At 43.1% G+C, this 1,071,145-nt stretch overlaps 6 protein-coding genes and 5 long non-coding RNA genes across 28 annotated transcripts; 4 read left to right on the top strand and 7 right to left on the bottom strand.

The window, feature by feature from the left end:
* Nucleotides 1-10,789: 10,789 nt before the first annotated feature.
* On the top strand, nt 10,790-56,128 carry RALA (RAS like proto-oncogene A). 2 transcript variants are annotated; one of them, XM_053264096.1, is made up of 6 exons: nt 10,790-10,962; nt 11,830-11,929; nt 25,882-26,028; nt 27,320-27,528; nt 52,150-52,324; nt 54,271-56,128. In XM_053264096.1, exons 3-6 carry the CDS (start codon nt 25,915-25,917, stop codon nt 54,391-54,393), a joined length of 621 nt encoding a protein of 206 aa, XP_053120071.1. In that variant the 5' UTR covers nt 10,790-10,962; nt 11,830-11,929; nt 25,882-25,914; the 3' UTR covers nt 54,394-56,128. The 2 variants fall into 2 exon arrangements, with proteins under 2 accessions (XP_053120071.1, XP_053120070.1); XM_053264095.1 differs by lacking the exon at nt 11,830-11,929 and having other exon boundaries at nt 10,794-10,962.
* A 16,823-nt stretch (nt 56,129-72,951) lies between these two features.
* Nucleotides 72,952-82,872, bottom strand: LOC128330755 (uncharacterized). The gene is made up of 2 exons (XR_008310241.1): nt 82,733-82,872; nt 72,952-73,091 (listed from the first exon to the last, which is right to left on the bottom strand). It is a non-coding gene; the product is annotated as an uncharacterized LOC128330755 (long non-coding RNA).
* Nucleotides 82,873-83,301: 429 nt separating this feature from the next.
* CDK13 (cyclin dependent kinase 13) lies at nt 83,302-135,309 on the top strand. Its single transcript, XM_053264037.1, has 14 exons — nt 83,302-84,578; nt 94,761-95,396; nt 96,906-97,076; nt 100,409-100,548; nt 104,808-104,978; nt 111,376-111,565; nt 114,597-114,653; nt 118,691-118,792; nt 118,885-118,962; nt 121,273-121,389; nt 123,063-123,194; nt 124,554-124,753; nt 131,818-132,393; nt 133,481-135,309. Exons 1-14 carry the CDS (start codon nt 83,302-83,304, stop codon nt 134,314-134,316), a joined length of 4,683 nt encoding a protein of 1,560 aa, XP_053120012.1. The 3' UTR covers nt 134,317-135,309.
* Nucleotides 135,310-141,827: 6,518 nt separating this feature from the next.
* On the bottom strand, nt 141,828-149,563 carry MPLKIP (M-phase specific PLK1 interacting protein). Its single transcript, XM_053264054.1, has 2 exons — nt 148,765-149,563; nt 141,828-142,716 (listed from the first exon to the last, which is right to left on the bottom strand). Exons 1-2 carry the CDS (start codon nt 149,140-149,142, stop codon nt 142,507-142,509), a joined length of 588 nt encoding a protein of 195 aa, XP_053120029.1. The 5' UTR covers nt 149,143-149,563; the 3' UTR covers nt 141,828-142,506.
* A 996-nt stretch (nt 149,564-150,559) lies between these two features.
* Nucleotides 150,560-626,553, top strand: SUGCT (succinyl-CoA:glutarate-CoA transferase). 7 transcript variants are annotated; one of them, XM_053264039.1, is made up of 14 exons: nt 150,560-150,782; nt 154,294-154,345; nt 154,449-154,522; nt 162,221-162,306; nt 163,503-163,553; nt 170,127-170,247; nt 202,334-202,425; nt 207,546-207,689; nt 242,820-242,915; nt 357,454-357,525; nt 373,776-373,873; nt 384,901-385,003; nt 563,663-563,726; nt 625,551-626,553. In XM_053264039.1, exons 1-14 carry the CDS (start codon nt 150,731-150,733, stop codon nt 625,712-625,714), a joined length of 1,269 nt encoding a protein of 422 aa, XP_053120014.1. In that variant the 5' UTR covers nt 150,560-150,730; the 3' UTR covers nt 625,715-626,553. The 7 variants fall into 7 exon arrangements, with proteins under 7 accessions (XP_053120014.1, XP_053120013.1, XP_053120019.1 ...); XM_053264038.1 differs by having other exon boundaries at nt 150,560-150,917; XM_053264045.1 differs by lacking the exon at nt 150,560-150,782 and adding an exon at nt 150,925-151,189.
* LOC128330756 (uncharacterized) lies at nt 183,842-189,911 on the bottom strand. Its single transcript, XR_008310242.1, has 3 exons — nt 189,708-189,911; nt 184,174-184,315; nt 183,842-183,898 (listed from the first exon to the last, which is right to left on the bottom strand). It is a non-coding gene; the product is annotated as an uncharacterized LOC128330756 (long non-coding RNA).
* LOC128330751 (protein TsetseEP-like) lies at nt 215,357-239,036 on the bottom strand. Of its 10 annotated transcripts, XM_053264051.1 has the most exons (7): nt 238,229-238,295; nt 237,248-237,288; nt 234,950-235,041; nt 220,191-220,214; nt 219,335-219,363; nt 217,477-218,151; nt 215,357-217,296 (listed from the first exon to the last, which is right to left on the bottom strand). In XM_053264051.1, exons 6-7 carry the CDS (start codon nt 218,051-218,053, stop codon nt 217,148-217,150), a joined length of 726 nt encoding a protein of 241 aa, XP_053120026.1. In that variant the 5' UTR covers nt 218,054-218,151; nt 219,335-219,363; nt 220,191-220,214; nt 234,950-235,041; nt 237,248-237,288; nt 238,229-238,295; the 3' UTR covers nt 215,357-217,147. The 10 variants fall into 10 exon arrangements, 8 of the variants coding, with proteins under 8 accessions (XP_053120026.1, XP_053120023.1, XP_053120027.1 ...); XM_053264048.1 differs by lacking the exons at nt 237,248-237,288; nt 238,229-238,295 and adding an exon at nt 238,774-239,036; XM_053264052.1 differs by lacking the exon at nt 237,248-237,288 and having other exon boundaries at nt 238,229-238,686.
* On the bottom strand, nt 592,131-598,696 carry LOC128330754 (uncharacterized). Its single transcript, XR_008310240.1, has 2 exons — nt 598,602-598,696; nt 592,131-592,789 (listed from the first exon to the last, which is right to left on the bottom strand). It is a non-coding gene; the product is annotated as an uncharacterized LOC128330754 (long non-coding RNA).
* Nucleotides 626,554-643,497: 16,944 nt separating the features above from the next.
* On the bottom strand, nt 643,498-650,380 carry LOC128330585 (uncharacterized). Of its 2 annotated transcripts, XR_008310166.1 has the most exons (7): nt 649,988-650,380; nt 649,519-649,542; nt 648,832-648,860; nt 647,135-647,665; nt 646,353-646,687; nt 646,038-646,268; nt 643,498-643,829 (listed from the first exon to the last, which is right to left on the bottom strand). XR_008310166.1 is itself a non-coding variant. In XM_053263670.1 (5 exons), exons 1-5 carry the CDS (start codon nt 650,017-650,019, stop codon nt 646,539-646,541), a joined length of 765 nt encoding a protein of 254 aa, XP_053119645.1. In that variant the 5' UTR covers nt 650,020-650,380; the 3' UTR covers nt 646,278-646,538. The 2 variants fall into 2 exon arrangements, 1 of the variants encoding a protein (XP_053119645.1); XM_053263670.1 differs by lacking the exons at nt 643,498-643,829; nt 646,038-646,268 and having other exon boundaries at nt 646,278-646,687.
* Nucleotides 650,381-818,830: 168,450 nt separating this feature from the next.
* LOC128331482 (uncharacterized) lies at nt 818,831-824,263 on the bottom strand. The gene is made up of 3 exons (XR_008310321.1): nt 824,185-824,263; nt 820,198-820,271; nt 818,831-819,330 (listed from the first exon to the last, which is right to left on the bottom strand). It is a non-coding gene; the product is annotated as an uncharacterized LOC128331482 (long non-coding RNA).
* A 31,591-nt stretch (nt 824,264-855,854) lies between these two features.
* Nucleotides 855,855-890,965, top strand: LOC128331603 (uncharacterized). The gene is made up of 3 exons (XR_008310365.1): nt 855,855-855,953; nt 884,956-885,058; nt 889,945-890,965. It is a non-coding gene; the product is annotated as an uncharacterized LOC128331603 (long non-coding RNA).
* Nucleotides 890,966-1,071,145: the final 180,180 nt, after the last annotated feature.

The following is a 1,071,145-nucleotide window of genomic DNA, read 5'->3' as shown; positions in this document are numbered from 1 at the left end:
ACCATGCTCAGCCATGCCTCCCTTAACCAAAATACTTGGGGAAACATTGCTTTGTATGTTTCTCCCTGTGATGGATCCTGTATCTGCTGCCACCATTTACCATCAATAGTCCTCTCCTATCATACTTTATTATTTATTTATTTCTATACCGCCCAAAACGCAAGTCCTCAATATCTTTTGCACTTGATAGCAGGGAAATGTTATAGGCATGGAGTGTTACTCCAATAGACAAAGTCCCTCTCCCCCTGCCAGCCTTATGTCAATAATTGTCCCTTCCCCTTTCGTGGCGGCCATACAGGATGGTCTGGGTCATAAGGAAGGCTGGTGGGGGGGGGAATCTCTGAAGACCCCCCCGGTGGCCTTGGAGAAGCCCCCCAGAGGAGGGTAAATACCCCCCCTGGCAGCCTCGCGAACCCCCCCAACAGCCAGGGGGTGGGTGGGTTGGTCTGGGCTTGAGCAGAACTAGAGGTGGTTTGGCTCGACCCCAAACCATCCAACCGGTTTGCATATCCCTACCAGCGGGCAGCTCCGAATAATATCCTAGTTTCCACATTTTGCACTAGCTGCAGTTTCCAAATATTTTTCAAGGGCAGTTCCACGTAGAACGTGTTACAGTAATCCAGCCATGACGTGACTAAGGTGTGGGTAACAGTGGCCAGATCTGCCTTCTCAAGAAAGGGATGCACCTGGCGCATGAGCTGAAGCCGTGCAAAGGCACCCCTGGCCACCGTCTCTACCTGAGCTTCCAAACGTAGAATTGGGTCCAGCAGTACCCCCAAGCTGCGCACTTGCTCTTTTAAGGGGAGTGCAACCCTATCCAAAACCAATAGAATCTCCTCATTCTGATTGGCTCTCCTACTGACCAACAGTACCTCCGTCTTGCCCGGATTCAAGCTCAGTTTGTTAGCCCACATCCAACCCATCACAGACTCCAGCCCCCGATTCAGGACATCCACTGCCTGCCTAGGATCAGATGATAAGGAGAGATAGAGCTGAGTGTCATCTGCATATTGCTAACAACTCAGTCCAAGTCCCTGTATGACCTCTCCCAGCGGTTTCATGTAGATGTTAAACAGCATGGGGGACAAAACCAAACCTTGCAGGACCCCACAGGCAAATGGCCATGGAACCGAGCAGTAATCTCCCAGCACTACCTTCTAGGCTTTTCTCCCAAGAAAGGGCCGATGCCACTCCAAAGCAGTGCCTTCAATTCCTATACCTGAGTGGTGATCCAGAAGGATACCATTGTTAATGGTATCGATTTCCAGAACAGCCCTTGGGAAGTTTCCAGTGTTCAGAACTGGTGACTCTGTTGAGGCCCTGGTTAAACTCTGGACTGTGGAGACAGCCCAGGTTATTGACATGGTCATTCCTAAACGACCTTCCCAGCTTATTCCGTTCCCCTTCTTGATTCTCCTTGAAGCTTAAAGAGTCTGACTGAACATGGGCTAGAGCCCATTTCTGGGACTGCTCCATGGTGGTGCGGGCGGCTAAGAAATGTTTTTTCTCTGCCTCCATTGCATCTGCACAGTGTAGGCCAGTGTAGCTGTTTCGTGTGGCAAAGTCACTGCTTCACACAAGCCCCCTGTGACCATCAGCAGCCTGCTGTGACCAGTTTGCTTCATGGATAAAGTCACTTGCATTTATGCCGATCTGCAAGGGTTCCAAGATTCCAGGATTTTGGCAGTTCCAGGAGACGTGCCTGGGCAACCATCTGGTCCAATTGTGATGGATTATTTCAGTTAGTACAGCATGAGGAAGTGGACAAGATCCTAGGAAGTGTATGGGCAACATCATGCGCTCTGCACCGTTGCCCATAATGCCTAGTAAAATCAATAATTTTAAGAGAAGGAACAGGTAGGTGTCTGGAGCCAATTATTAATGAAGGCCATGGTAAGAACACTATTTAAAAGGCCCTCCCTTTATTCCACCAACCTCGATAACTATCAGTCTATTTCAAATCTTCCATTTTTAAGCAAGGTGATAGAACGTGTAGTCTCTGTGCAGCTGCAAAAGGTCTTGGATTATATGGACTATCTAGACCCTTTGCAATCTGGCTTTCGCCCTGGGTATGGGACTGAAACTGCCTTGGTCGCTCTGGTGGATGACCTACACCAAGAACTAGACAGGGAGAGTGCATCCCTGTTGGTTCTGCTGGACCTCTCAACAGAATTCAGTACCATCAACTGTGATACCCTTCTGGATTGCCTACCTGTTATAGGGATTGGGGCAGGGGGTACATTTGAGTGGTTTAGATCCTTTCTTGGGGGGGATATTCCAGAAAGTGATGCTGGGGGACTTCTGCTCAACATCTTGGCCTCTGGGATCCCGCAAGGCTCAGTATTGTTCCCTATGATGTTTTAAATCTACATGAAACCGCTAGGAGAGGCCATCAGGAGGTTTGAACTGAAGTGTCTTCAATATGCAGATGACACTCAGCTCTACCTTTCTCTGACATCAGATCATAGGGAAGCAGTGGATGTGCTGAACCGGGGGCTAGAGGTGGTGATGGGCTGGATGTGGGCTAGCAAACGGAGGTTAAATCCAGACAAGATGGAGGTGCTATTGGTCAGCAGAAAGGCCAATCGGGATAGAAGGATAGCTGGTCTTGTGATAACAAGTGTGACTTGTCCCCTTAACTAAGCAGGGTCCACCTTGTTTGCATATGAAAGGGAGACTTAATAGCACAGTAAGGGAGCACGGTAAGATATTCTCCTTAAGAGATGGAACTGTTCTGGGAAGAGCTGAAGGTTCCAAGTTCCCTCCCTGGCTTCTCCAAGATAGGGCTGTGAGAGATTCCTGCCTGCAACCTTGGAGAAGCCACTGCCAGTCTGTGAAGACAATACTGAGCTAGATAGACCAATGGTCTGACTCAGTATATGGCAGTTTCCTATGTTCCTACGACAGATTGGGAAGAAAAAGTAATGCTTAAAATCACCATGTGGAAAAAACTGAGCCTTGCCATGTACCAGAAAGCGGTTTACATCCGGACTTACCTGGTACTCCTGGTGCACAACCTGGCAGTAGTCTACCCTCCTCTGCTCGATCTCCTTTGGAGAGTTTAAAACCAGGTCTTTCGTCTAGTATGTCACACGGTGTGCTTTCCTTTGGCCCGTGTGGTAGCATTTAAGGAGGTTGAGGGGGGAGGCCTAGCTCTACCAGCCCTGCACCCCTATTTTGTGACTGAATTCGTGTCCTAAATTTTTGGAAACTGGATTTTCATGAATGTCCATAACATGTCCAACCTCCTGCAAAAAACCTGGGTTTCACTTTTCACTCTACATTGGCAAAAGTCAACATGGGGCATAGTGTGGTGGGAGAAGGTTCTTTCAATGGTAATATTACACAAGTATTGAAAAGGGACCACCTGGACTACTTGAGAGATTTGTTATTCACACTAAAAAAATAGAAGGTTGAACTGGATCTATTTAAAGGATTCTCCTCAGTTATGCAGCTAAGGATAACAATTTATGGAGAGATTCTAGAAGTGGTCTTTTTTAGACCCGATTTAGAACATAAACACTACAAACACCACACTTCACAGTACTTGTTGTAACCCAATCACCATATCGCTCTGTTTAAGGAGAAAAAAGTCCCTTGTCATTTATGGGAAACAAGGTGGCGCTTATACCACGGCTCCCAGAGGACCAGCAAGAGCATCTCAAAATCACCTGCCAACAGAAGGCTAGTGAGCTAGGCACGACATTCAAGGAAACCCATTCACATTTCTTAAAAGAGTGTGTGGTAGCCAAAAGAGTGTGGCAGGGAGTAAGCAAGCTGTTGGAGTGGCCCGATTTTGAAAAACAGACTTGGGAAGAGCTAAACTTGGGTTTGAGCAATATAACCTCTTTTCAGGGTCCCAGAAAGAAGCCCTCAAGGAAACGGGATGGAACAGGTGCCCTCATACTAGGGAACTGGAACGTTCCCCTTCTTGTAATCAGGTTAGTAAACCTGTATGTCATTTATGCAATGCTCCTGCACAAGAACAGGGAGGGAAGACGTGACCAAGAGGTTCACGTGGATAGGTCTGTATGGTTATGTGCAGAAAGACAAGTGTATCTCTTCTAAACAGCAATGGGACAAATTGTGGAAATGGACATCACCACCACCACACCCAATTACCTGATGTGCCTTGAAATTCCCCCGCTCCGAGTTACAGAACTGCTGGCACATACTTTATAATCCTGTTGGTTACCAAATCCTTGTGTGTAAATCTTTGTATATATGATGTACACACAACCACTTTGTATTTAATTGTGCTTTGGTAACATACTATATGCTTTGGTAGTTTGTTGGTTCAATAAAAAATCTTGTTGTCCTATCTTGGAGATGCCAGGGAAGGAACTTGCAGCCTAGATGCTCTTCCCAGAACAGCTCCATCCCCTAAAGGGAATATTTTACAGTGCTCACACTTCCAGTCTCCCTTTCGTATGCAACCAGGGCAGACCCTGCTTAGCTTAAGGGGACAAGTCATGCTTGCTACCACAGGACCAGCTCTCTTCCCCAAAGGGTTCATACTTTACTTTACTGCAAACAAAATAATATTTATGAGCTGGATGACATCAGTAAAGCAATATAATTTTGTAGTAATTAGTATACCTACATGGTACACTTTTAATGCTGCTTTTACAGTTTGGATTATCATTATGATCATCCCTAGTTTGTTCATCTTTCTACTGACACTGTTTATGCTACTTATCTCCATATGGTGCTCTTACTCTGATTTGCTTGGCTTTGGACTTTTCTAAGATGACTGATACTCATTTCTGCAACTTGAAACAAATGTAGATGGCATTAAGTGAATTGTTATTGTTGCTATTTTCAGTGGCTAACATGATGAGGAAAATTATTTAAAGAAGTCCCATTGAAATTAAAAAGGCATTTGGCTGGGAATGAGGGGGATGTTACAGAACAGCTTTTGTCAGCTATTGGAGAATTTTTGGCAGTTAGTACAACCAACTCTGTTGGTTGTTCATTTAGGGGGAAATGATTGGGCCCAGAAAATTGGTTTGCTAATTCAGCAAACCAATGAAGATTTTCTACCATCAGAAGTTGGAATCCTAGTGTCATTATATTGTGAGCAGATATGTTGCAGTGGAGAGTCTGTATGGGTGCCCACAAGCTGGAAGGGATAGAAAAGACCAAGCGTAAAATTATCAGGGATATGGGCAGGGTGGCTGAGGACAGAGGTGCACCGAGGTAATTTTGGAGCCTGGATCTAAAGATCTTTGGAGAGCACGCCCACCTCAAGTTAAGCATCAACCCCCTACAAACACACTGTGACACATGCAATGTTTTAAACACATATTGAGGGCACAAACAGCAACTGAACTCACAAGAATGTAAGAATATTAAGCAGCTAGATTTATGCAAATATGCATTAGTAGAAACATTTCAACACACAACTTAACATATTCCTATCCCACATATTTATTTCCCCCCTTCCCCCTCTGTATCTAAAGCAGAGGTCATGCTCGGCCACCTGGCACAGGTGATCGTCATGCTGGGCCACCCGGCACAATATGGGCCCACAGCGCAGCAACCACACACCCCAGGACTGACTAAAGAGGATTTGAGGGCCCACAGGGGGTGGAGGCCTTTGATGTTGCCCCCTAAGTCCAGATATCACCTCTGGCTACAGATGGAGTCTTTTTGTTCCACCAATGAGGGATCACTCATTCCTCCCCTGAATTGTTTAGGGCCAATTTGTCCTCTGCGGGTTGTGACTTGTATTTAGCTCACCTGCAGCAGGGGCTTGCTGAATTTTCAGAAGGTGGAGACCAAGCAACAGCCTTCCCCTGTGGCAGGTTCAGTGCAAGCTGGGTATAGGATTAGTGAGGCTTTCCTTTGTGAGCATCCTTGGGCTAGTTTAAAATGGGGGAGTTGTTAATCAGTCCTTGGAGGCTGTGCAGCTCAGGGAGATGATTTGCACTCCTATCTGCTTCGGGAGCTTCACAAGCCATATAGCTTGTGGGCAGGGGGAGCCCATGAAAGAGCCCTGATCTTCCAGGGTTGGCAAAGAGGAGAGGAGTTGGAATCCGCATTGCCGATTCAAAGCTCTGAGCCAGGGCATGTCACCCAAAAGGATTGTGGGGAAGGACACATTTTGTCTGACTTCCAGCCGAAGTTAGATCCACAATGCATGAGGGCTAGCGATGTATATGAATCTGTTCGGCGTTCCATTCAAGGAATGCCAAACAGGTTTGGAATCCCCGCATTTGAACCGTTTCGAATGCAGGGGTGACTTTAAGGCTCAGGGAGGGTGCTTTTACCTCCCCCGCCACATTTCCCCCTCCGGCACTGCTTTAAAAAATGCTGGAGCAGGGCGGCTGTATACCCTCCTGCCACCCTGGTCAGCATAAAACTGGAAGTGGCGAGCATGTGGCCGCCCACCACTTCTGGTTTTCACGCTGACCGGGGCAGCAGGAGGGTATACAGTCGCCCCATGCCAGCATTTTTTAAAGCAGCACCAGAAGGGGAAATGTGGCAGGGGAGGTAAGAGCACCCTCCCTGAGCCTTAAAGTCACCCCTGCATTCAAACCGGTAAGAGCACCCTCCTCGTGCCTTAAAGTGTCCCCCCCCCAGCCTCCCAGGTGTGCACGGAACCAGTTCTGTGCACACCCCTAATCAGGACTGAGTTAAATGTTTAGTCCTTAAAATTATTACTAAAGTTGTGGCCCTTTACTCAATGCAGTTGTTTATTATTTATTTATTTATAACATTTATATACTACTCTCCAAATGACTCTGGGTGGTGCATAGCAGCAAAAATAAAACCTGTGAATCAGTCATTTAAAAACAAGCATTATAAAACAATTTAAAAACAGTATAAGACCATTAACAATTAAAACATTTAAAACAGTTTAAAAAAAAACAACACCCTGGAAAACCAGGCCAAACAGGTTTTAAGGGCTCTCCTGAAGGCCAACAATGAACTCAAGCTACAGATTTCTGCTTGGAGTGCTTTCCACAACCCAGGAGCAGCTACTGAGAAGGCCCGCCACCAGATGTACCAGTAGTAACTAGAGACAGACCTCCTCAGATGACCTTAACATCCGGTGGGGATCATGCAGAAGATGATTTAGTGTTTTAGTGCATCATTACTTCAGGTGTAGGGGCAATGGTAATTTGTGGACAGGCTTTGTCAGCTAAGTGGAAGACATTTGCTTCAAATAAAAGTTGTGTTCTATGCCAGACCTCATTTCTCAGTTTTTATGTATGAACTCAAGATAATTACATAAACCTAGGTGCCTGGATATGTAGGGTAGCAGGAAGAAAGTGAGGTGCCCACCACATTCCCATTATGTGAGAGAGCCTGGCTTTGTGGGCTGGGCAGAAAGAAAGGGAGGTGACCATCAGACTTCCCATGTTACTCAGAGCTTGGGTAGGGCCAACTACCACAGGACACATTCAAAGAAGTTCCACACACATTTACAAAAACAGAAACAAGAATTCTTCTCACAAAATCAGTCTACATGTATGAAGAGAGGAAGAAGAAACCTGATTTTCTGAACCTGCTCTGAAACGAAGAGTGCGAGTTTCTTTCCCGTTGCCGACCTTTGCTTCTGTTCTTTCCATGCACTCATTGCCATAATGTGGACTTTGGATGAACAAATTTGGCTTTTCGTATAGCTGGGGAGAGGTGATTGAGAGGGGTGCTATGTATTTTGGATGATTGCCATTTGTTGCAGCTGATAAAAAAAATATTATAAAACTGCACAATAATTCATGTATCAGAGTTTGGGGCAGCAGATTTGGACAATTTACTAAGGAAATTTGGAATTATAGAGGGGTAAGACAAGATTTATACTAGCTCCATTGTTGTTCAATCTGTATATAAATTCCCTTTTGACCAAATTGGAACATTACCCTCCTAAACTAGCTGATAAACATTTCACAGCCCTTCTATATGCTGATGATGCAGTTATTATTCCACAAACCCAAGTAGGTCTAAGACAAGTGCTGCGTTTCTTAGATGATCACTGTAAGATGAACTCTCTGGAAATTAATTGTGACAAAACAAAGATCATGGTGTTTGTGAAACACCCAGAAACGTTTTAAGTGGTCACTAAACGGATCCAGATTGGAGTAGGTTAGCCAATTCAAATATCTTGGAATAATCTTTCAGGCTTCGGGTGCCCGAATAGTGCATTGAGATTATATTGTTCAGACTGCGAAAAAGAGTGCCTACTCGATTCAATCCTTCTATTGATCCAGAGATGCCCAATTCATCCCTGCAGCTATTAAATTGTTCGATGCCAAGGTTTGTTCACAGTTATTATATGGTATACAGTTGGATATATATACTCCCTTTAATAAAGTGGAAGCTATTCAATCCAACTTTCTTAAAAATATATTTCAGGTCCCCAGTTGTGTTCCTAGAGCGGTCCTTTGCCTTGAAGCAGGGATGATTAAATTAGAGGCTAGGGCCTGGATTTCTATTTTTGATTACTGGCTCAAGTTTATATTTAACCCTACAGGTCTAACTCCATTAATACTAAAAGATTCATACCACTCAGGTTGGGAAAAAAGAGTGGAGGAAAGGCTTTTCTATTATGGTTTCTCCTCAGCTGCCATATTAACTTTTAAGTATGATACTGCTAGATCGATGAGAAAAGAAAGAATTTCTGACATGGAACGTCAATCTGATCGGGGAGCTATTTCAGCTAATGTATTTCTGGGTAGTCAGATTATGAGACAATCCCCTGCTAAATATCTGTCCCAACTAACAGTGCCTAAACTTCGTAGAGCCATGACTCTAGCTCTTTGCAATGCTTTGTGAACAGCAATGCTAGAAGGCAGATATTACGGTATCTTTCAGGAAGATCGTGTATGTCCCTGTGGATCGTGGGAGATTGAAGATAAGGCTCATGATCTCTTGTATTGTCAGCTTTACAGAGATAGCAGATTTAAGCTTATTTTTCTTCAGAACTTGCTTCATATCCAGACCTTGATGATAATTCTCATTTAACCCTTCTTTTAGCTGATCAGATTGAAGCCAGATTATATTAGGTTGCCAAGTTTTGTTATATTGCTGGCAGAATTTGACTGGAAGTTACCAACAACACCTAGTTTGCAGAAGAGTATGCATAATAATGAGAATGATAATTGTGCTATTTCTGATGTGATTGTAACATTGTTTTGTGGCTAATAGACTCAGTAGTTGTGCTATAATTAGCTGCTTTTATTAATGTTAATTGCTGTCTTATTACAAGTATGTGTTTATAAATTTTGTCTTACTACTTATTTCTAAATTTGTTTTATTTGTCTTTTTTCTGGTCAATGACTGTAATAAAGATTGATTGATTGATTGTATTAAGGAATTATTTTCCCATGAATCTGGTGATCCCATATCCCAGAACCATCATTCGACTGTGCAGTAGAACAGGGATTTTCTTGCTGAGAACCAAGCTTTATTAAAAACGTTTCTTTGCAAAGGAAGTAATTGCAAGCAGAAATTGCAAGCCTTCAAGAGAGCACTAAAGACTTACTTGCTTGGCCTGGCCTTCCAAAGTTTGTAAATTGTTCTTAAATATTTTTAATTAGTTTTAAATGGCTCTGAACTGTTTTAAATTTGTTTTTACATTGTTTTAAGTAGTTTGTTTTAAATGGTGCTTGTTTTTGATTTTACTTATTGTGCACTGACCAGAGCTCTTGGATGGGGTGGTATAGAAATGGAATAAATAAATAAATAATGCAAAATGTATGTGTGTGTGTGCGCGCTTGCTACTTAAATAACTGCTCAGCAAGTTGGCCCCTTCAAAGTATATGGAAGCAAAAAAATACAGAATGTGTGTGCTAGTCGAAGATGCTTTGTGTGGTGCTTCAGGGAGGAGAGCTGGTCTGGTGGTAGCAAGCATGAATCGTCCCTTGCTAAACAGGATCTGCCCTGGTTGTATCTGAATGGGAGATCACAACTGTGAGCACTCTAAGAACTTCCCCTTAGGGGATGGAGCCTCTCTGGGAAGAGTATTTGCATGATTGTGTGCAAAATGTTCCACGTTCCCTCCCTGGCATCTCCAAGACAGGGCTGAGAGAGACCCCTGCCTGCATCCTTGGAGAAGCTGCTGCCAGTCTGTGTAGATAATGCTGAGCTAGATGGACCAATGGTCTGACTCAGTATATGGCAGCTTCCTATGTTCCTATCTATGCGCCCAGTAGATTGGCCCCCTTTCTGCTTGTATTTCTGCTTATATATACAAACAGGAAGGCAGAATGAGCATGTGCCACTCGACATTTGCTCAGCAAGGTGGCCCTTTCCGAGGAAATGTAAACAGAAATACAGAAAGAGTACATGCTGCTCACAGATATATGCCCAGTAAATTGGCCCCTTCAAAGTAAATACAAGCAGAAATTTCGAACGAATGTCTGCAACTTAAAGAAAGTTGGCCAGTAAACTGGCCCCTTCAGACGAAATGCAAGCACAGAACAAAATACAGACTGACTATATGTCCCTCAAAAAAAAAAAATTCTCTAATGTAAATTGGCCTCGCCCCCTTAAATAAAGAAAAACACAAAATTGGTGTTCAAATCACTTTCCCGCTCTTTGTCTTTGCTATATAGTGCTCTCTGACGATCAACCATCAACCCCTCTGTCTGACAAGGTCCTTTGATCCCTCCCTAGCCCCACCCCTCCCACTGGAGTCCCCGCCTCCTCTGCTTGTCATTGGTCGAAGGGTGTGCAGGCTGAGGCTGACTGACAGGCTCCTTTCCAGGCATTTTCCTCGGCTGGGTTGTCAGTCAGCCTCAGCCTGTACACCCCTCAACCAATGACAAGCAGAGGAGGTGGGATGGCTTGCCTCTCTTCTTGTCTTCGACTTCCTTCCTCCCTCCCTCTCCTCCGTCAGGTAGCAGGCGCGGTGGGGACTTTTCCACTTCCTTTCTCTGTTCCTCGCTCGCTCCCTCTTCTTCTCCGTCAGACAGCGGGCGCGGTGGGGACGAGGACGTTCGCGACGCTCAGCTAGTAAGTGGCCGCCGCCCAGTCTCTGGCCGGGGGTGCTATAACGGGGCCAGCAAGTCGTTTCCTGGGGCCGGGCCCCCGTTTGCCCTACTGGAGACATGGGCCTGTAAACTGGCGGTGGGTGGGTGGGTGGGCGAGCGGGTGGATTAGCGGGCTGCTGCGCTCGTATTAAATCGAGGCTCAGTATTGTCAGAGGGGGGACTGGAGAAAAATTCGGAGTTTCGACAGCGCTCTGTTTTGGAAGCCTCTGTCTCTCTCTCTCCTTTAAGCCTTTTTTTTTATCCGCAATGCTGAACTTCTTCGGCAAAGGAGAGCTGCTGGGCCTATCAGGAAGCCTTTCGCTTGCTAGAGCTCAGATTTGTGGGTTTGCCTGTTGCCCCTCTTGGTGAGGGGCGACCATCCTCTGTATTGTGTGGCACAACAAAGAGACCTGCTGAATCAGGCTGGAGTTCCAGCATCTTTCCAGGAGCGGCTAGCCAGATGCTTCTGGGAAGCTCACAACCAAGGCATGAAGGGAACAGCCCTCCTCTTTTGTCTGTCCCCTGCTGTGTCGGATGGCTTCTGAATATGGAGGTTCAACTTGGCTATAGTTGTCTATTGATAGACCTGTTCTCTATGTAATCCCTTTTTAAAAGCCATCTATGCCATTTATAGTTGCCTGATACTGAATCCCTGTAATATGAAGACAGATTCTGGGTTTGTAGTTAAGATTAAGCCGTGCTTATACCAAGAAGCTATGAGAATCCTTTTTCACTGAGCTGTGGTGTTGCTCAAAGTTAGGCCAGCAGTCTTCTCTGTGTATTAAGGGGAGGATGGCAGTGATAGCTAAAATTTGCTTTCTCTGTGAATTTTCTACTTCTGTGTGCATAGGAATTGGGGTGTATTGAAGTGTCCTGATTGTGCCATTCTGTTCAAGCCAAACTTGTCGAAAGGACAGGATGACTAGGATCTAAATACAAGCATTTGAAAGGTTAAGCATTTTTTATATTGCATTTATTGACGTTTTAGGGCTTTGAATTAGAAACACTAGAAATGAACCAGCTTAAGTGCAGGAAAACGGTTTTGAATGGCTTGTGGATCTTGCCATCCGAGACAAAGGTATTATCTGTATACTTGACTTTGGTAACTATGTCAGGCTGCAAAGGCTTTCAGCATTTATCACAAGGAACCATGTGGGCAGATTGCCAAGAGCTTAATACAGTTGAATTACCTTGAACACACCTGCTTTCTCATACTGCAAAGGGGCTTGTCCAGCCTTCTCAGGACTTTACCTGCTGAGCAGAAAAACTATGATAAGCAGCCCACTTATTGGATCACTTAATTGCTAAAGTAATGTTAGGATACTTGTTTTAATCATGTTGGGTCATCCTTTCCCTAATTGTGTTTCATGTTTTAAAACAAAAGATAATTAGTTTATTAAGACTTCTAATTCTCTGGCTAAACAAAAAAACTTCCACAGTTGGGTCAATGGAAAACTGGTTACTTCTGCATTTAAGTTTTCACTTGCTTTAGAAATATGTATATAATCCTATTCCAGACTTCATGAAATATGTGCTTGTATTGCAGTTAAAAGTTTTAAAACTCCTGTTTAATTCTGTGGGATTAGTAGAGAGGAATCTCCAGTAGCAGATGTCCATGTGGCTAAAAACCCTATTACTTTTATTCAAAATATTCCAGATCATATATCAGTGGAGTTAGAAAGCATGCCATTTCTTTAAACGTGGAGCGAATTCTTGGTTTAGTTTCTGAAACTTGCAGAGGGCAAGTGTATAACTTCTAACTCTGCCAGCACTTTATAGCTAGTCCAATTCTTCCACCAGCCCTGCAGGTCTCATTGAGATGTTATGGACACCTGAGAGATGAAAGCTTCTCCTGAACATGTTTGCTTCCATACCTTCTATGTACCTTGGTTGTAGGTCTTGCTGTGCCGGTGTATATCTTGCTATGCCTGGGGGAAACAAAGCAGTGCTCAGGAGTTCAGTTCAGCCAGAAATGTAGAGTTTAGAATAAGCAACATTGAACAAGGAGCATAAGAAGCTACTGTCTTCTTGGGAGTAGGGCAGGTTTGAAGATGCTTCTCCTAAAATTTGAAGTGTCTAATAATTCATAGCCCTGCTTATTCTCCTTGCTATTTCTGTTGCTTTATAGAAAGAGCTGATAACTAGAAGGATCTGAGACCAAACTCATAGTTAAGTTATGATTTGAAATAGGTCTAAAATAGTCAAGGTACTATCAACAAGATTCTGTTTTGAGTTCTGTTTCTGTAGTGCATCTCTAGCCTGATTATAAAACTGCAAATGCAATGGGAACTATTGCCATATGAACAGGGTTCTCTTTGCATTTATTTGTAGTTAGGGTGAATTTGAATACATTCAGTCTGGTGAAGGACAGTGTGGCCTTAAGACTAACGTGTATTATAATGCAGGGATTCTCAACATTGGATCCCCAGATATTAGTGGACTTCAACTTCTATAGTCCCCAACCAAATGCCACTGGGGCTGGGGATTATAGGAGTTGAAGTCCAATAACATCTGGGGACCCAACATTGAGAATCCTTGTTATAATAGTTCTCAGATGTATCTCTCTAGCATAAATTACCTTTGGTATCAGAAAGTTAATTTATATTGGGTAACATACCCTTTAATTATATTGGGTAACATGCTAGCTAGTGTTTCATGCGTAGACTAATGTGTTAATGTGCAATGGGAGAGGAGTGATTTTGGTTAGTCCCCCCCGCCCCCCACCCTCTGAAAACGTCTTTGAGGGTTGGACCTTCAGGGGGCAGCTGAGAAGGATGATTTTTGCCTGTTTCACTCCCCATTGCACATGCAAACCATTTGTCTGCATGTGTGACATTAGTATATTGGCCACGATAACTGGATGTAATGAATTTTAACATTATTTTTGTGTCAACCTAAGAAATGTAACTGGTAGTCAGGTTTTACACAGTGATTTTTAAACATACATTAAAAAATAATGCTCATGCTTTTGGCAACTTGGTTTCCTCAGTTTCATTTAATGTATTGACTTGCATATTTATATAGCCCAAACAAAAAACCCTTCATGAAACTTATCTCTAAGTTTAAGATTTTTTAAACCTGTCAGTTTGTATTTGCTAGCAGCAGGTGAGGAAGTTGTTCTAAGCTTAACTTCTCAATGTGCATGTTGCAAACCTAGGTTTCTTGTGACAGTGTGCAGGCAGTCACCAAGAAGTCATATGTAGTACTATGGTTCAGCCACTGAATATTTGTCCAAAAACAACAACAAAACCACCTTGTGCTTTAAATTGTACAGATTAGCACAAGGCAGAGATGTGAAAAATTTTCTGGGGTGGGGGGGATTCTCATGTAACTTTTCCTCATTTGCATAAAAATTTGCTATGTAAATTTTCCTGATGTCCTGAATATATTGTGATTGACCTATTCATTTAGTAAAGAAACAAAAAAATCCAATGCATTCAAAGTTTTTCAAGTAGCTGAATTGAAATATGGGGGGTGGGTGGAGAATCTGTGATGCATGGTGGACTTTAGAGGGAAAGGGAGACTGGTGAAAATTGTTCCTTCCCACTCTCAAGTGACTATGCAGCAGTTGTCTGAATCTTGCTTTGCTGCACATGAATGGTGCTAGTTTGGATGTTGGCTAGTATTCTCATAAATTGAGAAATTTCCACCTCACATGTATGATACAGAGTTTTTTCTTCTTCTTGAACTCAAACACAGGAATTTGGGGGCAAACCTAGGGACAGGTACCTGATCGTAAGATTTCTTGCTAAAAATGGTTGCCATAGTTGCTGTTAAACTTTACATTGCAAGTGTATTTTCTATAATATGGTATAGTACAAGCTAACCTGATACTGAGAAACCTAGAGATGATTACCTTAGAGCAGGGCTGCTCAGTGTTCTCTCTAATCTATTTCATCTGGGTGCAGATTGAGTTTTATTCTGGGCATCAGTATCAAGGCAGTGTGTGCGTACGTGCATTCAGAGTGGGGCTTTCCTGATTCAACCTGAGTGGGATCTAAAATTAACTGAGCGGACTTCAAAAAACTTGTGAGCGTGCACACGCCTTAGAGGGAACACTGGGGCTGCTCAACTTCAGCCCTTCTCCAGATGTTGGCCTACAACTTCTATAATCCCTGGATATTGGCTGCTGTGGCTGGGGGTTATGGGAGTTGTAGTCCAAAAACAACTGGGGGGGGGCATAGTTGAGCAGGTCTGCTTAGAGCTAAAGTAAGTGTGTGTGACATTAGCAGAGATGTTTCCTTTACCCAAAGTGCTGCATTAAAGGGATTGGATTTGCCACTTTGGTGGCTTGCTTAGGAGGAGCTGTCAACTTGTCCCTGGCAAACAAGCCAGTGATAAATTGCTCCTTGACACCTTTTCATAATGAAGTGTGAACTTGTATGGTGGCTTTCAGCAAATCACATCTGCAAGGTTTTCCATTTTCCATCTGCAAGGTTTTGCATTTGTAATTGTCACCTGTGCCGTGGGATCACTTTCTGGCAAGGGTGATGGGAGGAGTCCGAGTGTGTGAACACGAAGAACTAGGGTATGTTAGGGATCATCTTCATATAGCTATGAAGGTGGAGAGGAAGCTAGAGCAGTCTGTTAAATCTGACCTGAAATATTCAACTAACTTTGGGGTGCTGAGTTGAAAACAGTGAGAAATGTTGGGGGTGACACTTTCAAATTGCTAGGTGTTGAAGGGGTAGGTTACTAGTGATGTGTTCGCACCTCTACAGTCAGTGGGAGTGCTTAAAGCACTGCTCTGGCAGCTAGCTTCTTCTGTCTGACACTTCCCCCAGAATGCACTGGGGATGATACAAGTGTTGCAATGTAACATCATTCTGTGATGAATTTTGGGGTGGGGGAAAGGAAGGCATCAGGAGCTGCATGCCAGGAAAGAACAGCTTTAAGCACTGCTACTTAAAGAGGCATAACACTACTTGGAAAAACACATTGCCACTGGCAAGCTGACTCAACCACCTACGTATCTTGAAATGATTGTTCCTCCTGAAGCTGAGAAGAGCCCCCTCCCCATTTTGCTAAAGGGGTAGGGAAAATGGGGGGAGAGTTTGGATCAGTGCTAGTTTAGGTGGAAGCAGCAGCACCACCACTGCCAAAATAGACCCCAGCTTTTCCCACGGGTTCTGAGAAGGAGTTTGGGGCTGGTCATTTTGGTAGTGGGCAGCAGTGAAAGTGCCTCTGCTGCCAAACAAGTCCAAGTCCAGATCCAAGTTTGGTCTGCGGTCTGGAATGGTAGTGATTGCCCCAATATCTTAATTAGGCTAGGGAGGACACAGCACAGTCGCAAGGACAATCTCCCATCTTTCTCTTGCCCTGCCCCCAAGAAGCAGAAATTAATCCTTGATTAAGGCTGCAGTCCTGTGCAGGTTTACCTGGGAATAAGCCCATGGAACACAATAGGACTTACGAAGTCAGCAGACATTGGAGGGCACTGAAAGGGAGAGGCTGTATCTGACCACACACTTTGGCTTGCCTGTTAAGTGGCGCAGCGGGGAAATGCTCGACTAACAAGCAGAAGGTTGCCATTTTGAATCCCTGCTGGTACTATATCAGGCAGCAGTGATATAGGAAGATGCTGAAAGGCATCATCTCAGACTGCACGGGAGGAGGCAATGGTAAACCCCTCCTGTATTCTACCAAAGACAACCACAGGGCTCTGTGGACACCAGGAGTTGAAATCGACTCTACGGCACACTTTACCTTTGATAAGGCAGCCAGTGTTCTGGCAGTATATCACTTAGCAATATGGGGATGGTGACTTGCCTCACAGGGTGGTCAGAAGAATTGTAACAAGATAATATTCAAGGTTTGGGGCATATCCTTGAACTATATAAGTACTAAGTATTGGCTCTGGATTCTTCTCAGAACCTTACTTCTAGTGTAGTGGATGTGGCCCACAGTTGAGTACTGCCCTAAATAGATCGCAGGTGTCTATAATATGCTGAGTTAACGTTCCTTATTTCAATTTTAACCTAGCCAAGCAGGAGTAACTTGATAGCTGTGTGGCAGCAGTTCACTATTGTATTTATTATATTGTATTAAATCTGTACCCAGCTTTCCTCTGTGGAGTGCAAGGATACGCTGTACTTGGCGTTCTCTCTAAGGAATGTGTATGTGCACGTGCTCACAAGTTTTTTGATGTCCAGTTAATTTTAGATCCCGCTCAGGTTGAGTCAGGAAGGCCCCACTCTGATTGCATGTGCTCACACAGTGCCTTGATACTGCCACCCAGAGCAAAACTCATTTCCCACACAGATGAAAAAAATTAGAGAAAACACTGATTGTACTATCTCATTTTGTCCTTGCAATAGCCCAGTGGGGTAGGGTAGTGAAAGATAGTGAGGACCTTTTTACTATATACGGATATGAGCTTTAAGCTATCTGTATGATGTGACAAATGCACACTTCATGTTTCTGTGTCCCAAGGAGCTGGAATTGGCTACAGCTCCCTGCTGCATGTATCACACCATGTTGTGTGAAGAATCCTGGGCTAGGGATATGGACCTGGTTTTCCCATGCTGAATATTTCCGTCACTGCCCCACAATGACTCATGTTATGCATGTCATATCTTACCACCTCCAGCACTAAACCTGATGAGGTTCACATACCATATTTCCTGACATGGGAGATTGTGTAAGAAGTAAGAACATAAGAACAGCCCTGCTGGATCAGGCCCAAGGCTTATCTAGTCCAGCATCCAATTTCTCACAGTGGCCCACCAGATGCCTCTGAGAAGCCCATAGGTGAGGGCATGCACTCTCTCCTGCTTTTGCTCCCCTGCAACTGGTATTTGGAGGAATCTTGCCTCTGAGGCTGGAGGTGGCCTATAGCCATCAGACTAGCAGCCATTGATAGACCTCCATGAATTTGTCTAAGCCCCTTTTAAAGCCTTCCAAGCTAGTGGCCACCACCACATCCCATGGCAAAAAATACTGTATTTTTTGGCAGAAATACCACAGCGCGTACATTCTTAAAAGTTATTTTCAGGTGTCTGAGTCATTTATGCTGGTGCTGCATTTATGCTAGAGTTGAGGGGTTATGGAAGGAGGTGCGGTGGCGGCACAACAGGGAGCTCTGACCAACAATAAGCTCTGCGCGGCTGAGAGGGCCTGGAAGCAACGGAGGCAGTGGAGGAGGAGTGGTGACAGCACAGCTGGGCCTTCCTGGCCCTGGGTTTGCATGCTCTCCCCACCTTCTATTTTCCATGGCTGTGTTGGCCATTTGTGCTCTGCCTGGGGGCATTTTGGCCCCTTGCTCTCTCTCCCCCAAAGGATTTTGCTCGGGTGGGGGTGGCCTGGCTCAGCTGGCCTGGCTCAGCTCACAGCAAGGCTGTGACCATATTTAGTGGATGGTGTGGGCGCCATTCGGGGGGGTGGCACCAGGAGGCACCTTTTAAGTGTAAATTAGAAAGTGCTTACCTCCCATACTGCTGGCCCTGAAAGCTTTTCCCAGCAATGGCGTCCCACAACAGCGGAAGATTGGCTCCACGTGGCCATTTTGGCTCTCGCACCTCAATGCGAGAGCAGTTTTCTACTGTGCCAATTGCTGTACAGTACTTTTTCCAGTAACAGGGGGCCTTTTAAGAAACACGGAGCCCTGGTGAGTCCCAGTGGCACCTTTAAGGGTGTATACAGACCACTGGGAAGTGTAGTCTTTCCCAGCACCTTGCAGTGTGTGATGGTTCTGTATGTAATGTGCCAGTGGCTATGTAGGGGGCAGAAGCAGAAACGCAGACTTCTTTGTTCTGCCTGGAGGAATTAAAAAGAACAATCAATTACAACATCTTCTTTGCTTTCATGTCCGACTGATAAGACTAGGAGAACCTAAATATTGGGTTCATTAGCTTTCATCACCTGAAGAAGATAGGCTGCAGCTAAAGGCTTTAAAAGGTGCTATCTTGTATCGAATCTTGCTATGACTCCCATAGGTGATCCTTCTACTATCCTCTTTTGTGATCTTTCAAGTCCCCTTTCCATAGGAATTGTTGCCAAAAGATGCAGTATAGCTGGGGCTTGTTAAAAGTACACTCAGGCATGACAACAGGTAGTTTTAGTGAACTGATCGAAAAGCAGCGTCATGTTACATGACTCATAGCAATGATCTCCTGTCAGAATACTTTATTTTGTATAATACTTGCACAGTATTACCACAAGTCTCCAGATGCTTCAGACTGCAGAGCAAGCAGCCAGCTGAGAATACAGCATAAGCTTTAATTACTATGTTGTTGATTGTGATTCTTTTTGCCTGGAATGGTAACGGCTAGCACTCTGAAATATTCCTGTAGTGTGTTTTTTACACCTTGCTATTCACTTATAGACAGCAGTTCTGTATGTTCTGACAGAAATTAAGCAGTGTTCCCTCACTTTTTTTCATCTGTGTGCAGAATGAGTTTTGTTCTGGGTGGCAGCATCAAGGCAGTGTGTGTGCACGTGTATTCAGAGTGGGGCCTTCCTGATTCAGCCTGAGCGGGATCTAAAATTGAGTAGACATGAAAAAACCTGTCGGTGTGCTCACGTGCCCCAAGGCTTCCACTGAGTGATCACTTTTCTGGAGTCATATGCAAGTTCTTAAACTTCTTACAAAAAGGTATAATGTACCTCAATATGGCAGTTTGCTAATCCCTAGGTATTTGTAAGGGTAGGGTTGGTAGGGCCTAGTTAATACTCTAAATGGCAAGCTTATCCCTTGTGGTCATGGCACATCAGGTAAGTTGGCAACTAAGGCATGTAGAAGCAGCATCCCTTTAATATTTGCTCATATAAATGGCTTGTTCATGGAATTACTCATAACAGTAGATTGCTTTTTTACAATCCTCGCTACAGTAGGAAGAGTGTAAACACTAGGTTTGAGCATCAGAGCTTTGGCTGCCAACCCAGTGAGGGAATAGATAAAGTTTGTGGGGTAGGGTGAGGATCATGTAGGCTAGCACCTAATTCTAGGCATGTGGAATTTTTATAGATGTGAATCTAGTTTGTATTTAATTATAAAATTCACCGTGAGTATAGTGGGGGACAAGTCTCTGTGCTTGACAGTAAAGAAGAAAAAACCAGCTCTGTGCCAAGGAAAGCTGAACTGAAATTGGTATTATTGGGCTAAGCAAATAAGCACATTTACTTGTATTGTATACTTTTGTTCTCTGTTCATCTTGAAACTATTTAGGGCAGACGGTTCTGCTTCCCAACCCTTAAATTTCTTCTAGGCTCCCCTTGTCTTGTGAGATCTTGCCGATATTGCACCATCATTTGAGTCATTTTCTAGCAAAAGTGTTAGAAACATGTTCAAGAATGAAAGCTGAGATCTTCAAGATTCAAAATTGTGTGACCAGTATGAAAAACATCACTTCATAATAGCTCTCTTCATCTTTAGTGTACATAGGAACATAGAAAGCTGCCATATACTGCGTCAGACCATTGGTCTTTCTAGCTCAGTATTGTCTTAACAGACTGGCAGTGGCTTCTCCAAGGTTGCAGGAAGGAATCTCTCTCAGCCCTATCTTGGAGAAGCCAGGGAGGGAACTTGAAACCTTCTGCTCTTCCCAGAGCGGCTCCATCCCTGGAGAGGAATATCTTACAGTGCTCACACTTCTAGTCTCCCTTTCATATGCAACCAGGGCAGACCCTGCTTAGCTAAGGGGACAAGTCATGCTTGCTGGCATACTTGTTTTTTCTAATGCATACTCTCATTTTTTCTACTGCATTCTCTTGTGAAAATGGAAGAGTTTCAGATGTCTTAAAGAGTTTAAATGCTCCCTGTACTTAGGTGCCTGTGTTTTACTGTGCACAGGAATACTTCCGTTTTGTCATTAAAGTCTGTTATCAGTAACTTGACAACCATATGTGTGCAAACTCAAAGGTCTCTTACAAGCCTAGCACTCAAAACAATGAGCAAGAAGCACACATAAACAGCCAAGCATTTGAAAACATGGTTTTGTATGCCTTCTGGGCAGTAAGCAGTGAAAGCTGACCTTGAAGATGTATGCTTGCTCCCTTCCTTGCCCTTTGATTGGTGTGCTGCAGAGTATTTTTAAAGAGATTTTAACTTACCTGTTCTTACACTGTGTGCAGTAGATACCTGTGTAAGTGTGCCTAAGCCCTTAAAAGTGCCTACTTTGGTCTAGATGGTGACAACTATTCAGGGTGGATTTGATTTAAATCAAACTGATTTAATTCACGATTTAAATCACAATTTAAATCACTAGTCAGTAAGGCTTGATTTAAATCATAGTTTTCTACATAAAGACTAATTCTTGCTGGTATAACTTTAATATGCAAGTAGATGAAGATTTTTAGAATAACAACTTTTCATATTAGTTTTTTTATCCCCAGTTTAATAGGTTAATCATTCATATTTGGACAACTTTTCTGTTGTACTTAGGAAGGAGAAAAATAATCATTACCTTAATAATAACAATTTAAATAGATTTATTCAACTGAAACAATAACATTACAGCATATGTTATTTGCTTAAACAAACATCCATGTTTGTTAACTAATTTGGCTAAACAAAAAATATATATTTTAAGAAACTTAGACTGTCAGCCCAGCCTACACATGAAAAACTTAAATACTGTCCTGCGAGTGAGTACTGCTCACTCGTCATCTTCATCTTCTTCTTTGTTCATAATCTGGAAAAGAAAAACAAGCTTTCCTGCTTTATCGGGTCCCAAACGATTTCTCAATTTAGAATGAATGAGTCCAAAGGAAGAGAATATTCTTTCAACGCCTGCAGAAGAAGCTACTGCTGTTAAAAGTGAAATCATTACTTGAACAATCTCTAAATCCAAGTGCTTAAGTGACTTCCACCAGTTCACTGGTGTGACTTTCTTTAAAATATCTTCAGCAAACATATATTTCTTGAATGGTTCCCCCTTAGCTTTGAAGTTTATTATAGTTGGCATTACAGATGGATGATTGCTGGATACCCATGTCATAGCTAACTCCTCTTCCTCAGCACTTAAGTTTTGACCTTGGTACTGGATATTGACAATATTTGCCAAAAAATGAGCTGGAGACAGTACTTGTCCCATTTGTTTTTTTTAATGCTTGTAATTTAATTCTGTCCATGTGTAGTTCTGTTTTTAAGTGTTCACTCAGTTCCTTCCAAATTTCAACAGCATCAGCAATAAAACAGCTATTTTTCTGTATTTTGTTTAAAAATTCAGAGATGGGTTTCAGGATGCTCAGCATATGTTCAACATTTCTCTTAAGCCCAATGTTGAGGATTTTGGCCGTGACAGTGCCATCTATTTTATCTCGATTTTGTTCACAAACTGTCATCAGAATAGGCCAGTTCTTGATATACTGCTCAAAACAGTCCACCACAGAGTTCCATCTAACATCTTGTGGGAGCGTTAGCTTGGTTCCACCCATCCTTTTCAGAGCTGCTGCAGCAAAGTGATTGTTACGGAAGTATTTAGCAATTTCAACAACATTAGTCTTTATTTCTGGAACACTTAAGTCTTTGGCTAAGAGGTGCAGCAAATGAGCACTGCAACCATATGTTATTAGCTTTGTATTCCCTTCCTGCTCTTCTAAATTTCTTCTCATCTTGGATACATTTGCAGCATTGTTTGTGACCAAACTGCGTACTAGACATTTGAATTTTTGTTCACATGTTATTATAGCTTTTACTGCCACTTCTTGTAAGTATTCTGCTGTGTGTGCATTTCCTGACGTATCAGTTGTTTGTGCAAGGAAGACTTTCCCTTCTTCTGTTGTTATACAAGCACATACAATAGGATCATTTTGGACATTACTCCACCCATCAATACTTAGGTTAACAATTCTACCCTCCAGAGCTGTTGCACATTGCTCCATTTCTCTGTCATACACTTTATCCAGCAGTTTCCCCTGCAACATCTGCTCTGCTGGGTGGACTGTATCCTGGTCTCAGTGACTGAACCATATTAATGAAATGTGGGTTCTCAGTCAGACGGAAAGAAGAGTTCGTTGCGTAAACAAAGTGGGCAATTTTTTCATCAATTAACTCTTTTTCTAATCTGCTAGTTTTTATCACAAACTTATCTATGGTGGTTCCAGGAGGGAAGGATTTTTTCTTTCTTTTAGGTGATAGTGATATGTGGCTGTGGGTGTCTGATGATGATGCTAATGAAGCACTATCCTGGATGGATAACTCTGAAACTGTAGAACAGGAGGATGGTGATCTTGAAGGTGGATAGTTTCCAGAATCCATGAATTCCCCTAAACAAAAAAGTCAATGCTGTTATTTTATTGTTTATACAATTTCTGCTTATTGTACACAGCACTGCCCCAAAAGGAATATTTGCTTTTCTTCATAACTGTACCAAATGACAGTAACATGCAGTAATAACAAGAAATATAATTTTGCTCAAACATGACAGTTCAAGGCAGTCTTTAGAAATATTATATGATTCAATACAAATGTTTACCAACCTGAAGATCCTGCCTGTTCAAATGTGTTTCTTTGGTCATCTTCATCACAGCACTTCTCATGATGTTGCCTCATTCGGGCCACCAGGCCTTGCATTTCTTTGTTGCAGTGTTTGCATTTTGCACGCATGCCTGCCTTACCGATAGGTAAAGGAACTTCATTAAAATATTGCCAAACTGGGTCTCTTTTACAGCCTGCTGCCATTATAGGTTTTTTCCTCCAAGGAAAGAATGTGATAAACCTCAGGTCATACACACAAAAAGATCCAAAGACTTGTCTGTCTGTGGCTATGCAGTATTGTGCTCAGAAAGTTTCACTTTCATTTTGTACTGCTTGTCTGCTTGCCCCTCCCTCCTCACACTTAGTTTCACTTTCTTCTTGTGCAGATCTATTCCACTCCAAACAATCAGAAAAATATTGTTTCTATTCTATTTCACTGAACTTCTTGAAACTTAGCACTGAAGGGGTTGATTCTGTATTCATAGGTTTGTAGAACAATAGGATTAAGGTCTTTTTCTCAACTCTGTTCATGTCATAACATTTTTGCTGTGAAGAAGAGGCATGTGATCTCTGCTGAGTCAAATTCAGTTTTGAGAACTGCAAAAGTAAACCAAGCATCTGTGATAATATCTTGTAGGCAGAGAAACTGCCCAATAATCTTACAAAAACCTCTGGAAGAGCATGACATTGTGAATGGATTAATGGAATTTATTTACCAAAAAAATTAAACATATACAGCCTTATTCTACATAATTAAAAAACTAATCTTTATTTCATGATGGAATAACCTTTGGATGGTAATATATTTTCCTCAAAAAGCATTTTATTTTAAAAAATCCGATTTAAATCAAAAAAATCAATTTTTTGATTTTTTTTTAAAAATCATTGATTTTTATCCACCCTGCAACTATTTATTCAGTGGTTTCTTTTGAGTAGATATTCATAAATAAAGCCAACTCTCAACTTCTGTGCTTAAAGCACATGGGTGAGGTGGAGGTAGTTGGTAGTAAGTAATACTTTTTGTCTGCTGTAGATAAGACTTGTGTTTAGATTGTCCTTATTGCTTTTAAAGACACAATGGCTCTATTCAGACAAACTTGCAAGCAGTGGAAGCTCAAGCACTCATACCGTTGTTTGACATCCAGTGATCTGTTTGTCTATGGGCTTGACATGGCGTATCAGTGTGTTTGTGTGAATGCTTTAAACTTGTGGTTGCCCTGTTGGAAGAAGAGGTCTGTGCTTCCTGCCCCACTGATGTGGGAACACTGAAGTGTGTGCTTATTGTTGGCATTTCTGCTTCTAGTTCCATCTCCCTTCTCTTCTTGTAACTGACTTCTGCAAAGCTCTGAATGGTCCAACTGAAACATCCTAACATGGGTTCGTCCATTAGTGTAAAACTTTCTGCCTCAATCCAATATTGGTTCATGGTGTTATACTAATAGAGAAGTGCAAATCGATTTGTGATTTGCTCAAAACGGCTGTTTCAAGCTCGGAACAAAACACCCTTAATATAAAGAGCCTGTTTCGAGCTTGGAACAAAACAGCCCTGTTTTGACTTGAAACATTTTGAATATTTTGAGTACCATTTTGAGGCCTGTTTATCTGGGAAGTGCTGGTCTATTGATTGGGGTTGGTGAGTAGACCAGCCCTCCACTCCAGAATAAGCATGCTGACCCAGCTGAGAGGACTGGTCTACCTTGTCTACCCTGTAGACCAGTCCTCTGAGATGGGCCGGCACACTTCCACTGGAGTGGAGGGCTGATGTACCCACTGACCCCAATCAGTAGACCAGCTCTTCCCGGAAAAACAGGCCTCAAAATGGCTCTCGACACTTAAAATGTTTCGAGGTTGATTGTCGAAACAGCCAGCTTGGCTGCTGATTTGATGAATCGATTCGAGGATTTTGCTATTCGCCCTGAGCCATTTTGGAAGGGCAGTATACAAATCAAATCAAATCAATCAATAATATTCATTTCGAGCTTAAGATGAATAACAAAACCTGTTTCATGCACATCTCTATACACTAATGCAGAGCCCCTCCACCTGATCCTGTACTGTCTTGCACAGCATGTTGTAGGAATTGGACTATAAACTACCCAGTTCAGGATTTGCCTTATCTGGGAGAATTTGTGTTCTACCTGAGCACCCCAAGAATCCAGAAATATAAATACTAATCGGTCCATATACTTTATGCATTTGGATTTAATATTATGGAGTCTTAAGCGTCTAGGATCCCTGATGCCTTATGCAACTTTGTTTAAAAAGTGCAATGAAATAATTGCTGTAAATGTGTGTGGGGTTTTTTTCTTGGTTCCAAGGAGTTAAAAGCCATTCTTTTTCTCACATTTAATTACCTTTGAAGATTATAAGCAGTGGGATGTGCCATGTTTCTTCTTGGCTGCTAGCTTTAGTAATGGCCAAATGAACCTGCCCATGTATCTTTTAAGAAATCCTTACTAATGCAAGAAATCTCTCCTTACCCAGGTTTTCCTTTGTGTGAAATATCAGCAACCAAAAATGGCAGCAAATAAGCCCAAAAGCCAAAATTCTCTGGCTCTGCACAAAGTCATCATGGTAGGCAGTGGTGGGGTAGGAAAATCTGCACTAACACTGCAGTTCATGTATGATGAGGTAAGAATTTAACTTTCATAAAAGTCTCTCTCTTTTTTTTTTAAAGGAGTTGTGTGTTTGTGTTCAAGTTGTGTATCAGTTGGGGAATCAACTTCTAAATTCTACTTGAGTCCTGGTTTATGCTGTGATCAGTTATAGTAGTGATAGAAGTTCTGATTTGGGCCAATAACAATTTGATAACTGGTTTGGCACACCTGAGCAGACAGTTTAGTTTTTGTATCAGGTGGGAATTTTGTTTTTGATACTGCATTAAAAAAATTGAGGACTTTTTTCTCTTTTTAAGCCCTTTATATCTGGATGAATCTGAAAAAACTGTTTTGGCAGTAGCCAGAGTAAATCTTGCATTCTTTTTAGCAACAGTTTTTATTTATCTGTATTTACTTATAGCAATTTAGCTTCAAGTTCTTCATTCAGTTGTTCTGTACATGACTGATTTTATTTATATATTTAGTGCATTTGTATACCACCCTATACAAAAAGTCCCTGGGCGGTTCACATATAAAACCATTAAATCATTAACATAATTAAAACAACTTAAAATACAATAAAAACTCTAAAAACCAGAACTATACACTAAAAGCCTGACTAAAAAGACATGTTTTTTAGTTCATAAAAACATTCAGAGAAGGGGAAACTCCAATTTTGTTAGGAAGCAAGTTCCAAAGTCCTGGGGCAACTCTAGAAAAGGCCCAGTTTCGAGTTGCCACCAACCAAGCTGGTGGCAAACTCAACTGGACCTCCCCAGATGATCTTGATTGGCAGTGGGATTGACGAAGAAGAAGGCATTCTCTTAAATACCTCGGACCCAAGCTGTTTAGAATGTTAAAGGGTGATGTATCTTAATTATATAACTAGACAGAATGTATATGGGAAACTAGAATGTAGGGTGAAGATACAATGACAAGAATAAGTTCATTGTAGATTACTTAATACTGATGGTGATTGTTAATTCTTACGCTATCCATCCCCATGATGTAGTCCATTTCAGTTTCCAAAATATTTCTGTCATGACACATCCATAGTGTCGCACACATTTTCTACTGTTCAACTGGTAAATATTCAGGGCTGCCAAGCTTGTAAAGAGTAAAACCAGTCTTCATTAATAACACCAGTCCTTTTTGACACACCTCAAGATCAGAAAAATAATGAAGGACCTCTGATACCAAAAACTTGAAGTTTTGTGAGCAAACGTGTGTTTATCAGAAGCCACATAAATCTGAATATATTAGTATTTTTGCAAGAAGTGTATTGTGCTGCATTTTGAAATCTCTGATGGCATGTGTATTACTAGTTTGTAGAAGACTATGAACCTACCAAAGCAGACAGCTACAGAAAAAAAGTAGTCCTGGATGGGGAAGAAGTTCAGATAGATATATTGGATACAGCAGGACAAGAAGATTATGCTGCAATTAGAGACAACTATTTCCGAAGTGGAGAGGGTTTTCTCTGTGTGTTCTCCATTACAGAGCTTGAATCTTTTGCAGCTACAGCAGACTTTAGGTAAGTGTGTGAACAAGTAAGAGTGTTTCATTTTACAAACTAAGATCTTAATTAACACATGTGTGTTAATTATAGTCCCCAGTTTCACAAATTTTGCCTGCCCCCTCATTCTCCCTCTAATTATGTACAGTTAATCACCTCATCACTTTTGCAAGCCACATGTGCATTACCGTCATTTCTTCTGTTAAAGTATCTTCTTTGACATAGTGTCCTTGGCTGTCACAAAGCAAAGCAGAAATGCTGCTGTGTCCGAGAATGACATGGCAAGAATCTTGCTTATAGAGAACAGAGGTTTCTTGGCACTTCTGCTGTGAGGAAAGGACCAACTGCACTATAGGCAGGCCTATTGACATATTAAGTCATTGTCATGAATGTAATGAGATGCTCATCAAATCAGTGTATGTTGTTGATATGTTGCTTCAGTGAGCTCTGCTCTTCCTCAGCAAGAGAGTAGCTGACTGCAATGTGATCACAATGATTTCATGGTTCAGCAAGCGTTTAAATCTGGCTCTTTCTAATACAGGTGGAACTCGGGAAATTAGAATATCGTGCAAAAGTCCATTAATTTCAGTAATGCAAATTAAAAGGTGAAACTGATATATGAGACAGACGCATTACATGCAAAGCGAGATAACTCAAGCCTTAATTTGTTATAATTGTGATGATCATGGCGTACAGCTCATGAAAACCCCAAATCCACAATCTCAGAAAATTAGAATATTACATGGAACCAAGAAGACAAGGATTGTAGAATAGAACAATATCGGACCTCTGAAAAGTATAAGCATGCATATGTATTGAGTACTTGGTTTGGGCCCCTTTTGCAGCAATTACTGTAGTGATGTGCACGGTCCGGAGCAGTCCGGACCGGCACCGAAGGGGGGCCTTCCTTTAAGGGCGGGGAGGGCTTGCTTATCCCTCCCGCCTCTTTGCCCCCTCCAGCGCCCGTATTTAACAGAATAACGGGGCGCTGGAAACCAGCTGCCCCCGCCGCGAGCAGATTTTGCACAAAAGCTACCAATACCCCTGCTGCCGCCGCCGTCGCCCGCCAGCCCTCCCTCCCTCCCTCCCTCCCTCCCAGCTGCCCGCCCGCCCGAGTCCTCACAAAAAACGAGAGGAGCTCCCGGACAGAGCTCCTCTCGCTAGCACGGCCTCCATCATACTGAAGCTTTGCGCGTGCCGCAAAGGACGCCGATTGCCAGAGGCCCGGTCTACCCGCCGGGAAAAGGCCGGGTAGACCTGGCCTCCGATCGCCGGAGGCCCGGTCTACCCGGCCTTTTCCTGGTGGGTAGACCGGGCCTCTGGCAATCGGTGTCCTTTGCGGCACGCGCAAAGCTTCAGTATGATGGAGGCCGTGCTAGCGAGAGGAGCTCTGTCCGGGAGCTCCTCTCGTTTTTTACGAAAACATCGGGTGAGGACTCGGGCGGGCGGGCAGCTGGGAGGGAGGGAGGGAGGGAGGGCTGGTGGGCGACGGCGGCGGCAGCAGGGGTATTGGTAGCTTTTGTGCAAAATCTGCTTGCAGCGGGGGGGGCGGGGGCGGCTGGTTTCCAGCGCCCCGTTATTCTGTTAAATACGGGCGCTGGAGGGGGCAAAGAGGCGGGAGGGATAAGCAAGCCCTCCCCGCCCTTAAAGGAAGGCCCCTCTTCGGTGCCGGTCCGGACCGCTCCGGACCGTGCACATCACTACAGTAATTGCTGCAAAAGGGGCCCAAACCAAGTACTCAATACATATGCATGCTTATACTTTTCAGAGGTCCGATATTGTTCTATTCTACAATCCTTGTCTTCTTGGTTCCATGTAATATTCTAATTTTCTGGGATTGTGGATCTGGGGTTTTCATGAGCTGTACGCCATGATCATCACAATTATAACAAATTAAGGCTTGAGTTATCTCGCTTTGCATGTAATGCGTCTGTCTCATATATCAGTTTCACCTTTTAATTTGCATTACTGAAATTAATGGACTTTTGCACGATATTCTAATTTTCCGAGTTTCACCTGTATAAGTCCTGCAACTTATCCACAAGACTGTCCTAGCCTACACCTACCATGCATTGGGAACCTTGAGATGTATTTGTTTGACAATGAAGGCTGTTGATGCCGTTCTTTCTTACATAACCAGTGTAGCTGACCTACCTATACACTTCTAGGGAGACAGGGCATATGTTGAGAGAAGCAGGACTCTCCCAGGTCGAATGTCATATTTTCCAAACACTGCCTGCTATCATTCTCGCTCTCTCGGGTTTCAGGTGTTTCTGTTCCTCCTCAAGCTGGAAAATTGGCTTAAGAGGAGAAGACAAACATACAGATACATGAATATCCATCATACTGTTCCAGATACTTGTGGATGAGTTTGCCCACCTTACTCCTCTTAAACCATTTCACTGGCCTGGGTGGGATGGGTCAGCGTGATGTCCCTTAACCATGATGGATACCTAGCCTGTGTTGTTAACTGTTGTTATACAACTAATGGTATGCTGAGCAGCATTAGCAAGAGTTTGCTTCTCCCCCCCCCCCACCCAGGTTCTGTATAATGAATTGGATGCACCCACAGCAAATCAAAAGATCTGAAAATGTATTTTCAGGAAGAGATTAGTGGCAGCAATCAGCCCCTTCTGAATCGGAGCTTCAAAGATGGCTGCTGAACCTGTCAAATGAATGGATATGTCTCAATATGAAAGATGAATACAAATGGTTAGTGCCTGAGCAAGTTTTCAGGCAGAATATAAAAAGGAATTGCAAATTCCCATGGTTAATCTGGCCAGATTGGAGAAACTGCTGCCACTGCAAATGCAACCCATGAAACGGGTATAATGGTAAAGTTGTGCTGTCGAGTCAGTGCTGACTCCTGGCGACCACAGAGCCATGTGGTTTTCTTTGGTAGAATACAGGAGGGGTGTATTGTACACTTAATGACAGAAGTGAAACTTGCAGAAGAAGCGGCTTATTAATATAAGGTTGGAAAGTCTGGATAACCGCTTCAGATATAACAACCTGAAATGGAAAGGCTTTTGACAGGATTGTGATCATGAGTGTGCTGCAAGATCTCCTTGCTAATCGCTCTGTCAAAAATGCCCAAGATGTGATGGGACAATCACAATTTTTAGGATACCTTACCACAGAAATACTGAGCAAGGATCAGAGCCTCGAGTTCATCCTAAAGCTCTGATGAAGGCCAGTGCCCCTTATTAGTGGAAGTTACCTGATATACTGGAAATGAATGGAGACAGCATTAGGCTTGCTGAATAAGCTTGGCTTTGCAGAATCTTCTTCCTGGTTCTGTCTTGGTTTCACTGCATGTTCCCATATCCCACATGGGGTGTGAACCATTGCAAAAAAAAGGTGGGGGGACTTTTTTCCTGGATGTGCAAAAATATGAAAATAGTTAAAGACTGGTGACAAGGAATTGAGCTTTTTGGTAGTGTGCTGTTTTGAAGGTACTCTTACAGTGATAGGGCTGAGGCTATCACAAAAGAAAAATCTGATATCTTTGTTTCCAGGGAAGTCATCAAAACACCAGAGTAAACCTGCTTTTACACTGATGGTTACATAATTTTCTGTACTAGGTACTGTCTGTGTTAGAGGTGAGGCAGACAGTTCTTTTGGTGGCTTGAATTTTTCAGACTGAATATACCCTTGCTTATCTATAGAGTAGGGGTGTGTTATTATTAAAAGATCCTTTCAGGACTAACCTGAACTTGCAATTCAATATATGCTCCTAACATGATTTGCTGAGCTTTTGTCCTGCTGAATGTTGCATAACTAGGAATGGAATTTATATTTTGAATAGACTATGGCATAAATCTAGTTGACCTATTCTGGGCTCATTACCCTGAAGGCAAAGATTTGTCTTGCTATTTGGAGCCTTTGCAACATGTAGATATTTGGAGATTGATGCATGGCTTAGAAATTCCCAACAGTCCTGCTCAAGGCTCTGTCTTCTACTGTTGTCCAATAAATAAGAGTTGGCAGAACAGATCAGTCCTGTAGCTGGGTCATGCATGAGTCACTTGAACTTGGTAGTGATGTGGTCTTTTAAACTCACTATTTGATCAAAGAACAAGCTGTTCCTTAGTTTTCGAATAGCTGAGCAATTAATCTAATTCACTTAACATGAACCCTCTTATCAGTGACTAGGATTTTGAAGCCTTTGGCGTAGGCCTTTGAAAAAAGAAGCTCAGGATCAAAAAAATGGTAGCTGTCAGTTTAAGGAGCTGGAAGCTCTAGTCAAAAACACAAAGCCACTGATTCTAACAAAATATATGGATTGCCACCTTTTTAAAAAAGTACATTATTGTAGGTGTAACATAGAAGGCTTAAAGTGGAGGGCTAAGTGGCCAAATTACTGTCATATAAACCTTTAAGTGTTAATCTTTCTGTACTGTTTCCCTCTGAAGGGGAACAAGCTGCTATTTGGACCAAAACTGTATTATTTGATGTGTTCATATGTTAACAGCTATACTGTAAGGAGTTCTCATGGAAATTGTAGATGGAGATCAGGTCTGTGAAAATATTGCTCAATTAACAGAACATGGAATCTTCTGTAGGCTAATATTCCAGAAGCTGAGACTGATCAAGTAATTTATATGCTTTATAAGATCCTCTGTGGTTAATTTTTTTTTTACAACTTAGATTAGTTGGCATTTATTTAGTTGACATTTTTTTTAATTGCTTCTTGGAAAATAAAGCTAAAATCCTCGTCATTACCAAAATTCCAGAAGTGTCATATCTATCCGTGTCCTTATATGGTTCAATTAGCTTTTTCTAAATACTGTAGTTCTTTGATTATAGAAGGCCGTCTTTATTCACAGGGGTTCCATTCTCGCCTGAAACCATGAGTATGGAAACTGTGAGTAAAGAAATTTTAACCCTTGGATTCCCATAGGGGTAGGTTCCTTAAGCTTAAAAAAAGCCTCAAAAAACAGACATAAGAGGAATAATGCACAATACCTTGCTCTACAGGTCTCAAGCAAGCCCCCACAACCCTCAAATCCTTTTAATTTTTGCAAATGCTTGCAAAGAAATCTTTTTCTTAAAAAAGAGCAACAAAATGGCCAGAAATGACACTGGAAGTCATTTCTGGCCATTCAGAAACCACGGATAGGCAAATCTTGCCTATTTTTTTCCTGTGGATAAAGAAACAAGCTATCTAAGACCCAACCATGGATACGTGAGCCTACAATCTGTGCGTCCACAGATGAGGCCTCTTGTAGTTTTTTCATCTCTGATTGGTCTTGTGTGTTGAGATTTATTTGGCTAGTTTGTATCTGCTGTGATTTTTTAAAATAACTACTTTACCATTAGCTTTTTATATTATATTTTCCTTTTTTAATATTTGTTTCTAATCTTTATAGTCCCCAGAAGAAGTGGTTAGTCCTTAAAACACATTGGGACCTTGTTTGAATAAATTGCTATACTGTTCTTTTTTCTTCTTCAGCCATACTCATATAGACAACATAGCTTTGTGGCCAAGAAGGAAGTCTGATATCGGATGCACTCTGTGTTCTATGTCATAGCAATAGCTACAAGAATCCCTGGTTGCAACTTATCATTTTATCTCAGGGTTCCTTATGATGGTAACTTAGATGATCACGTGTAATACATCTCATGAAATTTCAATTTTTTTTTTACTTAAAGCATTTGTATTGGTTAAGGCTTGGATTTGAGTTCTTTTTGTTAAAGTGGGGGGTGGAAACACATCAGGGCTTTCTGCCGTGTCCTCCCCTTCCAGCTTGTTCCACTAGAACCCTTTGAGAATACAGTAGTCTTCTTCTAATATCCAGATAAGAGATTATAACTCCAGGGTGGTCATAAAATCTGTAAATTTTCTGATGCTCTCCCATTTTGTAGATATCTTCGAGACTAACGTTTTGATAAATTGGAGGTTGTAGGTTATTAAATCTTGTTTCAAACAGATAACATGACATCCTTCAATGTTACCTTCAAACAGATAACATCACCATCTTCCCTCAGATGGCAGTCAGCTACTTGGAGTTACCTAGTTAATTATTCTCCTAATTTTAGAATGTGTTTTAGATGAATTAAAGAAAAATAATTTATTGGAGGATATCAACACTTTGGATAATATAACTTTTTGTGGTTTTGTTGCATCACAACTGTCAAGTTCAATATCTTGCCAAAGATCCATTTTCTTTTCCATGTCAAATTCAGTTTATTATGGTCTGACACCAGAAAACAAACATACAGAAATGGAGGGGAAATGCAGCGCTACAGAAAAACATATAACTTATATCACATCCACTTACAATATTACGGATACACTAAATCAATACTGAGACCAACTCTTCCCCCAGAATCAAATTACAGATGTAAGCATCTTGACTTCTGATGGTGCAGGCCCTGGAGCAAAATTTTGCAAAATTAAGATTTAATGTTTCTGTTGAAATCTGAAAGAAGAAAGATATAAAACTTATCTGGCCTGCCTGGTAGTGATGTGCCCGGACTCGTCTGGAGGCCATTCTATAGGCCTCCGGACATGGGCGGTTCGGATTTGGGTGGTTTGGGGTGGGGGGGTCCCCTTAAGGGTGGGGAGGGTTTACTTACTCCTCCTGCCGCTTTCCCCCCTCTGGCGCCCGTATTTCTTTGAGTAATTGGGGCAGCAGGATATCTCCCTGCCGCCCCTTCTCCGGCACTTTGGAAATTCTTTTAGTAATGGGGTGGCAGGATACCTCCCTTCCGCCCCTTCCCCTGCTTGGTGTGCAGTACTGTGCAAAAGGCTTTAAGAAGCCTTTTGTGCACACGTGCATGCGCATGTATTTCCTTGAGTAAACGGAGCAGCCGGATATCTCCCTGCCACCCCTTCTCCCGCTTTGCTGCATTTTGCAGCAAAGCGGGAGAAGGGGTGGCAGGGAGATATCTGGCTACTTTGCTTACTCAAGGAAATACGTGCATGCGTGCGCACAAAAGGCTTCTTAAAGCTTTTTGTACAGTACTGCACACCAAGCAGGGGAAGGGGCGGAAGGGAGGTATCCTGCCACCCCATTACTAAAAGAATTTCCAAAGTGCCGGAGAAGGGGCGGCAGGGAGATATCCTGCTGCCCCAATTACTCAAAGAAATACGGGCGCCAGAGGGGGGAAAGCGGCAGGAGGAGTAAGTAAACCCTCCCCACCCTTAAGGGGACCCCCCACCCCAGTGCCGGACCGCAGCTCTGTGGTTCTGTGCACACCCCTACTGCCTGGAAAATTCTTTAAAATTGGGGTTCTAAAAAGAAAATAACTGTCTCTTTAAAAAAAGGCAATATATCACATGGTCCGTAGTTTCAGTGTCTCCCCTCTGGCAGGGACAAATCCGATCTGCATCAGGAATTTGGAGGTACTTCTCCTCCACTATAGCTGATGGCAGTACATTAAGCTGGGCTAAGGTCCAAGCTCTCCAGTACTTCGCTTTTACAAGATAGTAAAGATATTATGCTGGGGAGAAATCTTTACTAAAGTTTCCAACCTCCAAACAACGGGAGGCTAGACTCCTGTCCCTTTGCAAATCCATGTCCCAAATGTTTTGGTTTCCTTTGCCGTAGAATAGCCCAGAGACAGTAGGGCTTGGGGAGAGAGTCCGCAGCTCTGGAATTTCTGTGCTGAAGCTCTCGTTCAACCTGAATGGAAGTTCTCATCCAGGGTTAAAAGGGGCAGTCCCATAAAGCAAAACATTAGTTTGAGCTAGAAATTGTTCTTATTTAATCAGGCTCGTGCCTCTAATGAGACTGACCCCCAACTCCATATGGAGAGCAGCACTGTGGACAAAGCGTGATACTCCAAAGATAGCTTGCAATAACTTTAACTGGATCATCTCCAGGGGGCGAAAATCTCTAACACAGGACTGTGATCCATACAACAGTTGAGCAGCTACCTTACCCTGGAATACTCTAACCACAGAAGGAATAAATGACCCTTTATTAGGAAAATAGAATCTGAGGATTGCTGCTACACTTCTTTGGGCAGTCTCTGTGCCATGGGCAGTCTGGCCCTCTAGGAGGCAAAGGCCTGGAAGACAACTCCCAGATGTTTATACAGCTTATGTTTTGTTAGGCTTTTAGTAAAGACCAAGACTTTCATTTTAGAATAATTTATGGCCAATTTTTCCTCTGAGCAATAGATGGCAAAAGCCCAGAGGGCTCTCCTCAGCCCTACTGCTGCCAAAAAAGAGAGAATAGTAGTATTGTCTGCATATAACAGGGCAGGAATTGGCCTGTTCGCCAGACTTGGAGATTGAAAGCTAGGGTCAGTAAGAGCCTGGACCATTGAATTCTTATAATAATATAATTAAACAGGAAGAGAGCCAGTATGCAGACCTGCTTCTCTCTCTCTCTCTCTCTCTCTCTCTCTCTCTCTCTCTCTCTCTCTCTCTCTCTCTCTCTCTCACTCACACACAGACACACACACACACACACACACTCAAAGGAACTGGGGCTATTCTGACGATCAGCAAAAATCGGGCTAGCCTCCGCTAGCCCGATTTTTGCTGATCGTCAGAACCACCGGGTTCACAGCCGAGCCTGGTGGTTCTGGAGCAGTTAACCCGCTCTGGAATCCCTGGTAAAAAGCAGGTTTGTGGGGCAAGCGCTTCGCAAACCTGCTTTTTACAATCGTGAGTAGCCGCGGCGCGCCTTCGCACCACGCCTACTCATGGGTAGACCCCTGGCTGGGAGGCAAAAAGCCACGTCCCGGCTCGGGGGTCTCCCCAGTATGCCCTGCGCGCTCGCGTAGGGCATACTGGGGCTTGCGGGGGCCGCATGGCCCCCAAGCTCCCCAGCCCCTGCTGGCTCCGCCTTGGAGCTGGCAATCGTGTGGGCGGCCTATCCAGCCACCCAGGGCTCCCTTTCCGCTCGTGAGCGGGGAGAGTGGGCTTAGCCCGCTCTCCCTGCTCACCTGAAGAAACCGGGTCTCACGGATCGTGAGACCCGGCTCATTAACTGTGACAGATGGCCCTGTGGATCACAACATACCCTTAGATGGTTGTTCTCATGTAATCTGTGAATGAGTGCAAGTAACCTACAGTATATTGTAGAGGCTTCCAACTTTTCTCACAGTCTGTCCCTGGTTACAGAATCAAACACAGATTTGAAGTTGTCGAATGCAGAATATGAAGTTCGATGTGGTCTCTGTCTTCTACACCAGGTGTTCTCAACCTTGGGTCCCCAGATGTTGCTGGACTTCAACTCTCATAATCCCCAACCAAAGGCCACTGGGGCTGGGGATTATGGGAGATGAAGTCGAACAACATCTGGGGACCCAAGATTGAGAACCCCTGTTCTACACAAATGAGCTATGTGCCTGCTCAGAGATCTCATCAGAAGCTAACAAGCTCAGTCCTCCTGCTTTGGGTGGGAACCCCGCCCCCAGCCACTATATGCGGCTGCACTACTCCTGTGGGATCTCGCTCTCTGTTCCTCAGAAGCCTTGTCGCTGAAACGGTCAGTGAAGATGGCTTTGCCAGTGCAATTAGAGCATGCAGTGTCTGCTCCTGCAGAGTCTGAAAACCCGGCCTTGATACTGGTTTCGACACCCTCGGCCGCTCAACCACCAGCAACTTCGAGTGAGCCTGCGCACTCGGAGGATCTTCCTCAGCGCCTGGCGCCTACGGTACCGAAGTCCTCCCCGGATCCCTCGGGAGCAGTACCAAAGTTGAAAAAGAAGCTTGCCAGCAGGTCATCACCTCCCTCCTATACTTAAGAAGAAGAAGAAAGCTGAGGAAGTTTCTACATCAGAGGCCCCAGTGGCCAAGAAGACTAAAGTGACCTTGGATCGTACCATGCACAGATCGTCTGTATCCCCGCAGCCTAGCTTGCCTGTGGTGCTGGAATCACTCGATGTGACCCACGATCGAACTCGGTCGAGTAGAGAACTTTTGGTGGCGAAGGAGGAACCAGGGTATGCTTCACCGGAGGAGGCATATTCTCCAACCAGGCCTGCAGAAGATGCCTGCTGACTGCCTAGGAGACGGTCACCCCCTCAGGCCCAACAAGAGCACATTCCCCTTAGAGACCATGGTACCCGTTGGGAACTAGAAGATCGCCCCTCAACTTACAGAGAGGACCGGTGTGACCAGCCTTATCAAGATCTATACCAGGCACTGGAGTATTGCTCCCCATTGAGCACAGTTGAACCGTCTTACAGTGATTGTTGCAGGGACTCCAACTCGTGCAATCGATACCAAATGGACTATTCCGATTATGCTCGCTGCCACTATAGGTCACGCTATTCGGAGAACCCTGCATTTGGAAAACCTTTAGCAAGCAGGGGTTGGCATGGACCCCCACACACACACATTTGGAAGGGAGGCCGCCTTCCCGCTCACCACAACACTCCCTGAAGGACTGTGCAGTGTGTCGTGAACCACCCCCTTCAGTTCCAGTGATTCCTCAGGCCACATTGTCTTCCCAGTTGCCACTGGCAGCACTTACCGCGTTGGTACCAGACAGTCAGGGTAGCAAGCTGAGCTCCCCTTGGGGTGCAATGCCCATGGCGCAAGAACCACCAGCCCCATTGGAGCCAGAATATGAGAGTGATGGTAGCTCGCAAGACTGAGATTGTTTCTCTGGAATCGTCCCTGCTTGATGTCCAGTTGGACTCAAAACCAGTCTCCCCGTCGGAGGACCTCAAACTATACATGGCGTACGTGTTGCGAATGGCTTCAGCCCTGGGCATTAACCTGGGGAACCAACAGAAAGAGAGGCTTGACCCATTGTTCAGCCTTATTGATTCCAAGGCCAAGGTTCCGGCCACTTTGCCCCTGAACCCGGCATTGCTGAAAGTAATTCGGGGTCACTGGAAAAACCCAATGACACTTTCCCAGCCTAACAGGTGTCTAGAAAATTTCTATAGGGTGCAGTTGGACAATTATATATCCTTTCTGAAGAACCACCCCACCCCGAATTCAATCATCGTGGAGGCATCCTTGCAACGAACAAGGGGACACAACCAGTCGGCACCCAGTGACAAAGAAAGCAGAAAGTTGGACTCTTTGGGGAGGTCACTTTACTCCTCCTCAGCCCTACATTTGACAGGTGGCCAATTATCAGGCTTATAACACCCGATATAATCATTTTTTTGTGGGAGAAGGTGAGTCCCTTTCTGGTTCTCCTCCCACAAGACAAGAGGGATCCGGCTAAATCTTTTGCCCATGAGGCTATTCAAGTGGCTTTATTCAAGAACTTTATTCGGTCTAACATTCAGTGGAATGCATGGCTAAAGTGATGACTATGTAAGCGGAGCTCAGATGATACTCTTGGTTGCAGTCATCGGGACTGCACCATGAGGCTTGGGCTAGGGTCGAGGACCTACCCTTTGAGGGCTCTAGCCTCTTTTCGGAGCAGACAGATGATATGCTCCAGAAGGTACAGAAATTAAGGAGCATGACGCACTCCATGTCATATACTTCACCGACTAGCAAGACACAGAGGACTGCTAAGTGGTCGCCTTATCAACTGAGGAAGACACTGTCCCAGCAACAGTCACCTTCGGAATGGTCCTTTTGTGGCAACAAGCTCCAACCATGATACAAGTCAAGCGGCCAGTCCAGTAAACCGGCTTTTCAAAAACAGCGCCCTAATATTCCCCAGAAGAAACAATGACTCAAGGTGCTTTAGGACCCACCTGGCCCCATTCTTTGCGAGCTGGGACAAAGTGACTACAGACCAGTGGGTCTTCACGGTTATACGCCTGGGATATGCCCTAGAGTTTTGTGTGCTATGACTAGTGTCCGGGGTTGTGGAGACTCCTTGCACCCTGGAGTTGGATCAATAGGTCGCTGCTCTTCTGAAAAAAGACGCGATCGAGAAAGTTGCCAACCCTGGCAGACCTTGGTTCTATTCTTGGTACTTTCTGGTGCCAAAACCAGATGGTGGTCAGCGTCCTATACTAGACCTAAGGGTCCTGAACAAATATTTGGTCTACAAACTATTCCGAATGCTCTTAGTACCGACCATTCTGGACAAAAATATGTGGATGGTCTCCCTGGACTTAAAGGATGTGTACTATCACATGTCCCTACACTCTCAGCATCGGCGCTTCCTGCGATTTCAGATGGGGGGGATCCCCTATCAATTCAAGGCCTTGCCATTCGGCCTTACAACCACACCGAGGGTCTTTACGAAATATCTGGCCTGTTGGTGGCATTCCTGCAGGAACAGGGCTTACAGGTGCTGCTGTATCTTGACGATTGGCTCATCGTGGCAAGTACCAGGCGTGCAGTGCTGGAAGCTCTCAAGATTGTGGTGGATACCCTGCAGGAGTTGGGGGTTCCAGATAAACTTCAAAAAATCTCAGCTGGAGCCCACCCGTCGAATTCAGTTCATTGGGCTGATATTCAACATGACCTTGGAACAGGTCTTCCTTCCAGTGGGCTGCATAATTACTCTTTGGAGATTCACAAACATTTTTCTAGCCGGTGGCTCACAGCCCATGCATTCTAAACAGCGCCTGTTGGGTCACATGGCATCAAGTACATATGTTCTACTGCAGCGCATCTACGAATGTGTGAAATTCAGAGATGGTTTTTGGATGTGTTTTATTCCCTTCAGGATCTGGGCCATCTAGCATGCACATCCCCTCCTTGGGTTCGAGCGCTGGCAGAGTGGTGGACAGAGTTTCGGCACCTTAGTGTTGGTACTCCCTTTCAAGCCCCTTGAGCCCGCTGGGTGGTCACGATGGACGTATCGGAGCTCGGTTGGGGAGCACACCTGGAAGGGCTTCGTCTGACTGGACACTGGTCCCCCGAGGAGAGGACATAAATTATCTGGAGCTCTTGACCATTTTCAATGCTCTCAAAGGCTTCTTGCCACTAATTAGGGGTCATTCAGTGCTAATACAGACAGACAATACAAAAGCCTATGTCAATCGACAGGGCAGCACATCCTCACGGAGCCTGCGGTTTTTGGCACTGGACTTATGGCATTGGTGTGAGGCACATGTGGTGTCACTTCAAGCAGTCCATATTCAGGGTGCATTGAATGTCCAGGTGGACACTCTGAGCAGAATGACAGTGTTCTCCCACGTGGGCATTGCATCAAGGTGTTCTGAGGGACATATTTTTACATTGCGGGTCCCAACTCTGGACAAACTTGCTTCCCAGGCCAACACACAGTGTGCCCTTGACTGTTCCAGGGGAGGGCGAGGGCTCTCTGGACGATTCCTTCGTCCTGTCTTGGATGGGCCCTTTTCTCTGTGTTTCCCCCATTTCCCCTCATTCCAAGGGTTCTACACAAACTGAAGATGGATCGAGCCAGGGCAATCCTGATAGCCCCGTGGTGGCCCAGAAGGAGGCCTTGGTTTCCGACCCTGATGCGCTTAGTGAGGAACTGGCAACACCTACCTGTCCTTTCGGATCTGCTGTCTCAGGAACAGGGACGGGTGATCCACCTGGATGTTCGTTCCCTCCATCTGACTGCATGGCAGATCCAGCCGACTTCCCTTTGAGACTTAAGGAAGTTTTGGTTGCTGCTAGAAAGCAGTCCACACGGAAGTAATATGGTCACAAGTGGACTCGTTTAGCTTCTTTCACTTCCCTGCCTGGGTTTGATGCTTTTAATCCATCTGTACAGGATATTTGTAATTATCTATGGTCGCTTAAGGAATCTGGTTTAAAACTTTCCTCCCTTAAGGTGTATTTGGCTGCCATTGTGGCACGTTCCCCCTCTGACAGGACTTTGTGGTTTAAGGATCCAGTGGAAAAGTTTTCTAAAAGGTTTAACAGACGTTCCCTGACGATCTGGTTATGTCACTGGCTTGGGACTGTCACTGGTCTTGGCTGGCTTACTGCGATCGCCATTTGAGTCTTTGGTTTCAATTGATCCATGTCTCCTGACCTGGAAGGCCGCCTTTTTGGTGTCCATTACCTCGGCCAGGCGGGTGAGTGAGTTAAGGGCCCTGAGGGCTGACCAGCTGTACCTTCAGTTCCATAAGGACAAGGTCGTACTCAGGACAGATGTCAAGTTTATTTATTTATTTATTTATTATTTTCCCTGCCCAAAGTGGTGTCTATGTTTCACCGTTTGTCCCCGCTCACTTTACCCGTGTTTTTTTCCAAATCCTTCCTTGGATGTGGAAAGGAGGCTACACCGTTTAGATGTTCGAAGGGCACTGCCCTTTTACATTCAGAGGTCTGCTGAGTGGAGAAAATCTCCTTATTTGTAATATATGATGGGCCCCGTAAAGGTCTCCAATCCATGTCTCGGTGGATAGTTTCCACAATTGAACTTGGTTATCCATTTGCTCCTAAACAGTTGCTGACAATAGTTAAGGCACACTCTGTTAGATCTGTGGCGGCCTCTGTGGCCTTTGATCGTGCGGTCCTGTTGGACGCTATATGTCAGGCAGCTACTTGGACTTCACCTCATTCATTTATTCATCATTATGCAATTGATACCAGGGCACGGAATGATGCTGTATTTGGCAGGAGTGTCCTGCAATCTATTTTCAGTTGATGTACTTGTTTCTACAATAAAGAATTCTGGCAGATTATATTTGCTTCTGTGCTTTCATCCTCCTTGGGTGCTTGCTTGTTATGTGCCCATTTGTGTAGAAGACAGAGACCACGTCAAAGAACTACAGGTTACTCACCTGTAATGTTGGTTCTTCTAGTGGTCATCTGTGCTTCTATATGCCCTCCCGTCCTCCCCGTGGGGTTCACTGAAGCTGGACTCTGTGACTGAGGGGGTGAGGAGTGGCACAGCCACATATTGTGGCTGGGGGTGGGGTTCCTGCCCGAAGCAGGAGAATTGAGCTTGTTAAATTCCGACGAGATCTCTGCGCAGGCGCATAATCCATTTGTGTAGAAGTACAGATGACCACTGGAAGAACCAACATTACAAGTGAGTAACCTGTAGTTCCCAGGGCTCAGAACTATATTTCTCTGCCAAGTGCTGTTATATTAGACATTGGTCTGCAGTGGACCTAGCCTGCACTAAAAACCTGCCTGCTCTTTGACCAAGATGTTCTCATGGTCCAGCCAATCACACAACTTCCAACCAAGGTGCTTTGCATAAAACTTGCCAACTATACTTAGCAAGCTAATTGGCAAGATCTGATTTTATTCCCTCTATATATGGGGATAATAATTTTGAGGCCCCAATCTTTGGGAATCTGCATAGACTGGTCAATGTAGTTAAAAAGCATGGCAAACACTGGGGCCCACCATTCAATGTTCTTAATAAATTCTGGGGGGAATATAACCATCTCCGGGAACTTTTCCAGGCTTCATCTGGACCACCAGCTTTTAAATTTCTGCAGTAGTGACGGGGCCATACAGGGAGGTCTGACAAATGAGTCCAGGAGAGAGCACTGGGGGGATTCTTCTGTATACAGTGATCAAAAGTATGACTCCAGATGTCAGCCGGAACACAACAATCTGACGTAGCAGTATCCTGCTGAATCACTCACACTATGATCTGCCAAAACATGGCCAAACCTGATTTAGTTACCTATATTAACTAGGACCGTCTTTCCCTTGGGGCATCCCCCTCTTTTTCTTCAACAAAGCCTTGTATTGTCTTTTCTGAGAATACAATTCCTTGGGAAATGTCTGACATTTTTGTACTTTGTACAATTTTAACTGAGCTGTAAGTGGAGTCCTAACCTTAACACAGTCCTTGTCAAACCAGGATTTTGATTTGTGCCCCAAAGGGGCCGAGACGGTAGGTCTAGCATCCCAAGACAAAGATTATTGTAGATTTGAAGATCTTCTGAAACAATTCAATGGCTCATTTTGATGTTTCTGCTACCATGATATCAGAATGGAGACAGAGGGTGCTCTCTGTACCAAGGAAACCTGCAGTTTTTCTCCAGCCTTTCTGACCCTCTTACATTAAGGATCAGCCTTAATGTGCACCTCTTGTTTATTTAACGTCAGTGACAGGACCATCAGTAGCTGGTCACTGTCCACACAAGGCTCTCCTGATAACTGAACCACCACAGTCACAAAATTGCAGGAGACCATTACAGAATCAATAGCACTTGATCCTAATGCAGACCAATATGCAGGTTCTCCTGGGGGTAGTTACCATTAACTGCCCCATTTAAAACAAAGAAATCTAGTCTTGCAAATTGGACCAAACAAAAGCCAGCAAAATTGGATCTTGAATCTTTAGATTGGTAGGTCAATAGGAGGTTTTAGTCCTCCAGTTCTGGGAGAACAAATCTAAAACATGAATATAAAACCTCATCATATGGGCCCAACCTTGTGTTGAACTCTCCTGCTATTACAATCCTGGCAGCTGGGTAGATTTTAATCAAATTGGAAATGTATACTTCCAGTCTTGACCTGGAATCCTGAATTCGGGCCTGCTCTCTTTGGGGAGGCCAATAAACATTTACAGTCAAAAGACTATGTTCCCCAAACTTAACTCTGCCAGCCATGCTAGCTCACCACAAAAGCCTAGTTTGCTGAAAAGTCCAGTTTGCTCACCACAAAAGTCCAGTTTGCAGATGGATATCTTGGCGGAGTAAAAACACTGTGTCTTGAGGGCTACTGTGGGCTTGCAGCTTGTAGAAACAAATTGCCACCAACCCCCTCTCACCTTAGATCTAACACACATATACACACACACAGAGGCCTGGAGCACTCAAGAGGCAAATCCATTGATTATCACCAGTTCACAGGCCAAGTTTCTTGAGCCAGAATGAAGTCGAAAGAAGTTATATAATCATTGAAGGAGGCATCAAGTCTCTCGGTCTCTTGCTCTGAGTCATGGATTGTCAGCTCGTATTGTGCCAGGCCCTGTAGAGGCTGAGACCTCCTCTGCCTCTACTGCCAGATTGGTTGGTGAAGGTGTAACATCTGAAACAAGGTGCTCCTTATCTGAAACTCAAACTATCAGAACAAAGCAGGTAAATATCTTGGCGGGATGATGCTAGGAACAATAGTGTCAGGCTCAGTGGGCCTCAAAGAGTCACTCCATGTCAGGGCCAAGGCATTCCCATTGGTTGCATTATGGGAAGGTTGATCAAATTCCATTAGATTGATGGAAGGATCAAGCTTATATTGACAGAGCTTGGCAATCCTCTCTGTTCTTGGAGCACACCCAGAGCTGAAAGTTGAATAATTTGGGCTAAAGCATTTTGGGGGGAAGTGGTGTCAGGCCCCAGTATATAGTCTTGCAACTGTGACGTAGGCATCTCAGGAACACCCTTCTTGCTCAGACGTTTATTTGGGAGAAAAACATGGAGTGATTTAGCCATGGGTTGAATATTAGATAACATGGTCTTAAGTCCATCCAGCCTGGATAGAATAATTTTCTGTTCCCTTGTTGGTGAGACTCCAAGGGAGTTTTTCAGCTCAGCATTTGATTTAGCTTGTTTGGAATATAAGGCTGAAGCTTTTGGTACACGGCCAACTGCATCTGTAAGCCCAAGGTCAGGATGGGCAGCTGCTCTGTTAACTTTCTTTGGTAGCAACTGGCAAACATTCACATCTTGATAAACACATGCCGGAATAATTTTGAAAGGAAGACAGAAAATCTCATTTTTAGCAGCATTAGAGGAATTGTTGACTGACTAAAAGTCAACAGTATTCTCTTTCCTGATGCAAAGTTTGGAAGCTTTCCCACACCAACAAGGTCTATAAGTTGGGGTTGGCACCTCAAAAGTTGTCTTAAGGAGCAGTTGATATCTGATTTAGAAATCCAGTGGCCCCTGTTTATCTCATTAAAAGCAATGTGCAACGTAACCAGATTAGTCTATAACTGCTGCCCGGCACATACGTTATCTCTCCTGAGGCTGGGATTTTCTGTCAGCTGCCCTGATGGGCTGACATCTGCCAGCAACCTAGCCAACTTGGTGGTGCTTGGTTTGATATCTTTATTCCTGGCCACTAAGGAGTGGGAGTCCCAAGTATTTTTGAATAAAGGTATCAAAAGCAGATCTAAGAAGGTCAAGTTTAGTGGTGACACAGGTCAGCTGCTGAAATATTGAGACTACAGTTGTTGCTGTTAAGCACTGATCCTCTGTTATATCTAATGTACACCTCCTCAAAGGTGCTTGGCTCTGTTCTTCAGTCTGGGGAAGGGGGCAGTTCACGGAGTGGTGCTCATCTGGACCAGCTACATACACCCCATCATACTGTGCCTGCTCATCTTCCAGAGGGAGTGGGGAATCTAGGGCAGAAGGGTCTTGCATTTCCAGCACATCATATTTATTTGGGGAAACAAAGGCAGACAAATCACTTAGTTTCTCAGAGAGAGAGAGAGAGAGATCATTGATCTGTAGCTGTCTTGGTAATTTTGGTGGCATCTGCAATCCTGGGCTTGTTCTGACCTGCCCCCCTCCCCCCAAATCAGCATCAAAACAGGGCTGGGCAGCCTACAACAATAAGCTGCCTCTGGCTCTCCTTAGTCTCAACACTCCTGCAGCACAGCTGGCTCAGTCCTCCCAACACATAGATTGAAGGACAAATAAAATTCTCACTACTAGCAAATCCATCCAAAGTAGTTAAAATAATAAAAATAAAGGATAAGAAGTAAAATCAACTCCAGGCAGGAAAAACAGTCTTAATGGAGAAATGGAAAGAGTCTGCTATCTTGGCCACTCCCCCGCCTTCCATGGCATTTGTTTCATATGAAAGAATTGGAATGTTGCAGAATCGGTTCTTGTATTTGGGCATGTATTAAGAACAAGGATACCAGATTTGGCTTTTTCTAATCTTGTTACCCATGTCCGCTTGCAATTTATTTTTCAGCTGCAAAAGTAAATGGGAGCTGTGAGTCTCACATGACCCAGCAGGTCTGATCTGTGTTGCCAGTTTTTTTCTGCCAATTTATCCCTTGTGTGTTACATTGGAGAGAGCAGAGGAAGAAATATCGGAGAAATAGACCTGTTGATGGCATTCTGCAGATAGTTCACTAACCTAGCCATAGGAATGGGATGTAGTTAAATAGAACTGAAGAGTTGCTCCTGCTTAATTGGGCAAAAAGGCTCTGTTTGAAGTGGTGGCACTTTTAGATTTAGCAAGGGAAGAGCATTTGTCACTGCTAGCCCAGTTTAGTGTCCCTCCCAGTGGTGGTTGCTGATGTCTCTTGTGTTAGACTGTGAGCCTTTTTGGGATGAAAACTCTCCCCCCCCCTTTCAAAAGCAATATCAATATTCTAAATAATAAAAATAGGAAGGGAAAGAGGCACATACCTGAAGCAATGGACAGAAGCAACAGTCCAAAGAGATAAGAACAAATTAGACAGGTTCCATAACCTGTTCCAAATTGCTCATAGTCATTCTTGTGTATATCTGAAATCATGGTCCTTCTGTAGAGCTTCAAATTTAAGCAGCATAACGTTGCAATACTATTAATCTTAACTACAGAACAGCTGTTGCCTGCTGAATACTGCAATTGTAATGTGGAGTGGTTTTTGAGGGCAAATATGGTAAGCTATGGTCAGAAATTTGAATCCGAACTTGGGTAACTGACCAGAGTTACTGAGTCATCAACACTTATACAAAAAATGTTGTAGTGGTGACTTGCCTTTTTTTTTTTTAACAAGGTAGCTTCCTTGCGATAGGAATAGAGATCTGCACCTTAAAATGCATGCTTGTAATACAAATATTCCATATTTCTGGAAGCAGGCCCGTTCTTTGGGCAGGGTGACCAGGGCAATTGCCCCCAGCCCCATGTTCCCCCAAGCTCTGCGGCTGGGCTCATTCACCCCCACTCCCTCCTTTTCACCAATCCTCACCCCCCACCTTCAACAACAAATATTTATATACCACTTTTCAACAATTTTCCAAAGTGGCTTACATAGAGAAACAGTAAATACATACATACATAAATAAGAAAGATGGCTCTTTCCAGTATCCAGCTTGCACAGTGCTAAGGAGGTCCATCGCCTCTGTCCTTGTTCGAGTGACTTCTCAGCACTTCAAGAGCTGGATACTAAATGAGAGGCACGTGTGCACCCTGATTAGGCATCAGGGCACATGCTCGCCTCTCATTTAGTATCCAGGTCCTGTGGTGCTGGGAAGTTCACTGTCCTTGCTTGTTGCTTGAATGAAGAGGGAGGCGAACTTCCCTGTGCCTCATGAGCTAGATTCTAAATGAGAGGTGTTCATGCGCCCTGATCAAGGTGCACATGTGCCAGCCATTTAGTATCCATCTCCTTAGCACTGCATGAGTTGGATGGGTGGATGAGGAGTGGATGATGGGGAGTGCCACTTGCTTCCAGCCTCACACCCTCCGAGGGCCAACTCTGGCTGGAAGCACTTCATGGTTATTTTAAAAAGAAATGTAGCTTTCCATGAGAAAACGAAGAGTGGACACCTGATATTGGAGCAGATGTTTTCTATACACTGTCTTAGAATGGACCAAAGTATCTTGCAGCTTTTACCAAGTTCAGATGCCCATCTTTTCTATAATAAGTGCAGAATAGATGGTGTTATATATGCAATGCCCTTGGTTCCTGGTACTAGCTGCCAGTATGGTAGAGTGTCTCTTCCTAGGCACCACTGCCCTAGGGTCATGTGTTGCCTTTGGTGAATGGGAAGAGGAGTGCATAGGCTACAAAAGTGATGGCTATGTCTCTAGTGGTAGTATAGTTGTGGCAGATGGGGGAAGGCCAGTGAATCAAGTAGGTAGCTCCTGAAGCTTTTTAGCAATGAATTGCTGCTGTGGTTCTCCAGTTTTTGAAGAGGAATTCTCTGACCACATTGCCTTTGAAATTTTTAGGTCTCCAGATTTTCTTAAAGCAGAATTTGCTAGTCACCCACAATGCTCCTTCTAACAGCGATTCCCAGATGTTGTTGACTACAACTCCCAACATCCCCAGCCAAAGGTCACTGCAACTGGGGATGCTGGAAGTTATAATCAACATCATCTGGGAATCCTTTTTAGAGGGAACAGTGATCACCTAGAAGCAATGATATCTGTGGCAGTTTAACGATACATTGTATAATCATTAAGGCACTGGTTCCCTAGTAGCAGATTGGAGGAGCCTTGTAGTATAATGTAGTATAAAATGGACAGCAAATCAAAGACTAAAGAGGAGGGATCACAGGGAATGACTGACATTGCAAGTTCCAAACAAAAAGTTCCCTGGCTGGATGATACTGCTGAAATGTTCTGGAAACACTGTTCAAAGAATATACTCAACAGAGTTCTAGAGAAAAAAGATAAACTGCTTTGTTTTGCCCAACCCTTGTGCTTTGTAAGTACAAAAGGTCCTCCAGCCATTACTCCCTCCAGTTACTTGCCACAGGCCCTGTGAAACATGCGTGGTGTGATATACATTAGAGCTTATTCTGACAGTGTATGTGTAGAACTTTTATCAGCAGCCTTGTGGCATGTTAAATGAAATGTAAGGTATTGATGAAGGAATAATGGCTAACCACCAGAATAATCTTTCACATGATTTTACCAAAAAAAACCATTCCTCCTTTATCTCCCATGACCTTCGGGGACATTTTTTTAGGTCCTTGGGGACCTATTTTTGGGAGGCACAGACAGTTGCAGAGGGGTGGGGAATATGTGAAAAGCACCCCTCCAATGGTGCATGTGCAAATGTCAGTCTGGATATTGGCCACTTCTTTAAAAACAACAACAAAAAACACCATACTTTTAAAACCCCTTACCCGTTGGTGCATATTACATTCTTCTGCACATGAGATATTAGTTTCTAGTCTTATTAAATGTGATTTGAAATGTGCAACTCTTCTCTTGGTTCTTAGCATATTACCTCCTGTATATTTCTTTTAAAATTGGGTTTGAATCAATCAGTGTGGTACATACACTTAAGCAGCTACCAAGCTAATATCTGTTCACTCAGCTGATGTACTGCAATAGGTGACGAATCCTGACAATTTCATCTTCCTGCTTTTGTATCAAGGTAATAGTGTGAGTCAGTTCACTTTGCATGGAGTATGATGTCTTACCTCTGCTTCAAACAGTTGGTGTGGCTAATTCAATCCTAAACATGCTTATTCAGAAACATCTATGGTTTGCTGATGATAAAGGACCTGCTTTGTATACAGACGGTCACAAGCTTAATCCCTGGCATTTGGGAAAGCCTTACATGGAGAGGCTGTACCAGTCAGTCTCTCCTGGTTACCCAGAAGAGTATCTGCCAGTCAGTGAAGACAATACTGAGCTAGATGGACCAATGGTCTGGTTCAGTAAAAGTCAGCTTCCCATATTGTGACAAATTGCTTATGAGGTGTTCTGAGACAGATGAATAATCTGTGGTACTTCGCCACAGCTTTATTGTGGAAGAACCATAGTAGGTAGAGCGACCTACTTTGCATGCAGAAGGTTCCAGGTTCAATCCTTGTCATCTCCAGGTAAGACTGGGAAGAACTCCTGTCTTGAAACCTTGGAAGCTGCTGCCAAAGTAGACAGTCCTGAGCTTGATGGTAGGCCTGTGCATATTCGGAGTTGAAAATTTGGATTTTATCCGAAATTGCCCAAAATCAGAAAACTTCAAATCCGATTTTTTTTTTAATTGGATCAGTAAAGTTGGAATTCTGAAATACAGAAATTAATTTTGGAAATACTGCAGAATTACCAAAATGGAATAGGATTTTTCCCCACAGAGGTGAATTGGGAAATCAAAACAAATTCACTAAAAGTCACTAGTTGGTCCTAGAGCCTTGAAACGTGTCACACATGTGGGGAAGGGAGTTTGGGGGGGGGTGCTGCTGTAGTGAATTTGAAGAGAACTGGTCAATCCCCTGCTATTTGGTGAAATTTTTGTTTGAAAAGTCTAAAAATTGTGAAACCTGGCTTGAAACAAGCCAGAACTTTACAAAGATGTCAAGCTGCAGACATTCCTTGGGCCATCATTCCACCCCCATGTTGAGGAATCTGCCCTTTGCCTTCATGAAAAGGGGTAACATTTGCTCCCCCTTTTTATATCTCCTGAATGGATTTATTTATTCATTCGATTTCTCTACCACTCTTCCAAAAATGGCTCAGGGTGGTTTATACAGAGAAATAACAAATAAATAAGATGGATCCCTGTCCACAAAGGGCTCACAGTCTAAAAGGAAGCATAAGATAGACACCAACAGTCACTGGAGGTACTGTGCTGGCGGTGGAGAGGGCAGTTACTCTCTCCCTGCTAAATAAATAGAATCACCACATTAAAAGGTCACTCTTTGCCAAGTTAGCAGTGGCTATGGATGGGCATACAGTTATGAAATCTAGCACATGTGAATTCCACATTGGAAGTATTCTGTAATTTTTACAAAGCTATGGGTAGGTCTCCTCTGAAATTTTTTTGTGGGGGGAGTGTTAAATAGAAAAAAGGCTAAAACTGGCTTCTTTCAAGCCAGAACTCTACAAAAGGTTTTGGATCTGAATCTCCCCCTAGGGTCATTATTCCACTCCCATGTGATTTTATACTCATTGTTGTCTTGCCCATTGCAGAAGCACACAGTCAGTAAAAGTAAAAGTACTTGAATGTTTTTGTTTTTGTGGTTAGAAGGAATTTCTCACTTTCCTTTCTAGCCATTAAGGGTTTAAAAGATGTGAATTTCTTTTTAACCCCTTTTAAGAGGTTTCTTCCCCTACAATGGGGAAGAAAAAAAATCAATATAAAATAAAAGGAATCTCCTTTTTCCTCCATATGGGAGTGTGATGATGGTCCAAGGACAGTCTTCAGTTTCAGAAGTTTTTGTAGGTTTCTGTCTTAAAACAAACCAGATTTCCACAGTTTTGGCCATTTTCTTACAAAAATTCAGGGGATTGACCAGGTCTCTTCATTTTGACTACAGGGAGCCCTGACCCACTTTCCCACATGTGTGGCAAGTTTCAAGGCTCAAGGACCAACCAGTGTGTTTTACTTAAAAAAAAAAAAAAATTCCTTTGACCACTATGGAAGAAATCCAAATTTATGTCAGAATTTGGATTTGGATACCAAATCTGCTCCAATATTGCTAGAGCCCATAGAATCCGAATCTATATTTTTAGATTCAGATAATCCAAATCCAAATTTTCTGAATGTGCACAGGCCTACTAGATTGACGAGTGATCTGACTTGGTATATGGCAGCTTCCTATGTCCCTAGAAGCAAGTTGTCTGATTTCAGAGGGACTTACTCCCATACAGGTGTGCATAGAATTGCAGCCTTTGTGTGCGCAGTGGATACTCTATATCCAAACTGTCGGTAGTTCTCCTTACCAAACCAGAATAAAGTATATTGCACTGGATTGAAAATCTTCATTAGACAGCTTCTGTGAGTTTTCCCAGTCCCATGTTTTTTGTTTTGGCCTTCTGGCATATCACAACCTGTGCTGCTACACTTCTATCAGGTGAGCTAACTTCCTTGCCCCCCCCCCCCTTGAACTTCTCAGAGCATTTTCTGGACCATTGTATTTTTACCTATTCTATATGTTTTGCTACCAGTTAATGGCCCCATATCTTCATCGTTAGAACTCCTTTACCAGCTTCTGTCCTCTGCTGCTATTTTGTATTGTATTAGAATTACTCTGGCCAAGGAGCATGTGACCTACATGTTCTGTAAACCTTCTGAGTTGATGCTAAACACATGGTAAACAATAGCAAAAACATACATTTAATTCAGCAAGGTTGTACTGCTGCAGATATAGTATTCCAATCGTATATATCTTAACTGATCAAAAGAGGCTACGTTTGTATAGGTCTGAAACATGTGTGTCTTTTTATCTCTTTAGAGAACAGATTTTAAGAGTAAAAGAAGATGAGAACGTTCCCTTCTTGCTAGTTGGTAACAAATCAGATTTGGAAGATAAAAGACAGGTTTCTGTAGAAGAAGCGAAAAACAGAGCTGATCAGTGGAATGTTAACTATGTGGAAACATCGGCTAAAACACGAGCCAATGTTGACAAGGTATAAGCTGGGTTTTTTATACATCTTTACAAATGTTGGTCCTTCTTTTTTTTTTTTTTTTTGTATCAAGTACTTAATGTTTGAAAGTAACTGGTTTGATATCCTGATTGATTCTAACTATAGTTAACTCAGTTACTTGAGTTCATATTTAATGTAGAGCCTCAACTTATTAGCCTTATGTCTGAAATAGACCATGGATTGATCAGTCTCCAAAATGAATGCCCCAACAGGCAGAAGAGCAAGGAAATCTTGAATGGCTCATTAGTGTGTTTCTCCTGGACTTTATATTGGGTATGAATGGTATTGATCCCAGTCTGAGTTTCCAGAGCTCTATTTTTGTTAGAAGGCCATAGGATGGACTCCGATTTTCTTCAGACATGGGAGATGGGACCTAAAACACTACAGGTGAACTGGGCCAGAGCTAAGCATGAGGAATCAGTAACTTGCAACAATTATTACTTCAGATTCTTCAGTTAAATAATTTTGCATGTGCCAGCCTGGTTGAAGAATGTTTGCATAATTGTCTGGAACACTGAGACTGAAGTGAGATGGAAGACAACAGTTGAAACTTATCTGTTCCTGTTTGATTGGGTACAAAGGTCAAAGGCTTTTGTTAGACGTTCTAAAACTGCAGACCTTCCAAATCTCCAGTTTTGTGGTTCCAAGTACTAGCTTGATGGTAGAAAATCTGTCTGAATGGCAGAAGCTTTAAGGGGCTTAGTGGTTTAATATACAAACATCTTTTTTCTGACCTACATACAAACTTGACTGCATAACAACGTCCTTCTTAAAAACTTGGGTGTTAGAAATTGGGTCACCAAATATAACTTGGCTTTTTCGCACTGAACAATCCTTGCTGAATTCTTACTAACTGGATTATGATGGCCATCTGTTTCCTAGAAGTTGTCTTCTTGATTCCTAACTTGAACAACTAGTTCTGTAGCCTCAAACTGTAATTAAGGCTTGATGTGTTAGTAGTGACTGGTCAGTTGGCATTTTAAGTAAAGAACCAACCTTCCTTCTGCAGCTGAGTCATATGCAAGAGTGATTTGCCAGTGTTTGGAGTGTAGGACTGCTGTCTCTTCTGCTTCTGTTATTTCCTTTACAATTTTGCCATGTTATGTTTAGCTTACTTGTATGTACTTTTTTAATGCTGTCTTGGAAAAGGGACACTATACAAACTAGGATGCAGATCTATCTATCTATCTATCTATCTATCTATCTATCTATCTATCTATCTATCTATCTATCTATCTATCTATAATTCTCCTGGGTGTGCCTTGGAATGTCTGTCCCAGTGCCCAGCTGATTGGCTGGGCAGCAGACAGTCCTGATTGGCTGAGGCGCACCCAGGAGGATTGGTCACTGCGGCAGCGGCAGGCCTGGCCGCAGAGGCCAGAGGCAGCAGCGGGCCCAGCCCAGCCACGGTGGCAAGGCCCAGGAGTGGGGGGGGGGAGTGGGGGGGGAAGAAGTGGCGGTGGGGAGGAGAGGCGGCTGGGCCTGGAAGTGGAGACTGCGGCAGAAGGTGGGGGGAAGAGGTAACCACTGGCCCCAAAGAGCACACAGATGCTCTGTGCGGGGTTGGCTAGTTTGTAGAAATAGGTTAAGGATTCTAACACAGGTAGGTACTCTATGAAGCTTTTTAAGATTCAGCAAGCGAGAAAATGTGTGTGTGATGTCCTTTGTAATAGCAGTGTAGTGGTGGGGGAGAGGACTTCTAGACACCCATTTCTGCTTTTCTCATGGTTCTCATGAAACTGTTAACAAGATGGAAATAGTTTCAAATTTCTGCAATTGCCACCGTGTGTGTGTGTGTGCGCCTCGACTTCCTGATTTCTACTTGGCTTACATAGTTACTAAAGGAAAGCTAGGCAGCAGGCTTGATTTTATATAATGTTCATTAAATGTTTGTGCACTTGTACTGATGCTTGGCTTGTTCTTTTTAGGTATTTTTTGACTTAATGCGAGAAATTAGAGCAAGAAAGATGGAAGACAGCAAAGAAAAGAATGGGAAAAAGAAAAGGAAAAGTCTAGCCAAAAGGATCAGAGAAAGATGTTGCATTTTATAATCAAAGCTCCAAACTATTTCCCTACCTTGCCCATACTAATAAAATCCATAACTTATAGCATGCCATTTGAAGGCTCCTATGACCGAAATTACTCTTAACAGTTTGGAAATTGTAATGTACCACATAAAGCATGAATTGGGACAACACTGAAAGTTTCACAGAAAAAGTTTAATGTGGCTTCAAGAGAAGCAGAATTCAACTCATTTCATAATCTGCCTCCTTTCACCACAGTTCTTCTGAATGTAGAGTGTGTCTTTTCTTGGACAGTCTGTCTTGAACTGTAAACAAAAGCATTACTTTCTATGGTTTCTTCTAAATCATATACTTTTATATCACCAAATCTTCACTTTGTCTCCTCCTACTGCCTTGAAAACTACAGCGGTGGTCAAAATTAAGCAAAGGTAGTATATAAGCTTTTTTGCTGTTATAAGATTATGCAAATTAGAGAAGAGAAACTAGCTCTGTTCTCTGATGCTTCTATTGGGAGTCATTTATACATGGAATTAGCATAGACAAATGGTATAAACTCGTATGAGAATATTTGAATATGCCTTAATTTAAAAACCTAAAAAAAGTTAATGTAGTTGAGGGTATATCTCCATTGTGGTGCATTGAAATGTCCGCATCACTATGCGAAAGTATATCCTTTAGTGTGGAGTGCAGTTCTTGTGAGCAGTTTTTGCTAACTGTGTGCTAGCAGTATCACTGATCAGAAAAGTGTGCCATACTCTGGGACTTGAATAGTCCAGAGCGTACTGTTACGTGTGATTTAGTTAAAGAATAGCTTAAAGGGCCGACATGCACATGTACAGCTGAGATTGAAGTGAAAAGGGGTACAGCACATTTCAGTCTGAAGTGGCCACTTATTCCTTAATATGCAGATACTGACCACTGGCAATTAATGTCTGTATGTTTGGGGAGATAGTTGTGGCACAATGTGGGTCTTCAGTAGCACGAATGTGGTCTTGCTCTTGGGAATGTCTGGGGAAAGCTGAAACTGTCAATCTTTCTTTTTTCTACATCTTTGGGAATATTATGTGGCTATGCTAAACTGTTATGTTCATTACTTAATAGGAAAGCATTGCAGCTACTCTGGTTCATATCAATTGGCCGTATTCTGCCGTACAGAAAGGTTGATAGTGTGCTTCCAAAATCCCTCATCAGTACATTGAAAATGTATTGTAGAACTCTTCTGCATTTGAAGAAATACTAGCACAATGTTAGTACATGGCATTTAACTAAAGATAAACCAGTATCTGAGGTCTTTAAGCCTCTTGGGCATGGGTGTAAGGGTTAGATCAGTTCCAAAAACTATTACTTTTTTATATACATGTGTAAACTTATAAACTGACAGTTCAAGATGTGTCTGAGCAAACTAAACGTGTATTTAACATGCTAACAAGTAGACATTAGGATTGTGGCTCTTTAGAAACACACTACTTGATATTTATCAAGAAATTTTGTATGTACATTCTCCAGTAGATGCTACCATGTGCAGAATTAGTTCTTGATGTGCCTGACCAGCAGGTTGGTCCTCATTTATTGTGTATTTGTTTCCAGTCTATTTAACCAGGGAGTTTAACCACTAACATTGTGATGTTGTTTGTGTAATGGGAACCAAGGTGTTATGAAGCCAATGGACACACAGAAACAATTGTCATAGGCTGATGCCTTATCAGATACTTTTTATTTGCTATTTGAGCCATTGAATATGAATAAACTTTCATTTTTTAAATATTTGTGGAATGTTAATTATGAAAAAAACAGTTTTCATTTCAGCAGAGCAACTTCAGCACCAGTTGGGTAAGCTTGTCTAGTGCATAAGTAGTATTGAATTTGCTAACTGCTATAGTATGATGAAAAGCAGCAAGAATCTGCATGCTTTTAGTCATACCACTTCAGAAATGGGAACCAACAGTCTGTTCAAGTGTGACTCTTGGACAAACAAGTAGTGTCAGAGCACTGTTGAAGAGACCTATGTTAATAAGGCACGGGTAATGCAGAAAGCTGTGTCTGTACCTTGTATCTCTTTACTTGCAGATGCATTCCCCCATGCCCCTCCAACTCACTTGCTTCCTATTTCTGTCTTTGCCAAGAAACCAAGTCCATCCAAATATCAAGCAGCAAATTAATGCAAATGTGTGCTGACTTCAGATTTCTTTTTCCTATCTTAGATTTGCAGTAAAGAATCTTCCAGTCTTGGTTAAAAGGGTATGCAGTAGATGGTTACCTTGTTGCAACCATCTACTGTTGGGGTGTGTAACTAGTTGTTTCGTCTTGAATACATGTGTACCAGATGTGAAATTTTTGTGTTCTTGAATTAAGATTTTCTTTATAGATGTCCTGAAGGGCGTAGCTGCATTCACGCTGGCCAGGGTAAAGGCTTCTGTCCACATGTTTCCTTCAACAGTATATTTAGCATACCATGCAATCACTTGTGAAGCTGCCCGCCCAGTTGGTTGTGTGAACTTAAGTGCAGTGTTGTTGGAATATATGCTCAGAGTTTTTGACACTGTCGTGGGCACAGCCATGGGGGTGCCTGCAACTACACTGATTACAGAATGCATAAAGTGTGTTGAACATAGTTGTTAGGGTTGTTAGCAGTTGGTACCGATTCTATAGCTGCCTCTGGGGTGGGGAAACTGCCCCAATGGAAAGAGACTGGGTGATGGGGGAATGAGTCTGTGCACATCTGAAATTGTGTGGATGTAGCCCTCAGCAGGGTCTCATTAAATCATCCTTAAATGCTCTACTTTTTGCTGAACAAGCTTATCTATAGCTGTACCTGCTTAAACCTTTTTAAAAAACCGACTTGCACATACTAGCTATTGCACACGGATGTAGTAGCTAGTGACAAAGCCTATACAAATAAAGATGTTTGAACAGCTTGCTTATGGGAAATAGTTCTGACATTCTGTTCTTCATCAGTAAGAATTTGGACACTCCCATCTGTTTGTTTATTTACATTTTATATCCCGCTCTTCCTCCAAGGAACCCAGAAAAGAATAGTGCTGGGGTAAGAACAAAACCAAGAACAGTGTGTTGTAAGGCTCTACCAGTGCAGTTAATTGCATTCACTCACACACACACACACCCCGCACCCCTTGGTTCAGTCCTACAACTTCTCAGGAAAGATTATGCAAGTTTGTAGGGAAAATATTTTAAACTTGTGTGTGAATTTAGGAAGAAATGTTAGTGGGTTAGAACAGAAACTGACTGCCTTAAAATTAAGATCATGTTGCTGGAAGAGTCAAATTTCACATACACCTCAAATTATGTCAGCAGCTGCAAACAGTGCACTTGCAGGCATGATATTTCACCAAAACATGGCTGGCGCACATTGGCCTCCATCCAAAGAACTGGGTGATTCATTCCGTGCACACAGGGAGGTTTGGAGTTGCTCTTCTCACAGCCGCTGCATAGTATGCTTTTTTTTGAAACTGAGCAATTGAATATGCTGTTCAAAGTGGAAAAAAGCACACACTGTGGAATTGGAGTAGAGTGGCTCTCTGGATCCCAGCCAAGGTTTGAGCCTATCAAACGATAAAAGGCAGCAATGGACTGACAATTAGAAGTAAATGGAGGCATTTACAATCCAGCAGTGCCTTCTTAAAGTCCAGCAAAAAGGGAAATGATTTTCTCAACTATAGCAATAACCATTTATTTCTTCAGTGGAATAAAATTGTGACTTAATTACATTTGGGAAACTTGTTTGGCTTCTGTATGCGTAGTAGGACACTGCAAAGTCTAGTTTTCAGCCTACTTTCTTTCTGAAGGGTAGAAGGTTTATAACATCACTGTGCCCATGTTTTGGCCTGCTGCCACTAATAACTTGTGTTTATGGTTAGATACAAACCAAATGTACAGTAGATAGGAGGGGCCTTAGGAGAAGGTGATGGAGTGTGGTGGTAATATTTCCTTTGGAACAAGAGAAAGGCAGGCTCCATTAGTTCTCGTTTACTATAGAAACCCAGTCTACCATGCAGTTTTCAATATATACTAGAATAATTGGAATTGGAAGCTGAATACCAACTATAACATCTTCCTGATCCAGTGCTTGCAGATACTGAGCTAAAAGAGAACTTGGTCTGAACCTCTGGAATTTTGACAGATGTCAAGAAAGGTCATTGGTAACGTTTAAATCACATTTATTGGACTCTTTTCCAGACATCTGCTTTGTAATTCTAGAGCCTGATGTGCTCTGCCATGCACCAATGCATTCAAAAGAATCTAATCCATCTGGAAGCCTCCCCTTGGCCTGAACTAGTTAAATCACTGGTGTGTGTGGGGGGGGGGGGTTGGGGGCGGTCTATTAAATGCTAGTTCTAGATGGTTGACCAGTTTTGAAGGACCATCTCAGGTGCTCTCCTGCTAAGATCTCAGGCTCCACTACTCCTCCCTCTTTCAACTTTCAAAACTAAGTGCATGTTACTGGTGCACCATTTCATTGCTTCTTCTCCCAAGTCAACTTGAGGAGGTGGTGTGGTGTGGGAGGATATGCTCATTGGCTGGGTGGGGAAAGGCAGAAACAGTGGCCCCTGTTTGGGACCAAGTGGCGGCAGAGGGGTGGAGACAGCAGCTCAAGCACATCTGTGGCTGGGCAGAGTTGCTGGGACACAAATGAGACTGACAATGCTAAAGGATAAATTGCATGGAACAAAACTACTCTTGCTTTAAAAAAAAATGACAGCCACATTCCAAGTTATGCACACACCTATTGAAACAGAATGCCTTCTCAAATGTGACAAGAGGATGCAATTTTTAATTATCAAGTATTTGAAGTACTGTGCTCCTCGCTTCCTTGGACAATGAAGTTCCAGGTTCCTTGAGGAGAGAGTGCTGATTTATTTGCGAATACATAGGTAAAGCATTAGCTTATGCATTTATAAAATGCAGCAAGTCTGCTACCTTGTATTGGTTCCTTAGAGAGAGGCCCTCCAGCAGCCCACAGGCACTCCTAGCTCCCAGCCCATCCTAAAACCATAAACTGATGCTTTTGTTTGTTCCCATACATCCCTCGCTCATGGTAGTCCCTTCATCTAGTTTAATGGAGGTCCAACGGGGAAATGCTTGACTAACAAGCTGAAGGTTGCCGGTTCGAATCCCCACTGGTACTGTATCAGGCAACAGCGATATAAGAAGATGCTGAAAGGCATCATCTCATACTGCACGGGAGGAGACAATAGTAAACCCTTTCTGTATTCTACCAAAGAAAACCACAGGGCTCTGTGGGTGCCAGGAGTCGAAATTGACTTGATGGCACACTTTACCTCTACTACAAGGTTCTACAGTAATCATTAAGGAAGACAAGTGTGGACCTGTAACAAAATATTGCAGTATAGCCCTGGTGTGCATGTGTTACTTGAGCCTGTTGCTGAGTAGGGTGGAAAAACAAAAGTTAGCAACAAAGACAGGAGTCCCTATTCTATCTTGGGGTCTGTCTTTATATGCCTTTTTCCTGCTCTCTGGGCTTTATTTGTAGGAGGGTAGGGTGCTGATGCTCAGTCCCAGCTCTTCTTCATCCAGCCCTAAAGTTTCAAGAGTTAATGTCTGGTGAGGGGTCAGTTTAATGTTTTCGTCCGTATTGGCTGAGGTTGCAAGAAGGGAAAGGGATCATTGAACACGTTCTATCTAATGTGGAATGTAATTTTATTGTATGTGCACATACAGTGATCGGATACTACATCATATTTATATACTGCTTTTCAACCAAAAAAAAGTTAGCAAGGTGGTTTATACAGAAAGAAATAAGATGATTCCCTGTCCCAAAAAGGCTCACAATCTGAGAGTTGATATAAGGGGATTTTACTTTATTGTTTGATACATGTACCCATTATGTATTCATTATTACAAGTCAGAACATGTAGGATGTGTAGTTTCTATATAAAGACAGCAATATTGTCACAGACAGTCAGTTTTTAAGAGTGGCCCTTCTGTCAGATTACACTGCAGTAGAACAGTGAAGTGTGATTCAGTTTTTCCTGGCAGGAGTAGTTAAACCAAGTGAAATTTACCAATATGTGCAATTTTAACAAACAATTTCTCTGATGGAATCAAAAAGCTTGTCAGTCACTGGAATAAACATGGTGGAGGTGGTTACACGGGAAAACAGTGTAAGGGGACAAGAGGCTGTGTTGAACACAGGCCTTGCTACCATGTTGCAGAAGCAATACACTTGGCAGACTTCTAGTTTGGATGAAAGATGCTCTGTACTCCCTAGCTTTTGAAAGTCGTTTCCCAGCATCAAGTCCTAAGAATGTTGCTTGATATGTTCCAACTGTTGCTGGTTTTTTGGTACCAGTTCTCTAGTTAACCGTTGTCATATAATCATTTACCCTTGGGTGGGGTGCGTGTGTCTTGTTAAAATGGTGTTAGTGTGATTTGCTCCAGAAGTTGTCAGTCTTGGGGTTTTAGCTTCCTCCTCGGGTTCTCTAGAAATTAAATGTTTAAGAGGGACAGGGTGTCTGTTGCATGCGTGTGTAAATACATGCACATGAACACTAACACACCCTGCTCTGACAGCCTGCCATTTCACATACAGTACTGTCAAGATTCATATCAAACTATTACTGTTTTATAGGAGAGGATTTTTTAAGGATATCAAACATGAGCTTTCAATTTGTGACAACCAACCTATTATAAACATAAGTAGATGGGAAAGAGCCTTCAGTAATGTGTAACTGTTTATTGGTGGAGAGGTGGGGGAAAGCTTGGGGCTATAGTCCTGGAATTGGGATGTTACAAGCATGTCCATTGCTTCACCATGAAATGTCAGAAAGTATGACTTAGTAATTCAGACAAATGCAGCAGCTATGCTATCATAATCTATTATTACTGTCTTTGAATGTTTGATCTAGGAGTTTTGCAAAAGTGCAATTGGCTATATTAACTTATTTTAACACCCTGAGAAAGTGCAATGTAAGCCGCTTTGGGAACTTTTGTTCCCCAAAAAGAGAAATGTTTGTTCCCAACAAAGTGGTAAATTCATTGTATTTGTATTCTTTCCTTTTTCTGCCCCAATACCAGATGTGTTGTCATTCAATAGTAGGCAATTATGTGACATCACAAAGCCTCAGCTCCTGAATCTCAGATTTGGAGCTACCTCCAGCTTGGCAACCCTATAGTTAAAAGACACCGGCCATTCTTGGAAAAGGGTTTAGGAAGCTTTCTCTTAAAACGATTAGTGAAAAGATTATATAGTAAACGCCCTGCCATCTACTGGCCACCACCATTTACAACAGTTTTGAGACACAATTTAAAGGAATATGAGTTATAAAAAGCCAACCGGCAAAGGACTTTACATAGACATTTATTGTTTGTATAAAGCAAACTTGTAAATAGCCATTCAGCTGTTCCCTTGTGTCAAGTAACAACTACCCCAAGCAACCAGGCAGGGAAGCTTTTGCAAAGAGAGGAAGGTGTGTGTGTGTGTGTGTGTGTGTGTGTGTGTGTGTGTGTGTGTGTGTGTGTGACCATGTGCCTTTTAGTTAACAAAGCCCTGTTAATGAGACCTGTCCTTTGTGTCTGTTCACTTCAACTGAAACTTTTAGAGAAACCTCCTTGGACCTTTCCTTACTGAAGTAGCTCCATTGCAAAATTCCCCAAGTTGGCTGAAAGAGGACATGGCAGTTCTAGAACTGCAAGATCCCCCATCTACATCCCAAGGTCCATTCAGTCATTGCGATTCTGTGTGCAGTGTACCCAAGTAGAAGAAGGGCATAGGAGTGCACTAGCTAGCCATGTCCTTCTGTGCCTATGTGCTTAATGGCTATGCACCCTGTTCACCCCACGTTCAGTACTTGTCTACAAAGGCAAGCAGAGAAGGTGTGGACACAGAGCATGTGGATGTGGCTAGCCAGCACCCTTCGCATTCAGTGTTCCCTGTAAGGCATGCACACACTCACAATTTTTTTATTTCGGCTCAATTCATTTTAGATCCCGCTCAGGTTGAATTGGGAAGGCCCTATTCTGAAGGCATGTGTGCACACCTCATTGATACTGCTGCCCAGAAGAAAACTCATTCTGCACACAGGTGGAAAAAAAAATTGGAACACTGTTCCCATTCCCCCTCTGCCTACAAATGTATTGCCTAAATAGGGCTGTGGGTTATCTTGAATATTGGTGTTTTCATATTGAGAATCCTAGGTATGGAGTTTATGGTGCCTTACCACAGCCCAAATAAGAGTCAACTGTAGTATCAGATAACTTATGATGCATCATGGGCACCAATATGCACAATGGGAAACGAGACCAAGAAGTCACACTGACTATATGCATGCTTTTGGGTATTCCTATGTAGTTATCAGGATTGTAGTCATTTGGGTGCAATTAAAAAACAAACAAACAAACAAATCACCCGAAAACATTTTTTTAATGTTCAGAATCAGAAACATTTTATTTACAGCCATAAGCCAAATAAAACATTTTTTAATATTGAACATCAAAACAAATGGGCAAGTGCCTGTGCAAAATTACCCTATGAATATTTTACAGAGAAGTGATCCCACTGAATTAAATAAGGACTTCTTCCCATGTAAGCATGCATAAGATTGCAGTCTTAACATTTTGTGGATTGGGCCCATGCCCTTAGGATGAACACGTGTCTGTTCACAGCAACACCATTTCAATTTAATAGAATACAGCTCTAATGAAAAGTCAACTTTTTAGCATTTTAATCTGTAAATAATGAATTATTTGAATCTTCCCTTTAGTAGATGTAACCAGACTTGAATCAGTCAAGGCTGAACACGCACACACTGAAAATTAGTAGTACCACATCAGTTCACTGCCAGCACAATTAAACCTTAAGATAACTAGGCCCAAAGTGAGACCGCACAAAGCACCAGATCTCACCTCCTGGAGGGTAGCTTCACTACAATTATTCCATCAGAAATGGCTTCAGACTTCTTGCAAAACAGATAGTATGCAAATTTCTATGACTGAGAGGAAAGCAGAGTTGAATTCTTCTTTTAAAAGAAAAAAGAGTCAGCCTTTTCAGTCAGTCAGTCTTTATTATGGTCTAGCCTTTTCAACAGGAACCTGGATTCTGAAAGACAGAGTGAGAGCCAAAACCGCGATCAGATTAAAGCAAGCTGTCTTCCTAAAAATATAACTAGACTAGGATAGGATTTGATTTAGTAACTGTAGTAGCTAAATACAGTAGTAACAACTAAACACAGAAGCATGCCATTCCTAATCGTTAGTTGTTTCTAGAGGTGGTTGGCAATATTTTATGTAGATTTTAAAATCTTGACTTCCTTCTTCAGAAAAAGCCAACACCTATCTCCTTTATGCACATACTTGAATGACTCAACACCTGGCTACCTCTTTAAGCTGTAATTAACCTAGATTCTACAGCATCCAAGTGTTACCAACAAGACTGGGCAAGAAGCAAGTTCCTACTACTCTTGGGCATTCTTAGCTTCTAGCAACACTTAAAATTGTCTAACTGGCAAAAAATTGGGAATTTGTGCTTTTGTTTTTCAATTAGGCTGCCAAGAAATCTAACTCCTTACAGATGTTAAACAAGCTTGAAATATAGTCAGATCTTAGATGCAGAGCTTAAAATAAAATGGATAATTGCCCCTGTCGCTGCCTATTTGACAGGTGTGATTGTGTTGGGCATATTTGACTTCTTAGGACCTAAGACAGAAGGAATGGATTGTAATGAACTGCATGGATGATCGAAGCAAAGGGTGTGACTCCGTACAAACATCTCTTCCTGTTTCTGGCCCAGATGTCCCGTCTCTTGAAAGAGGCAACACTGCTCACAATTCAACTCGGCGATTTAAAAATAATCTACTGGTTATTTATTATTCTATGTAAACTTTTTGAGAAAGTTGGTTGAAAAGTGGTATATAAACATTTGTAGCCGTGGTAGCCTTACACCCTTTGTTGAAATGTATTCAATTAAATGGCAGGAGGAAAGGTATAAGAGATCAGTGAACTGGCAGTTTCCATGGGCTGGAACAATTATAACTTTAACTTGAAATGGAGACAGCAAATTTAATCAGATTTATGTTATGGTTTCATGTTGAGCTAAGAATGGCGTAACAACTGTATACTTGCTTATTTAGTGTATTCTAGAGTAGTCATTTCAGATGCTTTTTTAAAAATGAGTTTGGATGTTAATACCTCTGCTAACACACAGAAACACAAGCTTGTTTGAAGGTATTTCCTCTGATGCATGTTAGAAATAGAGGTGATATGCAATTGAAGTTATAGGAAATAAAGGTAAAGTGTGCTGTCGGGTCGTTGTCTGCTCCTGGCAACCACCGAGCCCTATCATTGTCCTTGGTAAAATACAGGAGGGGTTTATTTTTGTTGTATTTATTTATTATTTATTTATCAGATTTGTACACCGCCCCAAACTTTAATCTCTGGGCGGTTACCATTGCTTCCTTCCGCGCAGTATGAGATGATGCCTTTCAGCATCTTCACTGCTGCCCGATATAGGTGTTTCCCATAGTTTGGGAAACATACCAGTGGGAATTTGAACTGGCAGCCTCTGGCTTACTAGTCAAGTCATTTCCCCGCTGCACCATTAGGTGGCTCTTTATAAGAAATACATAACTGGTTTTATTAACGCTGGCTGACATTCAGCATAGCATTACTGACAAGTAATGGTGCAATGAAGGGCTGCTGTGCCCCTCAAAGGAAGCATCATGACTGCACAAAAGGGATGGCTATGCAAGCAGTGCTTCCACAAGTTTCCCCATTGTCTTGAAGGGGCAAACCTGTGGAAGCACTGCTGGCCGAACCACCCATCTTATGCAACAACTCCACAGCACAGTGTTGTGTGTCCATAATGCTGTGCTGGATGTCAATGTGATATCACATGGCCTGTTGGGATAATGCCATATCAAATGGACTTGGGGGACCTTTGGGGAGCATGGGGATACAACTTGGTAAGAGAAGTCAGACCCGTGGGACAGCCTATGTTGTTTCAACACACTGCCTTTTCATTTTTCTGGCCACACAAAGGGTGGGTTAACTTCATCTCCCTCTCTGGGGTTTCTAAAACCAGTTGTCCCCTCTTTCCTACAGATGGGGCCATTTGCTTCTCAGGCCAAGGCTCCAGAATGGCATGCCATCATACAAGGCGAGGCTAGCCTTTTGGTCATCTGGAGGCTCTCCTTCCATGCCCAAGGACTCCAGTTGGGTTAGAGGCCCTGACTCACACTGCCTCCAACGCAAAGTGCTGCCACCACCACCTCTTTCTTTCATTTCTCCTCTGCATGTAGGGAATCTTCTTTATCCATCGGGGTGGCGTCTTCCAGAGCAGGTGTTCCAACTGTGGTTAATTGAACCCTGCTGTTACCTTTTGTCTCAGGCTGTTCAGGGTCCTGATCCTGCCAGGAAGATCAGTGCAGTGGCTTCGCCATTGTTCGTGCTTCCTGAGCCACCCCTCTCCTGGCTCAGGTAGAAGATTAGGCTCACAGTCAGCCATTGCATTTTATTATGTAAAGTGTTTTACAACTTTAATTGATTACAAATAACATGAAGTTTATGCTTGACAGGTGAAACATCAAATCATCTCATCAAGACGGAAGCCTGTGGGCAGCAGATTCTGGGGATTATCTGGGTAACTAGCATCAAGCTCTAGCTTAAGAAGGGAAGTCTACAACGACCGGCTAGAATCCTCTTGAACAAAAGGCCTGATTAGGTCATGTGACCTGCCATAAAAAACTACTGGGCCATGTTTGTTCTTTGCACTGAGCAACATGAGGACACAACTTGCTGTTTGTCCTCTGCTTCTGGACTTCAGACACATCTACCTAACAGTCTCTGCATACAGTTTTGTTTAAAAAATAATAAAATTGGACTACTCATGCACTCTTGTAAATTTTCAAATGTTCTCCACCATTCTGAGCTCTAGAAGGTGATTCCCCACCCCACCCCCATTGGAGCAAAGCTATGCATATACTTTGAAAATATTTGTTTCCCTGTACCTGGAATTCAGTTCTCAAAATGGATACATCAAAGGACAAAAATCATTTGGGGTGAAAACTAGAAAACTTAAAATGACCCTCAGCCACAACATCATTTGTATGCCCTGCCAACCTAACATATTAACTCAATACAACAAAATAATTATAATTCATAAGTTAGGAAAATGGAAAGGGTGCACATTAGTACGGTCTCATGTCTTCAAATCACATGAGTCTAGAATAACCTGAATTGACTTGCATCCACCCACCATTTCTCAGAGCAAAACCTATTTCTAATTGAACTTGCACAGCCTTCTAATTCTGTCATTAATAAACTTTAACTGAATTAACTTTAGCATCCTGCTCCTTTGCTCTACAAAGCCCTGGTCTTACAGGGTTTTGCCATCAATTTAAGCACAAAACAGCAGCATTTTAAAACTTAATTTTGCTAAGAACATCTATGCTCAATGAACAATGTGTAAAACTTGTTTACATGATTAAAGTTCAAGGTTTTTCTTGATATAGTGGTTAGTCTTTCATAGCATCACAAAGTTCTAGGGTTCTATGTTGGTACCTTTCCTGGTATATTGTAGGGCAGTACCAGGAAAAGGAAGGTGGGGATTTGAGATGCTGTAGCTACAGCAGAGGCGTATCTAGGGAAAATAGCGCCTAGGGCAAGCATTGAAATTGCGCCCCCTGTCCAGACAACTGACACCCATCTTTCAGATAAATTTACCATAATATCAGCGGAAAAATAAAAGTCTGAAGGTCACATACAAGTCACATATCTGAATATGTGTACAGTGACTTATATTATATTAATTTTAAAAAAAATTACCTGTAGCCCCTTTGGGGGGCTTCTAAAGGCTGGGGGGGGGTCTGCAAAGGTTCCCCCTCCCCCCTGCTGGGCTCTAGGGCCTCTCAGGGACCATTTAAGCATGTGCGATGGCCATTTTTTAAAACAATTTTTTTTAAAAAAAATGGCAGCTGAAAACAAAATGGCCACCACGCATGCTCAAATGGCCTCTGTGAGGCCTGGTATGGCCCAGGGCCTCAGAGAGGCCATTTGAGCATGCACAGTGGCCATTTTGTTTTTGGCAGCCTTAAAAAAAAAAAAATTAAGAAATGGTGCCCCCTTCAAGTGGCGCCCGGGGCACGTGCCCTGCCTGCCCCACCGTAGATATGCCCCTGAGCTACAGCTGCCTGGAAGGCAGCCAATTTCTTCAGAGAAGTTGCCTCTTCATGAAAAGATAAGCCCTACCCTATTATCCAATAATATTTGATACAATACCAATATGCTTTGGTATTGTGTCAAATCAATATTGTTTGCCAGTATTGGAGATATTTTTCATTGGAATAGTTTCTGATGAAAAATGTCCCAGTAGGGCTTGCATCACCTTGGCTAAACTACCTAAATTATTGGGCTAATGTGATGCACAGTATATTGCAGTTTTGCTAATATGCAACATTAAATTTATTGTATCAATTAGTCAAAAGGCAAAAAATTATCCGTTAGACACTCCTTAATTGACTGACAGCCATACTAGAGAACAATGAGGGGGATACTGTGCCTGAGTCAGCAATATATATTGGCTACAATTGAATGCTTGTACAACATAAATAGGGCTAGTGACTAAAGGGAGAAGTAGCCTCACCCTGGACACCCAGAAGTGTGTTAATGAACACCAGGTTCAAATAAAGCAAGCTGTAAGTGTCCAAGGAGACTTACAGCTTGCTTTATTTGAACCTGGTGTTCATTAACACACTTCTGGGTGTCCAGGGTGAGGCTACTTCTCCCTTTAGTCACTAGCCCTATTTATGTTGTACAAGCATTCAATTGCCTATACACACATATATGGTTTTGTATGAATGACTTAATTCATTTAAAAAGTGAACCTAGGTACAGGTCCCTGAAATGCATGGTATAAATAGGAAGTATACTGCTGTACCCACATTTAACATGGACAGATTGTATGAATGTTGAATAAACTGGACCTGGTGGGGCAGTAGCAAGGGAGCTAAAGAGAAAACTTTATGCTCCATATCACTATCTTCAACACTCACTGTTGCTAAGGGTTTCCAAGGTGTAGGTGACTGATCAGGTTTAGGTGAATTTCCAAGGTGTAGGTGACTGACCAGGAGAGGGATCTTGGGGTCTTGGTGGACAGCTAGTTGAAAGTGTCGACTCAATGTGCGGCAGCTGTGAAAAAGGCCAATTCCATGCTAGGGATAATTAGGAAATGGATTGAAAACAAAACAGCTAATATTATAATGCCCTTATACAAAACTATGGTCCAGCCACACCTGGAGTACTGCATATAATTCCATTAATCACATCTAAAAAAGGACATTGTAGAACTGGAAAATGTGCAGAAAAGGGCATCCAAAATGATCAGGGGCCTAGAGCACCTTTCTTATGAGGCAAGGCTACAACACCTGGGGCTACAACACCTGGAGCCAGCATGGTGTAGTGGTTAGAGGGCTGGACTAGGACCAGGGAGACCCGAGTTCAAGTCCCCATTCAGCCATGAGACTAGCTGGGTGACTCTGGGCCAGTCACTTCTCTCTCAGCCTAACCTACTTCACAGGGTTGTTCTGAGGAGAAACTCAAGTATGTAGTGCACCGCTCTGGGCTCCTTGGAGGAAGAGTGGGATATAAATGTAAATAATAATAATAATAATAATATTTAGTTTAGAAAATAGATGACTGTGGGGAGACATAATAGAAATCATAAAATCATGCATGGTGTGGAGAAAGTAGATAGGGAGAAATTCTTCTCCCTATCACATAACACTAGAACCAGGGGTCATCCCATGAAACTGATTGTCAGGAAATCTATGACCAACAAATGCAAGTACTTTTTCACACAATGCATAATCAACTTGTGGAATTCTCTGCCACAAGATGTGGTGACAGCCAACAACCTAGATGGCTTTAAGAGGGGTTTGGATTGCTTCATGGAGGAGAGGTATATCATCAGCTACTAGTTGGAGGGCTATAGGCTACCTCCAGCCTCAGAGGCAGGATGCCTCTGAGTACCAGTTGCAGAGGAGTAACAGCAGTAGCAAGGGCATGCCCTCAATTCCTGCCTGTAGGCTTCCAGCAGCATCTGGTGGGCCAATGTATGAAACAGGATGCTGGACTAGATGGGCCTTGGGCCTGATCCAGCACGGCTGTTCTTATGTTCTAACTGTTGACATTGTATATCTAGTAAAGATATTCTATCTATCTATCTATCTATCTATCTATCTATCTATCTATCTATCTCCACTTCTGAACTAGTATTGGCTCACATCTGATACAAAATGGTCAGTGGCATGTAGGGATGTGCATGGAACGGTTCAGAGGACCTTTATGGGCCTCTGAACCAGTTCAAAGAACCGGCGGTTCCGCTGGTTCAAAGGCAGCGGGGGTCTCCCTTTAAGAGCGGATGGAAGGTGCACTTATCCCTCCCACTGCTTTCCCCCTGCCAGCGTCAGTTTTTTAAAAAGCCCATTGGGACAGCAGCATACCTTCCTGCCTCCCCATTGCCCTTGTCTTCCGGATATGACTGGAAATTACTGACATGCCTGCCCGTGCCAGCGACTTCCAGTCATATCCGGAAGATGAGGGCAACGGGGCGGCAGGGAGGTATATTGGTAACACCCTGCATCAAACTTCCTGATGATCTCTCCCAACGCTTTTACCCTGTTTCCCCGAAAGTAAGACCTAACCCGAAAGTAAGACCTAGCAGCAATTTCTGATGTACCGCTAATTGCCCTAGTGCATTTTGGGGGGCTAAAATTAATACAAGACACTGTCTTATTTTCGGGGAAACACGGTATGTAGATGTTAAAGAGTATTGGAGACAGTATGGAGCCTTGTGGAACTCCACACTTCAGTTCAAACAACCTTTATTACAGTGAGAGACCAGCATAAAATTACACGTTAAATGAGGGTGATACTAAAAGGACTAATAAAGAGTACAAGTTAAAAGTTAAAAGTTACATGTTAAAGGCCCGTCTGTGGCTACCTTCAAGTCGTTTGGTGGCCACTCAGGGACGGGCCTTCTCAGTTGTCACTCCGAGACTTTGGAATGCGCTTCCCACTGACATAAGACTCTCCCCATCTCTAGCAGTTTTTAAAATATCACCATCTGGGATCTATCAGGGAGAAACGAGTGGAACCACTGTAAAACAGTGCCACTCAATCCCACCTCCCTCAGGCGATCCAGAATGAGACCATAGATGATGGTATCAAAAACTGCAGAGAGATCCAAAAGTATCAGTAGAGTCACACTGCCAATAGCTAATTGTATATCATCCTTCAGGCCAACCAAAGCAGTCTAAACTCCATAGCCCATACGAAAGCCAGTTTGAAATGGGTCTAGATAATCTGAATCATCCAAAACTGTCTGGAGCTGAGAGACCACCACCCTCTCAATCACCTTGCCCAACCATGGAATATTAGAAACAGGTCTGTAATAGCTAACTCTGAGGGATCCAATGGAGGTGTCTTCAAAAGTAGTTTAATAACAATCTCTTTAAGACAAGGAGGCATCCTGCTGTCCCTCAGAGAAGCATTTATAATATTTACCGGACCCTCTGATAATATTATTACCAGATCAGATAAGCAAAGTTGGGCAAGGGTCAAGAAAACAGGTTCTAAGATGCATAGTCTGAAGCAGTTTGCCCACTTCCTCAGGAGCCACAAACTGAAAGTGATCCAATCCAATTTCATAAGAGGAGTTGCTGGACTATGCAAATGTGTTCCTCTTTGGTCCTCTTTTGCAATGTGTTTCCTTGTGAGGGTGGCGGGGTGGTTGTGATTTGAACCTGGCCATGTCCAGTGAGGCCTATAAGAGTGAAGGAATTTCTTGTGCAAGGAAGAGAACAGAAGATAAATTGTAATTAAGATTTAAAAATTAAGAAGCATTTGGATGTTTTAGTTGTTGTCCAACAAGGACAATAGTGATTGTGGTCCAGCAAGAGCCTTGATATGGTTGCAAGGGTTTCTACATATCCAGTGAGGCCATCTTCTCAGAAGGGCAACCCCTCTCCACTGTACTACAAAGTGGTTTTGAGAGTCTGTTTAATTTCCAAAACAATTTGTACTACATTGAATGTCCATGGTTGTCTGAAAGTAAGAGCCTGTTTTCTGCATATCACCAAGTGCTGTAAATAATGGGCACCAGGGTTCAGATCCATTTTAGGGCCAGTTATGTCTAAATAATCAAGACTGATTTAAAAATAAGTGATTCTAAAGTGTGTGATGGAAATATAAGTGTCTATTCTGTGAAGCTATGGAAAGCTGGGACATCTGTGCTGATTGTCATTGGCAAGAGAGACATACAATAGTTGATTCAAGAGAGCAGAGCAGGAATTGTATTACAGTCACTTATCAGATTGCTGAATGGACAATTTTTCTCAACCTGCTGACACCTAATCCACTCCTATACCTCCCTACAAAATGTCTGTTCATAATAATCCTGAAAACAATAGGTTATGCATGAGGGGAATGGAGAAGAACATGCTCAAGGGTAATGTATAAGTTATACATCAAACAGGCCAGACTGTGCATTATCTTTTGAGTAAGTTCCAAAATATGCAGGTTATAAACTGGCACCAGAGTGAAGGTGTTTCACAAATAGCAAACTCAGAAGGCCGAGCACCTGTCCGTTCAGAATATTTCTACAGGTATGCACAAATATAAAGGTAAAGTGTGCTGTCAAGTCGATTTTGACTCCTGGTGCCCACAGAGCCCTGTAGTTTTCTTTGGTAGAATAGAGGAGGGGTTTACCATTGCCTCCTCCTGCGCAGTATGAGATGATGCCTTTCAGCATCTTCCTATATTGCTGCTGCCCGATATAGTACTAGTGGGGATTCGAACTGGCAACCTTCTGCTTGTTAGTCAAGCATTTCCCCACTGTGCCACTTAAGGTGACTATATGCACAAGCATACCTGTTTGTAAATTAATGGGGAGAGGGGATGCAAAAACAGTCTGAGGACTAATTAGTCCTCATTAATGCTCAGTGATCTCCAGGAATCACATAATTAAGGGGTCAGTTGGCAAAATAACCCAAGCACTGGACTTGGATTAAGAGAGGGAGAGCACAGGAGGCTAGCTGGGAGGATTTCACTTTCAGAAGTACTGTAATCCCCTGAAGAATGTTACCTTGTTTGTTATCAGCAGGGGATCTCTATCAGGCAGTTGAGAGGATAGCTTGCTTTTGATGTGAATCACTACCTGCCTACCAGACTATGTATTGTAATGTTTATGGACTTTACATTCAATGAATGTATACTTAGCACCTTTGGTTTCAATTCAATCTTCTCTCAAATAAGTGTGTACAAAATTGTAGCCTTGATTAAAAAGCTGTGCTCTTTTTTTTGTTTTGTTCTATTGCTGCTGTTAATGTGTCAAGGAAAATGGTCGAGCAAAGATATCTTCCCCAACTATTCTTGGTAGATATCCAGAGCAAATACAAATCAACTGGAAATTGCAGCTGCTAATTTGCATATGCAAATTATTTGCAAGCCAATTTACATAATGTGAAAATTAGGCACCTGGATTTGGAGACGCAGAATATGGCAACCCTGCCTGCAACATTTTTAAATAGCTGCTTCCCTTGTAAACACAAAGCAATCTTATGTTCGTTAACTAAGCTTTATTCAGAAACAACTCCATTTTCTTCTTTCTTTCTTTCTTTCTTTCTTTCTTTCTTTCTTTCTTTCTTTCTTTCTTTCTTCATTCAATTTTTATACCGCCCTTCCAAAGTGGCTCCGGGCTGTTTACAATTAAAACAAAACCATTAAAACCAATAACAGTTAAAATAGAAATATATAAATATATATATTTCTCCTAGGTGTGCCTTCCAAAATGCGTCCCGGCAGCTCAGCTGATTGGCTGGGCTGCGGAGGTGCCTGATTGGCTGGCGCACCCAGCAGAGAGGACAATTGGCCGGCAGCGCGGGCCAGGGCTGCTGGCGGGCCTGGCCTGGCGACGACGGGTGGTGCGAGGGGCGAGGCAAGGAGGAGGACAGGCCGAGGGCCGAGGAGGCGGCAGTGTGGCGGGGCCCGATACTGGGGTGGGGTGGGGTGGGGGAGAGGTGGCCGGCCCCCAAAGAGGCCGGCCGCAAAGACTGGCAAGCGGCTCTCGGCGGGCCTGCTGGCGGTGGAGGCGGCTCTCGGCGGGCCCACTGGAGACTGGGGGGGAGAGGTAGCCTGCCCAAAGACCACACAGATGCTTTGTGCGGGTCAGCTTGTAAACAATATAAAACATCAATTAACAATTAAAACATCATAAAAACAAGTAAACAACCAGAACAATTTTTAAAAAACCCTGGAAACCAGGTCATAGCATTAAAACAATTAAAACTAATTAAAAACCCTGGAAGGCCAGGCCAAACAGATAGGTTTTAAGGGCTCTTCTGAAGGGCCCTCCCTTTTCTTTCTGAATCCACACCCCTCACTCTCTACAGGATCCCCACTAGGACAAATTCTAATTAACAAAATATAAAAGATTTCTAGATAGAATAAAACACATCCCTCCCCTTTATAATAACCAGAATTGAATTGATCTTAAATTTGGTGACAAAGTTTTGAAGTCTTTTAGGTGGTCTTATTATGCACACTTCTCCAAATTATTGGGGTGTCTGGCAAAGAAGATGTTAACGTTTGTTTTCTGGTACAGAGGAGTGTCCATCCCTTTCATCAGGTCAAAACTGGAGGCAAGATCAAATTCCTTTCCAGTTCCTCTCTTGAGATCATATTCCCTTCCCTCTTTTCTCATAATATGCATGTTTGAAAGTCTCGAACTGTTCCATTTCTTTCCATCATCCAATGACAGAATCTCCTCCGATTGTGATTCTTTTGGTTCAGAATACTCACTTTATAAGGCAACTGTACTTGAAAAAAGTCCCCCACCTGAAACATTTGCTATTTCATACCCCATTTCTGATCCACATACAATTTATATTTTTGTTGCTTCTCCCTTACCTGATCATAAATCTCTGTATCCTCAAGGTCAGATGGCATGGAAAGCCCTATCAGTTGTTGCCATTGGATAGGGAAGTGCATGGCTCCGAACTGGTCCGGTTTGGCACGGGGGGGGTGTACCTTTAAGGGTGGGGGGGTAGTACTTACCCCCCGCCGCTCTTCCCCCTCCGGCGCTGTGGTTTTTGGTAAAGTTTCTGGGGCGGCAGCGTGTGACGTATGCGGAGCGCGCGCACGGTGGTGGCAGGTATGCACGCACGCACGCTGGAACGGGCGCAAATGCGTGTTACTTACTTAGGCTCTGGCAGGCTAACGACGGGGGCAGAGGCAGCAGGGAGGAACGCTGCCGCCCCAGAAACTTTACCAAAAACCACAGCGCCGGAGGGGGAAGAGTGGCGGGGGGGGGGTAAGTACTACCCCCCCGCCTTTAAAGGTACAACCCCCCTCCGTGCTGAGCCGCCGGACCGGCTCAGATCCGAACCGGTTCAGAGGCCTCCAGCATGGCCTCCGAACCGGTTCGGGCACATCCCTACCATTGGATAAGTTTGGTGGTAGCTTTGTGTCCTCTCGGCAGCTTAAAAGGTGATTTTCCTGTAGTAGAATGAGTAGTTTGATAAGCAAATAGTTTTATGGATTGCCTCCTTCCAAGGGTGTTGTTGCATTGTAGCCAGTTGTAAACCTTCTTTCACTAAGCTGTTCATTCTTTCCACTAAGCCAGGGTTTCTTAACCTTGGGCCCCCAGATGTTGTTGGACTACAACTCCCATCATCCTCAGCCACAAAGGCCATGTCTGGGGATGATGGGGGTTGTAGTCCAACAACATCTGGGGGCCCAAGGTTAAGAAACTCTGCACTAAGCCATTCCTTCGACAATGGTACAAGGAAATAGCATTGTGTGTTAGCCCATTGTTATGCAAGTATTGCTCCATTTCTAATGAGGTAAGTCACTTGTCAGTCACTTGTTCTTTAGGAAGACCTTCGCTCACAAAAACTGCAGCCATGAAGGGACAGCTCACTCGTTACATGCATGTATGGTTGAAGATATTCAGGTATCTAATTTTTGCATGTCTATCCATTTGTCATGTAAGGTTTAAGTTCAGTAAGCAGTTGATCAGCACTGAGGGCCACTTTCTGCTCAGAAGACGTGATCACTCCATGAGGGGATGAAGCTATTTGTGAAATTACTACTCCTTCATCTTCTTCTTCTGTAATCGCCTCTTGGCCTGGAAGTCGAGATAACCAATCTGCAGTTGTGTCTGCAGACCTGGCAGATATTCCAGCTGGAATTCAAAGTCCATAAGTCTGGTGATCCATTTGGCTATTCTTGGGCCCCCGAGTAGTAAATAAAGCATATAGGGGTTTATGGACTGACCATAAAGTGAATTTTCTGCCACACAAGTAAGTCCTGAAGTGCCTCACCACTCAGAAATATGCCACCCAGAAACATGCTAGAGCTCCTTTTTCAATGACAGAACACATCTTTTCTCATGTAGCAAGCATTCTGGAAGCAAAGGCTTCTGTAACTTCCCTGTCCCCTTTTTTCTGGATCAAGATAGCACCCAAACAATATTCAGAAGCATCAGTGGTTACAATAGTGTGTCTGTTGATGTCCAAAGAAATGAGAGAAGGGCTTTCAGCAATGGCTGATTTGATAGTCTGAACGTCTGATTTGATAGCCTTGCAGGATGCATCCCATTTAAATGGTGCATTATTTTTAAAAAGAAGACACAATGGAGCAACTTTGGAGGTAAATTGTCTAACAAATTTAGAGTAATAGAGTCCTAAAAATGAGCGAAGTGCATCCTTGTTATGTGGCTCTGGTGCTCCCCGAATAGCTTTCACCAAGCCTGTTTTGGGATGTACGCCACTCTGAGATATTGTCTTTGTTTGGACATAATGCCAAACCAGAGGCAAATGTGCCTGAGGTTGGAATTCGTGATCGTCCAAAAGCGTGAAGCTGCAGTTCCATCACCCAACCATGGCTCCATTTTTGCTCCCAAACCTGAATTTGAACCCATGGTTTGTAGTGAGTTTCACTGCTGAAACCTGAAGTCTGAAGGCAACAGTGTGTCCTCTGAATTCTGCTGCTGCTATAACCTGGATTTCATGCACAAGCTCCTCCCACTACCATAGAGAATTCGGCTCACAGCAGCCCATAAATGCATCAGTTCTAGGGAGGTCGTGTTTCTTGGTTGCCACCTCTCAGAGCTGATGCCTTGCCCTCTGGCCTCTCTTTGCTCCTCCTGTCACTGATTGACACCAAGGATGTTGTGTCCCTGCAGTTGCTGCATGTAAAGGGATGGAACGGCACTGGGGAAAGCATGCTTTAAATAAAAGGAGAACAGACACATGTGTAAGGAGCCCTTTCATTGACCTAACAGCTGATCTAGCCCCATTCCCGGGGCTCTCAGACGTTGTCAATGGAGTGTAGTTTCTTTGGTCTTAATGTACACAAAGGTGCAGTGGGGGGATGTGGAACCAGACTGAGAAACATGCCCGAGAATCCCGAGGGAAGGCGCTGCTTGCCGGGCCATGGGGGGGGGGGGCTGGTTGTCTGGTACTCCAGGAACAGCTCTTATTGTCTTCCTAGGAAGGAATATATATATTAAGGCAGGCAAAGGATCCTACGGTTTGGTTTGCTGTAACCTGTTACAGTTTAACCATGGTAACTTGCTGCAACTAGGCCAGCAGACCTGGGTAAAGCAGTGTGGAAGACCCAACTCGTCCTTGTGCCGGCTTGCAAACTGGGGGTTGGTAGAGGGGTGAGCCTTCTCATGAGAGGGCCAGTCTACTGGAGAAAACAGAAACACCAATGCATTTCAGCTCTCCATTTGACTGCACTCTCCTGAGGTAAATAGGAGGCCACACTGTTGTGGGTCTCCTGGCACTACTGATTAACAATAGAACTCATACTCTGTACCTTCTCCCTTGCACCCAACCCTTCCAGACTCCAAAAGGAGTCCAGGTCGCTTTGGGTGTTCTAGCGGTTGGGCAGACAAGGAGAGATTGGGGATGAATCCTACGTCTCAGGCTAATTAGTAACGGCTGAGCCCAATGCTGTGGTGGATGCAAACCAGCCACCATGGGAAACCAGCACTCTGAGATGGGACACTATGCATTAGGATGGTCCCTGGCTAGCCAGGTGACCATGAGAAGCTAACCCAAATATGGAGATGTGTTATGTGGAGACCAGACTCTTTTAAGGGGCACTTATATTCTTGCATGTAACAAACTCATTCTGCGAACATATGAGAAAAAGTAGAGGGAACGCTCATGCAGTCTATCTTTAACTAGTACACATGGGAAGAAAGGGGTCCAATCTTCTCTTCCCAGGGGAGGGAACAGGGGGGCCATGAGATTCTTTCTCCCCAACTGTGGAAGTCAGTAGTGCAAGCAGTGTGAGGAAATGGTTAAAATGTCTTTGCCCTGCCAATGGTAGGAGAACATTGTTGAAAAGGCATGGATCATGTTGAGCACGCCCCCTCTAACATTGCAGCCAATGGTTGCAGCTTCACTAGCATGCTGACACCCAGTGGTGCACCTAGGTGATTTTGGTGCCTGGATCTGAAGGCTTTGGAGCCCCTGCCCCCGCCATGAGCCCCCCTCCCCACCGCCAGGGGTAAGAGTGCTTCTGACCCCCCCCCACAAGAATTTAACCCTTCCCGCATTGTCATGCTTGCAACATGTGCAATCTTTCTGGGCACTTTACTCTGAGTCACAAATAAGCCCGCGTGGACCCACTTTGGGCGTGGCTCTGTCTTGGATCCAGCCTGGCTGTAAGTGCCCGTAAGTGCTCTTCTCGCTCTCCACCTCACCTACAACTCTGCATCAGTGGCCGTGTCAGCCAGATGCCAGGGAGCCCAGCGTGCGGTGGCAGCAATGGAGTGAGGTGGAGGGGAGGGGAGGGGAGGACAGCTCCGGCTCAGGTGTGGGGACCCGGGGAGGAGGAGGAGGAGGAGATGGGCCACCGCGATGGGAGACTACAGCCTGGCAGAAGAGTGCCCAGGGAGTGAGAAGGGGCCCAGGAAAGCCAGCTGTGGTCCTCCTCCAGGACATGGGGGCTGGTGAATGCCAGGGGCCCCAGCGGCAAGAGCCAGAAAGACAAAATGCTAGATAAGGGAAGGAGCCAGGGAGTACTTGGGCTGGGAGGGAGGACGGAACAGCGCCAGCCAGATGCAAGAAGAGGAGGAGGAGGAGGAGGTCTGGGCAGGAAAGCGAGGCAGCGAAGAGACAGGAGGAGGTAGAGTTGCCATGTCCTCCGATTCTAGGTTTCACCCAGATTTTAAGCATCTCACCCAGTTTGCTTAGACCACCCAGAGTCTCCCAGATTTCAGATTTCATTTTAAAAAACAAACTAAGCTATAGCACTTGTAGAAGCGGAGTTATGGAGCAAAACATGTAGTCACTATTCTGCTCAAAAATTATTTTCCAGCCAATTTACATAATATGCAAATTAGGCACTTGGATTTGGAAAGCCAGAATATGGCAACCTGAGGAGGAGGAAAGAAAGAGGCAACAGGAATAGCTGAGGAAATGCAAGAAGGAGTGTCCAGAGGGCTTTTGCAATGCAATTTGGTTTAATTGCACTTTACCTAGCAGGGTAGCAGCAGGGCGGGCATGTAGCAGTGGGGCAGGTGCGGGGTGCAGCAGGAGGCCCCCAGGACATCTGGAAGGCTCCCCCCCGGACTCAGGTGGTCATAGACTGGTGTCCCAAGGTCCGGGGGTAAGAGTGCCTCTGCTGACACCTTGCCCACTGTCTGGCAACGTGAGCAGAATGGAGCTTGCTGGGATATAGTCTGGGTGGACTAGGAAGAGGGAGGGAGACCTCTACCCAGAAACCAGAGGTTGCTAAACTGCAGTTAGTCAATCATCTGCACCATGATTCTTGGCCTCACAGATTAACCACAGCTTCGTCTACCCAAGGTTTCACACTATGTCCATTGTGTAGGGTTGCCATATTCTGGTGTTCCAAATCCGGGTGCCTAATTTGCATATTATGTAAACTGGCTTTAAAATAATTTTCGAGCAGAATAGTGACTGCGTGTTTTGATCCATAACTCTGCTTCCACAGGAGCTAGAGTTTAGCTTTTGTAAAAGAAAAGAAATGAAAGCTGAAATCCAAGTGAATCTGGTTGGGATAAACAATCTGGGTGAGATGCTTATAATCCGCGTGAAACCCAGAATTCTGGGAGGCCTGGCAACTCTACCATTGTGTGTCCCAGGTACGTCACTGAGTGTGTGCAAAAATGACATTCCTCTGCGGAGATCAGGGCCGGACTGGGGGCACTGAGAGGGCGGTGGAATGTATGTGGGGAGGGCGCTGAGTTTTGAGCAGAATGGGTACTTAAGGGTGGGAGTATTCATTGCTGCAGAGTGTGGCGGGGCGCAGGGGCACCCCGTGGGTGGGGTGCACCGGGAATATGCCCTGTTGCCCTGTGGGCCAGTCCGAGCCTGGCCGAGATAGTAAGTCTTGTTCTCTGGGCTTGTTCTCTGGGTGGTTAGCCTCACCTCATAAGAGCAGCCTTAATGGATCAGGCCCAAGCATCCTGTTTCCCACACTGGTCCACCAGATTCTTTTGGAAAGTCTGTGGCTCTTAAAATATAGTACGACCACCCTCCTCTGTGAGGCAAGATGAGCTAAGTCCCTAAGCAGCTAGTTGGGAAAGCATATGGCTATGCAAGCGTACCTTACTCTGAGATCTCTTTAGTTAAACCCAGAACATCTCAGTACAAATACACAAAGTAGAGTTTCAAATTCTGCACATAAAATTTACCTTGCAGAAATCTCCACCTTTCCTAGCTACCTTGAAAACAGGTGTGGCCACTGGCCATCAAGCTGGGTATCTTTCTTGGAATGCAGAAGGTTGCCCTGAATGTACATACCCATTTTCATTCCAATGTCTCAGGGATAAATCACATTGTGTTGTCTTTTACATCTTTTTTGACTCCCTTGAGAAAGGGTGCAAATGTCAAGCTGGGGCTCATTCTTAAAAGACAGAATGTTCTCTTGAATATGCACACCCAACATTCCCTCTGATGTCTCAGTGGGGAATTTCCTCAAGCACTACCTTTGGTTAGAAACAGGAATTATTTTAAGCTGGTATTCAAATGGAAAATGTAGATTTATGCCTTGGATCTGTAGAAAATTTCATTGCGATATTCCAAAGCTGGAATTTTGCATTACAAACAGAATTACAAACTGAGTGCCAATGGCTGAGTTAAAACAAAGGCCTAATTCTGTTTGGTCAATAATTTGTGAGGGATTGTAACTGTCATGAGAAGGAATAGCAAGAGGGTAAGTATGTATGGTGCCAAAAATTGAAAAGAAAACTGTTGAACAGGTCTTTAAGAAACACCAGACCACTTTTACAAAAAACATTCCATAGGAATGTGGTTAGCCTCACATGCACATTCATGCACATTCCATAGGAATGTGCATGGACCGGTTCAGAAGCCCTTTTACGGACCTCCAAACTGGTTTGAATGTCTGGCAGTTTGGCCGGTTCGAAGGTGGGCGGGGGGATAGATTTAAGGACCAGGGAGGGTGCTCTTACACCCCCATTGCATTTTCCCTGCTGGTGCTATCATTGAAATTGGTCCCACAGGGCAGCAGCGTACCTCCTTGCTGCCCTGTTGTACATCAGACCAGAAGTACCCGGAAGTGCTCGGTGTGCATGCGCACACTGCAACATGCACGTGTGTGTGCGGTGTCGTGTGCAATGTAACCCCCCCTTCAAGCACAACGTGCATACATGCACCAAGCACTTCCACACCGATGTACACCGGGATGGCAAGGAAGTACACTGCCGTCCCGCGGGACAGATTTCAATGACAGCACCGATGAGAGAAACACAGTGGGGTGTTGTAAGAGCACCCTCCCCAGTCTTTAAAGCTACCCCCGCACCTTTGTACGGGCAGGTGCCGGTTCTGTGAATGCCACTAACATCCCAGGCAGGTTTTACAGGAGAGGAGAGCTGGTCTTGTGGTAGCAAGCATGACTTGTCCCCATAGCTAAGCAGGGCCTGCCCTGGTTGCATCTGAATGGGAGACTTGATGTGTGAGCACTGCAAGATATTCCCCTCAGGGGATGGAGCCGCTCTGGGAAGAACAGAAGGTTTCCAGTTCCCTCCCTGGCTTCTCCAAGATAGGGTTGAGAGAGATTCCTGCCTGCAACTTTGGAGAAGCCGCTGCCAGTCTGTGAAGACAATACTGAGCTAGATAGACCAAAGGTCTGACTCAGTATATGGCAGTTTCCTATGTTCCTATCAAGGGTCTGAGAGTTTACTGAAATATATTCTGATTTTGAGCCCATTCACACGACTGGGTGGGCAGGGGGAAGGCTGTGCTCCACGTACCTTCTGCCCCAGATGATGACTTTTAGGAGTCAGCGTGCCACCACACTCCCTGGCTATCAATGCTGCTCTGTTGCAGCACAGAGGATCGGAGGCCATTATGATGTGTCCTGGCCTCTGGGTTTCCCACAATGTACCAAGAGCAGTGCATTGGGGGATTCCCACAGGAGACTAACACTCTAGGCGCTCATCTTTGAGTCTCCTCGGGCTAAATGTAGCCTAACAATACACACAGTCCCAGAGCCAAGGTTAACAGGGTGCTGGCCAACATTAACCCAGGCTAAAAAGCAGGGCTAGGTGCTGCTGCACTGCAGGGATTGGGCCCGATCCTGGCAGTTTTGATGCGCAGCCTAACCCAACCTGGGGTTCCCTAGCCTAAGTTAGGCTGTGTGTAAGAACAGCCTCAGTGTTGGTCCAAAATGGCATATTAGGCAAACATTCAACAGGTGCAACCTTTTCCACTGCTGTCACTGAGATTCTGCCCGTTGAATACCAGCCACTACTTATGTAGTCTTTTAAATGCACATGAGCATTGACATCCCAAATACGTTCAGCCCTATGCAGTTTGTTTCCTACAACTGCAGTTTTGAGGAAAGAGCATATTAGTCCAAAGTACTGTAACTTTAAATCACACGCCTGGCTTTTTAAAACTCTGTTGAATTTCTGCTTATCACAAGGGAGGCATTTAAAAGTACTGAAGCTCTGTCAGAAAAGCAAAAGGTGTGAAGTGTGTTAGAAAAATAATTATTTCAAATTCTGCAACAGAAAGACGCCTCTAAGCCTTTATTCTTTACACGAACGAATACATTAGTCTTTGTGCGTTTTCCCCGCTCGTACCTCGCCCATGGAGCACGCTACCAAATGCCATCGAGAGCCGGAAGTTTTGTGAGGGAAGGGAACTGTTCTGCTAAGACTAAGACCCATGAGCGCTGGAAGCAAGCATTACGATCGGAAGTTGCTTGTCGCAACTTCCGGCCCTGAGGGGAGGGAGAAGGGCGAGTGTAAGAAAATCTCGCGAGCCGTGGCCTGGTCGGAGGAATGAACCGAAGTCTCCTGCGTGGAGATAGGCTTCTGCCTTCTTACCTCACACGGGTGCGCGTGCGCAGTTATGCCGGGTGCGCCGGCCGTCTCCCTTCTGTCTGTGTGAGAGAGAAGTGCACAGCGCGGACGTCGGGGACCGTTTGGCGGTCGCTCTTCTTCTCACCGCGCCCCCCCCCCCCGGTACTGGACTGAGCCGAGTGACTGGTGGGCGAAAACCGAGGAGGAGCAGGAGATCCCGGCGTCGGGACTGGAAGCCAAAGGTTGCGGAACAGGCTGACGTTCGCGGCCGAAGCTTCAAGAGGAGAGGCGCGCAGGCCGCGCTCGGGGCCCTGCCGGGAAATGGGGCGAGCTGATGTCAGGCGCGGAGGAGGCCGCCGGCGCTGCCCTTAGGAGCCTGTGGACGCGAAGGCGGAGAGGCACCGATTGGCCTGGCCAGCCTTTCTGGCGGATCTTTCCGTTCCATGCGAGGAGGCGGCGGCGGCGGCCAGCGGTCGGGTTTTGTCCTGCGTAGCGGAGCCGGCTGGTGAAGGGGCCTCCCCCCCAAATGGCGGCGGCTGCTTTTCCCTCCTTGTGGGCGCCTTGACGGGTTCTTGTTCGCCGGAGCGATCCCGATGCCGAGCACCTCGGAGGCGGCGGCGGCGGCGTCCGGAGGCGGGAGCGGCGTCCGGGGCTGGGGTGGTGGCTCCGAATCGCCGGTGGCGGAGAAGAAGCAGAAGCGTCTGTATCCGCAGCGGCGGCGGAAGCGCTACTCCTCGAAGCAGAAGCAGCAGCAGCTGCCGCCCCCGCTGCCTCCTTCTCCCGTGGCGGGCCCGCCAGCCCCTTCGCTGCTGTGCCCGCTGCTGCAGCCCTCGGTCCTGCAGCCGCCGCTGCCGCCGCAGTCCGTGCTGTTCTTCGAGGCTACCGGCGGCGACGCCTCCTCCTGCTGCGGGGAAGTGGGGGATCGGAAGCGGCCGCGGGCCAAGTGGCGCTCGGGCTCTTGGCACAAGCGGTGGCGCGGCAGGTTAGGGGTTGGTGGGGGCGGCAGCTCTGGGGCGGGACTCACGGTCTCGGAGCGGCGCGGGAGCGGGGCGGGCCTGGGGCCACTGGTGGAGGCGTCGGCCGAGGAGTACGACGACGTAAGCTCTCAGTCTGAGGGGCCGCTTGGCGGCGGAACGGCCGGGGCGGGGAGCGGCGGGGGGAGCCCGGCTTCCTCCGGTGGTGGCGGCGGCGGGAGCCTGCAACGCCCGGGCTGCGCCGAGTCGGATCGGAGCAACCGGCGACCGCGCAGGGAGCACCGCAGCAGCAGGGGTCGACGCTCCCGGGAGCGACACCGGGAGCACCGCAGGCGGGGGGAGGAAAAGGACAAGGCACCGCAGCAGGAGGGGGCGGCGGCCGCGGTCGTCCGGGGGGGAGCCGAGGCTTCCTCTTCCTCCTCCAAGTCCCGCAGCCGCCACAACCACAGCGGCGGCCAGGACCGAGAGGCTACCCGGAGTGGCGGCGGCGGCAGCGACGGCCGCAGGAAGGGTTCAGCTGCCAAGCCCAGCAGCGGCAGGAAAGAGAGGGAGAGTAAGACTAAGGCCCGCCGGAGCCGCACCAAAGCGGCCAAAGAGCCCCCCTCGGTGTACAAGGACCCACCCAAGGCCTACCGAGAGGACAAGACCGAGCCCAGAGCCTACAGGAGGCAGCGATCGTCCCCCAGTCCCTGCCGGGATGACAGCCCTCTTGGCCACAGGGCCTCGCAAGGTCAGCGGAGCCGCAAGTCGCCCAGTCCCCGCTCTTCTCTCAGCCCTTATCGGCGTCGGTCGCCCAGCTACAGCCGGCACAGCTCCTACGAGCGCGGCGGGGATGTGTCGCCCAGTCCCTACAGTAGTTGGCGCCGCTCCCGCAGCCCCTACAGTCCAGCCATCAGGTGAGTCCAGAGGTGGGGGCGGGGGGGGTGGGGGTGAAGAGAGAGTGTATTGACTTGTATTCCTGTGGGAATGGGCTGGAAGGGAATGCTTTTCTCGAGAACCGTCTCTTCAGGCTCCTTGTCCAAAAATCAGAACAAATTGGCAAGACTTACTGCGAGGTAATTCCTACTTGAGGTCAAGGAGTCTATTTTGAAGTCATACAGGCCAAGTGAATCCTGCTCTCCCCCTTTTGTTCCCTGAGCCGATAGTAACAGGAACAAAGAAAGTTGTGATATTCAACTAAAACTCTTACCAGATTTGAGATTGCAGCGTTTCTTGATACATTTGGCTTCCCTTTACTTTAGAAGTCTTCCTATACCAGTGTCCCTAACTGCCATCTTGAGTTTCGTGAAATGGACCTCATTCTGAATCATTAGCGTATGCACTGCATAAGTAGTATGCTCTAAAGCTGGATTTTCAAAGATTCATGTCTTGGATTAGTGTAGATGGCATGTATTTATTCCTTTTAATCAATATTGTAACCTACGTTGTGAACTCGGGTTCAAAAACAGGATACACATCTAAATAATGTACTGAAAGTATTGTGAAATCCCCTTTGAGAAATGTGAAACTTTCAAGTTGGCATTTTGGAGAAGTACAATATAGTTAAACTACTTAGATTTAGAAAGTACTGTCTTCTGGATAGTTAAGGTTTAAATAACTTTATAGTCAACAAGATGCATATTGCTGGACTTTAAGAAGCAGTACAGTAAGTACTTCAAGACCAGTTACCCTGAAAACCAGTGTGGTCAGAAGTTACTAGAAAGTCTATTCTAGACATCAAAGAATATGCAAGGAAACTGGCCTTTTTCAAACTATTTTTGTCATATAAGTCTGTTTCTTATGGGTGGCTTTTCATTCAAGTATTTCTTATTGGTCTACATGCACATATACTAGTGGTGTGTTGGGCTGAAATCCTAAATATACATAGGTGAAAATAATTCTCACTGGAATCAGAGAGACGTTTGATTAAGCACATTCTGAATTGGGGTTTACAATTATTTACCAGGCTTTTATCAAGGAAGTTTGACAGCTAATGATTTGATTGCATGTGGGAGTTGCATGCTAAGATGGGAGTTGATGCTAATTGCCAAATCTTTCTCTGATTACTGATCATATATGACCATGTACTTCTTGACCTGGTTTATATATAAATACATTAAGATGGCATTATCTTTACCATTGCTTCTTTAAGTATTTATATTAAGGGGCTGGTAACATGCCGAGAGACTTGCTGGAAATGCGTGTAGTCTGTATATCGGAAGTAGGCAACACTTAATTTCCCAAGTATGCATGAGAATTGTAGCTTTGGCCCAGCAGGTTCAAAACTAATGATTTCCTTGCCTCCCATTCCATAAAGTGGTTTTGAGATAGCCACACCCACTTTTTGTTGATAGGGAATCCTTGCTCTTGATGTACAACAGTAGCTGCTTTGGTTATCAAATGCTTTCTCCACCACGACTCTGGCCTAATGTTAAGTATTGTGATTCTTCCTGAAGAAGATCTTTTAATGGCCCTTCTCTTCACTGAAATAAGTCGTCATCTTGTTGGCAGTACTTGTGCACTCTCTCATCTGGCCTTGACAGGCATCTATTTTGTGTGCTCAAAATCTTAGCAGAGAGCTTTGCTGCGAATGCCAATCGCTCTTTCTCCTTATATGTTTTAGCAACTACCTTTTCCATGGATGTGAAATTTTGTGTGTCTGAATAGTTTTCTGCTGCTACTTCATGTGGATATGCAGTTAAGCTTTTCCAAGAGAGAAGTCATTGTGTTTGGTCTTATTAATGACCCAAGGTCCTGTAAACCAGTTGATATTTTTTCAAGTTGGTTTTGAAAACTGTTCTGTGTTATCAAAAGATTACTTTTTTACAGTGATCACAATTTTCCAGTTAATTGTTGTATTTGCATGTTTTGGACTATGAATTTGTAAATGGCTTTTAATCCTCAAATAACCAAAATCAAGGAGATAAAGTGTAAATAACTTTCTGTCAGTTATTAAGCTGCTAATGCGTATCAATGCATCTATTTAGCAGCATGCATTCTTTCTCCATCTATGTTCTCTAAGTCCACTGAATGATAGCTATAACCATCTTCCAAACAACTGGGTGGGTGGGAGGAACCTTCCTAGAACTGTATGAAACAAGGTCTTTTTGCCTGGTGATGTGGGTGGGAGAAATACAGTAAGAGCTAGGCTGCCTCCGTATGCTGTTCTATCAGTGTGGATCAGGCATCATGCCATAAATAGGTAAGGCCTGTCACAAGGCAACTGCTTTGGGATGAAAACTTTCAATCATAGTTGCAGATTTTTCCTTGCTTTTTACCCCCCACCACACACACACACACAACACCCTCACATCTGTGTTAAAGTATAGTTGTGCCGTCAAGTTGATGTTGACTCCTGGCACCCACAGAACTCTGTGGTTATCTTTTGTAGAATACAGGAGGGGTTTACCATTGCCATCTCCCGCATAGTATGAGATGATGCCTTTCAGGATCTTCCTATAGTCCTGCTGCCCAATACAGGTGTTTCCCATAGTCGGGGAAACATACCAGTGGGGATTTGAACCAGCAACCTCTTGCTTCCTAGGCAAGTTACTTCCCCACTGTGGCATTAGGAGAGGACTATCTCGCTTCAGAAGCTGGTAACATTCCTCTCTCTCTGCCCTGGTGAGTTATTTCTCCTTTTCAATAACCTCTTAACAGTCTGAGGAGAGCTAACTCAGCTTGTATGGTCCACTGGTGGTCTGCAACCTTCCTGGTGCCAGGTTATTCTCCCTTTAGATAAGATATAATTTGAATGGTTGTGGATAGGGATGTGCATGGAACCAGCGGGGGCTGGTTTGACGGTTGGGGGGCAGTGATCCCTCTATTTTTTTCCATCTCTGTGCGGAATGAGTTTTGTTCTGAGTGGCAGTATCCAAGGCAGTGTGTGCGTACCTGCATTCAGAATGGGGCCTTCCTGATTCAACCTGAGCGGGATCTAAAAATAACTGAGCGGACATCCAAAAACTTGTGAGCGTATGTACATGCTCACACCTTAGAGGGAACACTGCTGTGGGGGGGGGGGGCATCTTTAAGGATGGGGGAGGATGCACTTACCCCCTGCTCCGCATTTCCCCTGATGGCTCTCTCTCAAAAACTGGTCCGGTGGGGCAGCAGCAAACCTCCCTTCCTCCCCGTTCCCTCCTTGGTCCAGAAGTAACCAGAAGTACCCCGTGCATATGTGCATGTCCCCATGCGGGGTACTTCTGGACTGAGGAGGGAATGGGGTGGCAGGGAGGTACGCTGCTTCCCCGTCGGACTGGTTTTTAAGAGAGCTCCGGTGGGGGGAATGTGGTGTGTGTGTTTGGGGGGGGTAAGTGCACCCCCCCGCCCTTAAAGATGTCCCCCTTGCCTTCAAACCGGCCGAACTACTGGCTATTCAAACCTGTTCGGAAGCCTGTAAAAGGGCCTCTGAACAGGTCCGTGCACATCCCTAGTAATGGATTTATTCATATGCAGAACAGTGTGAAATATAGATAGCTGTGAAGTGCTCATACAAAAGCTGAATTTCAGGTGGTTGACTTGGAGTGCATTTTTATTCTTATTGGATATGTTCAGTCTTAGTTAGGGAAAGTTTTCCTAACTGTTTTATTGAAAGGGTGCCATTTCTAGGAGTCCTAATTTTGTCTCCTGAATTGGTGAGGGAAGGCTATATTTTTATTTTTCCTGATTCTTCCAGGATAATGCTTGATGGTAGGTATATTCTGTAGGAAAGAGTCCTAATGTATTATCACAATAGCCTTAAATTGTCTACTTGGAATGTACTGCAATATTGTAAACCATGCCTGCACAACCTAAGGCCCTGGGGCCAGATCTGGCCTGCTGGGACTCTTTTGCTGGCCCCCAGATAGCAACAGCACAAGCCATGAAGAGCTCTTGGATTGTCCACTGATGAGCAGCAGTGGCTCAGTGCAGTTGGGTGCCTGAGACCAGATGAGATGCATGTAGCAGTGATGAACTGATGAGCAACTTGAGCAGGAGCAGCAGCAGTAATGGATGGAGTGAGCTGAAATGCCAGCAGTGGTGGCACCATCACCATCAGACAGGCACTTATGCACCGCAGAATTTCACTCTTTCAGGTAGTTCCCTCTACTTTGGGGTGGCATCTCTGAAAACTGCCTTAAAATGCATACTTCCACCTGTGTGGAATGAGTTTTGTTCTGGGCAGGAGTATCAAGACAGTGTGTGCACACGTGCATTCAGAATGGGGCCTTCCTATTCAACCTGAGTGGACAGCAAAAAACTTGTGAGTGCACGCACGTGCTCACGCCTTAGAGGTAACACTGGGGAGGAGATAACGTGGCATTTGTTTGGGGTGCATGAACTCAAGGTGCCCCACTGACTGAGAAGGAATAGGCCCTATTTACTGGCAACTATCCTTAGTTCAAATGGTAGGTTTCTTGATAGGGGAAGGAGATCCACAAGTAGCAAACAATTGCTTTCATTAATATTGTGTTATTTTTTCAATTACACACTGAAAATTGGCCTTGGCCCCCACACATCAAGTCATGGTTGGTTCTGTGGCCCACTGGGGCATTTGAATTGTGTAGCCCTGTAAAACCATTGTTTTTTGTTACAGTTCTATGTAACTTAAATGTGTAGGTTAGCTTTTTACAAAGTTGCCTTCCAGTAGTGGGAGGAGAGCTGGTCCTGTGGTAGGAAGCATGACTTGTCCCATTAGCTAAGCAGGGTCCGCCCTGGTTGCATATGAATGGGAGACTAGACGCGTGAGCACTGGAAGATATTCCCCTCAGGGGATGGAGCTGCTCTGGGAAGAGCAGAAGATTTCAGGTTCTCTCTCTGGCTTCTCCAAGACAGGGCTGAGAGAGATTCCTGCCTGCAACCTTGGAGAAGCCGCTGCCAGTCTGTGAAGACAATACTGAGTTAGATAGACCAATGGTCTGACTCAATATGTAGTGGCTTCCTAGGTTCCTAGTTTTAATTCAGTTTCCCAGCACATAGAAAAATCAGTGTGTGAGCTATGTAGATTCTTAATTTGGGTAACTGAGTAGCATTTCAGATTTCAAGACCTAGATTGCTTTAAGAAATACTGCTTCTGTAAGTGCCTGACGTTTCCCCCTCCATGTTGAATGGTTTTGATGGTCACACTTCACCTTGTTTCAGTAAGATGCAAAATATGTGAGTAGTCAAGACCTAAAATGCAAGAATGTAAAATAATGTAACTGTCTGCAGTATTGCCCTATGAAAATAATTAAGTCATGTTAAGTAAATATTGTGATGCCATAACACTATTTGCATCTTAATTATGTCAATCAATCAATCTTTATTACAGTCATAGACCAGCACAGGTTAATTAATTATGTCTAAATCAAGTACAAACTTCTGAGGTCAGTCTGCCTTTTATCTTCTTGATCCCACTTATGAATCTAGGTTTTCCTGAAAATCCTTGGCACCTTTGCTTTTCTTAATAGGAGCATTCCATTCTAAAGCATAAAGTCATGTAAACATAAATTGAAAGTTTCTTAAGTCTTTGTGGCTGGGACCCAATGCATGCATGGAAAGTGCTTCTGCTCATGTGGGGAAGGGGTTGTGAATTTCTTAGTCAGCCAGTCAAACTGTATTGCAGTCTTGTAACAATCCTGAGAAAAACCAACATTAATATGATATATATAGTCGTCAACTACAGTCCTTTGTATCCCCTTGAATTCACTATATGGAATCTTACTCCAAAGCAGAGATGTGGGTTTTCTGAAAAAATTGAATTGGACGTTTCCCACCTCATTTGCATGAAATTTGCAGGAAAATACAAATATTCCTGATGCTCTAAATAGATTGTCATCTGATTTTGATTTAATATTTATTTAGTAATCTCCATCATGTTAATTTCCCCATATTGTATCTCAAGTTTTTTATGTAGCCATGGAAAACTTTTAGAATTGAACATTTCAACAGAGAAAAAGTATGGGAAATTGTGTGTGTGTGTGGGGGGGAGGGGGTTCCATCCCAGATGTCCTGATCCATGGGAGTAGCTCTTGAGGGAAGGGGGGCTGGCCAAGTTTTGTGCCCAGTTTTTTGAATTCTGGTTACTTGTATTTAAAAGTATGTGTATTGAAATGTGCTACTTAGCTTCTAATAAAGGCACTTAGCATATTTTAGTATAATTATTTTAAACACTGGACAGAAGCCAAAGTTCAGACAGTTTAATTGATCCTGATTTCTGGTATTATGAAACAGGGAGAAACAGTTTACACTTTTTTCAGACGTAGGGTGGTCATTCTCAACACTGGGTTATCGTCCATCACATGCTCTGAGACACAGGAACCAATCAAATCTTTCAGTAGGCTGGCTTCTTATTAAGTAGTGGCTGTCAATCCATCCCCAGTTCCACTGGGAGACAGTGTTGGTTAGGAGCTCCAGTTGGACAGGCTAGTCATTGTTTTACTACTTCGTTCAGACCTCATTTCTGTTATAACCTCCTGATCATTTTGAATTGTTCTCATCTTAATCTTTCCCAGCTTTTTGAGATGGGATGAAAGACATTCTCATAAAAGTGATTAAATATCTGGTTCAGTTCTGTTTCATTTTTACAAAACATACCTATGCTTCATTAAAATGCATATGATGAAAACTGTAATAAATTTGCCTTTGTATGTTGAAACCCCACTACCTAACTGAAATGCCTGCAAACTTTATCTCTAAGAAGAGAGTAGCTTTTAAAATTGTACTTATTACCTTTTGTCTTTGCTTTTGGGTCTTGAACAATGTAGCTCTTTTTATAGAAGGGTTTTGTTTTTGTTTATTTGCAGGATGGAGGCTGTGCTGCCCTACTAAGTATAACTTTACACTCTCAATGCTGTGTTTATTTTTTTGCTTAATGTTGGTGTTCAGGTAGAGTCTTAGGCCTAAAAGCTCTGTTTTCTGCATCATTCGCCTCAGTGTCATAGACTGTTTTGGGGAGTGGAGATCTGTGCTTATATCTCCGTTCAGTCCTCTTTCTCCATATGAAACTTTGTATACAGTGTGGCATAAAATATATATCCCTTTCCCCTTTCCCTTTTTAATCCCTGAAGATTTGTAAAAGCTTTTACTGGCACAATGGTGTTCAGTTCTTGATCCGATCATTGTCTTTACCTAATCTGTAACTCTACAAATTCAGTGTAAAATTACTTTGTGCTGTGGCATGTCAGGATGTTCAGTGTGTGGTATTGCAAATAGAGACTTCCATTATTGTACCTGAGGCAGCATCCATAGAATATTTCTTTCTGGAAATGAGAAGTTACATTAACTATATTTTGCAATGGAAACTCTCAGTATTTCCTGGGTGAAATAGTAGGTTCTCTTTCCAATTCCTGTTTCATATAGTATTACTATAATAACTTTAAGAAATATTTGAAACTATTAATATAATCAGATATCTCAAAAACTTGGAGTGCAGATCAGTGTTCCCTCTAAGGCGTGCACACATGTGTGCACTCACAAGTTTTTAAATGTTCACTCAGTTAATTTTAGATCCTGCTCAGAGTGGGGCCTTCCTGATTCAACCCGAATGCACACACACACACACACACATACACACACTGCCTTGATACTGCCACCCAGAACAAAACTCATTCTGCACACAGATGAGAAAAATTAGAGAGAACACTGGTGCAGATATGTTTGAGCTCTTCACTCAACTGCCTCTCTATTCTTGTAGCACACTAAAATTGGTTATATGAGGATGAATGAATCTGTGGGCAGTTGTACCTTTAGAACACCTGTATAGATCAGATTGTTTCAGATTTCTTATGGCCCACTGATTCTCTGAATTGATATAAAGTAGCATCTGCCTGAGACACCTGTAGCATTTGCTCATAGTGTCTTTCATAAGTCCTAATGAAATCCTCATGTTGTAAGTTTGTTTCAGTAATTAAACATTGCATTTGATTGAGACATTAAGCACTGGAGGGAACCTCTATGAAATGTAGTTAAATGTTGTTTTACATGACTGACAAGATTAATTTAAACCATGTGTCCTATTTGTATTTCAAGTATTTCCTAAATAAAACTGCATAAATAGTTGATGGAACAATGAGAAAGTGTCAGCTTACAACTAAGAAAAGCTTTGATACTGAATAAGAGGGCATATGTTTTGCATACACTTTTATATAGAGTATGGTACTTAGAATATGTTTTTGTGACTGGCCATTTAATGATATGGAGACATAAGAACAGCCCTTCCAGGTCAGGCTCAAGGTCCATCTAGCCCAGCATCCTGTTTTCCACAGTGGCCCACTGGATTGCCTCTGGGAAGCCACAGGCAAGGGATGAAGGCATGCCTTCTCTCCTGCTATTGCTCCCTTGCAACTGGTATATAGAGGCATCTTGCCTCAAGTATCAACATAGGAACATAGGAAACTGCCTTATACTGAGTCAGACCATTGCTCTATCTAGCTCAGTATTGTCTTCACAGACTGGCAGGGGCTTCTCCAAGGTTGCAGGCAGGAATCTCTCTCAGCCCTATCTTGGAGAAGCCAAGGAGGGAACTTGAAACCTTCTGCTCTTCCCAGAGCGGCTCCATCCCCTGAGGGGAATATCTTCCAGTGCCCACACATCAAGTCTCCCATTCATATGCAACCAGGGCAGACCCTGCTTAGCTATGGGGACAAGTCATGCTTGCTACCACAAGACCAGCTCTCCTCTCCCGTATCATGTCCATAATATAGTACATGATTTATTGTTTGACCTCAAAAGGTAGATATCTTTCCCATGGTTTCTTCTCTGCGTAGAAAAGCAACCTTTAACTCAATGTGTTTGATACTGGACATTTGGGGTCATTAATTTTTTCAGTCGATTACAATTATAGATTTTGCTCAAATTTGTTGGTATCAAATTCAGATTTCATTTAAATCCTGGCTATTTTAAAAAATATAAGCCTATTACATACTAAATAATAGTATATAATACTATTCTGAAGCTTTGGAATGCGCTCCCTGCTGAAATAAGAGCCTCCCCATCTTTTGACAATTTTTAAAAAATCTTTAGACACATCTGTTCACGCAGGCTTTCAATTAAATAGTTTTAAACTATTAAATTAAATAGTTTTAACATTGTTTTAAAATATTGTTGTAATTTTTTAAAATTGCTGTAATGCTTTAACTGTTTGCTGTCATTTATTGTAACCAATGTTTTAATTTATATGTTGGTTTTTGTTGGTTTTTAACTATTTTAACTTTTCTGTTGTCATTTTTTGTTGTAAACCGCCCAGAGATGCAAGTTTTGGGTAGTATAGAAATATGTTAAATAAATAAAATAAATAAAAAAGCAATTTAAAATCTGACTTAAATATCTATTTTTTAAAATTCAAGCTTTTCCCACCTGTATCTCTTAGCAGTGGTTTGCAATTACTGTTATTTAAAGAGGCTTTGCATGTTCTAATGATTGTTGAAAGGTTTGAGGGCCTTGTATCCTTTGTGCCTAAACAATAAATTTGCATAAGTACCCTTCCGTATCTGTTTACTGAAAGTCAATAGACAGATATGTAAGAGGCAGACTTGAGTTCCTTGGCTGACATTCTGCACAGAACAGTGTGTGTGGTTCTCATCCGCCCATGCTGTGCATGTTGTGTGCTGCTGCTTGGTGTTATGCAAGCGTGTTCTTACGCTAACACACAGTTGTAGTTCTGTAGTGCTACAGCCATTGGAAACAATGGTTGTACTGTCACGGAAGTATGATTGTGCAGTTTTACACTTTAGCTCAAGAACACTCTTGTGCAACACTAAGTGTGGTTCTAGATGCCCGCATTAGTTTGAGTGGCTGAGAACTGCTGGCTTTACTTTGAATGGAATGTCAGCCAGTGACCTCAAAATGAGAATGAGCTTGACTTAATCTTCAGTCCAGCTTACAAAATTCTAATGCCTTTATATTGTAAACTAGTGCACAGTTCTAAAAAGGAGGGGATTTCACAATTGAAAATAATAAGTCTTTTAGGTAACTCATACTGAACTTTGTGGCAGAAAAGCCACTTCTTCTCCAAACATGCTAATAGAATGATTATAGAAACTGTTCAGTAAAGACAAAACAGTTAAGCTGTTGGGAGTTTTTTAAAAAACAAAAACAAAAACATGAAGAGCTGATTCAATCTTTACTCTTTTAATCAGGAGATCGGCAAAGTCCCGAAGCAGAAGCCCTTACTCAAGGCATTCAAGATCTCGCAGTAGGCACAGATTATCAAGATCCAGAAGCCGGCAGTCAAGTATTTCTCCTAGCACTCTGACTCTAAAAAGTAGCCTGGCTGCGGAGTTGAACAAGAACAAAAAAGCTAGAGCTGCAGAGGCAGCCAAAGCCAATGCAAAAGCTTCAAACACCTCTACACCTACTAAGGGAAGCACAGACACTGGGGTGACTGTACCGCAAGTGAACAGTGTGAAGGAACTGAAAAAGACAAAAACAGAGCATGTACGTTCACCATTGGGTGTTTCAGCCCTGAAAAATGATAAGACAAAGGCAAAAATCCCCGTTCCGGAGACAAAGGCTGAAAACAACGTGATTGTAGAGAAAGCTGCTAAACAAAAAGTTTCAGTGGTGAAGGAGAGTAAATCAACACCTGTGAAACAGCCACAGCTACCGCTGCCACCGCCACCACCACCACAGCCTGTTGCAGTGAAAGAGAAAAATAAGCCGCATCCCCCAAGTGCAGCACCCAAGGAAAAAGAGCGCAGTACTGCACTAATAACTTCCACGCTGCCACCCCTGCCTCTTCCTCCTATGCTGCCTGAAGAGAAAGATACAGATTAGTGAGTCGTGATATACTTGTTCTTTTTAAGGCACAATTTCCAGTTGTGGGTTTTATTTTTTTGAATATGAGGCAAACCGTGCAGTGTCACATCCCTAAACTGGCACATGCTAAAATTTATTTTTTTTAAAAGCTACGAAAGGGTCAGCAAAACAGTCAGATGGGGAGACAGGGTTGAACATTAAGTAGACAATTATGGACCTGCGACAAAATGTTGCAGTATATGCCTGATGTGCATGTTACTGTTGTAAGGGAGTATTCTTCGAGCTGAGAGATTTTGCACTCTTCTTGTTCAAGTCCCTTCTCCCAGACTCTCCACTGAGTTCCATTAGCTCTGCCCACTTGCTTGTCAAGTGCCGTCTAGTCTCTGAATATTCCGCTCCATTGAGTTATATTGGGTTAGTTTTCAGGGGTTTGCCCCCCTTAGGTTTTTAAAGGGTTTTTAAAAGTAAAACGCCTGCATACAGGAGAACCTCGCTATTTGCTGATCCGGCACCCATGGTTTTAGCTATCTGCGGTTGGTAAACGTGAGGAAAAGCCTGACCTTGGTAAACGTGAGGAAAAGCCCAGGCAAAAAAGGGGTCACACTCGCGTATCTGTGGGTTGAGGATGGCCAGAAATGACCTCAGAGGTAATTTCCGCTGCCATTTTGAGTGCAGGAGCCATTTTATGGCTCATTTAAAAAACAAATAAACATGACTAAAAACAACTTTCTGCTGAAATTTGGCAAATTTTCAGCTTGGGGGCATTCTTGGACTCCTGAAGGTCAGTGGAACATGGTAGGGCACTTTTGTCCTACCTGTTGTCTCATTTGGGAGGCAATTTTAGGTGATGTTTTTCAAGTCTAGGAACCTAACCCTCCCATATTACATAGACTTTAATGCCTTGTTATCCACGGTTTCACTATCAATCTCGCGGAACGGAACCCCCACGGATAATGAGGTTCTCTTGTATCTGCAGGTCACCCTGAGTCTGCTGGTAGTTTTCATTCCCCCTCAGACACTCCAGTTACTCATCCATAAAGATCATAATGTTTCCAGCTCTTTTGGAGATAGATTTAGATGATGATGCTAAACAACATTTTCTGTTAAGATTTATGAAACATTACATATTATGGTAGTCTCTAACAGTAACTCTTCATATTTCTCACAGAGCTATGGCAAGTGTTGTGAAACAAACAAACAATGAGAACACATGGGAATTAACTATGGGGTCAGTTGACACATGGTGTCTGTCTTATGTGGAGATTAATTATGAATTACTTTCAGTGTTTAATTTTCCGTCAGTAGCTGGTCAGGAAGATGCCGCAGCCTCGAAAATTCTAGGTCTATAGCAGGCTTGTGAAGTTATAACCCAATTACTATCTTCACGTTATCCACATTTGGTATTCTGCAAAATGTAAATCCTGGCAAAACTGCTACAGAAAAGCGGGGTGAGGGATGCATAAGCTTTGGTTTCTAATCTGTCGTACTTTCAAATATGAAGCTACCAAGTTTGTTTGTTTCTCTAGTTTGCAAGGGAACATTTCTGTGAAAGCAGTTAAAAAAGAAGTGGAGAAGAAGTTACGCCACTTGCTTGCAGACCTACCACTGCCCCCTGAGTTGCCTGGAGGAGATGAGGCATCCAGAAGCCCCGAAGAGAAGAAGATACCAGTGCAGCCACATCCTAAAAAGAGGCCGAAGTATGCGTTCATCCCTTTCTATCTTTGATTTAGAATGTTGATAATAGTGCTTTTCAACAAAGTTCTCAAAATAGCTTACATAGTTAAAAATGGGCAATAATCAAGACAACTTTTGTTCTTTTACTCTAAAGTTTTCACTACAATCTCTCCTCCACTCTTATTCTTTTAACAAGCTGTTCTTGTAGATCTCTCTGGGCAGATGGTATTAACTGCTGGCCCTTGTAATCTTGGTGGAACAAGCTGTTGATGGTGGTAGAGGAATAGTTCTCCCCGATCCTCCAGTTGGTGCAGTTGTTTCACCAGGTCTGTAGTGGCTACAGGAGAATAGCCCTCCTACTCTGGTTTTTGAAAACACTCAGTTTCAAAATGACTTGCCATGCAACCAGAAATTTGGAGCTAGTGATTGAAAAATACAAGCTTCCAGTCCCAACAGGCACACAGAACTGGTTGTGTGGTTAGAGTGTTGGACTAGGACTGGGAGGACCGAAGTTCAAATCCCCTTTCAGCCATAAAACTGACTGGGTGACTCTGGGCCAGTCACTTATCTCTTAGCCAAACCTACCTCACAGGGTTGTTATGAGGATAAACATAATCATATACACCACTCTGGGCTCCTTGGTGGAAGAGCAGTTTATAAATTTAATAAATCAGTAAAAAACAAAAAACCCTGCCAGTTTAAGACCAGAGTTAGAGCTATCTCATTTTGGCTCAAGCGAAGGCTGATGCCTCAACAGACATGCCAGTAATGATGTTGGGCATTACTGCAAATTGTGCCTGCTTACAACTGGTGCCCCATGGCACCCACACTTTTCCTTGGTCTTTGAGGCCCAGCTCAAGATGGCATGCCTGGTATCAACAAAGATGGCCCCACATTGCCTATTGAAGGCCAGTTATAAGTGAGCACAATTTATGACATTGTACAACATCGTTACTCCCGTGGCACATTTGTTAAGAAATCAGTCTTTGGTTCCAGTTTCCTGGCTTTGTGGCGATAACCCTAACTCTGGTCATTAACTGTCAGGCTTTTTTGACTTTTCTGATTTCTGTGGTTTGTGAAAAGGCAATTTATCATTACAGTGTTGACAATCCAATACCCTCCCCAGTGTTACATTTTGTGTTGGTGATAAAGAGAGTGAATTGTGTTATGTTTTATATATTTCTGAAACCATTGTATATTCTGTGTTATAATAGTCTGCCATTGTGATATACAACAGTATGTACAACAGTGTCTTTGAAGATGTACATGGAGTTCCAGGAAGTATAATCCTTTAGCACTTTCCTCATAGAACTCTTGAGGATATGTGTGGGAAAGGACTACATTTCCCAATACATTTCCCATTAAAGCCATAGGCTTTAATGGGGTTGGAAAATCTTAATATCTTTTGAACTACTGCTCAAAACTTCACCAAACCACTAAAAGGCATCCTTCCTCAAATAATTACATATGGTAGTAGACTATATCAGTCATTTTCACCAAATTTGAAAGAAATATATGATACAGTTGTCTAAAGATTGCTTTGCAGTGGTTCTGCTCCTATGTTTTGGGCAGATTCCAGATGATGTCTCTTGGAGACGGTTGCTCTTCAAAATGTGAACCTTTTATATGGCATCCCTCAGGGCTCCATACTGTCTCCAATGCTTTTTAACATCTAGCTAGGAGGGATCATCAAGAGATTTGGTGCAGGGTTTTATCAGTATGCTGATGAAAACCAAATCTATTTCTCCATGTCAACATCATCAGGAGAAGGCATACTCTCCCTAAAGGCTGGCCTGAAGGCAGTAATGGGCTGGATGATGGATCACAGAGACTGAATCCAGAGAATACTTATTGTGTGGGGTTGGAACTCAGGAGGCAGTTTTGATCTGCCAGTTCTGGATAGGTCACACTTGCCCAGAAGAAACAGGTACAGTCTGGGAGTGCTTCTGGATCCAAACCTCTCCCTGGTGTCACTGATTGATGTCAAGGTCAGAGATGCTTTCTATCGACTTTGGCTGATACACCAGCTGCATCCATTTCTTGAGATAACCACATAACAAATAGAAATCGAACAATAAGAACAACAGTGGTACATATGCTGCTAACCTCCAGATCTGACAACTGCAACATGTTCTTTGTGGGGCTGTCTGTATGCCATTTGGAAACTGAAGTTGGTACAGAATGCAGCAGCCAGGTTGGTCTATGGTTGGTCATCTCAGAGAGACCATATTACTCCTAAAAGAACTATATTACTAAAACCATATTACTAAAAGACCATATTACTAAAAGAACTATACTGGTTGCCAATAAGTTTCCATGCAAAATACAAGGTGCTGGTAATAACCCATAAAGCCCTAAACAGCTTAGGCCCTGGGTATTTAACATAATTTTTTCTCTGCCATGAGCCCTATCACCCATTGAGATCATCCAGAGAGTCTGCAGTTGCTACCAGCTCATCTGGTGGCTACTTAGGGACGGGACTTTTTTGTTGCTGCCCCAAAGCTCTGGAATGAGCTCCCTTCTGAAATAAGAGCCTCTCTGTCTCTGACAACTTCTTAAAAGTTCTTAGACACTTATTTTTTTCACCCAACCTTTTAAACTTGATTATGGTTTTAAATTTTTTTGTCTTAATATGTTTTGTAAACCACCCAGAGACGGAAGTCTGGGGTGGTCTACAAATTTGACTAAATAAATTATAGATTGGACAAAAAAGGACCAATTAGTTAATTTTCATTGCTTTTAAACTTGCTGTATTTGTAGCAATTTTTATCACATTGCTTTGAAATTAGGCACATTAGTTGACCTCATCCAGTAGATCATGTATGCAAAGTTTCAAGTTGTTATATCAACAAATGCCATATTTATAAGCAATGTAATAATGAGGCTTATAATGGCAGAACATTTTTTGTTACTTGCCTTAACTAACAGAAGTGACCCTTTAACAGTTAATTACACTGGAATTTTGTAGCAAGATTTTCAGTGTAGCATTTGGAAGGAGGAAGAAATAAGCATGATAGTCTGTATGTCAACTCAGTGTTAAAATTGAGAGAGTAAACAGACACTTGTGATACCACATACACTAATTGCTCCCTCTCTACTTGCTTAATGCTCTTTGTTATAGACAGAAGTCCTGATATGCACCCTAAATTTTGCTATTACATGAGAACTGCAAAGTCATATTGGTTGGAAAGAAATCTCAAATGAAAGTAATGGTTAACAACATTTGTCTAGACTGAAAATAAATGTTGAAGTCATTTAACAGATGGTAGAATATTAGTAGACAAGCTTGTGTTTCCTTGGGACAAAATATGAAAATGTATCCATAACATGCATTTTACTGTTTTGTTTTTGTTAGGATATGTGGACCACGCCACGGTGAAACAAAGCAAAAAGAAATTGACTGGGGGAAGCGTTGTGTGGATAAATTTGATATCATTGGCATTATTGGAGAAGGCACTTATGGGCAAGTTTACAAAGCAAGGGATAAGGATACAGGTAAGCCTTCAAAAATGAGATTATGTACACAGTCAAGTAGGTATGGCCATTGGCTTCTCTGTAGAACTACTCGACACAGAAAGGATTAACTGTGGGACGTCACATCAATTCATTAGTGAGTCATGTAGGAGGAGTAGAAAGCTAAGTAAATTATTTAAGACCTTATAAATGTCTGGAACACATACCTAGAAGGCATAGAGAGATACCAGGGCTATACCAGAAATCTCTCTGACAGTGAAATAAATCCAGTGCTGCTTGGCTGTGGTTATTGACAGGATATTGAATGTGATATTGGATCTGGATAGTGATCTCACAACAGTCATAAATAATGGGTTCTGCGCCTGCGCAGACCAACTTTGGGTAAAATTTGTTAGCTCCTCGAGATGCCTCCAACCACCTACTGCACGTGCCTTGCAGTCTCTTATAGCAGTGGTTAGGTGTTCTTCTCTCAGTTTCTTTCTGACTGCCTTAGCGATCACATCTTCAGATTACTAGAGCTCCTCAGAAATAAACTAAATTAAAAAATCCATTCAATGGCTAGAAAATGGAATGGAATCAACTATTCTAAGGATTATCCATTAAATTTGGAAAATTTTGAGCGATTACACGGACTTTGACAACAGAACGCTAAATGATACAGAGATGCGTAATGATTTTAACTTGTTTATGGTGGATTTATTGGCTGGACCCTGGATTGGAACTGATTACCCTCTTGTGTAGATCCCCTATTGTGCCTCTCATGAATACAAAAGCTCCTAGGGAGAAGACCACCAAGGTGTGAAAATTGAAAGGGGAAACTTCCTTCAACTGACAGCCACCAACTCCGTTTGCTGTGCTTGGGGGAGGGCCATAGTGCCGCGGCCTGCTCAATCTGATCATCATTCTCTAAGCAGACTTAAAAACCAGGCGGCCCAACTTAAGGTGGCATTAATGGAAGACGCACTCTGGCCCAGAAAATCCATGCCTCTGACTCCTGCAACTTCAAGTGCGATCTCGAAATCGGCACCGAGAACTGCAACATATACGCAGTCTAAACTCTTGGAAGCAGCAGTCTCTACTTCGAGGGATGAAACACCCTTCAAGAGACCGACTGCCATATATGCCAGCCCAAAGAGAAAAAGCAAGCCATTGCCTTATGCACCACCACCAAAGAAACATAAAGACAAAATGCACAAGAAAAAACTTCGCAGCAAGACATCTGAGATAGCCCTCTCCAACAGGGTTGCAAAAAACAAGAAGCCCATCTGCATCAACATCAGATCAGCACTGATTGGAGTCACAGCATCAGGCGGTATCGCTCTCACCGGCACCAACCAACTCCACTACAGTCTCCTTCGACACCGAGGCAGCCACACTCGATATTGACATCTTCAATATCGAAACCAAGTGAGCAGACTCCAGAATCACAACATGGAGTGGCATCTCTCTGATCGGCAACAACAATACTACAGTTGCCATCATTGTTGATACCACAGCATTTGAAGCCAGCTTCCTCGACATCAAAACCAAGCAAACAGACACCTGTCACCTTCGACACCGTACACGACATCGGAACCGAGGTGAATATGGGGTTAGATCCTTTATCGGTGCCAGACATCGTGAAACTGATGGAGTCTCAAGAGATCACTCCATCAACTTCTACGTTTAGAGGTTTCCTTAGTCACGGACTGGGTGTTGAGGTGGAAGAATTGGGCCAAATGGAAGAGGTTTTGCAATTATGCAGAATAAAAACACTTTGCACCCAAAGAAGCAACACTAAGGGAGGTGTTACTATACCTTATATCCTTGAAAACAAAAGGACTCTTGAATGTCTCTAAGGTACATATGGCAGCAATTTCAGCATGTCACAGTGGATGGGATAGGAAAACAGTGTCCTCCCACCCTAGGTGCAAAGAATTCATGAAGGGCATAAATAATTTTTACCCACCAGTAAGACAGTCCATGGACAAGTGGAGTCTGTCTCTTGTACTTTCCACATTAATGGAAAAACCTTTTGAGCCAATGGCAACGGCTGCTATGAAATTGGTGGCATTGAAAACAGTATTCCTAGTGGCACTAAAAAGCGCAAAATGCGTAAGTGAGCTTCTAGCACTGCGTATAGACAAACCATATACAAAATTTTATCCAGACAAGGTAGTGATGCACATGGATCCAGACTTCAGACCAAGGTTCAGACTTTCATTTGAACCATGATATAGTTCTACCAACCTTTTTCAGGAATCCATCCTTTCCTTTGGAGCACACATTTTATTCTCTTGATTGTGCGTAGAGCGGTTGTGTTCTATTTAAAGAGAACACAGAGGATGAGGAAAACAAGATATTTGTTTGTCTGTGTGAGTGGCCAGAAAAAGGGCCAAACACCATCACGCCAATGGATATCACATTGGCTAGTGGAAGTCATAATGATGGCTTACGAACTGCAAAAAGTGGCCCCACCAAGATTGGTGAAGGCCTATTCAACGAAAATGTATGCAACATCACATTTGTCTGGCGTTAGGTTCAAGGACACTTGCATGGCTGCTTCCTGGGCTTCCGATCAAACATTTATCGAGCATTATGCTTTAGACCTTCGCTCTGCAGCGGCGGCTCAGAAGATCAGTGCTGAAAAGGGTGTTGCAATAGCTTGCAGCTCCCACCAACTCAAGGGAAGCTTGTAATTCACCCATTGTTTGACTGTTGTGAGATCACTATCCAGATAAATAGGTTGCTTACCTGTAACAGATGATCTGGTAGTGATCCCACGACATTTATAAAACTCTCCCAGCCATCCCCACTGCAGAGCACAAGCAATACATACATGCAGAGATGCATATAGCACCAGTTGGCCAACAAGAAACTGAGAGGACGCCTAACCGCCGCTGTAAGATCCTGCAGGGCACGTGCAGGAGGCGGTTGGAGGCGTCTTGAGGAGCTAACGAATTTTACCTGAAGTTGGTCTGAGCAGGCTCAGAACCCATTGTTCATGAATGTTGTGGGATCACTACCATGTTACAGGTAAGCAACCTGTTTTTATTGACCGGATATTGGATGTGATGGACCATGTGATCCAGTGGTGAACCATATGTTTCATTCTAAATTATTTAATGGGTCTTGTGCTCCATGGCTAAAAAGGAGTTTTGTCATCTCCTGAGTAAAAGAGAAGTATATGAGAGAGAGAGAGAGAGAGAGAGAGAGAGAAATTGACTGGGGGAATTTGATATGATTGGAGAAGGCACTTACGGGCATTTTACCAAGCTAAGGATACAGGTAAGCCTTCAAAAATGAGATTGTCTGAACTGCCAAGCCCATTAGGGATGTGCACAAACTGGTTTGTTGGTCCTTTTACAGACTGCTGGACTGGTTTGGAGGCGGGTTTTTAAAAACCTTTTTTAAGGAGCAGGGAGGGTACCCTTTCCCCCCCGCCAGCTCTGTCTCCAAAAATGCTGGCGTGGGGCTGCTGTGTACCTTCACGCACGTGCACCGGCCACTTCTGCTACGATGCTGACCAGGGCTGCAAGAAGGTATGCAGCAGCCCTGCACCAGCATTTTTGGAGACAGCGCCGGCGGGGGGAAAGCGAGGGGGTGGAGGATGGGCACCCTCCTTAAAGGTAACCCCCTTTATTTCATTTATTTATTTGATTGATTGATTGATTGATTGATTTCTATACTGCCCTTCCAAAAATGGCTCAGGGTGGTTTACACAGAGCAATAATAAATAAGATGGATCCCTGTCCCCAAAGGGCTCACCATCTAAAAAGAAACATAAGATAGACACCAGCAGCAGTCACTGGAGGTACTGTGCTGGGGGTGGAGAGCGCCAGTAAAGTAAAGCGTCTTAAAGTTACCCCACCGCCCGCCTCCTGGGAGTGCATGAACCCATTTGTGCACATCCCTAAAGCCCATGTCACATGGCTTTGGGCAATAGGAAATGGTTCTTGAGGGGCTTGTGATTTTTGAGATTGTGTTTATGTGGAAAATTATATGTGAAACAACTTTGCTAGATTATGTCCTGCATAGTGTTTTGCTGTGCATGAAAGCGTTGCACTTGCTTTCATGCCTGCTGAAAGGACATGACTTTGTGGCAATAGGAAAGTTTTTAACATCACTTATTTTATTTGCATAGTTGTAATGTTGAAACTGAGTACACGAAGTATGCCTTAATTTCATGGTCTGTGGAGCAATCTTTAAGCTTTAGAGATGACTTGTTTTTACGGCATTGTCAAAAGCTGCATTAAATTCTGAAGAACATAATTGAAATGATTTTTATGGTTTCCTTCTAGGAGAAATGGTGGCCCTAAAGAAGGTACGGTTGGATAATGAGAAGGAAGGATTTCCAATTACAGCTATTCGAGAAATTAAGATTCTTCGACAACTTACTCACCAAAGTATAATCAACATGAAGGAAATTGTGACAGATAAGGAGGATGCTCTAGACTTCAAGAAGGACAAAGGTATTTACCAAAGGGACAGTTCATGGAACTGACACTTTCTTCCACTTACTGTTGTTTGGATCCCAGTTGCTGTTTTGCAAAATACATCATAATTGTAAAACAAGCATTTATGGAGCTACAATACAACTGTACACATTCCTTATTCATAAACATAAAGGTAAAGTTGTGCCGCCGAGTTGGAGTCGACTCCTGGCGCCCACAGAGACTTGTGGTTTTCTTTGGTAGAATACAGGAGGGGTTTCCATTGCCTCCTCCCGCGCAGTATGAGACGCTGCTTTTCCACATCTTCCTATATCACTGCTGCTTGATACAGGTGTTTCTCATAGTCTGGGAAACATACCAGCGGGGATTCGAACTGGCGACCTCTTGCTCACTAGGCAAGCTATTTCCCTGCTGTGCTATTAGGTGGCTTTATTCATAAACATAGTTCATCTAAAAAAGAAACTAAGCCTTTGTTTTAATTCTGTTCTGATTCTCAGTCTACAGATGAACACAAGTTAACAGAAGGGTAATGTCCAATTTACAATCCAGTTAAGCTTCTGTTTAGAGTATTCTCCCTTTCTAAATATCAGTTATTTGTTACAATACTTGTTTATCCTGCCTTTCTGACCTGAAAGGGATTTCTGAGGCAGTGAATAATCACAAATCTAATAACAGGATACAGTTAATAGTAGATTACCTTGTATCACAATAAAAACTAAAATAAAATGGGAGCAAAACAAATAGAGTATCAGGAACGGTACTCAATAACAAGCAGCTCCAGAGAAGAACTTGCAGGTGATGATGGGACAAGCAGCAGCATTTCTCACTTGACAAGTTCAGTTCAAGTAGAGATCTACTGTTGGGTCAACTTGTTGTTAGAAAGCAAAAGCCTCCATCTCCAAGCCAAAATCAGAGAGCCTTTTATTCATTCATTCATTCATTCATGCATTCATGCATTCCATTTTTATACTGCCCTTCCAGAAAGGCTCAGGGTGGTTTTATGTGAACTTTTTTCCTTTGAAGTTCACGTAACTTGTTCTTACGTGAGATGGTATTTGTCAGAGCAGATATACAATGTTACACAAAATAAACAAGTTGGATTGTTTAGGCTAGGGGTTCCCAATCTATGGTACTCTAGATGTTGCTGAACTATAGCTCCCATCATTCCCAGCTACAATTGTTCTTGGCTGGGGGTGATGGGTGTTTTAATTAAGCAACATCTGGAGTACCACAGGTTGGGAATCCCCGGTTTAGGTCATAGGAGCTCAATTATACCCCAAAGGTGAAAAATGTACCCAATACTTGTATATAGGAAGATGGTCTGATAATTATTTGCATTTCCAGCCAGTGTTGGTAACAGCTTTTTCATTTGAGGTAGTTCAGAAGATGAGTGCAGGCAATGGCACACTATCAGGCAGCAATCGAAAAGCTTGCCTTTAATATCAGATTTTAGGTGAATATTTAATGTTGGAGTTATGCAGCAATAAAGTTGAACGATGCAGCTTTACTTCTTGTATATGTGACTAAGACGTCTGCTGTTCTTGAGCTACTTAGAGCTTGCTTTGGCATCTGATCTAACCACTTGAGCTGCCATTGTGCAGGCTGTTTCATGCACGTGTGCGTCATTTGCCTTTAAAAACCCTTAACCTTTTCTTACAAAAGAAAAGCTACAAGGCTGTGCCATCAACAGGTTGTGGGATTGCACAGATGACAAGGTTATGGCCCTGCCCACATCCTCACCTTCTTTGGGTACATAGCACAGTTGTGCACAATGGTTCATGGCCCTGGGGTGTAGTCATACAATAGCAGTGTGAGGGTTCCAGTAATGGGCTTGACCTGGTGCATGATCTTATTGGAGTTGGCCATTTCATGTGTGAAGGTGTGTTGCTTTGGCTATACTGATGAAGTCTTAGTTTCTTTGGAGTTTAGATGTTGTGATTTCATTGCTTCATATAGGGATATCCCTATGTAAACTGTTTTGAGAACTCTTTTGTTGAAAAGTGGTGTATAAATAATAGTAATATTAAGCACTGAAGAAATGCACATTCAGACCATGACTTGAAATCATAGTTTGGCGAATAGGATGGGGAGAAATCAGTGACTTACAGCAGAAGATAGTGATGGTGGTCAACATTGTGATTAGAACTCTCCAGGTGGTGGAATGGAACAGAATAGAATAAATTTTATTACGATCATAGATCAGACAAACCAGGTGGTGGATTAACCCTTTGGGTTATCTCATTTGTTTTGAGATTTGAGTAGTGCAGAATAATGTTAAATCAGAGTAAGTTACGAAGGGTGGGGGCTGAAGTTACCAGTGGAATATATCAGTTGAATCTTTCAGCATATAGCCACTGTTATATGCAAAGTTTGTGTTTTAGTATGATTTGGGGGAGGGGTAATAACTTTGAGATTGAGTGCCATTTAGGGAGTCAGAAAGCAATTTATATACCATGAGAGAAACTGAGGTTTTTCCCCTTAATTATGACATGCTATCACTTTTTAAAGTGATCAGAATTGTTTGTTCTGCAATGTACCTAGTCTTAATCTCTAATTCCCTAAATCGGTTTGGGCTGTGTGTGTAAGTAAAACATAAAAACTTTTATTTTTAATAATAATTTATAACCTTTTTGGAAAGTTTTGGTTCTGATAATGTGAATTTTAAAATCCATGTTTTTTAAAAAAGCAAAGCATAAAGCTTGTGGTGGTGGTAAAGTAACTGTCTGCTGCAGTTTTGGAAAGGTCAGCTGTGACTTTACTCCTGAAAGGGTTTTCAGTCTAGCCTTTGTCTTCTAAATCAAATCAGAAGCTAGTCCCCGTAAACTTTGTTGTTTGAGTGGTGAGCTGCTTTCTTCTGCCATCAAGCAGATGTTCTGTGGTGTTGCTGCAAGCCTGTGGCTTGGAAGGTTTCTCTGACAGCAGTCTTGCAACCATCAGAGGACGCTTCACTGCAGAGTTCCGTCTCTGTTCTCATTGTACTTGAGTGACTTTGAATCTGTCAGACCTAATGGGAAGTCGGTTAGGTTCTGGAGAACTGAGTGTAACTGACGATTGGATAGTCATTAAAAGAGGTATTTCTTTCAGCAGTTTATTCACTAGTACTGTGAACGTGTGGAGGGACTTAAAAAGGAAGTACAGCAGTAATGAAACTAAACCCCCCCCCATTTTTCAGTTAGATAGTCTTAAGCTTGTGAGTGCAAGAGACTGTGTGCATGCTGATAAAGTAATTGTGGACATTTGTTAGCTTTATACAGATTCTTTCAGCTGTTCATTGGAGACCAGTTTCTCAGACTCGTGCCTATTAATAAAGATGTGGTCGTAGCTAACAGTTCCATTGAATCATTTGGAGGGTTACATGCTGTCTGCTCATCTCCTAATGTGAACCCTGGAGTATAACTCAAGTGTTACAGGTTCCCAGGCTATACCTGTGTGACTCTGATTCTGCATTTATTCATTGTTTTTTAAACACATTTTTATACCACCCCATACACAAATCTCTGGGTGATGCACAATCTGAAAACACAACCAGAATTTAAAAAATAGCGTAATTAAAATACAGATTAAAAAAGTGAACATAAAACTATAAACCTGACTAAACTGGTGTGTTTTCAGGCCCTTAAAAAACAAAACAAAAACATGCAGAGAAAAAACCATGCGGGAGATTCTAATTTCATTAGAAAGGTCATTCCAGAGTCCTGAGACAACCCAAGAAAAGGCCTGGTTTTGGGTTGCCACTGATCGCATCAGTGGCAGCTGCAACCAGACCTCCACAGGTTATCTTAATAGGCAGCAGGGGTTCATGAAGAAGGCATTCTCTTAAATACTTTGAATGCAAGCTATTCAGGTTTTATAGGTAATAACCAGCACTCTGTATCTTGCTCAGAAGCTTATTGGTAGCCAATATCTGTCTTCTATATTATTAATTCCTGTAGACGGACTATCTATCTATATTATTAATTCCTGTAGATGGACTGTGGGGATGAGGCAAGCCACGCCCCCACTAAAGCACTTGATTGGGCAGTGGGGATTCCATATGTAGATAGGGAGGAGGAGCCTGTGGCACCGTGGTGATTGGGCATTGGGGATTCCATATGCAGATAAGGAGGAGGCGGCGGCTGTGATGGTTAAGGTCAGTTGGAATGCAACTGTTGCTGGTCGGAAGATGTTCTGTCAGCAGCCTGAGGGGAATGAGCAGCCATGGCAGTACTGGCAGCAAGGAAGGGCCCAGTCAGCCACTGCCACTGTTTGGGGCTACTGAGGCCATTGTCGGAGGGAGGCAGGCAGGCAGGCAGGCAGGGGACGGGCCTGGGCCCGGGCCTGTCAGCAGCCTCAGGGGAACAAGCGGTTGTGGTGGTGGCGGCAGCAGTGAGGAATGGCCTGGTCAACTGCTGCTGCTCCTGTGGGGAGGAGCAGGAGCAGGGCTCAAGTGAAGATGGGGAGATCTCTCGGGCTGTAGCTTGGCCAATAGGTGGCAGCAATGCTGCAGCAATGACCATGAGGGGTGAGGGGGATGGAAGCAACAGAATGGAGAAGCAGGAGCAGGAATGCAGCTCAGGTGAGGGTGGCGAGATCTCTGAGGTGAGGAGGCCTGTGGCAGGGAGTGAGGGGAGCAATCATGTACTAGCGCACAGATGCTCTAGAGTGAACAAGAGTTCCAGCATTGAAGTGGAGAGAAATAATGGCGGCAGTCAGGAGGCGGAGGGCCGGCAGGCAAAGCCCCGCCGGCCAGGAGGAGCAGGCGGTGGCGGAACAGCCTGGCCCGCCTGCCAGGGTGAGATGGCAGTGGGCCCTGGCCTGGCCGTATGGAGGAAACGGCAGCAAGCCAGCCTAGCTTGGCTGACAGTGGCTGGGGAGAGCAGCTGGTCGGCTAGCCAGAAAGTCAGGCATACTGGCGTGGCGGGAACGGCTGGGCCCAACTAGAGGCGCAGATGCTCTGCACCCGGGCCCACTAGTAGTTTGTTTAAAATGGGTATAATATGATCTCTTTGGAGACTAACCTGGCTGCTGCATTCTGTACAATCTGCAGTTTCCAGACTACGTACAAAGGCAGCCCAACGTAGAGCACATTGCAGTAGTCAGGTCTGGAGGTGACCAGCATATGCACCACTGTTTTAAGATTATTTCTCTCCAGAAATGGATGTAGCTGGTGTATCAGCCAAAGCTGATAGAAAGCCCTCCTGGCCTCAACCTGAGAAACCAGAGAGAGGTGTTATAATCTTCTGGCATATTTTTGTTGGTTCAGGAGTACTTTCTCCAGTGAGTGAGGCTAAGAAGCATGTGTAAGGCTATCATAGAACACATGGGTAACACATGAAATGGTAAGACAGACATGTAGCTCCGTCTGTTGTAGTGGAAGGCATTGCCCACTTAACACACATTTATAAACTTGTAAAGCACAGTGTTTGAGAGCTCTCCCTTCACATATTGTAATGCAATGTATTTTTGTTGCTTGTCTTGCTTGCCTTTCCTCCCTTCTCTCTCTCTCCACCCATAAAACAGAGTGAGGGACAAATGGATGTTGGAAGTTCAAATGCAGATTTATGCTATTATCCTAAACACTGTCTCCATTCAGATGTAATGACACACCATGGTTTTTGATGAGCCACGGAGAGCCTTGGCCTTGTGTGCAAGGTCAGGGAATTGGAAGCTTCCATAGTTGGCATTTGGGCAAAATCAGAAATTATTATTTGATGCAAACTGGAAGCAGCAGCAGCAGCAGCTGGAAACACCCACTTCTGGTTTACTGCAAATCATAATTTATCATTTAATCATCTCCTCCCCTTGCATGCAAATAAAGGGGGAGGTAGGAGAAGGGAGAGTGTAAGCCCAAGGCTTTCTGCTGTTGCTGCTTCTCATCATGGCAAGCCACTTCTGTCATATCTAAACTGAATTTCAAAGTCTACTGTGACCTCTCAATATTCAAGAAAAATCCATTTATTCCAGGTCCCATGGAAATTAGTATAGGAACTGAGATAGGGTTCAAAATGTGATATGTAAAATGGTATCCTGAATGTCATTCCAACTTTCATTCTGATTATCTTCAAGCCAGATGCTACATCACAATATATTTTGCTTTGAATATAAGTGCAGAGGTTAAGGTAGTAATTTGAACTACAAACATAGAATTATGTACTTAACATGAGTACCAATCCCCCCCCCCGCCCTTTACATTGAATGTTCAAGGGAGACATCCTGTAACTTTCTGTGTGTGCCAGAGTGTAACAAATTGGTCACTCATTCCCCTATAATAAAACATGGTTTATTGTGTATGTTAACAGAGCAAAATTCATTTTTGTATGAATTCTCTTAGGTGCTACCCAGATATTGCAAAAACATATATTAACTGTTGGTGCATAGAGTATGACAATAATTGTTGGTCTCTAATCACATATTAATTATTTCAATCTACCACTAGGTGCTTTTTATCTTGTATTTGAATATATGGATCATGATTTGATGGGGCTCCTGGAATCTGGTTTGGTTCATTTTGATGAAAACCATATAAAATCCTTCATGAGACAGCTGATGGAAGGTTTGGATTACTGTCATAAGAAGAATTTCTTGCACAGAGATATAAAGTGTTCCAACATCTTATTGAACAACAGGTATACATGTAATTTTGTTAACTTTATATAATCAAAAGTTAGAAATGCAGAAATAAATGGATAAGTTTCTAATATCTCTGTGATGATGGGGTTTTATTTGTTCAAGTCGGATCCTGCTCTTTAAGCCAAGCCTCAGTTCTCTGTGGGGCTTAACTGTCTTTAGGGAAAAGTGTGCTTTAAAGTGTGGCTCAAGTGGTCTGTTTGCTGCTCTGGTAGCTGATATCGCATTTTTTTTAAAGAAGAGCAACATGGAGCTTCCTTTAAATCTGTAGCCCTGAATATAGACAACCTGTTTCTAATATTCCCTTTAGGGATTTGCCGAAATGTGATTCAGACGTCTGAATCATGGGCACATCCCTTGAAAAATGAGTACTTACACAGCAACTTTAAAGTGTGGGAGAACAGGTCCATACCTCCTGCTCCTCCACCCATGGCCACCATTGCTGTAAACTGGGTGCTCCCCCCTCCAGCTATACCTGCACGTGCCGGTGGGGCGTCCTTCGGCTACTCCTGCACGACACCAGCAGGCACGTGTGTGGGGGAAGGATCCAGAAGGTGTTGCCGGGGGACTACTGTTCAGCTCCTTTGCCTTTGGCCAGTGAGGTCCCACAGGGTTCTGTTTTGACCCTCATGCTGGTTAACATCTATATGAAACCACTGGGAGAGGTCATCCGGGACTTGGACAGCAATATGCAGATGACACTCAGTGCTGTCTCTCGTTATCATCTGATCCTAAGGAGGCAGTGGATGACCCGAATTGGGGGCTAAAGACAGTGATGATGGTTTGGATGTGGGCTAATAAACTTGAATCTGGGCAAGACGGAGGTGCTGTTGGTCAGTAGGAGAGCCAGTCGGGATGAGGGAATCTGACTGGTACTGGATGGGGTTGCACTCCCCTTGAAAGAGCACGTGTGCAGCTTGGGGGTATTTGGGAAGCTCAGGTGGAGGCAGTGGCCAGGGGTGCCTTTGCACAGCTTCAGCTAGTGCACCAGCTGTGTCCCTTTCTTAAGAAGGCTAATTTGGACACAGTTACCCATGCCTTAGGTCACGGCTGGAATACTGTAACACACTCTACATGGGGCTGCCCTTGAAGAAAATTCAGAAACTGCAGCTAGTGCAAAATGCAGCAGCTAGGTTTTCATCTGGAGCTGTCTGCTAGGATCATATTACACCCATGTTGTAAGAGCTACATTGGCGGTGAATTTGTTTCTGGGTCCAATTCAAGGTGCTGTTTTTGTCCTTTAAAGCCCTTAAAGGTTTGGGCCCTGTATACCTGAGGGATCGCCTGCTCCCAAGGGTTTCTGCCTGCTCGATGAGGCCATGTGGGTGGGGGGTGGCTGCTTCATATGCTGACAATGAGGGAGGGTCCGCCTGTCGTGCACACGGGACAGAGCCTTCGCAGTTATTGCCCCCAGACTTTGGAATGCTCTCTTGGTGGGCATCTGCTCCTCAGTTTTCATCACAGTTTTTAGGAAGCCATCTTGGCTCTTTAACCATGCTTTATATAGGAGTGGTGTTTTTTGTTGCTGCTGCTCTATACATTATGATCTTGTTTTGTATAGTTTTTAAACTTTTAATTAGATTTGTATTTTATATTCCAGTTAAATATTTTTATTGTGTAACTGTTTTATAGTGGTGTTGAATGTTTTGTAAACCACCTCGAGATTGCTTTAATGAAAGGCAGTATATAGGAATTTAACGATGAATAAATATAACCTGGTAAAGTTATTGTGATTTTGATTGAAGAAGGTTCTACAAAGCTACAGTGTATGATATGTATGAAGTTGTATTAACAGTTGTAGTGCTGTTAGAGAAATACCAAACAGCTGCAAAAACAAGTGCCATGGCTATTTTAGCTTTCTTACTTCATAATACAGTACATAATCTGACTCTACATAAGTAGTGCATGTGAATGGTTTGTACAGGAATTGCCCACAGGTGGTAACTACTTTCCTTTGTGTTCAGAAGCAGATGTATACCTGCTGCTTGGGAGTGGAAAACACTAGCCTGCCTGAGGGTCAGTTTATTAGTAGTGATAGCTCAGTGGACCTTTCCTCTTCAGGGCAGTATTCATCGGAATACCAGATATTAGGGGCAAAGAATGGCTTTCATGTCCTGTTTCCTGGGTTTTCCAGGGGTATCTCAAAGGAAACCAGATTCTGGACCAGTTTGGACCCTTGTTTTGGTCCAGCAAGATCACTCTTTTGTTCAACTCACGTACAGTTCAGATATAAAAGTTACATTATACTATATGTATACACTTGATGAAAATTGTGGCATACAAGGGGGCCTGCTTCCACATGTGCACAGTGTTGGGGAGCTCTAGAACTGTTATCTTCACAGAAGTGTGCTGGGTTTTTGCATAGTTTGGGGTGCGCACATGAGGTTGAATAGTGCATTTGTGCTCAGTGAGATCCTGTATGAATTTTCATATACAGAGCAGCTATCTTGCTCTACAGTGATCTTACAATAAGAGGGGTGTGTGTGTATGTGAGTGTTGTGAGGGAGAGAATATATATTTACCATCACTATTGTGTAAGCAAATAAAGGCAGTTTCATTTTATCATGCTTTTGAGAATTAACCTTCTTCCTTTTTTCACTATTCTTAGTGGTTTGAATTATTTAATTATTGTTTTATCAGTCACTTTAGTTGTGTTCCCAAAGCAGTGTACAATACTAATTGAAAGGTGGGATACAGATTTCAAGCAATAACCCCATCAAATTTAGAAGCCCCACTTTAGTTCCTAGTGTCGAAAATATTAACAAATGAAGTAACAACCAACTTAGTTCAGAAATAACTGTTCTTTCCAGCCCTTGTTGTGTATAGTACGTTGTTAAAATAATTATAGTTCACAAATATTAAGATAACTAGCAAGGTTTTTTTCATCTGGTGTTTATATTTTCTGACTGCACCTGTGCATATATAGCTAATATGTTGTGAAGAATAAAAGATTAACTTAGATAATGCAAGTTGTCTTTTTTTGTTCGAAATCCTAAAAGCTGTTTTAAAAATCTTTATTCTTTTCACTAGAGGGCAGATCAAACTTGCAGATTTTGGGCTTGCTCGGTTGTATAGCTCTGAGGAGAGGTAAGATTGGTATTATTCCAAAGCTATATGTATGTATTTTTGAAGAGTTCTCTGGGGAGTATTTCATAAAGAACTTTAAAAACCAGGTGAAACTTAGCAAGATGAACTTAATAAAAGAAGCAAGAACTACTTTTCAGAGGTTTTCTTTAATTTTGCTTGACTGCATGAATTTAGAGTTTTAGATCTAATCTTGTTATATGACGAGGAAGGATTTTGTATTTGGATCTGGTTCTGTATGTAGGCCAAAATATCATTTGGGGCCAGAAGGAAGGGGCGGGGGGAAGCCTGATTCATTTTGTAGGCAACTGTTTGAGCATGTTAGCCTAAAAGTCAACATCTGTTTTTCTTACTTGTAATGATATTTAGAGTACATTGACCAATCCCATGTGTGCTGTCATAGTTAAATGTTAAATGTGCAGATATCAACAAATATTATGAGAGTCAAAATATCTCTTCAGGAGAGAAATAAAATGCAAATCACACAACTGGAGACATTCTCTGGATTTAAAAAGTTGCTAAAGTTTTTCTTTCAATATAATACAAACGGAGGGTATCTTAATTTGCCCCCTTCCCAAAACCTCCAATTCACCAGTTCTCAAGCCTGTACTTATACTACCTCAGTATCCTAATTTGCACATATAAGGTAGTATGCCTGGTTTACATTACTGGGGCAGGATTAGTAGTAATTGAATACTCCATTTTTTTTAAAAAAAAAGTTCCTCCACATAGAAAATTACATGTCAGGGAGAAGGATTCCAGCCTAATCACCTTCGTAATCTCCTTCCTGACAGCTATTTTCAGCATATAGGGTTGTTTGTGTTTTGGTAGGGGATCTGGTGGATGGGCAGTGTGAAGGAGCATCCTGTCATTCTGTGAGCCTCCACCTACAGTCTGAAGTCATATTTATCAGACACAGATTTACCATGTCACTAAGAACTAGGCCGGCATTTCCTAAGCTGCTGATAACTGAGGTGCACCCCCACCCCGAATTATCGTTAGAAGCCTGATCATGCTGCTTACAGATTAAACTTCACTCTGACACCAGAAAGTTCTATTTTTAGAGCAGGCCTGCCCAACATAAAGCCCAGGGGCCAGATCTGGCCCATGGGGACTTTTTTGCTGTCCTGTAGGTAGGAATATCCTGCAGCAACAGCACCCTAGGAAGATAGTTGGTAACTCTTTGGGTCAGTTCCAAAGTTTAGTTCTGGCCACTACCTCTACTAAAAACTGTAGGTCCCTTGACAAATGTAAAAGATCCATAAGTAACAAATAATTGCTTTCATTAATCTTTTTAATAATTAATTTTAATGTGCTGAAAATTGTATTTGGCCCCCCAAATACCACATCATGGTTGGTTCCGGCCCACCCAGGCATTTTAGTTGTGCACCTCTGTTTTGGAGTAAGAAAAGGTACCAAACGCTTACCCCCATGTCTTCATGAATTGCAGTTTTGCGCATGCCTCCTGATACGGAAGGATGCAAACCCGGAGCCATGGCGTGCAGAGATTTCTAGGTGTTCTCTGAGGGCTGACAATTCGACTGCATCAGGCGCAATTGATCCAGTTAAATAATTGATCCACCTGATGCAGAGATTTGACAGAATGACCTGCTCCGTTCCTCTGCTCCAGCAGGGGACTAATTGGAAGGAAGCAAGGCCAGCAAATCGGGCAGCCTCCTCTGTGGATGAGAAGTGCAAAAGCTTTTCACTTACTTGTGTGCCACATTAGTGGGCAGAGTTCAGATGATCACTTAAGCCAGTCTTTCCCAACCTTTTTCATGAGGCACACTAACATTTAAAACATTAATACTTAGCATTTTTTTAAAGGAGCATATTGCCCCCACAACACAATTTTTTGTTTTTGTGGTGACAAAGCTGCTGCTTCATTTTTTGAAATTCCTCCAACCTCATGGTGCCAAAAGGAGCTCGTAAGCATCCCTCCTGGGACATAAGGGAGCAAATAAGCATCCTGTCCCTCCTAGTGCATTGTGGGGTAAATCAGCCACCCAAGTGGAAAGTTTGAACTCACCACTTCTGGAGCTGACTGAGAGCAAGTCAGTGCTACTCTAAACTGTGCTTTTAGGTTCTCATAGATGAACCAGGGCAGACCTCAAGGTCTTCTGCTCCCCTTCCCCTTCTATGCACAAGGGTAGAAGATTGAAAGCTTCGGCTTCTTGCTTTTGAATGCACCAGTTTCCTGTTACGCCTGGACTTCAGGAACTGCTTTATTCTAAGTGTGGTTAATAGTAACAGACCAGGGGCAAATTGGGCTTATTACCTGGTTTGCTATTACTTGGGACCATTACTAGATATGGTGGAAAACTTCAGTATCTTTGAAAGTGGAACCTCAATCTCCTTCCCTTGTGTGCAGAGGAGGGGAGCAAATTACACTGAGGCTTGTACACAGTCATCTAAATGATGGCTTAGATAATAGTCTGAATTGGGCCTATATCTTCCCCCGACACTCTTGTGCACTGAAGAAATAACTCTGGTGCAGTAGTCATTGAGCAGCATCTAGACTAGTTTTACTTACAGAGGAGGAGAGACGAGGCAACGTTTTTGCTGATTTCCCCCTTCAATCTGCTCTGACAGCATGTCCCTGAGGGTTGGGGAATATGGGGCTACAGAGGCGAGGTGGAATTGGCAAATCACTCCTCCCCCTTGTACGAGTGAATATTCTCCTGTTCACGCATGTATTAGTCTGGATGCTGCCTTAAAAAATATATATATATATATTTATTATATATCTTGTCTTTTTTTCATCGTGGAACTCAGGGTGGCATACACAGGATTCCCAGGTGGTCTCTCATCCAGGCAGAGTCTGAATTCAGTGGGCTTAGCTTAAGCTAGGTTGCTATTTCATGTGTTTGCAGACCATGCCCTAATACTTATTTTTTCTATTTTTGCAACCGCTAGCAAGTTTCAGACCAATTTTAGAAATAAATCTTAATGCCATTGTTTAAATAACCCAATTATGTTTTCATGAGACGTTAAGAATCTGTTTCCTCCTCCCAGATGAGTTATCATGCAATCTTCTTATAGCTCCATGACAAACATGCAAAAAATCCATTCTAGAAACTTTCTATCGGTCAGTTAGAATGTGGCACATTTGTTCTAGGTTACTTGCTGTTTGTGTATTCCTGAAAGTGGATTTTAGAATACAGGAGGACCCCGTTACTTGTGGATTCAGCACTTGCAGTTTCACATATCGGCGGTTGAGTAATTGACAACTGGCCTAGATATACATGGGGAAAATGGCCGGGGGGTGGGGGATGTTAAATGCATATTCACGGATTTGGGGGTAGCTGGAAATGACCTCGGAGGTCATTTCTGGCCACCATTTTGTGCTCATGAGCCATTTTGTAGTTCATTTTAAAAGGGGGAAACATCCCACGGTTTTTGGCCAAAAAATTGGCAGAATTGTCTCTTGTGGGGCATTGCTGGACCACTGCGGACCCACAGAGCATTGTAGGGCACTACACTCCCCCCGCCCTTTGGCCTCATAGGAACTTAGCCCCTAGATTTCCATTGCCCCAATGTCTCGGTATTCGTAGTTTCAGCATCCACGGTACTTGCCGAGAACAGAACCCCCGCGAACACCGAGGTCCTCCTGTAATTGTTATTTCAATAGCAATAGACTGTAAAGGCTCTTATTAAGAAATCTGTGCTCATCGTCGTCTTTTGGCACGTAGCTTATACAAATGCAAAATACAGCTCCTACCAGGCAGCGATTGCTTCAACATCCTAGTCGGAAGCAGAAGAAGTGGATTACAAGATGTTTTGGACCAAAGCCATTTCAGAATAGATTTGTATCCTGTTTTGAATTGCTTGGGGATTAATATAATTGTAATTGCACAGGCAATTCAGACAGACAAATCAAAAGGAGCCTATTTTAGTGACACACACTGCTCTTATTTCTCTTACTGCTTTATCTCTCTTTTGAATGGGAGCCCAAGGGATGCTTTGTTCTTTTTTGCAATGTTGTGGAACTGTACAGTAATGCAGTTTTTGAGAACATTCAGTATTATTTTCTTTTCCAGTCGGCCATATACCAACAAAGTTATCACTCTGTGGTATCGTCCCCCCGAACTTTTGCTAGGCGAGGAACGATACACACCTGCCATTGATGTCTGGAGCTGTGGGTAAGGCTCTTGATACCAAAAGAACTCTTATGAAGCAGCAACATAATCCAAGAACTGGCATTGATGAAATGTTGTTGCATGTTCTGTTCCAGATGCATACTGGGTGAACTTTTTACTAAGAAGCCAATATTCCAAGCAAACCAGGAACTTGCTCAGCTGGAATTGATAAGGTCAGTTTGCTTACATAACATTGGGTCTGAGCGTCCTTGAGAGCTACATCTTAAGCATTTTTTTTGTTGCTCATCGCCAGTGAAATTTGGCATTATTTAGAGCTGGAGGTGAACTTTACTTTCTGGATCCACCATTTAAGTGGATTTGCTCACTGTGAGGTGCTCTCCTTTGAGGGACTGCTGACATACCAGGTGCCCCACCCCACTCATTGTCATCTTAGGAAACCAGTAATAAACACAGGTAGCATTTGGAATAGGGGAAATGGCTTGTACTCGGAGGCTGCTTCTCATTGAATTGAACTGGGGCCTCATTGCTCTCTTGGGCATTATATTTTCATTCCTACAGAGGAGGAACCATTTTTGTGCTTCACAGGGCCAACACATCCTGTTGGAGGGACATTATTTTTTGCTTTCCCTCCAATTTTATAAGTTTGTATATTCTGTGCTAATGAGCTATTTGTTAGAGCAGCAGTTGGTGCTGCATTTTAGTCATCATATTTCTATACGGCCTATATCGACATCTCTAGGCGGTGTACAAAGTTAAAACCTAGCAAATGTGAAACAATATGAAAGTTAAAATTCACAAAACAAACACAATCTCAGAACATTAAATATATTTTTAAATTTTCAGTTAAAAGTCTGGGAAAACAGGTAGGTCTTGAGATTCTTCCTAAATAGCAAGCAAAGAAGGAGCTTCTCTTATTTAAAGAGGAAGCGTATTCCAGAGCCCTGGGACAGCCATAGAGAAGGCCTGGTCACAAGTTGCCACCAAATGAGCCGGCGTCAGTCATAACCAGACCGTTAGGGAATTGTAGATTTTAACAGTGGCATGAACAAAGGACAATTTGCATTAGGTCTTCCCTTGAGCCACAAGTTCACATGAGTCATCTAGCCGTTTCAGTGCAATCTTGTATTATGAAATATGGAAGAATAATGGCCTCTGCCTGAGGCAATTTTCCTTTTGCGGTTTTATTTATGTATTTAGTGCATTGATATACCAGCAAACACAAGCATCTTGTGGTGATTTACAGTTGGTAAATTGTTTAAATAAAAGAAATTGGATTCATATTAACCACTAGATGGCAGTAGAGCCTTTTCAAAAAGTGAGAGTTGAAATAGCTGAGTCTTGTCTAGTTCAGAACAGCTTCTCCCCCTGTGAATATAGGAAATATTATCAGGGTGGATTTAATTAGTTTTATTAGCATGTCGTTGGGTACCTAAACCATGATGAGTGTAATAGTTTGTTATACTGAATCATATCCTAAGTAAGTCGTGACTAAACTCTATTGAAATCAATGCGGCAAGTTAGTTGGGACTAACTTAAAGTAAAAGGTAAAGTGTGCCATCGAGTCAGTGGTGACCACAGAGCCCTGTGGTTGTCTTTGGTAGAATACAGGAGGAGTTTACCATTGCCATCTCCTGCGCAGTATGAGATGATGCCTTTCAGCATCTTCCCATATCGCTGCTGCCCGATATAGGTGTTTCCCATAGTCTGGGAAACATATCAGAGGGGATTCGAACCGGCAACCTCTGGCGTGCTAGTCAAGCCATTTCCCCATTGCATCCCATTAATTTCAGTGAGACTTAGTTTCTAACTTTAGTAGGATAAAATCCAATATGTTTAACACCATAGACGTATTTACACATTATGTTGTACAAAAGTACATATGTTGGTATATTTATACATGTTTTTGTGTGAATGACTGCACCTGGGTTCACTTTAGAAGTGAACCTGGATAGAGGCCCTTCCAATGCATGGTGCCGATAGGAAGTACTGCTGTACCTGCATTCAGCATAAGGAGTGATTAACTGTATCTGGGGACACTAGATCAGGGATTCTCAACGTTGGGTCGCCAGATGTTATTGGACTTCAACTCCCATAATCGCCAACTACAGGCCGCTGGGGCTGGGGATTATGGGTGTTGAAGTCCAATAACATCTGGAGACCCAAAATTGAGAATCCCTGCACTAGATGAATCATAAAAGGGAAAGAATTGAGAGTATTGTCAGAGTTTTGGGACACTGGGTTTTCCCCACCGTGCTGTAGAATCAGCCCATTGATTTGGTTTTCCCTTACCTCCAAAGATGTCAACATTGGCACAGATCAGTTTGCGTTGGGCATAGTTCTTTTTGTACTCTGCTTCTGAACATACACCCTTGTTAAAAAAGCCTCACTGATATGCTGTTTGTCACAACCTTAGATGCAGGATAGGAGAACAGTGTACACTGCTTTGAATACACTAGCATGAATTAAAAGCACCAGTTGACGGTACAGCTACTGCATTCATCTCTTGATGCTTTTTCATATAGCCGCATATGTGGGAGCCCTTGTCCTGCAGTATGGCCTGATGTGATAAAATTGGCATATTTCAACACCATGAAACCAAAGAAGCAGTATCGGCGAAGACTGAGAGAAGAATTTGCTTTGTAAGGAATATGCTATTCATTCTGTGGTGGTTATTCTATTCATGGCTTTCTTTGTTCCAAAACTTAATTTCTGGATTCTGTCAAATTTGTCAACATTTTATTCTTAATATTGCTTTTGAGGCATCTGGAAATGGTAGTGTTTATGACTTGACCAATACTAGTAATTCTCCTTAGTGATGCCTTTGCGGTTCTCTGTATGAGCTCTATGGCTGAGAACATCCTAGAATTCTTTGCCGAGGAACTAAAGCTCTTGCCCCTTCTTTCCTCTTCAGGGAATTTTTTTTTTAACATTTTGCACATGTTTTGAAAACCTCTGAAATAAGTTAATTATCAGGCATATCTGATGTCTGATCTAGACATTAATGATGTCTAAAGTATCACTAGTTGATTATTTTGAGTACCTGGATTTTTTTACACAGTTAGCTTCATGCTTGAACCACATGTAGGTGTTAGCAAGCTGCTGCTCAGTCTATAGATCCTTGGTGGACACACAGGTGAGATGAACTGGGCATATGGAAAGCTGCATAGCTGAGGAGTTCTTGCTTAACTGGTTTGGTCTTTCAATTGGGTCCGGCCTATCAGGGAAGCGGGGCTACCTTTTCCCCGGCACCTGGAGTTTTTAATGTGTGAAAGCATTCAGTTGTGTGAACCCTCATCTGCAGTCTTTGATATGCAGTACAGGTTGAGGATCCCAAATCCGGAATGCATGGCTTTTTTTTTAGTAAGTACAAAACATTATTTTCACGTGAATTCTGTATTTCATCTCCAGCTAAAATGCCATGTTTGAGTCCAACATGACCAGCAACATTATCGCATTGAAAGTTTTCTCGCAATTCGTTTTCATTACATTTACAGCTACCTGTAGTTGTCAATTCAATGCTTATTTGTTTTTATACTTTAAATTAAACCTTTTTAAAAAATACAGTGTATAGCAACCTTTCGTGTTTAGACTTGGATCCCATGCCCAAGGTATCTCATTACAGTATGCAAATATTCCAAAATCCAGAAAAGTCCAAAATCTGGAATACTTCTGGTCCCAAGCAGTTTGGATAAGGGATACTCAACCTGTACAGGCTTATTACTCCCAAGCAGTATTTTTGAACACTAGGGCTAAATAACTTTCAGTACGAAGTTTTATTTTGAACTTACTCTTCCTAATCAGTTTAACTATAACTTTAACGTTTGCTATAATGGTACCCTCTAATTATTTCAGTCTCATAATATTTGACTTTGAGAATATATTGTTGAAAAATACATAGTTTCATTGGCATATCAATGGAAACAAATAGCTGCTAAAGCAATAGACTGTCAGATGAGGGTCTCTGCCCTGAATTCTGATGTATATAGCATGGAACCCTGTATTATGAAGGGGTATTGTATAAATAAAATTAAGAACATGGCAAGCTGCCTTATACCAAGTCAGACTGAGGGTCCATCTAGCTTGGTATTGTCTTCTCTGACTGACAGTGGCTCTCCCAGGTTTCAGGCAGGAGTCTTTCCCAGCCATACTTGGAGAATGTCAGGGATTGAATTTGGGGCCTTCTGCATGCAAGGCAGGTACTCGGTCACTGAATTACAGCCTGATCCCAGTTAAACCTATCCAACTTAGAAACAGGTTAGTTTCGTGCAAAACTGAGAATGGTGAGTAGAACTCCTTCTTGTCTTCCTGCCAGCATTCCCTCAGCTGCACTAGACCTCTTTGATTATATGCTTGCTCTGGATCCCAGCAAGCGCTGCACAGCTGAACAGGCTCTTCAGTGTGAATTTCTGCGAGACGTGGACCCTTCAAAGATGCCTCCGCCAGAGTAAGTGCCTCTCCTGAGCTCCGTCTGCTTCAAGAAAATGTGTTAAAATGATTGGTGAATGTTTGAGGCGCAAGAGGGCTGACATCTGGACTGCCTAACTGATTTGGACCAAATTTGGTACAGTTGTAGTGAGTGGCTCACAGGGGCACCTCGGCTGCATGGTTTGTGATGATTTCATCCACCCCGATTCAAGATGGCGGATACATAAACATTTGAGGCATAAGAGGGCTAACTTGTGAACCAATTTGGGCCAAATTTAGTCCAGTTTTGTCAAGTACATCTGACATACAAAATGGCTTGTTGGTACCACGTGTAATGTGACTTCAGTCCCACAAACGTTTCTTCTGGGTGTACTTCTTGTCACCGATTGCTTTAGAAACCAAATGAAGTGCTTATACTGAATTGTGACATGGAAATAGTGCCTTTTTGAAACATATTGCTCCTCTGTGGGATAGAGAAGTGGGAAAAGTTAATGTGCATCTTTATTTAATCAAGGTTATCTGATGGAGTCTGTAACAGAGGACAGCACAACTTTGGCCCTCCTGTAGATGTTGGACTACCATCATCCCTGACCTGACTATTGGCCACTGTGACTGGTTGTAGTTGTAGTCCAAAAACAGTTGGAGGGCTGAAGCTGTGTAGCCCTGCTCTAATGTATTTACCAGAAGATTTGGTGACATCATGGAATGGGGATTAGCAGAACCTTTGAACTCTTTAATGAGTACATAAAGATCACAGGGCAGCTGGATTTGCCCCCAGTATACCATAATGGTAGCCCTTTAGAAAGGTGGAGTTACTACATTAGTTGCTCCGAGTTCCTTAGTGGCAGCAGTGTCCCAAGCTATACAGGCGTCGTCCTATCGTGGGTTTCCTAATCACAGATTTGAGTATCCGCAATTGGGGAAACTGCCACCACCCTTGCTAACCATGACTTGAGTATCCGTGGTTTGGTGCCCCCTTTCCCCCAAAATTTGGGTGGTTTGGGTGGTCATTTCTAGGGTCAGGGAGTCACTTCCAGAGGTCAGGGTGATTTGAGAGATCATTTCAGGGGGTCGGGATCATTTGGGGGGAGCAGGGGTGGTTTTTCTGTTTTTTCCTTCATTTGAAGGTACATTCGCGATCACGATTCCCCTAACGCCTGGTTTCCCATTACTCTCAATGTCTCCCCTACCATGAATTCGCCAGCCATGAGGGTTTCCAGGAATAGAACCCTTGCGGTTGGCGAGGGACGACTGTATTTGTTACCTTTCATAGAAGGGGAGGTCATTGGAAGCCCATGCTGTAGGCTCAAGAACACTCTGATGCTTTAGTTCTGTCTTAAGGTCTTGCAACTTGAAGTGATCAATGCTTTCTTTCTAGCCTTCCGTTATGGCAAGATTGCCATGAGTTATGGAGTAAGAAGCGCAGAAGGCAGAAGCAGATGGGCATGACTGACGATGCAGCTAAAATTCCCAGGAAGGATCTGTCCTTGGGCATGGATGACAGCAGAGCCAACACCCCTCAGGGCCTGCAGACCTCTTCGCAGATGAAAATGCAAGGCAATTCTAACATAGCACTTGGTCAGTAACATTTCATTTTTCTCTTGATTGTGTACAGGTTTGCCAAATATATCTCTAGGAGGACAGAACTTCATTTATTTGGAGTTCTGTAATTTGTTTTTCTGAGGTGATCAAATACTGTCTGTTTAGTCGCATTGCATCATGTGGAAATGTCCCATTGACTAGGAGTGTGCATGGAACTGGTCTGGGGCCCTGTAAGAGGCCTCTGAACTGGTTCGGAATTGGGCCAGTTCAGCAGGTATGTGTGTGTGTCTAGCTTTAAAGGCAGGGGGTAGGACTTACCCCTCCCGCCACTTTCCCCCCTCCGGTGCTCCACTTTGGTGCAAAATTTTTGGGGCGGCAGAGTTCCTCCCTGCCGCCCCTGCCCCCATCGTTGTCCGGAAAAAGGGGAGGTTGCCGCCACACATGCGCTCGTCGTGGCGCGCATGTGCCTGTCGCCACGCGCGCCACACACGTCACATGTTGTGTGTGTGATGTCTCACACAGTGTGATGTGTGCGGCACGTGCAGCGCTGGCGACAAGCATGCGTGCGCCGTGACGGGCGCATGCGTGGCGGCAACTTCCCCTTTTTCCAGACAACGATGGGGGCAGGGGCGGCAGGGAGGAACTCTGCTGCCCCAAAAACTTTCCACCAAAGTGGAGCGCCGGAGGGGGGAAAGCGGCGGGAGGGGTAAGTGCTACCCCCCGCCCTTAAAGCCAGACACCCCCCAGTGCCGGACTGCGCCTCTGTGCACATCCCTACCATTGACTTCAGGTGGACTTTTGCTTTTGGCTTTCTCAAACCAAGTGCAGTGTTGATAACCATGCAGATCGTGCTCTTAATTTATTTTTAATTCCTGCTCCACTATATATGAGCCTCTGCAAAGTTTGCTTTACAGTTCCCTCCCCACTGATCTGAATTGGAGTGTAAATTATAGTCAGCAAAGAGCTACCTGGACCATCCTTGTCCTGAGGGGAGGACGGACACACACACACACACACGTCTGAAGAGCTGCCAGAGACCAGCTGAGGTGGCCCCCCTTGCCCAGTGGCCATCCTAGGGCTACCTAAGGGCCATCTTGCTCTGAGGGGAGCAGAGGCCGAGACTGTCAGATGACCCCATTTAAGAATGCAACATGTAAAGATCCAAGTCTTTTTCCTGCTTGTTGTATAGGTGTTTATAGATGTGTACTGGTTTAATTAAACCACTTTGGGGAGTTCACTTGAAAAGGTAGGTATACAGGTAGACCTCGCCATACGTGGTTCAGTTAATCGCGGTCTACAAAAAGGCACAATACCTCATTATTGGTGGATATAAAAGGGCTAAAAACCCCATACCTGTAGTTCCTAGAAGTGTGCAGGAATGTTGTCTGCAGGAACTATTTTGTGGCTCATTTCTTCAGAAAAAGGGGGGTGGGATCTGTGATCCCCCCCATTTGGGACTTTTTCAGGGCATTGTTGGATGCCAGGAGTCCTGTGGAGCATGGTAGGGCACTTAATTTAGCCCATTTTTGCATTCTTAAGGTGATATTCCAGCAATTATTTGAAGTCTGGGAACCTAATCCCTGCAATCCCATAGACCTGAATGACTCATTATCCGCAGTTTCATTACCCGCGGCAATTTGCAGGAACAGAACCCCCATGGATAATAAGGCCCCCCTATTTAAATACCACTGATAGTTTAGAATGGTTCTAAGCTACTGCTAGCAGTTAACCCTTTGTATTTTGGCCATTCTTTCTTCTCCTGGCTATGAATCTGAACAACGAGAAGCTACAGTGTGTGCCCTTTTTCTTAACTATATTGTGACAAGGACTTGCAAAACCAAAAGCCTTTTTGAGAATTTTATTGTATTGCATTTCTGTATTACCCAATAAATGTTTCTCTAGGCAGTTTACAAAATAAATACCCACACTACAGCAACCAGTTAAAACAGCTGAAACAATTAAAAAGCATTACAAGAGCCATCAGATTCAAAATGCCTGGCTAAAGAGATGCTTCCTTGGATCTCTCAAAGGCCTGCAGAGAGGTTGAGCCTTGTGTGTTGGCTGGGAATGCATTCTGGAAGATGGCTCTGGCTCTGGAAGATGCTACCCCTAGTTGTTGCCAGTTGAGCTGTACACAGCTGCAGGCAGACCTCCAGATGACCTGAGCAGCCAGTGAGGATCATGTCGAAAGTGCTCTCTTAAGTAGCCGGAACCCAAGTCATTTAGGGCATTAGAAGTAATCACCAGCACTTTGTATTTTGCCTGGAAGCGTACTGGAAGCCAGGGCAGTGCTTTCAGCACAAGGATAACACGATCTCTCTTAGTTACCCCAGAGACAAATCATGGCTGCTGCATTTTGCAATGGATAAAGAAAAACGAGAAGCACCAAATATAGCTGAAAATGAAGAGGTAAAAGTCCTATGGTGCTGTAAACAGGTTTATTTTAGTCCAACGCATGTCAGCCGAAGCGTCCTTTAGAGTAGCCAACACTAATGAAGCACATTTGCCGATATCTTCCTCAGCAAATGTGCTTCATTAGCTTGGGCAACTCTTAAGATTTGTATTGTTTTGAAGAAGTGTTTTTGTAACAGGATTACATTGGATGATATTTTGCCCCTGAAGAAGGCTTTGGCTGACACGTGTTGGGCTCAGATAAATCTGTTTACAGTTTATCCCTGCTAACTTGGCAAAGAGGCACCTTTTAACGTGGTGATTCTCTTTATTTAGCAGGGGGAGAGTGACTGGTCCTATTCAAACCCAGCACAGCATCCCTTCAGTGACTGTTGCTGGTGTCTATCTTATGTTTCTTTTTAGATTGTGAGCCCTTTGCGGGACAGGGATCCATCTTATTTATTTACTATCTCTATGTAAACTGCCCTGAGCCATGGAAAGGCGGTATAGAAATTGAATGAATGAATAAATAAGTTTTCACCTGCTGCATTTTGCACCAGCTGGAGCTTCCACACAACATGCAAAGACAGCCCCACGCAGAGCACACGGCAGTAGTCAAGCCTGGAGGTTGCCAGTATGTGCACCATTGTTTCGAAGCCATTCTTTTCCAGGACTGGGCGCAGTTGGTGCCTCAGCAGAAGCTGATCTTTGGGTAGTCATGCTACTGTACTTGGATACTGTAAGCCAATCTGTGAAACCAGGAAGAGGCTTGGATCCAAGAGTATTCCCAAATGGTGTACCTTCTTCCTTCTGACAGTAGTGGCGCATCCTAACAAGTTAGCGGGGGGGGGGGGGGGCACCATACCAGCTCGAGCTGCCTCTGGTTCCTAGCAGCCCTGGTTGTGCCTGCTTCTCCCATCCTGCCCCGGCACTAATGAGAGTTGTGCTGCCTGCCTGTAGGCTGGCCGTGTGTCAGGTAGAGGAGTGTTAGGAGAGGAGAGCTGGTCTTGTGGTAGCAAGCATGACTTGTCCCCTTAGCTAAGCAGGGTCTGCCCTGGTTGCATCTGAATGGGAGACTAGGAGTGTGAACACTGCAAGATATTCCCCTCAGGAGATGGAGCCACTCTGGGAAGAGCAGAAGCTTTCAAGTTCCCTCCCTGGCTTCTCCAAGATAGGGCTGAGAGAGATTCCTGCCTGCAACCTTGGAGAAGCTGCTGCCAGTCTGTGAAGACAATACTGAGCTAGATGGACCAATGGTCTGACTCAGTATATAGCAATAGCACTTACATTTCTATACCGCTCTATAGCCGGAGCTCTCTAAGCGGTTTACAATGATTTAGCATATTGCCCCCAACATTCTGGGTACTCATTTTACCGACCTCGGAAGGATGGAAGGATGAGTCAACCTTGAGCCCCTGGTCAGGATTGAACTTGTAACCTTCTGGTTACAGGGCGGCAGTTTTACCACTGCGCCACCAGGGGCTCTTCAGTTTCCTATGTTTCCTATATGGCAGTTTCCTATGTTCCTAGAGCTGCACTGGCTGGTTAATAGTGGATTGACTGCACCGGTTGCGCAGCTTTCGTTAACATCAAGCTGGGATGCGGGAGAGAGGTGCTGCCAGGAACTTGAGGCAGCTGCACCTCGTTGGGCTCCCCGGGCTTGTTAGGACAAGCTGCTGCTGCCTTCTGGGCAAGTGTAACCCCATCCAGGATAGGCAGCTCTTTCCCATCTCTGCAGCTAGGACTCCCACGATGAGCACCTCTGTCTCGTTCAGGTTTAGTTTCAAGTTGTTTAGGCTGAAGCCCCTGCCCAACTGTAGGCAGGCTCTTCGGGGAGCTCTGGCACTGCAACTCCCAGCTCCAACCAAGTCTTCTGTCACGATCCACACCTTGTGATGGATGGATGGAAGGATTCAGTTTTTATACCGCCTTTCATAAAACACCCCAGGGCGGTTTACAAAAGTTAAAATACAATGAAGCTCTATAAAAAGGACATTTAAAACCTTAAAATCATCGGTGAAAACCAAAAAACCCAACCATAAAAAAGACAAGCAGAACCTGGAAAGCTGAGAGTCCCTGGCAGGCCCTAAGTGCCTGAACAAATAAAAATGTATTTAGTTTTTTAAAAGAAGCCACAGTTGTCACAGAGCGGGCATTTACTGGGAGAGCATTCCAGAGCCTGGGGCCAACAACAGAGAAGACCCTGTCCTGTGTGCACAGCAATTTAGCCTCTCTCAATACCGGCACATGGAGCAAAGGCCTCTCTGACAATCTTCTTGGGTGTGATGATGTCTTCTAGCATTTTTGTGTCAATATTAAAAAGCATTGGAGACACAATGGAACCCTGAGGGGACTCCATACAGTAGCTTCCATTTTGAGGAGCAACAGTTTCCAAATGATACCACCTGGCAGATAGGAATGGAACCCGCAAAGAAGTGCCTTCCACTCCTAATCCCTTCAGGTGATGCAGAAGGACATCATGGTCGATGGTACTGAAAGCTGCTGAGAGATCCAGAAGGACCTACAGAGTCAGTCTCTCTCTCTCTCTCTCTCTCTCGCCCCCCCCAAATGTCACTCAATGAGACCCTTCACGTGACCCTGCGGTGGGGGGGGGATGGGATTTCCCCTGCCTTCCCCCCAGATGATCCTTTGCCGAGTCTTTGATGCACTGCCATGTGCCCAGCCAATCCACGCTGCTCCGTGCAACACGGATTGTTCAAGGATGGTACTTGTTGTTCCAGCCTCCGGGTATCCCTCAGTGCACCGCGTGACGTGGCGTGCATTGGGGGATACCCCGTGAGATGGGTGGTCTAGGCAAGCAGCCTGAGCACAAACAAAATCCTGGCGCTGGGTTGAGGGCAGGCTTGCACCCGTCACCTCAGCTAAAGGCCGGGCTTTGAAGTGGGGTTAGGCGGGCGGGCAGTGCCAGGCTCCGTGTGGATCCTGGTGCTTCACACGAGCAACCTAATCCAGCCTGGGCTGCCGTAGCTTGAGTTAGGTTGCTTGTGAGAACAGCCTTAGTCATTGCCACACACCATTCTTTGCTAAAGTGAATAATTGCTGTTCTGCTCCCTCCCCCAATCCAGTCTTGCCGGTCATGTTGCTACAGCACCACTAAAGAGAGATTGGCATAACTCGCCTCCAGATTTGCACAACCCATCTTCCCGCCTTGAGTGCAAAGTCCCCCCAGCTTTCACCTTGATTCTAGATTTGAAATAGTTCGTTATCTATTCATGATTCTTGACACTGAGCATTTCCAAATAGCTTGAAAGTATCCCATGTTTAAACAGCTTTATTGTGAAACGGTGCCAGTAATTCCAAGTACTCTTTCCTGCTTTTCTTCTAGCCAGGGAAGCATTGCAGAACTCGTCCTTTTCAGTGGCAGAAAGTTGTATCTTTTTAACCCGATTCAGATGTTTTTCAAAAAGGGCTGTACATGGTCGCTGCACCGGTATTCCTGTGCTTGGCAGCCTGAGGAGATCCATGCTGCCAATCGCAGAAGCACCCACCATTTGGGATGTGTCCTTAGGGAAGTGCCGAACCAGCTCGGGCGTCTGCATCCGAACCAGCTCGGTGGGTTCAATGTAATCAGTGCATTTAAAAAGCTGGTCCTTACCTGCTCCTCCGCTGCCCCACTGCTTTTCCGGGCGCAGCGCTCACTTTCCCAAAAGGCCGTGTATGGCTGCAGTGCTGCTTCTAGCAGCCAGCACGCATATGGTTGTCATGCATGCGCAGTGGCCATGTGTTTGGTCAGCAGGTGCGCATGTGTGGCAACCATGTTTGTGGCAACACCGTGTGCAGGTTGCTCAAAGCGGTGCTGCATCCATGTACGGCGTTTTGGAAAGTGAGAGCCACGCCCAGAAAAGGGGCAGGGTGGCGGAGGAGCAGGTAAGGACCTGCTTGCCTGGTTTTTAAAGGAATGGCTCACTGCCCCACCCACTGTTGACGGAGCCCGTTTGGGTACATCTCGACCCACCAACACAGCTAGGGTGTTTGCCTCTTCAGAGGAATGCCAGTGTAACCACGAGTGGCGTGGCGGGCGGGGTGTGTGATGTGCCCGGGCGGGACCTCTGACCTGCTTTCAGTGCTGTCATCCTGTTTTGTTTTGTTGAAGATCTAAGTAGGGCTCTTCAGTTTTCCTTAAAAGGAATGCTAAATAGGAATGTGTGCTTTTGCAGGCAGTTATCCCAGCCAATATTTCTAAATAGTGTGGAAAGCGATATGGAAATAGAATTATTCAAACATGATGCTTCTTTTCAATCTGTGTACTACTACGATGGATATTTATATACTACTCTTCAACCAAAGTTCTCCAAGCAGTTTCCATAGAAAAACAAACACCACATCAATAAGATAATAGATTGTGAGCCCTGTCCCCAAAGGGCTCACAATCTAAAAAGAAACATAAAGTAAACACCAGCGACAGCCACTGGAGGAGTGCTGTGCTGGGGTTGGTTGGAGCCAGTTGCTCTCCCTGAGCTAAATATAAGGGAATCACCACTTTAACAGGTGTCTCTTTGCTCAGTTAGCAGGGGTATGCATGCACCTTTCTACAAATACTCATTTCCTAGTGTAATTTTCAAAAGTATGCTGTTCCTCTGTTATTGCCAGAAGCCTACATGTATTGGTCAAGGCAAACGTGGTCAGATTTGCTTTGGATCTTAAATGAGAGTATACTAAACACTTTTCTCCCCTTTTTAAATCTACAGTGAAAGGAGGCAGTGGACATCCGCTGAATCAAAATGAAGTAGCCATTCTCCTAAATCTGTTGCAGTCTAAAACCTGTGTTAACATGGCACAGTTTGCTCAAGTGCTGAACATTAAGGTGAATCCTGAGACTGAACAACAGCTGAATAAAATAAGCCTTCCTGCTGGCATTTTGGAAGCTGGGGAAAAACAGTCTGAGCAGCAGCAGCAGCAGCTACCGCCACCCCAACCAGCACCGCTGCCTCCTTCACCAGACCAAGAGCCCTTAAAACAAACTGCAGCCCCTCAGCCTCCTGCACAGCCCACACAGTTGACCCAAACAAAAGTTGACACGGAGGTTACCCAAGCAGCTGTGCAGAGTACGTTTGCTGTTCTCCTATCTCAGTTATTAAAGACTCAGCAAGTGAAGCAAAAAGAAAGTGTATTAGAAGAGAAGGAGAATGGATCAGGAAACGAAATGCCATCACATCCAAGGCAGCCTCCAGAGCCAAGTACGCCTGCATCTGGCAACTGGGAAGATGCAGAATCTCCAGCATCTATTTACCCCCATCTTATCAAATCATTGTACACATGTGCAGGTATGGTCGCCTCTGGCACTGGGAAAGCTTTATTTGGGAACAGGAGGAATATGGATGGCTTGCAAATGTTTTCCCGCTCTTCTTTCTTTATTTGCAGGGGTTCCACTTCTGCCTATTTCGGCAGATAATGAAGCCACAAGTAAAGAGGCTGTAATGCTATGGGGATTGGGTGGTTAGGTTCCTAAGCACACTGAAGTGTGCTCAAAATTACAAGAAAAAGCAGCGGGGAGCAGAAATAAGCATAGTACCTTGCTCTCCAGCAATGCCCCCTAAACTTGCAAATCCTCTGATTTTTGTTCTTTTTTGAGCAATTCTTTTGCAGAAAATGTTCATAAAATGGCTCAGCACTACAAAATGGCAGCAGGAAATGACATCAGATGTCATTTCCGGCCACTCAGAAATCATGGATAGGTGCAAATGGCCCTATTTTCCTCCCACAAATAAAGAAACTGGGTCCCTATGACCCAGCTGTGGATACGTGAAAGCCCAGGTGACGAGGGCCACCTGTAGTGCCAAATCCCACAATAGAGATTGGCTGGCAGTTTAAATTGTTAGTATAGCAGCACAAAATTGGGACTCAGTTGTGTGACCTTTACAAAGTTTAGCTGGGATCCAGAGAGCTACTTTAGAACTTCTCTGCCATTGGAGTGTTTGACTTTAAATTGCAGACAACCCACCACCACCCCCGCCCCATCTCAAATGGCTTTCGAGACTCCTCTCACTCTGAAAAATACCTTGTCCTACAGCAGGAGTCACTGCTCTTTAAAAAGTTCAAAGTACCCTTTGGCTTGCAGTTAAGCAGACCTTTTGTGTGCTGTATGAATAGCAAGGTGTGCATATGCTAGCTTAAGAGTACAGTAAAGTAGAGTGAGTACTTGTGAGAGTATGCCCTATTTTCACTCACTGAATGTATTTTTGGGGTATAACCTTTGTTTCTACAACAGCTTGAGGCGGTTCATGTGGCACATTTTTCAAACAGTATATCTGATCAAATTTTGGCATTTGCAACTACTATTCTCAGTTTGGTATTTCGATTACTAGTGCTTGCTTACAGATCTCATTCCAAGACACTTTTAAATTCATTTAGGACAAGATGACTTGACCAGACAGCCTGAGCTGAGGCCTCAAACTCCAGAAGAACGACCTCGCATCTTGCCCCCAGATCAACGGCCCCCTGAGCCACCAGAACCACCGCCTGTCACTGAAGAAGACCTTGATTATCGGACAGTGAACCAACACTTGTCTTCAGGGATGGATCCTCATGCTGGAGTGAAAGCAGCTCTTCTACAGCTGCTTGCTCATCATCAGGCCCAAACAACAACTGAGCAACCAGCAACATCCAGTGTAGATTTCCAGTCCAGAGACTCCTTTGTAACAGGCCCGGACTACGACGATGGTTTTGGATCTTCTGCATTTTCTTCTGCCCACTACAGCAGCAGTGATGGAATAGGAAGTGGATCCTCTGGGACACTCGAAAGGGGCAACTTCATTGGGAACTCAGAGGTTCAACCCTTGGAGAACTACAATACTGCTTCATCTCACTCTAGTGGTGCCCCTCCACCTCCTGCCTTTTCAGAACCATTTCATAGCTCAGTAACTGGTTATGGAGACATTTACCTCAACACTGGTCCCCTGCTATTTAGTGGTGACAAGGACCATAGATTTGAATATAGCCATGGTCCTATCACTGTTCTGGGCAACAGTGGTGACACTTCCACAGGATCTGAAAGTACTCACACTCTGTCCACAAAAATGCAGAACTATAGCTATGGAAGTAATTTACCAGACCCCCCTGGTAGTGTTGGTCATATGCACGGGCAAACTTGGACTTCTCCTGCCCAAGGACCTGGATACTCACAAGGATACCGGGGACATATTAGCACATCAACAGTCAGAGGACGAGGCAGAGGATTGCCATATTGAGCATCTATTTCATGTTTTCCCTCAGGCACATCATTTTTACCTGGAAAGACTTTGTAGCTGTGATTTCAAAGCAGCAATCCAACAGACTTGAATAATGTTAATTCGACAGCTTTATTTTTATGTGGAAAAGGGTCTTGCATACAATAGGAAACTGCTTACAATTCATGCTGTTCTGAAAAACCAGATTAATCAATTGTACATCTTTGCAAATTCTAGCTATAAATTTTATATTTTGGCAGTTTTAAGTCAATGCTAAATTTAGGGACATCAGCTTTTTATGGCACTCTGTCAGATCTGAACTATGCACACATGTGCTTTTTTGTAAGTTTGGACCAACTTTTATGTAAAAAATTTTACAACAATCAAAGCAGGGCACTGATTTATTTGGTATTTCTTTTTACAAAACTACCTTTAGTCAAAAAGTCACTGTCAGTCTTTGCACTGCTTTCAGTGTTATCTGTGGAAGGTGTTTTGTGCTCATTGACAATAAAACACAGTCTCTCTTGATACAACAGTTTTATATATATTTGGACATTGATTTGATTTACGTTCAAAGCCATTCATCTAGTTAAAGAATCCTGTCCATCTTCCCAGTGTTTGTATAAAAACTGTTTTACTTGAATGGTAAGTGCCTTAACAATGTAAGCTTAAGGTCTGAAGAACATTTCATTAAATTTAAGAAAGTTGTTTGAAGGTACTTTGTAGTTTGATACAAAGATTTAATATTTACACTACATTGATAGTAATTTATGGACAAATGGGATAGATGGCATGTTTATGAATTCTTGTGTGCCGTTATAGATTAGTCAAATTAAGAAACACTTGAATTTCTCTTTCCTTGAGTTACAACTGTTCGCCCTGGTGAACTGGAGTGAGGTAAAATAAGAATGTATGGACAGTAATGAAGAAAGGTAGGTTTCCTTCAATTTTCTGTAAGAGCTCTTACTCGAATTCCTTTACCAAATAAAACTTAGTGTCCTGTTTTATTCAAAATAGTTGTTTTATTAAACAAAGTAGCATTTTAAGACACCAGCTAGTTTTGTGTTAGAGAATTGGTTACATTCTGCAGCAATTATGTGGAAAGCAGCGTATCAAAGTTACAAAACCAACATTTAATTAAACAGAAGCATAACAAGCAGTTTAAATTTCTGGAAACTGGGACTGTGCCAACCAACTGTGTATTAAACTGTTCCACTAACTTGCTACTTAATTTGAATATTGGAATAATTCCATTTCATGTTCATTCTAAAAGCAAAAATGTCTCCCAGAAAATATCACTCTGGCTCCAGATGTGCTTTTCAGCAGAGCAAGTTTGTTCTGTAAGAATAAGTCTCTTCTTTAGAGCCAGGGCATTGGCTTTATTTTCCATGTACTGAAATGTTTTTAGATGCCCACACTGGAAAAACAGTTCCCAGCTGATTATCCAGTTGACAAGCTAGTGTATATGTAGCTATTTTCTAAACATGTAATGTTTCCATTAACTAAATGACAACTGTAGTCTTGTTGGAGGTGACTTGAATCTTTTGGAAGTGAACCCAACATTGTCTGCTTCAAATCTTTGATTTTAGTGAATATTGCATTGTAGGGTGTCAAACTTGTTGGAACTCCCCTGTAAATATGACACAAGTCATCAATATCATTTAGAGGATCCTGACTGAAAATAAAAGCAGCTAAACTGGAAGAAATTTGTAATCTGAACAACTTGTGTTGACATTTGATAGAGAAGATGCTGAGTTAGAACAGGTCTTCCTGAATAAAATCTAGATTAATAAAGGCCCACTTGAGTGCTAAGCATCAGCTGTAGATCACTGCTAAAATGCAGTTTCCAACTAGCATTTTTTAAAAAAGTAATCAAAGACAATACTCCAGAATCTAGAGTACATACAGCTAAGTGCTTTTGCACTGGGGCTCTCCTGATCACAACTCCTTGTGCTGCATTGGAGGTCAATTCAGATAGTTCCTTGATTTTCTTGTGGGGTTTTTCTATTGTGGTTGTGGTAGAAAGGAGCCTTGGAAGTTTGTGTGCAAGTGACCTTTTCCCTGAATCAAAAAGTTACTTGTAAAAACAAGCAAAACCCAACCAGATTGGACTAGACAGAGATATCGGCAGTAATGTTCTTTTGAATGCCTGGTCGCAGATTTTGAGGAATCTCAACAAGGCCTGTGCTCTTATAAGGGAAAGAAAACAGTTCTGCAGGGAGAGAAGTATTTTCAAGATTTCACACATCTGGGATTTAAAGTCCTACCAATAATACAGGATAGTTTTAGGAGAAACTTAGCCAAGCACCTCAGCAGGGATGATTCAGCATTTCTTTCCCCCACGCGAGTTTGCTCTGATAGAAAGGCTTTAATCTGCTACAATACCTTTTTAGGGCAGAGAAGTCAACTTTCACGAGAACTTCTCATGCTGGGAAGTTAAAAGACCTCTAGTTTTAAAATCACTGGTCAAATGTGTTTTAATACCCTTTTAAATATTGAGCAGGTAAGTGAAATGGCAAGTATGTAGACAACACGCCCCCCCTCCCCATGCTAGATGCCGCCTTTTTCTGTGCTGAAGGTAAGTGTTGAAAATTTCCACATGCACCTGGAGTCTGATAGTTACTAGGGAGTATGTGTCTGACACTGTTGTGGCAAGCTTGCATTCTGAAAAGAAATACACATTTCATCGTGGGTTTCTGAGAATTCAATCTACTGATAAGACAAAGTAACTCCACCCTGAGATTCCACAGACCATTTCCAAAAATTGGCCCTGGACTATTATGCAGCATTTTAGCTGCATTTGCTGTTCAAACACTAATGCTTCTCAGGCCCCAAAGCAAACATTTCAGAACATAAGAAGCTGCCTTGTGAGTCAGCCTATTGGTCTATCTAGCTCAGTCTTGTCTACACAGACTGGCAGCGGCTTCTCAAAGGTTTCAGGCAGGAGTCTCTCTCAGCCCTATCTTGGAGATGCCAGGGAGGGAACTTGGAACCTTCACTTATGTCATTATCAAGTTCATTACTCTGTACTAGAATAAGATCAATTAAAAGTTTGCAGTAATAGGATGCTATTTAGCTTCCTAGGGAGAGAGAAAATTCAAGTTAAATAGGAAAAACCTGTGTAATAAATGTCAGGACTTTGGTTTCTAATGCTTGCATTGGTGCACACATCTCTTTTAAAGAGCAGGCTTTATATTACTGTGGATATTTAACATGTATCCTGAAATTCTAGCCTCCTTCACTGAATTCTAGCCTCCTTCATTGAAAGGTTGAATTCCTTTAAACGTTAGCACAATTTGGTGGCAGTTGTGAAGTGACTGACAAAGTGCTTAGTGAGATTTTTCCTTTCGCAAAACTAAAGAGAAGTAGGGATTTGTTAGACCAATTCGCAGTACTATCAAACACTGTCCAGACTTGGGGAATCATGTGAATGGAGCATGTTTGGTTAGTTTTCATTAATAAAGTGAAGGCAACAAAAATATTAAGATACAAATAAGACAAATACAGATAATTCTAGTCCCCAAAAATATTGACTGACATCCAGGCTGTTACTCATGACTGAAATTGATCTCCATGAGACTCCTCTTGAGTAATTTAGCCTGGATGTCAGCCTTTGTTTAAGTGTTAGATATTTCTCCCTAAGTTATAATACAGTTTAGAATGCAAACACTATTACTTTCCTGCAGTTTTGTTTTAATGTGTATACATGTACTGAGTAGACTTGTAAATAAAAGCATTTAACACCTTAGCTTTGTTTTCCCTTAATAATGGGGAACATTCTACACAAGGGCTTCTGATGGCTTTCTGTACATGTACGTGTTCATGTCTCTAATGTAAATTATCTCCATCAATCAGGAATTGTTGTGTGATAACTAAAAGTAATACCATAGGAATCTGACCAACTTTTAAACAGAGACTGATAAAGAATTTAGAGCTTATCTGTATATACAAGTCCCAAAGCTTTTAAAGGGAGACTGGAAGCCCTGTGCCAAATCACACACCTTCTGGTGACAGAAGGGTGGGTCTGGACTAGTGAGCTGGGGGTGCCAGACTGACACCCCTTCAGTTGCCTCTGAAGATTTGGCACATCACTTCTGAAAGATTGCCAAGCTCTGCTGTAAGGTATGGTTTCCCCTTTTCCAATGATCAGTTTGTTTTAGGCCAGGCGCTGTTGCTAGGGAAAAACTATATGTGAATAAATATCTGAATTACAGAAGCATATTGTTGCAAAGTTTGAATACCCTAGCTGAAAGCATGTACATACTTTCTCGGCAATGTGGATATTCTCTTGTTATATGGGTAAGTTGTTTACCTCCTGCATAAAAAGAAGAAAAACCAAACCATTTTATTCATGAACCTGCCTCTTGCATTGATCAGGTGCTGCTTTGTCTGCTTCTTCCATATTGATCCATCCAATTCAAGCATTTTTGACAGTTCACTCGTCCATTTTGAAGTGGTATTAAGATGTACTACTGTACTCAATTTCTAACATTCTTATCACCAAAATTGAAAGGGTAAATAATCCCTTCCCTTGAGATGCATCAAGGATACTGTCTCTTCCAGCTATACTTTACAGGAACAGTTTGACCTGAGTTCTGTAGTGCAGCTTATTGCAAATCTGATTTTCTTGGCAGCCCCAGCAAAGACCTAGAACAGATGGCCTCCACTCTACTTTTAGTGTTTAATTTTACCTTTTGTGTGTTTAACACAGATAGAAACTCAATTACAAGACTCCTTGTGTGAGCATAACTCTTCTTGTGCTTATAAGAGAAGCTGTTGTTAATTATGCTCCAAACAGCTGGATGTCACTCATGGGGTCTGATTTGCTTTGTCATGACTGAAAAGCAATGAAGTACCCACCTTATGTGAATGTCAAGTATCTAGGTCATCCCTCCCCTGCCCCCCCGCACAAAAAAGTCTGTCTTATACTGCCATTCACATGGTTTCTTTTAATGTTAAAAATAGTAGAGAATTGCATAGCTTCCCATAGGCATCTTGATGTAAGGTTGCTGTTCTAAAAAGCTCTCCTTCCTTGTTTTAATGCAGCAAGTAATAGGCCATGCCCATGAACACAGCTACATTTTTAAGTCTCCGGTTACTATGGAGCCATAGCCTGTGTTTAAGGTTGCAAACATTCCATTGGCTGAATAAGGGACAGGAGTTTGGGGATGGAGGAGGGTAATCAAAACATCAGGATGTTCTTTAGATGGGTATGCAACAGACTTGGACTTAACCTGCAAATCTCTGACTCTAGGACTACTTTGTCTAGAACTATTTAAAAGGGGGGCGGTGTCTCTGAGAGCCAGCCAGTGCACTCACAGCAAGCAAAGTCAGATCATTACTCCAGCTAGCTCAGTACTGTCTACACAGACTGGTAGCAGCTTCTTCAAGGTTACAGGCAGGAGCCTCCCTCAGCTCTATCTGGAGAAGCCAGGAAGGAAACTTAGAACCTTCTGCATGCAAGCACCCTTCCTACTACATCTCTAGCAGCCACTACATGTATAGCAGTTTGATTCAGGCAGTTGGTTGGAAATATACTGTAATGAGTGTAGGAGTATGTAGGTCTTTTCCATCAGAAATATTGGCAGGCCTAACCGTCACTCCCCCTGCCCCCGACCCATGGATGCAGTGCAGCTGCACCAGGCAGTACAGTGGTTGGGGGTTCTTTAATTCCCAACCCACCCTTGGCTTAGGGAAAGCTGAGCAGATGCAGAGAATCTCAGGCTAGTCTATGGGGAGTTACACTGTGAATGAGTGCAGGATGTCTGGAGACTGTAGTTCCCATGGGAACAACCTACACATCCCCAGCACCCCTCCAGGCATTAACTCCACTTTCTCATCCCCCTGCCCACTGGTGCTGGGTTGGGAAATAAAGAATCCCCACCCTCTCTCAATCTACTATGGGTGGGGGCGGGGGCAATTCTGCATGGTGGGAGGAGGGAATGTCCTTATTGGGATTCTGACTGAGTAGTATGCAAAGATTTTCATGTCCCTGTAAAAATAATTAGAAGAGTGAGAAATTCTTCCCCAAATACAAGGAACCATTGTAAAACCAAGTTTCCTGAGTAATTATCCCATATTTTTTATGGTTAGGAATTCTATTAATCTAGGTTTTTTTTTCATAATTACTATATTCTATCAAATGTTCTCTCTGCCATTTCCCTGATGTTTCACTCTTAGAATACTGCTTGTTAATTATGAGAAATATGAAAAATGGCAACCATCTGGAAAAAAATCCTTCCAATTGTTTTACGTAACTGGGTGACCTAGCATACTGATTTTTCCATCTGCAAAGAACATCATAAATTTCATTTGAAATACATTTGTGAAGAAACAGTGCAATTTGATACTGACGTTTTGAATAGTTTGCCTGTGAGCAGTTTGTACTCCACACACACAAGTGATAGCTTAAAAGGTAACATTCATACACAGGCTTCTAGGTGACAGTGTGTCCTTAATTTTACTGGAGGCAGGTCAATCCAGTGACTGTAAGACACAGGCACCTACTGTTAAATTTAACGACAATTTCAAATAGTATATTGCCACACAAACTGCTGCTAAAAATGAACAAGTGAAGTTCAATTCTAGCACCATCTTTAAACTTTTCTTTTAAATCAGCCTACAGTGATTTACCCCTAATTGGTTTCAAAGCAATATCAAATAAGAACTGCACTCAACACTTTTCTGTAGCCCTCTTCAAATGTTTATTAAAAGGGGGCGCGGGGACGGGGGACACTATACCTGCATACAGTATACCAGTGGTGCATCTGCAAGACCTGTCGTCCACACTTACAGTGTTTGTAGATTAATCCACTTCTGAGCAATTTTTAAAACTAATACTTTAACAGGAACCTAGAACAGTAGTTCCCAACCTTTGGTTTGTGAGGATACTGCAAGTGTTCTGTGGGGGGAAATAATGTAATAATGCAGTATTATAATAGAAAAGTATCATATTTCCCCCAATACTACTACAGGTAAACTACTGTGACAACTGTGTCTACTGCAGGTATACTACTGTGACAAGCAGTGTTCCCTCTAAGGTGTGCACATGCTCACAAGTTTTAAAATCTCTGCTCAGTTAATTTTAGTTCCTGCTCAGGTTGAATCAGGAAGGTCCCACTTTGAATGCACGTGCGCACACACTGACTTGATATTGCTGCCCAGAACAAAACTCATTCTGCACACAGATGAAAAAAAATTAGAGAACACTGGTGATGAGTGCAATATGTTTGAGTGACCATAATAAGTTAATGGACATAACTATATAATAACCTTTGATATATATGTTTGACTCCTGTCAGCCAGAGGCTATGTTAAATGTTTTAAACAGCTTGCTCATGTGGTGGTCCACAAAAGCTTACAATGACCATGTAGTGGTCTGTATAAGGGTAAAGGTTGGGAATCTAGAGTACTCGCAGCCATCCTATACACTTAAGTTCACAAAAGTCCTAATGAAAGCTGCCGTTTAACCAACATATAGCCCTAGAGAATTATCAAACATGCCACCACAAATAAACAATTGCAGAACCCAATGTCTGTACTGAACAATTTTTATATGCAGGTTAAACATGCCTGTACAAGGTGATTTCTTGCTACTAACTAAAGAGTTCCTTCATAAGTAAAATTTAAAATACAAAAATAGACAGCTGAATATAGTTTGCTGAAGAAAACATTTGCCACAACTGCTAAAATTGTTTCACACTAGATCTGCAAGGCTGTATAAAAGCTTACCATAATGTGCAAGTATTTACAGAAAACATTTATTTCCATACCGTTACCTGAAGTATGGTCTAACAAAAAATAGTAAAATATTTGCATGTACTATAAAACATCAACTTTTATTTCAAAGCTCTTTGTTCTAAAAATGTTCAAACATAAAAGGATATCACTTCTTGAGGAAGTTAACAATAAACATATTGTGCAATCTGATATGGAAGAGGAAAATATTAGAAACAGTCACAATCCAATTGCTGGTGCCTAAAGAATATTTTGTTCTTCATAGCTGGATGGCCCCTTCCACAGTCAGGAGTGTCAAGGTATCCCATTACTCCTTTCTTCCCACATATAAAAATATGTGATGTAGTAAAAATGGCAGAATAAAAGTACAGGTAGTTTAAATAAAAGCATGATCTACATCCTTGAATACTTGTCACCTCAAGTAGGAAGATTTTGTCCCAGTTTTTCACTGCTGGTGTTATTTCACTTCCACTATTAACTGAAGTACCTCCCCTTTTTACCAGTGTATGTTGTTTGGCCACTGCTGAATTGTTGGTTAACATCTGTTACAGATACTGGCTCAAGGCCAGCCCACGGGTCCTCAAGCATGGAAGGTTTGTAATATTTTTCCACATCATCATCATTAGACCCTCTTTTCTCTCTGCCATGCGGTGTACCAAATGGAGTAGATGTCCTGGGTGATCCCTTTGGGGGGGAAAAGCCATGAGGCAAAAGAAAAAATCTAATTAACATGCAAGCTTTCACTCTGTTATTGAGGATCAGCTAGATTCTGTACACATTTTTCTCTCTTAAGGCTAGGCTAATCACAAGCTATCCATATTAAAAGTTATTTCCTAAGCTGTAGAAGTACTGTGTGTGTTCTATTTATTCTAGTACATAACGTAAAGAGTACTGTGATTACATAGGCTCACAAAAGGCCTATATTTAAGTACAAAAGGTTATAAATAGCTGCCCCTTTCAGTCTTCCAAAACAAAATGGCTGGTTTCCAAAAGTTGTCAAGTGCCTTGGTATGCATATCTCCAATTTCCATTTCCAGGTGCTCCCAAAAGTACCCCGACTGATTGAGAGGCACAACAGGGCGGCAGAGGCCTGGAAACCTCGGTGCACACACAGGACCGTGCATATGGCAGTGCTGGAGACAGTCTTTGGAATTCCAACCACTGAGAGGTAGGCCTTAAAGAATATTCAGATAATACAGGCTTGCAAACAGTCACTTGTCTGGGCACCTGAGGGGTAAGAATTACCCCTCCGGTGGCCAGATAATTCTTTCTTCTTGCCTTAAAGAGCTGCTAGCGCTCTTTCCCTTTCTGGAAGGGAAAAAGAACAAGCCCTGGGTCCCAGCCCTGCATTAAACCAAGATTACATTCTGAAGACAGTTCCCTGGGCCTAGAATCCCCTGGGCACTTGATAGTCTCTCTCCTGCTGCCACAGAGGAAGGCTGCAGAAGCTAGCAGCCTTCCATCTGCCCCACTGCAGCTGTCCTTTCTCTCTTCAGTGTAAGGCTAGGAGTCACAGAGAGATCCAGGCAGGGATTAGATCTTTCTGTGCCTCAACCATTACCTGAATTTGACGTACTGCCATCTTCAACCACTTACAACCACCTGCCCACCCAATCCACAGTCAGTAGCCCTTTTCTCCTCTGCTGCAGAATGCACCAAGTGGGGAAAGCTGAGATAACTGCTAGCCCCAAGGCAGTAGGGCTGGGCTAGCACAGTGCTTCATGCTGATACCCACAGTTCAGCTTTGCCTTCTGGCCTCATAAGGCATACAGAAAGTTGAGTAGCAGTGGCAGCCTAGATTATGTCATAAGGGATCTGGGCTGGGTTGTCAATACTCTAGGAGAGGTACCCGGGCCTGCCTAGATTGCTTGGGATTTTATTAGTGGGAAAAGATTATGTTTATAGCTACCAGTTACATATAAATTCATAAATTATAGCTACCAATGCAGGACCTGCAAACCGGTAGTTACAAGGATGAAATGTATCAATAAGAAACGATTTCTGTTATAAATATTGAAGCACTAATATTCATGTTGGTGAGGTAGGCTTTATTACCATAAAAGCCTTTTTACAAGGAGAAAGATTCTTTTTATACTGCCACTGAAGGATCAGTCGAAATGCATTTGGTTAGGCAGAGACTCTTCTGGAATCTGATAACTACAGCACAAATTTAATACCCTTCTTGGAGAATGGATTTATTCCTTGGCAAATGTGAGACTGAGTGCTTCAGAATCACAAAAGGTTTCAACTCTGTATTTACATTCCTTTTTACAAGCGATTTTATGATCCTTTTACAGTGATTTTATGGCAAATTTCAGGAAGTGTTCTGTGGTTATCCATTTTTAATATGATGGGCATTTATTATTTATTTAACACATTTTTATACCGCCCAAAATGCAAGTTTGCTGGGTGGTTTACAACAGAACAATAAAAACAACTAATAAAAAGATTAAAACATTTCAACAATTAAAATTCAAAACGTTATCTATTAAAACCCAATTAAAACACTTATTACTTATGCAATGTTTAAATTTAAACATATTGGTAATTTAAATATCTTTATTTTATTGTTGGATTCTTTCTGGGTGATTATTAAGTGGGGATCCAGTATGCATCTACCTGTTGGTTGACTGCTGTTTGTTTACCTTAGCTCTGCCTGGATCTCATAACAACTTACTTATGAGCGAGTTGCATCTTATGGTAAACTCGCCTATGCAATACACAACTGCATTTTAAAAAACCAGTTAATAGCAGCTGTGTCTTCACAGCAGCCATAATAACAAAGGAGATTAAATTCCACAAATGTCAGTGGATAATAAGAATAAAGGTCTATCTATCCAGTGCAGGTTATAGGATGTGGATCTAAATTTAAATTAATATTCAATTTTCAGACAATGCAGCTTCATTTCACTAACCCAACCATTTCCCTACCATATTTGCTAATTTACAAGATCTAGCTGTTTTGGGGAAGAGGGCAAAATTGATTTGCCTTAGAGAATTGCAATAATCTAAATATGAATTCTCATGTAATATTTCAAATGTAAGCAGTTTAAGTCAGATTACAAGTGTGGTTCTTTGAATGCAAAGAGATATATCTGACAATGCTTTGCAAGGCAGCTGGGTGAATGTAATAATAATAAAAACAGGTGGGCACAAGTGACACATGCAGCTAGTTTTTACAGCACTTCTGATTCTGACTATGGCATAGAGTGAACCCTATAGTGCCTAGTCCTCCTCCTAGTCTGTTGAAACAGTACTATTTATGCCTTACATTAGTGTAGCGTGAGAGCACACTACTGTCATGCATGTAACTGGGCCATCTATACCTTGATAGTAATTTGCATTCTTTAACAAAAGGAATTTGCTGGCTATCCTCTTAAGACACAGAGAACTACTGGGGCCTCGTTGATAATAGAAGGTCTTTTTACATGAACTGAAGTTATTTAGTGTATGATACAATGCAACTTAAATGTCACTGTGTCATAAAAATATAGTCCAACCTGACTTGGCCACCGCTGGACTAAAATGCAACCCTCTGACAACAGTCAAACACTTCTTAAGGTATATTTGTAAGAGTTACATCTAAAAGCAGGAGGGAGTGTCCAAAGTCCCAGCCAGTATAGGCCCCAAATATTTATTCTCTTATGTTTGACAAATCAGTGGATTGAAGTGCCAGGCTGTCTTCATTCAAAGATCTAGCAAGTAGTAGAAGAAGAACCTTCAACATTTTCATTTCAACTTTGAAAAGAGGGGCAGACCATACCTGAAGAAATTCATTTCTAAGCCAGAATAAGGTAGGGAGGTGCACAAAAACGTTTTTGCCAGTTTGGCTTGAATCCAAACTAGATTCAATCTGACCTGACTGTTTTGTGCACCGCTGAGCTGGACTAGGAGTGTGCACGGACCGGTCCGGGGCCATACAAAAGGCTTCCGGACCGGTCCAGAAGGGGGGGGAGTGTGTCTATAAGGTGGGGATAGCACTCCCCCCCCACCACCGTTCTTCCCCCTCCGGCGCTGGACTTTCTTAAAATGTTCTTGGGGCGGCAGAGTTCCTCCCTGCTGCCCCTACCCCGTCGTTGTCTTTAAAGTTAGCAAGCCGAAAAAGCTGCAGCCACGCATGCGCCCTTCTCGGCGCGTGCTCATTGCCGCCGCTGGCGTGCCGCATATGTCATTGTGATGTATGTGGCACGTGCGGCGGTGGCAACAAGCGCTCCGTGAAAGGCGCATGCATGGCTCCAGCTTTTTCGGCTTGCTAACTTTAAAGATGACGGGAGGAACTCTGCCGCCCCAAGAACGTTTTAAGAAAGTCCAGCGCCGGATGAACAAGAGCGGCAGGGGGGAGGGAGTGTTATGCCCCCCCCTAAAGACACACTCCCCCCAGTGCCGGACCATGCCTCCGTGGTTCCGTGCACATCCGCTTCAAACCGAGCCAACTCGAAAGAGCTTGGAGCTCTACTGGTAAAGGGGAATCCAGTGAGGATTACCTTTTACCAGTAAAGGGCAAGAGGAGCCATGGGAGCTTTCCTAAAGACAAAAGTGGGTGAGAAGGGAGGAAGAAAGTTCCACCAGTGCCAGCCCACCCCAGGGTAGGCAGGGCTGGCTTGGGCCTCTACGCAGGAGTGGAGGTAACTAAAATGGCTATGCAGGAGGAGACCAGCGAGGCTGGCGAGAGCTGCCAGTACTCCTAAGTACTTTCTTACTCACCTCCCGCTCACCCTATCTTTAGGGAAGCCCGGCTGCCTCCCTTTACTAGTAAAGGGGAATCCTCACTGGATTCTCTTTTTACCAGTAGAGTTCCAAGCCGACTCAGTTTGAACCAGGCTCTGCTCGACCCCAAACCCGTTGAGCCAAGCCGACTCAACATCGAACTGAGCTCAAACCAAGCCAGAACGTACACCCCAAGAACAGTGCCAGTGATTATGCTACATATAGAATGCATTTAAGATTTACACAGAATTGTCACAGAATGTACCTTGTATTGCTCTTTCCAAATGTGTACACACACCTGCCAACTTGAGGATAACACTTCATGCATCTGATGAAGTGAACATGGTCTTTTCACACCATTTGAAGCACCATGCACATGGATAGTGTCATATTAATTAAAACTATAACTCCACAAACACGTTATGATAAACTAAGTTCTTCGGTTGAGTGAAACTAATTTTTGGGTTGCCACAGTAGTTCAATTAAACTTTCCTTTAATATGCATGGCATTATTAATATACCATTCTTTAAAGTGGTTTCAAGTGGGTGAATCAGTAAATGTAAGTCATGAATAGTAATCTAGGAGTCAGGTGAGCAATTCCAGCTCCTTTTACTGTAGATAAATTGAGGGAATGTGGTAATAAGAAAGGATGCTCACTCCATAATTTCACTCTTTCCTCCTCTTTAAAAATCAGTCATGCAGCAGAACACTTGTGTCCTTTGATCTGTAGAACTGGTGGATCCTTTCACCCTCTGTTGGCAATATGTTGTACAGATACACATTTACAAAATAAACTAAACTGTAATTTCAAAGTTGCATTGCTCACAGATGCTGTAGCACAGCAACCTTTCAGAAATGATGTGCCAAACATTCACTTATTTACTGATTTAAGTTTCTGCATGCAAATGTTTAGATTCTAACCTGCCCATGGCAAGGGGTTGCCCTTCTTCCCCTTACCCCCAATTTCCAGCATGCAGCCTCTGAAAACTACTCTCAGAGCAAAGTCAAAGAGAAATTTTGACTCAGCAGTGGGGCTGGTTCAGAGGGAGTGTATAATGGAAATCAGGGGCAGGGGGGAGTGGGGCATGCCCCTGCAAGGTCAAAGAGTCCCCTTGGGGGTAGCTATTCCCCCCCCCCTTGTCTCAGGTTTTCAACATGTAGCTCCTGAAAATCACCCCCAGAGCCAAATGCTGTTAACTGGACTAGAAGTGTGGATGCTACTTTTTGGTATGTGTGCCAGAGTTTGCTGACCCTCTGCTGTACTATGCAACCCTAGTTCCATGATCTCAACTGAAAAGGGTTTTTTTGGTACCCTGAAACACGAATTCTGGCTCTTCAATCCAGACTCTCCGCTTCAAAACAGGTAGAGTGCCTGTGGTGGTCTGTTGACAATTTGCAGTGAAATTTTACTGAATTATCTTCATTTTTCTATTTCTTACTAGGAAAACAGAAGGCCATTTTTTTCACTTTTTAGTCTGCATTGTCTGGATTGCACTGTTGGTCATTCTACACATATGTACAAGCAATCCTTTTTATACCAGTTTACCGAGTGCAACAGGAATTTCCCTCCCCTATGAAGACAAACACTGGCATCTTTGCTTTCCCAACAGATATTGAGCTGCCCTGCAGAAGCTTCCAGAGTAATTAGATTATTCAAGAAAGGGTTCAGTGTGATAATAAGGCTTGCTCTACGTTCTATATACGTGGTGGTTGTATCTTGTCGTATTAACTTGTTTCTTCTTGAGCTCGGGCGTAATACGGGGCAGTCCACTTATACTCCAGCTGAGAATTTAAGTGAACTGATTCCTACGTGTACTTGCAACTGCAGCCACGCAGGCCAATCCTATGCACGTTTAATCAAAAGTAAGTTCCACTGAATTCAGTGCTACTGCCTCGCATCTGTCTGGGGCAAGTCCTACGGGAAGCCGTGGGACTACTTGAGAGTAAACGCGCACAAGCTCAGTGGGCGGCTGCTGCTGCTAACGGCACCCTCACTTTCCTCCCTCTTTGCTCCCCTCCCATACCTGGCCGTATCTCTGGTAGCCCCCCGACGGCGGCTGCTTGAAGGGCTGCTGCTGGTAGAACGTTCCGCTGGGGGACCTGCCGCCACTGTAGGGAGCCGAATATCTGGGGCTGGCACTGTGGGGCCTGCGCGGCGTGTGCGCTGCCCCTGGAGATGGGCCCCCGAAGCGGCCCCCGCCATCCCCGCACGGCTGGAAGCGGGGAGAGCGGGCGGGGACTTCGTAGGGCCGCGCGCGATTACCGTAAGGTGGCGTGTGATGGGGGCTCCGGTAGGCCTGCGGGGAGACCGGAATGAAGCCGCCGCCACCAGAGGGGGGACTCCGGAACCCCCCGCCACCTGAGTACGGAGGTGTAAGAGAGCGAAGGTTTTGCCGATACATGATGTAATGGCGGCGGCAACAACAAAAACAGCCAAGGCTCGGCTCCGAACGGAAGTCGCCGAAGAGGAAGGAGCTTCAGCCGCCCTGGGCGGGCGCCCGGCTCGCTATCGCAAAAACCCCTCCCCCTCGCGCCCTACGTTATGTCACGTCACAATCAACGACTGCATGTAGTTCGTTCCGCGTGAAAAGCGTTCCGCGGAGACCGAGGGGACGGAATAGACGCGAGCACTTCCTTGTCTCTTCCACCACGAGAGGAGCTTTCTTGAGGTGTACGCGTCTCCAACAGCTGGCGCACCTTCATCCGGGGAAAAGCCGTGGAGTCACGTGGAAGTATTCTTATTAGTTATTACTAGAGTCTCAGGATTTAACTTGGCTGGATTAACGGTGTTTGGATCTGGAATCCTTCAAACACTTTGTTACGGCTTTTTCCACTTAGCAGTTCGCTCCTAAACCTGCTTATTTGGAAGTCCCAGTGAATTAACGGAAAGTGCTACGTATGCTTATGACTAATGTACACAGGTATCCACCTGCAACACATAAATAAAACGATTTGTAATCCAGAGGTTGTCTTATTTTATTTATTCATTTATTTTATTGTTAAATTTATATACCGCCTTTCATTATAGCAACCCCAAGGCGGTTTACAGCAAAAAAAAAAATTTCTTAACACAAGATGTTAAAAAAGACACAATTAAAATATTAAGTGGGGAAAATATTAAACAAATCTGATTTAAAAAATTAAAACATATTTATTCATATACTTACACAGTTATTTATGTACTTGTGAATACGACCCCACTTTAGTTCAATCTTTTGCATGTTCTTTCGGAAGAAATTTCTACTGAATTCAGGAGGGTTTACTCTGAAGTAAGTGCGCACAGAATGGCAGCGTTAATTAACTTGTGCATTGTATTTGAGGGTTTCTCTCCGACCCGCACAACTGTTTTGGAGAAAATCCCATTGAACAGAGTAGGATTAAGTTCCAAGAAGACTATAGAGAAATATATGAAAAACGTTTTGTAGATTGGCTTTGCTTTTAGGCATAGTGGCAAAAGGGTTGAACTTTCTGTTTTCCCCTATCGTCCTTTGTTTTTGGTAGCCCCCCTCTGCTTTTATCACTCTCATCATGGCAAGAGATGAGGTTTGTGATAGGGGAAAGCCTCACCTGTCGATTTCTGATAGTAATGCAATTGCTAAACACACGGAGTCTCTGTCCAAAATATGACAACCTTTGAAAAACTTCGGCTAACAGCCAATTTAAAAAACGGGAAGGAGAGCAATGGTCACGACTGTCCAAAGAGCAACGAAGCCACAGCAAGAAAGGAGGCGGGGCCAACCCAAGAGAGCTCCAAGCCGCGCTGCAGAAGCTTGCGCCTGCGTAGTCTTTCCAAGACATTTCCCCCCCACCCTCAGCCAAGCGGGTGTTTGTTAAGCGCACGGCGCCTGCGCAGCTGGCGGCCCAGTGGGAATTTGGTCCAAGAGTCCAGACTCCAAAAGTTCTAGTAGGCGCTGGTTACTGCTGGCGGTTCCATAGCATACTTGCCCTTCTGGCATCGGTTTCTGTGGTGGGCTGTTGCAAGCTACAGGGATGTCGAGCGCTGTGCTGGGAAGGAAGAGCTGCAACATGTGCCGTCTCAGAAGTGTGTACTACTCGGCTTTGTCCAACAGCATCGGCTCCCCCCTCGTTCCCCTTTGCCGCCCCCAGCGCTTGCGTCTTCCCAACTGCCCTGGCAGCTTCAGGGGACTGCGGCAACAGGGAAGCGGTCCCCGGCAAGGTAGCCGCTTTACACATTTCTACACAGGCGCCGAATGGTGTGACGAAAGGTGCCACGCTCCTTCCGAGGAGTAAGTGGGGACACCTGTGTCAAGTTGAGGAGAAGCTTCACTCACAGGGTTTAGCGCCATAGACAGTAGTAAGTGGCCGTGGCGACATAGTTGCCGCTGGCTGGAAAGAGGCCACATTTTCTGGTCTCCCTTTTTTTTTACACGTTTGATCAAGGTGGATGAAATCCGAAATGCCCGCTCTGTCATGATAGAAGCTCACAAGGTGAGTGACCTTTGGCCAGTCAGTCACCTTCTCACTTTGTTAGTAAACATCTGTATCAACTGCTCTTCAACAAGAACATTTTCAAAGTGCTTCATGTGGCAAAAGAGAGGAGAAAATAAACCCTGTCCCCAAAGGGGCCCCCACAGCCTAAAACAAAACCCTTAGTCCATCTTGCAGCGTTATTGCATGAGAATAAAAGGGAGAAGGCATAACCATTTATGCTGTTTTGCTGCTTTGTAGGAAGGGTGGGATAAACATGTAGTAAAGGTAAAGTGTGTCGACTCCTGGCAACCACAGAGCCCTGTGGTTATCTGGTAATGTAGTAGTAGTAGTAGTAGTAATACAGTGTGATAATCATAAGTGTGTTTATTCTAAGGTAAACAGAGGCATATCTACGGAAAATAGCACCTAGGGCAAGGACTGAAATTGTGCTCCTGTCCAACCATCTGACACCCATCTTTCAGATAACTTTACCATAACAGTTCAAAAATACAAGTCAAGCTCGTTAATCTTTTAATTAAATTATGGCACTATACAGGTTACGTAGGCTGAGAGGGAAGATTCAAACTCAACTTTCCCCAGTCCTAGTCCAACACTCAAACTGCTATACTATGCTCATGAAAGGTGGGAGGGGTGTTATTTGTTTTGCAGGACCTTAAGTGAATTATGACAAGAACTGATTGTTGCAGTCATTCATTCTTGGGCATCTACAGTAATACAGTTCTTTTATTTCCTGCTTCTTTTTTTGTCCACATGGGAGCAGATTTTGCAAGCTCCCTCCCTTTACAGGCCTTCCCTCGATCACGATCCCTAAGGTGCTTTCTGTATGCATGTGTAGAAAGCTAGGGCATTCTTTTTTCCCCTTGTTGCACAATAATGCTTTTCCAGTACACTGGACTTCCTGAGATCCAGCACCCCACACCTGTTTCTGCAGTGGACACCACTTAATATATCTTTAATATATCTTTAATATATTTTTATGCTCATAAATAATACATGTCTTCCAAGCTCTGAAAGCCACACCTTGTAGCAGTGAGTTCCACAAGTTATTGAAGGCTTGCATGGGAAAAGCCCTTGGTAGTTCTGAACCAGTTTTATTCCATACTATGCTCATTAAAGGGCGGGGGTGTTTTGCAGGACCTTCAGTGAATTATGACAAGCACTGATAGTTGCAACCATTTATTCTTGGGCATCTACAGCTAAACAGGTCTTTTATTTCCTGTCTTGCATGGGGAAAGCCCTTTTTTTGCTATTTCTGAATCTGTTTTATTCCAAGTTCTAATATGATGGGAGGAGAAAAAGACTCCTCCCTTTCTCTCTCTCCATTATGCATCATTCTATAAACTTCCTAACACAGAGGGTTCGCTCTTGCCTTTGTTTTCTAAACAAACGTGTTATTTTCATTGTACATTTTGTAAATTGATGGTGGTTTGTTTGTTTTTTAGTTGTATGCCGCTCAGGGAGAAGAACTTTCTAAAAGGCGGCTTAGAAATGTTTGAATTACTTATATTACAACTGCAGGGTGGGGGGGAACCCCAAACGATTCAGGCTTTCCTCCCAGGGAAAGTGTCCTCTGGTGCTCGCCAGTGAAGGGGAGGTGCAGGGGGTTCAGTTAGTCCTGGTCAGTCTTTCGCTGCTTTACCGAAAATTGGAGAGCATGCCCACGCTGGGAAAAATCAAATCAGCGGGCCTCGTGCATTATTAGCCAATCAGCTTGGAGGGTGCTCCATCACCGACCAATGGGAGCAGAGCGTTTGCAACTAAGTGTAGTAGTGAGTCGGGGCTGCTGAAGTCTAGTCATGGCTCTGCAGCATGGGGCACCTGGAGGCAGTGGTGAGCAGTGCCCGCTGCCCATGGAACCGGCCAGTAGTACCAGTGTCGGCACCAAGCGGGATTGCCCACTGGGTTCCAGTGCTGGATTGGAAGCAGTGGGACTGGCGTCCCCCTTCAAGTGGCGCCCAGAGCACGTGCCATGCCTGCCTTACCCTAGATACGCCTCTGAAGGTAAAGTCTAATATAATGTTGAACTTAATGGTAAGTGTACTCAGGGTGCAGATCCCCCATATTCAGGGTGGGTGCAGATTAACATTTGAGGAGTTCTCCTCATTTTACTGATGCCTTAATGGGGTACATGTTGATAGCCTATCGGTCATTAGAGCATGTTACTTATCAAGACGCCCACTCGTTTGGGGAACAGGTGCTTTTGAAATTCTAAGGATGCAGTTACATCTAGGGCAGCTATATGGGTACCCTCACAACCTTTACAAGACATCATGAAATATTCGTAGTCGTTGTCAAAAATCCTCTTCTCCTCGGCTGTAGCAGAACTCTGGCAAGTTCGAAAGCTTCCACTCCAGAGATGTTCTTCGATTATGTCATCAATATTTCCTCCTTCTTTCCGGAAATATGTTGTACTGGATAAGTTTAGGACACTTGGGTCTTAACTTGCTGTTCTCAGTCTGGGAAGCTGGATAACTCCTCCTGTCTGATCCTGGCAACTTGACCCTGCCTGTAGCCAAGAGGTCGTGGGTGTGGCAATTGCTTCCTACTGATAACTCTGAGAACAGAAATTTACTGGCAAGCAAAATTTCCCTCTCTGATTCCACACTGGCCACAATGTTGCCATCTTTCCCATGAAATATTCAAAAAAATTATCACGTGTTCATTACCCACATCTTCAGCGGGGTTTTTTGACAGAGAAGCTGCACAATGCCAGTCCTAGTAGTTTGGATTAAAAAAAGTTTTGCTTTTCCTAAACAATTTTTGTGTAATTTTTGTTCCTAAACAATTTTTATGTGTAACAAAAACATTCTTCCAAAGGGTGGCAGAAGTCAAAAACAAAACACTCATCCCAAAAGAGGAATTCAAGATTAGTAGTGTAAGGCACACTTATGCTATACTGTCTAGGCTTCTCAATATTGCTCTTTCATATAACTTCCCTATCCCTATTTGTTCTTACAGCTGTTGAGGATAATTCTCTCTTCCATGTTCTGCATATTCGGATGTTGAAACAAACAACAAGATGTAAAGACTTCCATAATGAAACTTCAGTCTTATAATGGGTTGATAAATATAATGGTATTTTTTTATCTGTTTATAACAAGGTGCTGAGATTGTGAAGCCACTGGATGGTGTGAGGATTCTTGATCTAACAAGGTTTGTAATATATTTCTGTCTGTAGTTCAGAACAAAGTTTAAAGTTTCTTAGTATAGTGATAAAAATATTGGACCAAAAAATGATCACTATTTAACATTGCAGAGTACTTGCTGGGCCTTTTGCCACCATGAATCTGGGAGACCTTGGAGCTGAAGTTATTAAAGTGGAAAAGCCAGGTAAAGTTAATTTTGTCCTTTTGTGTCAAATGCCTGTCTTTTAGAATTTCCATGTTTGCTTTAGATATAACACCCATAACGACCACAGTCCAACAGAGAGTTAAGCAAGCTTGACAATTTACATCGGTGGATTTCAGCATGCTTAACCCTGGATTGTGACCAATATCTTTTATTTCACAACAGTTCTTGGGGGTTTTGTTTTTGATGTAGCAGTGTGTAAGTTTTTGAGATATGTACTGTAAACCCTTTATTAGGCAATATGGAAAGCCTAATCACAGTTAAATAAAAGATGAATAAAGTTATAAATGCAAGTGTGTTTTGTTTTTGTTTGTTTGTTAAGATGGGCTTGTGCCAGGATTCCCTGTGGCTAGGACTCTGCTCCATACTACCCCTTGTGGTAACTTGCTGCACTGCAGGAACTTTTGAGCTTCCGAGCCTTTTGCTGGCCATACCCAGTGAGGCCTATTATTGGCTCCCGTGCAGAGAGGGAAAGATATAAGAAGCTTCCTGTCTGAAGCTACACTTGCCTCAGTATGGTTCCCTTGTTCTGGTACAGTTGTCCCAGTATCTCTGCTGTCTGATCAGTTTGACCCTTGGCTTGTCTTGGACTCCTGATTACCTGCTGGACATCTGGCTCCAGCTTGACGCTTGCATGTTCGTGATCTCTGGGCTCCTGCCTAGACCCTCTGACTCCTGATTGTCTACCTGGCTCTATTCCTGGCATGTCTGTGGCTCCCCCAGTTCTGGCTTTGGATTTCTGCCCTCAGTGACTGCTGCCCATGGCTCAGCTTGCCAACACCGTATCAGAAGCATTTTATTTTGTTATGCTCTAAAACTTAATTATCTTGCTTATGTTAGATGCAAGGGTAAGACAACTTAATATTGCTTCAGACATATACTACTTTTCTAGCAAGAAGTTGAAAACTCTGGTAGTATTCCTGCCATCAACATGAACTGAATGGTAGAAAGCTAGTGAGGTGCTGAGGGATGAACTGGACTCACATCTGTGCTTTAAACAAAGTTTAGAGGGTGATATTGGTTCAGTTACTATCTCTCAGTCTAGCCTACCTTACAGGATTGTAGTGAGAATTATTTTTTTTAAAAAGGAGAATAAGTATGTACACTGCTCTGGAACATAGGAAACTGCCATATACTGAGTCAGACCATTGGTCTATCTAGCTCAGTATTGTCTTCACAGACTGGCAGCGGCTTCTCCAAGGTTACAGGCAGGAATCTCTCTCAGCCCTATCTTGAAGATGCCAGGGAGGGAACTTGGAACCTTCTGATGCTCTTCCCAGAGCGGCTTTATCCCCTGAGGGGAATATCTTGCAGTGCTCACACATCAGGTCTCCCATTCAGATGCAACCAGGGTAGACCCTGCTTAGCTATGGGGACAAGTCATGCTTGCTACCACAAGACCAGCTCTCCTCTCCTGAGCTCCTCTGAGCTCTTTGGAGTAAAGACAGGATAAAAAATTAAAAGATGCAAGGTAATAAATAGAATATTCTTATTTAGAAATACAAAAACAACATTGCTGATTATATAATAAAACTTCCTCTCTGTTCTTCTGTTGAAAAACTATGGCACAAGACAAAAAGTTGCAAGTTCTTATCTGTCAAAAGATGGCTGAATAAAAGTATGATATGATCAGTTCTGTATCTGTCTTAAAAGAGATTATCAATGATTAATCTTGATCTTTGTACTATAAGTTATGTCTTGGAGTGCATACCAAAGAGTAGACTTTGCCTACTGTGGAGTCAAATTAACCCAGACAAATAGAAAAAATTTGATAAAACAACTGAAGTCTTCTTCTACATACCGCTTGTATTCCTCAACCTTAATAAGGTCAATTGCCCTCTGGTGTTTCATTATTATTATTTATTCGATTTATATACCACCCTAACAAAATAGCCCTAGGGCAGTTTACAACAGAATAAAAACAATTAAAACCCAACAATTAAAAATCAAAACTATACAAACAGAATAAAACCAATTAAACATTCAAACAGTTAAAAACCCTGGAAAACCAGGGCAAACATTTAAAACAGTTTACAACAGTTTAAAAACCCTGGAAGGTCAGACCAAACAGATAGATTTTAAGGGCTCTCCTGAAAGACAGTAATGAACTCAAATTATGGATTTCTGCCGGGAGTGCATTCCATAGCCCAGGAACAGCTACAGAGAAGGCCCGCCTCTGAGTCTCCACCAGACAAACCATTGGTAACTGGAGACGGATCTCCTAAGATGTCCTTAATGTGCAATGGGGATCATGCAGAAGAAGGTGCTCTCTAAGGTAACTCGGACCTAAGCCATTCAGGGCTTTAAAGGTATAACCAGCACTTTACATTTTGCACAGAAACATATTGGCAGCCAGTGTAACTGTTTCAAGACAGACATAATATGGTCTCTCCTAGTTGTCTCAGAGACCAATCTGGCTGTCGCATGTTGAACTAACTGAAGTTTCTGAACTATGTACAAAGGCAGCCCCATGTAGAGTGCATTGCAGTAGTCAAGCCTAGAGGTTACCAGCTGATGTACCACAGTTTTGTGGTAATCCTCTTCAAGGAATGGGCGCAGCTGTTGAATCAGCCCAAGCTGATAGAAGGCACTTCTTGCCATGGCCTCCACCTGAGATACCAGGGTGAGGCCTGTGTTCAGGAGTACTCCCAAGCTGCACACCTGCTCCTTCTGGGGGAGTGTAACCCCATTCAGCACAGGAAGATCTAGCTCATCCCTCTGATTCTGAGCCACTACAATGAGCACCTCTGTCCTGCTTGGATTCAATTTCAATTTGTTATCCCTCGTCTAGCCCATTACTACCTGTAGCAGGCAGTTAGAGAATGAGTGCCATTTCCTGAAGGTGAAAAGGAGAAGTAGATTTAGGTGTCATCAGCATACTGATAACACCCAGCACCAAACCTCCAGATGGCCTCACCCAGCGGTTTCATGTAGATATTGAAAAGTATTGGTGACAGAATGCAGCCCTGAGGGACTCCATATAACATCCCCCCTCTTTTAGCTTTTAAAAAAAATTGCATTGTATACTCAGATGATATTGGGGCCGTTCTTATCCCAACTTGCTCTGAATGTGAAATTGACCAACACTTGTTCAGTTATTTGTATGTATACAAAAATATTAGTATTTAGACCCCATTACCTTTGCTTTTTTGTTCCTGTACTGCCAAAGGGAAATATACCTGGCCAGTAGCATCAGTGCAATGAGAGTAGCACCAGCACTTCTGAAGAGTTCTAAACTAACATTGTACTGGTGCTTGTGTGTTCGGAGGAAATTTCAATGACCCCCTCTTCCCAGGATGTGCTTTGTGACACCCAAAAATATGTCCCTGAGGGTTGTGCAGCTGATGCTTCATTAGTCAGGATGTCAGCCAGTTTTAATTTGGGTGAGGACTAGCAATGTCAGAGGTATGATTTAGGTAGTTGCTGCTAACCTGACTGAACCCAGCCACAAACAAAGCTGAATGATACACAAATATGATCATTTTTATGAAACTGATGTCAGTGATAACGGATGTTGCTATTGTTATCTAGTTAAATCTTACAAGCTCTACCAGAAACATTTCATTGTGCTTTTTGTTGGTTATGCTTCCCAGGCAAGAGAGCACTGCAGAAACACTCTTGTGACCTTTGGAATTAAAATATACCACCTGTTTTTACATCTGTCTTTAGTGAAGCCTCTTGCTCTGACATATTAATTGCACATATGTAACTTATTGGAGTTCCAGATGTCTTAACTGGTCACTGTGGGCATTATCTCATATCATGTGTATCCACATGTAACTCCACTTACTGAATAATTCTTATGCAGCGTATTCATATCTAAATTGTTACTTATTTATCATGTATACAGGCTAGTGTATGCCACAGGTGAGGCTTGAACCCATGTCTTGTAGTGACAGATCTAAAAACTGACCTACATTGTTCAGAGGAAAGTTATGTACTGTAGTTTGTGCCTCCTGAGACTGCCACTTCAGAATAAAGAAGCATTCTTATGTTTGAATGCTTCCCTACATCAAAAGCCCCTAATCCCCAGAAAACTCGCACATCAGAGAGCAGGTCTCTATCCTGGCTTTCAATTTGTCATGCTAATTTTCTTTGAGTAGAGAGGTTTTTATGTGTGCAGGGATCTTGAGGCATGCAAACATGCAATTACCTACTTGCCTTTGTAATATTCCATTATTCACTGAACTAGCCTGGATTTAATCTTGGTCCCTGATATGTCGGCAAATAGTGTACACCTGTGGGCCCTGTATCCATAATCTTCATCATGAATGAACAGAGTATAGGTGGTCCTAGCTCCATCTAGTTTTATCAGCAAGCCCCTTTCACATTAATACAATGGCATTGCAGTGTAGTGTGAGTGGAGCAACAGCTAGGTGGCCATGACACAGACTTTAGTAATAGTTGCATGGCTTTTTTTCAAGGATGTGTGTGTGTATGTATGTGTATGTAGTAGGTGGATTGCTGAGCTACAGCTACATTCTGATGTTAACTACAGACAGTAGGAACTACAGATGACCCATACTTTCCCTGTTTATCAAGATGATGACTTTCTATCAGATGCTGGATAGAAAAAACACAACAAACCCTGTCGCTTCTGCAAAATAGCATGCCCCTCATTACTACTTTTTTCTGACTTATCATAACTTTGTTTGCTAAAGAGTATACATTGGGACATATATACAGGCACCCCCCAACTTACAAACTCCCAGCTTACAAATGATCCATAATTACAAAGCTCCATAACATATTAAATGAATGAAGTCCCCAATTTACAAATGCGAACCCACACATACAAATAAGTTGTTCCTCATAGGAACAATGTGTGTTCTGCGTTATAAACATCCTATTTGTAAAGAACTTTTGGAACGCAACCTGTTTTTAAGTTGGGGACTCCCTGTATTGGATTTGATAAAATATGTGCCCATAGACTAGTACATATTACATATAATTTAGGGGGAAAGCAGGTGTTTTCCCTGGATGGTACTTTGTTTCAGTAAGAAATACACCCTATAAGCAAAAGTCCTCATGTATAAAGTTTAGTAGAGATGTTTCTCCCTGTAGTAGAACAGACTTCATTGCACACAATTTGTCATGTGTTTTGTTGCACTTAAGCAATCAGAGATGCAATAGAAGAGACAAATGTATGTAACATTGTAGAAGGATATAAGGCCCGTGACACTTGACCTTTTTAAATGCTCTGGTTACAGATTTTCTTATTATAGATTAGTTGCTGGTACTCGTTATTAGTTATTAGTTGCTGGTACTCGTGTTCCTTTTGGTTGGGGGCTGCTTTTTGAGGGGTGGGTAGAAAAATGATTTCAAATATTTTAAAATATTATGCTGCATTGAGGATTGTATAGTATTGATATGACTGTTGATATGAGCAAACCTCCTAAAAATAACAAATAGCCTGTTATTAGTCTTGATTAAGCCTCTGTGTATAATCTTGAATGGAACTTAATTCTGTTATTTGAATAAGACCACATTCTCCTGATGAGCCTGATTTCAGTTGATCAGTTAACCGCGATCAATAAGGCTCATGCGCTCCCATGGAGCTTGTCATCAGAACCCGAATTTCTAGGCAATCCCAGCTAAAGCGCTGAAGTTAACCAGCTCTGTGTGCATGTGTCAGCTCTGAAATCAGAGCTTAGTTTAATTGGGTGTTGGCACTGGTTAAATAACATAGCAGAGTGGGCTTTGAAAACAAATGTAAGATTTGCTAAATGATTGAAAATAAAGAGGCAAGGAACAAGAAGGTTAAATTCGGAACTTCTAGACAATACATAATAATTGTAAAGTCTTGCTCTATTTTCACATTTCTTGATAAAGAATTCAACATTAAATCATGTCAGTCTTTAAAAAAAAAATAGCAAGGCCACCTGAATTATTTAATTTATTTTCAAAAGATTCTATCCTGCATTACCTTTTGAACAACTCAGTGTGGCTAGCAAATAATTAAGACAATAACATGAAGTGGAAATTAAAAAAAAAAGACACGGCAGCAACAGCAATTATCAAATAGTTAGAAACATCCCCAGCACAAACAACGCCCACCCACCCCCAAAGTAACAAGTAAACAAGGGAAACAACCCATATTATAACAGTAAGAAAAGCAGTAAACACAAAATAAATTTATCATAAAGACTCTCTTGAAAAATCAGGTTTCTGTCTGGCATCTGAAGGGACTTAGTATAGGATCCAGGTGGACAGAGTGTAGCAAGGTTTGAATGAGCACTGGGACAAAATGTTAAGAAGGCCCCTGCCTCCCTGGGGCCCCTACCTTTTCTCCCTCGCTTCTTTTTAATGAGGGCAGGATTAAAAAAAGGCCCCTAAGCATCTTTAGTTGATCTTTTCAGTTCTGTCTCAGCTTCAGGAGGGAAGGGCAATGAGGAGGAATCACAGACAGCACCCCTCCCTCTTCCTCTCCTTGTTATTGGCTGAATGATGCTCAGCAACATTTCTCTTCAGTCCTTCTTTCAGTCCATTCAGTAATATTTCTCCTCACTCCCCAGAAATTCCATCAGGCTGAACCTGAGCACAAGCCAGCCAATCAGGAGAAGAGGAGGAGAAAGGGACTCTGCCTGACACTTCTCTCCCTATCCTGAATAGGACTTGTCTTGCTTGAAGTTGAGTCAAGTTTTTTTTTTTAATCAGAAGCCAGCAGCGTGTCAGGGAGAGGGAGTAGGAACTGTCTCCTAGCCAGTGGGAGGCCCTCCCTCAGAGCCACAGGGACATATATCCCCCCTTGTTCAGTTATAGCCACACCCCTGCAGGTGGGTCTTCCTAGGAAGGACATTCTATAATGCTAACACAACTTCTGAGAAGAATCCAAAGTAGATACTCCCTGAACTGTTGGGGATGGGCAACTGGAACAGATGTTGAGCAGAGTACATGGAGAGGTATGTGCAGAAGGAGTTAGGATTTGAGTTACCCAGGTCCCAGACCTTTTAGAACTTTAAAGCCATATAGCACCTTCAACTGAACCCAGAAATAAGCAGGCATCCTGCATAACCTGAGCAATATTGGAGTAATGTCCACCAATATGTCTGAAAACTGGTGATGGCATCTTGCATCACTTAAAGTTTCTGGACATGTTTAAAATAGCCCTACATACAGTGTGTTATAGTCATTCCATTGGGAGGTTATGAAAGCATGAATGACAATCACCAGATCTGAATGACTGTAGCACAATACTTCCAATTGTAATCCTGTGCTGTACCACATTAAGTCAGACTAGAGTCTTGCTAAAGGTAACCTGAGTCCTTTGCTGGGTAGGTGAAGGGACCAGTGGGCAGAAGGCACAGCAGCTGTATCCTTCCTTACTACCTGTGAGCACTGTAAGGTACAGATGCAGTCTTCTAGCAACCTGGCTGTGAAGGTACATAGGAAGCTGCCTTATACCAAATTAGAGTCCCATTGGTCCATCTAGATCAGTATTGTCTACACTGACTGACAGCTGCTCTCCAGAGCCTACCACCTCCAAGTTCCTATGTTCCTGTGTAGGAGTGAGGAACATTCTTGTTTTGCTTAATAATATCTGTTCAATTTTTATCAGCTTTCAGCGGTTGTTTCATGGGAAATTTTGATAGATGATCAAGAAGTTTGAAGGCAAACATTGAATATGAAGATGTGTTTCTTGTGAATTTGCACCCTAACATTGGTTGTTAAAATTTCTAGGAGCTGGGGATGATACAAGATCATGGGGACCACCCTTTGTTGGAACGGAAAGTTCTTATTTTCTCAGTGTAAACAGAAATAAAAAGGTAAAAAGGATATTTTGTTGCTGCTGTTAAATGTTTTAAAAGCACAAAATCATTTTTCTTGGGTATAAGAAAAGTGCATCTAACAATTTAATTTATGTTGTTAATAAAATATGTACATGTGCTAGGGATTAATATCAGTACATGTCTGTAATCTCATCTGTTATATATTTTGAAGAATATATATGTATGTATGCATGTATGTTTGCGCGAAATAAAGTCATACTTCCCAATGACGTATAGATAACCAACATTTGCAATTTAGTTATCAGGCGTGTGTGTGGGGGGAGGGGTAGTGCTTTCTACCCCCTTAACTAAATTTTAAATAGCCGCTCTCCTTGCTTATCATCTCCATCCACTCTCATCTCTTGCACCACTTCTTTAAACCACATAGGAACATAGGAAGCTGCCTTATACTGAGTCAGATCATTGGTCCATCTAGCTCAGTATTGTCTACGCTGACTGGTAGAAGCTTCTCCAAGATTGCAGGCAGGAGTCTCTCTCAGCCCTATCTTGGAGATGCCAGGGAGGGAACTTGGAACCTTCTGCATGCAAGCATGCATGCAGATGCTCTTCCCAGGGCGGCCCCATCCCCCGAGGAGGAGAATCTCTTACAGTGCTCACACATGTAGTCTCCCATTCAAAGGCAAACCAAGGTGGACCCTGCTTAGCAAAGAGGGCAATTCATGCTTGCTACTACAAGACCAGCTCTCCTCCTTACCCCATTTCGGCCAAGAAGTGGGGAGAGAGGCTATTTAAACTTTATACCTACCTGTACTTCTGAACTGATGCATGGGGAGGTTTAAAGTTTAAATAATTACTGTGTAAATGCTGGCTGCTTCATCCGCTCTCATCACAGGAGTGAATTGTTTCGCTAAGGAACCTAACCCCATTTTTGTGGTTAAACCAAGCACTCCAATATTGCACTTACCGCAAACGTTATCCCCGCTATATTAGAGGGCCTCCTAGATTTCATTTCTTGAACTTTCCTAGCAGTGTAATCTTATGAAAAATGATTTGCCCAGTCAACAACAGGCCTCACCTACTAGTGTATATATAATTTTGTTAACAACAGAAAATAATTGTTAGATGCACTGATTAGTTCATTAAACAAGAACCAGAATAGAGGATTTTAAAGCAATAACTAATACAGAGGCTTATTTTAACAATAATATTTCTGCATTTCCCCCCATTACTAGAGTATTGCTGTAAATATGAAGAACCCTAAAGGAGCAAATATACTTAAAGAGGTATGGAGATAAAGATAAATTAATCAGTTGTTTGTAGTTTAAGAGCCTTTTCAGAGAAAATTGCTTGATCTGGATGGTGCAATGGTTACTCAACTTGTTCTTAGAATCCTAATCTAAATCTGGCGGTCCGAAAATGGTTAATATATAAATTCTGGATCTTTTCTTACTAGCTAGTATTCTGCTGTCCTGTTTTTAAATCAGAATAAAGAACTTAGCTCACTATAGTTTGCTGCTGCCTTCTGCATCAGGAAATAGGTTTTTACTTGCTGGTGTTATGGTTTCTACCCTATGTTTCTTTTTAGATGGTAGCCATTTTGGGACAGGGACCCATCTTATTGACTCATGTATTATTTATTTATCCATTCTATGTATATTGCTTTGAGAACTTTTGTTGAAAAGTGGTATATATGTAGTCATTGTTAATATTCTTTAGTAACCTGAATTAATTACGGTTTTGTTTTCTTCTGATTTCTGACATGGCCTGGTTCAGATTTCACATGGCTGAATTCTGGTTTTACGCAGTGATCCCTACTCTTACTTCCTGGTGCAGAAGGCAGCAGCCAACTATAGTGAGCTAAGTCCAGGCTCTTAAATTACCTAGGTGCCTGGACTTAAAGGTCTTTGGAGGCCCTCCCTCCCCTGCAAATGAAACATCATCATGCTCGGCCAGGTGAGCACACCACCTGGGACAGACTAAAGAGAATTTGGGTGTCCCTAGGGGCTGTGGAGGCCGGACTTCAGGGTAGTCCAGGGGTAAGAACGCCTCTGCCCCTAGCCATGGCCTTATGCACCACCACCACCACCCCACCCCACCTTCATGTGCAAGGAGGGGGAGGGTTCTACTTCCAATCTTGTCTTAGAACAGGCCATTTTACTGAGACATCTTCTACAACTGTATGGTTAATATCTTGTGAAATTTAGTTATTTTTTTGTAGGCCTGAAGGCATGCATTGGTTTAATTAAGAGGCTTGCCCTTCAGAAAAGGAATCTTTGCAAATGGAAAGACCTTTGGAAGGCAGGAATTTCTGTTTTGTTTTGTTTCACTAAACTGAAAGCAGTGCAACTGCTAAAAGTAAAGCTAATGGGCTGCATCCCTTTATAAATGGACTATATTGACCAATCAATTATGTACTAAAGAATTAAGATTAAGAGGGTGCCCTCAGTCTCTTGAAAAGCCCTATCTTTTTACTACTGGTTAACTTACTCATAGTAATATAGATATAATTAAGCAGTCTAGGTTGTCGCTGTATCCATCAGTATATGACAGCTGATCTGCATATGCAAAAGAATGGCATGTTGCAGTTTTTTCATCAGCGTATCTGGTTAATGTCAGAACTAATATAATGTTAGGTTTACAGACAAATCCAACATTGCTTTGTTTGCTAAATAAGAATGATTATTTTAAAGTGTCTATCCTAAATTGAAAAGTTGGTAAGCTAGAAACAAACGAAGCAGAGTTGATAGTTTCATTTTCCTTTGCTTTGGCAAGGTTTACAAAATACCTATGGCATGTATTATGGTGGCCCTATCCACCCCAATGACAGTACTTCCAGTGACTGTTGCTGGTGTCTATCTTATGTTTCATTTTAGATTGTGAGCCCTTTGGGGACAGGGAGCCATCTTATTTATTTATTATTTCTCTGTGTAAACCACCCTGAGCCATTTTTGGAAGGACGGTATAGAAATCAAATTAATAATAAATAATTAAATTAAATTAAATTAAATTAAGCAGCCACATCCTTAGGCGAATCTGCTCTGTCAGCTCTATAATTGTGGTTTGATAATTGGCATGAAACCATGGTTATGGCTGTGTCCAGAGTCATACGTAATGCCTCGGCGGCCAGACCTCAGGTCTTGGCAGCGGAACTTTGTGCTAACTGAAGGTTCAATTTCAAGTTTGGGGAGGCAAACTAGAGGTTGCTTTTGGCGCAGAACTGTGGTTTAGCACATTCAGACGTACTGCAGTTTCAGCTTCTTCCCCATTTGACTCTGGTTTGGCATTACATATGAATCATGGTATAAATCAGAATGTTTGCATCACAGTACTGCACCAGAGATAACGGGTAAAAGAAAGGAAAAGAGCGAACATGTGGGCTCAGCATGCTTTGGGTTATGTTTCCTATAGTTTGTTGGGTCATCTGAATTAGCCCACTGTCGTCTTAAGCATAACAGACCTAACTGAAATAGTATCTGGCTATGTGAAGAAAATGTGAATGTTATCTCCCCTGACTCCCCCTGTAAACTATTCATAAGTTTATGCCTTTTTGTTATATAAGTTTTTCATCTGTCCTTCTGAATATATGTTGGTCTGTTTTTGTTTGTTTGTTTGTTTGTTTGTTTATTTATTTATTTATTTATTTATTATTTTTTAGTCTTTAGCAAAATGATCCACAAACTTTAGCAATAATGTTTGTGATTGCTGAAATCATGACACCAGTTTACAGAAACGGGTTCCAGTATATTCATACTAATCAGCCTGATATATGATATTTTCAGAAAAAACGATTCCTTGGCCAATTTTAAATAATCTAAAACAGGTTGCTTCTCACCACAATCTGACCTTAAGATTTAAACATATGTATGAATTTTGGAAATCAGGGAGCAGGAAGAATGGCCCTACTGTGGTAGAGTGGCAAGAGTTCTCTTTGGGGAATGGCAGTGAAGGTCTTCCAAGGGTAATGAGGAATGAAGCCCTGCTCATGTAAGCCATACATGGCTGGTGCAGCTATTTCAGATGCTAAAGGAGTCACAGCCAGACAGAAATCCTGGCAGAGTGAGAGCTGTGGAGAAAAGGGAGCCTAGTGGGTGGAGAAGAAACTGGGTCCCATTCTTGCCCCTCCCTTCTGCTGCAACTCCTTGACCCATATGGTCCTCATCTAATCTTTCCTCAAGATTTCTAATTTTGAGGAACATGGCCTTAGAATTGGCCTTGGCAGAAGGTTCTCCTAAAATCAATGGAATTGGTACCTCTATTTTCTTTTGATATCTGAATTATTGGGTGAACAGTATGATTATATAAGCAGGTTACCCTCTCTCTAGTTAAAAAAAACACCCTCTGATGTTTAGCAGAATGTCAACCAACCAACCAACCAACCAACCAACAAAAATGCCTCCTAACTACTGTGGCAGAACTGATACTGGGTAAATTAAAGGAGGAGGAAATGCTTACTCTGGCAGAGTTAAAGTTCAAAAGTCACCCTAAGGGTGCATGGAACAAGTTGGAGATCAAGTCACTCCACATAATGGGAAGAAAGGTAAAAGTGCTTATAGAGAAAATAAAAGTAGAAATATAAAAGCCCCTGTCTTCACTAATATAATCTCCGATGAACTTTAACAAACTATTTCACATTTTAGAAAGAAGGGCCAGAGAAGAAAGCCCATAAGAGCCACAAGAAAGGAGAAGCTACAGATATCGAAGGAAAAGAAGCCCTAGATCCATTAAATGGTTCCTCAAACCTTAATGAGGAAAGTCCAGGATTAACTGGGGTGCTGGTGTTAATTCCTCTCTCTCTCTCTGTGCTATTGCTTTGTGATAACCTGCCGCAGTATGATACTCATCCCTCTAATATTCTGCACCATTATCAACAAATAATTAAGGAATTTAAGCCATGCTTGGATAGAAATAATAAGATTTTACATAAGGAAAAGAAGGCCTATTTTCAACAACATCTCTGGTATAGTGCAGTGTGGGCCAGAAACACAAGGGACATGGTTGCCATTTATCTATCTGTCTATCTATTCGATTTTTATACCACCTTTCCGAAATGGCTCAGGGCGGTTTACAATTAAAACAGAAACCATTAAAACCAATAACAATTAAAACAGAAATATAAATATAAACACCTAACAATTAAAACATCTTAAAAAACAATTAATCAGAACAATTAAAACCCTGAAAACCAGGTTAGAGCATTAAAACAATTAAAACTAATTAAAAACCCTGGAAGGCCAGGCCAAACAGATAGGTTTCGGAAGCTATGAAATGATGAGATATATAGCGACAAGTCTCTAGATGTACAGAGATCTAAATCTACCTGGGAAAGGCACTTTGCCAATCTGTTTAATTTGACATCTCAATATTATTTGCCATTTGATATTGATCTTGGAGCTACAGATACTTGGCCCCTTGTTTCTCATGAAGGTTTATATATTAAGACTTTGCCCACCAGTAAAGCTTCAGGAGAAGACTATGTTTCAGGGGAGGTATTTAAATGCAGTGTTGAATGGTGGGAACAAATCTTAGTCAATTTGCTTAATTATACTAGCTTAGGGGTGAACACAGAACACACTTTGCATTCTGTTCTGACCCCTGAATGGACTTGTAATGGAATGCAAAATGCTCAGGATATTCCATTGGAGTGACCAGCCCCCCGGCTGCTCCAAAGGAATGATCGTTGTCCACCATTTTGGATTTTAAAATGGCAACCACGCATGTGTCGCAACCACTTTGGAATCCAAAATGGCATCCAAAATGGATCAGGATGTTCTGGATGTTCCAGATGAAACGGGGTCATTCCATTCTGAGCTTGGAACAAACAGGACCCTTAAAAAAGGGAGGGGAGGTTCTGTTCTGAGCTTGGAATGCTCAGAATGGCCTGAATTGGGAAGTTCTGCACACCTGTCTTATCTTAGCATTACTCATCAGGACTTTTTTCACTTGTCAGGCATCATTTTTCACTCATCACAGACTAGTAGATTTCCTGAGCCTTGCTTCAAACTATAGACCAAATAGCCTTGGCTGACATCCAGATGAATGCTAGGGATGTGCAGAATGTTCTACCCGGAGAACTTCCACCCCAAAACGGGCCATTATAAGCATTCCAAGGTGGGGGAGATAGAAAAGGGTGCCTGTGAGTGTGGAACGGAACGACTCGCTCTGAGGCGGTATGTTCCATCCTGTTCCAAGCACCATTTTGGATCCCAAAATGGCTGTCTTCTGGCCGCCAAGTCATTTGTGTGGTCTGTACCACACACAAATGGTGGAGCAGCGTGCCATTTTAAAATCTAAAATGGCACTTGGAATGTTCCGTTTCAAATGCGATCGTTCCATCGGAACGACCGGCTCACCTGGTTTTTTACAATAGAACGAGCAGTAGATTTTGCATTCCATTCCAAGCTTAGAACAGAATGCAAATTTATTTTGTGCACACCCTTAACTAATGTTGTGCTAGCACTATGAAGAAAGGGCAGTTTTCACCCATCTGTCCTTCCCTCGAAGGTCCACTGTGCCTCCCGAAAAAATGTCCCGCAAGGGTCATTTTTTAAAATGCCAAATCTATTTGTTTGCATTGTTTGTTTGAATAATTTTTCTGTACTTTTGCTTTGTAATTATCTGTGAATAAAACAAAAAAACTATTTGTCAGTTTGTGTGCTGTGAGCGCATGCAACTTTTACTGAAACAAAGCTATCTTCACATTGAAAGTTGCCATTTTTATTTTGGTACAAATAAACAGAATTAGTAATGCTGTGGCGTAATTATATTCCTATGTTAATTATTGGAGTTAATCCTTTCTGAGTTATCTGAATACAGGTTTTTGTTCTAGAATTTGTGAATGTGTTTGCATGATGGTTCTATTCTAGCCTGGCAATGAGTTAAATGACCTTGAAAATATATTCATTTTTCTAGCATTAGTTTGACAAAAAAGTTTGTATCTATACCTACAGTGTATATGGACATGGAAGTGGTTCAGAACAAAAAATACTAACAGTGCTGAAAGTTTGTCTCTTCCACCCACAGTTTCCTTCTCTCTGTATCCCATCTAAACCGTGGTATCTGAAGAACATTAACCCCTAGAGTCCTGTTTAAAAGGTTCATTCAACTGATGATTTAATTCAAGGGTTCATTCAATAGATCACTTCCTATGTTTGAGTTTCATATTTAAAGAGTCTCTATCTAACTGGGCAAAAAGACACATTTTAAAGTGGTGGCTCTCTCTTATATTTAGCAGGGGGAGAGCTATGGGCCTATTTATCCCTACCTGACATCCCTTCCACTGGACATGGTTGTTGTCTCCCTTGATTTCTGTTTAGATTTTGAGCTTTTTTGGAGGAAAGTACCTTGTTTCTTTTGCTATACTGCAAACCACTTTGGGAATTCGTTTTGTTGGCAATGGATATATAATTTTTAAAATAATAATATTACAAAGCTAGGCCTTATATTAAAAACACTGTTGCCAATAGTATCAGCATGAGTTAGCAAATCACAGTAATGGATGAATTCGTTTTTTCACCTGCTTCTGAAACAATGACTGATAGCTGCAAGGCAGACAGCCCTATGGCAAGTTTGAACAGCTGTTCAATTGTGACAACACATATATGACAAAATCAAGATTCTACTAGAGAATCCCCCTCTAAGGCAGACTTTGTGTCTGCTGCATAATTGTCCAGGGTGTTAAACATTTGTGCAGGATTATAAATTTTAATTAAGTGAGGCACATTTAGTTTATGAGTTGTGTGCCTCAGCAATGCCAGAACTATATTGTTTATAGACAATTTAAACTAAGTTATGTGGGAAAGTTGTTGAACTTTTGGAAGTTTATTAAGAGTCTGACTCATCTTCACCTTTTATTTCAGCTTGCAGCTGTCTGTGATGTTTTTGTGGAAAACTATGTCCCTGGAAAACTGGCTGAAATGGGCTTGGGGTATGAAGACATTATCAAGATTGCTCCCCATATTGTTTACTGTTCAATAACAGGTATTTTAACTTGCATTATGGCTCAGTTGTAATGTATCTAGTAATTATATTTGCTTTCTCTGGTATTTTGAAATGAAAATGAGCCTTTTAATAAAAAGTTTGATTTTATTTTTCATTCTTTTGAGTGGTTTGTGAAAATTGAGCTAATATATTTTACCCAGAAACATAGGTACAAGGATGGCCACTAAAACTTTGAAACTTTTGATACATTCTCTCCCCTTGGTTCTATCTAGGCCTGTGCCAGAATCTGTTAATCTCTGTGAAGTTTCTTTTGTTACCAGCACCTTGCCTGCTGCAAGCCTTAAGACATCATTGGAATATTCTTCTTCCATGATCATGTCTTAACTTTTAGAAACAATTGAAACATTAGAAACCCCCAAGGCTCCTATACAAGTGACTCATGGGTGTGTCAAGTTTGCTACCAGACTTGCAACCTAACTGCATTGGCACAGAGGAACCATCAACTGCTGCCTCCATGTGAGGGTGTTTGCAGCACTGCCATGATTTGTATGATCATGGCAGCCTGCAGGGAGGTCCCACAACCACACAAATGATGTAGGGAGGCTGTCCACACCTCTGTGGTTCAAGGTGTCAGGTGGTGCCTTCACCCAAGTAATGTTCAAGCTGCAAGCTCAAGGTTAGGAATTGCTACAGTGCTCTCGAGATGCTTGTGTGAAGGCCCCAGTTTGTATGAAATCTTGGAGTCTGGAGGGGTTAGATTATTTATCTGCCCCACCTGCAGCAGAAGTGCACAAGTAAGAAGAGCACTACTAATTAAGAGTTCAAAGTCAAGTAGTTTATTGAGGAAATAGATCTGATAGATAGATAGCCTACATGAGGAGCAGGGGATGTGGGGGTAGGTGGGTGGAGGAAGAAGATGGAAGTCTGTCTCTCAGGTGAGAGCATGAAACCAGAGACTATCAGTCTAACAAAGGGGAATCAGGACAGAGACAGTGAGTGGTCAGAGGGGATTCCCTTACTCACTATCTCTACCTGAATTCCCCTAGTAGTCAATAGGGTTGCTGGTGCTAGGAGTCATTGCCTTCAGGGAGCTGCATCTCCAACATCAAATAGGCTGTTGCCCTCCCCAAAACATTTTAATGTGAATAAGTAGTTTTATTTTCTCAGGGAGACTGTCAGGGCCACTGGAAATCGACAGAGGGAATGTGACTATCTTGGTTCTTCTGGATCTCTCTGTGGCTTTTGATACCATCAACCATGGTATCTTTCTGGATTGTTTAAGGGATTTGGGAATAAGTGGGACTGCCTTGCAGTGGTTCCATTCCTATCCTCTGGTTTTAAATTGTTTAATTTTTAATTGTTTTTAATGTGCTATGTATTTTGCTTTTATCTGTTTTTATTTATGTGAACTACCTAGAGCCATCTGGATTAGGCAGTATAAACATTTAATTGAAAAAGTAAAACTCAAAGAAGTGAGGGGAGATAGTTTGGAGGAATTAATGGCTTTTAACACTTGGAAGAAAGGCTTCTTTCTCACAAGACATGGAAAGAACTATTTTAGTCTAAGCTTCTATGGACATAAAGAATGATTACAGTATTACAAAAGCGTGCGTGTGTGTGCGCGTGCGTGTGCATGTGCGTGCCATAAGTGCATAATCCTTTCATTTTCCCAGACAATGCAGTTGGGTTTGTACATACTCTAATATCCATATTAGCAAAAAGTGCACTTATAAATAATGCTATGAGGTAGTGGTGGATAAAACACCACAAGGCCCTTAACCTCATTGAGGCTTATCCTGACCTGGAACATGAAGTTGTAGAACACTGAACACAGCATTTTATGTTGTTGTTTTTCCTTCTCAAATGGAATATGATCCACCCTGATTTCCACTGAGGGTTATAGTAGAAGAAATAATCTTACCAAAAATAGTAGTTCCTGAAGAAAGCATACTCTTGGTAACTAGATTGTCATCTTTGGCCCAGATGTTAAAGCACCTGTTTAACTTTAGACACATAGATGTATGTGCTGAGCTATGGGAAATTCCAGGCAACTAATGCTAAGCACATGTATAAATGTGTTCTGCTTTCTCCTCCTGTAGCACGGTTGGGCTTAGTAGCTTTTTAATGGGTCTGGACCTTGTTTATCTCCATTAAGCATAATGACAGTAGAGCACTATGGTGAACAAAGCCAGGGTAATGCTCATTGTTTTCATCTGTCCCACTAATTTTGGCTCCTATGTAACATTTTTTTTCACTCTATGCTGTTTCTGACTTTTCACTTTCAACTTCTGTTCTGGATTGCTGGTTGCTTCACAAAACTTGTGCCTGGCCAGAGGGACTCATCTGTGCGTGAAAAAAATATTTTTTCCCCCTTTGCAATAATATATCTTCTTTGACACATATCTTCTGGTCTGGATATTTTCCCATTAATATATGCAGTTGTTGTTGCATGTCTGTTGCTCATTGCTTTAGCTTTGAAGATTTCTTAGTTTGGGCAGTCAGTGTGACTCTGGGATGTGTATGCAGGGAGAATAGTTGGTGCCGAAAAGTCTAGTCCAGCTGCTCCTTCAGTGCCTCAAAGGTTGTGGTTATCCCAAGAGTCTATGCCAGCCCAATGGATTCTTTCTATTAGGAGGACAGGATTCCTCATGTAATACTGAGAGAACTTGAGTAACTTTAGCATGCAAATAATTACAAAACAAACATAAATAAGCAATCCAACTTTCAGCTGTCTATAGCTTGACTTGTTTGAAGAAACTCCTGGATTAAATAAGATAGTGTGATATTATTTGCATAGGAGTGAGAGAAATGCTGAGCATGCTTTGTTTTTCACTATATCCTCAGTGCTGCTCTATGCAGATGACACAGCAATTTCCTCCTTTACAGAGATAGGCTTACGAAGAGCCCTTCAGAAAGTTGCTATCTACTGCCGAGAGGAAGAACTAGAAATTAACTATTTTAAGACCAAGATCATGGTGTTTCAGAAGAAATTTGTGCACCATAATTGGCAAATTGATGGTCAAGACATAGAACGTCAAGCTCTATAAGTATTTGGGTGTGGTTTTCCAATTTAATGCTTATTGGAGAGCACAACTGCAGGGGCAGATTAAGCCTTTTGCCACCCATAGGCAGCAAAGTATTTGCCACCCCCGCCACTGCAGCAAGCACTGCACCCCCTTTTCTTCTTAAAAGCCGCCGCTGTGTGTGAAGCGAAGGCTGCACAGCGGCGGCTGTGGGGAGGCAGGTGAGGGGAAAGTCCCCCCTTTTACCTTTAAAATGCCGCACCGACATTGAAGCACATGTTTGGGTTGCAAATATCTCTTATTATTTGAAACTGAATCTCGGTCGAACAGGCCTCGCACCTCTGGTACTGAAGGACAACTTTGCATGAAATTAGAAAGTTATGGGCTAAGTATCCCCATGTTGGTCTCCTTAGGGATCTTAAAAGCCAAGGAGATAATTAGGCAGCGGATTTGGGATATAGTGATTCAGGAAGACAGGGCTGAGTCAGACATTTGCCTTTCTTAGGTAATGCAACTCACCCTCACAGACCAGCTAAATATTTACACGAGCTTGTTCTTGCCAAATCGAGAAGAGCATTTGCCTTAGCACACTTGAATGCGCTGCCCTCAGCTCTCTTAGAGGGTCACTATCTCGGTATTCCTTTTTCTCAACGGTTATGCCTGTATCAGTCAGGCATAACCACAGATTGATTATATGTTGCTTCACTGTTTGTTTTATAGAGATATTTGGCAGGCACTTATGTCACCTATTTTGTCTAGATTCCCAGGTAGGCCATTGACCTTTTATGTGTCTCTCCTTTTGTCTGACTGTGATATTAATGTTTCCACCAAGGTGGCACAATTTTGTTACATTGCAAGCTGTGTAAGGAAGCAATTGGTAAAATCATGAGTGTTGATTGTACTATATACTGTTATATTGTAAATGGTGTTTTTTAAGAAACTATTGGCAGAATCATGGTTGCTGGAGGTTATTACTTATCTATTGTGTTGTATTTTTGTCTGGTCAATGACTGAAATGAAGATTCCATTCCATTTCACCATATCCTTTCAGTTCTTCTGCAGCAAAGATATGGTGTAAAGAAGGTGGGCAGGTGTACTTCTCTCTCTCTTTCCCTCTCTCTCATATCAGGACCCATTCCAACCTTGCTACACCCCTACTGCCGTGCATTTTTTGGTTCCCCAGCCACCATTACCTGTCCTGAACCCAGACAGGTGGGTTTTTCCGGGGGAAAAACCTGTACGAATTTTCTGCTGGTTTCCATAAGATTTGCATATCCCCCCCCCAATTTACTATACAGTTTTTCCTCATGATTTGGCATGTTATTTTACCTATTTATATAGTAAAAAATACAACCCACTATACTAATTTCCTACAATATATCTCAAAAAAATGTCAAGTAGCCAAGTAACTGAACTGAAATATTTGATTGTGAGTGTGGGTGTGGTTTCAGTAAAGACACTTCAGGTACTTTAATTGGTATACTGCAAGTTCAAAGCTTTGTGCAGATATATATATATATATATATATATATATATATATATATATATTCATTCAGAGTACTCAAATCAATACAACATATATATAGTCTCACACCTCCCCTACGTATAATCACCTGAAAAAGATTAATTGCAACTTTGAAGTTGTTGAACTTGCCTAATATTGGTATCTATTCACTTTTACTAATTATTTTTATGAAACAATGCTGGACATCCAGACTAGCATTGCACACATGCGGCTAGTCACATTGCACACATGCAGCACACTACCGCTGCACTGTGGCTTGGGCTGGGAAAGGGGTGACTTTCAGCAGTCTTCTCTTCCCTCTCAAGCTTGCTGTGCATCACCAAAATATGTCACTGTGGATTGCATGATTGGAAGGTTTCCACCAATCTGGTGGACTTCAGATTGGTGGGAAGACAAACGACAGTGCAGTGGTAGTCTGGAACTTGCACTGCTGCATGTGTTCAATGCTTGTTTGAATGTCAGCCAATGAAATTTTAGAAATAGAAAATTTCCACTGGAAAACTAAAATATGGGGAAATTTTCTACCTCACATCTTTGCCTGCACTCATGGAGCCCTTACAAAGGGTTAAAATTCTGCATTAGTTGTTCAGGAGAATGAAAAATGGGTTCATTATCCTACATTTGGATGATCTAAGGTGGTGATTTTTGACAACCTACAAGATAAGTAGCATTTCAGAATGCAGCATGCATATGTGAGAAGAAAATTCATGTATAAGTAACCCCAAAATGAACTTCTTTTGGAATGTTGATTAGTAAACTTTTAAATTTGATATCTAAACAAGTCTGATTGAACCTACATGGGCCCTTGCACTGGTGATTGCTTTGGTGATAGAACTGCTGTGATCCTTCCAAGCATTCTTGTTGCTCTCAAGGCTCTGTCTGCCTGTTCTTGCTCACAGGTTGGCACGGTTAGTGATGAGTGTAATCTTAGAGGCAGTGTTACTTTAATGTATTCTGACAGCTGAATGGTTGAGGTTTGTGCAGGTTTATTTCATTGTCCAATTAAAGGAAAACACAGATGGCCATGGAGGAATGGACTTTTGCTGATCATTGGTATAGTCTGGTTTAATCAGAGACTGATGAACTGGGACAAGTAGATCCATTTACCAAAAACAGGTAAGTTGTCCCCTTTATGGGGCAAAGTCCCCCCTTTATGGGGACAACTTCACATAATGATGCTCCTAACAAAAATGGTGGAATGTATATGCTAGTGTAAACAAACAATGGTTGCAGCTGGCCACATGCTGAGTACAAGAGCAAAGTTATCACAAAACTAGGCATGCTAAGAGTGTGAAGCCAGGAACAGTCACTTCAGCCACAAACCCACTAAGCACACTTAGGTGAGATACACCTCCTCAGTCAAAATTCTGCCATCTCCTCCTTTCCCACTTCACAATTTGGATATCGTAATATTTGCCTACTCAACAATGCTGCTGTAAGAATTACTAAGTTAATGTATATGAAGCATGTTCAAATATTATAAAAATACTAAAGGGCGGTATAGAAATTGAATTATTATTATTATTATTATTATTATTATTATTATTATTATTAAGAATATTATTTAATAAAATCACAGAGGGATGGGAGATATCTAAGGCCATTGGAATCCATTCCTGGCTTTTACTTTCCACACATTGGAAAACCCCTAGGCTGGTCCTAGGGGTTTTGGCATGTCTTTGGTGTCCCCTGCTTCAATTAAAATTCTGTAACACCGAATATTTGAGAATATTTGAGTAAAGTTTTTTACCGAACCATGACCCCTCAAATGGTTGCTGTGCATCAGCTGGGTGAACAGTGAGGGCAGATGTAGTGCGGAACTGATAGTAAAGCAATAGGCAGCAGTAGTCTTACAGATAGATAAACTTTATTACGGTCGTAGATCAGACTGAACAACAAAAAACATTACATAAGACTAGAGCGTATAATACAAGCAATGTAGCAGATTGTATAGAAATAATCTGCTTTTCTCTCCACCCATGTTGCCACCACAGCATTGCAGAGGGCGGTGGGAGACACTAACTGCTCTGCCCCCACCCCCAATAACTGGGGTCCTAGGCAACTGCCTAGGTTTGCCTAGTGGACGGGCCAGCCCTGCATTGTTCTACAGCCACACTTGATATTAATTCTCCAGTTTTATATGCATCATTGCTATGTGTGTGATTTGGGCTTGCACAGATAGAAGTATCTTATTTAGATTATAATAGTATCACTCAGTAATTTAGGCGCTATTGTGGAATAGTCTGTCTAGGTTTGGTTACCACCTGTTAAACAAGCATACTGGGTCAGAAATGTAGATGATAAAAGATTTGAATCTACACAGACTCTAAATGAAACACAAAGAAATATTTAAAACTATGGGCCTAACATGTTATGTTAAGGACATCATTAGAGCTGACATGCTTAATATTTATTTACTAAACAGAAGGATTGGGACGATGGGGATATCCCCCATCACAGTTGCAATGTAGATTTGGCTTCTGTGGCTGCTATTTATTCTAAGAGTAAAGCTTTCATTCGCACCAATGGGAATTTTTCTCCTGGAGCACAGGGGGAGGCTCCAATTTGGATCAGGACCGAAGAGCCCTCCTTTCTCCACACCACAGTGCTGATCACCTCCCCCATCGAATAAAGAAGAGTTAATCACATCTTGTCTAATGACCTGCATAATATAACAGGTCATTTCATATACTGGGGTGGGCGGAAATCAAAACAAGATCAGTAACATAACATTCTTGGGACCAGTTAAAAATGGCAAAACATTAAACTGGCATTTGAGTTTCACACAACTGTTTCTTGGGCTCAGTGTTATACAAAAAAAGTCAGGTGTATGTGTGTGGAGGGAAGGGAGACAGACCAAGATGCTGATAGTAAAGGACGTGGTGGAAGCCTTTTCTGAAATACATTACGATTTTAAGAAGATGAATCAAGAAGCACTTTGCATATTAATTAAGTTAGATTGTCCTTGAAGAAGTTGAGCATGTTTAAGTTAGAGGCTGCCAGAAGCAAGATTATCTAGTTTCCCACTGGAAAAGTCAGTGGTCTTGCTGGGTATACCTTTTACAAAGTTTGTCAAGCTGGAGCCTAGGCTGTGACACTATATGGTTCCAGTGCCATTCCTTTATCTCTTGTCTCAAAATTCTGAGCAGTACCATTGGTATCCATTCCACCCTCTTTCATGGTCTGCTTCTCCTTCCATGTCTTCAAACTCAGCCAGGACAGTAGGCCATGAAAGAAAGAGAGGCAGCTACTCCAGAGCAGACTTATCACCCAAAAGAGCTCCTACCAGTAAAGATGGAATTATTTTCCTCTGACAAAATTGGAAAGTCTCTTTCCCCAGAGGCGTTACAAAAAAAGAATGGAAATGCATTCATCTGTGGTATTGATCTAGGAAAGCCAAGAGGGCCCGGGAGAGAAAGGGCTTTATATTTCAAGGGACTGATCCTTACGCTTACCTCCAGTTAGACTATATGCAATTTATTTGTGACTTGAGAACATTTTAAGCTACAACTTGTTGCTTTTAGTTTAATTGTTTACGCTGTCTATAAAATCCAAAATGTTATAAATGAGGGGAACATAATTCTAGGCTGCTTAGAAATCTTGTCTTACCTGCTAAACTCCATCCCTTGTAATGTAATCTGTTCAGGGGCGTAGCTAGGGGAAAGGGGGCCCATGTTTGCCTCTCTCCCCGGTGGCCCCTCAGAGTGAGGGTGATAATGAAGAAAATAGGGAGGGATGGAGCTGGGGATGGCCCTCAGGAGCTGGGGCCCCCAAGTTCTTTGAATCCATCTGCTCAATTATAGCTACACCCCTGGATCTGTTGTAAACTCCCTCCCTTGTAAAATTATCCGGGTAGCATATAAACTAGTACTTCTGTGAGCCTTTGTTTCACACTAGAGTGGAAGGGGTGACTTTTGTAGCCCCCTGTGGCTCCTGAAAATATGTCCCTGAGGGCACAGAGGGCTACAGAAGGAAGGGGGATGAGTGAAAATCACCCTTGCCCTTCGAGAATAAGTAGAAAAGTTCCGCTTATGGAAATACTAGTCTGGATGCTACCCTTTTGTCTTTCAGTGTGTGTGTGGTGGTTGTGGGGGAATTGCTCCGGAGTGCTAGAGCAATTTTTCCTTCTGTAAAAAATACCAAACTTGAGAATCCTTTACTATGTTGTTTAAGAACTCTTTCAAGGACAAAAATGTAATGGGTAAAGTAAGATGACAATGCTAGAGAAATAAGCAATTCATATATTGTGTCCTTTCTACCATATTGTATCCATCCACTCCTGCTAAGGTTGCTCTTGGCACAAAGCTGAGTTGAAAACTGAAAGCAGCAGTAGATATTCTTGTCCCTTTCATGGATGGGCCATACATGTTAAATTCACTCCTTTAACCTGCATAGCTGAAGACTGAAAAGTAGCAGCAACAGGAAAATCAAAGAGGCAATAGGAGGATTTGACTGGTATGTTTCCCAGACTATAGGAAAGACCTATATTGGGCAGCAGAGATATAGGAAGATGCTGAAAAGCATCATCGTGGGAGATGGCCATGGTAAACTCCTTCTGTATTCTACCAAAGACAACCATAGAGCTCTGTGGTCGCCAGGAGTTAACACCGACTTAACAGCACACTTTACCTTTAATCTGAATAGCCCTGAACACCTCTGTTACCAAGACTCCATAATGCTTTAGGTATCTTTTCCAGCAACTGTGTTGCACCAGAACACAAGGGCTGAAAACACTCTTCTTCTAAGATGGTGCATTAGCTATGTTGTTGTCAGTGCTAGCTATGCAACATACCCAGCTGAAGATTTGAATCGGCTCTTAAGGTTAGGCAATCTAGAAGCCCTAACCAAACTGTCAAGCTTAGTTTCAGGAAATGTAAAGACAGTGTCAGAATTTCATTTTTTCCCCACTAGATGGAGCGTTCCCGCAGAATCAATACTGGAAAAGCTCACATCAACAATCTCTATTTATCATTGCTCTGATCATCCAGTAAAAAACTCAGCCTTCTCTTCAGACCTCATTCAAACAAAAAGCTGATTCCCCCCCCCCCAGAGATTGAGTATGAAATTGAATAGCCCACTAGCATATACTTATCAAATGAAACATAACATTGAAATAAAAACTCCCAATAAAAACTACAGTAAATAAAAATTGTGAGAATATATTGGCAAAAAGCAAAAGCGCAGTCTATTCCTGAATGTGTTTAAGTGGTAAAGTGTGCTGTCAAGTTGATTTTGACTCATGGCGCCCACAGAGCCCTGTGGTTTTCCTTGGTAGAATACAGGATGGGTTTACCATTGCCTCCTCTTGCGCAGTATGAGATGATGCCTTTCACCATCTTCCTATATTGCTGCTGCCCAATATAGTACCAGCGGGGATTTGAACCACCAACCTTCTGCTTGTTAGTCAAACATTTCCCCACTGTGCCACTTAAGGTTTTTACTTTGAAGTAAATCCCTACAACCTTGCTGTGGTTCTTCTAAAATAACAACTGTTGCTGGTTCATTTAGCTCCTAATTTTATTTGAAAGGAAATGGAATAGGATGATAGACTTGGTAGGTGGTCTTTTGCAAAGACATAGTTCAAAGCCCACCTACTTATGGGCGCTAGGAGATATGATAGTGTGACACCTCTCTTGCGGTCGCTGCACTGGTTACCAATTTGCTCCCAGGTCCAATTCAAAGTGCTGGTTCTCACCTTTAAAACCCTTCAGGACTTAATGCCTGTTTACCTTCAGGACTGCCTCTCTCAGCCAGTCCCATCCCGTCCTGTGAGATCTTCTCAGGTTGCCCTTCTTCCGGTCCTTGGTTTCAGGGAGGTCCATAGTACTAGAGCCCATGGAAGGGCTTTCTCTGTTGTTGCCCCTTCTCTTTGGAACTCTCTTCCCCCTCCCTGATTTGGTCTGCCTCCCCACTTTATGCCTTTAAATCTTTATTGAAGACATTTCTTTTCCATCAGGTGTTTGCCCTTTAAATCTTTTTTTTTTAACTCCCAGATGCTCTTGTTTTGTACACCTCCCTGAGTCTGTGGATTGAGCAGTATATTAAATCTGTTAATAAATAAAATAAAATAAAATAAAATAAACTATATTGGTAGAATAGGGGATGTATCAAGAATATGTTCAAATGTTAATTCCCCTCTCCTGTGGTCTCAGATATGGAGGAAGGGGGTTACATGTCACCAAGTTCTTTGTCATCTCCCTGGGTTCCTATGTCAAGCACAGCTGGAGTCAGTTCCAAGATCAGTGAAAGCACAGAAAAACTCTTGATTTTCATATACTATAGCAAATAGCCCCTTTTTTAAACCACAGAGAGCACCTGCTGAATTACATCCTGTAAATGTGTGGAATCCAGTCAGAGAGGTGCATACCTTGTGACCTAGAGCTACAGTGATAGTAATTGAACATAGATAGATAGATAGATAGATATCCAGGATTGCCCCCCTCCTGCTTGCCCTGGTGGTGCCCTAGACCGTTCTGCATCAGTTTGCACTGAAAGGAAGAGAAGATGTATTGCCCTGCCCCAGGCCTCCGCTTGGATGAACAGTGACCCAGTTGCAAGGACCCAGATGTCTCATGGGAGGATAGAGGGCACTCCTGATTCTATACAGAATATTGCACTGTATATGGCTGGGTACAGGAGGACACCAATGGGAAGAGAGAACCTGTCCATCCAGGAACTGGAAGTATAGACAATTCCTTACTTCAGCTTTAATAAAATTGTATGTTAGTTCAGTGTGCATACCAGGTGCATTCTATATGCTTTGGTCATATAGCATGATGATGTGGCTCAGATTTTGAGGACCTTGTTTTTTGTCTTGGCAATACTTCTCTAACCCTCCTAAAGGAAGTTCTTCCAAAGAATGAACCTTTAAAGCAGGCATCCCCAAACTGCAGCCATCCAGATGTTGCTGAACTACAACTCCCAGCATCCCTAGACACAATTTTTTGTGGCTGGGTATGCTGGAAGTTGTAGTTCAGCAACATCTGGAGGGCCGCAGTTTGGGGATGCCTGCTTTAAAGCAATGGTTTTCGGGACTTTGTTGGAGCTTATTCAGTAGCACAACTGTGCAGCCTTATTACATTTCTGTGATGGGTGCTGTCCCTTCCAGATAGTGGGAATGATCTAGACCAAGTAAAATTAAGCACCATTGAAACGAATGAGACAAGGCTAACCTAAATCCTATTAATTTAAATGGGACTTTGTCACTACCTACTTAGTCTCATCCTTGCCCCAGTCTTGTTTAATTTTTACATAAACTCAGTAGTTTCACATTTTAATGATTTGGATTTGCACCTCCCCAAACTTGTTGGCAGACATGTTTCATTATTGCTCTATACGGATGATATTGCCCTTTTATCTCAAACCAGGATAGGTCTCAGTCGTGTTTTGACCTCCTTAGGTAAGTATACTGAGAAGGAGGCTTTAGAGATCAATTATTCTAAGAGCAAGATAATGGTGTTTTCAAAGCACCCCAAAATTTTTAAATGGACAATAAATGGGCATAGTATTGAACAGGTTAAGGTTTTTAAGTATTTGGGGGTAGTATTCCACCAAACTGGAACACGTAAAGCCCATCTTGATTATATTTCCCAAGGTGCTCAACAGACGGCAAATGTGATTAAGTCCTTCTATTACTCTAGGAGTGCCTTTTTCGTACCAGCGGCTATAAAATTGTTGAAGGCCAAGATATATCCGCAAATTTTTTATGGGGCACAGATCGGTCCTCTGGAAAATTTCTCGCAGCTTGAAACAGTACAAACCAAATTCCTGAGGGCTATTTTTCAGGTACCCAGGGGTACAGCAAATGCCATCCTTGATATAGGGAAGCAGGGGTCACCACTCTGAAAGCAAAAGTATGATTTTGCATAATTAAATTTTGGTTAAGCCTGGTCTTCTTTCTGGCTGGTCTTGCCCCTTTAGTGTTATCAGACAGTTTCGTTTCCAAATGGAAATCAGATCTGAAATTAAAATTGCATCACTTGGTCATGTCTCAAGAAGATCTTTTGGGGTGAGGATTAGAGCAGGCACTTTGCTTTGTGAAGCAACGGCTCCGAGATATAGATTTGCAGGAGGAGTCCGCACGGCTACCCAAGGGAATATACTTAGGTTCTCAAACTTTTAACTATAAAATGGCTGAATATTTAGACTAGATCTTGGTACCAAAATTTCGGAGATTTCTGACCCTTGCGCGATTGAACGTTCCCCCTTCCGGCAGTACTTGATGGTAATTTCCTTATGATCAGCGCTGTTGTCCCTGCAGCTCGAGATATAGAGTCTATCACCCATATTATTCTTTATTGCCAGTTTTATAAGGACTCTTGCACCAAATTTATTGCTCCTATTTTAGCCATTTATCCTGGTCACACAGACCAATTTTATTTGGAAATTATGCTGGCCAATTTTAAACCTGTAATTTCAGATAATGCGGCAAAGTTCTGTTTTGTGGCGTTGAAGTTCTGTAAATACTATATTAGTAATTTGAACATTTTGTGACTTTGTAAACTTTTGAAATTCTTGAATTTTCTTATTAATGCTATTAATTGTTATTGCTTGTTAATCTGGTCTGTGACCGCAATAAACATACTACTACTACTACTACCAACTTAGTCTGGATCTTGCCCAGTGTTTCTTCACAAGCAAGAAAAATAATTTGTATTTTTACATCCTTGATCCAGTGACATCAATACTCTTCGAAAATTGTGAAGTGTTGTTGCCACATGGTATATGAACAATCACTTTTCTTACCATGTTTCTATCCATGAGGTCTTTCTGTATATGAAATTAAATTTTTCTTTGCTGAAGTTGATGATTATCCTGTTAAGCAGATCAACATGTTACTTTTGTTTTCATTAGCTGCATGTTTAACCATTTTTTTCAAATCTGTCAAATAAAGAAAATAAGATTATTTTCCTGTGAAAAAACATGCGGTTGCTTTTATTGTTAAATACTTTATTATGAAAAGTCAATTCATTGACTCTCCAACTACTTTATATGAAATGAAAATGGAGCACTGAAAAACAAGATTTAATCCATGCATGTTATATACATTTTGCATGTCTTTTCTGCATCTTTACCTTGATGCTTCCACAACTCATTTCAATATATTCTAAATCTCTTCCAGTCATGCTGAACCCTTTGAAGCCTAAATTGAGCAAAAAATGTGAAACTTAGAGCCCCAAAATTGGAGAGTGTCTAGGTACAAGATTAGAGTTTTGAGCTGTTCCTTTAAATGCATTGTAGCAAAAACCAAAACTGTAGGAAAATTAGCAGAAAACATTTAATCCAAGGACTGGAGGGTTATTGCCTATTACACATGCAAGATTACATAGTCTCTGAGGTTCCCACAAAATTAATTTTCTAAGCACTTCTTTGCAGTTTGCCTAACAGCCGATAATATGGTTTTGAGAAACATCTGACCTGATTTTGCATAGAGAAAAGCAATTTGCTTTCTCAGATTCAGTCTAATGCCCTCTGCTGTTCTTGATGGGAGATACTGGAACATCCCGTACAACTTAAGGTTTCATATCTGTGGCGTGTCCACAAAGATATTCTCCACCAGCTGTTAAAATATTAGTTTTGGGGAAATTTGTCAAAAAATTTAAAACAAAAAAACACCTGTAGATGAAAATAAAATATTTACTCAAACAATTATTACTTCTGTCCTGCCTTTGGTCAAAATGTGCCTGAATTTTATGTTGCTTAATTGTTTTATAGATGGATTTCTAATCAAGAATACACAAATATAAAGTTTGAGCACTGGATGAGTTGGAAATAACAGAATATTCCTTAAAATGAGCAACAGGATGATTCCCAGAAAGCAGAAGCCTTGTACTCTGAACTGTTTCAATGTTTTTGCTAGCTCATGCATCTTCTAGTTCTTAAAATCTTTTCCAAGCCTCTGTCTGATAGAAACTAACTGCCTGCAGTTTCTTTCACTCACTCACATATACTTCCACAAGAGAGGGCAAACTTACATCTTCACATGAGCCTTTGCAGTGAGGTGGGAGTAACATGACATTTGCAAGACTTCTAATGGCAGTTACCTTCGAAGGTAGTAGCAGCCATTAACACAGCCATTTTGAAAATATCTTGTGCCATTAGTTGGTGATTAACTTAGAAAAGAATTTCCAGCCAGCTAACTACCCCAAACTTACATAGACAAGTAACCTTTCACATTGCACTAAAGTTATGAGTAACTGCTCTTAAACATATCAGTTCTGATGGATGCATGGAATGGGAAATAGATAAGCAGCTCTTTAAAAAAAATGAACTATCAACCAATGATTAAGGATCTGCCTGAAACGTTTCAGAGGCCATTATAGAAGCCTCCAAAATGTTTTCGTCACCGGGGCCATTTTGGATTTTGGAGGTGGTGGGAGTGCTCCCTTAAGGGTGGGGGAGGGTGCACTTACCCCTCCCACCTCATTTCCCCTGCCGGCGCTCCATTGTATCAACCCCCTCCGAGGCAACAGCGTACCACTCTGCCGGCCCATTGCCGTCCTTGGCCGGAAGTTTCCAGAAGTACTAGGTGCGCATGCACCCACTGTGCACATACTCATGAAGACGGGCACGCGACGGGCTCACACGCACTCGGTACTTCCAGCCAAGAACGGCGACAGGGTGGCAGGGAGGTACCCTGCCACCCCGAGGGGCTTTGATACAACGGAGTGTCAGCGGGGGGAATGCAGCGGGAGGGGTAAGTGCACCCTCCCCCACCCTTAAGGGAGCATCCCCGCCACCTCCAAAATGCGGAGGAGTGGTTCCAGGCACATCCCTACCAATGACTCAATAGGGATTACAGTTTGCTTTCCCACTACAAAGGTTCCATTTAGTGTATATTACTGTCCCTTTAAGAATTTTAGAATGTGTTTAAGCAACCTTCTACTGTACTTCAACCAGTTCCTGCTTTGCATCTGATGAAGGGGGCTGATGCCCGTTAAAGCTCATGCTCAAATATTTCATTAAAACATTTTGATAGTTAATCTACATTCGTGTTCTTCATTGTGCAGCCTGTGGGTCGCTGATGGACCCTATGTGCCTCTTCCCCATGCTCTCCCCCGCGTGCACTGACAGCACGTGTGCCCTCCCCTGCACTTTCTGCTTTTCCTTTGGTGTGGTGGGGGAATAGTCCTATTGGAATTATATAGTCTTATAGAGGAATAACTCTTGAGTGCTTCTGAGTACCATAGTCTGGATGCTGCTCATTGTTTTTCTAAAAGATGAACATGGTTATCTTGAGATTTTGTCCCCTCTTCCTCTGTTTTTAAAAAATATTGAAGTCATAGGGTATTGCGTTTCTATAGCTTAAGTAAACACTGTGCAGTTTCGTTTCACTGCAAATAAGTAAGGATGGCATAGGAATTAAAGCTGAATGAACTTTAATCATACCCTCTGCTTTTGTTCCTTGTATTGATTTGTTCCTTTTCAGTTTTAAATGAAACTATACATCTGGTAACGTATATTGGCAGAGAGAGATAACCAGTGTTCCTGTTCTGCTAAGGAGCTAACTTGTTTGGCATGCAGCAGTGGATTTTAATATAGATGATATTTCTTAGGGTTACTGGAAACCAAATGTGCATTGATATTTTTGATGATAAGCAGAATTAGTTTCTGATGCATGAGTATCAGAGGTGACCTGAAAAGCAGCTAAGATACTTTCTTTTAGCCTTTATTATTCATTTCAGGAGTTCCACAGATAAAACTTTAATTTACTGATCAAACTGATCAAATGCTGAGGACAGTTCTGATAAAGAACTTAGACAAAATAACAAATGGTCATGTTATAAAGTAGAGCTAAATTAAGTGTCCTTTATGCCAGGGAACAGGGCAGTTGCCAAAGCCTTTTATATCAACAGCTATGCATCTGACCCTCCTATAAACTTGGGATCATAATCTACCCCTAAGAGGCAGGGGTGGGGAAGTAAAACTTTTACCCTAATTTGTGCTATTCCATGCACCGTATTTACCTGAATCAAAGATGACTCTGAATTTTAAGGCGACTCCCTTTAAAAGTAGAGGTTAAACACAGATTATATGTGCATGTACTTGAAAGGAACAGGACTCTGAATTTAAGACAACCTCCTGATTTCTTATATGAAAAAACCTGGAGGAAAAGTAGTCCTGGATTTAGGCAAATACAATATTCTATAATAATGGGTAGAGGGGAATTGTTCTGTAGTGCTTCAAGCCCCATCCCTATCACTTTTTAAAATTAATGTGATGGTTTCACTAAAAGTGCATAGGGTAAAAAGCACTGCATGTCCAAGACTCCTTTGCTAACTTGGCAAAGAGGCACCTCTTTAACATGGTGATTCTCTTTATTTAGCAGGGGGAGGGTAACTGGCCCTATCCACCCCCAGCGCAGTACCTCCAGTGACTGTTGCTAGTATCTATCATGTTTCTTTTGAGATTGTGAGCCCTTTGGGGTCAAGGATCCATCTTATTTATTTATTATTTCTCTGTGTAAACTGCATTGGAAACTCTTGTTGAAAAGCAACATATAAATATAAATATTTAGTAATTTTTTAAAAAATACTGGGGGCACATATGATCCAAGACACATTCTGAAGAAAAATGGTGGAAAACTACACAGCACAAGTAGTGGCATTTTATGGGTGCTATGGTTAAGTTAAGATGATAATGTAGCGGATTATAATCTTTGTCTCAGAGCAAGCTCACGTGAGGGAAAGAAATGCTGAATCATCCCTGCTGAGCCACCTGGCTAGGCTTCTCCTAAAACTATTCTGTATGATTGGTAGGTTCAAAATGCTGCCACCACCACCCCTCTTATCAACTGAGCTTGAACCTCCCTGGGCTTGGGGTGGAATCCCAGGGAAAACTCTCTTTATTTTGCTATTGGATAAGTACAAAAATCTTCCACGTGCAAGCCTACACATGGTGAGGAAATTGATAGCTGTTGAACGTTTGAGGATGTGTTTGCACAAGAGGACTCCCCCTTTGCTATCCCACTTTTCCTGAGTTAAAAACCAACTCAGAGAGGCTTGTTAAAAGAAAAGAACGGAAAAAAACACTTTTATTCAATTACTACAGACTGCTTCTGTCTGAGGATTTCTCAGCTTTAGTTACAGTTAAGAATACTTAGTAGGATTACAAAAATAGGTTGTCTTAATGCACGCTCAAATATTTATAGGGTCTTTTGCAACTCTCTAGGTAGGATGGGCATAGGTTAGTGTTTCTTATTTTTATTACGTTGTAGGTAAACAATATTAAACAGTGTAAGGAATATGCAAAAGCACACACACACCAAAGAAATATAGTATTTCTAATTCAAAGACTGACTAAACAAACTATTCCGTTTGCTAAACTTCCCAAAGCCATTGCCCTGGCTCCTTCCCTTGAACTCACCAAATGCCTGATGAGAATTCAAGCTTCCTGCCCTCCTGTCTTTAAGGAACTGCAGAGTTATTCTCCTGCAGCCAACCTCCATGGCCACATGCCCTTCTCAGCACCTCCAGCCTAGCTTCTTCTCTAACAAAGAGCTTGTTCCTGGCAACAGCTCTCTGGGTCCCACCCACCTGGTGTGCCGATTGGCTGAGCCGTGGAGTTCACTGGTCTGTCAGTCAAGACAAGGGTTCTCTTCCAGTTAACTCTTTAGAGAGAGGGGAGCTTGGTCACTACAGATAATCTTCTATATTCCCCCCCAATTTTGCTCCTTTGTCAAGGTTGTGATTTTGACAAAATGCATTCTAAGGCATTGGAGTACTGTGAGATCCAGGAGTTATATAAAGTAGCTATTGGGGTGCTGTTTTGTTACAGCAACTAAGATAAAGGTTTGTGTGAATCTTCCAGTACTGATTTTCTGTTAGCATATTTTTGAATTGAAAACATACACAGGTAAGATAATGGGGTTTAGGAGACCATTCACAGAAACTGAGGAGCTAAACCACTTTGGGAACTTGTGTTGAAAAGCGGTATACAAATATTTGTCGTCAAAGTACTAGTAGGAGATGAAAATAAGGTATGGAGTTAAAAGACAGGAATGAAGAGTTGCTTATAAGGCTGTTAGAAAGCAATTCATTGTAAAATAAAGGTCTGGGGAAGTGACAGTGAAAGGTGAAGAGCAGAAGGAAGAGATGGTTCAAGTGGTCTGCAAGGTTAAGAGAAGGAAGGAAAAAGAATGGGCTTGGTTACTTTTTGCAGGGGATGGGAAAGACATGTAGTCTTTGTATTGTTCATTGGATGGAATTAGGCAATTCATACTGCAAAGAATTAGGGGTGTGCGCAGACCGAGGTTCGTAGTCCAGTTCAAATTTGATCAGCATGATGTTGATGACTATGCAAATGGCCTCCGCGCATGCATGCAGGCCAGGTGAGTGCCGCTACCGTACCTCTGCTGCATGCAGGCTGCTGAGGGAAGCACTGCTGCAGCAGGAAGCTGCTTGGAGTGGTGGTGATGCCAATAAGGACCTGCTTATTTATTTTTAAAGGTGGTGCTCGCTGCCCCCCTGGCACCGCCCTCACTGGCCCTTGAACCACTGGATCAGGTCATGGTTGGGCTGAACCAGTTTGCAAAACCAAGGTTTGGTCCAAATTTGGAACAGACAATGAACCTCAGTCCACGCCCACCCATACAAAGAATACTGTGTTTGTAAGGGTAGCTCTGATGAAACATTTTTCAAGGCTTAGGCCTGGTACTCAAAATCCATCTAGCATTGAGCCCAGGTTCAGACTAAATCCAAGTTGTAAGCAAACTTTGTCACAGGTCAGCTCTAAAATTTAGATGATTTGCTTGAGTCTGTTCTATATGCATGCCTGCCTATCTGGGACATACGACTTTTCTTTGTATAGATCAACATGTGACAGGGGCTTTATAGCAGCAGTTTTTCATGCTAACCTATTTGGTAGCTCTGTAATTAGAAAGAGTCATATAAAGCTTTACATAAAGCTTGGTTTTTCACATCATAGGCTATTGCTTGTTTTCTTGTACTTACTTCATTCAGGCGCGTAACAACGATAGGGCAAGGGGAGACAGTTGTCTGGGGGCCCCACTGCCTGGAGGGGCCCCCCAGAGGCACCTCACGTGACTCCCCATTGCCCCCTGCCCAGCCCCAAGGCTCCTCAGCCACTTGCCCTCTTCGCCATCTCTCCAGCTTGTTCTCCTGGCCGGCAATCCAGGCAGCAGGCAAGCTGCAAAGAGCTCCTTTTCTCCCGCCTCTCAGCTGATCGGCGGGTGGGCGGGGCTTCCACGGAGGCCTCGTGTAGGCCTCTGTGAAGCCTGAACTCCAGTAGGGCCCAAGCCAGCCAGGAAGGAGGAGGCAGCCAGAGAGGCCTCCACTGTTCTCTGCAGCAGAAGACCCCCTGCTGCCAGGTAGTTTGAACTCCTTTTTGTGGTTACCTTCCCCGCCCACCCCACCCAGATATATAGGGATCTGCTTGCCATAGGGCTTTGATATGGGGGGGGGAGGGACTGAAAAGTCTCTGAATATTTATTTTTAAACAGCTTGGAAAATTTGCTGGCTTAAAAAAAACTATCTAAAAAGTCCTATAAGTGGCTTGTTTCATGGCAGAAAATTACAAAAACTTCTGGAAGAAACAGTATTATATTTATTTTATTCATTCATTTATAAATGCACTTATGTTCAAGTTGTTTTGCAACCCAGAAGTTCTGAGTGAGAACTGTGAAGCATGTCTTCTGCTTTTATTTTATTTTATTTTTCTTGTGTGTGAACTGCTCCCCAATAACTTGCAGGGACTTCAGGGTAAATCTGGCCAACATGTGAATGCAGCACCTCTATTCCAGAGGAGATGTGTGTTAAAGGGCTTTAAAAGCCTCCTGTGAAAAACCTCCTGGAATCAAACTTGACTGAATTTGTTCAGAATTCTGAGAAAACAAACATAGGCTCACCCTGCATGGTTGAAAGTCGCCTTGGCTAATCTGCAGCGAGGGGCCCATTTTAATCATTCATCTTTCTAGTGTGTTCTAGGCATTAAAAGTAAAACAAATGTATAGTACTCAATGTATATCACTATATATTGTGACGTGTGCGTGTGTGTATTCAGTGAAATGTATTTCCAGGCAGCATACTTATTTTGGAATATCAGACTTAAATCCTTGGGGGCCTGGGGTGTGCGGAGGCCCTGGACTTTGAGTGGGGGGGGCCCCATTTTAAAATCTTGTCTCTGGGCCCACTCCAACCTTGCTACGCCCCTGACTTCATTCATCTTTATATAAAAAAGATGTAGCCTGTTCATAACATACAAGTTTGATATTTGGCAGAACAGGTCTAAAGGTGTTTCTTATTAATTTGGCATTAAGCAGGGGATATCCAACTTTCTGAATTATAACTGTGGTGATACCCAGGTCTATTTGTAGATTATCTGCATCAGAAATTCTTTGTTTTCCTACAGTAATATAGCAACTAAAGACAGCTACTTGTGCAACAACTTTTACTTGGGTAGAGATACCAGTATATATAATACACAAACACTGCATCATTTTGTGATGGGCACGTGCATTTATTATTTGCAGATCGATCATATAAAATACAAAAGTGGCAACTGGAAAAAGATCATATCCCTAATTCTAAGTATGTTTCATCAAGCAAATAACAAATACATGCACCTTTTACCAGAACTGGTTCAGGTACGATGCTTGAGACAATGTACCAAATGCTGCCTGCCCTCCACTCCTGGTGAGCGCCAGCCCCTTTTCAAAACTGACCTTTTTAAGCTTTGAAAGTGGCACAGGGGCAAGGTGGAGGGAAAGTTGGCAGCAGCCTCCTCTTCTGTACTCTTGCTTCTTACAAGTATGCAAGGAGTGTGAGGAGAGGTACTCCTTGGAAGCAGAGGCGTATCTAAGGAAAATAGCGCCTAGGGCAAACACTGAAATTGCGCCCCCTGTCCAAGCATCTGACACCCATCTTTCAGATAACTTTACCATAATATCAGCTGAAAAATACAAGTCAGGCTCGTTAATATTTTAATATTTCAAAAACTATTTAGCAGTGGACTTAGCCAGAACAAAAAATGCTGGAAAACTACAAATTTCAGTATGCTGGGGCTCATGAAATACCCAAATACTATGTGGAGTTATACTTGGAAAACTAAACAGAAGTGTCTGTCTAATTCTCTGCTATGCATTGTAGCATCACCATTACATAAGTTTTAAAAATAAATAGAGAATTTGACTTTTCCCAGATACTCTGTAAATAATTAAAGGATACGCAGAGTAAACTGTGTCACTGCTTGGAATATATTCTAGTATTTTAGAAAGACAGTTAAAATGAGAGAAAGAGAGCAAGAAACTCCCAGTGGGCCTTAATATTAAGGATTTCACACTGAGTCAAAGACAAACTCAGCATTAATAGCCATATTAGCAAGACATCACATTTAACTCACTTATCACAAGAAGCAAAGTAAAAGCAAATGAATACAATCCTAGGTCATAAGCGTCAGCTCAGTATTCACAAGCCCTGATTCTCTGTACATAGTGCCGATGTGAATATGTGTACAGTGTCTTATATTATATATTTTTAAATTTTTTTACCTGAAGCCCCTTTGGGGGGCTTCCTAAAGGCTGTGGGGCGGGATTCGCAAAGGTTCCCACTCACCCTGCTGGCCTCTAGGGCCTCACAGGTACCATTTGAGCATGTGCAGTGGCCATTTTAAAAAATAATCTTTTTTAAAAATGGCCACTGAAAACAAAATGGCCACCGCGCATGCTCAAATGGCCTCTGCAAGGCCTGGCATGACCTAGGGCCTCACAGAGGCTATTTGAGCATGAACGGTGGCCATTTTGTTTTTGGCAGCCATTTTAATTATTTTTTTAATTTTACAAAATGGCGCCGCCTTCAAGTGGAGCCCGAGGCACGTGCCCTGCCTGCCCTACCCTAGATATGCCCCTGCTTGGAAGGAGTACCGATTGGTCCAAAGAGCTGCTCCAGTTGCAGCAATGGGGGGGTGCATCTTGCTGCCCTACTGGTGGCCCAATAAGCTGCTGCCTCACCTTTCCTCATGGCTTCTACCATTCACAGTTGATGCAGTGCACATTGGTTTGCATTGTTATCTCTGTCCAAGTAGATGCCAATAAGGACCTGCTTATTGTCCAAGTAGACAAATACAACAACTAAGGCAAGATGTGCACAGAACGCAATGAGGTGGTAATTTCTAGAGTGAAAAAAAAATCATATGAAATGCACAGAACATGATTTTGGAATATTCTCCTACTTTGTATAAAGGCTGTTTCTTCTGGGTGGTCTCTGACCATCACACAGATGGGCTTCAGCTGGAGAGTGAAGGCCTAATCGGGAGTTTGCAAGCTTCCTCTTTCTCACTCCTGATTGGTAGACCTTACAGGTGAAACTCGGAAAATTAGAATATCGTGCAAAAGTCTATTAATTTCAGTAATGCAAATTAAAAGGTGAAACTGATATATGAGACAGATGCATTACATGCAAAGCGAGATAAGTCAAGCCTTAATTTGTTATAATTGTGATGATCATGGCGTACAGCTCATGAAAACCCCAAATCCACAATCTCAGAAAATTAGAATATTACATGGAACCAATAAGACAAGGATTGAAGAATAGAACAATATCGGACCTCTGAAAAGTATAAGCATGCATATGTATTCAGTACTTGGTTTGGGCCTCTTTTGCAGCAATTACTGCCTCAGTGCGGCGTGGCATGGATGCTATCAGCCTGTGGCACTGATGAGGTATTATGGAAGACCAGGATGCTTCATTAGCGGCCTCCAGCAATTCTGCATTGTTTGGTCTCATGTCTCTCATCCTTCTCTTGGCAATGGCCCATAGATTCTCTATGGGGTCAGGTCAGGCGAGTTTGCTGGCCAATCAAGCACAGTACACTGTATACTTTTCAGAGGTCCGATATTGTTCTATTCTTCAATCCTTGTCTTCTTGGTTCCATGTAATATTCTAATTTTCTGAGATTGTGGATTTGGGGTTTTCATGAGCTGTACGCCATGATCATCACAATTATAACAAATTAAGGCTTGACTTATCTCACTTTGCATGTAATGCGTCTGTCTCATACATCAGTTTCACCTTTTAATTTGCATTACTGAAATTAATGGACTTTTGCACGATATTCTAATTTTCTGAGTTTCACCTGTACATGCAATCCCTATGAGGTCACATGATAAGCCCTTACCTCTTCATTTTTTCGTCCTTCACCGAGAGTGTAACATCTCAGGCTAGTTGTCATAACTTGTTCTTGTGTTCTGTTCTCTGGAACCAAAGAAAACAGATATTTTCTTCCTCTGCCATATATTCTTTCAACTTTCCTTCTACTATTGTATTCTGTCTTTCACCTTTTGCATTTTTGCTGCCCCTGTCCAAAAACGTCCCCTTCCCCTCAGCGAAGCCCTGATAATTATTTACTGGTTTATCGCCACGAAAACTACATTCAAGCGCTGCTCCTACTGTCAGGCAAAATTCCCTTCCTCTGATGACCACCTATTTTGTTTACTTTGCCTCAGGCAAGTCCACGCTGTTGATGTTTGTGTGCACTGTCAGAAATTTACTAAACAGGCACATCATTACAAAGTGGCCAGACTGCAAGCAATTTTGTGGGAAAGAGCCTTGTTGGATCCCAGCACTATGGACGCATCAGACCACTCACAGGGCTTGCTCCCCACTATGGAGCCTATAGCTGCTGACTCTCCATTATTGTCAGTTGAGTGTGCCTCAGCAGCTCCCAAAGCCAAAGCAGCTACACAGTCTGCTCCACCTACAGAGCTTGTTAGCCCGGCTCCTTCAAGATCAGCTGTATCAGCTGCTACATGGATGGCTTTGACCCCCACTGCTCCTGAGGCCATGAAGGCCCCATGCTCCAAGTCCTCAACTAAGGGTCTGTGCTCTGGTCCAGCAGAAAAATGGAGGAAAAAGAAAAGGAAGGTACCAGCCCCTTCCACTCCGCTGAGCAGTGTGTTGCCAAGCGCCGTCCTCCAAATGCCTCAGGCCCTGTGCATGATCCTCAGAAATGCTCGTGAAAGTTGAAGCATGTCCTGCCTACGCCTGCTATCATGTTCAGTACTGCAGTCCTCATTTTCAGGGTCTTCTACAGCCAGTCTGCGTGCCTTCAATAGCCAGTCTTCTGCCAGGGCTCTTTCCCCCTTCTCAGGAGCAGCATTGGTAGCCTCCCCTTCCTCCATGCAGAGGGACTCTGCAATCTCCCGTGATGAGGGCTTGCCCTCCCCCGGTCAGAGGGAGTTCAAATGCCCTACCTCTCGGCACCAGTGCTGTTCCCTCTCTCCTTGGGCTTGACATGCTTATGAGCCCTATGATGTTGGATATTCACACTGCACCTCCTCTCCTGATCACTATGCCTTTTGCCTTGAATTATATGGGTGATACTACAATGATTTCTAAACCTCAGACGACCATCACCACCACCATCATTACTTGGACCGCATTGTGTCTCGTGGTAGAACCTGCCTCTCGAAAACCTGCTCCAGATTTCACTCCCCAAAATGTCACCATGTGCCCGCTCGCCCTCCAGATGCTGTTCACCATATGGCAGGTGTCACTCTCCCACCCATCCAACCTGCAGAGACAGGCAGAGAGCTTCACCCATTTTGTCTGCTGTGGCTACTACATTGTTCCCAGCTGCACTGCTGCCAGCACAAGCTGTAGCACCCTCATGCTCCATCTCCGTAGTCAGATTGTCCAGGGGCTAACACCTGCCTATCTTCTTGGACGTGGTGGACCCCTTCCTGCCTGATCAAATTATCCAGTCTTCCACTTCAGAATCTGACATGGAGGATAACTCTGGATGCACTGGAGCTTCAGGTTCCACACCTCCTGATTGGGTTGAGGACACAAAACTTCTGTCACTCTCAGAGGATCTGTGCTCCTTCATGGAACAAGTTTCAAGGGTAGCTACAGCCCTGAGCCTCCAGGTGCAAGACCAAGTCAAACTTTCCTCAAACCTGATTTTTGATCTCATTGATGCTGATGCTCAGTTGGCAGTGACCTTCCGCATGAACGCTGCATTACTGGACATTACCCAGTCTTGCTGCGAGAAATCTTCCATGGTTATTCCAACAGAGGAGGAATTGAGGATCTGTTCACCGATGGACCCCAAATGGATGACACATTAGAGAGGGTTCAGAAACTTCGCATAACCTCATGGTCAATGAGTTGGAAGTTTTCTTCTTCTGCACCCTCCATGTTTTAATAGACCCTTCAGAACACAATGCCTGGCCTCCATGAGATCCTCAGTCTCAGATGGATAATTCCTTTCATCAGCACGAATTCAATCAGTTTTGGAAGAAGCCCTTTCCATTGGCCAAGCCTTTTCAATCCAAACCCAGATCAACCTCCTACCATAGGCAGGCATGAATATCTCCAGCCTGGGACATATCCTTTTATGGATATGTGGGAGAGCATAACTTCTGACAACTGGGTTCTTACTGTTGTAAGGCTACACCATGAGATGGAGTCCTTAGAACATCCCCCAGATTCTGGATGCAATATCACCTTTCTGACCTCAGTGCTCTGGGACAAAATCCACACCTTATTGGCAAAAGGAGCCTATAGAGGAACAGCTCTCTATTCCTCCTAACCTTTTGCCACTGTCACCAAGTAGGTCTTTTGTATGGCTGAGTCCACAGTAACAGCCCTTCAAAAATTACCAAAAAAACCCACCCCAAAACAAAAAACTCCAGTAGTATGGAAAGGCTTATAGGCGTGGGGTGGAGACAAATCAACAAGCCTCTACTTTTTATATACCAAGAAAGTTTACTTTTAGAAAAATCAGTTCAGTTCAAACATTACTTTTGCAGCAAAAACAAAAAAAACAAACTCAAAACAGTTACTTACAGAGCATGTCAGGGAAAATAAAAAGCTGGAAAAATGCATTTACTACCTGGCTCTATACTGGTCCCTACACAGAATCCTCTTTCTTTCTTCTCCACTTCTGGCTTGCTGGGCAGTCCTTGTCCTGGTTACAAAACAGGTCTGGGAATCAATCCAGCCTGTTATCCGTGTGGGTTCCATTCCTGCCGATTTCCATTGCGAATGAAACCGCAAATAAGAAGGCATCAGGGCAATGAAAATCGGGGGATTAGGCGCCTGAGGTGATGAAAAATGGGTCAAAAAGGGCTAAAAACAGCACATATCGGGGCGGGTGCATTACTGTGGGGTCCCCAGCAATCCCCCCAAAAGACCAATTTTTGCCCATTATCCTGCAAAAAAAATAGCATCCCCCTCTTTTAAAAAAGGGGGACTCCTTTCTTCAAAAAATGGCTCTTCAGAAACTACAACTAGTCCATAATGCAGCTGCATGGGTCTGTAATAATACGAGACTTTCTGAGCATCTGACACCTTTTCTGCTTCAATGGACTGGTTACCAATTTGTTTCGGGATGCTGCTCAAGGTACTGGCTTTTAGGGATGTGCACAAATCAAATTTTTGGATTCAATTTGTACCCTAAAGCTCCCTAAAGCATTTTTTGATTTAGCAGAACACATGGATCTTTATGATTGGTGGAGAATTAAAAATTCAAATGCAAAAGAATATACCTACTTCTCTGAAAGATATCAGTCTCATTCAAGGATAGATATGGTTTGGACATCTAAATCTATTACGTCATGTATGAAAAGAATGGATATTTTACCCAGGACTTTTTCAGATCATAATCCAATTTGTTTTACATGGAAGAAGAAAGGAATGGTTTCATTTCATTGGAGACTGAATGAGTACCTGTTGAAAAAACCAGATGTTGTGGAGAAAGCTAAAAAGAAGTTAAAGGAATATTTTGAATTGAATTTAAATCAAGGAATGGACAATAAAATAATCTGGGATGCAGGTAAAGCGGTTATGAGAGGTTTCTTTATACAGCAAAATGCATATTTTAAAAAGCAAAGAGGATTGGAAAAAGAAACATTACTGATGCAGATCTCCAAAAAGGAAAGAGAATTATTATGGGCTAAAGATAAGAAGATGATTACTCAAGCTATCAAAACATTACAACAACAACTTTCTATGTTAGTAGCAAATGAAGTTGAACAGAACTTAAAATATACTAAGCAAAGGTCATTTGAGTTCGCAAATAAACCAGGCAAGTTGTTGGCTTGGAAAATTAGATCTGAGGGGGGGGGGGAAACTACATGATGGTAAGGAAATAAGAGGAGAATTTTTAAAATACTATTCAGAATTATATAAAGGCAAAATAGTAGAAGATATAAAAATTGAGCAATTTCTTAAGACCAAAAATATTCCAAAACTCTCTAAGGAACACATAGAAATTATGAATGCTCCGATAACAATAATGGAAGTAACAGAAGCAATAAATCAAAGCAAGGCCAATAAGGCCCCAGGACCTGATGGATTGTCAGCTTTGTATTACAAATCATTTAAAGATCAAATTTTACAGCCTTTGCAATGGACTATGAATGACATCTTGCAAAAAGGGATTATGCCGGACTCTTGGAAGTATGCAAATATTGCGGTAATCCCAAAACCGGATCAAGATTTAACGCAAGTTAAAAATTACAGGCCAATCTCACTTTTAAATAATGATTATAAACTTTTTGCCGCCATTTTGGCAAGAAGAATGAAGGTTATATTAAGACTCTTTATCCATGAGGATCAAGCTGGCTTCTTGCCAAAGAGACAATTAAGAGATAATGTGAGAACAGTTCTGAATGTACTGGAGTATTATGAAAAACATAACGACAAACAGATGGCGATGATTTTTTTGGATGCAGAGAAAGCTTTTGATAATGTTTCCTGGCAATTTATGTGGAGATTATTGGATGCAATGGGCGTTGGCAACAATTTTATTAGGGCAATTAAGACCATTTATTCGGAGCAATATGCTAAGATTATTGTAAATGGGGAATTATCTGATAATTGTACAATACAAAAAGGGACTAGACAAGGATGTCCACTTTCCCCATTGCTTTTTATATTAGTCTTAGAAGTGCTTTGTAGAAATATTAGAGAAGATGATCAACTACAAGGCCCTAAAATTGGGAAACAAGATTATAAACTAAGAGCCTTTGCGGATGATGATGTGTTCTTTTTAGAAAATCCATTGGACAAGATTGGAAGACTCTTGGAAAAAATACAACAATTTGGCCAATTGGCTGGGTTTTACATAAATAAGGCTAAAATGAAGGTTTTGACTAAAAATATGGATCAGAAATCTAAGGATCGATTCTTTGAAATAAGTGAGCTGAAAGTGGAGAAGAAAATTAAATATCTGGGGGTTTGGCTGACAAATAATAATTATTTGCTGTTCTCAAATAATTATATTAAAATATGGAATACAGTGAAAACTGATCTACAAAGATGGTCCAATATGAATTTATCTTTAATGGGAAGAATTTCAGTGGTGAAAATGAATGTCTTGCCTAAAATGTTATTTCTTTTTCAGACTATTCCTATAATCAACACTTTAACTTGTTTTAAGCAATGGCAGAAGGACATAACTAAGTTTGTTTGGCAAGGGAAAAGACCAAGAATTATTTTAAGAATTTAACAGATGCAAAGGAAAGAGGTGGTCTTACCCTACCAGACTTAAGGTTGTATTTTGATGCTGTTTGTTTGACGTGGTTAAAAGAATGGATAACATTAAGAAATCCTAGAATACTTGATTTGGAAGGATTTGATAGAAGATTTGGATGGCATTCATATTTGTGGTATGAAAAAAGTAAAATGCATAAAGATTTTTTGAATCACTATGTAAGAAGGAGCTTAATGAGGGTGTGGCTAAAGTATAAAAATTGGCTGGAACCTAAAACTCCGTTATGGGTATCTCCGATCAAAGCTCTAACATGTAAAGAAGTAAATATGCAATTGCAATGGGGTACTTATAGGGATCTGTTATATTTTCAAGAAAAGGACTGCAAGCTAAAAAGTTTAACTGAAGTACAAAATTTAGTTAGAGATTGGTTTCAGTACCATCAGTTAAATGAAGTATATAAGAAGGATCTTAAAGTTGGATTTGAGGATCAGATGTCGAGATTTGAGAAGGAGCTATGTGAAAATGATGAAAAATTAGTTTCTAAAATGTATAAGCTCTTGCTTTTGGAAGAGACAAGAGACAAAGTGGTTAAAACGACTATGGTAAAGTGGGCTCAAGATGTGGGGTGCAATATAGAAATGACACCAAAAAAACTGGCACTAATGTATAAAAATGTTTCAAACAAATGTTGGAAATGTGGATACTCTGAAGGAACCTTTTTTCATATGTGGTGGACCTGTAGGAAGGCTAAGTCCTATTGGGACATGATATATAATGAGTTAAAGAAATATTCAAAATGACATTTCCTAAGAAGCCAGAATCCTTCCTGCTGGGGATAACACAAGGAGTATTTTCTACAACTAATTTAACATTTTTTATGTACGCTTCCACGGCGGCCAGAATAATATATGCACAGAAACGGAAGAGCAATGAACTGCCTTCAAAAGAAGATTGGCTGATAAAAATTTTGGAATATGCGGAGATGGCAAAACTTACAATATTGATAAGAGACCAAAATCTAGAATGCTTTAAAGAAGTTTGGAAACCATTCTTGCTGTATCTAAAGAACTATTTTCCTACTATTGATTTTACAACAGGGTTTGAAATTTAGTAATAAATGCAGGTTGGGTAGATTAAAATCATGTTTGTAAGGTTTAAATTTATGTTTTGAATTATTATTATAGCAAGGGTTAACTCTATAACTGATGATTCACGAGGAGGTGTGAGCGGGAAGTCCATTTCTGTTTATTTGTTGTGAATGTTAATGTTAAGATTATTGTTAAAATTAATAAAAATTTAATTGGGAACAAAAAACAATTTGTACCTGAATCGAACCACCCCTGATTTGTTTTGGGTTCGAATCTGCCCCCTAAATCAACCCAGATTCTATTTGTACCCAAATTTTCTGAATCCAAATCTATCTGGGGCAAAAAAGGGGTTTGGGGGCAAAACTGTGGGGTGGGTGGTAGTGCTTCCCATTGGTGGAAACCACCAACCAAATTTCAAAGAAATTGGGCAATGGGGTGATTTTTAATTGTGCATCTTTAAGCTTTCCCCTGTATGGAATAATGGGGATTTCAGAAGCCTTATAACTCCATGTTGGGGGACACCAGGGTGGCCCAGAGTGGGTTGTGGTGGGTGGTAGTGCCCAATGGGTTCAAGGAAGCTACAACCCAGATTTCAAAGAAATTGGGCAAAGGGGTGATTTTAAAAACATTTTTAAAGTTAACACATCTTTAAGCTTTCCCCCATAGGGAATAATGTTGATTTCAGCAGCCTTAGTTATAATATCTCATGGGGGGGGGCACCAGCGGGGCCCAGAGCAGGTTGTGGTGGGTGGTAGTGCCCAATGGGTGCAAGGAAGCTACCACCCAGATTTCAAAGAAATTGGGCAAAGGGGTGTTTAATTTTTTTTTCAAAGTTGACATGTCTTTGTGGCAGATTCAGGGAAGAAAGGGGGTTTTGGGGTCAGAAGAGTGTGTCAGGTTGTAGTGCCCCAATGGGTGCCTGCTACCACCTAGATTTCAAATAAATTGGTGAAAGGAGTGATTTTTAATTTCCCCCACTGAAGTTTGCATGTCTTTAAGCTTTTCCTCCATAGGGAATAATGGGGAATTTCAATAGCCCCATAACTCCACTGGGGGAGTACCTTGCGTGGCCATGAGTGGGTGGTGATGTAGTCCACATAGGGTGCCATCCACCCCCCAAACCATGGGGCACTGGATTTTGTTGTTTTCAATTTCTGAGGTGTTCTGAGAGTAGAGAGGAGAGCTGGTCTTGTGGTAGCAAGCATGACTTGTCCCCTTAGCTAAGCAGGGTCTGCCCTGGTTGCATATGAACGGAAGACCTGATGTGTGAGCACTGCAAGATATTCCCCTCAGGGGATAAAGCTGCTCTGGGAAGAGCATCAGAAGGTTCCAAGTTCCCTCCCTGGCATCTCCAAGATAGGGCTGAGAGAGATTCCTGCCTGCAACCTTGGAGAAGCTGCTGCCAGTCTGTGAAGACAATACTGAGCTAGATAGACCAATGGTCTGACTCAGTATATGGCAGCTTCCTATGTTCCTATGTTCCTAGATTATCTGGTAGGAAGAGAGGGCCTTCTTGATCACAGCCCCTGCCCTAATGAATTCCTCCCCAGGCGGATCTGGCTGACTCCTTCCTTGTGGGTTGTGTTGGTTTTTTTGTTGACTTGTAAAGATTTTTTATATCATCAGCCCTTTCCCCTCCCCCTTAGTTGTGTCTGATGTGCTCTGTAGTGATGTTGATCTGGGTTTCTTCTTTTAATGGTTTTTGGCTTGTTGAAATTTTAATCATTTTTTGGTAAGCTGCCTTAGATTTGTTAAGAAAGGTGGGCTATAAAATTTATAAATAAATAAATAAATCCACCCTGAATAAATGATTGATTACCAGTGTTGTATATATTTTCTTTTCAAGATTTGGTAGCAACTAACAGCTGGTTCAACCAATATATCTAATAGCCATGATAAGGTGTTGTGAAGTCTTCTTTTTGTGGTAGTTAAACGTAATATAGTATTCTTCTTTTGAAACAATATATGTATCTGATTTTGATTGTAATAAATGACTTGACATATTTTCTTTTAAATAGCTTTCTCTCTGTTTTTAGGCTATGGTCAAACAGGTCCAAAGTTTCAGAGAGCAGGCTATGACTCTGTTGCAGCCGCTGTTTCTGGCCTCTTGCATATCACAGGGCCTGAGGTATGTTGTTACAAATTAAGCAAAATACTTCTGCTGTAATTTAAAACTTAGCTGCTATATACTATGACATGGAACATAACAAATGTATGGCATTAATGAAGTTTAAGAGATGAGAAACTGAAATTAAATAACTCTGTGTCTAAAAATTATACTGACATGCTGATACTGAAAGCCTATAATGTTGCTTTGATGCCAGATTTGTTTCAATAAAGAATAAAATTACATACTTGATAGTACACGGTATGTCAAGCATGTAATGGGGCCTTGCATGTTTGCCCCCCTTAAATACAAGCCATGCGGAGAGTCATCTGGATTGAGACTGCAGCATGTGGGGAGGGGAACTTTAACCCTTTCCCCCCTGCCACAGTCCCGATCCAGATCTCCCCTCTGCAGTTACTGCCTAGGAAAACCATCCCCAAACATACAAAGATCAATGATGTGCTTGCTGTAGCATATTTGGCCCTTGATTGCAGTGGTCAGAAATGTAACCTGCATAGAAGAAAGACCCTTTAACAACTGCTTTATTGTTCATCTGGGCATGTGAAAGGAAGAGGGTCCTCTGTTAACTATTGCTTGTTAGTGCAATAAGATCATGTGCATAGAGACCATTGTAATACTGGCCTAGTAGATTTTGAGCTGTAGTAGTGTGGGGTGGGGTGCTTTTCCAGCTGTACCTCTGTGTACAGTGGCATATCGGGGGGAAACGGCGCCCAGGGCAAGCTCTGGCCCTGAAATGGCGCCCCCCTGCCCCCCACCCCCGGCCCCCACATACCTGTGCTGCCGGCGCAGCAGCGCCCCAGGTGGCAGATCGCTGGTGGTGGTGGCGATTCGGTGGTGGCGAGCGGTGGCGGGTCGCCCGCTGAGTGTGGCGGCAGTGGCGGCGATTCGGCCATGGCGGGCGGCGGCGGGTCACCCGCCGAGTGCGGCGGTGACTGGTGGCTCGGCGGGCGACCCGCTGCCGCCGCAGCCGCAGGCCTGCCGCCACACTCGGCGGGCAATCCGGGGGGGCGGGGGGATGCCACTTCCCCCCCACGTGACCCACCGGGGTGGCGCCCAGAGCACGTGCCCTGCCTGCCCCCCTATCGTTACGCCCCATCTGTGTAGGATGAGTGTAGCCATGAGCTTCTGGCCCTTGGTGGAATTATGAGTACACAAGAGCCTTTAAATTTTGTTCTCTGCATTCTATTGCAAGGGGCAGGATCATGTGCAATTTTGAGGGATGAGAAGCATCCTATCCCCTATTCCTTCAGTTGAGATTAGCTAGTAACTTTGGGTGTATTTGCCTCCTCCTGCAGCATAGTGCAAATAGTCCTGACTGCCCTGGGTATACATTTGCATTCAAAATGTAATGTGTGAACTGCAGGATCACAGATATATTTGATAGTTGTCTGCAAGACTGGAGAAGCTGGGGAAAGTGCTGCCACCACAATCATTATTACTGCCAGCTTGTATTTTGATGCTTTGAATACTTTTTACAGACAGATGTAATAAAAATGCTAGAAATAAGAAGTGCTGATTATAACTCACAAATCCTGTTTCAAAGACTTTCCTTCCTTTCTTGCAGAGAGAGCTGTTGTAAGAGGTTGCCTTTGTGTGTTCTGACTAGCCATTCTGATGTGGCTGCATTGCACTTGTTTAAGAATGTACTTCATGCATGTATAGAGCTGATTACTGATGGAGATTTAAGTTTAACAACAAGAAGTGAAATTCTGTACAATGTTTGTAAAAGAATGGAAATGCATTATGTAGACAGGAAAATGTCCAGAAACCCATTAATACATTTTAATTTGAAGGTAATATTATTGTTGTTTACACAGTTAGACAGGTGTTATTGACTGGTTTGTTTTATCCAGACATCAAGTCCTTCCCAAGGACCTGAGATGGCTGAATTTTATTGTCGTTGTTGTTGCTGTGATAGATATCGTCGCAGAATATAGGCTGTTCCCAGTAAAGTTGCTTTTTGTAATTGGCTGATGGTGATTTCTGTGGCCCCTATGGTGTTGAGGTGCTCTTCAAGTTGTTTTGGAATTGCACCTAGGGCGCCAATTACTACTGGGATTATTTTGGTCTTTTTCTGCCACAGCCTTTCAATTTCAATTTGTAGATCTTTGTATTTTGTTGTTTTTTTTCTATTTCTTTAACTTCTATTCTGCTATCCCCTGGTATTGCTATGTTGATTATTTTAACTTTTTTAAAAAAAAATTATTATTATTATTATTATTATTATTATTATTATTATTAATAGTAGTAGTAGTAGTAGTAGTAGTAATATTTTTAAAAAGTGATAAAACAAAGAGAAGACTCATGGAAAAACTCATATGAAAAACAACAATAAATAAAGCAGAACATCTACATCTACTTATATAAGCTATGCATTTAAATTGTAATCTTGCCAGGGCAGGGAAAGTTCCTAAACGGTTAAATTAATGGGCCACTATGAATGTGTGGCAACTTGACTTGACCCCTATTGAGGTGGATCAGACTCTTAGGTAAAATACAGATGATGCTGCATCTGGTATTATCATTTGGTTATCAAACTTTCCTGTGAAGCTTTGATCTCTGGCCAATGCATTTGGAAAAAGATTAAAGCCAAAGCAGTAGGGTCTAAAATGCCTGAATAAGAAAAATGGTGGCACAGTCAGAGAAAACAATAAATTCAGAAGAGAAAATTACTAACAGTTTCCAAGTCTGCTTGTTTTGAAGGTACCCTTCTAGTGCTCTTGGTATTTTAATTTCATCTTTTATAAACTGGGAGGCTATTATTACATGAACTCATTAACCTATAGTGGGGTACCTAACTGGTTTGAAATGTTTACACAGGTTCATCTCTTTTTAAGACCATTGATCTTGCTTAATTATGATTTTGACCACATAACTGATACAGATGCCTTTCTTTGGCAGCTGGCCACCTTAGGAATATACAACCTGACTGTTCCTGCATGCTGGAAGCAAATGTAAACACTGCAGTCCAAAACTATCATGACTTCCCATGTCGCATTGGACTTTGTTTCCATATGTGGTGCTGGTTACTAAAGAGGAGCTGAAACTGACAAGAAATTGGCTTCTGAATGCAATTTATTAGATTGGGTGTCAGATGATGAAACTAAACACAGATATACTTTTCCGCAAAGTATTTGGCTTAACCTCATGGTTCTTTCATTAATTTCTTGTTACTCTTGCTTCCCCCTTTCCTTCCTTCTGTTACATCCTCCCACTGTTGAAATGTAGATTGTAGGGGCGGGAAGATATCTTTTCCTTTTTTCTTTTTTTTTTCTTTTTTTTGAGGGGCAGGGTTATGTTCCTGTGTAAAATAGGTGTGTGCATTGGTGCTATATAAATAAATTATTATAAATTTTATCATTTCCTTCCCTGCAAACATCCAGCCTGTGAGAGAACTCTATGTGGCTTGAAGCTTGCGTCTATCATTTTAAATACCTTTTGATGTAAATGAAAATTCAGCCTTATTTGCTTTATGTATTCTATTACCTAAAGTGGCTTACTGTGTCTTGCTTCTTAATCAAGATCAGCAAATCTTGATTATGGGGCTGCCCCTTGGTACATAGTTTGGAAACTTCAGTTAGTCCAAAATGCAGCAGTCAGACTGGTCTCTGGGGTAACCCTGAGAGACCATATTATACCTGTTCTCGAACGGCTTCGGTCCGGGTTACATTAGAGCTTCTTCTGAATGATCACCATTGCATGTTGATGTCATCCAGAGAGGCCTGTCTCCAGTTACAACTGGCACGTCTGGTGGCGACTCGGAACCAGGCCTTCTTTGTAGCTGCTTCTGGCCTGTGGAATGCACTACCGGCAGAGATCCGTAGTTTGGGCTCATTGTTGATCTTCAAGCGAGCCCTAAAAACTTTCTTGTTTGGCCTGGCCTTCCAAGGTTTTTAAATTGTTCTTAAGTAACTAATTGGTTTTAAATGACTCTGAACTGTTTTAAATTTGTGTTTATATTGTTGTAAGCAGTTTGTTTTAAATGGGGTGTGTGTGTGGTTTTTTTTGTGTTTTTTTTTTACTTATTGTGCACTGCCCAGAGCCTTTGGATGGGGTGGTATAGAAATGTAATAAATAAATAAAATCCTCAAGGGTGTTTAGAATTGGAGAGTTAGAAGTAAGAGGCTGAGAAACTGAAGCCCAAGGCATGACCTGAAGATTACTCAGTTCAGGTCAATGCCCTTCCGTACACATGATCCTTTAATATATTAGCTTATGTAATCCATATGACAGTGTGTCACATGCAAGGTGCACTGTGCTTGATTAGTTTGTATGTGAAGAAAAACATTGGGAGTAGTTTGGGAAGTGACATGAATGCAGAGGCAGCAGGAGGTGCTAGTGGCTTGTACCTCCTGTGCTCCATATCGTGCCACAAACAGAAATTGTTGTATCTCTTTTGCCTAGGAGATGTGCAGACAGTGCCCCTGCATTAGAACTGTGCATATGTTCTGGATGTGGGAGATGCACATATTATATTTTAGATGTGATAGAGATGTAGAGGGACAGACAGGCATGAGGTACTTCCTGTTCCCCCATCTTTTATGCAGTGTTGGACTTGGAAGCTATTAGCTTACATGAAACACAATGAAATGCTGGCATATGGGATCTACAAGGGTTGCTGAGCATGTGGAAGGTAGCTCAGGCAGTGTTGTGAAAGAGTGCACTTGCACAGCCATTTAAAACAGTGTGCAGGCAGTTGCTCAGCACTACTCCCTTGTACTCTTTTAAGCTATTTCTCAAGTGTGTTCTTGTGTAACACAATTGGGGCTGCCTTCCATATGTGCAGCAGGCCTGGCAGGTCCCAAACACCAGCGTTTCACTCCGTGTCATGTTGGTTTAGCCAGTGAACCGAGATGGCTCAAGAAAGCAGATAGTCACTTTCAATTGTTCATGCAATGGCTGCTTCTGATGATGGAGTATTCAATATTTTTACATTCAACAGGTGACTCACTTGAGCTTCTTTGTGATAATCTTAAATTTTAATGAGAACCTGATAAAATTCAAACCCAAGGGGTAGTTCATGTAGTTCAAGAAACAACAACACAACAACCTGCTGATGGTGCACAGTGTATAATATTGAAATGTCAACCCTTCTTTCCTCTTTTGCGTTTTCCTTCTAGGAAGGCGAACCAGTTAGACCAGGAGTAGCTATGACTGATCTTGCTACAGGACTATATGCATATGGAGCAATTATGGCTGCACTTCTTCAGAGATATAAAACAGGGAAGGGAATGCATATTGATTGCAATCTGTTATCATCTCAGGTAAGAACTTACTTAGTTGTTCAGATTATAATGTCCAGTCAAATAATCAGATTTATTTTCTGATTAATTTATGTAGAAAGGCACATTTGATGAATTAACCGAAGAGAATTATTTTTATTTTTAGGCATTATAATTAGTGAAGACAAATGAAAACAGTAGCCTCTACTATAAATTACATCACAGGATATTTAAAAAGTATAAAACTTAGTGCATTAGGAGAGAGAGCTTGTACAGGAAACTCTAAGAATTGTCGTTTGAGAGGAGGAGAGAAGTGTGCCACTTATGTGACATGCTCTCTTAAGAACAGGTAATTCACAACTCATCATTATTTTACCGTTATGTTATAAGCGAGTTAGTGGCATAATGTGGTGTTTTATTATTAAAAACTTGGGTTTATTTGATTTTCACATCATTCTTGTATGTGTGATGCATTTTTCAGTGTGGTGTATTATTGGCCCTAATGACTTCTTTTCAATTATAATATTTTTAAATGAAAAACGAAAGTTCTCCAAAGTTTACTTTTTTTATAACTTGCAAACAGTGTCATGCTTAATACATGGAGGGGTGAGGAGGTGGCACATACTAGCCCCTCCACAACCCTAGACAACCCTACTGGACGTGAATTTGTGGAAGCAATGTGGTGGTGGTGTTTTAAAAATGGTTTTCTTGAAGTACATTTTACTCCAGAACTGGTTTGTTACAGTAAATCTTGCTATCGACTAAGTGTTAAAAATAATAGGTTGATTTTATGATAGGGTTTCTCTGTCTCATTTAAATGCATGTGACTCTAGCACTATGGACTTAAGCCTCATTCATTTCAATGAAATTTCAGGCAGCAGCTTGATCATTCCAAACTGAACTAGCAAAAGCTGTTGACCCTCAAATAGGGCAATATAAAAGAGGTAAAGCTCTTTGGGGACACAGTATAAGTAGTCACCACCTTGAGGTATGCTTTTAGCAGCCACTGATATAATTTGGATAGGGACATTTTAATGAAAAGGAAAGAAAGGAATGATTGGGAGCGATGATTATCCTCAGTGAGAGGAAGAGGAGTGGGAGGAAAGCAACAATCAGGGCCATGCCACTTGTGAGTGCCTGGGCTGAGCTGCCTCATCCACTCCAGAGGCGTATCTAGGGAAAATAGCGCCTAGGGCAAGCACTGAAATTGCGCCCTTGTCCAAACAGGAATGATGGGACTTGTAGTCAACAGTATCTGGAAATCCCTGTTAAAAGGAACACTGTACCATCTAGGCATGGTTGTTGATCAAAACCTGAAAACATGAGCCATCTCTGTAAAAGACTTAGAACAACAGTCAGGAGTTATGTGAGGATTCCAAGTGTCATTTTCTCTGTCTCATATCATGCTTTAAAAAAAAACATGACTTTGTCCTAGACTAGAGGATCACCTGCCCAAATAGCCACTAGCAAAATAGGGGAAGAAGAAGGTGGTGGTGGTGGTGGTGGTGGTGGTGGTGTGTGTGTGTGTGTGTCTAGAAACCAGTGAATGATTCCTGCCAGCCTTTGTCTTATGATGACTGTTGGCTCATGATGGGGTATATGTGCATTCACCACACCAGTGCTTACTTTGACACCAGGAGGGAGGAGGATACATTAGTTTGGCACACTAGATAGAGGAATTTTCAACAGGAGCAGACAGCCAAGTTCTGCCAGGGCCAAAACAAGCCCCTGCCCAACTAAGAAATCGTTGTAATTTGCCCCTTCCCATCACAAGCAGTGTGCTGTTCTTTTATTATTGATTCTAAATCTCAGATATCCCAGTCATGGATGGAAAATTCAAGGTCAATTTACAAGAGACACATTTTCTACATGGAAGTTTCTTCTGTGCAGGTGTTGTGCAGAAACCCATGTGTAGTGACTGCCAGGGGCATAGCAAGGTTGGAATGGGCCAAGATGAGATTTTAAAATGGGCCACCAGCCCCTCAATGTCCAGGGCCTCCACGCACCCCAGGCCCCCAAGTGTAGCAGAAATTCCCCCCGGGTTCTTGAGACAGAGATTGTCATCAGCAGTTTGAGAGAAAGCAGAATTTATTGCTAGCAATTTAAGACTCAGCAGAATAAATTCCAAAGGCTGAGCCCTGTTTACATCGTGACTTCGCCTTTTGTATACATAGCAATTTACATATTGTAGATACAATCCTCATTAATAAGCAGCATCATTTTACAGTTATACCAATCAAACATTTTCTCTGCTAACTATAATTAAGCATTTCTCCTCCTTCTTTTCTCTGCACACAGTTAAAACTATTTCACTCCCCTTTCCAGATGTGTCCTTGAAGGTGTTGTTAGCTAGCGCCCTGTTATCTAGAGATATCAAAGGGGCACCCGCCTGCATTCCACAGTGAACAAGAGTTATTGTGCTGTTTGCAAGTTTGCAATTAGAGCAGCTTGCAGACCCTATTAACCATTTCTTGACCACAACAAACCTGAGTCTGCCTCACAAGGATTTAAGTCTGATATTTCAAAATAAGTATGCTGCCTGGAAATACATTTCACACACGGACACTTCACAATATATAGTGATATACATTGAGTACTATATGTTTGTGCTACTTTTAATGCCTAGAGCACACCAGAAACACTAATTATTAAAATGGCCTCCTTGCTGCAGATTAGCAAAGGAGACTTTCAGCCATGCAGGGTGAGCCTATGTTTGTTTTCTCAGAATTCTTGAACAAATTCAGTAAAGTTTGATTCCAGGAGGTTTTTCACATGAGGGTTTTAAAGTAGGGGTGTGCACAGAACCGGTCCGGCACTGGGGTGGGGGGTTCCAAAAAGGATAGGGGGGGCTTTAGTTAACCCTCCCAAAACCGCACCATATTTCATTGAGTAATCGGGCGTCAGGATAGCTCCCTGCCGCCCCCTTCCAAGTCCCGCTCGGCTGGCGGCCGCCCCCAACTTAGAAGACCCGCGCCGTTCCAATAAGACCCACCCGTGCCACTCCGTGAAGTGAAGTGAAGATCCGCGCCAAGATCCTTGAAGTGAAGACCCCTGCCCTGCCGTGAATACCCCTTCTTTCAAAATCCCTCCCATTGCTAAGGGGCAGCGGGAGAACTCCCCTGCCGTGCCCTTCCCCTTTGCCGGTCTGGCTGCAAATGGCTTCTAAGAAGCCTTTCGCGCGCATGCCTTATAGAAAAGTAAGGCTCCTTTTAGAAAACGGGCGGCGGAGAACTCCTGCCGTCCCCTTTGCCGGTCTGGCTGCAAATGGCTTCTAAGCCATTTGCAGCCAGACCGGCAATGGGGAAGGGCACAGCAGGTGAGTTCTCCCGCTGCCCCTTAGCAATGGGAGGGATTTTGAAAGAAGGGGTCTTCACGGCAGGGCAGGGGTCTTCACTTCAAGGATCTTGGCGTGGATCTTCACTTCACTTCACGGAGCGGCACGGGTGGGTCTTATTGGAACGGCGCGGGTCTTCTAAGTTGGGGGCGGCCGAGCGGGACTTGGAAGGGGGCGGCAGGGAGCTATCCTGCCACCCGATTACTCAAAGAAATACGGCACAGTTGTTGGGACGGTTAACTAAAGCCCCCCCCTATTCCTTATTGGAACCCCCCACCCCATCCTCCCGAACCAAAACCACCCGGTGTCCAGACCGGTCTGGAGGCCTTTAGAATGGCCTCCGAACCGGTCCATGCACATGACTATTTTAAAGCCCTTTAACACACATCTCCTCTGGAATGGAGGTTCTGCATTCACATGTTGGCCAGATGTACCCTGAAGTCCTGTGAGTTATTGGAGAGCAGTTCACACACAAGAAAAATAAAATAAAATAAAATAAAAGCACAACACATGCTTCACAGTTCTCACTCAGACCTTCTGGGTTGTAAAACAACTTGAACATAAGTGCATTTATATATAAATGAATGAATATAATATTGTTTGTTCCAGAAGTTTTTGTAATTTTCTGCCATGAAACAAGCAACAGGCCTTTTTAGATAGTAAAAAGCCAGAAATTTAAAGCCAGAAATTTTTCAATCTGTTTTAAATTAAATATTCAGAGACTTCTCAGTCTCCCCCCCTGCCCCATATCAAAGCCCTATGGCAAGCAGATCCCTATATACCTGGGGTGGAGGGAGGGTAACCACAAAAAGGAATTCACAGTCTACCTTGCAAAAGCTGTGTTGGATGGTCTGGGCAGAGAGTCTGCTGCAGAGAACTCTTCCATCCTGCCTCCTTCCTGGCTTGCGGGGGAATGCCAAGTTCAGGCTTTAGGGAGGCCTACATGGAAGCCTCTCTGGAAGCCCCGCCCACCTGCCAATCAGCTGAGAGGCGGGGAGAGAAGAAGAGCTCTCTGCAGTTTGCAGGCCGCTCGGATCCTAGGCCAGAGCGGGAGGGCAAGGCAAGCAGGATGGCAAGTGGCTGAGGGGCCCTGGGGCCGGGCCAGTGGGCAATGGGGTGGGGGTGGCAGGAACTGGTGTGGTGCCCCCTCCTCAGTGGCGCCTAGGGCACGTGCCCTGGCTGCCCCCCCAAGTTCCACCCTTGAATGCAGGTGGTGTGCCTTTCTCTTGACAAGATGCATCCTTTCGTGCCTCGTTGCAGGCACTGTCATGGTTAGGTGTGCAGTGGCTTGTGATATCCATGTTGAGATCTGATTTGGCAATTTTGCTGAGCCAAGGCAAAGGGATGTGTATTAGTTGCTAGGCAACAGCAAGGGACTTTCAGCTGCTGTTTTGTTGGCTCCCCGGCCCCTGGGCCAAATATCCCATTTACTTTTGGAGTTGGCCCTGGGCTGGCATATATTGATACAGACATGAACTATTCTCTGTCAGAAGAAAAGAGAGAGAGAGAGAGAGAGAGAGAGAGAGAGAGAGAGAAACTATTTGCTAAATGTGCTTTCAAAATTCAGCCATCTGGTCTTGGCAAAATAAGGAAATTCTATAAAAGTAGTTCCATTTTTATTAAGGGGCATCCAAAACAGTCATATCTCCTGGAGCTGTTTATTTCTCTTAAGTTAAAACAATTAGTAGACTAAATGTTGGTCACTCTGGCCAGGAAATTGAATCCTTTTAAGAAAATCAGTGTATGACCATCCAGTTAGCATAATGTTAATAAAATGTAATAATGGTGTCAGGATTACAGAAACTCTCTCTTCACTTTTAAAAGGAAACTGACATTGAAGATTGGATGATATTCCTGAATCATTGCCAGAGTATCAAGCTTGTTGCCTAGAGCTGTCTGAATCAGGCGCACCATTTGTCTGAAACATCACCTCTTTGCATTACTGCATTCATGGGCACAGCACTCCCATGGTGATGTGTTTTCTAGGTGCAAACACTCAGCCCAATGTATCCCATTAAGAAGGCATCTTCTGTTGAATCTAATGATTCTTCTCAGTGCATGCACAATGAGCCTCAAGAGCAAACATATTCTTGTCCTTACACTTGACCATCTTTAAGGGCTGTTAGAGATGGTCAAGGACAGGCATTCGACCACTGAGTTGTGTAGCTAATGCATTGGTCCCTGCATTGCTGTCTTATTTCATTGTCATATCAAATCCAACATCTGCAGTGACAAGTGCTGTCTTTCAGGCTTTTCTTCTTCTCTGTTCTCCGGCAGAAAAACAGCCTGGAAGCTAAAGGTCTAATCTCATTGCTGATCCTGCATTTGGGAGGAGGCCTGCTATGTAGGGGGCCTCTTCATTCTCTTTCCCTGAAGTATCAGCAGGGATGGATTGCCCTGGGTGGAAGTCTGATACAGAGCTCTCATCAGGGGCGTAGCAAGGTTGGAGTGGGCCCAGAGACAAGATTTTAAAATGGGCCCCCAGCGCCTCAAAGTCCAGGGCCTCCGCACACCCCAGGCCCCCAAGGATTTAAGTCTGATATTCCAAAATAAGTATGCTGCCTGCAAATACATTTCACTGAATACACACACGCACACGTCACAATATATAGTGATATACATTGAGTACTATACATTTGTATTACTTTTAATGCCTAGAACACACTAGAAAGATGAATTATTAAAATGGGCCCCTCGCTGCAGATTAGCAAAGGAGACTTTCAACCATGCAGGGTGAGCCTATGTTTGTTTTCCCAGAATTCTGAACAAATTCAGTCAAGTTTGATTGCAGGAGGTTTTTCACAGGAGGCTTTTAAAGCCCTTTAAGACACATCTCCTCTGGAATGGAGGTGCTGCATTCACATGTTGGCCAGATTTACCCTGAAGTCCCTGCAAGTTATTGGGGAGCAGTTCACACACAAGAAAAATAAAATAAAAGCACCACACATGCTTCACAGTTCTCACTCAGACCTTCTGGGTTGCAAAACAACTTGAACATAAGTGCATTTATAAATGAATGAATGAATAAATAAAATTAATAAAATACTGTTCCAGAAGTTTTTGCAATTTTCTGCCATGAAACAAGGCACTTATAGGACTTTTTAGATAGTTTTTTTTAAGTCAGCAAATTTTCCAAGCTGTTTCAAAATAAATATTCAGAGACTTCTCGGTCCCTCCCCCCCCCATATCCAAGCCCTATGGCAAGCAGATCCCTATATATGGGGGGGGGGCGGGAAAGGTAACCACAAAAAGGAGTTCACACTCTACCTGGCAAATGCTGGTCTGGGTTGAGCAGGGCAGCAAGGGGTCTTCTGCTGCAGAGAACACTCTGGCTGCCTCCTCCTTCCTGGCTGGCTTGGGCCCTACTCGAGTTCAGGCTTCACTGCGGCCCACACGGAGGCCTCCGTGGAAGCCCCGCCCACCCGCCGATCAGCTGAGAGGCGGGAGAAAAGGAGCTCTTTGCAGCTTGTCTGCTTCCTGGATTGCGGGCCAGCAGAACAAGCAGGAGAGACGGCGAACAGGGCAAGTGGCTGAGGGGCCTTGGGGCTGGGCAGGGGGCAATGGGGAGTCACGTGAGGTGCCTCAGGGGTGCCCCTCCAGGCAGTGGGGCCCCCAGACAACTGTCTCCCCTTGCCCTATCATTGTTACGCGCCTGGCTCTCATGATATAAAGGTGGTCTCCTTGGGTTCTTCTGCCAGAGTACAAGCAAGGCTGGAAGGTCCTGGGAGGTGGCCTGATATGGAGGCTGCCTTTTTTGGTTCTTTCCTGTCATGCTCTACAGAGAGCCACCCCCACGGCTTTTCTTCCTGCAAAGGAAATGGAGGTGCCACCTCCTAGCTGTTTCCCCAGGGCCAAATCAGTCACTCAGTTTGACTCCGCCTGGATCTAAGCCTCCAGCTGCTGCTTTGGCTCTTGGTGGAAAATAAGAGGGCTGGAGAATAACATTTGGCCTCGAACTTGGGCCTTCCAGCTGTTGTTTGATTACAGCTCCCATAGTCCCCAGTAGTCACAGTAGCCAATAGTCAGGGTTGATGGGAACTGTAGCCAAACAGCAGCTGGAGGGCTGGAGTTGTGCAGCCCTGCCCTAAATCAAGCTTCCTCTTCCGCATCACCATTCCATCCTCTTCCACACGGGGCAGAGCCCTCTTCAGGGCCAAAATCCAGCCTCCTAGCCATACATGTTGGGGCAGACAAGCTCTGTATGAGCCTCCTGGCAAGGAACTGTCTATCTTGAGCTACATCTTGAACCTCTCAAACATCTCTTGGCCCTGAGTGGACTGGCCAAGAGAGTCTTTTCTGTAGCTGAGTTTGACCCAAAGACCTTTTTACCCAACTCTATCCAAAGAATATTCAAAGCAAGACAAATGTATTTTCTTTAAAATAAAACATTTTATTTTTAAAAACAATAAATATGCTAGTTTTATTGCTGTTCTATCTCTATATCCTATTAAAACAAATATTTAATTTTTAAAATATATATACACAGCATTTTATTGCTACTTATGTAAATAGTAGCACAGTTGTCTCTTATGATTTGCCTTCCCCTTCTTCCTCAGCAACGTCCAGCTCCCTTGGAGGAACCACAATCCCCATAATGGCTTCCACCCTGGCCAGTCTGCTCCTTAGCCGCCTCAATTGTCCCCTCAGTGCCTTGAAGCTTTGTAAGCATTCCTGGCAGCTGCGGAGGTCTCTTTGGCCTTGAAGGAGAGAAAACAAACAGGGTGAAGGGGCCTGTCCTCCACCATGTCAGTTCCTGCACGGACTTCTAGTCCCCTTCCATGCCCAGCACAGACTCCTCCTCTCTGTCTTGAAAACCCTCCATGGCTATGTACCCCCCCCACCCCCGCCGGTGAACGTGCACCTCGTCAGGTTGATTTTTGCTCTTCCAGCTTCTCTGTCTTCAGGAGCCACCTGAAGGTCTCCTGCTCTCTAAAACAACTCTTTCTCTTCCCTCTCGCTGACCCTTGGGTCTGGAACAGCCACTCAGATGTGGCCCCTCATCTCTCTCCTATCCCTCCAATGATACCTGAAAACCCACCTCCACTGCGCAGCCTTTGGCGTTATGCCTCAGTAGAGGCAGCTCCATCGGCTTGAATTGAATGCCCCTTATGCTTTCCTCTCCCATTCCTCCTCTTCCTCACTTCTCTCTCCCAAGCCAAACTTTAGACTGTATGCTCCTGGTGGCAGGGAACTTTTGCCCATGTACATTGATGACACTATAAGGAGGATTTGCAATATGCACAATTGTATATCATCCGCCTTGGTTTCCGGTTTCATCTCAGCTTAAACTCAAAAGGGCTGATATTTGTTTTCCTTTTAGCATTCATATTCTGCTCTTCCTCAAACACCTCAGGGAGGTTTATACATGGTTATTTTTTCCTCACAATAACCCTAAGAGGTAAGTTAGGCTGTGGGACAAGTGACTGGCCCAAAGTCACCCAGAGAGTTTCATGACTGGATGAGAATTCAAACCTGGGTCTCCCTGGTCCTAAGGAGGTGCAGCTGAAATACACATCTTTCCCCCACTTGCCCTCACCTCAGCTTCCCTCTCCTTCTTCTATTGTATCCCTGCCTCTGTTTTTAGACTATAAGTTTTTTAGATTGTAAAATCACAACGAGGATGGAAAAGGCAGAGGTTATGGAGTGCTGCCTCTGTGAGACTTACGGTCACGCAGCTAATGGACCTGCATCTCTACCAAACTCTGCAGAGTTTCTTTAACATTGCTGAGGTCCAGCTCCAGAGGAGGTGGGGAAGGAGGAGGAGGTGGAGAGGGATGCAGGAGGAGGGAAGAGGTGGATGTGGAGGGTGGGATGGAGGCAACCTCAAGGGAGGCAGAGGACAATGATGAATCAGACCCAGAGGGCTGGAGAAGTGCAGCAGGGCCTGCAGGAACATCTGCAAGAGAGAAGAAGAAGCAGGAGGTCAGCTGCAAAGGCTGATATCCTACCACACCCACCATCACTTGCCCTCACTGCTCACTCTGAGAAGCTGCTTGGATTACAGGCACTGGAGCTTGGACACATGAAAGACAGAAAATGAAGGAACACTTCAGCAAGCACTGACAAACCACTCACAGGCTTCCCCCCTGAAACCTTAGATGCAGACTCAAATCAAGCATTTCAACATGAAATAAACAAAAGAGCCGTTCTTAGCCCAGCAGCAATTTCAGGGGCATGCTGTGAACATACCTTTCCTTTCCCACCGCTGCAGCCGAACTTCACTGAGGATGAGCCTTGTCCGCGTGTGTCCGATCTGCAGGTTGATGGCCTGGAGAGAATGAGGGAACTGTTGGGAAATGCGGCGAACCCTCAGTTCTGCAACAAAGAGAACAAAAAGGAACAAATGTTGTATGTGCTGACCAGGCTGAGTACTGGTGACTTGCAAAAAGGGCAGTGTTAGGGCTTAGTCCATCATCTGGGCTGGGTATCAAAACTGCAGCTGATCTTTGTGCTGGGTGTATATGCAAAAGGTTTCTGAGGTGTCGCAATACTTACGCTTCTGGACATAGTCATGCTGTAACCCTTTGAGGAGTTCTACTTCTTGCTGAAGATAATTATCAGCAATGGAAGGCTCTAGTAAGGGCTCTGACACAGAAGCTGCTTCCTTTGGAGTGTCTGTGAGGATGGAAGGACCTGGTACTGAGGTATCCTCAATGAGCACTTTCCCCAGTAGGTCATTGGTGATGCAAGGTGTTGGAAGGGGTTCTGGCATTGAGGTTTCCTCAATGAGCTCTTCCTCCAGGATGTCGTTGGTGATGCGAGGTGCTGGAAGAGGTTCTGGCACGGAGGGTTGCTCAATGAGCTTTTCCTCCAGGATGTCATTGGTCATGCCAGGTCCTGGAAGAGGTTCTGGCACGGAGGGTTCCTCAGTGAGCTCTTCCTCCAGGATGTCATTGGTCATGCCAGGTGCTGGAAGAGGTTCTGGCATGGAGGGTTCCTCAGTGAGCTCTTCCTCCAGGATGTCGTTGGTGATGTGAGGTGCTGGAAGGGGTTCTGGCATGGAGGGTTCCTCGATGAGCACTTCACCCAGGATGTTGTTGGTGATGCGAGGTGCTGGAAGGGGTTCTGGCATGGAGGGTTCCTCAGTGAGCTCTTTCCCCAGAGTGTCCCCCCAAACATTGGGGAGTCCCCCAGAAAATGGTGCAACATGGGTTGGGTTTCTGGGGTGACCTGAAAGAGAGGAAATAAAGCAGGAATCAGGAAATGATCGTGGCTTGTAGGCCTGATAGAAATGGCCTCCCTTTTCTGCCTAGGTTAGCCAGCTGGGAAGTAGCCTGGGATTGTGGGTGAGGTGGGCCACCCAAGGAAACAAGCAAGGAATGAAGAGGAGTACATTGCATAGCACTGACTGGCAAGACAGCCCTCAGCAAGTACACTTCAGAAGGGAGTGCAATGGCCAGGCTCTGTCTGCTGTACATACAAGTGCAGCTGCCTTCTACCAAGTCATACTCTTGGCTCTCTTTGCCCTACTGTGGCTGGTAGCCACTCTTGGGCAGAGACCTTTTCCTAGCTAGCTAAGATCCTTTAACAGAAGATGATGAAGTCTCAACAGGAGACCTTGTGCATGCAAAGCAATTGTTCCACTACTGGGCTATGGGCTCTCCCTTCTGTGTGAGGAAAGAATCTTCTCCTTTGAGCAGAATGGGTGCTGATGGTTGACATGGACTATCTCTGGTTCACGAACCAACCCCCAGTTACAGCCTCTTGGCCTAGTGGGGTGGGGGGTCTTGAAAATCTGCCTGGATGCCATAAGCAGGAAGCATAGCTGTGATCTCAGGAATGCGGGCCTGGCTCCTAGAGGTAGAAAACTGTGGTCGGAGAAAGAAAGAGTCTCTTTGGACCAAGCTCAGAGCACATTGGCCAGGAAATGTTGCCCTTGTTTTCAGGTGATCCTCCAATTCCATCTTGACCCATGTAATTGTCAAAAAATGAGATACTTTGGAAATAATTAGCTTTCTCTTCTTGAAGGCAGGGAGAAAAAGACCCAGAGGATGTTTTGGGGCTGGGTGTGGGCAAAGGGTTCTCGCAGGACTTTTTCAAAAGTGCACAACCTCTAAAGGAGAATGACCAAACCTACCTGCGTGCTGCCACAGCCCTTTCCCCATCTCCTCCTCAAATGGAGGATAGTTAGATGTGACTCACAGACCCCCCCACCCCCAGTCTCCTCTAACACTTTCGGCTGCATCAACAGCAAAGGATAGATGTGGCTGAACCTGCCCTCCTGCTCTCCATCCATCAGATGGATGTCTGCCCATCTCTCTCCATTGTCTAAGATAAATAGTTCTCCAAGGAGGCTTTCCCTGGGGGGCTGGGGAGCCCTGAGGAGAAGCAGGCACTCTCATCATCCACTTACCTGTCAGTGCCCCCTCTTCATCTTCATCCCTGCAGAGATAAGGAGAAATATTCTTAGTAGCAAATCACAGGAAAGAAAGGGTCTCCTCCCCCAGTAATACTAGGGGTATTACTAGTATGTGCCCTCCCTCTAATTTTATGTCACATGCAGCCAAGTATGTCCTCTCCCCTAATCCTTCTAGCTGGCCCTGCTAATTTTGGATGATTCCATAGCTGGGAGCAGTGAATGTAATTGCTGTTGAATGTCACTCACTGCATTTTGCTCAGAGTATTTTTCATTGAGGATTGACTGGTTGTGGCGGGGCGGGGGGTGGGCCTGCTCTCGTAGTTCACAGTCATGAGGCCAGCATTCCCACCCCTCTCCAGTGTAGTTTCCCCACTTTTTAAAAAGTCCCCCCCCCAAAGGGACACATACATGCTGTTTTGTGTTTTAAATAGGAGGGAGGCAGCCTGCCAAAGGTATCAAGGGGACAGTTGATGAAATTGGCATTTGATTCAGCAGCCAATTACCGTATTTTACGGACTATAAGACGCTACGGACTATAAGATGCACCTTAATTTTAATCCAGTTTTTCAGAGTTTTAACATATTAAACTGTTAAAACATATAAGACACACCTGAATTTTGGCAGATATTTTTCGAGGAAAAAAGTGAGTCTTATAGTCCATAAAATACGGTACTGGCATTCTGAACATGGAAAGGAGATGGGCTCACCTTGATGAGGCAATATATGCCACACCTGGGTTTGGGCTATGTCTGAACACCTCCCCCTCATCACTCCCCCCCATCCCTTCAGCTGGCCACACCAGAGCCAAAAGCATTAAGAGGAGTCAAGGGTAGAGAAGAGAGCAACTCACTTTGGTTCTGCCTCTGGGTGAGACCTATGGGAACATGAAAGAAGAAACGGTTAGGCATGTTCTTGGAAATAACATGGGGGTGCTGGGGGGCAGCTTTTGAAGTCAGCTTCAACTGGTGGGCAGGATTTCCCCACAACCCCCCAAGTGGGCCCACAGGAGCCAGCCAGTAGCTCCTGAGTGATACAGCTTCACCGGTCTAGGACCTCCAAGCTTAAGAAACACAGTGGAAATCAGCCAAGCAGGTGACCTTCGAGGGCCGCCTGCATTTCAGGGAGAAGCTGTGTGGTGTGAATAGTGGTGGTGAACTTGTGACCACTGAAGTTCCCACAAGGAGCACAAACACATGTGAACACAGCAGGCTGGGCTTCAGTTCTCTGCCCAGACAGGCTAAAACAACGGAAGGGCATCTTTAAAAACCAAGTCCACACCGCCATTAGATTTTGCTTCACCCACCATGCCAGAGACTTACCTGCAGGCCACACATGACCAACAGCCACCCTTCTTGACAACTAAGCTGATAAGCTGCTAATAAACTGACAGCCGAAGACAGCCAATTTATCGAAGATGCTTCAGCTAATCTAAAACGCTGCCAAGTGAGCCTGCTGCAGAATCTTCGCAGGTTTCCAAGGGGAACCATGATGGCAGAATTCTGTGGCTGACTGTGAAGTCACAAGTTACTGTTACTGGTCATGCTGGCTCTGGTTTGAATCCAAACACTGTCTTGGGGGTGCAGCTCAAAGTGTCAGAGCACCAGGGGCAAGTCATCCCAGTCCTGCCCTCTCTGCTCCCCACATGACACTTTCTATTCATTTGACTTTCCCCTTCTGTTAACAAATTCTGAAGGAAGGGGATGCTTGTGGATAGGGGTGGGCTGCAGCTGCTGCTTGTACAGTTGGACACAAAGTTTATAATAAGCCTTGCATGAGTCCTCTGTAACATGTAAGAGGGCAAAGGCAACAGCCACATCCATTGCATGTCCCCAGCTAATTTCCCACCTAATCACTGAGATTAGATTTCCACCTAATCACTTGCTGAAGTCCTTTAGCTAGGAAATTCCTCTAAATCACATTCAGCACTGAGGCCCGTCTCTGTTCAGAATACACAAAAAGAAAGCCAATTAACATGTGGAACTCACCACCTCTAGATGCGGTGATGACCACTGGCTTAGATGGGCTTGAAAGGGGGTTAGAAACATTCACGGAGGAGGAGAGATCCCTCTGTGGCTATTAGTCATGATGGCTATAGAGAACCTCCAGGTGCACAGGCAGAATCCCAGATGCTGGGGACATGCAGTGGGTGCGGCTGTTGCATTTGCATTCTTACATGTTACAGAGGAAGCATGCAGGTTTATTATAAACGTTGTGTCCAACTGCACAAGCAGCGGCTGCAGCCCACCCCTACCCACAAGCATCCCCTTCCTTCAGAATTTGCTTACAGAAAGAAAAAGGCAAATGAATCGAAAGTGACCGAGAGGGAGGGAGGGGAAATAAGAAGGACAAAGAAAGAGGGGAAGCACAAAAAATGAAGATGGCCCACAAAGAATGAGAGGGCACAACAGAAGGCTGTAATGTACTTTTAGTATAAGGTTATGACAATGGAAAGCAAACAATTATCCCCGCCCCCTCTGTTTCTTCTTAGGAAACAACCCACATCCTTATTAAACTCAATAGGCCCAACTGTACAAAATCTTAGTTTCTGCTGCATATAGTTTGATGTACTGCACATTAAAATGAACATTGGACAAAGGGACCTCCTCTCTGTCCTCTCAAAAGACCCACCATGGTAGCTCATGGCCCCACAGGGGATGGATGAATCCCGCTAAAGATGCTACTCGTACATCTTTAGGCATTCTAGCGATTGCCTCCTTACAGCTATTATTTCTGCCACTATAGTTAAACCATATGTTGTTGTTGGAAGTGCTTTTGCTTAATGTTTTGTTGACATTCTGTCAGCTGGTATGTATCCCTCACTTCCTGCCCCTCTGGCTGCTGCCGCCACCAACAGCACTGCAATTACTCTCCAGTATATTATTTTATCAGGAAACAAAAAGGTGTCACATTGAAATACGGAAGCACTCAGTTGCTGTTGAAAGTCACTTTTCTCAGAGTGTTTTTTGCTCAGAATGTTTTTCCTTGAGGATTGACTGGTTGTGGGGGGGGGGGTCAGAGGTGCTCTTACCCCTGGACATTGGGGTCCTGGTCCATGGCCTCCAGGGGCAGACTCCAAATGGTCAGGGGGGCTCCCTTCTGCAACCACCTGTGCCCGCCTCGCCACACCGTACGTCCGGTGTTTTTGTTTTGTATAATTTAAGCGAGAAGTGGCAGCTGGGGAGTGAGCTTAGCAAGACTTGCCTACCTGCTCCCCGGTGTTGTCCGAAGTGACCGCTGGGCTTGTCTATTCAGCCCAGTGGCTCTTGATAACTGCGAGGTGCTCCAGCGCGTGGCATCATGGGCTTGTGGCAATCTATTTTAACTGCACTGGTGCGCTGTAGTACCTCACAGTAAACAAGAGCCTCTGGGCCGAATGGACAGGCCGAGTGGTCACTCCGGTCACCACCACCGGGGGGTGGGAGGCAAGTCCTGCTCAGCTCACCCCCCGGCCCACCCCTCAGCCACACACATGCCATGGTGGCTTGAATTATGCAAAAACAAAAAACAGAGGCATGGCGTGGTGGGCGCAGGGTGGCTGTTGGAGGCACCCCAATTGCCTAGGTGCATCCCTGGCACAGGGAAGGGCGGACCTGCTCTCATAGTTTACAGTCATGAGGCCAACTTTCCCACCCCTCTCCACAGAAGTTTTTCAACTTTTTAAAGAGTCCCCCCCACAAAAAATAAATAAAAATAAAGGACATGTTTCAGGTGAAAGAATGGCAACAAAAAGAAGAAGGACCTAGGTGAGTCCAACAGAAACTCTATATTTCATCACAAGAACCCACCCACACAAAACCTTTGCTGTATGCAATATTAAAAAGACATTAAGGGGACACATTCAACTGCAACCTAATATTGTAGGGATTTTTCTCAAAACATACCAAAGGATGAAAGTTGCTGGATATTTAATATTTATGTTTTAAATTACCCACATATATACTCAAATCAATACATAAATCCTTAAAATCATCAAAATTCACATATACATACACATTAAAATAACCAATAATACCCATTATGTTAATATTTCATATGGGCTAATACATAAAATCTAAAAGCACCCAACTATTCTTTCAATAATCCCTTCGTTTTATAGCTTCATGAGTTCCAAACTTCCAAAAGATGCACAAATGCAAAGAAGGGGTCACAAAACTCTGTATGGACTTCTTGTACCACATGTGCTGATGTTTTAAAATCCACATCCATAAGTAGCTTCTTCTGTCTCAAAAAGGTGATAAAACCAGCTCCACATTCAACAATGCATGTGTAAGCACTCCTTTCTGTACTGAGCTGAAAATGCCATCAGAGAAATTCTGATTTTGTTTATATCTATAGCCCTATTCAGATGTTAGATTATGTTCAGATGTTACAAATGCTACACATGTACACATTTTTCTGTGAATGCTTGTACATGGATTCATTTAAAAGCTGGACCTGGGTACAGGCCCCTCAAACACAGGCTACAGATATGAAGTGTACCATTGTTTGTGCATTGAATGTAACTTGTGAATAGGGCTTATTTGTACACATAATATGCTTTCAAGGACACTGATTCCAAGTATGCTTACATGGCAGTCCAAGGAGCACACTTCAATTTCCTTAAAAGGAAACAGCACTAGCATTTTTTGTTGTTTTTGTAATATCTTGACCGACCAATCAATCAAACTATATCAGGGGCTATCAATTGCCAGTTATGGAGAAGATGGCATGATTCTGTCATGAATACAATGTAGCAACACATGTATTTTGCCATAGGAATGTTTACAAAATATATAATGCATAAAGGTGGCATAAAGACACTGGTTGATACCAATGCTAACAAGGCACATGTGAATCCATGTCAGCATCCAGACTGCTGCTGCTCCATTGTCCTCCTGTCCAAACATCTGACACCCATCTTTCAGATAACTTTACCATAATATCAGCTGAAAAATACAAGTCAAGCTTGTTAATCTTTTAATATTTCAAAAACTATATGGCAGTGGACATAGCCAGACCAAAAAATGCTGGAAAACTACAAATTTCAGTATGCTGGAGCTCATGAAATACCCAAATACTATGTGGAGGTATACTTGGAAAACTAAACAGAAGTGCCTACCTAATTCTCTACTATGCACTGTAGCATCACTATTACATAAGTTTTAAAAATAAATGGAGAATTTGACTTTTCCCAGATACTCTGAAAATAATTAAAGGATATGCAGAGTAAACTGCGTCACTGCTTGAAATATATTCTAGTATTTCAGACAGTTAAAATGAGAGAAAGAGAGCAAGAAACTCCCAGTGGGCCTTAAAACTAAGGATTTCACACTGATTCAAAGACAAACTCACCATTAATAGCCATATTGTTAAGACATCATATTTAACTCACTTATCACAAGAAGCAAAGTAAGAGCAAATGAATACAATCCTAGCTCATAAGCTTCAGCTCAGTATTCACAAGCCCTGATTCTCTGTACATAGTGCCAATCTGAATATGTGTACAGTGACTTATATTATCTAATTTTTTAAAAAACAATTCACCTGTAGCCCCTTCGAGGGGCTTCCTAAAGGCCATGAGGGGGTCTGCAAAGGTTCCCCTCCCCCCCTGGCCTCTAGGGCCTCACAGGGACCATTTGAGCATGTGCGGTGGCCTTTTTTAAAAATTTTTTTTTTAAATGGCTGAAAACAAAATGGCCACCACACATGCTCAAATGGCCTCTGCGAGGCCTGGCATGGCCTAGGGACTCACAGAGGCCATTTAAGCATGCACAGTGGCCATTTTGTTTTTGGTGACCATTTTTAATTTTTTTAAATTAAAAAAAATGGCACCCCCTTCAAGCGGCGTCCGGGGCACGTGCCCTGCCTGCCCCACCCTAGATACGCCCCTGATCCACTCTTACATGCCATCACTGGAGGAAATTAGTAAGTTGCAGAAAGTGAAGCTGTTATCATGAGCAGCCAAGACCAATCTGGGGCAGCTAAGCCTGGGCTCCCAGTCACACTTTGGCGGCAAACTGGGCTTAGAAGTCAGGCTGTTAAATGAGGTTAAGGGAGTGAGTGCTCCCTTAATCCTCTTTAACTGACCTTGTGTTAGTGCTGCGTCCCTGGGGACCAGGAGAGCACATCTGTTAGTTGACTGTGAGTCAGACCGTGTGTCACCCCACTTAATTGACCATGTGTCAGCCTTCCTGGCTGCGTCCTGCATCAGCCTTCCTGTGATGTGTCCTGGCCCCCGCACCTCCACACTGCCTGGGGCAGCAGTGGAATGTCTGGATACATGATCTGCACACCCAGACCTGGCAGCAGGATCATCTGCGGGGAAGGCGAGCTTCTGCAGCCTTCTCTACCGACAAGCCTGCTCATGCGATTGTGAGAAAGGGCTCACAGTGTGTATGTGTGTGTGTGTGTGTGTGTGTGCGCACAAGCAATTTATATTATATTTGGAAACAGAATGTATGACATGGGGAACTAAGATAATTTAAACTGTGGGGTTAAATAGGCTGTGTTTGTCTTGCTATCCCATTCTCCCTTGTCTCTGATTACTTGGCAGCTCAAGGCAGTAGTGCTCCTATTCTATGACTGTTGGTCTGTGAAACTTAGTTTCAGTCATCTAAAGGAGAAGAGAGAAGTGAAACATGAAAAGTATTACTTAAAACATAATAACAGCTCTGCTGGATCAGGCCCAAGGCCTGTCTAGTCCAACATCCTATTTTCCACAGTGGCCCACCAGAAGCCTCTGGGAAGCCCACAGGCAAGAGCTGAGGGTATGCCCTCTCTCTTGCTGTTGATTCCCTGTAATTGCTATTCAGATGCGTTGTACCTCTGAGCCTGGAGGTAGCCTATAGCCATCAGGACTAGCAGTTATTGATAGACCTGTCCTCCATGAATTTTTCTAAAACCCTTTTAAAGCCATCCAAGATGGTGGCCATCACCATATTCCGTGGCAGAGAATTCCATAGGTTAATTATGTACTGTGTGTTAAACTATTGTAAGCTATTTATTAAACCCCGTGTCTACAAATACTAGATGGAGTGAGAAAACCTCAACCAACTCACTAACTAGTCTTATTTTCTATTGAATTTTGTTCTGGATTTTTCAGCTGAAATGTGAATAATATTATGAACATTTTATATGCCTATAACAATTTGAAAGTACTTAAAAGCAATATTTGACCAAAACATCTGTGTGAAAGTTCTAACATTTTAAATTTCACTGCAGCATTTTCTGAGATACTTGCAGGCAGTCATTCCATTCCATGATTTCTTCATGCCTCCTAAATATTAAAGGTTAACCATAAAAAGCATAATTGAATTTGAACCAAGTTACTGGGGTTGGGTTGGATTGGGCTCCTGTAAATTGATATTATAGAATAAGGAATAATGTGTCTGCTAATTTTGACTCTACTTTGGGAAGCTGATAGTAAAACCTAGTGTCCAAAAACTGAAAGCTATGACTCTATAAGAACTTTTTAATTCTGTAGATTTAGCAAATTAGATGATGGCTGAATAATAAGCAGCTGATTACAAACCAGGGGCACTGTCTTATCCACATGAAAATGAAATTAAGATACTTCTTTAAGAAGGTTGATCGGAAATTAATGGGTATGGGTTTCTGTGGGGACCAACATTCCATTGTCCCTTGACTATAAACTTTTAACCTTTGACATAAACTTCCTTTGAAACCTCTTCCCACTTACATGATTTATAATTGTCAGCTCCAGACCTTTTAGTGTCGGCATCTAAATAATATTCTTTAGATGATAGTAAATAAGGAGGAAGTGGTTTCTGGACTTGTTTCCAATTATGAAACTGATCTGTGTCTTCTGTTGTGGCCTGAAAATATCCCTTGGAAGTTTTTAATATCATTCCTGCATTTAATTACAACCAGTTGAGGAACAACAAAAAAAGAAAGGAAAAAAAGTCCCCAGCCAGTCCAGATTCCTGCAGTGTTAGTAGTTTTCTTCAGTCTGACATCAAGCAAGAAGCTTTATCCTTCCATAAAATTCAACCATTTTTATTATGCATTGTCTTAAATGCCATAAACTTTGGCCTAGATTAAGAGAGGCAACATAATTACCTTTATGTGCTGCCAGTGAAATGCTTTTATTATCCTTTTCCAACAACTTATTGTCCCCTTACCGGCATGCTGCAAAGGGAGGCAGTTGCAATGCAATATGGGAAGCCGCTGTTCAAGGAAAAAAGTCAAAAGTCCTACTGGTTTTGCACCTGCCCTTGGCATGCCTAAAGGAATTCTGAGATTGTAGCCTGTGGTCAGCATTGTTTGTATAATATGATATAATGTATAATGTATAATATTATACATTGTTTGTATAATATTGTTAAGCCAATTCTCTGCTTCTATTGACTGAATATTAAGATTATATTATAAAAAAATATACATATTACTATTTTAATTATACAATAATGCTGGACAATTATAACATTTACAGTACTTTCGTAATATTTACTGAGGGCTTTACTAGCAAAAGTTAGAGCTGTCCACTAGTTTTAGCAGTTTGCCCTGCAAGCAGTTAACCAGTTGTTTCACTGTAAATGTTTATGTATTACAGAATCCCCATTTGTGGCATTTTTCTCTGTAATGGGTATCGAAGTCTTGACACTTCAACAAACACCACATAAACACAATTATTTACAAATTTACCACACAGTTTAAAACACATTTCTCCTTCAGTGACAGGCTTTCTTTGTTCTGATTTATTAACTAACTAACTAACTAACTATTCTACCCTCTCATACACCTCTCCTCTAGTTTCCAGGCCACCCTGTTTTTTTCTTCCCCATCTCCTCACTGCTTCTCTCTACTTGTATGGGTTGCAGCCGTCTGTCATTGGTTATTTAGCTAACCAGGTTTGGGGTATTCCTCCTTGACAGGGTGACCAGATGCAATGGAACAGTTGTGTAGAAGAGAGAATTTTGACAAGTGCAGCTTACCGTGTAGGGGTGAGAAAAAGAAGAGACCTAATCTCTCCTTTTCTACACAGCAGTTGAAAGAAGTGCCATTTTCACCAACAGTTCCATTTTGTAGATGCCATTTGAAGAAAGGCAGACAGTAAATTGTCAAGAGAAAAACTTCAATAACAAATCAAAGCCAAAGGGGCAAAGATGGAACAATAATGTAGTTGAGAAACTGAGTGATAATTACTGATGCTGCTGTCAAAACCTGTAATTGGCTGTTTTGTCTATAAATAGACACTTTGTTTTGTGTGTCAACACATGGTGTAGTGGGGACATGACTTGACTAGCAAGCCAGAGGTTGCCGGTTCGAAGCCAGAGGTTGCCAGGTCCCCGCTGACACCTATATCTGGCAGCAGCAATATAGGAAGATGTTGAAAGGCATCATCTCATACTGTGTGGGAGGAGGCAATGGTAAACCCCTCCTGTATTCTACCAAAGAAAACCACATGGCTCTGTGGTCGCCAGGAGTCGACACCAACTCGACAGCACACTTTACCTTTTACACAAGAGACTAGGATACTGCAGGGTTAACAGACATTAACCTTACATTAACCTTGCATTAAACATTAATGAACAAGCATTTATTAATAAAATCCTTGAAAAAAATCATGCAGGATAGCTGAACTTCTCTGAGCAGGCTCCTGAAGTATACACCAACGTGATAGTATAGCAGCAGAGTAGCTGGCTGCCTAGCAACAAAGCTTAACCCCTCCTAACCGCTACCTACTACTAAGCAGGCTGAGGCCCTGTCTTAAAGCAATATGTATTGCTTTTAACACTTTCCACAATACGTAACCCTCCTCCCTGCTAGACTGAATAATCAACCATCCCTTTTGCAGAACTTCATTTCCGCTTAGATCTCAGAGAGGCATTCATCCCCAACATAGGCTCAGGAAATGAAGGTGCTAACAGACCATTGTTGGGAGTTTCCTCTGTACTGTCATCTTCTGCACTGAATGCACAGGGCTGTGCTGATGGTGCAGGGCTGCTTGAGTTAGCTGGGGCAAGTCGGCATTGCTCAGGAAAATCTGCATCTGTTTGGGACAGAATGGTCTTGCCAGCAGTTTCAGATGAAAAGTGCTGTGCTGGTACATGCTCAGATGTTGCTGCTTTGAACCATTTAAGTTGCATGGTTAGTTGGAATTTATACTCCAGATTGCTGAATATAAAATATTTTAACATCTTTGAAACAAAGCAACCCCTTCTGAAATAAAATGCTCCAGTCGTGTAACATTTTAAAAAATATAGTCACTTATTCCCTCCAAATAACCAACCACTGGCCTGTGGGACTGGGAACCTATGTCTTCAAAACTTTGCCAAACTAACCATTCAGTTAAAATAGTTTGGATTCAAATTGAGATAACTAATCAGTAAGATATGTTCATTTGAATCCAGTGTGGTGTTTGTTGGTATGGCTGGACAACCAATTCTGTTCTTCCTTGCACTTGGACTGTGTGGTGACAACAGTTAACAAGGCAAGAGCAGCAGATTTGAAGTTTTTGGTAGGTAACAGTGTGGCTTGGCCATGGAGTGAACTGGGAAGGAAAGGGAAAAGGCATTGTATTCTGATGTATGTTTGCATGCTTTCTTTGGGCTGAACTGGAGATTGAAGTTGTAAGCAATGCAGTTTGGGCGTGAGGTGGGTGGCATTCTGTGCTGATTTACATTGTTCACTTTCCTGCTGCTTGTGTGCATGCGTGCGTGTATGCACACACTAATTATTTAGCCAGGTTGGGAGGAACTAACAATTTTATCTTTTGCTGTTTAATATGTTGTGTGCATGTTCCTTTGACTTTCATTAATCATCATCATGCAGGTGGGCAGAGTAGGAGGTAGGGTAATCAGATGGATTGAACTCACGTTTATTTATTTATTTGTTGGATTTTTATCCTACCTTTCCTCCAAGAGCTGGTATCCGTGATTCTATCACTACCTCCTGCTTTATTCTTACAACAGCCCTGTGCAGTGGATGGTTAGGAAGGCTGACAATATGGTGAGTGGCCCTAGGTCACCCATCAAGTTTTATAACTGAGTGGGGTGTTGAACCCAAGTCTCCCCAGTCTATTACTCTTAAGCGCTATGCCACACTACTTCCCGCTATATTCTGCCAGTCATTGGGTGTGTATGTGCGGAATGGAGTATGTTGTTTGCTTACTTTGGTGATTAGGTTTGGGCTACAAGGGCTTGCTTACTCAGATTAACAAAATGGCCTTAACATAGGCTCTCACCTGCAACTCCTGCTCTCAGTTACAAGAATCATACTCTTGCTGCACTTGGGAAGGGACTTTCTCCCACTTGGCAGCTGCTTCTGCTTCTTATTCCCTTGCAGCTGCCTCCACTTGCAGCTTCAGAGTAGGGGTGTGTACACAGTTCAGGATCGAACCGGCTCGACGACAAAAATGCCCAGTTTGAGGGCTCAACATCAAGCTGGCCTTGAACCAAACCTGCCCCTGTTTGGCTTGATCTCAACCTGAACAACCCACAGTTCAGGTTCGGGGGTTTGTTTTAAGAACAGTGGCAGAGGATTATTGAGCATGCGCAATGGCCTCCAAAATGCCTGCCGCAACAGGGGACAGGCCTGGAATGGGCCGAAAACCGACCGAACTGGGTTTATTTGTAACAAACTAGAGGCTGGCAGGGGAGGAGGAATCTCCAGAGGCACCACCCCACACCCATAGAGGAGCCCTCAGAGCAGGAGGCGATGAGTTTTCCAATCTTTAAAAATAAAGTTTGTTGTTTTTTTTTAAATTAAATGAATTCCTGAACCAAACTGGGGGGTGTTTGGGGGTGCACAAAACTGAACCTGCCTGGTCCGGTTAGAGTCCAGTCTGGACTCGAACTGAACCGGACAACTGGTTTTGTGCACATCCCTAAACTAAAGAGCTGTAAACAAACAAACAAATGAACAAACAAAGTGATTGTGGCTAATCAGAGGTTGGTGTGTCATGATGGATGACACTGTTGTAAGATTTTGGGGAGGAAAAGTAACATTGTGCCATGGCAGTGGCTCCAACTTGCACATTCATAAGGTGCACTTAAGGAACACATGTGCTAAACCAGAATGAATCAAAAGCCTGGAAAATAGGACAGACTTCATCTGTGTTTTCTTTTATTAAAGCTACAAAATCTTACTTGTGTTTTAATCCTCTCCAGGTAAGTTTATCCATCGCTGCTGGTAATATTGCAATCATTCTTAAACATGTATGAAGTTTTTTTAAAATGAACAAAGCACTGTGCAAGCTTGCTTGTCTTCATTATTATTCGTGTTCCACTGATTGGAAAAAGGCAAAGAAATTTTGGCTATCTGAGTCCCAATCTCAGATTGATTTAAACCTAAGTTCAAGTAAATACAGTCATTCCTCGCCAACCGTTAGGGTTCCATTCTGGCAAAACCTCTCCTTTGGCAAATTCGTGGTTGGCGAGGCATTAAAGTCTATGGGAAACAGGGTAGGGGAACCATGACTGCAAAAAGACCTAAAAATAAAGGGGAAAAAATACAAGAAATGCTTTAAAAATCCTGTAATATTGCCAAGAGTCACCAAGAAGAATGAGCAAATCGAATCTCTGAACCCCCCAAATTGCTGGAACCCCCCCCCCCTCTGCAGTCACTAAAAAAACTTCACCAACTGCAGATACTCGAGTCGTGGTTGGCAAGACCACCATTTCCTATTCGCAAGCACTCAAAACCGTGGTTGGCAAGAGATGACTGTATTTTGTCCACGAGAGTTCATTGACTTGTAGAAAATGGACAGTTTTGCATTTGAATTGTGGAACATTGCCATGATGCAGTTTTTATCTGTTTAATCAGTAAAGTTATTTTGGTCCAGTCAGGTAAGATGCAAAGATGAATTCACATTTTTTAAAGTTCTGTGGGACATTCAACTAAAAGAGCTCTTGGAAATACCAAAAGTTTTTACTCAATAATATCCATTCAGCTAAAGAATATTTAGGCAGCACACAACTGAAAATACAGAATGAAAAATAGTTTGAAACATCTTTTAATGTGGCACCTTTTAATGTGGTGATTCTCTTTATTTAGCAGGGGGAGAGTAACTGGCCCTATCCACCCCCAGCACAGTACCTCCAGTGACTATTGCTGGTGTCTATCTTATATTTCTTTTTAGATTGTGAGTCCTTTGGGGACAGGGATCCATCTTATTTATTTATTTATTATTCCTCTGTATAAACCGCCCTGAGCCATTTTTTGAAGGGCAGTATAGAAATCAATCAATCAATCAACATAATTTTTCTCTTTTGTTGCTGAAGATCTTGAGTTTTGAAGAAGTTGATTTCACTGGAAAAAACCATGCATGCAGTTTTTGATTGCATGCAGACAAGATTACTATTAATTCAATTATTTCCCAAATCAAACGGAATTTAAGATGATCCTTTTCTTTGAGATGTGCTGTCTTTTGACACTTAAATGTTGAACCTATATTTTTACTGAAGACAACACAAAGTGTTCAAAGAAATGCAAAATACATGGGTGAACAGTAGGTGTTCATCACTGCTGTAAAGATGATGTAAAACCGAACCTTTTGCTTTTAAAAACACACTCTTCTTTCCAACACTCTACCTCCAGAGATTTGTTTTGTGTAACCCCGCATAGTTCAATAGCACAAAAAGACTTAATAACAGGCAACTTTCAAGTGCCTTTTTAGTCTTGAAGTCACATTTTTGTTCATTCAGCTAACACAATACAGGACTGCCTCAGTGTCTTGTACTTCCTTGATCTCTCTCCATCTGTCTCTGTAGTATGAAGCAACAGTTTGTAGCCCTGCAGACTGTCGTGCAGACAGTTGAAAGTGAGTCTATCTTTAGAAGTTCTTTTGAAATATTTCCATTGAAAAGGCATTCTAAGCAAAGGAGCATTGCTATTTAGTGATGCTTCATTTTCTCTGCTACTAGAAGACATTCCCTGATGTATGGAAATAAGCAAATTTATTGCACTGAGGAAGCCACATGCTGTAGAAATGCTGATCACATAAAAACAAAACAAAAACACTGAGTTGTAATATGGTAAGGACATACTGTAAGAACAGCCCTGCTGAATGAGGCCCAAGGCCTATCTAGAAGGGATGTGCAACGAATTGCTTCGGCACCATTCCAAGGGTGGCGAGGGCTTCCCTTAAGAGGAGGTGGGTAGGTCCTACCTGCCCTTCTCCCAAGCCTCTGCTGCCCCACACTGCCCCATCACGGCGTTGTTCCTATCCAGGATTCTCTGTGAAAACAGCAGCCTGTGCTGCTTGCCCCTTTAAAGTGCCGCGGCAATGGGATGCTTCCCCCAGCATCCCTCACATGGCATTGGCACACAAATTGTGTCGTTGGCGCGGCCATTTGCAGGCCCACGCCGCACGAAGGATGCTAGGGGAAGCATTCCGTTGCTGTGGCACGGAGCTTTAAAGGGTCAGGTGGCACAGGCTGCCAATTTCATGAAGAAGCTTGGATGGGAACAGCGCTGTTATGGGGGGGACGGGTTGGTAGGACATGCCCAACTTCTCTTAAGGGAACCCCTCGTCCTGCGCTGAAATGTTTTGGCAGCAGGGAGCCTGAATCATTTCGGCACCTCTTCAAAGAGGCGCTGAAACGATTCGGGCACATCCCTACTATCTAGTCCAGCATCCTGTTTCACACAGTGGCCCAGATCTGAGGGCAGGCCCTCTCTCCTGCTGATGCTCCCTGCAACTGGTATTTAGAGGCATCTTGCCCCTTAGACTGGAGGTGGCATATAGTCCTCAGACTAGTATCCATTGATGGACTTGTCTTCCATGCATTTATTTGAGCCCTCCTTAAAACCATCCAAACGGGTGGCTGTCACCACATCTTGTGGCAGAGAATTCCATAGGTCAATTATGTAGTTTGTGTGAAAAGTACTTCCTTTTGTCTGTCCTAAATTTCTTGGCTATCAGTTTTATGGTATGACCCCTGATTCTAGTTTTATGTGAGAGGGAGGGGAAAAATTCTCTTGCACCACTTTCTCCACCCCATCATTTTATAGACTTCTATCATGTTTCTCCTCAGTCATCTTTTTTCTAAACTAAAAAGCCCCAGATGTTGTAGCCTTACCTTGTAAGGAAGGTGCTCTAGGCCCCTGATCATCTTGGTTGCCCTCTTCTGCACCTTCTCCAGTTCTATAATGTCCTTTTTGTCCAATATCTGAGATTAGTACGAATTTGTAATTCTTCTAGACCTTTCTTGCATTTAAAGCAAAACTCTAGAACAGCAGTTAGCTTTAGGGGAGAACCACTTTCAAGAAGAGATGTCAGCCAAGCCTTCATCCAACCATATAGCACAAAGAATATAGCCAGGAATTCCGTAGACATAGTCATTACTCCCTCCCATACGTCTCTGATTGGCAATTTGGTGTGGTGTGCAGGCAGTTGATATTCCTGATGGGTCCAGATTTGGCTCTGGAGGCCCCCTAGTTTATGTTCTAGATATCCCTCCTGAATTTGCCAAGTATAAAAATTCATCAGGCAGGAATTAAATGTTTTATGAATAATTTCTTTTTTTACATAGATTTAAAAAAAAGATTAATTCTTGTCACTTTACAACAAATTGATATACTTAGATAAACTTATACAACAAATTGAAACAATTATGAATTCTCATTGTCATACCAATATATAAAGAAATTTGATTTTCCTGATACCTTCTGAACGTGGAAAAATCTGCAGGGGAGTGATGCTTTAAGAAGACTTTAAGTGTGCTCCTGTCTTTGAGCTGTCAAATGTGATTGTCAGACTAGTAGGAAATAAATATTCAGTGTTAACTGAAGTTTGTAAAGCACATGTGAAGATATTGTAGGCATTCTCCCCTGCCCCTAAGAAATTGTCTAATTTAAAATTATTTTCCATGGTTTTACTTAACTCATATCACATGCTTATTGGAGGGTGTTACATGTATATTACTTTGATGGAGTCAGTTGGGTTACAGTAATTAAGTCTGTAATTTTTAAAAGCCTTCTGAAATGCTATCCTTCTTTGCTGTCTGGTTTTCCCTTCTGGCACTTAATATCTTTCCCCCCGATTTTTGGTTTCAGAGAAGTGAAAGTTTCCATAGTGGGATGCTAATTTAACTTTGTCTTGGTATTACCAGGTATGCAGAACTGAGCATGTGTTGTGGCCATGCTTTATGATTGCACACAAAAGAATTCAGATGTATTGTATGTGTTCTCCTTAATAAACTGAGAAAGTGTTAGGTAAATGCAGACAGACATGATGATATATATTTACAGCAGGTAAATTTGTCTGTGCAAGTGAATGAATGCTGAGATTGTATCTTTGTGGAACATCTGCTTTAATGTCTAAAGGCCACCCTTGTGGGTTTGTTTCTTAAATTGGAAATAAAACATGACTTGCAGGCTTTAACAAAAACAGTATAGCCTACAGACTAAATAATGTTTGTTAATGAGATGTTTTATTTTGTCTTCCCTCCTGAAAGATTGCAAAGCATTTAGAAGCATTGATGTGTTTCAGCCTTCTTTCTACTGTATTTTATTTCCATGAAAGTGGAAAGCAGCTGCTATAGCACTGGATTGTGTGATCCAGTTATGTGAAAAACATTGGTGAAAGAGTCGGAAATGTCATTTCTACAAATATAATTTGTAAAGAAAATACAAATAAAAGGTTCAGGCATGTTAAGAATTAGTGAAATGATCACTAAGAGCAGAGGCGTCTAAACTTCCTATCTCTACTCTCAAGGAACCATTTCTACATCATTTCATTTACCATTTAATTCCTGCATGTTTGCCAAAGAAACAGTGTGCATTTAAAAAGATTGTGGTGCAACTAGGATGTATTCTTGGTTTGTATGGTGTGTGTGTGTACGTGCACACGCATGTGTGGGTAACCCAACTCGTGTTTAGCTGTTGGCTTGTTTGAGAGGAGAGTGCATCCTATAATGCTTCTAGCCCTTTGTTGCAGCTCTGTATTGCACCAGTAAATTTAGGCATGCTGTCTTTGGCGAGCTTATTTGTCATTGTTGTTGGGGACACCCTGACATTAAACCCAGAGTTACCAACCCAGAATTATATGGAATCCAGGTCTGTGTCTGATTCCATTTTATTAAGGAATCAATTAATGCCTGAATTTAGATGAACTGACCCAGTTCTCATGAATAACCTCTGGACAAATGATAATTGCTCTGTGAAGGAAGAGGCAATCCAGCATTGTTTCTCAGTGCTTGTGAAATGGATAATAGAGAGACAGTGGCAAGGCTTGGTTTCCAGTCTCACACATCTCCAAATGCTATCACTATGGAATGCCTTTACAGAGGCATGGCAGGAAGATTTACACACACTAGCAATTTGGATAGTTTGGTGCCCAGCTCATTCGTGTTGAATCAGAGCTCATAGCCCAGCAGGCCAGGTTGGGCTCTGATCTTTGCCAGTACTACTGAACTCCTTGCATCAGGAATTCAAATTGAGTAAAGTGATTAAACTCCTAAAAGTTGCCTGAGCTTGCTTTCAGGTAATATTTTCGGGGGAAGCTAAGAGTTGAGCTTGCATTCCCTCTTACAAAAGGTCTGTGTTAATCATTGGTGATTGCTCTGCTTTGCCCAAAGGGGATAATCCTGTCTCTCTCTGAGAGGTATTTGCTATGTAGAAGCATTTTTATACCCGATTGCTGTTTTTAGAATTCCACCCTGGGTGAATGTACACAAAATAAAATGATTTTATTGCTGTCTCACACCTATAGCTTTGATTCTTCTTTGCTAACACCTTTTAACACTCTCGGGGGACCAGGCACCAGAAAAATCCGGGGACAAAAAAAGAGGCCCATTTGCAAGCTCAAAGATGCAGATTTGCTTTGGGAATGTCAATAGAACAATACTCTGCCCAATGACAGCTAACAGAAGATGGGATCCAGATCACCCTGGACTGAGCTAATATCCTGAACTAATATTAATAATTAAAATACAATATCCAGAGAGTAACAGCAATTAGCACCTTTTGTGATCCAGGAAAGAGGATGATATTTTGAATAGACTCTATGGAGATCAAAAGGAAGAAACAACTATAAAGAATTGAGCTCACCGAACAGAGAGCTATGCTTTGCCTAACGAACAGATCTTTGCTCATGTGTGGATCCCAAATGCCTGCTGCGTAGTGAAGCAGAGGCCTGAAACCTGCAGTCAAGAGGCTGCTCAGTGATTCTTGCTGCGGGGTGAAGAATCAAGGGCTGACTCTGTCTGTGAAATCCAGCACCAGCCTTTTTCCATCTGAAGCCTGTATCACTCTCAAGCCCCAGCAATTAACAAGCCCTTTGAAGCATTCTTCGTGAACCTGGTGAGATGCCTATTCAGGGGTGTAGCAAGGTTGGAGTGGGCCCAGAGACAAGATTTTAAAATGCCCCCCCCCTGAAGCTCAGCTCATGAAGTAAAGAAATCTTAAATGAGGCTGAATAGTGGGAACAAAAAGCATAGTAAAATTTATATATATACTAGCCGACCCCTCACAGAGTATCTGTGCGCTTTGGGGCAAGCTGTATCTCCCTCCCTCTCCCTCCTGCCCTGGCCTCTCCTCTCTCGCTTCAGCCCCGTGCTTTCTAGCCCTCCCCCCATTCCGTTCCTCCCCCCACACAGAGCCTCACCGGGCGGCCAAAAAGGGCCCCGCCGCCGCCATTACCGCCCGTTCCCCACTCACCCCTTCCGGCACTGCCAGGGCCAGTCTGTCCCGCTGCTTCCTGCTTCCTCCCAGCCCAGGCCGCGGCCGTGATGGTCGCAACTGTGGCCGGGCTAGGCCTGTGGCCACTGCCACCTCCTCACAGCAGCCGGGCCAGTATGCAGCCGGCTTGGCTGGGTGGCAGGAGTATACAAATCAGGCAACATTGTTAACCTTCCTGCTATAGAAATTTAATAACCTTCCATGGGAAACAGTTTTACAACCACTGCACTTAAGTAATATAAACATGTATTTTGTTATGCTTACATGGTGGCAATGGCTTGGTTCACATGTACCGTATTAGCCAAACCATGGTTTGACTATTGGGACTGTGTCTTGAGCTTTTATGCTCCAATCCCATCTCTCACTTCCTGGCTTGCCTGAACCAGGAAGTAAGACAGGGAATTGAGGGCCACAAAGATCATCAAACAGAATCCTCAGCAGCCTGCTGTGATCAATTTGTTTTATATTTTGTGGATAAAAACGCTTGTATCTGTTCTGACTTGGATCCTAAGGTTTTCGTGGCACCAGAACTGGATGTTACCAATGCACCACAGTCTTGTTATTTTGGATGGTTTTCAGACTGTGGTGCCTGTGGTGGTGGACAGACTGCCTGGAAGACTGAGGCCTACCACGTGTGTGTTCGACCCTTGCCCTTCATGGTTGGTGAAAGCAGCTAGGGAGAGACTGTGTCCATAGGTGGCAGGGAGGTGAATACCTCTATGAAGCAATGGGTAGTGCCCCCACAGGAAGGAGGCAGTCATTAGGCCCCTCCTAAAAAAGCCCTCATAGGACCCAGGTGATTTAAATACCTTAGTTTCTAACCTCCCCTTCCTGGGCAAGGTATTGGAGAACATGGCAGCGTTTCAGCTCCAGTCAGACCAGGATGAATCTGATTACTTAGATCCTTTCCAGTCTGGCTTCCAGCCTCGGAAACTGCCTTGGTCACCCTGGTGGATGACCTACTCTGGGAGATAGGCAGAGAGAGTGTGACTGTTTGTCCTGGACCTCTCAGCAGCTTTTGATACCATCAACCTTGTATCCTTATGTTGCCTCTCTGGGTTGGGACTTGGGGGCACGGTTCTACAGTGGCTCTGCTCCTACTTGGAGGGTTGTACTCAGAAGGTGGTGCTGGGGGATTCCTGCTCCACCCCTTGAACTTTGGCCTATGGGGTGTCACATGGAAAGAGAACTGGTCTTGTGTTAGCAAGCATGACTTGTCCCCTTAGCTAAGCAGGGTCTGCCTTGGTTGAATATGAATGGGAGACTATATATGTGAGCACTGTAAGATACTCCCCTTAAGGGATGAAGCCACTCTGGGAAGAGCATCTAGGTTCCAAGTTTCTTCTCTGGCATCTCCAAGATAGGGCTGAGAGAGACTCCTGCCTGCAACCTTGGAGAAGCTGCTGCCAGTCTGTGTAGACAATACGGAGCTAGATGGACCAATGGTCTGACTCAGTATATGGCAGCTTCATGTGTTCCTATGATCTATTCTATCCCCTATGCTGTTTAACATCTACATGAAACCTCTAGAAGAGGTCATCCATGGGTGTGGGCTGTGGTGCCATCCATATGCTGATAATACTCCTCTCTACCTATCTTTAAAGTCAGCAGATACCAGGGAGGCAGTGGATGCTCTAAATAGGGGTTTGGAAGCTGTTCTGGATTGGATGGGGACAAACAAGCTGAAACTTAATCCAGATAAGATGGAAGTGCTCTGGGTTGGTAAAACTGATCATCTGAGTAGTGAGGTAAATCTGGTCTTAGTCAGGGCCACACTCCCTCTGAAAGACACAGTTGGCAGTGTGGGGGTGTTTCTGGACTCAATGCTGTCCTTGGAGGTAGGGGTGTGCACGGAACCACAGAGCTGCGGTTCGGCACTGGGGTGGGGGTTCCATTGGGGGGGGGCTTTACTTACCCCTCCCGTCCTTTCCAGCTTTGGCGCCGTAAATATAAAAAAAAAATCCGGGCGGCAGGATCCCTCGCCGCCCGCTTCTATCCCCATGGCTCCTTCCTGTTTAAAAAATTGGACGGCAGGATATTTCCCTGCCGCCCCCTGCTGCCACTGAAGCCCCCTCGAAGCAATCTCGCCCCCTTAAATCTCGCCCAGACCGAGTCCGACCACGCTCGGGCGGGCGGCAGCGAGATGTCCTTCCGCCCTCCCACCCCCTTCCCTGCTGTCTGCGAAGTTCAGGAAGCCTTCTTCACGCGTGCGCAGAAGGCTTCCTGCACTTCGCAGAGTCAGACGGCAGGGAAGGGAGCGGGCGGGCGGGCGGAAGGACATCTCGCTGCCGCCCGCCCGAGTGCGGTCGGACTCGGTCCGGGCGAGATTTAAGGGGGTGAGATTGCTTCGAGGGGGCTTCAGCGGCAGCAGGGGGCAGCACGGAAGTATCCTGCCATCCGATTTTTTAAACAGGAAGGAGCCATGGGGATAGAAGCGGGCGGCGAGGAATCCTGCTGCTCGGATTTTTTTTATATTTACGGCGCCAAAGCTGGAAAGGGCGGGAGGGGTAAGTAAAGCCCCCCCCCCTTAATGGAACCCCTCACCCTAACCCTCCCGAACCAAAACCATCCCACGTCCGGACCGGTTCAGAGGCCAGTAGAATGGCCTCCGAACCGGTCCGTGCGCACTACTACTTGGAGGCACAGGTTGCAGCGGTGTGCAGAACTGCTTTTTACCAGCAGTGGCTGGTAAACCAGCTGCAACTTGGAGAAGTAGGACCTGACCTCTGTTACTCATGCTTTAGTAACATCCAAATTGGAATACTGCAGTGCGCCCATGGTGCTGCCCTTGAAGGTGGTTCAGAAGTTTCAGCTGGTCCAGAATGCTGCTGTAAGGATGTTTGTGGGTGCAAGTCACTTCATGAGTGTCACACCTATCCTGCGGCAGCTCCATTGGTTACCAATTTGCTTCTGGGCTAGATTCAAGGTGCTGGTCTTGTCTTTTAAATCTCTACACAGCTTGGGGCCGGCGGTACCTGTTGGATTTCATTTGCCCATATGAATCTGCCAATGCCCTCGCTCAGCATCTTAGACCCTGCTCATGGCCCTGCCATTAACAGAGGTCTGGTTGGCGGGGACTAGAGACAGGGCCCTTTTGGCTGTGGCCCTTCAGCTTTGGACTGCCCTTCCTGAAGAGCTTTGCTATGCAACTTCCCTCAGTTTTTTTCTTAAAGTAAAATGCATATTTCTAAAGAGGCCTTTACATGTTTTTTTTTTTAAATCTGCTGCTTATATCTGGTAGGTTCTTTTGTTTTTATAGTTGCCAATTTTTTAGCTTTTTATTAATAACTTGAATTTGAAACTTTTTTAAAAAAATGTAAATTTAAATGTGGTTTTAGCCTGGTCTTTTAACTTGTTTTACTTTATTAATCGTTTGTTTTACATTGTATCTATTAATAAATAAATAAATAAATAGGAGTATGTGAGCAGTGGAGAGAAGGAAGTACACAAGCCTGAGGCATGTCCCCAATGGCCAAACCACAGTTTGGCTGTGGCTTAGTGGTTTGGTTCACACATAAGAGCTAATGGCTTTTAACCTTGCTAGAAATGTTTATCCCAGCAGTTCCTCTTGTCTTATCCATGTTCCCAGATGCTAAGCTATAGCTTAGTGGGTGCACGTGCTTGCATATATTGTTGCATACATATCGGTGCAGTCCAAATAACTCAGTTTTTTAGGTAGCAAACAAACAATTTTGTGGCAGAGAGTATAGACTTGGCATTTGTTGCTGTCCCCTATGAGCGTCACAGAGCTGGTGGAAAATGGTTCTTGGTAGTTCTCAACCTTATCACTTAAGAAATGGGCAACAGGATATAAGGTAGCAAGATTGGTGCTACTGTCTGGAAAAGCTAGAAGAGCAACAAATATTGGCAAAACATTATTACTCGAATCCTGTGGAATTATGCCCTCAAACTTCATATTCTAGATATGTCTAGAAATTGTTCCTCAAAGATAAGCTGTTGAAATGTAAAATGTAGATTTCAAAGGTTCTATCTATCATGTTCCATTTTTGGATTTAAAATGTGAGTTTCAGGCAGAAAAAAGTAGTTTTGCTATTCAAGTACAAATTTTCCACACTCTTAAAAACCACATATAGTTTTGCTTCTGATTATGGTTTAAGTTTTCCATATTTTTGTCTTTAGCATTCTGATTGGATACCATTGTTTGAGGATTGCCATTTAATTGACTTGGATTTTATTTACAACATTTTGTCAAAAACAGCATACTTGTCTATAAAAAATAAGCATTCCGTCAGTACTGGGCACAGAGCACATGGAGGGTTGAAAGTGCCAAATTAGGTAGGATTGGGACAGGTGTTAGGAGGGGAGCCATGTTCCACAGGAGAGTAGATTTAAAGACAGAATCAATTTGTAGGCCAGGGCCCAAGTCAAGGAGTCGAGCTGGAGAGGGCAAGGATACAGTTAAGTAGACGAGGCCAGGTCAGGAGCAACCACTAGGCTACTGATGGGATGGAGGTATGCTGAGGCCTGGAAGAGCAATATGGCTCCTGTTTTCTCTGTTCTGTACCTTGAAGTGGCTTGGCTTGTGGAAAGGGGTTTTTGTCCTAAGCTGATCCTGACAAATACAGTTAGCAACTCTTTCATTTATGAGAGATTTTTGAAGTGATCCTACTTTCTCTGATGTGATACTCTATTTTTGCATAAACTAAATTCCAGATCACCACATAAAAGTGTTTCTCTTCTGTTCCCTCACAGAGTAATTAATGCTCTGTTAGCATGGTTTTTGATTGAAATTCTAAGTAATATGATTAGCATTTAATTATGAGTAATTATGTATGAGAATACTATTAGATCTTGACATCTGCCATCATAATTCTATATTTTCATATCTTTGTAGGTTGCTTGTCTTACCTATATAGCAAGCAATTTCCTAAATTGCAAAACGGAATCCAAACGATGGGGCACTGCTCATGCAAGTATTGTTCCTTATCAGGTAAGCAGATGAGAAAGTGCATAGTTGTTTTTAATTCTCTGGAGATAACTTTGAAATTGAGAAATGCCTTACCTTCTATGACCATCCAGCATTCTAAAACCCTTCTTTGTTTAGAATGAACTTCTGTTTGCTTTCTGCATGTTGAATTGTGCATGTATATTTATCAGTAGAAGATTACTAACAGGATATTATACTTGCATGGATCAGAGATGTTCACTGAAGTGGGATGATTTTAATGTATTACAAATTTATGTACAATTTCTGAACGTGCTGAAATTTACTACTCTTATGGATGGAGATTGGAACTGCCTGCAGGTGAGTGGGAGGTATCAGCAGACTTGGGATATGTTGGTGTTCACAAAATATGAAGGGGGGAAAACCCCTAGTGGAGCCCGAAAACTCCAAAACTGTCCCATATTAGTCAATGGGACATAATGTACATGAGTTCAGACAGTTCAGATGAGCAGGTGGGCAGAGGTAATGGAACTCTGTGGCGAGGGTGAGGGGAAGGCTTGAAATAAAAGAGTAGGAAATTTATAAGCTTGAAGAACAGTCACAAGCCCTTCTCAGGTGGAAAGGTGTGTAAAATGCTTTGGTTTAACACCAGGTATTTCACAGCTCTGTGTTTCTGAAAGGGAAGTGGTTTGAAAAGGAGCTAGGATTGAGCACCAATGCCCTGTCCCCGCAAACAGCCAGAAAATAGAACAAGGAAGTTGCATATAAAGTGAGACCCAAGATAGAGCAGGCACTCCTATCTTTGTTGCCAACTTCCCCTCCTGCCCCCCATCATGCTCAGCCACAGAATCAGGTAACAATTGCAAACCAGGGATATAATGCAACATTCTGTTGTGGGTGCATTCTTGTATATATGAATAATGGAACAGACTATGTCTTATTTAGGTCATGTTTTGTATTCCATAGCATACAAGAAGTTGCTCTGCTAGTAAAAACTAATCTGCCTACTTTCCTTTCACTAGAACCTTAATTGATAATTTCCATCCTCACAAGTTAGCCCATTTCAGCCTTTAAACATTCACACATCTGCCATCTTGAATTGGGCTGGGTGACATCATCACAAACTACGTTGTTGAGCCATCCCTATGTGCCACTCACTACAGCTGTACCAAATTTGCTTCAAATCGGTTAGGTGGTCGACAAGTTAGCCCACTTGCACCTCAAACATTCACGTGTCCACCATCTTGAATTGGGGTGGATGACATCATTAAAAACTACGCTGTTGAGGCATCCCTATGTGTTCCTACAGCGGTAGCAAGTTTGTTTCAAATCAGTTAGGTGGTTCACAAGTTAGCCCTTCTGCACCTCAAAAGTTTATGCAAGTTCTAGAGTTGTGAAATTGGGGAAGGGGCCCAGTTGGACACCATAAAGTAGCTGTGCTAGTGGTTTGGCTATGAACAGTTCGAGAGCCACAGGTATATAATGGCCTCTCGTCCGCAAGTATGCGTCCTTGCTTGATGCCCTTCTGAGTTGTGACAGCTCTTGTGAGGTGGCCTTTGCGGGGCTATGCCTCACCTTAAGTGATGTATCTATACGCAAGATGTGAAGAAGATATAGCAGGTGCCGATCAATGGAGGAGACTTCCAACTTCTCCCATAGTTTCACATGTGAGATGGAATCAAAAGCTGCCTTAAGATCAATAAAGGCAGCATAGAGAGAGATCGCACTGCAGGAGAAGTATTTCCCAATAAGATGCTGAAGAACGAAGCAGTGATCAGTGGTGGAGCGACCTTCCCTGAAGCCTGCTTATTCCACAGCAAGAAGATTTTCCTTTTCCATCCAATCCCTAAGTTTCCCATGTAGGTGTCTCGCATAGAGTTTACTAAGAGTATTGAGCAAACTAATGGGTCTGTAATTTGCCGGATCATTCTTCCTGCCCTTTTTGAATAAGGGGATGATGATTGCTACCCCCCAGTCCTTGGGGATTTGGCCATTCATGTCAATATAGATGAAGAGTGATGCCAGAATAGGGGCCTACCAGTTAAGATTATTTTTGACAGCCTCTGGCGGAATAAGGTCCTTTCCTGGAGCCATCCCCTTCCTTAGTTGGGTATTTATACAAATGATTTGCAGCTCTGTTCCTATGGCAGTCTTACTCATTAGTCTTTGTATTGTGTTGATTCTGAGAGAGTCACAACAGCTATCATATTTCACCTAATTAGGAAGCCATTGTTTCCCCTCTCTTTTCCTTTTTCTGCACGGAGAAAATGTAATAGAAGAAAACAAAATAAAACTGTCCTGCCTGAGCTCCATGTCTATAAAATAAGCTGTTTAAAAGCTACCACTTGTGTAAGGTTGGGAGCTTTTGATTGTAAAAATACTGGCCCCAGAATATGACTACTAGGGATGTGCCAACCAGTTCGATTCAAACTGGCCCAGTTTGGCCAGCCCGGGGTCGAACCAGACCGGCTCCCCAAAGGGGATGCCGATCCTAGTTGAAACCAGATCGGCCCTGGTTCCAAAAGGGATGGAACCGGTTTGGGGATTCCCTATACTAAGACAGGAACAGGTGGGCGAAATAAAGGGTACTTAGTACCTTCTCTTTGTAGGAGACAGCGACAGCGGCGGTGGAGACATTGCGACTGAAGTGGAAGGGGCGGCGGCTCCTCGGGCTCATAGGCTTTGGTTACTCCTCTGCTTGCCCAGGCTGTTCTTCAGGAGGCTGGCGGGGGGCTTGGAGGAGCCCCCTCTGCCACTGATGTCACTGTTTCCACCATCCCCACCACCTGCAAAAATGCGCGTTGGCCATTTACATGGCAATGCTGAACGGGGCTGGAAGGAGGAACGTTGCAACACCGTCTCCTTGCTTTTTGGGAGTGTGCTGGTGGGGGGAAAGTGGCAGGGCAGGGATGGGCAGGTAAGAGGCACCCTCCCTGCCTCTTAAAGTGACCCCCCGCCTCCAAACTGGCTCAAACACTGGCATTTCAATTCAGTTCGGCGCCCCAGAAAAGGAGTGGACTGCTTCCATGCACATCTCTACTCAGGGTGATAGTCTTCTCATCCATAGTTACATTGAAAAGCAGTGTTCCCTCTAACTGGGATTCCCAGATGTTGTTGGTTACAACTCCTTTAATCTCCAAGCAAAAGCCATTGCAGCTGGGGATTTTGGGAGTTGTAGTTAGCAACATCTGGGATTCCCTGTTAGAGGGAATACTGTTGAGGAGAATGACTTAAAGTTATTTCAGTTTGTAAATTAATTTTGATAGATAACTTAGCACTATATAGTACTGTGCCTTTGATACAACATGAGGAAGGCAGTATGCTCTCTTTGGAACTATAGATCACAATGTCAAGGACATTGACCTTGGGGAGTGTCAAGAACAATGGGGAAGGGTCTGTACCAGAGCACATGTTTTTCTCTGGCATTCAGGTAGGGCTGGGAAGAACGCTTCTTTGAAACCCCGGAGAGCTGCTGCCAGTTGGTGTGTTGACTAGGGATTCTCAATGTTGGGTTATGTTATTGGACTTCAACTCCCATTATCCCCAACCAAAGGCCACTGGGGCTGGGGATTATGGGAGTAGGAGTAGGAGTAGGAGTCCAATAACATTTGGGGACCCAACATTGAGAATCCCTGGTATAGACAATACTGATCCAGATGGACAAATGGTCTGACTTTATATATGGCAGCTTCCTATGTTCCTGCATGGGGAATGTGTCAGCTCCAAAGACAGATGTAAAAACTGCAGTGGAAGGCAAACTGCTAGAGAGAATAAAATTCTAGTTATCCATACTGGTAAAGAAATGTAAGACAATCAGTAACCCAAAGACATCATCATGGTCATGTATCAAAAAGATGATCATTCTGTGAAGTGTGTCTATATGATCCACCATTGCATGGCGTGGTCATCTGTGGTGGAAACATCTATTGGTTTTACATCTGCTGTGTGCTTAAAATTTCACTGCATTCTTTTAACAGATGGTTAAACTGAGGCTCTATGAGTCTGTGCCCAAATCACGAGTTAAATCTAGTGCCTTTTGGAACAGAACCCAACAGTGTTTAAGTTATAATCCTAAAAAATATGATACTCTATCTTTTGCTTCCTGGAATATGATCTAAGAGACTAAAGATCTAGGAAGACATTGGTTTTTAAATATTTTGAAATGGTTAAATAGTACTTAAAATAAACTAATTCAATTATGTTAATCACATGTCAGCAAAATACTTTTTGAATCTAAGAAATTCAGAAGAAAATAGAGCTGTGAGGGGGTTGTTTGGAAACTTTAAAAATTGATGTGTGTGTATGTATTCAGACAAGCTTTAGATAACAATTATGAAAAGATGTAGACTTTGCTGCGGTACTTTAAGAATGTCAAAATGTCATTAAATCATGTAGGATTAGATAATCTTTGGGAATCTCTTTTTAACAGATGTTGAGAGTTTTTCAACATCTCTGTCTAACAGTGTCATACAAGAAAAGTGACAAATACAAGCAGTATTTGTTTAGTCTTTGTCATAACAAGTGTGTCTATCTATCTATCTATCTATCTATCTATCTATCTATCTATCTATCTATCTATCTATCTATCACATTTATAAACTGCCTAACACCTGAATCTCCAGGCGGTCTTCACTACTTAAATTTCACAAAATTGTACATGGTAAATAAAGATAAAATAAAGATGGTTTGCTACAGAATAAGGTGAAATAAGACAGCAACTAAGATGAAATAAGACAGTATTTTAATGACATAAGAGATAGAATTGAGCCTTGCATTGTGATAAAAGGTTATAGGGATTGGAGGAACTGCTTTGGAGTGACTTTGGTCCTTCCTTGGGGGGGAGGGTCCAGAAAATGGTGTTGGGGAACTACAGCTCAGCTCCTTGGTCATTGCTCTATGGGGTTCTGCAGGGTTCAGTTTTGTCCCTCATGCTGTTTAACATCTACATGAAACTGCTGGGAAAGGTCATCTGGGGACATGGACTGAGTTGTCAACAGTATGCAGATGACACTCAGCTCTGTCTCTTCTTATCACCAGATCCTAGGCAGGCAATGGCTGTCCCGAATCGGGAGCTGGAGGCAGTGATGGGTTGGATGTGGGCTAATAAACTGAGTTTGAATCTGGGCAATACGAAGGTGCTGTTGGTCAGTAGGAGAGCCAGTCAGGATGAGGAAATTCAACCAGCTCTGGATAAGGTTGTTCTCTCTTTGAAAGAGCAGGTGTGCCACTTGTGGTATTATTGGACCTGGCTCTGCTTTTGGAAGCTCAGGTAGAGACGGTGGCCAGTGGTGCCTTTGCACAGCTTTGGCTAGTGCACCAGCTGCATCCCTTTCTCAAGAAGGGAGATCTGGCCACAGTTACCCACACCTTAGTCACGTCATGGCTGCCCTTGAAGAATATTTGGAAAATGGAGCTTGTGCAAAATGCAGCAGTTAGGATATTGTCCAGAACTGCCCGCTGGGATCACATTACATCCCTTTTGAAAGAGCTGCATTGGCTGCCAGTTTGTTTCTGTGTCCAATTCAAGGTGCTGGTTTTCATCTTTAAAGCCCTTAGCAGTTTGGCCCCGTATACCTGAGGTACTGCCTCCCAAGGGTTTCTGCCCACTTGATCAGGTCATTGGAGGGGGCTCTGCTCTGCGTACCGACAATGAGGGAGGCTCGGTTGACATGCACACGGGACTGGGCCTTCTTAGTCATTGCCCCCAGACTTTGGAATGCTCTCTTGGTGGATGTCTGCTCCTCAGTCTCCATCACAGTTTTTAGAATGCAAGTTGAATCTTGGCTTTTTACCCAGGCTTTTTATATGAGTGTTGTTTTTGCTGCTCTGCTGCTCTGTATGTTATGGTCCTATTGTGTGTATTTTTTAAACTTTTAATTAAATTTGCATTTTTATATTCCTATTTAATATTTTATGTGTAACTGTTTTATAGTCTTATATTGTTTTAAATGTTTTGTAAACCGCCTTGAGATTATTTTAATGAAAGATGATATACAAATTTAAAGATACATAAATAATTAAAACAATAAATAAAACTCAATTAAATTTTTTTTAAAATCATGAAATTAAAAAAAATAGTTTTAACAAAAGCATTTTAAAAAAATAGTTTAGTAAAAGGCCTGAGAAAACAGGTGTGTCTTAAGTGATTTTTTTGACGGCAGCTAGGAATGGAGAAGCTCTTATATTGACAGGGAGCACATTCCAATGCCCTGGGACCGCCACAGAGAAGGCCCAGTCCTGTGTCACCAGCAAATGAGCTGGTGACAGCTGTAACCAAACTTCCCCATGAGTTTTCAGTAAGCAGCAGGGTTCATGACCCTGAACTCAAGCTGTCAAGTGAATAGGAAATAATATAGGTAATAACCAGCACTTCGTATTTTGCTTCGAAACACATCGGCAGCCATTGTAGTTATTTTTAAATTGGTGTTATATGATCTCTTGAGGACATTCCAGAGACCAATCTGGATGCTGCATTGTGCACCAGTTGCAGTTTTCAAACTACGTACAAAGGCAGTTCCACATATAGCACATTATAGAAGTGTAGCCTGGAAGTTACCAGCATATGTTGTTTACCTCCAGAAATGGATGTAATTGGCATATCAACCAAAGCTGATAGAAAGCTCTCCTGGCCACTGCCTCAGTCTGAGGAAGCAGAGAGAACTTTGGGTCCGGGAGTACTCCCAAACTACATACCTGTTATTTCTGGGGGAGTGTAACCCCATCCAGAACAGCCAGATCTAAACCATCTCCTGAGTCCTGAGTCCTCATGATCAGTACCTCCATCTTATCTGGATTCAACCTCAGCTTGTTATCCTTCATCCAATAATTATTACTTTTTCTGTCCCACCAGCCTCATTTAGTTCTTCACTGAGAACTCTATTGCTTCTTTAATCCCAGGGTCAAAGCAGATGTCATGTTAAGCCCATCATTAACACTGACAAGCTTAACCTTGCTTTGAAAAATAGCAGCCATCCAGACTGGGACTGTGGTGGTGGGGCTTAACCTTTTGCACTTGCCATGATCTTGAACTGAACATAAGTTAACACAGGAAACTAGTGATGTGCCTGGACTGTTCCGGAGGCCATTCTACAGGCCTCCGGACCGGTCCGGACATGGGCGGTTCAGATTTGGGTGGTTCGGGGTGGTTCCCCCACCCCAGTGCCGGACAGCAGCTCCGTGGTTCCGTGCACACCCCTACAGGAAACTGCCTTATAAAAGTTGACTATCCCTTATCCGGACTGCTTGGGACCAGAAATGTTCCAGATTTTGGACTTTTCCAGGTTTTGGAATATTTTCATAATTTCTCTCTCTAAGTCTCTCTTAGAGAGAGTGGGCCCATGTTTGTCGGCGCCCTTTTTTCCATGGCTGGAGGGAGGCCTCTAGAGCACGTGGACGCCGCCAGTCAGCTGTTTGGCGGTGTCTGGGAGCAGCAAAGGCTGCAGGCCTATAGTGGAGAAGGCGGGGAAGCGTGCCACTGCTTCCACTTTCCCCAGCTACCTTTCGCCGGCCACCAGCAACAGAGAGACTGGCATACCCGCAACCCCCGCTCGCCTGGATGTTTTGACTGCATGTTTAAAAGCAAAATTGAGGTTAAATTGAAAATTGAATCTGCGAGCGAGTGAGCTGAGGCGTTTTGTTTTTTGTTTTTGTTATGGCGTGGTGTCTGGATTTTGGAGCATTCCAGATTTCGGATGTCCAGATAAGGGATACTCAACCTGTACTGAGTTAGACTATTGGTCCATCTAGTTCAGTACATCATAAGCTGACTGACAGTTTCTCTCTGGGGTTTCAGATAAGGGTCTTTTGGGAACCTGGGGTTGCTTGGGGTTCTACAACCTTCTACATGCAAAGCATGCAGTCTTCCACTGAGCTACAGTCCCATCCCCCAACAAACCTACACTGTTGGTATCAATGGCAGCTATTTTTTCTTCTCAAATACCAGCTCTGTGTGTGTGCACCAGGATTGTGGTGGGGGCAAAGGAATGTGTCCCCCTACCCTCTGCCACAGTCCCTATACATATCAGCTGCTGTTTTGGAAAGTTAAGTTAAGCTGATCAGTGTTGATGATAGCCTTAAAGCAGGCCTGCTCAGCTTTGGCCCACCAGCTGTATTTGGACTACAACTCGCATAATCCCCAGCCACAGCAGTCAATAGCCAGGGATTGTGGGAATTGTAGACAAACATCTGTATGGGAGCTAAAGTTGAGCAGCCCTGTCTTAAGGTAAAGTGTAATTTGGACCAATTTGGTTTAATTGGAAACTTAGCTAAGTGTACATGCTCCAATTGAATAGGTTTATCAGTGCATAATATAACTTGCTGAAGCTCTTTGATTAGTTCTTCAAATATCACTCAGATAATGAATTAAAATACATACAGTGTTCCAGGCTGTTTCCATCCCAGGCCTGCAATAATGCATGAGCCTCTGATATTCAAGGAATAAGAAACCAGGAAGAAGAATGTCTTAGGATGGTTTGAAATGAAAGTGAGTCAGTTATAGATCAGAGTTGTCGGATACAGTACGACATGCAGCTGTTTGCAATCTTTCTGACAATCACAATCCTCCTGAGCCATTGTTCCACAGTCACCCCAACTTCACTTTTTATTTTAACCCACAGGAACATTAGCATTGCTGTACATTTCACAAGCAAGGTTTTCTCCAGTTTCTTTTTATTGCCATATGATTTGTCTCACCTGTGGGAAAAAATGATAGTTGTAATCTCATATTCCCTCATCACACAGGCAGTGAGATTATTCTCCATGCAGAACAATTTACAAGGTGTTTTCAATCCCATTCATAGCTTCAAAGCATCATGAGTGGACCAAGTCATCTTGGAATGGAAATGTTGCTTTCCCACACAACAATACCGAAGATACATTTTGGCTTGGTTTACTATTTTAGGTTTTTTTAATTTAAAAAAATATAATTGCCAGAATAAAAACTCTATGGATTTAACCTGCATTAGTGTATTTTTGCCATGATCAAGCAATTACATGAAAAGTGACTAGGACAGTGAACACAACGAAACAATTTAGATGGGCTATGAAGACAACTCTTTTGAGGAGCTGTTTGAAAAAATAAGTTAGTCTGGATAGTGTTATTGCTGCGGTTCTGACTGGTTTTAAATTCCACTGTTTTAGTTTATATAGTAGTAAATTATATGCTGATTTTTGATACGGTTTTGGTTTTATGGATTAAATTATGATACTGTTTTAAATCCTAGTTGTAAACCACTTAGCGTTCTTTCATAGAAAGCCAGGGTATACATGAAATCAATAATTTAATCATGTATTGGTAAATCATTAGTAAATTTCATAATTAACTCTTGGAGTTAGAAGGCTGATGCTTCAGTTTCAGTTTCATTTATTCACTAAATGTGAATAGCTGTGTTGGAACGGACCAGAAGTCCATTTAGTCCAGCGTTCTGATTTCCAGTAATGGCCTACCAGATGCCCCTGGGATATTTACCAGCAGGGCACAAGGGCAATAGTCATTTGCTTTGTTTGAACAGGAAAATAATACTATTTTACAGACTACAAGGTTGTGGTTTGATTTGCAAGGTTGTGGATGATTGAGACCAGTGGCAAATATAAGAGTTATTTAGTTTGCAGAATGCAAAAGTGTATGTTAACAGGTGTCTATGTTTTAGTCTTTACCTGGATATTAGGTGTCATCCTGCCAATGCTCTATAGGGTAGGGATGTGCATGAATCAAGATCCGTGCACTGATTCGAAGCTTACCTTAGGCACCTATAAAATTTAGGAGAGCAGGTCCGTACCTGATACTCCACCACTCGGTGCAGCTTCCCGTGCTGAGGGGTGCGCCCCTGTAGCAAGAAGCTACATCAAGTGGCAGAGACACAGGTACAGACCTGCTCTCCTCACTTTTAAGGGTGCCCAAGGTGAACTTGATTGATTGATTGATTGATTGATTAAGTGCTAAGTCGGTGTTGACTCTTAGTGACCACACAGATAGATTCTCTCCAGGATGATCTGACTTCAACTTGGCTTTTAAGGTCTCTCAGTGGTGCATTCATTGCTGTCATGATCGAGTCCAACCACCTTGCTGCTGGCCATCCTCTTCTTCTCTTTCCTTCAACTTTCCCCAGCATTTTGGACTTCTCAAGGGAGCTGGGTCTTCGTATAATGTGTCCAAAGTATGATAGTTTGAGCCTGGTCATTTGTGCCTTGAGTGAAAATTCTGGATTGATTTGTTCTATGATCCATTTGTTTGTTTTTCTGGCTGTCCATGGTATCCTCAAAAGGCTTCTCCAGCACCAGCTTATCAGTGCATAAATCTCGATTCACGCACATCCCTACCCTATAGAGTATTGGCAGGCTGAAACCTAATGTACAGGTAAGGACTAAAACATAGATGCCTGTTAACACATGTTTTTACACTCTGCAAACTAAATACTCTCAATTTGTGCACATCCCCACTACAGGATAAAACCAAGGAAAAGCATACATGAGAACCAGTTACAAAATAAATGAGAATCTAAGCATCTTTGCTACTGTATTTTATTATTATTAATTATTATTATTATTATTATTATTATTTTACATTTTATATCCTGCTCTTCCTCAAAGGAGCCCAGAGAGGTGTACTACATACTTAGGTTTCTCTCCTCACAACAACCCTGTGAAGTAGGTTAGGCTGAGAGAGAAGAGACTGGCCCAGAGTCACCCAGCAAGTATCATGGCTGAATGGGGATTTGAACTCAGGTCTCCCCAGTCCTAGTCCAGCACTCTAGCCACTATATCACACTGGCTACTCTAGCTTATGCTTGGAATATATATTCAAACTAAAAAATGTAAGTCGTTTTTAATCTCAAAAAAATCAAAAGTAAATACAAAAAGTAAAATACATTTGTTGTGAAGGAACAGATTATGGAAATGTTTCATAGGCTGCTTGAAAAATGCAAATTGAGAATGTGAAAAGCTACTTTTCCTCCCACATAATTAACAGCTGCAAATAGTTATTAAAAACAGAATTCCATCCATTGTATGGCAGCATCTTAGATTTTCCTGTAACCAATCAACTCTTTGATGGAGGTGCAACATCACTGACATGCAACAGCACCTATTAAAAGTTAGGTAAGAGTAATATACAACTATAGCTTATAAACAGTAGTATTATTTGAATTAGAGTTAAGATTAGAGGCCAAAAATTGAGATTCTTACTCTTTTGTGTCAAATGTTGCACACAAAAGAAAAAAGTATTCAAGTATTTCCCAAGGAGATGATAAGCACTCATCTCTATAGTACAATTATGTCCAATGATGTTAGAAGCCATCACAGAACGCTGACTAAGTAGTTTGTCTCATTTTTCATAGCTGTGCTAATGGAAAGTGTTGCAGTACTTATGACAAACATATCTGCTTCCGTATTTCAGGAAGCAATATCTTGCACTGGACACTGAACATGGTAGCTCTTTTGACAACAGAGAAACATCTGTGTTCCAAGTTCTAGATTCACTTCAGACCCTTCTCCAGGGTTTTGTTTGTTCTGGGGACAACCTTTTGTTCTAGGGGGGGCTTTTCTGCCCATACAAAAAAATAGTTAGAATAATCTCAGCTATTTAAACTTCATAGTGTTGCAGTTGTGTGGCTGTTTGTATTCTTCTTTGAGATGGACCCCAGGGGATTGCTGTTACCCTGTGACCCACTGATTGTTTTTCAAGCTAGCTTCACTGAAGAACAGAAGAAAAATCGAGTGATAACTCTTCTCACTCGATAAGAACGTTGCTGTTCTGCTAAACATAAAGTCTGTTTCAGGATATCTTTCAGTTTCCAAACTGCAGAGTTATGCTCCTAAGAATAAGAATGGACTTAGCTTTGGGAAATGGGGTGGATTCAAAATAACTACTTGAGGCATCCCAAATCTCTGAGGACTTGAGCACTGGACATGGCCAATGGGATTTTTGTTCAGCTTTTCCCCATTTGAACAACTGACCCTCATGCTATTCCGTTACCACCCTAAAACGAAGGTGTTTCTTTCATCCTCAGTTTATCTCAGTCATTATTTGTAATTTTTAAGTGTTAAGAGGCACCTGTGCATTTGTTGTACATACTGTATAGCAGCTGCTGCTATTCAATTTCCCATTGTCACAGCACTTCTTCTGTGTCTTAAATGGGGGGAAAACATGTAAGACAAAAATTAAATCCCATTAAACTTAGTTGTGAAGATGTGCAGATCTTCACAACTAAGTTTAATGGGATTTAATTTTTGTTTTACATGTTTCCCCCCCATTTAAGACGCAGAACATTAAGAAACTTGATTGTCATGATGTGTTGTGCCCACTAGATGTCATTCTTGTAATCTATTAATGTTACTCCATGCATTTTGGGGCTGAGCATTTTAATAAGGGCAATGTCAGTTTTATAGAATTTTTAAATAGCATATATACATGTTTAGATTTTGAAATGATATAGCATCATTAAATAAAGGTGGTAATTTGGCTGATTCTTTTATCTCAGCACTAGAATTTTACACAATATGACTTCTTGTATAATTGAACTGAGGTGCTACTATTATGTCTAACTTTCTCCCACAGATATATCATGTTAGGCATTTAAGCTTGAAATATAGGACAAGAGTTCACTTTTGATATTTTCAAACATACTGAACAGCTAAGCTGGGGGAAGGCGGATGCGGAGTTGACTTAAAATGAATGTTTAAATGGTTTAACTGATTGTCTTAAAGGGAATTTGGCGAAGTGCAAGTGTCGCACCATTGACAGAAACTTCAGTAAAAGCAGAAAGAAGGCTCACTATGTGCTTAGTTCAACCCTCACTGCAGTCAGCTGAAAACCAAATTCAGTCAAATTTAACATCAATATAAGAGTATATTTTTGAACAGTGGCACATCTAGGTAGTTTGGGCTCCCGGACTGCCCCTGCCACAAGCCCTCTGCCATGAGCTTGTTGCGCCGCTGCCACAAGGCCGAACCACCGATCTTGCCAGTGATTCTAGCCACCTTGTGCAGTGGGTGGGTGGGGGTGAGTCGAGCAGGTATCCCCCAGTGGCAGGTGGAGCAGGAGTGGCTGCTGGGCCTGGCCATTTGGCCCAGTGGCCCTTGAGAACTGCGAGGGGCTCCAGCACTCCTGCGCAGTTTGAATAGAGGCAGTTCTCAAGGGCTGCTGGGCCAAATGGTCAGGCCCAGCGGACGCTCCCGCTCCACCCGCCACTGCCATGGGGGGGATGCCTGCTTGACTCACCCCCCCTAGCCGCGCACATGGCGGCTAGAATTACTGGCAAGATCAGTGACTCACAGCGGCGGTGGGGGCCCCTCCGGGTCTTCGTAGCCCCCTCGGACCTTGGAGGCCACAGTCTGGGGCCTAAAGGTCTGGAGGTAAGAATGCCTCTCTTTTTGAATTCCAGCAATGTGGGTGACAGCTGAACTGGTGTCATTACAGTGGAACATTTTAGGCTAAAATACCACAAAGACAAATTCTGGTTTTTTTTTTGAAATCCTTATTGCTGCCTCTTTAAATGGTTGGCACTGGCAGCTATCAATACCTTGGTGATATGAACTTTATCATTTTAATGTTTACATTTGGTGTTTGAAAACCTCCAGGGAAGAGAAGTTCTAGCGTTAAGTTTCTTCCAGCTTTGTTGGTGCGTTGAAGCTATTCAGATTCTGCTCTGACTTCCATGCACCTCTGCAGTAGTGGCTGAGACAGGTGTGGCTCCCCACTCTGGCTGTCTCACTCTTTTCCTCACCCACTGCCACATCAACCCTAGGCACACAGACTGGTTATTCACCCGGTTGGGGAACCTGGGAAATAACCAGGCTGCATTCCTAGGGTTAACATGATGATGGGTGAGATGAGACAGCTGAGGCAGGAACAAGCTGCAACTGCAGCTCATTTACTACCCTCCCCACACCATCCGTCCTGGCTACTACTGCCAAGATGCATGGAAGATGGAGCAGAATCTGAATAGCTTCAGTGCACTAACAAAGCTGGAAGAAACCTACCCCTAGAACTTCTCTCTGTCCTTTCCACTACTGCACCTTCATTTGCTTGGTGTAACCTCATTCTCTTTTTTTTATTTGGCATCAAGTGCCTATTTTTTAAATGTACAGAATTATTTTAAAATGCAGAATTATAATTTATTCAGATCAATTAATTTTATGTTCCCGGAAGTGAAAAAACCTCGATAGCATTGCATGTGGGGTGTAAAAAGGTTCTATCCTCGATTTGCCAGTCATGATTTCTTAAGTTATGTCTCCTGCAAAACCTCTGAACTGTTTAAAAAGAAAGAAAAGTCTGGGGATCCAATGCAGTGGTGGGTCTTCTTTCTCATCCTTCCTAGGCTTCCTCCTTGTCTATTTAGCTCCTGAAACTAGTGTAAAATTTTACACTAGCTCTATAAGAGCAGAACTAGATGTGACATGGATAGAACTAGATGTGACATGAAGTTCCATGTGATATGGAACTTATGCCATTTCACATCTGTTTCTCGTCTCTTCCTTTTCCTCTGTGGTGTGATTTGTGATTGGTTGGTGGAAAAACCTGGAGCAAGTATGTGGGAACGAACAGGAAAAAGATCTGCCAGGGTGTGTGGGGAGGAGCCGACAGCTATGTGTACTGTCAATTTAATCCTCTGAATTAAGCACCTTGTGAATCTGCTGTGAAGCAGATTTGGACTTTTGTGAATAACTCCCAGGTTGTCCCAGACTCTACATCCTCATCTTCAGGCAGCTTCTGGCAAAAATGCCCATTCGCTCTTTCTATATGTACATTTTTTTACATTCTAATGGGGACATTAGTATAATTTATATTTGTGATAGTACATAGTTAAAATCAACCAGTAAACTCTCCTTACAGCTGTGCTGGATCACAACACCGGTTGGCCCCAGCACTGCGGAGAGTCAAGGATTGGGGTATGTTGTCCCAGCCCCCGGAAATCCCACAATGCACTGTGCATGGTGCATTGTTGCGAATCTCCAGTGATGAGCTGGTGCCTGTGAGACAGCGCCAGCTAAGAGCAGCCAGTGCTGCACACGATCAGAAAAGTGGGGCTAAGGGAGCGCTTGCCCCCTCAACCTCATTTAGGAGACTGGCTCCACAGGCAGGTTTGCTGCTGCTGTGCTGCCAGGATTGGTTGCGATCCCAGCGGTTCTTATGCGCAAGCAAGCCTGGTCTTGGCTGAGCATGAGAACAGCCTCAGTATATTCCAAATGAGTTTGATTGCATCCAAGGCAATGTAATACTTAACACAAAATAGTGTGTTTAATTATACTTGATCAGAGCATAACCTTTCATTTCCCCCTTAATCCAAAAGAATGCATCGGATCATTAGGATCAGTAGGATCAATTAAATATCCTCAGGTCTCCCCAGTTAAGCCATTGTTGCTCATTCCGTATCATCTAGAATTCTGTAACAGTTTATATACCTCTTCTTGAAAGCAGTGTAATAAGCTGGTGGCATCCTCAGTAAATTGTGTAGGTTTACTGAGTTGCCACATCTGGCTTAATGCCATGCTGATTTTCAGAATCACTCTTAAGGGGCTTATCACAGTTTACAAAATATTTTGAAGTTGAAAGCTAGGACACCATATCAAACTGTATTACAGGCAGCTGCTTTCCCAACCAGCAAGTTCAGACTCCACCATTTCTGGGAAGCTTCTGAGTAAACATTATAGCATCACTGATATATGACCTAATTTTAACATGGTAAGTGATGCATGTTAAAATACAAAAAACTGATGTGTTTTGGAACAGGATCATAGATTTGGAGGGGATCTTGTAGGCTATCTAGTCCAATCCTCACTTGATGCAGGGAGTTAAGAGCTAGAGCAGGGATTCTCAAACTTGGGTCCTCAGGTGTTATTGGACTTCAACTCCCATAATCCCCAGCCTCAGTGGCCTTTGGTTGGGGATTATGGGAGTTGAAGTCCAATAACACCTGAGGACCCAAGTTTGAGAATCACTGAGCTAGAGCATCACCAACTGATGGCTGTCCACCTCTGACTGAAGACCTCCCGCAAGGGAGAGAAACACTCCCCCCTCGCCATTCAGAAGTTTGTTCCATTGTCAAACTGTTTTTCCTATAACCCAGATCTATTAGATCTGGTTTGTTGTTTGCTGAAGTTTGAGAAGAGTTTCCAGAATTGTTGAAATGTGTATTGCTGTCTTTCTATATAGTGCTCTGTGCATTCTTTTTGCCCAATAATATAGAAAGTTTTTGAGGAAATATATTGTTGAAGTTCAGTTTTAAACATTTGTATCATTTATTCTTCCCCTAAAAACCCACAGTGATTTTAATTTAATTTAATTTAATTTATTATTACACTTTTATACCGCCCCAACACATGTCTGTGTGATGCACAAACACTTGAGAAAATATGAAAGAAGTAATGCATTTTTCTGTCCCTATGCTCCAGAACATGTTGGCTGCTAACATCTTTGTGAGAAAGAATTTAAAGTAATGGTCCTGCTGTTCAGAATGGTACATGCTGTACACTTCAGCAGCAACATCTTTTAAAGGCTAAACTTTTAATTTCTTATAAAATTGGCTTACAATACCCTAATAGTTGTACTTCAATTTAGTAATGTCAAATTTTACGACAACATAGTATTTTCATTGGAATCGTTGAGTAGTTGGATAATCATAAAAACCACATTGTAGCCTGGGTCCATAGTTGTCAATATGAGAAGTGGATCTTCCAAGTATATACAAGCCATTGCTCAGAGTGGTGAGTATTGCACCTAAAAGCATAAGAAACGTGCTGCTGGATCAGGCCAAAGCTCCATCTAGTCCAGCATCCTGCTTCATGTAGTGGACAACTGGGTGTATCTAGGATGCCCACAAGCAGAGAAAAGAGGGCAACCGCCCCCTCCCGTTGGTGTTCCCTAGCACCTGGTGTTCAGGGACATGCCACCTCTGATCCTGATTGAAATAAAAAGCCACCCAGGCTAGCAGCTATTGATAGCCCTATCCTGAATTTTTCTAGCAAGGAAGTATTTTTTTAAACCAAAGATTGGTGGCCATCACCACATCTGGTGGCAGCGAAATCCATAGTTTAAGTACACACTTTGTAAAGAAGTACTTCCTTTTGCCTGTCCTGAATCTCCCAGCATTTAGCTTCAACAGAGTGAGAAAAATGTATCTCTCTCCACTTTTTCCACACTGTGCATAATTTTATACACCTCTATCACCACTCCCACCCGCTTAGCCACCTTTTTTCTAAACTAAAAACCCCCGAAATGTAGTCTTTCTTCATAGGGGAGTTTCTCCAACCCCCTGATCATTTTGGTTGCCCTTTTCAGCACATTTTAAAGCCGTGGTGACTAGAATTTGACACAGCATTCCAGGTCTAGTCACATCATAGATTTCTATAAGGGCATTACTATACTAGCAGTTTTATTTTCAGTCTCTTTCCTAATGATCCATAGCATGGAATTAGCCTTCTTTACAGTTGCTGTACATTGGGTCAAAAATTGCAGTCAGCTATCCACCATGGACCCAAGATTCTGTTCCTGGTTAGTCACTGCCGGCTCAGAACCCATCAACATATATGTGAAGCTGGGGTTTTAAGGCCCAATGTGCATCCCTTTACACTTACTTACATTGAATTACATTTGGCATTCACTTAGGAGAAATTCTTTTGGAGCTCTTCACAATCCTTTTTTGTTTTTACCACCCTCATCAATTTGGTGTCATCAGCAAACTTGGCCATTTGTTGCTCACTCTTTACTCCAGATCATTTATGTACAACTTAAAAAGCACCAGTCTCAATACATATCCTTGGGGGACCCCACTTTATACATTCCTCCACTGAGAAAATAGTCAATTTATTCCTGCTCTCTGCTTTAGATTCTTTAACCAGTTAACTAATCCATAAGAGGACCTGTCAGATCTGAACAGATGTTAAATTAACTGGCCTATCATTACCCATATCCCCTCTGGATCTCTTAAAAAAGAATTGAGTTACATTGGCTCTTTCTAGTCCTCAGGTGCAGAGGTTGATCTTAGGCACAAGTTACAAATTTTTGGTAAGAGGTCAGCAGTTTCAGATTTGAGTTCCTAAAGAATTCTCAGGTGGATATCATCTGGACTTGGCAATGTGTTTATTTTAAATTTTTCAATAAGACCTAGAACTTCATATCTTTGTTGGAGATGGACTTCCAGTGCATCAACCTTCTGCACCAACTATCCTAGTGACCACTAGGGGCACTGGGAGTAGAGATTGTGCGTAAGGGTCTCACTAACTGTTCTGCCTGTCTCTACTCAATGACCCCTGATACCTCTACAGGTATTTCCTGTGCTGATTCCGAATCCCTTCCTTCCCTCTTAGAGAGCAGATGGAAACACCTCTCTCTCTCTATCCTTATTCATTATGAAGTTCTATAGATGAGGGTTAGGTCTTTGCTATCCAAAGTGTACTTCACCAATAAATACTTAGTATTTAGTTCTACAAGAATCTCCATGTGTCTTCTATAAATAGCTGCAACAACTAAACTCTGCAACTACTCTGTAACTGGAGTGGGTAGCTTTTTTAGAGCTTTGCTAATTAACTGTGGGGCATAAAGATTACAACCCCCCTCCCAAATCTTGTCACCTCTATTTGCCTCAATTCTTCAGATTCCCATCTGAAAAGGCTATTTCAGACACAGGTATCTGCCCTACATCTTCAATAGTGAAGACAGGTGCAAAAAATTCATGCAGCTTCTCTGCATTCCCCTTATGCTCCTTTAGCATACCTTTTACTCACTTGTCAACCAGTGGTCCCACTGCCTCTCTGGCATGTTTCTTGCTTCTATATATTGAAATAAACTTTTTATTATTGGTCCTAATGTTTTTAGCCATATGCTCCTCAAAGCTGTTTTTTGCATCTCTTATTGTCTGTTTGCATTTCTGTTGTCAAAGTTACATGCATGCTGTATTTGTGTTCTTTTTTTAATCTAATTTTGACAAGATTTCAGTTTTCTGAAATCTTCTTGCAGCTAATAGATTATTTGACCTTGCTAGATAATCATGCTGGCATTGGACTTGGACTTCATGGTATCTTTCCTAATTTCAGGTATACATTTTTTTTGAGCTTCCATTATTGTGGTATTGAATAGCTTCCAAGCACTCGAGAGAGACTTGGCCCGCTTGTCTTTTCCTTTCAACTTCTTTTTTATCAATTCCCTCATTTTTGAATGAATGAATAAATCTTTATTTCAATAACAGATCAGAGAGAGGAAGAAAAACTAAATAATACTAAGATAATGCTAATCTAATACTAATCAAACAGCTTAAGTATAAAAACACAGTTAAAATGGCTCAGTTCTATATGCCATTAAATGTCATCCACTTGCTGTTTAATCATTAATCTAGCCCTTTCATAGGCTGGTTTACAAGCTCTTAGATATAAATAAACAAGATGGCTCCCTGTTCCTAAAGAGCTCACAATCTAAAAAAGAAACACACCAGCAACAGCCACTGGAAGGATGCTGTGCTGGGGATGGACAGGGCCATTCATATAGCAATGTGCATGAACCGAGGTTTGCACTCTGCTTTGGTGTTGAACCAGTACAGTCAAGGTCCAAACTGGTTCAGCGGGGAGGGGAGTGGTGAGTGAGATCTTTAAAAAAAGAGGAGAGCATGTCATTACCTGCTCTCCACCATCACCTGCAGCTTCCTGCTGCAGTGGCACTTGTCCGAAGAACCTGCACATGGTATTTGCACATGTGTGGGCACCATTTGCATGGTCAGCATGGTGTTGCTGACCACGCAAATGATGCCTACGCATGCACAGATGCCATGCGCATGCCGGCACCACATGTGGGTTCTTGGGATGAGCACCGTTGCAGCAGGAAGCTGCATGTGGTGGTGGAGAGCAGGTAAGGAGTAAGGACCTGCTCTCCTCTTTTTTAAAGATCCCGCTTACTGCTCCCCTCCCTGTGACACAGAACTGATTCGGACCCCATCTGAATTAGTTCAGCACTGAACCCGTGCATGAACCTCAGTCCATGCACTTCCCTACTTTTATAACTTTCCTTGCACTAAGTGATGTCAAAACTGGCCTTAAGACGAATTAAATTTTTATAATGGTCTAAAGTACAATTTCTCGTATCATTTGCCAATGCTGCAAATATGCATTTTGCAACAAATCTGACTTGTGGGCTGAAGTAATCCTGACATTTTACCCTCTCAGACCACCATACTCCAGTGGGTTGAATTTCAGCCACTACTTCTAAATTTTTGATTAACTCCAAAAATAGCTGCCTTTCAAATGGATTAAGCTGTAATAGCCCAGGGAAATGATCACTTTGATGGTGATAAGCAACTTTAAAATGGTCCAGATAAGCTACCATGTTTCACAAGACCATAATATAATCCATTTGTGGACATTTAGACCCAACCCAATAGGTGAATTCTCCAGGGAAATCATCAGGTGTTGTACGATTCAGCAAACGGAACTCCAGTTTGACCATGGCATTTGCTAGACAAAAACCTGCAAAGTTTGCAACCTCATCCTTAAACTGCGGAATAGCGAGAGTAGGAGGAACATCTTCTGTTTTGGGTATTCAGGCAGCTTTGAAACATCTGATATAACGATAGATCATTTCTACCCATTCTTGCATTGAAGTATCCTGCAATTATAGTAAAGGCTTGGGGGGGGAAATACGTTGCAGGCTGTTTACATATTCCTCATATTTACCCAAACATCTTTAATTTGTATGCCCAACCTTATTTGTGGTATATATACATTTATGTCACTTCTCTCTCAGCCTAACCTACTTCACAGGGTTGTTGTGAGGAGAAACTTCACTATGTACACTGCTCTGGGCTCCTTGGAGGAAGAACGGAATATAAACGTAAATAAGTAAATAAATATCAGACGCAAACTGGCACTATTAAATTTAATCATAGTCGCCATCTCGGAGTGTTCAAAAGTTAGTAACATCGATTTATGCCTGTAGTGCAGTAGAAACTAACAGCCCCAAGCCTCCACATAGTCTACCCCTCCCCTTTCCCACCACAGCCCCCAGGGGAAAAAAGGAAGTAATGGTTCCTTGTCAAGCCAGATTTCCTGTACAAATATAAAATCAAGCCAGGAAACATGATTTATAATTTTATCTTTGCATGGCCATGCAAAAGACGCATGCACGGACACCATGCAAATGGTGTCTGCATATCTGCAGAGGCCAGTACTGAACTGCCACACAGGCAGCTTCCTGAGAAGCCATCATGCACGCTTGGGCTGTGCCGGGGGCAGTGACAGCCGCTGCGCCAGCTAGGTAAAACCCTTACTACTTCTTTTGCCACCCCACCCATTCAATGCTGAATTAGTTTGCCTGAACTGTGCTTGTTTTGGGTTGTGCTTGAGCTGCCAAACTGGCCCAGTTTGAGGCGAACTGGTTCGGCATCTAACATTTCGTGCACAGCCCTACTGTGGGCATCACCTGAGTCCATATTCAACATCCTAAAATCAGGAGCCTCTTGATCATTTCCCCATAACAACAGCTGAGCCTGCATCAGAAATTCAGAACCAATGCTAACCAAATGTTGGACCTACATAGTCTGGTTCATCCCAGTTATGACAGCTCTATCGGCGACCATGGAAGTATTAGTCTCCAAATTTAAAGATAATATAAATGACAAGGACACAACTGTCTTCCCCTTTTTAAGACTCATTTCTTACATCATTGAGAAATAGAAAGTCTGTCTCCCATTCTTCCATGTCATCACTTTGACATTCGGATGGTATATTTACCATGTCTCGGATTGTTTTAAAGATGCTCTCCATATCTTCAGTTCTGGCCAGTAAGTTCTCACTCAGATGGCCTTGGGTCTGCATAGAAAGTATATCCTTATCAGTCTGGTTGGCTGCGTGCCTAGCATTGCCTTCCTTTGAAGACGCTTTATCAAGGCAACTGGGCACAGCTTGTTTCGAGCAGCCATCCAAAGCACCTGACTCCAATCTGCAACATTTGTTGCTGGATTTTATTTTCATTTTTAATTCTATTTTCATTTTTGATCTTCTCACTTGTTAGTAAGTCAGCCAATGTAATTTTATTATTCTGTGTCACTAAAGGCACTGGAGTTATATCAGAGAATATTCTTCTTGGAAAAATCTGGAGTACAGCCAAAAATGATTTCATTTTAATTAGCATAGTTAGAAATACATGCTGGTGGAATGAGAGCAAATGCCTTCTAACTGCAGGTCTACTAGGTAATACTTCATATGAAGATAAATCAATATTGCTGATTTGACAACACAGAAGCTGCCCAAGAAAATTTGTGAATTTTCCTCCTTTGAAATCCAAGTGACTTTGTTGAACTTTCCCAGTAATGTTCCACTTGCATGTATTCTGAATTTGATTGCATTGTGGCCACTTTTTCCATCTGGTTCAATGACACATATATCTTGTACCAGGGCCTGGCGACCACTGAGGATTATTTTAGGATCACCTCCCGTTTGGTCAGTTCCATGACCAACTGTTCTAGCACACAGTTGTTTAGGATAACAACCATTAATTAACTTGGTAATCCTTACCAATCAGTCCTTCAATTTGATTGTGAGTTGAGCGTGAGTTAATGGCTGCAAGTTATGAACCTTGCACCCACTTATTGTTGTTTGACACGTAGGGCTCAATACTCCCTTATGTCTTTCATGGCCTTCTGTCACAAGGGAGGTCTAGGACATGGGTGGAACACCTGAATCAGGGCACTGAAAAAATAAGTTTGGGAAAGCTTAATTAGCTGTTAGGTTTTATTGCTATTGTTATCTGATTTTGTGATTTTATTGTGGTGAGCCCTTAGGGCAGCTTGCAGAAATCATAACAAAACATCAATAAAAGGAATTTAAAAGCAATAACACAACATTAAAGAAAACAGACTTTGTACCTAAATCAATAATTAAGGATCTATTATAAAACTATTTCAAACAACAGCAGGACAGCAGTCAAAATACCCCCCAGCAACATGCCTCCCTTTCTGAATGTAAAATAAAAACATTTTAACCAATTTCTGGAAAATGAGTTGACTTAGTGAGATTCCCTGGAGAGAGAATTCCAAATAACAGATGCCACTGTTGAAAAAATCCTGTTCTTTGTCCTCATCAATCTGACCTCATCAAAAGAAAGGATTTGGAGGTGGGCCTTGTCTGAAAATCTCAGTGGCCAGCATTCTTACTAACTGTATGGTCAGGAACTGGGAAGAAGCATCCCTGCAGTGGAATGCTTCCTTAGCTCCACAGAGCTGATCCTGCAAAGAGGGTGCAATTTTTGCTGATCTCTTTCCCCTAGAAATGCCCTGCATTACCCGAAAATATGTTCCTTATGGTCACACAGCCCTTGGGAATGCATTTTTCAGACAGCACAGGGCATTTCCAGAGGAAGGAGAGCTGGGTGAAAATTCCCCCTCCCCAAATTCCCAGCTGAGCTGGGTGACTTAGAAATATATTGTAGACAATGGTATCAAAAGCCACTGACAAATCCAAGAGAATCAACAGTCGCATTCCCCCCTTTTCACCTTATGGAATAGATCATCCATCAGGGTGACCAAGGCTGTCTTAGATCCAAAACCTTATCGATCTGGCTTCATTTCTGGATCTAGATAATGTATCTCTGATTTTTAAAATATAAATTTGATTTTGTTGTAAACTATCTTGGGAGTCTCTTTATGGTCTGAATCTTGATGTAAAAATGGTAGTGGGGGGAACCCAAGTTATTGTTATCTGAAGTCAGTATTATATCTATGCAACTTAAAGTGTCAGCCTCATAATCTGTAAAACTGAGAATATCAGTTTACTATAGTGGAATGTTTTTCTGAAGGCTACTGGCCAGATACCCAAGTATTTGCAGTCATGAGCCACAGGGAGAAGTGAAAACAAGAAGGTTTGTCTAGCTAGAATGTGGTTCTAAATCAAGACTGTCTTGACCTGCCATAAGGCCTGAAATAGTGTATGGATGTAGTCTCTGACTTGATGTTTAGTGTATGCTCCTGTGTAATTTAATTGTCTCTCCTGGGCACCTAATTGTACATATTAAATAGGCCAACGAGGTGAACTAACAAACTCCACCTTCTGCTTTCAGACTCAAAAGCTTTGCTGCTTTCTCTCATTGCCTCTCTCTCCTCCCTCCCTCCCTCCCTATTTCACAGCTGGTCAGCACATGTAAAGTAATTGGTTAGATCAGGTAAAGGCAACTAGGGAAGGATGAATTGGAAACACTGCAAATCTGTGTACAATTTCTGGAAAGCAGAAACAGAATAAAGTCAATATAGGGCAAGGTTTTTCTTATATTTAAAGTTTCATAAAACAAATAATCATAGTTAAGACAGCAAATTAGTTTTATAGATATTATTTTATAGTAGTGCCTTCTAGCACTACTTAAATGAACATGTTTGGGATACTGCCAGGATATTACACATTGCTCAAAAAGATTACAAAGAAATCCCAGGCCCGTACTAGAGAGCCATTCAATTTAACATTTCTAAAAGATATTTTCAGCAGCAAAATACTTGTCTGAATGTGGTTCTGCCCACCACTCCCCCCTCCCATATTCCTAATTGTTAGCGTCCCATCAAAGATAAGAACTCCCAAAACTTTATTAGTATATAAAATGATTTTACAACCAAATCCACTGTATTTCCGGTGCTAAAGGAAGTGGAGAATCTTCGGATCAGCTTGTTCCTTCTTTGAAAACCACATTTCAGAGAAACCTTTGTAATTATTGTAAGTAAACAGGAAAAGTGGTTATTTGCTTGGGGGTGCATGTTTAAAGTGATGTCGGCTAAGGAATAGATGTGTTAGTAAAAGGGGATGTAGGGATAATGGAAAATGTGGTTTGAATAACAGATTTTGTGGGCATATGTCATGGTCTCAGTACTTCAGGGTTTTATTATGATTTTCACTCTGAACATTTTTTGGTGCAATCCTAAGTATGTATATGCAAAAGTAAGTTCTACTGAGTTATATGGGACTTACTGGACTAGTAAGTGTGCTTAAGATTGCAGCTTCAGTTTTCCTGGGTTTTTAAAAGTCTGTTAAGAGAAATGAGTCTTATTTCCCACTAGAACAGAATTAGATGTTCAACATAGAGCTGTTGTCTGAAATTGGCACCTTTCCCTGTAACATTTAGGCATACTTGTCTGGGTCATTACACCATGCACTTTCCTGCCTCCATTCCACATCAGTGGCAAGTAGAGACAGGGAAAGGCACACCATGATGATGTCACTACACAGCCAAATGGGCCTAAGTAGCGGGGGGTGAAGCCCAGTATGGGACTGTCCTTAAGTGTTGTTGGTCATCTGGAAGAAAATGAATGAAAGAAAGCAGTTACAAAAGACAATGCAGCATCTTAACTCTGACATTATTCCTTATTTACTCCTCCTCCCCTTCAAACTTGTCATACATACAACTACATGCCATCCTCCCCTCTGTGTCCCTCATGGATTATTTAGTTATTTATATCTATTTAACATATTTTTATGCCGTCCAAAACTTACATTAGTTTGTAATTCAGGAAGTAAATATTTCGGTTCTCATTCAGGAAGTTAATTTCTTTTTTCTTTTTTCCTTGAGTTATAATAAATTCAGAACTTTTCCACATTGTTCTAGACATGACTATTCTGGTGGTACCAAAGCTCTGAAATTCCACCCTCCCACCACCACCACTGTGAGATTAGGATCACCCTATTTTTCTACTTTATTCTTATGCTTATGAAGCTGCCTTATGCTAAGTCAGGCAATAGGTTCATCTAGCCCAGTATGGTCAATACTGACTGGTGGCAGCTTTCCAGGGTTTCAGACAGGGGCTTTCCCAGGCAGCAGGCTTTACTGTGGGTTTGCTGTGAAGTTTTATTGCAAGTTTGAATTTGTCCCCAAAAATGACACAAAAAGTGTTTTTTTTAACCCTGGACATAAATCAGGCTAGGCTCTAAGGCACTCTGAAAAAGGGCTAGGCTCTAACGCGCAATGAAAACCCCTAATCGTGTACTCCCCAATATCTCACACAGACTTCAGTATGAATCGAGCCAATGTGCGAACGCACACCTTCCATTGTGGGCTAAAAGCCCCATTTGGTTTACCAGTACAGGCAGGGGCAGGGAGCCTGTCAAAAGTATAGAGGGGGTGGGAGGGGAGTAAATCTGTACTTACAAGTAGAAGCCATGGCTATGATTCGAATAGAAGTTAATGTGAGTAATTCAAACTTGCAGTAAACTGCCGCTGGCAGTTCCAGCTGTGGTGGTGTGGTGGGGGAATCCCCATCCCCACACCTGTCGGCCTCCCATTTATTTATTTAGTATTTATATCCCACTCTTCTACCGAGGAGCTCAGTACATAGTTATTTTTATCCTCACGAAAAGGTAGGTTAGGCTGAGCGATATATCACTGACCCAGAGTCACCCAGTGAGTTTCATGGCTGAATGGGGATTCAAACTTGGGTTTTCCAAATCCTAGTCCAACACTCTAACCACTACGCTGTGCTGGCTCTTGAGTAGCCCAGGCTGCTGCAAGCCTGGTTTGGGCCTCTGTGCACACACGGGGGCAATTTTAGTTAGCTCCATGCATGCACAGAGTCTATTTGCTTGACCATTGTCATGCAAATGGTGTTTGTGCATGCATGGAGGTCACTAAAATGGCCCCCGCACATGTGCAGAGGCCTGAACCAGGCCAGAGAAGCCACCGCCTGTCCAAGCTACTCAGGGGGAGGCTGCAGGGGTGGGGGGATTTACTTCCCTTCTGCCCCTCTATGCTTTTGACAAGCCCCCTGCCCCTGCCTTTACTGGTAAAGGGGAGTCCTCAGCGGATTCCCCTTTACCAGTATAACTCCGAGCCAGCTCTCGCTCCAAACCGTGCCCAATTCAGTTCGAACTTGAACTGGCCAAGGCCGGTCCAGTTTGACCCTGAACCCGTTGAGCCTGGCTTGAACCAAGCCAGCTTACACATCCCTATATAACTCCTGGGCTGTGCCTTCATCTGCGCTGTTCCAGGATGCAGTGCATGTAATGTTGCCAGTATTGTCTGTCTAGGTGCTTCAAGTATTGCTACACTGTTTTCCCATTGAACACAACACTTATTTATGGTCAGCTCATGCTAGTGGGAAGAAAAAGGTCTGAACTCTTTAAATAGTTTCCTGGTGGCCAACCCCTCCACATCAAATTAAGGATAAGCACTAAGATACCATGACAAGCAGTCATTTTTGCAGCCTGTGTAGCATGTAAGCACAATTATCTACTACCACTTGATGGTCAGTCTGAGTGAGGACAAGTTTGGCAAATTCCTTACTTCCCCACCAGTGCAGACAACAATTAGTTGATGGCTCATATCTTTCTTGAATACCTTGTTAACCATGGATTTATAATCTTCACAAATGCTAACACTTTCATTTGGTTTCAAGACTGGAACAATAGGTCGGGGCCATTTTGTATGCACAGCTGGCTCAAGTACTCTTTGAGCAAGGAGATGGTTCAAATTAGCGTCAGTCTTTAGGTGCAATTAAAAGGGTAAGGGTCTGGCTTCCATACATCTGGTGCCACATCAGGACAAAGGGTGTAGCTATAATTGAGAGGATGGGTTCAAAGAACCCGGGCCCCACAGCTCCACCCCTCCCTATCTTCTTCATTATCTCCCTCACTCTGAGGAGCCACCAGAAAGAGGGGTGAATGCAGGCCCCCTCTCTCCTGGCTACTCCCCTGATCAGGACCCATCGGAAATATCACTGGTGAGTCTCTGCATACTTGTCATGAGCATGTGGACGGACTCCGAGGAGGAGGAGGAAGAGACGGATGGGATGGCAGCAGAGGTGGGAGTGCAAGGTCCTGAACTTGCAGAGGAGAGTGGGACCAGCCTACGGGAAGCTGGAGAAGAGTTAGAGCCTGTCGCAGCAGTTCCTATGGAAGGACGACGGCCGGTCTCAGCAGTGGAAAGGTGTCACTCAAAGAGACAGCAGGAGATAAAGGACCGCATGTGCTGAACGGCTAGACTAACAAGCAAGGCTGCTGAGTCAGGAATCCATTATTAACAGCACATGGTTTCAACCTATATTAGCTGGCTTTGCCACAGCTGCTGTGCTGGTATCAACATTGTTCTTCACTGAAATACTTGGCTGTGTTCCTGTTTGCTGTACCTGTTTTTTGACCTTGGACCATTTGGACTCTGTGGATTACGATTTTGGACTCTGTTCGACTGACTCTGGTTTGAAGAAACTGCTTACTGCCTAGCTTTGTTGTTTGCCTCCTGCCCCTGTCTGTTTCACTCTCCGGCGGCTGTGATTTATAGCTCCAGATTAGTGGGACAGGTTTATGACAATACTTCCAGTTCTTCAGAAAATATCCTTAGAAATTTGATGGCAGGACTGTCCAGTGGCTTCTTGGAGACATATTGGATATTCACATGGCAGTTCCCACAATGACCACAATCTGCTAATTCTAATCCTGGAGATGGCACCTTAGTTTTCTCAAACTGGGAGGCTGATGCTGGAACTGAAAGAAAACATTGTCATTGATGATAGACATCCCAGACCCAGAATCAACTTCCATTCTACACTGTTGAGTGCAGAATGGAAGTTGCTTCTTGGTCTGAGATTGGTCGTCATTGCATGTAGTTTAAGACCGGTTTCCCCAACTTGCGGTCCTCCAGATGTTGCTGAACTACAATTCACATCACCCCCAGCTACAACTTATTGTGGCTGGGATGATGGGAATTGTAATTCAGCAACATCTGGAGGGCCGCAGGTTGGGGAAGTCTGGTTTAAGACAGTAGTGGTAAAGTCCTTGCTTGGATCTTCCCCAAGAGGAAGATCCAGAATGCACAAAATATATGTTGTACCTCCCTCTCAGGGGACATCTCTAACGCATGTGTGGCCCAGGAACAGGCAGATTTATCTTGAACTCAAAATCCAACCTAGACTGTGCTCAGCAGATTCTTTTAATATTACCCCTTTTCTTGAAGATGTAACAATCTGCATTTCTAAATCTACATTCATTCTGGTTATGTTGCCCACCACAACTAATACATATACCATAATTCCTTTGGGTCTTGTCACTTTGGCATGCATAAACATGGGTGGAATATGCATTGTGGAGTCCCCTAACTTTGTGGGAGGCTGTCGTCAATGTTAAAGGCTTCTCTTGGGCTGTAGCAAATGGCAAGTTGGTCTCAGAGAGGTGGTGGCACTGAATTGCTTCAGCTTGAACTACACAAATGAATTGTTTGTGCAGCATGCCTTCTAGGAGGGCACCATTCTCTGCAAGGCAGCGGAGCTCAGCACTATACTAAATTCTAGTTACACTGGCCTTTGATCTCTCTTGAAAAAATTGAACCTTTGCAGGGAAGCAGAAGTGCCTTCAGTAGTGCCGATAGTAGTGCAAGCAGTTAGGGCTTGCACAGCTTATCCCTAAAGATAGTCAAAAGAACTACATGCCCCTTTTGTGTTGTTAGCTTCCCAATAATACAATAACCTTTCCTCATAGGAGTCCCTGTGGCTGGCTAATTCACACTGAACCCTTCTGTGTGATCCAAAGCAGCCATCTTATTGAAGCCTTCACAGTACACATGCTGACATCCTAATAAACCAGGGTTGATTTGATTTAAATCAAAGAGATTTAAATCACAATTTAAATTGCTTCATAGGAGGACAATTGTAATTATTTAAATCATAATTTAAATCACTACTCAGGAAGATCCTATAAAAGTGCATTCTTGATGTCCAATATAACCTTAATACATATTTAGAGACAGATGTACATTTCATTTTTAGAAGGTAGTTACACACAATAATAGGTACAAACTTCTCATAATGCTGTTCCATTCAGGTGGGAGTGGGTGAATGCCGCCCTCCCCAGGGCCCCCTGTGATGCACCTGTTTGCATGTGCACCATAGAAATGGGGCCACTGGTTTGTGAATGGAGTGGTGCTGGCCCCCCTCCCTGAGCAGCCCTGCTGGAAACACCCCTCCCCTGTCACTCACCATGGTCTCAAAGGGCATCCCGGGGAACTGGCTGGGTGAGGGTGGCCCATCCCTATAAGCCTCTTGCATACCTGCATTTTGTAGAAAAGTAGAAGTGCTCTTCCTACCCTAATGGCCCTGTCCCCTGCCATGTGAATGGACACCCCCTCCCCAGACTTACTTAGAAGTAGTGAAGATAGCAGCAGTGTGGCTGTGAGAGGGGAAGGAGGCTGGGGCAGGTGAGAAAAGCAGCAACAGATAAGAGAGGGCAACAGTAGCAAACAAAGTCTGGAGAGGAGAGTGCAACTGCTGCTAGTTCAGTTCCCCCACTGTCCAAGTGCAACACAGTGTCATGTGGCATTGATACTACATCAAGGTTGGACACCCGAGAAACATTAATAGTGCATGCTCTCAAGCCTGCTTTTGTTGCTGGCATCCCCTTTCCTTCTCCTAGGGGCTAATGCTATAGTGCTGATGACTGGTGCTGTGCCAGTAGTCATTAATTGTGGGTCCAGCATTCACAGTTTCACATATCTGCGGTTGGGTAATTGGCACCTGCCTTTGGTATACACAAGGTTAAACCGACACACATATCCCCAGATCGGAGGCAGCCAGAAATGACCACAGAGGTAATTTTTGGCTGACATTTTGGGCATCGGAGTCATTTTGTGGCTCGTTTTATTTTAAAAAATGGTGGTTTTTTGAGGGGGGGGGGATATTTGGGTGCTTTTGAGGGGCATTGCTGGAGCGCTGGAGGCCCGTGGACCATGGTAGGGCCTTTTACTTTGTGGTTTCCCCCTGTTTTTTACCACGGTTTTTCAGCCTCCAGGAACCTAACCCTCATTATTGCATTGACTGCAATGACCTGGTATTCACAGTTTCCTTATTGGCAGAAATGTCGGGGAATGGAACCCCCACAAATACTGAGGTTTCCCTGTACATGGGCTGGGTCTGACTTTACCTTCCTGTACAGTATTATTGTTAATGCAACTGGTTGTGTGAGCAGGCAATTAAATAAAACAATAAGAAAAAGTTATTGTCCACCAAGGCCAATTTAATGTCAATGTATTATATGGAATATGATATGGAAGCATAAATGAAATACCGACACATTAATTTAATGTTATTCTCTTTCAAGAGACCTTTGCTATCCTTTATACAATGCTTCAAACTCTGCAAGTGGCAATGAGAGTAAAAATTGTTTCCCTTTTTAGCATCAAAGGATTAATTTGTCCATTGCTATGACTCACCAAACATTTATTTTTCCAAGCTGCCATCCTTTAAAAATTACTGTGCTGACTCTTGGATATTTAGCCATATGTTGGTTTTTGCTGCTAATTTTATGTATACAGTATGTGCATGTGGCAGAGCAGCAGAAGTACCACTGGATCCCAGTAGTAGAATTTTTACGCCAAACATTCAGGCTTGCCATAATTTCTCTATCATGCAATATTTCACAGTCAAGAGCAAAGGACCTGTGACATAGCTAAAACTCTGCTTCTTCTCAGCTCAAATAACTGCCTCATGTTTACTTCAAATAAGTTCTTGTCTTCCTCCCCATCATCAACAGGAATGCTGCTGTGGCACTCCTATGCTGCATAGGTGGACCTTGGCAGGAATGCTAGGATCCTCAGTTTGTGGAAAGGAACATCGAAAATAAGTTGAAACATAAGTGAAAGTAACAAGGGTCTTGTGTAATTTGGGTGGACAGAATCTCATTTTGTTCCTCTTTCTATCCATTGTCCTGCTTTTTTGTTATTAGAGGCTTATTTGCAATGGAAAAATTGCTGGGCATCCATTCACACAGAGAAGCGTTTTACTAAAGTTGTCTGCTTGTAGAAGCTAAAAGCCCGACTACTTCACAGCCTCAGACCTTGACTGCTGTAGATCCCAGAATCTGCTTGATTTATGATCCCATCTCAAGCCTCCTGCCCTCTGTGTTTCCAGCACACTGCATAAAATTTATTGGAGTTGCATGGGTGCAATTGTACAATTTCAGCATTTATTATCAAGCAACAGTAGAAATTCATAAGCATGACATTCTGGGAGAGGGAAGAACATGTGTGTGGGAAATGTTTTCAGGTCAGTGACGTGACACCTTTATTAAATTAAATACTGTGGGAGCGTGGGTGTGACGTTGCCTACTATACTGTCGCCATTCCCATGTGCAAGTTGTGGATCACTGCACACCACATGGACACTAGCTGCTCCTTCTGTTGTGGGTGTGGAAACCTTAGTACAAGGCACAGAGGCACCAATTTAGAGCAAAACACCCTGTGATCACAACAGTAAATCCTTGCCTTAAAAATGTTAAAAAGCAAGAATGCAGCCCAGGTGCTGGGCTGAATTGTTAATGATAGATGTGTGCTATTTGCATGCAGGGATGTAAATAGGCATATATCATTGTCTTACTGTTAACATTTTAATATTTATGAAATGCCTATGTATAGTTGAGTGCCAATTGCAATAGTACCATCTGTGTGAAAAAGAATCCAGCCTCCTTTTCTCCTGAAAGATCAAAATTGTAGTCATATTTCAAAACTATGTATTTTTACTCAGACATGACCAGAATATTATTTTCCCCAGTAGCCTCTACCAGTGCAGTGACTGCTGAACAGAAATCTTTTTTTAATTCCACTCAAACATTATGGCTCTGTAAAGAAATGGGATAAAAGGATTTGGTATAATTGCACAATGTATTACGAACATAAATTTTAGACAGTTTTTAAAAATGCTATAGCATGTTTTAATTTGATCGTTATTTTCACATAAAGGCAACAGTAGGATCCACCACCCCAAGTAGTAAATTGACGAATTAATTGCTTGGGCTTTTAAAGATTATGTACTAATGCTGTGCTACTACTATTGTTTCCTCATTGTGAAAGTATAGGAGAATGCTGTGAATGTGTATGTTGTGTTGGAAGGAACTTACTTTTATAGCTTAGCAAAGTAACATAGAGACACAAGTTTTGGGCAGTATAGAAATATTTTAAATAAATGAATGAAATGAAATAAATAAACTTAGGAAGTCCATGACTTCCCAGTTTGAATCACTGCCACCAGGAATCCAAATACGGATTCCTGATAGCAATTATTTATTTATTTATTTTTACATTTATATCCTGCCCTTCCTCCAAGGAGCCCAGAGCGGTGTACTACATACTTGAGTTTCTCCTCACAACAACCCTGTGAAGTAGGTTAGGCTGAGAGAGAAGTGACTGGCCCATAAGTCACCCAGCAAGTATCATGGCTGAATGGGGATTTGAACTCAGGTCTCCCCAGTCCTAGTCCAGCACTCTAACCACTACACCACACTGGCTGTCTCAAATATGGCATCTAATCAAAGCCAAACAAGGCCAAGATTGACCCATTTGTTGTCCACCTAGCAAGTGAGCCAAACAGAAGTCCCTTAGACCTAGGATGAATTAATAGGATTAATCCTATTAGCATGGCTGGCCAGGAGAGGGAAAACTATTGACATTTACTTTCTGCTACCTCACCTTATGAAAAGATCTATTTTTACAGAACAAAGGAATGTATAGAAAATCCTTTGTGAAACTCAGTCAAGATTTAGAATAACTATCTTGTAAGAATGAGAAGAGTGTAGAGCCTGTCACTCAACTGGTCAGGTGCCAGAGGTCAACTAGTCATTGGAAAAAAATAGCAGAAACTGTGGAGAGGCACGGGAGAACAGCCTAAGCACTGCTCAAGCCAGCCCTGGTCCATAAGCCATGTTCACCAGCTATGCACTGCCTTCTCATAGTAACCCAAGCTCAAGCCCTTCCAAGAACTTAAAGGCTGTTGCCCCTCAAACTCTGACAACTCTCTCGAGTCTGTCAGTCCTCCACCCCACTCAATTTCAAAGTCCAGAAGCTCATTGCTGAATGAAGAGAGGTAATATTCTGTACTGAAACCTGTTCTCAAAGCCTTTTTCCTAACTGCTAACCTTTTCTTTCTCTTTTTTTCTCACTATCTTCCCATCATTTCTAGAACTGCTTCACAGGTCAAGCTTGGCCTGTGAGTTTTCCCTTGCTATTCTGTCTTTTATTCATTCATTCATCAAACTTATATACCGCCCAAACTTTCGTCTCTGGGTGGTTAACATAAAACAGTTAAAACACATATAAAAGTTAAAACAAATCAACCATTTAAAACCAACCATAAAATTAAAACTTACAATTTTAAAAATCTGAAAAAGCTTGGGAGAAAAGATGGGTTTTCAGGTGTTTTTTTTTTAATTGCCAGAGATGGGGAGGATTGTATCTCAGCAGGGAGCGCATTCCACAATCTTGGGGCAGTGACCGAGAAGGCCCGTCTCTGTGTAGGCACCAAACGGGTTGGCAGTAATTGGAGATGGACATTCTCAGATGACCTCAATGGGCAGTGGGACTCATAGTGAAGAAGCCGCTCTCTTAAATACCCAGGGCCTAAGCCATTTAGGGTTTTCTAAGTTATAACTAGCACTTTGTGTTTTGTCTGGAAACCTATTGGCAGCCAGTGTAGCTCCATCAGTGTGCTTTTTTTACCAGCAGTGTTCTTCTGAGCCAGTGGAAAGACTTGCATAAGACCATTAGGATCTCTGCCAAAGAGGAGGAAAGATGATAAAGATTTGCCTTGTTGATTGGACAATTTGAAAACAGAGTGATAAGGTACACTGCGAAGGATCCATATTCATTAACAGAGGTACACCTAGGTAATTTTGGAGCCTGGACCTAAAGGCCTTTGGAGGTGCCGTTCCCCCACGCTGTAAGTTAAGCATCATCCCCCTACACACACACGCGCGCGCACACACACACCCCGTGACATACGCAGTATTTTTAACTCATGGGTTCTTGAGGCACAGAAAGCAACTGAACTCATAAGAATGTAATAATGTAAAACAGGTATATTTATGCAAATATTCATTAGCAGAAACATTTCAATCCACAACTTAACATATTCCCATCCCAAATATGCCACAAGATGTGGTGACAGCCAACAACCTGGATGGCTTTAAGAGGGGTTTGGATAACTTCATGGAGGAGAGATCTATCAATGGCTACTAGTCGGAGGGCTGTAGGCCACCTCCAGCCTTAAAGACAGGATGCCTCTGAGTACCAGTTGCAGAGGAGTAATAGCAGGAGAGAGGGCATGTCCTCAACTCCTGTCTATAGGCTTCCAGCGGCATCTGGTGGGCCACTGTGAGAAACAGGATACTGGACTAGATGGGCCTTAGGCCTGCTCCAGCAGGGTTGTTGTTATATTCATTTCCTCATTTCCTCCTCTGTCTCTAAAGCAGAGGTCATGCTTGGCCACCCAGTGCAGGTCACAGTCATGCTTGGCCACCCAGCACAGCAGGGGTCAGTGGCACCCAGAACAGACTAAATAGGATTTGGAGGCTCCCAGGAGGTATGGAGGCCCTGGATTTCTGCCTGGATGTCCAGAGGTTAGAGTGCCTCTGTTCATTAATAGATATCCTTTGTCTGTAACATGTTAGTGAATTCCCAAGCCCAAAAAAGCCTCCCTCCAATTCTTTCTACCAACTGTCTCTCTGTTCCTGAGAGTACCCCACTAAAATCCCCTCTTACCTACCCCCAGCAATCCTCTACTCCAGACAGAATGACCCTATCTTCTCCCACACTTCCTCCCTCCTCTTCTCTCCTTAGTACCCACTCTGCCCCTTCAATAAAAGTAAATTGGTTCTGATAAAACACAGCTGCTATGCATTTCAGATATTCCCTTTGCCTATTTCCTCCTGTTTAAACTGCTCTCTCCCCGACACTCATGGTTTCTCCTACAACTCTTGTCTCCTACACTTGCTCTTGCCTCTGTCTCTTCTCTAGTTTTTTCCTCCCTTCAGAATCACTCTCTCTCTAGGACTTTTCTCTTTCCATAATCTCTGTGTCTTTCTGTTGTTTCAGTTAGTAAGTAGCCTTTGCTGCCTAATCAATCTAGGGGTTCCATTCCCCAGAACTCTTTGGTTGCAGTGTATTTCAATGACTCTGCCTTAACTGTGCTGAATTCTGATTGCTAATTCCCACCAAAACTGAATCAGTACTATTGCTAATTTGCATTTTGATTGCTGTGGACCTTTATGTGTGTTTTTAATAAAGCTATTATTGTTCATTAGAAGCTTGTCTCTCTTCTCCCTTTTTTGGTCTGATTCCTCTGTAGAGGTTAGCCATTTGGTGAAATGGTTCCCTTCTGTTTGGCATGTTTTTCTTGAAGCATTTGCCACAACAGTTGTGTAATAAGGGTTAGTGGCTCTGAGACAGTGTGTTCGGCATATTTTTTACTTACAGCTGTATGAAATATTCTTCAGTTCTGATTTTTGGATAGAAATTTGCAATGTTATTTGCAGATTTTTTAAAATAAAAGAATGCTTCATTTGTATGAATATTCACCTTTTCCCATTCAGTTTGGTGCAGTCATTTTCCCTTGTTTCTGCCAAATTAGGGCCAAATTAAGGCAAAAAACCTCATGTGCACAGTGTAGGCCTCTGTTAAAGAACTTTTAAAAGTAGGGATGTGACCTAGGTGTTGGACTATGTTGTTCATGCCCAGTATGTATTGAGAGTGATGACAAATGGGGGCAAAGTCCAGTGCTGAAAAATCACCCCCAAAGGAAGATGGTTTTCATCACTACTGAAAATGTTCAGGAAAAAACAGATAGTTTCAGTTCAGCTACAATGTTTACTCATTGGTGGTAAGGAGTTCAGGCACTAAAACAGGCTCAGAGGCATTCCCAGCATCTTTCCTAATGCTGTGTGCCAAGATTGTGTGTGTGGGAAGAATCTTCCTTAGCAGTTTTAATTACAAATATGGGCATACTAAGGAGACATAAAGAGAGAGGCAGATAAGAACGTCCTTCCATTCAACATGTTCATTTATGATTGCTGATTCATAAGAAAAATACTCAGGTCAATTGCAAAAGAGGTCTTAATACAACAAGGGTCCTTTGGCCATTGTGGCTGTGGGTGATAGGAATAGTCCAACATCTGGGGACCCATGTTTGAGAACCCATATATTAGCATGAGCAGTTGAACATCTGTAACTCTGTGTTTAAACATCTGCATATCTTCCCCTGTTGATTAGCAATATCAATTAAACAATGAAATGTGTAAAGTTATTTTCATTAAAAATTTAAAGATAACATTTGGCTGTATCACAATTGTCTTTCTAAGTTCAAATTATTTTTGCATGTGGCAGTTTCCTTGGCTTCCAGCAACAGCATATGTATCCAAGAAAAATACAAATAATTCTTATAGGAGAGATGATGAGATTGCATAATTTGGAACCCAAAATCATAAATGTAGCCAAACCTGTTGTTCTAATATGTCACAGTTTAGAAATTATTAGATTAGCTTGACCTTGCAAACAGGTGCTTATGCAAGTTTTGTTTCTTAGAAAACATGCTAAAATCTAATCATACTTCCTGATACATAAATGTTTGTCCATTTATCTGGAAGTAAGTCACATTTGGTTTTGGTAGATCTTAATCTTAATTACTTCAATGGATATTCATTGGATTTCTTCCATGCATTGATGAACAGTTGTAATTTTGTAACTATTATACTTGTTCTTATAGTATTTCAGCGTTTTTTAAAGAATCTAGCCATATTCGGACATAACGCCAAACCAGATGTGAACATGCCAGAAGATGGAGTTTGTGACCATCTGAAAGTGTGAAGCTGCAGTTTTGTTACCAACCGTGGCTCTATTTTCGTTCCCAAACCTGAATTTGAACACTTGGTTTATAGTGAGTTTTGCTGCTGAAACCTGAGGTTAGAAGGCTGCATTGTGTCATCTGAATTGTGCCGCCACTATAACCTGAGTTTTGTGCACAAGCGCCTCCTGCCACCATAGAGAGCAGCCTAGTCTGTAGTTGCCACTGGTTCATCTGGTGGCTTCTCAGGGATGGACCTTCTCCATTGCTGCCCCGAAGCTTTGGAACACACTTCCTGCAGAAATAAGAGCCTCCCCATCTTTTACAGCTTTTAAAAAGGCAGTCAAGACACATTTGTTTACCCAGGCTTTTCGTTAGAGACTATTTTAATTATGTTTTTTATAGTTCTAATGTTTTAAATTTTAAAGTGTTGTAATGTTTTAACCTTTTTATTTGTTCTTTTTATTGTTTTATTGTTGTATTGACTTGTGTTTTGGGTAGTATACAAATGTGTTGAATAAATAAGTAAAATAAATAAATGCGTCAGTTCTAGGGCAGCCACATTTCTTGCCGGCCGCCTCTCAGAGCTGATGCCATCTCCTTGCTCCTCCTGCCACAACTTGGCAGCAGGGATGCCACATCCCTGCAGTTTCTGCATTTAAAGATATAGAACTGCATTGGGGAAAGCACACTTTAAATAAAAAAATGGAGAATAGACACATATGCAAGGAGCCCTTTTATTGACCTAACACTCAATGTAGCCCCATTCCTGGGGCTCTCAGATGTTATCAATGGTGCACAGTTCCTTTGGTCTTAATGTACACAAAGGCGTGGAAGGGGGGAATCAGACTGAGGGACATGCCCAAGTATCCTGGGGTAAGTTATGTGGTTGCCGGACCATGGAAGGGCCGGGGCTGGTCATCTCCAGGAACATATCTTTTTGACTTCCTAGAAGGGGATATGTATATTAAGGCAGGCAAAGGATCCAAGTGGTTTGGTTCCCTGTAACCAAGGGTGCACTAGGCTAGCAGACCCAGACAAAGCCATGAGAAAAATCCTACACACTCTTGTCCTCATGCTGGCTGGCTGGCTGTGGGGGAGGGGGTAACCTCCTCATGAGAGGGCCAGTCCATTGGAGAAAACAAACACCAGTGTGTCTCAGTTCTCCATTTGACTGCTCTCTCATGAGGTAAACCTTCCAATTATAGGGGCCCCTGCTGATGTGGGGCTCCCAGCAGCACTTGTTAACAAAAGAACTCACACTCCACACCTTCCCCCTTGCATTCAACCCTTCCAGATTTCAAAATAGTCCGGGCCACTTTGTGTGTTTGAGCAGTTCTGGGTTGGGTGGGCTGACACGGAGAAACCGGGGATGAATCCTACATCTCAGGCTAATCAGTAACAGCTGGGTTCAATACTGTGGCACATGCAAACTAGCCACTGCGGGGCACTCTGAAATGGGATGCACGTGATTAGACATGTAGGAATAGAACAGACCCTGACTAGCCAGGTGGCCATGAGAAGCTAAACCGAATATGGAGATGTGTTGCAGGGAGAACAGACTCTTTTAAGAGATGCTTATTGGTTCCTGGCAGTTGAAGGGACTGGGAGGGATGCTGCCAAGGGACTGTTCCTGGGGCTTTGGTGGAACTGTCAACTGGGCCGGGCAGTAAAAGCCCTGCAGCCCACATGTCTCTCATGAGAGAGTGGTCTGCTCCAGAGGAGGATCCATCTTCATTGCACGTGAAGAATCTCTTGTGTGATTTAATCCTGCTCTAGATGGACAGAACCAACTGCATTTCATTCACTTATGAAAACAAATTTGAGGGAGGACTGCTCCACAGCCTCAAGTCTTTGGCCAGGAAGATGGCCTTGATGCAGTCTCACACGGCCAGGACCATGCAGCAGCTGCTGGGCTACATGCTATCCACAACCTATGTCATCCCACACAACCGTCTTTGATCTCGCACTCTCCAACATTTGTTCCTTTACAATTTCCACCCACAGAGTGACTTGCAATTTCCCCATCTTGGTGTACCACGATTGGTCCTACAATCAGTCTTCTGATGGACCCAGACTCCTCACGTGTCAGTGGGTACCCCATTCCATTCCAGCAGCCGAGTCACGTCTTGATCATGAATACATTAGAGACAGGTTTGGGAGCCCACACGCCTCCAACTCCATGAATGCCTCCAACTCCATGGCTGCTGGACTGCCACTGAATTCTACCACCAGATCAATTACCTGGAGTTGTTAGCAGTCTTCAAAGCCCTGAGGGCTTTGAATTTAGAATTTTACCTATTCTGTTTAGAATTTTACCCATTCTATGCAATTTGATGGTCACCATTCAGACCAACATCACTACAAAGGCCTGTATAAACACAAGCTCCACAACTCTTCTGTTTCACGATGGACATGTGGCACAGCAATGCACATCCAAGGCACCTCCAACATAGCAGCCGATGCCTTCTACTGGTCACTGACAACTTCACATGAGTGGTGACTGAATTCCTCAATACTCTGCCCCCTTTTCTGCCTCGGGGGCTCTCTACTTGTAAATTTCTTTGTCACACCCCACAATTGCCAATGCAGACTTTTCTGCTCCAGAGCGGATGAGGCAACTGCTCACTGGGAGATGCATTCTCCCTCACCTGGATGGGACTCTTTACTTACCTGTTCCCACCACTACTGCTCATACTTTGAGGTCTCCTCAAAATATGACAGGAGCAGTTTGATTGCATACTCATAGCACCCTGGTGGCCATGCAGGCCTTGGTTCATTCATCTCCTTCAGAAGTCAGGCAGGCTGTACCTGTGTCTACCCACAGATACTCATCTACTTATCTAGGCCAAGGGGAAACTCCTTTATTCCGATGTTCACAATCTTCACATCACAGTGCAGAGGATAAAGACTGCTTCCTGCAGGAACTCTGGCGAATCCTTTCAGCAGCTAGAAAGCCTGCAGTGATAAAATCCTATCATCACAAATGGTTATGTTTTCTCCAATTCCTGGCAAAGGACAATGCTAACTTATTGAGCCTTACCTTGAAAGACATATGCTCATACCTGTTACAACTCAGGCAGTCAGGCTAGCCTGGAAGGCATCCTCCCTTAAGGTACATCTTGTGGCTATAGTGACTCACAGTCTCTTGCACAAACCCTTCTGGTTTCAAAACCATACAGTTAAGAAGTTCATGAAGGGTCTGACCCACCGTTATCTCAGTGACCTGATCATGGCCCTTGCGTGGGACCTTTCACTAGTACTCTCCTACATTATTGGGCCACCCTTTGAACCCCTAGCGACCACTTCAAGCTCCTGACGTACAAAGTGGCCTTTCTATCACATCTGCATGCAGGGTCAGCGAGCTGAGAACTTTATCAGCTCAGACTCTCCTACTGGTGGTTCAAACTATACAGCTCTGCTATCAACTTATGAAAAATCCATTACCTACTGGCATCAAAGCTCACTTAACCAGGGTGGTCGCTATGTCAGCCACTTTTGATCAAGCAGGCCACTGGACATAATCTGTCAAACTGCAACTTGGTCGTCACAGCTCTCCTCCATCCAGCACTATGCACTAGGGCTTGCAGAGGTGCATCCTTCGGCACGGCAGTCCTACAATCACTCTTCATGTAACTACCTTCCTTCAAGTAAGAGACCTTTGGGATATAGCTTGCTATGCACCCATTCATGTAAAGCACAGAGACCATGTCGAAGAGCAACAGGTTGCTTACTTGTAACTTTAGTTCTTCTAGTGGTCATCTGTGCTCTTACATGCCCTCCCATCCTTCCCTCTGTAGTTCGACATATCAGTGGACTCAGGGACTGAGAAGGGAAAGACGGAGCATGCGTATATCATTGGAGGGGGTGGGGTTAGCACCAAAACCTTCGCTCTCAAGAGAAGCTTGGAAACTTCCTGATATGGTTTCTTCGCAGGTGCAAAGCCCATTTGTGTAAGAGCACAGATGACTACTAGAAGAACTAAAGTTACAGGTAAAGTTACTTGTTACACTGCAGACTTGTTGTAAGCTGCTCTCTCTCAGCTTCAGGCCTTCTCAGTGCAATGACAGCATTGGACTATATTGCAAGGTCACTACAAACCCCTCCCTCAGCTACAGCTCCAACTCTAGCCTGCAGTGTTAACAGTAGACTATACTATAGGGTAGTGGTGTGCACAGATCATTTGGCGCAGTTCAGTCCGAATTCATTTTGAATTTTGACCAAACCTCGCCAAAGCCAACTGGTTTGGTCAAACCGATAGGTTGGGCTGGTCGGTTTGATGACCTGGGTCAAAGCGGTTCGCAATTGAACTGGCCCAGTTCATGAGCAAACTGGTTCTGCACATCCCTGTTATAGGGAACCTGTGAGTTACTCTCCCTGTCAACCCCCAGTTTGGGTGAACGTGAAAGAAAATTAGACTTTTGCAGACAGGAGGAGAGCTGGTCTTGTGGTAGCAAGCATGACTTGTCCCCATAGCTAAGCAGGGTCTGCCCTGGTTGCATATAAATGGGAGACTTGATGTGTGAGCACTGGAAGATATTCCCCTCAGGAGATGAAGCCGCTCTGGGAAGAGTAGAAGGTTTCAAGTTCCCTCTCTGGCTTCTCCAAGATAGAGCTGAGAGAGATTCCTGCCTGCAACCTTGGAGAAGCAGCTGCCAGTCTGTGAAGACAATACTGAGCTAGATAGACCAATGGTCTGACTCAGTATATGGCAGTTTCCTATGTTCCTATGAGGATAGCACAGACAATAATAGCAGCATATAAGGCTTCAAGGTTGCCCTTGGGCTGTTGCTGAACATTGGCAATGAGGAGGAAGCAGAGAGGTGACAAATTGTTGGAAGGGGGTACAGCAAACTGAAATGAGTGCACAAACTGAAACAAGGAGGCCAAAGAAGAATTCAGAGAAGGTTAGCATGTGCTCTCTGTGTATGAGAGATGGGGGAGAGAGCGGGTGAGTCCATGAGTACGGCATTTGTTCTGAGGAGTCATGACTAATTTAAGGCCCATTAGTTTCAATGGGATTTAGTCATAACATAATCTGAATGTTGCCTAGTGTTTCTAGTGGCTAGTGCTTCAGAACCTGGGGCTTTGGCAGTCAATAAGGGCTCATGAGCCTTCTATAAAAAAGAAAGGGTGTTGAGGCCAGGCCTTCCCTTCAAGCCTAAAGTAAACTTGTTCCATACACAGGTGACAGGAGGTGCTTCTCCACACATTCTTTACCACTCACATTGATTCCTTCATTCATTCTTTCATAACTCATTACCATTCCTGGCAGGAGGGGTCAAGTCACACTCTGAATGACCTAGGGTTCTAGTTGGATAGATCTGAAATACTTACATTACTAGTTTATCAGTCATTAGAGCATGCTGCTCTTTATGGGCTCTGTGCCCACTTTTTAGGGGGATAGTTGCTTTTGCAGTTCTGGCAGCTCAGGTACCATCTTGAAATTCACATGTGGGTACCCACACCGCATTTACAAGATATCATGAAAGAGATATCTTCTCCTTGGTTGAAGCAAGCTTTGGCTGAAGGGTATGACAGAGACTGATGCCCTATCTTCTGTGAACTGCTGGTTATGGGGCCCACCCTAGGCCTTGACACAAGATGTAATTACTGTCTCTCTGAGCACCTTTCTGAGCACCATGGGAGAAAGAAAAAAATTGCTTACCTGTAAATTTCTATTCCTGGAAGTGACAGGAGGAGGCAGTCACTGATCAGTTCTTTGTTTTTGTAGTTTTTGTTATGAAAAACTATTTCTGAATTGCAAGAGCAACCAAAACATGAACCACAAGACTTGTTATGTTTTCCACGTTATAACTTAAAAAGAGTCTAATTTAAACCCATTTAAACAAAAATGTTTTGGGGCTGAGTCCTTTGAAAGGAGCCTGAAGTGATTTTTTAATGGCTGACTTGCAGACTTCTGAAAAGTGTGGTTTGTGATGAATAATTGCAGCCCTTTAAAGCAGTCGTAGTGGACTCTTGTAAAGCATGCCATTCACTTGTGTGTCTAGTTAACAACTGTATAACAGGCTTTAATAAGACAATTAGCCTTGGATGGGACACACTATTCTTGTGTGGGACTGGCCACTGTTACAAATTAAATCATTTGAGGATGCCTAGTGGAATAGTAGCATGTTACATCTCATGGATGACATTGATTAATAACTTTTACTGAAGCCAAAAATGTATTTGATCTAGTGGTTGTTGTAAAGTAAAGTGCAGTTTGTCTTGAACCTGGACTAGCTGGATATCATTCATATCTGTATCTGGTTAACATGGTTGTCTAATTTAAAATAATGTGTTTGATCTGCAAAGTCTGTCCTGTTCCTGTTTCTTATGATTAACAACTGGAGGATGATGTTGCAATACATATTATTTTGCTATACTGTAAATATCTAGAACAAAATAATTTCAAGGACAGAAATTGTTCTCTAAGCCTCTAGTCTTACTATGTACTTCTGTACCTGTGAAATCAAATCCTTTTATCTGTGCCAGTATGGTAAACAGTTGTCCAGTTTAGGGTTAATGAAAGTGAATTGAATAGCTTGCGGGGGGTGGGGGTGGTATTGTATGTTTTTGTCACCGCTGGAATTAATTTCTCTAATTTCTGCTGTGTTCAAAGGTGTAAATGAATTATTGTTTCTTTGAGCTGGGAATTGTGCCTTTGGCAAGCTGTGTTTGTTTTTTGCCCTCCATAGTTCAAGAAACTAGTAAGTGGACCATGAATGTTCAGTTTATTAATATCTGCAGATTTTGAAGCTTTCAAGAGTTCCTAACATGTTAGTCTGTTTAATTGCTGATTTAGGTTTCCATGCTGTTCCGTTTCTCATTTAGAAGGTGTTATCCATAGGGACAGAAAATTTCCTTAGCTGTATGTGCCAGTACTTCAATATGCATTATTCCCATAAGATGTTACAGTTCAGTGTTGTGCTCTTGTGTTCTAATACCCAAACACTTCCTAGTAGGAAGAAAAGCCAGCTGGCTTTGTCCTGCATCCTGGAAATCAGGACCAGGTATTAAAGCCAACAGGCTAGAACTGTTACGGTGTTTCTCCATCTTCCAGATTTGTAGCAGATGGGGTGGAAGTTGGCACAGTGCTTTATAGTTGCTTTCCTCATAAACAAAAGTAATCTTATATAGCTTTAACTAAGAGTTTATTCAGAAACAACTCCCTTTTGTCCTTCTCCTTTCCCTCCCTTCTCCTTTCTGATTCCACCTCTCCCGCTCTCTACAGGATCCTCACTGGGACAAACTTCAAAATAAAACATAAAACATTACTAGATGGAATATAACACATAGTTATGGCCTGTCTTGGGAATTAAGCCCTAAAGACTTCCTAATATTACCTTTTGCAGTCCAAGAGCTGCAGCAGTGAGTGCTTGTCCTGTACCACTATAGCAAAATTTTTTGGGGGTGTGTGTGTTAGCTCTTAAGCTATTGAATACTCTCCCCTTGGAGATTCATCAGGCTCCCCTCTGACTGCCTTTCACCGTGGAGTGAGAAGCTTTTTATTCCAGCTTGCGTTCCATAACGGAGTGTTCCTTAGACATTTGAAAATATGTAATATTTCTCACTGGTCCATAGCTCAGAGATAGAGCATCTGCTTTGCATGCAGAAGGCCACAGGTTCAATCCCTGCCATCTCCAGGTAGGACTGGGGAAAACTTCGTCCTGAAACCTGGGAGAGCCGCTGCTAGCTAGTATGACAATACTGGGCTAGATGGTCTTAACTCGGTCTGACTCGGTATAAAGGAGCATCCTATGTTTCTATAGTTTTAAGGCTGTATTTTTAAAATGATTGTATTAATGTATATCTCAAGTAGAGATGTACATATCAGGCAGTATAGAAATATGATAAAATAAATATAAATGTGTTTTATCGATAAAAGATCTTTGTACCCCACTTTGAGTTTTTAAGGAGAGTGATATATAAATAATACTAATAATTATTATTAATGACTAGTATTTTTAAGCCCGTTATGATAACAGGCGCTAGCTTTCTATCCCGTCTTTTCTGTCTCTCTCTCTCTCTCTCTTTCTGTCTCTTTTTTTCCCCCTTGTCCCCTCTCTTTTTTTGTTTTTTGTTTTGTTGTTGTCTCTGTTTTTGTTCTTCCTTATTTTGCTTTTACTTTTTTGGGGGTGGGGGGGTGGATGAATAACGGCCAAAATGGCCCATGAGAAGGTGGCCGCCCCCGCCTATCGCCCTCTCGCGCACCCAGCTGCCGGAGCCCACCTTACCCGCTCCAGCCCGAAGGAGAAGAGAGGAACTCGGGAACAGAGCTACTCTCTGTGTTAAGCTGCTGCCCATACTGTCGCAATGGACGCAATAGGCGTCTTTGCGTCCATAGCGGCAGTTTGAGCAGTGACTTAGCACAGAGAGGAGCTCTGCTCGTGAGCTCCTCTCTTTTCCCTCGGGCTGGAGCGGGTAAGGTGGTCTTCGACAGCTGGGAGGGCGATAGGCGGGGGTGGCAACCTTCTCATGGGCCATTTTGGCCCTTAATCTTTTTTGGGGGGGAGCGGGGAAGGTGATTTTGGGCAGCTGGGAGGGCGGGTGAGCAGGCGGCGGCGGCTGTGAGCGGGCGGGGGCCTCGTTGGTGGCTTCGCTGCCACCTCGCCCAGCTTCATTTTGGGCAGCTGGGAGGGCGGGTGAGCAGGCGGGGGCGACAGCTGTGAGCGGGCGGGGGCCTTGTTGGCGGCTTCGCCGCCACCTCGCCCAGCTTCCCTGTCCCCCATCTTGGTCTTCCCCCGTCGCCATTGCCCTTGCCTTTTTCAGGGCGGCCGCTTCTGGTTGCCTCGGCCTCCTCTCGCCGTGCCGCAGCTCATGGCCGAGGCGGCGGCTCCGCCGCCGCCTTGGCCACTTTCCCCCGCCGCCACACACCGGCTAATGGCCGCCCGTGGCTGTGGGACACTGGTGTCTGAGGTCCTGTGTCCCTTGGGCTCTTCTGGGCCTGCGCTTTGCGCAGGCCCAGAACAGCCCAGGGAGGCAGGGACGCAGATCCCCAACGTTCCAAAGCCACGGCCACTCACTTAGCCTTTTATTATATAGGATAATCATTATCATTATTAATAATAATTAATAATATCAGATTATGTAGGAGAAGAACATGATTTAGCTTCTTCCTATGCCAACATCCCCCACCGTCCATAAAGCGGAGTAATACTCTTGTGAGAGAGCCATGTCGTAGGCTCCTCTCATGGAACTTAGATCTTCCCATGTTCCTGGAGTGGCATGAGAAGGCCACATGCGGCAGATTTCCCACTCCTCTAAAATTAACAATGGTGAGTGTTTGAGAAGTAGCATCCTATGAACATATTTCTCAGTGGAGTCCAAAGAGTGACCTAAGCAACTTGAAGATTTTAATTGTCTGGGCCCTTTCATATTGTTGGTATTTATTTATTTTTAACTAGTCTAGACCAAATCTAGAAAATCAAAGCATATACATTTGGGAAATGTGCTGTTTTGTTTTTAATAGATTGCATTTGTTTGCCACATTAATAAAAAGCTTGGTTTAACCTATCATTGTGATTTGAGATTTGTGCTTTGTATTTGTTATCCATTAATAACAAAGAATTTTCACATCATGGTTTTCATTACTTAGTCTAAGGACATTCAGTACATTTGGCTTGCCCACAGAGATTATCTTCCTTTGATGCTGAGATTTTTGGCTAATATTTGTAGTAATAAAACACATCATTTTAAGAATAATTTCTATGGCTTTTTAATTTGAGTTTTTTGGCATTTCATAAGCTAAACATCAAGAAATCAATCAGACTTAATTCACTGAGAGACTTAGACCAGTCATAATTTGTTTCATATTATGGGAAACCTCAATAAAATATAATGCAAAATTACATTTGCTCTAAAATAGGGATTCTGCAGAATGCTAATAAAAATACCAGCTGTAAGGTTTAATTGCAGAGCAGCCCAAAGAAAAATAGGAGAATGTGATCAGTTGGCTACTAATATTGATCTATTGCTAAATCAGTTCAGTTCAGTTACTTTATTTACAGTCATTGACCAAAACATGAAAAAACATAACATAACCAATATATCAACAATAAACAGTACCACACCATCATCTTATGAGCAATCCAAACATCCTTACGCAACAGTCTGGGAACTACGCACCCTGGTAGCTATATAGCAGAATTTTGCTACTGTGTAAGAAATAAGTGAATCATTATCTGAGAGTAAAAACTTAATTAAAAAATCATCAGGTTAACCTACATTTTAATAAAACATGAGCAATGCTTTCAACCTCACTGGAATTACAGGGACACAGGGACTGAATATTTTATTTTAAAACCAATTTTCTGCTATCTATGACAGTTTCAGTCATCTGTGGAATAAATTTTATCACTGCTGAGTTCTGTGTTTTGTAATTGGATATCAACAACTTTTGGATGGATACAGAATTAATTTTATTATTAATTTCTTGAATTTTTATCTTGCTTCCTTACTAACATCCCCAAACCAACTAACAAACAACCTGTTAAATACTTGAGAAATAATTTAAAGAAATTCACTAATCATAAATAAGCACTAAAACTCCAGACCACTAAAAACAAATATCACCGTCAGCACCAGTAAAAGCTGCCATGAGCCTTCTCCCAATGTGACAAAAGCCTTTCTTCATAGAAAGGTTCCTCGCCCCTTGCTAACATCCTTTTAAAGATCAGGAGTGCACTGTCTGGTGAGCCTCCCTTGGCAAGGAGTTTTATGGCACCACCACTGAGAACATCCTCAACCTAGCAGTGAATCTCTGTCAGCAGGGATATCTGAAGCAAAGCCTCCCTGGAAAAGTTTAAGGCAAGACTGACAGGTAATTTAGAGCCTATGCTATTTACATATATTTTTTAAAAACCCTCAAAGACTCACTGAATGCACAGTCTTTAGATTGTGGCTTTTAACAAGAATTCTTGAGCTAGGGATGTTCATGGAACGATTCAGCGCGTTCAGTAGGGACTCGCTGAATTGCTTTGGCGCAGCCCACCGGATCGTTTCAGCAGGACAGAGAGCAGGACCTTTAATGATGGGTAAAGCACGTCCTTACCTGCTCTGCCACTTTTCCTGCTGTGCCACTCAGAAGTCCATGCATGGCTGCTGCGCTGACCCAGCAGTCTGCACGTGGTGCCGAGATGCACATAGCCACCGCACGTGCACACAGGTTGCTGGGTCAGCGCAGCAGGAAAAGTCACGGGGTGGCAGAGGAGCAGGTAAGGTCCTGCTTTACGCATCCTTAAAGGTCCTGCTCCCAACCCCGCCAAAACGCTTCATGCACATCCCTATCTCGAGCTATGCATTAGAGTATTAGGTAACCCTATAACCCTAACCAGGAAGCTTCTCACTTCTGTTCTAAAGTTGGTTTCCTTCAGGTTGAGTGGAAAGGGGTAGAAAGTAAATGTCTGTATTCTTTGAAACATTTGAAGCATATAGTTGTTGGCATAATGGAAACAACTGAAATAAGAATAAAATAGGTATGCCCTTGATGTTAATGACTGGCTCACCCGATTGCTTGTTATAAGGATTCTCTGTGCAGTGAGGAAGACTTTTTAGTGGCTCTACTACTACAGTCACTTTGTAGAAGTTGTTTCTAGCCTCCATGAGCTTCCATGAAAGAGTGGCCCATCCTAACGAACTGGGTGGGCCCTGAACAAGATGCAGCTGCTTCCAGTTCCCAGCAGCTCCGTTGCTCCTCTCTTTCTCATTCTTCCCCACCCTGGAGTTAACCAGAGCTGCACTGCTTGCAGGCTGGCCATTCTATTCTTTCTGCTATAATCACAAGATGAGACCTTGGTTTTTAAGTCATTTCCAGTACTGGGCCCACATACCGTCTGCTTGGCACACTCACAGCATTTGGTTAAACCCTGATGGCCCTGGTGAATAAAGTCTAGGATTTCTTTCCTCATTGTTTGTGGCACAACAATATGTTTTCCTTTTGTTATAAGTCCATCTGATTCACTAAGTTGGTCATGTTCACAAAAGTCTCACTTAGAGAGCTCTGAAGTGTCGTTATATTCAGGCCACCTATTTCTGATATACTGTAAGACCCCTTGAAGTTCTGGATCATGTTGAGTAGTTCTGATCTAAAGAAGCCGCTTGTCAGATGTTTCCATGAAGTGTACTTCATCAACATAAGCTTGTACTTCCTCCTCTAGGTCATAGAAGTTTTCCTGTTGTATGATACCTAAAAAAGAAAGAAAGTGAGATCCTGCCGCAATGACTTTCTTTCCCTTTGTTCTCTCTCTGCTTGTGAGAAGTAAGGTTCAGGATGGCAGTGATACACAGTGGATTATTGCTTTCACTAATCAAACTCCCCTTTCCAGGTAAAATGTCTACATACTGTCTGTACACTGAGACAGAGATATGATTCACAAGGACCAGATCTTGTCCTAGGCAGGAATCTGTCCTGCTGCCTCTTACAAAAGCATTTCTTTTTGCAGCAGAAGTAATGTTGTAGTGCAGGAATAGTCCTCCTCCAGCTCAAAAAGATGGGCCCAACTCCTCTTTGAACTGGACTCCACCCCAGCCCTCTGCTGCTCTTTTGCATGTGTCAGTTCAAGAGTAAACTCACTGGGGCCAGGGTGCTTTTGAATCTTAACTTTGTTCAAGATTTAAGGTGAGTTTTAAAAGTTAGTGGGGCTAACTTTTTGCTGGCTGACAAGCAGATTGTCAGCCAGTATAGATCAAGGCAGCTGGGTGTTTCAGTGTGGGGCGGGATATTCTGATTGACAGAAGGCAGTATCTGCATGTGGGGAGAAGAACAGGCTACTAGCTAAAGAGAGACCTTTCCTGGATGAAAGGTTCACACACTTTCCTGGATGACTCTGGATAGACAGTGAGGACATGAAGAAATGCAGAGCTGGAGACCAGATTGCCCTCCTCCTCAGCCAGGCAGAGTACAATGATGGAGAGGGGGCATGAGGGCCCTTGCATAGAGCCAGGGAATTATGGCCCTCAGTAGCCTTCCAAAACATTAGCTAAGGGATAGAAGGCATCTCCTTTGTAATTTGAGAATTGTCTCTCACCCCACTGCTGCAGGTGAACTGATCATTCCAAGAACCATTTATAGCTACTGAAGTAAGAATAACATTATTTATCTAATCTAGAACTCCAGTTTGGCAGCACTTTTGGGAAAACCATAGTGATAAGCTCATTTACAGTAATCAGAAACACATTTCCATCATGATACTTCCATGGGATGGGGAAACATGCCCCCCCTCAAAAAAACCAAATTTAGTATTGATTTTTCAGATATATTTGTACATAAGAATTGCCTTGCTTGGTCAGACAATGGCCCATTTAATCCAGCATTTCTGCTTCCAGCAATGGCCAAGCAGATGTTTCTGGACCTTCAGAAACAAGGCATGAAATAATGGCTTTCCCCTGCATTACATCGCCAGCATCTGGAACCTAGAGGTATCCTTTGCTTAGGGAGGTTCCATTTAACAAGCATGGTTAATAGCTGTTGATAGACCAACTTGCCATGAATTTGTCTAAACCACTTGTCATCTAAGCTAGTGCTCACCATCACATCTTGTAATAAATTCCATAAGTTAATTAAGTGTTGTGTGAAGTTTACAGAATGTTCTGCAGTTAAGCAGAAATGCCTGCTTAACTGCAATGTTAGCTGTATTTCATGAATTCCTAATGGATTTTCCAACTGTGGTACTGGAATAGTATGTATTAATAAAATGAGCATAATTTTCAGTTGTGGTGCTAAGTAGTATTGGCCCTTACATCTCTCAATTGTTTCCCCTCCTTTGATCTAGCCTGCACTGAAGAACATCCTTATAACTTTTTTTTTATTTGTTTAAAAAAGTATTTCTTTCCAACCTCCACTTTTAAAAAAAAGTTCAAATCACTCCTATCACATTTGAAAAAACCAATCCTTACAATCATGGAAAACAAAGCAGTAAAATAGAACAGAGCACAATAAAAACAATACAAACACTGAGATAGCCAGAATACACACAAAAAGTCTAAATAGGGAATTTAATGTCTTTTGATTTTTTTTTTTAAGTATTCAAGGTAACATCTACACTTCAAAAAAGCAGGGCCAAATGGATCTTGTCGGGCAGGAAGTTCTACAACCTGGCTGTAGCAATAGAAAGCACCCATCAACACACACCTCACAGTTCCACCTCACACAAGAGGGTCTCCGCAGATGATCTCAAAGGATAGGATGGCTCATGTGGGCACAGGAGGTTCTTTAAATATCTTGGGGCCAGTTCAGATGATACCTTTAAATTTGCTTTCAGTGTATCTGTGGTTTTTCATACCCACTTGGAAAACTGATTCAGATGAACAGACCAATGTGAGTAGAGTGTATTCTTCCAATCACGTGTTTAGGGTGCTACTGTACCTTCCTTTCATAGATGCAGGCCCATCACTCCCCTCTCTCTATGGTTCCCAGGCTTCCTTAGTTGTATTTCCTGACACAGCACCTTCCCATAGATATAAGTTCATAAAATGATAGAGTCATGCACAGTGATAAGCTGTTAAGAGGTATTTCTATTCCAAGGCAGAACTGAGAACTTTGGAACCTTTGTCTTCTATGGAGACATGCTGATCTCTATTCTATTCTATTCTATTCTATCATTTAATATTTTATTTTATTTTATTTTATTTTATTTTATTTCTAGACCGCTCCATCTAAAGGCTCTGGGAGGTACACAACAAGTTTAAAAAGACATAAAACAAACACCATCTATAACACACTACTTAAAACAATATAAAAACAATTTTAAAACAATTCAAAGCCATTTAAAACCAATTAAAGTACCCCAAAACAATTAAAAAACCTTCGAAGTCCAGGCCAAACAAATAAGTTTTCAGGGCTCTCTTAAAGGCCAACAGCGAGCCTAAACTCTGGATATCTGCTGGGAGTGCATCCCATAGGCCAGGAACAACTACAGAGAAGGCCCAGTTCCGAGTCTCCACCAAACGTACCGGTGGTAATGGGAGATGGACCTCTCCAGATTACCTCTCTGTGCAATGGGAATCATACAGGAGAAGGCGCTCTCTAAGGTAGCCCAGACCCAAGCCATTCAGAGCTTTAAAGGTAATAGCCAGCACTTTGTATTTTGTCTGGAAACATATTGGCAGCCCGTGCAACTATTTTAAAACAGGCATAATACGGTCTCTCCAGGTTACCTCAGAGACCAGTGTTCTCTCTCATTTTTTTCATCTGTGTGCAGAATGAGCTTTGTTCTGGGTGGCAGTATCAAGGCAATGTGTGTGCACATGCATTCAAAGTGGGGCCTTCCTGATTCAGCCTGAATGGGATCTAAACTTAACTGAGCACACGCACATGCGTATGCCTTAGAGGGAACAGTCCCAGAGACCCGTCTGGCTGCCACATTTTCAACTAACGGAAGTTTTTGAACTAAGTACAAAGGCAGCTCCACGTAGAGCACATTGCAATAGTCAAGCCTAGAGGTTACCAGGTGATGCACCACTGTTTTGAGATCGTTCTCATGAAGGAATGGATTCAGCTGTCGAATCAGCCAAAGTTGATGGAATGCACTCCTGGCCATAGCCTCTACCTGAGATACCAAAGTGAGGCCTGGAACCAGAAGCACTCCCAAGCTGCATACCTGTTCCTTCTGGGGAAGTGTAACCCCACCCAGCATAGGAAGATCTAACTCATTCCTCAATTCCGATCCTCCACAATGAGCACCTCCATTTTGCTTGGATTCAGCTTCAATTTGTTATTCCTCATCTAGCGCATTACTGCCCATAGACAGGCATATAGGGAACAAATGCCATTTCCTGATGATGATGATAAGGAGAAATAGATTTGGGTGCCATCAGCATACTGATAACACCCTGCACCAAATCTCCTGATGACCTCACCCAGCGGTTTCATGTAGATGTTAAAAAGCATTGGTGATAGAATGGAGCCCCGAGGGACTCTATATAATAGCTCCCATTTTGAAGAGCAATCGTCACCAAGCTCCAGCATCTGGAATCTGCCTGAGAGATAGGAGCGGAACTACTGCAAAGCAGTGCCTATTATCCCCAGCTCCCCCAGGTGATCCAGAAGGATACCATGGTCAATGGTTTAAAATGCCGCCAAGAGATCCAAAAGAACCAAGAGAGTAACACTCCCTCTGCCGATTCCCTGGTAAAGGTCATCCATCAGGTCGACCAAGGCAGACTCAACCCCATAGTCCTCTCTAAAGCCAGTTTGAAATGGGTCTAAATAATTGGTTTCCTCCAGAACTGCCTGGAGCTGGTTAGCCACCACTCTCTCAATCACCTTGCCCAACCATGGGAGATTGGAGACCTGAGAAAGGGACGAGGACAATTCACTCTGGGCAGCAATAGGGGTGTGCACAAAATCGGGTTGCCTGCTTCAGTTCAAATCCGAACTGGACTCAAATCAGACAGGGCATATTTGGTTTTGTGCACCCCTGAACACCCCCTGGTTTGGGTGTTTGTGTATATATATATTTTCTAAAACTTTTTTTTTACTATCATAAAACTTACCACCTCCTGCTCTGGGGGCTTCTCTGTCGACGTGGGTGTGTGTGTGTGTCTCCAGAGGTTTCCCCTCCCCCCCAGTTTTTCACAAATACGCCCAGTTTAGGTGGTTTTCGGCCTGTTCTTGGCCTGCCCTCCATGGCTGTGGACATTTTGGAGGCTGCTGAGCATGCCCAATGGGCCTTTGTGTGGCCTGGGTCATGACCCAGCCACCTATTTGCGTTTGGAGGTTCATTTTGAGGTCCTGATGCCCTGAAGCAGAGGATGTAAATGTACTGGACGAAGATTGTCCAAGGACTCCTGTGTATACCTTCCCACCTATTCGTGTGATATCCAAGGTACTGAGGAAAATAAACAAGAATGAAGTGGATATCACTCTGATAGTCCCACTTTGGTCCAGGAGACCTTTGTTTCTAGATGTCATAGTGAGATTGCTCATGACGCACTAGAGACCCCCAGATAGGGCGGATCTGCTGTCCCAGGGCCCAGAATTGCACAATCAGTTTCACACGTTCAAACAAACAGCATGGAATTAAAGTAGAATGAACTAAAGCGATTTGGATACTCAGACAGGCTTCTAGAAGCTCAAACTATGTTGGCTTCTAGGAGACAGTCCACAAGTACTGTAAGGTCTATAGCACTATCTGGAAAGCCTATTTGGAATGATGTGTGGAGAAGGATAAAGTTATGGGGCTTAGGGATATAGCATCTGTTTTGGAATTTCTACAGGATAGCCTTAATAGAGTCCTCACTAATATCTTAAGAGATCAGATGGCAGAGCTTAACAACTTCCTGAGCGCAAGGGAAAAGAGTCAATTTCTAGTCAGCCATGTGTACTCAGGGTCCTCAAGAGTGTGGTGGACCTCATCAATTCAGCTGCAGTCTGCCGGCTTCCAAAATGGAACCTCCATGTGATGTTGACTACCCTCATAAATCTGCGTTTTGAACTCACGGTCAAGATCAGGAAGTTTACTCTGAAGACAATATTTCTAATAGCAATCACCTCAACTCAGAAGTTTTCATAGTTGCGGCCCCTTTCCTCTAATCCAGGTCTGTTTCTCTTCCACAGTGACAAGGTGGTCCTTTGACTGGACCCTTCATTTATGCCAAAAAAAGTCAAGTCTATATTCCACTGATCTCAGCAGCTTTGTGAACATTCAGCATTGTTCTAGGAATAAAGATAAAAAGCATGAGCCTGAAGTTCTAGAAGGAGGAAGCATGTATGTATGGGAAGTGCATACTGGGACAGCGACAGGTAAAATAAAATGAAACTAACTGGGGTGATTGGCTGCTGGTTTGGGTCAACCTCTGCAGGGAGAAAACAGGTTTTATAGCTTCTCATGCTGTGTTGCTGCACATTATGTACAGTTGTGGTTTGAGTCACACCATTCCATCCTCTTACACTTTGGAGGCTGTACTTGGCTTTTCTCCCTGAAAATATGCTTGCCAGCCCAGAAGCAAATGTTTCCTATACAAGAGTGTCAAGTAGTTAACATTCTCTTTAGATCAGCAGCAGCTTGGCCCCCTGCAGTGTAAAGCCATGGTTTGCAAGTGCATCTGTTCATTGTGAGGAAGGCTTTGATGACAGTTCAGAGGACCCAGTGTCTCCTCATCGGACTGATTTAAAAACGGTTTTTCCTGTTGTGTAAATGTTGAGGAATTCGAATTAACCTGCTGCATGTTTAGATTTTAGTACCTAGAATAAAAAAGCTTTAGAGGAGTGACCCTGGCCAAACTGGGGTCTTCAGAAGAGGTGCAGTGAAAGTGGTTATTGCACTTTCCACACTGGGTGACATAGTTGCTCAGAAAAGGATCGTTTTTACTTATGTCCCATAGCAGGGGAATATGAATACAAAAAAGACAAATATTTATATACTGCTTGGTGTAGTAGTGGTTAGAGTGCTGGAATAGGACCAGGGAGACCCGAGTTCAAATCCCCATTCAGCCATGAAACTAGCTGGGTGACTCTGGGCCAGTCACTTCTCTTTCAGCCTAACGTACTTCACAGGGTTGTTGTGAGGAGAAACTCAAGTATGTAGTACACCGCTCTGGGCTCCTTGGAGGAAAAGCAGGATATAAATGAAATAAATAAATAAATAAATAAATAAATAAATAATCCAAAGTTCCCAAAGAGGTTTACATACATAAATTAACTAACTAATTAATTAAATGGCTCCCTGACTCAAAAGGGCTCACAATCTTAAAAAAAAAACCAAAACCAAAAAAACCCATAAGGGATCCACTGGAGGGATGCTGTGCTGTGGTTGGATAGGGTCAGTTACTCTCCCCCTGCTAAATAAAGAGAATCACCACTTTTAAAAGGTGCCTCCTTGCTTAGTTAGCAGGGGGCTATTTGAGTAATGACCTGTCTTCACACAGCAGGGATCTAGTCATGAAGGAGTTTGTAATTTGTAAATATTAGTGACTGGCACAGCATACACAAAGGCTCTCCTCCCGGGCAGCCAAGCACAATGCTGTCTCAGCCAGGATTGTACCCCAGGCTTTAACCTGGGTTTAAGGGCGTGAGCACACCCTAACCCCAGGTTCGGGGTTGTTTGCATGTCCATGGGCTGTAGGCAGCCCATGTATACACACAGCCGGGTGGCAAGAGCACTCAGCTGAAGGAGGATTCCTCATGCACCACGCTCCTGTCCTGTTGCAATGAGGGATGACGGAGGACTCCCAGCTCTGCTGCTCACCGAAGCACCAATCATGTGTCAGGTGAGCTGCAGACCGAGCAATCATGTGAGGGGCTGCAGGCAGGAACCTGCTTCCCCGCCAACCTTTCACCCCACCTGCAGTTTTGTTCATGTGGACACATGTATGGCGAATATTTATTATTATTTCTTGTTTACACAGTCAGACAGGTGTTATGGACTGGTTTGTTTTATCCAGACATCGAGTCCTTCCCAAGAACCTGGGATGGCTGAATTTTATTGTCAGTTGTTATAGATATCGTCACAGAATATAGGCTGTTCCCAGTAAAGCTGCTTTTTGTAATTGGCTGATGGTGATTTCTGTGGCCTCTATGGTGCTGAGGTGCTCTTCGAGGTCTTTTGGAACTGCACCCAGGGCACCAATGACCACTGGGATTATTTTGGTCTTTTTCTGCCACAGCCTTTCAATTTCAATTTGTAGATCTTTGTATTTGGTGATTTTTTCTATTTCTTTTTCTTCTATTCTGTTATCCCCTGGTATTGCTATGTCGGTTATTTTAACTTGTTTTTATTTCTTCTCAACTACAGTTATATCTGGTGTATTGTGTGGCAGATGTTTGTCTGTTTGTAGTCGGAAGTCCCATAATATTTTTACATCTTCATTTTCTTCAACTTTTTCAATTTGATGGTCCCACCAATTTTTGGCTACAGGTAGCTTGTATTTTTTGCAGATGTTCCAGTGTATCATCCCTGCTACCTTGTTATGCCTTTGTTTGTAGTCAATCTGTGCGATCTTTTTACAACAGCTGATTAGGTGGTCCACGGTTTCATCTGCTTCTTTACAAAGGCGGCACTTGCAGTTTGTGGTTGATTTTTCGACTTTTGCTCTTATTGCATTTGTTCTTAGTGCCTGTTCTTGCGCAGCCAGTATTAAACCCTCTGTTTCTTTCTTCAAGTAACCATTCTTAAGCCATTGCCAGGTCTTGGTGATGTCTGATTTTCCACTTATATTGTGCAAATATTGACCATGCAGGGGCTTCTTTTTCCATTTTTCTGCTCGGTTCTTGACTTGTTCTTTCTTGTAGGCCTGCTTTCTTTCATTGGTGTTGAATAGTTTCTCGTTCTTGATCATTTGAAGTGCATCTTCTTCACTGTCCTTTATATATTCTTCAAGGCCTCTTTTCTCCTCCTCTACTGTTTGATGGACGTGCAACATTCCTCTTCCACCTGAGCTGCGAGGGAGGTATAGCCTATCCACATGACTGCGGGGGTGCAGAGCATGATTGATGGTCATGATTTTCCTGGTCTTATGATCCAGCGTCTCTAGCTCTGCCTGGGTCCAGTCTATTATTCCTGCAGTGTATCTGATAACAGGTATAGCCCAGGTGTTTATGGCTTGTATGTTGTTCCCGCCACTGAGTTTGGACTTTAGGATTTTTCTAACTCTCCTGATGTATTCACTTCCAATTTTTCTTTTAACTTCAGTGTGTGCGATGTTATCAGCCTGGAGAATGCCCAAGTATTTGTAATGTTCTTTCTCTTCCAGGTTCTTGATGTTGCTTCCATTGGGCAGTTCTATTCCTTCTGTTTTTCTTATTTTTCCTCTGTTCATTATTAATGCAGCACACTTGTCTAGTCCTAACTCCATTGCTATATCGCTACTGAATATATGGACAGTGTTTAGCAGTGATTCGATTTCTGACTGGGACTTTCCATACAACTTCAGATCGTCCATGTACAGCAGATGGTTGATTTGACTTGATGTTTTAGATGTTTGGTATCCGAGGCCTGTTTTGTTTAGTATTTGTGAAAGTGGGGTCATGGCGATTACAAACAACAGAGGGGATAGTGTCCCCTTGGAAAATGCCTCTTCTCATGCTAACCTGTCCAAGTGTCTCGCCATTGATTGTTAACTGTGTACTCCACATGCTCATGGCTTTTTAAAATAAATATCTGAATGTTTTTTCTGACACCAGTTGTTTCTAAACATTTTAGTATCCATGTGTGAGGCAATGAATCGAAGGCTTTCTTGTAGTCAATCCATGCAACACTTAGATTTGTTTTTCTTCTCTTGCAGTTTTCTAAAATCATTTTGTCAATCAGCAGCTGGTCTTTTGTGCCTCTGGTGTTCGGGCAATTTCCTTTCTGTTCAACTGGAAGCTGATTGTTAGTTAATAAGTGTTGCATCACTTCATCTGCTATTATTCCAGTTAATAATTTGAACATGGTTGGCAGGCAGGTTATCGGTCTATAATTACTTGGAAGTGCACCTTTTGCTGGGTCTTTCATTATGAGATGAGTTTTCCCAGTTGTTAGCCATTGTTCAACATCACCGCCTTGCAAAATGTGATTGAACTGTTTTGATAGTTGTTTATGAAGGCTTGTTAGGTGTTTAAGCCAAAAGCCATGCAGTTCATTGTCGCCTGGCACAGTCCAATTTTTAATTTTCTTTGCTCTTTTACTTATTAATTCTGGTGTTATTATTAGATCTTGCATTTGTTGGTTACATTTTTTGACCTCTTTCATCCAGCCTGCTTTTTTATTATAATCTATTGGATTGTCCCATAATTTTCCCCAGAATTGCACTGTTTCTTCTTTATTTGGTGTTTCTAGGTTTCTTGCAGTTTCTCCTTCTATACTTTGGTAGAAACGTCTCTGATTTGACTGGAATTGGAGATTCTGCCTGTGTTGTGTAATTCTGGCTTCGTATCTGCTAATCTTCTTTGATACTGCTATTTGCTGCTTTATTATTTCCAGGACTTCTCTAATTTTCCTTGACTCTAGGTGGTATTTTTGGATCAGATACTGTTTGGTGTTTTCATTCGTCAGCTTCTTGTCTTTCATATCTTTCAATTTACTAGCATCTGATCTAAGCCTTGCGATTTTATTTTCTAATCTAATCTTCCATTTAGGTGATGTACTGCTTTCTTTTTTTACAGGTCCACTGATCTTATATCCAAGCTCTTGTGTTGTTATTGTTGCTGCACTGTACATTAGTTGGTTTGTTTCTTGCAAATTCTTGGTTGTTATTTCTGCAAGTGCAGCATTGACATCTTTTAATGCCTGAGCAAGTTGTTTTTTGGCAACTGTTTTTAGAGCTGGAAGTCGAACCCTGTTGGTTGTTTGGTTCATGTGCTCAGTTATTTTTTGCTTTAGTTCTTGTTGCTTTACTGTTAAACGGCATTGGGGTTTTTGAGGTGAAGGCAAAGGGGCGGTTGCCTGGTTTTGATTTTGAAACAGTTCAGCAACAGTGGCATCCTCCATTTCCGACACCTCCTCCACCAGTGCCTGAGCAACTTCACTGTCAAACTAACAACAACAACAAAAGGTCTATCGCCTCCTCCTCTAGGATTAGATTGGTTGGAGAAAAAACCCAGAGCAGTGGGAATGCACACAGGAAAAAGATCTTCAGGGATTGCGGAGAGGCGCTGACCTTATGTGAATGGTCCATTTAATCCCACAAATTTAGCAGCTGCAAATCTGCTGTGAAGCAGCTTCGCTCTTCAGATACTCTGTGGCATGAAGCCATGTCTGGATAACGTCCAGGCTTGGTATAAATACCAGGAGCCTTGTCTTTATCTTTGCCTGTTCTCTAGAGTAATACCATGCTTTAGGTTGGGCTCCTGTTGCTTCCAGCTCCTTCAGCTTCAGCTTCTTCACATTGGGCCTAGATTCAGATACAGTCACCCTGGATGGGTCTTGATTTTAAGCATCATGCCTTTTAGTTGCTAGTCTTTTTTTAACCATGGAATTCCAGGTGTATATTGTAAATAGGCATTTTAATATCATAACTTTGGAAACAAAACTTGAAACAAAATCAAACTGTTAGTAAAGTTATTAAAAAGTCTCGTATACTGTAACCTAAGGTCCTGGTTTTTTAGAATGCTCTTCTGTTTTCTGCCAGCATAACACAGTTGTGTTATGAATTTTGAACACAGTATAGATGAATTTTGTTTAATTTTGCAAGAGGAAACTATATGAGCAGCAGAGTGACAAGTACTGATGGTCCAGTTTCAATGCATCCTTAACTATCTTAATTTGTATTTAAAAGTACCTGGTGGGTCTTCATTAAAAGATTACAATAATTTGCATAAATAAGGAACTAGCACACTGAAATCACTCAGTTTCAACCAGCCTCTGAATTTTAGCCACTACAGTTTGCTGGGAAGAAAGAAGAGAAATTACTTCTTTGTATTAAACTAACATAACCTGTCTGACTCGCCTTAGAGTTCTTTGGACAGTTTTACCACCCTGAATTTATATCTTTAGAAAATTACACAAACAGATTATTTCCTAAAGCAATAAATGCTTTTAACAGAAGTCCAGTTCTCCCCATGTCTGGGATGTACCACTTCAGTCTGTAGGTGGGGGATTATGTAACTGAATACTCCCCCCCCTCAAAAGATCCCTGAATATAGAAAACTAGATGTCATGGAGAAGGCTAGACTAGGATCCTTCACCTTGGTATATAGTATTCTTTCTGGAGGAAATGGTTGTATGGAGGAACTCTCAGTCACGTCCACCTCTACCTGCAGTCTGAAATAGTTCAGCCCAGACAGATTTTCCTCCTCAGAAAGCATTAGGCCAGAGAGAGTCATTCTGCTCTGCCAAGGAGAAGAAGATCAGCTTGTAAAATTAAGCTGGTCACACCAGCAAGGCATAATAATTATTAAGTGCATTGGTACACTGTGTAATAATATGTAATTTGTACTTGAATTACCTGTGTTCATCATTTGATTTTCATGATTTTATCTTTATGTTCTTCTTTTAGTTTGTCCATGACTGTTGCATTTATTTATTTATTTATTTATTTATTGATCTATCAAATTTATATACTGCCCAAACTTTCGTCTCTGGGTGGTTAACAGTTAGATAAAACAATTAAACAGTTAGATAAAACAAAAACACATATAAAAATTTAAAACAATTCAATTTAAAACCAACCACAAAATTAAAACCTATAAATTTTAAAAAGCTGAAAAAGCTTGGGTGAAAAGATGTGTTTTCAGATGTTTCTTAAAAATAGCCGGAGATGGGGAGGATCGTATCTTAGTAGGGAGCGCATTCCACAATCCCAGGGCAACAACCGAGAAGGCTCGTCTCTGTGTAGCCACCAGCTGGCGGTAACTGGAGACGGACCTCCACAAATGACCTCAATGGGCGGTGAGGCTCATAGTGGAGAAGACACTCTCTTAAATACCCAGGGCCTAAGCCATTAAGAGCTTTATAAGTTATAACGAGCAATTTATATTTTGCCCAGAAACCTATTGGCAGCCAGTGTAATGTGGCAGCAAGGGAGTAATGTGGTCTCTCCAAGATGACCCAGAGACCAGCCTGGCTGCCGCATTCTGAACCAACTGAAGTTTCTGGACTATGTACAAAGGCAGCCCCACGTAGAGCACATTACAGAAGTCAAGTCTGGAGGTTACCAACAAAAGTTTCACTGTTCTGAGGTCTAATCTTGAGAAATGGGCGCAGCTGGCATATCAGCCGCAGCTGATAGAAAGCACCTCTGGCCACCACCTCAACCTGAGAAGCCAGGGAGAGGTGTGGATCCAGAAGTACTCCCAGACTGCGAACATGTTTCTTTTGGGAAAGTGTGACCCCATCTATAACAGGTAGGTCAAAATTGGCTCTGGAGTTCTGACCCCACACAATAAGTACCTCCGTCTTATCTGGATTCAGTTTCAGTTTATTCTCCCTCATCCAGCCCATTACTGCTTCCAGGAAGGCATTTAGGGAAGATATGCCAACTCCTGAAGAGGTTGACATGGAGAAGTAGATCTGGGTGTCATCAGCGTACTGATAACACCCCTCTCCAAATCCTCTGATGATCTCTCCCAGCAGTTTCATGTAGATGTTAAACAACATCTGAGACAATATGGAGCCCTGCGGGACACCATACCGAAGTTCAGTTTTTGAAGAACAACAGTACCCGAGAGACACCATCTGGAATCAGTCCAAGAGGTAGGGGTGGAACCACTGTAAAACAGTGCCTCCCATCCCCAACACCCTCAGATGTTCCTGAAGGATACTATGGTCAATAGTATCGAAAGATGCCGAAAGTCCAAAAGGACCAACAGAGTCACATTTCCTCTGTCAATTCCCAATTGGAGATCATCCATCAGGCTGACCAAGGCAGTCTCCACCCCATAGCCCACCCCAAAACCAGTTTGATATGGGTCTAGATAATCAGTTTCCTCCAAGACCACCTGGAGCAGAGAGGCCACCACCCTCTCAGTTACGTTGCCCAGCCACAGAAGGTTGGAAACAGGCCTATAGTTGCTCAACTCTGAGGGATCTAATGCAGGCTTCTTTAACAAGAAGGCATCCTGCCCTACCTCAGAGAGGCATTTATGATTTCTACCAGGCCACCTACAACAACCTCCCTCCTAGATAGAACAAACCTTGTTGGACAAGGGTCAAGAGAACAAGTGGTAGGCCTCACTGCTCCAAGCAGCTTGTCCACATCTTCAGGAATCACAAACAGAAACTGATCCAGTTGAATCACATAAGAGGAGTTGTTGGACACCTCCAGTTCAGACATCAAATTAATTGTGGAGTCTTCATCTAAGTTGGCCCGAATCCGAGAGATTTTATCTGCGAAAAATTCTTTAAACACATCACAGCAGGTAACTGATGACTCCAAATTCTGGTTTGAGGGAGTGGGGGCAGATACTAGTCCCCTCACAACCCTGAACAACTCCGCTGGACGTGAACTCGCAGAGGAAATACGGGCAGAAGAGAACCACCTCTTTGCCACATGTATTGCCTGAGCATAGATCTTTAAATGTGCTTTGTGTTGTAATCTGTCGGATTCGAGTTGAGTCTTTCTCCACTTGCGCTCCAGTTGCCTTCCTTGCCGCTTCAGCCCCCATAGATCTTCTGTATACCAAGGGGCCAGTTTTGAAGTGGGTCAGAGGGGACGCTTAGGAGCAATTGTGACTACTGTCCTGGTGAGCAAGTTATTCAAATTCACAACCAGGGCATCAACAGTATCACTGGCAGAGCCAACATTAAATCCCTCCATAGCTTCTTGGAATCTTAGTGGATCCAATAACCTCTTCGGGTGGACCATTCTAATAGGCCCCTCACCCCAGCAGAGGTGGGAAGTGGTTGTAAGTCCAACCTTAACCAGATGGTGGTCCATCTATGACAAGGGGGAGATCACAGGAGTCCCCACCCATGGAACACCACCCTGATCAGAGTCCGATCAGAGTCCACCTTGATCAGAGTCCCTGATCAAGACCAGATCTAGCGTGTGACCTGCAATGTGCACCAATCCAGAGACCGCTTGAGATAGGCCCATAGTTGTCATGGCCGCTATGAACTCCTGAGCTACCCCGGACAAATTGGTCCCGAAATGAACATTGAATATTTTAGGATAATAAGCTACTCCATGTCCTTAGAAACTGTAATCTGTTTAGCCAGGATGCTATGCAAGACATTTTGGTGGTGTGGTGCATCTTGTTGTCCCAAGCTGTCTAATTCATTTGATTTTATCTGTTGTTTTCCTTATGTGTGGAGATTTCTGCCTTATACTAGAGGAAGACTCAATGACGTTTTGGTACATTCCAAGCACTGTTGCAAGAGAGCAAAAACTAAAGAATCCTAGAAATGCTGGAAAAACATTAATCCCATACTCATCACCAAGTACCAACAACACATTATGGCATATGATTTTAAAACATACAATCCACATTAACAATTCCTTCCACTTCTACATTACTATAATCGTTAAGTCTCAAAAATCTCTAGAAGACTAGGGCTATGTTAGAGATGTGGCCTCTATTTTTTATTTCATATGCTACTTCAAGGGGCTCCTTCTTATTGGTAGAAGTAATGGCAACCATGATATTCTTCTTTATGGTGAAATGACAGCCATAGAGCTTGCAGAATGCTCAATGGTCAGGGTACTAAATTAGTCATAAGAATTCCTTATAATTTTCCAGCAAGGCAAATTTGGGTCCAAAGAATTTCATGTGAGCCAAAATAAACTTAGTACAGGCACAGCCCATCATAGATTTATTAGATATTAGGTCTGGTTTGGTCACGTGGTAGCAACGAACATTGATTCACTGACATTTATGGCAATTTAAGGAAGCCATTGTGCATGCAAAAAGAATGCTGTATGAGAAAATGCATGGCACATGAAAGTTGCTGAACACATTATATTCTGCACAATCATAAGCTAGGGAAGCTCAAAGACCCTTCTCTTGTAGGGAGGGTGTGTGTGTGTGTGTGTGTGTGTGTAAGTAAATGAACTGGTGCAAGATTGAGCAACAATGCCTGCTTGTTTTTGTGCAGCAGCAAGGCCAGAGTAATGAATCATGGAAGCAGAATGAGGATATGTACTATAAACCTAGTTATGGTTTCCCTTCCGCTAGGAATTGTGTTTTCATGTTGCAGATTCTTGGCCCATACAAACAGGGAGGGCTCACCCATATATATCTTAGTAGGAAAGCCATATGTGGTTTATTAATTACAATTGTAAATGGCTGTGGAAATGAGAGTAGCAGAGATGGAAATAAAAGTCCATTAAAAAACAACAACCCAATAGTCTGTAAAATTCTTCACATTGACTCAGCCTCATTCAACAGGATGCACCCTCTTCAGGGTGAGAGGAAGTTCAATTTCCATATAGCTTAAATCCTAGTCCCTTTTGAGCAAGAACTGCCAACTTTGTAAATTATGTGTGGTTTTAGTGATGATGTCTACTGTCTTTTAATGACTGAGGTGTGAACACCAGTGTTTGCACCGGAGGTTTTGGATTAACTTCAAGCATTTTGCCATAATTCAGAGGAACCTGTATTTGTAAAGCTGTAGTCCAACCAATAACCAAGTCCACAAACTTCTATTTGATCTATATATCTATGTAACTCAGATTTTTTTCCTGATTTACCAGGGATTTATTTTCCCTATTTCATCAGCTGTATTTTTCATTCTTAAATTTCAATTTCCCTCTGGACCACACTACGTTTATAGAATATGTTTTGAATGCATTAATTTTTTCTCTGTTGTCATGTTCCACTTTTAAAATTGTTTTGTATAAAATTGCAAGTTGCTTTAGCTGCTGACCTGGAAACAAATACGAGGATGTAGATGAGCCAAACAACATTAAACCGTTCTTGACCAAAATCAGAGTCCCATGCAACTTTTGTGCACTAATTAAATAAAGACCTGTCAGTTTGAACAAAGCTGTGTATGGAGCTTTGTCTAGTGTATCCTTGTGATTATGGTGCTGCTCATAAAATATGTTAAACTGCTGATGAAGGGAAACCTGTAAATGATGGGGGGGGGACTTCTTGGAAACATCTGAAGCTCAGATCAAACGAAGATTTGGAACGTCTTATTATTTCTACTGTAACCAAAATACAAAAAGGATTGAAAAGCCTGTTTCTGCATGTGTATAGGCTGACTTCTGATTGCAATCCTAGACTTAACTGTAAATATGCTAGGCAGGCAACTGGTAGATAACAGTGCTGATTAAATATTTTCACATTTATGCTTTGGTTCGAGGCTTGCCTTCTGTGTGCACACCAGCTATTTTTCTTGAGCTTACACAAGAAACACGTATAAGGAAAAATCAAACAACGATTCTGTTCAAATGCACAAGTTGTTTTTCATAGTTAATTCCCCACTCATGTTACACAATTGCTTATGCAAGGCCTTGTTTATTGCCCTTCTTGTGCAGCCTAGAAACAAAAGGGAAACAGAGCAGAGATTTAGGACAGAACTAAATATAACATAGAATAGCCCCTTGATGAGTTGCCCCTCTCCCTCTATAATGTCTAGTGCTACTTATGCTGTGTCCTGATGCAATTACAATGTGCATTTCCCACCCCCATTCCACATTATTAACTGGTAGGAAAAAGGAACCTTGTATTGATGGGAAATCTTGATGAAAAATTGTTCAAAGATGCGTTGTCTGCTGCCTCTGAGGACTAGGTCTCATTGACTTAAGGGTAGATTTTCATTTAATGTTCTTACCATTAAACCTTTTAATGGTAGGAATGTTTTACAATGAAACCAGTTACCAGGGAGCAGGGGTGGGGTAGGGAGGGCTCTTCCTTGCTGGAGATCTTCAAGGAGGGACTAGGCAGCCGTCTGTTGGAGATGCTGCAGCTCTGGATGTCTTGCATGGAGCAGGAGATTGGACTAGATGGCATAGGACCTCCTTGCTATAGTCACAAGCCTTGGGGAAGGAAAAGTATGTAGAATCTAACCACTGCCAAGGATAAAGTAAAAAGGAATAGTCAGAGGTGGAACCGGTAGAGGTATGAATGCAGAACATTGCTGGCCCTATTTGCGAGCTTCTTGGAGGCATCTGGCTGGCTACTGTTTGAAATGAAGCCCTGGATTAGATGGACACTTGATATTATCCATCTGGTTCTTATGTTTGTAATGTCTACGTGTTCAGACGCTTGGAAATTGTGAAGTAAGCAGCTTCCAAAAATTTCAGGAAGCCCACAAGGAGGGCATGAAGGCAATGTTCTGGATTTAATTTTCTGCCCATACCACTGCCTCAGTCTGTTCACTTTGACTTTATCCTTGGGTGCTCTTGGATTGTGCATCAGTTTCCTTCCTTGAAGTTTTGGGTACAGAGTGGGGAGAAATAGAAACAAACACTTCTCATTGAACTGCAGTGAGCACCCCATGCTCAACTTCATGTAATACTGCTGTGCTAGTCATAGCTTGTTATGCTATATTGTTGTTGCTTTAAATCACGATCACATCATGCAGGGTTTGTTTTTTTTAAATCAAAACCATATTTTATTTTGTTATATCAATATCAATAGAATCTCAGTGTTGTAAGTGGGTGGAATTTTATCAGTTTGAAAACTTGGATATAATAATACCTAAAATTGGTTGTCACATTTTAATTCTCCTCTTTAGTTTTCATAGGTCCATGTGATCATCGGGGGGAATTCCAGGAGGGTGAAAAGAAAAAGGATATGGGGAAACAGTGAGTTTGTTTTGAAGCTGCCAGGGTTCTATTAAGCAGGAGAGAGGGACGGAAAGAAAGCTGTGTGAACAAGGTCACCTGTCCTAGCCTGACCTGATGGTACCACAAGCACTCACACACCCACACATGCACACTCACACAAAGGGAAGGGAAGGGGGATTTGGGAGGAAAAAATGGAAATGACCGGAAGGAGAGGGAGGCTACCTGTACTACCTGTCCAATGTGAAGGAAGGGAAGCCCAGGTCTTCAAGGGAGAAAATGGGGTACGATGATGAAAAAGCAGAAGGCCACCCACAGCCCTGGGATGAAACAGCTGTGTCACTTGGGGGACTTCTGGCTTGCTATTTTATAGGTTGGGAGATGCTCTGTGTGGTTAAGGCTGCATGCTAAATCAGTGCCCTTCTGTAGGGATGTGCATAAAACCGGTTCTCCCGGTTCGGTTCGGATCCGAACCGGGTCCGAACCGGACCAGGGTGGTTCGGTTTTGGTTTTGCCGAACCACCCCCCCGGTTCGGTTCGGATCCGAACCGGTTCGGATCCGAACCGAACCGGTTCGGATCTCAAAAAATAGCTGGTTTGAAAGGGGACCTTGTGTTCTACCTGCCACCCAAATTTCAAGTCGATTGGACCTTCCTCTGATTTTTGGCGATTTTTTAAAGTTTTAGTGACTTTGGGGCAGTTCGGGGGCATAGCATGGGATCTGGGCAAAAGGAGTGGGGTGGGGTGGTAGTGCCTAATGGGTGCAGGCTACCACCCCAATTTCAGGGGGATTGGGCAAAGGGCTGATTTTTGGTAAATTTCTGAAAATTTCATGTCTTTGGGGCAGATTGGGGCATATTGGGGCAGAAAGTGGGGGCTGGGGCAGAATAGTGGGGTGTGGTGGTAGTGCCTAATGGGTGGAGGCTACCACCCCAATTTCAGGGGGTTTGGACAAAGGGGTGATTTTTTTGAGAATTTTTGAAGTTTTAGTGACTTTGGGGCAGTTTGGGGGCAGAAAGTGGATCTGCCCCAAAATAGTGGGGTGGGGTGGTAGTGCCTAATGGGTGGAGGCTACCACCCCAATTTCAGGGGGATTGGGCAGAGGGCTGATTTTTTGAGAATTTTTGAAGTTTGGGTGTCTTTGGGGCAGATTGGGGGCAGAAAGTGGATCTGCCCCAAAGGAGTGGGGTGGGCTGGTAGATAGTGCCTAATGGGTGGAGGCTACCACCCATCCCCAATTTAAGAGTGATTGGGCAGAGGGGTGAATTATGGTGAATAGAAAAGGTGTGAATTCTCATTCTATCATAGCAAATGAGATATTTTTCAATTAAACAACTCTCATGACCCCACTTTCACTTTTTCACACTTTCCTTTACTATGAATAATATGAGGAAGTAATCAATTTAGCACACTTCACCTTATGAAGACAAACCTCATACAAATAAATTCACCATAATTCACCCCTCTGCCCAATCACTCTTAAATTGGGGATGGGTGGTAGCCTCCACCCATTAGGCACTATCTACCAGCCCACCCCACTCCTTTGGGGCAGATCCACTTTCTGCCCCCAATCTGCCCCAAAGACACCCAAACTTCAAAAATTCTCAAAAAATCAGCCCTCTGCCCAATCCCCCTGAAATTGGGGTGGTAGCCTCCACCCATCAGGCACTACCACCCCACCCCACTATTTTGGGGCAGATCCACTTTCTGCCCCCAAACTGCCCCAAAGTCACTAAAACTTCAAAAATTCTCAAAAAATCACCCCTTTGTCCAAACCCCCTGAAATTGGGGTGGTAGCCTCCACCCATTAGGCACTACCATCACACCCCACTATTCTGCCCCAGGCCCCACTTTCTGCCCCAATATGCCCCAATATGCCCCAAAGATATGAAATTTTCAGAAATTTACCAAAAATCAGCCCTTTGCCCAATCCCCCTGAAATTGGGGTGGTAGTCTGCACCCATTAGGCACTACCACGCCACCCCACTCCTTTTGCCCAGATCCCATGCTATGCCCCCGAACTGCCCCAAAGTCACTAAAACTTTAAAAATTCACCAAAAATCAGCCCTTTGCCCAATCCCCCTGAAATTGGGGTGGTAGACTCTACCCATTGGGCACTACCACCCCACCCCAAAATTTTGCCCCTGGTCCCCTTTTTACCCCCTGAATCGATTCGGATTCGGATTTGGATTAAATCCAAATCCGAACCAAATCAAGGGTGATTCGGGTGACCCAGATTCGGGCACAAAACAGAACAGGGGTGATTCGGTTCGGGTCCGAGCCAAATCACCCGAAATCCCAAATTGCACACCCCTACTAAGCACACACACAGAGAAGAAGCAGGAGGCGGAGTGTGGATTCTATGATAGCATATTAGAGTGGATTGATGGTGTCTCATTGAAAATCTCATTTGCTATCATAGAATCCACACTCAATACCTCAGAAACAAGAGAACCCTGTACCCATGGGGGTGCCCCTACCAGAGATCCCTGTACCCCATGGGTTAGAAACCCATGGGGGTGGTTGGCACCCTATGTGCACTACACCACCACTTGCTCTGGGCCACCCCAGCACCCCCATGTGCACTTATAGGGCTGCTGAAAGTTCCATTATAACTTATTATGAGGAAAAACCTTAAAGACGCGTAAACTTCAAAAATCACTTAAAAATCACCTCTTTGCCCAATTCCTTTCAAATAATTCTGATAGCTTCCTTGCCCACCCTAGGAACTACCACCCACCACACTGCACTCTACGACACCCCTTTCCCCCCGACGTGAAGCTATACATTTGCTGCAATCCTAATTATTCTCTATGAGGAATTCAAAAACACTTAACAATTCACCAATAATCAGAGGAGTGTCCAATTACCTTGAGATTTTTTGGGTGGTAGGCACCCATGCCTGTCTACCACCCACCCTGCTTTTGTGCTCCTAGGTCCTCCACAACAGGGGATATGGACTGGTTCGGGTCCCATTATACTCAATGAGAAAAATAATTAAAAATATTTCAAATATTCATAAAAAATCATAGGGGTGTCTGATTGCTTCAGGGTTTGCATGGTTGTTGGCACCCATGAGTGCTCCACAATAAGAAATAATGGCCTGGTTCGGGTCCCATTATATCCTATGAGAGAAAAATAAAAATATTTTTCAAAAATTCATAAAAAATCGTACGAGTGTCCGATTGCTTTGGGGTTTGGGTGACAGGTACCCCTGGGTGCCAGCTACCATCTGACCAATTTTCAGCTTTCCGAACCAATCCGAACCGGTCCGAACCGGTTCGAAACGAACCACCCCCAGTTCGGTTCGGATTCGAACCGAACCAGGGGTGGTTCGGTTCGATCCGAACCTCCGAACCAGAACCGGTTCGGACCCGAACCGGTTCGGATCCGAACCGGTTCGCACATCCCTACCCTTCTGGGTTAAAAGAAGAACACAACCAATTTCAGGGGTAGGAGTGATTTCTAGGAGTGATCACTCCTGCCTTCCCCCACACGATCCAGGCTGAAGCCCTGCTTGCTGCGCTCACAAAAGAGCACAGCTCTGGCAAGCAGCGTGGCAGCAGGGAGGCCAGGGGAAGGATGCCCACACTCCAGATATCCCACAATTCCCCCCTGTGTTGGCTGCTCTAGTTGCCCACCTCTGTGTATGCTCACGCTGTGTGCAGCCGGAGTACACACACGACCCCATACCTGGGGTAAAGGGCACACTTGTGGACTTACGAGGCAGGCAGCACTGGGATCGGTGCTTTCACACAGGCATACAAACCCAGGCAGAGCTGCCCAAGCCTGGGTTTGGCTGCTGTTGTGAACAACCTCGAGGTTTCATATCTGTAGGAGGCGACCATGAACCTTACATTCCTAGGCTCTCCTGAAATTTGCTTGTTAAAAGAAAGTTTCCTTCAAATCTAGTGGGTGAGAGCTTATAAACTCTGTGTATGCCCAGAGGCACCAAGACCCCACAGTGGTATTTCTTAATCCATTGTGATCATATACCCAATCAGAATGACCAGTCTTCTCTCCATTGATTTGGGATATGTTTAGGTGGAGTCTCAGCTAGCAGCAGACACAACAATACAGTCGTCCCTAGTTCCGTTCCTAGAAACCCTCACGGTTGGCGAATTTGCGGTTGACAAGGCATTGAAATGAATAGGAAACAGTGGGCTTAGGGGAATCGTGATTGGAAAAGTACCTAAAAATAAAGAAAAAATAGAAAAAATCCCCCCGGATCCCCAAGAATCCCCCCCATGCCCTTTAAAAAAAAAAGGTGCCAAACGGATACTCGGGTTGCAGTTGGTGAGGGTGGTGGCAATTTCCCAGTTGCAGATACTCAAGTGTGTGATTGGGAAACCTGCAATTGATGAGGGACAACTGTATAACTATTATGAAAAGTGAAGATTAGGTCATGAATACATAGGAACAACCAAGCCAAGTGGGCATGGCAACAACTGCTGACAATATTCTGTGGTTCCTGAAGGAGAAGGAGCTTGCTCAGTCTGTCTATCTATCTATCTATCTATCTATCTATCTATCTATCTATCTATCTAAATTAATATTGTTCTGCATAACTGGTTGCCATAGCAACATAGGACCCTGCCTTATGCTGAGTCAGAACATTGGTCAATCTAGCTCAATATTGTCTGTACTGACTGACAGGAGTTCTCCAGCAGGAGTCTTTCTTAGCAGTATCTAAAAAATGCCAGGAATTGAACTAGGGATGTGCATGAAATTGATTTTGTGTTTTGTTTCAGACTCGAAGCAAAATGCAGATAGCTAAAATGTTTCATTGAAACAGCGGTCGATGCAGTTGTTTCGATGAAATGAAACTCAAAACATTTCGAGTGTTTTGGTCGTCGGGAACAATGGAGAAACTCTAAACACCCCATTGTTCCCCATGGGTAACTCCTAGGGACATTAAAGTGTCCTAGGGACATTAGGGACATGATGGATGCTACCTACCACCCAACCCACAAAAGTAATGGCCAAGCAGGCAATTTTAAACAAATTTTTAACCTTTTCTCCAAAACCCATAGGATCGCAAGCCAGTGCCAGAAAACTAATCAGCAAGGCGGAAAACAGGCCTCCAAAATGGTGCTTGAAACATCAAAAAGTTTTGAATCAGAACATGGGTGTTTTGTTCCAAGCTTGAAACAGGCCCTTTGCTTAAAGGGTGTTTTTGTTTTGAGCTCAAAACACTTTAGATGGCTTGTTTCGAGTTGAAACTTTTTGCACATCCCTAGTTTGAACTGGGGGCCTTGCTCTACTACTGAGTTACAGCCCCGCCCACAAATGGGGCATACATGGATCTTTCCTCCAGACACTGACCACACCAAGACTTTGCTTAGTTTCAGCCCTTGTGTGCCCTTAGACCATGCACTGGGAGCCACAATAGAAAAGATAAACATAATGTGGAAAGTTTGAAGAATATAGCAGACAATGTTCCCCTTTTTTCATGGTAGTTTAATATCTTCTCCTGATTTAACTATTTTGCTGGAGTTTGTGCCGTTTTCCCAAAAACGCAGAAATGATGATGGGAAAATAAACCTTTTCTGCCCCTCCGTATTTTCCCAGCAACATCAATATGTTTTAGCTACCATGTTACTGGAAGTAAAGCTTTAGAAGCAGTGCACAGGAAGCCAATGGAAATAATTGCAGGAAAGATCTACACAGAGAGATCAAGTTTGTATGTATTAGCGGCTGGTTTGGGGCAGCTGTGGACAGTTTATTTTACTTTTACAGTGAGCAATTTCCAGTCCTTTTAATATCCAAGCATCCAACACACGTTCAAAGGGGGTGGGTGGAAAGGAGAGAGAACAACGCCCGGAACATTTTCCTTCAAGGAGAGTACAAATGTGTGAATCAGGCTGATTCCAAGATTTTTTGCACTGCTTTTAGTGAACAAAAAGTACCTAATATTTTAGCTGGGGTATTCTACATCCTAATCAAACTTATAAAAAATAAAAATCTTTGTGGAGAAGTGCTTCTGACTACTAAATTATTGCACAGGAACCACTGACATATAACTAGATGAAATACAGATTCTGTTTTTTAATTAGCTTAGATTAGAACTTCCCTCATGCGAAGCACATATCGTGTTTTTGAATCATGACAGCAGCAGCAGCCGCCAGGAACAACTGACTCAGTACTTCTCATAATTAATGCAACTAAAGGCACAAGTATGCTTCCCATATATTGCTTAATTACATGCTTGTCCCTTAGGTAATATAAACATTACCCTCTGAGTGTCTGTGCACCTCTGCACTGTTTTCGTACATGACCTTATAGAGTTGAAAGGGACACTACAAGGCATGCAGTCCAAACTCCCTGACCTTGAAGCACGATACATCAAATCTCTGTGATACATTCCTGTCCACATTTCCAGTACAGCTTGCTCCATTGAGCTTTTCTTACCTAGGAATATGTTTGCTTAATATTTCGCATACATCTGCTATGATTTAAATCCACTGGTGCTTGTCTTGTCTTTAGTGGTGGGAGCCATGGCTTAGTAGTAGAGCACATGCTTTCCATGCGGAAAGTTCTAGGTTCAATCCCTGGCAGCTCCAGGTAGAGCTGTGAAAGAGCCGCCTCCATCTGAGATCCTGGAGTGTGTTGTGAACAGGCTCAACTAGGGTGTTCACCACGAGTGCTGCTGCCAGTTAGGAGTGTGCTCTGAACCAGTTCAGGCAGTTTGGTTCAAGTTTGAACTGAATTAGGACTGAATTGCAAGTCTATGAGCCAGTTCGATCGAATGTGGTCCGTTCGGTCAAACTGGGCCAGACCAGTTTGAGGGCTATGCTTGTAAAGGGGAATCTGGTGAGGATTCCCCTTTGCAAAGGGGGAAAAGTGTTGTAAGGGCAGGCCCAAAGTGTTGTAAGGGCAGGCCCAGTCCAATATGGACCAGTTCAAGGGCTATACTTTATAAAGGGGAATCCTGTGAAGATTCCCCTTTACAAGCAAAGGTGTGAGGGAATCCTTGAAAAGTGTTGTAAGGGTAGCTGGGGGAGGGGGGAGTAGCAAGAGGATACCTGTGGCAGTGGCAGTGGTGGTTCCTCTAAGCCCCACTAGTGCTCCCCACAGCAGTGCGGGCCAGTGGAGGCCTGGTTCCAGCCACTGCGCATCCGTGGAAGCTGGAATTGAACCTTCGCCAGCCTGTCCTGCTGGGGAAGGGGGAGCACCGGCAGGGCTTAGAGGAGCTACCCCAGAAGCCAGTAAGGTGTCTTCTCGCCATCTCCCCCCCTCCCCAGCTGCCCTTACAACACTTTTCAAGGATTTCCCCACTCCTTTGCTTATAAAGGGGAATCCTCACCAGATTCCCCTTTACATGCATAGCCCTCAAAATGGACCATATCCGACTTGGCCTGGTCTAGTTCAAACTCAGACCGGCTGCCTTCTAGTTGGGGGCAAAGCAGTTTGAGTTCAAAATGGTTGAACCAGGCAGGTTAGAATAGAACCCGCTTCAGTTTGAACCGATTCTGCACACCCCTACTGCTAGTCAGTGTAGAGCAGGCCTGCTCAACTTAGGCCCCCCAGCTGTTTTTGGACTACAACTCCCATAATTCTCAGCCACAGCAGCCAATAGCCAGGCATTATGGGAATTGTAGGCCAACATCTGCAGGAGGGCCGAAGTTGAGCAGGCCTGGTGTAGAGAATACTGACTTAGATGGACCAATGTTCTGACTCAGTTTAAAGCCGCTTCATGTGTGATGTGCTTCATATGATGTGCCAAACAGTTGTCCTCCCTCTAGATTTGGTAAATATTTCCGAGCAGGAAAAAGATCTGCTGTGCCAAAGCAGCTCTGTGACGCAATGGAAGACCTGCAGTTGGCAGAACCTTGATAGAATACACAAGACAGCCATCCCACTCCCATCACTTGTTTCTTAGAAATCAGGAGGCAGTTTTGAGAGCGTTCACAATAGTAGGAAAGATGCACTGTGTCTGGTGTGCACATTGTTCTACTTTATTTCTGCTAAACAGGTTGGGCAACTTTTTATAACAACTTGTTTGACCAGAGACAATGTGTGTATGCCACGGGCAGCAATTCAACACTCTCAAAAACTATTCTGTCTGCAGCTGCTGGCACAGAAAACGCCTGGAATGGCTACAGAGCTAAACAGGCAAAGGTTTTACAGGACCTCTGTGGAGAGCCATCATAAATATTCACTATCACTTGAACTGAGAGAGTAAAAAGCATCTCCCTTACGTCTGGAGACTTAATACATTTTCTTAAGCTCTTTGGAAAAAATGGCTGTGCTTCTTTGGTAACAGCAGATTTTTTTCCCTTCTTTTTTCTTTTTTGCAACTGATTCTTAGAGCTATAAATTGGTTTAAGGTTTTAAGGGCCAAATGACACCCGATGTTATTAGCGTAACAGCAGGCACTTCAGGGCCCAATTTCGTTCAGGACCATAGTGGGGCAGCTGTAACACTTTGCTTCCACTGTAATCATATTCCGGAAATCGGGCCTCCTCACAAATGGTAGTTTTCAACAAGAAAAAAATGGGAGCTAATGATAACTCCCCCCCTTGTAAAATGGCACGTGTGGGAGGGGCTAGTAGAGATTAGTACAAGAGCAGGGACAAGGTATTGCAGCCCCCACATGGTCCTGATCCAGTTCAAGCCAACATACACATGCTGTTAGTACAAAAGGAAGTAGCCTTGGTGTGTTTGCAGTGATGTTATTAAGATCACATATAGTTTGGCCCTAATTCACAGTATCCATTATAGCTTGTGATCTTTTTCTACGTTGGGGTTATAGGTCCTGTAATGTTTAAAATAGGGAAAGGTAGTAAAACACATTCGAGAGGACATTATTTTGCTACATTTATCCTGTTTGAGGGGCTCAGAGATTTCAGCTGATGTAAACTAGAATTTCACCACTAAAGCCAATGGAATAATGCCAGTATTTAATAGCTGCATCTCTGACCCATTGTCTCATATTGAAAAGGTTGGCTTCTAAAGAGTATTTAGGCTTCATGAATCTCATCGATAGAGAAAGGCCTTTTTGTTTTTTAAGGGATGGTTTGAGTGACTGGGTAAGTGGTAAGAAAGACAGAATGCAATATCTCTGCCATAAAATATAAATGTTTTTTAAGCAAAACATAAATAAAATAAAATGGAAATGACTTCTTTCCTTAGGTATTTCCCTTCATTCTGACCACCAAACATTCATGGAGCCATTTATCTTAGTAAAAGGGAATGAGTTTCAGGCTTCCCTGCCAGTTCTTTTTAATTACCACATGTAACATTGGTCATGCCTGTTAGGAATAATGACTGAACAAAGCTTTTCCTGAAGTGGCTTTTAGTAAAGGAGGCTGCATTAGATTAGAAATGATTGGCAAGATGTTGATCGCCCTTTTATTGAAATCTTTTCTTTGTTTAATTCAGCTTGAAAGGGTGTGTGGGAAAACAGCCATATCAAATAACAGAATTTTGGGCAGGGCATGAGACTGCCCTGCCACAAATGTTTATATAAAAATTTGATTGTGCTAAATACAGAGCCAGGAGGGTGTGCTAGAGTGTCCGTGAGCTTTACAATTAAACCTACCTACTGTAGGTCACTTGTGTGTGGTTCAGAATCTGGCAACTGATGTATAAGGCTAGAGAATGCCATATCATTTCTTGGGTAATATCCTTAAGGAAATTTGATTGAGATAGTTTGGTTGGGATGTGGGGAAAGAGGTAGCATGGTTGTTTTTGCCTCTTTGATTCTTGCTTTGGCTTCCTAAGCTCCTCAAAATATTTCAGTTGTTGTGGAAGACCCTTTCACTGAAGCTTAAGCTGATGGAAAGCTTTGAAGATAAGACAGAAAAGTTCCAGAACTATAATTTAGTGCCATTTAATAGTAGTAATTGCACAGTTGCAATAATACACTAATAAAATAATTAAACAAATGGTGGGGTTGTTTGGGCTGCAAAAAGAGAACAACTAATTATAGGACCAATTGTGGTCAGGAGCTACCAGGAAATGACTGATAAAAGGAGTCAGTGGCAGGAAAAGCCTCAATAGTACATTGCAAGTCCACACTGAATGGCATGGTGCAATAGCAGCCAGAGAGGGAGAGCTACAAATCATGTCTGGGAAAAGATGGGAGGGCAATAGAAAACCCAAGAATGCAATAGTTTTTCAGCCATGTTGATTCACCATAAAAATTAAGTACAGGAATGAAGTCAGTTATTGGGAAAACAGCTAGTGAGGAAGCATGCACACACACAACTGCATTGTTCCCTTCAGGAACAAATAAGCTGCGCTACAATTCAAATCATATGCATGTTCCTGGGACGTACAGACTAATCATTACATGCATTTTTACAACATTCCATTGTGTACATCTCTCTTTAGATTAACCATGTCAAAATTAGTGATAATAGTGAAGTGTCCTTAAAAAGTATTTGTGATGTCTATGTTTTTATTTGATAGATTTGTATACCACCCACTACTAAAGTCTCTAGGCAGTTTACGGCATAAAACAAAGCAAGAATAAAACAAAGCAAATATTTAACAGGTAAAACATATAAAATCAGATTAAAATATCAATAAAAACACATCAACTAACTAAAAAGCTTGGCTGATGAGATGTGTCTTTAGTTATTTCCCAAAACCCAACAGCAGCTCTAATCTCAGCAGGAAGTGCATTTCACAGTCCTGGGTCAACTACAGAGAAGGCACGCCTTTGAGACACCACCAGACAAGCTGGCAGCACTCTCAGACAAACCTCCCCTGAAGATCTTAATAGGCAGCAGGTTTCATAACGAAGGTGTTCCCTTAAATACCAATGGCCCAAGCCGTTCTCCCAAAAGACAATATACCTCCCCACAAAACAAAATAATGTTATTTCAGTGTTGGGAGCAGTATGGGTCACACTATCTCTGGATTCCTAATATTTCACATCCAAACACTTGCTAGAATAACTCTATCTTGCCTTGCCCCTGAAAAGCCAGTAGTGACAAGCATGTTTATACTGGATGTATATACTGGATACACAAGGAGGCTGTGCACATGAGCAGCCCTATCTGGGTTGATCCCAGCACTGCCTTCCCCAGTAGCCTGAGTTTTTGACCTGGGCTTTTACCTGGGTTAAAGGGCACGAGCGTACCTTTTACCCCATGTCCTTGGTGGCATGTATGCTTGGACTGCATGCAGCCCAAGCATACATTGAGTCGGGTGCCTAGAGTGCCCAACTCCCAGGGAAATCCCTCAGTGCACTGCCCTCATTGTGCAGTGCATTGTGGGATTCCTGGAGGCTGGGAAAATGAGTCCCGGTCTCCAGATATCTGCACTGCTCAGAGCAGCACGGACCATATGGGCACACAATGGTGCACTGAAGAGGACATCAACCATTGTCTGGGGGGAAGGTAGGTCCATCCCTGCCTTCCCTCCCTGCCACTACTTTGGTCATGAGAATGACCTTAAGGAGTCCCAGTGCCTTATCTGACCCTGCTATTGCAAATTACAATGCAAATTGTAATGAAGTCTGAATTCTGGTTTTCCTGACATATGCTGATTGGTTCCATGTTGACCCATTGACCCCCAACACAGTCTATGGTGCATACAGCTGAACCCCCCATTGTCAACTGAGAGGGCACGTGCAAACCATTCCATAGGCAACAGTGGGAAAACTCCCATAAGGATTGCAATTGACAACTTCACTGAGTTAATGGTGTTACAAGTGGGCAGTGATTTATCACCCAGATGTGGTCAGTTCTCCACTGTAGGAGTCGTACCCATGTTATGACTAGATGTGCTTTGGAAAAAGAGAGACCACCATCAATCTGGTTCCAAAATTGTGGGAAGAAGGGCATTGCCAAGAATAAGGAAAGTGAGAGCTCATCCATCATGCCTACACTTGGAATATTACAGAGATCAGCTTTAATATTATTTAATGCATGTAATAAAAAAGAAGACATATTAAAGTGATATCTGCTAAATCTTCCATGTAGTTAATGGTTTGTTAGCATTTCCCTCATAAAATTTTATTTTCAGAGGGCTGCTTCTTGGCCATGAATGTGAAATTAGGTATGCCTCAAGGAGGAAGTCATTCTAGGCCCACATCCCACCTGCCAAGACCATTGGAAGAAAACTTGTCATGTTTTACAGTTATTTTTCTGCTCTTCACTAATGTATAATTTAGGTCAACATTGTATGAAAATTGAATCCTTGTTTGTTTGATTATTTGCAGCTCCAGTCCCCAATCTTCATCCTCAGTGTTGATGGAAATATATTTCCACACATCCTACCTATTATTGCTTCCATGAACACAGCTATTTCATAGTGGGAGAACCAAGAACTATACACACACACACACACACACACACACACAACCTATACATTATATATGTCATATGTATATATATGAATATGCTACTATATATATATATATATATATATATATATATATATATATATATATATATTTCACCTATACATGAAAAGTCAAAAATGATAACTTTTAGGGATATTAAATACATGACAAGATATCACAAGTGTTTCCCCCCATCCGTATAGTAAGTTTTCCACACAGTTGGAACCTAAATTATACGTTGACGAAGGGAGAAAAAGTATCTGAAAATGTGGTTATTTTTGTTTTCATTACTCTTGGCAGGTGGGATGGGGGCCAAGAATGACTTCCTCCTTAAGGCCAGGAAGTAGACCATTGAAAATAAAAATTTATGAGGGAAATGCTAACAAACCATTAACTATATGGCAGATATAACTAATATTTCTTCTTTAATTACATGCATTAAATAATATTAAATCTGTAATGTGCACATGCTGAATGTGACTAGATATTACAAGAGGAACAGGGAGAAAAGAAAGTGGAGCTGCTTTTTCTAGTAGTGCCCCATATCTGTTGCCCCATGCAGCTCTGTCTTGTGTCTCTGACATAACATTTTATTTCTGTCTTTGTCACTGGCTCATCATCCTAGAAATACTTCTGTACTGCTTTGAGGGCCGGTTAGTAATAATTTGAAAATTGGATATTATTAAGGAGCATGAACTTTGAGAGCAGCATGAAATAAATGTGAGGGGTATGCTGATATTTAGATCTGCTCTCTTTCCCCATTTTTCCAAGATGAAATCTGTATCAATTTACCTGCACTTTTCATAACAGAAAATGTTTCTTTTCTTCACATGCAACTTCAGGAAAGTTATGGTCATTTACACTGACTAACTATCCTTAATCTAAAGAGCATTTAGGGTGATTACAATTAAAAAATATGTAACAAGGATGTTTTTCAAACATTATTTGTAAAATTACTTTTTGGCATCATAGGGCCTATCTACATGCACATATAAAGCATGTGGTACAGAGTTCTGTATTATTTCAGACTACAGGTGGTGGATTGTATATTCCAGCGCTCCACTCCACCAAAGACACCACTGTCTGTATAGAGAAAACTAGCATTATAGTGAGAAAGCTAGGATTAATATGATAGTTTTCCATCAGGAAAGTTGTGATGTCAGCTGATACTCAGCCTGCACACTCTTAACTTGTATAATCTCAGGAACATGGTACCATGCAATTTATCTGATTGTGTAGATTGGCCTACCATACTACTTTCACGTTAGCAAAATAAGAAGCTACATTGGACTGCTATGGTAATGTCTGAAAGTATTGCATAGAGAATTGGTCTGGGAAATTTCCACATTTTCAAAGAGAACCAATTATTTTCCTTTTTTTCAGAACGTAACTAATAGTGCTCTTCAGCATCCCAAAAGTATCCTATTAGTACAGCATGTGTACTAACAGGATAAGTAGGGATTGTTATGAAATCTAAAAATAGCTTGAAGAATTCTCTACATCCACGTTAAAAAGACAATCAAAATAACTCACAGAACGTATTGTCCAACATACAGACTACCCCCCCTTGTGCAGTGGGTTTTCCATTGCACAGGGCAGGAGGGGCAATTTTGAGTGATTTCCCCTTTCTTCTGTAGCTGCCTGTGCCTTCCAAAACTATGTCTATGAGGGTTAGGGGACCCTCAGGGATATAGTTTTGGGAGGCACAGGTGGCTGCGCAAGAAAGGGGAAATTGCTTCTTTCCCTTTGCACAATGAAAAACTGTGGTGTGGCAGCGGAGGGTTAATCCAGATGTCAGTCATTGCATGTAATTGTTGAAGGTCCCAAGGAAACATTGACAGGTTTGGTTACTTGTAGAAACAGAAAGTACTTAAGATTTCTGGTATGTTCAGGCTCGCCTACATTTCACAGGAGAAACTAGTGGAACATCAGTAGCATCCTTATCCTCATTGATGAAGACACCCCATTGCTGAAGGCTCCACTCTGTCAGCTATATGATGAATTTAATTCATTTACTCTGTAGCAGCCTGTTCTCTATTAAAAAGCCACAGTGGTGTTTGTCTCTAGTGCACATGCTTGAATGTAACCCAAAGCACAAAGTTCATCCCCCAGCTCAGGGAATTAACTTTTAGAGACCAGGGGAGGCATGAGACCCGAAAAACAACAATTCTAGCAACTCATACCAACAACATTTTAATAAGGCAGCCCCCCCCCCCAACAAACAATCCAGGGGCAGTTTTAATGGGGAGAGGGACAAGGACATAAGGAATGTCCCTATTTACTAACAGGAACAGTTGAAACATTTGTGTATGTGTTTAAATTATTATTGGCTTACATGATACACACCCACCTTAAGTGGAGCAGTGGGGAAATGCTTGACTAACTAGCAGAAGGTTGCTGGTTTGAATCCCCACTGGTACTATATCAGGCAGCAGCGCTATAGGAAGATGCTGAAAGGCATAATCTCAAACTGTGCGGGAGGAGGCAATGGTAAACCCCTCCTGTATTCTACCAAAGTAAACCACAGGGCTCTGTGGGCACCAGGAGTCAAAACTGACTTGACAGCACACTTTACCTTTACATGATACACAGTGTTGCAGCTCTGTAACACTGACCCAGGGGCTCCTGCAGACGTAAAGGCAATGTTTCTGCAGGTTTCCTCACTTGTTACAATGGGGAAACCTGCTGAAATACTACTTCCACACCCAGTGTTTCAGAAAAGCAATGGGGCTTGCTTTGAAGTCTGCAGCAGGCCCAGGAGACAGCATTATGGAGTAATTGATTGACTGATTGATTGATTAAGTGCCATCAAGTCGCTGTTGATTCTTAGCAACGACATAGGTGGACTCCCAAACTGAATCAAGAGGAGTGCTATCCTGTTTCCAAGTCAGAAGCAATTGTCTTGTCTGCATTCAGCTTTAGGTTTTTTTGTCCTTACCCAGTTAATGACCAACTACAAACCCTAGGACTTCTGTAGCTTCCCTAGCATGAAAAGTAAAAGATAAATAGAGGTGAGTGTCATATGCATACAGATCTGGTGCAGGAAACTGAAGTGAGAGAGAGGAATTGCTGGAAATTGGGCACCTTTTGCAAGTGGTTGGAGTATTTGACTAGGACGGGAAGACCTAGGTTCGAATCCCCATTCAACCATGAAACTCACTGGGTGATTCTGGGCCACTCATGTATCTCTCAGCCTAACCTACCTCACAGGGTTGTTGTGGGGATAAAAATAAGCATGTACACTGCTCTGAGCTGCTGGGAGGAAGTGCAGAATATAAATGTAAAAAAGGAAAAATAAATAAGTGGAAACGGGCACCTACTGTGAGCAAGAGTTACCACTTGCTTTGCCCAGGTTCCAAGCATTCCTCCTCTCATATAGCCCACCATGCCCCATCCTAAACTGTCCTCGAGGACCCCCCAACTCTCAGAAGTGACTTTCTGGGGGCTTGAAGAGCTGCAGTGGGGATGACAGGATACCGAAGATGTGTAAACTTTGTTGTGCTCATCATGAGCATCCCCTTGCATGAGCTTCATTGCAAGTTTTGATATAACCTGTTGTCTTTTTATGGCCAAACTGCAGAAATTGTTCTGTTCAGTCTCTACCATGCAGGTAGATGTGGTCCATTTCAGATTCTGTTCACAATTTTTTTAACAAAATTTTTTGCCTTGTGATCATTAAGGAGACACTGATTTAACTTCATTGAGCATGCTATACAAGAGCTGAGGAAAAGCTCTTCTATGGCTTCTATGGCTCAACAGAAAAATATAGTCCATAAAACTATTCAGAAAGCTTTTCATGCAGTGCCTTTTCATATATCTTGCTAACCGTGGTATGGGATATATTAGAGAGAGAGAGAGAAAAAGAAATCCACTTCCTTGCTCTGGATTTTTGTGTTGTCATTCCATATGAAACCTTGATTATTCAGCTTAGAATGATATCATAGCATGTGTGGTAAGCAGATGGAATTAGTCGATGATGTGTTACTTAGTTCCGTCACTCGCTGCTGTGTGGTTTTATGTAAACAGTTGAAGAAAAGCCCAAGTAAATTCACTGAAGGCAAGATTAAAATCAAACAATTGTTCTTTGGCTTGAGATCATAGAGGAAAGAAAATTCAAAGCAAAGAATCCAAACCTCAAATATCTAAGCACAATGTCATGCCAACCTTAATTTTACACAACTGCACCCTTTTGTGAGTTGATATTGGAGGTTTGATTCTAAACTGGGAATGGTATTGCTTTGGTGAGCTTCAGCCAGAACAATAATGCATTTTAAAGCTGCCTTTGTCTTGTGCATATCTGCTTTTGAAATGATTTTAATTGTTTCCTTTGGGAACTTTTTGCCAATCAAAATGGAGTACTAATAGATTATAAAGCTTTAAAATATACAAGGCTTTGTTATGATGGTAATAGGGAGTTTGTGAGGAGTATCTAGGGGCAAGATTGGAATTATGGAATGTGTAGACATTTGGAGGAATCTGCAGTAATTTTGGTGTTCTGGAAAAATTAAGGGTATGCAGAAAACACATTTGTAAAATGAGACACTCAAACTCCTGCTGTTTTAAGTTAATGGACACTCCACAAGTGTCTTGAAGTCTTTGCTCCATTGACATCTATCTAATTCTTGCTTACATAATTTAAAATTTGTGACAGAAAATGGTCCAGTTCCTAGCAAGTGTAATGAGGGTAGCAGAAATGATATGTCTGTTGCCGTGCCAGCTTGGAAAAGCAAAATGCAGTGGTGAACTGGCAGTAGCAGTTATATTGTATTGGGGAATGCACCCTGAAGACATTAAGCAAGGATTCCAAAACAAAAGATTGACAGTTCTTCTTCCTTGCTGCCAATCCCCAGGTCAAATCAGGGTAAGGTCTTTGCTACTCAAAAGCTGACATGCCGAGGAATAAAGCCTCCTGTTTACAAACGTGAAACAAGTAGATGGCTACAGCTGTGTTTCTGGGTTTTAAAATTAGGAATATGACATCTGAGGTTAAGTTAACCTTCCTTTATATTATATGAGTATGGCATGAGAATAAGGTGCACAAAACAGCATTTCCAAAGTAGTATGTGTCAGCTTATCTCTCAATTTTAACTTTTTTTTTAAAAAAGAATAATAAATATTAACAGTTTTCAAAGAAATGTTCATAGTACAATGATAATCTTGAGTCAGAAAGATTGAGGAATCACATACGGTGGAAAGGAGAGCAATCATTTTTAGGGTTCTCTCTTCTCCCCAGGTTATGAGTCTGGACTAACATTTCATGACCTTAGAGGGTGGAAGAAAGAGGTTCTGCCTTCTCAGATCCGCCCCTGTCTCTGAAGCAGGATGGGCCTTTTGAGGAGAGAAAGAGTCAGATTCTTCATAAGCTCAAGTTTGTTCAATAGCCACATTTTCTGCCCACTCTGTTGTCTTAGAGGCAGCAGTTTTTCTTTCAGGCTTTGCTGAGGCAAGAAATGGGCAGTAGAGCTGTAAGCTCTCACTCTTACTTGTGAGGCTGGAAAGGGGCCACACTAATTCAAGTGAACTTAAGGGAGTGTGGTGGCACTGGGGAGGAGGGAAAGGTGCCAGAACTGATCTTGTCAGCACATCTGGAAGAGGTGGGGGTAGACCTTTCAACTGGAAGGGAGGAGTCGTGTAACTTAAAATATGAAAATAACGACATTATTCCTATTGGGATTATATTATCAATACCATAACTCCATTTGAAAAAGAGCATCTAGTGACATGGAAAAGGAAAGTGGAAAGCAAAGAATGAGAAATGTTTATATGCCCTGTCATCTCTATGGACTAATAACAATGCTTCTGACAGGGAGGAGCTAACTGACAGGAGGACTGAGGGACCACACACATTCACTATTTTATTTATGACATCATGAGGCTGTTCTTATATGTAGCCCAACCCAGCTAGGGAAGCCCAGCCTGGGTTAGGCTGTGCGTGAGAACTGCCAGGACCGGGCCCGATCCTGGCCTAGGCTTCTTAGCCTGGCTTTTTGGTTATTGGTGTGTTATTGGCGAATACAACAATAACCCAGGCTCTGGAATCATGTGTCTCCTCGAGCTGCATCTCCTGGGGGAATCTCCCAATGCACCGAGCTCAGCGTGTGGTGCATTGTGGGATACCAAGAGGATGGGATGCTTTGTCACTACAAGGTCTCAATACATGTGGGCAACCTTCTCCTTTTCTCTTCTGCCATGGCTCAACTGTGTCTCTTATATGCTGGCAATTTTGATGGGGTCTTGTTGGCATGTGGTGGTGAAGCAATTAGTTGGCAGATGCCAGTGGATTCAGGATCCTAACTATAGTAGAGATCAAAAAAGTAGGCCAATTCCATCTTGGATCAAGTGATACTTTAACATCATATTGAAGGCGAAGGATAGATTTTGTAAGGAGAAAAGATTCTGAGATAGATAATTTATATTACATTTATATGACCTTTGCCACAGATGAAGGCGAGACTTCTCAAATTTTAAATGGTAGCTTGTAATCTCCAAAGAACAGGGGTGATATTATCTGTGTGTAGTTTCTAAAAGATATGAGAAACACAAATTATAAATATACTAGCCTCTTGAGTGTTGCATTGCTATAGAAAAGTCTCTGACCCCGTGGTCTGAAATTATAGCCAGAGAAAGAGAGAAAACATGTGTTCAGTGATAAATCTTTTACAGTTCAGTCTGACTGAAGGTGTCAGTAAAAGATTTACTCATAAAATTTGAAAGTCTGGATTTGTTTAAACACATAGGAGAATAGCTGTATGTTGTGATGTGGCTGTTGGTACATGAAGACTTGGAAAAATGGAAATTGTGGTGGTAGGACAATAGTACATTTCCCAAAAGTTTTGCTTTCTCTGGGTTGGGACGTGGCCATATTAGGTAATTTCTTATTGTCTCGTTGTTTCCACTATGGTAATCTTTTTAGACAGTTCACTCTGTGGAGCATAAATCACATTGGTCAGTGTTGTGCCTAAACTATGACAATAGAGCCCACAAAAGCAATCCTATCATGAAGCAGAGTGAAGTGGGCTATGTCAGGAAGTGGAATTCACTGGCCAATAAGGAAAAACAGCAGACTGCCAAAAAGAAAATTTGATTTATTTAACAAGTGTAGCAGCAGCAGCACTGGTAGGGCATGAACTGGAATCCAGGAGAATTTACCAGTCACTGTCTCTATAAATCCACCCAAAGTTAACTCCTGATCTATATCTATAGTTTCTTTGTGTATTACATATAAAGGTAGTTCTCACAACCATAGTGGGGGTAGGGAGGCCGGACGGGTGGGGGTGGGGAGGCAGGATTGAATCTACCTTTCCCCCAGATGTACAAGGAGCTCCTCTTTGGCGTGCTGGCACACACCCACACAATCCACGCTATTTTCAGCAGCACAGATTGCCGGAGGCCGGAAAAATGAGTCCCTGCCTCCAGGAATCCTGTCATGCACTGCGTAACAAACACGGTGCATTGGTGGATTCCCCCATGAGTCAGGCACTCTAGGCGCCCGACTCTGTGTGTGCTTGGGCTGTGTGCAGCCCGAGCACACACACAATCCCAAAGTGTTGAGGTCGGGCTTGGACCCTCTAGCCCCTGTTAAAGGCCAGGGTTAAAAGTTGGGCTAGCGGGGGTGGAAGTGCTGGGATTGGGAGTGATCCTGCTGCTCCACACGAGCAGCCCAACCAAGGCTGGGCTGACCTAGCTTGGGTTGGGCTGCTCATGTGAATAGCCTCATAATCTTATGGAGGCTTTTTTTAAAATGCTAGTAACGCAACTCAGTTGCACATCTTTCACACATAGCAACCCTTCCTTAGAGATAAACCCATGTCATTCTGAAAGTAAAAGTAAACATGAAATTGTATCAGAGGCATATGTCTAATACATCGGTCAATCTTGTCTTCCAGTGTAAAGACATCACCTTAATTTGCACCAAAGTGCACACATTGCAAATATGCATTTGGATGCAAAAATAAAACCACTGGAGAAAAGCTATTTACATCTCTACAGTTTCTCAGGGTGGAAGCAACATTTGCCCTTGAGAGAGTGTGTGCACATCCATGTTTTTCCAACTGTTTTCATTAGCCAAGCCACAAACCACCTTTTAAACTTCCTCAAGCTTAGAAAGCAGTTTGGCAAGAGCTGTTCCTGAAGCAAAACAAAAAAGGCAAGATGAGGGGGAAAGCCCAGGTGCTTCCACAAACACTCTTGGGGATTGTGGTCATCGTGTGTGTCAACACAGCAAATAAATTGCAATGACCAAATAACCCATGCTTAATAATGCATGATGTAAGTCAAAATATATAGGATGAGAGACTACTATATAGTTACAAAAGAAATCTGTTTAAGGGTGAAGGCCCTGTTTGTTTCGATAGAATTATGACTGCAGCTTTCCAGCAGAACATCTTAGAGATGGCCGAGGATCCATGTGAAGAAGTCTGTTTGGCACATGCTCTGTCTTCTTCCCCTCACAGCCACCATATGTTTATGACAGAAAGTCAAAAGGTTGCCCTCTCTCTCTCTCTCTCTCTCTCTCTCTCTCTCTCTCTCTCTCTCTCTCTCTCACCAAGATGGCTTCTTGGGATGCCATTGAGCAAGCAACATGAAAAGGCTCAAGACAGGCTTCTTACAGAACATAACTTTTGCTGCAAAAGATTTAAATAGGCTGTCAGGCAGTAGCTGGGGATGCTCATCTGGAGGCCTAAAAAATACCCCAGAAAATGTGCTACTCTTTAAAACTGGCTCAGGGTTAACATTTTTTCTATTAAGTCTAAAAGAAGTAAGCTTATTGGCCATATAGAAAGGACTTTTCTAAATTGTAAACCAAGTTAATAACCAGTTCTTCACATTGCTCTAATATTGTACCCTGCTAACTTATAACTATAGTTGCCCTGCTAACTTGGCAAAGGTGCCTAACTTTTCACCTGGAGATTCTCTTTATTTAGCAGGGGAAGAGTAACTGGTCGTATCCAGCCCCAGCATAGTAGCTCCAGTGACTGTTGCTGGTGTCTATCTTATATTTCTTTTAGATTGTGGCAGAGAACCATCTTATTTATTTGTTATTTCTCTGTGTAAACCTCCCTGAGTCATTTTTTGAAGGGAAGTATAGAAATCAAATGAATAAAATTAATTAATTAATTACTCTTCAAAGTCCAGCTTTCACATCCATAGAGTGTCACGGGAAAAACACTTTCAGTATTAGTCCCTATCTATCTATCTATCTATCTATCTATCTATCTATCTATCTATCTATCTATCTATCTATCTATCATATTTATATACTGCTCCAAACGTGCATTTCTCGGCGGTGTACAAAAGATTTAGCACTGGAAATTAAACTATTGAATATTACTACTTTTCATAAAATTAAACAAAATCTATACATCCAGAGCTAGAGTTTGAATAAGAATAAATGACTTGTGTACACAAAGGTTAGGATCCGCAAAACACATAATCCAGAAAATGGTAGAATATCTCAACTGAACGTCAGTAAGATTTATCCAGAATAAGAAATGAGTTCATAACAGTCCGTAGCAGTGTTCTCTCTAACAGGGAATCCAAGATGTTTTCTGTGGCAGAGACAGAAAATTGGTGAATTATTGTTATAAATTCTTTCTCTTTCACACGCACACACCATTTTTCTGATTCGAATATCACACTGTTTTGCTGTTCTGTGGCTAGTTGCAACTTCCACCTTCTTCCTGATCAGGCTGCTGGATCCAAGCCTATTGTAAACTGCTAGATAATTTCAGACTGTTTGGGGCCCCTAGGATTTCCCATTGCACCCATCTCCCTTTAAGGCAAAGGCTGTTTGGAGAGGGGGGGAAAAACACATCCCTGAATTTCTTGGAGGCAGCAACCTGTAGTGAGGTGTGCTGAGGTGGCAGAGCATTTGCTAAAGAGAGCTTTCACTGCTTAGCTCTATGGAGGCATGCCCAGCACATGGATGTGCTGCGTTTCCTTGGGAAGGCGACTGGCACATATGTGCCACATGTGTGGTTGTATGTGTGTATGCATGTGTGTGTTGCTTACAACCTGTTTTCTCCTGAAAGTATCTGAACTTCTATTTTTGAGCTGATATTATGGTAAGGTTATCTGAAAGATACATGTCAGATGTTTGGACAGGGGCGCAATTTCAGTGCTTGCCCTCAGTGCTATTTTCTCTAGATACGCCCCTGGTTCTCTGCCATGGGATGTGGTGATGGCCACTAGCTTGGATGGCTTTAAAAGAGGCTTAGACAAATTCATGGGGGACAGTGTGGTGACTATAGGCCAACTCCAGCCTTGGAGGCAAGATGCCTATAAATACTGGTTGCAGGGGAGAGAGGGCATGCCCTCACTTTTTGCTGTTGGGCTTCTCAAAGAACTCCAAAAGGTTTGTGAGGCAAGATTTCCCTTTGCAGAAGCCATGCTGGTTCTCCCCCAGCAGGACATGTTCTTCTATGTGCTTTACAATTTTATCTTTGAGTGTGATATCGGATCACATTCGCCCTATGGAAAGTCTGGCTTGTCCTCAAGGTGGTTGCAACAGCTGCTTATGGAAACTCTAATCTTTCAATCATATTCTAATATCTCTCATGTCCTCTGCCTTAATATGTTTTTTGCCTGGGTTAATCCAGCAGTCAGTGTTTTGAGTCCATTGGTGTACTGTCATACTTTCCAAAACAACTGATCCTGATCCTCTTGTCTGTACCCTTTCTCTCCTCACTAGTTGCTTGTGCACTTGAGAAAAGAGGTGGTCCTGCACCAGGACTCATAAAATTCAGATTAAATCCAGGTTTTGTCAATATTTAATCATTATTAGAAATGGTTAAAATGCAAGAAACCAAATGTGTGCTAAGTTTCCAACAGGAGAAACATGATAATTGCCTAGGGTGAGAAATCAGATAGTTATGCATTTACTATCATGGCCTCTCAAGGCCAGACCAAGACATTTTGCTGCCTAGGACAGAAAACCCCATCACCACCACTTGCGGTCTGTTCTCATTCTTCCCTCAGACTGATTGTTAATGAGTATAGTAGTTACTGCAAATTTTAGAAAATGCAGCAGATCTTTTCTACCACAGTTTGGGGTTTCTAAAAAACTGACAACCTATGGTGTTGATATGGTGACACAATATGTTTTGTTGGAGTATTCGATGTCACAGTTTGTTACACAGAACTAAGCTGATTGTTTTTTAAAAAAAACAAATTCAGATCAGGTCAAATATATATACTTTTCAAAGTGATTATTTAAAAGCAAATTAGTCTTACTAAATGGTGTGTGTGTGTGTGTGTGTGAGAAACTACTGACTTCCCCCTCTCATGTCAAAGGAAACAATATGGCTGTTCTCAAGAGCCGCCTAACCCAGACTAGAGCAGCCCAGCCTGGATTAGGCTGTTCCTGTTCAGCACCGGGATCCATGTGGATCCCAGCACTGCCCATCCCCCTAACCCCACTTTTTAGTCCAACTTCTAGCTGAGATGAAGGGCACGAGTACACCCTTTACCCCGGTACTGGGATCATGTGTGTGCTTGGGCTGCTTGCAGCTCAAGCAAACGTGGAGATGGGAGCCTAGAGCGTCCGTCTCCTGGGGGATTTCCCCAGTCCACCACACTTGTTATGCGGTGCATTAAGGGATATCTGGAGGCAGAGACATGTCATTCTGGCTTCCGGGGATCCGTGCTTCTTGGCGCGGCGCAGATGTGTCTGGGAGTGCGGTCTGCATTCCAGGCAACCTTTGTTTCATCATCTGGGGGGAAGGTAGGTGAAACCCTGCCTCCCCCCTGCCTCCCCCCTGCCTGCCCGTTGGCACAGTAGGTTGTATTAATACCCTTAATGGGTGCTTGCACACAATCAGAAGAAGGTGGTTTGAGCCTTGAAAGAGTCCTTATCACGTACTGGACAAATGATCACAGCTTCTGTTGTGCTCTGCAACTCCCACTCTCAGGTGAGTCCTGCAGCGTCAAGTTTGGATCAGGGAAGTCCCCCGAGAATGGGAGAACCTTCTCACAATGCATCATGTGGCTAGGAGGCAGGGAACCACATGTCAGCAGCCATGCTTTGATTGGCCACGAGGGGGTAGGGTGCAGGCTATTCAAGCTATTGCTAGCATGGGACCATAGAGCATGCTGTATAGAGTGGCATATTCAAAACAGCAAGCAACCCTTCAAGTAGCAGCACTCTCTCACAAACATGGCAGCCAGCTGACAAAACCTGAAAACACCAGGAAAAGTGGGCAGACAATAGGCAAGCCTAGGTACCAGGATCCCTGCTTTTTACTAACCTGGTTAGGAGTAAGAGTTAGAAGCAGGATTACCCAGATTTGAACTACCAGAGCTTGGGACATTTGCCTGGTTCACATGTGCATGCAGACCTTGGTTAGAGGCAGATAACCCAGATTTAGCTGCTTGTGTGAAGAGGCTTAATGTGTGACATTTTTAACTGACATTTTCAATGTATGCCACATTGCATGATTAGCAGGATAAGGTTGGATCAGGGATTAATTTGTGCTTGGACTCCTCAGAAATGCCAGAATCCTCCTTCAGCAGCAAGTCTCAAACTCTGCATATCTGATGTAATGACAGAGAAACATGCCCCTGAGATATGATGGCTGCATCCCTTCTCCCCCTCCCCTTCACTATGGAGCACCTACAACCAGTTTCCACTACGCTTAATGACTAAGGAACACTGGCTGATATCCAGACTTAGTTATTCATTAGTACTACTCAGGAGTTTCTCTAAAGAACTACTGCATTTCAGCAGGACTTCCACTGAGTAATTTAGTCAGGATGTCTGCCCCAGTATTCAGCATGGCTTCCAGGCAGCTAGCAGCTGCATAGATCCAACTGTCCTGAATTGCATGGCTTCCTGGCCCCGAACTAATCCTTTTCCTTCCACAGAGAAAATAACCTTGCACCTTCTGTTCCCTGCAGTCTAAGCCAGTTCTCAACACAATAATAGATGAATAATGATAGACTCTGAGCATGTGCAGCATGCTTTCCTGAATAAGTAGAAGAGAACAAGCTTTTAATTAGATATTGAAATGAGTTTCAAACAGCTAGCTAATTCACTTGCTTCCAATTAAAGTGCTCATCACATTTGAAAGACTTTAAAACAAACAAACAAACAAGCAAGCAGGGAGTTGTATCTGGAGGGAAGTGAATCCTGACTGAGCATGACTGGAATTAATAGAACTTAAGTGAGTCACAACCAACTTGCCTCCATTGATTTTAGTGGTGCTTAGTCGGGATTCACTTTCTATGACTGCAAATCAATGTTCTTTTACTGTGGAGAAGTGGTTGGGGTGGGAAAGCCTGGAAGGAAATGAAGTTTGCCTTTCAGCTGCATCCTGTGCATGGAAATGGCTCCTTTGTGTTCAACAGAGCGTGCTCCCAAGCAAGTGTGTATAGGATTGAAGCTTTCCATGTCCCTTTAAAACCTAAGCACAATTTTTTGTTGTTGTTGGGGAGCAGGAGTGTAGGGACAATTGAGACAGGGAGTGAAGCTGCACCGGGGCTGCCAATGCCCTCCTGGCTTCTGCCAGCCATCTCCCCCACACCTTCCCGCATCGGGCACTCCGCCGGCTGCAACTCCAGAGCTGCCCCGATCCAGGTGAAAACAGACAGCCCCTTTAAGGCAGGCCTGTTCTCGCTGGCATCTGCACAGCCCCGCTGGCCCAGCGCAGCCTCCCTGACTTGATGACATCAGGCTGTGCCAGTTCAGAACAAGTAGGCGTGGTGAAGGCAGCTGGTTGGGCGGGTGGCAAAGAAGAAGGTAGGCAGGCTGCTGATTGGGCGGCTGTCTGGCTCGGTGGCGGCAGCAGCAGGAGTGAAGAAGAAAGTGCGTGGGGGGCTGTCAGGGGGGCAGACCATCAATAATAATAATAATAATAATAATAATAATAATAATAATAATAATAATTTGATTTCTATACCGCCCTTCCAAAAATGGCTCAGGGCAGTTTACAAAGAGAAATAACAAATAAGATGGCTCCCTGTCCCCAAAGGGCTCACATTCTAAAAAGAAACATAGGACACACACCAGCAACAGTCACTGGAAGTACTGTGCTGGGGGTGGATAGGGCCAGTTACTCTCCCCCTGCTAAATAAGGAGAATCACCACGGTAAAAGGTGCCTCTTTGCCCAGTTAGCAGGGGATCTGGTCCTAGGGCTGCCACCAACCTAGCTACACCCCTGTTGGGGAGGATGAGGAAGGGAATATGGGAAGTGCTCTTAAAGTGCTCAATTGACAGTGTTTTTACTGGTGGAGCTGGGGTTGAGGGAAACTGAAAAGCCTTTTGTTTAACATACTCTTTTTTTTAAAAGAAGAAAACAAGGGCTGTTCCTCTCTTTCTTCCAAGTGCAGGCAATGTTTTACATCACTTAAGGGGAGGGGGGATTCTTTAAAAAATGAATTAGGAAAATAGGTCCCACCACCACCATTTGTCAACTTTCCCCCAATCTCAATAATTTAGCATGCTTTGGCTTACTCTCAGTTTGTGTCTTGTGCTAAGTAGCCTTTTCTTCTGGAATGCCGTTTCTAACTCTCCTTTCCAAGATCACACATAAAACTGACTGGCCTAGTTCCTACTGTGGTCAACCTGTGCTGGACTGTGCTACCCCAGCCTGCAGGAGAGCTGACATGCAGTAGCTTCACCTTTTCTGAGTGTCTCTCCTCATCGAGTAGGCAGGAAAACATAGAACACTGCCAGACTAAAGCTAGCAGCTATAATAGCAAAGGCAATTTTTCAATTTCATTTTTAAAAAATGACCCATTTCCTTTTTCCTTTTCCTTTTGTTTTGGCTTACTCTAGCCTGCTTACTCAAAATGAGCCAAGATCTATACCCAAAGCTTGAAGTAAATTACAGGTCTAAGTTTATTTGAAGTAGGTAGGCTAGAATAAACTGAGATAGGTGGGTTTGGTCCTGACCTCATGACCAATCTTGATTTAGTTTAATGTAGAATGGACGTAGACACCCATATGGACATGGACAGTGGTGTAGCTAGGGGAGGGTGGGCCTGTGTTCACCCCCTCCCTGGTGACCCCAGTGGCAGATTGTGCACACAGCCTGCAGCTGTGCACCCCCTTTATCATTGTCACAGCAGCCCGGCCACCACTGCCTACGCTACTAATCAGGCAGCCTCCCGGGCGATGGGAAAGCCTGCTGCCCATTCGCCGATGGCACTGCCTCTCTCTGCATACTCCACTTCCCACCTGGGCAGCAGGAAGCAGAAAGGTCCTGAAACAGGAGCTTTCTCCTTCCGTCACACCTGGAATTGCCTGTGAATGGAAGATTCACATGTAATTCACAGCCAGCCGGGCAGAAAGAGGAAGCTCTTGTTTGGGGCTTTTCTCTTTCCTACTATCGGGGAGCTGATGGGAGGTGGAGTGGCAGGGTGGGTGGCAAGAGGGGCAGTGTCAGTGGTGAGCCGGTGACAGGTGAGTGGGTGGACAAGCAGCTGGGCAGCTTGTGTTATATCTCCGCCCCTGCAATTATAGCTCCGCCCCTCCACATGGGAGAGATGAGTGCATGTTCCCAAGGTCCAGAAGGATTGCCTGGAGCCCATCTTTAACCACGGTTTTGCATGATGCCTGAACCAGCCCTCTGGCAATGTCCCAAACTATCTATCCAGTTTGCAAAAGCACAATGCACACATATCACTGGGGCAGCCTAGTTGATCAATGTTTTAAAAGAGCTCTTGTGCAAGAGAATGTACTTTCTCTCTGGGAAAAGAGTGAAACAAACTTGTAGTTCCACCACTAACTTGTGCAAAATTGAAACCGAAATGTTATAAAACAAAGGCAAGCCCAGTTAGCACAAGCTCTCCGGGGTGCTCCATCCTTTATCCTCCCTTCTCTAAAATCTTAAAGGATTACATTTCTATTCATATTAATTTTGAAGGGGACCTTAATGCTGGGTGTAATGTAAATTTTGGAGTATGTACTTGATGACATACTATTCCTCATCGTGAAATGCCATTCTGATTGACTACATGCAGAATACTTGGAAAGGCATTAAGACCTGTTTCCAATGGTGACTTTAACAACAAAAACTCCAGTGTAAGCCACACTCAGAAATCTAAGAAGAAAGGGAGGCTTAAACAATTGTCAAAATTCTGTTCTGTTAACAGTATTGTAACCATCTCAATTGACACCAACCAATGTATACTGAATTCACACTAGTGTGTCTGGAATTCGAATTTGGCTGTCCTGTTGTCTAAGTGTGGCCAGCCAAATCCACTTATAAATGTCAGTAAAGTTCAATAATTATTATGATTTCTATAGCATATGGCCTCCGGCCCTCAGCATTGGAGTGTATGTGTGTATTTGATTTTCCAAAGGGAATGTTCCATGGCTCTTTCTTCTTACAAAGCAACACAAACACAATGCCAGCAGTCTCAAATCACAAGAACTCTTACAATAACCACTGTGTAGAGATAAAAGGATAAAGAAACAAAGTTTAGTTTCAAACTTTCAATATATTGTTATGAATCCTGGAGGGGAAAATGTTTTTAAAATAGCTAAATGGTGCCCTTTAAAACCTGTAAACTCTTATTTTACCACTCCTGTAAGTAGCAAATGGCTACACTGTGTGTGCATGCTTTTCTCCTGAAATATTGCTTACTGTATAAGACCTTGTTTGCTTAATTTTTCAGTGGAACTGAATTTTTATGATCTGGTCATAAACCTCCTGAACATAGTGGTCTAAATGGAAACACTGACACGACCTTAATTACACTGGCTCCAGCATGATACAGTGATTAAAGTTTGTTTATTTTGTACAGGGCTGTGTGTGTATGTGTGTGAGTGTGCAATTTCATTGTTGGGGAAACTAATGGAAAACTATGTGGCAATGGAGAATATTATTCTATGCATCATGCTTTATTCCTTAGCAGCAAAACACTTGGTATATGTTCCCACTTTCAAAGAATTTATTTATTTTAGATGAAAAGCAATTTAGAAACATTCAGATTTTTTTTAAAAAAATTGTTATTAAATTTTGATTATCACTTCTAAAGCTGTGCTTTATTCATTCACAATTGAGATAATGTGAATATTTTATAACACGGCCTCCTTCACACTGAACTGCATGGTAGCCACTTGATGTTTAACTCATGTAGCTGTGTTATGTATTGAATACTGCAGCTTCATAGGGAGTACCAATCACATGGGTCTTTACTGGTGTCATGGCCCACCCAAGCTCAGATCCTAAGTAGGCTGTCTCAGAGGAGGAGCTGGGCAGACCCCTAGCCCTGACAAGAGCCCCTTGTATCAAACACCCTGATTGGCAAAGTTCCATCAGGGGGACCCAGGGATCCTGAGGATTCAGGGTCCCCAGTGGAACTCTGCTCCATCCCCAGGACTCCCTCCATCACCTTCATAACTCCAGGAGCAGAGGCAATGTCAAAGCAGAACAGTATAGAAATACTCATCGTAGTATTTCCCAGCACTGGAGTCAACTTACCTGTACCTTGCTACCTCCCAATAGGCATATTCAGGAAGACGAGGTAGCCAGCTCAGGTGCCTGCCTCAGAGCATTGCTGGTCTAAGCTCCAGGAAGGGGCAGGACTTCTTGTTTCAATATAGACCTTTTGCTCAGGGTCTGACCTTTCCTAACACCTCAATATGGAGCTCCTCTGTATATATAGAACTAGCTTTAGTTCCAGCCATTTGCCTAAAGCCTTACTAGGCCCTTGCTTCTTCCTATTCCTTCCTTTGCACGCATCTAGTCCTGTGCCCCAGCCTGGGCTATGATCTCAGGTGCTGGTCTGGCCTTTCTATTGGATGCAGACCCATCTTGTCCTGCCAGGTCCTGGCAAAAACACCATTCCCCCAAGCACCTTCCATTCTGGCAGGGTGACCATTAGTGGGAAAGACTAATTCAGTTATCTGCGCCGACTTGGGATAGCCAGAAGTGGCTATGTGTGTCTTTGTGTGAAGAGGGCCTACTGAACGGATATATTCCATGCAAACCTGATTCATTCAAAAGCGGTTATGCCTTGCATCAAGGGACTTAGCTTTCTGATGAGCCTGCAACCCTTCTTCTTATTTTCTTTGTGGCTGACTGAAGAATACTAGTAACACCCTCCTAAAGAAAGATATGATACCTCTACATAGCTGTAAATTTTCAAATATGTCTGCACTACATCCCTAAAACTGAAATCACCTTTATGTGACTGTCTTATTAACATGCAAGCTTCCTGATAAACATGTATGATGGTGCATAAGAAAAACATCACTTAAGGTGCCAAAAAATATTTTAGTACATAACAAGGCAGTGTATAGTGAAGTGTCACAGAAATGTTTATTGTAGAACTCAGTGAAACTGTATTATTTCTGACTGCTATAATTTTCTGGCAGCATTTTGTCTCACTGGCACCACATTTTATTATGCAGATCATCCAGTCACTGTATTATAAAATTATACCTTGTTCCATTACAAAAGACTAAATTAGAAATACTTAAACAGAAACAAAAAAGGAGGGAATTAGAAGTGCTGTAATGTAGTTGTTGTGAAGGTGTGAAATTGAGCAAGGCTTAAAAACAGTTTTTAAATTAAAATACATTAAATGTTTATATACCGCTTTTCAACAAAAGTTTCCAGAGTGGTTTACACAGAGAAATAATAAATAAATAAGATGGATCCCTGTCCCCAAAGCGCTCACAATCTAAAAAGAAACATAGGATAGACACTAGCAACAGTCACTGGAGGTACTGTGTTGTGGGTGGATAGGGCTAGTTACTCTCCCCCCGCCAAATCAAATCAAATCAAATCAGAACATAAGAACGTAAGAACAGCCCTGCTGGATCAGGCCCAAGGCCCATCCTGTTTCTCACAGTGGCCCACCAGATGCTGCTGGAAGCCACAGGCAGGAGTTGAGGGCGTGCCCTCTCTTCTGCCATTACTCCCCTGCAACTGGTTCTCAGAGCCATCCTGCCTTTTGAGACTGGAGGTGGCCCACAGCCCTCCAACTAGTAGCCATTGATGGACCTCTCCCCCATGAAGTTATCCAAACCCCTCTTAAAGCCATCCAGGTTGTTGGCTGTCACTATGTCCTGTGGCAGAGAGTTCCACAAGTGGATCACGCGTTGTGTGAAAAAGTACTTCCGTTCGTTGGTCCTAGATCTCCTGGCAATCAGTTTCATGGAGTGACCCCTGGTTTTAGTGTTGTGTGAGAGGGAAAAGAATTTCTCTCTCTCCAAATTCTCCCAACCATGCATGATTTTATAGACATCTATCAGGTCTCCCCGCGGTTGTCTTTTTTCTAAACTAAATAGCCCCAGATGTTGTAGTCTTGCCTCATAAGAAAGGAGCTCTAGGCTCCTGATCATCTTAGTTGCCCTCTTCTGTAGCTTTTCCAGTTCAACAATGTCCTTTTTAAGATGTGGTGACCAGAATTGTACGCAGTACTCCAAGTGTGGTCGCACCATAGTTTTGTATAAGGGCATTATAATATTAGCCGTTTTATTTTCAATCCCCTTTCTAATGATCCCTAGCATTGAATTTGCCTTTTTCACAGCTGCCGCACATTGAGTCGACACTTTCAACGAGCTGTCCACCACGACCCCAAGATCTCTCTCCTGGTCAGTCACCGACAGCTCGGATCCCATCAGCATATACTTGAAGTTGGGGTTTTTCGTCCCAATGTGCATCACTTTACACTTGCTAACTTTGAACTGCATTTGCCATTTTGTCGCCCACTTTATTACAGTCACTGACCAGTACCTAATAATTCATGCACACATAGGCTCAGTAAATCATTCGGGTTGTGCTCTAGTATTAATAAATTAAAAGTCAGACAGAACAGGTAGATTAAAATCATGATATGCTCCTGGTGGATCTTGCTGACAACCAAAAAAAGAGAAAAAGAAAACAAAGCAGAGGATCCTTTATTACAGACGTGCAGTGGCAAACGCAGAAGAAAGCAAGCAAAACATTATTGAAAACCTGAACGGATTTTACAAATTATGTAACCGTACCTGGCCATTTTGTTAATGATCTCGTCATCAAGACTGGAAAGTAAAAACTTCAGATAGAAGTCATCCAAGTGCCCAGGAAAATTTAGCAACAAAGGGGACACTAGTCTTAAGCGGGCATCTCTATAAAAGTTACAATATAGCACACTAGTTTGACCAGGCCCACAGGGGCCAAGTCGAGCTGAGAGAGGGATACCTTTGAATCTTCCCTCCATGACAGCAGATGGCAACACATTTAGATGGGCAAGTGTCAAAACACATCTGAATTTAGGGATAGTAACAAGGCTCAGATCGCTTGCTAGTTTTATGTTGAGGATTTGATCCCCCATAAAACATTCCTAGGCAAGGAAGCAACCTCTTCCTGCAATTCCATATCCCTGCTAAATAAAGAGAATCACCATGTTAAAAAGGTGCCTCTTTGTCCAGTTAGCAAGGGAGTATGTATTTTAGTATGTATTGGGATAGAAATTGTATTTATTACGGACTCTACCCAAACCCGTAGGAAATCGCATGCAGTGCTATATTCTCTCTACCATTTGTTAGTACGCGGCCGTGTTTTATTGGGAAATTCTATTCACAGTTGCTTTTGTAAACCATATACTAAACATTCTCTAATAAAAGTCAATTTATTTCTATAAGTTATGTTTTGCCCATCTGCAAAAGGCCCTGGGGATATGCAACCCCCATAACAATTAAAAGCCCAACAGAAATAATAATGAACAACATTAGAAGATGCAGCACACATTGGTGTTTTATGATGTTTTAATTGTTAATTATTATTTTATGCAGTTTTATAATTTCTGTTTTAATTGTTAATTGATTTTAATGGTGTTTTAATGTAAACTGCCCTGAGCCTTTTGGAAGGGCGGTATAAATTTTTAAATAATAATAAATAAATTATTATTAATAATAAATTATTATTAATAATAATAAATTAATAAATAATAATTATAAATAAAGCAGATGAAACAGTGGACCACCTAATCAGCTGTTGTAAAAAGATCACACAGACTGACTACAAACAAAGGCATGACAAGGTAGCAGGTATGATACACTGGAACATCTGCAAAAAATACAAGCTACCTGTAGCCAAAAATTGGTGGGACCATAAAGTTGAAAAAGTTGAAGAAAATGAAGATGTAAAAATATTATGGGACTTCTGACTACAAACAGACAAACATCTGCCACACAATACACCAGATATAACTGTAGTCGAGAAGAAAGAAAAACAAGTGAAAATAATCAACATAGCAATATCAGGGATAGCAGAATAGAAGAAAAAGAAACAGAAAAAACAACAAAATACAAAGATCTACAAATTGAAATTGAAAGGCTGTGGCAGAAGAATACCAAAATAGTCCCAGTGGTAATTGGTGTTGTAAATTCTCTGTGGTGAGAGAATCCCTTTTTCATTATAGCAGAGTACACAGAGGCACAACACAGCGGAATTTGCTTAGGCATGCGTGTATGCTGAGAGTAAAGTAACTTGGAGCCAATTCATAGTTTCAGATCAATATATAAGGTATTTATTAAGGAACTCCATTCTAGATAGGAAAGTGAGGAATTAGGAAATCTAATCTATCTATCTAGCTGGATGCAGATGGATTCTGCATCTTCTCTGCACACATGGTGCACGGAGAGGAGCTTGCCATGTTGCAAGGTAGAAGGACAGGTAGGGAAGAGAGAGAGGAAGGAAGTTAATCCCTAAGAGTACCAATCTACATTTCAAAGGGATAGTGTCAGAGCAGTGGAGAAGGGATGACCAGTGTCTTGACCCTCTAGCCCTCTGACTTACTAGTCTGTCCTCCACTGTCTGAGACAAGAGACAGCACAAAGTCCTTTAACTTCCAACAATTGGCGCCCTGGGTGCAGTTCCAAAAGACCTTGAAGAGCACCTCAACACCATAGGAGCCACAGAAATCACCATTAGCCAATTGCAAAAAGCAGTTTTACTGGGAACAGCCTATATTCTGAGATGATATCTATAACAACAGCAACAACATTGACAATAAAATTCCAGATCCTTGGGAAGGACTCCATGTCTGGATAAAACAATCCAGTCAATAACACCTGTCTGACTGTGTAAATAAATAAATAAATAAAAATAATTCAGTTTCTATATCAAATTTCTATATCTACATGCATCCCTATTAATCTCTAGTGGGAGAGAAAAATACATTTAAGGAGCAGAGAAGCAAGCAGGCAAACTTTAAAAGGTTTTGTTGCCCATTTCTAGAAGATCGCAGGATGGGTAGATCTGGGTATCTTTCCTCAAGCCCCATCAGTCCAACCTTACAAAGTGAAGGAATACTAAGCCAAACAGTAATGCAGATTTCGATTGATGGAAAAGGCTCATATGGAAAGAGGTGTTCCCTAAGACAGACCGGAGAGTATTAGGTAACTGAAACTGTAACAGTTTTTTTAAAAATTATGTTCCAAGTGAATGGAAAATAGTGTAGGTAGTGCCACATTTAGGAGGGCAAGGTACTGAATCAAAAAAGAGATTATGCAGAATTGTAACTGTTATTAATTGTCTATATACATCATGTTTAATGTTCATTGTGCTTTGCAGTTGTGCAATTTTGCTTGTCAAACCTGTAAAGTAACCCACTAATAGCTTGGGAACAGAGGCTTCCCAGTGAGTCTATGACAAACAAACAAAACCCCTCCAAGCCCTCCCAGGAACAAGTCCAATGTTCCCTGGAATGTATTGGTCCTTACTTACAGCGAACCCACACTGGTCTTTTAACTGAAATTTATTCTGTGAAAGTGAATGAGAGAGACTGCTAAAGTTGCTGAAAATTCATGCCATAATTAGCATGGAAGTATTATGTGAAGTATATTAAGCAGAGGACTTATGTAGTGTTTTTTCATTCTCGAGTGCATAATGCCATCACTGACCCATTTTTATATACTAGCCAACCCGCACAGAGCATCTTTGCGCTCTTTGGGGCTGGCTGTTCCTCCCTTCCTTCATGCCCCACTCTCCCTCCCTCCCTCCCTTCTGCCCCACACTCTTGCCCCTCTTCCCCTCCCTCCTCACTCTCTTGCTCCCTCCCCTCCCTCCCCACTCTACTTGCCCTCCCTCCTGCTCCCACCCCTTTCTCACCCTCCTGCCCCAGTCTCTCCTGCCCTTCCTGCCCTTCCACATTCTCCTGCCCTCCTCCCTCCCCCTGCTCCTCTCTCCTGCCCTCCCCACTCTCTTACCTTTCCCCTCCTCCACTTTGTCTTGCCCTCCCTCTTGCCCTCCCCCTGCCCCCTGCTCTCTTGCCCTCCCCTTCCCCCTGTCCCCCGCTCTCTTGCCCTCCCCCTGCTCTCTTGCCCTCCCCCTCCCCCCGCTCTCTCCTCCCCCTTCTCTCCTCCCAATTTTACTCTCCTTACTTGGCGGGCAGCCAAAAAGGGCCCCATCGCCGTTCCTCCTCCTGGGTGGCAAACAGGGAAATCCAGCCTCCCGGTTCCCTCCCACCCCAGCCTCCCACGGGTGCCTGGCTTCGGCGGCTGGTCCCGCTGCCACCTGGCCAAGAGCCGCCTCCACGGCCGGGCCCGGCGCCTCTGCAGCCTGGCCCACAGCTGGGCCGAGTGTCAACCTTGTGGCCAGGCCCGCCGCACCAAGTGCCTCCTCAGTAGCCCACCGGGCCTGCTGCCGCCGCTTGCCAACCTCTGTGGCTGGCCTCTTCGGGGCCGACTACCTCTCCCCCACCCCCACCTTCTGCCCCAGTCTCCGGGCGGGGACGGGCCCAGGCTGCTGGGCAGAGTGCCGCCTCCGCGGCCGGGCCCACTGCCTTGCCTTGCCTCTGCAGCCGGGCCGGACCCGCTGCCACCGTCGCCGGGGCCTGGCCTGCCGCCAGCCAATTCTCCTGGGTGCGCCAGCCAATCAGGCGCCTCCGCCGCCCAGCCAATCAGGCTATGTGCCGGGATGCACATTCGAAGGCACACCCAGGAGAAATATATATATGCAAGTGAATTTTAGCCCGTTGAAAAACGGGCGCTAGTAATGCTTTCGGCCCCCGCCGCCGAACCTCCCAGCTGCCCGATCCCACCATTTGTACAGGAAAGAGGAGCTCGCCAGCAGAGCTCCTCTTTCTGCAAAGGCTCTTCTCAAACTGGCGCTTTGAGCGGAAAGGACGCCCTTTGCAGAGGGCGTCCTTTCCGCTCAAAGCGCCAGTTTGAGAAGAGCCTTTGCAGAAAGAGGAGCTCTGCTGGCGAGCTCCTCTTTCCTGTACAAATGGTGGGATCGGGCAGCTGGGAGGGCGGTTCGGCGGTGGCATTTTTCAGGACCAATTTGGCCCTTAGTAATTTGGCGGGGGGACGGGAATGGTGGGATCGGGCCCCAAGGTTTCCCCCCCCACCCGGCTTTACTGGCGGCGCCAGGCCTCGGCGGCGGCTCCGCCGCCACCTCGGCCAGCTTCCCCGCCGCCTCTTCCCCCGGCGCCTCTCTCCTTTATTTGCGGCGGCCGCTTCTGGCCCCGCCGCCGCCTCACCCGCACTCCCGCCGCCAGTTGCCCCGTCGCGGCCACCGCCACCTCTGGCCATGGCCACGGCTGCGCCGCCGCCTCTCCCGCACTCTCCTCCTGGCGTAGGCAGCGGCCACTTCTCCCTCTCCCGGCCCCAACATGGCCGCCGGGTCCTGCTGTTCGTGCCTCCCTTGCCCTGTTCTGGGCATGCCCAGAACAGGCCAGGCACGAACGCACGCTTGGTGTCCGTCCACGGATGGACACCAAGCGTTTTATTAGAGAGGATATAGATTCTGATGTCACATACCCATACTGTTCTACATTTTTACTATGAGCAGAGCTGAGGAAGAAAGTGAGTGGAAAGGGGGAGGTGGGAAGGGGACAAACCCTATAGAATACACCAGCATAAAGGTATGCTGGAAACCCTTGGGATTTTCACTTACTTGTTTGTAAATGCTAGGCAAAATAGTCAAATAAAATTACACAAAAAACTAGAGGTTTATAATCCTATAGTTTAACTGAGTGATTATTTAATGGGAATATTTAAGCTGTAACTGGAGTAGGAAGTTGGTGTGACCAGTTCAGAACAGCAGTGGACAAATACTGGGGAATATTTCTTTGCTTGGATGGAAGTTTTCAGCCTCATTAGCACTGTCAGTGTTGTAGTAGAGTCTTCCTACATGGATAGCCTTCTTCAGTTCTAATCTGAAGCCTGATCCCATTCCCTGACTAGGTAACTACCCAAACAAGACGAAAACATGGGCATATAGCATCTTCCTTTTATTCATTGCGTCATCTGATGCTGCTGTTCAAGCAGCCTTTGCCACTGTATCTGATGTATAAATGGTATATCACAGAGTTTATTCTTGTCCAGTAATGCCATTGGAACTAGACATATTTGTTCCCTACTTAACCACTTACTTCTTCTCCAGCTTCTTGCTGCATTAAAGTGGCAGGAGAGAGGAGTTGAGACAAGTCCTGAATGGTGGCTTGCTATTTAGGGAATGACTTACACATGTGATCAAGACATTAGAATCCTTAAAGTCAACTTATTTAAAAATTAAAACAAACCAACAAATCATGGTACTGCCACAACACCATTGTGAAGTTTATTTTGCTAAGAAATTAACGAATAAGGAATTGGATATGATGATTCAATTACAACATTAGAACTAATTCTAGCAAATATTGCAGTTGGAATCTCTTGCGTGTGCTGTAATCGAAACTTTAAAACACAAGTTGTCACTGAAGCATATGTTGCAGAACACAATGGGATTGTCTCATTTCCTACCTCTACTTTTTCTTGGCAACAGTTTGTCTCGATGGCACCACATTTCATCTCTCTCATTGCTGAAGATGGATTTCAGCTAAAAATCCCAGGCCAAAATACCTTTAGCCTTTGGGATGGTCCAGATGTGATTTGGGTCTTTCTGTATTTATCATGTGTGTGGAAGCTGAAGCATAAAGTAACTTTTAAAATAAGCATTGGAGGTGTAGTTGTTTTGAAATGGACACCAAAATGGACTTGTTTTCCTTTTTGTTATTGTTAGAAAAATTCACATTAGGTGGAAGTGCAAAGGGTGGAAAGACCTACTTAAGGTTTTTTCTGAGGTCTTATAATTCCAGTTCCCCACCCCTCAAGTTGGATTTTCTATTTTTCACCATTTGTTTATAACAGTTACATCTCAGATGTATTGAACTGGGTATCCAAAAATGATGATGCACAAAGGTGAGGCCTATTTAGCCCTAAAGGAGGAAAAAGATTGTTTTTCAAGAAAGAGGTAGTCTGTAATGAAACCCGCAGGTGCAGGTGCTTAAACCCCATGATATTTGACAGAGCTTTAGCATGGGTAACTGTTGGACTGGATTACAATCTTAGGTTCCTAAATTTCTAACCATTAATGAGATCCTGTGGGACTAACTGAAATAATCAATTCCTGAAAGTTGTAAGATACAGTACATAAAATTGAAAAGCTCAGACTGCAACCTATGTCTCTCAGTTGTCCATGATCCAGACCCTTTATCATTTGGAACATTGTAGTGTCGTTCATGTTGAACCTGAGGAGTGGAATCCAAGAAGTGAGAATCCAGGATCTCTAGAGAAATTTTAGGAGAGCGAATCTCCACCCACATGCTGCCCAAAATTATTTAATAAGTGCTGTTCATAGCTCTGTATTGTTGGTGGTGATTGCAGGGGGTGGGTGGAGAATCTCTGGAGAATCTTTGCCCATTTCCTTACTCTGACATCTCATTCATTCATGCATGCATACATGGATTTATACCTCAACCTTTCCTATAAATTACAGCTGAAGGCAGCTAACACTTGGTAAACTTGGGGGCCTATTTAGTCCAGCTCTCTTGCAGAGATTAAAACTATCCATGCTAGTAGGCACATGCTATCGATGCCTACTGGATTATTAGCACCAAAAGACTCTTAATAACCATGAGGAACAGTTGATATAGGAGAGAGAGAGAGAGAGAGAGAGAGAGAGAGATTACTGAATTGTAACTGTACTTTCTGGCCCACTTACTGCACAGTGAGCTGATGATCCAAGCAAGAGATGCACTTTATGCTTCCGAGCCACTCTTTGTAAAGGCAGGACTGCTCTGACACTAGTAAGGAGTGTGTCATTATACTTCTTATGCTTCTTCCATTGGGAATGATGGGAGTAGCTTCAGAAATATGACATACTTAGTCACCATGGAGAAGCCCCACCTTTGTAGAGAGCATGGTAGGTAGAGTGGCTTCGAAGCAGTGATTGCCCCTCTTGCTTGGATCTATGGTTCACTGCACAGTTTGGGAGCCACTTTTTCCCACGAGAAGCATGCAGTCATTCATTGTTTGTGAGCCCTCAGCCATTCATTAATTGTGAGCCCTTTGGGGACAGGGAGCTATTCTATCTGTCTGTCTATCTATCTATCTATCTGGACCACTTTGGGAACTTTTGTTAAAAAGGTATATAAATATTGGTTGTATTTGTATATTTGTATTGTTTTGAAATACATTAAACTGATCCACTTAATGGTGCAGTGGTGAAATGATGACTAGCAAGCCAGAGATTGCTGTTTCGAATCCCCACTGATATGTTTCCCAGACTATGGGAAACACCTATATCGGGCAGCAGTGATATAGGAAGATGCTGAAAGGCATCATCTCACACTGCATGGGAGATGGCAATGGTCAACCCCTCCACAGGGCTCTGTGGTCTCCAGGAGTCGACACTGACTCAGCGCCACATTTTACCTTTACATTATTGTAAATAATAATATATTTGCTTCTCATCTAGTCTGCATGGAATGAGAATGGGATAGATAGTAAGATATCAATTTATTGTTGATGAACTAAACAGAAATATAATGGGCAAGCCATCCTGGCTTCTTCTTCAGCTATTGTAATAACAGTAACTGTAATAACAGTTATAGAATGATATTCCATAACTGTTACTGCAGCTACTGTATCTTGCCTATAACGTCAGAACAGCTGAAGAAGCCAGAAGTCATAATGGCTTGCCCATTATATTTCTGTTTAGTTCATCAACATTAAGTTTATACTGTTCTTTTTGATTAACAGCATCCTTCTGGGATCCAGATATTACTTGTATGGAGTTCTGTTTGTAGCTTTAAAAATCACCTCAGTCTAGATTTGTCTGTCTGGGGGAGTGGGGGAGGAGCCTAGTGCTGATAGGCAGAAGAGGAGAGCTGGTCTTGTGGTAGCAAGCATGAATGGTCCCCTTAGCTAAGCAGGGTCCACCCTGGTTGCATATGAATGGGAGACTAGAAGTGTGAGCACTGTAAGATATTCCCCTCCAGAGATGTAGCCACTCTGGGAAAATAGCAATAGCAATAGCACTTACATTCATATACCGCTCTATAGCTGGAGCTCTCTAAGCGGTTTACAATGATTTTTAGCATATTGCCCCCAACATTCTGGGTACTCATTTTACCTACCTCGGAAGGATGGAAGGCTGAGTCAACCTTGAGCATCTAGGTTCCTTGTTCCCTCCCTGGCTTCTCCAAGATAGGGCTGAGAGATTTTCCTGCCTGCAATCCTGGAGAAGCTGCTGCCAGTCTGTGAGGACAATACTGAGCTAGATAGACCAGTGGTCTGACTCAGTATATGGCAGCTTCCTATGTTCCAATGTAAAATTTGCTCCACCATCTTTTGCTCCACTGCCACCTCTCCGCCTTCTCCTTTCTCTTTGTCCCTCTCAGGCATGCCTCCTCTCTCCCTGGTCAGAGGGGGAACAACACCCACTGTTGGGGAAAGAGTATTATTTTATTTATTTATTCGATTAAATAAATCGAATAAATAAATCAATTATTTAAATAAATTGAAAGAATAGCAAGGAAAATAAGTTTTAATCCTTTAATTTCTTTTTTTACCCCCAAATCTCAGAAAAGGCCATGGTAACATCATGCATGGTTGGATTAAAAATAGTTTTCGACACAGCAAGGGATAGTTTGGATAGGACTTTAAAAGTGTAGTCCCTATATAACCCCAGCACAGCAGACCATCCCTCCAGTGGCTGTCGTTGATGTTTACCTTCTGTTTCGTTCAGACTGCTTAGACTTTGGGGACAGGGAATCATCTTTATTAATTTTCTAACTAAGCTGCTTTAAGAACTTTTGTTGGAAGATGGTATATACATATTTAAATATTATTAGTAGTAGTAGCAGCGGAACAATTTCTTGGATTTTCAAAGTGATTTAAAAATTTGATTTTAAAAGACTCCTCTAATGTTATGTCAGCAGCAAATACTCCATGCATTGCCTCAAGACTTGTTTTCAAAATCTGTCGTCACTGCTCTTAAAATAAAGAACTGTTCTGTTCAGCACCTACTTTTTCCACATTTCATTGCTTTTTCTTCACAATAGATCTTTTGTTGGTGTTAACATTTTTAGCAACCGTAAACTGATTTCTTTCAAGGCCAAGTTGTTTTTAAATCCCACAATGCTTGCTTTCCCCGAAACCTTACTTTCAGTACTCAAAACAATTAATAGAGATACTTTACTCTTCTCTGATCTGTTTCTGTTGATTGCCAATTGCAAGAGTTTGTGGTTTGGAAAATCAAGGTGTGGGAATGAAAGAGGCAAAAGAAGAGCCTGGTGTTATCAGGCTCGCTGATAACAGGAGCAGGAGAATTGAAGGAGTTAATATGGTTCATCACAATTGAAAACCCCTCATCCCATGCTGAGGCACAATGAGCTGAGATTCAGTGTGAGGGGAGCGAATTGGCCAGGCTGGTAGTGATTTCAGCTCAGGTGGCCTCAATGGAGAGGTCCACACCAAGGTGGTCTGCTAAAGTTCTTGTTGCAGTGGAGTCTCCAGAGTTGGAAGGACCAAAGGAGCACTTGTAATAGTGGAGTCTCAAGTATAATACATGAGGAAGCACACTGAATCATAGGGCTAGGGATACTTATATCCCAAAACGTGCCTTGGAGGCACTTTGCTGTTGTCATGCTCTGCTGAAGAGTCCAGACAAGCTTTTCTGAAGAGTCCAGACAGGCTGGACTGAAGAGTCCAGACAGGAGTCCAAACAGGCTTTTTCGGACTGCATTGTGTCTGATCATCCCTCCTGAGTTGGAAGGTGTATGAATCACCTATTGTATATAAGGCTGATTGTAATGAAAATCAGAGTGTGCAGGTGCATCAAATAATATCCTGGGTTGGAACAGACTCTCCCAGTAATTCTAGCAAAAGTTTTGATGGGCACCTTTTCAAAGTTATGTCACTGACTCATCCCTATTGTGAGGGATTCTGCTGCTGCACTTCTTATCTGCCTTCCCTTCCTGGCCTAATTGCCTCGCCCACTTTCAGCCACCCTACTTGCAGCCACCCTTGCTCCTTCACTCCCCTGCTCTCTCAGCAAACCCAACCACCTCTCCCTCCCTCAGCTCCAACCGCTGGCCTCTGACACCCTGCCAAGTCTCCTCACAAGGAGGATGGCCAAGCCAGGGTGGGAAAGAGTACCAAGGATAATCTGTGCAGCCTGGATGGGAAGCCCCAGCTTCGTCGTTCTCCTTGCGAGGAGACTCGGCGACGTGTCAGAGGCCAGCAGTTCGAGCTTAGGGAGTGAGTGAGTAAGCAATGCCGTTGCTCTTTCTTTGGTCCTCCTGCTCCCTCTTGGCAGCAGCTGCCCCTCCATCTGCTCCTTGGCCTCCTCCTGTGTGCCTTCTCTCTCTCTCTCGTCAGAACTCTCATGAGATGTGCCACATACCACAGGATTTGTTACATACGTCCTAAGGCTTTTAAATATAAAGAAGATAAGTCCTATTGGAACCTTGATCATACCTGGATCTTGACAGTTTGGAATCCTAGACTTGGGAAGTGCCTCAAAGGCAACATCTCAGTTATATCTTCTAGATGGTTATCCAGCCTGCTTTTGAACCTTCAAGGAATGAGATCCCTACACTTGCATAGGCAACTGTACAGCACGGCTCCTATTGATTTGATTTGATTTGATATGATTTACCTTGCCTTTTGATCCAGAAGTATTCCTGGCATGGCTTACATACAAATAATAAAATATATTTAAACTGAGACTGCTTCCATCACCTCTGATGCATAGTATTGCTCTAGGGTAGCCACCCCCACTCTCCAGTCCCCTGTTCTCAGTAGCATATTGTAGTTGTTTCCATCTCTTTAGGTTCCATCTCACTCTCTGATAATCTCGCATCTTCCATGTCCATTGATTGATTCTAATAAACCCTGAAATTATCCCCCTGTCTATTTTATGTCCGTAGCTTTTCATCTTCACCTACTCTGTGTCCCAAAGTTCAGGACAAAAACATTGTATAGTATTTTGCATGCAATTTGTGTCATAGTCCTGGAGGTCCCATCATAAGACCTCATTCTTTACAAAACAAAAGCCACATAGAAAAAAAGACTTTTGCCTTGTACAAAGTAGATTTTATTGCACTAATTTAAAATGATTCAGGGTAATGGGCATCAGTTTATCAAAACAAAATCTCATTAAAATCTGTCTGCACTTTGCCCTGAATCTCCATTGTATAATAAGATAGCAGAGCTTTCTGTGACCAGACAGTGACCTGTGGTAACCTGCAGTGTGTGTGTACATCCATGGCTGATGAATGAAACCACTGTTAACACTCTTAAATGTTGGCATTGCTGTGCTAATAATGTTTGGAAGTTTCTGCTTTATCAGCAACTATGACTAGCAGATAATCAGCTGTTTTTATGCTGGGAAGCCCAGAATAGCTGCTTTGCTGTGGAAGAGAGTAAATTTCATGCAGAGAGACACTTCTGCACTTATGATATTGCTGTTGACTGAAGATGACATGGTTGTTGCATTTTCCTAATTGCATTTTAGATGTGGTTAGTTTTCCCACATGCCCCAAAGCCATTGAAGCAAAAACATTAATGACCAGGATCTTAAATGTGACTTTTCCAGCATTGGCAACTGAAGGGGTTTGAATGCAAGCTGAATGCTGCTGTGTGGTCTGCCCTGTGTTTGCAAAGTATTAATTGCCAATAAGCACACAATTATGCATGCATCTGCTTTAATGGGGCATTGGAAAGAATATACAGGGACCTCATCTCTGCATCTCTTAAACATTTCCTTTTTCATAATCATGTTTGTGTATGCGCAGTGATGCAGAATTCATCTAAGGTAAATGATTTATTCTATGAGGATTTGTATGCCTAATTTTCTTTGTATTGTCCGTTGCTCAGATCCAGTGACAGTTTACTAGCGATGGACTGTGCATGCAGACTGGGTTGAAGTGGAAGGCACCCGGATCAACATGTCACATTTTAAATTATTTCCCTTCATAAGGCTGGAGACAGACAATGGTTTTTAGGAGAACTCAAAGCAGCATAAGCAAATTAACCTTCTACAACGTACTCACACATTTCTTTTGCTTTTCTGTCCTCAGTGGTCAAACAGGTTTTGTGGAATTTTATCAAGGCAAAAACTTGAGTGTACCAGAGAGGAAAGTGGGACGAGTGTAAACACCCTGGACAGCAAGCCCTCTTTCAGACTGCCTTTGGGTCTCTGAAAAAATATATTTTCTGTCTCCATTCTAAATAACACTACAGAGAGACACTCAAAACAAGACTGGATTTCAATAGAATGGAAAGCCAGTTCTCACATGCATGTACATCACACACTTTCTCTATATTTGATCGCTCATAGCTGAATGTGTGAATGGGCACTCTTGAAAAGCATTGTGATTAAGGTAATATTAAATGCTGTATAAAGTCCCTTCTGATCTGTGATGGCTTATTCACACATATAAGGCATCACAATGCTGCAGTCATCAAATGATATGCAAGTGATACATATTTGAGCCAATTTTTAGTTGCCTGATGCTTTCTGAACTGAATCTGTAGGCTTATGCTTAAATACTTGCATCATTTCTTGATATAATGGAAATGTTCTAGAGCCAAATTTCATACCTTATTATCTCAAACTTAAACCTTATAGGTTTAAGTAGACCAGCCAAAGAAATTCATAGATAAAACCTAAAGAGGCATTAAAAATAATTCAGGGAATAGTCAGCTTAATCATCTTGCATCAGATACTAATAATAACTGCCGTGAATTTTGCAACTTTGACAGTAATAGAGGAATTCTGATCTGATACTAGCAAAGTGATGCTCCGTCCAACAACTGAGATACAGCTTTTGCTAAAAAGACCTTGATGGCCACTGGAATATAATTTTTCTATTAACATGGAAAAATCAGTCAATGGCACTTGTGCTCATGTGCATTTCCAATTGCTTATTTACTCTGCACTTTCCAAGATCCAGAGGCATGAAAAACCACTCCTAAATATTTATATGTCATTACTTGCTCTGTACCCATCTAAATTGCCATGTATGTCTAGTTGGCCTCTTCAGAAAAACTGATATTTTGGTCTTTCAGTAACTGATACTCAGATGTTCATTTTTACGGTAAAGAGCAAGGGCATGTAACATTCTCCTCAGTCCAATTGGTGTTTGAGACCATCGTTGGCATATAGTAATGTGGACAAAGGTTTATTAGCAAATTATTTGGGGGGTGGCAGTCTGGGTTGGTAAAGTGGTCACCCATTGAATTTATTTATAAATTAAATAACAATGGAGCTACTCTATCTCTATCTCTCCCCTTGCTTGATTCTCTTCAGAGTGGGTAATGGGCCTGACAATTGACCAAGATGATTACATCTAACCCGAAGGGAAATGTTATCTTAAAGTTTCCATATAAGAAGTAATAATCACCAGTCGACTGAGGTCATCTCAAACTTCTTCTATAACCTGTCCCTTGGAATAAGATCAAAAGATGATTTAAAATTCACAAAGACAGTATAGAGGGCTCCTTTCATCTTAGTAGTATATTTTTCAACAGAATGATGCAATATTAGTATTGCATCATCTGTACTAAGCATGCAGTTTGCTTGTAACAATCAGCAAGCTAAGAGGGCTATAGGTGGATTAGATTTCTTCCCCTTTTTAAAAATAGGAATAATAATGCTGAGCCCCAATCCTTAGGAATGAGAGCTGTTTTATCAATAAAGGAGATGAGTTCTGCAAGATCAGGAGCCCACCATCCAAAGAGGAGAGCTAGTCTTGTGGTAGCAAGCATGACTTGTCCCTTTAGCTAAGCAGGATCTAGCCTGGTTGCATATGAATGGGAGACTAGAAGTGTGAGCCCTGTAAGATATTCCCCTCGGGATGGAGCCACTCTGGGAAGTGCAGAAGGTTCCAAGTTCCCTCTCTGGCATCTCCAAGCTAGGGCTGAGAGAGATTCCTGCCTGCAACCTCGGAGAAGCAGCTGCCAGTTTGTGTAGATAATACTGAGCTAGATAGACCAATGATCTGACTTGGTAAATGGCAGCTTCCTATATTCCTCTGTTCCTATTCCTTGTTTGCTTTGATCAGTTCAGAAGGTATATGATCTGCACCTGGGATTAACCTTTATATACAATGCATTGATTTGCCTGTCAGACATAAAGGAAAAATAAATAAATAAATCTGAGGAACATATTTAAATGACTGAGCTTAGCTATTGCATAGCTGCAGTTTCAAAAAACAGTGTATCTGATTAAAATTGTTAACATATCTAATTTAATTTAATGTTAGACTATAGTTTTCTTTCAACATTGACTGGTATGCACACAGACTGATGCCTAAGGAAACCATTTAGAAATAACTAATATGGTAGTGTGTGTGGGGTGGTAGGGAGGAGGGAATCAACATTATTAATATGGTATTGCAGTGTATATTTCAATGACAATTTGATATCCCTTGCTGTTTTTCTAGGCTTTCAAAACTAAGGATGGGTACATTGTGGTGGGAGCTGGAAATGATCAACAGTTTGCCACTGTTTGCAAGGTAAGTGAAGAATAATTCACTTTAAGAATAATTCACAGGATGGAAAAGTCAAACTATTGCATGTCTATACAATGAGAGCCTCCCTCCTGAGGCTATCATTGGGGAATCCATTAGGACCACTGTGTGAAGGGAAAGAGTTAAATATCCCCACTCTGTGTTAGAGTTCCCTGATCCCTACCACCTGTAGCTACTGTTCAACACACACACACACACACACACACACACACACACACACACACACACACACAGCCAAACTACAGTACCTGTTTAATGTAACATGTAGTTTGGCTACTGTATAATGGAATACCAACCACGACTCATTCTTATACAACATCCAGTGTCATAAATGATCTGTTTCCTGACTTGATAGTAACTTATATAAATAGAACAGCCTTTGAACATCAAAAGCAGCTGCTTGAAAGGTAAACCTTCATGCTAGCTCAGTCTTAGTATGTACTTTACCAACCCGGACTGACATCCCTCAAATAATTTGCTAATAACCCTAACCCCTGCTAACTTGGCAAAGAGGCACATTTTTTAACTTGGCGATTCTCTTCATTTAGAAAGGGGAGAGTAACTGGCCCTATCCACCCCTAGCACAGCATTCCTCCAGTGACTGTTGCTGGTCGATCTTATGTTTCTTTTTAGATTGTGAGCCCTTCGGACAGGGATCAATCTTATTTATTTATTATTTCTCTGTATAAAGCACCCTGAGCCATTTTGGAAGGGCGGTATAGAAATCGAATTAATTATATATTTGTTTGTTTGTTTGTTTGTTTGTTTGATTTTTATACTGCCCTTCCGAGCTGGCTCAGGGCGGTTTACAATTAAAAACAGAAATCATTAAAAACAATTAAAACAGAAAAACAAATATAAACACCAATTTAAAAACATCTTAAACAATTAAACTATCAAAACAATTAAAAACCTGAAAACCAGGTTAACATTAAAACAATAAAACTAATTAAAAACCCTGAAAGGCCAGGCCAAACAGATGAGTTTTAAGGGCTCTCTTGAAAGTCAGTAAAGAATTAAGATTACGAATTTCTGCTGGGAGTGCATTCCACAGCCCAGGAGCAGCTACAGAGAAGGCCTGCCTCTGAGTCGCCACCAAACGAACCAGGGGTAACTGGAGACAGACCTCCCCAGATGACCTTAACGTGTGGTGGGGATCCTATAAAAGAAGGCGCTCTCTAAGATATCTTGGACCCAAGCTGTTCAGGGCTTTAAAGGTAATAACCAGCACTTTGTATTTTGCCCGGAAACATATCGGCAGCCAGTGTAACTGTTTTAAAACAGGCATCATATGGTCTCTCCGGGTTGCCCCAGAGACCAATCTGGCTGCCGCATTCTGAACTAACTGAAGTTTCTGGACTATGTACAAAGGCAGCCACACATAGAGTGCATTGCAATAGTCAAGCTGGGAGGTTACCAGCTGATGCACCACTGTTTTGAGGTCATCCTCTTCAAGGAATGGGTGCAGCTGTCGAAACAGCCGAAGCTGATAGAAAGCACTCCTGGCCATGGCCTCCACCTGAGATACCAGGGTGAGGCCTGGGTCCAGGAGTACTCCCAAGCTCCGCACCTGCTCCTTCTGGGGGAGTGTAACCCCATCCAGCACAGGAAGATCTAACTCACCCCTCAGATTCTGAGCCCCCACAATGAGCACCTCCGTCTTGCTTGGATTCAGCTTCAATTTGTTATCCCTCATCCAGCCCATTATTGCCTGTAGGCAGGCATTTAGAGAATGAGTGCCATTTCCTGAAGAGGAAAAGGAGAAGTAGATTTGGGTGTCATCAGCATACTGATAACACCCAGCACCAAACCTCCCGATGACCTCACCTAGCGGTTTCATGTAGATGTTAAAAAGCATTGGTAACAGAATGGAGCCCTGAAGGACTCCATATAACAACTCCACCATCTGGAATCTACCTGAGAGATAGGAATGGAACCACTGCAAAGCAGTGCCCCCATCCCCAATTTCCCCAGGCGATCCAGAAGGATACCATGGTCGATGGTATCGAACACCGCTGAGAGATCCAGAAGAACCAGCAGAGTCACACTCCCTATATCGATTCCCCGGTAAAGGTCATCCGTCAGGCTGACCAAGGCTGTCTCAACCCCATAGCCAGCTCTGAAGCCAGTTTGAAATGGGTCTAGATAATCACTTTCCTCCAAGACTGCCTGGAGCTGGTCGGCCACCACCCTCTCAATCACCTTGCCCAACCAAGGGAGATTGGAGATTGGCCTGTAGCTGTCCATCGCTATTTATTTATTTATTTTTATTTATTTATTTTTACATTTTTATACCGCCTTTCGTTAAAAGAAAACCCCAAGGCGGTTTACAAAAATTAAAAACATACAGCAAAAAGCAGTAAAAACATCAAGCTAAAAACAAGTATAAAAACAAGACAACAGATAAAAACACACAAGAACAGCAGTAAAAGACGATTATGTAAAAGCCTGGGTAAAAAGCCAAGTCTTTAAAAGCTTTCTAAAAGCTGTGATGGAGTCCGAGGAACGAATGGCCACTGGGAGAGCATTCCAGAGTCTAGGGGCAGCAACAGAGAAGGCCCTGTCCCGAGTGCACGACAGCCGGGCCTCCCTCATTGTCGGCACCCGGAGCAGGGCCCCCTCAGATGTCCTAGTCAAGCGGGCAGCAACCCTTGGGAGCAGGCGGTCCCTCAAATACCCCGGGCCCAAACCGTTTAGCAATAGCAATAGCAATAGCACTTACATTTATATACTGCTCTATAGCCGGAGCTCTCTAAGCGGTTTACAATGATTTTAGCATATTGCCCCCAACATTCTAGGTACTCATTTTACCGACCTCGGAAGGATGGAAGGCTGAGTCAACCTTGAGCCCCTGGTCAGGATTGACCTTGTAACCTTCTGGTTACAGGGCGGCAGTTTTACCACTGCGCCACCAGGGGCTGCGCCAGTTTAGGGCTTTAAAGGTCAAAACCAGCACCTTGAATTGGACCCGGAAACGAACCGGCAGCCAGTGCAGCTCTTTCAAAATGGGGGTGATATGTTCCCAACGGGCAGCTCCGGATAGAACCCTCGCCTCCGCATTTTGCACTAGCTGTAGTTTCCGGATATTCTTCAAGGGCAGCCCCACGTAGAGCACGTTACAGTAATCCAGCCGCGACGTGACTAAGGCATGGGTAACCATGGCCAGATCTGCCTTCTCGAGAAAGGGACGCAACTGGCGCACCAGCCGAAGCCGTGCAAAGGCACCCCTGGCCACCGCCTCCACCTGAGCCTCCAAAAGTAGAGCCGGGTCCAGTAGTACCCCCAAGCTGAGTACTTGCTCCTTCAAGGGGAGTGCAACCCCATCCAGAACCGGTAAAATCTCCTCATCCCGATTGGCTCTCCTACTGACCAACAGTACCTCCGTCTTATCTGGATTCAATTTCAGTTTGTTAGCCCACATCCAACCCATCATGGCCTCCAGCCCCCGATGGGGTCCAGGGAAGGCTTTTTAAAGAGTGGTCTAACCATTGCCTCCTTCAGGTAGGGGGGCACTGTACCCTCCCTCAGTGATGGATTTATGATATTAACTAGGCTACCTCCAACAATCTCCCTGCTAGATAGAAGCAGCCAAGTTGGGCAAGGATCCAGAGAACAGGTGGTAGGCCGCACCGCCCCAAGCAGCTTGTCCACATCCTCAGGAGTCACAGATTGAAACTGATCCAATCTAATACTGCAAGAGGGATTGCTGGACACCTCTGCCATAGACCTTGCAGAAATAGTGGAGTCCAAGTCTGCCCGAATACAGGAGATGTTATTCGCAAAGAACCCATTAAAGGCATCACAGCAGAGCAACTCTGGGGACTGATTAGAAGTAGAAGGAGCAGAAACCAAACTCCTCACAACCCGGGATAGCTCCGCCGAGCGTGAACCTGCAGCCACAATGTGTGCAGACCAGAATCTCTTTTTCGCTGCGTGCACTGCCACCGCATAAGCCTTCAAATGGGTCACATGCTGAATCCTGTCAGATTCGAACTGAATTCTCCTCCACTTGCACTCTAGTCTCCTACCCAACCTCTTCAGCCCCCGCAGCTCCTCAGTATACCAAGGGGCCATTTTTCCAGCAGGTCGGAAGAGACGCTTGGCAGCAATCGTGTCTACTGCACTGTTGAGTTCCCTGTTCCAGGTTCCTACCAGGGCATCGACAGAATCACCGGCTGCACCAACATCAAAATCCTCCAAGGCCTTTTGAAATCCCTCTGGGTCCAGCAGCCTTTTTGGACAGACCATCCTAATAGGTCCACTACCCCTGCAGGGGTGGATTGCGGCTGTGAGACCAACCTTAACCAGGTAGTGGTCCGTCCATGACAATGCGGAAACCACTGGATCCCCCACCCATGGAACACCCCCCTGATCCGAACAAAAGACCAAATCGAATGCATGGCCGGCAACATGAGTTGGTTCAGAAACTAATTGGGATAGGCCCATAGTTGTCATGGCTGCTATGAACTCCTGAGCTGCACCAGACAGGCCAGCCCCAAAGTGGATATTGAAGTCCCCCAGCACTAAAAGTCTAGGAGACTCCAACACCAACTCCGCGACCAGCTCCATCAGCTCAGTTAGGGAGTCAATTGGGCAGTGGGGTGGACAGAATCCCCAGTCTATCCCTAGTTCCCAGCCTCAAAAATATGCTCTCGATATAAGTCAGCTGTCTCACAGGGGCCCTGGTAAGGGAAATGGTATTCATATGGACCACAGCCACTCCACCACCACCAACACCACCCCGCCCACTTCCCCTGGCCTGCTCCACGACAGAGTAACCTGGTGGGAGAAGCTGAGCCCACACTGGACCACTCGCCTCCCCCAACCAGGTCTCGGTTATACATTCCAGGTCAGCTCCCTCATCCACGATCAAATTGTGGACAATTTCGGTCTTATTCTGAACTGACCTGGCATTGCAGAGGAGCAAGGCCAGATTCTGTGGGTTGTTGGAGCTGCTCCCTGAGGCCGAAGAGTTGTCAGAACAGTTGGAAGTGGAAACAGTTACTAAATTACTGATTTCCCTTCCCCTATAACGGCCAGCTGCTCTGCCTGCGCCAATTCTTCTATTCCCCACCACCACAGTAATAGCTGCCCCTGAACTGCTAGGCACACCCACAGCATCATCCCACTCAAGAGAGCCCAAACACATGTGTGCAAGAGGCCTGGCCCAACCCAACCCCCCAGCCCAGGGGACCGGCCCGAGCCCAGCTGGCTTCTGCGGCCGCCTACAGGTGGCCTGACGGCTACGCCTATGGCGAGCCTCCTTGCTTTTAAGCTTGCAAGCCCCAGAAGCCACTCCCCTCACAAGCAGCTCCCAGGACAGGCAGCAGGTGGTAGAACTTCAGCAATCTTCAGCAGTCTGGGAGGCTGGGAACCAGCCAGCTGAAACTTGGCAGCTGACAAGCAGGCTGCACTCCGTCTGAGCTGGAATGTCCACAAGAGGCAAAGGGGCTAGATGATGGTGATGATGATGATGATAATAAAAATAATATAATTAATGAACAATCTCTGTCCACATTACTATATGCCAATGCTGGTCTCTCAAGTATGTACCTTGTTTTCATAAGGGATTGCTGGAAAACTCACAAACCCAGCTTCTTTAGTTATTAACCAAATGATACTAAGAATAACAGCTTTAAATAAGTAGCAAGGAATCCTATCTGAGGAGTAGATTTACTGACCAGGATGGTAAGGGAGTTTCTGTTTGTTTTTAGTTTGCATTTGGTTAGGCCGAGGTTTCTTCTATGCACTACACAAGCAGCTGGTGCAGCCATTCTCCCTAATCCTCAAGCACCTCCCCAACCTTCCCTAAGGGAGGCAGTGCGGAGAGAGAGAGAAAGGAAAAGAAAGATGGAAAAGTGAGATCGAGTAGAGAAAGAAATTCACGGAGAAAGACAACGGGGAGGAAAATTTAAAATGCCTTGCAAATAATAGGGAGACTTAGGCAAAGAGGCCCCTTTTAAAGTGATGGTTCTGTTCTGTTTATCAGGGGGGAAACAACTGTCCCTATTCAGCCCCAGCACAGTGTTCCTCCAGTGACTGTTGCTGGTGTCTGCTTTGTGTTTCTTTTTAGACTGTGAATCCCTTGAGGAAAGGGAGACATCTTCTTCTTGTTATGATTCTTTCTATGAAAACTCCTTTGGAAGGAGAACTGGTCTTGTGGTAGCAAACATGAATTGTCCCCTTTGCTAAGCATGCATTTGAATGGGAGACAACATGTGTAAGCACCTCAAGATATTCCCCTTAGGGGATGGATGGGACCTTTCTGGGAAGAGCATCTACTTGCAGAAGGTACCAAGTTCTCTCCCTGGCACCTTCAAGATAGGGCTGAGAGAAACTCCCACCCGCAACCTTGGAGAAGCCGCAGCCAGTATGGGTAGACAATACTGAGCTAGATGGACCAATCGTCTGACTTGGTATAAGGCAGCTTTCTATAGTTCTAATTTTTCTGAATACAAGTAGCATATCAACAAGAACAACAAATATAGGTGTGGACTGGTACTCCCTCTCTCCCAAAGAAGTATAACTGAGGGGCTGAGAACTCCTCTTCCAATTATAGTTATGGTGACAAGACGGCTGTTGTCTGTGTAAAATCTGTGGAAGGTTCTGTATGGTATATTAGGGATAATATGTTATAATGATGTCACAAAATACCATAGTGATTCAACAAAAAATGACTGATCGAAAACATAGCATAGTTATTACACCTAATCAACTTTATCTGCAAATCTGTTGTAAAGGCTTGAGATCCATCAGTGCAACATGGGCAGTAGATATTGCTTTAACACAAAAATATCTATTTTTTTTGTATCCTGTATAGTTAAACTCAGGGTCTGAGGGCATATGATACAGCCTCCTTGCAGAAGCTAAGAAAAGTCTATGACTGATTAGTGCCTGAAAGTATGTTGCCTTGAGTTCTGCAATGGGAAGAGGTGGGATATCAATGTATTAATCAATCAATCAATTAATTAAATGATTTGAGAATTAAATTCACCAGGAATTGGAGTCAGGCAGCTTATCCGAAAAAGGCAAGGCTCTTTTCTGGGGCGTTTTACTTTAGAAAAAAGAGAACTGAGGTCATGATAGAGGTTTATAAAATCATGCATGGTGTGGAGGAAGTTGATAGAATTTCCCCCCCTCCCTCTCACATAACACTAAAACCAGGGGTCATCCCATGAAACTGATTGCCAAGGAATTTAGGACCGACAAAAGGAAGCACTTTTTCAAACAACGCACAATCAACTTGTGGAATTCTCCGCCACAAGATGTGGTGACAGCCAGCAATCTGGATGGCTTTAAGTGGAGTTTGGATAAATTCATGGAGGAGAGGTCTATCAATGCTACTAGTCTGAGGGCTATAGGCCACCTCAAGCCTCGCAGGCAGGATGCTTCTGAATATGAGTTGTAGCAGGAGGGAGGGCATGCCCTCAGCACTTGCTTGTGGGCTTCCCAACAGCACCTACTGTGTGAAACAGGATGCTGGACTTGATGGGCCTTGGGCCTGATCCAGCAGGGCTGTTCTTATGTTCTTATTAAGAGAAGACCCCGAGTTAAAAAAATTGAACTGAGACAATTGAACGGAGACAATTCAAAAGTTGAACTGTAATATTTTGGAAAGGCAGTGCAGACTGAGGCAATCCTATGCTGTAACAAAGACTTGGGTCTTACTGGCAACACTTTCTGGAATTGCCCAAACATGAAAGCCCTATTCATACATTATATTCAACACTTGTACAACAAGTGTGCTCTGTACACTGGTACAGATATGTACAATTATTCACACATGTACAGGCACAGTTATTCACACATTGTGTTGTACACAGCCACAGCATGTACTTCCTATCTGTGCCATGCATTTGAAGGGCCTATACCTAAGTTTTATTTTTTTATTATTTTATTTTATTGATTGACTGATTGGTTTTTATACCACCTTTCATTAAAACAATCTCAAGGCAGTTTACAAAACATTGAAAAACAACGCAAAACTATTAATCAGTTAAAACAATGCAAATATTAAATTGGAATATAAAAATACAAATCTAATTAAAAGTTTTAAAACATACACAATAAGACCATAGAACACAGAGCAGCTACTTCAAATTTTAAAATGAACACAGGTACAGTCATCCACACCAAAACATATATGACTATACAGACATCTGTACACTTGTACAGCATAATTTATTTATTAAATCATATTTTTATATTGCCTGATATGTACATCTCTGGGCGGAGTACCAAATTTAAAATATAAAAAAGTAAAAACAGATTAAAATTCCACAAGACACAATAAAACCAATCTCATAAAACAAGTTATTAAAACAAATTATTATTATTATTGTCTGCATAGGGCTAATAACATCCATTTTATTTATTTATTTCCATTTTATATCCCGCTCTTCCTCCAGGGAGCCCAGAGCAGTGTACTACACACTTAAGTTTCTCCTCACAACAACCCTGTGAAGTAGGTTAGGCTGAGAGTGAAGTGACTGGCCCAGAGTCACCCAGCAAGTATTTGGCTGAATGGGAATGTGAACTCAGGTCTCCCCAGTCCTAGTCCAGCACTCTAACTACACTACACTGGCTCTTGTTATTTGATTTGATTGATTTATATGACTAACTGTCCTCCTGTGTATCTGGAGGCCTTGCTTCATCCCTTGTCCAAGCTCTGTCTGTAAGGTCTGGCAGTTTGCAGGCCTGATCTGAGGCATTATCTCAATCTGGGAATTTCTCTAAAAGATGTAGTCTCCTGAAGAGTCTGTGCTGGCCAAAATCTTCCAGAAGTCCAGTTATGTGATATGTGCCTTCTTCATTGAGTCTACAGTTGTCAGCAAGTACAAAGAATCAAACTAATATTGGCAAACGGAAAATGGGAGCAACAAAGCCCCAAAGAACCCAAGGAACTGTAGTATGACACAACAGCTGTGTTCTGTACCACAGCTGCTGTTGTAACCGATTTGATATACTGCCCAATCCACAGATTCAGGGCAGTGTACAAGGCAAGAACAGCATCCGAGATAAAAACAAACAAACAAACAAACAAAAACCTTAAATTAAAGGGCAAATGCCTGGCGTAAAAGAAATGTCTAATACGGATTTAAAGACTGAAAGGGAGGAGGCAGACCGAATCTGGAGGGGGAAGAGAGTTCCAAAGTAGGGGAGCAGCAACAGAGAAAGCCATTCTACGGACCCTAGTACTATGGACCTCTCTGACACCAGGGACCGAAAGAAGGGCAACCTGAGAAGATCTCACAGGGCGGGACCGGACTAGCCAGGAGAGGCGGTCCTGAAGGTAAACGGGCGATAAGCCCGGAAGGGTTTTAAAGGTGAGAACCAGCACTTTGAATTGGAGAATTATCAATTTAATTTATAATTGGATTGATTATCACCAGTCATATTGATTGATGATAATAGTTGCAGAAAGAGGACAAAGAAATGGAAGAAGACGTGGTGCGTCAGGGTTAGGGGTATGCACGAACCATCTGATTGTGAATTGGTCTGCCTCAAACTGGGCCGGTTCAGAGGTTCGATTGTGAACTGGACCGGCCTTCAGGAGAGGCGGGCCAGTCTGGCTCTCCCTCCAGTGGCCCACCCACACAGCAGCGTGGTTCCTGAACTGACCTGGCCTCCATGGATGCACGGAGGCTATTTGTGTGACCTCCACAGATGCAAGGAGGTCATGCAAATGGTTTCCGCGCATTTGCAGAGGCCAGGTCAGTTCAGGAACCGTGCTCTTGCTTGGGCAGGATATGGTGGGGGGCGGCAGTCCAGAGTGCCAGACACCGACCTTAGAAGCCTTTTACTGTAAAGCCATGATCCCCCTTTGTTTGTAAAGGGGATTCCTCGCTGGATTCCCCTTTACAAGCATAGCCCCTAGAACCGCTGAACCAGTTTGAACTAGTTCAGTGGAACTGAACAGCCGGTTCGTTCAATTGAACTGGTTAGTGGACCAGAAGTTTGGTCCAAATTCAATCCGAATTAGAACTGAACCATTAAATTCGGTCTGTGTGCACCCCTAGTCAGAGTTGTTCTGTTTTGCTGGCTGATGAGAGACTAGGGGAACCAATTGTGCCACCTAGAGCTAAGTTCTGCTGAAGGGCTGAAACAAAACAAGTTCAAGGGCTGAGGACTAGTTCTTGGAGATGGTTGCTGGAAACAGAGCAGTAATAATGTATCAGTATAAGGTTATGAAGACTGAAAGATAATTTTCCTTTTTAATAATGAAACTGCATGTTGATAATACTGCATTTTTTTCTTCATCATTTCATCAAGAAGACTCATGGTAGAGCTACATGTTACCTTGGCAAGCCATGTTTTCTATATGTATCAAAGTTGTCACCAGTCCTTTTATGCATTATGTTCTGCTCACTTATTTCTTAAAGATGACTCATATGTCCCTAAATCTGCAGTAGCTATAAAGCTGGCTAAATGTTTGTTGTACTCCTGCTGACAGAGGATCCCCTAGGAACAATTAAATAATAATAATAAAAGAGATGCATATAAGCTTTCAACAAGCACAGTTACACTTCAAGATTTAAGGCCCATTTAGCTTAGGGTAGGGAACAGACCAATTATTGTGCTAAACCCTGCTTTACAAGACTCTGAGGCTGTTCTCATGTGCAGTCTGGCTCAGGCTAGGGATGCCCAGCCTGGGTTAGGCTGCGCGTGAGAACTGCCAGGATCAGGCCCAATCCTGGTGGGCCAGTGCCGCCTAGCCTGGCTTTTTAGCCTAGCCATTAGCCGAGGTTAAGGGAGCAAGCATTTCCTTAGCCCGGGCTTCCTGCTCATGTGCAAGCTTGGGTTGCTTCTAGCCTGGCCGCACACAGAGACAGGTGCCTAGAGCACCCGTCTCCTGGCGGGGGGGTCCCCTAATGCACTGTGCTTGGCATGTGGTGCATTGTGGGATTTCTGGAGGATGGGACGCATTGTACTGGCTTGCCAAACATGGATCATGTGGAGATGCGGATGGCACTCCCACCAGCATTTTGGCAATCATCTGGGGGTAGGTGAGTGAAATGAAGCCTTTCCCCTGCCCACCCATTCCCCCACCGCCTGCCCGGTCAGGTGAACGGGTCTGTTTTGCTCGGATGTCATCTATTGATGAACAGACGTCCTGAACCAAATTTTATTCTATTATGCAGCTGGACACAGTGTAAGCTGTGTGGGAGGGGGATGTGCCGTGGAAAATAAGGTTTTGTGCTTTGGGGCATATGGGGCTTAATAAGGAACTAAGTCTTTTTCTTTAAAAAGAGCAGATGATAAAAAGAAGATAAAAAGAAATAGAAAATTAAGATGGATGCTGTTCTGAAATACACCCTGTTAGAATATCTTTTGCTGTGTTTTACAGCATGGAAAATAGCATGATTCAAACAGTTTCTGGGTTTCTTTTTGAGTTTGAATGCATTCAAATTAGGCTATATGAAGGCATGTCAGAGAAAATGTACATAGCTGGAGTCTTCTTTAGTGTTTACAGCATAGCAATTCAAACTGCCAAAGAGGCAAGCAAAGTTTTGATTTAAATGTAGCTTGCTACTTTGCGCGGCGGGGAAATGCTTGACTAACAAGCAGAAGGTTGCCAGTTTGAATCCCTGCTGGTCCTATATCGGGCAGCAGTGATATAAGAAGATGCTGAAAGGCATCATCTCATACTGTGTGGGAGATGGCAATGGTAAACCCTTCCTGTATTAAACCAAAAACACCCCACAGGACTCTCTGGGCACCAGGAGTCGAAACGGCAAACTTTACCTTTATCTTGACGGCAAACTTTACCTTTACTTTAGCAGGGTGAGTAGCTGTGGGACTTTAGCAGGGTGAGAAACTTCAAAGAAAACCTCTGGCTTATCCACTCTTGCTTGATCCTGTAATAACTCTTTGCAGGTTCCTACAACTGCACCTATAACCTGTTGTGCGGCTTAATTTCTTAATTGCTTACATTAAGTAAGCAATTGCTTCAGTGGCTCATGTGCCTTTTAAAATGACGCTGGTATCGAAAGTATTTTGGCTTTTCAGTGTAAATATGCTTTCAAGTAAAAAATATTTACAAGTAAATATGCTTTCGGAATTTAGACAAAAATTACATACTAGAGAAGAATGCAGTTTTATTTAATAGATATTTAGCATCTTGACCACCAAAGAACAATACACAGTGACTGGCATCCTGTCTAACAATGCCCTTGCGCAATGAGAGAAGCTTCTGAGGAATTCCGGACTAATACTAGAATTAATAGCTTCAGGAATTCCAGAATAACACTGCAGTGGTGCTAGTTTCTGTGTGGGAGAATTTCAACATGTAGGGAAAATTTCCCTTGGAAGCCCTCTGTGTCATCTGAAAATATGTTGCTGAGGGCTGTTTGATCCTCAGGGACATATATTCGGTGACACAGAGTGCTTGCTGGAGAAGGGGAGGTTTTTGAAATTTGTCCCCACAGATGAACCAGCAGTGGAACTGACTTTGTTAAACTTTCAGAAGCACCAGTGTTTTTTCTGTTGCATCAGTGCTGCATTAGTCAGGATGTCAGCCAGTGACATTAGTATGGTAATAGTCTCAGATCAGTGCATTCCGATTAAGCTTCATATTTAAAGAAGTAGTTACGTAGATACTTCAGCACACACAGAGATAGTACATCTACACAAATGCATGGTGCAGCTATGGAACTGAAACTCTGTTGATCGTGATACTGTAAATGCTGGTTCTGTTATGAGCTTGGATAGGTTATGGAACAAATTACATGGCAATCATATTGTGTACGCAACTCAGCTCAGATTCAATGAATTCATATCTTTGCCAGCCACACAATTTGAGTTACTTGAATTGTTTCATGGAGTCCATTGAGGTTTGTGAGCATTTTTAGCCTACTTGCCTTAAGGAAAGTAAGCTTATGAGATCACCCAGCTTTCTGGGTGTACATTAGGGATGTGCATGAACCAGATCAGGGCTCCCTTCCTGAGCACCAAACCAGTTGAATCAGCCACCGTTTGAACCAGTTCGAGGGGTGGGGGCACTCCCCCCCCAGCCCTCTCCAAAATAGCGGAAACCAATGGCTGATCGGGGGCACAAGCAGGAACACTGAACATAAGAACATAAGAACAGCCCTGCTGGATCAGGCCCAAGGCCCATCTAGTCCAGCATCCTGTTTTGCACAGTGGTCCACCAGATGCCGCTGGAAGCCACAGACAGGAGTTGAGGGCGTGCTCTCTCTCCTGCCATTACTCCCCTGCAACTGGTACTCAGAGGCACCCTGCCCTTGATGCTGGAGGTGGCCCACAGCCCTCCGACTAGGAGCATTGATAGACCTCTCCTCCATGAAGTCATCCAAACCCCTCTTAAAGCCATCCAGGTTGTTGGCTGTCACCACGTCCTATGGCAGAGAGTTCCACAAGTGGATCACACATTCCACTCAGCGTTCCTGCTGTTTTGAAGAGCGCCGGTGGAGGGGGGGGTGGAATGGCAGGTCGGGGGCTAACAGGTAGGGAGTGCCTTCCCTGTCCCTTAAACCCTGTCCCCCACCCCTGCCCGCTCGGGAGTGCATGAACAGTTCATACACTTCCCTAGCGTCTATGCCTGTGTTTGTGTTTATGTGTCTTCATATCAACTTTGCAATGCCTGGACCAGTTTGAACCAAATTTGGTACAGTTGCTAGGATACCTAGTGGCACCTGAATGCAGAGGGGCTGAATGCAGAGGTGGACCTTGGGGCCCCAGTCTGTGGCCTCCTGAATCTGGGGGGCCCTCCAAGTGTCCTGGGGGTCCTCCTGCCACCCTGCTGCTACCTGTGCCCGCCACTGCCCCACTGTGACACTCCTCTCCATTTGTGCTGCTGCCACGTGTGCAGCTGGAGGGCGGGGTTGAGCTGAGCAGGCCTCGGCCTCCCCCGTGGTGGCGGTGGACACAGCCCAGGAGGGAGGTGGAGATTGCGGGTGAGGGGGGCACTTCAGTCCCTGGTGGTCTGGGATGGCTGGGAAAGCACTTGCCCGGGGGAGGCAAAGCTCAGCAGCAGGGCAGGAGGAGGGAAAAGCAGCGGCTAAGTGGCGGGGATGGGGAGGCAGGCGGTGAGGGAGCTCAGGCGCAGATGGATGGACCCACCAGTTGCTGTGCCTACTGCTGCCACCACCACCATGGGGAAAGCCAAGGCCTGCTCGGCTCACACCCCCCCAGCTGTGTACATGGCAGCAGTGAAAATGGAGAGGAGAGGTGTGGCGATCACGGGCAGTGGCGGGGCGGCAGGAGGCCCCCCAGGACAGAGAGCTACTTAGTTTTCAACAAATAATAAAAACAAGAGACAGTGTTTCAAAAACAGAATAATAAAAGAGAGGAAGCAGGTGTTGAGAAATATAAAGAATGTCAGGTATGAGAGTGGATATCAAGGGGACAAATTGTGAGGGGAAAGGATGCCACATTAGAAAGAGCTGGAAATGCTGGGTGGATAACTGAATGGTTAAAAGCAATGCACATGGGAGGAAGAGAACCCTGTTTTCTGCCCTCTTTAGCAATCCAGATGGCAATCACCAGGGCTAATTTTGATTTTTAAAAATGGGGGGGGGCTCATGATGCGGGGCCCTTGAAGCCCTTCAGCTCCAGGCGCCAAAATGACCTAGGTGCGCCCCTGCCTCTATGGTGTAGTTTGTGATGATGTCATCCACCCCGATGCAAGAAGGTGGACTAGTGAATGTTTGAGGTGCAAGTGGGCTAATCTGTGAACCGCCTAATCAAATTAGTTTTAGGGGATAAGTGGTACATAAGATAATTAATTGTACCTTCTACAATGTCTGTCAAAGAGCTTAGATTGATTAAAACCTTTAAAGGGTTCAACAAAATAATAAGTGGTGCATAAGAGAACCAAATTTAGTACAGTTGTATAGGAAACATGGGCACACCTCAATGGTGTAGTTTGAGATGATGTCACCCACTCTGTTTCAAGATGGCGGATGCGTGAATGTTTGAGGTGCAAGCAGGTGAACTTGTGAACCATCAAACCAATTTGAACCAAATGTGATAAAGTTGTAGGGACACATAAGGACACCTCAACAGCATAGTTTGTGATTGTGCCATCCACCCCATTTCAAGATGGTAGACATGTAAACATTTGAGGTGGAAGTGGGAACCGATTTGAACCAAATTTCAAACAGTTCTATGGACACATAGGGACACTTCAGTGGCGTAGTTTGTGATGATGTCATCCATCCCAATTCTAGGTGACAGATGCATGAATGTTTGAGGAACAAGTGGGCTAACTTGTGAAGATGGTAGTTATCAATTAAGATTATAATGAAAGGGAATTAGGCAGTAGGGACGTGCACGAACCTGTTCAGAGGCCCTTTTACAGGCCTCTGAACATGTTCAAACACTGGCCGGTTCGAACATTTGGTGGGGGTGGGGGGGTAGTACTTTAAGGGTGGGGGAGGGTGCACTTATACCTCCCTCCGCTTTCCCCCCACCGGTGCTGGAGTTTTGTAAAATCCCTCGAGGCAGCAGCGTACCTCCCTGCCACCCCTTCTTCTTCAGCTGGAAGTGTCCGGAAGTGCCGGGCGTGTGTGTGCATGAGCCTGTCTGACATGCGATTGCACACCCAGTACTTCTGGCCATTTCTGGCTGGAGGAGGAGGAGGAGGAGGCGGCAGGGAGGTATGCTGCTGTCCCGAGGGATTTTACAAAACTCCAGCATCCGCGGGGGGAAAGCGGGGGGAGGGGTAAGTGCACTCTCCCCCACCTTTAAAGTCCTCCCCCCACCCCTTCAAGCCACCCTCGCCCGGTTCCATGCACATCCCTAGTAGGCAGATTAGTTCTGATTGTTTTTATTAGTAAGTACTATTGTTCACAAAGTTCTAAAATATTAAGCAACTGTTCGCTGGAAAACTGATATAGCTTGCATGGCCTTCTGTGTGACTTTCTGTGGTTTTGCCAGTTACTGTCACATTGTGATCCTGCTTATGGAGCTTATTTAAATCTCACTTTTAATTATTATAGTTTTTAACTATGACTATTTCATTCTAATGTTATGTTCTTCAAGATGTAAGGAGTAATGTTATTTGACTAGTCTAAAACTAATCAGGGTAAAAGAATTAGGAATTTTCACTTCCGTACACAAGTTGGAATTATTACTTTCATGTTAACTGTAGAAGTAAGTTTAAGAACCCTTCATGGAGAGCCATGAGCAGTAAGGCAGAAGACGCCTGTGCAGCATGTGCTTCATGGACAGCTGGTGACAAGTTGTTACTGAATGCATTTTGTTTCATTTAGGTTCTGGGTTTACCTGAAATCATCGGTGATTCTAGATATAAAAATAACCAGCAGCGTGTGGCAAACAGGAAAGAGCTTGTTGAAATTCTATCAGCCAGGTATGTTTTCAAATGTTAATTTTCAGCTTTTTAATCTGACAATATGTAATAACATATTTGCTTTTAGGAAACTTGTCCATTCTTGACTTTATGTTGTTTGTGGTGCAATGGTAGGTGTGTTTTCTCATGTACGTAGATCTTTTACTGGCATTATATTGTATTACATGTGTTAATAAAGATACAAGATTTCAAATATTCAACAAAAAGGATGTCTCTCTAAAAGACAGTGAGCTGCATCCAAACTAAGTCAGTCATGGCTAAGTTCAATTTAATTTCATATGACTTAAATTAGGCATGACTAATTTATTTCATTGGTTTTAATGGTACTTAGCCCTTACAAACTAGTCTGGATGCTGCCCACTGTGATTCTTGTCCTGGGCAAGATTGCCTCTATTTGCCTTTGTACATTCTGAAGCTGGACACTGAAGGAAACTTTTCAGAAAAAAATATCCCTGGCACCCCAATCCTCAACATGGAAGATGGTATATCTGCTTGCATTCCAGACTTTTCTTGCAGTGGCTCACACTAATTTCAGAGCGGGGGTGAGATTATGTTGTGATTATGTTATGATTGCTTCTCAGAATTGTAAGCACTTCTTTGCTAGCACAGCAATTTTTAAATATCTGCACCATAAATGTTCCATACAATGGTAACTCAAAATCCTCCATGTACATTGGTATGTCATTTTTCCCATTTAGAGATTTTCTGGGCCACACCATGTTGCGTATGTGATCATAAGTGGTAGAACTTATTTTCCTTTGGAAAAGATTCTTATGTCATAGAACCTCTTAAGATGTCAGGGGCCCTAGGGTCATCTTCTGTGTTGAAGACTGACCCTTGTCCCCCATAGATGTGCCATATCCAGTTTTTATTTTAATATATTGTTCTATGAGAGGCAGTGCAGGTTCGCTTAATTCTTTTGCAAAGTTGCAGCTTGGGATTTAGCGAAAGACAATCTTCTATTCTTCATTTTTATACCCATACTTGGCTGTCATTTGGTTGTCCCTGTTGCTGTCTCAAGTTCTGTTCTTCAGCTTGTTTGCCAAATATATTATGTTATGTTAGCAGAGGTTCCATGAAATCCCTGGGGAGGTGCAGATGCTGCCTGTACAGACCCATTCTGTACTTTGTATGCTAATGGAAGAACGTAATTTATTAAGTGTCATGTTAGTTTGAATGAATCTGGCACCCAATAAAGAAAGACCAATTGTAATATAAATCTTGGTCCAGGATCTTGGAGTCATATGTTTCCATTCCTGTTCCTTGTAATTTGGCTTGTATTAGCTAATAGACATCATTTGTAGAGTGATCACATTTTATATGGTAAATTTTGAAAGACAGGTTATGTGGGACTTATTACTATTTCTCTGTACTAGCAGAAATCAGAAATATTTCTTGGAGTCTATGCAACAGTATCTCAAAATTAATCGCGGTGAAGAACAGATCATCTGTCAAAAGTAGAAAGCAGCTGAGTTGATTAATGCTAAATATTCTTTACTGGGTATGCATCTGGCAGAGTTTCTTTTGCAAAAATATGTTAAATTGCCAGGAGTGGCATTTGATTTTTTTCAAGTTTCTGAAAGGCCAAGCAAAATACAGTTATTTTTTCTGTAATAAGGTTTGACATGGTTAAGTTTATCTGCAGTTACACTAGTGATTACAGCAGACCTCCATGCATTGAAGAAGTTATTTTCTACTTCATGAATGTTGAATAATTAGAATTCTGATTAGTTGTCAGGGTTGATAATAATCAATGAATTAATTTTTTAAATCATATTTTTATATTTAAATTGGATTTTTAAATTTTAAATCAGGTTTTATTTTATTTTTAAAAGACAATTTATAAAAAACAAACCTAGGTCAAGGATACCATCATGAATGTTAATCAAAACTCCTAATTAAATTCTGTGAACTTGTTAACAGTGGTATATGGGGTTGAGAGATAACAGATGTGGTCAATCCTATTCTGCAGGTGCTGTACATGCAGCCCCACGTACACACACACACACACACACACACACACACACACACACACACACACACACACACAGAGTCAAGCCCTTGCCCCTCTATTTCTCCCTCCAATAGTGCAAAGACATTAGGCCCATTCACACATTATGTTCAGCACTCGTACAACAAGTGTACAGTGTACACAGGTACAGATCTTACACAGGTACAGTCATTCACATGTCATGTTGAACACAGGTATAGCTGTACACTTTCCTGTCTGTACCATGCATTTCAGGGGCCTGTATCCAGGTTCACTTTTAAAATGAACCCAATATACAGTAATTCACACAAATATGTGTACAAGTATACAGACATCATACAGCATCATATCTGGATCAGATTAAAGAAGGCTAATTAATGAATAGAAGATTTGGGGGTATGGAGTAGATCTGGGCAAGGAGGAGTCTGGGTATAAATGCAAGGGATGGGGAAGGGAATAGAAAGTGAAACCAAAAGTGAACAGAACATATACATGCAGACTTGAGGAAACATTTTTCAAGTGTGTCCTTTATAATAGAAGGGAAACATCTATCATGAGAGCAGGCCGTAAAAGAGACCTCACTATGGAATATTTTAATGAAGTTCCTATACCTGTGGGTAAGAAAGGCATTTATGCAAAATGCAAACAGTGCAACAACGGAATGCAAAGTCTGGTTGTCCGAATGACATAGCATTATGAGATTTATGCACCTATTGTAGTGTGCACCTACCTTCTAAAAAGGAAACCTACATCTCTGAATATGTATTAAGATTATACTAGCTGGGCCGGGCGCAGAGCATCTGCGGCTCTGCCGGCCCGCCGGCCCCACTTCTCCCTCCCACCTGGCTGCAGTTTCTGGCCAGCTTTCAAGCCGGACCGTCCCCTCTTCCTGCCTGCTGCCTGCTCCCTCCACCTCCTCAACCCGGTGGCCAGGCCGCATGATGATTAAATAGAATCTTGTGATTTAAATCGTGAAAATTGAGTCCTCCTGTGAAGCTATTTAAATCAATTTGATTTAAATCCAGTCAACCCTGTTAGTCAGTCAGTGCTGCAGTACTCAAAACCATTAGCAACAATGTTACTCTGGATGTCAGGCAGTGTCTTTCTTGTAAACTATATCCCAGAATTATGTGGTGAGTTTGTGCTGTGCAGTTACAGGGACAGTTCATGATCGAATCAGGGCAGGGTGCTGTAGTTCAGTGGAATGTGCTTTGCATGCAGAAGGTCCCAAATTTCCCTGGTATCTGCAAGCAGAGCTGATCAATACCCCTATCTGAAACCCTTGAGAGCTGTCAGTGTAGAAGAAAGATAGATAGACCAATGGTCTGAACACAGTAAAGGTAAAGTGTGCTAGCGAGTTGATGTCGACTCCTGGCACCCACAGAGCCCTGTGGTTTTATTTGGTAGAATACAGGAAGGGTTTACCATTGCCTCCTCCCTTGCAGTATGAGATGATGCCTTTCAGGATTTTCCTATATCGCTGCTGCCCAATATATGTTCCCCATAGTCTGGGAAACATACCAGCAGGGATTCTAACTGGCAGCCTTTGGCTTACTAATCAAGTCATTTCTCCCCTGCACTATTAGGTGGCTCTGAACATAGTACATGGTACAAGGCTCTTAATACATTTTTATGAAGGACCATGCAAATCTTATTAGGCAAGGCACATTTTTCAGATGAGATTTAAGAATAGATAGGAACCTGCTACAATAGAGAATGCAAAAATTTCTACAGGAAAACCCATTATGTCACATTTCCAGATCCAGAGTAAGAAACGTGAACTCTCAAATCATTCAGCAGGCGAGCTCCTAGGGCTGGGCAATGAAGTCAACCCCTGGAGTGCCAGGGCAAAACTCCCTGCCTGGGAACCATGTTACCCCCTTTATCTGCCGGAGCAGCATCCTTCTCCTCCTCCTCTTCCTCTGGTGCTCTGTGTGCCAGTTGATACTTTAAAAGCAGAACTGGAAGGGATTAGAGACTATAAAAGACACTCATGACTCTAGAATCTTCTATAGTCTATGGCAGGAATTCTCAGTGTTGGGTCCCCAGATGTTGTTGGACTTCAACTCCCATAATCCCCAACCAAAGACCACTGGAGCTGGGGATTATGGGAGTTGAAGTCCAGTAACATCTGGAGACCCAGTGTTGAGAATCCCTGGTCTATGGGACCATCTTCTAAGTTTTTTGCTTTTTCTAAGGCTATAGTCCACAACCGAAGAGAGGCAAGCCAGTGATACAGGAGCATCCGGTAACCTTTCTCCCTGAGCTTAGGAGAAGCTCAGGATGGTGCTGCCTTCCAGCCTTTACTGGAGTGCACCATAACCCCTCTTTTCTGTTGAGTCAGCATAAGGATGATGAAGGGTTCTAAAAGAGGACCCACTCCCTAAAAGAGGACCCACTCCACGTCCTGCAAGCTAATGATGTAAACAACTAAAGTTATGGGTCAACTCACAGGAATATTCCTCTAGCTATATAGATGTTTCATAAGACAATAGAGGACCAGGACAATGTGAGGCATCTTTGCTGGTGCCATGCACTCCATCCTCCCCATCTTGATTTGTACCTCAAAGACCAAGGAAAAGTGTCGGTGCATGGAGGGCAAGTTGTAAGTGAGCATAATTTGTGACAATGCACATCATTACTGATCACGTAGCATGTCTTTAAGGCATCAACCTTAAGGTTCCAATTTCCTGGCTTTGAGATTTGAGATAGCCTTAATTCTGGTCTTAAACCAGCAGGTTTTTTGACCACTGAATTTTTGGCAGAGTATAACAGAGTGGAAGCTGAGGCTTGTTAAATTTATTGAACAAAGTTACTAAGGTTTATTACTTAACTATTACCAAATAATAAACAACGGTCCTTCTCTGAGTGAAAGCTCATTCTAACAGAAACATAACAGCAGCATCCAGTAAGAAATATAAACTGACCAGTCTACAGAACCGATGATTGACACAAATATTCTAAACCCTACCCCAAGCCTATACACAGATATACATACAATACATCAGTGACAAGAACAAAGACAATGTATATACACATAAATCCCAACAGAATTTCCATGGTTTGTGAGAAGGACATTTATGTTCTTGTTTCTGTGAGTGTCTTTGCATTTGTGTGTACACTTGTGTGTCGAAAGGCTTTTGTTTCTTTGTGTGTGTGCTTGGGTCGCACATGTGCATACATTTCCATGTGTTTAGTTGTGTGGGTATTTGTGTTACATGTCCATGTGTTTGTGTGTGAGTACATATGCATGTGTTGGATGTAGGGGAGGAGTCAAGATGGTGATGTGTTAACAGGTTTGGTGTGTTAGAAACATTTGTGTTGTGTGGGTGTGCTTTCTTTCATGTGCGAATGTTTCTGTAATTGTGAGTGTTTTGTATGCCTTTGTTTGTGTTGTGTGCATGTGCTTAGTGTGCACATATGTGTGTTGTGTTTGTGTTGTGTGAGTGTGCATGTGTTTGTTTCCCTGTTTGTGTGGCATATGTCTGTTTTGCTACATGTACGGCATGCATGTTTGTGTGGCATGCATCTGTGTGTAATCTGTTGCATGCCTTTGTGTGATGTGTGTGTGTTTGTGTGTTTGCACGTGCATTGATCATGTTTGTGTGTTTATGTTGTGTTCGTGTTTATGCATATATGTATTTGTGTTGTGTGGATGTGTTTCCAAATGTTTGTGTATTTGTGTTGTGTGGTGTTTGTGCTGCGTATGTGTGTTTGCATTTTTGTGTTGCATGTTTGTGTGCTGTGTGGTGTTTGCTGAGTGTTTGTGCAGCATTTGTACATGACATATAGGGTTTTTTGCATGCATATTTGTCTTTGTGTGGAATCTGTTGCATGCGTTTGTGTGGTGCACATTTGTTTGTGCGCTGGTGATTATGTTTGTGTGTTCACATTGTTTTTGTATGTGTATGTTTGTACATTTGTGTTGCATGTGCACATTTGTGTATTGTGTATGTGTGATATGTGCATGGTTGTGTGTTGTGTATGTGTTGGATGTTTGTTTGTGTTGCACACATTGCATGATGTATATTTGTGATGTATATTTGTGTTGTGTGAGATTGTGTATTTGTATTGTGTGTATGCCTTTGTGTATGTTGTGTACACTTGTTCGTGTGCTGGTTGTGTCTTTGTAGTTTTCACTAACACTGGGGAACAGGATGTTCATTATTTTTAGTAGCACATTTACAGTTGCTTAGGAATTAAATCTGGGACTTTCTGCATGGCAAGCGGATGATGTGCCATTGAGCTATGGGCCCATCCCACTTTTGATGTGTAGACAGTGTTTAAATCTAACCCTATCCATACTATAGCAATAACAAACACAGGAGCATACCGTACATTAGGAAAGGGGAGACAATGGTCTCCTGGCCCAGCTGCCTCAAAGGGCCCCCCAAGTCTGGCCACTCTCCCATGGTGCAGGCAGTGCACGCACTCACCCCGCAAGGCCTGCCCGCCATGATGATTGTAGCGGCCGCGGGCTGCGCAATGGCCAGCACCGCCCCGGTGCCGCAACCCGGATGGTGATGGGGGAGGGGCTTTCCCTGGCCTTCAAAAGGCAAGAAGGTCAGGGAACTGCTCAGGGAGCAGTTGCAAAGGAGTAGGCTTGTGCATTTTGTATTTTTTCTGTTTTGATTTGTACCAAATCCAAATCAACCCCATTTTGTATTTTGTCCAAATTAAGCCTTCCGAATCACCCCAATTTTGTTTTGTATCTGAATTAATCCAAATCTGAATCCAAATTAATTCAGATTAAAAAATGGGTCACGTGGTCAAAAGAGTGGGTGGGGTTTATAGTGCCCAATGAGTGGAAGCTACCACAAAAATTTCAAAGGAATTGGGCAAACTGCTGATTTTGGGTTAATTTTTGAAGTTTGCGCATCTTTCAGATTTTCCCCATAGGGTATGATGGAGGTTTCAGGAAAAGTATAGCTTCATGCAGGGTGGGGGGAAGGGGTGGCCAAGAGTGGAGTGTGGTTGGTGGTAGTGCCCAGTTGGTACAAGGAAGCTACCACATTTTTTTTCAGAGGAATTTGGCAAAGGGCTGATTTTTAAAGAATTAATGAAGTTACATGTCTTTCAGATTTTCCTCATAGGTTATAATGGAGGTTTCTGCAGTCCCATAACTCCACTTGAGGGGCACGGGGGTGGCCCAGAGCAAGTGGCAGTATAGTTCACATAGGGTGCCAACCACCCACATGGGTTGCCAACCCATGAAGTACAGGGTTTTGTTGTTCTAGAGGTGTTCTGAGCGTAGATTCTCTAGTAGCATATGAGAGTGGATTCATGGTTTTTCATTAAAAATCTCATTTGCTACCAGGGAATCTAAACTCAACACTTCATAAACAACAAGGCCCAGTACCCCAATGGGTTAGCAATCCGGGTGTGTGTGTGTATGTGTGGCACTCTCTGTGCACTACACCACCACTTGCTTTTGGCCATCCCAGTGCCCCCCAGGTGGAGTTATGGGGCTGCTGAAACCTCCATTATTCCCTATGGGGGAAAATCTTAAAGACGTGTAAACCTCAAAAATTCCTAAGAAATCAGCCCTTTACCCTATTTGTAATCTGGGTGCACCAGCCCTGGGGCACTGCCACCCAACCCACTCTTTTGCCCCTCTTTTTGCCCCACCCAACCCACTCTTTTGCATAAACAAGTTGAAAGAGTGAAGAGAATGATGAACAACACCACTACTTAATTTTTTGGCACAGTTATTTGAGAATTTTGCAGGGGCGGGGGGGAGCCTGTCCCTGTGGCACTAGCACAGCAGCACAACCCATTTGTGGATTCAAGCAATCTTTCAATACAAATGCTCCCTCCCCATGGAACAGTGACCACAAGTCATTTGAGATAGCAAGATAGACCAATGAGCCAGCGTGGTGTAGTGGTTAGAGTGCTGGACTAGGACCGGGGAGACCCGAGTTCAAATCCCCATTCAGCCATGATACTAGCTGGGTGACTCTGGGCCATTCACTTCTCTCAGCATAATCTACTTCACAGGGTTGTTCTGAAGAGAAACCTAAGTATGTAGTACACCGCTCTGGGCTTCTGGGAGGAAGAATGGGATATAAAATGTAATAAAATAAAATAAAACTGCCTTGGTACTATGGAACAGCTTCAAATGTTCATTTAACTGAACTGGAGTGAGCCGTAGCCCAAACGAATCAGCCTACTGTTCAGAATTGTTGAGATTTATCATCACTGCATTTAACAAAGTGCAAAACCATGGATCATGATTACAAGAAAGAGAGAAGCAACTAAGATTCCTGGGGATGTCAATAGATTGACAGGGGTATTCCCCACCCCCCTCCTTTTGTCTCCTGTAGTCCCATGTGGATGACCTGTCCCTGCAATGGCAAAAGTTGTGAACCCCTGGCTTAGACATCATGTCCCACCAAATTACATTGTGGCCTGAATTACATTAGACTGCTCAACTTGGGCAACAAAACTTAGACACCACTATAACTCATAAAATTCAGAAGAAAAACAAAATAGCTCTTCAAAAGGCCCCTGAACAAGTCAAGAGATTCTTTCTAAACCTTTGGAAAGAAAAACCTGTGTAATTTCAGAATTTTCCTAATGAGCTTCTCGAAAAGCTTCTCCACACAATTTATATCATGGCTTTTAGCAAGAGCTTTGGAATTGCATTGAGCTCCCAAAGATATTTGGGTATTTCTGTCTCAAAATGCTGTCTTCCAAATCCCTTTGCAAGGTCAGTTTGCATTTCAATCACACTGAATATAATACTTAACTAAACTATTCATGCTCAACAGATTTTTGCATATCTTATCTTCTGCAAATCACTCAGTGCCTCAGCTGGAGTGGAGAGAGTCAGAGAAGTCAATTTCAATTGCAGTGCTTTTCCGAAGAACAAAGCATTCTGTCCGAAACACAGTCATTTTGATTTGGAAACAAAAATCTCTGTTTTTAAATTCATGATTATGTTTTGGTTACAAAACCTCCAAAATTGCCATTTTCAGGCACAAAACGTTTTGTACCCGAATCGAAATACACAAGCCTACAAAGGAGGGACAGAGAGCTCAAGCTGAAATGCAGGAACTCCCCCCCCCCGCCCCAATTTAGAACACTCCTCTCTCTCAACTGCAGAACTGTGGGCTATTTCAGCATTTTGTCACATGAATGGTTCTTTATGTCCTCTCACCCGCTCTTGCTGATCAGTGGTTTCCAGCCCTTTAAAAGGGTCTTCTCTTCTCTGTGTCTTTCAGTACACCGATTAAGCAATACTAAAGTCCTAGCTGCAAGCTTTGGGTGTTCATTCAGCATCTTGGGCATAAACGTTTGCCTCATCCCTGACTTCAGGTTGGCACTCTCTTGTGTTAAAGGGGATGATGCTTTCTGCCAACAATTGTTTGCATCTTCTTCTTTACTTTCGGTTAGGTATTGTCTGACAGACCTGCCTGTGAACCTCTCCTCTGTGTGCTGCAAAACTGTCATGTCACTTAGGATGTGGTGTCAACAGTGATTTCTTTCTCCCAGGGACCCAGTGGTGTTCACATGATCAACACGAGAGCGCTGCTGTTCTCACCATTAAAAATAAGTGCAACATCCTCCAAAGCGACTTTTAAGAAATTATAGGAGATTGGAAGCAATTGAGTGATGTCAGTGGATGCAGGGAAAACAACCTCTGGGCTTCAATCCTCTGCGTGCTTACTTGGGGACGGGGAGCTCCTCTAAGTCTGGGGGAATTTACTGTTGTATAGGATTGGACTGCAAAATACTCTGCATTAAGTTCTGGATGGCGGTGTGGGATATCATAGTATATGGCTGGTGGTGAGATGTTATTGTTGGGATATGTGCAATTATTAAAGTTCTCATTGATACTGTTGTATTAGTTGGTTCTGCTGTTATTTACACCTTGTAACTGTAATTGGGATAGTTGGCAGAGACATGTGGCCAGGAGAAGGAGAGGAAGGCAGCGAGGGGCCCATTTTAAAATCTAGTCTCCGGGCCCACTCCAACCTTGGTATGCCCCTGAAAAAACACCAGTTCCGGTTGCAACCTGGAGATGCTGATCATACAAAAGAGTTTTAACAAGGCTTTGACAACATTCCTAGCCTTGTATCAGGCTGCATGTAGACTGCTATTTGCCGTGTTTCGTTGCTGCAACGCATACTATATGCAGATGTTCAGGGATCTCTCTCTCTCTCTCTCTTACACACACACACACACACACACACACACACACACACAGACACACACAAGGAAGCAATCCTAAGCAGTTCCTCTTTATAATGTCAATATAAGTGCTTCTTTTAATGTTGCTTCTTATTTGTATTTGTTCAGAATTGTCTGTGAACTGCTACTAAGTAACTTCACTTAGCAAAGAGGAAGCAACGCTGTACTAAGAAAAACAGGAAATGTGTGTCTAATGATGTGAATATGATAATAATGTAGAATTCCATAAATGGCCCCAAGCAGGCAACCAAATAAACCAAAGAATTTTGGTTTGCAGAGGATGAATATAGTATATCATATGCAAAACCGGATGACCTCAGGACAGATATTACAATCATACAACACATAAATATGTAATCAATGTTTTTATCTGACCAACAGTTGTGGTTGTTAATTGGGACATGTGTTTCAGATGTAACAGCGGGGAAAACTTTGTGAAGCTTTGAATTGGATCTTTGTGTTTAAAAATAGAACAGTGTTTCTCCCCCATACACAGGACTCTTAACCACATCACATCTATCTTTTTGTTGTGAAAAATAAAGACATGGAGAAAAAAGTGAAGCTCATTACTGTAATTAAGAATGGGAGGAAATGTACTGGCTTACATTTGAAACTGCTGATAATTTTGGTTTGTATCGCTGCTGGATCACATCAGAAAATCAGATAGAATTGGAAGTCAGTCTAAGCATGATTCTTGCCCCAAGGCTTGGTCTCCTTATTTCCGAGAAACACGTGCAGAACATTTTTACTGCATTTTTTACTGTTTAGATAGAAACTAACTTTAAAAAAAAATTCTGGCTGAAATGAATAGTTCAAACCGCATGCTCCTTTTTTAAATTCCTAGGTTTTTGGAAAAAGAGACCACCAAATGGCTAGAGCTCTTTGAAGGTTGTGGTGTCCCATATGGTCCAATCAACAGTATGCAGCAGGTGTTCTCGGATCCTCAGGTCAGTTCTCTTGGTTGCACTTTGAATGTTTATTTAAAGATATTCCAATGACTGCTTCCTTCCCATACATCCAGCTTTTGCTAATGCTGTTGTACAAATAGTTTTTACTACTTATTATCATAAAACCAGCACAGAGTGTAATAAAGGGATAACTTACTATAGGAATTTTAAAAGACAAACCCTAGGACATGTTGGCTCTGTTTTGTATCATGTCATGCTGTTGGTCCATCTGGGCCTGAGCCACATCCTGATTGCAGTTCAGCAAACCTTCAGAACACAGGAGTTTGCTCTGCAAATTCTGGAATGGCTTCCTCTGTGTGAGTTTAAGTCTGTATTGTTCTATATCCAGCTGTGCAATCCAGTATGGTTGCAGTTTGCTGGGCTCTGGCGTGTTGTCAGCAGTGGTCAATAGGTGATATTCTATTCATTTAATTATAATTGTAGTTAATCTTATGGCAAAGTTTGAGCCTGGATTACTGTTTCTGAGTTAGTGGAAAAGCAGGATTTCTGTCTCTGAATGCCTCACAGTCTAGAGTAACAAAACAGAGATTTTGTTCTAGTTTTGTATAAAATCACACTGGCAAAGATATTTAGCTACCCTAAAAGCTGCATCTTTTATCTTGGTGCATAAGGAAATATGTATTATTTTATTTATTTGTGTATTAATCATATTTCTATACCGCCTGATATAGGCATCTCTAGGCGGCGTACAAAGTTAAAAACATAGTGAATGTAAAACAATATAAAAACAGTTAAAACAGACCGCAGAATAGTTAATGCACTGTTTTCCAAGATTAAACGAGCTAATCAAAATATTAGCGTTAGTCTTTCATCACTTTTTTTCAGGCAAAAAGTTAAAACTTTTTTCCAAGAAGGCATGGAATAAAATATTTCCTCTTCTGTATACCCAGAAGTAGCTGGAAACTATCAAGAGTTTTCTGCCAAACCTGGTTGGATCAGTTGTTCTAACCTTATTGCTAGCGACAGAAATAGTGTTATTTATCCTAAAATTAGGTAAATGCCATATTTTCACATACACACCTTGCATGCAGAGATAACCCGTGCACCTAAGTATGCCCTGTGGACAGCTAGTAATTTTGTTTGAAAGGCCATACATAGCCAGCACTGCTGCATTGCCCACACTGTCCTGCCACCGCCAAGGAGCTGCCTCGGCCACCATCCCAAGGAGCCTCGCCAGTGCCAACACTGCTCCTGAGCCAACACAGCTTCTCATTGTAGCTCTGAAGGGAGGCGCATGCTGCTCATTGTTTCCTGTGCCTGTCACCAGTGGCCACTGCCTGGGAAGAGTGGGGCTGTCATTGCCACTGCTGGGTGTGCTCTGGCCTGCTCTTCTTGATACCGTTGGGGCTTCTTGGAACTAGCCCCTTGCCCCTGGTATGGGAACTGGGAGCCAGGAGCCTTTTGCCACCTCCGGAGGCCTGGCAAACAGTGCATGCTGCCCGAGCAACACCTCTGCCCACTGCCTTGCACTTGAACTGTGCCTGGAAAGCCTCGCTGAAAAACCCTGCCAGGCAGAATGGAGACAGGAAGGGCCGTCCACCCCCACCCCCCAGGATTGCTGTCATATGTAAAAATAAATTAGGATAATCTGCGTCCATTTAGATCCCAGCACCCCACTTGTGGGAAAGGGGGGAAAGTCTAATCCACAGGGTATACATGCAAAAAATATGGTAATCTATATCTTGCTGCAATTTGTTAATTAGTTAATGCTGTATAATGAAACAGACCTATTCAGAAAAGTCTACAAAAGTTTTTCTGCTTCAAATGCTAATATGCTGAGAAAAACTTTGTGACAATTTAATTTAATAAAGCAGTCAACAATAAACACAGGCTAAATAAGGAGTAAAATACAACCAAAATGGGAGATATTTGGGTCACATTTGCCAGTAAACCAGAGGTAATTCACACAGTCAAAAACTATGTTTTACCCTGGTTTGGGAGCTGTGTGTGCTCCCAATTTTTGGTTGTGTGGAAGCAAGGTAGGTGGAAAAGCTGCCCAGGTTTTCCTCCCAACTTGCTTCCACACAATCACATTTACCCAGGTTTTCCACTTATCTTGCTTCCACACAACCAAAAATTGGGAGCACACACAGCTTCCAAACCAGGGTAGAACATAGTTTTTAACTGTGTGAATGACCTCAGTATGTGACATTTGAGACGGATACATTGATTTTGGGACGGATACATTTATATAGACAACAAGGAAATGTGTGATGATAATATGCGAAAAGATGGCCACTACATCAGGGTGGAAGTGTTAGTAGATTAATGGACTATAATTCATGGAATGAGGCAGTGCAATGCTGACATTGCCTGTGGTCAATTCAAAAAGCCAACTTTCTCACTTTGTAATTTCTACAGGGATTTAAGCCTTCATTTTGAACACTTATAGGAAGGTGTTTTTATAAGTCTTTAGTGAGTAGTTGATACACAAGGTGGTGCTAAAATAGCGATTATGCATGTATTCAAAGGGCTGCAAAATATAAACATTTGTAGCACTGTGAAAAGTGATATTTAAAGATCATAGTGGGAGGAAGACTGGTTCCTTAACATGAACATTCAGGAGTCCTTATTTAACAGTCTGCAGGCAGACATTTTAATTTTCTTTCCTGGTTTCCTGTTTTGTGGTCACATCAACTTCTAGTTCCAGCTCTCTACTCCGAAATCATTACAACCTTATTTTCTTGCTCTTCCACTGGTTAATCCTTTCCCCTCTTTATTTTATTTTATTTCTGTACTGCCCTTCCAAAAATGGCTCAGAGCAGTTTACATTAAAACAAAACTAAAATCAATTAGCTATTAAAATAAAAACTGTAAAAACAACATAAAACCATTATTAAAACAATTAAAGAGTTTGTAAAACCCTGGAAAACCAGGCCAAACCTTTATGGTTTAAAAACAGTTTAAAAACCCTGGAAGACCAGGCCAAACAGATAGGTCTTAAGGGCTCTCCTGAAGGCCAATAATGAACTCAGATTATGGATATCTGCCAGGAGTGCATTCCACAGCCCAGGAGCAGCTACAGAGAAGGCCTGCCTCTGAATTGCCACCAGACCTGTTGGTGGCAACTGAAGATGGACCTCCTCAGATGACCTTAACATGCGGTGGATATCGTGCAGAAGAAGGTGCTCTCTAAGATAACTCGGACCTAAGCTGTTCAGGGCTTTAAAGGTAATAACCAGCACTTTCTATTTTGCCCGGAAACATATTGGCAGCCAGTGCAACTGTTTCAAAAGAGGCATAATATGGTCTGTCTGGGTTGCCCCATAGACCAAACTGGCTGCCACATTTTGAACTAACTGAAGTTTCTGAACTACGTACAAAGGCAGTCCCACACAGAGCACATTGCAGTAGTCAACCCTGGAGTAGTCAAGTACCACTGTTTTTGTTGGGAATTCTCTCTGGTAGGAGAAACACTTTTTCATTATAGCAGAGTGCACAGAGGGACAACACAGCGGAATTTAGTTAAGGCATGCATGTATGCTGAGAGTAAAGTAACTTGGAGCCAGTTCATAGTTTCAAATCAATATATATGGCATTTATTAAAGAACTCCATTCTAGATAGAAAAGTGAGGAGTAAGGATCTCTAATCTGTCTATTTAGCTGGATGCAGATGGATTCTGCATCTCTGCACACATGGTGCAGGGAGAGGAGCTTGCATGTTGCAAGGTAGAAGGAACAGGAAGAGAAGAGAGGAAGGAAGGAAGTTAGTCCCTGAGAGTAGCAATCTACATTCCAAAGGGATAGTGTCAGAGCAGTAGAGAAGTGATGACCAATGTCTTGACCCTCTAGCCCTCTGATTCACTAGTCTGTCCTCCTATGTCACTGAGACAAGAGACAGCGCAAAGTCCTTCACTTCTAACAGTTTTGAGGTCATCCTCTTCAAGGAATGGACTCAGCTGTCGAATCAGCCGAAGCTGATAGAAAGCACTCCTGGCCATAGCCTCCACCTGAGATACCAGAGTGAGGCCTTGGTCCAGGAATACTCCCAAGCTCTGTACCTGCTCCTTCCGGGGGAGTGCAACCCCATCCAGCGCAGGAAGGTCTAACTCATCCCTCAGACTCTGAGTCCCTACAATGAGCACCTCCATCTTGCTTGGATTCAGTTTCAATTTGTTATCCCTCATCCAGCCCATTATTGCATGTAGGCAGGCATTTAGGGAATGAATGCCATTTCATGATGATGAAGTTGAAAAGGAGAAGTAGATTTGGGTGTCATCAGCGTATTGATAACCCCTAGCACCAAATCTCCTGATGACCTCACCCAGCGGTTTCATTTAGATATTAAAAAGCATTGGTGACAGAATGGAGCCCTGGGGGACTCCATATAACAGTCCCTGTTTTGAGGAGCAACTGTCACCAAGTTCCACCATCTGGAATCTACTTGAGAGTTAGGTGAGTCATTATTCCTGACATGCATTAGACGAGTCTGGATGGTAAGATTTTATATGGCAAAAATGGTGCTCAACAAATGATAAGAGATATTTTGAAGACTGCAGAGAGACAGGAAAACCATTCAAATAAAATAACCAATTAGGGCTATAGGGATTGTTATTTGAGGTGTGTTGGTTTCTTTTTACTTCAGATACTTCATCAACTGCATTTATAAGTTTTAAAAACTTCACATTTGGACAAAAATGTATTTTCCACATCTCTTCTCACCTGATGGGAGCAGCATCTAGACTTAGTCATGATGAAGCATCATTCAAATTAATGAGATCTTAGTTAGTCTTGGTTAATTTGTCTCACTGATTTCAGTGATGCTGAATTATGATTAACAAGCCTGAATGCAAACTCCTGTGTCTTTAAATGAAAAGCCAAACTGTGTGGTTCTGTTGAGAAGTCACATGAGCAAACTTACTTTAGTTTTGTCTTGATTTAATGCTATCCATTTCTACTCTTGTTTGATATATCTACACATAATGGATTTGCTTTACAAGTCCATTGCATATCTCTCAATTGCATCTCAGTTAATTTTAGTAAATGTTTCTCCTTTTTGTGAATGATGGAGAGACTTGAAGAAACTGGATAACAGAATCTGCTGCTCTCTGATTCAAACCATCCGCATTTGTCACTAGACAATTGCACTGTGTGCTTATAAACAGCTAGTATGTTTGAAAGTTTCCACCCTCAGTTTTGCTCCATTATATTGCATCCAGGCTTGTGCTATAAGCTGGAGCCCTTTAGTGTGGGTACACTTTTTAAAAAGACTTTAGCTGGAATATGCTGGAGATCTAAATGTTATTTAGTTATTTCTATCTCAGCAAACCCTTCCCACTTAAGAGTCAAATTACTTTTTAAATTCAGGGGAGTTAAAAAAGTTAATTGTTGTCTGCTATGAAGGGTAGTAAAATGAAAACATCAGAAAAACAACTGGGTTTGTCACCTGCAAAAGTGAATTCAAGGATTCAAGAAAAACAAAAAAGATTGAGGAATTGCATTCCAGCATCATATCCTCCCAGCACATGGGAAATTAGCATGCCAGGGAGAACACTAGACTAGAAGTCTTCCTCTTGATGTTCTCAGAGAGTTTTTTCCTTTTTGGAATCATTCAAATACATAATCCCCAACCGCCGCAGTTCTCTAGGGCATATGGAATGTGGCTGATTTAAATGTTCATTGACTAACTAAGGAAGCGCTGATACAGCAAACATGTAGCATGGACTTCCAGGTGAGGTGTTTTTCATCAATCTCCCCTTTGCTCTGAAGCTAACTGTCATTCCCTAAAATATGTCCATGAGGGTTACACAGCACTCAGGGACATATTTATTGTGCCATAGTACATTTTAAAATTCAGAGATACAGTATTTTAGCAGTGGAAAACCGATGAGATAGTCAACATTAGAATCATTTATTTTGCTTGACATGTAAATGAGACAAAATATTTATAGAATTTGTTGCAGTCAGGAAAATTGCAGTCATACTGGCCACTTTTAGGCAGCTTTCCAAGTTTGCATTCATTTTTTAAAAATGTCCTTTTAGTCAAGCCAGGACTGTGCACTGCATTAAAGCAATTCTCCAAAAGTTCTAAACGTTTGCTAGAGGATCCCAAAATGGTCCTATTCAGTGTGGAACTTGTGCATGACATGCAAGATCAGATTCAAGTTTTGGAGTGATAAACAACCATTGGCTTTTTTGTTTTAAAAAAATCCAATTGGAAATAGTCACAATTCTGCTCTCCCCCCCCTCCCCCGCGGCCAAAGTAACAGAACAAAAAGCCAAACAAGCAAGTATTGTGCAAGGCAGCAGCATTCAGCACGTGGGATGCAGTCAAATGTCTTTATCTGCATGGAAGTGGATTTTTTTAAAAAAATACCACTTTCCAATCACCTGTAGTTTTGAAGAGTCTGTGGGAAATAAATTGGGAAAATACTGGCTTACACATCCAGACTAGTGCAATGAACAAAGATACAACAAGGAGATCATGTAGCTGAATGGATGCTCAAAGCTGCGCAATCTCTTGTGCTTTTGGTCTGTCTGTAAAGCACTGTGCTTGTGTAACAAGAATAGTGGGAAACTTTGCATTATTCCCTGCAGGCTTTATGGACTAAGGAAGAGGTTTCAGGAAGAGGTTTCACAGCAGCAGGAGGAGCATCACATACATCCTACATCCTGTTTTACCACTGCAACATTAGTCTGGAACCCAAGCTCTTGACCAGTGGCATAGCTAGGGGAGAGGGGGCCTGTGTTTGCTCCTCTCTCCAGCGGCCCCTCAGAGTGATGGAGATAATGAAAAAGATAGAGAGGGATGGAGCTGGGGGACCCTCAGGAGCTGGGGGGGGTGATTTGGACCCCTTCGCTCAATTATAGATACACCCCTGTTCCTAACTTAGTGTACTAACATTTTTGGAAGGGGAGTATAGAAATCGAATACATAAATAAATAAATAATAAATAAATAAATAAATAGCTAACGAACATCCTTACACTAGTATAGCATGTGTTTGCACTAGCACAGCATCAGTCAGGGTGTCAGCCATTATAATTATGACATATATTGCTATAGGATATCTCAGATTAGGATAGATTGACAGAGTCATGTTTTGATCCAGATATACTGATAAGGTTTGGGCTAGATATTAATTCATTCAGATATTTAGACTAGCTGTTCTCCATTCATCTGGATATTCATTGCCATCCTACCATTATGAGCGGCCCTAAAAATAAAAATCCATAAAATAGGGGAGACTTTTTCTAATGATCCAGTTGATATACCACACAAGTAGAGGATATCAGGTATAAGACATCACCACACTGCATCATTTCTCAGAAATATTGGGAGGGAAATAGTTCAGATCTGAACTATCACAGCTGTCCCTCATTCTAGTTCATGCCAAACACCTGCAAGCTCTAAAAGGATACCAAAACAAAACTCCACCCTATGGCAGGCAGCCAGCCCTTAATAACACTTCCCCGACTTCGTGTTGCCATGAAAATTAATTTCAACATTTTTTTAAAGATAAAGGAACCTTATTCTTCCTCTCCCAGAAGTCCAGTCCAGTTCCTTTAGCCACTCTTCCAAAGCGGATAAGTACGCTCCAGAAATAAACACACAGCTGAAGTAGTGACGTTTTTGAATACTGAAAAGTATCTCTTGTTTTCATCTGGTGTTATTCCTGGGAAGTTACAAAGTTTGTTGGTTTTGTTAGCGATTCTGAATCACCTGTTGCTTTGTCAGGGAACATCTGAATGGCAGCTCCCCATACAGATGGAAACCATGAGACACGTCTTTTGAAAAGGCAGGCAGCTTCTATTCATTTAAGCTCTATCCCTCCAAACTCCCCCATCCGGTCAGTAGGAAGCCAAGCATTATAACAGTACAATCTCTGCTGGGCCATCAATGACCAATTGAGTGTGTGGAAGGTAAGGGAACCCAGTAGGTGTTGGTGCCTGTGAAATATCTGGGCAGACATATGGGTACTGCCAGCCACACACATTGTCACATCTGAACCAAAAATTCAGATGACACACTCCAACATGATTTTTTTTAATGGAGGTTGGAAGTAGGAATAGGACACTATGGAGTTTCCTTGGTCAGACCAGCTAGGACATGTCACTGTATGGTGAAAATGGCCCTTTGATCTTCATAAGCTGAGGAGCACATATTTTGCATTCCAAAGGTCCCAAGTTCAGCCCCTAGTATTCCAGCCAAACAGATTATTATGTATCAGAATTGGGAAAGGTCACTTTCTGAGAGCTGCTGCCAGTTAGAGAGGACAGTGGGCATTTCCAGACAAAGGGATATTCTATTTGAAACTATTTACATTTACCTTCTCTGTGTCCAGATTACATAACTCTATGTTGCGCTAGATATTAGTGATTGTAAACAGGTTGTTCAAACTTATTACTTCCTCCATGCACTTTTATACACCGCCACCTGCTGGCCATTTGTAGGAAATCTGTAATGAAAGTCATCAGCGATGAAAGTCACAGACTACTTTTAAAGTAGTCTCAAAACACACAACTTCTTTCATGAATTTCCCACAAATGGCCAGCATAATAGCATACAGAGGAAGTAATCAGTCTGACTGATCCATTTACAATTGCTAATATGTAACATGAAAGGAAATACATAATCTGGAAAGAAAGGAAGTAAACAGGAACAGCTTCTGTTTTCAAAAGGAATATCTCCTTGTCTGGAATTGCTCAGTGCTGGGCTAGATGGACCAATGGTCTGATAATACCGGTCTGATAACCTGTTCTTGTACCACACAGACAGGTCCTACATAATTAAGTCTGAACTTATCTCGGTGAAAATTCTCCCAACACCATGTTTTAAGCACTCACACTGTGTTGTGAAAGTTACAGAATACCAACCAAATTACTCTCTCTTTTTGGAATTGCTGACTATGTTTTTCGCACAGCGCATAATTAGTCTATGGAATTCTCTGCCATGGGATATGGTGACAACCACTAGCTTGGATGGCTTTAAAGGGGGCTTAGACAAATTCACAGAGGGCAGGTCTATCAATGGCTACTAGTCTGGTGGCTGTGGGCCACCTCCAGTCTCAGAGGCACAATGCCTCTCAATACCGGTTGCAGGGGAGCAACAGCAGGAGAGAGGGTTGTACATACCTCTTGCCTGTGGGCTTCTTAGAGGCATATGGTGGACCACTGTGCAAAGCAGCATGCTGACTGGATGTGCCTTGGGCCTGATCTGGTAGGGCTGTTCTTATGTTCTTAGTAAATGTTTTTTGACTCTTATCCTAGTCAAGTTAAATTATGCTTTCCGCTATGAAGCTGCCAAAAATCTTCAACACGCAGTTTCCTAAAATGGAAAGACAGGTAATACATTTGGATTGGCTGTACTTAGGGGAAAAGTGAGACTGGAGTTCAGATTTGCATATATTGTATATGTTTAATATTGTATATGTATATATTAATATGTTAAGATGCCAGTAAATATGGAGTAGATGCATTAGAGAGACTCCTGTGAAACAGAATTATAAAATGATACCTGAATTCCTATTTTACTTTTATAATGGCATTTTGAGACGAAGCGTCAGTGGCATTTTAATGCTGTTGTCATCAGTACATATTCAGTCATCAGTACTCATTCAAATACATACACACTCAACAGCCAAAGTAATGTCAAATTATTAGACTGTCAAATGTTTCTCTTTTAAAACGGCTTAGATAAAACGTAAGAGTTTTTATGTATGTCTGTAGGGTTGCATGTCTGTTCTAACGTTCATGTATGTTGCGTTGAAATTCTTGAGACTATTCACAATTCATTGTTATTAGGATTTTACTCTAAATCCACAATCCAGTGCATTCTTTTGTGTACAGCTTCAATGAGAGCAGGTAACTATGTGTGGTAAATTGACTATATTACAAAAAGAGTAAATGCTCCACAGGGATCATCAATGCTTGTAGATCAATGGTAATAGATATTCTTCTGCAAGTTTCCAATTACCAAGTCACTTGTCATTCCTAGCAAAATGAAAGTTGAGACTTTGGGGGTGACTGAATTCACTCCCCCCTTCAAATTTCCATATATAATATTTATCTGAGGCAATTTGGATTACCAGGAATTCAACTAAAAATGGGAATCCGCCAGGAAGCTTTCAAAAGTTTACGTGACAGGTCAGCTTCTCTGGATCAGAGTGAAAAGTTTCTAAGTGGTCTTGGCATTTCTTCATTTGGCTCCTAGAGCTTGAAATGACAACTCGACCTTTCAAAGTTGTTTAGATAGTATCTTGCTTTGGAGATCTTCCTTGTTGTCTAAACCTTTGTTTAGTCTTCCAATGTTTTTGAAGATAAGAGTTCCAGCAGAGCGTCAGTGTGGTGTAGTATATAGAGTGCTCGACTTGGACCAGTGCAGTCTGGGTTCAAATCCAAGCTTAGTCACCACATGAGAGGTATGCCTGCTGCTCCAAGCTCCTTGGAGGTATGAAGATGGGTTCATATATAATTAATCATAATCCTGGGCTTTAGTGAAGTGAATCAAGCATGCTTTAAATATTGAAGCCATTTCTCTTTAAAAGTTTATCTTGATTGAATAATTACGACTCAATGGATAGGCTTTACTTCTACTCAGGGTCAGCCTAGTCTTTGTATTTGTGGCTAGAAAGGTCTTTTTTTCAAGGTCAGATTAGAATCTGTATTTTATTTGTTTGCTATATTTATATGGAGTCAGACCATTAGTCCAGTCATACCATCTACCACAGACTCTCAAAGGTTTGGAACAGGATATTTATCCTCTGCCCTAACTGGAGATGCCAGGGATTGAGCCCAGGACCTTCTCATCCAAAGCACATACTTTACCACTGAGCTCCATTGCTCTAGAGCGATCTAAGGTGGGTTCCTGTTGTCTGTTTGTGATACAATGAGATTTGAATTGTAGAGAGATGGTTGGCGGTTGATGCTTTCTTGCATGTCCAGTGTCAGGGGTTGGCATCATTGAGCACCTGCCAAGGCCCCAGGGCCCTCATAAAGTCTACTGCTGATCCCTGAGACCATCTCTGTGCTCATAATGTTTGAGAGATGGTGATGGAGTGACTCCTTCAGGACCCATCCAAGTAGGAGGGGACCCATGGAGAGCAGGTTTGTGTAGAGCCCCCTGGGACCTGAAGCTGGCCCTGCTTGGACAAGATGGCCTCATGGTATCTTCTATATATATATGTAGCTTTGAAATCCCTGCTAGCTGTATCAGGGCAGCTATATGTGACTTCTGTATCTCAGCTAGCCACATCAGTGCAAACTGAGTGCATGTCTTTGTGTGTACGCAATACATTTTATATGCCAATACCAAATATATAGTGGTAGCCTGTTTCACTGTGATTGCAACTGGTGAGCAGATTTGCTGCGCTTGCCTGATGCAGGGCACTGATATAGCTGCCCCAGTGCAAGATGCTCTGTGCAGTTTTGTAGCTTTACATAACACCTCCAAGAGGGAGAAGTTGTTGTAGAATTGATAAAATTGATTCACCCCAGGTCATCAATTTACCATTAACATGGGCATGAGAGGGCAGCCAAGATAAGGGGGAAGGTGTGGATTATTTACTATCGAGAGTTTGTAGAGACACATCAACCTTGCAAATGTGTTGATCGTGCTGTCTAAAATTGTGATTCTGTTATTATTTATTTATCATATTTTTATACTGCCTGATATGTACATCTCTAGGTGGTGTACAAAATGTAAAATATTTAAAATTCAAAACAGTTTAAAATACATGACACAATAAAAACAGCATAAAACAGTTATTAAAACAAATTGTTAAAACTATTAAAACATAATTCTAATTAAAAGCCTGTGAAAACAGGAGAGTCTTGAGGGTCTTCCTGAAAGCAAACAGAGAAGAAGATGCTCTTATTTCAGCAGGGAGCATATTCCAAATATTCCTGGGGCAGCCACAGAGAAAGCCCGATCCTTGGTCACCACCAAATGGGCTGGTGGCAACTGTAACCGGACCTCTCCAGAAGATCATAACATTAATCCTAGCTGATTAATGGTAAGGAAACAGGAAACAGCTCCTCACTAGAAGCATGCAGTTAGGGAAGCCAGAAATGTTACTAAATTATGGAGCAAGACATGACAAGACCTTCAGCCCCCTTCAGTCTTTCGTATGTCATCACCTTTGATCACATGCTGAAATCTTCCCCCTCCAACTGCAACAGCCTATTTGGCAAGTTTACATTGGGAACCGTTTTAATTTACAGTGGTCCCTCGACTTACAAACTACTCGACATAAGTATTTTTCGAGTTACAAACGGCAGTTTTCGATCCGGTTTTAGATGTGGTTTTTTCGACTTACAAATTTTTAGATGGGGTTTCCTCGACTTACAAATTTTTAGATGGGGTTTCCTCGACTTACAAATTTTACACGCAGTTTCCTTGACTTGCCTGCCTGTTTACTGCCTGTTTATTCTTGAAAAGAAATGTTCCTGTGCAGTTTGCAAGCCTTACTGGGGGTCTGGGTCTTTTTTCTAGGCTCCGGAACGCATTAATCCGTTCCCAATGCATTCCTATGGGAAACCGCTTTTCGACTTACGAATTTTTCGACTTACAAATGTGCATTCGGAACGGATTAATTTTGTAAGTAGAGGGACCACTGTATATACTTTTTTGTACACCCATCATGCTGTTTGTGTTTACGTAGGCTTTTATCAATGATATATTGGTGATATCAAGTCTGCTTTGAAGCACAACCTTTTAATCCTTCAAAATAAAAAAAGCAGATCTGTGATTCATAATAAGAAAGAAAGAAAGAGAAAGAAAGAACTTCAACAGTGATTAAAGAGACCTTTGAGATGGTCCAAATTAGTTCCATAAACATGACGCAGGAGGTGTATTGTAACTTGCAAAGTGTGTGTGGGGTGGGGGTGCAGGGGAGACAGCACTCTGCCATGTACTGTGGTGCCCTATATGCTCTTGTGTTAGTTGCAGTACACATGAAGAGCGTTGAATGTGAACCCCAGTTGTCTAGAAAGCAGTGCTGCAACTGTCATACAAAATTTAAAAAAAAAAAAAATCCTTCTCAGCAAGGCATGCTCCAGTATAGCTCCCAAGGAAGCTGCCGTGAAAGAATTGAAGGAAACTGATATACCTGTTCATGCTACAGTATGTCCTTCAGATCCAGCAATCATTGTTCAGCCCTTATCTACTGGCATTTAGACGGACATCCTTGCTTGCTACATCCTATTTTTTGGATGTTTTAGTTTACCACTTTCTTATAGGAGAAAGGAAAATGTAGTGTTGGAGGTGGGTCCCGTCCCCCCGCCCCTTCTCTTCATGGTTCACCTTATCCTGCCTGCATTCTGTTCCACTAATAGGGGGATTTTCAGTGGAGCAGGTTCAGTCTTAGAAATACTGTTAGATTTTCTTCTTTGTTCTCTTATACTGCACTTTCTTTTTCTTCTAAGACTCTATTTCTGGCTTCATACAAAGGCTCTGGCTTAGGATCATGGCAGCCTGTTGCTGGTGCTGCATCTGGAAGTGGTCATATGATGCAGCTCCACACAACTTGTAAAACTGCACACATTGACTTTTAAATGCTGAATGCTTTAAAGTCCCACTTGAGAGAGAGATGAGCAAAATGCCAAGGGTACAGAGTCATTGGCCTACACCATGCCTGCTCAACTTAGGTCCCCAGCTGTTTTTGAACTACAGCTCCCATAATCCCCAGCCACAGTGGCCAATAGCCAGGGATTATGGAAATTGTAGGCCAACATCTACAGGAGGGCCAAAGTTGAGCAGCCTTGGCCTACATGCAGCAGGGTCACATGTGCTAGAAGCTGTCCTGAGAATCAGCCCTCAGTTACAGATATGGATTGTAGGCCAAAGCTCTGCAAATGCAGTGGCAGGGCTTCCATTGACAGAGCAACAAAGCCTCACATGTTTGATCATCATTCACGTTTCATAGGAAGCAATGGGGAAATGTGTGTTGTTCCATTTGCTGTACTGAATTTATGTTTACTATATATATGGAATGCTTAGCTTGAGGAATGGTGAAGAACTGCTAGTTTTAGTTCTATACAAGGATCCATAAAGGAGGACATGGGTGCTCCACTGTGCAGTCAGGCACTGAGCAGATATTAAGAGCATTCTTCTGTTTGATTGACAAATTACACCCCACCCTCCAAGTGTATACCTTAGCGTATGCTTAATGTGCGGTGTTCAGATGAGATAAATACATAGTTGGAAACATATGTATCACTCAGGTACACTTAAGAGGGAACCAAGATTGGCTTGAGCTCCTCTCAGTTGTACCCTTGGTTACAAATGCAAATTTCCTACTACAGAATATGTGTGAAAGGCTTTTGTGTTGCTCCTTGCACTCCTTTGTAGCACTTGCATTCGAAAAGTGTAGAGAATGGCAGTTGTCCTTAGAGGAAGAACAATGCAGAAGACAGACACCAAACTTTGTGATTCAAGATGATAAACTTCTAGTTGCCAGCTTTTCTTCTTGATGTTTTTTTAAAAATGGGATAAAATGATAATGGGATGTTAGCAGATAATGTATTGATTTTAGTCATTTATAAGGAAAGATGGGCAGGCGACAGAAAATATCTCTTATCAATCACTATAATTCTGTGTTCCGAGTACAAGCCTACCAAAGTCCCAGGAATTTTGTGAATAGCTTTTCATGCTTTATTCATAGGGTGACCTGACACCCAAGAGGACAAAGACTCTTGCACCTTTAATAGCTATGTTGAAGAGGGAAATATGGGAAGTGCTGCTTGTTATGCAGGGGTGAAAATCTTGCTGAAATTCCTTCTTCTACAAAACTAAGGGAAGATACAGGAGGCTTTAGAGTACAAGGATCAAAAGAGGCTTCAGATCTGTTTTTAGAAAAAGGTTTGAAACTGACTGTGAACAGAGATTTTATTATCTATTCATTTCAGTTTTTAAAGATTATGTATTTATTTTAGTTTTTGAATTTTAATCCAATTTTTCTATTTAAAATATCAAAAATAGACAAGTATACAAAAGTTAAAGCAATATACTAGTTATCAGTTGAAAAATCAACACATCAGAGTCTGTATTAAAACAGTAGCAGCCAGAAACCTGTTTTAAAAGGCCAGACATGAAAATGCCAACTGAAAAAAGTTGTGCCCACAAACTTCCCATACGCTACAGAAGGTATTACTATAATGAATCACAGCAACATGGCATTCAGCTACTATGCTGCAAAAGTTTAAAACCATTCTCAGTAGAATGATCACTCATGTCTTTGGTCCATAAATAGCTTCTCTTCATAATGTTAAAAAGGCAAGACTTAGCTGACCACTGAAAAGTGAGAAAGGTAGACTTCTTTGGGAAAGGTGTTCTGTTGACACAGTGCCAGCTCAGAAAAAGCACTGGCCTTCATGCTGTTCTGGCAGTGTGGGGAACATGGAGCTTGGATCTCAGGAGATGATCTCAAGGTCTTTTACGGTTAAGTCCTTGTCATGAAGGCTTGAGAATACTTGCTTTCCTATGATTATGTGTTTGGATATGCATATGTGCTCTCTGTTTTGATGTACACAATAGATAATACATTTAAGCCCATTGGCTCCTGTTCTTCTCATGGTCCTTCAGATACCTGGTAATTAGTCTGAGCTACAAATGGTGTCAGTTATAAAAACTCCTGGAATGAATCAAAGCAAGATGACACTTAGCCACTGTGCTGTGAAAGTTTGAACTAGTTAGTTCTCAGTATAGTAATCGCTCATGTGTTTGGCCCATCAATAGACTCTCTTCATGATGTCGGCGGGGGGGGGGTGGTGGTGCAAAGTGCTATCAAGTAAACACAGTCCGTCCTAATGAAATAAAAGGCACAACAAAAATACGAAGCAACTTGTAATGAAGAAAGCCTGTGGCTCTCTCTCAAGTGTCAGTTTTGGCTTATGGAAAATAGTGGTAAATTGTTGGTTCTTTGAGAGAAAGTCTGCCACCACAGTGCTCCCACTCTTTACAATCCATGCAGTTGTCCTGTGGCGTTAGAGCTAAACACAGACACTCTTATTTTCATTGTGCAAACTTTCTTTACCTCTCATTATAGGCAGCTGATGGAAAAACAAACAGCAAATAAAGCATATGGGGATGGTTTATTTCTGTGCAAGTTGACTAGGAGACAATGTTGAGTGGATTTTGCCAAATCAGACACTGCTGTCATTTCACAAAACAGGAAATTTGGAAAAGGTGTTACAGCTGTTTTGAATAACATTCAGTCTTCAGCATGGCAGGCATGGGTAGAATCCTCCACTCCTTCCTCAGAATAAGATGAAAAACACAACATGGCGGAAGTAAATTCAACTGAACATTCTGAGACTATTCTCCTGAACTTCCTGGGACTATGCTTTTAAACTGCTCTATTACACATGTGTATATGCTAGGATTTCTCATACTCCCATGCCAAATCATGCTAAGAGTTGCTTCATTATTATCATCTCTCTATATACACAAGATTCTTTTGTCTGGCACTGAGACTTTCCACACCAGCAGCTCCTGTATCAAGGAGCATCATTTGGGCTTGGAAATTCTTCATTCCAGGTAGAAGGATCATGCAGACAGCAGTACTACACACTGGGGAGGTTCAGAAGGTTCTTTTTGTTTGCAGGCTTATCATAGCAAAGTCTGAGGATTCCTGAGGTGAGCTACTTATACTATTCAAATGGTTTTTTACTTGCCATTGATAGTTATGATTAAGCCACTCTGTATATTTTCTGTTTTATTTATTTATTTATTTATTATTTGATTTCTACATCGCCCTTCCCAAAATGGCTCAGAGCGGTTTTTTTCATTTTATGCCACAGAAATGACTTTTATCCAAAAACCCAGAGCAACATAGTAGCCAATATCATGGGCACTACAAGGGATGAATGTGTGCTGCGGTTGGGTTCCACTTACTTATCAGTGGCAATCCCCACTGATTACATGTGGGGGGATTTTACTATCTTCCCTTCCCCTAGTAAAGCCCTGGGCCATCAGAAAACATGTCCTGAGGATTGTGCAGCCCACAGGGACATATTTTTGGATGGTACAAGATGCTTCCAGGGGAAGGGGAGATTGGTAAAATTTGCCACCCTCTTATACAATCTCTGGTGCTGTGTTAGTCTGGAGCTTTTCAGCAGCACCTGTGCTTCTTCATGCAGCATTAGTTAGCCACTGCTGTCTTCCTAAAAGAGCATCTTTAGTTTGAGTTCAGTAGAGAGATACAGCACTGTCTTGAATTCCGCATCCAAAGTAAATACAAATCAGATTACATAGAAGATTGAATTACAGATAAATAGAAAAGTAAAATAAATGCAGCGAAAAATGATTAGAACAAAGGACTGGGCAGGGGGATGCAATTATAAGGTACTGCAAAGCCAAACACCCTAAATTACAACAATAATATATTTACAAAGACATGAAAGAGCAAGATTATTTGCAAGATCACTAGTTCTGATCAAACATGAAGTTCCCTGGGAGGAGGACGTAATAAATGTCAGGTCTTGCTTGTGGGAGTACACTCAGAAGTAGTTTTCACAATATGTATACAATGACTAATTTTTTTTTTCTGTGATGAATTTTGCTAGGCAAAAGAGAACATGAGACTTTGGCCTAACTGGAGGAAGTTGATGAGGCTTCTGTTTAACACTGCATTATGGCTGGATATGCTCTTCATCAGCATCTCCTTTCTTCCCCAAACTCTGCATCAAGAAGGATATTTTGGCAAAGATAGGGCTGGGGAGGAAAGGAAGAGGAAGGAAGGAAGGAGTTGGAACTAGGGAAGCTAAGAGGTAAACCGGGGCCTGGGGCAAAATATAGTCATGAGGCCCTTGTCCTGTACCCCACAAAATACTGTCAATATGAACCAATATTATTGGGGATCTCTAAGCCTTGTGGGACCCATGGCAGTTTTCTCGCTTTGTCCACTCTTCTTTGATTGGAACTTGAGTAGCTGGGATAGTAGGATGCAAACTGGAACCATATAGCAAGTGGGCAGAGCCTAGAAAGGACTAGCTAAGCCTTCATATGCTGTCAGAAAAGACTGGCTAAACATTTCTAACAAATTACTCTAAATATGTAGACTGGCAGGAATGAGCTGGATTCAGTTGCTACCACTGAAGCTACAGTAGCAGGACCAGAGGTTTGTAGGGTGGTTGTGTGCAGAGGCATGTCACTTATGCAGAACATACATTTTGGCAACATCTGACCCAGAGAAGTGGGACTGACAGTATTTCTGGCTGTGGCTGGTGACAGAGGTTTGTCTGCCACCTTCAGTTAGCAGCAATCGGAAACAATTCATTACATCTGCTGGCTCTTAATCAAAGCAACAAAAAATAAAAAAGCAAAAAAAGTGGGGGGACCCTAGGGAAATGGGCCCAAATGTTCCCATTTCAGAAATGTAACGGCATGTGTTAGTTGTAATCATAGGATGTGCTTTTTGTCAGTTCCCCCATTGATGTTTGCTTTTGTAGATTAAAATTACTTGCATCTGTTGTAAATGAAGTTGCCACCAAATTCTAGGAAGACTCAGAATTCAGTGGTGGAGATGCAGTTCCACATGTGCTGGAATCACATGGCATGGGTCAGGGCTTCATAGAATTTGGTGGGTTCCATTATGAGTCCAGAAGACTTTAAAAGCAGTAGGCCTTGCGAGGAATGTGTGGAAGCCTCCTTCGCTGAAATGGCTTGATGGTGTGATTTCACAAGATCAGTGAAGGACACATCTGAAATGCAGTGAGGCCTACGGAGTCCTCAAAGTCTCCAGAACTGAAACACATTGTCAGAAGGCCTGTTTCGATGATACTTTACTAGCTCGTGCGATAAGAAAAGGAATGTGCTGAGAGCATGCCCATTGGAATGTCTTCCGTGGACATCCTGACACTCTCCCAAAATTTTGCTTTATCATGTGAGGTGGTCTGTGTACTAACAGGGACAGTTTTACCCGCCGCCACTGGAAGACCATTGACTTATGAGGAGCGGAAAGTTCTAGTGTTCGTCTCAGAAGTTCATCCGTGGGTCAATTTTAACAAGCTCTGCTTCTTATCAGAGGCTGCAGCTTCTTACCAGAGATGCCCTGAAAAACTTCAAGCAACAAATTGCACTTGCTTTTTGCTCACTATAGACATGTAAGCCAAGGAAATGTGTTATTTCTCTCTCTCTCTCTCTCTCTCTCTCTCTCTCTCTCTCTCTCTCTCTCTCTCTCTCTCTCTCTCTCTCTCTCTCTCACACACACACACACACACACACACACACACACACACACACACACTTTAATTAATTTGCTTTGTTTAAAGTCATGTATAAAGAGACAGCCTTCTTAAAATGCTACCAGTGCGCAGGTGCCACAGACCCCGCCCCAGAGCATGTCCCCTACTTCAATGGGATCCCTAGTACTTTTGGCTTAGAAGGATGGAAGAACCCTTATACCTCTGCTGTTGTTGTTTTAATTAAAATGCCATCTATTTCATCTTCTGTCTGTGTGGCGTTTCTCCATCTTGGCACCAGGAAAGGACCATACCCCTTGCACAGGGGGCATAACAGACTGTTCATCTGAAAGGACCATTTAATTGAATAGCCTACCCTCATGTGGTAAAGGGACACAGTAGGAGGGCACCAGGATGACATCCATGGAAGACATCCCGATGGACACACTCTCAATGTATCCTCTTTCTAATCACGTGACCCTGTAAGGCACTGTGTGAACCAGCCCAGAATCTGGCAAGTTTGATGATGGAATTGTGGCTTCAGGCATCCAAAACTGATTCTGCAATGGGGACTTTGCGGCTAGCTGAACCCTTTGAGAGAGGAAATCTGTTGTCATCACCATCTCTAGTGGTATGTGGAGAGAGAAGTTTTCCTGACATATTTTACAAGGAATATGTCGGGAAATATGACATAACAGGGCCTTTTCCTTGGCATTGGAACTCCCTCCCTTAAGAACTTTGCCATGCTTCCTCCCTCAGTCTTTTAAAAAAACAACTAAAGACACACCTTTTTAACGCTCCATCTTTGGTTATATCTGGTAGGTTCTTTAATTTTTAGTTTTTATAATTTTCAGGTATTAGCTTTTAAAATAACTTTTAATTTGAACTTAATAGTGATTGTGGTTTTTAACCTCAAGTTTAACTTGTTTACTCAATTTGGTTAATTGTATTTTATTGTATATTGTATCTATTTTATTGTTATGAGCTGCCCCGAGCAGTAGTGTGCTGGAGGGGCAGGGTATAAATATTTTAAATAAATAAATAATAAATAAATAAGGAATTCCTTGAATAAATATTACTTCAAAAAGAAATTTTTAACAAGATAAAACTGATTTTAAAAAATACTGTTAAAATCTGGTTAAGAAAAAGCAGTGATGGATGCAATACACATACTAAACATGCATGGCTCCTTATTTTAAGTCTGGAGGCTGAGGTGCATCTGTTCAACATCCTGTGGTTTCTAGAAAGGGTGACTCCAGTGGGGGGGGCATGAGTGGCTTGCCCAGCTTGCCCCTGCACCGCCTCCCCATTTCTGTTTCAGAAATCAAATATGTGGGACACAGCTCACTTACCCATGAATGCACTTTGCCCCTTCTGTGCACACCCCCTCAATTTCTTCTGGTGCCACCACTGGTTTCAAGAACTTTGCCTTGAAATTTTTATGTTCCATGGCACATAGAATAAAATGTTGTGTTATGACTTGCAGCTGCAGACATTTAGAAGGCTTACCTTCCTGAATGTCATTGTTATCAACCACTTATTTGCTACTGTTTTAGTGCTGTGATTTGCCCGTAGTTTCTGAATACACTCTGATGATAATTCAGTCACTGATGGCTATCATCAGAGGTTTCTTGAATTTGACCTAGCCATAGTGAAAACTATCATCCCCACTTCCAATGGGCAAGTTAACTGGCCAAGTTAGAAAACTTGCAAGAAGTATTACTTAATATTCATTTACAGTTCCTCTTTCTCTGTATTGCATCAGCTCTGTTCCAGTGCAACGTTGTGCACTTTGTCTGATTTTTTTTTTAAGGGGAAAAATTTGGAAGACCATCTTTTAATTTCTTTCTGTAAACAATTAGAATCATGTAAAACAGCTTTGAAAAACTGCTTGATGCCAAATGGATGAATGTGCTTTTGTTGGAAGATGAAACCACCAGCATATGACATTTGAGCAAACAAATAGTAAACAGGAATGTACTGAATCTTTTCTTCCTAGGGAGTGGCTGTGTTTACAGCCCTTTTCCTATGGAGACTGGCTCACAGATTTAAATGTGGAAAAAGAAATGAGGGATTCCTGGTTCCATTACGTTATGGACCCCAGTGAACATACTTTGCATTTTCAATTGCATATTTTCATTCTTCACGTATTCCACCATGCATTCCAGCATGAATGACAAAAAAAAAAAACTGAGTGGTTCTAGGCTAAAATATAGTGATAATTTCCCCTCCCCCTACCAACATGTTGGATTGAACTATTAAAAAAACATAATTACAGTCAATATTTTCAAGATGCTGAGTATTACTTCCCATTGAAAGCAGCCTGGAGTCATCTTAAATATTCTGGAAGATCAGGCTGTAGTTTAACAGAATAATGTGCAAGAATTTAAGGGAAATAACTCCTGGGGTTGAGGTTTGGATAACAGAAAAGCAGAATCTAGGATTCAGCCAAAGACTATCACAGAAATTATAAATACTGTAGTTGGAGTCATACTGTACTAAAAATACCTTAAATATCTTACAAAATTATTACAATAAAATTAATTCATCAAATGTTGGCTGTTGAGTCTCTCAGAGTGATTGGACATTCAAGGTTTCAAAAATAGTTGATGTTTTCAACTGGCATCTTTGTTATGGTCATAATTAAATGGTATCAGAGTTCAAAATCCAAAATGATATCTTCTGGCAGTATTCAAAGCACATTTATATCCTCTTGCATTATGTGAAAGGAACAAATCTTGATTTTCTTTTTTAAAAAGTCATGTGTTAGAGGGATCAGCACTGGGTATTAAAAATACAACAGAGCAACCTACTTTTAAACGTTAGCCATATAAGCACATTACAGCAATGTGTAACCTTATTAAAATCCTCAATATGAGTTGAATAGGTTGGGTGTTCCCATTTAGCACACCAAATCTCCCTTTTGCTAAAAGCACCCATGCACAACTTGCACTGTATCCCAAATTCTCTGCCCTTGCTGGCCTTATGTAGCAGGCAACAGTATTAACTTGAAACAGTAGTTGACATCCAATGAACCACTTGCAGGAGACATTGCGCTGGCTAGTTGCACTCCAGACTAGTGTTGCCCTACATGCAAGCATGTTTGTGGTTGCTCAAACCTCATTAGTTTTAATGGTGACATTTCCACAAGAGTGCTATAGTGCAATAGCTCAATTCTGCAGACCCCGCTTTGTGCAACTAAGCTAACTTCTTGTGCTAGCGCAAATGTGCTCACTCTGGCAGTGGTTCATTGCTCTGGATGTCAGCCACTATGCCATATCATCTCATCTTTCCCAAGTATTACTTCCCACACCTTTCGTTCCATCCTCTTCACACCACTGAGTGCAGAAAACTCTCATGCTGATATAGAAGGGATTCATTTGCTCTTCCGTTCTCCTTTACATGACTTCTGTTTAAAAGGAAACATGGAGCAACGTGCATGCACCAGTGTCCCCCAGTATGAAGATGTAATGCCTGAGTACATTCTATATGGAAAGCACTTATGCAGGGGCGTAACAAGGCTGGAGTGGGCCCAGAGACAAAATTTTAAAATGGGCCCCTTGCTGATACACACACACACACACACACACACACACACACACACACACACCCACACCACACACACACTTCACAATATATAGTCATGTGACTTGCCTCGGGGGTGGGCCTTGAGGTGTGGGGGCCCCCAGGCAGCTGCCTCCCCTTGCCTAATAGTAGTTACGCCCCTGCACTTATGAGATTTTTGCAGAGAGGTTAATGTAGATAACACTAGGGATGTGCACGGATCCAGTGTGGCACCCTTTCTGGAGTGCCAAACTGGTTTGGTCCACCGGCATCTGAACCGGTTTGAAGGAAGGGGGTGGGTGGCTTTAAGAGAGAGGGAGGCAGTGCCAGTCCCCACCCCACCGCTTTTCCCCCACTGGAGCCCTCCAAAAAATGGGTGCGCTGGGCTGCAGCGTTCCTGCTTGCAGCCTCGATCAGTGTCACCACGCTTATGGCCGATATGCATGCGTGTTGGCCATGAGTGTGGTGATGCTGATCGAGGCTGCAAACAGGAATGCTGCAGCCCAGCGCACCCATTTTTTGGAGGGCTCCAGTGGGGGGAAAGCGGCCGGACAGGAGTGGGCAGATAGGAAGTGCCTTCCCTGTCCCTTAAAGTGACCTCCCACTCCAACCCCCAGGAGTGCATGGACTAGTTCCATGCCCATCCCTAGATGACAGTGATACATACACTAGCTTGGAATTGCAGCCTGCTGTCTTCACAGTGACCTTGCTGGCCTGTATGTAGCAGAGACCATGCATACCACACACAAAAAATCGCTAAGATGTTTTGGCTGCACAGCCTGCAGCGAGTAGGTGTGTGAAAGGCAAAGAGATAGTTATTTCCTTTTGAGACGTACACACCCTGTGACCCAGACTAGAGAGGGATCTGCTTTGCAGAAGCCTTGCTGCAAGGGAATTTCCACATGGCTTTCATTATGGCAGAGATGAGGGTGGTGACAAGTTGCACATTAAATAACTACCTCTTCAAAGCTGTTGTGTTTTATTCCTTTTGTAAGAAAAGTGACATAATTCTGGGTTACTTGGGTAAACAAACTCATTTAACTGCAGGATGCATTCCGACTGCAGATGAAGCTTGCTCAGTCCTTCTCGGCCTCATTACAGACATATGGCTCTGCAATGATTACCTGCACATTTAGGGACAAGTGCGTCCGTAGTTGCTAAGTTAGTAGCCAACAGTTTTCACTGGGGAAATAAATCCAGTTCACTGCTAGTAATGTGGTTTTTTAAAGGGGGAGAAAAAAACATAAGCAAAGTCCTCAGATTCATAAGATACAGCAAAACAGATGGTCTTCATCATCCTTTTAGGCAGGAGACATGGTCTATTTTCTATTAGGAATGGTGCTTATAGCAAACGACTAAATATCAAGCAAAAAGTCCTGTGTTGTGGCTATACTCTCTCTCTCTGTGTATGTATATATACAAATGTACACAAATGCATATGGCTGTATTCCTTGAGGTGTAAAATATTGATTGCACCAGGAGCAGCCACAAACAAACTTGCAGGCTAGTTGGCTAGTGTTAGAATTGCACAGGAAGAAGAATGACATGTTTTAAGAAACCCTTTTAACTGTTATTGGTATTGTTCCTCTTTCTCTCATCTTTCAGTTGCCAGCACTCATACATTTAAGATGGTGACATGTCATTAGAATGATTAACAGAACTGTATCTTTCTGTAATTATGTTGGTTATTCTCAAACAGAAGCTTGGTTCTGAGCGGAATGTCTGTTGCAAAACACATGCATTTTGCAAGATGCTGGAAAAAGTCTTGGCTGTCTTTCCCCCTTTTATTAGAAAGGATATAAGTTTTTATTTTGTACAGTTTTGCAGATCTAAAGACTGACATCTACTCTGACAAGGTGCTGCTTACCAGAGGCTGTTAATTAGAGAATATTTACATGACACTGTCTTGAGCTCCTTGACATTTGTCCTGTGGCTGCAATTATTAACTATTAAATAATGTCAAAGGTTGTATGTTGATGTTACTGTGTTACTGTGATCAACCTGTTGACTCTTGGGTTGGCAATTACTCTCATAGGCTGTGTTTGCAGAAATAATTAGGGGCTACAGAAAAGATTCTGTAGAACCTCTTCTAGTTAATTCCTGAAGTTAAAGCCAGAAGAGAGTCTCTTTTTTCTTTTTGCTCTTGTCATGTACTCTTCTCACTGTGTACTTCGTAAGGAATTTTTATCAGTAGAGAAAATGGTCTTTTCACCGGAGGAAGTGTTCAAATTTGGTCTAGATTATTGCTGTATCCGTCACATTTTATCCTCACAACAGCATTGTGAGGTAGGTTAGGGATCTGCCCAAGGCCACCTGGTAATTTTATGGTTGAGAGGGAATTCAAAGCCAGATTTTTGCAGCACTGAGCTGACGGAGCTGGTCTCGGAGTTGGTGTTGGAGTCACCCAGACTTTTGGTTCTGCGGGACTTCAATATCCATTGTGAGGCTGACTTGTCTGGTGCTGCTCAGTAGTTCATAGAGGCCATGACAACTATGGGCCTGTCCCAACTAGTTTCAGGACCAACTCATATTGCCGGCCACACACTTGATTTGGTCTTTTGTTCGGATCAGGGGAGGTGTTCCATGAGTGCGGGATCCTGTGGTTTCCCCATTGTCATGGTCGGACCACTACCTGGTTAAGGTTGGTTTCACAGCCACAACCCAGCCCTGCTGGGGTGGAGGACCTATTAAGATGGTCCGCTCGAGATGGCTGTTGGATCCAGTAGGATTCAAAAAAGCCTTAGGGGGTTAGATGGACCAGTGGTCTGACTTGGTATAAGGCAGTTTCCTATGTTCCTATGACTTCCTTTGCAAAAGCCATGCTGATTTTCCTCAGTAACTCTTGTTCTTCTTTGTGTTTAACAGTTTGAGCTCAGCAATGCTATCTACCAGTTTGCCTGGGACAGAAGTTAGACTGACAGGTCTGTAACTTTTCGGATTTTCCCCTGTAACCTTTTCAGATGCAAGGCATGTCTGCAACCGAGAGAGAGATGCTTAGAGGTTATCTCTGAAGGAAAGATTCACTGGTAATAAAATCAGCTTTCAAACTCTTGATTAGATCAGTGAAGATTCTGTATCAGACATTCTTTTTTGTTGGGGTTTGCGATTGTTTAGCAAAGCACCAAGGAAGCTACCAGTCCAGTTACAGAGTGCAGAGTTTAGTTCTTGCATCTGTTTAAGTAACACGCATGGAGATCACTGTAGATTCTAAACTAAATTGATTTATTGGTGAAGTACATTTGAAATAGGAAAGACCTATCCTATCTATCAGCTACATAATGAATAGGCAGGGAGAGAGAGAGACGTTTCCATCTTCTCTCTAGGAGGAAAGGAAGAGGACTGACTCACTACAGGAAGTACCTGAGGAGTCAAAGCAGGGGTCATAGAGTAGAGGAAAACAGGGAGAGGTAAAGGAGACCCTCACTAGCTATCTCTACTCCCAGTGCCCCTAGTGGTCATTAGGATAGTTGGTGTAAAAGGTTGATGCACTGGAACTCCATCTCCAACACCCCTTCTCATTGCCTGTTGCACCGGCTCATGACTCCCATCTTCTCATGAAGCATCTGGATCTGTCTCTGGGAAGTGGCTTAGTCAATCCATCTGCCACCATCTCTTCTGTTGGGCAATACTCCAACTGGACTACCCCCTTTTCTTGCATGCATCAAACATTGTGATACTTTATGGGAATGTGCTTAGTTTGAGACTCCATCTTTTCCATCTGGGAGATCTGGATACAACTTTGGTTATCCTCAAACATTACTGTGGGCTTTGGTTCCTCAATCCCAAAGTCCAATATTAGCTGGTGTATCCACACTGCTTCCTTGCACACTTCAACTGTTGAAATATATTCTGCTTCTGTGGATGAGAGCGCAACAAGTGACTGCTTGTGGCTAGCCCAACTTTTGGCTCCATCTCCATACAAGAACAGGTGTCCACTGGTGGACTTGTGATCTGTTCTGACTTCGCCCCAGTCTGAATCCATGTATCCTACTAGTCCGGAATTGCTGCTTGCTGGAATCTCCAACATGTAGTGTGCAGTACCCTTTAGGTATCTTTCCAGTCTTTTTACTACAGTCCAATCATTATTGGTTGGTGCACTTATTTTTCTGCTCAGGATTCCCACTGCTGAAGCAATATCTGGCCTTGTCTCTGTGGCTATATACAGAGAAAAGCAATACATGCTTTTCTGTATTGATTGTTGGCTGGTAAAGGCTCGCTGTCTCCATTTTGCTTCCAGAAATTTGTATCTATTGGTGTACTGACTTCATTGGCATCTGTCAGTCCCAGACATTCTAGAAGATCCTTTATTTTCTGCTTCTGGTTGAGAAGGAATGTCCCATCACCTTCTCTTTCTATTTGGATGCCAAGGTAATAGGAGATGTTTCCTTCACCTCTATTTTCTTGTTCAGGTGCTGTACAATCTCATGGCTGTCTTGCTTTTCTTCATATATAATAATCAAGTCATCAACTTAAGTCACGATGTAAGTCCATCTATTGCCTCTGCATCTTGAATATAGGCAGGGGTCAGCTTTTCCTTGCGTGAACCCCTCCTTAAGTAACAGTTGATTCAGTTTCTCATTCCACAATCTGCTTGTTTTTAGCCATAGATGCTCTTTTGTAGTTTGCACACAAGCCCCTTCTTTCCAGGTACCTCAAAGCCTGGTGGCTGTTGCATGCAGATGTCTTCCTTGATTTCCCCATGAAGGAAGGCAGTCTTTACATCCAAGTGGTCAACTTGCATCTTTCTGGCTGCTGCCATGCTGAGCAGTGTCCTAATTGAAGTGTGTTTCACAACTGGTGAAGGTCTTATCATAGTCCTCACCATAGATTTAGAGTATCCTTTGGATACTGGCGTTGTCTTGCAGTGCTGTACATCCCCTTCTATATCCTGCTTGACTTTGAAGACCCACTTGCATCCCACAGTCTTTCTTCCTGCTGGTAGTTCCACAAGTCTCCAAGTCTCATTTTTGTGCAGGGGATCAATTTTTTCTGATGCTACTATTCTCCATTTCTCAGCTTCATCAGCTGGCATCTTTTCTATATCTTGCCATGTGGTGGGTTCTCGTATCTCTCCTCCTTTGGCCATGAGTGAGAGCCTTTTGGGTGGAACCCCTTTGTTGGGCCGCTGTGAGCACCTCTGTTCTGGCCCGGGCTGTGCAGCCCCTTCTGAATCTGGCATAAATTCTTTGAGTTCACTGTCTGGCTCTAGCTTCATGAAGGTCCGCTCATATGGTTCCTCTTTCACCTGGATCTATGGCACAAGTTCTGGTACATCACCTCTAGTTGGCCCTTGTCTCTCATCATACTACACCACATTGTGAATTCTGACCTCTCCACTTGCAGGATCAAGTATTCTGTATCCCTTTTGGCCAGGTGCATATCCAACCAGCACTTCCAGTTCACATCTGTGATTGAGTTTGGTTCTCTTGGCCTTGGGGACATAAGCATAAGCCTTTGATCCAAACACTCTGATCTGGTTTAGAGAGGGTTTGTGCCCCTGCTATAGTTCAAATGGTGTCTATTGCTTTGGTTGGCAATCTGTTTTGCAGTCATCGTTGCTTCTCCCCAGAATTTATTTGCCAAGCCAGCATAATGTAACATGCATCTGGTCATTTCTAGTAGAGAGCGGTTTTTCCTCTTCACCACACCATTCAGTTCTGGTGTGTATGCAGGAGTAGACTCACGTGAAATCCCATGTTCCTTTAGAAATCTTTTCATGTCGTTTGACATGTATTCACCTCCATTGCCTGACCTTAGTCTTTGAGGCTTTCGTCCAAATTTGTTATTGACCAGTGCAATATACTCTTTAATTTTTTTTCAAACACTTGACTCTTCTCTCTCAGAGGATATACATAAGTAAATCTTGAAAAACCATCAATAAATGAGTATGTAGAGATTGCCACCCGTACTGTGTTCAAGTGGACCACAGACATCAGAATGTATCCAGAAGTCTGCTGTAGAGGAGAAGAAGAGGGACACCATCTACCCCAGGGTGAGAAGCTGGGGTGCCTGCCTGGCTGCCTCTTCTTTTCCGCCTCCCTTGGTTGCCATCTGCCCCCCCCCCCCCACTGCAGGACTGTCTGTGGAGTGGCTTCACAGGACTGGGGCCTGCAAGGGTGACTGGGCAGTTTTCCTGGTTCCACTTGCTGAGCTTGCTGCTCAGCCTATATAGGAATGCTGCCAGTGGTGGTGGGCCTGCTACTGGCAGGGCCAACACCAAAGGGGGTTGCCACTTTGCGGGAGCCACTTTGGGGTAAAACGAGGGCGAGGGCTGGACATTATGTCCAGATATTTGTACAGAGAGAGGTATTCAATAGTGCGGCTTCTGTTTAATTAGTTTTAAGCTGTTTTGGAATTGGGTTGAAGTTGTTGCAATGTGTTTGGGTTCATCTGGAGATGGGAAGAAAGGGGGCGCCTTCGTTGAATGTGAGGCAGCTATTTCGATGGTGGTGGAGAATAGAAGAGGTAACGTTCACAGATCAGCAGGCCATTCCAGGGGAAGGGTAGTCAGAAATTTATTAGCTGTCTCCCCTTCTGGCTGTCCTGCCAGCTCTTTGACCTCAGGGAGCACTGCTAACAACCCACATAGCCTTACCTTGCTCGTCTGCAATACCAGGTCGGTCCAAAATAAGCCTGAACTCATACATGATTTGATTATGGAAGAAGGTGCTGACCTGGTATGTATTACCGAGAATTGGTTGGGGGAGGCTAGTGATCCAGGCTGGTCCCAGCTTCTCCTTCCAGGATATTCTGTAGAGGAGCAGGTGAGGGGACTGGGGTGGGGAAGTGGAGTGGCTGTGGTCCATAAGGATAACATCTCCCTTACCAGGGGCCCTGTTAGGGTATCAGACCATATTGAATGTGTGTACTTAAGTTTGGGGACCAGGGATAGATTGGGACTTTTGTTGGTGTACTGATCACCCCTCTGTCCAACGGAATATCTTACTGAGCTCACGGACTTGGTCGCATAACTCGCGTTGGAGTCTCCCAGAATTTTGGTACTGGGGGACTTCAATGTTCGTTTCAGGACCAATTTGCCAGGGGCAGCTCAGGAGTTCATAGCGGCCATGACAACTATGGGCCTATCCCAAGTGATCTCTGGATCAATACATATTGCAGGTCACATGCTTTTTGCTTTTTAAATTTTTTTATTGGTTTTTACAATATCTTAACAATCTCATTACATCTAATTAAGTAATATTGACTTCCCGCTCACCAATCAGCACGATTCATTAACTATACAAGTCAACCATTGCTATAGTAATTCAAAACATATATCCTACACATTGCAAACTCGATTTTACTCTACCCAACCTGCTATTATTACTAAATTTCAAACCCTGCTGAAAAGTCTATATTAGAAAAATAGTTCTTTTAGTATAATAAGAATGGTTTCCAATCTTCTTTAAAACATTCCAAGTTTTCATCCCTTATCAATCCTGTAAGTTTTGCCATCTCAGCATATTCCAAAATTTTTATCAACCAATCTTCTTTTGAGGGCATTTCATTGTCCTTCCATTTCTGCGCATATACTATTCTGGCCGCCGTGGTTGCATACATAAAAAATGTTAAGTTTCTTCTGGAAAACTCTCCTTGCGTTATTCCCAGCAGGAAGGATTCTGGCCTCTTAGGAAATGTCATTTTTTTTTCTTCAACTCATTATATATCATTGCAGGTCACATGCTTGATTTGGTCTTTTACTGTGATCAGGGTGGTGTTCCGTGGGTGGGGACTCCAGTGATCTCCCCATTGTCATGGACGGATCACCATCTAGTTAAGGTTGGACTTACAACCACTTCCCACCTCCTCAGGGGCGAGGGGCCTATTAGAATGGTCCATCTGAAGAGGTTGTTGAATCCGGTAGGATTCCAAGAATTGCCACATTGAAAGTCTTGGCTCTTTGACTGCCTCTGTCTGTGTCCTGTTCCTCAAAGCCAGCATGCTGTCTTCTTCTCTGTCTGTTAGAAAAGCTTATCCTCTTTCCTGTTGCATTCACAGATTGTGTGTCATCATTATAGTCATGGTAACCAGGTTTTCCTCCTCTGGAGTATCTCTACCTTTCCATCCTTTGGGCTCCAGACAATTAGCATACAAATGCCCTGTTTTGTTACAGCTGAAACAATGCTTCTGTTTGCAGCAGAAGGCTGCAGAATCTATTTCTCCTTGTTTAAGGCTGAAATCTTGCAAGCATGTAACTACAGTTTGCAATTCAAGCTACTATTTGAAACCTCCAATGCCATTTTTACATTATCATAACTCTGTGGCAAAGATCTCAAAATCAAACTAATTAACACTTGATCAACCAAAGTAGATCCATGTTTACATAATCTGTGAATCTCCCGCATTCCATTTATATGGGCTGAAAGATCCCCTATTTCAGCTGCATTTTGAAAATCCTTTGGATTAAAAGGAGAGCAGCATTGGGGGAGACTCTGCCTTATAGCTTTTTCAACACATCTGAGGCAATTTTAGTGTTGTATTAGTAAGTCATCACTTACATTTAGGAGAATCAATAGATAGAACTATGTGCTCTATCATTCTGTGAATCCCACTCCTTTTTGGCAGTCACCCCATCTGTTGGTCGTGGGTCTGTGAGAGCTCCATTAAGTCCTTTTGCCATCAGGAGGGCTTCCATTTTCATAACCCATTGATCATAATTCCTTCCATTCAGCTTGGAGAGGGCAGCGCTGCTCACTTCTGGATCCATGCTGTCTTACTAACTCACTCAGCTGCACTTTAAAAGGAAAACTCTGCTGCAGACTCTTGGGCTGCTGGGCCCATAACCCTGTTGGGGTTTGTGATTATTTAGCAAAGCACCAAGGTAGCTACTGTATTTGGAAGGTAGCTAATGTTGGAACTCCATATCCAACATGTTTCAATTTAAGAATGGCTTCATTAAGGGCCAGCATCAGTGTCTCTTGGGCCACTGCTGTCTTTTCCTACCCACCTCCCCATCTGCAAATGGAAACATCCCTGGACATCCTTGCCTGTTCTAATCACATATAAAGTGGTGTGTGTGTGTGTGCGCGCGTGCATGCAACACATCAAATTTTGAGAATAAATGATGAAGATAGGTGAGGGGAATTGAGCCTTCCCTATGTTTGCCTAAGTTCCTTTGGCCTCTCAGATCACTACCACACGTGCTTTTCTTTCAGATGGGCTCATTGCAAGTATTGGAGCCCAACGGAAATGAGAAGTGCCTGAACTGAGAGGTAAATCTCTGACAGGGGGAGGATTGAACGCCTCTTATCTACTGCCCCGTTGCTCTGAAAATGGGGTCCATTATGCTTTATATGCAATTGTGGCAGAGCTGGTGTGGTTATCAAGGAGGAAATCCCTCCCTTTGCTGCATGGAGTTCTCAGATAGGCTGCCACCACCCAATTTTCCAGGCAGGAAGATTCACCCTTTCTAAGGGTATATCCTGGAAGAGTAAAGTGGAAAGCCCCTCCCTTACAAGCAAGACTGAGCAGTCTCAGGCCTTCAGGGATGTGTGAGTAGGCTAGACCTAATGAGGAGTAACACTCAATAACAAGGATTTATTTTAAAAATATGATGGTAAGGGAAAATGCAGAAGGCTTCAGCAAACCCGACCTCCTTTCAGACAACCCCCCAAATAATTACAATAAAGCTACAACACAGATCCAAGCACTTAAACAAACACAATCCCTTGACATGTCTGGCTAAATTGGTCCTTATCCTTCCTACTTACTCCTAGATAAGGAACTCCCAGTTGATTCCCAGCCAGGGCTGTTGGACTCCTTTCCCCCTCAGCAGCTTCTGAACCCACTGCTCTCTGAGAGGCCTCCTGGAGGTTTTACACACAGGACTTCTACCCCGACTCTACTTCAGAGGAGAGTGTGTGCATTCACACACCAACCAAACTTACCCCAAAGTCCCTTTGAGATTCTTGGACCCACTCCACATGCAAATTGGGCTTTGTGATGTGAATTCTAGCTTATCTTGATGTATTTTCAGATTTTTAAAATGCTAGTTTTAAGCTACTTTTACTGAAAACACCAGAGCAAATAGGGAGAGGCACTGATGTGGAATCATTAGCACGATAATAGGGATGTTCTCTTTAGAAATGCAGATATCACTCTTAAGGAAGCTCTCAAACCACCACCCCCCCCTGGCTAGAAGGAAAATGTGGAGCATGCCCTGTGAACTTGTTTCAAAACAGAATCTGAGAGCAGAGGGGAGGGGCTGCTTCCGTCAATGCTGTGAGTGTAGTTCAAAGTGGCTTCGCTCAGTATTTACCCCAAAGCATGAAGCCATGTGTGAATAACTCCCAGGACGTTTTCCACACAGCTCTCATGTCCTTTGGAATGAAGGGTGTGTGTTTACATATTGGGCAGATTTACCCCAAAGTACCTGCGAGCTATTGGGAGCACTTCACAAACAATTTGGGTTTTTCACTGCATGTTAGAGTGCAGCTTGATTTATATCTGGAGTTTAAAAAAATCCACTTTTTGCGTTGGCTTTTTGGATAATTTTGAGTTTGCAGAAAACCCGTGGTAAAACCTGCTGTATGGAGAACTCCCAGGGAAGAACTGACTCCAGAACAGAAACTCTTCCAACTCCTCTATAGGCTGTTGTCCAGTAAACCCTTCCCCTTACTGTGGATTGATCCTTTAGTTTTGATTTTCCTGGGCTTTCTTCCTTATTAGGAAAGGCCCAACCTCCAAGCAGTTACCCTAAGTAAGCCCTAGCCCTCTCCTAAAGCTTTACCATCACTATAACTAGGTTTTAGCAAACAGGTCTGCTGCTTTCATGTTTCATTTGTCCTGAGAAGTCCCTGCTCAATGCGTCATGCAAAGCAAATAGATTGCACTTGAAGCAGTTCTCTGTACATCTCAGTAGGCAGGAAGACATATATAGGGAGAAGACCCCACAAGATATGCGGAACCCCACCCGTACAGGGCTTTGAAGATCAAAAACAGGAATTGAATAGGGGCTGAAAGGTAACAGGTGATTCATTGAGGTTCTTCTCACGATCTGTGAGAAGAGCCTCTAGGGGGTTTGTGAGGAGAGCGGGCTAAGCCCACTCTCGTCGCAGACAGTATGCTCTGGGCGGCCACAGTGGCCACCCACACAACTGCCAGCTCCGTGACGGAGCTGGCGGGGGCTGGGAGGATCGGGGACCGCGAGGCCCCCGGAAGCTCCAGTATGCCCTGTACGAGTGCGCAGGGCATACTGGAGAGACCCCCGAGCCGGGAGGCTGCTTTTAAGCCTCCCGGCTGGGGGTCTGCTCATGAGTAGCCACGGTGCAGAGCCTCACCGTGGCTACCCATGATTTTGAAAACCGGGTTTGTGGAGCGCTTGCTCCGCAAACCCGGTTTAAGGGGAGGGGTAGTTAGGCGGGTTAACTGCCTGGAAGCCACCAGGCCCGCCTGCGAGCCTGGTGGCTCACACGGTCAGGCGAAATTGGGCTAGGCTCTCCTAGCCCGATTTCCCCTGATCGTCAGAATAGCCTCATTGACTGTTACACTGCATGTCCCACCAAAATAATACCAGAGATTGGAATAGAATAGGCTATAATCTTCTGCCTAATCTTACACTGACGATTGCTAACAATTTGTTAAATAAAACTAATTTTTTAAAAAATAAATGAGTGTTGAGTAGAGGAGTCCTGCTGGAACTCACATGCAACACTTGGTCTTTTGCTAACACATCCCACTACAGAGAGATGACACTCCTGCCCAGATGGAAGTGTTCAGTTCATTGTTCATCCATCATACTTAGAATTTTCATGGGGGCTTTTATGCATGCTTAATTTATCCCTGTTGTCAACATGGTTGAATGATTCAAAGTGTGGTGAGATGCACAAAGAATAACCTAGAACTTAACCCTTAGCTGTAGGCCTAGAGTGAATTCCTGGCTCAGACAAAGATGCAGAATGCCAAATGACATCCCTTGGCCAGCGTCCTGCTTTTGTACTCTCCCCTTCTCCTCTTCCTACCCCCCCTCAGAGTCTTTTTTTAAAGGTAAAATTGAAGTGTACGTCTGCCTCACTCTCAGACATTGCCTCACTTTTATAATTTATGATGCCTGTTATGTCAGCCCCCCCACCCCCGCCCTTGTTTCAGTTCATCAAATGATTTTCAGTTGTTTTAGTGGCTTCATATGTTATTTCTCTGTCAATCCTTTTGTATGGTTCCTCACAGTTTCCTCTGCCAATGGTTTAACTCAGACCCTTCTTTCAGAGTGCCAGCCTCTCAATGATTTTTGGCTGAGCGCACCTCCTGTTTATAGACTGATTCACAGAAGGAACAAAAAGGGCACTGAAATTGGATCCAATTATTTACTGTGAGGCTGGCTATCCATCCACCAATCCTCCACAGTCCAACCTTTCTAGACAATTGTGTGTCACAAGCAGCTGGCAGGAGCTCTGCAAGAAGGTGCTTTCGGAGTAAATAGCTTGAGTAGTCAACACTCACAAGTAGGCCAAACCAAATGCTGTAGGGAGCAACAAAGTATCTCCATGATTCCTGGCTTTGGAGGTACAATCCTCCTTACTCTATGTATCATGATCACCAGGCCTTGAGCATAAATTACCAAGGGCACCCACTCAATAATTGTTGGGGAAGAGGCAAGGCCTATTGCTGACTGGTGAATTTTGAAGGGGAGATGCATGTGTGCTATGCCATCTTACATTGTTTGCATATAAGATGCAACCACTTCATACAGGTGATGTTCCACTTCAGTACATCTTTGCATTGTTTCTTGTGCTTGTTCATGCTTCTGGTCACACCAGCCCCCCCACCCCCTGGCTGCCCCCTGCCAGTGAACAATTACAGAAATCCCTACCCCAGTTCAGGGATCATATCTACCAAATCACTAGCTACATTAGGCTTGCTTGGGACTTTAAGGCAGGAAAATGTCACTGCACATATACAGAGGTCATTTCCCTCACCACTGAAGCCAGGTGTCTCCACTCTGCTTCAGGAATCAGAGAGGCTTTGAATGAGTAGGATCATCTACTCTTTTACCAGCGAACAAAGTGAGCCACAGAGGTATGCCTTGTATGGGTGGTCTGCTAGATAGAGAGGTCATTCACACAATCAAAAACTGTGTTCTACTCAGGTTTGGGAGCTGTGTGTGCTTTCAGTTTTCAGTTGTGTGGAAGCAAGGTAGGAGGGAAAACTACCCAGGTTTTCCGCCGGCCATGCTTCCACACAATCACTTCTACCCAGGTCTTCCTCTGACCTTGCTTCCACATAACCGAAAACTGGGAGCACACACAGCTCCCAAACCCGGGTAGAACACAGTTTTTGATTGTGTGGCTAACTTCATTGTGTTGTACGGTACATTTCAGAACTAACCTGCAAGCAAGCAGTTTTAATTTGTCCATTTAACAACAATTTAGTACTGTGCCTATGCCTAGTAAACATATCTGTAGTCACCTATATCAGGCAGCAGTGATATAGGAAGGTGCTGGAGGTGGATGCTCTCTTCAGTAGCAGTGGCAAAGGCATCATCTCATACTGCATGGGAGAGAGGCAATGGTAAATCATTCTTGTATTCTACCAAGAAAAGCACATGGTTCTGTGGTCGCCAGGAGTCGATGCCGACTCAACGGCACAATCTTTCCTTTCTTAGGCAGGCAGACATCTTTAATTTGTGTAACATTTCACTTGAGTCATCCCTTGAGTCAGATTTAATTTTAACCACGTTATTTTAAAAATAAAAATGTAGAATTTAGATTAAATACAAATTTTAAAAAATAATTTATTTTTTTTAAAAATCTGATCGTTTATTTTTAAACATGTCATTGATTTCTTTGCACTGTACTATAAGATGAGCTCCTAGAACTCATGACCTCATCTTCGGGTTTCCCCCACCCTTCCATTCCACCTATCAATTACATGACCACTCTTCAAGCCTCCTATTCCCCTGTTCCATTGCCTGAACACCTCCAGTCTGAATACAGTGACCACCAGCAGCTTTTATTCCCCCATACACTCACCTTAGCATGCACACACACACATTGCCTGGGCTTCTTGAAAGTGGAGGTAAAATGGATGGCTGTAGTCAGGGGCAGTCCAAAGTGCAACACGCTCTTTTAGCCCACATCCCTGGTGGGGCCAGACCCCTTCCAAAACTGACCTTTACAAACTTTGAAAGTGGAATGGGGGGTGGGGAGGAGGAAGTTACCAGCAGCCTCCTCTTTTCTCCTCTTGCTTCTTGCATTCTTTGCACAGAGTGTGAGGTGAGGTGCTCCTTGCAAACCTAACAAGGGGTCAGATTAGCCCCATAGAGCTGCTTTGAAAATGGTGCTGGTGCCCCAGTAATATGCTTCCTGAGGCAACTGCTTCACCTCACCTCATGAAAGCACCACCCCAGCTGTATTGCTAATCTTCCTATCTGATTGGAGAGGGAGGGAGGAGTCCTAGAGCCAATGCACCTTGAGGAAATGATCTTTTGTAGGGTCCAAGCCAGGGGGAGGAGAAATGGATGCATTTGATTATTGAGAAGTCCAGTTTGTGTTCTTCTTGTTGTACTGGGTAGTGCATGAGGCAATTCCGGGCCAGGTTTTGCAGAAGATTCAGAGAAGAAAACTAGGCCTCAATTGCCTGGCTTCCATGTTCTTCAGACATAAAGAGAAGCTTTCTATCTGACAATGACCAGAGCCCAGGGAAGCCTGGAATGGTTATTAAAAGCAAGCCCATTATAACGAGAGAAAAACTGAAGCTAAAAATCATAACGCCTAAGAACGTATATTTAAATGTATGCCCAACTATGTATATATTATTTTTACCTACTTTCCTTAAGGAAGGTAAGCTTATGAGATCACCCAGTTGTGTGTGTGTGTGTGTGTGTGTGTGTCCCTATCAACTTTGCAATTCCTGGACAGATTTGAACAAAATTTGGTACAGTTGTAGGGACACATAGGGACACCTCAACAGCATAGTTTGTGATGATGTCATCTATCCCAATTCAAGATGGTAAATTCTGTTTGAGGCGTAAGTGGGCTAATGTGGTAATTATCAATAAAGATTATAGAGAAAGGAAAGTAGGCAGATTAGTTCTTATCAGAACTTCTTGTTGTATTTATGGGGTACACAAACCTAGAAACAGCTGGCATTATTAGTGCAGAAAAAGTAATGTTGGCCTTAGGCTTTCTCCTCAGAATGTGTGTGTGTGTAAAGTTGCTTGGGCCTTACTGAGTGACATGAAACTCCCAGACCAAACCACAGAAGATAGAAACATGCTGTTTTAATAGGTAGGTTCCAGACCTCTCTCAGACTACCCGAAAAATTGAAAATCCCAGAAACAGTTTTTAATTTCTCTGAAAATGTGGGGAAGCACTCTCATTTTAAATGCATGGGGAATGATACCTTCTGACAAACTTCAGCAGTTTTCACGGGTACTTTTAGATACAGAAAGTTCAGACTTTCACAGACCGATGAAGAAGCAAACAAGCTATGTTTTTTCCAGTTCTCTGCATTTCAGTCTGTGTTGGATTTCCATGCAATTTGCTCAAGAAATGGAAAAACACAAAAAATATGGCAACGCTATTACATCTTCAGTAGAACATACCTCTTCTCATCAGCTAGCAAGGAATGAAGGGCGGGTGCATAGACATTTTGTGGTTCAGGAGGAATGTTTGCAAGATGCAAGCTCGTGTGTGTGTGTGTGTGTAAAATCTTGGATGATGACACACAAACCACATGCAAGGGTCTGTTTCTGAACCAACAACCTTTCCCTGGTCAAAATTTTTTTGGCTGGTTGGGGTTTTTGAGAATTCAGCCCTTAGGAAAGATGCTTCCTTTAACCAACATGAGAATATAGGATTTATTTATTTATTTGGTTGGCTGGTTGGTTGATTTGATTTATATACCGCCCTTCCAAAAATGGCTCAGTTTTGAAGCAAAACTATAAAAATGTTAAAAAAGCAAAACTGTAAACAAACAAACCCTGTAAAAACAGCATGTTCCTATCTTTTGTGGTTCGGTCTGGGAGTTTCATGACAGTCAGTTTTGAAGCAAATGCAGCAGACATTGCACTTGACAGTACTTCCTGCTACAGTTTTAATAATATGTTAGACAAAATTCTTACCCTGTGCATGTATGCGGGTTCATTCACACAATGATGATCCTGTTGCACCTTTGAAATTAACAAGCAAACATTTATGATGGTAAGATAAAATATTTTCATGATCTTAGATGCTCATAGTTTTAGGTACTCAGTGGCATTAGGTACTCATGAAAAACAGATGTGTTAGTATTGGACTCTGAGTGCTGGCTAGTAATTGTGGCTACATGGGTGGGATACTTTGGAGGGGAGTGATAACAGAATCAGAGCTTCAGTGTGCTGCTTCAGGCCTGAATATTATAATTTTAAAATATGATGGTGGCGATAATCTGCCCTTACGTAACATCATGAAAGTATGGTTGCTTTATTTGTTTGTTATTTTATTAATAGGTCCAACCCTTTTAGAACACAACAATGTTGTTTTTTAGCCCCTCATCTATGCTTATAGCAACTCTGTAAGATAAGCCACTTTTATTCCCATTCTGCAGATTCAGGCATCATCTTGCCAAAGATTTTCTAAGGAGGACACATGACACCTGAAATGTGCAATGCAGAATCCTTGATCCAGGTCTGGCACACAATCCAGAGGACCACCCTGGCTCAAGAGCCATAACTTAAGGATTTATGCAAGAGATCTGATAGCCTTAAGATTAGCACTATCCACTCTCTGTCGGGCCCTGTGTCTGCAAGATAACTATAAAGATGGACTGATAAAGATGTTAAAGATGATTTCTTAGCAACACTGTACATATTTTATAGCTTGAGGTTATCTGTAGATCAGCTAGAAAACACTGTGACTCGGGTGTTTCAGTCTAGCACTCTTTCTAGAATCATAGAATAGTAGAATTGGAAGGGATCATGGGGTCCTTCTAGTCCAACCTCCTGCTCAGTGCAGGAAACTGCTCCAGCATCCCTCACAGATGGCCAATCAGCCTCTGTGTATGAAAGCTTCTAGTCAAGGAGACCCTGCTCCTGCATCAAAGGGAAGATTCCACTATCAAAGACCTCTTGCAGTTAGAAATTCCTCCTGATGTTTAACCTTCATCAGCTTCTTTGTAATTTCAACCCATTGGTTCTAATACTGCACTCAAGGCTCAGAGAACAACTCCACTCCTACTCCTCCTGTGTGACAGCCCTTATGATATTTAGCTATCATATCCCTCCTTCCTAGTTCTTCTACTCTAGGCTAGACATAGCCAACTCCTTGAACCATTCCTCATAGCTCTGCTTTAAATGTTACTCGTAGGTTTGCACCCATGAGGTTGTAAGTCCAAAAGCCACGACCATATTGGCTGAAGGGGAGCAAAAGACTGAACCTGGGCATGGGGAGGGCTCGTAGCTTCCTCGTATAGTACATGCTTGCACAGACTCAGTTTGGCTTATATTCAGTTAATGGATTTGGGGTTGTCTGAGACCTGTCTGGTCTGAGTACTTGGAGTCTTTAAGCCTACTCTGAAAAAACTGTCCTGAGCCATTTTTGGAAGGGTGGTATAGAAATCTAACAAACAGACAAACAAATAAACAAACAAACAAATGCATACTCACACGATCTGGTGGGCGAGGAAAAGGTTGTTCTAAACTTACCTTTCCTCCAGACATCTCCAGCTCTTCAGGCACGCTATCACATGCCCACATGATCTGTGCTGCTGCTGGCAGTGCGGGTCTCCAGAGGCCTGGACAATTCATCCCGGCCTCCGAGAATCCCACAATGTAGAGTCCTCTGAGACAGGCACTCCAGGTGCCCACCTCTGTGTCTCCTCAGGCCGTATGCACCCCAAGGAAACATGTGATCCCGGCAGCCAAGTTAAGGGTGCGCCTGTGCCCTTAACCTTGGCTAGAAGCCAGGCTTCAGAGTAGGATTAGGCTGTGTGGTAGTTCCGGAATTGGGAGCGAGCCCAGCGTTCCACATGAGCAACTAGGCTGCTTGTGAGAACAGCCTTTTTGTGTCAGAGTAGAAAATACTAGGCTATGGACAAATGATCTGATTTGGTATAAGGCAGCTTTATATCAAGAATACAGAAAATGTATCCTTTTACGGAATATTTAAGTAATTAGAATATGCCTTCAGACTCTAAGACATGGTGGAATTTACTGCATTTCCTTGGATTTTCGTAAGTGTTGAGTTAAGTGCTGCTTCTGGGCAATTAATGAGCAGCAAAATGGTCTTTGGAATGCTCTCTAATATCTAACCACAATCCAGCTGATGGAGGAGGATAAACATAAGTAAATAAGGAAGTGATTAGAGTTCGTGAAAATTGTTTAGATATTGATGGAATTTGCTATAATCTGCTAATGGCAAAAGGCGCTGTTGAATTTCTGATGCCAGAATGAAGGCTGGAGATGGAAGAGAAGGAATTTTCTGCAGCTTTCTTGTAACATTTATTATTTCCTAAAAGCTCTCCTTATGGATCCTTTTGGTCTGGATTTGCAGGCAGGTTGGTTTGCTGCCAGATGCTCCATCTTCTTAAGCTCACACCTCTCTATAGAGCTCTAATGTTTCCCCCAAAGAGTACTTTTTCTTTCTCCTTTTTAAAACTCTCTAATTTAGATCTGGCAGTTGAAGTATTATGCCAGTTGAATGTTTTGAGAACCAGCAATAAATAAAGCTTTAAAACATCCATTGTTTTGTCTCTCAGTGGCTGTGCTATGCTGTTGCATAAGCATCCTTAGGCTAATGTAGTAGAAATCAGATTGGATTACATCTGCTAAGGTCACATATTGGTTAAGATCCACCTCCCGCCGCTGCCAAAGATCCAGTTTATCCTCCTTTGTATCATAAATAGAAAAGTGAGGGAGAGCTGTGCTATTTTATGATAAAATGTCCAGTAAAGATTTGGTTCGGCTAAAAATATATTTGAAAAGCATATATATATGATCCATCACACACACACACACACACACACACACACACACACACACACACACAGAGAGAGAGACTCTGTATGGATTATTATTATTTCTTTGTTTGAATATGGCAAATAATCCTCATGCATCTTGAACAATATGTGATTATGTATCTGCCTACTAAAACTCTAGCCAGTAAGGAACATGAGTTGTGAAACCAAAAGGAAATGTGTTTTCGTCCCAGCCAACTAGATTGCCATGGTGTGAATTCAGAGGGCTGGTTTGTCAATACAGTACTCTTAAGTGTGTATAGAAAGAGAAGAAACAAAGCCACATGTCTGTGCTTCTTCCCAGGACCACAACATCCACCTGTTGGTTTTAATGTCTGGATAGGGCTTATATGCAGAATCTGACATGGACATGCACAAATTGCAACTTTTTCTGAGACTGGCCCAGAAAAAAACCAAAAACTAGGAGCTTGTGTGTTGCAGAACTGATAAAAGGAGGATGATTCTCAAAAGAGCTTATTTTCAGTACAGTACAGCAAGTACCTGTATTTCCTTGTCTACATGTTGCACCACTTCTTGTCCTCATTCCTGCTCCCAAATCTTACATATCTATATGCCTGCAGTGGAGTTGCACTGAAGGGTGACATTACACAAAAGATGATCAAGCCTGTGAGGCAAATAACAATGATGGGCAAGTAACAAAAATAAAAATAACGTAAGAAGATGAGTATGGTTTTAAAGTTGCAATAGCCTGCACTATGCTGATGACACCACTCTGATAGCTGAGAATGCAGATGATCTGCAAGTTCTGGTAATGAAAGTCAAGGAGGACAGTGAAAAAATGGAACTATGACTAATTGTAAAGAATACTAAACTAATGACAACGGGTACAGCAACCAGCCTCAGAATTGACAATGAAGACACTGAAGTGGTGGATAGCTTCTGTCTTTTAGGATCGACCTTCAACAGTAAAGGATCCAGCAGTCAAGAAATACACCGCAGACTAGCACTTGGTAGGGTTGCAATGAAGGCATTGGAAAGGATATTTAGATACCAATACGTGTCTATACCTACAAAGATTAGAATCATTCAGTTTTGGACAATAGTTTTCCCTGTGACATAGAACAAATCAACCCAGAATTTTCACTTGAGGCACAAATGACCAGGCTCAAACTATCATACTTCAGGCACACAATGCGAAGACCCAGCTCCCTTGAGAAGTCCATAATGCTGGGGAAAGTTGAAGGAAAGAGAATAAGGGGATGACCAGCAGCAAGGTGGATGGACTCAATTTTGACAGCAATGAATGCACCACTGTGAGACCTTAAAGGCCAAGTTGAAGGTAGATCATCCTGGAGAGAATCTATCGATGTGGTTGCTAAGAGTTAACACTGACTTGATGTCACTTAATCAATCAATCAATCAATCAATTGGCAACCCACATTCATAAAAGAGTGCAAAGAAAGAATTCACCAGAGGCGTACTCAGGTGGCATTTTTTCTGCTTAGTTTAGTTTAGTTTATTTACAGTCAATGACCAAACAAAACAGCTCCTGAACAATAATTACACATTTACAAAACTAAAACCAAATAAAATAAATTAAAACCCAATTTATGATCATCTTATTTTGTATGCCGCAGCACAAAAACATGCATATCTGTAAGTAATCTCCTCTTGGCGGTCTGCTAGAAGGAAAGCAACATCATAATCATCAGAAAGCCCAAAACATTTTTTCAAATAAGGCTCAGTCCAAATAAGGCGAATTGATTCATAAAAAGAACAGTGAAGCAAAACATAGCTATTGACTCAACCGCGCCTACACCACAAGGGCAGAGACAATTCCTTAAAGGGACTCTTTTATATCTTCCATCTAATACAGCTGAGGGGAGAACATTAAATTGTGCCTGGGAAAAAACTTTTCTCAGCCTTAAAGTAGTCAAGTGGGTTAAATAAGCAGCAGGTGCCAGATAATTTAAAAAACTGTCACAGATTTGACAGGAGCAATCAAACTAAGATCTCTTTGCTTCTCTATCTAGCATGCTCTGTTTGAAGATCTTTTTAGCTACATTGTAGCTTAAAGTTCGAATAAATTGTGCTGAGAAGCCACATTTACCTTAGTCCATCTTTCTGTCCATTTTTTCTGTGTTTGTATATTTTTGGTTCATGTGTTTAGTTCTTACCCATGGTTTTGGTGTTTTAATGCAGTGTTAGCCTTTTAAAATATATATCTGGTATTTTGTATTTTAATTTGTTCTCTATTGTGTATTTTTATTACCTTTTAATGTTTTTGTTTTGTAAGCCATCTTGGAAACTGAAGGATAAGTAAGATATACATGTTTAAGTTAAATAAAATAAAATACGGCTTTTGATCTCCAAAGCTGTTGCTGTCAACCTGAGAATACATGTCAATATTTCATGGCCATGGGCTGCTTAAGAAAAATTCTCTAGTGAACTAATGTTAGCTATTTATTAAATGTCAGTGACCATAAAATTGCCATTGTAACCAATATGTGCTATTTAGTTCAACTTATCCTCCAAGCAAGCCTAAAAATTGTGGGAGGCTTCCCTCAGGCCAAGTTGCAAGCAAAGCCTTGCAGAGTGCATCACATCCGTGGATTCTTGGGCGGAGCACCGTTGCAACAGGAAGCTGCATGGGGAGACAGAGAGTAGGTGAGGACCTGCTCTACTCCTTTTTAAAGGTCCCACTCACACTTCCACCCACTCCCCAGTAGTGTCGAACCTCGGTTCATGCACATCCCTTATCTTGAAATTCTCCTAATCCTTCCTGGAAGAAAAAAATCCAGAATAAACCAGCCATTTAGGGATGGTGCAACCTACAGTAATATTACACTGGAAAATTTCCACAGAGAATTGTTTCCACCTTTGGTGCACAATGTTTTAGCTGCAATGTCATGTTAACTTAATGGTATTACACATTCTTCATATGCAGGTGAATGTGGAGTAAACATTCTGTATTCTGTTTCCTGAGGATAGTCTTATCTCAGGATCATGTGCAGGAGATGTGTGGAAACTGAATATCCTCTGGATACCTGTCCATTTTAGAACTGTGCTGTCTTGGTGATCAAACACTAGTAGTTGATCTATTCTGGAAGGTGAGTGACCTGGTAAATATGAGTGTGGTACTGAAACTGCACTTATGGACTTGGCTGATTATTTTTGTCTGGACATTGATAGCTGGCCAGGGATGTCATAGAACATACTATCACAAGCTGCTGGTTGCACCACTGATTTAGCTAGTGTGAGGTTGGAGGGGAAAGGGTCCACATTGCTCTTGAGTGGTTCCATGTTTTCCTTTCCATGAAGTCCTATGGGAGTGATAGTTAATTTTTCCAGTTGGGCCTTCTCTGTGAAGTCTTCTAGTTTGTGAGTATGTGGCTGCCTTGCAAGATTGCCCAGAAGTCCAGATGTGTGATGTTCAGTGTCATCATGCATGCTGATTAGTGTCTTTTTCATCTGAACTGACTTCATCTGAAGCCCCTCATGGCTTCCTCTGTGTATAGCTGCATTTGGGGACTGGGTATGAATAATATTATTCAAGCTGCAGGTCCTTCCCATGCTGTTCTAGTAATGTGAAAGTGTGGAAAGCATGTGGGAAGATCAGGATTCTGCAGGAAAACCATATTATCAAACACTGAATGGAGAGACGTGTTTCAGTGCTTTTCCCATGTGATTCTGTAGTGTGATTTCTTCATTCTTCTAGAACTGTGTGAGGTCATATATGGAACTATGTGATTCCTTCATCTTCTTACTGAAATAGTATTGAGATGGAACCATGGGGAAGCTGCAACTACAGTAGCCCTAGGAAACAGATACAGAACCTGCTAGGGATTTCACAGAACCAGTTCTGTGCACTCTTGGAAGGGTGGCGGGTTGCTTTAAGGCACGGAGAGGGTGTCCTTACCTCCCCCACTGGCCACTTCTGGTATTACGCTGACTGGGGTGGCAAGAGGGTATACAGCTGTCCCACACCAGCAATTTTGATAACAGCGCTTGTGAGGGAAACACAGCTGGGGAGGTAAGGACACCCTCCCCGCACCTTAAAGCAACCCCCTCCCCACCTCCAAACTGGCTTGAACACTGGTCTTTCGAACTGGTTCGATGGTTTGTGAATAGACCGCTGAACTGATTCCTACACATCCCTAGAACCTACCTCTCATTCACAGCACACAAATGGTTAGAGACAGTTGTAAGAATGCATTATAAGAGGCAAGCTTGTAGTTGTTTAGAAATGTGGAAATTTATTTGGAAAGCCCAGCATTATCTACATTTTAAATATCTCCAGCACATTGAGGGCTAGCTAATCTTGTATGTGTTCTGAAAGGAGCTAGGATCTGGCTGTAGACTTCCATCTAAAACTTATTCTCCTGTGAATGCCATGACAGGTGTGCCCAATGAACCAGAAAGGTATTTGCTTGGCTGCTATAACCTTCCATTTCCATTTTCAGTTTATGGATTATTTTAAACATATGATATGACTTTGAAATGATTTGGATGAGCCTGTAGTTTTTCTAGCTGGTGTGTTTATGTAACACTTTGCAGTCTAATGAAACCACATTTGTTAAATAAAATGTGAAAAAATAACCAGCGGGAACAAATTTATGTATTATTAAACACATTTCAAGGGTGCTTTTGAAAGTTTTGTCAGCTTTGTTAAAATATTTGAAAAAGTGCTAAAAGTAAACATGTAATAACTCTAAATAGACCGTGTTGTGATGTTTTCAGCGGACTGTTTGCTTGAATTTTTATTATAATCCATGTGTGTTCTCTTGCCACAAAACTTTCTTCTTTCCTTTGAAATTTCAACCTCAAGACAAAAACATTTGTTAGAACTGCTTTACTTGGCTCTGTGGAATAAATATGCCATTGTTCTTTTTTAAAATTTCTTAAACATAATATATTTTGTAATATGTTAGACTGAAGAGATCTTTCTACCTATAGATCTTTTTGTGGCCCCGCTCCCAAGTTCCATACCATCTTTTTGCTGTTGTCGTAGTCATAGTAGTCATAGTAGTAGTAGTAGTAGTCGTCGTCGTAGTAAAATAAATAATAAATAGTAAATAATATAATGCAAAAGGTTAACAAGCCTTCAGAGTAAATCCACTCATGGATATGAAGAATGAAAGACTTCTCCCATTTCAGGCTAGAACAATAGCAACTGATTGTTCTAAGATCCATCTTCCCTGATGGTTTCTCAGAACCATATGCCTGCAGCTCTGACCCCATTCCCTGCCACAGTCCACACCCATCAGATCTTCATATCATGCTGGCTCTCCATCCTTCTACACAGGAGATGAGTAATTCTAAAGTTTTGCAATCAACATAAAAGGATGCACATTGCCAGTGTGGATTGTCTCACAGTGCTTTGTACCTGGTACTGCTATCCTGAACCACAGGTAATGGCACTTCTTACGCACATACAGCCTAACACTGTGAAGTGATGAATGTTCACAATAGAGAATACAGAAGCATCTATCAAGGGTGGCCTTCTCAGCTTTCGTTTGAGGTGGAAAGGTTTCCAGACTTCATGGGCAGGTCTGTAGTAGGAATGCAGAAGATGCTGCACTTTTTGTCTCCTGCACTCTGGTCTTTCTGTTAGCTGACAAAACTGACACACCAGAGAAGGGCCAGGATAATTAGGAGGCCTCACTGCCTGCTTAAGTAACTGTACCACAGATTTTCTCCTCTATGATGCATATTTGTACTTTTAGTCTAGTTTAGCAAGTCTTCAATCCTGTCAATATTTGTGGCATCTCAACGACCCTTTCCCCCTCCCTGGCTGACAAGACAAAGCTGTCCCAGCGTCTCTTCATTCTTTCACTGGTTAATGCTTCATTGATCATGCACCCTCCTTAGCCTCCAATATGCATGTCTAAGGCTTGCACACATTGAGGCCAAATTCAGATGTCGCACGAAACTGGAGGCTGGGGAACCCGCGGTTTCAATTTGAAACTTTACATTTCACTGTATACGTTCTTCCAATCACAGTCCACCAACCTCTGGTTTCAGGAGATGGGAGCCCCTCCCTGCTGCTTGGCCGCGGAGGCTGATCCCAGCAAGCTCCATGGCCAGACTGTGGGCAAAGCATCAGCATGTCAGTGGAGCCGCAATTGGCCACAATCTCGAAGGGGGTGTGCCAAGTGTGATCGTACGCTTTTGGAGTCATCCGCTCACACTCGGCATGGGAAGGACAATTAAATCCCTTTACATGCCATGCCATGCCATGCCATGCCAGTGCTTCTTCAGACAATAATGGCACCACCAACCCCTTAAGAACCTTGCACCTAAATAGTCCAGCACAAGCACAATTTTTGGGTGGGTGGGATATCAGGGAGATTATTTCCCTCTTACTCAGGTAATGGAAGGGAACATGAAGGCTTCCTAGGAGGGAATATGTATATGAGGTAGAGCAAAGGATCCTGGGAGGCGGTCTGTCCTGCCATGACCTAGGATGCTGTTATGAGGGATCACTCCATCAAAACAGTCCACGCAGACCAAACTATTCTCCTGCTCTGTTGGCAGCTTGCTGCTGGTGGGCTTCCTTCTCATGAGAGGGCCGGTCTACTGGCGTGGACAATGTGACTGTAAGCCCTAGGTCTCCCATAGAACTGCACACTCATGAGTTTAGCTAACCCGACAACCGTGGTCCTGATTGTGTGGGGCCCCCAACTCTCCACAATAAAAGATAGAACGGAAGCGCTGCAACTTCCTTCCCTGAGGAAACTTGCACACACCCAAAGGAGATTTTGACACTCCATGTGCCAGAGTCTGGCTGCGTGCATGGACAAGGGGTACACCAGGTGTAGAGACAGGTCTTTAAGCCCATTCAAAATTCCTGAGTTTGGTCTGGCATTGCACTGTATGCAGATCTGCCAGTGCGAGGAATCGCAGGCGGGGGTAGCCCCAGTTTTCATTGGCCCCAGGAGAATGGGGTCGCTGTTTGGGGCACAACCAAGGGTACACATGCCCACATGGGTGGTAGAGCTGGCAAGCAGCAGGCTTTGACAGCCACTTGGTGGCAGTTACCAAGACAGGGAGAGCTGTTACAGGGGTGCCAGTCCCCATGGCTTTCCTCCATACAGCAACCTGGCTCAAGATAGAGCCCCAATGGCTTGACACTCTTGTGAGAGGAAGTTTGTGGGAGAAGGGGTTGTTTTATCATTGCACATTATTAGCAATTTTGCTTGGCAGTTCTCTCCCCTCCTCTCTGACAGTTCTTCTCTTGAGCTGTGAGGCGGTGTCCCCTGGGCCTGGCACTCTTTTGAGTGATTGCGGTCTGCCTCTGGTCATCATCATCACATATGTCGAATCGCTCCTCTGACTGGAGCATTGTTGACTCTGGTGAACAGCCCTGGGCCGTGCTCATGAGTAAGCCTAGGGACTGCAAACCCCCAAGGGGAAGGGGCTGGGGCCCCCTTCCCCAACTTTTCTGTGAAAAAATAGAACTTGGCTGCTTGAGAATCCCTTGTTGGGGCTGTATTTTAAACCTGATCCCGGTCACCCCCCCCAGCCATATGACACCCCCCTCAGCACTGTGACGCCCTGCTTAGGTTGCCACTTGAAGTGTTTATGCTTGTGAACATACATAACTGTCGCTTCATTCTTGGGGAGCAAAGCACTTAGTGCCCCTCCTGTCATCCTGTCCCCTTTCCCTCCTGCTTTGCAGGTTGGAGAAGCAAGGGGCAGAGTGGGAAGCGGGCATGCTCCTGTGTGACTGTGCTACTTGACAGGCAACTAGCTTGGGATGGGACGTAGTGGTGTCCTTGTTGCTTGGCAACTCCATAGCTGTGAGGGTGATAGGAGGGGCGGGGCTTCTGCTTGGATAGGCAGCCATTGAGGAGCACTGAAGCCATGGAGCAGGTGTGTTCCCGGGCAGGTCTGTGCCACCATTTCTATGACTGTAGCTTGAAAATTGGCACGCAACCGCAGTTAAGGCGGTATTCGGGATCTGATGTAATGCTTCAGTGGCCTAACCTGAGGTCTCAGCTGCAAACCTTTGTGCAACCCGAAGATTCAAACTGGTGTTTGGTGAGGCGAACCACAGGTCGCTTTCATCTTAAAACCACGGTTGCATGGTACATGTAATTGTGTACCAACTTCTGCCTCATTTAACTCTGGTTTTGTGCTACATCTGAATTTGACCTATAGGGGGGAAAAATACTGAACCATGGTCAGACAATGGAATTGATTTTGTTCACAGAAAGCTTTTTTTTTTTTAAATCCCAAAGAAATTTGCTTAGAGATTGTGGTCTTTTCTCTTTATACCACCAAATTATCAAGATGAAAATGCTACTGAAAAGATAAAACATCTGACTAGGTGAAGAGAAGAGAAAATCTTTGCTAGCATATAATAAAACTGAAGTGTTTCTTTTGGAATTTCTCAGAAAGGCAACAATAACATAGGCTGAACTATGTTACTATGGCAAAACATTTCCTTTCAGCCTCTCATGCTGTTTCTTCTCCCTCAGCCTTCTGGCAACATAAAACAGACTTCATAGGAGCTGGTGACATGTCATTTTCTCTTCCTTATAAAATGAAGTCAGAGACCTGCAGAGCCTGATTACCTATTTCTCCAAAGGGAATTGAAGGGTGGAGCACCAAGGGTGGATACTCCCCCTGCCAGCTAATTCTCTTGTGAAGCTATTTGAAACTTGGTAAGCCCACTGGTAGTTCACTTGCTCCATTTGCTAGCCTTTGGGAGGAGACCTCTTTGGCTTATCTTTGAAAGGGGAACCATAGGTCACATACTTCCCTGCTTCAGCAGGGATGTGTCTTCTGGAGGAGACTACTGAGAGGAAATGAGCCACAGAGCTCCTGTTCCGATAGGGAGATTTGCAATACACTCTCTATTTTTAGTCTACTGATCCTTCCACATCTGGAAAAGCTTTGCATACATAAATAATCTCATCTGCTGTATTGAAACATGTCCAGGCAAAGGCTGTTACAATTGTCTTAACTATAGAAATAATTGATATATGAATATTGGCCATAACACATTTAAAACTGGGGCTTGAGGTTTACACTCTTTGACCTCCAGATAATCTTTCAGAGTGCAGACAGAGTTATTGCCGGTTTTAGTGATGCCTCCTTGTAAGATGGATCTTTTCCCCTGGGATCCAGATGGAGACCACCAAACATCAGTCATAGACCACCAAGGGCATTTAGTGGCTGTGAACTGGCTCTGAACAAAGTCAGAGGGCTTTTTGTTTGTTTGTTTGTTTGTTTGTTTGTTTGTTTGTTTGTTTGTTTGTGCTAGTTTCTGTTCACCCAAACCAGCCAAACTTGAGGGGTTACTAGAACAAATATGATATGGTTTGTTCCCCTTGTATAGGCTACATTCCAGCAACTTTATGTAAAGATTTTGTGTATCCTTCTGTCTTACTGATTCCACAGAAGCGACAAGGGGAAACTGGATCCAGCTGGAAGAAGCAATGATAACAGGACTCTGACCCCTTAGAATTTTGGTTCACCATCCCCAAGATCTGTAGCTGGGGCTTTTTTCCTCCTCAGCCACCTCCAAAGGCAGTCTTTGCACCCAGTGCAAGAGCCTTACCTTTAGCCAATCAGTCAGGGGATGGCTTACCCTCACCCTATCTTCTTTTGAGGTATGGACACGGAATCCCATTCAGGTTGCCAATCAATATTTGCCCTATACTTGGATATGGTACAGAACCTTCTGTTTCTCATTCTCTTCCATGAGTAAATTGTTTTCAATGGTCTGCTTTTCTCTTCTGTTGTTCCCCAGTGGCTACACAGCAGGGAATCCCTGCACAGAACATTTCTCTACACAAAAGAGAACAGGAAGCCCATATGCACTCAAGCCACCGAATCGTGCCATAATCTCCTAACCGAAACTCTACTGGTTAAGCATGACATTTATTTATGGAAAAGCTAATCCCTCAAAAGTATATAAAAGCTTCCGCCAATATTTTGCTTCCTTTCTTTTATATCTTTCAGATTTAGGCAAAGATGTCCTTAAATATTTTATTAACAAAGCGTCAAAACCAAGACGCACATTTTGTAATACTCATCTTGCAGGTGACATGTTCTCATCCACTGGCAGACTGCATTGAGCTTTCCCTGAAATGTGATTATTGCTCATAAAAGGTAGCTTTAATTCCTGTTTATGTCATGAGTGGCCTTATTGCTTGTTTAAAGCAGCATGCCTCTTACGTTATATGACTCTGCTCTATTTTTATTTTTATTGTTTTTAGAGCACCCTGGATAACAGTACTGGGAAATTACTGAAAATCTTTTCTTTTCTTCTAGCAGATATATATATATATATATATATATATATATATAGAGAGAGAGAGAGAGAGAGAGAGAGAGAGAGAGTGTCATTTTGAACTGCTGGCAGGAACAAAAGGTTTTACAAAATTATCCCTTCCTGCTAACCCAGATCCACCCCATTCCCCTAGATTTTAAAAAAAGGCACAGCTAAAATAAATCACAAAAGGGAGCACTGAATTCAGATAATCTCATTGCTGTATCTAAGATTAACATGGATGCAGATGTTTCAATGTATAGTTTGATCTTGCATAATATATACATTCAACAAAATCCTGTTTTGTATTGCTTCTGTAAACAGTGAAGTCTGATGAAAGCATGTTGGCTTTTCTACCATCATCTTAAATTGAAGATTTTTGAAGCAGTTCTCAGAGAAGGCTTTCTGTTTTCAAAATAATTCCCTAAATCAACTCTTTGGGCATTTGGACGTAGGTTTTCTTCTTGTGATGTTTTCTTGCTTATTTGTGTGTGGTCTTTATAATCGTTAGACACCGTTCTTGCTGCATTCATTACTGAAATAACCCAACAGCATTCATTTCATGCTGTTCATTTCCTGGCCATACTGTAACCATTGTGCTTCCAAGATATCAAGGCTATGCACGCGATCACACAGGAGGGTGGGCAGTGGAGGAAGGCTGCACAGAACTCAGTTCCCCCCCAGACCCTAATTTATGAATCTCCTTTGAAAAATATCCAATGGTACTCATCACTAGAGTAACTAAGGAATTGCTAAGGTAAGCTCTATGCCATTTTAAATAACAAGTTAATTAGTATCAGATAACCTATCAGAGAACCCCTGCTAACTTGGCAAAGAAGCACCTTTTAACATGTTGATTCTCTTTATTTAGCAGGGGGAGAGTAACTGGCCCTATCCACCCCCAGCACAGTACCTCCAGTGACTGTTGCTGGTGTCTAACTTATGTTTCTTTTTAGATTGTGAGCCCTTTGGGGACAGAGATCCATCTTATTTATTATTTCTCTACATAAACCGCCCTGAGCCATTTTTGGAAGGGTGGTATAGAAATTGAATGAATGAATGATTGATTGAATGAATGAATATCAGGGTGATTCTCCATGCAGAAACTTAGATGAATGTTTATCTGGACAAATGTTGTGGAGTGCAATGAAGATCTATAGACCTAAACTGATTCCAGTTGAATATTGTTGTTGTGAGGAGAAAGCTAAGTATGTAGTACACCGCTCTGGGCTACTTGGAGGAAGAGCGGGATATAAAATGTAAAAATAAATAAATAAAATAAATATTCTCAAATTTTGTATAGCTCATTTATATTTTATCAATTTGAGAGCTTTGCCATGAACTTTGGTTAAACGAATAAGCAGCTTGAAATTGCCATTTGCCATCTTTCTGCCCATGGTGTATACTTGTAACTATGGAATTCGCTGCTGCCAGATATGGTGATGGTTGGTCACAAATTTACATGGATTTAAAAGGGGATTAAACAAAGTCATGGAAGATAGGACTATCAATGACTACTATCCTGGTCAGCTGTATATTTCCATCATTTCCCAAGGGGGCATGCCCCTGAACACCTGGTGCTAGAGAACCTGAGTGGGAGGTAGCATTGCCTTCTTTCCCCCACTTTTGGACTTCTCATATGCACCTGGTTGGCCGCTGCATAAAACAGGATGCTGGGTTAGATAGACCTTTGGTGTGGTCCAACAGGGCTTTTCTTATGTTCTTATGTTCATAAAAATGTTCTTATGTTAATCTGTAATGTGTCAGTGTTCTTTACAATACTCAACTCTTGATTTCAGACATTAGGATTGGAGTTGTTATCAAGATTTTGGTCTAAAAAATTGAGCATTTAACATGTTTAATTTGTCAAGGTATGGGACATCGTGATCATATAAGTTATAAGTGGAGTACCTTATAACTCTGGTCAGCACTCCAGTGTAAACCAAACCAATCAATATAGGTTTAAAATACAGTTAATTGGAAGTTCCTTCTTCACATGCTTGAACCAACTTCGGACTGGAGGAGAGATTTAAGTGGTAATCTGAAACATATCTATGTTTAGGACCAGCTCTCCATGTGACAAAATGGAGAGGAGTGGGAAACGCAGTGGCAACCAGGAATGTACAATGCAAGCTGTATTATAATAAATTTAAATTAGCACTGACTGATTCCTCAACTTAAATAAACAGAAATATTATTTTGCAACAACTCATGGCCCCCTCAAAACGGAAAGGTATGAGATAGATTCTGTACTTGGTTATTTCTCCATTAGTCTCTCGAGTTCTGCAGTATGTTTCTTTTTTTTGTTCTTAAATGCTCTAGTGTTTAAGAATCCCTTGAGCATGTTTGCTATTTCTGTAATTGATAGAACATTCACATTTGCTAGAATACACCTAAGGGGCTTTTTGAATTGTCGTCATGTTGCAGTGCCGAGACAACATTTTGAATGGAAGCCAATGATAGCTTTGAATAATTTGTTATTGGTTACTAATGAGCTCTGCAGACATCTCAAATATTGTTTTCTGTCTATAACCAGGTAGGCCTTTTATCTAGTATATTTTCCCAAATACTACTCTGATATCCAGTATGCAGCTTAGTCTGGTTTCTTTTGAATGTGTATTTCCTAAAGGATTGGGATCTGGATTTTACAACAACAAATAAGTTTTGCTGACTCCTATTTGTGATTGTGTTTATTTCTGCCTACAGTCTTCCTTAAAAGCAAATTATAACACACCAGGCATCACTTTCATTTCCGTATTCTGATTTCCATGTGCTTTGGGGGCAGTTTAATTCTCTCTAGGTGAGGCAAAGAGATCATTAAATGAATTATCCTCAGAGGTCATTTTTGCTAGTAACTGCAGTACAAGTGAACTGTACTCAGGTTTTTGACTAAAATTAATCCTTAATACTGCATGCAAAAGGTTCCATATCAACCATTAGCCTGATTTACAAGACATTTGCCGACTTTCAAAATAAAGCATGGCTTTGTGAAAGTCAGGTGGTCCGATGAATGATATCATAAATCCCTGCAAAGTGTTGTAGGTTCATCCTCCTTATGTCTGTGTGTATACCCAGATGTTTTGTAGAACCCTCATATTATTTATTGTCCACCAGATGAAAAGTGGAGTGTGGGTAATATCAGACTTCAAGATCCTTGAAGTCCTCCTCAGGAAGTTTAAAGATGAAGGACATGTAATCATCTTGGAGTTTATAACTGTTCTGTTCACTGTCAATCAGGATTCATGATATTGGCATTACTGATCTTGCTTTCCTTTGTCCCCTATCAGCAGGCTAATCTTGCTCCTCAGGGGCTGTGTTTGAGCCTTTCTGTTCTGTACTCCTGAACAGGGTCTGTCCTTAAAGGTGTGGTAGTTAAAGCTACCCAAGGGGACTTGTGGGATTGCTGTCCAGCCATATGGGGCTCCATCAGTCACTGAGCTTGGAGAGCAGTTAAAGTATTTTCATTGTCCCTATGAACAGTCTGAAGAACAGAAGCACAAGAACTTAAAGCCACAGAACACGCCACAAGAATTAAATGGGGAAGTTCAAAATATTTTAATAGAGTGACTTGGTAATAAAAACTACAACATCCAGTGCTTACACTTTATAACAATAATTTAATGGATTGGCCAACACTAGCAATAAATGCCTTAGCATTTTGATTGGATTTGAAACCCCACCTACCCAATGTTAATAAGCAATTGCTCAGTGAAAACAGTCATATAAAATTTATTCCCCTATTATTAAAAGTTGTTTAAAATTGGTTTCAATCTGTTTCTACATATATTTCTCTCAACAGAGTCCAATAGGTTATTACTGCTTTGTGTAATGAACGTACCTTGAATAGACCAATTTCCAAACACATAAATGTTTTGAACAGGAAGTGATGTCTCTAAAAGTTAATGTTTTGTGTATGGAGTCAAATTAAGACAAGACACAACAGATTTGGCTTTTTCAACCTGTGTGTGGCTGAAAGTAGATTGCTGAATTTGGTCATTGAATAAAGTGATTTACATGGATGGAAACTGAATAAAGTGATTTACATGGATGACAACTGAATACAGTGATTTACTTGAGATTTGTCCCATGTAAGTGGTTTGGAATTTTGAATTAAATGGGTTGATTTTGAAATGTTGCTTGTATTATTATTATTATTATTATTGTATTATTATTATCAGTGGGATCTGTCAGTGCTTTGAAAACTAGGAATGTTGTGCATTAGTACTGTCGAGTTCAGTGATCTTCACTATTTTTCAAATGGGGTCCACTTTTGCAAAAAGCCTTCAGTGTGACAGCCATTTCCTACTGTGCTGTCCTCTGCCCAGTATTGCACTTTTCCTAGTGCTGGGAGGGATCTTTAAGAGAGACAGAACCCTCTCTTAAAAGCTCTGTGGAGAAAGTGCTAGGAAGGGCCGCACTTCTTGGCATTTCATGTTTGCCTTCTAAGATGGTGCCAGGGGCTCAAGCGGGCTCCATTTCTTAAAGAACATCCCCAGTGCTGGTGGGAATAGTCCTCTCTGGTAGTACCAGGGGGATTGTGCAGAATATTCAGCTTCGGCTGAAGCTTCACACAGGCCAAGAACAGTTAGGGAGCCACACAAGGTTGACGGGAGCCATTCCAGCTCTCAGGCCTTTCAGTAAAGAACACGGGTCTAGTTTATCGTCTCTGGTTTCTACTTAAATGGCAACATGGTTTAAGAGTCTTTGCAAAAATATTTGGTCAAGTTTTAAATTTAGCTAACTGAAACACATGCATGCCAAAGCAAAATGTTTTTGATTTTTTCTTTTCATTTCTGCAATGAATTTGGTCAATTTTATTAAATGGTAAGCAGGAACTACCTCCCCCACCCCCGCAATCAAATGAGAATGGCCATCAGGCATTGCCGAAAAATATATTCCTCTCAATCATATGTGACTTAAGAACTGGTCCTAGGATCTTGTCTACATTTCACTCAGTTGCCTACAAGACCAAAAGGCCCTTCTGGAACTTTCTATGTACATAAAAATGGAAGGACATCCTGGATGGCAAACCTCTAGTTTTAAAGCAGTATCTTTAGTCCTAAACTTTAGTGAACTTGGTTGAAATGCAGTTGAAGATGTATGCCAGTGACTGATGCGCTGAAACATCTTATTACTAGATCTGATTCTTAAGAGGAAACTCTCCTGTCCAGGATCACTCCCTTCCTTTTGCACCTGGCCAGTTGTGCAATGCTGACCAATGAACAGCTGCTAACAATGAGGAAATTGTGCTTTGTAAAAAGTAGTTCCGGATCCGTTCTCTCTTGGGAAACTTTGAAGCAGGATGGTCATCTTTCTTGCCAGGATGAGTTTTTTAAAACTTGAAATGATTTTCTCTGTGTTGAATTAAACACTTGGATCTCCTCCTTTTTATAGCTTTGTGTGGCTGGTTTCTGTAAAGGGAGCCTGCCTGCTCCCACCCCTTCTCTCAACACGCACATACCCCACATATAGAAATAGGAGTTTTAGATGTTTTATAGCATGTGAATAGCTGGGAATCTGAAGAACTATTTACTGATTAGTTTAGAATTTTTCCATGTTTATGTATTATGTTTAATCTGTGTATGTGTACATGAAACATATCTCTATGTGTCTGCCCTTTTCTAGGAAACACATATTTTAGAGGTGCTCATACTTATTGTGAATGCCCTTTTTGCAAACATCTTGTACTACTTAACCAAAAAAATGTGAGAAATTAAACCAAACAGAATATGAAAATGCAGTGCCAAAGAAATGAGTCCATAGTGTGATTGAAATTTAGCTAATAACATAGAGAACCTAATCCGTGAAGGGAACTAGGGTTAAGGGAAAACAAGACTGAACTGTTAGCCACAATTCACAAATGTCTTAAAGATCAAGTTGTCCTGAAATACTCTCACTGATTTCATTGGAACTACTCAGAGCCTTTCTGGTGTAAACTGTTTTGGCAGCCTCTACTGTTATAAGCTCAAAAACCACCTGTTAGGTATCACAACCAAACATAAGCATGTGTCCAGTTCCCACAGGCAACAAAAACATAATTTGAGTATGAGGTGTGATTAATGTGAGATGTGTCTTTCAAAACTAAATGATCTTACAGCAGAACCTTAGCTTGTCTTTTTTAAAAAATATTTTAATGTTTTTGATCAAAAACCAAAAATACCATAAATAGATCATAACAGCCCAAATTCTTACAAATTATCACATTGATTATTGTTGTTTCACCATCTAATAAACGGAAACCAGCATTTATCAAGTATGCTTACTTTGTTTCTCCTCTTTTACCTTTATTTAATTCATTAGTTTGGCCAGGGTAGCATATTCAAAAACCTGTGTTCTCAATATTTTATTTCTGGAATTCATTATATAGCACCCATAGACTTTATCCTAGAATAAATTATAGGTTTTAATTCTAGTTTTAGTCCTGTAATCCCATTTATAGCATCTTTAATTTAGAACATAGCTACTCTCGGACTTCACAAGAAAGAGTTCCTGTATCTGATCTACATATAAGATTGTAGTTTTTGGTCATTTTATGAATTTTGTTGATTTCCCTTACATTAGTATAAAGCAAGCAATCTTTGCTGTAATTCCATATATATACCAATTTGTCAAATGGAATTGGCTCTCCCAAGTCTCAACTTCATGTAGCCTTTGATGAAATCAAGACAACCATTTTAAGCATGCCTAAGAGCTTAGACATGCCTAGTGGGATTTTTTCCCCTTTGAATTTCAGTCTCCAATGCCACAACAATGCCACAATATACTTTTGGAAATCCCCTCAGGTTTTTATTTTATTTTTTACACATGACATACTGGGCTGCTGTTTTAAAAAAATGTCAACCCAAAGTCCTCTTGGGCATATAGAACTAATTCTGCAGTGCTAAGTATCTTGAATTCTCCTATTATTTTTCTGGAGATTCCACTGATTTTATTAGATGTGTGTTGGTCAAAGCTATATCATCAGAATCAATACTCACTCTCTCTCTCTCTCTCTCTCTCTCTCTCTCTCTCTCTCTCTCATCTTTACTTTCTAGCCATCTTATATTTGCTTTACTTCTTTAATCACTAATGGTTCTAGGGCTAGCAAAAACAATAAAGCAGATCCTTATCATGTTCCTTTGAAAGTAGAAAATATTTAGAAAGACACCATTATATTAGCTTTTGCTAATGCTATGTATTAGTTTTAGCTAATACTGTAAATTACATTTATCCAGGTTCTAAAATTGGTACCAAAATCAAACACTCAAAAAATTTCTTACAAAAATGACCATTCTATGTTGTCAAATGTTATTTCAACTTTGAAAGGGCATCATTAATGTTTCCAGATTTGTAGGCGATGTTTCATAATATTATTGTTAGTGATCTAATCTTGCCATTAGTTCCATGTATCCAATGCAGCTTTTGGCTTGAATTTGTAAAAAGGCAGTGTTCCACATGGCAATCTGTTTTTGAAACCAAAGGTCTTTTCAAAAGCAGTTTCTGATATGAATATGGGGGAGTATTTGATCAGATTCCACTGATCAAGCTTTGAATGTGCCTATCACAGCTCCTTCGATTCCATTATCCTTCAGGTCTCAATGCATTAGAAATCTGGATAGGTTAATATTCATATAAGATATTTAAAGCCTCATTACTAGAATTGTTACAGAGATCATTATTTATATTGGCTGACAACCTCTCTGCACAACTTGTAATTTTAATTCCAATGGTTCTTTGAGTAAATTCAAAGAACCATCTATATATATAATTCTCCTGGGTGTGCCCAGGAAAAATGCGTCCCGGCAACCCAGCTGATTGGCTGCGCTGCAGGGGCGCCTGATTGGTCCTGGCGGCACACCCAGGAGAACAGCGGCGGCGGTGGCCATGGCCGCTGGTGGGCCCGGCCTGGCAGCGACGGGGACAGGCCGAGGAGCCGAGGCGCCGGGCCTGGCCGGGTGAGGCGGCGGCGGGGGAAGCCGGGCAAGGCATCGGCGGGCCCGGGCGGAGCCGCGGGCCCGGGCGGAGCCGCGGGCGGCGGCGGGGGAAGCTGGGAGATGGGGGGGGCCGGCTGGGAGGTGGTGGTGGTGGGCCCGGCCGGGAGGCGGCAGTGGCGGGCCCGGCCGGGAGGAGGAGGCCGGGGGAAGCGGGCCCGGGTGAAGCCGGAGGAGGCAGCGGGCCCGGCTGGAGGAGGCGGCGGGGGAAGCCGGGTGAGGCGGCGGCGGGCCAGGCCGGAACCGCGGGCGGCAGTGGTGGGCCCGGGCAGAGCCCAACTAGAGGCACAGATGCTCTGTGCCCGGGCCCACTGGTTGGAATTAAAATTACAAGTTGTGCAGAGAGCTTGTTATGTTTTGCATATATCAGGCCTGCAAAACAATTCGCGTTTTTTCAATTACAGAAGAAAAGGGAAGAGAAGATCAACACAGAGAGTTTCATATACATTTATATACAAATAGGATACAGTGTTGCATACAGTTAAGCATACTGGTGCCCACTTAATTTTAGTGCATATCTGTGTGCAGGATTGTGGCAAATCTTTTTTATAAATGCACGTAGGATTGGGATAGAATTTACATTTCAGGGGTAAGATGGCAATTTTACATTTGGGTACTCTCTTTGTAAGCAGAGGATGTGAGTGTGTGTATGTATGTGTGATTCGTATTCTTAAGCTTTTTATATTTAGTTATTAAAATTTAACCAGGAATCTTCAGTCCCAAATGGGAATCACTTAGCTGCTAACTTCCATGACAATAGAATTATTCACTCCCCCCCACTTTGAAGTCATGTAATGAATTCATATAATCTTGGGAAACTAACATTTTTCTAAAAGCAATTCAGTATTATCTCAGATGGGGAATATGAAGTTTTGCATCCTATGTCTGTGCTAGAAACACAGATGTATTTCAGTAATTTTTAAGGGGGGCTGAAGTTCAGTGAATTTATATGAACTGATAGAAAGCAAATGATTAGCAATAGGCATTGTTTAACCATCTGACTAATGGTAGTCAAAACATGCATTAGAACATCAGTTACCATCTATTCAATTCTCCCAGGCTATCATGTTCAACATTTCCTTTACTTAAAATATCAAAAGTGAGAGGGAAGAAAATTAAGTTTAAATGAAAATTAAATGCTTTAGAAAAACTTCCAAAGAAACTGAAAGCTAAAATTAAATTCAAGTTTTCTCCTTCTGCCAGAAAAAGATAGCCATGTATTGACACACAGCCTCCTAATCAGTTTGTTGCATAGATTTTATTTTTTTACCATGCCGGCCCAGAGATATAATAGAGGAATCTTTCAAAATGGTAACAACCAAATATGTTGTTGGGAATCCTAGATGTTTTGGAAGTTAAACATTAGGTGTCAAGTTAACTCTTCTTGCCCCATCCAAGAAATGTACACTTAATGGGTTTCCATCAGTGCTTTTAAACATATTGGCTGACATCCAAACACTGTGCTTGTACAACGAACAAAATTATGCTAGTGCAAGATTGCATGACTGCTAATTCATTCATTTATTTGATTTGTATATCATAGCTTTTCTAACTATGCTCTTGCGTAAAAGTTCCTTGCAAAACATATGTGACATCCCACAGGATGTGCACATATTTGTTGCACAAGTGCAGATATCTTTGCTCTCGCATGACACTAATCCAGAATGCAAGCTTCAGATTCAGCATAGCAAATGTCCTTGTGCAAGTACTGTGTTTGTCAGAATGTTGGCCATTGAATTGAATAACCCTGTTAATCCATTTCAGGCATTGTGTATCTGGATATAGGTCTAATGTGAGAGTGCCAGCTAGGCCCACCCCTCACACTGGTGTGCTCTGCAGGGGCGTAACTATAATAGGGGAAGGGGAGACAGTTGTTTGGGGGCCCACTGACTTGGGGGAGGGGCCTTCAGAGGCAAGTCACATGACTGACTCCCCTGCCTGGCACCTGCCCGGGCTTCCTTCAGTTGTATTCATCCTCCAAAACTGATGTGGGTGTTAAGACCTTGAGCTACCAGAACAGCATGTCTTTCTCTAGTACCATTAAATGACTTGCATCATAACCCCTGCTAATTTGGCAAAGAGGCCAACAGTACTTCCAGTGACTGTTGCTGGTGTCTATCTGATGTTTCTTTTTAGATTGTGAACCCTTTGGGGACAGGGATCCATCTTATTTATTTATTATTTATCTGTGTAAACCGCTTTGAGCCATTTTTGGAAGGGCGGTATAGAAATCAAATAAATAAATAATTAATAATCATCATCACCCACAATTTACAAAACATTAAAAAAAATAATTTAGGCTGATGTTCTATTGTGGCACATAGGTTCTATATATAGATATATATTTTACTATGCTTTTTGTTACCACTATTCAGCCTCATTTAAGATTTCTTTACTTCATGAGCTGAGCTTCAGTGAGGTGGGTGGCCCATTTTAAAATCTTGTCTCTGGGCTGACTCTAACCTTGCTACACCCCTGGTGCTCTGTTTTTGTGCCCACCTCCACTCTTCTGGAATAAAGTGTTTGTCTTCAATGGTAAACACTGTGTTGTGAGCTAAGCCTGATTTGTACACTAGGTATGCTCTGGAGCTAGCATATGAAATTAGGCTTGTTTCACCAGTGTCACAAAGTGACCATTTCTTTATACAGTGACCATGTATAGTCTGGGCACGAAAGTAGAAAGAAGACCAAACGCTCAAATAATTCAGTGGGCTTTATTGAGTATAAAAGAGCAGCAGCATCAACCTAATTGAGCAGAAAACAGAACAATCAATCAAAGCTACTAGTAATATTTCAATTATAGCTAGAAATAACATCAACTCAGTGTTCCTAACTATCACATGTAGGTGGACGCATGTAAGGTCAGTATTAAATCTTCCTAAAACCTAACACAAATCAGAGATAGATGGAAAGAGGAAGAGGGAGAAGATCAGGAAGGGATGGTTTGGGATCAGAAGTCAGTAGAGGGAAGGAAAGGGGGAAGGGGGGAAAGGAAGTGGAGATCGAGGCTGTAGAAACAGCATATTTACCAGAACATATCTACCTAGGGTGTAATTCTAAAACCAGCAAGAGGTTATAAACAATGCTTGTGATTCAAATATTGCAGGTTACATTAAAATTGCAAATATCTTTTCAGGGAAAAGAAAGGATTATCCCCTGTCTTCCAAGCAGGGGCATAGCTAGGGGAGAGAGGGTCCGTGTTCATCCCTCTCTCGGGCGGCCCCCCAGAGTGAGGGAGATAATGGAGAAAATAGGGAAGGGTGGAGCAGGAGGGCCCTCAGGAGCTGGGGGCCCGTGTTCTTTGAACCCTTTTGCTCAGTTATAGCTACGCCCTTGCTTCCAAGTCAACCACCAGAAGACAAAGCACAATTTGGCTTGTTTCCTACAGCAATGGACAAGTCACAGCTCTGTGATTTGACTATTGTAAATAGTCAAACACAGAGGAAATGCTAGCTCAGTCAAAGCCGTTACCTGAGAGCACCGTCCAGACAATTTTAAGAGTTAATCATTTCACTCCATTGAATTCCTATTGCAAGGAGTTCAGTGGTTCTTTGCAACAAGAAAATGGAATTGCTGGCAAAGACATTCTCAATGGAATTGCTGGCAAAGACATAGACCTCAGCTCGGCCCGCTGGACTATGAGTTCTGGTCCAGTATGAATGACTGGGACACAACATATCCAAATTGCTTGTGTGTGTAAATCTTCCTAACATGCATATGTAAAGGCATGCCACAGTGATAGCATTTGGATATGTGTGAGACAAGAAAACAACTCTGGCCATTGTGTCTCTTGATTATACGTTTCACAAACATTGTTAAACAATGTTGAATTGCCCCTACCTTCACAAAGCAATTACCATTTGGTCCAAAGGCAAGTCATTAGAGCTGGATGCTATGTATTGATCAGTTCATTCAGAGTTGAGTGAGGCCTTGCATCAATGCCTCTCCATTGCTATTGGAAATAGGCCTGAGTTCTGAACCAAATTCTGGGTCCAGTCCACTAACTTTGGCCACTCTGGCCATAACACCTGGCCCACATTATGTGCAAGGCAACCCTGAAATTTTCAATCAGCTGGTGCTGCTATACCCCTGGAAGCCAACCCTGACACTGTTGTGCAGGAGTGCAGTTGCACAACTACTTAAAACAGCATGTCCAGCACAGTGGAACTTACCTTATTTCCAGTGCAAGTACGCTGAGCAAATGTGGATGCACTGTTTTAACTAGTTGCACAACTACACTCTTGCGCAACAGTGCTGGGGCTGGCTTCCATGTGCACAGCAACACCAGCTGATCAGGAGTGCCGGCATTGCCTTGTGCATCATGTGGGCCACTGTACCTAAGGAGAAAGAGCACATGGAGCACACTGGCATGGGGGCAGAGCCACACACATTAGCCCTGTACACAGGTTTACAGTGTCTGGACAGGGGTTAAAAATGGATGAATAAGTATTAATCACAGAATGCACTTTCCTCTCAGCTGGCAATAGGGTTTAGAGCTACTACAGTCTCCATTTCTAGGATATTTAGAAAACAACTTGTCCACAAATAGACAGAACTAAAGATTTGTATCTGTAGTCACAGTATCAAGCCTGAATGCTGGGATGTTAAACCCTATTTGACCCCAAGAAGCATTAAAAAACATATATAGCTTCATGTATTCCTCCCATATAGTACAGCTCATACAGTACAGCTCAATAAGCTCATCACATTCTGTGTTCTGTACTGGCCTTTTTATTTTTTTAAATATGTTTTCATATAGCTTTGGTTTGTAATTTCAAGTAATTATAGTTGAACATTAGGAAGAGCTTGTCAGACTTGAAGCAATTTTGCACTGAAGTCAGCTGCCAAGAGATGTGAATTCTCCTTCCTTGGAGACTTTAAAGAAAAGGCTGGACATGCATCTGTTGGGGATGCGTTAGGTATAGAATGTCCCGTCTCAGGGCAGGAGTTTGGAGTACATGATCTGCTGTGTTCCTTCCAAGTCTGTGATCTTTTATATTTTCAATAATTGGTCCACAACATTTTTCTCTTCCCCTCTCAAAGCAGAGTTTAATATTTTCCTTCTCCCTTCTTTGAACGGTCTAACTGTGGCAATTCTCATGGGGGGAAGTAGAGTACATTAGTGTTACAAATAGATACCTCCCCCCGCTTTTTTTAACATTGGAAAACCCAGAATCCCTGTGGAGGGTTTTCAGCTGTGTTCTCTTCCTCAGAGTTTGATATGTATCTGGTCATTGTCACTTCTCTTATTTTACAAAGAAAAGAAGGGAATGGTCAGAAGTTCCTGTATGACCTCTTTGACAGCTTCCAGGGCCAAAAATGAATTTGGCAGGGTAAAAAGCAATCTTCATTTGCAAAGTAATGGATTTTATAAAGGATATATAGTGTTGATTACATTTTAGTTCGCAGCCTTTGATTTATTTCTGTCAACGCTGATGAATACACCCAAGGAGATACCTAAAGTATTGAGCTGCCCCTTGTGTGGCTTCTTGATCAAAAGACCTGCTTGTTCTTATGACAGTTAGCAAAATTTCTGTTTAGACAATAATGCAGTTTGAGCAAACGGAATGAAAAGTGTTTTTAAGTTGTCGCCAAAGTGCTGGTGCTGTGAACACAAACATGTAGCACATGCTACAGAGAAGGCGTGATTTTTGTCAGTCTCCCCTTCCTTCTGAAGCTCACTGTGCTCCTCCCCCAACAATATGTCCTTGAGGACTCCACAATCCTTAGAGACATACTTTTGGAGGTTAAAGTGGACTTCAGAAGGAAGGGGAGAATCATGAAAATTGCCCCTCACACATAACATGTGCTATGCATTTGCTGCACCATTGCTTTGTTAGTCTGGCTGTTGGCCACTGATGATAATTTAAATTCTGAGTGTTACCTAAGGGGGGGGGATCTAAATTATATGTGATATTTAGATTCGTGCTGTGTGTGTGCATTAAGGGGGATTTTTGCTGGTCTCTCCTTCCCTGTGAAGTCCACTGTGCCTCCTAAAAATACTGTGTGACTCTCAGGGGCATATTCTCAGGATGCAGAGTGGGCTTCAGAGTGAAGGAGAGATTAGGGGAAATTGCCTCTCCTCTGTAGTGTGTGCACAGCATTCATCTGTATTCTAACCAGTGATTTCTATGGAGAACTGTGCTCCACAGAGTTCCAGGTTTTGGTTTTTTAAAAAAAAAGAATGAAAATCAACAGGTAAGCCAGCACAACAGTCAGCTCCATATTCAGACACAAGGTACTTAATTACATTTTCAGAAATAGTGGGTAGCCAAGCCTTCTGATATTCCTCCAGGGGAGATACTGGATATTTGATAGTTTGTATAAATATTCTATAATCAAAACCAGATCATTAGAATAAGAACCCTCTTCTCTTGCATGTTTAAGAAGCTCCCAGAACACTATATGTAAAGATAAACAATTATCTTCACAACACATCTTAACCAAAGCAGATTAAGTTATATTATTATTTAACATTTAAGAGAACTGATGTGTTCCTTGTCTAGCAAGTAGATGGAAAAGACAGATGTTAAAGGGAAGGATAAGTAGTAGGAATAACCATACAGGAGAGGGTAAACTGAGAAACTGAGAGGGTAAACTTGCCTTTGTTTCCCAAAATACTCAAGATAAATGTGTGGGCTCTTTGTAATTTCAGTTTTGTCATGCCTATGGAATTTAACACCTAAGTTCATGTTGTTAGTTATAGTTCTATTCTATTTTTCTTTTTAGTTGTGTTCCATATTTTGGAATTAAAAATTTATTTTGTTTTGTTTTATTTGTTTGCCGTGAACTATTAAAAAAAACGCATCCATAAACCTTAAACTTGCCATCCATAAGCCTTAAACAAGTATTTACAATCCGTTACTCATGCACAGGACAGAATTGCAACTGTTCAGAATGTTATCTGAGTTAAATATAAAAGATACAAAGATATTTATTTATTTATTATTAAGATTATTTATTTATTTATTATCAAGATTATTTATTTATGTATTATTCCTCTGTGTAAACCACCCTGAGCCATTTTTAGAAGGGCGGTATAGAAATCAATCAATCAATCAATCATTAAACACGATTTGTGTGCATATCCCCTGGAACCCCTTAACACTGTAAAATAAAGAAAGAGTATAAATAATGGCAGCTGCTTCCTTTAAATTTCCACTTGAAAACTAGTTGCCCAATGGATCAAACTGCATGTTATTTTAAGCACATGTGCACCCAGATACATGTGGGGTAGTCCCAATCCACACTATTTAATTTTAAAGCACAATCACATGCTTAAATGAGCATGCAACGTGACCCCTAGTTTCAGAATGTTAGTCTCCATTGCTGTGCCAGGATCCAAAAGCAGTGCCGTTGATATATACAATCCCTGCCTGCCATGTCCACTAACTACTGCTGCAACTGTTCCCTGGTGCTTTTATTATACATGTGCATTAAAATAAAAGCTCAGTTGTTGTTGCTTCTGCTACTACCAGCATCAGAAATGTGCTGTGCCAGAGCCTGGTTTGTCCTAGTGCAAAGAGGTGATCATAAACACTGAGACTCTGCTTTACCAGGGTCAGGCACTGGAGGAATGAGACTGTCCCAGATAACCTGGGACAATGGAAGGTTATGCATTTCCCTCTCTGTATTTCTGGCACATCTTATGCAATACAAATAGTTGTCTCTCCAAACTACCTTAAGATCGAACAATGATCAAAATGTAAACCTGTGTCAGAATTTTGCAGATCTGCTATCAAGAGGCAAAGGTGTGCAAATCTCCAAATTTCGCCGCATTCAAATTTATAGTTTTTATGGCTCGAACCTCAGCTTTTAACATGTAAATCAGGCTAATTGACTATTTTAAAAATCCCATTTCTTTACTATTTATTCTCGTCCTTGAAACTCCTTTCTGCTAAAGCCAGTGTCTTCTGTTCGCCAAAACAGATGTTGAAAATTAAAATGTGAGCCAAGCTACAGGTAAGACAGAATAACACACTTATTTTTTGCAATCCTATTACCACTGCTCGTAAACTTTACGAGGATGTTTAGGAGAGTGAGGACAAGACGGCGATGACTGTGGCAAGGCACCGTGTAGTAGATGATATTGAAAAAACATTCTTTTAAAGCTCTAGAAACACAGCCAAATTTCTCATAGACTTGACCTAAGGGAATCTGATAAGAGGTTGGAGGTGATTCTATGTCTTATTTCCTCCCTTGCTTCTAATAATTACAGGTCATTAAGGATTATTTTTCTGCAAAAGCGCTTGGCTTACTGGACTTTATTAGCTATGAGGTCCAATGGCTATAACGTTATATTGCTTGTGCCTGTTGGATTTTACAGGAACATACATCGGTTAGCTCAGGCAGGTATATCTTATAAGCACTCTCTGTGACTGAACACTGCTGCCATCTTTTTAACAGATCCTATCTGAGTATATAAGGAGTTGACGGATTGGTGTTAAAAGAGATGGGTAAATGTTTCCCCCTTCCCCAGGAGCAGCCATACTCTGTCATCTGGCTGGAGACAAAAATAAATAAATTCTCTACCCTTCTACCTTCCTCTCTGAAGTTGGCATAACTGAAATCTGGAAGCCAACCAAAGCCTCACTGTAAGCTGGACTCACACAACAAAAGCAACAAAGAGCATTGAAGGACAGAAGGTCAGTGCAGTGACCCAGATTAGTTTGTTGAGCTAGTGCAACAATTCCAGCCAGGTTTGCTTACTGTGAAGCAGCATGTAAAGTGGATATCAATTGCCGAACTCCCTCTGCTGGAAAGAGCAATGCATAAGGCTTCTATCTGGGAGTTGGTGGCCTGATTTATTCACACTTCATCCCTTGGATGACACATAGGGGTGTGCACAGAGAGGTCAGGCAGGGCTACTGAAACACTTTTTAGCTTTTGCCCCTTACCTGCCTGCTCCAACGCGAAAAAAACTGTAGCTAGCATTAGTAATGAAAAGGATACTGGTTTTAGAAGATTTATAAGAAAATGTTGCCGTTTGGCAGTGTAGTGCATTTCCTAAAATCCAGTTCATAAATCAGATTTATGAAAGACCTTCTGAAATGTGGCAGTAAAGATTTTTATCATGCTGCTCTCTTTGTAAGGTCTCATACAGACACATCTTCAAGCAAGGAGCTGTTCTTTGGTCCAGCAGCTCAGATTCAGCACATTCAAAAACAAGCAGTTGCATGTATGTATTCTGTGGTAGTAGAGCCCCCTACAAGGACTATACCTCTTCAACACTGGCATGCTGTTCACTCATGATCGATGAAACATCCCTTACTTGCCAATAATATTGTTTTGGAAACCTCACTGAGTCGCCATGTGGTTGTGCTTGTCTAACCTTCACTTCCTTTCCCCCCCCCCCAATGTATGTGGTTTCATCATTATTACCATCAGTAATACCTATTTTCCTAATAAAAGGAAAATTAATGACTGGAAATTAAAAGTTGCTTATTTCCTTCCAAATGTGAGTGGCCCACATTTATTGCTTCTCTGTCTTCCACTGGGCTCAAGATAGATGGTGAGGATGAGGGAATTGAGGTGGGTCTGGCTTCCAGTAAAACTCAGACATGATCTGTTAAGTTGGAGGTCTGAAGCCTTTGCAAGCAAATATAAATCCTTTGCAGCTGCCATTCCTTGCTACATTCTGCCACCTGCTTCCTGCCCCCACTGGTAAAAACAGTGAAGTGGCAATGGTGGCTCTGACAGGGGGCAATACAAACCATCAGTTTCCTAGATGAAGAAAGGAGCCATTTTGTGGCTCATTTCTATTTTAATAAGGGGGGGAACCATGGGGTGTTTCTTTTGCAGAAAAATTGGCAATATCGGCATTTGGGGGGCATTGCTGGGAAGCTGGGGACCCACAGAGCACAGCAGGTCACTTCCCGCCCTTATGTCCACCATTTTAAACCCCTTTTGACCCCTTTTTACCACCTCAGGAATCTAACTCCCCCAATTGCCATTGCCCTTATGCCCCATTAACCATTGTTTCATTACCCATGGAAATTGGCAGGAATGGAACCCGCGCGGATAACAGCTCTTGTACACCTATATAGATGCCTCCAGAAATGTAAATTTTTGAAGGATACTTTCAGTAAATGATGGTGTGGGGATGTTCCAGCATGGTGGGTTTAAAAAAAATTGAAGAGATTGTGGAGACAGGTTATACTCTTAGCCCCCATTATGTTAGAAACATTAGGAAAATCACAGAGGGGTGAGCAGTGAGGTTAAGCTGAGGAGATGTATGCCTCATTCAGAAGTGAAGGAAAAGAGTGGCTGTACCTGAGTACAGCATCTCAAATGGGGCCTGAAGTCCCGCCCTGGCCCTGTCACTCACCCCCAGGGCCCACCTCTCATGCTCACAGCGGCATTCCTCTGAAGAGGCAAACACCCTCTTCAGGTGTTTCAAAGAAGAGAGTGGACACTTCTATGGTTAGGAGTCTGGGGCACCCAAGCCTCACAGGATTCTCCTGCAACAATAGCCTCATTCAGATGTTTATTGTTGCAGGAGAAATCTGGGAAGAGAAGAATGTTAAAGGGGAACTGCTGCCTCATACCATGTTGGGCTTAAATTTCATTAGCAGATTAGAACCCTTTGAAGCATTTCTAAGTTAGTATCTAGCTAGCAGCATTGGCTACTAGGTTGCTGAGTAAGCGTTGCTGCTCCTGAGAGAGCAGCTCAGCGTCTGCACTTAGACAAAGATGAAATCATTAGTGTTAGGAGAGGGGAGACGGCTCTCACTAAAGATTTGTTTGCAGAAATATTACTTTATGATATGATTAATTCTAGGACATGAAAAGAATCAAAAATCTCAAGTAGCAACATGGCCTGTACCACATCAAAACCTGTCTGTGAATGAGTCTAGCCTTTCCGTTTAATAACTTCTGGGAAATAATGAGTTCTAGTACTGTATGCCTGTTTAGTTTAAACCAGGCTTCCTCAAACTGCGGCCCTCCAGATGTTGCTGAACTACAACCCCCAGCATACCCAGCCACAATAAATTGTGGCTTGGGATGCTGGGAGTTGTAGTTCAGCAACATCTGGAGGGCCGCAGTTTGGGGACGCCTGGTTTAAACTCTGATTCTCAAACTGTGGGTCAGGGTCATGAGACATCTTTACAGGGAGCCTCGATGCTGAGACTATGGAGTGATCTAGTGCTACTGGAAGACAAGCAATAGCAGGGGTCATTCCCTCCCTTGGCCCACCTGAGACCATAATTCTGCAAGCAGCTGCTGGAGATAGGAGGAGCTGCTCTGCTGATGTCATTCAGGTCATTGCCTGGAGCAGCTAAGAAGGTCTTGTTGCTAGGCAAGAAAACAAAGTGGCTGATAGAGGAAGGGGATAGCACTCATGCCAAACATTTCCAGTTCAAGTTTTTGCATTATCCTCTTCCTTTTGCTTCTATGCTCTTGTGCTATAGTGGTTGCCAGGAACTCATTCCATGATGTTTCATTAAGATAAAGCACTTGTCCAATTGCTTCTCCTTCTGGGACATGGCTTCCCACATGGTTAGGATCCCATGTGGTTTCCAGTTTCTGGGAAACAATGCTGCTTGTGACCTAAGGGCTCTGTTTCACTGCTGGATCCAATAGGACTTTACCCCAGAGATGGGGGACACACACATTGCAGTACTGTGGTACAACTCCTTTAGCCACCAATGAAGCTCTTAGCAGCTACAGCTTCTGGGCAAGCGATAGGACTCACATCTTGGGAATGTAATCCATTACCAATCTATTAATGATGCATGGGAGTTCTATTGGGAATACCATCATAATTCTGTGTTCACATCTCTGTAGAAACGTGAGCTGTCCATCTGGCCCATGTCTGATGTTTGATTTAGCCTGCAAAGTATATCTGGACATAGCAACTGATTTAGATTGCAGTAGGTTTAATCAGTCCATATGTTCCTTGCTCAATAGTTGTAAAATATGCAGCAGATAGTTACAATGATATGGATTAGCATTTCCTTATTGCATTATATTTCACTGAACCCAAAACAGAAAACTTACAAATTACATAGATTTAAATAATTGTCATTTCCCCAAATTTAACGTGTTATAGTTTCTGAGTACTTTCTAAGCTTTATATAAGCTAAGTAATTTGAGCAGTTTTAATCCTAATCCTTATTTCAAGACTACAGCAGGATTTTTCTAAAATACTCCTGCTGCTATATGTACCTGTTATTAATTTCTCAGATTACAAATAGAGTTCTATGAGTGGTGTGTTCTGTATTTAAAAAAGAGACCTGAACACCCATATTTTTTAATGCAAAAGACCTTCCCTTAAAGGTTATATAGTATATAAAAACAAGAAGCCTATTTTTACTAGAATTCTGAAAACAATATTCTAGTCTTTTGTTCAAAACAGTACAGGGTTATGTTAATTTTTTAGCCTACTTTCCTTAAGAAAAGTAAGTTTATGAGATCACCTGGCTCTGTGTGTGTGTGTGTGTGTGTGTGTGTGTGTGTGTGTAATCATTGTGTGTGTTCCTTCATAATGTCTGGACAAATATGAATCAAATTGGGTACAGTTGTAGGGACATACAGGCACACCTCAATGGTGTAGCTTGTAATGATGTCTTCCATTCCAATTCAAAATGGCGGATTTGTAAATGTTTGAGGTGCAAGTGGGCTAACGATTTGAACCAAACTTGGTTCAGTTATAGTGAATAACACATAGGGACACCTCAGTGGCATAGTTTGTGATGATGCAGGTATAACCCAGAGCCAGTGATAAGAAATGCTTTCCTTTTTATATCTAAAATATATCCTCCATTCCATGTTAAATTGATTGATGATGGTTTAGTTATATTTTAATGTTTACATTTTAAATTATTGTTAGCCATGAGATAAAGTGGAGGACAATCATCGACATAATCATCTCCATCCTAGGACTGGGCCTTTCCAAGAGAGCAGTTGTACCTCACTTCACCATGCTAAGTGTCAGTGTGCATTCGTGTGTGTGTGTGGAGGGGGGCGATTTACATCAATGGCAGTGTGGAGAGTCGGCAAGGTGCTTTTCATACATTTTTTGGCTTTTTTGTTGTGGATTGGGGCTTAGTGTTTTGTATCTCCATGATAAAATGTTGCTCTTTTCAATAAGTTTTTTTTTGGATGCTCTGGCATATCCTATTTCTTCCGGATATTATGTGGAGAATTTTTGGAGCAGAATTTGAATTTTTCAGAACTGCAATATTTGGCTTGAAGACTACCTTTTAAAAATGTCACCATCAAATTTAAATATGATTATGTGATCAGCAGATAGGTTCTCTGAATATTATAATTAACACTTTTACTTCTAGTTAATGGTCTATAATTTGCTACTAGGCAGCCGGTATTTTACCAGCACTCCTAAATAACATAAATACCAGAGACCCAAATTCAGATTCATATTTTAATTGATTGATTGATTGATTGATTGATTCAATTTCTGTACCGCACTTCTAAAATGGCTCATATGTGAGATTCTTTGCATGCTGTGATTGCTTTGCCACCAACTGGCACACTACAGTTCCCACACTTTTCCCTGGTCCTCACCACACCTCCCCAGTCAGATCATGAGTGCAAGCTGTATCACCTTTTTATACCTGGCAGATGTCTTGCAAGGTCAGAACCTGCAACATGCCTCACAATCACAATGTGGCATGGAAAAGGTTGATGAGGAGGGCCAGGAAAGGGTCACACTCTGCTTTCAATTCAACAAACATCCCTCTCTGCATGAAATGAGAGGTCACCCTGGAGTTCACATCCTGTGCTTTGAAAGAGGACTTTACAGCAACCTCTCCTTTCCCCATGGGATGGATATTTATAGGCTAAGAAGTGGCTTGACTTCCACTCTCTCTGTCTTCTCTCTCACTTCTTCTCTTTCCAGTTGCTTCTCCCTGTCATCTTACGTGTGTGTGTGTGTGTGTGTGTGTGTGTGTGTGTGTGTGTGTGTTTTTTTTTCAAATTTGTAGACTGCCCCAAACTTCTGTCTCTGGGCAGTTTACAACAACATATAACAGATTAAAAATGAAAAACCTCAAAACAATCTAAAACCACAGCCAAATTAAAAAGCTAGGGTGAAAAAAGTCTTTAGAGGCTTTTAAAAAGTTGTCACAGAAGGGAAAGCTCTTCTTTCAGCAGGGAGTTATTCACACATGGCTCCGTGTTGCGGGATAAATGTTGAGCGGAACCACTTCGAATTACACTCGCGGCATTGAGGGAAGCAGCACCTCCCCTCTGCTCTTGGTTTTTGTTTTTGAAAGTTCACATCATATGCCTCCGTGTTTTCCTTCTAGCCTATGGGGGGAGGGAGACACAGAGAGAGAGCGCTTCCTAAAGAGCTATAGCTGCATTTCTAAAGAGAGTATCCCTCTTATCATGCTAATGAGTCTACTCTGGTGTTTTCAGAAAAAAAAAGCTTAAAACCAGTATTTTAAAAACCCGTAAACATCGAGATAAACTCGAATTCACAAGACAAAGCCCAATTTGTGTGTGGAGTGGGTCCAAGGATCTCGAAGGGACCTCGGGGTAAGTTTGCTGGTGTGTGAACACACACGCACTCTTCTGAAGGAGATTCGGGGTAGAGGCTCTGTGTGTAAAGCCTCCAGGGAGTGCATTCCAGAGTCTTGGGGCAGCAACAGAGAAGGCCTGTACCTGCGTAGCCACCAGACAAGCTGGTGGCAACTGGCTTTGAACCTAAGGTTGGGGTTTTGGATTTTCCATAGTCATTCTGCTGGTGTGGGAAAGTGGTAATGGAATGATAACTCGGTGAATCTGACTCATGAGCAGTTTGGACAGGAGAATCTGCCCTCTACTCAGACACAAGAATGTGGCAGTGCAACCCTCCTCCAAGAAAAATAACCTCCCCAAACCCTCATATACACGTCTTTTAAAAAAACGTACAGTAATCTCTTTCTTCAGTCTTGTAAAATGTGTCCATGAACTCATCACATTTTCTGCCTGGTTCATCAATTGTTTTTAACATTTCTCTGTGTTTTTTAAAACTGCCATTGCTTTGCTTAGTTGGAGTAATTAGGCAGCTGTGAAATCCATGAGACCAAAGGATAGTTGAGGTCAGGGCAGCAGTGGTTGCAGAGAATAGCATTTTGGCAGAGCACCCATAGCTGCACAGGATAGCACTTCATGTAACAGAATGCAGACCACATCGCATATGCTTGGCTCCATCAGAGAGCTTTTTATGTTTCACAAGAAAATCATCATCAAACCATAGCAGGAAAGACAAAGGGGAAACCATTGCATTCTCTTCTCTGCTTCTGTTATAGGTTGCTCTGCTCAGTGTGTATGTGTGTAGGCAGTAGCATCATTTTCTCCTCCACTAAGCAGAAATGTGATGAGTTCTGTTTGCTGACAGATCCAAATTCCACTTAGTTGTGCGTTTTCAATTAGCATTAAAATTTAAAAATAACTAGTCCCCTTTGAATTATTTTTGTAGGGAAGACACTAGCTAATCTGAATGGCTTGGTTTCTTTTCTTTTCTTTTTTAAGTATGTGTGTGAAACAGATGCTTCTTTAGTCATGGTATCTATCATGAAGCTGAATATAGCTCAATATTCCTGAGCTTATGGAAGACTAAAGTATGTACTTTTATGCGTAACCTGTGGCACAACATGCCGCACATAATGCCCTAAAGGTGTAGATTGTTCTATGATTTTCCAAGTTCTCTCTTCACTGAATTTTTTTTTTAAATTGAGGGTTTCACTAAAATGGCTTTGGGGTTAGTTAAAGGTAAAGTGTGCTATTGAGTTGGTGTCGACTCCTGGCGCCCACAGAGCCTGTGGTTGTCTTTGGTAGAATTCAGGAGGGGTTTACCATTGCCTCCTCCTGCGCACTATGAGATGATGTCTTTCAGCATCTTCCTATATCGCTGCTGTCCAATATAGGTGTTTCCTATATAGGTGGTATGTCTGGGAAACATACCAGCGAGGATTCGAACTGGGAACTGGTTAGTTAGGCCCCAGCTAAAGTGAATGAGGGGAATTGAACATTGTGCAGCTGAGATATTGGTAGCCCAAGTGAGCCCAATGTGGTGAAAATTCTCATTTAACAACTTTTGTTTTAACCATAGGAATTTTTTTTTAGTTTTTGCTGAAAAAAACTATTCCAAATTTATATAAAGAGAAAAAAATAAAATACAGTAAAAACATTGCACAACCGTTAATATATAAACTTAATATTAAAATATCATTTGTGATAAAATAATTACAATTAAGTATTATGTAACATTAATTAACAAAGGAGAATCTTACCCTGGCTTATGATGACACCTATGACTGACACTGTCACATGCATTTGTTGTTATCGACAGCTGGCACTAACTGGCAGAATAAGATCCCCAGGCCAGATGATCCTGAATGGTATGATAGAACTGCACTAGGATGAAATATTGTCCCAGTGTCTATGAATAATCTTAAAATTTTAATTTCTGAGATTTCATTTTCTCCCATGTATACTAATCTCTAGCTCAGGTGAGATATATGGAAACAAGCTAGAAGAATATTTCTTCCATCTGACATGCTATAGAGTACCTAAAAATGCACATTGTAAAAGATAATACATTGAAAGCCATTTTTTGAAATGTACTATTAATACTTCTCTTGAAATTAGCCTGCTTCCTTTTAAATCCATGTAGAGCCATCTAATATGGACGGAAACAAATATTTACACACACACACACACACACACACACACACACACTGCCCTTCCAAAGGTGGCTTAGGGCGGTTACATTTAAAAAAACCCCAATTAAAATCAGTTAACAATTAAAATAAAAAACCAATTAAAAGCAGATTAAAATTACAATTAAAAGTAAACATTAAAACTAAGTATCATTAAAAGCCAGGCTAAAACGATAGGTCTTTAAGGCTCTCCTGAAGGCCTCCAAGGAAGATAATCCTCTTATATTCACAGGGAGTGTGTTTCATAACCCAGGGGCAACAGCAGAGAAGGTAGGATGGTGAACCGGTGGCCCCTGAAGATGAAGCTGAACTGGTGGCCCCTGAAGATGGACCCCTCCTGATGAGTTCAACATTGACTTCTGCATGTAGTAATTGTCCTGTCCTCACAGAAGGGTGATTTTACACTTTGTACTAGGATGTTGTGCAACAAAAATGAAACTAAATCCAAAGATGCCCTTTCCACTTGTGCAACCAAAGCATGAGAACTGCTGCAGAGCCTGCATACTATAGCAGCAGGGGAACTCTTTCATTACCACTTGTGCTAGCATTGATGGAACAGTGCTGGTGCTATTTTCATTATACTCACAGTTATTTAGATCCAACCTCTGACTTGTTCATGCTGTTTTAGCTGAAAGATGGTTGCTTGTCCCAAGGAGACTCTCAAACCAAAAAGAAATACAAGGGAGTCACCATCCAGAGCCACTGGGAAGGATGCTATGCTGGGTTGAATAGAGACAATTTTTATTCTCCTCCTAAAAACTTAAAAGGTGCCTCTTGGGAGTTGTGTGGAAAAGTACTTCATTTTGTCTGCCCTAAATTTACTACCCATCCATTTTATTGGTTTACTCTGGGTTCTAGAATGGTAGGAGAGGGAGAGAGAGGGGAAAAATCTATCAACCTGTAAAAAAAAATAAATCCTCGCCATGCATAGTTTTTAAAAAACCTCTGTCATATCCCTCCTCGGTCATCTTTTCTCTAAACTAAAAAAAATCCCTGAACTCTCTACCTCTCCTTGTAAGGAAGTTGTTCTACCCCAGGGATGCACAAGTTTGGCTATCCTGCAGATGATAGACTACAACTCCCTTTTGGATCTCTTGGCGGCTTTCGATACTATCGACCATAGTATCCTTCTGGAACGTCTGAGGGGGTTGGGGGTGGGAGGCACTGTTTTACAGTGGTTCCGCTCCTACCTCTCGGACAGATTCCAGATGGTGTCGATTAGAGACTGTTGCTCTTCAAAATTTGAGCTTAATATGGTGTCCCTCAAGGCTCCATACTTTTTCCAATGCTCTTTAACATCTACATGAAACTGCTGGGAGAGATCATCAGGGGATTTGGAGCGGGATGTTATCAGTATGCTGATGACACCCAAATCTACTTCTCCATGTCAACTTCTTCAGGAGATGGCATAACTTCCCTAAATGCTTGCCTAGAAGCAGTAATGGGATGGATGAGGGAGAATAAACTGAAACTGAATCCAGATAAGACGGACGTACTTATTGTGTGGGGTCAGAACTCTAGAGATGATTTTGATCTGCCTGTTCTAGATGGGGTCACACTTCCCCAAAAGGAACAGGTTCACAGTCTGGGAGTTCTTCTGGATCCACACCTCTCCCTGGTTTCTCAGGTTGAGGCAGTGGCCAGGGGTGCTTTTTATCAGCTTCGGCTGATACGCCAGCTGCGTCCATTTCTTGAGATGAATGACCTCAAAACAGTGGTACATATGTTGGTAGCCTCCAGACTTGACTTCTGCAATGCGATCTATGTGGGCTGCCTTTGTACGTAGTCCGGAAGCTTAAGTTGGTACAGAATGCGGCAGCCAGGTTGGTCTCTGGATCATCTCAGAGAGACCACATCACTCCTTTGTTGATAGAGTTACACTGGCTGCCAATAGGTTTCCGGGCAAAATACAAAGTGCTTGTCATAACTTAAAAAGCCCTAAATGGCTTAGGCCCTGGGCATAACGTCGTCTTCATTATGATCCCCACCGCCCATTGAGGTCGTCCGGAGAGGTCTGTCTCCAGTTGCCGCCCGCTCGGCTGGTGGCCACACAGGGACGGGCTTTCTCAGTTGCTGCCCCAAGACTGTGGAATGCGCTCCCTACTGAGATACGATCCTCCCCATCTCTGACAATTTTTAGAAAGCATTTGAAAACCCACCTCTTCACCCAAGCTTTTTCTGTTCTTTAAAATTTTATGGTTTTAATTTGTGGTTGATTTTAAATTGTTAAATTGTTTTAAGTTTATGTATATATTTTAACTTGTTTTATACTATTGTTAACCGCCCAGAGACGAAAGTTTGGGGCAGTGTACAAATGTAAATAAATAAATAAATAAATAAATAATCTCTGACTATTGGGCAGTGTGGCTGGGGATTATGGGAGTTGTAGTCCAAAAACAGCTGGAGGGCCAAAGTTGTACAGCTCTGTTATACCCCTAGATAACTTCAGTTGAGCTTTTCTGAGCCTTTTCTTACGCTTTCTCTCTACATATATACATACATACATATAAAGAAACTAGAACTGTAAATAGTATTTCAAATGTGGTCACACCATAGATGTAAATGACGGCTTTGTGATATTGACTGTTTTTATTTTTAAACCTTCCTTAATAATTCCTAGTATAGAATTTGGCTCCTTCCTTCCTTCTTTCCTCCCTCCCTCCCTTCCTTCCTTCCTTCCCTGCTATTGTTTATTGAGCTTATATTTTTCTTGTTCTATCTATTCACCATGGCCCCAAAATCTCTTTCCTAGAGAGTCACTGCTGATTCCGTTGCTACAACAACAACAATTTATATACCACTTTACAACCAAAGTTTCCAAAGTGGTTACATAGAGAAATAATAAATAAGATGGATTGCTAGCAGGATATATGTGAAATTAGGATTTCTTGCAGGGTCTTGAGGGGATTTGATGCATCTCAGTTTATCAACTGCAGCAGTCCCCAACTTGTTGTACTCCAGATGTTGCTGAACTACACCTCCCATCACTCCCAGCCACAATAAATTGTAGCTGGGGATGATAGGAGTTGTAGTTCAGTAACACTTGGAGTACCACAGGATGGGAACCCCTGAACTAATGTGTTCTATTATTCACATTTCACCACTGTATTTGTTTTTCTCTGAACAATTAAACAAGCTTCATTTCTCCCTGAACATAGGGAAGATATTCACATTGACCAAACTAAGAGAAACTAGAGCACAGCAATCGGTTACTGTCAAAGATTCCTGATTTTATATATTTGATGACATTTTAGACTTTGTTTCCATTATTGTTTTCTCTTTTTACTGTGTATATTCTGTGTATATTGATGTTTGATCTAAGATCGTAAATAAACAACTAACTAACTAACAAACACATTGTCAGGATTTTTGATGATGAGAAGTCAGAGTTAAATATGGTAAATATTATTGTATTTCTATGGTTTACAGATGCTTATTTTCCAAGTTCCTGCACCCCAAGGGCAGGCAGGTAAACTGAGCAGGAAGGCAGGTAGGATTCTGGCAGGTCAGCAGTAGGACATATATCAGGCAGGCCAAAGACCAGAAAACTAGTGGCACATAGGGAAATTCTGGTGGCCTCCCATGACAAGTTGCCCTGTCTGAGGGAAGGCAGCAAATATGGGAACTTCACATTTGCCATTGGTGCCAGATTTGCCCTTTGATGTCATGCGACTCTCTAGATCAGGAGAATTCTGGAGGTTGCTACCCCTAGGCAGCTGTGTTAATGCAGGATGCAAGAAGCCAGTTTTTGATCTGCATGGTTGCTGGTTTGAGCCCTGCAGAATCTGACAAAAATAAATACTTTCTAAAGAAACATGAATGACAAATACAATATATTATTTGAAATACATTTATTTGTCTTTACAGCTACGATGAAGTATTCATACTGATTTTGAAAGAAAAAAACATGTTGGGGGAAATGTAATAAATTGCTGAAGAACAGTGAACATCATAAATTTTCATAATGATATGTGTAAAAGGGATTTTGTCTAAATTATTACCGGTTGGAAAGTGTCTGTGGACATTGTCCATATTCCAAACAGCTGTTCAGCTCAACCATGTTTCAGTAACGTTTTATTCACCATAGACTCAATTCTGCGAGGGGCTGAGCATTGTAAATCTGGAATTACAAAATAGTTAAATGACGAATTATGCACATGCTCCTATGCATGCCAAATCAAGGTCAGGGCCTTTAGGATCAGGTTCTCTTAGTGATGATAATTAATGTGAAGAGTTTTGCCTAAGGATAAGTTTAAAATTCAAAAACTCACAATGTTCTGTTTTGAAAATAATAGAAATGGGTTGTGGTGTTGTGTATTTTCTATTTTCTATTTTTCCATTTTGGGGTGACTTGGCATGTATTCATGCAACTAGTATTTCCCCCTCATTGAATCTGATATGGAATACACATACATAATGGGCCTCCATGTGCCCTGTAGAAGAGGGTAGACACAAATGTCAAGTAGCTTGTCCAGGGCTCAGTACAGCATTGGCAGAATGTTTTGTGGTATGGTTCTTCCTGAGTAGAGTGCAGATCGAGCTAGTACTTTTGGGGTGGAAAATTGTATGAGGTCTTTGTCCAGAAGCATGTGTTGCACATTTGCTTGTGGATCATGCCACTTTTGTATTTCTGATGTGGTCATGGAACAACATAATTTCAGAAGAAATTATGGCTGTGCTTCTAATGTTCACCATCACCTCCCTGGACTGTATATGCTGTATTCTTCAATTCCATCTTTCCCCCTCTTCATAATGGTGTCTTGATGTCTTTTAAGCTCATCTCTATCATTTGCTTTGATGATTTCACTTAGCAACTTCTTCAATCTGTTTTACAGCTTTTATTGATAATAGGATGCTGAAGATCTAGTCCAGTTCTCTATATCCTTTTTACAACATTTTCACTTTAGACAATATACTGCATTCTGTTTGATCCCCTCTGCTAGTCTAGAGTGTCTGAATTATGTCATATGCTATTGCCACCACTCAGGCTGTGATTATATGTACATTACAGACTTATGATGTTCTTATGCCAGTTTAACTGTCATGGCTGCCCTGAAAGAATCTTGGAAATTGTAGTTTGAGGAGGGTGCCCAGAAGAACAGTTTCCAAGGCTCCCTGGGGAGAACCAATGACTTTTAAATGAGTTTAAGTCTGTTGTATAACTACATCCATGTCTTTGTCAACAATTTAGAAAGAAGAGGAAACACCAACTTGAGTGTATGATTCACTGCCTTCTGCTGGATAGGTAGGCATTCACTCTCCTATGTGGCTGCCAATTGCAAAGTGTTTGCCCAGTCAATGCCATTGGTTTATTACAAGAAAATGTTGGAATGGGACCACAGCAAGATCACTTAACATTAGCAAAACTAAATATTTATATTTTGCTGATAGTGTGGTGATTTTGAGCTCACTAGCAGATGAAAGTTCCAGTCTTATCCATCAGTTGGGAGAACCCTGTTAGTGGGCAAAGAGACAAGTAGTAGCTTCCTTATATTTAGCAGAGAAAAAACACCTGGCTCTATGGAAGGGATTCTCAGTCCGGCATGGGCTACTAATAGTCTCTACTGCCATCCATTTTCCTTCCAACAACACTGGATTAGTATTTGAGGGGGCACAGGGATAAGATAAAGTGCAAAAAAATTATTTATTTTATTTGTTTAACGTATTTTTATACCACCCAAAACTCATGTCTCTGGGCAGTTTACAACAAAACAAACAAACAAATAAACAAACACAGAGACAAAGTTATAACCTTAGTTAAAATAAATGGCAACAAAAATTAAAACACCAGTTAAAACAAAGTAACTGATATAGCAAAAGTTAAAACACTACAACAATTCAAACCTCAAAACATTTTTTAAAATGTTAAAACTATTAAAACAATATTTAGTTAAAAGCCTGGGTGAATAGATGCATCTTTAAAGACTTTTTAAAAGTTGTCAGCGATGGAGAGGTTCTTATTTCAGCAGGGAGCGTGTTCCAAAGCTTTGGGGCAGCTGCAGAGAAGGCCTCTCCTGATGATCTCAATGGGCGGTGGGGTTCATAACGAAGAAGACATTCTCTTAAATACCCAGGGCCCACGCTGTTTAGGGCTTTATAGGTTATAACCAGCACCTTGTATTTTGCGTGGAAACATATCGGCAGCCAGTGTAGATCTTTCAAAATGGGAGTAATATGGTTTCTCCTAGATGACCCAGAGACCAACCTGGCTACCTCATTCTGTAACAATTGTAGTTTCCAGACTATACACAATGGCAGCCCCACATAGAGCGCATTGCAGTAATTCAGTCTGGAGGTTACCAGTATAAGTAACACTGTTCTGAGGTCATTTATCTCAAGAAACGGAAGCAGCTGGCGTATCAGCCAAAGCTGATAGAAGGCACTTCTGGCCACTGCCTCAACCTGGGACACCAGGGAAAGGCTTGAATCCAGAAGTACCCCCAGACTGCGTACCTGTTCCTTCCTTGATGAACTCCAGTTCATGACATTGCCCATGCTGCAAATATTGCAAATATGAGAGAATACAAAAAATAAGCACTAATGCATCCTGAAAGCTGGGATGCTGAGCTTGAATGCAATATATAATCCAAGCATTTGGTGGGGTATGAAGGCATGAAATATAAATGAACACTGTAAGCAACAAGTAAAATAATCTCCTGCTATACTAAAGAACTACCCATAAGCCTAACCTAAAATACAAGAATAATACTTAATGGAATTTTAGCATAAATTACAACAATTGTGCTTTCATTTCACTATCCTTTGAAACGTTTGCTGTATTGTAAGTTGAGATAAACTCAGCCTGTTTGAATGATGTACCCTTTGGTTTCTGCCTGAACCCATGATAATATCTGATTTGCGTCTGTTCATTTGCTTATATTAAAAAAACTGTCCTGGTTTGCTCACCTCAGCTGCTGAAAGGCATTGTTGGCAGGTAACTGCATGTATGACATTTGAAATCATACAGATGAATGAAAAAGGGTATGGTTCATGGTATTAGCCACGTGCATATTCTTCCCTATTCCATTATGTTGTTTTCCCTCTTTTTCTTTTTCCAGCATCCTCACCTTAATCTAATGGCCATTGGTGTGCTGTTCCTGGGGGGAGATATTTCCAAGGAACACTTTGCAGAGTTCCAGCTTTAACTTTACCCTGTCTTCAGAGCCAAATTTAGTGATGTGTTCTTTGGATTTTGGCTCTAAAACACAGAATTGTGCTATATTTGTAATTGAGCAAAAAGGCACCTTTTAAAAGTGGTGATTCTCTTTAGTTAGCAGGGGGAGAGTAACTGGCCCTATCTGTCCCCAGCACAGCATCCCTCCAGTGGCTGTTGCTGGTGTCTATCTTACGTTTCTTTTTTAGAATGTGATCCCTTTGGGGACAGGAACCATTTTATTTATTTAGAAATATGCACATTGCTTTGGGAACTTTTGTTGAAAAGCGGTCTATAAATATTCATCGTATTTGTACAAAGTTCTTATCTAAAGCCAAATAAACTGGCTTGAGTCACACTGTTCTATGAAAATGTAACAACAAATGAGCCAGATCCTTAGTTGCCACATTTAGACATACCTCTCCTAACACAGCACTTTAGATGAGGTTTAACAGTTTAAAAAGCTGTACACAAAATCTGATATTTCTAAAGATGATTCTCACTTCCGCTCTCCAGTCACAGCCAGCCAAGACTGAAGTTCCTTGTGTTTAAAGTTGTAGCTATGACTTTAGTACATACTGGATTCTGAGACAAAAAAATGAGGACAAAGTATGTTTTCTGTTTTCATACTGGAGCATTATAAGTATCAGATGGTAAAATACAATGGAACTAAACTATCTATTGACTTAAAACATTTTTCATCTTAATTTTTTGCTTGTGGTTTTGCCAACCCTAGCACTTCATTAGCGGGCTTTCTTTAAGCTTTAGACAGTCGCCTAGGATAGTTCAATGTCTATGTGAACATAATTTTCCATTATAGCTATTAGTTTCTTCTGTGGATCTCATTTGCTCAGTATATTTGCTATTGATCTTTTAAAAGCCCTGGTATTTTCTCTTTATTATTTAAGTTCTGCGTAGAGTTCCGACAATTGTGGAAAATAACTTCAAAATATGGTGACCTTGTGATTTATTTGCCTTCACCACCAACATCCTTGTTTAATCCTTTATAAAGGCATGATTGGCTTTTCTCTTTGTTTCCTTTTATCGTGTACTGAGTGTGTGAAACTTCAGGACAGGACTTAATTCCATTCAAACTTATAAGGAAGACATGTATCAAATTAGTGTACAATCCAGACCCCCAAACAGAAACTCTATGGGGATCTGGTGCATGTTTTCCCAACAGATTGTTGCAGTTTTCATTAGAAAGTGGTGCAGTGCCTTCCACAGATGAAAGAACAGTTCTATTATTTTTTTCTCCACCGAGAGTGCTGGTTTCCAAAACGAACATACAAAGTAATCTGCAGCTGGGTTAACATTTGCTCTGTTGGATGAGCTGATCTGTACATGATGAATGGGAAACTTAAAGGGACACAAAAAGTATGACTTCTTCTACACTGGATTGTGTCCTCTGATGCCTGATTTATATGTTCTTCTCTGTGGTGCATGGTTCTTCTCTGTGGCTGGATCTGCCGGAGCTCTAATAATGTTCGAATATAAGGAATCACATGGTGTGTCAAGGACTCTGTATACTGAACTAGGAACCTTAGGATCTAAAGCTGGAACCTACCTTAATGAACTACCTCAGATTTTATGTTCAGGTCTCGGGGTCCTCCTCAACCACACAAAGAAGCAGGGTTGTGCAACATCACTGCTTGGAGCATTTTTTGGAAAAGTGTATGATGTTTCTTTAGAAGAACCAGGCAAGTCAACTTATTTATGGTTTATTTACAGTTATAGTTTCCAAACTGTATAGCTCTCTTAAGGTCCTACTGCTAACTTGTACTTCTTCCAGAGTCCCCGCCCCCTTTACATACCAGGATGTTTCCCTCCTAAATCTAACTTAAATTATTAAAGTGGTACTAACATCAAAAAGTGAAATATGCTTTCAATAAAGATTAACACCAGTCCATAAAATTGGTCAGGATCTATTCTGAGGGCACCCAAAGACTTGGGCAATGGGGTTTTAAAAAATTATTTCTTAGAACAAGGCCTCATGCCATATCAGAAACTGCTTTTTGAAGCCCATTTGGTTTCAAAGGTAGCTTGCAACATGGCTTGAAGAACCGCTGTTTGAAATAAAGGCCTTAAGCCCTTAAGCCCTAAAGTTCTGGGTGTATAGAACTACTTGTGCTATTGTTTGGACCCCAGCCATATGTTCCATCTTACAAACATCAGTGGAGCAGCAGCATGGGTGTCAGAACTGGAATATCGGCTGTGAGAACCAGGAGGAGTTTGGGATCACAGCAGAAGGGTGGAAAGTGGGAGATCAGAACCAGAGAACAAGGCAAAAGGCAGAATAAATCAGGAACCAAAACTAGGAGAGAGACTGTTGTCCAGGAAATGTCCTAAACTGAAAAATAAGTCTTTATAGCCCTTCCTGTTGTGAAGAACCAATAGCCAGCCTGAGTAGGCAGAGTCTGCTCCTCATGAGTCGCCGAGGCACGGAGCCACGCTGTGGCATCTCATGATTCAAAAAACTCACTCGGCTAACCTTGTTTTAAGGGAGGGCTACTTTGGTAGGCTAGCCACTGTTGAACCACTGGGCTTGCCTGTGAGCCTGTTGGTTCTTACAATGGGGGAAAACTGGGCTGGGCTCCCTTGGCCCGCTTTTCCCCATTGTGAGAATAGCCTCAATATGTGTATCTCTAGGCAGTATACACAATTTAAAAGGCCCGGGGCAGCCACAAAGAAGGCCCGGTCCCAAGTCGCCACCAAACAAGCCGGTGGCAACATAACCAGACCTCTCCAGATGATCTTAATAGGTAACAGCGTTTGTGACAAAGAAGGCGCTCTTTTAAGTACCCTGGACCCAAGCCATTGAGGGCTTTATAGGTAATAAGGTGAGAGCAATAGCAGGGGGAGAGCAATTGGCCCTATGCAACCCCGGCACAGCATCCCTCCATTGACGGTTGCTGGCGTCTGCCTTGTGTCTAAATGTGGAAACAGTGCTGTGTGTTATTGTGAGCTGGATGGTTTTTATTTATTTTTTTATCCAGGCATATAAAAACAAGGTCCTGATCACTATACATTTATTTATTTATAGCTTTATTTATTCCAAGCTTACCGTGCTTGGAACAGTTTTAATGTTTAATTGCCTGCAGATACGCTGAGTGACTCTTGTCTTAATTACCCTCTTCCATTAATGCACTTCCTATGCCCAGTATCGGGGTGGATCATCATTTTATGCCCAGATATTTCTTACTACAGATGCTATTAAACTAATATAGTTCATTACAACAAGGAATAGGAAAATATTCAACATTTGAAGTATTTGGCGTTACTTTAAGAATTATGAGCTGAGCTAATCCTTTACTTCCCAGATCATGGGAAAATGCTGTATTCTTAACCACTGGGCAAGTGACAAAAATATTTTAGCAACAAGCGGAGTCAAACAGATCTGCATTCTTGCCACCTTTCTTTTACTTTTTTTAATGTCAATGTTGTCACTTCAGAACATATAGAAGAAGTTTGTTTTCCAACAATGGTCAGCCCAAATAAAGTATCAGCTGTACGTTATGCAGATGATATGATTCTAAAGGTCAAACTAGACATTAAGCCTATTCACATGACACAAGCTTCCTGGATTACACAACACGAGCTTCCTGGATTACCCCAGGCAGCTCCTGTCACCTGGTATGCCGTTGGGAGCCCTCTGCTCCCGGCTTTTTCAGACCGGGATAGCCCGGTTGTCCTACCCAAGGTTTCAGTGAGGTTTACCGGACCTATGATTCGTTCTACCTCGGTAGGCTATCATGAAAAGATTGCCTCCAGGTTCCTGGGATCCCTACCAGCCTGCTGGCATTTTTGGCAATGAGCCAGTGGGGAAAGAGTGGTTGCAATGCTAAAAGCAGCTGCTCCATTGCATGTGCACTGCATTCTGGGTCCATGAGAGACCCAGAGTGCACTTCCCCCTCAACTGGCAGAGTGCCAATTGCCACCCAGGTTCATGTGTGGGCGCACAATTGGCAACGTTTTATTCTGAAATTGGTCATCTGTGGGGAGGCAGGTGCCTCCCCGCTCTCTCCCCCCACAGCCCAGGTAAGAGGTCATGAGAATGACCTTATTATCTTGAGGATGTGATTTGGCCTCGCATGCTTGTTTCTTATTCAGTAAGTAGCAGCCAGATTGAATCCTACTGAATAAGGACTTTGGTTGCTGTTTGCCCTGGGGTGGGGGTGCATTTGAACTAATGGAAGCCTTATTTCCTGGGCAACTAGCCACAGGGGAATCTGGATCAGGACCATGGTGGGGCAGATGATTAAAAAAAACAAACCCATGTTGTGCTCCCAGTGTGCAGGGGGGCAGATTAGGCTGCTCTATAGGGGGAGGAGGATGTTTCCCATCCCTCCCCATAAAAGGCTTTTTTGCATCCAGGAATGTCAGTGAGAGTTGCAAATGGAATGTTCATTCTCAGTCCACTAGACTGAAGGCAAAACAAACACTTAATGGGATTGTGATATTTTAGTAATGTAGAAAGAGAAAACAGATGATGGTGATGATGAAGAAGAAGTCAATCACCTGTTCCAACTTTGCCTCAGCCATGAACTTGCTGCAGTGTTAGGCAAGCCATTATGCCCTCACTCAAAGTTCCTCATCTGCAATGTGGAGATGATAATACTGGCACAACAAATTTGCAGTCATAATCTTTGTATTTTCAGCCATATCTTTGCAGCTAAAAGGGCCACAAATTTTAATTTTGAGTAAGAGGGCAATTAAGCCTGAGATTCCCAGGAATCCAATTTTGGCACCAGATAACTGGATTCCACTCAGAATTGCACATGCATGCAAGACAAATAACCCTGCTAATAGATTTGGAAGGTTCTTAATGACAAAAGTCTCAGCTGAGCAATTAGGTAGAGTGACTACATGTAAGCTGTGTGTCATGGGGAGAGGCAGATGAATTTCACCTGAGCTATTGAAAATAATCACAATTTGATTTAGCAGTGGGAATCTGTGCAACGTTTGCAAACTGAGTTGAAATTCTAGTATTCTGGGATGCTTTCAAGAGTCTTCCCTCCACCACTATGGGAAATCACATTGTCAGCCTAGGCCCCCATTCCAACACTTGACATTGTCTTGTGAAATAAAGGTTTCATTGCCCTCCCCCTCAGAGCGTGTATCTTCAGCCAGCAAAATGTATTATTTTCTTAGACAAAAGATTAAGGTTTTGATTGGCTGCTTTATCAGTAGACTGAAGTACTTAGTTGCAGCTGTCCTGAGAGGCCTTCTATAAACTTGCAGGTGTTCAGTTTTAGCAAATAGTTGTTATTATATGGCTCGACTCTTGGCAGCTAGTAATGATATTTCCTGAAATTGAAAAATGATTTTCTACCTTAAGCAATGGTTTTACATTTCTAGATTGCTGAAGCAGAAAAGAAAAGAAAAGCCCTCATCAAGTCATACAGGCTTTGTTTTTGTTGGTTGTATATATCTCCCACTTTTGTATATTTTATTGTAGAATGTATTCCTTTTCCGTAACTGATGTGGTTAGATTTGAAGTTTTTGCCAAAGCACATCAAACTATGGTGAATTAAGGAAGCATCAAGATCTAGAGTGTCCCTCCACCCACATTTTTAAAAGAAAACCAGCAGTTGTGGCTTTCCACCCAAGCTGTATGGTGGCCATGATTGTTCAACTATATTTCAGAGCTCTGCATTGTTCAAATGTACATGTTGTTAGCACTTCTTAAGCTACTTTAAAACAAAGATATGCAGAGACAATTAAAGTTGTTCAATAAGTTTTTTTATGTGCTCTGCTTTGGCATATGATAAATAATATGATACCATATTCTGACCTGTGTGGAGCTAAGAATTCTAAATTATGAAGGGAGAAAGGTGGACTCCGTTCTTTCTGAACACACAGGCATTCTCATAACTGCCTTGGATGTTCCAAAGCATGTTCTTTAAGGAAGGGAAGCACAAGGAAGGGAAGCACAAAGTAGTGTGTGCTTCCTCTCCTTGCATTTCTAAATCTTTCCCAAAGGATAAGATGTATATTTCTCCAAGCTCAACCTGCTCTGCTATCCCAGATTACCCCATGCAGCTGTAAGAATATTTTTTAATTCTTTGCAAATTCTGACCCATGCTGTAGCATTATGTTTATTTCTAACTAGAGGTCCAACCGTTTTGCTTTTATGACAGAAAACTACACAGCTCACACCAATGAACAGTTATATCCATTTAAGCCTATCAAATCTGTAAAATATGACCAGTCTTGGAAGCAATCATTTTCAAATTAATAAAACTGTCTCAGGTTCATCTAGCCTATCAGCTTAAGCCAGTAAAAACTGTTGAATGTGTACTTCCATCTTCTTCGTCAGCAGCCATCGAGCAACATGCACATTTCAATCCACCATCTTCAGTATGTATTCATAAATAGCAATCCATATTTTTCATCTCCAGAAAATATATTCATCTAGTAAATCATTCTATTGTGATTTAACCTTTAGGATAGATCATTAAAAGACTTCTGAATCTGTTACAAACATATGCCCACAAGCAAGTTGATCTCAGATTTGCATAAACAGTGCCCTGGAGAACAGTCAGTGGCTGACATTTTGACTAATGCTCTGTGTGTGCTTCAACCATCAGCACCCTACAGCACTATTCCTCATGCTAGTCCCCACACTTCTGAAGTGCAGGTGCTCCTGTGCAAGAGTGCAGTTATGGAGCTCTCCCCGCGCTCCAGATGTTCTCTTGCACAATAGAAACATATTCCTGAAGGTTAGAGATGTGTTTCTGCTGTAACAGAGTGCTTTCAGAGCATCGGGAGAACTACAAAATAGTTGCACTCTTGAGCGCCCATGCTTCAGAAACAGTGCTTCCATTTATACGTACATTAATATTCGACACAAATATATGAATATATCTGTCCTGATTTACAACGACATCTCCTTTTAAACAATCACTCTACCTAATATTTTAAAAATGCTTTTCACCTAATTGGACAGGATGGTTTTTTCCCCACCTATCCCAGCACTGGGTGTGGGGAGGGAGGGCAGAATTGTCAATATAACCCATTTTATTTAAATGCTGATTTTACCCTGCCCAAGAGGAGTAGTTTCCTTAGTTTCATGCTTTTTATTATTATTAACACAGGGCTGACCTAGGGTTTTTGGCACCCTAGGCAAAGTATGACTTTGGCACCCCCTCCCTCATTCAGTTAAAGTTATATTCTATAACGTATAGAATATTTTAACTGAAACGGCTTAGGCCCTGGGTATGTAAGAAAGCGTCTTCTGTACTACGAGCCCCACCGACCTTTGAGGCCATCTGAGGAGGTCTGTCTCCAGTCCGTCTACACAATAAAGGAGGTCTGTCTACACAGAGCCAGGCCTTCTTGGTTGCTGCCCCGAGATTGGGGAATGCACTCCCTGCTGAGATACGATCCTCCCCATCTCTGGCAATTTTTTAAAAAAAAACTCTGAAAAAACATATTTTCTCCCAAGCTTTCTCAGCTTCTGAAAAATTTTTGGGTTTTAATCTTTGGTTTATTTTTAAATTGTTAAATTGTTTTAAGTTTCTTTGTATATGTTTTTAACTGGTTTTATGCTATTGTTAACCGCCCAGAGCCGAAAGTTTGGAGTGGTGTACAAATTTGATAAATAATAAAATATATATGTATGGCGGGGGCAGGGGGCAAAATCACACTTGGTGGCTGGTACTGGCTGGGGCAGGAGGTGGTGAGGAAGGAGACTGTAACTTTTAAAATCCATAAGACTGCCACTGCCATCCCGCACCACTGCCCAACTCTGCATGGAGTCCACAGCTGCAATGCACCCCACTCTCACAGCTCACTTGGTCTTTGCACCTCTGCACTCTATCCCAGCCACCAGGCAGAGGGCAGTTATTCACAGCGGGGGAGGTGGCATCCATCTTTCAAGGCTGTCGGCTGCATTTATCCTCACAACTACCCTGTGAGGTAGGCTAGGCTGAGCGAGTGTGAGCAGCCCAGCATCACCCAGTGAGGTGTGTACCTGAGCAACAACTTGAACCTCGATCTCCCTGGTCTAAATCTAGTGCTTTAAGCACATATGCCTCATTATCAGCTTTTGATATATCCACGCTGCCAACAGTTGTTTGGATACAGTTGTTTAAGCCTCCCAGGTATCAAATGCCATTTGTCAAAGATCTTATAAAACATTCTATCAGGCACCAATAAAATGAGTAAAGAACTGAGCAGAAAAATGGAAAAATAAGCCACTGCATGGCCAATATTTGCACAATATAACTGGAAAATCAAACATCACCAAGACCAGGCAGTGGCTTAAGAATGGCAACTTGAACAAAGAAACAGAGGGTTTAATACTGGCTTCACAAGAACAGGCACTAAGGACAAATGCAATAAGAGCAAAAGTCAAAAAATCCACAACAAACAGCAAGTGCCGCCTTTGTAAAGAAGCAGATGAAACAGTGGACCACCTAATCAGCTGTTGTAAAAAGATCGTACAGACTGACTACAAACAAAGGCATGACAAGGTAGCAGGGATGATACACTGGAGCATCTGCAAAAAATACAAGCTACCTGTAGCCAAAAATTGGTGGGACAATACAAGTGAAAAGGTTGTAGAAAATGAAGATGTAAAAATATTACGGGACTTTCGACTACAAACAGACAAACATCTGCCACACAATACACCAAAGATAACTGTAGCCGAGAAGAAAGAAAAACAAGTTAAAATAATCGACATAGCAATACTAGGGGATAGCAGAACAGAAGAAAAAGAAATAGAAAAAATAACAAAATACAACGATCTACAAATTGAAAGGCTGTCGCAGAAGAAGACCCAAATAATCCCAGTGGTAATTAGCACCCTAGGTGCAATTCCAAAAGACCTTGAAGAGCACCTCAACACCATAGGGGCCACAGAAATCACCATCAGCCAATTACAAAAAGCAACTTTACTGGGAACAGCATATATTCTGTGACAATATCTATAATAACAGCAACAAAATTGATAACAAAATTCAGCTGTCCCAGGTCCTTGGGAAGGACTCGATGTCTGGATAAAACAAACCAGTCCATAACACCTGTCTGACTTTGTAAACAACAACAACTACAAATTTATAAAATTGATTCTCATAGTGTTCTTATTGCTGAGGTTCAAAGAACAATATCCAGAGGAACAACCCATCACAAGTTTTTACATTAGCACAGATGCTCTAATTCAGGGGTGGGGAACCTTGGCCCTCCAGCTGTTTTTGAACTATAACTCCCAGCACCCCCAGCCACAGTTACTGGGGCTGCGGATGGTGGGAGTTGCAGTTCAAAAACAGCTGGAGGGCCAAGGTTCCCCACCCCTGCTCCAATTATTAGTCTAAGAGATGCACATTCCTGAATCTGGTTGGGTTTTTATTTTTGTAAGTAATTCAGCCCTATATTTTTTGGCTAGCATTTGAAAGTGGTTGTGAAGTGTTTTTCAGTCATCATGTGGGTTCTGTTGATAACAACGCTGTGAGGTAGGCAACTATTATTTCTATTTTATAACTAGGGGTTAAAAAGCTTTGGGATCCCAGAAATATACAGTACAATAGCAGGGGTGTATCTTCAACTTGTGCTGTTCATGTTCAAACTTACCACTGCTGGGCCGTATTGGCTGCCATGGACATTATTTGTAAAACACATAATGCATTTAGTAATGTTGTCTTTCTACTAGACTTATTTGGCAAGTTTGCATTTATGATCCCATGTTTGTATTAATGTGTGTACTACTAACACCATTTATCTCATTCTCAGTTGTTCTTTATTGCAACAAGTTCTATTCTGTTGCCTACAAAATATGCTCCTTTAGTTAGTCAATCTTAATAGCTAAGTAGATAAACCAAATGGTACAGAAAAAAAGAGTACCATGGTGGAAATGAAGATGACAAAGTTAACTATGTAGATCATTAACATTAAATAGTATAACATCTCCATGTTTTGCCTCCGGCAGATAGAAGAGCATTCTTTTTTGCAGACTTTCAAGAAGCTAGAAGTGCTCCACAAACATCAGTATCAACTTATCTTATGCTAACTCACTCTCTCTTTCAGACACAAGTTACAGTTGATGACATAGAAATGTTCATTGTGGAGGTTTCCTTTTATCTCCTTATCTGCCCATTTCTCACTCCCATTTGTAAAGAGCTCGCCAGGTTTACTCTATCACACAAACGTATCACTTTCAAAGGTTTTTGCTTTTCAGGTCTATGTCAGTCTCACAGATTAGAATGTGATATGAATCCTAGGTTGCATAGTTTCTTTAAACCTGAGCCAGTAGCATAGCAAAGTGTTATGGAGGGCGCCCTTTCATCTTGCAGAAACCAGCACTTTAAAGAGAAACGCTTGTTGATGTAATTCGATTTCCAGTCTGTACAGGTCACCTGCAATACATTGCTTGAAAAAGAAATGTACAAAGCTATTCCATGTTAGAGGGTTAGCAGGGAAGCCTCACTAGCAAATTTAGTGATATTTCAGTTAGTGGGTTGACTGAATTTTTTTTCTTGGAATGCCAGGGATTCCAGTCTCTCTGATGTAAGGATCAGACATTTGTAGCCATGTTTTCAAAATGATTAATAAAGGATTTGCCTGACCATGAAACCTACAAGGCCCGATCAAGGTTCATACTCTCTTGTCTTGAAAGTGGATATACACATTCCATTTGCTATGTGCACCATCTTGAGAGGGTTTTGTAGTTGAAAATTATTATTATTATTATTATTATTATTATTATTATTATTATTATTATTATTTCTTGTTTACACAGTCAGACAGGTGTTATGGACTGGTTTGTTTTATCCAGACATCGAGTCCGTCCCAAGGACCTGGGATGCCAGAGTTTTATTATCAATGTTGTTGCTGTTATTATAGATATCGTCACAGAATATATGCTGTTCCCAGTAAAGTTGCTTTTTGTAATTGGCTGATGGTGATTTCTGTGGCCCCTATGGTGTTGAGGTGCTCTTCAAGGTCTTTTGGAATTGCACCTAGGGTGCCAATTACCACTGGGATTATTTGGGTCTTCTTCTGCGACAGCCTTTCAATTTGTAGATCGTTGTATTTTGTTATTTTTTCTATTTCTTTTTCTTCTGTTCTGCTATCCCCTGGTATTGCTATGTCTATTATTTTAACTTGTTTTTCTTTCTTCTCGACTACAGTTATATTTGGTGTATTGTGTGGCAGATGTTTGTCTGTTTGTAGTCGAAAGTCCCATAATATTTTTACATCTTCATTTTCTACAACTTTTTCACTTGTATTGTCCCACCAATTTTTGGCTACAGGTAGCTTGTATTTTTTGCAGATGTTCCAGTGTATCATCCCTGCTACCTTGTCATGCCTTTGTTTGTAGTCAGTCTGTGCGATCTTTTTACAACAGCTGATTAGGTGGTCCACTGTTTCATCTGCTTCTTTACAAAGGCGGCACTTGCTGTTTGTTGTGGATTTTTTGACTTTTGCTCTTATTGCATTTGTCCTTAGTGCCTGCTCTTGTGAAGCCAGTATTAAACCCTCTGTTTCTTTGTTCAAGTTGCCATTCTTAAGCCACTGCCTGGTCTTGGTGATGTTTGATTTTCCAGTTATATTGTGCAAATATTGACCACGCAGTGGCTTATTTTTCCATTTTTCTGCTTGGTTCTTGACTTGTTCTTTCTTGTAGGCCTGCTTTGTTTCATTGGTGTTGAATAGTTTCTCGTTATTGACCATTTTAAGTGCATCTTCTTCACTGTCCTTTATATATTCTTCAAGGCCTCTTTTCTCCTCCTCTACTCTTTGATGGGCTTGTATCATTCCTCTTCCACCTGAGCTGCGAGGGAGGTATAGCCTATCTACATCACTGAGGGGGTGGAGAACATGATTGATGGTCATTATTTTACTGGTCTTGCGATCTAGTGTCTCGAGCATCATCATCATCATCATCATCATCATTATGTATAGATGGAAAAATTGTTTAAAATATATTTTTTGCAGAGTTTGGAAGGTGATACGTTGTGATATGTAATGTAGTAAACTTGATAGTATGCAAGTGGAACTTCTCTTGTTCCTGCTTTTAGTAAACTCTTTGAAGGACCAATGTTAAGCCTCAGGATCTCTTGTGTGTTGCTAAGCATCCGTATCTTTATCTGGATTAAACGGGAAAAGTCCGTGTTCATGGATAGTTATGGATGGATAGTGATGGATGGATAGTTATAAGCCAATCTCCAATCTCCCTTGGTTGGGCAAGGTAACTGAGAGGGTTCTGGCCAACCAGCTCCAGGCAGTTTTGGAGGAAAGTGATTATCTAGACCCATTTCAAACTGGCTTTAGAACGGGCAATGGAGTTGAGACAGCCTTGGTCAGTCTGATGGATGACCTTTACTGGGGAATGGACAGAGGGAGTGTAACTCTGTTGGTCCTCTTGGATCTCTCGGCAGCGTTCGATACCATCGACCATGGTATCCTTCTGGGTCGCCTGGGGGAGTTGGGAATAGGTGGCACTGCTTTGCAGTGGTTCCATTCCTATCTCTCGGGTAGATCCCAGATGGTGGGGCTTGGTGACAGTCACTTCTCAAAGCAGGAGTTGTTATATGGAGTCCCCCAGGGCTCCATTCTGTCACCAGTGCTTTTCAATATCAACATGAAACTGCTGGGTGAGGTCATCAGGAGATTTGGTGCTGGGTGTTATCAGTATGCTGATGACACCCAAATCTACTTCTCTCTTTCATCTTCAGGAAATGGCACTCATTCTCTAAATGCCTGCCTACAGGCAGTAATGGGCTGGATGAGGGATAACAAATTGAAGCTGAATCCAAGCAAGACGGAGGTGCTCATTGTGGGGGCTCAGAATCTGAGGGGTGGGTTAGATCTTCCTGTGCTGGATGGGGTTACACTCCCCCAGAAGGAGCAGGTGTGCAGCTTGGGAATACTCCTGGACCCAGGCCTCACCCTGGTCTCTCAGGTGGCAGCAATGGCCAGGAGTGCTTTCTATCAGCTTCGGCTGATTCGACAGCTGCGCCCATTCCTTGAAGAGGATGACCTCAAAACAGTGGTGCATCAGCTGGTAACCTCCCGGCTTGACTATTGCAATGCACTCTGTGTGGGGCTGCCTTTGTACATAGTTTGGAAACATAGTTCAGAATGCGGCAGCCAGGTTGGTCTCTGGGGTAACCCGGAGAGATCATATTACGCCTGTTTTGAAACAATTGCACTGGCTGCTGATATGTTTCCGGGCAAAATACAAAGTGCTGGTTATTACCTTTAAGCCCTGAATGGCTTAGGCCTGAGTTACCTCAGAGAGCGCCGCCTTCTGTGTGATCCCCACCGCACATTAAGGTCATCTGAGGAGGTTCGTCTCAAGTTACCACCAGCTCATCTGGTGGCAACTCAGAGGTGGGCCTTCTCTATAGCTGCTCCAGGGCTGTGGAATATGCTCCCTGCGGAAATCCGTAATTTGAATTCTCTACTAGCCTTCAAGAGAACCCTTAAAATGTATCTGTTTGCTTTGGCTTTCCAGGGTTTTAAAATTGGTTTTAATATTTTAACCCGGTTTTCTGGTTTTTAATTACTGCAATGGTTTAATTGTTTTAAAAATGTTTTTAATTGTTGTTATATTGTTTTTAATTTTTGTTTTAACTCTTTACTGTTTTAATGGTTTGTTTTAATTGTAAATCGCCCTGAGCCATTTTGGAAGGCCGGTATAAAAATAAAATAAATAATAAATAAATTCAGACTTAACAGCGAACTAGAGGTAACCATGGCCAAGGATTTGATTTGAAGCTCCAGATTGCACTACAAACATTTACCAAACCATGGCCCACCAAACTCCAGTTGCAGAAGATGGGAGCCCCTCCCTGCTGCTCGGCCTCTGAGGCCGATCCCTGCCAACTCCACAGCCAGACTGTGGGCAAAGCATCACCATGTTAGCGGTGTGACCACAACTGGCCACAATCTCAAAGGGGGTGTGCCAAGCACAATCATGCATTTTCAGAGTGCTCCGCCCACCCTCAGCAAGGAAATGGCATTTAAAGCCCATTCCTTAATGCCCTATAATGCCAACGCTTATTTTGGCAATGAAGGCACCACCGCTCCTCTTCTTAAGTAGCCCCACACCCTGAAAGCACCACAGAACCACAAATTCTCTGGTGGTTTGGGTACTGGCGGGGGAAGAAATTCTGCTTTCATTACAGGATGGGAGGGGAAAATCCACATTTGCTAGTATGGGATATGCAGATGGGGGAGTGTGAAGGATGTTGGGGGGGGAGGAGGCGTCTGTCCCACCATAACCAGGGAAGATGTTGTGAGGGGTGAACCTGGCAAAGCAGTCCATGCAGACTCATTCTAAATCCATTGTCTGGCAACTTGCTGCCGAGCATGCTAGCCCTCTCATGAGAGGACCAGTCTACTGAGAATATGGCTGTACTGTGCCTGTAGAAGGGTAATTCCCAACCCATGGACTGCGAGCTCATGAGTATAGCTAGCCCGCTTACCAGCTCTCAAGTGTAGCCAGTAGGGATGTGCAAACTAATTTGAATTTGAACTGGTTCGGTTAGATTGTTTGAATTCGAACCGAACCAGCCATTAGGTTCATGCTGCCAGTTTGAATTCAAGCCGAACGGGGCGGGGGTGGTGGTGGTTGATTCAAACCAGTTCAAACCTCCCAAAGTGAGTGGGGTGGTAGCAAATGAGATTTCCAATGACAAACCATGAATCCACTCTCATTTGCTTCAAGAGAATCTACACTCAGAACACCTCAGAAACAACAAAACCCAGTACCCCATGGGTTAGCAACCCATGGGGGTGGTTGGCACCCTCTCTGCACTACACCACCACTAGCTCTGGGCCACCCCAGCGCCCCTCCAAGTGCAGTTATGTGGCTGCTGAACTCCATTATTATCTATGGAGAAAAACCTTAAAGACGTGTAAACTTCAAAAATCACTTAAAAATCAGTCCATTGCCCAATTCCTTTGAAATAATTCTGGTAGCTTCCTTGCCCCCCTTGGGCACTACCACCCACTACACTCCACTCTAGGCCACCCCTCCCCCCCGACATTAAGCTATACATTTGCTGGAATCCTCATTACTCCCTATGGGGAATTCAAAAATACTTTAAGAATTCACCAATAATTGGAGTGTCTGATTGCCTGGGGTTTGGTGGGTGGTAGGCACCCCTGTGTGCCTACCACCCACCACACTTTTGTGCCCCTAGATGCTACACAATAGGGGATAATAGGCTGGTTCGAGTCCCATTATACCCTATGTGAAAAATAATTAAAAATATTTCAAAAATTCATTAAAAAAGTAGGAGTGACCAATTGCTTCGGGATTTGGGTGGTGGCACCCATGGGTACTTCACAATAGGGAATAATGGGCTGGTTCAAGTCCCATTAAACCCTATGAGAAAAAAATTAAAAAACCGTAAAAAAAATTGCACGAGTGTCCAATTGCTTTGGTGGATTGGCTGGTAGGTACCCATGGATGCCAACTACCACCCCACCCACCTCGGGAGGTTCAAACTGGTTCAAATTCAAACTGAACTGGGGGGGGGGGGGTTCGAGCAAAAACCAAACCAAATCTCCCCCTCCTGGTTTGAACCTGATTCAAATTTGAACCAAACCGGGCAAACCAGTTTTGTGCACATCTCTAATAGCCAGGCCTCCAATGATCCCAAGGGGCCCCCACTTTAGTAAGGCCCCCCAATCTCTATGGTAACAAATAGAAAGATTCTCCACTACCTCCCTCTCCCCAAATCCCTCTGAAGCCATGCACTCACCCCAGAGGAGATTTTGACACCCCCATGTGCCATAGGCTGGTCATGCACATATCCATGGAATGGGCCAAAGTGATGTACATGTACACAAATTCAAAAATCCCGGGTCTGCTCCATCTTTGCACTGTATGCAGATAAGCAGGCATGGGGAATTGTGGGAGAGGGTACTTTCCTCTTCTGCTCCAACCCTGGGGCAGCGGGGTGAACTGCAAGGGCCACCGTGCACATGTGTGTATGGCCAGGCAGGGGTTGAAAACAAGAGTTTTCAACCTCTTCCCAAAGAAGAGGAGAGGAGCAGGGAAAGCCTGTGAGCCATGGTTAGCATTACATCTGAACTGGGCCTAAAGGTAATAAATGGTATTGATAAAAGAAAACTATTCTTGCAATTCAATAATGAATTACAAATTTTCTTTTCTCCATTTCCCACCCTGGTGTAGTGAATTGATAACATACTGCTTGGCCTCTAGATAATTAGGCTGTTCTGACAATCAGCCAAAACCAGGCTAAGAAAGTCAAGCCCTGTCTCAGCTGGGAGCTGCATGGCTCCCAGGGGCAAACCTGCCAACCGAGCTCATCTTTAGAATGAGGTTACGGAAGCAAGCGCTCCTTTAGCCCCTTTAAAAAAAAATCGTCTGCCAGCCCCAGCTGCTTGCTGCCAGGTCTGGTAGACTGCGGGGCTTCCGGCCAGCATCAGGGGAATCCCCATAATGCACCACACACTCATGCAGTGCATTATGGGAGTTCCAGGGGCCTGCTGGCCGCAAATCTTTCCTGCTACTGGCAGGAGGCAGCAATTGTCTGAGTGGGCAATCTGCCTGCCCAGCAAAGCAACAGAGATAATCTGCGGGGGAGGTATGCTTTTTGAGGCTTGCTCCCCTGCCCCTTCAATGAGCGCTACAGATTAAAAGCTTAAAGATGGGAGGTTTTCATGGCTGGTGTTTGGTTTTCATGGTTTTCAAAGGTTTTCATGGCTGGTGTTTGGGGCAAGCCGGCAATCAAGCAAATAAGTAGTGATGGACAGTCTACGAACAGCTTAATCTTGAGTGATGTGTTGCTCAGGCTAAGGAGCCAGGCCAGACTCAGCAGCTTTATGATAGAACTCTATTGGCCCCTTGTATCACCTGATCTGTATTCAGTTGTTACATGTAATGCCTCCTTTCGGCTATCTGCACTGTTGCTTCTGAAGCTCCTTTCTTCAGCAAGTGTCTATGGTGGTGCAGAGAGGAAGGTGCCAGGATTCTTCTGCTAGAGACTGCCCTTCAATCCCTTCAAATGATACTTTCAACGCATGATTAGATCAGTGGTGTTCTTACCCCCGGACCTTGGGGCCCCGGCCTGTGGCCTCCAAGGTCTGGGGGTTGCCTCCAAATGGCTAGGGGAGCCTCTGTTAAGCTGCCACGTGCATGGCTGAGGGGTGGGCTGGTGGGTGAGCCAAGCAGGCCTCATCTCCCCTCCCCACTGGCGGTGACCAGTGCAACCGCTGGACCTGTCTGTTTGGCCCAGCGGCTCTTGATAACTGCGAGGTGCTCCAGCGTGCTTGTGCAGTTGAAATAGATCGTCATAAGCCCGTGATGCCACTCACCCCCTGGCCCACCCCTGAGCCACCACCCCTCGACCATGCACATGGTGGCTTAAATTAAGCAAAAAACCCCCACAGAAATATGGTGGGGCAGCAGCAGGGCGGGCACGGGATGGCTGAATGAGCCCCCCCAAAAGCAGGTTTTGGGGGGCCTCACGGCAGAGGGCTTGTGGTGGGGGCAGTCTAGGTGCCCCAATTACCCAGGAGCACCCCTGAATTAGATTCCTCTACCCATGTACATATGATCATCCAAATGGAAAACTGTTGTCTTCCAGGCCTCCACACATGCTTTGAATAAGCACTATGAGTCTGGCACAACCTCACTTGGTTTCCATATTTGTGTTGGCTATTGAGGAGAGAAATACAAGAAACACATACCAAATTCCTTTATGCATTTATTTAGAAGAAATAGAGAAAAGTTTATAATAAAAAGCAGTTATGATGATGATGATTATTAGCCAGCTCACAGTTCAACTACCCAGAACCAGGATGGGATAAATAAAAAAAGAGGCGGGGGAGGGATAAGGATAGATTAAAACAAAGTCCGTTTCACCTGTCATACCAGAGACAGCCAATGGGCTGTTGATGCTTTGGGTATGCAGCTTCTAAAAAAAGGGGGGGGGCCACCATAGCTAGCAGGTTGGCAAAGTGAGGAGGCTCAGCTTCCTCCTTGCTTCATTCAGGGTTCTCCCTCTCTGCTCCTCTACTTTTCCAGCACTCCCTTTTTTGTAGCCCTCTTCTATGCTGCTGTGACAGTCGTATCCCTTGGCAGATGCCTTCCCTCTGCTAGCTCCAGTGTGCCACAAAAAGCATTGTCCTTGGGAAGAAGAAGCCCCTGGTATGTCCATACAGTGAGCAATTGGGGCAGAAAAGTGGAGGGGGGAGGAAGGAGGGGTGTGGATTCCAGGAGTTAGGCAGCTTGGCATGGCTGCTCTGATACAGAGCAATAAACATATTGAAGAGGAGAAACTGACCAGATGGCTTGGAGGCAATTAGGCAACCACAGTGATATTTACAGCCATGTCTCTAAGCAAAAAACTCTCTCTTGGCTCACAGATCTATTTCCCACAATTCCCCTCAAAGTTCATGCCTCTAGCCATAGCCAGAGTGGTTCTGTTCATTTGGGTTTCTTGTTTTGTTTTGTTTTGAAAAATTTGGACTGGCCCATTGTCCATGACAAAACCATACATTCTCTACCCTGGATTTGAATACTATAATAATAATCTTTATTACGGTCGTTGACCAGCACAAGTTGTAAAACAGTAATACTATACAGTAAATGCAATATGAGGAAAGTGTTGCAGTATTACCGGGATTAAAATTGATTAAGACTGAGGGGGAGGGAATCTGAAAATACAAAATTTTAAAACATGATATAAAACACAAACAGAATAGATAAAATGCATGTAAGCTAAAAAGGACTCAGCCAAACACTTTGTTCCAGTCAAAAAGCAGTATAAAATCAGAACAAATTTAAAAGAGGGGATATTTGAATACTAGTTATAATGTAGGATTTAGAATGTGGGGTAGTCAATATCATGTGAGTAGATTACCATCTGACTTGCATTGTTTCACCCCTTAACCATAGAGTTTGCATTGTAAACAGGACAGAACCCAGGATTGGATCATCCAATTATGTAGGCAGGACTTACAGTAATTAAATTTTTTCTTCTTCCTCTTTTTCTTCCTTTGTGAGACGTATGATAGTGTCCTTTTAATCTCTGTCACACTAACTGACATAGGTGGAATAAGTGCTGCTTACAAGATAAGTGTGCTGTCTTGTGACAAGAAAAAAAGAGGCAGTTTTAGCCACCAAGCCTTAAGAGTCACCCTGATCCCTTTTCTTCACTCCTGCACATTCAAGAGTAGGGGTGTGCATTTCGGTTGTTGTACTTTTCGATTTGGACCGATTCCGAACCCCCCCCTTCAGTTTTGGCCCAAAAGTGAGCTCTCTGAAATGCCCCATTTTTGGTTCAGATCCAGATTGATCCAAATCCAAAACAGAATTGGCTGGCAGTCCGTTCCATTCTCCTTTCCAGTCCATTCCCCACCGATTCCCCCCTTCTGCCGCAGTCTGTTCCCCGCCTTTCACAGTCCATTCCCCGCCTCCCTTCTGCCCCAGTCAGTCCGTTCCCTGTCGTTCCAGCAGCTTACCCAGACTACTAATAAAAAACCTCAAACCCTACAAAAATCCATTTCTTTCCCAGAAAATGGAGGGAAACACTCTGATTGGAAATGCTAGAGTCACAAAGATTGATAGGTTGTTATTTCAAAGAATCCTTCCAAACTGCCATCCCTTTTACTAATATATGTTTCTGGGCTGCACCCTGAGATCTCTAAACATGCCAATTTAATGTGTGTACCTCAAGCTAGCAGGCAACTCATCATGTCTCCATAGAAGCCACAGCTCTAACTTCTGTCTTGGGAAAGAATTGCGTCTCAACAGCGGATCATTATGCATGACTCTATTGTTTTATGTACTTCTATCCATGGGACGGTGCTGTGTTTGAAGCAGGGAATACAACAAAGGAAGCCTGGGAACCATAGAGAGAGGGAAGTGATAGGCTTGCATCTGTAAAGGCAGATACAGTTGGATTCTAAACATGCAATTGGAAGAACACACTCTACCCACATTGGTCTGTTCATCTGAAACAGTTTTCCAAGTGGGTATAAAAAACCACAGATATACTAAACCAAGTATCATCTGAACTGGCCCCAATGTGTTGTGTAGTGAGGTTAGAGAAGATGATGCCTGAGAAGAGTGGTTTTCAAACTACATTCCTAGGAACTCTGGGAGCAATAATGATGGGAAATCTCCCTTGAAAGAAAGCTGGACCAGTGACCACCATTCCCAATCTTATACTGCAGTCCATAGTTGAAGGCAAACACATTCTATGTGCTCTTCATTTCTGGGGCATAATGGCTAAGTTTAGGTGATCTACATAAACTGGTGTGTGCCCTAGAAGTCCCCAGAATTATCTGTGATGCAGAAGAGTTCATTAGTAATCATATATAGGGAATTTCTCAGCAAATGTTGAAAGGATTCCCTGAATGTAGGAAGTCTGAAAACCACTGGCATAGGGACTATTCTTACGATCACAAAAATCGGGCTAGGAAAATCCTAGCCAGATTTTTGTGATCGTAAGAACCACCAGGCTCGCAGCCGAGCCCGGTGGTTCTGGAGCGGCTAACCCGCTCCTGTAGCCCTCCTCTTAGCCCGGGTTTGTGGAGCGAGCACTCTGCAAACCCAGGCTATCTGCTTGTGAGTAGCTGCAGCTACTCGCGAGTAGACTCCCGGCTGGGAGGCTTAAGAGCAGCCTCCCGGCTCGGGGGTCTCCCCAGTATGCCCTGTGCACTCACGCCAGCATGGTGTAGTGGTTAGAGTGCTGGACTAGGACCGGGGAGACCCGAGTTCAAATCCCCATTCAACCATGGTACTAGCTGGATGACTCTGGGCCAGTCACTTCTCTCTCAGCCTAACCTACTTCACAGGGTTGTTGTGAGGAGAAACTCAAGTATGTAGTACACCACTCTGGGCTCCTTGGAGGAAGAGCGGGATATAACTGTAATAATAATAATAATAATAATAATAATAATAATAATAATAATAATAATAATAATAATAATGGGGCTTCTGGGGGCCGCTCAGCCCCCAAGCTCCCCAGACCCCACCGGCTCCGTCTCGGGGCCGGCCATCGTGTGGTTGGCCGATCCTGCCGCCCAGGGCTTAGCCCACTCTTCCCACTCACCAGGAAAAAAACGGGTCTCACTGATCGTGAGACCCGGTCCATAGTGTGTTAATATCTCCACTGTTGTTCTAAATATTCAGTAAATGCTGCCAGGTGTGGTATATGCATTGTGTCAAGTGGTGTTTCTCTGCATAAAAAGAATCTCCAGGTGTCATTTATACTCCAAGCAACACCTGCTTTTTGGGGAGAGGTGGGAATGTGCCATTCTTCTTTAGGTAAATAAATAATCTATTGAAATCTGGCTCCGAATGAAAGTCGGGTTCTTTATGCTTGTGTTGTCTGTTGTTTGTGTATGTGCTTTTTCTCTCTCTCTTTGTCATTAAGGTAGGGCATCTGCTTTGAAAATAACCTTTTATTTGTTAAAATTCATCTGTCTGAAGTTCTAATCCTCCATCACTCATAATTAGTTGCTGTGGAAATATTCCCACAAACATAAACAGTTGGCATATAAGTACCACATGATCTCCAAAGAAACAAAGATTGTTTTGATGTAAATGGACTGAAACACCCGGTGACTAGAATAATACTTTCTACAGTGCCTTTTCATCTTTCAAAGTGTAGCATCACAAATATTAATAAATTATAACCTAGCACTGTTTTGAAAAGTAACTCTGTAATAATAGCTTATTTATTTTCTAGCAGGCGCCAGATCAAATGTGCTCAATTTACCATGTGAAGGATTCTTTAAAAAAAACAAAACAAAACAAAAAACCATTCTTGGCAATTGGTCTGAGCTTTTAGAACTAAGATGGGGTTTCCCCCCCTTTATGTCATACCTGAAGGTTCTGCAAATCAAAATATGCCTCCGCTTAAACATATGCAAAGCAAATGTTTCTTAAACATGTGTATCATTGCTAAGTGAATGTGTTTCCACTTAATGTTTCTTTGATTATTGAACATCTTTTACTATCTATCATTTTTCACATTATTTCGTTGATCAAACATGTGCGAGTTAACCTGTTGCTTTTGATATAGTATGCAATCCAGAATGTCACTGTATATATAGTGACAGTTTATAGTACATTTTGAGTCAGTTCTTAAATCTATTGTTCTACTAAGCTAATGGCATATTAATAGCAAGAATGTGTCTCTAGGAATTCTTCTTTTCTCTCAAAGAAAAAAAAATCCAGCGTTGCTTGGTCAGCCACAGCACAGCTTCTTCAAATTGGAGTACATTATGCAAAGAGGTTTTAATAATGCAAATATAAGTGCTCTTGTTTGCAAACCTCAGTATGGGCCTTTTGAGGGATTGGATTACTGAAAGGTAAAAGAACATAGAACACTGTTGGTAAATAACTGTGAACAGAAGGAAAAGCCAAATTGGGCATGGGCAGAGCAAAAGTCTTATATGTGGGAATCTGGTAATGTATGAAGTGGCCCCCTATTAAAGCCAGGGCATGGCTTTTATTTGAGCTTAGTGAATGATTCATGGCCTTCTAATGTTGGTACAGTTCCATGGAAAATTGCCTCTATGATCTGTCAACCAATCACTACTAAGCTATCCTGCAGAAATAAATACATACTCAAGGCAGAATTTTTCTCAGTTGCTTCTGACAGAGTTATCTTTGAAATGGCAGCACCAGTGCTTTAACATGCCATGCTAACAATACTAAGAAGCTACTCCAGTTGAGCCTGGTAGGACTTAACTCCAAGTAAACGTGTCTAGGAGGAGGCTCTCGGCCTTGCAAGCATCAATCTTATGGGGTTTGTTGTTTGTTAGATATATCCATTTGTTTATCAATGACCAACTCTGTATGTGAATGCATGTGTGTGTAATTCTGTATTCTCTTCATGACCAACATGCCATCCACCCTTGTAACAATCATGTGTGAATGAATTTTTTGCTCCATAGATGATAATTTGATAAATGCTGCTATTCGTATGAATTCCGGCAAAAACATTAAGGCCTCTGTAAAAGTTCTTTTTTTAGGCTAGGAAGTGATATGAATTGCCTAGCATCCTTACAATGTGAAACTAGCAACAACTGTCCACATCTGCCTTTGGAATTGTACTATACAGTAGTATATTTTTCATTTTTATATCAAGATGCACCCATGACAAGTTTATAGAAGTAAGAAATTCAGCAGGAGGATGCATTAGGAATGGCAAAAGGCTCATGCATAGTTTTTATATTATTCACACAGCTGGAACGTTTATAGTCAGAACAGAGTGTAACGAGAGCAAATGCTGAACCACATCAAGCAGTTCCCATGTCGTGCATGTCATTTAAGTATCAATTCTATAAGGGCGTTTGCTATGTTCTTCGCGCACAGAAAGACCACAACTAAGTGCCTAAAAATATCCCATGAGTTTTTAAAAATGTGGATAAACAATCCTTTCCTTTTGATAATTCCAATGCATTGTTTTGCTCTGATGGCTCTGTAACATCTGGAGCTCCAGAAAGCATTTTAAAATGTCATATCTCCTCTCCTTTTCTGTTCACCCTTTTGAGTTGCACCTTTTGGATGATGTATCGGAAGATGTCGTATTCTGATTGAAACTGTGCAAAACACAATGTGAGGAATGCTTGAATAGTTTTATTTGTATGAATCTAATAAAGGAAGGAATTGATGGCAAATTGAAGAGTGCAAATGTTGTGCCAAAGCTATTCTGAAAAATCCACAGCTTAACATCCCAAATCTGAGCATTTTCCAAGATTACAAGCTGCAGGATATATTCCAATCCTTAAATGGAAAGCTAAAATATTTTCTCTTCATCATGAAGTTTACAAATATGCAGCAAAAGCCTATGCATGTTTATTCAAGAGTTAAGCTCCACTGCGGTCAATGGGACTTAGTCCCAGGTAAGGATGTGTAGGATTGCAGCCTTGCTTTGAAAATGAACTAACATTTTCAGTCAATAGATAGAAAACAGCAAACTTACATTCAAATAAAAATCTGCATAGCATGGCCAGCAAAAGCTTTTATTGATATGAAATAGCTCTTGTCTGTATTTTCAGTACTCTGAAACAGCTCCGTAACAGTGTGAAACAACTCTCTATCAGTCAACTGCATTGTATAGTAAACACATAGTTAGGGTCTCTGTGTTAGAGATGTGCAGAATGTTTCAACATCAAAATGTATCAACTTGAACCAGGTCATTTCGAGCTTGAAACAGAAGACTCTTTAAATAAAGGGTCTGTTTCGAGCTTGGACAGAACAACCCTGTTTCTATTGAAATGTTTCAACATTTGGAGTGCCATTTGGGAGACCTGCTCTTCCCTTGCTGATTGGTTTTCTGGCACTGGCTTCCAATTGCCTTGTGATCATACAAATCAAGTGTTGTCATGGGCAACTGTGCTCCCATTGCCTGTGGGGGAGGGCAGGGGGGGACACAAAAGGAGGGAGTTTCAAAATGTATTCAAAGGGACTGTGTGGCAGACCTTATACTGTGCCCTTATACTGTGCCTCTCTTGAAGAAGAGGATACATCAGGAGAGGATGAAAGTAGGTTTACTGTTGTAGTTTTCTTTTCTCAGCACCAAGCAGTAAAATAGGCTGTGCTATTGCTGCTATAACTATCTGGTTTTGCTGGATCTCAGAATGACAAAGGCAGAACTTGGGTGCCGCTTCCTTGAGTTGTGGTTTGTTTTGTTTCTGAGATAGTGTTGTTGCGAGAAATGGACAGTGGCAGCTCTCTCTCTCTCTCTCTCTCTCTCTCTCTCTCTCTCTCTCTCTCTCTCTCTCTCTCTCTCTCTTTCTCTCTCATATTTCTTGGTGATTGCCATGATGATCTCCATGTCTGGCCTTGGGACTAACTTGTGCTTCACTCATGGCTCTGGTCTGTTGTGCAATCTACATTGCAAGGTGTACTCAGTGAAAATGTGGCTGAAGTAGTGCTAGTTGAGCTTATGTCTATGCTTGCTGCTAAGTAAGGGTGCTGTGGTAGCTCTTTCAGAGTGGTGTAGTGGTTAGAGTGCTGGACTAGGACCGGGGAGACCCGAGTTCAAATCTCCATTCAGCCATGAAACTAGCTGGGTGACTCTGGGCCAGTCACTTCTCTCTCAGCCTAACCTACTTCACAGGGTTGTTGTGAAAGAGAAACTCAAGTATGTAGTACACTGCTCTGGCCATACGAGCGGGATGTAAATGTAAAAGAACAACAACAACAACAACAATAATAATAAAAAACTAAGGAATCATAATTGTGCGTGAAAGAACAACTTGTGCTAATGATGTTACTGCAGCACAGGCACTGTGGCTGGCAGTGGATTCTGGGCTAATGATTCTTTTTTCAATTTAATTATTTCAAATTTAAGATTTGTTTAAAATCACTAACGTCCATTTCTTTTGTGTGTTGGGTGGTTGGTAGCACCCTTCATGCCCTACTACCCAACTCACTTTGGATGGGTTCCCATGGGGGGCTACCAATGAGGAATAATGTCGTGATTCAAGTTTCCCTATTGTTCCCTATGGCTGAAACACTCAAAACGTTTCAAGTTTGTTCTGTTGAAACTGCTGTTTCAATGAAATATTTCAGCCATCTGTGTTTCATTTCTAGTTCAGAACAGAACACAAAATCTCTTTTGTGTACATCCCTATTCTCTCTCTCTCTCTCTCTCTCTCTCTCTCTCTCTCTCTCTCTCTCTCTCAAAAATCAGCTGCACAGGACCCAGTCCAGACTGGGACTGTGGTGAGGGGCAGAGGGAGGTTTCATTCATTCTCTCCATTGAAGTCTTGATCTGGATCAGCCCAGCCCATGAGGCTATTCTCACGGTCGTCCAAAAGCGGGCTAAGGGAACCTAGCCTGCTTTTGGGTGATTGTGTGCTGCAACGGGTGCCACGCAGCTCCCGGTAGCAAACCTCGCTACATACCCCTCCCCTTAAATGAGGTTAATGGAGCGAGTGCTCTGTTAACTTCATCTATTTGCTTGTGTGTTGCTGTGGTGCGCGGTGACACATGAGCAGACCCCTGACCAGGAGGCTGCAAGCAGCCTCCTGGGTTCGAGGATCTCTCCAGGATGCCATGTGCACTAGCATGGGGCATCCTGGAACTTCTGGGGGCCACATGGCCCCTGATCCCCGCAGCCCCTGCCAGCTACATGACGCAGCCAGTGGTTGTGTAGGCGGCCGATCTGGTCACCCAGGGCTGCCTTTTGCCCGTCTGCAGGGAGAGCGGGCTAAGCCCGCTCTCCCTGCAGACCCCCTTATGGCTCTTCACACTGATCATGTGAAGAACCTCCATGACTGTTATTTCCTCTGGAAGAGAAATTCAAAGTGCTAGTTTTGACCTTCAAAGCCCTAGGGACCCAAGTTATCTTAAAGACTGTCTTCTTTTGAAGTTCCATATGAACTTGCCCACATGTTGAGATCCTCAACTGGTGGTCTGCTCTCAGACCCACTGTTTACAGATGTGAGGTTGGCAGTGACCTGAGACAGGTCATTTTCCAGGAAGGTCCTCCTGATTGTGAAACTCCCTTCCACCTCAGGTTCAGATGGTCCATAAGTTCTCTGTATTTTGTTGTGTTCCTAAATGGATCAAGGTTTAATGATTTTATTGTTGTGCTTTGGTTTTTTGTTTCAATATTGTGATTTATGTTTATGCTTTCTACAATGTTTGATATTATTTTTATTCTTTTAATTGTACACTGTTCAGATCGTCTTAAGGAAAAGTGCCCCAACAATCCCAAAAATAAAATAGATAGTCACAACCCCCATGGTCGTGCACCCACAGTCATCTGCAGGATCAGCACTGTGTGTAGGGGGCAACTCACCAGGGTTTTAAATTGCATGGAGGAACCCTCCATGCATTCAGTGCTGCCCTCTGCAGAGAAGTGGTGATCATGCAGACATCTGGTCAGTAGGCCCAACTCTCTGTGTGTGTGTGGTGTGTAAGGGGGTGGTGGTATGACTAGCCAATGCATTCCAGTTTTCCCCTCCATGCATTCTGAAATGGGCTCCTGAAGCTAGGAATATACCCTGTAAAAGTGGAAGTAGTAATCTCACGTTGCAGATCTTGTACCATCCATCAACTGATTGACAACCTTTTGAAATATGTGCAGGAGTCATCAGTCTTCTCATTTAGATTCTAGAATAGAAGTGGAAAGAAGGTCAGCCTCTACTGTGTTAGACCGTTCAAATGTCTAGTGAACTGTTGCCTGGAACTATATGGGCTGTGTGAAATTTTGACACTTGGAAAATGTTTGGTAATTTGTGCTCCTAAGTGTGCATCCCAGCTGTCCTTGAAGCATTTCTGCCTGTGTGTTCTGTTTCTCTCTGTAGAATCCCTGGAGTAATTTCTACTTGCTTAGCAATTCTTCTGCTAGCTTCCCCGATGTGAAGCTAACACACACCCAGAGCTCAGCTTTGTGAACTGGAAATCCTATTTATGTGCAGACCATGCTCCTGTTAACATCCTGTTAACAATACACACTTGGGGGCAGGGAGGAAAAGAAATGGCAAGTTCCCATAGACAACCCACATATTACTCCCCCCCCCCGCCCCGCACTGCACTTGCATGGCTTAGTCCCTTTTCTGTACATAACTGTCATCTGGGATTTTCTTGGCTATTGTTCACCTTTTTCCAGTTAGCTTTTATTTCACACATCATTATATGAAGCGCTGCTTACAGAGATGCACTGCTCTTGTCACAGCAGAACTGTGTTGTGTGCATCTGCAGCTTGAGGGATTGGGTTGAGGGAATATTCTGAAAAGGCTGGAATCCCCCCACCTCTCTCTTTCTAGCACCTGCTGCTATTTATTTATTTTGTTCACACACACACACACACACACACACACACACACACACACACACACACACTTTGAATGTGTATTCCTGGCAAAACACACACACACACGCACACACACTTCAAATGTGTATTCCTGGCTTTAGGAAATAGATCTGGTGTAGGACTGCAAGATTTTTAGAAGAAATGACAAAAGAACTCATATTTATATGGGGTAAATGCCATGATACTTGATGGAAAAGGAGAGGATGAGCCATACACTTATCAGGACTGTATATGATGTCATGAAGATATTGTACAGAGTCAATGAAGCTCTATGGGTATCATATGGTTATGACACTTACTAGCTATTGTATGGATATGGATATGGATATAGACTCAGATTTCAAATTCCAGCTATATTTGTAAGATGGCCTTGGGCAAACTGCCCATCTGCAAAATGGAAATAATAATAATTTTTTTAGAGTCAGTCCTATTAACTTGAGCACAACGTACATCTGAGTAAACATGCATAGGCGTTCATGGTAGAAGTGTTATTGGTCCTGCTTGGGCAATACTAATAATAATACTTAGTGTTCATATTGCACTTTAGATTGATCACAGGGTTTCATATATATCATCTCAGTAATACTCACAACAACCCTGTAAGGTAAGTCAAATCCCCATATTGCAGATCAGGAGCTGAAGCTGAAAGCAGTTTACATAAGGAGCATCTCAGTGAATTTGTGACTATGGTGAAATTTGAACCCAGGACATATCCCTGTTCGCATCTCAGACTCTTAATCACTATGCTATACTATGTTTTGTCAGAAACAAAATGTATCCTTAACGTATGACATGCTAGCTTCACTCAGACATTGTAAGTAGGAGGCTGTACTCGCATACACCCTCAAAAAATGAGGTGGGAATCCTGCCTGGTGCATCAATCACTCTCCCTTGCCAGGCGAGTCTGTCACACTTCAGCCTTAGTCTGAAGAACCATGCCTTCCCATGATTGGAGGAGTGGGGCACCCCAGTTAGGGATATGCCAGAACTGCGGTTTGAACAGTGGTTCGAGCACTTTAAGGGAAATTAGGAAGGGAACTTTAAGGAAAAGGAGGTCAGGTGTTTATTTGCTCTCCACCACCGCTTCCAGCTTCCTGGGCACACATCCCCAAAAGCCCAGCATGCATATGGTGTCTCTGCATGTGCGGGCGCCATTTGCATGGTCAGCAACACCAGCACACAGATGTGTCCCGCCCCAGTAGGAAGCTGGAGGAGAGCAGGTAAGCACCTGCTCTTGAATTTCCTTCCTAATTTCTCTAAAAGTCTCTGAACTGCGCTTCGAACCGCGCTTCCTAATTTCTCTAAAAGTGTTCAAACCTCACTTCGAACCACGCTTGGGGCATATCCCTAGCCCCAGTCCCCTGATCACAGGAAAATGCACAATCACACTTACAGCCATTGTCTCTCCAGACGAAGGCTGTAAGCATGCTGGACCCGCACGGCAGGAGAGAGTGATTGCTGCACTGGGCAGGACGTCCCCCTCATTTTTGGAGGCTGTACACGAGTACAGCCTCCTAGTTATAACGTCTGAAGGAGGCTATTCTGTTTATAGAAAGCAGTGGTCTACTCACAAATGTATCCATATAGATATCAACGGAGTTGGAAGGGCCACATGCAGCCAAAGCGGATGGAGGTAACTGCCTACTAGTGTGGTGATGCCCTGCCGAAGAGCTGCACAAAGGTGTTTATTGTTTAAGTAAAACCTTTGACAGCACCTACAGTGAGAACTTCTTGTTGCTGCACTTACAGTTTTATAGTTCATCAAATGCATTGCTATTAATCCATGACGATATATGAGTGCAATAGCTGCAGGGTGTGTCAGACCTGGAACATAATGAACTTCCAGCATTCGCCCTGTACTTTGTAAAGCATCATACATTTTAAAATAAATGAGCTGCAGTAATTTATTTATTTATTTTAAAAACAGAGCCTTTATAACATCTTACTTAGCAGGTAATAATGGAATAATTGGTCCTTTTTAAAGGCAGGTTGAGTGTCAGTGCAGGAATCGAGTTGCAGCAATGTAGCTCATGCAACAAAGTAAGCTGTATGTTTCCACAGCATATATCCTGTGATGAAAGCTTCTCTCTGAAGTCGTCACTCTTAGTAAGTAATGCATTCTTTCAAGACACAAATGGCATTTTGTTCTTTGACAGGTAATTACAATATCTGTCTGAGGGGAGAGGAGTCCCACAACATACAGTAAGGCTTTTAAGATTAGTTTTCAGTTAAACAGTTTTAATCTCTGGGGTGTTTGTGTGTGTGTGTGTGTGTGTGTGTGTGTGTGTGTGTGTGTGTGTGCGTTCACATCATATGATTATAACATATAGAGAGAGGAGAGCTGGTCTTGTGGTAGCAAGCATGACTTGTCCTATTAGCTAAGCAGGGTCTGCCCTGGTTGCATATGAAAGGGAGACTAGAAGTGTGAGCACTATGATATATTCCCCTCAGGGGATGGACCCGCTCTTGGAAAAGCAAAAGGTTTCAGGCTCCCTCCCTGGCTTCTCCAAGATAGGGCTGAGAGAGATTCCTTCCTGCAACCTTGGAAAAGCTGCTGCTAGTCTGTGAAGACAATACTGAGCTAGATAGACCAATGGTCTGACTCAGTATATGGCAGCTTCCTATGTTCCTATGACATATATGTGCAAAACAGCCAGAAGTTCCCAATTTTAATCTCAAAACATTTTCCCTTCAGAATTAATCTCAGGACTATAGAGACTCACTAAGGTTTGACAGTGAAAATCAGGTGGTATGTAGTATGTGCATCATGTATCAGTATAGATGTCCGTAACTGATATTGCAGGCTGTCTGACAAGTGTCATCCCCTTATGAGTCATATGCATTAAAAACAAACAATTCAGGCTAAAATGTGCATGTTTATTATGTGGCATGTGACTGCAAGAGACACCTGTGAGTTTTTATTCCTTCTCTTTGTAAGTTGTACCTTACCCACAAATCTTTATGGACAGTTATGCAATTCATGTGTTTTTTATATACAGCATTCTTTAATGCACAGGATCACAAAACACTTCGGCCCTAAACTAAAGAAAATAGGAAGACTTGAAGGTGAGATTGAAAGGGAGGAAGTGACTCAGTGGTTCAGGGGAGCGTTCCAGATGGACGGAATAGCACAAGTATGAGAGTGACACCCAACTGTGAAAGGCCATAGGGAGAAGGTAGAGAGGAGGCCAAAATGGGAGAGGCAGAAGAAGTGGAGAAATAGGTGAGTGAGAGGTCACAGAGGCAGTGTGGAGTGAGCCCTTGGGGAGTTTGGGAAAACAAGGAAAGTATTTCTGAGCTCAACTCAGACACAGATAGTAAGGTGGGGGTGGCCCATTCTCCCTTTCTCTGTGGCAACATTGGCTGCAGCTCTTTCAAGAATGATTGATTACAAATTCATTTGGCGTGCACAGTTTTATGTAATGTTATTAGCTGATTGCCATGCATATCATATAATTTCCAGCCCAAAGCAAACACTGTCGTGATTCATGCTTGCTTGCTTTTTCATCCATCTCCACAAAAAGGCGGCTGGGAGGGGGGCAACAGCTCCAGCCATTGTGGCTTTAATTTCTATATGAACCTGATGCACAACCCGCGCCAAATGTTTGCTCTTTTGTTCAAAATATGAGCATGGCTTTTTGAAACCGAGAAGTTGTTAACAACTCCAGTCAGGAGGGAAAATAATAGCATAAATCTGGAACACATATGAGAGGAATAAATGTGGCAGAGTGTCAAGGTTGTAGAGGTGCCGGTCCATTCCAGGAGAACACAGGGTGTGTATGGAAGAGGAAAAGGGGATTAATCTCCACTGTTTTTTCGTCCTTATAAAAGGAGGCATGAGTTGACCTCTTTGTTGCCAGGCATCCAGCCCCTCCCTGTTACCCTCTCTTCCATTCAGTTTGTACAGCAGCAGTACATGTGGAAGAAATGAAAGAGGAAGCATGTATCATGTAACAGTGGTGTCTAAAATTTGGTGAATGTCAACAAATGTATGGATGCTGACAATACCAGATGAATTTTGTGAATGCCTGACAATTTTATCTATCTAATATTTATATACCGCCTGATATGTGTGTCTCTAGGTGGTGTACACAATTTAAAACCAACATATATAAAACAGGATATAAACAATTAAAATAATGTCACAGAATAAAACCATTAAAACAATTTCATGGGGGAAAACAATTAAACAGTTTAAAATTAATTTCAGTTAAAAGCCTGAGAAAACAGGTCTGTCTTGAGGGTCTTCCTAAAAGCAATCAGAGATGGAGATGATCTTATTTGGACAGGAAGCATATTCCAAAGCCCCAGGGCAGCCACAGAGAAGGCCCAGTCCTGAGACACCACCAAATAAGCCTGTGGCAACTGTAACCGGACCTCTCCAGATGATCTCAATAGGCAACAGGGTTCATGATAAAGAAGGCGCTCTCTTAAGTATGCTGGACCCTGAGCTGTTGAGGGCTTCATAGGTAATAACCAGCACTCTGTATTTTGCTCAGAAATATATTGGCGGCCAGTGCAATTCTTTTAAAATTGGTGTTATATGACAACACCAATTTTAAAAGCCTTTGGGTTGTCCCAGAGGCCAGTCTGGCCACTGCATTCTGTACCAATTGTAGTTTCTGCACTATATTCAAAGGCATTACAGTAGACTGCATTACAGTAGTCAAGCCTAGAGGTTACCAGCATAAGCACCACTGTTTTAAGGTCATTTACTTCTAGAAATGGATGTAGGTGATATATGTGCGAAAGCTGATAAAAAGTGCTTCTGGCTGCTGCCTCAACCTGTGAAACCACAAAACCACAGTTTTGGATCCAGGAGCACTACCAAACTACTTACCTGATCTTTCAGGGAGAGTGTAACCCCATCCAGAACAGGCAGATCTAAACCATCTCTTGGGTCCCCACTCCCCACAGTCTTATTTGGATTCTGTCTTGTTTGGATTCACCTCTGTTTTATTTGGATTCAACTTCAGTTTGTAGACCTCAACCAGCCCGTTACTGCCTCCAGGCAGGCATTTAGGGAACTTATGCCATTTCCTGATGAAATTGATAGGGAGAAATAGATTTGGGTGTCACCAGCATCCTGCACCGAACCACCTGATGAGTTCTCCCAGTGGTTTCATGTAGATTTTAAAGAGCATTTGAGACAGTATGGAACCTTGTAAAACTCCGTACTTTAGTTCTCACTTTGCAGAGCAGTCATCTCCAAGTGACACCATTTGGAATCTACCCGAGTGGTAGGAAAGGAACTACTGAAGAACAGTGCCACCCAATCCCAACTCCCTCAGGCAACCCAGAAGGATATCATGGCCGATGCTATTGAAAGCCACTGAGAGATCCCAAAGGATCAGCAGAGATACACTTCCTCTGTCGATAGCCAAGTGGAGATCATCCATCAGGTCAATCAAGGCAGTCTCAACTACATAGCCTGCTTGAAATCTGCTTTGAAATGTGTCTAGATAATCTGTATCATCCAAGACTGCCTGGAGTTGAGAAGCCACCACCCTCTCAATCACCTTGCCCAACCCTGTGAGATTGGTTTCCCAACTTTTCAGACACACACAAGTGAATAGTAATAACCACATGTAGGTGACAATCAGCATTAAGTGGTTCATATCACCTTTCAGATATCACCAAATCTGTCTGATTGCCAAGTCCCAAAGCTCTGAGTGAACAAGATGAGCAACTCCCCGAAGGAGCTCCATTCCCAGTTTCCCAGGCCACAGACCTTGAGGTGCTCTTCCATGTAAACCCCCTTCACCAAAAATATGCCTCCAGATAAAGACCAATAAGTCACACTACCTGGCACTCACCTGCCAGTGTGAAAGGTCTATCCCAGGGGTGCACAACACAAATGGCCCGGTGGGCCAGAACTTACCATGATTTGGTGCATGGGGCTGAGGTCAATTTAATGCACGTTAATTACTACATTAACATTATTTAATATATTAATAAAAGAGAGGGGGCAGAGGGTTAGTGTTGGTAGGCCTCATTCGGGGGGCAGGGGACATCTGGTCTCAAGTGGCCAGCTGCATTGAGCTGCTGCCGTTCATCAGTGGGAAAGGCCAAGAGGTCTTTCATGGTTCTTGCTGTTGCTGCAGGATATTCCTTTCTGAGGGCCAGCAAAAAAGTCCCCCTGGGCCAGATCTGGCCCCGGGCCTTATGTTGTACAGGCCTGGTCTACCCTGTTTAACGGCACCACCCTTAATGAAAAGTCAAAACAATAATTCAGTGAGGTGTAGAGGGAAAGATTTCACTGCAAGTCAATTAGATGAAAACAAAAATTCCTACTCTGCCCTGTCAACGGTGACCCAGCTGTTGTTCCCCACTAGTCTGGGTGGGTAGTTGGGTGTTGAGCTGCATGAAAGACTGGTGGGGCTGACGAAGCCATCCTCTAAAAAAGGCCTGTCCTCCACTGGGCATGCAAATGCACGCAAATAGGCAGATGTCCACCAACATGTCCAGCCTTTTTCAGGGCTGGGCACAACCCTGCCCTCCTGCTAAATGCACTTCACCCACTGGGAGAAGCAGCATAACTGACAGCATTTAAAAAACTGGGCCAAGTATGAGAATTTAGAGCCTTATTATGATCTAGCTTGCTTCCTTATTATGTGCAGGGAATTCTGTGTGGGAGCATTAAAGAAATACTATTTAATATGAGTCAAAAGGGCTGTAAATAAACGAATGGTTAAATTTTCTGTTTAATAACTTTCCCATTCAGATGTGTCTTTAACTTGGAAAGCTGTCGGATGGATTTAGACAGTTTTAAATCACAGGTCTATCCATATGCTAGCCAAATGTTTTGAGGAAATATTTCATATACACATTCATGTGTGTGAGTGTGTGTGTGTGTGTGTGTGTGTGTGTGTGTGTGTGTGTGTGTAGCTTTTCAAAGCATTTGCTAGCATGTTTGCCTTGAAAATTTCTAGGATGCATCCAAACATTGAAAGGTAATAAAGTTGTAGGAAATTTTGAAAAAGTGTTATCAATTGTTTATAAACACGGTTAACTAGGAGTTTTGCATCCAGACCTTGGCAATAGGATCAATAGTTTTAGCTATAAATGAATGATTTTCACTATCAATAAAATTAGTTTGTGACTCTTGAAAGAAATGTCCCCCATCTACTAGTTTCTAGCTATCTTTGTTTTATTTTGATAGATAAATTGTTCTGTTGAGACACCTCTTTAATTAATTTACTGCAACTTAGGTTTTTGCTAAGTATCTAGTACTTATGTCAAAAGATTTCAGAAGATTGGGCCCTGACCCCAGGAACACTTCTCAACATGTGGTAGAAGCGTGGGTGTGCCTCCCACTTCTCCAGGGTGCAAATGACCTCACATATGAAGTGGGTACTCCACACAAACAACCAATTCTGGAAGCACCCAAATCATGTGCCCCCTCAAGAATGGTGAGGTGGAGGTCTCTTGAATCAAGAACATGGGTGCTTGGGGCTACAGATTGGTGCAGCGCATCAACCTTGTACATGAGGAAATTTGTATAGTGGTTGTGGGGACATGTCTCCTCCATAGTACTTTTATAACAATTAACTTTTCTCTAATGCTAATCGCTAGCATTAGAGCAAATTTTAGGTATATTTGAGAAAGACAATAGGTACCTCCTGGCTAATAAAGTTTATGCTGTCTACACCTGGGCAATAGGTCTAAACACTGAGAACTGAATCTGGTAAATACAGTGTACTTGCCCATATTATTGGCTAGCAGTAAAAAATACAGTCTATGAATCAGTGCCTTTTAATGTGTAGAGTACCTCAACTTAGCCTAATTGCAAAGATTTTCCATTTACTAGACAGCTGAATTATACAAAAGTAGTTTAATGAACTATAATAAGGTGGAAGTAAAAGAACCCAGTTATGCTTCCTTTTGCAAGCACAGCAGTTAGGAAACAGGCAGTAGGAATAATGACAAGTGCGTTAAAGACAAATACATTTATGGTAACATAAACGTTTGTGGGCTACAGCTCTCTTCATCTGTAGGAATGTCTCTAATCTCTTTGCTTCTTTTAAATGGTATGAATTTGCACCATCAGTATTGAATTTTGAATATGCCAATTAGCCCAAAGGAAAGCTTCCATCCTCTTTCCCTAAAATCTGCTTCTTTAAAAATAATCCCCCCCCCACCGCAGTCCACTGCTATTAGTGATATCCATTGTTGGGCTGCGAAGGTAGGCCAAGAACAAAAAAGATGTTGTATACACAGTCTTTTCAAACAGACAGACAGATGCATTGAGTGGCATTCCTCGTTTTTACCAAATGAAATATAATCCATTTTTACACATTGCAGAATTGGCCTGCTTCAATAAAATTAAATATTAAATTGGATTATTTGTGGATAATTCAGTATTACAGTTGGATTTTCAAAATCCCACAGGCAAACATTTTAGAACAAAATTATTAAGAAGCTAGAATATGATACAAAGTGATAATTATAACACAATTTTAGAGAAGGAATCCATTAAGAGGTTAGTCTGAAGGGCAGCAGAACTGACAAATGATTTTTTTTCTTGGTGGAATCTGCTTTATATGTGTTTGGCAATGTGGAGAGGAAAAAAAGTTGTTTTTATTGCATGGTGCTGAAATCCAAATTCAAGTTTCTTTAAAACTCATTGTAAGTGGGAGATTTTGTGAAGGCCATGAATGACTTTAATACATATTCCATCAATCTATGGTTCATTTTTTCCCCTTATTTGTATTCATTTTCAGCATACCAAATAATTGAAAATCCAGCTACTGCTAGTATAAGCTTTGTTGTTGGAAGCGAAACCTCAGATGTGCACTTGAATGGCTTGGGGTGCCCAAAAACAACTCACTCTGTCTGATGGTAAAATAGGGCGGGAGTAGTATGAATAAGTAACGTCTACTGTATGTCTCTGCTTAGCACAGAAACACAGATTTTCTAGTGAATGGCTGATCCTGGAACCTTGTATAAAATGAAATAAAAACAACTAAGGTGGAGGAAAGGCTCAGGACAAAACAAAAAAACTTATAAACAATGTGGGGCTACTACTGAAAGCAGAATCAATCCAGTTCTTCCTCCCACACACCTCCATATTGTTGGCTTACATGATGAAGAAACAGAGTAATGTTGATAGGACATGAGGTAAATTATACTACCAGTCAAAGAGGGAGGGGACTAAATGCGGGGTTGCCATTTTCAGCACCAGTTCTGTGTTCTTGGAATATTTAGTTCTGATCTCAGGGGGAAAATATGCAGAAAATAAATACACATTGCTCCATGGAAAACATCTGATTCCATTGTGTCGCTAAACAGGAGGGTACTTTTTCTTCTCGTATTAGATTTATCAGCTCTGTAGCACCCAGGACTGGCCCCCATATGGCATCTTTTGTTTAAGAGTAGGAAAAGAGGAAAGCCAGATTTTGAAATGTTTGGGATTAAGTGTACAGACTACTTTGCTTGGGACGATATCACTTTGAAAATGTCTGTGTTTTAACTTTCAGTTTTTAAAAGTCTGAGCAATAAATTGGCATAGTAAATTATCACTTAATAAGGACAGTTCCTCATGTCAGAAATCAAATGTATTCCAACAGAAAAAGGAAATGAATGTTTTTCTTCGTCTCCCCCCCCCCCACACACATACACTTTTTCTTTGGTTGTTAAAGGGCAGAGGGGTGGAAATTGGTGCATATGGTCACCATATTACCTGTGAGTTTCTTTCTTTTTTTCATTTTGATGAATGGGTTTTATACTTTTGCTTGTTTGGGAGAGTGATGGAAAAGGAACAAAAATATTTAATTCTTCACTCATGAATGCATATGAGGGGCTGAAGGGGGAAATCTGCATCTTGGCATAGAAACTTGGCTGATTAACTCCATGGAATAGCTCCTTTTTGGCAATCTTTGTTATATTTTCTTTTAATAACACCCTGTCTTTCCACACTGCAATCCCTGGTGCACTGAACTTTCCCACCCACTATACACATGCAAACGAGAAGATAAAGCTTCTTTTCAGAGTGGAAAAAAATCGGACATCTGATTGTTGTGTGTACAGACAGCGAAACATGGAAGTAATTTTTGAGTATGAGAGTCTGCTTCTTCATAGCTCTTCTGTGTCCTGTTAAAATTATTGTCTTTCTCCCTAGATCGCAGTTTTCATTGGCTTTTTGTTTATTTAACCAACTTATTTTTATTGATGCAATTCTTTTTTATATGTCTTATAAATCATGTTAATAGAACAATCTATCAACATCCAACCCCTGCTATGGTTTAGCAGCTCTCCGGCTGCTAGGAATATCCTTTGCATGTGAACTTTTTATTGTGGCTTTTTAATTTTAAATCTATATTTTATTTTCCCATTCAGTACTGTTAGTGCTTTCAGTTGTTGGCATATTGTACATCAATGAAAATAATTAATTAAAAGCTTGGTAAGTTTTGGTGTTAAGTATAGTTAAGGTGAAGTGTAAAAAAATGCATTCGACTTTCATAAATCCTGAATATTCTGTTGATCATAAAATATGAGCCATCCATCTGACCTTTGGCATAGAGCAACTAGATGACCAGCAATGACACCTGTCCCAATATGGCACAAATCCAGGAGAAATTACAGGATACTAGAGTTTGAAAATTTTCCCTTAAGAAACTGTTTATAACATGTAAGCAACCTATATTCAGCCAAGGGTAATTTAGCTTTCTTTTTCTGTTTCTTTTTCATCTAAATATATCCAAAACCTTAGGTCCATAGAAGAGTACATGCTTTAAAAATATATGTTGAGTATTTCTGTAGTTATTGGCCTTTGAAGTCACATTATATTAAGATAATCAAGACCAGCATATATCACAGGACATGTCTAATGGCCTGATTGATTCTTCGAAGCAGCAGTCAATCAACCAATCATTATCACAGTCACAGGCCTGCAGCAGTCTTTTCCCTCTGTAAAGATGACTGCCATGTCCTTTGTGCTCTCAGGTTGACATAGGTTGCTGTGTAAATTGCTTTGAGAACATTTTGTTGAAAAGCAATATGTGGCAGACTGCCAGAACAGCAATATCATCAATGGAGAAAGACCTTTCAGGTTCTGAACTGATCAATAGATCCATCTGGAACAGGAAGGACTATTAAAAGGTGTCCTTTTAGGGATATGCGTATCGATTTGGGTACAAAATGATTTGTACCTGAATCTAGCTGTTTCTGGCAATTCGGACTCGCTCAAGTAGCCTGCCCCTTAAACCGAGTTTGTGGAGCGAGTGCTCTGCAAACCTGGTTTTTAAAATTGTGAGTAGCCATGGCATGGCTCTGCGCCGTGGATACTCATGGGTAGACCCCCGGTGGGAGGCTGAAAAGCAGCTTCCCAGCTTGGGGGTCTCCGCAGTATGCCCTGCGTGCTCGCGCAGGGCGTACTGGTGCTGCTAGGGGCCACTCAGCCCCCGAACTCCCCAGCCCCCACTGGCTTTGTCACAGAGCTGTCAATCGTGTGGGCGGCCGATCCGGCCACCCAGGGCTCCCGCCCTGATTGTCTGGAGGGTGAGCGGGATTTGCCTGCTCTCCCCCCTGAGCTTCGCAAACTGGGTCTCACTGATCGTGAGACCCGGCTCAATGTTTTACTTCTGATATGTTTTATTTGGATTTTCTTTTAACTGCCAAATAGAATCAAGAGGGGCAAAAGAGGGGCAGTGATGAAGCTAATGGGTGTGCCATCTATTAAGACCTCTTTTGCTAGACAAGATGAGCTTTCACAAAGGCGTTCTCTATATTGAACCTGTCTTTGGATTGAGCTACATATGATTCAGTATGATTTTGTTTGGGGATACATAGGTATAGAGGAAGCTGTTCTGTACAGAGTCAGACCATTGGCCCATCTGGCCCAGTATTATCTGCTCTCTGATAGGTAGCAGTTCTCCAAGGTTTCAGACAGGAGTCCCAACCCTACCTGGAAATGCTGGGGGTTGAATTAGGGATTTTCTGTATGCACGGCAGATATTCTACCACTGAACTACGGTCTTTCCCCTGGATGGGGAGTGGGAACTGGGCTTTGTGTTTGGTTGCAGGCACACAAGTTTTAACTCTTGTTAAGAGCATATTTAAAACATTCACAAAGTACATAATGCATTTCCATTTATTTGTTGGAAGTACAGCTTGGTGGCTGCATTCTTAGGCAACCATTAGTGGCGGACATTGAAATGCTCTATGTACTGCCTAAGAAGCAAGTTTGCCCTTAAAATTCAGTTTCTCTCAGCTATTTCCCTCTACTTGTTGACATAATTTGCACTTCTTACTCTGTTGTTGTGGTTTGCTTGGATACTGTAGTGAAGGTGTTAGAGAGAACAGCATATTTGTAGGGTTAAAGTCATTGAGCCTCCTTTGGCAGGAACAAGTGGATAATCCTTGGGCAGCATTCAAACTAAGAGGCTAATCTCACATGCAGGCAAAACAGGGCTAAGGAAGCCCAGCCCAGTTTTGCCTGTATGTGAGAACCGCCAGAACCATGGTGGCACAGCAGCAAACCCGCCTCCAGAGCCTGCCTTCAAAACAAGGTTAAGGGAACAAGTGCTTCCTTAACCTCATTATTCACTCATGCAGTGAATTATGGGAGTTCCAGCCCCCGCCCCCCGCCCCACAAACCTCCCTGCTGCCTGCAGAAGCTGGAAATCATCTGGGTGGTCAATCCACCTGTCCAGCAAGGTGCTGAAGATCGTCTGCAGGGAGGTAAGCATTTTAATGCTTCCTCCCCGCTCTCCCTCGAGCTCTTTCTCTGCAATTGTGAGAAAGGGCTCCAAGGCAGTCATGACTGTCCCATTGAAATTAGTGGGACTTAAATTAGCCATGACTAACTTTCGTGATTTCAATGGTGCTTAGCCATGACTTGCAAGTCTGGCTATTGCCCTTTGATTCTTTTCTTAATTTAGTACTTTATTTTGTAAATAACACTCACCCTAGACAAAAAGGCCCCACATTAGCCATATTGTTCTTATTACCACAGTATCTGAACTGCAATAAACAGAACCTTGTTAAAGATACTAAAAATGATATTAATAGACTTGTGTGATTAAATGTCACCTATTGTATTGCTTGGCAGTTGTCTTCTCCCTAAGGATACAAGAGGCGACAGTCTTGATCAGACAAGAGGCGCCCAAGTGCACTTGTTGGCTCATCAACAGATGCTCACAATTTTAAATTATACAACTTAGCCAGAAGCTGGTTTATTCCTTCTGGAAAAATGTGTAACTTAAGATTTTCTCTGTTTGTGATGTTACATTTGGCTGAACACCATTGAATGATGGTCCTTGTTACATGTTGGGTAATTAGATTTTTTTTTTTTTTTTGGTGTGTCAAAGTATCTAGTTAATGTTGAGAGGAGGGCTTCTTTATTTTTTCTGAAATCTGATCTTGACTGAACCCTTCGCGTTTAAGAGGGATCACTTCTTATAGGAAAAGTCTCCGCATAGCCAGGATGCCTAATTTGTAGCCTGTACACATAGCTCTGTTTATCAGATCTCACTACTGATCTTGCATCTGTTATTTATGGGAAAACATATGTTTCCACTGGGCTGACAGGATTCTCAGGTCAGAAATGTAGCACCGCATGATTTTCAGTTCCTTCTAAACAATAGAATACAAATACAGGTACTTTATGCTTTAAACCTGCACTCCAGTTATTCACACGGGCCCATGATCCAGCACACTTAACAAGATTTTCATTGTCTTCAACCCTCTTTGAGTTAGCCCCTCTTTACACTCCTCATAGATGAGAGTTTGGAACAGAGCGATATGTTCCATATGCAGCGCCTGCAGGAATAAACAACACACAGGAGACTTGTCAGATGTGCATTCATTGGGGAGCCATTGATCTCCATGTGATTTTTACACATACTTCAGCACACTCAAAAGTCCAAATGCAAAATCCAGCACATGAAGCTTTCATCAGTCCTTATGATATTGTTCGGGGGCTTTGGTCTGCAAGCTCATTGTTGGATTTAATTTGCTCTTATACTAACTGAAGAGTAGTATCCACACTATAAGGCAGGCATGTGCAATCCAGGCACATAGTTTATCAACAAGTGTCCTTTAACATGCGATAGCCAGCCTGTGGCACAGATGCCACAAGTGGCACAATCAGTGGAAATGATTGTGCCAGAGCACAAAGTCAGGAATCCATGGCTTAGAGTCTGGTCTACTCTCTTCCTGGCTTCTCCAGTGCTGCTGCCTACTCCCTAGATCAGCAAAGCATAGCCACTCCAAAGCAGGCAGTGCCTCATATTCTGGATCTGACTTGTGGCCAGGAATGACTCCAAGAGGTAGTGGGTACTCCCCGCCCCCCAACACACAATACTTCCCTCTTCCCCCATCCACCAGCATGGAATTTTGCAGCAAAGTGTCCAACAATACAATCATAGTATATTCCTATATTTTGAATTAATGATTTTAAAAGGCCTCTGTTGTTTGAAGAAGCCCCATTCACTTACTCCTCTATCCCAAACAAGCTGAAGAAGTAAGTGCAGCCAGAAAGGTAGGAGATGAACTACCTTAATTACATTAATTAAATTATCCCTGGAAGTATTGAATGTATATCAAAATCCTTGCTCCCCAATAACGTTCTTTGCTACCCCTTTGCTCCCCCGGACTAGTTGTAGTCACTCCTGATTGTGGCGAACTTGCCCAAAGGTTTGACTGCCATTGCTCCATTGCTTTGTTATGTTAAATTGTATCAGAACTTTGTGTGTGAGGGAGCAGAACAGTTCTAGCAATATAGTCAAGTAAGTTTCTTCTTATGTGTGGAGTCAACAGACGGTTACACAGAATTTACAGAAACCAACCCAACAACACAGCCAGTGTTTGTCAGATGATATACTGTTGATTCAAAGTAATTACATACATTCTGTGTCTGTATAGCCATATGTGCGGTGATTTGATTGTAGCAGAGCTCTGTAATTGCATTGGGTGATGTCTTCAAGGTTTGGATGGGATAAACTGAAGCAATTCCATTGAGTTTAGTTTTCTCATTGATTTTGCCAGCTGGGAATCTAGTCCTTGGCTTGCTCAGAAATCTAGTTAAGAAAGGATCGGTTAAAATGATTCAATACATGTGAACAGGAAGGGGACACACCTACAGCACGCCTGTCAGGATGTCCTCCTTTCAGTTTAGAAAAGTACTTGGAAGAAAAGTACTTGGAAGTCATTCAGAAGCACAGCCCCAAAATGTGATCAAATGATAGGACATTGGGACATCCATAGAGGACATCCTGATGAGTGTGCTTTCAGTATGCCCTCATCTTCATGTGCACTGCTAGCCATATAATTTGAACCGGCCCAAAGTGTTTATATCTTGTGTCCATGATACTTTGATGTGTTGCGTGATTTGTTGGGATGAGACACTGACACATGATAGAAATTGCACACATGTGGTTTCTCTTCTTTTGCATGGATCATATAAAGGGAATCTGTTATGTCTGCTAACATTGTATATGTAGCAAGTGAAGACCAGATGTAAATGAGCAGCTGGGTGTGTGCCCCACCACACGGGCAAGTTCTTCTTTGACACCTGGTGTAACATTTAAACTTCTAGCACAGACTAGGAGAGAGAAAACTCGCAAGCAAAGATGGAGAGGGGAGAGTGAGTTGTCCTTGTGGTGGCCAACATCCTGACTAAGTAAGTGCTGGTGTTATATGAGACATGCCAATGCTACTAATGGGTTTGACTAATGCAGCACTGGCATTCACATAGGAGGAGGGGGAATTTTCATGACCTTCCTTTTCTCTGGAAGTGCTCTGTGCTACCCATATGTTCCTGAGAGTCATGCATCCTTCAGGGACATTTTTTCAAGTGATACCTACTGAGAGAAAAGGAGGTTGTCAAAATTCTCTCTCTCTCTCTCTCTCTCTCTCTCTCTCTCTCTCTCTCTCTCTCTCTCACACACACACACACACACACACACACACACACACACACACACACACACTCACAGGCGCTTCATTAGACAGGGTGTTGGCTAATATTTAGAAGGTGCCAGTAAACATTCACTATACCTTTTCAGTTTTTTTAAAAGAAAATTGAATGGTCAGAATACATGTACTAGTAGGGCCTTGAAACTTCTAATGTCAGATAGTTTAGATTAACACCAAACCATTTTGATATCTGTCTGATTTCCCCCCTTGCTTTCACAAATTCACATGCACTTTTTTTCCATTGCCAAAACATTTTAGGGATTGAGTTAGGTCTAGTTCTCACAAATAATAGATTTTTATTTATTTATTATTCATTCAATTTCTATACCGCCCTTCCAAAAATGGCTCAGGGCGGTTTACACAGAGAAATAATAAATAAATAAGATGGATCCCTGTCCCCAAAGGGCTCAAGATAGACACCAGTGACAGTCACTGGAGGTACTGTGCTGGGGGTGGATAGGGCCAGTTTCTTGATTGTTGTACTTCAGACTGTAAGTGGGGGTTCATATGATTGAATAATATGATGATGATTAAAAAGCAAAAACAAAATAGCACATTAAAAACTAGATGTTGGGGAAATGGATTTTAGCTTAGTCTTTGCCCAAGATTTCCATGTATGTTTTTTTTTTAAATGGAGCTGCATTTCATCATGTGAATACTCTGCACTCTAAAGTGCTACAGTCCAGACACAGGTTTGCCAAGTTCCCTCTTATTTGTTAGAACTAGGACATACTGGCTGACATCCATACTAGCACTGTGCTGGTGCGATGGTGCCTGTCATCCAGAGTAATACTGTGCTGTCATGCAAGGGGGAGAGGGGAGAGGCGATTTTTTCACTGTTCCCTCTTCCCTCTGAATCCCACTGTGCCTCCCAAAAACATGTCCACAAGGCTTATATGACAGCCAGTAACATTTTCAGGAGACACAGTGGGTTTCAAAGAGAAGGCAAGATCAGAAATCTCCCCTCTCCCCTCGCACAATGGTGCAGTGTTAGTTTGGATGTTAGTTCATTGCTAGTCTGGTGGTTGGCCTCTGTGTGCTGTTATCGCTCAGTGTTCCTGGATTAATGGAGCAAATACTTATAGGTTTATACTCTTTTCAGACAGTGCAGTCATCAAAACAAGAAGTCATTTACATTGATTGATTGACTGACTGACTGATCATCAAGTCGGTTTCAACTCCTAGTGAGCACATAGATAGATTTTCTCCAGGATGATCTGTCTTCAACTTGGCCTTTAAGGTCTCTCAGTGGTGCATTCATTGCAGTCGCAATCGAGTCTATTCACCTTGGTCATCCTCTTCTTCTTTTTCCAAGGAGCTGGGTCTTTGCATAATGTGTCCAAAGTATGATAGTTTCAGCCTGTTCATTTGTGCCTTGAGTTAACATTCTGGACTTATTTATTCTATGAGTTATTTGTTCATTTTCCTGGCTGTCCATGGTATCTTCAAAAGTCTTCTCCAGCACCAAAATTCAAAAGCGTCAATACTTTTTCTATCTTGCTTCTTCAAAGTCCAGCTTTCGTATTCTTGGAGTGTCACAGGAAAAACGATTGTCCAAACTATTCTAATCTTTGTAGGTATAGATATGTCATGGCATCTAAATATCCTTTCCAAGGCCTTCATTGCAACCCTACCAAGTGCTAGTCTGTGGTGTATTTCTTGATTGCTGGATCCTTGACTGTTGATGGTCAATCCTAAAAGGCAGAAACTATCCACTACTTCAATGTCTTCATTATCAATTCTGAGGTTGGTTGCTGTCATGAACTGTTGTCATTAATTTAGTCTTCTTTACATTTAGCCATATTCCCATTTTTCACTGTTCGCCTTGACTTTCACTACCAGAGCTTGCAGATCATCTGCATTATCAGCTATCAGAGTGGTGCCGTCAGCATAGTACAGGTTATTGATGTTTCTTCCTCCAACTTTAAAACCACACTCATCTTCTTCTATGCTTCTCTCAGTATATGTTTGGCATATAGGTTGAATAAATAAGGAGAAAGTATACAGTCTTGTCTTACTCCTTTGCCGATCTGGAAACAGTCTGTTTTACCATGATTCTTCTGGACTGTGGTTTCCTGTCCTATGTGTAGGTTTCTCATGAGAACACTGAGATGTTCTGGGACACCCATTTTCCTAAGGATATTCCACAACTTGACATGGTCAATGCAATCAAAGGCTTTTCTGTAGTCAATAAAGCACATATTGACTTCTTTTTGGTATTCTTTGGCTTTCTCAATTATCCAGCGTGCATCAGCAATAATGTCTCTTGTTCCTCAAACTTTTCTGAAACCAGCTTGAACATCTGGCATTTCCCTTTCCACATAGGGCTGCTTTGGATGATCCTGAGCATTATTTTGCTAGCATGTGAAATTAAGGATATTGTGTGATGATTTGCACAATCTGTTAATTCTCCTTTCTTTGGTATGTGTATGTAGACTGACCTCTTCCAATCTGTTGGCCACTGTGTCATTCTCCAAATTTGCTGGCATAGTTTGGTTAGAGCCTTGACTGATTCTTCTTCTGTTGCCTGCTGTATTTCTGTATCTATTCCATCAATTCCTGTAGCCTTCCGACTTGGTAATGCCTAGAGTGCTGATCTAACTTAATCTTCCCATACCAGAAGTTCTTGCAAGTAGGGAATATCTTCTAGAGTGTATTGGATGTTGATATCCCTGCTGTATAGATTTTCAGTATATTCCTTCCATCTCTGTTTGATCTTTTCTGAACGAGTACTATCTGTCCTTTGGCATCCCTTAACATACCAGTTTGAGGATGGAACCTCCTTTTGAGTTCAAATATCTTTTTGGAAAACTTTCCTTGTTTGTCCATATCTATTTTCATCCCCACGGTCTTTACAGATGTCATTGTAGTACTGTTCCTTGTCTCTTCTAACAGCTTTCTGAAATTCCCTATTAAGTTCCTTTCAGAGGTCTTTATCTTTCTTGACTTTGGCTTCTCTCCTCTTCTTGGCATTTTCTACCATTTGTTCTGACATCCATTTTGCTTTCTTTTGTTTCTTGGTCTTTGGGAGTCTTTTTTTACATTCATCCTTCTTTGATTTCATACCACAGTTAATCTGGTTCCCTATCAATGAGGTTCAGAACTTGAAAACAGTTCCTGACGTTCTCCTTGAAAATGGTGGGTACATTCTCAAGATCATATTGTGGAAACTGGATAGCTTTGTTTTCCCACTTTAGCTTGACTTGGAACGTTCACATGAGCAGTTCATTATCTGTTCCACAATTGCCCCCTGGGCACGTCTTTGCTGTTTTAACTGAGTTCTTCCACCTCCTTGTACCAATAATGCAATCAGTTTGATTTCTGTGTACTCCATCTGAACACTTTCCAGATTGCGAGCCTTACACCACAAGAAGTGGTGTAACTTTTGCAACGTTTCACCAGATTCAAACCACAGAGATCTGTTGTAAGAGGGCAAGCCTCCTATAATGGGCATATACAGCTGTTTTTTTGCAACACAGATGCGCCGTTATAGGGCTGTGACGCAGCAATAAAATCTGAAAGAAGGCACTGGAAATATGAATGGCACCTTCCTTACAATGCAGGGGCTGTGGTGTCAAAACACAGGCAATATGGAAGCACACTTAAGGGACCCATTGCGACACTGTGATAACGTGCAATCTGGAAAGCGCACTGGTGATGTCCATGTGTATAGGCGCCGCTTTGGTTGTTTGAAGAATGTATTCGCAATGAAGTGATAATTGGCTTGGCAGAAACAAATAAGTTGTTCTCCTGCTTCATTTCTGTTTCCTAGGCCATGCAGTCCGACTGTGCTTTCCGCCTTACCATTTCTGACTTTGGCATTCCAGTCTCCAAATAGCAGCAGCGCATCTTGCTTGCATGTTCGGTCAATTTCAGACTGAACTTGAGCATAGAACTCATCAACTCCCTCTTCTTTTGCATCAGGCACTGGGGCATAGATTTGAAAAACTGTCATGTTAAAGGGTTGTCCACAAAATCTAATTTATATTAGTCGGTCACTGACTGCATTGTACCCAAGTAATGTCATTGCTATATCCTTCCTGACTATGAAAGCAACACTGTTCCTCCTTTGGTTTTCATGTCTTAAGTAGTAAACAGTATGATTTCCCGACTGAAAGTGTCCAATTCCAGTCCATTTTAATTCACTGATGCCTAAGATGCCAATCTGTCATTGATTCATTTCATCTTTCACTTTGTCGAGCTTTCTCATATTTATGTTTCTTACGTTCCACATTCCCATTGTAATTCTGTCTTTGCAGCTTCAGGTTTTCTTTTCCCACATAGCAACATCAACCACTAGACGTCCAAAAGGCTTTAATCTAACTGCGTCATAAACACCATTGGTACTCTGAAAAATCCTTAGCTCTTCCTTGGTAGCATGTTGAGTACCATCCAGCCAGAGGGGCCCATCGTCCAGCACTACAATTCTATTTTGTCTGTCCATGTGATTTGCTTGGTAAAATACAGGAGTGGTTTACCTTTGCCTTCTCCTGCGCAGTATGAAATGATGCCTTTGTTGTTGTCACTAAAGTGATCATCCTTCCTATATCTCTGCTGCCCAATATAGGTGCCTGCTTGCTTTAGCTGGGCTGCTGGGATGACCTTTGCACCTTGGGTGACCTTACTGGGAGTATACCTCCCAGTATACTCATCCCTCCCAGGAACACCCCCACCACCACCATGATGAGGCAGCATAGCAGGACTTGGAGTGGGTGGCCATTTACATAAGGAAAATGAAATATGAAAAGATCTCTTTTGAGATTAATCTAATAACTTTGGTGAAGTGGCACAGGCTGTGGCATCGTTACAGGAGCCAGGTGGCCTCCAGATACCATGCAAGCCTGGTTGTGGTATAGAGAGTCAGGCCTAGTCTCCTGTTTGCCTCTCCAATACTGTGCTGCTGTCTGCCCCCAGCTTATTTAAATTGGGCTCCGTAGATGGAGCGAAGACTCCCTAGGCACAAAAACTGCATTCCTACAGTAGTGTACACTGGAGTGGTGTTGCAAGTTGGCTTCTATGTTTTGTGCCCACCCTCTATTTCCCTTTTTTCAAAAAGCAGAAATTGTTTATAAATAGTTTACAAATAATAGTTTTCTAGGGAATCCTTGGCCAAGAACTTCGTTTTACCTTAACCATTTGCTTATTAATGTGCATAGTTTCTTAAGGCAGTGGCATCCCTTTGACATATAGATCCTTTCCAAGAACAGAAAACAGGAACTAATTCTGTAGGTGATACTGTCCAGCTTTCCCTACATTCCCATGCAAACTCATCCATCTCAGACTCCACAGTCTAAGTAAGGTATGGCCCTCAGGAGGAGGTTTCCAGATGTTGTTAAAATCCTTTAGTAATAACTGTCAACTTTTCCATCATCGTGCTTAAATACAGCTTGCAGTGTGGGTGCAAATGTGAATTCAGACCAACAATGACTGCAGATTTATATGCTGCAAGAAAAGACATAGATTGAAGTGATCGTGTTGCGCAGAGGCAGGCATGTTCGCCTCTCCAAACCAAAGACTGATCAGGGCCAAACTCCATGTTACATTAATTGCATCATTGGCCCTGACATGCTTGTTCTTTTTGTTTGGTAAATAGCAGCTGTGAGGGGAGGGAGGGGCCTAATTGGGATAGGCACCAGTGCAGGTGGTGGAGTTTTACCCCTGTTGCACTGCAGTTTTGATCCAGATTAGACCCCTCCCCCTGGTTTTTTTTTCCCCTGGGAAAGAAAGCTCCCTTTGATAGCAATGGAAGCTTCTCTCCAAGGGCAAATAGAAGACATGGAGGCAATCTGTATTGAGACAATGATGGGGCCAAAGGTTTATAGCCTCCTACATCACGGTCCTGGATTGGAAATACACACACACACACACACACACACACACACGGTATATACTGTTTAACAAACAAAAAGGAAGCATGTCTTGGCCAATGACACAATTAGCCTAACATATAATCTTGCCCTCAGCTGTTCACTGTTGAGTGCAAACATTGTAAACAGCATGTCGGGGGTGTCTGTCACTTATTTCTTAAAGTCAGGATTCTCCTGGCCCATTTTAAGCACAGCAAAGTTTATTTTAAATCTGTTTTGTGCCAAGTGATGATCTGTCTGAAAGTGATTTTCTCAGGGTATTATATCTTTCAATACTTTCAGCCGACCTACTTGCAAATTAGATGAAGGGGATCAAATGCAGGGGATGAAGTCAAGTTGCTCTGTGTTGCAAAATGGAGAAATAGCTCTCCTTCTAGGGTTTGGCTTAAACGGGGGGTTGATTGGAAATGTCAAGATTGACCAGTGCTCAATTAGCCGTAAAAGAAAACTTTTGTCTCAGGCTGCATAGACTCTGAGCTAATCACGCCCTCCTGAAGAAGTGCAGGCTAAAACCAATTTGCCTGAAACCGCTGAGAGTTTTTGGATAAAACTTTATGGCAAACTTTTGCTTAGGACACTGATAATTCAGAAAAAAGAAAAATCCCATTTCATTTTTAAATGCCACATTAAAACTGTTGCAGTATTTTGGAGGTTTTGAATTAACCTAGTTAGCTGTACATTTTTCAAACTTTGTACTTCTAAAGTTTCCATCTTTGTATGTGCAGTGTGCACCTCACTCCATTCCACTTCCTCCCCTCTCCTTAGTGTTTTTAGGGGAGTGTGTAGGTATTATATTCAAACCCTAATTTTTTAACGTGCCTTGAGGACTGTTTCTGAAAGTTTATTCTGCAGGGGGACCAGAGTACCATCTCCCCTCTCAAAACATAATGAACTAAAAGTTTATTCATAACTTTTTCCGTGATCTCTTTCCCAGACTCAGCTTTACAAATAGTTTCCTTTTGAAAAAACATACTTTGCTGTCTTGCAGTTCAATTTCCTGTAGCACCAGTTATGCTGAGAATCACAGTCATAGCATTATCTGAAAAATTCTGGATTGTAATGTGCAAACTAAGCTGGGAGGGGTAAGGGAAAGGAGGGAGGGAGAAAGTTCCTTCCGTTCCTAAAAGTAATTGTCCTGTTGTGATGGATATTGCAGTTACCTGTTAGGGCTGGAAAATCTCTAGCTCAGGGAAGTCTATAGCATCATCACTTCATTACTGTTCCCGGCAACTCTGTGCTGGGCAGCAGCTAAGCAGAGTGCTGATTATGGCAGTGGCATGCAGCAACAAAAGCATTTTGAGGTCACAACTGGAAGACAGCGCAGACCCACACACTCATTCTATTCATCAAATACTGCGGAGGCTGGGGCAGTCTGGTTTGGACTGGGGGTTGGGAGTAATATTCCTCTGTAAACCCTGAGTAACTCAGTTAATGCCAAATTAATTGCCTTTCCCCCCCTTGTATGCCTGGGTTTCAATGAAACCTGTTTCCAGCTCTGTTCCTGTTTAGGATCCGAACAGATGTGACACAGGATATCGATGATAATATCTCTAACTTATTTTTTTAAAAATTTTAAAAAAGTGTTAAGCTAAAAGTTAGAGCAGGACAATCAACTGTTGTTTGCAGCAATGGTGTACCTGGATATTCAAGTTCCTGTATGTTTTCCACAGCAGGTATAAGAACTTCAGTGGAGTGTTTTAGATCAAGAAAAGGACACAGGGAAAGGGTTAAACACTCCCCCCCCTTTGCACTGCTGTACAGATCAAAACTGGAGCTCCCTTTGGCTGCTTTAAGGTTAATAAATACAGGCGATCCAATCACAGATCACAAATAAATACAGGAGAGCCAGTCACAGATCTTGTGTTTCATGTGTTCTGCACCTTATTCCATTTTAAGTTTGTCATGTATAACTGGTCAAATATAGATCCCAGTAAAACATATTGATAAACTAAAGAACCCTTTACATAGTACAAAAGTGAAAGGATTATGGCTCTGTGTCAGGAACTAAGCCTCGGACATTTTTTGAACTGGTGACCTGAGAGATGTCAGGCGTGGATTTAGCATGTGCACCATTATCCAACTTTGGTCAAATGGATATACTGCATGTATTGGTCTTCCTTGGACCAATAGGCCAAAGTAGGTCAGGTGAAAGAGGCTATAACCTCGATACAAGCTTTGGACTCAGGGTTGCTTGCTGGTCTGAAAAATAGGAGGCCTATTCTTGTTGAATACAGATCTATGCAGTCTTAGTCCCCTCAACTACACAGGAGCCGGATCTGACTCTCTGAGCATGTCTTCCCATCTGTAAACTGATGTACCTCACAGAAATTTGAAATGGCCAACCTGCATGTTCGGGGGGTGGGGGCGGGGGGAAGTGTAGCTCTCCTAGGACTATTGTGCTTTATGATGGAATGCAGGTGGGGGAAATACATGATTGACTTCTCCCCCACAACAAAAAAATCCCTGCCTGTAGTTAGCTAGTTTTCTAGAAAGAATGTTCTAGCCTAGTTTCTCCCTAATACACTAGTTTTCTGTGTGCAGTAAGTTTATTTAACATATGGAGGTCTTTAAACCTGTAATCCTACATTCAGAAGTAGATCATCCTCGAGAGGTTTGTACCATTTCTCAATATGTTGATATACATGGTCTTGGTAAGCCATCACAAGGTTCTTTGGCATGAGACTTTAGGGTATAGGTATTTTAATAAATAAAATCAATACAGGGCTAGGGTATGTAGTTATATATTAGAAGAAAGTCCTCTCATAATTAACCAATAAATTAATTAAATTAATATGCTGCCTGACTCAGAAGACTCTAGGCAGTTCACGAAAGTAAATACAATAAAGGCAAAATAAAACAACCAACCAAATGCTTTAAAAGAGCCAAAAAGGAAGGGGTTTTGTGTGAGATATTTTACTGTACCATGCACCATGGGGTCTACGTGCACCCAGGAATGCCCCCCAAACTGCGAAATGCCCCCCAAGACGTGAAAAATCACAGGGACAAATGATTTTTTTTTAAAAAAAATGAGCCACAAAATGGCTCCCATGGACAAAATGGAGATCAGAAGTGACCTCTGCGGTCACTTCCGGACATCTAGGAACTGCGGATTTAAAAATAGACAATTAATTCTAAAGGAAAAATGATCCCTCTGTACATAGTGCCAAACTGAATATGTGTACAGTGACTTATATATATATTTTTTAAAAAATCAAATGTAGCCCCTTTGGGGGGCTTCCTAAAGGCCTTGGGGGGTGTCTGAAAATGTTCCCCCTCCCCCCGCTGGCCTCTAGGGCCTCACAAGGACCATTTGAGCATGTGCGGTGGCCATTTAAAAAAAATAATATATATATGGCTACTGAAAACAAAATGGCCACCGTGCATGCCCAAATGGCCTCTGTGAGGCCTGGCATGGCCTAGGGAGAGCCAGCGTGGTGTAGTGGTTAGAGTGCTGGACTAGGACCAAGGAGACCTGACTTCAAATCACCATTCAGCCATAAAATTAGCTGGGTGACTCTGGGCCAGTCACTTCTCTCTCAGCCTAACCTACATCACAGGGTTGTTGTGAAAGAGAAACTCAAGTTTGTAGTACACTGCTCTGGGCTCCTTGGAGGAAGAGCAAGATATAAATGTAATAATAATAATAATAATAATAATTATTATTATTATTATTTTGTTTTTGGTGGCCATTTAAAAAAATTAATTTAAAAAATGGTGCCCCCTTCAAGTGGCACCCAGGGCACGTGCCCTGCCTGCTCCACCCTAGATATGCCCCTGATTCTGGGGTCAGGGGGTTATTTCTGGGGGTCAGGGCTGATATGGGGTGATTTGGGGGGTTGAGGTGATTTTGAAAGGTTTAGGATCATTTACAGGGGTTTGCGGGGTCATTTCTGGGTTTCAGGGGTCATTTCTGGGGGTCAGGGGATCATTTTCAGGGGTCAGAGTATCATTGGGGGGGTCAGGATGGACCTTTCTAGGTACTTTCCCAATCACAATTCCCCTAACCCCATTTCCCATTCATTTCAATGCCTTGTCAACCACAAATTCACCAACTGTGAGGGTTTCCACAGGAATGGAACCCTCACGGTTGGCGAGGCACCACTGTATATTAAAATAATGTAGCACTTGCCACCTCACCAAAGGCAGTAGTTCTCCAGCTTTCTCCCTGATGTGAGAGTTACCAACTGTCTCTGCATAAGAGTGATGCATTTGTAAGTAATAACCATTGCAGATTACTGATGAGAGGAAGCTCTCTTATGATAATACAAAGTGAATATGGCAATTCGGCAGCACTCCTGAACACTTTACCAAGACATAAATCTTTTTTATTTCATTTAGTCATTTAGGATTGGGATGTTAAGGGACTTTTGGAAGAGAAGGCATTGTCTCAAGAACTGGCTATGTTTATTATTAATAATAATCCTCTATAATAAAGTCCCTGGGTGTGCGCCCGTGTCTTCCGGTGTCTGTGCCCGTATCTCCCTTGGCTGTTCTGGGCATGCGCAGAGCGCATGCCCAGAACGGCCAAGGGAGACACGGCCGCCGGCACCAGGTGGCCATGTTGGCCGGTTGTTCACCCGGCCGCGGAAAGGCCAGAGGCGGCCACTGGGAGGGCAGAGGCGGCGGTGGGTCCAGCCCGGCCACAGGGATAGGAGAGGCTGCGGCGGCGGGTCTGGCCCACCTGCCGAAAAGAACAGGGGCGGTGACTGTCCCTTGGGCGGTCCGGCTGGCTGGAGGCTGCAAAGCCATGTTGGCGGGGGGCGGCTCCAGGGGAGCGGCAGTGGCAGCCGGACGGGGGGGGGTCTTGTGCGTAACCGCCGCCTCCTCCTGCTCGGCAGCAGCCGGCCCTCGGGTGGTTCCCAGGACGGCGGCGGCGTCCCCCTGGGAAGAGCTGCTGGCAGCCTGCCGAGCGCCGGCAGGCAGAAGCGGGGACCGGCGGCTCCCGGAGGAGAAGACCTCTGCCTGCCCGCCTGCCCCTGGCAGCAGCAGCAGCAGCAGCAGCTCCTCTTCATGCCCAGCCCAGGGAGGGAGGCGCAGGCAGCAGCTCAGCAGGGCGGGCCGTGGTTGCTGCTGCTGCTCTGGGCGCCTGGCCATCGCCGCCGTCCCCAACTAGCGCCCATTATTTTAACGTGCTTAAAAATACTAGTAATAGCAGATGAAACCGTGGACAACCTAGTCAGCTGTTGTAAAATGATTACACAGACTGACTAAAAACAAAGGCATGACAAGCTACCTGTAGCCAAAAATTGGTGGGATTTTTGGCATGGAAAAAATGGAATGGACCGATTCGGACCACTTAACAAGGTCCTAGGGGCACCAAATCTGGGTCGTGGGTAGGTCCCCATGCGTGCTACCTACCATCCAGATTTCAAGGCAGTAGGACACTTGGTTGATTTTTAATGGATTTCTTTTCATTTTTACTGATTTTGAACATGTACACCATAGGAGACAATGGAGATTCAAAGTTGCCATATCCTAACCCTTACATGGATCCCCAGCTTTCCCCAATTTTTTTTTTAAAGCTAAGCTCTAACTGTTGTAGAAGTGCAGCTATGGAGCAAAATGTGCAGTCATTTTTTCAAGTGTTTGGATTCTTTGGTGTATAATAACTTTCCCTCATAATGAATCCCTATGAGGATTCATTGCACACCTTTATTTCTTCTGTTCAATTTGACTGTCACTGGACAGTGCCAACTGTCAACTCCCATGTGCCAACTACACCCTCCACTATCTGCAAAGCAGTGTGGTACTCATTTTACTTTTTAGGAATATTGAAATGTTTAGATTCTTTGGTGTCTAATAACTTTTCCTCATAATGAATCTCCATGAGGATTCATTAGACATCTTCATTTCTTCTGTTCATTTTGATTATCATTGGACAGTGTCAACTGACAACTGCCATGTGTCAACTACACCCCCCGCACACACATTGGGGTACTCAGTTTATTTTTTTTAGGTATTTTAAAAGTGTTTAGATTCTTGGTGTCTTCATTACACACCTTCATTTCTCCTGTTCATTTTGACCTCACTGCTTTGCAGGTGGGGGTGGGGAATTAGTGACATCCCATGTTCCAACTACCCCGCAACCCACAAGCCACTGGGTACTCAGTTTATATCTTAGGAATTTTTGAGGTGTTTAGTCTCTTTGGCGTGCAATGAATCCTCATAGGGATTCATTATGAGGAACGGTTATTAGACATCAGAGAGCATAAACACTTGAAAAAAATCCTAGAACATAAACTGAGTAGTACCTCAATGCCTTGCAGGAGGGAGTGAGGTGTAGTTGGCACATGGCAGTTGACAGTTGGCACTGTCTAAAAGACAGTCAAAATGAATAGAAGAAATGAAGGTGTGTAATGAATCCTCATAGGGATCCATTGAGGGAAAGTTATACACTGAAGAATCCAAACACTTGAAAAATAGTGACCACACATTTTGCTCCATAACTCCACTTCTACAAGGGCTAGAGCAGCTTTTTAAAAAATGAAAGCTGGGAATCTGGGGGAATTAATAGGAGGGATCTGAATCTCAAATTGATTCAAATCAAATCAAGTGAAATTCGATTTGTACCCGAATCTAGCCAATGGACCACAGGGGTGATTTGTTTTGTCTCCAAATCACCTGAATCAGCTAGATTCGGGGACAAATCTATTTCTATACAAATCAATTTGCACATCCCTAGAGAGAAGAATATGATCAATATGAGGTCCATCTCCCAATAAATAAATAAACTGGTACCATTGGTTGCATTTTGCTTGGAAATACCTATACTGCAAAGCATTAGAAAATATTGTACATATCCAGGAGTGTTAGGGTTGGCGTGTTACCCATAATCTGATTCTGCAGATTGTAAGTCCCGGTTTTGTGGTGAGATTTTGATTGAGGGCACGTGCTCAATGGCAAGGGTGTGTTTATTCTATGTCAAAAAATGATTTCACACTCAGGAGACTCTAAATGAAAGATGAAGATTCATTGAATAGGTGTGGATGTGTTGATACTATATACTGTAATTTCTTCATTAAGTATATGTGTGTGAGTGTGTGCACACACACACAACAATTTGGCACTTGTTGAAAGCTAGAAGGGAGGGTATTGGAAACCAAAACACAAGTAGACACACACATACATACACATAATGCTTAGTATTTTTGATTCTATGAAAACACAGCCTTTGCCATCAACTCTAGCTGCCTACACACTGTAATGATAAAATACTCTTCATTAGGAGTACTGATTTTCTGCATCTGTTGAGGAAAAATGTAACTGGGAAAAGATGACACTGAGAAACTTGGTTTTTCCAAAATAGGAAAAGGATAAAACAAACTTCCCACATTATATTTAGGAGCAGAGTGGAATATAACAAATTCTAAAATTATCCAATTTGCCTTGGGCTTTGTGCAGAAGAATGAGCATGTAATTATCAATTAGCGAAAAGGGACTTGGAATGCTGGTTTTCAAAAGGGATAATTAATTGAAAGATTTTTCTGAACAGAATTGCTTGAAAAAGTGCCATCTGAAATGGTTTAAGGGCTGTTGGGGCTGTCTATTACAGATGGGTGGGAGACTGGCATGCAGCACTAATGAGGTTAGAGGGTGGATTAAAAATCTAATATGTGACTGAAAATAAAGCAAGAAATGATGAGAAAGGAATAGTCATGTGCTTAAGGTGCAAATCTCAGGTTCTGCTATAGACTCTGTGAACTGGAATTTAAGGCTGTTTCACCCTCTTATGCAGAGTGCTACATTTTCAGTTACTTTAAACAGATTGAATGGGTCCTATCTTCATGGTTTATCTCACTGTTTTTCTGTTTTTCTTCTCCTTGTAGAAGAGCAGACATTTATGAGTGGTATACTATTCTTACAATAGCCTTGTAATGATTCCATGCTAAGACTCATCTAGTGAAGCTTAGGGATATTTGAACCAGGGTTCCCTGCATACTTTTGATTATAATCTGTTGGGCAGTTCCCTTTCTGTTTTCCAGTTGTAAATAGCCTCGTTGTAAGTGCTATAATGATAACAATAATCTATAAATCATCTAGTCACTGCACTTACAGACATGCCTGGCTGCATAGGATCCCCTCATTTCCAAGCAAACTGGTCAATGAATACAACAGAAATAACCCATCTCTTAATGTCCGCACCAGATCTTGGGGCTGACTCATGATGCTACTATGGTTGTGCTATGTCACAGGTGCATCTGCCATTGTACCTCATCCTGATGGCTTACTGTAATTGCGGGCACTGATCAGTAGCTGATCAGTAGCTGACATCCTGATCAGTAGCTGACATCCAGACTAATGCTGCAGGAATGCAACAAACAAAGATGCACACAGGCAAGAAGGTCATGTGGCTCAACGGATGCTCACATTTGTGCAATCCCGTGTGACTTCTGGCCACTTGCACAGGCATTGCACAAAGGCAAGAAAGGCAGCAGATAGCTTCGCATAATTCCCTGCAATGTATATGGACTGACGAAGAGGTTTCACAGCATGAGACGTGTGTGCAATGGGTTGTGGACGTGCGCCCTGTTGCTCTAGTGTGACACTGGTCTGGAATACAAGCTTCCACCTTAGCAGAACTAGCTGGTGCAACACCCTTCCACTAGTACAACATGTTTCCAGCAGTGCAGTGTTAGACTGGATGTCAGCCAGGGTCTGTAACCTGCAGGAGTACTGCAAGGAAACAGCTGTATTGGCTGCGGATAGGTTTACAGGCAAAATACAAAGTGCTAGTAATTACTTTTAAAGCCCTAAACAGCTTAGGACTGGCCGGGTTACTTGGGAGAGCACCTTCTTCAGTACGATCCCCACCGCACTTTAAGGTCATCAGGAAAAGTCCGTGTCCGGCTGCTGCCAGCTCATCTGGCGGCAACTAGGGATCAAGCCTTCTCTGTAGCTGCTCCTGGGCACTGGAATGTGCTCCCTGTGGATATTAGAGGCTTAAGAGCTTTAGCAGCCTTTAAAGAGCCCTAAAAACATCTTCTTAGCCTGGCCTTTAGTGAGTACTGAAATAATTTTAAACTGGTTTTACTTTTGTTTTAACGATTTATTCACTTGTTGATCTGTTTTTATGTTTGTGAACATCCTAGAGTCATCTAGATGAGGCAATATAACAATCTAATAAATAAACAAAATAAAAATAAATAAGTAAGAAGGAAGTGCTGCTTTATCATAAAGTTCTGTGGCTATGTGCTTGTGTGATGTGAAGCCCTCTATTTTTTATTTTGTTTCAATAGTAGAGCTGTTTGTTGGGCTCCTTTCCTTTTTTTGCTCTTGTGAAAAGTGAAATCAAGCTTTTGGGCAAGGAGAAAGAGAATGCCTTGATGTCTATTTTTGTCTGTTGCTGTTTTATGTGCCTGTTTTGATGTACTAACAATCTTTGTACACCCATAAGAGCTCCATTTATTTCAACAGAGGAAATGAAGTTTTTCACATGCAATTTGGTCTCCTCAATTCAAATGAATGGGAATTATTGCATGCATAGGAACATGTGCACATAGATTTGGATCTGTGTGAGCATATGCACCTAAGTTTAGATCTGTTCAGAGCATTGTATCTAATCTCTTAAATTAGATTTAGATTTGTATGTGACTCTTTGTTGAAGAAATCCCTCAGCTAGTGATAGTTATAGTAAGGCTGTGCCATCGAGTCGGGGTTGATTCCTGGCGACCAAAGAGCTATGTGGTTTTCTTGGTAGAATACAGACGTGGTTTACGATTGCCTTCTCCTGCGCAGTATGAGATGATGATGCCTTTAAGCACCTTCCATAATATATCGCTGCTGCCCGATATAGGAGTTTCCCATATTCTGGGAAATTAATCAACAAGGATTTGAAGCAACAGCCTCTTGCTCTCTAGGCAGGTTGCTTCTCTGCTGTGCCATTAGGTGGTTATAGTTATAGTAGCCTAACTGAATTGTAAAGAAGAGAACATGATCCGCTGTACATGTCAGCTGTATTTCAAATTATATTTTTACTACTATGATGAATATATTAGCAGAAACTGAAAATATTCACCAGTACTTTTCTGGATTAGAGGTTTGCCTATGAATTTGCACCTTCCTCTATACAATACAATTGTAACTATTTTGATTATGATGTCTGTTTACTAGCCGTGTAAAGGGACATGACAAAATTTCAAAAGTGGCCAGGATCATTGAAACAATTTACAATATAGTTGAAGAAAAAGTACTGAGACGGAGAAGAACACTCAGGAACAATAATTTCTGACCCTTAAGAAATAGTGAATAAAGGTTTCATCGTATTCAGAATGGTCAAGCACTTAGCACACTTAAAAATAAGGCTAATTATTTGGAAGCCTAAATATAGACCTAAACCAGCTTTTGTTACACATACTCAAAACCCTGATTACAGTAATTTAAGCCTCTTCATGATGATTTGGAGCCAAATCCAATTACCACTCAGAGCAATAAAATGAATTAATAGACTTTAAGAACTGGTTCAAGTGCTTACATGTTTCAATCAAAGTATAATTTTAAAAAAAGATAGGTAACCAAACTTCATCCCACATAGTTTATTGGCAATAATCCTGCTACATTTTGCCTGTCTAAGCCTTCAGCATGCACGAAAAGTGTATATAAAACTGATTGCATGAATACTAATTCTCTTGAGTCTGCAGTGTTATGTGACTCAGAAGAATATTATTTGTGGCAATTAAATTGCTTTGTGCAGTTTGCTTGTCATGGGTTTCCAGGATTCTTTTGTAACTTGCAACTGAATACTGTGATTGTTCTTTGAATTAAACTGGTAGACTAGGGTGGAAACAAAATTAGAAACAATATTGTAATATATTTAAACCAGTCTAGAAAAAGAGTCACTTGGAAGCAAGCCCTTTAGAATGGGATGCTAATTAGAGATGTGCATATTGATTCAAGCAGAATTGGGGTGATTTGAGTGATTTGAACTCAAATCAAATTGCTGTTGGAATAAAGGGCCTGATTCGAGTTCAAATGGAATAAACTCTGATTTGAGCATGGATTAATTCAAGTTATTTGAGCACCATTTTGTCTCCATGTTTCCCCCTTGCTGACTAGTTTAATGGAACTGGCTTCCAGTTGGCTTGAGATCTTCTTGCTTCTTGGTTGGCTTGTTAGCCAACAAATCAAGAGCTGTCATGGGTATAGTTACCCGGGGAGTTGGCTGGGGGGAGCCAGGAGGGAGGGCGAGCTGAAGGAGGGAATTTCGAAATGTACTTAAGGGACTGCTTGGAGGCAGAGAGCCATGTAGTGCCTCAGGAAAGGAAAAATATCAGAGAGAGACTGTAACTGCTCAGCACTCGTGGTGGCCTATTTTCATTCATTCATTCATTCATTCATTTGTATATCCCACTCTTCCACCAAGGAGCCCAGAGCGGTGTACATGGTTATGTTTATCCTCACCTGTGAAGTAGGTTGGGCTGAGATATACATTGGCCCAGAGTCACCCATTAAGCTTCATGGCTGAATGGGGATTTGAACTCGGGTCTTCCCGGTCTTGGTCTGACACTCTAACCACTACGCTATGCAGGCTTATCTGTTTGTTTTTGGTCTGTGGCTTTTATGTTTTTTCTTTCCTTAACCCAACTGCTTATTTTATTTCTATTTCCCACAGAATTTTTTACCACCAGCAGCAGCCCCAGTGGCTTTAACTGGGTGCTGCTGCTTTGATTCCTCCCACTTTCTTACCTGGATTTCTTCTTTTGCTCGCTTGTAGCCAGCCACTAGTGGCTTTAATACCTGGGGTGCTGTGCTGATTTTTTATCCCCCCCCCTTTTCCAAAATTGTACCACCAGCAGCCCAAGTAGCTTAAACCAGGTTCTGGTGCTTTGATTCCTCCCCCCTGCCATTTGGATTTCTTCTTCTTCTTCTTGCCTGTAGACAGCCCCCAGTGGCTTTAATAACTGGGGTGCTGTGCTGATTTTTTTAAAAAATTCTTTTGCAGCCCCAAACTGCACCTTTGCTGCTGCTTTGTGCCTGCCTGGATTCATTTGTTTTTGCCTTTGTGGGCTGGTGTGTTGACATCTGTCTGGTGCCCAGCCTGCCAGGCTCTTTCTCTCTCTCCTTGGTCAGTTTATATAACTTAGAGTACCCTAAATAGGGCCTAATTTGGGGAAGGAAGGATTAGATACTAGTAGGACTGTAGGACAGGAGGGGTGGGTTTGGGTCAGAGAGGCCACAGTAATCACCTGTCTTTTGTCTTCCCTTCTCTTAGATTTGCCCCGTTGTTGCTCACTCCCCTCCAAAATAAAAGCCCTCCCCTTCAATAAAGCCTGCTTCTTTATTTGGGGAGATTTAATTTTTCTAGCTTCTGTGTGTTCACTACAGTGCTATCGATAGCACTGTGTGCGGCACACAAAACATAAATAGACCCCACCGACCCCACATGCCTTTTTAAAATACCCACCTTAAAGACACTCCTCTCCCCCCACCACCATCAGAGTTAGGGCTTCATTTTTTTTTTTTTTTTAAACCCTCAATATGTCCGGGAAGGTGCGAGGCAGAGCCAGGAGCAGATTGACAATCAGAGGGAGGGATGGTGCTGCAGGTAGTTGTGGGTGAGAATGAGAGGGGCCTGCTCCCCAAGTTGCCCCCACTGCTGTGATGCCACACAGGCTCACCTATCCAGAGGAGCCTGGTCCTGCAGTGCAGCTGCAGAACTGGGTGGGTGGGTCCTCCCCGGTCAGGGAAGACGCTCTCCGTATGGCAGTGGATGAGGAGATGTTGATTGCTAGCCCAACCAGATCACCCTCTCCATACCCTCACTGTCTGAGACGGAGGAGTAGGAGGAGGATATACTTCCATTTCTTGGATCTTCTCAGCCCAGGACTGAGGGCACCAGTGGTGGTGGTGGTCCCCAGATGAACCAGTAGCCCCAGTAGTGCCGCCACCACCAAAGTGGTCCCAGACTGATAGCAGGCTGGTGTGGGGCCACTTTGAGCTCCGCAGTGGTGACCTACACCATGCTGCCTGCATGCACTGCAGGGCACAGGTCAGCAGGGGTAAGGGCCCCAAGCATCTTACGATGACAGGCATGCTGCAACACCTGCAGTGGCATCACTCAGGGGTCCATGCTAAAGCTGACAGCAATAGCCTGGTGTGCCCTTGACTAGCAGCAAGTAATCTGCTCCCACTTCCAAGCAGGGGAAGTTGTCTGCACATTGGGTGCAGCCACTGGGCAAATGGTCTGCTCACCCAGAGCCTCATCTCATCACCTGGGCCATTGGGGAGATGATTGCTTTGGATGACTAGCCATTCCAGCTGGTAGAGAATGCTGACTTCCACCTGCTGCTCCAGCTTCTTGCTGACTACTACAAGATCGCATCACACACTACCCAGGGTTGTGCATTTTCTTTTTCTGTTTTGTTTTTGGCCCAAATCCAAAACACCCCCATTTTGTTCTTTGTTCATAATTAGCCAATCTGAAACACCCCAATTTTGTTCTTTGTTTGAAATTGCAAAATCCGAATCCAAAATGTTTTGGATTTTAAAAAATGGCCCAGGGCAAAACTAGTGAGTGGGGGTGGTAGTGCTACAAGCCATGGTATAAATCTACTCTCAGAACACCTCTAGAACAACAAAACCCTGTACTTCATGGGTTGGCAACCCATGCGGGTGGTTGGCACCCTATGTGAACTACACTGCCACTTGTTCTGGGCCACCCCCGTGCCCCTCAAGTGGAGTTATGGGACTGCAGAAACCTCCATTATACCCTACAAGGAAAATCTGAAAGACACGTAACTTCATTAATTCTTTAAAAATCAGCCCTTTGCCAAATTCCTCTGAAAAAATTGTGGTAGCTTCCTTGTACCAACTGGGCACTACCACCAACCACACTCCACTCTGGGGCACCCTTTCCCCCCACCCCGTGTGAAGCTATACTTTTCCTGAAACCAACATCATACCCTATGGGGAAAATCTGAAAGACGCGCAAACTTCAAAAATTAACCAAAAATCAGCAGTTTGCCCAATTCCTTTGAAATTTTTGTGGTAGCTTCCATCCATTGGGCACTATAACCCACACCCACTCCTTTGACCACATGACCCATTTTAAAATCTGAATTAATTCAGATTCAGATTTGGATTAATTTGGATACAAAACAAAACTGGGGTGATTCGGAAGGCTTAATTTCAGACAATATACAAAATTGGGTTGGTTCGGATTTGGTACAAATTGAAACAACAACAACAAAAAAAAAATACAAAATGCACAACCCTAGAAGATACCACCCAAATTTCAGAGGAATTGGGCAAAGGGCTGATTTTTGGTGAATTTTTGAAGTTTTACGGTTTTTCCCATAGGAATAATGGAGGTTTCAGCAAAAGTATAGCTTCATGTCGGGGGGGGGGGAGGGGTGGCCCAGAGCAGAGTAGGGTGGATGGTAGTGCCCAGTGGGGGCAAGGAAGCTGCCAGAATTATTTCAAAGGAACTGTGCAGAGGGCTGATTTTTTTTAAAGATTTAATGGAGTTTGCGCATCTTTAATTTCCCCCCATAGGGAATGATGGAGGTTTCAGCAGCCCCATAACTGCACTTGGGTGGCACTGGGGTGGCCCAGAGCGAGTGGTGGTGTAGAGCACATAGTGTGCCAACCACTCCTATGGGTTGCTAACCCATGGGGTACTGTTGTTTCTGAGAAGTTTTGAGTGTAGATTCTCTGGTAGCATATGAGAGTGGAGTCATGGTTTGTCGCTGAAAATCTCATATGCTACCAGAGAATCTACACTCAGAACACCTCAGAAACAACAGAACCCAGCAACCCATGGGTTAGCAACCCATGGGGGTGGTTGGCACCCTATGTGCACTACACCATCACTCGCTCCCAGCCCCCCCCCCCAGTGCCCCCAAGGTGGAGTTATGGGTCTGCTGAAACCTCCATTATTCCCTATGGGGGGAAACCTTAAAGATGTGTAAATTTCAACAATTCATAAGAAATCAGCCCTTTGCCCTATTCCTTTGGAATCTGGGTTGTGGCAGGCACCCCTTGGGGTACTACCACCCAACCCACTGTTTTGCCCCTCAGGCCCCCTTTCTGCCCAGAATCTGCCCCAAAGACATGTAAACTCCAGAAATCCTTTAAAAATCAGCCCTTTCCCCAATTCCTCTTGGGTGTTAGGGGTGTGCATTTCATTTTGGATACAAAATGTTTTGTGCCCCCAAAAGGTCATTTTGGCTGTTTTGTAGCCAAACCCAAATACCCAATGTCTACTGCTAATGCACAGTCCACCCCTAGCAGGAGCATCACCACCGCTTTCCAGTCCAGCAGCATGGTGTCCCTGGCAGGGCGAAGTGAGCTGGCAGTTCCACTTCTGTGTTCCACCCAGTGATTCATGGAGGGGTTGCTTGGCACTTGTCAGGGCTATGAGAGGGGCCCATTGAGCCCTGCAGCAGTGCTAAACAGTGTAGGAGCCAGTGGCAAGCTGGGAGTTGGAGCTGATCCAGTTTTGGTGACGGTCGCCAGATGGTTCTTTTAATGCTTGCCATCCAGCATCCAGAGCAAGAGGCTGTTTTCTAGGGCCAGGGACATGGTGACATCTCTTTGTGCACACTTGGATGCTGACTTGGTGGAGCAGCTGTCTTCCTGAAGTCAACCTCCCCCTACTGGGCTATTCAGAGCTGGCCATGGAGTGTGAGTGGCTCATGGTCACCCACACCCACTGCAACACCACTGAAGGCTCACCTTATCCTGGCTAGCCAGTGCCCAGCACCAATCTGATGTCATGGTGTTATCCAGTTGCAGGCAGGCAGACAGGGTTGTATGCTGAAAAATAAGAGAAGAAAGAAGACTTCTTGTCATAGTAACAGTATAAGCTTTGTTTCTTGTCAGACCATTGGTCCATCAGGCCATGACTGCTCTGTCCTCCTGTCTCTCTGTGGCAGGCAGGATAGAAGGTAGTAAGGTTTTGATTTTGTGTTTTTCTCAGCACTGAGTAAGTTTAATATGCTTGCTGTGCTATTGCCTGCTGCTAACTATCTGGTTTTGCTGGATCTGAGTTTTACAAAGGCAGAATTTGGGTGCCTGCCTTCATTTCTGGAGTTGTGTTTTGGTCTGCTTGTGAGATGGTGTTGTGACGAGAAATGGACATTGGCAGCTCAGCTTTATGTATCTGTATGTAATATTCCTTTGTGATTGCTGTGATGAGCTCCATGTCTGGCCTTGACTAACTTGTGCATCACTCACTGCTCTGGTCTGCTCTTCATTCTGTATTCTGCATAGCAAGGTGTACGCAGTCAAAATGTGGCTGAAGATTTGTTCTATTTGAGCTTATTTATGGCTATGCTTGCTGCCAAGGGTGCTGCTCTGGCAGCTGTTGCAATGGAGTCATAATTGTGTATGAGAGAGCAACTTGTGCCAATGATGTTACTGCAATGCTGGCAATGTGGCCGGCAGTGGGTTCTGGGCCAGTGATTCTTTTGTGGCCATTTTTGGCCTGGGCTGTCCTTCAGGAGGCTGGCAGGGGTTTGGAGTAGCCCCCGCCACCACCCACCTCCTCCTCTGATGTCTCCATCACCTCCAATAAGGTACAATCAGGTCCGAAGTACCCTTTCTTTCTCACCTTACTATAGGGAATGCCCCTCTTTTTACTTGTAAAGGGGAATCCTTTCCTGGTTTGACTTTACAAGTATATACACGAACCAGTTCAGCCCAGTTTGATGGCCGAACTAGACTAAACCCAGAACTGAACCAGGCTGGGTTGGTTTGAATCAGGTTCAGATTTGAACCAAACCAGCAAAACAGGTTCAGTGCACACCCCTAGCGCAGAACAGAGTGAGGACCTTCTCCCTCTGGTCCACTCCCAAGCTATGGCTTTCATGGCATATGATGAGAGCTTCAGGTGCTGGGTCATTAGTTACACTTTCATAAGTTGGGAGCAGACCCACAGCATTAAATGGATACAGATTTTTATTATTTTTTAAAAAACCCACCAGGGCCAAGGAGAGGAAACCACCCACCCTTCACCTGAAATGTGCACAGTCAGAAAGACCCGTTTTTGAGTACATGTTGGCAATTTAGACGGGCAGAATGTTCTTGGTCCCATTATGAATTCATCCCTGCATGTAACAACTCTTTGGTTACATACCCAAGCCTGTCCTCCACAAAGGGACAAAGGCCATACACTCCCTGCTGGGGAAACTGCTGCACAGACACAAGCCAGGCACAAGCCATATGTCTCCCTTGCTCCTAGTTTTTAGAAGGAAAGTGAAGACTGCCCTTTTTCACCAGGCTTTTGTTCAGTGGGTTGTCCTTTGCTCATTTGAAACTTTTAGCTGTATTTGTTCTGTCTTTATGCTTTCATTGAATTGTTTTAATCTTGCTAACTGCCCTGGGGTCTTAGGACAAAGGGCGGTAAAGGCAGAGTGTGCCATCAAGTTGATCTCGACTCCTGGTGCCCACAGATCCCTGTGGTTTTCTTTGGTAGAATACAGGAGGGGTTTACCATTGCCTCCTCTGATGCAGTATGAGATGATGCCTTTCAGCATTTTCCTATGTCGCTGCTGCCTGCTATAGCACCAGCGGGGATTCGAACCTGCAACCTTCTGCTTGTTAGGCAAGCATTTCCCTGCTGTGCCATTGGGTGGAATATAAATATAAATATAAATATAAATATAAATATAAATAAAAGTCACTCTGAAAGGGAAGCACAAGCTACTCACTTTGCTTCCACCCCAAACAAAATTCCAAACCCACCAATCATAGTGTATTCTATCCTCCTTGTGATACAGAACCTGACCACTGTAACCAAGATTTGAAGTAAGGGACAGATGTCAGATTCCATACTGCAAGGAGGGTGACCGGGAGAGGTCTGTCTATAGTTGCTACTAGTTCATCTTCTCTACAGTCACCCCAAGACTTTAGAACTCACTCCCTGCTGGAATAACAGCTGCACCATCTCTGATAACTTTTACAAAACTTCTTTTAAAAAATTATTAATATTTTATTGGTTTTCCTGTAAGAAACAATAACAAATAATCATTTTGACAGACATTAATATACAACAATCTTATCTGTGTAATGCATGACATTTTATGAATGGCTACAATGGTAAGGTGTGGAAAGAATAAAATAAAGAAAGAAAAAGGTGGAAGAATGAAAAGGGAAAGGAGAAGTTTTAGGAGACTTCAGAAGCTGTACCTGTTGTTCAACCAGGTTTTTAATTTTTTTAAGTTAAAATTTAAATTGCTAAATGTGTTCAGTTATGTGTGTGTTTGTGTGTGTGTGTGTGTGTGTGTGTTTATTTATTTTATTTACCAAATGTCTATATCTCCCCAAACTTACATCTCTGGGGGGTTAACAATAAAAACACAATTAAAAATTTTTTAAACTTTAAAACATTAAAAAATGTTAAAAATTAAACAGTAAATCTAATTAAAAGCCTGGGTGAACAGATGTGTCTTAATTGACTTTTTAAATGTTGCCAGAGATCGGGAGGCTCTTATTTCAGGAGGGAGCACATTCCAAAGCTTCAGAGCAGCAACGGAGAAGGCCCGTCCCTGAGTAGCCACCAGACAAGCCAGTGGCAACTGTAGATGAACCTCTCCAGATGATCTTAATGGGCAGTGAGAATCATGGCGAAGAAGACGTTCTCTTAAACACACAGGGCCTAAGCCATATAGAGCTTTACAGGTTATAACCAGCACTTTGTATTTATGGGTAGGCAGTGTCATTCTTTCAATACAGGGTATGGTCTCTCTGAGATGACCCAGAGACCAACTGGGCCACCACATTCTGTACCAACTGCAGTTTCTGGACTACGTACAAAGGCAGCCCCACATAGAGTGCATCTCAGTAGTCAAGTCCGGAGGTTACCAGCATATGTACCACTTTTTTGAGGTCATTTAACTCAAGAAATGGATGCAGCTGGTGTATAAGCTGAAACTGATAGAAGGCACCTCTGGACACCACCTCAATCTGGGACACCAGAGAGAGGTATTGTGGGTGTATTTTAAATTGTTTTGAACAATTTTGAACAATGAGTGGCTCTCAAGCCCACTCATGGGATTGCGAGAAAGGGCTCGTTGCATGCAAAGAAGATAACTTCTTTCTTCATTCATTTATAAGTTTCTTCAAGTCCAAGGCTGGGAGCCATAAGGAACTGGGAACTCATTTTCTTTGTGAGTGCTTCAGCCGCATTCTATGAAAGTTGAATGGAACAATCTGAGGAAAAGCTTCTGGATTTATAAAAGTGAGGCACATCTTAAAACATATGAATGGCTTCCCTTGCTGACAGAATTTAGTTAAAGCTCATTATGGAAAAAGGTGCTATGAGGAAATTTTATAGAGTGAATGCTGTTTATAAACTATATGCTAACATTTTCATTTAATACATCAGTTTTGCCTGCAGCGGTAAAGTACATTTCATAGCAAATTCTAGAAAAACAAAAATGAAAACCATGTGCTGGTTTCTTCTTTTTAAAACCTCCTTCTCTATTTTTTCTCTGGTATTTAAGGGACTTTGCTAGAATTCAGAATGAGATCAGCAGAGAACGGATAAAATACTCTGTTACAATATAGTGACACTTTTACATGTGCTGAAAATATTGCTAAAACTTCATGAAAACATTCTGACAGGGATTGTTGAGCCAGTGCATTGAGATGTTAAATGTATTGAGTAGCAAATGTGTGGTAGATCCCAATTTCAGACCCTCTTGAAGTGCTCAGTGTTCCCACCGTGATATTAACTGGGCACCTGCTATACCCTTTAATAGTTCCTGCCAGCAGTAGCATTTCTGTATGATATCCTGTGTAGGTGTTTTAGAGACAGTTCATAAGTTTCAATGAAGTTCAGAAAGAAGAGTGACTGAATCGTGTCTCTACTTTCCATTTTTTTGCTTACAAACTGCTTTCCATTTTTTGCTTACAAAGAATCCCATACTTCTTGGAGTTCATGAGTCTTAACTGTGGGTGAATTCTACTTTGGACATAATGGTAGAAGTGAGAGAAAAGTGAATTACTCAGAGAGTTTTTGGTAGCATATAATAATAACAACCGTGCCAGGTGGTGGAGTCCCTGGACATCTGGTGGCAAGTGGGCTACAGGACTCAGGATCTTCAGTTGAGCAACCAGGGCTGGTGACTGCAAGGTTACTGGAAGAAACGTCACTTAACTGGAAAAAATATACGAAAAATGTCAACAAGGAAATAATGATCTGCTATTACAAGTCTAGTCCAAACAGAAGAGGTTATTTAAAAAGAATGTACCAAATTTGGAAAGAGAAGCATCCAGATACAGAAATAACAGAACAAAGGCTAGCAGACCAGAGAAGATTCATAATAAGAAATAGAGTATTCACAGGAGTTGAGCTGGAAGAAATGCAAAGAGCAACACAGGCTCAAGATATGGAAGAATTACCACCAACTGAAGCAGTTGCTCAGGCGCAGGTGGAGGAGGTGTTGGAAATAGAAGATGCCACTGTTGCTGAACTGTTTCAAAATCAAAACCAGGCAACCTCCCCTATGCCTTCAACTCAAAAACCCAAATGCCATTTAACAGAAAAGCAACAAGAACTAAAGCAAAAAATAACTGAGCACATGAACCAAACAACTACCAGGGTTCGACTTCCAGCTCTAAAAACAGTTGCCAAAAACAACTTGCTCAGGCATTAAAAGAGATAAATGCTACACTTGCAGAAATAACAACCAATAATTTGCAAGAAACAAACCAACTAATGTACAGTGCAGCAACAATAACAACACAAGAGCTCAGATATAAGATCAGTGGACCTGTAAAAAAAGAAAGTAGTACATCACTTAAATGGAAGATTCGATTAGAAAATAAAATCTCCAGGCTTAGATCAGATGCTAGTAAATTGAAGGATATGAAAGACAAGAAGCTAAAGAATGAAAACACCAAACAGTATCTGATCCAAAAATACCACCTAGATTCAAGGAAAATTAGAGACGTCCTGGAAATAATAAAGCAGCAAATAACAGCAGTGTCAAAGAAGATTAGCAGATATGAAGCCAGAATTACACAACACAGGCAGAATCTCCAATTCCAGTCAAATCAGAGACGTTTCTAACAAAGCATAGAAAGAGAAACTGCAAGAAACCTCGAAACACCAAATAAAGAAGAAACAGTGCAATTCTGGGGGAGATTTTGGGACAATCTAATAGATTATAATTAAAAAGCAGACTGGGTGAAAGAGTTCGAAAAATGTAACCAACCAATGCAAGATCTAATAATAACACCAGAATTAATAAGTGAAAGAGCAAAGAAAATTAAAAATTGGACTGCATCAGGCGACGATGAACTGCATGGCTTTTGGCTTAAACACCTAACAAGCCTTCATAAACAACGATCAAAACAGTTCAATCACATTTTGCAAGGAGGTGATATTGAACAATGGCTAACAACTGGGAAAACTCATCTCATCATGAAAGACCCAGCAAAAGGTGCACTTCCAAGCAATTAAGAACCGATAACCTGCCTGCCAAACATGTTCAGATTATTAACTGGAATAATAGCAGATGAAGTAATGCAACACTTATTAACTAACAAACAGCTTCCAGTTGAACAGAAAGGACATTGCCCTAACACCAGAGGCACAAAAGACCAGCTTTTGATTGACAAAATGATTTTAGAAAATTGCAAGAGAAGAAAAACAAATCTAAGTGTTGCATGGATTGACTACAAGAAAGCCTTCGATTCTTTGCCTTACACATGGATACTAAAATGTTTAGAAACAACTGGTGTCAGCAAAAACATTCAGATATTTATAAAAAAAGCAATGAGCATGTGGAGTACACAGTTAACAATCAATGGCGAGACACTTGGACAGGTTAGCATTAGAAGAAGCATTTTCCAAGGGGACTCACTATCCCCTCTGTTGTTTGTAATCGCCATGACCCCACTTTCACAAATACTAAACAAAACAGGCCTCGGATACAAAACATCTAAAACATCAAGTCAAATCAACCATTAGCTGTACATGGACGATCTGAAGTTGTATGGAAAGTCCCAGTCAGAAATAGAATCTGCTAAACACTGTCCATATATTCAGTAGCAATATAGCAATGGAGTTTGGACTAGACAAGTGTGCTGCATTAATAATGAACAGAGGGAAAATAAGAAAAACAGAAGGACTAGAACTGCCCAATGGAAGCAAGATCAAGAACCTGGAAGAGAAAGAACATTACAAATACTTGGGCATTCTCCAGGCTGATAACAGCACACACAGTGAAGTTAAAAGAAAAATTGGAAGTGAATACATCAGGAGAGTTAGAAAAATCCTCAAGTCCAAACTCAATGGTGGGAACACCATACAAGCCATAAACACCTGGCTATACCTATTATAAGGTACAGTGCAGGAATAATAGAGTGGACCCAGGCAGAGCTAGAGACGCTAGATCGTAAGACCAGGAAAATAATGACCATCAATCATGCTCTGCACCCCTGCAATGATGTAGATAGGCTCTACCTCCCTCGCAGCTCAGGTGGAAGAGGAATGCTGCAAGTCCATCAAACAGTAGAGGAGGAGAAAAGAGGCCTTGAAGAATATAAAAAGGACAGTGAAGAAGATGCACTTAAAATGGTCAATAACGAGAAACTATTCAACACCAATGAAACAAAGCAGGCCTACAAGAAAGAACAAGTCAAGAACTGAGCAGAAAAATGGAAAAAGAAGCCCCTGCATGGTCAATATTTGCACAATATAAGTGGAAAATCAGACATCACCAAGACCTGGCTAAGGCTTAAGAATGGCAACTTGAAGAAAGAAACTGAGAGTTTAATACTGGCTCCACAAGAACAGCACTGAGAACAAATGCAATAAGAGCAAAAGTAGAAAAATCAGCAACAAACAGCAAGTGCCACCTTTGTAAAGAAGCAGATGAAACAGTGGACCACCTAATCAGCTGTTGTAAAAAGATCACACAGACTGACCAAAAACAAAGGCATGACAAGGTAGCAGGGATGATACACTGAAACATCTACAAAAAATACAAACTACCTGTAGCCAAAAATTGGTGGGACCATACAATTGACAAAGTTGTCAAAAATGAAGATGCAAAAATATTATGGGATTTCTGACTACAAACAGACAAACATCTGCCAAACAATACACCAGATATAACTGTAGTTGAGAAGAAAGAAAAACAAGTCAAAATAATCGACATAGCAATAGCAATAGCAATAGCACTTACATTTATATACCGCTCTATAGCCGGAGCTCTCTAAGCGGTTTACAATGATTTTAGCACATTGCCCCCAACATTCTGGGTACTCATTTTACCGACCTCGGAAGGATGGAAGGCTGAGTCAACCTTGAGGGGATAACAGAATAGGGGATACCAGGGGATAACAGAATAGAAGAAAAAGGAATAGAAAAAATCACAAAATACAAAGATCTACAAATTGAAAGGCTGTGGCAGAAGAAGACTAAAATAATCCCAGTAGTAATTGGTGCCCTAGGTGCAATTCCAAAACAACTTGAAGAGCACCTCAACACCATAGGGGCCACAGAAATCACCATCAGCCAATTACAAAAAGCAACTTTACTGGGAACAGCCTATATTCTGTGACAATATCTATAATAATAACAGCAACAACATTGACAATAAACTTCAGCCATCCCAGGTCCTTGGGAAGGACTCGATGTCTGGATAAAACAAACCAGTCAATAACACCTGTCTGACTGTGTTAATAATAAACAAACAAACAAATAAATTGCCTTACTTGTTAGCCACCCCAAAACAAATTGGTCTCTGGGCGGCTCACAATACAACATTAAAACATCATATAAACATACAACACGTTAAATCATAACAGACCAAAAGTGGAAAAAGAAAATATAAAATACAATACAAAGCTATTTAAAAACTCTTTAAAAATAGGTTAAAATTCAAATTTAAAAACCAAAAATGTTGAAAGGTGAGTGAGTGAACAAAAAAGTCTTTACCTGGAGTCTAAAAGAACAAAGTGATGAAACCAGGTGAACCTCACTGGGGAGGCTGTTCCATAAATGGGATGCAACCACCGAAAAGGCCCTCTCCCTAGTAGCCACCCACCTTTCCTCTTGCAGATAACCTCCAATGCAAACCAGTCCCTCTGCAGGAGCACTTCATTACACTGAGTCCTGCTTTATGTGACTTCCTCTCTGTTGCACAATTGGATCCAGTACCCAATAGGCTCATGTAATGTGTCCAGTTTACACTGGAGGCGGAGTGAGAAAGGGAAGGGCTCACACCATTATTCCGCCACACTTATGCAACCCCACACCACTTCAATGTGTAATGTGGCTCATAGTGAATTACTGTAGATGTCTGGGAGTATTTGTTTTAAAACTTTCCTTATTTACTTAGTAGACTGAGTATCTCACTCAGGAAAGAAACTGATGAAGTCCCTAGCTGCTTAGCATCTGCAGTGTAGAAGCATGAGACACACTTGGACCATTCAGTGGGCCTTGCTGGCAATATAAAATGAATAGTGCAGTTGAAGCCCAGGGCATTTTGCCAGTTTGACAATTACCATTAGTACATCGGCTTCCCTCTTGTTTATACTGCCAGAGACCTGTGTTCTTCTTCATTAGTTAATGTCCCTCACAATGGTACTGATTAAAGAGATGTGTATTATGCTTGCCTTTTTCCAGTGGCCATGAGTGATACAATGGGCCTCAGAAGAGGAAACTTTCTGAAGACAATTCCACTGGTACGTGGAAGAAAGAAGACAGAGACTGCATGCAGAATCCCTTGTTAGACTTCTGCATGCAGAATCCCATAGTAGACTTTTGGATTTTACAGCTGGTGTAATTGTATCTCAAGTCAGTTTGCAAGAAAATCATTGAATGTATTTGGGGCTCACATCAAGAAATAGAGTGGTAGAAGAATCTTCTCTGGAGAAGGAAAGCAGTGGTGGCACCAGAAAAAAATAATTGAGGGGGCGCAGAAGGGGCAAAGTGCATTTAGTAGTAGCAGTAATAGTATGTTTATTGCGGTCACAGACCAGATTAAAAAACAATAACAATTAATAGCATTAATAAGAAAATTCAAGCATTTCAAAAGTTTACAAAAACCCCAACTGTTCAAATTACCAATACAGTCTTTACGGACCTTTGATGCCACAAAACAGAACATTATCTTAAATTACAGGTTTAAAACTGGCCAGCATAATTTCCAAATAAAATTGGTCTGTGTGACCAGGATAAATGGCTAAAATAGGAGCAATAAATTTGGTACGAGCGTCCTTATAAAACTGGCAGTAAAGAATAATATGGGTGATAGACTCTATAACCCCTGAGCCGCAAGGACAACAGTGCTGATCATAAGGAAGTTCTTTGAATTTACCTGATAAGTACTGCCGAAGGGAGGCAAAGTGCATTTATGAGTGGGTAAGCTGTGTACCACATATTAGATTTCTGAATCAGAAATGGGGTGGTGTGAGGTGGCAGGCCACTTTTTGAGGGGCACTTGCCCACCTCCCCCTGCCCCCGAGCCACCCTTGAAGGAGAGACAGTTAAAATGAGCTGATATATTGAGACTCATTAACTCATAGGAACATAGGAAGCTGCCATATACCGAGTCAGACCATTGGTCCATCTAGCTCAGTATTGTCTTCACAGACTGGCAGCAGCTTCTCCAAGGTTGCAGGCAGGAATCTCTCTCAGTCCTATCTTGGGGATGCTGCCAGGGAGGGAACTTGAAACTTTCTGCTCTTCCCAGAGCAGCTCCATTCCCTGAGAGGAACATCTTACAGTGCCCACACATCTAGTCTCTCATTCATATGCAACCAGGGCAGACCCTGCTTAGCTAAGGGGACAAGTCTTGCTTGCTACCACAAGACCAGTTCTCCTCTCCATTCATTACTACTCAATTCATTACTACCAATGCACCACTACTTTGTACATCAGTGTCATATAAGAATACTTCTACTTGAACAAAACTAAGCCTCAAAAATAGAGCCATTTGAATGGCTTTAACCATTTAAAGAATTCATTCTTTAAAGCCCTTAAACTTCCTGACTCCAGACTGCCTTAGGGACTGCATCTCTTGACACCTCATGAATTAAGCGGCACCAATTCTTCAGGTGGCACTGCTGTCACCTGTGAGACTGTCCTCTACTAAGAACCTTGCTTTTTCGGTGGTGGCACCTGCATTCAGCAAATGTTGCTTGAGTAGAATCTGTCAGCTTTTAACAAGTTTTTCATTTTAAGAACTGCATTTTGTCTGAATAGTTTTAAGTCTTATTCTATGATATTAATTTTATTTGTTGTAAGCCACTTTGAGGGCCTTTGTGCTGGTAAAGTGGAATATAAACAAACAAACCACACCTTATTCACCTATCTGAAAGAAGAAGCCTGTTTTCAGCCTCCTATACTCGATGACAATTTTTAAAGTAATAACATCCATGTTGTATTCTGTGTGTCAAGTTGTTAATATGTCCAAAGAACATTGAAGAAGTTCCTCCTATGATAGATGGCATTTTTTATTATTGTATGATGGAAGCCTGTCACTGTGTATGGTATCCCAGTCTGGCTGAACCATACTGTTGTTGGATGCTCAGGAGATGGCAGTGTTTAACTGTCAAAAAGGTTTTCCACCTTGTCCCACTTTTTCATTACTGAATAGCCATAGAATCTTCCTCCCTTTGAAAGATTTTCAACAGATCTTTAATACAAAGCCTGGCTTTTCTTGCAGTAAAAACGAGAATAAATATATAATATTAATATAATTTACAGCAAGTACTTCAGCATTCAATTTACCTTTATTCCTCTTTCACAATTGTATAGTTGGACTCTTGATTAGCCTTAACTCTTTCTTGCAGTTTAATTGGTTCAATTGGAACATAGTTCCTTCTGTCCAGAGTCGAATGCAATGTTATGCCATTTTTCAAAAACTAAGACTTACATTGTATTGAATTAAAAATCTTTGGTAACATCTCAAAATTCCGTACTGCATTATAATATCTTGTGCATGTTTCTTACTTGCAAGCAGACCTTATGCACAGTACAGTTTGACATAGATTTAGGAGATCTTTAAAGTTGCTTTTGCATGCTTTTCCTTGGATGTTTTTTTCATTGAATAAAAAAGTTGCTGAACTTTATTAGGCTCTTTCTAAGTTAAAAATTCGTTTTAGATAATGGGCTTCTGGCAGGGAAGTCAAATGATGGTCTAAAAAAACCCACACATTTGCACACATTTTGGATCTTAAGCAGAGGCAAGAGGGATTGGTTCTTGGTGGGGGCAGGGTGGAATCAAGCAGAACAGGGGTTCCTGTGAAGACCTTAAGAGGTAGGAAAGCTCATATGAGAGGAGTAGCTACTCTATTAGGCCTTAGCGATCCTTAAATGCTTTTAGCAATGCAAATAAATCTGGAATGCATTGTGTTAGTTATGGACACTGTTTTGCCTGCAAGTCACTGCTCATGTATGTTATCCTAAAAGCCAGGGAAGGCAATGTGGATTTTAAATTTCATACTTATTCCAACCTATAAAAACTGGAATAAATGCTTTCTGAACAAGAAAAGGACAACTCCTGTAGTGTTGAGAAATGTGTTAAACAGTGAGACTTCAATCTAAGCGAGGACTGACGAGGTGGTTAAAGGGATTACTTTGCATTTATATTTTTATATTTGTAATAATTGAGATTAATGAATGAGTTGCGCTGTTGATTTTTTGATGCATGACTTGTGTCTGAATTCTGTTTTGTGAGAGGCTGCTGGTTCCCGGTTAGCGATTCTTCTTTCATTGCTTGCTAAACCCATTAATGTCAATTTCATTGCAGATTTCTAGACTCCTGTCTCTTGTCTTCATTAGTCTCTCCCTCTGTCTGTTAAATCCTTATGATGATTTGGGGAGCATTTTAAACAAATTACTATGCTGCTAAAATGGGGTGGAGGGAAGAGAAGCAGGCAAGAAAGAGACATGACACCAACAGGTACATATTGTAATTTTTCCGGTAATAACATATGGTTTTATGTCTTCTCTTCCATTCATCAGAAAGTTTTGGCATTAATTAACATGAAGGAAAAAACATCCGTTGAAAGTCATCGCAAGCAGAGAGCAGTAACATGAGACTGATGTATTAGTATGTGTTGTGTTTCACTGTATAAACATATACATTTTCAAAATACAGTTGTAGCATTTCTCCAAATTGTAATCCATCAAAAATGATATGTTGTTTCCCCCTTCTGAAAAATGAACCGTTAGCATTTCTGGCTTCCTTCCCATGGCTAAAAATGGGAAGAGACTGCTGCTTTAGATTTGCAAACTAGTGTTTCATTCTTCTCAGTTGTTTAAGTAATGGTGACTTCAGTCCTGTGCACACTGATTTAGGAGTAAGACCCACTGAACACACTGGCTGACATCCAGAGCAAGACACCATGGACATATCAGGAAGGCATGCCCATGCTGCAGGAAGTCTCCCCAATACTTCTGGGTTATGCAGCCCTCAGGGACATATTTTGGGTGACATAGAGCACTTCTAGAGGCACTGAAATGTCAAAGCACTGAAATTTGCCCCCCCCCCCGGTTAGGAGGGCCAAAAATGGATCTCAGTGTACATCCCCCCGTGCATCCCCCTGTTCATTTATGAAAAGTGTGCAGTCTGGACATGGCTGGCCATGGGTGTGTGTGTCCATGAATGAGACAGTGCTTATCACTGCAGAGAATTTCCTAGGGAGACTGGCTAAGGTAGGAGCCTAACAGGCGCTCTCCATCTTGGGGTAGCCGAGTTTGAAACCCCCAATATTTTGAACCAGCTTCCCCAATGGAACTTTGATTATCCTGAAGACCCCAAGGCAAGACAGCCAGGGATCACCTTTGACCTGGTTACTTAGTTGCACTTCTGACTTGAGCACTAAAACCATGAAATCATGCCTCCTGGATCCTTCAAAACTTTAGAGTCAACCAGCCCAAATCCCTAAAGCCAACACTTTATGTACAAAATAATCCCATCTTCCTGACTAGCTCTTCTAAAACACATTGTTTTTTTGTTCCCCACTGAAGACCATTCCCATTAACCCAGAGGAGTATTGATTTAGCACATAGCCTTTACTAGACAAAGCATCTTTTACCCTATAAAACAGCCAGCCAAAAAGCCACAAACTCTGCAGCCTCTGGAATTCGTCCTAGAGGTTGTTGCCCAGTCATCTCATCCTTTCTTTATCAGAGAGAACCTGGCTTCCTTTTCATTCGTGTTGGGTAAGTTGTACAGGGACAACCCCTCCTTCCTCTGCTCCTGGGAATTTTCCTCTTTCCTCCCCAATTCCCCCTTCCCTGCTAGGGATGTGTATGGAACCAGTTTGGCCAGTTTAGTTTTAATCTAAACCAGATTTGAACTGACCCGGCCCAGTTCCATGTCCACACAAACCAGGTCCGGTCCAGTACAACCATCAAACAGGGCTGAACAGGATTGGGGGATATACTTGTAAAGGGGAATCCAGCGAGGATTCCACTTTAAAAGTACAGGGGGTGGAGGACCCTTTCAGGGGTCCTTTCAGGGGTAAGGGGTGGCCAGGCCAGGGCGGCGAGCGAGTAGGTAAGCTGCTTACCTGGCCAGTGTGGCTGCCTATGCCACAGCTTGCCTCCACTTGCCCTCCCAGTGGTTCCAAACAGCATGCTCTTCCCTCTTTTACTGAACCAGCCTCACCCAGTGGGTAGACCAGTCAACCGAGGTGGGCCAGGGTGGAGGACTGGTGTACCCGCCAACCCCAATTGGTAGACCATCACTCCCCAGAAAAACAGCACTCCAAAATGGCACTCAGAACACTCAAAACACTCAAAACATTTAAAGTTTGTTTTGTCGAAACAGCTGGCTTGGCCACTGTTTCGATGAAACATTTCAAGCACTTTGCATTTTGAGCCTGAAACGAAATGCAAAATCCCTTTTGTGCATATCCTTAACAGGTACCGTTATTCACGTTACATTGCACACAGATATAGCGGTACACTTCCTATCTATATGATGCTCTTGAGGTGCCTATACCCAGGTTCATGTTTCAATTAACTTCATTTGTGGTCATTCACACAAATACATGTTCAAGTGTACAACTCCCATAGTGCATAGGGCTATGAGGTTTTTTTAAAAAAAAAAAATTGTGAGAGCAGCAGTTCAGATATGCTTATGACACCCAGCTCTACCTATCTTTTAAGTAAGCAGACACCAGGGAGGCAGTGGATGCTCTGAACCTGGGCTTGGAGACTGTTCCAGACAGGATGAGGCAAACAAGCTGAAACTCATTCCAGATAAGACGGAAGTGTTCTGGGTTGGTAGAACTGATAATCCGAGTAATGAGGTAAATCTGGTCTTGGAAGGGGTCACGCTCCCCCGAAAGACAAAGTCCGCATCCTGAGGATGCTTCTGGACCTAACGCTGTCCTTGAAGGCACAGGTGGCAGCAGTGTGCAGAAGTGCCTTCTACCTACTACGGCTGGTACGCCAGCTGCGACCTTACTTGGAGAAGTCGGACCTGACCTCAGTCACTCATGCGTTGGTAATATCCAGATTGGACTACTGCAATGCATGCTATGTGAGGCTTCCCTTGAAGACTGTTTGGAAGCTTCAGCTGGGTCAGAATGATGCCGCAAGGATGCTTGTGGGTGCGAGTCACTTCATGAGTATTACACCCATCCTGCATCAACTTCATTGGCTACCAGTCTGCTTCTGTGCTAGATTCAAGGTGCTGGTATTGACCTTTAAAGCCCTACACGGCTTGGGACCGGGGTACCTGTCGGACTGCATTCGCCCATATGAATCTGCCAGGGCCCTCCGATCATCATCTCAGGCCCTGCTCATGACCCCACCACTAACAGAGATCCAGTTGGCAGGGACTAGAGACAAAGCCTTTTCGGTTGTGGCACCTCGGCTTTGAAAAGCCCTCCCTGAAGAGCTTCGCCATGCTCCCTCCCTCAGTGTTTTTATAAAACATCTTAAAACACACCTTTTAAAGGAGGCTTTTTAATATCATTATTTTGTCATATCTGGTAGGTTCTTTAGCTTTTTATAATTTTCAGTTTTAATTTGAACCTAATAATTGTTTTTAATCTGACTTTTCTTTTAAAAAATAATAATTTTATTACTTGTATCTGTGTCTATGTTATAGTTGTAAGCCGTCCCTAGCAGTATTGCACTGGAGGGGTGGGGTATAAATATTTTAAATAAATAATAAATGAATAAATAAACTTGGATATGAAAAATAACTTGTAACTGAACCAAGTTAAAATATTTATGTCATTGTGTGAGAATTCTGTCTCTATCTGTATCTAAATACTCCACTCAATAACGTTTAGAAATCTTCCCACAGGAGACTAATCTATTAAGCTTACTATATCATGGCCAAAGGAATGGCCTTATTGATATTCCATATTTTCCTACTCTAGTGTATCCTACTTCTCTTAGTTATACCCTCATGCATCAAACTAAAGATTTCCTGTCTACCTGGGTACTGACAGATATTAAATATTCGTAAACTACAATCTCACCTATGCCTGTGAGTTAGCCAGACATATAATGAAAATAGAAAAGAAATTATACACACAAACACTCTGGCTGACTTACAGGCATCCCTATAATTTTACATGAATTGTACAGAACAGGGGTAGGCAACCTTGGCTCCCCAGCTGTTGCTGAATGACGACTCCCATAATCCCCAGGGTTACCTACCCCTGGTATAGGATGTTGTCTTTTCGTGCTAAGTTGTGAACAGGTGTTCCAGTTGTACCTGAAAATGAAAAATATCCACTGCACATTTTTCCGACTTTGGAAAACATCTTCGACATGCTTACAGCTTGGGGTAAAAGTTCGAAGCCAGTTTGTTTTACCCTGATGGCCTTTTAAAAAGTTGCTTTAAGAGAGCATGGATTTTCTAAGCTTGTATTCTGTGCCCTTTCTTTCTTAAGACGGGGGGTGGGATAAGATGGCTCATAACGCCTGTTGAAAACACAAGAAAAGCACCATTTCATTGTATAAAGAAACTGTATCTGGTGATTAGTGGATACGAATGGTAAATGTTTGACCATAGTTTGCATAGTTTCAAAAATGCATAGTTTCGTATTATTTGTATATTAGAAAGGAGTATAAAAATGTAAATGAAAAAGTTTGATAATCTCTTGGGGGGGAAACCCCAACATGAAGATATGATTGCTTCTTTTTTTGAAACAATTTATCAAAAAGTAGATAGTGATTGTTTTTAATGTTGTCTCCCTCTCTTCTGGAATAGTTTTGTAGGACTTCCTTGGCATATGAATCCTTGTTGACATATTTGCCTTATTTCATGGTATATTGATTTTTGTAAATAGCACAAATAGGTCAAGAGCATATGCTCAATTCATTTACGCTGTGAAAAATCATACTCTCGGTGTAGAAATGTAAAACAGTCTTTTCTTCCATAGCTAGACTTTGCTGAGGTCCAGTAATAACCATGGAACTGAGACTGAAGACTATGGGGCTTTTCACACGGGCAGACAATCGGGGGTAAGCTAGCGTTAAGCCAACCATCCCTGCAGACAGATTGTCCCCAGCCGCGTCAGGCCACCACACACACAATCACCACGGCGGCAAACAGTGCTGCATTCCAGAGGCCGGGGCCATCCCACATGAATGCAATGCACACTGAGCGCAATGCATTGGGGGATTCCCCCCGGGAGACTAGCACTCTAGGCACTCATTTCTGTGTCAGCGCAAGTTGTGAGTAGCCCAAGCTGACACATGATCCCGGAGCTGGGGTTAATGGTGTGCTCTCTTTGTAAACCCAGGCTAAGAGCCGGGCTTTGGTGCTGGGTTTGACTCCATGGCACTGCTGGGATCTGCATGGATCCTGGAGATTCTCACAGGCAGCGAAGCTCAGGCCTGGATGCTCATGAAAACAACCTCTGTGATTCAAATCCCATTGAAAATTATTGAAACTCTACATATTAGTAAAGCTGCTCCTTTCAGGAGCCTGATTTTTGCTGGTTGTGAGAATGGCCTCATTAAGTGCCTGTTATGGAGATTCGCCCTGCACACAAACATGTTCCAATATGCTGCATTTTGCAACAGTTTGTAAGATTCACATTTCATAGCAATATGTCCCTATTTGCCAATTCACCTGAATGGAAAAAATAGGGACAAGTTGGCTGGTATGACATTTGTGAAGCTTTTCATCACTACAACTCTGGAGGAGTGAATGTGCTAATTAGGACGGACTCTTAAGATCCCTCTCTGAAACCTATGATCCAGGAGTAGACAACCTTGGCTCTCCAGCTGCTGTTGAACTACAACTCCCATCATCCCCAACCACAAATTATTAAAATAAATTAATGATGGGAGTTCTTCAACAAAAATAAGTAGCTTTGCTGCTTGAGATGCCTTAAGACAGGGGTTCTTAAACTTTGATCCCTAGATGTTATTGGACGACATCCCACCCAGCTTGTCGTTGGTTGATGAGAGCTGTAGTCCAATAACATCTGGAGACCCAAATTTGAAAATGCCTGCCTTAAGAGATATGCATGTCACGTACATTGAGGCTATTTTCATGATGGGGGGAAATCAGGCTAAGGGAGCCCAGCCCAGTTTCCCCCCATCATGAGAACCACAGGCCTTGTGGGAGAGCCCAGTGGTTCCACGGTGGCTAGCCCACCTAAAAACCCCTCCCCTTAAATAAGATTAACAGCGCGAACACTCTGTTAACCTTATTTGCTTGATCATGTGTCGGGGTGGGGGGGAGAGGGGATGGAGGACCCCAGGAAGGAACCACACACTCACACGGGGCTTTCCTGGGGCTCTGGGGGCTGGGGCACCGCACAGTGGTGCTTTCCTTCCCCCAACCCCTGGAGCTCCCGAGGGAACCACGGCCGAGTGTGGGAGTGCCAGACTGAAGCTTGTGTGCTGGGAGAACGGGCTAAGCAGACTGCCCGTGAACGAGGAGAGCGGGCTAAGCCCGCTCTCCCTGGATAACCCCATGAGCCTCTACACACTGATTGTGTATAGAGCCTCTCCATGTTGTAATCCTTACAGCAGCTGGTGAAATGTTTTATTAATATTATTAGTATTTTATTATTATTTATCATCATTCTCCTTCTTTGTCGATTTTTAAATCTTTATTGAAGACTTTTCTTTTTCGCCAGGCTTTGACCCTGTAGTTTATCTATCCCGCCCCCCGCTGTTAGTTACTTTAGTTTTATTTAGAATGTAATTTTAATGCTGTCTTCTTTTGCATGTTTTTGTACACCGCCCAGAGTCTTCGGAGTGGGCAGTATATCAAATGTTTCAAATAAATAACTAAATAAATAATCAATCAATCAGTCAGTCAGTCAATCATTCCTATATTGTAGATGGGGAGCTGAAGCTGAGAAAGAATGGGTTGCCTAAGGCCATGCTATCTAGTGGCAGAGGCGGGATTTGTACCAGGACTTGGTGATTCATAGTTCAGTCTCTAGGCTATGCCAGCTTTCATGATATAAGCATGTACATGCACTACTTTGCTCGTATCATGAAGGCTGGTGCAGTGTAGTGGCTAAGACACTAAGCTGCAGCTCAGGAAGTCATGCGTTCAGATCTTCCCTCTGCCATGAACTCACTAGGTGGTCTACTGCTCTCTACATGTGCCAGTTTTTTTTGTTAGGCACAGAGCCAACCTCATGCACAAGGAAAGGGGCAAGGCTTACAACTGCTCTTGACTTCCTGACTGTATGTCTGAGATGTAAGTCGTGAAATTAGGCTTGTAGCTAAATGATTCACTCTGACTGCTCTTGGATTTACTTACTTATTTACAATAGTGTGCTGCTGGTCAACTTACAACAGTTCTCAAAAGTCATACCATGTCTTCATTCAAATGCTTTATGTCTTTTACTGAGGCAATGAGGGTGTCTGTACTACAAATCTGAGCCAGTCTGTTTAATTGGCATGGCTTGGAAACTGTAGTTCTGTGGAAAAGGATTTGAATCGTTTCCTCAGAACTTTCAACACCCTCATTAAATAACAATTCCCAGGTTTCTTTGGGAGCAGCCCTGAATGTGGCATCAATGATGAACCAGTTTAATGTGCGATGTAGATATACACAAAAAGAAGGCAATGAGGAAAGAAGTATATTTGGAGGAAGAAAAGGAGAACAAGTCATATGTAGCAGTTTAACTTAGTATTTGTTCACTATTTTTTATATCTTCTAGAGGGAACATGGAGTGGAACACAAGTGAGAAAAATTGTTCTAGACAGTTTAATAAAAATATATGAGCTTTCAAATGTAAAATATGTCATGCTGTGAGACACAGATATAGATACATTATTTATGTTCTGATGCAGTGGTCCCCATATGGGAGATAATAAAGCAGATAGATTATATGTCGGATGTTCAAGATCACATGTTTACCAACTGTAGGGACTTAAATAGCTTGAAAACTTAACTGCTTAGTTCTGTATTATTAAATTGTCCGTTGGGCAGGTGGCGTACCCTAGCTGCCTTTTATGATGTATCTACCCTGCTATGAGTGTATAAATATTAATCATCATATAAAAAACTCTTACCTAAGTGCGATGTAACCAAATTCTAATCCTCTTCCAGACAATCCAGGAAGGCAAGATTTGATGTATTTCTGGTTTTGCAAGTGGGGTTATGGGGGATATCCAAAACTCCATAGCTGTTTAATTCTAAAGAGAATGGGAAAATGCCTTCCCCACATCTCAGATAATAGTTTTACTTCAGTGGAATTTCAGCACGCTTCTCAAAGGTGGAGAGCAAAATTCAGTGAGTATAAACTTTTTAAAAAGTAGTTGATTTTCCAAGAACGGCTTGATCCAGATTCCATGAACTTTGTTCTAGGAAATAATTGAAAGTTTTGCCAAAATGTATATGTGAATGTGTGTGAATGCCTAAAGATTTTTAATTTGATTTTCAAAATCCAGGGCTTCACTCTTAAAAACTATAATTTCCCCCCTTGATGGTAATTAAAATGCATTGGGAAGGTGTTCAGCAATACATTGGAACTCTTCTCACGATCATTGTAGGCCTACCTCTGTGTAGGTCTGTGCGGAGAGCGGGTTTAACTCACCCTCCCCGCAGACGACCAAGCTCCCTTCCCTGGGCGGGTGGATGGCCCGCCCAGATGACTGGCTGCGCTCCTGGCAGCTCCGGGGGTCGGGGTCCCGGGACATGCCACCACACATCGCTTCCCCGAGCTCCAATAATATACTGTGTGAGTGCAATAATATACTAATACTAAATAATATAGTGAGTGCGAGCTCCAATAATATACTGTGTGAGTGCAATAATATACTGTGTGAGTGCACTTAATCTGATTGATTAAGTGCCGTCAAGTCAGTGTCGACTCTTAGTGACCACATAGATAGATTCTCTCCTGGATGATCTGTCTCCGACCTTTAAGGTCTCTCAGTAGTGCATTTATTGCTGTTGTAACCACCTTGCTGCTGGTCATCGTCTTCTTCTCTTTCCTTCAACTTTCCCCAGCATTATGGACTTCTCAAGGGAGCTGGGTTTTCGCATGATGTGTCAGAAGTATCCAGAGGGTTTAACTCACCCTCCCTGCAGACGACCAAGCTCTCTTCCCTGGGTGGGTGGATGGCCCACCCAGATGCCTGGCTGCGCTCCCGGCAGCTCCGGGGGTCGGGGTCCCGGGACATGCCACCACACATCGCTCCCCCGAGCTCCAATAATATACTGTGCGAGTTTGAGCCTGGTCATTTGTGCCTTGAGTGAAAATTCTGGATTGATTTGTTCTATTATCCATTTGTTTGTTTCCCTGGCTGTCCATGGTATCCTCAAAATTCTTCTCCAGCACCAAAGTTCAAAAGCGTCAATGTTTTTTCTTTCTTGCTTCTTCAAAGTCTACCCTCTACTACTGTTTTAATTTACTCTTTGCTTCAGGCCCAATTCAAAGTTTTTGAACTTTAAGTTGTAAGTGGCTTAGGACTTGGTACTGAAAGGACTGCCTACTCCCATGTGTACCCACCATATACTTTGTTCATCATCTGAGGCTTCACTTTGGGTGTTCAGACTGCTTGAATGTGGGCATGCACAAGAAGCAGCATTTTCGCAGTGGTGATGTCAATTCTTTGGAACGGCTTGCCCATGAAAGTCAGAAAAATTCTCACACTGAACACCTTTAGTCATATGGTGAAAATCTGGCTCTTTAGAAAAGCCTTTGGTCCTGGGTGATTCTCTGGATGTTAGTTATTTTGTATAGCTACTGTGTTTTGCTCTGCTGCTCTGTTATTGTTTTGATTGGGCTTGATGTACGGTTTTATTTTGTTTTTTTAAGTCACTAGATTGTTTTTAATGGGCTCCTTGTAGACTACTTTGAGTTCTATGGGGGAAAAGTGGTATAAATGCCTTGTAAAACAAAACAAAACTGGAGAAGTGTGAAGATAGTTTATGTTTAATATGCCCAGGTATATTTTTGAACCTCTAGAATATCTAGTTAGTATAAAAAGTCCTACTTCTAAATATTTCTCAATGTTTCTTTTCTAAAAGAAAAGCTCAATGTTTCTTTTCTAAAATTATAACCTGAGTACATAATATGTTTTGAATGCTTATAAAATTAACAGCTTTAAAAGCTACAACTCTTTTAACTGACATTTTCAAAGATCCCAAAGGGTATCAGACACAACCCTTTATTTATATTCATAAATGGTTGACTGTTCTTTTTAATTGTGCACCTTTTTTGTTATATTAGAGCTTAGAGTAACTGTTTATAATAGCTAGTTAATCAAAGTCCAGAGAATTAGAAGTTTATATTGCAAATGAAGATAAAAACAGAATTAGAACTCCATGTAACTATAATTCCATGGCTGCCAGGATGAGTGACAGCAGAGTACACAAAGGTGCACGACTGATATATTTGCTTTACTGCAACTTACATAATGCATAGCCTCTGGCAGTGGGAGGAGGGCTGTGGGTCTGCAAGAAGCCATCAGCATCCCTACACTGAAATCTTCTTTCCAGACATGTGGTGGCAGCAATTTTTGTGTCTCTACCCTCCCTCCAAAAGCCCTTTCCATTGGTATAAATATGTTCCTGTGAGCTGTGCGACCCTCAGGAACAGATTTATATTGGAATTGAAGGGAGAGATGTGGAAATCGCTCTCTCTGCCACAAACACATATTTGGACTACTGCACAAAGATGCCTTCAGTGCAAGGACACTGTTAATGGAACTACACTGAAGTCTTCTTGTGGACCTGCGGTCCTCCATGATGCATCACTAGAGGGCTGCACATCATCATGTAAGCCATTGTCTCCTGGCAGAACTAGGTTGATCTGAATATTTGCACAGTAGCTACAGAAGGGAAAAGCTAGTAAGTGTGGGAAGTGGTGAGGATTTTTTTTTTTTTTTTAAGCCCTGTGAACAGGCCCAAGTATTTCCACTTGGGCACTGGGATTCTCTGTTTTTTTTTCTTTTACACAGCTTAGGAGGCTGCTTCAAAGGGTCTCCAGACCTTCCAGGATGACTTTTCAGGGATGTGAGCGCCTTTAGTGAGAAGAGGACCCCAGAAGCTTCAAAGTGTACACAGAAGCTCAGCCTGCCTCTCATTTGATCCTTCCCTGTATATTTTTAGGCTTGGGCATTGTGATTGGTTCATGCACGTCATCTATTTCAGGCATGGTCAAGCATAATGGGCACCTTAAAGCTGACACACTGGCTCCAGCATAAATATAAATGATGTATAAATAAACTACAGCATTTACTTGGCAGATGAAAGATGGATGGTGTACTTAAGAACATGCTCTTGGGGATACATTGCAGTGTTGGAAAATATATACTTACTGATTATATACTTTTTTCATGGAGAAACAGGTGAGGCCTCTGGGCTGTCAAAAATCAAGTGTAATATGAATATAGATGTGCCGTGCTATTGTTGTTGTGTCTTTTACTTGCTCTTATGTTAGGCAGTGTGCTGATGAGGGCTCAAGACTTCCTCACTATTAATATTGTTATTTCTTTTACAAATGTGCAGTTTTATAGCAAACATGTGTACAAAAAGTTGAATATGATTTGTTCAACAGAAGAGCGACTATAGTGGAATCCTACAACGTAGGACTACTCCGTATTAGAAAAGGTTGGTGTTTGAGTCACATATTATTACAATTATTCTTGTATGTAGAGACATGGAAGTATGTGGGAAATGATGACTTATAAAGAGGAGCACATGTTGTGAAGATGCTTTGACAAACCTCATCAATGGACTCATTGATGAGAAGCCAACAAGCACCCAGAAGGGGAATGAGAGAGCGCCACTATTTTTGTCTCTTTGACATCGCATTAGTGACTCTTTTTGTGGTATGAGGTCTCATCTGCTCATTTTTCAACATCTGGGGAACTGTTAAGCTACCTACTTATCTTCATCATTTGATGTGCATGTTTTGAATGAACAGCAAAAGTTTATCTCCATAGCAGCAAAATATCTGTTGCTACGGCGGGGCAGGGTATTGTATAGAGAAAAAACTTGCAAAGACCTCTGAGGTTTGCATGCAGCTCTGTTGGATCTGCACACTAAACCACATTGCACAATCACTCTTTCCTTCAGGATCCATATCTGTGATGGCCAGGTCCAGCCTTCCAGTGTCAGAGACGGAGAGCACTGTGTTTCCACTTTACATTTCCCCTTGTGAGTGAATGACAATCATCCACGTATATGGCAGAAATTAAAGAGCCGTGCTTGGGAACACCACACCACTCAGTGTCGGGGAGTCTAAGCCTGCTCTTACCCCTGCCCCTGATGACCCCTGTGATAGAAAATCCAGGCTGCAATAGCCCCATCCTGGGCTGCATTTGTGTTTTGGTCATATTAGAATGTGATGGAATGTTTTGATATGGATTTTAGATAGGTAGAAATGGAATATCCCAAAGTCCTAAATGGCTTGGGCCCTGGGTATTTAAGAGAATGTCTTCTTCATTATGAGCCCCACCGCCCATTGAGGTCATCTGGAGTGGTCCATCTCCAGTTGCCGCCAGCTCAGCTGGTGGCCACATAGCGACGGGCCTTCTTGGTTGCTGCCTTGAGATTCTGGAATGCGCTCCCTACTGAAATACGATCCTCCACATCTCTGGCAATTTTAAAAAAGCATTTGAAAACCCACCTCTTCACCCAAGCTTTTTCAGCTTTTTCCATTTTTAGGTTCTAATTTGTTTTTGATTTTTAAATTGTTTAAATTGTTTTAAGTTTTGTGTATGTTTGAACTTGTTTTATGTTATTGTTAACCGCCCAGAGACAAAGGTTTGGGGCAGTGTACAAATCTGATAGATAGATAGATAGATAGATAGATAGATAGATAGATAGATAGATAGATAGACAGAAATATACTAGCAGCTAAATAATACATTGAAAGTGCTTATACCATGTGGTTTGTTCTTATATTTGCATAAGTATTGATACACTAATCCAGATTAGTTGCTCTGGATGTCACACTGTGTTTGACAAATGAGCCTAGTTTGGTGTTCCTTTTCTTAAACTATATTTTAAAGTATAACTTCCTGCTTGTGTTTTTTCTTGTTTTGCATTAATTCATAATATGAATGTTATGATTATTATTTGGTTGATATTGCATCGCTATTGCAGTGAATGCCAAAAACAGTGGGAGTGCTGCTTGCACAACCGCTGCTTCTGATCAGGAATGGGGCTGCCTTACAAAGCTTTATGTCTCTGTAATGTCAGCCTCTGGATGACATCCAGACTAACGCTGCACTAGTGCCACAACAAAGCTGCACACACACAAGTAGGCCATCTAGCCATACAGATGCTCAGAGTTGCTCAGTCCTTTGCGCTCTCCGTCAGTTTGTGCAAGTGCATCCAGGACAGCCGAACAGAACGTGGACCTTTCACTGCAGGAGGCACACCACTGGTTGCACACCTTGTTTGTCCCTTTAAAATATTTATATTCTGCTCCTCCAGCACAATGATGTTTGGAGCAGCTGGCAACAATAATCTCAATAAAACAACTTACAGTTAAAAATGATAATAAATTGGCAGCAAAGTAGGACAGGAAGGCTAGCTCAGTGCTAGTCTGGACGGCCAAGCTCTGGATTGATGCAACATCCTTGCGCTGGTTTAACACATTTGCAAAAGCACAGTGTTCGTCTGGATGTCTGCCATATTGGCAGCATATTTGCCAATATCTTGATAGCTCAGTACACAGGTGAAGGAGGACTATTACCAAATGTATGTTAACCATGAATATCAACACTCGGAGGCTGTTCTCATGAGCAGCTAGGGCAGCGAAGCCCGGGCTTGGCTGCCCGTGGGAATTGGCAGGAGCCAAGTGGCTCGGGTGGCGCCTTGGCAGTACACCTGGTTAAGAAGCTGGGCTCTTAAAGGAGGTCAAGGGAGCAAGTGCTCTCTTAACTCCGTTGAATTGATTGTCTGTCAGCACTGGTTGCTTTCAGTCGGTGCTGAAACACTGACAGGCACCCACCCGTCATTGGGGGGGGATATCCACAATGCACTGCACACTCGTGGTGTGGGATTTCCAGGGGCCGGGATGATGCATCCCAAATCCCGCACCTCCACGCTGCCTGTGGCAGCCGTTTCGTACACCCAGCACGATCCGTGAGCCTAGCAATTCTATATTGCTCATCTGTGGGGAAGGCGAGCTTCTGCTGCCTTCCCCACCACCCTCCCTCAAGCCCTCTCAATTGTGAGAATGGGCTCTCTGCATTAGTTCTTTAAACGTGAGAGAATGGGGGAACAAGGGCTAAAATATATATTACTTGTATGTGAAAGTTCACAGACCTGTGAGGCTTCCATATTCTTAAGAGCAAATAGAGCAAGCTTTTAAACATATAATCATTAACTCTGTCCAGGAAAACAGTAAAATTAGCCCTTGACATTGTTTTTCCCTAGTCATTTTCTCTCAGTTTCACTTAAGTTAGAGTAATATATCCTTGTGGGTGTTTTCAGCACAAGCCAAGAGGAAATGATGGCACGGTTGATAACATGCATGGTGAAATGTATTAAATTTCCTTTGTGCTTTACTTAAATATAATACATGGCACAATGAAATAAATATTGCATGAAGTAGGTTGTAGATAATATCAGGCAAAGTACTATTAGCCATACATTAATTGTTGACCACTTGATTGGGTGAAAAACTCCAGACACAAAGATTACACTAAATACTGTCACATGGGAATAGTCACAAATAAATGGCAAAGCTTCTACAAGATTGATATGTACTTGCATAGTTACTCATTCTCTCTATTAGAAAAGGAAGGGAACTCAGTTTCCACCAGCCTACTTAAAGCTCAGAATTAATCTGAGCAATACCTAGGTCTCATGGATGAGACAGCAATGGAGTTGCTTTGGAAATCCTAGCTGAGGAGCAGCTTGACTCCAATCTAACCCATCCTAACTCTGGCTGAAACCATTTTATTTGATATCCTAGACTGCAAGATGAGGATGTGTAACACAATTAGGACAGCTGGAGGGATTCCGGTGGGTCACTGATGATCATCATAATCTGTGATTAATCATAATGGCCCACATGATGTGCAGCTATCTCCATAATGCATGGCTTCAGGGTATTTGAGGACTCAAAGGCAATCCTGACACTATTCAGAAGCAGTGGTTGTGTGAAACCCTAATCACATTGTTCCGTCTTCCATCTGGTATCCCAACACCATTGGCTGGGCAGTGAGAGTATGGGAACTAATAAAATGATCAGAGTGTCGTACATGATCAGAGCTTCCAAATGTTAGAATGTTTCAGTCATTTTTAAAGTAAGCAGGTTTACTACCCTTACGTAGGGACAAATTCATCAAAAAATATTGAGGGTTAATGAAGGATCAACTGACTTTCTCCTGAGAAAGAGTGGGCCGGTTCAGATGACATATGGAACCGTGGGTCCAGTAGACCCACAATTCCGCTTCCCCCACTCTCCTGTCTGAGTTCAGACCTACTGCAGTCTTGCTGACTACAGTAGGTCTGCAGAGAGGTGGAAGAGCTGGCTATGCAGCCTTCCTTCTGTCTTGAAGAAGAGCCCTTCAGCCAATAGGAGCCAGAGCGAGGGAGGAGCTTCCTTCCTCAACCCTGGTTTAAGGAAAGCCTAACTTCAATCCCTGGATTGGATGGACTACTGAAACGCAGTTATCGGCAGCATAATTTACTACAAACCGAATGTAACAATTGCAGTTAGGGCGAGGGAAACAGCGTGCTCATTTTCTATCTTAACTGCAGTGCCCTGGGTTCAGATGTTTGGGTAGCAAAACTGGAGGTTAGCAGACTTCCAGTTTTGTATGTCATCTGAACTGGCCCCATATGTCTTCAAACATATGAGTGATAAAGGATACCATCTTTTTCTACACAGCTATTTTTATTTTCTTTCTGCCAGGGGCATAGCCAGGGAAGAGGAGGCCTGTGTTTGCCCCTCAGAGTGAAGGAGATAATGAAGAAAATAGGGAGGGGTGGACCTGGGTGTCCCAGATTCTTTGAACCCATCCGCTACACCCCTGCTTTCTGCATATAGATGATATAGATATAGAAACATATGAGAGAGAGAGAGAGTGCATCCCTCTTGTTGCTCTAAATGTTACTAAGGCACTGTGGAACCAGAGTATAGGAAAGTGGTTTCCTGACACCACTCTTGAAGAAGCAACTAGAAAAGTAAACTTGAACTGAAAACATTTTTGACAGATAAAAGGAAGCATGTAATGCAGACTGGTAGACTTTATAGTAAACTAGGAAGAAGAGAAGTACAGTAGTCTTGCCAGTTCATCTGGAATCAGACAAGGGAAAATAGTGCACAGAATTGAGAAATATTTTAGCAAATTATATAAGAGAAGCAATTTACAACAGCTAAGATGAATCTGAAGATGCAAAAATAGATGATGCTTTTGATTTCTTTGTTATGCTTCCCCTAGAGTTCTTTTGGTTTGGCAGGTGCATTATACGATAATTTTGCAAAGAAATCAGGAACCTAATGAAGTTGAATGTATTTTGAAATGGTTTGAAGTCTTATGTGGAGAATGGAAAATGTCACTCTCCCAACGTGTTAAATAGTATTTATTCCATGTTCATTGTATGCAGATGATGTGTTACGGATTTCTGAGACTCACAAAGAGTTACATAGATTCTTGTCTACTTCTGTAGGCCTAGAAGCGAATGATGCTAAAAATGATTTTCAAAATGGGAAAAGGGAAGGTTTATATGATGGTTTATATGAAGGTTTATGTGATATTATTATTCCATCATTTATATGATGGAATAAACCAGTGTACAAACAACTGTGGAGGGGATTCTGTCTCTCATAGTGAAATGGGAATGTGGGCAATGTGGGCATCCATCATCAAGCCAAGGTGGAACTAATACTCCTGGACAATGCTGAGTTATAGGGGTGGGGGGAATGGAATTGTCTCTAATTTTTTAAATATTATAACACACCATTCTGAAGTTGTCTTTAAGAAAACTATTGGTCTTGCAAAAAAGTGCACCTGGTAGATTCCTTCGTATTCAGAACTTGGGATGATAAACATATCTGTTTCATCTTAGATAGAGATAATAGACTACTGGTTAGTAATGCAAGTTTCTTTACCTAGTAGACTGCCAAAAGCTATGATTGTTGGATAAACAAGAAATATCGGAGTCCCAGGAGTGCCATTTGCTATTTAAGTAGTGTTGGTGGGAAGATTCACAGCATGATTCAAAGCATGGCTATTCTGGATCATATTCAATATTAAATTGCAGAAAAATAATGACTAGCATCCAGAGCAACCCCTCCTCGTCACCGCAGCTCCAGTCTCTGTAAAAGCCAGGGGACCTTCTGGAATGGCTTTGAACCCAGTAGAAGGCGCTGCAGCTGGAAGGGCAAATTAGCTGTTCCGAAAAGTGGTGGCAGTGGTAGGAAAGCGACAGTGCACATGTGGCCTATGTGACTCTGGCCATGTGCAGAATTCTCATGACTCTGGCCATGTGCAGAATTCTCATGACTCTGTCCATGTGCAGAATGGCTATGTGACTCTGGCCACTGTGCAGAATTCTTGTCGGCTGGTTGGCAATACAGAAGCGCCTCAGAAATCATCAATATTTGTGCTTTTCACTGGATGTGATTCCCCTACCTTCCTAAATATTTTAAAATTAATTACATTTATGTTTCCATGTATATCACGCTCTTCCTCGAAGGAGCCCATGATGGTGTACATGACTATGTTTATCCTCACAATAATCCCATGGGGTAGGTTAGACTGAAAGACAAGTGAATGGTTGAATGGGGATTTGAACTTGGGTCTTCCCAGTCCTTGTCCAACACATGCAGTTTTGTTCTCTCAATTAGGTGATATTTTAAATTGCAATAGTTTAAATGCAAATACGATAGTTGAACGGATTAGTAGCAACTGTGAAATACAGGAGAACTGACCAGCTGTCATTCCTCCATGCATAAAGCTAATGTATCCTGCCCTCCTCACTTGAAGTAGCTGGATTGTGGCCAATATTTTTTAATTCTATCTTTCTGTATCACTAACTGTGATGATTTCTGAAGAACAGTTACGGTTATTGTGTTATTATATTTGATTTTTCTTTTTAGGTTCTGCACAATGGGCTTGTTATGGAGATGGATCATCCAACAGCAGGAAAGATTGCTGTTCCAGGTTGGCATATTTGTTTGTTTTCTGCAAGATTCTGTGCCGAGTCAGTTTCAGGTACTATTGCCCTGTTCCACTGGGGGTGAGGCATGTAGAAACAGGATTCTGCATGAGCTGGAATGGAACTGCGCACACACACGCACACACACACGCGCACACACACGCACACACACACACACACACGCACACACACGCACACACGCACGCACGCACACACACGCACACACACGCACACACACACACGCACACACACGCGCACACACACACACACGAACACACACACAGTGTGTGCGCAGTATCCAGTGGTCAGTGTCCACACCCAGTGTTCAGGCTTCATGTGCAGTAGTGAACGCTGGGTTAATTTTTGACAATGGAAGGAAATCTGTTCCCTGTCCTGAATACAGTGTCACTCTCTACTTTGAAAACAAGGGATTGACATTATCAAAGTTGGCTTGCCAACATTCTGTTGGACAGGTCAGTGTTTATAGATCTCTGGATCGGGGCCTATATGCCCTAGTATTTCAATCATCTGAGTGGGCATTAGACTGACATTAGACACCGGTAGTACTTCTGTAATCTTGGATGTTTAGCAAGGTGGATTCAGATCAAACTTAGATTCTCAAGAAAGGAGGTCAACTAACCTCTGTAAACATAAGCAGTTGCTGAGGATGGTGTGTATTCTAGCTTGGATAATTCCTTGTTGTCCATTGTCCAGCTGTTTCTGAATTATGTCAGAATTCTTCAAGCCTCCAGGTGGAGGGAGTTCCATAGCTATGGCATAATCACCAAATATATATCTCAGTGCCTTATTGCACTGGGATCAATGAAGAGGTGACACACAAACATTTGGGTAAAAGGGGCACAGACAAATGCCTGGCCCAAACTTATTAAGCAAACTGATAACAGATGCGTCAAGTGGGGTAAAGGCACCTGGAAGGGAGAATGGAGGTCTTCTCTGGGGCAACCCAGAGAGACCATATTATGTCCATTTTGAAACAACTGCACTGGCCGCCGATATGTTTTTGGGCAAATTACAAAGTGCTGGTTATTACCTTTAAAGTCCTGAATGGCTTAGGTCCAAGTTATCTTAGAGAGCACCTTCTTCTGCACTATCCCCACTGCACGTTAAGGCCATCTGAGGAGGTCTGTCTTCAGCAGCCACCAACATGTCTTGTGGCAACTCAGAGGCGTGCCTTCTCTGTGGCTGCTCCTGGGCTGTGGAATGCAATCCCGGCAGAAATCCGCAATCTGAGTTCATTATTGGCCTTCCAAAGAGCCCTTAAGACTTATCTGCTTGGCCTGGCCTTCCAGGGTTTTTTAACTGTTTTTAAACTGTGAAGGTTTGGCCTGGTTTCCCAGGGTTTAAAAAACTGTTTTGTTTGTTTTAATAATGGTTTTATGTTGTTTTTATATTTTTTGATTTTAACAGTTAATTGATTTTAGTGTTGTTTTAATGTAAACCGCCCTGAGCCATTTTTGGAAGGCCAGTATAGAAATCAAATAAATAAATAAATAGAATACCACCAAAGTGTATTCTCAGTTGTTTTATGGTGCCCAATTAGGTCCACCTCGAAACTTCTCGAATTTAGAAGTTTTGCAAACTAAATACCTGAGATCCTTATTAGCTGTCCCTCATTGTATTCTATCGGTGGTACTGAGAAGAGAGGTTGGCCTGCTACGAATGGAATCTGGAGTCTGGAGAACTATTTTCCTATTTTGGTTAAAATTTATGTCCTCCAGCTCAGGCTTGGCTTCCCTCATTAAGACTTATTCCTTTAAATTTAAACGGTTTTCACTGATTAGTGATAAATTAACTTACTATGGGTTTTCTCCAGAGGTTCTGCTGCAGAAGGGCAATGACCGGGCTAAGGGGGAGATCAAACAACGCATCATTGATATAGGATTGCAAGAGGAAGCTGCTTCTGTTTCTCAGACCGTGTATCTTGGGGCGCAATTGTTTAATCTCAAGCCAGCAGGCTATCTGTATTCTATTATTATCCCCCAATTCAGACTTGCATTGACATTAGCCCAAATGGACGCCCTTCCATCTGCCGTTCTGGAGGGTAGGTTCAAGGGCATCCCTTTCCCTGCCTGCCTCTGCCTTTGAGGCTCTGGCCAAGTGGAGACCAGTACACATTCAATTTTATATTGTGATTTTTTTTAGGAAGCCCGCTTGAGATTGATCTCCCCCTTACTGTCTAGGTTTTTAGGATACTCTGATTATTTTTATTTGAAGTTTTTATTATTTAACCCAGATGAAAAAAATAATATAGTGGCCAGGTTTTGTTTTATAATCTGCAAAACTCGATCTGATCTTTAGCAACACATTTCATAAGTAGTTTTTATATTTCTCTCCTCTTTTTAAATTGTATTTACATGATGCATTGTTTGTATTTCTTGTATATTGGTCTATGACCATAATAAAGTTCTGTTCTGTTCTGTTAAAATAAATAGAAATAGAAATAGAAATAGAAATAATATCTAGCTGACCTTGCCCATACTAGCCCATCTGCTATCAAGTGCAGATGAGCCAACCTGGTTCTAAAGTCAATGAAACCCCAGAATGTGAGCTCTCTAGCCTGTCAGGCCTTGGGGCAGGTTCTAAATTATTAATTGTATCATTTATACAAATTATATAAAGATTAATTTCAACTAACAAGTGAACCATTGTTTCTTTCACCCAGGCCTGCATAATCTGATCAATAAAGTGTAGCTGTGCCATTCACATGATTCTGCTCTCCAGCTCCATATGCCCCTCACAATTCATCAAATGTGGCCCCACCCTCGTTGGACAGGATAGGCCCAATGAGAGCAGAAAAAAACACCTGCTCAAAGCCAATCAGAGCAAAAGGGGAAATTCCCTCATGTTCCCCGGGAAAGGGGCAGCCGGCTAAAGCCCAGGTCTAACCACAAGGGAGGGAGGGTGGATGCACCCAAACTTGCTTCAAAAAGGAACAGCCCAGACACGTGGCCAGGATTTTTATACCCCTCTTTCCCACCTCTTGCGAAGTCTCACGAGAGATGGCACAAAACAACCCATACAGTCTGTTCATTGACCCAATGCAAATTATGCCCACCCACCACATCTGTAATGGGAAGGAGCAATTGTCCGGATATGACACACAGGAAGTAGTACCGAGAGGACAGTTTGCTGTATGGCTCAAAGGCTTTGGCCAAATCATTACCCTTGTAGTCTGGTTGCCATTATGAAAACCACTTCCCTGTATATGGCTTCTGTGCTGTAAGTTCCACACCATGCTGGTGCTCCCTGGGCCAGCATCCCTCACCATCAACACTCCTGATGTTCATGTGGAATCTAGTCTACTTATCTGCATGATGTGGAAGTTATATCTAGAACTCTCTGCATCTATAGGTTGTTGCTGTTTCGGAGCTAACTATGGGGGAATGGTTTTATGGCACAAGTGGCACCTTGAAAATAACACATTAGCTGGGCCGTTATTGGTCAAAACCATTGGAACTGTGTCTGGAAGACAGTATATATTCTGGAACCCTAATGGTGACCTAGCTTCATCAGGAGGCAGTCTGCTGTGTTCTACACATCCTGAAGGCTCCAGAGAATAATTAAGGCCAGCCTCACAGAAATCACATTAGCTGTCTAGCCTCTCTTTCATATGAGTGCATGGCATTCATTGTCTCTTGTGGCCAAATCTCTCTGATTCCTGGGGAAAGAGGAGGGGACAAGGCCTTCCAATTTGACTAGTTTACAAAAGGCTCTTTTTGACAAAGTATGGGAACCTTTATCTTGAAAAACATCTTGAGCATGGGTTTGATGAAATGTTCACTCTTTGTTTTTACAAATGTTTCTGTTAAACCATGTATAATGGCAATCCTCAAACCACTTATTCCACAGTAGTCCCTTTGAAGTTAATTGCTTACCCTGGAGACAGTTGGACTAATCTGGAAAAAAGAAAGAAAGAAAAAGGAGGGTATATGTGCACATCTGTGTTAGTTTTAGGTTTACCTTGAGCCTTACATAAACTGTGGCTTATGTGTTTGAATGAAATATGGCTGAATAATAAGGAGATGGTCCCTCCACTTTATGGCATGACAAAGGGAGGCTCCTGAAATCAGGTAGTTTCCCCCCTGCCTTTCATTGTGGGAGGGGAAAGAACTAGGATTGTGCTGCATGTCCTTAGAAAGCATATCTCAATACCATAATAACACTTCCCATCTAAGAGGGATTTTCCTGTTTGTAGCAGAGTCATGTTCCAAGAAATGGCTATCTGTAGAAAGGTTGTAGATACAATCAGTTATCCTGGATAAGAGGACATCACAGGAGCAGTTCTGACATGATTTCGTTATTTCCGTGAATCCAGTGATAATAGTTGCAAACCTGCTGTATGCTTGGAGCAATCATCCACATCAGCAAATAATGTGATTTGAATATTTCTATCATCACTTTTTAAAATTGCTATTTTGACTCCATAAAATGAAGAGGTAGACTAGAAATTGAGCCTCAAGTTTTTTAGAAGAAAATACCGGGTAGAAATACATTGCAGATGGCAACAGGAAAAGTACATAAAGTTTTCATGTTGCATGCAGTCCACAATCTATCTTTGCGAAAGAAAATACTCCTTGAGGGACCAGGTTAAACTGCAAGAAGAGGAAAGGGATGAAAAGGAATGTTCTAATGGCTGTCAACGGAGGTAGAATGAAATGGCAGAAAAGCGAGTTTTCACATAGGTAAGCTACAATGCTACCCAAACCATAGTTATTTTAAACTTTATTAAAGCTCAAAATCTGTGACAGTGCAGTGAAACTGAAATAAATCATCTTATACTCTGATGATTTCCCGTTTAGATGGGGGCTCAATAAAGGGCTTCTTGTATTGGAGCAGATGGCTAAATGGTTCTGAAATTAGACAGTTTTGCAGAAAAACCACAACTACACTCTTTCCTGCCTGACAATGGGTGAAAATGCATGAATCCAATGCCTCAGCATGTCCTGAATCTGTAAAGTGCACAGATAGTTCAAATGGTGTTATCAGGTTTAAGCAAATGTTGCATGTACATTCTTTTATCGTGACTACAAATTACTGCTAGGAAGATTTATATACCTTTCTGTTGTTGAAGCTCATTCCATGATCAGGATGGTAGTTGCAGTTCCAGAAGGACCCCTTGTGTGAGCAGAACTCTTCTTCCACTTAGAGAAGCATGTGCTGCCAATGGCATACTGTTGCACCAAAGCTCTGGACGCTACCCCATGTCTATAATTTTGTTGGCAGTAACTAATAAAGAGGCTGATATTTTGCAAACGTTTTACCTTCTAGCCTAGAATGGAAAATTTGGAGACAAGCTCTGTTATTATACTAAATGGAATCAGATTGGCTCTGTTGATCCACACTCATTTCATGGTGGATTTCTCAAGGAATCGGGATATTCAGATCCATTCTCTGGGTAGCTTCTCATGATCACCTGTAAGTAGATACAAAGTAAGTAGAAGGAAATGAGAGGTTCCTACGGCATGCATGCTCTCACTGGGGCTGTTATCTGAAGCTGCCTGTGCATTCAGTTACCAACCTCCACCTGAGATGCTCTGCCCAACTTCAAATCTTGGGCAGAGATTCTTGGTAGAATCTCGGGAAGAGGTTGGTAATCTGCATAACAGTGGCCTCAGAGAACATGCCCAGGAGGAGTGTGTGCACTGTGGGAACTTACAGTCCTACTTACTTTGTACCTGCTTATGAGTGATTGTGAGAAGCTGCCTTCTGTGCGCCTCGGGGGCTCACCATCTCACCATTTTGAGCTACGCATTTGTGCAGAGCGGAATCTCTGTTGTAGTGTAGGACTGCAAGAGTGTAGGACTACAAGATGATGCATGATCACAACATATGGACTTGTGATACTGAAGTCCAGAAAAGGAATTGTCACAGCAAGGTGCATGCTGTGAAACATGAATGTTCCAGTGGAGACTGAGTAATAGCATCCTTTACCCTTGGGGACCCCACATATGACTTCTACTGTACTGGCATTTGGTCATAACAAGAGGCAGATGAGACATTTGTCTAAGTGGATCCAGAAGAAAAAGAGGGGAAGAGAGAGTACTAGTCTTCATCTGCATTCTAAGAGGAACAGCCAAGACAGCTACTTACCATAATCATCCTGAGATGAATTCAAATTCCGTCTCTTCAGTGAGTTTTTGGAAAGAAGGCAAGCAAGTGTGGTCTAAGGACATTGCTGAAAAGGAGCTCTGGGAGAGAAAGCAATCTGATGTGGTGAGCCCTGCCTCTGGATAAGAGTTCCACAAAAAGTTCAGTAAAGGATTCTCCTTGCAGTTCCTGAAGTCCCCAGGGATAAGTTCATGAGAATTCACATGCTTCACCTTAATCAGTTCTATCTGGAATAATTTTAATATCTTAAAATCAGACATGGGGTATGTATCAAAACATCATGAGTACAGTAATGGCTTTGAAAGCCAGTATGGAATAGCAGGAAGAATGCTGGGGAGTTGGACAAGGGAGACTTGGTTCAGCTCCTCACCTAGCCATGAAGCCATACCTCAGTGGTGGAGCACATGGCTTTCATACAGAATGTACCAGGTTGGATCCCTGGGAGCTCCAGGTAGAGCTGGAAAAGAGCCAGTCTGAAGCCCAGGGTGCTTTCCAGATTACACGCCACAACAGTGTCACGACGTGGCCGTTATGTGTACTTCTGTACTGCCTGTGTTTCTACATCGCAGTCCCTGTGCTGTCAGCAAAGTGCTGTTCACATTTCCAATGCCTTATTTTGGGTTTTATCTTTGCGTTACAGTGCTACAACGTTGCAAAATTTAAAAAGCTGTATTTTCCCGTTGTAGGAGGTTTGCCAAGCTTTCAAGCTTTCTAGACTGCTCCCCCTACTGGTGGCTTTGCACAACACCCCTTTTTTACAGGTTCAATACGATCCTGCCAAGCCAAAGTAAACAACTGCTGTTGTTGCGTGTAATCTGTAAAGTGCCCTGGAGGGCTGTTTCACTATAGATAATACCACATTATTTTCCCTGTAGATAATATTGACCTAGATGGGCCAATGTCCGACCCAGTGCAAGGTAGCTCCCTATGTTCATATCTGAAACCAGTGGCAGCCAGTGAGGGTGGTGCAGGGGTGGGGGCGGTGAGAGGTACCTTTAAAATTCCTTGCCAGCCATACCACTGATGCCTGAAAGCCGGCATCCTGAACAGTGGCTGCCCCACCTACAACACTCACCTGGTCTCTGTGCATGTGTGGTGGCCACTTGTGTGGTCAGCAATGCCATGCTGACCACACAAATGGCCTCCGTGCATGTGCAGAGGCCAGGTGAGTGCCATAGGTGGAGCAGCCACCGCTTGAGATGCCAGGCGGTGCGCTGCTGCTCCCCACAACTTGCAGGGGCCAGTGGTATGGCTGGGAAGGAATTTTAAGTATACCTCTCTCCTCCCCACCTTTGCAGCCCTCAATGGCCACCACTGTCTGAAACGTAACTGGTTAGCTGGCCAAATCACAGGTTGTTCTGAAGATAAATGATCCCATTGATCTTCATATATGCTGCCTCATATATGCTGCCCTGAGCTAAGTGGGAAAAGGATGGGATGCAAATAGGATGAAATGCGAAGAATACTGGAGGCATATTTTGTTCAGGGAATGACTGCCCTCCCTTAGGAATAAGGGTTTGCTCACCCAGGGCTTCACAAAACTCCCTAACTATATGTAGTTTGTACACCGCACTTAAATTGTCCTTAGAGGAGTGTGTTAGCAGTAATGTTAGTCCTCAGAAAGAGAAGAAAGATTAAAAAATGGAAGGGGGTGTCATTGGGTTGAACTTTAAACATATATACTATAACACTTAATTTGTTAATTGTAGGTGTCCTTTATCTGGCTGTTAGCAAAGGTAGTGGGAGGCCGGAGTGTTGGGGGAAGATCCAGCAGGGTTAGATAATATCTAGACAGAGAAGAATGTTCCTTGAAAAATGTTGTCTTCCATTGAGGGATTTTGCAGGAAATTAAGGAAATCTGCACTACATGACATTGTTTCCTGCAGCTAGGAGATCTCACACAATAGGAACAACAACAACAGAATTGCGGGGGGTGGGGGCACATATATTCCGTTCCATTTACGGTGAGCACCTCTGCCTGAACTTCTGATCCTGTCTGCTTCTCATCACACATTCTTTTTTTGTGTGCATAGCTGATGTTGCTTGAGAAATTTTAATTTTGCTTCACTATTTATGGCACATTGGAGACAAACAGCCTCACCAGCATTACCATTACTTCATTCATCTTTTTTAGTCATCAGTGCTGACTGCTTATGTCTTTAACATTCACAGGGCTGATTTCAATTTTAAGGAATTCAGTACCTTTTGAGGAACTCGGCAGAAATGATGCATGTCAGCTCATTTGGCAGTGCTCTAAATGCTGGGGGAGGGGAGGCAGCAAGGAGAACAACTTTAATAAATATGTAATAAGTTGACTGACGTTGATTAGTAATCATAGATCCAAAGATAGAGAAGAAGAAGAAGAAGAAACAAAGACAATGGTTAAGTTATTTAAGTTTTATGTGTGTGTTTTTAAAAAGTTGTTTTCTTACTGTTTTAAGTGCTTTTTTGTTGTTGGTAGTTTTAACTGTGAATTTTATCTTTTGTAAACTCAGCTCTTAAGAGATGTTGTAGCTGCTCCCAGAACTTTTTCATTGAGAAGCAGTATAAAAGTTTTTTTTAATCTCTTTTTAATGTGCAATATTTATTTATTTATTTATTTATTTATTTGGTTGGTTGGTTGGTTGGTTGGTTGATTTCTATACCATCCTTCCAAAAATGGCTCAGGGCGGTTTACACAGAGAAATAATAAATACATAAGATGGAACCCTGTCCCCAAAGGGCTCACAATCTAAAAAGAAACATAAGATAGACACCAGCAACAGTCACTGGAGGTATTGTGCTGGGGGTGGATAGGGCCAGTTACTCTCCCCTGATAAATAAAGAGAATCACCACATTAAAAGTTGCCTCTTTGCCCAGTTAGCAGGGGAACATTTTAATCTGAGGCTCCATAAGTACAATCAACAACAAAACTCTGGGCAGAGCCTGTAGTGCCTCAAGTTAAACTAACATGTTGAACAACCTTTATTTATTTGAATACTTTTGTCCTGCTGTCAGTGGTCACTGGAGTGCAAGGTTAATGAATGTTAGAAGAACCCTCCTGAAACCATCAGGGCATGTCAGTATTTTCATCCTTCTCTCCACCGTCAATGTGTTTCTGTCTGTTTTTGCTATATAACGTTAAAGTTTGTATTGTACTATCAACAGTTTCCGGGTTACAGATTAGCAAAGAAGAGCTGTTTTACTCTCGTCTGTTGTAAACCCTAATAAAACCAAGGAAAGTGAATTTGTTTGACAGATTTTTCTGGCTGAGAGAGACTCCCACCAAAGATGACATGTTCAATAGAAATGTTTATACCCTGGAATCCAATTCTTTCAGAAGTAAACATTTTCAATAGACCGGCACCTTGATCCTAAACATTTGCACTGGCGTCGCTGTCAGCAGTGCTAATCACTGACATTTTGTAACCTTGTTGAATTCTCTTTTTTAACCATGTTTATATGGCACATTATATATATGCCCCACCACTATTACCAGCCCCATTGGCATAACACTCTGTGGATGCTCTGGCATTGTCAACCATTGCATCGTATCCTAGCCATTCTGTATGTTTTGGTCTCTAAATTTTCATCAAGCACTTTCCTCTTCTTCCTTGTGACAAGCTCAGCCAGGTGCTTGCACAGTCCTTCGTGGGCTGTTGTAAAACATGCATGTGTGCCTCATGTGCATTGTAAAATAACCAAATTACTTCAACACACATAAATTTCAAGTATTGTTATGATCTTTAATAATTAGTGGGTAGGAAAAACGTTTTCCACTGGCTTCAGTGAAGCTCCATTCCATTGAAAGAAGGAACATGTTTTCAATATTTAGATAATTTCACTTAAGTATTAAGACACTGGAGATTGGGGATATGCATTCTTTCATGCACTCCCCACATATTTCTTCCTAATGGAGTCCAACAGTCTCTTTTTCCGCTAAGAAGGCAAATATGTGAATCTTGTTGTACTTGCAAAAATGTTGCATTGAATTTAATGAGCTTTATTTCTACCTTATTTCCTTTGTTCACTTATTGGTGGGCTTTTAAATAAGTGTAAGTAAAACTCAACTATAAAGGTAAAAAATGTGCCGTCAAGTCAATTATGACTCCTGGCACCCACAGAGCCCTGTGGTCACCTTTTGGTAGAATACAGGTGGGGTTTACCACTTCCTCCTCCCATGGGTCTTCAAAATAGCCTTCAATTCAATCTATCTCCCTCCACGTAGTCAGTACAAAACACAAACACTGCCTTTACTTTCTGTAGGATAGATAAACAGAAAATTGGCATTAGGGCTTATCCAAAACTGCCGTTCTTCTTCTTCTTCTAATTCATTTGATTTACTGTTCTTCTAACATACTTTCTTAATGTACTTTCTGGATTGATAATATTTTATATCGTGCTTAAGAGTCTTTGCATACTTTAGCCCATACAATCACTCTATAAGGTAGGCTAGTATTACTCCCATGTTTCAGATGCTGTAGAAGGGCTGTAAGCCAAGAGAATAATGGCTTGTTTAAAGCTGCCTAGTTGGTGGAGGTCCAGTTTGATCTAGGGACTTTCTAACTCAAACTCTTAACAGCTGCATGACACCAGCTTATGACTATGGTTGCCCTCATCAGTAAGTACCTATTATGTCACTCTACAGATGAGGCAACCTTTTACAACAAGCGAGGAAAGCAGGGGCTGACATCCGGACTAATGCTGTGCTAGCATGCTTGGTTGCATGCCCACAAAAAGGTTGCACAGCTGCATGGAAGCTTGAAGTTGCACAACCCCTTCTACTCTGTCTACTTGGTGCAAGTATTGCTCTTACACAAGAAGGATTGTGGAACAGGGCTGACATCCCAATTAATACTGTGCACCCTTGAGAAGTTTGCGGAGCTGTACAAAGTTGTAGTGCACAACCACTAGTGGAAGACCTTATCTGGGACTTTTACAAAGTTGCACAGCAAGGTTGTGCAATATGTTGTGCATCTGGTTGTGAAATGTATTGTGCAATATGTCAGCATCTTCCCCTAGGACAAGAATAAGCCTGGAACCGATTTCCTTTCTCTGTGCAATGCAGAGGTGTATCTAGGGAAAATAGCGCCTAGGGCAAGCACTGAAATTGTGCCCCCTGTCCAAACATCTGACACCCAGCTTTCAGATAACTTTACAGATAATATCAGCTCAAAAATACAAGTCAAGCTCATTAATCTTTTAATATTTCAAAAACTATTTAGCAGTGGACGTAGCCAGGCCAAAAAATGCTGGAAAATGACAACTTTCAGTATGCTGGGGCTCATGAAATACCCAAATACTACGTGGAGGTGTACTTGGAAAACTAAACAGAAGTGCCTGTCTAATTCTCTACTATGCATTGTAGCATTACTATTACATAAGTTTTTAAAATAAATGGAGAATTTAACTTTTCCCAGATACTCTGAAAATAATTAAAAGATATGCAGAGTAAACTGTGTCACTGCTTGGAATATATTCTAGTCTTTCAGAAAGACAGTTAAAATGAGAGAAAGAGAGCAAGAAACTCCCAGTGGGTCTTAATACTAAGGATTTCACACTGATTCAAAGACAAACTCACCATTAATAGCCATATTATTAAGACATCACATTTAACTCACTTATCACAAGAAGCAAAGTAAGAACAAATGAATACAAACCTAGCTCATAAGCTTCAGCTCAGTATTCACAAACCCTGATTCTCTGTACATAGTGAAAAACTGAATATGTATACAGTGACTTATATTAATTTATTTTTTAAAAAAATTACCTGTAGCCCCTTCAGGGGGCTTCGTAAAGGCTGGGGTGGTGGTGTCTGCAAATCTTCTGCCTCCCCCTGCTGGCCTCTAGGGCCTCACAGGGACCATTTGAGCATGTGTGGTGGCCTTTAAAAAAAAATATTTTTTTTTAAGGGCGCTGAAAACAAAATGGCAGCCACGCATGTTCAAATGGCCTGTGTGAGGACTGGCATGGCCTAGGGCCTCACAGAGGCCATTTGAGCATGTGTGGTGGCCATTTTGTTTTTGGTGGCCATTTTTTTTTTTAATTTTTTTAAATTGCACCCCCCTTCAAGTGGCACCCGGGGCACGTGCCCTGCCTGCCCTACCCTAGATACGCCCCTGGTGCAATGTCCTTGTGCTAGTGCAACAGCATTATGCTAGCACAACACTGGTTTGGACCGCAAGCTTCCAACTTAGCAGAACTAGCTAGTGCAATATTCTTGTGTTACCACAACATGTGCTAGTGCAATGTTAGTCCAAATGTCAGCTACTGTAGAGTTCTTCTCATATGATTCTAATGCAAACTCGTGCCAGAGTCTTCAGGAGACACTTCATTCACTTCAATGGGAGGAGAGCTGGTCTTGTGGTGGTAAGCATGCCCTGTCCCCTTTGCTAAGCAGGGTTCTCCCTGGTTGCATATGAATGGGAGACTACATGTGTGAGCACTGTAAGAAATTCTCCTCAGGAGATGGGGCCGCTTTGGGAAGAAGATCTGCAAGCATGTTGCATGCAGAAGTTTCCAAATTCCCTCCTTGGCATCTCCAAGATAGGGCTGAGAGAAACTCCTGCCTGCAACCTTGGAGAAGCTGCTGCTAGTCTGTGTGGACAATACTGAGTTAGATAGACCAATGGTCTGACTGGGCATATGGCAGCTTCCTATGTCCTGTTTGGTTGAATTTTTCATTTAGATAATTTTTTTTGTTTTATAGCTATTCAGATCTGACATGGCTCCAATATGTCTTGCCTTGCCCCAAAGGTTAGAAGATAAACATATCATCAAACAAGGGGCCCCTTACCCCTCAGAGCCACTTTTGTTTAGGGAGCCTGTCCAAGTTCCCTCTTGGAAAGAATGAAACTTGACCTCCTTACTTATCATGAAAGAGGTGTGACAGAGAAAAAGTACAAGGGTAACATTTATTATTTCTTGGCTTTTACCCCTTTCCCAGAACACAGTCTAATCTAGGTTGGGGCTTTCATAGTGTGTGACCAAGCTGCAGCTGTAGTAAAGGAACATGGCCCTCTTGGGAAAGTATTGGGCTCTAGGGAACTTTCTCAGACTTGGGGCTTGTCCCTACACCCCAGTCCCAAGGAGCATGCAGACACAATAAGCTTGGGTAAAGGGGGCCAGATTTTATTGATGTGTTACAATCAGCAAACTGTGAGCAGCAACTCCACCCCTTAAGCAATGTGGGCCTAACCTATCCTGACTCAGGATAGAAGAGGGACTAAGTCCGCTTCATCCCTCTCCTTGTCAACCCGTCCGGGTCTGGGCAACTCCTAGGGTTTCCAACACCCCAAGCCACGCAGCCTTTGACGCGTGGGAACCCCTGAAGCATGTTTTTTGGCAAATTAAGGTCCCTGAGCCTCCAAGCCTCATGGGACCGATTGCCCACTCCACCTTTTCCAAACTGCCCAAGGGTGCTCATCGTTCTCAACCCACGTGTACATCCACCCAGCCCGCACTGTACCTGCCCTGCCCGGACCAGCTAGGGCTGCCACCAAGCCAGAAAAGGCACAGAATGGAGTAGGCGAAAAAGACCTCTCCGCCCAAGCCAATATGCTGAGGGGGCCAAAAAATTCCTACTCGGCCCCCAAGAGGACAACCAGCCAAAGCCCATTCTGTGCTTAGGGGAGGGAGGGAGGAAAGTCAGCCAGAGCCCGAAGAGGAAGGGGAAGCGAAGGAGCCGCACGAAGAGTGCACGGTCTCCGTCCCCTTCCTAGCCCTGACCAATTGGGGCTCTCCTTGAGCCTGTGCTTGAGGGGTGGGACAAAGAGCCCGTCCCCAGCACAAGGCTTCAGCTGGGCCAGTTCTGTGAGCTATGTCAGATCTGGTGTTAGAACCGACACTGCTATCTATTTCTGGAATTAATAAATTTATCTATTCTATGAATAGAAGCGCTGCTGGAATTTGTACATATTAGCTTCCTGCTCACATTTGGATGCATTACATTTGAAAGGGGGGAGAAATTTGGCTAGCATTCAAGCGTCTGTGTTTGTGGCCACTCCTGGGAACACAGAACATAGGATGAGGCATCAGATTTAATAGTGGTAATATATTTACTTTTGCTACTTTCCTACCTTGCTAGTCAAAGTTTAATAGTTTAAATTCCTGAAAGAGACTGTTTACTTCCTGGTTTTCATTTACTCCACAAATCAAAGTTCTTATAAATTTTGCTTAGGATCTATTCATTGCTTTACTTTGGAAATGTTTTGAATAGTCTGCTAGTCAAATCCTCCTTTTTCTTAAGTTTGAAAATAAAATCCTTTATCAAGATCTGATTTATCAAGATTGATCAAGAGCAGGAGATGGGAGATTTATCAAAACCTGGTAGATAGAAATAAATTTGGAGCTAGATAGCATAAGCAGCATACTTTGCTATTAATAATGGAGCCATGTCCGTTTAGTACTAAAATGCAGTTTTAACCATCACATCACATCACATCACAGGCAGACAGTTATATTTAATACCGCAGTTGCTTCTGGGTAGACAGATGTAATTTGTGTACTATTCAAACAGCCTTTGAAAGACTTATGAGTTTTGATTATGTGCTGGCTTATTCCACCAGTCTCAGATTTCCAATCTTTTCTAAATACAGTAACTGTGAAATGTAATGATTGAAGCATGTTGGCATAAAACACAGATTTGTCCTAAACTTCCTGATATAATGGATATAATAGTTTGCCTGCCAGCAGTGCTCTCCCACTTTGCAATATTTAGCCTCTAGACTTAACTGATTCATGTCATGGTGGTGGTGGGGGAGCCAATGAGAAAAAATGTGTAATCATTGAGGCCTTTTCCAGACACTTTTAAACTTCTTTACACAATACAGGCAAAATCCCACCAAAGTTAAGTTATATTGATTTTAATGGAAGAAAGTTAATACATGCATCCCTTTTCCACTGAAATCAGCAACATTTACATGTGTTTAACTTTGGCTAGATTGTTTCCTAAATGCACAGTGGTTACTCTGGGCAGCTTCACACGAATGCCTGAAAATCGGTAAACTGGAAACCAAAGGATTCTGTCTGGCATGTTGTCCGAACCTGCCCAAGTCCAGTTCCTGTGCCAGGTTGTCAAGATTCTCCCAACTTCTTCTGCCCGAATTCTGTAAGCAAGGTTTACAGTTGGGCAGAAGTTTGGAGAATCTCATTAATGCATCATAGGAACTGAACATGGGTGAGTTCAGACAACACACCTGCCAGGAGTGCGCACTCGCTGAGAACCTCCAGTTCCAAACTTACCAACATTTGGGCAGATGCATGAAGGCACTCTCCATTATAGAAATTCAGAAATCTTCCCTCAAGGTTGTGTTTGAATTTTCCTAGTACTCAAACAGCAGTATTTTATTACTTGTAGGTTTTGAAACTTACCCTGTTTAGTGCAACTGGTGCAAATATGATTGCTAAATGGAACACAGTTATGTGATGAAAACAGAAGCTATTGATAGTGCCTGTGGTGTTATTGATGAAGGCCCATAAACATGTATACTGTGTTGTGTGAGCTTTAAAAATGTGAAGATGTTATAGAGACTATGCATTCCCACAGCACTGGGTGAAACCAGTAAGAGGTTTTTCTAATTGCTTTCTTGAAATTTTGGGCTAGTTCTCACAGGCATATAGCTTGATTTCTCTAGATTTGATAACTGAAGTGAAGTGACTTTATGGAAGAGCATTGTGTTTGACATGAAAGGAAAGTTTACCTGTGGTGTTAGATCTGTGATGGACTACAGGGATGAGCACATTTCCTACTCTGTCTCTTGCTCAGTGAGCTAGGTGCCCTGCATCACATTCCTCCTGAATTCTTGTTTAACTAGGAGAATTCTAAAATTAATTCTGAAACCAGAACATATGCAGTGTGCCACTGTTCTTTCAGTCCAAGTGCATTTTCCACTCTGCAACTGATGCACACTTATATGGATAGGGTTGTGCATGAAACTGATTTTGTTTTGAGCTCAAAACAAAATGCAGATGGCTGAAATGTTTCTTCAAAACAGCGGTCAACCTGTTTGTTTCAATGGAACAAAATTTGAATCCTTTTGAGTGTTTTGGCCATAGGGAACAATGGAGAAACTAAAAAACCCCAATTGTTCCCCATGGGTAGCTCCTAGGGACACCAAAGTGGGTTGGGTGGTAGGGCATGATGGATACTACCTACCGCCGAACCCACAGAAGAAATGGGCAAGCAGGCAATTTAGATCAAATCTTTAGCCTTCCCCCCAAACCCCCATAACAGGTGCCAGTGCCAGAAAACCAACCAGCAAGGGGAAAACAGGCCTCTCAAATTGCGCTCGAAACATCAAAACATTTCAAATCAAAATGGGGTTATTTTGTTCTGAGCTCAAAACAGAGCTGTTATTTAAAGGGTGTTTTGTTTTGAGCTTGAAAGACTCAAAAAACCTGCACCCCCACCCCCCAGGCAGTCTTGATGTGATAGTATGTATGACTGCATCAAGATTATTTTTGCTTGATATGATCTGGGAAATATTAGTACAAGATAAATTGTCTTCTCAAATTAAAGCTTCATTTAATCAACATTATAAACTTTATGTTTTAGAAAGATGTATGCTGTTCCTTAAGCTTATTTATTTATTTATTTATTTATTTATTTATTTATTTATTTATCAGTAAATACGTAGAGTATTTACTCTATGCATTAGTAAAGCTGCACAAACATCAGTAAAACTGCACAAACAGATTAGTAAAACTGCACAAACATAATCTTGATGTAATCATACATGCAATCACATTGTGATTGCTTTTTTGAATGTTTTGCATTGTCATAGCATGTGCATCAATATATTGTGGAGGCAAAGACCCAAAAGCACTGAAGGAACTGAAAAGTGCAGCGAACTGTGTGTGCACAGTGCCCAGTCTGTTAAAAAAAAATAAAAATCAGAAATGGAAAAAAAAAAAAAGGAATCATAGAGGAATCCTAATGCATTGGTTCCACTTCAGAAGTGAGACCAACTAATTCAGAACTCCAAGACCCAGGGGAAAATCTATGTGGAAGATTTTGGAAACATCCCTAATTTAAAAATAAATCTATGCTGCTGCATATTTTGACGATGTATAATAGGTGAAGAAAAAATTATGTTCCTGTGGTGACATCTCGCAAAAGATTCCCACAAATACAGATGGGAGAGCTTATATTCTGGAGCTGTCTCTCACCCAGTCATTTTTGTTCCATACTGCAATACCATTCAACTGGAGCACAAGGTGATCTGCTTGTCAGTTTTTCTTCCTTGTTGTTGAAGGGCAGGTAGTGTAGATTCTGACAATACCACATCTGTGTGTTGACAAGCAAGGTGGGATTCACAACAGATCCCTTGGGAAAGACTGGAGCATTATCCTTTCACAGTAAAACTTCACAAGGCTTATGGGGGCTATTCCATTTGTCTCTACTGAGTACAGCCCACAAGCAAACAGAATCATGTTGGACACACTCTGTGGGTCTTAAATGCTGAGCTATATACATTACCTTATGCATTTGGCACATTAAGTACAATAGAGGATTAATCAAAGTTGCATTTGACACAATTGGGAAACCAAGAAGTTTGCTGTATGAGTGGAAAACACGATTTAGGCCCTGTTAGAAGTCAGTTTTTCTAAAAAGAATCTGCACGTTGCAAGGGAGTGTCTGAAAGGTCCATTGTTTGTGGATAGGTGGGGGGAAACCCAAACTAGTCAAATTATTATACATATGATAAAATATTATACATAAAAGGAAATATTTCACTGGTGACAGCCAACTGAATTTTAAAATTTACTTCATTTAATTTATGTGATGTGCTGAAGAATCTTTAACTAAAAGCAGTCATTAATCAGCACTATTTATTAGCTATCATGATATATTTGCAACCCTGTGGGTTTTTAATTTTTGGATTCAGGAAACGGATGTAAACAACTTATATACTCCATATTATAATGGTCTACAACCTAGCTTCCACCCAGCCCCTCTACCAATATGATACCAAAGAACCAAAACAACTAATCTAATTCACCCCTAATCATGTTACCCGCCCCCACAAAGCAACAACCCCCATACAAATAAAATACTGTGCTATAAACTTGACCAGGTAAAAGTCCAATCTCTGATTAGAGAAGGGGAAGTGGGTGATTAAAGCTGGCTGGTAATTACCTAAATGCAGGGGTATGTCCATGTTCTCAGCTGCTGCTCCAGCTATTTTTGAAGCCCAAAGAGGGGTGCTCTCTGCAACTGCTGCAGTCCCCTCCTGTCTGGGTGTGACCTGCAGCATGGATAAGGGCAGTCATTGAGTGGCCTTCTAACCCTTCCAGAGCTCCACGGAGAAGCATGGGCCCCTGGGTAAGGGTTGCCATGACCTCCTCGCATAAGAATGCTTTGCTCTTCAACAACTGCAGGCCCGGCCCCTCTTCACGCTATGTTGGGACCGAGTCTGACTTATTGCAATTCATCCAGGGGGCAATCCAAGGCTGTCTCTGCTGACATGAGACCTGAGATTTTGTAGAGTCTCAAGTCCTGCCAACAATGCCTGTGGGAATGTCAGCATGCTGTGAATGCCACACACCAACAGAGTGAAGAATCACAGCACATGGGGCTCGAACTACCCAGAACTTCCACCTCTTGTGAAAACCCATGAGAAGTAACATACTCAGTATTGCTCCTCATTGCTCAGTGCAATTTCCCCTCCAGTTGCATTCACGGCAGAAGGATGCTATTCACAGCTGACTGTAACTGTGAATCCTCAGACTATAGTTTGGTTCAGACATTATGCTGAACATGAAGATGTTTGAGCACACATACATGTTTGTGTGGGAATGGCTGTACATGCATTCATTTTAACCCTCATCCTGAGTCATTTTTTTTTACTCATGAGTAGAACTTCCTACTCCCCAGTACTCTCATTGTTTACACTGAATGCCACCCGCAACTTTTCCAGAGCATCGAAACAACAATAATTTCATATTTCATTTCAGGGGAGTGCAGCGGTGACTCCCACACCCTAGGCAGGGTGCCCTGTGTGACTACACAACTCACTGAGAATCTGAGCTAAGAAAAATGAGCATTAAAACCCCCTCACTAATGAATTTTCAGCATTTCAGCTTAAAATGACACACTGTGACTGACTCAAAGGCAATCCTCACAGGTCTGGGAGCTTGTCAGGTCTACAGGCCAGTCTCCCACAATCATCACATCTTTTTGTTTGGTTTCTTTTCAGCTGTCCTTGGGCACACACTTCTTGTATACATACAAGACCTACATGTACAGTATATCTTCTTTTCATCCAAGCCAAACACAGATGACAGTGGTTTCCTTTGTGAATGTGATTGCACCTCTGGAAGTATGTCTGGCTTGTATCTTATAGGGCCTTCATAGGTCGACTTCTTGCTCAAGAGAGCCTCTGCCAGTTGTACACTGGGAAAATAGTTTTCCACAACCACAATCCTCTGAGGGCAGGTTCAGATGAACACAGCTCTGCACATGTGATAATATTAGGGCTGCTGCAGCCCTTTTTTTGGGCTGTGTCCCACTAGGAAAAATGGGGAAAGACCAGAGATGTACTATGGATGGTTGATCCACAAGTACCAGGCTTATTGAAGCTGACATGTTCTGGTGGTTACTGCTGTTATCTTTTTGGCTTAGCTGTGGTGGCTAAAATCCCTGCTTCTGCAAGGTCAGATGCTTTTGAATGGTTTACTTATTCCAAAAACTAGTTCTTACATTGTAGGAAGGGCTGGTAACTGAGCAAAGAGGTACATTTTGAAAATGGTGATTCTCTTTATTTAGCAGGGGGACAGCAACTGGCCTATCCATTCCCAGCACAGCATTCCTCCAGTGGCTGTTGCTGATGTCTATCTTGTGTTTCTTTTTTAGATTGTGAGTCCTTGGGAGATGGAGTCAGTATTTCTTTACTTATATCTTTGTCAACTGCTTTGGGAACTTTTGTTGAAAAGTGATATATAAATATTCATCATATTCTTATTAATCTAAATATGATTAGATGGGAGCTCAGAACTATGCAGTACTTCAGATTGTTTTTCAGACACTATCATCTTTCAAAGTCAATTGAGCTAGCAAGGGAAAACAAAACTGACCTTTCCAAATAGAAACAGGTTGTTCTCTTCTATGCCAAATGGCTTAACATGGGGATGGGATAGAACCTACCTCAGTAAAGAAAGTCCATTTATTTGGGTAAGGGATATTTTTCTCAGTTGACTTAACATGGGAAAGGGATAGAAATCACCCTACCATAGGGAGTCCATTCATGTTGAGGTGGTTTTCTACTCTGTGCCGTATTTTTGTTAATAACATAAATATCATAACTGGTGAGGGACTGTACTTGTGGATATAGTGAGGCTATTGACACGATTGATAGAAAGCGGGCTAAGGGAGCCCGGAGCTCCCAAGGTAGCTAGCCCGCCTAGAACACCCTCCTCTTAAATGAGGTTAACGGAGTGAGTGCTCTGTTAACCTCATTTCTCTGCTCATGTGCCACCATGGTGTGTGGCGACACACGAGTAGACCCCTAACCGGGAGGCTGCAACCAGCAACACGGGTTCGGGGGTCTCTCCAGGATGCCCTGTACACTCGCACTAGGTACCCTGGGACTTTTGGAGACCATGTGGCCCCCAATCCCTGCAGCCCCTGCCGGCTCAGTGATGGAACCGACACTTGTGTGGGCGGCTGATTCGGCTGTCCCAGGGCTGCCCTTCGATCGTCTGCGGGGAGAGCAGGCTAAGCCTGCTCTCCTCGCAGACCCAACAGAAGCTCTTCTCACAGATTGTGAGAAGAGCTTCATTGTGTACCAAAGTGCAAGTAAGAGTATGACAAGAAGGGTACAGGTGAAACTCGGAAAATTAGAATATCGTGCAAAAGTCCATTAATTTCAGTAATGCAAATTAAAAAGTGAAACTGATATATGAGACAGACGCATTACATGCAAAGTGAGATAAGTCAAGCCTTAATTTGTTATAATTGTGATGATCATGGCATACAGCTCATGAAAACCCCAAATCCACAATCCCAGAAAATTAGAATATTACATGGAACCAAGAAGCCAAGGATTGTAGAATAGAACAATATCGGACATCTGAAAAGTATACAGTGTACTGTGCTTGACTGGCCAGCAAACTTGCCTGACCTGACCCCATAGAGAATCTATGGGGCATTGCCAAGAGAAGGATGAGAGACATGAGACCAAACAATGCAGAAGAGCTGAAGGCCGCTAATGAAGCATCCTGGTCTTCCATAACACCTCATCAGTGCCACAGGCTGATAGCATCCATGCCACACCGCATTGAGGCAGTAATTGCTGCAAAAGGGCAAGTACTGAATACATATGCATGCTTATACTTTTCAGAGGTCCGATATTGTTCTGTTCTACAATCCTTGTCTTCTTGGTTCCATGTAATATTCTAATTTTCTGGGATTGTAGATTTGGGGTTTTCATGAGCTGTACGCCATGATCATCACAATTATAACAAATTAAGGCTTGACTTATCTCGCTTTGCATGTAATGAGTCTGTCTCATATATCAGTTTCACCTTTTAATTTGCATTACTGAAATTAATGGACTTTTGCATGAGATTCTAATTTTCCGAGTTTCACCTGTATAGCTGGGATTGCCATGCCCTTGCTATGCATAGCTGGGAGTGCTTGTTTATGCAGCCAGGGATAGAAATCTACTTCAAAATCTGGATGAGGGTTAAAACTGAAACTTGGTCGAGACCCTCTCATATACAGGGTGCAGATAGGCTGTGTATCTGTTGAACATAATGTGTGAATAATTACATGTGTATACAAATCTCAATGTCTATACACCGAACACAGTCTAAGGCTGTTCTTACAAGCAGACTAACCCAGGCTAGAACAGCCCAGCCTGGGTTAGACTGTTCAGGATCCTGACGGATCATGGTGTTCCTGCCCAGCTACTTAGTCTGGCTCTTAGCCAAGATTAAAGGCATGAACACACCCTTTACCTGGCTGCCAGGGTTGTGTGTCACAGCCTGAGGAGACACAGAGACAGGCGCATTGGACCCAGGTTTCCCCCCTGCTGGCCCGCCCACCTTTCTGCCACCCAGTTGTGTGAATGGCCTCATTGTATGTGTGTTCAACATGATGTGTGAATACAGTTTACAACCAAAAGGTATGTAATGTTTGCTAGCAACTGCTTCACTAATGGCAGTTAAAATATCTTTAAGTGCGAGGAGAGAGGTACATGGGTCCTGGATAGAGGAGGGAACTGAGGGAAAGACCTTTATCCAGGAAGCCTCATAGCTTAGAAGAATCCATGGGTGGGAGAGACAGGCCCATTGTGCTCAGAAAAGCCTCCTGCCACCTGAAAACTTACCCTCAAAGGCAAGCAGCAAGAATGGACTCAACAGAAGGGATCAGAGGTTACTTCAGAGCTTGCAGCCACTGCCTCCAATGTTTTAACTGAAGCGCTCCCATCTCCTCAGCCCGTTCTGCAAACAGCCATTATATGTCATAACAGAGCCCTGTTCCGCTGTCTCTCCACCCTCCACGCACACTTGATGAAGTCAGGAGATGACTCAGCAACGCTTGATCCTCTCTCTGTACCCCATCTCCACACTATTTGCTGTAAGATTTACATAGGCTCCCAGGTTAGTTATCTGCTGCCCATGCAGGAATTAGTTCCTGTGAGGGACTATTTCAGGAGGAAACAAAGAATGTATCATTATTCTTCAAAACAAAACAAAACAATACAAACTGAACAAGTTTGCCATTTCAGTAAAGCTGCTTTTTTAACTCCAAAGTGGACAGGCAGGTTTAAGGAAGACCAAGTCCACATAGGTTATCTGCAAGTTAGAATAAATCATATGCTGGTGCCAAGTAAAATTTGGAAATTATTCTCCTGTGCCAACAGTACCCTCATTACTGATTGTGCAAAGTAATTTATCAGACATTTCTTAAAATAAACCATTCGTTTCTGCTAATAGGACTTGGCAGGGAGGAAAAATTGGCAGGACTTGAAGTTCATGATGTTTTGCTTTTTAAAAACCAAAGCTACAATAGTTCTAAGCATTTTGAGGAAACCGTTATCAGAGGCACGCATGCAGTTGAGAAAAGTTACAACTAATTGTGTAATTTTCAAAATGGGAACATGCAGCATAATTCCTCTGATAAGTTGACAAAACAAATATTTGCCAGAATATTGGAATGGATTCCACCATTCTGCAGTCCTCACTTGCTCTGCTTTTTATATTAATAATTCACTCTTAACATCTGCCTCAAGATTCTTATTGGTTTTCTGCATACTAGCACCTAATTCTGAAATGTCTCACCATGTTTGCTTCCCTCTCATGTGAGGTTTCCTTTATATTAGACGATCACACCAAAATTTACATCCGAGAGTATATAATCGTTGTATAGAATAATGCTATGGAGGATGATAATATCTAAAAATAAAGAGCACAGAACAGTCTTACATTGGTGCTATATTACATAGCTTCCTGCAAAGAATTCATCTGAAAATAATCTGGTAAAAAAGTTTCTCCTTTAATACACAATCCTCTTTACCCCCTAAATATGCAATAAAGTAATAAAGTTCAATTGAAAACAAAGAACTAAACTATTGGTTGATCCTAATGCTAATGCCTTGGAATGCAGCAAATCCAAGGCCACATAATAATGTACCAGATCCATTCAATATGCTCCAGGTTCTCTTCTCAGTTATTTAAAAGCATATATAGAGAAGCAGCCAGAAAAAAAGTCAAAAGTTTTAAAAATTCAAGAAAGGAAATATAACAGAGGACGTGACCCCTGAGGAAATAGGAAGTATTCTGTTCACTCATACAAATCTATGATGTGCCTTATACAAATCTATAGTGCAGCCACATTTGGAGTACCACGTACACTTCTGGTCACCGTATCTTAAGAAGGACATTGTAGAACTGGAAAAGGTGCAGAAGAGGGCAACCAAGACGGCCAGGGGCCTGGAGCATCTCCCTCCTTATGAGGCAAAGCTATAGCATCTGGGGCTTTTTAGTTTGGAAAAGAGGTGATTATGGGGAGACATGAGATAGGTATAAAACTTTGCATGGAGTAGAGAGAGTGGACTAGGGGTCATCCCATGAATCTGAAGACTGGGAAATTTAAGACCAACAAAAGGAAGTACTGTTTCACACAGTGTGTGTGTGTGTGTGTGTATATATGTATATGTGTGTGTGTATGTGTGTGTGTGTGTGTGTATATATATATATATATATATATATATATATATATATATATATATATATATATATATAAAAATTGTCTGCCATGGGATGTGGTGATGGCCACTAGTTTGGATGGCTTTAAAAGGGGCTTAGACAAATTCACAGAGGACAGGTCTCTCAATGGCTACTAGGGATGTGCGAATTGATTCGGATACAAATTGATTTGTACCCGAATCTAGCTGATTCGGGTGATTCAGAGACAAAACGAATCACCCCTGTGGTCCATTGGCTAGATTTGGGCACAAATCGAATCGCGGCTGATTCGATTCGAATCGCTTCGGGTTTCGGATCTGTCCTGTTAATTTCCCCAGATTCTCAGCTTTCATTAAAAAAGAAAGCTAAGCTCTAGTCCTTATAGAAGTGGAGTTATGGAGCAAAATGTGTGGTCACTATTTTTCAAGTGTTCGGATTCTTTGGTGTATAATAATTTTCACTCAGTGAATCCTTATGAGGATTCATTACACACCTTCATTTCTTCTATTCATTTTGACTGTCTTTTAGACAGTGCCAATTGTCAACTGCCATGTGCCAACTACACCCCACTCCCACCCACAAGGCAGTGAGGTACTACTCAGTTTAAGTTAAGTGCCTAATGGGTAGAGGCTACCACCCAAATTGCAGAGGGATTGGGCAAAGGGCTGGATTTTGGTGAATTGTTGAAGTTTTCCATAGGAAATCATGTAGGTTTCAGCAGTCCCATAATTGCACTTCAGGGGTGCTGGAGTGGCCCAGAGTGAGTGGCGGTGTAGTGAACAGAGGGTGCCAGCCACCCCCATGGGTTTCTAGCCCATGGGGTTCAGGGTTCCATTGTTTCTGAGGGGTTCTGAGTGTAGATTCTCTGGTAGCAAATGAGATTTTCAATACAAACCATGAATCCACTCTCATTTGCTACCAGAGAATCTACACTCAGACCACCGCAGAAACAACAGAACCCTGTACCCCATGGGTTAGCAACCCCATGGGAGTGGCTGGCACCCTATGTGCACTACACCACCACTCACTCTGGGCCACCCCAGTGCCCTCCAAGTGCACTTATGGGGCTGCTGAAACCTTCATTATACCTTATAGGGAAAAACCTTAAAGATGAGTAAACTTCAACTATTCACCAAAAACTAGCCCTTTGCCCAATCCCTCTGCAATTTGGGTGGTAGCCTCAACCCATTAGGCACTACCACCTCACCACATTCTTCCACCCCAGATTCCGTTTTATGCCCCAAATCTGCCTCAAAGACACTAAACCTTCAACTAGTCACCAAAAACTAGCCCTTTGCCCAATCCCTCTGCAATTTGGGTGGTAGCCTCCACCCATTAGGCACTACCACCTCACCACACTCTTCCACCCCAGATCCCACTTTATGCCCCAAATCTGCCTCAAAGACACTAAACCTTCAACTATTCACCAAAAACTAGCCCTTTGCCCAATCCCTCTGCAATTAGAGAGCCAGCATGGTGTAGTGGTTAGAGTGCTGGACTAGGACCGGGGAGACCCGAGTTCAAATCCCCATTCAGCCATGAAACTAGCTGGGTGACTCTGGGCCAGTCACTTCTCTCTCAGCCTAACCTACTTCACAGAGTTGTTGTGAAAGAGAAACTCAAGTATGTAGTACACCACTCTGGGCTCCTTGGAGGAAGAGCGGGATATAAATGTAATAATAATAATGATGATGGTGATGATGATGATGATTATTTGGGTGGTAGCCTCCAGGCACTACCACCTCACCACACACTTCCACCCCAGATCCCACTTTATGCCCCAAATCTGCCTCACAGACACGAAACCTTCAACAATTCACCAAAAACCAGCCCTTTGTCCAATTCCTCTGCAATTTGGGTGGTAGCCTCCACCCATTAGGCACTTAACTTAAACTGAGTAGTACCTCACTGCCTTGTGGGTGGGAGTGGGGTGTAGTTGGCACATGGCAGTTGACAATTGGCACTGTCTAAAAGACAGTCAAAATGAATAGAAGAAATGAAGGTGTGTAATGAATCCTCATAAGGATTCACTGTGTGAAAGTTATTATACACCAAAGAATCCGAACACTTGAAAAATAGTGGCCACACATTTTGCTCCATAGCTCCACTTCTATAAGGGCTAGAGGTTAGCTTTTTTTTTTAATGAAAGCTGGGAATCTGGGGAAATTAATAGGACAGATCCAAAAGCTGAATCGATTCAATTCGGATCAGCCGCGATTCGGATCCGAATCGAAGTTGGGGTGATTCGGATGGGTCAGATTCGGATCCAAATCGAATCAGGGCTGTTTTGATTCGGTTACAAATCAAAACACACAAAATCCGAATTGCACACCCCTAATGGCTACTAGTCTGGTGGCTGTGGGCCGCCTACAGCCTCAGAGGCCTCTGAATACTAGTTGTAGGGAAGACAACAGTAGGAGAGTGGGCATGCCCTTATCTGTGCGCTTCTCAGAGGTATCTGGTGACCCACTGTGTGAAACAGGATGCTGGACTAGATAGGCTTTGGGCCTGATCCAGAAAAGCTGTTTTTATGTTCTTATGAGTTAATATATACAATTTTTCACTGTCACACAATGGGGACTAGAAACTAGAAATATGAGGCAAATGTCTCAAAATGTACTTTCTACCCATCTGAATGGCACAGTATGTAGAATCTCCTCACCCAATGAGAAGGAACTTCACAGCAGTAGCACTCATTTAATTCATCCTTAGTAACTCCAACAACAAGAGCAGCATCTAAGGACTCCCAGGTGGTACTCGATGCCCATTTCCCTGCAAATCGCATATACTGAACCTTTGCTACTTATCATCATTGTATGATATAATTGGTTCAGTGAGGTCACTGGAGATGTCTGCACACTCTCAGCATTGCAGCTCAGTCATAATCTGTCCTCTGGACAAGAAAATCCTAGAACAAACTCTTATTACTATCAGTGGTATATCATTGTACTAGTGTATTTCCCCTGGGGCTCTTCTGATGATCTCATTACTGCAGCTGTCCCAGTGCTGTGGAAGGCCTCATGATCCACACAAGAGGAAAGATGATCGTTTCTGTCTCCTCTCCAACTCACACAGGTATTAGGACTCTTAGGCTGGAGATGAGCAGTTTTAAAGGCAATTGGTAGTGATGTGATAGCGGCATCCTTGTCCATGTCATACTGTAATATTAACTTGTGCTAATTAGCATAGGAGTAATAACCATAAGTTGCATGCTTTTTTGTAAGTCCTTTTAGGAGCTTATCTATTTGAAAAGCAACAAATAAAGATTTTCAAATTCAATTCAAATGTATTCAAATGACTACTAATATTTATTTGTGTATACTCTGTAGCACCATCCATGCACATGGTGCTTTACAAAGATTCAGAGGAAATTTCCCCAAGATGTTTACAACCTAATATTGACACACAGGAGGCAACAAAGAAAGGAGAGGAATGATTTGTGCACCAGTTTCCATGATTTGTGTGCCAGTTCTGGGACGGGGTTTGCCAGTGTGTTCTCGGCTCACTGTTTGCAAGTACAGCATCCATTTTGGGGCGGGGGCAAGTCCATAGAGGGCTAAGAGCTCCTGTGAATGTGTGGAACTGGCTGTGTAGGGTTTGTTTTTGTTTTTTTGAACCAGGCCAGTATTTTAAAACTGAACTAAAAGAAATATCAAAATTTTATAATATAACTTAACCCTCATCTGGAGTTGTGATTTTTTTACGAATGAGTTGAACTTCCTATTCCTGAGTAGTCCCATTGGATGCCCCTCCCCAACCTTTTCAGGCCAAAGAATCCCCAATAATTTAACTTCACTCCAGAGGAGTGCAGTGGTGATCCCCACATCTTAAGCATGGCACCCTGTGTGACTGCATGACTCACTGAGGATGTGAGTTCTCAGCTAAGAAAAATGAATACTTCAAACACTAATGAGCCTCCATACTTCAACAGCTCCATTCTCAGCATTTCAGCTAAAAGAACATGCTGTGACTGACCAAAAGACAATCCGGGAGCTCATCAAGTGCAAATTACAAGCCAGTTACCCACAATCATCACATTTTTAGCTTGGTTTCTTGTCAGCTGTGCTGGGCACAAACAACCTGGGTACACACAATACCAACATCTTAATAATAATTAATAATAAACTTTATTTGTTAGCCACTCCATAACAAGTTGTTCTCTGTCCATCCAAGCCAAACACAGTTGATAATGCTTCCCTTTGTTAATGTGGTTGCATCTCTGGGGGAATGTCTTGCTTCTTGTGTTTCATAGTGTCTACCCAGGTCAACCCCTTGCTCAGGAGAGCATCTGCCAGTCATATTACTGGGCAAAAATGTTATCCCTCACTACAGTTCTCTGAGGGCAGGTTCAGATGGGCATTGCCTTGCACACATGAGGTCTATGGCAAGAATGAACCTGCCCTGATGTCACTGATGGATGTGCCAATGTGCTTCTGGCACATCCTTTAATCATGTGAGAGAGATCTCATCTGAATCACCTTACTACATGCACTTCAGCAAGCAGCCCCAAGTGTCATTCCATGGCTGTACACATTGCTGCACAACTTGCAGGCCTACTTGTCTTTTTTGTAGTCCTCCAGCTTGTTTTCCAAGGTCAAAATCTCTGGTCAGTGGTATGATGTTTCTGCATCATAGCACCACCATAATTTCAAACTGTACTTCTTTGGCTTGCTTGGAATGGGTTGCCAGAAGCGATAGCATCTCAGAAACCTAACAGCTGTTCATCAACTGCTGGTCAGATCCAGGAATGTAGGTGTGCTGCAGCCTCTGCCAAAAAAAGAAAAGAAAAGAAAAAGGGGTCCAGAAGTCTGTTGCCAGCTTGGAAATCACTATTGTCTCTTGTCATGTGGCTTTGTCAGTGAACTTTAAATTACTTGTAATGTCCTCAAATAATCTCAGCTGCATCACTGCAGAGTAGTAGGCAGGCCCCAAATGTACTGCCTGCAGTCCCTGCAGTGCTGCCTGATTGGCACGACGCACACCAGCCAGGACTAGCAGGCTAAGATACACTTTCAGTTCTGTTAGGTCAAGGTGCTTCCATTGGAACATAGGAAGCTGCTGCCTACTGAATCAGAACATAGATCCATCTAGAGGAGCAATTTCTACTTTGATTGGCTGGGGCTCTCTAGGACTTTAGGCAGTATTTAGACTCTTCCCTCAGGGTTCATGATGGTTCTCTCTCTCCCTCTCCGTGCCCCGCGCTCCCTCCCCCAGACTGCAGGAGAGGGAGTTGCTTAAATCACTGCCTCCTCCTGCTGGACTAAATTTATTTATCTTAGTCTGGCTCCTCAGCAGAGGAGGCAGACCCCACCTCAGCACTGTGCAGTGGGAAAATAATAGACTGGTTGTGACCACATCTTGCCATTTCTGCTTGTCATGTTACCCATTATCTTGGCACCTTCAGTGGCAGGTGAGGTGGGTTCAACAAACTGTTCAGTGCCACAGATCCACTTCTACATCTTCTTGCTTGCTCCAGTTGGAACCAAGCTCCCCCCACACCACATTCTGGGTTGCATCCCAGTAAGAGAAATGGGAAAAGACTAGAAATGTACTGCAGATGGTTGAATCATTGATCCCAGGTTTACTAAAGCTGATTTGTGGTTGCTGCTGTTATGCTCCTTTTGGCTTTGTTCTGCAGGCTAAAATCAATGCTTTTGCGAACACTAGGAGGCTATTCACAAGATGGGAGAAAATTGGGCTAGCAGAGGCTAGCTGGATTTTCTCCCATCGTGAGAACCACCGGGCGTGGCTGCGAGCTCAGTGGTTCTTAAGCGGGTAACCCGTTAAACTACCCCTGCCCTTAAACCAGGTTTGTGGAGCGAGCGCAAATCTCTCTCCCCAAGGGTTTTTAAAATTGTTTTAAATCGCTCACTCCAGTTTTTTAAAGTTGTGTGTTGCCGCAGCGTGGCTCCGCTCCATGGCAACTCATGAGCAGACCCCTGACCGGGAGGCTTAAAAGCAGCCTTCTGGCTTAGGGGGTCTCTCCAGCATGCCCTGCGCGCTTGCACAGGGCATGCTGGAGCTTCTGTGGGCAGCGCGGCCCCCAAACTCCCAAGCCCCCACCAGCTTCATGACGGAGCCGGCAGTTGTGTAGGCGGACAGTTTGGCCTCCTGGAGCAGACTGCTGGGTCGTCTGCAGAGAAAGAGGGCTAAAGAGGGCTAAGCCCTCCCCACTAACCATGCCGAGGTGGTTTCCACTGATCGTGGGAACTGCCTCTAGGTCTGACATTGTGGGAGGGGCTGGTTTCATCTGCCATAACTCAAGAGCACAGAACTATACAGTGCCTCAGACTAGTTTTGAGACACTATCATCATCTGAGGAAATAAAACTGGTTTCCAAAGAGAAACAACGTGTCCACCCCCATTCCAAAGACCTTAAAATGAGTGTAGGATAGATACCACCCCACCATAGAAAATCCATTTCTGAGGTGGCTTTTCTCCCAATTGACCACCCCACCATAGAAAGCCCATTAATTTATGGGGTAGTTTTCTACCATGTGTCATATTTTTAGCTTACTTTCCAGTAGGCTTATGAGATCACCCAGCTTTCTCTGTGTGTGTGTGTGTGTGTGTGTGTGTGTGTGTGTGTGTGTGTGTGTCTCGGTGTGCACGTCTGCATGTCCCCCACTATCAACTTCTCAACGCCTGCACCAATATGAACCAAATTGGGTACAGTTGTAAGGACACATAGGGACACCTGAATGGCATAGTTTGTGATGAAGTTATCCATCCCAATCCAAGATGGCAGATGCGTAAACTTTTGAGGTGCAGGTGGGCTAACTTGTGAACCACTTGTCACATTACCCTTTGAACCAAATTTGCTTCAGCTGTAGGGACACAAAGGGATGCCCTAATGGCATGGTGTGTGGTGATGTCAACCACCCCAATTCAAGATGGTGGTTGGGTGTACATCTAAGGCAGAAGCAGGCTAATTTGTAGACTGCCTAACCCATTTAAACCAAATTAGGTACAGTTGCAGTGAATGACACACAGGGCCACCACAATGGCATAGTTCGTGATGATGTCATCCACACCAATTCAAGATGGCTGATGCATAAACTTTTGAGGCACAAGTGTGCTAACTTGTGTACTGCTTAACCGATTTGAACCAAATTTGCTGCAGCTGTAGGGATGCCCTAATGGCATGGTGTATGATTATCTCATCTACTCCAATTCAAAATGGCAACCATGTCTGAGGCACAAGTGGGCTAATTTGTGGACTGCCTAACCCAGTTGAACCAAATTGGGTACAGTTGCAGTGAGTGACACACAGGGACACCTCTGTACCATAGTTTGTGATAATGTCATCCACACCAATTCAAGATGGCGGACACATAAACCTTTGAGGCACAAGTGGGCTAATTTGTAAACCACTTAACTGATTTGAACCAAATTTGGTACAGCCAAAGGGACACATAGCGACACCTCAATGACCTAGTTTGTGATGATGTCATCCACCCCAAGCCAAGATGGTGATTGTGAACATCTGAGGCGTAAGTGGGCTAATTTGTGGACTGTCTAACCCATTTGAACCAAACTGGGTACAGTTGCAGTGAGTGGCACAAAGGGACACCTGAAAGACATAGTTTGTGATTATGTCATCCACACCGATTCAAGATGGCAGATGTGTAAACTTTTGAGGTACAAGGGCACTTTGTGGACAGTCTAACTGATTTGAAACAAATTTGCTACAGCCGTATGGACACATATGGCTGCCCCAGTGGTATACTTTGTGATGATATCATCCACCCTGATCCAAGATGGTGGACGTGTGAACTTTTGAGGCACAAGTGCACTAACTTGAGGACTGTCTAACCGATTTGAACCAAATTTGGTACAGTTGTAGTGAGTGACACACAGGGACACCTCAATGGTTTGTAATGATGCCATCCATCCCGATCCAAGATGGTGGACACATAAACATTTGAAGCACAAGAGATCTAACTTGTAGACCTCGATTTGAACCAAATTTAGTCCAGTTGTAGAGACAGTGAAAGGAAAGTAGTCTGATTATTCTTACTAGAACAACTTATTAATAAAATAAATGCCATAAGTAGTGAGGAGCCATACTTGTAGATATATCATGTGCCAGAATCCAGGTAAGAGGTGGCAACAAGATCATAGCTGGGAGTACAGTGGTTTGCTTCTTTATACACCTTTACTCAGCTGGAGTGGAAATCCACCCCAACATCCGGATGAGGGTTAATATACTGTTTGTACCCAGTGAGCCCTTTCTCACAAGCAGTGAGAAAGAGCTACAGGGTTTGTGTTTCTTTTTTTTTTTTAATGCTCTTAACACTACTGAAACAGCATTATGCTAATGCAACAGTAGTCTGGCTCCTGCATGGTATCTTCCATTTAGGACTACCTTTTACACTTCTGCATGGGTTTGTATTGTAATCAACTGACAATCCTAAAAAGATCAGGTCCACAGTTACAGGATGGGAGCACAAATCTGTGTGAGAACTATATGAATTATACATAGCCTGTGAGGAACAAAATTTAATGAAATGAAATGAAATGATCTTTAAGTAGAACTCAGGGCAAATCTAGTGGGGGGGGGTAACCTTTTTTTGGGGCTCATATTCCTGCACCAGTCACATTTAAAATGACAGATGGCCTCAACTAAAACGACAGATTTCCTCAAGAGGGGAATTGAATCATGCCCCTTTCCTTACATCCCCATGTTCCATTGGTACAGGAATGTTTCCCTTTTAGGGATGTACATAAGCCTCTGAGGAATGTCATTTTTCTTATAGAAAACCATTTGACTTCTCTTGAAAAATCTCAGATGATTATTCTTGGGAGGAGCCCTACAATTTGCTGTGAATGTCAAGTCAAGTTTATTTACGGTCAAAAACCAGAATTCGGCTCTGAATATCACTGTGTGTGATATGTTGGTGCCAACTTTAGGACATAGCAAAACATCCTAAAAATGTCACTTGTTGCAATGATTGCACCTCACTTGCAATTCATTCCTTTTAATTTCTTCCTTGTATTACTTTCTACCCTTGCATCTGTTGCTTCCAACACTTTCTTTAAACTCCTCTTTTGCCCTTTTTCTTAGTAGCAGGCAAGGGCATTAGGCAAGAGACCAAACCAACCAGAGATCCACACTGAAGCTATTTTGATGATCACCAGAAAGCAGCCTAAGGAAGCCTAGCCCATTTCCTGGTAATCGTCGGAACCATCGGGCTCACCTGCCTAATTCCCTCCCCTTAAGCGAGGTTAATGGAGAGAGCGCCCCATTAACCTCATTTTTCTGCTCATGTGCCACCACGGCACATGGAGACACATGGGTAGACCCCCAACCAAGAGGCTACAAGCAGCCTCCCAGGCTCGGGGGTACCCCCAGAATGCCCCACGCACTCATGCAAGGCATCCTGGGACTTCCAGGGGCCGAGTGGCCCCCAAAATCCACAGCCCCCACTGGCTCCCTGACAGAGCCAGTGGTCGTGTGGGTGGCTGATCTGGCTGCTCAGAGCTCCGTGAGTGATGGTCTGCAGGGAGAGCGGGCTAAGCCCACTCTCCCCGCAAACCACCTTAAGGTGCTTTAGTGTGAAGCGCTTCATAGAGTTAAAAGTTTTGAAGTTTATTTTTCTAAATGTTGTTTTGCTTTCAGTTTCAAATAGTGATATAACTATTTGCACTTTCAGTCCCAGAATTTAAAATGTTATTTCCTTTTCAGCCTCTTAATGAAGGTGAATAGCTGTGGTCTATGGAGTTAATTCTCTTCTGCACTCAGACCCAGACTGAAATTTCTTCTTTTCCATAAATATTGCTCTGGTTCAAAGGATCATTGCAACCTAGATTTACTGTGGGTTATCAGCATTAATGTGTTTGTGTGAATCTATGGTTTACGGTGGTTTACGGCCTGAGATGAATCTTAGATTCCCTGCCTTGGTAACTCAAATTAAATCTAGATTTGAACAATTGTGTGAACCAGGCCTCTGTTAGTTTTCTTCATTATATCTGCCACTGTCACTAAATATGGTAGAATTGGTAAATCTGAGATAAAGGAGCTCTTCTCATGTTCAATGAGAAAAGCTCCAAGGCGGTCTGTGGGGAAGGTGGGTTTAACCTACTTTCCCCATGGATGATCTCCTTCCCTTCCCTGGGTGGGTGGATTGCCTGCCCAGATGAGTGGCGGCTCCCTCTGCAGCTCCAGGGCTTAGGGTGCCAGGATGCACCACCGTGTGTTGCCCTGCCCCCACGGAGATCCAGTTGGGATCCCCCTCAAGTGTGCCAGCTGCAGATACAGGCAGCTGTGCGGCTGACACAGGATCAAAAAAATGAAGTTAAGGGATTGTTCTCTCCCATTTTAGAGGGAGGGTACTTAGGCGGGTTTGCCACTGTGTAGCCACTGAGATTGGACCCGATCTTGGCAGTTCACATGCGCATGCAAAACCAGGCTGGGCTCCCTTAGCCTGGTTTTGCACGCATGTGTGAATAGCCTCAAACTGTTTATTTCTCAGAAGTAGCTTTTGAAGGAATTTTTTAAATTCTTTACTTCAGTTAGCTCCCTTTTACTTTGGTACAATTCCCCCCGTCAGAATTTCCCTCCTAGGCTATGTTTTACCTCACATCACAATTTCATCTCTTTACCACTGATCTTCATCTCCTCAGCCCCCAACTGCCATTTTCCACCTGCCCTCTGTTGTCACTCATCCTCAGAACACTCCACTAAGAACATAGCAATGCCCCTTGACAACAAGGCTCACCTAGCAACCATATCTCAGCCAAGTATTTATCCTTATATCTTGGAATCTGGTCACTTGTCTTATAGAAATCATTTGGCTTCCCTTGAAAACGCAAATGGTTGTCCCTAGGAGGAATTCTGAAATTTATTTCAAATTACTTTGGTGCCCACCTTAGCTCTCCCACTATCAGTGCTGGGCTGAGAGGAAAATGCCTGCAGCAAATGAAATGTGTGCGGAGGTAAGAGAGAGGTGGTATTATTATTATTTATTTACACAGTCAGACAGTTGTTATTGACTGGTTTGTTTTATCCAGACATCGAGTCCTTCCCAAGGACCTGGGATGGCTGAATTTTATTGTCAATTGTTATAGATATCATTGCAGAATATAGGCTGTTCCCAGTAAAGCTGCTTTTTGTAATTGGCTGATGGTGATTTCTGTGGCCCCTATGGTGCTGAGGTGCTCTTCGAGGTCTTTTGGAGCTGCACCCACGGTGCCAATTACCACTGGGATTATTTTGGTCTTTTTCTGCCACAGCTTTTCAATTTCCCGGAAAAAGATATTATTAATTTATTTAATGTATTTCTATACCTTATGTCTCTGGGTGGCTTAGAACCAGATAAAAACAGAAGTAAATTAGTTAAAAACAGAAACAATAAATTTAAAAACATGACAATTAACATTTTTAAACAATATTCTACAACATTAAAAACAATCAAAACAATATCAATTAATTAATTGATAGTTTTATAACTTTTACATTCAAAAAGGTAGGCCATACTAGGGGTGTGTCCGAACCGGTCCGGAGGCCATTCTAAAGAATGGCCGAACTGCTGGACCGGTTCGGGACCGGGCTGGTCCGGGTCCGGGTGGGGGGTATTTCTTTAAGGGCGGGAGGGCTTGCTTACCCCTCCCGCCTCTTTGCCCCCGCCAGAGGCTGTATTTAACAGAGTAACGGGGGCGCTGGAAACCAGCCGCCCCCGCCGCCCCCCCCCCGCCCCGAGCGGATTAGAGGAACTACCACTGCCGCCGCTGTCGCCCGCCCGCCAGCCCTCCCTCCCAGCTGCCCGCCCACCCGAGTCCTCACCCGATGGCTGCTTTAACCAAAGAGAGGAGCTCACGAACAGAGCTCCTCTCGCTTTGAAATCCTGCAGGCGAGTGAAGGAGTCACCCAGCTAGTTTCATGGCTGAATGGGGATTTGAACTCAGGTCTCCCCAGTCCTAGTCCAGCACTCTAACCACTAAACCACATTTATACACATGCTACATGGAAGATGCTGAAAGGCATCATCTCATACTGCACGGGAGATGGCAATGGTAAACCCCTCCTGTATTCTACCTAAGACAACCACATGGCTCTGTGGTCACCAGGAGCAGACACCAACTCAATAGCACACTTTACCTTTACATGTCCAGAACTGAATGAGGAGTGTGTGTGTGTGAGAGAGAGAGAGAGAGAAAGAGAGAGATCGAGAGATCCGTATGTATATTCTTTAAACTAAGGTGTAACATATAAGTAAGGTATTCATTTCACAGCAATTCACTGGCCAGCATGAACAACCACTCACAAAATCCTTCTTACTCCCCTCTATCTCATCATTTTTTCTTTGTGCCAATTAATCTCAATTTTGTGGATACATTCATGATTAAGCAGGAAAAACACTCAAGTAGTCCTTGCTCCTTATTTTCACCCTTTAAGAAATAGTCCCTACCTATGCCTGTAAATTCTATGCCTGTACATTCTACCTATGCCTGTAAATTCAATTAACTCAAAATAATCATACTGAAAATTAAATTGAACATTATACTGCATTAAGCAACTAAAACATACTGTATTTTTGCATTTTTGCCCTGGATTCTACAGGCACTGCATGTTTTGCATTCAATACTCTGCCATCCCCAGAATCACAGACACAGAGTGATTCCATGCCTGGTATCTCCCCATTTCACAAAACAATCCCCCATAAGCACCCCTCCATTTCTGCTTACTGTTTTTGAAATAGGAATGATAAAGGATGCTTCCTCTTTGAAATGAGACTGTGACTGTGGTCTTGCTCCCCATGTCTCCTTTCTCCTCACTCTGATCTGAAGAACCTCACACATGAGGTGAGGAGTGACTATGTGCATGTACAGAGAGTTTAGCCCAGAGTAAGCAAGGGGAGGAGGAGAGCCTCTTTCTACATGCATCTGGTCAAGTTTGTTTGAGAGTCCCTTTGCAAAACAAGGAGAGTCCCTTTGTTTTGACTTGATGACTTGTTGACTCAGATTGAGTAGAGGGCACTGGCAGCTGGGAGGAGTCCAACCCCCACTTCTGTGAGTCTGTCTGTCTTTGCATTGCAATCCACTTCGGAATCCACTTGGCTGCAGAGAAGAAAGAGACAGAAAAGTCTGTTGCTTTTCTTCAAGTTCCATCGGCACCTTCCCAGACTCCAGTGGGTGGCGCTCTGCGCCCACAGCAAGCTCTTACCCGATGCAACGCGTCTCTTGCTTCCTCACAAAAGCCGTCCCTGGTTGCAAGAAACAAAGGCATTCAAGGATTTTCTGCACTTAGTACTGATGAGGTGAAAATAAGAGATTGTCTTCTAATCTTGGCATTTTGGACCATTTTAATACATGTAAAGAATAACTTCCAACAGAGTGAAGGTCAGAATTGGTGTTTTAAAAGTTTTCTTTTAGCGTATAAAGAATCGAATTATTCAAAGAAAAACCATCTAGGATTTTAAAAAATTCTATAACTTGTATATTTGTGTGTGCACATCACTTGCTGGATCAGGAACCATGTATTTTAAAAAATATGTACATGATAGTTCCTACTAGTGAAGATGCCAGACTGGGGCATAGATACATGCTGAGATTAACTTGTATGGAGAAGAATTCCTGGTTTACCTCCATCTTTCCTTCTCTCCCAGCCCCTCCACCTCTTGAAGCCCTCTCTTTACTTCTCTTAAAACTGAAGAGCAGTAAAGTACAGATTGGCAGCAACAGTAGCATTCTGGCTACAGTGCGAAGCAAGCATGATACAGAAACCATACTTTTTCCACCTGGCATACTGCATAGACCCTGGTGACTCTTAGGAAATGTAGTTTTGCCAAGAGCTACTGTAGTGTCAGCCTTGGAAAATAGATTTTCCAAGTGTCACAGGAAGTGCGGTTTAAAGGAAATGGAGGAGGTTCGAGGAAGGGAGGAAATGGGAGACCAGTTTGGCTTGGAAATGAGCTGAGATTTCCCAACCTTTTCAGAAGTGACTCGGCTTATTTCTGAGCCAATTGAACAGTGTGAGGGAGTCATTTTCCCTATTAATTTCAGGTTCTGTCATGAGTCAATATTCAGGTCTTCATGTGCAGTCTCTAGCGCTAGAATGGGAACCATACACATAGTCCCAATCGGAAGATGAAAGTTTTGACAGAATCAGTTATCTCTTCAGTGGATACAGCAGTCATACAAGTGATCAGCACAGACAAAACCAAACATCTGATTGGTGGGTAGGCATGGGAAGTTAATTGTGCACAGCTGTGCACTCACATCTCTGGACTAGGGTTTATATCTGGAAAGTGAGCACAAACATTCTAGCTGTAGACATATTACCAAGTTTCAATCTTGAACTAGTCTCTGTGCAATAACTTTGAATGGTAGGCTATCAATACTTTTGAAAGTTTAATTTAAGTCCCTTGTGTGAAAATCCAAATACAGTATAAGGATGTCATTTTAGGTTGTGGGGGAAAAGTGGAGGGAGGGGCAAGATTCATAGCTAGTTCTGCAGGATTAAATTGCTAAAAACTAGTGTATTTTACAATCATTTGTTGCGATTATTTTTATGCTTCTGAAGAGCCAGAAATACAGGTGCATCTGAGGAATAATAACATGTGGTTTGAAATGGGTGGAGAATCTTCCTAAATGGCATCCCTGATGAAGTGTTCTCTTTTGTTTCTCAATGCAATTATGTTTTAAAATGTTTTAGAATTCTAATCTGTTTATGATTCTGTGTGGTGGTGGTGGTGATGGGTTTCTTTTTTTAATTCTTTCTTTCCTCCAAAGAATGTTTTTGAATAGCCTTGACATCTAGAAATTTACTGTTCTTCATTTCTCCCCAGCTGTAAACAATATGAGGTTTTTTTTTTAAGCTCTGTTATTTACTGGTCAAATAACATTAGAAATGATGAGGACTTTTATATATATAAAGAGAGAGAGTTGAGAGGATTGTTCTCATTTGTGCCAGCTGAAACTTGACTGTTCACAAATTATGGCATGACAACATATAAAAGGCAGAAACCAACTTGTATATAAATATTTTTATGAAAATATAACTTGGAGTTGGATCTTGGGCAGAGCTAGTTGAGAAAGGAATCTGGGATTAAACTCTCAGAGCTGTCATAAGGGGACCCTTCATTCTGGTTTGCGACTTGGTCCTTTCCTCGATGCCAGAGTGGGGATGGAGTGCCAAGGGCTCCAGGTATCGACTCAAAAATCTCAGGGTCTGAAGCTGGGACTTGGCCTAATGAGCTACCACAGCTGTGTCTGCTCAAGCTTCACACCCAACTTTAGGTGCAAAAGGGAACAGGGGTTTGCAATATAATTCCCTGAATTGACAGAACCTGTCAATTGATTCTCCCACTACACATGGCTACATGGCCCTGGTCTGCCATTGAGAGGGAAAAGAAAGGCTCAGATTCAAACTTTATTTGTGTTCCCATGCAAAGTTTTACTGGCCATGAGCTGTACCATACAGATGCCCTTTTCTGCTTAGCAGCATGTGGGAAAGTTTGCCAAGCTCTGCCTCCTTGGCTTTGTTCCAAAACACCACTGCAGTTCTTGTGCTGACCACAAAGGCATGGCCCAAAGGTGCAGCAACCAGGTTGAAGCTAAGCAGGCCTGAGTCCGATCAGTGCATGGGAAAGAAGACTGCCTTGGATGAAATGAAGTTGGAAGTCCCAGATTATGTGAAGGGCCTGCTCCCCTCATCAGCACTGCCTCACCTGAGAGCTGAGGCAGCACTGGCACAGAAAGAGACACTTTGTGGACTCTTGGACTCTTCTTGGGGTGTGATGAACCAGTTCGACTGGTTTGACCATGAACCAAACCGACCTCGAAAGGAAGGAAGGAAGGAAGGAAGGCGGGCAGCTGGTTCGAATTCAAACCGAATCGGGCCCAGTCTGTTACAGACCGGTTTGACTCGGGTTAACAGTTCAAGGGGCTATGCTTGTAAAGGGAAATCCAGTGAGGATTCCCTTTCACAAGCAAAGGGTGTGAGAATCCTTTAAAAGGGTGACCAGGGGAGTGGTGAGAAGGCATTTTACCACTGGTGCCGACGGTGGCTCCTCTGAACTCTGGTGCTTCTGCCCCCCAGTATTGTGGCCTGTGCAGTGGTGGCACAGTTCCGCCTCCACGCATGCATGGAGGCCGGAGCCTCCACCACATGGGCCACACTGCTGGGGGGTTTAGAGGAGCCACCCCCCCTCAGCAGCCTGTAGAAGACTTTTAAAGGATTCCCTCACCTCTTTGCTTGTAAAAGGAAATCCTCACCAGATTCCTCTTTACAAGCATAGGGCCCCAGAGACTCTTCTTACTTTCTAATATTAGCAGAACCACATTGGAAGGATGCAGCCTGCAGTTGCTCCATTGCTGCGGTGTTAATGATGGAGGGGGCTTTAGCCATTCTAGAGCATGAGCAAGAGCTACTATGCTGGCAACTGGCTAGACAGGTAAAGCTATTGATGAGAAGGTAATCGTAATTTTGGCCTTTTCTTCTAACAGAGACTAGTGTCTAAAACAGTTCACTATGTGCTTAGCTCCCTTCTATTGAAATCTGCGAAACTTAAACAAGTGGAACTTTGACTGTATTGTGCACAGTGATACATTTTTATTTTTACATTGTAACTTATCACAGATTTCCTTCAATATCTCAAAAAGTCAGCTATATGAAGGTTTTGGTAATCTGCAAAAAATAATTTAAATTTTATTGATTGATTCATGATTTAGTAACTAAACACTGTTAAAAATTTTTTGACAGTTTTTCTCTTTATTCCTGTATTGGAATGTTTGGAATTGTCACTATTATTCATAATGGGGGAAAGCCCGAAGCCTTCAGCAGCAATACTGAGTGTTCAGCACCACTAAAACCAAACCAGACTTGATTTGCTTAAGGTGACAAAACAAATCTGTAGCAGAAATGGAAATAGGAACCAGATCTCCCACCACTCAGTCTCTCCCTGGCTCTAATTACAAGTGGATGTAATTAGAAGAGTGTCCAATGAATCTTTTGTAAACATTTGGCTTTCCCTCTCTTCAGTTGCATTAAAATGCATTTCCTTAAGAATGTGCAACACACAAAAAAGGCAATTATCTTCTGATATATGAAACTCCTCACTAGTCATAAGATATTTGAGGTATTTGAGAAAAATAGGAAATTGCTGAGGATTATCTTTATAGCACTTGAACATGTCTCTGAAGCACTACTCTGTAAAGATAGTCAAGAAAAGTAAGTAAATAAATAAATAAATAGAAAGAAACAAATCTCAGTGGGATTATGGAGTTTGGTATTCTCTGGGTTATTAAATTTGTCAGCTAAAACAGAGAGGGATTATGGCAGCGTTTTTAATAATAATTGGAAATCCTTGCATGGAGCACCTATCTCTGGTCTTCATCTTTAAAAGTGCAATAAAAGTGTTTAGTAGGAAATGAAGACAAAATACCCTGCACTAGGAAGTCATCAACTCAGTATGCTTGCTCAAAATAACTTATTGTAACTAGACGCTTGGAAAATAGGAACATAGGGAGCTGCTATATACTGAGTCAAACCATTGGTCTATCTAGCTCAGTATTGTTTTCACAGACTGGCAGCAGCTTCTCCAAGGTTACAGGCAGGAATCTCTCTGAGCCCTATCTTGAAGAAGCCAGAGAGAGAACGTGAAACCTTCTGCTCTTCCCAGAGCAGCTCCACCCCCTGAGGGGAATCTGACAGTGCTCACACTTTGTCTCCCATTCAGATACAACCAGGGTGGACCCTTCTTAGCTAAGGGGACAAATCATGCTTGCTACCACAAGACCAGCTCTCCTTTCAATGTTACTTATTTTAATATGAGCAGTTACACTTGATGTTTCTTGGATGAGGGAATTATCACACTAGGTACAATTCTGGGAAGAGCATCTACATGCTTGCAGGTTCCAAGTTCCCTCCCTGGCAACTCCAATATAGGGCTGAGAGAAACTCCTGTTGCAACCTTGGAGAAGCCACTGCCAGTCTGTGTAGACAATACTGAGCTAGATGGACCAATGGTCTGACTCAGTATATGGCAGCTTCCTATGTTCCTATGTTTGTAACAATAGGAGCAACCTCTCCCTTATTGTGCTCCTGTGACAATAGCACGTTTTCATAGCCTCATAATAGTACAGGCAAATTGGAGAGGGAAAAGATCTGCTTGCTCCCCTTCCCCAATTCCTAACTGAAGCCACTTTGACTAGTCCCATATGAATCCATGGAGTGGAAAAATTGGCTACACCAAATTGAAAGCAGATTCTGGTCTAGACTATTTTTCAGGGAAACAGCCCTTTTTTTTTTCATTTTCTAACATCTTTTGAAAATAAAGCTGTTAATTATTTATTTCCATAACAATATCAACTCAGATCATTTTTGTGCAATGTTTTCAATGGTAGAAATTTAAACAAGTGATTAATTCTCTCACTGAAAACAGGATTCAAAAGTATGTAACTGGCTGAATCATGGCCAATGTGTTATTTAAAAGCACATATTCTTTCCATGGACTTCTTACCACATAAATTCAAGATGCTGTCCCCATTATCTGAGATTGTATTTATTTATTTATTGGTCCTATCCTATGGCCAAACACATAGTGCATAAAACATCACAACGTACCTGAAAGGCTATGAAATCCCTAGAAATGTTGGGTTTTTATTTAGGAGGTTCTTAGATTCTGTGAAATACCTTTCTTGAACTAATTAGACATTTCAACTGTTGTTTTGCCTAGTAGGTTCCAGCTGGACACTTTAGTCAGTTCAGATGGCCCCGCTGATTCTCCATTAGGGACAAGAACAAGTGCATCCCACTCCCAGAATGCTGTTCCCTTTCTCTTAATTACATGGAGGTTGGTTTTTCTTTATATGTTGTGTGTGTGTGTGTGTAAGAATCACCCCCATGTGATTAGGGAAAGTGGCATGGCATGTGGGGAGTGGGATGTGCTCATTCATGTTCTTTACTATGCACAGGTGGGTCTGGCTCAGACACATCCTCCAAACAGACCCTTTGTTCAGCATTAGCCAAGGATTAAGAGAGGCCTCCCTTCAGTACTTAAGACCAGCAGGGCCTGGATATTCTGTTGTAGTACCAGATATCATGCAGTAGAAGGGTTCTCTGAGGACTTCATTTGTGAGGCCAACTTTTCAGCTTAAGCTTGAGACTTTTCACACCCCTTGATAACCATAGGTTTAATATTGATGGCTCAGTGCATGTGGCAAGACGCTACTGGATTTGACTTTTTGAACTTGAAACAGTTTTTTTAATTTATTAAGGTACCAGAATCTATTATTATTATTATTATTATTATTATTATTATTATTATTATTATTATTGTTGTTGTTGTTGTTGTTGTTGTTGTTGTTATTTATTGGAACCAAAAGCACATCATCCACATTCATAGATAGTACATCTTTGATAGCTAGATTTTGGGACCTAGGTGATTGATTTTATCATTTGGTGCTTGTGAATTTCTTTGTGGCATTTGGTTTGGTCACTGTCAATGGACAGAAGGTTGTGTGAAATGGGCTTTTGTGCTGACCCAGCATGGCAATTATTTTGTTAAACTGCAAATATGAGAATTCCTGTGCTAAGCCAAAAAAATGTCCTTTGGATAATTGAACACATTGAGCAAACTAGAAAATATAGCAATTAATAATGTCACTATTGGGACAAGCACTAACTATTCTCACATCCTTGCATCCAAGAGAAATTGATTAATTCTGTTTGTTATTATCAGAATGCAGTAAATATCATGAAAGTAAATTCCATAGGTGTGAAAACACTCCATTCTCATTACAGTCACCCAACAAGTTTTATGAATGGTTTCCTGTCTTGATCCAGACCTGTTTTTACTGTTGCATGTGGTCAGCCATCAAAGCATCAATACAAAAACTTGCTTTAGAAATTAAGCTGGCATTGTATCTCCTGGCTTGAATTCAGACCATTCTGACACTTTTAAGGGTCACTAGTTTTTAGCTCAGCGTGCTCATGCTCGCTTTAAAGCATGTGAATTACAGTACATGCTGTAAAGTACAGTCCATTTAGTTAGTTAAAGAGCAGTTTGGGCCACAAATAAACGTGGAGACATTGTGAAGAATTGGCTCTGCCCAAAATATTGGTCTTCCCCATAGCTTTTCAGATTGTGTACAGATTGAGTTGGCTTATTTAAAATGTGAAAAAGTGTGTGTTTTGTAAATCATTGGTGGAGTTAGAGGAGCAGATTAAGAATTAGGAATGGTTACCTGATTTTTTCAAGCATTGTACCTGTCATCTCTCTTCCTGTTATTAACCCTATTTCCCCCAGATACTTTGTCAGTAAACTTTTGTATACTAATATCAAAACATTTGTCTATTAATCAAGCCATAGGCAGCATTATGGGGTGGGGTAGGGGGGTAGGGATGTGCACCGAACTGTTTGATGCTCCATTCTAGGAGCGCCGAACCTGTTCTGTCAACCGGCATCCGAGCCGGTTTGGAGGGAGGGTGGGGGGGGGGCTTCTTTAAGGGGCAGGGGAGGCGCTGCCTACCTGCCAGCCCCGCCCTGCTGCCTTCCCCCCAGTGGTGCTCACGCAAAATGTGGACATGCGGGGCTGCAGCGTGCCTCCCTGCAACCCCAGTCAGGGCTGCCACACAAATAGCTGATGTGTGTGCCCCTGCTCCTTAAAGAACCCCCCGCCCTCCCAGGAGTGGTTCCATGCACATCCCTACTGGAGGGGAGGGGAAGTGCTCTGCAAATAGGTAACTTAACCATTGGTTACTGTTGCTGTATTATAAACCGGAAATTAAAATAAATCTGCAATCCTAAATATGCTTGCTTTAAAGTTAACTCCATCAATCCCATCTATTAGGATGGGACTGTTCATGAGAAAAATAGAGGAAAATTTTTCCTCTTTTGGAAATCTAAAGTGGGGCAAACTCACCCTGCCCTTCAAATGCACTGTGTCTCTTCTGTGTTGTGTGTGTGTGTGTGTGTGTGTGTGTGTGTGGTGCAACTGAATCAGGAATAATTTTTAAAATAATTTCAGAACAGAACTTGTAGTTGCCTTATGGCCTTCTATGGAAGTGTATGTTCAGGCATTAGAGCCCTACTTATATGTGGATTATATGAGAATAGGGACTCCCCTGCATTGCCGCTTGCAACTGCAAGGCCATATGCAGTCTCTGTTATAGACACTGGGAGCCTGGCTTTCTATCAACAGACCAAGACTTCTTCTTGGAGCACTTCAGGCACCAGCTTCTCCAGTTTCCAGCTCCTGCCTCTGTCCTGCGGAAAATGTTCTGGAGTACACACTTCTTAAGTCTAGCTTTCATGGCTGTTTATGGCTCCAACAACAGAAAATGGATTTGCAATTAACAATTAAACCCCGGGAATGGTGGTGTCACCTTTGTAGGGCCAGGTATGGCCTGCACAATACCACTTTCCAAAACTAAATTTCTTTGGGCTTTTTGTCCTCCTGTTGGCCCTAAATGGATATTTGTCCCAATTTCTCTTTAAATCAAGGCGTGCTGAGTGCGCTTGCGTAGAATGCTCCAGCTATAAACTGAAAGGACGTGTTTTGTTTTTTATCCAGCAGTGCTTTCTTAATAGGCTGCTTTGCCAAGTAAAATCCCTTCCTGTTCCTGCTTTTTCTTGGCATGATCAGGCGCAGCTGCGCTCAGCCGTGCTGTTGAGAAGGCAGTGGCTTCCTCTCTTGACAGCTGAATATCTGCTGCTTGCCAATGCAGCAGCTGCAAAGGGAGGGGGCAGGCAGGATAAGCTGTGCAAATAGCCTTACTTCCCAGGGAAAAGCAACAGGGGAAGAGCATCCTATCTGGCTGACCACTGCTGGAAACAAAATGCTGGGATGAATAATCCTTGGTCTGACCGAGCAGAGATTTTCTTATATTCTTATGCAACAATCAAACCCAGTTACCATTCCACTGTTAAGTGAAAATTTCCCTGTGGTGCAAATGCTGGCTTTTCTCCCAGATTTTCCCCAAATTATCTGTCCTTCAAAAAATAGTGCTTGCCCCAAAGCCAACCCCCTCCCTCAGATTCCCCCTCAAGTAATTTTCCTTCTGCTTTGCTAAAAACAACACACACTTTCCCAAAATATCCAAAATCATAAGGAGGTCATGAAAGCAATGATCCCCCCTTCTTTGATCTTAGCATCTGTTGTACCATCTCTCAACATAGACGTCCCAGATAGCTGTCTTGGTGAGAATTTTTTCTATATTTAATGAGTTTGCTTTATCTCTTGAAGATGTTAGCTGAAGCCATTGCCATTATCACACGTACAGAAGTGAATTCCGTAAGGAAGATGAATGTGCGCGGTGATTTTATGAGGAAGTCTGAACTTGTTTTTCCTCTTGCCTTGACAACTGGGAAGCCAAGAGTGGGAGGGGAACAATTCAGAGATGGCATCTCAAATGTGGGAAAAAGGAGTAGTTTGGTGTTTAGGGCTCAGACCGCCCCCAGCCTTTGGTTAGTAGACTTGGACGTTTGTCTCCAACAAATCTGGCATCGTGTTTCCAACATTGCCAGATGCTTCTGAGAAATCCATGAGCAGCACATGAGGTATCCTGTCTCTGAATACTGAGTTCCATTTAGGTATTATGTCTGCTAGGAGGGGCTTCCATGGCTGGAGCTTAGGAGCAACAGGTAGGAGGAGCTTTAAGTCGGTGAGCTGGGGGAAACTGGTGGGATCCACTTGTCTGGTTAGATAGGGCTAGTAGGACTTCTTTTAAGAGGTGTAAGCCAGTATGGATGAACAATCATGTCTAGGGGAAATGTTCAGTGTTATATCTGTGTGTATACTTGAACTTAGCCAAAAGGCTGAGAAGCAATGTGTTATACTTGTCTTAGTAAGACTGTATCTTATGTATGCTTATTTAGGAGTAAATCTCAGTTCAGTGGGGCTCACTTCTGACTAATCATGCACAGGATATGGGGCAAGTCCATGGATATAATGGCTTACAAAATATGTAACTATTATAGTAGACAAACAGACAAGTTTCAAATTCAGGGTAGCAACAACAGCAGGTGCTTGTGGCGCAGGGTGGGGAAAGAATGTAATGTCTTTATTGAAAGGGATTTAATTGGAAATATCACTTTTCATCATTAAAATATATGCAAATGATAACAGATCCCTTCTAAACATTATATTTAAACTTCTGGTAGTTATACTGAATAACTGAAAGCAAAAGAGATATCCAGTGGGGGAGGGGAATAAAGCCATTCAGGGCAGAAAAATGGTTTGCCTAATATGTCTCTTGAAATAATTATTCTAATTATTAATGTGCCTTTCCCTTTTTTAATCTCACAAATATCATCATTCTAATTCCCCTGCCAAAAACATTTGTGACAAAATAATTTGACTTTTGTCTCTTTCAATAGCATCTGTTTTCTGCAACGTATTTTTCAGACTGCATGGTTTAAAACAAGAGAGATGCAAAATGGGGTTAAATAACCCATATAAAGCTAGACAAAACCTAATTTGTAATGAAATAGTTTTAAAAGTATAGATCATTTGGACAGAAAGGCAAGCATGCCAAGATGAGCAGAAATTGCTGAGCACGTGGTATTGGGGTTGTGTTGATTTCTGTTTTTCTAAATGCCATTATTGTGATGTTATCTTTTACTTGCCTATGCATCACAAGACTGCAAAGAACAAAACAAAATTAAAATGGCACTGGCTGGGTCTAGCTCTATTTATTTATTTATTTATTTATTTAACATATTTTTATACCGCCCAAAACTTACGTCTATTCAGGTGTGCTTCAAAGTGTGAATGCTGTATCTGGGTACAACATCCATGAGAACACATAGCCCTAGCCCCATGCTGACATGCAGTAAAACCCTGCTCTAGTGCAGTGTTTTGTCTCTTCAGGCAATTGCTACCCTTGTGCTGATCAGCGGGTGAGTTTCAACACGGCACCAGCCTAAGGGTGAGGCTTACAGGTGTGCTCTCATGGATGATATAGCTATGTCTTCCACAGTTTGAAGTATGCCTGAAAAGGCCTTCTGGTGAGCTACATTCTACACATCCTCATGTATCGTCCTACAAAAGTTACTACAATAAAAATATTTCTGGAGAGCTCAAAGCTATTGTTTTAAGTAACATATACATCAATATAAAATCAAACAAAAAGTTTGATTTTAACAAAAGTTTCCACAATAGAAATATTTCTGGAGAGCACAAAGCTATTGTTTTAAGTAACATATATGTTAATATAAAATCAAACTTTTCTTAAATCCTATAAGTTCATAACAAATGATTGTTTTGAGGTTGCTATCTTCAGATGATTCTGTTCACAAACTGTGCCCTACCACAAACGCCCCCCCACCAATTCCTGCTTTTTGTCATTTAAAGGTAGAGTGTGCCGTTGAGTAGGTGTGTCCTGTGGTTTTCTTTGGTAGAATACAGGAGGGGTTGACCATTGCCATCTCCTGCGCAGTATGAGATGATGCCTTTCAGCATCTTCCTATATTGCTGCTACCCAAAATAGGTATTTCCCATAGTCTGGGAAACATACCAGTGGGGATTCGAACTGGCAACCTCTGGCTTGCTAGTAAGTCAAAATGCTTTTTGAAGCTAATGATCAGACTGTCTGAATTTGAATTCATAATGATGAATAAGAAAAGCCCTGCTGGATCAAGGCCTATCTAGTCCAGTATCCTGTTTCACACAGTGGCCCAAAAGCTGAGGGCATGCGCACTCTCCTACAATTGCTCCCCTACAACTGGCATTGAGATGCAGAATATTTCAGCATTGGCCTTGAAGGGGAAAAAGAAACCTCCAACATGTCTTTGTATTAATTTGGGATCTGCATTCTATATGTTGTTGTACACTGCCCAGAGCCTTCGGATAGGGCGGTTTACAAATGTAATAAATAAAGTTCTATATTGCCATTTAGAACAAACATAGGGCTGGTTCTCACCATCAATGTAATGTCGACATTTGATCACTGAAGGCTAGTTCATATGAATTACCTTTTAGGTTTATATTTAACCTAAATATAGGTGTAGGTTTTTTCTCCTGGCTTTTTGCAGGAGAGTGGGGTGGTGCATTATGTTAGCTGCTTTCATTTTTCCTTCTTTGCTTTTGGTGCTGATTATACTATTGAGCTCTCACATCTCAGAAGCCAAAGGAAGCAAGGGCAGCACACTGTCTCTCTTCTCTTTTATTGAAATGATCTCTTAAAATATCACATTAAGTGTGGAGAAAGCTACAGGAACAGAACCAAAAACTCCAGGTATACTTTAGCAAACAACCCCACTGCCAGAATTTCCCTAAAAGAAATAGCAGTGTGGATTTTTTCCCTAAGAAAATAAAAACAGCTGGTTTAAAAATTATTTTTTTCAAATGAATATAATTTGCAACAGGTACATATATAAGAGGTGAAGTAATTCTTGGCATTCTTTGATTGATACAGTATCTGAAAAGTTAGGGAGAATACATTTAAATCCAGGAACACAACCCAAAGTATTTTATTTTATGATATTTCCCCCTGCAAGTGGATGAACAAGCATTACAAACATGCCCTCCACCTGTAAGATCTCGTTATACGGCAGGTACCTAGGGAATAGTCAGCGTGTTAAAATGAAATCTGCACATTGAATCCGGCAGAAAACAGCTGGTGTAGAAATCAGCATGAGAATCAAAGCAATCTGGGAAAGGTATTTCAATTCACATTAAACATTTTTGTATATTTACAGGGCAGAAGAGTGGCTTTGGACATTGCACATTTTTTGTATAGGTGAAAGCTGGTGTTTCCCTCATCCCTCTTCTTAACGGCTGGGCTTTCTGCAGGCAGACAGCCAAGCTTAGAGGAGAGACATTCAGTGAAAAGGTTAATAGAGAGAAGGTATTTGTGTCCTAGGAGTTATACTGCTTCACCATATAGTTTCCACATTTTGATAGGCAATCTTTTCCATGTGGCATGCTTTTATGTCTTCCAAGGTCTGACAGGGTCATGGTTTTGTTCCCTCCGCCCCCGACAAGAGTGTATCCGTGGGCCTTTTTAATCAGTTAAGGGCAGTGAACGTGGAATGTGGAAGCTGAGGGCACATCCCAGACTCCTCCGCTTGGGAAATGACCACACTCCTGCAAGCAAGCCAGGCTACATGCCAATTGCAGCATTGTTCTAGAGGTAGATGTCCAAATTTGCCATCTGTTTCTTTCAGCTGAGGCAATAGTAAGCCTAGTTAAAACTAAGGAGAAAGCAAAGACTATGTTGTGCCTTTTAAGGTTTTCTTAAGGTTTCTCAGTGGGCCTTCTGTTGATCTCAGGGCCCTGGCAACTTGTCACCTTGCGGCCTTCTGGAGCCAGCTGTGTCCAGGAACACATTTGTGTGGAGAACAGTAATATGGCACCTGGTGCGTCTACAGACACAACTGCAGCTTCCTGGATAAAAGTGTGGTACTTGTGGCAGCTGAATAATCCTGTCGTGATGGCAGAAATAGCTGCTAAGAAGCTGCTACTCTATCCCTGGGTGCTCCTGGTAAAATGTTCCTTTATGAATCCACATTAGGAAGCATCATATGGAGAAGATGTTTAACATCTAAACTTGACTTTAGTTAAATAATGTCGGACTGTTATGAAAGATACGGTTATTACATTAACATATTGTTTTGTGAGTAAGAACCATGAGAGGGTAGATACTTTTTCTACAAAGGGATAGAAAAATAAGCTTTTAAATGGAAATTAAGATACCATAGGAATATTGGAAATTCCTATGAACAATGAGCATAGAGTGAAGTTGTTGCATCTCAAAGTATTATTTTTATGTAGATAAAGCTGAAACACTGTTGAAGCCAATTACATGCAAACTGCATTTTCTTGTCCAGGCACTGACCAGGGGTATACCTGCTTAGTCTTCAACAAGGTTGCTACATCATGATAAACTGGGGTGAGGTGGGATGGGGGAATCATATGGATTAAAAACCATTAAAATGCAGCAATACATTTTAAACATTAACAAGCAATTTCACTCAATATTAAATATCATTATTGGATCAGCAGGTCACTCCATAAAGTGCATCATCATTTCTTTTGGCAACTGCTTCTGTTTTTTGCTGCAAAGAGGGACTTCCAAAGTTTTGTCACAGTACAACCATCATTCTTTCTAATAGTGAATTCAGGTGGTTGAGTAACTATTAGGGCTGTGCAATATGTAGAATTCCAGAAATTGTCCAATATCAGCCATTTTGGAGGATACCGGAAATAATCCAGATCTGAAACAGGGAAGCCTATTTCAGTCTGGGATTATCCAATATGGTTCAAGGTTTTCTGGAGCTTTTTTGGAAAGGAATTCTAGGGCTCCAAATGGCAGTGGAAATACAAAACAGAGTCCATATTCCCCTCCCCCAATTACAGTTGGGGGGGTGGGACCATCTTCTGTTGTCCATCTGCCTGCATGCCTGACCATGCATTTATGTCAAAATTTAACCAATTAGCTTACTTACAAATTAAAAAATAAAGCGGTGGATTCTCGGAAGTTACATAATTTCCTCAGAGATTCTCACATGTTACATCTCCTCCCCAGCAATTCTTAAGTGTGACATCGCTTTTCTTCCACGGTTCTCTGATACAAGTACAATTTCCAGATTACTTAAAAAATTAATTTAAAAACAACAATTGGTTGGACACAGAGTCCTATCATCTTTACCTACTTCTGTGCCAGCTCCCAGAGCTCCCTGTCTAGCCTTTTTCCACCAACCATTTTTTACAACTTTCCTCATAGACTCTTATGGGGATTTTCCTTCCAGAAATCCGATTCTGAACCTGAGACCGGAATTCTGAAATGTCCAAAGGACCCGAAACCTGTATTAATGGTTCTGGATCAGATCAGATCCAGATCCAATCTGGGATTGGTGATCATGCACAGCCCTAGTCACTATTGGTTTAGAAACAGGGCTTCTTAAAATCAGGTAGTGAGTTCTATATACTCTGGGGATAACCTGGGCATACCAAAGTACATATATTTGTCAATTTAACAAACTCCCACCCCCCAAATAGTCTCTGTTTTGGATTCGAGGACCTGTGGAATATTGAGGACACAGAGATCAGAAAAAAACTGCCATAACTAATCTTATTGGGCTGGTCCAGATGATGTTCTCATTAGCCCCCTTTAACTGTGTGGTGGAGGAGGAGGAGGATGAATGTGCAATTCTCCCAACACATGCCTAATGGAAGCACAGTGGTTGTTTAGTTTGAACCACTCCTCTATGTACTGGTTAGATATCTGAAGCATGTGCAGAAGGGCAGTTCAGAAGAACCTTTCCCCCTGTGTGATTAGTTGATAAGGACCATTCATTAAGCCACAAAGTATTTGGTGTCTTTAGTGTTGTTCTTGAAGACAGTGGATTCCAACCATTTTTACTGTGATTTGTGTAGAAGCAAAGGTCTAAATTCAAGCATCATGGCAAAAGGAAGATGCATTAGCAGTTGGATTGAAGGCAGAGCAGGGGAAAATCACATGGGGGCGGGGAACCCATAGAGTCAAATGTGAAACCCACAAGTGCAAGTGGCAAAGGATCAAAGGTTATGGGATGTGTGGGAGGAAGGTGCTGCTGATGCTCCCAGACAGACAACGATGGAAAAATCCCATTTAAACCAAGCACCTGCTGCTTACGATTAGAACTTAAAAATTACTAACCCAAGTAAGCTAAAGCACTTTGCTCAACAGTTAAAGGGGATAAAAAAGGAACTAGTCCAAAGCATCAGGAGGTGGAAAAAGTCAGGGTGAATGGGGAATTGCTTTAATGAAACTGATCTGTGCACATTTGAGATGGAATATTGCTTATGCATGGCTGGTTCCAATCTGATTCTAATTTATACTCTCAAACTTTTTAGATGTCTTCTTGGATGCAAAGTTCTCTCCCTCTCTATTAAGGGGGGATAAGAAAAGGGGTTTTTGGATAGCTTCCTAGCCTTATACTTCATTCCTCTTCATGGGTGTGTCTGGTTCTTACATTTCATTTTTCCAATCATCCTGTAGCCTTTATGGGTGAAGAAAGATGATTTCTGACTCTTTTGCCCTTCACAGGATAGAATGAAATCCCTGCTGGAGACTGGCAAATGTTTACAGCTCCAAGACTGGAGGGCCACTCTGTTGTGCTCACACACGCACATCCGTGCAACTTGAACTGAAAGGCTGCCGAGTTTAAGAGGCTCAAGTGCCCCATATTGCTTTGATATTTTGCTGCTTAGATGAGCTGAATATCACATGACAGGGATTGGCAAGAGACAATGGAAAGCCGAAGCAATTGCCTGCCCTTCATACTGAGTTGGTATTGATCAAATTGTCAGTTGTAAATTCATCTGAATAGGGTCCAAATGTGGAATTTGCCCTGCCTTTACTCCCCCCCAGCTCCAAATGCTGAGTGTTCTTTTAAGAATTTAAAATTAAAATGAAACAGATGATTGCTTGGAATAAGAGGGAGCAGGAGAATCGCAGCAGCCTGACAGATGGGCAGTCCAATCCTATGATGGCACTTCAGCTGCCGGATTTGCAAAGAGAGGATTGCACCATATCCGTAGCAGCTAAAGTGACATCAGGTGCTAGGCAAATGGGTAACAGCCATGTCCTGCTTAGCATTCAAATGTTTGCCCTCTCTATATTCCTCCATGCCACAGGGCTTTTTGTGGTGCTGTCAGGTCCTGGCACTAGGGTTATTTTACGTAACACAGAATTCACTATGAATGTTAATTCTGCCCTGCATGATGCGTGTGAATTGTCAACAGAAGTATACACATTATCTCCTGTTTGTTCTTGGGATAGTATTGAATGTATATTGTCAGATCTAGAATACATATGTGTATCTTGGATGGAAAAGTGCATATCAGGAAAATCCAGAAAGCATTCTAGAATGTTTTCATGTCATTTTTGAGAAAGGCCTTGTAATTCAGACAAATGTCCAACTCACACTTTGAAAAAGCAAAAGGCTGTAAACCTTTTACAAAAAGAACAATGTTTTCTACAAAAAGAACAATGTTTATATCTAATTTACTGTAAAGAGTTCCCAAAGTGCTATTCTGTATGCTTAATGTTATTGTAACCTTATATTGTTCGATGCCTTGTGAAGATGACATTCATAAAAGTGGAGTATATATTTATAAAATGAAATAAAATAGGCAAATATAATTCCATATGCCTAACACATTTTGAGGGAAAACTTTCTTCATCAGGGAAAAAATAAAGAGGATGTGTGTGAAGAAAGAATCCAGCTGTATTGGATATTTCCAGGTAGTCTTTGAGGTAGACATTGCCATGAATCTCCAGACAAGAGGCCAACTCATATATCGTCAAAACACCATAGAGGCTTCTGGACTATTTCAAGCGCTGCAGAGTGAATCACATGGATCAGTTGAATTGTGTTATCAGTTATCTCATACCATGTCATTCTCTGGAGTCCAGCACCATTTGCATTCGAAGGAGCCACATAATTCAGTCTACCCACATGGTTCCTCTGTAGAGATATTATTGAAGTAGTGACCCCCATGGACCTTCAGTAATGTGAACTAGGACACAGGTATGATTTTTGACAGTGGGTCAATTCAGACATAATGTGGAGCCATAAAACCTGGCATTGTGATGTCCTCCAGGCCTCAATAGCACTTGCCCCTGCCTCTGTGTGTACAGGTCAGTAGAATTTTATTTCTAATCCTGCTTAATAATAAACCAGAATCAATCATTATGTCCAGACCAAGCGACCATGGCTTATTCTAACCAGTGTTCAAAAATAAAAATGATCTGAACCTGAAAATCAGTCTTGGGTTCAGATCCTGGTTTATTTTAAAACTTTGCTTAGAATAAACCAGGATCACTTACCATGGCCACATTCACACGTAACAGGAAATTGTTACCTCTGGTAACAATCATCACCTCTGGTTCCCAAACCTGAACATTTGAACCGGGGTTATTAAAAAAATAAAGGACCCGTGGTTTCCCTCCACAAACCGCACATTGTCACCTTCATTTCCCTCTCAGTTTTTTCTGCTGGGCCTCTAGTTTGCCTGTGCCAGCATTACATATGAACACTGGTATCCAGTTTCACCTCTCTAAAACTGGAGTTATGCTCAGTGGAAGCTCCTCCCTCACTCTGGCTCCTATTGGCTGTGTGGCCTGTCCTTCAGGAAAGAAGGAAGCCTGCACAGCCAGCTCCCTCGCCTCTCTGCAGTCTTGCTGACTTAAAGTATGAAAGTGAAGAGAAGGAATATATCATCTAACCATATGTATTGGTGCAGGACAATATATCATGAGTTATCTTTGATGCTCCATTAGCTTTTTGGCTCCAGCCAAATTACTTGACAAATTCTTGACATCATACGAAATAAACTGGAACATTGCATGGGTAATAAACCCATGCAATGTTCCAGTTTATTCCGTGTGATGACTTTTCACATATCTGGTATAATGTGTACAAATAAGTACCATATGATGTAAAGTCATCATGTAATGAGTCCCTTTCCTCCATTCAGGTCAATGGTGGCCACTGGTGGGGATAGGGAAACATATTCCCTATATGATGACATTGCACCATATGGTATTTTACTCTACAAATTGGAGAGGTGAAAATTCGTCCCATAGAAGTGGCTGGGATGCTGGTATATTCTCCGGCAGGAAGTGGCAGACAATCTCTCAGTTAGAAGTCATACATCACTTTGGGATGCCTGGCAAGGCTACAGTGTGCATTTGTGCCATTAGTATTTTTTGAGAAACCCTAATAATTATTAATTAATTAATTAATAATGCAAACAAGAGTCCTGGCACATCTGTTATTTATCAATTAACCCTTTTTGTATGGAAAAACCAACTTATTTAAGAATGTGTGTCTGTGTGTGCATGCACATATGTACAAGTATGTGGAATTAATCTGGGCATCAAGCATCTCCTGATGTTTGGAAAATAGCTGGTACATGTCTCTGTCTCTGCCTTTGTACTCTTTCATCTCAGAAATCTACCATTAAAACTCCTGTACTGTTTAGCCTTTTAAAAAGAAATCTTTTAATTCTCTTGGGACCTCATGTAACAAAATGATGCTTCCACTGTCTTATCTGTCTTTTATATCTTATGTTTTAATGTGTTTTATGTGTCTTAACTTTATGGCTTTGTTCGGCGCCTGGGATGTTATGGCAGAGAGGCGCCAAATAAACAAAATTTATTAAGATGATGTAGAGTTCAAGTACTAGGGAAGACTCTGAAACAGTTTTGTACTATAATGGATATAATGTTTATATGAATGGCTGCTCCATGAAACCTTGGTGATAAAGCAGTATCTGGAGTCACTTGCCACATAAGTCAAAATATGACAATATATTTGGTGTGTGGACCTTCACATATAGAAGAATGAATGTTCAGTTTTTACATGCAAAATGTGTGCTTTTCCCAGAAAATTATTCCAAATTCTTTCTTAATACAAGACTAGTTTTTAAAGACATTATCTGGTGAATAGATTGCAGTAAGTGACTGGAAGGCAGGACTCTTGGGTTCAGTTCATAGCATTGATTTGGATCATAGTCTGAAAGAGCTCAGGTATGGACTTATTGTACCTGCCCCAAACCTATCCAGTTTTCCTTATGCACAGGCCATACACTGTGTAGAATCTGGAGTGTATTTTGTTCCAAACCAAGAGTTTTCAAGGTTTCTTTGAGAGTAAGAGCTGCATACTCACATCTTCATATGCCTGAGAATCACTAGATCTTGGAGCACATCCAATCAGCATTTGAAAGGATCAGAGTATGTATCAAAGTCCTCATATTCTGTTCCACTGAGTGTTTCCTGAACACCATACCATGGATAGGAACAAAATCTGGTTTGTTTTTGTTTTGTTTGTTTATCATATTTATATACCACCTGACAAATACACCCTAGGCGGTGCACATAAGTTTAGGACTGATAATGTACCCTATACAGATGAATTTGTTAAGTCGTCGTACTAATTGCTATGGATAGGTAAACTGACACCAACCACCACCACCACCACCACCACCAGTCCACCACCACCAACCACCACCACCACCAACCACCACCAACCACCACCAGGTAAACTGACACCAACCACCACCACCACCAACCACCACCACCACCACCACCACCAGTCTCAGTTTAACTCAGAAATTGACAGCTTCCTTCTCCCCCAAATTGGGAAGAAATTGAACCATCTTCTGAGCCAAACTGAGACTCAGAAATTACTTCCGATCCTCCCCTCTAGTTCCCCCAATCATACTCCATGCCCCGCCCCCATGTCCCACTTTCCAAAACAAATTCTTCTCTGCCCTTTACTTACGATTGCAGTGGCAGGAAGTGGCAGGAGGGAGGTTGTTTTCTAGTTTTCCTCCACCTTTTGTGCACTTTGGAGCAGCATGCCAGGAAAAAAGAGAGTACGAAGTAAACCCCACCCCCCGCTTTGTTGCCCTGCTCCACAGTGCATAATGAAGATAGGTGTAGCCTTTGAGAAGATCCAAGGGCCACCATGCCTGTCTTCCTAATGCATCAGAGTAGTATGTTAGGCTGATAAAGGGCGGGGCACCCCTCCCCACTCCCTGAGCATTGCCACTGCTGTTCCTGCCACTTGACCTGGATCTTGGCGTTGGTGCTGGCTGTTGTATCAGTAGAGATTTGGCATGTCTGCAATATGCATCCATTCAAATGAAATACTCATTAATAGGAGCCTGATATCCATACACACTCATATGAATATGGGAAGCAGAGTTTAAATATATCATATCATATGTGATATTTTCTTTGAAAGCCTTTGTATGTTTGCTTTTAAATCAGTAATTCCAACCTTTCCAGCCCCAAAACTCACTGTAAATCTCAATCTGAAACATGAGGCCCATTTTCCATCTTTCTCTCTCCAGCTATCATTGCTTTAAAAAAAAAATCATTTACCAGGCGATCACTCTTCATGGTGTTTAATGGAGATACACAGGCAGCATACACAGGTCTGTGCTCTGAAGAAGCTTGTGATCTAAAAACCTAAAATATGTAGTGGGGACAACTCGGGAGAGAGGAGAAATGCTGTTAAACAAACTTAAAGTTGGTTACAATCAAGAGTGAGGATTAACTGAATAAGCCAGGATATAAGAAAAGAGGGTTTTGAGAAGAGTTGTAGGAAGGGAGAGAGGTGGCACCACCTATATGAAAAGGAGAGTTCCATTTGTAGGGGGCAGCAAGGGGGTAATGTGCAGAGACATTTAAGAGAATAGATCTGTGGCTGTGGTAGAATTGAAAGACCAGAGGTCATAGGTGGAGACTTGTTGAGAAACAAAGAGGTGAAAGATCAGGTGGAGCAAGGTCATAGATAGCACCAGTAGGGGGGAAATGCTAATTTGTGATGTGTAAACTGAGGACCCATGCTCTAGATGGTTTTACATTCATAAATATTCATATTCTGTAGAGTTCACTGATGGATTCCTTTTTAGGAACTCTGTAGTCCTTCAACTTTTTGTGCAGAAGGCAAGGCAGCACTTATGTCACTGTGAAACCTTTTGATATTAAGGCTGATCTATCTCCTTATTAATGTTTGATGCCTATTTGCTACCTCTTTGTTTTGATTAATTTAATCTCAAGGATTTATTTGATTGATTGATTGATTCATTTGATTCATTCATTCATTTGCTGAGGTTTCCCTCAACACTGATTCTGGCATTTGAGATCAGCAAAATATATAACGCCCAAATGCTTTAGACCAGGGCTGACCAACCTGAAACACTCCAACTACTGGAGGACTACAACAACTCCCATAATCCGTAGCTATTGGCCAGTGTGGCTGGAGATGGTTATAGAGTTTCAGGTTGATCACTCCTGCTTTACAGGGGAAGAGAGAGAGAGATATATCAAAACATAAGACAAGAATTTATCTTGCAACCAAGGCAACCAATATAAGCTTAAAAAGAGAGAGAAATAGTTGCTAGTCAATGAAGATTCAGTTTATAAACAGCACAAAATGTGAAAGGCATAGGGCCATAGGAAGCTGCCATATACTGAGTCAGACCATTGGTCTATCTAGCTTAGTATTGTCTTCACAGACTGGCAGCGGCTTCTCCAAGGTTGCAGGCAGGAATCTCTTTCAGACCTATCTTGGAGAAGCCAGGGAGGGAACTTGCTTTCCCCAAAGTGGCTCCATCCCCTGAGGGGAATATTTTACAGTGCTGCTCACACTTCTTGTCTCCCATTCATATGCAACCAGGGTGGACCCTGCTTAGTTAAGGGGACAAGTCATGCTTGCTACCACAAGACCAGCTCTCCTCTCTTTCTGTCTTAATAGTTTTGCTTTTAAAGAATGCTTAGAAAAGCAGTCTAAAGGAATGCACTGTGTTTATATAGTGTGTTATGTTCTTTACCCACTGAAAACTCAGAAACCCAAGTCTCTGTGTGTCTCAAATTTTGCAGTAGCATTAGTTCAATTGTTGGCTCCACAGAACCTTTACAACTCTACTGATGAAGAAAAAGAAGAAAAGTGTCCTTGGTTAATAATCTGATCCAAACTGCAATGTCAAAACTGGATGTTAGGAGAATGGTCTATTCAATTAAGATCGGAGTATGTTATGCTGGGAGTCTGTGGACAGATATATTTCCCCCCAACTCCTTTTACTGAATCTGATTCATAATCATCAGTGCACACAATGTCCTTCTGGATCTCCTGCTGGAAATAAGGGACATAGACTTGTAAACATAAAAACCCACAAAATAATTCCATAGCCATCCATCCTGAGCTAAACAGCTTTGTTAGTAGCCCTAGTTTAGGAAATCCCAAGAATGGTTTGAATATTGTGTGGCAGCTGACAAAAAGATAAGGAATTTGTATAATGTACATGATGCCAGAAGTGCTTTGTGAGCAAATTTAGAAGAGGGATTTGGGCATTTCAGTAAGCGATCATGAAGGACTGCTTCTCATTTTATAATGTAAACACACAAGATCACTCTTGTGGTTTAATTCTTTGAACATAAATGAAACTCTGTGGGTGGAATGAAAACATGCAACTAGTTCTGAGGTACCCATGAACTATGAGACTATGAAAGTGGCTCTGTTACTTTGTGGGTCTGGCTTATAGCTAGATGTGTGCATTGGTAAATTGAACATTAGATATGTGCATTGATCATGTATGGAATGATCATTTATTTATGTGTCCTGCCAGAAAAAAAACGTTATCCTCCATGGTCTGTGGTTGATATGGTTGGCGCTATCAGTTTAAGCAGAATATCTTATGACTGATGACTGCAACTTTCATTGCTGTTCTCTTAGGGCTGATCTGCACCTGTATGTACATTATTCAGCGTCTAATACTGAATCTTTTTAGCCTGGCTTTTAATGATATCTAGTCTTAATTATAATGAGTTTTAATCTGGTTTAAATGTTGTTGTTGTTGTTTTAACTATTGTATTATGTGTTTTAGATTTTCATGTAAACCACCCTGAGCCACTTTAGGAAGGGCGGTATATAAATCGAATGAATGAATGAATAAATATTCATCAGCTTGTAGTTAAATGTGTGAATGCTTCTACTGAACGTAATATATATGGAGTGGGGGCACAATGAAATCTCTGGGTGTTTTGACCTGACATAGCCCATTCACACATGCAAGTCATCACATGATGTTGCAATCAAGAGAAGAACATATGTGAACTTACTCTAACTTTTGTCACAAGCATCTGAGAATAGATTCATATAACCCTATATTTTCCATAGATTTACGTCTTTCCCACCTTTTGTTGTCAAGGGTTCAATATCTTTGTTTCATGACTCTTTCTAGAAATGTTGAGTATGTTATGGTCTGAGCTCAGGAAGTGACATAGTTCAAATCCACTTTAAAAGCAGCTTGTTTTGCCTTCGACATTAACAATCTGTCTTGAGTTTGGGTGCTGATAACACAATTGGTGGCAAACATTACCAAAAGTGAGAAAGCATTCTCTCAGGGTGTCATTTATCTAGGCCTGCCTCCTCCATCCTTTTTGCAGTTTTAACGAGGGAAGAGATGAAATACAGAATGTCCCATCAGAAAAATAGCATCAGAAAACGTCCCATCAGAAAAATAACAATACTTGAGCCATGATACTACTAGCTATGGATGCAGAAGCAACTAGAACCATTTCAGTTGTGATGGCAGATTTTACAACAGTATCTTGTTATGATGTCCAAAATTACTCTTAACTTAATCTCCTTCACAGGGTTGTTCTGAAGGTAAAATGAAATAACCCGTATGAAATAACCATAGAGGAAGGGTGGGATATAAATGTAATTGATTGCTATAAATAAAATAAGTTTATAATGAATAAGAATAATTAACCCATTCTGTTTTTCATTGTTGTTGTTGCTATTACTATTGACCGACATTACGAGGGAAAGTATTCAAAGTAATCTCATTGAAGTTCGGCAATGCCTAACTTTTTAATTTGGGGGGACTACTAGGGGTAATTTCCCTCCTGTCGGCCAGCATTAAAACCTGCAAAATATATACATAGAATATATACCTCAAGGCACAGTTTGTGATAGCTGGCACTTCTTATACCAGCACAGGAAGAGATCATTCTATGCAAAATTAACCATGACAATTATTTCTTCCCTTTCTTTTTCGTCTTTTCTTTTGCCAGGCCCAGCTGTAAGGTACAGCCAGTTTGGAGTGACCAAGCCAAAAAACCCTCCTCTTGTTGGTCAGCACACAGTTGATGTACTGAAGGGTACTCTGGGATATAAGGATGATGTCATACAGGAACTGCTGAGCTCTGGAGTTGTAGCTCAGTATGAACTCATGTGACAAGATCTGGCTTCCATCTCTAATGGAGAAGAAGAAACTAACTAGGATCTCTTCCATTTTCACAATCTGCTGTTGGAGATATGATTACATTCTTAACATGATTTTGTCATAATCAAAAGCATAGCTGGATCCAAAATATCAACCTGCAAAGTTTTAGAAATAATCTACTTTTGCTACCTGACAGGCACAACTATATATTTTTGTAAAATCCAATTGCCAAATCCCTGAATGGCTAATCACTTCTCAGATTTGATTTTATCTAGTAAATGTAGTCTTTATCATAACAGTAATAACTTGCAAAGTAGATCTACATAAAGTGTAATAGGTTTTCTTTCTGTTTTAAAAATAACATTTCATATACCAAAAACATGTAACAAACTAAGGCTGCAATGGGAGAGGGAAGAGATGGCCAGGGGAAAGGGGAAATTAAGGAATGGGTGAGAGGAAAACAAGAAAATAAATCAGGTTTTAATAAATCATCCAAGGTTTTATGGTGTGTGCCCTGCCCATGAGTTCCACAACAGCAAGCTGCCCAAAGGTCTCTGTGTAGTGCCAGATAGCATGGTAAGTGTCCTCTTGCACTGGTCTTTAAATGCAATCTTTTTGCATTGGACAGCACAGTAGATAGATCCTCAGTCAACTGGATCAAGAGGATGTGTTGACCTGTGAGGTGTTTGGCAGCCAGTGCTACAGTCAGATAATTGCAACCCTTAGATGCTCCAGTGTAGGCCTGAATTGAAATGTCCCTCCTATTGTTGCTGTTATTTTCATAGGAGGCAAAAATGAATAAATAAACCAGTACTGAGATTCCAAATTAAAATCCATCATACATTCCATGACCGCAGTTTCAATAGTGTCTTTCTCTTATTGGTGAATTGCATATTGGTGAATTTCAAAAAGTCTAACCATCATCTAAGAGCTCCTAATTGCGTGAGTAAAGCTAGTAGAATGTAGCCCATAATTAACAGCACGCAATACATGAAAGCAAAACCACTTTTTGTATACAAAGCAATACGGCATTTCTTCAGGCACAGTGGGGCCAGGGGGACCCATGATCGTTCAGTCTTGCAGGCATATAATTTAGATCAAAAGTAAATTCTGAACAAGAAGATTCAAAACGTTTTGTGTGTGCTACAGTGAAGCAATACCCTCTGTTTCTTGAAACTAAATAAGACTAACCCAAACTGACACTCAACAAATAATGACCATATTTCACTCAAAGCACCGGAAACAGGCCTGCCAATATAAGTGGCCTGTCACTTTGTTTCCAGTTTAACAAACAACATCCACTGCATTAGACTTGAGCTTCACAACTCAACTCAACTTTACTTTCAAGGAGGAAAAAAGGAAAGAAAATTATTACATAATTAAGTTGGAAAGGCACTGCACTGTGGTTGCTTGCATTTGAAGTTCTGCAGCAGGGGTTTCCTTTGTTAGCTTATTTTGTATATTTTAATGCATTTTCATTTTCAGATCTCCTACTAAACTTTTTTCCTCCCTGTATTGTGTGTGTGTGTGTGTGTGTATGTGTGTGACGTTATAGTCACAGTACCAAAGTCAATATTTTGCCCATATGCTAAATACATCATTATATCCCAAATGGCATGATGCCTCTAACCATCAAAAGTTTGGTGTGAGTGCCAAAGGGGGTGAACATGGGCAAGAGAAAAAGGTTGGGAGGAGTAATTGCAGAAGTCGCCTTTATGCCAAGAAGAGCAGCAAAGGTTAATGAGAGAAACAATGACTGGAAATCAGCTTTAGATAAAGTTGTCTGGTCCTAAATGGAATATTGCTTATTGTTGAAAGCTGTTCTTTCCAAAGTCATATTTACAAATATGCATGCTGTTTTCCTTAGTGAAGGCCATTTCTTTCTCATTTTCAAAAACAGAATATAAGATACAGTGAAACCATGCTCAGCTTGGTTCAAGGTCTGCTAAAGGACATTTTTCAATAGTTTGTCAAGCTATGGAAAGAACTAAGTCTCACAAAACCAACGCCTGCAAATCAGAGTAGCCCCATCGGCTTAGATTTTCATTCCACAGTTTATTTGTTCCGGTGTTGACATTCAAGCCACACAAATATGAAGTCCATTTTCATTTCCTTTAGGCCATAACCCTGTCATCCATACAAATATGATTTTCGTAGCAGGAATGTTACTGAAAGACTTGCTTGAACTTAGGGGCTTTATAATTAGATCCTAAACATGTTTGCTCAAAAATAAGCCACAGTGAGCTAAAGGGGACATACTTCATTGTGAGTAGGCTTAGGCCTCATTCAGATGGCATGCTAATGCTCAGTTACACTTACCTGTGGTTGATGTTTCTCATTGTCCGAATGCAGGAAAATCCTACATCCACAATTCTGCTGTCGCTTCCAAACCACCCTTGGCTTGAGGTTGGGTTGGTTTCTGGAACCATAGCTCCACTAACAAACCTGGGTTTTTTACTGAAGCTTCTCTCATGAGCAGCCCCCCCCCCCCCGCATTTCACAACCAATAGTTGCTGGTGGACTGAGGCACATGGAGGGAGATTGCTGGCGGAGGGAATGAAACCGGAGTTGCTGGATCATCTGACTCTTGGCTTCTGAGGTTAACCTCAGGTAAGCTTACCCATTATGATTTTGCTTGTCGTGTGAATTGAGCCTTAGAGTTCTTTCCAGTGTCTTTCGCCTATAGCAATCAATGCTGAGAGGATATAAATCACAGCTTGACTCAGTAAAACAGGGAATGATCATTTCTTAGCACATCAACCAACCTATTAATTTTGACCCATGGCTGTCCTTAAGCTGCTTCCAACTCAACAAGAGGCAACGTGCTTCAAATTCTACTTCCTCTGGCAAATTTAGAAATAGGGGTCTGCACTTCAAAAATTATATCTGGTCTCTGTTTTAAATATAATGATCTTGTTTTTGTGCATTCATTTGAATCACATTCATGACACCATGAATTCATCCATTTTTGTTCCCATTTGTTTCAATGAGGGCAAGTCCCTCAGTTTCCTCTACCCATAATTTTGTTGCTTTCTGGTCAATCTACATGAAATTTGCAGACTTGTGATGACCCCTCCAAGAGATTGGCCTGCCAAATTTCATACAGATGCCACCAGCGTGATCCATATTACAGATAGTTTCAAAGAATATACCTACTAGAAACAGATTTATTTCATCAGAAAAACCAGCTCCAATCCTCTTCCCTATAATTTACAGTTTCACAGCGCCATCACTCCTGAACAAAACAGCAGCCCCTTAAGTATTAGGGATGTGCATGGAAATGGATTATGCATCTTGTTTCAAGTTCAAAACAAAATACAGATGGCTAAAATGTTTCATCAAAACAACGGTTGAGCTGGTTGTTTTGACTAAACAAAACCTGAAAGGTTTTGAGTGTTTTGGCCATTGGGGACAATGGGGACAATGGGGAAACTCAAAACACCCCATTGTTCCCCATGGGTAGCTCCTAGGGACACTAAAGTGGGTTGAGTGGTAGAACATGATGGGTGCTACCTACTACCAGACCTACAAAATAAATGGGAAAGTAAGCGATTTTAAACAAATGTTTAACCTTTCCTCAAAACCCTCATAGGATCCCTTGGATCCTTTTCTCCAAAACCGATAACCTCTGTGTGGTCCCCTCAAACTGGAAACAAGGTATTATTTATCCAATATACAAAAAAGGCAATAGGCAGGAGCCTTCTAATTTCTGTCCAATCAGCCTCCTGAATGTATCCTTCAAATTATACACTCAACACCTTTTAAACAAGCTGGAGGATCGGGCAGATATGTTGAAATTGTTTTACCCAGAGCTGGCAGGCTTCCATAGCACTCACAGCACAATAGATCACTGTATCACCTTAAAGGCTTTGATCCAGAAATGTGCCAACAGTAATTAAAAACACCTTTATATTGGATTTATTGACCTTTCATCAGCTTTTGAGTCCTTAGATCTAGATTTTGGGAAAAGCTTAAGAGGACTGACATTGACAGATGGCTTTTCAGGTTACTGACTGAACTGCACTCTAATCTCATGACCAGGGTTAGAGTGGGCTGACAAGGATCACAATTTGACCCCATTTTATTAATTAGAAGAGTCAAACAGGGCTGTCTATTGGCTCCCTTTTTATTTAATTTTTATATAAATGATATAGTGCAGGCCATGGTGTCAGAAAATTTCCCCCTACACCCACTTGATGGATGCAAAGTCTCGAACTTGATGTACGCTGACGATATGGCACCTACATCTTTTGTCAAGTTTGGGCTTAGAAGAATGCTGGTCAGATTGGGCAATTTCTGCAAGGAGAAGTTGAGGATCAACTATGATAAAACAAAAAGTGGTAGTTTTGGGTACCAGTAGAATCAAACACTACCAACACTACTACTACAAATATTTATATACAGGTGAAACTCGGAAAATTAGAATATCGTGCAAAAGTCCATTAATTTCAGTAATGCAAATTAAAAGGTGAAACTGATATATGAGACAGACGCATTACATGCAAAGCGAGATAAGTCAAGCCTTAATTTGTTATAATTGTGATGATCATGGCGTACAGCTCATGAAAACCCCAAATCCACAATCCCAGAAAATTAGAATATTACATGGAACCAAGAAGACAAGGATTGAAGAATAGAACAATATCGGACCTCTGAAAAGTATAAACATGCATATGTATTCAGTACTTGGTTTGGGCCCCTTTTGCAGCAATTACTGCCTCAATGTGGTGTGGCATGGATGCTATCAGCCTGTGGCACTGATGAGGTATTATGAAAGACCAGGATGCTTCATTAGCGGCCTTCAGCAATTCTGCATTGTTTGGTCTCATGTCTCTCATCCTTCTCTTGGCAATGCCCCATAGATTCTCTATGGGGTCAGGTCAGGCGAGTTTGCTGGCCAATCAAGCACAGTACACTGTATACTTTTCAGAGGTCCGATATTGTTCTATTCTTCAATCCTTGTCTTCTTGGTTCCATGTAATATTCTAATTTTCTGAGATTGTGGATTTGGGGTTTTCATGAGCTGTACGCCATGATCATCACAATTATAACAAATTAAGGCTTGACTTATCTCGCTTTGCATGTAATGCGTCTGTCTCATATATCAGTTTCACCTTTTAATTTGCATTACTGAAATTAATGGACTTTTGCACGATATTCTAATTTTCCGAGTTTCACCTGTACCGATCTTCAACCAAAGTTCACAAAGCAGTTTACAAAGAAAAATAAATAATACATAAATAAAATGGTCCCCGGCCTCCAAAGGGCTCACAATCTAAAAGAAACATAAGACAGATAACAGCAACAGCCACTGGTGGGGTGCTGTGCTGGGGCTGGATTGAGCCAGTTGCTCTCCCCCTGCTAAATATAAGAGAATCACCACTTTTAAAAGGTGTCTCTTTGCTCAGGTAGCAGGCATTAGGGTGGACAACTAATACTCTGCAAATGGAGCAGTGCCCCTCCTTTACATATTTGGGTGTCTCCTTTCAGAAATCTTTATCTTGGTTGGTCCATCTTCATGCAGCTCTATTTACTGCATGATGTACAGTGGGGATAATTTTAAAAGTCTTCTTGGGTGGCGGGATGGGGGGGATCAATTAACAGGTCCTGCACTCAAAATATTTCAGGGCAAAGTAATTCTGCACCTTTATGGGGCAGAGATTTGTGAGTGGAATGTGAAAGTGAGAGAGAAATTAGAAATAGTTCAGAATAATTTCCTGAGGGAAATTCTGGGCCTTCTCCCGGGCACCACTGCTGCGCATCTAAGAATGGAGGTGGGACTGCTTTCAATTTCTATTAGAGGTCAACTGATACTGCTAAAATATTTTAAGAAACTTGACAATCTTCCAGAAGACCATCTAGTTAAATCATGCTATTGGCACTACCAAGAGGGGAATCAGTGGGCAAATAACACTATCCCATATTCTGCCTTCACTAGAGGAACTTAAGTCCTGGGATAAGGGGAAAAAAATCCATGATTGGCTCCTAAAGCAGGATGCCAGCTGAGATGCTGGTTTGGTCCAACATTCAAAGGTCTCCCTATGGTATTCTCACATCAGGAAAAATATGACTACTACTAAACTACTAAACCTCATCAGCACACCACTAAGATACGAATTTACCAGTTTACATTTTCAAACGATGCCCTTGGCAAATCTTGACGGCAGGTTTCATCTCTGCCCATTACATCCTACATTGCTCCTTTTATGGAACAATAAGAGAAAAAACTAGGTATGTGTGGAACATTCCAGATACAAAACGTTTTGTACCCAAAACAGCCCGTTTTGAGTGTTTTGTAGACAAAACAAAACAGTCCAGATCCAGAAGTTTTGTATGCAAAACAAAACGTCCCTGTTTCGGCTACAAAACGTTTTGTTGTTTCGGACCTCAATTTTGTGGTGATATCTGAGTCAGTCTCCATTTTGTGTCTGACATCTCTTTGAATTTCCCGCCCTTCCAGCCTTCCAATCGACCTAAAGTATGGGCTGACCTGCTGACAATTCCCTCCTTGTTCCCCAATGGCTATTTTGCTTCTTGCCACTCTTTACTGACCCCACATTGGCCAGGAGAAGGGTCGAAGAAAGAGCAAGGGTGGGGGGGGGGAGTTCAAGGAGGGGTTTTCATCCAGCAAGTTAGTAGTCGCCATTCTGCCTTTCTGCCTCATTGGAGAGAGAGAGAGAGAGAGAGAGAATGAACTAGTTTGCAGCATTGCATTCCTCAAGTTGCCGATGCCGTGCCATTGCCTATGCCTGCCTTGTTGCCAGCCTGAGCCCAGCCTGCTATGGCTACTGCATGTCAGCCTGGGAATGGATTCAGGGGCAGAAGAGTGGGTTGGGTGGTAGTGCCCCAATGGGTGCCTGCCAGTCTGCCACCACTCAGATTCCAAAGGAATTGGGCAAAGGGCTGATTATTTGTGATTTGTTAAAATTTACACGGCTTTAAGATTTTTCCTCATAGGGAATAATGGAGGTTTCCTCATAGGGAATAATGGACACAACCACTCACTTTGGGCAACCCCAGTGGCCTTCCAAGTGAAATTATGGGGCTGCTGAAACCTCCATTATTCCCTATGAGAGAAATCTTAAAGACAAGTAAACTTCAACAAATCACAAAATATCAGCCCTTTGCCCAATTCCTTTGAAACTTGGGTGGTAGCTTCCACCCATTGGACACCACCACCACCCACTTTTTTGCCCTGGGACCCTTTTTATAAACCCAAATTGATTCAGATTCGGATTCTGAAAATTCAGCTACAAAACAAAACGGGGGTGATTCGGATTCAGATAATTTGGGTACAAAACAAAATGGGGGTGTTTCAATTTGGATACCAATTGAAATGAGAAAATTCCAAAATGCACACCCCTGGAAAAAAAAACCCACTAGGAAGCAATTCCCACGATCAATCGAAATTGGGCTAGGGGAGCCTAGCCCAATTTTGCCTGACCATGAGAACCTCCCCTAAGCCCAGGTTAGCAGAGCGAGTGCTCCGATAGCCCAGGCTCTATGATTGTGAGTTGCGGTGCCATGCCAACTCACGAGTAGACCCCGACTAGGAGGTTTAAAAGCAGTATCCCGGCTCGGGGCTCTCTCCAGCATGCCCTGCACACCCACAAAGGGCATGCTGGAGCTTCCAGGGGCTGTGCGGCCCCCAATCCCCCCAGCCCATGCTGGAGCTTCCGGGGGCCATGCGGCCCCCAATCCCCCCACCTCCACCGACTCTGTAAGCAGAGTGATTGCTCCAGACTCCATAGCAGACTGACTGCTCGTCTGCGGGGAGAGCGGGCTTAGCCCGCTCTCCCCGCAAACCCCATCCAGGCTCTTCTTACTGATCATGAGAAGAGCTTCTAGGTCAGATAACTGATGAATTCACAGGTTCTGAAACAGAATGTGTTCATTACTTGCTAGCAGATGCATTTCCTTCTGTTAGTTATCAAGCGACCATTTTTGCTTTATTTTAAAATTAGGAAGAGAACTGTATCTGCTAGCCCTGCTACCCATCTGGCTAAGTGGTAGTTCCAGGACTAGCTCTTTTATTTGAGTTGTACCCATCAGAGTTGTAACTTCAGTTAGGTATTTAGGATTATATCTCTTTTTATTTTTATGCACATTGTTTAGCTGGTTAATGAGGCTATTCTCATGAGCAGCCAAGGCTCGTAGCCTGGGTTAACGGAGAGAGCACACCATTAACCCAGGCTCCAGAATTATGTTTCAATGTGAGCTACTTGCAATCCACACTGGCACAGAGACGAGCACCTAGAGCACCAGTCTCCCAGGGAATCCTTTTGCGCAGTGAAATGTGGGATTCCTCTGGCCTCTGGAATGCTATGTCAGTTGCTGCCGTAACAATCGTGTGTGCTGTGGTGGGCACAGCTGGGGCCAGTCCAGATCATCTGTGGAGAAGGTAGGCTTAACTGTGCCTTTCCCCCACCCACGCAATCATGTGAAAGGCAGTGTTCCCTCTAATTCTTTATCACCAGTGAATGGCAAGAATTTTGTTCTGTGCAGCACTATCAAGGCAGTGTGTGCACATCACACACAAACACACACACACACACACACACCCCTCAACCAGGAATGGTTTTTAAAAAAAAATTCTCCAGCCCCCCCCCCCCCAAATAATTAATGAACAAAAATTTGTAACCTGTTTTAACTCAATCTCCAGTCTCTCTAGGTTGCCGGTCGGGGGAGAGGGGAGCAGCCGCCACCCATCCTCCTCCCTCCCTCCTCCTCCTGCTTTCTCCTCCCCCTGCCCCTTTAACCTTTTTTTACCCCACCTCTGGTCTCTCTGGGCTGCCAGGGTGGAGCTGCTGCCTTCTCCTGTCCTCCTCCCTCCCTCCTCCTCTGGCTTTCTTCTCCCTCTGTCCCTTTAAACTTTTATTACCACCTTGCCTCCAGTCTCTCTGGGCTGCTGGAGGGGAGCCACTGCTGCCTGTCTCCCTCCCTCGCTCCTTGTCTGGATGGAGGATGAGGAGGCTACAGTCCGGCCAGGGGGGAGGCAGAGGCAGCTTGGTAGTGATGAGGAAATGAGGCAATTTTTCCTTTCTCAGCTGGGGAAATGGGGTGCCGGGCAGTTGGGTGGTGGTGGCAGGCGCACCCACCCACAGAGACTGCGCACCCACCAGAAATGGCTGCGCAAGGCCCCAGGGGTTGGTGCGCATGTGCACACGCACACGTGCACTTTAGAAGGAAGCCTGGTGAAAGGCCCCAATATGTTTTTTTATTGTCCTATCACGTCTTATCTGTTTTTCATTAAGCATGATGTTTTATGTTTTATGTTGTTTTATTATGCTTTAATGTTTGTGTTATGACCTGTGGTTACAACAGTAAACTTACTGACTGACTGACTGACTGACTGACGTTCCTAGCATTGCAACAGCTGTCACAACAGCACACTTAGCAACAAGCATAGCCATAAGCTCAACTAGAGCAATTTCAGCCACATTTTGATTGAATACACCTTGCAATTCAGATTGCAGAGCAGACCAGAGCAGTGAGTGAAGCATGAGTTAGTCTCAAGGCCAGACATGGAACTTATCACAGCAATCACCAAGAAATATTATACACACAAACACACAGCTGCCACTGTTCATTTCTCATCACAACACTATCTCACAAACAAAATAAATCACAACTTAAGGAAGGCAGGTAGGCACCCAAGGTTTGCCTTTGTCAATATGAGACCCAGCAAAACCAGATAGTTATAGCAGCAACAGTGCCGCACATTATGCTCGGGGCTGAGAGAACCACAAGATCAAAACTTCCTTTCTCCTCTCCTAATGTATTATCTTCAATAGAAGCACACTATAAGGGCTCTCTCTGCCGCCCAGTCCCTTTGAATGCATTTGAATGCATCCCTCCTTTGGTGTGTCCCCTCCTTCCTCCGCCCAGGCCAGAGGCATAACTACTATTAGGCAAGGGGAGGCAGCTGCCTGGGGGCCCCCACGCCTTGAGGGGCCTCCAGAGGCAAGTCACATGACTATATATTGTGAAGTAAGTCTGTGTGTGTGTATCAGCGAGGGGCCCATTTTAAAATATTGTCTCTGGGCCCACTCCAGCCTTGTTATGACCTGTCCAGGCAATGGGGGCATAGTTGCCCATGACAACACTTGATTTGTGTAACAAATCAATTAAAAAGCGAGGAGATCACAAGCCAATTGGAAGCCAGTGTCAGAAAACCAATCAGCAGGGGAAAAACAGGCCTCCAAAATTGCACTCGAAAATGTTCAAATCGAAATGGGGTTTTGTTCCAAGCTCAGAACAGGCGCTTTATTTAAAGGATCTTTTCTTTAGAGCAGAGGTTCTCAACCTTGGGTCCCCAGATGTTGTTGGACTTCAACTCTCATAATCCCCAACCAAAGGCCACTGGGGCTGGGGATTATGGGAGTTGAAGTCCAACAACATCTGGGGACCCAAGGTTGAGAATCCCTGCTTTAGAGCTTGAAATACTTGAAATGGCCTGTTGCAAGGTGAAACATTTTGCACATTCCTACTAAGTATGTAAGAAGAAACAAAAAAAGGGATTAGAAGAAGGTATTTTATGGTGGGGATGGGTGTTACAGTATACTTGTTTTGCAAGTAAAAAGCTCTAGGGAAATAAAGTCCCCCTGAACAAACAAATAGGAGCGCCTAAAAATTTTAAGAAGAAACAAGGAATATGAGGTTCTTTTGCAGTGGGGAAGTATTAACTTGTTTTTCAGATTAAAAATTTCAAGGCAAACGTACAGTAAAGTATCCAAGCTCTTAATTTGCAGGGAAAGCTAGAAAAAACAAGGGATCAAGTTTTGGGATTTGATCAGTAGAAAGCAGATCATTGATGTGCTTCAGATAAATCCAAGTAGTTGTGGAACCTTGTATTATAGAAAAATAGTTAATAGACAAATTCTATGATATATTAAAGAAAATGAATCACATTCCAGATTCCAAAAGAGCCTTATGTACATCTGGTTTGTAACGGTATCACTAAAGATGATGATGATGATGGTGATGATGATGATGATGTGATGGTGATGATTATGATTTCTATAATAGTTAAAAGACATGATTCTGTGTGCCTTGTTTAGTTTAAGCTTCTATTGGTAGTAAAATTCTTTATCAAATGTATAGAATAAATGGCGAAATAGTAGATTACACCCTAAATGCTAATAGATGGGTCACATCACACAGCATGAGGCTGAAGAATAAGTGGATGTTAATTGGAGACACAAAGCAGTTTCTTTATGACTAGTTAACTGTATACATTTTCATGTTAGTCTGCAGCTGCAAAAACAGAGTCTTGTAGTAGCTTAAAGACTAGCCAATCCATTATAGTTTAAGGATTTGTGGACTAAAGTCCACTTCATTAGATACATGAAGTACTGGATCCATGAATTATGTATCCTCAGTAGGCAGCTACAGTGTATATATAGATACATGGGTACAGAGAATAAAATCAAGGTGGCATACTTGGTAGCAGTTTTGCTAGAGATAGAATTATATGGGAGTGCTGATTTCAACTATTGGCTTCACTCAAACATGGCAAGTCAGGCTTTCGCACACTGCCTGTTCCCCACAAGTGCACAATCCCATTGTGAACTGCTGCTTCCATGCCAGTCGTCGTCATCATCATCATCATCACCATTATTATTATTATTATTAATAATAATAATAATAATAATAATAATAATAATAATAATAATTCACACAGTCAGACAGGTGTTATTGACTGGTTTGTTTTATCCAGACATCGAGTCCTTCCCAAGGACCTAGGATGGCTGAATTTTATTGTCAATGTTGTTGCTGTTATTGTTATAGATATCATCACAAAATATAGGCTGTTCCCAGTAATGTTGCTTTTTGTAATTGGCTGATGGTGATTTCTGTAGCCCCTATGGACCACAGAATAATAATAATATTATATTAATAATTAAATCATCATCATCATCATCATCATCTGCAAAAAATACAAGCTACCTGTAGCCAAACATTGGTGGGACCATAAAATTGAAAAAGTTGTTGAAAATGAAGATGTAAAAATATTATGGGACTTCTGACTACAAACAGACAAACATCTGCCACACAATACACCAGATATAACTGTAGTCGAGAAGAAAGAAAAACAAGTCAAAATAATCGACATAGCAATACCAGGGGATAGCAGAATAGAAGGGGGAAAAATAGAAAAAATCACCAAATACAAAGATCTACAAATTGAAATTGAAAGGCTGTGGCAGAAGAAGACCAAAATAATCCCAGTGGTAATTGGCGCCCTGGGTGCAGTTCCAAAAGACCTCGAAGAGCACCTCAACACCATAGGGGCCACAGAAATCACCATCAGCCAATTACAAAAAGCAGCTTTACTGGGAACAGCCTATATTCTGCGACAATATCTATAACCATTGACAATAAAATTCTGGCATCCCAGGTCCTTGGGAAGGACTCGATGTCTGGATAAAACAAACCAGTCAATAACACCTGTCTGACTGTGTAAACAAGAAATAATAATAATAATAATAATAATAATAATAATAATAATAATAATAATAATAATAATAATAATAATTCTATACTGCCCAAACTTTCATCTCTGGTCGGTTAACATAAAAACAATTAAAACACATATAAAAGTTAAAACAATGCAACAATTTAAAAACAGCCATAAAATTAAAAACAGACAATCTTAAAAAGCTTGGAAAGCTTGGATGAAAAGATGGGTTTTCAGGTGTTTTTTAAAAATTGCCAGAGATGGGGAGGGTCGTATCTCAGCAGGGAGCACATCCCACAATCTCGGGGCAGCAACCAAGAAGGCCTGTCTCTGTGTAGCCACCAGACAAGTTGGTGGTAACTGGAGACGAACCTCCTCAGATGACCTCAATGGGCTGTGTGGGTCATAGTGAAGAAGATGCTCTCTTAAATACCCAGGGCCTAAGCTGTTTAGGGCTTTATAAGTTACAACTAGCACATTGTATTTCGCCCAGAAACCTATTGGCAGCCAGTGAAGCTCCATCAGCAGAGGAGTAATGTGGAGAGGCATATCTAGGGAAAATAGCGCCTAGGACAAGCACTGAAATTGCGCCCTTGTCCAAACAGGAATGATGGGACTTGTAATCAACAATATCTGGAAATCCCTTTTAAAAGGAACACTGTACCATCTAGGCATGGTTGTTGATCAAAACCTGAAAACATGAGCCATCTCTGTAAAAGACTTAGAACAACAGTCAGGAGTTATGTGAGGATTCCAAGTGTCATTTTCTCTGTCTCATATCATGCTTTTTAAAAAACATGACTTTGTCCTAGACTAGAGGATCACCTGCCCAAATAGCCACTAGCAAAATAGGGGAAGAAGAAGGTGGTGGTGGTGGTGGTGGTGTGTGTGTGTGTGCGTGTCTATAAACCAGTGAATGATTCCTGCCAGCCTTTGTCTTATGATGACTGTTGGCTCATGATGGGGTATATGTGCATTCACCACACTAGTGCTTACTTTGACACCAGGAGGGAGGAGGTTACATTAGTTTGCCACACTAGATAGAGGAATTTTCAACAGGAGCAGACAGCCAAGTTCTGCCAGAGCCAAAACAAGCCCCTGCCCGACTAAGAAATCGTTGTAATTTGCCCCTTCCCATCACAAGCAGTGTGCTGTTCTTTTATTATTGATTCTAAATCTCAGATATCCCAGTCATGGATGGAAAATTCAAGGTCAGTTTACAAGAGACACATTTTCTACATGGAAGTTTCTTCTGTGCAGGTGTTGTGCAGAAACCCATGTGTAGTGACTGCCAGGGGCATAGCAAGGTTGGAATGGGCCAAGATGAGATTTTAAAATGGGCCACCAGCCCCTCAATGTCCAGGGCCTCCACGCACCCCAGGCCCCCAAGGATTTAAGTCTGATATTTCAAAATAAGTATGCTGCCTGGAAATACATTTCACTGAATACACACATGGACACTTCACAGTATATAGTGATATACATTGAGTACTATATATTTGTGCTATTTTTAATGCCTAGAATACACCAGAAACACTAATTATTAAAATGGCCTCCTCGCTGCAGATTAGCAAAGGAGACTTTCAACCATGCAGGGTGAGCCTATGTTTGTTTTCTCAGAATTCTTGAACAAATTCAGTCAAGTTTGATTCCAGGAGGTTTTTCACAGGAGGCTTTTAAAGCCCTTTAACACACATCTCCTCTGGAATGGAGGTTCTGCATTCACATGTTGGCCAGATGTACCCTGAAGTTCTGTGAGTTATTGGAGAGCAGTTCACACACAAGAAAAATAAAATAAAATAAAAGCACAACACATGCTTCACAGTTCTCACTCAGACCTTCTGGGTTGCAAAACAACTTGAACATAAGTGCATTTATACATGAATGAATGAATATAATATTGTTTGTTCCAGAAGTTTTTGTAATTTTCTGCCATGAAACAAGCAACAGGCCTTTTTAGATAGTAAAAAGCCAGAAATTTAAAGCCAGAAATTTTTCAATCTGTTTTAAATTAAATATTCAGAGACTTCTCAGTCTCTCCCCCCCCCATATCAAAGCCCTATGGCAAGCAGATCCCTATATACCTGGGGTGGGGGGAGGGTAACCACAAAAAGGAATTCACCGTCTACCTTGCAAAAGCTGTGTTGGATGGTCTGGGCAGAGAGTCTGCTGCAGAGAACTCTTCCATCCTGCCTCCTTCCTGGCTTGCGGGGGAATGCCAAGTTCAGGCTTTAGGGAGGCCTACATGGAAGCCTCTCTGGAAGCCCCGCCCACCTGCCAATCAGCTGAGAGGCGGGGAGAGAAGAAGAGCTCTCTGCAGTTTGCAGGCCGCTTGGATCCTAGGCCAGAGCGGGAGGGCAAGGCAAGCAGGATGGCAAGTGGCTGAGGGGCCCTGGGGCCAGGCCGGTGGGCAATGGGGTGGGGGTGGCAGGAACTGGTGTGGTGCCCCCTCCTCAGTGGCGCCTAGGGCACGTGCCCTGGCTGACCCCAAAAGTTCCACCCTTGAATGCAGGTGGTGTGCCTTTCTCTTGACAAGATGCATCCTTTCGTGCCTCGTTGCAGGCACCGTCATGGTTAGGTGTGCAGTGGCTTGTGATATCCATGCTGAGATCTAATTTGGCAATTTTGCTGAGCCAAGGCAAAGGGATGTGTATTAGTTGCTAGGCAACAGCAAGGGACTTTCAGCTGCTGTTTTGTTGGCTCCCCGACCCCTGGGCCAAATATCCCATTTACTTTTGGAGTTGGCCCTGGGCTGGCATATATTGATACAGATATGAACTATTCTCTATCAGAAGAAAAGAGAGAGAGAGAGAGAGAGAGAGAGAGAGAGAGAGAGAGAGAGAGAGAGACTATTTGCTAAATGTGCTTTCAAAATTCAGCCATCTGGTCTTGGCAAAATAAGGAAATTCTATAGAAGTAGTTCCATTTTTATTAAGGGGCATCCAAAACAGTCATATCTCCTGGAGCTGTTTATTTCTCTTAAGTTAAAACAATTAGTAGACTAAATGTTGGTCACTCTGGCCAGGAAATTGAATCCTTTTAAGAAAATCAATGTATGACCATCCAGTTAGCATAATGTTAATAAAATGTAATAATGGTGTCAGGATTACAGAAACTCTCTCTCTTCACTTTTAAAAGGAAACTGACATTGAAGATTGGATGATATTCCTGAATCATTGCCAGAGTAACAAGCTTGTTGCCTAGAGCTGTCTGAATCAGGCACACCATTTGTCTGAAACATCACCTCTTTGCATTACTGCATTCATGGGCACAGCACTCCCATGGTGATGTGTTGTTCTAGGTGCAGGGGTATAACTATAGGGGGGGCAGAGGGGCACGTGCCCCGGGCGCCACTCTGGCAGGTCACATGGGGGGTGTCAAAGAGTGGCTCCCCCCGGCCGCCCCCCCTGGATCGCCCACCGAGTGTGGTGGCGGGCATGCGGGTGGCAATTCGGCGGCGGGTCGCCCGCCGCGCCGAGTGCGGCAGTGGCTGGTGTGGTGGCTGGCCTGGCGGCGATGGGATGGCCTCCTCAGTGTAGCTGTAGCGGCCGAGCGGCGGTGCGGAGTGCAGGCAGCGACGCCGGGCCCGACGCCAGGCCAGAAGGCAGGCTCAGCGTCGCTGCCTGCACTCTGCGCCGCCGCTCAGCCGCTACAGCTACACTGAGGAGGCCATCCCATCGCTGCCAGGCCAGCCACCACACCTGCCACCGCCGCACTCAGCGCGGCGGGCGACCTGCCGCCGCGGCCCGCCACATCGCCGCAGCTGCGGCCCGCCACATCGCCGCCACACGCCGCCACCGAATTGCCGCCACCGTCGGAGATCTGCTGCCTGGGGGGGCGCCACCACCGCCGGCCCAGGTATGTGGGGGCCGGGGGGCGGAGGGGGGGGTGCCATTTCAGGGCGCTTGCCCTGGGCGCTGTTTCCCCCCGATACGCCACTGTCTAGGTGCAAACACTCAGCCCAATGTATCCCCTTAAAAAGGCATCTTCTGTTGATTCTAATGATTCTTCTCAGTGCATGCACAATGAGCCTCAAGAGCAAACATATTCTTGTCCTTACACTTGACCATCTTTAAGGGCTGTTAGAGATGGTCAAGGACAGGCATTTGACCACTGAGTTGTGTAGCTAATGCAGTGGTCCCTGCATTGCTGTCTTATTTCATTGTCATGAAATGCCCAATGGGTGGTGGCGCAGTGGTAAAACTGCCGCCCTGTAACCAGAAGGTTACAAGTTCGATCCTGACCAGGGGCTCAAGGTTGACTCAGCCTTCCATCCTTCTGAGGTCGGTAAAATGAGTACCCAGAATGTTGGGGGCAATATGCTAAATCATTGTAAACCGCTTAGAGAGCTCCGGCTATAAAGCGGTATATAGATGTAAGTGCTATTGCTATTGCTATTGCTGTATCAAATCTAACATCTGCAGTGACAAGTGCTGTCTTTCAGGCTTTCCTTCTTCTCTCTTCTCCAGCAGAAAAACAGACTGGAAGCTAAAGGTCTAATCTCATTGCTGATCCTGCACTTGGGAGGAGGCCTGCTATGTAGGGGGCCTCTTCATTTTCTTTCCCTGAAGTATTAGCAGAGATGGATTGCCCTGGGTGGAGGTCTGATACAGAGCTCTCATGATATAAAGGTGGTCTCCTTGGGTTCTTCTGCCAGAGTACAAGCAAGGCTGGACGGTCCTGGGAGGTGGCCTGATATGGAGGCTGCCTTTTTTGGTTCTTTCCTGTCATGCTCTACAGAGAGCCACCCCCACGGCTTTTCTTCCTGCAAAGGAAATGGAGGTGCCACCTCCTAGCTGTTCCCCCGGGGCCAAATCAGTCACTCAGTTTGACTCCGCCTGGATCTAAGCCTCCAGCTGCTGCTTTGGCTCTTTGGTGGAAAATAAGAGGGCTGGAGAATAACATTTGGCCTCGAACTTGGGCCTTCCAGCTGTTGTTTGATTACAGCTCCCATAGTCCCCAGTAGCCGCAGTAGCCAATAGTCAGGGTTGATGGGAACTGTAGCCAAACAGCAGCTGGAGGGCTGGAGTTGTGCAGCCCTGCCCTAAATCAAGCTTCCTCTTCCGCATCACCATTCCATCCTCTTCCACACGGGACAGATCCCTCTTTAGGGCCAAAATCCAGCCTCCTAGCCATACATGTTGGGGCAGACAAGCTCTGTATGAGCCTCCTGGCAAGGAACTGTCTATCTTGAGCTACATCTTGAACCTCTCAAACATCTCTTGGCCCTGAGTGGACTGGCCAAGAGAGTCTTTTCTGTAGCTGAGTTTGACCCAAAGACCTTTTTACCCAACTCTACCCAAAGAATATTCAAAGCAAGACAAATGTATTTTCTTTAAAATAAAACATTTTATTTTTTTAAACAATAAATATGCAAGTTTTATTGCTGTTCTATCTCTACATCCTATTAAAACAAATATTTAATTTTTTAAATATATATACACAGCATTTTATTGCTACTTATGTAAATAGTAGCACAGTTGTCTCTTTAATTTGCCTTCCCCTTCTTCCTCAGCAACGTCCAGCTCCCTTGGAGGAACCACGATCCCCATAGTGGCTTCCACCCTGGCCAGTCTGCTCCTTAGCCGTCTCAAAGCCGCCTCAATTGTCCCCTCAGTGCCTGGAAGCTTTGTAAGCATTCCTGGCAGCTGCGGAGGTCTCTTTGGCCTTGAAGGAGAGAAAACAAACAGGGTGAAGGGGCCTGTCCTCCACCATGTCAGTCCCTGCACGGACTTCTAGTCCCCTTCCATGCCCAGCACAGACTCCTCCTCTCTGTCTTGAAAACCCTCCATGGCTATGTACCCCCCCCCCGGTGTACTTGCACCTCGTCAGGTTGACTCTTGCTCTTCCAGCTTCTCTGTCTTCAGGAGCCACCTGAAGGTCTCCTGCTCTCTAAAACAACTCTTTCTCTTCCCTCTCGCTGACCCTTGCGTCTGGAACAGCCACTCAGATGTGGCCCCTCGTCTCTCTCCTATCCCTCCAATGATACCTGAAAACCCACCTCCACTGCGCAGCCTTTGGCGTAATGCCTCAGTAGAGGCAGCTCCATCGGCTTGAATTGAATGCCCCTTATGCTTTCCTCTCCCATTCCTCCTCTTCCTCACTTCTCTCTCCAAAGCCAAACTTTAGACTGTATGCTCCTGGTGGCAGGGAACTTTTGCCCATGTACATTGATGACACTATAAGGAGGATTTGCAATATGCACAATTGTATATCATCCGCCTTGGTTTCCGGTTTCATCTCAGCTTAAACTCAAAAGGGCTGATATTTGTTTTCCTTTTAGCATTCATATTCTGCTCTTCCTCAAGTAGCTCAGGGAGGTTTATACATGGTTATTTTTTCCTCACAATAACCCTAAGAGGTAGGGATGTGCAAAAAATTTCGGACACAGATTGATCTGTGCCCGAAATGAGCAATTTCGGGTGATTCGGGGCCAAACAGAATCACCCCTGATGCCCCCCGATATTTTGGGGGGCCTTGCTGAATCACCTGAATTTCGGGGCCAAAAAATTAGGGTGATTCGGCTCATGACCGATTTTTGGGGAATTTTTGAAGTTTTAGTGACTTTGGGGCAGTGCGGGGGCATAGCATGGGATCTGGTCAAAAAGAGTGGGGTGTGGTGGTAGTGCCTAATGGGTGCAGGCTACCTCCCCAATTTCAGGGGGATTGGGCAAAGGGCTGATTTTTGCGGAATTTCTGAAGTTTTTGTGTCTTTGGGGCAGGTTGGGGCAGAAAGTGGGGCCTGGGGCAGAAGAGTGGGGTGGGGTGGTAGTGCCCAATGGATGGAGGCTACAACCCCAATTTCAGGGGGATTGGACAAAGGGCTGATTTTTTGGGGAATTTTTGAAGTTTTAGTGACTTTGGGGCATTTTGGGGGCAGAAAGTGGATCTGCCCCAAAAGACTGGGGTGGGATGGTAGTGCCTAATGGGTGGAGGCTACCACCCCAATTTCAGGGGGATTGGGCAGAGGGCTGATTTTTTGGGAATTTTTGAAGTTTTGGTGTCTTTGGGGCAGATTGGGGGCAGAAAGTGGATCTGCCCCAAAAGAGTGGGGTGGGCTGGTAGATAGTGCCTAATGGGTGGAGGCTACCACCCATTCCCAATTTCAGAGTGATTGGGCAGAGGGCTGAATTTTGGTGAATTTCTGAGGTTTTTCTTCATAAGGTGCAGTGTGCTAGATTGATCCATTCATCATATTCTTAGTAAATGAGAGTGTGAAAAAGTGAAAGTGGGGTCATGAGAATTGTTTAATTGAAAAAAATCTCATTTGCTATCATAGAATGAGAATTCACACCTCAGAAAATAAGGGAATAACATCCCTTCAGAAAAACTTCTGAGGGGACGGGTGAAATTGGGGACGGGTGGTAGCCTCCACCCATTAGGCACTATCTACCCATTGGGCACTACCACCCCACCCCAATATTTTGCCCCTGGGCCCCTTCCCCCCCGAATCGATTCAGATTCGGATTCGGATTAAATCCGAATCCGAACCGAATCAAGGGAGATTCGGGTGGCCCATATTCGGGCACAAAACAGAACGGGGTGATTCGGTTTGGGTCCTGAACCGAATAACTGAAAATCCGAATTGCACACCCCTACTAAGAGGTAAGTTAGGCTGTGGGACAAATGACTGGCCCAAAGTCACCCAGAGAGTTTCATGACTGGATGAGAATTCAAACCTGGGTCTCCCTGGTCCTAAGGAAGTGCAGCTGAAATACATACACATCTTTCCCCCACTTCCCCCCACCTCAGCTTCCCTCTACTTCTTCTGTTGTATCCCTGCCTCTGTTTTTAGACTATAAGTTTTTTAGATTGTAAAATCACAACGAGGATGGAAAGGTAGAGGTTATGGAGTGCTGCCTCTGTGAGACTTACGGTCACGCAGCTGATGGACCTGCATCTCTATCAAACTCTGCAGAGTTTCTTTCATAATGCTGAGGTCCGGCTCCAGAGGAGGTGGGGAAGGAGGAGGATGTGGAGAGGGATGCAGGAGGAGGGAAGAGGTGGAGGTGGAGGGTGGGATAGAGGCAACCTCAAGGGAGGCAGAAGACAATGATGAATCAGACCCAGAGGGCTGGAGAAGTGCAGCAGGGCCTGCAGGAACATCTGCAAGAGAGAAGAAGATGCAGGAGGTCAGCTGCAAAGGCTGACATCCTACCACACCCACCATCACTTGCCCTCACTGCTCACTCTGAGAAGCTGCTTGGATTACAGGCACTGGAGCTTGGACACATGAAAGACAGAAAACGAAGGAACACTTCAGCAAGCACTGACAACCCACTCACAGGCCTCCCCCCTGAAACCTTAGATGCAGACTCAAATCAAGCATTTCAACATGAAATAAACAAAAGAGCCATTCTTAGCCCAGCAGCAATTTCAGGGGCATGCTGTGAACATACCTTTCCTTTCCCACCGCTGCAGCCGAACTTCACTGCGGATGAGCCTTGCCCGTGTATGTCCGATTTGCAGGTTGATGGCCCGAAGAGAATGAGGGAACTGTTGGAAAATGCGGCGATCCCTCAGTTCTGCAACAAAGAGAACAAAAAGGAACAAATGTTGTATGTGCTGACCAGGCTGAGTACTGGTGACTTGCTTTTTTTTAAAAAAATAATTTTTTATTAATTTTAACAATAATCATTCACAACACATTAAACAAATATGGACTTCCCGATCACACCTCCTCGTGAATCACCAACTATAGAATTAACCCTTGCTATAATAATAGTTCAAAACATAGATTTAAACCTTAGAAACACAATTTTGATCTACTCAACCTGCTAATATTACTAAATTTCAAACCCTGTTGTAAAATCAATATTAGGAAAATAGTTCTTTAAATACAATAAGACGGGTGACTTGCAAAAAGGGCAGTGTTAGGGCTTAGTCCATCATCTGGGCTGGGTATCAAAACTGCAGCTGATCTTTGTGCTGGGTGTATATGCAAAAGGTTTCTGAGGTGTCGCAATACTTACGCTGCTGGACATAGTCATGTTGTAACCCTTTGAGGAGTTCTACTTCTTGCTGAAGATAATTATCAGCAATGGAAGGCTCTAGTAAGGGCTCTGACACAGAAGCTGCTTCCTTTGGAGTGTCTGTGAGGATGGAAGGACCTGGCACTGAGGTATCCTCAATGAGCACTTTCCCCAGTAGGTCACTGGTGATGCAAGGTGTTGGAAGGGGTTCTGGCATTGAGGTTTCCTCAATGAGCTCTTCCTCCAGGATGTCGTTGGTCATGCCAGGTGCTGGAAGAGGTTCTGGCATGGAGGGTTCCTCAGTGAGCTCTTCCTCCAGGATGTCGTTGGTGATGTGAGGTGCTGGAAGGGGTTCTGGCACGGAGGGTTCCTCGATGAGCACTTCGCCCAGGATGTTGTTGGTGATGCGAGGTGCTGGAAGGGGTTCTGGCATGGAGGGTTCCTCAATGAGCTCTTTCCCCAGAGTGTCCCCCCAAACATTGGGGAGTCCCCCAGAAAATGGTGCAACATGGATTGGGTTTCTGGGATGACCTGAAAGAGAGGAAATAAAGCAGGAATCAGGAAATGATCGTGGCTTGTAGGCCTGATAGAAATGGCCTCCCTTTTCTGCCTAGGTTAGCCAGCTGGGAAGTAGCCTGGGATTGTGGGTGAGGTGGGCCACCCAAGGAAACAAGCAAGGAATGAAGAGAAGTACATTGCATAGCACTGACTAGCAAGACAGCCCTCACCAAGTACACTTCAGAAGGGAGTGCAATGGCCAGGCTCTGTCTGCTGTACATACAAGTGCAGCTGCCTTCTACCAAGTCATACTCTTGGCTCTCTTTGCCCTACTCTGGCTGGCAGCCACTCTTGGGCAGAGGCCTTTTCCTAGCTAGCTAAGATCCTTTAACAGAAGATGATGAAGTCTCAACAGGAGACCTTGTGCATGCAAAGCAATTGTTCCACTACTGGGCTATGGGCTCTCCCTTCTGTGTGAGGAAAGAATCTTCTCCTTTGAGCAGAATGGGTGCTGATGGTTGACATGGACTATCTCTGGTTCACGAACCAACCCCCAGTTACAGCCTCTTGGCCTAGTGGGGTGGGGGGTCTTGAAAATCTGCCTGGATGCCATAAGCAGGAAGCATAGCTGTGATCTCAGGAATGCGGGCCTGGCTCCTAGAGGTAGAAAACTGTGGTCGGAGAAAGAAAGAGTCTCTTTGGACCAAGCTCAGAGCACATTGGCTAGGAAATGTTGCCCTTGTTTTCAGGTGATCCTCCAATTCCATCTTGACCCATGTAATTGTCAAAAAATGAGATACTTTGGAAATAATTAGCTTCCTCTTCTTGAAGGCAGGGAGAAAAAGACCCAGAGGATGTTTTGGGGCTGGGTGTGTTCTCGCAGGACTTTTTCAAAAGTGCACAACCTCTAAAGGAGAATGACCAAACCTACCTGCGTGCTGCCACAGCCCTTTCCCCATCTCCTCCTCGAATGGAGGATAGCTAGATGTGACTCACAGAGCACCCCCCCCCAGTCTCCTCTAACACTTTCAGCTGCATCAACAGCAAAGGTGGCTGAACCTGCCCTCCTGCTATCCATCCATCAGATGGATGTCTGCCTATCTCTCTCCATTGTCTAAGAGAAACAGTTCTCCAAGGAGGCTTTCCCTGGGGGGCTGGGGAGCCCTGAGGAGAAGCAGGCACTCTCCTCATCCACTTACCTGTCAGTGCCCCCTCTTCATCTTCATCCCTGCAGAGATAAGGAGAAATATTCTTAGTAGCAAATCACAGGAAAGAGATGGTCTCCTCCCCCAGTAATACTAGGGGCATTACTAGTATGTGCCCTCCCTCTAATTTTAATTCACATGCAGCCAAGTATGTCCTCTCCCCTAATCCTTCTAGCTGGCCCTGCTAATTTTGGATGATTCCATAGTTGGGAGCAGTGAATGTAATTGCTGTTGAATGTCACTCACTGCATTTTGCTCAGAGTATTTTTCATTGAGGATTGACTGGTTGTGGCGGGGTGGGGGGTGGGCCTGCTCTCGTAGTTCACAGTCATAAGGCCAGCTTTCCCACCCCTCTCCAGTGTAGTTTCCCCACTTTTTAAAAAATCTGCCCCCCCCAAGGGACATATACATGCTGTTTTGTATTTTAAATAGGAGGGAGGCAGCTTGCCAAAGGTATCAAGGGGACAGTTGATGAAATTGGCATTTGATTCAGCAGCCAATTACTGGCATTCTGAACATGGAAAGGAGATGGGCTCACCTTGATGAGGCAATATATGCCACACCTGGGTTTGGGCTATGTCTGAACACCTCCCCCTCATCACTCCCCCCCATCCCTTCAGCTGGCCACACCAGAGCCAAAAGCATTAAGAGGAGTCAAGGGTAGAGAAGAGAGCAACTCACTTTGGTTCTGCCTCTGGGTGAGACCTATGGGAACATGAAAGAAGAAACGGTTAGGCATGTTCTTGGAAATAACATAGGGGTGCTGGGGGGCAGCATTTGAAGTCAGCTTCAACTGGTGGGCAGGATTTCCCCACAACCCCCCAAGTGGGCCCACAGGAGCCAGCCAGTAGCTCCTGAGTGATACAGCTTCACCGGTCTAGGACCTCCAAGCTTAAGAAACACAGTGGAAATCAGCCAAGCAGGTGACCTTCGAGGGCCGCCTGCATTTCAAGGAGAAGCTGTGTGGTGTGAATAGTGGTGGTGAACTTGTGACCACTGAAATTCCCACAGGAAGCACAAACACGTGTGAACACAGCAGGCTGGGCTTCAGTTCTCTGCCCAGACAGGCTAAAACAACAGAAGGGCATCTTTAAAAACCAAGTCCACACCGCCATTAGATTTTGCTTCACCCACCATGCCAGAGACTTACCTGCAGGCCACACATGACCAACAGCCACCCATCTTGACAACTAAGCTGATAAGCTGCTAATAAACTGACAGCCGAAGACAGCCAATTTATCGAAGATGCTTCAGCTAATCTAAAACACTGCCAAGTGAGCCTGCTGCAGAATCTTCGCAGGTTTCCAAGGGGAACCATGATGGCAGAATTCTGTGGCTGACTGTGAAGTCACAAGTTACTGTTACTGGTCATGCTGGCTCTGGTTTGAATCCAAACACTGTCTTGGGGGTGCAGCTCAAAGTGTCAGAGCACCAGGGGCGAGTCATCCCAGTCCTGCCCTCCCTGCTCCCCACATGTCACTTTCTATTCATTTGACTTTCCCCTTCTGTTAACAAATTCTGAAGGAAGGGGATGCTTGTGGATAGGGGTGGGCTGCAGCTGCTGCTTGTACAGTTGGACACAAAGTTTATAATAAGCCTTGCATGAGTCCTCTGTAACATGTAAGAGGGCAAAGGCAACAGCCACATCCATTGCATGTCCCCAGCTAATTTCCCACCTAATCACTGAGATTAGATTTCCACCTAATCACTTGCTGAAGTCCTTTAGCTAGGAAATTCCTCTAAATCACATTCAGCACTGAGGCCCGTCTCTGTTCAGAATACACAAAAAGAAAGCCAATTAACTTGTGGAACTCACCACCTCTAGATGCGGTGATGACCACTGGCTTAGATGGGCTTGAAAGGGGGTTAGAAACATTCACGGAGGAGGAGAGATCCCTCTGTGGCTATTAGTCATGATGGCTATAGAGAACCTCCAGGTGCACAGGCAGAATCCCAGATGCTGGGGACATGCAGTGGGTGCGGCTGTTGCCTTTGCATTCTTACATGTTACAGAGGAAGCATGCAGGTTTATTATAAACTTTGTGTCCAACTGCACAAGCAGCGGCTGCAGCCCACCCCTACCCACAAGCATCCCCTTCCTTCAGAATTTGCTTACAGAAGGAAAAAGGCGAATGAATCGAAAGTGACCGAGAGGGAGGGAGGGGAAATAAGAAGGAAAAAGAAAGAGGGGAAGCACAACAAATGAAGATGGCCCACAAAGAATGAGAGGGCGCAACAGAAGGCTGTAATGTACTTTTAGTATAAGGTTATGACAATGGAAAGCAAACAATTATCCCCGCCCCCTCTGTTTCTTCTTAGGAAACAACCCACATCCTTATTAAACTCAATAGGCCCAACTGTACAAAATCTTAGTTTCTGCTGCATATAGTTTGATGTATTGCACATTAAAATGAACATTGGACAAAGGGACCTCCTCTCTGACCTCTCAAAAGACCCACCATGGTAGCTCATGGCCCCACAGGGGATGGATGAATCCCGCTAAAGATGCTACTCGTACATCTTTAGGCATTCTAGCGATTGCCTCCTTACAGCTATTATTTCTGCCACTATAGTTAAACCATATGTCGTTGTTGGAAGTGCTTTTGCTTAATGTTTTGTTGACATTCTGTCAGCTGGTATGTATCCCTCACTTCCTGCCCTTCTGGCTGCTGCCGCCACCAACAGCACTGCAATTACTCTCCAGTATATTATTTTATCAGGAAGCAAAAAGGTGTCACATAGAAATACGGAAGCACTCAGTTGCTGTTGAAAGTCACTTTGCTCAGAGTGTTTTTTGCTCAGAATGTTTTTCCTTGAGGATTGACTGGTTGGGGGGGGGGTGTCAGAGGCGCTCTTACCCCTGGACATTGGGGCCCTGGTCCATGGCCTCCAGGGGCAGACTCCAAATGGTCAGGGGGGGCTCCCTCCTGCAACCACCTGTGCCCGCTTCGCCACACCGTACGTCCGGAGTTTTTGTTTTGTATAATTTAAGCGAGGAGTGGCAGCTGGGGAGTGAGCTTAGCAAGACTTGCCTACCTGCTCCCCCGGTGTTGTCCAAAGTGACCGCTGGGCTTGTCTATTCAGTCCAGTGGCTGTTGATAACTGCGAGGCGCTCCACCGCGTGGCATCATGGGCTTGTGGCAATCTATTTTAACTGCACCGGTGCGCTGTAGCGCCTCGCAGTAAACAAGAGCCTCTGGGCCGAATGGACAGGCCGAGTGGTCACTCCGGTCACCACCACCGGGGGGTGGGAGGCAAGTCCTGCTCAGCTCACCCCCCGGCCCACCCCTCAGCCACACACATGCCATGGTGGCTTGAATTATGCAAAAACAAAAAAACAAAAAACAGAGGCATGGCGTGGCGGGTGCAGGGTGGCTGTTGGAGGCACCCCAATTGCCTAGGTGCATCCCTGGCACGGGGAAGGGCGGACCTGCTCTCATAGTTTACAGTCATGAGGCCAACTTTCCCACCCCTCTCCACAGAAGTTTTTCAACTTTTTAAAGAGTCCCCCCCACAATAAATAAATAAAAATAAAGGACATGTTTCAGGTGAAAGAATGGCAACAAAAAGAAGAAGGACCTAGGTGAGTCCAATAGAAACTCTATATTGCACCACAAGAACCCACCCACACAAAACCTTTGCTGTATGCAATATTAAATAAATCTGTAAAAAGACATTAAGGGGACACATTCAACTGCAACCTAATATTGTATGGATTTTTCTCAAAACATACCAAAGGATGAAAGTTGCTGGATATTTAATATATACTGTTTTAGAATTACCCACATATATACTCAAATCAATACATAAATCCTTAAAATCATCAAAATTCACATATACATACACATTAAAATAACCAATAATACCCATTATGTTAATATCTCATATGGGCTAATACATAAAATCTAAAAGCACCCAACTATTCTTTCAATAATCCCTTCGTTTTATAGTTTCATGAGTTCCAAACTTCCAAAAGGTGCACAAATGCAAAGAAGGGGTCACAAAACTCTATATGGACTTCTTGTACCACGTGTGCTGATGTTTTAAAATCCACATCCATAAGTAGCTTCCTCTGTCTCAAAAAGGTGATAAAACCAGCTCCACATTCAACAATGCATGTGTAAGCACTCCTTTCTGTACTGAGCTGAAAATGCCATCAGATAAATTCTGTTTTTCTTTATATCTATAGCCCTATTCAGATATTAGATTATGTTCATACAGTATGTTAGATTATGTTCATATGTTACAGATGCTACACATGTACACATTTTTCTGTGAATGCTTGTACATGGATTCATTTAAAAGCTGGACCTGGGTACAGGCCCCTCAAACACAGGCTACAGATATGAAGTGTACCATTGTTAGTGCATTGAACGTAACTTGTGAATAGGGCTTATTTGTACACATAATATGCTTTCAAGGACACTGATTCCAAGTATGCTTACATGGCAGTCCAAGGAGCACACTTCAATTTCCTTAAAAGGAAACAGCACTAGCATTTTATGCTGTTTTTGTAATATCTTTTATTGATCGACCAATCAATCAAACTATATCAGGGGCTATCAATGGACAGTTATGGAGAAGATGGCATGATTCTGTCATGAATACAATGTAGCAACACATGTATTTTGCCATAGGGATGTTTACAAAATATATAATGCATAAAGGTGGCATAAAGACACTGGTTGATACCAATGCTGACAAGGCACATGTGAATCCATGTCAGCATCCAGACTGCAGCTGCTCATTGCACTCGTGGGAGACTGTCCAATGACAGTCAAAATGAACATTTTGACTTCCCCTTCCCTCTGAAGCCCACTGTGTGTCCCCAAAAGATGTCCCTGAAGGTTTCACAGCCCTTTGGAACATATTTTTCTGATGCTCAAGGGCCCCCTGTCCAAACATCTGACACCCATCTTTCAGATAACTTTACCATAATATCAGCTGAAAAATACAAGTCAAGCTTGTTAATCTTTTAATATTTCAAAAACTATATGGCAGTGGACATAGCTAGACCAAAAAATGCTGGAAAACTACAAATTTCAGTATGCTGGAGCTCATGAAATACCCAAATACTATGTGGAGGTATACTTGGAAAACTAAACAGAAGTGCCTATCTAATTCTCTACTATGCACTGTAGCATCACTATTACATAAGTTTTAAAAATAAATGGAGAATTTGACTTTTCCCAGATACTCTGAAAATAATTAAAGGATATGCTGAGTAAACTGCATCACTGCTTGGAATATATTCTAGTGTTTCAGAAAGTCAGTTAAAATGAGAGAAAGAGAGCAAGAAACTCCCAGTGGGCCTTAAAACTAAGGATTTCACACTGATTCAAAGACAAACTCACCATTAATAGCCATATTATTAAGACATCATATTTAACTCACTTATCACAAGAAGCAAAGTAAGAGCAAATGAATACAATCCTAGCTCATAAGCTTCAGCTCAGTATTCACAAGCCCTGATTCTCTGTACATAGTGCCAATATGAATATGTGTACAGTGACATATTATATTAATTTAAAAAAAACAAAAACACAATCCATCTGTAGCCCCTTCGAGGGGCTTCCTAAAGGCCATGAGGGGGTCTGCAAAGGTTCCCCTCCCCCCCTCTGGCCTCTAGGGCCTCGCAGGGACCATTTGAGCATGTGCGGTGGCCATTTTAAAAAATACATATTTTTAAAAATGGCTGAAAACAAAATGGCCACCACGCATGCTCAAATGGCCTCTGCGAGGCCTGGCATGGCCTAGGGACTCACAGGCCATTTGAGCATGCATGGTGGCCATTTTGTTTTTGGTGGCCAATTTTTTTTTTTAAAAAAAAATTTAAATGGCGCCCCCCTTCATGACGCACCCGGGGCATGTGCCCTGCCTGCCCCACCCTAGATATGCCCCTGGTAATGTTGTCTCTCTGAGATGAACCAGAGACCAGCCTGGCTGCCGCATTCTGAACCAACTGGAGTTTCCGGACTACGTACAAAGTCAGCCCCACATAGAGCGCATTACAATAGTCAAGTCTGGAGGTTACCAACAAATGTACCACTGTTTTGAAGTCATTGATCTCGAGAAACGGACGCAGCTGGCATATCAGCCGAAGCTGATAGAAAGCACCTCTGGCCACCGCCTCAACCTGAGAAATCAAGGAGAGGTGTGGATCCAGAAGTACTCCCAGATTGAAAACCTGTTCCTTTTGGGGAAGTGTGACCCCATCTAGAACAGGTAGATCAAGATCGTCTCTGGAGTTCTGACCCCCACACAATTAGTACCTCCATCTTATCTGGATTCAGCTCAGTTTATTCTCCCTCATCCAGCCCATTACTGCTTCCAGGCAGGCATTTAGAGAGGATATGCCAGCTCCTGAAGAAGCTGACATGGAGAAGTAGATCTGGGTGTCATCAGCGTACTGGTAACACCCAGCTCCAAATCCCCTGATGATCTCTCCCAGCGGTTTCATGTAGATGTTCAACATCAACATCATCATCATCATCATCATCATCATCATCATCATTTTGATTTCTCTCCAGTTGTGCATAGGTAACTGGTTTATTCATTCATTCATTCATTCATTCATTTGATTGCTATACCACCCTTCCAAAAATGGCTCAGGGTGATTTTACACAGAGAAATAATACATAAATAAAATGGACCCCTGTCCCCAAATGGCTCACAATCTAAAAAGAAACATAAGACGGACACCGGCAACAGTCACTGGAGGTACCGTGCTGGGGGTGGATAGGGCCAGTTACTCTCCCCCTTCTAAATAAAGAAAATCACCATGTTAAAAGGTGCCTCTTTGCCAAGTCATGTCTTCTGTGCCTGCAAATGTTGGGTTCTCCTGCAGCACTTCCCTCTGGCAACCCGATGTCTGTAACCAACTTCAAATCTTAGTTATGGAGGTGGCATTGCTAGAGAGAGGAGCTGACCCACCCAATATTTCTAGGTTCAGATGCCATGACCACAATCATGCCCGCAGGGAACCAGTGGTTTGTGGCCGCCTGACTTGCCGCGTTTTGTGTGAAGCTGCCCTACAGCAGATTAGATCAAGGGTTCACAATGTTGCGTCCTTGGATGTTGCTGTTGGGATTACAGCTCCTATCGTCCCCAGCCACAATGGCTGAAGGCCAACTACATCTGGGGACCCCACATTTAGAACCCCTGGATTAGATGTTGAGTAGTTTCCCTGGGGAAATTTATAAATGTATGCTCAAATCTATCCTTCTATCTATCTCGCCTGCAGAGGCGCTCTTACTCCTGGACTTCGGGGCTGGACTCTAGGGCATCTATACCCCTTTGGGCCCCCCCAAACATCTTTAGTCTGTCCTGGGTGGTGTGGTTTGTGTCCTCAAGAACCTATGTGTTAAAAAATAATCCTTAACTTGCAGCAGGGTGTGTGTGTGCGCCTTCAAAGGTCTTTAAGCCCAGCCTCCAAAATTACCTAAGTGCACCTCTGATTCCCTGACATGTGCATCCCTAGGCGGTGTACATAAGTTAAAATACAACAAATAAAGTAACAGGATAAAATTATTGAAACAATTATGATATAAAACCAAGTAAAATTCATTAAAAGCCTGAGAAAACAGGTGCATCTTAAGGGCTTTTTAAAAAACATTCAGAGACGGAGAAACTCTGATTTGTACAGGGAGTGCATTCCAAGCCGCGGGGCAACCAAAGAGAAGGTGCAGTCCCAAGTAGCCGGTGATAGCCATAACCGGACCTCCGCAGATGATCTTAATAGGGGTGGTTCATTGCAAAGGCAGCACTCTCTTAAGTACCTTGGACCCAAGTCATTCAGGGCTTTATAGGTGATAACCTAACCAGCTTTATAGGTGATAACCAGCACTTCTTTTTTTTGCTTGGAAATGTATCGACAACCAGTGCAATTCTTTTAAGATCGGTGTTATTTGGTCTCCTCAGGTTATCCTAGAGAACAGTCTGTCTTCTGCATTCTGCACCAACTGTAGTTTCCAGACTACATACAAAGGCAGCCTCACATAGAGTGCATAACAGTAGTCAATCCTGGAGGTTACGTACCACTGTTTTAAGGTCATTTGCCTTCAGAAATGAGCATAGCTGACGTACCAGCCAAAGCTTATAAAAAGCACCCTGGGCCATTGCCTCAACTTGACAGAGCAGAGAGTCTTTTGGATCCAGGAGTAAACTATGTACTTGATCTTTCAGGGGGAGTATAACCCATCCAGAACAGGTAGATCTGAATAATCTCTCGAGTTCTGACCCACCCACCCCACCAAGTCAGTACCTGTCTTATTTGGATTCCATTTTAGTTTGTTATCCCCCATCCAGCCCATTACCACCTCCAGGCAGCCATTTAAGGAAGTTATGCCATTTTCTGATGAGGTCAATATGGAGGAAAAAATCAGGGTATCATCAGCATATCGATAACACCCTGCACCAAATCTCCCAATGATCTCTTTCAGCGGTTTCATGTAGATGTTAAAAAGCATTGGAGGCAGTATGGAGCCTTGTGGAACTTTGTACATTAATTCCAACTTTTCAGGGCAACAGTCTCCAAGTGACACCCTCTGGAATGTGCCAAAGAGGTAGGAATTGAATCACTGTAAAACAGGGCCACCTAATCCCACCTCCCGCAGTTGCCCTAGAAGTATAACATGGTCTATGGTATTGAAAGCTGCCGAGAGATCCAAAAGGATCAAGTCATACTCTCTCTGTCAAAAACCAACTGGAGATCATCCATCAGGACAAACAAGGAAGTCTCAACCCTGTAGCCCGCCTGAAAGCCAGTTTGAAATGGGCCTAGATAATTAGTTTCCTCCAAGACTGCCTGGAGCTGAGAGGCCACCACCCTCTCAATCACCTTGCCCAACCATGGAAGACTGGAGACACATCTATAATTGGCTAACTCTGAGGGATCCAGTGCAGGTTTCTTCAAGTAAGATCTAATAATAGCCTGCTTAAGGCAAGGAGGCATCCTGCTGTCCCTCAGATAAGCATTTATAATATGTACCACACCCTCTCTGATAGTATTATTGGCAGATGAAATGAGCCAAGTTGGGCAAGGGTCAAGAGAACACATAGTAAGATGTACAGTCCAAAGCAGCTTGTCCACATCCTCCGGAGTCACAAACTGAAAGTGATCCAATCTGATCCCATGAGAGGAGTTGCTGGACACCTCCCTAGTAGATTCTGCAATAAAAGTGGAATCCAGTTCAGTCTGGATATGAGAGATTTTATCCGCAAAAACATCACTGGAAATCTGATAACTAATTGTTAATAAACCTTCTTGCACCTATTGGTTTTGCCTTTTATTCCGATTATACACACAGACCTTGAGGTATGCCAGAGGATATGAATGAACCATTTATTAATTCTTTAGGAAAATGTTGTTAAGCTCCAAGCTCTTGCTCTGCCAAGGGACTTCTATTTAATTATAGGTCTTGAAACCAGCCCTTTGAGAACTAGCCAGCAAGAGAAAAGGCTTGCTATGTAACTCGAGCAGGAGGAAAGATTCAACATAGCATGCAGTTGGGATTCCCAGTGTCTGGAATGGCTTATATGCACGCTCCAGTTGAATGATCCAAGAAAGCATCTGACATATATGAAGTTGCCTCCTTTGTTATGATACTAACCTTTGTATTTTTACATTTATGTCTCTCTCTTTTTCTCATTACCACAAATCAAAAGTGGGAACAGGACTAAAAGAACAAGGAGAATAGCAATTCAATTGTCAAAACAGAAGTGAATTACATTCCTGGATAAAATATGCTGCTCTCAAGTAAGGCACCCTCAGAGAGCTTTCTGAACCTGGAATCTTTATTTATTTTTTAAATAAATAAATATAATTTGTATTGTTTTACTATAAAGCACCCAAAGACGTATGTTTTTGGGTGCTGTACAAATATCTTAAATAAACCAATAAGAGTTGAGGGATAGAAACATTTTGAGTTCATTGGAGCCACATTCATTAAAACATTTATTTATATGATTTATATACCGCTTTTCATTAAAATAATCTCAAAGTGGCTTGCAATGTAATTAAAACAATGCATAATTAAAATACAAAAGTTCAAATAATATAAAAATAAAAATAATATCTCTATTTAAAAATTAATAATCCATTAAAAACAATAATACATAAAACACAAAGCAGCAGTAGTAAAAACCATATTTTCATTTAAAAGCCTTGGTGAAGAGCCATGTCTTTACTTTTTTTCCTAAGAACTGTTAAGGAGACTGAGGAGTGGATGCCAGCTGGGAGAGCATTCCAAAGCCTGGGGGCAATGACTAAGAAGGCCCTGTCCTGTGTGCTTGACAACCGAGCCTCTCTCACTGTTGGCATACGGAGCAGAGCTCCCTCTGATGATCTTGTCAAGTGGGCAGAAACCCTTGGGAGCAGGCAGCCCTTCAGATATCCAAGGCCCAATCTGTTAAGGGCTTTAAAGGTCAAAACCAACACCTCTAATTGGACCCGGAAACAAATCGGTAGCCAGTGCAGCTCTTTCAGGATGGGTGTAATATGATCCCAGCAGGCAGCTCCAGATACATTCCTAGCTGCCACATTTTGCACTAGCTTCAGTTTCCAAATGTTCTTCAAGGGCAGCCCCACATAGGGTATGTTACAGTAATCCAGCTGTGACATGACTAGGGCAGGGGTAACTGTGGCTACATGTGCCAGATTGAAAGGGATCTAGATAATTAGTATTGTCCAAGTCCCTTTGCAGCTGAGAATTATATCGACATATGGCCAAATCAAACCCAGATAGCAATGGAGCCCCTAAAAGTGGGTTTAAGTGGTGCACAGGTTTTGCCAGGGCTCAAGGGGTGGGTGGGTAGAGTTCTATAGCTGGCAGTCACCAAGAACCACCTCAGTTCCCAAGTCTCTCATTCTTCTCAGATACAAAGAGTATTGCTAAATGTATGAGATGTGTACAGATCCTGATCAATCACATAATTATATACTATATAATGTAAAAATGTAGAAGTTATTTTGCTAAAATGAATGCAACCTGTTGTTAGAGTCTGAAGCTGAGCACATGAGTAGCCCTATCCAGGTTAGGGCAGCTCCACCTTGGGTAGTGCTGCTTGTGTATAGGGGTGGGTACAGTTGAACCAGGCTGGTTCGACATCGAACATGTTCAGTGTCAACCCTGTTTACACACCACTACTTGTGTACACTGCTGGGATTGAGGCTGATCCCAGCAGCCTCCATTGCAAGCCCTAATTTTTTTACCCAGGCTTTAACTTGGATGAAAGTGTGTTTGCACGCCTTTTAGGGATGTGCACAAAACCCAGTTCGGTTCGAGTAGAACAAGACCCAAACAGAACCAGATCCAGTGCACAGTAGAGCTGGGCCTGGTCTGGCTCGAGTCTTAACTGGTTAGAGCCTGGCTTGGAGGGAGGGACCAAAAATATACTTTTAAACTAAAACAATGGAGGACTTACCACAATTGCAGGGCTTTGGGGTGCTGCCCCAGGGGGGTGTCTTCTGAGGTTCCACTCCCCCACCAGCCTCCCCCGGTTTCAAATGGCCCATTTCAGGCCTCTGCACTGGTGGTGGCCATTTTGGAGGCCGCCACACATGTGCATTGGTCATTGGCATGGCCAGGTAATGACTTAGAGCTGGCCTGCACATCCCTAAGCCCATTTCAAGGTTCATGTGTATGCTCGGAGTGCATGTAGCCCAAGCATACACAGAGATGGGTGTCTTGAGCTCCTGACTACCGGGGGAATACCTCAATGCATCCCGCTTGTCATGTGGTGCATTGTGTGATTCCTGGAGGCCAGGGTAAATGAGTCCCCACCTCCAGAAATCCATTTTGCACAGAGCAGCACAGATCGTGTGGGCATGCAATGGTGCACTGAAGAGGACAGCACTGATCATCTGGGAGGTCCATTCCTGCCTCTCCCCACCCCGCCTGCCCCCTTCATCCCTATTTTGGTCATGTGCACGACCTCCCTGTGTTTTTGACACACACACCCTGTTTGAAAGAAAACAGGAATGGACCCCCACAGGTAGTAGATACCTATTTTGATGGGGTACCCTACCATCATTTCATGCTTCCAGGAAAGATTGGTAGCAGAGAGCAGTGCCAAGGAGCAAGTTCTTATCTAGCTAGGGCTGAAAGTTAGGTAGAAGGGAAGCAAATGGTCTGCTTAAAGTGGCCAGGGGCTTAGCAAGTGGCCAGGGGCTTAAAGAAAGGAAGGCAATTGACCTTGGAAGATGTGGAACTCAAGAATGCATATCCTGAGGCCATTGACCTCATCCATTAAACCATGAGGGGAAATACCTGATTGCCTGAAGGAAAAACTGCAGGGAGTGAGACGTTGCCCTTAGAGAATGCTCATTCTTTTGCCCCCCTTTCTTCAGCTTTGTACAAGCATTTGATGATTTCAAGGGCCGTAGAGGAGAGGGACAGAGTTCCCACTCAACCCTGATGCCACTGTAGAGTCTTCAGTGCCTTGAGCAAGCTGAGCCCATCCTTTGAGCCCAATGCAAGCCTATAGGATAACTTTGGGGCCAAATGGAAAAGTCCCCTGAAGCCTGGAGTCAGCCCCAAGCCCCAAGCCAATTTAAGGGAATAGGGCTTGTACTAGATATGACTCAGAAGGGTGGGTTTTGTTTTTTTTTAGAGATAGTGCTGTAAATGTGTAACTTGCTATTAAGGTAAAGTATGCTATCAAGTCGATTTCGACTCTTGGCGCCCACAGAGCCCTGTGGCTTTCTTTGGTGGAATATGGGGGGGGTGTTACCATTGCCTCCTCCTGCACAGTATGAGATGATGCCTTTCAGCATCTTCCTATATTGTTGCTGCCCAATATAGTACCAGTGGGGATTCGAACCGGCAACCTTCTGCTTGTTAGTCAAGCATTTCCCCACTGCGCCACTTAAGGTAACTTGCTATTACATGAATCCAATACTTTAAATCACAGAAGAGAAGACTAATGAGTTCACTCTTTTAATAAGATGAAATCTTACTGTATGTTTGGGTAAGGTCCTCAGATGGTATAGAATGACATTGCACAGTTGACTGCAACGGTAACATTATGTTATTTTAAAAATTGGCATTGACACATAGAAGTGATACATGCTCAGATTGCAAATTGTTACCCCAAAGGTCAGAAACCACAAATGTTCCAAACCTTCCATTTTCTGAAACTGAGCATAACCTTCTCAGTGACTATTGTGAAAGACTTCCAGAAACTGTTTGGCTGCAAATATTACTAGAAATGTTAAGATTCTGAACCTATCTATTCAATTTTGTAATGTTGCAATGACCACCCCCCTGCCTTAAAAATAAATAAATCAAAATTTGAGGAAACAAGGTCAATATGACACATGCACAGTCATAGGAAGAATTTGTTTATTTGTGTATGTACAGGATTTACTAGTTGCATTTTCCACTGTGTAAAGTACTGGAAGCATCGTTTTGATTGCCAAAGGATGGGAAGCCATTCTAAAGCTGTTACGAACTACATAATAAGCCAGCCTGGTTTTGGAAATGGTCTGCTTTTAACCAGATATCTAAGGGTCAAACTAGGTTCAATGATACACATTCGTGATCAGATCTTCCATCTCTTTAAATTCTTTTACAAAACTGGCATGGTAGGGTTAGGACAGGGGGAAGGGTGTTTTTAACTCTTTCTCCATCTGCATTTTTTGATGAAAATCACCCACTCCTCAATCTGCCCTATTCGGGGAAAATCATGGGTACCTGTACGTTTTCTCCAACAAGGTAGAGAACAGCTTTGGAGAAGGCAGTTTTCATGAGGAAAATGGTGCAGCACTACAGGCCCAATACACATCTCCCCCTCTCCCACAGCTGCTTTTTACAACAGTCGCAGTGGGGAAATGCTTGACTAACAAGCAGAAAGTTGCCAGTTTGAATCCCCGCTGCTACTATATCGGGCAGCAACGGTATAGGAAGGTGCTGAAAGGCATCATATACTGTGTGGGAGAAGGCAATGCTAAACCCCTCCTGTATTCTACCAAAGAAAACCACAGGGCTCTGTGGGCGCCAGGAGTTGAAATCAACTTGACGGCACACTTTACCTTTACCTGAAGATCCAATCACAGGGCTCTGTCATCTCCTGTAGCTTCACTCCCAATCTTGTGCTTGATAGGCCTACTGTAGCGGTCTAGCTCTGAAATAGCTGGTATTTGTATGCAAGATTATTAACGGTCCATAATGAGGGAAGTTGCCATGGACCTAATTAACACACATTATGCTGGCAGGGTAGTTGTGCCAGATACCCAAACCATATGGTACTGCTCTGCATGGCTAGTCACTTTTGTCAAGTGACACTAATGTGGGTCAGGCTGAGTTTAGTTACATGAATGAAGCTGGCAGAAAATGAAGGATTTCACATGCATAATTAACTTATCCAAAGACTGCATCATAAAATCAACTAACCCTGCAAGCAGTTACTAGAATAATATATGGATTTTAACAGATTTCTGTTTTCCCTTTACCACCATCAAAGCAGAAAATACATGACTAGGCTTACAAGCCAACGAATTAAGTCATATGGTGTGGATTTAACTGATTCCCTCCACCAGCAGTCTCCCAAAATCCAAATCTACATTTTGTGAATATTTGAGGGTCAGTAGAGTAGCAGCCTAATGGCGCAGTGGGGAAGTAACTTGCTTAGGGAGCAAGAGATTGCCAGTTTGAATCCCTGCTGGAATGTTTCCCAGACTATCATCTCATACTGCATGGGAGATGGCAATGGTAAAGCCCTCCTGTATTCTACCAAGAAAACCACATGGCCCTGTGGTCGCCAGGAGTTGACACCGACTCAACGGCACACTTTACTTTTACTTGTTCCAGGCCTCACCACCCTGGAGGAGACCAGCTCTTTGTTAAGGGGGCCATTCTTGGTTTCTAAGATGTGTACTCCAGCAGGGTCAGTATGTCTCCTGCCCCTAGTGGTGAAGGTGGATCTCCACAGCTAAGGGATTTTTTGTGGAGGAGTCCTTGGTATCTGAGGAGGCTAGAAAGAGACATGCTGGGATGCAGAGAATGAAGGAAATGCAGTTCTTTGGGGTTCTTCTCCGTGATCCAAGGAAGTATCTGCAAGAGGAATTGTCTCAGTGGCTGCTCCTGGGATATCCAGGGAGAGGATTTCTCCATTCACAGAGTCCTTGATGTCTCAGGACTCCACTTTTGATGCAGAAGTAGTCAAGTCTGGGCCCTAGACTAGACTATGATGATTATCAAGGCAACAAAAGACTGGAAATATGCAGATCGTAAGTGGATTTCACTGTATCCATTTTGAATATATTATGTTTGTTGGTAAAACCTTTTTTTAAAAAAAGCTTGTGTGTGTCAGAAGCATGAGCATGCAAGTTGTATTTATTTGTTCCTGTTTCTAACACACATACGCATTGTATGGCTATTTGCATAGGGCTGTATAGGGCTAATTATGTCTGTCAGCCAGGCCAGAACCAGAAACAGGACTTGCCTAAATCCCATGGTAAGCAATACAGTGTGAATTATGAACATTCCCAGTTCAGGAGTGATCCACAAACCAAAATGTATTTGCTGATTGTGCAAATAACTTAAAATAATAACTACACTGGAGAAGTTCACGACCTGGTCTCAATTCGTTCTCAAGCACTGAAAAAGTGAAACTTGCCAGATAAATATTATGTTACTAATTATTCACCTAGCTGTGTTTTACACTTTCAAGGCTCTTTTACAGATAATGTTTCAAAACTGTTCACAAGGAATTCATTGCAAATATCTCACGGGTAACTGAGTTTCCTGAAAGATGGATCAGATGTTCAAAGGAGTTCTGTGGAAACACTGACTAAAGTTTTTAATACTGTATTCATAACGCATTGCAGAGTTGTGTAAAGAGGAAATAATCAGTATAGCGTCCTGGACAAGCTTTTGCCCTTTGATGACCTCTGTGTATGCCCTGATCTACTGATGAGATGGAACAAGGATTGAACAGCTTCCCTTTCTTGATAGGATTGGCCAGCAATGGAGCAGGCAACAGATCAGTTCATATAATGTTAATGCAAAGGCATGGGAGCTGCTTCCCCATGGCTTCTTTCCTTGCTGTTCTGATAACTTATAATGAGCCATCACTGATAACTCCTCCTACATGGCTCCTTTACATGTTACCAGGAGCCATGGGGAACTGGCTTCCATACAGCTGCAGGGATATATAAAACAGCTCAATAACAGAAGGAAAGAGGGAAGAAGGTGTGATGTGGGAAAGATATTTCTATGTTTTACTATCTTTAACATGTATAAAGTTACCCACCCCTTAGTCGCTCAAGGTTGACTCAGCCTTCCATCCTTCCGAGGTCGGTAAAATGAGTACCCAGAATGTTGGGGGCATTATGCTAAATCATTGTAAACCGCTTAGAGAGCTCCGGCTATAGAGCGGTATATAAATGTAAGTGCTATTGCTATTGCTATTGCTATTGCTATCATGGCTGGATTACTGTAGTGTACTCTACATGGGGCTGCCCTTGAAGAATATTTGGAAACTGCAAATATGCAAAATGTTGCAGCTAGGATTTTATCCAGAGCTACCCGTTGGGATCATATTACACCCATTCTGAAAGAGTTGCACTGGCTACCAATTTGCTCCAGGTCAAGTTCAAGGTGTTGGTTTTGACCTTTAAAGCCCTTAATGCTTTGGGCCCTGAATATATGAAGGACGGCCTGCTCCCAAGAATTCCTGTTCGCTTGAGAAGATCATCAGAGGGGCTCTGCTCCTCGTGTGGATGGTGAGAGAGGCTGACCGGTCGAGCATGCGGGACTGGGCCATCTCAGTCATTGCCCTCAAGCTTTCAAATGTTCTCTAGCTGGCATCCACTCCTCAACTTCCATCACAGTTTTTAGAAAAGAAGTAAAAATATGGCTCTTCACCCAGGTTTTTATATGAGAATACTTTATTTTTTATTTTTACTGCTGCTGCTTTGTGTTTTTTGTGTTACTGTTTTATGTAGGTTATTAAACTTTTTTAAATTTTATATTTTATATCTGTACTTTTTGTATTTTAATTGTGCATTGTTTTAATTATATTGCAAACTGCTTTGGGATTATTTTAATTAAAAGTGGTATAGAAACAAACAAACAAACAAACAAACATGTATGTTTATTTTCCTGACAGTGGGAGAAGAAGGGAACAAAGGTATAAAGTTATGGGGATAGATATGATTTAACTTTCTGATGCTGTCAAATAATTCCATGCTGCATGGATCCTTCATTTCCGTGCAGAATTACTCTGCAATTATTGAGAGGTAATCAATATGAATGCCCTGGAAAATTCTTTTATGAGGGGTAACAAATAATAATCTCAAATGTCCATATGAAAATTACAGTATAGCTGTATATGTGCTGTTGTTTCTATACTCCCACTATTAACAGGGGCAAAATTTCTCAGCATAAGGTCTTTTATTATACCTCCCTTCTAGGTCTGCCATTTGAAGTGCATTGCACAGTGCATCTGTTTGCAATAGGCCCATAACAGAGGAGAGAGGACAAGGCTAATAACAGAAGAGAAAGGAAAATGCTCTTCAACCTTGCAGTAGATAGGAAACACCTAGACTGAAAAACCTTTTCCACTTGAAAAGGGGATATGAGGGTTGTTCACACAACCAAGTGTCCGGTCAGGTGGCAGGGGAGGCAGGGTTCAACCTACCTTCCAGAGATAACCCTTTCATGCCCACATGACCAGCGTTGATGGGACTTGTAGCACAGAGGACTCTCCACACTGCTCTCAACGACACTGGTAAACAGAGGCTGGTTGTCCCAGCCTCCATGAATCCTTCAGTGCACCGTGTGCACTGGGGGATTTCTCCAAGAGATGGATGTTCTAGGCACCCATCTCTATGTCAGCGTGAGCTGCAAGCAGCTCATGCTGACACACGATCCCAGAGCCGGCGTTAAGGGCGTGTTTGCTGTTCACACAGTGAAGAGAGCTGGGCTGCTGTACTGGGTTTGGTGCCGGAGCACCGCCGTGATCTGCACAGTTCCTGGCAGTGCTTATGGTCAGCCAAACCCAGGCTTGGTAGCTTGTGAGAACAGGCTCTTTGAGGCTGTTCTCGTGCACAGCCTAACCCAGGCTAGGTTAGGCTAGGTTAACCTGGTTTAAGGCTCGTGTGCAAGCTAGGCTGCTTCCAGCCTGGCTGCACACAGAGATGGGTGCCTAGAGTAACCCTCTCCTGGGGGATCCCTAATGCACTGTATTTGGTTCACAGCACGGATTGTCTGGGAGTGTGATCCATGCTCCCAGAACCAACAGTCCCCCAAAGCACTGCCCTTGGCACACAGCGCGGATCATTTGGGAGAATGATCCGTACTCCCAGAAACAACCAGCCTCCCCCCACTGCCCACCCACTGTCCCGCCTGTCCGGTCATGCAAACAACCTCATAGGGAGCCATTCACAAAAAATATTGCTACCATTAAAGTTTTGTATCAATGATTTTTTAAATGAACACTTCATTGGCCGGGTCAGCAACAAATAAGGTATTATTATTACGCTGAACCTTGAGCACCTTTGTAATCACAGCCTTTTTCTTCTTATCTAAATTGTTGCAGTTGCTGTCTTTCTCCTTCTTTTACATTATTCTGTAATCTTACCCAAGGCTGACACACCCTCTGAAAATAAGATAGGCTAGGCAACGTGCAGGATGGGACCAAGTAATAGGATCCATGGGGAAGCTGGAAAGGAATACATGAAAAAGAGAACAGGCCAGTTTTGACAGTTTGGCTTGACACTTCAATCCATCCTCTCCACCCCAATCTAGTTGATATTCAGAGGATAGGGATTTATCATTTTCAATAGCTGTTTTCTATCACTTCCTATTTGCCCACTTTTGATTTAGCACAATTCCATCCTGAAACATTTTGTTGGAATAAGAAATGTGATGATTTGGAAGGGTTTGCAGTGGAGCATATTTTGTGGTTATTGCTCTTGTGATTTGTCCAGTACAAACCACTTTAGAAAAACTTGTTGCTGCAGCTAAAGTCTACTTTTGCAGAATAAAGGCTTTCCAACTGGCTAAGGAGGTGGGCTTCTAGCTTTCATTTAATGGATCCCCTTAAAGGAATGTGTTCCAACCATTCCATCAACATGGTATATGTCCCTGAGGAAGATGGCTTGTATGCCTTAGGAGGACAGATGGATTACAGCTAGTCAGTAGGCTTAAATGTACAGGCTTCTTGTCAGTCTTTTCCTTACACCAAGTTGTGACAGAGAGATAACACACTGCTGTCATGCTGTACAGTCAGCTTCTGTCCAAGAGAGAAACTTATAGTGTTCCATATTGCCAGGTGAGCATGACCTTTTTATAGCCAGAAACCTATTGATAAGGTTGATAATGTGTAATAACCAAAAATGCTTATATTTTAATATAGAACCACATGGGGCTTCTTGCCCTGCCCTGGTAATCAGATCTACTATATCTGAGCAGAGCAATATATTTGAAATACAAGTTTACGTTTATTTAAGAGTCTTTTTTTTTAAAGAGTAGATTCAGAGCAGGCTTTAATATAACCCTATCTTGATATTTTTTCCACCTACAATTTATAGAAATGATAAAAGAATTACATGATCATAACTGCTATTATTACATTCAAAACACTTTCACAAAACTAGAAGTATAGGTATGTTAAGTGGTAGCATCCAGTTATGCATGCATCCCATGTCTCCAAACCTTGGGAAGTTCTAGGAATACAGCACTGCTTGGATTCTAGTTCCTTTGTAGGAGAGATCACTGAAGACTTATGGTGTCTTTGTAATATTTTATTTACAAATATACAAGTTGGGCATTAGATGAAGGTGAAATAGCAGAGCACTCCTACAAGTCAACAACAGTTTATTTCAGTTCCCAGAGAGCAATCCTGCACCCGCAGCGCTCTCTCTCTCTCTCTCTCTCTCTCTCGCTCTCTCTCTCTCTCTCTCTCTCTCTCTCTCCTTGATCTAATGACCCATGTGAATGTAGTTAAAGGGTTGATTACAGTACCTGAGCTGGGTGCGCTCCTGCAGACTGTGAAGTGAGAACCTGCACTTTTCTGGCAATGGTAGTCTCGCTGCCATGGTTAACTAGGATTAAACTACAATCAGATTGTAGTTGCTGATCATAGATCAATCCTAGTTAACCATGACAGTGGGACTACAAGTGTGGATGGGATCACAGGTCGTACTCCATGGGTGCACACCTGGCTAGGTGTTCATAGTTAACTCTTTAGCTACAATTGCATGGGTTGTGAGAAGAAGTCCTGAGAGTGTGTGTGTATGCATGTGTGTGTGTATATGTGTCTCACACAGAAGCTGCCTGTCTGCCCCATAAGATGCTTCTTTTATTCTTTTCACACTCATATATCAGCCCTTCCCAAGAGGAGGAAGAGATGTGCCATCTTACAAAACTCTGATGCTTCCCCCACTTTCTAGGTAAATCTCCCATTAAAGATATTCCAGGGCAATCTCTCAACTATCAGCTCACTTTAAGAAAAATCAGTTGGCCTCCTGAAATATTAACCAACAAAGCAATCACCAGCTAGTATTCATGACCACAAACAATGAGGTACATGTAACCACAGTCCAGTGGTTGTTTTAGAGAGGGGAGCTAAAACTGCTCTGGTATTTTCAGGGCATCTCCTCTCCTTCCTATTCACAAATTGTATTTCTACTACTCACATCAGACATTAGATACAGGTGACATGCATAGAAACCTGGGCAACCTTAATTCTCATTTGAGGCATGGGATTTAAATGTATAGTTGGTTTAAATAATTGTAGTTTATTTCAATCCACAGGAAATCCAGAGAGACCTAGGTGCACACTTGGATGCTTAAATTCATTCAGTTTCAGAAGGACCTGAGTATGTGCCTTTCTCAAGAATACTTATCCAGGCTACTGTGGTTTGCCATTATGTGCAAAGGTGTATAGAGCCTTTCTCAGGAATACATCCTGGCTAAGGTTAGACACAATGGAAGTGCAACGGAACTGCAGTTTGTTCCCATCCACCCTGCTATGCTCTCAGATGATCCCGATCTGTAGTCTGGGAGACTGCAAGAGGGGAAGAACTGGCTGTGCGGGCTTCCTCCTTCATATGAAGGAAAGCCGCGGCAGCCAATCAAGAAGGAGAGAGGGAGGAGCACCCAACCTTCAACTCCAGTTTTATACAGTGGCAGAATCTAGACAACACAATGCTGCTTCTGGACCTGAGGTTTTGGCAGTGAAACTCAAGTGGAACAGAAGGTTCTAATGCAGGTTGGGGGTTGAAAAACTTGGGTTGCTTTTGTGACAAAACTGCAGGTTCCTGCATTCAGACAACTACAAACCTGAACCTCTGGCATGGTTGCCTCTGGTTTGGCATGATGTCCAAAGGTGGCCACATACACAGGTACACATAAGGTACATGTAATATTGTGTACAAGTATACTGCATGTGCAATGGACTTTTGTTGTTGTGTTTCCTATTTAACAGCTCCCACAATGAACTCCCTACTCTGCTCTTAAAATCTGGGGGAAGGTTAAAAAGTAGGGGTGTGCAATTCGGATATGGACATTTGAGATTATTATTTGTTACCCCTCATAAAAGAATTTCGAAAATATGGCCCATCCGAATCACCCCTGATTCGATTTGGATCCGAATTAATCCGAATCCGAATCTGAATCGATTCGGATTAAAAAACAGGTCCCAGGGGCAAGTGGGGTGGGGTGGTAGTGCCCAGAGTGAGTGGTGGTGTAGTGCACATAGGGTGCCAACCCCCCCCATGGGTTTCTAAACCATGGGGTACAGGGTTCTGTTGTTTCTGAGGTATTGAGTGTGGATTCTATGATAGCAAATAAGAGTGGATTCATGGTGTCTCATTGAAAATCTCATTTGCTATCATAGAATCCACACTCAGAATACCTCAGAAACAACAGAACCCTGTACCCCATGGATTAGAAACCCATGGGGGAGTTTGGCACCCTATGTGCACTACACCACCACTCGCTCTGGGCCACCCCAGCACCCCCCAAGTGCACTTATGGGGCTGCTGAAAGCTCCATTATATTATAACTTATGAGGAAAAACCTTAAAGATGCGTAAACTTCAACAATTAACCAAAAATCAGCCCTCTGCCCAAATCCTTTGAAAAAATTCAGGTAGCTTCCTTGCCCCTACCCGGCACTACCACCAACCCCACACCACTCTAGGCCACCCCTTTCCCCCCGACGTGAAGCGATACACCCTCCATTATACCTAATGGGGGAAACCTTAAAAACGCGTAAACTTCAACAATTCACCAAAAATCAGCCCTCTGCCCAATCACTCTGCAATTGGGGTGGTAGCCTCCACCCATTAGGCACTACCACCCCACCCCACTCTTTTGGCCCATATCCCATGTTATGCCCCCTATCTGCCCCAAAGACACTAAAACTTCAGAAATTCACCAAAAATCAGCCTTTTGCCCAATCCCTCTGCAATTGGGGCGGTAACCTCCACCCATTAGGCACTACCACCCCACCCCACTATTTTGCCCCTGGGACCTGAAATTCGAGCAGACATCACATCAGACCTTTTTGCATTGAAGTCAATGGGAGGCAAAAAGGCAGGAAATTCAAATAGACGTCATTGCTCAAAATGGAGGGAGATCTATTGGCCACAAAATGGAGGGCCAAAACATCTGAATATTTCGGATCTGAAACAGGGGTGATTAGTTTCGGATCCGAAATTATTTGGGGCTCTTCGTGGGTGATTCGGTTCGGATCCGAATCACCCGAAATTCACTGTTTCGGGTACAAATCATTCTGTACCCGAAACGTTTCTCACATCCCTATTAAAAAGCAGTTTATGAATTCAGTTGGGGAAGCTGCTGAATAGGAAATAGTTGGGAAGCCTTTATTCTACAAAAGGAGACTGATGGCAAACCTCTGATCCATGTAGAGATCTGGATCACAGCCCACATTTGCTTGGTGCAACTGACATAGCTAGTCAGTTTCAAAGTGAAGTGGATCCAGTTTCTACCAGCAGAAGCTTCCTGGCTGGTCTCTCTTATTGTACAGGCAGATCCTTGTGAAATGGTTTACTGCTGCCTTGCGCTGATGACGTTGCATTCCCACTGTTTGCTTTCCTTGGTGATCACTGAAGAATGCTGAGCAACCACTGGGGTGTGTGCCAGCTTGACAGTGCAAAGTTACCCTTAACCTCTCCCTCTTTGTTTGCAGGAGTTCCTCTGGCAGCAGTCATCCTAGGAATTAACTTTTCATCCAGAAAGAGGGCATTTGTTTTCTGTAGCAATGCCATGACCAAATCCAAATGCAAGCAACTGGGAATTTAACCAGAAATCCAGCTCTTCTGCATGAGAAATGAGGCCTCAAACACAACCCTGATTGTGCACTGACACTTGTTAAATTACTGTGGCGTAGGAGGGAGGCCAAGACGTGAGGGAGCCATGGCTCAGAACGTTACTGCAATCCAGGGGACAAATGCCCCATATCATAGAGTCACCATAGATGAGGTTTAGGTGGGGGGGGGGGATGGGGTTCTTGCTAGTCACCCAGACACAAGGCAGGGCCAGTACAGAATGCCAGATCAGAAGCAGAACAAGTACTTGAATGGCTCAGCTGTTGCTCACAGAACTTTTCATTTGTTCTTTGAATAGATGTTGCAAACATCTCCCTTGGTGCTTTTTGTCAGCTGACTGGAGAGCTGCTTCTGTTTTCCCAATGATATTCTTATGCACTTTTGTCGTGTGTGAGCCCTTGACTAAAGAACCTATGAAAACAGCCACATAAAGAGGATGAAAAGGTGGGCTGCGGGGTCTAGCCCTTTGTGTTCCTGGAAATTTTGAACACCCGTTCATTTTTGTGAAAAAGGGGTTAAGTCACAGTGACAGAGTGGTTTTAGTGAGCCATCAAAAAGTAGGGCAATTAAGATACCAGCTGGCATCCTGATCAGCAAAGTGTATGTGCAAGGGGAGTCTTTGGGGGATGCAGTGGCCCACAGGAGTCCTCATGCAGCTCCTTCAGTCCTCCTGTGGGTGTGCTGTTGCACAATGAGACAAATGCTTCCAAGCACTGCTTGTGCTCTGAAAGCATCCTGTAAGATTGGAAACCTGATGCTGAAATGCACCAAGCAGTTAGTGACACTTCTGGGGCTAGCCTGTGGTTGAAGATTATATGTTGCAGCCTTGGTTCATTTTAGATTGCAGTTCAGAGCATATATCTGTTATTTTTGCCTAGTTTTTATGACTATATTATCTGACAGGTCCTATTGACTTGGTGAACATATTATTTATCATCATTGTCGTCGTCATCATCGTCTTAGGATAAGTATACAGGGGAACCCCATTATTTGCAGGGCCTCCGTTCCATGGGGGCAGGGGCGGGCGGATAGTGAATTCAGGAATAATGGGGCATTCGGGCAATGGGTATTGGGGGGTTAGGTTCATGGGTGCAGACAGTTGGCCACAAATGGCATGTTTTGCCATGTTTGCATCGCCCAATCACCCAATTGCCCCCAAATGGCCCCTCAAGGTGCCCTACATTGTTGCACCATCACCCATGGGGCCGAATATTGGCCATAAATTGCATTTCTTGCCTTCCATTTTGAGCCATAAAATGGCTCCCAATCTCTCTGGCAGTCAAAATGGTGGCCGGAAATGACCTCCGATACATGGGTTTAACCTTTTTTGTCCACTTTCCCCCATGTATACAGAGGTCGGATGCTAATTACCTGACCACAAATACGCGGGTGCTGGACCTGCGAATAGTGAGGTCCTCCTGTATACTGCTTTTTCAACAAAATAATGTTCACAGCAGTTTACATAGCAAATATGAACAACTTGTCTCATACTGAAATGGACAAACCAAAAAGTGGGGCAGTATCGTAAAATACTGTGCAAAAATGAAGTAACCCAATGCTCCTATGGAAATACACAAAAATGCAGATAATGCAATTAAAACAGTTTATAACTACAAAGATTAGAATGGACAATGGTTTTTTCCTGTGACACTCTATGGATGCGAAAGCTGGACTTTGAAGAAGCAAGGTAAAAAAGTATTGACGTTTTTGAACTTTGGTGCTAGAGAAGACTTTTGAGGATACCATGGACAGCCAAGAAAACACACAAATGGATTATATAACAAATCAATCCAGAACTTTCACTCGAGGCTTAAATGGCCAGGCTCAAATTATCTTACTTTGGACACATTATGCAAAAACCCAGCTCTCTTGAGAAGTCCATAATGCTGGGAAAAGTTGAAGGAAAGAGAAGAAGAGGATGACCAGCAGCAAGGTGTATGGACTCAATTATGACAGCAATGAATGCACCACTGAGAGACCTTAAAGGCCAAGTTGAAGGCAGATCATCCTGGAGAGAATCTATCTATGTGGTCACTAAGTGTCAACAATCAATCAATCAATCAATCAATCAAATACTGTTTCATTGTTAAAACATCCTTCAGTTCATACTGAACTGGACCATCTAGCACTGTATTGGTTATACTGATCCACAGGAGGTCTCCAAGATTTCAGAAAACGTTCATTTATGTTTGTATAGGATTGCAGCCTACAAGGGAGGGAGGGGGTAAATCCCTTTGAATTCAATCTATACTTACTTCTGAGAGAGATGCATAGGATTGCATTGTTTGTTCACATTGCCTTAGGATTGCATTGTTTGTTCACATTGCCTTCCATCTCACTTGCTTTCAGCTGCAGCCACTGATGTTATTACACGGTCATACTGATTAGCTATGTCATATGTGATGTTATCGTATTCACTGCACCATCAACTATGTGACTAAGCCAGGAAAAAGAAAGTAGCAGTAGTCCAGCCAACAGGAACCAGGAGACACAATAGCATCAAATAGCAATTCTAAAAATCAACATTCCCATTCAAAATATTGGGGGGAGTTGATTTTCATCTCACTGAAGCTGTTAGTTTCTATCTGAAAAAAGATGAAGAATATTCATCTGGCTCAAGTGGAGTCCTTTCATTTCTGAAGGTGCATGAAGTATACAGGGGAAACCTAGGCCGTAAAAAGATCCAGGCAGGCATATAAGAGCGCTTTGAGGGTCGTGGGGAATTAAGATTTATTGTTTGTACCACAATACTCCATAACGGGTCAGATGTGGTGGGAAAGCAGAGCGTGGCAGATAGAGATTCAGGAAGAGGATTATTGCCATCTTCCTTAAAGTTACAGATACATATATCATCTAAAGGGAATTTTTAATGTGTTTGGAGAAGTTATTTCAGTAACACGTACTGATGCCTCTCAGGTTTTTTTTTTTTTTTTAAACCCAAACATAAATAGATAATCTTGGACAATACTGATATAAAGCAATTCCTGGAGGAAAAACTTAGCACGTATTGGCAAGAATCTAGGCCATTCTGTCTGAAGGAGACAATCTAGTCCAGTTAGTCACGCCTCTCTCTCTCTCTCTCTCTCTCTCTCTCTCTCTCTCTCACTGAGCCATAAACATACAACAAATATTTATATGACGAATATTTATATTGCATACTGCTTTTCAACAAAAGTTCCCAAAGCGATTTACATAGATATAAATAAATAACATGAACATCAAATTAATGGTTCCATTACTTTATACATATATCACCTTCAAGGTGCAAAGAACTTCATAATATTTGATTGTGGTTATCCTCTCAACAACCCTGTGAGGTTGGTCACTATGGGGAATAAAACTGAGGGGAGGGCACTAGAGCAGAGCTACACAATTGATGGTGGCAGTGGTTTTTTTAAATAGTTCTACCACACCAAAAGCCAACTCTAACTACCTAATGACATTGCCAGTCTTAGATTTGTTTTGAAATGACACCCTCTGTTGTGGACTGGAGTTCTTTCTATTAAAAGACACAGAGAAAGCAAAATGGCGTCCCCTTCTTGAATTTGCTGCCTCAAACAAGTGCATTACGAGATTCTGCCAAGCTGTTGTACCTGCTATCTTTACTATACAATTCAAACATATCTAACATCATGTAGTTTCATAATAGGTCTTTCCAGACACTGCCTTTCAAAGTCGGCATATTGCTTGTTGGTGGTCTAAAAACAAAAATCCATCCAGTATTTTGTACATTTTACACTTGCACAATTTCCCTGATGTAGAGGATCTCAGTCCTTTGACTTGACAATCCATTTTTTTAAAAAAAATTTCAGAGCTGATTCCTACCCCACCCCTGAATTGCTTTACAATCCATCGGAATACTCAGATTTCTTGGGGAAATAACTGTGCTTTGTTAGTGCCCAGCATTAAGATTAATAATACTGCAAACTTGGGGGCAAGCAATCAAGAGGATATGTGGATACAGTGCATGGAATTAAAGGATTTGGCTATTTCCTGACTTAATAAGTAATGTTATTTAAAACTTCCCTTTGCCTTTAAATAAAGGAAGACTCTGTTTTGTAATTCTGAGTCATTGGTGGTTGTTTTCCCCCTCACTACAAAATATTGGTTATTATAGTTATTTAGTGCCTCTAACAAATGCATAAATAACATCTGTTTCAAGAGGTCAGGCCATTTTGCCCATAGCAGCAGGATAATATACTGCTCCGGTACTTTCCCCACTTTCCTGTGAGATCTGCAGCTTGGTTGCCCCACAACACATCTATTTACTCAGCTTCTTAAAGTATTACGCAGTTTGAGCAACAACACCAGCATTTCCCGCAAATGGCAGTTCTGTATTTGATGGGATCGCACTAGCCTTTCCCCAAGCATTACTTTTCAAAAATTGATTTGTTTTGTATCTCTCTAGACATTTTGAAATACTCAAACTGTTCAATATTGCCAAGAGAATCAAGATGCCAGGAAGCATATTGCCATCTAGATCACTTGGTAATCTAGCTATTATTATTTATCTGCTGGACTCATATTCTAGCTATTATTTATGTATTGGACCCATAGCCAACCCCATCTCAAGGGCTCAGAATGGGCAACAGTATGCTAGTCTAGCCTCTCTCTCCTATCAACCTCTGCCCATCAAAAGCCACTGTGAATAAAAACATGTTCTAAACCACTTCCAGAAGACAAACAAGGCTGAAGCTTTAGCAAATCCCCAGGAGAAGAGAATTCCAAAACTGTGATTTATTCAGAAGCAGAATGCCCTGGGTTTGGGGGCTCTAGCCTAGAGTGTTGCTGTATATCTGATGCTTGGGGACACACACACACAAGGACAAGGACACACACAGAGACATAAAGAAGAACTGGCAGTTTATTATTTTAGAATCCTAGAAAAACCTTATCCCTGGCATTACTTATACAAACTTACTTTCCCTAAGTACTGCCATGCCTTTACTTTGGCCTGTTTACTTTACTTTACTTTGGCTGTTTTGGAGGGTAGATTTCACCGTACACCGCATTCCCAACAGCTCTGCCCCTGCATCTCAGGCATGATCAAGTCAATGGAGCATGTATTGTTTTGTTGTGTATTTTATAGAGATATAAGTTTTCTTCTTATTGGTCCAATTTTGTTACACTACTCAGGCAGGCCAGACGACCTTTATTTAAATTTCCTCCTTTCTGACTCCAATGCTGAGGTTACTTACTGTATGACCAAATTTTGCATCACTGCTTGTAATAGCAGGAAACAAATGGTTAACCCTTGTGTTATATAAGGTACATGTGTTATTCTGGTGGTGGGAGTACAGCCGTCTTTGCTGGAGAATACTAGGCGGTGGCACTCTGCTCTATTGATTGCTAGTGTGAGCCAAATGCTCATGACTCATTTTTCCATCCAGGATAACAGCCAGGGTACATGGGGCAGAACAAACAAATCCCCCAATGCAACTTTCTAAAGTGACAGGTATGGTTGCAATCATTACTTGGTTTTCTCCAAGAAATCCAGACATAAACTGAGGGAAAGTAAGGAGCTAGGCAGAATGGCAGAGCACCTAGGTGATGGCAGCTTTTCTCACCAACTCGCTCCAAAGTCTTTAATAAGCTCCTCAATGGATCTCTGTGTCGGCTGCCACCCATAATCTCTTGTCTTCCCAGTGACAGTATGGCAGGCAGCCATTCAACATGAACAGAGGCAAGAGTATCCCTCACCCTCAACAGACAGGCCACAAGCAAGGCCTTGAAGCCACAGTGGGAAGTCAGCTGTGTCTCTGTGGAGTTGTCACCTTGTTGCAAGCCTCCATGTCTTCCCAAGGCTCCAGTGTGACATGCTGTATCAAGCACAGAGTGATGATGAGATCTGGAGCAACTGCTCTTCTGTCTGTCATGCAGCTTTCAATGGCAACAAGGTCCCACAAGCCAAATGTGTTCACAGCTCCACTCCTCTGGGATGCTCTCAAAACTCATGCCATTAAGGAAACGTTGCGATGACTGTTTCAGCTGGACCTATGGTTAGCAAAGAGGGAACAACCCACACCAGCTCGCATAACATCCTGCTAGGCCTCAGGGTCTCCATCTGGTCCATAGCCTTGGCACCTGAGAATTAGGAAAGGTGAAAAGGGATTTTTCCAGCAGCTTTGATGTCCTTCTGACACCTCCTATGGTGGTTGTTGGTTGACAACAGTGTGTGTGTGTTGTGTGTGTGTGTCAGGGACTAAAGCTGGACCCTCTTGAATTTTGCACCTCTGCATTTCCACTGAGTTACAACTCCTTGTGGGGCCATTAGTCAGTGCAGACCAGGTGTTGTGGTCTTTTTCTGGCTGTTTGCTTGGGCATTGTTCGTGTAGAGTTGTGTAGGTGCTGGGTTGGATGTTTCATGGGTCAGTCTATCTATCTATCTATCTATCTATCTATCTATCTATCTATCTGAAACATTTCTACCCTGCTCCTGTAGCACACTGCTGCTCAAGGTGGCTTAATCAGCACCTTTCATGGATTGGTGCTTTCCTTGAATGGCTAACGTGGGGAGCTCATTGGTGCATTGATGGGTGGTAGCAGAGTTCCCAGGGAAACTGTGGGAGTGTCTGTTGAAGATAGTTTCTGGCACACTTATGGTAAAATGAGTATCACTATATTTCACAATGAAGGAACTACTTTGGCATGCCTAAGCCTAAGTAAGCATATATAAAAAGGATCTCCATTTCACATGAATCTGACTTCCCAAACTAAAATAACAAACAGACTTTTGACATTTATTCCATGAGGGGAATGGGTGTAAAAGAAGCCTGACCTCCAGACATTTATTCATTCCTTCACTATCTCACTTTTGGTGAAGATTACATTGTCCCCCCCCATAGGAAAAATTGTCTGTGGGTGAGTTAATAGGTATTTTCCAGACTGGAAAGATTTGTAAGCTGCTATGCTGATTGGTGTGCTGGTGTTTGTGATAGTTCTCCCCATACACTGATTATGGAAATGATATACGTACTTATGTTACTGATTATAGCGATTATCTTTTAGGAAATGTTTGAACATTAATTTTCTCGGCTATCCACCTTAAAGTCCTTGGACAGTCTATAAGAGTTTGCTTAAACTTTGTTGTCTGGTTTTGGTTATAAAACCCACCAACCAAACCACAGCATGATAGTCAGGTGTGGTGGCCCACCAGGGGCTTGATAAATCTGTTTTTCTTACCTGCCTGGAACGGCAAAAACAGAGGATGCATTTGCCAAAACACATTGCTGGTGGGCTGTGCGCAGCTTGGTAGAGCACAGGTTGAGTAGACTTGATTTACACTCATATTGTGCTTGATTTTCTGGGCAGGAACAAAGACATGAATTAGCAACCTCTGATGGCAACTGTTTACACCACTACTGAGAAGCCTCACAATGGCTGAGACCTCATACCTCTTCACCTTCATGCGGGGAAATTCTTCACACTGGAAGTTAGGGGAATATAATTTTTTTTAAAATCCCCTCCACCTACTTCCAATTGTTGAGCAAATGATAAAAAATCTCATTTATTTTCATGGAGTTTGTCATATAATCCTTGAAAATCTGGTAATTTGTGGGTGGCATACATTTTACTGATATGTTCTATCATAGGAGAGTGCTGAGGCTACTTCTTAGCTTACATCATTGTGGTGTATAATTTCTGTATTTTTTAAGCTAACCCAAATATAGCCCAAATTACCATAAATATATAAAATATGCAAATAAAAATACAAAAAATTAGCATCAATTCTATTATATAAAGCTAAGTAGACTAGTAATGCTCTCTATAATAGTATCAGACATTTTTATATACTCTGTCACACTTGTATAATTCAGTATATAACAATGCATTTAGAAGAATTACCCCTTGCTTAGTTTTAAAAGCAGCTTGCTCAAAAAACCTTTGAATATTTCAGCAGCATCTACAACAATTCCAAAACCTCACTTAATTTAATGTGTCAAAAGTTATTATCCCAATATAAAATAAAGGAAGGGTCCAAGTTTCCACAAATATTTGTAAACAATTATGACCTCCCTCTCTTCTCAAACCATCAATGACTGCTTATTCATAATGTAAGTATTCCACACTTTCTGAAGCCATTCTACGTGAGTATGTATATTTGCTGATTTCCATTCCTTTGCCACCAACATTCAAGGTGCTAAAACAGGGGTGGGCAAACTTGGCCCTCCAACTGTTGTTGAACTACAACTCCCATTCATCCCCAGCCACAATTGTGGTTGGGAAGATGGGAGCCATAGTTCAACAACAGCAAGAGGGCCAAGTTTGCCCACCCTTGGGGTAATAGCTAATTCATGCTGTCTTTCCTTCAAAGCCATCTTGTTTGTGAGGCAGAATTGTTACCCAATATTTCTTTTCTTTTAAAACTGATTCAACTCATTTCCAGAATCCTTGCCATGTAGGACATTTCCATGACATATGAACAAAATCTTGTCACTCTGTCTTTGGATCGTCAACAATCATTATGTGTGAGTGTATACATCTTTCGGATTCTTTCTTTCTCAAACCATTCCCAAGAGGCCCAAAGTCCTGCTAGGATCCAGTCTGACTATTACCATGAGGGCAGGTCTTAGCGGGTGGGTCACCTTGGGTACCTGAGCTTGTTGACTTGCTGTTTATTGAGTCGATTGCCTGCGGTGAGCTAGGGAGAAAAAGCAGCTGTGTCTTTAACCTTTTATTTAATGTTTTAAAGGTTGTGTGGGTACTAACTACAAAGATTAACTCCCATCATAGGAACATTGGAAACATAGGAAACTGCCATATACTGAGTCAGACCATTGGTCTATCTAGCTCAGTATTGTCTTCACAGACTGGCAGCGGCTTCTCCAAGGTTGCAGGCAGGAATCTCACTCAGCCCTATCTTGGAGAAGCCAGAGAGGGAACTTGAAACCTTCTGCTCTTCCCAGAGCGGCTTCATCCCCTTAGGGCAGGCGTGCACAACATATGGACCGCGGGCTGCATGTGGCCCGCGAGGCCTTTTTTCTTGACCCCTGCCCTGCTCATCGACCTCCTCCTCCTCCTGGTCGGGCGGCGGCGGCGGCGGCCTCCCGCATCGTCGTCGTCCTCCCCTCACGGCGGGCTGCCTGGCTCCTCTTCCGTCTTTACCTCACACAGGAGGGCCCGGCGACAGCAGGCGGGCGTCCGCTTCTGTGCCTGCGCGAAGGCACCCGGCTCTCCTCGCCTTCACAGAGAGAGAGAGACGCGCTGCCTTGCTCACTCGCACGCGCGCCTGTGCCGGGCGCGCATGCGCGACCTGCCGACTTGCATCCCACCGTGGCCGACTTCCATCCCACTGTGGAAGAGTCATTAACGGCCTCCCCCCCACTTCGCTACACTCTCCACCGCAGCGCTCTCATTGGCTGCTGCCTCCCATCACAACAGTGTCATTGGCTGAGCTGGGTTTCGGGCAGGGAGGGGCTCCCCCTCCATTGGCGTTGGGGCGCAAGGCGTCATGGGGGTTGTAGTCGATAGTGTTGAATCAGGGCAAGGAAACTTCTTACACAAGCAGAATAGTTTTCAAGCCATGATCAACTTTTTTAAAGGAAGAGGCGGATATAGTAGAACAGAGCCCAGATTGCCAGAAAGCTTCCAAGTTCCAACTGCAGCCTTTAAAAGCCTTCTTAGTAACAGTAAATTATGGTGCCCCAGAGCATGTGCAGAAAATAAAAATCCTCTTTTATCTTCGGATTATTATTATTTTTTGTTATTTCTTTTTTAAACTAAATAGGACAGCTCTTAGGCACGTAATTTTTAGAATAACAGAACAACAACTTTTTAAAATGCACCAAGGAGGTTATTCTTTAAAAACAAAAAACAAATAGCATGCTATTATAATTGAATGGAGCATAAATGTATTGAAGCCAACACTACATATATTATAACTCCTGATTTATTGATTGTAAACATAAAAAGCAGCGGGGTGGGTGACGGGGTTGGAAGAACCAGGCTGCTGAATTGGATCTCTCTGGGTCTGATCCAGTGCATAGTTTCCCAATGTGTGGTATGTCACCATCCCAGACACAATTAGGAGCTACAGGACAAAGTGAGAGGAGTGGGGGGAAAGCCCAGCAAGCAGGGCTGTGTTTGCTGCTGGTTATTGCCTAAAATGAGTCACTTTCACCCTTCCCTCCTCCGTCTTTTCCCTTCCTTCTTTCAAAATGATGGCAAATTTCCCAACAACCATCATTTGGGATGCTGCACTTTGCCCAGCAGCACATTGAATTGACCTCGGCCCCCATGAACCAAGTCACGGGTGGTTTCGGCCCACCAGGTCATTTGAGTTGTGCAGGCCTGCCTTAGGGGAATATTTTACAGTGCTCACACATCAAGTCTCCCATTGAGATGCAACCAGGGCAGACCCTGCTTAGCTATGGGGACAAGTTATGCTTGCTACCGCAAGACCAGCTCTCCTCTCAGTTACTGGGGGCAGGGGCAGCAAAGAAACTCCTTGCTCAGGGCACTATTTATCCTGGGGCTGGCCTTGATTACCATGGTGATTGCTAGAAGTGGAGCTGTAATAGTGCCGGCGGGTTCAAAGAACCCGTCGAGCCCTTCATTGGGTAGTTTCCAAGCTTCTGGGAGGAGCTGCAGAGCTCCCCACTTCTGAAGGCTGGGTCTCTTGCCACAGTCATCACCCTCTGCCTTCAGCTGCCTGCAACAGCCAGTCACTTCTTCCTTTGGCCGTGCTTGCCTGGCTGCGCACAACCCCCTTCCATCAGCAGGGCACCCTGCTGATGGAAGGAGAATGAATCACCCCCGCTGATGGAAGGAGAATGAGGCAGCCACTGCCAGCCCCTGCCTCAGGCCACTTTCCCGGCTGTGTTCATGCTTCTTCCATTGGCCAAGCCTGGCTGATGGAAGGAGGATGAGAGCAGTGAGTGGCGGAAGGAGACAGCTGGTAGCAGCTGCTGCAGGTGGCCAGTACTGCGGGAATCCTGACCTGGGGAAGGAGGGAGCTCCTGAGCACATGCTGCAAGTGGAAGGGCCTTCCGTGTTCTGCACACAAGCCGATCTCCCCTTGCTATACCAGTGCTGATTGCTTGTACAGTTTTGGCAGCCCTTCTTTCCGTATGCTCCTCTCTACATCTTTAGATCTGCAAGGAAGGTGTTGCTCCATGTCCCAGATTCTACAGATCTATGAATACCCTTGTGTCATGTCATCATGTTTTCCTTATAGTGGTGCCCATTCTTTGTTCCATTAGTCTGGCTGTTCCCATTTCATGTTTTGATGAATGATCAAAACCTTGCTCTTCAGGAAGTCTTTCAGTACTGCTGAAGAGTTCTTAGTTTAATTTTTTGCTGATATGTTTAGGAAGTTTTTAAAGGCAGGATTTTAAGTGTATATGTGATGCATTGATTTTGAGACATTATTTTTAGTGTTGCTGTGAGTGACACTTTGGCAAGAGAAAAACTTGGATTTAGACCCCATAATTAGAACTATAGGTCTGTCTCCAACCTTCTGTGGTTGGGCAAGGTAACTGAGAGGGTGGTGGCCTCCCAACTCCAGGCAGCCTTGGATGAAACTGATTATCTAGACCCATTTCAGACTGGCTTTCAGGTGGGCTATGGGGTGGAGACTGCCTTGGTCAGCCTGATGTGTGACCTCCAATTGGGAAATGACAGAGGATGTGTGACTCTTTTGGTCCTTTTGGACTTCTTGGCGGCTTTTGGTGCTATCGACCATAGTATTCTTCTGGAGCATCTGAGGGGGTTGGGGGTGGGAGGAACTGTTTTGCAGTGGTTCCACTCTTATCTCTTGGGCAGATTCCAGATGGTGTCCCTTGGGGACTGTTCTTCTTCAAAATCTGAACTTTCGTATGGTGTCCCTCAGGGCTCTGTATTGTCTTCGATGTTGTTTAACATCTACATGAAACCACTAGAAGAGATCATCAGGAGATTTGGTGTAAGGTGTTATCAGTATGCTTATGACACACAAATCTTTTTCTCCATGTCACCATCATCAGGAGAAGGCATAAGCTCCCTAAATGCCAGCCTGGAGTCTGTGATGGACTGGATGAGAGATAACAAGCTGAGACTGAATCCAGATAAGACAGAGGTACTTATTGTGTGGGGTCGGAACTCGAGAGATTATTTTGAACTGCCAGTTCTGGATGGGTTCACACTTCTCCAGAAGGAACAGGTATACAGTCTGGGGATGCTTCTGGACACAAACCTCTCCCTGATGTCCAGGGTTGAGGCAGTGGCCAGAGGTGCCTTTTATCAGCTTCGACTGATACGCCAGCTGCGTCCGTTTCTTGAGATAAATTACCTTAGAACAGTAGTACATCTGCTGGTCACCTCCAGACTTGACTACTGCAATGCACTCTATGTGGGGCTGCCTTTGTACATAGACCAGAAACTGCAGTTGGTCCAGAATGTGAAAGCCAGGTTGGTCTCTGGGTCATCTCAGAGAGACCATATCACTCCTATCTTAAAAGATCTACACTGGTTGCTCTAGGTTTCCGAGCAAAATACAAGGTCTTGGCTATAAAGCCCTAAACAGCTTGGGCTCTGGGTATTTAAGGGAATGTCTTCTTCGCTATGAACCATGCCGCTCATTGGGATAATCAGGAGAGGTTTGTCTTCAGTTGCCACCAGCTCGTCTGGTGGCTACTCGGGGCAAGGCTTCTCCATTGCTGCCCCAAGGCTTTGGAACACACTCCCTGCTGAAATAAGAGCCTCCCCATCTCTTACAACTTTTTAAAAGGCAGTCAAGATGCATTTGTTCACCCAGTCTTTTAATTAGATACTGTTTTAACAGTTTGATGGTCTTTAATAGTTTTAACATTGTTTTAAAATTTAAATTGTTGTAATGTTTCAACCTTTTTATTTGTTGCTTTTATTTTATTGTTGTAAACTACCCAGAGACTTTTATTTTGGGCGGTATATAAATATGTCAAACAAACAAACAAAAGCAGAATAGACATGCTAATAAATAAATACAGTAAGAAGTGTTTGGAGATGAGTGCTAGAGAAGATGCATCCGGGGTGGCCCCAGTCATTATGGCACCTGAATATAATAACATGATATTGGCTTTGCTAGATAAAGCCAAAGGTCTATGTAGTCCACAGTGGCTCACCAGATGCTTCTGTGAAGCCCACAGGAAAGAGCTGAGGGCATGCCCTCTCTCCTGCTGTTGCTTCCCTGAAACTGGTATTTAGAGGCAACTTACCTCTGAGGCTGGGGGTGGCCTATAGCCATTAGGAATAGCAGTTATCGATAGACCTGTCCTCCATGAATTTATCTAAGCCTCTTTTAAAGCCATACAAGTTAGTGGCCATCACCATATCCCCTGGCAGAGAATTCCATAGATTGATCATGCATTGTGTGAAAAAAATACTTCCTTTTGTTGGTCCTAATTTTTTTGGCAATCAGTTTTCTGGGATGATTAGTGTTATGCAAGAGGGAGAAAAATTTCTGTTAACTTTTTCCATACCATGCATGATTTTATAGACCTTTATTATGTCTCCCCTCAGTCATCTTTTTTCTAAACTAAAAAGCTCCCGCTGTTGTAGCCTTGCCTCATAAGGAAGGTGCTCTAGGCCCCTGATCATCTTGGCTGCCTTCTTCTGCACCTTTTCCAATTCTACAATGTAGAATTCTTAAGATATGGTGACCAGAACTGTATGCAGTACTCCAAATGTGGCCACACCATGGTTTTGTATAAAGGCATTATAATATTAGTGGTTTTATTTTCAAACCCCTTCCTAATGATTCGAAGCATGGAATTTGCCTTTCCCACAGCAGTTGCACATTGTCACTTTCAATGAGCAGTCCTCCATGACTCCAAAATCCCTATCTTGGTCAGTCATTGACAGCTCAGACCCCATCAACATATATGTGAAGTTGGGGATGGGGGTTGCCCTGATATGCATCACTTTACACTTGCTTACAATGAAATTCATTTGCTGTTTTGGTTGCATGACACTGACATCTTGCACCAGGTCCTGTACACCGCATTTGCCATTTTGTCAGTACTTAATTAGTTTGAAGAAATCCTTTTGAAGCTCCTCACAGGCTGCTTTGGATTTCACTACCCTAAACAGTTTGGTGTCATCTACAAATTTGGTCACCTCAGTGCTTAGCCCAACTTCTAGATCATTTATGAACAAGTTAAAGAGCACCGGCCCCAGTACAGATCTCTGGGGGACACCACTTCTTACTTCCCTCCATTTAGAGAACTGTCAATTTATTCCCACCCTCTGTTTCCTTCCCTTCAAACAGTTACTAATCCTCACACAAACCTGTCCCCTTATCTCATGACTGCTAAGTTCTCAAGAGTCTTTGATGAGGAAATCTGTCGGAAGCTTATTGAAAGTCCTAGTATAATATGTCAACTGGATCACCTTTATCCACATGCCTGCTGACATTCTTAAAGAACTCTAAAATGTTAGTGAGGCAAGACTTGCCCTTGCAGAAACCATGCTGGTTCTCCTTCAGCAAGGCCCATTCTTCTATATCAGGGTTTCTCAACGTGTGGGTCCCCAGATGTAATTGGACTTCAACTCCCATAATTCCCAGCCAAAGGCCACTGGGGCTGGGGATTATGGGAGTTGAAGTCCAATAACATCTGAGGACCCACATGTTGAGAAACCCTGTTCTATATGGTCCTGAGGTGAAGCACCAAATGCTGCCATGCCCCCAAATCCTGGTCCCTTGCCAAACCAACCACTGAAAGCTTTGAAAGTGGTTAAGAGGGCAGGGCAGAAGTAAAATTGCCAGCAGCCTCCTGTTTGCTCCTCATTCTTCTGGTGTGAGGAGAGGCTCTCCTTCCAAAGCTTGCAAGGGTCAGATCCTAAAGAGCTGCTCTGATGGCATCCTGCCACCCAATAATCTGATTGCCTCAATAATCTGCTGCCTGAGGCGACTACTTTGGCTTGCCTCGTGGTGACACTGGAACAGGTTTGACTATAATAGAAGAGAAGAGGTAGGCAACTTCATATAATTCTTATGCCATGCCATAATAATTTGGAGGTCTGGCAGTGTGTGTTTTGTAAAACTGTGACATCATCAAGCCCCAGTGTGGAGGCAGACATTGCCCCCACACATGTGCATGACAAGATTTATAAGTGCTGAGTCAGAAGGGATCTGCAAAGGCCCTTGGCCAGCGCTAGCCAGAGAGATGCCACTAAACTTTGTTTAAAGTATAACGTAAAACAAATTTGGCTGGCCCTCCAGAGACAAAATTCCTGTGGCCATTCCAAGGGAACTAAAGAATTTCAATTAGATTACCCAACTTGGATGGATGGATGTTGGTGCTGTAGAACTCCCAGTTAGGTGTGGAATTCCATCTTCCAATTGTGGAGCTACAGTCTTAGGGTAGACTGAGTAGCCTGGATCCCAGCAGGGTGTTGGGCCTCTTGGAAATGGTTTGGAAAGCAACAGAAAGTGCACCACAAGCAATATGTTTCCAGTCCAACTGAGGAATGTGAGGAAAGGTTCCTGAAGTCACTGCAGGGGGGTGTTGGAAGAGCATTTGCGGTATCCACATAGCACTAAGTGCCCCTCTGTACGTGCATACATAGTTGCTGCTACTCTGGCCTCAATACAGGCTGTCACAGTTGGTTAGAGTGAGACGAACAGTGCTCTACCCACTGCTGTGTTGTTTTATTTCATTTGTTGGCACTCCTCAGCAAAAAGAACAGAGAATTTGGACTACAGGCACAGCAGGCTGAAAACCAGAGAGATGGCATGCCATCCTTTGAAGTTGCAATGTAGTCCCAGGAGTCCTCCAGGCCACAGCAGTGGTACTGCATGTCCCCGTGAAGCCTGTGTAAGGGAGCCAAATGCACTCTTGAGAGTTATTCCTCAGGAGCATAACAGACATCACATGAGTCCTGTATGTTTTCTGGGAGGAAACAAAAACAGAGAATTGTGGAAATTCCTAGTCAGACCATGCTTTAGTGAGGGAGAGAGGAACTTGCAGGCAATACAGAAAGTTTTTGATTGGCTAGGTCTATTCACCCAAGGATATTATATCATTCATACATATTATAAGGTGACTTCAGATGTTACAAATTTTGTCTATTGGCACTGTACACTGTAACCTGTGACACAGATATAACCCACTCTCTGTTTGTTTTAGCCTACTTTCCTTAATGAAAGTAAGCTTATGTGACCACCCAGATTTCTGTGTGTCTCTGTGTGTGTCCTTCTATTAACTTTGCAATGCCTGGACCTATTTGGAAATTTTGTACAGTTGTAGTGATAAACAGGCCACATTGGGATTTAACATGAAAACGGAGTTTCAATTTGTGTATATCCGAATGTGTGCAACCTCAGTTTTGCCCGAAAATGGACCTGTTGTTTCGCTCCCCAGACTCCGATTTGAACCTTCAGTTTTTAGTGAGTTTCACTGCCTGTACCTCCAGTTCTGTGGTGTCAGTGACCGAAGTTGAGGTAGGAAGCTCCTTCATCACTCTGCTGCCATTAGGCTTGTGCATTTTGATACGTACAAAACGTTTTGTGCTCAAAAATGGCAATTTCAGAGGTTTTGTAACCAAAACAAAATCAATAATTAAAAAACAGAGATTTTTGTTTCCAAATCAAAATGACTCTGTTTTGGACGGAATGCTTTGTTCTTTGGAAAAGCATTGCAATTGAAATTGACTTCTCTGACTCTCTCCACTCCAGCTGAGGCACTGAGTGATTAGCAGAAGATAAGATATGCAAAAAGCTGTTGAGCATGAATGGTTTAGTTAAGTATGTGTTGTATTCAGTGTGATTGAAATGCAAACTGACCTTGCAAAGGGATTTGGAAGACAGCATTTTGAGACAGAAATACAAAATATCTTTGGGAGCTCAATGCAATTCCAAAGCTCTTGCTAAAAGCCATGATATAAATTGTGTGGAGAAGCTTTTTCAGAAGCTGGTTAGGAAAGTTCTGAAATCACACAGGTTTTTCTTTCCAAAGGTTTAGAAAGAATCTCTTGACTTGTTCAGGGGTCTTTTGAAGAGCTATTTTGTTTTTCTTCTGATTTTTGTGAGTTATAGTGGTGTCTAAGTTTTGTTGCCCAAGCTGAGCAGTCTAATGTAATTTAGGCCACAATGTAATTTGGTGGGACATGGTGTCTAAGCCAGTAGTTCACAACTTTTGCCATTGCAGGGACAGGTCATCCACATGGGACTACAGGAGACAAAAGGAGGGGGATGGGTGTCAATCTATTGACATCCACAGGAATCTTAGTTGCTTCTCTCTTTCTTGTAACCATGACCCATGGTTTTGCACTTTCTTAAATGCAGTGATGATAAATCTCAACAATTCTGAACAGTAGGCTGATTTGTTTGGGCTACGGCTCACTCCAGTTCAGTTAGATGAACAACTGAAGTTGTTCCATAGTACCAAGGCAGTTCATTGGTCTATCTTGCTATCTCAAGTGACCTGTGGTCACTGTTCCATGGGGAGGGAGTGTTTTTATTGAAAGATTGCTTGAATCCACAAATGGGTCATGCTGCTATGCTAGTGCCATAGGGACAGGCTCCTGCCTGCTGCAAAATTCTCAAATAACTGTGCCAAACAATTAAGTGTCATTGTTGTTGATCATTCTCTTCACTCTTTCAACTTGTTTATGTGGGGCTTCAGGGGCAAAACAGTGGGCTGGGGGGCAGTGCCAGATTCCGAATAGGGCACCCAGTTGCACCCAGATTCCAAATAGGGCAACGGGCTGATTTTTTCTTAGGAATTTTTGAGGTTTACGTGTCTTTAAGATTTTCCCCATAGGGAATAATGGAGGTTTCAGCAGCCCCATAACTCCACCTGGGGGGCACTGGGATGGCCCAAAGTGAATGGTGGTGTAGTGCACAGAGGGTGCCAACCACCCCCCTGGATTGCTAACCCATTGGGATACTGGGCTTTGTTGTTTCTGAGGTGTTGAGTTTAGATTCTCTGGTAGCAAATGAGATTTTTAATGAAAAACCATGAATCCACTCTCATATGCTACTAGAGAATCTACTCTTAGAACACCTCTAGAACAACAAAACCCTGTACTTCATGGGTTGGCAACCCATGTGGGTGGTTGGCATCCTATGTGCACTACACCGCCACTTGCTCTGGGCCACCCCCATGCTCCTCAAGTGGAGTTATGGGACTGCAGCAACCTCCATTATACCCTACAAGGAAAATCTGAAAGATGCGTCACTTCATTAATTCTTTAAAAACCAGCCCTTTGCCAAATTCCTCTGAAAAAATTGTAGCAGCTTCCTTGTACCAACTGGACACTACCACCAACCACACTCCACTCTGGGCCACCCCTCCCCCACCCACGTGAAGCCATACTTTTCCTGAAACCTCCATCATACCCTATGGGGGAAATCTGAAAGATGCGCAAATTTCAAAAATTCACCAAAAACCAGCAGTTTGCCCAATTCCTTTGAAATTTTTGTGATAGCTTCCATTCATTGGGCACTATAACCCCCACCCACTCTTTTGACCATGCGGCCCATTTTAAAATCTGAATTAATTTGGATTCAGATTCAGATTAATTTGGATACAAAACAAAACTGGGGTGATTTGGAAGGCTTAATTTTGGACAAAATACAAAATGGGGTTGATTCGGATTTGGTACAAATCGAAACAGAAAAAATACAAAACACGCAACCCTACCTGGTGGCAGCCCCCTCTGGCCATCAGCCATGAAGTATGCCCAGGCAGCCAGTTTCCCTTCCTCTCTGCATTCTCACTGACTGTACAAGGGTAGATATCTGTAACATCCAAAATCGGATGGGGTGGGGAGCGGAACCATGGGTACACCCACGGTTCTGTGTTCTGTGCAAATGTGGCCAATGGAATACTCAATGGCATAGTTTGTGATGTCATCCACCCCAAATCAAGATGGCAGACATATGGACATTTGAGGCGCAAGTGGGCTAACTTGTGAACCGACTAACTGATTTGGACCAAACTTGGTACAGCTGTAGTGACACATAGGGACATAGTTTGCAATGATGTCTTCCACCCCAATTCAAGATGGCAGATGTGTGAATGGAAGTAGGCTAACATGAAGATGGTAATTATCAATTTAGATTAAAGTGCAAGGGAAGTAGGCCCATTAGTTCTTACCAGAACTTCTTATTTAAAGATTGTGAGCAACTTTGGCAACAGGGGACCATCTTCTTTTTCTGTGTAAACCATTGTGAACTTTTTCATTGCAATGTGGTATATTATTGTTATGCTATTTACACACAGTCTACCAGATGGTATTGACTGGATTTGGTACTTTGGTACTCTCCTGAGTAGTGTGGCCTTCTGTAGCTGATTTGTTGTAATTTTATCGATGCCCAAGATGTCAAGATGGTGTTAAGTTCTTTGGGTACTGCACCAAGGGCACCAACAACTATTGGCACAACTATTGTTTTATTTTTCCAGAGCCGCTCAATTTCAATCTGAAGGTCCTTGTATTTAGTTATTTTTTCAAGTTGTTTTTCATCAACTCGCCTATCCCATGGGATTGCAATATCAATTATCAGAACCCTATTCTTCTTGATGACTGTCAGATCCGGCATATTGTGCACTAAATGCCTATCAGTTTATATTCAAAAATCCCAAAGGATTTTTGCCTCCTCATTTTCTGTGACCTTCTCAATTGGATGATTCCACCAATTCTTGCTTGCTGGCAATTTGTAATTCTTGCAAAAGTTCCAGTGGATCATCACAGTAACTTTATTGTGTCTTTCCTTATAATCAGTCTGTGCAATTTTCTTACAACATACAGGTGCTCAACCGTCTCATCCGCTTCCTTGCATAACTGATCCTTACTGAGGCGAGTCTCACGATCAGTGAGATTCGCCTCTAGTGGGGTTGCTGGATCGGCTGCCCATACGGCTTCCAGCTCTGTCACGGAGCCGGCAAGGGCTGCAGCAACCCCTGGGAGTTCCAGTATGCCCCGCATGAGCATGCGGGGCATCCTGGCAAGACCCCCAGGGTCAGGAGGCTTGTTCCAGCCTTCCGGCGGGGGTCTGCTCATGTGTTGCCTTGTTGCGGAGCCGTGCGATGGCAACACACGATCCAAAAGACAGCATTAGCAGAGCGCTCGCTCAGCTAATCTTAGCTAAGGGGAGGGGGAATTTGGAGGGTTTGCTGCTGGGAGCCACGCAGCTCCTGTGGCAGCACACGATCCACCAAAAGCAGGTTAGGCTCCCTTGGCCCGATTTTGGTGGATCGTGAGAACCTCCTCATTGTCTTTCTGGGGCTTATCAATTTTTGCTTTTATAACATATGTTCGTAGTGATTGTTCCTGGGCTGCAAAAATGAGACCTTCCATTTCTTTCTTCAGTGCCCCTTCTTTAACCACTGCCATGTTGTGCTATTGTTGCCTTTCGATTGTGTGTTATTAAAGAACTGACCATGTAATGGTTTGTTGTGCCATTTTCTCGTCGATTCCTCATCTACTGTTTTTTGTATTTATCCTTTGCTTCCTTTATTTTCAACAGTCCTGTCTTACTCACTTCTTGTAGCAATTCTTCTTGACTTTCATTGATATATCCTGCCAATGTTCATTTTTCTTCTTCAACAAACTGTCTGACTTGCAACATTCCACGTCCACCTTTATATCTTGGCAGGTATAGCCTATCAACATCACTTCTTGGGTGCAGGGTATGAATGATGGTCATTGTTTTCCTGGTTTTCTGATCTAGTGCATCCAATTCTGCTTGTGTCCAATCAACAATACCTGCTGTAAATCAGATTACAGGAATTGCCCATGTGTTGATTGCTTTGATAGCGTTACCACCATTAAGTTTGGACCTCAGTGTCTCTCTCTTACTCGCCTGATATATTCCTTACTAACTTTGGTCATCTCTTCAGAATGCTTGAACTTGTCACTTTGGAGAATGCCCAAATACTTATAATTTTCCTCAGGTGACAGACTCTTTATGTTGTTTCCATTTGTCATCTCAATTCCTTCACTAGCTGTCATTTCCCCACAATTTATTGCCAATATAGCACATTTGTCCAGTCCAAACTCCATTGCAATATCAGAGCTATAAATTCTAACCATATTGAGTAATGACTCAATTTCGGATGGTGACTTTCCGTAAAGCTTTAGATCATTCATGAAAAGAAGGTGGGAAAGCTTAACTGATGTTTTTGAATTTTGGTATCCATGGTTTGTTTTGTTCAAGATAATGGATAGCGGAATTAAGGAGATTACAGAAAGTAAAGTTGACAATGCGTCTCCTTGAAATATTCCTCTCCAGATGTTAACTTCTCCCACTTCTTCTCTGTTTACTAGCAAATGAATCTTCTATATGTTCATTGCCTTTTTTTTTTAAACAAAGTTTTTAATGTTATCATTCACTCCAGTCATATCCAGGCATTTTAAAATCCAGTTATGTGGTAATGAGTCAAATGCTTTCTTATAGTTAATCCAAGCTATATTTAGATTCATCTTCCTTCGTTTACAATTTTCCAAAACCATTTTGTCAAAAAGAAGCTGATCTTTTGTGCCTCTTATTTTCCGACGGTTTCCCTTCTGTTCCACTGGTAACAAACTGTTCCTTTCTAGGTGGTCTTGCATGGCATCTGCTACAATTGCTGTGATGAGCTTGAACATTGTTGGAAGGCAAGTTATTGGCCTACAGTTACTTGGTACTGCACCTTTTTTATAGTCTTTCGGAAGAAGACAAGTCTTGCCAGTTTATTATTTATTTGTTTGTTTGTTCAATTTCTAGACCACCCTTACAGAATAGCTCAGGGTGGCTCACAAATACCACAAAACAGTTAAAATCAATCAATGATCGAAAAAAGATTTTTAAATACAATAAAGCAGCTAAAAAATAAAACAATTCAAAACCTCATAAAAACCTGATGCATTAAGAACCCTTTAAAACAGGGATTCTCAACGTGTGGGTCCCCAGATGTAATTGGACTTCAACTCCCATAATTCTCAACCAAAGGCCACTGGGGCTGGGGATTATGGGAGTTGAAGTCCAATAACATCTGGGGACCCACACGTTGAGAAACCCTGCTTTAAAACAATTAAAAAACCCTAGAAGGCCAGGCCAAACAGGTAGGTCTTTAGGGCTCTCCTAAATGCCGATAAAGAATTCAATTTACGGATTTTTGCAGTGAGTGCATTCCACAGTCTAGGAGTGGCTACAGAGAAAGGCAGGCCGGTGACAACTGGAGCTGGACAAGCCGGTGGCAACTGGAGCCGGACCTCCCCTGATGATCTTAGCATGCGGTGGGGATCAGACCAAAGAAGGCGCTCTCTAAGGTAACCTGGACCTAAGCTGTTCGAGGCCTTAAAGGTAATAACCAGCACTTTGTATTTTGCCCAGAAACATATCAGCAGCCGGTACAGCTGTTTCAAAACAGGCATAATGTGGTCTCTCCGAGTTGTCCCGGAGATCAGCCTGGCTGCTGCATTTTGAACTAACTGAAGTTGTCACTCATTCATCAAGTTCTCCACCTTCTAGTATATCATTCAATTGCTTGGCTAATCTTTTATAGAATGAGAATTCACACCTCAGAAGTTTTTTCTGAGGGTGTGAATTCAGAAGTTTTTTCTGAGGTGTGAATTCTCATTCTATCATAGCAAATGAGATTTTTTTCAATTAAACAACTCTCATGACCCCACTTTCACTTTTTCACACTTTCCTTTACTATGAATAATATGAGGAAGTAATCAATTCAGCACACTTCACCTTATGAAGACAAACCTCATAAAAATAAATTCACCAAAATTCACCCCTCTGCCCAATCACTCTTAAATTGGGGATGGGTGGTAGCCTCCACCCATTAGGCACTATCTACCAGCCCAGCCCACTCCTTTGGGGCAGATCCACTTTCTACCCCCAATCTGCCCCAAAGACACCCAAACTTCAAATATTCCCAAAAAATCAGCCCTCTGCCCAATCCCCCTGAAATTGGGGTGGTAGCCTCCACCCATTAGGCACTACCACCCCACTGCACTATTTTGGGGCAGATCCACTTTCTGCCCCCAAACTGCCCCAAAGTCACTAAAACTTCAAAAATTCTCAAAAAATCACCCCTTTGTCCAAACCCCCTGAAATTGGGGTGGTAGCCTCCACCCATTAGGCACTACCAACCCACCCCACTATTCTGCCCCAGGCCCCACTTTCTGCCCCAATATGCCCCAATCTGCCCCAAAGACATGAAAATTTCAGAAATATACCAAAAATCAGCCCTTTGCCCAATCCCCCTGAAATTGGGGTGGTAGCCTGCACCCATTAGGCACTACCACCCCACCCCACTCCTTTTGCCCAGATCCCATGCTATGCCCCCGAACTGCCCCAAAGTCTCTAAAACTTTAAAAAATCACCAAAAATCAACCATGAACCGAATCACCCGAATTTTTCAGGTCCGAAATTCGGGTGATTTGGCTCGTGCCCGAAAAATATCGGGGGACATCGGGGGTGATTCGGTTCGGCCCCGAATCACCCAAAATTGTTCATTTCGGGCACAGATCGTTCTGTGCCCGAAATTTTTTGCACATCCCTACCCTTGGAAAATACCTCTTCTAATGCTAACCTGTCCAAGTGTCTCACCATTGATTGTTAACTGTGTACTCCACATGGTCATTGCTTTTTAAATAAATATCTGAATGTTTTTGCTGACACTAGTTGTTTCTAAACATTTTAGTATCCATGTATGAGGCAATGAATCAAAGGCTTTCTTGTAGTCAATCCATACAACACTTAGATTGGTTTTTCTTCTCTTGCAATTTTCTAAAATCATTTTGTCAATCAGCAGCTGGTCTTTTGTGCCTCTGATGTTTGGGCAATTTCCTTTCTGTTCAACTGGAAGCTGTTTGTTAGTTAATAAGTGTTGCATCACTTTGTCTGCTGTTATTCCAGTTAATAATTTGAACATGGTTGGCAGGCAGGTTATCGGTCTATAATTACTTGGAACTAGAGGTGTGCAATTCGGATTTTTGGTGTTTCAATTTGGATCTGAATTGAAACACCTCTGATTCATTCTGTATCCGAATCTGGCCCTTCCGAATCACCCCCGATTCGATTCGGATCTGATTTAATCCGACTCCGAATCTGAATCTGAATCGATTCGGATTAAAAAAACGGGTCCTGGGGCCAAAAGAGTGCGGTGTGTTGCTAACCCATGGGGTACAGGGTTCTGTTGTTTCTGAGGTGTTCTGAGTGTAGATTCTATGATAGCAAATGATAGCAGAGTGGATTCATGGTGTCTCATTGAAAATCTCATTTGCTATCATAAAATCCACACTCAGAACACCCCAGAAACAAAAGAACCCTGTACGCCATGGGTTAGCAACCCATGGGGGTGGTTGGCACCCTCTGTGCACTACACCACCACTCACTCTGGGCCACCCCAGCACCCCCCAAGTGCACTTATGGGGCTGCTGAAACCTCCCCACCCCACTCATTTGGCCCAGATCCCATGTTATGCCCCCATCTGCCCCAAAGACACTAAAACTTCAAAAATTCACCAAAAATCACCCCTTTGCCCAATCCCTCTGCAATTGGGGTGGTAGCCTCCACCCATTAGGCACTACCACCCCACCCCACTATTTTGCCCCTGGGATCCGAAATTCGAGTAGACGTCACATCAGACCTTCTCGCATTGAAGTCAATGGGAGGCAAAAAGGCGGGAAATTCAAATAGATGTCATTGCTCAAAATGGAGGGGGAAGAAGAAGGCATTTATTGGCCACAAAATGGAGGCCCAAAACAACAGATATTTCGGAGCCGAAACGGGGGTGATTCGTTTCAGCTCCAAAAAATTTCAGATGGCTAGAAGGTTGATTCGGTTCGGATCCAAATCACCCAAAATTGGCTGTTTCGGGTACAGATCGTTCTGTACCCGAAATGTTTCGCACATCCCTACTTGGAACTGCACCTTTTGCTGGGTCTTTCATTATGAGATGAGTTTTCCCAGTTGTTAGCCATTGTTCAATATCACCTCCTTGTAAAATGTGATTGAACTGTTTTGATAGTTGTTTATGAAGGCTTGTTTGGTGTTTAAGCTAAAAGCCATGCAATTCATCGTCGCCTGGTGCAGTCCAATTTTTAATTTTCTTTGCTCTTTCATTTATTAATTCTGGTGTTATTATTAGATCTTGCATTTGTTGGTTACATTTTTTTGACCTCTTTTACCCAGCCTGCTTTTTTATTATAATCTATTGGATGGTCCCATAATTTCCCCCAGGATTGCACTGTTTCTTTATTTGGTGTTTCTAGGTTTCTTGCAGTTTCTCCTTCTATGCTTTGGTAGAAACGTTTCTGATTCGACTGGAATTTGAGATTCTGCCTGTGTTGTTTAATTCTGGCTTCATATCTGCTAATCTTTGCCACTGCTGTTATTTGCTGCTTTCTTATTTCCAGGACTTCTCTAATTTTCCTTGAATCTAGGTGGTATTTTTGGATCAGATACTGTTTGGTGTTTTCATTCTTCAGCTTCTTGTCTTTCATATTTTTCAGTTTACTAGCATCTGATCTAAGCCTGGCAATTTTATTTTCTAATCTAACCTTCAATTTAGGTGATGTACTACTTTCTTTTTTAACAGGTCCACTGATCTTATATCCAAGCTCTTGTGTTTTTATTGTTGTTGCACTGTACATTAGTTGGTTTGTTTCTTGCAAATTATTGGTTGTTATTTCTTCAAATGCAGCATTGACATCTTTTAATGACTGAGCAAGGTTTTTTTTTTTTGGCAACTGTTTTTAGAGCTGGAAGTCGAACCCTGGTGGTGGTTTGGTTCATGTGCTCAGTAATTTTTTGCTTTAGTTCTTGTTGCTTTTCTGTTAAACGGTATTTGGGTTTTTGAGGTGAAGGCAAAGGGGAGGTTGCCTGGTGTTAATTTTAAAACAGTTCAGCAACAGAGGCATCCTCTATTTCCAACACCTCCTCCACCTGCATCTGAGCAACTTCTTTATTTGGTGGTAATTCTTCTTCCATATCTCAAACCTGTGTTGCTCTTTGCAGTTCTTCCAGCTCAACTTTTGTGAATACTTTATTTCTTATTATGCATCTTCTCTGGTCTGCTAGCCTTTGTTCTGTTATTTCTGTATCTGGATGCTTCCCTTTCCAAATTTGGTACATTCTTTTAAAATAACCTCTTCTAGTTGGATTAGTCTTGTAATAGCAGATCATTATTTCCTTGTTGGCATTGTTCATATATTTTTTCTGGTTAAGCGACGTTTCTTCCAGTAATCCTGCAGTCTCCAGCCCTGGTTGCTCAACTGAAGATCCTGAGTCCTGTAGCCCACTTGCCACCAGATGTCCAGGGACTCCAGTACCTGGCACTGTCCTTGTTGACCCAGGCGACAACCGATCTGGTATAGATTTATTAAAGTTACGTCTCACCATATTGTTGATGGGAGAGGCACTCTTCATTGGGCTCCTCTGGTGTGACCTGTCCAGTATGGTTGGACCTCTGGCATAGCTCTCACCTGCCTCAGAGCACGCAAGCCCCACAACCACGCCAAGATAGTGCCTCTCTTCTTCTTCTTCTTCTTCTTCTTCTTCTTATTATTATTATTATTATTATTATCAACAACAATCATAATGCATGTGTGAATCAGGCATCAGAATTTTAATTTTAAAATAATGAAGATGTTCATGATTCAATCATGAGTACTTAGGCCATTAAAATGCCTCCCAGCCCTGCCCTCAACCCTGTTCCTGCAATCTATAAATGGTTTTTCTATGTGGAAAATCATTTATTTGAGCTTATTGGGATATTAAAAGTAACTGGCATGTATTGCTGTAGATGTTCAGTGGCTTAAAAAAAATAAAATAAAATTATATATATATATATATATATATATATATATATATATGACATATTCCATTAAGATGTTGTTGGACAACTGAAGGCCCCAACAATGAATCTTTAAAGTGGGTTAATATGCCAAAAACTCTTCCGGGGCCAAAAGGAAAAGGGAAAAAAGGCAATAGCCTTCAATGAGAACTAGAGATTTCTCTAGTTTTCATGCTACGGCTCTACATCTTTGTGAACTTGAAGTTTAACATTGGTAGACAAGCATCTCATTTTACATGGTGGTTAGGCTAGTGTTATCAGCCAAATTTCACAGAGACAGAGGCTGGGAAATGAAGGGATTAAAAGTAAAATTCTCGAGGTCAGGGGCTGACGAAATGTGCTGTGATTTAACAATGGAGTTTCTTGGTATTCATTCAGATGTCCTGTTAATTGTATATCCCCTCCCTTTATAGTGTAATAGCAGCTACCTTGCTCAGATAGAGTTGCATTTAATTCTAAACATCTATATTGAGTTCCTAACTGCTTACTGTATCTCTCACCATTTGGCTTCAGTTTTCCAGGTCTTGTCATTGCTTTGTAATTGGGGGTGGGTTTTGGCTTTTTAAAGCAGTTTCCTTTTCCTTTTTCTCGGTTAGCATGGATCAGGTACCATCTGAAGTCCTACATTCATCCCAGACATTTTTAAAAAAGAGATGGTGTGGTGGTGGAATTGGTGCGCCATAAAAAAGTTGTAACTGACACAGAAACAGTTCCTACTGAGTGAGGGGTTTTGATGATGATTGGTTTCATTTGTAATAGTCTAAAAGGGGCAAACTGGATGTTTGCCACTGAATCTCAATAAAGTGGCAGGATGGTGCATTTAAGCACATCATGGTCAGGCAGACAGGCAGGAGCTGAACCTCCCTCCTCAAAACCATTTTGTAAAGCCATTTTTCTCCTGGTGGGGTACTACTACTGCTATTCAGGCGAGTGGCTATAATGGAGCGAGGGGGACGATTGCCCCTGAGCCGCCAGTGCCCCTCCTAATTCTGAGGGCCACCAAGGAATCACCCACCATACCCCCATGCCCAGTGCACCTTCAAGAGCCCCCAGGGGCTGCCAGAGGCTCGTCCCCTGCTCTCCCTCCACCCACATCCAAAATTGTTGGTGCACCCAGCACCATTGTGAAAGGTTGCTGTTGAGCCTATGCCACATCTTCTTTGTTTTGGGGCTATGCACAGCCCCTAGCCCTGACTCTTTCTTTCCAGGTGGCACCCCGAGCACTTCCAGGGGCTGCCAAAGGCTCACCCACACTTCTCCCTGGACTTTGGGGGGCTGCCTCGGCCGCCCTGCCAGGCGTAGCCATGGAAAATGGGTCATGCATTTCCTTGGCTGCTCTCAGCTGGCACTTTTTTCAAATGCTGGCTGAGTGCTTCTTTCTCTGACTCACTTGGGGAAGAGGGAGGACACATGCAAACAGCACTTGAAGGAAGTGATGACTGTAAGTGGCAGAAGGCCAGCACATCATACATAGGGGTATGGCCAGTGCAAGCTTATGCACGTGCTCAAGCAATGCAAGAGAGGGGTAACCAGCAGGATCTTTTCCCATGGCTTCGCACCTGCTACTACTACTGCAACAAATATTTATATACTGCTTATCAACAAATGTTCTCAAAGCGGTTTACATAGAAAAATAAATAATAGATAAATAACCTGGTTCCCTGTCCCAGAAGGGCTCACAAAAAGGGCTCTCAAAAGAAACACAAGGTAGAAACCAGCAATAGGGATGTGCTAACAAGTTTGATTACAAACCTGTTCCGCATCGAACCGCTTCGGTTCGATGGCTTGATACTGGACCAACCCCAGTTCGGTTCAGTTCAATATCAGCAAGCCGAACCCCCTGGTCAGTTCGGGGGGTTCTAAGTTAACTATATATATAATTCATCACAGCTGCTCTGGGTGGCTTTTCCGAGGCTGCTGGTGTGTGTGTGTGTGTGTGTGTGTGTGTCCTCAGGTTCCCCCTCCCCCTGTCAGCCTCTGTTACTGCACAAAATTGAACATACCCAGTCCGTTTCGAGTATGGTCCTGACTCGAACTGAACCGGGCAACCCAGTTTTGTGCACACCCTTAAACCAGCAACAGCCACTGGAGGTGCTGGGGTGAATTGTGCAACTGTGCTGGGGGCAAATTAGGCCAGTTGCTCTCCCCCTGGTAAATATAAGAGTCACCACTTTAAAAGGTACCCCTTTGCTCAGTTAGCAGAGGGATGCTCCAAGGCATAACCCTCAGGTATGTCCTGTAGGTAGGTGGAGAGTTCAGCTCTCTCTCACCTTCCCTATGCTGTAGTCTAAATCACCTCCTGTTTTGTAGGAAATTGGCAGGATACAGGCTGGGCTCTGCTGCCATTATTTCTAGTTGTGGTCAGAATCCTGAAATTTATTTCATGGCCATTGTTCTGCATAGTTTCAGACAGAATAAATACTGTAATTTATGGCAGGTTGTGTAGACATGTGTTTTGTGGCAGGGAAAGGGAAGATGTACCATGTCCTTAAGGTCCTGTGAATCTTCTAGTTCTGCGAGTGTATCAAGTTGGTACCACATGCTGATGAAATAGTCTGAGACACTCTTGATTTTGGGAACAAAAAAAATGCTGTGATCAGTGCTAATATCTGATTAGGCGGTCTACCACATGTACCTATAAGCCCTTCATCTACTTGTATTCCCTGGCACAAGTCATTATTGTTAGGGCACTTCTACAACAGATTGAGAGCTAAAACCTGGTGTCCACATTGTCCAAGACAGCCAGATTGACAGGAAAGTCTGACAGGCTTTTTTACATTTCAGTATTAGTGGTTACAAAAGCGAGAGCGGACCCTCAGATGCCTCACTGTTGTATTTAATAGGCCCAATGTGTTTTGGATAGAATCCTTTATCTGGAGCACGTTCACAACTTAATAACAACTTAATAAAACATTTTATGAAGAGTCTAAAACCCACCAGCCTCACCATAAAATTACTATTGGGCTCCTCCCTCTGGGGAATTGAATACAGTTGGAGAACAAGTGGAGCAAGAGCCCGATGAGAGACAAGAGTTTACAGTTACAAAAGATAATTTATACATTTTAAACCAGCATTTTGGTGCACTTCATATATTCCTCTGTGCTGGAGCAGTCCTGCCTACAGGGATAGCAGATAGCACAACAGTCTTGCCTACTACTTGTCCCCTGCTAACTGAGCAAAGAGGCACTTTTGTTAAAAGTGGTGATTCTCTTTATATAGCAGGAGGAGGGCAACTGGCCCTCTCCATCCCCAGGACAGCATCCCTCCAGTGGCTGTTGCTGGTGTCTATCTTATGTTTCTTTTTTTAGATTGTGAGCCCTTTGGGGACAGGGAAACAACTTTCTTTCTTTTGTACTTATTTCTATGTAAACTGCTATGGGAATTTTTTTTTTTTTTTTTGGAAAAGTGGTATATAAATATTCATTGTATTCATTGTATTCATTGTTGTTGTTGTTGTTGTTGTTAGGATTTTATTTTTTCTGTTTTGATTTGTACCAAATACAAATCAACCCCATTTTGTATTTTGTCCAAAATTAAGCCCTCCGAATCACCCCAGTTTTGTATCCGAATTAATCTGAATCCAAATCCGAATTAATACAGATTTAAAAATGGGTCACATGGTCAAAAGAGCGGGTGGGGGTTATAGTGCCCAATGAGTGGAAGCCACAAAAATTTCAAAGGAATTGGGCAAACTGCTGATTTTCAGTGAATTTTTGAAATTTGTGCATCTTTCAGATTTCCCCCATAGGGTATGATGGAGGTTTCAGGAAAGGTATAGCTTCCCATGAGGGGGAGGGGTGGTGGCCCAGAGTGGAGTGTGGTTGGTGGTAGTGCCCAGTTGGTACAAGGAAACTACCATAATTTTTTCAGAGGAATTTGGCAAAGGGCTGGTTTTTAAAGAATTAATGAAGTGATGCGTCTTTCAGATTTTCCTCGTAGGGTATAATGGAGGTTTCTGCAGTCCCATAACTCCACTTGAGGGGCATGGGGGTAGCCCAGAGCAAGTGGTGGTGTAGTGCACATAGGATGCCAACCACCCACATGGGTTGCCAACCCATGAAGTACAGGGTTTTGTTGTTCTAGAGGTGTTCTGAGAGTAGATTCTCTAGTAGCATATGAGAGTGGATTCATAGTTTTTCATTAAAAATATCATTTGCTACCAGAGAATCTAAACTCAACACCTCAGAAACAACAAAGCCCAGTACCCCAATGGGTTAGCAATCCAGGGGGGTGGTTGGCACCCTCTGTGCACTACACCACCATTCGCTTTGGGCCATCCCAGTGCCCCCCAGGTGGAGTTATGGGGCTGCTGAAACCTCCATTATTCCCTATGGGGGGTAATCTTAAAGACGCATAAACCTCAAAAATTCCTAAGAAAAAAATCAGCCCTTTGCCTTATTTGGAATCTGGGTGCACCACCCTTGGGGCACTGCCCCCCAACCCACTGTTTTGCCCCTGAAGCCCCACATAAACAAGTTGAAAGAGTGAAGAGAATGATCAACAACAATGACACTTAATTGTTTGGCACAGTTATTTGAGAATTTTGCAGCGGATGGGTGCCTGTCCCTGTAGCACTAGCACAGCAGCACAACCCATTTGTGGATTCAAGCAATCTTTCAATAAAAACACTCCCTCCCCATGGAACAGTGACCACAGGTCACTTGAGATAGCGAGATAGACCAATGAACTGCCTTGGTACTATGGAACAGCTTCAGTTGTTCATCTAACTGAAGTGGAGTGAGCCGTAGCCCAAACAAATCACCTACTGTTCAGAATTGTTGAGATCTATCATCACTGCGTTTAAGAAAGTGCAAAACCATGGGTCATGGTTACAAGAAAGAGAGAAGCAACTAAGATTCCTGTGGATGTCAATAGATTGACAGGGGTATTCCCCACCCCACTCCTTTTGTCTCCTGTAGTCCCATGTGGATGACCTGTCCCTGCAATGGCAAAAGTTGTGAACTACTGGCTTAGACATCATGTCCCACCAAATTACATTGTGGCCTAAGTTACATTAGACTGCTCAACTTGGGCAACAAAATTTAGATACCACTATAACTCATAAAAATCAGAAGAAAAACAAAATAGCTCTTCAAAAGACCCCTGAACAAGTCAAGAGATTCTTTCTAAACCTTTGGAAAGAAAAACTTGTGTGATTTCAGAACTTTCCTAACCAGCTTCTGAAAAAGCTTCTCCACACAATTTATACCATGGCTTTTAGTAAGAGCTTTGGAATTGCATTGAACATCCAAAGATACTTTGTATTTCTGTCTCAAAATGCTGTCTTCCAAATCCCTTTTCAAGGTCAGTTTGCATTTCAATCACACTGAATACAACACATACTTAACTAAACCATTCATGCTCAACAGCTTTTTGCATATCTTATCTTCTGCTAATCACTCAGTGCCTCAGCTGGAGTGGAGAGAGTCAGAGAAGTCAATTTCAATTGCAATGCTTTTCCGAAGAACAAAGCATTCTGTCCAAAACAGAGTCATTTTGATTTGGAAACAAAAATCCCTGTTTTTTAATTATTGATTTTGTTTTGGTAACAATACCTCTGAAATTGCCATTTTTGGGCACAAAACGTTTTGTACCTGAATCAAAATGCACAAGCCTACCTCTCTCTGCACAATGTTACTCAATAGAGCAACAGCAGAGACTTGCCACACCTTGCCTCATTTGCAAAACTGGAAAACCTGCCTATCCTCAACCATATCTTCTGCCTCTGACCTATCTGATCCTAGTCCAGCCAATCTGGTAGCCTTGTGTGTTTCAGTAAAGTTGGATTCCTGATGTTAGTAATCCCTGCCACCAGGAGGCAGCAGAATATGGCAGCAAAATATTTCCAGAATATGGAAATGTAGTGATTTTGGCGAGCTTCCGGGGTGGGCAGGGAATGACACAGGGCAGCCTAGGAAGCCTGTGTGGCTGCTGGGAGGATGTGCAGATATCTGGGGATGGTAGTTCCACTCAGAGATTTTCCCTGGCACTGGAGCCCAGCTTATCTTAACCATGTCTGCTGCCTCTAATCCCTTCAGCTCTTATCTTTGTGCTCTGCAGTGGGGCACCACTAGCGGCAACCTGCCTCAGAGCCCAACCAAGGCCTGATACCTGACCAAAAAGCAGTGCCTTCTGCCTGCTGCACTTCAAACTCCAGCTTAACCTATGGCTCAGGTGTAGGTTTGGGCTTTGTACAAGTTGGGCCTGTATGTGTTGGGCCTTGCACTAAAACATATAGTTTCCCAAATGAAGAGAACAAAAAAGAACACAAATTCTGGCAACAGAAATGCAAGGAGACAATAAGGGATGCAAAAAGAGAGTTTGAGGAGCATATAGCTAGCAGTGTCAAGGGGAATAACGAAAAATTCTTTAAATATATCAGAAGCAGAAAACCTGACAGGGAGGTGGTTGGACCTTTAGATGATGAGGGCATGAAATGGATTATTAAGGAGGATAAGGAGATTGTGAATGAGTTATTTGAATCTGTCTTCATGACAGATTGAGCATATATACTGCTCCAGAACCAAGCATACTGGAGCATATATCTGCTCCAGAACCAAGCTTCTCAGGCTTGGAGGCTGAAGAGCTGCACCAATTTGAGGTGATGAGAGAGGATGTACTAAACATCTTTGAAAAACTAAAAAGTAACAAATCACCAGAGCCAGATGGCATCCACCCAAGGAAGGAACTCAAATGTGAAATTGCTGCTCTCCTAGCAAAAATATGTAACTTGTGCCTACAATCAGGCTCTGCACCAGAGGATTGGAAAGCAGCTAATGTAACTCCAATTTTCATAAAGGCATCCTGTGGGGATCTGGGAAACTACAGGCTGGTTAGTTTAATTTCTGTGCCAGGTAAATTGATGAAAAGCATACTCGGGGACAAAATTGTTAAACATATAGAAGAGCAGGCCTTGCTGAAGGAGAACCAGCATGGCTTCTGCAAGGGCAAGTCTTGCCTCATTTATATTTTGAAATTCTTTGAGAGTGTCAATGGGCATGTGGATAAAAGTGATCTGTTTGACATAGTATACTTGAACTTCCAAAAAGCTTTTGACAAAGTTCCCCACCAAAGGCCCTTGAGTACACTTAGCAGTCATGAGATAAGGGGACAGTATCAATTGTGGATAGGTAACTGGTTTTATTTATTTATTTATTTGATTGCTATACCGCCCTTCCAAAAATGGCTCAGGGTGATTTTACACAGAGAAATAATACATAAATAAGATGGATCCCTTTCCCCAAAGGGCTCACAATCTAAAAAGAAACATAAGATAGACACCAGCAGCAGTCACTGGTGGTACTGTGCTGGGAGTGGATAGGGCCAGTTACTCTCCCCCTGCTAAATAAAGAGAATCACCACGTTAAAAGGTGCCTCTTTGCCAAGTTAGCAGGGAAAAGACAGGAAACAGGGCTGAAGGACAGGAAACAGGGTAGGAATAAAGGGGCAGTTTTCACAATGGAAGGAAGAAAGAAGTGGGGTCGCCTAAAGATCTGTACTGAGACCAGTGCTCCTTAACTTATTTATAAATGATATAGAAGTTGGGGTAAAGTGGCCAGATTTGCAGATGCCACTAAACCAGGGGTGTCACTAGGGGAGAGGGGGCCATGTTCGCCCCCTCCTTGGTGGCCCCTTGGAGTGAAGGAGATAATGAAGAAAATAGGGAGAGGTGGAGCTGGGGTCCTTCAGGAGCTGGGGGGGCTGAGTTCTTTGAACCCATCTGCTCAATTATAGCTACACCTCTGCACTAGACTATTTAGGGTAGTGAAATTCAAAACACATTGTGAGGAGCTCCAAAAGGATTTCTCTGAACTGGGTGAGTGAGCGACAAAATGGCAAATGCAGTTCAATGTAAGCAATTATAAGGTGATGCATATTAGGGCAAAAAACCTCAACTTCACATAAACCCTGATAGGTTTATAAAGTCATGCATAGTGTGGAGAGAGCTGGTAGAGATAAAACGTTCTCCTTCTTGCATAACACTAGAACCAGGGGTCATCCCATGAAAGCGATTGCCAAGAAATTTAGGACTTACAGAAGGAAGTACTTTTTTCATACTACACATAATCAACCTCTGCCAGGGGGATATGGTGATGGCCACTAGCTTGGATGGTTTTAAAAGGGACTTAGATAAATGTATGGAGGACAGGTTTATCAATGGCTACTAGTCTGGTGGCTCAGAGGCAAGATGCCTCTAAATACCAGTTGCAGGGGAGCAACAGCAAGACAGAGGGCATGCCTTAACCCCTTGCCTGTGGACTTTTCAGAGGCAACTGGTGGGCCACTATGTGAAACAGGATGCTGGAGTAGATAGGCCTTGGGCCTGATCCTGCAGGACTGTTCTTATATTCTTCCATGTATACGGAACATAAAATTGTCATACTCCATCCCTTGCCACCTGAAAGTCAGACTGCTTCTACGCCTCCCTCTCTTTAAAGAAAGCATTTTACAATTAGTCTTTTCAAATATACTTTCCCTAGTTAATTCCTGTGTGCAGTTTTATAAGTAATTACTATTTTTCATTCTCTCCTAACCCCTTTTGACTATTTCTTCACCAGTTTTTAGTTCAGTTCCTCAACTCCTGAACATTGTGGTCGTTATTTTCCTCTCTTTTCTCTATTTTTAGATTGTTGTCCTGCAGGCAGGGCCAATGTCTGTGTTTACCTATTCTGTGGCGCCTAGGGTTTTATTTTTATTTTTTAATGTGGGTGCTTAATACATAACAATAATTAGAATAGTGATGATAATAATAGTGGTTATTATGGTGCGCTCTAGCATAGGTTTCCAGTGAGTATGGTTTAGTGAGTGGAAGTACTGTGGAGAAAAGATTTAGGCTGATGGAACCTCATGGCTTGTCCAGACCTATGAAGCTCATAGCCTAGGTTATGAGTCAAGTAACTCAGTAACAGATCTGTTGAGAAAAAGTCTTACATATTGTATTGTAGGCAAAGAGATGCTTGCTACTCAATAAACAGAAAAGGGGGGACGGTCCAGTGTTTTTGACTCCTAGGCTTCTGTCTAATTCTTTAAAACAGATATTACAAGGCCTCATTTATTATCTTAGGATAAGGAAAGGAAAGAGAATGAGCAGAATAAATTATTTCATCCACAGTAGCTGTTCCGTTCAGATCAGGGATGGGGCACACGAAGAGAGTTTACCTGGAGAGAATGCTTTACAGTACCTACCTATGCTTTTACCTGTTCTGTGGAAAATACAGAAGAATTCTTGTCTCCAGGTCTGTCACTCTAGCACCTTTAAAAAACACACTGAAAATCACCTTTTAAAAGAACGCCCGCTCCTATGTGGGCATGACAAAATTTTCTATAAATGGGTCTTAAGTACATAATTATATGATAGACCCAAACAGCTCCAAAAGAGTTGCTCCAGGCTATTGTGTAAGCAATACTCCTTTGAGAAACATATAAATACATGTAATTCAGTACATAATACACATGTTTTAAAAACTGCCTAATTACGTAGTTTCCCAGGAGACTGCAAAGGCTCCAAAAGAACTGCCCCAGTCTCTCGCGTACACAATGTGTGTTTTATAACCTTCCATGAATCTCTCCCATTCTCTTTCCTTTCAGGGGGGAAAATAGCAAGGAAATTAAATACAGAACACCTACTGTAGGTTTAATTTAAAGGACAATGCACAATGCTGATAGAACTTGTGTCATGCAAACCTAGGGAAGCTAAAAAAGTGAGTGCTAAGACTGTTTCATTCAGTCCTTACCTTGCGTAGTTTTCCAATGTGCTTTTCTATCATGGCATGGACTAAGCTAAACAATTTCAAATACAGCCATTGCTTGTCTCCCTTGACATGTGTGGGCCCCTGCATTCTGGTACATAAACATTTTTGAACACAGCTCCAGCAATTTCTCTTTCTTCCTTTCCAGCTAGCAAATGTATTGGTAGTTCACCTTTAGAATGTAATAATATGGGGTGGCTAAATTACTCCTGAGTTGTTCTATAGAGTAGCTTTTGAGAGTAATATTGAGGAACTTAGACTGAGTGCTGCTTAGGTTTCTCTAATGTCCCTCTTGAGATCTTTAAGCTGACTTCTCATCCACTTGTTCATCCAAAACAAATGCTTTGTCTTTATACAGAAAACTCTCTGTGGTCTTACTCTACCGTATAGCTGTGCCCTTATCTCCTGATATATCCCTGCCTTTAACCTTACTTCTCTACTTCTAGCACCCTCAGTTGCCCAAAGATCTCCTGCTCCCTTTAATCAGGGCCTGGCAAATCCCAGGCAGGCACTAGAGAGCCATGGTGCCTAGAAGTTTACCATGGAGCCTGAACCAGGACATTCAGAAGTAAAATTATTTGGTAAAATCTTAACAGTCTTGTTTTAACTTTGTTGTAAACTTCCCAGAGACGTGAGTTTTGGGTGATATACAAATATGTTTAGATAGATAGATAGATAGATAGATAGATAGATAGATAGATAGGGTTCTAGGTTTATTACTTATAAAGGACATAAAGAGAAGCCAATTTACCCTCCCCCTTCACAGAGCCCATCACTAAGTTTGGTAATTTTGTCAAGTGTCCTGTCTGGCTTCTACATTTTTGGTGCTGGTTCCTGGATCCAAAGAAAGGTTGTCAAGGTCTATCTTAAACGATCCACCATTCTCCCTTGCTTTCGCTTATGCCTGAAACTCTGCCCCGGAGTGCCTACTGTTTCAAGTTGTTTGTCTTGCTTCACAAACAGCAGACACCCTATCTTTCAAACAAACTGTATCTTTTAATTTAAGGATCACAGTTTCACAGAGCTAAGGTTGCCATGTCCCCCGGAATTTAGAATAGCATAGGAACATATGAAGCTGCTGTATACAGTGTCAGACCATTGGTCCATCTAGCTCAGTATTGTCTACTAGGCTTGAGCCCGAAACGTTTCAGAGGCTATTGCAAAGGCCTCCAAAATGTTTAGGCTGGGGGGGGGGGTCGGCATTTTGGCACTGGCGGGGTGGTAATTTAAAAGCAAGGGGTAATTTAAAGGTGAGGGGGTGTATTCACCCCTCCCGCCGCATTTCCCCTGCTGGCACTCCGTTATTTTTAAGCCTCTCGGGGCAGGAGCGTTCCTCCCTGCTGCCCCGTTTCCCTCATCAGCCGGAAGTGGCCAGAAGTAGCGACCGCGTGTGCCCGTCATGCACATGCACTTGCATGGCAGATGGGTGCGCGTGCACGCAACGGGTGCGCATGCGGTTGCTACTTCTGGCCACTTCCGGCCAATGAGGGAAACGGGGCAGCAGGGAGGGATGCTGCTGCCCCGAGGGGCTTAAAAATAATGGAGCGCCAGTGGGGGAAATGTGGCAAGAGGAGTGAGTACACCCTCCCCCACCCTTAAAGTACCACCCCCACTGAATAACATTCGGGCACATCCCTATTGTCTGCACAAACTGGCAGCGGCTTCTCCAAGGTTGCAGGCAGGAATCTCTCTCAGCCCTATCTTGAAGAAGCCAGGGAGGGAACTTGAAACCTTCTGCTCTTCCCAGATTTTGCCCCAGATTTTGGCTCCTCCACGTAACTGCTAAATTCCACCTGGATTTATACGGATTTCAAATGCGCTGCCCAGATTGCCCGGATTTTACACTAGATCCAATCACATGGGAGGGCAGAGAAGGAGAGGAAAGTATACAAATCTGTGAAATAAATAAATAAATAAAAATGCAAAATAGTTGCCTCTTAATTTGCATAATATGCAAATTAGGCAGTCCAGCTTTGGGAAGCTTGACTATGGCAACCCTACACAGAGCTTAGTTTGTGTCTATTCTCCTCTACAGCTAAGCAGGAAGTGGGCATTATCCTTAACTTCTGCCTGCTTCCTCCTATACCTGTACTTTAACTCTTCTGCCTCCAGTGGCTCTTTTAATATTGCGATATCCCTTTCCTTTTAAAGGAAAAGGAAAACAAAAATAAACAAAAGTATTACGCATAGTCTTTGAGATGTGCAGGTCTATTAATAACTCGCCCACTTCGAGTGCATTTCGGTTCCATCTCGCCATCTGCCAGGTAGCCTCCTCCATATTGTTCCACTCCAGTCTCAGTTATGTGTCATTGTCTGTCTCCCCTTCTGCATTCCTCTCTTCTGTACTGTTCTCAGGCATGTTTCCCTCTTTGTCAGCATATGATGAGTATTCTGCCTTTGTTGCCTTGGTCTGAACCCTCAGTTGATTATTTATGTGCCTCATATTTGAGTCCATGGGTGCACCAGATTCTTCTGCTGTTTTCTGTAGGTGTCATCTGTTATGTCTGAAAATCTGTCCCCTGTCCATCTGTACCTTATATGATAGTTGGTTCTTTTGTTGAATTACTGTTGTCTTAATGCCTTGTGTCATGCTTTGTCCTGTTTAATTAGAGGTTGTACTCTCATGGTATCCCCTGGTGCTGCTAGTTCTGGAAGATTCCTGGCTGATTGGTTGTAATACAGGGCCTGTCTCTGTTGCTGGTGTCTCCTCAGTTCATGCAGGGATACCCCTTTGAACCATGGTTCTAATAGCCTCCCGTTTGTCGGTAGAAGTGTTTTTGTTCCTCTACTTATTAGCTGTTGTGCAGGACTTGAATTTAAGCCTTGGGATGTAGTGTTAGATATGGGTCCATTCCTGCCACTTTTGCTTTTCTCAGGAGTTGGGTTTTTTGGGGGGCTGTCATCTTCCCAGCTGAACAAATGTATGCCTCCTTTTGCACATGGTCTATCTGGTCTATCATGAGGTACTAGGGTTTTGTAAGGCTCCAAGGGGGAGAGGGTGTGTTCCTGGCCTTTCTTGAACCCAGAATTGCAGGATGGGAACAGAAAAGTTCTGAGACTACAACCAATCAGCCTCAGAGTAGTCCACGGGAGGAGGTTACTTCATCACTTCAGCCTCCTCCTGGCTTGCTGCCTCCAGCCGATTCCCTCTCGGGGGGCACTTACTTACTTATTTATATGACATATTTTTATACCGCCCAAAACTTATGTCTCTGGGTGGTCCCGACACCCATATTCAAGAGCTCATCATCAGGTGCCTTGGCTTGGTACAGAGCTGACAGGGCTTAAAGCCTACTCTAAGCCCAACCCCCTCCCTGGTCCCACTTCCTACTTCCTGCCACATCCAACATGGCTGCCCCACTGGAGCTGTTCCCTGAAGCTCTCCCTGCCTCGCCTGCTCAGCCCCACTGGGACCCGACCAGCCTGGAACCATTTCACCCCTGCTCCCTTTGGGGGAAGACAGAAGTCCCAAAGGAGGGATGCTGAGCTCTTTGTTGGTCTCCACAGGGCCACACATGCAATCAGGTCCTGACAGGTTATCTGGGGTGGCGACCTTCCCAGGACCTGCACCCTGCACATTTCTGCATGAATGTCTTCAGTTGCTCATTCATTCCAGGCCAGTAGACCATCTCTCTGGCCCGCCTGAGACATCCTTCTATTCCCAGATGTGAAGAATGTATTTTGTGCATTATTTCATTCTAAAGCATTCCTGGTATCTTCTTCTGGTAGGTAAGCTTGGCTCAGTGTATCAACCAACACTAGGTTCCTGCCTGGGCAGTAGTTGATCTAGATTTCATACTTCTGGGGACACATCACCATGTGCTGTAAATGCTTTGGTGCACTGAGTAAGAGGCTTTCCCCATATATTTTCCAGAGGTTTCTGATCAGTCTGGACATCCACTGTGCACCCATCTGTGTACTGACGAAAGTTTTCCATTACAAAAAGGATTGCAAGTGGATCCTTTTCAATTTGGACATAGCCCTTCTCTGTGCTCAGGGAATGTTTGCAGACAATGTCTCACTTATCCCTCTCCCCCTCTCTCCAACTAAGTATAGGAAAAGTTTCTTTTTCACAGCCTCCTCTTTATCTGCCATGGCAATATCAACATACAAGTTGAAATCTTCTTTTCAGGTGTTCCAGGCCTGTGCTAAGTTCTGGGCTTGCAGGTTTAATATCCCTGGTGGCTTCTGGCTGTCCATGTTTTTCTCTCCTTGTTTTACTCTAGTACTTTTTGGCCGAATCAACATGTAATGTGAAACCGCAGGTCGACAAACCCACAGTTTCCATTTTAAATAATAAATTGTATTGCAGACATTCGTCCAACGCAGTTCAGCAGCCTCTGGTTTCAAGTCAGGGTGGCCCCTCCTTGCTCTTGGCTGCCAAGGCCATATACCAGCAAGCTCTGTAGCCAGACTGTGGGCAAAGTATCAGCACGTCACCAGAGCAGCTGCGGTTGGCTATGATCTTGAATACGATACAACATTCTGAGCATGATCGTGCCTTTTTGAATGGTCCACCTGCCCTTGGCATTGAAAAGTCATTTAAATCCATTTAAATGCCATGCCATGCCAGTACTTCTTCTGACAGCAATTGCACCGCCCACCTCCTAAGAGCCCCAGAACAAAACTGTCCAGCACAAGCACTATTTCCCTGTTATTCAAGAAAGGGATGAGAATATGAAGACTTCCCAGGAGGAGATATATGTATGTGAGGGAGGGCAAAGGATCCTGGGGTGGGTCCCACAGTGACCTAGAATGCCCTTGCAAGGGCTCACCCCGGCAAAGCAGTCCATGCAGACCTAACCGAACTCCTGCTCTAGCACTCTCATGAGAGGGCCAGTCTACTGGGGAGGACCTTTGGGACGAGCCACTTAGGTCTCCCATCAGACTGCACACTAAATCCAACAAAGGGGGACCCACTTGCATGGGGCCCCCACTCTCTCGGGTTAAAGGTAGAACTTTTGCACTGCAACCCCTCTTCCCATGGGAAGCCTTGCAGGGACTCAAAGGAGATTGTGATGCTCCATATGCAAGATTTAGCCTCCGGTAAAGATCTGGAGCTTGGTTCTTGCAGACTCAAAGGAAGCTCCTATGCTGTTCTGAGGCCATGATTGTGGAAGCTGCATTTGCACATGTCTCCGCATTGTCTTGCATGAAGAAACCTGCAAAATGCATCTGCTGCAGTTGCTGCCTCAGGGCAGTTTTTGAGCTTCCTTTGATGTCTGCAAGAGCCCCACAGTGGATCCGTATGGAGGTGAGAGGATGTGGATCATGTCAACCAATGAACATAGCCCTGCCCCAGGACTTTGGAATGCACTCCCTGCTGAAATAAGGGCATCTCCTTCTCTGTTTGCTTTTCGGAGGACCCTGAAGACGCACCTGTTTTCCCAGGCCTTCAACTGAGATTGTATTTTAAAATTTTAAGGTGTTTTTAATGTGTTTTTATCTATAATTTTTATCTTTTTATGAATTTTAAATGTGTTATATTGTATGTTTTGATTCTGTAAACCACTGAGAGATTTTTATGCTAGATGGTATATAAATCCAAAAATAAACAAATAAATAAATAAATGAGGAGAAAATTACTTAGTGGTGTTCTGCAGATGCCTGAACAAGGATTAGTGGAAGATGTTTGACAGTGTACAGCCACAGTGTATTGAGGGTGCATATGCAGGAGAAACATGGCAGTTAAGCAAGATTCAGGAGATAGTATATAAACTCTCGTTGGCCATAACACATTATTGAACACAGCTTGTGTAATTCTGAGTGTGTTTAGCTCTCTGTTGGAGGGGGGTTTACACTGAATAACTTGCAAGATTTTCTGGAAATGGAGGACTCTGGATTTTGGGTCACTTTTCTCATACAGCTCTCTTCTACTAAGTCATAAACAGCCCTTCAACGAGTAGAAGAGGCATTCTGTTAGCAGAATTACATCTTAGGATCCGAGCCGGATTATTAGAATTAAATATAAACCAGAGAGCAATGCTGTTAACTGTGTTGCAGATGACAGTCATATCTAGATACTAAGGTTATTCACACAGCCAAAATCCCTAATGGTTAGGGAGGGCTGGAGAGAAGGCATGAGTATACCTGACTTTCCCCACACGACTAGGCACATGTCAGCGCTCTGCTGTGCTGTGCACCCACACAACTGAGGTGGCGGAGCTGACTGCATTTTGGATCTGGAGGAGGAAGTCATCCAGTATCCCACAATACATTGCTCAGGCAGTGGAGAGCCTGCCCACGGCAATGCAGCAGCTCCTAGCTTCCTGGCCACTCTGTAGGAAGCACTATGATTTAAAGGAAGCTGAGCTACTTGGAGCTGCTGCACACATCCCTGATCACTCACATGGGTAGCTTTCCCTCCTACCTTGCTTCCACACAATAACTTCTACCCAGGCTTTCCTATTACCTTCCTTCCATACAACCAAAAATTGGGAGCACACACAGCTTCCAAACCCGGGTAGACCACAGTTTTTGATTGAGTGAATGACCTTGCAGTTTTTCTTAATGTGATAGTATGTGTATGTACTTTTAAAATTGTCTTGTGCTTGCTTATATTACTATGTTCTTTAAATATGAAAAAAAAATGAATGGAGATGTCAAATAACAATATTTTAAATGCTGCAGCTGGCAGTCAGAAATAATAAGAGATAGTGTAACTTTCCTCTTCTTTGGTTTCTTGTTGGGTGGCTTTATTTGTGCTAGCCCTTTCCAGTTTTTCAGGTTAGAGGAATGTTGGCACGCAGTTAGTTTAGGGAATGCTACTTGCACAAGGTCACCCAAAAATGTTTAATTCTGAGGCAGGAAGTTAACGCATTGTTCGAATATTTGCCTAATGCACCAAAAGAGCACCCAAGCTGTCCATTAAACATGGAATGCTTTGTACAGGAATGAAATGAAATGAGAAAAAGAGGCATGCATAAATAAAACAGTTGCAATCCTAGAGATAGGTTTAGCCCCCCCCCCCCACTTTCCTCTCTTCTGTATCATTTCAAATGTGGCAGTAATTTTAACAGCATGGCTTTTTTCTTTTTGATGCTACAGTGATGTCACATGTGGTTCAGCTATACCTTTTTAATAAACAATTGTTTTCACATAAGAGAATGACTCTGAGCTTACCCAGATGGGAGTGAAACAAGAACCTAGTTCATCATTTTGATCTGGCCCCTCAAGTGGTTTCAAAAGAACTAAATGTGTAATCTGTCACTGTGTCCACCTATGTCTGAAAAATGTACGTCATTGACTTCATAGTCACAACTGGACATTAAACAAGGATCTTACCATGCTAATTTCAAATTACTTTCTGGCAACTTTGTTGCTCAGTGCGATACAGATGGCTTCTGACTTCTCTTTTTATTTTTTATAACATTCAGCTGAATATGCTATTTGGATGGGGTTGAACATCCAAATCTTGAATATGGACGACATCGAAAACAACTAAATTTTTCCAACCAGTTTTAAATTGTGAATTCTGTACACATCTTTAGCTCAACTTTTACAGCAAGACTTCCAGGCACCTAAAATATTTTAGATGGTGCGATTAAACCAACTATCATTAGTTCAAGGTGGCTGCATCTTCTGGCACTGCTTAGGAGAAGGCTGGTACTTTTAAAATCAAATGTTTGCAATTGCAACAGCAGGGTCTATTGCTGCAGAAACATGGAACACTGTAAGCATTACTCTATTGTTCTGAGTAGCTGCTTAACTTTGGACATGATCCAGACTAAAGTCATGACTGACCCACTGTAATTAATGGGACTTAAGTTGGTCATGTATCATTTCAGTGGTGCTGCTTAGTCATGATCAGATTAGTCTCCATCCTGTCCATTGTTTCTGGGGTTGTGATGTGGGGGATTCTTAAGCCCTGTTAGGTGTTATGCAAACTGGCGATGTACTTGCTTGCAGTGCCCTCAAGTATGCTTTTGAAAGCCTCCCCATGATGCAGAATGCTGGGGAGCTCCAGTCAGGATCTAAGGATGTGCACAAAACTGGAGAACCTGGTTTGGCTTGAATCAAACTGGATTCAAACTGGATTCGAACCGAATCGGTCCTGGTCCAGTTCCATATATATTCAAGATGGACCCGGTTCAGTTAGAACAGAGGTGGTTTGAGTAGGCTTGGAGCTCTAATGGTAAAGGGGAAGTGGGAGATCAGGGGGCTTCTCTAAAACTAGTTAGGGCAGAAGGGAAGTAGTTTTACCTTAAAAGTGCCACCAAGGACAGCTGTGGAGAGTGGGGGGATGCACCATTTGGGTGTGTGTGGAGGATACAATTTGATATAATGGACTGAAATTAAAAAACAACAACACCTGCCCTCTTTAACATGCCTCATGTGGCAATACAGGTGAATGTGGCCATGTAGCAAGTGCTGCTTTGTGCCCATTATTAACAGTGATAGGCCATCCATCAAAATCTTGACTTTTATTACTATCACTCATGGAGAGATGAGTTCTGGAACTACCACTGAAATTTTACCCAAATCAAAATTTGAAGGGAATTTTGGAATTTCTCTTCAGGTAAAGTATCTGTGGAATTTCAGGTGAAGTCAAAGGGAATTCCATAAGACTTGCTGGACAAATTTCAGCACATCCTGAAAAGCTGCTCTACAGATAATTAAATGGTTGAATGAGGTGGTAGAATTTTGGAATGCACCACCTTAGAGAGCAGGTGGGAATGCAATATTTTTGGATGCTTGCTATTCCATGTGCAAAACTCCTCTGCATGTAAAAAACAAAGACTTCAGGGCATGCTAAACTCTTTTCTGTGACGTACTGGTTTACTTTTCTACATGTGGTGGAGTTGTCTTTTGATGTAGGGATACATTCACCTGCGGTCTAGAGTGGTACAATTGACAATTATCTCATCTCAGGCTATGACTTCATTCTCTGTGAAGTGTAGAACCGGTCTAAGTTGTCAGTAGATTTCTCCTAAAGCTACATTCCAAGGACATAAAGTGCCTCCTCAGGCAAATCATTAAGGGAATGGTTTTAATAAGACTAGCAAAAATTCTTGTAGCATTTTGAGCCGCTCTCTCGTGAGTTCTTATTAGATAAACATATTACTGGAAATGCATAAAATAAAGATATGTTGTTGATGGTTGCATAATTGTTCTCTGGACCCAACATACTGTAGCCCCACAATCCAAGCATCCTTTGTTCTTGCTATTTTTAATTGGTTTTAGTTTATACATTTTCTCTGGCAAGTGAATCCATTAAAAGGAATAGAAGAATCACAAGACTGGAAGGAATTAGCAGGCCAAGTCCAGTTTCTTGTTCCAATGCTGGATCTCAATCTCTCTCTTTCTCCCTCCCTCCCTCCACCCTGAAGAATAACCCACATGCTGAAGAACAGTTTGGGCATTTCCTTTACTTTCAAATTAGCAGTGGCAACAATTACATTTGCCATCTTACAAATACAGCATATTTGCTTGTATTTACTTACATGGCTGTATAACCTATTCCTAAGGCAGTTTAATTTGTTAATTTAATAACAACGTTTCTTTAGCTCATTCATTTTTACAATATTTCTAGTTTCTTTTAGGGATGTGCAGAATGTTGTGCCAGCAGAAAGTTCCAAATTAAAATGGGGTGTTTCAAGTGTTCTGAACTTGGAACAGAACACTCTTCAAGTGAAGGGCCTGTTCCAAGCTCAGAATGGAACAACCCCGTTCCACGTCAAAATGTTCTGAGTGTTCCAAGCACCATTTTGGACTCAAAAATGGCAGTCTTCTGGCCTCTGCATTGTGGTAGCAGGCATGACTTGTCCCCTTAGCTAAGCAGGATCTGCCCTAGTTGCATATGAATGGGAGACTAGAGGTGTGAGCACTGTAAGATATTCCCCTCAGGGGATGGAGCTGCTCTGGGAAGAGCAGAAGGTTTCAAGTTCCCTCCCTGGCTTCTCCAAGATAGGGCTGAGAGAGATTCCTGCCCGCAACCTTGGAGAAGCCACTGCCAGTCTGTGAAGACAATTCTGAGTTAGATAGACCAATGGTCTGACTTAGTATATGGCAGCTTGCTTCCTATGTTCCTATGTAGCAGCCATTTGCGTGGTCAGCACCATCACACAAATGGCTGACACATATGTACAGAGGCCAAAAGAATGCAGTTTTGGAGTCCAAAATGGCATTCAGAATGTTGCAACTCAGAATGGGGTTATTCTCTTGTAACTAGCTCGGCTAGTTACTCCGACAGAATGTTCCGGGTACTTGTGCTTTGTTCCAAGCTTGTGAAAATAGTGAAATAGTGGCAATAGTTTCACTATCTTATGGATGGAGAATGGAGGCTGACATAAAGAGATTAGCCCAGGGCCTCCTAGCAAGTATGTGGTAAACCTGTATGTCGTAAACACTTGATTGGGCTGAATTTCTGTATGCCAGTGAAATGAATCAGCAATTATGTTTGTTCTATTAATTTAAAGCTTCTAGCCTCATGTGTGCCTTGGTGTGCTAATGTGGTGGAAGTGTTGGGTGTTTTGCTTTAAAAAAATATGAAGGAGGATTCACACTAGCAAGTTTTCCACCTGCATTTTGATTTGATATGGTCTCAAGAGAGCTATCTCATAGATCAGCTCTAGGTAATGCTATTGGAAACCCACTGGGCAGCAGTTTATCAAGCCCACTCATGTATTATATTTTGTTTGGTTTTTATAAATATTCAATATTCAATTCAAGTTTAATTTGTCTACTGTATTTCTGCTTCAGTCATAGTCAGTGGTTTATAACAGCATGGGGGTGGGGGGAGAACTGGAAATATACATTAATAAATCACTAAAATCAATTAAATAAGTGACTGTCATGCAACAATTAAAAACCCAAACTAAGCAGCAGCAATAATTAGACAATACATATAATGGCTGACATTCTGTACAAGAGTCAGTTGGTCTAGTATTGTTGCAGCACAATTTGTGTTACACACAAGTAATCCAATTATTTCTAATGGGCTTACTCTCACAGAATGCAACATTGCATCTGTGCAACTTATGCAAATTGTTCATAAGAACAGTCTTGCCGAATCAGGCTCAAGGCCCATCTAGTCCAGCATCCTGTTTCACACAGTGGCCCACAAAATGCCGCGCTTGAAGCCTACAGGCAGGAGTTGAGGGAATGCCCTCTCTCTTGCTGTTACTCCCATGCAACTGGTATTCAGAGGCATCCTGTTCAGATGCAATGTTACTAGACTGACATACTCTTGTGCAGTATGTCAGCCAATAATAGGATAACAAGTCATTGGCTGACATTCTCCACCACCATCTGGCAACAGAAGGAAGGCCGAAGGTTCTCAAGGAGTCTTAGCATCCCTGTACTGAAGGCTCCTTGCTTGGCATCGAAGGGGCATGGAGCAATTTTCATGTCTCTCCCCACCCTCCAAAAGCCCTTTCCACCTTCCAGGTTGCACAGCCCTGAGAAACTTATTTACACAAGTGGAAAGAACATTTGGAGAGAGGGAAGATATGCAAAAATTGTTCCCCCTCTCCCCCAAGCTCGATCTGTTGCATTGCATTCTTCACATTGCAAGAGGTAGGGTTAAAATATGGAAAAGAGGACAGGTTTGAAGGTTTATGGGATGCACAGAAGAGGGAATTTCAGCACGTGCAGCTTGTCATGCAAGGGAAAGGAAAGCCACACCTGATGTGGCTCATCTATGCATCTATTCAAGGTATAGGAGACCTGTCCTCTTTTTGGACTACAACTCCCATAATCCCCAGCCACAGTGGCCAATAGCCAGGGATTATGGGCAGGGGTGGATTAACACATAGGCAAGATAGTCACTTGCCTACGATGGCAAATTATGAGAGGCATTAAACTCGGGGGCTGGGGGCAATTTAAATCTTTTTGAAAACTTTTTTCAACCTCTGCTGTGTGGCAGGGATGGTAGTGGAGATGGTGGGTGGCTGGTGGGGTGGGCACTCATGGAGGGAGGAGAGACCGAGGCTGGGGAGGTGGTGGTGGCAAGAGCTCATTCCTTGAGCCTGCCTGCCACACAAATGACAGTTGGGGCCATTTTCGGCCCATTTCGCGCATGTGCAGAGAGCCCCCCAATGGGTCGAAAACAGCCAGATATGTCATTTGGGTGGCAGGTGGGTTCAGGGAAGGAGCTCTTGCCACCACCTCTGCCTCCCCAGCCTCGGTCTCTTCTCACCTATGCAATTGCCCGCACCCTGCCGGCCACCCCTGTCTCTGCTACCATCCCTGCCATGTAGCAGCAGTTGAAAAAAGTTTTGTAAAGAAAAGACTTAACTTGCCCCTGACCTCCCCAAGCCCTGAAACCGAGGCAGAAAATCCTTTTTGCCTGCAAGCGGCAAAAAGATTAATTCGTTCCTGATTAACCTCCCAGGGCCATTTTTGTAAGGGCGGTAGATAAATCAATCAAACAAATACATAAATTATGGGAATTGAAGGCCAACATCTGCAGGAGAACCGAAGTTGAGCAGCCCTGCTTTAGAATAATCTGGGCTGTGCAATGGAAGTTGAGCAAAGGAAGAGGGTGGGGAACCCTTGACCCATAGGCGTTCTCATCTCTCCACCCATCAATAATAAAGATTTGTTTAAGAGTTCCCACCAAGAACAATTTTTATCAGTATGCCATTCGGTGTTCACTGCAGTCACGAAAGGGCTCTTCTGCACAGACTATCCAGCATGAGTTGTCTGTTTGACTCCATTCAAGATTTGGTTCCAAAGTAGCTGTGAGGTGTCTCACTTTAATGATGAACAAGTGTGTCGCTTTCTTGGTCATCCACTGATCAGCATCTCCATTATTACTGGAATGTAACCCACAAACAGATTTCTTCTTTAAACTTTTTATTAACTTGTTCTCAAAGAGGCTTAAATGTCACGCTGCCCAGTGTACTCTGATAGGATTATGATTCCCCAGGGAATCTGTTTATGAGGTGAGAAATGCCGGGGGCGTAGGCCAAACTTTTTATTTCTTGCTTCAGAAGTTGCTTCTTATGTGCGTGTTGGCGATGCCAACTCATGCATAGCTTATTGAGAATCTAGGAATGGAGACACACTTGGCTTGACCTCTTGCCAGTTCTTATTTTCTGCCTTGATTTCCTTTCAGTCCTATGGGACAGTCGTCCCAGACAGATAATATCCTGCAAGAGTGCATCAGAAATAATTATCCTCCTTTTTCCTCCAGCTGAAATCAACAGCATGCTTGAAACCAGAGAAGATCTTATAAACACACAAATATCTCAGCTAGTGTAAACATTTTCCAACTGTTCCATGTGTCTAAGAAATGCCTGGGACGCCACTTTCCACACTGTCTGAACTCCATGGACACTGGGTTCAATCCAGAGAAAGTTAAACATGCCTAAATTCCTTTGAAATCAATGAGACTAAACATGCTTTCACAGGCTTGCACAGGATTCTGGATCAGGGCATTAGTCTTTCTTTACTGTTGCCATCTCATTTTTTAATTTGTTCACTTTGGGACCATTTTATTCAACATTTTAAAGAAACATGCATATTTGATCATGCTCTAATAATAACCACAAGTAAATGGGATGGATTGTCTACCACAGATTGTGGTACTCTGTTCTTGTACTAGAACAACTTTTAACACACATTGAATTATTTGTTTATTTATTGTATTTGTACACCACCCCAAACTTTCATCTCTGTGTGGTTTACAGCAACATAAAACAAATTAAAACACAAATCAAAACCTTAAAACAATTTAAAGCCACAAGTTTAGTTTAAAAACTTGGGTGAATAAATGTGTCTTCAGAGACTTTAAAAAAGTAGTCAGAGGAGAGGAGGCTCTTATTTCAGCAGGGAGTACATTCCAGCCTCTCGGGGTGGAAACAGAGAAGGCCCTCCTCTGAGTAGCCAGCAGAGGAGCTGGTGGCAATTGCAGACAGACCTCTCCAGATGATCTCAATGGGCCATGGGGCTCATGGTGAAGAAAATGTTCTCTTAAATACCCAGGGCCTAAGCTGTTAATGGCTTTATAGGTTATTACCAGCACCTTGCATTTTGCCCAGAAACTTATTGGCAGCCAGTGTAGCTCTTTTAGTATAAGAGTAATATGATCTCTCCAAGATAACCCAGAGACCAACCTGGCTGCTAGGGGTGTGCACGGAACCGCACAGCTGCGGTCCGGCACTGTGGAGGGGGTTCCTTTAAGGGCGGGGAGGGTTTACTTACTCCTCCCGCCGCTTTGCTCCCTCCAGCGCTCGTATTTACTGTAGAAATTGGGGTGGCAGGATACCTCCCTGCCGCCCCTTGCCCCTCCGCAATGCAAAAGGCTACGGCAAGCCTTTTGCGCACATGCATGTCGCGCGCGAGCTTCACGTCTCCCCGACGCCGGAGGCCCGGTCTACCCGGCCTCGGCCCCTGCTGGCGGGTAGACTGGGCCTCCGGGCCAAGAGGAGACGTGAAGCTTGCGCGCGGCAGAGGCTGAGGCTGGGTAGACCGGGCCTCTGGCGTCGGGGAGACGTGAAGCTCACGTGCAATGTGCGCATGCGCAAAAGGCTTGCCGGAGCCTTTTGCATTGCGGAGGGGCAAGGGGCGGCAGGGAGGTATCCTGCCGCCCCAATTTCTACAGTAAATACGAGCGCTGGAGGGGCAAAGCGGCGGGAGGGGTAAGTAAACTCTCCCCACCCTTAAAGGAACCCCCTCCACCTGGACCAGACCGGCCAGGTCTGAACCGGTCCAGACAGTCCGGAGGCCTTTACAATGGCCTCCAGACCGGTCCAGACCCATCCCTACTGGCTGCCGCATTCTGTAACAACTGCAGTTTCTGGACTCCATACAAAGGCAACCACACATAGAGCACATTTTAGCAGTCAAGCCTGGAGGTTTCCAGTGTAGGTACTGAGGTCTTTTATCTCAAGAAACAGATGCAGCTGGTGTATCAGCCAAAACTGATAGAAAGCACTTCTGGCAACTGCCTCAACCTGGTATACCAGGGAGAGGTTTGGAACCACAGGCACTCCCAGACTGCGTACCTGTTCCTTCTGGGGAAGTGTGATCCCATCCAGATCCGGCAGATCAAAATTGTCTCCTGAGTTCTGACCTCACACAATAAGTATCTCTGTCATTTACATTCAGTCTTAGTTTGTTATCCCTCATCCAACCCATCACTGCCTCCAGGCAGGGATTTAAGGAGGTTGTGCCTTTCCCGATGATGTTGACATGGAGAAATAATGTGGGTTTCATCAGCATACTGATGACAGTTTGCACCAAATCTCCTGATGATTGCTCCCTGGTTTCATGTGGATGTTAAAGAGCACAGTATGGAGCCCTGGGGGACCCCATATAAAAGTTCACATTTTGAAAAACAACAGTCTCCAAATGACACCATCCGGAATCTGCCTGAGAGGTAGGAGTGGAAGCACAGCAAAGCAGTGCCTCCCACTCCCACCTCTCTCAGATGGTCCAGAAGGATACTACGGTAGATAGTATTGAAAGCTGCAGAGAGATCCAAAAGGACCAACAGAGTCACACTCGCTCTGTCGATTCCCCATTGGAGATCATCCACTGAGCTGGCCAAGGTAGTCTCCACCCCATAGCCCACCCCAAAACAAGTTTGAAAAGGGTCTAGATAACCAGTTTCCTCCCAGACTGGCTGGAGCTTGGAGGCCACAACTCTCTCAATTACTTTGCCCAACCATGGAAAGTTGGAGGCAGACCTATGGTTGTTTCATTATGCATTCACATGCATTTACTCTCACGTTTTGGTCAACTTCATCTTATCTTCAAACAGCAAATGTATTAATATATAAATGTAGTTGAAAACTAAACTGAAACAATTGCTTTGTTAACAGGGTGATCTGAATAGTTTGAATTGGAACTGGCTGACAAAGGCCATTAAATTGAAGTCCTATGATGAAGAACCTTCTTCCTTCTAGCTCTGCCATAAATTCAAACCACAGTGTACCATAGTGGGAGGGAATTAAGAATATGATGATTACAAAGCAAATAGCTCATTAATTTGTGACAAGCAAGCCAAGTTATTATGCTGTGAAGAAAGATCCAAAACCTCAAGGTTATTGACCAATCTGACTTGAGGGAAAATTCCTTCTTCACCCCAAATATAGAAAGCAACTAAACCTGGAGTTTAATCAAAAGCCATCTGCTAGATTATCCCAAGGGTAGTTTTGCTGAGTGCACTTCTATACCACCCAGCACTCTGCCCCTGATCTCATGAGCCAACAAGTCATATAAATGCAATGGCTCGGGCAAAATAATAATACTTTTTACCTGGTGTAGTGCCTTACCCCAGGAAGCTGGCCAATGCAGAAACTGGATTAATACCCTTGACAAGTCAGGTGTGGTGGCCATACAGAGAGCTCCTAACACTGGTGTAATCTGAGAATTGTAATCTTTTCAATTCTTAAAATCATGTAGTGTAGGGAAAGGCCAGTGATGGCATAGGGTGGGGGAAGCCATAGTGGAGGAAATGTATTTTCTGTACTTTAAACACAAATCGTTTTTGGTGGTGGGACTTCTTTCAAACTCTTGTCCTGACTGGAACTTTTGACAAAATTGTGGTATAGGAAGTACAACCACCTGTCTTAATAGCTGAGAGACTAGCCTATGAATCAAATGGACCCTGATTCAAATATCACCTTAGCTATGAGTTCACTGGTTGGCTTTAGGCAAGACATGAACTCTAAGACTCAGCCCCCTGTCTGTAATATGGGGATAACACTACGAACCTATTTACAGGGTTTTGTGACAATTACTGAGACAATATACATGAAGTACTTGAACACTCTAAAATGTGCCATATGGCTAAGTATTTTTATTATTCCCTCAGTTAAAGCTGGGAAGGTCTCACTTTTCCATTTGTTTCTTCTCAGGCTCCTTTGTTTTTCCTCACACTCTGGTTCTCTAGGCAGCCACCCTATAGAAAGAAATTCAAGTTTCCCAAAAGCACACAGTGGAGAAAGCCTTGGGCTGAATGGAAACCTGGTCACTTTACAGTCATTTTATCTCTCCAAAAGACTAACAGCAATATTTCTATTAATTGGGAAAGGTGAATATATTTTTGTAAGCATATATGTATGTGCTCTTAATGAGATTTCAAGGCATGCACCTTGGGTTGGTTTTGTCAAATAATGAAATGACTTGACATTGTATAATTGAAAGCATATGTTGAAATATGGAATATTTGTTAGTGATTCCATTTTTTTTTTTTTTGGCCTATTTGTGCCAGAAATATTTTCATTTTGCTGCTTCCTAGCTCCCGTCCAATGCACGCTGCCTTCAGAAACAGGCGACAAAGCGTGGCTCTCAAGAGTTTCCTTCCTAACAGTATTTGGATAGTTTTGAAATGGGAGGAGAATGCAAATGAAAGTGGGGCAGTGTGGGGGGAAGCCAGGAAAGATTACTCTTTGCACTGTTACCACTGGATAATGGGTGCTTCAAACCTGCCTCCAAAGCAAATTTCACGACTGATAGGTCCTCCTTTATTATAAATTGGTGTCATATACAGAATCCTCTGAAGGCAAGCAAACTTCCTTGAGCTTCCACATTCCATGAAAATGGGACTGAAGAAGAGGTCAAGAGATGCAAGCCTCTCCAAATACTTACAGTATGTACATACTGCCGCAAACATGGACTCACAGCTTCCACCCCACTCCCGCATTTCATTTTGGATTGTAACACAGTTATTTAGTGAGAAAATGAAATAATAGAAAGGATGCGTTTCAGCTGGTTATTTTTTAAACAGAAGCAGATGACCTTGTTTGCAAAACAGCCCTGTCTCTTATATGAAATCTCAGGTTGCAATGTGCATATTAACACTTCCATTCTCTTCAAAAGACCTTTTATTGCACAAAAACAAAAATGGGTACTCATTTGATACTAGTTGATACGTTCTCCTAGGTTAGACCAAATGGTTTAATCTAGGATTTTTTAAATTTATTTGAATTTATAAATATAAAACTAGAAATACTATAGATGTATAATACCAATACCTAATAACAACCTAATATGACCATTATACTGTATATACATTTTAAGCAAAATCTATATAATTAATTCTCTAAGCCAGAATGCATGGGGATGTGTGGGGATGCCTGGTGGGACTCTCATGAGATCCCATGAGAGTTCCAGCATGCTGCCCTTCGCACGGGTAACGGGCGCCGGGACGGAGGAGGATGGGCAGTGGGTTAAGCCCTGCAGCCCTGAGCAGCAGGATGGGCACCGGGACTGAGGAGGACAGGCCAGGACGGAGGAGGATGTGTGGCGGGAGGACGTGCAACATGTGACGTGCGAGGACGTGCAAGGAGAACATGCGATGGGTGGCCGCGACAGAGCAGGACAGGTGGTGGAAGGAGGGCTGGCGGTGGCCAAAGCCCCGCCGCCCTGAGGAGCACGACGAGCATTGCAGTGGTTCTGGTCCTTTCCTGAGGGGAGGGTCCAGAAGGTGGTGCTGGGGGACTAATGCTCGGCTCCATGGCCACTGGCCTGTGGGGTCCCGCAGGGTTCGGTCTTGCCCCGCATGCTGTTTAACATCTACATGAAACCGCTGGGAGAGGTCATCCGGGGACTTGGACTGAGTTGTCAGCAATATGCGGATGACACTCAGCTCTATCTCTCCTTATCATCTGATCCTAGGGAGGCAGTGGATGTCCTGAATCGGGGGCTGGAGTCTGTGATGGGTTGGATGTGGGCTAACAAACTGAGCTTGAATCCGGGCAAGACGGAGGTACTGTTGGTCAGTAGGAGAGCCAATCAGAATGAGGAGATTCTATTGGTTTTGGATAGGGTTGCACTCCCCTTAAAAGAGCAAGTGCGCAGCTTGGGGGTACTACTGGACCCAGCTCTGCTTTTGGAATCTCAGGTGGAGGTGGTGGCCAGGGGTGCCTTTGAACGGCTTCGTCTAGTGCGCCAGCTGCGTCCCTTTCTCAAGAAGGCAGATGTGGCCACAGTTACCCATGCCTTAGTCACGTCATGGCTGGATTACTGTAACACACTCTACGTGGCGCTGCCCTTGAAGAATATCCGGAAACTGCAGCTAGTGCAGAACACGGCAACTAGGGTGCCGGAGCTGCCTGATGGGAGCACATCACACCCATTCTGAAAGAGTTGCACTGGCTGCCAGTTCATTTCCGGGTCCAATTCAAGGTGTTGGTTTTGACCTTTAAAGCCCTTAACGGTTTGGGCCAAGGGTATATGAGGGACCGCCTGCTCCCAAGGGTTGCTGCCCATTCGACCACGTCATCTGAGAGGGCTCTGCTCTGGGTGCCAACAATGAGGGAGTCTCAGCTGTCGTGCACTCGGGACAAGGCCTTCTCTGTTGCTGCCCCCAGACTCTGGAATGATCTCCCAGTGGCCATTCACTCCTCGGAGTCCATCATAGTTTTTAGAAAGCTTGTTAAGTCTTGGCTTTTTATCCAGGCTTTTACATGATTGTTTTCTATTGCTGCTTCTATGTGTTTTTACCTGTGTATAGTTTTTTATGCTTGTATTCTATAGGTTTTTAATTTGGTTTGTTTTTATATTTTTAGCTTAATATTCTTATTGTCATTATATTACCCCTGCTAACTGGGCAAAGAGGCACCTTTTACTGTGGTGATTCTCTTTATTTAGCAGGGGGAGAGTAACTGGCCCTATCCACCCCCAGCACAGTACTTCCAGTGACTGTTGCTGGTGTGTGTCTTATGTTCTTTTTAGAATGTGAGCCCTCTGGGGACAGGGAGCCATCTTATTTGTTATTTCTCTTTGTAAACCGCCCTGAGCCATTTTTGGAAGGGCGGTATAGAAATTGAATTATTATTATTATCATCATCATTATTATTATTATTATATTGTATGTTTTTTTAACTTTTGTAAACCGCCTTGAGACTGTTTTTAATGAAAGGCGGTATATAAATTCAACAATAAATAAATAAATTTGCAACCGTTGTCACAGGAATATCAAACTGCGTGGAGATGGTCTTATAGCCTTTGCCTTTAGCATGCTTGTCTATAATTTTCTTTCTGATCTCCTCAGACAACTCTCTCCTTTGCTTTCTCTGGTCCATGTTCATTGTGGGACACACGATGATACCAAACAGCAGAGTGTCTACTTTTCTCCATTTAAATAGGCTGAATGACTGATTGCATGATTGGAGGCATGTGTGATACCAATTAAAGAAAACAGCTAATTTGAAAAATCACTCTAATCCAATTATTTATGATCTTTTCTAGGGGTACCAACAAATGTGTCCAGGCCACTTTAGAATATCTTTGTAGAATAAGCAATATGTTATCTCTTTCCACACTTGCTTTGCTTTACTCGATGACATATCAAAGGCATGCAGGTATACATGGGACAATTGCTTTTCATTTAATCACTTTTCAGGAGGCATAAAACACTTTTTCAATGAGCTGTAAGGGTACCCACAAATTTGTCCACGTGTGTACATTATTCTTATAATGAGGACTACTTTATTTGCAACTCACCTTGTCTTAAATTATTCCTCACAACATAAGTGGTTCAGCATTATCCTGAATTTTTATTATTCCAATAATGAATAAAAAGAAACAATTTTGGAACAAATGCTCAGGAATAGCATGCTAGGAGATACAGATACCACTAGCAGTGAGCAAGAGGATCAGCAACTAATCCCAGTTGGCATAGAAGAAACTGGCATACCCTGCCTGAGAGGACATAGGCAAAAGTAATGCTTTTTGTATTTCCCTCAAGGAAGGTGAACCTCAAGGTGGGGAAGAACCATAGGAAGAGCATCTGCTTTACATACTGAAGGTCCAAGATTTAACTCCAAATAGTATAGGAAATATCTGCCTGAAACCCTGGAGTAGGGGTGTGCACAGACCACAGTTTGTGCCGCAGTCCAACTTTGGATCAGACTGCAGTCCAGTGAACCGATTTGGCCTGGTTTGGCTGAACCAAAGACCGGTCCAGCAGTTTGAGGTAGTGCTGGGGGGGAGGGCAACGAGTGGCACCTTAAAAAATAAATCCGCAGATCCTTATCAGCATACAGCGCCACTGACCACTGCTCCACTCAGCTTCCTGCTGTGGCAGTGCTCCCCCAGCAGCAGGCATGCAGTGGTGGTGTAGCTCTGTCACTCACATAGCCTCTGCACATGCATGGAGGCCATTTGCATGGTCAGAACGGTGTTGTTACCTTACCTTAGGCTGGTAAAGACCTGTGGCCTTACTTTTAAAAGGAGCTGCCTGCCCGCGCCCCCTGTTCAGCACTGCCTCAAACTGCCAGACTTGTCCACAGTTCGGCCAAACTGGGCCAAACCGGTTCTCCGTACCATGTACCATTCAAAATTCAGACTGTGGCCCGAACTGCGTTATTTGCACTCTGGAGGGCTGCTGCCAGTCAATATAGACAATACTGAGCTAGATGGACCACTGGCCTGACTCAGATTCAGTATAAGGGAACTTCCGATGTAACCACAATCCCCCTTCCCTTGCCTTGTGCAGAGGGGAGGGAGTTTGTCCCAGCCCTGCCCTGCACGAGGCCCAAGAAGCGGGCCAATTGGCCCTTTAAGTTTGGGGGCATGGTTTCGGCTGTGATCGGCCGATCCACGCCCCAAGCTCCTCAGTTCGGCCTGGGCATTCCCCTCCCTCCCTTCCCTGGTGCAGAGCGGGTCTAGTGATTGGTCGCCCGAGGGGGCCAAGTAGGAATTTTTTGCTCCCAACGCATTGGCCACTGTTGGGGTTTTTTCCGCCTACTCCGTTCTGTACCCAGGTGTTTAGTTAGAGTTAGGCCGTTCACAATGGCAGTAACAGTGCAGGTTGGGAGGTATGTTGAGGGATAGAACATCGGTGAGCGCCCTTGGATATTTAAAAGGTTGATTGGTCAATTGCTCCTTTGTGGCCTGTGCGGCACAGGGAGAATGGATTGCCATGAAACCTGCTTCAGGACTTCACCAACCTTTGGGCTGTGCGGTACGGGGTGGGTGAAGACCTTGAAGTATCCAGATCCCCTCTTCTAAAGGGGGGGGGTTGGCTTTGAAGGAATTGGGCGGGGCGTACCTGCCCGTTTCCCGAGCCAGGATGTGTCGCCCAGTAAGGCGCTGGGTAGGACGTAGAGTCCTAACCCTGGCCTAGTGGCCCGCACTGTTCTCTAAGGGTGATTAATCACCTGGGGTTCCAGTCCGCCATGTCTGTTGTTCCTGTTAATAAAGTTGTGGCCATTTTTACCCATAATAAGTCTACGTGTCTTCTTGGGCTGGGGTCTGGGGACAATGGGAGTGAACAGCGAAGGATAGTAACTTATGAGGTGAGCTGATCACAATATATTTTGTCTAATATACTACAGTAGCTTGCTTGCCCTGACTACCTCTGAAATAACCCTCACTGTGAAAACAAGGCAAAATGCTGAGTACACCAGCTGGCATTTCAGCTAGAATAATTAAGGTAGACAAAACGGCAAATATAACTAAGACTAATGAGAGCTTTACATAATGCTTTTTATATAATGTGAAGTTACAAACAATGCCTTGGAAATATTCATACTGACTGCTGCTGGCTCTGCTCCTGGATTTTCATCTCAGCTTAAAGGTTTGAGCCAAAATTACATGCAAGTTTGAAATCTTGAGTTTTGGGGAATCCAAAGATGTGAAACAGCAGAGATATGGGAAATTCTTCTTGTGAATGCATTTACAAGAAAACAGACACTAAAATTATGAGCTGACAGATGCAATCAGATCACAGTGGGGGACTTGGAGAAGCACTGTGGGTAGGAGAAGATGGAGGAGAAAGCTACCCAAATATAATGTTATTTCTGATTTAGGCCTGTGAACATTGTTTCACTTGCCGAGAATGTACAAAGACCACAATTTAAAAAGCTATCAACAGATAAGCAGATTAATTAAACAGCTTTCAACGGGTGGCTCATGTTATGTAGCTCAAGTAGTACAGCACTGATGAGTTATTATCAACCTCAGAACAGTAATGCATATGCTAGTAACCTCCAGACTTGATTACTGCAATGCATTCTATGTGGGTCTGCCCTTGTATGTAGCCTGGAAACTGCAACTGGTGCGAAATATGACAGCCAGGTCATTTAGAAGAGATTGTACTGCACCTACAGTGCTGGACTAGGACCGGGGAGACCCAAGTTCAAATCCCCATTCATCCATGATACTTGCTGGGTGACTCTGGGCCAGTCACTTCTGTCTCAGCCTAACCTACTGTACAAGGTTGTTGTGAGGAGAACACAGGTTCTGCAGAACACAGAACACAGGTATACAGGTTCTGGGACCCACCACTAAGTTTTGGTGATATTTTAATTTCCCCATTGACTGCTATGGGCTATGGGGGGAAATCCAAATTTAAGTTCTGGATCCAATCCAGTATCGACAATGTCAGAGCCCATAGAATCCAAATCCAATATTGTTAAATTTGGACCAGATAGAATCTTAATCTGAAATTTTCTTAACATGCACAGGCCTAATATTTATATACTGCCCACAACTCACGTCTTGGAAAACTTACAATAAAGCAAAAATTAAAACAGTAAAATATTAAAACAATTTAAAAACAATGAAGAATGCATCTTAATAGCCCTTTTAAAACCTGTCAGAGATGGGAAGGCTCTTATTTCATAAGTGAGCACATTTCAAAACTTCAGAGTGGCAATGGAGAAGGCCCATTCCTGAGTAGCCATCAGACAAATTGGTGACTCAATAGGTGGTGGGGTTTATCCTGCGCATATCCTGCTCTTCCTCCAAGTTAGGTATAGCAAATGCTTACAATCAGCTAATTTGGACCTTTTGCAGATATCCCATGCACTGCCAAACAAGAGGTTATTCAGGGCATTGCAATTATTCCTTTTAATCGTCCATAAACAAAACTGCTAAATATTGTCAGCCATTGCAATTCTTATAGATTAATATATGATTATGGTAGTGGTCATCATAGCATAATCTCCGATTTCTTCAGAATTTCCTTTGTTACTGAAACTGGTGGTTTTCTAGCTTTTACTAGAGCTATAAATAGAACAATTAACTGAAATGTGTATTCATTATGACAGAATATACAATAGTCCATATGCCTGCATTCTAGAATGCTGAAAGGCAGCCAGAGAGATGTTGTTAGTTGGTGCATATGATACTGATGATTCAAGGGTTAGATAAATTTACTGTAGTGGGCGGTGCAGCTGGAAGAGGCAACACTGGTATGAATAGGAGCATTTTAATGAAAAAATGTTGACTACCTCTGAATTACTGGATACATTTTTACATGTCAATATAGAAGAATTCGATCCTGCATGTATGAGGAAGAAACTTAAAATGCACACAGGATTATCTGTATGATCTCCATAATCTATATGTTAGGACATATAAGGACAAAGCTACATCTTCCCATGGCAACCAGAGTCTACCTGACTGAGTTTGGAAGGTCCATTCAGAAGTTTGCTTCTTCCTCCATGATCTGTAACCTCAAGACAAAGCTACATGGAGGAAGAACTATTTAATCTGGTGTCCTAAGTGGCACAATGGGAAAATGCTTGACGAACAAGCAGAAGGTTGCTGGTTCGAATCCCTGCTGGCACTATATTGGGCAGCAGTGATATAGGAAGATGCTGAAAGGCATCATCTCATACTGTGTAGGAAAAGGCAATGGTAAACCTCTCCTGTATTCTACCAAAGAAAACCACAGGGCTCTGTGGGCACCAGGATTCGAAATCGACTTGACGGCACACTTTACCTTTATTATTCCTTATAGTTGCTGCTTTGGTATGGCAATCCATTTGAGTTTGGAGGTATGCATGGCCTTATGTGCTTTTTGTGTTTATCATCTTTAGAATGGAAGGAACAGGCCACAATAGCTGTCTCCCCACTCTATGGATAATGCAGGAGAGAGAGTGAGATGTGGTTTCTATGTTCGTAAGGTGGTGCCTTATAATTGCCAGCAGGAAGTGGCATCTATAACAGTGTATGGTAGCTAAAGTGTAGGCTTAGCCTTCAGTTCAAGTCCAGTTTGGGTTTAAAGCACAGTTGGCTAAACTTCTAAGTTTAGATTTCAGTTCAGTTTAAAAACCAGAGTGTAGGTTTAGAAAAACTGACAGGCAAGCTAAAAATAAGTCAGGAACTTACATTCCCTGGTGGTTGAAACTGCCCTAATCCATCCATTAATCAGGACCCATCCACACTAACTCCCCCCCTCCCTGCCCACCACCGCAAAAACATCACCATTCTCAAATTAGGGGAAGCTGAACCTCCCCTAATTTTCATTAAATTATGAAATTTAATAATTTATTAATTCATTCTAGTCAGGTATAGCCCAGTAGCTGAGTTATGTTCCCTTCCTTTAAATGAGGCCCTTTTAATCTAATTGGCCACAAAAGGAAACTGGGGAAGAGCTAGTGTGTGCAAGTCCAAGGGATCCCCCACACTGTCTCAAGCAGGACATGGAAACAAGGTGGAATATTTTTGAAATCTTCAGTACAGACCTGCTGACTTCCTATTTATGGTACAGACCTGCGATCTGGTGCTTGTGGCCCCCAAACCGCTCTCCTGCTACTGGGGGAACTATCTCAATGATAGGAGCTATTGGCCACATTCGCAAGTAACACAGAACCGTGGGTCCAATGGACCCACATTTCCATGCCACCCCCATACCCCCAATCGCCTATCTGAATTTGGATGAACTGGAGAGCAGTCTCTTGACAGTCAGTGAGACTGCAGACAGGAGGGGGAGCTGGCCATGTGGGCTTCCTTCCTGACTGAAGGACAGCCTGTCCAGCCAATCATGCTGGGATTGAGGGAGGGGCTTCCTCCCACAACCCCAGTTCCAGGGGAAGCAGCCTGCAGTTCCAAATTCAGACATATCACAGGCTGCCTGGAACCTTGGGTTGCAGCGATGAAACTCACTACAACCAGAGGGTTCAGATTGCAGTTCCAAATCTGAACCTTCAGTTTCATCACCGCGCCTAACCCTATTTGTCCACATTTGGGTATAACATCTGTGGAACCGCTGGCCCATTCAACTATGGTTCCACATTACATGCAAATCTATCTATCCCACAGTGGCCCTGATTTTCCTGAGAAGCTCACAGGCAATATGTGAGGGCATGCCATTTCTCCTGCTGTTGCTCCCCTGCAACTGGTATTTAGAGGCATCTTGCCTCTGAGGCTGGAGGTAGCCTGTAGACAAAAGACCAGTAGCCATTGATAGACCTGTTCTCCATGAATTTTTCCAAGTCCCTTTTAAAACCATCCAGGGTAGTGGCCATTACCACATCCCATGGCAGAGAATTCCATAGATTAATCTTGCACTGAGTGAAAAAGTACTTCCTTTTGTAGGTCCTAAATTTCCTGGCCATTTGATGGGATGGCCCTGGTTCTAGTGTTGAGAGAGAGAGGGACAAAATTTCCTCTCTGTCCACTTTTTCTAATCCATGCATAGTTTTCCAAATTAAAAAGCCCCAGATGCTGTTGCCTTGCCTTATAAAGATGGTGGTGCAGGCCCCCTGGTCATCTTGGTTGCCCTCTTCTGCACCTTTCCCAGTTCTACAATGCCCTTCTTAAGATATGATGACCTGACCAGAACTGTATGCAGTACTCCAAATGTGGCTGCGCCATAGATTTGTATAAGGGCATTATAATATTCGCATTTTTATTTTCCGCCCCCTTCCTAATGATCCCTAGCATGGGAATTTGCCTTTTTCATAGCTGCTGCACACTGAGTCAACACTTTTAATAAGGTGTTGACAACAACCCCGAGATTTCTCTCCTGGTCAGTCACTGACAGTTCAGACCTGACCTCATCAGCGTATATGTGAAGTTGGAGTTTTTTGCCCGAATATTCATCACCTTACACTTGCTTACATTGAACCACATTTGCCATTTTGTCACCCACTCATGCAGTTAAAAGAGATCCTTTTGGAGCTCCTCAAGCTGTTTTTGATTTCACTACCCTAAATAGTTTAGTGTCATCTGCAAATTTGGCCACTTCACTACTTACCCCAAATTCTAGATCATTTGTGAACAAATTAAAGAGCACTGGTCCTAGTACAGATCCTTGGGGGCAGAAGTGTAACTATAATAGGGCAAGGGGAGACAGTTGTCTGGGGATTCACTGCCTGGGCGGGGGGAGAGGCAAATCACATGACTGACTCTCCCAGCCGCGCACCTGCCCAGGCTTCCTTCAGTTGTATTCATCCTCCGAAATTGATGTGAGTGTTAAGAGCTGGAGCTACCAGAACAGCATGTCTTTCTCTAGTACCATTAAATGACTTGCATCGTTCACAATTTACAAAGCCTTAAAAAAAATAATTTAGGATGATGTTGTGGCGGGGGGGGGGCATTTTAAAATCGTGTCTCTGGGCCCACTCCAACCATGCTACACCCCTGCTTTGGGGACTCTACTTATTACTTCCATTGTGAAAACTGTCCATTTATTCCTACCCTCTGTTTCCTGTCCTTAAACCAGTTACCAATCCACACATGAACCTGTCCTCTTATCCCATGACTGCTAAGTTTTCTCAAGTCTTTGATGAGGAATTTTGTCAAAACCTTTTTGAAAGCTTTGACAATGTTTTTTTGACACAGGTTTTTGACACATTTATCCACATGCCTGTTGACATTCTTAAATAACTCCAAAATGTTAGTAAGGCCAGACCAGCCCTTGCTGAAGCCATGCTGGTTCTCCTTCTGCTTCTCCTTCTACTTCTCCTTCTCATTCATCTACAGGTCCTGTTCTTCTATATGTTTAGCAATGTTTGTCCTTATGCATGCTTTCCTTCAATTTACCAGGTACAGAAGATAACCTAACCAGCCTGTAACTTGCTGTTCCAGTAGGGCACAGGGGCCAAAATGCCAGCCTCATTTACTGGCAATTGCTGACCTACAGCCTAGTAATGTTGCATTTGTGCAAGATGTGTAAGTTGTGCAAGCACAAAGCTTGTGCAGATTGCATTACACAAGAGTAGGCCCCTTACCTCCAATGGGCCTACCTTTGTGAAACATAATTTGCACAAATGCAGTTTTACTAAGCTGTTGCACTGTTGCACAGTGTGTCAGCCCCTGTCAGCCAAACAGTGCCTTATCTCTATATATGGGGCCAACAAAATGGGGCACCGGGAGGAACTATAAAAGGGTATCTGCCCCCACTGCCATGTCAGTCTTCCCTCGGCTTGGGCATACATGCTACTTCCTGCTTTGTAACACTTGGTAGTTTTAGATCCGTTTGCTAGTAGGCTGTCTGTCTGCTTTCAGTTTACCATAACTCTTTGTCTGAAAGTGGCGCTGAGGTGGGGAGTCTGAAATAGCTGCTGAGGCCGCCACTGCTGCACTGCCACCCACCTTCTGGCACCCCAGTCCTCCCCCTTTGCACTGGGACAAACACATTGAACTGCTGCTGCTGCTGCTTCGGCAGCTTCTCTTGACTTGCTGGCTGGCCAGCCCCAGACCTACTCCCTTGCTTCTTTCTAAGCCAGGGACATGCTATCAACCCTGCCTGTTTGTCTTTGTTGTTCAAGATTGCTCTGGCAGGCACCTCATCTACTGTTCTCTGTGTGCCAAGGCACTTTAGCAGCTTGGTGGGCTATGTGTATGTTTTCCTTAGGTGCTCTTTCAAACTGGGAGACTCTTTCTTTTACTTGTCAGAACATGCTCCTTTGCCCTGGCGCAGACAAATGCTCCTCCTCCTCCATTTCAGCCCCAGCTGGCTAGTGGGCCTCAAGCAGGGTCCACCCTGGTTGAATATGAAAGGGAGACTAGAAGTGTGAGCACTGTAAGATATTCCCATCAGAGGATGGAGCAGCTCTGGGAAGAGCATCTAGGTTCCAAGTTCCCTCCCTGGCATCTCCAAGATAGGGCTGAGAAAGATTCCCGCCTGCAACCTTGGAGAAGCCACTGCCAGTCTGTGAAGACAATACTGAGTGAGATGGCCCAATGGTCTGACTCAGTATAAAGCAGCTTCCTATGTTCCTATGTTCCTCATCTGAAGGAAAGGGATGTGACTCAGCTACTAAGTCTTGAAGTTCCTTGAGTCACCCATCATGGAGAATGGGCCAATAGCTGAAGAGGCCTATAGCAGTGGGGGTTAGTGTGTGAAGGTCAGGGAACAAGAGCTTTTTCTTTGAGGTTGGCCTTGGTTAAGACATATGGATTTGCCTGGCATGATCCAGGTCCAGCCCTCCTATCGCCACAGCATACTTTGGCCACAGCACACTTTGTGGCAAGTACAAAACTGTCACCTGGTTGTTGGATCATTCCCATGGCAGATTATTCCCATGATCTGTTAGTATTTTTCCATAGATATCTGACTGTCTGCTGTTGGAAGCAGAATGCTGGAGAAGATTAACTTTGGTCTGATCTAGCAAAGATCTTGTTGTGTTCTCAGACAAGGTAAGGCCATTATGATCAGAACCTTATTCAGGCAGAGACTTGCCAAGTGAATTGGACAAACCCATTGGGGACAGCTGGCTTGACTGTGTCCTCCCCACCACAACCTCTTCACCCAGCTTGGCCTTTGCAATCTGTCATGATCCTGACTGGGCCACAATAGGTGCAGTGTGAAATACAAAAGGACTTCACAAAAGTGCCACTATAACACTAGTATATATACATATGGTATATAGTACATACATAATGGGAACCTTCAGGACTGCCTCTCCCATCCAACTTCGACCCATCCTGTGAGGTCATCTCAGGTGGGCCTTCTCAGAGTTCCGGGCCCAGGGGAGGTGCGTGGGGCCTGGGCTCATGGGAGGGCCTTCTCTGTTGCAGCCCCCTCCTTATGGAACACCTTGCCTCCTGAGAGTAGTACCGTATTTTACGGAGTATAAGACGCACTTTTTTCCTTGAAAAATATCCCCCCAAATTCAGGTGTGTCTTATACTCCGATTGGCCGGGGAGAAGTTGAAAGTTTAGCGCTTGTCGGGAAAGAGAGGGGGAGGAGGAGGAAGAGGAGGAGGAAGGGTTCGGAAGGATTGGGGTGGGGGGTTCCATTAAGGGCAGGGGAGGGTTTACTTACCCCTCCCGCGCTTTCCCCACTCCGGCGCTGTATTTCCTTTACAAATCGGGCGGCAGGATACCTCCCTGCCGCCCCTTTCTCCTTGTTCTGTTCAAATCGGGCGGCAGGATACTTCCCTGCCGCCCCCTTCCCCACTGGGCTCCTTTTAGAAATCGGGCGGCAGGATACCTCCCTGCCGCCCCTTTCCCTGCTTGGCTGCAAAAGGCTTTAAGAAGCCTTTTGCATGCGCACGCGCAAAAGGCTTCTTAAAGCCTTTTGCAGCCAAGCCTGGAAAGGGGCGGCACGAGCCTGTGCAGGCGAGCGCCAGCCTGCAGGAGCCGCCGGAGGCACAAGGAGAAGGAGGTCCCGGGCGGGCCCCACTGGCGGCCGCGATGAGCAACAACTATCAGCAGCTGCCGCGGGTCACCAACGTGGGTTCGCTGCTGCTGGCAGGAGGGAAAGGACAGAGTGGGGCTCGGTGGGGGGGCTTGAAGAGGAGATGGAGGTGAGAGGAGAAGGAAAGCTCGAAAACTCAAAAACTGGATGAAAATTTAAGGTGCGTCTTATAGTCTGTAGCGTCTTATAGTCTGTAAAATACGGTAATGTCACCTCCTTTCTGTCTTTTAAGAAGCTTTTGAAAACGTATTTATTTTGCCAGGCTTTTCGTTTTTAATGTTTTCCCCCCTTCTTCCCCCCTCTTTTGTCTTGTTTTCGTCGTCGTTGTTTTGATGTATGTAAACCGCCTTGAGTCTATGGAACAGTGATCTCTCTAATTTTTGTCATCTGTGTGTGGAATGAATTTTGTTCTGGGTGGCAGTATCAAGGCAGTGTGGGCGCACATGCATTCAGAATGGGGCCTTCCTGATTTCAACCTGAGCGGGATCGCAAATTAACTGAGCAGACATCCAAAAAAATGTGTGAGTGCACGCACACACGCACACCTTAGAGGGAACACTGCTATGGAAGTCGACGGTCAATAAATTTGCTACATAAACAAACAAATAAATAAATAAATAAATAAATAAAGTGCCCCAGTCTCTGCAGTGAGTCACCCACTGGGGCTGCCATTTCATGCACTGCTTTTTGCTGGGCAGAACACTTGGGGAGTAGGATTAAAATTCAGAAGGCTCATGAGGTCCAAATTTAGGAGTGAAGTACTCTATTTGACTGTTTCTGTACCACAGCATTCTCAGAGAGCTGTTGTATCACAGTGGCTAAGAAACTGAGCTACATATCAGGGGAATTCCCCTGGTGTGAATCTTATCTCTGTCATGGACTCATGAGATAGCTCGAGTTAAGCTGCTTCATCTCAGCCCCACCTGCAAAAAAGGATAGGAATACAATAATTCATGTAAAGCACTTTAAACAATTTAAACAATTTGGAAGCACCATACAAATGCTAGCTAGCATTATTATTTTCACCTGGGAAACATGTTGGCTTGGGTACAGCTCTGTTCAGCAATCCCAATGGTACAACTTTACTTTGCTTCTTGGGCAACAGAGCTTTTATACCATGTCTATCATGAACAATTTGTAGACTTGGTTATCACAGAAGTCTGTCTGGAGACTATTTTAAGGAAAGATTATTTAGATAGGCAGTGGATGGCACTGTTGGATTATAATTATAAGGCAATAAAGGATGCAAATCTTAGAAGGCAAATTCCCACTATATTATTCACTATTTATTGAACATTGCATAAGTAAGTGGCACTCAAAAATTAGTAATGGGATGATCAAATGTGTATTCTGCTCTTGATGGATTCTTTATAATAAAAAATATTGAAGGGAAAAGGTTTTTATTCCAGTTCTTTATCAATAACACTCTATCAATGTCACTGTAACTCTTTGCCTTCTTGTATAGATTAATATTCGAGATGTGATCTTTAAAAGAATGTGTGGAATAAGAAGTGCACTGCTTCATGCTGGCATAAACTTGGAGCCCACAAACTTTCACTGGACTTGGAAATTCATTTTTGGGTGTCCAACCCAACTTTGGGAGTGTTGGGAGGAGAGCTGGTCTTGTGGTAGCAAACATGAGTTGTCCCCTTTGCTAAGCAGGATCTACCCTGGTTTGCATTTGAATGGGAGCCTACATGTATAAGCAATGTAAGATATTCCCCTTAGGGGAGGGGGCTGCTCTGGGAAGGGCACCTGCATGCTTGCATACAGGAGGTTCCAAGTTCCTTCCCTAACATCTCCAAGATAGGGCTGAGAGTGACACCTGCCTGCAACTTTGGAGAAGCTGCTGCCAGTCTGTGTAGACAATACTGAGCTAGGTGGACCAATGGTCTGACTCGGTATAAGCAGCTTCCTATGTTCCTATTCTTATGAAAACTAAAATGTTGTGCCCAGGAAATTCGGATACTGTTACCTGTATTACTTACAGGTGGTGCAATGAATTAGTTACAGATATGGTTGGCTGCACTCCCTGTATGTCTCTCCATTGAGTCCAGTATCCAGCTTCCAGAGTGGGAATGCAATCATTCATCCTGATTTGGGTGTATTCCTGATGCCTTAAACAAAACAAAGGGTTGAAAAGCTCCAGGAAAGAACCACTCCACTGAGTGTAGGGGTGTGCACAATTTGAGGTGGGCCAGTTTGACTTGAACCCGGTCAGTTTGAAGGTTAGATCACAAACTGACCCAGAGGTGGTTCAGTACATGATCAAACTGAACAGTCCCAGTCTGAGGTGAACTGGATTGAACCTGTTCTAAAGGCCCCTACTGGTCTTAAGACTTGTGAAGGCCCTTAACAGTCTGGTGGTGGCCATACTGCCATTCCTAGAAGTCCCCCAGTGCTACCCAGAGCCGTCCAGAGCCATACGTTTTGGGCGGGATAGAAATATGCCAAATAAATACATAAAAATAAACCACCAGATGGGTAAAGTCCCTCAGAAGCCTTTAGAAGGATCCCTCACATCTGTGCTTGTAAAGGGAAATCCTCAGTGCATTCCCCGTTACAAGCATAGCCCCTTTGAATCGTTGAACTGGCAGCCAGTTTAGTCACGGATCAGGAGTTTGGTTCAAATTCTGATCGAATTCTAAAAACCACCCTAATCAGTTCTGTGCACACCCCTATCCTATCCTGCAGTAAACTGCTAGTTGCCGAAAAGACTAGAAACGGATGAGATTAATACACATACCAGTACAGACTGGTTTTCCCAGCCTAAGGGAATTACAGTGAATTGGGACAGGGAAGAACACTGAGAACATTCAAGGCTAGTTTGAGCCACTCTTGAAAATGGCCGGGAAAATCACCTAAGAAGTCATGTTGAAGAATCACTGCCCAGTTATAACAAAGCATAGGTGTTCTTTTTTCCTCCAGCACCTCTGAACTGAAGCAACACCCATGCCATCCTAAAGCAATCAAGGCAATTCAGGACAATGAAGGGTCATTTCCATTACGGATCTGGACCCATCTCTGTCCCACGGGCTGGAAAATGCCTTAAAACAAGCCCTTTTCCCCAGCCCAGGATGTGCTCAATCATGTATCCATTTGTGTGCCCAAATGTGGCACCTGAATACCATATTCTCTGTGTGTGTGTCCCGTCCTCCCCGCCATGCTCCTATAACAGTGTGGCTTACACAGAGCTCTGACTATTCCTTGCAGCTGAATTTTGATGATGGGATAGGGGGGCTGGAACCTTCTGCCCACAATTTCAACAATGTCATGGGCAATATATGAATTAAAAATAAATCACACGAATGTCTGACATAAGAATTCTGAAAGAAATGTGTCACAGCCAAAACTACCCTCAGTTGCATGGGTGTAAGTGAGGACCGAATTCAATGAAACCAAGCATACTTCTCCATCTGTTCTTGGCAGCAAAGGAAATGAAAGGGCATCATTCCAGCTCCATGGTGCTTCTGTTCCTGGGTCAGGTCACAGCAGCTAACTAAACATATGACATATGATTGTATTTACAAATATGGATAATGTGATATGCAACATTTCCATATACACATGTAAGTGTATATATGTAAGTATATAAAATATACACATGTAAGTGTATATTTTTGTAGATACAGGTGTTTTGAAGTTGACCTTTGTTGCTGTAATCTGGAGAGGAGTGGGAGAGCTGTACATTTGCCTTAAATGATACTCAGAAAGGGGGACTGGACATTGGGAATGGTGCCCCCTCTGACATTTGTTGACTAAGCAGTTGCTTTACGCTAAGGCCAGACCTGCCTGAAGAACTGAAAAGGCTAGAAACGTGATGAGGATTATTTGCTTGGCTAAAATGGAGTCACACTGAGGATGGAACAGTTGTGAGAGTAGCAACCAACCAATAAAACCGGAGAAGGGGAAATGCATAGCAGCATGCCATCAGGGGAAAAAAAATTATAACACATTATAATGGAGAATGGAGAAGACTTTGGTGGCAGCCCTGTTTATTGTTGAACTTTCTTAAGAGCAGGGTTTGGGTGGGGGGGTTAGGGTTAGCATCTCTGGGGGGCCTCTTGGGTTGGCTCTGAGAGTGTCATCATCACTTGAAGGCTATGCACAGAGGGGGTCTCAGGGATCAGCAATGGGCCCTTAGAAGCTGCTCAGTGATGCCAATCCTTGATGTTTGGGCAGATTTCAGATGGTGTCCCTTGGAGACTGTTGTTCTTCAAAATATGTGTCTCCCAGGGATCCATATTGTCTCCAGTGCTTTTTAACATCAACATGAGACCGCTGGGAGAGATCATCAGGATATTTGGTAAAGGGTGTTATCAGTATGCTGATGACACCCAAATCTATTTCTCCATGTCAACATCCCTAAATGCCTGCCTAGAGGCAGTGATGGACTTGATGAGGGATAACAAACTGAGACCGAATCCAGATAAGACAGAGGTACTTATTGTGCAGGGTCAGAACTCGGGAGATGATTTTGATCTGTCAATTCTGGATGGGGTCACACTTCCCCAGAAGGTACACAAACTGGAAGTGCTTCTTGATCCAAACCTCTCCCTGATTTCCAGGTTGAGGTGGTGGCCAGAGGTGCTTTCTATCACATGCCAGCTACATTTGTTTTTAGTTTTTAGATAAATTACCTCAGAACAGTGGTACATATGCTGGTGGTAATCTCCTGACGACTACTGCAATGCACTCTGTGTGGGGCTGCCTTTGTACATAGTCCAGAAACTGTAGATGGTACAGAATAAAGCAGCCAGGTTGGACTCTGGCACATCTCAGAAAGACCATATTACTCTTATACTAAAAGAGCCACACTGGCTGCCGATAAGTTTCTGGGCAAAATACAAGGTGCTGTTTATAACCTATAAAGCCCTAAAAAGCTTGGGCCCTGGGTATTAGAGTACATCTTTTTTGCCATGCACCCCACTACCCATTGATAACATCTGGTGAGGTTTGTCTGCAGTTGCCACCAGCTCATCTGGTAGCTGTACAGGGACAGGCCTTCTCTGTTGCTACCCCAAGCCTCCAGTGTGTGCTTTCTGCTGAAATAAGAGCCTCTCCATCTCAGGCACTTTAGAAAAGTCTTTAAAGACTTCTTTTTCCACCCAAGCTTTTTAACTGGACTGTGGTTTTAAACTGTTTTAAGGTTTTCATTTTTAATCTGTTTTATGTTGTAAACCAGAGTTTTATGTTGTTGTAAACCAGAGACAGAGGTTTGGGGTGGTCTACAAATTTGAAAAATAAGTAAGTAAATGGTCTTGGCCCTCCCTGATAGAAAGAATGTACTTGTCTTGTATGCTGTCTATTAGAATGTTTATACATGTTATTGTTTGTTTTTGAGCCTCCTCACTTACCATCTTACATAAAGATTGACTTGGCACAAGATGAGAAGAAGAGGCAAGCTTGCCCTCCTTCTCTCCCTCTATGAGAGAAGACAAGCTATGGAACATGTTCATTTTGTGAAAGCAGAAATCTTATGCAGAAATTGATGGAAAATTATAGTGCTATCCCTCCCTCGCATTCTAATCTTACTAAGCTCTAAACTTGACTGCTTCTTTCACTCATGCATCTTTCGTTTGCTTTTAATAGAACTTTCAGCAGGTTAAGCCCACACGCACGCTCACAAATGTGTGTGTATTCTCTCTCTCTCTCCCTCTCTCTCTCTGGAAAACCCATGCCACGCAGAGTCATTAGTGATGTCTCTATTAGTCACTTGACTTTCTAAAAGTTATATCGTGCCAGTTGTTTGCAGAAACACTGGGATGTGCTTCTGCTTACTATACTTTCTCCTTTATTAATCTTAGTCACGTCTTAGTCAGAACACCCCCAATAAAAAATGCTGCCTCCAGCATTGTCCTTTCTGTTTTATGCAACCTCCAGAGTAAGCAGGTTTAGTTTATGTTCCTTAAAGCTCTGCATTAGTCACACTCTCCAAAGAAACATCATATTTCCATGTTCCTCTGAGCACCAAGCCTCACAATCTGATCCCATGCATATCTACCTGAAGTTAAGTCCCTTGGAGCTGAGTGGCACTTCCTCTCATGGACTGCAGCCTTAGAATTATAGTCAGAACTCTTAATGTAATCTGGGATATTTCCAGACAGCAGTAAATTACGCATTCATTGTAAAGTGCTTGCACAGAAATTCTAAGTGAGAGCCGACTCACAATCCACATTTTCCCACAGACTTCTGTGGGAGCTTTTTCTTTGTAGTTGGCCTTGGTTGGAAATTCCCCTTAGGGGATGGAGCCACTCTGGGAAGAGCATGTCCTAAGTTCCCTCCCTGGCATCTCCAAGATAGGGCTGAGAGAGATTCCTGCCTGCAACTTGGAAAAGCTGCTGCCAATCTGGGTAGGCAATACTGAACTAGATGGACCAATGGTCTGACTTGGCATAGGGCAGCAGCCTATGTTCCTAGGGATGTGCATGAACCGGTTCAGAGGCCATTATAGGGGCCTCCAAACTTGTTCAAATGTGGCCCGGTCCGGCGCCGGGGGTGGTTATTTAAGGGCACGGGGGTTGCACTCACCCCTCTCGCCACTTTCCCCCTGCCAGCACACTGGTTTTTTGAAATATTTTTTGGGCAGCAGCATCCTCACTGCCCCTCTGCCCCCATTGTTGTCCGGAAATACTGGAAGTAGTTATTGTGTGTGTGTACGGCACCGCGTGCGTGGCACACCAATCGCACGTTGCATGCACACGTTGCATGTGTTATGTGCGCACACAACGTGCGATGTGCGTGGCGGGCACATGCATGGCGGCAGCGGGCACACGCGTAATCGCTACTTCCGGTATTTCTGGGCAACAACGGGGGCAGGGGCAGCAGGAAGGAATGCTGCCTCCCCAAAAACATTTCAAAAAAATGGAGCGTCGGCGGGGGAAATGCGGCAGGAGGGAAAAGTGCAACCCTCCGCCCTTAAACCGTGCCTCCACGATTCCGTGCACATCCGTATATGTCCCTATGTTCTATCCTCTTTTCTAGGAGAATCCCAGATGCTGCCCAGCACATACCTCACACAATTTCCACAGTGCGATGTGCTGGCCAGCTCTTGCCTTTTGACTCACACTTTCCCCCACACACCAGAAAAGTAGTAATGGAATGAGGTGGGTTATCCTCACTAAGCATAAGCTGGCCAGCAGTGGTGCTACAAAAATTGTGCAAGGCCCCTGCTGGGGTGTCTGAACAAGGTATGAGATGCACTGGAAAAGAGGACAGAAGTTTGTGGGACTGGGTGGAGGGTGAGTCAACTCTTGCTTGCATCTTGCTCACAAGCTCTTCACAACATGCAGCTTGTTGCTATCTGGAAATACCCTCCGTTAGCAGGATCCTAAAGGGGGGAAATATACATTCTAGTGTAAGTCATCTTGTGAGCCAGTTGTGTTTTGCAGCAAAAGTTAAGTATCTTGGGCATTTCATATATTCTGTTTTTAGTAGATACTAAGGTCATGCACACAGCCATTTTTTACAGGTAGGGAGAGCACAAGGGGAAAGCAAGTTCAAGCTTACCTGCCCACCAGAAGAGTCCACTCAATGTGTGGTACACACTGCTCTGACATGTGGGAGAAGCATGGATCTCTGGAGGCCAGGAAAATAAGTCCCGGCCTCCAGGAATCCCTAAATGCACTGTGCAAACAGTACGGTGCATTTAGGAATTTCCCCATGAGTCAGGAGCTCTAGCTACCTGGCTCTCTGTCTGCTTGGGCTGCATGCAGCCTGAGCAAATGCATGACCCTGAACCTGAGGTAAAGGGTGTATTCACAGCCTTTAATCCAGGTTAAAGCCTGGGGTAAATTCCTGGGCTTATGGGAGAAGCAGCCCAACCCAGACAGCCACACAACCTGCCGGGTTTGGCTGTTTGTATTTATCAAATAAATAAATAAATAAATAAATAAATAAATAAATAAAAATGAACAGCCTTACTGTCAGAAACCGGGCCTGTCAGGATTTCTAATTTCTGGTGAGTTTCCATTTTAGAAAAAGTCCAATATCTTTTTTCTGAAGTCAGTAAAGTTGCAAAGCCAGTTCCATCTAGAATGTACGTGTGTCTTGTGTTCTCTTGTCTTAAATCTTATTACCTACACCTTACACCTTACTGAGCAGGTGATATCAAGAATTTTTTGTAGTCTCCCTTCCTTTCATGGGATTTCCCTTTCTGAACTGCTAACCTTATATTGCTACGGAGAAGTTCTCAGACACATGATATCATGCATTCCTTACCCAGCCCTGGCAGACTTTCACACAGATTTGCCTCTTAATATCTATGACTGATCCAAGTCTCTGGTGAGTGTGTGTGACTGTGTGTGTGTGTTGCTGTACTACAAAGCTACTTTTAAAAGGGTGTGCCCTGGAAAAAGGGGAGGGGAGAAAAATGCCATCAGGATCTTCTTGTTGGGAATTCTCTCTGGTAGGAGAAACCCTTTTTCATTATAGCAGAGTGTACAGAGGCACAACACAGCAGAATTTAGTTAAGGCATGTGTATATGCTGAGAGTAAAGTAACTTGGAGTCAGTTCATAGTTTCAAATCAATATATATGGCACTTATTAGAGAACTCCATTCTGGATAGGAAAGTGAGGAGTTAGGATCAGGGGCATAGCAAGGTTGGAGTGGGCCCAGAGACAAGATTTTAAAATGGGCCCCCTCACTGAAGCTCAGCTCATGAAGTAAAGAAATCTTAAATGAGGCTGAATAGTGGTAACAAAAAGCATAGTAAAATTTTAATTTTATATCTACATCTATCTCTATATCTATATTTATATCCTATGTGCCACAATAGAACATCATCCTAAATTATTTTTTAAAGGTTTTGTAAATTGTGGACAATGCAGGTCATTTAATGGCACTAGAGAAAGACATGCTGTTCTGGTAGCTCTTAACACTAACATCAGTTTCGGAGGATGGATCCAACTGAAGGAAGCCTGGGTAGGTGTGTGGCTGGGGGAGTCAGTCATGTGACTTGCTTCTGGGGCTGGCCAAGGCAGTGGGCCCCCAGACAACTGTCTCCCCTTGCCCTATTATACTTACGCCCCTGGTTAGGATCTCTAATCTAGCTAGCTAGCTAATGCAGATGGATTCTGCATCTCTGCACACATGGTGCAGGCAGAGGAGCTTGCATGTTGCAAGGTAGAAGGAACAGGAAGAGAAGGGAGAGAGGAAGGAAGTGGCTGGAAGGAAGGAAGTCCCCTGAGAGCAGCAATCTACATTCCAAAGGGATAGTGTCAGAGTAGTAGAGAAGGGATGGCCAATGTCTTGACCCTCTAGCCCTCTGACTCACTAGTCTGCCCTCCTGTGTCACTGAGACAAGAGACAGCGCAAAGTCCTTCACTTCCAACACTTTTAACCCTAGGGACCTCTGTGGGGGCTGACTTTCCTTAATCCTATATTTCAGGGGAAACTAGCCTCAAAGCTAGTTACATCCTAAAACTTAGCTTCCCCTCCACTTGCTTAACCTCCCTAAACATATCTCTGCTTTATTTTAGGGATGTGCAAATTGATTCAAATTTTAATGGATTTGACTCGAATCTGGGTGATTTGAGTGATTCAAATTAAAATTGAATCACCCCTTAAAAGGGCAATTGGATTTGAATTTGAAATGAATTTTTGAAATTCAATTCAAGAGCCATTCGGCACCTTCTTTAAACCATCCGGGCCCCTGATTGGTTAAAAAAAAAAAAAGGCATCAAAACAGGGTTGAAGCAATTTGATTCAAATTCAATAGAATGTTTGGCCAAATCTGAATCTGATTCAAATTCAAAACAATTTTTCAGAATTGGGTTTTATTTTGTTTCGTGCACATCTCTATTTTATTTTTGCAATTCTCCTTAAAAATGAAATGTCCACGGACTTGTAACAATGCGAGGGGAGGGTGGGAGATACTGTGGCACTTGAGATGAGGTACCAGATTTGCCTTCCTCACATCCCTGGTGGAAGTCACCCTATCTAGAAACCAAATCATGCTAACCTGAAAGTGGCACAGAGATGAAAAGGAGAGAAGGTTGCAAACAGCCTCTTCTTGTGCTTCTTGCTATGAGAAGAAGTGCTTGTGCTTCTTGCTATGAGAAGAAGAGGGCAGCTTTTGCTTTTCTCTCTCTGCTCCTTTTAAAGCTTGCAAAGGTCAAACCGGTCTGCCTCAATGGCAGCAGCAAGAGGCATGCTGGCAACCCAATAATCATGCCTCATAAAAGGGCTATCCCTGATGACAATGACTGTACCACTTTTATGAAGGTACACTGTTCTATAAACAACATATTTTCTTTACACATTTTAATCTTCTTTCGGTCTCCCTTACTATTTTTTCTTGTCTTGTGTTGATATCTAAGATTGTAAGTTAGTTATGGACTTGCCATTCTTATAGCCCTTAGTTTAAGTGATGTATAACTAATAAATGATGATGATGAAGAGGAGGTACATGATTGATGATAAATCTTTAATTTTAGTGAGATTTAAGACATTATGTCGTATGTGCATGCAAGTGTCTATACCAGAGGTGTACCTAGGTAATTTTGGAGCCTGGACCTAAAGGCCTTTGGAGGCACCCCTCCCCTGCAAAGTAAGCATCATCATACTTGGCTAGGTGACCACACCACCCGGGACAGACTAAAGAGGATTTGGGGTCCCCTAGGGGCTGTGGAGGCCCTGGACTTCGGCCCACAAGTCCAGGGGTAAGAGCGCCTCTGGTCTATACACGTGTACATGTTTTTGTGTGGATGGCTGTAAATGTGTTTATCTTAAAAGTAAACCTGGGTACTGGCCCCCTCAAATGCAGGATACAGATAGGAAGTGTATAACTGTACATGTGTTGAACATAATGTGTGAATAATTGTGCTGCTATGGACAATACCATTCCCAGACACGTGATGAGGGAAGTAGTCACAATTGCATGTGTTGGGATGGCATCTTCTGTACTGGCCTTGTATCTCTAGACTGTATACAGATTGTACATGTGATTAAAATGACATAACGGTGAAGAAATGTGCAAGACAACACTTCACAAAAGTTACAAAATGACTTCTTTAATGCAGAAGAACAAGGTGTTACAAACATACAGACATGTAAGCAAAGCAAACGTTTCAGTGTAAAACAGCATCATAAGTGCTCTTTTCGACATACCAACTGGTAACACTTCAAAACTTAAATAAAGCAGCAAAAACAGAAAATAGAAACAAATGAGAAGGGAGAGAAGAAAACAAGCAAACCTTTTAACCCTTTCAGTGACCAATATATCTCATAGCTTCTTTTAGCTCTTCCTTTACATTAATATTGGGTTGCAACTGTTCTATAAACATTGCTTCTTTAATCTTACATCTCATTAAATTCCCTTCAACTGCCAGTATTGACACTTCTGTTGGTGTTACTTCTTGAAGTTTTCCCGTCATGTGCATCACCCACAGATTGATTAGATTTTTATTGTGCTGCATATCAGTCAAATGCTTTTTATATATTTTCATTAATGGCCTTCCTGTTTCCCCAAAATAAAACACTGCACATTCCACACATTCTATCTTATACACTATCACCTTCACCCTAAGAACATAAGAACAGTCTTGCTGGATCAGACCCAAGGCCCATTTAACCCTGTTTCACACAGTGTCCCACAAGATACTGCTGGAAGCCTGCAGGCAGCAGTGGAGAGCATGCCCTCTCTCCTGCTATTACACCCCTGCAACTGGTATTGAGGCATCCTATCTCTGAGGCTGGAGGTGGCCTATAGCCCTCCAACTAGTAGCCAATGATAGACCTCTCCTCCATGAAGTTATCCAAACCCCTCTTAAAGCCTTCCAGGTTGTTGGCTGTCACCGCATCTTGTGGCAGAGAATTCCACAAGTTGATTATGCATTGTGTGAAAAAGTACTTCCGTTTGTTGGTTCTAAATTTCTTGGCAATCAATTTCATGGGATGACCCCTGATTCTAGTGTTATGTGAGAGGGAGAAGAATTTCTTTCTATCCACTTTCTCCACACCATGTATGATTTTATAGACCTCTATCATGTCTCCCTGCAGTCATCTTTTTTCTAAACTAAAAAGCTGCACAGGTTGTAGCTTTGCCTCATAAGGCAAGTGCTTTAGACCCCTGATCATCTTGGTTGCGCTCTTCTGCACCTTTTCCAGTTCTACAATGTCCTTTTTTAGATGTGGTGACCAGAATTGTATGCAGTGCTCCAGGTGTGACTGCACCAAATTTTGTATAAGGGCACAATAATATTAGTAGTTTTATTTCTAATCTCCTTCCTAATGATCTGTAGCATGGATTTGGCCTTTTTCACAGCTGCCGCTGTTGACACTTTCAACGAGCTGTCCACCACGTCCCCAAGATCCCTCTTCTGGTCAGTCACCAACAGCTCAGATCCCATCAGCGTATACTTGAAGTTGGGGTTTTTCATCCCAATGTGCATCACTTTACACTTGCCAACACTGAACTGCATTTGCTATTTTTTCACCCACTCACCCAGTTTGGAGAGATCCTTTTGGAGCTCCTCACAATCCGTTTTGGATTTCACTATCCTAAATAGTTTGGTGTCATCTGCAAATTTGGCCACCTCGCTGCTTACCCCAATTTCTAGATCATTTATGAATAAATTAAAAAGCACCAGTCTGAGTACAGAACCCTGGCGGACCCCATTTCTTACTTCCCTCCATTGTGAAAATTCTCCATTTATCTCTACCCTCTGTTCCCTCTCCCTCAACCAGTTACCAATCCACACATGAACCTGTCCCCTTATCCCATGACTGCTAGGTTTTTTCAAGAGTCTTTGATGAGGAACATTGTCGAAAGCTTTTTGAAAGGTATACTATGGTATACTATGGTATACTATGTCAAGGTATACTATGTCAACTGGATCACCTTTATCCGCACAGCTTTTCACACTCTCAAAGAACTCCAAAAGGTTAGTGAGGCAAGATTTTGCTCTGCAGAAGCCATGCTGGTTCTCTCCCAGCAGGGTTATAAGGCTATGTGCTTAACAATTTTATCCTTGAGAATGTTTTCCATCAATTTTCCTGCAACAGACTGTAAGCCTATAATTTCCCTGATTTCCCTGGATCCCTTTTTGAAAATTGGTGTTACATTTGCTACTTTCCAGTCCTCTGGTACAAAGACTGATTTCAGGAATAAGTTACATATTTTTGCAAAGAGTTCAGAAATTTCACATTTGAGTTCTTTAAGGACTCTTGGATGGATGCTGTCTGGCCCTGGTGATTTGCTAGTTTTTAATTTTTCCAGACAGTTTATAACATAATCTCTTGTCACTTCTATCTGACTCCATTCTTTAGCTTCTGTCCCTGAAAAACCTGGTTCAGGGAGAGGTATATGCTCAGTATCCTCTGCTGTGAAGACAGAGGCAAAGAACTCATTTAGCTTCTCTGCAACCTTCATACCCTCCTTAATAATCCCTTTCACTCTCTCATTGTCTAATGGTCCAACCACCTCCCTGGTAGGTTTCCTGCCTCTGATGTATTTAAAGAAGTTTTTGTTTCCTCCCTTGATGCTTTTAGCTAAATGTTCCTCAAACTCTCTTTTTGCCTCCCTTATTGTCACCTTGTATTTCTTTTGCCAGAGCTTGTGTTCCTTTCTGTTCTCTTCATTTGGGCAGACCGTCCAATATCAGGATGGTGCACACCTTACACAACCCCTCATCCTTCTCACAGCATTTATTAATCCTTACCCTTGCATTTATTATCATATAGTTAGAATTTAACTAGATGTGCACTGTGCTTACAACATTAGCCTTAACACCATCAGAATTTCCTGTGCCTGCCATGTAAATCTACCTGTTACAAATGGAATTTTTAAAACCGTCAGTCCTTTTTCAAACATTACCCTCCAACAGAAATTTATAGCCATTGATTTCAATCAACTCTTCAGCCTTTTCTCTAGATGTCCCAATATGCTCCCTAGATGACACTCCTATAGCCCTCTGAATTTCGTTCTTAACAACCTGCTCCTTTACTTTCCAAGGGTGTGCACAATTTAAGACACACAAAATATAAAACAATTAAAGCAAACAGTAAAAACAATTAAAGCAACTGTCAGTGTTGCTTGTGAACATGATTTGTATCCCTCTGTGTGTGTGTGTGTTTCGACTGGAAACAACTGGTTTCTATCCCCTTATGAGCAAAGTGGAAGCTCATTAATGAAAATGTCATCACAGCAAACATTTGTAATGATTCCAAAACCACAGAGTAAGAAATTTACTGACAAGCTTCTTGTACACTTGAACCTTCTAGCTCAAGCATCCAGTCCCAGTTGCACTCAGCAGCATTACCAATGCATTGCTTCATTTTCCCACTGCCCAGTACTGTATATTTAATATTTCATACTTTGCTTGAAAGGTGATAATCCACTATGTTCCCCTTGCCCCTTCAAAGTGCAGAGTGCCGCTCAGCTATACCATAGTAACAAAAGCCAGGCTATGAATGCTTTCAGCACCCCTCTGCTCCCCATAGAAATTCTACTTGGATTAGGAAGCCAGTACATCTTTATTCAAATGTGCGGAAATTAATCTGCATTTGGTAGTCCAAAGAAAATCACTCTCAGCCAGCCAGAGAGAGATATGCGCATCACCAGCCCTGGCCATGCATTGGAGACCCAGATGTCACAATGGAAGAGGGGGATGAATCTCTGCCTTGCCTTTCTTCCATGATGGAACTCGAAGTGATGCACACATAGAGCTCCCAGGCAGTTTCCCATTCTGGACATACTTAGTTTTGGAGTGCTGAACTTGAGGTAAGTGGAGAGAATGAAGCGAATGAAGGGAGGATGGATTTAGAGCTAGAAGTGAAGTATCTTAATCATAGGATCTTAATCATAGGGACTAGGATCTTAGGAAATGGATGCAGAAACTGACAGAGCCTCTTCTCACGATCCTTGAGGAGGGCTAGAGGTTGCTCTTCGGGGAAAGTGGGTTAAACTTACCTTCCCTGCAGATGACTGAGCCAGCGTTGCTGAGTGCGCTCCTAGCGCTCCCAGATGATTCCCTGCACGGTGAGGCAGCAGGGTGGTCTGGGGGCCAGGATGTGTTGCCCTGGCCCCTGGAAGTACAATGATGCACCCTGCGAGTGCATGGTGCATCATGGGGATTTCCCCCTCCCCTCCTCGGGCTCCCCACTGTGTGGCAGCTGCGGCTGCAAGCAACCACATCTGCCACACAATCAAGAAAATGAGGTTAAGCGAGTGCTCACTCCCTTAATCTCCTTTTCAAGGGTGGCTACATACGGGGGTTTGCCACCGGTTTGCCGCCTGGATCGGGACCAATCCCGGCAGTTCACATGTGCATGAAAAACCAGGCTGGGCTCTCTCAGCCCGGTTTTGCATGCCCGTGTGAATAGCCTCACAGTATTGCAGCGAAAAGATTTGCAGATGGGAGAAACAGTCATCACAATAGGAGAGGCAGATTATTTACATGCTTGCTTAATCTGTGCACTTACAACTTGCTGAATGTGAGGCTTTAGAATTTAAATATATCCCTTAATACTTGTGAAGTAGTGTTCTTAATTAACAGCAAAATAAATACCCATGCAGCTTAAAACTTTCATCGTATTATATTCTCACCAGGCAGGAGAAATCCACCCTGAAGTGCCTTTGTTTTCCACCAAAGTCAGCTGAAGGAGGAAACATTTCTCTGGTGTTTGGCGTGTGCTTTTAATAGTCGCTGCTTGAAACCACCCAAGGAACTGGAATGTTAGAAAGAATGCTTAGGGATGTAGTGGAGTGGGCAGAGGTCAAATGAGGAACTGAAAGGAGCAAGCTAAATAGGGTTTATCACACAGTCCTGCAGTTCATCATATATATAGCTCCCACGTGTGTGATGCCTATATAACCAGCTGACAATCCTGGGAAAGAACACCTCAGAATACTGTACCTTGGAAAAGAGAATATATATGTAGAAAACAATCGGACAGGTGATTATGCATTCCAGGTGTGTTTTTGATCTAAAGGGAATAATATGACCAGGGATGACCACTGTGAGCGCCTGTGAGCGCCTGTGAGCGCTATGACCACTATGAGCACCTGGCTAAAGGGAGTGAGTCACAACTCCTTGGTGGGATTCCCTCCCCACCTGGGGAGCTGTAACCATGCATGCAGCAGTGCCCACAAGTATCTGAAGAGGGCTAATGTCAATCTAGAATCTGGGATCATGGTGTCCCCTCTAATAGAGATTCCCAGATGTTGTTGACTACAACTCCCACAATCCCCAAGCAAAAGCCATTGCAGTTGGGGATTCTGGGAGCTGTAGTCAACAACTTCTGGAATTCCCAGTTAGAGGGAATACTGGTCATGGTCTTCAAAATGGTAAAGATAAAGATAATGTCACACACATGTCCATCACTTATGGATATGAATACAGTGAATATTTATATACCGCTTTTCAACAAAAGTCCCCAAAGCGGTCTCTTAACCTCATTTTCCTGATTGTGTGGCAGATGTGGCTGCTTGCAGCCACAGCTGCCACACAGTGGGGAGCCCAAGGAGGGGAGGGGGAAACCACTTTGGGGACTTTTGTTGGAAAGCGGTATATAAATATTCACTGTATTCATATCCGTAAGTGATGGACATGTGTGTGACATTACCTTTATCTTTACCTCAAATGACTCGTGTTGGACAGTCACAGTATAGGAGGGCTATTCTGTACAGATCGGTGCCTTTGAATACCATACATTTGTTGTATGTTGAACATAATGGGGTTATTTACATGACTGTGCTTGTGGGTGGGTGGTTGGGGTGGGGAGGCAGGGGTCAACCAACCTTTCCCCAGATGATTGTGTTTAGCTCCTGCGATGCACAAGCCGCGCACCCACACGTCCCACGCTGCCGGAAGCAGCGCGTAGCAATGGAGGCTGGGACTCATTTTCCTGGCCTCCGCATATCTCACAAGGCACCATGTGACGATTGCAGTCGCTTAGGGGATTCCCCCATCAGACAGGCAGTCTGGGCACTCATCTCTGTAGAGCTGAGGAGACACACGAGCCTGGCAGCCAGGAGTGCTGGCTCCCTCAACCTCAGCTAAGAGCTGGGATCAGGAGTGGGTTTAGGCTGGGTGGGAGTGCCAGGATCCCGGCGTTCCAAACAAGCACTCTAGCTACCCTAGCCTGGGCTAGGCTTCTTGTGAGAACAGCCTCAAAGTGTGAATAGGGCTAAAAAAATGAGTCAGAACCAGATGGGTAGGGGAAAGGTGAAGGGAAAAGTGAGGTGGAAGCCTTGGGTAGGCAGGCAAGGAGGTTCACAAATAGTTATTCTAACTGCTTTCCCTAGAGAGCCAGGTTGCTCAGATTAAAGAGCAAGAGCACATTCTGAGGGTTTATGGTGCACAGTGATGTATCATTAGTTTCTCAGTGTTATCTGGCATATTGCTAAATCAGCAGGATTAGAGCAAACATTGGGTTTGTTGTGGGTATAGAACTTCCATTTTGCTCAGCTGAGGACCAGGGGTGGCTTGTTAATGAGGTGAGGTGAGACACCCACCTCTGTTAGTGCCCACAGGTTGGGGTGGCGTGTGTGGGCATCCCACCCTACCTAGCGTTCCCAACAGTCCCGTATTATATGGGAAGTCTCGTATCTGAGGCAAAAATCTCTTGTCCCGAATGGGATGCTGTTTTTCCCGTATTATTGGCAGAGCCTAGGGCTCTCCCTCATCCCTCAATGCCAGCATGGTGTAGTGGTTAGAGTGCTGGACTAGGACCGGGGAGACCACAGTTCAAATCCCCATTCAGCCATGAGACTTGTTGGGTGACTCTAGCCCAGTCACTTCTCTCTAAGCATAACCTACTTCACAGGGTTGTTGTGAAAGTGTAACTTAAGTATGTAGTACACCGCTCTGGGCTCCTTGGAGGAAAAGCGGGATATAAAAATGTAATAATAATAATAATAATAGGCCACAGAAATCACCATCAGCCAATTACAAAAAGCAGCTTTACTGGGAACAGCCTATATTCTGCGACGATATCTATAACAACTGACAATAAAATTCAGCTATCCCAGGTCCTTGGGAAGGACTCGATGTCTGGATAAAACAAACCAGTCAATAACAACTGTCTGACTGTGTAAACAAGAAATAATAATTTGCATTGAGTCCTTTGAAGTCTTGGTGAAGTCCATATTATAATGTAAAAGAAACAACAAAGTTCACAAAAGAAGCCCCAGTTGCTCAGCAAACTCGCAAGAGCAATTGCCTGGTTTTACTTACATCTTGCAAACTGGCCCTCACTTCTACCCCTCCTGGACACACCTCTGCAGTCCTCCTTCCTATGCTGCACAGTCTGCTTCTCATCACCAAGGCTGAAAGGTGGACTTGAAATGGCCACCAAGCGAAGGTCAGAAATAGCAGGCATAGATTTGCTGTCGTGCCATCACTGCAGAGAAAGCAGAAACACCACAGATACTAGAAGATCACATGAAGCAGCACAGCTCCCCAACATATGCAACCCACTTTCCAATGTCCCAAATCACAAGCAAAGCTAACGATATCAAAGCAAATCTCACCTGCATCCCAAGAAAACAATCCAGAGATGTTATAAACAACCCAGGTGGTGTAGTGGTTAGAGTCGTGCTGGACTAGGACTGGGGAGACCCGAGTTCAAATCCCTATTCAGCCATGAGACTTCCTGGGTGACTCTGGGCCAGTCACTTCTTTCTCAGCCTAACTTACTTCAAAGGGTTGTTGTGAGGAGAAACCTAAGTATGTAGTACACCGCTCTGGGCTCCTTGAAGGAAGAGCGGGCTATAAAATGTAAAATGAATGAATAAATAAATAAATGTGGAGCATCTTGTGGGTTTGTTGGCTTGTACAAAGGTGTATCGGTGCAAATACTTCATAACAATATTTTTTACAAAAAACTAAAAGGAAAAACAAGCTACAGTGACCCCCAACTCACTCCCCTCCAAAAAGCATACTCAGAAGTTATGGCTGGTGGGTCTGCAAAAATGATGACCAAACTGTTCTCTTTTTAAAATTTTCAACTTCTTGCAGTATTTGTGCACTTATAGCAGTGCTTCATACCACTACATAGCACCTGTCAGAGTTTCTGCTGTAACTACACATTCATGTGGCTTAACAGTGGACAACATAGCAGAAAACAAAAAAAGGGCAAAGCACAATGAAAACCCTGAAAACCAAACCTTTATAGCTCCAGGATGCCTTCCTGTACAAGGAAAAGGGTGAATATGTGCCAGTATTCCCAAAGAAGTTATTAAAAAGCCCCTGCTAACTGAGCAAAGAGACACCTGTTAAAGTGGAGATTCTCTTATATTTAGCACGAGGAGAGCAACTGGCCCTGTCCAACCCCAGCACAGCATCCCTCCAGTGGCTGTCGCTGATGTTTAGGGTTTACCTTATATTTCTTTTTAGAATGTGAGCTCTTTGGGGTCAGGGGACCATCTTATTTATGTGTTTGTTTTTTCTATGTAAACTGTTTGGGGAACTTTGGTTGAAGAGTGGTATATAAATATCAGTAGTAGTAGTAGTAGTAGTAGTAGTAGTAGTAAAAAGCAGGCAAGAGGAGAGCAGAAACCAATAAAAGACTACCGGAAGTGAGTGTGTGGCACAGGAAAGAGGAGTGCAGAGGTGTGCCCAGGTGAGGAAGTGGAGGCGTTCCACAGGCGGAGTCTGCACCTTCACACTTCAGGCTCCAAACTGTAGCTTGCACTTAATCTGTCCACACATACTCCCACAATATTCTACATTGCTGTTTTCAGGGCAGTTTAAAACTACTACTTTAAAAAAAAATACAATATTTCATGCACTGAAGGGTCATGGAAAAAGCTGGGACGTGCTATTTGCCATCTAAACACCCCACTACGGTGACTGTAGCCAAGCTGCTATAAATCACCATGTTGTTTAATGGTTAAATGAAAAAAGGTTAAAGGAAAATGGTTAAAAACCATTTCTTTGATCTCCTTTAAAGTGTGGAGCAGAAAACCTACCATCAGTAGCTGAGTGCAAAAGCAGATTGATTGTAGAAACGGATACTAAAAGGTCTAGTGCCTTTCAAGTTGCATCCAGTTCTTCATCAGAGCAAATTCAATTGCTGTCTGATATTAGGGCTCTGTTGCCAAACAGGAGAACTGTATTCAGTATGAAATGCTTAACCTCTTAATCCAAAAGCAAGCAAGTCTGAAATAGTTCCATTTCGTGTAGTTCAGAAATTCCTTTCATACAGAAGTAAAAAAGAACTTATAGGATAGCAGACTGCCATGAGGAGCTGGATGCAGCTCAAGACACGTTGGGTCTTTTAGTACATCTGCTTTTGCAGTCAGTTTTCTGCCTTTTGATTTTCTGCTCTGCAATTCTCTTGGACTATATGGCTGCATTCACACATAACCCGAAAGCACAGTTAAAAGGGACAGCAGTTTCAGATCGCGAATATCCGAATGCATGCAACTGCGATCTGAGGTTTGCCTCACAAAACTCCAGTTTGACTGTTCAGTGTGTAGTGAGTTTTGCTACCATAACCTGAGGGTTTTTGGTGGCAGCGTTAGGTCTGAATGCAGTTGGCATCATAACAGCAGTTTTGTTCAGTTTCTGGAACTATCATCATAGAAAATGCAGCCCTAGATTGCACCTGCTCCATGTCTGCGGTGCTCCTCACTGGCTGCATCTCTGAGCACTTGCCTTGCCCCCCATCTCTGATCCAACCAAGCAGTTGCCTGGCAAAAGGGATGCCACCATGTCCCATTACAAACTTCAAAGCCTGTCAAATTGCAAAGTCACACAGGGTCATGCCATCTTCCCACTCTGTCACTTATTCCCAAATCCTGGGAATCAGGAGAGAAAGGGGATGGGATAGCAAGAAGAGCACTACGTGCTTTGCTCTTCAGAAATGACGTGACAACGACTGAGGTTCACAAGCACATGCACTAGAGGTGGCAATATATGCAGGGCAACCCAATTAGAGTGCTGGGGTGGCAACATATGGCAGGGAGGCAATATGCAGAGTCAATTTTAAAAGGCAGCCCCACCCAGGAATTATTGAATGGCTCAATGATGTTGGGGAAGGGGGGACCAGCCCCTTCCTCTTGGGAGGAATGTGTGCAGTCCCTAGGCTTACTCATGAGACGAGCTGGGCAGCAGGATCAGAACTGCCTCCAGTGAAAGGAGAGATTCCTCATCTGTGATGATGATGGATGCCGTTCCTGAGCTCACTCATGCAAGTGTAAGACCATGGGGATACCCCTTCACAACTAATGAGTAGGGATGTGCACAAAACCGGTTTGCCCGGTTTGGTCTGAATTCAAACCAGGTTCGAATGAGGAGGGGGAGGTTCAGTTTTTGTTTTGCTTGAACTCCCCCCCAGTTCCGTTCGAATTTGAACCAGTTCGAACTGGTTTGAACCAGTTCAAACCTCCCAAAGTGAGTGAGGTGGTAGTTGGCACCCATGGGTGCCTACCAGCCAACCCCCAAGCAATCGGACACTTGTTCGTTTTTTAATGAATTTTTTAAAATTTGTTTTATTTTTTCTCATAGGGTATATTGGGACTTGAACCAGCCCATTATTCCCTGTTGTGGAGCACCCATAGGTGCCAACTGCCACCCAAAGCCTGAAGCAATCAGACACTCTAACGATTTTGTAAATGAATTTTTGAATTATTTTTAATTATTTTTCTCATAGGATATAATGGGACTTGAACCAGCCCATTATCCCCTATGTGGCGCACCTGGGGGGGGGGAAGTGGGGCAATCGGACACTCCTCCAATTACTGGTGAATTTTTAAAAGTATTTTTGAATTCCCCATAGGGAATAATGAGGATTCCAGCAAATGTATAGCTTCAAGGGGAAAGGGGTGGCCTAGAGCAGAGTGTGGTGAGTGGTAGTGCCCAAGGGGGGGGGGGCAAGGAAGCTACCAGAATTATGTCAAAGGAATTGGGCAAAGGGCTAATTTTTAAGTGATTTTTGAAGTTTACGCTTCTTTAAGGTTTTTCTCCATAGGGAATAATGGAGGTTTCAGCAGTCCCATAACTGCACTTGGGGGGCACTGGGGTGGCCCAGAGTGAGTGGTGGTGTAGTGCACAGAGGGTGCCAACCACCCCCATGGGTTGCTAACCCATGGGGTACTGGGTTTTGTTATTTCTGAGGTGTTCTGAGTGTAGATTCTCTGGTAGCAAATGAGAGACTCTGTTTTTGTTTTGGCACAGAAACAACCTTGGTCACCCTTAACTACACTGAAAGGAGGACAGGAAAGAACAGACCTGTTCATTCACCTATGCTTCTTGGCAGCTGTTATTATCATTAACCATGATATCCTTTGAGATAGGCTGCCCATGCTGAGGACACTTACAGTGTGGTGTTTCTGCTTGCTCCTGAAGGGCTGATTCCAGAAGGTGTTGCTGAAGGACTATCGTTCAGTCCTATGGTGTTTACACTATGGAGTTTCACAAGGTTCCATCTTGTCCCCCATGCTGTTTAACATCAACTGCTGAGTGAGGGCATGTGAGCATTTTGAAATGAGATGCCATCATTATGCTGATTACACTTCACTCTGTTTTATCAGTTCCAGGTGTAAATTGATGCAGTGGGGTGGGCTTAGTAATGGACTGGATGCAGCTATTACACTGAAGTTCATTTCTAATGGATATGAATAATGATGATGAAATATGTGTGGAAATATACTTAGGCTGCATTCACACAATCACAAAGATCCTGGTTAAAAAGTTAATCAGGATTAGTGAGCCCAGCGGAGCTGATTGTGAGAATGCAGAATTTCAGAACAACCCTAGTCAAACTGCTTCAGTTAACCAGCATTTAACCAGGATAGATACCTAGGATTCTATCTTAGTTATCTATCCTGGTTAATTGAAAAAGTTTGACCAGGATTGTCCTGAAATTTTGCGTTCACACAAGCAGCTGGACTGGGCTCACTAATCCTGATTAATTTTTTTAAGCAGGTTCCCTGTGATTGTGTGAACACAGTCTTAGTGTGTTTTCTCAGAGTCCAGCATGCAGCAGGATATTTGATTATATTTTTATTTGGCAACAGTTTTAATACAAAGAAGAGGGAGCTGACATTGAGGGAGGAACTGAATTAGTTATACAGAGACTTGATTCTGGGTATGGAAAAATGAACTTGTTATGGAAGGTAGAATAAAAGCCAGTAGAACGATATGAGAGGAGAACCAGCTAGAGAATAACAAGGATTATTCTGAAATGGGAGAATAACAAAGATGATTTTAGCAATGGAAATTGGGAGGAGGGAAAAAAGCATAAAATTGTTTCTCCAGTGTAAACACAGTACTCTACTACATCAACCTGGCACTCCGTCTTTACAAGTACCATATGATGCGACACCAGTAATGTAGACTGGTGTTTTCATATTGTAGATAATGGGGGTAAAAGCTGAGGTTTAAATTTAAGGCTTGGGGAGGCAATGGTAAACCGCTCCTGTATTCTACAAAAGAAACCCACAGGGCTCTGTGGGCACTAGGAGTCAAAATCGACTTGACTGCACACTTTACTTTTAAGGCCCTCTATAATGAATTCATAACTGAGGTGAGATTTAAATCAGGGATTACTCAGCTCACAATTTAGCAACTACAATACACAAGCTGTGAGGGAGGGTGGTTGTGATAATTGAATGTGTAGTCACCTTCCTGCAATTTCTGTATTCTTCCATAACCAAATGAGGCACACTGGAGCTCATTTCAAGCTCAGCTGACAGGCAGCCACCAAGTCGTGAGGTGGTGCAGAGGTCCCTGAGCAGTCAACACCTGCCCAACGATTGCAGTAGGAGTATCACTCCCTGCTCCCCTTCCTCTGTTGTCTCCCTTGTGAGCCCACTGAGAGTGGTTTTTCTCATGACTTGTAAAGTGCCATCTATATGAATGGTGCTTTATAAATAATAAATATTATTAATATTAATATTTAATAATAGTGGGGACAGTGGGTGTGAGAAGACTGAAAGAGACTCACAGCCTTGAATCCAAGTCGTGTTTTTTAAACATCGTTTTTGGCAACGTATACATACATTGTAATCTGCTTGCTCCATTTGCATGACAGACAAAGACAATATGCCAGAAGAATTGTATTTTTGCTAGAAAGGATTACATTTCAGATCTCAGCAGGGAAATACAAAAGCAAGGCTAATTGTATATGGACATAAACACACATGCATATTATGTAAACAAATGCAGTGGGAAAACAATTTAAAATAACTCCTCAAACCTCATCCCCAACAGAAACAATGTCAGTGTAACTGGCTGGAGACAATTCCCCCCCACCCCTTCACGGAATATAGTGTCTTTTTTTCATGTTATTATTGAGTCATTGCTGCCTGTGTGATGCACATACTCACTTCCCTCACACTTTCACCTCATATCATCTCTGGTCAAAAATGTGTTGCATATTTGTGTAGTACTTCAAAAACCTGGAAAACCGGTTTGACCAGAGATATTGAGGGGAAAACAAATGAATTTTCAGCAGACAGACCTATCTAGGAATGGGGCTGTCGATTAGTGGTACATAGATCTTCCTCTTTGCCTGCAGAAGGCCCAGGGTTCAGTCCCTGGCAGCATCTCCAGTTAGGGCTGGGAGAGACTCCTTCCTGAAACCTTGGAGAGCTGCTGCCAGTCAGTGTAGGCAATAGAGAGCTAGCTGGCCCCATGGTCTGACTTGTTATGAGGCAGCTTCCTATATTCATATGTTCCTATATGTTCCGGCTGTATCCATGTAGGATCTGTATACAGAGTCTCCCGAATGTGTACAGACTAGCAACATCACTTGCCATCACAATCCCCTTCATGTGTGTTCACCTTGCTGTGACTGATTATCTGAATGGGTTGTTACCTCTGCTCAAACAGGTTTTACAGGCTTTTTAAAAAATGTGCAAAGAACCTGCAAGACCTGTTTACCAGAGGTGAAAGTGGTTTCAGTATACACAACACATGCAGTGATCCTTTCAAGCTGCTTTCAGCTCCTGAAGAAAAGTATTATCAGTCTAGCCAGCACTTGCTCATCTTCATGCCTTCTTTCTTCCCTTTTCCTTCTTGATTGAAATGTACATTATAAGCTCTTTGGGGTAGCTTTCCCCCCTTCATTTTGCTTGTATGCCTCTGCAGAGGACTCTGTATGTTGATACTGTTATAGGTGTTCTTATTGATATCAGCAAGGTGGTGCCATATTTGTAAATCATCTCAGTAACAAAAGGATGGTGTTCTGTATCATCATTCTAAAGAGGTTGGCATCTTTGGGAATATACAGCAGAGAGCAGGGAATGAACAACTCTGGCCAAAATATTCCGTCTGATCAGAGAACAGCTGCATTTCCTCAAAACCTGCACCATTCTTGAGAACCGGAAAAGTCCTTTTGAGCCCTGGGCTGAGATACTGTACCATCTTTTGTGCAGCTGTAATTTTGACATGGAGAGCCAGCTTGAACTTCTGTAATCCTCAGCCCCAGACACCTCCAACGCCTGAGACTGTGTGTTTTTTCCAAAGGTTTTTCAGCTGTGCTATTGAGAAACTCTATTCAAGGGGCGAGGGGAGGGAAAGGGAAAAAAAGGAAAAACATCTGTCTGACTTGGTCCAGGCAATTGTTTCTATAGCTGTAACACTTCTAAGAGCATAGAATCATGTTATTTTTCCAAGATGGTTGAATTCCTTACTCTGATGGACGACGTTTCCTGCCCCTCCCTTTTTATTAACCACAAGATAATTTTATGGACGTGAAAAAAAGAGAGACACAAGTTAATGAGGAAATCGATGGAAAGAAGACTGCAAATTGCACAATGCTCTTAAGCGTTCCCAAGGAATTAGATTTTCGGAGGGAGCTGTTTTTGTGAATGGGTACAACTGACACATGAAACGCGTGGGATCTGTCTGAGTGCCTTGTCTGGGTCAGCTGGGACATCTGGCTGTTATGAATTTGGCATAATGTGACTCATTAACACACAAATAGCAGTCCTCGATAGTATCCATTTATGATTCCTTGCTGGTCTTGTCGCAAACAATGGCAAATGCCAGTGAACTGCCTTTTGCAATGAACTGCCTACAGCCCTTCCAGACCCTGGGCTCCTCCTCACACAAAGGGATCTTGTGTCATCAAGACTGATGTGCTTCATTACACAGTCATGCAAGATCTGACGCAGGAACTGACCAATTCTCCTATATATGGTGTAAACCAAGAAGGTGTCCCCTGCTCTGAAGTGACTGTGCTGGACATATTAGAGTTCACGGCTCCTTTTGTTCTCCTTTAGCATCTGCTCCTCTAAAAAACTGCATTCCTCATAAACTGACTAGTATTTAGCATAGCTATGGAGAATCTTTCCAGCTGAGTGTAGTGGAAGCTTTCTGCATTGCTTGTTTCCCTTGGAATTAAGGTGGAATAAGCAATTCTCATTTGTCTTCCCATAATTCGGTTAAGGATCAGGAGCTGGGGATTCCAGAGCTCAGCCCAGACCCTACAGGAGCATCAGTTTGCCCCATTTGCTAATCTAGAGGAGTAGATGGAGGAAACAGTGACTCTGGCAATGGGACAGATAGAGCTGGAGTCTGTTCCACAACCCTCCATCTCCTTTTCAACATGAGCTTATTGATCACAGTCTGTCTGGATATACACGGAGAGATGATAGGATGAGTTGCTTACCTGTACATTATCTGCAACTGTTGTGGCAAGCTTCCCTGTGTGAGATGGCTTTTGTCTTGGAAAATTCAGTATAAATTCTATTTAGTTAGACATTGAGGCTGTTCTTAAAATCAGCCTAACTAGGAAATCCAAGCCCAGTCTTTGCTGATCGTAAGAACATCCGGGAGCCATGCTACTCCCGGCGGCTGCGTGGCGGCAAACCCCACAAAAATCACACCAGCAGACTGTGGGCAAGGCATCAGCACATCTCCAGGGTGGCAGCCATTGGCCATGTTCTTCAAGGGGGACTGTGCTGAGTAAGATCTTGCCTTTTCAGAATGGTCCACCCAACTTCAGCAAGGAAAAGGGATTTAAATCCCTTTAAATGCCATGCCATTTTTATCATCTGCCAGCCCTGGCTACTTGCAGCTGGGGCTGGGAAACTCCTGGGTGTGGGGATGGGATAATGCTTCCCAGCCCCTGGCCCTCCATGCTGCCAGGTGCAGCCAGCAATTGACTGAGCAGTTGATCCACCCACCCAGCAAACACAGAGGGATAATCTGCAGGGAGGTAAGTGCTAGCAGCCTTCTTCCCCACTCTCCCAAAGCCCCTTCCCACTGATCATGAGAAAGGGCTCAATGTATAACGCACATTTCCATTGGGACTCTCAAAACAGAGTCAAACATTTAAAATGAATTATAAAATCATAAAATAAAGCCCAGCAGAAAAAGAGACCAGTTAAAACCATATGAACCAGCAGTAGTAATAAAATAGTCACAAATCATAAAAGACTGCTTTAAAAGAGGCAAATACTTCAGGGGATGAGGCAGCATGTGAAGACCCTTGGATTCTGACTTGGGGTGACCCTGTATTGCAGCCCCTCCCTCCAATAAAAATAAGAGGATTTTGCCATGGACATTGTCTCAGTTCTTTGTAGGGGGCATGCTTGCCAATGTCTGCATTAGCAGCTAAAACGAAACCACAGTTAAACAGTGCAGAGGTTGGAACTCTGTTACGTCCAAATGTGTACAACTGTGGTTTTGCGGCAAAAGCAACCTGAGAATTGCCTCACCAAACTCCAGTTTGAATTTGGATTGTAATGAGTTTCTCCACCGTAACCTGAGGTATTTTGGCGGCAGCATTGCATGTGGAAGCCACCATAACCACAGTCTCCACAGTTTCATTCAGTTTCTGGAACCGTAATAATAGATCTGGTGGCGTAGACCTGTGTGGGATCGCGCCTGCTCCATGTCTGCACCACCTCTCTGAAAACGTGTCCCACCCCTGTGTATACACCCCCACCCCTGTGTATGTGGTTAGACTGGATCTGTTTCAGTTTGTGACTCCGGAGGATGTGGACAAACTGCTTGGAGCGGTGAGGCCTACCACTTGTTCTCTTGACCCTTGTCCGACATGGCTTGTTCTATCTAGCAGGGAGGCTGTTGTAGGAGGCCTGAAAATCATGAATGCTTCTCTGAGGGAAGGCAGGATGCCTCCTTGTCTCAAGGAGGCAATCATTAGACCTCTTTTAAAGAAGCCTACATTAGATCCCTCAGAGTTGAACAACTATAGGCCTGTCTCCAACCTCCTGTGGCTGGGCAAGATAATTGAGAGGGTGGTGGCCTCTCAGCTCCAGGTGGTCCTGGAGGAAACTGATTATCTAGACCCATTTCAAACTGGCTTCCGGGCAGGCTATGGGGTGGAGACTGCCTTGGTCAGCCTGATGGACGATCTCCAGTTGCCAGTTGACAGAGGAAGTGTGACTCTGTTGGTCCTTTTGGACCTCTCGGCAGCTTTCAATACTATCGACCATAGTATTCTTCTGGAACGTCTGAGGGGGTTGGGGGTGGGAGGCACTGTTTTACAGTGGTTTCGCTCCTACCTCTCAGATAGATTCCAAATGGTGTTGATTGGAGACTGTTGCTCTTCAAAATCTGAGCTTACGTATCGTGTCCCTCAAGGCTCCGTACTTTCTCCAATGCTTTTCAACATCTACATGAAACTGCAGGGAGAGATCATCAGGGGATTCGGAGCTGGGTGTTATCAGTACACTGTTGACACCCAGATCTATTTCTCCATGTCAACTTCTTCAGGAGATAGCATATCTTCCCCGAATGCCTGCCTGGAAGCAGTAATGGGCTGGATGAGGGAGAATAAACTGAAGCTGAATCCAGATAAGACGGGGGTACTTATTGTGCAGGGCCAGAACTCCAGAGACCATTTTGACCTACCTGTTCTAGATGGGGTCACACTTCCCCAAAAGGAACAGGTTCGCAGTCTGGGAGTACTTCTGGATCTACACCTCTCCCTGGTTTCTCAGGTTGAGGCGGTGGCCATGCTTTTTATCAGCTTTGGCTGATACGCCAGCTGTGTCCATTTCTCGAGATCAATGGCCTCAAAACCATTTGTTGGTAACCTCCAGACTGGACTTCTGTAATGCGCTGTACATGGGGCTGCCTTTGTACATGGTCCAGAAACTTCAGTTGGTTCAGAATGCGGCAGCCAGGTTGGTCTCCGGGTCATCTTGGAGAGACCACATTACACCCTTGCTGATGGAGCTTCACTGGCTGCCAATTGGTTTCCAGGTGGAATACAAAGTGCTAGTTATAACTTATAAAGCCCTAAATGGCTTAGGCCCTGGGTATCTAAGAGAACGCCTTCTTCGTTATGTTCCCCACCGCCCATTGAGGTCACTTGAGGAGGTCTGTCTCCAGTTACCACAAGCTTGTCTGATGGCCACACGGAGACGTGCCATCTCGATTGCTGCCCCGAGATTGTGGAATGCGCTCCCTGCTGAGATGCGATCCTCCCCATCCCTGACTATTTTTTTAAAAAAACTGAAGACCTGTCTCTTCACCCAAGCTTTTTCAGCTTTTTAAATTTGTAGTTTTAATTTTATACAGTATTGTTTTAATTTTATACTGTTTTTAAATTGTTAAACTGTAACCTTTTGTATTTGTTTTAATTGTTTTTATGTCCTTGTTAACTGCCTAGAGACAAAAGTTTGGGTAGTATATAAATTAAATAATAATAATAATTAATAAATAAATGTACGGTCCAACAAAACGGTAGCCCAGCAACACGGACACCATGACCTCCCCCATGCCAACCTTCAAAGCCTGTCGAATGGCAAAGTCACACATAGGGGCATGCCCCTATCTTCCCACTCTGTCCCTTGCTCACCCCTCCTGGCAATCAAGAGAGAAAGGGGACGAGATGGCAAGATGGGCACTATGAGTTTTATTCTCTGATAATGAAGTGACAAAGATGTATTTTGACAAGCACATGCTCTTGAGGGGCAACATAAGTAAGGGCAACCCCATTAGACTGCTCTCTCATAAGAGCGTCAGGCCATGGAGACACACATGGGGGCCAGATGGCAGATGCTGCCCAGCCAGCTTGCTCTATATAAGCAAGCCATAGAGACAGGTACCCCAGCAAACAGCTCTCCCTCACTTGGTGACTGCTGCCAAGAAGATGTCAAAGCATGCCCTCTGCCAGCTCATCTGCCCATTTGAACATGCCCATCTTTATTTTTGACCAGAACAGCAAACCCACTCTCCTGGAGTTGCTGGAAATTGGGGCTCCCCTTTCCCATGATTCCCCATGGAGGGAGATCTGCAAATGGTGCAATGCTGGTCTGAACCCATGAAATCTGAAAAAGAGTAAAGACCTTTCTGCCTTCCCAGTGTTTTCCCAGTTTACCCACCTGCTTACTCCTGGATACATGGAGTGTCAAAATTTCCTTTGGGTCTGTTAAAGGCTTCCCTGGAGAGAAGGGATTTGTTGTGCAAAAATTATGTCATTAACTAGAGAGAACAAGGGCCCCACACAAGCGGGATACCCCCTTTTTGGGTTAGCTCAACTCATGACTGTGCAGTCCAATGGAAGACAGAATGTTTTTGAGCCTAAGGTCCTCCCTAGTAGACTGGCCCTCCCATGAGAGTGTTAGTCCCCTGGCTGCAAGCTGCCATGGGGGCAAGAGTGTGGTTTGTCTCCATGGACTGCTTTCCTGGGGTGCACCATTGCAAGAGCATCCTTGGTCACAGTGGGCCAGACCCCAGGATTCTTTGCCCTCCCTCATGTACACATCACCTCCTAGGAAGTAATCATGTTTTCTTCCCTTTCTTGAGTAACAGCAAAATAGTGCCCACCAGCATCCTCCCACCCACCAGAAATTGTGCTTGTCCGAGACTGTTTTGTTTCAAGGCTCTTACGAGGATGGCAGTACAATTGCTGTCAGAAGAAGGGTGTGGATGGCATGACATTTAAAGGGATTTAAATTCTTTTCCCCTGCCGAAGTTGAGTGGACCATTCTGAAAAGGCAAGATCCTACTCAGCACAGTCCCCCTTGAAGAACATGGCCAATGGCTGTCACCCTGGAGATGTTCTGATGCCTTACCCACAGTCTGCTGATGTGAGTGGAGCCCTGGCAAGCCAAGAAGAGTGAGGAGCTCTTCTTCCCTAAAAACAGAGGTAGCGGATGGAGGTTGGGCAGATATCTGCGATGTGATTCATGGTTTGAAAAATTAACTGCAGGTTCAGCTTATTGGCTTATCCCCAGTGGTCTCGGGACTGACGCGTATTATTGGTCACACACTTGATCTGGTATTTAACTCTGAACAGGGTGGTATTCCATGGGTGGGGACACCTGTAATTTCCCCATTGTCATGGATGGATCACCATCTGGTTAAGGTTGGACCCATGACCACGTCCCACCTCCTCAGGGGTGAGGGCCCATTAGGATGGTCCACCCAAGAAGGTTACTGGATCCAATGGGATTCCAAGAAGCCTTGGAGGGATATAGTGTTGGCTCTGCTGGTGACCCTGTCGACACGATGGTGGAGAATTGCAACAGTCAACTCACCAGGGAAGTGGACACGATTGCTTCAACCTGCTTCAAAACTGGCCCCTTGGTATACAAAAGAACTATGGGGGCTGAAGCGGTGAGGTAGATGACTAGAGCACAAGTGGAGAAAAACCCAACTTGAATCCGACAGATTACTACATAGAGCATATTTGAAAATCTATGCTCAGGTAATACGTGCGGCAAAGAAGCAATTCTTTTCCGCCTGTATCGCATCCTCAAATTCATGTCTGGCAGAGTTGTTCAGGGTTGTAAAGGGGCTATTGTGTGCCCCTGCCCCCTTGAATCAGTACTTGAAACCAACAATTACTCACTGTGGCATTTTTAATGAGTTTTTTGTGGACAGAACCTTTCTTATTTGCGCTGATTTAGATTAAACTCCATAATTGTTACAGAGTCTGATGCTGAGGTGTCCAGCAGCTCCTTTTATGTGATGACCCTGGATCAATTTCAGTTTGTGATTCCTGAGGATGTGGACAAGTTGCTTGGAATGGTGCGGCCTACCACCTGCCCTCTTGATCCTTGCCCGGCATGGCTTATACTGTCTGGCAGGGAGGCTGTTGTAGAGGGCCTGGTAGAGATTATAAATGCTTCTCTGAGGGAGGGCAGGATGCCCCCTTGTCTTACGGAGGTAATCATTAGACTGCTTCTGGAGAAGCCTGCCTTGGATCCCTCAGAGTTAAGCAACTACAGGCCTGTCTCCAAACTTCCATGGCTGGGCAAGGTGATTGAGAAGGTGGTGGCCCCCCAGATCCAGGCAATCTTGGAGGAAACTGATTATCTAGACGCCTTTAAAACTGACTTTCGGGCGAGCTATGGGATGCAGACTGGCTTGGTCAGCCTGATGGATGATCTCCAATTGGGAACTGACAGAAGGAGTGTGACTCTGTTGGTCTTTTTGGATCTCTTGGCAGCTTTTGATATTATTGACCATAGTTGGCTATTGGCGGCTATTTCGGGATGGGCCTTCTCTGTTGCTGCCTCTGGGCTTTGTAATGCACTCCCTGTTGAAATAAGAGCCTCTCCATCTCTGGCAACTTTTAAAAAGGCACTGAAGACATATTTATTCACCCAGGCTTTTAATTAGATTTATAGTTTTAATACGTTTAATGTTGGGGTTGAACTGATTTTAATGTTTAACTGATTTTAACTGTAAACTGCCCAGAGATACAAGTTTTGGGTGGTATAGAAATATGTTAAATAAAATAAAATAATAAATAAATAAATGTAGCTATGTACTATTCACCTTAAGTGACACAGTGGGGAAATGCTTGACTAACAAGCAGAAGGTTGCCAGTTCGAATCCCCTCTGGTACTATATTGGGCAGCAGCTATATAGGAAGATGCTGAAAGGCATCATCTCACACTGCATGGGAGGAGGCAATGGTAGACCCGTCCTGTATTCTACCAAAGAAAACTACAGGTCTCTGAAGGCACCAGGAGTCGAAATTGACTTGACGGCACATTTTCCTTTTTGCTATGTACTGGCTTGGGTCACAGTGTTCATTTATCTGCTCTTTACTTGTTGCCTTGAATTCAAACTGAGAGGTTCTCCCTCTCTCTGCCTAAGAGACTATTAGTCTGTTTATTGTTTTCTTAGTCTATGTTTTTGGTTAGTAATAAATATTAAACTCTTGTTTCTCAGTTGAAGTTATAGAAGATAAGTATTTACTTGTAGAGGATAAGTAATTACTCTGCAACAAGAACGAGGGAAAGGAGCCACTGCTCCCACCAGAATCCAAAATAATGGCCTTATCTTCATCCTCTTGACTCAGAAGAGTATCTCAAGGACCTGACAGGCCAGGTAGAGGTTGCCTGCACCATTGGAGCCAGCTCAGAAAATTGGAGAAACAAACAAACAACATATATTTATATACCGCTTTCAACGAAGGTTTCCATACCTTTTTAAACAACAGAGCATTTCTCAATGAAGGGCCAACCCACTCTGCTTGGCCAAGAACTATAAAAACCAGCAGTTAACTGCAAGCATCCACAAGCAATGGCCATGTCATGCCTGTTGCACTCAACTCTCTAGATAGTCTGCTCTGAGCTGTCTGAGGTCGTGACCCAGTTTTCCCTTGGAACTGTCCAAGGTCTGTGTGTTTTCAGGCTCTTTTCTTTCCAGTCATTTGTGCATTCAAAATTATCCCACCCCCCTTCATAGCTGCTCAGATATCAAGACTTGAAGATATAGACTTAGAGGACTTCAATTATGGCTGCACTGAAAACAGAAACACAAAACTATAGATAATGGCCCTTCAAGAAGGCAACTTGAAGGGGACGCTGAGAGGTAGGAGTATATTCTATCTAGCTTCCCTACCCCTCCTCTGGTCTTTTCCAGCTTCTCTTCTGGTTTCTTATTGGTTGCTCTGTGCTCTCTCTCTCTCACACACACACATACACACACACTTTTCTATACCACCTGATACAAACCTCTAGGCAGTATGCAAATTAAAAAACACAACAAATATTAAAACAGTATAAAATGTTTAAATTCACAAAACTAATAAAACAAAATCAGATAAAAACACATTAAATTTTTAAAAAAACCAGTAAAAGTCTGAGAAAACAGGTACATCTTGAAAACAAACAGAGAAGAGGATGCTCTTATTTCAACAGGGAGCATATTTCAAAGCCCTGGGGCCACCACAGAGAAGGCCTGGTCCCAAGTTGCCACCAAATGAGCCAGCCGCAACCATAATCAGACCTCTCCAGATGACAGAGAGTAGTAGGTGACAGGTTTCATGACAAAGAAGGCACTCTCTTAAATTGAGCCCAGATGTTAGATGTTGCTCTAACATCTAACCTGGCCAACCCTGCCTCATAGGATGAGTGAGAGTCACTTAGTGGGTTTCCCACCCAACATTTGGCCTTATAAAGTAGAGCAATGCCAGGGGCACAGCCTCCACCGCAGCTGCTGGTGTGGGCTGCCTGTAGGTGCCCGCCAAAGCTGTCCAACAAAGAAGGCTGGCCTTTGGAAGAGGCCTTTGGTGGTGGGCCTGAGAGCTGGGGCAAGACTATCTGATAGTGGTGTATTGTTGCCTGATTATTGGTTGTGTCTGGTACAGGTGTGTATCTTGTTGTCCAGAGATGGGGAGGTGTAATTCTGGGGTGGCTATTCCAGTGGTGGTGGGGAATCAACAAATATATGGCATTGGTAGATCAGCAGGCCATTACAGGGAAGGGAAATAATATCTATTTCCCCTTCCAGCTGGCATATCAGCTCTTTGACCTTGGAGAGTAGTGCCAATCACCCACAGAGCCTCACCTTGCTACTTTGTAATGCCAGGTTGGTCCAAAACAAACTGGATAGCTTCCATGATTTGATTTTGGATAAAGGAACTGACCTGCTATGCATTACAGAGACCTGGTCTGAGGAGGCTAGTGGTCCAATCTGGCTCCAGCTTCTCCTGGCAGGATACTCTGTGGTGAAGCAGGTGAGAGGATCTAGGCAAGGAGGTCTTGTGGCTGTGGTCTACAAGAACGTTGTCTCCCTTTCTAGGATCCCTGTCAGGGAATTGGCCCATATTGAGTGTCGGTACCTAAGCCTAGGGACCAAGGATAGATTGGGGCTACTGTTGGTGTACAGATCACCCCATTGTTCAATGGATTCTGGGCTGACAGACCTGGTTTCAGAATTGGCATTGGAATTGCCCAGACAGTTGATGGTGGGGGACTTTGATGTTCACTATAGGACCAAGTTGTCAGGGACAGCTCAGTTCATAGCGACCAACTATAGTCCCTAGTAACAACTAGGGACCTATCACAAGTGGGACCAACATATCCATCTGAACCAACTTATGTTGCTAGTCTCCCAGAATGAGCCAAAAACAGAGTAGAATGGCCTAAACTGGGCCAATTGGAGACCGGGGCGGGGGGGGAGGCTGGCGGTGGGAGGACAACTACCAGAGACCCCTTCATGGCTGCGGAAGTGCCTCCTGGAAGCAGTGAATTTCTTTTTAAAAAAAAAAGTTTGGCCAACCAGTGGGTTTGGCTCGAGTAAAACCGAACTGGGTCTGGTTCAGCTCAAGAGTGATCCAAGGGCAAGCCTCGAGCTGGCCATGTTCAATGACTGGCTGCTGTTATGTTCCCAAGCAAAATGCACAGTGCTGGCTATTACCCATAAAGCCCTGGATGGCTTAGATTCAGGGTCCTTAAGAGAATGCCTGCTTTGTCATGGACCCTGCTGCCTATTAAAATCATCTGGGGAGGTCCAGTTATGGTTGGCACTGTCTCATCTGCTGGTCACTCAGGGCCGGACCTTCTTTGTGGCTGCCCCAGGGCTCTGGAATGCAGTTCCTGTCAAACAAGAGCTTCTCCATCTCTGCTTTTTAAAAGACCCTTAAGATGCACCTGTTTTCTCATTTAAAAAAAATTAAAATAATTTTGAACTGTCTAATAGTTTTACTCTGTGAATTTGTTGTAATTGTTTTATTCTGTGAATTGTTTTATTCTGTGAAAGTGTTTTGTTTATTTTACTTTTATATTGTAACTTGGATTGTGTTATTTATATATATATATGAAAGAAAGAAAGAAAGAAAGAAAGAAAGAAAGAAAGAAAGAAAGAAAGAAAGAAAGAAAGAACTCAATTTCACCAATGCCTTGTGCTAGCAGGAGAGACAAACAATATGTTTGAATGGGCAGAGGGTGGGGTATTGACCTAGGAGGCCAAATCTCTGTTTAGTTATGAACTGAAGAGGTTGAGGTGACTGCTACTGGTATGAACTGAGCTCTCAGTCTCTGTAGATTGGTGTAGAAGCACACCATTGCAACCAGATGTTTGCAACATTCTGAAAATCAGCTAAGCTCATGTAGTGGTAGTCATGTAACTTCCCAAGTACATGCTGGACCTATAATAACTCAGCAGACTGAGTATTTTCAGATGGCAACTGTACACTTGGGAACTATGCAACTGAGCCTGGTCAGCTTCTCTGTCTTGAAAATGGGGGAAACTCCCCCCTGCTAACTAGGCAAAGACACAACTTTTAAAGTAATTTCTTTCTTACATTTTAAAAGGGGGATAGCAACTGCCCAGCATAGCATCCTTTTCAGTGACTGTAGTTAGTGTCTCCCCTAGGTTTATTTATAAACTGCACATCCCATGGGATAAGGAATAATCTTCTGATTCCATTTGCTGTGTAAACTGCTTTGTGACTTATTTTGATTGTAAAATGATGATGATGATGATGATGATGATGATGATAGATGTACCACACAACTTTATGTTCATATTGTAATGTTGCATTTTCAAAGTTGTACAAGAGTGCAATTTATACAATCTCAAAAGTTGTGCAACCAGAGTTGTGCAATTTTTGTGACTGCACAAATTGCACTGTTTGTGTGTGCTGGCACCGCACGTGGGTTTTGGGGGCAGTTCCATCACAGCAGGAAGCTGCATGTGATGACAGAGATCAGGTAAGGACCTGCTCTCCTCTTTTTTAAAAGATCCCGCTCACCACCCTGTGGCTCTGAACTGGTTCGGACCTTGTATAAACCAGTTGGGTGCCAAACCAGTATAGGAGCCTCGGTTCATGAACATCCCTATATGTATTTATGGTATACAGAGATCACAATAGATATATCAGCAGGTACATCAAATTTTCTTTCTGCTCCCATTCCCAACAATCACATTCTCAACAATCTCTACACACCAAAAAGAACGTATAAGTAATTACAAATCATTACAAAGAGAAACCACAAAATAGTTAGTTGGTTAATGAAGAAGAACCACATGCACAATTCAAAATATTCAGGTGATTGGAGGCTGTGGCATTCCCTCCCTCCATTTCCACCCATTGGACCACCGATACCTAGGAGTCCTTTCCTTCTTATATTCTGACAAATCTTTAATTTTACAATACACAAACCACATAGAGCCATTCACACCCATCTTATTCATTCATTCATTTAGTCATTTGATTTCTATACCACCCTTCCAAAAATGGCTCAGGGCAGTTTATACAGAGAAATAACAAATAAATAAGATGGATCCCTGTCTCCAAAGGGCTTACAATCTAAAAAGAAACACAAGATAGACACCAGCAACTGTCACTGGAGGTACTGTGCTGGGGGTGGCTAGGGCCAGTTACTCTCCCCCTGCTCAATAAAGAGAATCACGTTAAAACTCTTTTGCCAAGTTAGCAAATTTAGCATTCTTTTCCTTATCTCTCTGAAAGAAAATAGCCCTAAGAACAAATGAATTAATTACCCAAACCATGATACCTTCCAAGGACCCCCTTTGCCCTATCACTTTTTTGTACATTTCAACATATTCCTTTTGTCCTTTCCTGAACAAACATTACCCGATGGCTGCTGCTGGACACTTGATGGCCAAAGGACCAGCAGCCTCTCAAATGGTTGTTAGGCCTGCCTCCCCCAATTGCCTTGGCAAACCAACCAAGCAGCAGTGATGGATACCAGCAGTAGCAGTGGCAGGTTCTCCTTTCTCTGCAGTGCCACTCCCAAAGGTAGTAGCAAGGAAGACCTCCTGCCCCCGTTGCTGTCCACCACAGCTACTCAATAAACTTGCCAGGGATTAATGGGGCTTACAGGGCAGTGGCTAGAAGCAGCAGTGGTGATAGTAGCTCCTCCTTCTCTTTGACACCATATATTAGGAGTAATTACGTATATATAGCAAAATCAGAAAAGAGTCTTTGCTAAAGAATAACTTGTTAGTTGTGGTTTCAGATCTCATAGGGAAGAGAATCTGCCTGCATCACCATGTGTCTACAAAGGATCATGCTACATTAAATTTATTAGTCTTTATGCTGCCATTTAACTCTTTGCCATTTTCCCTCAGAGTTTTACTGAACTCCCATAAGCAAAAGCTGCCAGATAACTATCTCTTTAGTTGACAACTGAAGTGTGTTACAGCAGTGAATGATAAATTCCAAAATGGAAGAAAAATGACATTTCAGGAGCAGTTTGATTTCCATCTCTCTCTCTCTCTCTCTCTCTCTCTCTCTCTCTCTCTCACACACACACACACACACACACACACACACACACACCCCTCATATTTGCAAAAATGTTTTACACATCTGTGATGGAAAACCGCTCTGGTAAGTCACAAAGCAGCTTCTGGAGAGCTGGATGTGGCTGTTGAGTTGCAGGTGCCTGAGCTCTTGGCTTTGTTACACCACTGCCACATATGCTTGGACCACTTTCCTCACTCAAATCTACCATATGGAGAGATCAGATTTTGCAGAACAGAAACTTCCAGAATGCAGGAGTGTTTGAATGACCTTGTGCCAAAGAAGATTCCCTATGTCTCGCCCTTTTAGCCTCACACGGGAGCATTAAAGAGCTAAACATCTCTCATTTCAACTTCCTCCCAACCCAACTTCTTTGGCTTGTGGAATATATATTTTTTTTAACTAGCAGCTGTTTTTTCAGCTGACATTTAAACTCTGCTGACATCCTTGCAGTTGATCTTCTAATGTTGCTTTGGAAAAGAAAAGAAAAAAGAAAAGAAAAGAACAGAACTCACCCTCTACTGTATTGTATTGAATCCCAATAACTTAAAGCATATTGACATTCGCTGGTTGAGAAACAGAGCTGGAATTACCAGCTCCTATTTACACTGATTAACACATTGTCTCTGGAGGTTCTGGTAAAGGCATATATAGCTTTCTATCTCTAAGATGTTGGTTCAAATGTGACTCAAACCTGTAGCAGCCAAGCTTAGTCCACAGAACAGGTGTCTAGACCAAACAATGGAAAGGAGGGAGTTGTGGTTAAAAGAAACATTGAACTAGACCTCAGAACTGATTGGTTCTGTTCCCAGTTCTACTTCAGAATTGTGTCATTTTTGGCAAGGAACTTGCAAATGGGGTAATAATACTTTACTACCTCCTTGGGGTGTTTGGAGGATGAATTTGCTACTGTAGTGAAAATGTTAGTTCTCTGGTGACAGGCCCACACAAGTACCAGTATTCCAAATCTCTCCATCCCTTACCTTGACACTACCAACACTGTAACTTGGGATGAGTTTTTAACTGTAGAACTGTAAATTCTAGGGCTGTAATGAACATTATTCACTTTTACTTTTCAGGTCAAATCTAGCAATTTGATGGTGGAGGATGGGGAAGCCTCTCCTTTCAAACATACAGGGCATTCAAATATTTACATTTTGCAGGAGGGATTTTGTTCAGCATTATCTCCCACCATCAGCAACATCAGCACCATTTTGCCTATGGCTTCTTCTGCTTCTTCTGCTTCTTCTTCTTCCTGGGTTAGTCACATGGGTGATCCCATCGAATTGGGATTACTGTATTGGTGGCTGTCACAATGCTACAATAGATTTGGTTGTACAATGGCATTGCTGAGGGTAACTGAGAGCAAACTAGCTCTTTGTAAGGAGTTATAAATAATAATAGAGATGTTTTTCAGCATTTATGAGCAAATATTCATAACAGTGAGTAGTTATGGATCAGTCCTTGAGCATTCAGATCTGGGCAGTAAACTGAAGAGTGCTCTTTGAAATCAGAACTGAAGCTGGGCTTTCCTGCAGGCAATACAGTTAAGCAAAAGAAAACTAAACTTTTTAAAAGCAGGAATTGAAGGAATGTTTTAAAGAGGCAAAAACCTCATGTTCCATCCTTATTGTTAGGACTTGGAAGAATAGTCATTTTGACAGCATTATCAGTTTTTTCAGTTGCAGCTTAAAGCAGAGGCTCTTATTTGAATTGTTTCAGTCTAAGAATTGGGCTTATATTAACTACAGATTGTAATGAAATTATAGAAAATCCTGGCATTCAGCAGAGGATTTTAATGTCTGGTATGACTGGATCTGCTATGGAATTTGGGAGGAGGGATTTATGGAGGCTTGCTATGGATCTGTCAGCATCTGGTATGGTTCCTTATCATGCCAGACTTCATTGGACCTGTTCAGATGTTTCCAGGCCCTATTGCATTCTGCTGACATTATAAGGCACATAAAGGCCTTGAGAGCTAAACATTTGTTGCATGCACAGCCCAGATTAGGTCTTCCAGGCCAACCAAAAGAGTCATCTAGGGGTGATGAGGAAATGATTTATGTCATGCTGACCACAGAAATCACACAGAAGGCACAAAAATGGGCATGTGAAATCTGAATCTGGGTCAACCCTAGTTAAAAGTAACGTGTGAGTAGAAAGGAGGCATACTTTCTCATATGGAGACAACCAGAGCTATCTTGATTAATGTATGTTGAATAACGTGAGCTTCCAAGTAGTAAAGAAAGATATATTCTTTTTTAAAAAAACACCGATCTGCTTTTCAGGCCTTTATTTATTTTATTTAAAATGATTATTATTTAAATAATTAACTTATTTAAAAAGATTTGTACCTCACCCTCCAGTATACTACTGCTCAGGGTGGCTCACAACATTAACAAAATAGAGACAATATAAAACAACAAAATAATAATGACATTTTAAAAAAATTACAAGACCAGGCTTAAGCCACATCTAAAAGTTACACATTTTTAAAAGTTTGAAATTAAAAGTTATAATTAAAAAGCTAAAACTAAGAAACCTACCAGCTAAAAATTTTAAAAGCCTCCCTGAAATTATGTCTTTAACTGTTTTTTACAATGCTGAGGGAGGGAGCATGGTGAAGCTCTTCCAGGAGGTCATTCCAAAAGCAAGGGGCAATAGCCAAAAAGGCCCTGTCTCCAGTCCTTGCAAACCAGATCTACATTAATGAGAGGCTCATAAGCAGGGCCTGAGATGCCAAATGGAGGGTTCTGGCAGATTAATATAGGTATATGCAGTCTGACAGGTACCTCGGGCCCAAGTCATGTAGGGCTTTAAATGTCAAGACCAGCACCTTGAAGCCAGAGGTGTGGCTAGGTGATTTTGGACCCTGGATCTAATGAGCTTAGTGCCCCGCCTCCAGCAAAATAAACCTCCTTTCTGTATACATACATTTCATCACAAACTCACAGGTCTGGTCCAGAGTGAATGGGGGGGGGCGAGGGAAGGACTGCACAACCCCCAAAGGATCCATACATCTTCTTGATCATTCACCATGAACCCACAGATCTGGGCCAGAGTACATTTGCCACACCCCCTCCCCAAAAAGTCAATGCAAGCCCAAATGAATTCACACAGCTTCTTGACCATTCACAAATTAACTGGGACACATGCTTCTTGCTTCACAGTTTTCATGCAGACCTTTTGGATTACAAACCAAATTGAGCATAGTACATTTGTTTTAAAAAAATGTTTTATTGTTTATTCAGATGTAACAGTTACTTCCTCTTTCACTAGATGTGAAGTACTGTATGGATAGAGATAACTTTCTGGCAGCTTAACAGCAGTAGGGAGGAAATTCATTAAAAAATCTCAAGATGGACCAATTTCCTACAAATAAAAATACACAGAGTCCTGCCATCTTGGAATACATGTTTGCCCAATTTCAGAACTCTAAGCCCAGCCATTCTGGAAATGTAAAGGGTTGGACAAAAGGGGGGCATATTGAACTTTTTAAATGAAGGGAAATGGCAGATTTCTTCACATGGGGTTAGAATGATGGCCCAAGGGGAGACCTCAGTTCAGAGTTTTTTGTAATTTTCTGCCATGAAATAAGCCACTTATAGGACTTTGACTTTTGGGGGGGGGAGTTTTTAAAAATAAAATAAAAATTAAAAATCAATAGATTGATTGATCCACTTCAAAATCAATACATGGAATTCTGCTAACCTGTCCTACATCAGAGCCCAGATTAGAACTCTAGGCCGAGCCATTCCAGAAATATAAAAGGGGTGAAAAGCGGGTGATGTTTCCCGTTTTTCATGAAGGCAATGGACAGATTCTTCCATATGGAGGTGGAATTATGGTCTGGGGGGTGGGGGACTTCTTTTCCAGAAGTTTTTGTAATGTTATGCCATGAAACAAGCCACTTATAGGACTTTTTTGAAGTTTTTTTAAAATTAAAAATCATTAAAAATTAACGGATCCACTGACCTGCTTCAAAATCAATACACACAGTTCTGATAACCTGTACTACGTCTATGCCATATTTCAGAACACCAGGCCAAGTCATTCCAGAAATATACAAGGAATCCTCTTTTTCCTTGAGGAATATCATGGGGCCCCTTCTAGGAGAGTGGACACACAGACCTGGACCCCCAGGTCCATGCCTAACAGCACCCCTGTAGTTTCCTATGTTCCTGGATAACTAGGTGGGTTAGAAACCTAATCTGAAAACATTAACTTCAGGAATAAATTCTACACCATAATATGAATGCTACATAAAGCCTTACATGTAGATTGGTGGAAGGCAAAATAATCTTGATGAAGTCAAGGTGTGTTAGACACGGGGAAATGAAAGACAGGCGTAATTTGTCCCATGTCTTACACATCTTGTCTTCATCACTTTTCCATCCATCTTACCCTTCCTAGAGCCAGTTAGATTGTTGAGGTGAGTAAGGGGCATATCTTTCTGATGTAGATATGTAAATCAAGTCAGTGTTTAATCTGACCTTAACGGCAAAACAATGTTGTATTGGTAAATTAAAATAGGACAGGGGTTTTGATGCTGTTGTTAATTGTAGGTTCCCCTTTAAGAGTTTATTTAAGATTGTGAAGAGAAGGTGCTTTGTTGTCATTCTTAGAGTCAGCATCTTGCAAAACTATTGAAGCAAATGCAGCAAATACAATTGAGAGAGATATCTACCAACTCAGAGGTGTTTAAGCAAGTGGATTTTTACTGTGATTACTATGCAGGGAAAGAGATGGAGTAGTGAAGAAAACATCAACACAGCAACAAATCAAAACCCTGTGACCTGCAAGTCTTTTCTCTCGGGTTTTATGTGTCCTCATACAAGTCTAACCATGTGAGGCTTCATTCATGTTACAGTCTTCTCCTGTATCTACATTCCTTCGTGAAGTAATTACATCCATTACTCAGTGGCTTGTTATTACATAACAAAACCAATGAAATCCCCAGTCTGTGGGATATATTCCATGTGCTTATGTCTTTATGCACACATTTTTGCTCTCTTTCTGTCTCTCCTTTTTTATTCTCAAGCTCTGTACAGGTTGAGAGGCCTCGCCCATTGACCCACTGACGACCTCAATCCAAGGCCAAGCTGGGGTGGAGAAAGAGGGGGTGGGAAATCACACCATGAGCTGGCTCTTACGTTATTTATTTTGCTCTATAACTTAATGACTTTCCGGGTTCTGCTCACATCCAAAATATCGAGTGTGATCGATGCCAAAGATATAGAAAATAAATGAGAGCCAAAAAGTCATCCAAGAAGCATTACTAGACATAACAAAAATCCACTGGCTCTTAAATAGGTCGTGGTAATGCAGGAAATAACTGTGTCCAGAAAGTAGGAAAACACAAAGGTATTCAGACTTCAGCTGGTCTGTGTAGCATATTCACAGGTGGCACATTATACAGATATTTTAGCTTCCCATCTTTCTATATTTACAGTAATTTGTAATACTGTAGGTACCGAAGAAAGAAATGTGGTGTAAGAGAAATATGCTAAATATTTCTTGCAGGACCATTATACTTAAGTGATCACTGCTATGTGTGTTCTGTTATGGTTTAACACCTACTACTGTATTTTCAACTTGTTTGGAAGTCATGTGTGTCCGTGTGTATCACAAGTGTATTTGATTGTTTTACATTGTAATTGTTTATGGAGATAGTTGAAGCCAGAAAGTGGGATTTCTACTAAGCAAAACAAGGCAATGCAGAACGAGGGCCAGGGGTGGGTTGGGTGGTTTGTTTGTTTGTTTAATGCTTTGGTCTGGCAGTGCAGCCCTTCTTTATTTTTTGAAGTTGTCTACAGCATCAATAAAAGCAAAAGAGCTTATCTATCTATCAATCTGTCTATCTATCTATCCATTTATATGCTGCCTTTCTGCTAAAAAAAGTACTCAAAGCAGCTATATCAATATAGTGATGGCAAAACAATGAAATATTAAGCAATGCGAAAACCATAGATCTAAAACACAGATTTCAGCAGCAAAAATATATCTGATACAATTCTGATTAAAACCTCACCTGTGTTAGGGGGGAAATCCTTTTGAAAGAAAAGAATGTCCTTACCTGCTGACAGCTGCTAGGGCTGTGCATGAAACTGGCTGGCTTGGTTTGGTTCAAGTCAGAACGAGACTCAAACAGAGCCAGGCCCTCCTGGCTCAGTTTGGCTCGGTGGGAGATTTCACAGATTTTTAAAATTCTTTTGTACTTACTTCCTCCAGGGGGCTTCTTTGAGGCTGTGGAGAGGTCCCCAGAGGTTACCCCTCCCCCTGACAGAATCCATTATGTCTTAAATCACCCAGTTTGGGGGGTCTTTGGCCCTTTCTGGACCTTTTCCCCATGGCAGTGGCCATTTTGGAAGCCACCACACATGCGCAATGGGCCCCTGCATGGCCTGGGTCATGACCTAGCCATGACCTAGACATGCAGGAGCCCATTGCGCATGCATGGTGGCCTAAAAAATGGCTGCTGTGATGGGTGAAAGGCCTGGAGAGGGATGAAGACCATCCAAACAGAGTGATTTAAGGCATAATGGAGGTCGGTGGGGGGAGGAGGATGTCCTTGGACAGGGACCCCCCATGGCCTCAGAGAATCCCCCCAGAGGGGGTAAGTACAAGTGTGTGTGTGTGTGTGTGTGTGTGTGTGTGTGTGTGTGTCCCTGAATGGCCAGGGGGGTGTTGTTCGGTCCAGTGTCGAGCCGAACCGGGGGTTTGGCCATCAAACAAAACCGGATTGAAGTCGAACTGGTTTGGTTTCGAGCCTGTTTTCACATCCCTAACAGATGCTATCCAGAGGCAGAACATGTTGGCGCCTGAGAGGACATTTCACAATATGGTGACTTTAATACCGCCATCAAAAAATACCACCTCACATTCCAGGCTGCCCTAACTTTTCTAAAAAAAGAAACATGAAGCAGAGTAGCAAGGAAGATCTTGTGAATGTGAGAGAGGATACATAGGAAGGTCACAACACATCTAGACCTTCCTATGTATCCTGCAAACAGGCTCGAAACCAAATGAGTTGGAAGCCCCCCAGAGGGGGTGAAGTTCCCCGAACGGCCGGGCGGGGGGGATTGTTCGGTCCAATGCCGAGTCAAACCGGGGTTTCAGCTCGACATCGAGCCATCAAACGGTTTGAAGTCGTTGTGTTTTCATTTTGAATTAGATATTTCTTTCAGCTACTTTGGGTTGCTTTATTCAAAAGATGCCTGTTCACACATTGCCCAAGTAGTCCTGAAAACTTCCATAATGTGGAAAATATGTCAGAGATGGCAAAAGTTGACATGGGGGAGATTTGTGATCTTCTGTACTGAATATTAAACCACAATTGCAAATTAGTCCATTCCCATGTCTGAAGGAAATAGCCAAAGTTTCAAACCAGTTCTAAGTGTCATAAACAGTGCTGATTCTTGACTCATTTTCAACTGACCTGTATTTTTCAGAGATCTCACACTGGAATTTCCCAGCTCTATACACAAGAACCCAGACCAGCGAGCAACTCAATAAGGGAAGGAACAGCACTTAGGAGCCCACTTCAGGCCTATGGGTGCAATGGAGTTCCAACATCAATATTCCCGATAGAACCCCTGTAAAGAAGGTGGTGCAGCGGGGAAATGCTTGAGTAACAAGCAGAAGGTTGCCAGTTCGAATCCCCACTGGTACTGTATCAGGCAGCAACGATATAGGAAGGTGCTGAAAGGCATCATCTCACACTGCGTGGGAGGAGGCAATGGTAAAAAAAAAACCCTCCTACTAAAGAAAACCACAAGGTTCTGTGGGCACCAGGAGTCAATGAGGCGATTCTCACGATCACCAAAAAGCGGGCTAAGGGAGCCTAGCCTGCTTTTTGGCGATCGTGTGCTGCAACGGGAACCGATGTGAAAGGCATCATCTCATACTGCATGGGAGGACACAATGGTAAACCCCTCCTGTACTCTACCAAAGAAGACCACAGGGCTCTGTGGGTGCCAGGAGTCAAAATCAACTTGACGGCACACTTTACCTTTAAAGAAGGTTGCCATGACCCCTGAGCCTGACCTCTTCTTGATGAGACAGAACCTGAGGACTCCAAGGAAGAAACAGGGTATGAGCCCCCCTGCCGCCCTCCGATCCAAGCTTTGGGGTTTCCCAGGTTCCTACTTAGCAATCCCGTCCCAGCTTCTTTGGGCTCTGTTGCTCTTGGTGATCTTTTCTTGCCCCTAAAGCCCATGCTCTGGATTGACCTTGCAATTTGCTTTTCATAGTTATGTGTTGTTGTTTTTCCTTTGTATTGATCAGTGTTTAGTCTGAGAAGTATTGTTATCTGAAGTCTGCATTTATTAAGTTTTCTGTCAGTGAATGTCTCTGTGAATTTGCAGTGCCAGATTCTGGTTTGCTTGGTCTCTGCACTTCAACAACAACAACAAAAATTGCCCATGTGTATTTGCATATGTAATATAGTGATATGAAACTTCCCATTAGCTGAAACCCATAAAACCATGCAAAAACACCTGTAGGGGTGGAAGCTCAATCAGTGTGGCTATATTTTGAGGAGTGAGCTGTCAAGGAACATACCATGAAAAAGAAGCCAATACAGTGTTTTTGTATGATGTACCCTGGTTCCAGCAGTTTTATTTCTTAATACTAGTGTTGTGTAACTCATTTAAAACCACTTCTTTACAGGGCTGACAGTAGAGGGGGCTCTTGCTCACAAGAGGCTGTGAGGGTTTCCTGCAGTGGAACAGTGGTGGGGAGGATGTACTTGTCTGGGCTCCTAAATGACTTGTCCTGGTGTGATATATTGAATAATTAGTGGCCTTATCTTAAGGTCCTTAGTCAATTCAGATATGCCTCACCAAGGTCTGAGTTAAACATGACTCAGAGGTTGGGAATTTTTATTATTGACAGCCCCATTTGTTCAAAATTTAAATGTGAGCATGGAGTCAGGCTGAGCTCACCAGTGGTTATCTTACCAGCTCTCTCTGCGAGACCAGATAATCCTAAGTGATCACATTTTCCTCTAATGTAACTTAGCAGTTTCCAACTCTCTTCAGAGTCCAGGTCTGCTCAACTTTAGCCTCCCAGCTGTTTTTGGACTACAACTCCCATAATCCCCAGCCACAGTGGACAATAGCCAGGGATTATGGGAGTTGTAGGCCAACATCTGCAAGAGGACCGAAGCTGAGCAGCCCTGCTTTAGACTGTACATCTCACCTTGCCCATATTTCTCCTTCTCTCCCTCCTTCTGGCCGCCGCCAAATATTTATATACAGCTTTTTAACAGAAGTTCCCAAAGCGGTTTACATAGATATAAATAATAAATAAAATAAAATGGCTCTCTGTCCCCAAAGGGCTCACAATTTAAAAAAAAGAAACATAAGATAGACACCGTCAACAGCCACTGGAGAGATGCTGTACTGGGGTTGGATAGGGCCAGTTGCTCTCCCCCTGCTAAATAAAGAGAATCGCCACTTTAAAAAGGTGGCTTTTTGCTCAGTGAGCAGGGGGTGCTAATGCTGCTTTGATTGTGGCTCTCAGGGTTGCCATCATTTGGTTTCAAAACATTAAAAGTAGTCTCAGAAGAGCAGAACCACTTCAGACAGAGTCATGGAAGAAAATTATTTATTTATTTATTTATTTGATTTTTATACCACCCTTCCAAGCTGGCTCATGTTATCAGGTATGGGGCAATCTAGTTAGGTAATATCAGGTATGGGGTAATCTAGAAGGACTAAAGGAATCTAGCAGGTCAAGGACCAGTGATGGTACTGGGGGTGGGGGGAGGATATTCAAAGGAAGGGAATAACAGATTCTGAGGAGATGAGATCTGTTTCACACATTAAACCTTGCCAAAGTGAAATATATTTATTTGACAGTCCTAAACATATTTATTTGGAAATAACTGACCATTCAGCAGAAGGAGCAGGAGCAGCTTTTACACAAGATCCAAGAACGAGTTAACTCACCTTCTACACACTAACACTGGCTTCCATCTTCCTTCCTAGTGAAAATTCATCCTGTGTTCGGACACAGAGCAGGGTCCTCTCGCAGTTTTCCCAGCATGATCTGCTGGCCGGCTCTTGCTTTCTGTGTTCTGGGTCCTGTTCTGAAACTGTAGAATAAATCAAAAGAGAAAGCATTGCCAAGAAGTGGGTAGGTGTTGTTAGAATTGTGCATGTTCCATGTCCTTGATATCTCTGTCAGTTAAGGTACTACTGTTTGAAGCTTATTTGTATCAATGTTTATGCCTCAAAAAGACCCTTTTTTCTTTGCTTCTGTTTTGCCATAGAATCGAGGACCACCTGAAAGTGTACTGCAGACCACTAGTTGTCCACAAACTTAGTCTAACAATTATTGGTAGATGTGTGGCTACTGATGCCTACATTCTAACAAAATGCTGATGTTTCAGAAGATGCACTGTTGCTGCAAACAGTAACAACTAATTCAGTACCAGCACTCAAGTGGGAGAAAATTTCAAGAACCTCCCCTCGCCCCAGAAGTGTGAAAATTTGTCCCTAAGGGTCACACAGGGACATTTTTTCAGGTGACACACAGGCCTTTTGGGAGGAAGGGAGGTTGTCAACATCTGTGTCCCCTTCACAAGCAACAATGCTGCCTTAGTCTGAAGTTTGTCTGCATCATTGGTGCTCTGTTAGAATATCAGCCAATGCATTTAGTAAAGCAAAAAGAATAACCTTATGAAGAACCTAAAGTCAAAATGTATTCAGAATGATTACCAAGCTGCAATGCTATTTGTTCATGCTAATGATTTAAATATTAAATAGTGAACAGGAATTTTAAAATATATAAATTATATCATCCTTTTCAATACTTCATCTATAGTGCATCTGAGGTTATGATCTCAGCAGGAAGCTAGGCCACTGGCCTATGCCTCATACGTCTGGAGAGCAAAAGCTTATGATGAGGCTGTCCTTTATCAGCACTGGAAATGTCTAGGAAGACGTGTTTTGTTTGCTTTTCTCTACGGAGATTGGAGAAGACATTTTTTTAAAAACCACAGTACAGTTTATCAGTCTGCATCCGTTATACAGCAGTGAAGCATGATGCAGAAAAGGCACAAATATAGTACATGTGTTCTCTTGGAAACATACAGCCAGCATGTTCCCCTGTTATGAAAACGTAAGAGAAAATTCTGAGGAATATCGAACAAATTTCTATTTTCAAAGAGTTTGTGGCTTGGCAGTATGCCACTTTGTGATGCAGGACTCACTATATCAAACTTCAGTGGCTCATTGGCCTGTTAGATAAGTCACCTTGGCTAAAAGTTAACATATATATTTATGTTTTAAAAACAAATAGCAAGCCCACATACCAGACAGGGCAGGGTTAGACTGTGGGGGCGAATGAGAAAGGGGAAAACCAAAGGAAGGAAGGCAGGCATTCTTGGAAAATAAACAGAAGGTTCAGTGTCACAGCTTGTGATTGCTCCTTTGCTTGTAAACCTTTCCTTACCAGCAGCATGCAAGGGCTATGATCAGTAGCACAGAAGCCTTCCCATCCTCACCTTTGCCAGAGGGGGTCTTTAATTGTTCTAGGAATTAGCTTTTAAGCCTTTGACTGCTAGGATTCAAAGCCACATTTTGCCTTAACAAAAAAAGCTAGGAAACCACAGTAAAATGCTTTGTTGGTACCTGTTCTCTGCAGATAACATTAAACTCACAGGGTCAGACACTGGGGTCCAAAATTTTGGCTTAGCCTTTGTGGCCAAGCCAAATGGTGATTGGCCATCAAGCAAGCCTCCCCCACCTCCATATGCCTCCTATTCCTGCTCACGGGCAGGAGGCATATATTGACAGGGGTTGCTTGACTACTGCTTGGTCCCAGCACCCAGAACACGTCAGGCAGATGATGTGTGTCAGATTGGCTGCTGCTTGGCTATGAGGCCACAAGTCAGCAGGTGCCACAATGTAGCAATAGCCAAGAAGGAGCATTCTTGAAGAAGGATGGGAAGTAAGGGAGGAGTCCATTTGGCTGCTGCTCAGCTCTCTGAAGCGGTGAGACTGAACAGGCCACACTGCCTTCCTTTACCCTTGGAAATTCATGGGACTTAACGTAGTTGTGAGCCACCTAATGGTGCAGTGGGGAAATAACTTGCCTAGGGAGCAAGAGGTTGCTGGTTTGAATCCCTGCTAGTATGTTTCCCAGACTATGGGAAACACCTCTATCGGGCAGCAGCAATATAGGAAGATGCTGAAAGGCATCATCTTATACTGTGTGGGAGATGGCAATGGTAACCCCCTCCTGTATTCTACCAAAGACAACCACAGGACTCTGTGGTCACCAGGACTCAACATCGACTCTACGGCACAACAACAACAACAACAACAACAAGAAGGTAGTCATGACTAATTTCTCTCATTGATTTCAATGATGCTTACCCATGACTAACTAATCAGGATCCTGCCAGTTGCTAAGTAGACTGTTTCTCAACAAGTTCTCAACGCAATGTACATAGCAAAAGGAATGAAAAGATGGATTCTTGTCCCAAAGGAATCCGTCACCTAAAAAGAAACACCAGGAACAACCACTGGGAGGGTTTCTATGCTGGTTTTAGGACAGTTGCTCTGCCCTTTATAAAGATAAGAAAGCCACCACTTTAAAAGGTGCTCTTTCCTCAGCGAGTAGTGGTTAGAAAGCAGTAGAATTACTGTCTTCCATCTTCTAATCTATTGCTCTCCACCAAGCATTTGGCCGCTGCCATCCCATGTGGTATGCCACATGCCACTCTGTCTATTTGTATCTCTGACTGCTGCTGCTGACCTTCTTGCCTCATTCACCAGATTCTACTGATTCTGTTGCCTAGGAGATTACAAATGTGGTGGTGATTGATTTAGGCCCTAACTCAGTTGCTGGCTTCCCCAAGGCTCTGAATCATTTCAGAGATGCATAATTTGTGTAGAAGTAGATTCATGGCCCCGTTTTCTAGGGCTGGGTCTAGTCTTATCTAGAAAGTGTCTCCATCAATTATCCTGTTTTTAACTAGCCAATTAATTTGTTATCTGATTAAACACAATATTAAAGTACCTCGAGAGAGGTAATGTTTTGAATCTATTTAATATGTGCTTGGTGTTTGTTTTTTTAAACTAAATGACACTGACAATGTATTGCTAGGAAAGTCATCTGAAAGAAGTTGCTTGAATCCAGAAATGTTCCTATATTAACTGTAAACAGCTTTGTTATTACTGATAATCTTCTACAAGAGCCGTTGCAATGTGTACATTTGTTCTTCCAGTACTGAGCTACATTCTAGATAAATTCTTATTACCAAATATGTTGACCTTTACAAACACCATGTTTCTCTCAGAAAAAGTAAGATAATATTGTAATTGCTGCCTTAAATTGTTTGCAGATGGCAGTCAGAAGTCCATGCTCAGCAAAAGAAAGAAAGAAATGAAACCTTAAGGTTCAAATGTCAAGCTATTGGGCAGGAATTCATTCATGTGTGATTTTAGGGAAAAGATCTGGGATGGATCTGAGAGAGTACACAATTATTAATCTGTTACATGTGTAGCCAACTCTTGCTCTTATAGATAGTTCCCAAGTAGTATCCCATGTTGATGCCCAGGCCACATCTCACAGTTTCATAAACTGTGGATGCCTTGGAAGATGAAAGACCAGAAAAGAGTGAAAATTGAAGTACAGATTTAGCCACAGTGGCCCACATGACCTTTAGTGCTTTTCATAGCAGTGTTTTTATCTGGCAAGACTGAATAGCCTTAGGACTGCAATCTAGCCCCACCATTCCTTTTGAAGCTAGGTTGGAAGATCTGGAGGACTTGCTATTAAGAAGTCTCTATATAGGGCATCTATGTATAGAACATATCAGAAACAAGGTGGAACAGTGACAATCAGTGGGATACAGTTTTTTCTGTGTTTACAGGCTATTGACGGGACTGGGGTACTGGGGTGGTATATGTAAAAAGAGGACTTAGAGGTCAATAAGCTAGAAAATGGAAATGGAACAATCTCCTCCATAGAATTACTGTGGGTAGAAATATGCTGGTTGTGCTCTCTTCCTCCATGGGATAGTTTGTCACTGAAAGGTCCTAGCAAGTCCATATCTCACCAATCACTAGGCAATGGTTGATCATCTATTGCAACGATTTTATTTGTAGGCTCTGGAACACTGTGTCAGGAATTAAACTTATCCTGCCATTAGGGCTCTTTTCCCTGCCTCATGGGCTAGAGGGTCCGGCCTCTCCTTCAGATGTATCCCACAAGGACACCCTCTGACCTGTGCCTTGGTCCGGTGTCTGCTGCGTCCGTTCCAGAGCTGGTGGAATGAACCCCTGCTGGAACTCCAACCCAGTGTTATCTTTCCTCAGTGGGCTGTCCCCAGGTAAGATTACTGGCTGTCTTAAAGCCATACTAGAATGGGGCCTTATGTGGACTCCTTAGGATCCTGAGCCAAACCTACATGGTCTACCTAGGTTTTCGTGTGGACTCTTCTCAGCTAATCATAGTAGATCCTCCCAGTTGTTGCTTTAACATCCAACAGGCAAGGTTATTATGGCCCCCAAATTAATTTAGCACTAGAGACATACTATTGCTGTTACTTTATTGAAAGCTAACATTTGAAATCATTCTTAACATAAAGAGTCCAACAAATCGCTTAACTTAACAGGCACACAACAAGCCGCAAGCATGAGATTTCTCAGAAGCATGATGGGAAGAGAAGTCAATTGCATATAGAACTATCTGTAAGATCCAGCTGCACATGGCTCACACAATGGGTTTATGGACAAAAACAAAACAGTGTTGTTATTGTTTTGTTTTCTCTCTCATGGTGGGAGAAAAACACTCATGTGAAGCACATACTGTGCACCAAATGTGAAGAGATGTGTTTTTACAGCACTCTTAAATGCTGACAGAGAAGTCAAACCACATAGCTTGCAGGGATCCCTAAAAGTTCCCAATCTAAAAAGAAACACAAGGTAGACACCAGCAACAGCCAATGAAGGGAAGAGGAAAATTCTTTTTTCTTATCTAGTTCCTGGATCTCACACTATGTCCAGTGCTTGCTGTTAACCAGGGGCATATCTAGTGTTAAGCAGGCAGGGCACATGCCCCAGGCGCCACTTGAAACCCTAAAATTAAAAATTAAAAAAATGGCCACCAAAAACAAAATGGCTGTCTCACATGCTCAAATGGCCTCTGTGAGGCCCTAGGTCATGCCAGACCTCACAGAGGCTATTTGAGCATGTGTGGTGGCCATTTTGTTTTTGGTGGCCATTTAAAAATAATAATATTTAGAAAAATGGCCATCGCACATGCTCAAATGGTCCCTGTGAGGCCCTAGGCCTTGCCAGGCCTTGCAGAGGCCATTTGAGCATGTGTGGCAGCCTCCAAAATGGCCACCACTCCGATCTTTGCAGGCCTGAAAATCAGCCTGGGATGAGCTGCGGCAGTGAATTAAGAGGCCCGCGGAGGGGAGGAGGAACCTTTGCAGACCCCCCCCATGGCCATTAGGAAGTCCCCCAAAGTGGCTACAGGTAAATATATTTTTTTAAACATTAATATAATATAAGACTGTACACATATTCGGTTTGGCACTATGTACAGAGAATCAGGGCTTGTGAATACTGAGCTGAAGCTTATGAGCTAGGATTGTATTCATTTGCTCTTACTTTGCTTCTTGTGATATTAACAACAACAACAACAACAATAATAATAATTCGATTTCTATACCACCCTTCCAAAAATGGCTCAGGGCGGTTTACACAGAGAAATAACAAATAAATAAGATGGATCCCTGTCCCCAAAGGGCTCACAGTCTAAAAGTAACATAAGATAGACACCAGCAACGGTCACTGGAAGTACTGTGCTGGGGGTGGATAGGGCCAGTTACTCTCCCCCTGCTAAATAAAGAGAATCAGCACGTTAAAAGGTGCCTCTTTGCCAGGTTAGCATGGGGTAGCATGATAAATGAGTTAAATGTGATGTCTTAATAATATGGCTATTAATGGTGAGTTTGTCTGAATCAGTGTGAAGTCCTTAGTATTAAGGCCCACTGGGAGTTTCTTGCTCTCTTTCTCTCATTTTAACTGTCTTCCTGAAATACTAGAATATATTCCAAGCAGTGACACAGTTTACTCTGCATATCCTTTAATTATTTTCAGAGTATCTGAGAAAAGTCAAATTCTCCATTTATTTTAAAAACTTATGTAATAGTAATGCTACAATGCATAGTAGAGCATTAGACAGGCACTTCTGTTTAGTTTTCCAAGTACACCTCCACATAGTATTTGGGTATTTCATGAGCCCCCAGAATAATGAAATTTGTAGTTTTCCAGCATTTTTTGGTCTGGCTACATCCACTGCTAAATAATTTTTGAAATATTAAAAGATTAACGAGCTTGACTTGTATTTTTCAGCTGATATTATGGTAAAGTTATCTGAAAGATGGGTGTCAGATGTTTGGACAGGGGGTGCAATTTCAGTGCTTGCCCTAGGTGCTATTTTCCCTAGATACGCCTCTGCTGTTAACCTCCCACACCATTCTGGAAAAAAAACTGGGCTTTGGGCTCAGGTCCTAGGAGTGAAACCTTGGTTGATACTCCCAGAATCTAGGAGGTATCCTAGCATGGTGCTTGTCTCAGTCACATCCTGCTAGTAAGTCATAAGAGAATGTGCACTATCTGTTATTCAACTACATGTGTGTGTTTCAATATGACCAATGTCCTCAGCCATTTCCTATTGGAACCCAGGTATCATCTATGTCTGAACTTGTGGCAGATTTTGCTCTAGGGAAGTGTTTATTACCCCTCTGTCTGGCAAAAGCAGATTCCAGATCTTTGTTGACATCATGCCAGTCTGTTTCCCTTCCTGCCAGTGACCTGACGACATACAGTCGGTGCAAAACATCTGCTACATCAGGAAGTTTGAATTGCTGTGCGAAGATTTGGCTGCCTACAATATCTTGTTGTGTCCTGTCTGATTAATTAAGGAAGACATCCAAAGATACTTCACAATGACTTCTTCATATGGAGACAATTTCAGCGTAAGGGGAAATAGGCACACTGTCACTCCTCATGTACCAGGAGTAGGTGCAGGAGCCTACCACCCCAAAGGCTTTTACCGGCAACAAGCACCGGCAGGGGAAAAGTGGTGGGAGGGGTAAGTGCACCCTCCCCCACCCTTAAAGTGGCACCCCACCGGCCTTGTACTTCAAACCCCCCTGCTGTTCGAACCTGTTCAGAGGCCTGTAAAAGGGCCTCCGAACAGGTTCGTGCACATCCCTAGTGAGTGGCAATGGTTTTGGCAGCAGCACCTCTCCTCATTCCACCATCCAAGAGTAGCAAGGAGGAAGAGCTGCTGAGGCTTGTCAGTTGCAACTCCTCCACACTCCACTCTCAGAGGGTGGCAGGAAAAAGGAAGAGCTGCTGTGTGAGTTGTCTCACATGGCAGCTGTTCCTTCTCCCACCCTCTTCATCAGCCATTGACCAATGGGAGTGTCCCCTTTTTCTGGTGAAAAAGACTGCAGAGACACAACTCAATTGCTTTGCTGCCACTGGCCTCAAAGTGGTTGCTCATGTGGGTGTGGGTGAGCATGAACTCTTTGGCCCAGGTCTGACTTTACACCCCACCCCCTGAAGCTGGCCATACTTCTTAGAGTCCAAAATTCAATCATGGAAGATTTCTTAACTAAAACACTGCCAGCTGTCTTCTTGTTTTCTATGTGCATATACATCTATAGCCACTTCTGAGCCTTGTTTGCCAGGTGGAAAAAAAATGAATCCATGGGCAGCCATTATTGTGAAAAACAGATTTCTGAGCCACTCTGCAGGCTTGCTGTGGATACACAAGAGCATGGAGGAGGTAAAGAGAAACACTCTGTGGGAAATAAAGGGACAGGTTTCACACATCCTTAGTAAATGGTGATCTGCATTCATTCTATGCTCTGCCTTCATTTAGTATTCTTGATACATGTGTACTCTATTCTGCTGCACTGCTCTGTTCTGATTATTGTATGCTGCCTGCTCAGAGAAGTGGTAAGGACTAAATTAAAGTAAGAAATGGATTTTAGGACAACTGGAGAATGCGATTGATCCACATATAACAAAGATTTCTGTTGCTCCCTAACTCATCTTTGAAGTTTCCATTACCCCCTAGGTCTTGACTCAACTGCCTCTGTTGCATAACCTGGAATAAATTTTGCCTTGTTATGAGTCATATCCTGGGAAATTATGAGAACAAGTACTGTATACTTGTTGGGGCACACAAAGGACTTCTTCAGAACAGGGATGCACCTAGGTAATTTTGGTGCCTGGGCCTGAAGGACTTCGCACCCCACCCCTCCACCTGGCAATTTTTTTAAAAAAGTTTACTGTGCCGCCAAAAACTCCAATAATTCTAGCTGCCATGTGCATGGCTGAGGTGTGGGGTGTGTGTGGGTGAGCCAAGCAGGCCTCCCCCATCCCCGTGATGGTGGTGGCAGAAGCGGCAGGTGGAGTGGGAACGGCCACTGGACCTGACTGTTTGGCCCAGCAGCCCTTGAGAACTGCAAGGCACTCCAGCTCACCTGTGCATTTGGAATAGAGTGTTGCAAGCCCTGACGTCATGGGCTTGCGACACTCTATTCCAACTGTGCAGGTGCGCTGGAGCTCCTCGCAGTTCTCCTGCTCTGCCCGCTGCCGCCACCACCACCACCACAGGGGTGGGGAGGCCTGCTTGGCTCACCCCCACAAAGCCCAGCCGCACACAGAGCAGCTAGAATTATTGAAGTTTTCGACATCGTGGTTTGGCAGTGCAGGGCAGTGGCGAGACAGGCACGGGGAGAGGTGGTGGCAGGAAGCCCCCCTGGGCCTTTGGAGGCCCTTCTGGACCTTGGAGGCCATGGACCAGGGCCCCAAGGTCCAGGGGTAAGAACGCTTCTGTTTCAGAATAAACACAGAAATGTCCTGACTCAGGAGATTCTGCTTAAAATTCTGCCTTATCATATTCTTTTTGCTGAAGCTAATTTTGTAAGTGATTTACAATTTTTTTTGTAGCAAATGTATTACTATTTTTGCAAACCGAAGACCTGTGGAGGATTGATATGTTGCCCCTGATCCGCATCAACAATCTGCTTCTATAATCTCCTGGAACATCCATGGCTGGGGTTCAAAGTTGCTGGACTGTGGTTTCTTAAACTTCATTTCGTCATTTGATATTATAATCATGCAAGAGACTTGGTGGATGGGCGAGATAAGATTTCTGGATTACTCTCCCTTTACGGTGCCTGCTGTGGCGAGTCAGAAAGCTGGCAGACCACTTGGAGGTCTTACAATTCTTATAACTGCCAGATTGAAAGGGCAGGTTGTAATGCTATCCTACCCGGTAGATTGGGCATTGTCAGTGTTGGTCACTTCTCATAACAGTAAATTTCTCTGTGTTGGTCTATATATCCCCACCCAGAGCCACCATCTCCAAACAAAGGTATTATGGGAAGAGATTGAGTCGTACATCTCCAGGTTAATTGATGAATACCCCAATGTTCCAGTAATTATAGCTGGTGACTGTAACGCAAGATTGGGGTATGATGATGTTTCTCTCTATGGCAAATTTTCCCAGTGGCCCCCATTGAACGACACGGAGCTTAGTTCTACAAATCGTGTTTTTCTGGATACCACGAGCAATTTTGCAGGACTGTGTCTAGCCCGTATGGCTAATAACCTGGATCTATTCCTGCTAAATGGAGTTGCTCCAGGTGACTGCCCGGGTCAATACACTTTTCATCGAGGGGAAAGTTTATCTACAATTGACTATGTGCTTGTCACGAGAGACATATTTGATGCAATAGACAACTTTAAAATTAGTGCTAGACCCGAAAGTGACCATAATCCCTTAACTTTAACCTATATATATGACGGACAACCTAAGATCTGTAGGAATGTAGGTTTAACTCAATCTAAGGAATTGCGGGGTGGCAGAGTTAGGTGGAATCACAAACTGGATCAACTTTTCTCTTTTTGGATCAACTCAGAGACTGGTGAAGTGGCTAGGAGGAATCTACTTGGTATTTTAATAGATCAGGATAGAGACCATTGTGTCATTGAGAACTATGAGATCTTCATTTGCTCAATTAAAGCTTTAATAACCAAATCGGATCACGCCAGTTCAGAACTAAAATCTCACCGCCCTAAAAAATGGTTCGATTATGAGTGTATTAGGGCTAAAAAACATCTCGTTACTCTTTCAAAGTACGCTAGTTCTAATCCTTCTGCAGACCTGGTTATAGAAATATCGAAAAAGAAAAAGGAATATAAAGCCCTTCTTAGATCAAAAAAAAAAGGGCTGATACACAAAAGAAGTGGTCATTTCTAATAAGTGCAGTGAAGAACAACGATTCGTTGAGCTTTTGGAAACTAATTTCAATATCAAATAATAAGACACATTCCTTTCAGGTCTGCCCAATAACCCCAGAATTATGGGAAATTCATTTTCAGGCACTTTACAATGATATCTCTCCCCAAGGCGTCCTTCAAATAGGTTCACTACCACATTGGTCTCCGGTCTCCACATATGAGATAGAGCAGTTAATTATGCAATTGAAATGCGGGAAAGCACCTGGAAACCATCGTATCCCGCCGGAACTCCTGAAGCTCTACAAAGATTGGTGGGCTCCTGTGCTGGCTGCTCTCTTCACATATATTGATCAAACCGCACAATTCCCACAGGATTGGGGAACGGCGATCGTGGTCCCCATCCATAAGAAAGGCAGAAGGGATGATCCCTTTAATTATAGACCAATAAGCCTCTTAAACATTATAAGTAAACTTTATGCCAAGCACTTATGTGTCAAACTATGTGCTTGGATGGAGCAGGAGTGCATTATTGAGGATGAGCAGGCAGGATTCAGAGCTAACAGATCTGGATTAGACCACTGTCTAATATTAAAACATCTTGTGGATAAACAGGTCAAAAGGAATAAGCGACCTCTGTTTGCCGCTTTTATAGACCTTAAGATGGCTTTTGACACAGTTCCTAGAGGCCGTCTTTGGTCTAAATTGGCGGATACTTCTATGGACCGAAGGCTTCTACTCTTGCTCATCAAAATGCATGAGAATTCTTTTTTAAGAGTGTGTTTAGACCATGCTGGTAATCTTACAAATCCAGTACCCATTAGGAAAGGGGTGCGACAAGGGTGTGTGTTGGCCCCTTACTTGTTCAATCTTTATAGTAATGACTTGATAAAGTGTTTGCAGACATCTGACACTCATCCACCAAAACTAGCTAACAAGAAAGTCCCAATCCTGATGTATGCCGATGATGCGGTGATTCTATCTCAAACCAGGGTTGGGCTCAAAAGACCGTTAGATGCCTTAGCACTTTACTGCAGAGACTAGCATCTACAGATTAATTATGATAAATCTAAAATTATGTGTTTCACCAACAAAGTAAAAAAATTTGTATGGATGCTAGATGGACACCGATTAGAACAGGTAAATCAAATAAAATATTTGGGGGTAATTTTTCAACATAATGCTGGGAAATCAGCACATATAAGCATTGTCACAGAATCGGCAAAATGCAGCACAGCAGCAATTTTAAGATTTTTTAGAACTCAGGGTGCAGGCTTCATACCAGCTGCCTTAAAGCTCTTTACTGCAAAGGTCATTCCGCAATTATTGTATGGCATACAACTAGGTCCATACTCAAGGTTTGACACTTTGGAAAGAACCCAATCAGGGTTCTTGAGGAATTTATTTGGCACGCCAAAATGTACAGCAAATGTGACTTTAAGGACAGAGGCTGGCTTTATAAAAATTGAATCTCGGGCCTGGCTTCTGGTTATTTATTTCTGGTTGAAAATACATCTGCGACCAGTTGGTTTAATTCCGGAGTTTCTCTCAGTTAGCCCCCAGTCACTATGGTGTGTCACAGTAAGTACGAAACTCACCTCTCTAGGCTTAGACCCAACTCAACTGCTGGAACTGGGTCTAGTGAATGCGAAAAGAGTGGTGAGACAACGCTTTGTTGATATTGAGATCCAAGAAAACTGGGCTGCGCTTCCAGAGTTTTATAAAACTATAAGAACTAATATGGATCTTTTTCCCGCAAGATATCTGTCGACAATTACTTTTTCTAAGTTTCGATGGATATTCACGAGAGTTAGGGTTAATTCCTTTTCATCTGCACTTCTAGCTGGGAGGTTTCTGGGTGTGACTTTACAAGAACGACATTGCAGTTGTGGGTCAGGAGATGCAGAAACTGTCGCGCATATTCTTCTCCACTGTAATCGCCATTTATATCCCAGGGAACGCCTTATTGCTCCTTTAATATGTAAACTGGCAGATCAATCCGATGCCAACCTTGTAAAACATCTGCTTTCAGATAAAGATGCTTTAGTTTCTATTTCTGTAGCTAACTTTAGTTATATTGCTTTTAAAAGGTATAATGGGATATCATCCCTATTTTAAATTGTATATATATATATACACACACATTTTAATGTTTGCTAGTTTCCATTTTCTGTTTGGTCAATGACTGTAAATAAAATTACTACTACTACTAGAATACCTTATTATTTGGTAACAGTTTATTGTTGTCAACAGTTGCTACCTGCACTCTAGGAGCAGTACATGACATAGAACATTCTTCTTGGTAATGGCAACCACAAGAAGATCCAGTGATCAGGCCTAGCAGCAGGACCCTGCAAACCTAAATCAGTAGAATAGCAATGATAGCTTTCTCGATGTCAGCATTAAAGACATCATCATAATAACTGAGGCCCTTATTAATGCAGCAGGATGTTATGATCTGTCCTGAAGCTAGAAATTGCAGGTGGTGAAGAAGCCAAATCTTTTGACCTTTACTAAGTTGAAGCAAACATGTGAAAGATAATTCTGTCCCCATTTCACCCCCGCACACAATATTGCACCAAGTTCTTCAGAACAGAAATATGGCCTTTGCATTTCCTTTAGAAGAGGGAACATTCTTTGGCCATTAAGATGACCCAATTCATGCCATGCAGGCTTCAAAAAGTGTTAGAGGCCTTGAGACTCTGGCTTTTTCTTATTCTGGCAAATACATTTTGGCAGAAATCTCAGGAGCCCTCCTGAGAATCCGCAGGAGTTTTACAGAACAATCTCCTCCTTACGATATTTCTATAATCCTCTGTTTCCTTACAAAAGAATAGGTTGAACAGGTACTAGGATGCTTCGTGGGCTGCATTAGAGTCTTAGCAATATTTGTTCAAACTGAACGCAGCACTTAGCACACTGAAATCTAAATCTCTTCTTCCCTCCCCCCCAAACCCCCTCTAAGCACAGTTGCTTACCAGGCAAAACTGATTTTAGCCTTCACCTGGGCTGTCAAGTCTGGCTCATTTCAAGGTAATTTAGGCAAAGAACACCCAAAGCTATGTTTGTTATTACTAGGTAAAGAGTGGTGTTGTTGTTTTATCATGTACCAACTGATCCACCATCAAATACCTGGCTATACAAAAAGGTAGAGAGAGGACTGCTTGTTCATTTTGCAGTACAGAACAGCATGGTGGTTGCAGCAGCACTAAAAGCAAAGTTCTGTAGTAATTGCATTTCTCTGGTACTTGGATACCAGCAGGAGGAACGGGCCTATGTTATCCATGGTTTAATTTCGCCCTTGCTTGTGATTTCTACGGTGCCTATTGGCAGCTCATGGTTTTGTTAATTGGCAAATGCACAGCAAAAATGCACAATGAAATCTTCAACTTTGGAAGTACTGGAGTGTGGTGAGATGGCACAAGGCTTTGGAGATGTATCAGATGTGTTGCACTTGCTAATGTCTTGTGCGTCACTCTGTTGCGAATTTAGAGATGACCGTTTTAATGAATAAACAATCTTGGACATGGTCTGTAGCACCCTGAGCAATTACTTTAGCCACTGCCCCAATAGACACAATTTGGCGAGCAATGGCTGTGGCTTTCAGGAAAGTCAGTTCTGGTTCACACAGTAATTGCTCACACAAGCAAAATCCTGCCATAACCTTCACTCACTGGTTTGAGATGATCTCTTGTCAACCACATATATGACCTGTCTTGAAACTATTTCATAACATATTTGCCACAAGGTTCACCTGTCTTCTTTTGCACTTGATATATAAATATCCGTAGTGGTATTCGTAGCTGTACTCTGGGATCAGTGTGAATTCCCATATCATGAACATATCAATAAATATTTTGCAGCTGATAGGAACAGCAATAAATTGATATTGTAGGAGTGCCTGCATCTAAAATACATGTTATATTTCAGTATCAGTATCTCACTTACTGGTATCTGGACCTCTGCCTTAGTAGAGGAAAATGTTTTTAAACGTAGAACAAGTTTCTAAATATATTTTAAATTGGTTTGTATGCCCAAATAATGTCCTTCCTTTCACAGCTGCAGACTTTTGAAAAATTGTCCTGCTGGAGGATTTGGAGCTTATTGTGGGTGACCGGTTAGTAGATGGACATTGTGTGGGCCTCCAGATAGACTCCTTTCAAGGTTTTAGGCTTGTTTTCACATGCCACCCAATACCACCTCCCTCAGGTGACCCAGAAGGATACTGTGGTCAATGGTACTGAAAGCCTCTGAGAGACCCAAAAGGATCAGCAGAGTCTCACTCCCTCTGTCAATACCTAGTTGGAGATCATTCATCAGGCCAACTAAGGCTGTCTCAATCCCATAGCCCACTTGAAAGCCAGTTTGAGCTGGGTCTAGATAATCAGATAAAAGACCATCTGGAACTGAAAGGCCACCACCCTTTCAATAACTTTGACCAACCATGGGAGATTAGGTGGGACTATAGTTGCCTAACTCTGAAGGGTCCAATGTAGGTTTTTTCAAGTATGGTCTAATGATAGCCTCCTTAAGAAAAGGAAGCATCCTACCATCCCTCAGAGAAGCATTTAAGATGTTTTCCAGGCCCTCTCCAATAATCAGATTGTTAGATTTTAAAAAAGCTAAGTTGAAGGGGTGTGCAAACTGTTCAGGGTCAAACAGAAACATCCCGTTTGGTCCGACCCAAGACCGCCCCCCCCCCGACTGTTTGTTCGCAGACTTTAAAAAAATTTTTTTTTTTACTTCCCCCTCCAGGGGAGTTGGAGGTGGTGGTGGTGGATGGGTCCATGGAGGTTCCTCCTCTACTTGCTGGCCTCCCTTGAAGCCCATACTCGCTGGCTGGCCGGCCAGCTCTTCGGCCCATTCAGGCCCTCCCCCTCCGGTGCTGTGGCCATTTTGGAGGCCGCCACACCTGCGTAATTGGCCTCTGCATGACCCAGGTCATGCAGAGGCCAATTGCACAGGTGCACTGGCCTCCAAAATGGCCACTGCATTGGAGGGGGAAGGCCTGAATGGGCCAAAGAGCCAGCTGGCTGGTATGTGCATCAAGGGAGGGCTGGGGAGGGGGAGCCTCCATGGACCCCCCCCCCGCTGCCTCCAACAACTCCCCTGGAGGGGATAAGTAAATTTTTTTAAAAAAATGTTCATGAACCCCCTGGACCGAACCAAACTAGGAGGGAGGGTTTGAGAGGGTGCTGGACCAAACAGGACCAGCTGGTTCCGTGCACACCCCTACCAAGTTGGGCAAGGTTCAAGAGAACAAGTGGTGTTCACATCCTCAGGAGTAACACACTGAAAGTGATCCAGTTTGACCACATAAGAGGAGGTGCTGCATACCTCCATAACGGACTCTGCCCTAAGTGTAGAATCCAGTTGCACCTAAATGGTGGTGTGCGGTGGGGGTTGTGTGGGGGCAGCAATATCATAGGTAGCAGGCAGAGGGAAATATGGTGGTGGGACTTGGGCAGGCCGTTACAGGAGGAAACGGTCCAGGCAATTGAGGCCTGTTCCTTTTTCCAGCCCTTCTCCCAACCCTGTGGCCCCAGGGAGCTCTGAGAACACTCCCTCAAGGATTAGGGTGCTGCTGTTGAATGCCAGGTCAGTCAATACTAAAACATCTCTCATCCATGATTTGATTAAGGACATTGCAGAGGATATAACTTAGAATACATAACGTAAAAATTGTCTCTAATTTTGCTTGAAGGTGGTGATATGTATGTCTTTGAATGACTGCAAAAATGGATCTTTCCCTCCTGCTTTTCTGGGGATGAATTGATGGAAGTGTGATTTCATCCATCAGGCTTTTCCCTATCTATTTTACTAGCCAGACTGGTGTAAAAGACAGGGCTCTTATGACGGCGACTTTTGGCTCGCTCAGTGGTGATCGATACCATTGGCCATCGTATCCTTCTGAATCGCCTGGGGGAACTTAGGAGGCATTGCTTTGCAATGGTTCTGCTCCTATCTCTCAAGTAGATTCCAGATGGTGGAGCTTGGTAACAATCGCTCCTCAAAACTGGAGCTGCTATATGGTGTCCCTCAGGGCTCCATTCTGTCACCAATGCTTTTTAATATCTACATAAAACTGCTGGGTGAGGTCATCGGGAGATTTTGTGCAGGGTGTTATCATTATGCTGATGACACCAAAATCTATTTCTCCTTGTCGTCATCATCATCATCATCATCATCATCATCATCATCATCATGAAATGGCATTCATTCCCTAAATGTCTGCCTACAATTGGAGCTCAGAATTTGAGGGATGAATTAGATCTTCCTGTCCTGGAAAGGGTTACACTTCCTCGGAAAGAACAGGTATGCATTTGGGAATACTCTTGGACCCAGGCTTCACCTGGTATCTCAGGTGGAGGCTATGGCCAGAAGTGCCTTCCATCAGCTACGGCTGATTTGAAAGCTGCATCCATTCTTTGAAGAGAATGACTTCAAAACAGTGGTGCATCAGCTGGTAAGCTCCAGGCTTGATTATTGCAATGCACTCTACATGGGGCTGCCTTTGTACGTCCTTCGGAAACTGTGACAGCCAGATTGGTCTCTGGGGTATCCTGGAGAGACCATATTATGTCTGTACTTAAATAGTTGCGCTGGCTGCCGATCTGTTTCCGGGCAAAATACTAAGTACTGATTATTAGCTTTAAAGCCCTCAGTGGCCTAGGCATCGGATACCTTAGAGAGTGCCTTCTTCTGTATGATCCCCACCACATGTTAAGGTCATCTGAGGAGGTCCATCTCCAGTTATCACCGGTACATCTGGTGGCGGCTTGGAACTGTGCCTTCTCTGTAGCTGCTCCTGGGCTGTGGAATGCATTCCTGGCAGAAATCCATAGCTTGGGTTCATTGCTGGCTTTCAAAAAAGCCCCTAAAACCTATTTGTTTGGTCTGGCCTTTCAGGGTTTTACAATTGTTTTAAAATGTTTTTAATTGTTTCATGGTTTTAAACTGTATTTGGTTTTTTTATTGATTGTGGTTAAATGATTGAATCACGGGTTTTGTCCTGTCCCTGTGCACTGCCCAGAGCCTTTTGAATGGGGTGGTATAAAAATGTATTAAATAGGCAAATAAATAAACAAACAAACAGTACCCCAGGTCACTGAGTCCAGGGAAGGGAACTGCTTTAGGATTTACCTGGATAATAATCTCTTTTTCCCTCCAAAGCTTGATCCCATGAACTGAAGTCTCCAAAATGGAGACTGTGATCCCACACTTCCATTAGCATAGGGGGAGTGCTCTAAGTGTCCCCCAATTAGAGCTATTCTGGCAGCAACTATTAGGGTTCAAGCCAGCCTTGATGTTGTCTCAGGAAATTGGGTTTGGGGTCAAACCAGACTGGCCTCGGCCAAGTCCAAGTTCAAACTGAACTGGGCCCAGTTTGAACCAAGCTGGCTTGGAACTCTATTGGTAAAGGGGAATTCAGTGAGGATTCCCCTTTACCAGTAAAAGGAGGTGCAGGGGGCTTTCCTAAAGGTAGAGTGGATGGAAGGGGTGTAAGAAAGTACCTTACAAGTGCCACTTGTGGCATGGCTACCCCCACTGGCCTCCTCCTGTGTAGCCTGGGCCAGCTGCACAGGCACGGAGACCATTTTAATCACCTTCACATCTGCATAGAGGCCCAAATTGGGCCTGAACCTGCTCAAGCTACTTGGGGGGAGGCTGGTGGGGTGGGACCACCGCCACCCCCACCCCCCCACGACTGCCGCTGCAGCCACTGGTTGCATTTGTAAGGTACTTTCTTCTTCCCCTACTGCATTAAGGGAAGCCCCCCTGCTCCCCTTGCCCTTTACTGATAAAGAGGAATCCACACCAGATTCTCCTTTACTAGTGGACATCTGAACCCATTTGAACCAGCTTGGTTCAAACTCGAACTGGATCCAGTTTGATGGTACACAGAACTGGACTGGGCCTTGCCAGCTCAAATCCAGTTTGTATTTGTCCACATCCCTTCACACTGTGTACACACCAGGACACTAAATCTTAGGACTGAGGTCAAAACACCATTGCATAACTACCTACCCTCATTAATATTCAGTACCAACTGCAATGCAGCAAAAAGAACTTGAATATGGTTAAGGAGACACTTCAGCTACCTTCCTTGAGGATTTATGGGATGCCCTCTTTTTTGAGACCACTCATTTGGTCAATGCTACCACTGATTTTCATAGCACACAGTGGGATATTATTGTTGTTGTTGTTTTATTTGTTTAGCATTATACATGTGTATGGCATTGTACCTAGAGTGAGAACACAAATCCCTGTCCCCAAAGCCTCAGAATCTAAAAGAGACACAAGGCAGGCAGACAAAAGAGAAAGGGAAGGGAACACAATTCGGAAGTAGGTAAGGGCTGGGAAAGAAGATGTGATAATTTCGTGAACATTTACTTTGGTGAGTTAAAGTATATTATGAGAACCTGGGGGTGGGGGGTGGACCAAAGGGTTAATGAAAAGCTTTTCCATGTAAAAGAAAAATCCCTGGAAGTAAAAAATCTAGCATACCAGCAAGGAAAATGGCAGTGTAGCTCACTACCTGCTGTGCTAGTTTTCTACTTGCAGGAAAATGGGTTGGTTTTTTTAAAGTACTGAAGTATTAAAACTGCTAAAGTATTTAAAGTATTAAAAATGGCATTCTCCTCCTTCTGCAGCCCAAAGTGATACAGTCTTCTACCACGTCATTTTGCTGTATGTGTCGACCAGGACTAAGAATCGAATTTATAAGGGAATGTTGAGCATATGTGAAAGTCTACATATGTCATGCAGGCCTATCAGCAGCATTTTCTCCCACCACCACCCTAACATTAGAAAGGCTGGAAAACCAGAGATAATTGTTCTAAGCTTTTTGCTACTTCAGGGAGTGGAATGGGGTGAGGTAGTGGTGTAGCCTTTAAATCTATTTGCATAAGGGCCTGGCAGTCCAGGAGTGTGTGTGTGTGTGCGCTTGCAAAATGTGCAACTGGGAACATATTAGCACACAGCTGAATCACCATATGAGAGAGACCTGAGATGTTCCAAGGCTCACTGCTGAACCTCAACATAAGAGCTGGAAGACCACAGAGGAGATGGGATCTGGGGGAAATTTAAATTGTTCTTAGAGGAAGATTACCCTGGGAATGCACCAGTCCTGAAGGTTTAAATCAGCTGCCAGTCTGATTAAGGCAATCACAAGAAACCAGAGAAACCAACATCACCACAGATGGATTCTAGACTCATCACATGAGAGTGCTGAATTGAAGAGGGATGTGGTGGTGGTTGCCCAGAAAACAGCAAAACTAGGACAGAAGTCAGAACAATTGTGGTAACTAACTTTTCAAAATCCTCATTGAGACCAGATTTGTGTTTGCTCTGGTGGCCCTAAAAGCAGATGGCAATGGACAGTGGCCCAAGACATCCTTCAGAGTTGTTCCTGAAGGAACCGACCCAGCAGTGTCAATAACCTTTCTTTTAATTTTGTCATTATGATCATCCAGCAACTCAATTATTTCCCCTGTAGTCACCACAAACTTTCAGTGTCAGCAGGACAGGATCAGCTATAGGCAGCCAGACTAACAAAAGGACTGGTAAGGGCAAGGCCTACACCAGAGGCTTGTCAACTGAGGCACTGGCCAAGGACCAAAGGACCATGAAAGGGCCCATGACTAATCCCTGAGGCCCTGGTGAAAAAATATGGCAACTTGAAGCTACTTCCAATACCACCAAACAGAGGCGATCTTACCCCTGGACCTTGGGGCCCCAGCCCATAGCTGCCAAGGTTCGAGGGGCCTCCAAATATTTGGGGGGGCTCCTGCCACCACCCCACACATGCCCCACCACTGGCCCACTGCACCAAACCACCAATATCTTTCATAATTTTAGCTGCTATATGCACAGCCAGGGGTGGTGGTGATCCAAGCAGGCCTCCCCCCTGGATGGCGGCAGGGGTGGTGAGCGGAGTGTCACGGGCTTGTGATCATCTATTCCAACTGCACAGGTGCACTGGGGCACCTCGCAGTTCTCAAGGGCCTCTGGGCCAGACAGATAGGCACAGCTGCTTCTCTGCCTGCCACCGCCACCATGGCAGCGGGGGCACCTGCTCGGATCACCCCCCATCCCCTGGCCGCACACATGGCAGCCATGAAAAGGTGGTGAAAAGACAAGGAGTGGCATGGCGGCCGGGACAGTGGGAGGCATGGGCAGCAGCAGCAGGAGCCCCCCCCCAGTTTTGCCCTAAAAATTTTAAGCGGGGCCTTACAGTGGCAGGGGGAGCCTCGTGGGGGTGGGCTGAATCCCTTCCGGGTGCCAAAATTACCTAGTTGTGCCCCTGCCACCAAACAGTTGTGGGGTCACAATTGATGGTGGCAGCAGCTTGGAGTACTCTTTGGTGGAGGCATTGCATTATGTTTTTTAAAAGATGCACTCTCACACAGTCACAGGGGCACTCCATTTGAAACCTCTTCCTCTGTGAGAGGGAAGATTGGATATCTCTGTACTAGGTAAGGCTTGGTTCTCAATGTTTCCAGTCTCATGTCTGCTGCTATGATTAATGTTGCTGCTAATTAATAAAAACAATTATATAGTGTTTTTAAAAGCAATTTGGGCATATTTTTATATGGCCTATTATGTATTATATTGCATTTAGAGTGTGTGTGTGTTAGTCCCCTTGGACACATTTGTTCACATGGGGGATTATATACTTGAAAAGATAAAACATTACCCACGATTAATACCATTTACATTTGTTTGCTCGCTTATTTCTGTTGTTCAATTTTTATGCCACCTTTCATAAAACCCATCCCAAGGTGGTTTTACAAAAGTTAATAGAATAAATTCCATAAAAAATTTCATTAAAATATTGATTAAACACAATACAAACCATAAAAACACCACAAAGCCTCAGACAAGAGAGAGCAGTAGGGGAGTAGAGAGATGGGCAAACCTAAGGGGTAAAGGTCTGGAAAAAAACCCAACAAAAATTGAGTTTTTAAAAAGTAGCCACAGACCTCAGAGCATGGACACTCTCAGGGAGAGCATTCCAGAGCCTGGGACAACAGCAGAGCAGTCCCTGTCCAGGTGCACAATGGTTGAGGCTCCCTCAATCATAGTAAGCAAATCAAAGCCCCCTCTGATGGCCTTGTTGGATAGGCAGAAACCCATGGGAGCAGGTGGTCCTTCAGATAGCCAAAAACCCAAACCCTGGCTCAGCGGGGCTTTGAATCTGAGCCTCCCCAGTCTTAGTTTGACAGTGTGACCTATGTACCATACCAACTCTCAAATTAGCCCTCCAGGTCTTGGTTTAACTGTGGAGATATGGCTCTTGGCTAGAGAAAGCCTCTTGTCTGAGAGAAATACAGGGGATTTCTTGCATTTCTACCTGATCAAAACATCCCTTTGTCCAAATTCTACCTGTAGTGGAAAGTCCCACCTTCCATTCCATGATATTTTAGCCTCCCACACTGTGAGGTCATGATGTCAATGTTATTAGTCATTAAGCAGATGACTGCTTTCCAGACAATGGAGGAGCATTGATTTTATACACCTTTAAATTACTAGCTGAATTCCAGAACTAGTGATCTAATGTTCTTTCCATGTACAGTGGGTAGTGTACAACTACTGTGCTGCAGTATTAGTTTCTGTGGGGTTTTTTGGTTTGGTTTTGTTTTTTTGCACTTTTTTAAAAGGAAAAAAAAAAGGGAAAAGAGAGATTTGCACTCCGGGGCAGGGGGATGAATGGGGGAATGGAAAAAAGTGTTCATGAGGGTGATTGCTCCTGCGGAGAGGGGTAACCTTGTTGCATTTGACCAACCTTGAGTTATTTTCCACAGTTTTTAAAAGGGGTCGAGTGTATAGGGCAGGCATCCCCAAACTGTGGCCCTCCAGATGTTGCTGAACTACAACTCCCAGCATCCCTAGACACAATTCTTTGTGGCTGGGTATGCTGGGAGTTGTAGTTCAGCAACATCTGGAGGGCCGCAGTTTGGGGATGCCTGGTATAGGGGATGAAAATGTTGCTCCCTATTGCTTATGTCACAAACTCTAAGCAATAGTTATGCACTCATATTCTGCATGGGATTGCAAATAGAAATGGAAGTAGGGATGTGCATGAACCAAGGTTTGTGCACTGGTTTGGTGCCACAGGGAGGTGAGCTGGGAGCAGGATCTTTACAAAAAAGGGAGAGCAGGCCCTTACCTACTCTCCACTGCCAGATATAGCTTCCTGTTGCAGCGGTGCTTCTCCCAACCATCTGCGAGTGGTGCTGGCACACATATGGCATCCATGCATGCATGGACGCCATTTTTGTGGCCAGCAACACCATGCTGACCATGCAAATGGCACTGGTGTATGTGTGGAGACCATGTGCATGCCAGCTCTGTGTGTGGGTTCTTGGGACAAGTGCTGCTACAGCAGGAAGCTGCATGTGATGGCGGAGAGCAGGTAAGGGCCTGCTCTCCTTTAAAAAAAAAAAAAGAACCTGCTCCCCATGGCACTGAACCAGTGCATGAACTGGTTCGTGTACGTCCCTAAATGGAAGAGTTAGCACTGAGGTGGTGGGCAAAGCTGGCTCCAGGCTTCAGGGTGTTAGGATCTTCCAGGATTGCCCTGAAGTCTCCAAGAATCAGCATCACTCTCCAGGTTGAAGCTCTAATCAATCCTGGAGATGTCCATGGCTTGGTGTTGGGAGAAAGGTCCAGGGTCGCCCCTCGAACATATTTTTGCATGTTAAAGAGCATTTCCAGGTGAAGGAGAAATCAGCGAAAGTCATCCCTGGCAATCCCTGGCGCAGTGGCGATTCTGGATTACTAAACACTGTGGAGGTGCTTTGTACACAGTGCCTCCACATGGTTATTGGGAATCCCAGCCACAGTACCTTGATTTGAAAACTGAGAGGAATGTGATTTGCCTGCAAAAATCCATGTATCGGAGCACTATAGAATCCATGCACTATAGAATATGGTGCTCCGATACATGGATTTTTGCAGGTAAATCATATTCCTCTCAGTTTTCAAATCAAGGTACTGTGGCTGGCATTCCCAATAACCATGTGGAAGCACTGTGTACAAAGCACCTCCACAGTGTTTAGTAATCCAGAATCGCCACTGAATATGGAAGTGATGCCACTGCTTTATTTGACAGGGAATTTAAATTTAAATAGCCTAAAAATGCAAAGGAACTGAAGGCACTTGTACACTATACACCAGCTGAAGAATGCTTAGACGACTTATCACCTGCCATTAGTGGCTTGGTCTAATAATTAAATTTAAATTAAATTGATTAAATAAATGTAAATTAATTAAAACTAAATTAAAGTAAAGTAAATATCACCAAAGTCTCAACATCTGGCATATTTTGAGATGCTGAAGAGTGTATGAGATAATTTCCAATTTAATACAGAGAAATATGGCTAATAGTTAAAACTTATACCATCCATAATAATTTCTTATTTTACAATAACACAACAGAACCAAACTATTCTATAACGGTACCCTTTATTAAAATTTGTCCTCTGTAGTTAAACATGGCTGTCTACCAATTATGGCTGTCTACCAATTAAAGCTTGTAGTTCCAGTTAATATTGTGTGTATGTGTCTATATCTATATATCCAATATTCTGAAGAATTTGTTGGTTGGATGGTTGATGTATGCAAAATAAAGTCATATTTCCCAATGACCTATAGATACCAGATTTTGCATAAACAGTCCCTCTACTAAAATTACCTGAATGCACTACTTTTTACACTGGAATATGCTTGGTGAAAATTTAAATATTTTTTTGAGAATATTTCAAAAGAATCTTCTTTAAAGAAGAAATTCTCAATACAATACTTTCCAGTTACCTACAAATACCAAATTTTGCATGAACTCTCCTGCTATTTAAATTAGCTGAATGTACTACTTTTTACACCAAAATATAAATGTAAAGGTAAAGTGTGCCATCAAGTCAATTTTGACTCCTGGCACCCACAGAGCCTTGTGGTTTTCTTTGGTAGAATATAGGAAGGGTTATACTGGGTTTACATTTTTATTTTTAGAAGAAATTCTGAATATAATCATATTTTAATTATGATTGTTCAGAACACATTTCTAGCATTTAATAATCAGATCAATAATTCCAAAATTACATCATCCCTAAGAGAAGCAGGTCTTTTTCAGATTCAAATTTACTGTGATTCAGATTTAACATATATGGTAATTACTGAATGAAATGAATAAGGTTTGCAGGTGAAATCCTACAAATTTCAAACTGCTGTTTTATTTCCCTTTTGCAAGTACATTAATAAAAATTATATGACATGCATACTGTAGGTGGCCCTTGAATTTTGCCTGTTCATTGGCTACCTCCCTGTTATTAAGGGAGGGTAGTTTTGGTTTTTCACAATTTTATACTCTCAACTTAATTGGTATATAGTTTAAATAATCACTCTCCACAAAATACAAAAAAATTATCAGTGGTGCATGGAGAGATTTAAAGAAGCGGAGCAAGAGGCACAGGCTGCTCCATCCACTCTCACCCCTTATGACGCTTCTTTATGACCTGTGCATCAGCTGAGAAGTGGGGAGAGTGAATGTTTAAACTTTACATCTACCCACACTTCTCAGCTGTTGTGCAGGGAGGTTTAAAGTTTAAATTGCCACCCTCCCCGCACAGGCTGTTCCATCCATTCTCATCACGAGAGTGGATTGTTAAGCTAGTTTAGTTAAGGAATCAAACTCCATTTTGTGGTTACATCCAGGGGTGTAACTATAATAGGGCAAGGGGAGACAGTTGTCTGGGGGCCCACTGCCTTGGGGGGGGCAGCAGAGGCAAGTCACATGACTGACTCCCCCAGCCGTGCACCCGCCCAGGCTTCCTTCAGTTGTATTCATTCTCCGAAATTGATGTGAGTGTGAAGACCTGGAGCCACCAGAACAGCATGTCTTTCTTTAGTACCATTACATGACTTGCATTGTCCACACTTTACAAAACCTTAAAAAAATTAATTTAGGATGATGTTCTGTTGTGTCACATAGGAGATATATCTCTATCTCTATCTCTATCTCTATCTCTATCTCTATCTCTATCTCTATCTTTATCTCTGCTTTTTGTTACCACTATACAGCCTCATTTAAGATTTCTTTACTTCATGAGCTGAGCTTCGGGGCGGGGGTGCATTTTAAAATCTTGTCTCTGGGCCCACTCCAACCTTGCTACGCCCCTGGTTACATCAAGCACTCCAATATTATGGCTTCCGCAAATATTAACCCTGAAATATTAGAGGACCTCCTGGATTTCATTTCATCAACGTTCCTAGCAGTGTAATCTACACTGTACACTGTACAGTCTAATGGCTTTGCTCAGTCAATGACGGGCTTCACCTACGTGTGTGTGTGTGTGTGTGTGTGTGTGTGTGTGTGTGTGTGTGTGCATACACATGCGCACACACAAACCTAAATTCTCTGTACCCAAAATATTTTTATTAAACTTTTTTCTTACAGTTAAATTCAGTTCTTCTGTACTATTTGGATAAAGGAGGTATGGATCTGCCTTTACGCAGATGCCTGTTGACTGTCAAGTATTCAATCAGTTCTCTGATTGACCAGGAGAGCTGGTCTTGTGGTAGCAAGCATGAATTGCCCCCTTTGCTAAGCAGGGTCCACCCTGGTTGCGTTTGAATGGGAAATGACGTGCGAGTGCTGTAAGATATTTCCCTTAAGGGATCGGGCTGCTCTGGGAAGAGTATCTATGTTCCAAGTTTCCTTCCTGGCTTCTCTAAGATAGGGCTGAGATAGAGACTTGCCTGCAATCTTGGAGAAGGCACTGCCAGTCTGTGTAGACTGAGCTAGATGGACCGATGGTCTGAATCAGTAGAAGGCAGCTTCAGGGGTGTAACTATAATTGAGCAGATGGATTCAAAGAACCCAGGTCCCCAGTTCCTGAGGGCCCCTCAGCTTCACTCCCTATGTTCTTCATTATCTCCCTCCCTCTGAGGAGCTGCCGGGGAGAGGGGTGAACACGGGCCCCCTCTCCCCTAGCTATGCCCCTGGGCAGCTTCCTATGTTCTTATGTATTTCTACATAACCTGATACAAAGTTGTTTAAGGGCAACCAGAGTCCTATTCAGACATTATGCTCTATGTACATTCAGGTGTCTGTACACATGTACAATTTTTGTATGAATGGCTATACATAATCATTTTAAAAGTGAACCTGATACAGGTCCCTCAAATGCATGGTACAAATAGGAAGTATACTGTTGTACATGCATTCGGCATAATGTGTGAAGAATTGTCCATGCATACAAATCTGTACATGCATTCACTGTACACAGATCGTAGTGCATTGAACATAACACATTAATGTTTATTCATTCAGATGACTTATGGCTTTGCATTGTGCATATTCACTTAACCATAGAACAAATACATGTCAAGTGGTATTTTTAAATATGCATTCAAATTTCTGAATGATTTCCAAAAAAACACAAATGTTAAGGCTCCACACATTTATGAGCTGTCAAGATTAACAGTTATGCAGTTTTTTTTTTAAAAAGCAGTTTGGTGCAGTCACAAATATATTATGAAGATTTACCCAAATTATTCCGGAGGGAATAAACAGATCATTATTAAGGGCTTTAGGAAAACAGAAGCTGCCTCCATTTTCTAGTTGTGGCTTGTTTTGTTAAAGAAAAAAAAAACAGCAGTTGATCTTTCTCTAGCAGTGTGGCTGGCTGGGTATTATTGTTATTATTAGTAGAGCACTTTCTGCGTTTCACAGGGTGAGGAGGTCAAGCACAGACCTTTAAAACTTGATTTGGAAAATGGAGCAAAACTGTTGTTTTTTCTTAGGATTGGATTAATGCAGTTTATGGTCCAGTTTCATACAACTGGTCAGAGAATATATATCTATATCTATATCTATCTATCTATCTATCTATCTATCTATCTATCTATCTATCTATCTATCTATCTATATCTATCTGATCTTTTGCAGTTGAACTCAAATAGGTTTCCATACTGATATGAATGAAATAATTATGATGTTTTCTTGTATTTTTGTTTGGACTTGACTAGCAAGCCAGAGGTTGTTGGTTGGAATTCTCGCTGGTATGTTTCTCAAACTATGGGAAACACCTATATCAGGCAGCAGCGATATAGGAAGATGCTGAAAGGCATCATCTCAAACTGCGCAGGAGATGGCAATGGTAACCCCCTCCTGTATTCTACCAAACTCAACCAAAGGGCTCTGTGGTTTCCAGGAGTTTTACTTTACCTTTAAAAATGGAAAGCTCTTTGTTTCTATCCAGACTTCTATATCTGGGATATGTGGATCAAAGGACCTTCTTCTCTGGCATGAAAATGCGGCCATACACATGTTGATGCTTTCCCTCGAGCGCAGAATATGAGGTCTTATCTTCAAACTGCCCTGCTGGATTCCCCCGTGAATTTTAAGTAGCCTCCATGAGGCCACCATAATATATAATCCAGCTCAGAAAACCTAGCAGGTAGGTTGCTTCAAACTAGAATGGACTTCATAATATTAGATCTATTTCATATTTATCTTAGTGGAGTGTTGATTGTAAGATGACTGATTCTCCAAGAAATATTGTGAGCCCATCCAGCATCCCTATGGATTTTCAGTGAGAAGGGGGAGAAAGATTTGGGTTTGGTAAAGCAAAGAGTTGCTCTCAGCTCCAGGTTTCCTACTATACTCTTGGGCCGCATTCACATGTAACGTGAAACTGGGTGTCACCAGACCCACGGTTAATTTTTCGAACTGTGAATTGCATTGCAGACATTCATCCAACCACGGTCCGGAAACCTCTGTTTTCAGGACAGGGGAGCTCTCCTTCTTCCTGGTCCGCTGAGGCTGCATCCCAGCAAGATCCAGAGCACTCAGAGTGTGGGCAAGGTGTCAGCACACCACAAGAGTGGCAGCCATTGGCCACGATTTTGAATGGGGTGTGCTGAGTGCATCTCGTGCCTTTTCAGAATGGCTCGCCTGCCCTCAACAGGGAAAGGACATTTAAATTCCTTTAATGCCATGCCATGCAAGCCCTTCATCTGACAGCGGCTGTACCGCTGCCCTCATCATAGCCCTGAAACAAAACTATCTCATATAAGCACAATTTTGTGTGTTTGTGTTGGTGGGAGAGGGGAGCGGGATCTTGGTGGACACGATTTTCCTGTTATGGAGGAAAGCAAAGGGAACATGATGGTTTCCTGGAGGGGATATGTATATGAGGGAGGGCAAAGAATCCTGGGGTCTAGCCTGCTGTGACCAAGGATGCTCTTGCAAGGGCTCACCCCAGCAAAGCAGTCCATGGAGAACAAATCACACTCCTGCCCCGCAGTGGCTTGCTACCAGCAGACTAGAACTATCATCAGAGGGCTAGTCTACTGGGGAGGACCTTAGGCTTGTCAAAACCCTCAGTCTTCCTTTGGACTGCATGTTCATGAGTTGAGCTAACACCACAATGGGGCCCCCATTTGTGTGGCAGCCCAGTCTCTCTGGTCAATGATAGAACTTTTGCACAGCTACTCTCTCCTCTCCTCTTCACGCTACCAAAAGAGATATTGATGCATCATGTGTCCAGGCATAGCCAGATGTGCAGACTAGGGAAACACTGGGAGTGAGGACAGATCTTTACTCTCATTCAAAATTCCTGGGTTTGGACCAGCATTGTGCCGTATGCAGATCTGCTGCCACAGGCAATCATGGGAGTGGGGAGTCCCAATTTCCAGAGAGCCCTGTAGAGTGGGGTTGCTGTTCTGGGCAAAACCAAAGGTGGATATGTTCAAATGGGCAAACAGGATGGCTGGGGGCATGCTTTGACAGCTTCTTGGTGGCAGTCAACAAGAAAGGGAGAGCTGTTGCTGGGGTGGCTTCCTTATATACAGCAACCTGGCTGGGTGGCATCTGCCCTCCGGCCCCCATGGCCTGACACTCTCATGAGAGAGCAGTCTGTGGGAGAATGGGATTATGATCACACTATTAGAGATTCTGCTTGACACCCCTGCCCCCACAGACAGTTTTTCTCATTGGTTGTGAAGGGGTATCTCCATGGCCTTAAACTCTTATGAGTGAGCGGTCTGCTCAGGAATAGCATCTGTCGCCATCACATGTCACATTGTTCCTTTCACTGGGGCAATGCTGATCCTGCTGCCTGGTCCTTCTCATGAGTAAGCCTAGGGACGACACAAATAATAGACTTTAGCTATTCAAAAGATCCTAGTTGGGGCTGCCTTTGAATCCTGACCCCGGGCATCGCTGCCCTGCCATATGTTGCTGTCCCAGTGCTCTCATGGGGTTGCCTTGCCTGTGTTGCCATCTCGAAGGAATGTGCTTGTAAACATACATCATTGCTGCTTCATTTTCAGAGAGCAAAACACTTAGTGTCTATCTTACCATCATATCCCCTTTCTCTCCTGATTGCCAGGAGAGGGAGCAAGGGACAGAGTGGGAAGAAGGAATGTCCCGTGTTACTTTGCCATTTGATAGGCTGACAAGCTTGGGATGGAACGTGACATTGTCCCTGTTGCTGGGCAACTGCTTTGTTTGATAAGAGACAAGGGGGTGGGGTCAGTTCTTGGAGAGGCAGCCAGCACAAAGCACCCCAGGCATGGAGCAGGCACAATCCTGGGTGGGTCTGTGCCACTGACTCTATGACTGCAGCTCTAGAAAGCAAACGAAACCATGGTTATGGTGTTGTCTGTGTTCGGACATAACACTGCTGCCAAAAAACCTCATGTTACGGCGGCAAAACTAACTACAAACCAAAGGTTGAAATTGGAGTTTGGTGATGCAAACCGCCAGTTGCTTTTGCTGCAAAACTCCAGTTGCACGCATTCGGACGTAACTGCATTCCAACCTCTGCCCCATTTTATCTCCAGTTTTGCATTATGTGCGATAGGGGTGTGCACATTTTGCCTGGTTCAGTTCGAGTCCAGACCAGACTCAAACTAGACCAGGCATGTTCGGTTTTGCACACCCCTGAACTCCCTCAGCTTGGCTCAATCTCAAGCCAATTCAGGGGTTCTAAAAGTTTTTTCTAAAAAAATTCCTAAAGTTGATCCAAACCCAGGCCCTGTTTGGCTCAAGGGCGAGCCATCGAATAGGCCCGGTTCGATGGTAAACCAGCTTGACCTTGAGCCAGTTCGCACATCCCTAATGTGCAAATGTGGCCTTGGTGTTTCCTCTGTCATGTCCTGCCATAGAGATTGCAGGATACAATAATAGTCTGAGAATAGTCCTTTTCTGTGGAAAATCTAAATAATCTTGTTGTCACACAATTCAAAGATTGCCAAATCCAGTTTTCTAGTGTTGGTCTAAAGAAACAAACAAATGTAATGTTGTGGTTAGGGCTGAGAATGCCAATGTTTTGGTATAATGTGAGTTTAGAGCACAAAGACTAGTTTGTAAGAGAAACAATAAGACACATTTCTGTACAGCAGCATAACTGTATGCCTCTAGAATGTAGCTCATAAAATTTGATTAAAGAAAACTAGGAGCTATTTTTCTACACTGTTTAACTACAATAGCTTGGTTGTGTAAGTCTGAAGTCTTCCCAGTTTCTAACATAAGGGTGTAGTTTATATGTTTGCCTTGTATGGAGCCCAACACCTTGTTTACGCTATGACTATGTGCAATGGACTACAATAATATTTAGGTTTCTTCTTTAGCCCTCTTTAGATGTTAAAAAAGAGTGGAGATGCTATACTCACATACAGTATTCTGAGACCATATGTGATCCCTGCCCTGGTGCTGATGCTATCCACACCTCTGTGCTATCCACACATACAGCATTTGTCTGAAGAGACAAACACTGTAACCATGAACCAATTCTTTCTGTGTTCAGGTTGGACAGGATGTCCAACCTGTCCATCAGGGAAAGAATCTGTTAGATTCTGTTCATGGCTATAGCAGTTCCTCACTTCAGACAAATGCTGTAAGTGTGGATGCAGGGGGAGGGTTTTTTGAGCACATTTGTGTTGGGGCAGGACTGCAGGGCATAAGTAATGTACAATTCTACATGCCTCCCCCCCAGTGATTGGGAGGTGAACTGATGCAACATGCTTGGTGCAGCTGCAAGTTTTTGGCTCTAAAGCTCCAAACACCACTGCGCTATTCCCTCCCTCAGTGTTTTCCACATCATTTTCCACAGTGTTTGGCACATCACCAAATTAAATGACAAGTTTTATGACACCTTCAGCAACACAGGAAAGCATGTAAACAGCCATTCAATCATCAGATGGAGTTCAATACAGTCTAATACAGAAAATATAGTATCAGGTGCATAAAAAATGATACAATGACGATGTTGCTGATAAGGACTGTATTGAATCTGAACATATAATTGTTCAGATTCTGAATTGCTGTAGCTGTAGTCCTACCATAGAGGACACCTTCAAGGATTCACACTGGCCCATCAGTGGCCAGTTGTTATAGGCACGATTGTTCATCTGGATCTGGAGCATGATGGAACTGGAATTACAGATTACTGTTTCCTAGTACGGCAGACCAAGGTAGCAATCCTCTACATATGTATGTCTATGGAGCTCTTGAGGGTGTGGTTTGATCTCTTCATTTAAACTGAGTAAACAGAACAATGCACAAAAAGGTATTTGAAGACAGATCTGCTGCCTGCATTGAAATGAATGAGGCAACCATTTCCGCTTCCCGCATACTAGAGTCCATGTGTGCTTCAGAACTGTTGAACTTTTGAAAAGGTGATTCTCTAAGCAAAATGTAGTCTTAAATTTTTTAGCTCTCAACTGTGAAGAAGTAAATATGGTGTTACGCTCTATGTTCCAGTGTACAGCAATTAGCATAATTCTAAAAGATTTTATTTACTCATAGCTCGAAGTAAGTGTAGGGAAAATGTCATTTTCTTAGAGGAAATGTAATGTCTGATTTAGTATTCAAGAGACTGACTGGTGGTGTTAGATAAATGTGATAATATTTGAAGTCTAGACAGGTTGTTTGTAGAAGAAAAACTAAGGAATTTTTTTGGCCACACCCACACACCATTTAAAAGTGTTCCTTTTCCTTTTGCGACCTACCTAAATGGACCCCCCACTACACAACACTCTTGCTTTATATTTCACTCTATTGAAATTTAAACTAACGTTTAATTTTTATAAGTATATATTCTAGCAATGTGTCATTGAGATGGGGGGGAAGGGGCTGCCCCCATAGTTTAGACAAATGTAAAGGCATTCCTTCAGCTATGTTTGACTAAATAAGGCAAATGTCTTTCCAATTAAAACATACTTGTCTTGCATTAAACACAGCTACTGAAGATATGAGTAGTGTTGATTGCTGAGGCATTTAACTGACTGTCTCAATACAGCATTCCTTCCCAAGTACCTGACTTGTGTCTCCTCTAATTGAAATCTAGTCTCTGATGATTCCATAAATCAGACCTGATTATCAAAATATAATTGTTATAATTATAACCTACTCACAATGTTATAATTATAATAACTGTATCTCATATTATTCAATTATAGCTTTATGCTTTATGACTTGGTAAAACTTTTGCTTAGTGTACTAAATAACTGTATTAAAATACATATATGGGCATAATAAATGTAAAATGAAACAGCCATGTGGAATTTTGTTGCGTAGCTCATTCTCACCTCATTCCCTTGCAATTTGTTTGGCAGAGGTTTTCTAATTTCTTGGAGAATACGAAGTGCTTGAGGTGCAGTTCCTGAGATTTAGAAAGGGTTGGGGATAAGACTGAGTAGCAGCTCCTTGGCTGTAGAGCCCGTTGGATGCAGAAATTCCCAGTTTCAATCCCTGTAATCTCCAGTTAGGGCTGGGAAAGACAACTGTCTGAAACTCTGGAAAATTTCTACTAGTCAGTGGCTGACATGATGAGCAATGAAACTCCAGTAATCCTGACCTGCTGGGACTGTTGCACATGTAAAAGGCCCCCTGGTGGTGTTGTGTAAGAGTGCACTGGCACAACCACTTAAACGAGTGCCGGCACACTTGCGCAGTGCTACTTCCATGGTTTCCAATGGAAATTGCTATTTACAAGTATATGCGTGCTGTTTTGGGTAGTTTTGCAAGTGCACTCTTGCGCAGAACTGCCGGGGCTGCCATTTACACGTAGCAGCCTCAGAGGGTTGGCAAGGCTAGTGTTTCCCTATGCTGCATGACTGCCCTATAGACAGTACTGTGCCACTAGATCAGGGCTGCTCAACTTCAGCCCTCCTGCAGATGTTGGCCGACAACTCCCATAATCCCTGGCTATTGGCCACTGTGGCTGGGGATTAAAGGGGGTTATAGTCCAAAAGCAGCTGGAGGGCCTAAGTTGAGCAGGCCGGCGCTAGATGGACCACTGGTCTGACCCGGAATAAGGCAGCTTCATAGATCCTGTTTGCTTGGAAGTATCTGCTTAGAAGGCTGTTGTGAAATAGTGCTAGATCATTATGATTTGTAATTTTGTTCTGGTCTGTATATTTGTGGTGTTACCCTGTAATGTATGAGACAGGGACATACCTTTATTGCACCACATGTATACACAATGAGGACCCAGTGCCAATTGGGGCTGAGTATTGAACATAAGTATCCATACAAACATGAGTATCCATCTCATGGAATATAGAATGTATATATGTAGGTAAACATGACAAAATCTCATGGACAGAGTGAATTGAGAGAATCTTCCTTCCTTCCTTCCTTCCTTCCTTCCTTCCTTCCTTCCTTCCTTCCTTCCTCCAACCACTAGAATTTGAATTTCTTATGCACTTATGGATGGTTTTAAGCAGGTGTTAGACACATTCATGGAGTTCAAGTCTGTGTGGCTACTATATGCTACCTCCATGTTCAGAGGCAGGAAGCCTCCAAATGCCATTTGTGGAGGAGCAGAGGCAGGAGAGGAAACATACCTCTATCTCCTGGTAGAATGCATTTCAAGGCTTCTAGTGGGCCAGTGGGGTGCAAGACTAGATAGGCCTTAGGTCTGATCCAGCAAGGCTGTTCTTATGAGATTATCCAATGAAGTTAATTGGCACTAGATTCAAGATATATGAGTGCTACATCACTTTAAAAAGGTGATTGGAGAAATTCATGAAATACAGCTGCAATAATGACTACACTGGCTAATAGAATCTCCATTTCATACTTCTGATTACCTCTATCTGATTCCTGGGGACATAGAATAGAGAATGGTTATCCTCCATCAATTTGTAAGATTCTCAAACATCTTTCTAGTCTTCCCGGTTTGGAACCAGAATGCTGCACAAGATGAAGCTTAAATCTTATGCAGTGGTTCAACTAAAACAACAACAACAACAACAACAACAACAACAACAACACAACTTTATTTATTAGCTGCCCCATAACAAATTGTTCTCTGAGTGGCTCACAACACATCATTAAAACATCCAATAAAAATACAACATACCCCCCCCACCCCAAAATAAAACAATTTTAAACCCCCTTTTTAAAGAAATCAATTTTAAAAGTCAATTTTAAAAAGCCTGAGTGAACAGAAAGATCTTCACCTGGCATCTAAAAGAACAAAGTGAATATGCCATGCAAACCTCACAAGGGAGGCTGTTCCATAAATGCCACTGAAAAGGCCCTCTCCCTAGTAGCCACCTGCCTCACTTCGTTTGGCAGGGACACTCAGAGCAGGGTCTCCAATGGAGATCTTAAGATCTGAGTCCAGACACATGGGGCAAGGTGTTTTCTCAGGTAAACCAGTCCCAAGCCATTTAAGGCTTTAAAGGTTAAAGCTAGCACTTTGCATGGGGCCCAGAAACGGACTGGGTGCCAACTATTTACAGCGCACTCCTGTATATTTTCTTGAAAATAAGTTTCACTGTGTTCATTCTATGGTAAGTGTATATAAGACAGCAAACTGTGTTCTTAAAATGTGAACCAGACAGTAGGATTTTACTATTTGCTTATACCTCTTTGGTAACACCAGTTACATTACCTGAATCCAGAACTCTGGGAACCCAGGACCTTAAACAAGGGCTTATATCAAAATTTGACTCAGATATCAAATATCTAAGAGTTGACGACTTGACGGCGCTTCAATCAATCAATCAATCAATCAATCAATCAATCAAATTACCTATGGTTGAAAGAGCTTATAGATGTAATTTACGTCTGCTTAGAGGCGTTGTCTCTTTGATATTTGTTGTACTTCTGTGTTGTTAATTTCTCCGCAGGCAGGTTTGCCAGGATCTCGGCAGTTCTCATGCGTAGCCAAGCCTGGGCTTGGCTGGCTTAGCCCGGTCTTGGCTGTGTGTGAGAACAGCCTCATAGTATTGCTTTCTGCTAGTCTTGAAATGGATAGGAAATAATTAACTGTGCTTGGTCAATGTCTATGGAAGGAGAAGGAAATTCAGCTTCTGTGTTTCCAAATGAGCTTGTGCTCAGAGTCTACATTCCCTTACTAATCAGACCAGCGATGAGAGGGTAGCTGACAAGGTGATGCCTTGCAATAAGCAGGGTAAGGCAAAGTAGGCTTGGACAGAATCTGGGCACTTCATGGGAGAGCAGGAGGACTTGGTGGGACCCAAACAAACCAAGATACCATTCAACAAACCAAATATTGGTGATTATCTGTGGCACTAGTTATGGTATGTTAAATATAAAGGTAAAGTGTGCCGTCAGGTCGATGTCGACTCCTGGCGACCACAGAGCCCTATGGTTGTCTTTGGTAGAATACAGGGGGGTTTACCATTGCCTCCTCCTGAACAGTATGAGATGATGCCTTTCAGTATCTTCCTATATCGCTGCTGCCCGATATAGGTGTAAAAATAGCAGCAGGGATTCGAACCGGTAACCTCTGGCTTGCTAATCAAGTCATTTCCTTGCTTAGGTTAAATAAATATATTTCCTACAAAAAAATATTGGCTGCATGTGATGTTTGAAGCAGCCTAGTGTGAATCATATTGTAATGACCCACTTCTTGGGCATGTTGCTATTATGAATTAAATAGGGCATATACATAGGTAGTTGCTTTATACTGAGTCAGACCCATGGTCCATCTAGCTCAGTATGGACCACACGGATTAGCAGCAGCTCTCCTCTCCAGGATTTCAGGCAAAGGTCTTCCCCAGTCCTACCTGGAGACTCTAGGGATTGAACCTGGGACCATCTGTATCCATAGCAGATGCTCTGTCACTGAGCTATGACCCCACCCCAATAATGCTGATTGGAGCTCTGTGGAGTGTGTTTTGCCACACAAAAAGGGATCGCCTTCCTTTACCAAATGACAAAACACTCTCCACCGAGCTCCCCAATGGCTTCTGCAGGCCTCTGTGGGGGAGTGTGCAGTTCTGCCTGTAAGACCATAATTTAAAACAAACGTTTTTCTTTACCAAGTGAGTTTTATATATGAAAAGGTTTCTGTGTGTAATGGAAGCACTTTCTTCTCTGTGCCTAAAAAGGGGTAGCTATCCCAAGAGGCACTGATCCAAAGTCAGCCCTGGATTTGGCCTGGTTCATTGGTTTTCTTTGGCCAGGGTCATATGTAATGGGAAACCGGAGGTTCCTTCACCTCCAGTTCCCAAACTTGAATGTACAAATCGGGGAAATACAGTTAACAACAACAACAACGGACCCAGGGCTTCTTTCCCCAAACCGCACTTTGTCACCTTTAGTTCTCTCTAGGCTTCATCTGCTCGGCCACCAGCTTCCCTGTGCCAGTGTTACATATGAACGCTGGCAGTTTCATTGCTCTAAAACCAGAGTTAAGGGAGGAAGCTCCTCCCTTGCTCTGGCTCCTATTGGCTGTGCAGGCTGTCCTTCAGGAAAGAAGGAAGCCTGCACAGCCAGCTCCCCCACCTCTCTGCAGTCTCGCTGAATGCAGAGAGACTCCTTTCCCAAAGGTATGAACACGTATGGGAGAGTGTGGGGACGGGGCGTGCGCATTACGTATGACCAGGCCTTTGTGTGCAAATAAATGTAAAGGCAGTTTTCAGTACAACAGTGAGACTAGCTACTGTATTGCTTGTGTTTGAAGCAAACTGAAGACTGCTTCTGATAACAATCCTTATGACTGAACTTGAGTGATTCTTACTTCCTGTGTGTGTGACATAAGAATTAATCATAGCATGAAGCCGGCATTGTGTGTTTTCACATCTTCTGTGTTTTTGTTATGGAGAAATGCTTTATTTAATCATTTAGCTTCCTCATATTTCTCCCTTATCATGACCCTTCATCTTCCTGGCCCTCTGGGCAGGTTTTTCTTTTCTATCAAAGATGACTAAGCAACAAGACCAAACAAAGAGATGGGCTGATCTAGGATGACACATGTCCATTACAAAACAAAAAAGAACTGAGGGAGAAATGAACACATGTTTTTATTCTAGAGTGAAGAAAGTAATTTTCCTAGATTACAAAGCAGAAATATCGGAACAACTAATCTTTGCCATGAATGGGAGAGAGGGCTGTGATGCTCCTGGAGTGGGGTAGCTGCCAAGTTCCCTATCAGGTATTGTGTGTGTGTGCACGCGCGCACGTGTGTGTGCAGGAGGGGATTTCTGTGAGCCAAGATTAGCTTGTAATTAGTACAGAACTCACTCAAAATCATGTCTAGGGTTAGAGCTGAGTCATCCATCGCACAGTCCCATAGCAAGGTATTCCATAGACCTAGGCTACAATTCTATGCAAGCTTCCCTAGGAGTAAGCCCCACTGAAGACAGTAGGACATACCTGGATAAACTAAGATAGGGCTGAACTGCAAGGGATTGGTTTTGAAACAATCTTATCAGTGTCTGGATTGGAGACCACTAGGATCTCCATGAAAGCCATTCTGATTTTCATAAGCGCAGAGTATCAAGGAATTGTTTTTTAAAAGTTTATCATTGGGGTATGATTATAAGATCCACAAGCACATTTGTAGAAGCCAAGCAATAATAATACCATTATCTGTTCTTTTCAGAACAAACTTTAAGACAAAAATACATTGTCAGAATCTAGAGGATTGTTCAGCAAGGGTTATTTGTGATGTCTATAGAGAAAAACAGAAATATAAAGGAGATGAGAAGAGCTGTCAAATCATCACAGGCATTAAACTTCATTAGCTACCAGAGTAGGTGTCTTACTTGGGACCTAACAATAGGGAAAAAATAAGGTGTAGGCTATACAACATAGCATCCAAAATGATCAAATGAATCATTTGCAAGTCCCTGTGACTGCAGTGTATTAAATGTCCATTTGCTTTGACTTGGGTAAATAGTGAAGGCAGAATTAACCAATCAGTTTTTTAACCAGTTTAAAGAAAAGCAGGAGATGCCATCATATGCTTGTGTCAAAGTCAAGCCGTGAATGATGATCACACATAAGGCTTGCTGACACAACCATCTGGGGGCAGGTAGAAGGGCAGGTGTGCTCCTACCTCGTGACTCCCAGATGACCAGAACCTTTGTTTGGGTTTGCAAACTAACACCCAGATGACTGAGACTCCAGCGGCAGCTTTAGTTGAAATTGGGGGCTGCAAGCCCTGCCCCACTGTGGTTGGTCTTCCAAACATGCCCCTGCCTTCCCAGCATGTACTGCACCACCAGAAGCCTGGGATTAAAAAAAACAACAACCTCATGATGGCAGTGTCTGCTCCCTGTTGACTGCTCTGGCCATGGAACTCTGTGGTAGCTATGCGGAGGTGGGTGGGCAGGGCGGTGTTCTGAGGAGTGAAAAAACTGCAAGTGCCCGCATGACAGGGAGGAAAAGGTGGGAAAGGACTCTTTCCCTCCTACATCATTTAAGAGCAGGATAGACAGTCTGGGTTACCCAGGTTTGAGAAAGCTGTGTTGGAGGGATTCCCATGGCGCCACCCAAGCCTGAATAGCTGGGTTTACTGAATAGCCTCCTACCTTGAAATGGATGGTCGTGAGAACAGCCCTATAGTGAGCCATACTGCAGACTTTACCCTCAGCACCTTTCCCTACTCATTAGCTATTACTCATGTTTTGTTTAAAATTGAAGCATTTTGAATAATAAAGAAATGTGGCACTTTGCGCAAACAAGGCATCTGTTCCAGCAAAATGTTATGTTTTGATCATTTAAAAATGATAATTTTTTTTAATGAAGCCATGTGGACGTGAGGATGAGTCAACAGTTGGAGTGATTACTGTGTGCGAAGTTATTTTGAATTGTGCCAAAATTAAAAATACGTTGAAAGATAATCGTGTACCTGAAATATTACTTTATTGTTACTATTTGTCTCCATTTTATTTTTAATCCTTAGTTGACATTTAGCTGAAAAGAAAAATAGAAAACCTTTACTGGCTAAGCAAATCAGGCAAATATAATGCAATTATATATTAGAAGTATTTCTGAATGGAGATTAGGTAGGAAGTATGCTTTTTCAGCCTTTGTATAATTAATATATTAACACCCTAATTTTATGTCCAAGTGCAGAAGTAAGCCCACAGAACTGAATGGGATTTTAAAAACTGGCTTGGTTCAGATGTAATGCAAAGCCAGGATTGAACATATGTTTTGTGTGACATCCCCAGCCTCAGGAGTGTGCGATGTGGAGGGGGGTCCCACGTACAAAATGTGTACATGAACATCATACAAAATCAGGATTCAATACTGGCTCCACTTTATGTCTGAACTGAGCCTATGTGTACATAGGATTGCTGTTTCAGATAGAGGTGTGCATAAAACTGGCTTTGCCGGTTCGGTTTTGGCTCCAGTTGAACTGGACTCAGCCTGGTTTGACCGCTGAACAGGTCTGAAGCAGTACAGAGCTCTACTGGTAAAGGGGAATCTGGTGAGGATTCCCCATTACCAATAAAGGGGCAGAGGGGCTTCCCTAAACCTAGAGGGGTGGGAGGGGGTCATTTAGTACTTAAAAGTACTAGTGGTGGTGCCTCCCTGCTACAACTACCAGCCTTCCCTTGTATAGCTTGGGCCACCGAGGGCCCTGTTCGGGCCTCTGCACACATTGAGACCATTGTAGTGACCTCCGCACATTTGCATGGGCTGTTTTCATGACCACGCTATCTCATAATGGATTCCCCTTTACTAGTAGTGTTCCCACGTGGCTTGGTTCAAACCAGGCCCAGTTTGGTTTGAACTTGGACTGGCCCAGGCCAGTCCGGTTTGATCCTGAATCTGCCGAGCTGAGCCAGTTCAACATCAAGCCTGGTTCAAACCGAGCCAGCTCATATATCCCTAGTCTCAGACTTGTAAATAATTCACACCATAGACACACTTGGGTGAAAAATCAAAATATGCCCTTTCATTTTTAAGTAGGATGTAGAAGCAGGAAAAGGCCTCCTCCTGCCCCCCCCCCACACAGACAATTTCATGATAATGCCATTCCCTCTTGTAATTTTAACACAGCAAAATGTGGACTTTTAAACCACACAATTTTCTTTATTGTCTTTCCTAGGGGTTGTTTCAAGAGTACATTTTGTGTTCTCAGTATGTCCCTTAGTGTTTTGATCATAAACACATAATTCATTTTAAGCATTTAAAAATATTGTGATTTTTTGGAATAAAGGGATGGAATCACCCACAGTTGTGTGGAACCGCCCAGCCACACTCCAGAAAAGATCACTGGTATCTTCATCTTTCCTCATTGCAGAAGGCCACCATGCAGCACAGCACAGACACATACTTGTCTTCACTAAGTATTATTTGTATAGATTGTCCATTCTTGTTTGGAAAAGAGTCAGGTGAGCAATTATGGTGATTTGACTTGTGCTGCATGTGAAGTTCCCTGATTCTCTTTTATTCAGGAATGTTCACATCCAGGAGAAGACTTTCTTGCAGAAAAATATGTAGAACAATGAAAAAAACCCCAAGGTTGACTGGAATTCAATTGCATGTAGTAACCAACCTCTTCGACAGAGACGACCGAAGAGACACCCCACGTCCTGACAACCTGCCCCAGCTGCCTCACCTTGAGACACACGCCTGCCTGACCGGGGACTTCACCCCACAAGAGGTGAACGCCAGACTGCGAAGAGCCAAGAACACTGCCCCCGGAAAGGATGGCATTTGCTACAGCCTGCTGAAGCAACGCGACCCAGGCTGCCTGGTGCTGGCCGCCATCTTCAATGGCTGTAAGCACTTCCGACACATGCCCACTGCCTGGAAGAAGGCCATGACTGTCCTGGCCCACAAGAAGGGCAACCCTGCTGACCCCAGCAACTGGCGCCCCATCTCTCTGTGCAGCACCCTCTACAAGATGTATGCCAGCTGCATTGCTGCCCGGGTAACCGACTGGGCCCTGGCAGGCAATGCCATCAGCTCACAACAGAAGGGCTTCATGAGCTGTGAAGGATGCTATGAGAGAGAGAGAGAGAGAGAGAGAGAGAGAGAGAGAGAGAGAGAGAGAGAGAGAGAGAGAGAGAATATGTGCATGTACCACTATAATTAAAGGTATGCTTTAGCATGGATGCCTTGACTTTTCTAAGAAGTTGTGTAAACAGGAAAGGGGAAGGGAGTGTGCTTATGTTGATCTCACCTTTATTTGTGGAAATAATGTGGCTCACCATGTGATGAAACAATGATTCTTTCCTAATTCTCTTTCCAAAAGGAAACAATGCTCTCTATTAAGCCCAGGTGGAATGTTTGATGATGATGATGATGACGATAATAATAATAATAATAATAATAATAATAATAATAATAATAATAATAATAATAATAATAATAAAAAATGCTGGTGGCGTTCTCATCAGTGAGACCTTTGTCTGTTAAGACTGATAAAGGTCATAACTGTGTGCTGTGATACATATGCAGTATTTAAAATATACATCTACAATAAAGATCTATCAGTCTTCTTTCACCTTCTCCATTTTTATGGGAACATAAAATGCAGATGATCAGGTGCATAGCTAGGGGAGAGTGGACTCGTCTCTCCCCAGCGCCCCCCCCCCGGTGTGTGCCAGCCACCCCCACCCCCATGTGTGACATCCCACACAGAGGACATGACCAGCATCCAGAAGGGCAAGCACAGCTTTCTAGTGTTCATTTCCCAGCTGACTTTGTTGTTGGCTGAGTGTTTCCATAATTCTCTTCCTCGCTCACAGCGAAGAACCACAAAAATACCCAGTCAATAACAAGACTGGCATAAATACACCTCTGCCCAACTATAGCTCCACCCCTGCGGATGACATAATGTTTGGCGAGTCTATTGTATGGGAGCAGGAGGGGCTGTAGCTCAAGGTAAAGCACATGTGTCCATGCAAAAGGATCACTGGCATGTCCACTGAAAAAGTATCATGGGTTACAAAGCCAGGAAAGACCTCTGCTGAGGGCTCTGAAGAACTTCTACTAATCAGAGTAGTCAGCAATGTTCCCTCTAATTATTTTCATCTGTACACACAATGAGTTCTGTTCTGGATGGCAGTGTCAAGGCAATGTGTGCGCACATGTGTTCAGAATGGAGCCTTCCTGATTCAACTTGAGCGGGATCTAAAATTAATTGAGCGGACATTTAAAACTTGTGTGTATGTGTGCACATGTGCATGCCTTAGAGGGAACACTGGTAGTCAGTACCTGATGAACCAATGGTCTGACTTGGTAGAAGGTAGCTTCATATGTTCAGTTCTTCACATAGTAATTGCCATCTGTTCAATTGTTCAAAAGTGATTTGATCTTCTTGATGGATACTTCACATACAAGTGAGAAAAATATGTCAAAAAAGAATATAAATTTAAGTAACCTGAGTTTGATCCTTTCGTGCTAAAGAGATGATCTGGCCATTTTTCTTCAGTTGTCAGTTACTCAGGCCTTCCATCCTGATGGCTGATATCTGCTATGAATTAAGATTACCCTTATGTGGCAAACTGAGATATTATTGCCATAAACTAGAATACAACCATTCAATGAGGCTATTCCTACGATCACTGGAAAGCAGACTAAGGGAGCTTAGCCTACTTTCCAGGTATCATGGGGACCACCGGGCCCGTCTGCAAGCCCGGTGCTCCCAAGGCGGATAGCCCGTCTAATTCCCCCTCCCCTTAAATGAGGTTAACGGAGTGAGCACTCTGTTAATCTCATTTTTTTGCTCATGTGTTGCCCCGGCGCACAGTGACTCACAAGTAAACCCCCGACTGGGAGGCTGCAAGCAGCCTACTGGGCTTGGGGATTTCTCCAGGGTGCCCCACACACTCTCACGGGGCATCCTGAAATTTCCGGGGCCAGATGGCCCCTGATCCCTGCAGCTCCCGTCGGCTCTGTAATGGAGCCAGCAGCTGTGTGGGCAGCCGATCTGGCCGCCCAGCTACGAATGGCTATTCATCTGTGAGGAGAGCGGGCTAAGCTCTGCCTGCAGACCACACTGAGGCGGTTCACAGCAATCGTGTGAAGCACCTCAATGTATAAGAAATCAAGACTACCTTTTGCGGGGTGGAACCCTTTTCCTACTGAACCACAATAATTCCATAGAAAAGTATGCCATTTAGCTAAGGAGGAAATACAAATATTTGGTGCCTCACCAACAAGTCTGTGTAGCTGTCCAGACATATTAGATATGCAGTATTTGAGCTAGAAATGTCATGAGAAACAGACTTTCTCTTGAGAAATTTCTGTTACTGGCCAAGGCATAAATACCATAAATACCAAGCTATAAATACATGCTTATGTCACTCTGCATCTAACACTCATTCTTCTGAGCTGTGTTTGAACCAGCAAATCATGAGGGCACTTGAATTAGAAGGCAGCACATGGGAGACATTAGGAATAGTCTTTTAGCTTCGAGATATGTTTGGTAGGGTTGGTGCAAAGAAGAAAGAAAGATGGGTGTAATGTATGCAGTTTTCAGTAGACCTAAATTAATGTTCGCAGTTCATGAGTTATTGAAAAACAGGTAATGATTCATGATGAGAAATGAGACTCCTGTATTATTGGACTGTCAACATCCCCCTCTTCAAATATCAGTAAGGAGATGGGTATTTACTGGCATGTGGATGGAGACATGGGAAGCTGTGTGTTTGTGTGGGTTCATATTATATATGGAGCTGATATATGGACAGGGATAGTCTTCTCAACCCTGCAAAGTATGCATGCTGTTTTTATTCATTAGCACCTCCAAAGGACTAATTGCCATCAGGCATGTAGGTGGAACTTCTGGCAGGGAGCAAGAAATGGAATAGGTTTGATGACAACCAATGATCTGCCAAAGGCTTGTCAGAAGAAGAACTCGATCTTGCTGTCACTCCCCCATCCGTTTAAATGCAGACGCAGATGCTTCCAGGGGGTGTGCATCATCCATCCAAGTTGGCATTTGAAATACAACACACACTCTACTGCAAATACATGGGATTGCTGTTGCTGCTGCTGCTAAATATCTGGAACAAAATTAATGTCTGCAGTTACAGATGGAATCTACTATAGATCTTGTTAAAACATAGACAACTGGGAAGACCTATTTGATCTATTGAGCATATGGCACGTCCTGGGTGGTTCTTCAGCAGTGTCTCTCCACTCTTGAGTTGGCTGGAACTACAGCCAAGATGGCACAAATATTTGTGCTTTATGTGACAAAATTAGAACAAGTGTGGGTTGACATGCCATGCCTGTGGACATGGAAATGTGTGTGAGCCACTGAGTTTTATAATTTCAAAACAGAAAAAAGAAAAAGGAAATGTGTGAGGCCTATATAATGAAATTCACTAAGGGACTTTGGGTCTTTCATCATCAGTTGGTTCTATATATCTACTTGTGATATAGATAGATAGATAGATACTTTATTTATAGCCGATAGCCAAAACAAACTTGTAATATATTGAACTAGTATTAAAACTATTGGTTTGTTTCACAAATTTATGTATTGGTTTTTGTCAGTCAATAGAGAGGTGGTTTACAATCATAAGATGATACAGTGTAAAGCAAAATTATTAAAATTATTTTTAAAATCTGTTTTAAAAGCAGAGGCAATGGCAGAGACTAAACGAGTAGTCTTCACAATTTTTTAAACGCGGACCACTTTGGCAAAAAAAACCCCGTTCAGTGTAAGAGCCATTTCCTACTGTGCTAACTTCTGTACTGTACTGTACTGTACTGTACTGCGCTTTTCTCAGTGCTGGGAGGGCCCTTTAAGAGGCCCTCTCTTAAGAGCTCTAGGAAGAAAGCGCTGGAAAAGGTGACACTTCCCAGCACTCTGTGCACACCTTCCAAGATGTTGGGGGCTCAAGAAGATTCAATTTCCCTTAAAGCAGTCCCACTGGCACTTAGCAAAATGCAGCACTGCATGGTGGGAACAGTCACCTCCACATGGTGCCCGGGGGGCTGTGAAGAGTATTTCGCTTTGGCTGAAGCTTCAAACAGGACAATCAACAATTGGTCAGGGGATTGCATTTAGGGTTGATTAGGCTTGATGGGGGCTGCCACTGGCCCCCAGGCCTTACAATGAAGAGCACTGGACTAACCAGTGAAAAATGGACCAAAAGAACTGTGAAGTGGGGATGTCTCAAGGCAAGGTTGCAAAATTGTGCACATTCCGGCCATAGGGAACAATGAGAAACTCAAACCACCCAATTGTTCCTCATGGGTAGCTCCTAGAGACACCAAAGTGGGTCAGTTTGTAGGGAATGATGGGTGCGACCTACCAACCAACCCACAAAAGAAATGGGCAAGCGGGTGATTTTAAAAATGTTTTTAGCTTTTCCCTAACCCCCCCATAGGATCCAATGGGGAAAGGTTAAACATTTGTTTGAAATTGTCCACTTGCCCACTTTTGTGGGTTGGGTGGTATCTAGCACCACTCTGGTGTCCCTAGGAGCTACCCTTGGGGAACAATGGGGTATTTTAAGTTCCCCATTGTTCCCTATGGCAAGAATAAGCAGAGTGGACAACTTTGCAACTCTGCCTTGAAAAACACAACAGAAGCACAAGGTAAAAGGGAATCTGTCCCTCCCAACACAGAATGCACATTTCAAAGACAATCCAGAAATGGCCCAAAAAGAATCACTGACCCAGAATCCACTATCAGCTAGTGATGCGCACAAAAGTGGCAAAGCTGGTTCGTTTCAAATCTGAACTGGATTTGAGCCAACCCGGCCCAGTTCTGTGCACTGTCAAATCAGACCCAGTTCGAGTTCAAACCAAGTTGGCTCAAAAGGAACTCTACCGGTAAAGGGAAATGCCTCTCCTTAAGCATATACCTACCCTTTTCGCTCCGGTGGAAGAAAGCTGCTATCTAGTGGCACCTGTCCACAAGAGCAGCCATGGCAGAAGCAGATTGGTGCCCAAAGCCTTCAGCAGGGATGTTTTGCCTGACCGCAGCCCCAGAAGGGCCAAGAGCATCCCACACATCAAGGTTCAGAGTTTGTGCCACACAATGGATGGACACAAATGAATCCTTCTTGGCTGCCTTAGTTATGTTTGCAGCACTGTTGATCACCATGGACTCTTGGTGAAGATTTGGCTTCCTGGATAGCCATCCCTCCACCTGGTGATCCATGGCCACCAACAGCTCATCTGCCATGTGGTTACTGACCAGCACCTGCACATGCAGCACAGCCCGCTTGTGCTTTGCTGCATGGGAGGCCTGTTCTCCACACTGAGTGCAGACAGCATGGGTTTTGTCACCATGGTTCAAAGTGGTCTCACACCATGCTGTCAGCGATCCGAGCAGTCATGGTGGTACTACTGGAGCGGCTGATTCCTTTTGGGTGCCGCCGCCACCATTGCCCTTGTTCTGCAGCTGAGAAGGTCCAGGAACCAGCAGTTCTTCCTCCTGCTCTTCCTCAGTCTCAAATGGGGGGAGGTCACAATGCCTATAGAGATTGGGGAGGATGCAGAGAGTGGTCTTGCTGGGCTAGCAGCTGACAAAACCTCCTCCTCTGCTGCCACAGGAGGAGCTTATTCCCCGACAGGGGAGGACCTCCTCCATAATTCTACCTCAGCCACCACAGGTGGACCAGTCACCTCCACAAAGGAGAGCGTGCGTGGCACCACAGCAGTGGGGATGACTTGCGGGGTAGGTCCCTCTTGCCACCGCCCACAATGACCAGCAGCATCACCCCTCCTTCTGGCTGGCAATTTACTCCTGGCTTTGCCTTGCACCATCCCGGATATCTTGGGTTTTTAAAAACTGAAGCCCTAACTGTGATGGGGTGGGGGAGGAAGCACCTTTAAGATGGGTATTTTTTAAAGGGGTGTGCGGTTGGGGTGGCGGTCTATTTATGCTGTGTGTGCTAAACACAGTGCTATCTATAGCAGCATAGTGCACACACAGAGGCTAGAAAAATTAAAACCCCAAATTAAAAAGGATGTATTATGGGTTAATTTTTAAATTAACCCATAAAAATTGTTGCAAGTGAGCAACAATGAAGTAAGTCTAAGGGGAGTTAAGTGAAATGGGATTACTGTGGCCTCTCCTAAGTTAACCTTGTAAACCACTGTAAACCTTTCAGAGATGAAAGTTTGGGGCAGTGTACAAATTTAAGAAAGAAAGAAAGAAAGAAAGAAAGAAAGAAAGAAAGAAAGAAAGAAAGAAAGAAAGAAAGTTTCTCCACACAAGTTGGCCCACTTGGGCCTCAAAGGTTTATGTGTCTGCCATTTTGAATCAGAGTGCATCACATCACAAACTACAGAATTGAGGTGTCCCTATGTGTCCTTACAGCTGTAGCAAATTTGGTTCAAATCGGTTGAGTGGTTCACAAATTAGCCCACTTGCATTTACGTGTCTGCCATCATGAATCAGGGTGGGTGCCATAATCACAAACTACACCATTGAGGTGTCCCAGTGTGTCACACACTACAGCTATAACAATTTTGGTCCAAATTGGTTAGACAGTCCTCAGGTTAATGCATTTGCACCTCAAGAGTTCACATGTCTGCCATCTTGGATTGGGGTGGATGACATCATCACTGGAAAGTAGGCCAAAAGTAGGCATTGGCTCAATGAAAGGGCTCTCTGCCTTCGAGGCCCTTAAAAACATTCAAAACTCTCTCCATTAGTGTTCTCCCTTCCAGGGGCCAAGCCATCATGGGTTCGAAGAACCCGGGCCGCTGTGATTCAAGGGCTGTGCACCATGCCCCAGCCACACCCCTGGATCAGACATCAGATACAGGGATGTTATTTCACTCACAAACAGGGGCTGCGCGGCCCCATTTGCGAGCAAAGTCCATCCAGCACCACGTTCTCAGCCTTTTAAAGGCAGGGATAGTCACTCCTGGCCATGCAGCAAATGCGATGCTGGCCAGATTTTGGTCATAAATGGGGTCACATAGCCCTGTTTGCATTTGCGGCGTGGCCGGGAGTGACTCTCCATGCCTTTAAACTTCAGGGAGAGCTGCTTTGGCTGTGCTGTGAAAGAGGCGCTGGACTGAATTTGCTTGCAAATCGGGGCCATGCAGCCCCATTTGCAAGCTAAGCGTCTCCCCTTGCGTCTGATGTCAGACGCAGGGGGTGTGCTTACGGACCCTGTGTCTGACTGTGTCTGTCTGTTGCAGGGGGTGGGGCTAAAGCTGTGGTGGCAGGCTGAACCCGGGCTGCCGCGGGTCTCCCTCAGCCCCTGGAGTAATTGCATAAAAACCTAACTGATAAATACTGAGAGACTCTATAACTATAAATAAAAAGAATGAAGCTGTTGTGCAAAAACTGGGAGCAACACAAGTCTTTCAGGTGGTACGCTCTGTTGAATCTTTGATGAGGACCTTTGTCGAAAGCTTTTTGGAAGTCCGAGAATACTGTGTCAACTGGATCACCTTGATCCACACACCTGTTGACACTCTCAAAGAATTCCAACAGGTTGGTGAGGCAAGATTTAACTTTGCAGAAGCCTATTGAATCCCATCTGCCCAGACAGAGAAACCATCCATCACAGAACCTCAGCCTTGTTGAGACTGAGCTTCAGTTTATTGGCCATCAACCAACCTATTACTGAATCCAGGCAGCAGAACAGCACTTCCACGGCCTCACCTGTTAAAAGTTAAAGTGCAATTTTGGGGATATTAGTCACAATAACATTATAAAACTGGGCCATCATCAGTGATCTTTGAAAAAAATACAATTTGCAATTAATTGGTCTCTTCAATATGTAATATAGGTGTTTTTGCTGTGTTCCTGCATTCTGAGTTACTTTACATGATTAAAATAAGATCATGGTTCTTATTATTAGTTGTCCCTCTAGTAAATAGTTGCAGTTGCTGTGGGGACAGTATGCTATTACAAATGAAAGGTGGGGGAAGATGAATGGGAGAGGAGGTGGCTCATGATAATTTATCTGTATTAAGCTGTGGCATGTGCAATAAAAAACAAGGCCCCTCTGATTTATATAACTGGTATAAGATAACTGCATCTGCATTTACACTAGGTAGGATTAAGTTACAAGTTCTATTAATCTTCATGCCTCGGGGCATAAGCTGATTACCAGCTGGGGTCAGGAAGAACTTTCTCCCTATGGCAAAATATATCACAATTAGGTACATTATGAGAGTTTTATGTCTTCCTCTGAAGAATGCAGTTCTTTTTCTCTCTGAAGTATTCAGTGAAATCTTTGATGAAGGGAGGCTACCATATCAGACAGACCTGCAATGTGTTTTGTTGTGGTGTGATAGTTTGTCTACCTCTGCAATCTCGGTATCTTCCGAATCATGATCTCTTTCTCACTATGTCCCTCAACCTGTTTCTAATGCAGGCCTGCACAACATAAGGCCCGGGGGCTGGATTTGGCCCTCAAGGACTATTTTATTGGCCCCCAGGTATCCTGCAGCAACACTAGAGGTGGAAACTGCCTTCTAGTACCATTCTATGCATGTTTTCTTAGAAATATGTTCCATGGTATACCCAGTGAGGCTTACTCCCATGTAAGCATGCCTAGGATTGCAGCCTGAAAGCAATGGCAATTTAAGGAGAGGAGAGGACTTGGCATTTGTTTGGGGCTGACATGCACTCCAGGGGCCCCACTGAGCAGGGACAGGACCCATTTTCTGGCCACTATCCTTGGTTATCATCCTGAAGAGAATCTATCTTTGGGATTGCTAAGGGTCGACACTGACTTGACGGCACTTAATCAAAATCCTTGGTTAAAACTATGAGTCCATTGACAGGGGGAATAAATCCACAAGTAACCAATAATAGTTTTAATTTGAATGTAATAATGTGTTAGAAATTGACCTTGGCCCCTGCAAGCCAAGCTGTGCATGGTTCCGGCCCACTAGGGCATTTGAGTTGTGCAGTCCTGTGATGGAACCTGACTCACTAACTGCACCCAAACTCAAAGAACAGGTCAGAGAGGGTTTTTCAGTGAACCAGAACTTGACTCAGACCTAAAATCTCTTAGCTGCCTTAAACCAGAACTGGAATGGAACCACTAAACTGGTAAAAATGGTACCATAAAAATGGTAATAGGCTCAAAATAAATGATGTGGGTATCAGATACTCAACTTGCAATTGTATGGTTGATATTTTTAATCCTGTTGTATTAAGTTGTATATTGTACGTGTTTTGTTTATTAAAACCTTTTTAAAATTCAGATATTCACATTAAAAAAACATTTTCTCAAGTTAAATAGTTCTCATTGAACTCATTTTGTAGAGGTACACACTGCAAGTAAAATAATTTTATATTATTCTGCATGGAATGTCTATATACTGCATCAGAGTGTCTGAACTACAAAACCCCTGTTTAATGCCAGTGTCTGAAGTGGAACTAAACTGCAAGTTAAGAGATACTGAACCAAAACTGAACTACGTTGTAAATAGTTCAACTCTGGTTTCTAGGCACCTAGTCAACCATTTATGTTAGACACTGCTGTTACCTCAGAATGTGACCTTATTTTTACAGTCCTAGTTATTGCTACTGAATTTTACCTGTAAAATTTTATATAAATTTGAAGTTTTCTGCTTGAGCAAAGGTTTGAAAGGGCGGGGGGGGGGGAGTTTCAATAAGACTAGCAAAATTTCTCAAGGTGTTTGGAAGTGAGTGCATGCGTGTGTGCATGCCACATACTTGAGACCTCCATATCTCAGGTCTTCTCTGGGCTTTTTCCTGTGCATGATGGAATTTTACCAGTTCCCTTGTAGTTCTATACTTGTGTGAATTGGGAAAATCCTGATTCTGAAGTGCTTCTGTAATTTTTGTAAGGTAGTCTCTCATAAACACCAGAAGTTACTTTAGTGAAGTGTTTTAATCAGTCTTTAAATAGGAAAAGAGGAGTACAGAAATTAGAAATTGCCTTACATTATACTAACACTATGAGGCTATTCACACGATGGGGCAGAATCGGGCTAGCGGAGGCTAGCCCGATTTTGCCCCATCATGTGGACCACCAGGCTCGGCTGTGAGCCCAGTGGTTCCTAGGCGGGTAACCCACCTAAGTACCCCTCCCCTTAGCCTGGATTTGCGGAGTTAGCGCTCCACAAAACTAGGCTAGCTGGTCGTGAGTAGCCGTGGCGCAGATCCACGGCGTGGCTACTCATGAGTAAACCTCCGGAGGGGAGGCGAAAAGCCATCTCCCGGCTCCAGGGGTCTCCCCAGTATGCCCTGCGCGCTCGCGCAGGTCATACTGGGGCTTCCGGGGGCCACGTAGCCCCCGAGCTCCCCAACCCCTGCTGGCTCCATCACAAAGCCAGCAATCGTGTGGGCAGCCGATCTGGCCACCAAGGGTTCCCTTCCCGCTCACCGCCCCAAACTTGGTCTCACGGATCATGAGACCCGGTCCTATGTGTCCACCAGGAAACACCTTAAAAATAATTATATTTTACCTTCCCTGGCCCAAAGAAGTGCCATGGCCATATTAAGATTTCATCAAACTCAGGGAGGGAATTGTCTTCCAGCTGCTATTAAATTCTTTACGGCAAAATTGACAGTCCAACTTCTATATGGAGTGCAATTAGGCCCTTATTCCAACTTTGGGCGTCTTGAAAAAGTACAGTCTGGATTTTAAAGACCTCTATTTTTGACCCCTGGATGTGTTCCTAATGTGGCCTTGAGATTGGAGTCTGGGCTAATCTCAATTATTATTATAACCCAACTATTATAGAATAAAACTAATTTTATAATTTTAATATTATTAATAATATAAGTGAGAAATCATTCTTTAAATAGGAAAAGGGGAGTACAAACATTAGAAATTCCTTTACATTATACTTACACTATGTGTCCACCGGAAAACACCTTAAAATTAATTATATTTTGCCTCATGGCTCTCTCTGCTGCCTCCCATTTCTATTAATCATTCAACAGTACAAAACCGGTTGTTGAAAGAGAAAATATTACTCAGCTCCGGTCCTGACAAAGGTAACTGTGGGGTGGACAGGTGGAGGCAGGTACAGTATGGTCTTAGGTGCAGTTTCAGCACTTCTTTCAAGCTGAATGTGGTTTTCCTTCCTCATCCCGTGAACAGATTGATTATGAACAGACTGGGTGGGAATCATTATCCAGACATTTACCACATGACTCAAACAAACTCCCAACCACAGTAGACAACCAGCTTCATATAAGGCATTGCACATTCTTGTGAGATGAGTCATGCAAATGTGATCTTATGTGCTCAGGGTATTTTGTGTTTTGTTTTTACCTTTTAAAAACATCTGCAGGTAAAATATAACCAATGTTTATGTACAACATTGAAATGTGAAGTGAATCTTTTTGTGTCTCCTTCACTGAAAGTCAAAGCTTTATTGCCTGCCCTGGGCAAAGAGTGCTTTAATCTCCCTTTATCAGATTTGGCCTTTAAAACAGATAATCAAACTAGAGGAGATGTTTTCCATCAGTGATCAAAATACATCCAAACAGTGTCTAATTGTTACTGTAAATGTACAGTGTCATCCACATCCACAGATCCTCTCTTCTTAATTATAAAGGAATTATTGCAACATGTAAAAGACAGTAGATAGTGGCTCAGGCCAATGAGCACACATGGGCACCTGCAGAACTCATTTGGTGGGGGGGGGGGCAAAGGTTGCAAGGACCTTTTCTGGGGGTGGAGAGGGCCATGCGTCTTTTGGCTTCCTCTCGTTTGCTTCCCACGCTGGAGCTCCAGCCTCTGCCACAGCTTCCCACGGCTGAGGCAAGCTGAGCAGTGCATCCTCCCTCCTCCCCTCCCTTGTTTTGATAAGACTGGACCCCTGGGGGGTGGAGTAAGCCTTGCTGGCTAGAATGCCCAGTGCATCAAGACACCAGTGCTGCTGCCTGCCCCCCTTTGATGCCTTTGGGTTGTTGGGGGGAAAGGGTGTTAGGATAGAAACAGGCTCAATTGCGGGGTGGGTGGGAACTAATTCCCCCTTGCCTCTCTGGACATCCATATGAGCACAATGACATTTGATTATCATCTTCTATATATATAATTCTCCTAAACGTACCCATCGCTAATCCCTTGCGTGGCAGCTCTCATGAAAGTTCACAAGCGAGCTGCCGATTAGCGACGGGGACGGGTGGCCTGGCCCCCCGCTGAGGAGAAGTGGCCACAACCAGGCTGGCTGTGGAGGAGAAGTGGTGGCCAGCCACAGAGGAGAAGTGGCCACCGTTAGGCCGGCCGGCTGCGAAGGAGAAGTGGCGGCCTGAGGAGGAGAAGTGGAGACCGGCTGTGGAGGGGGAAGCAGCATCTGCCAGGCTGGCTGGCTGTGGTGTAGAAGCAGCTTCTGCCAGGCTGGCAGGTGGCCATGGTGTAGAAGCAGCGGCCACTAGGCTGACAGGCGGCCATGGAGGAGAAGCGGCGGCTGGTTGCAGAGGGGAAGCAGCTGCCGCCAGGCTGGCTGGTTGTGGTGTAGAAGCAGCGGCTGCCAGGTGGCTGTGGAGGAGAAGTGGCAGCCGGCAGGCCAGCAGATGGTTGTGGTGTAGCCAGCCGGCAGGCCAGCAAGGAAAGTGTGAGCCAGGCCAGCAAAGGAAACCACCACCAGTGGGCAGGGAGGGAAAGGAAAGTGCCACCAGGCCGGCTGAAGGGAAGGGAAGGAAAGCAGAACAGGGCGGCCAAAGTAGTTTCTGTTTCAAAGTCAGGCCTGAAGCCTGATTGAAATGGATCTAGATAGTCCATTTCCTCCAAGAGTGTCTGGAGCTGGTCAGCCGTGATACGCTCAAGCACCTTGCTCAGGAAGGGAATATTGGCCACAGGTCTATAGTTGTCTACATTCTCTGGGTCTAGACGGGGTTTCTTTAAAGGTAAGGTAAAGTGTGTCATCAAGTCAATTTTGAGGCAAGTCTCACGATCAGTGAGACTTGCTGTAAGGGGGTTAGCGGGGAGAGCAGGCTTAGCCCGCTCTCCCTGCAGACGATCGCCAGGCAGCCCTGGGTGGCTGGACTGGCCGCCCACACAACTGCTGGCTTCGTCACAGAGCCGGCGGAGGCGATCATGGAAATTCCAGGATGCCCCATGGAAGTGCTTGGGGCATCCTGGTGGCAGCTCAGGGGCTGGGACTTCTCTTTGGCTGCCCCACGGCTTTGGAATGCACTCCCTGTCAAAACAAGAGCCTCTCCATCTCTGATTGCTTTTAAAAAGACCCTTAAGACACACCTGTTTTCTCAGGCCATTAATTAAAATTAATTTTAAACTTTTTATAACTGTTTTGATCCTGTGGAAATATTTTGTTTCACTCTGTGAATGGTTTAATGGTTTTTATTCTGTGAAAGTGTTTTGTTTGTTTTTGTTTTTATATTGTAATTTGGATTGTGTACACTACCTAGAGATGTATGTATCAGGTGATATATAAACAAACAAACAAATAAACATGCAAACTGGCAATAGTGGCCGCATCGGCCTTTGCAGGTTCTGAGGACAGGAAGCAGCAAGGGTCCCATCAAAACGTCTTTAAAGAACAAGTTTGCCCCAGTGATCAGAAATGGCTTATTTAGAGGCACACACACCTGCTTTGTATGTCCTTATCATACCTGCTTTTCAGCTTCCCTTCTCTGAGCAAAGTGTAAATAAAGCCTTTTGAGAAACAGAGAGAGAGCATTGGGCATTCTGAACACTCCCTCCCTCCCCGCTCCTCTCTCTCCCTCCCCCTCTCACACACACACACAGTTCTGATAATCAGCAAAAACCATGCTAAGAAAGCTAAGCCTGGTCTCGGTTGATCATCAGAACTGCTGGGAGCTGCATGGCTCCCAGCAGCAAACCCTCTCCTCCGGAGTCTGCCTTTGAAATGAGGTTAAGGGAGCAATTACTCCATTGATTGATTGATTAAGTGCCGTCAAGTTGGTGTCAATCCTTAGCTTCCTTGGCACCATGTTGTTGATTGTCTGCCAGCACCTGGGGCTGGGAGTCTGCAGGGTTCCCGGCTGGCATTGGGGGTATCCCATAATGCACTGTGTACCCACATGGTGCATTATGGGAGTTCTGGGGGCCTCCTGGCACCCAAACCTCCATGCCCGTGGCAGCAGCCAGCGATCATCTGGGCAGAAGCGATGTAGATCATTTGCAGGGGAGGTAAGCTTTGTGAGCCTTCAAGCCCTTTCTCATGGATCACGAGAAAGGGCACACAGAGTCATAAGGCATCTCATGGTTTTTGAAATGTTTTAAATTTTAAATGTTTAAATTTTACAATATAATACAATCAGCATCTCATTCCTCCCCCTCACCCCAAACTTAAATGATATTGTAAGTATTCAGTTGTAGTAATGTAATAATGTAGTATTCAGTTGTAGTAATGTTGTCAAACTGAAGGTGCTGGTGCAAGGAGATGGGAGGGAAAGAGGTTTTCTGGGGACAGACACTGGAAGAGCATTAAAGTTCAGGAGGAGGGGAGAGGAGGGAAAAGATGGGTCCATCCCTTGACTTTTGGGTGTGTTCCTACTAAAGTGTTGATGATTTATCCATTTATAAAGAGAGAGAGAGAGCCTTTGGCAATATTCACATCTGTCTGTCATTAGATATTGAACAACTCAAAGTTTGGAGGCATGCTTTTGAGATATTAGTTTATCTGATTTGTGGAAGTGTTTGGATAAGTTTTGGAGAAAAAAAGGTTGGCAAAATTATTACAGTTGTTGCCAAAGAAGAATTATTCACATTTTTCTTTTCATTGTTCAGTCTGATCAACTAGCTTGTAAGGAGCCTCAGAGGGAATACGTTATATAAAAGTAAACTATAATTTATTAGTTTGTCTAGTCATCAAAAAGTAGTTTGAAAGGCCATTTGGAGGCCATATGGCAAAACTAAAATACAGAATGCTTACGGATGGGCAAATCATGTCCATGATCTAAAAAATTTCAGTACCTTCTGAAGAGGGTTTACCAATTGGCAACATTTGGCCTCTTGATAAATTAAATCACTGCCTTACATTTTCAGACTTCAAACACTCTGCTTCAGAGTTCATACAGTTTTATACAATACATATATTTTAGCAATAAAATGAGTACTGTATTATGTATCTGTTGTCTTTGCAGTATGCATTATGGTTTTTTGGAGTTAGAATTTAAGGAATCCTCTTTGCTTTCTTGTCAACTGAAGATAAGCTGAAACTGCTTTCCAGTGTATCCTAGCTTTTTCCTTGATACAAGACTTTCTGTAAAAAGGAAGTCTGCCTCCCACAACAAACTCTAGAATAATTGGTTGTAGTTGAATTTCTTAACCGTTTAAAAGATCCTCCAAGTATTGTCAGACCCTCAAGAATGGGTCTGCATTTATACTTTATACAAATATATCTGCCATCAGTAATTATTTGTAGAATAGCACATGACATCCCAAGCCAACCCAGTTTCTAACTAGCAGATTGCACATATACTGATAGTGGGTCTGTTGTTGTGTTCAGGTGGAAGTAAGTAGAAGTCAGCACAGGCAAGGTTTTCTATGGATGCATATCACACACACAAATGGCCCTGTGAATAGGCCCCTATATTACATCCTCACTGATTATTCCTATGTTGGGATGTGCAAATAGATTCAAATTTGAATTGATTCAACCCAAATCTGGATGACTGGAGTGATTTGAATCTGAATCAAATCACCGCTCAAAAATGAAATTAGATTCGAATGAGAATAAAATTCTGGAATCCAATTCAAATTGGATTTGAGGGCCATTTGCCCCCACTTTAAACCATTCTGACCCTCTGATTAGTTAAAAAAGGTGCCAAAACAGGTTCGAATCAATTTAAGTTTAATTTGAATTTGTTATGAATTTTCAAATTTGATTCAAATTCAAACCAAATCAAAAAATTTGATTTGCACACATCCCTATTCCTGTTACATTCTCTGACTTCAAATGGAAAGAAAAAGGCCAAAGGCATGAGTCTTTATAACATCAACACACCAGTTGAGACCAGCCTGCACAGACGTCAATGTTCCTTAAAGTGCAGCTACTAGCTGTGTCCATTGGCTATGCATCAGATAGGTCCAACCTACAAAATTATGTGTCTTTGGTAATTTTATGCTCCTTGCTGGTCTCCTGCACCTGCCTTAAAGCAAGAAAGGAAAAATTACAATGGATATAGCACTTACAGTTATGGTGAGGAATAGCATGGACAGCCAACCTGTACTATGGATGCCTTGTTTTTTCACCGTGTTCAGCCCCAGGTACAAGTAGCACATGCACACCAGGGGTATACCAGAAGTATACTGCAACATTTTATTGTGGGACCATGCACAATAAATTGCAAATATTGGACTGGATTCAGACTATGTTGGTCATGATTACGTCCCATTGGCTGACATGTTCCATAGAGTAATGTGGACATTGCAAACCTACCTTTGTTGCAGTGGGGGGTCTAACACACACAGCTGCACAAGAAGCCTTTTCTAGTACAGCCCACCCTTGCCCGCATTATACTGCAGAACATGTCAGCCACTGAAATTAATGGGACTTACTGTAATTTAGTCATTTATTTCAGTGGTGCTTAGTCATAACTAACTTAGTATTGATTCTGCCTATTATATTTCACGGGTGTTAAGTCTTATAATGTTATTGGCATGGTCTTGTTTATCCAATCAGAGACCAGTGCAATCCTATTCAGAGTTAGGCACACCTAACTCTGCATAGGATCTGGCTGCTTGTCAACTAGCAACTAGGATGCAGAAATATTTTAAGAAGTCTTGCCATTTTGCTAAATGCAGATTTTTATTTTTATTTTATTTTGCAAATCTTTAGGAAAGGAACATAGGAAGCTGCCATATACTGAGTCAGACCATTGGTCTATCTAGCTCAGTATTGTCTTCACAGACTGGCAGTGGCTTCTCCAAGGTTGCAGGCAGGAATCTCTGTTGGCCCTATCTTGGAGAAGCCAGAGAGGGAACTTGGAGCCTAGATGCTCTTCCCAGAGCGGCTCCATCCCCTAAAGGGAATATCTTACAGTGCTTACACATGTAGTCTCCCTTTCAAATGCAACCAGGGCAGACCCTGCTTAGCTAAGGGGACAAGTTATGCTTGCTACCACAAGACCAGCTCTCTACTGCTTTTCTGTTAGCTATTTAGTTATTGGCTGATGTTAGCGGGTAGAGTTAATTTATGACTTAATAATTAAGGTACTGTCCTCATTTTCAAAGTTCATCACATTATGGATGGAGATGAACATTCTCTTCTCATGCTTTTATAAATTCAAGAGCTGCCAATTATAGCCCACCTCTTCCTGCACACTCATAACATGAGCTGTTATAGCATGAAATGTCTGCCTCTCTTTTTCTCCTCCCCAACAAAATCTCTCTATGAGCTGTTCTATGGCAGTCACCCTAACTTGCATGTCTTACTCTATCTACATGTCTCAGAAATGAGGCATGTACTGTAGGTAAACTTTCAGCTAAAGTTTACAGCATCATGTTCAGCTGTGACTTAAAGTATCATAGACTTCATAGGAGAAGCCCAAGTCTCTGAAATGTGTGTCATTATTACTGGATCATAGCAAAGTGCCTATCAATATGATATATTCATTCATTCATTCATTCATTCATTCCATATCTGATGGTGTTGCGAAGAGCTTGACAATAGAGGGAGTGTAGTCCATCTCTACAGGGCCACCTGCACACTCAGGAGGAAATGTGCTACCCAAACCTTCTGCCCCGCATGAGATCTTTCTCATTGAGCTTGGGGCCACTCAAAGTCAGATGTGAGGTACAGGTTGTGCTTTCTCCACAATTTTAACCCTAAGTGCAGCTTTCTGTAGGGATGTGTACCGTGACGGAGTCAGCAGTTGTGTGGGTGGCCAATTCGGCCACCCAGGGCTGCCTTTTGATCGTCTGCAGGGAGAGCAGGCTAAGCCCGCTCTCCCCGCAGACACGGAAGAAGCTCTTCTCACCGACCATGAGAAGAGCTTCATAGGGTGAGAAAACTGGAACAGAGGTAATTAAAACTGGGTTTGTAAACCTAGCGAATTCTCCCAGACCTTCTTGTCTGTTACTAAGTGCTGCCCAGAACACTGCTGGTTCTCCAGCCTCAACACATTCACCCTTCAAGTTCCCCACAACCCCACTGAACAATCTCTCCTGTTCAGAACAAACAAACCACTCTCTCAGCCCTCAGCCTCAAACACCTCCTACTCCCACTCAACTAAATCCAACTCTCTCTCTCCTCTCTCTGTCTCAAAATAACTGCCTTAGTTTTAAATCCCTCCCCCTGAACCTTCTGTGGCTGGTTACTAGGGTAACCCACACACACTCACACACTCGCTCACCAGCTCCTATATACTGTACGTCTCATCACAGAGCTCTTCTCACGATCAGTGAGAAGGGCTCCTGGGTGGCCTGCTGGGAGAGCGGGTTACACTCACCAACCCCACAGATGAGCAGCTGTCCCTCCTTGGGGCAGGTGGATCACCCACCCAGACAAGCACCGGCTCCTGCTGGTAGCTCATAGGAACATAGGAAGCTGCCATATACTGAGTCCGTCCATTGGTCCATCTAGATCAATATTGTCTACACCAGGGGTCCCCAACCTGCAGCCCTCCAGATGTTGCTGAACTATAATTCCCATCATCCAGCCACAATAAGTTGTAGTTGGGGGTGATGGGAATTGTAGTTCAGCAACATCTGGAGGGCCACAGTTTGGGGACCCCTGGTCTACACAGACTGGCAGCAGCTTATCGAAGATTGCAGACAGGAATCTCTCTCAGCCCTATCTTGGAGATGCCAGGGAGGTAACTTGGAACCTAGATGCTCTTCCCAGAGTGGCTCCACCCCCTGAGGGGAATATCTTACAGTGCTCAAACCCCCAGCTCCAGGGGTTTGGGCACAGGGAAATGCTGCTGCATATTACCCCGCGCCCTGGAGCTCCAATAATGCACTGCATGATTGTGTGGTGCATTATTGGGACCCCTCTCTCCCCAAGAGTGCCAGCCACATGATTGCCAAAATGGGGTTCTGAGAGTGCTTGCTCTCCAAGCTCCATTTTGAGGGTGGCTTCACAGGTGGGGTTGCCACCATGTTTCCACTGGGATTGGGCTCGATCCCGGCGGTTCACACACACGTGCAGAACTGGACTGGGATTCCTTAGCCCATTTTTGCATGTGCGTGTGCATAGCCTCAGTATCTTTTAAGGAGTGTTGCCCTTCCATAACACTCTAGAGCATCCAGGATTACCCACACTACCTGTGCAGATGAAAAGGCAGATACAGGCTTATTCATTGGCTGGAAATGAATAAGGAGCAGAAAGCAGGCTTAACTTCTCCCTCAATGGGTCTCCTTGGTTATCCTTCATTTCTATAGGTTGCTACACTTGGGAACTTGGGGACCATGAGAGCAAAACTTACCTTCAGCTCCTGGCCCAGCCCAGCTGATAAGGCACTCTGCAGGCCAGGGGTGCAATATTTCACACTCTGTTGGGGTTGTTTTAGTATATGAATTCACTTCTGAAACTTGAGTGGCATGCCCTTCTTGTCATTTTAATTTTAACTGTTGCTGCTGTTGTTGATACGAGTACCCACATCAATGTGAAGCAGGCATCAGTGTGGATTTGGCACAATTTAAGTTCTGATTGTGCTTCCCTAAAAACTGCTATTTCCGTTTGTGGTGGTGACTGCCACATCAACTCCCTGTAGCCCCTTTGGGAGGGGTGCTGACATGGATAAGGTAATGGCTAGAGATCAATTTGTCTCTCAAGTTTCAGACTGAGAGAACAAGGTCTGTTGTCATTGGTGAGATATGAGGAGAAGATGCAAGGCCAAGTTAAAGCTTTTTAGTCAACAAGCCAAGGTTGTCTGATATAGAGCTTTACAACTGCAGTGGGTTATAGTTGTCTACAACTTTCCAGATTTCTTTATGATTTATTTTATTTAAAATATTTCTATACCACCCAAAATTTGCATCTCTGAGAGGTTTACATTTAAAATCATGTAAAACATTAAAAACATTTAAAACCCAGTGTTAAAAATAACTATAAATCTAATTATATAAATTATCTATTACATCTATTATCTAATGTAAACCGCCCTGAGCCTTTTGGAAGGGCGGTATAAAAGTTTTAATAATAATAATAATAATAATAATAAGAAGAAGCCTGGGTGAATAAATGTATCTTCAGTGCCTGTTTAAAAGTTGCCAGAGATGGGGAGAAGTTTCAACAGGGAGCATATCCCAAAGCCCAGGGGCTGCAACGGAGAAGGCCCATTCCTGAGTAGCTGCCAAATGAGTTGGAGGCAACTGCCGACAAACCTCTCCAGATGATCTTAACAGGCAGAGGGACTCATGGTGAAGAAGACACTCTCTTAAATACCCAGGGCCTAAGCTGTTTAGGGCTTAGGTTTTCAGATGGGCATCTAAGACCTTTATGCTGGATTCATAGCATTTTTAATCACACCATTGACTAGTAATTTTTTGTTCATAATACAAAACAAAAATTTGGGGGGGGGGGAAACAACCACCCTATGGTTTTTCTACCACCCTTACTCTGGAAAACCAAACCTTCTGATAGCAGGAGGCATATAACCACTTGTTGACTGACCTGGCAGCTTTCCTGTTTTATCTAAACTCTCCAAATGAGTGCTCTGTTCTATAAGGTTAAACATCCTGAGTGTAGTTTTAGTGTAACTGAGTTGAGTAAACGAAGAGTCATCAGGTGACCAATGTGGATTAGTGAGAATCTTGCCATCCTTGGACTTGGAAGGCCATTTCAGACTTCCATTGCCAGAAGAGGAGCTTTCCAATAAGCAACTCCACCAATGAAAAGTTGAGTTTTGAAGTTGCATTGAGCGTATCAAGCACTCCTATTTCAGACTCTGGCTCAACATAGCTTTGGCTCTGTTTTACATATACATTTATACCACCTGATATTTTGTTCCTCACAAACCTTTTCTTCTGTAACCTGCAGCTAAATATGTGAACTATCTCCAGTGAAAATTACCGTATTTTTTCTGGTAATGTCAGGTGGTATGAAAGCTCTGTCCTGATAGCCTGTTTCATACATGCAAGTCTTTGCTTGATTTTGCAGTTGCTGTGTGATGAACATACATACATGAATTGACCCTCCCATATGGAATTCATTTTTTCTTTGCCTCCATTCTTCCTCTGTAATATGGGCATGATATTAACTTGTTTACATTAGTAGTTGTCAGGATAAATTAGGGTGAGTTTTCCCATGCATACTCATTTGGTAATGAATCCCAGAGGGAATGCAATTTGTTTTTCATTCTTCAAGGGTCCTTTCAGTATTCAATCCCCACTTTCACCCACAACTTACCAGTGTGTTATGCTGAACCGGACATATTAGGTGTGCATATCAGGTGATTTGTAGGTATGAAGCAGCCATCAAGAAAGAATTGTGTCACCTGACATCATACCACCAGATGTCATACCACCTGACATCACTTGAAACACAGTACTTTCCAACATAGTTGGTACATATGTCAGTTGAAAGTCACTGAGTGATGTACATGCACTTATGAATCACATCTAAGATAAGATGATAAAAGTCCTCTTTCAATGAATTATGATGTCAAAGTCTAGAAGCTTGGGGCTTGCACAAGCACGTATGACTCCTCAGTTTACCATAATTTGGTAAAGCTCTTGGAAAGACACTTTAAGGGAGGTGCTATCCAAATCCAAAACTATGTCCTGTGTGGGAATGAATAAGAATATCTTGCTCATTTGGCGTGTTTTCACCATCTGATGCACAATATTTGCCGTAATTACTGGGGCACGAAATAGAAACATGAATGCTTGGAGATTTCATAAAGAGACAGAGGAGATGTTTTCCCCTTCTTTAATTCTCTTTGATGTTTCCTGAATTCCCTGGGGGCCTGCCATGTTTTGGGTCAAGGAGAAAAAAAAAGCACAGTCAGTTTATTATTATTTTCTTTTTTAATGAAGTTTTCCCAGTATATATCTGTTTTGCAGGCCACTGATTCTGAGCTGGTGAATTGTGTCCTAGTTAAGGAAATGTGGATAAGAAGACAAAGCTGCTAAAATATGTTGGATGTGGACTGTGTTTTTGTTTTGGGTTCTGCTGGAAATGCTAGATTAACCTTGCCTCAGGACATTAATTAAACCGGTCATTAATTGCTGGTAGCAGCAGATTTGTCAGGGGTCATTAAACTGCCTGGATTTTTAGGGGGACATGCTTGGAAGAGAATGCTGCTCTGTCAGATCCTTTTCTCTCTTTCTAGAGAAGAAATAACTTTAGCATAAATGAATGAAAAGGAGCTCAATCCTCTTTATTATCTTGGACTTGGGAGGTTCCAAAACATCAAAGGGTTCTTTGCATCAAAGAAGAAGCTACTGATGCATTGCTAGTGCTGGTTTTTGTTGTTGTTTTTAGAAAAGGTTTTTCTTGTGCCTGTGACTGGAAAAGCACCTCACTAAAAATAGCTCTGAGAAAGAATGATTTCATTCTTGAAGATTCGAGTATGTTGTGGCTTTGTATGGAAGCACTTTGTAGTCAGAAGCAGTAGAGTGGAGATGTGTACAGTCTAATTATAAACCTAATATGGCTGATCCAATGGGAAGAAAGGTAACTGGAAGAATGGTGGGAATAGGAGAAAGGGTAACATGGGAAGAATGATATTGGAAATAGAATTCCAATCCCAGGCTCCCAAGATGTAATCTTTACTTGTGCATAATTTAATTTAATTTAATTTAATTTAATTTAATATACCGCCTGACTCCCAAGGTTCTAGGCGGTTCCCAAAAATAAACACAAGAAAAACAAAATAAAACAAACTGATTAAAAACAGCAATTAAAGAATTTAAAACATTCTCAGATTTCTAAAAGCCTGGCTAAAAAAAGTCTCTTAAGGGCTCTTTTGAAGGCTGGCAAAGATGTTAAACCACAGATGTCTACAGGGAGCACATTCCACAGCCTAGGAGCAACTACAGAGAAGGCCCGCTCCTCAGTCATTGCCAGAGGAGCTGGCAGCATACAGAGATGGACTTCTCTTGAGGGTCTCAATGAGTGGTGGAGATCATGCAGAAGAAGGCATTCTCCTAGGTAACCCGGTCCTAAGCCATTTAGTAGCTTGCTATCTAACCATCAAAGCCCTGGGACTATTGCTTGGGACTATTGAAATCGGTTAGGCAAGAGGTTTGAAAAATGAATACATTTATGCTCTGCGATAGTCCTCATTAGTCACCTTAAGTGGCACCAGGGACGTATCTAGGGGTAGGGCAGGCAGGGCACGTGCCCCGGGCGCCACTTGAAGGGGGGTGCAATTTTTCTAAAATAAAAAATAAAATAAAATGGCTGCTGAAAACCAAATGGCCACCGTGCATGCTCAAATGGCCTCTGTGAGGCCCTAGGCCATGCCAGGCCTCACAGAGGCCATTTGAGCATGCGCAGTCGCCATTTTGTTTTCAGTGGCCATTTAAACATTTTTTTTTTAAAAAAAGGCCACTGCACATGCTGAAATGGTCCCTGCGAAGCCCTAGAGGCCAGAGAGGGGAGAGGAAACCTTTGAAGACCCCTCCACAGCCTTTAGGAAGCCCCCCGAAGGGACTACAGGTAATTTTTTTTAAGATTAATTTTTTTAAAAAAAATTAAAAAATTTTAATTAAATTTTTTTTAAAAAAAAAAAATTAATATAAGTCACTGTACACATATTCAGTTTGGCACTATGTACAGAGAATCAGATGGGTGTCAGATGTTTGGACAGGGGGCGCAATTTCAGTGCTTGCCCTAGGCACTATTTTCCCTAGATACGCCTCTGAGTGGCGCAGTGGGGAAATGCTTGTCAAACAAGTAGAAAGTTGCCTGTTTGAATCCCCGCTGCTACTATATCGGGTAGCAGTGATATAGGAAGATGCTGAAAAGCATCATCTCACAGCAAAGAAAACCACAGGGCTCTGTGGGCACCAGGAGTTGAAATTGACTTGATGGCACACTTTACTTTACTTATAGTCCTCATTGGACCATATGTGGACAAATTAGGTTTCTAATGCATGCACATTATGTGAACAGCATGGAACAAGGTAGGCGGGGGCAGAGGAAGAAGGGATGCTAGAGTTCCTATGCCTGAGTCTGCTGTTAGTTTGGTTTATGTATCTGATGATCTACCAAATGTAACTTAAGGGCATTCCTGCACCATCATCTAACACATCAGCTTGGGAAGAGCAAGTAAGGCAGAAGTGAAAAGACTGTCACTGAGTGGCAGTTAAGAAGGCATGGGGGCTACATGCTCAATGCTACTAGCTCATTAGCTAGCAGTACCCATTGCAAGGCCACAAACATCCTGTCTCATGCCCATGTTGGGGCCTGCTAATCACTCAAAAGTCACATACCTGCATGGTATTATGCTAGCAGCCCCTGTCCCATGTGTTTGCTGCCACTTTGCGGTGCCTTTCAGCAAGGGCCTAGTATTCCCCTTCCCCTCAGTTGTTACTCAGCACCTCAGTGGACCACCTATCTGGCAGCTATGTATACTGAAGTTGCCAATTCTTGCCCCGGATAGTAGATTTTGCTCTTTAATCACATAACAACATGTTCTGTTGTGATGTTCTGTTGTCCTCCACAGTTATGTCATCCATAGTTTCTCCTCACTTGCAGTCTCCTGTTAAGCAATGCAGTGAGTGACTGAAGGGGGTAGATGGCAGGCAAGTGGAGGGAACAGATACAAGCAGCCATGGCTGTCTTTCCTCGCACGTGGGAGATTGGGAGGGCAATGTCTAGAATATAGGATAAGAGGGGTTAACTGTAGCACCACCTCTGCTGCATGGACTGATGAGGAGCATAGTCTTGCTGGGCTACAGGAGATATGGAGGTTATTCACACAATCACAATCACACAAAGCCTGGGTTTGGGAGTTGTGTGTTCTCCCCGTTTTTGGTTGTGTGGAAGCAAGGCAAAAGGAAAACCTGGGTAGAAGTGATTGTGTGGAAGCAAGGAAGGAGGAAAAGCTACCCAGGTTTCCCTCCTATCTTTTCTCCACACAATTACTTCTACCCAGGATTTCCTCCTACCTTGCTTCCACAGAACCAAAAATTGGGAACACACACAACTCCCAAACCCAGGTACACACAGTGAAGCGAGTCTCATGATCAGTGAGACCCACCGGAGGGGGTTTTGTGGGGAGAGCGGGCTTAGCCCACTCTCCCCACAGATGATCAAGGTAGCAGTCTGGGTAGTTAGATCGACCACCCACACAATTGCCAGCTCTGTCACAGAGCCGGTGGGGGCTGTGGGGATTGGGGGCTGTGTGGCCCCCAGAAATTCCAGGATGCCACGCACGAGTGCTCAGGGCATGCTGAAGACACCCCTGAGCCCGGGAGGCTGCAAGCAGCCTACCGGCTGGGGGTCTTCTCATGGGTTGCGGTGGCACGGAGCTGATCACGATCAGGAAGCCCAGGTTAGTGGAGCACTCACTCCGCTAACCTGGGCTAAGGGGAGGGCTACTTTGGCAGGCTAGCCGCCAGGGAACCACTGGACTTGCCTGCGAGCCTGATGGTTCTCATGATGACTGGAAAGCGGGCTAAGCTCCTTAGCCCGCTTTCTAGTGATCGTGAAAATACCCTCAGTTTTTGACTACAAGGTGAGGGTTAATCAAAGCCTTATTGCTGGTTGCCACTTACAAAAAAAAAAAGAATGCTAGATGAACACCTTTGGCTTTTTAAACTGGAGCTGTTATAGCACATGTGTGCACAACCTCCCAATACATATCTTTAAAAAAACACACACAACTGTAATAAAAGTCATATCACTCATTACTAATTGTATCACAAATTCAAATGGTAATTAAATTCACAGAGGAAGTGCAACACCCAGGGAACACTGCGTAGGTCACATAAGCTACTATTGCTCATTTATTGCTCAATAAAGTGATCATGCAGAGAGGCCCTAAAATGCTTGCAATTTGGTGATCCTTCTACGAGACAGAATTCTATGAGGTCTATAATAAGCTGAAATCATAACTCAACATAGCAATGGTAAAATACTTGCATAGAGTCCACTGTTTTTCTTTCTTCTTCTTGTCCACTGTTGCATTTGGATTTATTTGTGCTTTTTGGCTATTTTAATATCCTTGGGAGTTAAAAAACAACATGTTATATCTGCACAAAGAAACAACATAAAATATTTCTGACCACATTTTTCCCATGCCTCAATATATTAATTTTTGCTTACACAAGAAAGTATCTAAACCTTAAAATGAATAATTTGCAATCTGTGCAGGATGAATGATGATACAAATGCTAATTGTATTTTAGGTTTCCCATCAGTGTGTTAGCAGAATGTCACTTTCCACCAAAAGAAAGACTGGGATAGTGGTTAAAAAAAACAATAATATCAGGCTTTGTCACCAAATATGTTAACACATGCTTTATTAAACCAGAGGGGAACTAGTATGCAATATCAGATCTTACTTTTCTCTAGGGTAGGAACTGAAGGAAACAGCAGCACCAGTTAGATGAGATTATCCCTTCTTAGGGCTGGATATGAGAAGGGGTGTGAAGAACATGGGGACCTGGACTTGCTGAGGGGTATGGAGAGGGAATGGCAAGCAAGTTTCCTGACCAGCAGTTTACTATGGCTTTGGGAAGGGAGGGGGACTGAGTGAATGTGCAGTGCCATACTATTAAGCTGGATAGGGTAGTTGATGAAGGGTACTATTCAGCCAGAAAGGAAGTTGATGAACCCCAACTCCTGTGGGGTTAGCGGAGAAAAAGTTCAATGACATATTTTGCTTAAGGTGGTGCAATACCTAAAACCATTCTTGGCTACCCCTGGGAACTTTTTTCATTTCTGTACTCAGCTCATTGCTTGGCTGAAGCCAAAACTGGAGCCTCTCAAGATACATGAGTGCAAACGTTTAACCCAACAATTTGCAAAGTGTGGCCCTGAACGTCGAAGCTTCCCTTTATCCCTCTCACAGAATGAGACTTGACTGAACCAGAACCAACTATTCTGTTGAGTGCTGGGGACCAAGGAGGCAACAATCTATCCCCCTCCCCCACCACACAGACACACAGACACACAGACACACACACACACACTACAAGCTTTATTTTGCTTTGGTGCCCTAAATCATAGTAAACTCAAGTAATTCCTGTTCTTTACTTTTGTTCTCATAAGAACAGCCCCACTGGATCAGGCCCAAGGACTACCTAGTCGAGTATCCTGTTTTACACAGTGGCCCACCAGATGCTTCTGGGGAACCCACAGGCAAGAGGTGAGGATATGCCGTATTTCCTGCTTTTGCTCCCCTGCAACTGGTATTGAGAGGAATCGTGCCTATGAGGCTGGAGGTGGTCCTTGCTGCTAAATGAAAAATGAACCTGCAAATGGAAATCTTTGAGGCTATTCCCACAATCACTGGAAAGAGGGCTAGCCTGCTTTCCAGGGATTGTGGGAAGTACCGGGCTTGCAGGCGAGCCCAGTGCTCCCAAGGTGGCTAGCCTGCCTAATCCCCCCTCTCCTTAAATGAGAGTGCTCTGTTAACCTCATTTTCCCCCCTCGTGTGTTGCTGTGGTGCATGGCGACACACGAGTAGACCCCTGACCGGGGGGGCATCCTGGGGTCTGAGTAGACCCCCAACCGGGGGATCTACTTGCACAGGGCATTCTGGAACTTCTGGGGGCTGCATGGACCCCAATCCCTGCAGCCCCCACTGGCTCTGTGATGGAGCCGGCAGTCGTGTGGGTGGCCGATATGGCCACCAAGGGCTACCCTTTGATTGCCTGTGGGGAGAGCGGGCTAAGCCCGCTCTCCCCGCAGACCTGGAAGAAGCTCTCACCGATTGTGAGAAGAGCTCCTTTATGTATTTGTCTTACATTTTGGAAAACCTGGACTCAGGGAGGTCCAGTATCGTAACATTTTTGAACCTCTGCTTTAATACTGTTATCAGTAAATAGGGCTAAAACAGTGGGGCTATTCTTACGATCACAAAAATCGCGCAGGGCATACTGGGGCTTCCGGGGGCTGCTCAGCCCCCGAGCTCCCCAGCCCCCACCTGCTCTGTCTCAGGGCCGGCCATCATGTGGGCTGCCAATCCGGCCTCCCAGGGCTCCCTGCCCACTCGTGAACGGGGAGAGTGGGCTTAGCCCGCTCTTCCCGCTCACCAGGAAAACCCAGGTCTCACTGATCGTGAGACCTGGCCCATTATCTCTTTTAGAGAGCAAAGAAAACCAGCTATCTGAAAACAGATAAGGTAAAGCACCTCACATCATCTCCTGAAATAACAGTTATTTCTCCTACATTAAAAAAAAACTCTGCTGCCCTAACTACAGACAAGAACAGCAACATATGGTGAGAACCTGGTCTTTGCAAGGGTAATAACAGGTGGAGGAGGCTTAAAATTAGCTTTAACACTTGACAAGTAAAAGGTATGACACAGAGGTATGCCTGCTACTGAGTTAAATCACAGCACACACCATAGACTGCTACACAGCATAATGAACATTAAAACCTGCATTCTAGTCATAGAGACTATGTGAGAAAGGTCTCGTCAAGTCAACTAAACTGAACAAAATTGGGATGTGTTTACACAAAGGATGAGGCTTTCCAAGAGCAAAGATGGATGGCTAAATTTCTGAGAATTTAGCAATTCTAAACATCCTAATCAGCATGTTCCTGTGGTGGGGGGACTGCCTAGAAAAGACAAATGTAGTCCTGACAGAGGTGCACCTAGGCAACTTTGGGGCCTGGACCTAAAGGCCTTTGGAGCCCCTCCCCTCCCCTCCCCTGCAAATTAAACATCATCATGCTCAGCCAGGTGACCACACAACCTGGGACAGACTAAAAAGGATTTGGGGCCCCCCAGGGGCTGTGCAGACCCTGGACTTCGGCCTGGAGGTCCAGGGGTAAGAGTTCCTCAGAGTCCTGCAGTAAATGGCTGGGAATGGTCGCAAAGCATTTTGTAAGAGTACCTAGTGAATGGCCAGCTTTTGTCAGGCTTTGGAAGCCATGTTAGGACATGGAGCTGATTTTTCCTGTGCCAACAATAGTGGAAAGCCTCTTAGGAATGTCTGCATCTAATTTCATGTAAGTTTCCTTCACGTCCAAGATTACATTAGGAAGCTAGAGGTCTACTGCTATGGGCTGGGGATATAAAAAGTTAACAGGCTAGTTGCACTGTGTGGAGGCTGAAGATCTGGCAAGACAAACATGTCGATAAAACTTGCCTCTATCTGGTTGACAAGAGATATTCAAGCTTATCTAGATCATGAAAACAATAAACAAGTTCTGCCAGGGTGTGGATTTGAGAGTTATAAATCTGTGCGGCTTTTAATTTTATCTATCTATCTATCTATCTATCTATCTATCTATCTATCTATCGCTGGAAATGCAAAATGTAAATGACAAGAATGTTGGAACCAATTCCAGGCTTTAAAAGCAAAGTTTTTTTTACAGGCTTGATATAGGATGCTGGACTCAACATTTTGCAGGGTCATATTCAGTTCAGAAATTTTATGGATGTTTTATGTCAAAGATTTGGGTTCTGACCCATCTCTATCTTATATCAAATGTTTTACATGTTTAGATCTTCTTTTACTCCTACTTTTCATCCCTGCATAATTATAATTTTATACTTGAAAAAGTCAACCATACATTTGTCAGTCAGTGTTACATCACTGTTTTATTGGTAGCTGTACATCAAATTACAAAGATGATGCAAGAAATAATGTTTTCTTGAATTTCCTTTATTCTGAAGGTTAGCTTCTAGTGTCTAGTGTAAAATTATATCAAGGGCTATCAAAAGATCTTTTTTTCATGCTTTAGCCTAAATAAATTATTTATTAACTCAACGTTTGTAAGGTCGATGTCTTTGCAGATTTAGGCTGAATTTAGATCACCACTTTCAAAGCCACTTTAGTTTTTAACTTTCTTCACTATGGTGTGATTCATTCCTAGCAATGCCATGGCTATCATCAAGCAGCATCTCCTGCATTGCTGGAACCCCATAATAGAAGTAATGTATACAATCATTATTCACACGGGCTTCCTACATTATGTGGTTATTTCCCAAACCAGCACTAGTGGCCCCAATGGAGGGGGAGCACTGGTGTGGGAAATAAATCATTGGTCAAGTTAAGATGACATAGGAAACTGGAGGTCCCTTCACCTCTGGTTTCTGAAGCTGGTCATCCAAACTCAGAAAACTGGAGTCAAGGGCAAAAAGAGCCTGGCAGTTTTCCTCACCAGACTCCACTCTGAACCTTTGGTCAGAGTAGCGTTTCGCCACCCTTCACTCCGGTTTTGTGGTGCCAGCATTACATATGAATGCTGGCATTGCAGTTAGGGGCCCATAGAGCTGGAGTTGAGGGAGGAAATTCCTCCCTCACTTCGATCCCATTGGCAGTGCAGGCTGCCTTTCTGTCAAGAAGGAAGCCTGCATAGCCAGCTCCCATGATCCCAGAGAGGCAGTTCTCCCTGTCACCCAGACATGGAGAGGAGAGCAGGGGGAGACGGTGCAGAACCATGGATGCATTGGACCCGCAGTTCCACACGACGTCTAAACTGGGTGACTGAGTTGGAAGACTCAAGGAAGAATATTTTTATAGATCTGTAATACATGTTACAATTACTACTGGAATATTACTGAACATTGAGAATGTCCTAGGCTGTGTTTTATGTTAGGTTACTCAGGCAGGCTGTGTGTGTGTGTCACATCATTTTTCCTTCACATCCTATGCTGGGCACCATTAGAAAACCAGGACCACTCTTTCACTTGGATTCTACAGGAGAGACAAAGCATCATGCAACCACATTATTTTGGGGGCAGTAAAAGCCACAGTGTTGCTGGTAGAATTTACAGGTCCAAAAGTGAGTGATGAGTTAGGCTTGGTGGTCTACACATGGCACAGACAAGAATGGAAATAAATAGAAATATATTCTCTCTCTCTCTCTCTCTCTCTCTCACACACACACACACACACACACACACACACACCATGGCAGAGGCTATAAATATAAACCAGGCACTAGTGATATAGGTAAACAAAAACAAGATGAAAATGATTTCAGTATAGAGAGTGTTGGTGGCAACTCGTGATGAAGAAACTCTTTCAAATGAATCGAGGCATCTCCAATCTAATGTTTTCAGTGTAGTCCAATCGTGTATAAATAGTTTTCAGAAGGAGATTGAGTATTGCTGCACTGTCTGATTCATGCTTTTTTCAAAGATCCAGGCCTAAACACATACCAAATCCTATATGTTGAAAACTTGTCTATCTGATGTAACTATAACCCTGCACACTGCTCTGGGCTCCTTGGAAGAAGAACGGGATATAAATGTAGTAAGTAAGTAACAAAATCCACTGCAGAGTTGTTGGTGAGAGCATCATTTCCCCACATTTCTTCTCAAATGTAAGATTTCCAGTACAGAAAGCATACCGACAGATTTGTTTATTCAGTCCCTGGCAATTCAAGGTAGGACAGGGAAGGACCCTTTCCTGAAACCCTGAGGGCCACTGCGATTCAGTGTTGACAACACTGAGCTGAAGTTTCAAAATAGTCAGTATGCTTTCGAATCATAATATTCTTGAGACTGGAAGTTAAACAAAAACAGCACGATGGTGGTGGATTTGGGTGTTATAGAAAAGCCCATTGGGTCATGATTCAGAAATGAAGACAATTTAGCTTCAGAACTAATTTATTTATTGAATTGCAAATTTATAGATACGTGAGATGGGATATGTGTGGTTGGAATCATGTTTCAGGTGTGTACTGGGCCCTCCAAAATTTGATGCCTGGGCCCTCCTCCATAGAACATGACTGTCATGTATGTTCCTTTAGATTAAAACAAGGAAAATAATGTAGGAATCACACACTATGCAAAATTAAGGGAAGCATTCCTTCTGCAGAATCAATTAGCACCAGACTGGTAAATTTGGGTATTGGGGGAAATGATTGGGTAGTTGCAAGATAACAATTCTCATGTTAGTATCTGAACTGCTGTTTTTCTTATCATTTAACCAGCTTTTAAAATGTTGACATACAGACCAACGAATTGCCATCCCAGTGGGTGGGAGTCTATTTATAGAGTTCAGATTTAATGAACAAGTGCAGCAAATTTTGATTCCCAGATATTTCAATGAACGGAAAGTGGAATGTTGTCAAAAAGGAACAATTTAATCTGACTGGAAAAAAGAATATTACTTACCAATAAACAAAGAGTAGTTAAAACATTTTGAAAGATATATCTTTATTGATTTGTAATCCAAAAGACATAGGCCTACACAGGGCTCTTGAAAACACCATTTTGTCTGATGTGCCTCCCCGGGGCGTGGGGCAGAGTGGGTTGTGGTGGATGGCAGTGCTCAATAGGTGCACGGAAGCTACCACTCAGATTTCAAAGAAATTTGGCAAAGGGGTGTTTTTTGGTTTTTTTTTTAACTTGGCATGTCTTTGTGGAAGATTTGGGGCAGAAAGGGGGTTTGGGGGGCAGAAGAGTGGGTCAGGTGGTAGTGCCCCAATGGGTGCCTGCAACCACCCAGATTTCAAATACATTGGTGAAAGGGGTGATTAAAAAAAAATCTGAAGTTTGCGCATCTTTAAGCTTTTTCTCCATAGGGAATAATGGGGAATTTCAACAGCCCCATTACTCCACTTGGGAACAAACAGTAGAGTGTGCTTTGTTGAGTGGCATATTCATGCTGCAGCGCTCTATTGCTTTAATGGCAGCTGGGTCCCAGGAACAGCTTAAAATGCTGTGTGCATGCAGACAACCAAAGTAACAAGGCTTTGTTGTTCTCCTACCTTGGTTTAGAGCAGGTTAGAGATTTGGGAAGGTTGGGTTGGCAGGATTTTCTCTCAGATGTCTAGCAGACTTTGTTTTTTTATTAGTGTTCTCATATTTTAGCAAACTGTTAGTTTCAGGGTGCCTGACAATGACCAGGTTCAACTAAACCAGAGTTTAGTGTTATCATGAGCCTTAGGCTTCTATGTACTCTCCCCCAGTTCTTCTCACATAAGGGGAGGGAATTTGCACCTTCTGCTCCTGGTTTGAAACAAACCAGGATTTGTCATTGCATTCAAACTCAGTAAATCTGGGATTATTTTTGTTTGTGAACAAGGCAGGAAATCAAACTGGGATCATCACCACTGAGTAGACTCAATAATTTACAGAATCATAGAATTTTAGAAGCCTTCTAGTCTAATGCTAACTGGGCAAAGAGGCACCTTTTAATGTGGTGATTCTCTTTATTTAGCAGGGGGAGAGTAACTGGCCCTATCCACCCTCAGCACAGTACCTCCAGTGACTGTTGCTGGTATCTATCTTATGTTTCTTTTTAGATTGTGAGCCCTTTGGGGACAGGGTTCCATCTTATTTGTTTGTTATTTCTCTGTGTAAGCTGCCCTGAGCCATTTTTGGAAGGGTGGTATAGAAATCAATTTTATTATTATTATTATTATTATTATTATTATTATTATTATTATTATTAATGCCTGCTCAGTGAGGGAATCTGCTACAGCAAGCTCTGTTCATTAGGGCTGCGTAATATCACATCCAGAATTCCATGAATGGGCTAGTATCCGCCATTTAGTCATTGTTAGTGTGATGTTTTAAACTGGCCAGTGGGTACTTGAGTGTATAGGCCATGGAGGCTGATTCTGCCAAAATTAAAATGGAACAAAAATACAAAAAGGGGCTATAAGTAAATATTTTTGAGTCAAATTGAGAACGGAATTCTTTGAAAATACAAAAATGTTGTAAGAGGGAATTGGGGAGGCAAATATTGGGGTGATATGAAACCTTATTGCAGTTCAGCATATCCTGTACTTAGAATTCAGGGCTGGCTCAATGCCATTAAGAATCATTTGGCTAGCCTGCTGCTATGATGACTTCATCATCCATGTGTCTAGCCCTAGTGTGTCTAGCCCTAGGTTGCATTACAAACAGCTATATATGCTTCATAACTTGCTTTGGGAGATTTTAGATAGATAGATAGATAGATATGCTTCAACCCTTGCTTCAAATGGGAAATTATTTGGAGATAGTTTTTTAGACATAGTCATGTGTTCTAACAAAGAAAATAAATCCATTGACACTAAACCATGGTGTTTCATAGGAATGAATAATGTCCTAAAACTTCCATGTGTAAGCATAATCAGGGAGTAAAGGGACATCTGAAAAATAAAGAAAATCTTTCTTTTAAAAATGTATTTGAAACATGTGTGGAGTAACAAATAACTGACCATAGCTCCCCCGCCCCACACATGTACCATTAGCTGCTTAATGGTACATGTGGGCATGATTTACATGACAATCTAAAGCTCTTAAGAAAAAGCACAGAAGACCATAAGCTTGCAAGTAACAAATTGGCCTATACTTTGTTGCTTCACTTTATTTTTTTAAAAAACTGCACCTTATGCAAAATAAATAGCTGAAGGCTGGGGTTTTGGGGGGTGGAGGGTATTTGCGATTCATCCAGGTATCCAAGTGAGGATGAGGACACTGCTATGTCCTCATACTATGTAGTACACGGTATTGTATTAAAATTGAAACTATCCTTCTCCCTGGTGTATAAGCTTTCCATATGGAAGGCGATTTGGATGTAGGGTCAGTCTTTTCTGTGCACTCTGAGGTGATGGAGTCACATAAGAGAGCAGCACTATTTGAGAACAAGCATGTTCAAGCTAAACTTAGAGATAAGTACAAAAGCACAAAGACTCCATTTAGCAAAGAGTTAAAGCATGCTATTACAACCAATAGTAAAGAAATGGGAATAAAGAAACACAAAATTGAGCTAGTCATGCTTTTACTCATCTATAGAGTAGATCTAACTCATGTTAAGAGTTTGTAATAGGAATCAAAACCTCTATAAAATTAAAAGTGGTCACATCGCTATGAGAAACATGGAAATATTAAAAGGAGGCAGAGGCACTTACCCCTGGACTGAAGGGGCTGAGGTTCAGGGCCTCCACAGCCCCTGGGGGCCCCTCTTAATCTGTCCCAGGTGGTGTGGTTGCCCGGTGGAGTATGATGATGCTTAATTTGCAGAGGGAGGGCTCTCCAAAAGCCTTGAAGTTCAGGCTCCAAAATTACCTAGGTGTACCTCTGAAAGTGAGTATGTATGTATACTTAGCTCAGCCCAAATCCATGCTGTATTTGTGAGGAGAGACATGAATATTCTTGAGCCAGAATTGCATTCATTCATTCATTCATTGTTGAATTTATATACCGCCTTTCATTAAAAACAATCCCAAGGCTGTTTACAAAAATTAAAAAACATACAATAAAATGACAATAAAAATATTAAGCTAAAAATATAAAACAAATCTAATTTAAAATCTATAAAATACAAGCATAAAAACTATACATGGGTAAAAACACATAGAAGCAGCAATAGAAAACAATCATGTAAAAGCCTGGATAAAAAGCCAAGATTTAACAAGCTTTCTAAAAACTATGATGGAGTCCGAGGAGTGAATGGCCACTGGGAGAGCATTCCAAAGTCTGGGGGGCAGCAACAGAGAAGGCTCTGTCCTGAGTGCATGACAGCTGAGTCTCCCTCATTTTCAGCGCCCGGAGCAGAGCCCCCTCAGATGACCTCGTCAAGTGGGCAGCAGCCCTTGGGAGCAGGTGGTCCCTCAGGTACCCTGGGCCCAAACTGTTAAGGGCTTTAAAGGTCAAAACCACTACCTTGAATTGGACCTGGAAATGAACTGGCAGCCCCTGCAACTCTTTCAGAATGGGTGTGATGTGCTCCCATTGGGCAGCTCTGGATAAAACCCTAGCTGCCACGTTTTGCACTAGCTGCAATTTCCGGATATTCTTCAAGGGCAGCCCCACGTAGAACCCATTACAGTAATCCAGCCGTGATGTGACTATGGCATGGGTAACCTTCTCGAGAAAGGGATGCAGCTGGCGCACTAGCTGAAGCCATGCAAAGGTACCCCTGGCCACCGCCTCCACCTGAGCTTCCAAAAGCAGAGCTGGGTCCACTAATACCCCGAAGCTGCATACTTGCTCCTTCAAGGGGAGTGCAACCTCATCCAGAACTGGTAAAATCTCCTCATCCCGATTGGCTCTCCTACTGACCAACAGTACCTCCATCCTGTCCAGATTCAATTTCAGTTTCTTAGCCCACATCCGACCCATCATGGCCTCCAGCCCCCGATTCAGGACATTCACTGCCTCCCTAGGATCAGGTGACAAGGAGAGATAGAGCTGAATGTCATCCACATATTGCTGACAACTCAGTCCAAGTCCCTGGATGACCTCTCCCAGCAGTTTCATGTAGATGTTAAACAGCATGAAGGACAAGACCAAACTCTGCGGGACCCTATAGGCCAGTGGCTATGGAGCTGAGCAGTAGTCCCCCAGCACCACCTTCGGGACCCTCCCCCCCAAGAAAGGACCAGAACCACTGCAATACAGTACCTCCGACTCCCATACTTGAGAGGCAGCCCATACCGTGGTCGATGGTATCGAACGCCACCGAGAGCTCCAGCAGAACCAACAGGGACATACTCCCCCTGTCTAGTTCCCAGCGTAGGTCATCCACTAGAGCAACCAAGGCAGTCTCAGTCCCATACTTGGGGCAGAAGCCAGACTGAAAAGGGTCCAGATAATCCATATCATCCAAGACCCTGTGCAGCTGGGACGCCACCACACGCTCTGTCACCTTGCCCAAAAAGGCCAGGTTAGAGACTGGTCTATAGTTGTCCAGGTTGGAGGGATCAAAGGAGGGCTTTTTAAATAATAGTCTTACCACAACCTCCTTGAGGCACGGTGGCATCCTGCCCTCCCTTAATGCGGCTTTAATAATCATCTCCAACTATCCACCTCCCTCGCAGCTTTTATTAGCTACGAATGGCAAGGGTCAGGAGCACATGATGTCACCCGCACACTGCCCAGGATCTTGTCCACATCCTAAGCCCACACCAACTGAAAAGAATCCAACACAGTGGGACCAGATGGTACTAGAGGCATGTCTGCAGGAACTGCCCAAACTCTGGAGGCCAAATCGGCACGGATGCGAATGAATTTATCTGCAAAGTGACAGGCAAATTGATCACAGTGGGATGTAGATGATTCCTCCCCCATTGTCTGGGGGGATGAGTGCAGCAACATCTTTGCTGCACGAAACACCTCCACCAGTCTATACTGAGCAGATGCAATGGAGACATAGAAAAAAAATTTTTTCACTGCCCCCACAACCATGGAATAGTCCCTAAAATGGGATCTAGCCTGTGTTCGGTCGGATTCATCACGACTCTTCCTCCAGCATCGCTCCAGCCGTCGCCCGAGTTGTTTCATTGCCCTCAGCTCCGAGGAAAACCAAGGAACAGATCGGGCTTCTCCAAGCCGGAGAGAGCATTTAGGAGCAACTGTGTCAACAGCCTGGGGTGTCTCTCCATTTCAGAGATCAGGGCCTCAACAGGGTCACCAGCTCTGGACACTGGAAACTCCCCGAGGGCAGTCTGGAATCCAAGCGGATCCATAAGCCTCCAGGGGCGGACCATCCCAGTCTGCCCAACTCCCACTGCCATACCTCCCACCATCCCAGTCTGCCCAACTCCCACCGCCATACCTCCCACCATCCCACCATCCCAGTCTGCCCAACTCCCACCGCCATACCTGCTACCTGTGATATTGCTGCCCCCACTCCATCCCCGCTTTTCTGCTCTCCCAGGCACATCTCCTCAGCCTAACCAACCACAGCTCCTTGGCTTGATAAAAAACCAAATCCAGACTTATGCAGTCTTTTGTTCAAACTCTTGCTGGCTTCTTGATAGCAGAAAGGAAGGTCTTCTGGGCCCCTGGCAGCTCACCCCATGGCTTCGGCTCACACCAAGATGCTCGTGCCCTTGGGCCAGCCTGCCCTATATAGCAGCAGAGCCCCAGCAACAGCAGCAGCAGCCCAGAGGAGATCAAACACAACTGGAGGAAAGGTGGGGCAGAGGCAAAAACAGCACAGTCAGTGCCCCACCCAAGCTTTTCCCTTCTTCCTTCCACTTAATTTCCAAATCTTAAATCTATTATCCAATCAATGGCCTGAAAATTCAGATTGTAATCCGCAAAATTCCACATTATCGAAAAGAAAAGAAAAACCAGCATAGAAATAACACTCCAAAGGTTATTGAGCTATTTTTGTACTGCCATAGCAAGGTAGGCATCAAAGGGCTAACAGAGCTCATAGGTGGAAATCGTAAATGATCCCTGATGGGTGTGGGAGCAACTGTGGGAACTGCTGCAACCATGGTGATAAAAGAACACTTAAAGATGACCTAAGATAGTTCAGCACTGCTGCACTGAAAGAGAGCTATATGCAGACAGCATTGGTTGAGGTGTAAGGGCTGAGCCATACGCAGCAGTTGCTAGGCAGATCATGGCTCAAAGACAGAACCAGGAGAGCCAAGCAGACAGTCAGGAATCAGGATGAGCTGGTGGTGAGAGGTCAGGAGCACACCAGAGGTTAAGTCAAGCAGACAGTCAGGAATTAGGAGTGAGATGGTAACCAGAAGTCAGGAACATGCCAGAGGTTGAAGAAGCCAGGTAGACACAGAGCCACAAGTAACTACGCCAGCAACAAAGAGAGCTTTATACTGAAGCTTCTTATACTCTTCCTGCTGCAGGTAGCGACTATATGGGGCCGAACCTCCTCAGGGCCTAAAGGTACCTGCTGCTGTACAGCAAGCTGCCATGAGCAGCAGCAAAATGCAGAGCCTCAGACCACGTAGAACAGGGCAGGATCTGCATAATATGGTCGTCTTTTGATGACAGAAAACCTGATAAAGTTGTTGGCTTAACAGCTGGTGTTTGTCGGTGGGAAGGCAAGTGAATCACAATTTGTTATAACAACAGAACATTCCTTTAGGTTCCCTTGAAATTCCTTAAGTTTTCTTGCCTGAGGAAGAGCCTCCAAATCTGATTTGAATTTTACTTTAGGTGAAATCTAGGGGCAGGTAGCATCTTCCCTCTCCCTGAGAATTATCACTAGTTGTTTTTTTAAGCAACCTTGGCTTCTCTCAGGATTTTACCCAAAGGTCCTCCTGCTGTACTATATCTTCTTAAAATTTCATTTTAGCTTAAATTTAGAGGCAACTCTAAACTAGCAATGATAAGAGAGGGAAAGCACAGACAGGACTGAGCCCCATCGGGCAGTCCATAGTGGAACATGTTTTCTCCATATTTTCCATGGTGAGAAATCCTGTCATAGGCAACTGTGTTCTCATCTTCCCTCCTACCAAGACACCCTCATTCAGCATTAAGCCCAAAGTCATCACAACTGCCTTGCTCTAAACGTTTTCGCCATATTTGTAAGTCAACCTCCATGATGACGTCAGGATGACTAGATTCAGTTGAATCTGGGTTTTAAAAAGAGAGAGAGAGTAAGGCTGTTCTCACGAGTAGGGATGTGCACGGAACCAGTGACTGCTGGGTCACGGGCGGGGGCATAAGGTGCATGTGCAGTGGGCACTTCCAGCCACTTCCAGTCCATGAGGTACCGGGGTGGCAAAGAGGTACGCTTCTGCCCCACGGGACCAATTTTAATGACATCCCTGGCGGGGGGAACATGGTGGGGTGTAAGAGCACCCTCCCTAATCCTTAAAGTTATCCCCCCACCTTCAAACTGGCAGAACTACCAGACTTTTGAACCACTTTGGAAGTCCATAAAGGGTGTCCGAACAGGTTCCTTGCACATCCCTACTCACGAGCAGTCTAGCTCAGGCTAGGGCAGCCGTGTCTGGGCTAGGCTGCTCATGTGGAGTGCCAGGATCCCGGAGAATCCTGGTGCTCCCACCCACCCAAACCCAACTTCGAAGCTCAGCCATTAGCCATGGTTAAGGGTGAAATTGTGCCTTTAACCCAGCTGCTGGGATCATGAACAAGCTTGGGCTGCTTGCAGCCTGAGTTCACACAGAGATGGGTGCCTAGAGCGCCTGTCTCATAGGGAATCCCCCAATGCACAGTGCATTGTGGGATACCCGAAGGCTGGATTGTGGGATACCAGAGATCCATGCTGCATGTAGCAGCATGGATCGTGTGGGAGCAGGGTTCACATGCCCACCAGCAATTTTTAATCATCTGGGGGGGGGGTAGGTGAAACCTGTCTCCATCCCCGCCCACCCGCTCTGTCAATCATGAGTATAGCCTCATTTTCTTGTTTCTATTTTCTATTGCTTTTCAGTTGGGATGATTATGTTATTTATACATAGGAACCGGCTTCTAAAGAAAGTTGCTAAATATAGCCTGAACTGTAACAGATTTTCCTCACAACGGTATTGTCGGTATTGCCAGCAACTATTTTCTTACACAAAACAGGAGGTTGGAGAAAGACTGGTGATTTCTCTTTTTATAGTTTGATTACTGTACTAGGGCTTGCATGACATTTTTAGAGGGAAATTTTAGAAGAGAAAAAGCAACCCTATTTGGTAAAAATACATTGGCCTCAGTCCAGAAAATCATGAACATTTCAGAGTTGCATACATGCAGCTGTACTCATGGGCCTGTGATAGCAATAATGAATTGTTAGGAAGAGCAGAAACTGGGAGAAGGGATCAGTGGGACTCTCCTCACACTTGCCCAGCAATAGCTTTTCTGCTTCATAGCAAACTCCACATGGAGGTTTCAGAGGATGTATGCAGGCACCCCCAGTAGTTCTGCACCACAGATCACTCATATTTAGGGCTCAAGAGATTGATTGATTGATTTTTAAGACTTATATGTCACCATCCTTCATAAATGAATCCATGGTGGCTTACAACAAAATTCATTTTAAAAACTAACGGAGTAAAACCAGGCTCCAAAATAATAAAAGTGCAGGATACGGCTATTAAAACAAGGCAATCACAGTGAAATAGAGATTCCTTCTGCACATCCAGTAAGCCTGATTCACATGCAGAAACCTTCTTCTACATGGGGATTATAATCTCTTAATCAGGCTATTACCTATAAAGAGTGGCTTTATATCTCCTTATGAAGGCCACTGCCTGCACTTCAGTCTTTTGGAAACTTGCAATGGCTTATCCATGAATCTAAGTGGAGTTCTTTAAATCAAATGAATATATCAAACCAACACTGTAGCTATAGCAAGTATTCACCTTCACTTGTGCTTCACTTGTGCCGTATACATTTATTACAGGCAGATGTTAGCAAAGAAGTAGACCCAAATTGGTGGCTGTTTGCCACCGTGTGTGGTAACCATAACTGAAGCTGTTGTTTCTATCCTGCAGTCTTTATACCAAACAAAATGACTCATAATGCATTTGTGTGGTATGTGTGCCAGGAGTCCTAAAAATAGAAAAGGGTTATTTTTGGAAATGGCTAAAAGGTTGCCAAGAGCTTTCCGGGTGGCAGAAGTGATTTTGGATATTTTAGGGTGCTGATGTTACTAAGGGATTGGCACTGCTTGCTGCATGTTTGTTTCATAATACCTGCTTAGTTGCACACCTGTAAATAAACATAATATTAATAATAATAATAAACATAATATTTCTTTAAAAGATGATTTTAGAAAATTCCAAATAATAAACCAATCTAGCCAAGCTATACCGGAATTTCCCCATGGCTCATGGAAGTGGGCTTCAAAAAGCAAAATTTAAAATTTAACAACTGAAATGGGATTCAGACTTCTTGCAGTTCTTGGGCATTCTTGTGGGCACTTCACCAGGGAGAAAGCAGTAGGTGTTGGGCAACAGAGACTGTAAGATGAAAAGCAGGTTTGCTTCATGATCAGGAATCGTACTGAACATGTCTCAGACACAGAAACACTCTGGTAGTGTGTGCTCAGATTTGAACTTCTATATTAAAAACTTAAAAGCAAAGGCTTTTGCATAGGAAGTTCAGACTGTATCTTGGTACATAGTGAGAGCTACAGTATGAGTCAGACGCCATCAGCTCCACAGATCATGATCATCCCAACAAAAGTTAATATGAAGGCATCTCTCTGTGGTTACAAGGAAGACTTTGTGATCAAGAGAAAGGAGAACCCAGAGAAACCCTCTGTTCTAATAATGGAAGAGATGCCAATTCATATGTGACTTCATCCGGCTAGTCTGACATCTCTGCACCACCATGCACTCAACTTAGATGACTGGGAAAGAAGCCAAGCTTCAGTGAAGATGAAGTGCTGTTGAATTTGGGACTGAGCAGTTCTGAATAAGCAGAGGAAAAGAACGCCTTCTGAATTACCATGCTGTGACACAAGGACTGTATGACTGTAATGTCAGTCAAGCTATGTGATCAGCAGACTTGTTGGCCACACCGTGGTTAATTTTTCTAACTGTGAATCACATCACAGATGTTCATCCAACCACAGCCCGGCAACCTCAGTTTTCATGGCAGGGGAGCCCATACCTCTTCCTGGTCCGCTGAGCCTGCATCCCAGCAAGTTCTGTAGTGCTTATGTCACCAGACTGTGGGCAAGGAGTCAGAACATCTGCAGGGCAGCAGCCATTGGCCACAATCTTCAAGGGAGCATGCTGAGCACAATATTGCCTTTTGAGAAGGACCACCCACTCTTGGCAGAGGCAGGGCATTTAAATCCCTTTAAATCCCTTGCAAGCCCTTCATCTGACAGCAGTTGTACTGCCGCCCTTGTAAGAGCCCCACAACAAAACTGTTTCGCACAAGCACAATTTCTGGAGGGGGTGGATCTTGAGGGTCACTTCCCTGTTACTCAGGAAAGGGAAGAGAACATGATGACTTCCTAGAAGGGGGTGATATTATTTTTTGTTTACACAGTCAGACAGGTGTTATTGACTGGTTTGTTTTATCCAGACATCAAGTCCTTCCCAAGGACCTGGGATGCCAGAATTTTATTGTCAATGTTGTTGCTGCTGTTATAGATATCGTCGCAGAATATAGGCTGTTCCCAGTAAAGCTGCTTTTTGTAATTGGCTGATGGTGATTTCTGTGGCCCCTATGGTGTTGAGGTGCTCTTCAAGGTCTTTTGGAACTGCACCCAGGGCGCCAATCACCACTGGGATTATTTTGGTCTTTTTCTGCCACAGCCTTTCAATTTCCATTTGTAGATCTTTGTATTTGGTGATTTTTTTCTATTTCTTTTTCTTCTATTCTGCTATCCCCTGGTATTGCTATGTCGATTATTTTAACTTGATTTTCTTTCTTCTCGACTGGTGTATTGTGTATTGGTGTATTGTGTATTGGTGTATATTGATATCTGGTGTATTGTGTGGCAGATGTTTGTCTGTTTGTAGTCGGAAGTCCCATAATATTTTTACATCTTCATTTTCTACCACTTTTTCAATTTTATGGTCCCACCAATTTTTGGCTACAGGTAGCTTATATTTTTTGCAGATGTTCCAGTGTATCATCCCTGCTACCTTGTCATGCCTTTGTTTGTAGTCAGTCTGTGCGATCTTTTTACGACAGCTGATTAGGTGGTCCACTGTTTCATCTGCTTCTTTACAAAGGCGGCACTTGCTGTTTGTTGTTGACTTTTCTACTTTTGCTCTTATTGCATTTGTTCTTAGTGCCTGTTCTTGCGCAGCCAGTATTAAACCCTCTGTTTCTTTCTTCAAGTTGCCATTCTTAAGCCATTGCCAGGTCTTGGTGATGTCTGATTTTCCACTTATATTGTGCAAATATTGACCATGCAGGGGCTTATTTCTCCATTTTTCTGCTTGGTTCTTGACTTGTTCTTTCTTGTAGGCCTGCTTTGTTTCATTGGTGTTGAATAGTTTCTCGTTATTGCCCATTTTAAGTGCATCTTCTTCACTGTCCTTTATATATTCTTCAAGGCCTCTTTTCTCCTCTACTGTTTCATGGACTTGTAGCATTCCTCTTCCACCTGAGCTGCGAAGGAGGTATAGCCTATCGACATCACTGCAGGGGTGCAGAGCATGATTGATGGTCATGATTTTCCTGGTCTTACGATCCAGAGTCTCTAGCTCTGCCTGGGTCCAGTCTATTATTCCTGCAGTGTATCTGATAACAGGTATGGCCCAGGTGTTTATGGCTTGTATGGTGTTCCCGCCATTGAGTTCGGACTTGAGGATTTTTCTAACTCTCCTGATGTATTCACTTCCAATTTTTCTTTTAACTTCAGTGTGTGCAATGTTATCAGCCTGGAGAATGCCCAAGTATTTGTAAAGTTCTTTCTCTTCCAGGTTCTTGATCTTGCTTCCATTGGGCAGTTCTATTCCTTCTGTTTATGTTATTTTTCCTCTGCTCATTATTAATGCAGCACACTTGTCTAGTCCAAACTCCATTGCTATATCGCTACTGAATATACGGACAGTGTTTAGCAGTGATTCGATTTCTGACTGGGACTTTCCATACAACTTCAGATCGTCCATGTACAGCAGATGGTTGATTTTACTGGATGTTTTAGATGTTTGGTATCCGAGGCCTGTTTTGTTTAGTATTTGTGAAAGTGGGGTCATGGCGATTACAAACAACAGAGGGGATAGTGAGTCCCCTTGGAAAATGCCTCTTCTAATGTTAACCTGTCCAAGTGTCTCGCCATTGATTGTTAACTGTGTACTCCACATGCTCATGGCTTTTAAAATAAATATCTGAATGTTTTTGCTGACACCAGTTGTTTCTAAACATTTTAGTATCCATGTGTGAGGCAATGAATCAAAGGCTTTCTTGTAGTCAATCCATGCCACACTTAGATTGGTTTTTCTTCTCTTGCAATTTTCTAAAATCATTTTGTCAATCAGAAGCTGGTCTTTTGTGCCTCTGGTGTTCAGGCAATTTCCTTTCTGTTCAACTGGAAGCTGTTTGTTAGTTAATAAGTGTTGCATCACTTCATCTGCTATTATTCCAGTTAATAATTTGAACATGGTTGGCAGGCAGGTTATCGGTCTATAATTATTTGGAACTGCACCTTTTGCTGGGTCTTTCATGATGAGATGAGTTTTCCCAGTTGTTAGCCATTGTTCAACATCACCGCCTTGCAAAATGTGATTGAACTGTTTTGATAGTTGTTTATGAAGGCTTGTTAGGTGTTTAAGCCAAAAGCCATGCAGTTCATCGTCGCCTGGAGCAGTCAAATTTTTAATTTTCTTTGCTCTTTCACTTATTAATTCTGGTGTTATTATTAGATCTTGCATTTGTTGGTTACATTTTTTGACCTCTTTCATCCAGCCTGCTTTTTTATTATAATCTATTGGATTGTCCCATAATTTCCCCCAGAATTGCACTGTTTCTTCTTTATTTGGTGTTTCTACGTTTCTTGCAGTTTCTCCTTCTATACTTTGGTAGAATCATCTCTGATTCGACTGGAACTGGAGATTCTGCCTGTGTTGTGTAACACTGGCTTCATATCTGCTAATCTTCTTTGACACTGCTGTTATTTGCTGCTTTATTATTTCCAGGACTTCTTTAATTTTCCTTGAATCAAGGTGGTATTTTTGGATCAGATACTGTTTGGTGTTTTCATTCTTCAGCTTCTTGTCTTTCATATCTTTCAATTTACTAGCATCTGATCTAAGCCTGGAGATTTTATTTTCTAATCGAATCTTCCATTTAGGTGATGTACTACTTTCTTTTTTGACAGGTCCACTGATCTTATATCCGAGCTCTTGTGTTGTTGTTGTTGTTGCTGCACTGTACATTAGTTGGTTTGTTTCTTGCAAATTATTGGTTATTATTTCTGCAAGTGCAGCATTGACATCTTTTAATGCCTGAGCGAGTTGTTTTTTGGCAACTGTTTTTAGAGCTGGAAGTCGAACCCTGGTGGTTGTTTGGTTCATGTGCTCAGTTATTTTTTGCTTTAGTTCTTGTTGCTTTTCTGTTAAATGGCATTTGGGTTTTTGAGGTGAAGGCAAAGGGGAGGTTGCCTGGTTTTGATTTTGAAACAGTTCAGCAACAGTGGCATCCTCGATTTCCAACACGTCCTCCACCTGCGCCTGAGCAACTTCTTCAGTTGATGGTAATTCTTCTTCCATATCTTGAGCCTGTGTTGCTCTTTGCAGTTCTTCCAGCTCAACTCCTGTGAATACTTTATTTCTTATTATGAATCTTCTCTGGTCTGCTAGCCTTTGTTCTGTTATTTCTGTATCTGGATGCTTCTCTTTCCAAATTTGGTACATTCTTTTTAAAAAACCTCTTCTAGTTGGACTAGACTTGTAATAGCAGATCATTATTTCCTTGTTAGCATTTTTTGTATATTTTTTTCAGTTCTTCCAGTAACTTTGCTGTCTTCAGCCCTGGTTGCTCAACTGAAGATCCTGAGTCCTGTTGCCCACTTGCCACCAGATGTCCAGGGACTATAGCACCTGGCGCAGTCCTTGTTGACCCGGGCGACGACCGATCTGGTATAGATTTATTAAAGTTACGTCTCACCATATTGTTGATGGGAGAGGCACTCTTTGTCTGGCTCCTCTGGTGAGACCTCTCCAGTATGGTTGGACCTCTGGCATAGCTCTCACCTTCCTCAGAGCACACAAGCCCCACAACCATGCCAAGGTAGTGCCTCACTGGGGGATGATGATGATGATGATGATGATGATGATGATGATGATGATGATTAATATTATTATTACATTTTATATCCCGCTTTTCCTCCAAGGAGCCCAGAGCAGTGTACTGCATACTTAGGTTTCTCCTCACAACAACCCTGTGAAGTAGGTTAGGCTGAGAGAGAAGTGACTGGCCCAGAGTCACCCAGCAAGTATCATGGCTGAATGGGGATTTGAACTGGGGTCTCCGTGGTCCTAGTCCAGCATTCTAACCACTATCCTGGGGTCTGGCCCACTGTGACCAAAGATGCTCTTGTGATGGCTCAGCCTGGCAAACCAGTCCATGGAGACCAAACCACACTCCTGCACCCATGGTGTCTTGCTGCCTAGGGATTAGCCCTCTCATGAGAGGGCCAGTCTACTGGAGAGGACTTTAGGGTTGCCAGCCTTTGGTCTTTCACCAGACTGCGTGCTTATGAGTCAAGCCATCCAAAAAGGGGGACCCTGTTTGTGTGGGGCCCCCATTCTCTCTGGTTAATGATAGAATATTTGCATAGCTACCCTCTCCTCTCCAGGGAAGCCTTTAATGCATCCATAGTAGATTTTGACACTCCAAGGGTCCAGGCATTGCCGAGTGGGCAGATTGGGGAAACACCGGGATTGGGGACAGATCTTAACTCTCATTTGAATTTCCAAGTTTCGGACCAGAGTTGCAGCGTATCCAGATCTGCTACCATGGGGAATCACAGGAGAGAGGAGCCCTGGTCGTCTGTGACCTGAGTAGAGTGGGGTCGATGTTCTGGGCAAAAATAATGATGGACATGCTCAAATGGGTGGACCGGCTGGTAGAGGGCCTGCTTTGAGTGCATCTTCAAGGCAGTTGCCAAGCCAGGGAGAGGTGTTGCGAGGGTACCCATCCGCATGGCTTTCTTGTGTTGAGAAACCAGGCTGGGCGGCATCTGCTGTCCACCCTACATTCATGTCTCCATGGCTTGACACTCTTGTGAGAGAGCAGTATGTTGGAGAAAGGCTGTCATCACACATTATTAGGGATTCTGCCCTACACTCCTGTCCCCCTGGATGGTACTTCTCATGAGTTGTGAAGGGGGAGGGGTTCCCCATGGCCTTCCACTTGCATGAGAGAGCAGTCCACTCTGGAGGAGCATCCATCCTCATCACATGTGAAGAATCTCTCCTTTCCCTAGAGGCAATGCTGATCCTGCTGCCCAGCCCTTCTAATGAATAGACCTCAGGCATTCAAGAATTCTTGGTTGGGGCTGCCCTTTAAACCTGACCTCGGGTATTGCTGCCCTGTGAAATGTTGCCATCCTATTATCTCTTCATTTTCAGAGAGCTAAGTGCATAGTGCCTGTCTTGTGATTCCATCCCCTTTCTCTTCTGACTGCCAAGAGGGGGAAACAAGGGACAAAGTGGGAAGAGGATATGCCCCCATGTGTTTTTCCTGTTTGACAGGCCTGCAAGCTTGGGATGGGATGTGCCTTTTGCCAGGTAACTGCTTTATTAGATTAGAGACAGGGGTGGGTCGAGTGCTTGGAGAGGTGGCCAGTAAGAAGTGCTGGAGTCATGGAGTGAGTGTGATCCTGGGTGGGTTTGGACTGCCCTCTCTATTACGGTTCCAGAAACTGCACAAAAACCACGGTTATGGCAGCGTCCATATTTGGGTGTAATGCTGCTGCCACCACAAAACCTCAGGATGGGGTGGTGAAACTCACTATAGGTTCCAATTGGAGTTTGGCGAGGGAAGCCACAAGTAACTTCTGCCGTGAAACAACAGTTTCAAGCATTCGGACATTCATGAATTCATGAACTCACTTTGTTAATCTCATCTAAGGGGAGGGGGGATTGGGTAGGCTAGCTGCTTTGGGAGCACCAGGCTTGCTTGTGAGCCCGGTGGTTCCTACAATCCGTGGAAAGCGGGCTAAGCTCCCTTAGCCTGCTTTCCAGTGATCATGGGAATAGCCTCACTGGGTGACTCTGGGCCAGTCACATATCTGTCAGCCTATCCTACCCCACAGTGTTGTTGTGAGGATAAACATAACCATGTACACCACTCTGGGCTCCTTGGAGGAAGAGCAGGATACAAATGTAGTAGTAGTAGTAGTAACAAGAACAAGAACAGTAATATAATATGTATCAGCGGCACACGCTTGCCAAGTGGTTGTATGGTTGCATAGACTCCTACTAGACTTTTAGATAACTGAACCAACACCAATTAACATGTGTGAGGATAAGCAGAGCTGCATGCTCCTCTCACAAAGTGACAAAACTGCACAAAGGAGTGAACATATTGACACCAAGTACCACTTTGTGAGAGACTTACAAGACAAAAATTTGATCCAGCTAAAATTCTGTGCCACAGAGGAGATGGTGGCAGACATTCTTACAAAGCCTCTAGCCAGAGGACAATTTCGGAATTTGCGAGAGGCACTGAGACTCATGATATAAAGAACAAGACAATGAGAAGGGGAATGTTGGGATTCACTATAAACATTGACTCTAATCTTGATCTAAGACATGCTTGTAGATATTTGAATGTGTCTGTGTACTGGCTTAGGGGTGGAGTCACTGTGTTTGGTTGTGTCCTCCTCACTGCTGACTTAAATTGAAACTGAGAGGTTCTCCCTCTCTTTGCATAAGGGACTGTTAGCCTGTTTATTGTTTTCTTAGCCTATGTTTAGTCAGTAATAAATATCAAACTCTTGTTTCTCAGTTAAAGTGGGCTCTCTGTTTGATTACTTCTAAAGGATAAGTAATTTCTCTCCAACATGGATTGGGCCTTGTGGGTCAGAGCTGTCTATCTCCACCTTGGATGGGATCCAAAGTCTGACACTTGAGGCAGCTGCCACATCTTGCCCCATTGTAGTGCTGTCCTTGCCAAAGCTTCACCTACTACCAAGCCTAATAATTCTTGCTCTTCTAACAACCTTGGGAGGGAGCAGCAAATATCAAAAACTGCCCTTTTATCCACTGGAAAGACTTATAATTTTAATGAGCATCTTGAGTGGTTCATGGTGCAAACTGATCATTACTCATTTAATGTTGTAGACAGTCCTGAAACAGTATGGTTTTTATTTACTTACTCCCAAGTAAGTATTGATAGGAGTGCAGCCTAAGGTTTTTAAAGTACATGATGCCAATTATGGTTTTTGTCCCTCAGCTACAATTTTATTTTTAAACTTGTGAATATAGTTCATTTATAGTGTGAGAAACATCTATCTTGGATATGAATTGTAGTACCTAGAAATCTGACTGTGGATTTGCTGGCGGACAGACCTTTTTTTGTTCCTACAAACAGATGCAGCCTCAAAAATCAGTTGTTGAGCAGTATCTTCATCCTTTTCGGCTATTTTTTTTAAAAAGGCATTATGCACAAGATTGCTTCTGAGGAGCAACAGGAATTACTTTACCTTAATTACCTTAGTGCCACAAGAGCTTTGCTTCAGAGTAGCTACCCTTGCAACTGTGGGAATCTTAGTATCTACTTACATTTTTAAAAAAAGATAATTGCATGTTCTTGAAATGGTGGAGGTAGTTAGAAAGGGAGTGGGTAGCCTTACACTATTTTTCTTTTTCTTTTTGAAGAGCCGTGTGAGTGCTTATGTTGGGGGGGGGGGAGATCAGTATATCTCATATGCTATATAAAATAACAAGATATAAAACCCCTCTTAAAAGTTTCAAACAGCTGTGGACATGGTGGTGGAATGTATACCTCTTCTCATGGACATTAGCCAGTAGGTCCCTGAAACCATAAGACCAGAATGTAAAAAATGTTTATTGCAGCAAAACAGCAGCTTAAGATCCTGCTGATGCATATGTGCATGCACACACACATGCATGCATATGTACACACACAACAGTGATGAGAAACCCAGAGGGAGGTGAGAGGAGATTGGTAACAATGTATCCTGGAGTAATAGTCATGAGATGCTAGAAACCATCTGAATGAACATGTCTGGATGATGTGGCTGTATGGGATGTAGGCAAAATGACAGGTATCTTGAGGCATTACCTAAGGCAGAAGTGAAATAGTCCCCAACTTGGTGATGGAATGGCCCAGAAAGAAGGAAGGGGGAGGGAAATGATGTAGCAGCACCAACAAGTCAAGACTGAAGAAAGGGATCCCAAAGGTGCTGATACATTCTTAACAAATAATTAATCAAAGTTGATCAAATCAAATAATTGATTTATTAATCAAAGTATCATCTGCTTACTCGTTCTGAAACAAGTATGCAGAAGCTACTTTGATTAAGGCTAATTATTAGAGTTACCTCTGAAGAAGAGCATCTCATGCTTAAAATGCACCAGGCAGTATTGTATAAATTATGTATTTAAAAGATTTCAGCTGTTTTGGGAACTCCCACCCCCTTTCTCCAGTCATGATAGAATGCCGCCCCCCCCGCCCCGCCGATTCACAGATGTGAAGTTGGGAGTGGATCATTTCAACCATGTGGAGGGTGTGGAGGGCGAAAAGGGGGTCTACGGTAGTGGTGGCACTCTTCTTGGCAGTGGCAGTTGCTATTTTTACCCCAGAAGCTCTCTCACCTGAAACACTGCCACATAGCATCAATCTGAGTGTGAACTGTAGGAAATAAAAATGATATCTGTCAGCAGCAACTCTGCTGCTGTGAGACACTGGCAGCAAAAAAAGTAGTCCCTCCCTCTCAGCTTCCGTTTTTGCTGTCATTGGTACACAGCAGCAGAGTGCTTCCCGCCCCTCCACAACATACATCACTATGTACTGATTGGTACCTACTGTGAATGTCTAATGTGGGACATGGAAGGTAAGCAGCATCATGGCTGATGAGTGGCAGTGGAGTTCCCATTGATGCTGTGGGAATGTCTATTCATACTGCTGCATTTTCTTCAGTAACAAAAGCTCTTGATCATGCCAGGCCACACAGAGACTGAGTGCACAGGTGTGGAGGCCTCCAAAATGGCTGCTGCGCCAGAGGGGAAAGGCCGAGTGGGCTGAAGAACTGGCCAAACGGGCCAATTTGGGAGGCAAGGAGGCCGGCGGGGGGGAGGGGGAACCTCCATGAACTGCCCCCCTGCCACCTAGAGCAAGTCCCCCAGAGGGGGTAGGTTCTAAAAAAATAAATTAAATTTAAAAAACAACAACCGTGGCGAACCCCCTGAACAGCCGGGGGGCAGGGTTCGGTCTGGGGTCAGACTGAACAGGGGCTGGTTTAGTTCGTCCCTGAACAGTCAAACTGAACCATTTCAGTGTCGAACATGTTTGATGTCAAACCTGTTTGCAGATCACTAGTGCAGAGTGGGTTCATGCTGTCCAGTAAAATTGCACTCACAGAAAATAGGCTTGTCACTCCCTATCTTGACTCCAGTTGCTGGGAAATTGGCTGAAGTGGTAAGATACAATAATCCAAGATGCACTAATTCATGGTATCCAATCACCTGCTAACTTGGCAAAGAGGCACATTTTAACATGGTGATTCTCTTTATTTAGCAGGGGGAGAGTAACTAGCCCTATCCACCCCCAGCACAGGGCCTCCAGTGACTGTTGCTGGTGTCTATCTTTTGTTTCTTTTTAGATTGTGAGCCCTTTGGGGACAGGGATCTATCTTTCTCATTCATTCATTCATTCATTCTCTGTGTAAACCACCCTGAGCCATTTTTGGAAGGGCAGTATAGAAATTGAATGAATGAATGAATGAATATGATGATGATGACGACGACGACAAATTCAGGTTATCAAGTGAAAATAGCTATCAGTGTGTGAGTACTGCAGTTATCTTTTGATAAATCCATATTTCCCTTCTCCCATTTTGATTTAAAGCATTACATGGGGGAAAAGGCCCAATTCAATTTGATTTTGACAGATGATATTCAAGGATAAAAGTAGAACAATTATATGCTGGCACATGTCCTTAAATAGCACTTGAGTCTTTTGAAAAACATCTCAATTGCCTACTGTCCCACAGCTACAGCTCTTCAAAGGCATGTTGAAGGATTTAGTGAGGACATTTTATCATGCTTCGACCAAAACAAACTGCTAAATGTGTGGCATTTGTTAACTTCCAGTGAATTCAGTGGGATGTGGGTTGCACATAAGCTGTTGAGTCTGATTTCCTTTAAAGATGGGGATCCCTGAGTTTGCCCACTCTGTGGTGCCATCTACAGTGCTATGCATTTTTCAGAAATTCAGCTTCTTGTTTTTAAAAATCTGAATGGCTTTTGAAATCAAAATACCCTCACTTTCAATATGTCATTTTAATCCACATATGTATAACTACTTAAATGTGAATGGCTTATTCTCAAGAAGCCATAGCATTGATTTCAGAATCACAGCTTTAATATCTATTAGCTTCAAGCTTTTTGAGGTTCTTTTGGTTAGGAGATTTAGTTGATCTGTTCATGATATACATTCTACTTCCATGTGTTTGTCTATTATTTATTGTTTAAGCTGTCACCACTTGTTTTTCTCCTTTGAATCTTGCTTGGCCAGAGTCTATTCAATAGCTTTCTTATTTATTTCATTTCATCAAGTTTCTGTCCCAGCTTCCTTCAAGGAGCTCAGAGAGGAGTTTGTTTGTTTGCCGTATTTATATACCGCCCTATATAAAATCTCTGGGTGCTTTACAATTAAAGCCCAACAACAATTAAAACCTTAAATAGTATAAAACAAATTTAAATAACCACCAATACAACTTTAAGACATTATCCCATTTTATTCCCACAGCAACCCGCTGGGTTAGGCTAAGAGATAATGACTTGCTCCAGTTGACCAAGTGAGCTTAATGACTGAGCTGTTCTGAGGCTATTGATGTTTTTTAGGGCCTGGTTTTTGTGTGGGTTTACTATTCATGTTTTATGCTAAGATTGTGAGGTGCCTTGAGCAGTTTGGGTGAGGCAGGATATAAAATTATCAGCACACTTATAAATAAGCAAGTGTGTGCAGTCCAAGTTGAACAGTTTACTTGCTGCACAGCTTTGTCTCTCTCTCAGGGTCAAGCTATACATTACATTAATAACAGTTGACTCTGAGGCACCTGATTATCATTATCTAAATGGTAGTCATGGAGGATCCAGATTCAGACTAGGGATGAGTTACAAGCTTGAGCCAGTTTGACATTAAACTTGGCCAGCTTGAGTTGATTCAGGTGATTTACGGGCAGTTTTCAGTCCGTTCTGGGCCTCTTTGTGCTGGCAGTGGCCATTTGGGAGGCCAGTGCGCATGCACAGTGGCCATCTGTGTGACCCTGGTTGAATTCGAGCCGAGTCGGGGGGTATGTTCAGGGGGGCAAAACTGAACATGCCCGGTTCCGTTCGAGTCTGGTTCAGACTCAAACTGAACCGGCCTGAACCCCTAATTCAGACCATGGTGTGTGCTGAGAAGGATTTCACCCCTTCCCTGCTATTATGCTCCTGATCTGGATTGGTCTCTTCTTGTTGCTGCTGTTTGGCTTGGGAGGAAAGCTCCCACAGGAGCCACTAAGAGTTTATCTTCTCAAGTAAATAGCAGCTGTAAAGGGGAATGATTCAAATTGGGACCCGAAGATGAAATCCCCCATGCTGCAATCCCAAATAATAGATAAGCAATGTATCAGGTCCAAAAAAGTTATTATATTTTATTAACATAACATATACTTTGGCATTCAGTCTGAAAAATTTACTTTTTCAAACTTTAAAAAAGATTCATGAAAGCAAAAATGTCACTTAGACCCAAATTATTCTTTTTCATTAAAAATCTTTGAGTAAGAATCCAGAATTTTTAGCACTGAGCTTAGTACCCCTCCAGCTATTTACACATACTCAAACATACAGAATGCTTGGATCCACATTCTGGATGTGTGGTACGTGTGATGGCTTCTGAGGAGAAAATAAAAATGGATCCAAGCATGACTTGATGATACTGACGATGTGATGCATCTACTTGCATCTCTGAACTTTTCTCTACATTCTTTTCTATCAGATAAAAGGATCTGATTTTCTAAATATGTAATGTGGACTGGCTAGCCTTTAATACACTCTAGTCACACGAGAGTCCCCACAATGAATTGTTTAATGAGCATTTAAAAGGTGTGATTTTTACACCAACTCATATTTATGCACAGAGTGTCCATTCTTATCTGTATCAGAATCTGCAAGTTGGTGATGAATTGCATTTAACTCATTAATTTGAAATAGGAGCCCAGTCTTATGTTCAAGCCCTTACTGAGATCAGGTATCTTATGCTATAACACATATCTTCTCCACGTAGTTCAAGGCCCACTGAAGAGAAGTGAGCCAGCCAGGTTTGGGGGGGCTTCAGGCAAGATGTTTTCAGTGTGGGGCCCCATGCTTCATTGGGCCCCCATCTTCCTCACTGACATTGTTGTTGCTGCTCTCATGCTCCACTCCTCTGGTCCACAGGATGGGAGATCAAAAAGGCCACTTTAGTGAGGTGGTGGTGGAGGAGAAGGAGCAGTAGAACCAGGGAGCTCTCAGCAATGGGCTTCTTGCCAGTGTGTGGACCTCAGCAGGTGCTTGGTTATGCTGACATCCAATGCTGGCCCTGAAGCCAGCATGAGTGGAATACCTGAAGGATGGGGCCCATTTCTTACGACAGTAACCTCCGATATATCCTATTCAAAGTGCAAAATTAGGTGTGACATTAGCAGACTTGTGAATCAGAAAGAATCTGGTTACCACTTCCCTATACGTTGGAGATATGGGGAGGAAGAGATTTAAACTGCAGCTTTTTGTAGGAGCAAAGAGCTTGGCCCTGGCTGCACTTTTCTCCCCCAAAGTAGCTTCTTCCCAGCTGATTTCCCCCCAGCATAGGTTAATTCTGATCATGGAGCCCCCATGGGAGGCTCTATGAAACTATTGGGTAGAAGTGATTGGGGAGAGGAGTGTGTCGAGGGGGAAACTTATCTTCTACTTCCTCATGCCCACCTATGCTGCACTTTAAACCCTCACCCCCCCCCCGCCATGCCCCTGCTTTGTAAGAACTAAGAACAATCTGAGATGGGTTGTGCTTTAACATCTATTTGCACATGGAGAGTAACATCTGTCAGCGTTCCATTTTCTGAACTGTCGTCACATTCTTTTTCTGGGCATCGGTGACATCACCACACTCAAATTTGGCTTAGCTCCTGAAGAGCTCTCAATAGGCTTGCATTGTCAGTGAAGCTGCAATGAGGCAATGGTTTCAAACCACGGGGACAAGGGGTGAGGTTGTCTTCCAGTTCAAGGATGAGAAATACCAAGACAATATTGCGGGAATCCTAAATTGCTCATGGTTGCAGTACACTTGGCAGAGAGGATCTACAAAGGGCAGCTCCTCCTACTTTTTCCATTTGTAATTAAAAGCACCTCTCCCTATACATAACATAGGAAAGCTTGACATCCTCCTGGATTTCACTCTGTTTTTATCATGACTTGGTGAAAGAGCTGCTGTGTGTCTGTTCAGTGTGCATTCAAGCAGGATATTTAACAAAGGACCTCTCCTTTTCTCTTATTGCGATCCACGGCAGTTTTAGACCAAACTATGGAACTGAACTTTCCTTGACAACAGCAGATGAAAAACAATGAATAGCTTAGTCAGCAACCACAGTTGCCTGTTCCACAAAGAAGAGCCGTGTACAATTCAAGCGAGCAAACCACAGTCTTGGATACCTGATCATATGGGTCCGGGAAATGTAAAAATCAATGTTCCAAAACAGAAGAATCAAGCTGGGATCAATGGAGCAGTGTTTAAGCCTTGGCTTATACCTCCTCAAAAATAGCCTATCTTTAAAACATTTCCCCTCAGCTTTGACATTATGAAACCTGAAGATATACTCTCAGAGATGGTCCAAAATGCAATTTGCTTGTTTCCTTTTCAGAAATATCTTTAACAGCCTTCGGGAGAACTTGATCTGCGACTGCTTTGTGAGGTGTTGAAGTGGAGAGATTACTTATGGAAGCCTCTAGCCTCTGGGTTATATAGTAAGATTATAATATGCCGCTAGTTATAATCAGGAAGGTGAAATTTTTCAGTATTTAGGTTTGTGGTCTCAAGGTGTTAGTTTTCTATTGTCATGTCTTTCTGGTACAGTGTTTTCGAATTCAGAGTAGTGGGTCTGAAAGTATAGCTATATAAAAGCTCAGACCTCTTTGTAGGTTTTCAGTCTGACTAAGGGTGGGCTCACATAAGACTTGCCCTTAAGCAATACATCTGCTACACTAATGGCGTTCAAGGTGTGTGCAGGAAACTATGGAATTCCCAATGAGAAGCTTAGCAATGGCTGACAAACTTCCCTGAAAGAGAACTTGCTCACTATGACCAGCCTTTCCCTGCAGTGTACAGCTGCAAAAAAGTACTGAGTGATTTCTAGGGTGCACTGTCAGTATGTATGATGCAACAGGCCTAGCCAAGGTCTATGTCTTAGACATGCCCCAGGATAATTTGTCATGTGCTGGCATTCCATGGCTGCCAAGTCAATGTGGAATATGTTCCCCGAGGGTAGAACCACTACATTACCAAGTCTTAGCTGAAGAGTAGCTTCACTGTTCACATAGCTACATACAGGGCCAGCCTTAGGGCTGTGTGACCAGAGTTCCTCCCTAAAGGGAGTGCTGAGCTGAGCTTGCACAAACTACACAATTTGGCAATGCTATTAAACTAACTCACAGATCACTATCTGTCTTAGAGCTGGCCCTGGTTATATGTGGCCAGGCTAACAGTAATTGTACAAGTTTACACCTCTTTCACTGATACTCAGAGAGAGTTGCACCTATTCTTATTTTATTAGATTGGAGATGTCACGTTATATCTGTTTCCACTGAAACATAATATATCTAGGGATGCTAGGTAGGAGCTAATGACTCATGAGGCTGGAAAGAGAACTTTAATCTCTCACAATAATGGGTAAGCAAGGATGAGCTTGCCATAGAGCAAACAAGTCAAAGCAACACATAGTGGGTAGTTTAACATTCAGCATATATGTAATTATGGTTAGCCCTCTTCATTTATAACAATGCATGCCTCTAGAGCCTTGAGTCTATCAGGCAGCGGTGAAAGTGGGCAGGAAAAGCCAGCTATGGAGTGATGGAAGAATGTTTCAGAGTCTCAGAGAAAACATTTCATCTACATTAATCACTGAGTTTAGTGTATTACTTCTGGCAAAACATGTAATCACAATATTATGGGCATGATCCAGCCAACGTTAAGCCATTTTAAGTTTTATTGATTTCAGTGGCAGAACTGTGACCATGAACTTAAATATCCAAATGAAATTGGTGGGATTTGCTTAATTTTGATTGGATTGTGCCCTCTATCTTTGATGTATAGAACCTAATCATACCTACTTCTTTGCAGTATTTATTAGGGCTGTACTTGGATGAAACTATTGAAACCAATCCAGTTCTGATCCAGTGCTAGTAATGATTAAATTGTGCATTCCATAACTGTGTTTGCCTGGATCAAATCATTCCATGTATTATCACTAGATCAGTGTATTGTCCCAAAGGATTTTTATTTTTATGTTTATTTATTTATTTATTTAACATATCTGTATACCGCCCACCCACTTCCGAAGTCTCTAGGAGGTTTACAACAATGGCCCATAAGAAATAATGAGAGATCATAGAAATACATTATTGTAAGTCAAAATTGGACAAAACTTCCAGGCATAGTAGACTCTTAAGGTTTATGGTGAATTCTTCTTAGAACTCGGTACCACCCCAATTTCATTCAGAAGTGCCAGGGTGTCAGAGAAGCAGTCACCAACCCCCAGAGGTGCACCTAGGTAATTTTGGAGCCTGGACCTAAAGGCCTTTGGAGGCCCCCCCTCCCCTACAAATTAAGCATCATCATACCCCACTGGGTGACCACACTACCCAGGACAGACTAAAGGGGATTTGGGGGCCCCTGGGGGCTGTGGAGGCCCTGGACTTCAGCCCCAAAGTCTAGGGGTATGAACACCTCTGAACCACCACCCCCCTTCATACTTTTGCTTTGAAAACATACATTCAGATGAGGTCAACAATGTCAGTTGCAGCCTCCTTTTTGAAGCAGTATCTTCTCAGCAGTGTTCCCCATGAGAGGAATTCCTAAATGTTGGTGACTATAGCTCCCATAATCCCCAGCCAAAGACCATCACAGCTGATGAGGATTGCCACATTGCATCCCCACATCTGGGAATCCCTGTTACAGTGCACACTGCTTCCCAATATGTGCCTCTAACAAGTCACTCACAGAAGGGTGGGATTTTGGCTCAGACACTTTGTAATACACAACCCTCCCCACAAGCAGGAGTGATTGGAAGAGAGATGAATCAATTGCAGTATGCTGTGAGCAGCTGCATGCTTGAAGCCAGTGCTCCCTCTAAGGCGTGCGCATGTGCGTGCGCTCACATGTTTTTTTAATGTTCACTCAGTTAATTTTAGATCCCACTCAGGTTGAATCAGGAGCGCCCCATTCTGAATGCCCATGCGCACATACTGTCATGATACTGCCACTCAGAACAAAATTTATTCCACACACAGATGTAAAAAATTAGAGAGAATACTGCTTGAAGCATTGAAGCAGCAATGTCAGTCACATCCCTGTTCTCTCTCCCCTCCCTCAGCATTTTCCAGATATGGCACATCAGTAGATTTGACAAGAAGCAAGTTTTGTGACATCATCAACAGTGAAGAAAAGCATGTTAGCAGCCATCCAATCACTGGGTGGAGTTAGATATAGTCGAATAATGTGTGATTTTGCATCAAAAAGATACAATGCAAACTGCTGCTAGTTGGGACTATATTGAATCAGATGTGATTATTGTTCTGATTTAATGCCCTAGTAAAAAGTAAAGTTGTGCCATCGATTCGGTTTCGACTCCTGGCGACCACAGAGCCCTGTGGTTGTCTTTGGTAGAATACAGGAGGGGTTCCCCATTTCCTCCTCCCGTGCAGTCTGAGATGCTGCCTTTCCTTTCAGCATCTCCCTGTATTGCTGCTGCCTGATACAGGTGTTTCCCATAGTCTGGGAAACATACTTGCGGGGATTTGAACCAGCAACTTCTGGCTTGATAATCAAGCCATTTCCCCGCTGCACCATTATTACTTATTTATTATTTATTTATTTGATGTATATACCGCCCTTCCAAAATGGTTCAGGGCGGTTTACCTCCAAATATACATGCCCAGGACTAGATGACAATGCATCAGGAATAGGGGTTGCATTTGGAATTGCAGAAATGCTGAAGAACCAGCGCCACCGGTTTCAGCAACTCCGGATCAGTAGTCGCTAGGCGTGTGCAGCTGAAGGTGCAAACAGCAGGATGCCTAGCAAAGCTGTTGGGGGCTCTTCACATATTGGCGGGGCGCCGGGGGCAAGGTTTCAGCTTTCCTTTGGCTGTGGGATCATCACTACATGTTATGATAGCAGCCTTGTGTCTGTCTCCCTCATTGTATTAGTGGAGCTGGAGACAATTATATTACTAAAGAGCGCAGGTGAATGCATGATGCTGAAGAGAGGAGCCAAGAGAGGCTAACCCCCTGCTGCTCCCATGGCAGTTGCCCCCTCAGTCATTTTTCCCCCTGTTCAGCCAGTTCTGAAGTTGAGGCTTGTTTAATTTTTTCCCCATCATCGCACTGTTAAGAACTGGCTGACTCAGAATGGTTGCTAGGTCTCAGCGGAATAGCCAAAAGATCTCGAGAGAAGGTGACAGAGAGACACTGCCTCAGGTCCTGCTGTGCCCAGCAGTTCTTGTTTTGTTTCCACTGTGTTTCTCCTCTTTTTCCACTTGAAATAAGAGAAAATGACTTTCTCTGTTCGTTGCCAACAGCCATTTGTTTTACATTCTGTTATTCACTCTATAACTAGTTCAAGCCATTGACTCTTGTGACGCTGCTGTTTTTCCTGACTTTTACATAGGTTATTAGAGGTTAAATGACTTTGAAAAGTGGAGGAGGGGTTGAGGATTTTCTTTACATCATTTTCTTTTAATATAAACCACAAATACATGTTTTGAAACCAGAATTATTGTTGGGTGGCATCAATATACAACTAAGAAAAGAAAAAAAGTGGGGGTGGGGGGGAGAGAGAGAGAGAGAAAGAAAGAAAGAAAGAGAAAGAAAGAAAGCTAGTTCCTAAATCCATTGATGGCATTGATTTCCTTGGGCTTTGATTCAGACCCACAAAACAGAGGAAATAAGTTCTGATTTTTTTTAAGAACAGAAAGCTCTGTTTGGGGAGAAAAATGACCAAGGGATAGCTTCTCTAGTAATCTTACTGAAATAATATATCTGGTTTTGAGCCTTTGAAATGTACTTAATCATCACTGCTATTATCAATTGTCATTATGTCTAGACCTAGCATTTCTATGACACAAGGTAGCTGCTGTTGATCAACAGAGGTCAGCTTAGCACAATGAACAACTGGTGGTTTTGGTATACTGTTTCTGAGCTGTACACCTAGCACCTTCCAACTAACATATGGCCCAATAAAATTTAAGCTCTATCCCATGCAAGCCCAATTGTGATGAACAGAAGTTATACTGTAGCAGTGTTTGATAAAGAAGTCTGCAGTTGATGGAAGGAAGAGGTATATCTGAACTCTGCTTTGCTCTGCATTTTGTTCACAAATTGCTAATGAGGTTCTGGTAGTATCTAAAGAGCACTGAGTCTGAAGCTTTGCTGAAAATCCTGCAGCTCTATCTAGCAGATCTCTCTCTCACACACACTGGTTAACCAATACAAACACATGAACCCAGACCTTCATGTCTGAAGTCATTTGAAGCCAGTGTCATTGCAAACATATAAAGCCTTTTCCTGCTGGGAATGAAATTATCAAAATTAACTTCTCTAAATGAATGTAAATTCCATTTTCTTCTGGGTTGTAGGTTGCTGTCAGGGTGAGAAGAAGGAGCCATGGAAGGAGAAGAAAGAAGTAGGCCACAAGGCTGGGCCTACAGGCAATCTAGCAAGCTGGCAGACTGGGAAGTCCAAGCAACAGATCTAGTAGATAGGGTCAAAGCTGACTGTTGCCCAGGCAAAGTCTAAGCTGGAAGTTTTTGTTCAGTTCAGGCCAGTTCATGGGAAACCACTAGGTTGTCTGAGTAGACAGAGTCACACTGGAATCTAAAAAGGGAATAACAGGCAGGAAACCTTTCAACTTGGAGCTCTGAGTGGCTGTCTTTCAGGCCCAGCAGTGTCTGAACCCCAGTTCAATGGTCCTTCCAGAGAGGAGGAGAAAGAAGCATATACTGCTGTGGAAAGTGGCACAGATGAGGCTCCCCGAGAGGCAACAATCTCTCAGGACTGATCCATATTTCTTGAAACTGGGATATGGTGGGATACCCTTCCCCTTATCTGAACCACCGTCTCAGTTCCAAGCTTCCTATGTCACTTCCAAGAACAATGGTGACGACAGGCAAAGGCTGAAGCTCAGAAACTGTGATAAAACAGCTGTTTGGCTTCCTGAGGTTTCTCTTCCTGTAGCCCTACTCATGAAGAGGAGTCAAGGGCACACACACACACAATTCCTCAGGACCCAGTTCAAGATTAAGGAAGGGTGGTGTATCCAGCCACTATTAGAAACTAGCAGTTCCTGCCTGACTTTCAATGATGTAACAACTCACTGGGAGTTCCTCACAGAGCCAGCTATTGCTCTAGCTCCATCCCATAGATTCCAGTTCCCATTTCCTAATCCTGCTCTCAGCTCCATTCGTTTGCCTTTTTTCCTACCTTTAGCTCATACCTAGGCTCTGCCCTTGATATCTGGCCTGTGTCCTGTTGCAGATGTTTCTGCTGATGCCCTCTATTATCCCATAGTAGTGAGTGCAGGCGTTCTCTCCTGTCTACTTCAGCGTAAATTCCTACCACTTCTTTAAAATTTTGTGAACACCTGACCTATAAGTCAGTTATAATTTATGAAGTCTACAGCAGGAAAAATATATAGAGAAAGTACTGCTTCCCATTCTCACCAAACCTATTCTCTGTGGGATTAGTGAGTAGTATAGAAGTTGTTTTCTCCTGTCCACTGTCCATTAACAACTTTTGAGAGTAAACACTGTCTAACTCAATTATTTGTGACCTGGGTCTGATTTAATTCAATACCACAGTGGCAGAGAACCAACTGTTAGAAACCAATGAACCATTTATCCCCACTGAGAAAATAACTCTTGTGTGGTTATTAGTTAAGGATGGACAGGGGCCTGATTTCTCTTTCTTTGGCAAATAGTGTTCTATGAATTTGGTCTGGCTTCATTAGATCCCTGGTGCTGGCAAACTAAAACAATGCTTTCCCACAGAGATTTAAAAAATATAAATCAGATCCTATAAGTGTTTAATCACAGTATACTTAAAAACATACACTCACCATAAACATCTTTGTAGATATCTTGGAATAAAGGACATTTCCACAAATAGATGGTGTATAGGCAATATTCCATTTGTGAAGAATATTCACATACGTAAAAGTAGAATGGTTCACTACCAAATGTGAATGGAATTATATTAGAAAAATCCCAACTTGCCAACAGTAATAAGACCACAAATGATTGCTACAGCACGTCTTATTTGAAATAGGTAGTGGAATGGGAAAACAGAAGTAAGTTGGGCCAGCCACTCAAGTACATTTAGGCAATTAATCCTGTTTTAAATTTCAAATAAATGACATGAGAGAGAGAAAATCAAGTGGTTTTATTTCATTCCGGGTCATTTTTTTTTTTTTTTTAAGGATCATGTAGATAGGCGGCATTATGGAAGACACACTCAATGTCACTCAGTGTTTTACTTGCCATTTTTAAAATTAAAAAATAGGCATCTATAATCATTTTTACATCAATTGGGCCCCTTTCACCTTTAAGATTCTATAACTGGTGCTGTGTGAACATACAGAGGCGAGTCTCCAGACAATCAAGGCTGTAGCCCTGGGCAGCCAGTTCGGCCGCCCACATGACTGCTGGCTCCGTCACAGAGCTGGGGGCCGCCCCGCCCCCAGACATTCCAGGATGCCCTGCGCAAGCATGCGAGGCATCCTGGAGAGACCCCCAGGGATAGAAGGCTTGTTTCAGCCCCCCCGGTGGGGGTCTCCTTGTGTGTTGCCATGGCATGGACCCGCATCGCAGCAATACACAATCAAATAGACGGGGTTAGCAGAGCATTCCGTCCGCAAAACTCGTCTAAGGGGAGGGGGAATTAGGAGTGTTTGCTGCCAGGAGCCACGCAGCTCCCGTGGCAGCAGACGATCGGGCAAAAGCAGGCTAGGCTCCCTTAGCCCACTTTTGCCCAATTGTCAGAATCTCCTCATAGTTTTTCTGGTTGACTCCTAGCCAGCCGCTTTCAATGTGATTTTAGAAAGGTGCTCAGGATTATACACATTCTAAAGCAAGACCTAGGGGATCAGATGGGGGGGCTGCACTTCTACTACACCCTGCAAAAAATTACTGAGCCAATTTCAGGCCAATGCCCTTAGTAAGAGGCTGACCTTCTGGTGGTTGCTACTGCATGCTTCAATATAATTATATCTCCTGTTTTATTATTATTTATGTTATTTTTATTTTATTTTATTAACATATTTTTATACTGCCCAAAACTTACGTCTCTGTCTCTATTCCATTTAAATTAGCATAATTCTTAACAATTATTTGTTTAAAACCATAATTTTAACACAAATCTCACCAGCATGATACAGCCAGCTGTATAATTTAAATAACTAACCATACATATATCAAGCTCATCAGGTAAATATGAGCACTGTGCAATTTCATTTCAATACAGAAATCAGATTTGTACTCTGATATCACCAGGTTTTATACAGCACATTTGACTAAGCATATACAGCATAAAATGATCTCCAGAACAAGATGCAGTGATGAAATGCACTTATTTGAGTCTAGTTTTCTGTGCTGGTACAGCAGACATGGATGTCCTGTAAGTGACAGTAGATAAATTCACAGTGCAGGTGATAAGGGTTGTGGGACATATGAAATTTCCAATTTGAGATCTTTAGGTTTGCAGGATGAATGGGGGCAGCATGTGAGACCATTTTGGAGACAAGTGGTGATGGGCACTTGGCTCGAATCAGAAATGGGTGCCGAAAACCAAACCCAGTTCCAAAATTGGAATCCCCATCATGCCCCCAGCTACATAATTGGGAGTGTGACTGAACCTGAATAGCTTCCCCATCACTGTGGAGACTGAAATGGCAGCATCCCTGGATTAAAGAGCCCTAGGGAATGTAATTTCCCAGGGTATGTGAGTAGGGATTTGCTAGGGCTCCTTGAAGCTGCGATGCTGTTATAAGCATGCTTGGCAATATCTCAGATATAAAGCTCCCTGGGATTTGTAGTTTCCTGGACATCTGACACCCATACCCAGAATTCAGGAATCTAACAAAACTACATTTCCCAGAGTCTTTGGAAGCTGGGATATGGCTTTTTCAGTGTCCTAGGCACAAGGAATGAATGTCCAAATAAGTGGTATTGGTTCCCTTTAAAAGCAGGTAAGCAGGTCCTTACTTGCTCTGCTGCCGCCCCACAGTTTGCTCTGCCAAAGGCCATGTGCAGCTGCAGCACTGTTCCCTGAAGCCTGCGGCCACTGTGCATGCATGGTGGCCATATGTGTGCTGACACTGTGCGCAGGCTGCAGGGAACAGCACTGCAGTCATACACGGCCTTTGTTAGAGTGAGCATTGCGCTCGGAAAAGCGGTGGGGTGGCAGTGGAGCAGGTAAGTACCTGCTTACCTGCTTTTTAAGGGAACCGCTCCCTGCCCTGCTGAACCAGTTTGGCTGTAGGTGCCCGAGCTGGTTCGATGCTTCCCTGTCCGTGCACATCCCTAGGTGCAATTTGCTGAGGGTCCTCTGAAAACCCAAGCTGACCCTGCTGCCTAGTAAAATTAAGGACACCATGGGATGTCCTTAAAGTGTATTCCAAATTGCCATGCTGAATTTAAAAACAATGGCCAGGATTGAAAGAACTATCTCTGATGTGCTCAAGGACTTGTACAAAAATGAGATCTGTGAAATAGTGTATGGCCGGCCATACCATACATTATACTGCTTATGAAATCATCACAGTTTCAAAAGTAGTTCACCATGTGGCAGAGGAGACTCTTCTGTGGAGAAACTCAAGCACAAGCTCCCCTTGGGTGTGCAGAATGAAATGTGCAATTTGGGGGGGTTTCTGGTCACTATAACTATAGTTCTGTTCTTAGAGAACTAAGTAACCTCTCCTAGGGAGAAAACATATTTTCATTGTAGACAAGCCCTTAATTCTCAAATGCTGAAACAGAATGATAGCTTTATACAGCTGTATGAGAAAGTATTATACCCTGATGATTTGATATTTGGGATTTCTTAGGTGGTCATCTCAGTTTCAGTTATGTTGCTCCTGTTGTATGAGGACCTTATTGCAGGGATCTGCAACACTATTAAAAGATTTTTCAGATGCTATGGTGCCTTCTGATGAAATATATTTTCAATTTGTGAATATTCACACCATAACAACCTCTAGAAGAAAAAGGATTGGAAATTTTAGAATAGGTAAGCCAATTCTGATGAATTGGACATTGAGTGAATTAGTGATTTTGTGGTTTGACCTTCATATGGTACATCAATCATGGCAAAGTTCTTTCTCCCTCTTTCCAAGGAAAACCACAGCTTCCCACGCAACATGTCATTACCATCACAATAAGATCTGCTCAGTAATAGCATTTGGAATAGATCTTTAACTTTAAAGCACTGTTTGAAATCACAGTTTCCTTCCTGTTGCAACTTAACTTTAAAACAGACTTGTGGGTCTTTGGCACATATTCTCACCTTTTCTTTTTCTGCATTTTTGTTTCTGATTGCTGTGTCTTAGAATCCAAGATGGTCATTCTTTTTTCTTTAAAAAAACCCCAACATGCTAAAGGAGTAGATTCTTGAATAATCAGTCCTAATTCTGAATTCCAAATTTACAATGGAAAGATTTATTTCCAAACCTTTATATTAAAAGTCCAGCCCCACATTAATTGAACTGAACTGAGGCAAACCTATCAAAAGCAAAGGAAATGAGAGCAAAAGCAACTTGTTGTACTTAACTAGACAAAAAATGTGTTCAAGTATTTTCCTGCTGGTCTTTACTTACAAAAAACAAGTCCTTATTCTTTCTATGAAAATATAAGGAACTAGTAGGGATGTGCAAATTGATTCGGGTACAAATTGATTTGTAACCAAATCTAGCTGATTCGGGTGATTTGGAGAAAAAACAAATCACCCCTGTGGTTCATTGGCTAGATTCAGGTACAAATTGAATCATGCCTGATTTGATTCGAATCAATTCAAGATTTGGATCCATCCTATTAATTCCTCCCGATTCCTAGCTTTCATTAAAAAAAAAAAAAAGCTAAGTAGGGATGTGCATTTCGATTCGGGTACAAAATGTTTTGTGTCTGAAAATGGCACTTTTGGACATTTTGTACACCTAACTAAAATGGAAAATGACACAATGAAGATTTTTTACCCAAATCGTAATGACCCCATTTCGGAAAAGAAGTTTTATTTCAGGAAAATTTTTGGACCTGTTTTGCGATCGCTCCTTTAGTTCCTTAGTTCCTCAGGTTGTTCTGATGTCTCTTTGAATTTCACGCTCTTCAGACCTGCACAGGCGGAAGCATGGCCAGATGCAGCAATTTCTGGAGTGGCAGAGAGAGGGAGCTTGCCAGCCCAAGAGCTCCTTACTCTTGTGGGGGGCGGTGGGGGGGGGGGCGGGCATGACCACAACCATGACGAGGACATGGCAGAGGAGGCAGACAGCGGGGTATGGAGGCGGCAGCAGTGGGTCCTATCAGAGGAGGCGGGTGGGTGAAAATGGAGGGGAGGGAAGGAGGGAGCCCAGGGCCGGGGAGAGAAAGCACTGACGGGGCAGAGAGGGAAAGCTGCTGGTGGCGGGTGGAGGATGGGGACAGACTGGGAAAGGAGAACAGAAGGCAGGTGATGGACTGGGAAGGAGAACAGAACAACAGGGAACGGACTGGGTCAGAAGAGAGGGGGGAAATGGCAGGGAAATTAGCAGCCCGCAATTCGGATTCGGTTCTGGAGCAATTCGGCTCTGAAACCGAAAATTGGGGGCTTCAGGAGGGTTGATTTTGGACCCTCCTAGAATTGTGGGGGCTTTGGATTCGGCCAAAGCCAAAATAGGAAAAATATGAAATGCACACCCCTAAAGTTAAGCTCTAGCCCTTGTAGAAGTGGAGTTATGGACCAAAATGTGTGGTCACTATTTTTCAAGTGTTTGGATTCTTTGGTGTATAATAACTTTCCCTCAATGAATCCCTATGAGGATTCATTACACACCTTTATTTCTTCTATTCATTTTGCCTGTCTTTTCTACAGTGCTAACTGTCAACTGTCATGTGCCAACTACACCCCACTCCCACCCGCAAGGCAGTGGGGCACTACTCAGTTTATGTTCTAGGATTTCCCCCCCAAGTGTTTAGGATTTTTGGTGTTTAATAACCTTTCCTCAATTGCTGGTCTACGACCAAAATAAAGTTTTACTTACTTACTTACTTACCTTTCCTCATAATGGAACATAGGAGCATAGGAAGTTGCCATATACTGAGTCAGACCATTGGTCTATCTAGCTCAGTATTGTCTTCACAGACTAGTAGCGGCTTCTCCAAGGTTGCAGGCAGGAATCTATCTCAGCCCTATCTTGGAGATGCCAGGGAGGGAACTTGGAACCTTCTGCTCTTCCCAGAGCAGCTCCATCCCTTAAGGGGAATATCCTACAGTGCTCACACTTCTAGTCTCCCTTTCATAGGTAACCAGGGCAGACCCTGCTTAGCTAAGGGGACAAGTCATGCTTGCTACCGCAAGACCAGCTCTCCTCTGAAGGATCCCTGTAAGGATTCACTACACACCAAAGAGTCTAAACACCTCAAACATTCCTAAAATATAAACTACTCAGTGGCTTGTGGGTTGCGGGGCAATTGGAACATCGGATGCCACTAATTCCCCACCCCCACCTGCAAAGCAGTGGGGTCAAAATGAACAGAAGAAATGAAAGTGTGTAATGAAGACTTTTAAGAATCTAAACACTTCAAAAATACCTAAAACATAAACTGAGTACCCCAGTGTATGTGTGTGTATGGTGGGGGGAGGTGTAGCTGACACATGGCAGTTGACAGTTGGCACTGTCCAATGATAGTCAAAATGAACAGAAGAAATGAAGGCATATAATGAATCCTCATAAGCATGCATTATGAGGAAAAGTTATTAGACACCAAAGAATCTAAACATTTCAATATTCCCAAAAATGAAAATGAGTACCACCTTGCAGGTAGTCATGGGGGGAGGTGTAGTTGGCACATGGCAGTTGACAGTTCGCACTGTCCAGTGACAGTCAAAATGAACAGAAGAAATGAAGGTATGCAATGAATCCTCATAGGGATTCATTATAAGGAAAGGTTATTATACATCAAATAATCCAAACACTTGAAAAATAACTGCACATTTTGCTCCATAGCTCCACTTCTAAAAGGGCTAGAGCTTGGTTGTTGTTGTTGTTTTTAAATGAAAGCTGGGGATCCATTTTAGGGTTAGGATATGGCAACTTTGAATCCTCATTGTTTCCTATGGCAGAAATATTCAAAATAAGTAAAAATTAAAAACAGTCATTAAAAATCAACCAAGTGTCCCACTGCCTTGAAATTCGAATGTCAGGTGGCACCCATGGGGACCTACCCACCACTCAAATTTGGTGCCCCTAGGACCTTGTTAAGTAGTCTGAATTGGTCCAAAACTGAATTGAATCAAAGTAAATACAAATCGAATCTGGGGTGATTTTGAGGGGGTAGATTTGGATACAAAACAAATCAGGGGTGATTTGTTTTTGACACAAATCAAATTTAAAAAATTGATTTGTGCACATCCCTAGGAACTAGTAGGGACTTTTCCCATTGTTGACTGGGCAAAGTCCTTTTGCATACTGTCATGCCCTCCCTCAGGTGGATCCTTAGGCAGGGGCTTGGATGACTCTATGGGGCCTCAGAGTTGTAGTTGGGCAGGTGAACCTTCAGTAAGGACTTGTTGCCCTCACAAGGCCCTTTGGAGGAGGCAGCCCTGGACCTTTAGCCCAAGTCCTCAGGCTCCTGCCAGTTCGAGCCTTCCTCATAGACTGGCCCCTCAGCATTGGCTAGCCTTCTGTTATATAGCCCTGGCATGTAGGGCAACTCTTGTGAGATCTTGCCTGAAGTCAAGGTCTTGGTCAGAAATCTTGTGAGAGCCTCTCGCCGTCCTGCAAGATGCTCCCTGGTGCCAGCAAGCCCTTGCCCTCAACAGGGACTGAAAGCAGTCTTCCCCCCACACCCTCCCCATCTGCCTGGGGCAATCATGTGAATCGCCCGTGTCTTCAACACCTTCTCAAAAAATAAAAATAGGGAGAGGTACCTGATAATAGGGTTTGTCGTTTACACTGGTTTTGCATTGCCCAACTAATGAATTATGACTAACAAGGATTCCAGCGTGGCCAGTAATGAAAGGATGGCCTGCCATTGGAAATAGGCCAAAGACACTGTGAAACTATTGCTTATATATAGTCTTATTGACCATATGTTTCTGCTTTTGTGATGGTAACTTTATGAAACTTTATGAAAGAACCGACCTCTGGGCTACTGTCTTTCAGAGCTGACAGTATGAGTAAGGCAGGGTTTCTGCTGAATTAGTTACTTGTTCAAGGCCTTAAAACAGCTGGAAGGATATAGTGCAATTGTACCAATTTGGCATAGTTACCAGTTTGGGGGAAATTGTAGACTGCTTCTGCTTCATAATTGAGGCTTAAGATGCAGGATGTTGTGTGCTCAAATAAAGTGAGTGTTAGCTGAAAACAAGTAACAATGGTTATACAAGAGTGGCCTTCATTAATGTCTTCCTTACAGTGAACTGATGCATATCTGACAGAGATGAACACAAGAAAATGGATGATGGTGCAAATGTGTTTCAAATTACAGTGAGAGTTTGAATTGGCTTTGAGTTCGAATGATATCCCATATAAATGATGAGATGTTAAGGCATAGCCTGGAGCTGAACTTTCTTTTCAAGGATGGAAAACCTGATATAGCTCATACAGCACAGTCACATGGATTCATTCATAGTAATGTTTTGCGAAAGCTTTCAGTATTATAAGACTGAATACATCTATTAGTGGGATCAAGTACTTATTATCATGAGCTCTTCCGCTTTGCCTACATACATGAACAGAGATGTGAGATAGCAGGGCAAGAGAGATATTAGGGCTCTCAGGCTAGTAATTTTTTTGGGGGGTCAGGTAATCGGATTGAAAGCAATTTATTTTTATTTTTAAATTATATTAGCATTAAATAGCAAATTACCAATGCCATTAATTGTGTGTGTGTGTGTATGTATAACATAACACAAGATTAATATATGTGTATGGGTTTCACTAACGCTGACTATTTTTTCTTCATTTCTGTTCAACTGATATTCTACAATGGAGATTTCCAGACTTTATTATCATATTTGCTGTCTACAGAGGAGCAAACTGGTGCACCTCTGTTCTCTAGATAACAGCATGTCCTTCAAGATATCCAAATTGCAGGGTTTGTACAGAACTGGTAGGTTAGCCCAAGAGTTTTTTGCAGAGTTGATAGGTTAGCTCTTAACCAAAAACAAAGTTTAGTTCAAGCTGACGATTGCTCTAAATAACCCATTAAAGCTTACAGTATGTATCTTCTTCCAAAAGAATTAAATATACCCACACCATAGGGGTGTGTGTGTGTGTGTGTGTGTACACATAACGGCAAATGAATCTGAGGTTAATTTTTATAACCATGAATTGCATCACAGACGTTCATCCAACCGTAACCTGGCAACTTCCGGTTGCAGTGCAGAGGAGTCACTCCCTCTTCCTGGTCCACCGAGGCTGCATCCCAGCAAGCTCTGTTGCACTCACATTACCAGACAGTGAGCAAGGTGTCAGAACTTCTGCAGGGTGGCAGCCATTGGCCCTGATCTTCAATGGGGCGTGTCAAGCACCACCATGCCTTTTCAGAATGGACCGTCCATCCTCAGCAAGGAAAGGGCATTTAAATCCCTTTAAATGGCATTTAAGCCCCTCTCCTGACAGCAGTTGCACTGTCGTGCTCATAAGAACCCCAGACCAAAGCAGTCCCACACAAGCAAGTCCAACTCACATGGCCTCCATGGCCTTTCAATCTCATGAGAGAGTGGTCCTTGAGAGGAGGGGAATCATCACACATTATTCTGCCCCATCCCTGTGTCCCCCAGGACAATTCATCTAATGAGCAGTACAGGATCTCTCCATAGCCTTTCACACTCATGAGAGAGCAGTGTGCTCTGGAGCAGCACCTGTCCTCATCACATAGGAGGAATCTCTCCTGTGACTGGAGGCAATACTGCTACTGCTGGATGGTTCTTCTAATGAATAATGCCATAGGGTGCATGCTTGCACCCAAGGGAAACAGCTGGGGGTCCCTTTCCAAATTTTATTGTACAAAAAATAGAGCAAAAGTACTCAAGAATTCCTGAGTGGGGCTGCCTTTCAAACCTGACCCTGGGTATTGCAACCCTGCTATATGTGATCTTTGCAGTGATATAATCAGGTTGCCTGGTTTATGGTACCACCACAACTGCATGTGCTTTTGAACATACTTCTTTATCAATTCTTTTTTGGAAACCAAAACACATAGTGCCCATCTTGCCATCCCATCCGGTTTCTCTTCTGAATGCCAGAGTGGGGAATAAGAGAGACAGTGGAAAGCGGGCACCCTCACAATCTGACTTTTCTCTTTGCCAAGCTTAGAAGCTTGGGATGGGACAAGGTGCTATCCCTGTTGCCGGGCAACGGCTTGAGAAGCACAGAGACAGGGGGCGAGGCAAGTGCTCGGAGAGTTGGCCAGCGAGAAGTGTGGCAGGCATGGAGTGGGCGCATTCCTGGGTGGGTCTGGGCCATCCTCTCTGTCCAAAGCCAAGGGGCCACAACTGAAAAGCCAAGAAGACTGAGAACCAATGAAGCGGCCGCAAGATAGGTGTGACACTCATGAAGCAACTTGCACCCACAAGCATCCTTGCAGCAATGTTCTGGACCAGCTGAAGCTTCCAAAATTGTCTTCAAGGGCAGCCTCACATAGAACACATTGCAGTAGTCCAATCTGGGTGTTACCAAAACATGAGTGATTGAGATCAGGACCAACTTCTTCAAGTTGGGTTGCAGCTGGCATATCATTCTTCATGCCTTTCTTCTAGAAGCCAAATAGAAATTGAGGATAAGCATCTGGAGTTGTGGAGGGGAGTAGCTGATAATACTTTCCAAGAGCTGGCCATTATATCAGGCATATGTCAAAGTCTCTGATCTCAAGGATACTCAAAATGTACCTTAGCTCCTTTCTTTTGAACTGATGCACAGACAGTCCATAATAAAACTAAAAACACATATTTTAAAAGAGGCTTTTTAATGCTTCATCTTTGGTTATATCTGGTAGGTTCTTTCGTTTTTCGTTTTTATACTTCTCATTTTTTAGCTTTTAAAGTAACTTTTAATTTGAAACTTAATACTGATTGTGGTTTTTAACGTGACCTTTAACTTGTTTACTTAATTTGATTAATTTTATTACTTTTATTGTATATTGTATCTATTTTGTATATTATATATTGTATCTAGTGACCCCGAGCCCCATACTGGACGGGCGGGGGTATAACTATTTTAAATAAATAAATAATATAGAAAGTAGCCTGAGGGTGTGTATGAATACATTGGTCCTTAATTTTACAATGGTCAAGCTAAGAAAAACAGCTGACACACCCATCCAAGATGCTGTCCTTGCCACGAGCACTGTTGCTTCTGCTCCTCCTTCTCCAGGCTCAATGTGACAGTGAGAGGGACAGGCCAGCCTCTGCCACCCCACACATCATTTCCTGCCTGCCTGCCTTCCTATCTAACCATCACCAGGGAGAAAGAGGAAGAGATGGAGTTGAGCTCCCCTGTTGCCTCCCTTCTTGTCTCTTTCTCTCTTTTGCAGGGAAGGAAGGGAGGTAGCCAAATAGCTTGCCTTCATCTAGGGATGTGCTCAAATCGAAAATCACAAATGAGGGGAAAAAAACACCAGACTATCCTCTAAAATGGCTTCTGTGCTTGCACTGGTGTTTTTGCGCAAAAACACCAGTGTTCTAGCAGAAGGGCCCTTTAAATGTGTGTGCAGAGGCCATTTAAGGGGATTGCCGGGTGTGAGTCCGCCGTGGGGAGGAATGGTGGGTCAGGTTGCCACCTCTCCACCTCTGCACACTCTGCATTTACCGCTCCCAGGAGCAGTTCAAAGACCCCCTCCATGTCTCTTGTTTTTAAAAGCAGTGGCCGGTGGGCCATAGTGGGATGCTGGGTTGGGTCACTTTCTCCCCACCCCTACTCTGGGCTCTGTGCAGAGCAAAGGTAAATTCCTAATGCCCTGGTGCTTCTTTCTTTCTTTTTAAAAAAAGTTGAAAGAAGGCTCCCCCCCACCAAAGGTTGAATTAATTCAATTCTAATTGAGCTGATCTTATTTGACTTCAAATCACTCCAATCAGCCAGATCTGAATTGAATCAGTTCAGATTCAAATTGATTTGCCTACCTCAAAGTGATAGCTCTGGGAGCAACCAACAATCCTGGCTAGTTACTGGACCAGTTCAGACAGTACTTTGTTGCTGGGAAGGAAGCATTTCTGTACATTACCAGGTGTCTACAGAAAAAAAAAAAGTCTACAGTATCTTGATTTTTAGCAGTGAGAGTGGATGAGGTAGAGGACAATGATGCCCTACAGGCCAAGGCAGAGCTATAGTTCAGACAATAAGGTTGGCAGCATACATTTAAATAAGAACTTTGAGAGCATGTTGAGGGGCCATTTGGATGAACAGCCCCACACACAACCAAGGGGGTGCATTGGGAGGGCATCAGGATGTCCGTGGAGGAAATCCTGAAGTGCACAATCTTTGCACACCCCACCTTCGTCTTCACATGTGCTGTTGGCCATATTGTTCGAACCATTCCACTATGTACACAGTTGTCACTGTTTCTTTACAGAGGTTATGTATACATTGTCCGCTAGTCTGTATTTTACTGGGTTATACCAAATAACCAGCATTAAACTCAGAAGAGTCAGTAAGCTCCAGATCCTGCTAGATTCCACCCATGACCACTAAGTTGCACTATAGGTCTGCCCTGGCCTGTGAATCTACATGAATGAATCTAGAAGCATGATCTACCTATTTTGAATAGGAGAGCTGCATTCACTGTCCTGATCCTGATTTGCTGCAAAAGGCATCATTGTCCTCTGCCTCATATACTCTCACTGCTAAAAACCAAGATATACTTTTTTCTTTTCTGTAGACACCTGGCAATGTACAGAAATGCCTCCTTCCCAGCAACAAAGTACAGGTGAAACTCGGAAAATTAGAATATCGTGCAAAAGTCCATTAATTTCAGTAATGCAAATTAAAAGGTGAAACTGATATATGAGACAGACGCATTACATGCAAAGCGAGATAAGTCAAGCCTTAATTTGTTATAATTGTGATGATCATGGCGTACAGCTCATGAAAACCCCAAATCCACAATCCCAGAAAATTAGAATATTACATGGAACCAATAAAACAAGGGTTGTAAATAGAACAATATCGGACCTCTGAAAAGTATAAGCATGCATATGTATTCAGTACTTGGTTTGGGCCCCTTTTGCAGCAATTACTGCTTCAATGCGGCGTGGCATGGATGCTATCAGCCTGTGGCACTGCTGAGGTATTATGGAAGACCAGGATGCTTCATTAGCGGCCTTCAGCAATTCTGCATTGTTTGGTCTCATGTCTCTCATCCTTCTCTTGGCAATGCCCCATAGATTCTCTATGGGGTCAGGTCAGGCGAGTTTGCTGGCCAATCAAGCACAGTACACTGTATACTTTTCAGAGGTCCGATATTGTTCTATTCTTCAATCCTTGTCTTCTTGGTTCCATGTAATATTCTAATTTTCTGGGATTGTGGATTTGGGGTTTTCATGAGCTGTACGCCATGATCATCACAATTATAACAAATTAAGGCTTGACTTATCTCGCTTTACATGTAATGCGTCTGTCTCATATATCAGTTTCACCTTTTAATTTGCATTACTGAAATTAATGGACTTTTGCACGATATTCTAATTTTCCGAGTTTCACCTGTACTTATTCAAAGTACTTTTTAAAAAATAATGCCTCATAAGAACTTAAGAACAGCCCTTCTGGATCAGGCCCAAGGCCTATCTAGTCAAGCATCCTGTTTCACACAGTGGCCCACCAGATGCCACTGGAAGCCTACAGGCAGGAACGGAGGGCATGCCCTTTCTCCTGCTGTTACTCCCCTGCAACTGGTACTCAGAGGTATCCTGCCTTTGAGGCTGAGGTCGCCTATAGCCCTCTGACTAGTAGCCATTGTTAGAGCTGCCTTCCATGAATTTATCTAAACCCCTCTTAAAGCCATCCTAGATGTTGGCTATCACCACCACCTCACTAATGGAAAGCTGGCTTACTGAAGATGTTAAGAGCATGAGCTCTGAAGTGGAAGTCTCCATTTAAAACCTCATCTCAGCTATAAACATGCACACAATTGCCCAATGGCCTTAAGAAAGCAATTTCCTGTCAGTCCCAGCTTCCCATTCTTTAATGATGCCAGTGGCCTCTTTTGCAGGGTTGTTGTAGGGGCTAGTGAGATGATGTATATGACATGTTTTGAGCTTTTTATTTTCTCACTTCTACTGGTATATTCCCCCTCACGATGCTTTAGTGACATTGGTCCACATGTTCCGCAGTCTCTTGTGGGTGGTGGCAATCCACTTGTGCAGCACCAGTGGTGTTGGGCCTTTGCACAAGAGGGCAAATACTTCAAATAGCCTACATCACTTGGGAAGCACTAGTTTGACTGGAAACACGTCGCTTGGCATGTTTGCAATCTAAGTAGTGCTTCTGGAGGGTGGGCGAGCTAGGAACATAGGAAGCTGCCATATACTGAGTCAGACCATTGGTCTGTCTAGCCCAGTATTGTCTTCACAGACTGGTAGTGGCTCCTCCAAGATTGCAGGCAGGAATCTCTCTCAGCCCTATCTTGGAGAAGGCAAGGAGGGAATTTGAAACCTTCTGCTCTTCCCAGAGCGGCTCCATCCCCTCAGGGAAATATCTTACAGTGCTCACATTTCTAGTCTCCCATTCATATGCAACCAGGGCCAACCCTGCTTAGCCAAGTGGACAAGTCATGCTTGCTGAAGGATTTGCTCGATTGCACCAAGCCCAATAGCACCAGCGCCTCATTGAGAGCCCACAGCAGCATCCGTGGATTGCCACCACCTGCGGCACATGTGGGCCACTATTTCCCCATTTTAATAGGCTTTTCTTGATTTATAGGGAGATCACAGAAAGGAAATTCTAATGGCACCATGTTTTCTGACTGTATGTTTTGTAAAGTTCTGTTCCTTGGCTAACAAGAGATTTAATTCATTACGTATAACTTGGAGGGGGTGCTACTGGAAAGTCAGCTCTCTCTCTCTCTCTGGGTACCGTGATGAAGTGCACTAATGAGAGAGTAAAACCTCTGTGAGACATAGATTTAATTGCATTGTTTCCACTGTTTTCCAGCACAGTGCTATGTAATAGCCATTCTTGTCTCCAGGATGACTTTTCATTCTTTCCTTTCCCACTGTATCAAACGTACAAGCTTTCCCATCATTCATGGGTTCTCTTTCGTTTCCTTGTCACCTAAGGCAGAAAGCACACAGAGATGAAGATTTCTGCCTTCCTGTGTAAGGCAATATTTTGCATTCTCTGCTTCATGACAAATGGCATGTTTATGATTAGTAGGGTGCAGCTTGTACATTCTCATTAAATTTTGAAGGACTTCAGCTGCAAATGGGAATTTATTTCTGTATACCTTTTATTCTCCATATCAAGGAGAGAAAATCTGGTATGGCAAGTTCTAGTAATGAAAGTCAAGGAGCACAGTGAAAAAATGGGACTACAACTAAATGCAAAGAAGACTAAACTAATGACAACGGGTACAGCAACCAGCAACCAGAATTCATAATGAAGACACTGAAGTAGTGGATAACTTCTGGCTTTTAGGATCGACTGTCAACAGTAAAGGATCCAGCAGTCAAGAAATACACCGCAGATTAACACTTGATAGGGCTGCAATGAAGGCCTTGGAAAGGATATTTAGATGTTGTGATGTGTCTACACCTATAAAGATTAGAATCGTTTGGACAGTGGTTTTTCCCGTGACACTCTATTGATGCGAAAGCTGGACTTTGAAGAAGCAAGATAGAAAAAACATTGATGCTTTTGAAGTTTGGTGCTGGAGAAGACTTTTGAGGATACCATGAACAGCCAGGAAAACAAACAAATGGATCATCGAACAAATAAATCCAGAATTTTCGCTCAAGGCACAAATGACCAAACTCAAATTATCATACTTTGGATGCATTATGCGGAAACCCAGCTCCCTTGAGAAGTCCATAATGCTGGGAAAAGTTGAAAGAAAGAGAAGGAGAGGACAACCAGCAGCAAGGTGGATGGACTCAATTACGACAGCAATGAATGAACCACTGAGAGACCTTAAAGGCCAAGTTGAAGACAGATCATCCTGGAGAGAATCTATCTATGTGGTCACTAAGAGTTGACACCGACTTGACAGCACTTAATCAATCAATTAGACCTCAGAAACAGATTTGTAATGGAAGAGTCATGCCTGGGGCGGAATCTATTTTTCCCCCATTGTTACTTAACAATTAAATGTTGCTCATGGACATATTGTCTAGGCTGACATCAGGGGTCACCATAGTCAGTGGAGGAAGGGGAGAAGGGAAAGAGGGGGAGAAATCAGTGTGCTGCAACCAGAGAAGGCTGCCTGCTGACAGCTTCTCTGGTCAGTATTAGGGATGTGCACGGAACAATGGCTGGGCACTTAAGAAGTCCCAGGGTTGGCACTTTAAGGGTGTGGGGGAGGGTGCACTTACCCCTCTCGCTGCTTTCCCCCCGGCGGTGCTGTATTTTTCTAAAAACCTTCAGGGCGGCAGCATACTCCCCTGCCACCCCATTGCCCTCATCGGCTGGAAGTGGCTGGAAGTGGCTGGAAGTATCAGGCACGCATGTGCCAGTTGAATGTGTGCATGTGCCCATCTGCTGTGCACACACGCGCACACAACGGGTACATGCACACCTGGTACTTACGGCCACTACTGGCCAATGAGGGCAACGGGGCAGCAGGGGGATATGCTGCCACCCCAAACGTTTTTAGAAAAATATGGCGCCAGTGGGGGAAAAGTGGTGGGAGGCATAAATGCACCCTCCCCCAACCCTTAAAGTGCCAACCCTGGGACCTTCGAACGTCAAACTGGCCCCGGCATTCGAACCGGTTCAGATGCCTCTAAAATGGCCTCCAAACCAATTCATGCACATCCCTAATCAATATTCACCCTTTTGAAAGCCTGCTGCTGGGACTTCAGTTTGCAACCGAATAAAAAGCAGCAATCTAGTTATGAAACTGTGTTATGGAGATTTCAGGAGTATTGCACCCCTAAAGCAAATGCATCCTTTGAGAGATATCAATTTTCACATGATAACACAGTAGGAGGCATTCTGGCAGATGGAGAAGTCACAAAAATTTCTTTCCTTCCAATAATTAGGAACAGAAGAAGAGTCCTGCTGGATCTGGCTAAGGGTCTATCTAGCCCAGTATCCTGTTTTCAACAGTGGCTAGCCAGATGTCTCTGGGAAGCTCACAAGCAAGTCATGAAACTGCTGAACTTTCCTCCCTTGTTTGTCCACAACATCTGATCCTCAGAGACATTCTTCCCTAATTGTGCAAATGCTGATAATTGGAACTTTATTCTCAATAAGGATTTATCTTTAGTTTCCTGCAATTTGGAAAAGGGATCTCCGCTCCCCGCCCGCCAATATTTCAAGGTGAAAAGCATACCAAACCTAAATATGTTTTCATAAATGCTGCAGCATTTGTGATAACTTTTATTTCCTGGCATTTATTCCATTGCTCCAAAGTCACTGAACCATAACCACAGACTTAAGATTACAATGCATCTAAGAGAAAGAATCAATAGTTACTTTTGTTTAAATAAGTTTAGTATCTAAATGAAGATAAGTGCTCTTGTATTTTGTAGGTTGTGGCATTATAGATTAAATAATACCTGAAACTTACTACAACACATTTACAATATGTGTCATGCACAAGTTCATATCATATCAGGAATAAAGTGGAAACAATTTGATCTTTTGAAAGCAATACCATTAATCATTATATTATTTCTATTGAAGAAACTCTTCTGAAAGTTATCCTGTGTTTCTTCTGACCTTCTGGCAACATCTTTTCCAAAGAAAAACCTTGAAATTAAAATTATACCTAGGATTGCTTGAATTTAAATGAGCCATGATACGATGGCCGCATTCGCATGTAACATGAAACCAGAGGTGAAGGGGCCTCTGGTTTACGTTCAAATTTGTGTACATACAAATGCAGGCAACTAAGACAAAAAATGGACCTGTGGTTTCCCTCCCCAGACTCCGATTTGTACCTTTGGTTTATAGTGAAGTTCACCTCCTGAATCTCCAGTTTAGCAGTGCCAGCATTACATCCAAACACAGCACCACAGTCTGCCTCGTTTGCATCCAGAGTTGGAGGGAAGAAGTTCCTCCCTTGCTCCGGCTGCTATTGGCTGCAGGGGCTGCCCTTCAGTCAAGAAGGAAGCCCCGACAGTCAGTTCCCCCTCCACTCTGCAGTCTTGCTGTATGCAGAGAGGGAGCTCTCTGAGCCATCCAAATTCTGAGGTGAGAGTGAGGGGAAGGGGAGCAGAATCATGGGTCCATTGGGCCTGCAGTTTCATGTTACATGCAAATGTGGTCATTGTTATATGCTAATTGCAGCCTTGAGCACTACTAAAACTGAGAGTAGAATGTTGACTCATGAATCCCATTATTGACATCCCAAGCTTCTTGGCCACTCAGGAGGATGCCATGGAGAACTATTCCGACTATTTCACAGATTACAAGGAATTTTGAAGGTCTTTTGAAGCCCTTTAATTCGCATCTCCTCTGGAATATTGGCTAGATTTACCCCCAAGTCCCTGCGAGTTATCAAGGAGCAGTTAACACAAAATTTGAGGTTTTCACTGCACGTTAGAGTGTAGCCTGATTTATATCTGGGGTAAAAAAATCCACTATTGTGGTGGGGTTTTTGGACAACTTCAAGTTTGCCTCCCCATAAAAACGCAGTAAAAGCTGCTGTGTGTAAAAGTCCATCATGGCACACTCTGGTTTGCAACCAAACATACATTTTACAGGGAATACAGTCTCTAATAAGTGTACCTCTGTAATACATATGTCTGCAAAGGCATATTTATCTAATTCATACATTGCATTTTCAGTATATATATACTTATGTAAACCTTAGTCTCAGAATTCAAATATATACTTGCTACTAATTCATCATTTATTTAATACTAGTTAATTTTGGCCCGTTGAACAACGGGCCCTAGTAACGGCTCTCCTGTCCCCCCGCTGCCATTCCCCCTCCCTCCCTCATTAAGGGCCAAATCGGCCCAGCCACTTGCCCCCACAGCTTCCGCCGCCGACCAACCGCCCGCCCACCCAGCTGCCGATACCTCCTTGTTCCCGGAACACGTCCTCCGCTTGATCCGCTGCTCGATTAACAGAAGGAGAGAGGTGCTCGCATGCAGAGCTCCACTCTCTTTAAAGTCTCTTCCTGAACTGGCGGTTTCAGCGGCAAGGACGCAAAGCGCCAGTTCGGGAAGAGACTTTAAAGAGAGTGGAGCTCTGCATGCGAGCACCTCTCTCCTTCTGTTAATCGAGCAGCGGATCAAGCGGAGGACGTGTTCCGGGAGCAAGGAGGTATCGGCAGCTGGGTGGGCGGGCGGTTGGTCGGCGGCGGAAGCTGCCGGGGCAAGTGGCTGGGCTGATTTGGCCCTTAATGGGGGTGGGTCAGCTGGGAGGGAGGGTGGGCGGCGTCGGCTGTGGGTGCCTTTTAAAAAATATTTAAGTGGCCTCTGCTCCTCCCCTGGCCTCCGTCTCTTTTGGCCGAGGCAGTGGCTCTGCCGCTGCCTCGCCCAGTTTACCGCGGCGCCGGTTTTCCGGCTTCTTCGGGGCGGCCGCTTCTGGCCGCCCAAGATGGCTGCCGGGTACCGGCGAGCGTGTCTCCCTTGCCCTGTTCTGCGCCTGCGCTTCGCGCAGGCGCAGAACAGGGCAGGGAGGCACGGACACACGCTTGGTGTCCGTCCACGGACGGACACCAAGCGTTTTATTAGAGAGGACTAGATAGGCAAATGTACCTGAGAACTATCAATGAGGAATAATTTGGGACAGATGAAGAGTATCAGCACCCTTTCTGAACTTATATCACACTACTCATAATTATGCCTCACACTATCTTATGCTGGTCTTGGACTGTATTAAAGATGATTGATTGATAGATCGAACCTATATCACATGGACCTTCCCACATAGCTTGCACAATAATGTATCTAATAGATATTATCTATCTACCTACCTACTTAACTGCCTATCTCTAGGCAATTTACAAACACAAAAGAATATAAACAGTTGATAGCAATTAAAACAGTTAAAAACCAATTTAAAAACACCAATGAAAGGCCTGACCCCCCCCCCAAAGTGTTCTCAGGGCCTTCTCAAGGCCACCAAAGATGTTAATCCTCATATCTCAAGATATGTTTTGGCACACAGGCAAAACATGTATTTCTGTTTACCAATATTTGCATTTGTTTCACAGGATATCAAGAAAACAAATATTGGGGGGTGGGGGGGACTTCAAATGGAACTTTGTGGGCTCCTTTTTATTTGCACAGTCATATAGGGTAGGGTGGTCCCATCCACAACAGGCTTTAGACCAGTCATCACCTGACTTTCTGGCAGATTAGATCATAGCTATTTTAATTAACTCTTCATAGATCAGGACAATAGGTGAGAATATATATGGGCTGATGCTCTCTTTTCTGTACATTAGATAGTTTAAAAAAACACCTGGTTTCAGACCAAAGTTAAGATTAATTTTGGCTCAGGCTCCACAAAGCCAGGACATTGGAACCTAAGATGTGCCATATGATCAGGAATGATGTGCAATGTCACAAATTGTTCTTGCTAACAGCTTGCCCTCCATGCACCCACACTTTTCCTTGGTCTTTGAGGCCCAAATCATGATGGCAAGGATGGGTGTGTGGCACCAGCAAAGATGTCCCATGTTGTCCTGGTTCTGGACTGTTGTATGAAATACCTGAGCCTTGTTGCAGGAGTTTTCAAGCTTGGGTTGCCTGATGTTGTTAGACTGCAATCCCCATTAACCCCAGCCATTGCCTTGCTGTATTCTGCAGGAAAACTCATTATGAGCTCTTCTAAACACAAGTTTGAAGCACATTCTGTGGAGTATGTTGCTGCCTGTATATACAGTGCATGCAGATATATGTGCTTTACTGTCATGACTGGCTGCAAAATGCACATTCAAAGTGCTGCAAACCCCTCCCCCCCCCAAAAAAAACCCCAGTTCTCCCCGGGTTGAGTGCAGGAGTACTGTTTGGTGCACATTAGGTTTATTGTGTATTTACTTCCTGCGGGTTTCCATGGGAAGTGTAGGCAGGTTGATTGCTCTTAGGAGGAGGAGGGAGGGGGAGGTGTTCTTTCCACTTGAAACCTTTCCTTCACACACACCTTTCCCCACCTCTTCTTCTCCAGAACGATGCTTCATTCTTTTTTATTTCCTCCTTCCCTGCAAAAGTGGTGAAGTGATATACAGTACTGTAATTCCTGCTGTCCACACACCACCACCACCACCCTGCTAACTGGAGCGGTGAAGCGATCCAGTCCATATCAAAACCATTGTGCATTAATCTGGCAGTTGCATGGTGAAGTATTTAGGTTCACTCAGTGGTGAGTGACTGCTTCTGTTGAAAAGTGACAAAAACTTGAGGATGCATCCTCGCCTTGCAAGCTGAGGCAGGGGACCAGCAGAGTAATTCAACAAGTTGTTCTAGTAAGAACTAATCTGCCTACTTTCCTTTCAATATCCTTTCAACTAGACTAAAGTCCTTTCAATTGGACTAAATTTGGTTCAAATCAGTTAGGCAGTAGGGGTGTGCAAACAGGTTCAAATTTGAACCGGTTTGGTTCGATGGTTCGAATTCAAACCAAGCAGAGCATTGAATTGGCAATGCCGGTCCAAGTTCGAACCAAACAGAGCCTGGTTCAGCAATTAAGGTCACACAAAGTTCTACTTATGAATGGGGAGATATTCTTATACCTTGCAATGAAAGAAAAAAATTCTTTTAAAAATTATTTTTTAAAAAACAATAAATCCTTCAAACTTAAGGCTGCCTGTGAGGAGTTCGAGTCCACACTATACCCTATTTAGAACCTTTTAGAGCCAGTTCAATTTCAAACCTGTCTGGGCCAGTTTGAAGGTTCTGGAGGCCATTTTAGGTCCTATCTTCCATTTTGTGTCACTTGTTTTGCTTGATTTTCCTTTGCTGAGCTCATGCTTTCCTGATGGGCCAGATGAGTCTGGCTCTCTGGTAGGCTCTGGAGTGATGCCAGTCCTTGAGAACTGGCACTCTATTGGCTGGGGGGGGGGAGCGCAAAGGTGGGGGCTCCCAAAGGAGGGAGTTTCAAATCCTATTTAAAACCAAGCCTCTGGCGTAGCAAAATCCCTCTGGTTGCAGTTGCTGCTTGGCTTCCTCTGGCCTGCTGGTGGTGGTGGTGGTGGTGGTGGTGGTGGTGATGAGAGTCTGCTTGGCAGACCTGGCTGTATTTTTGCAAAACGCATGTCCAAAGAGAAGAGCAGGAAAAAAAGGTTTGCGTGTGTTACTTTAAGTTTTCCTCCTTCACTGTGGTGTGTATTTGCCTTGCCTGTCTTTCTTTGCAGTTTGCGTGATGCAGGTTTGGTTTTGTTGCCTTGTGCTGCCATCTTGATAGGTCTCTTGTTGGTTTGTGTGGCTGTTGTGTAGTCTGTGCTGTTTGGTTTGGTTCCCTTGGTTTGCAGTTGTGCAGGCACAGCAGCAGCAGGTCAGTTTCTGTGGTGGTTTTTTGGTTCTTAGCTGGATTTTTCTTTAGTTGTGTCACTGTGTGTTGGTAGTGTGGCCTGCTAGGGGCACAAACCTGGGGTGAGTGGTAGGCACCCATGAGTGATTTTTTTAAATGATTTTTTAAAAATTGCATTTTTTTTTTCATATCTCCCATAGGGAACAATGAGGGTTTGAGGTGGCCCATCTGGCCTATTTCCCCACTTTGGGGGGTGCCCTGGCACCTCAAAGTGGGTCTGGTGGCACAGAAGGTTGTGCCAGAACACCCCCAGGCAGCCCTTCTGAAGAGCTTTTCATTATATTATATACAAACCAGAGAATACACTCTGAGATAGACTGTTAAGAGAGGCCAGAACTAAAAAAATTCCTGAAAAAAACCCTGTAAACCCCACCAACTTGGGGCTGCCTGGGGGGGAGTTCTGGCACAACCTGCCATGCCTCCAGACTCAATTTGGGGTGCCCAGGCACTCCCCAAAGGGGGGATGGGGCATCCTCAAATCCCTATTATTCCCTATGCGAGGAATGTAATAACTGAAAAACTCTTCAAAAATTCATTAATTATCACAGGAGTGTCTGATTGCTTTGGGGTTTGGTGGGTGGTAGGCACCCCTGGGTGCCTACCACCCACCCAGGTTTTGTGCCCCTAGGTGCTTCACATAGGGAATAATGAGCCATTTTGAGTTCCCATTATACCCTATGTAGAATCTTTTAGAACCGGTTTGAATTGGGTTCTAATTCAAACCAAACCAGGGAGGGTGAGTAAAACCAAAACCAAACCTACCCACCCTGGTTCGAAGCTGGTTTGAATTCAAATCAAATACGCCAAGCCAGTTATGTGCACATTCCTATTAGGCAGTTCACAAGTCGGCCTACTTGTGCCTCAGATATTCATGCATCCACCATACTGAACTGGAGTGGATGACATCATCACAAACTACGTGTTTGAGCTTTCCTTATGTGTCCCTACCACTGTACCAGATTTGGTCCAAATTGGTTCCAACTTGCACCTCAAATGTTCATGTGTCCACCATCTTGAATCAGGGTGGATGACATCATTACAAATGATGCCATTGAGGGGTCCCTACATGTCACTCACTACAACTGTAGGAAATTTAGTTCAAATAGGTTAGGTAGTTCACAAGTTAGCCCACTAGCACCTCAAACATTTACACATCCGCCATCTTGAACTGAGGTGGATGACATTATCACAAACTACACCCTATGTGTCAGTCACTACAACTGTACCCAATTTGGTTCAAAATGGTTAGATAGCCCACAAGTTAGCCCACTAGTGCCTCAAAGGTTTACGTGTCCCCCATCTTGAATGGGGTGGATGACATCATCACAAACCACGACATGGAGATGTTCCTGTGTGTTCCTACAGCTTGCCCAATTTGGTTCATGTTGGTCTAGGCATTGCAAAGTTGATTGGGGGACACACACATATGGACAGACACACGGATAGACACACAGATGGACACACGGACACACAGATTGACACATGGATGGACACACGCATGGAATGTTGGATGATCTCAGAAGCGTACTGGAAAGCAGGCAGAAAACAAGGAAGTAAAAGAAACCTTACAATCTTGCAATGAAAAAACATAACATTATATTCAAAGTACTTTGCCCGCAGAGCATGCCAGAAACAGGTGCCTTGGAGGTGGACAGATAGGGAAGGGGTGGCTCTGATGCATAGAGAAGGAGCACTGAACCACCACATATTCATTCAGGAGACTGCATTTGATGCACTTCATCTGTAGGAAACGGTGAAAGAAAAGGTAGAAACCAGTAGGAAAAGCTTGTGTGTATCTGCCCAGCCCGCAGGCACTTTGGTGCACAAACCTGCCGCCGCAAACATTTAGAACGGCTCAGGGAGGCTCAATCAAGAAAAGTCCTTTCTTGATTGCTGCTTCTGAATTTTTAGAGATACACCACCAGCCTTACATCTACATGTACATTCTCTGCTCTGGACAACATGCAAATGATACTGTGTTTGGTGTATGTGTTTCAGAACATAAAGTGCAAATCAGACTCAGAGGACAGGCAACCAGCTTTTCTCCTAGTTGGAATGTCCTGTGAAAACACTGAATTCAACAAAGGTACTTAAAGTGCTGAAGAAGAGTGAAGGAGTGAGTACTTAGCTGGGTGAGTATTTTTGAGTGAATAGTGTTTATGAATGAGTAAATTCTTAATTCATGGTTCAGGAAGGGATGAGAGCACCACAAAGTTAAGAAACCTATTGATCATAGAGATCTAATTTAAATGGGAAAACATGTCTATCAATTAGCATTTTGGCTGTTAGACTGAGTTGCATGATTCTAAAAAAAATGATGTAGAAAATTGCATTGAGTGTAACTGAAGTAATACTCTGATGAAACCAGAAAGGTATAAACAGATATTAAGAGCAGAACAAACACAATCTACATCACATCCTCTATCTCACATGTGTTGATTGCCTTCTTTCACAATTAAATTTTTATCTCAACCTGTCTCCTGGGATCTCAGAATGGTATATATGACCCCGCACCATGCATGCATGAGCACACACACACGCATGCACTTTCTTTAAGCGGAGATTTGAGTCAGGATTTGAGCTGGGTGTCCCTGATCTAAGTCTGGCACTCTTGCCCTTTGCCATTTGAAGGCTGCATCAATTCATTGCCCTCTTCCCCACCTCCTGGGCAACCATTACATTGTTCTATACATAGAGTATAATGCAAAGCCTCACATATGCAGAGACTTCTTATTCTTGTCCATGGTGAGAGGGTATACTGGTCAGCAACAAATCCCTTTATACACATGAAACATTTTTTGATAGGCTACAGCTGGATGTTTCAAACTTTGGCGCATGCCCATGATTTCTAGTGAAATGGTGTGAAAAATATTCCAGGATTATTGTTATTGATCTATTAATAGGCACAAATAACATGGCTTTTGTTTTTCATTTGTACTTAGAAGAGTCTCCCTGACTTTTACAATTCCAACAATGACTGACTGATTACTGTAGTGTCACATGTGCTGAAGTTATTTTAAGATAATGAGCAACTTTAATCTTACTTAATAAAAGCTTTTCATGGGACATTTTAGGTGGATCTGCATGTCAGTGGTTTTTCTAAACCAGTTTTTCAACCCCTTGGCATTTGTTCAAGGGGGATGCAAATCATACTAACAGCTGAATATAAACGTCAAAATTGCCATAACCATGGATTTAATTAACTGGTAACTTTTTCAAAATTCTGATTAAAAGGATATAAACTGGTATTCTTTGAATCGTTTCTGCTGATTTGAAACAGGGATAAAGATGAGTGTATTGAATTCATCATAGGTTTACGGGCCTTGGGCAAAGGCGGGCTTTCATTTGTCTCCGACTATTTGGACCCATTTGAGTTATTGCGCTCTATATAACAACAAAAGCGGTCTGGCAAAATGTATTCCTTTAATTTTGGTTGGTGTTCTTCTTGAAAGCAAAGAGGAATTGGAAACTGTTAGCAAAACAGATGCAACAAAAGCAAACTTTAAAGCAAATAAAATACTGAGCATCATAACAAATTGGCTGTAAAGTTCAGAAAAGAACAGTGCAATTATCAAGTAACCACTTCTGTTCTGTTCAGACTTCTGGAAATATTTCCATTCCATTCTGTGGGAGAAGGAACAATTAACCACAGTGGAAACAGACCTTGACAAGCAGATAATGTATCTGTCTCAGTCAGAGGCAGAGCCCGATCTGAAGGCTGTTTCAAACAACTATTTGGAGACATGCATTTATATTATAAAATATTACTCTTGTTTCCTTTCTGTGATTCAGGTGTATTTGCATTGTGGTTTTCTGGGTTTCTCTGGGAATAGTAAGTGCCATTTATTAATAAAGAAATAATAGTTGCCTTCTCTCTCTCTTCTTACTTCACAGTTTCTACAGGAAATATGCTAGATGTTCTCAGGACAGTTTTTCCATACATCCTATTTAACCAGCATTCCTGTGTCACCTGCCAGTTTGGGGCCCAAGACACTTTTTCTTAGTGCTATTAATTTATCAAGTGTCTAGCCAGGTATCTTGCAATCTTTATTATTCACTGTTCACACACTGAAGTGATGGGGGAAAGCATTAGCGTTTCCCATTCAGGCTTGCAATTACTTCTCTGAAATGGATGTGTTAACAGTATCTCTCATTCTTTGTATTTGGTTACGGGTTGGTTGTTTCTCTCCTCTTCCCTCCCCTCAGCTCACTTGCTCCATTGTTGGCTTTCTCTTAAGGCAGTGACTTTTTTTTATTGGGTTGGTACCAGGTCCCAAAAGAAGAGATCAAAACTATGCTAGTCTCCATGGCAACAACAGATCCCTAATCTGTGCCACTAAATTTCATGGTCTGGAAACTGTTAGGTTACTCTAATGTTTTAATCACTAGGTTCATTCTTTGCATTGTAACCTATTGAGCAACATGAAGCTCTGTTCTGTTCTCCTTCTCTTGATATTCCATATGGGCCATATCTACTTCAGTATAAGCTGATATATTAATTACCTCTTCGATTTGCTACAATCGTAGCAATTGTAGCAGCTACTATGCTGCTACAAGATAGGAAAATTAAGGAATCCTCCCCCCACCTGCAATTTTGTAGCATAAAATGCATAGCAACATTCCTGTGCATTTGTTTTACACCTATGAGCTTTGTTTTACACTTCTGAGCTCACAATGTATTTAACACTAACAAGTAAAGTAAACTATTAAAAATAATGAGGAAAACAAAATAACCAATTTGAACAGCAGCTATAAAGCAGCTTAATCCATCATAATTCAATCAACTATAAAAGCAGCAGATGGCAAAGAAAGTCATCAAAAAAGGTGTCAGCCCAATTTTTTATTCACCAAACGCCTCTTTAACCAAATGGGCATTGCAAAGCTTCCAGGTTTGCAGCCAGGAGGTTCAGTGTCATTCCTCCTCCATAAGCTCATTCCAGAATCATGGTGCCTTTACCAGACTCTATTCCTTTCCTTCACTGACCAGGCAGCTGAGCAGAGAAGGAAAGCTGCCTGACACTTTGGAGATCCACTGCCAGTGTGAGTCGACAGAGAGCTGGATGGATCAATGGTTCTAGCATACGGACCGTTTTAGATTGTGAGCCCTTTGGAGACAGGGATCCATCTTATGTATTTATTATTTCTCTGTGTAAACTGCCCCGAGCCATTTTTGGAAGGGCGGTATAGAAATCAAATAAATAGATAGATAGATAGAAATAATAGGAAGGACTCGATGTCTGGATAAAACAAACCAGTCAATAACACCTGTCTGACTGTGTAAACAAGAAATAATAATGGCTTAAGAATGGCAACTTGAAGAAAGAAACAGAGGGTTTAATACTGGCTGCACAAGAACAGGCACTAAGAACAAATGCAATAAGAGCAAAAGTAGAAAAGTCAACAACAAACAGCAAGTGCCGCCTTTGTCAAGAAGCAGATGAAACAGTGGTTCTAGCAAGGATTTGATGGTTGGATCTATTCAACGGTTCTAGCAAGGATCAAAGGTTCTAGCTTCAGGCAGGAAAGCTGTCTGATGCTTTAGAGATCCACTGCCAGTATGAGTAGACAGGGAGCTTGGTGGATCGACGGTTCTAGTATTCTGAGTCAGACTGGTCCATATAGTTCATTATTGTATACACTGACTGGCAATGACTCTTCAAAATTTCAGTCAGGAGTTTTTTCTGTGGCTGCTGCAGATGCCAAGGACTTACTTAACCTTGACATTCAACATGCTCCACCACTGAAATACAGCCCTTCCCCCAACCAAACCTTTATACACAGAGCTTCTCAGAACTCAGCGGTTCTAGCAAATTATCTCCATTCACTGTAGCTTCTTCCACTAATAAATCAATAGTTGTGTTTTTTTAACGTGGTTTTTGGTGCAGGACTCCCTAAGTCAAGAAAACAATTGTTTAGGCCTCCCAAGTATAACTAATTGAAAATGAGAACAAGCCTTTTACCTGGCAATGCTCAATTTTGCTCATGGGCAAAAAGGAAAAATAAAGCATGTTTTAAAGCACTGGGTAAAAAATAAAGAACTTCCTCACTGAGGGAATTGAAGATCACTACAAAGCATGGGATGGCACGCAGTCTCTTGAACTGCACTAGCTGGGAGAGGACTGCTGGTTGGAACTCTTACTGCCTATTCACACACTTTGGGCTCAGTCCTCTGCTGGAGAAACAGCTGTATTTTCCCTATTGTGCATACCAGATAGTGAGGCTGTTCTCACAACCAACCTAACCCAGCCTGGGGCAGCCCAGCCTGGGTTAGGCTGGCCGTGAGAAGTGGCAGGATCCTCATGGAATCCTCCACCCCCCACCCACCTCTCTAAACCAGGCCTGCTCAACTTAGGGCCCCTAGCTGTTTTTGGACTACAACTCCCATAATCTCCAGCACAGTGACCAATAGCTAGAAATTAAGGGAGTTGTAGGCCAACATCTTCAGAAGGACTGATGTTGAGCAGCCCTGCTCTAAACCAACTCAACTGCTAGCTGATGTTAAGGGGGCGCTTGCACCCTTAACCTGGCTGCCAGGTATTGTGTGTTTCCTCAGGCTGCATTCAGAGACAGGAATGGGGAATCCTCCAATGCGATGTGTGTGTCACACATTGCATTATAGGATGCTCGGAGGACAGAACAATAAGATTCCTCCACCGTGCTCCATGCTTCATGGAGCAGGACTGCCCATGTGGGAGCAGGGAGCATGCTCCTACCACCTCCCCCTTGATCATTTGTGGGGGAAGGTAAGGTTTACTGTGCCTTGTGCCCTCTCCCTCCCCCACCTGCCCACGTACCCTGGTGATCATGAGAATTGCCTCTGTAATGTGACAATAGCAGCAACATCTAAGGACTGGCAGCATTGTGTGTACATTTTACGTCATTGTCCTCTCAGAGCCTTCATCAGTCACCCTTGCCACTGGAAAATGTAAAGGCCCTCAGATTACCCCCCCTGCCCATATGAGGAGGTACCCCACCAACAAGGACACAAACATCTGGTGCTACCTGGCCCAGGTTGCTAGATAGCATATATCTGGAGGGTATTTTCCCACTCTGATAACTACATAACCTTTAAGGAGCAGCAGCTGTAGCATCAGCGGCAACAATATCAAAGGAAGGTTGGAACAGGAATTTCTCCAAACTAAAACTTGAAAGAGTATTTCAGGAGAAACAAATTCAAAGAAGAATTTCTCTTCCCAATGAGAAATCTCATAGAATTTTCGCAAATGGTTTCTCCACATTCCTACATGGCCCAGAAAGCAGGGATGACCTGTCCACTCGGTGAATTAGGTGGTCACCTATGGCACCAAGTGGGGAGGAGCACCAATGGCTTGGATCATGTGCCACCCATGAAGGCACCCCTGCTCCCACCCCCTTTGTCAGATGGAGCGGGTGGCCAACCAAGTGACTGAAGGAGGCAGGGCAAAGCAGGGGCACCAAAGCCAGGCTTTACATGGGGCACCAGCAATGCTTGGTTGCCTTTTTCAATCATAATTCCCCAAGAGTTTTCATTAGTCACTATTTATTAGTTACAATTGCCATGAAGGGCTGTTGTCAGACAGAAAATATTTAAAGTTTGAAGAACTAAAAAATAAAATAAAATAAAATAAAATACATGAACCACCCCAAGAACAAGAGTAGAACAACTATATAAATTAATTTGTATAAGTATTTCAGCTTTCTAGAAACTTTTAACAAGTCTGAGAATTCAGTACCAGTTCTAAGATAATTTATTCCATTACTCCCTGCCAGTTGAAACCATTGCCTTGGAATTTTCATCCATGTGGGGCTTTGGGGTCTATCGCTAGTTTGTGGCCTGTGGATAAATCTTTGCATATTGTCATCAAGCACCATACTAAAAGTGAAAATCCCTGTACTGATCAGCTGAAAGGCAGGAGACACAAGTGGAAGTTCCTGCTTTCTGAAGTTTTGTATGTGGTAGTGAAAGCCTGGTTTCCCTGGGGAAAGGATAAGCAAGAGGTGACATCACAACTGGCTCTGAGTGTGAGAATCAGTGACACTAATTATATGCCAAAAAAACTGCAAAAGATTTATCTTCAAAATGAAAAAATTACATTAGATGTGTGCATGTGGGCAACATGATGAAAGTGTAATTATTTGTTGACAAATGCAAAAGTAATCCACACTGATGAGAATAATGAGAACTTCTTAGGACATCTTACTGGCACAAAGGCAAAGCTTTCATATAATATAGAATTTGCATGGGGAAATCATTGTAGCAACCAAAGCCAAGAGCTCAGTGAGTTTCAAAATGTGCTAGACATTAATGTGGACGCTGACTATCCAGTGACAAATTATTGGACAAAAAATAGTCATATCTCTTGAGGGGAATAAATCCTTAGCTCAGTCCCTCACTGTTTGGAGAGCATGTTTTCTGGGTTATTTGGAATAAGCTAAGTGAATTCTCATGTGTTTAAGGAGCAGTGGAGGGAGCTGAAAGAAATAGTCTCCCCTACTCTCCCATCCACATTTGGACAAAATGGAGAACTCCTTATCTGCAGTCTCGCTGACTGCAGAGAGGGGTGGTGTGTACATGCTTCCTTCTTTCATGAAGGTCAGCCCACACAGCCAATAGCAGCTGATCTGAAGGAGCTTCCTCCCTCAGTTCCGGTTGGGGAACAGGCAAACTGTGATGTCAGCATTTGGCTGTAACACTGGCACCACGGAATCAGAGGTCCAAGTGGCAGACCTCACTACAAACTGAAGGTACAATTCTCTTTTCAGGGAGGCAAACTGCATCCATTTTTGCTGAAACTGCAGTTGCCCACATTCCAACATGCAGTTTCCAAAACCAGAGGTGAAGGAACCTCTGGTTTCGTGTTATGTGCGGATGTGGCCAATGTATCAAGAGCAGCTCATCCTAATGAGCTCGTGTGTGCATGCAAAAGAGGCACAGATGGAGAGGAGAACTGGTCTTGTGGTAGCAAGCATGACTTGTCCCCTTAGCTAAGCAGGGTCTGCCCTGGTTGCATATGAATGAGAGACTTGATGTTTGAGCACTATAAGATATTACCCTTAAGGGATGGAGCCACTCTGGGAAGAGCAGAAGGTTCCAGGTTCGTTCCCTGGCATCTCCAAGCTAAGGCTGAGAGAGATTCCTGCCTGCAACCTTGGAGAAGCTGCTGCCAGTCTGTGTAGACAATACTGAGTTAGATGTACCAATGGTCTGACTCGGTATATGGCAGCTTTCTATGTTCCTATGTTACAGATGCCTCTCCTTTCTGGAGCTCAGCTTGCTCCTATCTCTCTTCCATCCCTCCTCTCCCCTCCCCAGCATTAATGAAAGCTGTAATCCTGGTAGGCTGGCCGTTTGTCAGGTAGAGCTGCACAGGCCGACAAAAGGCCAGCCTGTAAGCAGCACAACTCTAATTAACACTGGGGTGCGGCAGGATGAGAAAGAAAGCAAGGAGCAAATTGAGCTCCAGAAAGGAGATGCAGCTGTATCTTGTTTGGCACCTGACAGTGCCTCATTAGGATGCGCTGCTTTTGATATCTATGTGTTTAGATTATAATTCTGCAATACAGCAAATCCTTATCTTAAATTCTTTACAAGCTTCTAAGCTCCTGCATCTAAAGCTGTTTTTGAATGGCAAGAAACCAAACAAACCCCTATTCCTTTTTCATTAGGCCTGCTGAAAGGGGGAGGTTATGAAAATATACATATACATTCCCAAGTATGTCATGGCATCCATAACTTCATCTTCTCCATTCCAAGCACCTGCTGCTGGGGCTGTGGAACCCAGGCACTGCCTCTTGGTACTCCTTTTACTTCCCTGCCTCGGAAAGTAAGCACGACATCGCTTCCTGTTTTTTAAAGTCTGTTCTACTTTACATCTTCCTTCCATGACATTGTGTCTTTTCATTAATGGAGAAGGTGACAACAAAGTATGAGAGGTTTGAAAAAACAAACTAGATTAAAATGAGTGACATGAGGTGTTCTCATGGTTTCTCAGCACCTACAATGCAGCCCTGTTTTTCATGTTACCTTCATAATCTTTCCTCATTTATGCCTCTTTTAAAAAGTACACTTTTTATTAGTAGTTCACTGTACTTCCCTATAGAATTTCAGTATAAATTCCAAATACAGACGGATTGTACCCCATGTAAATCAGGTACAGCTGTTTCCTAAATCTGATCTTCCTTTCATTTTTAATATTTTCCAGTAATTAGCTTGTCTGCAAGAAATACCATACTCCCCTATAGCACTCCGGAGTATAGTGAGAGAGTGATTGCCTGCTCGCAATCTAGGAATTCTTACATCTTCTTTACATCCTAAGTAATTAATCTAGAAGCTCTATTTGCCTTTTCCAAGATCATCAATATTACCACTGTTTGAGAGGAAGCCTTAAATGAACATCCTGGCTAAAGGTTCTCCAATCTCTCTTGCTGTCTGTCTTATGAATTCAGAAAGAGATCTGCTTAAGACTCTGGAGTCCTGTCAGTTCCAATCTGAGACATTGTAATTTCTTGATCACCTGTTCTGGGATGATCATAATTTCTTTGTGTCAAGTCCTTCCTCCCTTGAGAAATGTATGTCTGTTTCTGTCATCTAATACGGACTCTCCTTTCTTTGCTGAAATACTGAAGGAAAGCAGCATTAAAATAATGCATTTAGCAATACCTCTCCCCCTTATGTAATAAATTGCCCCATCTCTATTGACTCCAAAGACACCAATTATACAAAGTTTTGTATAATGCAATACTTTTGTAATGCAATACTTAGCATTTAGTGTGTCCAAAGAGCTGCACATACATTTTGTTGTGGCGTTTACAACTCTACAAGTGAGGTCAGGATTATTGTGATCCACTAGTTGGGGTGGGGGACAGAGCCTGAGCTTGTGGCTTGCCTAAGACGACCTAGGGAATTTGTGTCAGAGGCAGGATTCAGCCCAAGGATGTCCAGGCCAAAGGTCCAGATATTCCGGTTTCTAACCATGGCCAGCCAGGGGGCATACAAACAGGGCATCGTGAAAGCAACAGCCCTAATTTGTTCCTAGAGGTATGAAGCACAGAGTCCCTTGCCCATCAGCCTGGCAGAGGAAAAGGTTAGAACTCATGGGCCCAGAGGTAATTTGCAGATGACACTAAACTATTTAGGGTAGTAAAATCCAAAGCAGATTGTGAGGAGCTCCAAAAGGATCTCTTCAAACTGGGTGAGTGGGTGATAAAATTGCAAATGCGGTTCAATGTGGCCACAAGAGTGTGACAACCACCAGCCTTGATGGCTTTAAAAAGGGGCTTAGGCAAATTCATAGAGGACAGGTCTATCAATGGCTACTAGTTTGCTGTCTATGAGCCACCTCCAGCCTCAGAGGCACAACACCTCTGAATACCATTTGCAAGAAGCCACTGCAAGAGAGAAGGCATCATCAATTTTATTACGGCCATTGGCCAGCAGAAATAGGAGTAACATATATGCCCAATACAACGATCAATAAACAATGCTAAAACACAATAAAACCAAATACAATCACTCATAATAAATTACTTAAAAACAATAAACAGCTCTCGCAATTAAGCACTTAATAGGGACCTTAACCTGATGGCAATGTAGAAAAATTTAGCTACAATTATTGTAATCCCGGGGCTTGAATCCGCGAGACAGTAATATGTATAAAAGAGCTCACACCTTCCAGGAAATTTGAGTAACAGAGAGGAAATAAGTTCTTCTTTAGCATCCCGATATAAAGAGCAATATAGCAATACATGGTTATTACATTACATGTCACCAATACACGGTGACAGTTTCCAGGAGGCCAACACCACAAGGGCAGAAAACCATAGCAGGATGATCTTTAGCAAACCTCTGTTCCAAAAGAGAAGAGGCCAACACATTAAACCAGGCCCGAACAAATGAAACCCGAAATTTAGAGAAATGCAGTGTTGTTAAGTAATTAGCAGCTCTATCTCCCCAAGGTGGCAAAATCCCAAAATGTAAAGGGGAGCAAGTCCTATTGGCCGAAGACATAAGTTCCTGCCATTCAGTATCGTGCAACCGGAAAAATAATATTTCCTTCACCTTATTATATCCCCAAGTAAGGCGTTCTGAAGGAGAAAGGCCCAGTTGCATAATTTTATGATTTACATATGTTAGCCAAGGGTTGGGATAAGAAAAGAGAGAAGGCATGCCCTCGCCTCTTTCCTGCAGGCTTCCCAGAGGCATCTGGTAGGCTACTGTGTGAAACAGGATGCTGGACTTGATAGGCCTTGGGCCTGATCCAGCAAGGCTGCTCTTATGTTCTTACAGGACAAAGCACTATGCTTAACACATGAAGCCACCATTTCCCAGGCTTTTAGTTTATATTTCTCAAAAGATGTGACTCTCTCCATTGTTACTATTATCCGTTTGGAAACTACAGAATGTAATTTGTGGCATTTATTCTGGTGCATATGAAACAAATTGTATATTACATGCTTTCTGACAGAGATATCACTTTCTCTTCTTTGCTGTAACCTTTTTCTTAGAGTATTTGGTAGCCCTATGAGTTCTACATGCTGAGCAGTCTCTTCCTTACCTTTCCTTTTTTTTATTATTTTGCAGTTGCAGAGAATATACCCTTTAACTTGGAAAGAGAAAAGCCCACCCTACCTACAACTGCTGGATTTAGACAGTTCTGGGTTATACTTCACAGGAAAACTTAAATAGTAAATACGAATTTTATGATGGCCCAAGTGATTTCAGTGTGGTTTGGCTCTGGTCTTAGAATATGAATGGAATAAAATGAGCCAATCTACAAATCAGTGTTAACTGTCTGAGTTGCCATTCCCTCCTGGCAGACTAGACTTTCCCCCCACTCTGGTAACCCAACTCTCTTGTGGGTCTCTTGTTTAAAACTAGAACATACTCCAAACCCTGGCTAGTCATCCCTCTGTAGACTGTAGTTAGCAAGCTGGCTCTCAGCATCATTTGGTATTTCCCTCAAGGTGAGCCAGAAGCTGATGTTACATGTGCATGTCATTTTATTATGTCCGGCCAATTTTTCTACTTCTGTATCACAGCACAGACCACAATTTTCCTGGCATCCCAGTTTAAATGAATTTACCTGGAAGGAAGTCCAGCTAATTTCCGTGGAACTCACCTCATTTAGTTAGGATACAGTTTTCCAGCCTGATCCTGATGTTATGCATAAATTGCAATGCTGCATAAAGTTGCTTTCCTTGTCTCCTGCCAATACACATGGCATGTATGCTGGCATACCTCCAGCAACATTTTAAGATTACCAAAGGGGGCAAGGCTGTCCTGGCTATTCTGACTGGCTGTTCTGGCTGTCCTGCCAGTCAGCTGAATGAAATATTACTCCCAAACAGGGATGCAAATTCATTTGTATCCATGTGGAATAAAATTGTGTGTTTATTAATATTAATATGCTGCTTTTCAACAACAACAAAAGTTTTCAAAGGGGTTTACATAGCACACAGAATGAGAAGATGGCAGGGATGTGGTTATAATTGAAGACAGGGGTTTAGGCACAATTGAATGGGGTGGGTGGGTGAAATATCCCTGGGCCATCAAGGAAGAGGGATCCACTGACTGGGTAACAGCTCACTCTTTCCCGCTCTCATCTCCCTGACTCACTGGCATGCTGCTGGCTCCTGATCAAAAGACTTGTCTTAGCTTCAAGTGAGAGGAGGTGTTTCCAGGAGGGGAGGGGGTGGGGTTTCAGGTAGCATCCCTCCCTCCTCCTCTCTGACTGGCTACTACTCAGATTCAGTCCACCCCTCCCTCAGTCCGATTGACAGACTGAACAACAAGGGATAGTGTATGCTATTATAGAAGCAAGAGAAAGGGCATGTTGGGAATGCATGCCTTTGATATCCAGCTCTCCTTCCTCAGGTACCATGATTGCACTGAGCCAGTAGAACTTCTTCATACAAAGGGGCTGAATCTGCACTCAGTTGGAATAAAACCTCAGTAATCTTTTCTAGAATAATTTCATTTCATTTGCCTTGACACAGAAACAACAAAAACTCATTTGAATCTACTCTGCCCCCCCCCATTTTTGTTTTGTTTTGGTTTTTTTTTGCTGTGTCATGTGAAAGCTGGTTGGAGACAGATCAGGTTCTTTTTTCTTTTCTTTTTTTAAAAAAACATTGTTAGAGTTCTTGAAGCTTATTTAAAATAAAATGTGGAAAAGGTAGCATTCTTATATTTTTAAGGAGTGTTTTATATAGCTAAATCTATATAGATATAGATACACTTTTTCAGCTTGGATGTCTATGACACATATACTAAAATACTGCTTTGCAAAACAACACACACATAAACACAGGCACACACAAACACACACAGAAACAGAAACAGAAAGAAATAAAAATATTGAGTAGAAATGAAGTGAAAAGGGGAGAAAAGAGGAATTTGGGTCTCAGGAGGATGTGTGAAAGAGAGAAGAAAAATGTTGTAAGGGAAAAATGAAGAATGGCTAAAGAGGAAACAGGAGGCCAAGAGGGAATTATGGGAAGAAAATGTAATGGGAGGCAGGCAGTTCTCTATACACAGTGATACTTATGGGAGGGGAGTACCCTACCTTTTACCCTCTCCAGCAACCCAGTGCTCATCATAAGGCCTAATTTTTAAGTTGCCAGGATCACTGCGCACCTGGAGTTTTGTGATCCTGCTTTCAAATATTAGGCTCATGGTTCTGTAGTAACTGAGATACCTTTTAGATGATGTGTAGCCTACTTTGTCCCCATTTCAACAGCCCAGCATATTGCCTCACTGCCAAAACATTGCTATGTCACAAAGGCTGCTGCTAACATATCAATGCCAATCCATTCTGCACCATTCTAGGTTTGCTCCAAATGCTACAGGACACCATGTTGCTCTGCTGTATCCCATGCTAGATGCCTTTTGCCAGTCTCAAAAACTAAAAGGTTAGTCTCTAAAACTTGCAGGTTTTTATCCGTTGAAGATGGAAAGGCAAGAAACAAGAACCCAGAAAATGTTTCTGCCTTTACCGCTCACCTTCTTATCCTTGGCCAGTTCCCACAGACTGGCAAGAAGAAGCTGTTTTATTGCTGCAAATTGTTCTGGGTCCTCATTGGGGAATAGTACCTGGAAAGGCTCTCATTTAGAGCCACTTCCACATTGAATCAAAACCAGCTGTTGCCTTATTTTAACAAAATTATTTAAAGGTGGTTAGGGGAATAACACCACTTTACACTTTTTCCAAAAGATGTTGGAGTTCTACTGTGCAGTTACACTGGATGGATAGGATAGCATTTTCAGCATTTGTACTACTATGATATAATCATGTTGTGGTTTAGGAAATGCAGCTCCACAGGCTTCCCTTGTGGGGAATTTTAAGAACCTTATTACTGAGAAACAAAGTAGAATTCAACAAGATCAGTGTTTTTGAAGCTGGTTAATATTATTGGGTAATCCATTATTTGGGAAGGGACACTGCCCCTTTCCAGAAGCTTCAGGTCCTGGGATACCCAATTAAAATACATTTGGAACAATTATATCTAAACTACAATTACTGTAATTTGGTAGCATGTGGTTTTGAATAAGATAAACCATTGTGTGAAAATACTTGTATCATTCAGAAACATGGTTGGACGTGATATTAAATGAATCCTCAGTGGCAAACCAGGGGTTTCTTGCTATGTAACGTATGAAATAGATGAAAGAGAAGGATTTGACCACAGGGTTGTTTAGGAGATTCAGAAAGTGAGTGCAGTTCTCTAGCTCTGCTGCAGATTTCTTTTAACTTTTGGCCTGTTATTTGGGACTGATCTTCAGCCATTTTGGCCAGTGTCATCACCATTTTGTTCCAGTGAAGTGCTTTGAACACTGGGCTACTTTTTATTTAATCTGCAAAGCCCTTCCGATGGATGTTAGGGATGGTAGATATAGAGGGATCCCGTTTAATTTAAGGATTTGCCCCTGTGGAATGGGTGTCGTAGAAACTACCCCTCATGTTATTTTATATTGTAAATTTTATAGTGATGCTCGTTTAAAACTATTTTTTCCTCTTTTGGGGAAGTTTCCAGGTCACTTCGATGAATTTTATTTAGAGTTTTTGTTATCTAACTTTTGTAAAGAGATCACTTTCAATGTGGCTAGGTTTTGCTACATTGTTTGTATTATACGCTCTAGTCTTATGTAATTTGTTGTTGTTGTACAGTCTGATCTATGATCAAAATAAAGTTTATCTATCTATCTTAATCTGCAAAGCAAAAAAAAAAAAGTTTCTTTGTGCCTAAATTGGAAATCCTAGATATAAAAGTCAAATGTTTCTTTAAAATCTAGGGGAGACTTTAGCATGACCAAGTGATGCAACAAGGCAGTAGACGACTCTCCATTGAGAAACTTATTGCTGGTAGATGGGGTGTGAGCTTTTCCCCAACACACACACACAAAACCATACAGTTGATGGATTATGCCTTGCCTGGAACAGGAGGTGCCACTTCTCCGAAGCACTTCCTAAATCATGTCAGTGAAGACAGCTGTGGCCAACCAGTAGTATTGACTGACAATGGGAGATGAACAAGGCAATTCAGCTATATTAGTTTTGGCTTTCACTTGCTTACTAATGGGTCTTTCTTTGGCTTTGTCTGTCTCTAATAACATGAAGACTGAATGAGCACTACTAGCCAAATTATCTGATTTTGTTTTATTTTAATCACAGCATAAGGGAGAGACTCACATTTTTATTTCTTCACTTAAGAAGGCCCATGAAAGTAAAGCATGTGTATGGTCCTTTCAGAGGGCAATAAACTGTGTGACATGAGAAACTTGCATGCAAATTCCAAGTGCAAGTTTACTCATCCTCTATACACTACCACAGGTTTCCACCATCCTTCCCAGCACAAATTCACTGTGTTCAATATCAATGAGATATAAAGTATTTATCATACCAGGAATGCCCAATTTATCCCCTCCGCAATAAAACTCTTTTCAGCTAAAGTATGAACACAGCTCCTACATGAAGCTCAACTTAGCATGTACTCTAACTTATCTAAGGTGGGAGCCATGCAGTCTAAGTTCCTGAGGAACATTTTTCAGGTTCCCAGTGCAATCCTTCATCTGGAAGCAGGGCTGCTTAAAGTAGAGGCCAGAGCATGGATTAATATCTTCGAATTCTGGCTGAAGCTGGTTTTCCACCCTGCAGGTCTAGCTCCACTTGTACTAAAGGACATCTATCACTCCAGGTGAAAAAGAGAGCTGGACGAAAGGCTGCAGCATTATGGTTTCTCCCCCTTTGCACTGATAACGCTGAGATATGAAAATGCCAGAGTAAAACTCAGACAAAGAATATATGATATGGAGCGTCAAATTGATCAGGGCTCTATTCCTGTTGGTGTCCATTTGGGCAACCATGTTCTGAGTTTCAAACCTGCCAGATACCGAAACCGGATAACCATGCCAAAATATTGCAGAGCTTTGACACAGGCACGATGCAACACCTTGCAAACAGCAGTCCTGAAAGGGAGGTGTCAGAAAATTCCCTATGAAGGACATGTCTCTGCAAATCGGGAGATATTGAAACAACCACTCATGTGCTCCTTTATAGGGATGTGTGAACTGGTTCAGAGGCTTGGGGGTTCAGTTTGGGGGTTTGATGGTTTTGGGGTTGAACTGAACCCCCCTCCCCGGTTCCGTCTGGGCTGGGACTGAACCCCCCTGCCAGTTCACAATTTATTTATATTTATATTTATATTTATATATATATATATAAATTTATCTCTACCCACTTTTGGGGGGGCTTCCTGTGAGGGGGTCCGCAAGAACTGTGAGGGGGTCCGCGAAGGTTCCCCCTCCCCCTGCCGGCCTTGGTAATTATCACCGCGGCCCGTTTTACTATTGTTTCTGGCCCATTCGGGCCTCTGTAAGTAGGCACGGTGGCCATTTTGCCTGCCACTGCACATGCACAAATGGCCTCTGCGAGGCCTGGTCTGGGGGTTTCGAAGGGGGGCTGGACCAAACTGGTCCAGTCAGGTTTGAGTGTAGTTTGCACTCAAACCGAATGGGCCAGCCGGTTCTGTGCACCCCCCTGCTGCTTTATTGTCAATTTAACCAAGATATACAGCTTAGTGTAGTGGTTACTAGGTATTGGACTAGGACCAGGAAGACCCGGGTTCTAATCCCCATTCAACCATGAAACTCACTGGGTGACTCTGGGCCAGTCATGTATCTCTCAGCCTAACCTACCTCACAGAGTTGATGTGAGAATGAACACAACCATGTACACCACTTTGAGCTCCTCGGAGGAAAAGCAGGATATAAATGTAAAAATAAACATATAACCCCTTTTATTAGCTGTCATCCAGGTTGTACAGATTCTTTTTATCTTGATTATCTTTTAACTGACCAGAATGACTTTAGATCTTACAATGTGTCTAAGTTCTGTTTAATAGCCAGTAAAATTCACCAGGAGTGTATTAAAAATCATTGTTAACTGATCTTTATGCTTAACTATATGCTTAACTACTGTATCATAACCCTGTAGGTTATGTAGGGTTTTTGTTGTTGCTGTTGTTGGGCTTCTGTTTGTAAACTGTACTGATCTGTGACTGTAATAAAGGAATTGAATTGAATTGAAGTATTTATGATATTTCCATTTTCTCCAAGGCATTCAGACAGCATAGATGAAGGTTAGTCGAAGGTTAGTCTACGTTTACAAACAACTATCTTGTGATGTATATTAGGATGAGAGTTAAAGATCTTATTCCCACAATCACTAGAAAGCTAGCCCACATTGTTGGAACCACCGGGCTTGCAGGCAAGCCCAGTGGTTCCAAGGCGGCTAGCCCGCCTAATTCTCCCTCCCCTTAAACAAGGTTAATGGAGCAAGTGCTCCGTTAACCTTGTTTTTTGATCATGTGCCACTGCGGTGCACAGCAACACATGAGTAGACCCCTGACTGGGAGGCTATAAGCAGCCTCTCAGTGTCAGGGGTCCCCCCAGAATGCCCCATGTGCTTGCGTGGAGCATCCTGGGACTTCCAGGGGTCGGGCAGCCCCTGATCCCCGCAGGCCCCACCAGCTCCGTGACAGGGCTGGTAGTCATGTGGGCGGCCAATCTGTCCACCCAGGGCTGCAGGACTGATTGGCAAAGCCCGCTCTCCCCCGTGGAACCCTCCCAGCCTCTACACACCACTCATGTGTAGCGCCTCAAAGGTTGACTAAAGGTCATAGCTCCATGACTGAGCAGTAATTTTAACCTGGTCTCCCTGGTCTAGACCTGCACTCTATCCTCTAGACTGCACCATCCTCTATAATAAAAGGGTAGTGTCTGTCCGTGGACACCCAGGCATGTGTCCGTGCCTCCCTTGGCCGTTCTGGGCATGCGCGGAGCGCATGCTCAGAACTCGCTGAGGGAGACACGACCGCCGGCACCAGGCAACCATGTTGGACGGCCAGAAGCGACCGCTGCGAAGAAGCCGGGGAAGCCCCGCAAAGCCAGGGAAGAGGTGGCGGGGAAAACTGGCCGAGGCGCGGCCGAGGCGGCGGCGGACCCATGGCCGAGGCCTGGCCGCGCCGCCGAAGCCAGGCCGGGGAAAGAAGCGGCGGAGGAAGCCGACCAAGGTGGCGGTGGAGCCGCTGCCGAGGCCTGGCGGCGCCGCCGAAGCCAGGCGGGGGGGGGAACTTTGCGGCCCTTGCCCGGCCGGGGAGACCGGCCGCGGCATGGAGGCAGGCGACATCGGCGGGAGGGGGAATGGTGGTGGGGGCCCAGAGCTCACAACTCCACTAGTGCCCATTATTTAACGGGCCGAAAATCACTAGTTGCTCTATAAAATGTATAAAGGCACTATTATTAGTGCTTGAAAATATGACATATACTTGATAACACAAGATACAACGGTGATTGGCTAAAATATTCAGGGATCCCCCTCCCCATTACATATGGGGTGCCTGGCATATCTGTGTATCCCTAAGTACAACATGTCACCTACCTACACCATATTCACTACATATCACGGTGCCTGGAAAGCTATCAAGTATTCTAGTTATAGATCACGAATAGAAACGTTGCAGATTGATTCATATGCCTTTCCAAAATTTCGACCTGTGTTGTGTCACTTGTAATGATAAAAAATGCCAACTGTATTTGGTTTCTGTGGGTTGCCAGGTTCTGAGTCATGCCATGTTGTGTATTCTGTATTTTGAGTTCCAGGATCTTCATTCTGCATTTGTTCCAAGTCGTGAATTTATGCGTGCACAATCAGACCTTCAATATATTGCCCTAGTTTTTGTGTTTAAAGTCTCAACTAAAGTACAAGGTGATTTTTAGTGAAAATGTATCTAGCCTGGCAAAAGTAATCAGATAATTTTGAGTTTCTCTTGCCCTTCATAATGAAGGGCTGGTTCATGCAACACAAACATTACTGCCTTTTCTTGGAGATACAGTCACATGTGTTAAGTGGCATGAGATTTCTACAATTTTCTGGAGCCTTCCAGTGATGAAAAATGAGATTTTCTTGTCCTGGTTAGAATTCCTCACAGTGTAGCACATGACAATTGCTATTTCATCATGTGACTGGGTAGCAGTGGCAACAGATGTGGTAGAAAATAGAAATATCACTAGTTTCTCAGTGCTGTTCCTCATACTGGGTCACAATTACCCAGAAGGATTGGGTTTGCAGTCTGGGAGTGCTTCCGGATCCAAAGCTCTCTCTGGTGTCCCAGGCTGAGGCAGAAGCCAAAGGTGCTTTCTATCAGCTTTGATACACCAGCTGTGTCCATTTCTTGAGAAATTACTTTCTCAGCTCCTGACTGTGGGCTTCCCAGCGGCACCTGGTGGGTCACTGTGTAAAACAGGATGCTTCCAAAATGGCCACCTCAATGGGGGTGAGGCCTGGAACAGGCAAAGACTGCCCTAATGAGGTGATTTGTTACATAATGGAGGCTGGTGGGGTGAGGGGAAACTCCAGAGACACCCCACACGGCCTCAGAGAAGCCCCCCCAGAGGGGATGAGTACAATTATTTTTAAAGGTTGAACCTCGCCCTGAACCAAACCGGAGGGGGGGGGGTTGAGGGGGTGCAGAACCAAACTGGCTCAATCCAGTTTGGATCTGGTTTGGTCTCAAACCAATTTGGGCCAGCTGGTTTTGTGCACACCCCTATCCCCCATGGGTGATGTAAGCAGAGACCTCAGTGTTGGATAGCTTTTGCTCTTCCTCCAACAATATTGTCCTCAAGAGCAATGCTTTACTTTTTCCTGAGGGAGCAAAGGGCAGCCATTCATTTCAGGAGAAAATAAAGTGGTGTGTATGGGTGTGCGCTAGGGAACATCTTGTAGTAATGGGCTAAATTGAACTATGGAGACCTAGTGTCTAGATGGAGCTAGGTTCCCCCACCCACTCATGCACACCACTTGGCATAGTGTCCAAACAGCCCATCATACCAGAGAACTCAATGGATGCAAGCTGCTTTATCTGAGGTTTACATCTCCATCTGTCAAACAGAATCAACAGGGATCTGGGAATGAATATAATAGAGACTATAAAGTATATAGTCTTTATACAAACATAGACCAGTCTCTAACCCGCCCTTTTTGGGCAAGGTGATAGAGTGTGTGGTGGCGTCCCAGCTGCAGAGGGTCTTGGATGATACGGATTATCTGGACCCTTTTCAATCTGGATTCCTCCCTGGATATGGGACTGAGACTGCCTTGGTTGCTCTAGTGGATGACTTACACCGGGAACTAGACAGAGGGAGTGCTTCCCTGTTGGTTCTGCTGGACCTCTTGGCGGCGTTCGATACCATCGACCATGGTATCCTTCTGGGCTGCCTCTCGAGTAAGGGAATCGGAAGTACTGTGTTGCAGTGGTTCTGATCCTTTCTTGGGAGAAGGGTCCAGAAGGTGGTGCTGGGGGACTACTGCTCGGCTTTGTGGCCATTGGCCTGTGGGATCCCACAGGGTTCGGTCTTGTCCCCCATGCTGTTTAACATCTACATGAAACTGCTAGGAGAGGTCATCCGGGGACTTGGACTGAGTTGTCAGCACTATGTGGATGAAACTCAGCTCTATATCTCTTTGTCACCTGATCCTAGGGAGGCAGTAGACGTCCTGAATTGGGGTTTGGAGACCATGACGGGTTGGATGTGGGCTAATAAACTGAAATTGAATCCGGACAAGACGGAGGTACTGCTGGTCAGTAGAAAAGCCAATTGGGATGAAGAGATTTTACCAGTTCTGGATGCGGTTGCACTCCCCTTGAGGGGGCAAGTACGCAGCTTGGGAGTACTACTGGACCCTGCTCTGCCTTTGGAAGCTCAGGTGGAGACGGTGGCCAGGGGTGCCTTTGCACGGCTTTGGCTAGTGTTCCAGCTGCATCCCTTTCTTGAGAAGGCGGATCTGACCACAGTTACCCATGCCTATTTGTTTATTTATTAGATTTATATACCGCCCTTCCAAAATGGCTCAGGGCAGTTCACAGCATGATAAAAAGAATTAAAACAAATTAACAATTAAAATCAAACTATTAAAACACAATAAAACCAATAAAACAGCTAAAAGCCCTGAAAATCAGGGCAACAATTTAAAACAATTTAAAACAGTTAATCATTTAAAGCCCTGAAAGGCCAGGCCAAATAGGTAGGTTTTAAGGGCTCTCCTGAAGTACAGCAATGATCTCAAATTATGAATTTCTGCCGGGAGTGCATTCCACAGTCTAGGAGCAGCTACAGAGAAGGCCCACCTCTGCATCGCCACCAGATGAACCGGTGGCAATTGGAGACGGACCTCCTCAGATGATCTTAACGTGCGGTGGGGATCATGTAAAAGAAGACACTCCCTTAGATAACTCGGACCTAAGCCATTCAGGGCTTTAAAGGTAATAACCAGCATTTAGTATTTTGCCCGGAAACATATCGGCAGCCAGTGTAGCTGTTTCAAAACAGGCATAATATGGTCTCTCTGGGTTGCCCCAGAGACCAACCTGGCTGCCGCATTCTGAACTAACTGAAGTTTCCGGACTACGTACAAAGGCAGCCCCACGTAGAGCATATTGCAGTAGTCGAGCTGGGAAGTTACCAGCTGATGCACCACTGTTTTGAGGTCATCCTCTCCAAAGAATGGGTGCAGCTGTCGAATCAGCTGAAGCTGATAGAAAGCACTCCTGGCCATGGCCTCCACCTGAGATACCAGGGTGAGGCCTGGGTCCAGGAATATTCCCAAGCTGCGCACCTGCTCCTTTTGAGGGAGTGTAACCCCATCCAGCACAGGGAGATCTAACTCATCTCTCAGATTCTGAGCCCCCAAAATGAGCACCTCTGTCTTGCTTGGATTCAGCTTCAATTTGTTCTCCTTTATCCAGACCATTACTGCCTGTAGGCAGGAATTTAGAGAATGAGTGCCATTTCCTGAAGATGAAAAGGAGAAGTAGATTTGGGTGTCATCAGCATACTGATAACACCCAGCACCAAACCTCCCGATGACCTCACCTAGCGGTTTCATGTAGATGTTAAAAAGCATTGGTGACAGAATGGAGCCCTGGGGCACTCCATATAACAGCTCCCATTTTGAGGAGCAACTGTCACCAAGCTCCACCATCTGGAATCTACCTGAGAGAGGAGCGGAACCACTGCAAAGCAGTTCCCCCTCTCCCCAACTCCCCCAGGCGATCCAGAAGGTACCATGGTTGATGGTATCGAACACCGCCAAGAGATCCAGAAGAACCAGCAGAGTCACACTCCCTCTGTCGATTCACCGGTAAAGGTCATCCATCAGGCCAACCAAGGCTGTCTCAACCCCATAGCCAGCCCTAAAGCCAGTTTGAAATGGATCTAGATAATCAGTTTCCTCCAAGACTGCCTGGAGCTGGCCGGCCACCACCCTCTCACGCACCTTGCCCAACCAAGGGAGATTGGAGATTGGCCTGTAACTGTCCATCACAAAGGGATCCAGAGAAGGCTTCTTTAGGAGTGGTCTAATCAATGCCTCCTTCAAACATGGGGGCACCCTACCCTCCCTCAGTGATGCATTTATGATATTAACTAGGCCATCTCTAACAATCTCCCTGCTAGACAGAAGCAGCCAAGTTGGGCAAGGATCCAGAGAACAGGTGGTAGGCCACACCGCCCCAAGCAGCTTGTCCACCTGAGTCACAGATTGAAACTGATCCAATCTAATACTGCAAGAGGGATTGCTGGACACCTCCTCCACAGACCCTGCAAAAACAGTGGAGTCCAAGTCGGCCTGAATACAGGAGAACTTGTTTGCAAAAAACCCATTAAATGCATCACAGTAGAATGATCCCGGGGACTGATCTGAAGTAGAAGGAGCAGAAATCAAACTCCTCACAACCCACGATAGCTCCACTGAGAGCTCCGCTGTAGCCGCAATGTGCACAGACCAAAAGTTCTTTTTTGCTGCACGCACCGCGATTGTATAACTCTTCAAATGGGTCACATGCTGTATCCTGTCAGATTGGAACCGAGTTCTCCTCTACTTGCGCTCTAGTCACCTACCCAACTGATTCAGCCCCCGCAACCCCTCAGTATACCAAGGAGCCATTTTTGAAGCAGGTCGGAAGAGACGCTTAGAAGCAATCATGTCTACTGCCCTGATGAGTTCCCTGTTCCAGGTTCCCACCAGGGCATCAACAGAATCACCGGCCTCACCAACATCAAAATCCTCCAAGGCCTTTTGAAATCCCACTGGGTCCAGCAGCCTTTTTGGGCAGACCATCCTAATAGGTCCACCACCCCTGCAGGGGTAGATTGCGGCTGTGAGACCAACCTTAACCAGGTAGTGGTCCGTCCATGACAATGGGGAAACCACTGGATCTCCCACCCACGGAACACCCCCCTGATCTGATCAAAAGACCAAATCGAGTGTGTGGCCGGCAACGTGAGTTGGTTCAGAAACTAATTGGGATAGGCCCATAGTTGTCATGGCTGCTATGAACTCCTGAGCCACACCTTATGGACCGCAGCCACTCCACCCCCCGCCCCCCCCCCCACATCCTCTAACCTGCTCCACAACAGAATAACCTGGTGGGAGGAGCTGAGCCCACACAGGACCACTAGCCCACCCCCAACCAGGTCTCAGTTATACATGCCACGTTAGCTCCCTCATCCACGATCAAATCGTGGACAATTTCAGTCTTATTCTGAGCTGACCTGGCATTACAGAGGAGCAAGGCTAGACTCTGTGGGTCGTTGGGGCTGCTCCCCAAGGCCTGAGAGTTGACAGAGCAGTTGGAAGTGGAAACACTTACTAAATTACTAATTTCCCTTCCCCTGTAACGGATAGGTGCTCTGCCAGCACCAATTCTTCTATTCCCACCACAACAGTAATAGCTGCCCCAGAAATGCTGGGCATACTCCCAGCACCATCCCACTCAAGAGAGCCCAAAAACATATTTGAAAAAGGCCATGGCCATGGCCATGGCCTTGCCCAGCCCAGCCCAGCCCAGCCCAGCCCAACCCCCCAGCCCTCAGTCCCTCAGTGCCCTGGCTTCGGCAGCCACCTACAGGTGGCCTGATGATTACACCTTTGGTGAGCCTCCCTGCTTTTAAGCCAACAAGCCCTGAAAGCCACACCTCTCACATGTAGCTCCTAGAACAAGCCACAGGTGGTTCTCCTCAACAGTCTGGGGGCTCGCAACCAGCCAGCTAGAACTTGGCAGCAGACAAGCAGGTTGCTCCCTATCTGGGCTGGAAGCTCCACAGGAGGCAGAGGGACCAGTTGGTAAGTCTCTGCAGGCAGATGGAATAGCCTTACAGCTCCTTGTCACCTCCCAGCCTTAGTCACATCACGGCTGGATTACTGTAACATGCTGTATGTGGGGCTGCCCTTGAAAAATATCTGGAGACTACAGCTAGTGAAAAACGCAGCAGCTCTGGAGCTGCCCGATGGGAGCACATCACACCCATTTTGAAAGAGTTGCACTGGCTGCCAGTTTGTGTCTGGGTCCAATTCAAGGTGCTGGTTTTGACCTTTAAAGCCCTTACCAGTTTGGGCCTGGGATACCTAAGGGACCGTCTGCTCCCAAGGGTTGCTGCCTGCTTGACAAGGTGGTCTGAGGGGGCTCTGCTCTGGGTGCCGACAATGAGGGAGGCTAAGTTGTCATGCACTCGGGACAGGGCCTTCTCTGTTGCTGCCCCCAGACTCTGGAATGCTCTCCACTCCTCAGTCTCCATCACAGTTTTTAGAAAGCATGTCAAATCGTGGCTTTTTACCCAGGCTTTTATATGATTGTCTCCACTGCTGCTTCTTGTATTTTGTACTGCTTTTATGCTTGTGTTTTAATTTTTTTTAAAATAGATTTGTTTTTATACTTTTTAGCTCAATATTTTAATGTTTCTTTTTTATAATCTTGTTTTTAAATTTTATTGTGAGCCACCTTGGGATTTTATTAATGAAAGGCGGGATATAAATTTATCAATCAATCAATCAATCAATATTGAAAATTAAATATTGCTATGGACAATCTTCCCATAGCTTTCTTAGGAATTAGGTACACAATTATGAGCACTTCTATAGAACATTTTAAAAAGTTCTAAAATGGCTCATTATGTTGACTTATACCTGATCATATTGAACTCCCAGTCAAAATATATGTTTTGTCCAAGTCATGGACACTAATCCCAGTGCAGCAGAACTGTGATGATGCCCATAAAGAACAACATTTAAGACTTCTGGGAACTGTGGACAAATAAAAAAATTTCCTCCCCTAAAGCCTCAGGAAAATGCAGGTTAACATGTAGTGTAAATGCAATGTAAAATGCAGGTTAGATACATTTACTATAAGAGCTGCAGTAAAAGCCAAGAAGTAGACATAAAACATATTCCTTTAAATGCAATTGATTTCCCTCTCTGAACTTTCCCCCCACAAAAGCCTCAGTTTTAAATGCAAATTAGATGCTGATCCAACAGAGCTGCAGAGGAAGTGAAATCTTGTGATTGCTCCGACTGCCAAATCATGTCCTCGTGTTTTCCTGTGAAACTCTCCCTTGAAGGTTTCAGTTTGTTTAGGTGTGCAGTGTTCCTGAAGTTTCTGTAACAAATCTAAAGCCTCTGGCCTCACAACATTGAGGGCTCCCAGCTTGTCCTCAAAGTCCCTCCACTTTGTTAGTCAGGATGTCAGCCAGACATGTTCTTCATCATTGTTTTTTGTAGCCCCACTTACTGTCATTCAAAAGTCAAATTCTTGTCTAATTTTTCCCCTAATTCATTGCAGCATTTCTAGGAACCTTAAGGAGTTCTGGAGAGTTCTAAGTTACTCTACCTTATTTCATGTTGCTATTTTCATCTGTTGGTTGTATGGACTTCGAATATGCCCTGATTTACAACACAGTTACTCCAACTTGCAAGGATTTACAAGAAGCTCATGGCCTTTTCAGATTATTGTGTCAGGCTCAATACAAACCTGATCACGTTCCTTCCTTCCTTCCTCTTCCTGCCTTCCTTTTGTTCTTTCTAATTTGAGGTGACAAGGGAAGATGTTCTAAACTGTCCTAAAAAACTAAAAATTAACAAATCGCCAGGGCCAGAGGGCATCCACCCAAGAGTTCTGAAGGAACTAAAATGTCAAATTGCAGATCTCCTAGCAAAAATATATAACTTGTCCCTACAATCATGCTCTTTACCAGAGAACTGGAACGTAACCAATATGACTCCAATTTTCAAGAAGTGATCCAGGGGGGAGTCAGGAAATTACAGGCCGCTCAGCTTAACTTCAGTGCCGGGGAAATTGATGGAAACCATACTTAAGGACATAATTGTTAAGCATATAGAAGAACAAGCCTTGTTGAAGGAGAACCAGCATGGCTTCCGCAAGGGAAAGTCTTGCCTCACTAACCCTTTGGAGTTCTTTGAGAGTGTCAACAGGCATGTGGAGAAAGGTGATCCAGTTGACATAGTATACTTGGACTTCCAAAAAGCTTTTGATCCAAAGGCTCTTGAGTAAACTTAGTAGCCATGGAATAAGGAGACAGGTTCATGTGTGGATCAGTAACTGGTTGAAGGACAGGAAACAGAGAGTAGGAATAAATGGACAGTTTTCACAATATAGAGAGGTAGGAAGTGGGGTCCCCCAGGATCGGTACTTGGACCAGTGCTCTTTAACTTGTTCATAAATGACCTAGAAGTTGGGGTAACCAGCGGAGTGGCCAGATTTGCAGATGACACTAAACTATTTAGGGTAGTGAAATCCACAATGGATTGTGAGGAACTCCAAAAAGTGACTCTAAAAATATAGCTCTAAACTGGAGGGCTGGGCAACAAAATGGCAAATGCAGTTCAATGTAAGCAAGTGTAAAGCGATGCACATTGGGCAAAAAACCCACATATATGCTGATGGGATCTGAGCTGTCGATGATTGACCAGGAGAAAGGTCTTGGGGTTGTGGTGGACAGCTCATTGAAAGTGTCATCTCAGTGCATGGCAGCTGTGAGAAAAGCTAATTCCTTGCTAGGAATCATTAGGAGGGGGATTGAAAATAAAAATACTAATATTATAATGCCCTTATACAAATCCATGGTGCGGCCACATCTGGAGTACTGTGTACAGCTTTGATCACCATGATATTATAGAACTGGAAAAGGTGCAGAAGAGGGCAGCCAAAATGATCAGGGGCCTGGAGCACCTTCCTTATGAGGCTAGGCTACAGCTTCTGGGGCTCTTTACCTTGGAAAAGAGGTGACTAAGGGGAGACATGATCAAAGTGTATAAAATTATGCATGGAGTGGAGAGGGTAGACAGAAATTTTTCTCCCTCTCTCACAACACTAGAACCAGGGGTCACCCATGAAACTGAAGGTTGGGAGATTTAGGACCAGAAGCAGAAGTACTTTTTCACACAGCACATAATCAATCTATGGAATTTCTTGCCATGTGATGTGGTGATGGCCACCAGCTTGGATGGCTTTAAAAGGGGCTTAAACAAATTCATGGAGGACAGGTCTATTAGTGGCTACTAATCTGATCGCTGTGGGCCATATCCAGCCTCAGAGGCACAATGCCTCTCAATACCAGTTGCAGGGGAGCAACAGCAGGAGACGGGGCATGCACATACCTCTTGTCTGTGGGCTCCCCAGACGTGTCTGGTGGGCCACTGTGTGAAACAGGATGCTGGACTAGATGGGCCTTGGGCCTGATCCAGCAGGGCTGTTCTTATGTTCTTTCATATATTTGAAATATCTATCCTCTACTCGTCCAGTACACTCCTACTCAGTACACTACTGCTAACAAAACCAGTAAAACCAATTATATCTCTATCTATCTATCTATCTATCTATCTATCTATCTATCTATCTATCTATTTATCTATCAAAATAGAAACTAGCTAAAAACAAGTCTCAGTTAAAACCAGAATTTACAATTACAAGTGGAAATGTTAATAAAATCTACCAGATATAGTTGCAGCTAAAATGGTTTGCAGCTAAAATGTTTGCAGCTAAAATGCAACTAAATGCAGCTGATTTTTTAAAACTGTTCTTTAAGTTCTCTGGCCATGTTGTACAATCAGCTGGATATCCAGCTGACCTCCAAATAATTGTAATCAGTTCTGTTCCAGTGTTGTACCCAGGCTATGCATTGCTACACCACCTTTGTGCCAATAATATCAGTTGTACACTTGTCAGTACATGATTTCTGAATACATTATTTTAAACAAATACTTTCACACTAACTGGCCCATATGTGCTGCAGCCGAAGGAGGATGGAAGAAGGGCTGTGTCCTCGAAAGGAAGTTGCAGAGCTAGTTGTGAGGAAAGTTTCTTCCACATGCAGGAGTCCACAGAGAAGAAGTGGGGACTAATTGTTGCTTCTCTCCCCTCCCTCCAAAAGCCCTTTTGGCTTCCAGATATATGTCTCTGAGAATCATGCAGCCCTCGGGGGCATATTTCTAGAAGCCAAAAGGACTTTTGGAGGAAGGGAAAAGGAGTGAAATAACTTCCCCTTGTGTGCATTCAGGTACAGAAGAAGCCTTCTCCCTACTTTGCAGCCTCCTTGTTGGCCTACCATGTTGGCCTACCATCTTTTCTAATCTTATTTTAAGTACTACCAATACCTTCCTGCTGTGTAATTTGGAAAATATTTGCATGCACAAAAACTGCTATGAACAATACTGAAATGCTAAATGTGAATCGATCCAGGTACAAAACGATTTGTACCCAAATCTACCTGTTTTGGGTGATTTGTGGACAAAACAAATAACCTCTGTGCTAGCTGTCCAGATTCGGGTCCAAAACAAATTGCCCAGATTTCGGACCAGAAAAATTTGCAGACTCAGACCTCCATTTTGTGGTGATCTCTCTTGCTGTTTCCATTTTGTGTCAGGAACTTTTTAAAAAAAATAAAATAAAATTCTGCCCTCCTAAGTTTCAGATTCATGACTTAGACTGTACAATGACTGGCTGGTGATTCCCCTCTGGTTCCACATTGGCTCATTTCTATTCAAATCTTGTGTTACCAGGGGTGACTGACCCCGCATTGGCTAGGGGAAGGGTGAAAGAAGGGACAAGGGTGGGGGGAGTTCAAAGAAGGGATCTTCAAATGTACTTAAGGAGGCAGCCAGCCACCATTCTGCCTTTCTGTCTCGTGGGGAAAGAGAGAGAGAGAGCACCAGAAGAGCTTTGCTTTGCCTTGCCTGCCTGCTGCCTGGAGTGGATTATCTGCTTTTTGTTCCTGCTTTCCTGATTGAGGAAAAGAGAAGAGTTTTTTTCCCCACCCCCTTCCTGCTGCTGAGAGAATCACTGTCTGCACCTGCTATCTGTGCACATCGATTTCGGTATAAAATGATTTGTACTCGAATCTACCTGTTTGGGGAAATTTGTGGACAAAACAAATTGCCCCTGTGCTAGCTAGCCAGAGTCGGACCCTAAGCAAATTGGGGGTGATTCGATTTGGTTACAAATCAAATCGAAATTGATTCATGTACATCTCTAATGCTAAGTAGCAATGGTGAGTAATGTAAATCCTGGGTCTGAATAAATCTGTCTGTATGAGCTGAATGAGTTGAATTAGGACACCTCTCTAATTTGTTTCTGTTTCTACACTCTTTTTCTGTGGATTTTTGGACATGTTGTATGGAGAATTTCAGTGACATTGTGGCTGAATCTAGTATTTTCTGTGTCGTCTTCCTATATTTTTTTTCAGCACTGATCTGTGCCATTTAGGGCATGGGGAATAAAACACAATGGGAGCACCAGACTATGTCCTTGGGGAACAATGAGGAAACTCAAAAGGGTAAAAATTTGCTTAAAATTGCCTGCTTGCCCATTTCTTTTGTGGGTTGGGTGGTAGGTGACACCCATCATGCCCTACCACATAACCCACTTTGGTGCCCCTATGAGATACCCATGGGGAACAATGGGGTGTATTGAGTTTCCCCTATGGCCGGGACAAACTGTGCTCACAGAGTGCATGCACACAAGTATAAGGGCTTTCTCTGTTTCCTAGTCCCTTTGAATACATTTTGAAATTCCCTCCTTTTGTGTTCCCCCTCCCTCCCCACAGCCAATGGGGGCACAGTTGCCCATGACACACTTGATTTGTATGATAACATGCCAACCAAGAAGCAAGGAGGTCACAAGCCAACTGGAAGCCAGTGCCAGGAAGCCAATCAGCAAGGGAAAAACAAAAAACAAAATGGCACTCGAAACATTGAAATGTTTTGATCAAAATGGGGTTGTTTCAATCCAGGCTTGAAACAGGCCCTTTATTTAGAGGGTGTTCTGTTTCAAACTTGAAGACTCAAAACGGCCCATTTAGAATTGGAACATTTCCAAGTCAAAACATCTTGCACATCCCTAGACCAATCTTAAAAGAACTGCACTGGTTGCTAATACATTTCTGAGCGAGATACAAAGTGCTAGTTATTACCTCAAGCCCATAACAGCTCGAGACCAGGGTATTTAAGAGAGCATCTTCTTTGTCATGAACCCTCCTGCCTACTAAGATAATAGTAGGAGATCCAGTTACATCTACCACCAGCTCATTTGGTGGCTACTCAGGACCAGGCCTTCTTTGTGACTGCCCCAGGGTTCTGGAATACACACCTTGTTTAAATCAGAGTTTCTCCATCTCTGACTGGTGTTTTAAAAAACAACCCTTAAGATGCACCTGTTTTCTCAGGCTTTAATTAATTTTAATTAGTTTTATAATTGTTTAAATCATTTCATCCTGTTTTTATATTTGTTGTGCTTTAACTTATGTATTTCTGCCTAGGGATGCACATGTCAGGCGGTATAGAAATATGATAGAATAAATGAATGAATAAATGTTGGCCCCTGTGGCTGGGGATAATGGGAGTTGTAGTACAACAAAAGTTGGAGGGTCAAAGCTGTGCTGTGCTGTTATGGAAGGATCTTGATTATGGGAAGAGCATTGCTTGATACAGCACTATATTAGGTGCTGCATGAAGTTTCTGTTTAAATTCCACTACCAGAAAATTGAAAGCAATGCCTCCACATTGCTAAAAGGCTCTAGTGTGAAAGCAACCCAAGGACACCCAAGTTTATGCACACACAGTTGGGATTATCTGTAGGAGAACTTGTGACAAAAATGAGAATAGGTGTTGGGTTGTCCTGCAAAGTTTATAGTAGACGTAGCAAAGGGTATCAAAAAGACTTCCGCTGAATTGAATAAGTCCGTCTCCTAACTTAAGGTGTATTTTCCTACAGTTGGTATCTTCCTTGTACACCTTTCCTTCTATGACAAATTGTTGCTCTTTGACAGCCAGAATAAAAGGTATGTGGAAGAAGTATTCATTTGCAGCTATACCAGCCCAACATCTACAGAAAATGTATTGGAAAAATAATGCTGGATCAGCTTGACCTTGGTCTGATCCAGCAAGCTATGTTCTTATTTGCCTTACCTGCTAACTGAGCAATTCCCCTGCTCACTGAGCAAAGGGGCGCCTTTTAAAAGTGGTGATTCTCTAGATTTAGCAGGGGGAGAGCAAGTCAAGATGGATGTTTTCAAACCAGAAACCTTAGGATTTTAGTGGCAAAGTGGAAGCAAAAACATAAGCTAATTAAAGTTGAATACCAAGAAAAATGTTGTTGAGATCTAAATTAACAAGAGACATTTGGTTTTTCTTTCCAATATACAGATCCAGAATGGGGAGGAAACGACAGTTCAAGAAAGAGCTCCACTGAAGACTTCCACTGAATTGAATCCCCATGCCCAGCACAGCACCAGCATCACCCTGGTGGCTGTTGCTGGTGTCTATTTTATTTTTATTTTTTAGATTGTGAGCCCTTTGGGGACAGGGAGCCATTTTATTTATGTCTATGTAAACCACTTTGGGAACTTTTGTTGAAAAGCGGTGTATAAATATTTGTCGTATTCATATTCATAGATATGGCATAGTGCAAAGTTGCCTAGAAACTATCAAACTGTCCTGAACCTGGGTATGTCACCTTCTTACAATTAAAAGCAATGTATTTTTCCAGCATTACTTTTCTAACCCTTTTTGTTTTCTTTGTACTAGCCCAGGATAAGAAGGATACAGCTACGTAAGACAGAGACAGGGAGAAACCACAGCACCATCTTCCCTATAACCCAAACCTTTTCTCATCTACCAAGTGGCAAAGCAGACAAAAGGGCTTTGATCACTTTCAGTCTCTTTTAACAAGTAGACTTGTTTTAATTATAGAATACCTCAGCTATTACTACACATTTGCCTGGCACAGTTGGCATATGACATCATTGCACAAAAGCTTGGTTTTTTTCTTTGGAGCACTCCAGCCGTAGGCTGTTCTTCTTAGAACTAAAGAAGCAGCATTATTTGCAGTCAAATGAAGAAGGTGTCTTTAAATTAGAGCCAATAAAAATAAGATAGTAATCCAGAACTATTCCCAAGGAATGACCACAAAGGCAAAGCCACCTAATGAAGACGTGTTCCCATTCACTGCTCCGCACATTGATTTCCGGCAAATTCTCAACAATGCTGTAGATTTCCCTGCTGCCTCTTAGAAATAAGAGGAGGGTTGAATTTCCAGTAATCCCAAGGCCAACATTAATTTTACAAACTCGTATTGTTCTCCACAAAAAAATGATTCGGGAATGTTTTTCTTTCTGAGCCACTATGACATGCTGTATGGCAAATACACTGCAGATTAAATACCAGATGAGGTCAGTGTAACATGAAAGGGAGTCTGCTAGGATCTCATAATCGTGACTTAAAGTGTCATAGAGCTGCAACACGATACTCTGTAAAACTGAGCAGAGGACTGTATTAGTAATGAACCTGGGTGATTTCTGTCAGCTTCTTTCATTTCATAAAAGGGAGATCCTTGTACATACATGTCATGTGAAAGATTACCTTCAGGTAATTGCATTAAGAATATAGTTTGCTCTTTCCTCTTTCGGTTATTCTCTTTTCAATCTTTTTGACACCATAAACAATGAAACCAATGGAAGAGTTACATTTTCCTTATATTGCCCATGTTATTCAAGAACTTTAAACAGTCGTAAATAAGTTGGTCAGACTGAGAGTTATTTTTCTGCCTCTGACATAATACTGTGTTTTCATCCATTGTGATTATCATGGTATGGAGCTAGCGAGACATAAAATAAAAGCAAAACTAAAATCTTCGTAATAAAAACTTTCCGTTAATGCCTGTGATGTCTGTGACTGCTTTACCAGGATAAATTATCTCACTGAAGCCCAAACCATGTTGGATTTTATGTATGCATTTCTAAGAGTTACTTCCACAATTCAGTGTTCAAGGTTGTGTGCCTGTAGTCCAATGATTTTCAAACTGTGTTTTGGGGACAGAGCCATAGATCCGTGGTAGAGCCTCTGCTTTGCATTCAGAAGGTTCGAGGTTCAGTTCCTGGCATCTCCATGTAGGATCACCATGTAGGACTGGGAAATACTCCTGTCTGGAAACCCTGGAAAGCTGCTGACAGTCAGTGTAGACAATACTGAGCTAGATGGACCAATATAAAAGGGTATGCACATGACAGGAGGTGGGGCAGGTGGGCAGGGTGAAGGCTTCTACCCAGATGATCCCTGAATGATGGTGGGAAGTGCTTCCACACAATCTGCGCTGCTGCATGCCGTGCACTGCACAATGAGCAGAACACATTGGGTGATACCCCCACATGATGAGTGCTCTAGGCGGCTATCTCTGTGTCTGTTCAGGCTGCAAGCAGCCCAAGCAATCATATGACCTCAGAACCTGGGTTAAGGGCATGTTCATACCCTTATCATCAGTAAGGGGCCAGGTCCAAAAGGCGGGTTAGACACCGCAGCAGTGCCACAACTTCTGTGGATCCCAATGTGCTGCACACGAGCAGCCTAATCCAGGCTGTGCTGCCCTAGCCTGGGTTAGGCTGCTCATGAGAATAACCTTTAAGTCTAGTTTCCTCAGTAAGACCAGAAATGATGCTCAAGCTTCCTTGAATGATGGCTTGCCCATTACTACCAAATCTTCCTCTGAAATGTGCAGCTAGGGAATAATGTTTGGAGTTTGTTCTAGTCCTATTGAGTTTAGGCCCTGCACATGAGAGGTCAAACAGTTTTGGCTGGTCAGTCACAGAAATGGGATGTGTGAGGTAGAACATACTAGAGCTCTTCTCCTCGATCATGAGAAGAGCTCTGGGGTGGTCTGCGGCGAAGGAGAGTTTAATGTATCTTCCCTGCAGACAATCGTCGTGGCTTCCCTGGGTGGACAGATCACCTAGACGACTGGAGGCTCACTCGGCAGCTCCCGGCATCAGGGTGCTGGGACACATTGCTGCCCCCAGAGCCCCAATAATGCACCGTGTGAGTGTGCAGTGCATTCCTGGGATCCCCCCTCACCCCAAATGTGCCCCCTAGTGTGATCCCCCTCCCCCCGAGTTTCTCACACAATTAGAAAAATAAAGTTAATGGAGTGCTCACTCCTTTAACCTCATTTAGTAGGGAGGCTACTTAGGTGAGTTTGCAGTATCTCAGTGGTTCACACAAGCATGCAAAATCAGGCTGGGCTCCCTTAGCCCAGTTTTGCATGCTCGTTTGAATAGCCTCATTGAGATTCTGTAGCTGTTCAGAAGTTCTTTGACTGATGGAAATTAGTTGATATGGAAAGGATTCCCTGAAAGTAGAAATCTGGAAAACCATCACTCTAGACCTCAAATGAACACTTAATTTCAATTTGACAAATGAACTTGATGTCCTTAATACTCTTCATAGTTTTGGACTTGAATAGCAAGCCAACTTTCCTCATAGTTTTTGTTACTTGTGTTTCTCCATAATATCCCAACATAACTTTCACCTCTCTCTCTGCTGCATTTTCATTGTATGGTGTGTGTGTGTGTGTGTGTGTCTTTTTTATTTTGTACAATACTGAGCTCTGGTGGTGCCAAAGTTGCAAAGTTCTTAATTACCTGCTTCGGGATCTTAATTTGTCCAGCTCACAATTATCATTATGTTGATTGATTTGTATCACAAATCAATCATCATATCCCCCAGAATTTCTTCTCTGGCTCAGAATATAAAAAGAAATGCTGCACATCTGCAGCCAGTGCTCTGGCTGACTAGGTTGTTTGGCAGGCATGTGCCCACAATTTTTTTAGTGTTAGCTCCATCCTCTCAAACGACCTAAATGGAAGATGAAATGTAAAAAGTAATTTTTAAGTTGTTGCTGAGTAGTGGTAAATCTTGGATTTTGCTTAGCGATTATGGAGGACATCTTGAGCTTTTGGATGCTGAGTGATTAAAGAAGCTTGGGTTTCTGGAATATAGTTTAGATATTTGATAAGTTGTTCATTCATACTCTATTTCTGCTGACTATGCACTTTGATGATTTGATTACTGTTCACCTTGCCAATAAACAAGCCAGCATTTTTGCAGACAATGCAGTAATGTTTTACATGACCTAACTAGTTTGTTACATTACCTTAAATGGTATACAATTTGCCGTTTGCTAAAAATGGTACCATTCTGCATGTCAAAAATGGGTCACCATTTAAAATAGGTTAGAGACTGGGAAATAAGTGGTTCAACAAGAGGTAGAAAAATTATATTGGTTTTGATGCATCAACCCAGATGGACTTAAAATGTCAAGAGGTCACATATGGGTACAGACAGCAGCTGAGGTCATGGAAGATGCTATTGATTTTTGTCTGTTGCTTACATGAGAAAGGAGAAAAAAGGGATATACACAGAACATTTGCACCTAAAGAGGCACAGATGCCCTGATCTAGCTGAGGGCCATGTATTAGTTGGCTAGCAAGCACCATGCAGCTCCAGCCCAGTCCAAGAAATCTTGATTCTCCCACTTGGAGCTTCATGTACTTAGGCTTGTCAGGTAAACCATGAGGCTGTTATATCATACAGCCTAACCTAGGATGCCTGGGTTAGGCTGTTCATGAGAACCACCTGGATTGGGCCCAATCCCAGTGGGGAAGCACCACCTAGCCCCAGTTTCAAACCTGGCTGTTAGCTCAGGTTAAGGGAGCGAGCGCTCCCTTAAAATGAGTTAACCACTCATGTTTTTGCTAGGGCTAGGTTTAGAGCGCCTGTCTCTGGGGGAATAGCCCAATGCATTGTGCATGTAGGCTTCACAACCTACATCGTGGGCTTCACAGAGACTGGGATGAGTTCTGGTTTCAGATCAATCCCCCCTGCTCCACACTGCACAGAGCAGGGCTGATCATGGGGGAGCAAGCTCAACACTCCCACTGATCACTGAACGATTGCCGGGGGGAAAGGCTTGGAAAGCCTTCTCCCCAACTGCCTGGTAGGTTGTGTGAATGGCCTCCATGTTTGTGCCAATGAGGGCTACTGAATAAGAAGATGCTTAAAGTGCTTCTGAATTACAACCCAACTCTAGAATATGTCTTCAGTGTCTACAGTCAAATTCCATCCCATCTATATGTACTTATTGGGAAAAACCATACAAGCAACCAAGGGGTTATTTGATATTTGCTGCTTTTCAATTAAAAATTTAAACTGAAAAGTAGATTGCTTCTTCAGTATGTTGTGGAGACTCTGAAGAAATATTTCAGAAATAAAATGCAGATTAAGCACCCGTGCTGCAGTATATTATACTCTTCAACATTTCACAGTTCATACAAGTTTGTCCAGTTGTAAATTACACTTTATAGGAGTTTTCCTAGAAACTGTAATTGACAACTGAATTACATGCTTAGCCTTTCCAGTTGTAACCAGGGCATTAGGTTTGGAATTAGGAATTCATAACTTATTAACTTGGGTAAGATTGGTGGCAATATGATATCATTTAAAATTTGAGACTTTTAGCCCTCTATTTTCACAAGACTGGGGGGAAGCTTGTTTTCCTAAGCTATGGATTTGCATGCCTACAAGGCAATAATTCTGTTTCAGAAAAATATTCCTCTGCTTGTTACATCTGCCAGGCAAAGTGAAACTGTTGAGTTCACTAGCCATTTTATCATGCTCATTTCTTTTCAGAGATTAAGATGGAATGTATTCCAGCATCGGATACCTTCCAGTATTTAACACAACTAGTTCAAGTAGAAATAAGAAAGGGCTTTAATTTTCTGAAATAATAGTGATTTGTGAATGTGGTGACATGCTACTTTTATTTAGACTGTTTTCACACATTTCTTCCTCATGTTAGCCATTTCCTTCTAGATCCTTACTCTTTTTAAAAAGTAGTTCATGGAGGAGAGCAAAATGAAGCTGCTCCTATAGAGGGCACCAAAATTTCCTTCAGGCAGGTCATGAAGAAGTGATCTCCTTCTCCATCACAGAACAGGCCCTGCTTAGTCAGCAGTGAGAAGGATTTTTTCAAACCTTTGCTTTCCTCACCAGAGCTCCAAAACTGTCACCCCACTTTACAAAACTCTCCAGTTTACACACAGCTTTCCCCTCACCCCCCTAATGATCCGTGACGATCCAGAGAACCACAGGAGTTTGAAGAGGCCTCATCAGTGGTTTGAGAAGAGATTCCTCATCTGTCAAGAGGCCTCATGGTCACAGCCCAGGAGACTTCCTCACTGAGCCTTGTGGCCTTGGCAGCACTCATTGAGGAGGGCTTGGTAGAAATGGTGGTAGTGGTGCTATGTGATTGACCTTCCCCTCAGTGCAGGAGTGGCTGGTATGGGCACCACTGTGGGGGTGGGGCGAGAGGTACCTTTAAGCAGAACTTAATAGGTGCTTACCTCCACTCTGGCTTAGGGAGACAATCCAGGCTGGCCAGCAACCTCACCATGTAAACTCTCCTTGAATAGATAAGACTCACTCCTTATCCTCTTACACTGTGTGCAGGGAAAGGCCCACTGGCTTCTGAAGGGTGTGGATCCAACGGCCACCAACTCAGCTGGCTCTCACCAATTCTGAAGAATATTCCTGGACATACTGATGACCTTTATCTTGATTTCTTGCTGTCCAATTTTAATGCTATAATTTCTAATTCGGTGGCCAAGTTTTGTTATATTGTTTATAAATCTCGAAATGTATTCATGTGATGTTATCTTGTCTGGTTGATGACCAAAATAAATTGATTTTGATTCTGATTCAGCCAGCTCTGAAAGAGAAAGAAACTGCAAAACATGGTAAATTGAAAAACCACAAGCATCACTGCAGAAGCCCAAGCTCCTCCAGCAACAGAAGTGTCTCCTGCAATTCCCTCCCACCTCGCATGTTGGAGACCATGCAGCTCCTGATAGCACGGACTCTTAGCACCAGCAACCCTATTGACCACTAGGGGCACTAGCGATAGAGATAGTGAAGAAGGGAAGATCAGAGGAGAGCTGGTCTTGTGATACCAAGCATGAATTGTCTCCTTAGCTAAGCAGGGTCTGCCCTGGTTGCATATGAATGGGACACTAGAAGTGTGAGCACTGGAAGATATTCCCCTCAGGGGATGGAGCCACTCTGGGACGAGCAGAAGGTTTTAAGTTCCCTCCCTGGCTTCTCCAAGATAGGGCTGAGAGAGACTCCTGCTTGCAACCTTGGAGAAGCCACTGCCAGTCTGTGAAGACAATACTGAGAGAGACAGAGTAATGGTCTGACTCAATATATGGCAGCTTCCTATGTTTCCCTCTATGACTAGGCTTTCTCTACTCTGATTCCCCTTTGTTAGATTGTTAATCCCCGGTTTCATTCTCTCACCTGAGACAGATTTCCTTCTTCTCCCTTCCCCACTTTCTGTATGTAGCTAGCCATGAGGCATGATAGGTCTTAATCTATCTCTGATGGATTTCCCATATAAACTACTTTATTTGGAACTTGAACTCCATATTTCAAGACAACATTAATTTTTATTTATTTATTTATTTATAATATTTCTATACCACCTCAAACTTGCATCTCTAGGCAGTATACAATTAAAATAATTTAAAACATCAAATTAGCAGTGCCCCCTTACCTGTGCAATTCGGCTGTAGCTGGGACAGATTTATTTATTTATTTATTTATTATTTAGCAAATTTTTATACCACCCCAACCCAAAGTCTCAGGGCGGTTCACAACAAATAAAAACAAACATTAAAATCAATTAAATATTAAAAACAGTTTAAAACAAATAAATAAGTAATCCACAATTTTAAAAGTTACAAAGTTAAAAAGCTGAAAGGCCTGGGTAAAAAGATAAGTCTTTAGACACTTTTTAAAAGCCGCTAGAGATGAAGAGATTCTTATTCCCACGGGAAGCGCATTCCAAAGTCTCGGGGCGTCAACAGGGAAGGCCCGTCCCTGTGTGGCTGCCAGACGACATGAAGGTAGCCACAGACAAGCCTCCCCTGATGTACGCAGTGGATTATGGGGATCATGCAGAAGAAGACACTCTCTTAAGTACCGTGGGCCTAAGCTGTTTAGGGCTTTATTATAGGTTATAACCAGCACTTTGTATTTTGCCTGGAAACTTATTGGCAGCCAGTGCAACTCCTGTAATATAGAAGTAATATGCTCTCTTCGAGATGACATGGAGACCAACCTGGCTGCCGCATTTTGTACTAATTGTAGTTTCCGGACTACATACAAAGGCTGCCCCACATAGAGCACATTGCAGTAATCAAGTCTGAAGGTTACCAACAAGTGTACTACTGTTTTTAGATCATGAACCTCAAGAAACGGATGCAGCTGGCGTATCAACCGAAGCTGATAGAAAGCGCTTCTGGCCACTGCCTCAACCAGAAATCTGGTTGAAACCAGAGATAAAGAAATCTCCCCTCATGAGCTCTCTAACACTGAAGACCTAGGGAACAGATCTCACAGCAGGTCAGGTAAGTCCCTTTACTCCCCACCTTGAACCCATACCCTTCACAATCATGCAGTAAAGGCCAATCTGAGCAGAGGGTCAAAATCCATCCGCACAGTCACCCTAGGCCAGGGCTGAACAATTTCAGCTCTCTGATGTTGGACTACAACTCCCATCATACTTCACTATTGGCTACTGTGCCTGGGGATTATGGGAGATGTCACCAAAACATCCTGCACAAGTTTAGCCCTCCAACTGTTTTTGGACTACAACTCCCATCATCCCTGACTATTGGCTGATGAGGCTGGAAATGATGGGATCTGTAGTCCAAAAACAGTTGGAGGGCCAAAGTTGTGCAGCCCTGCCCTAGGCTGTCAGCACAGAAATGGCCCTATTTTGGAATCCAGGGGCTAACTCAGTCCAACAGAGGCAATTGAAAAAGAGGACAGACAATGGTCAGGAGAGAAGAACGTTTAAACTGGATCTAGGCAAGAACATCTGTTTTAAATCAAATGACCTAGACCTTCAGCAAAGGTGTTCCGCAGGGCAAGAGTTGGAAATGAATGTTCAAATCTTTTGATTAAAAAGAGAAAGGAATGGAGCCACTCCAGTGAGAGACAAACCCACAAAAGTTTAGTAAGTAAGTTTAGCTTATATATTCTTGTCAGGCATTAGAGGGGGCTGAGATGCTGGTCAGGTGTGCAAGCACTTGTCCCTGTGCATCCCACATGCTCCCTGATGATCTGTGGGTGGCAAAGCCATCTTCAGAGATATCCCAGTTGCAGGAGAGAGGGAGAAGTTCCTGGTTAAGGGAACAATGGAGCAGCTCTTGCAAGAGAGCAGGGAGTTGGGAGTCTCATGAGAGCAGTGTTCCCTCTAACAGGGATTCCCAGATGTTGTTGACTACAACTCCCAGAATCCCCAAGAAAAAGCTATTGCAGCTGGGGATTCTGGGAGTTGCAATCAAGAACATCTGGGAATCCCTGTTAGAGGGAACACTGCATGAAAGGAGGAGCTCGCACAAGATTGGAATTCCTCCCCTTAATGAGAATATGCTGCTTGCCAGATCCTGTTCAAACTCCCAAGGAACAATGATGAGGGTGGTCATTAGTAGGGATGTGCAAAAAGTTTTTATGTAAAAATATTTCAACTTGAAACGGGCTGTTTTGAGTGTTTTGAGCTTGAAACAAACTGCCCTTTAAATAAAGGGCCTGTGTCAAGCTTGGAACATAACAACCCCATTTCGATCAAAACATTTTGACGTTTCGAGCACCATTTTGGATTCCCCCCCTTGCTGATTAGGTTTCTGCCACTGGCTTCCAATTGGCTTGTGATCTCCTTGCTTTGTCATTGGCTTGTTATCATACAAATCCTGTTGTCATGGGCAATCATGACTCCATTGGCTGAGGGAAGGGAGGAGAGAGCCAAAGGAGGGAGTTTCAAAATGTATTTAAAGAGACTGAGTGACAGAGAGAGCCCTTATAGTGTGCCTCTCTTGAATGCACCTTCTCACATCAGGAGAGGACAAAGGATCAGAAACTGCAGCAGCAGAATGCAGACTGGTGGCAGTAGGCCCAGTGGAGAGAGAAACAGAGAGTGCCTACTGGCACTTTTTTTTTCTTCAATGCCTTTTTTTTAATTGCAGTGCCAACAAACTGCTTCCCCCCTCCCTATTTTCTTTTTTTAATTGTACACCTGCAGCCCCAGTGACTTTAACTGGGTGCTGCTGTGGATTTCTCCACACCCCCTTCTGTGGATTTTTAGTCACCTTTCCTTACAAAAGGTAAGCTTATGAGATCACCCTGCATTGTGTGTCCCATCAATTTCGCAATGCCTGGATCAATGTAAATCAAATTTGGTACAACTGTAGGGACATATAGGGACACATCAATGGCATCATTTGTGATTTCATCCACCCCAATTCAAGATGCTGGACAAGTATATATTTGAGGCACAAGTGGGCTAACTTGTGAAGCTCCTAACCAATTTGAACCAAATTTGCTATGGCTGTAGGGACTCATAGGGACACCTCAATGGTGTAGTTTGTGATGATGTCATCCATCCCAATTCAAGATGGCAGACACATGAACGACTGAGGCACAAGTAGGCCAACTTGTGAAATATTGAACTGATTTGAACCAAATTTTATACAGTTGTAGTGAATGATACATAGGGACACCTCAACATAGGGACATCACCTTATGATGATGTCATCCACCCCAATTCAAGGTGGGGGACACAAACATTTGAGGTGCAAGTGGGCTAAATTGTGGACCGTCTAATCAATTTGAATGAAATTTGCTACAGCTGTAGGGACACATAGGGACATCTCAATGGCATAGTTTGTGATGATGTCATCCAGCAGTTCAAGATGGTGGATGTGTGAATGTTTGAGGCGCAAGTGGGCCAACTTGTGAAACACCTAAGTGATTTGAACCAAATTTTCTACAGCTGTAGGGACACATAGAGGCTATTCTCATGATGGGGGAAAACTGGGCTAAGAGAGCCCAGCTGGTTTCCCCTCATTGTGAGAACCACTGGGCTCATGGGCAAGCCTGGTGGTTCAATGGTGACTAGCCTGCCAAAGTAGCCCTCCCCTTAAATGAGGTCATGCAGATAAAAAATTGAGATCTCATGGCCCCGTGGGATCTGAGCAGCAAAATGTGGGAACTACTAGCTGGTAGCCCCAAACTAGGTATAGGGGTGCTCTGGGGAGCCCCAAAGCAGGATCTCATGATAACAATAGGGATGGCTCAAGGGTAATGATGTCATCCACCCCAATTCAAGATGACAGGCACATTAACATTTGAGGCACAATAAGGCTAATTTGTGAACTGCCTAACTAATTTGAACCAAATTTGCTACAGCTATAACATTGGGACACTTCAAGGGTGTAGTTTGTGATTATGTCATCCACCTCAATTCAAGATGGTGGATGTGTGAATGTTAGAGGTGCAAGTGGGCTAACTTGTGAACTTGGTCCACTTTGGACCAATTTGAGTCCATTTGTAGGGATAGTGAAAGTAAAGTAGGCAGATTAGTTCTTAATAGAGCAACCTGTTTCTTTTCCTTGTACCCAGCCCCCAGTGGCTTTAATTACTGGGGTACTATGCTGATTCCCCCACCCCCACCCCCACCCCACCATTTGCAGTCCAAAGCTGTACCTTTGCCCGGACTGGACTTCATTTTTTGTTTTTCTAGACTGGTATGTTCTGTGACTTCTGTCTGGTGCCAAGCCTAAAAAGTGGTTTGGGGGGAAAGGTTAAAAATGGTTTAAAATCATCTGCTTGCCCATTTCTTTTGTGGGTGGGGTAATAGGCAGTGTTCTCTCTAATTTTTTTGATCTTTGTGCAGAATGTATTTTGTTCTGGGTGGCAGTATCAAGGCAGCACACACGCACATGCATTCAAAATGGGGCCTTTCTGATTCAACCTGATCTTAAATTAACTTAACTTGATTCAACCTGATCTTAAATTAACTGAACAGATATAAAAAAACCTTGTGAGCAAGTGCACGTGCACACACCTTAAAGGGAACACTGGTAATAGGTATCACTCAACAGTAGCCAGTATGGTGTAGTGGTTAGTGTTGGACTAGGACTGGAAAGACCCAAGTTCAAATCCCCATTCAGCCATGAAACTCATTGGGTGACTCTGGGCCAGTCACATAACTCTCAGCCTAAGCTACCTCACAGGGTTGTTGTGAGGATAAACATAACAATGTACACCTCTCTGGGCTCCTTGGAGGAAGTATATGTAATAAAAACAAACAAACAAATAATGCCCTACCACCCAATCCACTTTGGTGTCCCTAGGAGCTACCCATAGGGAACAATGGGGTGTTTTGAGTTTTCCCATTGTTCTCTATGGCTGAAACACTTGAAATGTTTTGGGTTTTGTTCTGTTGAAACAGCTGGTTCAACATTTCAGCCATCTGCATTTTGTTTCGAGCTCAAAACAAAACACAAAATCTGTTTTGTGCACATCCCTAGTCAATAGAGAGGAGAGAGACATCCAGAGAGGCATGATTCCTGTGAATAATGCTGCTGTTAGGAGACTGCTGAGCACACTTGCAAGGGAGACTGGAAGACAGGTTTCCACACCTCATTCTACAATTTGAGGCTGTTAAAGGATGGAGGATCAGAGCAAAATAAATAGACCTGAGATCTCTTCCCCCAGACACCAAAAAACCACTTCAGGTCTCTCTTATTGGTGCACCTATTATGACCCTCTTGCCTCAGGTAATTGTTACCAAAGCTGGCACCACAACTGCTCTTCACCACAAATAGAGCAAGACACATGCCTTGAAATTTCACTCTCACGGCCATTTACCTTATCTGAGTTATGAAATGGGAATTAAGTGTGGCTTGGTTTGTGTCTATTATGTATAATGGCTGACATGATGAGGAGAATTACTCAAAGCAGTCCCGTTGAAATTGAAAGGGCAAGTTAGGCATTGTCTAACATGCCCTTTTAATTTCAATGAGACTAATTTTCCTCATCAGGTCAGCCAATATGCATAATATGCACTATTAATATACATGGGGGCTATTCTCACGATCGGGAAAAATCGGGCTAGAAAAGCCTAGCCTGATTTTTCCCGATCGTGGGAACCACCAGGCACGGCTGTGAGCCCGGTAGTTCCTAGGCAGGTAATCCGCCTAAGTGCCCCTGCCCTTAGCCCGGGTTTGTGGAGCAAGCACTCCGCAAAACCAGGCTCCCTGATCATGAGTAGCCATGGCGTGGCTTTGCGCCATGGCTACTCACGAGTAGACCTCCAACCGAGAGGTGAGAAGCTCCGGGGGTCTCCCCAGTATGCCCTGCGCAAGGGCATACTGGGGCTTCCAGGGGCCGTGCAGCCCCAGAGCTCCCCAGCCCCCACTGGCTCTGTTATGGAGCCAGCAATCGTGTGGGCGGCCAATCCGGCCACCCAGGGCTCCCTGCCCGATCGTCTGTGGGGAAAGCAGGCTTAGCCTGCTCTCCCTGCTGCTTTGCAAGAAGCGGGTCTCACGGATCGTGAGGCCCGCCTCATGATGTTTTATAGAATAATAAGCAGAAACAGGGGGGTTAAGAAAGTTGAAGAGGGCTCTTAGAGTGAGACAAGAAGTGAAGATGCCCCCCCAGGCCTCTTGTCTTCTTCTCCCCCAGCCTATGCCTGTATCTTTGCTGCAGAAGAGGGACATGGTGAAAAACAAAACATTCTCAGCACACCCTTTCTCTCACTCCTATGCAAATAATATCACATGCTCTCCATTCTATGATCAGGAGCTAGCAGCTCGACAGTGAGTCAGGGAGGCAGGAAGGGAGAGTGACAAGCAATCTGTTTCCTAGCCAGTTGGACCCCCTCCCTCATGGGCCCAGGGACACTTGTTCAAGTATAGCTGCACTCCTGAGCAGAAGAGAAAGGGTCCGAATTTGAGGAGTTTACAATTTAAGCTTTGACAGATGGGAAATAACAAAGGGAGTGGGGAGGAAGGGAGAGGGAAGGGCTTGCAACTGGACTAATAGAGGAGACTGAAGGGAGATGCAAGAGTAACAGGGATGTGGTTCTTTGAAGCAACCAAACTTAATGGTCTCAGTATGTGTTTGCATCATCCTCAGCCTCTTGATATCAGCTGCTTGTCATGTTTTATGCATTTTTGGCAACATCCGCCATATTTTACAAGTTAATAATTGTCCAAAAGCAACTGACGTACATTCTGTGTATTTGGTGAACTTTACTGCTTTTACAAAACACGCTGAAAACATTAATGGCCAGATTGTGAAATCCTTAGTCATTCTTGTTTGTCAGTAAGTAACTTCATGCACAGTCTCCTTCTCTTCACCAGCAGTTCATTCATGCAGAGTCCTTCTTTCTTGGTGTCAGGGGATCATGTTCTAGCCCTAACTTACCATGGATATCCATCTCCTTTAACCTATTATTTTGCACAGTTAGGTGGTGTCACAATTCCACATATTAAAAAAACCATATTACAATTAACTGGAAGCTTAGTCTTATTTCAAAGGCTCCAATTCAATTTAAACTAACATCAGCTTGATAAAAATGTGCAGAGGGATAACGGCCGAATGCTAAGTAAGGATGGGCAAATGTAGTCAGTTCTAGTCTGGAAATAACCTGATGGGCCCACGAAGGCTTTACTGTTGTGGTTGAATTATGTAATGTCAGTGTGCCAGGCCTTGCCTTTGGCAAGGTTTAGTGTGGGGACTTTCCAGACTCTTTCCAGAGCCCATTAAATCCCCCCTCTGGATTCCTTCCCCAAATCTGTGGGTCAGTCCCAAGAATTTATTGCCAGATTTCAGTTGTCTCTTTCACTATAAACAATAAACCTTCCAATAATATCCCCTCTCCCAAGATTCCTAAATCACAACTTATAGTGTCTTTGTGCTTTTTTATTGGTTCTAATGAAGGTGTTGCCCTACTTTGGTGTATGAAATTTCCTGCAATGAATGAACATGGCTGCCCATTTTTTGTGAATCTTAAATTATAAGATTCACAAAAAATGGGCAGCCATGTTCATGTCCCACAGCCATGTCCCACAGTTCTCTACCAGATTCCTAGTTAGCATGACCAGCCTAATCATGAGGAATACAGAATCTCCTAACTTGGTCAGGAAAACATTGGGGCATTGTTTTAGGGCATTGTTCCTGTGCCAAAATAACTGATTCTACAGGTAGAATCTTTTATAGACTGAGCAATATCCATCTGAACATGCATGTACAGTGTATTAAACTTTTCCTTCAGTTTAAACTCATACCTCTTCTATCTCTCCTCAAAACCAGTAGAAGACTGGGCAGGGAGCTTGCAAGATAATGCTGAATATGAGCATTGCATGCAGACTACTTAGAATGGTTTCTCTTGCTCATACCAGATGGCAATCTTGGAGATTCCTCTCTGCTGCGGCTGGATGAGATGGCTAGAGAAGTGTACATAAATAAAGGAAGAAGTAGCCAAATTCACATTTCCACTGAAGATAATTAACAAGCTACAGAGAGAGTTCTCAAACATGGGTCCCCAGAAGGGTTCACAACTTTAATCATTCCTAGTCACAATGGCCTTTGGACCATTGTGGCTGGAAATTATGGGAGTTGTATTCCAACAGCATCTGGGGAACCAAGTTTGAGAACCCCTGTGCTACAGTGAGTAGATTTTCAGTGAATGGTACATAGGAACATAGGAAGCTGCCATATACTGAGTCAGACCATTGGTCTATCTAGCTCAGTGTTGTCTTCATAGACTGGCAGTGGCTTCTCCAAAGTTGCAGGCAGGAATCTCTCTCAGCCCTATCTTGGAGAAGCCAGGGAGGGAACCTAAAACCTTCTGCTCTTCCTGGAGCGGCTCCATCCCCTGAGGGGAATATCTTCCAGTGCTCACACTTCTAGTGTCCCATTCATATGCAACCAGGATGGACCCTGCTTAGCTAAGGGGACAAGTCATGCTTGTTACCACAAGACCAGCTCTCCTTCCTGGTAGTTTCTCACTCAAAGAGATTTCCCATTTCCTCAGTAGGTGGTCAGCATATATTGCTTTGCTAGTATAGGGATGGATATGGTAATCTGTTTCCTCAATAAACTCCTCCCTGTTTATTAGCACAATAGCACAAACATTTTGCCCTAGCCAATATTGTCCCTAGCAATAGCACAAACATTTTTTTCCAGGGACAAGCACTGGCAAATTGCAAGACTGTCATTCATTAGTAAGCTGACCTACTGATGAACAGTTTGTACTCTTTGTTGGATTTACTTCCTTTAGCTGTACAAGAGAAACATTTGTGGGGCTGTTTCTTAAGTGTGTTCAGAAATAAGCAACATTAATCCAGGGGGAGTTCTATTGCCTTATGTTTTGAGCAATACAAAACTCATCAGTCATAATGAAAACACAGCTTATTCTTACCTAATTCTTACCAAATCAGACTAATTACAACTGCAAATACCTTTATAGCCTGAGTCACAAGATCCATTTCAACATGCATGAACAGTGTATTAACCTTTGTTTATAATGCTTAAGGCTAAAGGTTGTACACCTTCCAAACCAGCTATCTGTTGTTCCTAAATGACTATTGAAAACCTAATACTTTCCTTCAGTTTAAACTCATACATCTATCTATCTCTCCTCAAAATATTACACTCAAAAACATGTAAGTGTAGGGATATTCAGTGATTAAGAACACCAATGATGATACTTGATTTTGTGGTGGGGAGACTCCTTTTGGGGGGACTGAAAGAAGCTCAGGCATCAGAATGAAGACAATGCCATACCCAGGTTTACTAAAAGCTGACATCTATTCTCAACAATTGTCCTGCCTCCCTCACTGAATGCTTTTGTTTGGAGATTCAAGCACCTTGTCTAAAAGGCCAGCTGGGATGCCACAAATACTATCTGCTCTATTTATGTCTGAAGAGTAATTACAATGGAATTTAAAGACCTAGTTTATAGACAAGCAAAAGATGTCCTGTGTACACTAAAAAGATGAATCCTTTCCAGGCCACTTATTATTTGACTGAAACTTGCTTAAGCTTTTCCTAGAGTCAGCCAAAACTATTTAGAGCAAGCTTGGGTGAAATGTATGGTGCTGATATCCAAGATGTTCAAAAGGGCACCATTTTAGTCTATATGAGGTTTTCTTGTTTGTAGTTATGAAAAATTTATGAACTATATAGCAAATCTTAGGAAGAAAAAGGAAGATATTATAATAGAAAACAACCAGCTATTTGGGAGAACAAACATATTTTTACCCATGTCCTGCTGTACCCAAATCATGTATTTTGTGTGTCCTTAGTTCTTAGTTTGCTGCTTGCAGCACAAAACACAAGTGAGAAAAAGGGAAAGAAACAGAAAGGCAATGGGAGACAATTGAGTGTTTGTGTAATCAGAATAATAATTTTGACTTTAGAGATGAGCTATCACAGAGCATGTCTGGACAGAAGCGTCTTGCCCTCGCTGTGATGGGTTCTACGATGCACAATCACGTGTGTAAGAAGAAAGAATTCATTTTCACTAATTGTATTGGCTAGATCATCAGTTGCATTAACTTTCAGGAGTACTGTTCACAGAAAGCGCAGATGAATTTGTAAAACCGTTCCTGGTTTGGATAGTTTCAAACTGTTCAGCTGTTCCTGGTTTGGACTGTTTCAAACTGCAGGGGTGTCTCTCTCTCTCTCTCTCTCTCTCTCTCTCTCTCTCTCTCTCTCTCTGTGTGTGTGTGTAGAGGGAATGTCCTAGCTGAGTGTGTACCCAATAATAAATACCTCTACTGCATCTAGAAATGTTTTGAAACTTTTCACCTGCAGTCTGGTTGGAAAATGTGCAAATTTATTTTTCTCACTAATTCCATTAAGAGCAGGGGCTCTTTCAGAAGATGTGTTGGCTACTGAGTCCTGACTCTCCTCCTTGTATTTATCCACCCTGGTGTATCATTTTACATATTAAGCACTGAACTGAACATTAGTTGACTTTTTCATAGACTTTGGAAGTATTCAAGCAACCCTGAGAATGTTTCCACATGTCAAAAATCTCAGCTCGCTGGCTGACATCCTAATAGTGTGCTCATGCAAGGATGTTGCACCAGCGCAAGACTATTGCAATAGCTAATTATGCTAAGTCTGGAGCTTGCATTCCAGCTGCATTAGTGCACACATTTTTGCATGCATAACAAGGTGAGATACTGTGGCATGCCTCATATGCTTTGCAGGGAATTTTTGCTTAAGTGTGCAATTCTGAAACTCCCAATGACTTAGCCCAGGTACGTGATATTCTTGCACTAGTCCAACTTTGTTCATTGCACAAGCACAGCATTAGGACATCAACCAATAATTTCAAATCACTTCTTTTAAAAAAGTAGAGAATCACAGTTGGGATACAGGTTGTCTGCCGTGTTGCTTCCCATGTTTGAAATGGTCTCTTGTTCCTATCGACCCATTTTATTTATTTATTGTTCAATTTATATACTGGCTTTCATAAAACTCATCCCAAGGAGGTGACCCATGTTGCCTACTCATCCTTTAAATTACTCCTCAAATTCCATTTCTTTAGTATGCGCTTTCCCAAACAACTCTACTACTTCTACAACAAAATATTTATATACGGCTCTTCAACCAAAGTTCTCAGCGGTTCACATAGAAAAATAAATCATACATAAATAAGATGGTCTCCTGTCCCCAAAGGGCTCACAGTCGAAAAAAGCTTCTCCTTACTCACACAAGGGCTCACAAGGCCAGTTCAGCATCCCAAAATCCTCTGAAAAGCCAACTTATGTTAATTTTGAAGTATTAAAAATTAGGGATGTGCAAAACGTTTCGGGCACAGAACGATCTGTGCCCGAAACGACCAATTTCGGGTGATTCGGAGCCGAACCAGATCACCCATGATGAGACCCGATAATTTTCGGACCCGAAACGAATCACCCCTGTTTCGGGTCCGAATTTTTCAGGTGTTTTGGGTCTCCTTTTTGTGCCCTAGAAAAGTGCCAGCCTTGTCTTCTTCTTCCCCCTCCGTTTTCAGTTTGATGTCTCTTTGAATTTCCCGCCTTTTTGCCTCCATTGATTTCAATGCAGAAATTGCTTTCCTTTTACTTTAATTGAAAAGGTCCTGGGGCCAAAAGAGTGGGGTGGAGTGGTAGTGCCTAATGGGTGGAGGTTACCACCCCAAACTGCAGAGGGATTGGGCAAAGGGCTGATTTTGGGTGAATTTCTGAAGTTTTAGTGTCTTTGGGGCAGATAGGGGGCATAACGTGGGATCTGGGCCAAAAGAGTGGGGTGGTGATCCCCACTCTTGGGGGATCAGAGTGGGGGGTGATCAGATTAGCATGCAAATTACTTGGGGAAAAATATTTTAAAGGCAGAGAGCCTTCCTGAAGCATGAGAGTTCAGTCAAAGAGGAGATCAGCATTTAGCTGAGAGGTTGTCCATGGAGCTTGTTTCTGGAGCCCTCTCTTAAGAGCTTCATGGGGGAAACACTGGAAAGAACGACACTTCTAGGCACTCTGTGCAGGCCTTCAAAGATGGCGCAGGGGCTCTGCAAGGCTCTGTTTCCCTTAAAGGAGCTCCCCCATGGTGCTGGACACTACACAGTGAAAATGGTCATCTGTGCAGAGTACTCAGCTTTAGCTGAAGCTTAAGACAGGCCCAATTAACAATTAGAGGTCTACACTTAGGGTTGATGGAGGCCACCAATGGCCCCCTGGGCCTTACAATGAAGAACACTGAAGAGAGGGCAGAAATGCTCCAAGATTTTGAAGCCTTGAGCAGAAAGTCAGAATGGTGACCCTCATAATCAGGATAGAATAACCCACTTGCTAAAAACCTTTTGTCACACTCTAACATGACTAAGACACATAAACCAGGAGCAGGATGTGTAGGGATGGACTTGATTTTCACTAGCAGGAAGCAGGCTTATCTCCAGTCCAGTGCTGTCCTGGGTGTAACCTCTAACTTTCTCCCTTATAGAGGAAAGTTTGCCATTCACTCTTAAGGGAAAGATAGTGTTGCGCTTGGGGGCACTATAGTGGTAACAGCAAAATTAATTTTAAAAATTAATTAATTAATTAATTAATTAATTAATAATTTTGATTTTTTTTAAAAGCCTGCATTAGATCCCTCAGAGTTGAGTAATTACAGGCCTGTTTTCAACCTCCCATGGCTGAGTAAGGTAATTGAGATGGTGGTGGCATCTCAACTCCAGGCGGTCTTGGAGGAAACTAATTATCTAGAACCATTTCAAACTGGTTTTTGGGCAGGCTATGGGGTGAAGACTGCCTTGGTTGGCCTGATGGATGATCTCCAATTGGGAATTGACAGAGGAAGTGCGACTCTGTTGGTCCTTTTGGATCTCTCGGCAGCTTTCGATACTGACCATAGTATCCTTCTGGAACACCTGAGAGTGTTGGGGGTGGGAGGCACTGTTTTACAGTGGTTCCGCTCCTACCTCTTGGACAGATTTCAGATGGTGTTGATTGGAGATTGTTGCTCTTCAAGGTCTGAGCTTAAGTATGGTGTCCCTCAAGGCTTCATACTTTCTCCAATGCTTTTAAACATCTACATGAAACCGCTGGGAGAGATCATCAGGGGATTTGGAGCTGAATGTTACCAGTACGCTGATGACACACAGATCTACTTCTCCATGTCAACTTCTTCAGGAGCTGGCATATCCTCTCTAAATGCCTGCCTGAAAGCAGTAATGAGTTGGATGAGGGAGAATAAACTGAAGCTGAATCCAGATAAGACGGAGGTACTTATTGTGCAGGGTCAGAACTCAGAGACAATCTTGATCTAACTGTTCTGGATGGGGTCACACTTCCCCAAAAGGAACAGGTTCGCAGTCTGGGAGTACTTCTGGATCCACACCTCTCCTTGGTTTCTCAGGTTCAGGTGGTGGCCAGAGGTGCTTTTTATCAGCTTCGGCTGATAAGCCAGCTGAGCCCATTTCTCGAGATCAATGACCTCAAAACAGTGGTACATTTGTTGGTAACCTCCAGACTAGACTTCTGTAATGCACTCTACATGGGGCTGCCTTTGTACGTAGTCCGGAAACTTAAGTTGGTTCAGCATGCAGCAGCAAGGCTGGTCTCTGGGTCATCTTGGACAGACCACATTACTCCTCTGCTGATGGAGCTTCACTGGCTGCCAGTAGGTTTCCGGGCAAAAAACAAAGTGCTAATTAAGTGCTGGTTCTCTAAAGCCCTAAACGGCTTAGGCCCTGGGTATTTAAGAGAGTGTCTTCTTCACTATGAGCCACACCGCTCACTGAGGTCATTTGAGGAGGTCCATCTCCAGTTACTGCCAACTCGTCTGGTGGCTACACAGAGACGGGCCTTCTCAGTTGCTGCCCTGAGATTGTGGGATGTGCTCCCTGCTGAGATATGATCCTCCCCATCTCTGGCAATTTTAAAAAAACATCTGAAAACCCATCTTTTCACCCAAGCTTTCCCAGCTTTTTAAAATTGTCCTTTTTAAATTTTATATCTGATTTTAAACTGTTGCATTGTTTTAACTTTTTATATGTGTTTTAATTGTTTTGTGTTAACCGCCCAGAGAAGAAAGTTTGGGTGGTATAGAACAGGGATTCTCAACCTTGTGTCCCCAGATGTTGTTGGACTTCATCTCTCATAATCCTCAGGCCCAGTGGCCTTTGGTTGGGGATTATGGGAGTTGAAGTCCAGCAACTTCTGGGGACCCAAGGTTGAGAACCCCTGGTATAGAAGTTAGTTAAATTACAGAAAGAAAGAAAGAAAGAAAGAAAGAAAGAAAGAAAGAATCTGCTCTCCACCACTGAGAAGGGCTAGGCCAGCCTTCACTATGGGAATTCAATGCTGTATGTGATGGTATGCTGTATATTTGTGCGCAGAGCAAACTTAGTGATGGACTTATTTCTAGTAAACTAAATAACTGAACTTTTGTTGTTTTCAGTAGTCCCCATCCCCACCCCAAAACTGCCACCTGAGGTGAGCTCCCTCTCTTGCCTAAAAGCAGGGCTGGCAACAGACAATGAAATCCCAAACTGCAGGAAAAGGGAGGGGTGGAGTCAATCTCGTCGGCCTAAATAAACCATAGTTACTATATAAAGCAATAGAAGGCCTCTAGTTTGTAGCAACTAATAGAATGGGGAGTTGAAAGCAAGGCAGATGTTCCAAAAAGCTGGGTAAATTGAATAATGCTTTCCTCCTTGGTGCTTTTTTTGAAGAGGTCTTGTGAGCTAGATTGGGCGTTGAGTGAAAAGGCCATCTGTTGCAGGGGTTTATACCAGGATTACACAGAAAATCCAGTTTTTGTGCCAAAAGTGACAGACTTTCAATTTTTTTTCCACCCTCATGAAGATACAGTTTAGCTATGGTCAAATACAGATGCACATGTCGGCAAACAGAAGTGACTCTGTTGGGAAGCAAAGTATTATTAGAAGAATGTCATCTCAGCATGGTAAGATCAGTGTTCATCCTACAGATATCCATGTCTCAGACTCACTTCTGACCTTGTTTCTCTGGTTCCCTTCCACCACTCAAAAATCAGCAACTTAGCTCCTGATAACGTTAACGAGGCTTGGTAAATATTATTATATCTGTGCTGACAGGAGCTAAAAATGGCATTTGGGGTCAAAGGTTGCTTGTTAAGCAAATAGTTGTGCCCCTCCATGCACAGCTTATTCAGTTTTTTTGTTGCTAGGGAAATACTAAATTGTTCAGATTCAGAAATCCTATTCATAAAAGCCATTTGGTTAGGCAGGAAACTGAACTAGTTGATACCAGACATGGTTCGTACACTTTAGAATCTTTGTGCAAAATTTCTCTCTATAGGCAAATCAAGATTCTAACTCAAGCCCTGCTGTATGGTTCTGTTTTTGCTCCACTGCAGTGGTAAAAGGTGTATTTTTAATGTTTAAATTTGTAGTCTTCCGTTTAGCCTCAGCCTCAAGAGGGTGTACAACAAAAATGTACAAGTATATAATAGCAATAAAAACAAATATAGGATCAGTAAAAGACCCCTGTTTGCTGCCTTCGTGGATTTTAAAATGGCTTTTGATACAGTCTCTAGAAGCCTATTATGGACCAAACTGGCTGATACATCTATTGATCAAAGGTTTTTGCTCTTGCTCATTAAATTGCATGAGAATTCCTCCTTAAGAGTGTGTTTGGATTCTGCTGGTAATCTTACTAACCCGGTTCCAGTCACGAAAGGTGTGCGTCAAGGGTGTGTATTGGCTCCTTACTTATTCAATTTCTACATTAATGATTTGATCAAGTGCCTGCAGAAGTCTGATACTCATGCCCCCAAATTGGCCAATAAGAAGATCCCAATCCTGATGTATGCTGATGATGCGGTTATTTTATCTCAAACCAGGGTTGGGCTCAAAAGAGCTTTAGATGCCCTAGCCTCGTACTGTAATGAGGTGCAGTTAAAAATTAATTATGATAAATCAAAAAATATGTGTTTTAAGAACAAAGCAAATAAATTTATATGGACACTGAACGGACATCAATTAGAACAGGTCACTCAAATAAAATATCCGGGGGTAGTTTTCCAACAAAATGCCAGAAAATCTGCGCATATGAGAATGGTAGCCGAGTCGGCAAAACACAGCGTGGTGGCAATTAACAGATTCTTTAGAACGCAAGGCACAGGTTTTATCCCTGCAGCCTTAAAGTTATATTTTGCCAAGGTAATTCCTCAGTTATTGTATGGCATTCAATTGGGTTCATACTAAAAATTTGATATGCTAGAAAAAAATCAATCTGGGTTTTTGAGAACTTTATTTGGTACCCCAAGATGCACTCCAAGTGTGGTCCTGCGTATGGAGGCTGGTTCTCTAAAAATTGAATCATGTGCTTGGCTCTTAATTATTTATTTCTGGCTGACAGTACACTTGTGGCCAACTGGGCTAATTCCCGAGTTCTTATCGGCTTACTTCTTACTTCTTATCGGCTTACTTCTTTAGGAATAGTTCCTGAACAGCTCTTAGAGTTGGGCCAGGCAAATGCTAAAAGAGCAGTGAGACAAGGGCTGGTAGATATTGAGTCGCAAAATAATTGGGCCTCTCTACCAAAGTTTTATAAAGGAATCAGATCTGAGATGGCTCTCTCACCTGCTAACTTTTTGTCCTCCATTGTCCTTAGTAAATTCCGATGGGCATTCACAAGAGCTAGGGTTAACTCCTTTCCTTCAGTGTTATTAGTAGGGAGATACCAAGGTATCCCCATAGAAGAACGCTGTTGTAGCTGTGGATCCGGGGAAGTAGAAACCATCGACCACATTTTATTGCATTGTAAACTACATCTAAACCCAAGGACATGCTTTATTTTTCCTTTGATATGTAGATTGTCAAACCAGTCTGATGAATATCTTGCTAAATTTTTACTTTCAGATGAGGATGCCTCAGTTTCTAACTCTCTAGCTAAGTTTTGTTACATTGCTTCCAGGATGTATGTAGGGGAATTGTTTTTAGGATGTTAATGTATTATTGTATAGACGTAATTGTATCCACAGATGGTATATGTTTTCTGTTTTGATCTAAGACCGTAAATATAATCTGAACTTGAACTTGAATATAATATAAAATAAACACTCCATCAACAGCATCAAAAAGTAGAAGAGAAACTCTTCAGTCATACTAATCTTAGCTAAAAATCGGAAGGAGGAAGTGTTATCTTTAAAGGTTTGATATAATAAACTTTAGTATATAGCAACAGCTGAAAAATTAACCTATTCTTTAAATATTTGAAAAGGAATAATCCCAGCTTTATCTTTCTTTGCGATTTGGCATGATCTATTATTATTTTTTGAATCATAAAAATTATGGAAGTAAGGGAACAATTCAGTTTATTCAATTTTGGAAAGATGTATTTGTTTATGAATGATTTTGATGTTGTGGATTGTCATTCATCAAATGTTTTGCTTTTATCTGAGTTTTTCTTCTCTGAATTGTAATATTGTATAGTTTTCTTTAAAAAGAAAAAAGAACCTCTTCAATTACAACCAGGCCGGCCAAGCCCCTACTCTCCAATGGTCTCAGGTAAAGCACAGTCTTCAACTGAGAAGGTCGAGAATGGACATCCCCAGGTACAGCATTTCATTATCCTGGCACAGTTACCAAGAAGGCCCTGACCTGCTCTGCATAACACCCATGTTTCAGCTGGATCAGCACACAGAGCAGGCTTGCTAACATAAGACTTTAGGAACATAGGAAGCTGCCATATCCTGAGTCAGACCATTGGTCTATCTAGCTCAGTATTGTCTTCAAAGACTAGCAGCAGCTTCTTCAAGGTTGCAGGCAGGAATCTCTCTCATCCCTATCTTGGAGAAACCAGGGAGGGAACTTGAAACCTTCTGCTCTTCCTGGAGCGGCTCCATCCCCTGAGGGGAATATCTTCCAGTGCTCACACTTCTAGTGTCCCATTCATATGCAACCAGGGCAGACCCTGCTTGGCTAAGGGGACAAGTAATGATTGCTACCACAAGACCAGCTCTCCTCTCCAGACTTTCTAGGCGGGTAGACTCATCTGGGTGTAGACAGTGATTCAGATAACAAGGGTCTAAGCCATTTAGGACTTAGAGGTAATAACCAACATCTCAATTTGGGCCCAGAAGCATATTGGCAACTATTGCAGCTTTTCATTCGTTCATTCATTCGTTCGTTCGATTTCTATACCGCCCTTCCAAAAAATGGCTCAGGGCAGTTTACATAGAGAAATAATAAACAAATAAGATGGATCCCTGTCCCCAAAGGGCTCTAAAAAGGAAACATCTAAAAAGAATCTAAAAAGAAACATAAGATAGACACCAGCAACAGTCACTGGAGGTCCTGTGCTGGGGGTGGATAAGGCCAGTTACTCTCCCCTTGCTAAATAAAGAGAATCACCACGTTAAAAAGGTGCCTCTTTACCAAGTTTGCAGGGGTTAAAAAGCTTTTCAAAATTGGGATGATATGATTAATCTGTGCAATATCCAATACTAATCTAGTGGCTGCATTATGCATGAGCTGCAGCTTCCAAAAATACATAGCAGCCCCATTTATAACACATTGCAGTAATCCAAAAGGGTCTACACACGATTGGTGTACAGAGCCTTACCGGGCTCTGCAGGGAGAGTAGGCTTAGCTCTTACACAACAGATGAGCAGGGAGCTGTCCCTGGCTTGCCAGATCAGCCACCCACATGACTACTGGCTCTGTCACGAAGCTGGTAGGGGCAGCGAGGATTGGGGGCCACCTGGCCCCCGGAAGTCCCAGGATGCCCCATGCAAGCACACGGGGCATCCTGGGGAGAACCCCAAGGGCAGGAAGCTTGTCATAGCCTCCCAGACGGGGGTCTGCTCATGTGTCGCCGCAGCGCAGAACCGCGCCATGGCGGCACACTATCAGTAAAATGCAGTTAGCGACGTGCTCGCTCCACTAACCTTGTTTTAGGGGAGGGGTTCTTAGGCAGGCTAGCCGCTGTTGAACCACCGGGCTTGCTTGTGAGCCTGGTGGTTCTCAAAAAGGGGGGAAACTGGGCTGGGCTCCCTTAGCCCGTTTTTGCTCCATCGTCAGAATTGCCTTCAAATATGACATGACCAAGCCATTGGCAACAGTGGCTTGATCTCCCAGCTCAATGCACAGCTGCAGCTGGCACGCAAGCTGAAGCTGTGCAAAGTCACTCCTGGCCAGGGCTGCCACCAGAAACAGGGCCAGGTCCATGAGAATCCCAAGCTATGAACCTGCTCTTTCAGAGAGCTACCCATCCAGAACCCTCTTCTCGATTAGATCTTCTACTGACCAACAGTATTTTAATCTTGTCCGGACTTAGTTTCAATTGATTGGCCCACATCCACCCCATCACTGCCAATGTTTCCTCTAATGCATGCACATGTGTACACACACATACGTTTTTTGATGTCCACTCAGTTAATTTTAGATCCCACTCAGATTGAATCAGTCCGAATACACATTCAGATACACTGCCTTGATACTACTGTCCAGAACAAAATGCATTCTGCACCCAAATGAAATTTTTTTTTGCAGGAAACATTGATCACTGCCTCCAGCCACCAGCTCAGGATATCCACTGACTCTCAAGGATCAGCTGACATAGTGAGAAAGAGCTGTGTGTCATGCATATTAATGGTGATGATACCTACATCTGTGGATGACCGCCCCCAGTAGTTTTATATAGATGCTAAATAATATGGGGGACAAGACTGAGCCCTGTGGGACCCTATAAGCCAAAGGTCAAGAGGTCAAGCAACAGTCTCCTGGTACCACCTTCTGAATCCATCCCTTGAGGTGGAGGTGGAACTGGAAGCAGTCTATGACCAAGCCACCCAACCACAACCTGGATCAGCCCCAACTTGATTCAAAATGATACCATGGTTAAACACCACTGAGAGGTCCAACAGAACCAAGAGGGACGCACTCTTCCAGTCTAATTCTTAGCATAGGACATCTACAAGGGCAACCAAGACTGTTTTAGTTATTAAAAATCCAGACAGAAGCCAGATTGAAATGGATCAGGTTCCTTGATCCAGGCCAGCTTTTGAATGGTGCATTAGTTACTTTTATTCCAGTCCTGGAGTAAAGGCGGGGCTAACAAATAGCTAGCAGCAAGAGCACTAAAGGCAGACTGCAATTGCCTCTCTGTAAATAACATCTATCTTATTAAACTGTTAATATTCCTGATTCAACTCCACTGTCTTGTCCTTGCATACCACAACTCTCTCCTCTGGATTCCACAGGCTTTAAGAATAATTCTTCCACTTTTATGGCAGAAAAGAAGAAGAATGTGTATCAGGCTAGCTGTCAAAGGTCTGGGAAACATGAAAGGTGCTGTGCAAGTCATCCATCATTAAAATGGATCTAGTGTATTCATGTCATCGAAGTGAGTGCCCCTGCTGAGCATGAGCAATGTTCATTCATGCTCTCTCTCTTAGTGCAACAAGCACACCAAGGGACGTCAGGGAAAAGGCTTGAAGTGAAAATTCATAGTCTTCTTTCTGTCTTTTGCCAAAGTGAGCTCTACTGTGAACAAGATCTGCGGTTGAGGGTATATTTTAATAAATGGTGTCAAAGGATTTCCTAAGCAGAGATGCTGAGAGTGTACACATTGTAGAAATTCCAAGCCTTGCTCCCGATTTTTTCAGAGTTTCAGACAAAGATCTTGCCTTTCCGGCAACAATTCTACAGGATTATGGGAGAGGAGGTCTGTTCTTCAGGAAGGAAAGAATCCCCCACCCCACCCCACCTCTCCACCCCTGTTGAACTGTTCAGGCTGTGTGCAACTGCCACAGTTGGTCTCAACAAGGTTTGAAGAATCTACAGGGGGGGAAATATAATGAGGGAAGTCTCATATACACAGATTTTAGCCTCTGCAGAATTTGAATGAGAAATCAAGACCCTATGTGAGGGCTATGCCGCGACAAGTAGGAGGGCTGCTGTGATGGGCCTAGAAGTCTAGGGCACAGGCAGAGCTGCCACAGTTGCAGATCTTGGTAATAGCAATTGAATTTTATATATATTTGAAGTGCTTGGTTCTTAATTTTTTGCTTGTTTGTGATCCGCCTTGAGACTACTGTTATAGGTGGTATAGAAATGCATTTAAATAAATAATTAGGACACATTTATGTTCTTCTCATTAAGTGAGACCTGTGATTGCTGATCAGGCATCTTCACTTTAAGAGTAGTTTGTTCCCTATTGCTCCTTACAGTTACAACACTGTATCTCAAAAGTGGACAGACATTATATAAAAATAGAAGAAGTGCTGTATTGGGTCCAACCAGGGGCGTAGCTATAATTGAGCAAATGGGTTCGAAGAACCTGGGCTCCCCAGCTCCTGAGGGCCCCCCAGATCCACCTCTCCCTATTTTGTTCATTATCTCTCATACTCTGAGGGGATTCTGGCGAGAGGGGAGAACACAGGCCCCCGCTCCCCTAGCTACACCCCTGGGTCCAACCAAAGCTCTGTCTAGCCCAACACTCTGCCCCAGACAGTGACAAGCCAGAAACTGCAGGAACGCTCACATTCAATAAAGTCAACCTCTTCCATTTGCCCCCAGTGCTTAGTAATCAAACCCTCTGCACATGGAGGTTTCTTTTCTAGCTATCTTGGCTAATAGCTGTTGATTGACCTATCATGTACAACACTGTGGAGATGACAAATCTGTGCATAATGAATGCATGGATGTGAGGAGACAGTGGTATTGATCAGGCTGTACATGTATAGGCTTTGAGCAGAGATTTGGATTAATCTGTGGAGCTTGCAGGGTGAGGCTAGCAGGAGCAATCCTGTTCTCCCTCCACTTTCTCCATACACCTCATCAATTTGTAAGCCTCTGTTATACCATAGGAAAACTGCACAGACTGCTGCTTGGGAGGAGAGCATCATGACATCAACTCTAAAAATGATTCTTTGTCCCCACTGTATCACCTCAGGGCTTGCTTGAGCTCCACAAGGTGAACACCAATATTCTGTTACTGCCTTGCATCTTGTATATGCTGCAGCAATGTGTTCTTACTGGAGACTGTGTTGTCCGAAAGTTCTGGGCCAACGGGGAGCTTTGCATCTTGCTCTTCAGTGTTTCCCAAAGGAGCCTAACATAAATTAAGACTATAAGTACATAAGAACAGCCATGCTGGATCAGGCCCAAAGCCCATCTAGTCCAGCATCTTGTTTCATATAGTGGCCCACCAGATGCCACTGGGAGCCTACAGGCAGGAGTTGAGGGCATACCCTCTCTCCTGCTGTTACTTCCCTGCAACTGGTATTCAGAGGCATCCTGCCATTGAGGCTAGAGGTGCCCTATAACCCTCCGACTAGTAGCCGTTGAGAGACCTCTCCTCCATGAGAGAGGTCTGACACCTCAAGCAGCTGCTTGTTTTGCCTATTGGGCTCCTCCTCATCCCACATCTCTCTGATTCCTGTATAACCAGAAGGAAGTGGTAGGAGAACAGTGTTCCTTCTAACAGAAAATCCCAGATGATGACTACAACTCCCAGCATCTTCAGCCAAAGCCTATTGCAGCTAGGGATTCTGGGAGCTGTAACAACATCTGAGATTCCCTCTTACAGGGAACACTGTAGGAGAATGAAAATAAAACCAGCAGCTGGGCAAGGACACACATGGATGGTCCTGCACTCATGTACTGCACCAGCAATTAAGGAGGTAGCATGTAATTCCATGACTCATGCACAGCACTGCCATTGTCAAACATGAAATAAGGATCTTGTACCCACCATCTTCTGCAGTATTTCAGGGGATAGATGCTGGTGTTTAACCTTTTGGGGTCATATGCAGGTGAGCAGATGCAACCTCATTGATGCACTGGGCATGCTTAAGCCCTTAGGCATGTCTAAACTAGCTCATTGGATCTCAGCACTTGGAACACAGGAAAAAACACTATAGAAATGCTAAATATTATTCTGACTACACGCTGCCATCTACACTACTGTGCTTTCTAATGCATACTACATGTTGATGTTTTATTTCTTTTGGCTGACTGGTCATTTAAAAATGCATAACTGCATGCCAGGTTTATAGAAGTATAAGGGTTAAAAAACTAAAGATGGTCAAACCTGGAAACGAAAAAGCACAATGAAATGTTATTGCAGTCCGATGAAGATTACCAGACCACCACGGAAAAGCCCCAAAGCATCCTTCAAACCTCACGAAAAAAATGCACTAAAAGGTTACCATGGAAACAACCAATTAAATGATCCAATAAAAAAAGACAACTATCTACACCTCAACCAATGACACAAACAAACAATAAAAGCAGAACTATAAATCAACTAAATTCCAACATTAATCAGGAAGTGGAAAAACTAAAAAACAAAACAAAAACTTGCTTGATTTAATAACAAACCTTGGAGAAATAAAGCAAAACACAAACTCAAAATAAGGCATTCACTGAAAGCAAGGATATTACAGGTTATATACACAAATCACATACATCTTGGAAAGTGTTTAAAACAATAGCATTTTAAATTCGTCAGTAGACTTTCTCATTACAGAATGTAGAATGGCAACATTTTTCTAAAGGCCTGAAGAATTTGTAACCCAAATTGTGGACTGTGTTAGGCCTGCAGGATCACTACTTGTGCCCAGCTTAGGAAAACATTGGCAATCTGTAACAAGAAACCTACTGGATAATAGGCTATTGTTGTACAGTATATGGTTCCCTATCCAAGATATATTTGTAAATGCATCTTTTGCTGCTGTTATAAACTTGTATGCTGCTTCTATTGACTTTTTTATTCTGGCCTGCCACATGCTTGAGAACCTTCCTGTTTTACAGCAAAAGCAGGGGGTTTATTAAGCATCAAGTGGATTATTGTGCATGGCTGGTGGGCTATGTTCAGTTACTAGAGTGCAGGCTTGTGTCAAATCATTAGTACAGGTGACTCTGTTATCTTCAGGGATTCCGTACTCTGATGGAATCATGGATAGCAGGGCATTGTGGGAAGGGGGGAGTTATGTTTCTAGGGCTGCAAAAAGTGGGCAAATGGGGGGAGAATCACAAAAGAATGTGCCTCACCATGCTCTACAGGTTTCCAGTAATGCCCCCTCCCAAGTCCCAAATTGGTCAATGGTCATTTGTCCACGGAAAATCGCTGGGGGCATTCCCCCCGCTCAATGAGCCACAAAATAGCTCATCTTCATAAAATGGCAATGGGAAATGACCCCGGAAGTAATTTCTGGTCACCCCAAACCCGCAAACCTCCCCCGAACCCAACTGTCAATTGCCTGACCACAATTCTACGAAACCACAGATGCTGGCTCTGCAAATGGCAAGGTTCGCCTGTATTAATGTATGTTACATTAACTGCCTGGCCTGTTTCTAAGGTGCACAGCTGTAAAGAGGGGCTTGCTTCCAGGATGTGAGAACAGACACTAAGACTGGGAGATGCTGTGTCTCAAATATGGCATCATTTTCTGTTAGAAGCATGAGAAGAAATTTCTCCTAATCTTTGGAGATCTTGAACAGAGATGGGTATGTGTAAATTGCTCATCCTCCAAACTGCTCAGAACAACTTAGGCCCAAACTATACCTTACAGTAAGCCTGCCATTAATGCTGATAGGTTGCATTTTTCAAACACAGGACCTCTTGCTCTTGCCAATATCAAGTGGAGATGGAGAATATAGGAGCTGCTTCAGTCCAAGCAGATGAGGATGAGAGGGAATGGCTGTGTTTGTCTGGTTGCAGTAGTGATATTGCAGTAGGAGCCATCCATAGCGACCACATAACTACTATTTTAAAATAACTACTCTGGCTGCAAATTAGTTTCTGGGCAAAACAAACAACTTGTTCTCTAATATCATAAATGCATCACTGAGGTAGGGTAGGGTGCCTCCTTGTTTGAAGGAGCCAATGGTTAGACCACTTCTTAAGAAGCTTTCCCTGGATCCCATAGCGATGGATAGTTATAGGCCAGTCTCCAATCTCCCATGGTTGGGCAAGGTGATTGAGAGTGTGACCAGCTACAGGTGGTTTGGGAGGAAACCGATTATCTAGACTCATTTCAAACTGGCTTTAGAGCTGGCTATAGGATTGAGACAGACTTGGTTGGCCTGATGGATAACCTTTACCGGGGTATCGATAGAGAGAATGTGACTCTGCTGGTTCTTCCAGATCTCTCAGAAGTTTTCAATACCATTGACCATGGTATTCTTCTGGATTGCCTGGGGGAGTTGGGGAGAGGGGGAACTGCTTTGCAGTGGTTTCGCACCTATCTCTTGGGTAGTTTCCAGATGGTGGAGCTTGGTGACAGTTGCTCCTCAAAACAGGAGCTATTATATGGAGTCCCTCAGGACTCCATTCTGTCATCAATGCTTTTTAATATCTACATGAAATCACTGGGTAAAAGTCACCAGGAGATTTGGTGCATGGTGTTATCAGTATGCTGATGACACACAAATCTATTTCTCCTTATCATCATCATCATCATCATCATCATCATCATCATCATCATGAAATGGCATGCATTCCCTAAAGGCCTGCCTACAGGCAGTAATGGGCTGGATGAGGGATAACAAATTGAAACTGAATTCAAGCAAGATGGAGGTGCTCATTGCAGGAGATCAGAGTTTGAGGAATGAGTTAGATCTTCCTGTGCTGGATGGGGTTCCCTCCCCAGAAGGAACAGATACACAGCTTGGGAGTACTCTTGGATCCAGGCCTGACCCTGGTATCTCAGGTGGAGGCTATGGCCAGGAGTTCTTTCTATCAGCTTCATCTGATCTGACAGCTGCGTCCATTCCTTGAAGAGAATGAGCTCAAAACAGTGGTGCATCAGCTGGTAACCTCCAGGCTATTGCAATGTGCTCTATGTGGGGCTGCCTTCGTACGTAGTTTCGAAACTTCAGTTAGTTCTACATGCGGCAACCAGATTGATCTCTGAGGTAACCCGGAGAGACCTATTATGCCACCAGGCAGGTAGCATGGTTGTACTTGCTGCTGATATGTTTCCAGGTGAAATACAAACTGCTGGTTATTACCTTTAAAGCCCTGAATGGCTTAGTTCCGGGTTATCTTAGAGAGCGCCTTCTTCTGCATGATCCCTACCACATGGTAAGGTCATCTGAGGAGGTCCTTCTCCAGTTACCACTGGTCTGTCTGGTGGCAACTCAGAGGAAGGCCTTCTCTGTAGCTGCGTTCCTGGCAGAAATCCGTAGTTTGAGTTCATTGTTGGCCTTCAAGACAGCTCTTAAATCCTATCTGCCTTCCAGGGTTTTTTAACTGTTTTAAATGTTATTAGTATTGAACTGTTGTAAAGATTTGTTTGTATTGATTGTTTTTACAATGACCACTTTGTGGGCTTTGTTTTTGTTGTTGTAAACTGCCCAGAGCTGTTTGGATGGGGCAGTATAAATGTAATAAATACATAAATAAAATACAAAGTGCTGGTTATTACCTATAAAGACCTGAACGGCTTGGGTCCAGGGTTTTTAAGAGAGTGCCTTCTTCTTCATGAACCCTGCCCCCTATTAAGATCATAAGGAGGTTTTGGTTGTGGTCACTACTGACTCGCTTGGTGGTGACCCAAAGACAGGCCTTCTCTAGGGTTGCCCTGAGACTCTGGAACACACTCCCAAATGAAATCAGAATCTCCCCATCGCTGGTTGTTTTTAAATGACTTTTGAAACACACTTGTTTTATATCAGGCTTTTAGTTTATAATGTTCTAGAGTTTTATTTATGGTAATTTTAATCTGTTTATATGATTTTTAGGTTTTGGTTTGATTGTAAACCTCCCTGAGATTTTATATAGGATGGTATATAAATGTGACAAACAAACAAATAAATAATGTGGGGCCCCAGAGCACAGCAGCTAGGCTGGGATATACCAGCAGAATTATTAATTCTGTTGTTGGATGTTTCCTTGGCCATCTGTGATCATGGCGGCCTTCTTCTGGTTATAATTGTGAATCAGACAGGCTCCAATGGGCTCTTTAGGTTACCTATTCTGGCTGAGCTGATGAGGAGCAGTACCATCTCTGGTCAGTTTCTACACAGGAAAGGTCAGTCCAGTAACATATTCAACCTGTGAACCACCCAGGGGAATAGTGAGCAAGGTGCCTGGGTCAAGTTCCTATGCCCATAGCGTTGGCCCCTGCAAGTGTTATTATGAGTAAAGCATCATTATTTTGTTAGGATTTTGTTGTTGTTGTTGTTTGAGACAAACACAATAATCCTTTATTAATCAATCATGTTGTTGTTGCTGTGATGTATTGACACAGTGATGTTATATCCTCAAACTTAGGATGGGAACTAAATCTGGAGATGGGTAATAGTTCAATTTCAAAGGCCTATAGGAATGTACAAACCGGGGGCCAAAGGGTCAGATGTGCTTAGTATAGTCATCCAATTGATCTGGGTGAGTTCTGGAATATGTCCTGTGACTATTACAGCACTGATAGTGTAGTGCCTACTGTGAATTCATTAGAGATACAGCATACCTCTCACAGGTATATATTTGGAACGGCAGTAAATAAACACTGAAGGTGTCCATACGATATCCTCATTAGTTATTACTCATAATAATGTCCAGATCTTCTTTCTCCCCTGTTTAGCCTCATGTTGGGATATCATATCCTGTGCTATCAGGTGTCCTGTATTTTGTCTGTGTCTCTGTATCACATTAGTGCTTCTATTTTGGTACATTCTTATAACATCCCAAACTTCAGAGCAAGAGTTTCTTATAGAACTATTGTGTCATGAACCAAATTCCTATTTAAGTGAGAGTTTCAGAAACAGTTGACATGAAAAACTCATCATAAGAGACAAAACTATTCCTAAATGGTTGCAGTTGCTGCTTTTTTTCTGCGAGTTATCCAAGTGGGAATAGTTTATTAGAGGACATAGTCAAGCTTATGGTTAGCTTTGGTTTTGTAATGCTCAATATTAGGTTTTACCCCAGTATGTTTTTGTGCTTTTAAAAAATAGAACCAAATAGGCTCTTGTTTTGCACAAAGGAATAAACAATAAACCATAGAAAGTTGGGCTGTTTGGGGTTATTCAATCCTATCTATGTCCATTGCGGACAGCAAAGGGAACATACAAGTGGGAAGAACTGGGGAAGGAGGTGGGTAGAGCCCAGGGCTGGCTCTAGATTTTGGAGGGCCTTCTGCAAAGTAAGAGGGGGGGGGGAGAGAGAAAATGACACAGCACCAACAAATCAAAGACAAAAAGGTGGGGGAGGGAGAACTCACAAGGACTGTGCCCTCTAACAGGGATTCCAAGATGTTGTTCACTACAACTCCCAGCGTCCTCTGCTGCAGTGGCCTTTGGCTGGGGTTTCTGAGAGTTGTAATCAACATCTGGGAATCCCTGTTAGATCCCTGCTCCCAAGGTGCTGAAAGATTTGCTCAATATGTTTTTATTGGTACACTTCCATAAAATTGGTTCGGTGTTGCCTTACAAGTTTTGAGGCAGTGCTCTTCTTCAGAGGCAATTCTTGGGTAGATAAAAATTATTCACAATGTTTGTTTTCCTGCAAAGTGCCCCCCAATGGCCCATCATTGGCCTTGGAAGCCTTCCCTAGCAGCAATGGTGGTCTAAACAGCAGCAACAATGGCCGGGTTCAGACATAACGCGAAACTGGAGTAAAATGGGGCAGAAGTTGGAACTCCAGCATGTCCAAATTCAGGAAACAATGGTTTCAGGCTAAAAGCAACCTGCAATTTGCCTTGCCAAACTCCCATTTGAACATTTGGTTTCCACAAAGGTTCATTGCCAAGACCTCCAGTTTGGACAGCGAGGTATTATGGACAGCCATCATAACTGTTGTTTTGTGCCGATTTTTGAACCACAGTCATAGAGGTGGTAGCACAGACATGCCCAGAATCACGTCCTGTGGCCACCTCTCACTAGCCACCTCTTGCTGGCCACCTCTCTGAGCAGCAGCCCCGCCCTTCCTGTCACTTATCCAGCCATGGAGTTGCCTGGCATCAGGGACGCCACCATGTCCCAACCCAAGCTTGTCAGCCTGTCAAGCAGGACAGTCACACAGGGGCATGCCCTCTTCTCACTCTTTCCCTTGCTCCCCCTACTTGGCAAGCAGGAGGGAAAGAGGATGGGATGACTAAGTGCTTTGCTCCCTGAGAAGGAAGTGACAATGATGTATGTTCACAAGCACAAATACTCCAGGTGGCAACATAAGCAGGGAACCCCATCACAGCACCAGGAGCACAACAAATGGCTAGTGTGTGTGTGTGTGCGCGCGCGTGCACGCCTGGGGCCAGGATTAAAAGGCACCCCCAACCAAGGATTATCAAGCATCCAAGTTCTATTTTTTTCACAGAAAGGTTGGGGAAGGGGGCCCAACCTTCTCCTATGGAGGTTTGTCATCCCTAGACTTACTCATGATACGTGCTGGGTAGCATGATCAGAATTGTCCCAGTGAAAGGAGCAATTTGACATATGTGATGACGACGGATGCTGATCCCGAGCAGAATGCTCACTCATGAGAGTGCCAGGCCATGGGGACACCCCCCCCTCACAACTCATGAGAAGGTCCATCAGAGGGGAGGGGAGAGGATTGCCGAGCAAATTCTGTAGTGATGCCTGACAGCAAAACATCCCCTTATCCCACTGCTCTCTCCCACTGCTCTCTCATGAGAATATGAGGCCGAATAACATCCCACTGCTCTCTCATGAGAATATCAGGCCGTTGGGGCTCTATATCAAGCCAGGTTGCTCCCTGGAGGAAAGCCATGGGGACAGGTACCCTGGTGACCACTCTCCCTGTCTTGGTGACTGCCACCAAGTAGCTGTCAAAGCGTGCCCCCTGTCAGCCCATCCACCTATGTGGACATCTGCACCTTTTCTTGTGCCCCAGGGGTTGCTGGAAATTGGGGCTCCCCTCTCCCACAAATCCCATGCCAGAAGATCTGCATATGGTGCAATGCTGGACTGAACCTGGGAATTTTGAAAAAGTTTAAAGATCCATACAAGCATCTGGTGTTTCCCCTATCCGTGCATGCAGCCAGGCTCTGATACATGGCATGCCGAAATCAAAACTGAAAATTGGAAGCACACATAGCTCCCCAACCTGGGTAGAACAGTTTTTGATTGTGTGAATGGCCTCAAGGAGTCAACTTTCTGGGAGGGTGGGGGGGGAGGATTTAACTGCTGAATTACATGAAACCTACACCTCAACTTCCCTATGTTACATTGCAGGCACTGGCCTCATTCCAGAGATACCTTCCCTGGATCTAAGCAAACATCCCTCACTCAGTCAAGCCCTTTTATTAGAACCAATTGCAGTGCTACTCCGGTGGGAGATGCTCTGAGCTTTCTCTCCCTGCATCTCCAAATTTTTCTTGGAGAGCAGTATCAGTCATGCTGCCAACTCTTTCTCAGCATCCTTCATTACATTAATGACAAGTTTTCTCAAGAAAATAGTTTAACCTCCTATCACGGACATATATAACAGGTCAAACCCTGCCACACCTGTATACCAAAATAAATCCTGTGATACAAAATAGCTTTTGAAATAAATATTATTAGAAGTGACTGAGAATGAAATGGCAAAACCATAATTTCACCAAATAAATCAGTTTAAAGAGAGACAGAAAGTTTCCTTACTGGGTTACTTGCACATAAGAAGTGCAAATTGACTATCCATTTTACACACATATATGCTAGTGGCCCCCACCCCAATAAATCATAATTAGTAGTATAATGTTTATACTACTGTTTAGATTGTGATCCCTTTTGGATCAGAAAATCTTATTTTTATATGTAAACCACATCTTTTGTTGAAAAGTGGTATATAAATATTTATAGTAGTAATGTAAAATTTGAGGCTCAATGTTATGATTTTTTAAAAAACCATACAATTAATATCTACACCACTGATAATGAAGAACTTGTTTCTATTTGGTTTTTGGCTTGTGTAACCGCATTCTTAACTTTTAATTTCCTTGTTTATATGAGTTTCGGTTTTGTAAATAGTGATGCAGTCGGCAAACCTGTTTTTGTCTCTTTACAACCATAACCAGGTGTTTTAAAAAAGCAAAATATTCCAACATAAATGTGTTAGCTGGCTCTGACAACATACCAAAAAATGTGTATAGTCATACTTCTGCATCCAGGTATCCGTACTTCTGCATTTCTGTTCCAATATTTATCATTTGTCCAGTAGTTTTAACATACACATATTTCATCCACCACTGCAACAACTCTAAGAGGTAAGGTTTCTGTCACTTCCATATTAGAGACTGGAAATTGAGGTTGATTTGTCTGAATAGCATTTGAAGCTAATTTCCTCTGCTTACACAGGGAGGTCATTCACCCAACAAAAACTGTGTTCTACCCAGGTTTGGGAGTTATGTGTGCTCCCAATTTTTGGTTGTGTGGAAGCAAGGTAAGAGGATAACCTGGGTAGAATTGATTGTGTGGAAGCAAGTTAGGAGGGAAACCTGGGCAGCTTTTCCTCCTAACTTGCTTCCACACAATCACTTCGACTCAGTTTTTCCTCTTACCTTGCTTCCACACAACCAAAGATTGAGAGCACACAAAGCTCCCAAACCCGGGTAGAACACAATTTTTGATTGTGTGAATGACCCCAGGCTCTTGCTAAGAGATGCTTCAAGATTCTGCGCTGTGTTTTTAATTTAAAAAATTGCTTCCAGAAATGAATCCCTACAGTATCTCCACAACTCTATCTTATGTTATTTATTTATTTGTTTGTTTGTTTGTTGTTTTCAGTGTTTGGTTCTTGTTGCTCATCTATATATTTATTTCTCTAAGACATACCTGTGGCTAATCCCATGTGTGGCAGCTCTCACAAGAGTTCGCAATTGAGCTGCCAATTAGAGACGGGGACGGCGGGGGAGAGAAGTGGCGGCCTGGCAAATGGCTGGCCGTTGAGGTGGGGGGGGAGAAGCAGCGGCCCAGCGAGCCACCAGCCGCCAAGAAGCAGGAGGCAGGGCAGAGAGAAGTGGTGATTCAGCAAACGGCCACCAGCAGGGGAGAAGTGGGGGGAGGGTGCGGTGAGAAGCAGCAGTCGTTTCTTTCCCCTCCCCACGGCCAGCCACCAGGGGAGGACGAAATGGGGCTGAAAGGGGGGGACACAAACTGGGGCTGAAGGGGGGAGACAGGGAGAATTAGGGGTGCAGATGCTCTATGCCAGGTCAGCTAGTATATGATTACATTCCCACTTATAATCTGATGGGCATGAAAATTCAGCCAGTATCAATAAAAGCAAATAATTGAAAATGTCAAAATTAGCTTGACGTTTGCTTAGACACTTTATGTAAACATGCCAGTCTCTTGTAGAATTCAGTACATCATGGTCTCTTCTGCAACCTTTGTGGCACAGAAACAAAAGGAGACACAACAGCAATATAATGATAAATAATTATGTAATGTGGTGGAATTTTATCAATGACACTGGTTTTGTGGTGAAAATTCAGATCTCCTTAAGGTAAATTAACGCTTATTTTATCTCTGGCATTTTATGATCAATCTCCTATGGGACTGTTTATTATTCTCAAACGTGGTTGTGTCTAATATATTTTGATGCACGGTCATGATGATGAACTTCGCTGTTAAGAAAACTCATGTCAAGCCAACAACTGAACATAAGTTGTCACAGTTGTCAGAGTGCACTGTGAAAAGCAGACCAATAGGGAGGGCACAGAGTGCCTCCTTAACAGAAATCAGGGCTCCCCCCGCCCTGCTTATTTAGTCTAGCAGAACATAAGAGCACATGCACAGACAAACTGGCGTCCCGTTGCATTCCTCTAGGGTAAATAGTTTATCAAGACTGAAGCTGATTAAGTGTAAATGAGAGGAGTGTCAGGAGTCCAGGTAACACAGTGGCGCGTGCTGCCTTTTCACCTCCAAAGGCTGTGGGTCACATGTCAGTCTTCAAGCTCCCTTTTGGAGAATACTTAATGGACGTGCTTGTTTGGAAACACAGATCTCTTTGGGAGTTTTTAAAAAAGGCTCCTTCTACCTACTGTATCACAGCACAGAGAGTTTCAGCGTGTGCACTCATTAGGAGATAATTACAGTGGCTGAAAGCTCAACAGACAGTCAAGATCACATAATCTATGAAAAACAGATTAGGAATAAAGGTGTATCCTCTATGTGCATGTTTACACAGAGACTGACATTAACCAACTGGTGAGATGTGCACTATACCATTGCTCAGCTTCAAACCCGCTGTATGCTAATGACAGTTCAGAGTCAGACACAGAATCTTGACTGCTGAGTGATATGCCCACATATGTGATTGCTGAGCTGCTGTCTGCATGGGATAATGGGGCAATGTTGGTACTGGGTTATCCCTTACCACACCATTCTAGATTTTAAAGTTAGGGGAACTCACTTCCTGCTATGTCATAGCTGCTACAGCACCAAGTCTAGACATAGCCTGATATTCTTCTGTTCTTATTAGAACTGAAATAAAAGCACTCCCTGGTTTTTGCAAGCATTTCAGTGGTATTTCTAAAAGCCTCCTTTTAAAAACTTTTAAAAGTTTTTGGCACTTCTTGAAAAAGCCCTCGCTCTTTCATTTAAATGGTCCTCACTCACGTCATCATGCAGCCCAATCTTATTGGTAACATAGCATCATGATGCCATCATACCATCGGTTACATGTTTGCTGATTGGCTGGAACATAGGAATATAGGAAGCTGCCACATACAGAGTCAGACCATAGGCCCATCTAGCTCAGTATTGTCTTCACAGACTGGCAGCATCGTCTCCTAGGTTGTAGGCAGGAATCTCGCTCAGCCTTATCTTGAAGATGCCAGGGCGGGAATGTGGAATCTTCTGCTCTCCCTAGAGCAGCTCCATCCCCTGAGGGGAATATCTTGCAGTGCTCACACATCAAGTCTCCCATTCATATGCAACCAGAGTGGACCCTGCTTAGCTATGGGGACAAGTCATGCTTGCTGTCACAACACCAGCTCTCCTCTGGGATCACCTATACGATTAATCTTGGGAGGAAGAAGTGGAAATAGCCAGAGAAAATGACACTGAAGCAACAGCATTCAGGGAAGTAATGCTATGGAATAAAAAATTTTAACAGATGAATAACTACACCATCGAGGTATTTGTGGGGGAAATTCCTCTGCACCAGAACCACTAGTTTCAATCTTAAAATTTAAAATGGTGAATATTCTGTGTGCTGGGGCATAGCAGTTCAATGGGGAAGGGGGAATGACCCTTGGCAACTGAGGGAGGGGGCCCCAGTGGCTGGTTGAGAGCTCACTCTTTTCTCTCTCCTTCCTGCCATATAGGAACACAGGAAGCTGCTAAATACTGAGTCAGACCATTCGTCCATCTCATTCAGTATTGTCTACACAGACTGGCAGCCGATTCTCCAAGGTTGTAGGCAGGAGTCTCTCTCAGCCCTATCTGGAGATGCTAGGGAGAGAACTTGCAGCCTTCTGCATGCAAGCATGCAGGTGCTCTTCCCCCACAAAATCCCCATCAGAACACTGGAACATAGGAAGCTGCCATATACTGAGTCAGACCATGGGTCTATCTAGCTCAGTGTTGTCTTCACAAACTGGCAGCAGCTTCTCCAAGGTTGCAGGCAAGAATCTCTCTCAGCCCTGTCTCGGAGAAGCCAGGGAGGGAACATGAAACCTTCTGTTCTTCTCAGAGTGGCTCCATCCCCTGAGGGGAATATCTTACAGTGCTCACACATATAGTCCCCCATTCAAATGCGCACATGACGGACCCTGCTTAGCAAAGGGGACAGTTCATGCTTGCTACAAGCACCCGAGTTGGACAGCTGTGGTATGTCCCATGAGATGTCCCTGGCCTCAGCAACCGAGAAAGGAGCATTGGTTTCACTTACCGTGAAGGCTTCTTCTGGTTGCTGGGGCCAGGGACATCTCGGCCCGCCCAGTTGTGGTTTTGCGCTCTGGTCCACTTCTGTTGAAATGGTGGAGACTGACATTTAGTTCTACAGTTGGTTGCTACACTCTGTTATTCTGGAATGTTTAAACCTGTTTATTCTGACCTGCTGTTTTTGTATTGCCTTTGTCCTCTTATGGGGCGGGGTTATCCCCCCTCAGGCTCTAGTGGGTGTGGCTTAGTTTTTTAACTATTTACTTTCTGTCCTGCCTGGAGCTAACTCTTGCTACAAGACCAGCTCTCCTTCCGTTAATGAATTAAGCCTCCCTGGCTTACTGGCATGCTGCTGGCTTCTCTGATCACATCTTGGCTTCAAGTGAACGGAGTCCTCTCCAGGAGAGGCGAGGGGAGTGTCCCTCCCTCCTCCTGACTGCTGCTTGGCCAACAGAGTTTTGCTTTTCATCATGTCCCTTTAGTCGTTCTGCAGCAAAGGTATGTGGAAGAGGCAAAGAAGGTGGGCAGCCACTGAGGTGTTTCCAATACCACCTTTTGGGCCAGTCTGGATGAAAGCTCTCCCCCAAAACTGGCCCACATGTTTAAGAAAAGGGATCTGACAAGAGTGCACCTGATGTCCTCCTGCCCATTTCTTTATCACTCTCAGAGGGGCAATCCATCCAAACCATCATTCTACACATGTCCAAATACTAACTATTTAAACGATAGTTTGGACAAACAGACTCGTCACACAATAAAGGAATACATGGGAGGACATTGGGGGCTGGGGAATGACATCTGGATGTGAGTGCTTTTGGCACAGCCCACTCCTTAATCACAAGGACCTTTTTGTCAGGGGAGGGGCTGGGAGGGGGTTTCATCCAAATCAGCCCTTAGATAGGATTCTATATACATCCCAAAGATCTGTGTTTATTTTTGGAAAGAAAAATTCATAGTATATACACTAAAAAATACAGAGAGATACATTCAGTTGTTATTGTGAAGCTACAATGGACAAATCAGGGCCAAATCAAATTGGCTCAGTTCAGCTCAGTTTGACCTGAACTGACTGACATCCAGTTATTATTATTATTATTATTATTATTATTACATTTATATCCCGCTCTTCCTCCAAGGAGCCCAGAGCAGTGTACTACATACTTGAGTTTCTCTTTCACAACAACCCTGTGAAGTAGGTTAGGCTGAGAGAGAAGTGACTGGCCCAGAGTCACCCAGCTAGTTTCATGGCTGAATGGGGATTTGAACTCGGGTCTCCCCGGTCCTAGTCCAGCACTCGAACCACTACACCATGCAGTTGGGGTTAAGCTGGGGCAATTCATTTAAGCTCTGATTCAGTTGTCAAAACTTCAACCTGCCTGCCCTTTAAAATTTCCCCAAGCCCTGTTCAGTACTTACCAGGCAGGATCAGGAGAGGCTTTCATTTATTTCCACTCCTGGCAGCAACAAAGGAAAGGCTGCTTCACTTTTAGAAAGACTTCTAATATCTCTTTTTCCTTCTTCCCCTGCAGCCCTAGGAAAGGTGCAGGGTATTCTGAGAGTTGTAATTTCTTCAGAAGCTGTCCCGCCGCCCCTCCTTTCCATTGCAGCAGCCTCTAAAAACTACAGTTCCCCAAATACCCTGCTCCTTTCCCAGGACTGCGCGGGAAGAAGAGGGGAAATACTGAATAGCTTTTAAATACTAAAATCCACTGCTTTTAAAATTAAAATCCACACGCTACAATCTTCAGTGCTTTTTTTCTGCTGGTAGTAGAAATAAATGTCTCCTTATCCTGCCTGGTAAGTCAGGACTTGAGGCGGGTAGCAAGTGGGGAGTGGATCAAAGCTTTGGCCTCATTCAAAGCAACTCCTTTCAAATAGCACCAAAATGAATTGCTGCCCTCCAAAGCACCACAGTAGCCCAATGGTGATTTCAACATTCCTAGCATGTTCATCCATTGATCAGGTATTTAATTTCTAGTGAGTAACAGCGTAAGGTGAATCAAGGTGAAAACATAAGTTGAATCAAGTGCTGAAACAAAGCCCTGGGGGGCATTCTTGAGCAAATTCCTTTAGTTCAAATTTGTTTACAAAACTTCAGATTGATGGTTTCCATTTCCCCCACAACATTCCTAATTATAGGAATCTGTTGGACTGGGGAATTTTAGCGGGGAAAGGTTATTTAAAAGGGCATGCCATGTATTCAGGTGAGAGCATAAACTTCCACAGTGAAATTACTGTAGTATATGCAGAGGGTCCCAACCTGTGCTACTCCAGATGTTGCTGAACTACAATTCTCACAATCTCTCACTACAGTTTACAGGATACCCTCGTTATCCATGGTTTTATGTATGTGTGGATGGGTCTGTGGTTCCTGAGTGTCTGGAAATTCCTTCCAATGTCATATCTGGCTGCCATTTTGAAGTGTCGAGTGGTTTTGTGGCTCTTTTTTGTAAAAACAACAACAACCCCCAAACCAAAAGAAACAAATTGTAAATGAAAAATAATGGGATGGTGGGGGGATTTCTGGAGACCAGGAGAACAAGGTACTATGCTTTTCTACCCTTATTTCTGCAACCCCCATTTGTTTGGGTTTTTTAAAAAAAGCATTTTTTAAAGCTGAAGGAATCTAACCCCCCAATCCCCATAGAGTTAAGGTATTTTTATTCATGGTTTTATTATCCACAGAAATTGTCAGGAATTGAACCCCTGCAAATAATGAGGGCCACCTGTATTGTGGCTGGGGATGATGGGAGTTGTAGTTCAGCAACATCTGGAGAACCACAAGCTGGGAACTCCTGTATTATAGTATAATGAATTTCTTCTACTATAGTAGGAAAAAGGTGCAAAACCTCCCCTATTATTTCAGTGGATCTTTCCACCTTGCTAAATAGCGATGTTGTATGTTCAGGACATTTATCCAGGAAATGTATATGTAATTTGCAAGGACAACAGGATTACTTATCATTGTTCTCCATGATTGGCTTGCTATAATTGTTCCTATCAAAGTGCTGACAGTTTGCTATTGCCCAAAGTTCTGGGCTGTGAGTGCAAAGATTATACTATTGCAGTTCTTTTCCCATCCCATGAAACTGCCTTAACTGCACAATATAGCCAACAGATGTCTTTGCAGATCGACAATCAGTATGTGTTCAGAAATCTGCCACATGATTTGGAGCACTTAGCTATGAATGCATGATTGTAAAACTACAGATATTAATTATATCCTCAGCAGAAAACAGAGAAGAACCTCAAGGAGAAAAAAGTCACATGAGTCTCAGTGAGAGGAAAAAGACAAAACAATGCAAACCATGTATCTTGTCAATTTTGAAATGAATAGAAAATGTGCAGGGCACCTGATTTGCGTTCGTGTATGCCTGACCCATCTGTTAGTAGCCTGTAGACATGAGAAGTTGTTTTGTGTGGTGGGCTGCTAGACTTAAAAATACTATTGTGTCTGGAAGTCAATAAAAGTCTAAACCACTGTGTTGCTTATAAAAGATATTAATTCAAGCTGTCCTGCTAAAATGAAGCATTGTCCAAAATGAAACACAAAAATAGATCCAAGGTCTACTTCATCATGCTGGAATCTGTCTTAAATGGCAGCATGCTGCATCTGTTTATTCCTATGTGTGATATGCGGTGATGACAGGTCCAACACAGCACAGGGAGTGGTTTTATCCAGGAGGCCCAGAGCTGGAACTATTAGGAGGTCTGGTGCATGGGTATGCTTGAATATGGCAGTCTACACTGACATACCAATAGAAATCAAGAAGCAGCTACTGGTTATTATTTATTATTATATTATATTATATTATTATTTACATTTTATATCCCACTCATCCTCCAAGGAGCTCAGAGCGGTGTACTACATACTTAAGTTTCTCATCACAACAACCCTGTGAAGTAGGTTAGGGTGAGAGAGAAGAGACTGGCCCAGAGTCACCCAGCAAGTATCATGGGGATTTGAACTCAGGTCTCCCTGGTTCTAGTCTAGCACTCTAACCACTATTCCATGCTGGTTCTTATGTTGGGGGAAATCCACTTTCATTGAACGAGATATTCATTTGTCACTACCAGTTCCTGGTCCCAAGCAACGTATTTCCACTGCAAATCAATAGCCCAGTTTGAAATTCAGTCAGTTTCTGTTTCTGTCCTTTGCTGCTTTTTCAATTATGTGCCCTAATTCAAGGGATCACTGATGCTGATGCACATGAATTGTCATTCACTCTGCATGATATGGGGAGTATAGAATTTGTAGTCTTAAGGCTGTCGTGGAATTTGTAGTCTTAAGGCTGCCTAACCTAAACTTCTTGTTTTTGTACCCACTTGGTTTGCTCAAAGCTGCATTGCATCATGGAAGTTCACAATGAAATGGGTCTTGTTACAAAAATGTGACATAACAGGATTGACTAAGATTACACTAATAGTTTTGGCACATCAAGTTTATAGTCTCATGAAAATAAGAATATCGACTGCTGTTGTGTTGAAGTTATTCAGCACTTCCTAGATGAATGTGCAGTGGATTTAGAAAAAGCATAGCAGATTATTGTGAAACTATCTGCACTTCTGGGTTGATATTGCAAGTTGACAAAAGTGCATATTTTGTCTTGAATTCCACTATTAACAGAATTCAATAGCATCCTTATTCCACTGGCACTTTCTAATTTAACTATTGCCCTGGCAGCCCTTCATGGATGATGGACCATTTAGACACATCATTGAATATCCTGAACTCTCCAATATAATCCTGTTCATCTACTTTTGCACATGATGGCAGCAGCCCTGAAGGGAAAGAGGGTTTGAACAATGACTGTCAGAACCATTTCACGCATGACTCAAAAGCATATGTTACTCAAAAAATGTCCTTATTTGGGTATGTTGGCTCCATTTTGGGGTAGCATGCACAAGTCCCTTCATATATTACATAGGAACATAGGAAGCTGCCATATACTGAGTGGGACCATTGGTCCATCTAGCTCAGTATTGTCTTCCCAGACTGGCAGAGGCTTCTCCAAGGTTGCAGGCAGGAATCTCTCTCAGCCCTTTCTTGGAGATGCTGCCAGGGAGGGAACTTGGAACCTTCTGCTCTTCCCAGAGCGGCTCCATCCCCTAAGGTGAATATCTTACAGTGCTCACATTTCTAGTTTCCCATTCATATGCAACCAGGGCAGACCCTGCTTAGCTATAGGGGACAAGTCATGCTTGCTACCACAAGACCAGCTCTCCTCTCCTGTTGCGATGCTCAGATTTCAAATGCATGTGCAACATATCTCACAAGGGAGGAGACATACAAATTTCTCTTTAGAATAAAGACACAAGCAACCACACATCTACTTTCCTGACTTGACGGAAATGTCAAAAGCCCCCTGTAGAGTTCTGTTTGCCTGTGTTGGAATCTTGAGCAAGTCCTTTAACCTTTGGATGTTATAACAGTACTTAAACATCCTTTCCACATAATAAGATATTGTGATAATGAATAAATGAAAATATCCAAAGTAACTAGGATGTACAGATCTCCCCTTGAGAAGTCTTGGTGGTCTATCAAAATTCTCTTGACTTCTCTTGAATTTCCTCAGAGTTTTCACATGTTGCGGCATTTCCAAATTACCTCAAATTTCATTTTATACAACATTTTGAAAGCATCAAAAGTAAAGGGAACACAGATACAAACTATTTTGTAAGTGTGTGTGTGTGTGTGTGTGTACACACAAGACACAGACCAAAAAAGAGTGACTAAAAATGATATAGAATTTCCTTGCCTAGCAAAGGTAAAGTGTGCCATCAAGTTCATTTTGACTCCTGGCACCCACAGAGCCCTGTGGTTTTCTTTGGTAAAATATAGAAGGGGTTTACCAGCCTAGTAGGACAGCCCAAGTACAAAATTTAGACTATAAAACAAAATGCAACCTTCCCCCCCCCACCCAAGTTTAGGGGGTTTGGATCTCATTCTTTCATTACAATTTCATTATGAAAATGAGGTTTGGATATGGATTTTCCTCAAATGCAGGGCAGTGGAACTCTAATTTTAATTCAAGCACATTATTATTTAAGTCTTCATATAACTGTCCAATTGTAATACAAAAGCTAATTTAAGACACTGAAGGCAAAAATAATCCTGTCTGTTTACTAAATTAACACAATGAAGATGGGCAGGGAGAGAACTCATAGTTTGTACTCTAAAAGAATGTTTACAGTTAACCTTGGTTACACTATATTAACATGACACGTTACTTATGGCATATAATAGAGGAGGGGAGAGGGGAAAAAAAAGAGCAAGTGTCTTCTTGCTGACATGAGTCAAAGTATGGCACTATGCATGAACTCTAAAGAGAGTGTGAAACACACTTGGAAATAATACAAAGAAATGCCAGAGGCTGCACAGTAGTCAGTTGTCTTTGGAAGCATCTTAGCAGGATTAAATCAGAGACCATGTGGGGTATGCAAAATATCATGAGCAACAGCTTTTTGGAGTGCTTCTCCGTCTAGACAGGGCCACGCCATATACTGGGATCAGTTTTAAATGGACACGTTATATTTTAGACATCCTTCCTTAGTCTTTTATAAAATTGCTGTTCATTGTGGAAACTCTGGCCTTGAACTGATTATAAATCACCACAGCATCTTGACAGACCTGGCCTTAGCTACACTGATGTTTAATTTCAGCTACAATTCAGTTGGTGTTGGTTTTTTAAAGGCTGCCAATCATGTATCCAGTTTTATAGGCTGAAAACTATTGACTTCAGTGAGATGAAGATGACAATGCCATAAATAGTACATGGGCTGAGACATACTGCCACCCCTGTTTTCAAGAAACACAAAGGGGCAATGTTTTACCCATCTTGCCAGGACAGTAGGGCACAGGATGTGAATCTGTAGGCGAGGAACCACCTGCATTGTTTGAGTGGTGTGCAGCCGGCAGAGAATATTATTGGGGGCAGAGCCAAAAATTTTTGCATCAGAGAGATTTGCCTAACATTAATTGTAACCCTAATGCTGCTTGTTTAAATTGTAATCTGTCCTGATATTTTTGTATAGGGGGGTATATAAATGTGTTAAATAATGAATATTAAATACCTTTTGAAATCACTAGTGAAGCTAAATATGGTTAGGCTTGGACTGGACCCCGTAGGCATAACTAACTGGGAGTAAGACTGAAGCCATCAGTACCAAAGTATAAAGAATTAGATGAAATTTAAACATGTTGCTTTCATTATATAAATGGAGAGTGTGTCCATTAGAATCAAAATAAATTTTATCTCACAGTTGTTTAAATGTTCAAGCCAAATTTTTATGACCCGGAAAATACTGAACTGGTATGTGTGTGATATGCTGTTCTATTCCCATTATGGAAAACTTTATAATCTTAGAAGTTTAGTTTTGCTTGTAAACACATACAGCCAAGTTCTGTACATGTTTGCTCTTACAGTATACTTGCCTTTCTGTAGTATATTCTGTAGTGGTCAATTTATTCAGCCCTGGAGTTTTGTTACATACACTGCATTGTCTATAACATTGTCTATAACATCAGGAGCATGTTTATATAAAATATCAATATAATATAAAGTAGAAGTTATTTAAATCATGTGCCAGAGCACATTAATGTGCAACACAAAATAAATGTATTGCTCAGTTACATGCTCCTGTGAGTCCAAAGTACACACCCACAAAGTACCCACCAAAGGCACAGGCTGCCTTTACCCTATGCCTTGCTTCTTTTCAATTGGTTGCCACTGAAGGTGGGTCATTTCCATTCAATTGTAATCACAGGGAAGAGCAAGTAGTTAAATGTAACAGCTGATGCTCCTAGATATGGACCCAGTCCCCATTTGCATCAAAATATGAATCCAGCAAGTTTAACAGGGCTCAGGTAAGCCTCACAGTGTAGGTGGATATATGCATACAGATGGGCATCTGTCTAGGCCAGGGAGTCACAACCTGTGGTACTCCAGATGTTGCTGAACTACAATTCCCACCATCCCCAGCTACAGTTTATTGTGGCTAGGGATTATGGGAGCTGTAGTTCAGCAACATCTGGAGTACCACAGGTTGGGAATTCCTGGCCTAGGCAGTGAATGTGGATTTATCTGGCTGATGTGAGGATTATTTCTTGGTGTTCTTTGCCCCACCTCCAACAAGGCAAAACAACCTTGAGGCTGGAGGAGCCAGAAGAGCAGCCTGCTTATAATGCTATTCTAAAAGGGCTGCACGTGTTCTTCCCCAGAGGGGATAAATTGCCCATTTGTGCTTTGGCTTGTGATGGGGCCTGTTACAGGGGCCTCTGTTACTAAATATGGCCAGATTATTGTGAAACTCCTATTCCAACACCAACACAATTTGAGCGTTGTATTCTTGGAACTGAAAAAAAGGAGGATGATCTCTCATGGGTGGAATAACTTCCGTTACGTTTTTCACAACATCTGCATTTGTTATCATCTTCATTTCACTCTCACCATATGTGGGAAGGCTCATAGTAAACAGAAGTGACAACTAGAGGGCGGGCAAATAAGACATTTTGAAACCTGGCGTAAGTGTTCTTGGCTTCTTGAGTTTGCTGATGACATAACGGCTGTCACCACACTGCATGCTGGGGGTGGTGGTTAAAAGAGTGCTGGAAATGAGACAAATTGTTCAGTGACTGGACTGGAAGAGTCATTTGTTTAACTGTCCTTCTGAGCATTCATATAGGCCCCCCATAGAGCACATACTGTATATCCTCCCAATAAAATATGACAAAATATGACAAAACACAGACTTCTTTGAACACATTAGCAGCTACATTGAGAACAATAGAGCTATAGTCTTTCAGTTACTGTTCAAGACCTTTGTGTCACTTTCTGGTTGTTAGCTTATTCACCATAAAGGCGTACAAATACTGTTTGAGTTTAGCACCAACTTCATATTTGATGCTTTCATTATGGGAGCTACCAGTTATTGTTTATCAGTTACTCATATTGAGAAACATAGGCTGACATCCAGACTAAGTTACTTAATAGTATTACTCAGGAGTTACTTTAAAAGAACTGACTTCAATAGAACTTTCTTCCATTAAGTAATTAGTCAGGATGTCAGCTATAGAGGCTATGTAGTATTTCCAGTGGATTTTCCAGTCCAAATTGCTGCCTTGAGGCAAGGTATGTCATACTTACCATTATTTCACCTAAAGAAACAGTCAAAGCAAATGTGGAGAGAAACATTTGAGAATTTTTGAGGAAAGCCAAAAGAATTCAGTAAGAACATTGAAACATCCCAGGAGGTTCCACAATCCCTACATTTTTGCTAGATTTTACCTAAAGCCAATTAGAAGCCATTCTGAAGATTTTTCCTCAGCTGAAATTTCTGAGGAATTTTGAAGGAGTCAGAACAGTTTATATAAAGACTAGGACTCTATTCACACAATATGGTCAACACACACGTATAATCTGTATACAGTGTGCAGATGTACTAACAGTTATTCACATTATATTTAATTCACATACAGTAGCACACAGTACACTATCTGTACCCTGCATTTGAGGGAGAATGTATCCAGGCTAGGGATGTGCACATATCAATTTTTTAAATTCGATTTGTGCCCCCACAATCACCCCTGAATTGTTTTGTATCCAAACCTCCCCACTTCAAATCACCCCAGATTCAATTTGTATTTGCTTTGATTTGATTCAGATTTGAACCAATTTGAACCACTTAACAAGGTCCTAGGGGCACCAAATTTGGGGGGTGGTTGGGTGCCACCTATCCCCATGGGTGCCACCTACCACCCAAATTTCAAGGCAGTGGGACACTTGGTTGATTTTTTAATTTTTTTTTTACTTATTTTGAACATTTCCACCATAGGAAACAATGAGGATTCAAAGTTGCCATATCCTAACCCTAACATGGATCCCTAGCTTTCATTTAAAAACAAAAAGCTAAGCTCTAGCCCTTGCAGAAGTGGAATTATGGAGCAAAATGTGCCGTCATTATTTTTCAAATGTTTGGATTCTTTGGTGTATAATAACTTTTCCTCATAATGAATCCCTATGAGGATTCATTGCACACCTTCATTTCTTCTGTTCATTTTGACTGTCACTGGACAGTGCCAACTGTCAACTGCCATGTGCCAACTACACCCATACCCATACTCACACACACACCTGCAAGGCAGTGGGGTACTCATTTTAATTTTAGGTATTTTTGAAGTGTTTAGATTCTTTGGTGTCCTCATTACACGCCTACATTTCTTCTGTTCATTTTGACCCCCTTGCTTTGCAGGTGGGGGTGGGGAATTAGTGGTATCCCATGTTCCAACTACCCTGCAACCCACAAGCCACTGGGTATTCAGTTTAACTTTTAGGAATTTTTGAGGTGTTTAGACTCTTTTGTGTAATGAATCTTCATAGGGATTCATTATGATGAAAGGTTATTAGACACCAAAGAGCCTAAACACTTGAAAAAGATCCTAGAACATAAACTGATTAGCACCCCACTGACTTGTGGGTGGGAGTGGGTTGTAGTTGGCACTGTCGAAAAGACAGTCAAAATGAATAGAAGAAATGAAGGTGTGTAATAATGAATCCTCAAAGGGATTCATTGAGGGAAAGTTATTATACACCAAAGAATCCAAACACTTGAAAAATAGTGACCACACATTTGCTCCATAACTCCACTTCTACAAGAGCTAGAGCTTAGCTTTTTAAAAAAATGAAAGCTGGGAATCTGGGGGAATTAATAGGATGGATCCAAATCTCAAATTGATTCAAATTGAATCAGGCACAATTTGATTTGTATCCGAATCTAGCCAATGGACCACAGGGGTGATTTGTTTTGTCCCCAAATCACCCAAATCAGCTAGATTTAGGTACAAATTGATTTGTACCCGGATCAATTTGCACATCCCTAATCCAGGCTGACTTCTAAAGTGAACACATATACAGTCATTCAGACACAAACATGTACATGTGTATAGCATAATGTCTGAACAGAGTAAATTTCTCATATGGGATTTATACATTTCCAAAGATCCTGACAACAGCTTGCCCACATTTGGTGTTTTGTTTGGTTTGGTTTTGTTTTGTTTTAAAAAAAGCAGCAAGGAGCAAGATTTCCACATACTCATGGTTGCAATCCTATGCACACTTGCCCAGGAGTAAGCCCACTGCATATAGTTGAATATATTTCTGAGTAAGCTTTATCTCAGATTGCCCTTTTACTTTTCTTCATAATTCTCACAAAAGATTTCCATATCTTCCCTATTCCTCCCCCAAACAGCTCTATCAGTTTTGAGGCTATGCACGTCCTCTTTGTTGGAATACACATGTCATCTACTTTTTAAAACACACAGAATAATCTCAACTATTCCACTGCAGCAAAACTATTCTGCCTTCTACTTATCTGAGAGGAATGGGATAGACTGCTGCTACTACTACTACCACTACTAAATGGGTAAGGCCAGTAGTGTACCTAGGTAATTTTGGAGCCTGGACGTAAACACCTTTGTAGCCCCCCTTCTGCAAGTTAAGCCTCATACCCCTATGTGCGCTCTCTCTCTCTCTCTCTCTCTCTCTCTCTCTCTCTCTCTCTCTCTCACACACACACACACACACACACAATTTTTCCACACGTGGGTTCTTGAGGGCACAAACAGCAACTGAACTCACAAGAATGTAAGACTTCTTACATTCAGCAACTGAACTCGCAAGAATGAAGAGAGGGGTCATGAGGGAGGAAAGAGCCCCCTGAGAAGGAGCCTGCCATTGTTTGATTTAGATGAGGACGCAAGATGGACGAGAGAGAAAGAGAAAAAAAGAAAGGAGGGAGGAGAAAGAAAGAATGTCAAGGGATGGACCTGAGCTTGTCAGTGGCCTGAGGGGAATGAGTGGCCAAGGCAGCGGCAGCAGGGAAGGGCCCAGTCAACCACTGCTGCTGTTTGGGGCTACCAATGCCATTGGTGGAGGGAGGCAGGGAGGCAAGAGACAGGCCAGGCAGGTAGGCAAGAGACGGGCCAGGCAGGCAGGCAAGAGACGGGCCCAGGCCTGTCAGTGGCCTGAGGGGAAAGAGAAGCCATGGCAGTGGTGGCAGTGATAAAGGGCCTGGTCAACCACTGCTGGTCCTGTGGGGATGAGCAGGAGCGGGGCTCGGGTGAGGGTGGGGAGGTCCCTGGGGATAAGGGGCTGCAGCTCGGCCAATAGGCGCCCCAACGCTGTGGCCGTGACCAACAGGGGTGAAGGGGATGGAGTAAAGGAATGGAGGAGTGACCAAGAGGGGTGAGGGGGATGGAAGCAATGGGATGGAGGAAGAGGAGCAGGAGTATGGCTCAGGTGAGAGTGGAAAGATCTCTGAGGTGAGGGGGACTGTTCCAGGAGGTATGGGGAGCAAAAGTACTAGCGTGCAGATTCTCTGCGTGGGTTAAGCTTGTGTGTGTGGGCACTATGGAGGGATATATATAGTAAGATGCTCCCTTTGCTTCTGAAAACCCCCAGATACATTTCACTACATTATGCTTAGTAAAATTCAATAAAAGATTTTTCAGCAGATTCAGATAGTTATTGGAGCAGTAACTTATTCAGTCTTCAAATAAGTAATGCTAAGGATGTGACAGGGTGGGAAGAGTACAGCAAGACAGGAATTCAGGGAGGTGATGAGAGGCTGTGGCAGGTGGGGTAGGAAGAAATGTGGCAACAAAGAGGAAGGTAGGGGGCAACAAAGAAAGGGGCAACAAAGAGGAAAAAAGGGAGTCGGAAGAAATGGAGGCAACAAAGAGGGACGGGGACAGGCAACATAGAAAAAGAGAGAACAAGGAAAGGGAGGCAACAGGAAAAAGAAAGGGGAAAGCACAAAGTAAGGGGGCAAGAAGGGGATTAACAGTGTGTATGGGAGGGGGAAGCAGGTCATCTGATTTGTTTAAGAGGGGGGAGCAGCAATCAGCATATGGTTGTAGCTGTGTGCTCCCCACTATTTTGAGCTTTGTTTCCTGACTGCTAAGAAGGGTGTAAAAAGGAACTACATATTGGGGAGGGGAGGGAACTCCATTGATAAGGGGGAAGACGAAGAGTAAGGATTATTTCCTACTTCAGTATCCCACCCTGGACTGGGAGAGATACTTGCTAAGAGTTAACTCCAACTTCACTTGATGGCACTTAATTAATAAAATACCGACCGGGACTGGGAAGGAGCAGGAGGATTTAATGATCCCTTCTCCATGCTCTGGCTCTCTTGCCTCATACTGTACTGTGAGCAGGAAAGACTGCAACTGCTCTTTCCTCTGCTCCTGAAGACAGTACACCCCCCACCAGGCTGCAGGAAATGAGATTTGCCCAGTTTCCTCGCTTTAACTCTTTCTCTGCCAGTTCCTCAGTAATCTATGAAGTCAAACAGTTCTTAGCAAGCGAGGGTGGGAGCAGGCTGGGTTCTCAGGAGGGCGAGCGAGTTTTATTGTAAAACTAGCTGGCCCAGGCACAGAGCATTTGCATCTCTAGTTCTCCCTCTCCTTCCCCTCTCTCTCTCAGCTCTCCCTCCCTTCTCAGCCCCCCTGGCCACCACTTTCTTCCCCCCTACCGCTGTTTTCTCCCCGCTGCCACCACCACCCGGTGCTGCCATTTTCTTCCCCCGCTGACGTTTTGTCCCGCCACCACCATTTTCTTCTCTCCGGCCCCTGTTGCCGTTTTCTTACCCCAGCTCCTGCCATTTTCTTCCCTCCCTCCCTCTGCCCACACGCCTGTCTGCCACCCCTTTCCTCTGCCCCCTCCCGGCAGCTTGCTTGCAAACTCTCGCGAGAGCTGCCACACACATGGGATTAGCGATGGGTACATCTTAGAGAATTATGTATATAGATATCAGTGCCCCATTGGCAACCCTAGCTGTGGAGCCACCCAGCCTCGCTACTGGCATGGCACTGCCTGCTGCAGTGCTGGAGCCAGGCTTGCCTGAGCCCCGAAAGAGCCTCTGCTCCGTCTCTGCCTTGTGTGTGCCGTGCATGTGGGCAGCACTATCTTGCATCAGTTAGATCAAGTGCTCTGATCTGACTAAGCAAGCACTTGAAAACGGCCCGGCCCGGAAGCAGGCAGGCTGCCACACCCCACACTCAGTCATGCCCCACTCCTGCCATGTAAGAGATATCAGGGCTGGCTGGAGGTGGTGTGAGGGTCCTTCCACAGGTCTCAAAATGCACTCAGCTGCCCAGCAGCAGTGCAGCATGCACCCCTCCCAGCACAAAGAGAGATGGGGCAGGGTGGATGATGGATGTCCCCACTCTTGCCGTGCACATGGTGTCCCCTTCCCATGTAAACAGAGATCAGGGCAGGGTGGCAGAGGCCCCGCCTTGCACATAGCCAGCTGTGGCAGCTCAGTGTGGGCCGCCACCACAGGGACATTTGGAGGCCCCCGGGGGACATTGGAGGCCCCCCCGCTAATGAAGGACCGGACCTCAGACTAGTGGTGCGGTCCAATGGGTGCTACTGGGTAAGGCAGCTCCCATTTCTCCAACAGCTGTGTGACATGCAGAAATTCAATAGATGAATTTTCTGAGCAGCTATCTCAGCTAATTATATTTCTGGCTGTCGAGGAACTTTTAAAGCTATACAGAAGCTAGGGGGAAAGGTAGCATCTCTACCTTTAATCTGATAAAACCATTATTTGCTTTCAAAGACTGAAAGCAAAGTTGTGTTCTCTGTGTAATAATAATTAACTAATCCACATCAGAACTGGAAATTGGATATTCATGATGACATATTATGCAGTAGATTAGAATATCTTATACCCCAGTGCAAAGTAAGTTCCATTACTATTGGGAGGGCTATTGCTAGTTTGAATTATCATTGTAAGGGAGTAACTTGTCAAGGAAAGGAAAGAGTATTTCTAGAAGTGCTTTTTCAAGCTCCTCTGTATAGAATAAAATACACGACTGTTAGACTGAAATCTTGTTGTAGAGACAAAACAGACTTGCCACAAGTGATCATAATTCATGAGCCTGGATTTATAAAATTCTGGGCCCAGGCTTGTAAACAGCATAAGATCTAATTTCAGCTCCTGCTTTCAGATTTAAGCCCTACGGCAACTTTCTGGACCTGTACACAACTTAACCTAGCTATTAAAGTGGTGATAGGATGTAGCAGTGCACAAACCAATCTATTCCCTGAAGATTCAAAATAATAAATAGCTTTTTTTTCACACTTTAAAACTCTTTAATACAATCTGGGACCTATAACAAAATGTTGCAGTGTAACCCCAGTCCCTAACAGGAGTGCTTCTGTTCAGGCCTCCAGTCTGCCTCAAACAGGAGCCATGTAGTACTGATTTGGTGTACTTCTTCCTTTCCCTATCCTAAAATCTCCCAATATATTGCAGGGAGAGGAGTTCACAGTGGTTTCACTATTATCTCTTTGGGAGATTCCAGATGGTTTTGCTTTAAGACTACTGCTCCTCTAAATGGGAGCTTTTGTATGGTGTCCCACAAGGCTCCACACTGTCTTCTATGCTTCTAAACATCCACATGAAACCACTGGGGGAGATAATCAGGAGATATGGTGCAGGGTGATGATGACACCCAAATCTATTTCTCCATGTCATCTTCATTGGAGAATGGCATAACTTATCTTAATGCCTGCCTGCATGTGATAATGGGCTGGATGAGGGAGAAGAAACTGAAGCTGAATCCAAGCAAGACTGAGCTAGTCATTGTGGGGAGATGTAACTCAGGAGTTGGGTTAGAGCTTCCTGTTTTGGAAGGGGGCACACTCTTCCAGAAGGATCAGGTGTGTAGTCTGGAAGTACTTCTGGACTTAGGCCTCTTTCTGGTCTCTGAGGTTGAGGCAGTGGCCAGAGGTGCTTTTTATCAGCATTGACTGATACACCAACTACAACAATTTTTGGAGGAGAATAACTTAAAACAGTGGTACATATGACGGTAACCTCCAAGCTTTATTGCAATACACTCCATGTGGGACTGCCTTTCTACATAGTCCAGAAAAGCAGTTGGTACAAAATGTGGCAGCCAGGTTGGTCTCTGGGGCAACTGAAAGAGACCATAAGACTCCTATTTTAAAAGCATTACATTGGCTGCCCATATATTTCCAGGCAGAATATAAAGTGCTGGTGATTTCCTATAAAGTCCAAAATGGCTTGGGTCCAGGGTACTTAAGAGAGTGCTTCAGGATTGATTGATTGATTAAGTGCCATCTAGTCAGTGTCGATTCTTAGTGACCACATAGATAGATCCACTCCAGGATGATCTGTTTTCAACTTGTCCTTTAAGGTCTCTCAGTGGTGCATTCATTGTTGTCGTAATAGAGTCCATCCTCCTTGCTACTGGACGTCCTCTTCTTCTCCTCTTTCCTTCAACTTTCCCCAGCATTATGGACTTCTCAGGGGAGCTGGGTTTTAACATAATGTGTCTGAAGTATGATAGTTTGAGCCTGGTCATTTGTGCCTCAAGTGAAAATTCTGGATTGATCTGTTGTATGATCCATTTGTTTGTTTTCCTGGCTGTTCATGGTATCCTCAAAAGTCTTCTCCAGCACCAAACTTCAAAAGCATCAATGTTTTTTCTATCTTGCTTCTTCAAAGTTCAGCTTTTGCATCCATAGAGTGTCACAGGAAGAACCATTGCCCGAATGATTCTAATCTTTGTAGGTATAGACATGTCACGACATCTAAATATCCTTTCCAAGGCCTTCATTGCAACCCTACCAAGTGCTAGTCTGTGGTGTATTTCTTGACTGCTGGATCCTTTACTGAATCCTAAAAGGCAGAAGCTATCCATCACTTCAATGTCTTCATTGCCAATTCTGAGACTAGTTGCTGTACCTGTTGTCATTAGTTTAGTCTTCTTTATATTTAGTTGCAGTCCCATTTTTTCACTGTGCTCCTTGACTTTTATTACTAGAGCTTGCAGATCATCCGCATTTTCAGCTATCAGAGTGGTGTCATCAGCATAGTGCAGGTTATTGATGTTTCTTCCTCCAACTTTAAAACCACACTCATCTTCTTCCAATCAAGCTTCTCTCAATATATTTCAGCATATAAATTGAATAAATAAGGAGAAAGACTCCTTTGCCAATCTGGAACCAGTCAGTTTCACCATGTTCCACCTGGATTGTGGCTCCCTGTCCTGAATATAGGTTTCTCATGAGAACGATAAGATGTTCTGGGACACCCATTTTCCTAAGGATATTCCACAACTTGACATGGTTGATGCAATCAAAGGCTTTTCTGTAGTCAATAAAGCATATATTGACTTTTTTCTGGTATTCTCTGGCTTTCTCTATTATCCAGCATGCATCAGCAGTGATGTCTCTTGTTCCTTGGCCTTTTCTGAAACCAGCTTGAACATCCGGAATTTCCCTTTCCACATAGGGCTCTAATCTGCATTGGATGATCTTGAGCATTATTTTGCTAGCATGTGAAATTAAGGATATGGTGTGGTGGTTTGAGCAATCTCCAAAGTCTCCTTTCTTTGGTGTGGGTATGCAGACTGACCTCTTCCAATCTTTTTGCCAATGTGTCGTTCTCCAAATTTGCTGGCATAGTGGCCTTGACTGATTCCTCTTCTGTTGTCTGCCATATTTCTGTAGCTATTCCATCAATTCCTATAGCCTTCCAACTTGGTAGAGACCAGAGTGCTGATCTAAGTTCATCTTCCTGTACTAGAGGTTCTGGCAAGTAGGGAATATCTTCTAGAGTATCTTGGATGTTGACGTCCCTGCTACAGATTTTCCGTATACTCCTTCCATCTCTCTTTGCTCTTCTCTGAATCAGTTACTATCTGTCCTTTGGCATCCCTTAAGATATCAATTTGGGATTGGAACCTCCCTCTGAGTTCAGAGATCTTTTGGAAAACAGAGTTCATTTGAAAAAAAAAATGATCAGGGGCCTAGAGCACCTTTCTTATGAGGCAAGGCTACAACACGTGGGGCTATTTACTTTAGAAAAAAGACAACTGCAGGGAAACATGATAGAGCTCTATAAAATCATGCATGGTGTGGAGAAAGTGGATAGAGAGAAATTCTTCTCCCTCTCACATAACAATAAAACCAGGGGTCATCCCATGAAATTGATTGCCGGGAAATCTAGGACCAACAAATGGAAGTACTTTTTCACACAACGCATAATCCACTTGTGGAATTCTCTGCCATGAGATGTGGTGACAGCCAACAACCTGGATGGCTTTAATAGGGGTTTGGGTAACTTCATGGAGGAGAGGTCTATCAACGGCTACTAGTTGGAGGGCTGTGGGCCGCCTCCAGCCTCAAAGGCAGGATTCCTCTGAGTACCTGTTGTAGGGGAGTAACAGCAGGAGAGAGGGCATGCCCTCAACTCCTGCCTGTGGCTTCCAGCAGCATCTGGTGTGAAACAGGATGTATGAAACATCCTGTGTGAAACAGGATGCTGGACTAGATGGGCCTTGGGCCTGATCTGGATTTATAACTGAGCTCTTCCACTTCCTTGCAGCAATGATATAATCAATTTGATTTCTGTGTATACCATCTGGTGATGTCCATGTGTATAGGTGCCACATTGGTTGTTTGAAGAATGTGTTAGAAATGAAGAGATCATTTGCTTGGCAGAAACTAATAAGTTGTTCTCCTGCTTCATTTCTGCTTCCTAGGCCATATAGTCTGACTGTGATTTCCTCCATACCATTTCCAATTTTGGCATTCCAGTCTCCAAACACCAGCAGCACATCTTGCTTGCATGTTCTGTCAATTTCAGACTGAACTTGAGCATAAAACTCATCAATTTCCTGTTCTTCTGCATCAGTCATTGGGGCACAGACTTGATTCTAATTAATATTAGTCAGTCACTGACCACATTGTACCCAAGTACAGTTGTACCCAACTGTCATTGCCATATCCTTCCTGACTATGAAAGCAACACCATTCCCTCTTTGGTTTTCGTGTCCTGAGTAGTAAACGGTACAATTTTCTGACTGAATGTGTCCTATTCCATTCAATTTTAATTCACTGGTGCCCAAGATGTGACTCTGTAGTTGATTCATTTCATCTTTCACTGTGTCGAGCTTTCCCAAATTCATGTTTCTTATGTTCCATGTTCCCATTGTAATTCGGTCTTTGCAGCTTCGGATTTTCTTTTCCCTCACGGCAACATCAGTTGCTAGACATTCAAAAGGCTTTAGCTTAACTGCATCATAAACACCATCGGTACTCTGAGAGATCCTCAGCTCTTCCTCAGTAGCATGTTGTGTACCATCCGGCCTGAGGGGCCCATCATCCGGCACTACACCGACAATCATTCTATTTTGTCTATCCATGTGGCTTTCTTGGTAAAATACAGGAGTGGTTTACCATTGCCTTCTCCCATGCAGTGTGAAATGATGTCTTTGCCTGCCTCCAGCACCTTCCTATGTCACTGCTGCCCAATATAGGTGCCTTCTTTTAGCTGGGCAGCTGGGATGAGCTTCACGCTTTGGGTGACCCTACTGGGAGGATACCTCCTGGCGTACTTCACTCATCCCTCCCAGGAACACCCCCGCCCCAATGAGGCAGCATAGCAGGACTTGGCAGGGCTGCTTCCGGATACCCATCACTTATTAAGATCTTCTGAAGAGGGCTGTCTGTGGTTGCCACCAGCATATTTGGTGGGGACTCAGGGTTGGGCCATTTCCATAGCTGCCCTGAGACTCTGGAATGAACTCCCTGTTGTAAGAACTTCACCATCTCTCTAGCAGCCTTTAAAAGAGCTATTAAGACACACTTGTTTAACCAGTGTGTTATCAGTTCTATATTATTTTAACTGGTTTTAATTGTTTGGTTTTAATCTGTGGTTTTATTGTTTTGTTTTTCTCTAAACTGCCAAGAGACATTTGTTTTTGGTGGCATAGAAATGTAATAAATTTAATAAGAAATTTAATAGACCCCTAAAAGATCAGGTTCGTAGTCTGGGAATGCTCATGGATCCCAAACTCTCTCTGGTCTTCTCAGGTTGAGGCTGTGGCCAGAAGTGCTTTTTATCAGCTGATACGCCAATTTCTGGAGACAAATGCCTTTAAAACGGTGGTACACCTGCTGGTAACCTCTAGGCTTGACTACTGTAATGCACTCTGCATGGGGCTACCTTTGTACATAGTTCGCAAACTATAATTGGTACAGAATGTGGACCATATAACACCAATTCTAAAAGAACTGCACAGGCTGCCAATATGTTTCTGAATGAAATACAAAGTGCTGGTTGTTACCTATAAGGCCCTCAATGGCTTAGGTCCAGGGTACTTAAAAGAGTGCCTTCTCTGTCATGAACCCTGTTGCCTATTAAGATCATCTGGAGAGCTCTGGTTATGGTTGCCACCAACTCGTTTTGTGGTAATTCGGGACCAGGCCTTCTCTTTATATTTCTGTTTGTCTCCACCTAGCAGGATCCACTGATAGCAACCCAAGGCATCATGTCACTCCTTCCTCCTCCTAATTGCTGTTCCTGGACACTAGAACTTTAAGATGTAAGAAACTATTCTTACAACCATCTTCAACATATCAACTGCTACTTATGCTAACTTCTAGCCACTGGTTCCAAGCATAGAAACAGTTGAGTGAAGGCCCACAACAGAACTCTATGAGGCTATTCTCACGATCAGTGAGAAGACCCTGGATGAGGTTTGCGGGGAGAGTAGGCTAAGCCCGCTCTCCCACAAACAATCAGTCAGCTGTCCCTGGGCAGCCGTAGCAGGCACCCACATGACTGCTGGCTCCGTCATGGAGCTGGTCGGGGCTAGGGAGTTCGGGGGCCATGCGGCTCCTGGTAGTTCCAGCATGCCCTGAGCAAGCGCACAGGGCATGCTGGAGAGACCCCTGAGCCAGGAGGCTGCTTTTTAGCTTCCCAGTCGGGGATCTCCTCATGAGTTGCTGCAGCATGGAGCGGCACCACGGCAGCACACGATCTGGTAACCCTAGTTAGCAGAGCGCTCACTCAGCTAACCTGAGCTAAGGGGAGGGGTGGTTTGGGCGGTTTGCTGCCGGGAGCTGCTTGCTCCTGTGGCAGCACACGACCGCCAAAAAGCGCCCAAACCACTTAGCCCGCTTTTTGGCGGTCGTGAGAATCACCTCTATATATTTGTTTTAGGTATATCAGTATAAGTCTTTTATAAGTATAAGGCTTCAAGTATATCAGTAGAAGGCTTATTTATTTAAGGTCGCTCACAAATTCTGAGCTGGACCCTGACAAGAATCCTTCAGTAACTAAATCATTTTCATATGGCCCAGAAGTGCTGGTTTCTTGCTAAGTGAATGCATGCTTCAGCTGCAACCTAGAAATGGCTTGCTATCGCTTGATGGTTATATACCTCTTCAATAGTAACTCAAATCTTTCTTTTTTCTTTTTCATATGTGATTGGCAAGATCAAATGTGTGTTTTTCATGACCTGACCTAACAGAAAAGCATCATATTTAGAAATGATAAGGTGATGAACTACTTGTGTAGCTGAGACATTGATTGTTGAGCACTTGCATAATATTTAATCTCCACGGATAAGATTCATAATTCATAGATGAACTAGCAAATTCAGGGACGTCAAAACTGCACCCATCCAAATCTCAAACACAAGATAAATTACTTCCAGACATACAGACAGTGTGATGATTATGATAGTAATTATAAAGGCATGCTAGTTCCTGTTTAGTTAACATGAGGTGTAAAAACTGCATTCCACTATAAGCCCTTAACATTCTGTTGGTTATAAAATCCAAACCATGCATCCTATCTGTCTGAAATTTGGTACAGAACAACCAGATGAAAAGGGCCACCATCTCTCCAAATTTCATGCAGAAATGTTTGGAAATTAACTTCTAAGCCCCAGATTTCACTTTTGGCAACATTTATTTGGCTAAAGATAACCAATCCTCCATTATTTTTTTTACCCCTTATCTTTAAAAATGTGCAAAACATAAAGGTATTTGGTGTAATGTGTTCTTTTTGTGTCAAGAAAATAAAAATATGTTAAGCATTTCTCACATTCTTAGCCTTTAATGTCCCCATTAAAACAACCTAATCGTCTAAAGGGCATAAATTGCTATTCATGTCAGAAACAGCCATTGATATTTGTATGACAGAATTTTGCCCTCCAAAAAAATGACAGCTGCTTGCCCAAATGTGTAGTAGCCTGAGATGAGCATTTCATTGATCATAAAGACCAAATTATCTGCCCAATCTACCTGAAATTTTGTGCAGAGTAAGGTTGCTTTCAGCTCTGGATTTCTTACATCAAGCAGAGGGATCGGAGTAGATGTCCTCTAAGGACCTCTCCAACTCTTTGATTCTATGATTCCCCAAATTTGGTGCAGATGTGTTGAGAAATGACCAAAGTACAGCAGTATTCCCAAGAAGCTGAACTTTAAAAAACAACAACTATGTGAAGCATTTGTGTTATGATGATACATATTTTTTTGCTTTTTTTTTGCTTTTATATTGCATTAGTGTGGGAGAAATATTTGCAAATATTGTGAATTGTCATGGGACAAATATTTTGTATTTAAAGTTATTTTTTAGCTTCTTGGACATAAGTTATCTAGATATTTGGAATCACAAAATTCATCTGGAATTGTTGACATTCACACGTCTGAACCTATTTCAGATATTCACTGTTACAGATCCATTACTGTGAAATAAAATTAAAATAGGAATTAGTGGCTGACAAGTAAAAATGACTCAAATTAGTCCAGTTGAAATTAACGTCCTTTTAATTTCTTAAATTAAAATTTCACTTCCATTGCCTAACCTTTCCTTTTAATTTCAATGGGACTAATTTTCTTCATCATGTCAGCCACTGAGTATAAAGGTAAAGGTAACAAATGTGCATCAAGTTGATTTTGACTCCAGGTGCCCACAGAACCCTTTGGTTTTCTTTGGTAGAATACAAGAAAGGTTTACCATTGCCTCCTCCCGTGCAGTATGAGATGATATTGCTGATGCCTTTCAGCATCTTCCTATATTATCACTGATGCCTTTCAGCATCTCCCTTTATTATCGCTGATGCCTGATATAGTACCAGTGGGGATTTGAACCGGCAACCTTCTGTTTGTTAGTCAAGCATTTCCCTGCTGCACCACTTAAGGTGTATAGCAAACTCTTATTTTTATATGGTAATATCACTGAAGAAGAACATTATAGCTTGAAATGCATTGTTTCTCTTGAGAATAAAAATGGCTCTCTACATAGAGAGTGGAATTCTGGGTGAAATTCTTGTTCTATAGAAGATCTTCAACCATAACTTTTTCATGTGACAATACACAAGCCTGCTACCTGTTCAAGAGACTTCTAGATGGTAGTAAATATGCAGTTTCTGCACTACCGTTCATCAAAGCTCCTCTGCAACACTGGGGAAATGATTCAGTTACCATAATATTATGCCTTGGGGTATGTACTTGCAATCCTATTCTGATGAGAGATGTGCTCATATTATCTAACAAAGGACTTTACCCTTAAGGATGATTATATTTGTCTGAATGTTATTTAATTTATTTTGGACATTGTAATTGCTCATAATGAACTGAAGAAATTAAATCTGGTAGATGTAAGCAACATGTTTCATTTTATGATTGGTATAAGAAAGATGTATGTGACAAGGATTTTTCACTTTTGATATACTGTCCTGGTAATTTCTCAGTAATGAGACAGATAGGATATCACCGGCATGAAATACAGGGCCCTCAGGCAGCATTTAACTTCATGTGAAATGTGAGACTTTATTGCTCGCTGACAGCAGTGTTTGTCTTTATGCTTTACCTCTATATGGGCAGATCGCAAAAGTTAAAAAACAAGTCTACTTAAATGCTCCCCATCAAATTACAACTCAAGGGTTCAGGCATCTGAGTTTCCAAGAACACTCTTTATTAAACAGCATGCTCTTCCCCTCCCTAAAGATAACTTTCCATGTTGGCCCGAAGATTCTTGTAAAATAGCAATGTAGAATAATGATTCTGTGGTGTTGCACATAATAGAAGATAATTATCCCCCATATTTTCAATGTGAGTAATAGAAAGAATCATGCTCAAATTGCAATTCCTGATGTTATTTCTAATGGGCCAATCCAGCAAACGGAATCCACAAATAAAATCAAGTTTATGCATGTAGACCATTTCGCAATCCAGTCCCCGATGATCAAAATTGTTCTATAAAGGTGATTGTTTTTGCTTAATTTTGAGAGATTCCACATGAATCTCTCAGGGCTATGCACATGGTTCCACTTGTTGGATCAGGATCATATACATAGCACCAAACCATTGATCTGCTCTGCCACCTCTGAGAGTATTGATTAAGGGTGTGCACAAACTGAGGTTCGAGCTCTGGTTTGGTGCCAAACCAGTCCAGAAAAAGTCCAAATTGGTTTGGTTCTGTGGGGAGGGAAATGGGGAGCAGGAGCTTTAAGAAAGAGGACAGCAGGTCCTTGAAATTCACATCTAGCGGGAAATTGAAATTGAAGTTGAAATTCACATGCAGCAGAGTTGTCTAGGGTTGTGAGCGGGGCTAGTATGTGACCCTCCCTTGAATTTGAACTTGGAACCATCAGTCACTCTCTGTGATCTCTTCAATGATTTTTTTTGCTTATAAAACCTCTCATATTTGGGCCAAACTGGATTCCACAGTTACTGCAGAGTCTGCTGTGGAGGTGTCTAGCAACTCCTCTTGTAGGGTTAGATTAGATCACTTTCAGTTTGTGATTCCTGAGGATGTGGGCAAACTGCATCGACTGGAGGTCTTACAACCTGTTCTGTTGATCCTTGCCCAACTTGGCTTATTTCATCTGGTAACTGTATTATCAGAAAGGGTCTGGTAAATATTATAAATGCTTTTCTGAGGGAAGGCAGTGTGCCTCATTGTTTAAGGAGGCCATTATTAGACCTTATTTGAAGAAACCTGCATTGGATCCCTCAGAGTTAGCTAATTACAAGCTGGTTTCCAATCTTCCATGATTGGGTAATGTAAATGTGTAGGTGGTGGCCTCTTTGCTCCAGACAGTTTTGGATGATACAGATTATCTATTCCCATTTCAAACCGGCTTTTGAGTGGGCTATGGGGTTGAGATTGATGGATGATCTCCAATTGTCTATCAGCAGAGGAAGTGTGACTCTGCTGATCCTTTTAGATCTCTTTCCAGATACCATCAACTATGGTATCCTTCTGGGTCACCTGATGGAGGTGGGATTTGGTGGCATTGTTTTACAGTGGTTCAATTCCTACCTCTCTGGTAGATTCCAAATGTTGTTGCTTGGAGACTGCTGCTCTGCAAAGTGAGATCTACAGTATGGAGTTCCACAAGGCTCCATATTGTCTCCAGTGCTCTTTAACATCTACATGAAACCACTGGGAGAGATCATCAGGATGTGCAGGGTGTTATTAATATGCTGACAACACCCAGCTCTATTTCTCCATATTGATCTCATCAGGAAATGGCATAGCTTCCCTAAATGCCTACCTGGAGGTGTTAATGGGCTGGATGAGAGATAACAAACTGAAGTTGAATCCAAATAAGATGGAGGTACTGACTGTGGGGGCTCAAGACCCGAGATATGGTTTAGATCTGCCTGTTCTGGATGGGTTAGACTCCCCCTGAAAGATCAGGTATATAATTTGGGAGTGCTCCTAGATCCAAAACTCTCTCTGGTTTCTCAGGTGGTGGCAGTGACCAGGAGCAATTTTTATCAGATACGCCAATTTCTGGAGGTAAATGATCTTAAAACAGTGGTGCACATGCCGTTAACCTCCAGGCTTGACTACTGTAATATAGGGACATGCAAACTGATTCAATGTTGAACCAGTTCGACATTAAACTGGTTCAGTTTGACAGTTTGGGGTTCAACCAAACCACCCCTGGTTCAGTTTTACTATGGACTGACCCCCCCATCAGCCATTTGGGGTAGGGTGGTTCGTGAATGATTTTTTTTTCATGACCCAGGCCGCACAGAGGTCCATTGGGCATGCATGACAGCCTCCAAAATGGCCATTGCAATATGCATGAGGCCTGGAATGGGCCGAAGAATGCCTGAATGGGGCGATTTGCAGCAGAAGGGAGGCCAGTGGGGGGAGGGGAACCTCCATGGACCCCCACTATAGCCTTGGAGAAGCCCCCCAGAGGAGGAAAGTGCGAAGATAAAAAATATTTTTTAAACAATGTACACAACCCCCCCCCCCAACCGAACCGAACCGGGGCAGTTTCGATGGTGGGGGGGTTGAACTGTCCTGATCTGGTTCGGGTCCAGTTCAGACTCGAACTGAACTAGGCCAGTCAGTTTCATGCATGCTCCTAATGTAATGCACTCTACATGTGGAGCCACTACATGTGGCTGCCTTTGTACATAGTCTGAAAACTACAACTGGTACAGAGTGCAGCAACCATACTGGTCTCTGGGATAGCCTCAAGGGACCATATAATACCAGTTTTAAAGGAACTACACTGACTGTTGATATGTTTGTGAGTGAAATACAAAGTGCTGACTATTATCTATCAAGCCCTCAACGGCTTGCGTCCAGGGTAGTTAAGAGAGTGTCTTCTTTGTCGCTTATTAAGGTCATCTGGAGAGGTCCGGTTATAGTTGCCACTGGCTCATTTAATTTTGACTCAGGACTGGGCCTTTTCTGTTACTGCTCTGGGGCTTTGGAATATGCTTCCTGTCAAAATAAGAGCACCTCCATCTCTGATTGCTTTTAGAAAAACCCTCAAGACAGACCTGTTTTCTCAGGCTTTTAACAGAAATTAATTTTACTTAAAAACTAGTTATTATTCCCATGAAATTGTTAACTTTTTATTCTATGAAATTGTTTTAATTGTCTTTAGTCTGTTTTATATTTGTTGCATTTTTAAACTGTGTACACCAAATTGTGTACAGTGCCTAGAGATACACATATCAGGCAGTATATAAATATGATAGATAGATAATAAATCAGTAGGCTTCAGTACACTATAGTCAGCCAGTTAGGGTTAGGGTTAGGGTTATCAGTAACAATAACAATAAATGGCTGTTCCTGCAGCAGCAAGAAATTCCAAGAAAAGGGAACATTTGGAAGCCATGATTTATTTTCTGAAAAATCTCACAAAATCTACCTTTTTAGCCATCTTGCTCCTGTTCACAGCCCTCATCAGCTGCAGCTTCAGCATCACTATTTTTGTTTAAAAATAGCACTTTTCCTTTCCACTAATAGTTACATTGTCACATAGCCAGTCAGATTTGGCTGAGTGATGAAGTCCCTTGCTCTCTGACTCCATTATGATACGATCGTTATTAGCAACAAGGGCTATTTTCAAATAAAATTAGTGTGAAAACTGAAGTTGTTAGCAGTTGCAAAAAGCTCACTCTGGCCCTTTGCCACTGGAAGGAAAAGGACAGGGGTAGCATGCAAGGCTGTCACTAGAGGACAGCTGGTCTTTGGCTAGCAAGCATGGCTCTATCTATCTATCTATCAATCATATTTTTACACCACCCAAAACTTAGGCCCAAAACCTTGTCCCCTTATCTAAGACTTGTCCCCTTAGACTTAGTCACAGACACTAAGACTTGTCCCCTTAGCTAAGTAGGGTCCATCCTGGTTGCATATGAAGGGGAGACTATGTGCGAGCACTGTGAGATATTCCCCTCAGGGGATGGAGCTGCTCTAGGAAGAGCATCTAAGTTCCAAGTTCCCTCCCTGGCAGCATCTCCAAGATAGGGCTGAGATTGATTCCTGCCTGCAAGAGAAGCCGTTGCCAGTCTGGGTAGACAATACTGAGCTAGATGGACCTATGGTCTGACTCAGTATATGGCAGCTTCCTATGTTCCTAGGGGGATGAGGGGCTGGGGGTGAATCAGCATGTGCGGGCTCCCATTAACTTTTCAAATAAATAAATAATATACATGTTATGTAAAACCAGGACACAAATATATACAGTTTAACACATCTGCATTCCAAACTTGAATTGCAAAATTCCAGTTGGAAAGCACCATACCATCCAAATTATTCACAGAATGCCCACTGCTGCTCCATTTCAAAGGAAGAAAATAATCAATCAAGTTAAACACACACACACACAGACCCTGTGACACATGCAGTATTTTTAACACATGGTTTCTTGAGGGCAAAACAGCAACTGAACTCACAAGAATGTAAGAATATAAAACAGGTATATTTATGCAAATATGCATTAGCAGAAACATTTCAGCACACAACTTAACATATTCCCACCCCACATATTTCTTTACCCACTCCTCCTTCTGTCTCTAAAGGATCCAATATTTAAGAAACTAAATCTGCAAGAATACAAAGATGTAAAAAATTTTAAAAGGCAATGGGTGTGTGTGGAGAAATTGGGATTTTTGTCTCACCACTCATAGCTCTCTCCCACATCCTAGCTCTAAATATCTAGACTTAAGAATATTAAAAGCACCCCATACCCTTTCTTTCAACTGGCTTAGCAGGCCAGAAGAATTTAGATTAGTTTGTGTTAATACCCATATTTCCCCTACAAGCCCTCAAAGCATTATAACCAGGAGAGATCTAGAAATATTTAGGTTCTCTATTCATGATGGGAAGGACAAACAACAGAGGGGATAGTGAGTCCCCTTGGAAAATGGCTCTTCTAATGCTAACCTGTCCGAGTGTCTTGCCATTGATGATGATGATGATGATGATGATGATTACTGTGGCCGAAGGGTGGCTGCTGGAGGGGAGCAGAGCAGTCCTTCTCCCTTCTCTCCCAGCGATGGTGATGAGGGCTGGAGCAATGCTGGGCCCATCCATTCGGGCCAGCATCTTTTGCCAACTGTGAGGCATGCCTGTGCAGTTGAGAGATCGTTGCAAACCCATGATGTCACGGGCCTGCGATGATCTAAACTGCACAGGCGTGCCACGCAGCTGGCAGAAGATATTTACTCGAACGGATGGGCCTAGCGTCGCTCCGGGCCCTGCCATCACCGGGGGTGGGGGAAGAAAGACTGTTCCACTCCCCCCCAACACACACACACACACACACACCCCTCGGCTGCAGTAATAATATTTTTTTAAAAACATGGACGTTTGGCGGGGCACACAGCGGCTAATTAAAAAAAACTTGGAGCCTCACAGGGGGCGGTCCTCACAGCTGGGCAGTCTGGGCACCCAAATTACATAGGTGTGCCCCTGGGCTCTGGTTCTCAGTTTACTCCTGGATAAATACACTTTACCTTGTGATGCTTCAACTCCTGGGTAAATGTCAAGGCCCCTCAGCAGTGCACCCCACTCCTCAGGTCCCTCAGGACTTCCCCTCTGAGCCAGTGTCCCAGTTGCTGCTCGTAGAAGTGAATGTGACAGGCAGTTCCATATATCATATACCCACAGAATTAGGTGTAGGCCTCGTTCTCTGGCATTTTCTTTTCCTTCTAAAAGAAAGTTTGCATGCTCATGTGCATGCATAAGGAAATTACTTGTTAAAAACTGTTCTGCAAATGAAATCACCTTATGATTTCTGACAACCTTCCTGATCTATTTCTTCATCAAGATGCTGTTAAGAAATCAATCTGATATTTTGTATATTCATTTCCTTGCCTTTCCTCTGTTTACAATGGCTTATGAATCAATTCAATACAGAATTTCATTTGCATTCTATATTTCAACACTTTAGTCTGTAAATTTGCTCAAATAATTCCCTGAAAACATTTCACTCCTAACTTCAGAAATGTTGATTAAGACTGCTAATTACTACTTGTCTTACTCAGACTCCCTATTTACTAAGCAAGGAGTTATGAATCTCTCTAACATTACAGAAGACTTGTTTTTCTCAGTTACACTGAATCTCAAAGACTCCTTTTTTGCCTCAAGAATAAGAAATTGCTATATGTACAAGAACCTCTACATGTCAGAACAAGAAGCCAGAAGGTTGTTTTTTAAAATATTATGTATCTCTATAATAACACTAATAAGAACAAGTAATTTGGCCCATAGGAATAATTAAATTATAGGCACTAGAGATAGAAAAGATCTATAAAGTCATTTTCTCAATTTACCTGCTGACACAGCCATCTGCCCTATGTTGAATTCTCCAGTGTCTGTGAAACCCTACAAACAGGGAGCTAACACATACTGTATAAAAATGTTGGTTGAATAAAATAACTACAGTTATAGGGACAACTGATTTGTCTTGCAAATGAAAATAATTAGGACAAATTAGCAAAACCTTCTGGAGGCATCATAGCATGATATGTGCGAATATGTATCTAGTTAAAGTAAAGTATCTAGTTTACAATCAGGCAGGGCCCTGGTTGTTTGCCTTTGCTCCACCACTTCCAGGTGACTGTTATTTAAGAACAAGCTAAGCCAGGGGCCCAGGCTGTGGCTCTCGGCCTAGTGAGGAACAGTTGGTGGACTGCAGCAGCCAGAGGGATGAAGAGGCACAGCAAGCTGAGCAGAAGCATCAATGGCAACAGCCCTCCCTATGCCTTCCTGGAGTTTTAGTAGCTGCAGAGAACCTACCAGATTAGCTAGAGTATTGCCTTGGTTATAATAGGAGGGAGTTTTTATTTTTTTGTCATTATCTAGATGGTGTTCTTCACAATATGTGTTGGGGAGGACATGTTGGAGGCCCTTCCAATGATGTGGTCCTTGGCAGAGGGCAATATGGCAGTGGGAGTAGGACATGACAGGTGAGCAGAAGGTGCATTGGCTATATTAAAGCCATTACATCCTCCAGTGCTTCTCACATCCAAGGAGACCCCAGTAACTCTCCCAGCAGCCCACTTTGCCTGAAGCTGGTGCTGTTCAATGCCAAGTCCATAAATGCAAAGACTACAGCCATCCAGGAGGTTATCCTGGATGAGCACGTGGACCTGGCATGCATTACAGAGACCTGGTTGGATGAAGGGGGGGATCCAGATCTCTCCCAGTTGTGCCCACCAAGTCTCCAGGTGCATCATCAGCCAAGGCAGGGTGAGTGGGGATGGGTTGCCCTGGTTCATCAGGAAACCATCCCCCTTACCAGATGTACTGTCTGTCTTTCATACCAGTTTGAGTGCCTGCATGTAGTGATGGGATTGCAAAACAGAGTTAGGATTCTGTTGGTATACTACCCATCCCACTGTCTAACAGTCTCCCTGCCTGAGCTGCTTGGAGTGGTCTCAAATGTGGCATTGAGGGCCCCATGGCTCTTAGGGGCCTTTAAAAACCATGCCTTGGCTGGTGCAGCTTGGGACTTCGTGTCCTTCATGTTGACCATGGGCTTGACTCAATTGATTTCTGGTCCCATACATGTGGCAGGTCATACACTTGACTTGGTCTTTGGGTCAATGGTGGGCAGTGATGCTCCATGGATAGTCCTGGAGGCCTCAATACTGTTATCATGGATGGATCATTATCTCTGAAGATTGAACTGAGGGTGGACCCAATACACCTCTGCAGGGGTGGGGGGACAAGTTAGGGTGGTCCACCCTCGGAGGCTTATGGATCCTAATGGATTCTTGATGGCTCTGGGGGAGTTTCCAGCTGAGAGAGTAGATGATCCTGTTGACGCCTTGGTCTCCCTGTGGTATGAAGAGATGGGGCGGGTGATTGACATGGTCATGCCTAGGCCTCCTCTCCTGACCCGCTGAGCCCAAGCAACTCGCTGGTATACAGGTGAGTTGCAGACAATGAAGCAGACTGATAGACAGCTTAAGCATCGTTGGTGGAAAACTCAGAATGCATATGACTGAACACAGGCTAGAGCCCATATTAGGGCCTACTCTATGGCAGTGATGGCAGCGAAGAAATCCTACTTTTCCACTACCAACGCACCTGCTCAATGCCATCCAGCAGAGCTTTTTCGAGTGGTTTGTGGCCTCCAAGGAGAGGACCCCCAAAGACCATCAAATATAACCCTTGGCAGTCCACTGTGACTAATTTGTGTTACATTTTGCAGATAAAATCACCCATATCCATTCTGACTTGGATGCTAAGATATTTGCAGCACCAGAACTGGATCTTGCCAATGCATCATCTGGTTTTGTTATATTGGATGATTTTCAGACTGTTGCCTGAGGATGTGGATAGGCTGCTTGGAAGGCTGAGGGCTATCACGTGCATCCTTGACCCTTGTCTTTCATGGTTGGTGAAGGCTTCTAAGGAGGTACTGGGTTCATGAGTGGGTGGTGGAGGTGGTGAATGCTTCTCTAGAGTGGGGGTTGGTGCCACCTCATCTGAAGGAGGCAGTCATTAGGCACCTTAAAAAGCCCTCATTGGACCCATATGACTTAAATAACTTTTAACCAGTTTCAAATCTTCCCTTCTTGGGGAAAGTATTGGAGAGCATTGTGGCGTTTCAGGACCAGGTAGTCCTGGATGAATCTGATTCCTTAGATCCTTTCCAGTCTGGCTTCTAACATGGATATGGGATGGAAACTGCTTTGGTCGCCCTAGTGGATGACCTACACCAGGGAATAGACAGAGGGAATGTGACTGTTGATACTCCTAGACTTCTCAGTTGCTCTCAATACTATCAACCATAGTATCCTTCTGGGATATCTCTCCAGGTTGGGACTGGGTGGCACAGTTATAGAGTGGCTCTGCTCCTGTCTGGAGGGTTGTATTCAGAAGGTGGTGCTGGGGGATGTCTGCTCCACCCCTTGACTTTTGGCCTATGGGGTGCCACAAGTATCTATTCTGTCCCCCATGCTGTTTAACATTTACATGAAAGCTCTGGGAGAGGTCATCCGTGTGTGTGGGCTGCAGTGCCATCAATATACTGATGACACCCCATTCTACCTAGCTTTTAAGTCAGCAGACACCAGGGAGGCAGTGGATGCTCTGAACTGGTGCTTGGAGGCTATTCTGGACTGGATGGGGACAAACAAGCTGAAACTTAATCCAGATAAGACGGAAGTACTCTGGGTTGGTAGAAGTGATCATCTGAGTAATTAGGTAACTCTGGTCTTGGATGGGGTCACACTCCCTCTGAAATACAAAGTCCGCAGCTTGTGGGTGCTTCTGGACCTGATGCTGTCCTTGGAAGTGCAGGTGGCGGCAGTGTGCAGAAGTGCCGTTTACCAGCTATGGCTGGTACACCAGCTGTGAACCTACAGTACTTGGAGAAGTCAGATCTGACCTCAGTCACTCATGTGTTGGTAACATCCAGATTGGACTATTGCAATGCGCTCTATGTGGGGCTGCCCTTGTAGATGATTTAGAAGCTTCAGCTAGTCCAGAATGCTTCTGCAAAGATGCTCATGGGCACAAGTCACTTCATGAGTGTCACACGCTTCTTGCAGCAGGTTCTTTGGTTACTGGTCCATTTCTGGGAAAGATTCAAGATGCTGGTCTTGACCTTTAAAGGTCTACATGGCTTGGGGCTGGGATATCTCTTGGACCGCATTCACCCATATGAACCTGCCAGGGCCTTCTGCTCATCATCTCAGGCCCTGCTCATGGACCTGCCCACTAATAGAGGTCTGGTCGTTGGGAACTAAGGACCTTTTTGGTTGTGGCCCCTCTGCTTTGGAACGCCCTCCCTGAAGAGCTTCGCCGTGCTCCCTTTCTCAATATTTTTAAAAAAACAACTAAAAGCACATTTTTTTAGAGGCTTTCTAATGCTCCATCTTTGGTTATATCTGGTAGGTTCTTTAGTTTTTATAATTCTCAATTTTTAGCTTTTAAATTTAATTTGAATGTAATTTGAAACAATATTTTAAACATAATTCTGATTGTAGTTTTAGCCTGACTTTTAACTTTTTTACTTAATTTGGTTAATTTTATTTCTTTTATTTTACATTGCATCTATTTTGTTGTGAGCTGCCCCAAGCAGTAGTGTACTGGAGGGGTGGGGTATAAATAACTTAAATTAAATAATAAATAATATTTATTTATTTATCATTAAAATAATCTCAAAGCGGTTTGCAATGTAATTAAAATAATGCATAATTTAAATATTAAGATACAGGTGATCTCAAAGCACTTTACAATATAATTTAAGCAATACATAATAAAAATACAGAAGTACAGATAATATAAATATAAAAAACTCTTTTAAAAAAATTCAAAAACCCATTAAAAATAATACATAAAACACAAAGCAGCAGCAGTAAAAACAATACTTTCATTCAAAAGCCTGAGTGAAGAGTCACATCGTTACTTTCCCCCTAAAAGCCATCAAAGAGACTGAGGAGCAGTTAGTTGATAGCTAAAGGCTGTCTACTTAACAGGTTCTAGCATCTCCAGCTCCAAAAGTGCCTATTCAGTGCTGTTTCTCTTCCAGCTTTCTAGCCCCTTATATTCTCTCCCAGGCACTTGGTTTCATTTTGGCTCATTCATAGTGTATCATCATGTAATATCAGTCCCTTTGTTAACCCCAATCCCATCTATCCTGAGATACACAATTATTCCTTACAATGAGCTTTCTCCAATTTCCATTACCATCTTCCTAATACTCAAGACATTCTCTCTTGATCTGAGTGCTTGGTAGGCAATTGTGCCGAGAGAGGCCTATTTGTGAAGAGAGGGTTACCAAAAAGTACATCACTTTCATTAGGTCCATGGCATGCCCACCAATGTTCATAATGCATTGTCATTGTTGTGCAGCATAACATTATTATTTTTTTTACATTTATATCCTGCTCTTCCTCTGAGGAGCTCAGAGTAGTGTACATGCTTATTTTTCTCCTCTCAACAACCCTGTGAGGTAGGTTAGGCTGAGAGATACATGACTGGCCCAGAGTCACCCAGTGAGTTTCATGGTTGAACGGGGATTTGAACTTGGGTCTTCCAGGTCCTAGTCCAACATGCTAACCACTACACTATGCTGGCTAACTAAAACACTTTGAGGCGGGTCTCACAATCAACGAGACCCGCCTCCACAGGGTTTGTGAGGAGAGTGGGCTAAGCCCACTCTCCTGCAGATGAGCAGCAAACCCTGCCTGGGTGGCCGCTGTGGCCATCCACATGACAGCCGGATCCGTCACGGAGCTGGCAGGGCCTTGGGAGTTTGGGGGCCACATGACCCCCAGAAGCTCCAGCATGCCCTGCATGAGCACACATGGCATGCTGGAGAGACCCCCAGGCCAGGAGACTGCTTTTAAGCCTCCCAGTTGGGGGTCTACCCATGAGTTGCTGTGGTGCGGAGCCGTACTGTGGCAACTCACGATGATAGAACTCAGGTTAGCAGAGCGAGTGCTCTGCTAACCCGGGCTCTATGATCGGCCGCTCTGCTAACCTGGGCTTAGGGGAGGGTTTACCGCCTACGAGCCCGGTGGTTCTCACAGTCAAGTGAAATCGGGCTAGGCTCCCCTACCCCAATTTTGGCTGATAGTGGGAATAGCCTCAACATGTTGTGCAGCATTAAAAAACAAACAAAAACAAACCTGATGCAATGAGCTTATGAATGAAATATGCATATCCAAAAACTGTCAAGGACTGTATCATAAATGTTAAATAGTGAACATGGGGGTGGGGGAATGGATTGGACAAATATGTCTCCCTGAAATGCAAAGAGAAGATGGGCTTTCTGTGGAAATCAATTTATCTAAGCTAGGCAAATATATTTTAGTGTGTGAATGTTCCTGGAGGGAGGGAGACAAATCTCTAAATGGCACAGTGTGTTGAAAAATAGGTGGCCTAGTAGTATATACATGTTCTCCTGGATATAGGAGAAAGATCTGACATTTTACCAGTGTCAGTATCTAGGTCTGTGTACTGCTGTATTGGCTGAGCAAATCATAAATTCAGGCCATGTTGAGCTCCTGCATTACAGCAGATTTTTTACACTTTGAGAATTAATTTGGAACAATAATAGACTGACCGGAATTGTTCACACAGTTTTGCAAACTTGTCTTTGAATATCCATGCACACAGCTTCACACATTTTTAGGGTTATTCCCGAACACGAATGCTTTGTGTCATGTCGTCTTGACAAGTTTTTATAGAAACACATTGTTACTGCAAAGTTGTTTAGGCTAATCTATCAGACAGAGCCTTGCTGGTTCTGTTACTGTATAACATCACCCTTATCAAGCCCTTGGCACATAAGAATTTGTATTGTTATTAGTAACAGTTGGTTTCTATTGTGCTTAGATTCTGGGCCCAATTCAATTGGTCCCTTACATGTTCTACATCTTCAGCTTTCCACTCATGAGAGGTCTGCCAACTGGGAGAGAAGCTGGCCGCAAATAAATTCTGATGGTTGCAGCAGCGTGTAATGGACCAAGGATGTGCAGGGGAAGCTAGGAAGGATGTGAAGAGTGACTGGATTGTGCCCATTGTATTTTACAATGGGATAAATAGATGGATGGATTTGCAGGTAACCAGAATGGAAATCTGTACCAAAATTGTAACCATATTCAACAAGTACTTGTTGCGAATGTTGTACATGTTGCCTTGTCACTTGTAAATTAGAACTGGAATAGAGAATGGAGGATACCCTTGAATGAATATAAGTTACCAAGAAATGAAATGAATGAGATCATTCACATGACCAAACCAGGATGGGAAGGGCAAGTGGGGGGGTGGGGGGGAAGCAGGGTTCAACCTACCTTCCCCCAGATGATTGATGTTTGTATCTTTGGCACACAAGACAAACACTCATATAATCCATGCTACCAGGAGCAGTGTGGATCACTATCTCCACGATTCCTGGCAGCCACTGGCAGATTAATGGAGAGGCAGTAAAGGCAGCTGCCTACAGCAGCAAAATTGCCCCAGCGGCAAATTTTGGAAACATAAATGAAAATCAGTGAACCTGAGTGACTGAGGTAGGAGACTGTCTCTCTTTCTCTCTCTTTCTCTCTCTGTAGAATGCTCGTGTGGGCCAGGCAGATGGATGGGGTGGTGGTGATGTGAAAACGAATTGGGCTTGGTTGGGCAGGAAGGAACTAAGTAGCCTGAAGGGGGGGGGGCACCATGGCTATAGGCGGCGTTATTTTTCTGTTCTTGATTCTCTACAGTGGAAAATCTTGGGGAGCACCAGATCTGGGGGGAGGAAGGGGACAGTTAAACCATTTTTTAAATCATTAAAAATTGCTGCTGCACAGTGGCAGTGCGTCAGTGAGAGCTTCTTGTTAACCCGCCCGCCTCCCAAATTATGAGGTGTGGCAGGTGTGGGATGGCATTGGCAGCAGAGAAGGCAGCAAGAGAGCTCCTGACATGGGCCTGCCTGCCTCCCAAATGACAGAGATCGGGTTGATTTTAGGCCTCTGTGCACACGTGTGTGTGCACAAAGGCTTGAAATCAGCCTGATCTCTGCCATTTGGGAGGCAGGCAGGCCCATGTCAGGAGCTCTCTTGCTGCCCTCTCTGCTACCAATGCCGCACCTGCCACACCATCATCATTTGGGAGGCAGGCGGGTGGATCCATGAGGAGCTCCCACCACCACGCTGCCACTATTCAGTGGCAGCTTTAAAGGTTAAAAAAATAGATTTAACCCAACTCCTCTCCACAAGCCCTTTAACTTGCAAAGGGAAGGGGAACCCTTGCTGCTGGAGCAGCAATTCCTTGACTGCTTACTGGCGGCAAAAAGCTTAATCCACCCCTCTTGGCAGTGCAGATCAACAGAGGCCGGGACTCATTTTCCTGGCCTCCACATATCCCACAAGGCCCCGCGTGATGAGCACAGGGTGTTGGGGGATCCCCCCCATCAGACAGGCACTCTGGGTGCCCATCTCTGTGTCTCCTCGGGCTGTGTGCAGCCTGAGGAGACACACAATCCTGGCAGCTGGGTTAAGGGAGCGCTCACTCCCTTAACCTTGGCTAAGAGCTGGGCTAGGTGGAAGTGGGGTTAGGCTGGGCAGGAGCGCCAGAATCCATGTGGATCCAGTCTAGGCTGCTCATCTTCTTAGCAGCAAATAACCAAACTGCTATATCTCAGTTAGTTCTTAAAAGATCTGCATGGCTGCATTTGAAAAGGCAATGGTGCATGTCACCGGGTTACTTCATGACAATTTCCAGGTAGATTCAGGCTTGAATTTTATGCCCAATAGAATCAGAGTTCATAATGGAATGCAGTAGTTATGCCTCACCTTAACTATACAGGCACTGCTGTGTTTTTGTTATGTTGTCGTTATACCACATTTCACATACAAAATCAAAACAGTGAGCAATACAAAGTAAAACCACAAAATGTTTCTAATTAAAACCATTCAAAGATACTAAAAACAATACTAAAAAGAATGGCCCTAAAACCATCTGTTACAAATTACACCCCCCCCCAGCAAGTAAACTCTAACCACTGGAAAAGACAAAAACCTTTAAATAAGAATACAAGAACTATGAAGAGTCCTGCTGGATCTGACCAATAGACCATTATACCGCTTCCAGTTGTGGCCAACCAGATGCTTCCAAGAAGCCCACAAGATGGGCATGGGGTCCTTTTTTTTTTTGGTGGCACCCATCATTTTCCCCAACATCTATCCCACTGGGACATCGATGGGGGGCGGATTGCATTTGCAGTCACCAGAAGCAGCTACTAAGAGGGCTTCTGCTGCCACTGTTGCTTACAACCACAAAATAGTTTTTAAAAACAAGAACTTGGCTACTCTTGATGCTTCCCTGTGCTGTTACTCCAACCTTCAGCATTTTTCATAACATCAGCTCCTCCCCCAAGTTACTCGAATCTAGAGACGGAGGGATTGTAGTACACAAAGATCAGGTAGGTAGTATCATTTAATGAAGAAAGTCTTAATACAGCGAGACCATGCAGATTGTAGTCCTGTTCTTCTGCTTGTTCAGTCTGCCCTGCCCACTGTCTAGAATTGGGCCAAGTTGCAGCTAAAAACACTATCCAAGAATCAATATGAATCAAGGAATGGACCAAATAGAAACACCACCACTCCCACAGTTTTGGACCCTGCTCTACTTTGGTTGAAAGTTTTATTCCAGTTTGGAGCTTCTCAGTGACTTACAGGGTTGTTGGAAGAATTATTGAGATGATGTTAATGAAGTGTTTTGTATATTAAAAATGTAAAATATACGTGTGTATTATTGTTAGATAACATACTAGGAATGTTTGGGGACAGAAATTGCTGTAGACCGAATTCCTCCATGCCTGACTCTGCCTTACAATTCAATGGTATTTTTGATTACAGGAAAACCTCGGTATTCATGGGGGATCCATTCTCAGCTAGTGCTATAGATACCAAAACCACAAATACCAAGGCGTAGGTGCAATGCAAATCTGGGTGTTATATTCAGAAGAGGCAAAGGGGTGGGGGATGAAATAAAGCCAGGTAAAGTGCCCTACCGTGCTCTGCGGGTCCAGCAATGCCCGCCAAGAGACTAAATTCTGCCGGGGTTTTTGCTTAAAATCTTGCTTTTTTTCCCCCTTGGGAAAGAAGTCACAGAATGCTTTCTGAGCACAAAATGGTAGCCAGAAACGATCTCAGATGTAATTTCTGGCCACCCCTGATCCACAGATACGTGGGTTTAACCCTTTAAAAACCATTTCCCCCCTCGTGTACACTGAGGTAAGGTGCCATTCACCCGACTGTGGATACGTGTGTGTGTGTGTGTGCTATTTAAGTGCTAAACAGAAATGGGGGGGACCACTTACCCATCAAGAATACAGAATTTCAGTATGGATATAGAATTCCTTGCAATGTATGTGGAATGAGAAAGGTTTCACAGCAGGGGGCATGTGCAATCTGTTGCCCTGGTGGAACAATACTCTAGAACGGAGGCTTCCAAATTAGTGGAACCAGCTGATACAATGTCTTTGCACTAGTGCAGTGTTTGCACTAGTACAAGGGGTAGTCCAGATGTCAGCCAGTGAGGTCGTTCACACGGTTGGGGAAGGGGAGGCTGGATAAACTCACCTTTCACCAGATGCATGAGTTCTTGTTTTGGTGTGGTGCAGCGCACTTTTCTGGAGGCTGGGATGACATGTCCCGACTCCCAAGAATTCCACAATACACTGTGTAACATTGGGGGATTCTCCAAAGAGATGGGCTCTCTAGATGCCCGTCTCTCTGTGTGGCTGCTGGAAGCAGCCCAGCTTGCAAATGAGCAGCAAGCCCGGGTTAAGGGAACACTTGCTTCCATGCTAGGTGGTGCTGGCCTACCTGGTGGTTCTCACACAATGCCTAACCCAGGCTGAGCCTGGCTTAGGCTGCACATGAGAACAGCCTCGTTATCTCTAAGCCTGTATTGTCCTAGCTGCTTAGTTCCCAAAACAACTGGCTTTCCAAGGTATTTTGAGCCATCTGAGTATTCTGTTAAGCTGCAACTTTAAAATGTGGATTTCAGTTGTAGAAGAATATGTACGTTTGCCAAATAATGTAAAGAGAAGTAATTTTTCATATTGGAATTGGCAGCTTTGTTATTTAGGGAATGGAAAATAATATTACAAAAACAAAGCTGATGATAAAAATAATCATAGACATATAATATTGGGATTCCAAAAATGCAACCCACAGCCATTTAGTCAATGACAGTTTTGCTGTTGACTTTCAATGGAACATGAATTGCACCCAGATCTATATTTAGGCGCTTAAGAGCTGCCTTTCTTTTTAAAGCACGTTAAACATACAGTTGGTCATATTGAATTTAATGGGGGGAAACATACTGTTTGAAGAATATGAGAAAATGATCCAATTCAGTGATGTTCACTATTTTTCAAGCAGGGGGCTACTTGAGCAAAACACCTTCAGTGGCTGGGTTCAGATGGCCGGGTTATCCTGTACATTTCCAGATGTACAGGATAACAGCAGTTATAGCTGGCCGAGGTTGTAACTGCAGTATGCCCCAATGCGTGAAACCATGGTTACAGGTCAAAAGCTAACTCCATTTTACCTCACCAAACTGCAATTGGAACTTTCAGTTTTCTCTAAGCTTTGCCACCAACTGTGGCTTTGCCACCAAAGCATTACGCCCGACTGCTGACTCAGCTAAAACTGTGTTTTTGCACCCATGTCCAAACCCCAACCATAGAAGTGGTGGCTTCTATGATAGATATATCATATGAGATATGATATGATATGATTAGATATAGATATAGATATAAATATAGATATAGGGGGGCATTTTAATTGCAAATTTACACAATGGTACTCTCTGGGCACAGTGGAGAAATGACTTGCCTAACAAGCATGAGGTTGACAGTTTCAATCCACACTGGTATGTTTCCTGGACTATGGGAAACATCTATATTGGGCAGCAGCAATATCGGAAGATGTTGAAAGGCATCATCTCATATTATGCGGGAGATGGCAATGATAAACCCCTCCTGTATTCTACCAAAGAAAAACCACAGGGCTCTGTGATCGCCAGTAGTCGACATCGACTCGACAGCACACTTTACCTTTAGCTTTACTCTAGTTGCAGGAGGTGGTACTCTCTATGTATGCTACACAGTGCCCCATTATCCCACAGACCACTCTCTCATGAGAGTGGCAGACTAAGGGGAGCGAGGGAGGAGGGCTTGGGGGATGGGCACTTGGACAAGTGCTGTCCTGGTCTCAGGGACTACTGCCTATCCACTGTCAAACCCTGCATCCCACCAGCCTGCTCACCAGTGTGGAGATGTGCACCCCTGTCTGTGCCCTCAGGGGCGATGCCACCATCATGTGGCAGCTGGAAACCGGGGATCCCCTCTCCTGCTAATACCAACACCGGGAAATCTTCTTATAGCACCATGCTGGGCTGGACTCAGGAATTTAGAATGTGTTAAAGGGTCCGTGGCACAGCCTTGTGTCCACACAATCCATGCCAATGCTTTGTGTGGGGGTGCTATTGGCAGGGTTTGAAAGGCATCCCCCAGAAGGGATTCCTGAGCAGCCACGTTCTATTCTTTTCACATAACGGTTGGGGAAGGGGGGCCCATCCCCTCCCCCTTTAAGGGGTCTGTGCCCTCCCAGGCTTGCTCATGATGAAGGCCAGTCACCAGGTTCAGTCTTGTGTCAACTGAGATTCTTTTTCAATGATACAGTCACCCGACCCAGGGCTCAACGGCCAGGCATGAGAATGAAAGGCCACAGAGACACTCCCAGACAACTCATGGGAAGGCCCATCAGAGGGGAGAGAATTGCCCAGACAAATCTGAAATGATGCCAGATGGCAAACATAATCTTCTCCCACTAACACCTCCCTAGTGAGAGTGTCAGGACATGGGTGCTCTAAACAAAGCAAAGATGTTTTCTGGGATGGCAGCCATGGGGAGTGGTACCCTGGAGACCACTTTCCTCCCTCCCCTCCACGGACAAGCATGGACAAGGACAAATGGAGCATCTAGATGGCTTTTGGGAGCACCAAAATCTGCACAGAGGAAGAGGGTGGGGGGGCTTCAGGGGAATCTGTTCTATTTCTTGCAAAGAAAGGGTGGGGAAGTGGGGTCCAGCCACTTCCCCTGGCCAAGGTGGCAGTTTACAACCAGGCTTACTCATGAGCAGCGCCAGCAGGATCAGGATCGATCTGGGTTTTTGGAAAGTTTCTTCCTATGCGATAGAACACACAGACTATGCCCACTCACAAGAGTGTCAGGCCATGGGTGCTCTAAGTAGAGCTTTGCTGTGTTGCTGTGTGTTATGAAGCGGGGGCCGGGGTATCCCAGAGACTGCTTTCCTAATCCCGGGAATGGCAGCCAAGTTTCTGTGGAACAAAACACACCTTTGCACAGGGGAACCCTATAGTAATAGGTTCGGGGTGTGGGGGTTCTTTAGGAATGCAAGTTATGCAGATAAATAACATTTGCAGTGTGGAGGGGGGAGAAACAAAGAACACAGTCCATCTCCTTATGGGTACAGCTGTGTGTTTGCAAGAGAGAGGAGCAGCATAGGGCTCAATGGAACCCTCTTCCTCTCTGGCTGGGCCTTGACTACCATTCATGGCTATTAATGGGAGACTGGTGTTCATGTCTCAAATACACATCTAGCTAGCTCTCTCCAAACCAGTGCTCCATTTGAAAGTTTACCATGCCTAACTGAGGATTTGCCAGAGGATGGGAAGAATGTTAAATATCAGACATTTCTGGCAAATATCCCGAAAACTAATATCCAGAAAATTTAATCTAGAAGTTGGAACAGTGATTCTCTCACTACTCCTCAGCTGGGATTTGTAGTATGCCAAAGATGTTAAATGATAAATAAAACAATACAAATTGCTAAACCTCTGCTGCAAATGGGACAGAATATATATACATTGCAGACACGGTAAGCCAAAGCATTTTTATAAGCATTTTTATATACATGCCAAGCATTACTCTAGTCTTCTCATCCATTTTATACTCCTGTCTCTTGCTTTTTAACTTGTTTTCCTTTTTGCCCTTTCACCACCATTGTTTCTTTGCTGCTTGGGACTTGCAGCGTTATCATATCTCAGGGTCTTATGAGATCAAACTCTGTGGAGGATTTTCTTGACGCTTGGCTACAGAGATCGTTTCAGTGTGACAAGGCCAGCCGAAAAGCTGTGGAAGACAAAAGCGTCGTTGAGGATGCAAAAGAATTCCAGGAGATAAATTCTTAAGCCCTGGTCTTTTTGCTTTGTTTACTTGCTCCTTTCCTTTGCTGAGGCAAGATGCCTGGGTTCTTCTTTCACTAAATGTGCAAGCAAAGCTAGCCTGACCTTTGTAGGCTGTCTTAAATTTTAGGCTGCTGGAGACCTTAGCAGGGCAGAGAACTGGGAGACAAAGAGAGTGAAATTGCAAATGTTGGCCTTAGAATTGAGCATTTATTCTTCTCACAATAGCCCTTTGTCTCTCTCCTGAATTTGGACAGGGTATCCAGTTTAGTGTTTGGATACACTAGCCACAGACACCTGACTTTCTCAAGGACAAAATTCTATGAAATGCAAAGGTGTATCTTAAACATGGGTATAATGAAACAGAAATGGCCATGATGGCCACCATTAGCAAAATCGGTGAAATCTATAGACTAAGCCTTGAGTTAATCAAGATTCCGCTCACTTCATCGGCCTCCTCAATCCCATTGAAATCAGTATACCCTCTATACTGTACTCTACCTTGATAATATACAGTAGCATGCAATGAGGCTGGCTTCCAATAACAAGTGTATGAAAAGGAGCATTGTTGTTGTGTGGTTTTTTTAGAAGAAGGGGGTAAAATGTTTGCACTGAAGATTTACAGTAACTGAAGGAGAAGGGGAGTGTGTGTGCTCATACATACACCTAGAAAGACTGTCTTCATTTTTCTTTTGGCTTTTAAATATTTTTAAGAGTCACTGATTCAGCAGTGATGGAAAAATTGAATATGTCTTGTTTTCTAAAATCATGGCATTATAGGATTCCTTTCTGTTGCAGTGTGTTTTTGAACAGAGTCCAGATTTTCTTCCTGTAGAATAACACTTCGGTACATGAAAGAAAAATCTGTTAATATTTGTGACACTTGCTTTCTTTTTAGCTTGCGTATTAAAAGAAAGAGAAGGTAAGGTATGTGAGTTTAAGAAGTGAGAGATAAGGAACACAGCCAATGTCTTATGTTTTAAAATGTTGCAGCAGCTAAGGAAATCTCCTATAATGCCCTTGACAGCCTTACTGTGTCTGGAATGAGCTTCACACTGATGCTGTTCTTTTCCAGCTTTGCCCCTCAATTGCCTCTAACACTGATTTAGCCAAGGGCCAAATTATACATGATGTAGGTGCAAAGTAAGCATTTACCTGTCCAGGGCTCTTTGAGGCTTGGGATCATCACTGAAGGTTTCATAACCATAATCAACCCCTTTATTTGCAGTATTTGAATGCCATTGTTATAGCCAGAAAGGGGCTGCACTGGCACATGATTAAGGACAGTTGTAATGTCTCAAGGTAAAGGAGCTCTGAAGGAGAAAGGAGGATCTGAGTGCATCCGCTGGGACTTTTACACACAGCAGGTTTTACCGTGAGTTTATGGGGAGGCTTTACTGCAAACTCCAGTCCCCAAAAACCGACACAAATAGTGGATTTTTTTTAAAAAAAACCCGTGGATATAAACTGGGCTACACTCTAATATGCAATGAAAAACCTGAATTTTGTGTGAAGTGCTCCCCAATAACTTCGACTCGCAGGGGCTTCTGGGTAAATCTGGCCAATATATGAATGTACACCCTCAATTCCAGAGGAGACATGAGTTAAAGAGCTTTAAAAGCCCCATGTGAAAAACATCCTGGTGGTACTCATGGAGATTTTCCTTTGGGGAAAAGAACTAGTGACTGGAACATAGACTCAAGCAGCAGTGGGAATCTATGCTGAATGGGTCTCTTCCCAATTTTTCCTGACTATAAATTTCAGATCATGCATGCATGCATGTAATGCCATACTCAAAGGGTTTAGATGTCCTTCCCATTGGAAAACTTGATGTGGCTTTAAGCCAATTTCACACCACAGCAGGCATGCTTGCTCCACTCACCCCACCCCGGGGGAAATGATGCTGCTTTAAGCCAACTTCAGGGAATTAGGTTCATGTATGTGCCCAGAGGAGCTGGAAACATTTAAGAGTGAGAGTTAGCTTAAATGGAAATTGTATTGTCCATTTTCTGTCATAACTCCCTCTCCCCATGGTTCTCTGAATATCTAACAGAACAAATGCATAAAAGGGATTTGGATTTGGCTACTAAATATTGGTTCGGGGCGCTAGGACCCATGAAAGGGCCTTTTCGGTTGCTGCCCCATTTCTCTGGAACTCCCTTCCCCTTCAGATTCGTTTAGCTCCTTCTTTATTGATTTTTAAATCTCTATTGAAGACTTTTCTTTTTCGCCAGGCTTTTGCCCAGTAGTTTACCTATTTGTTTTTTTCTTTTTTGTTAGTTACTTTAGTTTTTAATTTAAAATGTAATTTAAATGCTGTCTTGCTTTGCTTGTTTTTGTACACCGCCCAGAGTCTTTGGAGTGGGCGGTATATTAAATGTTTCAAATAAATAAATAAATAAACACAGTATATTCAGTTCAAAGTTATTCTAGGTAACCGTGCATACCTAAATCTGCAGACTTTGGGTGCAATAAATTTTACATGTGATGCCTCCCTGTATTCACTAAAGCCTAGTTCATACATAACTCTGCAGTATGGTGACTTCTTCCACATGCACAGGATTCCACACTGCAATGGGTTAAAACTGGAGCTGGAGACTGCAGGAAAGAGTTAAATAGCTGAGGGAAGCTGCTAATTCATCCTTCTAATCCATGTGTGATGCTCTGCATTCTAAGCAACTGTTTCTGCTAATATGCTTAAAGTAACACACCAGCAAAAGACAGACCTGAACCAAAAGTCAGTGAGCTCATTCACACAATCAAAAACTGTTCTACCCAGGTTTGGGAGCTATGTGTACTTCCTCCTACCTTGCTTCCACACAATCACTTCTACCCAGATTTTCCTCCTACCTTGCTTCCACACAACCGGAAATTGAGAGCACACACAGCTCCCAAACCCGGGTAGAACACAGTTTTTTGATTGTGTGAATGACTTCAGAGTGTGAAAAGGACACATGCAAGACAGTCCACAGGTTTCAAAAATACATAACATCTTCCTTAAGGATGTTATATACTTTTGAAAGCTGACAAAGATCTTGCCCTTTTGGATGAGACTTTTGATACGAGGCTGTCTTTGCTGGTATGCTGCTATAAGCATATTAGCTTAAAGTTGCGTCTTCTTAATAGGAAGATGCAGTTTCTTTAGGTTACCATTGTTAGCTTGATATAATAGTTAATTTCGGTGAGTAATATATGGGCAAGTTTGATTGGTAAACCAACAATATTGCCGAGAGAGAGAGAGAGAACATTGCTGGCTGACATCTAGGGCAGCAATCTGTGGGCATTCCTAATATTCACTGCCATGCAGCATTAGTTCCCACACTGATGTGCCTGCTCGCCGAAGTATGGGTGCTTTTACCTCTCTTGTGAAAAAACAAATATTTTTTGGAGCATGCCCAAACTCTGGAAGTGCTCTGTTTGAAGCAGAAACACATCATGAGGGTCAAGCAATGTGTTGCTGCTCTAACAGAGCACTTCAGGAATGCGGGCAAGCACCAAAACATATTTGCATATTTGCGCAAGAGTGGAAAAGCACCACATTTCAGAGAGCAGGCTCATCAACACAGGGGCTAGCAGCACGGCATGGGACCGGATATTAGGCGTGCACATGGACCGTTCCTCTGGATGTTGGCCACTGTATTTAACTGCAATATTCATTGAAAGAATATTCTGCATATAATTACATATTTTGTATATAGCATTAATTAATTAATTTTAGAAAGAGAACAAACATCCTACAATTCTAGCATCCCCCTCCCCCCAGATTTACATTTTTGTGTTCCCATAAGGCTTTTCCTAGAGGCAAAACTGAGTGGAATCTCTGTGCCATAAAACAGGAAAGTATGAAGTGAGACCCTTTTCTCCCTCCCACCCCCCCGCCATCCACTCTTCCAGTTTTGTTTCTTTGAGGCTGCCATCCTATGAAATTTCCATTACATCAATATGGCTGTTGTTGCAGCAAATCACACATCATTCAACCACTTCACAGAATTTGTTTGCACCACGTTTTGAAAAAATAAGCAAGTCTACATGGAAAGAGTGAACATATACCCAGGAAATAGTTTGCTGATAACATAGGAGCCTTCAAGTCTGCTGGGTGTTGCTCAGAGTTTCCCTAACAAAGGAGTAAGTGTTGGTTCTTCAAATAAAAATGACTTTTTAGACTCACATAACTGAAGCTGAGAGTTTCCAATATGAAAAAGCTTTGTTTTGATTTATATTTATACGTATTTTTAAAAGCAGGGTATAATTAGAATGGGATCTCCTTGACCATACCCCCCACGTTGGTCTCCCTACTTTCTGAAATGCTTTAACGGTGCGAATGCAGGAAGACAGACTAGCTCTGCATTATGAATTGAGCAGAGATTAAACCACTGAGGGCCTTGAAATAGTTCTTTCTCAACTTCCATTCCCATATGGTTATCCACACAGAGTTGCTGTTTAGTACAGGGTCAGCGTGATGACATTTATTTGTTGAGTCTGTTTGGTGCCAAAGCTTTTGCCAGCAATCTGATTTACCTGATAGTAGTACTATTTCAGATATATTCAAGTCAGGAGAAGAAATGCCAGCATTTGTAGAGTCAATTTACAGTAACAGTGCCCTGAGACCCAGTGAGAGAAGTAGTCAAAAAAGCCACCCTTCTCATTTTATGATGGCTTGGGGTGGTTTGCTGTTGCTCAAGTACTATAAGAGATTATTTTTAATTTCAAATGTTTGTTCCTGAAGATCACAGCATAGGGTTTTTGTTTCATCCATGATGGATTCTATTGCATCTATGCTACTTTGCATGTTATGTAGGAAAAGGAAACATTCAAATCTCTGCCCCCAACTTTGTTCCTCCATATGCTCCAATGCACTTGGAGAGGAGAGCTGGTCTTGTGGTAGCAAGCATGACTTGTCCCCATAGCTAACCAGGGTCTGCCCTGGCTGTGTCACAACCTTCTGAAAGTATTCACATGACCAGGAGAAATCGGCCTAAGGGAGCCTAGCCAGATTTCTCCTGGTTGTCTGCTGCCACAGGAGCTGTGGGGCTCCCGGCAGGAAACCACCTAAAGTACCCCTCCCCTTAAATGAGATTAGCGGAGTTAGAGCTAGCGCTCTGGTAACCCCACTTGATTGCTCGTTTGGTTGCTCCATGCTGTGGTAACACACAAGGAGACCCCTGCTGGGAGGCTGCAAGCAGCCTCCCTGGCTCAGGGGTCTCTTGTGTGCTCACGCGGGACATGCTGGGATTCCCGCAGCCCCCACACCTGAACACCCATCTCTCTGCTGCCTAACAAACACCCAACCGGATCTTAGATATCATGTCTTCTGCTACACACCTCTCCACAGCTCAACATGCAACAGCATTCCAAGTTTAGCATGCTCTAGGTCTCATGGCCTCTACCACCTGCATCATTCCATATGCCAGACTCCATATGTGCGTCATTCTGGCGTGGTTCCTGGATGTCTTCTCTCCTTCAACAGATGGTCAGTTGAAGAAACTCTTAATCCCATCTGCAGTCTCCCAAGTGGCACTGTGGTGGACAAACATAGATCATCTGGCAACCGGTTGCCCTTTTACAGCTTCCTCACCAGATGTGACCCTCACCACAGGTGCTTCATGTACTGGTTGAGCGACCCACTGCGGAGACCACATAGCCCCTGGGATCTGGCCAGACTCTGACAAGGTCCACCACATACACTTCTTAGAACTGCTGGCTGTTCTTAGTGCTCTGAAATTTTTTTGAAATATGCTGAGGGACAAGTATGTCCTAGTCTTCACAGAAACCACCACAGCTGCTTACATTAACCAGCACGAGGTCCAAAACATTCCTCCAGTTGACTCTGAACCTATGGAATTGGTGTATATCCAACAGCATTTTCTTAAAAGCAGTCCATATACCAGGGAAAGAGAACTTTCTGGCTGACTCCTTCAGCAGAGAGAGATATCCCCTCTCATGACTGGCAACTGTGATATTGTCCTCGGGTTTTTTCTAAGATGAGGTGTTTGCAGACATTCACAACCATCACTGCCAGTCCTTCTTCAGTCGTGCCCGTGTGGGTGGAGGTTCTGAAGGGGATGGCCCATTGACAGACTGGTTGGGGGAATATATCTATGCCTTTCCCTGCGCATACTGTATCCTGGTCACACCATGGTGGCCTCGCCAACCTTGGTTCACCGCTCTCATGTCACTGGTGAGAGAAACCTATGTCCATCTCCCCTGTTGACCAGACCTACTACTTCTACCAAGGTCAACACACATCTGAGTCTCTCAGTACTGTCCCTAACATCATGGCACCTGACCCCACACCTTCGATGTTGACTGTCCATACAGTCCACCACAATGCATTTAAACGCCCCCCACACTGCACTTATTAGGCAAAATGGAACCATTTTGTTGTTTATGCCAAAGGCTACATTTGGACCTTTGCCATTCTTCAGTGGATGACTTCCTTACTTACCTGTTGGATCTGAGAAAGAACAGCTTGTCCATACCGTCCTTGAAAATCCACCTTGAAGCCATCTCATTGTGTCATCTTTTTGCTTCCATTTTCAAATTTTCTTTTTAAAAGTTTTTAAAGTGTTTAGATCATTTAATTACTCTGCCTCCCAAATTAGCACTCTCCTGGGACCAGTGTTCCCTCTAACAGAGATTCCCAGATGCTGTTGACAACAACTCCCATAATCCCCAAGCCAAAGTCATTGCAACTGGGGATTCTGGGAGCTGTAGTCAACAACATCTGGGATTCCCTATTAGAGGGAACACTGCCTGGGACTTACCTTTAGTCCTCAACATGTTAACCAATAAGCCATTTTAGCCCATGGCTACCATAGACTTGTGCCTCACCTTTAAAATGGCTTTTCTGGTAGCTATGACTTTGGCCCACTGAGTAAGCAAACTCTGAGCCCTCCACAGGGACCCACCTTTACTGGTCTTCCACAAGGACAAGGTATCTCTGACACCAGATATAACCTTCTTGCCTAAAGTGGCCTCACAGATCGACTTGTCTCAAAAAATGTCCTTTCTGGTACTTTTCCCTGCCCCCCGCCAATCAGCAGAGGAGTAACAGTGGCATACATACTCTAGATGTCAGAAGGGCATTAGCCTTTTACATCCATATGATGAAGGAATTTAGGAAATCCAGTGCCTTCTTCGTCTGCTACGGAGAACCAAACATGGGTCTACAGACTTCCTCCCAAAGACTGTCTACCTGGATATGCTCAACTATCAAGATCCATGGCAACCTCTACTGCTTTACTTACTAGAGTCCCTCTAGGCATTATTTGCAGAGCTGCCATTTGGTCCAAGACCACCACCTTCATCTGTCATTATGTCCTGGAGGGCAAGAAAATAAGTCTCATTTGGTTCCACAATCCTTTGCCCTGAAGCTGCAACTCAATAAGGCTGCCCCGCCTCCACGTCTTCAGGTAAGGCCCTCACTATCTTCCATATGTATGATGCACAGAGTCCATAAAGAAGAATAAAATTTCGCTTACCTGTGTCTATATTTCTTTGAGTGGTCTTCTGTGCATTCACACAACCCACCCATCCTCCCCACTACAGCCTGTTTTTTCTCTCTCTCTAGGTACTGCGGCAGTGGCTCCAACTGGAAGGACAGAGCAAGACAACTACTAAATAGATACAAAAGGGGGCTGGAATACCACCAAAATCTCTCTCCTTAAATCTCTGGAAGGTTCCAAGGCTGGTCTCTGTGCAAGCACAAATCCCATATGTGTAAATGCACAGAAGATCACTCAAAGAAACATAGTTCCAGGTAAGCAACCTGTTCTTCTTCCCACCAGACCACTCTGCAGAGTTTATGAATGACTTTATGAGCCACTTTATGAACACTTTATGAGTGTTATTGCCCCCGAACCTTGGGGCCCCAGTCCATGGCCTCCAAGGTCAGGGGGAACTTCCAAGAATCTAGAGGAGCCTCTGAGGGTCCTCAGGCCACCACCCCATCCCAGCCCCATCACTGCCCGGCCATGCTGAACCGCCAGGCTGAACCGCCAACATTTACCTTAATTTTAGCTGCCAATGTATGCAGCTTGGGGGGCTGGGGGTGAGGGTAAGCCAAGCAGGCCTCCCTCCACCCCATGGCAGCAAAAGCCAGAGCAGCTGGGCCAGGCCAATGGCTGCTCCACCAGCTGCCACAACGGGGAGGGGGGAGACCTGCTCAGCTCACCCTTGCACCCCCTGGCCGCACACATTGGTGGCTAAAATTAAGGTAAATGTTGGTGGTTTGGTGGGGTGGGGTGGCGTGGCAGCAGAAGCCCCCCCCAATGCAGTGGGGCCTCATGGTGGAGGCGGTCCAGGTGGGGGCGGTCCAGGTGGTCCATGAGCCTTTTCTCACAATCAGTTATCAGTGCGAGAGGGCTTGGGTCATGTGGAGAGGAAGGCTGTAAACACTTTCCTCCCCCACAGATGATTGCCCCGTCCGTGCTGGGAGTGTGGATCGTGCACTCTGGCCACTCAGAAAGTCAGGGACTGGAGCGCATTGCCCTGCCCCCTGGAACTCTCATAATGCACAGTGCAAGTGCGTAATGCATTATGGGGATTCCCCCAGCAACAGGCAGCCACCTGTCAGTGTTGCAGCATCAGTTGAAACCAGCGGACACTGCCACATGACTACAAAAATGGAACTAAGGTAGCACTCGTTCCCTTAACCTCATAGAAGTTGGTGGCTGCCTAGGTGAGTTTTCTGCTGGGGCACCGCCATGATCCCGGCAGTTCTCAAGGGCAGGCAAAACTTGGCCCAGTTTTGAATGCGTGTCAGAACAGCCTCTATATCTTTCCTTAGTCAACTTAATGGCTCATCACTTTAAAAGTGCTTAGTTAAAATTCCCTCTAGTTTAGCGTAGAAAGCAAGAATTTAGAATGATTTTACATTAGCTTTTCTGTTCAGCAATTCAAGCTGGTCTTCATAGCTGTGTCTGACACAGACTGGCCCTGTTCAAAAAGTAGCTTTAGTCATTCTCTCTTTTGTCCTCCTTTTATACAACTTCTTCTGGTTAAAGGGTGAGAACAATTTGTTATGGAGCAGCTAACAAATAAAATTATTATTATGCTTTTTACACACACTCTACCAGATCTTATTGACTTGATTTGGTACTTGATTCGGGCCCTTTCCAAGGGTCTAGGATAAAAGAAGAATTAAAGATATTGTTGTAGTTTTCGTGCTGTCCCGAGTAGTGTGGCCTTCTTTAGTTGATGTGTTGTAATTTTATTGATGCCCAAGGTGTTGAGATGGTGTTCAAGTCCTTTTGGTATGGCACCAAGGGCACCAACAACTATTGGCACCACTATTGTTTTCTTTTTTCAGAGCAACTCAATTTCAATCTGAAAGTCCTTGTATTTAGTTATTTTCTCCAATTGTTTTTCATCGACTCGTCTATCTTCTGGGATTGCACTATCAATTATCAGAACCCAATTCGTCTATCCCCTGGGATTGCAATATCAATTATCAGAACCCGATTCTTCTCAATGACTGTCAGATCTGGTGTATTGTGCACTAAATGCCTATCAGTTTGTATTCAAAAATCCCAAAGGATACTTGCCTCCTCATTTTTTGTGACCTTCTCAATTGGATGATTCCACTAATTCTTGCTTGCTGGCAATTTGTAATTCTTGCAAAAGTTCCAGTGGATCATTGCAGCAACTTTATTGTGTCTTTTCTTATAATCAGTCTGCACCATTTTCTTACAACAACATACAAGGTGCTCAACTGTCTCACCTGCTTCTTTGCATAACCTACTCTTACTGTTTTCTGGGTCTTATCAATCTTTGCTTTCTTCAGTGTCCCCTTCTTTAACCACTGTCATGTTGTGCTATTGTTGACTTTTGATTGTATGTCATTAAAGAACTGACCGTGCAATGGTTTGTTGTGCTGTTGTTCTCATCGATTCCTTATCTGCTGTTTTTTGTATTTGTCCTTTGATTCCTTTATTTTCAACAGTCCTGTCTTACTTCCTGTAGCATTTCTTCTTGGCTTTCATTGATATATTCCACCAATGCTCATTTTTCTTCTTCAACAGACTGACTTGCAACATTCCATGTCCACCTTTATTTCTTGGCAGGTACAGCCTATCAACATCACTTCTTGGGTAAATGGTCATCATTTTCCTGTTTTCCGATCAAGCGCATCCAGTTCTGCTTGTGTCCAATCAACAATATCTGCTGTATATCAGATTACAGGAATTGCCCATGTGTTGATAGCTTTGATAGTGTTACCACCATTAAGTTTGGACTTCAGTGACTTTCTTACTTGCCTGATATATTCCTTACTAACTTTGGTCTTCACTTCAGCATGCTTGATCTTGTCACTTTGGAGAATGCCCAAATACTTATATTTAAGTATTATGTTTAAGTATTATATATTTAATACTTATATATCCTCATGTGACAGACTCTTTATGTTGTTTTCATTTGGCATCTCAATTCATTCACTAGTTGACATTTTTCCTCAATGTATTGCCAATATAGCACATTTGTCCAGTCCAAACTCCAATGCGATATCACAGCTATAAATTCTAACCTTATTGAGTGATGACTCAATTTTGGATGGTAACTTTCCATAAAGCTTTAGATCGTCCATAAAAAGAAGGTGGGAAAGCTTAACTAATGTTTTTGAAGTTTGGTACCCATGGTTTGTTTTGTTCAAGATAATGGATAACAGAATTAGAGAGATTACAGAAAGTAAAGGCGACAATGAGTCTTCTAGAAATATTCCTCTCCATATGTTAACTTCTCCCACTTCTTCTCTGTTTACTAGCAAATGAGTCTTCCATGTGTGTATTATTCTTAATTATTATTAAACATTATTCCATGTGTTGTTTTTTATTTATTATTTCTTGTTTACACAGTCAGACAGGTGTTATTGACTGGTTTGTTTTATCCAGACATCAAGTCCTTCCCAAGAACCTGGGATGGCTGAATTTTATCATCAATACTGTTGGTTATTATAGATATCATCGCAAAATATAGGCTGTTCCCAGTAAAGCTGCTTTTTATAATTGGCTGATGGTGATTTCTGTGTTGTTGTTGTTGTTGTTAGGTGGACCTGGAAAATTCTAACCATTTCTTTGGCTGCAGAACTTCCAGTTGTATGTTCAACCATGGAGTGAAGCTTCTATTTCTCTTGGCCAATTTGTTCTGGGAAAACATGGCTAAGTCCATTTTGAAATGGCCTAAAGAAAATACATTCTGGCAACTATGTAAGTTTTGGGGAAAACTCCTTAACCACATCATCTGTGGCCAGGGCCACATCTAGGATAAATAATGTCCAGGGCAAGGAGTGCCCTTGGTGCACCTCTACATGCTTAGTTTATCAGTGCTGCCAAGTTGTTTGGCATGTTGAAACTCAGTTCAGCACCCTCTTCAGGTAAGTGCCCTAGGCAAACACCTGGCTCAGCCACTTCTAAGGCCACCTCTATCTGAGACTATGCAGTGTAAACTAGAGCTGAGCAAAAAGTTATTAAAATTTCTTCTTCTTCTTCTTTGGCTTGGGTTTGGGGGGCCATGAGCTGAAACTTTTCCTGAAACTGCACCACCAGAGTTGTAGCTATAACTGAGTGGATGGGTTCAAAGAACATGGGTCCCCCAGCTCCTGAGGCCCCCCCAGTTCCACTCCTCCCTATTTTATTCATTATCTCCCTCACTCCAAGGGGCCACAAGGGAGAAGGGTTAACATGGGCCCCCTCTCCCCTAGCTACACCGCTGTGCATCACCCACCATTTTCATTGCTATTGTTAATCAAGTGAATCTTCTGGTGGCAGCAAGCACTCTTCCTAGTGCTAATTGGCCCTAGTGAGTCCTTTTCTCCAGAATCCTTTCCATTCCATTGCTTTCTTATGTCTGTGCTCAGGCATCATTATCTTGAAAACAAATCAAAATGAATGCAGGAGGAAGAAGCTGTACTTCCTGCTGTCACCCTAACATTTTCTGCCTAACCTACCCATCAATTCCCTAAACCTATGGGCCCCACTGGAGATAATGCCCACTTCAGCCTGATTCAGAGGTTATCCAAAAACCCCACTGTAGCCTTGTACAATGGCGTGAAGAGGTAGGAAGTTCCACCTCCACCACTCACAGTTTCGATGGGACTTGTCTGAAGAGAGAAAAACCCTCCCTGTGATGACAGGCACATTCATGATTGCAGGGTGGATTGATCCACCCTCAAAATCATGGCTGTGCCCGCCATCACAGGGAGGGCTCCTCAATCTTCAGACAAGCTCCATCGTGACTGTGAGTGGTGGGATGTGTAGGTTAGTGATGTGGCAGGGTGGAACTTCCTTCTCCTTCACCCCTCTGTACACGACTACAGCAGGGCTTTTTAATTATATCTGAAGGAGGCTTTGATTATAGAGGCAATTTTGCATAGTTCAGTAAAGGTCTCCATCAGTGTGGAACATTCCAAGAGAAAGATAAAATCTACAACAGCTGACATAGAGGCTATTTTCATGCACGGTGGAAATCAGGCTAAGGGAGCCCAGCTTCGTTTCGATCGCACATGGGAACCACCCCGGCAGCAAGCCCACTTAATTGCCACCCTTAAATGAGGTTAGCAGAACATGTGCTCCGCTAACCCCACTTGTTTGATCATGTATCGACGGAGCCCAGCTCCGCGGCACAGCAACTCAGGAGTAGCCCCCCAACCGGGAGGCAACAACAAGCCTCTCGGTGTCAGGGGGCTCCACAGAATGCCCTACTCACTTGCACTGGGCTACGCTGCTCCATTAGGTGGCTTGCAAGAAAGGACTGGATATCTAGATGGATTTTTATTATCTTCCAACTCTAGATTTCTATGAACAATGAAGTTCAACAGTGTTCTGTAGTGGAATCATTGAGAAAAGCCTATGGTTTGCTTTAGTACTGAGTATCACAATAACCTGTTCTGCTCCAATTATATAATGCTAGCGTAACATTATTAATATTATTAGATGCACTAATAATGCATCTAATAATGCCAATGAATTCAGTAAACAGCTAATTAGGTTCATTGTGTGATGCTTATTATATTCTTTAAGGAAAGGGAGACACACACTATTATGTGAAAAGGTTGTTTTGCAGTCATTGTGTAGCTTATGAGAATTATAGCATTAAAATGCAAAGTACTTGGTGATTTACAATATATATCCACTCCAAGAACTTGGGATGTTGTGCTGTCTCCAGAATAATTATGGCTCTTATGCAGATTCTTTACTCTAGACCCGCCTTATGTGCCTCTCCACAAATATACCCCCTTCTGCATCCCAGGAGCAGTTATACTGTGGACAAATGTTATATCCTCCAGTGTATTCATTCAAATTAGGGAGTGGAGCAGATATACTGGCTCCTTGTCCTATTACCTAACTTGTCATATTGAGTTAAATGGGAGTACTCATGAGTAATTTAGTCTGGCTTTCAGTCCCAATGAAAGCTGTTTGGCTCACTATGTTCAGAGGTCTAGAATATGACAGAGGAGCGAACCCAGGAACAGGTGGCCACACTGAAAACCTAAAGTTCTTTCCTTTGGAGTTGGAATCTTGCAAATAATGGTTCCTTAAGTCAGAATTCACATCAGCTATGAGCTAAACTAACTATACACAAAAAAGTGCAGCTGTCTGTTGATAATTGATCATTTCATGTCTGCAGTTTCAACATACTTAAGGGAGGCTGGCATTTGGTTTGGCCAGAAAAGAAAAAAAAGTTGCTAAATTCATTAATGTCCTTCATACTTGTTTATTGTGGTGGTGTTATTGGTTGTGTTTAGCTGTGAGCAATATATATCATATACAGGATTTTAGTTTGGATGGTAGCTCTTTTGAAAATGAGTTTGTGCCACTCAGTCAGGGCTCGCCCTGCAAAAGCCCTTCTTGCTCCAGGAATGCTTCCTTGTAAAGACTGGCTAGACAAGTAAGACCCCAACACCAGCCAAATGTTCAGAATGGCATTCCTTTCCCAGTTCCCATCATCTTCAAACATACCCTCAAGCTCCATCAATCATGCTATTGTTGATCTTGTACTATGAGAGTAAGACACTTGTTTTAGGATGCTGCAAGACACCAAGACTGTAAATAAGGAATTAACTTGCAAATATATTGCAGCAATTTCTACTTTGAACAGGTTGGGGTTACTACACTAAGCATGCCAAGTATCAGTTGGAAAATTAGAAAATTCGGGAAATTAGTGTTTACTCATGCCCAGTGGTGAAATTTCCTTCCAAAGGAGCATCTTTTTATAAGGAGGGAAGAGCAAATTATCTTTACAGAAGAAAAAAATCCAGAAAACAACCAGATAGTGGTAGTTAGTTCATACATACTGTAGCTGCAGTTCCTGTTTCTGCATCTGCACATTAGCTCTGAAATGAGCTTTTCTGAGGGCTGCTCACCTCAGATCCACAGACATTTCTTCTAAGAGGATGAACAGGCAATGAAGATTGTATATAACAGTGTGCACAAAAATGGTTTGCCTGGTTCAGTTTGAGTCTGAACCAGACTTGAACGGAACTGGGCATGTTCAGTTTTCCTTCTCCCTGAAGAGACCCCCCCCCCCAGCTCAATGAGAATTTGTGCTGGTTTGGAGGTATTTTGGAGCTAATAGAGAGGGGTGCCCTTGACCTTGAGCCAAACTGGGGTCGGTCTGACTCAAGGACCAGTTTGATGGAAAACCAGCTCAAGGTCAAGCTGGTTTGCACATCCCTAATGTACTTATTTTAGTGTATAAAGCCTGTTATAAACATTTAAGAGCCAGAGTTAAATGTGAAGAAGAAAATCAGCAAAGGCAACTAGTTCCTGAGTATCCTCTTAAGCCCCACCTTCCCTTATTTTCACAAAACCAACTAAGACATTTAATGTGTTTTTGGAATAAGTAGTTTCCTTCAGCAGTGATACACAGTGGTACACATGGGCCTTAACTCTGACTTTATTATATTGTTCTAAACGTACATTCAATTTCTCTTCCTCTATTTGTTCTGTCTGATTAACTATATTTACACATGGCACAAATAATATGTGAAAAGTTCAAAGACGTACTTCAGTTTTGTGTACAAATAGCCTACAAAACTATCCAGAGGCGTATCTAGGGAAAATAGCACCTAGGGCAAGCAATGAAATTGCACCCCCTGTCCAAACATCTGACACCCATCTTTCAGATAACTTTACCATAATATCAGCTGAAAAATACAAGTCAAGCTCGTTAATCTTTTAATATTTCAAAAACTATTTAGCAGTGGACATAGCCAGACCAAAAAATGCTGGAAAATGACAAATTTCAGTATGCTGGGGCTCATGAAATACCCAAATACTATGTGGAGGTGTACTTAGAAAACTAAACAGAAGTGCCTCTCTAATTCTCTACTATGCATTGTAGCATCACTATTACATAAGTTTTAAAAATAAACGAAGAATTTGACTTTTCCCAGATACTCTGAAAATAATTAAAGGATATGCAGCGTAAACTGTGTCATTGCTTGGAATATATTCTAGTATTTCAGAAAGACAGTTAAAATGAGAAAAAGAGAGCAAGAAACTCCCAGTGAGCCTTAATACTAAGGATTTCACACTGATTCAAAGACAAACTCATCATTAATAGCCATATTATTAAGACATCACATTTAACTCACTTATCACAAGAAGCAAAGTAAGAGCAAATGAATACAATCCTAGCTCATAAACTTCAGCTCAGTATTCACAAGCCCTGATTCTCTGTACTTAGTGCCAAATGGAATATGTGTACAGTGACTTATATTAAATTTTTTAATTTTTTTTTAACCTGTAGCTCCTTTGGGGGGCTTCCTAAAGGCTGTGGGGGGGGGGGTGGTCTACAAAGTTTCCCCCTCCCTTCTGGCCTCTAGGGCCTTGCAGGAACCATTTGAGCATGTGCTGTGGCCATTTTTTAAAATATATTTTTTTAAATGGCCGCTAATAACAAAATGGCCACTGCACATGTTCAAATGGCCACTGCGAGGCCTGGTATGGCCTAGGGCCTCACATAGGCCATTTGAGCATGCACGGTGGCCATTTTGGTTTTGGCGGCCATTTTTTATTTTTTTTATTTTAAAAAATAGCGCCCCATTCAAGTGGCACCCGGGGCACGTGCCCTGCTTGCCCCTCCCTAGATACGCCCCTGAAACTATCATGGCCTATCTGTACCATGGTTGTATAGTGCATTTATAGGATTTAAACAATTCCCTGCAAGAATCCTGGGAATTGTAGTTTGACAAGGGTTCTGAAAGTAAAGATTCTTAAGCTCTCCACAGCACTACAGTTCTCATTGTTTCCTGGGGCTAGATAATGTTTAACCAGTTTACTCTGTAGTACTGATATGCCCTGAGAGGAAAATATTCTGTCAAGAACCACTTCTATTTCCAGAGAAAGTCCCGGGTAGGAAGGAGGAAATGAGTTTTCATCTCTGGAGAGAAATATTGGGTGTACTCATAGGCAGACTGAAAGATGGGTGGAATATTTATAGCTGTGAAGAAGACATAAAGGAAACACTAGAAAAATCAATGAAGGGGGAACTAACAGAAATAAGACAGGTAAGTATGTAAAGACAAAAGAGTACCCCCAGGTCAGGATCAACTTTTAGGATAAGCACAGTCCTACTTAAATAGCTGTTGGGCGTAGGTGGGTGGATAGAAAAAGATGACCAGGGCTTGGATACAATGTTCAGAAATTGCCAACAGGGGAAAAAAGTTCTACACTATCACATCAATAGTGTGAAAATGAGGAGTTAATAAAAGTAATATGCGGAGGAATGAAAGTGCCAAATTCTAAAACAGTCTGCCTAAAAGAAATGTGGGACCAAACAATTTCACTGGTGTCAAGACTGAGGTGCAGTAAATGAAAAAAAGCAAACTGGTTCCAGATCGGCAAAGAAGTAAGACAAAGCTGTATACTTTCTCCTTATTTATTTAATTTATATGCTGAAATATACTGACAGAAACTGGATTGCAAGAAGATGAGAGTGGTTTTAAAGTTTGTGGAAGAAACATCAATATCCTGCACTATGCTGATGACACCACTCTGATAGCTGAAAATGCGGATGATCTGCAATGAAAGTCAAGGAGCACAGTGAAAAAATGGGACTACGACTAAATGTAAAGAAGACTAAATGAATGATGGCAGGTAGAACAACCAGCTTCAAAATTGATAATGAAGATAATGAAGTGGTAGGTAGCTTCTGCCTTTTAGGATCGACCGTCAACAGTAAAGGATCCAGCAGTCAAGAAATACGCTGCAGACTAGCACTTGGTAGGGTTGCAATGAAGGCCTTGAAAATGATCTTTAGTTGCCGTGATGTGTCTTACCTACAAAGATAAGAATCATTCAGACAATGGTTTTCCCTGTGACACTCTATGGATGCAAAAGCTCAACTTTGAAGAAGCAAGATAGAAAAAGCATTGACACTTTTGAACTTTGGTGCTGGAGAAGACTTTTGAGGATACCATGGACAGCCAGAAAACAAACAAATGGATCATGGAACAAATCAATGCAGAATTTTCACTTGAGGCACAAATGACCAGGCTCAAACGATCATACTTCAGACACATTATGCGAAAATGCAGCTCCCTCAAGAAGGGAATACCAGGGAATACATCCCCAATCCAGCCCTGAATCCTGCATTTGGGGTGGGGTTGGGCTGGCTTAATTACCTTCTGGGTTTCTGAATCTAAGATCCAAGTTGCACTTTTTGTTATTAGCTCCACGCAAAGAAGGGTATCTATCACAGATTGATCTCAGAACAGTATAGTTGGAAAACTGGATTAATAACAAGAACTAGTGACCTGGAAAATGTTTCAAAATGAAGAGTTTAAAACACCTTATAATTCAAATATGGATGCTGTAGGGGACATTCATCTTTTGACCTCATACAAGTGAAAGTTCTTAGTGTGTTTGTTTTTATTTGCTTAATTGTCAAGAATATGAATTTAAGGATTTTTAATGTCAAGATTTGGTCACTTGGCCTTAGTCTAAGCCTTGTGGAGAAAATTATAAACACTTTATATGTGTTCTGTCAAAGCACATAAAAATATTGGTCAGACAGTGAAATATAGTTATGGACAGAAAAGCATCTACATGAAGTTATGGGTTTGTAGCCCCTTGAAAAGCAGAATTGGGCTCGAAAACTGGGGCTCAGATTATTTGGAGTAGTAATGTTGTCAACACCTGCCTGATTCACCATAATCCAGAATTTGCAGACAACTCTTGTGTGCTTCAGTCACAGCTGTGCTATATAATGGGAACTGTTCAGGTGGCATAATGTGATTGGGTATAAAATGTATTTCCATGAATGTATCCAGAGCCTTTGTGTAGGGGGTGAATTGGGCCCATGCTGCTAATAAGTCATCCTATATTTTGTACTCTGTATCAGGGCTGTATTGGTGGAGAGGGATTTGTACAGGCTCAACCAATATTGTGATATGGGCCCAGCTGCAGGTGGAGCCCAGTGGGTCGGCATGGAGTTGTGAAATGTTCCCGCTCAAAACACAGGAAACTGCCCAACGGATAACCGAAGAAAGTGAAATGAGCTAAGACTAGGACAACTTACGTTTTTAACATGCAGTAGCTCTAACTTACACACATACACAGAGTGGCAGCAGTCCCACCATTAAAACTTGCACCCTACTTGTAGCAAACTAGGGATGTGTGAGCCAGCTAAAGGGCTCACTCTCAAGCCAGACTGCACCCCCCTCCCCAAATGAAGCTGGTCCAAACCCGAGTCAAGCTGGGCCTGGCTCAAAGAGCTGACTCACGAGTTGGCTCAAGGAATGCCTGTAAAGGGGAATCTGGTGAAGAGTCCCCTTTACAAATACAAGGAATTCCCTAATGCAAAAGTGGGGGGTGGGATGAGATAACTGGTTAATGTACCTTTTAAAAATAATGCTGCCGGCTGAAATTGTGCCCTACTTGAAACAAACTGCCACATGACATAGATGTGTGATGAATTCTGGGCTGTCACTCCGGATTTTATTTTTTTTAAGGGGCAGCCCTGAGTTTTGATGTGTCTGAAGTGTGATGCTAAATGCTGCCTTGCCTCACTCCACAGCAGACTTTAAGGGTGTGTGTGAGAAGGCGAGGCTGTTGACAGCCCCTTTTCCTCAGCTTTTGCTCCTTTCAAAGCCTTGCGAAGGACAGTCAGGGAGATACCCGCTCCTAAGTCAATCCTTGTGGCCTTTAAAGGGTGAAGATAAGAGGCTGCTGGAAGTCTCTTCTCCTCATCTCATGTTTCTTTCAGAACCTGCAGTATTCAGATACCATACCTTGCTGGCTTTAGAGGGGTACAGGGTGATGGGAGGAGGAGGAGGAGGAGGAGGAGGAGAGATTGTTGGAAGCTTCCCTTCATCACCCCACACTCTTTCTAAGTATGCAAGAGTCTGACTGGGAACTCCCAGCTCCCATTTCAACCCTTACAGACTTTCAGAGGGATCAGACTAAGAGCTCCTGATTTGGTCTTTTCAAGCTTTCAATAGGGTGCACAGTGAGGAGGAGGAGGAGTAAAGGCTGCCGTCAGCCTCCCTCCCTTGCCTGCCCCATACTCTTTTCACAGTGTGCAAGGGTCTGACTGGGAGTTTCGATTCCTGATTTAATCCTTACAAGCTTTGAAGGGGGTACAAAGTGAGTTGGAGAAGCTACTGGCAGCCTCATACCCTTTTCAAATCCTACAAGGATCCAATCTGAACCGTAGCCCTTGCAAGCTTTCAAAGTGTTATAGGCAAGTGTGACAGGCTATTGGTAGCCCCTTTTCCTTGCCCCCGACACTGATTTCAAATATCCCAAGGGGAGGATCTGACCCCTGTCCTCCTCCACTGCTGCAACATGTCTCCACTCTTCTCCTCCTTCCGGAAGGAGGAGGAAAGAGAATGGAGGCAGAGGCATAAGGGAGAATAGGAGATTAGATTTTTATTTTATTTTTTTGCTTTTAAACTGAATGTTCTGAAAATCACTGTGAGAAAATAACATGTTCATACCCACACCAGTAAATGAAACTCTTACAGCAACATATTCAAATGCTAAACACATTTAGGAATTGTATTGTATTTTCAAAATACGACAAGCCTGTTCTCATGACCATAGATTCCTGAGTAGGAGACTGTTAACTTAGGAATCTGTGGTCATCCAAGGCACTGGGAGTCCTCCCAACCCAGCAGTTCCAAACCAGGGTAGCACAGATCTGCTACCCAGGTCAAAAGAGGTAGGATGAAAAGAGGGACATCCTATCTTTTTGTTTAGGTCATCCACGTTGCCGCCACATATTAAGCTGTTTCTAGGAGCTGGCAACCATATTTATCATGGAGTTGTGTGCAAGCGGGGCCAGGGAAAGGAGAGTTCTTGCTGTACTGAGGGCTGCCTCTCCTCTGCTCACACTATGCATTGTGAGATACTGGAGGACCCAACTTGGGGTCCCCCCCCCAGAGCATGCAGCAGCCCAATCATGTGGAGGTTAGGTAAGTTAACCCAATCAGGGGGTTGGGACATCTGGGAGGCATGGGGTATAAATATGACATCCCCCCAGCCCACCCCCTTATGGTCATGTGAAAGTGCCCCATGATTCTCCAGATGTAAAGTGAGAGTGATCTTTTCAGCTGTTTGCACAGCTCCCAAAAGTAGCATCCAGAATTTTCCTGATAGTGCTATATATGATAAACAAATATTGCAAAACTGCCAGGAAGTGCTGTGATGAGGTGAATGTGCCTCCTATTCTTCCCACTCCTCTCTATTTCTAGATTTGGGCTACTCATACACTTACTACTTAGAAAGCAGCCCAGCACTACCAATTTAGAACCTTGAAGGCTCTCTCCAGGCAAAGAAAGTGGGATTTTCCTTTGTCCTCACTTTCCCAATTGCTACAGAGGATTGGCCTCGATAATAGGGAATGGAACGAACCCAGTATTACTCACCTGGGACACTCTCTTCTCTGGAAGAATCGTAAAGGTTCTAAATAGGTGAAGGCAGGCTGCTTTCCTCTTGGTAAATGTAATATGTACCCCCTCTCCTAGAAGACAGTGAGAAACAGAGCTACACATAAGAATAACATAAGATTTATAGTAGCAGGGGCAGAGCCACTATTGGGCGAATGGTTTCAAAGAACCCGGGCCGCCGCCAGATGCGGGAGGTGCTGGTTTAGCTCCCAAGTGGGGCCGCATGGCCCCATGTGGAAGTTAAATGGCCGACACTGCGTTTGCAGCTATAGCCGCTCCTGGCCACACTGCTAACACAGTGCCGGCCCCAATCTAGCTCCCAGACGGGGCCATTCGAGAGTTGGATGGCCAATGCTGGGTTTGCAGCATGGCCAGAAGTGGCTCTCCCCTGCCTTTAAGGCAGGGAAGAGACGCTCCTGGCTGTGCTGCGAACGCAGTGCCGACCTGGCTCTAACTCCCAAACGGGGCCGCACAGCCCCATTCAGGAGCCAGACCACGTCCCCTGCGTCTGATGTCTGACACAGGGGCATGGCTAACCCCCATGTCTGACATCAGATGTGGGGAGCAGGGTGAGTGTGGCCATGGTGGCAGCCAGGCATGGGCCACCTGCGGTCTGGCTCCACCACTGTATAGTAGGCAATAAGGCTGCCTGGTAGGCCTTTACTGGTAGAATCCCAGCATTAAAAGGTTTGGAAACCAAGTCTATATCTACTAAGAATGAGCAAATTGCTTGAGTTACTGTTCCAAGAGCCCTTGGATGCCACTCGAATTCAGTCAGGAATTGTGCAATATTGATAGTTCAATACTGAAGTGAGAATTTCCCCTTACTCACTATATAACATTCTGGAAATACAACTCCAGAAGAATAAGAAATTCTAACATTTTGAGGTCTGTTCCGGTCTGAACCTCAAAATTCAGGGTGGAATCCAGCAAACATAGATTTTATAAGCATCCCAAATTTTGATACTCCTATATCTCCTATAGCCCCTGCTGGCGCAGTGGTAAAACTGGCGCCCTGTAACCAGAAGGTTACAAGTTCGATCCTGACCAGGGGCTCAAGGTTGACTCAGCCTTCCATCCTTCCGAGGTCGGTAAAATGAGTACCCAGAATGTTGGGGGCAATATGCTAAATCATTGTAAACCGCTTAGAGAGCTCCGGCTATAAAGCGGTATATAAATGTAAGTGCTATTGCTATCTTTAGTACTGTACTGATTTGTTTGTATAAGTGGCATTAAACTCATGGAAGCCTTGATGAAAAGGGTAGCTTACTCTAGTTTAGACTCACTGAAACCTCTTAGATGCTCTTCATCTTTGGCTTTATATCTCCCTAGATAGAATGGTGTTGGTTATCAGATTAAGGTTCCCTTCAGTGAAAAGTTGCTGGTTTACCAATTATAATTATTTTGAATGTGGGAAAAAGAAGTGGGAATAACAAACAATGTTGATTCATATCATTGGCTTTCATCTTCTTGGCTTTAGGAATTATTACTCTTTGGTTTCCATGTGTTCTTTCCTACAATATTTCATTTGCACTTGTTCTGTGTTCTTCCTGTGATGGAAGTCCCAATGGAAAGTACTATGTCATGTAAATAATATACACATGGCAGTCTATTATTTTGTACTGTTATTAATCCCTGTGGAGATGAGAGCTTTCTGCTTTGCCTTAATGCAAAATCCATAAGCATGTTCCCTCACTGAAAAAAGAAAAAGAAATATGTTTTTGGCCCAAACATGTGTTTTATAAAAACTATACAAGAACACCCATGAGTTATGTACCATTTTCAGCTGCTGTATCCAGATTTTGTGAAAGGCCTTTATCTCTCTGTTGGTAGAATTTAAGTCAAATCATGCCTTGCATGTAGACTTGTAGTCATAGCAGTTCTTATACAGTTTAATTGTAGCATATGATGTATTCTGTGATCAAATGAGTAAAGCATTCTTCTGATAAATGGTTTAATTACTTTTTGTATTTCAAGCATCTTGTTTTGTATTCCAAGCAATAAATAATAATTTCCCCATGCACGTGAAATGGAGTGGCTTTTACTCCATTGACTTGTGTAGAACATTTCTGTAAGGGGAAATGTCTGCAATCAGTAGAATTGCTGACTTGCTGCGAGATTCACATCCGTCACCAACATTTATGTCTTTTAGCTGAAGATATATCTAGAACCTGAGATCAAAATCTTTTACCCTCCAAATATATCCCCAGTGGATGAAGATTTAGACCCAAGACACTCTACTCTATGCAGCAGATGTTTATTGTTATAATTTTTAAAAGTACACTTCCTATTTCCTATGTGGTGTAAAACTAGCTCTTTTAACTAGGGGAGCACTGAAAGTCAGGCAACTATTTAAAGAATCATTTTACAAAGGAGTAAGGATCTTTCCATCTCAACCTGCAGTAGGGATGTTCAAGCTGGTGAACACTGAGCCGGGCTCAACACTGAACTTGCCCAGTTTGAGCGGTCTGTGTTTGAACCAGACCAGCCCCCGCAAATGAGGATGGGCACCTTGCATTTGAACCAGACTCCCCGCCTCCGTTTAGAAAAATGGGCTCATGGGCCGGCTCGGGGGGGGTTTACTTGTAAAGGGGAATCCAGCTAGGTTATACAAGTAAAGGGGGGGTCCCTAGACTAAGAAGGGGGTGGTGGTGACAAAAGGGGGATATTTACTTTTAGTTTCCCGATCACGGAGGTGGCTGTAGTGGCAGCCACAACAGTGGTAATGACATCAGAGGAGGAGGCAGGGGCTCCTCCAACCACCCTGCTGGCCTCCCAAGTGGTAGGCTAAGCTGGCTGCAGTCCGGTTCAGGCCTAGCTGGATTCCCCTTTACAGGTATATCTCTCAAGCTGGTCCACGAGCCAACTTGTCTGGCTCAATGGCCGGAAAAGACTGGACCAAGTTTGGCTGAGCCCGGACCAGGCCAGGTCGGTTGGAATCCAGTTCAGATTCAAACTGAGCCAGCTGAATGGCCAGCTCACACACCCCTAATCTCCAGTCCTTTACCATTTCACCATGTGACATTTGTTTTATTAGATTTCTATACCACCTCGCCCAGATGGCTCTAGGTTGTTCAAAAATATAAAACCAGATTAGAAAACAAATAAATAGCTCATTAAAACAAAATTAAAACCAGTTTAAAATCATTTCAGTACTCACTAAAGGCCAGGCTAAAAAGATATGTTTTTAGGGCTCTTTGAAAGGCTGCTAAAACACTTAAGCCTCTAATATCCATAGGGAGCACATTCCAGAACCCAGGAGCAGCTACAGAGAAGACCCAATCCCAAGCTGTTGCCAGACAAGCTGTAGGGATGTGCGAGCTGGATGGCTGGATGGTTTGGGTCAAATCTGGTCTGGATTCTAGCTGTCCCGGTTGGCTTGGGCTCAATCGAGCCCAGGCCTGGTCCTGTCTGGTCACTGAGGTGGCTGAAGAGGCTTGACAGGGATACTCCTAAAGGGGACTCAGGCAAGGATTCCTCTTTACAAGTAAAGGGTTAAATTTGTGTGCTGGGGGAAGCCTTTCATTTACCTTTAAACCAAGCTGCCATAGCATGGATGGCAGAGGCAGCAGCCGGGGCTCCTTCCACCACCACCCTGGCCTCACAAGTGATACACAGTGGCCCATTTCAGGCCTGGGATGGCAGCACTGTGGATTCAGCGCCAGGAACGACAAGGCAGTGGCAGGAGCAACTTCCACCACCACCCCACTGGCCTCCCCAATGACTGAGTGGATGCTCTGTGGCCTTTTTTGGGCTTCTGCACACATGCATGTGTGCACAGAAGCCCAAAACAGGTCACTGTGTGGCCACCTGGTCATCCTTGATGCCATAGCACCACTATCCCAGGCCCGAAATGGGCCACTGTGTCACTTGAGAGGCCGGGGGGGGGGAAGAGCCCCCACTGCCGCCATCCCCCATGCCCCCTGCCACAGCCATGGCTTGGTTTGAAAGCTAAATAAAAGGCTTTTCACTCGCTCCCCTGTATTTAACCCTTTACTTGTAAAGGCGAATCCTTGCTGGATTCCCCTTTACAAGTATCCCGGTCAAGCCAGCTAGCGAGGCAAGGGCTTGACTCAACTTGTTCTGGACCAGCTCCCCCCAGTCCAGTTTGAGGGCAAGCCTTCAAGCCCAGCTGGCATGAGTGTGAACTAGCTCAATTTCAAGCTGGCTTGCACATCCCTAACAAGCTGGCAGCAGCTGGAGTCGGACCTCTCCTGATGACCTTAAAACGCAATGGGGATCGTACAGAAGAAAGCGCTCTCCCAGGTAATGTTGGAGAGTAGTGACCTTAAAACGGTGGAACATATGCTGGTATACCTCTAGGCTTGACTACTGTAATGCACTCTATGTGGGGCTGCCTTTGTATGTAGTTCGGAAACTACAATCGGTACAGAATGCGGCAGCCAGACTGGTCTTCTGGGTTTACCAGAAGGAACCATATAACACCAATTCTAAAAGAACTGCACTAGCTGCTGATAGGTTTCCGAACGAAATACAAAGTGCTTGTTATTACCTATAAGGCCCTTAATGGCTTAGGTCCAGGGTATTTAAGAGAGTGCCTTCTCTGTCATGAACTCTGTCGCCTATTAAGATCATCTGGAGAGGTCAGACTATGGGTGCTGCAAACACGTTTGGTGGTAACTCGGGACCGGGCCTTTTCTGTGACTGCCCCAGGGCTTTGGAACACACTCCCTCCTGAAATAAGAGCATCTCCTTCTCTGTTTGCTTTTAGGAGGACCCTGACAATGTACTTGTTTTCCCAGACCTACAACTGAGATTTAATTTTTAAATTTTAATGTGTTTTTAACATGTTTTTATCTAATTTTTATCTTGTGGATTTTAAATGTGTTATATTTATGTTTTAATTCTGTACACCAGCTTGAGATTTTTATACTAGGTGGTATATAAATTCAATAGATACCTGTAGAGAGAGAGAGAGAGAGAGAGAGAGAGAGAGAGATAACCTGGTCCTAAGCCATTTAGGGCTTTAAAGATAATTAACAGCACTTTGTATATTGCCCAGAAACTTATCTGCAACCAGAGCAGCTGTTTTAAAGACCTAATATGGTCCCTTTGAGAAATCCCAGAGTCCAATCTGGCTGCTGAATTTTGAACTAACTGAAATTTCCATACAAAGGCAGCCCCATATAGAGCACATTGCAGTAGTCAAGCCTAGAATTTACCTGTGAGTGCACCACAGTTTTGAGATCATTAATTTCAAGGAACAGATGCAGCTGTCATGTCAACTGAAGTTGATAGAAAGTGCTCCTGGCCATAGTCTCCACTTGAGACACCAGGGTGAGGCCAGGGTCCAGATGTACTCCCAAACTATGTACCTGTTCCTTTAGGGGGAGTTCAACCCATTCCAGAACAGGACATTCTAGCACATCTGTTGAATTATGACCCCTCACTATTAGTACCACCATCTTATTTGGATTCAGCTTCAATTTATTACCCCTCATCCATCCCATTACTGCCTGAAGGCAGGCATTTAGGGGAGCTATGCCATTTCCTGATGAAAATGTCATGGATAAATAGGTTTGGGTGTTATCAGCATATTGATAACACCCTGCTCCAAAATCCCTGATGATTTCACCCAGCATTTTAATGTAGATGTTAAAAAGCATCGGGGATAGGATGGAGCCCTGAGATACACCATGCAATAGCTCTAGCAACTACCTCCAAGCAACACCATCTGAAATCTGGCTGAGAGATAGGAATGGAACCACTGCAAAGCAGTACCCCCATTCCCAAATCCCTCAGATGATTCAGAAGGATACCATGGTTGGGTATCAAAAGCCACAGAAAGATCCAAAAGAACCAGCAGAGTCACACTCCCTCTGTCAATTCTTTGGTATAGATCATCCATCAAACCAACCAATGCTGTCTGAAGCACACAGACTGCTCTCAAGCCAGTTTGAAATGGGTCTAGATAATCAGTATCCTCCAAAACTACCTGGAGTTGATCAGCCACCACCTTCTCAATCACCTTGCCCAAACAAGGGAGGTTGGGGACCGGCTTATAATTATCCATCACTGTGGGCTCTAGGGACAGGGTTCTTAATTAAAGGTCTAACAATTGCCTCCATTAAACATGGAGGCATCCTGTGCTCCCCCAGTGAGGCATTTATGATGTCAACTAAGCCATCTCTAACAGCCTGTTGGCTTAACATCTTTAAGAGAATGTCTTCTTCACTATGAGTCTTTAAGAGAAGATCTTCTTCACTATGAATCCCATTGCCCATTGAGATCATCTGGACAGTTTCGTCTGCAGTTGCCACCAGCTCATCTGGTGGCTACACAGGAACGAGCTTTCTCTTGCTCCCCCAAGACTCTGGAATGTGCTCCCTGCTGAAATAAGAACCTCCCTACCTCTGACAATTTTTAAAAAGCCTTTAAAGACACATTTATTCGCCAAAGCTTTTTAACTAGACTTTTGGTTTTAAGTTGTTTTAAGGTTTTAGTTTGTGTTTTAATTTGTTTATGTTGCTGCAAACTGCCCAGAGATGGACATTTGGGGTTAATGCACAAATATAATTAATAGATAGATAGATAGATAGATAGATAGATAGATAGATAGATAGACCGACCATGTTGGACACGTATCTAGAGGACAAGTACACATAGTAAGATGCCTTGTCCTAGAAGATATTGCTACCATTGTTTTAACATTGTTAAATGTCTCCCCCCCCCCCCAAGAGCGGGGGAAATTACAAGAAGCTTCTTTTTAAATTTATAACAGTATACACATTTTTTGGTTAAGGTTGCCTGCTACCTCTCCCAGTACTTAGAGGTGTGCATATGTATGTAATTTTGTGCCCAATTGGTCCAAACATGCACAATGACAGGAAATACATTAATAGTAACGGAGTAACCTTCCTCTGGAACCCTGTAATTCTCTTCTGAACAACACAAAAAATCTTGAAGATTACTTCTTTGGGGAATTGTTTTTCCGATCCTTCCTCTCTCCCCCCGTATGCTTTCCTTCACTTTTGCCACCATCTGGTAAATTAGATTTTGTTCCTTTTGTCTGGCTACGCCTGCCTCCGAGTCTTTTTCATACCCTCACTTTCTCATTCCCTCTTCCAAACGACCTCATGCTCAGTGCTCTCCAGCGATCCTCCATGCAAGCTGGAATTTTCTTTTCTTTTCCCTTTGTTTTTAATTGGCTTGGTAAGCACACCGCAGAGGATGTTTACTTCGGAAGGAAAGCCTGACATTCATCTAATAGGAGCATGGAGGACTGGTCCTAGACTTTTAAGAGAGCCTAGAGGGGGTTCTATGCCAGAATTTCATCTCTGGTGGACAGCCTGCTGTGTTCAAATTGATTCCTGCACAGTGTCTTATGCTGATGAAAGGGATGCATCCCAAATAGACTCAATCATCAGAAGAAACCATACATGTATATGCACAAATGGCCTTGAAATGACTGCAGTGAGGCACAGATCATGCCTCAGCTCCACACAGAATCTCCAATTAACTGCTTTACCAGACACTATCTCTCATGATAATCATGACATCAGTCAGCTATACCCTGATTAATATTCCTTTCCCAAAATGCAGCTCTTACCAGTTTTAAAGTTAACAATAGGTGACAAAAGAAGTGGAATGCATCCTTTTTCTCATAGTAATGTTCATATCCCCACAGCTGGGTGATGTCAAAGTGAAATTTGCATCGTTATTGTTTTAGGCCCTGATCCAGTACAAGTCAGTTGTGACTAAGTCCCATTTCAAGTAAAGAAAGTGTTGTTAGTTGTCACTGATTTGTTCTGTCATTTTGCATGGGATTTAGTCACAGCCAACTTTAGCTGGATCAGGGCCATTGACTGTGTCAGCAGTATGTGTTCTTAATAGTGGGAAATGTAATTTCTAAGACATTCATGTCTTCAGTGTTTCTCAGAAACATTTGCCCCCTTCCTCTGCCCAAAACTCTACACAAATGTAGTTCATTATCATCATCATTGCTATCTGGGAACCTACAAGCTGTGGTCAGGATAACCGTCATTATAGTATGACTGAGCCATGCCATAATTTCTGGTTTTCAATTTAAAATAAATAAATAAATTGGTTATACATGAAACTCGACCACTTTAGATAATATTTTCTCTGCCAATCAAAATATCAAGCTGTTGCATCAGAGAAACCCTCACACACACACTTGTTTTCCCTTGAAGTTTCTTCAGTTACTCAATTACTTTTCCTGAGAGATTTCTATTGAGTGATTTACTGATATATTCTTTGCGTCATCAGCTGGAATGTGTGATTTCAAGGACAATTTTTGAACATGTCAAGTCCTAAAAGAAGGCACACTGATCTTTCTACATGGCAAAATGGAATAAAAACTCATATTTTACAGTCAAGACTTACCCATGGGGTAGCTAAAGTGAACCAAGAGTAGTATGTCCATACTACTGCAAAAATAAGTGCTCTGGGCTTAAAAGGTCATCTATACCAATCCAATCCTTGCCTGTTCTGCTGCAATTGTAAGCAAAGGATAAAACAGTGATCAATGTTATTTCTTTCTTTCTTTCTTTCTTTCTTTCTTTAACTTCTATACTGTCCAAACTTTCATCTCTGGGAGGTTAACACAAAAATAATTAAAACACATATAAAAAGTTAAAACAATGCAACAATTTAAAATCAGCCATAAAATTAAAACAGACAATTTTAAAAAGCTGTGAAAGCTTGGGTGAAAAGATGAGTTTTCAGATGTTTTTTTAAAAAATTGCCAGATATGGGGAGGATCATATCTCAGCAGGGAGCGCATTCCATAATCTCGGGGCAGCAACCGAGAAGGCCCATCTCTGTGTAGCCACCAGACAAGTTTGCGGTAACTAGAGATGGACCTCCTCAGATGACCTCAGTGAGCAGTGTGGCTCATAGTGAAGAAGACACTCTCTTAAATACCCAGGGCCTAAGCCTAGGGATTTGTTATAACTAGCACTTTGTATTTTGCCCAGAAACCTATTGGCAGCCAGTGAAGCTCCATCAGCAGAGGAGTAATGTGGTCTCTCTGAGATGACCCAGAGACCAGCCTGGCTGCCGCATTCTGAACCAACTGAAGTTTCCGGACTATGTACAAAGGCAGCCCCATGTAGAGTGGATTACAAAAGTCAAGTCTGGAGGTTACCAACAAATGTACCACTGTTTTGAGGTCATTGATCTTGAGAAACGGGCACATCTGAAGTATCAGCTGATAGAAGGCACCTCTGGCCACCGCCTCAACCTGAGAAACCAAGGAGAGGTGTGGATCCAGAAGTACTCCCTGACTGCGAACCTGTTCCTTTTGGGGAAGTGTGACCCCATCTAGAACAGGTAGGTCAAGAGCATCTCTGGAGTTCTGACCCCATACAATAAGTACCTCCGTCTTATCTGGATTCAGCTTCAGTTTATTCTTCCACATCCAGCCCATTACTGCTTCCAGGCAGGCATTATTATGACAAATATATTCACTGAAAAGTCACTTGATCCTGCTATAATACCACAAAGGCTATTAAGCCTCTGTCAAATCACAATGCCAAGTCACTACAAGCCCAACTAGATGATAACAAATGTGTGATTGGGGCACTGTGCACTTGAGTTTTCTAAATAAGATGTGGTAAACAATCTGGATTGGGATCAAGGGAGGAGGATTAGTGATTTTAATCCTCCCCCCACCATTCCCCACTCCCACAGTTCCTATTTCACCCAGGAGGAAATTTCCTAGTGGCAGCAAAGGGAGCTTTTCTCCTGACACAATTAGTAACTGCTGTGGAATGAGAGTGGTGTTGGGGGCGGGGGGAGATATTTCTCTCCTCCTCCTCTCCTCATCCTGTGTGAAATGTTGTTAAGAGCAGTCTAGACATTCTAGAAAATGCAGTTTCCATAGGGAACCTGAAATTTGTCTGATGCCCAGGGAAAATGTCATTTTCCTGGTGCCATGACCTAGCACTATTCCACATACCAGGTATCATGGATCGCACCATGCTGCTACCACATGTCATGGCCTAGTCTCAACCAGCCCTGTGACCTTTAAGTTTAACTGCTGCCATCAAGTAGACTTCTAGGTTTTCCCGGCGGAGTCTACTACAACAGCCTTCCAAACCTCTGTTACATTTAAGAACAAAAACAAAAAACCTTTATTAGAGTGGTAAAGGTTTTAGGTGTGGTGTGGAGAAAACAGACAGAAACTAGGGACACAAACAATAGATTTTACTTTGGAAATAGCTCAGTTTAAACCAATGCTTTCTTTGAGAAGTTTAGCACCAAAACAGCAACCAAATGACCACAAGGAAGAAATAAAATGTGATCAAAATCAATCCAAACTGACCTGTCTAACACTGGGCCCTAACTCAGAGTCCTCTGCAGTCACCTTGGCTTTTCCAGCAAACCTGGCTTGTCCAGCTTCAGGTCCTGTACTCCTTCACAGTTCTGGAGTTTCAGCCCAGGCTGTTTCTTCTTGCTGGTGAGTGATTTAGCTCTCCAGAGAGTTTTCACTCTCTGCAAGTGTTTTATCAGATCTTTCCCGCCCCAGCTCTGTTTCTCCCAGACTGTGCCAATACTTCCTTTACATGGACTCTTCAGTTCTGCACTTCTTCTTGAACTGCACTTTTTTGGACTCTTTTACCAGCACTCCAACATGTATTACACATAGAAGCGATCCTCAGGATCGCTGCAGGAGGCTCCTGCTGTCTGCGGGGAAGAAGCCTGAAAGCACTTACCTCCATGCAGTTGATCACTGCCTCCTCTCTGGGCAGCTGGATCGGCCACCCACATGATTGCCGGCTCCATCAAGGAGCTGGCAGGGAAGGCAGGGATCGGAGGCTGCGCAGCCCCCAGAAGTCCCAGAATGCCCCGTGCAAGTGTGCAGGGTATCCTGGAGAGACCCCCGAGACCAGGAGGCTGCTTGCAGGCCTCCCGGCAGGGGTCTCCTCATGTGTTGCCATGGCATGGAGTTGCGCTGTGGCAGCACACGATCCACCAAATGGGGTTAGCAGAGCACTAGTTCCGCTAACCTTGTTTAAGGGGAGGGGTGGTTTTGCCAGTTTGCTGCCAGGAGCCACGCAGCTCCCGTGGCAGCAGACAACCAGGGGAAATCTGTTAGCCCTATTTCCCCTGGTCGTGAGAACAGCTTCATAGATTCTTCTTTTCCAGGACCAAACTTGTTCTAACACTCTGCTGAAAGCAGCCTCCTTGTATACTTAAACTTCCCTCCCATTTTTCCAAACCATCCAATCAGTATAACTTAAGTCCTTTCCCCTTTTTTCAAAGTATAACCAATAAAATAAAACCACCATTTCCCTCCAAAATCAAACCATTTTATCACACTCAAAAATGAAACTGCTGAACAGGAGCTGTGAACTGTTGACCTCTGCACAGCTTTCTTAATACAGTGAATAGCAAGGCAATTTACAACATAAGCTCTTATTTACAAAAAGAAATTGTTTAGGACTCATTCCTTCACACAAAAGATAAGGAGATAATAGAGAGGGAGAAAGAGAGAGACCTCCCTCCTCCACCCATCAATGGCAGCATTGAAGCAACTACAGAGGAGTGGGTGGTGAAAGTGGAGAGAAAGAGGGAGGGGGAGAGAGAAAAGGGAAGAAAGAGAGATAAAACAGCTATCGGAGTTGCTGCAGCCACCGCCACTGACATCAGAGCCAGGGGACTAACAGGAGATCTGAGGGCACATCAGGTGGTGAATTACAATTACACATGATTAAGTGCTGTCAAGTCAGTGTCAATTCTTAACGACCACATAGATAGATTCCCTCCAGGATGATCTGTCTTCAACTTGGCCTTTAAGGTCTCTCAGTGGTGCATTCATTGCTGTTGTAATCGAATCCATCCACCTTGCTGCTGGTCATCTTCTTCTTCTCTTTCCTTCAACTTTCCCCAGCATTTTGGACTTAAGGGAGCTGGTTTTTCACATAATGTTTCCAGAGTTCCAGAATGACCAGAGTTTGAGCCTGGTCTTTTGTGGCTTGAGTGAAAATTATGGATTGATTTGTTCCATGATCCATTTGTTTGCTTTCCTGGCTGTCCATGGTATCCTCAAAAGTCTTCTCCAGCACCAAAGTTCAAAAGTGTTGATACCTTTTCTATCTTGCTCCTTCAAAGTCCAGCTTTCGCATCCATAGAGTGTCACAGGAACAATTCTATTCTTTGTAGGTATAGACATGTCATGGCATCTAAATATCCTTTCCAAGGCCTTCATTGCACATAAATTACACAGAGACCTCTCCAAAAAGAAAAGAGAGGAAGAGAGAGAAATTCCCCATGAGTTCTCATTTTGTCACAATTGCCAATTCCAATCCAGTTCAAGCTTGGAGGAGCTTGCTGATCTCTCCAGGGCTAGTGTCATGGATGGGGCAGATCAGACACTGGCCTGTGCCCAATGGCAACTGCCCACCTGACCAACCTCCTTGTGGTAGCAACAGTGGCATGAGTTGGCTGAGAAACTTATGCCATGACTGCCTTCACTGCTGCGCACTCACCTACTGCAAATGGGAGCATCCCTGAGACTCCCGAATCACTGGGGTGGAGGACTGAGGGTCGGGATGTTCCCACTGACCTGTGGGAAGGTCAGGAGGACCTGTTGAGATTTCTGCAGCACCATATCCTGCTCCCTTCCTCCCTCTAGACCAAAGGGCCTTCTTCCAAAGACCCCTGAAATGATGCAGACTTTGGGAGAAAGTCTATTAGACAATGGAAGGAAGAGGAATTGACACAAAAGGCCTCAGAAGCAGCAGCAATAATTCCTCTTCTTCCCAGTCACCATGGGTGTAAGGGGGAGGGCTCACTGTCAAAGCTGCCAAAGGATTCATTAGCGGGGAAGGCAGCTCCTCTTCTCCTTACCTTCCAAGGATGCAAAGGAAGGGAACTGCTGCCTGCTGCTGCCTTGAAAGCTTGGGAGTGGAGGCCCTGCATCTCTCACAACCTGACTCAAAGCAGATTTAAATGGACACCTTAGGTAGGGAAATTCTGCATCTGGTTTTACAGTTTCTCTAAATCAGTTGTGATGAATTTCTTGGAAGATTATCAGGGCTCAGTGGAAAGATCAGTAACGGTAAATAAACAACTGTGAACAGCTTCACTGTTACTACAGACCTTCAACTGCAGTGTGTTAGGTGTGTTCTAAGGTGCATCCTTGTCTTACATGGTGCAGGGCTAGGGGTGAATAGGCCTAACCAATAACCTGCATGAAAACATGCAACATGCAGTTGTTCTTTAACAAGTATTCAAAGCTTCTTCAATAGTCAAGTCAATATGTAAAGTGTTCTCTGAAGGTTGGTTTGAGAAACACTGTTCTAATGGATCAAGAACCCTTCTTATCAATTTGTAGCCCTTCAACTTTGGCATATCTAGAGTTCATTCATATTTGCCATGGCACACAGTAAGAACTATTGGCAACCCCACTGCAGCAAAAGGGTTTAACTAAAAAGTGACATTGACTTGATTCTTTATTTGATTGATATCAAAGTCTAATCCAAACATCTGCAAGGAAGTAAAATAGTGTTCAAGATAGAGTAATATACAGGGACCATGCCTGAAATGTCCCCAAAATACTCTCTGGCCAGAACATTTCAGCTTATCACTCAGTGAGGCAATTCTCACGATCGACAAAAATCGGGCTAGCCTCTGCTAGCCCGATTTTTGTTGACCATAAGAACCACCGGGCTCGCAGCCGAGCCTGGTGGTTCTTGAGCGGGTAGCCTGCTCGAGAACCCCTGCTAAAAAGCAGGTTTGCGGAGTGTGCACGCCAGCAAACCTGCTTTTTAGGATTGTGAGTAGCCGCAGTGCGCCTTTGCACTGTGCCTACTCACAAGTAGACCCCCAGCCAGGAGGCAAAAAGCCACCTCCCGGCTCCGGGGGTCTCCCCAGTATGCCCTGCGTGCTCGCGCAGGGCATACTGGGGCTTGCGGGGTCCACGCGGCCCCCGCTCTCCCCACCCCCCGCCGGCTCCGTCATGGAGCCAGCCATCGTGTGGGTGGCCGATCCGGCCGCCCAGGGCTCCCTGCCCGCTCACTGCCCCCAGCTGGGTCTCATTGATCGTGAGACCTGGTCCAGTAAGGTATACTGAAAACATAAACCTTGAATTCCTGTCTTCTGAATGATGATGATGATGATGGTGATGATGTATTTGTATGGCACTTTTACAATTCAAAGTGCTTCATATGCATTAAGGCTCTCCACACGAGCAGTGTGGAGAGCCTAAGAGGGTTCTGCGGGGAACGTTGGCTTGACCCACTCTCCCCGCAGATGAGTGAGTGCATGGGGCATTCTGGGGAGCCCCCCATGACGCAGGAGGCTTTTTGTAGCCTCTCAGTTGTGGGGGCTACTTGTGAGTCGCCGTGGCATGGAACCACTGTGTGGCGACACACGATCAAACAAATGGGGTAGTGGAGCGTGTGCTCTCCTAACCTCGTTTAAGGGAGGGGGGCAATTAAGTGGGCTTGCCGCCAGGAACTGCACAGCTCCCAGCGTTTCACACACATGGTGGAAACTGGGCTGGGCTCCCTTAGCCTGGTTTCCACCATGCGTGAGAATAGCCTCATTATCTTACAACCTTATAAAACACATAAGGATTATTATCCCCATGTTGCGATAGAAGGCTGAAGCTGAAAGAGAGAATGGCTTGCCTGTGGCCACTTTATCACTAATAGCAAAGATGAGATTTGGTCTAGAGACTTCCTAAGTTGTAAAGTAAAAGTAAAATGTGCCATCGAGTCAGTTTCAACTCCTGGTGACTACAGAGCCTTGTGGTTGTGTTTGGTAAAATACAGGATGGGTTTACCATTGCCTCCTCCCACATAGTATGAGATGATGCCTTTCAGCATCTTCCTATATCACTGCTGCCTGATATAGGTGTTTCCCATACTCTTGGAAACATACCAGCGGGGATTCGAACCAGCAACCTCTGGCTTGATAATCAAATCATTTCTCCACTGTGCTATTAGATGGCTCAGTCTTTTAGCCAGTGGGAATTGTGCTGAGGCTGAAGCAAGAAGAAAAGCTCCCTGGACAATCAGAAACTCTGATTCAACACTCTGGATAACTAGGCAGCCACTCTTTCAGTACTGTTCAACTTACTACCTGAAGGAAACCTTTTTCACCTTGGTTGGTTTGTCCCTAAATTCTGACCAGCTAAACCCAATGTTTTGCAGGGGATTCTGGGGAATGTTCTCGAGCACACACTGGGCTGCTCCAGAAGATATGCCTGTGGCACACAAAATACAGATGCAGTCTCACCAAGTGTGCACCCACCCTAATGTCACCAGAAGATATCCCGACATGCTTTCAGGGTGTCCCTTAATTGTGCAAGGGGCTGTTCATCTGAATGGCCCTTTTACATGAACTTACCTGTTATTGTCATGCATGTAGGAGGGTGATTCAGATTAACAGCCCTCACACAATTAAGAGAAACCTCAAGAGTGTGTCAGGATATACACTGCTGATATCATGGCAGGCACATTCTCAGTCTCACCCTGTTCTTATCATGTGTGCTGCAAGCATCTCGTCCAAATTGGCCCACTGTGTTTAAGCATTGAAGTTCTGCAGCCAGACTTCAGCTACCTTTCCCCCCATTCTAGTGCCTATATATGTTGACATAATTCCATATTGTTAATATATTAATATAGTACTATCAATGTATGTAGTGATTTACAGAATACCTTAAGCAAAGGCATATTGGTGCACCAAAGAGCAATCTACAAATGCCTGCAAAGGGCGCATTCATCCATCATGTGGAATCACGATGAAAATGTCATTTCTACGCAAGGTTCCTAGCATCAGGAACATGCGCTCTCCCACACCCCCACTCACTGGTGGCTGATGTGGGCTCTGCTGGTGGGCTTCATAGGAAGCACTTTTGAGTGCAAATTAGTAAGTGCTTACCTCCTGTAGTGCCACACCTGAAAGCTCTTCTAAGCAGCGGCATGCTGCTCAGCATCCACTGCAGTGGAGGACCAGCTGGCTTTTGCACATGCATAGAGGCCATTTGTTGGCCATGCAAATAGTCTCCCCCAGCTGAATGGCAGAGCCAATCAGGTGTGGCACTACAGGAGGTAAGCACCTACTGATTTGCACTTAAAGGTGCCTCTCACCCCACCCCACCCCCAGTGGTGCCCACAGGGGCATAGCAAGGCTGGAGTGGGCCCAGAGACAAGATTTTAAAATGCCCCCCTCCCGCTCATTGAAGCTCAGCTCATGAAGTAAAGAAATCTTAAATGAGGTTGAATAGTGGTAACAAAATGCATATATATAGGCATCCTATGTGCCACAATAGAACATCATACTAAATTATTTTTTTAAGGTTTTGTAAATTGTGGGCGATGCAAGTCATTTAATGGTACTAGAGAAAGACATGCTTTTCTGGTAGCTCCAGGTCTAAACACTCACACCAGTTTTGGAGGATGAATACAACTGAAGGAAGCCCAGGCGGAGGCGCAGCTGGGGGAGTCAGTCATGTGACTTGCCTTTGGGAGGCCCCCCAAGGCAGTGGGTCCCCAGACAGCTGTCTCCCCTTGCCCTATTATAGTTACGCCCCTGGGTGCCCACACGAACTGCCACTGCCCCCACTCCCTTGCCCATGCAAGTCAGAAGAATTCTACTTCTTACTGAAGTTAGGGACAAACCAAGATTGGTCATGATGTTGACCAAGAGGTTGACTTGAAATAAGCCCAGTATTTAAAGAAGGAGGCTATTCACACAGGCGGGCTGCTGGGCGGGGGGGGGGGGAGGGCGTTTGCCAACTTACCTTCACCCCAGGCGATCAGCGCACTGCTTCTGGGAGTGCATCTTAGCCCTGGCTAAACACATCCATGCCCTGAACCCTGGCTATAGGCCGGGGTTGAAAGCAGATCTGCCCACAGATTCCGATGCTGCACATGAGCAGCCTAGCCCAGGCTGGGCTGCCCTAGGCTGCTAGTGTGAATAGCCTTAAGGTTTCATATTCAGTTTACTTCAAGGAAGTAGGTTGGGGGTGGGGGACCCAAAAGTCAGTTTTGATGTCACCAAATAATCTTCCTAACCTCAAGTAGAATTCTTCCAATCCAGGCACAGGTAAGGTGGGAGTGTGTGCTCCAGAGGTAGGAGATGTCACACGGAATTGACCTTTAACTGTGGTTCTACATGACATCCGAAGCTGCTCATAGTCTTGTTTTGTTAATGTTGATTCAGCCTCTACTCTGATCCATTAAAGGTAAAGGTAAAGTGTGCCGTTGAGTTGATTTCGACTCCTGGCACCCACAGAGCCCTGTGGTTTTCTTTTGGTAGAATACAGGAGGGGTTTACCATTGCCTCCCCCTGCACAGTATGAGATGATGCCTTTCAGCATCTTCCTACATCGCTGCTGCCTGATATAGTAGCAGCGGGGATTCGAACCATTGTTAGTCAAGCATTTCCCCACTGTGCCACTTAAGGTGGCCTACTCTAATCCATTACCATGATGATATTTACCTGTAGTTAACCTATGCAAATAGGAGTTCTCTCCCTCTCCCTCTCCCCCTTTCTCTCTTTTAATGTGGTAACTTTTCCCCAAGACACATACCTACACACACATAGCAGTACTCCCCATGAAAACTCCAGAAGTAATGCGGTTTCTATAAAATTTTGCTTTATTATTAATCCAGCAGAATGTATATCTTATGCATGCCTGTTTTGCCATTGTGAAAATGGAATATGTTCAGCTGTAGCCCTTATCTATCACATTAAAAAAAAATAAAAAGCTGATAATCAGCATATGGATACTGAGCCTTGTTACAGAGAGCATCTGGGTCTCATTTTAGAACATACTCATTCTCAGAATTGGACTTCTTCACTTTACATTGGGCATGTGATAAAAAAGACAAATCAGAGTGAAAAATATAGGTCAGTATGTCCTGTCCCAGATCAAGGCATAAATACCTGATAAAAATCTGGAACTTGTGAGAAACTGCAATGAAAGAATTTCAGAACAACTTCTGGGGATAGTTTTCTGTATTAAAAAACAGATGAATAATGATCCTTTGTCATGTTAATGATAAAGTCTAGTTTGGAATTTGCTGTAAGAATAAGACAGAATAGTCAATTTCCTGTGGATAGGCCATCCTCAGTTTTGCAGACTTCCTTTAATGCAATAGAATGTTACTTTCTTGTGTGTAGTACAACTGTATAGTGTTTATTCAGCCCTTGTGTATTCACATGAGTTTGACACTAATCAGCAGTAATGGCATAATTACAAATCTGTGCAGGAAAATAACGTTCACTGGTTTAGCAGAAGTGATCCTCCGTTTCAGCCTTCATTCTTGGAGTCCTTAGCCTTTCACAATACTATTGAGTTTTGGCAAATTCCCAAAATATATTAGTCATGAACTCATTAAAGATACAACAGGCAATACAGTACACAAAACACTATGCTTCCCCTAACATTCCTAAATCGTATCTTCCGGAATGCTTATCTTAAATTCCATCTCATTATTAGTTTGGCAGATTTACATAAGTGAACTCATCAGCAAATAAGCAAAAGCTACAGGAAAAGTTTCATTCAGGTTATGTCATTGTTCTCCAAATGCGATTTTCCATGCCTGTTCTTTTTAGGGAACTCGGAACCCAGCAAAAATAAAAATAAAAATCCAGCTTTTGGAGCTAGATGCATAAGCTAGTATACATCTGGAACCCCAAACGGCAGTATACGTTTTGGTCAAACAAATCTGCTGGTTGAGTACACCCTCTTCTCCTGTAAGGAGTGCATTGCACCAGAAGTCCAGTGTGAAAACTGATAGGAACCATATAGGGAGAGAGGACAATTTGTCTGTGTGCAGGGAGTTTTACATCCACCTTCTTTTTGATTCCCTGAGTGATAATGGATGTGGAAGCTTCCCTAGTTCTCTCTGCTGGTGGTCTCTTCCTGCTCTTGCTCTGT

This window comes from Hemicordylus capensis, chromosome 6, assembly GCF_027244095.1.
Source record: "Hemicordylus capensis ecotype Gifberg chromosome 6, rHemCap1.1.pri, whole genome shotgun sequence".
Taxonomy (NCBI): Eukaryota; Metazoa; Chordata; class Lepidosauria; order Squamata; family Cordylidae; genus Hemicordylus; species Hemicordylus capensis.
This window is presented reverse-complemented; position numbering and strand designations above follow the sequence as displayed.

What these genes read in the sequence shown, in the direction of transcription:
- LOC128330585 (XM_053263670.1), bottom strand. Translation starts at nt 650,019, where the DNA reads ATGGGTGGCTGTTGGTCATGTGTGGCCTGCAG. An exon ending in TGAAGAGGGGGCACTGACAG is followed by an intron (nt 647,666 to 648,831) that starts GTAAGTGGATGA and finishes CCTCTCTTTCAG; the next exon opens with GTCATCCCAGAAACCCAATC. An exon ending in ACATGACTATGTCCAGCAGC is followed by an intron (nt 646,688 to 647,134) that starts GTAAGTATTGCG and finishes TCTTTGTTGCAG; the next exon opens with AACTGAGGGATCGCCGCATT.
- SUGCT (XM_053264038.1), top strand. Translation starts at nt 150,731, where the DNA reads ATGTCGAGCGCTGTGCTGGGAAGGAAGAGCTGCAACATGTGCCGTCTC. An exon ending in GGGAAGCGGTCCCCGGCAAG is followed by an intron (nt 150,918 to 154,293) that starts GTAGCCGCTTTA and finishes GTTTATAACAAG; the next exon opens with GTGCTGAGATTGTGAAGCCA. An exon ending in TGTTTACTGTTCAATAACAG is followed by an intron (nt 170,248 to 202,333) that starts GTATTTTAACTT and finishes CTCTGTTTTTAG; the next exon opens with GCTATGGTCAAACAGGTCCA.
- CDK13 (XM_053264037.1), top strand. Translation starts at nt 83,302, where the DNA reads ATGCCGAGCACCTCGGAGGCGGCGGCGGCGGCGTCCGGAGGCGGGAGC. An exon ending in CTGAGAGAAGAATTTGCTTT is followed by an intron (nt 121,390 to 123,062) that starts GTAAGGAATATG and finishes TCTTCCTGCCAG; the next exon opens with CATTCCCTCAGCTGCACTAG. An exon ending in TCAAAGATGCCTCCGCCAGA is followed by an intron (nt 123,195 to 124,553) that starts GTAAGTGCCTCT and finishes CTTTCTTTCTAG; the next exon opens with CCTTCCGTTATGGCAAGATT.
- LOC128330751 (XM_053264048.1), bottom strand. Translation starts at nt 218,053, where the DNA reads ATGCCAGAACCCCTTCCAGCACCTCGCATCACCAACAACATCCTGGGT. An exon ending in GCATGACTATGTCCAGAAGC is followed by an intron (nt 217,297 to 217,476) that starts GTAAGTATTGCG and finishes TCTTTGTTGCAG; the next exon opens with AACTGAGGGTTCGCCGCATT.
- MPLKIP (XM_053264054.1), bottom strand. Translation starts at nt 149,142, where the DNA reads ATGTATCGGCAAAACCTTCGCTCTCTTACACCTCCGTACTCAGGTGGC. An exon ending in GCTACCAGAGATACGGCCAG is followed by an intron (nt 142,717 to 148,764) that starts GTATGGGAGGGG and finishes TCCCCCCCAAAG; the next exon opens with GGATCACCCAGGACATCTAC.
- RALA (XM_053264096.1), top strand. Translation starts at nt 25,915, where the DNA reads ATGGCAGCAAATAAGCCCAAAAGCCAAAATTCTCTGGCTCTGCACAAA. An exon ending in TGCAGTTCATGTATGATGAG is followed by an intron (nt 26,029 to 27,319) that starts GTAAGAATTTAA and finishes GTGTATTACTAG; the next exon opens with TTTGTAGAAGACTATGAACC. An exon ending in CACGAGCCAATGTTGACAAG is followed by an intron (nt 52,325 to 54,270) that starts GTATAAGCTGGG and finishes TGTTCTTTTTAG; the next exon opens with GTATTTTTTGACTTAATGCG.